Source organism: Scyliorhinus torazame, chromosome 19 (genome assembly GCF_047496885.1).
Source record: "Scyliorhinus torazame isolate Kashiwa2021f chromosome 19, sScyTor2.1, whole genome shotgun sequence".
In the NCBI taxonomy this organism is placed as follows: domain Eukaryota; kingdom Metazoa; phylum Chordata; class Chondrichthyes; order Carcharhiniformes; family Scyliorhinidae; genus Scyliorhinus; species Scyliorhinus torazame.
Window position 1 is genome coordinate 136,823,756 of NC_092725.1, and position 932,203 is coordinate 137,755,958.

General features: G+C 46.0%; 6 protein-coding genes across 18 annotated transcripts; 3 read left to right on the plus strand and 3 right to left on the minus strand.

The window, feature by feature from the left end:
• The first annotated feature begins 12,530 nt into the window (after positions 1-12,530).
• Positions 12,531-49,090, plus strand: tmem168b (transmembrane protein 168b). Of its 5 annotated transcripts, none has more exons than XM_072485291.1 (6): positions 12,553-12,643; positions 23,122-23,206; positions 24,629-25,880; positions 28,282-28,424; positions 31,145-31,419; positions 47,013-49,090. In XM_072485291.1, the coding sequence occupies exons 3-6, from the start codon at positions 24,744-24,746 to the stop codon at positions 47,558-47,560; spliced, it is 2,103 nt and encodes a 700-aa protein (XP_072341392.1). In that variant the 5' UTR covers positions 12,553-12,643; positions 23,122-23,206; positions 24,629-24,743; the 3' UTR covers positions 47,561-49,090. The 5 variants fall into 5 exon arrangements, with proteins under 5 accessions (XP_072341394.1, XP_072341392.1, XP_072341390.1 ...); XM_072485289.1 differs by lacking the exon at positions 23,122-23,206 and adding an exon at positions 19,927-20,047 and having other exon boundaries at positions 12,559-12,643; XM_072485290.1 differs by lacking the exon at positions 23,122-23,206 and adding an exon at positions 19,927-20,010 and having other exon boundaries at positions 12,559-12,643.
• A 100,306-nt stretch (positions 49,091-149,396) lies between these two features.
• Positions 149,397-176,824, minus strand: LOC140395947 (leucine-rich single-pass membrane protein 1). 2 transcript variants are annotated; one of them, XM_072483983.1, is made up of 5 exons: positions 176,647-176,824; positions 172,614-172,750; positions 171,032-171,121; positions 156,555-156,692; positions 149,397-150,293 (listed from the first exon to the last, which is right to left on the minus strand). In XM_072483983.1, the coding sequence occupies exons 2-5, from the start codon at positions 172,744-172,746 to the stop codon at positions 150,127-150,129; spliced, it is 528 nt and encodes a 175-aa protein (XP_072340084.1). In that variant the 5' UTR covers positions 172,747-172,750; positions 176,647-176,824; the 3' UTR covers positions 149,397-150,126. The 2 variants fall into 2 exon arrangements, with proteins under 2 accessions (XP_072340084.1, XP_072340085.1); XM_072483984.1 differs by lacking the exon at positions 171,032-171,121.
• Positions 176,825-212,105: 35,281 nt separating this feature from the next.
• Positions 212,106-240,746, minus strand: ifrd1 (interferon-related developmental regulator 1). Its single transcript, XM_072485295.1, has 12 exons — positions 240,462-240,746; positions 234,457-234,561; positions 232,002-232,086; positions 230,942-231,066; positions 230,494-230,651; positions 230,313-230,363; positions 230,037-230,215; positions 229,489-229,597; positions 226,264-226,398; positions 223,485-223,613; positions 212,937-213,032; positions 212,106-212,683 (listed from the first exon to the last, which is right to left on the minus strand). The coding sequence occupies exons 1-12, from the start codon at positions 240,493-240,495 to the stop codon at positions 212,594-212,596; spliced, it is 1,296 nt and encodes a 431-aa protein (XP_072341396.1). The 5' UTR covers positions 240,496-240,746; the 3' UTR covers positions 212,106-212,593.
• A 188-nt stretch (positions 240,747-240,934) lies between these two features.
• On the plus strand, positions 240,935-352,454 carry LOC140395971 (uncharacterized). Its single transcript, XM_072483998.1, has 15 exons — positions 240,935-241,076; positions 292,743-292,822; positions 294,229-294,597; positions 296,973-297,107; positions 298,448-298,510; positions 300,379-300,504; positions 301,153-301,266; positions 303,140-303,303; positions 323,617-324,277; positions 329,451-329,593; positions 329,766-329,826; positions 332,592-332,806; positions 338,829-339,015; positions 340,379-340,474; positions 352,254-352,454. Exons 3-15 carry the CDS (start codon positions 294,292-294,294, stop codon positions 352,389-352,391), a joined length of 2,409 nt encoding a protein of 802 aa, XP_072340099.1. The 5' UTR covers positions 240,935-241,076; positions 292,743-292,822; positions 294,229-294,291; the 3' UTR covers positions 352,392-352,454.
• A 9,848-nt stretch (positions 352,455-362,302) lies between these two features.
• znf277 (zinc finger protein 277) lies at positions 362,303-432,841 on the minus strand. 3 transcript variants are annotated; one of them, XM_072485303.1, is made up of 13 exons: positions 432,750-432,806; positions 427,934-428,079; positions 426,221-426,422; positions 418,828-418,916; positions 418,505-418,587; positions 393,654-393,745; positions 391,624-391,734; positions 387,404-387,536; positions 384,734-384,801; positions 378,006-378,102; positions 375,603-375,645; positions 368,644-368,818; positions 362,303-364,108 (listed from the first exon to the last, which is right to left on the minus strand). In XM_072485303.1, the coding sequence occupies exons 2-13, from the start codon at positions 427,941-427,943 to the stop codon at positions 363,925-363,927; spliced, it is 1,287 nt and encodes a 428-aa protein (XP_072341404.1). In that variant the 5' UTR covers positions 427,944-428,079; positions 432,750-432,806; the 3' UTR covers positions 362,303-363,924. The 3 variants fall into 3 exon arrangements, with proteins under 3 accessions (XP_072341404.1, XP_072341403.1, XP_072341406.1); XM_072485302.1 differs by lacking the exon at positions 427,934-428,079 and having other exon boundaries at positions 432,750-432,841; XM_072485305.1 differs by lacking the exons at positions 391,624-391,734; positions 427,934-428,079 and having other exon boundaries at positions 432,750-432,841.
• A 259-nt stretch (positions 432,842-433,100) lies between these two features.
• Positions 433,101-892,032, plus strand: LOC140396552 (dedicator of cytokinesis protein 4-like). Of its 6 annotated transcripts, none has more exons than XM_072485296.1 (53): positions 433,101-433,279; positions 560,416-560,499; positions 562,863-562,903; positions 568,280-568,335; positions 570,476-570,572; positions 580,157-580,305; positions 598,618-598,702; positions 609,588-609,739; positions 645,313-645,394; positions 647,695-647,755; positions 647,868-648,015; positions 654,819-654,907; positions 671,014-671,139; positions 685,621-685,745; positions 690,023-690,185; positions 694,899-695,005; positions 697,558-697,711; positions 700,262-700,359; positions 700,469-700,552; positions 701,201-701,301; positions 702,643-702,724; positions 707,031-707,201; positions 711,047-711,239; positions 723,866-723,993; positions 727,890-728,024; positions 740,510-740,608; positions 744,713-744,807; positions 752,116-752,191; positions 756,654-756,754; positions 756,916-756,974; positions 757,074-757,222; positions 765,557-765,642; positions 771,375-771,401; positions 771,610-771,705; positions 772,116-772,176; positions 778,723-778,816; positions 782,043-782,191; positions 790,927-791,013; positions 791,148-791,252; positions 800,284-800,425; positions 811,734-811,900; positions 812,416-812,502; positions 812,723-812,899; positions 825,422-825,505; positions 832,343-832,462; positions 859,145-859,266; positions 861,950-862,070; positions 867,802-867,883; positions 868,048-868,157; positions 869,862-869,934; positions 873,533-873,649; positions 876,466-876,545; positions 889,258-892,032. In XM_072485296.1, the coding sequence occupies exons 1-53, from the start codon at positions 433,243-433,245 to the stop codon at positions 889,684-889,686; spliced, it is 5,943 nt and encodes a 1,980-aa protein (XP_072341397.1). In that variant the 5' UTR covers positions 433,101-433,242; the 3' UTR covers positions 889,687-892,032. The 6 variants fall into 6 exon arrangements, with proteins under 6 accessions (XP_072341397.1, XP_072341398.1, XP_072341401.1 ...); XM_072485297.1 differs by having other exon boundaries at positions 869,865-869,934; XM_072485300.1 differs by lacking the exon at positions 873,533-873,649.
• Positions 892,033-932,203: the final 40,171 nt, after the last annotated feature.

The following is a 932,203-nucleotide window of genomic DNA, read 5'->3' on the forward strand; positions in this document are numbered from 1 at the left end:
TCCTCAACTGTTTCACCATAAAGTCTTTGCTCCCAGTCTACCTTAGCTAGCTCTTCTCTCATCCCATTGTAATCCTTAAGTACAAAACACTAGTGTTTGATTTTATCTTCTCACCCTCCATCTGTATTTTAAATTCCACCATATTGTGATCGCTCCTTCCGAGAGGATCCCTAACTATGAGATCATTAATCAAACCTGTCTCATTACACAGGACCAGATCTAGGACCGCTTGTTCCCTCGTAGGTTCCATTACATACTGTTCTCGGAAACTATCGCGGATACATTCAATAAACTCCTCAAGGCTGCCTTGACCGACCTGGTTAAACGAATTGACATGTAGATTAAAATCCCCCATGATAACTGCTGTACCATTTCTACATGCATAGTTATTTCTTTGTTTATTGCCTGCCCTGCCATAGTGTTACTATTTGGTGGCCTGTAGACTACTATCAGTGACTTTTTCACCTTACTATTCCTGATTTCCACCCAAATGGATTCAACCTTATCCTCCATAGAACCGATGTCATCCCTTATTATTGCCCGGATGTCATCCTTAAATAACGGAGCTACATCACCTCCTTTACCATCCACTCTGTCCTTCCGAATAGTTTGATACCCTTGGTATTTAACTCCCAGTCGTGACCATCCTTTAACCATGTTTCAGTAATGGCTACTAAATCATAGTCATTCACGAAGATTTGCGCCATCAACTCATTTACCTTATTCCAAATACTACGAGCATTCAGGTAAAGTACACTTAAGTTGGCTTTTTTACCTCTGTTTTGAATCTTAACACCTCAATCAGTAACCTCTCCTAATTTTCCTTGTCGTTGAACCCATATCTTCATGTAACAACCTGCCGCGTCGCTTTCCATTTATGTTTTTACTTCCCGTTTTATTCCTTTTAGTATTACTGGGCCTATTCACTGAGCTCCCCTCAGTCACTGTACCTTGTACTGTCGCCCTTTTTGATTTTTGACTATGGTTTCTTGCCTTACACTTTCCCCCTTACTGCCTTTTGTTTCTGTCCCTGTTTTACTACCTTCCGATTTCCTGCATCGGTTCCCATCCCCCTGCCACATTGTTTAAACACTCCCCAACCAAATAGCCCCCCTAGCACATCAGTTCCAGTCCTGCCCAGGTGTAACCCGTCCAGTTTGTACAGGTCCCACCTCCCTCAGAACCGGTCCCAATGCCCCAGGAATCTGAAACCCTCCCCCTGACACCATCCTTTCAGCCACGTATTCATCCTACATATCCTGTCATTTCTACTCTGACTAGCACATGGCACCGACAGTAATCCTGAGATCACTACCTTCGAGGTCCGATTTCTTAACTTCCTTCCTAGCTCCCTGTATTCTGCTTTTAGGACTTCATCCCTTTTTTTTACCTATGTCGTTTCTACCGATGTGTACCACAACCACTGGCTGTTCACCCTCCCCCTCCAGAATGTCCTGTACCTGCTCCGAGACATCCTTGACCCTCGCACTAGGGAGGCAACATACCACCCTGGAGTCTTGTTTGCGGCTACAGAAATGCCTGTCTATTCCCTTTACAATTGAATCCCCTATAACTATTGCACTGTCACACTTATCCCCCCTCCCCTCTGCAGCAGAACCAACCGTGGTACCACGAGTTTGGCTGTTGCTGTTTTCTCCTGAGAGGCCATTCCCCTCAACAGTATCCAAAGTGGTATATCTGTTCTGCAGGAGAATGGCCACAGGAGATTCCTGCACTACCTGCCTCGCTCTCTTGCTCTGTCTGGTGGTCACCCATCCCCTTCCTTTTTTAAAATAAATTTAGATTACCCAATAACTTTTTCCAATTAAGGGGCAATTTAGTGTGGCCAATCCAACTACTCTGCACATTTTTGGGTTGTGGGGGCGAAACCCACGCAGACAGGGGGAGAATGTGCAAACTCCACACGGACAGTGACCCAGAGCCGGGATCGAACCTGGGACCTCAGTGCCGTGTGGCAGCTGTGCTAACCACATGTTGCCCTTCACCCATTCCCCTCCTGCCTGCGGAGTCTGAGCCTGCTGTGTGACCACCTCTCTGTACGTGCTATCCACGATGCTCTCCGACTCACGGATGCTTCACGGTGTCTCCAGCCGCCGCTCCAGCTCCGAAACTCGAGCTTCCAGGAGCTGTAACCAGAGACACCTCCTGCACACATGCTGACCCTGGGGACTGGAACTGTCTCCAGCCTGCCACATGGAGCAAGAGGAGCAGACCACACCTTGGAGCTGTCCTGCCATGATTTATTCCGTTAAATTAAACTTTTGAAATTAAACTTAAAAAGGTGTATTTGTGTTGGATTATATCCAATCTCCTGTATACTATTTAATTAGCTTTACCCCTGAGTATTTATCTTGTTCGATCTGACAACAAATTAAATAGTTATTTAATTAAAATTTAAAAAGTTATTTAAATCAACTTAAAAATAGTAATTTAAATCAACCCAAAATAGTTATTTAAGTGAGATTTAAAATTTTTTTAAATAGTAATTCAATCAACTTAAAAATAGTAATTTAAATCAAATTGAAACTAGTAACTCCACGGGCAGCGCGGTAGCATTGTGGTTCGCACAATCGCTTCACAGTTCCAGGTTCGATTCCTGGCTTGGATCACTGTCTGTGCGGAGTCTGCACATTCTCCCCATGTGTGTGTGGGTTTCCTCCGGGTGCTCCACTTTCCTGCTACAGTCCAAAGATGTGCGGGTTAGGTGGATTGGCCATGATAAATTGCCCTTAGTTTCCAAAATTGCCCTTAGTGTTGGGTGGGGTTACTGGGTTATGGGGATATGGGTGGAGATGTGGACCTTGGGTGGGGTGCTCTTTCCAAGAGCCGGTGCAGACTCGATGGGCCGAATGGCCTCCTTCTGCACTGTAAATTCTATGATAAATATTCAAATTTAGTCCAGTCTGCCTTTCAGCCAATCAGGTCACAGTCTCCTGTGACGTCACTTTACCGGGTTTTTTCAATTTGAAATAAATAAACAGACAAGCAGCTGTCCTACCTTGAAGGGGAAAGGATGGCCCCTTTGGTCTGAGTTTTGTTCAAACGATAAGTCAGGTCCAGGAAGCATTGGACAAACCTGGTGGGACAACCTAACCGAGGTAGAAAGAAGAATGCCGCGATAGTTCGTAAACCGATGGCAATAGTGTCTTGTTTGGCACAGTTGTGAGGCACAGAGGAGGTCGGGAGGACGTTCCGCAGACAGCTAGTTGAGAAAGAGGAGAAGAATCAGGGAAACTATAGTGAATGTGAAAAGATTAATGAGCAACTCCGGGAACAGTTGGCAGCTAAAGATAAAGAGATGGCTGATGTCAAACGAGCACACCAATCTTGTTCAGTTCACCTTAGCAGCTTTCAGACCCAGTACGAGAAAGCCTACCAAGATACACAGGGCGCAATTGTGGTATGAGAAGAGACAGAACAGCAGGCAGCACATTTAACAAGACAGTACGCAGATTTAAAGGCAGCTTTACGAGCGCTCCGTAGCTCCACTGCAGACAAAGACAGAGCAGAGTAGATCACGCGAAATGTAGACAACAAATAGAGAAGTTGCAGTCACTGCTGTCAGTGCAAAACAGATTCAGAGATACCTTTGGACAAGATTTAGATGAGGAGAATGGCCCCAATTGGCAAGAACTAAATGAAACCGCCCATAGATATGTGGAGAATACCGAAAATCACAATAGAGCCCCCCAGGCCCCAAAAAGGAAAGCATCCGCACCACCGACTGCACAGGCAGCACCCCCCGCCCCCCCCCCCCCCCCCCCCCCCCCATGAATCCAGTCACCACACAGCGCAAGTCATCGGAACGGGAGGAGCCTGATTTAGTTTACACCACCCCACTAACCATCACCCAATTGAGAGATGCCTGCGCCAAAATTGAACCATTCGAACCCACCGCAGACCCGCATAATTTCTTTGAGAGAGTACACCAGCAAAATGTTATGTTCGGTCTCGACGAAAGGGAGAAAGTTAAGCTTATAGTCGTGAGCCTTGACCCGTCCGTTAGCTCAGCTTTACCAGGAACACAGAATGTAGGAGGAGATGAAAACGGCCATTTTAGTTGCGATCGGGTACAAGAAGGGAGACCCAGTAGAAGGTTTGAACCGTTGTAGGCAAAAGAAGGGAGAGAATCCGACCGCATTTGCAGGTCGCCTTTGGATCCATTTTTAAAGCAGTATTTGGGGATTTGAACCGCGCACACTTAGATAACGACGACACAACTAAATGGGCCCGCACTTTAGTCTCCCACGCCACTGAAGCAGGTCATCATAGAATTTACAGTGCAGAAGGAGGCCATTCGGCCCACCGAGTCTGCACCGGCTCTTGGAAAGAGCACCCTACCCAAAGTCAACACCTCCACCCTACCCCCATAACCCAGTAACCCCACCCAACACTAAGGGCAATTTTGGACACTAAGGGCAATTTATCATGGCCAATCCACCTAACCTGCACATCTTTGGACTGTGGGAGGAAACCGGAGCACCCGGAGGAAACCCACGCACACACGGGGAGGACGTGCAGACTCCGCACAGAGAGTGACCCAAGCCGGAATCGAACCTGGGACCCTGGAGCTGTGAAGCAATTGTGCTATCCACAAGGCTACCGGGTCAGTAGGCTTGTGTAAATTACAACCCCACAGACACCACATATAATGAAGTTTGGGTTTTAAAGCGACTCTCCAGAGCTTGGGAACAATCCCTACATAGGAAGGCAGATCAGGAAAAGGCAGAGGCGAATATGCACCCAGTCCGGACTAATCAGGACCCAGCATGGGTAAATGTGGGCAGACATGAAGGACAGCACCCCAGAGCACAGGCACCATGAGGTTGCGATAATTGTGGACACATGGGACATTACGCCCGTGAATGCAGACAAAACCCCCCGTACCAGCAACGGCACCAGCAATCGAACGTCCCACCGAGGAACAATGTTAGGCCCATACATAGCATTCGCGCCCGAACAGATAATGCAGTAATCAACACCACAGATTGACGGTGTTCGAACTCCCCAACTTGGGTCTGCGACACACTCTGGGACAAATCAGGCAGACCAGTAGTCACAGGCACAGTCCGGGGACATCCAGTAGAGTTCCTTTGGGACACAGGAGGGTCCCGCACCATTTTAAACTCCTGCACAATGTTTCAGCGTGACATGTACAGCAGGAATACATTACAGCCCCCGTAGATATTCAGATAGGAACCATAAACACCAGGCATCCCGTTGTTTTAGTCAACTTGCCCCAAACAGCCAAGCACATTCTAGGAATCGACTTTATGAACTCCCACAACCTTTCCTTTGACCCCGTGAATAGGTGTGTATGGACAATGGCCAAAACAGTGAGAGTCCCCTCCACGCTCACAGTAGGGGACTACGAACATAGGATTTGCTCAGTCGGAGACTATTGGTTTGATCAGCAAACAATTAGTACAGACCAGACAATTAGAGAGGTCCTCAGAAAACATAAAGCAGCCTTCGCCCAACACAAACACAATTGTGGGAAGATCCCAGGCATAGTCACAATTTCAGGTCCCGATCCCAAGCCCCAGAAGCAATACGGTTTCCCACAGCAAGCCGAGGGTGAGATCTCAGAAGTCATCAATAGCTTACTAGATCAAGGAGTAATTCGGCCTGTAGCCTCAACAAACAATGCCGCAATTTGGCCTGTAAAGAAACCCGACGGTTCATGGAGATTAACCATTGACTACCGAGAGCTCAACAAGGTCACCCCATTAGCAGCCCCCACCGTTGCCACGAGTCCCGAAACCATGCTCAAGCAGGAAGTACACGCAAAGTACTTTACAGTGCTGGACATTAGCAATGGCTTCTGGTCCATCCCCTTAGATTAGGCCTGTCAATACAAGTTCGTGTTCACATTTCAAGGGCAGCAGTATACGTGGACAAGCCTCCCGCAAGGTTTCCACAACTCCCCCCTCCATTTTTCACCACAAAATGGTTTTGCCACAAAAGCAGCCCCACTCTCCGAACTCCTAAAAAAGAACGGCCCATGGGAATGGCTTCCTCAGCACGTGGACGCCATTGATGAATTAAAACGTGCCCTAGGCACAGCCCCCGCATTGCAAGTTCCAGACCCACACTCTCCCTATGCCATAGAAGTAGCGACCACCAACCAAACCCTATCAGCAGTACTCCTACAGGAAAGACATGCCCGATGAGGACCCGTAGCCCATGCCTCACGAATTTTGGATCCCGTAGAGCAAGGATTTTCAGCCTGCGAAAGGCACTTGCTCGCACTCTTTTGGGCAGTGCAGTATTTTGCATATATCACAGGCCTTAACCCAGTAATGATTTTAACCAAGCACATCCAAACGCAGCTATTGTTAGATGGTGGGTTAAAGGACGGTTCAGTCAGCCAGATTAGAGCAGCTCGCTGGATACTGTTGTTACAAGGAAGGGACATTACAGATAAACGTACAAAGACCCACACATTTTTAGCAGACAACCTTCAGCATGCAGGAACCCCACATGAGTGCCAGATCATTGCAGCCAAACACCACACAGGACCCTTTATTCCGAAGTCACTACACACATGAGCAGGCATCAGAACACAGAATCCTCAGACCACGGACAACGCTTTAAAGATTTATGTAGACGGTTCCTCCACCATTGAGAATGGAAAGAGAATAACTGGTTGTGGAATTTATGTGGAAGACGCACAGGAACGCGCATTAGAGGAAATATCTTTAAAATTGCCCGGCCACCTCGGATCACAAGCAGCTGAATTAGCAGCTGTATCATATGTAGTGCAGCACCCAGATTCCTTTCCGACCCCAGCGGACATACATTCCGACAGTTTATATGTCTGCAATAGTTTGACAGAATTCCTGCCCCTGTGGGAATCTCGAGGATTCGTATCCGCTGGTGGTAAACCCCTTCCCTCAGCCCCATTGTTGAAGTATATTCTTAGGACAGCTAAAGACCGCACGTATGGTATAATTAAAGTGAGAAGCCATCATCGTTCCTCCCCACCCGGTAACATAAAGGCAGACGCCTTAGCTAAGTCAGGATCACGCCACAGACACTTTTGGCAACCCCCCGAAAGTGAACCGATACACGCAGTCCAGGTTTCACAGGCCAATATTGAAAATTTAGCCCAGGCCCAAAAAGCAGACGACACTCTTAAGCAAGTTTTAGACGATAACTTCCCAGCTCCCTACGACAAATTCAAGGACACATTGACTGTACAGGACGGAATAGTTTTGAGAAATGGAATTTATGTGGTCCCCACCCAGGACAGAAACCAGATAAATTACCAGTTTCATGACGGACACGGACATCAGGGGACAGACAATACCATTGCCCATTTAAGACCTTTGTGCTGGTGGCCCGATTTAAAAGCAGACATCATGCATGATGTTGAGAATTGTTTAATCTGTGCACAGAACAATCCTGAAAGGTACTCCAAGAAAGGACAATTGAGACACACCCGACCTGTTAATGGTCCTTGGACAAATTTACAGCTCAACTACATTGGTCCCCTCCCCCCCCCCTGCAGAAATGGTTTTAAATATGTATTAGTAGTAATGAAAAATGAAATGAAAAATGAAAATCGCTTATTGTCACAAGTAGGCTTCAATGAAGTTACTGTGAAAAGCCCCTAGTCGCCACATTCCGGTGCCTGTTCAGGGAGGCTGGTACGGGAATTGAACCGTGCTGCTGGCCTGCCTTGGTCTGCTTTAAAAGACAGTTATTTAGCCCTGTGCTAAACTATTCGACACCCTCCTGGACGAACACAGCAAAAGCCACAGCTAAGATTTTGACCCAACAGATATTTACACGCTGGGGTCTTCCCCGCAGCATTGCGTCAGCCAAAGGTTCCCATTTCACCGGCAGAGTCATGCAAAATGTCCTAACGATTTTTGGAATCAAGCAAAAATTTCACATTGCGTATCACCCCCAATCCAACGGCATTGTTGAACGAATGAATCGCACCTGAAAGCGACCATTAGGAAAATGGTGCAACAGCATAACACCACATGGGACACAGTTCTCCTACTCGCCCTTATGTTTATTAGGAGCACAGCATCCAGTTCCACAGGTTTCACCCTCCACACTCTCATGACTGGACGGCCCATGAAAGGAACTGAATATTTATTAGGTCTCGATTTGGCAAGCCCCACAGTCACCGACTCACCCATGAAAAAACAGTCCAACAAGTCACGGAAAATATTAAAGCAGCACAGCTCGCTGCAGCTGTCCGACTAGGCGCTAGGAAAAAGCAGAGTAAGGCCTGCTTTGATAAACCAGTCCACCCCATAGAGTGTACAGTCGGTCAGCAAGTGATGGTTTCCCTTTGCAATCCCAGTTCGTTCCTCTCTCCTAAATTTGACCCTACTCCATTTCGGACAAAGTGAACCCCTCTGCATACAAGATGACGTACCCCAATGGTAAAACTGGTTGGTTCCACATCAATCAACTCAAAGTCTATGGAACCCAATGTAGCCACTCCCACCACATCTCTCTGGCATAGGAGACGATTCCGCCCCGCCCATCAACAACCTAGTCCAACCCTCCCCCAGCCCTGACAGCATGTCCACGCCCACAGACCCGACCTTATCTCCGCCCACAAGTATAACTTTCCACCTTGAGCTTGATTCAGACAATAGCGCCAGCCTTCCCGAATTGACCACGATCACTGACCACTGGTACAACCTCCCCAGCCCCAGTCACTCCAGCCCCTGGAACCACAACCAGGACATGTTTGGCCACCAATATCCACTTCCACAGCCAGAGCCACCGCCACCGCCCGACAACAGTAATTTGCCCTTCACTGCCACCGCCCCTCACGACAAACGAAGCCCTTTTTGACACCGTGACAATTCGTGTAGATTAGTAAGACATGTCGATTCTGATTCCACGACGGCCCGTGCGCCCACGGCACAAAAACGGCAGAAACGAGTCTGGCAACCGGGAGATGGTGACGATTCCAAGTCTGACTCCCATTACGGTAACCCTTTTGCAACGCTTTTCGATACAGAACCCTGACGTGTCCAGATGATGAGAAAAAGGAGCCGCATGAGATTTACGGTGTCCTACTTACTGATGGAGCCTGCCCGCCTTTTATTTCCTCCTTTCTTTCTTATTGCTACATGGTTTTAATTAATGTCGACCTGACACCCAATTTCTTGATACAGTCATAGCTACTCTTACAACGCCATTTACTGACCAATGGCCGTTAAAGGACCAATTGTTGGATCTCACAAGTGTTACAAATTCTTTCCATTCGTTACGGTAACCCAGGTAGTGGAGTAACGGCACTGATCCCCGTCCTGCCTGAGGACCCCAAATGCATCCGGTCAGCTAAGCTCGGGTAGTGGAGCAACGGCACTGATCACCGCCCTACCCGGGAATCCCACCCATTCTTGCCCTGCTGCGGCCCACACGCACCTCATGTTCCCGTCACTTCGAGTACTCCAGAATGGTTCTTTACACTTTTCACTGTCTTTGGCAGGTCTTAGTTTTCCCTTCTCTCCTCTTATTGTGGTTTGAAGAATGCCCTTTGCCACAGTCTGTACACTCAACTCTTTACCTTCCATCACTCTTTGGTCGCTTTCCCACCTGCTATTTACATGATTGACACACTTGGTTGCCACATATATGCTGCTATACGCGAACTACCTCTGGACCCTGGGACGAAGAAACTTTATAAAACCGGACGCCCTAAAATTCGGCTAGTTAAGATAAGCCTCAACCTCCCATGGTTGTGATTTAAGAAAGACTGGTCGAAGAAATTGTCCGTCCACTCCCAGCATCGACCACAAGCTGCGAGAGTCTCTGCACTTTAAAAATTTGCATATCTTGTCTCTAAAAAAGGTGATTTCCCCCAAAAAAATGAGGGAATCACACATGGTGACGATTCTAATGGGTAATTGAAGTTAAGGAGAGAAAGACAAACAAAACGAGATGTTAATGAAAGATAATAACATATTATGCTTGCACCCCCAGGAAATTCGGAAGAACGAAGAACAGAAGATAAGATGAAGACAGGACTGATGATCTACATTGTGATCATCGCTGGACTCCTACAACTGCACGCGTTACAAGCCTCTGTACCCCACACCACACTAGCCCCGAACATGACCACACAACATGATACCCCTAGCCCGGACACCACACCACACATAGAGATAAACAGCCACTTGGTGCGAAAACATTGTTAAATGGTATTCCCTTTCCTACAGAGTAGAGGCCCTTCTGGTGATAGCGATAATCTGCAGTGTCATCCAGACACTTAGACTCCGCAAATGGCGAAAAAGAGCCTCCCGCTACCCGACCCTTCTTCGGAATTCACACAACCCAACAAACAATGTAACTACCGATAAAAATAAAGATTGTACACCCCTGTAACGTCGATAAGTTAAGTAGAAATGTGATGCTGCCGTTGGTTTAAAAATTTTGTATTGTACATAAATTCCTTTTTATATTTGCCAGCAGCGGTGAGAGTAGCTTAGATAGTGATAGTTAAATATTCCCTTGTGCGAATAAGTTAAATGTGTAATAGTTGAATGTTTTATAGTGACCCCTTAGAGATTATGAATGTATGATGTGTTAATAAAACTTAGGTAAATGCTCCAAATCATAGGACAGAGTAGTGTAGAACCTGCCCTTGACCAAGGGTAACCGGCACACCAAGGACGGATGAGGGATCAACAGTGTGATCCACCACGCTTCGCGTTCAGGATCAAGACGGGATGTAGCCATCTCAAATGGCCACCTGCAAAGGGCCATGGGAATTATGGCCAACCCAGGACTCAGACACATTCAGAGCTTGTGTGTGTATTTGCGACCCAGATAGCTAGACACAATCGAAACCCCCGCTCGTTTGCATTCTAATGGCACATTTCCCCAGAATAAAAGGACTGTAATCGGGTAACCGATACAGATGCAGACTAACCGGTGCCACTCCCTTTGCTAAGAAAACCCAAACAGCCAAGGTCAATGAACGCTCAGGACACCCAGCCATCAAGGCACCCGCCCCTTTATTGACCAAAATCGAAGGCAGTGATCGAAGCCTGTCGAATTAATGGGTTCAAAGCTAAGGACCGCCCCAAAGAGCACGAAATCCCAGAGGGATAAGAAGAGACACAGCCATGTGTTCGGTCTCTCTTGGCCCCGGCCTACGCCTAAAACCAAGAGTAGCATTATGACCAGAAGACAAGTTCAAGGCCAACGATTCCTACCAGACGGACGAGCCCAGCAGAAACGAAGCCACTTCCTCCACCCAGCCACGCAAGATCCGAACAAAGGCCTTGTCCATCTGCATAGTGCCGGTTGCCCTGAAGTTAAGTATAGGTTATTGTAGTTGTTAGTTGTGGTTTAACTTGTAGTGTTTTATGTTGCATGTCGAAGTAATCCTTGTGTGTGAATAAACCATCTTTGAACTTGAACTGACTAACTGGTTGTTTGGTCTTTGATCGATATTCGGTAAAGCCTTGTTGTGGTATCATTTGATACCTGGCGACTCTGAAAAGCAATATTATCATTAATAACTGCCATATCTAGTCAATTTGGCAACATTATTGGTGACGCTAGTGGGATAGTATTCCACTCATTAAAAAGAGCAACATTACTGGCGTCTCCAGTGCAAATTGGCAATATTATTGGTGACTCTGGTGCCGATTGGCAACAACAGATCTTGTCCTTGGTAGATGTTGGCTATGAAGTGCTTGGAGGCCTGTGAAAGTTGTAAAAAGCACTAAAGAAATGCAAGTTCTTTCTTTAGCCAAACATTGACTGTTCTCCAAGAATGGTGCCAGGAATGCTCAAGGATTAAGAAGTTCATGTGAGGATCCACTAAAATAAACCGCCCCCATCCATCTCAGAGAAAAGAACTCTTCAATTAGGACAATAATTGGTCATACTCGAATAGTTTTCTGAGGAAAACTAATGTTGCATTTTAAAGCAACTTATTATATAACTTTGGCAAAATATTCAGTAAACACAAATGAATTGTCTCATTCAGAGAGCGTGGAATAAAGATTTCTGGGCTCCTATCTGACTGCTAGTTTCTTGCTTGGCTAAATCGAGATGCCTGGGCTTGGTAAAAGTTGTTATATTTGAATAATTGTGGTGCAGTGCCAACAGTCTGCTTTGGCAGGTAAATTAGGTGGATTGGTCTTGATCATTGCGCGGGGTTAGGGCGTGGGAGAGGGTCCAGGTAGAGTTGCTCTTTCGGAGGGTGGGTGCAGACTCGATGGGCTGAATGGCCTCCTGCAATGCAGGGCTTCTATGGATTTCTCTGCAAGTTGCTGCAATGATGCAGAGAATTGACGGTCTTGTTTGCAGCGGGAAACATTTCCCATTTGTGGCTCCGATTAGCTGCACTCGGCACTCCCCCTGATCGACCCTGCCCCGTCCCGCAGGGGGGTGGGGGGGCGAACAGTGTCTCTGCCGGTTTCGCCATTTCGCGCTCAGGCCGCGTGTCCTGCGGCGGGAGCCGTAGCGGGGCGGGGCCGGAGCTGGCGGGCCGGATCCGGGGGGGGGCGGTGCTAGAGAAGCGGGGCGGGGCCGGGTGGTGCTCCGCCCCCTGTCTCTCGGGGTTACCGGTCGGAGGCTGCAGGAGGAAGCGGGAGGCGCTGGGCCCGAGTGGCGGGGGCTGCGACAGGTAAACCCGGGGCGGGGGCGACGGGCCGGGACCGGACAGGGGCCTCCCATCCCGCGGAATCCGCTCACTGTCCCCGGAGCCGGTGGTACTGAGGGAGCCCGGCCGCCTGTGCCGCCAGGCCCAGAGCGGTCCCCACCCCCACTGACAATCTGTCCCCCATGCAGCCCCCACCCCCACTGACAATCTGTCTCCCATGCAGCCCCCACCCCCACTGACAATCTGTCTCCCATGCAGCCCCCACCCCCACTGACAATCTGTCTCCCATGCAGCCCCCACCCCCACTGACAATCTGTCACCCATGCAGCCCCCACCCCCACTGACAATCTGTCTCCCATGCAGCCCCCACCCCCACTGACAATCTGTCCCCCATGCAGCCCCCACCCCCACTGACAATCTGTCCCCCATGCAACCCCCACCCCCACTGACAATCTGTCCCCCATGCAGCCCCCACCCCCACTGACAATCTGTCCCCCATGCAACCCCCACCCGCACTGACAATCTGTCCCCCATGCAGCCCCCACCCCCACTGACAATCTGTCTCCCATGCAGCCCCCACCCCCACTGACAATCTGTCCCCCATGCAGCCCCCACCTGACAATCTGTCTCCCATGCAACCCCCACCCCCACTGACAATCTGTCTCCCATGCAGCCCCCACCCCCACTGACAATCTGTCCCCCATGCAACCCCCACCCCCACTGACAATCTGTCCCCCATGCAACCCCCACCCCACTGACAATGTGTCCCCCATGCAACCCCCACCCCCATCGACAATCTGTCTCCCATGCAGCCCCCACCCCCACTGACAATCTGTCCCCCATGCAACCCCCACCCCCATCGACAATCTGTCCTCCATGCAACCCCCACCCCCATTGACAATCTGTCCCCCATGCAACCCCCACCCCCATCGACAATCTGTCCCCCATGCAACCCCCACCCCCATTGACAACCTGTCCCCCATGCAACCCCCACTGACAATCTCCCCCATGCAACCCCCATCCCCATTGACAATCTGCCTCCCATGCACACCCCCCACCTCCCATCCACAATCTGTCCCCCATGCAACCCCCACCTCCCATTGACAATCTGTCCCCCATGCAACCCCCACCTCCCATTGACAATATGTCCCCCATGCAACCCCCCACCCCAATTAACAATCTGTCCCCCATGCAACCCCCACCCCCATTGACAATCTGTCCCCCATGCAACCCCCATTGACAATCTGTCCCCCATGCAACCCCCACCTCTCATTGACAATCTGTCCCCCATGCAACCCCCACCCCCACTGACAATCTGTCCCCCATGCAACCCCCATTGACAATCTGTGAAGCCCCACCCCGTGTGCACATCCCCCCCCCCCCCCACCCTTGCACATCCCCCCCCGTGCACATCTCCCCCCCCCCCCCCCCCCCCCCGTGCACATCCCCCCCGCCCCGTGCACATCTCTCCCCTCCCCCCCCCCCTCCGTGCACATCCCCCCCGCCCCGTGCACATCCCCCCCCATTGACAATCTGTCCACCATGCAACCCCCACCCCCATTGACAATCTGTCCTCCGTGCACACCCCCACCCCCTGTGCACATCCCCCCCCCCCCCCCCCCACCATGCGCATTCCCCCTCCCCGTGCACATCCCCCCTCCCCGTGCACACACCCACCCCCGTGCACACCCACCCACCCCCCGTGCACATCCCCCTCCCATTGACAATCTGTGTTTCCCCCATTGACAATCTGTGTCGTCGTCCCTACCCCCTGTGCACATCCCCACCCCCCATTGTCAATCTGTGTCCCCCACTGCACCCCCACCCCCCCACTGACAATCTGTGTCTCACCCCTTCCTTGACTCTCTTTCCCCCCTCACACCCCCATATCAGTGCAATATTGTTTGAGAAACAGGAAATTAGATTTGAACGACAGATCATCTGTATAGTCACTGCTGTCACGTAGAAGTCATGACGGCAAACAAGCTCCCAAAATGACCACATAATGTGGGTTTTATTAGTGCTGTTGGTTCGGGGGAAAATAGTGGCCGGGACATTAGGAAAGACCCTCCCGTACTACTTCGGAATCGCGCTGTGGAAATCTGTCGATGGATGTAAGCGACGGGGTCCCGGGTTCAATTCTGGCCTTGTGTGACTGTCTATGTGGAGTTTACACGTTCTCCCCGTGTCTGTGTGCATTTTCTTCACTCAGAGGGTAGTGAGTGTCGGAATGTGCTGCCAGAGGTAGTGGTAGAGGCGGGTACAATTGTGTCTTTTAAAAAGCATTTAGATAGTTACATGGGTAAGGTGGGTATAGAGGGTTATGGGCCAAGTGCGGGCAACTGGGACTAGCTTAATGGTAAAAACTGGGCGGCATGGACTGGTTGGGCCGAAGGGCCTGTTTCCATGCTGTAAACTTCTATGATTCTATGCGCTGGTTTCCTCCCACATTCCAAAGAATCATAGAATCCCTACAGTGCAGAAGGAGGCCATTCGGCCCATCGGTGGGCACCGGCTCTTGGAAAGAGCACCCTATTTAAACCCAATCTAGCCCCATAACACAGTAACCCTATTTAATTTTAAGGGCAATTTAGCGTGGCCAATCCACCTTTCCTGCACATCTTTGGAATGTGGGAGGGTACCCACGCAGACAAGGAGAGAAGGTGCAAACTCCACACAGTGGAGTCAGCCGAGGCTGGTATTGAACCCAGGTCCCTGGAGCTGTGAGGCAACAATGCTGACTACTTTGCCACCCTCAAGATGTGCAGGTTATGTGTATTGACCATGCTAAATTGCCCCTTAGTGTCTAAAGATGGGCAGGTTAAGTGGGGATTGGGTGGGGGAAATGGGCCTAGGTAGGGTGCTTTTTCAGAGGGTCAATGCAGACTTGATGGGCCAAATGGCCTTATGCACTGTAAGGATTCTATGATTTCCTGCAGTACTACATGGAGTGTTAATTTAGATTGCATGCTGAGGTCCCTGCAACAACCTCATTTTGTGTTTTTTTTTAACTGCCCCTGTTGGTGCAGATTTTGCTCTTTCCGTTTACACCTCCTCTGGGCCCAATTTTAATGAATTTATTGAACCTTTATAGTTTCCTTTTTGTCCTTAATATTTCCTACCATTCACCCGACCATGGACCTTGCCTTTTGTTCTTTCCCCGCCATTTCTCCCAATCCCCCCAGTTTCTGTACTTGTTCCAACTTCTTCAAATTCTGGTAATGATTAACTGTGACTAACTCTGTTTCTCTATCTATTGATGCTGCCTGCCCGCTGAGTATTTTCAACATTTTCCGTTTTTATTGTCTGACATGGGAGGGGGCACCTCTTGCTTATATCTGGCTCTTCTAAATTATGTGGGTTGGTGTGGTGCAGCATTGGGTAATTAATTGTACAGTTCTTCTGTCCCTGTTGGCGTTCATCTGCCTCGACTTGGAACATGTACCTTTGTGATTCAGGATGCCATTTAAATTTATGAAAGTTTCTATTGTGTAATTTACTAAACAAAGCAATCTGATTCTGTTTTCTTAAGTGGACCCTACACTCTCTGGTTTAGTGTAACTCTTTAACCAGACATCAGAAAGTTTCAGCTTCAAGGTTTCCATAGTATTTGATCTTAGCAGTCACTTGAGTGCTTACTGAGGGAGCGTCGCATTGCTGGTAAACTTTGGCTCCGTATCCCCAGTAAAGGTAGATGGAAAAGATTCCATTGTACATTTCAGACACGAGCAGGGGAATTCTACCAGTGTCCAGGCCAGCATTCCCTGTACTAACAGCACTAAAACAGATTAACTGGATAATTATCTCACTGCTATTTGCTGGACCTTGCTGTCGACAAATTGGTTGCCAGTTTTGCCAATGCAACTATAGTTGCCTACACCTCAGAAGTAAGTCATGGGCGGTAAAGCTTTTGCACATCCCAGGAATGTGAATGGTGCAGCTATAAATGTATGTTCTTTCTGTTTTTATAGGTGTTCAATAAAATCCAGTTTGTTTTCACTTAAAATAAGTTGATTATCTTAACACAGCAAATACGTTGACTTAATTTTAAAAAACTTGTAAATAAAATCAATGCACTTGTAATTTAAGTTCCTCAACCAGTTAATAATAGTAATCTTTATTAGTGTCACAAGTAGGCTTACATTAACACTGCAATGAAGTAAGTTACTGTGAAAATCTCTTGAGTCGCCACGCTCCGACGCCTGTTCGGGTGCACTGAGGGAGAATTCCGAATGTCCAATTCACCTTTTCACCTAACAACACATTTTTCGGGACTTGTGGGAGGAAATCAGAGCACCCGGAGGAAACCCACGCAGACACGGGGAGAACGTGCAGACTCCGCACAGTGAGCCAAGCCCAGGTCCCTGGCACTGTGAAACAACAGTGCTAACCACTGTTGGTTGTAGAATCCCTTAACTTTGGCTATCGCTTACTGCCTATGCTGTTTGATACACCAGTAGTTTTGTGTTGTAGCTTTGCCAGGTTGACACCTCATTTTTCGGTATGCCTGGCGTTGCTCCTGGCATGCCCTCCTGCACTCTTCACTGAACCAGGGTTGGTGCCCTGGCTTGGTGATATTGGCAGAGTGTTGGTTCCCTCACCGCCTGCTGCAGATCCAGTCTAGTAGCTATATCCTTTTGGATTCGGCCTGCTCAGTCTGTAGTAGTGCTACCAAGCCACTCTTGGTGGGCATTGAAGCCCCCACCCAGAATATGTTCTGTGTCCTCGCTTCCTTCAAGTGGTGTTCAACATGAGGGGAATAGGGGTACAGGTGGAGTATCCCTTTTTGAATTTCAAGAAGCTCTGAAATCCACACTATTCAGTGTGGGCTGTTCCTCGCACTGTGTCCCGTTCCTGTGGCTGAACACACGTGCGTGTGTATATCCTTCCAATTGACGGCATGAGTTTCTTGCACCGAAAGAGTTGAACCCAGAACCTGATTCCCCACCGGGAAGAAAGCTGCATACCCCACCCCCTCCCCTCTCGACACGGCACTGATCGGCGACTCCGAGCAGTGTCCAAGGGTCTTTGCAGCTTGACATTCCAAGACACTCACGTCCCCAAGCATTATGAATAAGGGATATTCAACCTGTGTGTGATAATCAGCAGGAGGTTTCCTGCCCATGTTTGACCTGATGCATGAGACTTCATGGGGTCCACATTCGATGTTGAGGACACCCAGTGAAACTCCTTCCCGACTGTGCAGCCACCTCTTGCCATGTCCCAGCTGCAGGGCATTTGAGGATGGTGTCTGGGCCACTATCTGTGTGATTCCATGAATATGACGGCGTTCAGAGTCACATTGCTGTGGATCTGCAGTTACATGTAGGCCAGACCAGGTAAAGACAGCAGATTTCCTTCCCTAAAGGACATTAGTGAACCAGATGGGTTTTTACGACAATCCACAAAGGTTTCATGGTGATCATTATTAGACTTATATTGAATTTAGATTTCACCATCTACCATGGTGGGATTTGAACCTCAGAGCATTGGGTCTCTGACTCTTTGGATTACTAGTTCTGTGACAATACCCTATGCCATTGCCTCCCCATAAAGACTCTGTGCACAAATAGATTATTAGTCTTGAAGAACAGCAGAGTTGAGTTGCCACACTTTAACTTTTGTGTTGAACTTCAGATTAATGGCACTGAATATAATGAGGTTACCCGTTTAATTGTATCTAACCCCTCTAAAATAAGAGAAAGTAAAGGAAAGTCAACAGTACAATCACCCTCTGGGAGTACACCTACCTTGACATTTGTCTTTGAGAGCCAGGTATATATGCAAAGTTGTCAACTGAGAATGAGATATATTACCAGTGACATTGATTTTCGCTGAACGTGAAGAGTTCTTTTTAAGGCAAATCACCCAAAATGAGAGCAGAAAATAAGGTTACTCCATTCATTAGGCAGCTTTTGAAAATAATTTTTACTCACTAGGCAGTTATTATCGCTCGCCATTATTATAGTGTAAATCAAATTGGAAATTCTCATGACTGCACATGCACAGTTAAATATGGAACTCAGGAATTGGAGTCCGAGTTACACTGCTTCTCCTGAAGCTACTCGGGGCTTTTTCATTCCAGTATAAATCATCTCATGCTGTAACAAACTTTACGGCCAAACAACTGTCCGGTCCTGAAAATAAATGTTGGCAGACGTGGCATCACATTTGTTTAAATTTTAGTTATTGTTTGAAAAGATTAAAGCTCTTTTTTCTTTTCCTTTTTATCCCTCTCTTTCTGAATCCCATCTTTATGATTGTTTGACTCTGAACTAACTAACTTCCAGGTTCGGTGCTGTTCATGAATGATTCTTCAACCTGATCAGTTAAGAAGATACCCATGTGCTTTCCCTGGTCGGGCGTGTCCCAGATCCGTTTAACATGGAGTAGTGAAAATCCCGCAAAAAATCTGTGGAACAGTACAATTGTAATGCTTGACTGGCGCCAGTCCTTTGCTCCTGAGAGCTGCCTTTGGTCCACACCACAGGTTTCCTAATCATCGACTTCATCACCCTCCCTAGCCACAGTCTTAGGCTCAAACAGACCAGTTGCAGTTTTGATATCCTGTTTGACATGGGTCTGAACTTCAGAAACCCTTTCACCTACAGCACAAAGACCGCTTACTTCCACCTCTGATATATCTCTCGCCTTCATCCTGCCTCAGCCCGTCTGCTGCTTAAAACCTTATGCATGCCTTTGTTACCACCAGATTCAACTATTCATATACTCTTCGTGCTGGTCTCCAATCTTCAAACCTCAATAACTTAACTTCAGTCAAATTCAGCAGCCACCCCCTTGCTTGCTGACCTTCATTGGTTTCCAATACACGAGTGCATCAATTTAAAACATTTTATCCTCATGTTCAAATCCCTCTGTGACCTCGCCCGCTCCTAACCTTTGTAACCTTGAGCGTAGCAATTCCTGGGGAAAACTCATCTTTCAATTTCTGGTCTTTTGTGCACCTTAGGCTCAGCACAACATCGAGGGCCGAAGGGCCTATTCTGTGCTGTACTGTTCTATGTTCTTCATCGTACCATTGTTTATTGTGCCGTCAACTGGTCCTCAGCTCTGGAATTCCCTTCCTAAACCTGTCTGCCATTTCACTTGCATTTGCTTTTTTAAGATACTGCTTAAAACCTACATCTTTTTGATCACCTGTCCTATGTCTCCTTTGGCATGGTGTCTGTTTTTGCCTAATTACACTCTTGTGAAGAGTCTTTACTACATTATGTGAATGCAGTTTCATGTTGTAAATTGCTAGGTCTGTGAATCAGCTTGTAATGCTAACTATATACTCTTCACAGCCAGTAATAATATAAAGATGGCATATTGATTTATCCTGACATTTGGTTGGGAAGGAAGGCGTGGAGATCCTGCAGACATCGGATGTAGGTGTTTATAAGCAGCAAACATTTCTTTAAAAATGTATGTATAAACATTTAAATACCAGAGGTTTAATTGCTGCATTAATGTGACAGAATGCAGAGTAATAGCTTGGAGATTTTGGTATTGCAATGAACCCAAATAAATGGTGGCTGTTGAGGAATAATCTGTTCAGTAGTTTGGGGTTAATTTACAAAAAGTTGCTGCTGCTGCAATCTCGTACCAATGTAGGGCTTCAGAATAGTGCTGCTAAAATTATGTAATTAATAGGCATCTCAAATGGTACTTGTTTTGTGGTAACCATACAATCCACTCAATATGTATTACAAGTCAAATTGGAAACCAAAATATGCATAGTTGATCTCCAGCAGGGCCAAACAACAAGATGGAGCAAAGGCAGTAGTTATAGAAAATGGTAAAAAGTAGTTATTGAAAACTTAATTATTAGAATCCTATGTTGATTGTTTTTATCCAAGGCCACTTCATTTGAAAAGGGCATTGCTAGAATTGAGAGATAAAGAAACAACTGTAAGGCCAATATAAGCTTCATTATGACCTGCACTTGTACATTTTATTTACTTCCTGGACTTTACTGATGCCAGGTTTAGTGTCACAACTGTTGTGGATGAAGCTAGCTTGCACCACAGATCAGGGATTGAGCCCGGGAATTAGTGTATAAACTCTGATGTATTTTTCCACTGTTTAACTTGAGCATAGGACATATATATTTTTCCAAAGTTAGTGCATTAATAATGCTTAAGCTGAACCCACCAGAGCTTAAAACAAAATTTGCTAACTTGGGATGTCTTTAGCAACAAGAATAACCTTGTCCATGTATGTTGGGTAAAAATTTGTGTCAGTTTTCTTTAAAAAAAAACGTACGGTTCTTGTGCTCCCATTGGAAAACCTGCCACTATCAGCATGATGGGATCTAATCTGGTTTATTCATTGCTCATTTCAATAACCCTCAAGTCACAATGAAGTGATCATATTAAAATGCCTTCCTCAGATTCAGGAAGCACAGTTTAGGACCAAATAAAGCACTCTTTCCATGAATACAAACAGCAAAGCTTTCTGTCAAGTGCTTGATTCAATTTTTGAACTGAAAAACTCTCAAAAGACTTGAGTTTTAAAACTAAGTTGAAGTGAAAGGAAAGAGGCCAATAATTAAGTGCAACCTTTCTCTTCCGAGTGCTTCACGTTTTTCAATACATTTGTAAAACTGAGACTAGACTGGAGTATAAATCTTTTGTAAAGAGATTCAATATTTGTAATAGTACAAGGAGATTCAACTGATGGGAGAGAATAGTCTACATGGAGGCTTCAACAAGATTTTGAGCTGGTTTATTTATGCATTTAACTTGTGTTCCATTTTTAACATAGCAGAACTCCCAATGGATTTATAAATAGTTTGCCTTAATGTCTGCAGTTTTTCTTTGTCCCTTCCTCTGTCCTAAAAAAAATTATAACTCTGGACTGTCAATACCACCATTGCATTATTTTTTAAATGAAAATTAATCTTTGAAAGTTTGTTTATATTTCAGAGTTTATAATAATCTGTTTGCAGAATCCGGGCCAGCAGATACTTGTTGTTTATTCAGTCTGTCACTTTTTCCTATATTTTTAGTGAGTTCTTTTAATTCGCATCTAATGCTAAATGGTATTTTAATTTCGACCATACATGTGACACCATTTATTTACTTAAAAGTAAATGTTTTAGGTTGAGTTTATGGCAGTTGTATAAAGGTTGGGATAATTCTCTGCAGTTGCATTAAAAGGTTGGGTTATATTTTTAACACATCATGATTGTGTTTCTACTTTAGATACTTGTTTCAGTTTGCTTACTGTGAATGAAACTATGTGAAGGAAAGGGCTTGTATTTTACATAGTGCCTTTCAAGTCCTCAGCACGTTCCAAAACACATCGCAGTCAATTAGCTACTCTGGTTATGTTAGCAAGTAACTCGAGCAGTGGATTGACACTGAGTTAGAAAGGTTTCCTCCCTCACATACATTCAACTATTTCCTTTACAGCATTCTATATCAGGCGTATGTGTGACTCAGCATGCTTGGAGAATGTTGCAGAAGTTTCCTTTGCTTAAGGGAGTTTATGTGAATATTAGACAACTTTTTTCAGTTATTTATGGGAAGGGAACTAGGGTACCAAGAGTTGCTATGATTACAGCTGATGTTTGCTCTCACTGAGAGAGAGCGCAAATATTTATCCAACTGATTGAGTCTGATTTCAATCTTTATTCCATACACTTGAGATAGATTCCATATCATATTGAAAACAGCTACCGAAACATCCTCAGAGTGACAATCTCCAGCGGAATGCCACTCTTGATGGACTTGCCCACCTCAATTGCAGGGTCTGTGCCTCGTCCAACCTTCCTTACTCAGGCTGGGTGAGACTGGAGCAGTGAAGCAGGGCTGCGTTGTTGAGGAGTAATATGGACACAGGGAAGAAAGCAATTTTAGCCTTTTAACGGCACTAGCTGCCATATAGGAAATGTTTAAAGGGAGAAGGTAAATGGCTCAGACAATCGGGGGGGGGGGGGGTAGTGCAGTGAGGCTGAGGGGAGATGAGACTGGGGGTGGGGTGGGGGGGAAATGGGTTATGCCCAGCCAGGAGGAGGGTTGGGCTGGCTGGTGGGGAGGGGGGGGGGGGTGGCTGGCTGATAGTTGGGGGGCGGTGGGAGGGGGGTCAGACCAGTGAGTTGAGTGGGTTGATGTGGGGTTTAAAATAATAATGTTGGAGTTAGAAGTGATTTTTTTTTCTCCCTTCCCACCCTTAACGTGGGAACCTCCGAGAGGGATTCTCCAATGCCTCATTGGGGACCCCCTAAATGTGATGCTGGGGAACCAGGAAATTATGGGCCATAATATTTTGGCCAATCAAATACCAGAAAATTATTAATATTTTAATCAATTGGGTGCCATCATTTATATGAGACATTAATCAGAGAGCCCGTCTGAGACCCATTTCCCTAGATCTCCCCCTTAAATCCTTTATTAATGATGTTAAATTTATGAACTTCTTTTATTCACTCACTAGTTAGGGGGGTAGTTTCAAATTGGAAAAAAAAAACACTGGCTTTTTTTTTTGTTTTTTAGGTGGACTCCTGATGCTTGTTGGAAAAGTTCTCTGTCGATTGGAAATGATTGATTCTCTTTAAAATAATATTTAAGTGTAATCCAGGTACAGTGTTTCAAATCCAGCTGTCCAAAAGCCCGACATTTTTAGAATATGCCATGCATCAATTTTAATTGTGTAAAAACCTTAGAACTTAGCTGGACGATTTGCACTGGCATGGTGTGGCCCGGATTAATTATCCACTTCACGGCTTGCATTCCAGACCTTGGCTGGGCCCAACCTGAAACCCAGCATGACCCAAAATCCAACATGCCCTCGGTGCCAAGGTTGCCAATTTTGAGACACTGTACCTTTGCAAAGATTTGAAATACAGTGACCTCTGGAGCATAATGGGCAGATTTCAAAAGTATACATTGAATAATCGGCTAAATAATAATAATCATATTTGTTCAAGTTAATGGACATTCTCTTAAATAACAACTTGCTATTAATATAAATAATTATTTCTTGTGTGCTATAAAAAGTTTCTGAAATTAATATAATTATTGAAATTGTAGCTATATTTACAGGCAGTCCTTAATTATAATTGTAAATGTTCTTTTCATTAGATATTCATATCAGTTTGTAATCATCAATATTCTGTTATCATTGTTTTATTATGCCTGCAAATCCTTTACCCGTCCACATTATTTTGACAGTTGATTTTTAGATTGGCAGATAAGCTATAAACCCTGTCCCAGTAGTTCACTTGAGTCAAGTGTGACTGTCTTTTGTTAATTATCTTTGTCAACAAAATTCAAATATTTATTTATCTTGCTAGGTTTTTATAAAGCAGTATCATTTTTTAAAAAATTTAGAGTATCCAATTTATTTTTTCCAATTAAGGGGCAATTTAGCGTGGCAAATCCACCTAGCATGCACACTTTTGGGTTGTGGGGGCAAAACCCACGCAAACACGGGGAAAATGTGCAAACTCCACACGGACAGTGACCCAGGGCCGACATCGAACCTGGGACCTCAGCGCCGAGAGGCCGCAGTGCTAACCCACTGCGCCACCATGCTGCCCATAAAGCAGTATCATTGACTCCTATTTAGTAAGTTTGTAGCATTGACACTTTTATCTCCAAACTAATTCAGTGTTACAATTTCCAACCAACAAGCTAAAATATGCATTGGGAGCAAGTATGAAGGATGCTGCTATCCAAAATATCCGATCATGTGATAAAGCTGTATCTCCCAGGATTATGCCATGTGAATCATACAATCCCATAAAATACGCTGCAGAGTACCCAACAATCATTTCATCACAGCAAAGTGAGAGTATTCGCTCCTGGGTATCCATCACTGACCAGTATTTTAATGATGCAGGCCTGCGAGTGAGCTCACAGGGTACGAAAGTCATGGGAGTTCAGTTGTCATTTAAGAGCTTCACGTTCTGGTGCAATTTTGTTACAGCTTTGCAATCTGCTGCACTTATCGACTATTCTGTACATATTGTCTTTCAATTATGTTATTGTTCTTTTTTAGGACTTCCCACTTGTGCAAGTGTGGTTCTTCAGTGACAAATGGCACCTTAGAGGATCGGCATCTGCAGTGTGCAGAATCACCCGGAGTTCTGTCAGAGCCTTTTCAATCCTGTTACATGTGTAAATCACTGCGTTATTGTGTGAGCCACTGTCTTTATGCAGTCATGACTAAACTGGAGGAGCTCAACAAAGAAGCAAACATGCATTCCTCAATTCGATACCTTGGCTACTTTGCAAATCTAAGCTTACTGGTGGCAATTTGTATGGGTCTATATGTCCGATGGGAGAAAACGGGAAATATATTATTGCTTGTGATATTCATCCTGGGACTTTTTGTGCTCGGTATTGCTAGCATATTGTATTATTACTTCTCCATGGAAACAGCAAGTTTGAGCCTGTCGCATCTCTGGTTTGGATTTTTGCTTGGCCTTCTCTGTTTTATAGATAATTCTAAATTGAAAACTGACGCAAAGGAAGAAGCCACCAGATATTTACTACTGACCAGCATTTTGATTAGAACTTTGTGGTCAGTTGTGGAGCGAATGTGTGGATGTGTCCGACACCAGCCTGCTCTATTAACATCTGCAGAGTTTCTGGAGCTGGTTGGATTTGCCATAGCCAGCACGGCCATGCTGATGCCCAACTGCTTGAGTGTTATCTTACTTGTTTTTGCTTTGGCGATGTTGATTGTTGATCTGCGGATGAAGTCTTTCTTGGCAGTTCCAAACTTGATAGCCTTTGCAGTGATTACATCCCTATTGTTTTTCCCTTCTTTGAAAATTAGCACTAACCCCTTTGCGTTGGCTTGCTATTTCAGCCGTCTCATTTGTGACCCACTGTTGGATCTTTATTTCAGTGGCCTATCTGTTACCGAACGGTGGAAGCCTTATCTGTATGGCCGGACACTATGCAGAAGAATTTCCATACTTCCTGTAGCATCAATTGAGCTAACGTTCTTCATTCTTGCTGCATTAAAACTAAGTAACTTAGAACATTGGTATTATCTGATACCAGGATTTTCTATCTTTGGGATCTTCTGGTTGACCTGCCATATCATTTTTCTCATAACTTTCTGGGGTTTTCATACTAAGCTCGGTGACTGTCAAAAAATCTACTATACGCATAGGATAGATAATAAGAGTCTGGACTGTGTTATGGCATCAAAAGGAATGCGTCATTTCTGCTTGATTTCCGAGCGATTGGTCTTTTTCAGCCTATTATCCACAGCAGTTCTGGGTACAGTCTCTTGGCAGGTATGTGTTATAATATTTGAAATTGCTATTAATGTTCATGAACAATGTTTTACCACTTACGTTTGTAGCAGTTTACTGTACATTTCACACATGTTTAATGGTGTGAGCCATTGATGCATCTTTATGTGAACTTAGCTAATTGCTAATGCTTCAACAGAATCTCTCTTAATCAGCAATGCCAACTCTTTTTTAAAAATTTATCAATTCATTTTCATTAAACTTCATAAACATTTTAAAGTGAGGTATTCACTGAGATGGAGAAACAAACTGTGCCTTGACTCATAACATTCTTCAAATTTTAGAAGCCAGATAAAGCGATATTGGGAGAGACCTGGTGATGGTTCACTTCTGTCTCTTTGGTCAAAAAATGGTCCCTCACAACAGGGAATCAGAAGATAATGATAACCTTTATTAGTGTCACAAGTAGGCTCACTTTAACACTGCAATGAAGTTGCTGTGAAAATCCCCTAGTTGCCACATTCCGTCGCCTGTTTGGGTACACAAAGGGAGAATTCAGAATGTCCAATTCACCTAAAAAGCACATCTTTCGGGACTTGTGGGAGGAAATCGGAGCACCCGGAGGAAACCAGAGCACCCGGAGGAAACCCACGTAGACACGGGGAGAACAAGAGTAAAATGAATGGGGAAACTATTAAAATAATCAATGAATGGTGTTAAACATGCAACTACCAAAATAAAAAAAACTGGGATGCCATTAAAGCTACAAGTTCCAAGCTAATGCTCACATTTGAGTCGTAATTCCTGCATCAACTTACCGTGGTCTCAGCATGTTGCCTGGTGCCCTACCTTGGCCACCATTCCCCAATCCAGCTGCTTTTCTTTCATCCTTCTGGATATCACTGTCCTATGCCCATATGTATATTGACCGTTTCAATTTCCAACTATTGTACGATTGAATACTGACTTTGAGAGGATGGTGGATTAGCTTATATTCAGAGCTTGCAAGCCATATGGCTGGCACTTCAGATAAAGTTTCTATCTAATAATAATCGTTTTTGTCACAAGTAGGCTTACATTAGCACTACAATGAAGTTACTGTGAAAAAACTCTAGTTGCCACATTCCGGCGCCTGTTCGGGTACACAGAGGGAGAATTCAGAATTTCCAATTCACCTAAGTCGCACGTCTTTCGGGACTTGTGGGAGGAAACCGGAGCACCCGGAGGAAACCCACGCAGACACGGAGAGAACGTGCAGACTCCACACAGACAGTGACCCAAGCCGAGAATCGAACCTGGGACCCTGGTGCTGTGAAGCAACAGTGCTACCCACTGTGCTACTGTGCCGCCCATAGTTGTTTTGAATTAAAAAGTATATATATACACCTTTTGTGACATTTTTAACAATTTTCATGAATTAAATTTGAATGGCTGTGCTTTAATGCCTAATTTTTATTCACTGACCTTGGTCGATACAATTATTTAAAAATGCGTTTTTGGCCCTGACCAATTATTTTAGATTGTTATTTTGAAGTGGCAGCCCAGGTGCTTTCATGAATTCTTTAAAATTAAAAAGATTGCTTAACGATATTTTAATTAAATGCTGTTAATTTGGAAAACCCAGACTGAATTTATTTAGATGACTAAAGATACTAAAGTTTTAAAGCAACAAGTACCTTGAAATAAGAGCACTTTAGTTGAATTATTTCCTTTTTAAATATAGCTTGAATCTTTTTGAAAATAGTGCAGGCCATATATAAATCATAAATATTAAAGTACTATTTTTGAATGGTTTAATTGTAATTGCGGACTTTTAAACGTCACTTAAATAAAACAAACAGTTGTGTCAGAAGTATGATGCTTTGATAACAGCAGTGCACTTCATAATTTTCTATTTCATCTTTTAAATTTATTTATAGATCCTAAAATAACTTGTGGATGAATAGATTTTAAGATTTGCAATATAGACCGTAAAACCTCTAGCAAGCATCACTGTTGAGCATAAATGTGTTCCTTCTACGTTCATTTCTAGAAAGGCCCTTTAACCATATCAAGTGGACTTAATAAAATTGTGGCTTTTGTGCAACTAATGTTCATTGGTTACACCATCACAGCTTCATTGCTCTAGTAGCCTGCTCCCTGCAGTGTGTGAGCATGGAGTCAATGGGCCTGGTGCCACTCAAGTCAGAGGCTGTTTCTTAGTGATGGGCTGGGTATTGTAGTGATGTAGAGTTATTTCTGGAGTGATGTACATATTTTAAGGTTACTAATAACATCTGGATTTCTGTTGCTAAAGTTATAGAACAAGTGCTGCTTTATAGTAAAAGGTAACTTATTTGTATTTAATATTGAGTGATTTATGATATGGTTAACTTTCATTTAGCTTGTTAAACTACAAATATTATGATGTCTAAAATGACATTTTTCTTTCTATTTTATGCAGCCAACAAACGGGTCCTTTATGAGTGTGTTCCTTATTGTTTTACCATTGGAATCCTTAGCCCATGGCCTTTTCCATGAATTGGGTAACTGTTTGGGAGGAACATGTGTAGGATATGCGATTGTAATTCCTACAAATTACTGCAGGTATCGTTCTACATTAAGAACTACAATAGCAACAAGCATATATTCTAACCTGATTGCTTTTTGTAATCTTGCATTCGTATTGCTTGCCATTCTGCACTGTTAATCTGTTATAATATTTTTTAAAAATCTTTTATTGTCACAAGTAAGCTTACATTAACACTGCAATGAAGTTACTGTGAAAATCCCCTTGTGAAGATATGACGCATTTAATCAGCGCTGTAATTTTCCGAAACATTGATTAAAATTGATCAAAAATGGAATGCAAAATTCTGTGTAACTAGTGTTTCAACATAGTGATTGTTTTAAAGTAGACTTACTAATTAAGGCAATACCTTAGTTAGAAGTGTGTTGCAATGTGGTTGCACATGAAGGGGTTGATATAAACTGACTGTAAAACTGAAGCAGCTGAACAATACTTGAACCCAGAGGTTTGTTCCCACCTTTGAATCACTGATGAAAGATCATCGACCTGAAACATTAACTCTCTTTCTGTCCACAGATGCTGCCTGACCTGCTAAGTATTCCCAACATCCATATTTTTATTTCGGAGATAGCCCCTCCTACCTTCTAACATAACGCTGTCCGACTTGCACCTGTTGCAGGTAGAGCCAACCTCAACTTGGGTCTCCCTATTCCCTCCAGAAATCCCTAAATCTCCTTTCTCCTGATCCTAAAGCGTGTTGGTCTAGCATGAGAAAAATCAAAATTTATATTTTCCGGTCCAGTCACAGTAGATTGAAATTTATTATTAGAGTTGGTGCATGAACTCTGCGATATGGTCTGACTTGTAAACATACAGCTCCTGCGTTGGAAGATGGGTATCCTCTATGAATCTGGTATGGTAGCCACCTACTGCAGTCTGCCATTCCAAACCAAATGTCTATATTTAAGTAACAATGGAAAGAAAAAATTATGGAGAGTAACTGCACCAAAGATTATACTCATCTAATGAGACTTTTAAGTGTTTGTTGAACTGAAATGAGCGGTTGTCGGCATCCTTCCATCCATGCAAGATAATGGACGTGCAGCAAATCAAATCCATTGTGGAAGGGATGGCTTCATATGGTGCACTTTTGCTGATGGCGAAAGAGACCGATCTGTGAGTTTATAAGATATAGGAGCAGAATTAGGCCATTTGGCCCATCGAGTCTGCTCCACCATTCAATCATTGCTGACCTCAGCCTGGCCTTAACACCACCGTTCTGCCCGTCGTCCATAACCCTTCAACCCATCACCAATTAAAAATCTGTCCAATTCCTTAAATTTACTCACTGTCCCAACATCCACCGCACTCTGGGGTAGCGGATCCCACAGATTCACAACCCTTTGGGAGAAGTAGTTTCTCCTCAACTCTGTTTTAAATTTGCTACCTCTTATCCTAATCCCTCTCGTTCTAGAATCCCCACAAGAGGAAGCATCCGCTCCATGTCTACTTTCTCCATACCTTTTATCATCTTGTGTACCTCAATTTGATCTCCACTCATTCTTCTAAACTCTAGAGAGTATAGGCATAAACTGTTCAATTGCTCTTCATACGACAAACCCCTCATCTCTGGAATCAACCAAGTGAACCTCCTCTGAACTTCCTCCAATGCCACTACATCTTTCCTCAAATAAAGGGACCAAAACTGTGCGCAATACTCCAGGTGTGGTCGCACCAATGACATGTATAGTTGCAACAGTACTTCCTTACCTTTATACTCTATTCCTTTAGCTATAAATGGAAACATTCCATTGCTTTCTTTATTATCCGTACCAGCCTCCCCGAACAGGCGCCCGACTAGGGGCTTTTCACAGTAACTTCATTTGAAGCCTACTTGTGACAATAAGCGATTTTCATTTCATTTCATTTCATCTGCATGCTAGTTTTCTGTGTCTGATGAACGAGGACCCCCAGATCCTTCTGCAACAGAGCACCCCAAGGTGTCTCCCCATTTAGATACGTTGCCTTCCCATTTTTTCGACCAAAATGCATGACCTCACACTTAACCACGTTAAACTCATCTGCCACGTTTTGGCCCACTCTCCTAACCTATCTATGTCTATTTGTAAGGTTCTTATTTCCTCTTTGCAACTTACTGTCCCACCTATTTTTGTGTCTTCTGCAAATTTGGCTATAGAACCTTCTGTCCCTGTATCCATGTCATTAATATAGATTGTAAATACTTGGGCACCCCACTAGTTACATCTTGCCATCCAGAAAAAGACCTATTTATCCCAAGAGATAAATTATGTCACAGATGCCACAATGAAGTGGTTTTAAAGTGTCATTGTGAGTCGTTTGCACTGTTAGTGCCTGTTGTTAAGCTTTAGCCACTGATTGACATGGTGACGCACACCGGCCCACAGATGATTTTCCTCTTATCGCCAACTAGTGTCTGGCAGGTGTGAAAATCATTGATTTGAACCTTCCATATCAGGTCTGCAAGCATTCTTCAGGTGGCACTTTGGGCATCCAACTATGTCACCATACAGAAATCACTTGGGTTATGTGACCTTCTTCCATTCTGTGAATTGGTCTGGGCTAACTAAGTTGTTCTGAGGAACATATTGTGCTATTATTTAAAGTGAAATGTCTTAAATGAATTGAGAACAAACAGCGACTTTTTAATCAAATTTTGAAGTAAAAAAAGGACACATTACTGGAGCAACCAGTTAAATATTTATTTCTACATTTTAGAGTTAATTTTTAAATATCTTTTTTATTTGTTTACTTGCAGTCCTGATGGTCAGCCGACACTCCTCCCTCCTGAGCATGTACAAGAATTGAATCTAAGGTCTACAGCCATGTTAAGTTCTGTCCAACGTTTCTTTGCATATCACATGATAGAGACTTACGGCTGTGACTACTCCACCAGTGGCTTTTCTTTTGACACTCTTCAATCAAAAGTAAAGGCGTTTCTTGACTTGCACACTTCTGATGGACCCAGACATGACACCTACATCCTGTATTATAGTGGACATTCTCACAGCTCTGGCGAGTGGGCGTTAGCAGGTAATGTATGTTGATTAATGTGCTGTCTTTGCTATTGTGGGTTTTAAAAGCATTTTGAAATATTCAAGAGAGGTAATCTGTATGCAATGTTAGTATTCATGTCAAGATGGCTAAAAACGAGACCAGGGATGTACTTCTGAGGCTGTATAAGACTCTGGTCAGACCCCATTTGGAGTATTGTGAGCAGTTTTGGGCCCCATATCTAAGGAAGGATGAGCTGGCCTTGGAAAGGGTCCAGGGGAGGTTCACAAGAATGATCCCTGGAATGAAGAACTTGTCGTATGAGGAACGCTTGACGACTCTGGGTCTGTACTCATTGGAGTTTAGAAGGATGAGAGGGGATCTTATTGAAACGTACAAGATACAAGGCCTGGATAGAGTGGACATGGAGAGGATGTTTCCACTTATAGGAAAAACTAGAACCAGAGGACACCATCTCAGATTAAAGGGACGATCCTTTAAAAGAGAGATGAGGAGGAATTTTTTCAGCCAGAGGGTGGTGAATCTGTGGAACTCTTTGCCGCAGAAGGCTGTGGAGGCCAATTCACTGAGTGTCTTTAAGGCAGAGATAAATAGGTTCTTGATTAATAAGGGGATCAGGGGTTATGGGGAGAAGGCAGGAGAATGGGGATGAGAAAATATCAGCCATGGTTGAATGGCGGAGCTGACTCGATGGGCCGAGTGGCCTAATTCTGCTCCTATGTCTTCTGGTCTTATGTATATATGTTGCATTTCTATGATGTAAATTATTGTAACATCCAGTTTGAAAACTGCAGGGCTCCTTGCAAAACTTCTGACATGATGAATATTTCCACCTATAATTTTAGTTTACGTTATCTGGTGTAATTTTCATAGTATTGAGGTGGATGGCAGCTATGCTGGAAAGGTGGTAGAGCATTGTTCAATATAGTAGGTGCTATTTCAATAACCATGATTTTTTTTTTTTGTCACCTTTACATGTTCTGATGTGACCTTCAATTCACCAGTGATTACTTTAATAAGCCAACAGTCAGGCTGCATCAAATCTCCATGAGACAGATTTGAAGGTAGTAATGAATAAATCTGACAGGCTTTGTCTTTGTTATGGAATTCTAACCTTTATTTTAAGTGTTTGAGAAATTAAGACGTATTTAGTGAAACCAAAATCTATACGTGTTATATAAAAACAAATAGGGACTAATTTCTGTCGGACTGTTGGCCTTTATTGCAAGGGAGATGACGTAGAAAAGCAGGGAAGTCTTGCCACAATGGTACAGGACATTGGTGAAGCCACATCGAGAGTATTGGGGGCAGATTTGGTCACCTTACTTAAGGAGGAACATATTTGCATTGCAGGCAGTTCAGAGGAGATTTAGAAGGCTGATTCCTGGGTTGAAGGGCCTATCTTATCAGAAAAGGTTGAGTAGGTTGGGCCTAAACTCATTGGAGTTTAGTAAAATGAGGTGTGATCTTGCTGACACGCATAAGATTCTGCGACCCTTTGACAGAGTAGATGCTATGGGCATATTTCTCCTCATGGGGTATCTAGAACTAAGGAGCAAAATTTCAAAATAAGGGATCTGCCATTTAGACGAAGATGAGGAATTTCTTCTGAGGGTTGTTCGTCTTTGAGCCTCGGCATCTTTCAGCTAGCCTCTCAATATATCTTTGGTTCAAAGCTGCTGAAATATTTGCTTTGTGTTGTAAACTCTGCAGTGACAATGCTTCCAGTTTTAAACTTGGTCAGCCACAAGCGAGGAAATTCATACTGCACAGAAAGAGGCTCTTTAGCCCATCGGGTACGAGTATGATTGTCCACTGAAGAAACTCGTGTTACTGATCTTCGGTTTTGTGGGTACTTGAATGGCTGATGAGCCTAATCCTACAGCCGCATCTTCGACCGCACACTTGGCAGGTGTTTCCATGAGGTGGGATTGGTTCTTGGACTCTAGATCACTGGCATTCCATCCTCAGGCCCCTTTTCCGGGCCTCCCCTTGCCTTCTGGTGTCCTCGAAAAATTGTGTCCCCTCAATCAGGAGGTTCCTCCAATCTGAATAAGGGCCTTCCAGGTGTTGATGTCAAGGTTACATTTATTGAGGTAAACTGTCAGGTTGTCTTTGAAGCACTTTCTTTGTCCTCCTATTATTAAGAATGCTTCCTTGAGCTGGGGAAGAACATGTACTTTGGAAGTCGGGACTCTGACATCCTAAACGCATGGCCAACCCAGCGGAGTTGGTTTTGGATGATCATGGCCTCTATGCTGGTGCTCTTGGCTCCTTCAAGGACACTGATGTTAGTACGCCTGTCCTCCCAGTTGATGCAGAGAATCCGCCTCAGGCAGCGTTGATGGTACTTCTCCAGGGGCTTAAGGTGGCATCTGTACAAAGTCCATGTTTCTAAGCCTTACAGAAGAGTTGGACAGACGACCATTTTGTGCACAAGGATTTTGTTGTCAGCACAGATGTCACAGTCATCAAAGACTCTCATCCTTGGGTGTCCGAAGGAGGTGCTCACTGATTGGATATGATGTTGGGTCTCCACATCGATGTCAGCCTTAGAGGAGAGGTGGCTCCCCAGGTATGGGAAATGTTCCACATTTGGGAAGGTTTCTTTGTTGATCTTGATGGAGGGAGAGACCAGATTTTGCCCTTGTTGCAGCTTGAGTCTTGAGGTTGAGACTGAGACCGATTTGTTGGTATGCTTCAGTGAAGGTGCCAAGCATGGCTTGGGATTCTCTTCTGAGAGAGTGGAGATGGCGATGTCATCTGCACATTGATACTCCACGCGTGATGTCAGTGAAGTTTGCTTCTTGGGTTTCAACCGGTTGAGATTGAAAGGTTTTCCGTCCATCATGTAAATGATGTCCACTCCACTGGGAAGCTTGCACTTGACAAGGTGAAGGATGGTGGCGATGAAGATGGAGAAAAGGGTGGGGGCGACACCTCGAAGCTTTCTGTCATATTTCCATTGGTGAGGACTGTCGCTGACATCTTATCGTGGAGGAGTTGGAGACTTTTCCTGGGCAGCCGGCTTTTGACAGGGTTTTCCATTGCACTCAAAGGATCAAAGCAGTTTACTGCAGATGCTGGAATCTGAAACAAAAAAGAAAATACTAGACAATCTCATCAGGCCTGACAGAATCTGAGGAGCGAAAGAGGAGCTAACGTTTTGAGTCTGGACAACTCTTTGTCAAAGTTAGAGAGAACTTGAAATGGGGTCAGATTTATACTGTAGTTGGGGTGGAGGGGGAGGTGCGTGTAACACAATTGAAATTGACAAATAATTCTTAGAAAAACATTCAAACTCATTTGGCTGCCTAATATTTACAGTCACCAAGTTTGTAAAATTAAACACAATTTTTAAAATTAATAACAATAACTATAATGTAGCAACTACAATTCGTAACTATTATCAAATTCCTAATCCTCTAACTCCCCACCCCACCCCCCACCCCCCCATATTTATAAACACACAACAGGTTATCGGATTCCTAACTCTCTTTACCTCGCTGCTGCCGCCGCCGCCCCCCACTCCAACATGCACACACAGTGTACCATATTGCAACTTTTGGCTTCTTTGCTTCCTCTGCTCGACTTAAAGGTATATCCATTAAACATCAATGGATCAAAAGTGATAATGGCAAAATAAAAGAAATGGGAAATAAGGGTATCAACAGGAAGGGCCCTTACAGTGCCTATTAATTCCCTACTTCCCTTCACAAACAATGGTACCGTGTTAGCTGTCTTCCAGTCCCATGGCACGTCACTTGTGGTCAGCGAGGATTTGAAAATTAATGTCACAGCCCCTGCTATTTCCATTCTTGCCTCACACAGCAACCTAAGATACACCTCACCTTGGCTTGGGGTTTTATCCACGTTTAATCCTGTTGAAACCACTAACCCCTCTTCTTTTGATGCTAATCTGTTCAATTATATCTCTGTCCCCCTCCCTGCTTTCTCTACCTACACCGTCCTTCTCCAAAGTGAACACAGATGCAAAATACTCATTTAATACCTCACCTACATCTTTCGGCTCCACACTCTTTGGGCCCTGCTCTTTCCCTGGTTACCCTCTTGCCCTTAATATACTTATAAAGCACCTTGGGATTTTCCTGTATTTTGCCACTGTGTTTTTTCATGCCCCCTCTTCACTCTCCTAATTTCTTTGTTAAGTATCCCCCTGCACTTTCTGTACTTCTTTAGGGCATCCTCTGTATCTGTCATATGCCTTCCATTTTTTTCCCTTATCCAATCCTGTATTTCCCTTTGCACCCAGGGTTCTCTGAACCTTTTGGTCCCACACTTTATCTTTACGGTAACATAAGATAAGAGCCAGGAGCAGGAGTAGGCAATTCAGCCCCTCTCAACCAGCTCAGCCATTCAGTACGATCATTGCTGACCTCTCGGACTCAATTGCACATTCCTGCCCCCCCATAAGCCTTCCGCCCATCACTAATTAAAAATCTGTCTACCAGTTTGCTTTGTGCTCTCTCTCGTTCCTCTTTGACTGACTCCCACTGCTCGGATGCGGATTTATTTAACAACTAGCTGCTCCCAGTGCCCTTTGGCCAGATCCTGACTTATCCTATTAAAATCAACCTCTTTCCCCCCCCCCCCACCCCCCATGAAGACACATGTAACTCTCTGTTTAGCTGAAAATCTCTACCACAGCCAGTCAGCATCTCCTTAAATAGCTATTCGATATGGTTTCTTGAATTTAATTATTTTTATTTCTTCCATGAAGTTGGCTGTTCCCTCGTCTACCTTGCTGTAAAAAAAATTCAGTAATATATTTGCCATGACTGCCATGGGGCAGCACAGTAGCATTGTGGATAGCACAATTGCTTCACAGCTCCAGGGTCCCAGGTTCGATTCACGGCCTGGGTATCTGTCTGTGCGGAGTCTGCACATTCTCCCCATGTGTGCGTGGGTTTCCTCCAGGCGCTCCGGTTTCCTCCAACAGTCCAAAGATGTGCAGGTTAGGTGGATTGGCCATGATAAATTGCTCTTAGTGTCCAAAATTGCCCATAGTGTTGGGTGGGGTTACTGTGTTATGGGGATAGGGTGGAGGTGTTGGCCTTGGGTAGGGTGCTCTTTCCAAGAGCCGGTGCAGACTCGATGGGCCAAATGGCCTCCTTCTGCACTGTAAATTCTATGACTAGAAACCCCATTTGAAATCGAGTGGCCTCTTCCAGTCCTGTACAACATTCCAATGTTCTGAATTCCAAGCATTCTATTTGAAATGGCAGATGCTACAGCAATTGAACATATAACTGAACCTGTAAATCAGATTAATGGGCCTTACCAAGCTCAAATGCGCCAGTTTTATAAAAGACAAAACGTTTGTAAATACCTAATGCATTAAACCTGTGTTTCTTGTAATAAGTGATCAAATTTGAAACATTCCACATCACTACTGACAATTCTAGCCGACAACAAAGGCGTTCAAGCTTTGTGCCTTCATGGCCTGATTGTTGGATTACCACAAAGACACATGGGACTATGTTTAAAAATGTGTTCTCATCCTGAGTGACCTTCCTGAAACTAGCCAGGAGAGTAGTAGACCAAATCTGTTAAATATCTTATTTGGACAGGCTAAGTGAGTGGGCAATAACATGGCAGAGGGAATATAATGCAAAACAAAATGTGATTCTCCAGAGTGTAGAAGAATGAGAGGTGATCCCATAGAAAAGTACAAAATTGTTAAGTGGGTTCGAGAGGGTGGATGCTAGAAGGATGTTTCCCCTGGTTGAGGGGTCTAGAACCAGTGGACACAGTACAAGAGTAAGAGGCAGGCTATTTAGGACCAATATGAGGAAGAATTTCTTCTGTCAGAGGGTGGTGAATCTTTAGAATTCTCTACCCCAGAGGACTGTGGTGGCTCCGTCATTGAGTATATTCAAACAATGATGAATAGATTTCCACATAACAAACAGTATCAAGGGATGTTGGGTAGTGCTGGAAAATGGCATTGAGGTAGATCAGCCATGATATAGTTGAATGACGGAGCAGGCCTGAGGGAACAAATTGCCTACTCCTGCTCCAGTGTTCCTATTAACATTGTCTGTGAGCAAATAACGAGTACCCAGAAATTACCTGGTCATTCCAGGCCTCCATAATATCAGGGAGCCTGGTGAGTCTCTGAACCAGAATAAGATAGATCTGTTGGTAGTGAAGAGGAAAGAGATGGTGACCTGAAGTCATAGAATCCCTATGGTGCTGAAGGAGGCCATTCAGCCCTTCGATTCTATACCAACCCTTTGAAAGAGCACTCTATCTAGATCATCAAAGCTGCTTTTGTGAACCTGTAGTAGCAGATCTCCAAACCGCAAAATTTAAACAGGGCAAATCAGTAAATATGACTGAGTAGCCTGGGCTTTGAGTACTGACTTATCAGGGCTGCGGGTTGGTCATATCTGACCACACTGTCCTGCCAGGAAATAATGAGCTGTCCTGTTAAATAACATCTGCTTGCAATGGCACAGTATATTGTTCAGAGTCCTGAACATAATCGATGTAAACGTTAAGATTAAATGACTCACAGATGGCATGGCATATGAATTAAATTTAAATCCACATAGTTGCAAAGGGATGCTTTTGTTTTACAGGTTATTTTAGCTTTGATGTTGACCGTTCCTTTTACATTTGCAAGAAAGAAGGTGATCCCATTTTGGTTTCACAATAAATTTCTTACCATTGTAAGAAATGTTATGTCAATTTGGGAAAGCCTGATCTCTGGTGGTATAGCAGAGAGAAGGTTATTTGTATCAGCAACAAAGGAATTGACAAGTACATTTCTATCATAATCCCTCTACAGTTTGGCCCCTTTATGAATTTTTCATGAAGGTGGCTAGTAACTTGAATATTTTCATTCCTATTTTGAGACCCCCCAGTGACAGCACTAAATGCTCCGAGTATATACCTCCATTCCCACCTCAGAAAAGCACCACAAACAAATTCAATTTTTCATAGCTGCACTCTGCACTGGAATAATTTTCTTTGCAAAGTGCAAGCTAGCTCATGCCCATAGTAATTTCATACAGGAATCTTAAGAGCCAGCTGTCTTTCTAGTGAGATTTGAATCTAGAGATCAAATGCATCATAACCCATTGCGTCACAGGCTGACAAAGCCAGGATTTATTTGTGAAAGTTTTAATTTCCTCAATGAAAATCCCAGTATGTATTTTTCAGGCGGGAGGAGCATTGCAGTCATTTATATTGCGCAATAAGATTTAAATAATTCAAGGTATGAATGCTAACACAATTTAGGAATATAGTTACGCCGGACTGTTGTCAAAAAACATCTGGTTCAATCAATAATGTTCTTTAGGGAAGGAAATTTGCCATCCTTACCTGGTCTGGCCTGCATGGTTGACTGCCCTCAGAAATGGCCAAGCAAACTACTCAGTTGTACCAATTTGCTTTGGAAAAGGCAAAAATTGGGACAGAATACTCCGCATCAACCTAGGCATTGGAAACGGCAACGCAATCTACACCCTCTTAACCCTACAAAGTTGTCCTCACGGGTCTTGTGTATAAATTGAGCAGGTTGTCCCACAGACCAGTCAACCAGCCGCCTGACAGTAGTCATACCTGAATTGTACTTTCCAGCTAATGTTCCACACACCTGCTTCTCATCCACTTTGGTAAATGTCAGGCCAGTTCGCTCTTTCCTATTGAAATTCAATATCCATCTACTTGACATTTGATCAACTGCTTTGGAATTTCAGTGATATGCAAATACGTCTTGTATAAAATAAATAAAATTGCATCTATTTCAATTTGCCATTTAAAAACTTCAGATTATCCTGCTAAAAAAGGGTGCAAAGTGTATTGAGTTGTGATGTATGTGTTTACAATGGAATCACACTCAATAGTCTTCCAGCACAGCCCCTGCCATGAATCACAGGGCTGATCGGTCAGACATTTGCATCTGCGGTGCCACCCCACCTGGGGGGTGGGTTCCAGGCCTTTCCTTGTTTTCCTCCTTTCGGGCAGAATGAGAGTATCATTGCAAGGCCAACATCTGCTAATCATCCCACGTTCCATCCTTATCCATGCCCGGAATTGCTTTGAACAAGAGAGCAATCTTCCAGTATTTTAGTCAAACAGTTGTAAATTCTTCAGGACCTTAGGCTACTTAACCTGGCAGTTTGCTAGTGGTCTTTGTGTATCTTCACTACACTGCTGCTATAATGTGAAGTCCCCTTCCAGCATGGGGAGGGAGAACTCAGTTTGGGAAGTAGGGGAGGCAATGGCTTATTGGCATTGTCACTGGACTGGTTATCTAGAGACCCAGGGTGATGCTCCGGAGACCTGGGTTCGAATCCCACCGCGGCAGATGTTGATATTTGAAATCAATAAAAATTTGGAGTTATAATTCTAATGGTAACCATGAAACCATTGCCAGTTGTCATTAACATTAACATCCCTTTAGGGAAGGAAATCTGCCATCCTTGCCTGCTCTGGCCGACATGTGACTTGAGATCCAAAGCATTGTGGTGGACTCTCAAATGCCCTCCGAAATGCCCTAGCCAAGCCACTCAGTCCAAGAGCAATTGGGGATGGGTAACAAATGCTGGCGTTGCCATCGATGCCCACACTCTATGAACGAATAAAAGAAAACCTACCTTGGCTCTATCCTGTGGCATTGTTTGCCTTGTACGGTTGGGCAGATATTCTGCTGAAGGCAGATCAGTTTCCCAGAAACAGCAGCAATCTGACTAGCATGATATCTCCCTTTTTCTGAGTGTTCTGGAATTAAAATGAGTACCTCCTGGTATTTTGACCTTGTATTTATTACTGAAAAGAGAAACTTGTGCCCAAAAGGCTCTGCAAAAGTCTCTTGCAGCAAGGATTTGTTGACAAAGCTTTGACAAAGAGACACCCAGACTCGAAACGTCAACTCCCTTCTCTCTCCACAGATGCTGCCAGACCTGCTGAGTTTGTCCAGCGTTTTCTGTTTTTGTTTCAGATTCCAGCAAGCTCAGTAATTCGCTTTTATCTTGCAGCAAGTCTCTCTCTTTGGTACCATCCTAGTATTTAGGATTGTTCACTACACCTTTTACAATAAAAGTAAAATACTGTGGGTGCTGGAGATCTGAAATGAAAGCAGAAAATTCTGGAAAAGCTCAGCAGGTCTCACAGCATCTGTGAAGAGAGAATACAGAATTAACGCTTCATGTCCAATATGATTATTCTTCAGAACCTCAGTCCAAAGACTAATCATATTGGACTCAACATTAACTCTGTTTTTCTCCCTACAGGCGCCGTCAGACCTGCTGAGTTTCACCTTTTACAATAAGACCATTTTAGCAAAAACTACCAAATACTGACAGTTTTCCATTTGCACTACAAAATTAAATGATTCGGTGAATTGGATTTGGCAATGCAAATAGCGTAAAGTAAGAATTTAGAGCTATACGTTTTGAGTCATCAGGTTTTTAAAAAGGAAACAACTTGCCTTTATGAAGCAGGTTTGCCATCCTCGGAACACCTCAAAGTGCTTCAGGGCCCAATAGCAAAAAGTAAGTGTGGTCCTCTTGCGTAGGGAATCAGTTCAGCCAATTTGTGGACAGCAAGCTCCCACAAGCAGCACTGGAGATAAATGACCTGTTGATCTGCATTTCCCACCGTGCCTCAAATAGCTCCATGAACTTGAATATCCATTTGGACACATGTACCAGCCCTCGGGTTAGCCTCTTGTCGAAAAGAAGACACCACTGTCAGTGCTGTGCTCACTCAGTACTGCGCTGAAATCTCAGTTCAGATGATGTTCACAGGTGAGCAAGAGAACAAAATGCCAGTGGTGTAAGGGAACGTAAAACTGAATCAATGATATTCACTTGGTCGATTTCATAAGTGCTAGTGAGGAAATAGTAAGACTTAAGAATTTTTTGCAGTCCAGAATGCAGTGGCGTAGTGGTTATTTTACTGAACTATTAATCCAGAGGCCTGGCCTAATAAGCCGGCAGCATGAGTTCAAATCCTACCTTGCCAGCTGTGGAATTTAAGTTTGATCAATTTAATAAAAATCTAGAATAAAAAGTACCGCAGTGGAGACCACTAAAACTGCTGGATTACTGCTATTTTTACAATAATCTGCTTCACTCATGTCCATTAGGGAAGGAAACCTGCTATCTTTGGCTGGTGGGCCCATATGTGACTGCAGAACCACAGCAGCGTGGTTGATTTTGAAGTGCCTTCTGAATGGCCTAGCAAGCCACCCTGGCTCACCACTATCTTCTCGAGGACAGTTGGGGATGGCCAATAAATGCTGGCCTTGACCTCATCTTCAAATGAATAATAAGAAAACTTGGGCGGCAAAATTATGTAATTTTCCAAAGCACAATTCCTGGATCTATCCGGAGCCAGCCTGTTCACTGGAATTGTACTTGCACAACAAGATGTAACAAAACAAAGAGGTCATGCACAGAAATCAATGTGATTAATGCCACAAATGAAAAGCTAATCCAGGCTTATCTGACTTGAGGAAAGACTTCATGGTTTTAAACTACAAGACATTTCCCAAAACACCTCTGGGAAATTTAGCTGAGGGTTGCACACCACATTAGCAACAGAGAATGCTAAATCTGCTTACTAAATGACAACTGATTGCAAATAGCATATAGTGAGAAAAAACAATTATGCAGCATTGAATGTGCATCTGACATTATGGCAGCAGCATGACTTAACACTGCAAAAATAATAGCTTGCATTTCCCCATTCTTTTCCGTTGATGATGTAACTAAGCATTAGATGGTTTTGTTGTGCAAGTTAGAATAACCAGACTAAGCAAAGCAGCAATTGTAAAGCCTTTTGTTTTTGCATGGGTTTTAAAAAACTTTTCCCGACTGCTTGTATGTCCACTCTGCCCTTTGGAGCAATTGAATCCAGGTATCCATCAGCTGCTCCCTGATATCGTTCTCTGTAACAACTAGATATGCTGGTCTCGGCCTTGAATTTTTCTCTTGCCCCCCCTTGTAGAAATAACACCATCCAGTGAAGTCCTTTCTACTGATGGCGCAGCTGAAATCAGAAACTCTGCATCTCTAGAATGCTGAATCATATCTTGACCGTACCACTCCACGGTCGGGTTGTTTAGTACCAAATGAACGATGCAGCATTAAACAATAAAATCCATTATACTCCTAAACAAATTGGCCAATCTATTTAATGTGCAGTGGAACATTTTAGGGAGTCCAGAGAGCTGTAGTTTTTAAAGACTACAACAAATGGGCACATGTGAGAATTCGCTATCCTCAATCCAGATGAAATCATCAATCAAACACCAAGTCACTTCAACGTACGTTTATTCACGGCCGGGGCTGCACCACTGTACTTCGGGGAGGCACAGCAGCAAGCCAATATTATATACAATATGACACTGCCCCTTTTCTGAGGACGGCCCCCTTAGAGGCCCAAGTTAGGGACACATTCTGTTGCTCTCAGCTAAATTATTATTATCTTTAGAATGAAGAACCCATTCCCTCAGCTGCGTCCTGGTATTGCAGACTGTCTATTGCAAAAGCAGAAGCGATTCATCTCGAAAGTCACGTACACATTTTACACAAAGCTTTGACATTCTATTTCCCATCAAGCTCCGATTCTATCTTGAGCCAAACTCTCACATGTAGCCTCCGCAATCCCTTCCATATCATGACACTGGAGCCTTTTTCCTCCCAATTTTAGTAAAGGGAACCGTGAGTTGTTTGCCTGCAGCTGTTAGTTGTAAACAGTAAGTATTAAGGGAATTGTGCCTTAACTGTAACGAAACAATTGCACTCTTGACATTTTTAAAATAATATCCTTGGGGAAATATTCAAGTTACTCCCTGTTCATAGTATTTGCATCCTAGATGTACTTAGAATGTAAAACTCCTGGAGCACACGAAAGACGAGATAACCAAACTCATGCATGAATAATGAGATTTTAACAACATCGGTTGGTTTTAAATTGTAACTATATTTTTCTTAAAGTCTAATGTGTTTGTTCGCATCTTGAATCTTTTGAAAAATGGATTGAAGCATAGTCACTTATTACTGTAATACAATCTATTTATTGTCGGAGACTGAAGGAATAGAAGTCTATTGTTTATTGGATGTGGGGGGAAATGTTTCCTTGAGACTTTGTTTAAAAGTTACATTTATCATCATAGCCTCAACAGTAACCTTATTAGTTTGTGTAAGCAGTTACCATTCTGTACTATCATTTTACGATAAATGTATTCCTCATCGGTTTCAGAAAGGTTATAGATATATAATGAAAGATTGCAATTGTCTATTCAATAGCAAAAAAACGTAAACCTGGACCTGGAGTAAATAAAAATAACAAGATTATTGACTAACCTCCATTATAATGAAACGATAATTGCTACACTGACAGATTTCTTTATTTGACATTTCATATCTTTTGTCCCTGGGTGGTTTGGTGGGGGGTGGGGGTGGTGGGACACAACGGGCGGATGTGCAAGTCCTGTAGCTCAAGCTTTAGCTTGTCTGTTAATTTCCAGTGCTAGCTCTTGCTTGAAGTAACTTTCTTCAATTAATGTTGTAAGACACTCTGTATCTGGCAAGCCAAAAATAGTTGCAATTATTGTATTTAGCCAAGTCCTGCCACAAGCAATTACTTTAATCAGTGAGTTGCACAGAGGAATAAATGCAATTTTCCACTTACCTCTGGTTAGAAACATAAACTTTGTCAATCTTTTTGACTCTACAAATTATTACGGGAGGCTCACGATCTTTATGGGTCACAAATCTCACGCGCAGTTCTAATTGATTCCTTATAACATGACAAATGTTAGAATGAATAAGACGCCAAGCAATGGAAGTTCTTATTACAAAGCTCCAGATGTTAAGTTGTTTCATTATGCCACTTACTATCTTAAGTCTGTATTGTCTCACTTCACAATGTGGTGACAAAAGTAAGTCGGCTGGCACAAATGAAACAATTTGTAAGTTACACCCAGCACTTCAGCAGAAACTAAATAGCACAATCGGTTAAATTTTATCCTGACACATTAAACGCAAAAGCATTCTAGGAAAGGACAACTTTCACAACAATTTTGTTATTTCTACTCACAGTACAAATCCACAAGACATTCATTAGTAAATGAAAGCAAAAACTTTAAACCAAAATCCACTGGGCAGCAAGGTGGCGCAGTGGTTAGCACTGCTGACTCACGGCGCCAGGGTCCCAGGTTCGATCCCGGCCCTGGGTCACTGTCCGTGTGCAGTTTGCACATTCTCCCCTGTAAGCATTTAATACCATTGAATAATAACATTCCATAACTCCTTTGGAGCCTGGTAACAATAACTTCACTCCGAGGAGTGACACGAGGGGCTTCGCTAACGCAAGGTATGGGTTTTTAAAAATTCATTTATGGGATGTGGCCGTCACTGACTGGGCCATTATTGCCTCTCGCTAACTTCCCTCCATTTCAGAGGGCATTTGAGAGTCAATCACATTGCTGTGGATCTGGAGTCATAAGTGGGCCACACCAGGTAGAGATGGCAGATTTCCTTCTCTAAAGGACATTAGTGAAACAGACGGGTTTTTATGACAATCATTTCATGATCATCATTAGACTATTAATTCCAGAATTTTTATTGAGTTCATATTTCACCTGTGGTGGGATTTGAACCTGGGGCCTCCGGTCTTACCCTGGATTACTCGTGCAGTGACAATACTACAATGCCACTGCCTCCCCTGGTATGATACATGTTCTTCGTCAAGGCAGGTCCTTGACTCATTACAATAAAAATAATCTTTATTATTGTCACAAGTAGGCTTACACTGCAATGAAGTTACTGTGAAAATCCTGTAGTCGCCATGTTCCGGCGCATGTTCGGGCACACAGAGGGAGAATTGAGAATGTCCAAATTACCTAACAGCGCGTCTTTCGGGACGTGGGAGGAAACCGGAGTACCCGACGGAAACCTACGCAGACATGGGCAGAACGTGCAGGCTCCGCACAGACAGTGACCTGAGGCCGGAATCGAACCCAGGTCGCTGGTGCTGTGATGCAGCAGTGCTAACCACTGTGGCACCATGACGCCCATCAGCGGACTTTGTAAATTTGTTCAGTATCTTTCCTCCATGGTTTCTTTGAAAAAAAATGTTCGGATCTATCAAACCAGGTTTCATTCTGAGATCTGACTTGTTCAGTATTAGCATCAGCTGGGATTGTAACATACGCAATGTCTGTGTTTAAATATTTACATACTGATTGCGAAGAAACAAGGCTGACGAGCTTTCTTGACATTCAAAACAAGATGAGGTTGGTTTATGTTGGGTTAAAAAGCCCACCCAAGTAAAGATATCAAAGTATGAAAAAAGGTAAACTCTCACTTCTCGAACTTGCAAGACCTGCATTCACACGCAAACATGTAAATTTTACAAGTTATACTGTAGATAGTTACTTTCTTAGCCTGATTGAGGCCCAAAGCTGATGATAAAGAAATTGGGATTTCACTGTTTTGAGTCCTTGACTGCTTCCCCGTGGCTGCGGCAGAAAGGTTCCCTGGTTCCTATAGATTCCATGCGTTGAGTTGAAGTTTATGTAACTGCAATTGCTGGAGACAATTTATATTTAATCTGTAATCTACCTGTTCCAAAGTCAATGAGTTTTGCACCTGAGATTCCTTTCAATGGAGAATTCACTTATCCCTGTGCTGGATTTAAAGAGAAGGGATATCTTACTGCTCCATTGGCCACTTTTACAGGCTGCTTCACTACTGTTTGGAGCATGTATGTTGTATTAGAGATTTCAAAATGGTTACTTCAGCCACATGCCCACTCATAATGATTCCAGAAAGTGTTTGTTTACCTGATGTCTTAACCAACCGTTGCTTTTGTTTCATGATGGGACGGGGTTGTTGAGTGGATTCTGTAACGTCTCAGCAATTAACGCCATGAATAAGTATCTTGATGAGATAGGGACATATCTCCACATAACTCATTGATCAAGCAGCCTCTCTGTCCCTGCTGGAGAGGTAGTCTTACAGAAATGTAAAAACATTCCAACAGATCCCTTTGAAGTGGTTCGTGACATCCTCAGGTGTGTAATTCCAGAGAAGGATGCATGTCTGAATTGTATTCCACATTGGAACTTCTCAGAAACTGGTCTCTGGCAATACCAGAAATCAGATGACGTGTGGCAGCCTCTGTGTCTTATCTTGTCTTTTAAAAGTCCTTTGAAACAGCTCACTATATGTTCAGACAGCTGGTGAAATTACAGATCAATATCGCTCATGCACAAGTCACATCATCGTGACAGCTAACAAATCATCCATTTTGTACAAATGCCGCCCCATTTCCAATACAGAGCCTTCAACTGTCTTTTTATCATTTTTGCAAACTCTCGTCCTGTGCTAGGTTTGTACGCTCTGCCCCTTCCTTCCACACTGTGGTTATCATTATCCAAATCCCTACCCCACTTCATTCCCTCTTTGTTTCCCTTTGATTCGCCACATGTCTTATCACGTGATCCCTGTCCCACCCCCTCACTATTTAGTTTGAAGCCCTGAGAATCCAGATAAATGCAGCAGGAATAGAAGAACCTGCTGCTTCTGAACACAAGCTTATTTATCTGATTTGTTTTTTTGTATCAGGAGGAGAAACACTGAGGCTGGAGACGATCGTGGAGTGGTGGAAAGAGAAGAATGCTGACTTCTGCTCTCGATTGATAATTGTTTTGGACTGTGACAATGCTCTCCCATGGGTTAAAGATGTGAGAAGAGTCAGTGAAAGTTTTGTCGCCGTACAAGGCGCAGAACTGGCCAAAGAGGTTGATGTTGAAGAAGCGGACCTACCACAGTTAGGTGACTTCACTAAAGACTGGGTAGAATATAACTGCAGCCTTGACAACAGGATTTGCTGGTCAGATAAAGGCAGAACGGTTACGGCGGTCTATGGTATATCTAAATGCTGGAGTGATTACACTCTTCATTTGCCAACAGGAAATGATGTTGCCAAGCATTGGATGATTTACTTTCCTCGTGTCACTTATCCTCTGATTCACTTGGCGGACTGGTGCGGTGGGTTGAACCTTTTCTGGATGTGTAATGTTTGCTTTAAATGTTTCAAGAGGCTGAAGATGAGATGGTTCCCACCCACAGTCCTGGACACAGGACAAGGGTTTAAACTTGTGAAATCGTGACATTGCCATCACTTGTCAACACTTAGGATTTTGTATTGCACTTAATAGGCATCCTTCCAAAGAGTTTGGAGTGAAGGTTTATATAAAGGTTAATGGGCTACAGTTGCTGAGAAGTTACTGATTTACCCCAAGCTTATTTCTTAAACTCAACAGATTTCAGGGTTCATCAGGACTTATACCATTTTTATTTGTCTCTGTGTGTGTGTCTGTCTGTGTGTCTGTGTGTGTGTGTGTGTCTGTTTGTCTGTGTGTTTGTCTGTGTGTTTGTCTGTGTGTGTGTGTGTCTGTCTGTGTGTGTGTCTGTATGTGTACATATATATTATTACATACTGCCCCATTTCTAAAACTATACAAAGAATTACTGCATTAAGTTGGCAAACGGTTATAACTACTTACAGTACACTGAGATTAGCTGGCACAACTAATGTTTTGACAGCGATTAAAATGGAAAATAATGAACATCAGTTTAAGATGTCATTATTAACCCCAGGAGCAGGGGAAGCAGCGAAGTGTGACGACCCGTCGTTTAACATGCTAAATGATGAAGTAAATTCTTCAGAAAGGTATACAAAAATCGGTAAAGCATACAATGTTTAAAAGTTAAGCCTGCGGAATATCCCTGAAATTTGGTGGTCCAATTTAAGATTGTTACCTGCTTTCAATTGACTTGCTCCTTTGCATCGTGTCAAATGTAAAATAACCGGAGGATTGCAGTGGCGATATGAGATCGGAGGGAGAAACCCAAACACGTCACCAATCTTGATTGCAGTGAAAATCAATTCAGCCACTAGTTGATCTGTTGGAACGTTTGATTGCTGGTATTTTATACATTTTGTTACTTTAATACTAACGCACAATGGTATGCAGTGTTCAGAACTGGCATTGGCCTTTTACTCGAGATTATGTTCTTTTGTTGCTGAACAACATCATCCAGAAAAGCAATTCATTCGATAGTTGGGAGCTGAGTAAAATTGTGACTGTTCAGTTTAAGGCCCACTGTGTTGTACTTTAGTTTTTAACGAAGGAATTTTACACAAATCCCACTGGTTGCCAGAATTTAATTATATACTACAACCACAACCATGGAGACTTCTTGATTCGTATGCAATAACACGTGGTTGTTCCTGAGTTCAATATCGCAGCGTTATGTTGGACATGACAATGGATTGTCATGAAAACGAGGAGACATCCTTTTAAAGCCACAAGCTGTCTGTTCCCTTTCTATCAGCTGTATGTCAAAATAATTTTTTTTCTTGTTATTTTAAAGAATCTTTCTAATTGCGCTTATTTGCATGTAACAAAGCAAAACACCTTTGATTAAATGTATTATTCTTTTGTGATTAATTGCTTTGATTTTATCTTGTTATATTTTGACATTTATTTTATATACATTTCGATCTCGCATGTACATTATTTTACTGTTCGAGAATTTATTTTTGTTATTTCAGTATGGTTCCTTTTCAGTGCTGTCACTTTTAATTTCATGTTCTGTTTTCAAAATCAACCAATAAACACACCATCTTTGCTTCAGTTAACTTTAGTTCGACATTTTATTTATGGTTCCGCCTAAATCCTCCCTGAGCTCCAGTACATTGCAGCCTCGCTATAATGTGATACTTCAGAATTGGCTTTGCAGAGTCTCAAAGGGTTAGATGGAGAGAAAAGGAGTGAAAAATAAGATTTTGGTAGTAAAGCTGTATTTTATTACATTTCGTTTGAAATGACTAGAATAGTGTTTTTATGTCCTCACTCAATGTTCATTCTCATCTGTGGATAACTGAATTTGTTGATTTTTGTCCACTTACGTGCTCATGAAGCCCCTTTTTAAGGGGCTTGAAGTTTACTTGAAGTACCTTTGAAGTTTAAGCTGGGACTGCTCATGTACATCTAAATTGCATGGCTCAGAAGAGAATATTCAAACTCTCACTCCAAAGATGTGCAGATTAGGTGGATTGGCCATGATAAATTCCCCTTAGTGTCCAAGGATGTGTAGGTTCGGTGGGATTATGGGGATATTGGGGGGGGGGGGGGCTGGGGGGGGTTTTCATTCAGAGGATCGGTGCAGACTCAATGGGCCGAATGGCCGCCTCCTGCACTGTAGGGATTCTATGGTTCAATCTACAGTGGGTGCCCCAACTGACTCTCATCCCATTCCTTCCAAAGCTTTTGGGTACAAAGGGAAATTGTACCATCTCCTCACTCCTGCGTGCAATTTATTTTGTGTTGGCAAAAGTCACTCCTACAGTCTCCATGCTACATGTATACAGTCAAAGAAAGAAATGTATTTTAGCCATATGTTAGTGACTTGGATTGACATTTCAATAATTTCTCCAAATACCTTTTCCTTCGTGAGAGGAAATGTTTAATCTTTGGAACATAGCTGAGAGATTGGCAACTTAACATTTGGAAGAACTTGTGCATAAACCCACAATGCACCGCTCTTGACATAAATTGAGGGGAAATCTGACTGCTGAGTAGGAGGAAGAATTATTGTTAGAGAGCCAAAGTAATAGTTAACAAACAGGTTTTTTAAAGTGCAGAGGGAGCTGAATGGCAAAGACTTCCAGAGAGTTGAAGTAGTGTGAATGAATAAGTAACTGCTCAAAAATAAAAACAAAATGCTGGAAATATTTAAACGGTCAAGCAGCATCGGTGTCGGGAAAAACATAGTTAATCTTTAAGGAATGTTATGGACAGCAGGGAGATTAATTTGAAACAGCCCTAAATTTCTCCCCTCGCTACCCTTCTGTAACAGGAATGTTGTTTTGACTTGTTTCCCCCATTTACAAGCGGTGGCAGGTTTACCAATCCCACGGTTTTGGTGCGAGTCAATTCTTAATAACCCCGTGGAAACTCGAGATAGGATGAACTCAAAAGGTTAGTTTAGTTATGCACACTCAAAATGCAACAACCCCTCATCTTCAAATAGTAAAGAGAGGGATGGAGAGATTTACAGATCAGAGACCACAGAGGGAAAAAAAAAAATATTATTTCACATGGGCTTCAGAGTTCAAAATCAAAGTAATGTGGTATTCCTTCACATATGTTGCTGGCCTGAAAACCAAAGTTATGGGATTCACTTTTCCAGTAGTGTTGACTTTACACGATGAGATGGGCACACCGCTGAATCATTCTTGTAGGAGATGGTACGGAAGTTTCAGCAGAAACAATGCAATGTTCAACCTGGGCAGTGCTCCTTTTCTGTGAGGCTGCCAGTCAGATGGTAAACTGCAGATTACGCTCTGTAGCTCAGCAAGGCAATACTACTGGTTCCACAAGCCAGAGGCCCATGCCACATGATTCCACACTGTCTTTGACAAAGTACGTGTATCCCTCATCTGAGATTGTTAAATGTCTCAACCATTAAGAATTGAAAGGAAGGTTGGGGGGCCTGGGTTATGAAATATAGATGACCTTTGTGTAGCTCTATTCCAATTAGGCCTGTGCAGCCCAAGGGGTGGGGGATGGGGTGGGATAAGGATGTGTGAGTTTCTACGATACTGCCAGGAAGTTTATTTTATTCGGGGGTCACAGGCAGACATAGATTCAGCCATTTTTAATGGTCTTTGTCCATTTTTAAAATTTTTGAATTAGCCATGAGGATACCTATACATTTATAAAAATATACAGTGTGAGGCCTTAGTGGAATCGGAAATAAAAACAAGAAAATATTAGAAAAACTCAGGAGTCGTAGTGAAAAGTCATCGACCTGTGAGGCCACGCGGACTCAGTGCTGCAATAATGTGACTCACCACCACCACCTGTGGCCTCACAGGGCGATGACTTTTCACTACGACTCCTGAGTTTTTCTAATATTTTCTTCTGGTTTTGTTTCCAATTGCCAGCATCTGTAGCATTTTTGCTTGAGTTGAAGTAGTTGCCCCATGGTGGAGCAGAGGACAAGAGTAGCCCTGTGAGTCAGAAGATCATTAGGGTTAGGGTGAGGCGAGGCCTTGGAAAAATTGAAACAATATGAGAAGCGGCGGTCAAAATATTGTTTGTTTTCCCCTCCCCTGGGCTCTTGTTGAGAAATAAAACTGGAAAGCTTGATTTTGCTGAGGGCTACTTGGGGCCTATGTTTTGCTTTTTGGGGCTCCTCTTTTATTTTCGCTTATCGATGTTGACCCCATTTTAACACATACAGTAATCAGCTCCTTCCCCGATGGAGCGACGGTGCAGGTTGAAGAGTACTGGAGTGACAGGAGTGACACAAATGAGGATGTGGACTTACGCGTGTTGTACAAGTTAAGGCTGGTGCTGGGTAGGAGAGCATTGGACAACATGAGCTTTGAGGTGTTTCCGTCATTGACTAAAGATTTGGAAGGGAGAGCTAGGCAGATGAAGATATGGCTGAATGCAGTGGATACTGCAAAGGTTATGATTTGGGAGCACTGCCTGAAGCCATAGAATCCTTACTGTGTAGAGGAGGCCATTTGGCTCATCGAGTCTGCACCAACACCATCCAGGACAAAGCAACATGATTGGCACCCCATTTAGCACTCCAGATGCAGAATGGCAGCAGTGTGCACCATAGGGGCGGCACGGTGGCACAGGGTGGTTAGCACTGCTGCCTCACAGTGCTAGGGACCCGGGTTCAATTCCGGCCTTAGTGACTCAGTGTTGAGTTTGCACTTTCTCCCATGTCTGTGTGGGTTCCCTCCAGGTGCTCCAGTTTCCTCCCACAATCCAAATAAGTACAGGTTAGGTGGATTGGCTATGCTAAATTTGCCCTCCATGTCCAAGGATGTCCAGGTTAGATGGGGTTCTGGGGCTAGGGCGGGGGAATGGACCTAGGTGGGGTGCTCTTTCAGAAGGTATGTGCGGAATTGATAGGCCGAATGGCCTCCTTGTGCACTGTAGGAATTCTATGGATCTACAACATACAAAGTAAAAAATTGCCACGGCTTCTTCCAAACCATCACATCTGCCATCTATAGGAACAAGGACAAGTAGATGCATGGAAATACCGCCCCCTGCAAGTTCTCTAACTCGTACCCATTCCAAATTAGAAGAATATCGTCATTCCTTCACTCTGACTGGATCAAAATTCAGGAACACTCTCCCTAAAAGCACTGTGGTTGCACTTACACCACCCGCGGACTCAGTGCTGCAATAATGTGACTCACCACCACCTTCGCAAGGATACTTAGAAATGGGCAGTAAATGCTGGCTTTGCCAGTGACCTCACCGCCTAGCAACGAATAAATGAAAAAAATGTTCCAAATCACTCAGGGAATTCTGTGGCCAGGAATTTCTCACACCCTTACCATTGGCATGTGTCAGGAGGATTTGCAGGCTGGTAATCACCCTGTTTGGCCACGTTAAGATTGCACCTTTCTTGGCCATTAGGTTTTGGGTTGGCAATTGACCGCAAACTTCTAACTCCGAGGCAGGGACGCCACCCACTACACCAAAGCACCTCCCAAAACTACGCCACGCCACCTTGAACAGAGATACTACCCTGGAATTGAATGACAGGTTTTGAATGACTCGATCTTTTAGCTGAGAATTGGCAGTATTGGAGTACGGTTGATCAGGGTCCCACTGCTTTGAACATTAGGCTGGATATTTGTAATAAATGAGTGCGGCACATCTGAATAATCACTTTTTGAGTATAATAGTCCTGATCTGTGCTGATGTTTCTGCCGGAAAAATTAACATTAGAGAAATAGATAACGTTTAAAACTGAGGAACTTTGATCGGAACTGAGGATTCACCAAAATTAACTGTTTGGCAAAGTCATTTGATTGGCCTGGGTATGTTTTTTAAACACAGGAATTTCAAACGTTAATTGTACCTTAAATAGTGCTGTGATTTTGTTAGAATATCATCGCTGGTGAAAATATTAAAATGTTCATTTTTTGAATAATGTAGAGGTTAAATTTTATACATCGTACAATGAAGACTGTAGTTGATGCTACATTCAGATTTGCCGCATTCCAGTTTTCTGTTTGTCTATAATAACAATACTCAGGTTTAGTCTGGCTAGAAAATTCATTCAACGGGCAACTACTTCAGTAGAGGAGATACATTTGTATGAAAACACATTAAAAGTGTTTTGAAAGAAAACTTCTGATTTATTTTTTAAAAAGAGCTGTCTTCAGTGGAATTTTTGCCATTTTAATTCAGGAGAAAATAGCTTCCAATGCATCTTTCATCTTCCATAATGATAAACAAATCACAAGGTAAGACTTGTCTAAATTTGTTATATTCCTTGGCCTGTTTTTTTACACCTAGTCAGCTTTATGTGGTGGTGAAAAAATTCGAAGGGCTCAATCGAATGGAGAAGTTGGAAAACAAAAGTGAGAAACTTCCCAGGGCCCAAGAACACAGAACAAAAACAGTCCAGCACAGGAACAGGCCCTTCGGCCCTCCAAGCCTGTGCCGATCATGATGCCTTAATAAAAAAACCTGCCCTCACTCGTATCGCTCTATTTCCTCCCTATTCCTGTACCCATCCAGATTCCTCTTAAATGTTGCTAATGTGCCTGCTTCCAACACATCCTCTGGCAACGAGATCCAGGCAACCACCACGCTGTGTGAAAAATCTACCCCACACATCTCCCTTAAACTTTCCCCCTCTCACTTTGAACCTGTGCCCCCGTGTCATTGACACTTCCACCCTTGCAAAAAGCCTCTGACTACCTACCCTGTCTATGCCTCTCATAATTTTGTAGACCTCGCTGAGGTCTCCCCTCGGCCTCTGTCTTTCCAGTGAAAACAATCATAGTTTATTCAACCTCTCCTCATAGCCAACACCCTCGTGACCAGGCAACATCCTGCTGAATCTTCTTTGCACTCTCTCCAAAGCTTCCACATCCTTCCGATAATGTGGTGACCAGGGGCGGAATTCTCCAATAATGGGGCTAAGTGTTGACGCCGCCGTACATACCAGAGCGTTTTATGACGGCGTCAACGGGCCTCATAGTCCACCTATTCAGCGGCCCACAAGGGACCAGCAAGGGCGCCACGAGAAGCGCAGGGGAGTGGCCTGCGTCCGATACGTGGGTCGCGTCCATAACGCGAAGCTGCGGCGCCTTAAAAGAACGCATCGCCCCACACACAGCCATCGGAGGGAAGATGGCCGCCCGCCGTGCAGCGCCCAGGTTCCATGGTGGCGACCTGGATGCCCGTGGAGCAGAGGAGGGGGGCTCTGTACCCCAGGCAACACCGTTCGGCATTTGTGGCGGGAGGTGGGCGCTGCCATCAGCACTGTTGGGCAGTGCCCTAAAAAGCTGCACGGCCTCCTCAGGGGTGAGTACCCAGCACTGCACCTCTGGCACCAACCCCGCTACCCCCCCACACATGTGACATGACCCCCATCCCCCAGAGGGACGGTCCAACTCCCGCTCTGACCCACATGGCTGCACCCATTCATGCCAGCTGTATTGGCTGGGTGCCCTGTGCACCTATGCCATCATAGACCCAACCGCTGGACTGCATGCGTCGGACCGCCTAACACTGTTGATGTTTGTGTGCCCCCCTCCCCCCACCCAGGAGAAGAACGGCCACAACCGCAGGGAGCGGGAGAAAACCGAAGGGAGTGCAGCTGTATTGCACCCCCTCACTGTGCACGAGCAGAGGGCACTGGACCTCGCTGGCGGACCCGAGGACCGAGTGGTTGCCAATGCCCAGATCGGAGGTGTGCCGCCAAGTGAGACCCCCCTGCCTCACCCCACCCCCTCACCCTCCGCCTGTCTAACCATAAATGCTGTCCTGTGTCTTACAGGACCAGCCGGCCCCGGCCCATCTGCCCCCCCCCCCCCTCCCCGGCCAGTGCCAGGGCCGGAGGCCCCCAGGGACGCAAGCACCGATGGCGAGGGCAGCCGTAACAGCAACCCTGTGCCCGACACGGAAACCCAGTACACAGAAACCCAGGACACAGAGACCCAGGACACAGAGACCCAGGACACAGAGACCCAGGACACAGACACACAGAGCACAGACACACAGAGGACAGACACACAGGGGACGGACACACAGGGAACAGACACACAGGGGACGGTACACAGGGTACGGACATACAGGGGACGGACACACGGGACGGACACAGAGGAGACGGGCACACAGGGGTCGGACACACAGAGTTCGGACACACAGGGGACGGACACGGGACCGACACACAGGGGACCGACACACGGGACGGTACACGGGACGGATACACAGGGGACGGACACACAGGGGACAGTGCACAGGGGACGGACACACAGGGGATGGTACACAGGGGACAGTACACAGGGGACGGACACACACAGGACGGACACACACAGGACGGACATGCATGGGACGGTACACGGGACGGATACACAGGGGACGGACACACACGGGACGGTACACGGGACGGATACACAGGGGACGGACACTCGGGACGGACATGCATGGGACGGACACACACGGGACGGTAAACGGGACGGATACACAGGGGACGGACACACAGGGGACAGTACACAGGGGACGGACACACAGGGAACGATACACGGGACGGACACACAGGGGACGGACACACAGGGGACGGACACACAGGGATCAGGAACGCCACCTGAGACAACCCAGGAGACCCCGGACTTTGGCCCTGATGAGGACGCAGACTTAGACTTTCCGTCACAGCTCTCTCCTACACCCTCCACCATCGTAGATACTATCACTTTGTTTGGTCTCGTTACTGATGAGGGTCCTGGGACACTCACTGGTGAGCACCACACAGCCGCTCTGGTACAGAAGGTGGAGGTAAGAGCAGTCGAGTGGTCGGATGGTTGGAGGGCAGCTCAGCCCCAGCAACCAGCTGCCGCCCAGATGGGTCCCGGGTTCCTGGGATTTCCACACACGCCCATAGACCCGATGCAGTCAGAGACCCAGGGACGAGAGAAGGGGAAGACGGCCGGCTTGCGTCAGCTGCAGACGCAGGTGGAGGAGTGCATCCGCGTGCAGGAGCAGGGAGTGGTGCCAGTCATGCTTGCCACCCAGGCCGAAACCACACAGGTGGCATCCGCAGTGTCGGACATGGGTCAGGTTATGCAAGGCCTGGGGCTTTCTGTGCAGGCGGCATCCGTGGCCCAGGACAGGGCTGACCACTCACAGGCAGCCATGAGCCAGAGCCACTGCAGATTGCAGCGGCACTCCTCATTGTGGCCCAGTCTCAGCAGGCTATGGCCCAGTCACAGCAGGCCATAGCCCAGTCTCAGCAGGCCATGGCCCAGTCACAGCAGGCTATGGCCTAGTCTCAGCAGGCCATCGCCCAGTCTCAGCAGGCCATGGCCCAGTCTCAGCAGGCCATGGTCCAGTCTCAGCAGGCCTTGGCCCAATCTCAGCAGGCCATGGTCCAGTCTCAGCAGGCCATGGCCCAGTCTCAGCAGGCCTTGGCCCAATCTCAGCAGGCCATGGCCCAGTCTCAGCAGGCCAAGGCCCAGTCTCAGCAGGCCATGGTCCAGTCTCAGCAGGCCAAGGCCCAGTCTCAGCAGGCCATGGCCCAGTCACAGCAGGCCATAGCCCAGTCTCAGCAGGCTATGGCCCAGTCACAGCAGGCCATGGCCCACTCTCAGCAGGCCATGGCCCAGTCACAGCAGGCCATGGCCCAGTCTCAGCAGGCCATGGCCCAGTCACAGCAGGCTATGGCCTAGTCTCAGCAGGCCATGGCCCAGTCTCAGCAGGCCATGGCCCAGTCTCAGCAGGCCATGGTCCAGTCTCAGCAGGCCAAGGCCCAGTCTCAGCAGGCCATGGCCCAGTCACAGCAGGCCATGGCCCAGTCTCAGCAGGCCTTGGCCCAATCTCAGCAGGCCATGGCCCAGTCTCAGCAGGCCAAGGCCCAGTCTCAGCAGGCCATGGTCCAGTCTCAGCAGGCCAAGGCCCAGTCTCAGCAGGCCATGGTCCAGTCACAGCAAGCCTTGGCCCAATCTCAGCAGGCCATGGCCCTGTCACAGCAGGCCATGGCCCAGTCTCAGCAGGCCAAGGCCCAATCTCAGCAGGCCATGGTCCAGTCTCAGCAGGCCAAGGCCCAGTCTCAGCAGGCCATGACCCAGTCACAGCAGGCCATGGTCCAGTCTCAGCAGGCCAAGGCGCAGTCACAGCAGGCCATGGCCCAGTCTCAGCAGGCCTTGGCCCAATCTCAGCAGGCCATGGCCCAGTCTCAGCAGGCCAAGGCCCAGTCTCAGCAGGCCATGGCCCAGTCACAGCAGGCCATGGCCCAGTCACAGCAGGCCATGGCCCAGTCTCAGCAGGCCATGGCCCAGTCTCAGCAGGCCATGGCCCTGTCACAGCAGGCCATGGCCCAGTCTCAGCAGGCCAAGGCCCAATCTCAGCAGGCCATGGCCCAGTCACAGCAGGCTATGGCCCAGTCTCAGCAGGCCATGGCACAGACTCAGCAGGCCATGGCCCTGTCACAGCAGGCCATGGCCCAGTCTCAGCAGGCCAGGGCCCAGTCACAGCAGGCCAGGGCCCAGTCTCATCAGGCCATAGCCCAGTATCAGCAGGCCATGGCCCAGTCACAGCAGGCCATGGCCAGTCTCAGCAGGCTATGGCCCAGTCTCAGCAGGCCATGGCCCAGTCACAGCAGGCTATGGCCCAGTCTCAGCAGGCCATGGCCCAGTCTCAGCAGGCCATCGTTGAGAGCATCGGCACCATTGCCCAGGTGCTGGCCGGCATCGCACTGACCCAGACAGGGATGGCCAACTCCCTGAACTCCTTGGCCACTAACATGCAGACCTGGTCAATACCAGAGCGGGCTCCCAGGACTGACAGTGCCAGGTGTCGGGGGTGCCTTGGGGAATGCTCCTGTCCCACGGAGGATCCCGGGGGCCATTGGGCATCCCGAGGGAGGAGGAGGAGGTGCTGGTGACTCCTGCAGGGGAGGTGCCAGAACACCGTGGCACCTCGCACTCCCCCCCGCCCCCAACCTCCCCCCTCCCCTGCCACCCTACTGTCCCTGGTTCCAGGATGCGGCCGACCCTCCTTGCCTCGTACTGGAGGGTCTCTCCAGAGTGGTCCAGGCACCTGAAGCGCACCTTCAGCACCCCGAAGCACCTCTCCACCACACCCCTGGTAGCACAATGGGCATCCTTGTAGCGGTTCTCCGAATCGCTCTGTGGCCTCCGTATAGGCGTCACCGGCCACAACAGCAACGGGTAACCCCTGTCGCCTAGCAACCAACCCCTTTCTGTTCATGAACATCGGCCTGTTATCCGATGGTGGCCGCACGGCGACGTGCAGCCCATCGATCACCCCCTGTACCATAGGTATCCTGGCGACAGCATCGAAGCCCGCTGCCCGGGAATCCTGGTGGGCGAGGCCCACACGGAACTGAATGTACCGGTGCGCAAGGTCATACAGGGCGTCATTCACTGCACGGATGCACCGGTGCACCGATGCCTGGGAGATGCCAGAGAGGTCCCCACTCGGCGACTGGAATGACCTCATCGCGTAGAAGTTCAGGGCAACCGTTGCCTTGAGAGGGTGAGGATGGCCATCCCCAGTCCCACGCGGTGCCAGGTGGTGCCAGCATGTGGCAGATATGGACGATGGTCTCTCTGCTCATCTGGAGTCTCCTCCTGGATGCCCGGTCCGGGAGTTCCTGGAAGGACAGGCGGTGCCAGTACACACAAGGCCTCATCAGGTCCCTCTATGGCACCATCTCTACCTCCCCCCTCCCCCTCATCCTCCTCATCAGCATCCTCGTCCTGTGGCTCCCCCTCATCTTGGTCCTCCTCCTCCGCCTGTCGAGCGAGCGGCCCTCCAGCCTGAGCGACTGGCACCTGCCCCTCTGCGGCACACCCGTCTGCTGCGGCCTCCGCCTCCTCTCTGAGACGCCCCTGCTCCCACGGGACTTCATGCAGGGCAGCGGCCCTCGCCACGGCATCTAACATCGCTGGCAGGTGCCCAAACATTATGATCTGCAGGGCTGGCAGTAGACAGAGTTTCATCATGGCGCATACCCACCTCCACAACCAGGTGCCATGGGCTACATGGTCGCTTCGGTTGGCAGCTTGCACCCCAGCCAGGCATGCCCCCACCCCCGCCCTCCCCCTCGGTGCCCCGACTCCTGTCGCCCGTCCCTCCTGCCAGGGCCACCGTTTAATGGCACTGCCCTCACCGGGGGCTGCCATGGGTGCAGCCCTGGTTCTACCAGCCGGTGGGTGCCGCCGGCTGGGTGGGGTGCCCCGTGAGAGGAGCGGCACCCATCCAAATGGCCGGGAGACCAATGCTCAGCCAGCGCCCGGGGTGGGTGCCCATCAGCACAGCCTCCGTAATGGCGTCCGTGCCGTTGGTAGCTCCCTGTCATGGCGGGTGCTTCCCGACCGCCGTGATTGTCTCCCCCCCCCCCCTTTCCCGACACCCCCCTGACCCAGGAAGGCCTTCCCTCCCCCCGCAGCAGCCACGGCCCTGTCCGTTTCGGCAGCCCAAGGTCCCCCCACGCCGACCCCTACCTCCTCCGGATGCCACATCAGCCAACACGTCTGGCTGACGATTTTTTATATGTGGTTAGAACCATGCCATCATGACTTCTGACCACGCCGTCGCGACATCGGCCCATCCGGCGTGCGCTGCACGGCCCGGAGAATCACGGGAGGTGGCCGCGAGCGTGCGATTTTTGGGGCAGCGGAGATTCGCGAAACGGCGTCGGAACGGTGTTGTGGGCCAATCCAGCGTAAACGCCTATTCTCCGGCCGCACGCCAGCTCGGACAATCCCGCCCCAGAACTGTACGCAATACTCCAAATGTGACCTAACCAAGTTTTTATATAGCCAACGCCTGGACTCAATGCACCGACTGATGAAGGCAAGTTTGCCATTTGGCTTCGTAATCACCTCAGATAGCGGTGGGGAACTCCCAGTAGATCCCACCACAGATGGTATGATATGTAAGACCACAAGACCATAAGACATAGGAGTGGAAGTAAGGCCATTCGGCCCATCGAGTCTACTCCACCATTCAATCATGGCTGATTTCAACTCCATTTACCCGCTCTCTCTACATAGCCCTTAATTCCTCGAGAAATCAAGAATTTATCAACTTCTGTCTTAAAGACACCCAACGTCCCGGCCTCCACCGCCCTCTGTGGCAATTAATTCCACAGACCCACCACTCTCTGGCTGAAGAAATTTCTCCTTATCTCTGTTCTAAAGTGACTCCCTTTTATTCTAAGGCTGTGCCCCCGGGTCCTAGTCTCCCCTGCTAATGGAAACAACTTCCCTACATCCACCCTATCTAAGCCATTCATTATCTTGTAAGTTTCTATTAGATCTCCCCTCAACCTCCTAAACTCCAATGAATATAATCCCAGGATCCTCAGACGTTCATCGTATGTTAGGCCTACCATTCCTGGGATCATCCGTGTGAATCTCCGCTGGACCCGCTCCAGTGCCAGTATGTCCTTCCTGAGGTGTGGGGCCCAAAATTGCTCAGTATTCTAAATGGGGCCTAACTAATGCTTTATAAAGCTTCAGAAGTACATCCCTGCTTTTATATTCCAAGCCTCTTGAGATGAATGACAACATTGCATTTGCTTTCTTAATTACGGACTCAACCTGCAAGTTTACCTTGAGAGAATCCTGGACTAGGACTCCCAAGTCCCTTTGCACTTCAGCATTATGAATTTTGTCACCGTTTAGAAAATAGTCCATGCCTCTATTCTTTTTTCCAAAGTGCAAGACCTCGCACTTGCCCACGTTGAATTTCATCAGCCATTTCTTGGACCACTCTCCTAACCTGTCTAAATCTTTCTGCAGCCACCCCACCTCCTCCATACTACCTGCCCCTCCACCTATCTTTGTATCATCGGCAAACTTAGCCAGAATGCCCCCAGTTCCGTCATCTAGATCGTTAATATATAAAGAGAACAGCTGTGGCCCCAACACTGAACCCTGTGTGACACCACTTGTTACCAGTTGCCATTCCGAAAAAGAACCTTTTATCCCAACTCTCTGCCTTCTGCCTGACAGCCAATCGTCAATCCATGTTAGTACCTTGCCTCGAATACCATGGGCCCTTATTTTACTCAGCAGTCTCCCGTGAGGCACCTTATCAAAGGCCTTTTGGAAGTCAAGATAGATAACATCCATTGGCTCTCCTTGGTCTAACCTATTTGTTATCTCTTCAAAGAACTCTAACAGGTTTGTCAGGCACGACCTCCCCTTACTAAATCCATGCTGACTTGTCCTAATCCGACCCTGCACTTCCAAGAATTTGGAAATCTCATCCTTAACAATGGATTCTAGAATCTTGCCAACAACCGAGGTTAGGCTAATTGGCCTATAATTTTCCATCCATTTCCTTGTTCCCTTCTTGAACAGGGGGGTTACAACAGCGATTTTCCAATCCTCTGGAACTTTCCCTGACTCCAGTGACTTTTGAAAGATCATAACTAACACCTCCACTATTTCTTCAGCTATCTCCTTTAGAACTCTAGGATGTAGCCCATCTGGGCCCAGAGATTTATCAATTTTTAGACCTCTTAGTTTCTCTAGCACTTTCTCCTTTGTGATGGCTACCATATTCATCTCTGCCCCCTGACTCTCCGGAATTGTTGGGATATCACTCGTGTCTTCGACTGTGAAGACTGACGCAAAGTACTTATTTAGTTCCTCAGCTATTTCCTTGTCTCCCATCACTAGATTACCAGCGTCATTTTCGAGCGGCCCAATGTCAACTTTTGCCTCCCGTTTGTTTGTAATGTATTTAAAGAAACTTTTACTATCATTCCTAATGTTACTGGCTAGCCTACCTTCATATTTGATCCTCTCTTTCCTTATTTCTCTCTTTGTTATCCTCTGTTTGTTTTTGTAGCCTTCCCAATCTTCTGACTTCCCACTACTCTTTGCCACATTATAGGCTTTCTCTGTTGCTTTGATGCATTCCCTAACTTCCTTTGTCAGCCATGGCTGCCTAATCCCCCCTCTGATAACCTTTCTTGTCTTTGGGATGAACCTCTGTACTGTGTCCTCAATTACTCCCAGAAACTCCTGCCATTGCTGTTCTACTGTCTTTCCCACTAGGCTCTGCTCCCAGTCGATTTTCATCAGTTCCTCCCTCCTGCCCCTGTAGTTACCTTTATTTAACTGTAACACCTTTACATCTGATTCTACCTTCTTTCTTTCAAATTGGAGATTGAATTTTACCATATTATGATCACTGCCTCCTAAGTGCTCCCTTACTTTAAGATCTTCAATCAAGTCTGGCTCATTACATAACACTAAGTCCAGAATGGCCTGTTCCCTCGTGGGCTCCATCACAAGCTGTTCCAAAAAGCCCTCCTGTAAACATTCAATGAATTCCCTTTCCTTGGGTCCACTGGCAGCATTATTTACCCAGTCCACCTGCACATTGAAGTCCCCCATGATCACTGTGACCTTGCCTTTCTGACATGCACTTTCTATTTCGTGGTACATTTTGTGCCCCCGGTCCTGACCACTGTTAGGAGGCCTGTACATAACTCCCATTATGGTTTTTTGCCTTTGTGGTTCCTCAACTCTACCCACACAGACTCCACATCATCTGACCCTATGTCGTTTAGTGCTATTGATTTGATTTCATTCCTAATTAACAAGGCAACCCCACCCCCTCTGCCCACCTCTCTGTCTTTTCGATAGGTTGTGAATCCCTGGATGTTTAAATGCCAGTCCTGAGCCCCCTGCAACCATGTCTCTGTGATGCCTACCACATCATACCTGCCAGTCACAATCTGGGCCACAAGCTCATCTACCTTCTTCCGTACACTGCGCTCATTTAAATATAGCACCTTTAATTCTCTATTGACCGTCCCTTTTCGTTTTCTTAGTGTGGTGGACCTTGGTTTACTGAGCCTTTCCATACACTGTGTCATATCTTGTGGGATGGGGACTATCGTAACCTCTCCTGAGTTTTGCCTTTATGTGCTTTTTTGTATTCCTAAGCAGCTACGCTTCCCTCTGATTACTTCACCTCTTGGTTCCCTGACTTTCCCTTCCCCCCCAATCTTTAGTTTAAAGTCCTATTGACCACCCTATTTACTCTTTTCGCCAGAACACTGGTCCCAGCTCGGTTCAGGTGGAAACCATCCCAACGGTATAGGTCCCCCCTGTCCCAAAACTGATGCCAGTGTCCCATGAAAAGGAACCCCTCTTTCCCACACCACTCTTTCAGCCACGTGTTAACTTCCCTTATTCTTGCCTCCCTATGCCAATTTGCACGTGGCTCGGGCAGTAATCCGGAGATTATGACCCTTGAGGACCTGTTTTTTAATTTGAATCCGAGCTCTTTATAATCTCTAAACAGGTCCTCTTTCCTAGACTTGTCTATGTTGTTGGTACCGACATGGACCACAACAACTGGATCCTCCCCCTCCCTCTCCAGTATCCTTTCAAGCCGATCAGAGATGTCCCGCAGCCTAGCACCGGGCAGGCAACATACCTTGCGGGACTCTTTATCCTGCTCACAAAGGATACTATCTATCCCCCTGATAATAGAATCCCCTACAATTACAACTTGCCTATTTACTCCCTCCCCTTGAATGGCCTGCTGAACCATGGTGCCTTGGTCAGCTGACTCATCCTTCCTGCAGCCCTGTTCGCCATCCACACAGGGAGCAAGTGCCTCATACCTGTTCGACAGGGTCAAGGGCTGAGGCTCCTGAGTTCCTGACTGCTGGTTCCCTTTACCTGCCTGACTTGCAGTCACACCCTGCTGTCCCTGGCCACTGGCGGGATTTAAACTACTCTGACAGGTGTGGCTGCCTCCTGAAACACAGTGTCCAGGTAAGTCGCCCCCTCCCGGATGTGCCTCAGTGTTTGAAGCTCAGACTCCAGCTCATCAACTCTGAGCCGGAGCTCTTCGAGCAGCCAACACTTACTGCAGATGTGGTCACTGCGGCTCGCAATGGGATCTGCCAGCTCCCACATCAAGCAGCTCAAGCACATCACCTGACCAGCCATCACTAATTAATTAATTAGTTTAATTTAAGTTTACGAGTTTAGCTGTGTTTTTTTTTTAATTTGGGGCAGATTTGCTATCAACCAATCAGATCACAGCTTCCCTCTGACAGCACTTTTGGAAAACAAAACTGGAAAACAGGAAGTTACCGTTAGGTTTTTATACTCACAGAGACTGCTCCTCCTCCTCCGAACGGCTCCCGAAATTAGGCCCGAAGAAAGAGAGAGAACAAAACAGTCGGGAAAAAGCACCTTCTCTCACTCTTCACCGAATTACCTCACTGCGCCAAATTACCAAATTCTCACTCTGTCTGTGTCTCACTCACTCAGGCTGTGTCTCCTTGACCTGCGCAATGCTTACTAATTTGCGCTTTCTGTCTGTCTTTTATACAGACTTTAGGATGACTCACACTAAAAGTTCAAAGAGAAGAAAACAATGTGTACCTTTGTGCCCCTTAACAGGCCTCAGGTGACTGCCAGATAACTGCCTCTCAGCAATTAGGGTGGGGGCAGCTTCAGCCAATCAGACACTAATCTACACCACTTTTATCTGAAAAACAGCAAAATTTGATTAACCACTTACCTTTCCTGGTTACCTCACTGCACCAAATTACCAAATTCTCACTCTGTCTGTGTCTCACTCACTCAGGCTGTGTCTCCTTGACCTGCGCAATGTAGAAACGTTTCTGTTAGATCCCGCCCAGTGTTTCAAGCTATGTTTTGGGGTTTTGAGACACTCTCGCGGGTAACATCAGTGGGGTTCTTCACACACTTTTATTGATGGCATTTTTCGCGATCCAGGCTGTTGGCTAATATTGGACAAACGGCTGGCAATGGACGTTTTAAAACCTCAAATACGCTCTGCTATTTCTAGCCCGAATTCTGTTTTTAAACTAATCTCCTCTATAAAAAAAGCTTGAAATGAATTTTGTATTAAAATGTAACAGGGATGGCGGCATGTGGACGCAGTGGTTAGCACTGCTGCCTCATGGCGCCAAGGACCCAGGGTCGATCCCAGCCCCGGGTCACTGTCCGTGTGGAGTTTGCACCTTCTCCCCGTATCTGCATGGGTCTCACCCCCACAACCCAAAGATGTGCAGGGTAGGTGGATGGGCCACCATATATTTCCTCGTAATTGGAAAAGTTTTAAGAATAGAATATTAAAAAATTGAAATGTAACAAACATTGTTGATGATTATACAGACATGCTAATCATTCAATCAGCTTGCATCAATTTGAATTGTAGAAGTAAGTCAATTGTTTTAATTTGCCCAACTAAACAAATAAAGCTGATTATGAAACTATCAATAGTTTTATGGTGGTGAAATTGAATATAGAACTTTAACTGCTGGGTAATACAGTGAGGACGGAGAGACATGGAATCAGTTTTCAACCACTGTTTCTGGAGACATTCCAATTCATCAGGGTTTGCCACCATTCCAGGGTGTGTGATAGGAAATAATAAAGGATTAAGAACAAGTTTCTAAAGAATAGTGTCACGATTACGGCACGTTGCACATTTAGACAGAGTCTGGGTACGTAGACAGAGGATCAGTGAATGCCAATCATGCAACATTGCGCCCAGAATAAGAAGTATGATTCAGTCACTGGCATTCGGACAGGATGTAAATAGAGCTGCTTACAATCTCTGTGTGACCACACTCCACCTGCATAGAGTGACACAGCAGCCAAAACCTCTTCAGAGAATGTACATAACCAGAACTCCACACAGCTCAGACAATAGATTCCTGCTGTTCAGACAATGCTCCTTAGTAATTAGCACCACAGTTCAGAGAATGCAAAATTCTAATACTCCACTTAGCTCAGACAAGGCACAGAGCAAACTAATAATCTCACAGTTCAGACAGTTCATAGGAATAATTAATAATCCCACAGTTCAGACAGTGCACAGGGATAACTATTAATTCTCACAGTTGAGACAGTGCACAGGGGTAACTAATAATCCCACAGTTCAGACAGTGGATAACTAATACTCCTAACAGTTCAGACAGTGCACGGGGATAACTAATAATCCCACAGTTCAGACAGTGGATAACTAATACTCCTAACAGTTCAGACAGTGCACAGGGATAACTAATAATCCTCACAGTTGAGACAGTGCACAGGGATAACTATTAATTCTCACAGTTGAGACAGTGCACAGGGATAACTAATACTCCTCACTGTTGAGACAGTGCACAGGGATAACTAATAATCCCACAGTTCAGACAGTGCACAGGGATAACTAATAATCTTCACAGTTGAGACAGTGCACAAGGATAATTAATAATCCTCGCAGTTCAGGCAGTGCACAGGGATAACTAATACTCCTCACTGTTGAGACAGTGCACAGGGATAACTAATAATCCTCACAGTTGAGACAGTGCACAAGGTTAATTAATAATCCTCACAGTTCAGACAACACACAGGGATAACGAATAATCCCACAGTTCAGACAGTACACAGGGATAACTAATAATCCCACAGTTCAGACAGTACACAGGGATAACTAATAATCCCACAGTTCAGACAACACACAGGGGTAACTAATAATCCCACAGTTCAGACAGTACACAGGGATAACTAATAATCCCACAGTTCAGACAGTGCACAGGGATAACTAATAATCCCACAGTTCAGACAGTGGATAACTAATACTCCTAACAGTTCAGACAGTGCACAGGGATAACTAATAATCCTCACAGTTCAGACAACACACAGGGGTAACTAATAATCCCACAGTTCAGACAGTACACAGGGATAACTAATAATCCCACAGTTCAGACAGTGCACAGGGATAACTAATAATCCTCACAGTTGAGACAGTGCACAGGGATAACTAATAATCCCACAGTTCAGACAGTGCACAGGGATAACTAATAATCCTCACAGTTCAGACAGTACGCAGGGATAACTAATAATCCCACAGTTCAGACAACACACAGGGGTAACTAATAATCCCACAGTTCAGACAGTACACAGGGATAACTAATAATCCCACAGTTCAGACAGTGCACAGGGATAACTAATAATCCCACAGTTGAGACAGTGCACAGGGATAACTAATAATCCCACAGTTCAGACAGTGCACAGGGATAATAATCCCACAGTTCAGAGAGTGCACAGGGAGAAATAATAATCGCCACAGTTCAGACAGTGCACAGGGATACCTAATAATCCCACCGTTCGGTTTGTGCATACTTCCTACAGTTCAAACCACTGCATCAGGTATCCTGGGAGCCACCGCTGTATGAAGTGCCTTTTCTGCAAGTAATGATTTTCCATTTTCTCAGTCAGCAAATGGTAATAAGTAGAAACGCAAAAGATTTAGTTTATATTAAGTCAAGCAAAGAAATGGCAAGGGCCCCATTTGATTTCTTCCGGCAGTTGCAACAGGTTCTGCTCAATTGTTGCTTAAGACGAAACATACCTGTCATAATATACACCAGTATATTATGGTGCAGACACACACACACACTGATGGACATGCAGGGGAACCAATCAGCATACACAACACCGCAGCCAATCACCAGTGAGAGCACACGCACTATAAAGACGCACATCAGAGTTCCCGCTCATTCGAGTAGCAGCTAGCTAGCAGCACAGAGCTCACAGCCTGCAACACAGACATTCACCATGTGCTGAGTGCATCACCTGGTTAGGACTAGGCAAGGGTCAACAGTTAAAGCTGGTATTGCATTTACCCACAGTTCAAGTATGTTAATATAGTTAACCTTATAATAAAATAGAGTTGCACCACTTCCAGTGTTGGTGACCTGTTTGCGATCCAGAACACCCAACACATCAATACCTTTGCTATTGCCTGCGGAGGAATGTGCACTGCTGGTATGATATTGATTCTCCCCTATGTGTTATTGACCCTAGTGCACTTGCTTTTGCTGATGTGGTCTTTTGAACAAAATAATGAATGAAAAGTCTTTGAAAATATGTGAAAGTGCTTGATTTACAAATGGTCCATTCACCAAAATTCGAAGTAATTCAAAGTTCTTCAATAACCATTGATTGAATTCACTGAATGTCAGGTATACTAATAAATCTTCTTGAATTCAAATGGAAAACTATTCCACTCACTGTTGTTATCATCCTTGTGTTGGCAATTTCAGCTACTGTTACAGAGGACTAGATCAGTAAAAGTTCATCCTGATTTTCAGAAATTGGAGAGAAGATATTGGCCAGAAATATCATTCTTGTCTCAACAGCAGTTTTCTGCTAAAAAATAGGAATAGTGTACTGATAAATGTACAAAATGTGAGTCTATATTGTCCAATGAGCTGGATCCCATTGGTACAACACCCTGGCTGGTGTGTGGTCAGTTCCAGCCCCACCTGACCCTGAGTCATGACACAAGTGAATTAAGCAATAATTCTTCGCAAATACCCAGTTATTGGCCCTTCGCTGTCCAATAATTACAGTCACCAGTTTTGTAAATGTAAATGCAATTACTGTTTATAATGAAATGTGCAGCAAATACAACTGGTTAACTGTTATCTAATTCCTAATTCACCGCTTTAACTTGCCATCCATTTTCTACACACATGCAAGACGGACAACCACAGAGGGGAAAAAAGGGGTAAAGAAAATCATAAGTAAAAGGGGAAAAAAGTCTTTGTTTCAGATGGTGGTTTCCAGCGCCTTCCTCCTATTCAAACTTTGCTTTCAGTTCATGGTTTTATTGTAGGTTCATTTAGGTCTCTGTGGTTTCAGAAATACTGACAGGCCTTTCTGGAGCGAGAGACGAGTTTCTTGCCTTTGTGTGCAAACTGTAATGGTTTTCCTATCGACTCATTCATTCAGGTTCACTGCAGCCCCAGGAATGTGGCATTCACAGCGTTTCTGGAGAGAACACGGTGGGGGAGAGGCAGTAGCAGGATCTTGTCTCTCTGCTGCATGAATCAAACTGAAACTCCTTGGGACTCTGAAAATCATTCCACTGGAATAGGTTCCAATCACCACCTGTTACCGGGCAGAATACGGCCTTTTGGCCCATTCATTGGCCACCAGCCAATCAATCAAACCGAGTCCCATCCCCACCTCGCTCTCCGCTGCTGGCAAGCCTGGGACTAGCGGAGTGTTCTCTCCTGTAATTTCTGAATTCTGCTGTTTGACTTAAAGACACAGTTCCATTAATCATCCACGGATTAAAAATAATAAGGCTAAAATAAAAGAAAAGGGAAATAATCCAGAAGGACCCATACACTACATTCCTAATGTAACAACATCTTGCATTATTTAGTTATCTTTTAAATCATTCATACAATGCGAGTGTTGGCAAGGTCAGTATTGAATATCCATGAAGAATTTGCCTTGAGAAGGATGGTGAGCTTTCTTCTTGAACTGCTCTGGCTCTTGTGATGATAGGTACTCCCAACAGTGCTGATTGGGAAGGACTCCCAGGGGTCTGACCCAGCAATGATAAAAGATCAGCAATATTTCCAAATCAGAATGGGAACGTGGTTTGAAGAGAACTTGCAGGTGGTCGTGTTCCCACGCACCAGCTTCCCTTGTCCTTCTGAGTGGCAGAGGTTGTGGGTTTGATGGTACACGCTGAAGCCACTGTGTGCCATCGGTGAAAGAAGTGAATGTTTAAGATGACGGAAGATCAAGTGCGCATCTTTGTCCTGGATTGTGTCGAGTCTCTTGTGTGTTGTTGGAGCTGCACTCATCCAGACAAGTGGAGATTATTGCATCACACTCTTGACTTGCATTGGAGATGGTGGACAGGCTGTTGGAAGCCAGGAGATGAGTCGCTAGCTGCAGAACACCCAGACTCTGACCTGCTCTTGTAGCCACATTAACTACTTGGCTAGTCCAAAGTGTCCGATCAATGTCATGTGACAAGTTGCAATAAAACTTTAGGTTTGGAATCTCCGAATTGTAGGCTAAGTGCCGACGCCGGTGTGGGAACTGTGCCGCCGAACCCTCACCGATCCTGGGGCTGGTGAGGGGCTACCAGCCACGCTGGGTAAAACTCCCGGCTCCCACAAAGAAAACAGTTGGAGAATCGCCGGGTCGTGCGAAGGATGATGTGCAGCGGTCGCGCCGTAAAACTTGGCCCCGGCCGTGCGCGGACATGACCTGCCGAATACGGCCCCCCTGGCCACCCCCCACCAGTCCCCCCAGCCCTCGCAGAAGCCGCCCCCCCCCCCCCCGGCTCCTGGCCGACTGTGCCGGTGCTGGACACAGTCCGCAGCCGCCATGCCGGGTTCCCGGCAGCTGAGACCACATGTTCCCCGCGCGGTCGGGAAATTTGGCTCATCGGGGGTGGAGAATCGGGGGAGGGCCTTCCGATGATGCACCAACACCGTTCCAACGCATGAGGCCCGTGAAGTGTCAACACTATTTCGGAGAGGGCGGAGAATAGAAAACCGGCATCAAACCAGCGCCGCCCCCAATTTGGGCATCGGGAGGGATTCTCCACCTGATCGCCGATTACAATATCAATAAGGAGTGGGCCCTGGTTGGTAGTGGTAGAGTGGGGGGGGGGGATATGCCAGTTCATGATGTTACAGATTGTGGTTGAATGCAATTCTGCTGCCTCTGATGGCCCACAGAGCCTCATAGATTCTCGATCTGTTCCAAATCCATCCAATTTAGCACAGTGGTAATATCATACAAGAGATTGGAGGGTGTTCTCAGTGTCAAGACGAGACTGTGTTTCCACAGGGTTGTGCAGTGATGGTGTGCTGCCAATACTGTGATGAACAGATAGATCGGTGAGGGTGAGATCAAGTAGGTGTTTCCCTCATGAATGGTTTCCTCGCACACTGCTGCAAACCCATGCTGGATGTTCTGTCCTTCAGGCCTCGACCAGTTCAGTTACTAATGGTCCTTACAAGCCATTCTTGGTGACGGCCATTGACGATCCCCACTCTGTATCCTCGATTTCTCAAATGATAGTCAACATGGTGGGGTAACGATTCGTCAGCTGAGGGAGGGTGGGATGCATGGTTACCAGCTGGAGGTTTCCTTGCCTATGTTTGACCTGTAGCCATGGACTCCCAGGGATACTCCTTCTATACCGCTGCAGTGATGGGACATGGCATGCCAGTAATGGTGATGGAAGAGTCTGAGATATTGGCGAAAAGGCATGGTTTTGTGACTCTGTCAGACTGATGGACTAGCATGTGGGACAGCGCTCCCAATTTTGGCATAACCCCCCAGATGTTAGTGAGGGGGACTTTGAAGGTTTATCGAGGCTGGGTTTGCCTATCACCCGATACCTGGACGATATGTCCGCTTGTATTCTCGTTATAGTTTGTTGCAGTTGGTTGGTACAGCTGAATGGCCCGTTTGGTTATTTCAGAAGATAGTCAAGAGTCAGTCACGTTGCTGTGGATCTGGAGTCACACAAAACCCACTGGGCGAATTTCCTTCCCTAAATGGAACCAGTGAACCGGATCAGGTTTTACAACAATCTCGCGGGTACATGGTCACCACCGCGGGTGCACCTTTTATTTAATTAACTGAATTTTAATACCACAACTGCTGGGAAACGTAGCACAGAGAAAGTTCAGCACCTTTGTGACTGGGCCCACTTCCAACAACAAGATTAATTTTCTCCATTTACAATTGTAATCGGAAACGTGGTTGAGCACATAGAAAAGGTCAAAGGAACAGATAAAATAGGCTTTGCTGAAATGTGGCAGGAAAGTTGTGTGTTTTGCATTTATATAATTACAATGAAATGGACCGCACGCTGTGATCCTTATCAGACTTTGGGGAAAGTGGATAATGCAAGAGTAAATCCACGTGGGCCATGCTCAGGCATTGTCTATTGTCGCGTTATAATATTTGGTCATGGCTGGAACATGTCTGAACACAGTCTGAGGATGTGAGGTAGACCATTTAGGACAGAGGTGCGGAGAAATGGTGAGTCTGTGGGATTTGTTACCCCAGGAAACAGTTGAAGCCAAAACATAATGGGTGGGACCCTCCGCTCCGCCGGCAGCGTACTCACGCCCGCGGATTTCCCGGTGGTGCTGGGGAGGGGGGGGGGCACAATGGGAAACCCCATTGGCCGGTTGCCAATGCGCAGGATCCCGTTGCCAGCGGGGGTGCGCCACGCCTGAAAACGGGTCTGACGGGACGGAGAATCCCACCCTGTATGTTTTCAAAAAGCAGTGAGATATAGTGCTTGGGGCAGAGGGGATCAAAGGACAAGGGGGGTAAGGCCGGTTTAGGCTCTGAAGTTGGATAATCAGCCATGACCATAATAAATGGCGGAGCAGGCTCGTAGGGCCGATTGGTCTCCTCCTGTTCCTATTTTCTATGTTTCCAAGTGCGACCCAAGAAGGAAAATAAATAGAAGAAACCACTTTCCTCTGAGTCTATCAAGTTTATGTGATTGATTTTCATTTTCCTTTTAACCTTTACTTCTATTTAGCTCCCCCCTCAACCCCCCCGCCCGCCCCCCCCCCCCCCCCCTCTCACCACCCTCACCCGCCCCCCCAAGGTCTCATTCTACGATTCTATTCTATTTGTGTTGTTCCTTTCAACATTGTCTCAGTTTAGCTGGGAGCGAAGTATGGGCTGGAGCAGGGGGAAATGTTTAGATACATGCAGGTTCGAGACTTTGCCAGAAAGGAGATACAGAGCTTCCCAGTAGAGCGGCTTCCACATTGTGGAGGAGGTGCTGACGACAGGGGGACTGGAGAAGTGGGTAATATCAGTGGTTTACAGGGCTATTTTGGAGGAGGAGAAGGCGCCGCTAGAAGGGATCAAGGTAAAGTGGGAGGAAGAGTTGGGAGAGGGTATGGAGGAGGGGTTCTGGTGTGAGGTGCTCCAGAGGGTGAACGCCTCCACCTCGTGTGCGAGGTTGGGGCTGATACAGCTGAAAGGTGGTGTATAGAGCGCACCTCACGAGGGCAAGGATGAGCCGGCTCTTCGAGGGTGTAGAAGATGTGCGTGAACGCTGCGGCGGAGGGGGGGTGGGCGGGGGGGGGGGCGAAAACCACGTTCATGTGTTTTGGTCCTGTCCCAAGCTGGAGGATTACTGGAAGGAGGTGTTTAGGGTAATCTCTAAAGTGGTGCACGTGAAACTGGACCCGGGCCCTCGGGAGGCCATATTCAGGGTGGCAGACCAGGCGGGGTTGGAAACGGGCACGGAGGCAGATGTTGTAGCCTTCGCCTCGTTGATCGTCCAAAGGCGGATCCTGTTAGAGTGGTGATCAACATCTCCACCCTGTGCCCTGGCGTGGCGGGGGGACCTGCTGGAATTCTTGACGCTTGAAAAGGTCAAATTTGAACTGAGGGGAAGGATGGAGGGGTTCTACAATTCATGTGCGTTATTCATTATGCACTTTCGAGAATTGGATCACATCGAACAATAGGGGGGTTGGGGGCTGGGAGGGTTGGGGGGAGGGGGACTGTATGTGTTAATGGTGACTATGGGTGATTCCTGATTCCTTTTTGTCATTTGTTTATGTTAACATGCGGGCTGTTGTTTGGGGTTTGGTGGGATTATGGGATCGTTGTTATTGATATGGGGATTGGCATTACATTCGTTACTAATTATTGTTTATTGTTGGGTGTAAATTTGGGAGACACAAGGAGAAGAATAAAAAAGTGTTTAAAAAAAAAACATTGTCTCAGTTTATCACTGCATCAGAAGTAATATTTCCTACGGACAACTTCTGCGTCACCATTTCCAAGTCCAAACACATCCGCCAACTCTTAGAACCTCAGGAGCTGAATTAGCGAAACAATTCAAAATTGCTTCATTACACAAAATCAACTGATTAGCTGACGGATTGGAGGCACCTTAATGGAAGTGGTGCCAGAGTGAAGGAAATCTCCTCTGATCACCAGAAAAGATGCAAACACCCTTGATGTTCGTCATTTTAATGTATTGCAGGTAATCAGCTGATCCGGGTCACAACAGTCAATAATTCGGAGCAATTAACTGCTGTAAAATGAGAACGACCTCATTTGCAAGACATGATTGTGAGTTACTCAAAATTAAATGACAACAAAACAGATTTAGCTCCATTCAGCGACTAGGTTAATGAGTAGATGAGCTGAGCGGACGATAACATGCCTAATTCATGGGCTCTGTCGAGTTCACCTGTATCAGCTGGATAGTATTAGTTTCAATTGGCCTTCATTTCTCCGAGGTGGGAAGTGGGAAATGTGCCTCGGCACCTGTTGGGTGTCACTATAAGAGGGGAGACAAGGCAGCACGGTGGCTCAGTGAGTTAGCACTGCGGCCTCGCGGCGCCGAGGTCCCAGGTTCGATCCCGGCTCTGGGTCACGGTCCGTGTGGAGTTTGCACATACTCCCCGTGTTTGCGTGGGTTTCGCCCCCACCACCCAAAAATGTGCAGGCGAGGTGGATTGGCCACTAAATTGCCGCTTAATTGGAAAAAGTGAATTGGGTACTCTAAATTTTAAAAAAAATACGAGGGGAGACTTTTGTACATTAATAGTAGAATGTTTTGAAATTTAATTAAAAGTCCTCTTAATTTGACAATTTTGGTTTTCACGGTAACAAGTCATCATCACTGGGAGATTTTGTTTAAAACTCAGAATGATTCAGGGAAAGCAGGTAAGGCTGTACCTTGTGCTCAGTGACAAAGCAATGCTAGTCGTTGTCATGATATTCAGGTAAACATCATAGCACATACATACTGATGGACAGATCAACGGACCAATCAACACACACACGACACCACAGCCAATCACAGGCAAGAGCATACACAGTACAAAACAGGGAACATGACACTTCCTGAGCATTCCAGCAGGAGACAGCTCAGGGCACAGAGCTCACAGCAAGCCACTCAGACATCCACCATGTGCTGAGTGCCACTCCAAGATAGTATTAGGAATAGGTCCACAGATTCTAGGGTTATGATCGAATCTCAGTAACCAGTTTACCACTGTAAAAAAATGTTCGCAATAAAACTGAGTTGTACCATTCGCAACCGTGTTGGTTCGTCTGTGTAGCAGAGCACCCAACACATCAGTAGTCACCAATCTCAAAGAATGTTTCCCACTTCGATCCAGTGATCTCTGTGGTGTGGATTTCCACTTATTCTGAAATCTGGTGACCAGCCCTGGGAATCTGCAGCTATCCAGCAGAAGGGAGGTCAGCCAGCAGAATAAGCAGCCAATCACATTGAAATACTCATACACGGCCTAAGAATTCCATGTAACATACAGGCACAATTGTGTCACACTGCATCCAAGAGCAAGCTGAACGATTTATAACGTATGTAATGTCTTAATCATGTAGATGTAATCCAAAGATGTGCAGGTTAGGTGGATTGGCCATGATAAATTGCCCTTAGTGTCCAAAATTGCCCTTTGTGTTGGGTGGGGTTACTGGGTTATGGGGATAGGGTGGAGGTGTTGACCTTGGGTAGGGTGCTCTTTCCAAGAGCCGGTGCAGACTCGATGGGCCGAATGGCCTCCTTCTGCACTGTAAGTTCTATGATAATCTATGATTAATCTGGGACAAAGGTTCGGCACAACATCGTGGGCTGAAGGGCCTGTTCTGTGCTGTATTTTTCTATGTTCTATTAATCAACATGGCAGCACAGTTAGTACTGTTGCTTCATAGCTCAGGGACCGAGATCCGATTCCCGGCTTGGGCCACTGTCTGTGCGGAGTCTGCACGTTCTCCCCGTGTCTGCGTGGGTTTCCTCCGGGTGCTCCGGTTTCCTCCCACAGTCCCGAAAGACATGCTTGTTAGGTGAATTGGACATTCTGAATTCTCCCTCAGTGTACCCGAACAGATGCCGGAGTGTGGCGACTAGGGGATTTTCACGGTAACTTCATAGCGGTGTTAATGTAAGCCTCTTGTGACAATAATAAAGATTGTTATTACATGTAGGCACATGCACAAACCACAAATAGAGGCAATGATAGTCAGATTGTGCCTTTTGAAAGAATCAGTGTGCGTGCTTAATACACTAATACCATCAGGAGTTTTTGTTCTAGAAAACAAACTTTTTTGTTGGACAAATGGGTCAAACATCAACATCAAAAATAGATTGTGCTGACTTCAGATCAAACTCTCATTTCAAAAACAGTTTGAAAGCACTGTTACTGTCGGATTGGGCTGATTACTGTTGCGCCGCTGTGTGTGATGTTACTATTATATTGACAGTTTACAATGTTCTGGATGTTACAGTGAAAGCACTCATTCCTCCACCGTTGACACGACATAATCTGTGCTTTACTGCACATTTCAATATTGTTGCTAGGTAATAGGTTAGAAACCCGAGCAGAGAACCTTTCATGCCAGCTGTCAAGTTAAATGCCATTGAACCCCAGCGCCCCTGGCACTGAGGCAAATGCTATCAGGAAAAAACATCTCATGGTATCCACACAGCCTAGCGTGCGTCGATTCGATGTCAGAGCTTAGCTGTGGTCTATGGCGCTTGAAGCTCACTTTCCTGGTTGTGAATTCGTAGCACCAGAGGTAGAGGACGCTTCGCAATTGAGGCAAGCCACTGGCCAATAGGATTTCCCATTGTAGCTACCCCACGCCGCTGGGATACCTGTGGGCGGGGGGGTTGCTGCCAGCGGAACTGGGGGTTGGATTCTCCGTCGGCGGGATATTCAGTTTCACCGGCGGCGCACTCACCCTCGTGGATTTCCGACGCCGTGGGTGTGCCCACAATGAGAAATCCCATTGGCCGGCTGCCGGGACAGAGAATCCCGCTGCAGGCGGGGGCGCAAAGCACCAGAAAACGGGTGCGGCGGGACGGAGAATCTCATCCCTGAGAGACCTGTCGGCAGACACTGTCTTTTCAAAGGGAAGTGGCTCCACCGGGCAACTGTTTGAAACAATAGCTCAGTGCATTATTTATTTCATCAATAAATACACATTATTTGATGTGTTGCTACTTTGCACAAGCCAGTGAAGAAAAGGGAGGGGAATTACAGGAGGCTCAGCAGAAAGATAGAGGCCGGGGCCTTGGATGGAAACACTGTGGGCACCAGGACAAGAAGCATAAAAGCAAAATACTGCGGAAATTGGAATCTGAAACTAAAACAGAAAATGCGAGAAAAATAACGATAACATTTCGGGTCCATATAACTCTTCCCCAGAGTTTCAGAGAGGGAGAAATGTGATGGATTATATGCTGTACAAGAGGAGGTGGAGCAGCTGGAACAGGTTAGAAGATCAGTGATTGGTGTGAGCGAGGAGAGATTGCATCAAAGATATGTAGGTTAGGAAACAGGAAGCATTTCTGCCAGGAGAAGATATGATTGCTTCATAAAAGCAAGGAGCTGGATTCTCCGATTCTGGGGCTATGTCCCACTCCGGCGTGGGAACGGTGGGAAAACTGTTGCAAAACGGCCACCGACTCCTCATTTTGCTGGGGGCCAGCATGCCTGCAGTGTCGAGCACCCAGCTCTAGCTGCCAGAACACCCCGGAGAATTGCCGGGTCCGTGGCCGCGTATGCGCATGGCGGCGGCTGCGCCGTGCTTCATGACAGAGGCCACTCGTGGACCCGGCCCACATAATAGTCCCCCCCCTTTGGCTGGGGACTATTTCTCCAAGTACGCCGCTTGGGAGGGTAGGGGCGGAGCATTCCGAATGCGGCAACACCGAAAAAATCGACTGGATCGACACAGATGTGTAAAAGGTGATCTTAGAATGAAGAAACACACCTGCCTAAGTGTGAAAAGTAGACCAGTGCAGTGACTAACGTCATGCCGCACTCGCCCAACAGCTGAAAATCTATTTACTGAAGTCAGAAGTAGCAACAGGAGTGAGCGGCAAGTGAAGCAATAGTCATGGGCGGCATGGTGGCACAGTGGTTAGCACAGTTGCTTCACAGCTCCAGGGTCCCAGGTTCGATTCCCGGCTTGGGTCACTGTCTGTGCGGAGTCTGAACGTTCTCCCCGTGTCTGCGTGGGTTTCCTCCGGGTGCTCCGGTTCCCTCCCACAGCCCAAAGATGTGTAGGTTAGTTGGATTGGCCATGATAAATTGCCCTTTGATTAGATGGGGTTATTGGGTTACGGGGATACGACGATAAATTGCCCTTAGGTTAGGTGGGGTTACGGGTTTAAAAAGTGTGGACTTGGGTAGGGTGCTCTTTCCAAGGGCCGGTGCAGACTCGATGGGCCGAATGGCCTCCTTCTGCACTGGCTATGATCTATTTCACTTTGGTAAAGCTCATTGACAGAACTGAGAGTTGAGGATGGTGCTCCTTCGCGGCAGACAGCTGATGCAGCAGATTTGATTTTACCAACCGCACAAGCAGTTGAATGATGAGTACCAAAGGTCAACAGTTCACCAACAAACGCAACAGATCAGCAGCTCCAATTACTAAAGGAGAAATACTCCCCACGGCAACGACATTCTCCAGAGAGGCCACATCAACCAGCCAACACGAGACAAACAGCCAACAGCAAAATCACATGCGTACAGTTCAAAGACTGTTTTTTAAAAATGTTTTTATTGGGTTTTAGATTTTTTACATGTGACAGTACAATCAGAAAAAGGAAGAAGGACGCAAACTGTGCAAAGAACCGGGATAATATCGCCCCCACTCTCCCTCAGCCCCGGATGAGGTTGGTTCAGTGTGTCTTTGCCTGCATTCTGCTCAGGGAACTTTGACCCTGCTATAGGGCCTTCACTTTCTGGCCTTGCACTCGGACCCTGTCGTCTGCCCCAGCGGCTCCCCTTCCCCTTCACTTCCTTTCTCCTTTTCCTTTAGTGTTTTTGTGCCTGCTCTGCGGATCCCCCCCCCACCCCCCCCCCCACCCCCCGCTCTTTTGGCTGTTGGCTTCAAACAGGTCCTGCAACAAGTTGATGAATGCTTCCACGTCTTGTGGGAGCCCTCTTCCCACCCCCGGTTGGTGAACTTGATTTTCTCCAGGTGGAGAAGTTCCGACAGTTCAGACAGCCAGTCCGCAACTTTGGGTGCTGCGGCTGATCGCCAACTGAGCCGGATTCTTCGGCGGGCGATTAGGGAGGCAACGGCAAGGGCGTTGGCCCCCCCCCCCCCCTCTCCCCTCCCCATGAAGAGTTCTGGCTGCTCTGATACCCTGAAGACTGCAAACAAACAAAAATAAAAAAATTTTGATCACCTCTCCCAACTCCTCCTCCCACTTACCTTTCAATTTTACCACCGAGGCCTCCTCCGCCTCCTGCATCACCTGGTAAGTTTCCGAGATCTTCCCCACTCCAACCCACCCCCCCCGAGAGCACCCTATCCTGTACAGTGCGTGGCAGCAGCCGCGGGAATTCCACCACTGGCCGCCTGGCAAACGCCCTTACCTGTAAATATCTAAAGGTGTTCCCCGGGGGGAGCCCATACTTCTCCTCCAGCTCACCCAGGCTCGCGAACTTCCCATCCACAAACAGGTCGCCCAACCTTCTTATCCCTGCCCTGTGCCACCCCAAAAACCCTCCATCTATTCTCCCTGGGACAAACCGGTGGTTCCCCCATATTGGAGTCCACACCAAGGCCCCCACTTCCCCCCTGTGCTGCCTCCACTGCCCCCAGATTTTGAGGGCAGCCGCCACTACTGGGCTCGTGGTATACCTCATTGGAGGGAGCGGCAGCGGCGCCATTGCCAGCGCTTCCAGACTCGTAACCTCACAAGACGTTGTCTCCAGCCTCTTCCATGCCGCCCCCTCCCCCTCCGTCACCCACTTGCGCACCATCGCCGCATTGGCTGCCCAGTAGTACCCACAGAGGTTGGGCAGTGCCAGCCCCCCCCACCCCCCCATCCCTACTCCGCTCCAGGAACACCCTACTCACCCTCGCATCCACACAAACCCCGTTATGCTCCTGTAGTCCCGCCTAAAGAAGGCCTTCGGGATAAACATGGGGAGGCACTGGAACAGGAACAAAAACCTTGGGAGCACCATCATCTTAACTGACTGCACCCTACCCGCCAGGGACAGCGGCAACGCGTCTCACCTCTTGAACTCCTCCTCCATTTGCTCCACCAGCCTTGTGAAATTAAGTCTATGCAGGGCCCCCCAGCTCCTGGCCACCTGGACTCCCAAATACCTGAAGCTCCTCTCCGCCCTTTTTAGTGGGAGCTCGCCCTTTTTAGTGGAGCTCGCCAATCCCCCTCTCCTGCTCCCCTGGGTGAACCACGAACAACTCGCTCTTCCCCATGTTGAGTTTCTACCCTGAGAAATCCCCGAACTCCCTGAGGATCCTCATTACCTCCGGCATTCCCCCCCCATCGTGTCCGCCACATATAGCAGCAAGTCGTCCGCATAGAGCGACACCCTATGCTCCTCCCCACCCCGCACCAACCCCCTCCAGTTCCTCGACTCCCTCAGTGCCATAGCCAGGGGTTCAATCGCCAGTGCGAAGAGCAGGGGTGTCAGGGGGGACCCCTGCCTCGTCCCTCGATGCAACCGGAAGTATTCAGACCTCCTCTTGTTCGTGGCCACACTCGCCATCGGGGCCTCGTACAACAACCTAACCCACCTGACAAACCCCTCCCCAAACCCGAACCTCTTCAACACCTCCCACACTACCCCCCCCACTCTACCCTATCGAAGGCCTTCTCAGCGTCCATCGCCACCACTATCTCCGCCTCCCCCTCCCTCGCCGGCATCATAATAACGTTCAGGAGCCTCCGCACATTCGCGTTCAACTGCCTCCCCTTCACAAACCCCGTCTGGTCTTCGTGGATCACCTACGGGTCACAATCCTCAATTCTCGTGGCTAAGACCTTCGCCAGCACCTTGGCATCTACGTTTAACAACAGAATCGGCCTGTGAGACCCACACTGCAGGGGATTATTGTCCCGCTTCAGGATCAAGGAGAACAGTGCACTGGACATCGTCGGGGGCAAAGCCCCCCCCCTCCGTTGCCTCATTGAAGGTCTTAACTAGCAACGGGCCCAACAGGTCCACATATTTCTTGTAGAATTAGACCGGGAAACCGTCCGGCCCCGGTGCCTTCCCTGCCTGCATGCCCCCTATCCCTTTGGCCAGCTCCTCCAACCCAATCGGGGCCCCCAATCCCGCCACCAGTCCCTCCTCCACCTTCGGAAACCTCAATTGGTCCAGAAAGCGACCCATCCCTCCCTCCTCCAGTGGGGGCACGGACCGATACAGTTCCTCATAAAATTCCCTGAAGACCCCGTTGATGCCAACCCCACTCCGCACCACACTCCCTCCCCTATCCTTAACTCTCCCGATCTCCCTAGCTGCGTCCCGCTTCCGAAGCTGATGCGCCAGCATCTGACTTGCTTTTTCCCCATATTCATAAATCGACCGTGGGCCTTCCTCCACTGCGCCTCCACCTGCCTGGTGGTCAACAGGTCGAATTCGGCCTGGAGGCTACGCCTCTTCCTCAACAGTCCCTCCTCAGGCACCTCCGCGTACCTTCTGTCTACCCTCACCATCTCCCCCACCAGCCTCTCCCTCTCCCTCTGCTCTCTCCTCTCCTAGTGGGCCCTAATGGAGATCAGCTCTCCCCTAACCACCGCCTTCAGCGCCTCCCAGACCATCCCCACTCGGACATCCCCGTTATCGTTGGCCTCCAGGTATCTCTCTATGCTTCCTCGGACCAGCTCACTCACCTCGTCGTCCGCCAACAGCCCCACCTCCAAGCGCCACAACGGGCGCTGGTCCCTCTCCTCCCCCAGCTCTAGGTCTACCCAATGCGGGGCGTGATCCGAAATGGCTATCGCCGAGTACTCGGTATCCTCTACTCTCGCTATCAGCGCCCAGCTCATAACAAAAAAGTCGATCCGGGAATAGGCCTTATGAACATGTGAGAAGAATGAAAATTCCCCAGCCCCCGGCCTTGCAAATCTCCAAGGGTCCACCCCTCCCATCTGGTCCATAAACCCCCTCAGCACTTTAGCTGCCGCCGGCCTCCTACCCGTCCTGGACCTGGTGCGGTCCAGTGCCGGATCCAACACCGTGTTAAAGTCTCCCCCCATTATCAGGCCCCCCACTTTGAAATCTGGGATCCGACCCAACATGCGCCGCATAAAACCCGCATCGTCCCAGTTCGGGGCCTACACATTGACCAATACCACCCTCGCTCCCTGCAGCTTACCACTTACCATTACGTATCTACCGCCATTGTCTGTCACAATGCTCGACGCCTCGAACGACACCCTCTTTCCCACCAAGATCGCCACCCCCCCGATTTTTGGCATCCAGCCCCGAATTAAACACCTGGCCTACCCACCCCTTCCTCAATCTTACCTGGTCTGCCACTTTCAGGTGTGTCTCCTGGAGCATGACCACATCCGCCTTCAGCCCCTTCAGGTGCGCGAACACCCGGGCCCGCTTAACCGGCCCATTCAGTGCCCTTACATTCCAGGTTATCAGCCGGATCAGGGGGCTACCCGCCCCCCTCCCCCGCCGACTAGCCATAACCCCTCCTCGGCCAGCCACGTGCCCACACCCCACGCCCGGCCCGTTCCCCACGGCGGCAGACCCTGTCCCAACCCCCTCTACTCGCTCCAGCTCCCCCTTGACCCCTTGACCATACCAGCAGCAACCCGGTTCTGGGTCCCCCCCCCCCCCCCCCCCCCCCAGCTAGGACCCTTGCTAGCTGCTCTGCTCCCCCCATTGCACTCCCGCAAGTCAGCTGACTCCTGCTGACCCCGGCCACTCCCGCCTCTCCTTCGACTCCTCCCATTGTGGGACATCCCCTCCTCCTCCATTACCCATCAGCAGGCTCTCCGCTTCCCCCTTCCATCCCAAGCGCGGGAAACACCCCTCGCTTCCCCACCCCAGCCCCACCCTCTCCAGCCTTCAGCGCGGGAAAAAGCCCGCGCTTTCCAACTGGCCGGCCCCGACCCCTGACTCGGACCCCCCCCTCCCCCGCGGGACCCCATCCCACCTACCGGCCATCCACCCCAACTCCATTTACTTATCCCCCTCCAAGAGCCCACCCGACAGACCCAACCAAAACAGTGCCCAACCCACCCTAATCACCCACACCGAACCAAAGGAAACAAGAGCAAAGAGCCCCCCCCCCTCAAAATGTAACACACCAACAACAATCCTCGACCACCCATCCCGACCCACAGTTTGTGTCCAGTTTCTCGGCCTGAACAAAGGCCCGCGCCTCCTCCGGAGACTCAAAATAATGTTGCCGGAGTAGGTGACCCACAGTCGCGCCGGCTGCAGCATGCCAAACTTCACCCATTCCTGTGCAGCACCGCCTTCGCCCGGTAGTACCCGGCCCTCTTCTTCGCCACCTCCGTGCTCCAGTCCTGATATATTCGAACCTCCGCATTCTCCCACCTGCTGCTCCTTTCCTTCTTGGCCCACCTGAGCACGCACTCCCGATCAGCAAACCGATGAAACCGCACCAGCACCGCCTGTGGCGGCTCGTTAGCCTTGGGCCTCCTCGCCAGCACTCTATGGGCCCCTTCCAGCTCCAGGGGCCCCTGGAAGGACCCCGCTCCCATCAACGAGTTTAACATGGTGACCACATAGGCCCCCGCGTCCGGCCCCTCCAGCCCCTCCGGGAGGCCCAGAATCCGCAGATTCTTCCGCCTCGACCGATTCTCCATCTCCTCGAACCGCTCTTGCCATTTCTTGTGGAGCGCCTCGTGCGCCTCCACCTTTACCGCAAGGCCTAAGATCGATCATTTTTTTCATTGTCGGAGATCTTTTGTTGGACCTCGCGGATCGCCACCCCCTGGGCCGTCTGGGTCTCCAGCAGCTTGTCGATAGAAGCCTTCATTGGCTCCAGCAGGTCCGCCTTGATCTCCCTGAAGCAGCGCTGGATAACCTCCTGCTGCTCCTGCGCCCACTGCATCCACGCTGCCTGGTCCCCGCCCGCCGCCATCTTGCTCTTCTTCCCTCGCACTTTCTTTGGGTTCACCACCGCTTTTTTAGTCGCCCCGCTCCTGGTCCAAGCCATACACTGTCGGGGGAATATTGTAATCCTCTTCCCACACCGGGAAATGTCGAAAAAATGCCATTGGGGGCCCTGAAAAGAGCCCAAAAGTCCGTTCCAAGCGGGAGCTGCCAAACATGCGACTTAGCTCTGCGTAGCCGCAACCGGAAGCCAGATCCCGACAAGTCTGGGGCAAGCCCGGAACATGTTGGTGTGGTTGGCCGAGCCACCCTGGCACTGCTCACATTTGTCCTCCACCTCTGGGAAGAACCTGCTTATTCTGGTTCTGGTTAGGTGTGCTCCGTGAACTACTTTAGCCGCATTCGGCTCAGCCTTGCACAGGTGGAAGTGGTTTGCCCTGTTCAGTGCTTAGATCCAGAGTCTCCACGACCCACCACTACTTCTATCCCTAGTTCTTCCTCCCACTTTTTTACTATCTCCTCCAGAGGGGTGTGAGCTTCCTCCAGTAGTTTCCCGTACAGGCCCTCGTCCAACAGTTGGTCTAATAATGAGCAGCCCGGCGTTCGTAGGTATGTTGCTATTTCCCTATGGAGGATGTTTTTGACCTGGAGGTACTTTAGATCATTTCCCCATGCCAGCTGGAGTCTCTCTGTTAGTTTGTCTAATGTCGCTAACCTATCGGCCGTGTAGGAGTCACTGACTGTCACTGTCTCCCCGTCCTGTCTCCGCCTTTTAAAGTCGGTGCCCATCGTGGCTGGTGCAAACCTTGGTTGCTTGGATGGGGGCCATGGTAAACATTTTGGTCAGGCCGATGAGCTGTCTCACGGACGCCATGATCATTTTATCAATTGTGTAAAAGAAGGCCTTGGGAATGTAGATCGGTGTGGATCTGAACAGGAAGAGAAACGTTCATCTTGATTGTCTGCGCCCTCCCTGTGAGGGAGTGTCCCACCTCTGCAGGTCCTCTTTAACTTCCTCCGCCGGACTGCTCAGGTTCCATTTGTGGATCCATTTCCAGTCGTGGACAATTTGGATCCCCAGGTATCGGAATTTGCTTTGGGCTTGCTTGAACGGCAACCCCCCCAAATCTGTCCCCTCCCCCTTTCAGGTTCACCGGGAAGATGTACCATTCGAAGACCTGAACTCTTCAAAAGGTGTGTGCAATGCGCGTGGAGCAGCAGAAGAAATTGGAACAGATGAAAAAGAACTATTTTTTGTTCATGCGTGATCTTCTCCCTTATGGGCTATGTATGTCGAGGAACTTGCAAATGATAAGGCATGCAATTTATTTTCCTTTCTTCAGGATAAATACCTTGCTCTGTGGCTCGTCCAACCCATGTGACCTCCAATTTCATTATATGTAAGTAAAGATTTTAGTCACTTGCCATTTTACACACCACGTGGAAGATATTCGCTGCTGAAATATTGCACTCGGAGGATGTGTTCATGAACTCCATTTCTCAAATGTTCTGAAATGAAGCGGCTGAGTCCGTAATCGGCAGGTATAGTCCAGCCAGTTCAATCTCTGAATCGTGTTTCTTTTTAATATCTGGTCTATTAGCAGTCTGACCTTGTTTAGGAATCTTCAGCTCAAGTTGCTGAGAAATCCAGATGGGTAGGACAGATGTGGAGTGCACAATTTATCAACACATGCGCACTCATTTTAGCTCCCTGGGCTTGGTTTAGCTCACTGGGCTAAATCGCTGGCTTCGAAAGCAGACCAAGACAGGCCAGCAGCACGGTTCAATTCCTGTACCAGCCTCCCCGAACAGGCGCCGGAATGTGGCGACTGGGGGCTTTTCACAGTAACTTCATTGAAGCCTACTCGTGACAATAAGCGATTTTCATTTCATTTCCTCTTGTCCAAGTTTAGGGATCCTGTGCTTTGGGTGCCAGGTCCCAAGATTTAAGAATTATGCCCTAATGGGTAAGTTGAAAACATTAAGTTGTGTTTCATTTTTTGGGAGGGGGGGGGGGGAGGTGCTTCAAAGAGCAGCTTCCTTGGCCAACCTTGTGATACCACGTCGGCTATCAGTGAAATTAGCCGGTGAGCCTCAGTGAAGTGGCTCCCTCTGCTGATCGAAGGATGTACTCTCATTTAGTGCTGCAACCTGGTCCAGTTTTAGAAAGAACAACCCACAAGTGAAAGTAAACGGGGATTAACTCACCTCCTGACTCCCCAAAGTCTGCCCATTATTTACAAGGCACAAGTCAGGAGTGTGATGGAATACCCTCCCCTTGCCTGGGTGAGTGCAGCTCCAACAACACTCAAGAAGCTTCAGACCATCCAGGACAAAGCAGCCCCGCTTGATTGGCACCCCATCCACAAACATGCACTCCCTCCACCACCGACGAACAGTGGCAGCCGTGTGTACCCTCTACAAGATGCACTGCTGGAACCCACCAAGGATCCTTAGACAGTACCTTCCAAACACACACCTTGAAGGAAAAGGGCAGCAGGCACATGGGAAACTATCACCTGCAAGTTCCATTCCAAGTCACTCACCACTTGAAACTATTTTCCCGCTCCTTCACTGTTGCTCGGTCCAAATTCTAGAACTTCTGCCCTAACAACACTGTGGGTGTACCTACAGCGGTTCAAGAAGGCAGCTCACCGCCACCTTCTCAAGGGTAATTAGGGATGGGCAATAAATGCTGGCCTAGTCAGTAAAGCCCACATATGTTCAGAAGTTCATAAGATATAGGAGCAGAATTAGTCCATTCGGCCCATCGAGTCTGCTCCGCCATTCTATCATGGCTGATGTGTTCCTCATCTGCTACCTACAATGTTACAGGCCAAGAGCTGGATTGCGAAATCAGCCAGAGCATCTCCTCTCTAGAACACATGACCTAGGAGCGGCAATTTAGCCTCCCGAGTCCAACGCCCTCGATGTGACCATGGCTGATTCCCACCCTAACCTCAACTCCACCGTCCTGCCCATTCTCTATGAATGACAAAAAGTTACTTTTTGCATCCAACACTAAAATTTCTGCAAAACAACAGCATATCTATGTAAAGTTCAAACAAATTTACCAACGTAACTAATGCCTGTACAAATCTTTCATTAGTTTGGTTATTTGATATAACAAATAAAAACTATTTCAGTGAGAGAAGAAGGCTTTGTATTAATCAAATTAAAGGAGATTGTGTTTAAACAGTTCTGTTTTACCATCTGTCTTTCATTTTAAATATTCTATTGGGGAAATAGAGAAAATTATAAACATAAGTGTTTGATTCCAAATAGTTCAGTTTATTTATAGGTCTAAACAACTGTTGAATTAAAAAGTTGTGATTTGTTTGTGGTACAACGTTGCCACTAGACCCTGAGCAGACACTGCCCCACCACAGCCTTTTCCACACATCACAGGTCCACAGCCAGGGCCAAGATGGGACCTTAGGAAGAGATATTCAAAAGGTAACAAATGACTCCAGGGTTGCAGGGGAAATCTCAGAAACACTAGTTTTAAATGCTTTTATATGCTGTGGGAGCCATAGCTCATGATGTTCTTGCTCAGCAAGGCTTCGAGGAAACCTCATCATACAAAGAGGTTTTTGAGGCCTTGGAGAAATTCTTTGAGAAGGCCAGACGGGTCCATCAATTCCCCCATCAATGATTTATATCAGTTAGCAGGTACTTGTGGCTATGGAGCTTTAAACCACAAATTGATAGGGCAGGACGGTGGCGCAGTCGGTTAGCCCTGCTGCCTCACGGCACCAAGGTCCCAGGTTCGATCCCGGCTCTGGGTCACTGTCCGTGTGGAGTTTGCACATTCTCCCCGTGTTTGCATGGGTTTCGCCCCACAACCAAAGGATGTGCAAGGTAGGTGGATTGGCCATGCTAAATTGCCCCTTAATTGGAAAAAATGAATTGGGTACTCTAAATTTATTTAAAAAAAAGAAAACCACAAACTGATTGCAGGCCACATTGTAGTCAGGGTGATTGACGATGCGGTGTGCGCTTTGTTGCAATCAAAAGAGGATCTAACCCTAGAGAAGTCCAAGCAGATCGCCAGGCAAGTAGAATTGACATGTCGAAATTGACGTATAATTCGAAACAATGATGAGCCTCAGAAAGGGTCAGTCCAGTACATACGCCAAGGTCGGGAGCTCCATCCCCGGAAAAGCCTACAAGAAAGCTCACCAAACCAGCGAGAGCGCAGGGAGAATCTTTCCACCCAGAGCCAGATGTGACATGACCAGGTAACACCACCATGAAGAATGCTCAGCAGAGGGACCTGAATGCTTTCTCTCTGCCGTCTCTGGTCATTTTTAGCAGTTCTATAAATCAAGAACATCATTCAGGGGCAGAAAATTCAAACTTGTTTCCAGCCAGTGTGATGTCCAAGAAATAGGAGATATCTTTGCAACCAGATGACTTCCTAAGAGAGGTCAAGACAACCAATAAACGGTTCTCGTCTGCAGAATTGGAGGTTCAAGGCTACAGATCAGATTTGAAACTAGGCACCCCTGCAAGAGTGTCTGTCTTATTGGACACGATGGGCTGCCTTCCAAATTATCTCTGAGGAGTCAGAATTCAAACCTCCAAGAGTAAGGGTCGATTCAACACTGCCCTCTGCCATGAAGAAAAATAAATCAATGGAATGTTTTATATTTTATAGAATCAACCAATTTCTCTGCTCAGCAGGTCAGCATGTTTGAGGCGTGGTCCCATTCAGAAGCACGAGCAAGTATCTGCACACAACAGCAAGGTGTCATTCAAGGAGAAATTTACAATGTTGGTTGATGAAGCACCGACAGGTTTCGATTTGGCAGCATAAGACCATAAGACATAGATGCAAAAGTAGGCCACTCGGCCCATCGAGTCTGCTCCGCCATTCAATCATGGCTGATATTTTCTCATCCCCATTCTCCTGCCTTCTCCCCATAACCCCTGATCCCCTTATTAATCAAGAACCTAATTATCTCTGTCTTAAAGACACTCAGTGAATTGGCCTCCACAGCCTTCTGCAGCAAAGAGTTCCACAGATTCACCACCCTCTGGCAGAAGAAATTCCTCCTCATCTCTGTTTTAAAGGATCATCCCTTTAGTCTGAGATGGTGTCCTCTGGTTCTAGTTTTCCTACAAGTGGAAACATCCTCTCCATGTCCACTCTATCCAGGCCTCGCAGTATCCTGTAAGTTTCAATAAGATCCCCCCTCATCCTTCTAAAGTCCAATTACAGACCGCGAGTCCTCAACCGTTCCTCATACGACAAGCTCTTCATTCAAGGGATCCTTCTTGTGAACCTCCTCTGAGGCCCTCCCCCGATGCTCCACCCCCAATGGACCGACTTCCCGACGGCATGGGGCACGTGTGCTCACAGTTTTCGGGAAACCTCATGTGGAGGCTGTGGACGGTGCCCAGCACGCCACAGTCAGGGGTGGGGGGAGCCACTCCGCTGGTCAGGGGGGGCTTCGGCGGGGGCTGGGGGAACTGGTGGGGGGGGTGGTCCGGGGCTGGTTACAGGGGGACACTATCTGGCAGGCTGGATGCGCGACCGCTGCAGGTCATCGCCGTGCGCATGCACATCCACGGACCCGGCAATTCTCCATGCCTGCAGGTAAAGCCGGGAGCTTTACGTGGCGTGGCTGCTAGCCCCCCACCGGACAGAGCATCGGTGCAGGGGCGCCGCTGACTTTTAGTCCGTAAGGCTAGACACATGCTCCGGACAATGCCTCAAAATCGGAGAATCCAGCCCTAAGTGTCATTGAATAGCGGTGGGGAACCCGCTGGCAGAGCCAACGGGAAACTCCCTGAAAAACCCGCCACAAATGAACTTAGAAATATTTTGGGAGAATTGCACCCACAGAGTCCCTACAGTGCAGAAGGAGGCCATTTGGCCCATCGATTCTACACTGGCCCTCTGAAAGAGCACACCACCAAAGCCCAAACCCCTACCCTATCCACGTTACCCCACCTAGGGGCAATTTAGCATGGCCAATCCACCTAACCTGCACGTCTTTGGACTGTGGGAGGAAAGCGGAGCACCCGGAGGAAACCCACGCACACATGGGGGAGAACGTGCAAACTCCACACAGACGGCCACCAGAGATCGGAATCAAACTTGGGTCCCTGGCACTGTGAGGCAGCAGTGCTAATGACTGTGATACCATGCTGCCCTGGCGTGGGAATGTGGCGTGCGATCCCGCCATTCCAGCCAGCGGGTGTAGCCAACTAAGGTGGCCACCTGCAAAGGGCCATGGGAATTATGGCCAACCCAGGACTCAGACAGATACAGAGCCTATGTGTATCTCAAACACAGGTAACCTGGCCTGACCGAAACCTCCGCTCGTTTGCATTTCAATGGCCCATTTCCCCAGGACAATAGAACTCCAATCAAGCAACCGGTACAGCCACAGACTGATCGGCGCCACTCCCCTTACTCAGAAAGCCCAACAGCCAAGGCCAATGACCGCTAAGGACCCACCCAGCCACCAAGGCACCCGCCCCTTTATTGGTCAAAATCAAGGGCAGTGATCAGAGCCCTGTCGAACTATTGGTTCCAAGGTTAAGGACCTCCACAGAGCGCGCGAAATCCCAGAGGGATAAAAGAGGACACAGCCACGTGTTCTGTCTCCTTTGGATCCAGGCTGTGCCAGCCCAATTGCAGCAGGAACAGCCAGCCAAGTTCAAGACCAACGATCGCTACCTGATGGATGAGCCCAGCAGAGACAGCCGCTTTCTTCGAACCAGCCAAGTGAAATCAAGATAAAGGCCTTATCCATTTGCCGGTCGCCCTGAAGTTAAGTATAGGTTATTGTAGCTGATAGGTGTAGTTTAACTCGTAGTAGATATTGTGTTTGCATGTCGACATAACTCTTGTGTATGTAAATAAACCATCTTTTGAACTAACTAACTGGTTGTGTGGTCATTTGATCGATATAAGAGAAGGCTTGTGGTTCACCAATGTTATTGATAGAGCAACACGGGAAAGGTACTACCAAAGCTGCCTATCATCACACAGTCTCAAAAACAGAGAATTCCATCCTAAATATATCAAGTCTATAAGATCAGCCATGGTCGAGTTGAGTGACAAGGCAGACTCAATGGGCTGAATAGATCACTCCTGTTCCCTTGATCCTATCTTCCTATGCTTGCTTAGTTTATATTAATGCTTTATCCATTTCATTACATAAAATACCATCTATTAATGTTTATAATATATTTCTTTCTTTTCCCTCTACTTATCCTTAACTAATCATTGCATATCCACAGTGAACAGAACTTTTTTTCCCCTGGGACTCTATCAATTGTGTGCATGTCACAGTTGGAGATAAGACATTGTAAACCTTTCACTTGTGGCCTTATGCATTGGTTCAGGTTCTAACATCCATTCACTTGACAACACCGACAAGATAATTGCCAACTACAATTACCTAAACCTTGTCATTTAATGTCTGCCACTTTGTTGTGACAGGCAGTCAGTCCACAGTAACTTCACAGGTCAATAGTCATCATTTCTGCCAACATGGGATGCTTGGGGCTGGATTCTTCGTTTTGGAGACTAAGTCCCCAAGTCGGCGGGAAAATTGTGGTCTTTTACGCCAGGAAAACTGGTGTCAAAAGGCCACAGATACCCTGTCTTGATGGGGCTAGCCTGCACCTGTCGTAGAGCTCGCAGATCTAGCTGCCAATACGGCACTGGTAAATTCATGTCACACTTCTTTTTTCCCTCTTCAGCATTTCAAAAGGAATATATTTTCACATTTATTTTTTAATCCAGTAACAATCTCTTTCACATAAAGCTATCATCATTCAATTCTCACTTCCTGTCTCCACATCTCCCTCGAGAATACTTGTTCACTTGTGAACTAGGTCCCAATTGCCATCCATTAGCTTGTTGTCGATGATTGCATTGACATCATGGCCTTGATGAAAATCTGGTTGAAATGCAATGACACTTTGCCCCTTAATAAAACATCTTCCTCTGCATATAGATTGCACCATTTGACCTGCCCAGACTGTCACTGTATCGTTTATCACCAGTTCACAGCTTAATTTGCACCCTCCTATTCCTCTGGGACTTTATAGTTCTTTAGGCATCTCGCTTTCTTCCAACCCTCTCGCTTCTCATTTAAAATCCTCATTCTCTGTTACCCACCCAAGTACCTTGAACTCTTCTCAGAGACATCTTCAGCGCTCTCCTGCCTCGGCCACTGTACTCAACAACTCCTCATCCTTGGTGCTGCCAATCTCCATCTCAACTCATCCCACTCTCTCTCATCTGAGTTTTCTCCACTCTTATTTTCCCTTCATCTCTCTACCCCTCTCCCCACCCCCATGTAAACACTCCAATTCACAGCCAACCCTTGGGTTTTGCCTTTTCATGTGGACTTGTTATTCTGGTCGTATCAATCACAGATGAGGCTAAATCTGATCACTTCCTTGGATCATTTGCCATCCACAATCCCATCCTCATCCTAACCCTACCGCCTCCTGAATGAGGCTGCCATGGAAAAAAGAAATATTCCAAAATTCACTTAAAACTGCATTTTCAAAATTCCAATTGTCTATTCATTGGCCCACTGTTCAACACAAAATGTCTGCAGCTTGGATTGGATTTGTTTATTGTCACGCGTTACCGAGGTACAAAGAACAAAGACCAACAAAGAAAGTTACAGCACAGGAACAGGCCCTTCGGCCCTCCCAGCCTGCGCCGATCCAGATCCTTTATCTAAACCTGTCGCCTATTTTCCAAGGATCTACTTCCCTCATTTCCCCACCCGTTCATATATCTGTCTAGATGCATCTTAAATGATGCTATCGTGCCCGACTCTACCACCTCCGCTGGCAAAGCGTTCCAGGCACCCACCACCCTCTGCGTAAAAAACTTTCCACGCACATCTCCCTTAAACTTTCCCCCTCTCACCTTGATATGGTGACCCCTTGTAATTGACACCCCCACTCTTGGAAAAAGCTTGTTGCTGTCCACCCTGTCCATACCTCTCATAATTTTGTAGACCTCAATCAGGTCCCCCCTCAACCTCCGTCTTTCCAACTAAAACAATCCTATTCTACTCAACCTTTCTTCATAGCTAGCACCCTCCATACCAGGCAACATCCTGGTGAACCTCCTCTGCACCCTCTCTAAAGGATCCACACCCTTCTGGTAATGTGGCGACCAGAACTGCATGCAGTATTCCAAATGTGGCCTAACCAAAGTCCTATACAACTGTAACATGACCTGCCGACTCTTGTACTCAATACCCCGTCCGATGAAGGCAAGCGTGCTGTATGCCTTCTTGACCACTCTATCGACCTGCGTTGCCACCTTCAGGGTACAATGGAATGAAAGTATTTTTCCCCGAGCAGCTGAAACAGATCATTTAGTACATGAAAATAAAATAAAATAAAATAAAAAGAAAATACATAATAGGGCAACAGAAGGTACACAATGTAAATACATAGACACCGGCATCGGGTGAAGCATACAGGAGTGTAGTATTAATCAGGTCAGTCCATAAGAAGGTTGTTTAGGAGTCTGGTAACAGCGGGGAAGAAGCTGTTTTTGAGTCTGTTCGTGCGTGTTCTCGGACTTCTGTATCTCCTGCCTGATGGAAGAAGTTGGAAGAGTGAGTAAGCCGGGTGGGAGGGGTCTTTGATTATGCTACCCGCTTTCCCCAGGCAGCGGGAGGTGTAGATGGGTGTAGCTACTGCTCCCTCATCACCTTTGATACCCTCTTATCCATTCTCTTAGGTCCAATGGATGCAGACTTGAATGGGCAGGATAGGCAGATTTAGCCTTTCACTGCCAGATCTGGCTGGTCCATGTAAAGCACAATTGTGTCTTGTTTTCATTTGCTTAGTATTCCAGGATCATTCTGAGATGCCAAGGTAATCCATGACTTAATTTCTCTACTGCAAACCATCTTCTTAAACCCCTCCCTACTCATCCACTCTCAATTCCAACAATAAGTGTGAAGAATTCATGCACTCCTTTGCCACTGAGACTGGAACTATCCAATCAGCTGTCTCTGCTGTTTCCCTCCCTTTCCCCGGCTCAACAGGTCAAACTTTCCCTAATGCTCCACCCCCTACCCTAGCCCTGAATTGACATTGTTCCCTAGTTTCTCGTTTCTCTCGTCTTTCCCCTCACATCCTCTCTGATCCCACCTTGGCTATGAGACCTACCTCCTTCCCCTTCAACACTAAACAGCTGAATAGGGACTTCCCTTCCCAATTCCCAGGTTATCTGACATTGTTATTAGTTCTCCTTCTTCTAGGTTTTGACCTTTTCCCTTTTGAGATCTGCAGTCAACAACGCTTCCTCAAGAAAACCTCTTGACATCACCATCCTTGTGACTATTGCCCCATTTGTAATACCCAGGGGCAGACAGGAAAGTAGAGGTGAGATCATAACAGGATCAGCCATGATCTTAATGAATGGCAGAGCAGACCCAAAGGGTCAAATGTCCTATTGCTTCTCCTAAGTCCTATGTTCTCTTTACTGCCGAAAACCCTTGAACGTGTTGTCTAAAACTTGCGTCCATCTCTCTCAAAACTCCATGTTTGAATCCCTCCAATAAGATCTCAATCCCTGCCACAGTACTTATCAAAATCACAAGTGTCATCCTGCGTAACATTGGCGCGGGTAAACTATTCCTCCTTATTCTTCCCAATCTCTCCGCCGTCGTTGAGAAGGATGTCCTGGCAAATGACAATCCATGAGATGACTTTGTGGGCTTCATACAGAATGGGGGGGATTTACCTTCAATGTATGTCCCTTGCTAAATGAATAATTTAATAAATGATTTGAGTGAGACATTCATCAGTGCCCCCTAATTAATGTTTATAAGTAGGTTCTCAGGAAGGAAAGAAAATGCTTTGAACAGAGAAGAGCTTTTCAGCGTGGATCCATGCAGGCTTCAGCCCAACATTTTGGTTAGCTCAAAAAGAGCAAAAGGGACTGCCACCACCCGCTATGGACATCTGCATCAATCTGCTTCATCTAACTGTCTGTTAGGCAACTTTGTGGCACAATGGTTAGCACTACTGCCTCACAGTGCCAAGGACCCGGGTACAATTCCAGCTTTGGGTGATTGCCTGTGTGGAGTTTGCACGTTCTCCCCGTGCCTGCGTGGGTTTCCTCCGGGTGCTCCGGTTTCCTCCCACAGTCCAAAGATGTGCGTGTTAGGTGGATTGGCCATGATAAATTGCCCCTTGACATCCAGGGATGTGCAGGCTAGGTGGGGTTACGGGGATAGGGCTTGGGAGTCGACCTAGGAAAGTTGATCTTTCAGAGGATTGGTGCAGAATCGATGGGCCTCCTTCTGCACTGTAGGGATTCTACGGTCAGGGCCAGTAAACCATTCTGAGGAGAGTGAGCCATGAGGATCAGGATCCCATTGCTTCCTCCATCCATTCATCTGACCCAGGGCAAGTGGACCTTTCCCACCTGTGAAGTGTCACCATGTATTCTCTGCCTCTTTAGCTCATGCATCAGCCATCTAAACAGTTGCTTCTTCATTGCTTTAAAACCCCTTCTGGGGTAATCTAGGATTTCCAAACCAAATCTTACATTTTGCTGTCCAATTATTCAAGGAACATAAATGTTTTACATTTTGATCGCATTATGCCTCTGCTCCAATAATTGGGCATGAAATAAACTCTTTGAGGCACAGCGCAGACATTAACGTATACCAGAAGTGACATTCAAAGTATGAAAAGTTGAGTTTATCTAAACTTATTGCTGGGGGGGAAAGTTCAAAGTTGATTCCAAGGTTTCCATATATATTTCTTTGAGCAAACAGACCTGTGGCGGGAAACCTTAATGGATCGAGGTAGCTCTGCCAGTATAGTGTCAAAATATGCAAAATCTATTTAATTAATGTAAACTTAAGTAACAATCGCCTCGGATTTTGTCTGCCTCGTGGTTCTCCATATTGTTCACCAATCTAATCAGCATTCTGCTCTGTGAGGGGATGAGGCTGTGCACCTTTGACACCTAATCGAATTGGATGATACAACACTAATGGTTCCATTAACAGAGCAGTGCTTAGACAAGTGCAATTATGCAGGATGCTTTTTTCTGTGCTTGTGGATTTAAAATGTTGATTTTAAGTAAACCACGCAACCTTCTGCCAAATTAATAACACATGCAGTTTATCAAAATGAGAAAGTACTGGTTTAAGAACAAAACAAGTTAACATATCATGCGTTATATTTATGCCCAATGGAGTTTTTATTTTTTACCTTCTGTACATTGGGCTACTGCAGGCAAATGAGTTTTAATCGCTTCATCTGCTTTATGGATTTGTCTTGCTGGTGGGTGTCTGTGTATAAAGAGTTTATTCAAATCAGTCTAGCTGTTTATTAAAAAGTGTGTGACCTTGCATACGCCGTAGCTCCACGTGTTTGGAGTTTAAACCACAATTTGATTGTGTGGTTTTCTTTTTTAATGCGCTCTAAGAATTATAAAAGTCAATTATTTGACTTTAATGTTTCCCTCTGGGTATACTTTTCTCCGTATGGATTAAATGTAGCTCTTGCGGGATAGATACAGTCCGTACGCTGAAGAATCAATTTGCTTTCTCCAAAATATTGTGGTCTCCAAAACTGGGATGCTCGGATGAAAATAATCACCCTGGCTGCCTTTCAGGATCTGGCTCTATGAGACGGGAAAGTATATCCCATTGTACCGCAGAATTTGTAATAAGAGGAAGAGTAATTATAGTTTCAATGATGTCTTTATCATTGGGAGAGTTAAATAACATTGAGCAGGCTAACTAATGATCTGTGTTATTTTAAAAATTGTCTGATCTACTGTCTGAAGCCATTCATTGAGCAGTAATGACTTCATTACACCTTTGGCAAAGAAATGACTTGAATGGCCTGCGAGTGCACAGTCTTTCTTTGTTGATTTAGCCACACGGCCTCTTCATGGCACTAACCCAAAGCAAGAACGAAAGTCTGGTACAGACAAAACTACCAGAATGTCAGTTTCTTGTTAAAGGCTCACCTGATGAAGGAGCTACGCTCCAAAAGCTAGTGATTCCAAGCAAACCTGTTGCACTTTGACCTGGTGCTATAAGACTTCTTACTAGGCCCACCCCGGTCCAACGTCAGCATCTCCACATCATTGTTAAATGAAGGCAAATCTAAAATACCAGTTTTAGTCCATTTCCCCCCTCCATTCCATTATCTCAACAGCCAAGCAGCTACCATTAAGCCCCTGTAGTGTCAGCTAACACAAAGTATCGTGTGGAACGTTTTGGTTAGGGTTAGGTTTGATGATTTTTACACCATTCTTCATGAAGAGTTCAATTTCACGAGGTCCCGTTTGTGCCAAAACCAGTACAAATACTGCTTGTCAAAGGAAGAAAAATACTTGAAGTCACAGAACACGTTTCATGACCTCAGAATTTCCCAACACACTCCAATCAATAAAGCGCTTTCGAATTATTGTTGATGTTATAATGTAGGGAAATACAGCAGCCAATCTGTACACAGCGAGGTCCTGCAAACAGACATTTGGCTGGACAATCTGCTTTTAGTGACATTAGCTGAAGGATAACAATTTGGCGAGAATACTGGGAAGAACACTACAGGTCTTTTGCAGATTGTGCCTTGAGGTATTTTGCACCCCCTACAAGAAGATAATTGAGTGGTGTCAATTTAATATCTCATCCAGAAAAATGGTACCTCCAAAACCTACTCAGTAATGTGCCAGCCCAGATTATTTCTTTAAATTTCGGAAGTGGAACTTCAAACTCACAACCTTCTGATTTTGGAGGTAGGATTACCACTGCTGTGCCAAGTTTTTGACACCACCAGGCAAACATTGTGGCCTCCAGCGTGGGGGAATGAAGAGAATAGAGGATATAAAATAGCAATAACTTGCATTTATGTAGTGGTCTTAAAGTAGAAAAATGGCCCAAGGCATATTTTGGAGGAGTAATAAGGCATAAATGGATGTCAAACCAAAATAATCACTATTCGGAAGGGTGATCAAAACCTTACGGCGGCATAGTGGCATAGCGGTTAGCACTGCTGCCTCACAGCACCAGAGACCCGGGTTCGATTCCGGTCTTGGATGATTGTCTGTGTGGAGTTTGCATACTCTCCCCGTGTGTGTGTGGGTTTCCTCCGGGTGCTCCAGTTCCCTCCCACAGTCCAAAGATGCGCAGGTTAGGTGGATTGGCTATGCTAAATTGCCCCTAAGTGGAGTTATGGGGATAGGGTGGGGGAATTGGGCCTAGGTAGAGTGTTCTTTTAGAGGGTCAGTGCAGACTCGATGGGCCAAATGGCCTCCTTCTGCACTGTAGGGGTTCTATGATTCTTAGTCAAATAGAGATGGGTTTATACCTGCTAAAGTTCAAACTTTCAAAAGCGCAAGCTATCCCAGTAAAAGCAAATAGAGGTGAGTCAATTGGGTGCAGCGGCAACAATCTATCCCTCAATGCCAGAGAAACTAAAGAGCTGGTCATTGACTTCAGGAAGCCAAGTACTGTACACACCCCTGTCAGCATCAACGGGGCCGAGGTGGAGATGGTTAGCAGTTTCAAATTCTTGGGGTGCACATCTCCAAAAATCAGTCCTGGTCCACCCATGTCGACGCTACCACCAAGAAAGCACAACAGCGCCTATACTTCCTCAGGAAACTAAGGAAATTCGGCATGTCCACATTAACTCTTACCATCTTTTACAGATGCACCATAGAAAGCATCCTATCTGGCTGCATCACAGCCTGGTATGGCAACTGCTCGGCCCAAGACCGCAAGAAACTTCAGAGAGTCGTGAACACCGCCCAGTCCATCACACGAACCTGCCTCCCATCCATTGACTCCATCTACACCTCCCGCTGCCTGGGGAAAGCGGGCAGCATAATCAAAGACCCCTCCCACCCGGCTTACTCACTCTTCCAACTTCTTCCATCGGGCAGGAGATACAGAAGTCTGAGAACTGACTCAAAAACAGCTTCTTCCCCGCTGTTACCAGACTCCTAAATGACCCTCTTATGGATTGACCTCATTAACACTACACCCTGTATGCTTCACCCGATGCCGGTGTCTATGTAGTTACATTGTGTACCTTGTGTTGCCCTATTATGTATTTTATTTTATTTTATTTTCATGTACTTAATGATCTGTTGAGCTGCTCGCAGAAAAATACTTTTCACTGTACCTCGGTACACGTGACAATAAACAAAATCCAAAATCCAAAATCCTATCCAATTAATCCCTTCAAAATGGTAAAGTACCTGTTCCAGGTAAGCGCAAAGATGCTGGGATAAAGACAGCGGGTATACAGTCTAACGTGCTGTGCTTTTGTATAATGGGTGAAAGCCAATCGGAGGTCCATTTAATATCTCCCTCAATTTATATTTCCGTTGAATTCGATGAAATAATTCAACTAAAAATTGAAATTTTATAACTCTTTTACACCATGGAAACATAAATCAATGGAGATGTAAGATGAGCTGCTAATTTGGTATCACACGCAGTCCAAATTGCCCACAGGCATTCTTCAGGGTAATAGTTAACATACTTGCCATTACTTACATCCAAACCCCTTGTGCGTTGTAACTGATATGAGTTGTAAATGTCAGCTCTCAGGCCGGATCATATAAGGATTTTTTATTGGAGGTTTTGTTACGTTGGAATACTATGCAGGGATTTTACAGGGCTTTGTTTCTTTGGAGTTTGGCTCCCCTCAAGTGATTGAATGGGCTGGGGAGGAGGTCATGGTCAGATAGGTTGTTATTGGTGCGAGTGTTGGAAGGACGAATGATTCCTCATCTACGCTTTCTTGACTTTCCAATTCCATTAAAGTCTTGGCTTCTTTTACTTGCTCAGCATCTTCCAGAATTAAGATTAAAACAACGCGACAAGCTTTTGCCTTGTGCCTCATTTTCCCAATTTGTCACTATTGGGTCCTTAATTTCCATATCATTTCTTTCAGCTTCATCTTGATTCCCGATAAAGTTAATAGTTGGTGTGTAGCAATTCCGCAACCCCCTTATTTTGCAGCTGGACAAAAACTTCATCTATTTTTTAAAATCACAACGAATTATTTTGGAGTTCACACAAAGAGCAGGAAAAAAATTATGCAGGATCCAACATACATTGTGAATAAATCTTTTCCAACTAAAGACAGCTCTGATATTCCAGCCTGCTGCATTATCTTTAATTCCAGTTTCTGGGAGCTTCCTACAGTAATACAAATGGATGCTATTGTAATAGGCTCAGGTCTCGGATATAACATTCAGATATTTTGTGACAGGAACATGAAGATAATGCATTAACAGCCAGCCAGTCGCAATTCTGATTCTGGCACAAGGGTATTATAACTGTGACAGGCAGCACGGTGCTGCAGTGGTTAGCACTGCTGCCTCACGGCGCCCAGGACCCGGGTTCGACCTCGGCTCCGGATCACTGTCTGTGTGGAGTTGTACATTCTTCCCGTGTCTGCATGGGTCTCACCCCCATAACCCAAAGATGCGCAGGGTGGGTGGATTGGCCACGGTAAATTGGCCCTTAATTGGAAAAAAAAAGAATTGGGCACATTAAAGTTAAAATAAAGAACTGTAACAAGAAGAGAAAATGCTGGACCATCTCAGCAGGTCTGGCAGAATCTGCGGAGAGAGAAGCGAGCTAACGTTTCGAGTCTGGATGACTCTTTAATGTTAGCTTCCTTCTCTCTGACCAGGCGTTGTCAGACCTGCTGAGATTCTCCAGCATTTTTTGTTTCTTGTTTCAGATTCCAGCATCCGCAGTAATGTGCTTTTATTATGACTGTGTACTGGTTCCTATTTCATCCAAATAACTAGGCCTTTTTTAAAGATTCAGCTGGATAATCATCTTGAATCTTGCAACGGAAAGGCCTATTTTGTTCCAATAGAGCAGAAGTCAGCAAGTCCATTTTTAGCCCATGCCTAGTCCCGTCTAACTTCGCTGACGTCACCGATAGCGATGTGTTCAGTGGTTGGGTCAGACGCCAGACTTGCAGTAGGTTTAGGAGCTACTCTTTGTTGTAACATTGTGAATTTTTGAAATAGGCCAGGGAGAGGGCTAAAGCATAATGATATAGTTGACAAAACATGGGGCGGGATTCTCCACCCCCACGCCGAAGTGGCCGCGCCGTCGTGAACGCCGTCGAGGTTCACGACGGCGCGGAACGGCCCTGGTCCCGACCGATTCAGGCCCTGACAAGGGCCAGTATCGGGGCCGCGTCATCTACCCGCGCCAGGCCTTGTCGCCCACGTAAAAGCGGCGCCGCATAGATGACGCAGCCGGCGCCGCGTAACGGACGTCATCCGCGCATGCGTGGTTGCCGTCCTGTCCAAATCCGCCCCGCAAGAAGATGGGGGACGGATCTTGCGGGGCGGCGGAAGGAAGGGGGTCCTCCTACAGAGAGGGCGGCCCGACGATCGGTGGGCACCGATCGCGGGCCACCCCACATTTAAGGTACCCCCCCCCCCCCCCCCCGGTGCAGGATCCCCCCTCGCCCCCCCACAGGCCGCCCCCCCAACGTTCACGCACCGCCCACGACTGTAGCAACCAGGTGTGGACGGCGCCGGGGGGAACCCGCCGTTTTGGCCTGGCCGCTCGGCCCATCCGGGCCTCAGAATCGCGGGGGTGCCGGAGAATCGCCATTTTCGGTGGCTCCGGTGATTCTCCGGCCTGCGGCCCGCGAAACCCGACCGGGCCGTTCCCGCCGCTTGGGAGAATCGCGGGAGGGCGTCGGACCGACGTCCCGGGAAATTTTGGCGGCCCAGGCGATTCTCCCAACCGGCGTGGGAGTGGAGAATCGCGCCCATGGTTCTCGACAAAAGGCAGATTCAAATCCCTTTCATACTTGTTCATGAACGAAAATGAAATGCCAACCTTGGAAATGGCGATGTTGACCTATAAGAACCTAAATGGAGTATAAAGTGCATTAATGAAATGATTTTGAGTCTCTCAGGTGGAGAATAAAAATTCTGCTGTACTATTTAAAGAAGAGCTTTCCCCTGGATGCAATATTCAGCCCTCAAATGACATCATTAAACCAGTTTAGCTGTAAAGTCTGAATTTAAAGTATAGTAATAGATTTGCTATATTATCATACCAACAGAGTGTGACATAAAGAAGGCAGAGTAACTGAATGGATGGATAAGTACCGTGTTGTGCCGTGTTGTATAGGAACTGTAAAAACATTTTTTAGAATGCGCGATCAATTACACTCAAGATGAAGTGATTTCGTAACTGAGGCTTTAATCTACTAGAACTTGTTCCCCAGCAGCTTCGGTACAGAAAGTGAAGGCTGCTAGGACGGCACCAGTTCTTATACTCCGCCGGTCAGGGCGGAGCTACGTATCAACAGCCAATGGTAAACTCCTAGGTTTAACCAATGGTCATCAACCTCTTAGATACAGCAACACCTGATAATACCACATTCACCCCCTGTTAAAAAAAGAGTCCGGCGGGGGTGGTGGCCAGTGGTAACAGTCGCCTTTAACATGGTATGATCAGACATGGAGGTACCATGATACCTCCTTACAGGGCTATCGAGAATATTTACAAAGTGTTCGTTCATGGTTAAAGTCACAGCGAAGCAATCAGTCGATCGGGTGGCCTGGTCGTCCTTCTGGATCGTCTTGGCTTCGGTGGTGATTCTGGTGGGGGTCCAGGTGGTTGCGACTCCGGGAGCGTGGTTTCGGCCTCCCTGGCAGCTTCGTCACCCCTAGGCGGCGCTGTTGGGGCAAACGGTTGACACGGGGGGGGGGGGGGCGCCTGTAGGGGGAGTCGGTGGGTGGGCGGGCCTAGGCAGGAGCGGCGGGAGTACTGACCCTCCAGCGAGGTGCTGTGGGGGGGGTGGGGGTGGGGGTAATGGTTCGGGTGTGCGTGGGGTTCCGGCGGGCGCCAAGTCCCGAAGGGAGACTGTATCTTGCCGGCCGTCAGGGAATACCACGTAGGCGCACTGGGGGTTAGCGTGCAGCAGGTGGACCCTCTCGACCAACGGGTCCGACTTTTGCGCCCGCACGTGCTTCCGAAGCAGGATGGGTCCGGGTGTCACTAGCCAGGTTGGGAGCGAGGTCCCGGAGGAGGACTTCCTGGGGAAAACAAGGAGACGTTCATGAGGTGTCTGATTGGTAGTTGTACAGAGCAGCGACCGGATAGCGTGGAGGGCCACCGGGAGGACTTCTTGCCAGCAGGAGACTGGGAGATTCCTGGACCGTAGGGCCAGTGGAACAGTCTTCCAGACCGTTCCGTTCTCCCTTTCCACCTGTCCGTTTCCCCGGGGGTTGTAACTGGTCGTCCTGCTCGAGGCGATGCCTTTGCTGAGCAGGAATTGACGCAGTTCGTCGCTCAAAAAGGAGTACCCCCTATCACTGTGTATGTACGCGGGGAAACCGAAAAGTGGAAAGATACCCTGGAGGGCCTTGATGACGGGGGTTGTGGTCATGTCTGGGCAGGGGATGGCGAATGGGAACCGGGAGTACTCGTCAATCACGTTCAGGAAATACGTGTTGCGGTCGGTGGAGGGGAGGGGGCCTTTGAAATCCATGCTGAGGTGTTCAAAGGGACGGGAAGCCTTTATCAGGTGCGCCCTCTCTGGCCGTAGAAGTGCAGTTTGCACTCTGCGCAGATTTGGCAGTCCCTGGTGACTGTCCTGACCTCCTCGATGGAGTAGGGTAGGTTGCGGTCTTGATGAAGTGGAAGAAACGAGTGACCCCCGGGTGGCAGAGGTCCTCGTGGAGGGCTCGGAGGCGGTCCACTTGTGCAGTGGCACAAGTGCCGCGGGACAGGGCATCAGGAGGCTCGTTCAGCTTCCCCGGACGATACAAGATCTCGTAGTTGAAGATCCACCGCAAGATCTTGTCGTTTTTAATCTTGCCCCGCTGTGCATTATCGAACATGAAAGCAACCGACCGTTGGTCCGTGAGGAGAGTGAATCTCCTGCCGGCCAGGTAATGCCTCCGATATCGCACAGCTTCTACTATGGCCTGGGCCTCCTTTTCGACTGAGGAGTGGCGGATTTCAGAAGCATGGAGGGTACGGGAGAAGAAGGCCACGGGCCTGCTCGCTTGGTTGAGGGTGGCCGCCAGAGCTACGTCAGACGCATCGCTCTCGACCTGGAAGGGGAGGGACTCGTCGATGGCGCGCATCGTGGCCTTTGCAATGTCTGCTTTGATGCGGCTGAAGGCCTGGCGGGCCTCCGTCGACAGGGGGAAGGTTGTTGACTGGATTAGGGATCGGGCTTTGTCTGCGTAGTTAGGGACCCACTGGGCGTAGTAACTGAAAAACCCGAGGCAGCGCTTCAGGGCCTTGGGGCAGTGAGGGAGGGGGAACTCCATAAGGGGGCGCATGCGCTCAGGGTCGGGGCCTATAACTCCATTTCGCACTACGTAGCCTAGAATGGCTAGACGGTCGGTGCGAAATACGCATTTATCCTTATTGTACATTAAGTTAAGGATTTTCGCGGTCTGGAGAAATTTGCGGAGGTTGGTGGCGTGGTCTTGCTTGTCATGGCTGCAGATGGTGACGTTATCCAGATACGGGAACGTTGCGCGTAAGCCGTACCGGTCAACCATTCGGTCCATCTCTCGCTGGAAGACCGAGACCCCATTAGTGACACCAAAGGGAACTCTTAAAAATTGATAGAGCCGTCCATCTGCTTCGAAGGCAGTGTACTGGCGGTCACTATTACGGAGGGGTAGCTGGTGGTCGGCGGACTTGAGATCCACCGTGGAGAAGACCTTGTATTGCGCGATCCTGTTTACCAGGTCGGCTATACGGAGGAGAGGGTACGCGTCCAGCTGCGTGAACCTGTTGATGGTCGGGCTGTAGTCAATGACCATCCTATGCTTCTCCCCGGTCTTTACCACCACTACCTGAACTCTCCAGGGACTGTTGCTCGCTTCGATGACCCATTCCCTCAGCAGCCTTTGGACCTCTGACCCGATGAAGGTCCGGTCCTGGGCGCTGTACCGTCTGCTCCTGGTGGCGACGGGTTTGCAATCCGGGGTGAGGTTCGCAAACAGGGAAGGCGGGTCGACCTTAAGGGTCACGAGGCCGCAGACAGTAAGGGGAGGTATAGGGCATCCGAAATTAAAGGTCAGGCTTTGCAAGTTACATTGGAAGTCCAACCCCAGGAGGGTAGCCACGCAGAGGTGCGGCAGGACATACAGGCGGAAATTGTTGAATCTCCTGCCTTGGACAGTGAGGTTCGCTAGGCAGAACCCCTTTATCTCCACCGAGTGTGACCCGGAGGCCAGGGAGATCCTTTGGTTTACAGGGTGGGTAACAAGTGAACAGCGCCTTACCGAGTCGGGGTGAACAAAGCTTTCCGTGCTCCCAGAGTCAATCAGGCAAGCCGTTATTGAAGACCGTCATTGTTGCTGTTGCGAGTGTCCGGGGCCGACTTTGGTCCAGTGTCACCAAGGCCAGATGAAGCAGATGCGAGTTCTGATTGGGCAGCGTGTAGTCGGCCGTGCTGGGGCCTGGGGCCCCATCCAAGATGGCGTCTCCCATGGGTCGCACATGGTGGCCAGGGATGGACAAGATGGCGCCGGGGATGGACAAAATGGCGGCGCCCACCCGTCCAGCGTGGTGTCCAAGGGGCAAGATGGCCACGCCCGTGGGTCTCACGTGGCCCTAGGAGAGGCGTGTGGTGGTGAGCGCTGGCCGGTCGGGGCCTGAAGGGGGGGTTGCCGCGGCGGTCCGGTGTCGCTGGAGACCGTGGCCACGGCGCGGGCCTGGCAGACGCCCACAAAGTGGCCCTTCTTGCCGCACCCCTTGCAGGTGGCGGTGTTGACCGGGCAGCGCGGGCGGGGAAGATTCGCCTGCCCGCAGAAGAAACAGCGGGGCCCGGTGGCGTCAGCGTGCCGTCTCGCATCGCAGGCCTGCGGGGTCAGGGGGAAGGTCTGTGGGGCTGCCGCTGTGGGGTGGCAAGCAGCAGTAGCACACTCTGAAAGGTGAGTCTTTTGAACACCAGTCTTTCAATGGCCATGGCTGAAGCTCTTCAGTTTCACTTGTCGAAGCCTTACCATGCTGCCAGTTTCACTCAGCTCTTCCTGCTGTGCACTTGCGTGGTCAGCCTGGCCACACGCAGACACTGCATGGAAGCAGTGTTCTATTATTTTTTAAATCATGGTAAGAAGATGCCTAAAGGCCTTTTTAAATCACCTCCATAGCTTCCCCACCAAAGATATGGGTGTCCGTAGGGACACGGGATCCATCCCGGGAAAAGCCTGAAATGGGCAGAGCGACTCAGCATTGTTTTCTGGAACTTTGCCACCACGCATGCGACCAGCCTTCACCCGGCTCAGAGAACCCCGCTGAAAATATTTGTTTAACCTCTCTGATATTTCCTGATTCTGCGTCTTAACTTCACCTGCCTCTGCCTCGAAGGCGGCCCAACCTATTATTCCTTTTCATATACTTGGAAAAGTTCTTGGATTTTGTTTTTTTATATTCCTTGCTAGATTAGAGGCAGCACGGCAGAACAAGCGGGTAGCACTGTGGCTTCACAGCGCCAGGGTCCCAGGTTCGATACCCCGCTGGGTCACTGTCTGTGCGGAGTCTGCACGTTCTCCCCGTGTGTGCGTGGGTTTCCTCCGGGTGCTCCGGTTTCCTCCCACAGTCCAAAGACGTGCAGGTTAGGTGGATTGCCCTTAGTGACCAAAAAGGTCAGGAGGGGTTATTGGGTTACGGGGATAGGGTGGAAGTGAGGGCTTATATGGGTCGGTGCAAACTCGATGGGCCAAATGGCTTCCTTCTGCGCTGCATGTTCTATGCTCTATTACTCCCTCTTTATCGCTTAATTCATCCTTCAATAAGCTTCTTTGCTCATTCAAAATGCATGGGAGCAAAATTATTCTGATGAACATCGTAATGCAGTGATGATTACAAAATATCTCACAGATTAGACAATTCAAATTCAAGAGTTTGTGCAATGGTTCATAATTGGAAGCGATATCTATTATTTAATTGCTCTGAAATCTAATACATGCATTTCCTTGGCAGAAACTAAGAAAAACAAGAATGATAAATGTTCATTCTGGTGTGGCATAAAACTAATGATTTCCATCAGAACATTAGTGAAATATATTTAATGGCCATGGGGCACTTTACAGGACAGAGGGGAGGCAGCATGTGTAAAGAACATTAAGGTGTTGCTATTCAATCATAGAATCCCTCCAAAGGTGAAGGAGGCCATTCTGTCCATCAGTGCTAACCACTGTGCCGCTTCAATAACTCTTTTTTTTCTAAATATATTTTATTGAAATTTTTTTCCAAACAACAGTTTTTCCCTCTTACAAAGCAAACGAAACAAAACAGAGATTTTTAACGATACACAAGTAACAGAACCCCATTATCTATTGACCTAAACTAAACTAAAGCACCCCCCCCCCCTCCCCCCCCTCCCTCTGGGTTGCTGCTGCTGGTCATCTGTCTTCCCTCTAACGTTCCCCTCGGTAGTCGAGAAATGGCTGCCACCGCCTGGTGAACCCTTGAGCCGATCCTCTCAGGGCAAACTTTATCTGCTCCAGTTTAATGAACCCCGCCATATCGTTTACCCAGGCCTCCAGTCCGGGGGGTTTCGCCACCTTCCACATGAGTAGGATCCTGCGCCGGGCTACTAGGGACGCAAAGGCCACGACATCGGCCTCTTTCGCCTCCTGCACTCCCGGCTCTTCCGCAACTCCAAATAGAGCTAACCCCCAGCCTGGTTTGACCCGGGCCTTCACCACCTTAGAAATCACTCCCGTCACTCCCTTCCAATACCCTTCCAGTGCCGGGCACGCCCAAAACATATGTGCGTGGTTTGCCGGGCTCCCGCCACACCTCCCACACTTGTCCTCCACTCCAAAGAACCTGCTCAATCTTGCCCCCGTTATGTGTGCTCTATGTAGCACCTTAAATTGAATCAGGCTAAGCCTGGCGCATGAGGAAGAGGAATTTACCCTGCTTAGGGCATCAGCCCACATACCCTCCTCTATCTCCTCCCCTAATTCTTCTTCCCACTTTCTTTTTAGTTCGCCCACCGACTCCTCCCCCTCTTCCCTCATCTCTCTATAAATCTCTGACACCTTGCCCTCTCCGACCCACACCCCTGAAAGCACCCTGTCCTGTATCCCCTGTGTCGGGAGCAACGGAAATTCCCTCACCTGTTGTCTAGTAAACGCCCTCACCTGCATATATCGCAAAAAATTTCCCCGGGGCAACTTATACTTTTCCTCCAATGCTCCCACACTCGCAAAAGTCCCATCTACAAATAAATCTCCCACCTTCCTAATTCCCAACTGGTCCCAGCTCTGAAATCCTCCATCCATTCTTCGTGGGGCGAACCTATGGTTGTTCCTGATAGGGGACCCCACCAGAGCTCCCCGCACCCCTCTCTGTCGCCTCCACTGTCCCCAGATATTCAGTGTTGCCGTCACCACCGGGTTCGTGGTAAACTTTTTAGGTGAGAACGGTAGCGGCGCCGTCACCAGCGCCTCTAAACTCGTCCCTTTACAGGACTTTCTCTCCAGTCTTTTCCACGCCGCTCCCTCACCCTCCATCATCCATCTACGTATCATTGCCACATTGGCGGCCCAATAGTAATCACCCAAGTTCGGTAGTGCCAGTCCTCCTCTGTCCCTACTACGCTGAAGGAACCCCCTCCTTACTCTCGGAACTTTCCCTGCCCACACAAAGCTCGTGATGCTCCTATCTATTTTATTAAAAAAGGTCTTGGTGATTAGTATAGGGAGACATTGAAATACAAATAAGAACCTCGGGAGGACCATCATCTTAATTGCTTGCACCCTGCCCGCCAGCGATAGAGGCTGCATGTCCCACCTCTTGAAGTCCTCCTCCATTTGTTCTACCAGCCGCGATCTGAATCCCCAGGTATCGGAAGTTTCTTTCCACTTTCCTTAGCGGTAAGCCTTCTATCTCTCTACTCTGGTCCCCTGGATGTATCACAAATAATTCACTCTTCCCCATGTTTAGCCTATACCCCGAGAATTCCCCGAACCCCCTCAAAATTCACATAACCTCTATCATCCCCCCCGCTGGGTCCGACACGTATAACAATAGGTCATCTGCGTATAACGAGACTCGGTGCTCTTCTCCCCCTCTAATCACCCCTCTCCATTTCCTGGAGTCTCTCAACGCCATGGCCAGAGGTTCAATCGCTAACGCGAACAACAATGGAGACAGCGGGCATCCCTGTCTTGTTCCCCTATACAATCGGAAATACTCCGATCTATGTCGACCTGTAACTACGCTTGCCGTTGGAGCCCCATAAAGAAGTCTAACCCAGCTAATAAACCCATTCCCAAACCCAAACCTCCTTAACACTTCCCATAAATACTCCCACTCCACCCTATCAAATGCCTTCTCTGCGTCCATTGCCGCCACTATCTCTGCCTCCCCCTCCACTGGGGGCATCATTATCACCCCTAATAGTCGTCGCACGTTAACATTCAGTTGTCTCCCTTTTACGAACCCGTCTGGTCTTCGTGCACCACCCCCGGGACACAGTCCTCTATCCTCGATGCCAGTACCTTTGCCAGCAATTTGGCGTCCACGTTCAATAGTGAAATAGGTCTATAGGACCCGCACTGCAACGGATCTTTGTCCCTCTTCAAAATTAGCGATATCGTTGCCTCCGACATCGTCGGGGGTAGAGTCCCCCCTTCCCTGGCCTCATTGAACGTCCTCGCCATCAACGGGGCCAACAAGTCCACATATTTTCTGTAATATTCCACCGGGAACCCGTCTGGCCCCGGGGCCTTCCCTGCTTGCATGCTTCCCAGTCCCTTAATAACCTCGTCCACCTCAATCGGCGCCCCCAGGCCTGCCACCTCCTGCTCCTCCACTTTCGGGAACCTCAATTGGTCCAGGAACTGCCGCATCCCCTCCTCTTCCTCTGGGGGTTGAGACCTATACAGTTCCTCATAGAAGGTCTTGAACACCTCATTTATCTTTCGTGCCCTTCGCACCGTGTCTCCCCTTTCGTCTCTAATTCCTCTTATCTCCCTCGCTGCTGCCCTCTTTCGCAATTGATGTGCCAACAGGTGACTAGCCTTTTCCCCATATTCATACCTCCTCCCCTGTGCCTTCCTCCACAGTACCTCCGCCTTTCTGGTGGTCAGAAGGTCAAACTCCGTCTGGAGTCGTCTCCTCTCCCTGTACAATTCCTCCTCCGGGGTCTCTGCAAATTCCCTGTCCACCCTTAAAATCTCCCCCAGTAATATTTCCCTTTCCTTGGCCTCTGTTTTCCTTTTGTGGGCCCCAATAGAGATCAGCTCTCCTCTGACCACCGCTTTTAATGCTTCCCAGACCACTCCCACAGGGACCTCGCCGTCGTCATTGACCTCCAGGTATCTCTCAATACACCCCCGCACTCTTGCACACACTCCCTCATCCGCCATCAGTCCCACATCTAATCGCCAGAGTGTTCTCTGCTCCCTGTCCTCTCCTACTTCCAGGTCCACCCAATGTGGGGCATGATCCGAAACCGCTATGGCTGAGTACTCCGCTTCTTCCACCCTAGAGATCAACGACCTTCCCAAAACAAAAAAATCTATCCGGGAGTACACTTTATGGACATGGGAGAAGAAGGAAAACTCCCTGGCCCTAGGTCTAAAAAATCGCCATGGATCCACTCCCCCCATTTGGTCCATAAACCCCTTAAGTACCTTGGCCGCTGCCGGCCTTCTTCCGGTCCTTGAGCTGGATCTATCTAGCCCCGGGCCCAGCACCGTATTAAAGTCCCCTCCTAAAATCAAGTTTCCTGCCTCCAGGTCCGGTATACGCCCCAGCATCCGTCTCAAGAATCCCGCATCGTCCCAATTCGGGGCATGCACATTAACCAACACGACCTCCATTCCCTCCAGCCTACCACTCACCATTACATATCTACCTCCGCTATCTGCTACGATGTTCTTTGCTTCAAATGCTACCCGTTTCCCCACCAAGATGGCCACCCCTCTGTTCTTTGCGTCCAGTCCTGAGTGGAACACCTGTCCCACCTGTGGTGTTGGGTGTTCTAACACACAGAAGAGCCAACACAGTTGCATATGGTACAACACTTGTTTATTTAAACTCACTATTTACAACTTGGTCTTTGCACTCTGCACGTGGGGGGCTCCCTGCTTGTGGTGTTTCAACAGCTCTTTCATGCTTCCTTCTCCCCAGACCTACTGACCTCCAGGTGTCGTGCTCGTGCTTTTTATGTGGTTGGTGTTCTTGTCTGTGATTGGTTGTGGTGTTGTGTACTCTGATTTGCCTGTTAGTGTGTCCATCATGATGTGTGTGTTTGAATATCATGACATCCCCCCTTTTTACAAAGATATGTGCCTACGTGGTAATAAATATGATCGTGACGTGAGTGCATCTAAGAGTGTGTGTGTGTCGTGTGCAGCATGTGTCTATGACGGAACTATGTACATGGGGCGATGTCGAGTGCGTCACATGAATCCAGTTGTACCATAACATAACAGAAATGCGAACGAGAGAAGAAGAAAAAAAATTTTGAACAGTTGTCCAGTCAGACGACATCTGGAACGATAAACAACAACAGGTTATCATGTAAAATTGTCCAACTTATTAAACATATGAACTGTATTATAAGTCCATTCTAATGGGTTTGCGACGAATTCGGGTTGACCGCCTTAAGGGTGGATCAAGAACCACCGGCTGCTGTGCAGGCATGGCCATGGGTGGCGATGGAAAGGGCGTGATGTGCGGCAGCTCCACAAAGTCATCCTCGGAAGCCTGTTGAGGATCTGGCGTGTTGTGTGGCTGTGAACGTGGAAGTCGGCGAAGGGCGCGCCGATTGCGGCGACGCACGGAACCATCCGGCATGCGAACCAGGAACGAGCGGGGAGCCACTTGTCGGAGGACTTCGGCCGGTGCTGACCAGCCACCATACGGTTGATGGACGCGTACTTTGTCTCCGGAGGACAGGGGGGGCAGGTCCGTCGCTCGTGTGTCGTACCGACCTTTCTGGCGATCACGCTGCAGTTGCATGTCCCGAAGAACCGCCTCATGGTCTGTTGTCGGTGCCAGGACGGAAGGTACCGTCGTCCTGAGGGAGCGACCCATTAGTAGCTGCGCTGGCGAGAGGCCCGTGGATAACGGGGCCGATCGATAGGCCAGCAAGGCAAGGTTAAAGTCCGATCCGGCATCAGCCGCCTTGCACAGGAGCCGCTTTGCGATGTGGACACCCTTTTCAGCCTTCCCGTTCGATTGTGGATGCAGAGGGCTGGATGTCACATGAGTGAAACCATATGCTGCGGCAAAGGACGACCATTCACGGCTGGCAAAACAAGGTCCATTGTCTGACATGACAGTCCTTGGAATGCCATGGCGAGCAAACGTTTCCTTGCAGGCCCCAATGACTGCGGACGACGTCAGATCATGGAGAGGCATGACTTCCGGGTAGTTTGAGAAGTAGTCTATAATAACAATGTAATCTCTGCCGAGCGCGTGAAATAGGTCAACACCCACCTTCGCCCAGGGGGACGTCACCATCTCGTGTGGTAGAAGTGTTTCCGGAGGTTGCGCCGGCTGAAACCTCTGACAGGTTGTGCAGTTGAGCACCATGTTGGCTATGTCTTCATTAATACCCGGCCAATATACCGCCGCCCGGGCCCTTCGTCTGCATTTTTCGACACCCAAGTGGCCTTCGTGTAGTTGACGAAGAATCATCTGGCGCACACTGTGTGGAATGACGATCCTATGCGATTTCATAAGGACCCCGTCTATATTGGTGAGATCATCTCGCACATTGTAAAACTGGGGGCACTGCCCTTTTAGCCACCCTTCCGTCATGTGGCGCATCACTCGCTGCAGCAGAGGGTCAGTCGCCGTCTCTGCGCGTATGTGGGCCAGACAAGGATCATCAGCTGGCATATTTGCTGCTGTCAGAGTCACATGTGCCTCAATTTGACGCACGAACCCCTCCGCATCTGGTGGTGTGCTCACTGCTCGGGAAAGAGTGTCCGCCACTATGAGTTCCTTCCCCGGAGTGTAGATCAGTTCAAAATCGTACCTCCTGAGTTTGAGTAAGATGCGCTGGAGGCGAGGAGTCATGTCGTTCAGGTCTTTGTTAATGATGTTGACCAGGGGGCGGTGGTCAGTTTCGACCGTGAATCGTGGCAGGCCATACACATAGTCGTGGAACTTGTCCAGTCCAGTTAACAAGCCCAGGCATTCTTTTTCGATTTGCGCGTAGCGCTGTTCGGTAGGGGTCATGGCTCGTGAGGCATACGCAACCGGGGCCCATGATGACGTGCTGTCTTTTTGCAGGAGTACCGCTCCAATACCAGATTGGCTGGCGTCTGTTGAGATCTTTGTAGGGCGAGTCGCGTCAAAGAAGGCCAGCACTGGTGCCGTGACCAGTTTGTGCTTGAGCTCCTCCCATTCCTGCTGATGCGACTGGTGCCAGTTGAATTCCGTCGATTTTTTTACGAGATGGCGCATGTTTGTTGTATGAGAAGCCAGGTTGGGAATGAACTTCCCAAGGAAGTTGACCATGCCCAGGAATCTTAAGACAGCCTTCTTGTCAGCCGGTCGTGGCATGGCTGTGATGGCGCTAACCTTGTCTGCATCGGGACGGACCCCGGACCTTGAGATGTGGTCCCCGAGGAATTTCAGCTCCGTCTGGCCGAAAGCACACTTCGCACGGTTGAGACGCAGGCCATTTTGCCGTATGCGGGTGAAGACACGTCGAAGACGATGCATGTGTTCCTGCGGAGTGGTGGACCAAATGATGATATCGTCCACATATACACGTACCCCTTCGATGCCTTCCATCATCTGCTCCATAATGCGGTGGAATACTTCAGATGCCGAAATGATGCCGAATGGCATCCGGTTGTAGCAGAATCTGCCAAAAGGGGTGTTGAATGTGCATAGTCTTCGGCTGGCCGGGTCCAGTTGGATCTGCCAGAATCCTTTGGACGCATCCAATTTAGTGAATATGTTGGCTCGCGCCATCTCGCTGGTGAGGTCTTCTCGTTTTGGGATGGGATAGTGTTCCCGCATGATGTTGTTGTTCAGATCTTTTGGATCTATACATATACGGAGCTCGCCAGAGGGCTTCTTTACACAGACCATGGAGCTGACCCATGGCGTGGGCTCCGTGACCTTGGATAGGACCCCTTGGTCCTGAAGAATCTGCAGTTGTGCCTTGAGGCGGTCTTTGAGAGGCGCAGGAACCCTGCGAGGTGCGTGAACGACAGGGATGGCGTCCGGTCTGAGTCGAATCTTGTACGTGTGTGGCAATGTCCCCATGCCTTCAAAAACCTCCTGGTTGTGAGCGAGGAGGGAATGGAGATTCGCGTGGAACTCAGCATCCGGGAAGTCGGATATCTCATCTGGAGAGAGAGACATGATGCGCTGTACCAGGTGAAGGACCTTACACGCTTGTGCGCCCAGTAACGAGTCCTTTGATGAGCCCACAACTTCGAAGGGGAGTGTGGCCGTGTACCTCTTGTGAGTCACCTGTAGCTGGCAAGATCCTACGGACGGGATAACGTTCCCGTTATAGTCAACCATCTTAAGCCGGGATGGTGTGATGAGTGGTTTGACCTTCATGGCCTGGACTGCAGAGTAAGCAATCAGGTTGGCGGATGCGCCGGTGTCCAGACGGAAGGCGACGCGCGATCGGTTGACCGTCAGGGTGGCACACCACTCATCGTCTGGATTGATGGCATTGACCTTGTTGACATCAATGACGGCAACTCTGAAGTCATCCTGGTCATCTGCATCACTTAACTGGAAGTCTTGATGCGTGGGCTGGACGGTCCTGACTCGTGTGCGAGGTTGTCGAGGATGCGCCGGATCCATGGGTTGAGCCGCACGACAGCGGGCTGCGTAGTGGCCTATCATGGCACATCTGTTGCACTGTTGGTATTTTGCAGGACATTGCCCTTTTAAGTGTAGACCTCCACACTTGCTGCACGTCATGACGTCACGGCGTTCGTTGCGCCACTGCGCATGCGCAGTGCGATCTTGCGGTGGGCGCGCCTGCGCAGTGCGTCCCTCGTTGTGGCCGTTATTCTTGGCGCGCACCTGCGCGGGAGACCGCGAAAAGCGCGGGAAGCGGCCGCTGTCGTCCGGGCCGTGGGGCGGGAAGAAATCGACGGCCTGGATGCGTTCAACGTCGTGGGCGGCCTGGCTTGCCGATTCGACGGCTGGGGACCCCCTCCGTGCCAACTCGGACGCCTGAAATCGGGCAAAACGGCAGGTCGCATTTTCATGGAGGACACAGGCTTCCACAGCAGACGCTAAGGTGAGGCTCTTTATTTTAAGAAGCTGCTGGCGTAGGCCACTGGAGGCAACGCCAAAAACAATCTGGTCCCTGATCATGGACTCTGTGGTGGTGCCGTAACCGCAGGACTGCGCTAGAATCCGGAGGTGCGTCAAAAAGGGTTGAAAAAGCTCCTCCTTACCTTGCAGGCGTTGCTGAAAGATGTATCTTTCGAAAGTTTCGTTTACTTCAGTTTGAAAGTGCTGGTCCATTTTGAGGATGACCGTGTCATATTTGGCCTGGTTTTCGCCTTCCTCGAACACCAGTGAATTAAAGACATCATTTGGGTGGGGGCCTGCGTAGAAGAGGAGCATTGCAATCTTCGAATCATCCGAGACATTCTGTTTTTCGGTGGCACGGATGTACAGGTCAAATCGCTGCCTGTAGAGCTTCCAGTTGGTGCCTAGGTTCCCCGTGACTTGCATCGGCTGCGGTTTGCCGGTGTGGTCCATGTCCAGAATGGCAGGTTGGTAGGCAGGTATCGATCCACTCCTGTACCATGTGGTGTTGGGTGTTCTAACACACAGAAGAGCCAACACAGTTGCATATGGTACAACACTTGTTTATTTAAACTCACTATTTACAACTTGGTCTTTGCACTCTGCACGTGGGGGGCTCCCTGCTTGTGGTGTTTCAACAGCTCTTTCATGCTTCCTTCTCCCCAGACCTACTGACCTCCAGGTGTCGTGCTCGTGCTTTTTATGTGGTTGGTGTTCTTGTCTGTGATTGGTTGTGGTGTTGTGTACTCTGATTTGCCTGTTAGTGTGTCCATCATGATGTGTGTGTTTGAATATCATGACACCACCCATCCTTTCCTTAGCCTAACTTGGTCCGCCACCTTTAGGTGCGTCTCTTGGAGCATAACCACGTCTGCCCTTAGTCCTTTCAAATGCGTGAGCACTCGGGCCCTTTTTATCGGTCCATTCAGGCCTCTCACGTTCCACGTGATCAGCCGCACTAGGGGACTACCTGCCCCCCTCCCGTGTCGACTAGCCATTACCTTCTCTAGGCCAGTCCCATATCCCACCTCCGCGCTCCCGCTCGCTCCCCCAGCGTCGCACACCATCCCCGCCCACCCACTCTTTAGCCATTTCCTTTTGGATTTCCGCAGCAGCAACCCAGTTGTCCCCCCCCCCCCCGCTAGATCCCTATCTAGCATGATTGCTCCCCCCATATCACTTCCGTAAGTCAGCTGACTTCAACTGACCCCGGCTGCTCCTGCTCACTCCTCGACCCCCCCCCGTGTGGGGGAACTCCCATCCGCCTTGCGCCTGTCTTCCCGCCTTATTCTTTCTGGCGCGGGAACATCCCTTTACCTGACCCGCCTCTTATGGCGTAGCTCCCTTTCCCCTCCCCCTCTCCTTCCCCATTCTCCGACTATGTCCCGTCTTTCCCCCTCACCGGCGCCCACATTTCCCCAATGTCTCCCCCCTTCCCTGTTTACTTCTCAATTAACTTCCACCGTAACATTAACAAAAACAATAACAATAACATTTCCTGCAGCATCAGTCCCTCAGTTCCGGTCCAATTTCTCTTCTTTGATGAAGGACCATGCTTCCTCCGCTGTCTCAAAATAACAGTGTCTTGCCGGCTGCAGCATCCCAAACTTCACCGTCCTTTTATGCAACACCTCTTTGGCTCGGTTGAAGCTTGCCCTCCTTCTCGCCACCTCCGCAATCCAATCCTGGTATATCCGTACCACCGCATTCTCCCATTTGCTACTCCGCACCTTTTTAGCCCATCTCAGGACCTCTTCTCTGACCTTAAGGCAGTAAAATCGCACGATTATCGCCCTCGGTGGTTCTCCCGCTTTTGGTCTTCTCGCCGGAATCCGATTTGCCCACTCCACCTCCATGGGGCCCGCAGGGGCCTCAGCACCCATCAATGAGCTTAGCATCTTACTTGCGTACTCTCCACAGTCCACTCCTTCCACACCCTCATGGAGACCTAGTATCCGAAGGTTCTTCCTTCGCGCTCCGTTTTCTAGGGCCTCGATCCTTTCAGTACACTTTTTATGAAGTGCCTCGTGCGTCTGAGTCTTAACCGCCAGGTCCAGGATCTCGTCCTCAATCGCTGTCACCTTCTGCTCCACCACACGGAGCTCAGTCTCCTGGGTCTTTAATGTCTCCTTGAGCCCCTCAATTGCCTGTAGCATCGGGGTCAGCACCTCCCTCTTCAGCAGCTCCACGCACCGTCTCACGATTTCATCCTGCTCAGGCCCCCATGTCGCCTGCGCTTTCTCCGCCGCCATCTTGTACTTCTCTCTTTCTGACCCTTTGGTCGATGATTCCTCGGGCTGCAGCCGCCGCCGCCGGTTTCTTCCTTCTTCGTTCGGGGGGGACTCCCTTCCCACACACCCCACACCGGGTCGCGTCGTCGAAAAATTCCCCGTTGGGGCTCTTAAAAGAGCCCGAAGGTCCGTCGGAGCTGGAGCCGCCGAAACGTGCGGCTAGCTAGGCATCACCGCAACCGGAAGTCGTGCCGCTTCAATAACTCTAATACTGGCCTGCTATTATCCAAAACATTAACTGGCCACAAATTTATGACACTCTTTGGATTCTCATCTGGCCAAAAAGAAGTCTGTGTCCAGGAAGGAAATAATTTTACAAACTCCCCACCATTTACTTGTCTCCTGGATTGCCGGAGGCTCCCTCACGTTCCCAATATTGCCTTCCTATCTGCTGGCCTGCTGCCACTTCCCACCGGAGACTGGGCTGTGGTGGAAACTTGGCCCCAGGACGAGTTGGCACCTGCCTCATTCTCCGCCCGCCCAACTTCTGCCCCAAGTAAAAGTCAAATGTGTGTGAAGCTAATTCACGTTCTGGACCCTTGCGACAGAATTGGATTGGGTTTAGCTGCAGCATGAAAAGTACGTCCAGGCCGGCACTGCTGAATCCACATATTCGCTACTCCAGCTGTTAGGCCCTTTTAAAAATACTCCTATATCTCTCTGCCACCCCCATCACCGAGCTCCCTAAAGGGCCTGCCCTGGCATTGCCCACTGCCGCACATTGGCATTGCGAGATTAGCACTATCCCAGAATGTCTCTCTCCCCCCAGGGTCTGTACATACCTTTGCATTTCCAGGGCGATCTCCCTGAGTGATTCATGTCTTCAAACAGCTTCAAATCATACCGTCGCGTTTGATTATTCAGTGAGGGAGGAATCATGTGACTAGGAGGGGTGGGTAATTACATTCAATGTATTCATAAGCATTAAAATGAGGTCCTTGCCCGTTGTGGGTGTCATGAGAATGTCGCTTTAAGAAATGTTTGGCTGCTCATGTTACTGCAGTGATGTCAGAGTGTGGGTGGAGCTGAGCACTGGTTCTGCTTTTTAGTTTCACTTTTGAGAAAAGCTTGGGTGTGTCTGTCTTTTGGTTTCGTTTTTCAGCGTGTTGCAGCTGAAGTCAGATAAAGCAGCTGTACTGTTGAGCTCTCTGCCATGAAGGACTATCTCTGGATCAGTTGGGGAATTCAGAATTATAAATGTTTTCAGTATTGAATGTAAACCCTGATGTGCTTCTGTTAAAAGGTTTGTTAAGTCTTCTGGGTGTGAAAAGGACAGCATACAGATTACTTAGTGTTGTATTCTTTGGGGGGTGTATTTGATTTACTGGTTGCTAAGACGTTCACTGTTTGTTTTAGAAAGATTAACTTGAGTTCATAGAATAAACATTGTTTTGCTTTAAAAAATACTTTTCCATTTCTGCTCTACCACACCTGTAGAGTGGGCCGTGTGCTCCCCATACCACAATCTAGTAAAAGTTGTGGGTCAGGTGAACTGCATGATACACTTTGGGGTTCTCTAAACCCTGGCCCATAACAGTGGGCGCGAACCTGTGACATCACCGGCGAGGGCAGTGGAAAGTCGGGAAACACGATCTCACTGGTGAGAATCGCATTTCCCGATTCCCTCCGGATTTTGCGCCTGCGGAGCGATCCTGCGGGTCGCTAACACGGGCTCAAAATTGCCCCCAAAGAGTCGCCCATTTAAGACAGATGAGGAGAGGTTTTTTTTGTCTCAGAGAGTCATGTGTCTTTGGAACTCTCCTCCTCCTCGAAGGGCTCTGTAAGCAGAGCTTTGAATACTTTGAAGGCACAGGGAGACGGATTCTTGATCGAGAAGAGGAGCTGAAACGCAATCGGGTGGGGAGGGGGGAGGTTACGATCAGATCAGGCATGATCTTATTGAATGGTGGAGCGGGCTTGAGGGGCCGAATGGCCTACTCGTGCTCCTAGTTCGTATGGATGCAAGATGTCAGTCACGTAGAAAGATTGGGGAGCCTGAAATTCTTCTCATTCGACCAGAGAAAGTTAAGGGGAGGCTTTCAAAATGACGAGGCATTTCATTGGCACAGGTAGGGCGAAAATGTTTCCTCCGGCAAATGGGTCTGCACTCCGAGGTCATAGATTTAAAATAATTGAGAAAAGACCAAGAGGAGAAATATGGGGAAATTATTCCATGCACTTCTGACAAGCCCTGCCTGAAGGTGTGGCGAAATCAGATCCCAGAGGAACTTTCGAAAGGCAATTGGACACATAAGGGGACTAGTTTGGGAGGTTATGGGGAGAAGGTTGGGGTGACTGAATTGGGAAGCTCTTTCAAGGTGCCGACACCAGCCTGATGGATCAAATGACTCCCTCCTGTGCATTGAGATTCTACGATTCTGCTGACAGAGAGCAGTTAAAAAGCAACACTGTCTACGCCTATCTTTTCCAGCTTGCTATTCACTGGGCTGGTAGGAGGAATGCTACCACCTTGATGTCTGACATGAACCCACAACATTTTGACTGAAGGACAAATGTAATCAACTGATGTCAAGCCATAAAATTTCAATATTTTCTGCCAAAACACCCCCCCTCAGCTATGCTCCATCACTTGAGGAGAACACTGTTCTAAATATGTTGCACATGCACCTCTCTGAAATGATTCTATCATCAGTAAAGTTGGGTTTGAATCCTCTATTTCTTATTTGGCATTTACAAAAAGATTCTCCAGTAATAGATCATTTGATGCGACTGGAAGCAAAGTTTTGAAAATACAGAGCACATCGTTCATTTCTGAAAATAGCAACGCTCCCTTGCTGTTTAGATGAAAGAAAGGCAATGCAATATTCGCTGCAGATCCGACATTCATACTCTTCTTCAGGTTTTCGTTTTCTTAAAACGAAGTGATGTTGGGGATTGGGGTAATGTCGGCTTTATCCATTGCTCAGGCTATAAGCCTGTGTCCCAATTTAATCAAAGCCACTGTCGGTTCAGTTGTTCAACTTTAACTAGTTTTCCAGGTGGGAGGGTCCGATCCGATGTGCTGCTGCACACTAGCTTGCCGTGAAGGCCCTACAAGTGTGCGTCAAAATAAGGTTCACAATGACTACACATTAATGTAAATAAACTAAATTTAATCATCATTTTTATCTCTTTGGTCGACATCTCCAAGTCTCGATGGATCTTGGGCCTCCCATGTCAGCGCCGGCTGGGATTGGGCCGTGCACCCACAGTTTGGATCGTTTTATGTTGGCAATCTGGGAAGGTTGCGCCAGCTGGGAATTGGCCTCTGACGCGTGGTTCGGCCCTTAGTGCTGGGTGGGGTTACTGGGTTATGGGGACAGGGTGGAGGTGTTGACCTTGGGTAGGGTGCTCTTTCCAAGAGCCGGTGCAGACTCGATGGGCCGAATGGCCTCCTTCTGCACTGTAAATTCTATGATAATCTATGGTTTAACGTTGGTCATGCACATGGGCCTAACCGACGGGCGACACGGTAGCACAGTGGTTAGCACTGTTGCTTCACAGTGCCAGGGTCCCAGGTTCGATTCCCTGCTGGGTCACTGTCTGTGCGAAGTCTGCACGTTCTCCCCCCTGTCTGCGAGGGTTTCCTCCCACAAGAACCGAAAGATGAGCTTGTTAGGCAATTTGGACATTCTGAATTCTATCTCAGTGTACCTGAACAGGCGCCAGAATGTGGCGACTAGGGGATTTTCACAGCAACTTCATTGCAGTGTTAATGTAAGCCTACTTGTGACAATATTAAAGATTACTGTTATCAAAAAACAATCAGAACTGCACATGAGCGACCCTTCAGGGCCAGCATCTGTAAGGTTTGGAATACCAACGTATAACATTCCGAACCATGCGTGTGCAGGCCTTTCCTGGCTGGCGCATGCACAGGAGTTCCCAGGTTCTTTGGGAATTGGAGATGCCAACTACGGAGTTGAAGACCAAGGCCACGTGTGCCTGCGCAAGAAGCAAAAACACAAAAAGGACACAAAAGCCTGGGAGAAGCGAGGAAGACAGAGAGAGATTGAATAGAAAAACTGGAGGGAAGACCGGGAGAAGTAACAGGGTCAGAAACAAGAACCAATAAAGTTAAGAAAAAGGGAAACAGACTCCAATATTGTATTTGACATGCAAATTGTGATAAGGCTTTCACTGTAAACTTCTTAAATTAATGGCATGGTAGCACAATGGTTAGCACTTTCTCCCTGTGTCTGTGTGGGTTTCCTCCACGTGCTCCCGGTTTCCTCCCATAGTCCAAAGACAGACGAGCACGGAGCACCATTGCTGCGGCCGGCAAGGCAGCCATGCAGCTGCGCACGCCGCTGATTGCCCATTGTGAACTTAGGGCCACAGGTCGTTTGGGTGGCCCCCAGGGCACTCCCCTAGGTGCCCTCTGGCTCCAGCCGACCCGTCAGCAGATGGGCGCACTCCAGCACAACCAGTGCCCCTGTGTTGGCTGGGGTGGTGTGTGTGGGGATTGTCATGTGTAAATGCGGCTGCAGCTTGTCAGCCTCCCGCGTGTCAATCACGGCCCCGGCGAATCCCGCACCATTTCTCATTGGAATTGATTGTGTTCTACATGGCGACGGTGCGAGCCCCTCCACAGTCGCTGAATCGGTCCAGGTTCGGCACTAGTTTTGCTGTTGTGAAAGTCAACGGCTCCTGCCCCAGCGGCAACACTTAGGGGGTGTAGCGCACAAAGACTCCATGAGACGAATAGAGTGAAGTCGATGAGGCTTTATTAAGCGTGTCTGTTCCCCAGCAGCCCAATAGTAAACTGGCCTGCGGGGGAAGGCACCGGCTTCTTATACTTCGCCTTCAGGGCGGAGCTTGAGGTCAACGGCCAACCAGGACCCGGGATCTGTCAGCCAATGACATTAGGGCTTCCAGTCCCACATGACCCCCAATACATACTACCACATTCACCCCTTGTCAAAAATGAACCCGGCGGGGTGATGCTTCGTATGGTGGTAAGGGTTTACAGGGCTGGTCCTGGGAGGATAGAACAGTTACATGGTAGTACAGTATTGGACAGTATCGTCCTGTTACAACTATTTACAGAGGGTATAGGAAAAACAAAATGTTCATTGGACAGTCCATCTTTGTTTTACATCGACGCCACGAGTCGGTCGGGCGGTCTGGTCGTCCGTGTCGATCGCCTCGGCCCCGGCGGTGGTGGTGGTGCTTGTACCAGTGTTGTCGCCTCCGGGAGCCGCACGGTTTCAGCTGTCGGTGCAAAGGGGAGGGGGACTGATCCTCCTGGGAAGGGGGCGGTCGCGGGGTGCGGCGGTGGCAGGAAGGGGGACGGTTGGGTGATGGTGTCGGGGGGGTGTGCGTGGTGCCGGCGGGCGCCAGATCCCGCAGGGAGACCGTGTCCTGTCGGCCGTCGGGGTACTCCACGTAGGCGTACTGGGGGTTTGCGTGGAGGAGGTGAACCCTTTCGACCAACGGGTCCGCCTTATGTGCCCGCACGTGCTTTCGGAGCAGGATGGGACCTGGGGCCGCCAGCCAGGTCGGCAGCGACGTTCCAGAGGAGGACCTCCTAGGGAAGACAAGGAGACGCTCGTGAGGCGTTTGATTAGTGCTTGTACATAATAACGACCGGATGGAATGGAGAGCGTCCGGGAGGACCTCCTGCCACCGTGAAACTGGGAGATCCCTGGACCGTAGGGCCAGTAGGACAGCCTTCCAGACCGTGCCGTTCTCCCTTTCTACTTGCCCGTTCCCCCACGGGGTTGTAGCTGGTCGTCCTGCTTGAGGCTATGCCCTTGTGAGCAGGAACTGGCGCAGCTCGTCACTCATGAAAGAGGACCCCCTGTCGCTGTGGACGTATGCGGGGTAACCGAACAGCGTGAAGATGCTGTTCAGGGCTTTAATGACTGTGGCTGCGGTCATGTCGGAGCAGGGAATGGCAAAAGGGAAGCGGGAGTATTCGTCCACTACATTAAGGAAATACGCGTTGCGGTCGGCGGAGGGGAGGGGCCCTTTGAAATCGAGACTGAGGCGTTCAAAGGGGCGGGAAGCCTTAATCAGGTGCGCTCCATCTGGCCTGAAAAAATGCGGCTTGCATTCCGCGCAGATGTGGCAGTCCCTTGTGACTGTACGGACCTCCTCTAAAGAGTATGGGAGTTTGCGGGACTTGATGAAGTGGTAAAACCGAGTGACCCCCGGGTGGCAGAGGTCCTCATGGAGGGTTTGGAGGCGGTCAATTTGTGCGTTGGCACATGTGCCATGGGATAGGGCATCGGACAGCTCGTTCAGCTTTCCGGGCCGGTACAAGATCTCATAGTTGAAGGTGGAGAGCTCGATCCTCCACCTTAAGATCTTGTCATTTTTAATCTTGCCCCGCTGTGCATTATCGAACATGAAGGCTACCGACTGTTGGTCAGTGAGGAGAGTGAATCTCCTGCCGGCCAGGTAATGCCTCCAATGTCGCACAGCTTCCACTATGGCTTGGGCTTCCTTTTCCACTGAGGAGTGGCGGATTTCTGAGGCGTGGAGGGTTCGGGAGAAGAAGGCCACGGGTCTGCCCGCTTGGTTAAGGGTAGCCGCTAGAGCTATGTCGCAGGCGTCGCTCTCGACCTGGAAGGGGAGGGACTCGTCGATGGCGCGCATCGTGGCCTTTGCGATGTCCGCTTTGATGCGGCTGAAGGCCTGGCAAGCCTCTGTCGACAGAGGGAAGGTCGTGGTCTGTATTAGGGGGCGGGCCTTGTCTGCGTACTGGGGGACCCACTGGGCGTAGTACGAAAAGAACCCCAGGCAGCGTTTCAGGGCTTTTGGGCAGTGCGGGAGGGGAAATTCCATGAGTGCGCGCATACGTTCGGGGTCGGGGCCTATTATCCCATTGCGCACTATGTAGCCCAGAATGGCTAGCCGATCGGTGCTAAAAACGCACTTGTCCTCGTTGTACGTGAGGTTCAAGGCTTTGGCGGTCTGGAGGAATTTTTGGAGGTTGGCGTCGTGGTCCTGCTGATCGTGGCCGCAGATGGTTACATTGTCGAGGTACGGGAACGTGGCTCGTAACCCATGTTGATCAACCACTCGGTCCATCTCCCGTTGGAAGACCGAGACCCCGTTTGTGACGCCAAAAGGGACCCGTAGGAAATGGTATAATCGCCCGTCTGCCTCGAAGGCTGTGTACTTGCGGTCACTTGGGCGGATGGGGAGCTGATGGTAGGCGGACTTGAGGTCCACGGTGGAGAAGACTTTATACTGGGCAATCCGATTGACCATGTTGGATATGCGGGGGAGAGGGTACGCGTCTAGTTGTGTGTACCTGTTGATGGTCTGGCTATAGTCAATGGCCATCCTTTGTTTCTCCCCTGTCTTCACTACTACCACCTGCCCTCTCCAGGGACTATTGCTGGCCTGGATTATGCCCTCCTTTAGTAGCCGCTGGACTTCGGACCGAATGAAGGTCCGGTCCTGGGCGCTGTACCGTCTGCTCCTCGTGGCGACGGGTTTGCAATCCGGGGTGAGGTTCGCAAACAAGGACGGGGGTTGTACCTTGAGGGTGGCGAGGCCGCAGATAGTGAGTGGGGGTATGGGGCCGCCAAATTTAAACGTAAGGCTCTGTAGGTTACATTGGAAATCTAAGCCCAGCAAGGTGGGGGCACAGAGTTGGGGAAGGACGTTAAGTTTGTAGTTTTTGAATTCCCTCCCCTGTACCGTTAGGGTAACTATGCAGAATCCCTGGATCTGTACGGAGTGGGATCCTGCAGCGAGGCAAATCTTTTGTGCGCTGGGGTAGGTAGTTAAGGAACAGCGTCTTACCGTGTCGGGGTGTATAAAACTTTCCGTGCTCCCGGAGTCGACTAGGCATGGCGTCTCGTGGCCGTTAATTAGGACCGTTGTCGTCGTCGTCTGGAGAGTCCGGGGCCGAGCCTGATCGAGCGTAACCGAAGCGAGCCGTGGTTGTAGTAGTGGGGTGGGGTCCGTTGTTGCCGTCCAAGATGGCGTCGGGGATGGACAAAATGGCCGCCCCCATACATCGCACGTGGCTGAGGGGTCACAAGATGGCGTCGGGGTGGACAAAATGGCCACCCCCATGCGTCGTACAGGTCGGGGGCGGTCCAAAATGGCGGCGTCTGCGGGTTGCACAACGGCGCCCCTCCTCCCCTCGTGGTGGTTGGGACCCAAAATGGCGGCGTCTGCGGGTCGCACATGGTGTGCTGGGGGGTCCGGGGAGTGCTAGGACCGCGCGGAGTTCCTTCACTGCGAGCGCCAGGGCCGCGGGCGCTAGGACCGCGCGGAGTTCCTTCACTGCGAGCGCCAGGGCCGCGGGCGCTAGGACCGCGCGGAGCTCCCTCGCCGGGGACAGCGGTGGTCGGGGCCCAAGTCGGCGGCGCCGGCGGGTCAGGCGTGGGGCCGCGAGCGCAAGGAGCGCGAGGAGCTCCCTCACCGGGGACAGCGGTGGTCGGGGTCCAGGTAGGTGGCGCCGGCGGGTCAGGCGTGGGGCGCGGGACGGGGGTGAGGGTGGCGTTCGGGACGCGAAAACCCCCTTCCTCTCCGTGGAGAGTGTTGGCTGGCACCCAAAGCGGGAGCGCCGGCGGCGGTCGTACATGGGCTGCGGGGAGGGGGGTTGGGGAGCATAGGCGGCGTGCAGGGCTCCCAGTTCTCCCGGGGCCGCGGTGGTCGGGACCCAGAGCGGCTGCGCCTGCGGGTCGCACATGGTGTGCTGGGGGGGTTGAGAGGCATAGACTGCTTGTAGGGCTCCCTGTGGCCCCGGGACGGCGGCGACCTCGCGGGATCGGCACACCACCGCATAGTGGCCCTTTTTCCCGCAGCTTTTGCAGATGGCTGCGCGGGCCGGACAGCGTTGTCGGGGGTGCTTCGCCTGGCCGCAGAAATAACAGCGGGCGCCCCCGGTGCGACTCGGCGTTTGGACTGCGCAAGCCTGTGGGGTGTCCGGGGGGGGGTGTAGGGGGTTTGCCGCGACGGGTACGTACGGGGCCCAATGGCCTGCCGCGCGGACGGGGCCGTAGGCGCGGGTATTACGTGCGGCTACGTCCAGGGAGGCTGCTAGGGCCCGTGCCTCTGAGAGTCCTAGCGACTCTTTTTCTAGAAGTCTTTGGCGGATTTGGGAGGATTGCATACCTGCCACAAAAGCGTCGCGCATTAACATGTCCGTATGTTCGTTTGCATTCACCGAAGGGCAGCTGCAGGCTCGTCCCAAAATCAGCAGCGCGGCGTAGAACTTGTCCATCGATTCTCCGGGAGCTTGCCGTCTTGTCGCGAGCTGGTAGCGAGCGTAGATTTGGTTAACTGGGCGAACGTAGAGATTTCTCAGAGCTGTGAACGCCATCTGGAAATCGTCGGTGTCTTCAATGAGGGTGAAAATCTCCGTGCTCACCCTCGAGTGCAGGACCTGCAGTTTTTGTTCGTCTGAGACTCGGCAGCTGGTCGTCCTGATGTAAGCCTCGAAGCAAGTCTGCCAGTGTTTGAAGGCTGCTGCCGCATTCACTGCGTGGGGGCTGATCCTCAGGCATTCTGGAATGATCCTGAGCTCCATAGTCCTTTTTAGGCACGCTTAATAAATTGTGGCGCACAAAGACTCCATGAGACGAATAGAGTGAAGTCGATGAGGCTTTATTAAGTGTGTCTGTTCCCCAGCAGCCCGATAGTAAACTGGCCTGCGGGGGAAGGCACCGGCTTCTTATACTTCGCCTTCAGGGCGGAGCTTGAGGTCAACGGCCAACCAGGACCCGGGATCTGTCAGCCAATGACATTAGGGCTTCCAGTCCCACATGACCCCCAATACATACTACCACAGGGGGCGATTGTCCGAGCACCGCGCCGGGCCGGAGAATCGCCGCAACCGCGCCACGACGCCCCGACGCCGGCAGGCGATTCTCCGAGGTGCGGACAATCGGTGCCTTTTGCGCCGGCGCGTTTGGCGCGGCGCCGACTGCGGGCCGCTGGAATCGGCGGGGGCCGCCGAATCTCCGACCCGGATGGCCAAGCGGCCGCGCGGATATGACAGAGTCCCGCCGGCGCCATTCACCCCTGGTCGCTGCCGGCGGGAACTCTGCGAGAACGGTCGGGGGGCGGCCTGTGGGGGCGGGGAGGGGGGCTCCTTTACCGGGGGGGGGGGGGGGCCTCCAATGGGGTCTGGCCCGCGATTGGGGCCCACCGATCGGCAGGCCGGCCTCTCCCCCCCCCGGGCCTACTTTCTGGCGCGGCCGGCCCCTGAACACCGACCCCATGTTGAGTCGGGGCCGGCGCGCTAAAGGAGTCCCCCGCGCACGCGCGGGTTGGCGCGGCACGGGAGGCTGCAGCGGCGTGAACCGCTCCAGCGCCGTGCTAGCCCCCTGCGGGGGCCAGAATCAGTCGTGAAATGCGACGGCGTTCACGACAGCGCGAACACTTGGGCTCCATATTGGAGAATCGCCCCCTGAGTCTCAGGAACGGAGAATCCAGCTGCATGTTTTTTCAACCATGACGCGCTATACTCACATTCGGACTCAGACTCAATTTTGCTCTCAAAAAATACAAGTTTTGCTTTCTCATTTCTTATAACTAGGCTGAAGGGATTAAGGAGGAGATTTCGGCTGCGATGCGAACGTTATATCCCATTGCTTAGTTAGGCCTTACTGAAATCTTATATGATTTGTTTTCAACACTAAACTACAAAACACCACTCAAATTGAACTAAACCGCCCCAGTATTTTATTTTGTTTCATGGAAATTTCTAAGTCACTAAATATACAAATAAACTCCAAGGAGGATGAATGTATTCCACGTTATGAGCATGAGTTTACTGCTTTTTGCTTAGGAGCCTTTTATTAGTGCTATCTTTGTACAAAGGGCAATTTATTGAAACACTTTTCATGTCCTCATTTTATCTGTGTAAGTGAATGGGTTTTGAGCGAGTTAACTTGGGGCCCAATGGTGTGACTTAATGTATGTGCTTTTGGTCAGGCATCTAAACCGGTTGAGCTCACATGCCCTCTGCTGGTGGTATCCTGCCACTTCTACATTTGCTTGCACCGATAATCAATTACTGTAAAAGGATATCCTTGCTGGAAGACAGAGGAACTGAAAATTCGACAGGTCCCAGGTTCGATTCTGACCTCGGGTGACTGTGCGGAGTCTGCAAGTTCTCCCCGTGTCTGCGTGAGTTTCATCCGGATGCTCCAGTTTCCTCCCACAGTCCAAAGGTGCGCAGGTTAGGTGGATTGGCCACGCTAAATTGCCCTTTGTGTCCAAAAGGTTTCGGTCAGGTCAGGTTACTGGGAATAGTGTGGAAGTCTGGGCTTAAGTAGGGTGCTCTTTCCAAGGGCCGGTGCAGACTCGGTGGGCCGAATGGCCTCCTTCTGCACTGCAAATTCTACGATTCCACAAGGGCTAGCAAACCAGTCTGCATATTGTCACTCAAACAGTGAAGGCAAACACTCACCTGAGTCATCAGAGGAAGCCTTCAGCTGTAATAGGGAGATGATATTCCCTTGTTAAGTTGCAACCAAGTCAGGGAATAGGGTTTGTTTCGTGTCTGCGTGGGTTTCCTCCGGGTGCTCCGGTTTCCTCCCACAAGTCCCGAAAGATGTGCTGTTAGGTGAATCGGACATTCTGAATTCTCCCTCTGTGTACTCGAATAAGCGCCAGAATGTGGCGACTAGGGGCTTTTCGCAATAACTTCATTGCAGTGTTAACGTAAGCCTACTTGTGACACTAATAAAGATTATTATTATTAAGTTGTAATTTAGTGAGAAGGCGGCTGGTACAATATGATGCTGGCCCAATGACACACTTCTAATATTTTGATTATCCGACGCAAACTAATAGACATGAAGTCAAAAAACATTCACTCATCCACTCAAAGCAGAGAGTGTAAGCGTTAAACGCTGTCACGATGACTGCGCTAAAAAATGAGTGACTCAGTTAATCTAAGGGTGAAAATAATCATGATTACCAAGCACTCTGTGCATCGTGCTTCAAAAATAATCTCCTTATGCTTCAACATAATTTCCACATTAATTTGCCTTCCCTGGTAGTATTTCATAGATATGAGTCCTGCATGCTCCTAGATTAACATAATCATTATTTATTTAGCATATGAAGGTAGAAGTATGAAAACACTCCAGATGGTTTCTAACATTATAAATATGTTTCTCATCTTTCATTGTTAAATGTTGGAGTTCACGGCCAGGCTGCTGCATTTCCAGGAATAAATGTTATCTCTCATCATCCTTCCAGCCCCTAATCCTCTAAATTGTCATTCTGAAACATCCCTCATGGAAAATAAGAGCTGGCGGATGCCATTCGGCCCTTCGAGCCTGCTCCGCCATTCATTATGATCGTGGCTGATCATCCAACTCAATAGCCTAATCGACTTTGTTCAGTCCATGGCCGCTCCATCCGCCACCCAGTGTCCCAGCTATCCCCTATTCATACGTGATCAAAGGGCCTAATCAAAGCCTGTGGACAGGGTTGAATTCTAAGGGTTGAATTGCCTACTTCTGCTCATAATTCCTCATTTCTGTGTTAAGCAATACTCTGCACCTGTGTATCTTAACTATATAAACAAGAACCAGCATGTGGCACAGTGGTTAGCACTGGGACTACAGCGCTGAGGACCAAGGATCGAATCCCGGCCCTGGGTCACTGTCTGTGTGGTGTTTGCACATTCTCCCCGTGTCTGCGTGGATTTCACCCCCACAACCCAAAGATGTGCAGGTTAGGTGGATTTGCCACGCTATAGTGCCCCTTAATTGGAGAAAAATAATTGGGTACTCTAAAAAAAAAATTTTTTAAACTACGTAAACAATACAATTAACATACTATTAACAGATTCACGTTTCTTTAAACTATAAACTTTGTAACACAATCAAAGTAATTTCAAAACAAATCAAAGAAAAAATGATTTTCCACATTTCATATAAACCCATCATTGGATTGGATTGGATTGGATTGGATTGGGTTTGTTTTTTGTCACCTGTACCGAGGTACAGTGAAAAGTATTTTTCTGCGAGCAGCTCAACAAATCATTAAATACATGGGAAGAAAAGAAAATACATAATAGGGCAACACAAGGTACACAATGTAACTACAAAAGCACTGGCATCGGATGAAGCATACAGTGTGTAGTGTTAATGAGGTCAGTCCATAAGAGGGTCATTTAGGAGTCTGGTAACAGTGGGGAAGAAGCTGTTTTTGAGTCTGTTCGTGCGTGTTCTCAGACTCATAACACAAGACGTCTTCTAGGACCTCCAACAATTTCTTCAAGCAAGCAATCCTTTTTGTAAAACATTCTGGTAAGATGGGTCAATGCAAACCACCAATTATCAAAGGGCAGCACGGTAGCATTGTGGATAGCACAATTGCTTCACAGCTCCAGGGTCCCAGGTTCGATTCCTGGTTTGGGTCACTGTCTGTGCGGAGTCTGCACATCCTCCCCGTGTATGTGTGGGTTTCCTCCGGGTGCTCCGGTTTCCTCCCACAGTCCAAAGATGTGCAGTTTAGGTGGATTGGCCATGCTAAATTGCCCTTAGTGTCCAAAATTGCGCTTAGTGTTGGGTGGGGTTACTGGGTTATTTGGATAGGGTGGAGGTGTGGGCTTGGCTAGGGTGCTCTTTCCAAGAGCTGGTGCAGACTTGATGGGCCGAATGGCCTCCTTCTGCACTGTAACTTCTATGATTCTATGATCTTAGAGATCTCACCTGTCTCTAACATTCCTTTTACACTACTCTTTGCTGAATTTCATTCTCCGATAGAGAATGGTGATCCACATAACATTCAATGTGCAAACCTTTCTCAGAATGCCCCCTTCTAAATGTTTGATCGTAAAATCCCAAATCTATTGCTTCTACTGGAGCCAGCGTTTCTGCAGCTAAATTACTTTTAATTACCATTTTAATTTTCTTTGCTTCCCAGGCCAATGGGCAACATTTGTTATTCTTTCCCACCAAGAGTATGATAAATCCTGCTGTGCTAGATCATCCACCTGGAAGATTGCTATGTGACGCTAATTTCATATCTTCTGGATCACCCAAGTCTGGAAGCTTGAGCGCAAATTTCTTGCAATTTAATTTCTTTAATGTTTTACTTGCCATCAGAACTTCCTCAGCTGTAGCAAGTTAAATCACAGTTCTTAGCTCCAATATGTCAAAACGAGTATCAGGTCTCGTCTGAGTCCAAAATCAGTTCAACTGTCCAATAGGGTTGGCAGTTTTCAAAGAACAAAGAAGAACAAAGAAAAATTACAGCACAGGAACAGGCCCTTCATCCCTCCAAGCCTGCGCCGATCCAGATCCTCTATCTAAAACTGTCGCCTATTTTCTAAGAAAATCAATCGATTTACATTCTCGTTGGAATTTAGAAGTATGTGGGGGGATCTTATAGAAACATATAAAATTATGAAGGGAATAGATAGGATAGATGCGGGCAGGTTGTTTCCACTGGCGGGTAAAAGCAGAACTAGGGGGCATAGCCTCAAAATAAGGGGAAGTAGATTTAGGACTGAGTTTAGGAGGAACTTCTTCACCCAAAGGGTTGTGAATCTATGGAATTCCTTGCCCAGTGAAGCAGTAGAGGCTCCTTCATTAAATGTTTTTAAGATAAAGATAGATAGTTTTTTGAAAAATAAAGGGATTAAGGGTTATGGTGTTCGGGCCGGAAAGTGAAGCTGAGTCCACAAAAGATCAGCCATGATCTCATTGAATGGTGGAGCAGGCTCGAAGGGCCAGATGGCCTACTCCTGCTCCTAGTTCTTATGTTCTTATGTTCTTATTCCCAGGAACAGGTTGTTAAAAGAAGCAAGAAAATCTTCAAGTTCACTTTTCCCGCAGGAGAGGAGTCCATCCTCACAGCATCTTGATCACCAAATCTCTCTTCGCAACCCTGAGCTGCTAGCCTGGCTTTAGCCTTACTCGCGCCATCACGAAATGTCTTTTCTGTGCACATCCCCCTGCATATGATGCGACTGACTGTACCCTGTCCGGCATTTCAGTGTCTACGCCAAATTCAAACTCTCAAATTCCTTTTGTTTGGCATCCTTCATCAACTTATCATCTAATTTTTTAGTAGCCACTACAACTTCTCACTCATAAGGGCAAGGGCTGAGACGTCTAGTGATATTCCTATCCTGTTCAATAGTCCTTGCTCTTGTCAAACTACAAACTCTACCCACCCTCCTATTTGCATGTAATGTACCAGCTTCCCTGGACCATAATTTATTTCTATGGAGTGCCTTAAGGCTCACCGAATTTTCTCTGAGTTTGAACTATCATTTTCCATTCCACGTGCGAGGGATAATTCCATATCACCATAGGGATTTGGGGATTTCTCCTATAAACGAATGGGATCTGTGGCCCCAGCTATTTGAAGTGAATCCTTCACGTGGACTCCCCAAATCAGGGCAGATATCAGTTTGAAGCTCTATTCGCCAGCTAAGATTTTGTGAAGCATCTCATCAATTACTACGTGATTAATCTGGTGAATCCCATTACTAAAGGGACTTTCCACTGCTGTGTTCTAACTACAATGTTCATGTTTTCATACATACTTCTAAATACATTGTTTGCAAATTCCCTCCATTATCAATTAGCAATTTAGCTGGCGTTCCCAGTCCATTATGCTGCCCACAATTACCTTCTGTCTTTGCAATATATTACTGTTGACAGGCTGAATCTAGTTGCCATGTCTATGAAATGCATGAGAAAATGTTTTTTATCTTTATCCCATTTTCTTTCAACTCCATTGCCACTATGGGCCGTGATGGTGTCCTCTTTTACATATATTGCATTTCTCACTGAACCTCTCGATAACTTTAATATAATGATCAACAATTATCCCCCGTGTCCTTTGGTAGAATTTTTACCCTAATTGCCGATGTAGTTTAAAAATGATTTGACTTTTTGATTAGAAATGTCCGGTCTTGTTAAGGAGATGCAATAATGTCCTGATTGTGTAAGCTCCAAAACTACAGATTTCCCCAAAATGACTGCCTTATTGTGTTCCATATCTAATTTCATCAGCTGAGTCCATCAGGCGTAAGTGGGATGCTCTTTCCAAAGGCCAGTGCAGACTCGATGGGCCAAATGGTCTTCTTCTGCACTGTAAATTCTATGATTCTATGAACAGATCTAGTAAATGTAGCTACTGGCATTTGCATTGCGCAACAAGGAGAAAAAGATTACACATTACAGAAACTGTGGAAAACATAATCGAGGGATGGCCTGATTCAAGTTATCACGTCCACAAAGACATAACGCCATTTTGGCCTTAATGGGATGAGGAAGCCATGTCCCAGGGTGCCATTTTTAAAGGGAGGAAGGACCCCAAATTGGAATCTTTATGACCTAATATTCATAAACAACTTGATAATTCACCCATGGGCACAGATTGGATGAGAAGACTTGCAAGAGAGAAGTCTATTGGCCGGGTATGAACAGTGCCATTGAAGACGTGCGAGGCATGTCAAGAGCATACGTCAAGTCAGCATAAAGAACCACTGAATCCACATGATGTTCCCACACATCCTTGGCCCAAAATTGCCTCCAACCTCTTTCATGTCCATGGCACTGACTTTGTCGTCATTGTCGGCCACTTTACCGAATGTAGCAGACCAAGATACGCATTGCAATGTTGCATTTGAGACCAACCCCTTAAGGCGCAATTATCCCATCAACGGCAGAGTTCATGTTTGGCAGACCAGTGAATGCCAATTTACTTTTTACCCATTCTACTCTGTCAGAGGGCAACTGGAGGGCAACTTTTAAAACTCCAAGAGAGATGACCAACATGTACGATAAAATTGTAGTTACGAAATTGCCAAATGTAGAGTTGGGACAATAGGTTTGCATCCATGATTCCACAGAAGGTACATGGCTAACAGCCATGGTGACAAAGATTTGTTCAGAATCAAGGTCCTATGAGGTCGTTATACAATGGGTGCAGTAGTGAACTGTGAACAAGGACAAATCCGATCCATTCCAGTCGGGTGGGAGGGGTCTTTGATTTTGCTGCCCACTTTCCCAAGGCAGCGGGAGGTGTAGATGGAGTCAATGGATGGAAGGCGGGTTTTGTGTGATGGACTGGGCGGTGTTCACTACTCTCTGACGTTTCTTGCGGTCTTGGGCCGAGCAGTTGCCAGACCAGACTGTGATGCAGCCAGATAGGAAGCTTTGTATGATGCACCTGTAAAAGGTGGTAAGAGTCAATAGGGATATGCTGCATTTTATTACTTTTCTGAGGAAGTATAGGCGCTGTTGTGCTTTCTTGGTCGTAGTGTCAAAGTGGGTGGACCAGGACAGATTTTTGGTGATGTGCACCCCTAGGAATTTGTAGCTGCTAACCATCTCCACCTCGGCCCCGTTGATGCAGACAGGGGTGTGTACAGTACTTTGCTTCCTGAAGTCAATGACCAGCTCCTTAGTTTTGTTGACATAGAGCGATAGATTGTTGTCGCTGCACCACTCCACTAGGTTCTCTATCTCCCTCCTGTATTTTGACTCACCGTTGTTCAAGATCCGACCCACTACGGTCATGTCGTCAGCAAACTTGAAGCCGTTGAAGCCATGGAAACAGCGAATAGGGTTCCCTTCTTGCATGATTGCATCTTGCAACTGCGTTCAGTTCCCAGCGGCGTCCAGCCCTGTCTTTGTCCTGCTCATTTCTTGGTCTCTCACTCCGATACATAGGCTCCTGCCCATGGCCTTTTCACTGAGTCCTTATCACCAGAGAATATGGAGAGCTTTGGCTGAAGCCTCGGTTACGTGTTATGTTCTATGCCTGTTCGGAACATAATTACAGGGCAGCGCGGTGGCGTAGTGGTTAGCACTGCTGCCTCACAGCACCACGGACCCAGGTTCAATTCCGGCCTCGAGTGACTGTCTGTGTGGAATTTGTATGTTCTCCCCGTGTCTGCGTGGGTTTCCTCCGGGTGCTCCGGTTTCCTGCCACAGCCCAAAGATGTGCAGGTTAGATGGATTGGTAATGATCAATGCGTGGTGTTAGGGGGCTAGGGTGGGGGAATGGGCCAGTGCAGGGGCTCTTTCGGAGGTCAGTACAGACCCGATGGGCTACATGGCCTCCTTCGGCACTGTCGGGATTCCAAGGAGTGTGACTTGATCCCAAATATTTCTGGGTTTAACAAGGTCCTCTTTGAAGGTGGGAGGGGAAACCCCTATTGAGCTGTTGAATAATTTCAATATCTAAAGTTAATTAAGAATCAGGAACCTGACTTTAACAACCAGCAAAAAAGTTTCCCAAACTTTGCGGAACTCGCCAGGGTCAATAAGGAAAGTAAACAGCACGGAGCCATTATCCAACCAAACATAGAACGTGTTGAAACAGCAAGAGTGGATTGCTGTCAGGCTGCCTGTGTGAAAGGCTTGAGTTCACAACTCTTGTGTCGAGAGACACAGAGTTCACAGCTTCACAGGTGATTTCCAACTTTTTTGAAGTCATACCACCTGCTTGCCTTATCTTCTTTACGGTCAGGACAGAGCTGATAGACACTTGGGACCAGCTGGAAGGAGGCGAGGCCGTCAACATCGGGTCTACAGGGAGAGAATTGGCTTTCTTGACCTGTCTGAGCTTCGCACCCCCGCCCCCCCCCCAATAACCCACTGGTTTCTGCCTCTCCCTGGAGCTGTGCACTCCGTCTGCATGGAGAGAAGGCTGAGTTACGAGACGTGGGCCTCATGGAGGTTGTGAAGGATGGGTGTGAGATCCCAATAAGATTAGGGTGATTGGTGATTATCCAAATGGGCATGCGAGGAGACCCATGAATGGGGCTGACAGGTGTATTGGGCTGAGAGGAGTTGTGCTGGAGAATGCTGGGGTAAGTCAGAGTGTGGGGGGGTGGGGTGGGAGGTGGAAAGTGATATGCCACTCACCTTTCCTGCCCCTCATAGGTGCTTGAGCCACTCGGAACACCGTCCCCAGTCACTATGTTCTTCGCCACTTCCATCCACACTTGTTTGGTTGGAGAAGCTGGCCTCTTTCCTCCTACCATAGCAACCAGCTCCTCACTTCAGTCTCTCAGATCTCACAGCAGGATCTCCGGAGAAGAGTTAGAGACCTGGGAGGCAGCCTTCCCACATCCCCTTTCCATTCTTATGATTGCTTGAGCCCCCCACCCCCCCACGCCTCAGCAACAGAAGTCAACCCCACAGCACTCAACAGCTCTCATACCTTATGTGTTATGTACTCTGGGATAACACAGGCTGCAACTCGATGCAGCTTTGAACAAAGATACTCCAGACTTTGAAGTAAGTTCAATGTGATTTAATGAACCATTAGCACAGTTCTCTATGAGTTCGACTCTCCTGCTAATCTTGCTATAGGAACTCGGTGTAACTAACCAGTCTGCTCTAAGCCACGTGGTGGGTGTGATGCTTCTGATCTGCCCCTGTCCTACTCTCTATGTGTCGCCTGCGGAAAGAGACAGAGCATGTGTGCCCTATCCTTATATATGGGTTGTGTAATGCCCCCTTGTGGTAGTATCACCTCTGGGTATCTTGCCTGCCCATTGGTCGTGTCCTATTCTATGTGTTGATTAGCTGTATGCCTGCATGTCATGATGTCTCTGGTGCTCCCTCTAGTGTTTACTTAGTCGTAGTGTATTTACATTAACCCCTTGTATATTTACAGTGATGCATATCACCACAATACCCACCCCAAATTTTGACTTTGGGCTCACACAAAGCTCTCACTAAAAAAGGGTCACGCTGGGAAAAGGTTTAGGAAAGGTTGCATGAGAGAGCGGAGCCCAGTTACACCAACATGGAACACTGAATACAGTCACATATGTGGGGTAATCCATGGGTTAGAGATGGATCCCTATCCACAATGACAGAAGAACACTAACATTAATCAAACAATTTATCATCACACAGGTAAAATGTGTGTGAGCAATCTCATCTTTCAGGACAAGTCCTAATTTCATGAGGGGTCATCCATTTTCACAGACTTAGGAATTAAAAGTTTAAAGATCCATCTAGATTTTTAATCTCTATTTGACAGGGGGAACAAAAAAATAACTTTCTTGAAATGGCAAGTGAGGATGCTCCCTTCGTGATATTCAAGTGTGTTATTCATGTGTAAAGCGCAGAATAATTATTGTAAATTCTGCCATCTACTGGAAGTGAAGCTGCATAATCTCCATATTGGGTTCAAATATTAAGTTTGAGGTACACAATATTTTTTTTACCAGAAACATTCTGGTTCTGGGGCTCTTTCTGGGGAAGGTGGGACCTCGACAGACAGGATGGTCTACATCTGAACCTGAGGGGCACAAATATCCTGGGGGGGAGATTTGTTAGTGCTCTTTGGGGGGGTTTAAACTAATGCAGCAGGGGCATGGGAACCTGGATTGTAGTTTTAGGGTAAGGGAGAATGAGAGTATAGAGGTCAGGAGCACAGATTTGACGTCGCAGGAGGGGGCCAGTGTTCAGGTAGGTGGTTTGAAGTGTGTCTACTTCAGTGCCAGGAGTATACGAAACAAGGTAGGGGAACTGGCAGCATGGGTTGGTACCTGGGACTTCGATGTTGTGGCCAGTTCGGAGACATGGATAGAGCAGGGACAGGAATGGATGTTGCAGGTTCCGGGGTTTAGGTGTTTTAGTAAGCTCAGAGAAGGAGGCAAAAGAGGGGGAGGTGTGGCGCTGCTAGTCAAGAGCAGTATTACGGTGGCGGAGAGGATGCTAGATGGGGACTCTTCTTCCGAGGTAGTATGGGTTGAAGTTAGAAACAGGAAAGGAGAGGTCACCCTGTTGGGAGTTTTTTATAGGCCTCCTAATAGTTCTAGGGATGTAGAGGAAAGGATGGCGAAGATGATTCTAGATATGAGCGAAAGTAACAGGGTAGTTATTATGGGAGACTTTAAATTTCCAAATATTGACTGGAAAAGATATAGTTCGAGTACAATAGATGGGTCGTTTTTTGTACAGTGTGTGCAGGAGGGTTTCCTGAAACAATATGTTGACAGGCCAACAAGAGGCGAGGCCACGTTGGATTTGGTTTTGGGTAATGAACCAGGCCAGGTGTTGGATTTGGAGGTAGGAGAGCACTTTGGGGACAGTGACCACAATTCGGTGACGTTTACGTTAATGATGGAAAGGGATAAGTATACACCGCAGGGCAAGAGTTATAGCTGGGGGAAGGGCAATTATGATGCCATTAGACGTGACTTGGGGGGATAAGGTGGAGAAGTAGGCTGCAAGTGTTGGGCACACTGGATAAGTGGGGCTTGTTCAAGGATCAGCTACTGCGTGTTCTTGATAAGTATGTACCGGTCAGACAGGGAGGAAGGCGTCGAGCAAGGGAACCGTGGTTTACCAAGGAAGTGGAATCTCTTGTTAAGAGGAAGAAGGAGGCCTATGTGAAGATGAAGTGTGAAGTTTCGGTTGGGGCGATGGATAGTTACAAGGTAGCGAGGAAGGATCTAAAGAGAGAGCTAAGACGAGCAAGGAGGGGACATGAGAAGTATTTGGCAGGAAGGATCAAGGAAAACCCAAAAGCTTTCTATAGGTATGTCAGGAATAAGCGAATGACTAGGGAAAGAGTAGGACCAGTCAAGGACAGGGATGGGAAATTGTGTGTGGAGTCTGAAGAGATAGGCGAGATACTAAATGAATATTTTTCGTCAGTATTCACTCAGGAAAAAGATAATGTTGTGGAGGAGAATGCTGAGCCCCAGGCTAATAGAATAGATGGCATTGAGGTACGTAGGGAAGAGGTGTTGGAAATTCTGGACAGGCTGAAAATAGATAAGTCCCCGGGACCTGATGGGATTTATCCTAGGATTCTCTGGGAGGCCAGGGAAGAGATTGCTGGACCTTTGGCTTTGATTTTTATGTCATCATGGGCTACAGGAATAGTGCCAGAGGACTGGAGGACAGCAAATGTGGTCCCTTTGTTCAAAAAGGGGAGCAGAGACAACCCCGGCAACTATAGACCGGTGAGCCTCACGTCTGTAGTGGGTAAAGTCTTGGAGGGGATTATAAGAGACAAGATTTATAATCATCTAGATAGGAATAATATGATCAGGGATAGTCAGCATGGCTTTGTGAAGGGTAGGTCATGCCTCACAAACCTTATTGAGTTCTTTGAGAAGGTGACTGAACAGGTAGACGAGGGTAGAGCAGTTGATGTGGTGTATATGGATTTCAGCAAAGCGTTTGATAAGGTTCCCCACGGTAGGCTATTGCAAAAAATACGGAGGCTGGGGATTGAGGGTGATTTAGAGATGTGGATCAGAAATTGGCTAGCTGAAAGAAGACAGAGGGTGGTGGTTGATGGGAAATGTTCAGAATGGAGTACAGTCACAAGTGGAGTACCACAAGGATCTGTTCTGGGGCCGTTGCTGTTTGTCATTTTTATCAATGACCTAGAGGAAGGCGCAGAAGGGTGGGTGAGTAAATTTGCAGACGATACTAAAGTCGGTGGTGTTGTCGATAGTGTGGAAGGATGTAGCAGGTTACAGAGGGATATAGATAAGCTGCAGAGCTGGGCTGAGAGGTGGCAAATGGAGTTTAATGTAGAGAAGTGTGAGGTGATTCACTTTGGAAGGAATAACAGGAATGCGGAATATTTGGCTAATGGTAAAGTTCTTGAAAGTGTGGATGAGCAGAGGGATCTAGGTGTCCATGTACATAGATCCCTGAAAGTTGCCTCCCAGGTTGATAGGGTTGTGAAGAAGGCCTATGGAGTGTTGGCCTTTATTGGTAGAGGGATTGAGTTCCGGAGTCGGGAGGTCATGTTGCAGCTGTACAGAACTCTGGTACGGCCGCATTTGGAGTATTGCGTACAGTTCTGGTCACCGCATTATAGGAAGGACGTGGAGGCTTTGGAGCGGGTGCAGAGGAGATTTACCAGGATGTTGCCTGGTATGGAGGGAAAATCTTATGAGGAAAGGCTGATGGACTTGAGGTTGTTTTCGTTGGAGAGAAGAAGGTTAAGAGGAGACTTAATAGAGGCATACAAAATGATCAGGGGGTTGGATAGGGTGGACAGTGAGAGCCTTCTCCCGCGGATGGATATGGCTGGCACGAGGGGACATAACTTTAAACTGAGGGGTAATAGATATAGGACAGAGGTCAGAGGTAGGTTCTTTACGCAAAGAGTAGTGAGGCCGTGGAACGCCCTACCTGCTACAGTCGTGAACTCGCCAACATTGAGGGCATTTAAAAGTTTATTGGATAAACATATGGATGATAATGGCATAGTGTAGGTTAGATGGCTTTTGTTTTGGTGCAACATCGTGGGCCGAAGGGCCTGTACTGCGCTGTATTGTTCTATGTTCTATGTTCTATTCTCTTGATTTAAACTGCACAGTCAATTATTTTTAGAAAACAAGATTAAAATATTTCATGAGGAACATCGAGCATCATCCTAGCTTCTAAATATACCCTTTTTGCTGACCACAAACAATTCCACAGAGATGAAGTACAGGCCATAATTTTCAGATCTGGTTTCCATTACATGCAGTAATTAGATAATTGGTTTAACTCCCCACTCTCCTGACAGGACCTAAAGTTTGCACAAAAAGCAATTGAAAAGAATTGGTCAGGAAATGTATCAATGCCTATTGATTCTGCTTGAGTGATAGACGGTGCATGTTTTGGTAGAATGCGGGTATGATTTTACTACTGCGGCGCGCAGGTGAATCGCTGGAGAGGTCCAAATCGAGCTTCAAGCCAGGCACAAAACCTCAAGCGAGCCATCTGACTCGTGGCGCACAGCTCAATCTGGGCCATCTTGACTCCACCAGCGGAGACCAGTTGTGATGGCCAACTGGGAGACTCGGAGGCCATTGGAGCCCTGTGGGTGGTCGGGCACAGATGCGCTCTCCCTGGCACCTGGCCACTGCGGGCACTGCCAGGGTGCTAAGGCACTGCTCAGGTGCCAGGCTGGCAGTTCTAGGATGCCCAGGTGCCAGGTTGGCACCTCCAAGGGTCAGGACCTGAGTTGGCCATGTCTATGAATGAGGGGGGGGGGGGGAGTATGAAAGACGGGGGGTGGAGGGGGAGTGGAGGGGTATGAAAGAGCCTCATTGGGAGGGGAAGGGGGGGGCTGAAATACGGGTGCCTGAAAAGGGGGGGGGGGGTCAGGAGCTTGAAAAAGGGGTGGGGAGGGGAGGTAATGCCCATGTCTGCAGGGGGTCGCATTGTCCATGGGTGGGGACCCTCAATCACACTTAGAGATCGGGACACACATCAAAATTATGCCCCCATCTCTGAGGAGGCAGTCTCGCCGGCTAGTTCATAATTTTTTATAATAATCTTTTGTAGCCATGTAAAATGGCTAACTCCCAATTAGAATGGCCAAACCCCGATTTAAAATGGTGAACAGAAGAGGCTGATGGGAAAATCAGCCAACAGGACTCAAACAGACAGCTGCAGGTAAAACTGTGTATTCACCTCTGGGGAAGCCAGACCGAATCGATACCTGCAGCCATCAACACAACAACACATCAGCCATTTGCATAGTAAGTAGCAATCCCGGGAACAATATGCTACAAATTAGTAACACAAAGCCGACCCAGACTTTACGGCGCCAACAGGAGCTTACACAAAGAGAGGTAAATGACCACCCCTCGATCAAGGAATCGCTCCAGCATTGGAGGATATTGAACCAAGTGATTGGGACCAAGTCCAATCACTTGGAACCAGGTACAAGGTCCGCCCCGAGAGGCGGGAAGCCCCTGGGGACTATAGGAATAGGGGCCAAGTTCAAATCGACCCTTCTTCACCCTTCTTCTCCTCTCCGCACCCTTCGAGACCCTTCTGCTGACCTTCTACAACAGCCGCTAGAATCGTAAGTCTTACTCCAACGATCGCTACAAGATAGGCACTCCTGGCTATCGACCTGTACCAGCTTTGAATCCCGCAGGCTCAGAACCCATACGAAAGGCCATTTGTTTCCCTGACCTGGTGGGCCATTTCCAAAGTTAAGTATTGGCCTGTTAGTTGCAGGAAGTAGCTTAGAAGTAGAATTAATGTATAAGTATTAATTACTGTATATAATAAATGAACGTTGATTTAACTCTTACTAAGCGGTGTGTTGGATTATTAATCATTACTCGGACTTGAACCACGTGGCGGTGTCAGAAAGATACCAGGCGACTCAAGAGCAAAGGTGACAGAATTAGAGCAATTAAACTAAGGCCCAAACGAGCAACACTTTATTGTCACAAGTAGGCTTAAATTCAGCTCCCTACTGCTGAAAAAAGTTCTAAGCGTGGGCTAGACGAGGAGAAACTCCCCAAGACCCCAAAAAAGTGACTCAGTGTGGGTGAATCCAGGTGTGGACCTCTCCCAAAAAGCCGGCGGGAAACACCCCGGCAAACCCGCCCAAAATGACACTTCAAATGTTTTTGGTTGAATCGCACTCTGTATCTTAACTGCTGAAGCGACTTGAAATACATTGGCAGATGCACAAACACTAGCTTTAGGTAAAGGACCAAGTGTAATGTATCCAAATCCACGAAAAATATAAAGCTGTGAGATGGACACCAACCTGCAAAGGGACGTTGATAGGTTGGGCAAGTGGGCAAAAAAGGAGCGGATGGAGTCTGATGGGAGGAAATTTGAGATTATTCACTTTGGTGGGAAGAATAAAAGTACTTTCTCGGAGGGTCACATGACCCATAGGGCCAATCAGGCTAGGGCGCGCGAATCCTTGGACTCAATACCTTTTTACTGTCAGTTAGGTTTTGGAGCTGTGGAGTACGGTAACCTTTACCTCACTTTCTGAATAAACTGTTTATTCGTTAATCTACTTGGTGGTCCTCAGCGTGATCCAATTCAAGGTGGTCCACCGGGCCCACATGACAGTGGCCCGGATGAGTAGATTCTTTGGAGTGGAGGACAGGTGTATAAAATGTGTGGGAGGACCAGCGAACCAGGTCCACATGTTCTGGGCGTGTCCAAAACTTAGGGAATATTGGCAGAGGTTTGCGGACGTCGTGTCCAGAGTATTGAAAACAAGGGCGGCAATGAGTCCAGAGGTGGCGATTTTCGGGGTGTCGGAAGACCCGGGAATCCAGGAGGAGAAAGAGGCAGATGTTCTGGCCTTTGCTTCCCTGGTAGCCCGGAGACGGATACTGCTAGCTTGGAGGGACTCAAAGCCCCCGAAGTCAGAGACCTGGCTAACTGACATGGCGAGCTTGCTCGGACTAGAGTAGATTAAGTTCGCCTTGAACAGGGGGTTAGTTCGGCGGGTCTTGTCTGGTTGGGAGTCGGTGATTGCACTATGTTTATTATTCTTTGTACATTGTCTTTTATACTGTTGCTGTTTGTAATGCCAAACAGACCTCATTAATATTGTTTATTAAAGAAAAAAAAAATCTACTTGGTGGTCACCAGTCTTTCAAGAGACTACATTTGGAGGGAATCGGGAGAACAGACCTCGGGTGGAAGGCTATTCCTTGAAGCAAACTTGTTCAGCTGTCTGTGACCAGTGGAAAAATTGCGACAGACATTTGCCACGAGGTTGCCCGAGGTGCTGGTCTCAGATAATGGGTCTGCTTTTACTGGCGATGAGTCCCAACACTTCATTAAGAAGTGTTAAGAAGTGCATTCAACATATTAGATCAGTTCCCTACCATCTGCTTCAAATGGGACGGGCTGAGAGAGTCGTCTAAACAGTCATCAGCCTCTCCACAAACCAGACTGGCCCGTTTCCCGCTCACCTATTGAGCAACACCTCACCTCACCACAAATGTTACACCCACCGAGTTGCTCATGGGCAGACGCATTAGAACAAGGTTGGATCTGAGATTTCCGAATTTCGTGGGGAAGGTGGAGGTAAACCAGAACGTGCAGAAGAAACATCGCGGGCTGGATACGCTGTAGGCCGACGGCGAAATCGTGTTCGGCGATCGGGTGGAGAATGGATTTTCGCGCCGAAATCGGGGCCAACGCTGGTTTGATGCCGGTCCGCCAAGCTCCGCCCCTCCAATCTGCCGTTATCGTGACACGAGCCGTGCGCCATTTCAACAGCATTGGCACGTCATCGGCCGGCTGGCCCACCCGTGATGCTCCGCCCCGGTAGGCCAAGTTACTGCCGGCACAGGTCACACGTGCGGACTGCGTAAAGCGCCGCCACACTCGGCCGGGATCCGTGCCGCTGGGAGCGTGCTAGGGCTGGGGGGACTGGTGGAGGGTAGCCAGCAGGTGGGCTGTGGGGTCGTGGTTTATGAGATAGGTTACGCGCACGGCCAGCGCCATGTTGAACGGCGTGACCGCTGCAGGCCGTCAGACGAGCGCATGCGTGGTTCGGGACCCGACCATTCTCCGGCCGTTTTCTGCGCAATCCGCGGGCATTTCACGCGGTGCCAGTGCTAGCCCCTCACCGGAATCGGTGAGGCGTTCACGCCGATTTGCCCGTCGTGAAACACCACGGATCCCCCGCTGACGTTAGCCGCAGGAACCGAGAATCCAGCCCCATGACTCGAGGAAACCGGAGAGGACATTAGAGGTGGACGACTTGGTTTATGTGAAGAATTCTGGTCATGGTCCGAATTAGATCCCTGGAGCGGTTGTGGCCGGTACAGGTCCAGTGTCGGATGAGACAGATGTCCAAGGGAAAAAGGGTGAAGAAACACCTGAACCATTTGAGAAGGAGATAATCGGGCACAGAGCCAGCCCGGCTGCCAGTCCCAAGTTTGCCCGTCAGTGATACGGCTACTGAAGAAAGTAATGCTGCCCCAAGGAGGAGCCCAGTAATGTCCCAGGGGGACTGGGGAAATTATCTGCACAGGCGCACATTTGCAAGTGGAGAGTTGACCCAGTGAGGTTCAAACCAGGGTGAATTATGACACTCCCAAGGGATCAGGAAGGACCAACTTACCTTATAATGGACTGTGCTGAGATCTAGTTGTTGCACAATATTGTAAATAGTTCCATTGTTGCTGTAATATGTTAATCAGGGACCTAAAAGAAGGGGCGGGGGGGGGGTGGTAGCATGTCCCTTTTTATGGCGGCGAGTTCTCGGAGCATCATGTGACCAGTAAGGCCAGAGCGCGAAGCCTGGGGCCGAGCGCGGATTTTATTGTTGGTTAGGAGATTGGGGTCATGGAGCTCAGTAGCCTTTAGTTCACTCATGTAAATAGGTATTTGCCTTAATAAACCATTTACTTGTTAATCTACTTGGTGGTCACCAGTCTTTCACGAAACGACAGATAAGAAACCATTACATGTTGTTCAGGGAAATTAGAGTTTCCTTGTCACATACAATTTACATGCCACGTTCAGCAAGCAGTTGGGAAAACAAATGGGAAGTCAGCCTTTATTGCAAGGGGGTTGAAGTATAATTATAAGGAAGCTGTCCTGCATTTCTTCAGACCACACCTGGGGCTCAATTGTACACTCCATGGGTTTGAAGGTAGGGGCACGTAAAATCCAGTAGCAGGCCTCCCCGCTGCTCACCCCACCCCCCTGGCCACAACCTGTGTGAAAACTTTCAGGGACGGGGAAGGTGTTGGTGGCCCGCCATCCTTGGGCCTATTGAGACCCTTAAGTAGCCAAGTAATACCTGTCAGGGGTACTTTACCTGCAGTGGGTGGAGACCCATGCCATGTAGGAAGCCCAACAACTAGTGTCAGTCAAAAGGGGGCCCTCCCTCCATTTACAGTCCCCTGGGCCTATTGGAGGCACTCCATAAAGATCATCCCTTTAACTCAACCCCCCCCCCCCTCCTTCCCCCCAACGTCTAGCCTCTTGGACCCAACACCCCACCGCCCCTTACCGAGATCCCTGGCCCCAGTCTTATCGAGGTCCCTCTGAGTGGTAGCGTTGCTGGGCTGCAGGCCATTCGATTGGCTGGAGAATCTAAAGCTTGAGGGCATCGCCTGAGGAAAAGGGAATGGTAATTTCAGTCTTTTCCATGGGAGGAATATCTATATTTCCATTCAGAGGACCCAGATGGATGCGGAGTAATTCAGGGAAGAGGTTGATACATTTTGGGGTGCAAGGGGATAAGGGGTTAGTGTGAGAAGGTGGAGTTGAGGTGAAAGACTATGATCTTGTTGTGAATGGTGACGTAGGCTTGAAGAGCAGGATGACACACTCCTAATTTCTATGTTCATTATTTTACAATGGAACACCTTGCTCGCCCACTCCAGGGAACGTTGAGGATTGACCACAAGTTATGGACTGGATCACAAGCAATCCCGAGTAAATTTTGCATGATTTTATTTTCCTAGTTATGGAATTTGCTTCCGAGCGTTTTATTTATTAAAGTCAAAACGATTATTGAAAAGGTATTCAGCTGAACAATTAGCACACTCGGGAAAATAGTGTGACAAATTTGCATAAATGGATTAAAATTGACATGTTAATTTTTAAAGCAATGATATAACTGGAGAATTTTAATTAGTTGAGATGAGCACCAAAGGCAAAGTAATTAAAAATTAATACTCTGAAAACTGCATTATTAAAAGGTACAAGAACTAATTGGTCAGTGAATTTAAATTAAGTAAACGTAAAAGATGAACGCAGTTCTGACAGCGCTATAAACTCAATCAATAATGCATGGACTGAATTAAGGGTGTTTAGCCTCTGGCAGTCTCTTCCCAGATTGAAGCTTTAATAATAAATGACAATTAGCAAACATCAGCTGACCAACAATGTACATATTTTGTGACCTGGACTGAGCCAATAATGCAGTTCTGTTTCGGAGAGAAGACTTAGGTTTTGCGCTGTCTCCCTTCCCAGACAAGGCAGATTTTCATCTGTTCCCATAGCAAGATTTTTCCCGGAACAGGTCACTAGCCTGTCACCAGGGGCTTATAGCTGGAGGGGCGCAACTCCACATCAAACGTGGAGGACCAGGAGTCTCTCCCGCTCTTACTGCCAGTGGCACGTTTGGAAGGAGTGACACTCAACTTGCCTGGCCACATTATGAACGCCATCAAGACCTGGGGTGGGATTCGAACCCGGAGCTTCTAACTCAGAGGCAGGGACACTGCCCATTACGCCACAAGACCCTCTCTTAGGTTGGTGCAGTGCTTTTCATGACCTCAGGATGTCGTGAGACACTTTGAAATGTAGACACCGTTATGATGGAATTACACGACAACTGGGACACACAAACAAAAATGAAACAACTTGCAAGATCATCCATTTCAGGTTGTTAAATCTTGCTAGGACTTTGGTAGAACCTCTTTCTCTTCGAATATTCTTTTATTTCCACTTGAGGGGCTATTTGGGGCCTCGGTTTAATCCAACAGTGCGGAAGCCCTCAATACCTTACTCAAGTGCGGGTGAGCAGGTTAGGTGGATTGGCCATAAGAGATTGCCCCTTAGTGTCCAAAGATGTGCAGTTTAAATGGGTTGTAGGGTGACAGGGATAGGGCAGGGGAGTGGGCCTAGCTAGGGTGCTCTTTCAGAAGGTCAGTGTCGACTCGATGGGCCGGTTGGCCTCCTTTTGCACTAAAGGAACTCTATGAAGTGCCACCTAAATTATGTGCTCAATCCTCTAGACCGGCGCTTGAACCCTCAACTTTTGAACTCTTTTGATGAACTTTTGAGAATAACTTACTTGTGGACATCTCCCAAATCCGTAGAGAAAAAGTAATTCACTATCTGGAAAAGCAATTTGCCAAAATATAGTCATAACTCAGGTGTATAATCACTCCTTCAATGTAGGAAATATGCAAAGTGCTCTACAGACAGGGAAAGGAAACAATTTTGAAATTAGTGAAAGAGGTAAGGTTATAGAGAATTGTATGTTGAGCTGCAGTTGGACAGTTAGGAGAGTGACCCAAAAAAGATTTTTAGTAAGATTTTAAAAAGAAAAGAGAGACTTGGAGAGGCAGAGGAAGTGATGGGGCGGTTGGGCTGGGTATCATCAGAATACATGTGGAATTAGCCTCCATGCTTTTATCTAATGTCACCGAGGGGCAGGACAACATGTACTTAAAGAAAAGGAATGGGCTCTGAATAGATCGCTGGAGGGCTCAAGAGAAGAGAGTTAATAATGATGTACTGGCTACATAGACAGGTAGCCATGTGAAGCCAGTCCCATGAAGCTGAACATTGTCGGGGAGCTAATGGAACCATGGCCTGCCGTATTGAACATTGCTGAGTATTTGTGAAGGATAAGGAGGGTTAGGCCTCATGGACAGCATCACGGGGAATGTAATTGGGGACTTTGGCCAGGCCAAGGTTGATGCTGAAGAGATTCGAACAGGGAACTATGAGGCAACAACCTGCTGAAGTGCTCTGGCGAGGCAGCCCATACACTAAGCAGAGATAATGGAGATGGTGGGGGAATCATAGAATTTACAGTGCAGAAGGAGGTCATTCGGCCCATCGAGTCTACACCTGCCCTTGGAAAGAGCACCCGACCTCCACCCTAACCCCGTAACCCAGCAATCCCACCTGATCTTCTTGAACACTAAGGGCAATTTATCCACCTGACCTGCACATCTTTGGACTGTGGGAGGAAGCCACGCACACACGGGGAGAACGTGCAAACTCCACACAGACAGTCACCCGAGGCCGGAATTGAACCTGGGACCCTGGTGCTGTGAAGCAACACAGTGCTACCGTGCCACCCCATATTAGTTAAAGATTGCTCCCAAATCAGCTCAACCGTTGAATATGCCATAATAAATTCTTGAAGTCGGGCTTAGCGGAATATATTACTTTGTTCTGATGAGTAAAGAATTAAAATTCTTGAAGATACAGTCATTGCACGGCATAAAATTTAATTATCCGGTTCTTTCCCACTTCTTAACAGGAGCATAAAAATATCTGCTTTAGAAACAAGTTAAACCATTGTGTATTGTTTGAAGTGTTTTTCTCTTGAACATTTCAATGCCAAATTCAATTAATTTGATTACTCACGTATTGACAGATTGATCATAAGTACAAAAATGCCACTGTGGAGCAGTGCAACATAATACAGTAATGAAGACATTTTCTGCAGTGCTACCAAGTTGAAAAAGAAAGGAAAAACATGCATCAACTTAAGTAATGTTCACAGACTGTGCAGGCTTATATCAGTGAAGTGCATGCCATCACTGTCTCAGCAATTGGAAAATGGATCATTGTTTTGAATTTGACAGACTCCCGTAAAGCAAAGTTGACTGCCATGTGTCGCCTTTTGCAGAATTGTGTCCTGTAATTCAAAGCAGAGCTTCTTAAATAGTCAATTTAGCCAATTTCTGGTTCATTAGATGCATCATTTGCAAGTGAATGCGATGAATCATAAATGTAGTTGCGTTCACTGTGTTGTTATTCATGACTGTTTTCTTGTCGGGTTCCATATTCCAAATAAAAGTCAAGAATGCCAGAGTGACCTACGTTGCTGGGCTCAGACATTCTTCCTTACTTGCGATGTTTCGCTTTCCATTGGCATCTTTAAAAGATTCATTGTCAACTTAAACATCAACGATGCCCTTCCATCATTTTCTTCTGATCATGGGCTTTGGGTATTAGAGAGGGGCGATATTCCAACTACGTTACTGCTGTTTAACTCTTTTGAGAAATTGAAATGGTTCATCATGAGAATCTTGATTTCTTTGATACTTTTCTCTTCTGAAGCTACTCTGGTTGAAATGTAATCGAGCTGGTTTTCCATTCTCACTGGATGGACAAGGATATTTTGGTTATTAATTAGGTATGTATCAGTTTCAAATCGTTTTGAGACACATGACATGAAATCCAGTAAGTTCCTCAAACCACATGTGTTGCTGCCTATAATTCTCACTTAAAGTGAGATTATTGTTTTGGAATAACATACTAATGCGTCTGTACTTTGGGGAGTTCACATCGCAAAAGGGTGAATACATTTAGGTTCTCCAACTCTGAAATGAGTGCAGGGGCCTCATTCCGAAATTGGGGAAATGAGGCTCCCACTCAATTCAGAGCAGTCAGCAGAGCCAACTTAAAACAAAAACATCCTGAACAAGTTAGCAGTGGCATTCACCTCCTGTCCAAACCAGGCGTAAACCTATGCACTCTTACATTGGCCATTGTTGTGCACATAAAACAGGAAGAACAAGGTTAAATACAGACCCCATTATCTTTCAGTTTACAAGCACCTAAGGAATTGTGAAATTATGTTGAAGCATTCAGGCAACCTGTGCAGCACCTTTTACTGATTAAACCCTATCGCAGATTCTGCACTACCTACTTAATGCTGACAAAAGGTCTTGTGGGACAGCGGACAGCATCCTCGCCTCTGAGCCAGAATTTCCAGGTTTTGAGTCTCGAAGGACAAGGAAGATGCATTAATAACACAGCCAAACAAGTTGATAATCAAGCAGCAATCTTCCAACATATGCCAGTGGTAGGTGGCGAGAGCGGGAGAGATTTCCGGTCAGCCATACGGTGGAAAGGAAGTTGGAGCCTCCACCGTCACTATCTATACCTCCAGAATACAACATGCGTTTAAAAGTGCTTGTTGCCACAGCAACTCGGTCTTCCTGAGTGAACTGAAACATGCCGCCACCACATAATGCTGATTGCTCCCACACTATTATCATAGGATTTACAGTGCAGAAGGAGGGCATTCGGCCCATCGAGTCTGCACCGGCTCTTGGAAAGAGCACCCTACCCAAAGTCCACACCTCTACCCTATCCCTATAACCCAGTAACCCCACCCAACACTAAGGGCAATTTTGGACACTAAGGGCAATTTATCATGGCCAATCCACCTAACCTGCACATCTTTGGACTGTGGGAGGAAACCGGAGCACCCGGAGGAAACCCACGCACACACGGGGAGGATGTGCAGACTCCGCACAGACAGTGACTCAAGCCGGAATCGAACCTGGGACCCTGGAGCTGTGAAGCAATTGTGCTATCCATTGATAATTATCTATTATCTATTGATAATCTCCAACAGAGGTCTCAAACTCTGGATAATTCCTTTAAATAATAATAGTTTAGGCATGATCCCGCCAGTGGGAGGGGGCATAAAATTCCGTCCGCTCGTTGAAATCTCCATCGATGGGAGTATACAGGGGGGCAAGATTAGAATGAGAGGGTGTAATGGTTTTAGTGGAGACAAGGGAATCAAATTTGTTGGAAAATGTGTGATTCATCAAGTCAATAGCTGCAAAGGTGTCAAAATGAATTGAGGGCCAAAAGATAGTTGAGATTTTGAAAGTGCAGTGGTGGGAGACTTGAGGGATGTTTTCCAGGGATATACACAGAAAAAAGAGAAGCCGGGAGGAGGAAGCGGAATATGGGTAGAGAACGAAGTAAGGAGATGATTAGAGATTGGCTTACCAATGATAGTTACAATGGGAGGAGTGAGACCACAATGAAGTCAGGGGAATTATCATGTCTTTAGGGAGGAGCGTTTATGTGGAGGGAGAGATTTAGGGAGAAAAGGAGGGCAGTAACTGAGGTGAGAGCATGTGGAGTTGAAATGGAGATTAAAATCATCAGGAATAAGAAGTCACTCATTGCAGAGGCAGACAGAGGAAAGCAGAGAAGTATACTGTGGTGATATACATCACTGTAAGTACACAAGGGGTTAATGTAAATACACGTAGACTAGCTAGGCACTAGAGGGAGCACCAGAGACATGACACACAGACAGTCAACCAATAGGTCAGTTAGATAGGCACGACCAATGGGCATTCACGATACACACAGAGGTGACACTACCACAGGAGGGCATTACACAACCCATATAAAAGGACACAGCACACATGCTCAGTCTCTTTCCAGTAGGCACACTCAGTGTGTACACAGGATTGATTTGAAACACATCGCACCCACCACGTGGATTGTAGCAGACTGGTTTGTCAGTCTGAGTAGCTATATAAAGATTAACAGGAGAGTCGAATGCAAGTAGGAGAACCGTTAACAGTAATAAATGTGTTAAATCTATCTCCAAGTCTGAACCTTCCTTTGTCAGAGTGCACATCAAGGAGGCAGCTTATGCTACATCATAGAATTTACAGTGCAGAAGGAGGCCATTCGGCCCATCGAATCTGCACTGGCTCTTGGAAAGAGTACCCTACCCAAGGTTAACACCTCCACCCTATCCCCATAACCCAGTAACCCCACCCAACACGAAGGGCAATTTTGGACATTAAGGGCAATTTATCATGGCCAATCCACCTAACCTGCACATCTTTGGACTATGGGAGGAAACCGGAGCACCTGGAGGAAACCCACGCACACACGGGGAGGATGTGCAGACTCCGCACAGACAGTGACCCAAGCCGGAATCGAACCTGGGACCCTGGAGCTGTGAAGCAATTGTGCTATCCACAATGCTACCATGCTGCCCAAGAGCATAACAAAACAGTATACCTCGTGAAACTAATTGGTGTGATACTTGGGTGGGTGGTACAGAACAAGGATTTCAAAAGAGACATGAGGAGAAGGACAAGAAATTAAGGATAAGTAGAGAATCAGACCAAGCTGTAATTTAAAGACCAGGCAATCTACCACCATAGCAGTTTGAGAGGGGCAATTGATAGGAGGTATAGCCAGTCAGGGAAATTTCATTGAGGATAAAGGTGTCATCAACACACAACCACATCTCAGTCAAGGAAGGGTAGAAATTGCAGAGGTACGTGGCACAATCTTACATTCCTCCACCGACACAGGGGTAGTGCCAGAAGACCGGCGGATTGCAAATGTTAGACCCTTGTTCAAAAAAGATGAGAAGAATAAAGCTGGAAAATGCAGTTTACTGTCAGTGATGAGGATGTTTTAAATTCAAGACAGAATTTACAACCACTTGGACAAGCATGAGTTAAAGGAGAGTTAAATGTTGATTTGTTCGGAAAAATTGTGTGTGATTAACTTGATTGTGTTTTTGATGAGGAAATGGATGGTGAATTAGTGCAGTGCAGTTGATGTTGTATAATAGGGACTTTCAAAAGACAATTGATAAAGTGGGAAAATTGAAGCCCATGGAATAAAAGAGGCAGTAGCAGATTGGAAACAATTGGAAACAGTTGTGTTGAAAGGTGAGTTTTCAAATTTAATGAGATATTATGATGAATGTAGAAATTTTTATGCATTATATTTCATAATTTTGCGATAATATTATTAAAGAATATTGGTATAATATACATACAGGCCGAATACCTGCTAAAGGTGCAATTAAAGAGTCATAAAAGGCGAGGTCATGATTGATTCCAACCACTTACTTGATTACAGATAAAGGTCTAATGGAGCATTGTTATGATTGCTGGAGATTCCCTGGTAAGATAATTTATGAGGGATTGCACTGAGTCCTAGCTAAGCAGGTCATGTGACATCTTAGTGGGATACAGATGATGTAATTGATGGGAGGAGCCAGGTCTATCTGTACTTTTTCAGTTTGCCATAGCATTTGAGTCTGACAAGACAGAAGGATTTTGAGTTGAAATACAGTTTTCCAAAATGCTGTTAGGTTGAGCATAAATGTGCTGAACCTTCTCTTGAAGTAAACTTTCTCCATAGGTCTGCACAGCAAAGAAGTAAACTTTAGGTTTGCTAACTTTATTTATAAATGGCATTTATACTGTATTGGGATGCTGAATTAGAGTTAGTAGCAGGTATAATAATAATAATAATTGCTTATTGTCACAAGTAGGCTTCAATGAAATTACTGTGAAAAGCCCCTAGTCTCCACATTCCGGCACCTGTTCAGGGAGGCCGGTACGGGAATTCAACCCGTGCTGCTGGCCTTGTTCTGCATTACTAGCCAGCTGTTTAGCCCACTGTGCTAAACCAGCCCCTATGTTTACATTTTTCCTTGTGTCTAAGAACTGTTTAACTGATAATTATGAAACTATTTATTTGATGTCAATGTGGTTAATTCTGTGTTTAAATTAAAGTTTGTTTTAACAGAAAAGATACATATTGGTCAGAGCCATCACTCCTGGGGTGAAGTATCCTTTCCTCACAGATTTACAAATTTAAAAAGTTGTTTGGAGTTCTCGTCCAATATCCTAACAAATGTTGGGATCTTGTCCGGCCTCCTAACAATATAGTGGTGTTCCCGAGGGTTTAGGATGACAGCCACTGCTGTATGCTTGGTATTTTCAGGTGATGTGAAATTTGGAAATGTATCGATGAGTGTAGCTCCAACAAATCTTTATTGTGTCTATTGATTATAATTGAGAGTTTGAAATCTACTTGTGGTTACAAATGAAATATTCTCAATAAAGTCCCTGCCAGCAGAAGACTTTAGGAGAGATAATTAAACTTAGTAGCATACAAACAAATTGAACTTTAGAAATACAGTAATGGTTTCTTGCTCAAAGCAAACAGCTTGCGCGGATCTAAGAGTTAGAATAGAAATAGGAAAATACAAAATAAGGATAGCGAGTAGTTAGATAAATGAGAAAGAGTGACTCCGGAATGGAAAATGGCTGTTCTATCTTTAAGGAAAATATTATCAATCTGTATCCATTTATTCCTAACTTTGTAATATGCTGATTGGCTTGGATGAGTCTCAAATGCATTTGATTGGATGGTTAGTTGTCAATCATCAATGTGCAACATAGATACGACTATGTTGCATCTTTGGGTGTTTTCTGTGTGTTGGAATGTAAACTTACACTTATTATCAGGTTTGGTATTTGCTGACTGCTATACTATTCACATGGCACATAACTGGTTAGGCTGCAAATGTTTCAAATGAATTCTGTATGCTTTGCAGATTTCTCTGTACGAGGATAGCAGTAGGGCAGAAATTAATGTGACCAGCGGGATGCTTGACATCCGCAACAAAATCTGGTGGCACCTTTACCAGCCCGATCTCAAGGAGCCTAATTGACACAGGAACCTTTCCTGCTGTGGGACAGATAGCTCATCACTAAGACATGCAGGACAATCAGAGGCAGGCAGCTCTGTAGCACCAGTAGCAGGAGGGAAGTGGATACTGTCAGTATTGCATTGGAACCTACACAGAGGATCAGCAAAGAATCCTTAGGTGTCAGTTAAGTTGATCGGGACAGAAGTCCAAGGGCTGGAGGATTGACAGCAAGGAGCGGGGGTGGCTTCCTGCAGGCCCCCGCTGCCTGATGCTAGGTCCCTCAACCAGCGGCGTGGGCTGGTTTCAATGGGAAAATCCATTGACAAGCGACAGGAGAATCCCGCCCATTGATTCCATGTGAGCTGGGCCAGAACCCAGATTTAAAAAATTTGGTATGCAAGAAGCAGCTGTAAAAACAGTTGGTAAGTAAGAGGCATTAGTATTGGAGTGAGAGGCATGATGCTAATGTAAACATCAAAACTGGCAGGAAGCAATATTTAATAATTAATATTTAATCTCAGCACATATTTATTCAATTTAAGATCAACTTTTTTTCCAAGGAAATTCACTCAAGTTGACAGCCAATCAGGTCAGAAAGCTGTCTCAACGTCAGTCGGATAGATTTACAGAAGCAGTTTCCATTAGAACATCGTTTTAATAAATCGATTCCGTCTCAAAATTGTAAACAGGGAGATGGCAAATTGCTTATTGAGCCAGCTGCTCAGTTTGCCTTGGGCAAGAGCAAGTCTGAGGCAGCCAAACACAAGTTAAAGCTCTGTCGCCATAGAGATTGCAAAGGAAAGTTTAAGGCTTGCTAGCCAGGAGAAATGGAGCAGTAGCATGCTGACATCAATGAAGAGGGAGTGACAGCACATTCCCAACAATCGGAATTCTGCCAGTGTCCTCAGAATAAGTAGCTCAGCTAAATAAGGTACCGAACCCGGGGTCTCACGAAAATAATAGGACCTTAACGCCACTTCAGAACTCAACCAGACAAAGCTTGTCACGTGAATGCTTCGCCTTAGCATCAACTGGCGCTCTTGCCCGGGTGTACTTTTCTTTATTTCTTGTGAGGGAGCCACTGAACCTGAGAAGACACCTACGATCGACCCAAAAATTGTGACACTCACCAATAAAAAAGATCGCAAACGCAGCAAGTACAAAGCTGACCAGCAGAAGTACTATTACTGCAGCGAGTAAGAATATTTTCTTCAAATGCCAGGAGCAAGGTGGAGGATCAAATTCTGTTGATTTAATTGCAGCTGGGTCTGAAAAAAATAAAATCACATTTTATTGAAACGAAAATATTAACTTACATGATGCATGCAAGAAATTTGTACACCTACTGTATTATATGCATCTGGTGCAGCAAAGCTGTTAAAAGCCTGGGTTAGGGGTTGTACGTATCTGCTGCAGTAATATCTTTTTTTTAAATCCTGTTTTGAAAGCCAGGTTTTGTGACTGCAACAAAGGGCAACTAAGATGTCATAAAAGTGAGATCAGCATTATTTCAAATCATGATTAAAAGGAGAGTCCTAATGGGTTTTTGTTATGTTTTCTGGGGAGCAGATAATTAGAGCCATTGGGCTGGATTCTCTGCCAGCGGGATTCGCCGTTTCGTCGGCAGTGCACCCGTGCACGCAGGTTTCCCGGTGGCATGGGGTGGCCACAATGGGAAATCCCAATGGCAGGTGGTGGCAACGGAGAATCCTATTGCCAACGAGCGTGTGCTGCCAAGGAAAACACGGCTGGCGGACTGGAGAATCCCGCCCATTGTGTTTAAACTTAAGTAATTAGTGTAATGATATATATATATAAAGACATATAAAGGGTTAATGATTACATCTTAGTGTAACACAACCACTAGAGGGCAACACTAGATTCCTGTATAAATATGAGAACTCAAAGGATCTTGGGTCTCTTTGAACCAGGAGTGACTCGGCAGCAGAGTGTTAGAGAGATAGACAATAGCATAGTTAGCACGTGTAGTTAAAATAGTTAATACTTTATCCTGAATTACTTGATCACTAGTTATAGTTCTGTAAGAGTGTCCAAACTCAATATTAATCAATTTGTTATTCATTAAATCTATTTTGCTTTAAGTTGAAGATTGGTGGTTTCTTCAGAATCACACCATCAGACCAATCTGGATATATAAAGTAAAGAGTAACGATATATTACCAAAGAGTAATATAACAATTAGGTCATGGGATTTGAGTGGACAAAGAAGATATTGTAATGGGAGGGACCAGTCTGTGGCAATCAGTTTTGAGTGTTGCTGGAACCTGTAAACTGAACAGTAGTTTCTGCAGAAGGCTGTTAGAGATTCAGCATTAATCTGGAAAGATCTCTCTCTCTGTCTTCAAGCTGTCTCTCAAACGATTTCTCTGTCCAAAGATTGGTAAGTAATCCTGTGTTTGCCATCTCTGTTTCAAAGTGTTTTTGACCTATGATGCGTCATGCTTGATTGGAAATAAAGGAGATAGATATCAATTAGAAATTAAAGTGGTTCCTTTTATTATTAAGTTTAATTGGTAATCGTGAGTTATATTTCTGTGATGTTAACGTAGTTTAAGACTAAGTTAATAATAGTTTGTTTTAAAACTATCCCTAGTTTTGTGTGGAATCACTTCTGGAGTGAAGTATTCTTTTCTCAGTTTTATAAATTAAAAAAAAATATTGGGGTTCTTGCCCAGTATCCGAGCACATGTAGGGATCTGGTCTGGGATCATAATACTTAGAATTTATATTACAACAAAATTATGGCTTCAGCCCCCCTACCCTTAAAAAAACGTATTTTTCATCTTTGTTATGGCTCCAGTATCCCATTCCGTTTGTTCTGGGGCAGCACGGTGGCACAGTGGTTAGCACTGTTGCTTCACAGCTCCAGGGTCCCAAGTTCGATTCCCGGTTTGGGTCACTGTCTAAACGGAGTCTGCACGTTCTCTCTGTGTCTGCGTGGGTTACCTCTGGGTGCTCCGGTTTCCTCCCACAGTCCAAAGATGTGCAGGTTTGACGGATTGGCCATGCTAAATTGCCCCTTAGTGTCCAAAAAGGTTAGGTGGGGTTACTGGGTTATGGGGATAGGGTGGAGGAGTAGCATTGTTAATCAAGGATAGTTTAACGGCTGCAGAAAGGCAGTTCGAAGGGGATCTGCCTACTGAGGTAATATGGGCCGAAGTTAGAAATAGGAAAGGAGCGGTCGCGTTGTTAGGAGTTTTCTATAGGCCCCCAAATAGTAATAGAGATGTGGAGGAAGAAATTGCAAAACAGATTATGGATAAGTGTTGAGGTCTCAGGGTAGTTGTCATGGGTGACTTTAACTTTCCAAATATTGATTGGAACCTCGATAGGTCGAACAGTTTGGATGGGGCAGTTTTTGTACAGTGTGTGCAGGAGGCTTTCCTGACACAATATGTGGATAGGCCGACAAGAGGAGGGGCCACATTGGATTTGGTACTGGGTAATCAACTGGGCCAAGTGTTAGATTTGTTTGTGGGAGAGCACTTTGGAGATAGTGACCACAATTCGGTGTCTTTCACTATTGCAATGGAGAGGGATAGGGCCATACGGCAGCGCAAGGTTTATAATTGGGGGAGGGGTAATTATGATGCGATTAGGCAAGAATTAGGGAGCATAAGATGGGAACAGAAACTGTCAGGGAAAGGCACAAATGAAAAATGGAGCTTGTTCAAGGAACAAATACTGCGTGTCCTTGATAGGTATGTCCCTGTCAGGCAGGGAGGAAATGGCCGTGTGAGGGAACCATGGTTCACAAAAGAGGTTGAATGTCTTGTCAAGAGGAAAAAGGAAATGTATGTAAGGATGAGAAAACAAGGTTCAGTTGGGTACTTGAGGGTTACAAGGTAGCAAGGAATGAGCTAAAAAAAGGGCTTAGGAGAGCTAGGAGGCGGCATGAGAAGTCCTTGGTGGGCCAGATCAAGGAAAACCCCAAGGCTTTTTACTCTCATGTGAGAAATAAAAGAATGACCAGGGTGAGGTTAGGGCCGGTCAAGGACAGTAGTGAGAACTTGTGCATGGAGTCAGAAGAAATAGGAGAGGCGTTGAATGAATACTTTTCTTCAGTGTTCACCAAGGAGAGGGGCCATGTTTTTGAGGATGAGAGTGTGATACAGGCGGGTAGGCTGGAGGAGGTAGATGTTCTGAGGAAAGATGTATTAGCAATTTTGAAAAACCTGAGGGTCGACAAGTCCCCTGTGCCAGATGGGATATATCCAAGGATTCTTTGGGAGACAAGGGATGAGATTGCAGAGCCTTTGGCTTTGATCTTTGTGTCCTCACTGTCCACGGGGATAGCGCCAGAGGACTGGAGAGTGGCGAATGTTGTTCTCTGTTCAAGAAAGGGAATAGGAATGACCCTGGTAATCATAGGCCAGTTAGTCTTACTTTGGTGGTCGGTAAGTTAATGGGAAAGGTCCTGAAGGATAGGATTTATGACCATTTGGAAAGATGCAGCTTAATCCGGGATAGTCATCACGGATTCGTGAAGGGTAAGTCTTAACATAGAACATAGAAAAATACAGCACAGAACAGGTCCTTCGGCCCACGATGTTGTGCCGAACCTTTGTCCTAGATTAATCATAGATTATCATAGAATTTACAGTGCAGGAGGCCATTCGGCCCATCGAGTCTGCACCGGCTCTTGGAAAGAGAACCCTACCCATAGTCAACACCTCCACCCAACAATAAGGGCAATTTTGGACACTAAGGGCAATTTATCATGGCCAATCCACCTAACCTGCACATCTTTGGACTGTGGGAGGAAACCGGAGCACCCGGAGGAAACCCACGCAGACACAGGGAGGATGTGCAGACTCCACACAGACAGTGACCCAAGTCGGAATCGAACCTGGGACCCTGGAGCTGTGAAGAAATTGTGCTATCCACAATGCTACCGTGCTGCCCTTAAGAACAAATAAATCTACACTATATAATTTTACCGTAATCCATGTACCTATCCAATAGCTGCTTGAAAGTCCCTAATGTTTCCGACTCAACTACTTCCACAGGCAGTGCATTCCATGCCCCCACTACTCTCTGGGTAAAGAACCTACCTCTGACATCCCCCCTATATCTTCCACCATTCACCTTAAATTTATGTCCCCTATGTCTTGCCTCACAAATTTGATTGAATTTGTGTAGATGAAGGTAGAGCAGTTGATGTCATATACATGGATTTTAGTAAGGCATTTGGTAAGGTTCCCCATGGTCAGCTTATGAAGAAAGTAAGGAGGTGTGGGGTAGAGAGAAATTTGGCCAATTGGATAAGTAACTGGCTATCATATAGAAGACAGAGGGTGGTGGTGGATGGAAAATTTTCAGACTGGAGCCCAGTCACCAGCGGTGTACCACAGGGATCAGTGCTGGGTCCTCTGCTATTTGTGATTTTTATCAATGACTTGGAGGAGGGGGCTGAAGGGTGGGTCAGTAAATTTGCTGATGACACCAAGATTGGTGGAGTAGTGGATGAGGTGGAGGGCTGTTGTAGGCTGCAAAGAGACATTGATAGGATGCAGAGCTGGGCCGAAAAATGGCAGATGGAGTTTAACCCTGATAAGTGCGAGGCGATTCATTTTGGTAGAAAGAATTTGAATGCGGATTACAGGGTCAATGGCAGGGTTCTGAGGAATGTGGAGGAACAGAGAGATCTTGGGGTTCATGTCCACAGATCTCTGAAGGTTGCCACACAAGTGGATAGAGCCGTGAAGGAGGCCTATAGTGTGTTAGCGTTTATTAACATGGGGCTTGAGTTTAAGAGCCGCGGGGTTATGCTGCAACTGTACATGACCCTGGTGAGACCACATTGAGTATTGTGTGCAGTTCTGGTCACCTCACTATAGGAAGGATGTGGAAGCATTGGAAAGGGTGCAAAGGATATTTACCAGGATGCTGCCTGGTTTGCAGGATAGGTCTTATGAGGAAAGGTTGAGGGAGCTAGGGCTTTTCTCTTTAGAGCGGAGGAGGATGAGAGGCGACTTAATAGATGTTTATAAGATGATGAGGGGGATAGATAGAGTGGACGTTCAGAGACTATTTCCTCGGGTGGATGTAGCTGTTACAAGGGGGCATAACTATAGGGTTCAGGGTGGGAGATAGAGGAGGGAGGGCCTGTTCTGTGCTGTACTGTTCTGGGATTTTCATTTGCAATGATTGGTCTTTGGGGCTTGGGTGTGTATGCTGGGGTTGTGTGCTAAAGGGGATTTCTTGGTTTTCCTGGGACCGGGCAAGGAGGAAGAAGACCCGAGCGGGGGCCTCCACGCTGGCCGGTTTAAGCCGGCCAGTGAACGGGAGCGAGGTGGGGGGGGAGGGGCTGCGGCCATCGGAGCCTGTCAGAACAGGTTTCGGTGAGTTTAGCCGGTGTGAAAAGTTGGGGGAAGGAACCGAGGTTGGGGGGAGGAGTTTACAAGAGGAAGTGGAGGGGAGGAGTCTGGGAGGGCTCTGGGGGGGGATCTACAATTCATGGGTGCCATTCATGGTACTCTTTTGAGGATTGGAATGCATTGAATATTGGGGGGGGGGGGGTTGGCGGGGCGGACTATATGTGTCAACAGTGACCAGGGGCGATTCCGGAATCCTTTTTCTTTTTTCCTCCTTGGGAGATTTAGTTTGATTTGATGCTTATATTGTCAGGTGGGCCGTTGTTTGGGACGGTGGGACGATGGGATTGTTGTTGTTGGTGGGGGGATTGACATTGTGTTCGTTACCGTTTACTGTTTGTTGGTGGGGGGTAAATTCTGAAGAAAACGTGAAAATGGAGAATAAAAATATTTTTCAAAAAACAAAATGAATACTTTGCAGCTGTCTTCACAGAGGGATTGGGGGGTGGGGGTGGGGGGGGGGGGGGGATTGGTTGATGATGACCTTGTGGTTAAGTAGGAAGTGTGTGAAATATTGGACAGGATAAACATTGTAAGAGAGGAAATTGTACAGCCCTTGACATCTTTGAAAGTGGATAAATTGCCATGCCCGGGTGAAATATATCCCAGGCTGTTAAAAGAAAGCAAGAGAGGAAATTATGGGGACTCTGATTATCATATTTCAATCCTCGCTGGCCACAGAAGTGGTGCCAGAGGATTGGAGGACTGCCAACGCTGTACTATTGCTTCAAAAGGAAGAGATAATCCAAGTATTTAGAGGAATGCTCGCTTAACTTTGATTTCGGAAAAATTACTGGAATCAATTCTGAAGGACAATATAAACCTTGATTAATCTATGCTGTTATAAATAAAAGACAATCAACATGGATCAACATAGAAACTGGAAGCAGGAGGAGGCCATTCGGCCCTTCACACCTGTTCCACCATTCAATATGATCATGGCTGATGATCAAGTTTAATACCCTGATATTGCCTTCCCCCCCCGTACCCCTTGATCCCTTTAGCCCCAAGAGCTATATCTAATTAGTTAGGGAAAGGACAGGTGGGATTCTCCCAACGGCAGTCTAAGTGCCGACGCCGGAGTAAAAACCGGAGTGTTTTACTCCGGCGTCAGCGCCTGTTCCCAGACCCCTATTCTGGGCCTCCGTGGGGCAAGCAGGGGCGTGGCGTGATTTGTGGGGGCAGGGCCTCGGCGCAGTGTCGGAGTTTACGCGGTGCCTTGGGTCCCGCGCATGCGCAGTTGGGCAGGCGCCAACTAGCGCATGCGCAGTGGCCGTCCTCCCCCAGACAGTCCCGCACAACAATGGCGCAGGGATATAACATTGCTGGCGGAGGAATGGAGGCCCGCCGACAGAAAGGCCGGCCCGCCGATCGGTGGGCCCCGATCGCGGGCCAGACCCCTTCGGAGGCCACCCTGCCCCCCCACGGTGAAGGAGCCCCCCCTCCCTCCCCCCCACAGGCTGCCCCCCGAGCGTTCCCACAAAGTTCCCACCGGCAGCGACCAGGGATGAACGGCGCCGGCGGGACTCTGTCGTGTCGGAGTTGCCGCTCGGCCCATCCGGGCCGGAGAATCGGCCCGGCACGGGGCTCACAGAATTGCCCCCGTCATGTCTGACTTACTTGACTGAATGTTTTGAGGAAGTGACATGTTGATGAGGGCGGTGCAGCGATGTGGTCCACATGGATTTCAGCATGGGTATTGACAAGGTCCCACAAGGCAGGCCAGTCAAAAAAGTAAAAGCCCTTGTTTTCCAAGGAGGCGTGGAAAATTCGATCCAAGATTGACTGATTGACATGAAGCAAAGAACATTGGTTGACAATGAGATTCTGCAGTGTTCAGTATTTCGCTCCTTGCTTTTTGTAGTTTATATTAGCCATTTACACCTCAATTGTAGGGGGCATGACAAAGTGGTTTGCAGATGGTACAAAGATTGGTCATGCAATTGAGAGGAGGGAAGCTTCAGACTGCAGATTATTTCATCATTTGGCGGAATTGGCAAATGGAATTTAAGGCAGAGAAGTGCAAGGTAATGTATTTTTGAAGGTGCCACAAGGCAAGGGAATCGATAATAAATGGGAGCATGCTGAGTAGTAAGGAGGAACAATGGGACTTGAAAGTAGCAGCACAAGATAAGGTAGTTAGGAAGACATATGGCATGTTTTCTTTTATTAGGTGAGGTGTGGAATTTAAGAGCAGAGAGGTTATGCTCGAGCCACATACAACATGATGTCATGCGAGATGCTAAAACCACCCAAGAGATAGATTTCGGCCACAGCTTGAGTAATGTATACAGTTCTGGCCACCACATTACTGGACAGAATATGATTACGCTGAAGAAAGTGCAGTGGACATTTATGAGGATGTTGCCAGGATTGGAAAGATTGTTTCCCTTGGAACAGAGGAGGTTAATGGTTGACTTAATTGAGGTGCATAAAATTATGAGGCGCCTAGATGGAGTAAACCGTGACAACCTAGTTACCTGAGCAGAAGGGTCAAAAAACAGAGGGCATGGATTTGCAGTAATTGGCAGAAGGATTAGAGGGGAGATGAAGAGCCAGAGGGGGGAGGGGGGAGAGGGATCAAACCCACTGCCTGAGAGGTTGGTAGAGGCAGAAACACTACATTAGAGCATCTAACCACATTTAAAAAGTACTTGGTTGTCGACATTAAAAAAGTCATTACTTGCTGGGACTCCTGACCAAATGCAGGAAAGTGGCATTAAACTGGGTCTTTTCGACAAGCAGAGGCTCAATGGTCTGAAAGCTGCCTTTGTGTGTTGTAAATGTTCTATGATTTCCATAATCCTGCACGTAATTGAATGAAAAGTTCCAGGATAGAAAGCTAATGCTGCAAAATCCGTTATCATTCAACTCTTGTCTCGTTCCTTGAGAACTGTTGACGTTTCCATGGTTTCCATAAAACTGAAACCTTTCATGTTACATTAAATATTTAATCATCTGTGTCCATACATATCCTTTCAACCGTCAGTCTTTACTTGACCAAGTATTTGTCCACTTCTTAAAATATGTAATCGCACAGCATTAACTATTTTAGATGGCAATCTGCGAGGATAAGCTTGTTCTAGCTTGGGTTTTGCCATTATTGCGTTTATATGATGTAATACTATTCAAAACAATAACCTGTTTCGAACTAAACCCTGCATGTGCTTCAACATTTAAAAAACCCGAGTTGGGGACTTCCGGTGACGGCGGGCGGGAGGCGGCCGCACAATGGAGAGCTCCCGCTCGGGAACGGCATTTTCGGGGCTTTAAGCCCAGTCCCAGGGTCCACGGAGGCGGCAGAAGCAGGAAGAAGGCACGGAGGAGGCACTGTGAAGACACAGGAGGGAAGAAAAGCCAAAGAAAAATGTCGAGGGTGAGCAAAAAAACGGCCGAAAAAAAACCAGCTGGAGGTCCGTCGGGGAGTGGAAAGGTCACCGCGGGGTCACCAGGAAAAATGGAGGCTGGAGCACCAGGGAAGGCCGCACTGCTTACGGCTGAAGAAATAACCAAAGTGATGGCTGCGGAATTTGAAAAGCAGTTGGCGCAGATTGCGAAATGCATGGAGACGGTGAGGTAGGAGATGAGGGAGGTTTTGAGTGTGCTGGTGGAGGAGGCGGTTTCCCCGGTGAGGACGGAGGTGGCGAGCACAGTGGCGGAGGTGCGGGAGCAAGGGGAGGCGCTGAAGGATGTGGAGGAGACGTTATTGCAGCACGGTGATCAACTTGCCTCGATGGGGAAAGAGATGCGGAAGGTGATGGATACTAACAAGGATCTGCGAGGAAAAATGGAAGACCTGGAAAATAGATCCAGGCGACAGAACTTGAGGTTTGTGGGGCTGCCCGAAGGAGTTGAAGGACCGAAGCCGACTGAGTATTTTGCCGCGATGCTGGCAAAACTATTGGGGGAGGGGGAGGACCCCTCCCAATATGAACTGGAACGGGCTCATCGGTCATGGAGGCCTGTACCAAAGGCGAGTGAGCCGCCAAGGGCAGTGACTCTGTGCTTCCGTAGGCACAAGGTGAAGGAGAAGGCCCTGAGCTAGGCCAAGGAGAAGCGGGTGGTGCAGTGGGCTGGAGCTGGTATACGTGTATACCAGGACTTTACGGTGGAGCTGGCAAGGAGGCGGGCTGCCTTCAACCGGGTGAAGAGGGCACTGTACATTAGCAAGGTGCGGTGCGGCATTGTATATCCAGCGAAGCTGAGGGTGACATACAAGCTCAGGGACTTTTATTTTGGAATGGCGGAAGCAGCGGAGGAGTTTGCGAAAGCAGAAGGACTGTGGCAGAACTGGCAAATTGAGGAAAGGCCATGTGCTGGTGTAACCTCATGACTGTATTTTCTTCTTTTTTGTATCACTGTGCGCGGGTGTAAAGATTAAAGGAGCCAAGGTGGTATATATTTGGACAAGGGAAGGGACGGGACTTTCACTCGAAATGAGAGTTCTTTGGGGTGTAGGTGGATATGCGGGGTTTGTGTGCTAAAAGGGGATCTTTGGGCTTTCCTGGGGCCGGGCAAGTGGGAAAGGGGCCCGGGCGGGGGCCTCCACGCTGGCCGGTTTAAGCCGGCCAGTGAACGGGAGTGAGGTGGGGGGAGGGGCTGCGGCCATCGGAGCCTGGCAGAACAGGGTCCGAGTGGTCTAGCCGGGGTGGAAAGTTGGGGGAAGGAACCGAGGTTGGGAGGAAGAGTTTTACAAGAGGCAGTGGACGGGAGGAGCTGGAGACCTGGGGTGGGGGGGTGGGAGCTGTGTAAGATTAAGGGTGACTACGGGTAATCCCTGATTCCTTTTTGTCATTTGTTTGTGTAAACATGCGGGTTGAGGTTTGGGGGTTGGTGGGTAGATGGGATCGTTGTTATTATGGGGACTGACATATCTTGCTGATTATTGTTTATTGTTGATGGATGTAAATGTGGGAGAAAATGTGAAAATGGAGGAGAATAAAAAAAATAAAAAATACCCCAAAAAAACAAAAAAAAAACCCGAGTTGTGATCCCTTCAACCTCGAATGTAGCCAATGCTGAAAGGAGGACAGTGGAAGGGAGTTTGCGAGCTTCAGGAGAGGAAAGGTTGCATTTGAGGAGATATTTCAGAAGGGGAAGGAAAGCAGATGGGTGAAGCATTTTCATAGAATCATACAGTACAGAAGAGGCCCTTCGGCCCATCGAGCCTGCACTGACAAAAAAAAAACCGACTCTAATCCAAACTAATCCCACTTCCCAGCACTTGGCCCATAGCCTTGAATGTTGTGACATTTCAAGTGCTCATCCACTTTTTAAAGATTGTGCGGTTTCCTACCTCAACTACCCTCCCGGTGCATTTAAGACTCCCACCACCCTCTGGGGGAAAGATCTTTTCCTCAAATCCCCTCCAAACCTCCTGCCTTTCACCTTAATCCTGCGGCACGGTAGCACAGTGGTTAGCACAGTTGCTTCACAGCGCCAGGATCCCAGGTTCGATTCCCGGCTTGGGTCACTGTCTGTGCGGAGTCTGCACGTTCTCCCCCGTGTCTGCGTGGGTTTCCTCCGGGTGCTCCGGTTTCCTCCCACAGTCCAAAGATGTGCAGGTTAGGTGGATTGGCCATGCTAAATTGCCCTTAGGTTAGGTGGGGTTACTGGGTTACGGGGATGGGGTGGAGGTGTGGGCTTAAGTGGGTGCTCTTTCCGAGAGCTGGTGAAGACTTGATGGGCCGAATGGCTTCCTTCTGCACTGTAAATTCTATGATATTACAATTCTGCCCCCTTGTTGTTGAGCCTTCAACTAAGGGGGGCAGTTGCTCTCTCTCCACCCTGCCCATGTCTGTCATAATTTTATACACCTTAATCAGGTCCCCTCTTAGCCTTCTCTGCTCCGAAGAAAACAATCTGAGTTTAATCAGTCTCTCTTCATAGCTGAAATGTTCCATCCCAGGCAGCATCCTGGTCAATTTCCTCTGCATCCCCTTTCGTGCAATCACATCCTTCCTATAGTTATCAGGTGGATGTTCCTTTAAGAAATGGGTGTTTATCAAATAGCTGCAACAGTGTGTGGGTGGAGCTGGGCTGTCTTTCTTTCACTTTCGTTTTTGAGCTGGCAGATGCAGCTTTTTGGTTTCGTTTTCAGAGGTGGATAGTTGCATTCAAAGCAAGCAGCTGTGTAATGAACTCTCTCATTACAAGATAAAGAATGTCTCCAGATCATTGAGGATTTCAAAGTAATACCTGTTTCTGTAGAGCGTTTAAACCTGCTGTCTTTATTTTGAAAAGGATTTAACTTATGGATGTTGTTTGGGAAGTTATTAAGGGTTACCTATAGAATATTGTATTTGGGAAAGTATCAGTGTTTGTAGTTGATAAGATGTTTACTGTGTGTTTATAAAATGTTAACTGGATTCATACAATAAACATTGTTTTGTTTAAAACATACTTTAGCTCTCTGTTGCACCACATCTGTAAAGTGGGCCCTTGTGTTCCCCACCCAAAATCTATTAAAAGTTGTGGGTCAGGTGAACTGCATGATATACTTTGGGGTTCTCGAAACCCTGGCCCATAATATAGTGCGGTGACCAGAACTGAACACGGTACTCCAGCTGTGGCCTAACCAAAGTGCTGCACAGCTCCAACATAACCTCCTTAAAAAATTCAATCAAATTTGTTTGGCATGACCTCCCTCTGTCAAAGCCATGCTGACTGTCCCTGATTAAACCTTGCCTCTCCAAGTGAAGATTGATCCTGTCCTTCAGAATTTTCTCCAATAGTTTCCCTACCGCCGATGTGAGACTGACTGGTCTGTACTTCCCTGGTTTACCTCTACACCCTGCTTAAAAATTGGAACAACATTAGCTGTCCTCCAGTCCTCTGGTACCTCCTCTGTGGCCAGAGAGGAATTAAGAATCTGTGTCAGAGCTCCTGCAATTTCCTCGCTTGCCTCTTCCAGCAGCCTGGGCTAATCTGCGCCTGGGGGTTTGTCCACTTTTAAGCCTGCTAAAACCTCCAGGACCTCCTCACTCCCTAATCCAACTGCTCAAAAACCTCCCAGCCCCTCTGTCTAAATTCTGCACCCACATCCCCCTTCTGCAAAGTGAAGACGGATGTTGAGTATTCATTTAACACCCTACCAATGTCATGCGGCTCGAAACACAGATTAGCCCCTTGGTCCTACTCTTTCCCTGGTTATCCTCTTCCCCTTGATATACTTATGCAATATCTTGAGATTTTCCCTAATCTGGCCCGCCTTACATGCTTTATCATGTCCCCTCTTTGCTCTCATTATTGGTTTTTTGAGTACCCCCCTGCACTGTCTACACTCCAGAAGGCCTCTGTAGGTTTTCTCCCTTTCTGATGTGAAGATGCCGGCGTTGGACTGTGGTGAGCACAGTAAGAAGTCTGAAAACACCAGGTTAAAAGTCCAACAGGTTTGTTTTGAATCACTAGCTTTCGGAGCACTGCTCCTTCCTCAGGTGAAGGAGCAGTGCTCCGAAAACTAGTGATTCGAAACAAACCTGTTGGACTTTTAACCTGGTGTTTTCAGACTTCTTACTGTTTTCCCTTTCTATCTGTTAAAGGCCTCTCTTTTCCTTCGTATCCAGCCCTGAACATCCCTTGACACCCAGGGTTCTCGAGACTTGTTGCTCCTACGTTTCACCCTGAAGGGAACATGTTGGACCTGTACTCTCGCCAGTTCCATTTCGAATGCCCCCAACAGTTCTGCTTTATTTTATCTTGCCTTATTTTAATAAAATCAGCCCTCCCCCCAATCCAAAACCCTTTTTTGCACTCCATCCTTTTCCTTTTCCATGACAAATTTTGTGAGGAAAGAACTGCAGGCAGATAAAACAATCGGGCCTTACAATCGGGATTAAAACATTGGGATTCATTTTACACTGCTAGCAGGGATTCCTGCCTGCGTGAGACCAGGATTAACATCAGCGCCTGTGATTTTGCAACCATACGTGGTTGGAAAATTGTTACAATGTTTATCTGAATTCCATATGTTCTTAAACTGGCAACGTCTCCCCCTTCTGTAAAATCTCCCCTACAGATTACATTTATCATCAAAGAACTGAAATCTTAGTGACTACACTGTGGATAATAAAATAGTTTGTATGGTACTTTAGCAATAAATGATCATCTATTTTATATATGTGCTATAAATACATCCTTGACTTTACCTGAAATTCATATCTTATGTACGTATTTTGTTAGTCTTTGGTTATTATTTCAGCTGGATTTAAATGGATCATATGTCCGAGCAGAAATATTTAAGAGATGCAGCAGTTTGATAAATAGATGTTTTGCTATTATCGCCAGAGAACGCTGCTCTGAGTCTAAGGATTAGGCCTGCTGTTGGGGGCTGTAAAAACAGGTCTGCATTACTCCAGCCTGCCCAAGATTTGTCTGAGGAGTGCCTGAGGGCCAAACATATAATAGAAATGCACTAATTCATTTCTGTAATCTTTCCCCTTGTCCAGCTGTAGATACATGTAAACATACAGGATAAGTACTGCCTGTAAGACATTCAGAAAATATCCTTGACTCCCATAACGAATGGGCACAGCAGGTTCCATACATCACCCGTGATCCAAGAATACAACCCGCAAGTGTAAGTTTTAAAATGACAGATTTTGAAATATCTGTGCAATAGAGTGAACGTGCTGACTCCAAATCTGGGTGGTTTTAGCTTCTCGCAGGACACCATTAAGATAATTTTGCTTGAGGTGTTACACCATTCACGATACACCGCTGAGGGGAATCCAGACTGACAACATGTACTTGGGGCGACACAGTGGTTAGCACCGCTGCCTCGCAGCTCCAGGGACCCGGGGTTCAATTTTGGCCTCGGGTGACTGTGTGGAGTTTGCACTTTCTCCGCCTGTCTGCGTGGGTTTCCTCCGGGTGCTCCAGTTTTCTCCCACAGTCCAAAGGCTGTGCAGGTTAGGTGGATTGGCCATGGTAAATTGACCCTTAGTGTCCAAATGTTCGGGGGGGTTACCGGGTTACAGGGAGAGGGGGAGGTGTGGGCTTAGGTTGGGTGCTCTTTTGAGGGCCGGTGTAGACTCAATGGGCCGAATGGCCTCCTTCTGCACTGTAAATTCTAAATTCATGTCAGAGCTGTGTATCTGATTATTTGTTTAGCAAATTATTTCAATGACAGACAAGTAACCGATAGAAGTCGCATCTCTTTTTTAAAATTTAAACTCTAACTGCCTATTCTGAATTGCTGTGCCTCGTACCAGCTCCAGGTTCCTTCTTCCCGTTATCTTTCAACAACCCCTTTGTTTGCGCTTCCGTTTCCTCAGCGATGCCGCCACATTCTGTTGGATCTGGGAGAGATTTATAGAGCAATAACTTGACGTAAATCAACATGTTTAAATTACTGTGCCCCTCTACCACTTCAATAATTTCCAGCGAGCCATTGCGTGAAGACACACTGAACGGAATACGTGAATCAATTCATTTTTTTTGTTGTCCCCTCATGTGCTGTACAGGATCTCTGGCCAGCCGGGTGTGAATAGAGATAGGAATGACGTTTCCTTTTATGGATTTTGAAGTCAAAACATTTAGGAGGATTTCAAATATTTTATGCAGCATGCTTGCTGGGGATATCAATGTATCAAACATTGTCAGTTGCTTTTCAGCATTGCTTGAAGTATACATGATCCAGGGACAATTGTTGCATGGTAATTGATGGGTCCAAAGGAAGGTGTGTAGAAAATTTTAGAGATTTACTGGCTGAGACGTTTGATTTGGTCCTGTTAATTTGTCAGATAGTGGTACAATATGACATCTCTGGACAGTCCCTAGCGGATAATGGTACCAATGAAAGTATCTTTGGAGGAAAGTTGAAGTCTTTGTAAGCAAGTCACAGCTTCCTTAGGGAACTGGTTTCAGGAGCACCGCGGATATCGAGTATTTCAGGGGACGTTGGAGCACCAATTTCAGTTTGCACATTGCTATGATTGGGCAGTGCGGTGGCACAGTGGTTAGCACTGCTGCCTCACAGCACCAGGGACCCGGGTTCAATTTCGATCCTGGGTGACCGTCTGTGTGGAGTCTGCACGTTCTCCCCATGCCCACATGGGTTTCCTCCGGGCGCTCCGGTTTCCTCCCGCAGTCCGAAGGTGTGCACGTTAGGTGGATTGGCCACGCTAAATTGTCCCTTGGTGTCAAAGGGTTAGATGGTGTCATGGGGTTACAGGGCTAGGATGGGGGAGTGGGCCTAGGTAGGGTCCACTTTCGGAGGGTTGGTGTGCAGACTCGATGGGCCAAATGGCCTCCTTCTGCACTGTTGGGATTCTATGGTTTGATGATGCTGCAGGAAGTGGTGGAGGCTTTGTGAAATATAACATCAGCTTGGAGGAAAGTGTGAGGGATGGATTATAAAGCTTGACAATACGCTTGCCTCAACTAGATGTACAGGAGGGTACCACATACCAAATAAAATAGTTGCAGTTCCTTAATCAGTCGAGGGAGGCACAACCATTTTATTAACTCATTCAAAAATGCTTATTTATTTAACAAGATCACCTGTGCTTTATTTCTCTACTTTTTTTTGCCTCTTGTGCGGAAGTTAGCAACTCTTATTGTTACATAATTGCACAAGCATCAGTAATCCTCAATTCCTTGCTTGTGTGACCATCCTTCATGTGAACCCAAACAGTGCATGTTGACAATGTTGAACCTCGCAAATCATTCTGACCCTGTTCTCACTTAACTTCAACCTTCTGAATCAAGAGGGGCGCGAGAGTTGCCTGCTGAGCTTGCATCGGGCAGATGAAAAACATTGCTAAAATGCTATTTTGCAGTAATACCTACTTGAAGAGGGGTCACAGGGGTCTTCACAAGTATTTGCTCTGTGCAGATTGTTTATCGAGTCGACCACATAGAGTTTGCTTTCACCCTCCAAGTCGAAAAGGGTTAAATCCTTGAAACCGTTCTGCATTTTCATCTGACTGAAAAAGAAAGTTATGTAGCAACCTAATTTATAAATCTGTAGTGGTTTGATGCACAGGATTCAAATTCACGATTTTTGACTATTTGTGTATGTATTTTACATTATTTATACTAACATTCTATGGATTTGCACATAGATGAACATTTTAGTGTAACTGCTTTACACCTATACAGGAGGATTACGAATATATTTAGAAAGGCAAAAACAAAGATGCTTCTTGATACTACTTTTGCAGAACTTGTAAATGTTATTTAAAAATCTTTCCTCTCATTCCAAGCTACCCCTGCCACCATCACGCCATTCCTATTTTATTGAAAGCTGCAACACTTGGATTCTCCACTTGTTTCTGACAAAACCATAGAATCCCTACAGTGCAGAAGACTATTCGGCCCATCAAGTCTGCACCGACCCTCTGAGAGATCATGCTACCTAGGTCCACGCCCCAACCCATGCCCGTAACCCCCACCTAATCGTTTGGACACTAAGGGACAATTAACATGGCCAATCCACCTAACCTGCACATCTTTGGTCTGTGGGAGGAAACCGGAGCATCTAGAAGAAACCCACGCAGACATGGGGAGAACGGGCAAACTCCACACAGTCGCCCAAGGTCGGAATCGAACACGGGTCCCTGGCTCTGTGAGGCAGCACTGCCAATCACTGTGCCACCATGCCACATCACCCTGTCATGGAATCTTCGCTGAGATCGCCCTGACAAGGAATCTTCGCTGAGGTCGCCCTGACAAGGAATATTCGCTAAGATCGCCCTGACAGGGAATCTTCGCTGAGATCGCCCTGACAGGGAATATTCGCTAAGATCGCCCTGACAGGGAATCTTCGCTAAGATCGCCCTGACAGGGAATCTTCGCTGAGATCGCCCTGACAGGGAATCTTCGCTGAGATCGCCCTGACAGGGAATCTTCGCTGAGATCGCCCTGACAAGGAATCTTCGCTGAGATCGCCCTGACAAGGAATATTCGCTAAGATCGCCCTGACAGGGAATCTTCGCTGAGATCGCCCTGACAGGGAATCTTCGCTGAGATCGCCCTGACAGGGAATCTTCGCTGAGATCGCCCTGACTGGGAATCTTCGCTGAGATCGCCCTGACAGGGAATCTTCGCTGAGATCGCCCTGACAGGGAATCTTCGCTGAGATCGCCCTGACTGGGAATCTTCGCTGAGATCGCCCTGACAGGGAATCAACCCTATAATTCTTATAACCATGAATCCATTTTTGTACAGATGATTCTTAGAGGTGATCAGGTTCTAGTGCCAACACAAATGTTCCTTTGGAACCTACGCTTAGCCGATATCTGAAAATAGATTTGAACTAAAGTTACTTGATAAGGAGTTTTCGAAAGGATCCATTTAATGCCTTTGCCATTTCTTGACCTTTATATTTCTATTTTACCCTCATTCTGCCATGTGCAGACTCCCTCCAATTGGTATCTACAACGTACCTTGCTATAGTCCTGGCACAAGGTGGCACCAATTAATTCTAACTTCCTTCTGATGCTTATACCAGTTCATTTTCATTGTCAGTATTTGAAAATTAATTCTTAGGATGAGAGCATTGCAGACATTTACTGCCTATCCCTAATTGCCCTCAGGAAGACAGTGTTAAGCTGCCCTCTTGAACTGCTGGAGTTCAATGTAGTAGTGTAACTGATGCAACAGTGTGGCTTGCCAAGCCATTTCGGAGGACAATTAAGGTTCGCCCATGCTGCTTGAGTCTGGAGCCATGTGTAAGCCGGACCAGACAAGGATGGTAGACTTCCTCCCCTGAAGAGCCAACTGGAGTTATAAGACAATTACTAGAGATTGGTCTGCTTTTATATTCCAGATTTATTAATGAATTGAATTTTAAATTCACAGCTGTTTTGAGTAGGATTTGAACTCATGTCTCTGGACCTTAGCCCAGATGGTATTAGACTAGTCAGTAATATTACCGCTATGCCACTATTCCCTTCTAAGCCCCCTGATTATATCAGTAAAGTTCACTAGCTTAGATCATTGTATTTTTGAAAAACAGAAATAGTGATACAAATTTAATATTAAGTAAATTGTAAGGATCTTCACTTTCTGAAGTGGTTTGTGAATAAATTTAGAGCAGCCAATTATTTTTCTTTTCCAAATAAGGGACAATTTAGCGTGGCCAATCCACCTAGCCAGCACATCTTTGGGTTGTGGGGGTAAAACCCACGCAGGCATGGGGGAGAACGTGCAAACTCCACACGGATAGTGACCCAGGGCTGGGATTTGAACCCGGGTCCTCAGCGCCGCAGTCCCAGTGCTAACCACTGCGCCACATGCCGCCCTCTGGTTTGTGAATTTAATCTCTTCCTTTAAGGGTAATAATTTATGAAAACGTGACAGCACTTCTTCCTGAAGGTTACTAATTTTATAATAATTTAAAAAAGTAAACAAAGCTTACTTTTTTTAAAGCGAGCAGAAAGAGGCCTGCCTTAGCTACTCAAAACCATCTAATTCAGCAATGGCTGATGGTGTTATATATTTTGCCCTATTCCCTTTCCCCGGAATAATCTCACTATCCTTCCACCCTAGAACCCTGCTCAATCTAAAATCTGTACTAGGACTCAACACAGGTGGATTTTATACTGAGGGGGGGGGGGGGGGGGGTCCTGCCCCAGCTCTGGTTGGCTGACACACCCTGCAGTCATTTAATGCCCGACTGGCTTTTTAATTGCTTTGAGATGAAGCTTCCACCCCTCAGCAAAAGGGAGTTCTGCCTGGGAGAATCAAAGGCCAACAGCTCTCCGGTACCAGCAGCGCCACTGGGAACCATGGCCTCTGCTGGTATTACAGTGAGGCCCGAGGGAATGCATTGTATGGGAGCCAGGACCGTAGGTAGGTCGTTTTTTTTGTTGCTGAGGCTCAAGTGCCAATGAGGGAACGGGGGGGGCAAGGGTGGTGGAGATGCTGGGAGAGGAGGGAGCTCGACCATGAGGGAAGGCATTTATGTGAGTGCTCCAATGGGTCCATGGGGCCTGTTAAGTGGAAACCAACCCCCCTTTGTCTGTCACCAGCCTGCGCAGTGGTAGCTTACCAGTGGCAGCAGGATGAGATCCTTAGGTAACCATTGATCACATAATAGCCCTAATTCATCCATGGATAGGCCCAGCTGCTGGTAAAATTGTGGTGGGGCAGGGGCAGATAGGTGCAAGCACTATGCCAGGGCATTTTATTGCACCACCCCACTAACCCACTGCTGGGATGCCATCAAATCCAGCCGTGCATTTGTAATGCCACACATGCTTAACCATTTGCACAAAATAGTTTATTAAATTATACACACTTTACGTGACTTGTGGAAATGAATACTGCTGCAGCAGTTCCAGTTCGGCCATCAAGGTTTCACCATTTATGTCCTGCTGAAATTAGAGATTTGTTGACAGCTATGTTTAACCCCCTCCCATTTAATGAGTGCACTTCTATTATGGGCCTAGATCATTTGTGAACTGAATGGAAACCCACAGCAGTGAGAGTTTAACCAATAACAAAACAAACTCTGTAACGATATAAAGCTGAAAGTGTTACCTGATCCAACATTTAAATAAATCCATATGGCGGCTTTGGAGAATCAGGAGTTTGGTAAATTGAGCAAAAATACATAGTGTACAGTTAAAATCAAACTCAGATAACAATTTGCAGAACCTCTGTTCTAACTTGTATGCTTCAGCACTTTTGCTTATTTTAAACTTTTGTTTCACTGATTAACTTTTAGAGTAATCTGATATTAAATTGAAAATTAATGAACAAGAGTCCCGGTGGCTGGTTAGTTTCCATTTGTTACGTGAAGGGTGGTTAAAACTCAGCGTCTTAATTATAGCAGTCACTACCCGCGCCACTGTCACCAAAAATAAAATATACTTACCAGGCTCTATTGTGAACCTATTGAGATTCTCTGACTCACAAATCAAACCAATGGGTTATTAGCGTTGCACAGGAAAATTTACAAAAATTGAGGAAATGTTTTCATTTTTTAAACAACATACTATTTGAAATTCCCTTTACTGAAAGAGAACTGCCGCAGACCTGCTGTGCGATTCAAGCGAGCTACTCTCAGCAATCTAAATATAGATCTGACCACATTATGTACTCGGGTTTCCAACTTTTAAAATATCAAATCGACGTGGGAATATCCACTGAGAATCATTTTTGCAGCACCATGGCTCTATATAATGTCATAAAAAGTTTTTTGAGTTCAACTTTACATAAAATTAAAATTCATAACATGATAACAGCCCAGCGGCATCTTTGTGTATCTGTATAGTCACATCTCCAGGGACTCTGTGAACAGTATTTTTTACCAGAAGGCCGCATTGATCTTTTAATCTTGTTTGCCGTTTCCAAAAGAATCCACAAGTGGATCTTTAACCTGCGATAACAAAGATCTCCCCTGGTTCTGATGCAGTTGTGCTGTCAAGCTGATGATTAAAAATGTGTTTAAGAGGAGTCAATCAAAGCAGTCACAGAGATCAACAAACGAGACCCATAGATGAAACTGGGGCAGTATGGTAGCATAGTGGATAGCACTATGGTTATACAGCGCCAGGGTCCCAGGTTCGATTCCCGGCTTGGGTCACTGTCTGTGCGGAGTGTGCACGTTCTCCCCGTGTCTGCGTGGGGTTCCTCCGGGTGCTCCGGTTTCCTCAAACAAATCCTGAAAGACGTGCTACTAGGTCATTTAGACACTCTGAATTCTCCCTCTGGATACCCAAACAGGCGCCGGCGTGTGGTGACTAGAGGCTTTTCACAGTAACTTCATTGCAGTGTTAATGTAAGCCTACTTGTGACATAAAGATTATTATTAAAATGTGTTTTTATCACTTTGAAAGATAGTCCCATATAGTTTGTAAGCAAACTAAAATGAGTTACCTTTTTCATACCAAAACTAGCGAAACTGGAGCTGAAAAGCACTTGCAAAAAATGAGAGAGCTCTATCTTTATCGTCGCAAGCCGGGAATCAAACCTGGGACCCTGGTGCTGATAAGCAACAGTGCTACCCACTGTGCTACCTTTAGCTCCTGAATTTGGTCTACTCATGTTCTTTTAAAAAAAAATTTTTTTTGAGTACCCAATTATTATTGTTTTCCAATTAAGGGGCAATTTAGCGTGGCCAATCCACCTAACCTGCACATCTTTGGGTTGTGGGGGTGAAACCCACGCAGACACGGGGAGAATGTGCAAACTCCACACGGACAGTGACCCAGGGCCAGGATTCGAACCCAGATCCTCAGCGCTGCAGGCAGCAATGCTAACCACTGTACCACCATGCTGCCCCTGGTCTACTCATGTTAAAGAAAAAACATGATATCCAGGTGATATCCAGGTGCTTAAAAAATGTCCACCCGTAACAGTCAACTGGGAGCCACACTGAACTAGCAGTAAAAGATAGTTAAGAAACTTCTCGGTGGACTCCGGGTGCGGCGATGACCAGCTGAGTCGCACGTTTCGGCAGCTCCCTGTGAAATGGACTTTTGGGCTCTTGATAGGAGCCCCAACGGCAATTTTGACGGCTAAAAACACTGTGCGGTAAACCAGAAGGGAATCCCCCCTGGATACAGATGGAAAAAGGAGGAGAGAGTGGCCAGATTGCAGTGGATCCTTTAGAACAGCGGCAAGGAAGGCAAGCAAAAACCAAGATGGCGTCGGAAGGTGGCAGTTTAACATGGGGCCCTGAACAACAAGAGTTCTTGAAATGCTGTGTGGAAGAGATCAAAAAGGAAATGAAGAAAGAGCTGTTGGCCCCGATACTACAGGCGATCGAAGGGCTAAAGGAGGAACAAAAGACCCAGGAGCGGGAGCTTCGGGTCGTGAAGGCAAAGGCAGCCGAGAACGAGGACGATATACAGGGCCTGGTGGTGAAGACGGAGACGCAGGAGGCACATCAGAAACGATGTGTGGAAAGGTTGGAGGCACTGGAAAACAACGCAAGGAGGAACAACCTGAGGATTCTTGGTCTTCCTGAAGGTGTGGAGGGAGCGGACGTCGGGGCATATGTGAGCACGATGCTGCACTCGTTAATGGGAGCGGAGGCCCCGGCGGGTCCGTTGGAGGTGGAGGGAGCATACCGAGTGATGGCGCGAGGACCGAGAGCAGGAGAAATTCCCAGAGCCATAGTGGTGAGATTCCTCCGTTTTAAGGATAGAGAAATGGTCCTTAGATGGGCGAAGAAAACTCGGAGCAGTAAATGGGAGAACGCGGTGATCCGCGTTTATCAAGACTGGAGTGCGGAGGTGGCGAGAAGGAGGGCGAGCTTTAATCGGGCCAAGGCGGTGCTTCATAAAAAGAAGATAAAATTTGGAATGCTGCAACCGGCAAGACTGTGGGTCACATATCGAGGGAGGCACCACTACTTTGAGACGGCGGATGAAACGTGGACTTTTATTGTGGAAGAAAAACTGGAATGAGCGGGTTATTAAAAAGAACGTTCGAACAAAGTGGTGGGGCGAATGTGGGGGGCAAAGAGGGGTTTTATGTACTAATCCTGCGATGTGGTAACTTTTCTCTCTCCCACAGGTGGTGTTGGGGGGAGGAGGGGAGGTGGAGGAGATGGGGCGTTGGCCATTGGGGGCGGGGCTAAGGGAGAAGCGCGGGCTTGGTTCCCGCGCTATGATAATCATGGCGGGAATAGAGAAGCAGGAAGGAGGGGGCGTCGCACGGTGCGAGCCGAGGTCACGGGGGGAAGCCGAGGTCAGCCAGAGTTTGCTGACTTCTGGGAGCAACATGGGGGGAGTAATTACGCTAGCGGGGGATCTAGCGGGGGGGGGGTGGGAGGGGGGAATTACTGGGTTGCTGCTGCTGGGGAGAGGGGGGAGCTGGTATGGGAGAGGATGGGAGGGGGGGCACCGCCTGGGGGAGATACAGCTGCGTGGGAACCGGGTGAGGAGCTGGAAAAAGATGATGGCTAATCGACAAGGGGGGGGGTAGGAAGCCCCCCAACTCGGCTGATCACGTGGAACGTGAGAGGGCTGAACGGGCCGATAAAGAGGGCACGGGTACTCGCACACCTTAAGAAACTTAAGGCAGATGTGGTTATGTTACAGGAAACGCACCTGAAACTGATAGACCAGGTTAGGCTACGCAAAGGATGGGTGGGGCAGGTGTTCCATTCGGGGCTAGATGCGAAAAACAGGGGGGTGGCTATATTAGTGGGGAAGCGGGTAATGTTCGAGGCAAAGACTATAGTGGCGGATAACGGGGGCAGATACGTGATGGTGAGTGGCAAACTACAGGGGGAGACGGTGGTTTTGGTAAACGTATATGCCCCGAACTGGGATGATGCCAATTTTATGAGGCGGATGCTAGGACGCATTCCGGACCTAGAGATGGGAAAGCTGATAATGGGGGGAGAATTTAATACGGTGTTGGAACCAGGGCTGGATAGGTCGAAGTCCAGGACTGGAAGGAGGCCGGCAGCAGCCAAGGTACTTAAAGATTTTATGGAGCAGATGGGAGGTGTAGACCCGTGGAGATTTAGCAGACCTAGGAGTAAGGAGTTCTCGTTTTTCTCCTATGTCCATAAAGTCTACTCGCGAATAGACTTTTTTGTGCTGGGTAGGGCATTGATCCCGAAGGTGAGGGGAACGGAGTATACGGCTATAGCCATTTCGGATCACGCTCCACACTGGGTGGACTTGGAGATAGGGGAGGAAACAGGAGGGCGCCCACCCTGGAGAATGGACATGGGACTAATGGCAGATGAGGGGGTGTGTCTAAGGGTGAGGGGGTGCATTGAAAAGTACTTGGAACTCAATGATAATGGGGAGGTCCAGGTGGGAGTGGTCTGGGAGGCGTTGAAGGCGGTGGTTAGAGGGGAGCTGATATCAATAAGGGCACATAAAGGGAAGCAGGAGAGTAAGGAACGGGAGCGGTTGCTGCAAGAACTTTTGAGGGTGGACAGACAATATGCGGAAGCACCGGAGGAGGGACTGTACAGGGAAAGGCAAAGGCTACATGTAGAATTTGACTTGCTGACTACAGGCACTGCAGAGGCACAATGGAGGAAGGCACAGGGTGTACAGTACGAATATGGGGAGAAGGCGAGCAGGTTGCTGGCACACCAATTGAGGAAAAGGGGAGCAGCGAGGGAAATAGGGGGAGTGAGGGATGAGGAAGGAGAGATGGAGCGGGGAGCGGAGAGAGTGAATGGAGTGTTCAAGACATTTTATAAAAAATTATATGAAGCTCAACCCCCGGATGGGAGGGAGAGAATGATGGGCTTCTTGGATCGGCTGGAATTTCCCAAGGTGGAAGAGCAGGAAAGGGTGGGACTGGGAGCACAGATCGAGGTAGAAGAAGTGGTGAAAGGAATTAGGAGCATGCAGGCGGGAAAGGCCCCGGGACCGGATGGATTCCCAGTCGAATTCTATAGAAAATATGTGGACTTGCTCGCCCCGGTACTGACGAGGACCTTTAATGAGGCAAAGGAAAGGGGACAACTGCCCCCGACTATGTCTGAAGCAACGATATCGCTTCTCTTAAAGAAGGAAAAGGACCCGCTCCTATAGACCTATTTCCCTCCTAAATGTAGATGCCAAGGTCCTGGCCAAGGTAATGGCAATGAGAATAGAGGAATGTGTCCCGGGGGTGGTCCACGAGGACCAAACTGGGTTTGTGAAGGGGAGACAGCTGAACACGAATATACGGAGGTTGTTAGGGGTAACCAGAGGGAGAAACGGAGATAGTAGTGGCGATGGATGTCGAGAAAGCATTTGATAGAGTGGAGTGGGATTATTTGTGGGAGGTGTTGAGGAGATTTGGTTTTGGAGAGGGGTATGTTAGATGGGTGCAGCTGTTGTATAGGGCCCCAGTGGCGAGCGTGGTCATGAATGGACGGGGATCTGCATATTTTCGGCTCCATAGAGGGACAAGGCAGGGATGCCCTCTGTCCCCATTATTGTTTGCACTGGCGATTGAGCCCCTGGCGATAGCGTTGAGGGGTTCCAAGAAGTGGAGGGGAGTACTTAGGGGAGGAGAAGAGCACCGGGTATCTTTGTATGCGGACGATTTGCTACTATACGTGGCGGACCCGGCGGAGGGGATGCCAGAAATAATGCGGATACTTGGGGAGTTTGGGGATTTTTCAGGGTATAAATTGAACATGGGGAAAAGTGAGTTGTTTGTGGTGCATCCAGGGGAGCAGAGTAGAGAAATAGAGGACCTACCGTTGAGGAAGGTAACAAGGGACTTTCGTTACCTGGGGATCCAGATAGCTAAGAATTGGGGCACATTGCATAGGTTAAATTTAACGCGGTTGGTGGAACAGATGGAGGAGGATTTCAAGAGATGGGATATGGTATCCCTGTCAATGGCAGGGAGGGTGCAGGCGGTTAAGATGGTGGTCCTCCCGAGATTCCTCTTTGTGTTTCAGTGCCTCCCGGTGGTGATGCGAAGGCTTTTTTTAAAAGGATTGAAAAGAGCATCATGTGTTTTGTGTGGGCCGGGAAGACCCCGAGAGTGAGGAAGGGATTCTTACAGCGTAGCAGGGATAGGGGGGGGCTGGCACTACCGAGCCTAAGTGAGTATTATTGGGCCGCTAATATTTCAATGGTGAGTAAGTGGATGGGAGAGGAGGAGGGAGCGGCGTGGAAGAGATTAGAGAGGGCGTCCTGTAGGGGGACTAGCCTACAGGCTATGGTGACAGCTCCATTGCCGTTCTCACCGAGGAACTACACAAGCCCGGTGGTGGTGGCTACATTGAAGATTTGGGGACAGTGGAGACGGCATAGGGGAAAGACTGGAGCCTTGGGGGGGTCCCCAATAAGAAACAACCATAGGTTTGCCCCGGGGGGGAATGGATGGGGGATATGGAATGTGGCAAAGAGCAGGAATAACGCAACTGAAAGATCTGGTTGTGGATGGGAAGTTCGCGAGTCTGGGAGCGCTGACCGAGAAATATGGGTTGCCCCAAGGGAATGCATTCAGGTATATGCAACTGAGGGCTTTTGCGAGGCAACAGGTGAGGGAATTCCCGCAGCTCCCGACACAAGAGGTGCAGGACAGAGTGATCTCAAAGACATGGGTGGGGGATGGTAAGGTGTCAGATATATATAGGGAAATGAGGGACGAAGGGGAGACTATGGTAGAAGAACTAAAAGGGAAATGGGAAGAAGAGCTGGGGGAGGAGATCGAGGAGGGGCTGTGGGCAGATGCCCTAAGCAGGGTAAACTCGTCGTCCTCGTGTGCCAGGCTAAGCCTGATTCAGTTTAAGGTATTACACAGGGCACATATGACTGGAGCACGGCTCAGTAAATTTTTTGGGGTGGAGGATAGGTGTGCGAGGTGCTCGAGAAGCCCAGCGAATCATACCCATATGTTTTGGTCATGCCCGGCACTACAGAGGTTTTGGATGGGGGTGACAAAGGTGCTTTCAAAAGTAGTAGGAGTCCGGGTCGAACCAAGCTGGGGGTTGGCTATATTTGGGGTTGCACAAGAGCCGGGAGTGCAGGAGGCGAGAGAGGCCGATGTTTTGGCCTTTGCGTCCCTAGTAGCCCGGCGCAGGATATTGCTAATGTGGAAAGAAGCCAAGCCCCCGGGGGTGGAGACCTGGATAAATGACATGGCGGGGTTTATAAAGCTAGAGCGGATTAAGTTCGTCCTAAGGGGGTCGGCTCAAGGGTTCACCAGGCGGTGGCAACCGTTCGTCGAATACCTCGCAGAAAGATAGACGGAATGGGAAAAAGAAGGCAGCAGCAGCAGCCCAGGATCGGGGGGGGGGGGGGGGGGGGGGGGAGGAACCAGAAGGACTCTCAGGGTTGTTAATATATACTGTATAGTATGTATAGGTCGTTGCTACAGATAATTATATATTGGACTGTTAAATTATATTTTTGGAGAGTGTTACTTGTGACAAGGCAGTTGCCAATTAGGGCTAGTTTTCATTTTTGTTATTTATTATTTATTCATTTTTTGTTTATAAAATAGGTCATTGTTATTTGTGTTGTTATAATATTGTGTAAAGGATGCACAATGTACTGTGTTGGTTGACCAAAAATTTTCAATAAAATATTTAATAAAAAAAAAGAAACTTCTCGGTGCAACATTTTGCTTTTTTTTTCTTGATGATTAAATCCTGTAAACAAATTCTGGAGTTTGTATGGAATGCGAGTGAAAAAAAGCAGAGACCTGTGTCTAAATCAAGATAGCCAAGCACACTTTAGCCCCAAATTTCACAGTCTGAGCGCAGCAGGAACAAGTGCACAAGACCACTGATTCCTTCCTGCTCCACTCGTCACCATTTCACTCACAGGCTTCACAAGGCGGGAGGGTTGATGCACCTGTGTGGAATGAGAAGTTGGGCGGAAGCACTTGGAGAAGGTGGTGGTTGCACAAGTGTTAGGATGTGACTTGAGATTGTTTTTAGATCTGGTGCGAAGAAGTTGAATATGTTTGGAATGGGGAAGAGAGGGGTTGCAATGTGACCTTTTGGTTGGATGCTGAAGGATGTGATGGGGGGGGGGGGGTGTAATTATTGAAAGAGGAAATTGGTGAAAGGACTGTTGGCAGGTGTCGTTGAAAGACATTGAGATTTGAGCGTCGCTTGAGCTCTTCCTACACGAAGCCCAACCTCCTGGCAGTGATACTGGTAGCAATCTTCCCCTCAACCAACTTTGCCCAGCCTGTTGGGTAGTTGCACTGGTGATGAACCTGTGGTGCAAGAGAAGAGGGTCCCACTCCTTTCTTTAATGTTCTCCAACATGATCTCCAAATAGCCATCTGAAAATCTGGGAGCACCCCTCCAACACATTGCAGCTGACAGAATTCTATCCTTGTTTCCATTAAATTTGACAACCGGGAACACAACTTCATTTTCAGAAATTAATTCAGTGGTCCCCAGGTGACCCACTTTGCAGCTGCACTGCAAAAATAGGTAGGGTGCCTATTTTAAAGAACAAAGGGAAAAACAGCACCGGTATTGTTTTCTGATGTGACCAGATGGAGACGCCTGCCCATCGGTCAGGATAAAATGAAGTCCAGATGTTAATATCACTTGGCCTTCACGCTGGGGATATTACAGGAGCTTGTCGCTTTCCCTACCCGCCCGGTATTGAAACCAAGATTGAGGATTCAGGGACAATGAGATGATTTTCATTCTTTGGCCAAGGGTGGGCAGATAACTCATTCCATCCACCCAAGGGTAGCAGGAGGCCCAAACAATTTGCTTTGTCAGGCTTCATAAGACCATAAGACATAGGAGCGGAAGTAAGGCCATTTGGCCCATCAAGTCCACTCCACCATTCAATCATGGCTGATTTCAACTCCATTTACCCGCTCTCTCTCCATAGCCCTTAATTCCTCGAGAAATCAAGAATTTATCAACTTCTGTCTTAAAGACACTCAACGTCCCGGCCTCCACCGCCCTCTGTGGCAATGAATTCCACAGACCCACCACTCTCTGGCTGAAGAAATTTCTCCTCATCTCTGTTCTAAAGTGACTTTTATTCTAAGGCTGTGCCCCCGGGTCCTAGTCTCCCCTGCTAATGGAAACAACTTCCCTACGTCCACCCTATCTAAGCCATTCATTATCTTGTAAGTTTCTATTAGATCTCCCCTCAACCTCCTAAACTCCAATGAATATAATCCCAGGATCCTCAGACGTTCATCGTATGTTAGGCCTGCCATTCCTGGGATCATCCGTGTGAATCTCCGCTGGACCCGCTCCAGTGCCAGTATGTCCTTCCTGAGGTGTGGGGCCCAAAATTGCTCACAGTATTCTAAATGGGGCCTAACTAATGCTTTATAAAGCTTCAGAGGTACATCCCTGCGTTTATATTCCAAGCCTCTTGAGATAAATGACAACATTGCATTTGCTTTCTTAATTACGGACTCAACCTGCAAGTTTACCTTGAGAGAATCCTGGACTAGGACTCCCAAGTCCCTTTGCACTTCAGCATTATGAATTTTGTCACCGTTTAGAAAATAGTCCATGCCTCTATTCTTTTTTCCAAAGTGCAAGCCCATGTTGAATTTCATCAGCCATTTCAATTTCATCTGAAATTTGGGGGGAGCTAGCTGCCAGAACTAAATATACGCTGTAGCCACGTAAAATGGCTGCGTCCCGACTAATCTGGCCAAAACCCAGTTTGAAATGGCTAACCCGAAAGGCTGCTGGGAAAAGCAGCTAACAAGACACAAGCAGGCAGCTGCAGACAGTATTGCATATTCGGCTCTGGGGAAGTTAGCCCAGATCGATACTCAGGGCTATCAACAGCCCATCAACCCAGGTATTTGCAGTTACAATCAGGACTGTTAGCAGCCCATCTATCCAGAACATCCACAGTTAAATCGGCTATCCCCGGGAACAATTGCAACATATTAGCAATTGAATACCGGGCCAGACCTGTCGGCGCCTGCAGTGGCCGAAACAAAGACAGGTGAGCGACCACCCCCCGATCGAGGAATCACCTCACCATTGGACACATCGGCCCCAGAGACTGGGGACAGAATCCAATCACTTGGGACTCAGGGTCAAGGGCCACCCCGGGAGGCGGGAAGCCCCTGGGCCCTATAAAAGTGAGGGGCCAAGTTCAGATCTCTCTCTCTCTCCTCTTCGCCTGCTCGAGACCTTCGCAAGACCAGCAACCGGCAACAGTAAGTTTGAATCCAGCGATCGCTATCCGGTAGAGACACCTAGCCACCGACCTGTAGCAGTCTTTTGAATCCCGCGGGCCAGATCTGATTGGACAAGCCATTCGTTTCCCTGACCTGGTGGGCTCTTCCTAAGTTAAGTATTGGCCAGTAGTGATAGGTTTATTATATAGATCGTAGTATTAGTGTATTAATATTGCTTGTTGTGTATAATAAATGACCGTTGTTTTAATCCTTACGAAGCGGTGTGCTGTATTATTAATCATAACTTGAACTTGAACCACGTGGCGGTATCATAAAGATACCTGGCGACTCATGAGCAAAGGTGACGTAATCAGAGCAAATAGACTAAGGCTAAAAAGAGCAACATAATTGGCGACTCCGCCGGGACCCGACTTAGAAGTGGAAAACCATGCCGGGAGAACCCCAACATTTTGAATTAGAATCCAATCGGAAACAAAAAAAACCCACAAGTGTTCAAGCGGTTCTGGTTAATAATTCACAATTCGGAAGTGTGTGTATGCATGCGTAACTAACAGGGTTATAAGGCAAAACTGATAGATTTTTTGTTGCGTCAAAACTATCGGCAGTTGGTATTTCAGAAATTAGCGCAAGCCGTACCCGCATCTACCACACCACCTTAGCCCCCTGTTCCAAATTTGAATGTAACGAGCAGATAAGAGAGAGCCATGCAGGCAATGCAAGCAATGCAACGCCTCATGAACCCCGAAGATTTTGCTGTTGCACCAGTCAGCAGTGTTAGAGCGGGACAGTGTCCCGTTTGGGAAGTGGAAATCCGCAAAATTCTGCAGGGCAAAGGATGGCCCATGTGGAAGGATTTCTGCAATAATGACGACTCAGGTCCTAGAAGTATAGGACATACTTGGTGGGAGAACCTGAGTGAGATCCACAAAAAGAGTTTAGCAAAAGCGCGCAAGCCGATGGCAATTGTGTCCTGTCTGGCACAATTGCGAGGCACAGGGGAGGTCGTCAGGACGCTCCACAAAGAAATAGAAGGCATACATCGGACGAGTAAAATCGATGTATGCGAAGATGAGAAAGAGAACCTGGAGTTAAAAGGGAAATTAGCAGCAAAGGACGAAGAGGTGGCTGACGCCAAACGGGGTCACCAATCTTGTCTGGCGCACTTGAGTAGTTTCCAGTCACAATATGAAAAGGCTTATCAGGACCTGCAGTGTGCAGTCCTGGTAAGGAAAGAAACAGAAAACCAGTTAGAAACGCTCCAGAAACAATGCAGTGATCTCAAGACAGCCTTGAGAGCGCTCCAAGCCACAACCACAGAACAAAGGCAGAGTACTTTGGACCATGCAAAGTGCCGAAAGCAGATTGCAGACTTGAAAGCACTGCTTTCTGTCCAAAAGGGATTTCAAGAAACCTTTGGGGAAAGTTTAGACCAGGAAGACGGCCCTGATTGGGAAGAATTGCAAGAGACAGCGCAGAGATATGTTCAGGGAGCATGTGCGCAGGGAAAACCCCAAAGGAGGAAAGCACCCCCACCCCCCACACAACAGATAATACAGGCTCCCATGAACCCTGTAACCACCCACCGCACCACCACAGCAGACGAGGCGGAAGTCTTATATTCCACCCCCCTCACAGTGACCCAATTACGGGACGCGTGTGCCAAAATCACACCGTTCCTCCCCGCTTCAGACCCACGCCATTTCTTTGCCACCGTCAAACACCAGGCGACCATGTACGGCCTGGATGAGAAAGAGCAGGTAAAGCTCACGGTCCTCAGCTTAGACCCACCGGTCGCAGCAGCCCTCCCCAACCCACAGAATGTAGGAGGCACCCTTGCAAAAATGCAGGCCGCCATCCTGGATGCGATCGGGTACAACGGGGGCGACCCCGTAGACGGTCTGAATAAATGCAGACAGAAAAAGTCTGAACACCCCACAGCGTTCGCAGGACGCTTGTGGATTCATTTTGAAGCCGTTTTCGGCAACGTAGATCGTGCCCATTTGTCCCCAGACAATATGGCCAAGTGGACCCGCACCCTTATCTCCCATGCCACGGAAGCAGGACAGAATGCCTGTAGCAATTATGACCCCTCGGAGGAGGCTCTTAATGAGAAGTGGGTGGTCAAAAGATTGTCCCGCGTTTGGGAACAAGCAGCTCACGGCAAATCAGCAACTAGAACCCCCGAGGAAAACCAAGCCGCCGCAGACGTGCAGGCAGTAAGAACCACTCTCCACAACCCCGCCTGGGTAAACGAGGGAAAGAGCAGCCCCCCAGCCAAACCGCAAGAGTGCTACAATTGCGGACAGTTGGGACATTTTGCTAAAGGATGCAATGGCCCTAAAAAGCCACAGAGAGCCCAACAGACAGGCACTCTCAATAAGAAAAAGGCAGAGCCCATACATAGCGTTAGCGCCCAGTCCGATCAGACAGATGTGACCGGAACGGACTGACGGTGTACAGGCTCCCCCAGCTGGGTCTGCGATACCCTTTGGGATAGGTCAGGACGACCCGTAGTCGCAGCAAAAGTTAGGGGACAGCCGATCGAGCTTCTCTGGGACACCGGAGGGTCCCGCACAACCTTAAATTCCTCCACCCTTGCTAGGGACACGTGGCCCACCACATCCACTATCACCCTCAGCGGCTTCACAGGCCACTCACAACAGGGGCATATCACGACCCCTGTACCCATCCAGATCGGAAATATTACTACAAAGCACCCCGTAGTGTTAGTCGACCTGCCCCCAACAGCAGAGCACATTTTAGGGATCGATTTTATGAACTCTCACCACCTCTCCTTCGATCCAGTCAACCAGTGTGTCTGGAAGATGGCGAAATCCGCTAGAGCCCCTGCAACACTCAATATATGTTGAATGTTATTCGTCCTACAGGAGAATGTTCTCACCGCCCCACACCCATTCACCTGACCTTTTTAGTTCTTTCCAATTGGACAAGCCAGACGCTTGTTCAGCGGTACCAACTTGTCCACAGATATGTGGTCACCAGACCAGACGCCCGATCATAGCTACTCTTCTGATTTGATGGTAGAATCAGAACAGTAACCCCACCATGATGACTACATTTTTGTCCGTTCTTTGGTTGCTCAGGCAGTGGAGAAACGGCATGAGACCCGCCCTGCCTGGGGACCCCCCGTTGGTCAAAAACGCTCGGATAGGGAAGATACGGTATTAGTAACCGTCCTACCCGGGGACTCCACCCAAACCTTACCCGTCACGGCCCACACGCACCTCATTCGAACTTTTCTTTCAAAAACAGTTTTATTTTATTTAGGCAACCTTTGGGTTGCTGCCACATGCTATTTACATCCTGGAACATTTGGATGATAAACTTAGCACTGGTCCACCACTGGGAAGTGTGCTGTGTCCAAACATTTGTTTTGAAAAGAAATGGGGGGGGGGGGGGGAAGAGTCACATACTGTGACCAATTATAAGGGTTTAATTGGCCCCAAGAAGGACAGACACACCAACACACCAGATATTAAACCGAAGTATTTACACACACTACGCTTGTCTTACAGAACTCCAGAAGCTCCAAGTCCGGAGAAAACCAGCGAACACAGGAAAAGGAAAGAAAGAAGACAGCCATGAGGACTCCTTTCTTCGTGCTCAACATGTTCGTTCTGGACATTTGGTTGCGCGGGAACGCGGACCCCATCACTCCAAACCCCTTTACTGTGAACACTTCACGGCCCAGTAGTACCGAGGGCCCAGTCACCAACCACGCTGCATTATCCTGGTGTGCCAAGTTCATAACTTGGTACTCCTTATCGTACATCATTGAGGCACTGTTAGCATTGGCTATACTCGGTTGTGCAGTACAGACCATGTGCCTCCACAAGTGGAAAAGGAGAGCGTACTGCGCTCGAACCCCGGTCTATCGGATCCAATCCCCAATATTCGGCTATGACCAGACCCCAGGCCCCCGCGACATATGAATGATAAAACATGCACTGGCGGTTTTTCCTGTAAATAAAAAGAAAAATGTATGGAAATGTATGATCCTGAGCTTGCCTGCCAAGCCATTGAACACCCTGGGGATGGATGGCTGACTCAGTGCTCGCCTCCGAAATTCCCTTCAGAGGGGAGGCCTCCTGGGTCATGCCTGCCCCCCCCCCACCCCGGTCAGGGAACGAAGAGGACAAAATTTATGTAATCCTTCACGCTTCGCGTTAGGATCACAAGGCGGGAATGTAGCCACGTAAAATGGCTACCTCCCGATTAATCTGGCCAAAACCCAGTTTGAAATGGCTAACCCGAAAGGCTGCTGGGAAAAGCAGCTAACAAGACACAAGCAGGCAGCTGCAGACAGTATTGCATATTCGGCTCTGGGGAAGTTGGCCCAGATCGATACTCAGGGCTATCAACAGCCCATCAACCCAGATATTTGCAGTTACATTCAGGACTGTTAGCAGCCCATCTATCCAGAACATCTGCAGTTAAATCGGCTATCCCCGGGAACAATTGCAACATATTAGCAATTGAATACCGGGCCAGACCTGTCGGCGCCTGCAGTGGCCGAAACAAAGACAGGTGAGCGACCACCCCCCGATCGAGGAATCGCCTCACCATTGGACACATCGACCCCAGGGATTGGGGACAAATCCAATCACTTGGGACTCAGGGTCAAGGGCCACCCCGGGAGGCGGGAAGCCCCTGGGCCCTATAAAAGTGAGGGGCCAAGTTCAGATCTCTCTCTCTCTGTCTCCTCTTCGCCTGCTCGAGACCTTCGCAAGACCAGCAACCGGCAACTGTAAGTTTGAATCCAGCGATCGCTATCCGGTAGAGACACCTAGCCACCGACCTGTAGCAGTCTTTTGAATCCCGCGGGCCAGATCTGATTGGACAAGCCATTCGTTTCCCTGACCTGGTGGGCTCTTCCTAAGTTAAGTATTGGCCAGTAGTGATAGGTTTATTATATAGATAGTAGTATTAGTGTATTAATATTGCTTGTTGTATATAATAAATGACCGTTGTTTTAATCCTTACTAAGCGGTGTGCTGTATTATTAATCATAACTTGAACTTGAACCACGTGGCGGTATCATAAAGATACCTGGCGACTTGTGAGCAAAGGTGACGTAATCAGAGCAAATAGACTAAAGCTAAAAAGAGCAACAACGCCCAGATAGGCAGCTTGCCCAATGAGTAGGGAGGTTCTTTGTCAGGCTACTACTGTTGAAATGTATTCAAATTCTGAGGATATAAGCAGCCAGTGACCTCCAACCTTTCAGATGGTGTAGTGAATGGCATTTGCTGGAACAGTGAAGAGCAGGGAGGAGGTCCTGTTCCTTAGTGCTGGATCCCGAGCCAAATCGACAGAAAAGCTTATCGGCAGAAAACAAACAAATATATATTAATTCTGATTCATAACATTCAATGTTTCTTGGTTCAGAGCTAGGTGTTTATTCCCATTCTAAGAGCTTGAATGGATAATACAGCTCTTGGGATGGTGCTGCACGTTGAAGCACCAATTTGTGTTCACCGTGGTGAGGAGAATGCAATCCTTCTATTTGTTGAGTTCACAATTCATTGAGTAGGACGAGACCAGCAATAAATGGCTTAGACAGACTATGACATATGGTGAAGCATCATTGCAGTTTAGGGAGAAATTAGTGTTTTTCTAATTAATTCAAGGGATATGGGTGTTGCTGGCTAGGCCAGCATTCATTGACCACCCATAATTACCCGAGAGGGTGGTGGTGAGCTGCCTTCTTGAACCGCTGCAGTCCATGTGGTGTAGGTACACCCGCAGCGCTGTTAGGGAGGGAGTTCCAGGATTTTGGCCCAGCCACAGTAAAGGAATGAATCAGGATGGTGAATGACCTGCGGGGGAACTTCCAGGTGGTGGTGTTCCCAGGTGTCTGATGCTCTTGTCCTTCTAGATGGTAGTGGTTGTGGGTTTGGAAGGTGCTGTGTAAGGAGCCTTGGTGAGTGCATCTTGTAGATGGTACGCACGGCTGCCACTGTGCATCAGTGGTGGAGGGAGTGAATGTCTGTGGAAGAGATGTCAATCAAGTGAGCTGCTGTGTTCTGAATGGTGTTGAGCTTCTTGAGTGTTGTTGGAGCTGCACTCATCCAGGCAAGTGGAGAGTATTCCATTTCATTCCTGACTTGTGCCTTGTAGATTGAGGACAGGCTTTGGGAATCAGGAGGGGAGTTACTCGCTGCACGATTCCTAACCTTTGACCCACTTTTTAAGTCAGTGTTTATATGGTTAGTCTAATTCAGTTTCTGGTCAGTTGTAACTCCCAAGGTGTTAATCGTAGAGGATTCAGTGATGGTAATGCCATTGAATGTCATGGAGTGATGGTTAGATTTTCTGTTGTTGAAGATGGCCATTGCCTGGCATGAATTCTACTTGCAACTTGTCAGCCCAAGCTTGGATATTGTCCCGGTCCTGCTGCATTTGGACATGGACTGCTTCAGTATCTGAGGAGTCATTAATGGTGCTGAACATCATGCAGTCATCAGCAAATATCACCCCTTCTGAACTTATGGCAGGAAGTTCATTGATGAAGCAGCTGAAGATGGTTGAGCCAAGGACACTGTCCTGAGGAACTCCTGCAGTGTTGTCCTGGAATTGAGATGATAGACCTCCAACCACCACAACCATCTTCCTTTGTGCTCAATATGACTCCAATCAGGGTAGCACGGCGGCACAGTGGTTAGCACTGCTGCCTACGGACCTGAGGACCCGGATTCGAATCCTGGCCTTAGGTCACTGTCCGTGTGGAGTTTGCACATTCTCCCCGTGTCAAGCGTGGGTTTCACCCCCACAACCCAAAGATGTGCAGGGTAGGTGAGTTGGCCACGCTAAATTGTCCCTCAATTGGAAAAAATAATTGGATACTCTAAATTTATATTTTAAAAAAATGACTCCAGTTTTGCTAGTGCTCCTTGATGCCACTCGGTCAAATGCTGCCTTAATGCTGCAGTCACTCTCACCTCACCTCTGTCGTTCAGCTCTTGTACATGTTTGAGCCAAGGCTGAGTGGCTCTGACAGAACCCAAACTGAACGTCAGTGAGCAGGTTATTGCTGAGTAAGTACCACTTGATTGCACTATTGATGACCCCGTCCATCATTTTACTGATGATCAGTAGACTGATGGGGCGGTAATTGGCTGGGTTGGATTTGTCCTGTTCTTTTGTGTACAGCACATACTTGGGCAATTTTCCATATTGCCGAGATGCCAGTTTTGTAGCTGCAATGGAAAAGCTTGGCTAGGGGCGCAGTAAGTTTTGGAGCACAAGTCTTCAGTACTATTGCTGGAATATTGTCAGGGCCCATAGCCGTTGCAGTATCCAGTGCTTTCAGCCATTTCTTGATATCACGTGGGGTGAATCGGATTGGTTGCAGACTGACACCGGTGATGCTGGGGACCTCGGCGGAGGCCGAGAGGGATTACCCACTCGGCACTTCTGGTTGAAGATTATTGTGAATGCTACAGCCTCATCTTTTCCACTGATGTGCTGGGCTCCTCCATCATTGAGGATGGGGATATTTGTGGAGCCTCCTCCTCCAGTGAGTTGTTAATTGTCTAATCCGCCAGATCTGATTCATTGGTTTGGGGATCGCTTAGTTCTATCACTTGCTGCTTATGTTGTTTGGCATGCAAGCAGTCCTCTGTTGTAGATTCACAAGGCTGGCACCACATTTTCAGGCATGCCCTCCTGCACTCTTCGTTGATCCAAGGGTTGATCCTAGCTTGGTGGTAATGGTAGAGTGGGGGATATGCCGGGCCATGAGATTGCAGATTGTGGTTGATACAATTTTGCTGCTGTTGATGACCCACAGCGCCTCATGGTTGCGGAGTCTTGAGTTGCTAGATCTATTCAAAATCTATCCCATTTAGCACATTGGTAATGCCACACAACATGGAGGGCACAACAATGTGAAGACAGGTTTGTGCGGTGGTGACTCCTGCCGATAGTGTCATGGACAGATGCATCTGCAGCAGGCGGGTTGCTGATGGGGAGGTCAAGTATGTTTTTCCCTCTGTCACAGACCCAGCCTAGCAGCTATGTCATTTAGAACTCGGCCCAGCACAGTGGTTAGCACTGCTGCCTCACGGCGCCGAGGTCCCAGGTTCGATCCCGGCCCTGGGTCACTATCTGTCCGGAGTTTGCACATTCTCCCCGTGTCTGCGTGGGTTTCGCCCCCACAACCCAAAGATGTGCAGGACAGGTGAATTGGCCACGCTACGTTGCCCCTTAACCGGAAAAAATGAATTGGGTCCTCAAAATTTATTTTAAAAATAAGAACATTTAGAACTCGGCCAGTAGCGGTTGTTGAGGGAGAAATTGTACAGCTCTTTGGCTGCAGTGTAGTCCACCCTCACTCTCATGAGAGTTCAGCTGAAGACTCTTGGAGTTAAAAATAGTCTTTATTTACAAGCTGTAGCGAGGGCTCTTGGCATTCCAATTAGGACACCAAAAAGCCCAGATTCAATCACTTGTTACCAGTTATCAATGTCCAATCATGACAATCGATTAAGGTTACATCATGCATAGTAAATGGAATAATTAACCAATCACATTAAAGATCCACATGCTTAATTAAACTATCCAATCGTTACAAAGGCATGTATGTTGTCTTGCAATGCATGATATCGGTGATCCGATATCTGGGGTGTGGCCATCAATCATCTCCCTCCCTTATTGCTATCAGCAGACACACTGGAGCCATCACAATGGTACCCTGTTACACATTCCTCGAGTTCGGGGCCAATGGAGCTGAAAGCACTGTCACCAATGGCGATGTGATTAAAATCAGGGATGCACAAGATTCCAGAATTCGGGAAGCACAGAGATTCAGAAGGCTTGCCAGGCTGGAGGGGGTTAAGAATGGGCGAAGCCATGAATGGGTTTCAAAACAAAAGGTGAGAATTCTAAAGTTGCAGCATTCCCAGACTGGAAGCCAATGTGGATCAGCAAGACCAGGGGTGATCGGAGCACAGGGTTTGATCCACGTTAAGATAAGGACAGCAGTTTTAAATTAAGCTCAGGTCTGAGATATAAGAGCTGCCAGGACAGCATTCAACTGGTCAAGCCTAGAGATCACAAAGGCATTGCTGAGTGTTTGAGCAGCAAGATGAGGTAGGATCACGAGATGGGCAATGTTCGGGGGCTGGTTTAACGCAGGGGGCTGGTTTCGCATGGGGCTAAATATCTGTTTTTTAAAGCAGACCAAGTCAGGCCAGCAGCACAGTTCAATTCCCGTACCAGCCTCCCCGAACAGGCGCCGGAATGTGGCGACTCGGGGCTTTTCACAGTAACTTCATTTGAAGCCTACTTGTGACAATAAGTGATATTCATTTTCATTAGAGAAATGGAAGTAGGTAATGATGGAGCAGGTATGTAGTCAGAAGCTCATCTGAGGAACAAACACAAGTTCCGCAAAACGAAAGAGAAAATGTTGGAAAATCTCAGCAGGTCTGGCAGCATCTGTAGGGAGAGAAAAGAGCGAACGTTTCGAGTCCGATGACTCTTTGTCAAAGCTAACAGACAGAGAAAGCGGGAAATATTTATACTGTGGAGTGAGAATGAAAGATGAGTCATAGCCACAGAAACCCAGGGAAACCGGGTTCTAATGGCCACAGAAACCAAGGGGAAAGTGTGCTCATGGCAGTCCCCAGAGAGGACAAAGATGTGAAAGGCCAAACAGCAGGGCAACTAACATCAGAGGGTGAACTGTGACAGATGTAGATGTGGGGGAGGGGAAGGGGGAAGCAAAGAGGAGAAAGGGTAAGGAAAGGTGGATAAGATGGGTGGGTTAAATATATATTGAGAAAGACGAGAAACAAAGAAATGGTAAAAGACAGTTAAAATGAAATGGGATGAGAACAATGGATCGAGGTGGGGTAGAGCTGATCATCTGAAGTTGTTGAATTCGATGTTGAGGCCGGAAGGCTGTAGCGTGCCTAACCGGAAGATGAGATGTTGTTCCTCTGGTTTGCGTTGAGCTTCATTGGAACATTACAGCAGGCCAAGGACAGACATGTGGGCATGGGAGCAGGGTCTTTTGTTAAAATGGCAAGCAACGGGAAGGTCAGGGTCCTGAATGCGCACAAACTTAAGAAGCTCAGCAAAGCGATCACCCAATCTCCGTTTGGCCTCTCCGATATAGAGGAGACCACATTGGGAGCAGCGAATGCAGTAGACCAAATTGGAAGAGATGCAAGTGAAACGCTGCTTAACCTGGAATGTGTGTTTTGGGCCTGGGATGTTAAGCATGGAAGAGGTAAAGGGGCAGGTGTTGCACCTTCTGCGATTGCACATGGGTGATGGGAGAGGTACTGGGTATGGTGGAGAGGACTAGATTATCTCGGAGGGAACGGTCTCTGCGGAATGCTGATAGAGGGAGTGAAGGGAAGGTGTGTTTGATGGTGACATCACGCTGGAGTTGGCGAAAATGGCAGAGGCTGATACCAGGCAAGATTCAGCCAATTAAATTTCAAAAGTGTCATTTTGGGCAGATTTCGCAGGGAGTTTCCCGATGGCATTTTGGGAGAGATCCAGACCAGTATTAACCCTCACTTTAGTCGTTTATATGGGCCCTTGGGAAGTTTCACCCTGGTCTAACCCACACTTAGAAATTTTTCTGAGTGGGAAGCTCAACTCAATCTTTAGGGCAGCACGCGGGGCAGTGGTTCGCACTGCTGCCTCAAGGCACCGAGGTCCCAGGTTCGTTCCCAGCTCTACGTCACTGTCCGTGTGGAGTTTGCATATTCTCCCCGTGTTTGCGCAGGTCTCACCCCCACAACCCAAATATGTAAGTGGATTGGCCACGCTAAATTGCCCCTTAATTGGAAAAAATGAATTGGATACTCTAAAATTTTTTTTTTTTTAAATTTTTAAATTCACAGTAACCACAACTAACCTTTTTGGACACCAAGGGCAATTTAGCACGGTCAATCCACCTAACCTGCACATCTTTGGACTGTGGGAGGAAGCTCACGCAGACACGGGGAGAACGTGCAGACTCCACAGTGACCCAAGCGGGAATCGAACCTGGGACTCTGGAGCTGCAAAGTTACTGTGCTAACCACTGTGCTGCCGTGCCACCTTCATGGAGAGGAGGGGGAAACCGGATGAGAGGCCTGCTCCTTAGAGATCAGGGCGCCATTTTGAAAGGGTGCCCCGATCTCCAAGTGAGCTAGAGGGTCCCCCCCCCCCACAGGCAATGTCACCCTACTGGGGGATGGGAGAGGGGGGTTGCTGAGGGGCCCCCCCTCCCTCCTCTTCACCCCCTCAGTCCCCATCTCGTGGGCATGGCCCCCTGGAGGCCCTACTCTCTTTGCAAGGCTCCTACATCACGCCTCACCCCCTGGGGACATGGCCCTCCCCCAATACCCTCCTAACACCAACTTCATTTCAGCCTCCCTCCAAAACAGGAATGATGCTGCAATGCATTATGTGCATTCTCGGAAACCGAATGGGAGGAAACACCGTGGCTACAAATGAATTGTATTTTAATAGTGAAAAGAAATATCAGCGATGGCGCATTGGAACGTATACACAAATCCACCTTCCCGTTTCCCTCTCCTCTCCATGGCCCAGCCAAGTAATTTCGCAAGAAAGACTAACTAAAGCCAGATGCAGTGTTGCTTCCAGCGCCAGTTTTCCTTGTACTTATGAAATGAATAGAAAAGTTGCCAATTAATTGTATACAAGTAGTGGACAGAAAAGAATACCCACAAGAGGTTAATGAAAGTCATTGCAATACACTGTGGCATTTGTGGCAATAGATTGAAGCTGTAATCTGATCAGTGCGATCACACTGCAAGACACAGGCAGGGGCTCTGCCACCTGTTGTAACTTGAAATGTTCCATCAGCCAGGTAATATCTGAATATAAGATTTATGGAGAATTTCACCCCCCCCCCCCCCCCCCCCCCCACCCCCCCCCCCCCCAACAGAATTTCAAATAAGATCCTGGATTTAGATTCGTCTGAATCACGCAAAGCCCGTTCGAAGCAGATCTGCTGGAATCTTGTTTATAAACAGGCAGGAGTAAAGCTCGTGTGCATTCCATGGAGGTGACAGTCAGATAACTGCTCACACTTAACGTGTTGTGTTGTGAATTGGTGAAGATATGACATTTTGCTGCACATGAATAGAAGAAAGGAAAGTCTTGGATTCACATTCTTTTAACCTTCAGTCACTGGACAAATGAATAACGCAATTCATTAGGCAGAGTCAGTTTTAGGGAAACACAGCCACCTCAGTATTGGCCGGGGCCCTGCGCTGCAATGCTGTCTTTCTTGGCAAGTTCACCTCTGCATCCAAGGATATGGAGGAGTCAAATCTGTAGAGGCATTGGTGATAATCTTTCAGGTCTTCCCTAGATCTAGATTCAAGGGAGATGCCAGAGAACGAGGGAATTACAAATGTTACACCGTCGCAAACTTCTTTTTTTTGAACAAGGGTAAACCCAGCACAGTAGCTTCACAGCTCTAGGGTCCCAGGATCGACTCCCACTGGGTCACTGTCTGTGCGGAGTCTGCACATTCTCCCCGTGTCTGCGTAGGTTTCCTCCGGGTGCTCCGGTTTCCTCCCACAGTCCAAAGATGTGCAGATTAGGTGGATTGGCTATGCTAAATTGCCTTAAGTGTCTAAAAAATATTAAGTGGTGGTTACGGGGATAGGGTAGATATGTGGGCTTCAGTAGGGTGCTCTTTGTAAGGGCTGGTGCAGACTCAATGGGCTGAATGGCCTTCTTCGGCACTGTAAATTCTATGAATTAAAGCCATGTCAGTTTAACGTCAGTGGTGGAGAAGCTTCCAAAAATTATTCAGGATTGAATAAATAGTCAAATGGAAAATGTGTTGATAGAAAGAGCATGGATTTATAAAGAGGCAGTCACGTTTAACTAATAAGAGTGGGATGCAGAAGGGGGTGACGTTGGAGATCTACGGGAGGATTTTGGGAGAGGACAGGGGAGGCTATGGAAGACTATTTGCGGTGTGCGAGGTGCTCCGCAGGGTGAAGACCTCAACCTTATGTGCGAGGTTGGGGCTGATGATACTGTACAGGGTGCACCTCACAAGGGAAGAGGATGAGCCGACTTTTTTGAGGGAGTGGAGGACGTGTGTGACTGTTGTGGCAGGAGCCCCGCAAACCATGTATATTAGAAAGTTGACAGGGGGAATTCAGGGAATTATAGATCAGTTAGTCTAACATCTATTGTCTGGAAATGACTAGAGCCCATAGTTAAGGACAGTGACTGAACACCTTGCTCAGGGAGGAAGCATGGATTCCTAAAGCCTCAGTCTTACCTGATTGTTTTTTAAAACTTATTACTAAAGTAATAGGCAGGGGAACGTCTATGGATTTATAGAAGGCATTTAATAAGGTCTCGCAAAAGAGATGTTAGCTAAAGTTGAAGCTCATGGAATTGAAGGCAAATTATTTGCCTGGTTAGGAAAGTGGCTGGACAACATGAGACAGAGAGTGAGGCGATAATAAGCAGATACCCTAAATCGCAGCAATGTCCTGCCATGATGTACATTGAGATCTCACATATTCTGTATTTATTAATGATTTGATGGGATAGATAGCCACATATCCAAACTTACCAATGACACAAAAATAACCAGTATTGTAAACAGCATGGATGGACATTAAGCGAATGGGGAAAACTGTGGCAAATGGATTTCATTGTAGGCAAGTGTGAAGTTATCCACTTTGTCTTTAAAAGTTTCAAAAAGGGACAGGGGGCAAGAGTCGTTAAATCTGGAGTTAAACACAATGTGCATAAATGGACAAATGGTAGGGGTGAAGTCAGGCACGGTTAGACGTGCAAGGGGCACGGTTAGATGTGCAAGTGGACAACCTTTGACAGAGGATTTTAGTACATGATAAGTTGCTGTGGATTTCCTGGCCTGCCTTACCTGGTGAACCTAAGACTTCGGAGGGGGATCAAGAGGTGAAATGACTAATTAAATTTGCCCTTTAGATGTTCACTTTATGCTATAACATGTCCATGCATAAACAATAAATGCAGATTCCCCTGCATCTGTTCACTATTTCCATAAGAACAAGTTGGCCTCTGTCATCTAAGTTGACTTGGAAATTTAAGAAATATTTTCCAGAACCCAATGTAGCTGTGACTCCACATATGGCTCTGAGGCTCAGCCAGGCGGTGTTTATCATGGGCGTGCACCATGAACTCACAAATTGAAAGCTGCAGTTGTATTGGGAGATGTGTTTTGGTCCTGTCCGAAGCTAGAGAAGTTTTGGAGGGAGGTTTTCAGCGTCCTCTCCGGGGGTTGGGGGGGGGGGGGGGGGGGGGGGGGGGGGGGGGGAAAGAGAGAAAGAGGACGACAGGAGGAGGAGGAGAAGAGGGTTGGGGTTGTCATGTTTGATTACACTGCTTACTGATTGACTGTTAATTTGTATCTGTTTTCTGGTTTGTTTTTTCTTGTGTTGTTTATTTGATAAATGTTGAAAATGAGAATAAAGATTTTTTTAAAAAATGTTTAATGGATGGAGCTTTGCGAAGGGGTAACAGAAAGGATCAATGAGGGTAATGCTTTTGATATGGTATATGTCGATTTTGCATTTGATACTGTGCCAAACAGACTTGACAAAACTTACTCATGGTACAGTAGGATACAAAATTAGCCAAATAAGGAGGAAACAGCAATGGTGAATGGAGTGCAAAAGGAGGTTTACAAGAATGGTTCCAGCAATGAGAAATTTCAGCTACGTGAGAATCGATTGGAGGGGCTGGGACTGTTTTCCTTTGAGAGAAGAGGATGAGATTCTGATAGAGATGTTCAGAATCTCGAGGGGACTGAACAGAGTCGATAGGGAGAAACTGTTCCCATTCATAGAAGGACCGAGAATGAGGGGGCACAGATTTTAAGCGATTTGCAAAAGAAGCAAATGTGACGTGGGAAACACTTTTCACAGGTCTGGAATGGACTGCCTACAAGTGCAGTGGAAGCAGGCTCAATCAAGGCATTCAAGAGGGCATTAGATGATTACTGGAATAGTAGCAATGTGCAATGGTATGGGGAAAAGGCAGGAGAATGGCACTGTAAATGCTAATTTGGAAAGTTGGTGCAGACACAATGGTCAGAACAAGCTTCCTTATGCACCATTACAATTGTGGGATTCCGTGCTTTCCATAATTGAAGTTGAAACCAAAGGGACATAAGTGGCTTTAGTTTGTCTTATATAAATTGCTTGAGATGTTAAGACATTTACAAAATGTCGGCTGAAATCATAGAATTCAAGTTAATTTGGCTTCATATGCCACAGTATAGAAGCTCCAGGTTTGTCCACTTGACTGTGTTTACAAAGGAAATGGATGATGCAAATATAGTAGTCCAGGAGGAACAGATATTGGATGGGATAAGCATAAGGAGAGAGGAAGTACGCGAAGGATTGGAATCCTTGAAAGTTGACAAGTCACCAGGACCAGATAGATTGTTTCCAAGGCTACTGAAGGTCAGGGAGGATATAGGAGATAGCAGATGCGCAGACGATGATTTTCCAATCCTCACTAAATACAGGAGAGGTACCGGCAGACTGGAGAAATGAAAACATGGTCCCAAGAGATTATAGGAAATGCCAAACAATTATAGGCCAGTTAGTCTTACGTCAGTCGTGGGCAAATTATTAGAAGCAATCCTGAGAGATCGGATTAACTGTCACATAGAAAAGTATGGACTAGTCAAGATAGTCAGCATGGATTAGTTTAGGCGTCCCGGTCTCAGAGGTCTGAAAAGAATCCCTGACCTGCCCGCACCCCCCGCCCGAATGCAACATGGGAGGGTACCCCAGCCCGATTGCACACAAACAATGCCAGCTTGGTACCCTGGCAGTGCTACCTTGGCACCTCAGCTGTGCCAGGCTGGCACCAGTGCCAGGGCATCACCCTGCCCAAAGGGCATGCAGCTGGGGGCCTCCGATCCCCTTGGAGATCCCCACGAGTGCCGTTCCATCTGGTCCCCGTTTGTACAGACCAGTACCAAAAGGCGCTTGCCCAAGACAAAGTGATTGAATCCCAAAGCCTCCGGTACCATGGGAATCTGCACATTAGAGCAAGGCTTACTGCCTCGTTCTAATATGCAGATTTGCTAAAAAGTGATCCCGCCCATTGTGGGCAGGATTCACCTTGCAACATCTCGCAAGAGTGTATTGAATCTAGTCAGGCAAGCTGGGTAGATCCCAGGGGGTGGGTCTCCCGGCTTTCACTGGGCACATTGCGCCTCAGTGAGATGCTTTTCTGGCGCAGCATGGCTGGAAGATCGCGCCCTAAAATTTTGTTGCTCTTTGGTATGAAGACCATATTTACTGCCAATTCCACAGCCCTTCTATGACATTGGGGCCTTCTTGAAATATTGTAATCCTCAAGGTACATGGTGCTCAGTAGGAAAGTCGAAGACATCAGCTTGGTAACAAAAAGAGTAATACCTTCAAGTGTGCCTTGGAAGTCCATGACCTTGCAGCTATTAACCTCTCCATAGGAAAGTGCATGTAATCTTTATTAGTGTAGGCTTACATTAAGACTGCAATGAAATTACTGTGAAAATCCCCGAGTTACCACACTCGTGCCTGTTCGGGTACAGTGAATTCAGAATGTCCAATTCACCTAACATGTCAAACCCAGGACCCTGGCACTGAAGCAACAGTGCTAACAACTGTTACCATGCCGCCCCTAGTGACATTTGATGCAAGGACCAAAAGAAAAAAAAACACAAAGAAAATTACAGCACAGGAACAGGCCCTTCAGCCCTCCCAGCCTGCGCCGATCCAGATCCTTTATCTAAACCCGTCGCCTATTTTACAAGGATCTACTTCCCTCTGTTCCCCGCCCGTTCATATATCGGTCTCGATGCATCTTAAATGATGCTATTGTGCCCACCTTTACCACCTCTGCTGGCAAAGCGTTCCAGGTACCCACCACCCTCTGCGTAAAAAACTTTCCACGCACATCTCCCTTAAACTTTCCCCCTCTCACCTTGAAATCGTGACCCCTTGTAACTGACACGCCCATTCTTAGAAAAAGCTTGTTGCTATCCACCCTGTCCATACCTCATAATTTTGTAGACCTCAATCAGGTCCCCCCTCAACCTCTGTCTTTCCAACGAAAACAAACCTAATCTACTCAACCTTTCTTCATAGCTAGCACCCTCCATACCAGGCAACATCTTGGTGAACCTCCTCTGCACCCTCTCGAAAGCATCCACATCCTTCTGGTAATGTGGTGCCCAGAACTGCACGCAGTATTCAAAATGTGGCCTAACCAAAGTCAGATACAACTGTAACATGACTTGCCGACTCTTGTACTCAATACCCTGTCCAATGAAGGCAAGCATGCTGTATGCCTTCTTGACCACTCTATCGACCTGCGTTGCCACCTTCAGGGTACAATGGACCTGAACTCCCAGATCTCTCTGTACATCAATTTTCCCCAGGACTCTTCCATTGACCATACAGTCCGCTCTGGAATTAGATCTTCCAAAATGCATCATCTCACATTTGCCTGCATTGAACTCCATCTGCCATTTCTCTGCCCAAATCTCCAATCTGTCTATATTTTGCTGTATTCTCAGACAGTCCTCCTCGCTATCTGCAACTCCACTAATCTTAGCATCATCTGCTACCTTCCTCTACCTTCGTCCAGATCATTTATGTATATCACAAACAGTGGTCAGAGCACGGATCCCTGTGGAACACCACTGGTCACCTTTCTCCATTTTGAGACACTCCCTTCCATCACTAGTGTCTCCGGTTGCCCAGCCAGTTCTTTATCCAGCTAACTAGTACACCCTGAACCCCATAAGACTTACTTTTTCCATGAACCTGCCATGGGAATCTTTATCACACGCCTTACTGAAGTCCATGTACATGACATCTACAGCCCTTCTCTCATCAATTAATGTTGTCACTTCCTCAAAGAATTCTATTAGGTTTGTAAGACATGACCATCCCTGCACAAAACCATCACTGAGAAGTCTGTCTTCTCCAACAGTTTGCCTACCACTGTTGCTAACTTTTGGTTGGTTCAATTGGCTCTGTTTTATACCTTTGCTCTAGAGTCGCCAGGTATCTTTATGATACCGCCACAAGGTTCAAGTTCAGGTAATGATCAATAACTCAACACACCAATTAGTAAGATTCAAATTAATACACATTATACACAGTAAATCACTACTCATGCATAAAATAAACTCTACTTTCTAGGTTTTTCTGTCACTAACAGGCCTATACTTAGCTTCGGACTGGCCCACCAGGTCAGGGGACAAATGGCCTTTCGTTCGGGTTCTGAAACTGCAGGATTCAAAAGCTGGTATAGACTGGTAGCGAGGAGCGTCCATCTCGTAGCGAGCATTGACTTGAGACTTACTTCTTTTGAGGCAGCTGGACAGGTCACCATTAAGGGCTGCTTCGTGTTGCCGAGTGACCTTGTCAAGAAGAACGATTTGAACTTGGGGGCTTTACTTTATAGTCCCAAGGGTCTTCCTGCCCTCAGGACGGACCCCGTACCTGGTTTCAAGTGATTGGACTTCGTTCCAATCGCTTGGTTCGATTTCTCCAGTACTGGAGCTGTTCCCTGATCATTGGGCGGTCTTCAAGTGTCCGTTAACCTCTTTTGTGTTGGCTCCTGCTGGCGCCGGAGGAGTCTGACTTGGCTTACCTCAAAATGTTTCGATTATTTCCGGGGATTGCTCATTACTATGTAGATGGCTGCTACATTACTATGCAGATGGCTGCTTGTATCGATGCGGTCTGGGTTTCTGCAGAGTCTAATACACAGTAAACTTGCACCTGCTAGTTGTTGCCAGTGTCGGCTGAATTTCCCTTCAGCCTTTGCAGTTCTCCATTTTAAGTCAGGAAGTGGCCAGCTCAGGTGGCTACACCACTGACGTCAAGCTCACAGGTCTATAATTCCCTGCTACCCTTCTTAAACAAAGGGACACCATTAGCAATTCCCCAGTCTTCCAGGGCCTCACCTATGCTCAAGGATGCTGCAAAGATATCTGTTAAGGCCCCAACTATTTTGTCCCTCGCTTCCCTCAGTAACCTGGGATAGATCCCATCCTGACCTGGGGACTTGTCCACCTTAATGCCTTTTAGAATACCTAAAACTTCCCCCTTCCTTATGCCGACTTGACCTAGAGTATTTGAACATCCATCCCTAGCCTCAACATCTTTCATGTTCCTCTCAAAGAACAAAGAAATGTACAGCACAGGAACAGGCCCTTCGGCCCTCCAAGCCCGTGCCGACCATGCTGCCCGACTAAACTACAATCTTCTACACTTCCTGGGTCCGTATCCTTCTATTCCCATCCTATTCATGTATTTGTCAAGATGCCCCTTAAATGTCCCTATCGTCCCTGCTTCCACTACCTCCTCCGGTAGCGAGTTCCAGGCACCCACTACCCTCTGCGTAAAAAACTTGCCTCGTACATCTACTCTAAACCTTGCCCCTCTCACCTTAAACCTATGCCCCCTAGTAATTGACCCCTCTACCCTGGGGAAAAGCCTCTGACTATCCACTCTGTCTATGCCCCTCATAATTCTGTATACCTCTATCAGGTCTCCCCTCAACCTCCTTCGTTCCAGTGAGAACAAACAGAGTTTATTCAACCGCTCCTCATAGCTAATGCCCTCCATACCAGGCAACATTCTGGTAAATCTCTTCTGCACCCTCTCGAAAGCCTTGGTGAATACCGATGCAAAGTACTCATTAAGAACCTCACCCATTTCCTCTGACTCCACGCATAAATTCCCTCTTTTGTCTTTTGAGTTGGCCAATCCTTTCTCTAGTTACCCTCTTGCTCCTTATATACGAATAAAAGGCTTTGGGATTTTCCTTAACCCCGTTAGCCAAAGATATTTCATGACCCCTTTTAGCCCTCTTTATTGCGCGTTTGAGATTTGTCCTACCTTCGATATTCCTCCAAAGCTTCATCAGATTTAAGTCGCCTAGATCTGATGTATGCTTCATTTTTCATCTTGGCTAGTCTCACAATTCCACCCGTCATCCATGGTTCCCTAATCTTGCCATTTCTATCCCTCATTTTCACAGGGATATGTCTGTCCTGCACTCTAATCAACCTTTCCTTAAAAGACGCCCACATTTCAAATGTGGATTTACCCTTAAAGAGCTGCTCCCAATCCACATTCCCTAGCTCCTGCCGAATTTTGTTATACTTGGCCTTTCCCCAATTTAGCACTCTTCCTTTAGGACCACTCTCGTCTTTGTCCACGAGTATTCTAAAACTTACGGAATTGTGAATGCTATTCCCAAAGTAATCACCGACAGAAACTTCAACCACCTGGCTGGGATCATTCCCCAATACCAGGTCCAGTATGGCCCCTTCCAGAGTTGGACTATTTACATACTGCTCTAAAAAAACTCTCCTGGATGCTCGTTACAAATTCTGCTCCATCTATTCCTCCAACACTACATGAGCCCCATTCAATGTTGGGGAAGTTAAAATCTCCCATCACGACCACCCTATTGCTCCTACATTTTTCTATAATCTGTCTACATATTTGTACCTCTACTTCACGCTCGCTTTTGGGAGCCCTGTAGTAAAGTCCCAACAATGTTACTGCACCCTTCCTATTTCTTAGCTCTACCCATCGTGCTCCGTGCTCGAATCCTCCACCGTGCTCTCCTTAATCACAGCTGTGATACCATCTCTGACCAGTAATGCAACTCCTCCACCCCTTTTACCTCCCTCTCTATCCCTCCTGAAGCATCTATACCCTGGGATATTTAGTGGCCAGTCTTGCCCTTCCCTCAACCAAGTCTCAGTAATACCAATAACATCATGTTCCCAGGTACGAATCCAAGCCCCAAGTTCATCTGCCTTACCTGCTACACGTCTCTCATTGAAACAAATGCACCTCAGACCACCTGTCCCTTTGCGTTAATCATCTTTCCGTGTGTCACATTGAGTTTATCTAGTACTTTAGTTGCTGCCTCTTTACTGACCTCTAACTTCCTAATCTGGTTCCCATCCCCCTGCCACATTAGTTTAAAACCTCCCCAACAGTGTTAGCAAAAGCACCCCCTAGGACATTGGTTCCAGTCCTGCCCAGGTGTAGACTGTCCAATTTGTAATGGTCCCACCGCCCCCAGAATCGGTTCCAATGTCCCAAAAATCTGAACCCCTCCCTCCTGCACCATCTCTCAAGCCACGTATTCATTGACTATTCTTGAATTTCCACTCTGACCGTCTCGTGGCACTGGTAGCAATCCTGAGATTACTACCTTTGAGGTCCTACTTTTTAAAACTTCTCCTAGCTCCCTAAATTCTGATTGTCGGACCTCATCCCGTTTTTTTACCTAAATCGTTGCCTATATGCACCATGGTAACAGGCTGTTCACCCTCCCCCTTCAGTATGTCCTGCAGCCGATGTGAGACATCCCTGACCCGTGCACCCGGGAGGCAACATACCATTCAGGAGTCTCGCTTCCGACCACAGAAACGCCTGTCTACTCCCCTTACGATTGAATCCCCTATGACTATAGACCTGCCAGTCTTTTTCCCACCTTTCTGTGCAGCAGAGCCAGCCACGGTGCCATGAGCCTGGCTACTCCTGCCTTCCCCCTGTGAGTCATCTCCCCCAACAGTATCCAAAATGGTATACCTGTTTTGGAGGGAGATGACTGCAGGGGCACCTGCACTGCCTTCCTGCTCTTCCTCTGCCTATTGGTCACCCATTCCCGGTCTCCCTCACCAATCCTAATCTGCTGTGTGACCAACTCATTAACGTGCTATCCACTACTTCCTCAGCATCGCGGATGCTCCAAAGTGAGTCCATCCGCAGCTCCAGAGCCATCATGCGGTCTAACAGGAGCTGCAGCTGGACACTTCCCGCACATGAAAGAGTCAGGGGCATCGGCTGCATCCCTGAACTCCCACATTGAGCACGAGAAGCATAACACGGGTCTGGGATCGCTTGCCATTTTTACACTTTACCTTAATGGTTTCCAATAAAATGAAATAATGAATAAGTGAAAGGAATAAAGATTTTATTTACTAATCACAATACTTACCAATCACAATACTTACCAACACACGAAGAGTTAAATTTCTCCCAGCTACTGCTCATTGGAGCACTTTCCTTACCAGCCAATCAGGTCACTGCTTTGCTGTGATGTCACTCTTCAAGGTAAGTTTTCAAAGAGGAAAACTTACCTTCCGACAGACCCCTGGCCACTGCCCCCACCGAAAATCTGAAGGCCGCTTCTCCTGCAAGTTTTTAAAAAGGAGGTAAACTTACCTTCCCGACAGACCGTTGTTCCTGCCGAAAATCTGAAGGCCGCTTCTCCTCACGCTCTTTTATCCTGTGTCCCTGCCGCTCTCCTCACGCTCTTCACGGTGCCCCTGCCGCTCTCCTTGCACTCTTTTATCCAGTGTCTCCGCCGCTATTTCACGGTCTTTCAGTTGAATACCTCAGGGAAAAGAAAAACTACTTGCCAGTCACCAGCCAATCACTTACCTGCAGGCTGTGACGCCACGGTTCAACTTTTCTACTTCTACCTGCCCTCGAGTCTCCCTCATGATCTCTACTCGGCTGGGATCCTTGGTGATTGTCTTTTTGTTTTGGTTAGAGGTGGTAGGGAGGGAAAACACTGACGATGTGTTTCGGGTTGAACTGTCGAAAGTGACCGCAATGCACTGACGCAAATTCTCCCCGCAACAGCCAATCAGCAGCTCCACTCTACTGCTCTCCGCTGGATGCTTGCCTTTATTGAACACCTAGGGTGTCTTGCTCAGGTACACTTTCTGGATGCAGTGACCGCAATGCACTGATGCAAACCTTCCCCGCAACAGCCAATCAGCAGAGAAAGTTAGCCAGAAATCTGTGGATCTTTGGTGTCAGCTTCAGCAGATGTTGGAGGGCTGGAGGCGTGGGCAGGGTGGGCTTTTGTCCTCCGGGGGGTGGTTGCAGTCAGGTCAGCCGTGATCTTGTTGGGTGGTGGGGCGGGCTGGTGAGGTTTGGTGGCCTCCTGCTGCTCCTGTGTCCATGTGGTAGAGCTACCTGGCCTCCTGGGGCACTGTTTGCTCATCCTGGGTGGCAGTCTGCCGTTTGCGGACTTCCGCTCTGGTGGGGCGGTTCCCAGGTCCGGGGAGATGGAGGGTCGTGGCTCGTGCATCCTGGTAGTCTGTCAGCTTTTGTGCGGCCAGTGCGTCAGGTGACTCCTCCGGCAGTTTTGAGCTTGTCTGGTGTCTTGGGAGCCTCCTCTTTCACAGTGGCTTCGGCAGCGTCTTCTTCCTTGTTCGGGACCGAAGCAGGACGCCCGTTTGGTGCCTCGGCCATGTCCTTTCTCATGCGTTGGTCCAGTTTGGTGTGGGTCAGCTCCTCCTCTTCCTGTTCGTGCCCGTCGACGGCCTTTGGATTCAGTGGGAATTTGGATGCCAGTTTCCTCGTGGTTTCGCTTTACCCTCCTTGTTTCTATTATCAGTTCCTCTGGGTTTTCTTCGTTCAGCCCGTTTCTCACTTAAAAACATTTTTTTTTTTTTTTTTTTTTTTAAAAAAGAAGTGTCCAATTCATTTTTTCCAATTAAGGGGCGATTTAGTGTGGCCAATCCACCCACCCTGCACATCTTTGGGTTGTGGGGGCAAAACCCACAAACACAGAATGTGCAAACTCCACACGGAGTGACCTAGAGCCGGGATCGAACCTGGGAACTCGGCACCGTGAGGCAGCAGGGCTAACCCACTGCGTCACTGTACTGCCACAGCCCATTTCTCACCCGATTGTTGGGCTGGTGTTGGTCACCCTATTTCTGCTTCATTTTGCACTTCAGTTCTTTTGCCATCCTGGGAGCTCAACGAGTTGTCCTACTTTTCCTTCTTTTACAAATAAACACTGTCAGTACCTGAAGTATTTATTTCCAATTGGAACTGCCGTTCAAGGGAATAGGTATAACCCTGGGAATTATAGGCCGGTTAGTCTCACATCGGTCATAGGTAAATTATTGGAAAGGGTCCGGAGGGATAGGATTTATGATCATTTGGAAAGAGACAACTTAATCCAGGATAGTCAGCACGGATTTGAGGGGTAAGTCTTGCATCAAGTTTGATTGTGTTCTTTGAGGAGGTAACTAAGTACATAGATGAAGGTAGAGTAGTTGATGTCATACATGGATTTTAGTAAGGCGTTTGAGAAGGTGCCCCATGGTCCCCAAAAGTAAGGAGGCATGGCATAGAGGCCAATTGGATCAGTAACTGGCTATCACATAGAAGACAGAGGATGGTGGTAGATGGTAAATTTATCCTGGAGCCCAGTCACCAGCAGTGTACCACAGGGATCAGTGCTGGGTCCTCTGCTGTTTGTGATTTTTATCAATGACTTGGATGATGGAGTTGAAGGTTGGGTTAGTAAATTTGCTGATGACACCAGGATTGGTGGAGTAGTGGATAATGTGGAGGGCTGTTGTAGGCTGCAAAGCGACATTGATAGGATGCAGAGCTGGGCTGAAAAGTGGCAGATGGAGTTTAACCCTGATAAGTGAGGTGATTCATTTTGTTGGACAAATTTGAATGCATATTACAGGGTTAACGGCAGGGTTCTGAAGAATATGAAGGAGCAGAGAAATCTCGGAGTTCATGTCCATAAATCGCTGAAAGTTGCCACCCAAGTGGATAGAGCCGTGAAGAAAGCCTATAATGTGTTAGCATTTATTAACAGGAGGATTGAGTTTAAGAGCCTTGAGGTTATGCTGCAACTGTACAAGACCTTGGTTAGACCACATTGAGTATTGTGTGCAGTTCTGGTCACCTCATTATAGGAAGGATGTGGAAGCATTGGAAAGGGTGCAAAGGAGATTTACAGGGATGCTGCCTGTATTGGAGGGTAGGTCTTATGAGGAAAGGTTGAGGGAGCTAGGGCTTTTCTCATTGGAGCGAAGGAGGATGAGGGAGAGGATGAGAGGTGACTTAATTGGAGGTGTATAAGATGAGGGATAGAGTGAACGTTCAGCGACTTTTTCCTCAGGTGGACGTAGCTGTTACAAGGGGGCATAACTAGAAGGTTCATGGTGGAAGATATAGCAGGGATGTCAGAGGTCGGTTCTTTATTCAGAAAGTGGTTGGGGCATGAACGCACTCCCAACTATGGTAGTGGAGTCGGATACTTTCAAGCGGTTATTGGATAGGCATATGGAGTGCACTAGAATGATTGGGAGTAGGTTGATTTGTTGGGCCCCAAGGGCCTGTACTGTGCTGTAGTCCACGACCAGACTTTTTCAAGATGCCAGCTTGGTTTCCACTAAAGAACGGATTAATGCAGAGTTGGTCTATTTTATGTAGATAGAACAGGCAGGCATTTCTAGAGTATCAAGGTATGTGGGATCTTTGAGCTTGGGTAAAGATGTACATCTTGGTCACTACAGTTATTTATCACAGCAGGATTTTTATATTTAGACATTTACGATAAAGGATAGTGCAGACCAGTGTATCTCTAACAAACAACTAAAGTGCTGCAGATCTGAAATGAAAACGGTAAATGTTGGAAATACTGAGAACATCAGCATACATGTAGGGAAAGAAACAGAATTGACCTTTCAGGCCGATGATCTTTCATCAGAACACAAAGGATCACCAAGCTGAAATGTTAACTTTCCCTCTCCAAAGGTGCTGTCAGGCCTGCCAAGGATTTCCAATTGTATCTGTGGTGCTGTATTTAAATGGTTGTTTTCTGAAATCTCTCAATTTATATTTACAAACGTTTTTTAGCCAGTTGACACAACGACAATTGCCAGTTTTTTCATAAATGCATTTATTGATCAAATGGACATCACAATGTCAGCATGAAGTGGATGCAATGTTTACTGTATAAATTTAAAATTCTGACCACATTAAACATGAACATTATAGCATTATATGATACCGACTGCAAGTCAACCTAGAGTTACAAAAGTTCACTTATACTAATTCATGTACAAATTAAGTAGCATCATTCCCGTTTGTGCAAACATAGTTATAAAATAAATAGAGGAATCCATTGCACCTAGGCTCAGGTGGTGAGTTGATATTTAGAAGTGATTGGAAACTTGAGCATGACCAGGTGAACATTTACGAGGGAGGCCGGATTAACGGGCAGAAGAGGGGGAAAAAAAAAAAAAAGGGGGAAACGGAAGGAGAAAAAAAAAAAAAAATTTCCCCCATTGGCTATATCTAACAAAATTAATTATGATAGTTACACAGCCCAGAGAAAACCTTCCACTGAATTCTGGCAAGAATTTAAACGTATTCTCCAATGTCTATTCTCTTGTCACGGAACTTGTTCCTGGCCTTTGTTCTAGCCTTGCAAACAGCAGCGTTGTAAAAGTGCTGAAAAATAGAGCAAGTGAAAGATATTTTCATTACTTAAAACTATATTTTTTATTGTTTTGTCTACCACTTATGACAAACAATTAGGGTTACTTTTGGAAATACAAGTTGGTAATCATCTGATCAGAAAATTTCAATCCAGTCAACTCTTTCAAATACAGACTTACTCTGCACTACATTTTCTTCTCCAATCACATTCTTAATACAATGCCGGTGATCAATTTACTGGTGAGAATGCAATTTTTTGCCTTACCCGTTCCACGCGAGAAGTTTTGGTTGCTTTGAGTGTAGCAGCATCAAGCAACAGTGGTGGTCCTAGCTCAAAGACACTGCGCACAAATTCGTTAGCCTGTTTAACAAAGACATCAATAACATATTAATGACTTTTTGGCTCCCACAAAAACACTTCTCATGTTGACCAAACAGGTCACTAGGCAACAAGTCACTAGGCAACTTAAGAGTCAAAATTCACAATCACCTCATTCACTCAAAGCAGCTTCACTGTGCCATTTATATGCCTGGTGAATATAGTGGAAGACTTGCTTCTCAAAACAAAACCATTCATGTTCATTTATATAAAATAGACAATCAAGCATTTCAGAAAGATATAATTCTGGAGCATGTACGGAACAAAATAAATTGAGCTTTCTGGTGGTCATAGACACTTTTACAAAGCGGGTGGAAGCATTTCCAGCCTGCACCAACACCGCGAAAACCACAGCCAAAATCCTAACCCACCACATTTTTACAAGATGGGGACTCCCCCGCAGTATTGAATCGGACCAAAGTTCTCACTTTAGGGGATGGGTCATGCAGAACGTCCTCACGATATTTGGCATAACCCAACACATTGCGTACCACCCACAGTCGAGTGGTAAAGTGGAGCACATGAATCGGACCCTAAAAACCACCCTTAGAAAAATGGTCCAGCAGAACACCACCACTTGGGATTCTGTCCTCCCTTTTGCGCTGATGTTTTTGCGTAACACTGTTTCCACCTCCACAGGTTACACCCCACACACCCTCATGACCAGATGCCCCATGAAAGGGACAGAGTACTTGTTGGGTTTAGACCTGACCAGCCCTGAAGTTACGGCCCTCACCCACGAGAAAGCCGTTGAGCAATTACTTGCAAATGTAAAAACGGCTCAGTTAGCAGCTGCTGTTAAACTGGGCACTAAGAAAACAGAGCAAGGCCTGTTTTGATAAGGCAGTACATGCAACAGAGTATAATATAGGACAACAAGTGATGATGTCGGTGTATAACCCCAGCACATTTTGGTCTCCAAAATACTCGGGTCCGTACTCCATTACGGATAAAGTAAGCCCATCGGTATATAAAATCAAACATCCAAATGGTAAGACTGCGTGGTTTCACATAAACCAGTTAAAGGCTTATGGAGCACACACAAACCACACCCACCACGTCATGCCTGATGCAGCAGACCAAACCCCACCCACAGCCAACGCGAGCACACCAACCCCCACCACGTCCAGCCCAGACACGGACTCGCCCCCGACTCCACCCTCAATTTACACTCTGCCCCGGAACACCCAGACTACAGCAGCAGAGACAGCGACTGTGACTAACGACAGCCACAGCACGCCTCCCTACTATCCTGGACCCACATCCAGCGACTCAGAGTTCGACTCCAGTGATCCCTTCCTCATCACTTTCTTAAAACAAACCACACCACCGACCCACACGGACGAACCCGACTTTGTCCCCACACAACTTGACGAACGCCATTGGCACCGTGACAACTCCTAGACTCGTCCGCAACGATGAGCGCAACCCCAACTCATACCACACAGCCCTCTCCATTAATTCACTCCAGAATCTGGCACCCGGGAGAAGGGGACGACCCCAAGTCAGACCCCCAATCCGCCAACCCCTTCATGACCCTGTTCGCAACAGAGAACTGAGGTGTCCACATGATGATTTAAAGGAAACACTTGGGAAAGTGTTGTCCCTGATGGAACCTGCAGGATGCTTTATGTTGTTTGTATGTTTGTTTAAGTGTTGTTCATCCAACAGGAGAATTTTTCTCACCGTCACACACCCATTCACCCGAAACCATTTAGAACTAGCTAGTCTTCAGACTTTAGCTGATACCTGTTCTCATTCGAGGGTAGAAGCACAGCACTAGCTTTTCAGCTGGTACTGGTTCAAGTGCCAGATACCCAATCTGATTTGACGGTAGAATCACAGCAGCAACCTCACCATGACGACTACATTTTTGCCTGTTCTTGTCGGTTGCTCAGGCAGTGGAGAAACGGCATGAGACCCGCCCTGCCTGGGGACCCCCCCACTGGTCAAAAACACTCAGGTAGGGGACATACGGTATTGGTAGCCGTCCTACCCGGGGACTCCATCCAAATCTTACCCGTCGCGGCCCATACGCACCTCATTCGACCTTTTCCTTTCAAAACAGTTTTATTTATTTAGGCGACCCTTGGGTTGCTGCCTCATGCTATTTACATCCAGGAACATTTGGATGATAAACTTCCCAATGGTGGACCAGTGCCAAGTGTGCCGTGTCGCGCAGGACCGCGGACCCCATTACTCCAAACCCCCCCTGCCGTTAATGTTTCACTGCCCTGCAGTACCGAGGGCCCAGTCACCAGCCACGCTGCATTATCCTGGTGTGCCAAGTTCATAACTTGGTACTCCTTATCGTACGTCATTGAAGCACTATTAGCATTGGCAATACTCTGCTGTGCAGTGCAGACTATGCACCTCCGCAAATGGAGGAGAGCGTACTGCGCTCAAACCCCGGTATATCGGATCCGATCCCCTATATTCGGGTATGACCAGACCCCAGTGACCTATGAAACCAGAATAGTAAAACATGCACTTGCGTTTTTCTGTAAATAAAAGATGTACAAAACGGGTCATGAACAAAAAGATGTATGATCCTGAGCTTGACTGCCAAGCCAGGAAAGAGTATATGGAATGTTAGGATTGTTGTTGTATGTTTTAGAGAGATAGGATGATACAATGCTTGATGAGTGTATTTAGGTAAAATTAGAGGTTCCAAGTTTTTATTTTTGTCGATGCATGCCCCTGCCTGACATAGCGCCATTGTTTAGGTAAATTTTTGTGCATAGCTAGGGTCAGAGTAGTGGCCATGTAGGTGTCCCCCCCGGTCAGGGAACGGAAAGGACAAAAATGTATGTGATCCTTCACGCTTAGTGTTAGGATCACAAGGAGGGATAAATCAGCCTAAAATGGCTGATTCCCTATTAATTTGGCCAAAACCCGATATAAAACGGCTAACCAAAAAGGCTGATGGGAAAAGCAGCCAACAGGGCACAAACAGACAGCTGCAGACAGAATAGCATATTCGGCTCTGGGGAAATCGGCCCAGATCGATACCTACGACAATTAGCAGCACATCAACACAGACATCTGCAGTTTAATCGGCTATCCCCGGGAACAATTGCAACATATTAGCAATCGAATGCCGGGCCGAAACAAAGGCAGGTGAACGACCACCCCCCGATCGAGGAATCGCCCCATTATTGGAGCATATTGAACCTAGTGATTGGGAACAAGTCCAATCACTTGGGACTCAGGGTCAAGGGCCTCCCAGAGAGGCAGGAAGACCCTGGGCCCTATAAGTTAAGGGGCCAAGTTCAGATTGCTCTCTCCCGTCTCCTGCACACAACCTTCGCAAGAACATAGACCAGAAACAGTAAGTTTGACTCCAGCAATCGCTACCCGATAGAGACTCCTAGCCATCGACCCGTATCAGCCTTTTTGAATCCCGCAGGCCAGATCCAATTCGATAAACCATTTGATTCCCTGACGGGCCATCCCCAAAAGTTAAGTATTGGCCAGTAGTGGTAGGTTTTGATATAGATAGTAGGATTATTGTGCAAGTATCTATTGCTGTACATAAATGACCATTGATTTCAATCTTAATAAGTGGTGTGCTGACGTATTAATCATAACTCAAGCTTGAACCATGTGGCAGCATCAGAAAGATACCTGGCGACTCGTGAGCAAAGGTGACATAATCAGAGCTAATAAAACTAAGGCTAAAAAGAGCAACAAACCCTAGTGGATCACAGCAATACCACTTAGTAGCTGGCAACCAAAATCTATACTGCATGGACTAGCACCTTTCAGAAGCTGGCAGCTAAAAAAACAGGAAAATGTAGAAGCTACACAATAAAAAGAAAACCACTAACATGACCCATATCTTTGTAGATTCATTATGTCCTCTTCACAACTTGTACTTTCCTACCCATCTTGGTCTCATCAGCAAATTTAGTAACACTACCTTTGGTCCGTACATCCAATTAATTTATATAAATTGTAAAAAGCCGAGGCCCCAGCACTGATCCCTGTGCCACACCACTTCACAACCTGCCAACAAGAAAGACCCATCTATGCTCGTTTCCTATTAGCTAGCCACTCTATCCATGCCAGTGTTACCCCTCCCTATATCAGGAGCTTTCATCTTCCCTTTGATGTGCCACCTTCTCAAATGTCCTCCGGAAATCTATGTGTAGTTTCTCTTGCAGTTCCCATTTATCCGCAGCATGTTATGCATTCAAAACAACTTCAATAAATTTGTTAAGCACCATTCAAAAGCATGTTGACTTTGCCCGAATGCCATTTTTGTTGTTAAAAAAAAAAGCATCCTGCTATAACATCTTCAATAATAACTTTGCCCGTGACAAGAGGTTAAGGTAATGTGCCTGTAGTTTCCCATTTTAGAAAGCTATTACACTTCCTTTAAATGTCTACCACTGACCTAATTTGCTGGTTCACTTTAGATAACTGCTTTCATGCTCTCAACTGCCCTTAAAGTTTAAAATACTAGCCTTGGACCCATTCTTCTTTCCCTCAAATTGAATGTAAAATGCAATTATATGCTCGCTGCTACCTATGGATGGTTCCACCAGGAGTTAATTAATCCTCTTGTTGCACAGTACCACGTCTAATGTTACCTGCTCCCTGGTTGGCACCAGAAAGTTCTGCTCTTAAGAAATTATCCCAACAGGCAGCACGGTGGCGCAGTGGGTTAGCCCTGCTGCCTCACGGCGATGAGGTCCCAGGTTCGATCCCGGCTCTGGGTGACTGTCCGTGTGGAGTTTGCACATTCTCCTCGTGTCTGCATGGGTTTCACCCCCACAACCCAAAGATGTGCAGAGTAGGTGGATTGACCATGCTAAATTGTCCCTTAATTGGAAAAAATTAATTGGGTACTCTAATTTATTTTTAAAAATAAAATAAAAAAATTATCCCCAAAATACTCAGCTCATCCAAGTTACCCTTCCTCATCTGATCTTTCCAGTCTATACATCCCGAGGATTATAGTCAAACCTTCCTGACAAACTTCCATTACCCCTTCCTTTATTCTCAGTCCTACTGTGTAGTTACAATTAGGGGGCCTGTACACCACTCCCATAAATGATTTCTTGCCTTTCATCATTTCTCCTCTCAACCCAAAATGCTTCTACATTCTAGTTTCCCAAAATGGATCATTCCTTTAATGTGCTATTTTAAAAAAATATATATTTTTATTAAAGGGTTTTAACAACACAATTTTTCCCCATACAAACAATAACTCCCCCCTCCCCCCCCAACCCGTAACAAAATAACGCAAAGTCACCCTGAGCAAGATATATACATGGCAAGATGGTATATTTACATAGCCTTGATACACTGGCTCTTGGCCGCACGTGACATTTCTCCCCACCCTCCATGCCATCTCCTGCTCGTCCATCCCCTCAAACAATCTCTCGTTTCCCCCCTCCCCCACCCCAGGGTTGCTGCTGCTGCTGACAGACCTTCCTCTAACACTGAAATATTCTAGGAACGGTTGCCACCACCTGTAGAACCCCTGCGCAGACCCTCAAAGCAAACTTAATCCTCTCCATTTTATGAACCCCGCCATGTAGTTTATCCAGGCCTCCAGGCTAGGGGGCTTCGCCTCCTTCCACAATAGCAAGCCGGGCTACTAGGGACGCAAAGGCCAGAATGCTGGCCTCTTTCGCCTCCTGTACTCCCGGCTCATCCACTACTCCAAATATTGCTAGCCCCCAGCTTGGCTTGACCCGGACTTTCACCACCTGAGATATTGCTCCCGCCATTCCTCTCCAGAACCCCTCCAGTGCCGGGCATGACCAAAACATATGGACATGGTTCGCCGGGCTCCCTGAACATCTTTCACATCTATCCTCTACCCCAAAGAAAATACTCAGCCTCGCCCTTGTCAAATGCACTGTGAACCACCTTAAATTGTATCAGACTGAGGCTGGCACACGAGGTGGTATTAACCCTACCCAGGGAGTCAGCCCATAGCCCTTCCTCAATCTCCTCCCCCAGCTCCTCCTCCCATTTACCTTTCAACTCTTCTACTACTGTATTTCCGACACAGTGCCCTCCCCGACCCATTCCCCGGAGATCACCCCATCTTGAACTTCTTGTGCTGGGAGCAACGGAAATTCCCTCACCTGTCGCCTCACAAAAGCCCTCACCTGCATATATCTAAAGGCATTTCCCAGGGGTAACTCAAACTTCTCCAGTGCCCCTAGGCTCGTAAATGTCCCGTCAATGAACAGGTCCCCCATTCTTCTAATCCCCGCCCGATGCCAGCCTTGGAACCCCGCGTCCATCTTCCCCGGGACAAGCTGGTGGGTACCCCTGATCGGGGACCACACCGATGCTCCCGTTGCACCCCTGTGCTTCTCCACTGGCCCCAGATCCTTAGTGTTGCCGCCACCACCGGGTTTGTGGTGTATTTTGTCAGCGAGAGCGGCAGCAGTGCCGTTACCAACACCCCCAGGCTCGTTCCTTTACAGGACGCCATCTCCATCCTCTTCCATGCCGCCCCTCTCCCTCCATGAACCACTTGCAGATCGCCACATTTGCTGCCCAGTAGTAGCTCCAGGTTTGGCAGCGCCAACCCTCCTCGGTCCCTACTGCGTTCCAGGAATCCTCTCCTTACCCTCGGGGTCTTATTCGCCCACACAAACCCCATAATACTCCTACCTACTCTCTTGAAAAAGCCCTTGGTGATCACATTGGGAAGGCACTGAAACACAAACAAAAACCTCGGAAGGACCACCATTTTGACCGACTGCACCCTACCCACCAGCGAGAGCGGGAGCATGTCCCATCTTTTAAAATCCTCCTCCATTTGCTCCACCAACCTAGTCAAATTCAGTTTATGTAGGGCTCCCCCAACTCCTGGCTATCTGGATCCCCAGATACCGAAAATTCCTCTCCGCCCTCCTCAGCAGTAGGTCCCCTATCTCTTTCTTGGTCCCCTGCCTGTAATACAAAAAGCTCACTCTTCCCTACATTAAGCTTGTAGCCCGAGAACGCCACAAACGCCTTCAGAGTCTGCATGACCTCCACCATCCCCTCCATTGGATCCGCCACGTATAGCAAAAGGTCATCCGCGTAGAGCGATACCCGATGCTCTTCTCCCCCACAGACTATCCCCCTCCATTTATTAGACTCCCTAAATGATATGGCCACGGGTTCGATCGCCAATGCAAACAGGGGGGACAGGGGGCACCCCTGTCTCGTCCCTCGGTACAGCCGAAGGTACTCCGACCTCCGCCGGTTCGTCACTACACTCGCCACCGGGGCGCTGTAAAGGTGCTTAACCCATCTGATAAACCCTCCCCCGAACCTGCGCAATACCTCCCAGAGGTACTCCCACTCCACTCGGTCAAAGGCTTTTTCCGCGTCCATAGCTGCCACTATCTCCGCCTCTCCCTCCCCCAATGTCATCATTATCATGTTTAAGAGCCGCTGCACATTAGTATTTAATTGCCTGCCCTTTACGAATCCCGTTTGGTCCTCATGAATCACCCCCGGGACACAGTCCTCAATCCTGGTGGCCAATACTTTTGCCAATAGCTTCGCATCCACATTGAGGAGCAAAATCGGCCTGTACGATCCACATTGCAGTGGATCCTTGTCTCGCTTTAGAATCAAGGAGATTGTCGCCTCCGACATGGTCTGGGGCAGGGTTCCCTCCTCTCGCCTCGTTAAAGGTACTCACTAGTAGCGGGGCCAGCAGGTCCACATATTTTCTATAGAACTCCACCGGGAACCCATCCGGCCCCGGGGCCTTCCCCGCCTGCATGCTCCCCAAACCCTCACTCAACTCCTCCAACCCAATTAGTGCCCCCAAACCAACCGCCTCTTGCTCCTCCACCCTCAGGAACCTCAGTTGGTCCAGGAATAGTCTCATCCCCCCTTCTGCCCCCCCCCCCCCCGGGGGCTGGGATCTGTACAGCTCTTCATAGAAGGCCTTGAATACCTTATTTATTTTTGTTGCACTTCGAACCGTGGCTCCCCTTCCATCATTGATTCCCCCCATTTCCCTCGCTGCCACCCTCTTACGGAGCTGGTGCGCCAGCATCCGACTAGCCTTTTCCCCGTACTCTTAGGTCGCCCCCTGCGCCTTCCTCCACTGTGCCTCCGCCTTGCCCGTGGTCAGCAGGTCAAACTCCATCTGGAGCCGTCGCCTTTCCCCAAGTAATCTTTCCTCCGGGGCCTCTGCGTATCTCCTGTCCACTCGCAAGATCTCCCCCACTAACCTCTCCCTTTCCATGCCCGGTCTTCTCCCTATGAGCCCTGATGGAGATCAGCTCTCCCCTGATCACCGCCTTCAACACCTCCCATACCACCCCCACTCGCACCTCCCCGTTGTCGTTGGCCTCCAAGTACCTTTCAATACATCCCCTCACCTTCCCACTCACCACCTCGTCCGCCAGCAGTCCCACATCCAGCCGCCACAGCGGGCGTTGGTCCCTCTCCTCTCGCAGCCCCATTTCCACCCAGTGCGGGGCATGGTCCGAAACGGCTAGACGAATACTCCGTCCCCTCCACCCTCGGGATGAGCACCCTACCCAGAACAAAGAAATCTATCCGGGAGTAGGCTTTGTGTACATGGGAGAAGAAAGAAAATTCCCTGGCCTGCGGCCTTGCAAACCTCCATGGGTCCACTCCCCCCATCTGGTCCATAAAACCCTCGAGCACCTTGGCCGCCGCCGGATTCTTTCCTGTCCTCGATCTGGAGCGATCCAGTGCTGGGTCCAGCACTGTATTGAAGTCCCCTCCCATTATCAGTCCTCCTACCTCCAGGTCTGGAATGCACCCCAACATGCGCTTCATAAATCCAGCATCATCCCAGCTCAGGGCGAATACATTTACCAACACCACCCACGTCTCTTGCAACCTCCCACCCATCACATATCTCCCTCCATTATCCACTACGATCGTCTTGGCCTCAAATGACACATGCTTTCCCACCTCTATTTTTCGCGTCCAATCCAGAGTGAAATACCTGTCCTACCCATTCCTTTCTTAACCTGACCTGGTCCACCACCTTCAGGTGTGTCTCTTGGAGCATTGCCACGTCTGCCTTCAGTCCCTTCAAGTGCTCAAACACTCGAGCCCTCTTCACCGGCCCATTCAGGCCCCTCACGTTCCACGTACGTTATCAGCCGGATTGGAGGGACTCTCACACCCCCCCCCCCCCCCCCCCACCAACTAGCCATCTCCTTTTCTGGGCCAGTCCCTTGCCTGCATCTCCCTCACTCTCCAGTCCCCCAACCGGGGACCCTCGTCCCAACCACCTCTTCTGTGTCCCATTCTCTTTCGGCCAGTGCAGCAGCATTTAATGTGCTATTAAGTAACAGAGCCACCCATACACCTTTTTCTGGCTTCCTTCCCTCTAAATGTCACACTCTTCAATGTTCAGGTCTCAATTTAGGTTATGTCTCCGCAATGACTATCAGATTGCATTTGCACCCATTTATTCCGTTTTGTTTGGACTACTACATGCAGTTAGGATGCCATTCGACCTACAAGTCTGCACTGACTGAAGATAGAGTGCAGGAGGAGGCCATTTGGCCCATTGAGTCTTCCCAAATGTGATCCTTTATCCCCACTATTTAAATTAAAGGCTCTCTACTTTCCTAGTTGTGCAGCCCCAGCAGGTTCAGGTGAAGACTATCCCAACAGTACAAGCCTCATTTTCCCACAAATCAGAATCCACTTCTCGCACAACAGTCCTGGAGGCATTTATTTCTCGAATCTCATTTACCCTGTGCCAATTTGCACATAATTATTACCTCTGCTTCTTCATAGTGACAATGCAGAACCTCCTTCCTCATCTTGCCCATACCATTGATGCCTTCATGGCTCCACATTTGGTGAATGCCTTCAGAATAAATTTGAATACTTAGGTGGTTGTTTTTGACTGGCGCAGATGCGGTGCGCCTTCTGTGCTGTAGACGACCTCTTAGTGTAGAAGATTGTAGTTTAGTCGGGCAGTATGGTCGGCATGGTCTTGGAGGGCCGAAGGGCCTGTTCCTGTGCTGTACATTTCTTTGTTCTTTTTTGTTCAGCTGTTTGGGCCCTCACTTTCAGAATTCCCTCCTTACACCTTTATTTCCTCTTTCAAGATACTCCTTACAATAATCTGCCCTAATATTACATTTGGCTAGTGTTATAACCCCAGTGGAGGCCCCAGCATGAGGACCAAAGGGTTTCCTATGACTGCCCCAGAGTATGAACTTGTCCTTTAAGGGGGCAGGGTTTCCCCTCAACAAGGAGAGCCCCAGCTTGCAGAAAGACCCCAGCCTGGGTGCATGTCAGTGAAGGAGACCCTGAGGGGAGCGAGTTTTGTAATTGTATTGTAAAAAAACCTTGAATGTTCATTTCTACTGTTGGCCATGCATTCTGCTCACCGCGGATTCAGATTTGCTTATATTCTACATCATAAACACAGTGGGACATTTTAACCTCAACAACACTCACCTGTAGATGGAACCTTATACCAGATGCAAGCAATTCCTTGAAGGTTTCATAGGTGCGCTTTTTAACCCAATTGTCAATATACATGCATTCAGGGCCAAACGTAATAGTTTCAGGGTCAAAGTCACCCTCCTGTGGAAATCAGAAAAAAAAGTCAGATGCTTATTGAATCTAGTGTTGTAGTTTAGGTCTCTTTTCTCCCTCCTCTTCTCCCCTCCGTTTCCACCCTCCCACCTCTTCCCCCTCCCCTCTGACATTCCCAGGTCCTTCTTAAGATTAGCAACTCCAGCACCTGCTAAACTTTCCTTCTGCTCTTGTAAGGCAAGTTTTAACTGCCAATGCTTTTGACCCAATTATAATTTGCTTTATGTTACTCACCTGAGGACAGGGAGGGGGAAGTGTGAAATTTCTTGGCTGAACAGTCACTCTGGTTTCCTCAGGAAAGCTCAGGTGAGTTTCAAATATATTCAGAAATAAACAAACCAATGTGCAGGGTTGAAGGGGTGGGGGGGCGCGTAAAGGAAAATGGTTAAAAAATTACAGCTTAGCTATGACACTCGTGACCTTTCCTCCCATTTCAAAAACTAAGCAGTTTGCCAGTATGTACTCAATCCAATTAGGGGCAAAAATTCAGTTTACTGAACCAATGCTGCTCAAATAGGAGCAAAATTTTGAAGCAGCCATTAAATAAGCCCCAATTCACTCAAGCACAAATCAAATAGGAAAATAAGCACTTGCAAGCAGAAAATTATCCAACATTTCATTCTCAAATCAATGTTCAATGGATGTTTGGAGCCAAGTCAAACAGTAAAACTTCCTGCAACCTCAATTATTCGGCCTCGAAATATCATGCAATTAAATTAAACATTCAAAAAAACATTGGACAAGCAAATAGATGACTTGACAAGAATAAAAATTATTTAATTGGAATATCAGATGCAACTCTTGTAATTTCCAATAAAATCCATCCAGAATATTTGTCTGTCAAGCTTTCAATACAGAATAAAAATTAAGAAACCCTGGAATCATTTTCTTGTATGCACACAAATGAATATTCAAAATAAACGGCGATACATTGCTCATGGGCAAGTTGCTGAAAAAAGAAAGTGTACGCCATTATGGGAAACTTATTTAGGACCAAAGTGAACAGGGCAAACAGCTGTATCTCCTTATATCACTACAGGATTTCTGACATGGGTTAGCAGCACATAAGAGCAGGGCGAGTTCAATGTCAAATCAGATACAGAAAGGAGCAAGAGGAAAGGGTAAAGAATTTACAAAAATGAAAACCTGAAGGCAGAAGACTCCACGCTTGTATTATTAATTCAGTGCCAAGAGAGGCTTGGTGGAGGGATCAATGACCAGGGGGCATAGGGACAGGAGGTTTAGAGGGGGATACGAGGAAAAACTTAACTCTAGGATCTGGAGCTCACTGCCTGAAAAAGGTGGTGGAGGAAGAGACCCTCATAATTAAGAAATAGTATTTAGATGTGCACTTGCAATGCCAAGGTATGCAAGGTATGTGTCACGTGCTGGAAAAATAAATTTGAATACTTAGGTGGTTGTTTTTGACTGGCGCAGATGCGGTGCGCCTTTTCTGTGCTGTAGACGACCTCTACGATTCAGTCTGTTAGTTAGTAAGGCTCATGTCTTTAAAAAGGAGCATCTGAAATGGACAACTTTCCTTTCTGTGGAGAGTCTAGTTCATAATTACTGCACAAACACAAACTTCACACTGTCCGATGCACAGTTGAGGTGCAATTTCCAGAAAACAATGGGCAGAGGACGACAACATTTGGATAGGTGCTTGAACATTCACCTGCCCGTCTCCCAGTTGCAGATATAAATAGTCAGCCGTTGGCCTTTTACTTCAACAAAAAATTTCAGGTCTAATAGTACCCAACACACATTCCAGCTTGTGACAATCATGATGCAGCCATTTTGCTATGCAATCCCAAAGAGCGAGCTCAAAAACTCCCATATTCCTTTTTCTGCCCAGACCTCCTTCCCATTGAGTATAGGAACCCTTGATGGCCAAGGGTGGAAGAGGCCATCATGGATTGATCGTCAGATAAAAGATAGAGACCATACAATTTCCAATTCCACCAAAAATCAATAAAGACTGTAGCTTAGTAGATTTAACAGGATCAAAACAGTCAAATACAAAGCAAGGCTATATCTAGGCAGAACTCCAAAAACTGGCATCAGCAAGAAGAGTTCATGAATGTCAAAAGATGCACTACATTTTGGCTAACAGTGACAAAAGCTGCTTATATTTGCAGAAAAGCTTGCCAAGTCTAGTTAGCTTTCAAGCAGAACACCGAGCATATGAAGTATTGCTATTAATATAGCTCACTGCGCCATAACCACATATCCAAGAAACATTTGAGCAATTATTGAAAAAAAAAAACACTGCACAAACGACATGCCTCTCAAGACCGGATGGGCAATATAAAAGAGGTTGCTTTGCAATAGTCAGGAATATGGAATGTACTCCCAAAAAACCTGGAATCAACCAAGTAATAAAAATGGAATTTCCTCTAGACTCCTGGAAGCCTCCACTGCCAATGTATGTTTCAGGAGCTGTGAAAAGCACTCCCTGGGGGTCCTCTAGTTGCTCATCAGTTACAGAACAGTCAACTGAAGGAAACGAACAGGAGGGTGTAAGACCAGAAAATTCAACCCAAATCCAATCTAATGGACCCCCAGCAGAGCTTAAAGAAAGTTTCAATATACCAACGATGGTAATAACATGAAGGCCCCAAGTTAAATAGAACAATACCTCTACAGTCTTCAAGACATCTCTAAATACAGAGCGCTGTTTCTTCCGGTCAGTCTTAGCTCTATATTTATTACCATCGGTAGCCAAACTCTTCAGCTTTCCACATAGAATATCCATATCTTCATATTCGAAATCCTGTAAGAAAGAGGTGTAACCTTTTTAAAAAAAAGGGTATTGCTCAACATGGCAATTTGAAACCACATTGCCGTGCAAATTTTCTCTGCATAGATGTATCCAATTCTCCTTTGAAAGAATTATTGGAGCTTTTGGCATTATGCCACAAGCTGCATTAATCCAGAAGGATAAAGTGTGCATACAAAACAGGAGTTCCATTAACAGCTACGCATCCCATCATTAAGTTTGTCAGAATACATTGTAACGAAGATGAGATGAGGGAGCCAATTTCTAATGAATATTGAGCGCTTCAATCTTGCAAAGTTTTATATGGTTCACTCGATTTGATACTCGTACGGCCTTCTGCAGCAACACACCTAAATTTGTGGCTTGTACAAGTTATGCAATTTAAGTCTAATATCATTCAGGTTTGTTGCAATTCTCAGGGGTTTGCACATTCCGCTTCAATTTTCTCCCTCCCCAAGGCAGGAGCTCCTTACTAGCGTAAAGCTCTAGAGTGCAGCTTGTGTTTTAGTACCTTGCCCAGGTTACCATTATTCCTTTTAACTTCACAGCAAATCTCAGTATGTAATTTGATGGTATGGCTACCACAAACAAGACCAAGTCAGTCCCCATCCATACATCAAAGACAGCAAACAAATCACGAGTCACTCACCCGCTTTCTTCCTGCCCCACAGTGACTAAAGCAGAACACTGAAGCCAGCTATGTAGTGCCGCCACTGGTTAAGAGTAAATATTTCAGCATAAACCAGGCGCTGCTTTACTCCGTACGATTAAACTATTAACTTTGTATAAATTGAAAAATTTACATAATCTGGCCACACATCCCAGTTTTGCAGTATTGTCATTACATTGAAAGATTTATGGCACAAAATTCAATCACATTATGATCCCTGCTACCTTGGGGTGCCTTCACTATGGAGGTTATCATGAATCTCCTTGCACAATACTAGGTCCAATGATGTGGAGATGCTGGCGTTGGACTGGGGTGAGCACAGTAATAAGTCTTACAACACCAGGTTAAAGTCCAACAGGTTTGTTTCAAACATTAGCTTTCGGAGCACTGCTCCTTCCTCAGATTCCCCGGAGGAAGGAGCAGTGCTCCGAAAGCTAGTGTTTGAAACAAACCTGTTGGACTTTAACCTGGTGTTGTAAGACTTATTACAATACTAGGTCCAGTACAGCCTGTCCTCCGATTGGCCCCAGAATAAGCTGTTCAAACGATCCCAAAAATGCTATGAACGCTCATCAACATCTCTGCCATTTGCTTTTTCCAAATGTATTTTGTTCCCATCATCTTTTATACCCATGTAGTTACTATTCAGGGGCCTGTACACCACTCCCACAAGTCATTTATTGAAAACAAAATCTGTTAATTACAGACAACGTGTTCAAACCTAATGCAAAATCTTTGTTGGCTTGTAAATCAAGAGAGCAAACGCACTAGGGAGCCTCCCTGCCAAGATATTGGCCTGGTCCCTGTTGAGGTGCAACCCATCTCATACATGCCCCATGCTACCCAGAAATCAGTCAGAATGCCCAGAATTTTAAACCCTCAGCCCTGCACCATCAGTCACACATTATAATAGAAACTCTACAATGCTAAAGGAGGCCATTCAGCCCATCCGAGTCTACACGGACCCAACCGAGGCCCATTCCCCTATCTGATCCCGTAACCACACATGACCCTGCACATCCCTGGACACTAAGGGGCATTTTATCATGGCCAATCCACATAACCTGCACACCTTTGGATCGTCGGAGGAAACCAGAGCACCCAAATCAGCAGCACTATCCTCCTAATTTTCTTTATTAAATGGAATCCAACACATACTGTATTAGCATAAAATCAAATTTACAAATTCTCCAACATGCAGAAGCAGGAAAGATTTACAAAGCTGATACCAGAACTGAGGGGCTATAATGGTCAAGACAGATTGGGGTTCTTTCCTTTTGGTGGGGTGGGGCAGTGGGAGGAGGAAAAGGGAGCGCGCGCGAGAGAAAAAACAAGTGATGTCCAAGCAAAAGTCGTATACGATGTGTTGAATATTTTTACTTTACCTTCTTGGGAATACAGATAAGATAAATCACTCAATCAATCCAGAAGAATGTTTAACTAAAGTTGTTGTTGCAATTGGCAGAGATGCATAGAAGAGGAAACTAGACAAGTAATGGGGGTGGGGGAAATAAAATCAAGAAATATGCTGACAGGGTAGATGAAACAGGATGGGAGGAAGTTTGTGGGGAACATTTACGCTGGCACAGATCTTTCGACTGGAATGCCTTATTTCGGTGTTGGAAATTCGATGTAATTTTAAGTTGCAGAGGCAAGAGAAGATGTTTTTTTTAAATAAAAACTTGCATATTTTTCCAAGAGTGGAGCTACTCACCAAGAATTAATACTTGCTGTTTTCTCAAAAAGAAAAGGTTTGAAATTTACTGCACTCAATTGTTAGAGCACCTGACTGCTTTACTTTACAGATTATCTGGTACTTTATGGTTTAAGTGAACAGATGAAGGGTCAAAGTACTGTCTTGCCCAGAAGGAACATTTTTCTAAAATCTATACCCAAGCAGGACAGCACGGTGGCGCAGTGGTTAGCACTGCTGCCTCACGACACCGAGGACCAGCGTTCGATCCCGGCCCACTGTCTGTGTGGAGTTTCACATTCACCCATGTCTACGTGGGACTCACCCACACAACCCAAAAATGTGGATAGGCCACACTAAATTGTCCCTTAATTCTATACCCAAGTGACACCCATGGAACTATTAATTTCATGGCAGATTAAGTCACAATTAGATCAATTTTGGATGGTCTGCATTTAACAGGTCATAAAAATTCTGGCCCTTCAGGAACCAGTTAAAATTTTAGCCCAAATATCAAACTTTCATAATTCTGACTAGACCAACCAGGTGTCAATATAGCTACAAAACAATTTTAAGTCACAAATAATGATCATTCAGATTCTACTTCAGTCTCACAATATTCTCACTCATTTTCTTTACGTCCCCACTTTTACCAAATTGAACAGATTTCTGATGGCAGCAAATGAGTGAAAGGAAAAAAAAAAAGAGAAAAAAAACTTACATCACACATATCTCTAGCCAACTCAAATAGAAGCGCCATCGTCTCGCCAGCTGCAATTCTCATGTTCACATCACCACAAGAAAGAAGACTGGGAAGTTTGGTCAAATGACTGGAATACAATTCAATTGGGAAACATTATAACTTGTGTAAATATTAATTGTTCTCATTACATATCCTTTTAACTTGTATATACTGAAGACAATTCAGTCATGCTTATTTATAAAACATTTGCACTTGTCCCCCACCCCCCCCCAAAAAAAGTTAGATGTAGTTTTGAATTTATACAACTGTTAGTTAAAATATAAATTAAGGAAAATTGGTTGAATGTTAATTGTACATCTGATTCAATCCTACATCAGGAATTAATAATTGTGACAAATGTAGAAGCAAAGTAATTGATATTCTTAGCTGGCTGATTTTAAACTGTTGTCAACTGGAAGGAAAGATTCTCTACACAGCATTAATTCATCTAGGGTACACAGAACAAAATTTTTGCTTACTTTATCCAGGTAATGAATCATTAAACTACTGCATTTGAATGAACATACGTTTGAAATATTTTCTTCATTAATGAGGGTGGACAAATGGTTAGCAGCAACGTCCATGCTACCAAAGTGCTGATGCCCAGAGTTGTAGTTTGGGTGTTGTTAAAACAATCTGTCTGATCCTCCTTTTGATAGGATGTGGTGAAGACACTTTCAAGATAGGTCATTGTTAAATGCAGATCCTGTTGGCAATCAATTTGATCCTGTAAGTTTCTGGCATGGTTCTTTAAAAGGATCTACTTTACATTCATACATGTAGTGAAATATATTCATACTCACCTCAATATCATCAGCTGCAACATAGCAGCAAACTGCCAAACTGGTAGCACACTTGAAGAAAAGCAAAAAAGAAAGTGCAAGTTAGTAGAATGGGGAACTTGCTACAGGGGGCAGTTGAAGCAATCAGCATAGATGCAAAGAAGAGGATCTAGAAAGGCATTCAAGAACAAAGTCTACTTACAGCTCTCCGTGTCTGTACACTGACTGATTCATCAGTAAGGATGGTCTTGAAAATGGGCCTCAAACCTTTGAAGACCTCTTCACTTTCTATGCTAGATCCCAGCTGAATGCAAAGAAGAGAGGCAACGTGGGCAGCAATACATTGTTCTTCACTTTTTCCTTTGCAATAAAAAAAATGGTTAATTATTTTGTACCTACTCAGCAGTACAAACAGCTGAGCTTCCTGGTTACTGTAGCTTTAATAGGTATATCAGCCAATGCCATTAGCCAAATGGTTACAGAAGCAAACCTGTTACACAATAAATGAGCAACTAAACTGAAAAGACCTACGATTTATGTCCAAGTTGTAAACAATACGGTTAACTGAGCTCTTGTAAAATCAAAGCCAACTTTAATTTCTTTAAATATTATCTGGCTTGAGAAAAATTACAAACCTCTGTAAAAATTACCTTTTTTCAGACAGCGTTCAATACTGTCTGTTAAGGTCACTCTTCTTTCCAGGATAAAGTCATAAAGGATTTTAGAAGAGAAGGCAGACTTCAGTCCTTCTAGAGCAGACAATCTGACCTTTGCACTGTTGAAGCAATTGCACACAGTTTAGTGAAGAACATAGAGTTGTACAAGATCCACATGAAAGTTTTGAAACATTAATACACAGTGGTTAGGGATACAATTAAGCTCAATGGTCATGTTCTGCCCCATGAGAAAGTCAACTTCATCATAGGTAGCCTGTCTGACCCTGGAAGGAATAATTAGCATCATACTCCACATATAGGTTACCAGCTGACACAAATGTTTGAGAATCCAAAACTTCAAACTACTACAGTGGTTTAGCACACTGGGCTAAATAGCTGGCTTGTAATGCAGAACAACGCAACAGCGCAAGTCTAATTCCTGTAACAGCCTCTCCGAACAGGCGCTGGAATGTGGCGACTAGGGGCTTTGCACAGTAACTTAATTGAAGCCTACTTGTGACAAGCGATTATTATTAACTCAGCTAGATTGGAATACTGCCCAAGCAAATCAGGACTTCACAATATAAGGCATCTAAGAAATAAAAAACTTCTGATATGGGTTTAGAAACTAACATCCAAAACTCTGCATCTTCCACAAGAACACTTAATGTTGAAATGCTAAGGGAGTTAATACTAACCTTTTTTCATGTCTTTTTCATGTTTTGCCATAAATTCTGCAGTAATAGTGCCACTATATAACTGATTAGAGTTACATCTGATAACTCATTAATTGAATGTTTAGTTTTGAGAAAAAAAAGTGTGGAGGGTTGGAGCAATAGCACACTTCAATCTCAACTCCGACAGTTCCAACTGATATTTAACTCACTGCAAAGAATGAGGCTCGAGTTAGAGTCCTGCCATCGCTTACTGAAGCTATAACCCAAATGGCAAACCAATTACTGGTTACGAAACAACTATGTTGGCTTCTACCAATAACAAACATTGCTAAAGCATGGAGACTTAAATTCCAAAGTACACAAGGATTTGAGTTCACCTTTTATCAAGAGTGCTGTCAATAAATCCTCTCAGTTTATATTCATAATCCTCTTGGCTTGCTTCTTCATCAACATCTTCAATCGCTGGAAGACAGATTGCTTTTATGTTAGACATTTTGGTCATTAAAATTATGTACATGGTAGGTTGTAGTCAAATTCGATCAGCAGAATTGACATAAGTGTGTAAATTAGATTACCCTTTTACTGCTAATATCTTCACATTGCCAAATCCGACAAAATCTCCCAGTGTAGCCCAACCAGGAGGCTCAAGTTTAAAATAAGTTATTGCTAATTGGGGAGACTCAAAGATGCAAAATTCACTCATGCTTCCTCGATTGCAGTTCAAGTTGAGCTAATAAACTGGATGGCTGCAATTTCCTGTGGAATGCATGTGCAATTAAATGAAGAATAAAAGATGCAGGGACTGGGAGGAGTGGAAATAAGTAGCAATGCAAGATGTGGGAATGATATTTTGGATGCTCAGGTGGAATTTAACTGCACTTACAGTTACCCAAGTCAAAGGTGTATGATCAAGAACCAGAAGAGAAGAATGGGTGATCTTTAAAAAGAAGTGTTACAGACCAAGTACTTTCCAAAAAGAGGGAACCCCAGGGAACCAAAACAATCTTGTTTGCCATAACTAATTCCTCAGACAGAGAACCAACACACTTTACTTTTCTCTTCTTAGATGTTCGAAAACATATTTTTATATTACTAACTCACACTAACTTCACCTTCATTTTGAGTCATTGTTGGGAAAATCTGCCCAACCTTTTGACCTACCATCAATTGTCATATAATTATACACATTTCCTTTCAATTTGATACTATCCATCTTATTTAGCCAAGGGGATGCAACTTTCATTCTTTGCTGAGTTTCCCAGCGTTTCCCAGTTCACTTTAGCCACCTGGACCTCATATCAGTGCGGTTCAAAACACTCGCCTTTGACCTACACTTCTCACTTTCAAATTGAACATGCATCAGGTTATGGTCACGGTCACCTAGATTCTAATTTACAACAGGGTTATTTATTAATCCTGCACATTTACAGCTTGCTCCCTGTAATAGCACCAAAATCTACTGTTCTAGGAAATTGGTCCAAATATACTATGAACTCACTTCCCAGGCTATCTTTGCCAATGCCATGCACCCAATCTACATGTAGATCAAAATTGCCCATGAATATTGCAGTGCCTTTCTTCCACACCACATTCACTTGTTCCAATGTACTCAGCCCTAGTGTAACTACTGTTAAGGGGGCCTATAAATATCCCTAAAAGTGATAATTTACCTTTCTAGTTCTTATCGGCACCCAAACTACATAGTGTTATTTAGAGCCTTTACTGCACCAATGTCACCAACAGTGCTACACCACCACCTTTTCCTAGCTTCCCGTCATTTCAGAAACACAGCCTTGAGGTCCCAGACTTGCTCACCTTATAACTATTTCACTGTAATGAAATGAAAATCACTTAGTCACAAGTAGGCTTCAAATGAAGTTACTGTGAAAAGCCCCTAGTCGCCACATTCTGGCGCCTGTTCGGGGAGGCTGGTACGGGAATTGAACCGTGCTGCTGGCCTGCCTTGGTCTGCTTGCAAAGCCAGCGATTTAGCAGTGTGCTAAATCAGCCCCAATGGCTATCATGTCATTTATTTCTCGCTGTGCTAATAATTTATCCATTTTGTTATAAGTGTTGCCACATTTAAATACACAAGTGTTGGTTTGAGAGAGGGGGGGGGGGGGGGGTGGAGGAGAAGAAGAGAGGAAAGAGAGAGAGAGAGTCCTGTGGGCAGGGCAATTAGTTGGAGTGTCCTGTGCAGGGCTCAGTTTGGGTGTTTACGTGCATGTTAAGTGGTTTCTTTTCCCCCCCAAAAGTAACCTTGTGTAATTCTGGCAGAAGCATCCAACGTTTGCGATTTAAAATCACTGATGGATGGTTCCCAGCGAAGCACGATTGTACAGGGAAAGTCAGTGCTCTGAGACAATTGCCTGGTAAAGCTTTTCCCAAGAAGGTAAAGAATGCTGCCCCACCCCGCCAAACAAAATCCAACAATGGGAAGCCACATCAATGACAGTACCTTAGTGGAGAGCTTTGCAAACCACAAATCCAAGTCACTTGCTACTCAAAAGAATCCTCTGCCTCCTACGTGCCTATTACTCATGCTTGTAATCCCTAAGTTTTTGGAAAGCAATCCATCTAATTTGCATTTAAATATTCACTGCATTCAGACTCTCCCAAGGCAGTCTATTCCACAGACACTTGCTCAATAAATATAGTGTTCATACATTAGCTCAGAATCTTATCTACTTCAAGCATAAGCCATATTACCCCCCCTGGAAAATATTGTTCATCAAGACCAGCAGTTCCAGTCGATATGATCGATAAAGGATCATTACAGCAGATCAGAACAGGAGGAACACCCAAGAGTTTTTCTTTGATCAATTACTCTACCTTCATCTGCCAAGCTGGCTGAATCACTAAAGCTGCTGCAGTGGCTCATTGTTTCAATGGAAGCATCCTCATCACTGAAAGGCTGCACTGCTCGGTTCTGTCTACCTGCAAGCAGGGGGGAAAAAAAATTAATTGAATGCCCAAAGACAATCCGCTTCAGCATGTACTCCAGAATGCATGTCCACTAATATTCATATATAATTTAAAGAACTGGTGTCAGCAATCTTTGTAATTTGACAGATGTTACCAAAATGAAAATCCATTGGGTAGATCTAAACCAGATTACTAGATTTGCTATTTTAAAAAAAAGAAAATTAGGGTTGGAAGCATTGCCCTCAAGATGGTGGCAAACCACATTCTTGAACTGTTGCAGTCTACCTCATATAGATACACCTAGTGGGGGTAGGAATGGAACTAAGGTTTTGGCCCAGTGACAATATCTTTCCAAGTTAGGATGGTGTGTCACTTGGAGGGGAACACATAGGAGATGGTGTTTGCATCTTCCTACTGCCCTTCTACATGGCAGAGGTCGTAGATTTGGAAGGAACCTCGATCATACACATTTGTCGATCTGATCCCTCCCCAGTCAACAAGTATGAAATAATGAAACATTAATTCTTGCAAACTAGTATTTCCTGACCAAGCAGAAAAACCTCTTCATCCAGCTTAGTCAGTACCTGGCTACCCAGACTTTAAATAGCCAAAAACAGTAGTCATGACTGGTTAAGGATAAAGGTTTGGAAAATAATTGCTCCTCCAAAGGGTTCCCTCAAAATTGCTCTAATCAGTAAGATTGGGAAATTAAGTCCAATGTTATTCTTACACCCGATTCAAAAATTAAATTGGTATCTGAATTCTGATAGAACCCTCGCCTCGATTAGAATGTGGAACCCTTGCCTCGATTAGAATGTGGAATTCAAATTCAATCCAGAATGAGCACACAATCTAAGCTGACATGTCACTGTAATACCAAGGAAATGTTGCATTGTTGAAAAAAAAATGTTCAAGTGGATAGAAATTGTGGCAACATTTGATTAGGAGTGTTTTCAATCTGCCAAACAACATTTGTCTGTCAAGAGGAAATTTGAATTTAAAGTCACAGGTTCTTTGGGAATTGGACCTTACAAAAGGTCATGAGGATTAGGAAATCAAACAAAATTGATTTAAGAGTCAAACATCATTGCATCTGACAACATACATGAATTCAGTATACAATTAAAACGTTACCAAGCCAATACATTTAGATTTCAACTAGCCTTTAAATTTGCCCTCTCCATCATCCTAATTTACAGGTCTTAAAACCCAATCGTGTCACAAGCAGTTTTAACCCAGCCTCTCACTTAGCTGGATAGTGCACCAGGCATTACATCTTTTTCGGTTCTCCCATGCATAATTTGACTGAACCACCGGTTTATAAGGCTCATCATTACTTCCTTGCTTTTAATGCGCATTTTAAACACTTGCTTAACCTGCTCTGCTTCTTTCAAAAGATGTGCACAAATGATCACAGGTTTCCGCCACATGTTTATAATAATCTTTGTCACAAGTGGGCTTACTGCAATGAAGTTTGAAAAGCCCCTAGTTGCCATATTCCAACACCTGTTCGGGTACACTGAGGGAGAATTCAGAACGTCCAAATTACCTACAGCACGTCTTTCGGGACTTGTGCTCCGGTTTTCTTCCACCTGGAGGAAACCCACGCAGACACTGGGAGAAGGTGCAGACTCCGCAGACAATGACCCAAGGCAGGAATCGAAGCACACAAAAGTAACCCCGAGATGGGAGGATTTGCCTTTACTCACTTTACTCCCATGTCGAAAATGTTTATTGCCAAATAACAGGATCAAAATTCAGAATGCATCAGAAATCATAGAATTTACAGTGCAGGAGGCCGCCATTTGGCCCATTGAGTCGGCACCAGCTCTTGGAAAGAGCACCCGACCCAAGGTCAATACCTCCACCCTATCCCCATAACCCCACCCAACATAAGGGCAATTTTGGACACGAAGGGCAATTTATCATGGCCAATCCAGCTAACCTGCACATCTTTGGACTGTGGGAGGAAACCGGAGCACCCGGAGGAAACCCACGCTGACACAGGGAGACTGTGCAGACTCCACACAGACAGTGACCCAAGCCGGAATCGAACCTGGGACCCTGGAGCTGTGAAGCAATTGTGCTATTCACAATGCTACTGTGCTGAGCAAGTATATATTTCTAACACACCCACTCAATGGCATAATGCCCATGTTCCTACATTCTGCACAACCTGCTTGGCAAAATTCTGACCATTACAACCTTCAATGCATTACAATTTTTTTTTTTTTTTATAAAGGGGCCAAGTTCTGTAAAACACAATCCAAGAAAGTAGCAAAAATTTAAATACTTGCATCATCTTTCACAAGGCTCAGGGAGAGCCAGCATTGCAGGAAACAATTCCAGCAAAATTATGGAGTCGCAACTTAAAAGCTAGCTGCACAATATTTGCAAATGCTAGCACACATTATTGTACAATACGTTCTGTTCACATCTAAGTGAAGTTTAACAGGTCCCATTAAATCAACAGGTGGTTATTTACATTTCAAATCACAGTAGTTATTTTCCGTGCAACCAGTTTTAGATCAGGTTAACACTTGTGCCAAACCCAAATATCTCCTAAAAAATGTAAAAGCATGGTTCTATTCCCTTACCTCTAAAAACAGCAAAAGCTGCCAGATGCTTACTTATTCTTGCCACGTAATTTACTTTTAGTGCAGCAAGCATTTTCTATCGCCTGCATTTTGAGACAAGGAATTAAATGAGGATGATCACCACTATCACCCTTTCACACATTTCCCTGCATAATCTGCAGGGTTACAATAAACCATTACAGCCCAATAAATGCTGATTGGCCTTGAAAAGTCACTAATAAGGCCAGCATTTATTGCCCATCCCACTATTAATGGCAAACTGCCAAGCTTAAACTATGATAGAGAGGCAGTGGTGTAGTCACTAGACCAGTAAACTGGACTGTCAGCCTTGCAAATAGTGCCCTGGGGTGACAGGCAAAGATCAAACGTTTTCTGAAGAGGAGACGGTTGTCGGCAAACATGAGGCTGCTTAATGTAAATCATGATTCCTTCGGAGGGCAGGAGGTGGAGCGGTTCGAGTGAGTACTCGGTCCGGCTGCTATACAAGGCGCCAGTTGCAAGTGTGCGAACTGAGTTCGGGTAACTTTGGGCCGCATCATGGGACAAGGCAGGGATACCCGCTCTCCCCATTGCTCTTCACCTTGGCGATAGAGCCGCTGGCAATGGCACTTAGGGCATCAAGGGTCTGGAGAGGGATTGAGTGAAGGCACATCAAGCACAGGGTCTGTGTGCAGATGACCTGTTGCTGTATATTTTGGACCCGTGGTCAGTATCAGAGGCGTAATGAGGATATTGGAGGAATTTGGCTGGCTCTCAGGATACAAGCAGAATATGGGGAGGAGCGAGGTGTTCCTCATATTGAGACAGGTTTGCACAAGCAGGGCTGGATGGGAGGTGGAGGGTGGCAGCAGCAGGGATTGAGCAATTTGGCGATCTGTTTACAGGGGGAAAATTTGGAGGAAGAATAAGAGTTGCCCAGGACGAATGGATGTCGGTGCCATCTGTTCCTGGGGTTGTAGGAACAAATAGGGGAGGTGTCCAATGTCTACAAGGAGTTGAGAGGAGCCCTGGCGGAGGACATTAAGCGCCAGCAGGAGCCAAGAGGGGAGGTCAGGGTAGAGACGTAGGCAGAGGCCTTGCGGAGGTGAACGTGTCCTTGTGTGTGAGGCTAAGCCTCATACAGTTCAAAGTGGTACATAGGGCACATATGACGATGGGGAGGATGAGTAGGTTCTTTGAGTGTATAGAGGATAGGTGTGGGCAGTGTGCAGGAGGGCCCACGAATCACAGGCACATGTTCTGGGCATATCCAAGATGGAGGGGGCTCTGGCTAGGGTTTGCAGACGTGATATCCAGGGTGTGGAGGTGGACCCAAAGTGTCAATATTCAGGGTATCGGAAAACTAGAGAGTCCAGGGGCAAGAGGCAGATGTTTTGGCCTTTGCCTTAGATAGTCTGGAGATACATCTTGCTTGGGTAACGGATCTTGGTGCAGCCAAATGCAGGTGTGGGTGAACATCCTGGCAGCATTCCGGAGGGTGAAGGCTCCATTTGTCTGAAGGGGCCCACCGGATGGGTTTACCCATAGATGGAAGTGGTTTATTGATTTCTTTAAAGAGGTTTCAGAGGTCAGCAAGGGTTGATTGGTTTGGGGGGGGGGGGGGGGGGGGGTCCAGCCGGTACACCCACTGTGCTGTTTATGAAGAATAACCGTGCGTCTGCTGCTAGTGTTTTCAGGTGGTGGAGTTCACATCAAAAAAGCCTTGGTGAGTCACTACAATGCAACATGTTGATGGCACAGGTGCTGCCACTGTCATTGGTCATGGAGGGAGCGAATGTTGAAGGCTGTGAGCTGCTTTCTTGCAGGATAGTGTCAAGCTTCTTGTGTTGTTGAAGCTGCACTCACCTCACCTAGACAAGTGAGAGTGCATTCCAAGACACTGACTGGTGGCTTGCAGAAGATGGACAGGCTTTGGAGAGTCAGGAGCATCACTCTCCACAAAGTTCCCAGCCACAATTTTTACATGTGTTCTCCAGTACAGTTTCTGGTTAACGTTCATCGTAGCAAAACTCTGCCATTGAATGAGATGGTTGGATTCTCTCTTGTTGGAGATAGTCATTGCTTGGCACCAATGTTACACCTTCCACTTGGAAGCCCAAGCTCAAATATTGTCCAGGTCTTGCTGCATATGGGTACAGACTGCTCCAGTATCTTGAGACACAAATTGTGCATTCAGCAGCAAACATCCCCATTTAGAATTGCTACAGTACAGAAGGCAGTCCATGTGGTCCATCAAGTCTGCCTTCTGAAAGAGTACCCAACCCATTTTCCCACAACCCTACTCAACCTGTACATCCCTGGACACTAAGCAGCAATTTTATTGTGGCCATTCCACCGTCTTTGGGGGAAACCCACAGATCCCTGGCAATGCTAACCACTGCACCACCCGACATCAAGGCTGGTACGGGAATCGAACCGTGCTGCTGGCCTGCCTTGGTCTGCTTTAAAAGCCAGCGATTTAGCCCAGTGTGCTAAACCAGCCCCTTGTAGGTTAGGTGGACTGGCCATGCAGGTTAGGTGGATTGGCCATGATAAGTCACCTTTAGGACCAAAAAGGTTAGGAGGGGCCATTGGGTTACGGGGATAGGGTGGAGGTGAGGGCTTAAGTGGGACAGTGCAGACTCAATGGGCCAAATGGCCTCTGTATGTGGAGGATGTTGTATGTGGAGGCCTCTGTATGTTCTATGTTTGCATCAGTTTCACCCTCACAACCCAAAGATGTGCAGGGTAGGTGGACTGGTCACACTAAATGGTCCCTTAATTGGAAAAAATGAATTGGGTACACTAGATTTGTGGTTAGCACTGTTGGTTCACAGATCCAGGGTCCCATTCCTGGCATGGATGGCTGTGTGGAGTCTGTATGTTCTCCCCATGTCTGCGTGGGTTTCCTCCCACACATGTGCAGGTTAGGTGGATTGACTGTGATAAATTGCCCAGTGTTGGGGTCACTGGGATAGGATGAAGGCGTGGGCTTAAGTGGGGCACTTTCACAGGGTCGGTCCAGACTCGACGAGCCGAATGGACTCCCCACGCACTGTGGGTGTCGGGCTCGGGACACCGGGGCCGCTGCCCGCCCATCACCCGGCGCCGCCTCAAACGTGGCCTTCCCCAAGAGCGCCCCAGGACGGCGGGAGCCGGCCGGCTTCGATGCCCGCACCACCCGCCGGGAGATGTAGTCCCGCCGCGCCCTCTGCCTCGCTCACGGCCGTGGGCCGCCGGCGTGCCGCGGACTACAGCTCCCAGAGGGCAGCGCGGACGCCGCGCATGCTCAGTGCCCCCCCCCCAAGCCCCCTCCCCCGCGTGGGCTCTCCTTACCTCCCTTGTTGTTCCGCTTCTTGGATCGCGGCATTTTCCCGTCTCCCGCTTCTCCGGGGTGGGGGATGGGAGGGCGGGTATGTGCTGACCGACCCGGCCGCGGATCACCCAAAATCACCCTCCGTTCGACGATCAGCCGATTGAAGAACACTTTTTACTGTAGCGTCTCTGAGGAACTAGGTGGGAATCACCAAACGGCAATAAGAAGTAATAAATAATCCCGGTGAATGGCGACGAACTCAGACGACTCATTTTACCTCCGCATTGACCAGAGTCAGCGTCAGACTGCCCGCCGCGCCCCCTTTATATGGGCGCTGTGACGCACGGCGACGTGACGGCAGCGCGTCATAGGGGGCGGGGCATGGGGAGGGGCGGTGCCCGCGCCTAGCCAATCAGCGGAGAGCTGTCTGTCAGTGCGGGCGGGGGTAGATTCAGTCGCTGGTGACACGTTGGCAGAAAGTAGCCATCCTGGGAAGACGTGTCACTGATCGTCTCTTCCATCGTGTGGTCTGCGCGGGAAGGTGGTTTACTCTCCAAAATAAACAGGGATCCGGGTTCAATTGTCACCTTGGGTGACTGTGGATTCGGCTTTGATTTATTGACACGGGAACCGAGGTACGGTGAAACGTATTGTTCCGCCTGCAGTCACAGAATCATAGAATTTCCAGTGCAGAAAGAGGCCATTCAGCCCATCGAGTCTGCAGCAGCCCTTGGAAAGAGCACCCCATTTAAACCCACGCTTCCAACCTATCTCCGATAACCCAGGAACCCCACCTAACCTTTTTTTTGGACAAAAAGGGCAATTTAGCATGGCCAGTCCACCGAACCTGCACATCTTTGGACCGTGGGAGGAAACCAGAGCACCCGGAGGAAACCCACGCACACACGGGGAGGACGTGCAGACTCCGCACAGACAGTGACCCAGGCCGGGAATCGAACCTGGGACCCTGGAACTGTGAAGCTACCATGCTAACCACTGTGCTACCGTGCTGCCCACCAATCTGGACAGATCGTTCCATACATGAAAAAACATAGGACATTCAGAAATGCACAATGTAAATACATAGACACGGGCGGCGAGTGAAGCATGCGGAGTGTAGTACTGCTCAGTAGAGAAGATGCGTGGAGAAATCAGTTCAGTTCATAAGAGGGTCATTCAGGGGAAGAAACCTTTTGAACCTTTGGTGCATATTCTCAGACTTTTGCATTTCTTGCCCAATGGAAGAGGTTAGAAGAGAGAATAACCACGTGGGAGGGGTCTTTGATTATGTTGCCCGCTTTCCCAAGGCAGCGGGAGGTGTAGACAGAGTCCAATGGATGGGAGGTGGGTTCGCGTGATGGGCTGGGCTGTGTTCGCGACTCTGTACTTTCTTACAGTCTTGGGCCGAGCAGATGCCATATCAGGCTGTGATGAAGCCAAATAGGATGCTTTCTATGGTGCACCTGTAAAAATTCAGTGTTATCTTAGTTTCCTGAGGAGGTATAGGCACTATTGTGCTTTCTTGGTCGTAGTGAAAACGTGGGTGGACCAGGAAAGTTTTTGGTGATGTCTACACCTCGGAATTTGAAGCTGTTAACCATCTCCTCCTCAGCACCATTATGCAGTTAGGGCTGTGTACGATACTTTGCTTCCTGACGTGAATGACCAGCTCCTTAGTTTTGCTGACATTGAGGGAGAGATTGATGTCGCTGCACCACGTCACTAGGTTCTCTATCTCCCTCCTGTACTCTGACTCGTCGTTGTTCGAGATCCGACCCACTACGGAGTTTGAACCTTCTCCCCATGTTTGAGTGGGATTCTTCCGGTTGCTCCGGTTTCTTCCCGCAGTCCAAAGATGTGCAGTTAGGTGGATTGGCCTTAGTTTTCAAAGAGGCAAGGGTTACATGGGGTTATGGAGATAGGACAGGGGGAGTTTACCTTGGCAGGGTGCTCTTTCCGAGGCTCGGTGCAGACTCGATGGGGCTTCCTTCTACACTGTAGGGGCTCTATGGATCTCTCATTTGTTGCAATAAATATATTCAATTAAGGCTACCTCACATAAGAACAAACAAAAGAACAATACAGCACAGGAACAGACCCTTCGGCCCTCCAAGCCTGTACCAGTCATGTTACCCCCCGGCAAAAAAACCTTAGTACTTCCTAGTGCTGTATCCCTCAATACCCATCCAGTCCATGTATTTGTCGAGATGCCTTTTGAACGCCGTTAATGTATCTGCTTCCACAACCTCCTCTGGCAATGCGTTCCCGCTCGCCACCCTCTGTGTAAAAACCTGCCTCGCACATCTCCTCTAAATTTTGCCCCACGGACCTTAAACCTATGCCCCCTGGTGACTGAACCCTCCACCCTGGTAGAGAGTGCCTGCCCATCCACTCTACCTATGCCCCTCATAATTTTGCAGACCACTATCAGGTCGCCCCTTAACCCCTGTCGATCTAATGAAAACAGTCCAAGTCTTCAGTCTCTCCGCATAGCTAACACCCTCCAGACCAGGCAGCATCATGGTAAACCTCCTCTGCACCCTCTCCAAAGCCTCTGCATCCTTCTGGTAGTGTGGCTACCAGAATTGTGCGCAATATTCCAAGTTCGGCCTTACCAAGGTTCTATACAACTGGAGCATGACTTGCCAGTTTTTATACTCGATGCCCCGTCCAATGAAAGCAAGCATTCCTAATGCTTTCTTGACTACCTTGTCCACTTGTGTTGCCACTTTCAAAGATCTGTGGACCTGCATGCCCAGATCTCTCTGACTTTCGATATTCCTAAGAGTTTTGCCATTTACAGTATATTTCCCCTCTGTGTTAGACCTACCAAAATGCATTATCTCACATTTGTCTGGATTAAACTCCATTTGTCTGCCTGTAGCCATCTGGGATGGCCACGTCCCGATTACAAAATGGACACTTTGCAAAGAATGCAGGGAAAATTGGACAATACCGAAAAAGCAAGCAGGTGCAAGGTCTGTCTGTTGATTAGAGCTGTAGCTCTCAGACAAGACTGGTACTGCAGAACCATCTACATACTAATGAGCCATCCCCGGGAACAAAAGGCAACATTTCGGTAAACAATGCTAAGACAGACACCCCGGCGCCAGAGGAGACTAAAACAAAGCAAACTACGGCCACCTAGGACACGCCCAGCAACCAGGGAACCCACCCCTCTATTGGAGGAAAATCGATAGGAACGATTGGGAAACGGCCCAATTAATTGGGGCCAAGTTCAAGGCCCGCCCAAAAGCGCACAAAGCCTTTTTGGGTATAACAAGGATTCCCCAAGAGAGAATCGCTCTCTTGGCCTTGGCTCTCAGCGAGGAGAGACCTGCCAAAGCTACGCCAGACCAATTAAGTTCCAAGTCAACGCACGCTACGAGATAGACGCTCCTAGTTGCTATCATGTAAACAGCTCAACCCAGCAGCCTCAGAACCGAGCAACGGCCGTTGTTCCTCTGACTGAGTGTTCACCCGAAGCTAAGTATAGGCTTTAGTAATAGTGATAGTTTAGGTTGTAGAGTTTTATGCATGAGTAGATTTGACTGTGTGTAAACAAATGAGCATTGCTTTTGAACTTACTAACTGGTGTATCGTGTCTTTGATCAGTATTAGGTTTTGAACCTTGTGGCGGTATCGAAAGATACCTGTCGACTCTTGAGCAAATGTAATTAAACAGAGTCAAATTAAGAGACAACAGTAAGTTAGCAACATTTACTGGCGACATCTGACGGGACTCGACTTAGAAGTGGCCAAACCACTCCGAGAGAACCCAAATTTGAATTGAGAATCCAATTGGAAACAGAAAAACCACAAGCGTAAGAACAATACTGATCAAGCCTCCGAGATTCGGAAGTGTGTTAATGCATGTGTACTAACAGGGATATAAGGTAAACCTGAGAGATTTTGTTGCGTAAAACTGTCGGGAGTTTTGTAGGCCGGAAATTAGCGTAAGCCATACCCGTGTTTACATCACCACTTTATCACCCCTTGTTCCAAATTCGGCAGAGAGCCTAGATAGAGAAAATGGCAATGAAGGCAATGGAACGCCTTATGAACCCCCAGGAATTCGAGGTGGCAGCCACCAGTAGAGTAGGACAATGTCCCGTTTGGGAAGATGAGATCAGGAAATATCTCAAAGTGAATTCTGCACCAATGATGAAACAGGTCCCGGGAGTATAGGACATACTTGGTGGGAGAACCTGTCAGAGATCCACAAGAAGAGCTTAGAGAAAGATCGCAAGATGATGGCAATCGTGTCCTGTTTGGCACAATTGCGAGGCACAGAGGAAGTCGTTAGGAAGCTTCGTAGAGAGATAGAGGAGAGAGACCGAAGTAGTGAGGTAGACGTGAGCGAAGTAGAGACGGAGAATAGAGATTTAAAAGAGCAGTTAGCAGCAAGGGACAGAGAGGTGGATGATGCCAAGAGGGCACACCAGTCTTGTCTGGCGCATTTGAGTAGTTTCCAAACGCAATACGATAGGGCCTACCAGGACACGCAACGTACGGTCTTGGTAAGACAAGAGACCGAGCAACAAGTTGAGAAATTGCAGAAACAGTGCAATGATTTGAAAGCAGCCCTACGAGCACTCCATACTTCCATGACGGAACAAAGGCAGAGCTCCGTAGTCCACGCAAAGCGCCGGAAGCAAATTGCAGAATTGCAATCTCTGCTTTCTGTTCAAAATGGGTTTCAAAGCACATTCGGACCCCAATTAGACCAGGAAAACGGCCCCGATTGGCAGGAGTTAAATGAGACTGCCCATAGATACGTACATGGGACATGTACGCAGGAAAAACCCCAGAAAAGGAAAACCCCCCAACCGAACAGGCAGAACACATCCCCATGAACCCTGTAACCACACACCGCAGGGCCACAGCAGAAGGAGACGCAGATTTCCTTTATACAACCCTGTTAACCGTGAACCAATTACGGGACACGTGTGGAAAAATTACACCGTTCCTTCCCACATCAGACACCCACCAATTCTTCGCGAAAGTCAAACAGCAGGCTACCATGTACGGCCTGGACGAAAAGGAGCAAGTGAAGCTCACAGTTTTAAGCCTCGACCCTTCAGTCGTGGCAGCCCTTCCCGACCCACAGAATGTAGAAGGAGGCACACTCCAAGAGATGCACACAGCGATCCTTGATGCGATCGGTTACAACGGAGGAGACCCCGTAGAAGGCCTAAACAAGTGTAGGCAAAAGAAGACAGAGCACCCCACAGCATTTGATGGACGCTTGTAGATACACTTCACAGCAGATTTCGGAGAGTTAGCCCGTGCCCATTTGTCCCCAAATAATACGGCCAAATTGACTTGAATCCTAGTCTCTCACGTGACAGATGCAGGACAGAAAGCTTGCGCAAATTATGACCCCTCAGACAAGGCCCACAATGAAAAATGGGTTTTGAAGAGATTGTCCCGCGCTTGGGAGAAATCAGTCCAAAGCAAAACCGCATTTATAAAACCCAATGAAGAGCAGGTAGATATGAATCCAGTTAAAGCGCACCAGAACCCCGCATGGGTAAATGAGGGCAGGAACAGCCCACCCCAGCCCAAAGTTCAATAATGTTACAACTGTTAGGACACTTTGCACGAGAGTGTCAAGCGCCCCAAAAACAGCAGAGAAGCCAACAGACAGGCACCCTAAACAGGAATAGGGCAAAGCCGATCCATAGCGTTAGCGCCCGTTCAGAGAGTACAGACATGAACGGCACCGACTGACGGTGTTCGGGCTCCCCAACCTGGGTCTGCGATACCCTTTGGGACAAGTCTGGTAGACCGGTAGTAGCAGGCAAAGTTTGGGGACACCCCGTAGAATTTCTTTGGGACACAGGAGCCACCACACTCAAATCCTCCACCATGTTTTCAGCGAGACACGTGGCCCACAACAGACACCGTCACACTCAGCGGTTTTACAGGTCATTTACAACAGGGACACATCACAGCCCCTGTAGCGACATAAATAGGTAACATTACAACTAAGCAGCCTGTAGTTTTGGTTGATCGGCTCCAGACAGCACAACATATCCTAGGGATCGATTTTATGAGCTCCCACAACCTTTCTTTTGATCCAGTAAACATGTGTGTTTGGGAAATGGCAAAGGCAGCACGAGCCCCCGCCACGCTCACAGTAGGAGAGTACGTAAACAGGATTAGCTCAGTAGGAGACTTCTAGTTTGGCCCTCGAGCCATTAGTGCAGACAAACAGGTTAGGGCAGTCCTGCAGGAACATAAAGCAGCATTTGCACAGCACAAGCACGACTGTGGCAAATTGGCTGGCTTTGTGAACATTACAGGTCCCGACCCCAGACCCCAAAAGCAGTACGGATTTCCCCAGGAAGCAGAGGGAGAAATCTCCAAAGTAATAGAGAGTTTGTTAGATCAAGGCGTACTCAGATCAGTAGCCTCCACACGCAACGCACCAATTTGGCCCGTCAGGAAACCGGATGGATCATGGCGACTGACCATTGATTACCGGGAACTGAACAAAGTAACCCCAGCAGTAGACCACCCCGACTCGTTCCCGACTCCAGCAGACATCTATTCAGACAGCTTGTATGGCCCGAGACCATGCTCAAACAGGGACTCCAGTCAACATTTTTTTCGGGTTTGGACATTAGCAACGGCTTTTGGTCCATTCCATTGGCTAAAGCGTGCCAGTACAAATTTGCCTTTACATTCCAGGGACAATAATATACATGGACGTGTCTTCCACAAGGCTGCCACAACTCCCCCTCTATTTTCCATCGACAGCTGGCAATTGGATTAGCAAAATTTTCCCGTCCCAATTGTCTGGTCCAATACGTAGACGACTTGTTACTACAGACAGACACAAAGGAAGAGCACATTTCGCTTCTCGCCGAGCTCCTAGCACTCCTAAAAGAAATTGGTTGTAAAGTCAACCCCAAGAAGGCCCAGATTTTGAAAGAGAAAGTGATTTACTTGGGAACAGTGATTACACATGGTAAACGCAAGATCGAGCAAAAGAGAGTTGACTCGATCGTCAAATTGCCCCTTCCCCACAATATCTCAGTCCTCTGGTCATTTTTAGGACTAGTTGGCTACTGCCGAAACCATATTGACGGTTTCGCCACTAAAGCAGCGCCCCTTTCCGAATTTCTCAAGAAGCAAGGACCTTGGGAATGGATTCCACAGCATACAGATGCCGTGGATGCTTTAAAAAGAGCACTCAGCACAGTCCCCGCACTACAGGTCCCAGATCCACTTTCCCCGTACGCTATCGAAGTAGCAAGCACCGACCGAACCCTTTCGGCCGTGCTCCTCCAGGAACGCCATGACCAATTACGCCCTATAGCATACGCCTCACGCGTGTTAAACCCCGTAGAGCAAGGATTTTCTGCCTGTGAAAGGCACCTGCTCGCAGTTTTTTGGGCAGTACAGTACTTCGCCTACATCACAGGACTCAACCCCATCACCATCCTCACAGAACACACCCCGACACAACTATTGTTAGACGGCCGAATTAAGGATGGCACAGTCAGCCAAATCCGCGCAGCCCGTTGGACCCTTTTACAGGGACGGGACATCACAGTAAAAAGAACCAAGACCCACACCTTCCTTGCCGATAATTTGCAGTATGCAGGCACCTGTTGCTCTTTTTAGCCTTGGTTTTATTAGCTCTGATTATGTCACCTTTGCTCACGAGTCGCCAGGTATCTTTCTGATACCGCCACGTGGTTCAAGCTCGAGTTATGATTAATTAGTCAGCACACCGCTTAGTAAGATTGAAATCAACGGTCATTTATTATCTACAACAATAAATGCTTACACAATAATCCTACTATCTATATCGAAACCTACCACTACTGGCCAACACTTAACTTTAGGAAGGGCCCACCAATCAGGGAAATGAATGGCTTATCGAATCGGATCTGGCCCGTGGGATTCAAAAGGCTGATACGGGTCGATGGCTAGGAGTCTCTATCGCGTAGCGATCGCTGGAGTCAGACTTACGGTTCTTTGTCGAAGGTTCTTGCGAAGGTTGCGAGCAGGTGAAGCAGGGAGAGAGAGAGAGATCTGAACTTGGCCCCTCACTTTATAGGGCCCAGAGGCTTCCCGCCTCTCGGGGCGGCCCTTGACCCTGAGTCCCAAGTGATTGGACTTGTTCCCAATCACTGGGTTCGATATGCTCCAATAACGAGGCGATTCCTCGATCGGGAGGTGGTCGTTCACCTGTCTTTGTTTCGGCCACTGCAGGCGCCGAGAGGTCTGGCCCGGCATTCAATTGCTAATATGTTGCAGTTGTTCCCTGGGATAGCCGATTAAACGGCAGATGTCTGTGTTGATGTGCTGCTAATCGTCTTAGGTATCGATCTGGGCCGACTTCCCCAGATCCGAATACGCTATTCTGTCTTCAGCTGTCCGTTTGTGTCCTGTTGGCTGCTTTTCCCATCAGCCTTTTCGGTTAGCCATTTTAAATCGGGTTTTGGCCAAATTAATCGGGAATCAGCCATTTTAGGTGGCTACACACCCCTCATGAGTGTGAGGTCATAACCACAAAGCAGAACACAGGCCCATTTATTCCTAAAACACCTCCCAGGAAAGCAGGTAATACTCCCCAGAGTCCCCAGCCCACAGACACGTGCGCACCCCTGAAGATTTATGTGGATGGCTCCTCCACGGTGTTAAATGGAAAGAGAATCACCGGTTGCGGTATTTACATTGAGGACGCGCCCTAGATGAGATTTCACTAAAGTTGCCAGGACACATAGGCTCACAGGCAGCAAAGCTGGCAGCAATCGCTTATATTGTAGACCACCCCGACTCGTTCCCGACTCCAGCAGACATCTATTCAGACAGCTTGTATGTATGTAATAGTTTGACGGAATTTCTACCCCTTTGGGAAACAAGAGGATTTGTTTCCGTGAATGGTAGACCCCTACCCTCAGCCCCATTACTCCGCCATATCTTAGAGACAGCGAAGGATAGAAAATATGGAATAATTAAGGTTCGCAGTCATCGCCGTTCTCCCCCCCCCGTGGTAACGTTAAAGCAGACGCCCTAGCGAAGGCAGGCTCCAGGCATGGTTACTTTTGGAACCTCCCCAAAAGCACCCCAATACACGCAGTTCAGGTCTCACAGCCCAATATTCAGGATCTAGCCAAGGCACAGAAAGAGGACGGGAAACTCAGGGAAGTTTTAAAGGGGACCTTCCCAGCCCCGTATGATAAATACAAGAATGCAATAACCACTCATGACGGTGTGATTTTAAAGGATGGCATTTATATAGTTCCCAGCCAGACAGGAACCAGATCATTTGTCAGTTCCATGACAATCATGGACACCAAGGTATTGAACCCACCGTAGCCCACCTCAGACCGCTCTGCTGGTGGCCTGATTTAGAAGCCGATGTTACGCACTACATAGAGAATTGCTTGATCTGTGCCCCGAACAATCCGGACAGATATGCGAAAAAGGCTCAACTTAGTCATACCCGCCCCGTTAATGGACCCTGGACAAATCTACAGATAGACTATATAGGACCCCTACCCCCTTGCAGAAATGGTTATAAGTATGTGTTGGTGGTCATCGACACCTTCACAAAATGGGTGGAAGCATTTCTATCGTGAACTAATATGGCCAAGACGACGGCTCAATATTAACACATCACATCTTTACAAGATGGGGACTCCCCCGCAGTTCTCCCATTTGCTTTAATGTTTATAAGGAACACTGTATCCACGTCCACAGGATACATCCCCCACACCCTCATGACCGGACCCCCCATGAAAGGGACAGAGTATTTAATAGGACTGGATTTGTCCAGCCCCTCAGTCGCAGCAATTGATAGAGAACATAAAGGCAGCCCAACACGCAGCAGCTGTGTGACTTGGGACCAGGAAGAAACAGAGCAAGGCTTGTTTCGACAAAACAGTATACGCCACTGAGTTTGCAGTAGGGCAGCAAGTGATGCTTTCCCTATACAACGCCAGTTCATTCCTTTCCCCTAAATTCCCGGGACCGTACTCCATTTCGGACAAAGTTAGCCCCTCGGTATACAAGTTTACATATCCCAATGGCAAGTCTGCATGTTTTCACATAAACCAGCTCAAGGCTTCTGGCTCGCAGAATAGCCACACACACCACATCCTGCTCGCAGCAGCAGACGAGCACGCCCCGCCCACAGATGACATTTTCCTCCCCTCCCCCAACCAGTCCAGCCCGTCCTCAGACACGACTTCAACTCCACCCCCAGAGGCACGACTCCGCCTCTCCCTTCAACCAGCAGCGACAGCGACAGTGATAGCGGTCACGATGACGATAGCCACAGCACACCATGTTACGATTATCCTCCTGTACCAGGCCCCACTCCCAGCGAAACCGAGCATGATTCCACTGACCCATTTGAGATTACTTATATCAAAGCCCCTGACCCAGACGCTCCGCCCGACAATTACGGATTGAAGCATAGTAGCTCCAACCTCGACACACGATTCTGGCACCGAGACAATTCGTTCAGGCTCATCCGGAATGATGAGATGGACCCCAATTCGCCCCAAGCAGCTTTAGCCAAACTACTCCAGTCAAGAGAATGGCAGCCGGGAGAAGATGATGACATAGAGTCTGACTCCCACCAAATGAATCCCTTTGCGACCCTGTTCGCTATTGAAGTGTCCAGATGATGGAAAAACGGAACCGATGGAGAGATACGGTGTCCTTTCTGATGGAACCTGCACCATGTTTGTTGTATGTTTGTTTGTTAGTGTTAATGTTAAGTGTTGTTTGTAAACTTGAAACTTTTTCACGGCCCCACGTCACCACTCCTTTAACGTCCCCTGGCAGTTAATGGAACAAGTTTGTCCCCAGACAACAGTTCAGAGGAACTAGTTTGTCAACAGAAACCAGTTCAGAGGAACTAGTTTGTCAACAGAAACCAGTTTAGAGGTACAAGTTTGGCAGAAGACAACATGGCAGCCCCCACGATGACCACATTCTTACCCGTTCTTGCCGGTTGCTCAGGCAGTGGAGAAACGGCATTGGTCCCCACCCTGCCTGAGGACCCCCCCTCTGGTCAGCTACGCTCGGGTAGAGCACAAACGGCATTGATCACCGTCCTACCCGGGGATTCCACCCATTTCTTACCCGCTGCAGCCCATACGCACCCCATTTTGGCACTTACAGTTCGAATTTCCTTTGTTAGGTTTTGGCAACCCTTAAGTTGCTTCCATATGCTATTTACATCCTGGTAGATCGCACAGGCTGCGAGATGGCTCGCACTGTGTCAATATTTTTCTCGGATGTCTTGTCCCAAATATTTGGTTTAAAAAAAATAAAATGAGGGAGTCACAGATGGTGACCAATTATAAAGGGAAATTGGCAACAAAGGACTGACAGACAGGCATACGAGATCTTAAGCAAGATAATAACAGATATTACGCTTATGTTCACAGAACTCCGGAACCTCAGGAACCCCAGAGGAAGACAAAGAAGAAGACAGAAAGACGGAACGATGAAGACGACCTCCATCATCTTAGCGGGATCCCTTCAGTTGCGCGCGGACGCTACCCCCCTGACCCCTACCACACAAGCCGTGAATGATTCCCACCCCTGCAATACACAGAACTCCAAGATAGTTAGCCCCACAACAGCTAACAATACCCTGACCTGGTGTGATAAGTTTATCACCTGGTACTCACTATTGTATGTAGTAGAAGCCATCTTAGTACTGGCGATACTCTGCAGTGTTGTGCAGACACCTAGAGTCAGGCAATGGCGAAAGAGAGCCTACCGCTCTCGCACCCTGGTATTAGGTCCCCTATTTTTGGATTTCACCAAACCCCCGAACCCCTTGACATGAATTAAAGTGCATCCGTTTTCTCTTTACACGTATTCCGTTAAATAAAGAGATGTAAACCTCTGTGTCTGACTGCCAGGCCAGAGAAATTTGTGTGCTGCTATTTTGTACAGTTTATGATGTTATAGATTATTTTTGGGATTGTTTGAGGTAGGATAGTTTACTGAGGATAGTTAGAGGTTCCAGTTTTTTTATTTTTCTGTAATGCATGCATTAATGTCATCGTGCCCCGTAGAGTTTTATAATAATGTATGTATTTCAAATGATTTAAGTAAAATTGTGTTTCATAGGATAGGGCAGAGTAGAGCCTAATTATGGGTGCCCCGTTTGGTCAGAGGACGAAGATGACGCAGTAATGTGATCCTTCACGCTTCGCGTTGAGGATCACAAGGAGGGTGTGTAGCTATCTGGGATGGCCATGTCCCGATTACAAAATGGACACTTTGCAAAGAATGCACGGAAAATTGGACAATACCGAAAAAGCAAGCAGGTGCAAGGTCTGTCTGTTGATTAGAGCTGTAGCTCTCAGACAGGACCGGTACTGCAGAACCATCGACATACTAATGAGCCATCCCCGGGAACAAAAGGCAACATTTAGGTAAACAATGTTAAGACAGACACCCCGGCGCCAGAGGAGACTAAAACAAAGCAAACCAACGGCCACCTAGTACACGCCCAGCAACCAGGGAACCCACCCCTCTATTGGAGGAAAATCGATAGGAAGATTGGGAAACGGCCCAATTAATTGGGGCCAAGTTCAAGGCCGTCCAAAAGCACGTGAAGCCCTTTTGGGTATAACAAGGATTCCCCAAGAGAGAATCTCTCTCTTGGCCTTGGCTCTCAGCGAGGAGAGACCTGCCAAAGTTACGCCAGACCAATTAAGTTCCACGTCAACGCACGCTATGAGATAGATGCTCCTAGTTGCTATCCTGTAAACAGCTCAACCCAGCAGCTTCAGAACCGAGCAACAGCCATTGTTCCTCTGACTGAGTGGTCACCCGAAGCTAAGTATAGGCTTTAGTAATAGTGATAGTTTAGGTTGTAGAGTTTTATGCATGAGTAGATTTGACTGTGTGTAAATAAATGAGCATTGCTTTTGAACTTACTAACTGGTGTATCGAGTCTTTGATCAGTATTAGGTTTTGAACCTTGTGGCGGTATCAAACGATACCTGGTGACTCTTGAGCAAACGTAATTAAACAGAGCCAAATTAAGAGACAACAGCAAGTTAGCAACATGCCCAAGTCTCCAAACTATCTATGTCCTGCTGTATCTTCCGACAATTCTCAACACCATCTGCCACTCCACCAACCTTGGTGTCATCCGCGAACTTACTAATCAGACCGGCTATGTTTTCCTCCAAATCGTATGTAATACAAACAACAGAGACCGCAGCACAGATCCCTGTGGAACACCATTAGTCACAACCTTCCATTCAGAAAAACACCCTTCAACTGCTCCCCTCCACCTTCCATGACCGAGCCAGTTCTGTTTCCATCCTGCCACCTCACCTCTGATCCCATGCGACGTCCCCTTTTGTACCAGTCTGCCATGTGGCACCTTGTCAAAGGCTTTTCTGATGTCCATTTACAATGCCACAAACACTCTAGGTTTCTCTAAAGCTTAATGATATTATAACACGATCCTGTTTGTAAATTACAAATGTTCACAAAAGGACACTTTTCACATGTCCTTTACTTACTGCTCAGTGAGCAATCACTTAAATCACGGGTCACTAAATCAATGGCTAATCACAATTGAATATTATTTTCAAAGTACGTAATACATCTTAACACAACAGTTTAGATAAATTGTAATAGATTCTAGCCAGCTTAATGTGTAGTGCCATTGTTTTTGTGTTGGCGTATTGTGTCAGTTGACATAGGAATGTCAATCATTCAGTGTGGTGCCAAGAATTTGCAAAGTCTTTCCCAGAAATGTGTCAAGGGCAATTAAAAACACGTGTTGAATGACGTACATGTAGAGTTAGAAAGCTGGCAAAAGCCAACCTGCAAAAAAAAAGAGAAGCCCTCTAAAAGTTGTCAATTCAATAATAAGCCTGATTATAAGCGTATGACAAAATGTAATGCATTTTGGAAGGGCTAATGCAGGTAGGGAATATACAGTGAATGGTAGAACCCTCAGGAGTATTGAAAGTCAAAGAGATCTAGGAGTACAGGTCCACAGATCACTGAAAGGGGCTACACAGGTGGAGAAGGTAGTCAAGAAGGCATACGGCATGCTTGCCTTCATTGGCCGGGGCATTGAGTATAAGAATTGGCAAGTCATGTTGCAGCTGTATAGAACCTTAGTTAGGCCACACTTGGAGTATAGTGTTCAATTCTGGTCGCCACACTACCAGAAGGATGTGGAGGCTTTAGAGAGGGTGCAGAAGAGATTTACCAGAATGTTGCCTGGTATGGAGGGCATAAGCTATGAGGAGCGATTGAATAAACTCGGTTTGTTCTCACTGGAACGAAGGAGGTTGAGGGGCGACCTGATAGAGGTATACAAAATTATGAGGGGCATAGACAGAGTGGATAGTCAGAGGCTTTTCCCCAGGGTAGAGGGGTCAATTACTAGGGGGCATAGGTTTAAGGTGAGAGGGGCAAAGTTTAGAGTAGATGTACGAGGCAAGTTTTTTACGCAGAGGGTAGTGGGTGCCTGGAACTCACTACCGGAGGAGGTAGTGGAGGCAGGGACGATAGGGACATTTAAGGGGCATCTTGACAAATATATGAATAGGATGGGAATAGAAGGATACGGACCCAGGAAGTGTAGAAGATTGTAGTTTAGTCGGGCAGTATGGTCGGCACGGGCTTGGAGGGCCGAAGGGCCTGTTCCTGTGCTGTACATTTCTTTGTTCTTTGACATGTGAACCGAGTGGTCTTTAGAATTTAAGCTGTATTTAAAGCCAAGTATTGGAGAAAATCACAATGACCTTATTGTGCTGCTTTTCTATGTATGTCAGATAGGAAAAAGATAGATTGGAATGTTTTCCAAGTTGGCTGAAAACATAAAAATTAGGAGTAGGCACTTGTTTTATTTGTACAATGGGTAGGTATATGAATTGATCTCATGGGTGTTTGTTTCTCCCTGTGACTCTGCAATGATTCATGCCTGGGAGGTACCAGACAGAAGCCAAGCACTTTGTCACAGAAGGAGAAAGGGAAAGATGGTACATTGCTCATGACTCCTGACCACTCAGTTTCAGGCAGCAATTGCAGCAATATGGGCTGGCTCTTCAAATAATCCAACAATAATAATAATCTTTATTATTGTCACGAGTAGGCTTATATTAACACTGCAATGAAGTTACTGTGAAATGGCACCAGTCGTCACACTCCGGCGCCTGTTCGGGTACACAGAGGGAGGATTCAGAATGTCCAAATTACCGAACAGCACGTCTTCCTCCTTTATGTGGAAGGAAACCATTGCATACGGAGGAAACCCACACAGACGTGGGGAGAACAGGGGATTATCACAGTAACTTCATTGCAGTGTTAAAGCAAACCTACTTGTGACAATAAAGATTATTATTATATGTCTGTTGCTGTATTACTACTAAAGAACCTAGGTTAAATTTTCCAGACTGTGTGTCTGCTAAAGCTGCAATTAAGAGATCAATAAAAGGTGAGGTCATTATTAATTTTAACTACTTACTTGTTTTCAGAGAGATGCTTAATGAAATATTGTGTATTTTGAATTGGTCCCAAGGGGGTAGATAATCTGAAACATTGTCTTTAGATTTAGGTAAGCAGGCCATGGGATCTGAGTGGGATAGAGATGATGTAATTAATGGGAGGAACCAGGTCAGTAGCAAGCAGTTTTGTCTATAGGATTTCGTAGTCTGACAAAGCCAGAAGGATTTGCAGGCTATTCCTGAAAGGGTCTCTCTCTCTCTCTCCAAGCAATCTTCCAAGAAATCTCTTGACAAGAGTACAGCAAGTAACTTGGTGTTGTTAACTATATTTATAAGTGGCTTTTGATCTGTAATGAGTTTTGCCATAAGTGTTTCCCTGTATTTTTTTTTAGAACTGATTGACTTTTGATTGTAGAACTATTTTTCTGTGATGTTGATGTGGTCAATGCACTGTTAATAATAAAGTTTGTTTTAATATAAAAGATCCCTATTTGTGAAATCACTCCTGGGGCAAAGTATTCTTTCCTCACAGTTTTACAAATTGAAAAATTGTTGGGGTCTAGTCCCGGTTTCCTAACATAAAATGGGATCTGGTCCGGTACACCATAAACAAAATTGAGTGCTCATCCAGGATTTAAAAGTATAATTCCCGATTTGGCTTGGGATTACTCAGTGTGAGGAGCTGGTGCTTTTTTTCAGGTGTTGCATTTGGTTAGTTTAAGTGAGGAGTGACTTGTGAAATGGTCCTTTCAGTGGCTAAGAGTTTCTTGGGTGTGGAAGAGGTCACTTGGAATGGTTTAAAACAAAGATTTTGGATTTGGGGAACAAGTTGCAGTTGGTTTTACCTGCAGAGACGAGGAAGCTAGAGATAACAGCTCAGCATTTAAATTTAGAAAGGATGCCAGAAACAGTCTGAATCATTGGAATTAGCTAAAATTCAATTACAACAGTTGCAACAGGATAAATAAATGAGACAGCTTGAATTGGAATTTCCAAAAAAGAAATAGAGAGTGGCAATGGCAGAAGCAAAGGAAAAAGAGAGAGAATTTGGACTTTGGAAATTGGAACTGCAAAGAGAATATCAACTTAAAACGGCAGCAGGAAAGGCAGAAGTTGTGGAACATCCAGAGGGAGGATTAATCTCCGTCCCCCCCCGCCACCGTCAATAGCCTAGTGGGATATGTTTAAATATATTCAAGCAGATTCGATTCCTCGCTGGGTCACTATGTGTGCGGAGTCTGCACGTTCTTCCCGTGTGTGCGTGGGTTTCCTCCGGGTGCTCCGGTTTCCTCCCACAGTCCAAAGATGTGCAGGTTAGGTGGATTGGCCATGCTAAATAGCCCTTAGTATCCAAAAGGTTAGATGGGTTATTGGGTTACGGGGATAGGGTGGAAATGAGGGCTTAAGCGGGTTGGTGCAGACTCGATGGGCCAAATGGCCTCCTTCTGCACTGTATGTTCTATGTTCACTGCAGAGGTTTGGCGAGAAAAACGTGAAAGCATTTTTCATCTCATCTGAGAAAGTAGCTAAACAATTGAAGTGGCTAAAAATTATGTTGGTATTGTGGGTTCAAACAAAGTTAGTAGATAGAGCTAGTGAAGTGTTTGCAAATGAAATACAATGTGGAAAAGTGTGAAAAGCACTTTGGAAGGAGGAATCTAGGCATAGACTATTTTCTAAATGGGGAAATGCTTCGGAAAGCAGAGTCCTTGTTCACTATTCTCTTAAGGTTAATGCAGGTTCAGTCGGCAGTTAAGAAGGCAAATGCAATGTTAGCATTCATGTCAAGAGGGCTAGAATACAAGACCAGGGATGTACATCTGAGGCTGTATAAGGCTCTGATCAGACCCCATTTGGAGTATTGAGAGCAGTTTTGGGCCCCATATCTAAGGAAGGATGTGCTGGCCTTGGAAAGGGTCCAGAGGAGGTTCACAAGAATGATCCCTGGGACGAAGAACTTGTCGTATGAGGAACGTTTGAGCACTCTGGGTCTGTATTCGTTGGAGTTTAGAAGGATGAGGGGGGATCTTATTGAAACGGACAAGATACTGCGAGGCCTGGATAGAGTGAATGTGGAGGGGATGTTTCCACTTGTAGGAAAAACTAGAACCAGAGGACACCATCTCAGATTAAAGGGATGATCCTTTATAACAGCGATGAGGAGGAATTTTTTCAGCCAGAGGGTGGTGAATCTGTGGAACTCTTTGCCGCAGAAGGCTGTGGAGGCCAATTCACTGAGTGTTTTTAAGATAGATAGATAGATAGGTTCTTGATTAATAAGGGGATCAGGGGTTATGGGGAGAAGGCAGGAGAATGGGGATGAGAAAACATCAGCCATGATTGAATGGCGGAGCAGACTCGATGGGCCAAGTGGCCTAATTCACTAGGTCTTATGGAATAATTTTGAGAGGTGGATAAGCAATAAAAAAGACCTTACGTGTGAAGCTCTTAGGGAAATTGTTATTTTGGAGGAATTTAAAGAGTCACTTCCTTGTAATAAAGTTGGACACACAAAGTCGCAGTGTTGCTGGCTTACCGGAAAGGACGAGAATGACTCATTAAAACAAGACAAGCCAATGGGGGTTTATTAAAGTGGCAGAAGAAACCATGGTTACAACTGAAGAGGTGCAAAAGAATATATAGCCTGTTCAGAGGTTGGTTGATAAGAAGGTGTCAGATCTTTTAAAATATTTTATCTGTGAGGGTAAGATTTAATCATTTGTACAAGGTGAAATAGGTAAGGAGAATAGGGTCGTAAGGGATACAAGAGCAAGTTAATCTTTAATTGTGAGAGATAGGAGATATGTAGTTCAGAAGGAGTATTGTCAGAAAGGTGATAAAATGTGGAATTAGCAGCAAAAGGCATAGTGTGCCACTCTGTAAGGTAAGGTTAGAAAGTTAGGTGAAAATAGAAAATTACCTTTTTCAGAGATGCAGTTAACCCTCTGTAATGATATAGCTGGCTCACAGGTGGGAGTGATGCTTATTGTAGTTGATAAGCCAGTGGAAAGTCAAACAACTGAGGTGTTGCCAGGCAACACTGGTGTTTCCAGATTGTGTGGTGAAGCAATCACAAAGCCACAGGTTGAGACAGAAGGAGATGAAATCAAGGAGTAAAAATAAGGAGGCTGAGGTTCAGTTATCAGAAACAATCTTTGACCAGATGGTTAATAAAGAACAAAAGCAAATGGAGGAAGAAATGGATACCTTTAGTTCAGCAAATTTGGTAGAATTAGAACAGAACGATTCAGAGATAGAGCAGTTGTATCAGAAAGCACATACAGAAATGCAATCTGAGTGTATATCGGAGTGTTATTACATTAGAAATCATGTATTAATGAAGAAGTGGAGACCTTTACATATTCAGGCAGATGAGGAATGGGCAAAAGTTCACCATTGTATTACCAGTGGGTTATAGAAAGGATGTTTTGTGGTAAACATATGAGGTTCCAGGTGGGGGTCATTTGTGAGTAACGAAAACTCAAGCAAAAATACAAACATTGCCCTGGACTGCATAACGATGTAGTTGATCTTTGCTGTACACAGCACACATGTTAGGTCATAGGAAAAGCTCAAGTGGTAATCAAACCAGCATCCTTAAAACCCATTCCGGCATGTGAGGAACCTTTTATTCGGATCCTAATTGATTCCTCAGATGAAAAGTGGGAATTAGTATTTGTTGACCATAATGGATGTATCCACTAAATTTCCGGAGTGTTATTATATTAGAAATGAAATGAAATGAAATGAAAATCGCTTATTGTCACAAGTAGGCTTCAAATGAAGTTACTGTGAAAAGCCCCTAGTCGCCACATTCCGGCACCTGTTCGGGGAGGCTGGAATTGAATCGTGCTGCTGGCCTGCCTTGGTCTGCTTTAAAAGCCAGCTCTTTAGCCCTGAATGATGTATTAATGAAGAAGTGGAGACTGATACATATTCAGACAGATGAGAAATCAAGAAATATTACAGCTAAGAGGTGTGCAGAGGAAGTAACTACATTTTTTACTACATACAGACTATTGTTGCTCTCTTTATTTGGTTCTAAATATGGCGATCAATATGGTCGCCTTCCTTAATTCCAATTCCGTTTGCTTTAGAGCCGCCAGGTATCTTTCGATACGGCCACAAGGTTCAAACCCGAATACTGATCAAAGAGCCGGTACACCAGTTAGTTAGTTCAAAGTCAATACTATTTATTTACACACACAGTAATATCTACTCATGCACGAAATACTACAGGCTAAACTGTCACTACTGCTAAAGCCCATACTTAGCTTCGGGCGCCCACTCAGTCAGAGGAACAATGGCCATTGTTCGGACCTGAGGCTGCTGGGGTCGAAGTGGTGAAGGGGAACAGCTAAGGTTGTCCGTCTGGTAGCGAGCGCTGACCTTGGACTTACTTGCTTCTGGTGCAGCTGGTGGAAGGGTCTCTCCGCTTTGAGAGCCAATTCCAAGAGAGCGATTCTCTCTCGGTACCTTCTTCTTATACCCAAAGGGGTTTCGTGCGCTTTTGGGCGGGACTTGGACTTGGCCCCAATTAATTGGGCCGTATCTTGATCACTCGTATTGATCTGGACCAATAAAGGGGTGGGTGCCCTGATGGCTGGGCGTGTCCTAGGTGGCCGTTGGCCTGGCTTTGTTTGTGCTTTCGGTTTGGGGAACTGGCGCCGTGAGGTCTGGAGCCAGATCGGTTACTTGAGTATCTCCCTTTGTTCCCGGAGATGGGCCATCAATATGCTAATGTACCTACAGTTTCAGTCTCGTCTGGGAGCTGAGGTTCCAATGCACGTACAGGTTCTGTGCCTGCCTGCCTTCTTAGCATTGTCCATAGTTCCCTGCAATCTTTGCAAACATCCATTTTGTATTCTGGAAGTGGCCATCCCAGATGGCTACGCACCCTCCTTGTGATCCTCAACGCGAAGCGTGAAGGATCACATTACCGCGTTGTCTTCTTTCTCCTCCCAAGTCGGGCACCCATAAGCACTGACAGGCTCTACACTGCTCTGTCCTATGAATTGCAACTTTTACCTAAATTATTTTATGTACATACATTATTATAAAATTCTACGGGGCGCTATGACATTCAGGCATGCCTTACAAAATAAAAAAAGTGGAACCTCTAACTGTCCTTAACTAAACTATCCTCAATCAATCAAAATAATTTACAACATTTTAAACTGTACAATAGCAGCAACACAGGTCTCTCTGGCTTGGCAGTCAAGCACAGAGTTTTACTTGTCTTTATTAGAATAAAACGAACACACAAAAAAACGGATGTACTTTAATTCACTTAAAGGGGTTGGGTGGTCTGTTGAAGTCCGAAATGGGAGATCTGAAGGTGTATACCGGGGTGCGGGAGGCTTTCCTCCGCCATTCCCTGAGTCTTAGGGTCTGAACGACACTGCAGAGTATCGCCAGTACTAACAGTGCTTCCACAACGTAGGACAGGGAATACCAGGTGATGAACTTGTCACACCAGGTCGGTGTATCGGTAACTACCTCGGGGTACAGTGTATGGCAGGGGTGGGAAACATTCACGGCCTGTGTGATAGGGGTCAGGGGGGTAGCGTCTGCGCGCAACTGGAGGGATCCCGCTAAGATCCAACTGTAAAGCAGGATGGTTGTCTTCAGCTTTTCTTCTTCTTTCATCTTCTTGAGGCTTCTGTGGTTGCGGAGTTCTATGGACACAAGCATAATTTCTGTTATTATCTTGTTTAAGATCTCGTATGTCTGTCTGTCCTTTTATTGCCAATTACCCTTTATAATTGGTCACCATCTGTGACTCACTCATTTTTTAAAAACACCCAAATATCTGGGACAAGACATCCGAGAAAGATACTGACACAGCTCGAGCCGTCTCGCAGCCTGTGTGATCTACCATCGCAGTGTTTGAGCATTTGGAAGCAACCTAAGAGTCGCCATAAATAAACAAAAGAGTTTTGAACTAAAAGCGCCAAAATGGGGTGCGTATGGGTAAGAATGGGTGGAATCCCCGGGTAGGACGGTGACCAGTGCTCCAACCAAGCATAGCTCACCAGGGGGGGGGTCCTCAGGCAGGGTGGGGACCAGTGCCGTTTCTCCACTGCCTGAGTGACCGGCAAGAACGGTAAGAATTTGTGGTCATCGTGGAGGTTGCATTTGTTGCTAACTTCCACCCTCAAAGCAGAAGAGCAGTTAAGATCGCTTGTCTGCCGACAAACTAGTTCCTCTAACAGCCATTGGGCGTCAGAAGGGTAGTTCTGACTGCATCAAGATGTGGCGTGGGGCCATGGAAAACTTTAAGTGAACAAACAACATTCAACATTCACAGTAACAAACAAACATACATTACAAACATGGTGCAGGTTCCATCAGAAAGGACACCGTAAATCTCCATCGGTTCCTTTTTACCATCATCTGGACACCTCATTGCTCTAAAGCAAACAGAGTCGCAAAGGGATTCGTTTGGTGGGAGTCAGAGTCTCTGTCATCATCTTGTCCCGGCTGCCATACTGGAGTAGGTGCGCCAAAGCTGCTTGGGGCGAATTGGGGTCCATCTCATCATTCCGGATGAGCCTGAACGAATTGTCTCGGTGCCAGAATCTTGTGTCGAGGTTGGAGCTGCTAGGGGTTAGTCCGTGATCGTCGGGCGGTGGGTCTGGGTCAGGGGCTTTAATGTACCTTATCTCGAAGGGGTCGTTGGAATCATGTTCGGAATCGCTGGGAGTGGGGCCTAGTGCAGGGGTATAATTGTAACGTGGTGTGCTGGGTCTGTCGTCATCGCTATCGCTGTCGCTGTCACTGCTGGTTGAAGGAAGGGAGAGGCGGAGTAGTGCCTCTGGGGGTGATGTCGAAGTTGTGTCTGAGGACGGGCTGGACAGGTTGGGGGAGGGTAGGAATATGTCGTTCATGGGCAGGGCGTGCTCATCTGCTGCTGCAAGCGAGATGTGGTGTGCATGGTTGTTCTGCGAGCCATAAGCTGGTTTATGTGAAACCACGCAGACTTGCCATTGGGATATGTGATCTTGTATACCGAGGGGCTGGGTTTATCTGAGATGGAGTAGGGTCCGGAAATTTTGTGGGGAAGGAATGAACTGGGGTTGTATAGGGATAGCATCACTTGCTGCCCTACTGCAAACTCGGTGGCGTGTACCATTTATCAAAGCAAGATTTGCTTTGTTTCTTCTGTGTGCCAAGCCTGACGGCCTTCACATTTTCAATAACCTGTTGTACTGCTTTCTCATGCATGAGGGCGGTGACTGTGGGTTTTGTGAGGGCCACGAAGAATCCAGCACGAGTTTTAAGGATACAAAGTAATAACATTTATTTACAATAACATATATATATAACAGCAGCAGCAACTTCCCTTGCTGCACACTCCTTCCTGCTGGTTCCAAACTGGCCAGCTTTATTTATACATGGAGTTTACTAATGGTTTCTCCGCCCCCCCCTCATTGGGGAAGCTCATACTCCCACAGGATTGTGGGATTGTCATTAGTACCCAGCCAATGGTAAGCAGGCAGGTTATAACATCCCTCCCCCCCCAAAGTCCAAGGAATCCACCGAAGACCCTGGCGAAGGAGGGCGTCGGACTCGTTTTGCCGCAGGCCGGACACCATTTGCACGCGGCGCTGGATCAGGCGGCGTGTAATGAGACGGAGCCCGGCGCTTCCGTGATGAACGGCGTAACGATTGTACATCCACAGCCCGTGGACCCGAGGATTCCCCCTCTGATGCGTCCTGTGACTCCATCTCGGAGTCAGAGTCTGCTGCCTCCGTCATGTCAGCGTCTCTATCTCCATTCGGTTCTGTAACGACCTGCGCAGGCTTTGAGTGAGGCACCAGAGGACGATTGTGAGGACTACCTTCCCTTGTCTCTGGTCTCTGCGGCTGTAGAAATTAGCTCCGGGGACGGGGAATCTTTTGAGGGGATAGTCTTCTGGACCGAACGTGGTCTACATGTTTGCGCTGGAGACGACCCTGGGCTTGCACCTGGTAAGATTATAGGGCCCGTTTGGCGAAGGATTACGCCAGGAACCCATTGGGCACCACCAGCAAAATTCCGAACCAACACTGGGTCATCGGGCGCAAACTGCCGAATTGGCCGATGCCGAGAAAATTCCTGTCCCTGCCGTTCTTGTGTGCGGCGTACCTTTGCACCAATGTCCGGGAAAACCATACTAAGGCGGGTGCGAAGTCTCCGGCCCATTAGGAGTTCTGCGGGAGCTACACCAGTCACCGCATGGGGCTGGTCCTATACGTAAACAAAAAGCGAGCCAGTCTCATGTCCATTGATCTGGAAGACTGCTTCTTTAGGCCTCGTTTGAATGTCTGCACTGTGCGCTTTGCCAACCCATTTGAAGCCGGGTGGTAAGGGGCGGTGCGGATATGGCGTATGCCGTTCATCTTTATGAACCTTGCAAACTCCTCTCTCGTGAATGGAGTGCCGTTATCCATGACCAGCACCTCGGGGAGGCCATGCGTACTAAAAGACAAACGCATCTTTTCAATTGTTGCGCAGGACGTTGTCCCCTGCATCTTATGCACCTCTAGCCATTTAGACTGGGCGTCGGTTAATAGAAGGAACATGGATCCTTGAAAAGGGCCTGCGAAATCTGCATGCAAGCGCGCCCAAGGCCGCCCTGGCCATTCCCAGTGATGTAGGGGCGCGGCCGCCGGAAGCGTCTGATGCTCCTGGCAAATGGAGCAGTTTTGGGCCACCTTCTCAATATCAGTGTCGAGGCCTGGCCACCAGACATAACTCCGGGCCAACATTTTCATTTTGGTCACACCTGGTCACACCATTGTGCAAGTCTGTTAGTATCAGCTCCTGGCCTTTTTCCGGGACAATCACACGCGTCCCCCACAAGAGGATGCCGTCTTCAATGCTGAATTCTGACAGCTTGGAGGAAAATGCCCGCAACTCGCCTGGGAAGCTGTCTATGCTGCCCACCATACAGGACTATGTGCCTTACCTTTGATAGGACTGGCTCCGTCTGGGTCCACTCACGGATCTGTGATGCCGTGACAGGCAAGGTGTCCATAAAATTTAGGGTTGCAACCACCTCACCGGTCGTGGGGGTCGACATGGGGCCGGTCGATAAAGGCAATCGGCTCAGTGCGTTGGCATTTGCTATCTGCGTTCCTGGTTTGTGCTCCAGAGAATACTCGTATGCAGCGAGCAACAAAGCCCAGAGCTGGATCCGTGCGGATATTGGCTTATCCTCTCTGAAAAGTCCCAACAGAGGCTTCTGATCAGTCACGATAGTGAAATGGCGGCCATACACGTACTGGTGGAAGCTTTTCACCGCAAAGACCACTGCCAGGCCCTCCTTCTCGATCTGCGCGTACTTTTTCTCTGCTGCAGTAAATGTGCGGGAGGCGAAAGCTATCGGTCGCTCGGCCCCGTTCTCCATCTTGTGGGACAGGACAGCCCCAATACCATACGGGGATGCATCACATGTGACGAGCAAAGGCTTTCCCGGATCATAGTGGGTTAGTAACCCAGACGACGACAATTGTTGCTTTACCCGCTGGAAAGCGGTTTCTTGCAGCTGACCCCAAACCCAGGTGTGATTTTTCTTTAGCAGAAGGTGCAACGGAGCCAGCGTAGTTGCCAGATTGGGGAGGAACTTCCCGTAATAGTTTACGAGACCGAGAAAAGAACGAAGATGCGAAGTGTCAGTCGGGGCAGGGATCTGTTGAATCGTAAGCACCTTCTCTGCGACGGGGTGCAAACCTTCGCGGTCCACCCGATAACCTAGATAGACTACTTCCTTTGCCTGAAATACGCACTTTGTGCAACGTAAATGGACTCCAGCTTCTGAAAAGCATCTAAGGACAGCCTCCAGATTTTCCAAATGTTCCTGCTCCGACGTCCCTGTAATCAAAACGTCATCTAAGTAGACAGCGACACGTGGTAAACCTCTCAAAATGCCCTCCATAACACGTTGAAAAATAGCGCAGGCAGAGGATACTCCAAAGGGCAGCCGTGTATATTCATACAGGCCCCGGTGTGTATTAATCGTTACATATGGTCGGGAGGCAAAGTCCAGCTCCAACTGTAGGTAGGCGTGACTCATATCTAATTTTGTGAACGAGAGTCCACCTGCAAGCTTCGCGTAGAGATCCTCTATGCGAGGCATTGGATATCGGTCGAGTCGGGAAGCCGTATTCACTGTAAGTTTATAGTCGCCACACAAGCGAACTGTGGCATCTGGCTTCATTACAGGTACAATTGGTGCTACCCAGTCAGCAAAACGGACAGGCCTGATAATACCCAAACGATTGAGCTCCCCTTCTACCTTCTCGAGCAAGGCGTAAGGCACCAGGCGCGCCCGGAAATAGCGCGGCGTGGCTCCTGGTTCGCGCCTGGCTCCCCAAACCAGGCTGGAATACATCTGGGTATCGTCCTAGCACCTCAGTCAACCCTTCAGAAACTGTTTGGAGGATGTGCTGCCATTGCAACCGCAAATGGCGCAACCAGTCCCGACCCACCAGGCTGGGCCCATGGCCGCGCACCACGATAAGTGGGAAACGCCCCTACTGGCGTCCATAAACAACAGGGGTCATTGTAGTCCCTGCAATATCCAGTGGTTCCCCCGTGTAGGTGGCCAACCTGGCCTATGCATTGGTTAATGTAAGGGTCTGTATACCCTGCTTGATGCGGTCGAATGTCCTCTGGGCGATCACGGAGACTGCTGCACCAGTGTCCAACTCCATCTCAAGCGGGTGACCATTGACCCGTACTGTCATCTTAATGGGGGCCACATGGGGAGCTGCCACACAATGCAGCTGCAGGCAGTCGTCCTCCGTCTCCACGTCCTCAGGAGTAGTCGCCGCAGGTTCATCCACATGGAAGGTACGGTACGGCCCCTGGGCTGATCCCAGTTTCGGTCGGAACGACTGCGCCTCTGGCGCCCCCAGGACCGGCGTCCGCGACGGGGTCGGTGCCTACAAGTCTGACATGGACATGGCTCCTCATCCATTGGTTCTGGAGAAGGCTTCCTTCGGGGAGGAATGTCCGACGGCCACTGGCGTCAGTCCGGACGTCGCCTCGCCCAAGGTACCGCAGGAGTGCGGGGGGTCGTTTTCGGACGGAAGGGGTTGCGCCCCAAGGCATGCACTTCCATTCCCTGTAGCTCCTGCACTCCTCGTTCTGCGCTCTCTCGGGACAATACTATTTGAATGGCCTGATGAAAGGTCAATGTTGGCTCAGCTGACAACTTTCTCTGGGTGGCCGCATTGTTAATACCGCAAACCAAACGGTCGCGTAACATTTCTGACAAGGTCTCACCATAGTCACAGTACTCCGCAATCCTGCATAGCCTGGATAGAAAATCGGCAAGGGATTCTCCAGGGGTCCTCTCAGTGGTATTAAACCGGTAACGCTGGACTATCGTGGACGGGGTTGGGTTAAAATGTTGCCCCACTATATTCACAAGTTCATCAAACATTTTGGTGTCCGGCGCAGCTGGGTACGTAAGGCTCCTAATCACCCCAAAAGTATGCGGGCCGCAAGCGGTGAGCAATATGACCACCTGCCGCTCGTTTTCGGTGATATTGTTTGCCCGGAAATAGTAACGCATCCGTTGTGCGTACTGGTTCCAGCTTTCCAGCGCAGCATCAAAAACATCCAAACGTCCGTACAGAGGCATGGTATAATAGAAAACAACTTCCAACCTGTATACAACAAAAATCCAGGGAGGTGGCTTCAGCAGTGTAGACAGCTATTCACTTTAACCCTCATCGCGAGGTTTGTAAGGGCCACGAAGAATCCAGCACGAGTTTTAAGGATACAAAGTAATAACATTTATTTACTATAACATATATACATAACAGTAGCAGTAACTTCGCTTGCTGCTCACTCCTTCCTGCTGGTTCCAAACTGGCCAGCTTTATTTATACATGGAGTTTACTAATGGTTTTTCCGCCCCCCTCATTGGGGAAGCTCATACTCCCACAGGATTGTGGGATTGTCATTAGTCCCCAGCCAATGGTAAGCAGGCAGGTTATAACAGTAGGGCTGGCCAAATGCAGTCTTAATGAATACTCTGTCCCTTTCATGGAGCGTCCGGTCATGAGGGTGTGGGGGTGTATCCTGTGGACGTGGATACTGTGTTTCGAATGAACATTAATGCAAATGGGAGAACTGTGTCACAGGTGCTGTTGTGTTGTTGTACCATTTTTTTGAGGGTCGTTTTTAAAGTTCTGTTCATCCTTTCTACTATGCCGCTCGATTGGGGGTAGCACGCAATATGGAACTTCTGCTTTATTCCGAAAATTGTGAGGACATTTTTCATCACTCATCCTGTAAAATGGAAGCCTTGATCAGACTCTATACTGCGTGGGAGTCCCCATCTTGTAAAGATGTGCTGTGTTAGGATTTTAGCTGTCGTTTTGGCAGTGTTTGTTCCGGATGGAAAAGCTTCCACCCATTTTGTGAAGGTGTCGATGACCACCAACACATACTTAAAACCATTCCTGCAGGGGAGGTAGGGGTCCTCTCTGGTCAATTTGCAAATTCGTCCAGGGGCCATTAACGGGGCGGGTGTGACTTAGCTGAGCTTTTCTTGCATATCTGTCCGGATTGTTCTGGGCACAGATTAAGCAATTCTCGATGTAATGTGTAACATTGGCTTTTAAATCAGGCCACCAGCAGAGAGATCTAAGGTGGGCTAAGGTGGGTTCAATGCCTTGGTGTCCATGATTGTCATGGAACTGACAAATAATTTGATTCCTGTCCTGGCTGGGGACTACATAAATGCCGTCTTTTAGAATCACACCGTTATGTGTGGTTATCGCGTTTTTAAACTTATCATAAGGGGCTGGGAAGTTGCCTTTTAAAACTTCCCTGAGCTGCTCATCTTCCTTTTTTGCCGTTGCCAAATCTTGAATGTTAGTCTGTGAGACCTGAACGCGGCGTGTACTGGGGTGCTTTCGGGGGGGTTCCCAAAGTGACAAGTTTGGAACCTGCCTTTGCTAGGGCGTCTGTTTTAACGTTACCAGGGGGGAAGAACAATGTTGACTTCGAACTTTGATGATTCCATATTTACGGTCTTCAGCCGTTCGTAGAATATGCTGGAGTAATGGAGCTGAGGGCAGGGACTTTCCATCTGCGGAAACGAATCCTCTAGTTTCCCACAGGGGTAGGAATTCGATTAAACTGTTGCAGACATGTAAACTATCCGAATATATGTCGGCTGTGGTCGGAAACGAGTCGGGGTGATCTACAATATAAGCTATGGCTGCCAGTTCTGCTGCCTGCGAGCCTACATGTCCTGGCAATTTTAACGAAATCTCTTCTAGGGCCCTGCGCGTCCTCTACATAAATACCGCAACCGGTAATTCTTTTCCCGTTTAGAACTGTGGAGGAGCCACCCACATAGATTCTCATGGGTGCGCATGTGTCTGTGGGCTGGGGTCTCTGGGGCGTAGTACCTGCTTTCTGGGGAGTTGACTTTGGTAGAAAGGGTCCTGTATTATGCTTTGTGGAGATGATCTCACACTCATGTGGGGTACCTGCATATTGTAAATTATCGGCTAGGAAAGTGTGGGTCTTGGTTCTCTTATCTGTTATGGCCCGTCCATGTAAGAGAAGGATCCAACGGACTGCGTGAATTTGGCTGACTGTGCCATCCTGAAGTCGACCATCTAGTAGTGGCTGTGTTGGGGTGTGTTCAGTGAGAAAGGTGAAGGGGTTGAGTCTTGTAATGTAGGCGAAGTATTGTACTGCCCAAAAGACTGCGAGCAGGTGCCTTTCGCAGGCAGAAAATCCTTGCTCGACTGGATCTAACACACATGAGGTGTATGCCACAGGGCCTAATCTATCATGTCATTCTTGGAGGAGCACGGCCGAAAGGGTTCGGTCGGTAATTGCAACCTCAATTGCGTACGGGGAAAGTGGATCTGGGACCTGTAATGCGGGGGCTGTGCTGAGGGCTCTTTTTAATGCATCCATGGAATCCGTGTGCTGTGGAAGCCACTCCCAAGGTGCTTGTTTCTTGAGAAGTTTGGATAGGGGCGCTGCTTTTGTGGCGAAACTGTCGATATGGTCTTGGCAGTAGCCAACCAGTCCTAGAAATTACCGGAGGGCTGAGACATTATGGGGCAGGGGTAATTTGACGATCGAGTCGATTCTTTTCTGCTCGATTTCACGTTTGCCATGTGTGATTACTGTACCTAAGTAAATCACTTTTTCCTGTAAAATCTGGGCCTTCTTGGGGTTCACTTTACAGCCAATTTGTTGTCGGAGTCCTAAAAGTTCGGCGAGAAGCGAAATATGCTCTCCCTTTGTGTCCATCTGTAGTAGCAGATCATCTACATATTGGACCAGACAATTGGTCGGGAAAATTTTGCTAATCCATTTGCCAGCTGTCGGTGGAAAATGGAGGGGTAGTTGTGGAAGCCTTGTGGAAGGCACGTCCATGTATATTGCTGTGCCTGGAATGTGAATACGAATTTATATTGGCACACTTTATCCAATGGAATGGACCAAAAGCCGTTGCTAATTTCCAAAACCGATTTTTTTTTTTTGACTGTAGTCCCTGTTTGAGCATGGTCTCAGGACTCGTGGCTATGGTGGGGGCTGCAATTGGGGTTACTTTGTTCAGTTCCCGGTAATCAATGGTCAGTCGCCATGATCCATCGGGTTTCCTGACGGGCCAAATTGGTGCATTATTCGGGGAGGCTACTGATCGGAGTACGCCTTGATCAAGCAGACTCTGTATCACTTTTGAGATTTCTCCCTCTGCTTATTGGGGAAAACCGTACTGCTTTTGGGGTCTGGGGTCGGGACCTGTAATATTCACTAAGCGATCTTGCCACAGTCGTGCTTGTGCTGTGTAAATGCTGCTTTGTGTTGCTGCAGGACTTGCCTAACTTGTTTGTCCTGACTAATGGCTCGAGGGTCGAACCAGAAGTCTCCTACTGCGCTGATTCTGTTTGCATACTCTCCAACTGTGAGCATGGTGGGGGCTCGTGCTGCCTTTGCCATTCTCCACACACATTTATTTACTGGTTCAAATGAGAGGTTGTGGGAGCTCATGAAGTCAATTCCTAAGATGTGTTCGGCTGTCTGGGGTAGATCGACCACAACTACGGGGTGTTTAGTTTTAATGTTCCCTATCTGGATTTCTACAGGGGCTGTGATGTGTCCCTGCTGTAAATGCCCTGTAAAACCGCTGAATGTAATGATGTCTGTCGGGGGCCACGTGTCTCGCTGAAACATCGTGGAGGAATTGAGCGTGGTGTGGGACCCTCCTGTGTCCCAAAGGAATTCTACGGTGTCCCTGGACTGTGCCTGCCACTACCGGTCTACCGGACTTGTCCCAAAGGGTGTCGCAGAACCAAGTTGGGGAGCCCGAACACCGTCAGTCGGTGCCGTTCATATCTGTGTTCTCAGAACGGGCGCTAACACTGTGAATTGGCTTTGCCCTATTCTTATTTATTTATTCTGTCTGTTGGTTTCTCTGCTGCTTCTGGGGCGCATTAGTTTATTTGCTCTAATTCTGTCACCTTTGCTCATGAGTCGCCAGGTATCTTTCTGATACTGCCACGTGGTTCAAGTCCAAGTAATGATTAATAATGCAACACACCGCTTAGTAAGAGTTAAATCAACGCTCATTTATTATATACAGCAATTAATACTTATACAATAATTCTACTTCTAGACTACTACCTACCACAAACAGGCCAATACTTAACTTTGGAAATGGCCCACCAGGTGCGGAAATGAATGTCCTTTCGAATTGGTTCTGAGCCTGCGGGATTCAAAAGCTGGTACAAGTCGATAGTCAGGAGTGCCTATCTGGTAGCGATCGCTGGAGTAAAACTTACGGTCTCTTGTAGAAGGGTCTCGAAGGTTGCGAGCAGGAGAAGAAGGGTCGAGTTGAACTTGGCCCCTATTCTTATAGTCCCCAGGGGCTTCCCGCCTCTCGGGGCGGACGCTGTACCTGGTTCCAAGTGATTGGACTTGGTCCCAATCACTTGGTTCGATATTCTCCAATACTGGAGCGATTCCTTGATCGAGGGGTGGTCGTTTACCTTTTTTTGTGTCAGCTCCTGCTGGCGCCGAAAGGTCTGGGTCGGCTTTGAATTGCTAATTTGTAGCAATTGTTCCCGGGGATGGCTGATTAAAATGCAGATGGCTGGGTTGTTGTGATGTTGATGGCTGCAGGTAGCGGTCTGGACTGACTTCCCCAGAGGCGAATACACTGTTTTACCTGCAGCTGTCTGTTTGAGTCCTGTTGGCTGATTTTCCCATCAGCCTCTTCCGTTCGCCATTTTAAATCGGGGTTTGACCATTCTAATCGGGAGTCAGCCATTTTACATGGCTACACTTGCTCCTTTTCACCCAGGCCGTACATGGTCGCCTGCTGTTTTACTCGAGCAAAGAACTGGTGGGGGTCTGATGTGGGTAGGAACGGTGTTATTTTATCACACGCGTCCCGGAATTGAGTGACGGTTAACGGGGTAGTGTATAGGAAATCTGAGTTTCCTTCTGCTGTGGCCCTGCGGTGTGTGGTTACCGGGTTCATGGGGGTGTGTTCTGCTTGTGCAGTCGGGGGTTGGGGTGCTTTTCGTTTCTGGGGGTTTTCCTGTGTACATGTCCCATGTACATATCTGTGGGCAGCCTCATTTAACTCCTGCCAATCGGGGCCATTTTCCTGGTCTAACTGGGGTCCAAATGTGCTCTGAAACCCATTCAGAACAGAAAGCAGAGATTGCAATTCTGCAATTTGCTTCCGGCACTTTGCGTGATCTACCGAGCTCTGCCTTTGTTCCGTCGTGGAAGTGTGGAGTGCTTGTAGGGCTGCTTTTAAATCGCTGCACTGTTTCTGTAACTGCTCGGCCTGTTGTTCGGTTTCCTGTCTTACCAACACCGCACGTTGTGTGTCCTGGTAGGCTTTGTCATATTGGGACTGAAAGCTGCTCAAATGGGCGAGACAAGACTGGTGTGCCCGCTTGGCATCAGCCACCTCCTTGTCCCTTGCCGCTAACTGCACTCTCAGTTCCTTGTTCTCTCTCTCATATCCACTCACATCTCCTTCACTACTCTTGTCTCTCTCCTCAATCTCTCTACGGAGCATCCTCACGACTTCCTCTGTGCCTCGCAATTGTGCCAAGCAGGACACGATTGCCATTGGCGTGCAAGCTTTCCCGAAGCTCTTCTTATGGATCTCTGTCAGGTTCTCCCACCAAGTATGCCCTATACGTCCGGGACCTGTTTCATCATTGGTGCAGAATTCACTCCAAAGGGGCCATCCTTTCCCTTTGAGATATTTTCTGATCTCTTCTTCCCATACGGGACATTGTCCTACTCTACTGGTCGCTGCGATCTCGAATTCTTGGGGGTTCATAAGGCGCTCCATTGCCAGTTTTCTGTATCTCTGTGGTCTCTACCGAATTTGGAACAGGGGGTGATAAAGTGGTGATGCAAACACGGGTACGGCTTACCCTAATTTCCGGCCTACAAAACTGCTGACAGTTTTACGCAACAAAATCTCTCAGGCCCGCCCAAAAGCGCGTGAAACCCCTTCGGGTATAAGAAGAAGGCCCCAAGAGAGAATCGCTCTCTTGGAATTGGCTCTCAAAGCGGAGAGACCCTTCCACCAGCTACCTTATATCCCTGTTAGTACGCATGCAAATAACACACTTCCGAATCTTGGAGGTTTGATCAGTATTGTTCTTACACTTGTGGTTTTTCTGTTTCCAATTGGATTCCAATTCAAATTTGGGTTCTCTCGGACTGACTAGGCCACTTCTAGGTCGAGTCCCGTCAGAGGTCGCCAGTAAATGTTGCTCTCTTTATTTGGTTCTAAATATGGCGGTCAATATAGTCGCCTTCCTTAAATCTAATTACGTTTGCCTTAGAGTCACCAGGTATCTCTCGATACCGTCACAAGGTTCAAACCCGAATACTGATCAAAGAGCCGGTACACCAGTTAGTTAGTTCAAAGTCAATACTATTTATTTACACACACAACAATATCTCCTTATGCACGAAATACTACAGACTAAACTATCACTAATGCTAAAGCCTATACTTAGCTTTGGGCGCCCTCTCAGTCAGAGGAACAATGGCCATTGTTCGGTACTGAGGCTGCTGGGGTCGAAGTGGTGAAGGGGAACAGCTAAGGTCGTTCGTCTGGTAGCGAGCGTTGACCTTGGACTTACTTGCTTCTGGTGTAGCTGGTGGAAGGGTCTCTCCGCTTTGAGAGCCAATTCCAAGAGAGCGATTCTCTCTTGGGGCCTTCTTCTTATACCCAAAGCGGTTTCGTGCGCTTTTGGGCGGGCCTTGAACTTGGCCCCAATCAATTGGGCCTTATCTTGATCACTTGTATTGATCTGGACCAATAAAGGGGTGGGTGCCCTGACGGCTGGGCGTGTCCTAGGTGGCCGTTGGCCTGGCTTTGTTTGTGCTTTCGGTTTGGGGAACTGGCGCCGTGAGGTCTGGAGCCAGATCGGTTACTTGAGTATCTCCCTTTGTTCCCAGAGATGGGCCATCAATATGCTAATGTACCTACAGTTTCAGTCTCGTCTGGGAGCTGAGGTTCCAATACACGTACAGGCTCTGTGCCTGCCTGCTTTCTTAGCATTGTCCATAGTTCCCTGCAATCTTTGCTAACATCCATTTTGTATTCTGGAAGTGGCCATCCCAGATGGCTACACTCTCAAAAGAAATGAAATCAGATTAATGTCAAGGTTATTCAGGGAATTTATGGATAGCTCAGGAGTAAAGCAATTTAAATCCACCAGAATCACAGGGAGTGTTAGAAAGGTGGCACCAAACTGTAAAGACCATTTTGAGGGCCTATAGTCAGGATTATCCAGAGGATTGGGATAAAGGAATTCCATTTGTACTATTTGCAATTAGAGATGCACCTACTGAATCAACTAAATTCAGTCCATTCAAATAGATTTTTGTCATGAGGTAAGAGGATCACTTAAATTGATGAAGGAAAAATTGCCGAGTCAGCGTTCTGAGACTACATTGTTGGACTATGCATCAAACTTTAGCGAGAGATTAAGTAGGGCTGGTGAGTTGGCTAGAAAGCCTTTAAAATTGTCACAGCATGTGATGAGAAAAGAGGTGGTTAATAAAGCAAAAATTCATAGCTTTGCTGGTGAGGAGAAAGTATTCAGTATCCAGTGCTAGGTGAACCATTATAAGCAAGGTTAAGTGGGCCTTATCAAATTGAAAGGAAATTAAGTGAAGTGAATTATTTGATACGAATGGCAGATAAAAGGAACACTAACAGACTGTGTCATGTTAATATGGTCAAAGGGTAGGGGACAATTGGATTAGAGCAATCAATGTACAGTACTCTCAGGTTGTCGCCAGCTGTCAATCAGACATCAAGAAAAAGTAAAGTCGCCATAGTCCCAGATGACCATAGGCTGCTTTCCCCCTGACAGGTGGTGATTTAACCTGAGGGTCACCACACATCAGGCGAGAGGCACGGTTGAGAATGCAGAGCGTTCATGAATAACCTCAGCTGGTGCGGGGATTGGACCCAGGCCGTTGGCTATTCTGACCAAGAACCAACTTTCCAGTCAGTTACTACGCTGAAACCTATTTGGATACCAGGATGATAACACTGAAGGGTTTTGAAAGGTTTACTATTTTAAGAAAGCTACAAGTTCAACAACAATAACTAAGATTTATATGGCACCTCTAATGTAGCAAAATATGTCAAGGAGCTTCAAAGGAGCACTCAAAATCAAAATTTGACACTGAAGATATTAGGGCATCGAAGAAGTAGGTTTTAAGGAAAATCTTGATAAGGAAAGAAAAGGAAGAGAGGCACCAAGGTTTAGGGAGGGAATTCCAGGGCTTAGGGCTTTGGTAGCTAAAGGTAAATATGATGGAGAGATTAAAATAGATGATGCTCAAGTTGCCAGAGTTGAAGGTGTGCAGAAATCTCAGAGTGTTCTAGAAGAGGAGGAGATTACAGAAATAGAGAAGGGCAAGGAGGGATTCCAAAACAAGGATGAGTCAGGGGTGACGGGACTTGGTGCAAGACACGGCAGCGGAGGTTTGGATAACCTCAAATTTATAGAATCATAGAATCCCTACAGTACAGAAGGAGGCCACTCAGCCCATCGAGCCTGCACCGACCCTCCGAAAGAGCATCCCACCAGGCCCACTCCCCCGCCCTATCCCCGTAACCCCACATCACCTTTAAGGGGCAATTTAGCATGGCCAATCCACCTATAGAGGATAGAATGTGAGGGACCAGGCGGGAATGCATTGGAATAGTCAAGATTTGAGATAACAAAGTCATGGATCAGGGTTTCTGCAGATAATGAGCTGAGGAAGAGGCAAAGTCAGGCAATATTACGGAGGTGGAAGGAGGCAGTCTTACCAATGTTGCTGTACTGCGGCCAGCTGCTCATCTCGGTGTCAAATATGATATCAAAGTTGCAAACAGACGAGCATGGAAGCTTCATTTCGGCAAATAAGTCATCATCTCTTAGCCAGGTTTCTCTTAACGTTATGCTGTGTTGCTAACTTTTGGTTGGTTCTTAATTTGGCTCTATTTAGTCATGTTTGCTCAAGAGTCGCCAGGTATCTTTCGACACCGCCACAAGATTCAGAACCGAATACTGATCAATGACTCGATACACCAGTTAGTAAGTTCAAAAGCAATGCTCATTTATTTACACACAGTCAAATCTACTCATGCATAAACTCTATAAACTAAACTACCACTATTACTAAAGCCTATACTTAGCTTTGGGCGCCCACTAAGTCAGAGGAACAATGGCCATTGCTCGGTTCTGAGGCTGCTGGGTTGAGCTGTTTACAGGGTAGCAACTAGGAGCGTCTATCTCGTAGCGTGCGTTGACGTGGAACTTACTTGTTCTGCTGTAGCTGCTAGGCTGGTCTCTCTCTTCGCTGAGAGCCAAAGCCAAAGGAGGGCGTTCTCCCTTGGGGGATACCTTTTATACCCAAAAGGGCTTCGCGCTCTTTTGGGCGGGCCTTGAACTTGGCCTCAACTAATTGGGTCTTTCCCAATCATTGGTATCCATTTTCCTCCAATAGAGGGGTGGTTCCCTGATCGTTGGGCTTTTCCTGGTGACTGTCAGTCAGCTGTGTCTGAGCTTCTTCTGGCACTGGGGAGTCTGTCCTAACATTGTGTACCTAAATGTTTCCCTTTTGTCCCTGGAGATGGCTCATTAGTATGTAAATCATTTGGTAGTTTCTGTCCTGTCTGAGCGTTTAAGGTTCTAATCAACAGACAGAGCTTGCACCTGCTTGTTTCTTAGCATTGTCCAATTTTCCCTGCAGTCTTTGCAAGTGTCCATTTTGTAATCGGGACGTGGCCATCCCAGATGACTACAGATGTCAATGTAATCATTCACAGTCAGCACAAGAATGACAAAGACTTTGTTTACAAGTGCAAATACACTATGGAATGAGGAGGAAAATAATTCTCCGGCAATATCTATACAGTCAGCACGGAGAGGGATGGGTTAGTCAGGTAGGAGATTGGAAAGATAATAATAATCTTTATTAACATCAGAAGTAGGCTTACATTAACACTGCAATGAAGATACTGTGCAAAGCTCCTCGTCGCCACACTCCGTCGCCTGTTCGGGTCCACTGAGGGAGAATTCAGAATGTCCAATTCACCTAACAAGCACGCATTTCAGGACTTGTGGGAAGAAACCGGAGCACCCAGACGAAACCTACGAATACACGGTGAGAACGTGCAGACTCTGCACAGACAGTGGCCCAAGCCGGGAATCGAACCCGGGTCCCTGGCGCTGTGATAATGAGCTTCAGCATTTTCTGATTTCATTTCACTGTTTCAACAAGTAGGCAGCACATCTGAGACACAGATGCTGACTTTTAAGTTGTAGCCCAATGTAGTCCAATGCAAAGTTATGATGTCAAGGCAATTCCAAGAATTTGGAAGCCAAATTTGTGGAACGATGCAGTGCTCACAAATAAAGAGTAGTCGTGGTCAGGGGAAGGGTGGAGGCTGTTTAAACTAGCAGTTAAATGTTGTTGGGGCTGAACTGCCAAAACGTTTAGAGCGAGGTGAATTTAAACAGTGAAAGAACAGACAATGCACAGCAGCAGATACTCAAGGTGTTACAATCCCAGCTGATGTTGTAACTCGGTTAGAAGGAGGCAGCACAGTGGTTAGCATTGCTGGCTCACAGCGCCCAGGTCCCAAGTTTGATCCCGGCTCTGGGTCACTGCCCGTGTGGAGTTTGCACATTCTCCCCGTGTTTGTGTGGGTTTCGCCCCCACAACCCAAAGATGTGCAGGGTAGGTCAATTGGCCTCGCAGAATTGCCCCTTAATTGGAAAAAATAAATTGGGTACTCTAAATTTATTTTTAAAAAGAAAGAAAAAAAATAACTGGACTAGAAGATCCCAGAATGTGACCCTGGCTCAAAAGACTGTACTGTTTTGTTTATAAAACGTGGAGGAACAGAATCACAGTGTTCAGCTTCTGGGTTGCTGTAGAGTAAAGGAGACAAGAGTTCTGCTTCTCCACAAAACCCCAGAATTTATTTAATCCAACTTCACACACACATCTCCACCAACAAATAGTGCCACCTATAACCCCTTTATTTATCAGTGACTTCGAATGGATAATTGACATCAAATTAGTATTTAATTAGAAAGTTAGCCCATTCCTAACACACAGGACCTGTAGTTAGTTTTAACAACCAAGAAAAACATGTATTAAACATGAAAAGTTGGATCATTATACAATCCTCCTTTATTCCCTCTCTTAGCTTAACAAGTACACACAGATTTAAAGATTTACAGATATTACAAGTGCATCTTCAGCTACATTGGTCTTATTAACACACAAACTCGCTTTAAACACACAATTATACTCTCTGCTCTGATCCCAAGTTAGCATCTGTGGATTTCTCCCTAGATGATGATCACATGAGAGTTTCCAAACTCCACTCCCAAAAATATGTTTTAAAATCTTCTCTCATAATAATGCTTTCTCTTAGCAGTATGCATTCCTAAATCCAGTCCAGGTTTTACAAATGACTCTTTTATCTCAACCTTCCGCTCCACTTTTAATAATGAATCTAGTCCAGGAATTTACACCACCCCTGTTAGGTTTCCTTGTCTTACCTACTTTAACACAAACTCCGTGACCCAGCCACGGTTCGTGTCTGCCATGACCGATCCATAATTAAGTAAAATCTCCCGAACCTGAAAATCACTTCAGGTATCTTTCTGGCATCTCATCCTCCTTCTCAGCTCTGTCTGTCTTTACTGAACATTTCTCTGTTCTAGTACCTTTTTAAAAAATATATATTTTATTAAAATTTTTCAAACAAAAATGTTTCCGTTTTTACAACTCAACAAGGGATTATACATTAACTGGTAAATAACATTATTTAAATAATATGGTGAACTAATAACAACAACTAACAAAAGAAAAATAGCAAAAACACAAAGTAGTGCTCCCCCCTCCCCCCTGGGTTGCTGCTGCTGTCATTTCTATCTTTTCATTATCGTTCCGCGAGATAGTCAAGGAACGGTTGCCACCGCCTGGAGAACCCCTGAGCCGATCCTCTCAACGCAAATTTTATTCATTCCAATCTTATGAACCCCGCCATGTCGTTTATCCAGGCCTCCACGCCGGGGGGTTTCGCTTCCTTCCACATGAGTAAAATCCTTCGCCGGGCTACTAGGGACGCATAGGCCAAAATATCGGCCTCTTTCGCCTCCTGCACTCCCGGCTCTTCCGCAACCCCAAATATAGCTAACCCCCAGCCTGGCTTGATCCGGACCTTCACCACCTTTGAAATTACCCTTGCCACGCCCCCCCCAGAACTCCTGCAGTGCCGGACATGCCCAGAACATGTGTGTGTGGTTCGCCGGGCTTCCCGAGCACCTCCCACATCTGTCCTCCACCCCGAAAAACCTGCTCAGTCTTGCTCCCATCATATGTGCTCTATGTAGAACCTTAAATTGAATCAGGCTAAGCCTGGCACACGAGGACGAGGAATTTACCCTACTAAGGGCATCAGCCCATAGCCCGTCCTCAATCTTTTCCCCCAACTCTTCTTCCCATTTTCCTTTCAGCTCCTCTATCATCGCCTCCCCCTCGTCCCTCATCTCCCGGTATATTTCGGACACTTTGCCCTCCCCGACCCATACCCCAGAAATCACTCTATCTTGGATCCCCTGCGTCGGGAGCTGCGGAAATTCCCTCACCTGTTGCCTTGCAAATGCCCTCACTTGCATGTATCGGAAGGCGTTCCCCGGGGGCAACTTATATTTTTCTTCTAGCGCTCCCAGACTTGCAAACGTCCCGTCTATAAACAGGTCCCTCAGCTTCCTAATTCCTGCTCGCTGCCAGCACTGGAACCCCCCATCTATCCTCCCCGGGACGAACCTGTGGTTATTCCTTATCGGGGACCACACCGAGGCCCCCGTCGCTCCCCTGTGTCGCCTCCACTGCCCCCAGATCCTCAAGGTCGCCACCACCACTGGGTTTGTGGTGTACCTTTTCGGGGAGAACGGCAGCGGCGCCGTCACCAGCGCTTTTAGGCTCGTTCCCTTACAGGACGCCATCTCCAGCTTCTTCCACGCTGCTCCCTCTTCCTCCCTCATCCACTTACAGACCATCGACACATTGGCGGCCCAGTAGTAGTCGCTCAGACTCGGCAGTGCCAGTCCCCCTCTGTCCCTACTGCGCTGCAGGAACCCCCTCTTTACTCTTGGGGTCGTTCCTGCCCACACAAAGCTCATAATGCTCCTGTCTATTTTTTTAAAAAAGGCCTTTGTGATCAGAATGGGGAGGCACTGAAACACGAAAAGAAACCTCGGGAGGACCATCATCTTTACCGCCTGCACTCTGCCCGCCAGCGATAGCGGCACCATATCCCAACTCTTAAAGTCCTCCTCCATCTGCTCCACCAGTCTCGTCAGGTTAAGTCTATGCAGAGTTCCCCAGTTCCTGGCCACCTGGATCCCCAGGTATCGGAAGTTCCTTTCCACTCTCCTTAGCGGCAGAGCATCTATCTCCCTTCCCTGTTCCCCGGGGTACATTACAAAAAGCTCGCTCTTCCCCATGTTTAGTTTGTATCCCGAGAACTCTCCAAACTCCCTAAGTATCTGCATAACCTCTGGCATCCCCTCTACCGGGTCCGCAACGTATAGCAGTAGGTCATCCGCGTAGAGCGACACTCGGTGCTCCTCTCCCCCTCTAAGCACACCCCTCCACTTCTTAGAATCCCTCAGCGCTATGGCCAGTGGTTCAATTGCCAACGCGAACAGTAACGGGGACAGGGGACACCCTTGTCTTGTACCCCTATGTAGCCGAAAATACCCCGATCTTTGCCGGTTTGTGACTACGCTTGCCATCGGGGCCCCATATAAGAGTCTGACCCATCTAATAAACCCCTCACCGAACCCAAACCTCTTCAGCACCTCCCACAGATAGTCCCACTCCACCCTATCGAATGCCTTCTCTGCATCCATCGCCGCCACTGTCTCTGCCTCCCCCTCCGGTGGGGGCGTCATCATCACCTCCAGCAACCTTCGTACATTAACATTCAGTTGTCTCCCCTTTACAAACCCTATCTGGTCATCATGCACCACCCCTGGGACGCAATCCTCTATCCTTGTCGCCATCACTTTTGCCAGCAGTTTGGCATCTACATTTAGGAGTGAGATAGGCCTGTATGACCCGCATTGCAGCGGTTCTTTATCTCGTTTCAGGATTAGCTATATCGTCGCCTCCGACATTGTCGGGGGTAGCATCCCCCTTTCCTTAGCCTCATTAAAGGCTCTCGCCAAGAGGGGGGCCAACAGGTCCACATACTTCCTGTAGAATTCCACCAGAAACCCGTCTGGTCCCGGGGCCTTCCCTGCCTGCATGTTCCCCAGTCCTTTAATCACCTCATCCACCTCGATTGGCGCCCCCAGACCTGCCACCTCCTGCCCCTTCACCTTCGGGAACCTTAGCTGGTCCAGAAAGTGTAGCATTCCTTCTTTTCCCCCCCGGGGTTGGACTTATATAGCCTCTCATAGAAGGTCTTGAACACCTCGTTCACCTTCCCTGCTCTCTGCTCCATAGTTCCCGTTTCGTCCCTAACTCCCCCAATCTCTCTCGCCGCTATCCTCTTCCGAAGTTGGTGGGCCAACTGCCGGCTCGCCTTTTCCCCATACTCATATTGCATCCCCTGTGCCTTCCTCCACTGTGCCTCCGCCTTTCCCGTGGTCAGCAGGTCAAACTCCGTCTGTAGTCTTCGGCTTTCTCTATACAGCCCTTCGTCTGGGGCCTCCGCATATTTTTTTATCCACCCTCAAAATTTCCCCCACTAATCTCTCTCTTTCTTTGCCCTCTTGTTTCCCCTTGTGGGCTGTGATGGAGAACAGATCTCCTCTAACCACCGCCTTCAGCGCTTCCCATACTACCCCCACCTGAACCTCCCCATCGTCGTTGACCTCCAGGTATCGCTCAATACACCCCCCACCCTTCCGCGGACCCCCTCATCCGCCAGTAGTCCCATATCTAATCGCCAGAGTGGGCGCTGCTCCCTTTCTTCTCCTAGCTCCAAATCCACCCAATGCGGGGCGTGGTCTGAAATGGCTATGGCCGAGTCCTCCGTTCCTGCCACTTTCGGGATCAGTGCCCTTCCCAAAATGAAAAAGTCTATCCGGGAGTATACCTTATGGACGTGGGAGAAGAAAGAGAACTCTTTAGCCATCGGCCTGGCGAATCTCCACGGATCCATTCCCCCCATTTGTTCCATAAATCCCTTAAGCACCTTGGCCGCTGCCGGCCTTCTCCCGGTCCTGGATCTGGACTGGTCTAGCCCTGGATCCAGCACTGTGTTAAAATCCCCCCCCATTACCAAGCTTCCCACCTCCAGGTCCGGGATACATCCCAGCATTCGCTTCATGAATCCCGCGTCATCCCAGTTCGGGGCATATACATTCACCAGCACGACCGCCTCTCCCTGCAGTCTGCCACTCGCCATCACATATCTGCCCCCACTGTCCACTACTATATTCTTAGCCTCGAATGATACATGTTTCCCCACCAGTATTGCCACACCTCTATTTTTCGCGTCCAACCCTGAGTGGAATACCTGTCCCACCCATCCTTTTCTTAGTCTAACCTGATCTGCCACCTTCAGGTGCGTCTCCTGGAGCATGACTACGTCCGCCTTTAGTCTCTTTAAGTGCGCAAACACCCGTGCCCTCTTGATCGGCCCATTTAAGCCTCTCACATTCCACGTGATCAGCCAGATTGGGGGGCCACTCACCCCCCCCCCTTGCCGGCTAGCCATCCCCTTTTTTAGGCCATCTCCCCATCCAGGTCCCGCGCACCCGTCTGTCCCCCAGGCGGCGCCTTCCCGCCCCAACCACCTCATCTCTTACCAGCTCCCCCTTGCACTCAGCAGCAGCAACCCAGTTAATCCCCCCCCCCCTAGATCCCCCTCTAGCTTGGTTACTCCCCCCATATTGCTACCGGAAGTCAGCTAACTCTGGCTGACCTCGGCTTCCCCCGTTCACTCTTTGACCTCCCTGCGTGTGGGGCTCCCTTCCTTCCTGCGCTATAATTTCCATAGCGCGGGAAAATACCCGCGCTTTCCTCTCGGCCCCGCCCCCCTATGGCGCAGTTCCCTCGTTCCCCCTCCCTGTCCCTTTTTCCACCGGTGCCCACATTTCTTTGTGTCCCCCCCATCGGGGGGAGAAAAATTCCCCATCAAACATTACTGTACAATAGCCCTCCCCTTTCCCCACTTTACATTCCTGTACCATCACCTCGCTGCTTCTCTCCGAACAACAAACTCTCAAATCTAATCCAGCTTCTCTTCTTGGATGAATGTCCATGCCTCATCTGCCGTCTCGAAGTAGTGGTGCTTGCCCTGATGCGTGATCCACAATCGCGCCGGCTGCAGCATCCCAAATTTTATTTTCTTCCTATTGAGCACCGCCTTGACCCGGTTAAAGCTCGCCCTCCTTCTCGCCACCTCCGCACTCCAGTCCTGATACACACGTATCACCGCATTCTCCCATTTGCTACTCCGTGCCTTCTTGGCCCAGCTCAGGACCATCTCTCTGTCCCTGTAGCAATGGAACTTCACCACTATTGCTCTTGATGTTTCACCTGCGTTTGGTCGACTTACGAGGACCCGGTACGCTCCCTCCACTTCCAGGGGGCCCGTTGGGGCCTCAGCTCCCATTAGTGTGTGGAGCACTGTGCTCACATAAGCCCCAACGCCAGCTCCCTATGCTCCTTCGGGGAGACCTAGAATCCGTAGTTTTTTCCTCCTCGAGCTGTTCTCCAGGGCTTCCAGCCTTTCTATGCACCTCTTATGTAGTGCCTTGTGTGTCTCCGTTTTTACCACCAGGCCCTGTATCTCATCTTCATTCTCGGCTGCCTTTGCCTTCACTCCACGGAGCTCTATCACCTGGACCTTTTGTGTTTCCTTCAGTCCCTCAATTGCCAGTAACATTGGCGCCAGCACCTCTTTCTTGAGCTCCTCCACACATCGTCGGAGGAACTCCTGCTGGTCCGGGCCCCATACCGTCTGGGCTCCATCCGCCGCCATCTTGCTTCTCCCTTCTCTTCTCTGCCGCTGCTCCAAAGGATCCTTCGCAATCTGGCCACTACCGCCGCTCCTTTCCATACACACACGGGGGGCCTCCTTCCTTCGTCACCCCACACTGGGTTAGGTCGAAAAAAAATTCCGTTGGGGCTCCCGATAAGAGCCCAAAATCCGTTGGAACGGGAGCTGCCGAAACGTGCTGCTTAGCAGTGCATCGCCGCAACCGAAAGTCCGTTCTAGTCCCTTTAACCTCAAACGTCTTGGAAACTTCTCTTCAGTTCTCCATTTTCTTCAACTCGCAGCTCTTCAGATCTCCGCACTTGTTTCCTCAACAATTACTCCATGGTATGACATTTCTTCTAGCTGAGAGAGATGTTCCCTCTCTGGCCTTCTAAACCAACTGCTTCTGTTAGAGCTGTGGGAACTGTTTTCTCTCACTAATTATCTCCAACTACAATCAAATTTGCTGAACTAAAACCTAAAGGCTTCTCTACCTTACAAGGCCCCAGTTGCTAAGCAACCACTGCTAGTTTATTTATTCTTCACAGCGTGGCCCTCTCTAACCACAATAGAAACAGCGTTGGAACTCAACCAACCCCCACACGTACAAACACCTTTGTTCAACATGAATCTAACTGTAGGTTTTACCCTTCCAGGCACAAAAACATTAAATTAAACCCACTTAAAACGGAACCCTATTTCTAATGTTTCCCAACTTCATGGCTGATTCAGTGGGCCATTGCGATTCCCGTCTCGGCTAGCTGTCCTGGAGAATACCGGGCAATAACTTTAACAGCAACATCAGAATTTATACATGGTAACATTATCAGACTCCAGTCTTGTGTTTCTTTTTATTCTGATTTCCAGTTTTCAACTCAAAACATAAGGGGCGAGATTCTCCGCTCCCGCGCCGGTTGGGAGAATCGCCTGGGCCGCCAAAATTTCCCGGGACGCCGGTCCGACGCCCTCCCGCGATTCTCCCAAGCGGCCGGAACGGCCCGGTCGAGTTCCGCGGGCCGCAGGCCGGAGAATTGCCGGAGACACCCAAAATGGCGATTCTCCGGCACTCCCGCTATTCTCAGGCCCGGATGGGCCGAGCGGCCAGGCCAAAACGGCGGGTTCCCCCCGGCGGCGTCTTCGGCCCCTGCACAAAGCAGCCTCCATCCGCTCCCAAACCGACCACACACCGACCATCCATTTCTTTATCATCGCTATGTTGGCCGCCCAGTAATAGTTGCTGAAGTTCGGCAACGCCAGCCCCTCTTCTCCTCTGTTCCTTTCAAGCATCACCCTCTTCACCTGCGGGGACTTCCCTGCCCATACAAATCCCAGAATAATTTTATTCAGCCTCTTAAAGAAGGACCGCGAGATAAAGATGGGGAGACACTGAAAAACAAACATGAACCGCAGGAGAATCATCATCTTAATAGTCTGCACCCGCCCCACCAATGACAGCGGGAGCGCATCCCACCTCCGGACCTTCTCCCTCACTTGTTCCACCAGTCGGGACAGGTTGAGCTTGTGCAACCTGCCCCAGTCCTACAAAAACTTTTAAAGATCAATACAGTTGTCATTATATTACTGTCTCCACAAACCAAATCATTACCTAGGAAAGAATCTATCCCTCCAATAGGTAATTTTGGAATAATTCCCACTGTAACAATTCAATTTACAAAATTACTTCTTAAATTAAATTTGCACAAATAAACAGTGTCACCCCTTCCATTAATACCCCTTATTATTACTTTTTCCTTCATAAAACACCCTGGAATATACATTGTATCAGCAGCCATCATCAATGATTGATCAGCTCCTGTAGCTCTTAAAAAAATTAATTTGTTTACTTATTTTGTCAGAGGAGTAAGGGGAAACATCTCCCTTTGAAACAAAATATCCGAAACTTCCATTAGCCTGACTTCCTTCACCAATACTCAAATAATTCTCTTAACTATCTTGAGACCTATACCCTTTCTCACTGATTCTGAAGGAGTATGTTTCATCTGCACCATTGCGACAGGTTTAACAGCCGTTTCCTTTCCAGATGCTTTCTTTCCTGTGACTTCAAATGATCGTCCATTTATTTTCCAACAATCTGCCGGAATATGTCCCCCTTTGTTACAATGGAAACACTTCTGCTTCCAAAGGTCACTTCAACCCTCAGCACCTTCTTTTTTGATCTGAGGTGAAATTCCTGACCATTCCCAACTGTTCTAACTCTTTCTTGACTATTTGTTTTCTTTTCTCCTTCCTATTTTCTATCCTGCTATTGTTTAAAAGGATGACGGGCAAAAGAGATTTGGTTTGGTTCTGTGGGCCAGTTCATAATCAACCGCCTGTCCAGTAGTATTAGCCTTTTGTTCCTCAGCATTTGTCCTAATAACCAAAGGAAGTGAATCTTTAAATTCTTCTAAAAAATAATCACCTCTCGAAGGGTTTTGTATGTTCTCTCTATCTTTAACGCCCATATCAAACAGCCATAATTATTTCACTTATTAAGTTTCCTTTATCTCCTTCATGTTTACACAGGTGTGAGTACCTACTATATTGTTCACCTCCGGAATGTCAAATATCCCTTCACGCCCCTTAGAACATAGAACGATACAGCGCAGTACAGGCCCTTCGGCCCACGATCTATTCTAAGGTTATTAATGTCTTTTAACACCAATCCCAACTGTTTGACTTCAAGAGATACAAAATAATTTGGCATCAATCAAAGTTAACAAGTCACCCAATCCAGTTGCATCTGAGTTTGCCGAGGGAAGCGAGGATGGAGCTCACTACAATCTTTGAACCCTCATTTGACACTCGAGTGGTACTGGAAGCCTGGAGGAGTGAAAATATTACAAACCCCTTGTGTCGTTCTCTGTTTTGCTTTACCTGGATGGCTCGGATGCGTAGTCTTGAACAAAGAACAACAACCTTTGTTAACAAACAAAACTATAAATTTATTCACACTACCTACTAAGATTCATTCACATTCCTAAAATAGAAGGTTTCTATAGTAAACTATGCTATCTCTAACTGCAAGAGAGCACAACTGCTCTCTCTCTCTCATGCGTCAGCTGTCCCTCTGTACCTTCTTAGTCTTTTGTCTCTTCTTCTGACCCACAAGGCTTAGCTCCATCCCTTATATACTTATGGGACTAGCTCCCTCTAGTGGCTGTCTGTATACATTTCATTAACTCTTGGTATTGCCTTCATTTATGATAATACCACACCTCTGTTCAAAAGATGGGTGAGGGATAAGCCTGATGTGCATACTCCAATCAGGGGCACCACGGTGGCACAGTGGTTAGCACTGCTGCCTCACAGCGCCAAGGACCCGGGTTCGATCCCGGCCCGGGTCACTGAACATGTGGAGTTTGCACATTCTCCCCGTGCCTGCGTGGGTCTCACCTCCACAACCCAAAGATGTGCAAGGTAGATGGATTAGCCACGTTAAATTGCCTCTTAATTGGAAAAAAAAATAATTTTTTAAAAATGCACACTCCAATCAGTCTGTGGCCAATTGTCTGTGGTCAAAAAACGACCAGAAACCATTGTCAGGACAAAATTTTAAAATTTTTTAAAAATAAATAATTTTTATTGAAGTTTTCACAAAATATCAACAACAAAATGTAAAAGGAACCCAATAAAATTAAATACAAAACAAAATAAAACAACCCCGTGCCCCCCTCCCCCCTATACATAAATAATAAATTAACACCCCGAATTAACACATAGCAAACATAGCAAATATATACACCCCCTCAGATCCCCCAGTATAGACAAACAAAAACAAACTAGACCCCTTGTGAATTCCACCACTTGCCGTCTGGCAAACGCCCTTACCTGTAGATACCTAAAGGTGTTCCCCGGGGGGAGCCCATACTTCTCCTCCAGCTCACCCAGGCTCGCGAACTTCCCATCCACAAACAGGTCCCCCAACCTTCTTATCCCTGCCCTGTGCCACCCCGAAAACCCTCCATCTATTCTCCCTGGGACAAACCGGTGGTTCCCCCATATTGGGGTCCACACCGAGGCCCCCACTTCCCCCCTGTGCCGCCTCCATTGCCCCCAGATTTTGAGGGTAGCCGCCACCACTGGTCCCGTGGTATACCTCATTGGAGGGAGCGGCAGCGGCGCTGTTGCCAGTGCCCCCAGACTCGTACACTCACAAGACGCTGTCTCCAGCCTCTTCCATGCAGCCCCCTCCCCCTCCATCACCCACTTACGCAGCATCACCACATTGGTAGTACCCACAGAGGTTGGGCAGCGCCAGCCCCCCCCCCCCCACCCCTACTCCCCTCCAGGAACACCCTTCTCACCCTCGGAGTCCCTCGCGCCCACACAAACCCCGTTATGCTCCTGTTGACCCGCCTAAAGAAGGCCTTCGGGATAAGAATGGGGAGGCAGGAACAAAAACCTTGGGAGCACCGTCATCTTGACTGACTGCACCCTACCCGCCAGGGACAGCGGCAACATGTCGCACCTCTTAAACTCCTCCTCCATTTGCTCCACTAGCCTCATGAAATTAAGTCTATTCAGGGCCCCCCAGCTCCTGGCCACCTGGACCCCCAAATACCTGAAGTTCCTCTCCGCCCTTTTTAGTGGGAGCTCGCCAATCCCCCTCTCCTGGTCCCCTGGGTGAACCACGAACAACTCGCTCTTCCCCATGTTGAGCTTGTACCCTGAGAAATCCCCGAACTCTCTGAGGATCCTCATTACCTCCGGCATTTGCCCCACCGGGTCCACCACATATAGCAGCAAGTCGTCTGCATAGAGCGACACCCTATGCTCCTCCCCACCCCGCACCAACCCCCTCCAGTTCCTCGACTCCCTCAGTGCCAGAGCCAGGGGTTCAATCGCCAGTACGAAGAGCAGGGGGGACAGGGGACACCCCTGCCTCGTCCCTCGATGCAACCAAAAGTACTCAGACCTCCTCTTGTTCGTGGCCACACTCGCCATCGGGTCCTCGTACAACAGCCTAACCCACCTGACGAACCCCTCCCCAAACCCGAACCTCTTCAGCACCTCCCATAAGTACCCCCACTCTACCCTATCGAAGGCCTTCTCAGCGTCCATCGCCACCACTATCTCCGCCTCCCCCTCCCTCGCCGGCATCATAAGAACGTTCAGGAGCCTCCGCACATTCGCGTTCAACTGCCTCCCCTTCACAAACCCCGTCTGGTCTTCGTGGATAACCTGCGGCACCCAATCCTCAATTCTTGTGGCGAAGACCTTCGCAAGCACCTTGGCATCTATATTTAACAACGAAATTGGCCTGTAAGACCCACACTGCAGGGGATCCTTGTCCCGCTTCAGGATCAAGGAGATCAGTGCCCGGCACATCGTCGGGGGCAAAAGCCCACCCTCCCTTGCCTCATTGAAGGTCCTAACCAGCAACGGGCCCAACAGGTCCACATATTTTTTGTAGAATTCGATCGGGAAACCGACTGGCCACGGTGCCTTCCCCGCCTGCATGCACCCTATCCCTTTGTCCCGCTCCTCCAGCCCCATCGGGGCCCCTAATCCCGCCACCAGTCCCTCCTCCATCTTCGGGAACCTCAATTGGTCCAGAAAGCGGCTCATCCCTCCCTCCTCCAGTGGGCGCTAGGACCGATACAGTTCCTCATAAAAGTCCCTGAAGACCCCATTGATGCCAACCCCGCTCCACACCATACTCCCTCCCCTATCCTTAACTCTCCCGATCGCCCTAGCTGCGTCCCGCTTCCGAAGCTGATGTGCCAGCATCCGACTTGCCTTTTCCCCATATTCATAAACCGCCCCCTGGGCCTTCCTCCACTGCGCCTCCGCCTTCATGGTGGTCAACAGGTCGAATTCGGCCTGGAGGCTACGCCTCTCCCTCAACAGTCCCTCCTCCGGCACCTCCGCATACCTCCTGTCTATCCTCACCATCTCCCCACCAACCTCTCCCTCTCCCTCTGCTCTCTCCTCTCCTTGTGGGCCCTAAGGGAGATCAGCTCTCCCCTAACCACCGCCTTCAACGCCTCCCAGACCATCCCCACATGGACCTCCCCATTATCGTTGGCCTCCAGGTATCTCTCTATGCTTCCTCGGACCCGCTCACTCACCTCCTCGTCCGCCAACAGCCCCACCTCCAAGCGCCGCAACGGGCGCTGGTCCCTCTCCTCCCCCAGCTCTAGGTCTACCCAATGGGGGGGCGTGATCCGAAATGGCTATCGCCGAGTACTCGGTATCCTCTACTCTCGCTATCAGCGCCCTGCTCATAATAAAAAAGTCGATCCGGGAATAGGCCTTATGCACGTGTGAGAAGAATGAAAATTCCCTCGCCCCTGGTCTTGCAAATCTCCAAGGGTCCACCCCTCCCATCTGGTCCATAAACCCCCTCAGCACTTTAGCCGCTGCCGGCCTCCTACCCGTCCTAGACCTGGAGCGATCCAGTGCCGGATCCAACACCGTGTTAAAGTCTCCCCCCATTATCAGGCCCCCCACTTCCAAGTCCGGGATCCGACCCAACATGCGGCGCATAAAACCCACATCGTCCCAGTTCGGGACATACACGTTGACCAGCACCACCCTCTCCCCTTGCAGCTTACCACTTACCATTACATACCTACCGCCATTGTCTGTCACAATGCTCGACGCCTCGAACGACACCCTCTTTCCCACCAAGATTGCCACCCCCCCCGATTTTTGGCATCCAGCCCTGAATGAAACACCTGACCTACCCACCCCTTCCTCAATCTTACCTGGTCTGCCACCTTCAGGTGTGTCTCCTGGAGCATGACCACATCCGCCTTCAGCCCCTTCAGGTGCGCGAACACCCGGGCCCGCTTAACCGGCCCGTTCAGCCCCCTTACGTTCCAGGTTATCAGTCGGATCAGGGGGCTACCCGCCCCCCTCCCCCGCCGACTAGCCATAACCCCTCGGCCAGCCACGTGCCCACACCCCACGCCCGGCCCGTTCCCCACGGCGGCAGACCCCCGTCCCAACCCCCTCTACTCGCTCCAGCTCCCTCTTGACCCCTTGACCATACCAGCAGCAACCCGGTTCCCCCGCACCCCCCCCCCCCCCCCCCCCCCCAGCTAGGACCCCTGCTCGGCCCAAGATCTCGTCCTCGTTATCTGGCATCTTTTGTCGGACCTCGCAGATCGCCACCTCCTGGGCCGTCTGGGTCTCCAGCAGCTTATCAATAGAAACCTTCATCGGCTCCAGCAGGTCCGCTTTGAGCTCCCTGAAACAGCGCTGGATAACCTCCTGCTGCTTCTGCGCCCACTGCATCCACGCTGCCTGGTCCCCGCCCACCGCCATCTTGTTCTTCTTCCCTCGTACTTTCTTTGGGTTCACCACCACTTTTTTAGTCGCCCCGCTCCTGGTCCAAGCCATACACTGTCGGGGTAATGTTGCAGTCATCTTCCCACACCGGGAAATGTCGAAAAATGCCGTTGATGGCCCTGAAAAGAGCCCAAAAGTCCGTTCCAAGCGGGAGCTTGCTGAACGTGCGACTTAGCTCTGCATAGCCGCAACCGGAAGTTGTCAGGACAAAATTAACACTGACGTAGTGAAGCATATGTTAATAAAGGACAACCATCACAGACATATTATTAGAGGAAGATCTGCCTGACTAACCTGATTGAACTATTTGATGGAATAGCAGAAAGATTGAATAAAGGTAGAGCTAGCGGATGTTGCATATAGTGACTTTCGAAAAGCATTTGATAAAGTGCCACATAACAGACTTAGTGGGGAAATAGAAACACATGTTATTGAAGAGAAGGTGGTAACTGGTCCATGCAATTGTCAAAGAGAGGAGGCAGACATTAGTGGTGAATTAAAAGCAGAGAATTGCTTGAAATACTCAGCAGGTTTTGCAGCATCTTTGGCAGTCATTCACGATCGTAATTGCTTTGCAGTCACACAAAATTACATCCTTACTGGCAGTTTACCCATTTGCTAATTCCTGTGTTCTAATGGTGGGCATTTAATGTACAGCAGGAAGATTATTGGCTACCCCTGTGTGTCTTTTTTATTCCGCATTGTCCCTCATCCCTGTAGTTGGTTGTTTGTTTAGCTCACTGACTGCTCTCCTGTTGCTCGTTTGCCCCCTGCTGGCACTGTCTCCTTGGCCTACTTTGCTCTTCCCGAGTCACAGGAGGGCTCCTTTACTCCTAGCACCAAGGCGACCGACCTCTCCAATCCCCATGCTCAGGATGACAGGCCAAGGAAGGTGAAAAACAATCGGTGGCTGCGAAATGAACCACGTCAATGTCTCTCTGAACAACTGGCGCTGTAAGAATCTTGTTCACAGTTCTCATTTACCGTCTAGGACTCTGAAAGATGGTGAAGGAAGAACAAACAGAAGAGAACTTTGCATGAAAAAACGCCGAAACCCAACCCCCAGGCAAGGTAAGGTTAATATTCTAATGAAAGGCAGTGGATATACACAATTTGTAGTTTCGGTGATATGGGTCAAAACACAATTTGGTGCCATCAAATATGATGTATTTGGGTGTATTTTAGGCATCTGTTAAGTGATGGACCACATTTTTTTGATATGTTGGTACAAGTAATAGCTTGAACTGGATCATCTTTATACTAGCTACATCTCAATGACAAGTTAAAGCAACACAACATTCTGTTTGATATTTGACATGGGGTTTCCTGGTAGTGAACTCACACGTCTCGCATTATAAACATGGATCTGTACGGTTCACACCCTGCAACTATCAATATGAATACTCGAGTATGGACCGGTAATGGATAAGATTTCTTAGAACTTATTTTGGGGTCTTTGGGGTCTTTCAAATAATTAAAGTGAGAAAACTGGTAAACGTCAAATAATTCATAGGGCGCGATTCTCCGAGCCCAGCGCCGGGCCGGAGAATCGCCGCAACCTCGCCATGCCGCCCCGACGCCGGCCAGCGATTCTCCGAGGTGCGGAGAATCGCGGCGCATCTGTACGCGGCGGGGCCATCGATTCTCCGGACCGGATGGGCCGAGCGGCCGCGCGGAAAAACGCAACGGCGTTCACAATGGCGCGAACACTAGAATCCCTACATTGCAGAAGGAGGCCATTTGGCCCATCAAGCCTGCACCGACCCTCCGAAAGGGCACTCTAAGTAAGCCCACTACTCCACCCCTTCCCCCGCAACCCCATAACCGAACCTGCACATCTTTGGACACTAAGGGCAATTTATCATTGCCAATCCGCCTAACCTGCACATCTTTGGACTGTGGGAGGAAACCGGAGCACCCGGAGGAAACCCACGCACACACGGGGAGAATGTGCAAACTCCACATAGTCACCCAAGGTCAGAATAAAACCATGTCCCTGGCGCTGTCAGGTAGCAGTGCTAAACGCTGTGCCACTGTGCCGCCCTGATTTCCTCGGCAGGTTCAGAATTTGAGTAACACAGCCGTTTGAAAACAAACATTTTAAAGCACCGTACTTCTGCTCCAAGGAAATATCCCTCACCTGTCATAGAAAATAAAATAATGAATCCTTTAATTAATTATTTTGTTGACCAGATAATGCGCCCGTGACGTACTTTTTTGGGGGACTGGCTCCCGATATAGAATCACCGAATCATAAAATGGTTACAGCACAGAAGGAGGCGATTCAGCCTGTCGGCTCCATGCATGTTCTCTGTAAGAGCAATCCAGGACATACCTTTTGAACTGTTTTCTGTGGTTATGTCTGAAAAGGTGTATGGTTTGTAAAGAAAAATGATCTTTAGCTGGTCAAAAGGTGTTGGTTTTCAAAATTTCTTAAAATTAAACCTTAAGCGATGTTGTATCAATCTCTCCTGCAGATTGGCTACAGCATTGCGCAAGTAGAATGTATTTATGGCAGCTAAACCTCATTTGACGAGTAAATGATCATGGGGAGTGGAACGACAAAACCTCGGGCAATTAAGCCACAGGATACGCTTGTTGCCAATGAGGATAAGTTGGCATCATCGCATTGCTCCAGTGAGAATTGGCCCAGTGAAGCGGTAGCTGTGAAAAACAGTAATAGGACTGACATGAACTGCAGGGTGCAAACATGTGAGCAGCTCAGAGAAGATCAGCGTAGCCCTAAAATAAGTGAAGAGCATCACAACTCGGAAGAAGATGAGAAGCAAGAGGAAATCGAGCAGTTGTACCAATGTGTTCACAGCACAGCAGAGACATCTGTAAATGTAAGTAAAGCGGAAAAAATAAATACATGGAACGATACAGAATCTGCAGAGCAGGCACAGGCCAATCGGGGAAAGTGTAAACCACTCCAATAACCTCACATTTTTTCGTAAGTTGCTGGATGTTGTATTGATATCAATGACATTTTTTCTAGCAAACAAATTTGTTTGCAATAGAAAAATTATAAAGAATCCTTGATTCCTCTTTAGTTACTGATTTGTCGACATGTCCCTAGCCACAGTTTGAGTTGTACAGCTTTGCGTCTCCTCAATAAGTCCATGTTCAAGCCCCAGATCAGTTTAATTGAGATCCTGAGAGAGACAGAAATTGAAGAGGTTCTGACGCAAAACCAGGGATTAATTAGTACATTATGACTAATGACAGAGACCAGCATAATTGCACTTTAGTGTGCTGACGATATACAGGGAACAAGAGACTGGATATTGGAGGGCAATGTAACATTGAAGAATTTTGCTCGAACATTTGCACTTGGGGCTTCTTTGCCATGGGAAAGAAAAACCTCTCTTTCTGTTGAGGCACTTAAGGCTCATGTGAAATCACATGACTCAACCCAAGTACGAATACATGAGTCCATAAAACAAAGCAGCTCTGAATTTAGTGCTAATTGGCATAAATGTTATAAAGGACTGTCACTGTGTGTGAGTTCCACTGCTAAAGCAGAAGTTAGAGCCCGCTGTCAAGATTTAGAATGACCCTAATCAGGTGAAAAGGCTTTCTTTCCCATATAGATTTCATTGAGCAACTCCTCACAGCTTATGCAGTTAATTAAGCAATTTTGTCTTTGTCATTGTCTTGCAATCACGTTCAACGCCTGAACGTTTAGACAAGTCGCGGGTGGTCATCTATATTGCCTGTATGTTTTGTCTTTCTTTGTTGCCTTTGGCAGCTGCTGAACTGCACTGAGCTGCGAGAGGGAGAGCGCTCCTAGCCACCGGCACATTATTACTCCCCAGATACAATATCCACGCAGCAGAATAGTTTTCTTCTTGAAAATTCCCCCGTTTGTTTTCCTGGTGAAACAAATGATAAACAAATGCGATGAAGGATATGAGGTCAAGCTGCTACTAGGCCCGCACTGCTGCATCTCAACGGCACTTCCACCTCCTTTCGCAAGACATTAGTGATTATCAGACGAACAATCACTCTCATTGTCTGCATCTATAGGTTGGCTTCTGAATAATTGTCGGCTTGTGATGTACCGTCAATTACCACGAGACGAGAATGGTGAAACAATCGAGGCTTTATTGCACAAGCTGTTGTGCCTCCTGCAGCTGGAACCAGAATGGGAGCAGAGCAGGAGTGCATACACTTTTATACGCCGCCTGCTGGGAGGAGCCAGCAGGCTGGGATTTACCGTGGTACCTGTAATACAGTGGCAGTATCGTAATACATGCAATGTGTTACCAGTGGTGTTTACCACAGCTTGTTTTCTTCTGCCACCGTTTGTCTCAGGGCTTCCTTGCGAGGCATTCATATGTGAAGTTGAAGACATGTTTGAGTGGAGACCAGTGGGTTTTCAGCCTTTTTTTGCTTTTGATGCCTCTTTCCCCCAATTCCACGGCATAAAAGCTCCTTGGGCCCACCTGTGAGACAAGTATTTTCCTGTATAAAAATTAGATATACAATTAAACATATATATATATATATATATGTATATGTTTACTAAATTTGAAACTTGTTGCTGGTGATGGGCACCAGGTCAAAGCTCAGGTGAAAGGCATGGGTAGCAGATTGAGGCTCGAGTGAAGCACATGAGTAACAGTTTGAGGCTCAGGTGTAGGCAGGGCCCATGGTAGCAAATTGAGGCTTCGCCGAGGGGCATGGATACCAGATTGAGGCTTTGCCGAGGGGCACGGCCACAAGACCTGAGTACAGGAGTAAACGTGTCTTACTGCAGTTACACAGAACCTTGGTGACTCCGCACCTGGAGTGTTGTGTCCAATTTTAATCTCATTACCTGAGGAAGGAAATACCTGCAATAGAGGGGAGGAAACTAATCTTCACTGGATGGTTCCTGGGATGGCGGGACTGCCCTGTGAGGAAATATTGAGGAGACTGGGCTTATGAAGATGCATTTTGAAGGAATGCCCCATTGAAAGTCCTTTGTTGTAAATTTTCTTCATCATTTTGTTAATTCAAGTGAACAGCACCATAATGAAAAACGTAATTGCGGACCCCAGGGACGTTGCTTGGAACATTCTATGATTTATTTTTTCTGCCCCCTTGCTTGTTTCAAGATAGAATTTTTTATTTTGTTCGGCGATGATTCTCAAAGATTATTTGAACCTTAGATATAACATGACTATGAATTACTAATGATCCAAAATACAAGTGATTGTTTTTGATTCTGTTGAAGGTCCATTCTTCTGAAAACAACAACACAGAGGCAGATGGATTGACTTTGACGTTTGAAAATTTCCTTCACAACGATGGGAATCTTTACACTTGCATTACACAGAATAACATCAAGCTTTACTTGGATGAAACGAAGGTGGGAAATTGTTAGAAATCTATTCCTAGCACACTTATGGGCTGTCCACTGTGTGTGCGGACACATGAATCACATCACGAGCTGGACTTTACTCTCTTTTTGCAACGGATTTGAAGGTGGGGACTGATTAAATCCAGCATGTGGGCGGCCCGCTGCCAGCCCCTGCCCTCACCACAACTGTACCAGCAATATTGGGGGAGGGGCTAGCATTGGGCAGTGAGAAATTAATGCCCTCCAATGAGTCCCATCCCATCACCGCCAGCAGCATTTAACTGGCAGAGGGAGAGGCTCACATCGGGTTGCTAGCCCAGCAAGTTTCCATGTGCGGGTTAGTGGCGGACAGAGAGTGTGTCCCACCTTAATGGGTCCCCTCAGCTTTTACCCTCCCTCCCCCATGCAAAGGTTGTCCTCCGCAACCCCCCCCACCACTCCCTCCCAGCCCCACCCCTCCTCTATTTCCCCCCTTGCCGGAACCTGCTAGCTTGGCACCCAGTGCCCCTCCAAACACATATCCAAAATCCTGATCCAATGGCGCACGCCTTTGTCTCAAAGTGCTGGAGAGCTGCCACCCTCTGATTTGCTGGCACCTCTCTGAGGCGGAACCTCCTGTTCCAGAAGGACCACAGTCCCCTCTCCAGCCTATTAACAGTCCCTCAGTGGGCTCCCCACTACACCCACTCCCCACCCCCGCTGCCGGGCATTGGAGGCAGAATGTGAGAGGTTAGGGAATCTGGTGCCTCATATAATTCAGCCGAATATATTGTCCAGAATGAGTACTGTATCAGAACATTTAGATACATTAGCAATAAGCACATAATGTACGTCCTCCAGCTCACCATTATGCTCATGGAAGGATTGGCTGCAAAGCGTAGGCAGTTAACAGATGCCTATATCTATTGTTCAATTATTAACAATCCATTGAACAAATAATGAAATCATTGCTGATATCTTGAAGTTTTTAATTTCATGTTGTCATAATTGCTGGTAAACTAATTCCCCTACGTTCTGGGTGAGTGAAGGTGAATCTGCCGTAAGTATGCAGTTTGCCAACAGGGATCCACCACACTCACAGCTGGATAAAATGTATTATGATCCTGTTGGAAATGGCAATGCAAACAGGGAGCAGAACCTTCAGAAACTGCTTTCCCACAGGTACAGTCATAATCTTCGCACATAGAATACAGTGGTAATGTCCCCATTCACACGGACAAAAATATGGCACTACGGCACCATTTATTTATTCCTTTACAGATCTAATCCATGCATGTCTTTTTATATTCGTAAAACCACTAATGTGTATACTCCTGGACCTGAAAAACTGCTTGTGCCTTTATTAATAGGAATTTGTGCCTTTTCCAGAAAAGTGGCATAAACAAGGAAAATTCATCAACATGTTGCATGAGGTATGGAACAGTCATTAAACATATGATATTCACAACAATATACGTTCACAGATCAAGTAAGTGTTAATTGCGAACATGCGAGCACGCCGGTACAGATGGTGACAAAATGTAAATAGATACAAAAGTATCTCATTCCCGCAAATAGTGTTAAATATATGTGAATGGTCAAACCAATGACAGATGAAATTCATGTGTAACAGTATCAAACCTACAGGTAACACACACACTTCATTACTAGCATTGCTGGCCTGGCCAGCACTGGCTGACTCACACACATCTTTGTGGAGGCTGGTCCCCTCTCCTCACTGCAATTCCACTGCATGGGTTCCTCTCCAATCACGGAGGTGTTTAGAGTGCCCCACACCTGGCCCCTCCACCACATTTCAGCTATTGTTCACCTTATTAGGTGGTGGATTGATGTTCTATCTCTTACAAAGAAACCAGGAAATTCCCAGAAATGATCTGATGCAATGGGGCATCTGCTAAAACTCTAGGGCAGGCGGCCAACAATCTCCTGCCACACCTCCAGTGAGAGATTTTCCACAGAAACCCAGCTGACAAAAATTAGGGCAGTGTTTTACAAGTGCAGTCATATTATAACTTAACTGCTCTTGTTCTGAAGCCTCCAGGGGACACGGAATATTATCTTCCATTGACATACTTTTGTTATTTTGGGGAGACAGATAATTATATCAGTGGATTAACTGGCCATAAAAAATGTAAAGACGTTAGAAAATTGCATGTGTTTGAATGGTGTCAACCTCGCCCTATTGTCTACCGTACAACCTTGCAATGTTATTGGTGACGTACAAGTCTGTACTGTTATAAGTAACTTCAGCTATTCAAAGGATTACCTAAATGTGAGTCTGTGAGTTGAGATTGGATCTCCAAATATTTCTATATCAACAATTTTTGATGCTTTAGATTCTTAACTAACTTACATAAAATGCATTTACGGTAATTGTGGAGAGATCAAAGCTAGTCCGACCACAGTACACATTTCTTTACAGCACATTCCTGTGCCTTAGTCACTTTATAATAATCTATTTCCAAAAAGTGGTGTTGTGGATGAATGAGCAGTTGTCAAAATTAGATCAGCCCGAGTGAGGGTGAGGCCAAATGGGACTTGTGAATCGATACAAAAGAGGAACATGAAGGTCGGGTGAGATGCGGCCTTGGAAAACAACGAAAAGCAAGGATGTAAATATTGCTCGAATGGGAGGGAATGGAGGAGAAGCGACTCAGCAGCGAAGGAAACGGCAAGGGACTAGAGAGGAATGTGGGGGAATATGTAGGAACAAGGACAGGCCACTGGCGAAGCGGCAGGGAAGTGGTGAGGTCAGTGTGAGGGGCTGCAGGAGGGAGGCAGTGAGGGGAACGGGAGGGAGTGGACGACGCAAACCCGAAGCAAAGGAGTCAGGGTGGCACATGGTGGGGTAGGGAGTGGGGGAGAGCGGCGAAGGGAGTGGAAGCAGACCAGCCATGGCGGGAGCAGGTTGGAGCAGGGGGTTGCAAGGAGAAGTGGTGAGGGACTGTGGGGAATCAAGATGGAGACGGGGGGGGGATGTGAGGAGCAGCAGTGTTGGGAGTGGCAGTTGCTGTGGGCAAGAACAGGGGATGTGGGGGAAACCAGAGCAATGTTGGGTTTTCTGCTCTGTCTTTGTTTGTTTCAGTGGTTATTTTATTAATGTCAGTACATTTGCAGGATGTGCTCTCCTAGTCGTACAGCACAAATAAACAAACCTAAAAATGAATGGTTGGAAATTTGTTTTGGGGATGGGCACATCTCAAAATTCCTGATGCATTCTCAAATACAAGCTCATATGCAAGGTCTGTGCCTGAAGTGTTAATAAAATATTTTATTGCAGACAGCGACAAGTTCAGTCAATAGCAAGAACCAATCAAACGTGGATGCACTGTATTTCATGGATGATGACCGAGCTGGAGATCTGTGGGTTCCGGGGAAAGGAATGGTCATGACGTACATATTTGAAGTAAAATTATGTTTATTTCATGAATCCTAATATTACCGAAATTTTAAGGGCCAGAAGCTGAATAAAAACTTGAAGCTAAACTGCCGGTGGCACAGTGGTTAGCACTGCTGCCACACAGCGCCAGGAACCCAGGGTTAAATTCCGGCCTTGGGTCACTGTCTGTGTGGGGTTTGCACGTTCTCCCCGTGTCTGTGTGGGTTTCCTCCGGGTGCTCCGGTTTCCTCCCACAGTCCTAAGATGTGCAGGTTAGGTGGATTGGCCATGATCAATTGCCCCTTAGCGTCCAAAACGTTGTGCATGTTAGATTAAGGGATTAATGGGATCGCGAGGGGAGTGGGCTTGGGCAGAGCGCACTTTCAGAGGGTCGGTGCAGACTCGATGGGCCAAATGGCCTCCTTCTGCACCAGGGGCTGTTTAGCACAGGGCTAAATCGCTGGCTTTGAAAGCAGACCTAGGCAGGCCAGCAGCACGGTTCAATTCCCGTACCAGCCTCCCCGAACAGGCGCCGGAATGTGGCGACTAGGGGCTTTTCACAGTAACTGCATTTGAAGCCTACTTGTGACAATAAGTGATTTTCATTTCATTTCATAAGGATTCTATGATTCGCTGATCCAATTGAAAGCCTCACATTTTCTATATTTTTCGCAGGAGAAAACAAATATTTGTAAATACTTTGATGTGGATTGTGGAGCCTGGCTTATTTTGCCATTACAGTGGGAAATGAATTTGGATTTCATCAGGAAACGTGTGGAACAAGTGGAGGTGAGCAACACAACTAACTTTATGAAAGCACATTGGCTGTACCGAGTGTGATTCCCATAGTCCTGCATAAGCATACTCAATTAAAAGTTATTTTTAAAAGTCATCATGCATAAGGAAAAAGGGGTGGCATGCGGCGCAGTGGTTAGCACTGGGACTGCGGCGCTGAGGACCCAGGTTCAAATCCCGGCCCTGGGTCACTGTCCGTGTGGAGTTTGCACATTCTCCCCATGTCTGCGTGGGTTTCACTCCCACAACCCAAAGGTGTGCAGGATAGGTGGATTGGCCACACTAAATTGGCCACACTAGGGCAGCACGGTAGCATAGTGGTTAGCGCAATTGCTTCACAGCTCCAGGGTCCCAGGTTCGATTCCTGGCTGGGTAACTGGCTGTGCGGAGTCTGCACGTTCTCCCCGTGTGTGCGTGGGTTTCCTCCGGGTGCTCCGGTTTCCTCCCACGGTCCAAAGATGTGCAGGTTAGGTGGATTGGCCATGCTAAATTGCCCTTAGTGTCCAAAATTGCCCTTAGTGTTGGTTGAGTGGGGTTACTGGGATAAGGTGGTATGGGCTTGGGTAGGATGCTCTTTCCAAGAGCCGGTGCAGACTAGATGGGCCGAATGGCCTCCTTCTGCACTGTAAATTCTATGAAATCTATGAAATTGCCCCTGAATTGGGAAAAAAATAAATAGTTGGGTACTCTAAATTTATTTTTAAAAACAATGCATAAGAGAAAAGCCAAAATATCAAAGGGCATACATATCATCAATTCGCTACTACACACATTTCGCACTGTCAGTGAGTAATTGCTGTCTGCTTCTGGAATTACACTGCAAAGTCAACCTTTTAATATTTTTACATATTTATTAATTTAAAACTCATTCCTTGTTAAAGATACGTTTAATGTTCTCATGAAATACCATAAGAATTTGTTTCTAATTTCACTTGAATAGTGATCATCAGAAATCTATGTCATAATTAATGTACAGTAAGAAGCCTTACCACACCAGGTTAAAGTCCAACAGGTTTGTTTGGAGTCGCTAGCTTTCTAAATATCCCTGAAACAAAAATGATCAGTTAAAATGAAAAATAAACACCTCATCATTTCTTTTAACTTTCCTGCAATGGATTTCTCTGTGAAACACTTTGGAACGATCTTCTAAGTGAAAAGTGCTGTAAGAATGCTAGGTTTTCTATCCATTAACCTTAATGGCGATAGAATCCGTCAGGACTATTGATTTTCATGCCCTAATACCCAAAGTGCAATACTCCATTCCACTAGTGCTAAATATTCTTATAGTCAGACTACACTCAGACTAATTTGTTCCAGCTGAATATGTTCCATCATTATAGCGATAGCAGCATTTGGCATTGTGATATTTGCCATTTTTAATATTCCAATAATGTTTGAAATTTAGCAGGAATCATATGGCCGGAAGGGTGGCACAGCGGTTAGCACTGCTGCTTCACAGCGCCAGGGACCGAGGTTCAATTCCCGGCTTGGGTCACTGTCTGTGCGGAGTCTGCATGTTCTCCCCGTGTCTGGGTGGGTTTTCTCCGGGTGCTCCGGTTTCCTCCCGCAAGTACCGAAAGATGGGCTTGTTAGGTGAATTGGACATTCTGAATTCTCCCTCTGTGTACCCGAACAGGCGCCGGAGTGTGGTGACTGGGGGATTTTCACAGTAACTTCATTGCAGTGTTAATGTAAGCCTACTTGTGACAATAATAAAGATTATTATTATTAATTGTCAACTCAGCCAATAATTTACTTACAGTACAGTATAATGATTATGTATGCATTATACACTTTTACATTATTGAAAGGCAACCTGTGAAAAATGTCTTAGAATTAAAACGTAATATCTTACTTCTTAATGTAGCGAGGAATTCCGAGCCTCAGTGATCACCGAGAAGTGACTGCAGCTCTTCGCCAGTGCAACTATGATGCGGAGGAAGTCATTTCCATTTTCTTAGCAATCTTTGGTGACAGCTTGTTGATACCATTCAAAAGCCAAAGGGACTACAAAGAAGAAAATGGTTACCGGTAAAAAAAATGCATTACAGTTTTACTGAAGCAATTATCCACTTAGCCAAGTGCAAGCCGATGGGAAACATTCAAATATTTTATTTGTTTGAATTCACAACTATTGTTGCCTCGTTCCCATTCAACATTTCAATAAAAGGCACGTGTATCCAATTCATAGAATGGAGATTCATGAAATTTGGTAATTAAATTCCCAAGTCAAAAATAAATATTTTATGAACCAACCCACATAAAAAGTGACTGTTTACTAAAATTTTATGCATTTCCATTTCTTTTTTTATTTTATTTTATTTTTATAAATTTAGAATACCCAATTATGTTTTCCAATTAAGAGGCAATTTAGTGTGGCCAATCCACCTATCCTGCAAATCTTTGGGTTGTGGGGGCAAAACCCACGCAGACACGGGGAGAACGTGCATACGCCACACGGACAGTGACCCAGGGCCGGGATTCAAACCCGGGTCCTCAGCGCCTTAGGCAGCAGTGCTAACCACTGCGCCACCGTGCTGCCCTTGAGTTTCCATTTCTAATAGGATTCAACAACATTCATGTTTTACTGTGAGTTAATCATCAGTTTCATAGCCAGCCGATTGACTTAAATTAACAATGGTGTTCCGGTAGTGTTCGCAGACGGAGCGGCCGCAGCAAAGAGGCTCCCGCAGATCCACCAAATCGCGGCTTTTTCCGGGGGTTTTCGCGGCGGGATTTTAAAACGAATTAAAGCCCCGCGAAATCAGCCCTGCCTCCCTCGCCCTGTCCAGGCGCCAAAGCTCCGTTCCACGGAGTTGGAGAGAAAAAGAAGAGGAGAGACTGGTCAGCGGAGCAGCTGCACGTGGAGGAGGAGTGGGGATCAGACTAAGAAACTACCTGAAAGTCGGAACACGGAGAAGATAAGACAAAAAAAATAAAAAAAAATTTTTTAAAGGAGAAAAAACCCTTCAGGGTTTTTTTCTTTGGGGGGGGGCAAAAAATAAAATCTCTTTTTCGCACCAAAACCCAGGGACAAAAAGTGAAAAACACATAACAGGAATATGCCTGCAAATAATAATAAATCGGGGGGACGGCGAGATGTACGAAGGAGCAGCAGCGAAGGAAAAAAGCAGGAGCTGCGGCCGCGCAGGCAGACGGTCCCACGGGGCGGCGGAGGTTCAGGCGAACCAGGAAGCGGAAAAACTGGCGAGCCGAACAGGACGTGGCGACCATCCCCGCCCCCCCCCCCCACACACACACATGGGGAGGAATGGAGAAGCGTGCTGAAAACGGACATAAACACCATAAAGGAGGAGATAAAAACGGAGATAAACGCCATGAGGGAGGCACTCAGGACGGAGCTCCACACAATGATGAAGGAGATGCTGGCGGGGACCACGGACAAAATGCAGTGAACCATTAATGGCCTGGAAAGGAAGGTGGAGGTGCAGGAGAAAATGATTCTGGAGTTGGAGGGGGCCGCCTCAGACCAGAGCGACAGGATGGTAACTTAGGAAACCGAGGTGAAAAGGCTGGTAACGACCCAGGGGAGCCTAAGAGGGAAAGTGGAGGACCAGGAAAATAGGTCCAGACGCAGAATGTTAAAATAGTGGGTCTGCCAGAGGGGATGGAGGGCAGAGACCCAACAGGCTACATCACCCAAATGCTGGGCAAGCTAGTGGGAAGGGAGAAATTTCCAAACCCCCCAGAAATCGACAGGGCGCACAGGTCGCTCCGACCCAGGCCCAAAGCCGGGGAGCAGCCCAGAGCGATTATCGTGAAGCTGCACAGGTTCCAAGACAGGGAAAAAATCCTAAAGTGGGCCCGGCAGACGAAAGCGAGCACGTGGGATGGGAAGACCATAAGGGTGTACCAGGACATTGGGGCGGACCTGGCCAAAAGAAGGGCTGAATTCAACAGGGCCAACTCAGCTCTCTACAAAAGTAATGTGAAATTTGGGATGTTATTCCCGGCCAAACTCTGGGTAACGTTTGAGGGGAAGGAGCTGTTTTTTAACACCCCAGCGGCAGCGGAGGAGTTCGTCAGAGCGAACAAACTGGGGGAGGGACAGCCACAACGGCCATCATGAAAGCGACGGGGATGGAAAAGAAAGGACGAATCGGAACAAAGAGCAGCGGGCAGACCGCAAACAGTGGCAATACGATCACGGACTGTACACACGTGTTTGGTGCACTGTGTGGGGCTGTGCTGACTCGTTCCCGGGCTCGTTCCACCTCTCAATGCAATGGGGGGGAGCGGAGCAAGGTGAATGAGGGTGAAAAAGGCGGACAGGAGGGCGAGACAAGGGCTAGCAAAAGGAAGGTAAAACAGGACCAGAGCAGGGCAAGTACTGGGAGGGGGGCCACCGTGCTAGTGAGGAGGGCCAACACGGGAGGACAGGAAGAAAGGAGGGCCGCGCATCTTAGGGGAGAGGGAGTGCCTGGCACAAAAAGGGGGGGGCGGACAGGGCAGAAGGGGGGGCAGAACAGAGGGACAGGGACTATTGGGGGGGGGGGGAGGAGTCGGGGAGAGAGCGCAGAACAGAAGAGAAGCAAGGAGAAGGGTGAGGTAGGTAAGCAGCACGAACACAGGCCTCGGCGGGCATGGAGCAGGGCGAGGAACCAAAATGGCGCCACAAACAGCCACTCGGGAGGGCTGCATGACGGAGGAAGACCCTGGAGTGCAGGGGCGCAGCCACGTGGTTTACACACAGCTGGCGGCCATGTTGGGTGCCCACTGGACAAAAGGAAACCCTGGGGCCCGACCTCATGGTGAGAGCAGTGACCATGGCCATTTGGGCCGGCCCCCAAACGAAGGGAAACCCCAGAGGGCAGGGGCGCATCCACCAGGTAAGTATTGGTGACCCCGCAGGACCGGCGGGTCAAAAACTACTCACCAGGATTGTTACCTGGAACGTAAGGGGACTCAGCGGCCCGGTCAAAAGATCCAGAGTCTTCACCCACCTAAGAAGCCTGAAAGCAGACATAATCTACCTACAAGAGACACACCTGAGGAAGAAGGACCGACTGCTGGTAAGAAAGGGTGGGACAGACATATCACTCATGCTACGGGACGAGGGCTAGGGGAGTAGCAATATTAATTAGCAAGAGGACGAGGTTTACGGAAACCAAGACATTATGGACCCAGGGGGACGGTACGTCATGGTCAGCGGTGTCCTGGAAGGGGCACCGTTCGTACTGGAAATGTGTACGTTCCCAACTGGGACGACACAGAATTCATAAAGAAGACCATGGCAGAAATCCCCGACATACACCAACTGATCATGGGGGGGCGACCTCAACTGTGTACAGGACCCACTGACCGACCGATCAAACCCCAGAGCAGGGAAAAAGACTGGCATGGCTAGGGAACTAGGAGCATTTATGGAGTAGATGGAGGCGGTGGACCCATGGAGGTTCCTGCACCCGGGAGAGAAGGAATTTTCATATTTCTCACAAGTACACAAGGTATACACCCGTATCGACTTCATTGCAGCGGGGAAATCGGTGCTTCCAGGGATCACGGGAACGGAGTACTCCGCGATCGTTATCTCTGACCACGCTCCACACTATATGGGTGCAAGGTTGGAGGCAGGCCGTGCCCAGCGCCCCACATGGAGGCTGGACACGGATCTCCTGGCCGACAAGGCCTTTTGTCAAAAAACATCGCGGGCCATAGGCGCCTACGTTAGTAACAACCAAAACGGGGAGGTCTCACCCTCCACGTTCTGGGAGGCACTGAATGCCGTGATTAGAGGAGAGATCATAGCCTACAAGGCAATCAGAGGTAGGGAAGAGAGGGTGGCCAGGCAACAACTGGTGGACTCCATCCTGGAAGTCGACAGAAAATACTCCGAGGCCCCGACCGTAGGGCTGCTGGCGGAGAGGAAAAAGCTGCAAATGGACTTTAACCTGCTATCCACTAGAAAAGCAGTGTACCAACTCCGCCAGACACGGGGGGCCTTCTACGAACACGGAGACGAGGCTGGCCACCTATTGGCTCACCAGCTGAGAAAGCAGGCAGCCACGAGGGAAATAGCGCAGGTTAAGGATAGCAGAGGCAGACTGGCAACAGAACCAAAGGAGGTCAATCGGGCAATTGAGACCTTCTACGGGGGACTGTACACCTCCGAGCCCCCCAACAGGGACGCGAGGATGAAACAGTTCCTAGACGTACTGGAACTACCAGTTGTGGGGGAAGAAAGACGGGGGGGAGCTGGAAGCACCAATAAACCTGGGGGAAATCATGGAGAGCATCAGCTCCATGCAGGCGGGGAAGGCACTGGGACCCAACGGGTTCCCAGCGGACTTCTCCAAAAAATTTGCACCAGCCCTGGCCCCACACGTAAGGGACATATTCGCAGACTCACTGGCAAGGGGCACCCTGCCCACCAGCTCTGGTCCCACACTTAAGGGACATGTTCGTGGACTCACTGGCAAGGGGCACCCTGCCCCCCACGCTAGCGCAGGCCACAATTTCACTGATACCCAAAAAAGATAAAGACCTGACGGAATGCAGATCATGCAGACTCATTTCACTGCTGAATGTGGATGCGAAAATACTCGCAAAGATCCTGTCCAAAAGGCTGGAGGGCTGTGTACCAGAGGTGGTCGCAGAGGACCAAACCAGCTTTGTCAAGGGTAGGCAGCTCACAGCGAACATCAGGCAGCTGCTGAACGTAATAATGACCCGCTCCGAGGAGAGAACACCAGAGGTGATCGTCTCCCTGGACGCAGAAAAGGCCTTCGATAGAGTCGAATGGAAATACCTCCTCGAGGTACTGGAATGGTTTGGGCTAGGAGCGGGGTTCACCGCCAGGGTGAGGCTCCTGTACAACGCTCCCAAAGCAAGCGTCCAAACTAACACCACCAGCTCTGAATACTTCCAGCTGCAGAGAGGAACAAGACAGGGCTGCTCCCTGTCCCAACTCTTGTTCGCGCTAGCGATCGAACCCCTGGCGCTAGCCCTGCGGGACGCGAAAAGCTGGAAGGGAATCCGGAGAGGAGACAGAGAGCACAGAGTCTCACTCTATGCAGATGACCTGCTCCTCTATCTCTCAAAGTCACAGGAGGGACTGAAGGCAATACTACAAATACTGAAAGAGTTTGGAACCTTCTCAGCCTACAAACTTAACCTGGGCAAAAGCGAGGCATTCCCAGTGAACCCAAACGGGGGGAGGGAGAGAGCTGGAAGGGCTCCTGTTCAAAACAGCCCAGAACAGATTCCGCTACCTGGGGATCCAGATAGCCAGAGACTGGACACAGATCCACAAGTGGAACCTGACCAGCCTGGTGGAGGAAGTAAGAAGAGACCTTCAAAGGTGGGGCTCACTCCCACTCTCCCTGGCGGGGAGAGTGCAGACGATCAAGATGAACGTACTGCCAAGGTTCCTCTTCCTGTTTAGATCCATTCTGATCTTCATCCCCAAGGCCTTTTTCCAAAACGTAGACAGTCTAATCATGGCGTTTGTGTGTGTGGGGGGGGGGGGTAAGAACCCGAGAATTCCCAAACAGACACTGCAAAGAAGGGAAATCAAAGGGGGCTTGGCCTTACCAAACCTACAATACTACCACTGGGCAACAACGGCAGAAAGAGTGAGGGGATGGGTACAAGAACCTGACACAGATTGGGTACAAATGGAGGAGGCATCCTGTAAAGGAACTGTGGTAAACCACTGTATTGGGGGCTGGTTTAGCACACTGGGTTAAATCGCTGGCTTTTAAAGCAGACCAAGGCAGGCCAGCAGCACGTTTCAATTCCCGTACCAGCCTCCCCGAACAGGTGCCGGAATGTGGTGGCCAGGGGCTTTTCACAGTAACTTCATTTGAAGCCTACTTGTGACAATAAGCACATTTCATTTCATATTGTGTTGTAGTGTTGCATTGTTACATGCCTGGGCTTGTCCCTGCTGGCTCCTCCCCTTGGGCTCATGTATAAAGGTGGCTGGTCTCTGCCTCTCATCCAGTTCGGGATCAGAGGCCAGGAGGCTTTCTGTTTAGTGTATTAAAGCCTCAGTTACGTTCACCATTCGTCATGTGTTCATTGATGACATATCAATTTAGAAAAGAAAGAAAGAAAAAAAAAGAAAAAAATTACAGCACAGGAACAGGCCCTTCGGCCCTCCCAACCTGTGCCGATCCAGATCCTTTATCTAAACCTGTCTTCTATTTTCCAAGGATCTACTTCCCTCTGTTCCCCTCTCGTTCATATATCTGTCTAGATGCATCTTAAATGATGCTATCGTGCCCGCCTCTACCACCTCCGCTGGCAAAGCGTTCCAGGCACCCACCACCCTCTGCGTAAAAAACTTTCCACGCACATCTCCCTTAAACTTTCCCCCTCTCACCTTGAAATCGTGACCCCTTGTAATTGACACCCCCACTCTTGGAAAAAGCTTGTTGCTATCCACCCTGTCCATACCTCTCAAAATTTTGTAGACCTCAATCAGGTCCCCCCTCAACCTCCGTCTTTCCAACGAAAACAATCCTAATCTACTCAACCTTTCTTCATAGCTAGCACCCTCCATTACCAGGCAACATCCTGGTGTACCTCCTCTGCACCCTCTCTAAAGCATCCACATCCTTTTGGTAATGTGGCGACCAGAACTGCACGCAGTATTCCAAATGTGGCTTAACCAAAGTCCTATACAACTGCAACATGACCTGCCGACTCTTGTACTCAATACCCATCCGATGAAAGCAAGCATGCTGTATGCCTTCTTGACCACTCTATCGACCTGCGTTGCCACCTTAAGGGTGCAATGGACCTGAACTCCCAGATCTCTCTGCACATCAATTTTCCCCAGGACTCTTCCATTGACCGTACAGTCCGCTCTTGAATTAGATCTTCCAAAATGCATCACCTCGCATTTGCCTGGGTTGAACTCCATCTGCCCTTTCTCTGCCCAACTCTCCAATCTATCTATATTTTGGTGTATTCTCTGACAGTCCACCTCGCTATCTGCAACTCCACCAATCTTAGTATCATCTGCAAACTTGCTAATCAGACCACCTATACCTTTGTCCAGATCATTCTATTAGGTTCTATTAGGTTTGTAAGACATGACCTTCCCTGCACAAAACCATGCTGCCTATCACTGATAAGTCTATTTTCTTCCAAATGTGAATAGCTCCTATCCCTCAGTATCTTCTCCAACAGTTTGCCGACCACTGACATCAAGCTCACAGGTCTATAATTCCCTGGATTATCCCTGCTACCCTTCTTAAACAAAGGGACAACATTAGCAATTCTCCAGTCCTCCAGGACCTCACCCGTGCTCAAGGATGCTGCAAAGATATCTGTTAAGGCCCCAACGATTTTGTCCCTCGCTTCCCTCAGTAACCTGGGATAGATCCCATCCGGACTTGGGGACTTGTCCACCTTAATGCCTTTTAGAATACCCAAAGTTTCCCCCTTCCTTATGCCGACTTGACCTAGAGTATTTAAACATCCACCCCTAGCCTCAACATCCGTCATGTCCCTCTCCTTGGTGAATACCGATGCTAAGTACTCATTAAGAATCTCACCCATTTCCTCTGACTCCACGCATAAATTCCCTCTTTTGTCTTTGAGTGGACCAATCCTTTCTCTAGTTACCCTCTTGCTCCTTATATACAAATAAAAGGCTTTGGGATTTTCTTTAACCCTGTTAACCAAAAATATTTCATGACCCCTTTTAGCCCTCTTTATTGCACGTTTGAGATTTATTCTACTTTCCCGATATTCCTCCAAAGCTTCATCAGTTTTAAGTCACCTAGATCTTATGTATGCTTCCTTTTTCATCTTAGCTAGTCTCACAATTCCACCTGTCATCCATGGTTCCCTAATCTTGCCATTTCTATCCCTCATTTTCACAGGGACATGTCTGTCCTGCACTCTAATCAACCTTTCCTTAAAAGACTCCCACATTTCAAATGTGGTTTTACGCTTAAACAGCTGCTCCCAATCCACATTCCCTAGCTCCTGCCGAATTTTGTTATACTTGGCCTTTCCCCAATTTAGCACTCTTCTTTTAGGACCACTCTCGTCTTTGTTCATGAGTATTCTAAAACTTACGGAATTGTGATCGCTATTCCCAAAGTAATCACCGACTGAAACTTCAACCATCTGGCCGGGATCATTCCCCAATACCAGGTCCAGTATGGCCTCTTCGCGAGTTGGACTATTTACATACTGCTTTAAAAAACTCTCCTGGATGCTACTTACAAATTCTGCTCCATCTACGCCTCCAACACTACATGAGTCCCATTCAATGTTGGGGAAGTTAAAATCTCCCATCACGACCACCCTATTGCTCTTACATTTTTCTATAATCTGTCTACATATTTGTACCTCTACTTCACGCTCGCTTTTGGGAGGCCTGTAGTAAAGTCCCAACAATGTTACTGCACCCTTCCTATTTCTTAGCTCTACCCATATTGCCTCAGTTCTCGAATCCTCCACCGTGCCCTCCTTAATCACAGCTGTGATATCATCTCTGACCAGTAATCCAACTCCTCCACCCCTTTTACCTCCCTCTCTATCCCTCCTGAAGCATCTATACCCTGGGATAATTACTTGCCAGTCTTGCCCTTCCCTCAACCAAGTCTCAGTAATACCAATAACATCATGTTCCCAGGTACTAATCCAAGCCCAAAATCATCTGCCTTACCTGCTACATTTCTCGCATTGAAACAAATGCACCTCAGACCACCTGTCCCTTTGCGTTCATCATCTCTTCCCTGTCTACTCTTCCCCTTGGTCACATTGAGTTTATTATCTAGTACCTTACTGACTTGAGTTGCTGCCTTTTTACTGACCTCTAACTTCCTAATCTGGTTCCCATCCCCCTGCCACATTAATTTAAAACCTCCCCAACAGTGTTAGCAAAAGCACCCCCTTGGACATTGGTTCCAGTCCTGCCCAGGTGTAGACCATCCGATTTGTAATGGTCCCACCGCTCCCAGAACCGGTTCCAATGTCCCAAAAATCTGAACCCCCTCCCTCCTGCACCATCTCTCAAGCCACGTATTCATTCTGATTATTCTTGAATTTCTACTCTGACTGTTTTGTGGCACTGGTAGCAATCCTGAGATTACTACCTTTGAGGTCCTACTTTTTAACTTATCTCCTAACTCCCTAAATTCTGATCGTAGGACCTCATCCCGTTTTTTACCTATTGCGTTGGTGCCCATATGCACCACCACAACTGGCTGTTCACCCTCCCCTTCAGTATGTCCTGCAGCCGATCTGAGACATCCCTGACCCGTGCACCCGGGAGGCAACATACCATTCGGAAGTCTCGTTTTCGACCACAGAAACGCCTGTCTACTCCCCTTAAGATTGAATCCCCTATGACTATAGCCCTGCCAGTCTTTTTCCCGCCCTTCTGTGCAGCAGAGCCAGCCAAGGTGCCATGAGCCTGGCTACTACTGCCTTCTCCTGGTGAGTCATCTCCCCCAACAGTGTCCAAAACGGTATACCTGTTTTGGAGGGAGATGACCGCAGGGGACATCTGCACTGCCTTCCTGCTCTTTCTCTGCCTTTTGGTCACCCATTACCTGTCTCCCTCACCAATCCGAATCTGCGGTGTGACCAACTCATTAACGTGCTATCCACGACCTCCTCAGCATCGCGGATGCTCCAAAGTGAGTCCATCCGCTGCTCCAGAGCTGTCATGCGGTCTAACAGGAGCTGCAGCTGGACACACTTTCCACACATGAAGGAGTCAGGGGCATCGGCCGCGTCCCTGAACTCCCACATAGAGCACGAGGAGCATAACACGGGTCTGGGATCTCCTGCCATTTTTACACTTTACCTTAACTGATTACAAATATATCAAATAATGAATAAGTGAAAGGAATAAAGATTTTACTTACCAATCACAATACTTACCAACATACGAAGAGTTAAATTTCTCCCAGCTACTGCTAATTGGAGCACTTTCCTTACCAGCCAATCAGGTCACCGCTTTGCTGTGATGTCACTCTTCAAGGTAAATTTTTAAAGAGGAAAATTTACCTTCCCGACAGACCCCTGGCCACTGCTCCCGCCGACAATCTGAAGGCCGCTTCTCCGGCAGCTGTGTCCCCGCCGCTCTCCTCGCGCTCTTTTATCCTGTGTCTCCGCAGCTCTCCTCGCGCTCTTTTATCCTGTGTCCCCGCCGCTCTCCTCGCGCTCTTTTATCCTGTGTCTCCGCAGCTCTCCTCGCGCTCTTTTATCCTGTGTCCCCGCCGCTCTCCCCGCGTCTTTCACTGTGTCCCCGCCGCTCTCCTCCCGCTCTTTTATCCTGTGTCCCTGCCGCTCTCCTTGCGCTCTTTCACTGAGTCCCCGCCGCTCTCCTCGCGCTCTTTCACTGTAAATACAGGTAAAAATAAAACACTTAACCAGCAACCACTGCGCCCCACACGAGAACACCAATCAGCTGTTATGGGCCTGTGCAAACAATTTAAATCTTTACTACTTACCCAGCAGTCACTCTGTCCTCACTCTGACCGGATTCAGCTGGAAACTCCCAACAGTAAGTTTTTAAAAAATTTACTCCCCTTCTCAGCAAGCACTCTCAGCAACCACTGCGCCCTGCACGATAACACCTCAGGGAAAAGAAAAACTACTTACCAGCCACCAGCTTACCTGCAGGCTGTGATGACACGGTTCAACTTCTTTCTACTTCTACCTGCCCTCGAGTCTCCCTCTTGATCTTAACTCGGCTGGGATCCTTACAGTGATTGTCTTTTTTTTTGGTTAGAGGAGGAGGTAGGGAGGGAAACACTGAAGAAGTATTTTGGGTTTAACTGTCACTTGACAACAGCTCCTCCAAAAACCACCTTCAAGATATGGTGACCGCAATGCACTGATGCAAATCTTCCCCGTAACAGTCAATCAGCATCTCCACTCTACTGCCCTCTGCTGGATGCTTGCCCTGACTTGAACACCTAGGGTGTCTTGCTCAGGTGCACTTTCTGGATGCAGTGATCGCAATGCACTGATGCAAATTTTCCCAGCATCAGCCAATCAGCAGCTCCGCTCTACTGCCCTCTGCTGGATTTAATACACTAAACATCTAATATGAATTTGTCACTCAAGCCTGATCGCCTGGAGCTGGACCCACAGGCAGCTGATGAGCACTGGCTAAGCTGCATTCGAGCACTGGCTACTCTGCTTTGAAGCGTACCTCGGATCCTTCACCGAACACTTCACCGACTTTCAAAAGAAGCAGATCCTCCACGGACGGGTGAGCCCGCAAGTCGTTCTTCTCCTCAGGGACGCCCCCTCGTATACAGGGGCGAATGCTGCTGAAGGGACACTATGTTAAGTCTGTGAACGAGGTATATGCTAGGCACCTTCTCGCCACGAGACGGCAACGCCCTGGGGAATCACTAGCAGAATTCCTGCGTGCCTTGCAGGTACTCTGCCGGAACTGTGATTGCTGGGCGCTATCGGCTACCCAACACGAGGAGCTGTTGGTCAGGGACGCTTATGTCACAGGCATGAAATCAAACTACATCCGCCAGCGATTGCTAGAAAGGGTTACATTCAGCCTCCCAGAGACAGTGCAGCTCTCAAACTCGCTGGAGATGGCCTTCCAGAATATGGAGGCCTACACCTCCGACCGCGCGGCACCCTCAGGGTCCTCGTGGGCGCCGCCATCATCTGACCTGGGTGCGGCGCAAGCCTGTGCCGCGCAGTAGCCCGTCAACACCGGAAGCCCGAAGTGCTACTTTTGCGGCCAGGGTATTCATCCCAGACAACGCTGCCCTGCACGGAAAGCGACTTGCAACGGGAGGAAGGGCCACTTTGCAAATGCCTGCCAGGCCCGATCTCTCCCTAAAGCTTCTAGGTCCAGCAGCGCTGCCTTATGCCTGTCGGGGACGCCCCCAGCTGCCGCACCACCTGCCATGTGAAGACCCGTGGGCGCCGCCATCTTTGCCGCCATCTTCGATTTCAGCCGCCACATGCGACCCATGGGGGCCGCCATCTTTAATGCCATTTTGTGCTTCACCCGCCACGCGCAACCCATGGGGGCTGCCATTTTGTGACCACTCCGCAGCCTCCCAGGAGCCCTGCTCACCCGATCGTACGCTGGCCGGCGCTACTTCCGACCGGCCTACCCATCACCTTCCGAAGCTCGCCTCCATCATGCTCGACCAGCCCCGGCCTCATCACCTCACTTAATCTACGATGACTGTCTGGATCAACGGGCACGAGACGGCCTGCCTTTTCGACTCCGGGAGCACCGACAACTTCATACATCCAGATAGGGTAAGGCGCTGCTCCCTCCCAATCTTACCTGCGACCCAGAAAATCTCCCTGGCTTCCGGATCACATTCAGTAGAAATCCAGGGGTACTGTGTCGCGACCCTTACTGTACAAGGCGTAGAGTATACTAACTTCAAACTCTACGTCCTTCCCCATCTCTGCGCTGCCCTATTACTGGGGCTCGACTTCCAGTGCCACCTCCAGAGCCTTACTTTTAAGTTCGGCGAACCCCTGCCCCCCCTCACCACCTGTAGCCTCGCGACCCTTAAGGTCGCCCCACCCTTGCTCTTCGCTAACCTCATCCCGGACTGTAAGCCCGTCGCTACTAGGAGCAGACGATACAGTGCCCGGGACAGGGCCTTTATCAGGTCGGAGGTCCAGCGACTCCTATGAGAGGAGATCATTGAGGCTAGTAACAGCCCCTGGAGGGCCCAAGTAGTGGTCGTCAAGACTGGGGAGAAGCACCGATGGTCATCGATTACAGTCAGACCATCAACCGGTACAGGCAGCTCGATGTACCCCCTCCCCCGCATATCTGACATGGTCAATTAGATTGCGCAGTATCGAGTCTTCTCCACAGTTGATTTGAAGTCCGCGTACCACCAGCTCCCTATCTGCCCGGAGGACCGCCAATACACTGCCTTCGAGGCAGATGGCCGCCTCTACCACTCCGTCTGGGTCCCCTTTGGCGTCACCAATGGGGTCTCAGTCGTCCGATGGGAAATAGACCGAATGGTTGACCAGTACGGGCTGCGGGCCACGTTCCCGTACTTAGATAATGTCACCATCTGCGGCCATGACCAGCACGAAAACCTCCGGCGCTTCCTCCACACCGCTAAACTCCTGAACCTCACCTACAATAAGGAAAAATGCGTTTTCCGCACAACCCGCCTAGCCATCCTTGGCTACATTGTGGAAAATGGAGTCCTAGGGCCAAACTCCGACCGAAAGCGCTCCCTCCTGGAACTCCCCCTCCCCCACTGCCCCAAGGCCCTGAAGAGATGCCTGGGGTTCTTCTACTATGCCCAGTGGGTCCCCAATTATGCGGACAAGGCCCGTCCACTTATTAAATCCACCATTTTTCCCCTGACGGCCGAGGCCCGCCTGGTCTTCAACCGCATCAAGGCAGATATTGCCAAAGCCGCGATGCACGCTGTGGACAAGTCCATTCCGTTCCGGGCGGAGAGCGATGCGTCGGACTTTGCTCTGGCCGCTACCCTCAACCAGGTGGGCAGGCCCGTGGTTTTCTTCTCCCGTACCCTCCATACCTCCGAGATTCGATACTCCTCCGTCGAAAAGGAAGCCCAAGCCATTGTAGAAGCTGTGCGACATTGGAGGTATTACCAGGCCGGCAGGCGATTCACTCCTCACTGACCAGTGGTCGGTAGCCTTCATGTTTAACAATACACAGCGGGGCAAGATCAAGAACGACAAGATTCTGCGGTGGAGGATCGAGCTCTCCACCGACAACTACGTTATCTTGTATCGACCTGGGAAGCTCAATGAGCCCCCAGATGCCCTATCCCGCGGTATATGTGCCAGCACACGAGTAAACCAGCTTCGGGCCCTCCACAACGACCTCTGTCACCCGGGGGTCTCCCGTTTTTTTCACTTTATGAAGGCTCGCAACCTGCCTTACTCCATCGAGGAGATCAGAACCGTGACCAGGGACTGCCAGGTCTGCGCGGAGTGCAAACCGCACTTCTGTTGGCCAGACAGGGCGTACCTGGTAAAGGCCTCCCGCCCCTTTGAGCGCCTCAGCATCGACTTCAAAGGGCCCGTCCCCTCCACTGACCGTAACGTGTACTTCCTCAACATTGTTGACGAATACTCAAGATTCCCCTTTGCCATCCCATGCCCTGACATGACCTCCGCCACGGTCATCAAGGCCCTGCACAGTCTTTTCACCCTGTTTAGGTTCCCCACCTACACCCATAGCGGTCGGGTTTCCTCCTTCATGAGCGACGAGTTGCGTCAGTTCCTGCTCAGCAAGGGCATCGCCTCCAGCAGGACGACCAGCTACAACCCCCGGGGCAACGGACAGGTGGAGAGGGAGAACGCGACGGTCTGGAAGGCCGTCCTCCTGGCCCTTCGGTCTAGAGGTCTCCCTGCCTCCCGCTGGCAGGAGGTCCTTGCCGATGCGCTCCACTCCATCCGGTCGCTCCTGCGTACCGCCACCAATGTGACCCCTCATGAGACGATGTTTGTTTTCCCCAGGAAGTCCACCTCAGGGGTCTCGCTCCCGTCCTGGCTGACGGTCCCAGGGCCCGTCTTCCTCCGGAAGCATGGGAGGAGCCATAAGTCGGATCCACTGGTCGAAAAGGTCCTTCTCCTCCATGCTAACCCCCAATATGCCTACATGACACACCATGAAGGCCGGGAGGACACAGTCTCCCTTCGGGATTTGGCACTCACAGGTTCCCCAGTGACCATCATCACTACCCCCGACCCTACACCGTCTCCCCCCATTGCTACTCATCTACTACGAGACGCAGAAGATGACACGCTCCCGGACACGCAGGCCTCGACACCTCATCCGACACCAGTGTCCACACCACACCCGGGATTGAGGCGGTCGCAGTGGAAAGTCAGAGCCCCCGACAGACTCGATCTATAACTTAACCCGTCCACTTCACCCCCGCTGGAATCTTTTTTTAACAGGGGGTGAATGTGGTAAACCACTGTATTGTATTGTACTGTTGTATTGTTACATGCCTGGGCTTGTCCCTGCTGGCTCCGCCTGTGGCTCCTCCCCTCGGGCTCATGTATAAAGGTGGCTGGTCTCTGCCTCTGTTCCAGTTCGGGATCAGAGGCCAGGAGGCTTTCTGTTTAGTGCATTAAAGCCTCAGTTACGTTTACCACTCGTCGTGTGTTCATTGATGGCATATCAGGAACGACCCTCCGGGTCTTGGCCACAGCAGCACTCTCATCTTCCTCAACAAGATACACAACGAGCCCAGTGGTAGCGGCCACGCTGAGAACGTGGACCCATCTGAGACAACACTTTGGGATAGCCAAAATGTCCCCCATGGCTCCCATATGCGGCAATCACAGATTCCCCCCAGCCATGCTGGATACCACCTTCAAAAGATGGAGGCGGGATGGGGGCACATTGATGGTCGTGGACATCTACGTAGGGCACAGACTGGCGACACTAGACGAACTGATGAGGAAGTGGAGCTAACAAAAGGACAGGAAATAAGACACCTCCAAATAAAACACTTCCTCCGCAAAGAGACAGTAGGATACCCCAGGGCCCCAGGAACCACACTACTAGAGGACCTGATAGGCACAAGCAACGGGAAGGGGGTGCTATGTGGGAAAATATACGGACAGCTACTGGACAGAGCCTGGACTCTACTGGACGAGACCAGACAAAAATGGGAGGACGAACTGGGGACAGAGATAGGATGGGGACTGTGGAGCGAAGCACTGAGCAGGGTGAACTCCACCTCCTCCTGTGCAAGCCTAAGCCTAATGCAGCTCAAAGTGGTGCACAGAGCGCACCTGACCAGAACCCGAATGAGCAGGTTCTTCCCGGGGGTGGAGGACAAATGTGAGCGGTACCAGAGGGGCCCGGCCAACCACACCCACGTGTTTTGGGAGCGCCGGGGGGGAGGGGGGGGAGAACGTGGAAGGGGGAGGAGCCATAGACCGATCCAGAGGGCAACAAAATGCACATAGGGTCAGTTAAACGAAGCACAAACAAAACCTCTCTGTGTAATATTAGAAATTAGCGCGGGCGAGAAAAATGTGATGTGTATTTGTAGAACTGCTTATAAATATGGGAAATGCCAATAAAATGATTTATTTTTTAAAAATTTACAATCATGGGGCAATTAGGGGGCAATTTAGCGTGGCCAATCTACCTACCCTGCACATCTTTGGGTTGTGGGAGTGGGACCTACGCAGATACGGGGAGAATGCGTAAACTCCACGCGGCCAGTGACCCAGGGCCGGATCCTCGGCGCCGTGAGGCAGCAGTGCTAACCACTGCACCACCATGCCGCCGTCTGAGCTTCCATAACACCAATGTGAGCCCTCCTGGGAAGCTATCAACAGAGGTTTAATCACGATGGACGTCACTGTCATATTCATGATGCTGACCTGTTATCCAATTTGGACAGAGATGACTCCATGCTGCCCCAAAGTCCTGATTTAGGCTTTGAGACCTGAAACTCAGCAGCAGTGCCCTCTGCTGGGCTAGTTTGTGATCTCCCCCTCCAGTGGGTGGGCATCTTTCTATCCCCCACCATAGTTCCTGCACACTAATGGCCACTGATTGACCCCATAATGATCCCTCCTCTAACTTGCCTTCTAAATGATGCGTAATGCCACACTCTGAGTTGCTGTTTGCTAGGGACACATCAGATAATGCTGCACCTTCAAGAAGGTTGATAAATTCTTGATTTCGCGAGGAATTAAGGGCTATGGAGAGAGAGCGGGTAAATGGAGTTGAAATCAGCCATGATTGAATGGTGGAGTGGACTCGATGGGCCGAATGGCCTTACTTCCACTCCTATGTCTTATGGTCTTATGGTCTTAAGGTTGTGTCACTGAAGTGACAGGGGCTTCAACATCTTCAGTACCTGCAATGAAAGCAAAGAGAAAGTGTTAGCTTTTAGTGTGAAGGCGGAGCAGAGAGCGATGAGAGGTTGTGGAAAGCAGCCGCAATTTGTCATGGAGTGTGTAAAATTAAATATACCTGCGGAGAGGAAGGAGATCAGGGGTGCAGAAACCCTACTCAACATGTCCTCAAACCTTGCCATGTGCCATGCTATGAATCTTCCCCGTCACCGTTTTCCCCAGGACGACCAGTATGTCCTCCTCCAGGCGGAAAAGTGCGTGCGAGAAAACCTGGCCTCCGATGTTTCCTGCCATTTGCTGAAGATAGAAGCTGAAACTTAAAGGGATTGACGGAAGGCCACCACGAGGAGCGGAGACTGCTGTTTCATTTGACTCAACAAGGAAAAACTCACCCGGCCCGGACGGGAAAAGTATTGACAGATTTTGATAGCTCTTGACATCCCTGCGATCCATTTTGAAAATATGCCGGTCAGGGTTCAATACTTCATATATTGTGTGCAAGCTGTGAAGGGTGTGTAAGCAAGAGTTACAATTGCAGCGAGAGAAAGAATTGCAGAGTGTGAATAGGAGAAGAAGGAGATGGAGTGAAGTGTGAATCAGACTCAGGGGGGGGGCCTTCAAGGTGGCCAGACCAGGAGCTACCGATCAGCGGGCGCAATCCGGAGGGGGCCTATCTTCTTCCGCTGTCCCGCTGTGTGGCTCCGCCATGGTGCGCGGGGGCCGACATGAAAATGGCCGGCACGCGCATGCGCGGACCCGCGGCTGGCCCCCACGCACATGCGCGGACTCGCAATCGGACGCGCAGGGCCCCGTATCGGCAGCAGGAGCTGCGCGGCGCACGCTGGGGCCCTGCTATCCCTCTTAAATTGGCGAATCACTCCGGACTTTTTGAAAAAAGTCTGGAGTGATTCGCGCCCGTTTTCCGGCATGCGTTGGGTCATAGTCCCATTTTCGGAGAATCCCAGTGAAGATTCTTACCTGACTACTCTTGCTCAGGTCATTGAACATTTTCCACCATTGCTGCCATGTCTTGGGAGCTAAGCTCTTGGCATTTCCCACCTCACTGACCTCTTTCCATTAATGGCAGAGATTTTGCCCGATTTTTATGCAACCCTCTCCCCTCCCAGTAGAGGAACAGCAGGCTGGATTCTCCAATTCCCGATACCGAAATTGCGGTTAGCACTGTGGCTTCACAGCGGCAGGATCCCAAATTCGATTCCCGGCTTGGGTCTCTGTCTGTGTGGAGTCTGCACGTTCTCCCCATGTCTGCGTGGGTTTCCTCCGGGTGCTCCGGTTTCCTCCCACAAGTCCCGAAAGACGTGTTGTTAGGTCATTTGGACACTCTGAATTCTCCCTCTGTGTACCCGAACAGGCGCCAGAATGTGGCGACTAGGGGCTTTTCACAGTAACTTCATTGCAGTGTTAATGTGAGCCTACCTGTGGCAATAAAGATTATTAATTAATTATTATTAAATCTAAGAGTCAGTGCAATTTATAGTATTTACCCCTTAGCTCCCTCTCGTGGCTAGTTTTAACATGATATTAACTCTTCACATGCTGTACATTTGTATAATGCCACAATGAGTGAATGGTGCTCTACTTTGTGACAATATCTTCTTAATTTGGATAGTTAACATTAGAAACAAAAACCATACAGGCCCAAAAGTAGCTGGCAAAATAACGACAAAGCTAATAGCATTTGTCGTTATTTGTGCAATAAATGTCAAAAGAATGTCCGGCAGGGGCAGGTGTGGAATTAAACACGGAAATGGAAAAGTAGCTCTTCGAGATGAACTACTCGGCCTTTTTTTGTAATCCAGCATTTGTTGCTCATCCCTAATTGCCCTTGAGAAGGTGGTAGCGAGCTGCCTTCTTGAACCGCTCAACTCTATGTGGTGTAGGTACACCCATAGTGCTGGTAAGAAGGACTTTGACCCACCCACAGTGAAGGAATGATTGTACAGTTCTGAGTCAGGGTGGTGTGTGCCTTGGAGTGGAGCTTGTCGGCAGTGGTATTCCCATGTATCTACTGCCCTTGCCCTTTGAGGTGGTAGAGGTTGCAGGTTTGGAACGTTCTGTTGAAGGAGACATGGTGAATTGCTGCAGTGTATCTTGTCATTGGTACACACTGCTACCATTATGCATCGGTTGTATAGATGTAAGGGTATGAATATTTGAGGTGGTGAATGGGATGCTAATCAAGTGGACTGCTTATCTTGGATGGTGTCGAGATTCTGTAGTAATCCAAGCAAGAGAGAGTACTCCATCACATTCCTGACTTGTGGCCAGTAGATAGAAGGGCCGGGCTTTGGGGGCTCAGGAGGTGAGTTACTCACTTGAATTTCCAGCCTCTGAGCTGCTCCAGTAGTCACAGTATTTATTCGGCTAGTCCAGTTAAGTTGTTGATCAATGATAACCCCCAGGATGTTGGGGGGAACTTGGTGAAGATAATTCTGTTGAACCTCAAGCGAAAATAAATGATCTCTTGTTGGAGATGATCATTGCATGAGGCTTTTGTGACATGATAGTTACTTGTCACTTATCAGCTGAAACAGAATGTTGTCCAAACCTTGCTGCATTTGGGCTTGGGCTGTTTCAGCATCTGAGAAGTTGCAAATGGTACTGAACACTGTGCACTGAATATCCGAATTTATAACCTTCTGGTGGAAGGTCATTGATGAAGCAGCTGAAGCTGGTTTGATGTATCTCCCGACCCTGAGAAACTCCTGTAGTATTGCCCCGGGACAATGATGATTGGCCTTCAACAGCCACAACGACCTTTCTTTATGCTCGGTATAACCCCAGCCAGTGGAGGGTATTACAATTATTCGCATTGAGTCCAATTTTGATCCTTAATGTTTCGTGAAAATAACATCTCACGTCAAACGCAGTTTCTTTACTAGTACTTTACTTGTTGTCCTTTCAAGGACAACATCTTCAAAAAATGTGCTGAGCGAAAAGGATGCCATGTAAAAGGCACTGTGCCACTTCCAGCTTGCCCTTTTAGGAACTCTTTTTTAAAAATTCATTTAGGGGATGGCTGGACCAGCATCTGTTACCCATCCCAAATTACCCTTGAACTGAGTGGCTTGCTGGGCCATTGCTGAGTCAACCACATTAGTGTGGGTCTGAAGTCACATGTAGGCCAGACCAGGTAAGGATGGCAGATTTCCTTCCCTAAAGGGGCATTAGTGAACCAGGTGGGTTTCTACGACATTCATTTCATGGTTATCAATAGACTTTTAATTCTGGATTTTTATTGAATTCATGTACCGTGGTGGGATTCGAACCCAGGTCCCCAGAGCATTAGCCTGGGTTACTAGTCCAGTGACAATACCACTATGCCACCGCCTGCCCTCGCAAAATATGAAATGTAAAGTCGATATAACAGTTGGGTCCGTTCATTGCCCTGCCAGAGGAGAGTTTGGGCCATTATTCTAGTACCAGTACAAAATGCGATATCAGATGCCAATGTCAGTTTTGTGTGGTCAGTAACAATTTTCATGTGTTTATTCCAAGCCATTTAGTAGAAAGAGACATAATCATTGATGATCTACAACAAAAGCTGCAATGCAGTAACACAGCTGCAGAGAACCTCCAAGAGAAAATTAAAGAGTTATTGGAGGAGAACGGTCGCCAATCTGAAATGATTCAGAGCCTGAACAAGAAAATGGCAGAGCTCGAGATTGATCGCAAGGAGGCCCTGCAGAGAGTGGCGGTTTTGCAAAAAACAAGAAGCAAGACCTCCAACCGTAACCGAATATCACCAGCTCCTTCTCTGGAGCGAAAGAAACTACAGGAAATTTACAAAATCACCTGTGAGTTAAATATTTCCAGCAGGCAGCTCCGATCTGTGTTTAATTTTAAAATGGTTGAGATCAGTCAGCTCATAAAGCAACTTGTGAATCCTGTGCTGAAGCTACAAAGCATGGAAGCACGATCAGCACAAGAGATCGAAGACCTACGTTCTTTTTGCAAGAAGGAAGCTTTGGAAAAGAAATTGCTTCGCAACAAACTGCAAGAGCTTTGTGGAAACATCCGCGTGTTTTGTCGCTGCCGGCAGGATCCAACGGCTCGGACCGTACTGGGGTTTCCTTCAGACGGGGAGATATCAGTCAATCAAAATGGAAATAGGAAGGTGTTCTCCTTTGATAGAGTTTATCCTCCTACCACCACTCAGGTAAGCAGTGGTGCAGACTCACTGCAATTCACTCCCATTGGCTTTTCCGTTCTCACCTCACCTGGTTGTTTTCACTATCTCCAATCATATGGCAGCTCCAAACTACAGCTGGGTGCTGGACCATTGTTATTCCAATCCAAAAGTTGCTATTTCCATTTTTGTGACAAATCATCGCACTGAATTTGACAGAAAATCAATTAAGAGGTTATTGCACTTGAAGGTGTACAATAATCGAAAATATTGGTAGTTTATGAATCTTGAAATAAGTATTAATCAAAAGATTGAAATCAGAGTGGAAAGATCACATAAACAGGTGCTGCTGATGTGCTTTATTTTTCTTATTAAATGTGCCACTGTTTAAATAAGCGAAATAAATGAATAACTATAGCTCTACTTTATCCCAATTTGGATATAATAGTTAAATAATTATAATGATTATAAGTAGTTAATTCCTTCTTGAAGCTTTTCCTCTAGGTGTAGGAGAGGTTTCCTGAGCCCAACACGCTTTGGCAATCTGGTCCTCCTTGCCAGAGTTCTTGCGTATATTTGGTTTGATCCAGCATTCCCCCGCTGAGTGTCTAACCCGTGTACAAAGGTGACATGGTTGCATCTTTACAGCCTTGTTCCGTCACTCCAGCTCCTGTCTGTGAGCCATCTCTTGTTGCTAGATCCTTAGATGTACCATTTATGGAGCTACATCACAAACAGTAAGCAGCTTCCTTTAAATTGCGGAGTCCACAAACCAGCCTGTCTCGAAGAATATCATCAAGTGTTGCACCAAATTCACAATAATTAGCTAACCTTCTTAAAGTTGCTTTGAATTTTAAAATGCTTTCGCCATCTTCCAAGGCACCAAGGCAGTGGAACAGAAACCTTCTGCAATCGATAACGGACTTGGAGAGAAATGTCCCTCTAAGATTTTCAGTAATTCAACATAGGACTTATCTCCTGGTTTTGCCGAGTGAACTAAATTCTGTAGCAGCTTAAAAGTTTTCCGCTCTACTGAGCTGAGAAAAGTTGTGACCTTTATTATGATCGCAGACCAGACCCCAACAGTGGCTAGGATACTGGACCAAAACCCCAATATTTTATTTTAATTTTGTAAGTCTGTGAGGGAAGGATACTTCACTCCAAGAGTTATTGCACAAAGAAATAGGGATATGATATTTTAAAACAAAACTGTATTACTAACATATTATTAAAATCTTTAACATCACACCCAAAATTAGCTTACAATTACCCGTTAAGCAATACTACTCAATACTGTGAATACAATAGCCTTAATTGCTATCTTTATTCCCACTTTAACAACAAGAAAATAAACAATCTGAGCTCTCAATCCACCCTAAATACTAATAGCACAGAATAGTATTTGCTTTACAGAGTTACTCTTTGAGAAAGAGATCTCTTGATACTGCTTTCCAAAACAGATTTGACTCTGGTCCAAACCGCTACAGGAACTCTGGTTGGATGTCTTCAAAAGCTGTTTTCAACCGGCTTTTGCAACTCCCCTTGTCCTCAGACAAGCCTACACTGCTTTAAATACCGTTAATCTATTTTAACTAACTTACAGTGAGAACAAACTGCCTTACTTGGTCTCAGCTTCATCCAAAATCAGAACAGAAACTGAAAATGCTTTCTCAAAAAACCTGATGCCTTAGCTCCACCCAGAAATGACATGATCTCACCAAGCTAATTAACACCCCAAGGAATCCCCTTAATCAAAACAAAAGTGCACGAGCCCAAGCTTTTACAATGGTTAATTGCACTTCATGCTCCAAAAAGATTTGTTACCTTTCAAAGTAAGATTTTTTTTAAAACGTGACTTCAACAGTCAAACACACTCTAACCCAGGCGTTTAACCCATACTTCACTGAATATTTATAATACAATATATCTGAAATTTCTATATTCATCATATCTTTAGGTCCTACAGTATCTGATTTGCTGTGAGAAATAAATGGAATCTTTTCTCATATGGATTCCACATCTCATAATCCTTATCAAATGCATCCATGGCACCCGTTTCTCCTGCCATTTTATGATCCCAGCTCCTAAGGTCTACACTTCCTTCCTTCCGATTTTTTAAAGGAAGGTATGGCACAAGCGATCCTCTTTACAAGGAATTAGGGATTCTTCTCCATTTTGCCTGACTGCAGTTTGACTTTTTCCCCCAAGTAGTGGCCCATGCAGAGTTGGCAGACTTCAAGATCCTCGTTTTCTGCAGCCCGGTTAGCTTCACCCCGTGCAAGGTCCCTACAGCCCAGATCCCACTCACTTCAATGCAAGCAAGTCATCCCCGATTATCAGTCTTCTGACTCACAGTTGCAGTCAAATTTTAAAAAAAACTTTCTGCATCAGTGGCAGTGTCTTGCCAGATGTGTGTGTGTGTGTGTGTGTCCAGTCCCCAGAACCTTTCATTGCTCCCTGTGCCGTCCCATTGTCAGTCGTCAAATTCTTCTTTTTCAGATTCCTGCCTCAATCCTCATCGCCAGTTTTTCTATTCTGTTATATTTCTTTGTTGCCACAAAGAGAAAAGGTTGGAGGTGTCCGCAATCTGGATCCTTGTAAAGCACGATGAGAGGTTTATTAAAAGGGGTTGCCCATAAAATGAAAGGTGATGAGCTGCCCAATGCCCGCGTAAACATTCTGCTGACGTCACTAGACATCACATGATGATAAACTAGCAGAAATTATTTTCTGATACATAACTTCTCCAGACTCTAGATCTTGAATACATATAAGAAAATGCCAGGGTTCTAATATTGACCCCTGTGTAACAGCATTGCAAACCTTCCTCCAGTCTGAAAAACGTCCATACACTGTTTCCTGCCACTCAGCTAATTTTGTATCCATGTTGCTACTGTCCCTTTCATTCCATGAGCTATAACTTTTATATGTTATACAGGTGAGTCGAGTGTTTAATTTAGTATCATATCTGATGAATTCCTAATATGCAGAAATCTGGGACTGAATTGTATCGGTCTGGGACTAAAAGCAGGACCTTGCCATGTATCGGAGCCCGTTAAGAATTGGGCAGCAGGGCAGCACAGTGGCACAGTGGTGATCATTGCTGCCTACGGCGCTGAGGACCTGGGTTCGAATCCCGGCCCTGGGTCACTGTCCGTGTGGAGTTTGCCCATTTCCCCCATGTCTGCGTGGGTTTCACCCCCACAAAGATGTGCAGAGTAGGTGGATTGGCCACGCTAAATTGCCTGTTAATTGGAAAAAATTATTGGGTACTCTAAATTTATTTTTAAAAAAAAGAATTGGGCGCCGTTTTTCTGATGATACCCATTGGGACTCGATGGTGACCCGTCTCCCAGATCTGCTAGCCCAAACAAAAGGCGGTCAACACCGTAGCACCACTGCTAGCAATGACCACAGCTGAGGCCGTGGCTCCCAGGGTAGGCTCCAGTGATGGTGGTGTGGGTGGGACATATTTCAGTGGCAGCTCCTCAGTCTCAGCAGCAGTCATTGCCTCCAGGGGGGCTCTCCTTGGGCCACATAAGTGGCTGTAAAGGAGGGACAGGTAGACCTACCTACCTGATGATCTCCCCACATGACAGTGGTCCCTCCCAATGTGGACAAAATGCCAGCTGGAGCAGAAAGCTGTCCTTAAATTTTTTATTTAAAAAAAATAAATTGAGAGTACCCAATTCATTTTTTCCAATTAAGGGGCAATTTAGCGTGGCCAATCCACCTAGCCGGCACATTTTTGGTTTGTGGGGGCGAAACCCACGCAGACACGGGGAGAGTGTACATCCTCACACAGACAGCGACCCAGAGCCAGGGTCGAACCTGGGACCTTGGCGCCGTGAGGCTGTAGGGCTAACCCACTGTGCCACCGTGTTGCCCTAAGCTGTCCTTAAATTGGCACTTAAATAGCTCAACTGGCCACTTGATGAGTGGTCTTGCTGCTGAGGTTCCCACTCTGATCTACCATGTTTCATAGGTAGATATCCATTTACCGAATTAAGCAGAAGTCATTCTGAGGATTCACAACTGTTTAATTGTGATACTAGAGTTCATCACAAAATCACGTTTCCACTCATCGCTTCTGGATCCTTTCCCTGTCCAGAAGCTATTCCCCTCTGGGGGAATAAACTTGCATTTGAATACAAGCTGCAACAAGCATCACCTGCTTTCAATTCATTCTGATCCAAGACCATGTGCGGGATTCTCCCCTACCCGGCGGGGCGGGGGGTCCCAGCAGGACGGAGTGGCATGAACCACACCGGCATCGGGCCGCCCCAAAGGTGCGGAATCCTCCCGGGTCCTTTAGGGACTAGGCCCGGGCCGGAGTGGTTGCCGTCCCGCCAGCTGGCGTGGAAGGCCTTTGGCGCCACGCCAGACGGGGCCGAAGGGACTCCGCCGGCCGGCGGAAGTCTGCGCATTCGCGGGAGTGTCAGCCGCTGCTGATGTCATCCCCGCGCATGCGCTGGGGGGGGGGGGGTCACCTCCGCGTCGGCCATCGCGGAGGTTGATGGCCGACCCGGAGGGGAAAGAGTGCCCCCACGGCAGAGGCCCGCCCGCGGATCGGTGGGCCCCAATCCTGGGCCAGGCCACCGTGGGGGCACCCCCCAGGGCCAGATCGCCCCGCGCCCCACCCCCCAGGATCCCGGAGCCCGCCCACGCCGCCAGTCCCGCCGGTAAGGGAAGTGGTTTGATTCACGCCGGCGGGACCGGCATTACAGCAGCGGGACTTTGGCCCATCGCGGGCCGGAGAATCGGCAGGGAGCCTCCCGCCCAACGGCGCGGCGCGATTCCCGCCCCCGCCGAATCACCGGTGCCGGAGAATTCAGCGGTCGGCGGGGGCGGGATTCACGCCGCCCCCCGCCGGGTCGGAGAATCCCGCCCATGGCTTATGCTTAAAGGGGCCTGTATTTCTAACATTGTCATACCATGGCAGCAGGAAACCATTGGGCTTCCCTCTCAATGTCCTCCCCTGACATATTGCCATCCCTCCTGCCTTGAAGACTGTTTCCATTGGGCTGGAGTCACAAAATGACCGATTGGTATCTACAACAGCTGTCTTATTTTGATCTCAGTGGACCTCTGCCACAAAGAAAGAACCTATAATTAAAGATCTAAGATGTATCTGAGATTATTCAGAAGAATTAATAAAATTACCATTTATCTAATGTCTTAATTTGTTGTTGAAATTTCTTAGGAGCAGGTGTTTGAAGGAACACGTTCCATCATCGCATCTTGTGCGGATGGCTATAATATCTGCATCCTAGCCTATGGTCAGACAGGCTCAGGAAAGACTTACACAATGATGGGTAATGAAGATAATCCTGGGGTGACCATAAGGTCAGCACCAAAATGTTGCGCTGATGTTGAAACTACCGATGCTATTTTGCACGAAGAATCTATCACTTGTAAAGATTAAATGAGCCAGTTTTGATACTTTAGATTGCAAACTAAATTATTTAACTATATTCTTTAACCTGGCCTAATTATATATGATTGTTCATTTACTTAGGTCAATCAGGGAACTTCTACGAATATGCCAGGAAAGAAAAAGCGTCAGGTATACCACAAAGGTAATCATTATCCTAAAGTTTTCAAAATTGGGCAAATACGTAACATTTTTTAAAAATCCCAACAATTTTAGTATTTTTGGAGATGATAGTTCCCGCCCTGTTAGAACATAGAACATAGAACATTACAGCGCAGTACAATAGATATTGTTTGAAAAGTCTTACTGCGAGAATTTGGACGAGGGAAAATTTATTTGCCTCACATAACCACGAACAATAGTTTGCATTTATAGAGCGCCTTTAAAACTTCTCAACCCACTACACAGGCTCAGATTAAAATTGACACTAAGCTGAAGAAGGGAATTAGGGTGGATGCCCATTCGACAATTCATTTAAAGGATGTTCTTAAGGGGAGAGGCGGAGAGGTTTAGGAATGGAATTCCAGCGCTTAGGGCCTAGACGGCTGAGGAAGGCACATTTCTCAGAGGACTGTACAGATGGAGGAGTTTACAGAGATGTGGACAAGACCATAGAGAGATTTGAGCATATGGATGCCTCCCCCAAGTTTGCCAGGTGTGACAGTCTTTGCTCTTCTTGAATCTTTTTATCCAAGATTATTTTGGGTCTCATATCTTTTTAAAAAAATTTAGAGTACCCAATTCATTTTTTCCAATTTAGGGGCAATTTAGCGTGGCCAATCCACCTAACCTACATATCTTTGGGTTGGGGGGGGCGAAACCCAAGCAAACAGGGGGAAGAATGTGCGAACCCCACATAGACAGTGACCCAGGGCTGGGATCGAAACTGGGACCTCAGTGCCGTGAGGCAGCAGTGCTAACCACTGCGCCACCGTGCTGCCCCTGGGTCTCATAGCTTAAATCATTTCTTAAATCGGGCCTCTCACGATCCATTGCCTTTTCAACTCTCTGCGACTTTACTGAACAGAATCTGTACTGGTTCCCAGTTTCCTCTGTTCCGTTAACTCCAGACTTCTTGGAAACTCATCTTTGTTTCTCTAGTTTCATTAACTAGCTGGACTTTAGATTTCTAGCACCTGTTTTCTTTTTTAAAAATAAATTTAGAGTGTCCAATTCATTTTTTCCAATGAAGGGGCAATTTAGCGTGGCCAATCCACCCACCCTGCACATCTTTGGGTTGTGGGGGTGAAACCCATGCAAACACGGGGAGAATGTGTAAACGCCACATGGGCCGTGACCCAGAGCCGGGATTAAACCTGGAACCTCGGTGGCGGAGGCAGCAATGCTATCCACTGCGCCACTGTGCTGACCAGCACCTGTTTTCTTAACCATTACTCCATAGTATGGCTTTGCTTCTAGCAAGGCTGAGAGAGATGTTCCCTCTTCTGTTATCAATTGCTTCCAGAAGAGCTGTGAGAGCTGGCTTCTCTCTCACTACTTATCTTCAACTGCAATCAAATTAGCCAAGCTAAAACGTAAAAGCCTCTCTACCTTAGAAGGCCCCTGTTGTTAAGCAACTGCATCTGGCTTAATTACTTTTCATGTTGTTGCCCTCTCTAAGCACAATAGAATCACAGTTCGAATTTAAACCAACCCCCACACATACAAATACCTTTGTCCAGCGTAAACCTAACGATAGGTTTTACTGTTCCAGGCACAGAAACATTAAATTGAACCCACTTAATTCTAATGTTTACCAACACAAATATAAATCCCTTAAAACTGCCTTTGTTTTGCTAATAGGTTGCAGTGGGAGGATGAGGGCACATCGATGTGCCCTTGAAGTCAGGTAATGGAGTATGGGAGCGCCAAGGCTATGCGAGCAGGCCCCCAATGAAGGACAGGTGGGACAGGGGGAGGTCACTCGGGGAATGTTGCACCATTATCACAGGGTGACCATTACTGTAGGTGTACCTCTCTGTGGGACAAACACTGTTCATAAAGGAGGCCTCTTCCCCCACCCGTCACTCCCTGGAGTCTGTTGGGAAACTGTCAGGGTTTATCTGGCTGTCTCCTAATGCAGCAACTGTAGGAATATTCTTGCGCTATATATAAATATATGTGTAACACAAATGAGGTAGGTGTATAACATTTGTTTGAGGGTCTCTGGTGGGGTTTATTTACTGCTAAATCAGCACAAGCAGGAGAGTAATCTCTGCACATATCATGTTGTCAAGGGTACTACTGTGCAGCGGAAGACTATGGCTCCTGGTCATCACATAATAGCATCCAGGTATCTGGCTCATCTGCACGTTGGGCTTCTTAAAGTGACATCACTCTTAAAGTGATATTACACCAACGGCAGACCCACAACCACTGGGATAGTGCCAACTGAGGTAAGATGAGGCTCTTGATTGGCTCCATTGGGCTCCAGGCGGATGAGCCTTCTGCCACCTTTCCTGCTGCCGGTATGAGTGCCCGACAGCAGGAAGACATTGGGGCATGCCACCCAATCCTTTCCTGTAGCATTTACAAACCTTCCCACCACAGTCTATCGCCAAAGGGCTGCAGGTACGATCTCTGCACCAGCTCTCTGCTGCAAATACTTGTCCTGTAAAAAGAACTTTGCTCTAACTTGCAATTGAGTAAATATGGGCAAATTGCAAGCATTTCAAAAATGCTAAATCATAACCAATTCTGACCTAACTTCGATCTGGAAGCTCGGCTGAATGCTGCACAATCTATTTTCCCCCAGGTCCAAGTTACACAGGACCACAGTCTCTGCAGTCAGAAATCAAATATTTCATGTGTAGTTTACATTTTGAGATAAAAGGTTCTTAAAATATGACTGGACACATCCAGGACATTTTTAAGCTTCGCTCTTTACACGGCAGTCTTTTTCACTTCCAGATATCCATTCTAGAAATTTACAATGAAGCTACTCAAGACCTGCTGTCAACGCAGCCGAACGCTGAGTTGGAGATCAGGACCCAGGGAAAGACTGTTGTCATCCCTGGATTAACAGAGATTGAAGTGAATACTGAAAATGACATTAGGAGAGTGATGCAGCTTGGGAAAAAAAACAGAACAGTTTCATTGACAAAGATGAACTCTGAGAGGTCCAGGTAATCGAAATAAACAACCTGACTAGTTATTGTAGTCAACACTGTAAATTTACATCCTGTTGTGTATCAACAAATGCTGTTTTACATGGGGGTGGTAAGTGTTCACAAATGACTCTTCTTGTGCTTGTTATATTCTTATTTATGGAATCAATTTATGCACATAGAATCATAGAAAAGTTACAGACGGAAGCCATTCAGCCCATCATGTCCATGCCAGCCACCCGGGTGTCCTTTCTAATCCCACCTCCCTGCACCGGTCCATAGCCCTGTAGCTTACAGCACTTACGGTGCAGATCCAGATACTTTTCAAAAGACTTTAGGGTTTCTGCCTCCACCACCAACTCAGGCAGCGAATTCCAGGCTCCCGCTGCCCTCTGCGTAAAATAGTTCTTCCTCATGTCCCCTCTACACCTCCTGCCTTTTATCTTGAACCTATGTCCCCTGGTTCTAGAGTTCTCCACCAAGGGAAACAATTTTATCCTGCCCACTCTATCTCTTCCCCTCATAGTTTTGTACACCTCAATTAAGACACCCCTTAGCCTTCTTTGTTCTAAGGAAAATAACCCCAACCTATCCAATCTGTCCTCATAGCCACACTTTTCTATCCCTGGTAACTTTCTTGTGAACCTCCTCTGCACTCTCTCCAGAGCAACAACGTCCTTCCTGTAATGTGGTGACCAGAATTGCACACAATACTCCAGTTGTGGACTGACCAGTGTTTTATACATTTCCAAAATTATATCCTTACTTTTATATTCTATACCTCTGCCAGTGAAGGAGAGCATTCCATAGGGGCTGTTTAGCACAGGGCTAAATCGCTGGCTTTGAAAGCAGACCAAGGCAGGCCAGCAGCACGATTCAATTCACGTAACAGCCTCCCCAAACAGGTGCCGGAATGTGGCGACTAGGGGCTTTTCACAGTAACTTCATTTGAAGCCTACTTGTGACAATAAGCGATTTTCATTTCATTTCATTCTTTACAACCTTGTCGCTTGAACTGCTGCCTTTAGGGACCTGTGTGCCTGTACGCCAAGATCTCTCACTTCATCTACATTGCTTAGTATATTCCCGTTTATTGTGTACTCCCTATAACTGTTTGACCTCCCTAAATGCATGACCTCACATTTCTCTGTGTTAAATTCCATCTGCCACGTTATCACCCGCTCCACTAACCCATCAATATCATTTTGGAGATTATAGCTATCCTCTACACTGTTCACTATTCGGCCAATCTTTGTGTCATCTGCAAATTTCCCAATCATGCTCCCCATGTTCATGTTAATATATAACACAAACAGTAAGGGTCCCACTGAGCCCTGTGGAACACCACTTGAAACAACTTTCCAATTGCAAGGGCAGCCATCGACCATTACCCTTCGTGTCCTGTTACTAAGTCAACTTGTTATCCGGTTTGCCACATTGCCCTGTATCCAATGGGCTTTCACTTTGACATAAGGAGGCTCTACAGTGGAATTGCTTATTCTAATCTCACTTTTTCACTGTCTTTTCTTATACTAATCAAAATCAAATTTAAATGCTCTCACTCAATGGTCAACTGTTGTAAAGCTTACTAAACCCTTGTGTAAATACAATTAATTTACCTTCCTCTGATTTTTTGTAAAACCCCTTGATTGCTGTCCCGATCTGTTGACTAATTTGCCCATTTGCAGAAGCCATGCCTTTACCTTTTCAACACCTCCTTCCATAGTTTTGGAAACCTCTTTGAATTCCCTTCTAACCATCTCTCTTCCGATGGGGAAAAATAGAAAAGAAAGTTGAATTGAATTCTGCGTCTTGTGGTGTAGGTTATTCTATGGACTATCCCACAACATGCTTCTTAAACACATGTGGCAGATGTTTTTCGGGAATTGTAGTGGCAGGATCTGGGGTAGGGGGGTAGGAACGTAATGGGGGGCCACACACGGACGACCCCTCGATACAGTCCTGCCGCCAGGCACATTTCCCAGGGCCGCCTGCGACAGAAATCGGCTGCCTGTACGACAGAGGCTGGCGATTATTAAAGCCCCAATTAAGGTGGTATCACCAGCTTGCCAGCATCAGAGCGGCCGTTCGCCAAGCGTAGAGCCCCCCGGCTTAATGGGGACAGCCTCCGAGTCGACCATCTGAGCCGGATGCTCCATCCCACAAAGTGGGAACCAGGGAAGAAAAGGCCAGCCTACTGCCCCCATCAGGCCATTCGGAGGAGCTTCCCCTTCAGTCAGACGGACGGGCTGGCTTTCCTCCGATTGTGTTTAGTTTCACCCCCGCCCGCCTCTTATCTCTCCCAGCAGTGCCCGGTGGGGCCACCCTCTGATTGGTCTGGTAGCAGCTAAACCCCGGGAACACTGCTGAGCTGCTCTCATTGCCAGCGTGTGGGCTTGGGACCTCATATTGTCCCGATATCAGGCTCCGAAACCTGCGGTAAAATTCTGCGAACCTGTTAGTACGCTTTGTGCACCGTGAGGTGAGGAGTTTTACTATTGGAAATAGCATGCTTAATATAACCATCCAGTGTCAGTATGAAACTGTATTGTCGGGCATTGCACAGTTACATAATCTTCTGCTATTCTGTTAGGATTCAACCTCAGAAGCGTGATTTTTAAAACTTTTTTCCAATTAAGGCGAAATTTAGCGTGGCCAATCCACCTACCCTGCACATCTTTGGGTTGTGGGGGCGAAACCCACGCAAACACGGGGAGAATGTGCAAACTCCACGCGGACAGTGACCCAGAGCCGGGATCGAACCTGGGACCTCGGCGCCGTGAGGCCACAGTGCTAACCCACTGCGCCACCGGGCTGCCACAACATCGTGGGCCGAAGGGCCTGTTCTGTGCTGTATTTTCCTATGTTCTATGTTCTAATTGGTGCTAAGTTACATTTATAAAGCACATTTAACATAGTAAAATGTCCCAAGGCTCTTAACAAGAGTGACAATAAGATGGCTAAATCCCCAACTATCAACATCTTGTGTCGCCCCTCAGAAGGTGGTGGTGAGTGGCCTTCTTGAACCGCTGCAGTCCCAGAGTCTGCAAGGGCAGGTAGAGGTTGGGAATTTTGTGGTGAGTAAACTCACTTCCTGACTCCCTTGCTTATCCACCATCTATAAGGCGCCAGTCAGGAGTGCGATGGAATATTCTCCACTTGTCTGGATGAGTGCAGCTCCAACAACGCATAAGTTTGACACCATCCAGGACAAAGCAGCCCCACTTGATGGCACTCCATCCACTACCCTAAACTTTCTTTTAAAAAAAATAATATTTTTATTCAAATTTTTACATATTTTCAACAAACCTCTTACAGAAATAAGAAAAAAAACAAAGAACACATAAATAAACATCTTATAGCTATGTCACGCATTCCCCCAATATACAAGCCCCCCATTAAATGATAATAAACACAGTAGTAAACACAAAGTACCCCCCCCCTTGCCCCCCGGGTTGCTGCTGCTGTCCACCTCCTAACGCCCCGCTAGAAAGTCAAGGAACGGTTGCCACTGCCTGAAGAACCCTTGCACAGATCCTCTTAAGGCAAATTTTACCCTCTCCAATTTAATGAACATGCCATGTCGCTGATCCAGGCTTTCACGCTTGGGGGCCTCGCATCCTTCCACTGGAGCAGAATCCTCTGCCGGGCTTACCCTAAACTTTCAATCCCTCCAACACCAACACGCAGTAGCAGCGGTGTGTACCATCTGCAAAATGCACAGCTGAAACTCCCCACGGCTCCTTCTACAGCACCTTCTAAACCTCCGACCTCGAGAAAAACCGGGGCAAAAGATTGATGGGAGCCTGACCACCTGCATGTTCGCCTCCAGGACACAAACCTTTCTGACTTGGAAATATATCGCTGTTCCTTCACTGTTGTTGGGTCAAAGTCCTCAAATTCCCTCAGCACCATGGGTCTACTTACACCACATGGACTGCAGCTGTTTTGAGAAGGCAGCTCACCACCCCCCTCTCAAAGGCAATTAGGGATGGGCAATGAATGTTGGCTCCGCCAGCGATGCCCATATTCTGTAAAACAATACATTTTAAAAGCCAATTTTAGGGCTGTTATTGCGATTTTGCCCATAAGAAACAAAGCTGAGACTTTCCAAAGACACTTCGCGTCAGAATTTTGCAGTCAATTGACCACGGTTTTCATTTTATGACCTGGGATGGATTAAAATCAGGACCAAGGTGCTAGCCCTGAGCCCTCAACCTTGCTCACCTTCGGGCAGATGATTCAAACAGATTGAAAACTGTCGTCATGAGAAGAAACAGAGTGCTATTTTAAACGGGATTGATCTCAGCTGAGGGGTTAAGAACATAAGGCAACGCAGAATAAATAAGGAAAATGCTTTCGGTCCATCGAACCTGTTCTTCATACAGGGCATTTTACAGCCCATCGTTTCATGAAATTATTGAATTGCTTCCTTAACTACAAAAGTAATTGTGTGAAACGCGAACATATTTCTCCATTTTTACATTCAATGTCTCCACTATTAAACCGTAACTGGTTGGATTGGATTTGTTTATTGTCACGTATACCGAGGTACAGTGAAAAGTATTTTTCTGCGAGCAGCTCAACAGGTCATTAAGTACATGGGAAGAAAAGAGAATAAAAGAAAATACATAATAGGGCAACACAACATATACAATGTAACTACATAAGCACTGGCATCGGATGAAGCATACAGGGTGTAGTGTTAATGAGGTCAGTCCATAAGAGGGTCATTTAGGAGTCTGGTGACAGTGGGGAAGAAGCTGTTTTTGAGTCTGTTCGTGCGTGTTCTCAGACTTCTGTATCTCCTGCCCGATGAAAGGAGTTGGAAGAGTGAGTAAACCGGGTGGAAGGGATCTTTGATTATGCTGCCCGCTTTCCCCAGGCAGCGGGAGGTGTAAATGGAATCAATGGTTGTGAGGCAGGTTCGTGTGATGGACTGGGCGATGTTCACGACTCTCTGAAGTTTCTTGCGGTCCTGGGCCGAGCAGTTGCCATACCAGGCTGTGATGCAGCCTGATAGGATGCTTTCTATGGTGCATCTGTAAAAGTTGGTAAGGGTTAATGTGGACATGCCAAATTTCCTTAGTTTCCTGAGGAAGTATAGGCGTTGTTGTGCTTTCTTGGTGGTAGCGTTGACGTGGGTGTACCAGGACAGATTTTTGGAGATGTGCACCCCTAGGAATTTGAAACTGCTAACCATCTCCACCTTGGCCTCATTGATGCTGACAGGGGTGTGGACAGTACTTTGCTTCCTGAAGTCAATGACCAGCTCTTTAGTTTGGAAAGAGTTACCTTAAGCAGATGGCAGGTTCCTGATCTTTGAATGAACTGAACTACTTTACGTCATTACTAATGTTCTCATGCATTCATTTTGCAGGACTGATTCAAGTTTGATCCTCCTCTAGCTCTTTAATTCTTAATTTCTAGGGATGTGGCGCAGCGGTTAGCACTGAGGACCGAGGTTCAAACCCTGGCCCTGGTCACTGTCCGTGTGGAGTTTGCACATTCTCCCCGTGTCTACGTGGGTTTCACCCCCACAACCCAAAGATGTGCAGGTTAGGTGGATTGGCCATGCGACATTGCCGCTTAATTGCAAAAACAAATAATAATTGGGTACTCTAAAAATTTTTTTTTAAATTCGTAATTTCTATTGATTAACCTGCATAGGAATCTGCACTTTCTCCCCGTGTCTGCGTGGGATTGCTCCAGGTGCTCCGGTTTCCTCCCACAGTCCAAAAATGTTAGGTGGATTGGCCATGATAAATTGCCCCTTAGTGTCCAAAAAATTAGGTGGGGTTTGTGGGTTATGGGGATAGGGTGGAGGCGTGGGCTTAAGTAGCGTGCTCTTTCCAAGGGCCGGTGCAGACTCGATGGGCCAAATGGCCTCCTTCTGCACTGTAAATTCTACGAAGTGTCCTTCATTGTTGTCACGTGAGCATTAGTCATGCTTCAGAAAAGGGTATTCAGCCATTAAGCGTTTTTACAAACCAGGTTTTATAAGACTCTAATATCCATGTCTATCCTCTTTGACCTCCAGTTCACGTTCTCATCTCCTGCAAATACTATATGTGACAGGAGTGGATAATGCCTCTGAGGCTATATACCATGGCACACTCACACTTTGTGATTTGGCAGGATCAGAGTGTATCTCCAAAACAGAAGCTACTGGGCAAAGACTGCTAGAGGCAGCAGCCGTTAACAAGTCCCTGACTGCACTCCGACAAGTAAATGCATTTTGTACTTGCTAGAATGCTGTTGTAAGCTACCAACAACTTTTAGAAATGTTGCTTGCCTGATTTTGTGGTCTGGATTTGCTGTTCCAATCAAATATTCATACGCAAATTCAACTAGTTGAACTTTTGGAATCTGAAATGTAAATTCACTCCTCTCAGGCTGAGCAGTTGCAATATAAGGTCAAAGGGTTTGCAGAGGAAGAGAAACATAGGGCTGAATCTTTAACCAGTGGTTGGAGACCAGACATTGGGGGCTTGTTTTGGATTCCAAACCCCATACAGCGTACTTTAAATACGCCCATCGCGATTTCTGAAGCTCTAGCCAATTAAAGACCAGAGAATAGGCTCCCCCACCCCGAGTGCTCAAAGGTTGGCAGCTCCATCACTGAGGTGGGAGATGTTGATGTGAGGCTGCAGGCAGCAAAGGACGAGTGAAGGCACAGTTACTTTTATTTTTTTTAATGTCACTGATGGCTGGCAATGATCCTAGAAGGAGATTCTTGGTCCATTGTGCCCCCACGCCCTTTCTGCCCTAAGCCCAGCATGTCGGCCTGAACTTGGAAGCTGCCCACTTTTCATGAGGATGAGGTCTTAAAAGAGCATTGAATCTAATTAGCCTAAATTGGATACCTGCTGTTTGCTGGCACGCGGACAATCTGCTCTCTCAAAATACCTTGGCATCAGGATTGTGGGGAGGGACCAGCACAAAGGCCAGAGGAACAATATTGTGTGCCCGCCCACCCTTTGATTCAGATCCTGCTCTTTCTAAAACATCAGCTCGAATAAGTATATCATGTGTTTTGCCATTTTCTCAGGTTAAATTATTTCCTCTCTTCGATGAAGATGACATGTTCACCCCCTGCTCTATAGCCGAGAATAAGACATGTCAAGCCAGAAGAAAATAAAACGCTTGCCTTCTGTAATACACCACCTCCTGTCGATGGTTGCAATGATTAATCATGGCTCCTCGATTAAATTTGCTTTAGTTGTTGTTCCTGATGACTTGAAGATGAACTAACGAGTGTTGTAAGACCATTCTACAATGTTAATTATTATACTTTCCTTCCTCCGTTTAAAGTCAGATATTTAAGACAACAAAATAAATCAAAATGCAAAATCCATTCTCCTATCGGCAAATCAGGATGTAGGCTTGGACACTGAAATCATTTACACCAATTGTATCTATCTATATATATATATAAATGCAGCTTTCCTTTACCTGCATCTTTCTGGAAAATAACATCAGAGCTTTTTGACGCTAAAATCTAGCCATATTTTATTTTGCCCTAAAAAGAGAAAGGTAGTGTTAAAATGATTTGCAACTTGTTTGATTCTGTTCCTTCTTATATTGTAGGTCCTTATAGCCTTGAAGAATAATGCACTTCATGTGCCATATAGAAACTCCAAGCTCACGCATCTACTTCAGTCAGCTCTTAGCAGAGATGCCAAGGTAATGCTTAATTTGGGGATTCTTCGTTGTTTATTGAATAATGACTAATTAATAGGCCATTGTTCCTTTGAACGATATTGAAAAGACACTGGAATGATTGGGGAATAAATTATTTAATGCAGCTGCTCGCATGTCCCTCCACTTTGTTTCTGGGCCAGCTTCAGGAATAAATAATGAATTTACTACACTTGGATCTGATTATATATCGAACCTTGGAAAGATTGAGGTGGCAGGACAGGCAGGAGATGATGCTGCAATCTGGTTAGGCTGACCGCAAATCAAATGGTGGCCTTTGTCATTTTGTAGATAATTGGTGATGATATCGCGACATTACCAGCTTCAACATCAATTCACGGAGTTTCTGGAATGGTAAATAGGGAGTATTGCCTCCTCATTATATGTAATCACATTTAATTCAGATCCTACGGGAAATTGTTGATACATTCTGCATAATGTCTCTTATTACTGGGCTTGAGCAAACGATCTTTGTAAAGCTGAAGTAATATTTAGCTAGAACGTGGGGGAACCGGTGTATGGCCAGTACTCTGTATTGTAACACTGGTTGTGCTGTGTACATGATATATCCCAATTAGACTGTCTTACTCCTTTTAATCTGAGTTCCACTATGTCACAGCAATAAGACTGCCCGAAACAAAGTCACTATGCATTGTGAACATAGTGTACTGTGCCTCCTTGAGCACTGTGTGGCATTTGACATATCATTCACAACATTCTCATCTCCTTTGTATTCCAATGCAGCCAACAACAATTCTTCTTGTTTTTCTGCTACTTCCAGTGCAAATGAATCCACCCTTCTTTTTCCTCACTCACGCTCACCTACTTCCTCTAACCTTCTCTCACTCCCACTTCACCCCCGCCCCCTCAGTGATCTCAACAGGTCAATGGTTAGTTTCCATATATTTGTTGGCGCTATCCAACTCTACCTCCCCTCATTCCCTCGATTTACTTTTTGTGCGTGTTACTAGATTGCCTGTCTGATATGAAGATCGGCCAGAATTTCCTTTGGCTGAACACTGGCAAGAGTAAAACCATTTTACTTGCCGCCAGCAAAAGCTTCGACTCGGTCACCAGCTTATCGTTTAGGCTTAAACAAACCTGCTGAAATTTCCTGCATTAGGACTTCATTCAACTCCGATCAAAAGCATACCCAGAACTGAGCTGAATTTCGAATGCCGTGTCCTAGCCTTCCTCATTACTTCATTCCACCTCTGCAAGTTTGCAATTTGCACCCCTACCTTGTTACCACTACTGCTGAAAAAGGGTGGCACGGTGGCTAGCACTGTTTCTTCACAGCGCCAGGGACCCGGGTTCGATTCCCGGCTTGGGTTGGTCACTGTCTGTGCGGAGTCTTCACATTCTCCCCGTGTCTGCGTGGGTTTCCTCCGGGTGCTCCGGCTCCTCCCAAAAGACGTGCTTGTTAGGTAATTTGGACATTCTGAATTCTCCCTCCGTGTACCTGAACAGGCGGTGGAATGTGGCAACTAGGGGATTTTCACAGTAACTTCATTGCAGTGTTAATGGAAGCCTACTTGTGACACGAATAAAGATTATTATTATTATCTGTCAACTGACGCTGTTCCCTCTCGACTTGACCCCTTAAATATTTTCCTTATTGACCTTCCAAAATGCACAAATGTCAGCTTGTCCAAAACCCTACTGCTGACATCCTGCAGACACGGAGGGTGGGATTTTCCAGCCACCCAATGACATGTCTACTCTCGGCAGGAGCGGTTTGTCAGTGGCCGCGAGCGGGATCTTCCGGTATCACTGTTGTCTACGGTGTTTTAATTGGCTTGTCTGTCTGCTGCTGGGACATCTATCGATGGGGTTTGCTGCAGTGGGACTGGAAGATCTGGCCAGTGGGAAGGACGGGACAACCGCGCTCTCAGTCTTGTCCATCCATCACTCCTGCATTCATTAACTCTGGGCGAGATTCTCTGATTTCCCCATCCGCCGGCGCGCCACTCACTGGCGGCGGGATTCTCTCTTCCTACCGCTTGTCAAAGGGATTTCCCATTGAAGGCATATTCCAAATTTTCAACCTGTTTTACAAATGCCTCATTCCCCCCTAACTCTTCAAACCTCCATCCTTGCCCGTTGAGACTCCAATGCATCCCCTCTCCTTCACCGCCAGTAATGGCAGAATTTTCAGCAATCTCATACACCCTCTAAAATTTCTTCCCTAAATCCACCTCCCTTCTACTATTCTCCCCAATTTTAAAATACTTTCCTTTTTATTTGTGGACACGTGAGCATTTGTTGCCCCTCCCGAATTATCCTTGAAAAGGTGGCGGTGACCACCGCCTTGTAACAACATTGGGAAATGATTTCCACACTGCAGTTAGGGAGGGTGTTCCTGGACTTTGATCCAGTGACAATAAAGCAACAGCTATATTCTTCCAAGTAAGGATGGTGTGAAACTTGGAGAGAGCTCGGAGTTGGTGACTTTCCCAGATATCAACCACTCTTGTTCTTCGGGCTGGTAAAGATTTGAGGGTTTGAATGGTACAGTCAGAGAAGCATTGACCAGTTGCTGCAAAGCGGTGAATATTACTCCGTGCACCAGTGGTGGAGGGAATGAATGTGTAAGGTGGGTCCCAGGCAAGTATGTGGTTTGTACTGGATGATTTTGAGCTTCTTGTGTGTTATTGCAGCTGCACTTGTCCAAGCATATTCCTGAGAATATTCCATCACACTCAAGATTTGTGCCTTGGAGATGGTGGACGGATTTTAGGGAGAGTTAGGAGTCAAAGTACCTGCCACAGAATTCCCAACATCTGACAAACTCTTGTCGCCACAATATTCACGTGGCTAGTCCAGATAAGTTTCTGGCCAATGTTGATTCCCAGGGTGTTGATGGTGGGGGTTTCAGTGAGGGTAGTGCTGTTGAACTAAGCAGAGGTGGTTAGGTTCTTTCTTGCTGGATGTACCCTGGCACTTGCATGAATTTGGTTTGGTACTTATGTCCCTAAGCCTGAATGTTGTCCAATTCTTGCTGTGAGGGGGACATGGGCAGCCTCACTATTTGAGGAGTTGCGGAATGGAACACTGCAACCCTCATTGAAAATTCCACTCATTTAAAAAAAAACATTTTTATTAAAAACTTTCCATTCAGGGGCAGCACGGTGGCGCAGTGGTAGCATTGCAGCCTCGCGGCGCCGAGGTCCCAGGTTCCATCCCGGCTCTGGGTCACTGTCCGTGTGGAGTTTGCACATTCTCCCCATGTTTGCGTGGGTTTCGCCCCCACAACCCAAAGATGTGCAGGGTGGTGGATTGGCCGCACTAAATTGCCCCTTAATTGGAAAAATGAATTGGGTACTCTAAATTTATAATAAAAATTCCATTTAGAATAAATTTTATAACCAAGCCCACATTACCCACAATAGATTTTACACGAAACCAACATAACAAAAACCCAAGCAACTGTACACACCTCAGGGCAGCAAGGTGGCACAGTGGTTAGCATTGCTGCCTCACGGCGCTGAGGTCCCAGGTTCGATCCCGGCTCTGGGCCTCTGTCCGTGTGGAGTTTGCACATTCTCCCCGTGTTTGCGTGGGTTTCGCCCCCACAACCCAAAGATGTGCAGAGTAGGTGGATTGGCCACGCTAAATTGCCCCTTAATTAGAAAAAATTAATTGGGTACTCTAAATTTATTTTTAAAAACTGTACACACCTCATCCACAAAGAGTAGAGACCCCCCCCCCCCACTGCCTCCCACAGCAACCGATTGTGACTAATTCCTTAAAGTAAGCAATGAATGGCTGCCATCTTCAGTAGAATTCCATTAGGGCACCCATCTGAGGTGCTGGGTGGAGGAGAAGACCTCGACCCCAGAAGAAGACAAGGACATCTGCCTTCACCCCGGTTTGCAGCCCTGGCAAGTCTGACACCCCAAAAACGGCCATTAGGGGACAAGGCTCCAGATCAATATGCAGAATCGCTGACCTGGTGCTGAAGAAGGAGACCCAGCAGCTTACCAGTTTGGGACAAGACCAGGTCATGTGTGTGTGTAGACTTGCGGAACGCTCCAGCCCCGACGCAACATGCCGCGGGGCTTCTGGGTCTGGAAGCGGGACAAGGCCCGGGGGGGGAGGGGCGGGGACGAGGCCGGCCCGCCAATTGCGGACCAGACCCCACCTGAGGCCCCCCCCCTAGTGAAGGAGTGCTTTTCCCCGCCCCACAGGCCACCCCCCCCCCCCCGACCCTTCGCGCAGAGTTCCCGCCGGCAGCGACTAGGGGTGAACGGCGCTGGTGGGCCTCTGCCGTTTCCGCACGGCCGCTCGGCCCATCCGGGCCGGAGAATCGGCGACCCAGCTGCGGCCCGCGACCGGCGCAAATGGCGCCAATTCTCCGCACCTCGGAGAATCGCGCGCCAGCATCGGGGCAGCGTGGTGAGGTTGCGCCGATTCTCCGGCCCGGTGCGGGGCCGGGAAAATCGCGCCCCTGATCTGGAGGCACCTGAACAAGTTCGGTCTTGAAAGCCCAAACTTCGCTGACGATTCCTCCAAGCTGGCACACCGTCCCTCCACAAGCAAATCCCCAAATCTCTCAAGCCCCCTCCCTCCCGGGCACCCCAAACATGGTGCCTAATCAAATAGGGGCCACCCTCAATACGGATCCAAGCATAAAGTGCTGCCTGAATTGTCTCCATATGCTTAAAGTGGACACGACCACTGGGTTCAAGGAGTACCGGAGAAAACGATAGCCAGTCACCACTGTGAGCATTCCAATCCTGACCTTACATTGGAGGGAAGGTCATTAATGAAGCTGTTGGAGATGGTTAGCATTACTCTGAGCAGCAGTGTCCTGGGGCTGAGATGAACAATCACAACCATCTCTCTTTATGCTAGTAAAACCTCAGATACTTTGACCAGTGTATTAATCAAAAGTTTCTCCCAGGTGCCCTTATTTGCGAGATGAACAAAGGACAAAACAGGTTCGCGATTTAACACAATTTTATTCACAACTTTCTCGATGAAAAGGATGTCTCAGACTCACAGCTGAGGTTTGAGTTTTACCCGCACCTAGTGAAGGAGACTGGGAAGGCTCCCATCACGTGATGTCTTCTCTGGGTCCCGTCTTCTTGCGCTGGTTATGCCTGGAGGAGTCCCAGGTTATCGCCGAGGATCTGTTCTGATGTTCCTTGGTTCATCCTGATCTGCTAACATTGCGTCATAGGTGTACGCCCACAACTGGCCGTTGTCCCATCCAGACCCCAACTCATTAACGGGAAAGACAGGATAATCCGGTTTATCCAGGATGCTTCAATCAGGACCCATTGTCCACTGAAACACGAAGATAAAAGCAAATTACTGCAGCTGCTGGAATCTGAAACAAAAACAGAAAATACTGGACGATCTCTGCAGGTCTGACAGCGTCTGTGGAGAGAGAGAAGGGAGCTAACATTTTGAGTCTGGATGACTCTTTGTCAAAGCTCTGGTCTTGTATTGGAGGCAAGGACAAAGAGCTTTGACAAAGAATCATTCAGACTCAAAACTATAGCTCCCTTTGCTTTCCACAGATGCTGGCAGACCTGTTGAGATTGTCCAGTATTTTGTGTTTTTCTCCCCTGAAACACCCTCATCTGACCAGCCATCAGCTCATTAAGGAGTCTGATGGCTTCTTTTGTCCGTCCTTCGTCCTGCTGCAAAGTTGATCACCTGCGTCTGGAAGTTTGTTACATATTCATAGCATGGTCTTGTTCTTTGGTGTAAATGTGAGTGGGTAATCACCAAGTCCAAATAGCAATAACGAGTTTGCGTGGACTTGACTGCTCTTGCAGACGGGCAGCATCAATTCCAGCCAGCGCGTCATGTGACAATTCCTGCTCCTGACCATTGTGCCTTGCCAGCCTGACCACACTAGGCTTGATGCCAAACATTCTTCTTAAACGTTTTTGGTCACCTCTTCCACTATTGCTGCAGAAATTCCTCCTACACCAATATCCCTGCGACACTGGCAATGTTACAGGAATCTGTCAGAGATTGCAGCCACAACTGCAATTCGGAGCAGGGCGTGGGCAGCATCACCAGTGGCTGTGGAGGAGACTGCGGGCATGAACATTTATGCTTCTACTTCCTTCCAGGCTGCAGCTGGAAATATTTGCAACATCTCGGTTTGCCATCTACTGTTGCATGCAGGAGACCTTGATGAATACTGGCTACGTTTCATTTCCTCTTGCCAGAGAGCAGCAGCCAGGGAGAGAACACTGCTTCACAAAGGTTGCAGGCTTCTCCCTGATACTGAGTACCACTGATTGCAAGCACATTGCTTTGTGGGTGCCGCATGCGAGTTGTACGTCATTGGAAGGGATTCCACTCCCTAACTCGCGTGCAATCATAGGCAAAAATCATACAGCTAAATGGCTAATATCCTGGCAGCGCTCAGGATGTCTTCATTCTGCGGAAGCGACTGTGCCGGCTGCATTTAGGCCACCGTGGCCTGGTCGCCTCATAGGATGTGGATGCTTTGGAGAGGGTACAGAGGAGATTTACCGGGATGCTGCCTGGACTGGAGGGCATGTCTTATGAAGAAAGGTTGAGCGAGCTAGGGCTTTTCTCACTACAGCGAAGAAGGCAGAGAGGTGACTTGATAGAGGTGTACAAGGTGATGAGAGGCATGGATGGAGGGGATAGCCAGAAATGGCTGTCACGAGGGGACATAATTTTAAGGTGACTGGAGGAAGGTACAGGGCAGATGTCAGAGGTCGGTTCTTCACACAGAGTGGTGGGTGCGTGGAATGCACTGTCAGCATAGGTGGAGGAGTCAGAGTCATTAGGGACATTTAAGCGACTCTTGAACAGGCACATGGACAGTAGTAAATTGAAGGGGAGTAAGTTAGGTTGATCTTAGATTAGGATAAATGGTCGGGACAACATCGTGGGCCGAAGAGCCTGTACTGTTTATGCTCTATGTTCTATGTTCTATGATCTATGATAAAACGAAGGCTGGTCATTGGATAACAACGACTGTCCACATGACTTCAACGTGCTTCCATGCATGTGGACAGCATCCACTCACAGATGGCACTGGGTAGGTCCTGGTGGTGTGAGCTTTGGCAGAGGAGGGAGATGGTGATAGGGGACTCAATCGTGAGGGGAATAGACAGGTGGTTCTGCGGACACAATCGAGACTCCAGGATGGTATGTTGCCTCCCTGGTGCAAGGGTCAAGGATGTCTCGGAGCGGCTGCAGGATATTCTGGGGGGGGGGGGGGGGAAGAGAGTGAACAGCCAGCTGTCGTGGTGCACATAGCACCAACGATATAGGTAAAAAACAGGACGAGGTCCTACAAGCTGAATTCAGGGAGTTAGGAGTTAAACTAAAAGGTAGGACCTCAAAGGTAGTAATCTCAGGATTGCTACCAGTGGCACGAGCTAGTCAGAGTAGGAATGTCAGGATAGATAGGATGAATGCGTGGCTCGAGAGATGGTGCAAGAGGGAAGGATTCAAATTCCTGGGGCATTGGAACCGGTTCTGGGAGAGATGGGACCAGTACAAACCAGACGGTCTGCACCTGGGCAGGACTGGAACCGATGTCCTAGGGGGGGTGTTTGCTGGAGCTGTTGGGGAGAGTTTAAACTAATGTGGCAGGGGGATGGTAACCGATGCAGGAAGTTGGCAGGTAGTAAAACAGGGACAGAAACAAAAGGCAGTAAGGGGGAAAGTGTAAGGCAGAGAAGCCATAGTCAAAAATCAAAATGGGCAACAGTACAAGGTACAGCGACTGAGGGGAGCTCAGTGAATAGGACCAGTAATACTAAAAGGAATAAAACGGGAAGTAAAAACATTAATGGTAAGCGATGCGGAAGGTTGTTCCATGAAGATATGGGTTCAATGACAAGGAAAATTAGGAGAAAAGTTAAGAGGACATATAACTTAGGAGAGGTTACTGATCGAGGTGTTAAGATTCAGAACAGAGGTAAAAAAAAGCCAACATAAGTGTACTTTACCTGAATGCTCGTAGTATTCGGAATAAGGTAAATGAGTTGATGGCGCAAATCATCGTGAATGACTATGATTTAGTGGCTATTACTGAAACATGGTTAAAGGATGGTCACAACTGGGAGTTAAATATCCAAGGGTATCAAACTATTCAGAAGGACAGAGTGAATGGTAAGGGAGGTGGTGTAGCTCTGTTATTTAAAGGTGACATCCGGGCAATAGTAAGGGATGGCATCAGTGCTATGGAGGATAAGGTTGAATCCATTTGGGTGGAAATCAGGAATAGTAAGGTGAAAAAGTCACTGATAGGAGTAGTCTATAGGCCACCAAATCGTAACATTATGGTGGGGCAGGCAATAAACAAAGAAATAACGGATGCATGTAGAAATGGTACAGCAGTTATCCTGGGGGATTTTAATCTACATGTCGATTGGTTTAACCAGGTTGGTCAAGGCAGCCTTGGGGAGGAGTTTCTAGAATGTATCCGTGATAGTTTCCGAGAACAGTATGTAATGGAACCTACGAGGGTACAAGTGGTCCTAAATCTGGTCCTGTGTAATGAGACAGGATTGATTCATGATCTCAAGTAAGGGATCCTCTCGGAAGGAGCGATCACAATATGATGGAATTTAAAATACAGATGGAGGGTGAGAAGGTAAAATCAAACACTAGTGTTTTGTGCTTAAACAAAGGAGATTACAATGGGATGAGAGAAGAACTAGCTAAGGTAGACTGGGAGCAAAGACTTTATGGTGAAACAGTTGAGGAACAGTGGAGAACCTTCCAAGCGATTTTTCACAGTGCTCAGCAAAGGTTTATACCAACAAAAAGGAAGGACGGTAGAAAGAGGGAAAATCGACCGTGGATATCTAAGGAAATACGGGAGAGTATCAAATTGAAGGAAAAAGCATACAAAGTAGCAAAGATTAGTGGCAGACTAGAGGACTGGGAAATATTTAGGGGGCAACAGAAAGCTACTAAAAAAGCTATAAAGAAGAGTAAGATAGATTATGAGAGTAAACTTGCTCAGGATATAAAAACAGATAGTAAAAGTTTCTACAAATATATAAAACAAAAAAGAGTGGCTCAGGTAAATATTGGTCCTTTAGAGGATGAGAAGGGAGATTTAATAATGGGAGATGAGGAAATGGCGGAGGAACTGAAAAGGTTTTTTGGGTCGGTCTTCACAGTGGAAGACACAAATAACATGCCAGTGACTGATGGAAATTAGGCTATGACAGGTGAGGACCTTGAGAGGATTGTTATCACTAAGGAGCTAGTGATGGGCAAGTTAATGGGGCTAAAGGTACACAAGTCTCCTGGCCCTGATGGAATGCATCCCAGAGTGCTCAAAGAGATGGCTAGGGAAATTGCAAATGCACTAGTGATAATTTACCAAAATTCACGACACTCTGGGGTGGTCCCGGCGGATTGGAAATTAGCAAACGTGACACCACTGTTTAAAAAAGGAGGTAGGCAGAAAGCGGGTAATTATAGGCCAGTGAGCTTAACTTCAGTAGCAGGGAAGATGCTGGAATCTATCATCAAGGAAGAAATAGCGAGGCATCTGGATGGAAATTGTCCCATTGGGCAGACGCAGCATGGGTTCCTAAAGGGCAGGTCGTGCCTAACTAATTAGTGGAATTTTTTGAGGACATTACCAGTGAGGTGGATAATGGCGAACCAATGGATGTGGTATATCTGGATTTCCAGAAAGCCTTTGACAAGGTGCCACACAAAAGGTTGCTGCATAAGATAAAGATGCATGGCATTAAGGGGAAAGTAGTCGCATGAATAGAGGATTGGTTAACTAATAGAAAGCAAAGAGTGAGGATTAATGGGTGTTTCTCTGGTTGGCAATCAGTAGCTAGTGGTGTCCCTCCGGGATCAATGTTGGGCCCACAACTGTTCACAATTTACATAGATGATTTGGAGTTGGGGACCAAGGGCAATGTGTCCAAATTTGCAGACGACACTAAGATGAGTGGTAAAGCAAAAAGTGCAGAGGATACTGGAAGTCTGCAGAGGGATTTGGATAGGCTAAGTGAATGGGCTAGGGTCTGGCAGATGGAATACAATGTTGACAAATGTGAGGTTATCCATTTTGGTAGGAATAACAGCAAAAGGGATTATTAATTAAATGATAAAATATTAAAACATGCTGCTGTGCAGCGAGACCTGGGCGTGCTAGTGCATCAGTCGCAAAAAGTTGGTTTACAGGTGAATAAGAGTGCAAATGGAACTTTGTCCTTCATTGCTAGAGGGATGGAGTTTAAGACTAGGGAGGTTATGCTGCAATTGTATAAGGCATTAGTGGGCCACACCTGGAGTATTGTGTTCAGTTTTGGTCTCCTTATTTGAGAAAGGACGTACTGGCACTGTATGGTGTGCAGAGGAGATTCACTAGGTTAATGAAATGAAAAATGAAAATGAAAATCGCTTATTGTCACAAGTAGGCTTCAAATGAAGTTTCTGTGAAAAGCCCCTAGTCGCCACATTCCGGTGCCTGTTCGGAGAGGCTGGTACGGGAATCGAACCGTGCTGCTAGCCTGCCTGGGTCTGCTTTAAAAGCCAGCGATTTAGCCCAATGTGCTAAACCAGCCCATGGCAGCATCATGCAGCTGGCTCATTCTCATGTTTGTAGCCTGCAGCTAGTGTCAATCAGACTAATGAGTGATCGCATGAGCTTGGGAAAGTTAGCCTACACCTCTATTAGGAAACGTGCACTGGTGGCTGCAGCAGCAAGTGAATGTCTTTGTACCAGCCACTTTGGCTTGGAAAAAGACAGAATGGTGGGACAACGTAGGAGAGTGCATGTTCCAAGGATCTTGAACCCTGGAGGCCTTCGAGGAAGGACTGCTGTATCCATAGGGGTACGAAGAGGCCCAGCCAGTCAAACAGACTGAAGTCAATGGCATCAGATTATTGAGGCAGTCAATGGCAGGAACCAAGCCACAAGGACCTGAACACATTGCCAGATAATTTTGATTCCGTTATACAAATGGCCAAGGTCATGGAATGCATCTTCACATGCCAGAGCCCGTCAACTGCATTACTAGTCTCACACACTGCTCAATATATCACAGCCCTCACTAACTGACAAACAATTTCCATCTGGAATCTTACTTAATGTCCATAGCTGCACCTCACCCTCACACACTTAGCACTGCTGCAAAGCACCCACATTTCACAGGCTGTACACAGTCAGCTATTGAACCAGATTATTCCAAACAGGATGCATTGCACTCACGAAGACACTTACCTCTCCCTTGCAGCTTAAGGCGGTATACAATCTCACACCAGTAGGAACCATTCAGAGCATTGGGGCCATTTTTGTCATCAATCATTTCTTGGAATTAATTGTTTGTTAGATACCTCACTTAACATCTGTTGCAGCATCAAATCATTTGGATCGAAATGTTGCAGCAATATTTAAACTTGTAGACAGTTGCCGTCAAATTGATTGATTGATTTATTGTCACATGTACTGAAGTACAGTGAAAAGTATTTTTCTGCGGCCAAGGGAATGTACACCGTACGTACACAATAGGCAAAAATGAATAATCAACAAAGTACACTGACAAATGGTACATTGACAAATAGTGATTGGTTACAGTGTGGAACAAGGTCCAAACAAAGCAAATACATGAGCAAGAGCAGCATAGGGCGTTGTGAATAGTGTTCTTACATTGCGCAGGTGAATGGGAAATATCGTGCCAGATTCAAAGAAAACATTCCTCGTGTAAAATTGCAGGCTTATCCATTGTCTTTGACTATTTGTTGGTGACTGAAGTTTTTTATTTTTACATTTCAGGTTTGTATTTTTATGAATATTAGTCCAAATGTCAGGAATTTGGATGCAACGTGGAATACACTTCAACTTGGCGCCTCAGTTGGACAAATGAGTCTTGGAAAAAACGCCTGGCATGTAACTTCTAAAACCGGCAACTGAAGTGATTTACTGAGCTTTGCAGCGGACCCAAGATTTTGTTTTCTTTTTAAAAATAAATTTAGAGTACCCAATTCTTTTTTTTCCCCAATTAAAGGGCAATTTAGTGTGGCCAATTCACCCACCTGCACATCTCTTTGGGTTGTGGGGGAGAGACCCATGCAGATACGGGGAGAATGTGCAAACTCCACACGGACAGTGACCCGGGGCCAGGATCGAACCCAGGTCCTCACGCCAGGAGGGAGCAGTGCTGACCACTGCACCACCGTGCCAACCACTGCGCCACCATGGCACCCTGCAGCAGACCCTAGATGAATGAAATGCTTCAAAATGTGTGATAAAATGTATTTTCATTCATATAAAGCGTTCTGTAAAAGAATGAAGCAAGTTACATGACAAAACATTGCCATTTAATTTCAAAAATTATGACTTCAAATGCCAAAGGACAGCAAAGTGAAGACAGTCCTGCCGGTCATAACTGAGAGGCAATGTGTATTTGCAAAACAAGCACTGGCATTGGAAGTAGAATTCAGTAAACAAGCAGCATTCCCACTCATTAGAAATTGTCCAGTTTTAGGGCAGCACGGTGGCGCAGTGATTAGCGCTGCTGCCTCACGGCACCGAGGACCCAGGTTCAATACCCACTTCGTCCATGTGGAGTTTGTACATTCTCCCCGTGTCTGCGTGGGTCTCACCCCCACAACCCAAAAGATGTGCAGGACAGGTAAATTGGCCATGCTAAATTGCCCCTTAATTGGACAAAAAGAATTGGGTACTCTAAATTTACTTTTAAAAAGTATATGTCGAATTTCATTGGATAGACTGGGACTTTTTTCCCTGGAGCATGGGAGACTTAAGGGTGATCTTATAGAGCTCTATAAAATAATGAGGGGCATCGATAAGGTAGATAAGTCAACATATTTTCCCAAAGGTAGGGGAGTCTAAAACTAGAGGGCATAGGTTTAAGGTGAGAGGGGAGAAATACAAAAGAGACCAGAGGGGTAATTTGTTTGCACAGCGGGTGATGAGTGTCTGTAACGAGCTGCCAGAGGCAGTAGTGGAGGCAGGTACAATTTTGTCTTTTAAAAAACATGTAGACCAGTTATATGGGAAAGATGGGTGTAGAGGGATATGGGCCAAATGCGGGCAATTGGGACTAGCTTAGTGGTAAAAACTGGATGGCATGGCCAAGTTGGGCCGATCATGCTGTAAACCTCTATGACATTCACATTTTAACCACTTTACAAAGAGCAAAATAAATATCGGGACATACACATGGGATAAAGGTCATGCCTTTAAATACCTCAAACAAACTTTAATGAAGTTAAAAACATTTTTTTTAATGCATTTAAAAATCTATGGTCTTGTATTCATGGAATGGAAGGAATGACGCACTAGATTTCTATAATTAGCTTTTCAGGGTCAGCAATAAAGGAATAATTAGTACACCATTAAAAACTCAGTTACACTTATTCAACAAGGCACAACATTTTTATTTTACGGTGGGAATAATTTGTAAAATGTTGAATGTATGTCAAATCACTGATTTCTGTGATGTTTGTACCTGCGAGGGCTGCAAAAGTACAACCCCTGGAGAAGTAAGTTATCACTGGCAAGTGCGGGATTTCTGTATTTCACTGCAGGTGGCTGCAAGCAGCTGCTGCAGGTTTCACAGAATAATGGCGGCGACCTCTGACAGTTTCATCGCCATTACAATTGCAAAATCTGGACCATTATTTTGCTTCTTTGAGCCGTAGGAAAATAGTGCACTTGATGTATTCCTGTATTCTGATTCAGTTATGTGTAAATGCAGATTACTTTGTGAATATTTTAGCATAAATATTCACCTTTGATGCTCAGGGGCATTTTAATTTTTCGACTCCCAGCAGATCCAGGAGCCTTCACAGTCTCGCCAATCTAAACATCTTTTTCTTCTCTGACAAAAAGGACCTTGTAGCAAACTATTTTACTTCAGTCTGGAGTGACAAGTGTCAAGAATAAGCGTCCACAATATCAATTTTGTTTTGGAAGCTGAAGCCACAATGAAAAAAATGGCCCTTTGAGTCAACTTTCATGCAAACATATGAAAATGACGGACAAGAACAGATAGTCCATGCAGGCAACCTCATATACTCTCAGTATCATGATCCCCTTTGGTTCTCTCCCTGCCAGCCCCATGACCTCCCACATTGCTGACCACTGCAATCTACGCACTGGCAGCCACATGTACGTTAAAAGGGAGGAGAGACATTTAGGCTAATTCAGGGGACAAAAATCTGGGAAATACTGCTTTGATTCCGGACTCCGGTTGGAATTATATTTATAATGTAAGGAGTGTAAAGGGTTAACAAGATGATGTTCATGTATCTCAACAATAGATGGCATCACTGAGTAGTCTTATAAAAGGCTGTGTCTCTAACCATTCTGGGAGAAAGTTAAGGAGAAGGACAGTGAGAGATTGAGATAGAGTGTTAGTTGTATTAGATAGACATTATAGATTTCTGGAGCATATATTTAACACTGTTGTTTTATTAGCTATTACTTAGTAGTGTGTGCGAACCATTTAAAATAGTGCAAATAAACCAGCTTTATTTTAAATACATAGCTTCATGCACTTTGTCAACACTACGACTTTTAGTTATCTTGGAGAACTATACAAGGAACATCACAATGGTCAAATGAAGTATTAGGAGGTTGCCGTGTCAAGCAATCAGTGATCAATGTCCCACCCACCTTTTACTGTGATATCAGCCACAGCTAAACTCACTCAGCCCCCTTCAGGACATCTACAGTGAATCAATCCTCACTGCATGAGCCAGGATTTTACTGTAGAGGCCGACGACAATCTGTGAAACCAAAACCCTCCTGATAACTAACCAAATTCCAGACTCAAATAATTTACACCAATGCCCCTTGATTCACCCAACCTAACTGATTCACATAGTTCATTCACTTAACTCCACATTAGAGAGTCCAGTCTTTTTATTGTCAGATCTCAATCAAATGCTTTCCTAATCTAGGAGATAAGAGCCTTTAAGTTTGATATCAAGCTAGGCACACCCTTTTACAGGGCCGACCCTGTCAAGCATTTGAGAATTTTGGAATGATTTACCACGTTGGGTCACAGATTTGACCAGCAAGTTCCTCGATATTTCTTTTGCCAACTTCCTGAAAGAGTTACTTTCGCTGTAGCACTAGAGGTCAGGTTTGTTCCCTGTCTTAGACACTTGATCTAGTCAGGAGGTACTGAAATAAATCTGTGGTACTTTCTAAAGGGCTTCCATTTGAAAAGTTCCTGATGTTCTACTTAGGATGTGGGTAGAAAGTAGAGTTGAGAAGATTCAGTATTTCCATTTAGCTCACTCAAATCTATTGTATGTTTCTCCTGCTCCAAACCCAAATCCTCAACTGCTTGTAGAATTAATCATTTCCTATTCAAACACTACAACTGAGTTAGTATTTATTGCACTAGGTGGCAGTCTATTCCATAAATTAATGACTGATCACAGATTTTAGTCCTCAAGTTTAGTTCATACCACATTCATATTTTTGCACAGAATATATGACTGATTCTTTTCAATTTAAAACTCAAGCTGCATCTCCCTCCCTTAATTTTCTAACTGAGAAAAGCGGAGGACAGTTCTGGTTTTGTATTCCGATAAGTTTTATTTTGATGTATTGTAATGACAAAGCACCATTTCTGCAGTGTATCTTTCCCTCTCTGCTACATGTACTAAATAATAAGATATTTTGTTTTGGATAATGTCAAAGCTATTATAAATGCGCAATAAAGGAAGTTGAACAACTGATGAGTTCATCAACCGTTGCTTAATGCGATGCAATTGATTTTTTGAACACTACGACTTGCATTATATATAGCTGCCACCACTGTAAGGGCCCTCTCTGTTGATTCCCTTTTCTCCCCTTTTATTTTTTGCCATCATTTTGATCCATGGTGCTGAAAGAACAGAAATCTTTAAGTTGAGCAGAGGAAGTGAGGAACTCAGAAGTTACAACATAGTACACTGTGCTAGCCCTCGGACAGCAGAACTCAGACTTTCTGGCGCCCGAGAGATCATTGGGACTCGGTTTGATTGGTTGGCTGGTGGCCAATGAATTGGCCAAGAGGCCTTATTCTGCCCAGTAACAGGCGGTGATTGGATCCTACCCAAGTGGGATGATTTTTCACAGACCCAAAGGAAGCAGAGTCGGGTCCTGGACACTCAGAGTAAAGGAGCTGCTTGGTCTCGCAATCTCTGCCTCGTTTTCTCTACAAATGCTGCATAGCTGCTATATTTCTGAAACTGCAGAGACCTGAATTAATCTACAGTGCAAATCATTACAGACTGAAAGCAGAAACTGAAAGCCCAGATTGAAGGGAGGTGTGTTAGAATTGGATTGGATTTGTTTATTGTCACGTGTACCAAGGTACAGTGAAAAGTATTTTTCTGCGAGCAGCTCAACAGATCATTAAGTACATGAGAAGAAAAGAAAATGAAAGAAAACACATAATAAGGCAACACAATGTAACTAGATAACACCGGCATCGGGTGAAGAATACAGGAGTGTAGTGTTAATTAGGTCAGTCCATTAGAGGGTCGTTTAGGAGTCTGGTAACAGCGGGGAAGGTGGTGTTTTTGAGTCTGTTTGTGCGTGTTCTCAGACTTCTGTACCTCCTGCCCGATGGAAGAAGTTGGAAGAGAGTGAGTAAGCCGGGTGGGAGGGGTCTTTGATTATGCTGCCTGCTTTCCCCAGGCAGCGGGAGGTGTAGATGGAGTCAATGGATGGGAGGCAGGTTTGTGTTATGGACTGGGCGGTGTTCACGATTCTCTGAGGTTTCTTGCGGTCCTGGGCCGAGCAGTTGCTATACCAGGCTGTGATGCAGCCTGATAGGATGCTTTCTATGGTGCATCTGTAAAAGTTGGTAAGGGTTAATGTGGACATGCCAAATTTCATTAGTTTCCTGAGGAAGTATAGGCGCTGTTCTGCTTCCTTGGTGATACTGTCAATGTGGGTGGACCACAACATATTTTTGGAGATGTGTGCACTCATAGGAATTTGAAACTGCTAACCATCTCCACCACGGCCCCGTTGATGCTGACAGGGATGCGTCCAGTACTTTGCTTCCTGAAGTCAATGACCAGCTCTTTAGTTTTGCTGGCATTGAGGGAGAGATTGTTGTCGCTACACCACTCCACTAGGTTCTCTATCTCCCTCCTGTATTCTGACTCGTCGTTATTCGAGATCCGGCCCACTATGGTCCTATCGTCAGCAAACTTGTAGATGGAGTTGGAACCAAGTTTTGCCACGCAGTCGTGTGTGTACAGGGAGTAGAGTAGGGGGCTAAGCATACAGCCTTGCGGGGGCCCGGTATTGAGGACTATTGTGGAGGAGGTGTTGTTGTTCATTCTTACTGATTGAGGTCTGTTGGTCAGAAAATTGAGGAACTCTTTGCAGAGTGGGGAACCAAGTCCTAGGTTTTGGAGCTTTGATATGAGCTTGGCTGGGATTATGGTGTTGAAGGCGGAGCTATAGTCAATAAATAGGAGTCTGATGTAGGATTCCTTGTTGTCGAGATGGTCTGGGAATGAGTGTAGGGCCAGGGAAATGGCGTCTGCTGTGGACCGGTTGCAGCGGTATGCGAATTGCAGTGGATGCAGGTGATGATGCAGCTGTACAAAACCTTGGTAAGGCCACATTTGGAGTACTGTGTGCAGTTCTGCTAGCCACATTTTAGGATGGATGTGGAAGCTTTGGAAAAGGTGTAAAGGAGATTTACCAGGTGTTGCCTGGAATGGAGAGTAGGTCTTACGAGGAAAGGTTGAGGGTGCTAAGCCTTTTCTCATTAGAATGGAGAAGGATGAGGGGAGACTTGATAAAAGGTTTATAAGATGATCAGGGGAATAGATGGACAGTCATAGTACATAGAGCATTACAGCGCAGTACAGGCCCTTCGGCCCTCGATGTTGCGCTGACCTGTGAAACTACTCTAAAGCCCATCTACACGATTCTCTTATCGTCCATATGTCTATCCAATGACCATTTGAATGCCCTTAGTGTTGGCGAGTCCACTACTGTTGCAGGCAGGGCATTCCATGCCCTTACTACTCTCTGAGTAAAGAACCTACCTCTGACATCTGTCTTATATCTATCTCCCCTCAATTTAAAGCTATGTCCCCTCGTGCTAGACATCACCATCCGAGGAAAAAGGCTCTCACTGACCACCCTATCCAATCCTCTGATCATCTTGTATGCCTCAATTAAGTCACCTCTTAACCTTCTTTTCTCTAATGGAAACAGCCTGAAGTCCCTCCGCCTTTCCTCATAAGATCTTCCCTCCATACCAGGCAACATTCTGGTAAATCTCCTCTGCACCCTTTCCAATGCTTCCACATCCTTCCTATAATGCGGCGACCAGAATTGCACGCAATACTCCAAATGCGGCCGCACCAGAGTTTTGTACAGCTGCAACATGACCTCATGGCTCCGAAACTCAGTCCCTCTACCAATAAAAGCTAACACACCATACGCCTTCTTAACCCTCTCAACCTGGGTGGCAACTTTCAGGGATCTATGTACATGGACACCGAGATCTCTCTGCTCATCCACACTGCCAAGAATCTTACCATTAGCCCAGTACTCGGTCTTCCTGTTATTCCTTCCAAAATGAATCACCTCACACTTTTCTGCATTAAACTTCATTTGCCACCTCTCAGCCCAGCGCTGCAGCTTATCTATGTCCCTCTGTAACATCCTTCCGCACTGTCCACAACTCCACCGACTTTTGTGTCATCTGCAAATTTACTCAACAATCCTTCTACGTCCGCCTCCAGGTCATTTATAAAAATGACAAACAGCAGTGGCCCCAAAACCATAAGACATAGGAGCGGAAGTAAGGCTATTCGGCCCATCAAGTCCACTCCACCATTCAATCATGGCTGATTTCAACTCCATTTACCCGCTCTCTCTCCATAGCCCTTAATTCCTCGAGAAATCAAGAATTTATCAACTTCTGTCTTAAAGACACTCAACGTCCCGGCCTCCACTGCCCTCTGTGGCAATGAATTCCACAGATCCACCACTCTCTGGCTGAAAAAATTTCTCCTCATCTCTGTTCTAAAGTGACTCCCTTTTATTCTAAGGCTGTGCCCCCGGGTCCTAGTCTCCCCTGCTAATGGAAACAATTTCCCCACGTCCACCCTATCTAAGCCATTCATTATCTTGTAAGTTTCCATTAGATCTCCCCTCAACCTCCTAAACTCCAATGAATATAATCCCAGGATCCTCAGACGTTCATCGTATGTTAGGTCTACCATTCCTGGGATCATCCGTGTGAATCTCCGCTGGACCCGCTCCAGTGCCAGTATGTCCTTCCTGAGGTGTGGGGCCCAAAATTGCTCACAGTATTCTAAATAGGGCCTAACTAATGCTTTATAAAGCTTCAGAAGTACATCCCTGCTTTTATATTCCAAGCCTCTTGAGATGAATGACAACATTGCATTTGCTTTCTTAATTACGGACTCAACCTGCAAGTTTGCCTTTAGAGAATCCTGGACTACGACTCCCAAGTCACTTTGCACTTCAGCATTATGAATTTTGTCACCGTTTAGATCTTTGTTCAGATCCTTGTGGTACACCACTAGTAACTGGACTCCAGTCTGAACATTTCCCATCAACCACCACCCTTTGTCTTCTTCCAGTTAGCCAATTTCTGATCCAAGCTGCTAAATCACCCTGAATCCCATGCCTCCGTATTTTCTGCAGTAGCCTACCATGGGGAACCTTATCAAACGCTTTACTGAAATCCATATACACCACATCAACTGCTTTACTCTCATCCACCTGTTTGGTCACCTTCTCAAAGAACTCAATAAGGTTTGTGAGGCACGACCTACCCTTCACAAAACCGTGTTGACCATCTCTAATCAAATTATTCCTTTCCAGATGATTATACATCCTATCTCTTATAAACCTTTCCAAGATTTTGCCCACAACAGAAGTAAGGCTCACTGGTCTACCGTTACCGGGGTTGTCTCTACTCCCCTTCTTGAACAAGGGGACAACATTTGATATCCTCCAGTCTTCCGGCACTATTCCTGTAGACAAAGATGACTTAAAGATCAAAGTCAGAGACTTTTTCCCCAGGTAAAACAAACCATTACAAGGGGACATAAATTTAAGGTGAATGGTGGAAGATATAGGGGGGATGTCAGAGGTAGGTTCTTTACCCAGAGAGTAGTGGGGGCATGGAATGCACTGCCTGTGGAAGTAGTTGAGTAGGAAACATTAGGGACCTTCAAGCGGCTATTGGATTGGTACATGGATTACGGTAGAATGATGGGGTGTAGATTAATTTGTTCTTCATCTAGGACAAAGGTTCGGCACAACATCGTGGGCCAAATGGCCTGTTCTGTGCTGTATTTTCTATGTTCTATCACGTGAACCTGCCTCCCATCCACCAACTCTATCTACACCGCCCGCTGCCTTGGGAAAGCGGGCAGAATAAAGACCCCCCCCCCCCACACACACACCTGGGTTATTCTCTCTTCCATCGGCCAGGAGATACAAAAGTCTGAGAACACGCATTAACAGATTCAAAAACAGCTTCTTCCCTGCTGTTACTGGACTCCTGTATTACCCTCTACGGACTGAACTGATCTCTCCACACATCTTCTCTACCGCACACCATACGCTTCAACCAATATTTATGTCTATATGTTTTCATTGTGTATTTATCGTACATCCTATGTTTTTCATGTATGGAACGATCTGCCTGGACTGTACACAGAGCAATACTTTTCACTGTACCTCGGTAAACGTGACAATAAATCAAATCAAATCATTTGCCTGCGTGAGTGCAGCTCCAACAACACTCAAGAAATTCAACACAGGACAAAGCAGCACTCTTGATTGGCACCACATCCATCACATTAACTCACTCCACCACCAGTGCACAGTGGCAGCAATGCATTCCATCCACAAGATGCGCTGCAGCTATGCATCAAGGTTTCTTTGACAGAGCCTTCCAAACTTGCAACTGCCTACCACCTAGAAGGGCAAGGTCAGCAGACGCATGGGAGAACCACCGTCCGCATGTTCCCCATCAAACCACACATCCTCATTAGGAATTGTATTGTCAAGGGCGGCATGGTGGCACGATGGCCAGCACCAATGCCTCACAGCTCCAGGGACCAGGGATCAATTCCAGTCGGGTGACTGTCTGTGTGGAGTTTGCACTTGCTCCCCGTGGGTTTCCTCCGGGTGTTCCTGTTTCCTCCCACAGTTGAAAGATGAGCAGATTAGGTGGACTGGCCATGCTACATTGCCCCTTAGTGTCCAAAAGGTCAATAATAAGAATAATAATTGCTTATTGTCACAAGTAGGCTTCAATGAAATTACTGTGAAAAGCCCCTAGTCACCACAGTCCGGCGCCTGTTCAGGGAGGCTGGTACAGGAATTGAACCCGCGCTGCTGGCATTGCAAGCCAGCTATTTAGCCCACTGTGCTAAACCAGCCCCAGGTGGGGTTACTGGATTACGGGGATAGGGTCTTAAGTAGGATGCTCTTTCCAAGGGCCGTTGCAGATTTTATGGACTGGATGGCCTCCTTCTGCACTGTAAATTCTATTAATTCTTTCACTATCATTGGGGCAAAAACATGAACTGGCCTCCTTAACAACATCCTGGGTGTATGGACACTACAAGGACTGCAGTGGTTCAAGTCAGCGGTTCAAACTCACCCTCTTGAGGCCAATTAGGAACAGCCAATAAATGCTAGCTCAGCCAACAATGCCCACATCCCAGGGACAAATACAAAAGGTTTTGAGGGGAATATCTCCAAAATAGACTCTATTCACAAAATTAAAAACAAATGTTTACGATGGGTTATTAGGAAAACATGGCCCAAGAAAGGAATGGAGAAAATTCAATTTATTAAAGGCACGATTGTTTTAAATACACAGAGCTACGAGAGAACAATTGGGGCTGCAGCTTTCTTAATCCTACAACAGATTTGCAGAACATCATCTTTCGCTTCCATGTTTCGAACCACAGAACTAGAAAGTTAGTAATATTTCTATGGTAATGGTATTAAAATGATGTGAAACCTCATGGTTTTGACATTGTAATAGTGGAACAAAGATTTAATATCAACTTTCCTGGTATTGCCTGGAAACATATTCTGCTCGAACCTTTAACTCCATCATGGAGGCAGCTCAAATTGTTTAACTGCTTCTGAATTCAGTTTTAATCAAAGCTAAATTGAAGATCATGCAACTGTTTCTGACCAACACTGCCACCTACTTCATGCATTTGATAACTGTGATGTGATCTTTCAGATATGCAGAGACGCACCAGGTTAGCTAAATGTAAAAAGCTGGGATACAAACTTCAACTTTATTTTTTAAAATTTGAGATTAACTGAACTAGCAAAGTAGAAAACCCTTGACTACTTTAGAAATTAGATTTTTGTAACTGTCATAAGAACATTTCAGCAAACATTCCGAGAAGAGAGTCTTCCCCCTGGAATTGGCTAATATCAAGCCAAAAATAAATAAAAGTCAACCTTACAATAGATACATTACAGGGTACTTATGTTTATTAAATCTTTCAAAGGCTAATTTGCACTTTTGGATAATGTGCCCATTAGTCACTTCCTGTGCTCATCTTCAGAACGTCACAGCACAGCTGCCAACGTGAGATGACACAGAAATGCAACACTTTTCCATCTACTGTGCAAACTGACAGTAACATTTAATTACAATTGTAAGCTGGTTTCCATATGTGCATCACAACTTAAGTTTTCAGGAGCTTTTTTTTATTCCTCTTGCCTGTGATATTTTAGAATTTGTTATCTCAAATGAGTTCACGACTTTATGCATGAAAGTTAGGGATTCATGCAAACACATTGATCAGCAGGCTCCCACATTTAAGGTATTCATTCAGTTTGTTAAAAATAACTTTTCACTCCATTCACGAAACTGCTGCAGTACGGCAGAAAATTACCATGCTCAGGAACAGCTACAATTGTCCCGAAAGGTGGGCAGACAATGGCAGCTTTAAAATAATTTTAACTTAATTCTTCATTTCAATATCCGGCAAGCCACCAACATTATCTGAGTGCTTTCTCTAAAGCTGGAGCATTTCTTTCACCTTCGATTTCCATTAGAGTTATTTAGGTTGAAGCAATTCACAAACCCAGTGTGAAAGATTAAAAGATCTTTGACAAATTACAATGAAACAAATGACTTCAAAGACACACTGTTCTTGTATAAACCTAGTAGCTCAACGACAGCAATGTGTTGCGATTATCGCCATTTAAATGGTGTTTCTCGTACGTTATTCGAACAGCTTCAAGTACGAATGCAGAGATACTCCACCAGAGTATCTCTGTTTTCCTGACTAGAAAAATAAACCAGCTAACCCCAATAAGGTGAATTTGGCGTGGCATTTTGATGTGGCCATTATATCAAGAGATTACTAGAAGCTGCCATTATTAAATGGTGCACGTTTCTTTCCTTATTGAGGAAGGGCAAATGTTAATTCTTGGTATCTGAATGCTGCAAGAGATTTAGAATACTGCCTTTTTTCAAAGCTTGCAAATTTGAAATATCTTCTGCAATGACAGGAATGTTTGTTATCTGGTTGTCAGCGACGGATTCACTCTCACAGTCAGACAGCGAGCAAAGCAGAGCATCGTTTTCATAGGTAGGAAAGTAATACCTACAAACAAAAACAATAAAATCAAAGCGTCAAATGACATTTAAACATGATATACTAAATTAACAACTGGAGACTACAGATGGTTCTCAAAATGGTGTTTCGAGGAAGGTGTTGTATGCAAAGCCCAGTTTGAAATAAAATATTAATGAAGTATCACAACTACAATTACATATCGCAAGTTTGGTTGTTCAAAGGTAGTCAAATATTTAACATACATATATGGAAATCTTAAGAAGGCATGAAATTCTTTGTTCAATCTAACATAGATAACTTGCCTTCATTGTAGTGCTTATTCCTTCACAGAAATTGATGATTAACAGAACGCTTCAGCAACAGCAGGTTTAGTAAAAAAATAACCACTTGGTTTATTTCAATACGGCTAGGTCACTGGAGCATTCCATCAACTGCAGTATTCTGCAAGAACTGTGCCCTTAACTGAATTTGATTGTTTTTTAGGTCATGTAATGTATGTGGGAAAAGAAGCATTATGATCAAGCCTTCCGTATTACTTAGAAACTGCCAGTTTGTTATATGAAAGTGTCAAATGCTTTACTGCAATAGATTATCTGGCAGATGTGTGAATTCTTGGAAGGATTCTGGTACCTTACTAGCCCCATTATATCATGTTCACTTTCTAATCCAAATCCTAGCCATTAGGATTATCCTTCATAATATTCCTCATTAAAGCCTCATTTAACAGCCCCCAAATTTACAGCATATCTGCAAAGATCGTAAATTTTAGAATTTCTCCAATCTTTTCCATTAGTTCCCCTTTCATTCCAGTTTTTAATCTCCTGTTTGGTCCTCGTTTGGTTTCTGAGGTAAACCGTCACTGTGGTTTTATAAATTTCTAGTTTTCTTATTTATCACTTGAAAATGAAAATTGCTTATTGTCACATGTAGGCTTCAATGAAGTTACTGTGAAAAGCCCCTCGTCGCCACATTCCAGCGCCTGTTCGGGGAGGCTGGTACGGGAATTGAACAGTGCTGCTGGCCTGCCTTGGTCTGCTTTCAAAGCCAGCTCTTTAGTCCTGAGCTAAAACAGCCTCTTCCCTTATCATAGGGAGGGATGTGAATGCTTCCATATACTTCCATATTATAGGGAGGATGTGAATGCCCTGACTGCACATTCACACCTGCGCCGGTCAAAAATAACCACATAAGTATTCTAATCCTATTTTCCCATCGCCTTGTATGCCTTGGCATTGCAATCTAAATACTTCTTGACTGTTACGAGGGTCTCTGCCTCCACCACCCTTTCAGGCAGCGAGTTCCAGACTCCCTCCACCCTCCTGCTCCTTACCTTAAATCTATGCCCCTTGGTCATTGATGCCTCCACCAAGGAGAAATGTTTCTTACTGTCTACACCCCTCATAATTTTCTACATCTCAATCATGTTCCCCCTCAGTCTCCTCTGCTTCAAGGAAATCAACCACAGTCTATCCAATCTCTCTTTGTTCTGAAAACTCTCCAACCCAGCCAACATCCTGGTAAATCTGCTCTGCACCCTTTCCAGTGCTACCACAACCCTCCTGTAATGTGGATTCCAGAACTGCACACTATACTCAAGCTGTGGCTTAACCAATGTTGTATACAGTTCCAGCATAACTTCCACGCTCTTAACCTCTATGCCTCGGCTAATAAAGGCAAGAATACCACATGCCTTCTTAACCACTGTATCCACCTGCTCTGCTACCTTAAAGGGCCTGTGTGCATGCACAGTAGTAGATGCATTGGTGTTAATTTTCCAAAAATGGTTAGATTTGAACGGTTCCATCAGACTGCAAAGTGGTAACTGTGACACCTCTGTTTGAGGAGGGAGGGAGGCAGAAAACAGTTCCAGCAAAAAACCCACTGCTCTTAAACTCCATGCCTCGGCTAATAAAGCCAAGTATACGATGTGCCTTCTAACCACTGCAGCTACCTTACGGGACTGGCGTACATGCACACCAAGGTCCCTCTGATCTTCGGTGCTTCCCAGGGTTTTGCCTGGTTCATCATGTAACACCTTGCCCTGTTTGTCCTGCCCAAGTGTGTCACCTCACACTTATCCACAGGGGCTGGTTTAGTACAGGGCTAAAGAGCTGGCTTTGAAAGCAAACCGGTTCAATTCCCGTACCAGCCTCCCCGAACAGGCGCCGGAATGTGGTGACTAGGGGCTTTTCACAGTAACTTCATTGAAGCCTACTTGTGACAATAAGCGATTTTCATTTCATTTCATTTTCATCCGGATTGAATTCCATTTGCCACTGATCAGCCCATCTGACCAGCCATCTATAATCCCGTGTAATGAAATGCTATCCTCCTCACTATTTACCACGCCACCAATTTTGGTATCATCCGCGAACTTACTGATTAACCCTCCTACATTCATGTCTAAATAATTTATATAAACCACAAACAGTAAGGGCCCCAACACCTGCGGGACCCCACTGGCCACAGGTTTCCAGTCAGAAAAATACCCCTCGACCGTCACCCTCTGCTTCCTGCCACACAGTCAATTCTGGATCCAATTTGTCAAATATCTTTGGATCCCATGGGCTCTTACCTTCCTTATCTGCCCCCCTTATGGGACCTTATCAAAAGTCTTGCTGAAGTCCAAGTAGACAACATTAAATGCATTTCCCTCATCTACACACCTGGTCAGCTCTTCAAAAAATTCAATCAAGTTAATCAGACATGACCTCCCCTTAACAAAACCATACTGACAGCTCCTGATTAATCCCTGCCTCTCCAATGCAGATTAATTGTCTTTCAGAATTGCTCCCACCACTAAGGTTAGACTGACTGGCCTGTAGTTTTCTACTTCATCCCTTCTTTAATAATGGTACCACATTGGCTATCCTTCAGTCCTCCGGCACCTCTTCTCTGGCCAGAGAGGAATTAACAATTGCCAGCATCCCTGGTATTTCCTTCCTTGCCTCACTCAACTGCTTGGGATACATTTCATCTGGTCGCAGATATTTATCCACTTTTAAGTCTGCCAGACCACTCAGAGCCTCCTCTCTGTCTGTGTTAATTTTAAAATGTTATCACAGTCCTACTCTCTGATTTCTATACCCACATTGTGTCTCTCTCACTACTGAACACCGACACAAAGTATTCATTTATAACCCTACCATCATCCACCGTCTCCAGACAAATTACCAGTGGTCCTTAATGGGCTCGACTCTTTCCCTAGTTATCCTTTTACCCGTAATGTACTTGTAAAACAATTTGGATATTCCTTTATTTTACCTGCCAGTATTCCTTCATGTTCCCTTTTTGCTCTCCTAAATTCCTTTTTAAGTTCCCTCAAGCACATTCTCTATGCCTCTGGGGCGTCTCCTGTTCAGAGCCTCGATATCAGCCATAAGCCTCTCTTTTACCTTTTACCCAATGCTGTATAACCCTCGATATCCAGGATAAACTGAATTTGTTGGTCCCGCCCTTTCTCTTTAGTGGGACATGTTGGCCCTGTACTCTCTCTAATTCCATCTTGAATGTGTCCCACTGGTCCATCACAGATTTGGCTAAAAGTGTCTGCTCCAGTCCACCCGAGGCAAATCATATCTGATCTTATTAAAATTGGCGTATCCCCAGTTTAGAACTTTGATCTCAGGCCCATCCCTGTCCTGAGTGGAATTCTTAAAATGCATCTAGGAGAACCTTTTAAGCAATACATAAAGGCTCTTACAAGGGGATGGTCCCTTCATTGAGTAACAAAGCTGGGCAAGTGGTTGAAGTATCAGTGGAGGAATATTTTGCAGTGATCATAACGCCATTAGATTTAAGATGGTTAAAAAAAATGACAAAACATAAACCTGGAACATTCCTTCAAACATAAACCAGGACAAAAGTTAAACGGACACTTGATCAAAAGGCAAATTTAGGGCAGATGCCAGGAAGATCTTCAGATGAAAGGTTATCAATATTTGGAACATATGTCTGCGTGGGTTTCACCCCCACAGCCTAAAAGATGTGCAGGGTAGGTGGATTGGCCATGCTAAATTGCCTCTTAATTGGAAAAAATTAATTGGGTACTCAATTAAAAAAATATATATTTGGAACATATTTCCAGATGGATGACGGAGATGAAAAACCTACCTGCAGGAAGTTGAAGTTGCTCTTCCCGTCTCCCACCACTCATCGCCAGAGCCCTGACTCACAGCGAGGGTTCAGGAGAGGGATGTGGCAAGCAGGGGGTTTGGCAAGAGGATCTCCAGAGGGAAGGCCAGGGGGCAGCAGAGGCTGCGGAGGGTCAGCAGCGAGAGGGCTGGTGAGGGAGCGGGTAAGAGGCCGGGAGCTGAAGTGCCGGCAGTGGGAAGTTGGGTCAGGTAGCGAAAGAAAGGGTCAGAGAGCAGGAGGGACTGCTCCAAAATGGCAGCGATCAGGTCACATGACCCGATTTCAAGACCAGCACAAAACAATGTTAAATTGAATAAAGCGACACTAAATGAGAATACAGGTCCCCGTGAAATGACTGACATTAACAGGAAACAATGTAAAATGGGGCAAAGTACAGGGACTTACTGTTTTTTGAATTTAACACTTACTGTGGCTGATCCCAGTCAGATCTGTCCAGCAGTGACATAATGTGGTTAGTTTCAGTCATATGACTTACAACCTCTGATTTTGAGGTAAATGTTTTCCCACACTGTTTGCAGCAACACTGGTGAATTTCTCTTCTGATAAAATTCACTAATTTGACCTGCTGGTAGAAGTTTAAACCTGTGAAAATTAAAAAAAAAAAAAAATACTAGTCGAGTGTATTCAGGATAAAACACATTTCAGCTCCAAATGTCACACCATGTTGTAAGGCCCCTCATATTAGCAGTAAACATAAAAACATGTGAAAATCAATGACAGGAAGAGGTCAACTCGCCCATCAAGTCACTGTCATAATATTCTTAAGGTTGAGCGCTATGTTATAAGGTTGCAAGGGACTTCTCAGAACTTTGGAGATTTCACTTTAAAGCAGAATGCAATAGTTCCTTTGGTATTGCCTTTTGCAAAAACTCCCAGTAAGACACAAGTCTTGTTTTATTACCAACACAACATTCACTAAATTCCCAGATGACGCCAGCTGTGAAGAGCTCACAACTGAGGACAATCTTAACTTCACCCAAGCCACATTTTCGGCAGGCATCACTGGATAGCAGTCAGGAGCTGGTACGCTGTTTTTCTCTTCCATTCTGAGTCCAGTAGTGCAGAGGTCATCTGTATCAGCTCGACTAGTATCCTGCTGAAATCAGTTCAATCAGGACTGAACTTTGGATTTTTTGGGGCTGTGTCAGATTTAAAGATTTTTACTCTTTTAGCCTAAAGGGGATTTTCAGATTGATTTATCTCATAATGCTGCGACTAAGTTAATTCTGGGCCACAGGGATGTGATAAGGACGAAGGATGTTTTAAAGCCTTGGACACACAATTGAAACTTTGAGCAATCCACCACTGCATCCCACTCTTAAATCACCTCAAACAGCTGCTCCTATCTAAATAAGTACAGGAGATGCAACACTTTCCCTTTCCACAGCTTATGGCCAGAAATACTCCTTACAGATGAAACAACTTATCTGCAGTTTTTTTTCCATGTAATGAACTGTGTTTGCTGCTCAAAATGCATCTCCTCTACAATGGGAAGACCAATGGTCTCGTGGGGCACTGACACCATTACTGTGGAAAGTAGGATCTGTACCTGTGGGACGGTCCACACCTGAACTGTGCTGGGGCTGAGGTTCTAGTGTGCTGCCTAATGAGGGAAGCAGAGAGCGTTGGCAAATGGGTCTTTTTCTGGTTGGCAGGTGTGATAAATGGTGTGCCACAGGATTCAGTGCTGGGACTCAACCTTTCACAATGTATATGACTTGGATATCACAATGACTTGGATGAAGGGATTGAAGGTATAGTTGCGAAATTTGCTGATGACATAACGATAGGTTATAAATTGTGAAGAGGATGGAAGGAGACAACAAGGGGACATGGATTAAGTAACTGTGCAGATATTTGGCAAAATTGAGTATAATGTTGTCCATTTTGGCAGGGATAATAAAAAAGATCGAACCCGGGTCCGCAGCGCCGTGAGGCAGCAGTGCTAATCACTGCGCCACCGTGCCACCCAAGGGGAATTGATTACAAAAGTAGAGAGGTTATTCTTCAGTTGTACAGGGGACTGGTGAGTCCATGTGTGCAGTATTAACCTCTTTATTAAGGAAAGATGTAAATAAGTAAGAAGCAGTTCAGGGAAGGTTTACTAGATTAACACCAGGAATGGGAAGGTTGTCTTATGAGGGAAGGTTGGAGAGGTTAGATCTGCATCCACTAGAGTTTCGAAGAATAAGAGCTACTTGATCAAAACCTTTAAGATCCTGAGGGGTGTTGACAGGGTGGATGTGGAGATTACGTTTCATCTTGTCAGAGAATCTAGAACTAAGTGTCACTGTTTAAAAATAAGGGGTCACCCATTTGAGACAGCGATGAGGAGAAATTGTTCCACTCAGAGGGGCATGAGTGTTTGGAATTTTTCCTCAAAAGGCAATGGAAACAGAATTCTCGAACATTTAAAAGGCAGAGCTAGGTAGCTTCTTGATTATCAAGGGGGTGAAAGGTTATTGGGGGGTAGGCAGGAATGTGAGGTTAAAGTTACAATCAGATCAGCCATGATCTTATTCAATGGTGGGGAAGGCTGGAGGTGTCGAGAGGCCTACTCCTGCTGTTATTCCGTATGCGTGTGTATATATGTATGTAATATAAATTGGGCAATCGCTTGGTTGAACACTTTCGGTCACTTTGCAAGTGGGACCCTTAGCTTCCTGTCGCTTGCACTTTAATTGTCCTTCCACTCTGCCCTCAATGTCCTTGGCCTCCTTCAACAAAGGTAAAGGGAAGTTTGAGGAGCAGAACTTCATCTTTCGATGACGCATTGTCTAGCCTTCTGGATTCAACTTCTGTAGTTCAACAATTTCCGATCATAGCCAATACTTCACTTTTTAGCAGAAGATGCGTAATGATTCCACAGCTATATTTGATCACTTCCTTCTTTCCCATCACCGACTTTCCTTTTTCTTCTTTCTTTCTCAGTCTTTCCACTTCCTTAAATCTGTTACATGAGTAACCATTTCCAGAACTGATGAAAGATCTGAAATGATAACTCTGCTTTTTCTTTCCACAGGTGATGCTGAGGATTTCCAGCAATATTTGTTTCTAGATTATTTTACATAGATAATCTTGGATTGAGTTCATTCACAGCAGGTGTCAAAACTAAAGGAGCAAAACATAGGTGTCATGGTGAGGAAAATTCTCATGCAAGTTGGTAGTTTTGATCAGGAATGTCGTAAAAATACTAAAAGTACATAGAGCTCTTTCAGAACTTTACAAGGGCAAAAATTGATCTACTGATATGATGGTGTTGCGAATGTGAAGTTTTATAAGATGGTCATGTTTAAACTCTCCTTTAATTTAAGGTAAAATGGTGTGCTAAAGAGGGGCATGTGACCTCTTACCAGTTTTGTCTGGTCACAGGCCCATGTGCCATCAGGACAGGGTATTCAGGGCAAGTCCCATTGAAATTCAAATGTGAGCTTTCATACCTGGCTGTTCTTGCTGCTTGCAGACTCAGTAAGATCAAAGAAGTTGGGAAAACAGAAACCAGAACAGACCAAGCAGGATGAAAGGATGGATTTAGGGTTAACCACACAGCGAACGGCTGCTGAGGTCAGACCCCATATTCGAGAACAAATATTGTGAAAAGTTACAGATCATGGAATCACCAGATGGAACTTTATGACAGGGAACCATGCAATTACACTCAAAGGATTGAGTGCAGAGGTGGTTTGAAAGGACACTGGCAGAATCACCTTCGCAAAGTAGGGAGAAGAGAGCTTACTGCATTTTAAAAGAGAGTCGGACTTCAAACTTAAAAATACATGCCTATGGAGAGCTTGTTAGAACAGATAAACAGAGTGTTGGGTTTTCTGTTGCATTAAGGGGTTAAAGAGGGATACAAGTTCTGTAATTTAGTGTATTAATTGCCAAAGTAATGTTTAGTCAATGTATTTTAAAATAAATTTAGAGTACCCAATTCATTTTTTCCAATTAAGGGGCAATTTAGTGTGGCCAATCCACCTAGCCTGCACATCTTTGGGTTGTGGGGGTGAAACCCACGCAAACTCCACATGGACAGTGCCCCAGAGCCGGGATCGAACCTGAGACCTCGGCGCCGTGAGGCAACAGGGCTAACCCACTGCGCCACCGTGCTATGTTTAGTCAATGTTGATTGTAGTTTGTTTGTTACAGTAAACGTCTTAAAACGAGACATCTTCTTGTCCAATTCTTTGCATTGGTCACTGGGAAATTCATACCTCTTTTTAAAAGTTATCAGTTCGTAATGGGGATTATAAAAATGATCGTGCTACTATCATCATCATCTTCTTGGAGTCAAGGGTGACTTGCTTCCACACTAATAATGAGCTCTTAGGTGACTGAGGAGTCCAATGTATGACCTACAGTCAATGGTTGGGCAGAGGGTGGTTGGAGGTGCCGATAGGTGGGTTTGTTGCCCAGGTTGCCACATGTTCCTTTCGCGTCAAGGCTAGACTTCAACTTGCTCTTGCCGATGAAACCATTTCCTCCAACGGCTGAAGAGCTCCTCCCTGAGTCTCAGTGCAGGTTCCGCCCATCAATAGGCTCAATGGATATGATCTTCAGCATGTGACAAATCCAGGAAAAGTGCAGAGAACAGCATCAGGGCGGCACGGTAGCACAGTGGTTAGCACTGTTGCTTCATAGCGCCAGGGTCCCAGGTTCGATTCCCGGCCTAGGTCACTATCTGTGCGGAGTTTGCACGTACTCCCAGTGCCTGCGTGTGTTTCCTCCGGGTGTTCCGGTTTCCTCCCACAAGTCCCGAAAGATGTGCTGTTAGGTGATTTGGACATTCTGAATTCTCCCTCAGTGTACCCGAACAGACGCCGGAATGTGGCGACTAGGGGATTTTCATTGCCACGTTAACGTAAGCCTACTTGTGACAATAATAAAGATTATTTATTTATTCTCATCAACCTCTGCACATGGCCTTCTTCGATCTTGCAAACACCGTTGACTCTGTCAACCGCAAGAAGTTGTAGACTATCCTTCGGCTACCCTCAAAAATTTGTCACCATTCTCTGCCAGCCCCACGATGACATGCAAGCCGTGATCCTCACCAACGGAACCACCACAGACCCAATGCTTGAGCAAATTGGGGTCAAACAGGGCTGTGTCATCACACCAAGGCTCTTAGAACATAGAAAAATACAGCACAGAACAGGCCCTTCGGCCCACGATGTTGTCCATCTTCCTTGCAGCAACACTCCACCCCGTCACCCTGAAGCTCCTCGCTGGAGCTAACCTACCGGACAAGTGGGAAGCTGTTCAACCTCCACCTCCAGGCCAGAACCAAGACCACCCAACTTCTGTCAGGATCTGCAGTACGCAGTCAACGTGTGTAAGTGTGCACTCTCAGAGGCCAATCTACAAACCATCATCGTCACATTCACCAAGGCATATGATAGACTACACCTCAGACTAAACAACCGGAAGATAAAGGTTTTCCAACAGCCCCCTGCTCCTGCCACACAAAACTGCCCCCCCCGCCCCGGTGAGCCCCTGGACAATGTGGATCATTTCCCATACCTCGGTAGCCTCCTCTCGGAGCAAGCAGACATTGATGATGAAATCCAACATTGAGCAATGGCAAATGAGGAAATGCTACGAGGACACTCTGAAAGCCCCCCTAAATAGATGCAACATCCTCATTGACACATGGGAATCACTTGCCTTAAAACGTACAAGCTGGAGAAGCATCAGCAACAGAACCAATCACCTCGAGCATCGCAAGGTGGAGAATGCGGAGGCCATGCATAAACAGTGGAAAGGGAGCGCAGAATCCAGAGCGTCCCACCCACCCACCCACCCACCTCATCAAACAGCACCTGCAAAACCTGTGGCAGAGTCTGTGGATCCAAGATTGGACTATTCAGTCACTGCAGAACCCACCTCCCGGAGAAGAAGCAAGTCATCCTTGACCCTGAGGGACTGCCCAAGAAGATGATGATATCAGTACTCTATTGTGTTGACAGATTTTAAACAAAATGTTCATCTTTTGCTAATTTTTTGTACATTCCTCTTTTTCCATCTGAACGTTCTCAGGCGGCACAAAGAGGACTCGCTGAGATGAACTGCTCTGTGCCAGACAATTAGAAAAGGGAGCACAGTAGGTAACGTGCTGTTCCCTCCACCACTCTTGGGAATCACTTAACGTCCACTGAACACCTTCATGTAGCAACACATGAGCACAGTAAGAAGTCTTACACAACCAGGTTAAAGTCCAACTGATGAAGGAGCTACACTCCGAAAGCTAGTGATTCCAAATAAACCTGTTGGACCTGGTGTTGCAAGACTTCTTACTGTGCCCACCCTCGTCCAATGCCAGCATCTCCACATCACGGCAACACATTTGAGGTCAGGAACTCACCGTGTGGGAAAACTGTGAATGCAAACCTGTGTTCCATATTTCAACAGGTTGCATCACCATGTCAGAGATGGCAGATGGAGTTTAATCTGGACAAATGTGAGGTAATGCATTTTGGAAGGTCTAATGCAGGTAGGGAATATACAGTGAATGGTAGAACCCTCAAGAGTATTGAATGTCAGTGAGATCTAGGTGTACAGCTCCAAAGGTCACTGAAAGGGGCAACACAGGTGGAGAAGGTAGTCAAGAAGGCATACGGCATGCTTGCCTTCATTGGCCGGGGCATTGAGTATAAGAATTGGCAAGTCATATTGCAGCTGTATAGAACCTTAGTTAGGCCACACTTGGAGTATAGTGTTCAATTCTGGTCGCCACACTACCAGAAGGATGTGGAGGCTTTAGAGAGGGTGCAGAAGAGATTTACCAGAATGCTGCCTGGTATGGAGGGCATTAGCTATGAGGAGCGGGTGAATAAACTCGGTTTGTTCTCACTGGAACGACGGAGGTTGAGGGGGTGACCTGCTAGAGGTCTACAAAATTATGAGGGGCATAGACAGAGTGGATAGTCAGAGGCTTTTCCCCAGGGTAGAGGGGTCAATTACTAGGGGGCATAGGTTTAAGGTGCGAACGGCAAGGTTTAGAGTAGATGTACGAGGCAAGTTTTTTTTTTTTTTTTTTTTTTTTTTTTTTACACAGAGGGTAGTGGGTGCCTGGAACTCGCTACCGGAGGAGGTGGTGGAAGCAGGGACGATAGTGACATTTAAGGGGCATCTTGACAAATACATGAACAGGATGGGAATAGAGGGATACGGACCCAGGAAGTGTAGAAGATTGTAGTTTAGTCAGACAGCATGGTCGGCATGGGCTTGGAGGGCTGAAGGGCCTGTTCCTGTGCTGTAACTTTCTTTGTTCTTTGTTCTAACCCAATCAACAGCAGAAAATATCAAAATGATGAAATAGAGAATAGCGTTTGTAAATAAAATGGATTTAAAATATATGTATACATACCCATTTCATACTTCAAGTTCGGAAGGTCAAAGTGATGAGCCACCTACAAAACAGGACAGGCAACCTAATGTCAAACAACATTAGAATTTACAACAGCAGCAAGAATTACGATGCATCAATACCAACCCGAATAAAATGTAAAATATATTTACCAAGTTAAATGTGAATGTATGAGATGTCGGAACAACTCATCTTCATCCAGTTTTCCAATCATATTTATAGTCATCTAGTCAACATTATGTAGCATTTTTACAAACAGTCGGGATATTTGCGGATTAGCGCTTCACAAATCCCTGAATTTATTATAACAGTTAAAAATATTTGTAGGTCAGATGTATTCATTTTACAACAATTAATTAAAAGCTACTTCTTTCGGGTGTGTAGGTTCAAAAGTTAGATTCTAATTTCACCGCAACTTTTTACTTTGTTACAAGTTCTTAAACTGAGAACATCAAATAAAATCCATGAAAAGGAGGAGGAACGGCATGGTCATAAACAACGATGGAACAAAGTATTGCTTCAAATTTTTGGGAAACTATTTTAAACGTTAACCGTGGCAGGTGGAATATAATGTAGGAGATTGTGAAGTTCTGCACTTTAGCAGGAAGAATAAAGGAGCTGAATATGATTTAAATAGAGAAAGACTGACGAAAGCTGCAGCACAGAGGGATTTGGGGACCATTGAACATAAATCACAAAAGCTAGTTGTTATTCCGCAGGATGTATACAGTACAGAATTACTGTACTGCTTTCAGGAGAAACGTTGTCACAGATACAGCATTTGATACTGTTCTAATTAGTCCTGGGACAGCATGGCAAGAATATGAGAATGCAGGGTTGCGTCTGCAAATGCAGATTCATTCCTTTTATTTCCTTTGCAGGGCTACAATTGTTATTTTGTTGGTGCGGGGTGAATGAGCAGTGAAGAAGCTCCAACACAGTCGGATCTCCACTCACCCCTCCATATCCACCCAAGCCCCAATGAATTTGCTGGAATGGGGTTTGTTCCACAGAATCACTACAGTGCAGAAGGAGGCCTTTCAGCCCATCTGGTCTACATCGACCCTCTGGAAGAACACCCCACCCAAGCCCACTTCCCCCACCTTATCCGCATAACCCCACCTAACCTGCACATCTTTGGACACTAAGAGTCAATTGATCATGGCCAATCACCTAACCTGCACATCTTTGGACTGTGGGAGGAAACCGGAGGCAACTGGAGGAAACCCACGCAGATACTGGAGAACGTGCAAACTCCACACAGTCACCCAAGGTTGGAATTGAACGCGGGTTTGGTCATGTGAGGCAACAGTGCTAACCACTGTGTCGTCCATCAGTATGTTAGACTCTCAGCAAGATTACCACCATCAAGACGGAACCTGCCTGTGCAACTGAGGAAACCTTGATGGCATATGCAAGTTACAGCCCCAGAAAATCAATTGAGGGGCCGATTAGCGATCGAAGCACCCCAAAGGTTGGGACTAATAAGGTTCCCTCTGCTGGTCTTGGTGTTAATGGGGGCCTTGAGCAGTTAGTGCGCTGGACGAACAGAAGAAAAGCATGTACTACAGGCCCTTTCCCTCTATCAGGAGAATGCAGTGTCTATACCACCATTTCAAATTGCTACCTTTCACACAACAGCCCCAGGGAGTAACTTGATCGGCCGAATATCCACCTTCTGTACTATTCTATAAGTGGGGCAGATGGAAGTTAAATATGCCAGGAAATCTGGGCCCTGGCTTCCTTGCCTGTGTTGGGAGGGGACGGATTAGATAGCTGAGGCTCCATGGCGAAAGGAAATCCTGTTCAGTTTTCGAAGTAGGTCGGAGCCTCACAGTCCAAATTTTCCATAATTCTTCATCATAGTCACTGCCAATTTTGGGTGGGAATACGGGAGAGAACTCTTTCTTGCATGCCATTTCACTGTTACTTTTAGTGATGTATGTTGGATTACATGACCTAGGAGCAAGTTGCCTGACACCCTTTCCAGTCAGAAATAGTGTATAGTAGAGAAGAAAAAGACAAATAAATAACACCGTTAATAATTGTGTACAATAAAAGTTGTCAGTTAACCAGATCAGATACAAATTGCTTCATCTAAATCAAAGCTAAAAGTGTTTATTTTTTCTTAAAGGAAATACAGTGGCCCAATTTCACAGCATAAATCAAAATGTGGTTAGATGTGACCATTGCACAATCATATCGTTCTTCTACCACCCCCCCCCCCCCCAAAAAAAAAATGGTGATTTCATTTTAAAAAAGACATGTTTAGCTGTTGCTAACTATTCAATGTCAACAGGGGAATGTAATAAAATCCCATGGGTTACGTGGTGCTTTAATTTGTTACGTGATTGCTCATCGGATAGAATACAGATTTCATGCTTTTCTTTTACTGAGTTTTACCTTCATGTGAAGCTGCAGTTTCTCAGTTGTATCTTGTGCTTTTTCACAGAAGAGACAAACAGCACAAACTGGAGGGCCTTGCCAATCGGACCAATCACTGTTTAAAGAAAAGTAAAAATAAAGCTACAGAAAACGGCAACCTATTTGTTAAATATAATGGTCTATAATAGTTAAATATAACACTCTAACCCCTGTTCCTAATACTCCGATTAAATACCGCATGAATTGCCTAATGCATCAGAACAGAAGACGACAGCTGGAGGCCCAATATAAGGTAGTAACTAGTTGCAATTATTTATGGTCTTTGCATGATCCAATTCATCATGAAACACATTCCAAGAATCTACTTTACTTTCGAACACACATCTATTTCATGCCTTTCATTGTTAGGTGCAATTGAAATCAAGGTCACAGTTACAGGAGGAGAAAGGAGAAACTGCCAATGATAATCTGTTGACTGTCAAAGTTTGTGGAGACCATCCTGAAAATATATTATTCTATTTTAACCATAATAAACTGGTTACCAATTTGGCTTTGGAACAAATAGAATTTTAGCTTGTTATCCAAAAATGTAGTAATTTTATGGAAAAGCACATACAGCCTGAAAAAGACAGTCTTTGACATTTTATAGCCTTTGGTAGAGTATCATTATTTCAGTCTCACTGAAAGGCTTCTTGTGACATTTAAGTGAGCTGCTGAACGAGAAATATGATTTTCTTGCAAAAATAAGTCATGATCAAATTTTCCTTTCATGCACCCATTCCTTCCTTTCAAAAAGGTAATCCCAGTTTTCCACTCATGCTTCTCGTGAGCCAGCCACTAGGAATTGAGGGATGATTGAAGGATTGCTGACTCTGCCTCCAATCTTTACCTTTGTGGTCTCTTGGTGCCTCCAACATAATGACTAGCAAGTAGGAATGTGGCCATGGTGTTGGACGTGAAAACCAGAGTTCATGAACTCAAGCTGTGAAACTGAATATGTGCACCGACAACAGTAACCACTAAAACCGCTGGAGTGTCATGAAAAAAATCCCAGCTGCTTCACTACCATCCTCCATGGAAACAAGTCCATCATCCCCGTCCAGTCCTGCCTGCAAGTGACTCCAGTCCCTAACACGGTAATTATAGGTGACCACTCAAATGGCCTAGCAAGCCATCCAGTTGAAAGGAGACAAGTGGTGTTCCCCCGGGATTTATACTGGAACCTTAGCTTTCATCATAAACAATATCGGCTTTGATGAAGGATGAGGGAGTTCGAGATCCAGGTTTACAGATGCCAAAGTTAGTAAGCAAGGAAAGATGTGTGAATCATAGATAGGCTAAATCAGAGGGTAAAACAATAGCATGTGAAGTTTCATATGGAGAAATGTGAGAACATCTACAATCGATCCGAGAACAACAAATCAGGACTATTTCCTGAAGAGAGTGAGATTCGGAGCAGTGGAGAATCAAAGGGATTTAGCTATCTATGTACAGGAATCTTAAAAAGCGCAGAGATATAAAAAGTAATTAAAAGGCAAATGCAATGAATGCAGGCTGTTCAATGAAGGAGATTGGAATCCAAAAGTAAGGAAGTGATGCTTCAGCTGCATTTGGATTTGGGTACAGAACCTCTGGAGGGATATATGGACCATGAAATGGCTACAACGTACATCCACCAGAATTACACAAGGCCTTACAGGTTAAATATCAAGGGAGGTCACATAGGATTGATATATATTACCTTGCGTGTAGATGATCGAACCAAGAGTTTTAAATTTATAAACTGATTGGATCGGGTAGGTACAGAGAAACTATTTCTTCTGGTGGGAGAATCGATGGGGAGAACAGAATCTTAAAATAAGAGCTGGGTCATTCAAGAAAGACTGCCACACAAAGGCAATGCAAACCAGGAACTCTAAACCCCAAAGGGTTGTGGATTCTGGGTCAATTGAGACTATGATCAATAGATTTTTGTTCAGTAAAAATCTGAAGGGTTATGAATTAAAGGTCAATAAATGAAGTTGAGGTACTCATAGGCCATGGGCAAACTGAATGGTGGAACAGGTTCAAAGAACTGAATGACCTTATCTTGCTCCCATCAAGCTAACCAATCCTGGTTCATTGTGGTTTAGAAGGTAGTGCAAATGAAGTAAATAAAAGCAGCATTGTAGAGATAATGCTAAGCAGTTCCATAAACAATGGCTCAGGAGACACTGCAACTTTACCACATTCAGACGAGAATAGGAGAGGACAACCACACAGTTAACAGGAACAGGAAGTCGCATGAATATTCCCAGTCACAACCAGGGCCTAACTTGCATGTTTAAGATACAAGGCTGACATGTTTGCAAGTATCTTCAGCAAAAAGTGGCAATTGGTTAGTTCTGCCTGACATCCCTGATACATCCAGGTGTAGAATCACAAAATATAAAGAGTGGTTAAGTGCATGAGACACAGTGAAGTGTGTAGGGCCTGGAGATAGTCCAGTCCACTCCCTTAGTCAAACTGTGGCACTTCAGGTGACAATGCAAAAGATTTTACAAGCATTCACTACCAGTGAAAACAGTAACCTGGTTAATTACAACCCTATCATTAGTTCCACACATGTGCTGACTAACAAACATTTAGAACAAGAGATCTTCCTTTGGCTTTCAACTTCACCACCATTGCTGAATCTCCCATTGCCCACTGCCAACATGTTGCCAGAACCACTGCCCAGAAGCTGAACTTAGATGCATTGTACCAAAGCTGCAGTGCAAAAGCGGAGCAGGGGTTGAGCACTCTGTGGTGAGTGGCCTCCGTCCTGACCCTTCAGAGTCTTTATTTGTCCAGTGATTATTAAAAAGTTCTGTGCAGGGCAGCAATGTGGCGCAATGGGTTAGCCCTGTTGCCTCACGGCGCCGAGGTCCCAGGTTCGATCCCAGCTCAGGGTCACTGTCCGTGTGGAGTTTGCACATTCTCCCTGTGTTTGCGTGGGTTTCGTCCCCACAACCCAAAGATGTGCAGGGTAGGTGGATTGGCCACGCTAAATTGCCCCTTAATTGGAAAAAGTGAATTGGGTACTCTAAATTTTTATATTAAAAAAATGTTCTGTGCCCAGGTGCAGAGAAACCTCTTTTTTGTTTTAGAATCAATGTATTGTTTCACCAGGAACATTAGAACTGCTGAGGTGAAGAGATATCTCAGCACTTTATTCAAATCCAACTGAACGATAATCCATGCAGTAGAACTTGGCACACTGTATAGGTTTTTTTATGGTACCCTCTCAATGACAGATCCATCACTTGTAATCCATAGCTTACACAAAGATATTCAAATGCAAAGTTACTCATAGCTTGCTGAGCTAGGGTTCCCCGAATAGTTATTCAGCAATGGAAATCTCTGGCATGTCCACTGCAGTTCCTCCATATGTTTTGGGCAAGAGATGCAGGTTTAATGTGAAGAAGTATGTTTTTTTTTAATGCAGCAAGTGGTAACGACCTGGAACCTGCTGTCTATGAGGATGGTGGAAGTGGAGACGGCGAGCATGGGCTCACTGGACCGAATGGCCCAATTGTTCTGTAATGTCTCTATTTTTGTATTGCCAACCAAATGGGTCAAATTGTAACATCTTTCCAACCTTACAGCTCCCTCTGTTGTCCTGAATTCCAGAAATTCTGCATTTTCTTTTTACATGATGAGTGAATTTTAAGAATTTCACCAAAAATTACAAAAATTGCTTTTGCCAATAATAAGTGCACAAGTATATTCAAGCATCAGGCATGGGTGTTGTACTGTCAGTTTCTGAATTGTAACTGAATGAACCACATTAATTTACAGTAAACTGCCCCGATATGGTTTCATGGCCTAAGAATCACGATGAAATTGCTCTGAATTATTATGGTTACATCATTGTCTGAGATGAATTGGGAAGTTTAGAAAATTTATAAACAGCAGGAAAATTGAAAGTACAAATCATCATACAATACTGTGAGTTTGGTATAATCACTATTGCTGTTTTTTTTTGTTGGCAATATGCTACTGCTTGGGGGCTGGTTTAGCTCACTTAGATTGCTGGTTCGTGGTGCAGAGCGAGACCAGCAGCGTGGGTTCAATTCCTGTACCAGCTGAGGTTATCCATGAAGGCCAACCTGCCTTCTCAACTTTGCCCCTCGTCTGAGATGTGGTGATCCTCAGGTTAAATCGTCACCAGTCAGCTCTCCCCTCAAAGAGGAAAGCAGTCATCTGGGATTATGGCAATTTAGCTTTACCTGCTAGTGCAACACAAATTTCTTTTTACAGAAATACAAAATGGAAAGTGCTAGAGAAACTAAGAGGTCTAAAAATTGATAAATCTCCGGGCCCAGATGGGCTACATCCTAGAGTTCTAAAGGAGATAGCTGAAGAAATAGTGGAGGTGTTAGTTATGATCTTTCAAAAGTCACTGGAGTCAGGGAAAGTCCCAGAGGATTGGAAAATCGCTGTTGTAACCCCCCTGTTCAAGAAGGGAACAAGGAAAAAGATGGAAAATTATAGGCCAATTAGCCTAACCTCGGTTGTTGGCAAGATTCTAGAATCCATTGTTAAGGATGAGATTTCTAAATTCTTGGAAGTGCAGGGTCGGATTAGGACAAGTCAGCATGGATTTAGTAAGGGGAGGTCGTGCCTGACAAACCTGATAGAGTTCTTTGAAGAGATAACAAATAGGTTAGACCAAGGAGAGCCAATGGATGTTATCTATCTTGACTTCCAAAAGGCCTTTGATAAGGTGCCTCATGGGAGACTGCTGAGTAAAATAAGGGCCCATGGTATTCGAGGCAAGGTACTAACATGGATTGACGATTGGCTGTCAGGCAGAAGGCAGAGTTGGGATAAAAGGTTCTTTTTCGGAATGGCAACCGGTGACGAGTGGTGTCCCGCAGGATTCAGTGTTGGGGCCACAGCTGTTCTCTTTATATATTGATGATCTAGATGACGGGACTGGGGGCATTCTGGCTAAGCTTGCCGATGATACAAAGATAGGTGGAGGGGCAGGTAGTATGGAGGAGGTGGGGAGGCTGCAGAAAGATTTAGACTGTTTAGGAGAGCGGTCCAAGAAATGGCTGATGAAATTCAACGTGGGCAAGTGAGAGGTCTTGCACTTTTGGAAAAAAGAATAGAGGAATGGACTATTTTCTAAACGGTGACAAAATTCATAATGCTGAAGTGCAAAGGGACTTGGGAGTCCTCGTCCAGGATTCTCTAAAGGTAAACTTGCAGGTTGAGTCCGTAATTAAGAAAGCAAATGCAATGTTGTCATTTATCTCAAGAGGCTTGGAATATAAAAGCAGGGATGTACTTTTGAAGCTTTATAAAGCACTAGTTAGGCCCCATTTAGAATACTGTGGGCAAATTTGGGCCCCACACCTCAGGAAGGACATACTGGCACTGGAGCGGGTCCAGCGGAGATTCACACGGATGATCCCAGGAATGGTAGGCCTAACATACGATGAACGTCTGAGGATCCTGGGATTATATTCATTGGAGTTTAGGAGGTTGAGGGGAGATCTAATAGAAACTTACAAGATAATGAATGGCTTAGATAGGGTGGATGTAGGGAAGTTGTTTCCATTAGCAGGGGAGACTAGGGCCCGGGGGCACAGCCTTAGAATAAAAGGGAGTCACTTTAGAAAAGAGACGAGGAGAAATTTCTTCAGCCAGAGAGTGGTGGGTCTGTGGAATTCATTGCCACAGAGGGCGGTGGAGGCTGGGACGTTGAGTGTCTTTAAGACAGAAGTTGATAAATTCTTGATTTCTCGAGGAATTAAGGGCTATGGAGAGAGAGCGGGTAAATGGAGTTGAAATCAGCCATGATTGAATGGTGGAGAGGACTCGATGGGCCGAATGGCCTTACTTCCGCCCCTATGTCTGATGGTCTTATGGCTCATCAGGGTGAGAAAGATGGAAAAGAATTGAAATCTACAAAACAATCCCAAGTTATTACTGAGACAGCAATATATAACATATGAGGCACGCTAATGCCTCTGCACGTTCTCCCCATGTCTGCGTGGGGTTTCCTCCGGGTGCTCCGGTTTCCACTCACAGTCCAAAAGAAGGTAGATGAGATTGCTGGGTTACGGGTATAGGGTGGAGGTGTGGGCTTAGGTAGGGTGCTCTTTCCAAGAGCCGGTGCAGACTCGATGGGCCGAAGGGCCTCCTTCTGCACTGTAAATTCTATGATAATAAACAGAACAAATTGAACGGTCAGGGCTTGTCAACATTCAATCAGTTCCAAGTGTATGCTGTGCAATGGCGTAAGCATGTTTTAAATGAGATCCACCTTACAGAGAGGGAAACAAGCTTAAATCATCAATTATTTTTTTCCGCTATTGGTTGATGATAGAGGGAGATGGGTTAAGAGCCACAAAGCAATCTCTACCTCATTTTTCTTTTTCCTCTAGAACAGATCTGAACATCAGTTACTAATTTCCAGGCTGACTGAATTATAAAGTGTTCTTAATAATATGGAAAATAAAGAGGTGGAGTAAGGCTGCAGATGGAAAGTATGAACTATTTCTTCAGTCATGTGGTGTCCGATGCAAGTTGAATCACAACTATTAATTCTTCATTCTTGTGGTGTATGACTTAATTTAAATCACAAGACCGCATTAGTGCCTTGTAATTTCCTCCTTTTTTCTTTGATCTAATTGCAAAACAAAGTTGATTTATCCACAGAGAATATACACAAAATGATAATAACACCAGTCTGAAACCTTAAAACCACTTACTCATCTTGCTCTTCTATCATCTCTCTGTCATCTTCCGACTGAACCTCCTCCCAGTTCTTCCCAAGCTCCTAAAATAGGAATATAGGAATTTAACAATTGTATTCCCAGATGTGAGGAGAAATCAGAAGTATTCTTGTTTATTTGGTTAATGACATTCCTTCAGAACGTTATTGATATGCTGAGACGGTTACAGATTTAAGCCACAATGTTTAAAACATCATTACAATGAGTAGCCCAATTCGACAACTTCCAAATGAAACCGTTGTAGGTTTTCTGCTGTGTGCACATACTTCAGATCACTTTATATAATAAATGGAAATGTACTTTATAGTACAGCAAATTATTTTGACATGAATAGCCAGCTCAGTTTGAAATAACCCACAGGATTTCCTCAGGATAGTGCCCTAGGCCCACCCACCTTCAGCTGCTTCATCAATGGCCTTCCGTCCATCATAAGGTCAGAAGTGGGAGCGTTTGCTAATAATTGCACTATGTGGGGCAGCACGGTGGCGCAGTGGGTTAGCCTTGTTGCCTCACGCCACCGAGGTCCCAGGTTCGATCCCGGCTCTGAGTCACTATCCGTGTGGAGTTTGCACATTCTCCCCATGTTTGCGTGGGATTCGCCACCACAACCCAAAAGATGTGTAGGCTAGGTCGATTGGCCACACTAAATTGCCCCTTAATTGGAAAAAATTAATTGGGTATTCTAAATTTAAAAAAATAATAATTGCACTATGTTCAATACCGTTTGTGATTCCTCAGATACTGAAGCAGTCTGTGCCCACAGTGGTTATCACTGCTGCCTCACAGCGCCAGGACCGGATTCAATTCCGGCCTTGGGTGACTGTCTGTGTGGAGCTTCTACGTTTGCATCATGTCTGCGTGGATTTCCTCTGGGTGCTTCAGTTTCCTTCCACTGTCCAAAGATGTGCAGGTGAGGTGGGTTGGCCTGGGTGCAGGGTAACAGGGATAGGGCAGGGGAGTGAGCCTAGGTAGAATGCTCTTTTGGAGGGTCGGTGCAGACTCGATGGGCCAAATGACCTCCTTCTGCACTGTAGGGAAAAGAAGGAACAAAGAAAAGCCCAGTGTAAAGGAAGAGATTATCAGGCTGACTTGAAGTGTGCTATTTCTTCACATCTCTTAATGTTGTAAAAACATTAGCCATTGTAGGTAGGGTAGTATGATTCTTATATTGCAATATATTGAAATCGTTACAAGTGTGCAGCAAGATGATGACCTTTTGAATGGCAACTGACTCTCATAGCACTGGCAGGTTTTAATGTTAAGTAACCATCTGATTAATGCAAGAATGCTTGGCGGCACACCATCGCAGGCACATTTTTAGGTTTCACAGCGCTTTCAATATTATTACAAGGTCATCAGTTAATTCTGCAAAAGGAAAACATTTGGGTAAAACATTATCCTTTTTAATTAGAGTTTAGAATCAAACCACTGCTGAATGATACGGAATCAAATCCAGGCTTATAATTAGTCGTTTCAATTTGCGAAACAGCAATTATGTGTGATGAGAGAAATTTGTGATAACAAAACAGGAGATTATAGAGACTCGTTAACCAATGGAAAGAGAGCTCTTTGGAACAGCTGAGTTGTAATGAACTGAATCCAACTCAGTTCACTAATCTAATGTAATGTAGAACTGTTAGATAATAGGGGTGAGAGAAAATAAGCGTCATACTGCATTGGAACAGGATTCAAAGAGTTTTATCAGCCTTAATGCTGTAGCCAGAATGGTACGATGTTTTCAATTGCCAACACTCAGATATAATTGTAAATACTGTATTTTAAAGAGTATGGTCAAGTATTATTCCATGTACTTAATAAATCTATGAATGTTTGATCTTAACTTTTTAAGAGCCTTATTGATTTTGAGGGATAGAACATCATGAATAAAACACATCCTCGAAAAAACATACCATCAGTCTCAGGGAGAGTCAGCAAAACATTAATCATGAACATCGGATGAAGCAGTTCACACTACCACGACAGGCTTATCGAGCAATTTCATTTAATCAGTTTTAAATGCTCCCTGACAGCACTTTTACAATCAACCTGCTCAGAGGAATGCGCAATAAAATTATTTTCTTCAGTTTGGCCACCACTCCAAATCTAGTAGCGTCAAAATGGCTTTTGGTAATCATAGAATTTACAGTGCAGAAGGAGTCCATTCGGCCCATCGAGTCAACACCGGCCCTTGGAAAGAGCACCCCACTTAAGCCCACGCATCCACCCTATCCCCGTAACCCCAACTAACCTTTTTGGACACTAAGGGCAATTTATCATGGCCAATCCACCTAACCTGCACATCTTTGGACTGTGGGAGGCGGAGCATCCGGAGGAAACCCACGCACACACGTGGAGAACGTGCAGACTCCGCACAGATAGTGAGTGACCTATGCTGGAAATCGAACCTGGGACCCTGGAGCTTGAAGCAACTGTGCTAACCACTGTGCTGCCGAAACAGCATCTGCGGACACATGGTTAAACTCTATCATTTAAAATAGACAGGTTAACCCTAATACTAAATAGTGGGACAGTAAAATGTCACTGGACTTGTTAAATGTGTGCGCACTGATCTGATCTGACCTACAGTCATTTCTATCTTTATACTGTTTTAGAATGTTCTATCCTAAAATTGCACACACATCTTACCAGATAGTTGATTGTGTAAAATTTGTCATATTCATGATTTTTGGCATTGATTCTGCGATGCTGTTTTTTCCTCATGTGATCTTTGAGAGTATTCTTGTCACGGAACGTTTTCTCACAATATAAACACTGTAAACTGCAGAAAAAAGGCATTTGCCAATAACACATTTTGCAAGTTCAAAACCCTTAGCTAAATGCTCAATGAACAAATAGCTGTAATCAACCATGAAATCATCTGAAAGGTCTAAAACCTTCAAATCTTCTTGCAGGCAATTAGCAATTATTTCTCTGTGACTGTATAATTGAATTGAGGCCAAGATAAAAATAACTAGATAAAGTAGACATCACTCTTTAATGCTTCATTTATGTTGATTCAATATCATATTCAAGTGCAATTCAAAAGTCTCGCAGGAACAATAGCTAAGCAATTCAACCGAATACATAAATTCATCACCAAAGAATCAGAGGTAACAGGAGGAGAATAAATTCCACCGAGTTCTGATTCAGAAAGCACTGCATGAAAGAGTAATGAAAGCAGATTCAGTGGTAAAGAGATTTGGATATATGCTCGGAGGGAAAAAGAATTAACAGAGTTGTGGGGAAAGATTGCTCTTTCAAAGAACTGACATGTACTGACAAAGAACTCCCCGTACCAGCCTCCCTGAACAGGCGCCGGAATGTGGCGACTAGGGGCTTTTCACAGTTACTTCATTTGAAGCCTACTTGTGACAATAAGCGATTTTCATTTCATGAAGGACTGAATGGTCTCCTTCTGTGCTGTAGCATTGTCACCTCATTTATATCACATTCTTGCTGAGAAAAGGTAAGAGGGGGCAAGAGGCAGCTTTAGGTTTGTCTGGACACTTGGACAGTTTGCCTGTGTACTGATTTGGTAATGCAACTAAGCTGGAAGAAACATTGGGTAGCTTCAAAAGCCACAGGGGGAATTAACATGGTGGTACTGCAACTCAATATGTTTTATGTTTCTTTTTCTCAAGATACCGCAAGGCAATAAGCCATCTCTGTCACCAATCACATCCCCACTCATTCAGAAATCCACACTTTCAATTTGATTCACCAAAGAAATCCACTTGAGGAATGTTGGTGGGCGGGCATGGTAGCACAGTGGTTAGCACTGTTGCTTTACAGTGTCAGGGTCCCGGGTTCGCTTCCCGGCTTGGGCCATTGTCTGTGTGGAGTCTGCACGTTCTCCCCGTGTCTGCATGGGTTTCCGGTTTCCTCCCACAAGTCCCGAAAGACACGTTTGTTAGGCAAATTGGACATTCTGAATTCTCCCTCAATGTACCCGAACAGGTGCAGGAATGTGGCGACTAGGGGATTTTCACAGTAACTTCATTGCAGTGTTTAAGCCTCCTTGCGACACTAATAAAGATTATTACAGTTCTGATCAAAGTTTTTCATTGGGTGTGGCACAAGAGTGTGGAATGAAAGATAGGAAGGGACAGAAGGTGGTCAGTTGGCTCAGTCAGATGCGAAAGTTGGATCCAGCAGTGGATACTGGAGGCTCCAGAGAAATCAGCAGCTGACTTCACAGATGTAGGCACAGATCGCTGGGTCCTCCATAAAGCCAAAATATAATGGATGACCACCAAACTCATCTGAAAATGCTGAGGCTCGCATTGTACGGCCGGAGGCAACTGGTAGGGATCATTGAACCAGAGGCACCTGCACCTTCCCATCCAAGAAAAAGACTTTGAAACCAATCAGTGCAAACAATATGGATGTTTGACCACTGGCAATTTGGCCTGGCCGGGTGCGGCAGCCCTCCAAGATTTGCATACTAGATGAATTCCACCTGGGTCCAAAAATACCAAACTTAGAAAACCAGAATAGAGCCAAGTCTCACTGACATCCCACCTTGAGGTAGGTCCAGGTGCACAACACAAGAACAGGCTTTAAAGGAGAACATAATAATAATAATCATCACTTATTGTCACAAGTGTGCTTTAATGAAGTTACTGTGAAAAGCCACTAGTCGCCACATTCCAGCGCCTGTTCGGGGAGGCCGGATTGGGAATTGAACCCATGCTGCTGCCTTGTTCTGCATTACAAGCCAGCTGTTTAGCCCACTGCGCTAAACCAACCCCTGGATCAGGAGATAGTCGGGGTAGGAACAATGGTAAAAATAAAAGTGTCATTCGTAAATGTGTATACGCAGTATAACCATGTGGTAATATATTAAATCTGGTGCTCCAAACTAAGTTTATTCTTTTTTTTCTTCTTTGCTTTTGAAAGGATGTTTGGAGACCAGTTTGCGATAAAAACATATTTACATCTATGCCATCTTAAGCAGGCCTCTTCAAAGGGACACCATCAAGGGAGCAGTGTTGTGGGTAGACTACTGGGACTGTAACACTGGTTTAAATTTTCTTTGGTTGTGCAGCTTTATCAGTGAATCTCAACCATTTCCTCTTCTTACTGCTCTTGTTCTGTCTCTATTCATACCCATTGAGAGTCCCATGGGAAGGTTTTCATGTCAGAAAGCTGGGAAGGAAAGATTTCCCTCACAATACTGGCTGAAAGGCAGCTTGAAAAATCTTTTCTAGCATAGCTGAGAAGAGATTTTCTAATTGTTTCAGTCAAAGCCGATGATTCAAAACGTTTGTGGACATGTATTTGTAGTCTGTGAGCTCAATCATTTCCTGGTTTGACAAGTGATGCTTAGCCATAGGTCTAAATGTAATCTGTTGCAATACTGCTGTAAATGCAGTAATTTTAGAAAAAGCTGCTTTTGCCCTCATTTGTACACAAGCACGACTGTAGGCTGGTCACATCCTCTGCCAACAGACAATTCTGCTGAAATTTAACATGTATTCTCGAGTGGGTATTAACTCTGGTGTATCTCGTGTTCACCTCAAAGTCACTAATTCTGAGCCTAAAAAACTTTGGAATTCTAGGCCCTCAATTTTATGTGTGCCTGTATGGCTTTATTTTCTACGGCTTAAATTATTGAAGCAACCTATAAGATATTGTAAAAAGTATTTTGAAAAGGACAGTTTGCAAAATAATATAAGCTGGTGAAACATTTCCTAAAAATGTATTCATTCATGGGATGTGGGCATTGTTGGTGAGGCCAGCATTTATTGCCCATCAGAAGATGCTGGTAAGCTGCATTTTTAAAGCAATGTAGCTGGTGTTTAGATAAATTAAATCATAGAATCATAGAATTTACAGTGCAGAAGGAGGCATTCGGCCCATCAAGTCTGCACCGGCACTTGGAAAAAGCACCCCACTTAAGCTCAAGCCTCCACCCTATCTCCGTAACCCCACCCCACCTTTTGTGGACACTCAGGGCAATTTAGCATGGCTAATCCACCGAACCTGCACATCTTTGGACTGTGGGAGAAAACTGGAGCATCCGGAAGAAACCCACACAGACACAGGGAGAACGTGCAGACTCCACACAGACAGTGAACCAAGCAGGGAATCGAACCTGGAACGCTGGAGCTGTGAAGTAACTGTGCTAACCACTGTGCTACCGTGCTGCCCAATAGAGTACTGTTGAGTCAGCAATGTCCTTACTACTTACCGGCTGTTAGGTGCACTAGCAACAATACCGGCATCACCTAGATTAACACTCGCTCAATTCTGGAGAGCATGAAATGGCTTGAAAGTTAAGACAACAAACTGCACTCATGCCATCAAGTCTGTTTACTAATCCATTGATTTCCAGACAGATTAAATTGTAGGCCACCTACTAAATTTTCAAGGATGATTGAGAAAGACTGAACAAATCTACGCACTGGTAACGTGTGACCAGTGCATGTTTGGATCGCTAGGATTTATTAATATTTTCAAATTTCCTCTAGTTCTGGTCACAGTGAGGTTAGGCAAAGCTGTTGGTAGGGGGTGGGAGAGAGAAAGAGTGCATATTTCCACTGGAAGGTTTGGAAGATATGTTTGTGGAAACGTGCTTCAAAACAGAAGTGAAATAAGTGAGGTTCGATTGGTTGCTGGAACATCAAGCTGTTACAGGCAGACAAAAATAAATTTGCTTCTCTCACAAATTACTGTTATCATAAATAATACATTTATGCAAATAAGATGGAAGAAAACAACTATTTTGGGTGAACAGTGGCTTCGGTGTATATGCTTACAATGGTTTTAAATCACTCAAAGCCCATCTGTATCCTACCACAATGTTGAATGGAGCTCCATCTTTGCTTTTGCATCTCCATTCAAAAAGTTCAAAACATGCATACTTATCCATTTTCTTCTGTACCAAATCCAGGAATTCATTGCAGTACACAATATTGTCAGGTAGGCCCACATTGAAAGAATGATCTTTAGCCATATGGTTGAAGAGAATAGCCCTGAACATGTATTTATAATAAAATTGAAATCAATATTTTTCATTCAAGTCCTTATTTTAATCATCACTTTTATGATAAAGTTGCATAAATAAATTACTACTTTTGTACCTCTGGAAGAGTTAATTTCTAAAATTAACAAAAAGTTGAAAAAAATTAAACCCTTTTTAAGCTCGGACATCAAATAACTTTAAAAGCTTCATGAAATGGGCAGCACAGTAGCATTGTGGATAGCACAAATGCTTCACAGCTCCAGGGTCTCAGTTTCGATTCCGGCTTGGGTCACTGTCTGTGCGGAGTCTGCACATCCTCCCCGTGTGTGCGTGGGTTTCCCCCGGGTGCTCCGGTTTCCTCCCACAGTCCAAAGATGTGCGGGTTAGGTGGATTGGCCATGATAAATTGCCCTTAGTGTCCAAAATTGCCCTTAGTGTTGGGTGGGGTTACTGGGTTATGGGGATAGGGTGGAGGTGTAGACCTTGGGTAGGGTGCTCTTTCCAAGAGCCGGTGCAGACTCGATGGGCCGAATGGCCTCCTTCTGCACTGTAAATTCTATGAAATAAATTTCATTCACGGACCCTTTTTTGCGAATAATTCCTAATTTCAAAAAAATGGTTTTAATCAAATTAAACAAAAAAGAAACCATGTTACACAGTAGTACAATTGAATAGAATCATCTTGTGAATTTTTAAAATCCTTTTCACTGAAATATTCATTTGAAGACCCCAACATAGAATCATGGAATCTCTCCAGTGCAGATAGAGGACATTCAGCCCATCGAGTCTGCACCGACCCTTGGAAAGAGCACCCTACCTAGCCCACGCCCCGGCCCTATCCCCATAACCCCACCTAGTCTTTGGACACTAAGGGACAATTTAAAATGGCCAATCCACCTAACCTGCAGATCTTTGGGCTGTGGAAGGAAACCGGAGCACCTGGAGGAAACCCACACAGACACGGGGAGAACGCGCAAACTCCAGTCACCCGAGGCCATAATTGAACCTGGGAACCTGGTGCTGTGAAGCAGCAGTGCTAACCACTGTGCACCACAGAAGGTTGCCCTCTCTGAGGACATCACCAAAAGGTTTTGCTGCAAGAGAGAGAGAATAACGTGAGCAATTACCATCGAGCGTGAAAAGCTATTTATGTCTGCACCAAATTTGTCATGGAGGGGAAAGAAAATCACCTGTACATGATAACGTACTAATTAAGTTAGTCATGTGCACAGTTTTTTGCCTTTTTGTCTGCTGATGTTTCAACTGGAGTCATTTTCTTGGTAGCTTTTGTTAGTAGTGACTTGCCACAGTCTTCTACACCCAGGTGCAGGGCAGGGAGGCAGGTCCGAAGTTGACCTCAGCCAGAATGGGATTTTAGCCCGTGCTGTTGGCATTACTGTGAACCAGACATTGCCAGTTACCCAACTGAGCTAACCAGCCCCCCAGTGTAATAACTGATAAACATCTGAAAAAAAAGGTCAAAGCATTGTGTAGTTTCAAGAAGTAATTAGATATAGCTCTTGGGCTAAAGGATATAGCTATGGGGTGGGGGGAAAGAGAAGGTGGAATCAGGGTATTAAACTTGATGATCCACCATGATCATAATGAATGACGGGGCAGGCTTGAAGGGCCAAATGGCCTCCTTCCGCTTCTATTGTCTATGTATGTTTCTCTGCATGTTTCTAAATATATTGCGTTTTAGAATTCTCTCAGTAATTAGTGGAATATGGTACAATGCTGTACAACAATGCTTTCCTGGGTCACAAGTGGCAACCAGTTAAACATTCTGTAATTTCAGTCTCAGAAAAGGCCTGGGTTTGGGAGGAAAAGAAAAGTTAACTATTTAAAAAAAGCAACTGAAAGATTTCACAAAGGTCGCTTGAATATTTCCAGGGTTAAAAAAGCACAGCTGCTTCAGAAAGTACAGACCTGTTTCCTGCAAATTCTTCATTACAAAACACACAGACACGAGCAAAGCTGCTGTCATTCCTTTCCTGTTGCTGCTGCTCCAAAACCTCTTCCTGTAAAAGAGGAAGCGAGTCAGAGAATTCATGCTGACCATGTTATATTTATCGTAGAGAACAATGAGGGAAGAAATACACAAGACAAGCGATCTGTGAAGTTATCACTGACTGGATGATATGCATATTTAATTTTAATCAAATTTGTGTTCTTACAGACCATTTAATGTAACGAATACTCATAGAAACAATGAATAATCGATACTCGTGAGAGAGAAAAAGAGCGAACTCATACAAGTCAATACAACACGACAAATTGAATTCCAAACATATTTTTGAGAGAGAAAATGTCCTGCAGTGATTTAAAGATGAGAAGCAGATACCAAACAGTAGAAAAAGAATTAAGAGAAATTATGTTCAAAAGGATAGTTTTTGAAAAGGCCCCTACAGGTTGAGAGAAGTGATGTGGAGATGCCGGCGTTGGACTGGGGTGAGCACAGTAAGAAGTCTTACAACCCCAGGTTAAAGTCCAACAGTTTATTTGGAATCACTAGCTTTCGGAGCGTAGTTCCTTCATCAGGTTCATCAAGCTCCGAAAGCTAGTGATTCCAAATAAACCTGTTGGACTTTAACCTGGGGTTGAGAGAAAAGCAGTGAGGAGGGTTTTCAAGAACTACAATGATCAAGATCAAAGGTTAAGATCGCTAAGGCTGCAACACCAATGATTGGTGGAAGACAGGAGATCAGAATCAAAGGATTAAGGATGAAAAATTGGACTGGTGGAGTTTGAAGAGGTAAGATGGGAAAGGCCCAGGGGAAGAACTTTAAATGAGGATGAAGCTTTTTTGAATTTGATGCTCTGACAACAGAGCGGTGGTCATAGAGGATGAGAGTGATAGATCTGCATGAAGATACATAAAATGAGGACAATGGTTTCAATGATAGCAGAGTGGTGCAAAAGCGGGAGCAAATAATACTGCAGATGGAAATAAAAAAAAGCCTTGGTGATGGACAGAAAGTTATGTTTCAAATTCAGCTCAGGATTGAGGGGCATAGTAAGTCTGAACAGTTAATTCAGTGGGCAACGAGAGAAAGGACACAATCAGTGGCAAAAGGTGTGCAGATTCCAGCAGATGTCAAATAAAATGGGTTTGATTTTCCAGATGTTCAACTCCAAGGTGTCCTGGTTGAACAGTAACTTGATGCTGGGCAGTCGCCAACACGGTTGGTCATGAAGTTGTTGAGATGATGGTGAATAGCAAGACATATAGAAACTGATTACATGCCTGTGGTAAAGGTCACAGTGGGGCAACATTTAAACAAAAAAGGAGAGAGTTAATGAAATAGTTGACTGGTTGTACCGAACTGGAGTCTTGCTGAAAAAAGACATTTTTGTCAAAGCTTTTCATCTTGCACTCATCAGGACAATTGCAAGAATACCAATGTCGGTGGAACAACAACTTTATACTGTACGAGAAGAGAGTGCTGACTGGTTGGCAAGTAAACTTTGATTGGTAGAGACATTGCCATGGAGTATGCGCCAGTTAATGGCGACCGACAGTTAACTGTCGTGCATTGTTTGACCATTTATAGCTGGTTGAAATGTTCAAGTGGGACTGTGAAAGAAAGGCATTACTGGAGAAATACTTGTATTATTGGATAAGGGACAATGAAAGTAGGCAACAGTGATTCTCTGGAGACTGCCCACGCAGGAGAAGCAGCAGAAGAGGTTTAAGTGGTTGAATGCTTTGGAAAGGACTAAGAAGGACTACCACGATCACAAAAAAAGAATACTGTTGGTTAGTGCTGTATTTGCTCATTACCAAAGACTGGATGAAAACCAGACTTGAGAGTTTCAAACAGAATTATGGGAGAGATAATCATGGAGTTGGTTGGTGACAACATATTCCAGAATCTTCTCAGGGACTGAGTTTTGAGATCAGCATACAATAGAGAAGGACATTTGGGTAATTGTGGTCACCCTGGCTCTCTGAAAGAGTTTTCAGTTATCTATTTACCTAGCTTCTCTTTGTAGTCTTTTACAATTTTTATTTTTCAGATATGTATTTACTTCTCCTGAAAGGTAATATGGATTCAGCTTCATTCACTGTTTCAATAAAGTTTTGAATGTCCTGTCGCATTAAATAAAAACCGTATCCTCATTTTTTATCTTATTAAAACCTTCATAATTTTCATAACTTCTGTCAGATTGCATCTTAATTATCTTCTTTTCTGGTGAAAAGAGACCACAGTTGACCGTATCTCATATGTTGGTGAATCGTTTGGGTCTTGACATCCTTCCTAAAGTTGGACAGAACGGCAAGGTTCAGGAAGTACTTTGAGGAGGAGGATTGTGAGAAGACTGATGAAAGGGAGATAAATTATGCCCATGCAAAAAGCCATTGAAAAAAAATACACTCAAGGGGTGTGGGCTTTGCTGGCAAGGCCAGCATTACTGTCCATCCCTAATTGTCCTTGAGAACAAAGAACAAAGAAATGTACAGCACAGGAACAGGCCCTTCGGCCCTCCAAGCCCGTGCCGACCATGCTGCCCGACTAAACTACAATCTTCTACACTTCCTGGGTCCGTATCCCTCTATTCCCATCCTATTCATGTATTTGTCAAGATGCCCCTTAAATGTCACTATCGTCCCTGCTTCCACCACCTCCTCCGGTAGCGAGTTCCAGGCACCCACTACCCTCTGCGTAAAAAACTTGCCTCGTACATCTACTCTAAGCCTTGCCCCTCTCACCTTAAACCTATGCCCCCTAGTAATTGACCCCTCTACCCTGGGGAAAAGCCTCTGACTATCCACTCTGTCTATGCCCCTCATAATTCTGTATACCTCTATCAGGTCTCCCCTCAACCTCCTTCGTTCCAGTGAGAACAAACAGAGTTTATTCAACCGCTCCTCATAGCTAATGCCCTCCATACCAGGCAACATTCTGGTAAATCTCTTCTGCACCCTCTCTAAAGCCTCCACATCCTTCTGGTAGTGTGGCGACCAGAATTGAACACTATACTCCAAGTGTGGCCTAACTAAGGTTCTATACAGCTGCAACATGACTTGCCAATTCTTATACTCAATGCCCCGGCCAATGAAGGCAAGCATGCCGTATGCCTCGACTACCTTCTCCACCTGTGTTGCCCCTTTCAATGACCTGTGGACCTGTACTCCTAGATCTCTTTGACTTTCAATACTCTTGAGGGTTCTACCATTCACTGTATATTCCCTACCTGCATTAGACCTTCCAAAATGCATTACCTCACATTTGTCCGGATTAAACTCCATCTGCCACCTCTCCGCCCAAGTCTCCAAACAATCTAAATCCTGCTGTATCCTCCGACAGTCCTCATCGCTTTCCGCAATTCCACCAACCTTTGTGTCGTCTGCAAACTTACTAATCAGACCAGTTACATTTTCCTCCAAACCATTTATATACTACAAAGAGCAAAGGTCCCAGCACTGATCCCTGTGGAACACCACTGGTCACAGCGCTCCAATTAGAAAAGCATCCTTCCATTGCTACTCTCTGCCTTCTATGGCCTAGCCAGTTTTGTATCCACCTTGCCAGCTCACCCCTGATCCCGTGTGACTTCACCTTTTGTACTAGTCTACCATGAGGGACCTTGTCAAAGGCCTTACTGAAGTCCATATAGACAACATCCACTGCCCTACCTGCATCAACCATCTTTGTGACCTCCTCGAAAAACTCTATCAAGTTAGTGAGACACGACCTTCCCTTCACAAAACCGTGCTGCCTCTCACTAATACGTCCATTTGCTTCCAAATGGGAGTAGATCCTGTCTCGAAGAATTCTCTCCAGTAATTTCCCTACCACTGAAGTAAGGCTCACCGGCCTGTAGTTCCCGGGATTATCCTTGCTACCCTTCTTAAACAGAGGAACAACATTGGCTATTCTCCAGTCCTCCGGGACATCCCCAGGTGGTGGTCTTCTTGAAGCGCTACAGTCATGTGTTGTAGGTCCTCCCTCAGTGATATATAAGAGAGGGTGCTCCAGGATGTGACCCAGCAACAGTGAATGAATGGCGTCATAGTTCCAAGTCAGGATGGTGTGTGACTTGGGAGGGGAACTTCCAGGTGGTGGTATTCCAATGTGTCTGGTGCTGTTGTCCTTCTAGATGGTAGTGGTCACAGATTTGGAAGATGTTATCGAAGGAGCCTTGGTGAGTTCCTGCAGTGCATTTTGTAGGTGGTACACACTACTGCTTCTGTGGAGTGAATGCTTGTGGATGGTGTGCCAACCAAACGGGCTGCTTTGTCCAGGATGGTGTCAAGCTTCTCGAATGTTGTTGGACTGCACTCATCCAGGCAAGTGGAGAGTATTCAATCACACTCCTGACTTGCGTCTTGTAGATTGGAGACACACTTTGGGAGACAGGAGGCAAGTTACTCACTGCAGGATTCCTAGCCTCTGACCTGCTCCAGTAGCCATAGTATTTCTATGGTTAGTTCAGTTCAGTTTTTGGTCAATGGTAAACCCCTGAATGTTGACAGCGGGGATACAGCGATGATAATGCCATTGAATTTCAAGGGGCAAATGGTTAAGATTCTGTCTTGTTGGAGGTGGTCATTGCGGGCCACTTGTGTGGTGCGAGTGTTACTTGTCACTTCAAACCTTGACATTGCTGCAGTTGGACATGGACTATTTCAGTATCCGAGTTGCCAATGGTGCAAACACCAGTGAACATCCCCATTTCTGACCTTATGATGGAAGGATAGTAATTGATGAAGCAGCTGAAGGTTGTTGGGCCTAGGATACTATTCTGAGGAAGTCTTGCAGTAATGTCCTGTAATTGAGATGACTGATCTCCAACAACCACAACCATCTTCCTTTGTGCCAAGTATGGCCAACCAGTGGAGCATTTTTCTCTCGATTCCTATTGACTCCAGTTTTCCTAGGGCTCCTTGATGCCACACTCGGTCAAATGCTGCCCTGATGTCAAGGGCAGTCACTCTTACCTCACCTCTGGAACTCAGTTCTTTTGTACATGTTTAAACCAAGGCTGTAATGAGGTCAGAAGCTGAGTGGCCCTGACAGAACCCAAACTGAGTGCCAGTAAGCAGGTTAATGCTGAGCAAGTGTCGCTTGATAGCACTGTTGAGTTAGTGTTGTGTGGTGTTAGGTAGGGAGGGGTATCAAAGCGACAGGAGGTGCATCAAAGTGGCTAGGCTGCTAAAGGGAGATGAGATGTAGAGAGTAAGGTAGAATGACAGGAGGTTGGGGACAAGGATGAGGTTGTGATGGCTGAATGACCTCTGTGAATAGTTGCAATGAGATGAAAAAGTTCAAATGTTCCCCTACTTGACCTTGGCGTGACAGAGGCAGGGAAAAGGACTATGGAGACATTTGTTGAAATGTCTTAGCTTTTCTTTACCCTCCAAAATGATCTGAGGAGGAGGATTTGGCCAGAGAGTGAATAGAGGGAGGGTATTGTTTGATATGGATGAGTCATATCTGGCATTGGAAAACCAAGCCTGTTTGAAACCAAGAATGGAAGCTGACATTTGGTAACATTAATTCCTATTTTCACCAAGCGAAAATATTTCTGAAGTTGCAAATGTCTCACAGTGCTAAGGTACTTGCAAAATAAACTTCCAAGCAGATACATTCAACAACATATGCTTCAAGTTGGGGGCCACAGATGAAGGAAGCACAGAATGGAGAATTGTAAGCCATGCCCCTCAGATATTGAATATTCATTTATGATGAATATCTGCTAGCATCATGCAAAAGCAGCATGGTTTGACTCATTTATTAAAATAAGGTACGATATCCCTGGTACATGTTAATGCAGGATTTATGCAGCAACATTGTAGGGTACATGAAGGGTTTACTAGCAATAAATTATCAGACCAGCTCAAACTTTTCATGCTAAAAATGTGCAATGCCATGAAAAACAAAAAATTCATCAATCCTGCATGCAAAAGGCACACAGGTCAGAAACAGTGCTACAACATGACTATGATTCTCCATTTTGTATTCTTCATTCATCTGTGGCCTCAACTGGAAGCATAGGTCAATGAATTATCTGATGGAAAGTAATTATGCAAGTATCTTAGCATGGTGTGATATTCTTGTTTGCAACTTCAAGGATACCGTTGTTTAGTGAACATGGTAATTCATGTTGCCAAAGTCAGCTTACCTCAGTTGATGAGATTTTGATATAAGTCAGAAGGTGATAGATACAAGCTTCACTGTCCTCGAGTGTCTATTTTACACTGACAGCAAGTGCAGGACTTAGAGTGTGCTACAATGTCTGACGTGGCTTTGGATGAGACATAAAATAAAGCAGCACGGTGGCACAGTCGTTAGCACTGCTGCATCACAGCACCAGGCACCCGGGTTCGATTCCGGCCTGGGGTGATTGCCCGTGAGGAGTTTGCGCCTTTTCCCTGTGTCTGTGAGGGTTTCCTCCAGGTGCTCCAGTTTCCTCCCCGGGTCCAAAGGTGTAGTTAGGTGGGTTGGCCATGCAGAATTGCCTCTTAGACAAAGGTGCGTAGGTCAGGTGGGTTTACAGGGATAGGGCGGGGGATTGCGCCCAGATTGGGTGCTCCTTCAGAGGGTCAGTGCACTCGATGGGCCGAATGGCATCCTTCTGCACCATAGGGATTCTATTAACATCTAGTCTGCTTTCTTGGATGGACAAAAAACAATTCAGGATACTATTGAAGAAGAATTAGGGAAATTCTGTGTTCTGGCTAAAAGTCCTCCCACCAAAAACAAATACTGTGGCCAGTTATTTGCTGGTTGCTCAATTTTATTATTTGTACACAGGCAGCAATGTTAACCTGCAGAACAATAAGCTACTGCACATCAACAAGTAATTCACAGTTTGTACAGTGTTTTGAGGCACTCCAAGGTAGTGACAAGGTGTTATACAAATGAAATCTTTTTTTTTTGTTCTTCATTATATATTTTCAAAGTTCGAGGAATATAAAGCAAAACTCGTGCTATGCTTTTGTATCTGCTTTATCTTTCAACATTTACTGAAGCAATTTCGAAATCAGGCCACAGGCTTTAGTCCAGAAACTAATGGATAAACAGGAAATTCCTGTTATTCGAGGCTAGGCCAGAACAGTTTTTGCTGAGAAATCTGTACGTTGTGAATTATTATAATACATTTTTATACAAATGTAAGTTATTAATTATTAGTTTTCATTTAAAAGGTTTCATTGGGATGCTGTTTATATTTAAAAGATGGTTCATTTTCTGCCAGTGTGGTTTAATCTGTAATTATTTACATCTGTGCTACTTATCAGAATATAATTTTTATTGTGAAATCAGGGTACACCATGTCACTTCTGGATCTGGTCCACTTTTCTAAACATAGCTTGATTTGAGTCATTACAGAGTAATAATGCAGTGGGCCTACTTCAATAATCAGATTTCTTACATATTAGTTACATTTTGAAATTATTTTTACTGCAGAATTTTCTTTTCTTGGTGGGGTTGGTGGAGTGGTTTCAATGTCTGAAACCAATCCTACAGGTGAGTACTTGCTCTGTTTTTGCCACTAAATGCTTTTACATAGCCACAGAAAGTATCTAAATAATTTCTAGAAGAAGAATTGAAGGAGGTCAAGAATCGCATTTTTTGGCACAAGTAGGCTTACATTAACACTGCAATGAAGCTACTGAGAAAATCCCCTAGTGGCCACACTCCGGCGCCTGTTTGGATATACAGAGGGAGAATTCAGAATGTCCAAATCACCTAACAGCATGTCTTTTGGGACTTGTGGGAGGAAACCGGAGTGCCCGGAGGAAACCCGCAGACACGGGGAGAACATGCAGACTCCTCACAGACAGTGACCCAAGCCGGGAATCGAACCTGGGAACCTGGCGCTGAGAAGCAACAGTGCTACCCACTGTGCGACCGTGCTGCCAAATGAAAGGGAACTTACATTTGCAGAGATCTTACAAATTCTCAGCAGTCCAAAGTGCTCTGCAGTCAATCAACTAATTTAATATTATTGTTCTTTGGAAAATTTTACAACCAGCAAGATACCACAAGCAATGAGATAAATTACACCAGAGAAATTACCACTTCCGTCCTAAAGAGCTACAGGATAATTTATTTTCATCAGAACACGAAGTCCAGGCCTCAGTTGAACTGCTCATCCAAAAGACTGCATGTCCAAGAGTTTAGTACTCCCCGATTACTTAACCTAGGTTGGATGCTTAACCCAGTAGCAGGGCTTGAAACCACTGCCTTCTGACTCACCAACGACAACAGTTTTACCACAGAGCCACCGCTTCATGTGGCAATTTATAATTTTTCAGCACCAAATGCAATTTGGTCCATTGCTTTTGTGCAGCCTCTCTGAAAGACCTGCTCAGTTAATTCCATTAATCTATTCTTTTCACACACACCTTATATTTTCTTTTCTTTAACATTTTTCTTTTGAGAGAAATTATAAATTCCGCTTCTGCAGAGAGATTAGACCATGTGCTGCTTCGCCAAACGTGGCTATTCGGGTCTAAATAGATCATTTAAAAGGAAATGAGATAAGCATTTGAAGGAGGAAAATAAAAGAATTCAGTGTGAAACTGAGGTCACAGGAGAAAATGCCAGACAGGCATAAACACTGGGGAGGGGGCCAAATTGCCTCCGGTGCTGCATTTGAATTAGTGAACAAAAACTCTCCTTTGTGGAATTCAGGCTTTAGAAGTGATGGTGCTGAGTTGAGCTTAGGATGATGTACTCTGTGAGAAATACTCCAAACAACTCTGCCACTCTTGGTTTGGTCCAGGCTAACTTCTGGCGAGCAGTTTTGACATAACAAGTCCAAGTACAGACCAACATCTGACTCAGGCTCCGAGTTCAAACTTGGCACCTTTACACGGAACCTTCGGCCAATCTAGAGCCCACGGATATATGGTGCAGAATGGGGGTCTCGGATGTTGGTTGTAAAATCAAGGAGAATCCCGCATCACCTATGCTGGGGAATAACAAATGGAACGAAGTGACCGTCAGGCACTTACCAGGTCAGCGTCAGAACCCCGTGGGCAGAAATACAGTCCACTGAGAGCTGAAGCCAATCGGAGGCCGTCAGCTCTCCACTGCCGGCAGCTGCTGGTGAAGATCTCAGGCTGAGGCCTACAATCGTTGAGGGACCGAGGCCACAGGTGAAAGAGAGTGAGATGGGGATGATGCGAAGAAGGTCAAAAGTGGGTTGGGGAGGAAGAAATAGGTCGGGAGTGGCTTTCAGCAAGACTATCTCTTCCGAATGCTGGATTTCTTAATCAGACACTGCGCCGTTGGTTGAGCAATGCCTCATGTGAGGTTGCAGGCAAATCAGTGGCAGTGGAATAAGGCCCTAAAGTAGGCATTAATTGCATTTGGGTAGGAAAGCTTCTCCGCCTTCCCATCCCAGACTGAATCGGATGGGGAGGCGGCAGGTTATCGACCCAACAACCCCCCCATCCAAGTAAATATCTCCCTGGCTCCAAACACGCCGTTGGTGGTTTTAGAATCATAGAATTTACAATGCTGAAGGAGGCCATTCGGCCCATCGAGTCTGTACTGGCCCGTGGAAAGAGCATCCTAATTAAGCCCTCGCCTCCACCTGTAACCCCACCTAACCTAAGGGGCAATTTAGCATGGCCAATCAACCTAACCGGGGGTGGGGCCGACACAGTGGTTAGCCCTGCTGCCTCACGACGCCGAGGTCCCAGGTTCGATCCTGGCCCTGGGTCACTGTCCGTGTGGAGTTTGCACATTCTCCCCGTGTTTGCATGGGTTTCGCCTCCACAACCCAAAGATGTGCAGGGTAGGTGGATTGGCCATGTTAGATTGCCCCTTGATTTAACGAAAAATCCACCTAACTGGCACATCTTTGGACTGTGGGAGGAAACTGGAGCACCCGGAGGAAACCCTCGCAGACACGGGGAGAAAGTGCAAACTCCACACAGACAGTGACCCGAGGCCGGAATTGAACACGGGATCCTGGAGCCGCGAGGCAGCAGTGCTAACCACTGTGCCATCGTGCAGCTCACCATGGTGGGGGTGGGGAGGGAATTATGAAGCTTAACTGCATGTTGTGCAGTGCAGGGGAATGTGACTACATGTGCAGGGTGAGAGCAGTGGCTTATAGGATTACAACTGTTTAGCGGTAGCATACACGGAGGGTCACACCTAATACTAACAGTTACATCTAGACTGCAAGTTATTGTACTACCTTTGATTATGAGGGGAATCTAGGTGCCAAGTGTATTCTATTGAACATCACTGCAATTTTGATTAGTTACTATGAGCTACTTGGAATCAAAGTTCCTCTCCTCTCTGGTTTCCCCTCTAACAATCCCTCCCCACCTTCAATTTCTCTTCTTCATATGTAACATCTGGGTTCTTGAAATTTCTCACACAAAAGTTGTAAGTGCAAAACAATCAGCAATGATGCTCAACTACAGAGCACCCAACATCATTAAGTAAAGGCAATAACAATAGATATCAGTAGTACACAAATTTCTGATCATCAAAAAACGTTCCAGGTGACTTCAACTTCCAGTATAGGAAAACAATAGACAGAAAAACAAGGGATTATAGATGAATAATACCTACAGAGAGCTAGAAAAGTCAAATATTGGTTACGACCACGCTTTTAAAGGTGAAAATAAGTGCAATCAAATTGGCATAGAACTTTTCAGACATTCCACTGAAGCAGTTTCATTTCTATATGCGAACTTCAGAAACAATTGTGTTTATGGTAAATCATGGCCTTCTATAGAAACTGACCTGTACTCTGAAATCAAAGAATGATGAGGCCCGGTTTTATTTTACAAACAACTATTTTCCCCACTCCATACCATAGAGCAGTTGAAATACAAATGGGATGCAGGTGACTTAGTTGCAAGCTTTTACCAGTCTCTGTTCTGGAGCCAACCTTTGTAACATACAAAAGAGAAACTGGAGCTTTGGGCACAGCACCTTTCCTAGCTATTTGTTGACAGGAAACCCATTTTCACGAAGAAGTATGGGTACAATCGTAGATCACGCCAGTTTTTGTCACAGCACTTCAGAACACGAGGATGTTCTAACACCACAATATCTAAATCCAAGTAGTTGCTTCTTTAAACAACAGATTTGCCTTGAACTTTTCATCTTTTACTTCGCAACTTAAAAACATTTGTATTACCACATAATAACACCAGCCAACTCGGCATGAACGAAAGAAAACAAGAGAAGCAGAAGCCAATGGAAATTTTACTCAACTCCTGTTATTTGCAGAAGAACTACAGCATATAATTGAGTTATTAAAGTGCTAACTACTCTTTAGTAATCTTCTTTGTTAATCTGTAGGTGCAGATTAACATTGATAAAAATCAGCTGTTTTGGAATGATGTTGCAATGAATCACTGCACAGCTCATTCTCAATTTCAGACGTGCTGTCTGCTGTCAGACATGTGTCTGCATAATTTTTTTTACGTAAAGCTTTTAAAAAAAACTAATGCTGGTCATAATTTTTAATCCCTCTTGGGAAAAACATTTTGTACTTCGAAAAATGTTAACCATTGAAATCTCTTTGGCAATGAGACTCCATTAAGGTATTTGTCAATGCAGGAGCACATAGCCAGCTTGGGGGATTGGACAGATAAAGACAAAATAACATGTTTCCGGATAAAGATCAGAGAATCAAACTATAATGTGACCAGCAAAAATGTCAAAGAAGCCAGAAACCAGAGAGAGCCGGAGATGCATGTACACAAACTGCACGTGGAATAAAAAAAAAGTAAACCAGATTCTAGGTTTTATGTTGAGAGTAGTGACTATTAAAGTGAAGCAGTAATGATAAATCTAGATGGGTTTGAGCACTGCCTGTGGTTTTGGGTGAGGAGCTTCAAAGAGCCATCAAAAATGTGCTATCAGATTAACATGGCCAGAGAGAAATTAAAGGTACAATGACAGACTTGACAAACAAGGGATGTACACAATGATTCAGGGAATGTTAACAGGATATCTAAAACAAGTTCAAAGTTTGAAAAGGCTTTGGGAGTGTAAACAGTGAAAGAAGTATTTTCACTGCTTGGCACATCAGGGCAAGTGATCATAAACTGGTAGTTAAATCATAAAGCAAGAAGGGAGAAATATTAGAACATACAATGTATTGAAACGTACATAGAAACATACATGGAAAATAGAAGCAGGCGGAGGCCATTCGGCCCTTCGAGCCTATTCTGCCATTCATTATGCTCATGGTTGATCATCAAGTTCAATACCCTGATCCTGCCCCCCCCCCCTCCCCCCCCCCCCTCCCCCTCCCCATGTCCCTTGATCCCTTTACCCCAAGAGCTATATCTAATTCCTTCCTGAAGTTACACAACGTTTTGGCCTCAACTACTTTCTGTGGTAGCGAATTCCACAGATTCACCACTCTCTGGGTGAAGTGGGTAGCACTGTTGCTTCACAGCTCTGGGGACCCAGGTTCGGTTCCCAGCTTGGGTCACTGTCTGTGCGGAGTCTGCATGTTCTCCCTGTGTCTGCGTGGGTTTCCTCCGGGTACTCCGGTTTCCTCCCACAAGTCCCGAAAGACGTGCTGTTAGGTAATTTGGACATTCTGAATTCTCCCTCTGTGTACCTGAACAGACGCTGGAATGTGACTCGGGGCTTTTCACAGTAACTTCATTGCAGTCTTAATGTAAGCCTACTTGCGACAAGAATAAAGATTATTATAACATACCATTTGCCTTCTTTACTGCCTGTTGTACCTGCACGCTTACTTTCAGCGACTGATGAAAAATACTTTTCACTGCACCTCGGTACATGTGCCAATAAACAAATCCAATGCATGAGGACACCAAGGTCTCATCTGAGTATCCACCTCTCTCGATTTACACCCATTCAAATAATGATCTGCCATCCTATTTTTGCCACCAAAGCGGATAACCTCATATTTATCCACATTATATTGCATCTGCCATGCATATGCCCATTCACTCAGCCTGTCCAAATCCCGCTGAAGCGTCTCTGAATCCTCCTCACAGCTCACCCTCACACCAACTTTGTATCATCTGCAAATTTGGAGATAATACACTTAGTTCACGCATTCAAATTATTAATATATAGTGTGAACAGTTGGGGTCCTAGCACAGATCCCTGCGGTATCCCACTAGTCACCCTTTGCCCAGTGAAGCAGTAGAGGCTCCTTCATTAAATGTTTTTAAGATAAAGATAGATAGTTTTTTGAAGAATAAAGGGATTAAGGGTTGCGGTGTTCGGGCCGGAAAGTGGAGCTGAGTCCACAAAAGATCAGCCATGATCTCATTGAATGGCAGAGCAGGCTCGAGGGGCCAGATGGCCGACTCCTGCTTCTAGTTCTTATGTTCTTATGTCACTGCCTGCCAATCAGAAAAAAAACACATTTATTCCAACTTTTTGCTTCCTGTCTGCTAACCAGCTTTCTAGCCACTTGAGACACTATCCACAATCCCATGTGCTTTAACTTTACATAGTAATCTGCTATGTGAGACCTTGTCGAAAACCTTCTAAAAGTCTAAATAAACCGCATCCAGCAGTTTTACCTGGTCAACTCTACGAGTTACATCTTCAAAGAATTCTATGCTGATTATACTACTGCTTTCCAAATGCGATGCTATAAAATCCTTGATTATGGTCTCTAGCAGCTTCCCTATTACCGATGTCAGACTCACTGGTCTATAGATCCCTGTTTTCTCTCTACCCCCCTTTTTGAACAGCGAGGTTATATTAGCTGTCCTCCAATCTGTAGAAACCATTCCAGGCCCCAAAGAATTTTGAAAATGACCAGTAATGGATCTACTATTTCTATGGTCACTGTTCTCTGGGATGAAGATTATCAGGCCCTGGAGATTTATTCACCTTCAAATCCCATTAATTTCCCCAAAACCATTTCTTTACTGATACGAATTTCCTTCACTCCTCACTGAAACTTGTGTTTCTCAGAACTTCGGTACATTAATCACATCTTCCTTCGTGAAGACAGAAGCAAAGTACAAACTTAGTTCCTCAGTCATTTCTTTATTCCACGTTATGAATTCCTCGTATCTGACTGTAAGGGGCCGCCATTAGGTTTTAATCAATCTTTTTCTCTTTACATAGCTATAGTGACATTTGGTGATTGAAGCAGAAACGTTCCAAGAGGGAATTGAAAAATAAAAATATTAAAAAGTAATAAGAGCCGGTAAATGGTATTACAGTAGATGGCTCCGATGTGAAGCTCACATTCCCAAAGGCAAGGTGTTGTCACATAATTGTGAATTCAGGATTGTTTTCCTGTCTTGAAAGTTTATTTTTCACTTTGACAATAAAGAATAACAAATACTGTTCCAAGATATTTTGGATTTGTAGCCGTGGATGCTGGAATCGGAAACAAAAGCCGAAAATACTGGACAATCTCAGCAGGTCTGACAGCGTCCGTGGAAAGAGAAGGGAGCTAATGTTTTGAGTCTCGATGACTCGAGAGAGAGAGAACTGGAAATAGAGTCAGATTTATACTGCTGTGTGTGTGTGTTTGGGGGGGGGGCATGTAGCAGTGGGGCTGGATAGAGGGCCAGTAATAGGTGGAGATTGCCAAAGATGTTGTGGACAGAACGGCAAAGAGAATGTGAATGGGGGTGATCAAGGCTAAGAAGGGTGAATTCTGGTTGCGGCTATGCGGAGCTAAGCCGCACGATTCGGCAGCTCTCGCGAACACAGACTTTCGGGCTCGCTAGAAGAGCCCCAACGGAACTTTTTTTACAGCCAAACCGTGACGAAGAGAGGAGAGAGGTCCCCTACTAACTTGTATGGACCAGACCCGCAGCAAAACGGCCAAAAAAGTGGCATTGGAGCAGCGGGAGAAGAGAGGGAAAATAAGCAAAATGGCGGTGGCCGGGGACAAAGAGGAATTCATCCAGCGCTGCTTCGAGGAGCTGCGTAAGGAGATGGTGGCGCCTATGTTGGCAATAATTGAAGGACTTGGGGCAACCCAGAAAGCCCACGAGATGAAGATCCAGGAAAAAGTGAGTGAGAATGAGGACGAGCTCTTGGGCCTGGCGGTGAGAGTGGAGCGGCACAAGGCGCTACACAAGTCGTGGGCGGGAAGACTCGAAGACCTGGAGAACAGGTCGAGGAGAAATAATCTGAGGATCCTGGGTCTCCCAGAAGGAGTGGAGGGGGCCGACGCTGCGGCATATGCGGGCACAATGATCGGGGCGCTGATGGGCGCCGAGGCCCCCCCCCCCCCCCCCCCCGAGGTTGCTGGAGTTGGAAGGGGCGCACTGGGTGCTGGCGCAGTGTTCTTTTCCCGCGCACGGGAAGAAAGGCGGGAAGGGGAATGAAGGAACGTATATTGAAGGGGAGACTCCCACACGGGGGGGGGTCAAAGGGATGGCGGGGGAAGCCGGTGTCAGCAGGTGTCAGCTGACTTACGGGAGTGATATGGGGGGGGGGGGGAGAAAAAAAGCTAGACTGGGATCTAGCGGGGGGGGGAGGGGAGGAAAGGGGGGGGGGGGTAAGGGTTGCTGCTGCACTGGCCGAAAGGGAATGGGACACAGAAGAGGTGGTCGGGACGGAGGTCCCCCGGCTGGGGGACTGGAGGGTGAGGGAGACGCGGACATGGGATTGGACCAGAAAAGGAGATGGCTAGTCGGTGGGGGCCTCCAATCCAGCTGATAACGTGGAACGTGAGGGGCCTGAATGGGCCGGTGAAGAGGGCTCGAGTGTTCGAGCACTTGAAGGGACTGACGGCAGACGTGGCTATGCTCCAAGAGACACACCTGAAGGTGGCGGACCAGGTTAGGTTAAGAAGGGGATGGGTAGGACAGGTATTTCACTCGGGACTGGACGCGAAAAATAGAGGGGTGGCAATTCTGGTGGGAAAGCATGTGTCATTTGAGGCCAAGACTATCGTAGTGGATAATGGAGGGCGATATGTGATGGTGAGTGGTAGGTTGCAAGTGACGTGGGTGGTGTTGGTAAATGTATCCTCCCCGAACTGGGATGATGCTGGATTCATGAAGCGCATGTTGGGGCACATTCCGGACCTGGAGGTAGGAGGACTGATAATGGGAGGGGGCTTCAATACAGTGCTGGACCCAGCACTGAACCGCTCCAGATCAAGGACGGGAAAGAGGCCGGCGGCAGCCAAGGTGCTCAGGGGGTTTATGGATCAGATGGCGGGGGGGGGGGGTGGACCCATGGAGGTTTTCAAAACCGCAGGCCAGGGAATTTTCTTTCTTTTCCCACGTGCACAAGGCCTACTCCCGGATAGATTTCTTTGTTCTGGGCAGGGCGCTCATCCCGAGGGTGGAGGGGACGGAGTATTCGGCCATAGCTGTTTCGGACCATGCCCCGCACTGGGTGGAAATGGGGCTGCGACAGGAGAGGGACCAACGCCCGCTGTGGTGGCTGGACGTGGGACTGCTGGCAGATGAGGTGGTGTGTGGGAAGGTGAGGGGATGTAACGAAAGGTACTTGGAGGCCACGACAACGGGGAGGTGCGAGTGGGGATGGTATGGGAGGCGTTGAAGGCGGTGATCATGGGAGAGCTAATCTCCATCAGGGCTCATAGGGAGAAGACAGAGGGCGTGGAAAGGGAGAGGTTAGTGGGGGAGATTTTGCGAGTGGACAGGAGATACGCAGAGGCCCCGGAGGAAAGATTACTTGGGGAAAGGCGACGGCTCCAGACGGAGTTTGACCGGTTGACCACGGGGAAGGCGGAGACACAATGGAGGAAGGCGCAGGGGGCGACCTACGAGTACGGGGAAAAGGCCAGTCGGATGCTGGCAAACCAGCTCCGTAAGAGGACGGCAGCGAGGGAAATAGGGGGAGTCAAAGATGGAAGGGGAGCCATGGTTCAGAGTGCAACGAAAATAAACAAGGTATTCAAGGCCTTCTATGAAGAGCTGTACAGATCCCAGCCCCCAGGGGGGGGAAGAGGGGATGAGACGATTCCTAGACCATCTGCGGTTCCCGAGGGTGGAGGAGCAAGAGGCGGCTGGTTTGGGGGCACCAATCGGGTTGGAGGAGCTGAGTAAGGGTTTGGGGAGCATGCAGGCGGGGAAGGCCCCGGGGCCGGACGGGTTCCCGGTGGAGTTCTATAGAAAGTATGTGAACCTGTTGGCCCCGCTACTAGTGGGGACCTTTAATGAGGCAAGAGAGGAGGGGACTCTGCCCCCGACAATGTCGGAGGTGACAATTTCCTTGATTCTGAAGCGAGACAAGGACCCACAGCAATGTGGATCGTACAGGCCGATTTCGCTACTCAATGTGGACGCTAAGTTATTGGCAAAAGTGCTGGCCACGAGGATTGAGGACTGTGTCCCGGGGGTGATTCATGAGGACCAGACGGGATTCGTAAAGGGTAGGCAATTAAATACTGATGTGCGGTGGCTCTTAAACGTGATAATGATGACATCGGAGGAGGGAGAGGCGGAGATAGTGGCAGCTATGGACGCGGAAAAGGCCTTTGACCGAGTAGAGTGGGAGTACCTCTGGGAGGTGTTGCGTAGGTTTGGGTTCGGAGGAGGGTTTATTAGCTGGGTTAAGCTCCTTTACAGCGCCCCGGTGGCGAGTGTGGTGACGAACCGGCGGAGGTCGGAGTACTTTCGGCTGTACCGAGGAGCGAGGCAGGGGTGCCCCCGTCCCCCCTACTGTTTGCATTGGCGATCGAACCCTTGGCCATATCACTGAGGGAGTCTAATAAATGGAGGGGGGTGGTCCGCGGGGGAGAAGAGCATCATGTGTCGCTATACGCGGATGACCTGCTGCTGTATGTGGCAGACCCAATGGAGGGGATGGTGGAGGTCATGCAGACTCTGAGGGAGTTTGGGGAGTTCTCGGGCTATAAGCTCAATGTAGGGAAGAGTGAGCTTTTTGTATTACAGACAGGGGACCAAGAAAGACGGATAGGGGACCTACTGCCGAGGAGGGCGGTGGGGAGTTTTCGGTATCTGGGGATCCAGATAGCCAGGAGTTGGGGGCCCTACACAAATTGAATCTGACGAGGTTGGTGGACCAAATGGAGGTGGACTTCAAAAGATGGGACATGTTGCCGCTCTCGTTGGCGGGTAGAGTGCAGTCGGTCAAAATGGTGGTCCTTCCGAGGTTTTTGTTTGTGTTTCAGTGCCTTCCCATCGTGATCACCAAGGGCTTTTTCAAGAGAGTAGGTAGGAGTATTATGGGCTTTGTGTGGGCGAATAAGACCCCGAGGGTAAGGAGAGGATTCCTGGAACGCAGTAGGGACCGAGGAGGGTTGGCGCTGCCAAACCTGGGGAGCTACTACTGGGCAGCAAATGTGGCGATGATCCGCAAGTGGGTTATGGAGGGAGAGGGGGCGGCATGGAAGAGGATGGCGATGGCGTCCTGTAAAGGAACGAGCTTGGGGGCGTTGGTGACGGCACCGCTGCCGTTCTCGCCATCAAAGTATACCACGAGCCCGGTGGTGGCGGCAACGTTAAGGATCTGGGGCCGGTGGAGACGGCACAGGGGTGCAGTGGGAGCCTCGGTGTGGTCCCCGATCAGGGGTAACCACCGGTTTGTCCCGGGGAAGATGGACGGGGGGTTCCAGGGCTGGCATCGGGCGGGGATTAGAAGAATGGGGGACTTGTTCATTGACGGGACATTTGCGAGCCTAGGGGCACTGGAGAAGAAGTTTGAGTTACCCCCGGGAAATGCATTTTGCTATATGCAGGTGAGGACATTTGTGAGGCGACAGGTCAGGGAATTCCCGTTGCTCCCGGCACAAGAAATCCAAGACAGGGTGATCTCGGGTGTATGGGTCGGGGAGGGCAAGGTTTCGGCAATACACCAAGAGATGAAAGAAGAGGGGGAAGCCCTAGCAGAAGAGTTGAAGGGTAAATGGGAGGAGGAGCTGGGGGAGGAGATCGAGGGAGGTTTGTGGGCAGATGCCCTGGGTAGGGTTAATTCCTCCTCCTCATGTGCCAGGCTCAGCCTGATACAATTTAAGGTGGTTCACAGAGCTCACTTGACGGGGGCGAGGTTGAGTAGGTTCTTTGGGGTAGAGGACAGATGTGGAAGGTGTTCAGGGAGTCCGGCGAACCATGTCCACATGTTTTGGTCATGCCCGGCACTGGAGGGGTTCTGGAGAGGAGTGGCGGGAGCAATATCTCAGGTGGTGAAAGTCCGGGTCAAGCCAAGCTGGGGGCCAGCAATATTCGGAGTAGTGGATGAGCCGGGAGTGCAGGAGGCGAAAGAGGCCGGAATTCTGGCCTTTGCATCCCTAGTAGCCCGGCGAAGGATCTTGCTATTGTGGAAGGAGGCGAAGCCCCCTAGCCTGGAGGCCTGGATAAACAAAATGGCTGGGTTCATAAAGCTGGAGAGGATTAAGTTTGCATTGAGAGGGTCTGCGCAGGGGTTCTACAGGCGGTGGCAACCGTTCCTAGACTACCTCGCGGAGCGTTAGAGGAAGATCGGTCAGCAGCAGCAACCCTGGGGGGGGGGGGGGGGGGGGGGAAGACGACGAGAGATTGTTTGAGGGGATGGATGAGCAGGCGATACCATGAAGGGTGGGGGAAACTGGCGCGTGCGGGCGAGAGCCAGTGTATAAAGCTATGTAAATATACCATTTTGCCATGTATGTATCTTGCTCAGTGCGATTTTGTGTTATTTTGTTACGGGGGGGGGGGTTATTGTTTGTAAGGGGAAAAAATTGTGTTGTTAAAAAACTTTAATAAATATATATATTTTTTAAAAGGCTAAGAAGGGTGCTGATAGTGGCACATTAAGAGATTAGAATGTGTTAATGGCAGAACAAAGCTAAGCAGTGTCAAATGACAACTATGAATTGGGATCAGATGGCCCAAGTGGGGTGGAGTTGCGGAGGGGGGAGGGGAAGGGGAAGGGGGGGGACAAGACAATGGTGAGGGGAAAATGGATGGATGGAACAAATACTGTTCCAACATGGCCATGTAAGCCAACTGCTTCATCAATGGCCTTCCCTCCATCATAAAGTTAGAAGTGGAGAACTTCACTGTTGATTGCAGTCTTCAATTTCAGCATGGACAACATTCAGGCGTGGGCTGATGAGTGGTGTGAATGTTACTTGCCACTTAAATGCCATGATGTGGAGATGCCGGCGTTGGACTGGGGTGAGCACAGTACGAAGTCTTACAACACCAGGTTAAAGTCCAACAGGTTTGTTTCAATGTCACTTGCTTTCGGAGCGCTGCTCCTTCACCTGAGGAAGGAGCAGCGCTCCGAAAGCGAGTGACATTGAAACAAACCTGTTGGACGTTAACCTGGTGTTGTAAGACTTTGTACTTAAATGTCAGGCAATGAATGTCTCCAAAAAGAGAGAATGCAACCATCTCCCACTGCATTATCATCGCTGAATCCCCCATTGTCAACGTCCTGGAGGTTACCACCAACAGGAAACGTAATTGGATGAGCCACATAAATATTGCGGCTACAAGAACAGGTCAGATGTTGGTAACTTTGTGGCAAGTAACAATCTCTTCTAACTACCCAAAGCTTGTGCACTATCTGCAAGACATAAGTCAATGGTATGTTGTAATCATTTCCACTTGCCTGGGTAAGTGCTCCAACATGTAAGAAGCTCTACACCATCCACGCAAAAGCAATCTATATGATTAGATCCCATCCACCACCAGGGACAGCATCAGCAAAGTACACTACTTACAAGCTGCACCACAGGAATATGCTAGGCTTGTTTCAATAGCACTTTCCAAGCCCACTACTGCTACCACCTAGAAGGGCAAGGGCAGCAGATACATGGGAATGCCACCACTTCCAGGTTTCCGCTCCAAGTTACACATCATCCTGGCTATCACTGCCCATTCACCGTCAGTGAGTCAAAATTGAGGAATTCTTTTCAAACAGCATTGTGGGTGAACCTACACCATAGTTCAGCAGTTCAAGAGAGTGGTTATCCACCATATTCTGGAGGACAATTAGGATTGGGCAATAAATGCTGGCTTTGCCAGCGGGATCCACATCCTATGAGCAAATAAAAACAAACTGTGGGTTCAGATGTTACGTAATATACTTAAAGCAAGAATATGATTGTCAACTGACAATTTAAACAAGAGATATGGATGAAAAGAATGTTATGTTTATTAATCAAAGTAACTTCAAGAAAGGTAACTTCAAGGAAAAGTAATTTCAAGAAAATTCAACTTGAAACGTTAACTCTGCTTATCTCTCCACAGATGTTGTCAGACTTGCAGAGTATGTCCAGCAAATTCTGTTTTTATTTCAGAAATGCTTTGGATTTGTAGCCACTGCTATAATGTAGGAAACACAGTAGTTACTTTGCACACAGCAAGCTCACAGAAACAACAATGGAATAATGACCAGGATTTTGTTTTACATAAGAACTAGAACTAGAAGCAGGAGTCGGCCATCTGGCCCCTCGAGCCTGCTCCACCATTCAATGAGATCATGGCTGATCTTTTGTGGACTCAGCTCCACTTTCCGGCCCGAACACCATAACCCTTAATCCCTTTATTCTTCAAAAAACTATCTTTATCTTAAAAACATTTAATGAAGGAGCCTCTACTGCTTCACTGGGCAAGGAATTCCATAGATTCACACCCTTTGGGTGAAGAAGTTCCTCCTAAACTCAGTCCTAAATCTACTTCCCCTTATTTTGAGGCTATGCCCCCTAGTTCTGCTTTCACCCGCCAATGGAAACAACCTGCCCGCATCTATCCTATCTATTCCCTTCATAATTATATATGTTTCTATAAGATCCCCCCTCATCCTTCTAAATTCCAACGAGTACAGTCCCAGTCTACTCAACCTCTCCTCGCAATCCAACCCCTTCAGCTCTGGGATTAACCTAGTGAATCTCCTCTGCACGCCCTCCAGTGCCAGTACGTCCTTTCTCAAGTAATTAAGGAGACCAAAACTGAACACAATACTCCAGGTGTGGCCTCACTAACACCTTATCCAATTGCAGCAGAACCTCCCTAGTCTTAAACTCCATCCCTCTAGCAACGAAGGACAAAATTCCATTTGCCTTCTTAATCACCTGCTGCACATGTAAACCTACTTTTTGCGACTCCTGCACTAGCACACCCAGGTCTCTCTGCACAGCAGCATGTTTTAATATTTTATCATTTAAATAACAATCCCGTTTGCTGTTATTCCTACCAAAATGGATAACCTCACATTTGTCAACATTGTATTCCATCTGCCAGACCCTAGCCCATTCACTTAGCCTATCCAAATCCCTCTGCAGACTTCCAGTATCCTCTGCACTTTTTGCTTTACCACTTATCTTAATGTCGTCTGCAAACTTGGACACATTGCCCTTGGTCCCCAACTCCAAATCAACTATGTAAATTGTGAACAATTGTGGGCCCAACACTGATCCCTGAGGGACACCACTAGCTACTGATTGCCAACCAGAGAAACACCCGTTAATCCCCACTCTTTGCTTTCTATTAATTAACCAATCCTCTATCCATGCTACTACTTTCCCCTTAATGCCATGCATCTTTATCTTATGCAGCAACCTTTTGTGTGGCACCTTGTCAAAGGCTTTCTGGAAATCCAGATATACCACATCCATTGGCTCCCCGTTATCTACCGCACTGGTAATGTCCTCAAAAAATTCCACTAAATTAGTAAGGCACGACCTGCCCTTTATGAACCCATGCTGCGTAATGCTGATTGAGGGATAAATATTGGCCAGGGCCCAGGGATAACTCTTCTGTTATTTAAAAAAAATAGTGCCATGGAATCTTTTACATCCACCTTAGAAAAAAGACCAGAAGCCTTAGTTTAAGTCTGCACAGGAGTGTCAGCCTAGATCGGTGTGTTCAAGTCTTTGGAGTTGGCACTGAACCACAATCTTGCTAGAAATAAGAGTTCTCCCAACTGAACCACGACTGGCGCTCCAGGGTGAATTACTGTTGCGAATACTTCCTGTTGAAATCTCTCCAATGCATATGTGATCTATGCACACTATGGCGTAGAGTTCCCTCTGCATTTGTGCTTAGATGTACCCTTAATTTGGACACAAACAAATCACGGGGCTTGAAAGATCACAGCATTTTGTCACAGTTTATGTGAATTATGCCCAGGTCACCTCGGTCTTCTACATTGGTCTACGAAACCTCCTGTTGGAAAGAATCTGACGACAAAACTAATTATACCCCTAAAACAAATAAATGCTGCTAGACTTGCTGAGCTTTTCCAGCATTTTCTCTTTTTATTTTAGTTACACCCAAACTCTCAGTTGCAAAAATCCTCCAATTGTGCTTGTTTGGGTGAAGCAGAGCGGGTCTTTCAACAGTGTCTCCTGCTATGCCTCCAATGCTGTTGCCATGTCATCCTCCTGGTCTTTTAACTGCATTTTTGAGCATTATTTACAAGTTGATCCCCACTGGAGACTTTGATTTCTCTGAATGAAGTATAAGTCACATTAAAGATTGGAAAGATTCCTCATTTACAGGTACATAAACATGTTATGCTTGATATATATATGAATGACGACAAAATGAGTAGAAACTTAAACTTTCAGATTCAAATAAGGAATATACTACTCCTGTATATTAAGAAATTTAAAGTTAGGATTATTATTATTCCCTCCAATTGTCATTTTTTTCCATTCTTCTGCCAAGAATGCTAATACAAGAGTACAGTTCTAAGGAATCTAATTACCACTGCCAACTCAGGCTATATTTCAGATATGAATCCAGATAAAAAGTGAGAAAAGGCTACAATGGGAATTCAAAGCTGGCCCCTCTGGGTCCAGAAGTGCACTTTTCTCCAATGATGATCGGAGGCCATCAGGAGCAAGAGTTGTGGCAGACTGTCCTCTGTCTACCTCCGAGGTGTGGAAGCTAGTTGCAAAACCTTTTCTGCAGTCCAGTTGAGATCAACATAGACCAAGGCAGAGGAAGAAGATCTGTTTGAACCAAGTATATTCTCATAGAAATAGACTGCTATATTTGTTTGGGTATATATGAATCTGAATTACAGGCAAGTTGAAAAATCACAGCAGTAGATTCAGTTGAAAAATGACAAAAAATCATTGAAAAATCATTGCAGATGCAACATCAGCATATTTGCAAGACACTGTAATCGTTAATCTAATTAGCTCAGTTCCAACAATTGCATTGCTGGGGAACAAAAAACTAAACAGGTTATAAATACTTCCAAGAGTACAATCTGCATTGTAGAATTAATTCCATTACAGCTTCACACGTCATGCTGACTAATATAATAAAATTTTAGATTGGAATCAATAGTTGGAATCAATAGTTTTCAGTTATGCAAGGAAGAACATTGCCTTCTTGTACAGAGTGTCAACCCACTTGTCCATTGTACCACTCTGTTTTATCTCAAACATAAGTAGCTTCAGTAGATACTCTCAATCCCAATGGTAAGCTTTCATTCGGAGGCTGAGTTCCTTTTGTTTCTGAATTATTTCAGTTGTATTTATATAAACTGTAAAGTTGTCTAGCTTGCACCGTTTTGTGAATGTTTGGTTTTTAAAGAGTCTAATAGTCGGACAATGTCAAAAATGATATTGCATTTCGGTAGATGTGATTTTAACTTTCAACATTCAAGACCTTTGGACCTTAACTGGAGTAAGCCTTAAAACCTCCTTCCATCCTGGATGAATACAGGTTTCAAGTTTGATTAAGGGATACAATGATATACTAGGTTTGATTAGAATGCAGGTCCCCGAAGATAGTCAAACTGTTCATCTTGAAAACCATGATTAATGGCTGGCTTAAAGCAAGGGGGGTTCATGAAGAGTCCGTCAATTAAACCCATTTTCTGACGGTACATGTTCATTTATCTTTTTTAAATTTTGGCTGACAAATTACTGCAATTACTTACTAGTCTTTTTTGCTGAAGCTGCTCTCTAAGCCGTCTGTCTTCAGGTAGAACATCACACAGAAGGTAATAGTCCGCTTGTTCCCCTGTCAAAAAAAATACTTTCAGTTGCTCAGTATTTGTAAACCTATTTTAGAATTCCATCTTCTCTGCATTTTCAATTGCTCTATTTTACCTCAAGATTTTCCAATTTTGTTTTACTTTTGCAATCAATTTCTTGGCACTAGAAAATATCTTCGAAAATCAGATGAATAATAATTATTCATTAGTAAACTTTAATAGACAAGGGTAGTTTTTTTCACATACTTTAAAGCTGCCACAATTACCTTCAGGAGCCTGGGAGTTGGTTCTTACTACTGTACAGAAATCTGTTATTGGTTGCTCAATAAACCTTTTCTTCCAATACAAAATGTACCTTGAAACAAACCAAAATCAAAAATAAGTCACTGTTTCATTGTATACCATCTTTCTGACTGTTAATTAAATTTAATATCCCCCTCGCACCCCCTCCCCCCCCATACACAAATGTTATGCACTAATTCAGAAAGAAAGTAAATATTGTGTTCTTAAAGAGGCTAATAAGTTAAAAACTGATTGGACTCGGGTTTGAAAGTCTTTTTGATAATTCTGAAGGACTGTCTTCTACTTAAATTAACTGAACTTTGTGAGGTGATATTCTCAAGTGATTTGGATGATGCACTACAATACGGTACATTGAACAATTTATTATATCATTCAAATCCTGTTCAAACTTATCTGCATTGATTCTTATTTTAGTTTTCCATTTCAATAACATTTACAGATTTAAATGTTTTTGCTCACATTTATTTGATTAAAATGTCGACTTTTTACTGTTTGCTTTACAGTTTTCTGAGGGGAAGCTATTTGCGGTGACAACTCCCAAGATAGCCAAGTGGTGAGGGATAGAACTGGAGCTTTGCCTTTCTGCCCTTGGAAGCTTTTAGTTCCAGAGATTCACATTAGAGATTGTGGTGGTTGGATTGGAGGCGCACAGTTTCAGCCTGCTCACACAGGGTAAGAGTGATCATCACAAATGTCATGACAAGAAGACGTTGAAGTTAAGTCAGGAATCTGGAAATTTTTTTAATGAAGTCAAGAGTGAGGAGCAGAGGAAGGCTCCAGGTCTAAAGCTGCAGGAAGCAGACTTAAAGTAAAATAGGCCTGTGAGGAACTGGCGATCCAAGGAGATAGCCAAAGGCCTGTAACTCCTTACTGAGGGTCTGTAAAGAAGTACAGCTCAGTTGGTATGGCTGAATACTTGAGTAAGCAGGTGGACGGTGAAGCTTGGATATATATGGTGATCCAGGGGAGAGTAACTTTGGAAGGAGAGATTGAAACCCTAGAGGTGGACTCTTGTGGAAGGCGTCTGAGAGGAAGCATTGTTTGGGAGAAGATTCCAAAGTGAGTACTTTGAGCATTGAGATAGGAAACCTCTGAGGGAAAGACAGCGTTCCAGTGAGACCAGTTGGTTTATAGTGTGACAAGCATCTGGGGGAGTTAATGAGAGATCCATAACATTGGTTTGAGGTTGCAGCTGTCACTTGGTTTCAGAGTATGACATGTCTGACTATAGGTTACTAGACTGCACTTACTGTGATCATTAGAGTATAAAATAGGCAGCTCGGTGGCTCAGTGGTTAGCATTGCTGCCTCAGGGCGCCGAGGTACCAGATTCGATCCTGGCTCTAGGTCTCTGTCCGTGTGGAGTTTGCACATTCTCCGTGTTTGCGTGGGTTTCGCCCCACAACCTAAAGATGTACAGGGTAGGTGGATTGGCCACGCTAAATTGCCCCTTAATTGGAAAAAATGAATTGGGTACTCTAAATTTTTTTTTTAAAAATTAGAGTATAAAATAGATTTTGTAACTTGTCCTTACGAACCTTATATCTGTAAAGGCGTAGTTGTGAGTGAAGAAATAGTGTAATATAGTTCATCTTTCCTTGTTTAATAAATGTCTTATTCTTTTGTTAAAAGTTCATCAGTGAACTCTGACTCTGTTGAGAAAAGTGGAGAGCGGCTACTGAACACAAGATGTTCAGATCTACCAGGCCTAATTCCACCCTAGGATCTCTAACACCAGCTGGGATCGGAACAACAGCCATCAGCATTGTGAAGGGCAAATGCCATTCCTTCACTGTTAATTGCAACAGTTGGGCCCAAGTTGTTTCCGCTATGTACTCATCAGAACTGGAAGATGATTATTTTATTAAAAACTTAAATCTTAAGTTTCTGGAATAACATTAGTTTAGATATCTGGCCAACAATCATGATGGGTAAAGGGCCTGTCTTTGGATGAGTCAGGCTGTGGAAGGTAAATTTGAACAGATAGAAATGTATGCTCTGAGGTACAATATGTTCACTGACAAAATTCTTTGGGGCTAAATGATGTATCAAAGATTCAAAAGAGGACAAGTGTTTCTTTAATTTCTATTATCTGTGCAATCTAACTAGAGGTGAACCACCCCGTGACAGACTGGAAAAACAAACAAATTAAGAGTGTGGAAATTGCAAAATGTCAGCTGTCTGCCAAGATGTAACATTCTGCTTCTGTACAGTAAAGGGACAAGTACTCAGAAAGACATTAGTGAGCTCCTAAGCAAGTGTTGAATTATTTGTACTCCCAGATCATAATATTACAATTTCAGTTATTGCTCCTTTTATTGCTAAACTTATGTTGTCACTCACACCCAACCTGTTCAAATTGTCATATGAATTGCTTCACCAGAGAGGTGCTTGTACATAAGACATAGGAGCAGAATTAGGCCATTCGGCCCATCGAGTCTGCTCCGCCATTCAATCATGGCTGATATTTTCTCATTCCCATTCTCCTGCCTTCTCCCCATAACCCCTGATCCTCTTATTAATCAAGAACCTATCTACCTATGTCTTAAAGACGCTCAGTGATTTGGCCTCCACAGCCTTCTGCGGCAAACAGTTCCACAGATTCACCACCCTCTGGCTGACGAAATTCCTCATCTCTGTTTTAAAGGATCGTCCCTTTAGTCTGAGATGGTGTCCTCTGGTTCTAGTTTTTCCTACAAGTGGAAACATCCTCTCCAAGTCCACTCTATCCAGGCTCTATCTATACATGCTACTGTAAGTTAAATCAATTCCGAGGTGCCTGAAGACTGTAAATTGACACGTGAAATACAAGAGTCACACGAGAAAAAATAATGTCTTGGTCAGAATTGCAAGTAAATAGAATCTTGGGAAAAGAAATATGATCCACATGAGGATTAAAGCTGCTCTTTGGGGTTGTTAAACAGATTTGCACCAGGCACCAGGTGCGATCCACAAATCTTAACTGCAAATCACAGAAGTCAGCAGATACTATTGGTGAATAATTTAAAACAATCTGCTACACAAAATGGAAATGTGATGGCTGAATGTTTCTGTGCTCAGGATCAAATTCTGTGCATTATAACTGAAACTTAAGGGCATTTTCCCTAGGATTCAAACTATCTCGTGGTTAATGTAAGATCCTGGGAAACTTCTCAAAAAAATAAAACTTTACTGAAAGCCAGCACTTAACCCCTGTAGTATGCTGTGCGTCCACCATTTTTTGTTAATTATTTAACTATCTGTATGTCATAGGTTAAACCTAATTAAGAGCGTAAGCTTAAATTCAGCCTTAAGTAATTTCTGTTGTAATAATCTTGTCTGACGTGGCTTTGTAAAAGAAAACCATCAGGAAAATTATGTTAACTGACCAACAAGCTGTTTAATAAGCAGTAACGTCACAGATCAATGGAACCAATCTATCAAAATCCAACAGAACTTTTGGACGAAAAGGGCATCAGACCAGCAGAAGGCCACAATGAAGTAAATTTTACTTCTCAACATAAATACCATTTTAAACATGTTTATATTGCTTCAACAAATCCAAAAATGTGCAGTGTTGGTTCATTAAAGTTGTTGTTTGCAAGTAGGTGGTGGGTGCAATACCAGGAATTAAATCCTGAAGTATGGGGTTGAAGGACAAAACCCTGTTTTAAAAAAAGGGAGCTCACAAGCAGACTAGCAATGTCTCAATATTTCTAGACTGCAGTGCATAAATAAATGTTATTTCTTAGCCCCAGTTCCTATTTTCCACATTTTGAAGTTAAATAGCACATATCAACTTTTTGCACCCAGCATTGACAATTGAGGTACTAGCTGAGCAATTAGCCACCTTGTGGTGAAACATTTTTTAAAAATTCTCAGCTCAATCATTTTCTTTCAGAGAACATTATTGCTGCCTCTGCTATTGAGGATATGTTATTTCTTATCCTTTTTGTTTATAAAATGGAATCTAGAAAAATATCTACAAAACTTATTAAAAATAGCTTCCAATTTAAGATTGCGTGAGAAAACATGCCGAATGTTTGAAAGAAATAATCAAATTATTGTCTGCATACGGCTAGTTGCTGGCAAAATTTCAGAAAAATCATGAACATGGTGAAGTTGAAAGAAATAGTCGTATGTTCTTGTGGTTCACTTTTATTTGTATGTATTTTGTAGGTTCCTTGTAATATTGTACCTAGATCGCCAGAGACCTAAAACAGTTTCTGATATTTACAAAAGTACCGTTCCAGGAATTTAGTGGATATCTATTCACAGATGCTTCACTCAAATCAGGAGCCCAAAATGGTCTCCCAATCACAATGCTGTAATTTCCACACCAGGAATAGTCTCTTTTAGGTTCTACAAACTGACTGGACTGTGCACGTCTCCGAGACCATCCTTAATTAAGAAAATAACCTCTGGGTTCTGCTCTCTGCCCCCGAGTGTCCTTAAATCTTTTCTTCCCCTCCTTTTTTATCTCCAATATGTGTAAGGCTTTCAAGGGTGCTTCTTCCACCATTGGGACTGAGGCCATGTGTACAGCTTCCTCTTCTGATGCCCCTTTCTCACCACAGCAACCTTCCCCAACGTCCCGTCTAAGTTATGTACTCACATCTTTCTCCAGTTTCTCTCCTATCCTCCCTCATATCTTCTCTGGTGCTCACATGATGCATTTCCAGCTCCATTTCAATTAAACTGTTGACCATCCAACTTCCCTTCCTGCCCACCCCACTATCATTCATGCCAGCCAACATCGTAAATGGTTCCTTTTCATCAGGTACTCTCTTCTCGCCTTTGAAAACCATCATCATTATGTTCTTCAAAAAAAAATCCCTCATCTTTCTGGCCTTGGTAATCTTTCCTGCAACTCCTGGAATCTCTCCGATCACTATTCCTTCCAGCACTAAAATGACATGTCACAAATGACCCTCTTTGTGACTTTGGTGCACTTTCCGTCCTGACCACTGTGCAGTCTTGTGACATGATTGGGCATACTCCACCAACTCCTTATCTCTGTTGCACAGTCAGACTACCCTCACTTGGTTCCACGAGATCCACAATGCGATCATAGTCAGAGCAGGTTCAGCAATGAATTCTCTACCTGCCCCCCACTCCATTACTTCCAAAGTCCTCAATGATTAATCATTGGCTCCTTCCGCTTCCTCATTTATATGCTGACAATTTGCATATGTTAAAATATGGTTCCAAATGCATTTGTATGACAGCGATCACCGTCTCTTCACTACCTCTTTCAACACCTGCATTCCTTCCTTTGTCAGATTCAAAGTTTGACATTAAATATTGAATGAGCCGCATACCCCTGCAGTTAAACATTGGGAAGGCTGAAGCCATCATTGTTGCCCCCATCACAAACTCTGTATCCTTATCATAAATTCCAGTCCCCTCTTTGGACACAACCTCAGTTTGAAGCAGGCTGTTTGTGACTTCAGTATCCTACCTGGCACCAAGCTAATCTTCAGATCTGTTTCTATAGCTCAAGATCACATATGTCCACCTCCACAACATTGCTAGCCTCTATTCCTGTCTTAGCTCATTTTCTGCTGCCATCCTCATCCATGCTGGCCACCTTCAGAGATGACAATCCCAGTGCTCCATCATTTATAAATTTGAACTCTTCTAAAACCATGCTGCCCATGTCCTATCATGCCCATCACACCTCTGCGTTTGTTGGCCTACATTTGAGGCACCGGTACAAGCCAATGTAAAATTCTCAACCACATGCTCAAAGAACAAAGAAAAGTACAGCACAGGAACAGACCCTTCGGCCCTCCAGGCCTGCGCCGACCATGCTGCCCGTCTAAACTAAAATCTTCTACACTTCTGGGGTCCGTATCCCTCTATTCCTATCCTATTCATGTATTTGTCAAGATGCCCCTTAAACGTCACTATCGTCCCTCCTCCCGCAGTGAGTTCCACTCCTGTCATTGCTTCAATCCCTCCCCATGCCAGTCAACCTCTCCAGCCGTATAATCATACCCACCCAACCCCAGAAGATTGCATTCCTCCAACTCTGTTCACCTCACTCTTGGCAATTGTACCTTCAGCTATTTAGGCTGCAAGATGTGTGATTACCTCTCTGAATCTCTCCACTTCCCCGCCTTTCCTCTCTGGTCTTCCTTGAAACTTTATTCTTTGACCAAGTTTTCTGTCACCCCTAAATATCATCTCCTTAGGCAGTTGATTCCTGTTTGAATATACTTTTGTGAAGCATCTTTGGAATTCTCTCTACATTACAGGTGTGTCCCAATGCAAGCAGTTGTTGAAACTAAACGGGGATCTAAACAATTCCTCCGGTAAATACGTTGCACGGTACATGTATTGGAGACAGGGAGGAGAACATTTGACAACTAAAATGACTACCAATTTGGCTTTCTCTAGTATGTCAGTGATTGTGACAGATTTTTAATTACACAACAATTTTACAGGATTGGGTCTGCAATGTTTATCCCTCTACACAAAAGGTCCATTGCGTAGGACACCAAAATGCTGTCCAGTTTATTTTAAAAGTATGCAAATATTGTCTTTTCCTGCCAATGTATAAGTTCCCTGTGCTAAAAATTGGGTTTCAAAGAAAAGAAAAATGGCAATGATATACAGCCACTCCAGGCAACAGTAATATAGGACTAATTTTCCCACATGTACTGTTGCAGTGTTTCTCTATCAGTGTGGTCAGGGGGATTTTGAAAAATTCTACACATTTATAAGCCTTTGTGCATATCACATGGGAAGATTAAAAATATATATAGGCCATCTCCATACACGCTTCTGACGTCAGCAAAAACATCTTGTACTGGGATTGAAGCTTTATATGGGGCCTTTTTGTTTTAAATTTAAAGTACCCAATTCATTTTTTTCCAATTAAGAGACAATTTAGCATGGCCAATTCAGCTACCCTGCGCATCTTTGGGTTGTGGGGGTGAGACCCACCTAGACACGGGGATACTGTTCAAACTCCACACGGACAGTGACCTGGAGCCGGGATCGAACCTGAAGCCTTGGCGCCGTGAGGTAGCAGTGCTAACCACTGAGCCACCATGCCGCCCCATTATATGGGGACGTTTAAATGAACTCTGGTTGCCTTGACTTCTTCAGGCTCAGTTGCTTACCATAATTACACATATTACAGGTCTTGGGTGATTTACACAAAGGTTAATGCCTCAATACAAGAGGGGTCTGATAGATGATCAGCTCACTTTTTCTTGTACATTTTAGAAATGAGCCCTACAATTTTCTAATCTGGACTGTATTTCAAGTGGAAGTTAGAATCTCCACTCCTATTCAATACAGAATAATGCACATTTACTCAGTATCATGCAAAAAACAGAGTGAGCCCATGAAATGTAATTCATCAAACCTTCTAAAATCTACAATGAGCTTCACATCAGCTATCACCAGTTTGTGTTCAACAATCATGTGCCCGAGTAGCTTTTCCTGCTCTTCTACAGGATAACAATCTTCACAAAATATGCAAGGCAATGGCAGCAAAGTAAACCCATCATTAATGCAACTTGGAAACTCTGGCAAGGAGAGTGGCTCCAATATCCAATCTTTTTTTCCTGAAAACAATACAAAATTCACTATTAGTTAAATGAATAACACTTTCAATCTGCATTTGAAGCCCTTTCATTTATTTATAATTCCATTTGCATGGATTCAGTCCCACCATAACTGTAATATGTATTTGAGGGTGGATGCTGACTCCTGCTCCAAGTAACAAGAGGTGCCTGAAGTCAGCATCGCCATATAAACTTTAGAGCTTTTCTGTGCATAAGACATGTTATGGACTGCCGTCTGCATATGGCATGTGATCATTTGTCTTTATCATGTTGATGAGGGGTGAATGGACATTTTGCAGTCCAAGAGTGAGTAAATTTGGTTAATTCACAGAAGGCATTTAGAGACCCAGTTAGAGTGGACGTGGAAAGGATGTTTCCACGAGTTAGAAAAACAGATCCCGAGGCCACCAGGAAAGGAAGGAAATTGGAATTTGAAAAGATAGTCCCAGTTAAAGAGTTACATGAATAGCTACCAATAAGTTCTGATTTTAATAACTTTTTAAAAATCACTGAACAATTTTCTCTACTCCTTCCTCCTGATGACATTAGCTCTTTGCTGGCCTATTGTTCCATGGGAAGCCAGTTAGTACTTTAAACCAACAGATCTTATTCATCAACGAGAGAATCAGCAGACTATTTGACCATTGGCCATTTGAGTTGAATTTCCAGCAAATGTCATGAGATTGCAATCAAAGCAATTTGGCTATTTCTTCACCTCTTAAAACCAAGAGTCGGAGTAAAACTGTAGCAGTATAAAGCTGGATCAGGGAACTCAGCATAAACCTGGGATTTAATCAGACTCTTTCTGTTGTATGACACAGCTTCCCATTTAATTATTAGCTATGCCAATACTTGTAAAATAAATGAAAATCAGGCCATAAACAACACAATGACAGAAAACAAAAATAAGGTTCACTTCAAGTACACTGAAATGAACTATGTTACAAAAATAGGCTTCATTTTGGTATTCATAGCTATTTAGTTTCTTTCATTGAGTCCTAATTCCACATTTGGTTGAAAATAAATGACTAATGTTAAAGACTGTAGACGGTACACTCGGTAACACCCATGTTAATTCACCTCAGCTATAATTGCAACACATTTGGACTCAAAAAACTTTTTTCTTTAAAAAGGCAAACCAGGGAATCCGTTCTTTTTATAAGCATTCAAATGTTTCTAAATCTTCCTGAGGGGGGGGGGGGGGGGGGGGGAGAGAGAGAGAGGGTGGATCTCAATGATTTGCTATCAATTTAAGGAATAATTATAATAATCTTTTACTGTCACAAGTATCAAGTTACTTTGAAAAGCTCCTCGTTGCCACATTCCGGCGCCTGTTCGGGTAAGCTGATATGGGAATTGAACCCGCGCTGCTGGCCTTGTTTTGCATCACAAAGCAGCTGTCTAGCCCACTGAGTTAAACCAGCCCAATCTGGGACTCTGGAGATCTCTTCCTTTCTCTCTTTGCAATGAAGCTGTATGGTACATAAAATTTATCTTTGATAGCCACTCACCATCCTTCATAGACTTTATCAAGTTGTGGCTGTTTGTGTCCAATGAATGTAGTGTTGCAATTCGCAATTTATCTCAAATTCTATTCTGCCAAGTCTCACTGCAGCTTTGTATCATTGATTGCATCAGTGGCAGGTACAGAAACTGACTGGGAACAGAATGGGAGAACTTTTACACAAAAGCAACTCAAAGCTACCAAAATCTAATAGATAACTAAGTAATGAGATTGTTGCAAACTGTACTTTTGCAAATGCCAGTGCAAGCTGATTAGATATCATTTAAAAGTTAGACATCCAGGAGCTTCTGCGACCTTTAGGATTCTCTACCCCAGAAAAGTGTGGCTGTCCAGTCATTGTGTATATTCAAGACAGATAAATAATTGGATACGGAGAAAATCAAGGGATATGGCGAGAGTGCAACAAGGCGGAAAAGGCCAATCATGAGTGTACTGAATGGTAAGGGAGGGTCTAACAGCCAAATTGTGTACATTGTTTGATTTCATATGCTCCTTCTGTCATGGCCACCATAAGGCCATAAGATATAGGAGCAGAGGGCAGCACGGCGGCGCAGTCGGTTAGCCCTGCAGCCTCACGGCACCGAGGTCCCAGGTTCGATCCCGGCTCTGGGTCACAGTCCGTGTGGAGTTTGCACATACTCCCAATGTTTGCGTGGGTTTCATCGCCACAACCCAAAGATGTGCAGGCTAGGTGGATTGGCAATGCTAAATTGCCCCTTAATTGGAAAAAATTAATTGGGTAATCTAAATTTTTAAAAAAACTAAAAAAGATATTGGAGCAGAATTAAGCCATTCGGCCCATCAGGTCTGCTCCACCAGTTCCTCATCCTCCTGCCCATAATCCCTGATGCCTTACTTATTAATCAAGAACACCAGATTTGTGATTGAGGTGCTGTTACCTACCAAGAGCTGGAAGGTGGAATAAGACAGAATAGTTCTTTCTTAGAACATACGAACTAGGAGCAAGAGTAGGCAATTTAGCCTCTCGAGTCTGCTCCACCATTCAATACGATCATGGCTGATCTCATAATGGCCTCAACTCCGCCATCCTGCCTGTTCACCATACCTCTTTAACCCATTACCAATTAAAAACCTGTCTAAATCTGTCGCTCCATTCTCCAACCACACTTTGGCAAATCCGATCACAAGTCGGTACTCCTACATCCGGCTTACAAACAGCAACTCAAGCGTGCTGGTCTGAGGCATCAGAGGACACTCTCCACGGTTGCTTGGAGTCTGTGGGCTGGTCAATATTCAAGGCCGCGGCAGCTAACCTGGACGAGTATGCAACCACCGTCACAGACTTCATCAGTAAGTGTGTCGAGGGCTGTGTACCAAAGGCGACAATATGGGTGTTTCCCAGTCGGAAACCCTGGTTCAACCAAAAGGTCCACTCCCTGCTAAAGTCCTGGACGGAGGTGTTCAAGTCTGACGACCCTGACCTACATAAGAAATCCAGGTACGCGTACGGAAAGTCATCAGGGACACCAAAAGAAAATACCGGATCAAACTAGAGTCCCAGGCCAACGACACAAACCCAAGATGTCCAAGGCAGGGCTTACATGAGATCACAGGCTACAAAGCAAGGCCAGGTGGAATCTCTGGGGCTGGAGCACCCACCCCGACGATCTGATCAAGCTGGCGAGTGTATTCAGATATCTTCAACACCTCACTTCTCCACCATAAGACTACCAGTACCAAAGAAGAAGGTAGCCTGCCTCAACGACTACCGACCGGTGGCCCTGATGTCTGTTATCATGAAATGCTTCGAGAGGCTAGTCATGAGACAGATCAACGCCAGCCTCCCAGATGGTCTTGATCCATTGCAGTTTGCCTACCACGGCAAATGATCCACAGCAGACGCTACCTCTCTGGCCCTACAATCAACTCTCGGATATCTCGACAACAAGGACACCCGTGTCAGACTGCTGTTCAGAGACTACAGTTCCGCCTTCAACACCATTATCCCAACAAGACTAATAACCGAACTCTGCAACCTTTGACTTGACCCCTCCCTGTGCAGCTGGACCCTTGACTTCCTCACAAACAGACCTCAATCTGTCAGGATAGGTAACAACACCTCCTCCACAATAGTCCTCAACACCGTGAATTTAGGGGCAGCAGGGTAGCACAAGTGGATAGCACTGTGGCTTCACAACGACAGGGTCCCAGGTTCGATTCCCCGCTGGGTCCCTGTCTGTGCGGAGTCTGCACGTTCTCCCCGTGTCTACGTGGGTTTCCTCCGGGTGGTCTGGTTTCCTCCCACAGTCCAAAGATGTGTAGGTTAGGTGGATTGGCCATGCTAACTGCCCTTAAATCTTCAAAAAGGTTAGGAGGGGTTATTGGGTGACGGTGGAAGTGAGGGCTTAAGTGGGTCGGTGCTGACTCGATGGGCCGAATGGCCTCCTCCTGCACTGTATGTTCTATGTTCTAAACCAGGGCCCCGGAAGGATGTATGCCCAGTCCTCTACTGTACTCCCTATACACACACGACTGAGTGGCAAGATTCAGCTCCAATTCAATCTATACGTTTGCAGATGATACGACTGTGGTGGGTCGTTTCTCAAACAACCACAAATCAGACTACAGGAGATAGATGACTTGGTTCCATGGTGTACCAAAAACAACCACTCTCTAAATGTTGGAAAGACCAAGGAACTGATCAGCAACTTCCGGAAGCGCAGCACAACACCCCCCGCCCCCCTCTGTCTACATCAATAGCTCCGAAGTGGAGATGGTCGATAGCTTTAAGTTCCTGGGGGTCACCATCACCAAGTCTATCCTGGTCCACTCACATTGATGCATCAGTCAATAAAGCACAACAACGTCGCTACTTCCAAAGGAAGCTAAAGAAATTCGACATGTCTGCATTGACTCTCACAAACCTCTACAGATGTGCCATAGTGAGCACCCTATCGGGCTGCATTACAGCTTGGTATTGCACTTGCACAGTCCAAGAAACCGCAGTGTGGTGAACTCAGCCCAATGTATCACACAAGCTTGCCATCTCCCATTGATTCTGTACACACCTCCCACTGCCTCAGAAAGGCAGACAGCATTATCAAAGACCCCTCACACCAAGGCTTTGCCCTCTTCCAAACCCTTCCATCAGGCAGAAGATACAGAAGTCTGAAGACCCGCTGGTTTAGCACAAGGCTAAATAACTGGCTTTTAAAGCAGGCCAAGGCAGCCAGCAGCGCGGGTTCAATTCCCGTACCAGCCTCCCCAAACAGGCGCCGGAATGTAGCGACTAGGGGCTTTTCACAGTAACTTCATTTGAAGCCTGCTTGTGACAATAAGTGATTTTCATTTTATTTCATTTTCATTTCATCCAGACATAGGAACTGCTTTTTCCCCACGGCTACTAGACTCCTCAACATATCTCCCTTGGACTAATCTGTTCCCTGTAAGAACACTATTCGCGACGCCCTGTGCTGTTCTTGTTTGGCCTTGTTCCGCACTGTAACCAATCACTATTTGTTGATGTACTATTGTCAATGTACTCTGTCAATTATTCTTTTGTCTATTATGTACATTCCCTTGGCTGCAGAAAAATACTTTTCACTGTACTTCGGTACGTGACAATAAATATCAACTCCTTCTTAAATTTTCTCATGATTCCAGCATCCACCACACTGAGGTAGTGAATTCCAGATTCATGATGTATTATAGGGCTAATCAACTAAATAGAACAGAAATAAACTGTCCTGAGTGAGAAGTAGTTTCTCCTCATATGTTTTAAATTTGCGCTCCCTAATCCTGAGGCCGTAACCTCTTGTTCTAGAATGCCCCACAACAGGAAGCATTTGCTCCACGTCTACTTTATCCATACATTTTATCATCTTGAATAGCTCAATTTGACCTCCCCTCATTTTTCTAAATTCTAGCGTGCATAGGCCAAAAACTCCTCAACCTCTCTTCATAAGACAAATCTCTCATCTCTGCTGTAACCAACCTAGTGCACCTCCTCTGAACTACCTCCAATACCACTACATCTTTCCTCAAATAAGGGGACCAAAACTGTGCAAATTACTTCAGGTGTGGTCTCACCATTGCCTCGTACAGTTGCAACATTTCCTTACCTTTATACTCTATTCCTTTAGCTATAAATGCCAACATGCCATTCACTTTCCTTATTACCTGCTGTACCTACAGGCTAGCTTTCTGAGACTCGCACACGAGGACACCCAGACCCCTCTCTACCAGTGCACCCCCAAAGGTTCTTATTTCCTCATTGCAACTTACTGTCCCACCTATTTTAGTGACATCACTTGTTAACCACTTTGCTACCGTGTCGCCCTTGTATCCAAGTCATTTATATGGATCGTAAATAGTTGGGGCCCCAAGGACCAACCCTGTGGCCGTCCCACCACTTACATCTTGCCATCCAGAAAAATACCCATTTATCACCACCCATGTTCTCTCAACACCGAATGAACGCCAGCTAGATCTTGGGAGGTAATGACCTCAGATTTTTGGGTGTTCATCCCTAACCCACCTCAACTATTGTATTCTGTGCTGGGTTGTGCTGCTCTACAGGTCACCCACACCTACCCCCAGCTTCTCAATAGCCCAATAACTCCGGGATATTCCGCCACCTTAGCGCTGGAACAGGCCGAGCAGCCGGTTTTGCCTTGAGTGTAACTGCTTCTGCTGTGTTAAAAGGAGCCAAGGGTTGGCCATGGCCTGTTTGGCGCCGTGGCTTAATGTCGTCCATTAGTACCAAAAATTATGCGCGGCTGCTCCCCCCTCTCACTGAAAAGGAGCAAGTGGAATCAACGCAATCGTAAGATGTCCCCCACCTTCCACAGCCGCCATCCCCACCGCCGCCATGACAGGACCCAGTGGGCGGGGGAGGAGCCTCTGCCTGGTAACCATGACAATCCGCTGTGCCACCAATCGGCTCGCGATGCTGGCAATGACGCGGTGGATTCCGCGGTGCGCTCTGGGAAGGCTGTAGTTCTTTTCACCCCCCCTTTCGCGCCTGCGCACGAGATCGGGCCGGCGGTGGCGAACTCCCGCGGCCCCCGCCCCCTTTCTCCTCCGAACTACAGCCCCCAGAACCGACCGCCGCCGCAGTTCCCCCCTCCGACCCTGGACTACAACTCCCGGCAGCCCCCGCGCGCGCCCGCCCGGCTGCCCGGGTTCCTCTGCCCGTCCAGAGGGGCTGAACAATGGTCCCGCGGAGAAAGTGCTGGAGAAGTCGGGCGCGCTCAGGGGGACAACTTTTATCGCTGGGCCGTTAAAAACAATATATAAACAAACTGCTTACCATCGTGTACACCAGGGTCGACAATGTGGATACCGACGGACCATGAGAAATACGGTGTGGGTGAGTAAGCGAGCGAGCTGCCGGCTGACCGTCTCTACCCCCCCCCCCCCCCCCAACCACCGCTGTGTGTGATTTTAAATATATATATATATATTATATATGTGTGGAATTGCAGTGAAGTTGGTGACGAGAGTGAAATGGGGAGGGAGGGGGAACACTGAGGAGAACCGAGGCACCCACCACCATCAATAACAGTGTTAGCGCTTCAATAACGGTGCAGGCGGACAGCAGCTCGCCCTCTCTCTCTGCTTCTCTCTGTCTTATTGCTCTACCTTTCTCCATTTTCCTCTCTGTGCCTCTGTTTGTGTGTGTCTGTGTCTCTCTGTATCTCTGTATCTCTGTGTCTCTCTGTATCTCTGTGTCTCTCTGTATCTCTGTGTCTCTCTGTATGTCTGTGTGTGTCTATGTGTCTCTCTGTATCTCTGTGTGTCTCTCTGTATGTCTGTGTGTGTGTCTATGTGTCTCTCTGTATCCCTGTGTGTCTCTGTGTATGTGTGTGTCTCTCTCTCTGTATGTCTGTGTGTGTCTGTGTCTCTCTGTATCCCTGTGTGTGTGTGTCTCTCTCTCTGTACGTCTGTGTCTCTGTGTGTGTGTGTGTCTATGTGCCTCTCTGTATGTGTGTGTGTGTCTCTCTCTGTATGTCTGTGTCTCTGTGTGTGTGTGTGTCTATGTGCCTCTCTGTATGTGTGTGTGTGTGTCTCTCTGTATCCCTGTGTGTATCTGTGTATGTGTGTGTGTGTGTCTCTCTCTCTGTATGTCTGTGTGTGTGCCTGTGTCTCTCTGTATCCCTGTGTGTATCTGTGTGTGTGTGTGTGTCTCTCTCTCTGTGTGTCTGTGTCTCTGTGTGTGTGTGTCTATGTGCCTCTCTGTATGTGTGTGTGTCTCTCTGTCATTCTCTTTCCAGTGGTTTAGCACACTGGGCTAAATCGCTGGCTTTGAAAGCAGACCAAGGCAGGCCAGTGGCACGGTTCAATTCCCGTACCAGCCTCCCCGAACAGGCGCTGGAAAGTGGCGACTAGGGGCTTTTCACAGTAACTTCATTTACAATAAGCGATTTTCATTCATTCTCTGTCACTCTCTCTGTCTCTGTGCGTCTATCTCAGTTTCTGTGTCTCTCTCTCTCTGTTTCTCTCTCTGTCGCCGTCTCCACTCAGCTCCCCTTGTTCCTTTCAAAATGCCCTTGCCGTGTCTTCTCTTTGCTTTGTGGTCTCGCCGCCTTTTTATTGCCCATATAACGCCCCCCGCCCCCGCCAGCCCGCCACGAATCTTGTTTATTGAACCCCCCAATCCGGCCCCCCCCCCTCCCCAAGCAAAATAAGAATCACCCCCTTCCTTTTTCTGCCTCTTTTTCCCGTTTGCTTTTCGCCTCGGCTTTTTGTCTTTCTACCAGCCCCTTCCAATATGTGGGTCTGACAGCCACTGTTCTGTGTCCTTCCTTTATTGAACCCCCCCCCCCCCCCTTGTGTGTGTGTGTGTGTGTGTGTTGGGGGGGGGGGGGGGTGGGTGGTGTGGGGACAGACAAAGCTTGGCCATTTACCTCGACGCCGTATCTGGAATATACTGCACCAGAGGGAGATTTTATTTTATATTTTGGCTGCCGTTGCCTGCTCTGTGTCTGCCCGGAGCTGGGAGCCTCTGCAATCCTGGTCATGGACGTCAAGAGTTGGGTGAAGTTTGAGGACCGATCGATCCATTCTTGGCGCCGATCGGCAAACCGATCAGATGAGTGGATCGGAAACATTCCTCTCTGTTAATTATTAAAATTAAACCCAACAAAACACCCGCTTTCCCCCCGCCCCCAGGAAGCGGGGTGGTTTGATTTTCTTTCAATTGGGTGGAGCCACCCATCAGGGCAGTCTGGATGTTACCGCCACATCTCAGCAGGGCAGACACACATCAATTTAGGGTTGAACCCCAACACCCCCCCCCTTTTTTTGGGGGGGGGGGAGAGGATTAAAGAAAAGAAATGTGCAATAAGCGGCGGCGTTAAACAAACGTGAACGTGTCAATAGTTCCATTGACGCCCATTACAATAATCAGACCAGACCTTAGGGTATAAGGTGCAGCGCTGCTGGGGAGGTGTGTGGGGATGGGGGGAAGTGTATGGGGATGGGTGTGTGTGGGGGGGGGGGGATTGGGTGTGTGTGTGGGAGTGGGGGGTGTGTGTGGGGGGATGGGGGGGTGTTTGGGGCATTCGGGCTTCGAGGGAGTTGGGGGGGGGGGGGGCTTTAGGGCTCCTGGGGTGACGGGGTTTAGGACTGCTGGGGGGGGGGGGCAGGTGCGGGAGGGGGCTGCTGCTCCAGGGCTGTCGGGCTGCTGTGGGGGCTGTCGGGCTATTGGGGAAGGGCTGTAGTGCTGCTGGGGCTTCAGTGGGAATGTGAAAGGTTTCGAGTGTCATGCCATTGATCGGTTTTTTTGTGAATGGAGGTTTACAATGAGTCGGGGCTGGTTAACATCGCGCAGATGCCCTTCACGCCTGCCCGAAATCTGCCGGATTGTTCATTCCAGGGGCTCAATGCCGACCTTCTGTCCTTTAGAAGAAATATTGCCGGGGCGCATCTGGTTTCGCCCACCGATCAATGGTGATTGAAATTTCCGCCCCCACCCCCTGCGATCTGGCCAAAGCTGTGCTACCCATCTCTCAACAACAGGGCGGGGCGGCGCGTTCCTGGTGGATCCGCAGGATTTGGAGCCCGGGGACTGGTTTACCTTCAATGTAAAATGGGCAGGAATCTGTGCATTAGTCAGGCCAGGGCATCAGTCAATGTCTCGATCAGAAAGTCCCTCTTGGAGGTGCACTGGGATCGTGGGTCAAGTCGGCATCAGCGAAGCGTTGTGTTTAAAAGTGTCACTTCGTCTTTCGGAGTCAACATTTTCACTTCATGGGTGCAAGTTTGTTTCAGATTGTAACATCGCTCAGAATAAGTTGGTTTGGGGAGAGAATTCTGTGTTAACCGCGACTTGGAAACATTGAACCAGTTGCAACCGGGGGGCAGGCTTTCAATCACCGTGAAGCAAATGGACTGTGTTTGTGTTCTCGAAAACCCAGCTGGGATAAATATTTAATTCCCCTCGCAAGCCATTTATCTCTCATCCCTTTGTAATAAATTGGAGATTGGCTACAAAACAAATCGGCCAACCAAGTATAACATTGGTGGTAACAACAAGTGTATCATTCTGAAAAGGTTGTCTTGTCACAGGCGATGAAAGGCAATTTGCCATTGCTGACGATCAATTCTGACGTTTTAACTGTGACGAGCTAGTTTGTAATGTTTATGCGTTTGAAAAATCAGAAAACAATTGGAGCCAGTGCCGAAGTTTTCCGTTTTTGAGACATCACCTTCAGTATTCGATTGTACTTTCACTTCAGTCTCACTTCGGCATAAGACTCCGATGATTTGAATGCAGGCACTGAGGTAGTCCTTGGGAAGCTCTGACCAATTGAAATTGGCTCCAAGTTGCAGAACATCTATGGTGTCCGCGGAGCCACAGGGCAGCACAGTGGGTTAGCCCTGCTGCCTCACGGCGCCGAGGTCCCAGGTTCGATCCCGGCTCTGGGTCACTGTCCGTGTGGAGTTTGCACGTTCTCCCCGTGTCTGCGTGGGTTTAGCCCCCACAACCCAAAAAGATGTGCAGGCTAGGTGGATTGCTAAATTGCCCCTTAATTTAAAAGAAAATGGTGTCCGGCCAGAATTTCAGGGCGTTTAAGTAACCCATTCATTGGTACTTAATACATTTCCACAATGATTCTAAGATTTTCATTGAAGGGCCTACACGCCCAAGACCTTTTTTTTTGAATGTTCAGAAGAATGCACATGTTGGAGATCTGAGAACTCTCGATGGGTCAGTCAGCATCTGGGGAGAACAGTGGGGGTTGTTTCAGGTTTTAGCCTGTTCATCCCAACTGTTCTGTGGAAAGGTCAACTCTGATCTTGTCTCCTGGCGGTTGGTTGCTGCCTGACGACGTTGTGTTTCCAGCATTTTCTGATTTAAAATTTACTGGCCAGACACCAAGCCCTTTTCATGTGCCTAACCACATAGTGTGGCCTGCAGCAAAATAGGGATGCTGTTGGCAATGAATAGCCTCTTGCAACAAACGGTCCTCATAACCATAGCTCAGAAGCTTTTTTTATTTAAAAAGGTCCAACTCTCAACTTTGTAAAATGGGGAAACCAGGGAGATGGCGAAGAGAATGTAGTTGACGGCCAATGGAAGTGGTGTGAAGTAAATCAGAATTTCTTTTTTTTTGTGGGGGGGGGGGGCTTTGCTATCCTTGATTTTATTTTCTGTGACAAAAGAGCAGTTGTAAGTTCTGCAGCACCGCAAAGCTCATGGGTGGCTGGGCCTAAAATTAAAACCATACAAATGTTTTAAAATCGACCCCTTGTGAAAAATATATCCCTAGAGGTAAAGTTGCCAATAATGCGGCTTAGGTTTTGAAGTTGGTGGGGGAGACATAATTTGTGATTGGATGGAGATGACAGTGAGGTGGATTCTAAAATGGACAAATCATCACAGCAGTTTTATGTCTGAATGCCAACTTGAAAATCTGCCCTAATGAATCTTTTGAATCTGGAAATTAAGCACCAGCATTAGACACTCTATTGATTGGATATATTGGAATCAGGGCAAAGTTGTTTGGTGCAGATTATCTCTCAACTTGTTACAGTAAAAGGAACTGCTGATTGTCAGAAATATTTTATACTGGGGTTTGCAAATTCGTGGGCACAGTTCAAACAGTGGTGCATCTAATCTAATAGTGCATTTAAGATCAGTGCCTCTCACATTTGCAGTATTTACACATACATATGAAAGATGCACATCTGTATATCGGATCTATGGACTATTTTGATCTCCTCAAGCCACGTTTGCAATTAAGTGTGACAATGAAGATTGTAAATCTCTGTGCAAGAGTTCGTCCAATGTTGATAATATTTACAACCTGTTTTACTCCTTTGTAAAACTGCTGTTTTGGTAGCCGATACTATTATTAGCAATGTGCTCCTATTTTGCAAGCACAAAAATCCACTCTTCCTGTCACATGATATGCAATATCTTGGACAAATGTCAATCCTAATAAACATGCAATGGTAACTCTTGATGGGCTGAGACACAGGATTTCATACATTTGAAATATATATTCAAGGCTATTGTAAACTTTGTTAGGATTAATTAAAAACATATGGCTGATATCATAGTCACTTGTGTTATACAACCAAAGAGGTTTTTAGCATGAAAACAGGCCCTTCTGCCCAACTTGTCCATGCCGCGCAGAGAAAGGCAATTATATAATACCTTGGTCTTCTTAAATGTACAAGGCATCAGTTTCTTAGAAAGGATTGGGTAAATGTTTTATTAGGACCCTGGACCAGACCCCAACAGTGGCTAGGATACTGGACGGAACCCCAATATTTTATCTTAATTTTGTAAGACTAGGAGGAACGATACCTCGCTCCAGTAGTGATTTCAGGAAGAAATAGGATGATGGTATATTAAACAAACTTTATTACTGACACAGTATTACAATATTTTTAACATCACACTAAAAAATAGCTTGCAATTACCCCTTAATCAAGGCTAATCAATACAATGAATGCAGTAATCCTTAACTGTGATCTCTATTCCCACTCAAACTTTGACCGGGCAGCACAGTGGTTAGCACAGTCGCTTCACAGCTCCAGGGTCTCGGGTTCGATTTCCAGCTTGGGTCAATGTCTGTGCGGAGTCTGCACGTTCTCCCCGTGTCTGCATGGGTTTCCTCCCGGGTGCTCCGATTTCCTCGCACAGTCCAAAGATGTGCAGGTTAGGTGGATTGGTCATGCTAAATTACCCTTAGTATCCAAAAAGGTTAGGTGCGGTTACTGGAATATGGGGATAGGGTGGAGGTGTGGCTTCGGTAGGGTGCTCTTTCCAAGGGCTGGTGCAGACTCGATGGGCCGAATGGCCTCCTGCACTGTAAATTCTATAATTCTATGATTCAAACACATTAAAAAAACCTCTGTTTTCAATCCACTATTAAAATACAGTTAGCACTCAGGAATACCTGCTGTACAGAGGTGTCTGGATACTCTACTTTGAGAGCGATATTTTGAACTGCTTTAAAGAAAAGACCTGAATCCTGTCAGAACCATGCAGAAACTCGGGCTGTATTTCTTCAGAAGCTGCTTCAGCTTGTTTCAGTTCACACTCTTCTCTGTAGACCTCTCTTTAACTGAACTGAGATGCTTGACTTCTGCTCACATCTCCAACTAACATTCAACAAAAGTGCTTTCCTGCAAAATGCCTGACACCTTGGCTCCTGCCAGTAATTACATTATTTTATCAAAATAATTAACTCCACAGGGAGTCCCCTTAATCCAAACAAGATTACATTTGCCCAAGCTTATTACGATGCTTTAATTGCACCCCAGCTCCCAAAGTCTTTCAACCCAGGATTCTTTTAAAACACTACTAACTCAGGCTTTTAACTCTTACTGCATATACTATAGTATAATATATCTGAAATTCCTATGTTTATCAGTGTTCTGGGTTCATTTAATAATGCCAGGCACAGGGAAACAGTTATACATAGGTATAAAGCTGTGTGTGTGCTCTGCTCAAAGAGAATTGAAACTAAGACTGGATCACATGATGCACTTAGTGATGTCATGCTGATATCCCTAGAAGACATTTACAGGACTTTGCGTAGAAATATTCCCAGAAACATGCATGTAAATTTTTTATGCACCCTCTATAAAGCATTTGAATCCTTTGTAGAATGTGGCACCTGTAGCTGATCAGGATACTTCAGTTGAGGCCAAACCACATTTATAAAGATTCACCATGACTGCCTTCCTCTTGAACTATATGCCTCTATTTATAAAACCCAAGATCCCATTTGCCTTTTTAACCATTTTCTTCACCTGACCCACCATCTTGAATGATTTCTGCACCTATTACCCCATGTCCCTCTGTTTCACTGCCCCTCTTAAAATTTTACCCATTCATATTGTCTGTCCTTGTTTTTCTTACCAAAGCATATAATTTCACACTTTCTGCATTAAATTCTATCTGTCAGGTCTCTGTCCATTCCATTAGCCCCCCCCCCCCCCCCCCCCCACCTCATAATTCACAATGCTTCCACATTTTGTGTCATCAGCAAATTTTGAAACTCTGTCCCACACACCAAAGCAAAAGACATTAATGCAGGTCAGTAAATGCAGTGATCCAAGTTCTGATCCTTGGGGAACCGCACTGTACCTTCCAGTCTGGAAAGCAACTGTTTACCACTCTTGCCATGCTGTCACTGTCCCTTATAATCCATGGGCATCAACTTCGCTGACAAACCTGTTATGTGGCACAAACAGAAAATACTGGACAATAGGTGCTGGTCTGGCAGAATCTGTGGAGAGAGAAGGGAGCTAACGTTTTGAGTCTGGATGTCAAAACCATCAAGACTCGACACGTTAGCTCCCTTCTGTCTCTAAAGATGCTGTCAGACCTGCTGCGATTGCCCAGTATTTTCTGTATCATATTTCAGCATCCGCAATAATTTGCTTCTATCTTGTTATGTGGCACTTTATCAAATGCCTTTGGAAACCCATACACATCATATCAACTGCATTAGCCTCATTAACCTTCTGTTGCCTCACTGAACACCTCATTCAAGTCAGTTAAAATTAACCCACATTTGTCCAAATGACTTAATTTTGTCTCAGGCTATCGTTTTAATAATCCTCCCACCACCAAAGTTAAACCTACTGACCTGTAGTTGTTGAAATTACCCTAACACTCTTTTTGAACAAGGGTAGAACATTTGCAAATCTCCTGCTGCCTGGAACCACCCTTGTATCTCAGGAAGATTGGAAGGTGGCAGAACGTCTGCGATTTCCACCCTCCCCTCCCTCTGTCTCTTCTGCATCCCACTCCTTCATAGTGACTTATCAACTAATCTCCTTGTATCTCAGGAAGATTAGAAGGTGCCTGTGCCTCTGCAATTTGTGCCTCTGCAATTTCCACCCTGCCTTCCCCCTCTCTCCTCTGCATCCCATTTGTTCATAATGACTTATCAACTAATCTCCTCGTATCTCAGTAAGATTGGAAGGTGCCAGAGTCTCTGCAATTTCCACCCTCCCTTCCCTCTGTCTCTTCTGCATCCCATTCGTTCATAGTGACTTATCAACCAACCTTTCTGAAACTTCCTGTTCATCAATATTTGGCCCATCCAATCTCTCACCACCTCTTTCACTGTGACTTCTGTAGCATCATCTTCCTTGGTAAAGACCGATGCAAAGTTGGAACCTCAGCCATACCCCCTGCCTCGAATGTATAAATCTACATTTTGATCCCCAATTGTCCCTACCTATCCTTTCAATGTTTCTATGCTGACAAAAGACTTTTAGATTTTGTTTTATGTTAGCTGCAAATCTCTCCTCCATTTTCCAAACAAAAAGTTGACTATTCCAACACATTGATGGTGTTATGAATTGGGGAAAATTTAAATTAAAGAAACAAAATTGGGATAAAAGAAAGGGCGATATCTGAAGAGATGGTGAGATGCAAATGAGCATATCAGTGAAAAAAGCATGTTTACCTGGGTGACCGGAGGAAAACAATGGGGATTGGAAAAGGTAACTTCAAAGTGGAGAGACCATAAGACATAGGAGCAGAATTAGGCCATTCAGCACATCGAGTCTGCTGCACCATTCAATCATGGCTCATTTGTTTCTCATCCCCATTCTCCTGCCTTCTCCCCATAACCCCTGATCCCCGTATTAATGAAGAACCTATCTGTCTTAAAGACACTCGGTAATTTGGCCTCCACAGCCTTCTGCGGCAAAGAGTTCCACAGATTCACCACTCTCTGGCTGAAGAAATTCCTCCTCATCTCAGTTTTAAAGGATCGTCTCTTCAGTCTGAGGCAGCCTCTGGTTCTAGTTTTTACAACTAGTGGAAATATCCTCTCCACATCCACTCTATCCAGGCCTCTCCGTATCTTGTAAGTTTCAAGAAGATCCCCCCCCTCATCCTTCTAAAGTCTAGAGAGTGCAAACCAGAGTCCTCAACTGTGCCTCATGTGACAAGCTCTTCATTCCAGGGATCATTCTTGTGAACCTCCTCTGGACCCTTTCCAAGGCCAGCACATGTTTCCTTGTATAAGGAGATAAGGAAATTGACACGTACATGCAAAAAGTCGACTTCATAGGGTGGATAACATCAAAGGGAAAAATTGTGTTAAAAGGGAAGAAAGAGACAAATACACATCCACCTGCCATCAGTTATACCAAGCTGCAGAAACTGTCCTGAAAACAAGTTATTGCTACGGTAATACTCAAACCAAGCAGATTTCAGCTTCACTGAAACGGAAGATGGCTTTACCAAATGTGACCACATAACCTTGCGTGGTAATTGTTTGGATTTTGCTTGTAGAGTTATATAATATTGGATGTTGTTTGGGAACAAAAGGGCATCTCTTGTGTTCAGGGATCGTTGATAGTTGGAACTATGGGGTAATTTCCTGCAATAATGTAATTTCCTGCAATAATGTATGTGTAGCCATTGGTCTACTGGCATGTTGTAGTGTATTGTAGTCTTTCTTGTAGTGTTTTTTTATTTTAAGTTAATAAATATTCTTTTATTAATTGTTCACACAATGACTAGACATTCTCTCAGCTTCACATTTTTATCACATTATACCAAATTGAAAATATAATAATAATCTTTATTAGTGTCACAAGTAGGCTTGTATTAACACTGCAATGAAGTTACTGTGAAAATCCCCTAGTCGCCACACCCTGGCGCCTATTCGGCTACACTGAGGGAGAATTCAGAATGTCCAATTCACCTAACAGCACGTCTTTCGGGTCTTGTGGGAGGAAACCAGAGCACCCGGAAGAAATTCACACAGACACTGGGAGAACGTGCAGACTCTGCACAGACAGTGACCCAAGCCAGGAATCGAACACGGGGCCCTGGTGCTGTGAAGCAACAGTGCTAACCACTGTGCTACAAAGAACCTGTGTTGTACCAAATTGAAAATATACACCACAAGAACCCTTTTGGGTTTTGGGGTACTTGCACCTCTAACATTAGCAGGGTTCTCAACAATAGCCAGCCTCCACTTTCTACCTTCCATAAACTTGAGGTCATCCAAAACTGCTGCCTGTAGTATGGGGTTCTACTTGCCCATCACCCGTCTGATCACTGACTCATCAGCTTCCAGTTAATCAATGCCTTGATAGGTTTCTCATCCTTGTTTTCAAATTCTGCCCTTGTGCTCCCCCCTTAGAAATCTCCTCCACCCGAGAACCTGACAAAAAGCTGTACATCTCCAATTCTAAAGTTTGGAGATTTCAATCACGCCACCATTGGCGGCCTTGCCTTCAGCTGCCTCGTCCCCAAGTTCTGCAATTACATTCTTGAACCCCTCTTCCTCTCTCTCCTCTAGGGGGACCCTTAACCGACTTGTTGGCCAAGCTTACGGTGATCTGACCTAATATCTACTTATGTGGCCTGTGGTCATGTTCTATTTACGTCTTTTGTGAAGTATTTTGGATGTTTTACTGTATTAAAGATGCTATACAAGCACAAGTACATCTTGGATATGGTATACACTGCTACATTGTTTCTGGAGAGGATAAATGTTAAAGACGGTGGTGACAATCAAGCAGTCGGTTTTGTCCTGGATGGCATTGAGCTCCTTGAGTGTTGTTGGAGGGGCACTCATCCAGAAAAATGGAGAGTATTTCGTAGCACTCCTGACTTGTGCATTGCAAATGGAGGACAGGCTTCAAGGAGTCAGGAGTTGCTCACCACGGAGTTCACAGCATCTGACTTGCTTTTGTCGCTGGCCCTGCTCAGTTTCTGGTCAATTGTAACCCCTAGGAAGATGTTGGTGTGGATTCAGTAATGGTATATTGTCAAGGGGTGATGGTTGGATTCTTTCTTGTTGGAGATAGTCATTGCCTGGGACTTGTGGCATTAATGTTGCCACTTACTAGTCCAAGCTTGAATGTTGTCCAACTCTTGCTGCATATGGACATGGGGTGCTTCAGCATCTGAGGAGTTGAAAATGGTGCTGAATATTTTAAAATTATAAGTAAATATCCTCGCTTTGACCTCATGATGGAGGGAAGGTCATTGATGAGCAGCTGAAGCTGGTTGGGTCCAGGGCACCATCTTGAGGAACTCCTGCAGTCATGTCCTTGGATTGAGATGGTTAACCTCCAGTGGGAGGTCGTGTCTCACTAACTTGATAGAGTTTTTCGAGGAGGTCACAAAGATGATTGATGCAGGTAGGGCAGTGGATGTTGTCTTTATGGACTTCAGTAAGGCCTTTGACAAGGTCCCTCATGGCAGACTGGTACAAAAGGTGAAGTCACACGGGATCAGAGGTGAGCTGGCAAGATGGATACAGAACTGGCTAGGTCATAGAAGGCAGAGAGTAACAATGAAAGGGTGCTTTTCTGATTGGAGGGCTGTGACTAGTGGTGTTCCGCTGGGTTCAGTGCCAGGACCGTTGCTGTTCGTAGTATATCTAAATGATTTGGAGGAAAGTGTAACTAGTCTGATTAGTAAGTTTGCAGACAACGCAAAGGTTTGTGGAATTGTGGATAGTGGTGAGGACTGTCCGAGGATACAGCAGGAGTTAGACCGTTTGGAGACTTAGGCGGAGAGATGGCAGATGGAGTTTAATCCGGACAAATGTGAGGTAATGCATTTTGGAAGGTCTAATACAGGTAGGATGTATGCAGTGAATGGAAGAACCCTCGAGTATTGACAGAGAGATCTAGGTGTACAGGTCCACGGGTCACTGAGAAGGGGCAACACAGGTGGAGAAGGTAGTCAAGAAGGCATACGGCATGCTTGCCTTCATTGGCCGGGGCATTGAGTATAAGAATTGGCAAGTCATGTTGCAGCTGTGTAGAACCTTTAGTTAGGCCACACTTGGAGTATAGTGTTCAATTCTGGTCGCCACACTACCAGAAGGATGTGGAGGCTTTCGAGAGGGTGCAGAAGAGATTTACCAGGATATTGCCTGGTATGGAGGGCATTGGCTATGAGGAGCGGTTGAATAAACTGTTTGTTCTCACTGGAACGAAGGAGGTTGAGGGGCGAACTGATAAGAGGTCTAAAAAATTATGAGGGGCATAGACAGAGTGGATAGTCAGAGGCTTTTCACAGGGTAGAGGGGTGAATTACTAAGGGGCATAGGCTTAAGGTGCGAGGGACAAGGTTTAGAGGAGATGTACGAGGCAAGTTTTTTTTTTTTTTTTTTTAACAGAGGGTAGTGGGTGCCTGGAACTTGTTGCCGGAGGAGGTGTTGGAAGCAGGGACAAATACATGAATAAGATGGAAATAGAGGGATGCAGATCCCGGAAGTGTAGAAGATCTTAGTTTAGACGGGCAACATGGTCGGCGCAGGCTTGGAGGGCTGAAGAGCCTGTTCCTGTGCTGTACTTTTCTTTGTTCTTTGGCACAGTGGTTAGCACTGCTGCCTCACAGTGCTAGGGACATGGGTTTGATTCCGGCCTTGGATGACTGTCTATGTGGAGTTTGCACGTTCTCCCTGTGTCTGCGTGGGTTTCCTCTGGGTGCTCTGCTTTTCTCCCACAGTCCAAAGATGTGCAGATTTGGTGCATTGACCATGCTATATTGCCCCTTTGTTCACGTTTGGAGGCGTCAATAGTAACATTATGGGAATCCTGCAGCGGTTTGGGGCCTTTTCTGGTTACAAGATAAATATAGGAAAGAGTAAATACTTTGTTGGGTTGATGAGGCACTGCACATACATGGACATTGACTCGTATTTCTGTGATTGTATTTCTGTCAAACTAAATACACTGCTATTAACAGGTCCATTTCCCAGCTCGTTGTTCTGTGTCTAATGAGTGTTAAGTCTTACATTCACAAGTCAATAATCTTTCCATATGATTAACTTTCAATCTTCCTTTGTTTTCTCTCTCTGCTTATTTTAAATTTTATTTCAGTAATTCTTTGTGGAAATGGGTGGGAGTAGTTATTGAGATGGGCAATATGAGGGAGCTGGAATTCGATCTCTGATATTCATGATTTCCTGAAGGATTTCCTGAAGCATTTCCGGTCGCCAATCATTTCAACTGTATATGTTAGTGCAGTCTGTCACTGGTCTTCTGGAAGTAGTTTTTATTATTCATTTGATATATTGCTTTTGTTTTCCAAACGGGAATGTTGAATTGTCTGTCTTATTTTTGTTTGTGGAACCTTGTTGAGCACAAATTAGTTTCCACGTATGCCTGCAATATGTAGTGACTAAACTTGAAGTAATTTACGCTGCTGTCCTTTGGGGCACCCTAAGGATGTGTACGGCACTATATAAATGCAAGTTAATTTGTTTTTTATGAAATCAGGTTAATGGGCTTAACTTTAAGTTGGGCCATTATCTTGTGAAGGGCGAGTCATTTGACCATTGTATCAAATTGATAGTTCACTGGCAGAAGGGAGGATGAATGGGTATATTTTAACATGAGAAATATAATGCATTGGGAAGAATTTGTTGAAGCTTAGACACAAATAGTGAGCAATGCTTGCGTTTGTATAGAATGGAACCATTGGGGTGATTACCAACGATATAACACATTTATTACAATGAGTTGAACTAAAATTAAGGTTTTTCCTTTTTAATTGTTTAGAATATTAATTTAGATATTAACATTTTGAGCATTCAATTCATCATAACGTTGCACTTTGCTTCACCACCAGTTATCTTCACAATGGAACACCTATGAAGCTGGGAATGATAGATTCTGTGGGTTACATTTAGCTGCCCTCGTGAATATTTTTTTTAAAAATGCTTTTATAAGTAGTTAATTTTGTTCAAGAAAAATCCAAGTAAAATAAAGGTTGCACCGAATGTATATTTTGGAAGCATAATTCTGCACATAATTTTAGTTTGAAGTGCGCTAATAGTTGAATTGAAGATGATGCATATCATACAGGAACACGGGAAAGTTGCATGAGATGTGAGGATCATTCTGTCCTTAATAATGAGATATTGTCATATTCACTCAACACTTAACTGATACTGCAGCACATTCAAATGTTTATTGTTAAATTACTGGCACAGATGAAATGGTGATGATGTCTGGAAGTGAATTGTTCAATTCTACTTTGTTATTGGGTGTGGATCCACTCTTTATTTGCATATGTTGGCTCTACTTCCTGTGGGAAATACAGTCTTTGAGAGGTTTGATTTGCAAAACTTCATGGACTTGTGTGGTTCATTTCACAAATTTTAGCCTTGGGCAACAAAGCAAATTATTGAATATCACAAGGATTTTCTGAGATATGTTGGCAACATTGCTTTTATGTTGAAGAATTGTGAAATTTATTAGGTTATATTTTATTATAATTGTATTGATGTGGATAATGTACTTCAAGACCAAATTCATATTGGAGTCATTGAAAAAGCATGATGAGTCTAAAATAGTGTCACTGATAGTATTTTCTATATTGAAGACATGCCAGTGAAAGCAAAAATAGTAAGGCAACAGCTGCAGCAGTACATTAATGCAACATCTAACTTGCATAGAATTTCATTTAGATTTTTATACGAGCGTGCAATAGGTACCCTACGCTTTGAAGTTCACTATTTAAAAAAATATCAGAATGCACCTGGAGAAAGAGTGGATTTGTGCCAGAGTTATAAAACCCCCTGATATCACAATATAGAGTGCCAGTTAGCTCATTGGCTAGATGGCTAGCATGTGGTTCAGAATAGCACCAATAGTGCTGGTTTGCTTCCGGTTCCAGCTGAGGGTAGAGTGGGTAGACCTTCTCGTCCGACCCCTGAGAGCAGACGAAACAAACCACGCACAAAATCTGCCCAGAGAATGGCTCTGGATCGTCTGCTGAGAATGGGCCTTTGGGTAGAGCACACACAAGATTATATGCAGTGTGAAGTAACATCAAATTGTACGTGTAAAACTGGAATCGACAGCCTGTTTTACACTTTTCCAATCTCCAGAAATGGAAGTAAAAATTGGGAGCGATGTGAAGAGAGCTGCTGACTCACTTATTGCCCATTTTACAACATTGCATAAAGTCAACGCCTAACTCTGTGCATCCAAATAATCTGGAAAGGTAGTTTTTTAAAGTCTCAGCAGGATTCTCCTTCATGTCGCTAGAACTGGCAGCTGCACTCTGGAACACCAAAATTTTTCTTTCTCATAGAGCACCCAATTCATTTTTTCCAATTCAAGGGCAATTTAGCGTGGCCAATCTACCTACCCGGCACATCTTTGGGTTGTGGGGGCGAAACCCATGCAAACATGGGGAGAATGTGCAAACTCCACAAGGTCAGTGACCCAGAGCCGGGATCGAACCTGGGACGTCGGCGCGGTGAGGCTGCAGTGCTAACCACTATGCCACTGTGCTGCCCACTGTGGAGCACCAAGATAATGTGTGTTTCAAAAGCCTTGGACAGCAGGTCAAACGTCAGTTGGTGATTTTCGTTGTGGTTTTGTGGTATTACTGTTACCCCTCCCTTCGCTGACACTAGGTTTTAGGAATTTGCCAGGAATGCTGCCCATATGTAGAATTACATACCAAATGCACTGGTTCACTGAGAATGCACATCTTTGCAGAATGCTCCAAAATCTTTGGAAAAAAAATAAACTGGGAGAAAATCTCAAATTAAGGGCTTCTCTTTAAATCTCCAAATATGTAACTCTATAATACCAGCAGATTATGTTGTATAACTACTGGTCTGTCAAGCAAACGTTCATAATATTGGATTGAAATAGCTGCTTCAGGGTGTGATTGTTTTAATTTCATGACTATGCAATCTTAGGGTGGCACGGTGGCACAGTGGTTAGCACTGCTGTCTCACGGTGCCGAGGACCCGAGTTCGACCTTGTTCCCGGGCCACTGTCTGTGTGGAATTTGCATGTTTTCTCCATGTCTGCGTGGGTCTCACCACCACAACCCAAAAGGATTTGCAGGGTAGGTGCTAAATTGCCCCTTAATTGGGAAAAAAAGAATTGGGTACTCTAAATTTATTTTTAAAAATGACTATGCTGTGTTTGGGGGAAAAAAAGGTAGTTTTCAGGAAATTATATTTGTTTTGGTGAACATTAGAAATAAGGTCTAGTTTTAAGTGGGTTCAATTTAGTGTTTCTGTGCCTGGAAGGATAAAACCTCTAGTTAGATTTATGCTGGACGAAGATGTGTTTATGTTGGTTCAGTTCTAACTGTGTACCTCTTGTGCTTGGATTGGACTAGGACGTGAAGAATAAGTAGAAGTAAGCCATTACTTAGCAACAGGAAGCCACTTCCCAGCGGGAAAGACTTTCCTTTGTTAGTTTTAACAGGCAGCCAGAGCAGTTGGAGACTGACTCTGGGAGGGTACATCTCTCAACTGTGGCAAAAGAAAGACTGACCAGGATGGGAACTAAAAAGGCTTTCTAAACTACAGTCCAGATAACCAGGGAATTGAGACAAAGAATGTTTAAGACGACTGGAGTTAAGAACACAGAGGCCAAGGTGTTGTTCAGAAGAATTCAAAGAAGAGTAAAAAAGTGTTCTGAGATTTAATGTGGGACAGCAGACTTCAGGAGTAGAATAAATGTTTGATGTAATTTTAATGCAGCCTGGGAATCAAGAGTTAAAACAGTTTGCACAGCAATCAAGACCAAGAAATCCTAAAGGAATTGGTGTAAAATCCTGGACTGAATTCACTGTTCAAAGTGGAGTGGAATCTTTGTATAAAGTGTAATTTGGAAAACCTGGACTGGGGTTTGGAATGCAAATCACTAAGGGAAAACATTATTATTATGAGAGAAGATTTTAAAAGTGTTTTTGGGAGTGGAGTTTGGAAGCTCTCACGTGACAATCATCTGCGGGAGGATTCTGAGGAGAAATCCACAGACACTAACTTGGATTCAGAGCAGAGTGGGTGTATTTGACCACCATCCTCTTGTGTGCTGAAAAGGGACCTATTATCTTAATGAGACCATTGTAGATTAAGATGTACTTTGTAAAACATGTTAATCTTTAAATCTATGGGTATTTATTCAGCTAAGAGGGAGAAAAGGAGTATTGTATTATAATCCAATTTTTAAATGTTTAATTAATGTTTTTCCTGTTAAAAGTTCATTAGCAGTCCTGTGACTCTGTTCCTCTGCGGTTTATAAACAATAAATAAGTTCTGGCCTTTTTGAGCCAGAGTGCTGTTCTGCGATCTTCTTGCCCAGTTATAACTTGAACTGGGGTCGGAACAGCATTCACCATCTGTGCACTTGTGGTATTCAGATCGCAATGCCATGGGCTTTCTTACATCAAGGTACTGCAAACTCATCTCCTTTGTTCCGACCAAGCTCCCTCAAATTCTTGTATCATGTTGAATCACGATCCTGATTCTCCTTTTCACATTCCTTTGGCTTTGGTGGTGACAGCCTTGGTTTTATCATGCCTTTCTTGCATCATTTATGCTCTGGAGACTTAAACACCCAATTTAGGCTGACACTTAGACGTGTTGTATTTTAAGAGCATGAGTTAAATGGAGGACCCATTTGCTCTCCGGTGACTGCAAAGGGTCCGTGGTACTAGAGGAGAGGAGTTCTCCTGCTGTTCTGGTCAACATTAATCCATCCATCAAAATCTCTGAAATATAATGTCCTTCATTACTTTTGTGCTACCTTGATGGTTACAAATTAATTGCCCCCTTTTTCCAACATCACCAGTCACTCGTTGCAGAAGCACTTAATCGATTGAAGTACTTTGGGACATGCTGAGGTTGTGAAATATGCCGGATAAATGCAAGCTCTTTTATTGTTTCCCTCCACATCGAAGTCATCTCCTCCCTCAGTACAGCTTCACACACCCTTTCTTTTTCTGACAAATTACCACTCATCCCTGTTCATTCTTCTCCACCATTGGTCACTTTACCCCTGCCTTAAGCAATTCCCTTTTTAAAATATATTCCTCTTGTCACTCCTTTCTTTACCTTCAAAAAATCTCCTTTAAAAAGTGTTGTCTTCAACTGTGCCTTTGCATAATTCATTGTTCTCTGTTCTCCTCAAATCTTTGTATCATAGAAGGATCCACATTTTAATAATCTCTTTGTGGAAGTCTATTGAAATGTAATTTGTTGTTGCTGCACATATCTTATGGTGTGAAAGATTGATCACCAATAATGCAGCTAAAGCCCAAATATAGAAATAAAGTACTTGCATTTCTGTAGAGACTTCCAGCCCCCAGGACATTCCAGAAGAATACTTTTGAAGCACCGCTTGATTTTGTACGAAGCAGCCAATTTATGCAAGGTCCTGCCAACACCAATGTGATAATGACCAGGCAGCCTATTTTCGTGATATTGGTTGAGAGATAAATACTGGCCAAGGCAAACTCTCGTGGTCCTGTTTAAATTAGTGCCATGGGATTTTTTTTCATCCACCTCAAGAGAGCAGATGGAGCCTTGGTTCAGTGTGATTATCTGAAGGATGCCACAACTATACTGAAGTGTGTTAGCCTAAACATCACCCGAGGTGAGACTCGATCAACAATCTTTGGATTCCGGAGTGAATGTTGCAAAATGAGCTATGACTGACACCTTTGACATACTAGTGCCTATTCCGACATTGCAACTTATGTACTGGTATGATGTTGATGAAAGGTTTGCAGGATAATTCAGCAGCCACTAACCCCCCTGTAAGGAGTGAAAGTACTGCAGTGTAGCTTTCTCTGTCTGAAAACTTGACAAAAATAAAACCTTTGAGTCTACTCCATATGCGTAATGGATCTCACACAAACATTTTCATTTGGTTCCCGATTTCCTGCTTTTTTTTTTTACATCTACAAATTCATGCACAGCCCAAATTGTCTTTTTGCTTCTGACTATAGCAATGCTGCCTATAATTTTATGGTCTCTTCCAGCTCCTCAAAACGGTAGCATAGTGGTTAGCACAAAGGCTTCACAGCTCCAGGGTCCCAGGTTCGATTCCCGGCTTGGGGCACTGTCTGTGTGGAGTCTGTACGTTCTCCCTGTGTCTGTGTGGGTTTCCTCCAGGTGCTCCGGTTTCCTCCCACAGTCCAAAGATGTGCAGGTTAGGTGGATTGGCCATGCTAAATTGCTCTTAGTGATAGATGGGGTTACTGGGTTATGGGGATAGGGTGGAGGTGTGGGCTTGGGTAGGGTGCTCTTTCCAACAGCCGGTGCAGGCTCGATGGGCCAAATGGCTTCCTTCTGCACTGTAAATTCTATGAAAACTGAGAATGTAGTTTGTGAGTAGATCTTCAATCATGCCTTTAAAATACTGCATAGAGCATTGCTAAACAGGTAAATTTTAAACTGTTTAAAAGCAATGTACTGTGCTTGACATCTAAATTCTGCTGTTTATCATAATAGGCCACCGTGGTCTTTTCACAGAAAAGGCTCCCAAGTGCTAAATAGCAGCTATTCAATATCTGACTATTTAGATCAAACTGGCACCATTTAACACCAATTCTCTGAAGTGTCTTGATTTGCAGATTTTTAATCTGTGCATGTTTATCTCCAAATCCAAACACGTTTCTGCAAAACTGATTTGGAAACTTGGGTCAGGAGGTGAAATAATCCACATGTATTTCACGCCTAGCACACTTCAATTCACGGGAATAGAGGCACTGCATATTATTGGCAATTGAAGATGGTTGTCACCTGACAGGATTTGCAATTGCGAAGTTTGTTCCAAATATTGTTGCAATAGGGAAAAGTGAAAATAAATATGCAAGGAAATGACAGGGCAGAAATTCTGAAACTTGCATTGAATTCCAAGGCCGCAGAATCCCAAAGCAATAAAGGTAAAGTTGCCATCGTCCCAGATGACCATAGGCTGCTTTCCCCAGCCCGCAAAGAAATAGGGATCCCGGCTTTATGCGATGAAATAAAACATAACAGTAGCTCCAATTAAGACTTCCCCTTTACACTGTACCACAGTTCTCTCCAAGTAATGTCCTCTGATCAGCTGTTTACACTGAAGCCATATTAAACACTTTTATTTAAGCTGTTATAGTAACAAGATCCGTTTTGATCCCTTGCTTTAGCAATTTTTCCTTACATCTCCATTGAACATTGAACCATTTCTCAGTCTGAGGTTAAGAAAATTGAGGTGATAACATTTCACATGAACCTGGGCCACATTCCCGGGAGTAACACATCTGCAGTGTAGTAATTAGGTTCTTTGCAGCACATCTTTTGTCCAACAGTGCTTGAACTGCAGTGAACTTTGCTAACTTCTGGAACAGTTTCAACATGGTATCATAATTAGACATTGTTGGATACTACGCTGGAATCCAAAATAAATATTTTCGAAGAAATACAGTGATGAGTAATTTAAAATATGTCTTGCAAAAATACAGCTGAAAAAAATGTTCATAGTGGTAGACTGACAACATTCATTCTGCCTCTACTCACTTGCAATCTTAAAAAAGACACATCACAAATCTCCCTAGCCATATCCTGCACCTGACTCGTATTAAGTCCATAACATTTGAATTATTATTCTTCCACTGGCGACGGCAGCACAAGTTCAATCTATTCACCAAGTAATTTGAGTAAACTTGCATTGGAGTATGTTAATGCTGCATGTTTGAAAGGGTTTAAGCCCTTGGGATTGCAAAATCTATTTCTTTGTCTCCCTCTGGTGCAAAAAGTCAAACACAATGATTCCCCTTGACCTTCTCAGCCCAAAGCAACCAAAAACGCTGTGCAAGTGCCCATTGTTCATTCTAACATCTGCAGAAATTAACAGAGAAAGTTCACTTTAGAATAACTGTTACAAGCCGTGGTCTGTTGAGGTAATTATTGTAATAGGGTGTATCATTGATCATACAAATATTATTCAGACATCTATGTTATAGCTTAATCTACTTGGCCTAACTTTGGTGCAGTGGTATTGCAAGTTAAATACATTTCTTCACTGTTGTGCCTTTTGTGGAACCAAAGGCTCAGATCAAATGCCCGAGCCCGTGTGCGATGTGTCACTGGTTCGACAACATACTGAGGCAATTAGGTAGAACTCTGAACTCTCGACTATCAGTTGGATATATTCAATTAAAAGGCATATCAGATTCCATGATTTTGCTTGTGCATGGATTTTTAAAAATTCCACATTTAAATTCCACTTGACCATCTTTGCTTCCTTCCATCCATCTCTCCAAAACTCCTTGCTAGAAGTTCTTTATTCAAGGTTTTTATTGGTTGCGTTTTCTTTGACCTTTTTGTCCCACACAGGAATTTTGTGTATGTTGTTTTTATTTATTTTTTCATGGGATGTGGGCGACGCATTTGTTACCCCTCTCTCATTCCACTGGAACTGGGTTGTTTGCTAAGCCATTAGAGGGTGTTGTAGAGCTGATGGGCGGGATTCTCCCATTCGGCGGCAGAGTGTCCACGGGCCCCTGGGAGTACCGATTCTGCCCCCTACAGGGGGCCAGCACGGCGCTGGGGTGGTTCACATTGCTCCAGCCTCCCATTCCGGCGTGAACTGTGCGCCGCGCCAACCCGCGCATACGCGGTGGCCTCCCTCAACGTGCCGGCCCCGACGCAACATGGCGCGGGAGTTCAGGGACAAGCGCGTAAGAAAATAGGCCCGGGGAGCACAAGGCCGGCCCGCCGATTGGTGGGCCCCGATCACGGGCTAGGCCCCATTGGAGGCCCCCCGTGGGTCGGAGCCCCCCCCCCCCCAAACAGGCCGCCCCCCGACCCTGTGCGCAGAGTTCCCGCCGGCTGCGACCAGGTGTGGACGGCACCGGTGGGACTCTGCCTCTTTAGAGCGGCCGCTTGGCCCATCCGGGCCGGAGAATCGGCAGCCCGGCCGCGTAGAGAATCCATGACTGATGCCACGCCAAACGCGCCAGCGTTGGGGCGGCATGCCGCGGTTGCGGGGATTCTCCGGCGCGGGGCTGTGAGAACCCGCCCCATAACTTTGCTGTGGGCCTGAAGTCACATGTAGACCAGACCGGGTATGGACGACAGATTTCCTTCCCTAAAGGACATTAGTAACCCAGATGGATTTTTATGAAGATCAATAATGGTTTCATGGCTGTTACTGTTGAAACTAGCTTTTAATTCCAGATTTTATTTGATATTAAGTCTTTGGAGTGTTCATTCCCATTGTTGCAACATATCTTAGTGAGAAAACTACCTGGTGCTGCGGAAAAAAAAGATGAGCTGCAATCTTAATGGGCTCCTCAGAAGAAACTGGGTTAGTCATTGAGACTCATACTATTTCTGCTAGTTTTGAAGCATGACTGAGGTTGTGTTAATTTCCGAGACTTCACAGAAACAGCAATGTGCAATTGATTCCCATTCAGAAGCTCCTACCATGGGTCTAACAAACCAACCAATTGCCTATTCTAACCCCAAAGGTTTACCCACAATGTTAACTCACCTGTTCTTCGCACAAGTGATTGATATTCATTGTCACATGTACCGAAGTACAGTGAAAAGTATTTTTCTGCGGCCAAGGGAATGTACACCGTACGTACATAGTAGACAAAAGAATAATCAACAGAGTACATTGACAAATGGCAAGTCAACAAATGGTGATTGGTTACAGTGCAGAACAAGGGCCAAAGAAGAGCAGCGTAGGGTGTCGTGAATAGTGTTCTTACAGGGAACAGATCAGTCCAAGGGAGAGGAGTCTAGTAGCTGTGGGGAAGAAGCTGTTCTGATGTCTGGATGTGCGGGTCTTCAGACTTCTGTATCTTCTGCCTGATGGAAGGGTCTGGAAGAGGGCAAAGCCTGGTTGTGAGCAGTCTCTGATAATGCTGTCTGCCTTCCTGAGACAGCGGGAGGTGTAGACCGAATCAGTGGGAGGATGGCAAGCTTGTGTGATGCGTTGGGCTGAGTTCACCACACTCTGCAGTTCTTGCGATCTTGGGCCGAGCAGTTGCCATACCAGGCTGTGATGCAGCCGGATAGGGTTCTCTCACTGACTTACTGAGTGCTTCCAGCATCCAAATTTTTGATTTATAAAAAAAAATAAAAAAAATTGCTGAAACATCATCCATTTCTGACCCTACTTCTTCCCTTGGGTGTAATACTTAACTGTACCTTCTCTTGCCTCAACGTCCCAAGTGCTACAAAACCAACTTCAAAAATAATTTTTCCTTTTAAATCGCTCCCTGGCTTCGCCTTTCCCGACCTCCACTCTGATGTACTTGTTATTTCCACTTTGCAGACATGAAACCCAGCCTTCTCTACTCTTACCAGAGATGGTTGCTCCTTCAGCTGCTTTGTCCCAGTCTTTAGAAACTCCCTGTGACTACCTTGCTCCTGCTCGGTAGGTTCTTCATGACCTTTATCTGAGCCATGCAAAATTATTAGTTTATCAGTAGCTATAATTATTGTGTAAGGATGCAGCCATGAGATTTTCATAAAGTTCATGCAGTGTCATCCGATCAAAAATGCATCACCTTTATTCTCACTTGAATGCAGCCATATAGGATCAATCACTACACAACAGCATATTGAAATTATCAAGAATGATGTTTCTTTCCACTATTTGACTGACTGGGTTTGACAAAAATGTTTTCCTTTTGCTCATAAAATACTTGTGTGAAGAATACCATTCGGCCCATCTTAATATATCCATCTGAGCAAACCTGTGAAAGAGCCGGAAGTCAAAATTACCCCAGCTTAGTGTCGACGACGCAGACTCTTTCAAATTCAACTTTAGTATTTGATCACAATACATCATAATTCCTGATGTGCAGGAATAATTCCTGATGTGCAGAACTTTATACTTGTCAGCATAAAATTTAATGTCATTTTTTGGCACACCTTTTGTGTGTCTTTGGTAGTTTTTGGATTGCCTCCTTTGATTCCACATTTCCACTTGGTTCATGGTAATAATAATAATTGCTTACTGTCACAAGTAGGCTTCAATGAAGTTACTGTGAAAAACCCTTAGTCACCACATTCCGGCGCCTGTTCGGGGAGGCTGGTACGGGAATTGAACCCGCGCTGCTGCCTTGTTCTGCATTACAAGCCAGCTATTTAGCCCAGTGTGCTAAACCAGCCCCAGGTAAGCCATTCACACAAATCATTGTGTGTCAATTAAATTGTAATGAATTCACGATAGGAATGAGACGCTCGAGAATTTGTCTTCAGTAAGGGCAGCACAGTAGCATAGTGGTTAGCACGGCTGCTCCACAGCTCCAGGGTCCCAGGTTCGATTCCCAGCTTGGGTCACTGACTGTGCGGAGTCGCCACGTTCTCCCCGTGTCTGCGTGGGTTTCCTCCCGGGTGCTCCGATTTCCTCGCACAGTCCAAAGATGTGCAGGTTAGGTGGATTGGTCATGCTAAATTACCCTTAGTATCCAAAGAGGTTAGGAGGGGTTATTGGGTTAGGATGGAGGCATGGGCTTGGGTGGGGTGCTCTTTCCAAGGGTTGGTGCAGACTTGATGGGCCGAATGGCCTCCTTCTACACTCTGAATTTTGTGTCTGTGTCTAAGAATTGCTTAAAGCCTGAAATTTCTCTTTCATCTGATCATTCTGCTGGAAGAATTATCCCCCATGCCCAGAGCTTCCTCCGAAAGCTGTTGTTTTGAAAACCTAATTCGAATCTGAACCTAAGAAGGACACTTCGTAAATAAAGATAAACTAGTGTGGCTACTATTTTCTGGATTTGGCTTCAATAGATAAACATTATGGGTAGTGTTTTAGGACAAGTGACATTCTTGGAGTTTAGAAATGTGGGATAGATTTGAATGGGGTTAATACAAGTACAAGTGTGCTTGTGTCCGTGTTCCTGTTACGTAGTTATTTTTGTATTGTGGCCTTGTGTGTTTTACAATTTGACAAGCATTCTTCTGTTTGATTGGATTCAACAAGACTGGACATTTCCTCACTCGCCTGCATATCTTTCGTCACATTGTACTTAATTGCAAAATAAACAATTCAGAATCGGTGTTCCAAGTTACCCACAAAATACCAGTGGATTTTGTGCCGTGTTGAATTGTCTTCCCATATTTTGAATTAAGTAGGATTGAGGATAGCTGAAGTATTTCTAGAATTCTTTGTCACAACTCTTGTGGTGCACACGGGAAATGTAGATTGGGAGTTTTGTAATTCAATGTGAGCCCTTGGTATTGTCTGCCATGTTCCTCATCCCTATTGCATTTCCTTTACATGTAAACGTGACTTATTTTCGAGGACATATTAAATGTGATAAATGGAAATGGTAAATAGTCTATGTGCTGCTGAGCCCCAAAGATTATTAAGGTCGCAGGGTTCAATAGTCAGTTTGCAGAAATCAACTAAGGCTTCTATGTCCTAGCAGCTTGGGCATTGAAGATGCCACATGTCCCAAGGTGCTTCAATCAAAATTTGACCGCAAACCACAAAAGCTGACGTCGAGACGGAAAGCCAAAATCTTGCTCAAAGAGGTAGGTTTACAGGAGCATTTTGAAGGATAAGAGATACCGAGGGGCTGAGGGAAGGAATTCCAGAGTGTAGAGTTTTGTCAGTTGAAGGCACGCTGTGAATGATAAGTGATTTTAAAATCAGGGATATGCAGGAGGTCTGAGTTGGAGGAGCATAGATATCTTGCATGTTGGTAGGGCTGCAGAAGATTAGAGATAGACAATTAAAACTATGGAGCAAATTAAGGATGGGAATTGCAAAGTCGAGGTGTTGCTAGACTTGCGAGCTTGGCAAGCACACAGTTGAACACGATTTGGTGCAAATCATGATACGGGCAGGAAAATATAAACTGAGCACAGTTTTGTCACATGGAAGATGGGTGGTTTGGTCATGTTTTCTTTCAACTGAACCAAAGTGATATTCTTGTCAGTTATTTCAATTTCAAATCCAAATTTTAGCAGAAAGTCTAGGTTCCCAGTTCAGCTGTCTCTCCAGTTTGGTTGGGACAAAATATTCCTGGATTGCAGAGATTAAATTGAAACTTGCATTGTTGCCTATGCTGATGGGAACTTGTGCTAAAATTTCCTGTCCAGAACATTGGTTGACTGGTACCGGACAATAAAAACTGACAAAATAACTGCAAATGCAACACAACCAATAGAAGTAATAGTGAGTTGGTTTCAGTTTTTTTAAATCATAGAATTAAAGTGCAGAAGGAGGCCATTCGGCCCATCGAGTCTGCACCGGCTCTTGGAAAGAGCACCCTACCCAAGGTCAACACCTCTACCCTATCCCCATTTTCTTCCATTGCATTTCAGTTTCAGAGATTCTCCTGCCTCTGCAGTTCTTCCACTTTTATGCAGAGCCCTTTAGAGACACCATTCCAGCTGCTTATTCCTTTGAACTGATGCCGGGTTGAACTCTGGTGCTCTGTTGTATACTTTTGGGATTTATGACACGAGAGCCAAAGAATTATGGAAACTGTATCCTGCTCATTCACATGATGGATGCAGAATAAACCATTTTGTTGGTTTATATGTGGCAACATTTCATGAGAATGCTTTTCAGTCTACTTTCCAGAAAGACATGATTTCCCTAAGCAAGAAATCGTATTGTTACAATCCTCAGATTATGCTATTATTTAACAAAATCTTGTGCAGTAAACGTGTTTTGTTGATAGTAGAAAATGCCAGTATGCTTTTGGAAGTAACCAGTGATGCAGAACTTGTAATGCTGACCAAAAACAGTTCAAATGGCCACACATACCCTTTGGTAATTTGGAGATTTTATTGCTGATAATTTGCTGCTATATTTGTCTATGTAGCAATAGGGATTATACTTCAAGAAGTAATCCATAGTGAAGGATTATAAGGTGCTACATTGAACATAGAACATACAGTGCAGTAAAAGGTCATTCGGCCCATCGAGTCTGCACCGACCCATTTAAGCCCTCACTTCCACCTTATCGCAATAACCCAATAACCCCTCCTAACCTTTTCAGTCACTGAGGACAATTTATCATGGCCAATGCACCTAACCTGCACGTCTTTGGACTGTGGGAGGAAACCAGAGCACCCGGAGGAAACCCACACAGACACGGGGAGAACGTGCAGACTCTGCACAGACAGTGTCCCAGTGGGGAATCGAACCTGGGACCCTGGCGCTGTAAAGCCACAGTGCGATCCACTTGTGTTACCGTGCTATCAACTGCATTTATTTTATCATTAGCTTCTGGGGTCATAGCTGTCATTTTAGATCTAGTTCCATGAGCACGTTATGGGAGCAAGTTGTTGAGGTTATTGTAACTCTCCTAGCTTTAATGAAGCATTCTGCCGTGAGTATGCAGCTGTTCCTGACGTTTGGCAACCATAACAGTATGCTAGTCACTGTAAATTTCTTTTGTTTTGCTTCAAATTCTTGAGGTCCAAGCTTTGTGTACAATAAAATATGCTGTTTGTGTTCCCTATTAGTCTGCAATGAAATTATACAGGTTTCCACTGATAATTCCTGGATTTTGTTTCAAGTTGGCAAATCATTTCAATTTATAACTTCTGCGATTGTCTTCTCAAATTTATAATCAAGGGATTTAATGCAGTTTAAGTCGTTTTCTGATCTTCGATCAGGTACTCTGCTCCCATTTGGTGCTGAATTGCAAGTCCAGTAGCAATGGAGTTTTTGACAGCTGCTGATAGTGGTGTAAGATCAGAAATACTGGTGGATAAGACTGCCTGCACAGGGGAATGCAGGCAATGTTTGAGAGAAAAGATGTTGGCGGGATTAGTGTGTCAGGAAACCTAGGAGCCAGAAGTATTGAAAGGAATAATTTGAGGTGACTGTGCTTTTGGCAGAGCTCCAACTGCATGTGATGTTTGTCGAGGGATGAATTTTATTGCACGTGCTATCCTTTATACAATACAGTTTTGGGCAAGTATTGTGAAGTGAAATGAATGGCAGCGAGAAAGCTGGAAACAATTATCTCAATGGCTCGTGTTCCGAAGTGAGAGGGATCGATGGGGAGTGTGAAATGCGAGGTATACTAGAATGGGCTTGGAGTGGATGTGTGCGAGTGCATGGAGTGTGTAAATAAGGTTGTTGATTCAAGACTCTGCCACACTGCTGGAAAAGGACGATAGACTTGCAGCTTTGAAAACCATCCTTATGGCAAAAATTCCAGAGAAATAGGGGAGTTATTCTGCCACTTGCCAAAGACTGGACAGGGTGGGAATTGAAAAGGGGCAGGCTTCCTTTTTTTAAAATATAAATTTAGAGTACCCAATTATTTTTTAAATTAAGAGGCAATTTAGCTTGGTCAATCCACCTATCCTGCACATCTTTGTGTTGTGGGGGATGAAACTCGTGCAGACACAGGGGGGATGTGTAAACTCCACATAGAGACAGTGACCCGGGGCCAGGATTGAACCCGGGTCCTCAGCGCTGTAGGCGGCAGTGCTAACCACTGCGCCACCTTGCCATCCCAGAGGCAGGCTTCCTAAAGCACAAGTTACAGCCCAGCTAACCAGGGAATTGGGACGGGAAGAATTTTTAAGATGACTGGAGAGAACGGAGGCCAAGGTATTGTTCAGAAGAATTCAAAGAAGACTAAAAGTGTTCTACGCAGTACAGAAAGATGTATAAACTGTGCAGCAGTGACAATACAGGACATAGACTGGGGAAAATATCTGTGTTCAGGGCAATCGGGGAGGGGGGAGAAGGGGTACTTTATTGATCACTGTTATCAGCCCAACAAATAAAAGAAAGGACTGGATCTGTTTCTGGAGAATGAAGCGCGGCAAGTGGATCATCCACGGATGTGGGTGTCGATGGCAAGGTCAGCGTTTATTTCATTTTCAGTGGGAGAGTAGTTGGGAAACAGCGATCACAATATCATTAGATTTAGAGTGGTTTTGGAGAACAAGGAGAAATCAAAAATGAAAATGCTGAACTGGAAAAAAATCTTTTCAGCTGAGTTTGAAAGGAATCCAAGATTGGCAGGTAACAATAAATGAGTTCTGGGATGCCTTCAAATGGTTTGGATTGGATTTGATTTCATTTGCTTTATTGCCATGTGTACCGAGGTACAGTGAAAAGCATTGTTCTGCGTACAGTCCAGACAGATAAATCCATACAAGAAAAAGCATAGGACATATATAAATACATCGACAGGCATCGGATGAAGCATACGGAGTGCCGTACTACTCAGTAGAGAAGATCTGTGGAGAGATCCGCTCAGTCCATAAGAGAGTCATTCAGGAGTCTGGTAACAGCGGGGAAGAAACTGTTTTTGAACCTGTTAGTGCGTGTTCTCAGACTTCTGTATCTTCTGCCCGATGGAAGAAGTTGGAAGAGTGATTAAGCCATGTTGGGAGGGTCTTTGATTATGCTGCTCGCTTTCCCCAGGCAGCAGGAGGTGTAGACAGAGTCAATGCATGGGAGGCTGGTTCGCCTGATGGACTTGGCTGCGTTCACGACTCTGTAGTTTCTTACGGCCTTGGGCTGAGCAGTTGCCATACCAGGCTGTGATGCAGCCAGATAGGATGCTTTCTATGGTGCATCTAATAATAATAATAATCTTCATTATTGTCACAAGTCGGCTTACATTAATACTGCAATGAAGTTACTGTGAAAAGCCCCTTGTCCCCACATTCCGGCACCTGTTCGAGTACACCGGGAGAATTCAGAATGTCCAATTCACCTAACTGTAATAATTGGTGTGAACATGTTGAGTTCCTTTAGTTTCCTGAGGCAGTATAGGCGCTGTTGTGCTTTCTTGATCGTAGCGTCAGTGTGGGTGGACCAGGACAGATTGTTGGTGTTGTGCACACCTAGAAATTTGAAGCTGTCAACCATCTCCACCTCGGCATCATTGATGCAGACAGGGATGCTTACCATACTTTGCTTCCTGAAGTCAATGACTCTTTAGTTTTGCCTACATTGAGGGAGAGACTGTTGCCGTTACACCACTCTGCTAGGTTCTCTATCTCCTTCCTGTACTCTGTCTCATCGTTGTTCGAGATCCGATCCACTGTGTGTCCTCAGCAAACTTGTGGGTGGAGCTGGAGCCAAATCTTGCTACACAGTCGTGTGTGTACAGGGAGTATAGTAGGGGGCTAAGTACGCAGTCCTGTGGGGCCCCGGTATTGAGGACTATCGTGGAAGAGGTGTTGTTCTTTATCCTGACAGATTGTGGTGTACAGGTCAGTAAGTCGTGCATCCAATTGCAGAGGGAAGAACCAAGTCTTAGGTTTTGGAGCTTTAAAAGAGCTTGGCTGGGATGATGGTGTTGAAGGCGGAGCTATAGTCCATGAATAGGTGTCCGACGTCAGACCCCTTGCTGTCGAGATACTCCAGGAATGAGTGTAGGGCCAGGGAGATGGTGTCTGCTATGGACTAGTTGTGGCAGTATACAAATTGCAGTGGATAAGACCTTTATAAGACCATAAGACAAAGGAGCAGAATGAGGCCACTCGGCCCATTGCGTCTGCTCCGCCATTCAATCATGGCTGATATTTTCGCACCCCCATTCTCCTGCCTTCTCCCCATATCCGCTAATCTCCTTATTACTCAACCTATCTAACTCTGTCTTAAAGACACTCAGTGATTTGGCCTCCACAGCCTTCTGCGGTAAAGAGTTCCACAGATTCATCACCCTCTGGCTGAAGAAATTCCTCCTCATCTCAGTTTTAAAGGATCGTCCCTTTAGTCTGAGATGCTGTCCTCTGCTTCTTGTTTTGTACAAGTGGAAACATCCTCTCCACGATCAAGGAATTCTGGGAGTATGGGGTTAATGTGTCTCATGATCAACCTTTCGAAGCACGTCATAATGATTGATAACACGGCCACCGGACGGTAGTCTTTGAGGCACGTTGCCTGGTTCTTCTTTGGCACCGATGCTGGTGGTCTTCTTGGAGCAGGTGGGAACCTCGTAACGGAGTAGGGAGGGGTTGAAGATGTCTGCAAACATATCTGCCAGTTGGTCTGCTCAGGCTGGGTGCACGACCAGGGGCCCAGTCAGGACCCGTCACTTTCCAGGCATTCACTTTCAAGAAGGCCAATCTGACTTCAGAAGCTCTGATGGTGGGTATGGCTGTGTCTGAGGCTGCTGGGGCATTTGACAATGGTTCATGGTTTCCTGCTCCAACCGAGCATAGAATGTCAATTTTCCTTGGAAAAGGGGACTTGAGGGAGGACATGATTGAGATGTGTAAAATTGAGGGGCATGGATTTGTAAAAATAAATTTAGAGTACTCCATTTCTTTTGCAATTTAGTGTGGCCAATTCACCTACCCTGCACATCTCTGGGTTGTGGGGGTGAGACCCATGCAGACACGGAGAATGCAAACTCCACATGGACAGTGACCGGGTGCCGGGATTGAATCTGGGTCCTCGGCACTGAGACAGCAGTGTTAGCCACTGCGCCACCATGCTGTCCTTTAAGGGGCATAGATCGAGTAGACGGGAACAAACCTGTCCAATGATCAGGGGCATAGATTTAAGGTAAGGGGCAGGAGGTTTAGAGAGGATGTGAGGAAAAACCTTTTTACTGAGAGGGTGGTGGGAGTTTGGAATTTGCTGCCTAAAAGGCTGGTGGAGGCAGAGACACTTGTCACATATAAGTATTTAGATGCACAACATCTTGGGCCGAAGGGCCTGTACTGTTCTATGTTCCATGTGCACTTGCGATCCCAGGGCATACAAGGCTATAGGCCAAGTGCTGGAAAATGGCTAGGTTGTTTTTGACCGTGCAGATGTGATGGGCTGAAAGGCCTTTTCTGTGCTGTATGATTCTATGACTAATCCAGGATGAAATCGATCAGAACCCAGATATGTCAGCCTGCAGCTCTATCAGTTTGTTTAATATCACTTCCCTTGTGAAATGTAATGTTACATAGTTCTCCTCTCCCTTCCACCTCTGATTTACAACTATTACTGGAATGGTTTTGTAGCTTATATTTAAAAAAAAAAAAAAATTTGATTGAAAATTTTTGGCCAACCATCACAGTACATTGTGTATTGTTTACACAGTAATCTCACAATATAAATAACTATGGCCAGTTTTATAAACAAGAAATAAATAATATATAAACAAAAACAAAACTAAATGGCAACTGCCTTGTCCCAGATAAATATTCTCCAAAAATATGTTTTAACCGTCCAATATACAATTATCTATAACAACAACCTATACATATTATACTTATATACTTATATATTGACATCCCTGAGAATCCCTCTGGTTCCTTTCTCCCCCCCCCCCCCCCCCCCCCCCCCCAACCTGGGTTGCTGCTGCTGTCTTCTTCTTTTCCATTCCCTCTATCTTTCTGTGAGGTATTCGACGAACGGTTGCCACCGCCTGGTGAACCCTTGAGCCGATCCCCTTAGGACGAACTTAATCCGTTCCAGCTTTATAAACCCTGCCATGTCATTTATCCAGGTCTCCACACCCGGGGGCTTGGCTTCCTTCCACATCAACAGTATCCTGCGCCGGGCTACTAGGGACGCAAAGGGCCAAAACATCAGCCTCTTTCGCCTCCTGCACTCCCGGCTCTTCTGCAACCCCGAATATAGCCAACCCCCAGCTTGGTTCGACCTGGTCCCCACCACCTTCGAAAGCACCTTTGTCACCCCCACCCAAAACCCCTGTAGTGCCGGACATGACCAGAACATGTGGGTGTGATTCGCTGGGCTTCTCGAGCATCTCGCACACCTATCCTCTACTCCAAAAAATTTACTGAGCCGTGCTCCAGTCATATGCGCCCTGTGTAACACCTTAAATTGTATCAGGCTTAGCCTGGCACACGAGGACGATGAGTTTACCCTACTTAGGGCATCAGCCCACAGCCCCTCCTCAATCTCCTCCCCCAGCTCTTCTTCCCATTTCCCTTTCAGCTCATCTACCATCATCTCCCCCTCGTCCCTCATTTCCCTATATATGTCTGATACCTGACCGTCCCCCACCCATGTCTTTGAGATCACTCTGTCCTGCACCTCCTGCGTCGGGAGCTGCGGGAATTCCCTCACCTGTTGCCTCGCAAAAGCCCTCAGTTGCATATACCGGAATGCATTCCCCTGGGGCAACCCATATTTTTCGGTCAGACCTCCCAGACTTGCAAACGTCCCATCTACAAACCGATCTCTCAATTGTGTTACTCCTGCTCTTTGCCATGTTCCAAATCCCCCATCCATTCTCCCCGGAGCAAACCTATGGTTATTTCTTATCGAGGACCACACCGAGGCTCCCGTCTTTCCCCTATGCCGTCTCCACTGCCCCCAAATTTTCAGAGTAGCCACCACCACCGGGCTTGTGGTGTATTTCTTCGGTGAGAACGGCAACGGTGCCATCACCATGGCTTGTAGGCAAGTCCCCCGACAGGACGCCTTCTACAATCTCTTCCACGCCGCTCCCTCTTCTCCCATCCACTTACATACCATTGAGATGTTGGCGGCCCAGTAGTACTCACTCAGGCTCGGTAGCGCCAGCCCCCCCCTATCCCTACTACGCTGCAAAAATCCCCTCCTCACTCTCGGGGTCTTCCCGGCCCCCACACAACTCCTGATACTCTTCTCAATCCTTTTGAAAAAAGCCTTCGTAATCACCACCGGGAGGCACTGAAACACAAAGAGGAATCTCGGGAGGACCACCATTTTAACCGCTTGTACCCTCCCTGCCAGTGACAGGGATACCATGTCCCATCTCTTGAAGTCCTCCTCCATCTGTTCCACCAACCGCGTTAAGTTTAACCTATGCAATGTACCCCAATTCTTGGCTATCTGGATCTCCAAGTAGCGAAAGTCCCTTGTTACCTTCCTCAGCGGTAAGTCCCCTATTTCTCTGCTCTGCTCCCCTGGATGCACCACAAACAGCTCACTTTTCCCCATGTTCAGCTTATATCCTGAAAATTCTCCAAACTCCCCAAGTATCCGCATTATCTCTGGCATCCCCTCCGCCGGGTCCACCACACACACCAATAAATCGTCCGCGTAAAGAGATACCCGGTGTTCCTCTCCTCCCCTGAGTACTCCCCTCCACTTCCTGGAACCCCTCAATGCTATTGCCAGGGGCTCAATCGCCAGTGCAAACAATAATGGGGACAGAGGACATCCCTGCCTCGTCCCTCTATGGAGCCGAAAATACACAGACCCCCGTCCATTCATGACCACGCTCGCCATCGGGGCCCTATACAGCAGCTGTACCCATCTAATATACTCATCTCCAAAGCCAAATCTCCTCAACACCTCCCACAAATAATCCCACTCCACTCTATCAAATGCTTTCTCGGCATCCATCGCCACCACTATCTCCGCTTCCCCCTCTGGTGGGGGCATTATCATTACCCCTAGCAGCCTCCGTATATTCGTATTCAGCTGTCTCCCCTTCACAAACCCAGTTTGGTCCTCATGGACTACCCCCGGGACACAATCCTCTATCCTCATTGCCATTACCTTGGCCAGAATCTTGGCGTCTACATTTAGGAGGGAAATAGATCTATAGGACCCGCATTGCAGCGGGTCTTTTTCCTTCTTTAGGAGAAGCGATATCGTTGCCTCCGACATAGTCGGGGGCAGCTGTCCCCTTTCCTTTGCCTCATTAAAGGTTCTCATCAGTATCGGGGCAAGCAAGTCCACATATTTCCTATAAAATTCGACTGGAAATCCATCCGGTCCCGGAGCCTTCCCCGCCTGCATACTCCTAATTCCTTTCACTACTTCCTCTATCTCGATCTGTGCTACCAGTCCCACCCTCTCCTGCTCCTCCACCTTAGGAAATTCCAGCCGGTCCAGGAAGCACATCATTCTCTCCTTCCCATCCGGGGGCCGAGCTTCGTATAATCTTTTATAGAATGCCTTGAACACTCCATTCACACTCTCCGCTCCCCGCTCCATCTCTCCTTCCTCATCCCTCACTCCCCCATTTCCCTCGCTGCTCCCCTTTTCCTCAATTGATGGGCCAGCAACCTGCTCGCCTTCTCCCCATACTCATACTGTACACCCTGTGCCTTCCTCCACTGTGCTTCTGCAGTACCCGTTGTCAGCAAGTCAAATTCTACGTGTAACCTTTGCCTTTCCCTGTACAGTCCCTCCTCCGGTGCCTCCGCATATTGCCTGTCCACCCTCAGAAGTTCTTGCAGCAACCGCTCCCGTTCCCTACTCTCCTTCTTTCCTTTATGTGCCCTTATTGATATCAGCTCCCCTCTAACCACTGCCTTCAGCGCCTCCCAGACCACTCCCACCTGGACCTCCCCGTTATCATTGAGTTCCAAGTATTTTTCAATGCACCCCCTCACCCTTACACACACCCCTTCATCTGCCATTAGTCCCATGTCCATTCTCCAGGGTGGGCGCCCTTCTGTTTCCTCCCCTATCTCCAAGTCTACCCAATGTGGAGCGTGATCCGAAATGGCTATAGCCGTATGCTCTGTCCCCCTCACCTTCGGGATCAACGCCCTTCCCAAGACGAAAAAGTCTATTCGCGAATAAACTTTGTGGACATGGGAGAAAAACGAAAACTCCTTACTCCTAGGTCTGCTAAATCTCCACGGGTCTACTCCTCCCATCTGCTCCATAAAATCTTTAAGCACCTTGGTTACAGCCGGCCTCCTTCCAGTCCTGGATCTCGACCTGTCCAGCCCTGGCTCCAGCACCGTATTAAAATCTCCCCCCATTACCAACTTTCCCACCTCTAGGTCCGGGATGCGTCCTAGCATGTGCCTCATAAAATTGGCACCATCCCAGTTCGGGGCATATACGTTTACCAAGACCACCGCCTCCCCCTGTAATTTGCCACTCACCATCACGTATCTGCCCCCGCTATCCGCCACTATGGTCTTTGCCTCAAACATAACCCGCTTCCCCACTAGTATTGCCACCCTCCTGTTTTTCGCATCTAGCCCCGAATGAAACACCTGCCCCACCCATCCTTTGCGTAGTCTAACCTGGTCTATAAGTTTCAAGTGCGTCTCTTGTAACATAACCACGTCTGCCTTAAGTTTCTTAAGGTGTGCGAGTACTCGTGCCCTCTTTATCGGCCCGTTCAGCCCTCTCACATTCCAGGTGATCAACCGGGTTGGGGGGCTTTTTACCCCCCCCCCTTGTCGATTAGCCATCCCCTTTTTCCAGCTCCTCACCTGGTTCCCACGCAGCTGTGTCCCCCCCCAGGCGGCGCCCACCCCACCCCATTCCGGCTCCCCCCTCTCCCCAGCAGCAGCAACCCAGTAACTCCCCCCCCCCCCCCCCCCCCCGCTAGATCCCCCACTAGCGTAGTTACACCCCCCATGTTGCTCCCAGAAGTCAGCAAACTCTGGCCGACCTCGGCTTCCCCCCCGTGACCTCGGCTTGCACCGTGCGACGCCCCCTCCTTCCTGCTTCCCTATTCCCGCCATGATTATCAAATCAAACAAAGCCCGCGCTTCCCTTTTGGCCCCGCCCCCCATGGCCAACGCCCCATCTCCTCCACCTCCCTTCCTCCCTCCACCACCACCTGTGGAAGAGAGAAAAGTTACCGCATCGCAGGATTAATAACAAGACTCATCTTTCCCCCCCCTTTTTCCCCCCTCTTCGCCCCCCCTATACTCGCCCCACCACTTTGTTTCAAACGTTCTTTTTTAGTCACCCGCTTATTCCAGTTTTTCTTCCACAATAAAAGTCCACGCCTCATCCGCCGTCTCAAAGTAGTGGTGCCTCCCTTGATATGTGACCCACAGTCTTGCCGGTTTTTGGTAGCATTCCAAATTTTATCATCTTTTTGTGAAGCACTGCCTTGGCCCGATTAAAGCTCGCCCTCCTTCTCGCCACCTCCGCACTCCAGTCTTGATATACGCGGATCACCGCGTTCTCCCACCTACTGCTCCGAGTTTTCTTTGCCCATCTAAGGACCATCTCTTTGTCCTTAAAACGGAGGAATCTCACCACTATGGCTCTATGAATTTCTCCTGCTCTCGGTCCTCGTGCCATCACTCGGTATGCTCCCTCCACCTCCAGCGGACCCGCCAGGGCCTCCGCTCCCATTAACGAGTGCAGCATCGTGTTCACATATGCCCCGACGTCTGCTCCTTCTACACCTTCAGGAAGACCAAGAATACTTAAATTATTCCTCCTCGCATTATTCTCCAGCACCTTCAATCTTTCCACACATCGTTTATGGTGTGCCTCGTGCATCTCCGTCTTCACCACCAGGCCCTGTATATCGTCCTCGTTCTCGGCAGCCTTTGCCTTCACGACCCGAAGCTCCCGCTCCTGGGTCTTTTGCTCATCCTTTAGCCCTTCGATCGCCTGTAATATCAGGGCCAACAGCTCCTTCTTCATCTCCTTTTTAAGCTCTTCCACGCAGCGTTTCAAAAACTCGTGTTGTTCAGGGCCCCATATTAAACTGCCACCTTCCGACGCCATCTTGGTTTTTGCTTGCCTTCCTTGCCGCTGCTCTAAAGGATCCACCGCAATCCGGCCACTTTCCTCTCCTTTTTCCATCCGTATCCAGGGGGGATTCCCTTCTGGTTTACCGCACAGTGCTTTTAGCCGTTAAAATTGCCGTTGGGGCTCTTATCAAGAGCCCAAAAGTCCGTTCCACCGGGAGCTGCCGAAACGTGCGACTTAGCTGGTCATCGCCGCACCCGGAAGACGTTTTGTAGCTTCTATAGTGGACAGAAGCAAAATGATGTGTTCGTTTTATCTGCCATTCCTTATTATCTTCTGTTAACTCCCCATTGTCACTCTCTGGAAGGCCAACGTTCACTTTAATACCTGCAGAGACTCTTGCTATCCAGTTTTACATTTCTAGCTCATTGCTTCTCGCTCTAATTTCTTTCTCCTGATTCACCTTCGAGTCATTCTCTGCCGTTCTTTATATTCTGACCAATTACCTTTTTAAGTTTGATACTTTGCTTAACTTCTTTAAGTAACCACAGATGGTAAGTCCACCCCTTAGAATCTTTCTTTATAGTAGGAGTATTTTTCTGAAATAGCCTCGTAAAAGTCTGCCATTGCTTCTTTATTGATCTATCCTCTAGCTTTGTATCACAGTTCACTTCAGTTTGCTCCGCTTTCATATCTACCCTTAGTTGCCCTTATTTAAGTTTAAAATACTAGTCTTAGACCTACTTTTCTCCCTTTCAAACTGGATGTAAAATTTAATCATATTGTCGTCGCTGCTGCATAGTGGTGCCTTTGCTCTGAACTCATTGATTAATCCTGTCACATGGCATCGGGCAGACCATTGTCCTCGTGAAGTAGTGGTTCTGCCTGGACCACTCTGGAGAAGCCCTGCTGTACTCTTAAGTGTGTCCCCCGATTCTTGGTCTGCTGTATCCTCCACACGCTGGCCATCATGAGGTAACAGTACTTGCAATGCAACCAGGGATACAGTAAGCAGCCCAGAAGGAGGAGAAAAAAAGATAAGCAGGAAGAGGGACTGTGGCGTTGCATTGTAAACCCTGGAGGAGCCTCTGGTCATGACTTGTCATTTCCACTCCACCTTCTGCTCAGAATGTCTTCTGTCGCTAATTACAAGCTAGCTTTAAGTGGTACTCACCTGGTACAGGCTTGAACCTGTTGCTGAGGTGTGCAGCCACTCAATAACGTGTTTAGTGCTGGGCTATCATTTAAATTACTAGGCAATACACAGCTTACCTTCCTCTGAATGGACATGGGTTAATCAAGCATCACGATATGCATGACTGTTTTCTGGTCTAAAGTAATTTTCCCCGTAGTCTTTGAAAATGTATTTGATAGAATGCCACATTACTGCTTTTTCAGAAAATAGAAACACGTCTTAATTTGGGTTTGCAATTGACTGCGGGTTAGGTTTCAGAAATTAAAGGGGAATGAGTTAGTGAATATTTTTGCTGAATGGAGTGAACTATGCAGTGGGCCCCTGTTACGAACAATGTATAATTTTTAAAGTAGAGTTTTTCTTATTTGTATATATTTTATTTCTTGTGTTAAGAGGATAAAAAAGGCAAAAGTGGTTTAGGTTTCTTGTGCCTGGGTCTGTGTCTCAACCCCTGAAGGTAAAGAAATGGATTACTGGGGTTGCAAAATGAACAAAAGTAGTCCAGCATTACTGTTACCCAGTGACAGTGGTCCAGTCACATAGATAACACAGGTGTTGAGGGAATAGGTGTTCAAGCTCTCAGACAAGAAAAACTTCAAAGCTAGTGGGACAATAGTTAACTGAATAATTAGTTAAACGACTCAGTAAAGTGATCACTTTGGCAGAGGTGCTGCTGGAAGGGTAAATTGAGGAAGCTCATTTATTTCCCCTGCGATTGGGAAAAGACAGTTGAAGAGTGTGTTTTTTTAGTGTCTCTGGGAGAGATAGGTGAGAAGCATTATGAATGCTCAGTAATTTGCTGGAAGAAGACTGTAACCGCGTCAGTTCCAAGCAAGAACCTTTTGTGTCAAGCTAGTGGTAAATCTTCACTGGATTACGCATGTGTAAAGATATTGCTGGGGTAAAGGAATAGTGGGAATTTGAATCATTGTCTTGTGTTTGTATTAAGATCTTTCCAACCTTGTTGCCTGGTGTAATGGGGATCCTTTTTCTTGTTTTAAAAAAATATATATTCTTCGTATTAGAAGTTCATCAGACTCCTGTAAATTTGTTGAGTACCTTTCTTCCACGGTTTAACAAAAGGTTAGTATGTATAAAGCTAGGTTTCTGTCCGGATCTGATGGTATTAATAACAGTTGGGATCAGAACACCTGCAGGAATTAGGATTGGAGCATGCTTGCCTTGTTGAATAATAAATGTCCTGAAGTTGGGTATATGGAGTACAGTTTTGAAGCTTGATGCGAGCTTAGCATATTAAACAATGAGCAAGATAGCAAACTTTAGGAGGACACCAGCAGATTGATGAAGTGGGCAGACATATGGCAGATGGAATTTAAGTGTGAAGTGGTGAACTTTTAGGAGTAACAGCATGGAGAGAAAGTGTAATCTACATGGCAATGTTTTTATGAGGGCGCACGAGCAGGGGAATCTAGGTATTGCACGTTCACTAATCTTTGAAGGTACCGTGGCAAGTTGATAAGCAGCTCAGAATCATAGAAGTTACAGTGCAGAAGGAGGCCATTCGGCCCATCGAGTCTGCACCGGCTCTTCGAAAGAACACCCTACCGAAGCCCACACCTCCACCCTATCCCCATAACCCAGTAACCCCACCCAACACTAAGGGCACTTTTGGACACTAAGGGCAATTTATCATGGCCAATCCACCTAACCCACACATCTTTGGACTGTGGGAGGAAACCGGAGCACCCGGAGGACACTGGGAGAACGTGCAGACTCCGCACAGACAGTGACCCAAGCCGGAATCGAACCTGGGACCCTGGAGCTGTGAAGCAATTGTGCTATCCACAATGCTACTGTGCTGCCCTTTGTTAAGAAAGCATATAGGATGCTTGGCTTTGTCAATGAAGCGTTGAAAATAAAAACAAGCAAGTCATGTCAAACCTTTACAAATTGTTGGTTGGGACTTATTTGGAATATTGTGTACCATTCTTGGCATCACACTTTTTAGGAAAGATTTTGAGACCTTCAAGAGGATGCGGAACAGGTTCACCAGGATGATACCAGGGATGAAAGTCTTCTGTTATGTGGAGAGATTGGGGAAACTAAGATTGTTCTCATTCAACCAGAGAAGTTTTAATGGAGGACCAAATAGTTGTTCAAATTTGAGTGTTTTGATTGAGCAAGTAGATAGAAACAGCTTCACCTGGCAAGCGGGTTGGCATCCAGAAGTCATAGATTTAAAATAATTGATAAAAGTAGAGTTAAATAAGAGAAATAACTTTACCAAGAGGTTTACGATCTGGAACACACTACTTGAAAGGGTGGTGAAAACCATTCTATAGGAACTTTTAGAAGGCAACTAACTGCACGCGCCTTTGAAGGGAACTAATTTGGTGGGGAAAAGCTGGAGTGAGACTAAAACTGACAGCTCTTTGAAAACAAATGGTGGTTTCCTGTGCTGCAAAATTTGGATTCTATCCTGAGTGCTAACCTAGATTTTCTTCACATTTAGAGCTTGCCACCCAGAGAAGGTCATACTTTAATTATCCCTGTCTCCAGGACCGAGTTTCTTTACTTGCTGAATGTTCCCAACGTACAAAGATAAATTTCATTGAGGTAGACCTTTGGAAATATTCCAGTGGTGGAATTAAACCACCTTTTCTTTTTGAGCTTTTGTTTTTGGTCCTTCCCTCCTGCTGAGGGGCAACATATTTTTCCCTCAGGACTAACCTGTCCAGTTGTAGGTAGATTTAAAAAAAAAAGTCTGCTGCCTTTATGGTATGGCTGTCACTGAAAATGCAGGTTTGTTAATCCCATGGAAATCCCAAATCACTTGACCTATTTGGAAATTGGCGCAAGTTCTGCTTGCACACCATTAGTGCATTTGCATCATTTGTAATTGGGATTTAAATTGTAGTCCTAATTGGGGGTCCAGTGCCATTGTTTTATTCTAGTGTTTTATTCCACTTTTAACTTGTCCCCTTTTTTGTTTCTTCAACAATAAACAAAAATTCTCCGACAAAATGGTTCCCTTTCCTTCCCTCAGTGCACATTTGCTTTCTTGTTTCGTTTAGGGCCGCGTGCATGATCTGTGGCCAGAGCTTTGTTATTTTAACCCTGACATGGTGAAAGGTCGATTCAAAGAATAACCTGGAGTGATTTTTATGATTCTGTAGATACGCTGATCTTTATTCTGAAAATGATCAAAAAATACTTATCCAAAGGTGGCATAATGGTTAGCACTACTGCCTCAGCGCCAGGGACCTGAGTTCAATTCCCACCTCGGGTGACTGTGTGTGGAGTTTGCACATTCTCCCCGTATCTGCGTTTGTTTATGGGTGCTCTGGTTTCCTCCCACAGTCCAAAGATGTGCAGATTAGGTGGATTGGAGAAGCTAAATTGTCCCTTAGGGTGAGGTTACAGGGCCTCTCTGAACTGTCGGGATTCTAGGATCCTATTCTATGCCAGACATAGGTCTCACAGAAATAATTGACTGGTCTGGTGCAAGATTGTACTTTTCAACAAGTAACCCGTGTTTAAATGTCCCTTCGAGTCTTCACACACATGCTCAGATTTCAAGGACCCTGTGAAGTTGAAAATATTTGCAAGAACTGGCAGGGCTTGTTAAACATCACTCTGCTTTGCCCTTTTATATTTCCCGATAACCTGTATCTCAGATGATGTCTCCTCTCTCATCCATACTTGATGAGCTACTTTATGACAAATAACAGCTTGTACATTGTTCACACTCCATAGAGGAAAATTAGTCCGAAATAGCTCATTAATTTGCAGTAGCAGACAATAATGAGAAACTAGTATTTAATATTTGTCTTTATTATTTCATGGGATGGGAGTGTCACTGGCAAAGCTTGCATTTTTAGTCCATCTCTAATGTCCAAGACTGAACATTTCAGAAGGGCAGTTCAGAGTTAACCACATTCCTGTGGGTCTGGAGTCACATGTAGGTCAGACCAGTTAAGAGTGGCAGATTTTCTTCCTTAAAAGGACATTAGTGAACCAGATGGATTTTTGAAACAGTTGATGGTAGCTTCATGGTCACTGTTACCGAGATTAGCTTCCCGAATCCAGATTTATTAATTGAATTTAAATTCCACCAGCTTCCCGTGCTAGGATTTGAGCCCATGGTCCCAGAGCATGAGTCTGGGTCCCTGGATGAAAATGAAAAATTAAAATCGCTTATTGTCACAAGTAGGCTTCAAATGAAGTTACTGTGAAAAGCCCCTAGTCGCCACATTCCGGCGCCTGTTCGGGGAGGCTGTTACGGGAATCGAACCATGCTGCTGGCCTGCCTTGGTCTGCTTTCAAAGCCAGCGATTTAACCCTGTGCTAAACAGCCCCGATGACTAGCCCAGTGACGACACTCTTGAATTTCCTTTCCACACCTCTCTGCCTTTCTACCTCTGGTTATATTTTGAACAGTTGCCCTAAGATCCTCATGCGGTCTGGTGTCATTTTATTTTACAATGCCTCTGTGAAGTGCATTAGGTTTTATTCTGTTAAACGCATTACAAAAGATACCAGTTATTGTTTGACAATTGTTTTTTCACTGAAAATCTGTCCCAAAAGCATTGTACATGTCAAATAGAAAATGTCATAAAGGAATGTAAAGTCATTACCTGTGGGACTCCAACAATAGCGCAGGTCATAAAAAAACGATACTGCCATAGTTAATTCTGAAAAGTTGTGTTCCACTGGCAGCACGTGCACTGAATGCAATAAAATTTTGAAGTGGAGATCAAAAGCATTGAAATAATGAGGGGGGGGGGGGGGGTGGAGGCAGCCCGGCGGCGCAGTGGGTTAGCCCTGCTGCCTCACGGTGCCGAGGTCCCAGGTTCGATCCCGGCTCTGGGTCCGTGTGGAGTTTGCACATTCTCCCTGTGTTCGTGTGGGTTTCGCCCCCACAACCCAAAGATGTGCAGGATAGGTGGATTGGCCACGCTAAATTGCCCCTTAATGGGAAAATTAATTGGGTACTCTAAATTTATTTTTAAAAAAAAAGAAATAACGAGGGTGTTCACATATCAAGAAAACCCAACATGAGTCAAATTAGTTTAAATGACTTGAGGTAAGTGGTGGTTCTGGAATAGTTAATTTTGAGGCATACATTATACAATGGGAAGAAAAATCATTTAATGAAGATATTCTCACAAATAGCCTGTCAATGCAATATGTTAACAAAGCATTTTTTCCCACTTGTTTGGGGAAGAATAGTTGTGCGAAGATGTATATGTGTGTTACAGAAGCCCCAAGTTATTTTTATAGCTGCAAATCTCCAGTGAGAGTTGGAGGCTTACATTGCATCTGCATGTGTGAGGGGTCCGGGAACTAGTTTTCCTTTTCGAAGTGTGAGTAAATCATCCGAGTCTTCGCCAATTTACACATATAGCCCACAACGCAGACAAAGGAAATTATATTGAACCAATCTGTACCTGGATCGTAGAAAAACATTTAAAAGCGAGGGATAAAATGTAGAAGATGGAAGTGCGAACCATTGTTTTGAAATTACAATGTTTACATAAGAATATGTGTCTCATCATTAAAATGGGAAATTGCTCTTAAATTTCTTTGTTTTCTGTTGTTAATGTGCCACTGCTAATGTTTATGGGTTACGTGGATGGCTGAAAGCCTTCTTAGCATTTCAGAATATGGAAAGTACGTCGCACAAAAATAATAACAAAACCTTCTTCATAGAATTTACGGTGCAGAAGAAATCCATTTGGCCCATCGAGTCTGCACCGGCCCTTGGAAAGAGCACCCTACCCAAGCCCACACCTCCCCTTATCCCCGTAACCCAGTAACCCCACCTAGCCTAAGGGCAATTTATCATGGCCAATCCACCTAACCTCCACATCTTTGGACGATGGGAGGAAACCAGAGCATCCGGAGGAAACCTACGCAGACATGGGGAGAATGTGCAGACTTAGCACAGACAATGACCCAAGCCGGGAATCGAACCTGGGACTCTGGAGCTGTGAAGCAACTGTGCTAACCACTGTGTTACTGTGCTGCCCTCTGGTTATGATGTATTTGCATTGACACGTGGTGGGCCAGCTGAAAGAATGATTAAACATTAAGGTACAATATCACCAACCCACAATTGTAGCTTTTCAGATACATGTGTGAGAGTCCATTTTGAAATACAAACTTAGCCATTTCTGCTTAAATTTCTGAATATGTTTCTGTTTGGCGTGACGATATGTATATTGCCATTTTTGGCAGAAATGATGTACACAAATAAAAAATGGATTGACTATTCATAAGCCATGGTGGGAAAGGCACACAATGGGTATCTTCTGGGTAGAAGCAATGTAGCATACTGGGATGTCATAATGTCATTGATGATAGATATAATAAGCAAAAATATATTTCTTGTTACAAATTACAAGCCCTGTGCATTCTCTCATGTCCACATATTATTTAAAATGTCCAACAATGGGATTTCTTCTATATTGTAAGTAATGCAATGTGTTATCTGGGCTGTTTTAGCACAGGGCTAAATCGCTGGCTTTGAAAGCAGACCAAGGCAGGCCAGCAGCATGGTTCAACGCCCATACCAGCCTCCCCGAACAGGCACCGGAATGTGGTGACTAGGGGCTTTTCACAGTAACTTCATTTGAAGCCTACTTGTGACAATAAGCGATTTTCATTTTTCATTATCTTTCACCTATCCTCGTTCCAAGGGTTGGTGCGCTATGAACAATCTCTCCATTGATTTCTATTCTCCGCTTCCTTTGCCTGCCCCATAGGCCAGTTCACATTTTTGAGCTTTTGAAAAGAGGTTGAAATCGTTCATGTGGCAATGAGTTTGGATCTTGGGATGCAGTATGAATGCTGTTGAAGGCTGTTGTGCTCTCATTGGAGATGGTCACTTTTTGACACTCGGCGACGCAAGTAATACTTGTCACTTAGCAACCCGAGATTGGATGTTGTACAGATCATGCTAATTCTATGTCATTTATTTGAGGATTTATAAATGGAGCATTACTTGTGCAATAAGCAGTGAACAGTCCCACTTCTGACCTTATGATGCAGAGAAAGCTATCCAATGATATTTTCCGGTTCTGCATTTCTGATCAAACCGAGCTAGCTTCATTTCTGTTCCCAGTTGAAGTTGTTGGATTGAAAAAGAAAGAATTGAGTATCTTGGTTATTTTGTTTTTGCAAATAGCTGCTGCTTGCCTCTACTTCTCCACTGCATTTAATTTACTGATATTACTCTAATTGGGTGGCGTGCTAAAAAGCTGCAAGGTTTCTTTTGCATAACTTGTATTAAACCTCAGGGTTGCTTTAAATACTCCTCTTGGTTCATGAGATCCTTGTGATCCAGGTAAAGAAAACTGCTTTGTTTGTCAAGTGAAAATGCCAACAATAAATCTGTTTGTTTTTAATTTATAGCCTAATACAAAACCATAAATCTGCAAGATCTTTAGTGCAGGAGAAATGTAACATTTGTTATGTATGTCTGTTTTTACAGCTATATCCAAGGTTCAATTCATTAATGTGGTTTTTATATGATTGCCAACATGCTGTGCTCCACTATCTTCAGTTGTTTCATCAATGGCTTTCCCTGCGTCCATAAGGTCAGAAATGGGGCTGGTCATTGCATGAAGTTCTGCTCGATTCATTCCTCAGCATTGGCATGATCTGTACAACATCCAGGCTTGGGTTGATGAGTGGCAAGTAGTTGTGCCATTTGAGTGGCAAAAAAATGACCACCTCCAGCAAGAGAGAGAGCACAACATCATCTTCCACATTCTTGCCACGGAAATTTCTCTCCATCAGTATCCTGGGCTTCACCCTTGGCCAGAAACTAAACTGGACCACCGGCCTGGCACAAGTCATATACTTCATTTGGTTAGATGGGCACAACTGCAAGAACACTCCAGATGCGAACTACTATTTGGGACAGGGGTCCCAATTCACCAAATTCTCTACAAGCACAAACATCTACTCCCTCTGAGACTTTCAGAGCTCTGTGCTTCTTAACTGCATGACACACTGCAATGACTAGCCAAGGCATTTTGAATAGCACCTCCTAAACCTGCAACTAGCTGCCACCTAGAAGGATAAGATCAGCAGGTGCATAGAAACCTCCAAGTCTGAGCAATATATTGTCCTCCATTATTGCTGGATCTCCCACCACAATAGCATTATGGAAGCACTTTCACCACCTTGATTTCCACGTTTCAGGAAGGTGGCCAACCATTGGCAACTCAGGTGGATTATAAATTCTGGTATTCCTACCGCTGCGGGCATCCCAACACTTGTTTAAAAATTTGTTTTTTTTCAGTTCCTGTCAGCAATGTATTTTTGTCTTTTTACATTTTTCACAAAGGTTGAATGGAGCCTTGCAGCAACTCCAGAAATACAAATATTGGAAGGTAGAAAGCCCATTAATACTGATATAGCTGACTTAAGTGTACAGCTGTGCCAATTATAATACTGCTTCAATCTGATTTTCATTTAATCATTAAATGTTGTACAATGCCTGAAAAGAACTACAATTCTATCTTAAATATATATTTAAAGTTGAAGTACTGTTAATTGTATGTTGACCTTTGTCGAATCATAGAATGATTCAGTGTAGGAGGAGACCATTTATTTGGTACATTATGCCTGTGCTAACTGTTTGAAAGACCTATCCAATTAGTCCTGTACCCAATTCATTCCCTATATTTTTTCACTTCACCTGTTTATTCACCTCCCTTTTAAAAGTTACAATTGATTCTGCTTTCCGCACCCTTTCAGACAGTGATTTACATGTCACAACACCTTACTTCGTAAAGTAATTTCTCCTCTTGCCTCTGGTTCTTTCACCAATGACCTTGAATTTTCTTTTTGCTGACTTGAGCCAAAGAGAAAACCTTTGCTGCTTCTGGATTTTTTTTGTTGCTGTCGTTCAACTATAGTCATTCTGATCCTGCACATAAGAACATCAGAACTAGGAGCAGGAGTAGGCTATCTGGCCCCTCGAGCCTGCTCCACCATTCAGTGAGATCGTGGCTGATCTTTTGTGGACTCAGCTCCACTTTCCGGCCCGAACACCATAACCCTTAATCCCTTTATTTTTCAAAAAACTATCTATCTTTATCTTAAAAACATTTAATGAAGGAGCCTCTACTGCTTCACTGGGCAAGGAATTCCATAGATTCACAACCCTTTGGGTGAAGAAGTTCCTCCTAAACTCAGTCCTAAATCTACTTCCCCTTATTTTGAGGCTATACCCCCTAGTTCTGCTTTCACCCGCCAGTGGAAACAACCTGCCTGCATCTATCCTATCTATTCCCTTCATAATCTAATATGTTTCTATAAGATCCCCCCTCATCCTTCTAAATTCCAACGAGTACAGTCCCAGTCTATTCAACCTCTCCTCGTAATCCAACCACTTCAGCTCTGGGATTAGCCTAGTGAATCTCCTCTGCACACCCTCCAGTGCCAGTACGCCGTTTCTCAAGTAAGGAGACCAAAACTGAACACAATACTCCAGGTGTGGCCTCACTAACACCTTATACAATTGCAGCATAACCTCCCTAGTCTTAAACTCCATCCCTCTAGCAATGAAGAACAAAATTCTATTTGCCTTCTTAATCACCTGTTGCACCTGTAAACCAACTTTTTGCGACTCATGCACTAGCACAGCGGCATGTTTTAATATTTTATCATTTAAATAATAATCCCTTTTGCTGTTGTTCCTACCAAAATGGATAACCTCACATTTGTCAACATTGTATTCCATCTGCCAGACTCTAGCCCATTCACTTAGCCTATCCAAATCCCTCTGCAGACTTCCAGTATCCTCTGCACTTTTTGCTTCACCACTCATCTTAGTGTCGTCTGCAAACTTGGCCACATTGGCCTTGGTCCCCAACTCCAAATCATCTATGTAAATTGTGAACAATTGTGGGCCCAACACTGATCCCGGAGAGACACCACTAGCTACTGATTGCCAACCAGAGAAACACCCATTAATCCCCACTCTTTGCTTTCTATTAATTAATCAATCCTCTATCCATGCTACTACTTCCCCCTTAATGCCATGCATCTTTATCTTATGCAGCATATCTTTTGTGTGGCCCCTTGTCAAAGGCTTTCTGGAAATTCAGATATACCACATCCATTGGTTCGCCATTATCCACCTCACTGGTAATGTCCTCAAAAAATTCCACTAATTAGTTAGGTACGACCTGCCCTTTAGGAACCCATGTTGCGTCTGCCCAATGGGACAATTTCCATCCAGATGCCTCGCTATTTCTTCCTTGATGATAGATTCCAGCATCTTCCCTACTACCGAAGTTAAGCTCACTGGCCTATAATTACCCGCTTTCTGCCTATCTCTTTTTTTTTTTTTTCAACAGTGGTGTCATGTTTGCTAATTTCCAATCCGCCGGAACCACCCCAGAGTCCAGTGAATTTTGATAAATTATCACTAGTGCATTTATTATGTTTACTCCTCCAATCTCATTTCCACAAAATTACCACCAGTGCATCCTCCAGTACTGTGCCTTTGTATATAATAATAATCTTTATATTGTCACAAGTAATAACCTGCCTAATCCCATTTACCAGCACTTGGCCCACAACCTTGAGTGTTATGATGTGCCACGTGCTTATCCAGGAACTTAAAACATTTTAAAAATTATAACTTTAGAGTACCCCATTCATCTTTTCCAATTAAGGGGCAATTTAGCGTGGCCAATCCACCTACCCTGCACATCCTTTTTGGTTGTAGGGGCGAAACACACGCAGACACTGGGAGAATGTGAAAACTCCACACAGACAGTGACCCAGAGCCGGGATCGAACCTGGAACCTCAGCGCTGTGAGGCTGCAGGGCTAACCCACTGTGCCACCGTGGTGCCTATCCAGGTACTTTTTAAAGGATGTGAGGCAATCCGCCTCTACCACCCTCCCAGGCAGTGCATTCCACACCATCACCACCCTCTGGGTAACAAGGTATTTCCTTGCATCCCCCTGAACCTCCTACCCCCTCACCTTGAACTTGCGTCCCCTCGTGATTGACCCTGCTTAATAATAATAATCTTTATTATTGTCACAAGTAGGCTTACATTAACACTGCAATGAAGTTGCTGGTAAAGCCATTAATCGCCACATTCCGGCGCCTGTTCAGGTACACAGAGGGGGAATTCAGAATTCTCAGCTGGTACAGGAATTGAACCCATGCTGCTGGCCTTGTTCTCCTGGACTTCACTTATTTCACTGTTCTTCAAACTTGATTCAGCAACTTATTGATGCTCCATGCTGTCTCTACCCTCCCAAAATCATTGTTATCTCATCAAGGGACTTCTGACTTTAAGTCCTTTCTCCTTCCTATTATCACCATCTATTTCTGATTTCCTGGTTGCTATCCGGTTTATTTGGATCCTAATGTTTATGTAGTCAGACTGATATAATTTCCTGGAGTCCATTTGTATCCATGTTTTGTCTGTCGCTCAAAACCCAACCTTTTCATTCTATTTCCTACTTTTGTTTGTTCGTAGGAAGTTCTTTTCTCTTTGGACCCCTTTTCTGCCCTTGTCGTGCCTCATTTCATATCTACTTTCTTGGGTCCTTCACTATCCCAGATTCTGACCCGCCTACTCTATTGTCTGTGTCCCAGGCATGCATCCCTGATAGCTAAGTTGAGAGCTTTTCTCTCTGCCCTCTTTGGCATTCTCCAGGTTGATCGAGGTATTCTGCACAAACTCTTTTTATGAGCAGCAATCCCAATTTCCCATCCTATTCTCCTGAGAAACTTGCCAGCCAGCTTGTCCATTGGGGGCTAATATTGCCAATCATCTTCCCATTCAACTTGCCCCTCCCTCTACTGATCCTGTGGACTCTTGTCAGTGGATCTCCCTGTCTGAGTGAACCTCCAATCACATTCATGCCATTGTGATGTTTTCATCTCCATAACATTGCCCAACTTTGCCCTTGCCTCAGATCGTAGCTGCTGAAATCCTCATTCAGTCTTTTCTTACCTAATGTCTTGAATGCACTCCTGGGTGGTGTACCCAGACCCCATCTCCCCTGACTAACCTCCTTGACCTCAGGCGATCCAAAGCACTGCTGTCCATGTCCTCATTGGAACCAAGTTCCGTTGGCCCTGTCGCTGACCTATATTAGTTCTTGGTCAAACACACCTTCTCATTTTCATCTGTTTTCAAATCCATCCATTGACTCACCTGAGCCCATTGCAGTAATCTCCTTCTCTCTGGATATCTGTATTCATCGAATTCTTGCATCTTGGATTGGATTGGATTTGTTGATTGTCACGTGTACCGAGGTACAGTGAAAAGTATTTTTCTGCGAGCAGCTCAACAGATCATTAAGTACATGGGAAAAGAAAAGGAAATAAAAGAAAATACATAATAGGGCAACACAAGGTATACAATGTAACTACATAAGCACCGGCATCGGATGAAGCATACAGGGTGTAGTGTTAATGAGGTCAGTTTATAAGAGGGTCATTTAGGATTCTTCAATTCACCCAAACCTACCTCTCTGACCAAGCTTTTGGTCTTCTGACCCAAGATCCGAGTATTTCCTTGTATGGCTGCGTGTCATATTTGATTTAATTTTTTTAATTGAATTTTTTTTTTCCAATTAAGGGGCAATTTAGTGTGGCCAATTCGCCTATCCGGCACATCTTTGGGTTGTGGGGCTGAGACCCACGCAGGCACTGGGAGAATGTGCAAACTCCACACCAGTGATCCGGGGCCAGGATCGAACGAGGGGTCCTCAGTGCCCTGAGGCAGCAGTGCTAACAACTGCGTAACCGTGCTGCCCTATATTTTATAATGCTCCTGTGAAGTGATTTGGGATATTTTAATACACGAACAGTGCTATAAGTTGTTATCCTGACCCTTCTGCCACTGGAAACAGTTTCTCTTTATTCATTCCATCAAAACTCTTCATGATTTTTAACACCACCAGATTTGCTCTAACTGTTACAACCCATCTCATGGAGGAGGAATGAATGATCCACTACCACGTTCAGCTTGCAGAATATGAGCTCCCACAATAAGGGGGCGGGGGAGACCCTTAACTAAGTCAATGTACCTTTGTATTAATAGGGTCGGAGAGTCCAGCACCGACTAGAGAAGTCCCAGTTGGGAACTACTGGAGCTGTGTGTATAGTTAACGTGTTAAATAAAAATACGTTTTGTTTTCTCTACAACTTGGTGTGGACTCTTTCTTGCCCCTTACAAAACCTATCCTTCTGCAAGAAGAACTACCCTAGTTTCTCCACATAACTGAAGTTTATTTGTGGTACAATTTGGTAAATCTCATTCTGTACTCCCTGAGGCCTTGACATTCATGTGTTGACTAGAATTGGACACAATCCTCCTTAGCCAGTGTTGATAAAAGGTTTAACCTAGTGTGGGCTGGTTTAGCACAGTGGGCTAAACAGCTGGCTTGTAATGCAGAACAAGGCAGCAGCGCGGGTTCAATTCCTGTACTGGTCTCCCTGAACAGGTGCTGGAATGTGGCGACTAGGGGCTTTTCACAGTAACTTCACTGAAGCCTACTCGTGACAATACTCTATTATTATTATGTCCTTTCTTTTGTGCTCTACATCTGGATTAATAAAGCCACTGGTCCCATTTTGGCAAGTTTTCACATTGTAACATAAAGTTGGTGCAGCATTTGCTTTACAGTATAATACATTTGAGATAATGAATCAGAATTGCAACCCTGTAACATCTTTCGTTCATAACATTTTTCAAGATATATAGAGGGTTGCATTGTGTTAACTCTGAACAATAATGGATTCCTCAATATTTCATTGTGAACAACTTGGACTTGTATCATCCCTTTAACACTATGTCTGTAGATGCTTTACAGGAGTGTTTCAACTACAAAGCGTCTGTAATTTCTGTAAGTTTTCTCTGCAAGTGAAATTAAACTGTACTTGTGACATTGTGTACATTACTATAATTCTACTGAATAATGTGCCTTTGGGCATTGGCTGTTACACAAGGAGGAGAATTTATCCTTTTCAACGGTGTCCCGTTTTTGTGATGATTTAATTTTTTTTCTCTCTTTTTAAAAAAAACGCATTTTATTCAAACTTGTATCAAAGTAGGTTTCAGCAAATAAACACCCCGGGAAACATTCTTCCCAACAATCAACTATACAGTTTGTACAGATTTTTCTCTCCCCCCCCCCCCCCCCCCCCCCCTCCCCGCGACGAACAGCTCCTTAAACACGGTCACAAACATACCCCACCTTTTCTCAAACTCTCCTGCTGAGCCCCTTAACTCATACTTTATCTTCTCTAACCGCAGGAAGTCATACAGGTCGCCCAACCATGCTGCTACCCCCGGTGGCGATGCCGATTGCCACTCCAGCAAAATTTGTCGCCGTGCAATCCGAGGCGAAGGCCAAGACATCTGCCTTCCTCCGCTCCATGAGCGTGTCTGGGTCCACTCCCTCCTTCACTACCCTGGCTAAGACCGCGAACACTCCCGCCCAGAATCTTCCCAATTTTTCACAACCCCAAAACATGTGCGCATGATTCGCTGGCACCCGCCCACACCTCTCTCACTCATCTGCTACCCCCTGAAAGAACCCACTCATTCTTGCTCGAGTCATATGCACCCTGTGCACTACCTTAAACTGTATGAGGCTTATCCTTGCACAAGAGGAGGGTCCCGTTTACCCTTCGCAGTGCCTCACTCCATGTTCCCCAATTGATCTCCATTCCCAACTCCGCTTCCCATTTCTCCTTGATTCTCACCACCCGCTCGTCACCCTGCTCCCCCAGCCACTTATCCCCAATTCTTCCCTCCCCTTCCACAACCGGAAGCAGCAGTCGCTCCAGCAGGGTGTGTCCCGGCAGTCCAGGGAACCCCTTCCAGACCTTTCGTGCAAAGTCCCGAACCTGTACATACCTGAACTCACTACCCCTCGGCAGCTCTACCCTCTCCCTTGGCTCCTCCATACTGACAAACTCTTCCTCCAAATACAAATCCCTCACCTTGACCATGTTGCTCATTGTGTTTCTCTTAATTTGGCTCTGAAGATGGCGGCCAATATGGTCGCCTTCCTTAATTCTAATTACTTTTGCTCGAGAGTCGCCAGGTATCTCTCTATCGCCACAAGGTTCAAAACCGAATACTGATCAAAGACTCGATACACCAGTTAGTAAGTTCGAACTCCATGCTCATTTATTTACACACAGTTAAATATACTCATGCATAAAACTCTACAAACTAAACTATCACTACTGCTAAAGCCTATACTTGGCTTCGGGCGCCCACTCAGTCAGAGGAACAATGGCCGTTGTTCGGTTCGGAGGCTGCTGGGGTCGATTTGGTACAGAATAACAGCTGGGAGTGTCTGTTTCGTAGCGTGCGTTGACCTTGGACTTACTTGTTCTGATGTTGCTGTTGGGCAGGTCTCTCCTTGGTGAGAGCCGGGGCCGCAAGAGAGCGATTCTCTCTTGGGAGATTCTTCTTATACCCAAAAGGGGCTTTGTGCGCTTTTGGGCGGGCCTTGAACTTTGCCCCAATTAATTGGTCTGTTTCCCAATCTTTCTCATCAATTTCCTCCAATAGAGGGGTGGGTGCCCTGATTGCTGGGCGTGTCCTAGGTGGCTGTTGGCCTGCTTTGTTCATTTCTTTAAAAAGATTTTATTCAAAATTTTTCACAGATTATCACAACAAGAATAGAACTCTTCCCCCCCCTTACACAAATAATAAAACAACAAGAACAAAAGTGCATAAATAAACAAACGTTAAACAGTAAACAATAGTGCATCCTCCTACTAGACATAAACTTACCCCCCCCCCCCCCCCCCATCCGGGTTGCTGCTGCTGCTGACCATCTCCTAACGCTCCGCCAGGAAGTCTAGGAACGGCTGCCACTGCCTGAAGAATCCTTGCACAGATCCCCTTAAGGCAAATTTCACCTTCTCCAATTTAATAAATCCTGCCATATCATTAATCCAGGATTCCATGCTTGGGGGCCTCGCATCCTTCCACTGAAGCAGAATCCTTTGCCGGGCTACCAGGGACGCAAAGGCTAGAATACCGGCCTCTTTCGCCTCCTGCACTCCCGGCTCGTGCAACACCCCAAATATTGCGAGCCCCCAGCTAGGCCTAACCCTGGAATTCACTACCCTTGACACCATCCTCGCTACGCCGCTCCAGAACTCCTCCAATGCTGGACATGCCCAGAACATGTGGGTGTGGTTTGCTGGGCTCCCCGAACACCTCACACATCTGTCCTCGGCCTGCTTTGTTCTGGCCTCCTCTGGCGCCGGGGTGTCTGTCTTGGTATTGTTTACTTAAATGTTGCCTTTTTGTTCCCGGGGATGGCTCATTAATATGGAAATGGTTTGCAGTATCGGTCTTGTCTGGGAGCTGTGGCTCCGATCAACAGACACACATTGTACCTGCTTTCTTAGTATTGTCCATTTTCCCTGCAATCTTTGCAAAGTGTCCATTTTATAATTGGGAAGTGGCTATCCCAGATGGCTACAACCAGCCCCACTTCCCTCCACCTCCAGTATACACTATCCAACCCCCCCCCAACCACCACCCCCGGTTCAAACCCATGATTCTTGCACAGCGGCTTTCGCACCGACATCCCTGCCACCCCAAAATGCCTCCTCAGCTGATTCCATATCTTCACCGTGGACTGCACCACTGGGCTCCCTGAAAACCTACTCTGAGCCATTGGCAATGCCGCCGTCACCATAGCCCTCAAACTGGATCCCTTACAAGATTCCTCCTCCATCCTAACCCACTCTACCCCTTCTCTTTCCCACTACCGCTGCACCTTGTCCACATTCGCCGCCCAATAAGAATGAAGCGAGTTTGGCAACACCAACCCCCCCCCTGCTGCCTCTGCCTCTGTCGCAGGGTCCTCCCCACCCTCTGCACCTTCCCCACCCATACAAAGTCAGAGATGATTGTGTCCATTTTCCGAAAAAAAGGCCTTTGGAATCTAGATCGGGAGAGCCTGAATGATAAACAAGAACCTCGGCAGAATATTCATTTTCACCACTTGGACCCTCCACGCCAACATTAAGTGCAGTGTATCCCACTTCTTAAGATCGTCCCTGGCCTCCTCCACCAGCTTCATTAAGTTCCACTTATGGAGCCCGTCCGTTCCCTTGCTACCTGAATCCACAAGTACCTAAACTTCTCCCTCGCTACCGTAAATGGCATCCCTCCCTAAATTAGCCCGCTGTGCCAGCTGATTCACTGGGAATACCTCGCTTCTCCCGCCATTCAGCTTGTATCCCAAGAACCCTCCAAACCTCCCCAACAGGCCCATGATCCTTCCCGTACTCTCCAACGGATCCGAAACATACAGCAAGAGGTCATCGGCATCGAGCGACACCCTATGCTCCGTCTGTCCTCTCGTTATCCTCTGCCACTTTGCCGACCCCCTGAGAGCCATCACCAATGGCTCTATGGCCAGCGCAAACCGCAGCGGCGACAGCGGACACCCCTGCCTCGTCGCCCTGTGTGAGTCAAAGCTTTGTGAGCTCATATCATTCGCCCCCACCCTCGCTCTTGGTACCGCATACAGCAACCGTACCCATGCTACAAACCTCGGCCAAACCCAAACCTTCCCAAAACTTCGAACAAGTACCGCCACTCCATCCGATCAAATGCTTTCTCCGTGTCCATGGGCACCACCACCTCCGGTACCAGAGCCCTCGACGGATTCATCACCACATTCAACAGCCGTCTTTTTAAAAAATATATATTTTTATTGAAACATTTGCAAAATTTTTATAACGATAACAAACAAAACAAGAATAACAAAAACATCAACATGGTAAACTAGACATTTGCCACCCAACCCCATCTGTACATCCCGTAACCATATTGCACCTACCCACCCACCCCACCTTGCTCCCCCCTTCAGAATGCTGCTTCTGCTGACATTTTAATTTTCCCCGAGGAAAATCGACGAACGGCTGCCACCTCCGGGAGAACCCCAGCATTGACCCCCTCAAGGCAAACTTTATTTTCTCCAGCTTGGGAAACCCAGCCATGTCACCGACCCAAGTCTCCGCACTCGGTGGCTTTGAGTCCCTCCACATACTTGGTGGCTTCGAGTCCCTCCACATTAACAGCCGTCTTATATTACTCGTGAGCTGCCTGCCCTTCACGAAGCCTGTTTGATCTTCTGCAACCACCCCCGGGATACAATCCTCCATCCTCCCCACCAACAACATAGTCAATACTTTCACATCTGTGTTCAATAGTGACATGGGTGTATACGACCCACATTCCACCGGATCCTTCCCTTTTTGGGGGATCAGTGTGATTACTGCCTGCTTCATCGTCTCCGGCAACTCCCCATTCCCCTAATGCCACTCCTGTGGGGGCATGAGCACCTGTGAAGGAAGCATCCACTGGAACTATGCCATTAACTTGCCATATATGACAATGAGCCGAATGATTTTGGAGCTCGATACTGCAGCTAATGTGCTGTTTTAACCTTGCACAGCTGAACATGTGTTCAGCAGGCAAGACCGCCCACGTGACCACCCACACCCCGCTGACACCATTTAAAGGGATGATCAATTACTTTGAGGTTAGAGGCTGGTTGGAAGCAATAATCACTGGAAGTCATTGTGTAAGTGTTTGGTTTCCTCAATTGTTCAAAGCTTCTCCAGTCGAGTAGCACAGTGGTTAGCACTGTCGCTTCACAGCGCCAGGGTCCCAGGTTCGATTCCCGGCTTCGGTCACTGTCTGTGCAGAGTCTGCACGTTCTCCCCGTGTCTGCGTGGGTTTCCTCCGGGTGCTCCGGTTTCCTCCCACAAGAACCGAAAGACGCGCTGTTAGGTGAATTGGACATTCTGAATTCTCCCTCCGTGTACCCGAACAGGCTTCGGAATGTGGCGACGAGGGAATTTTCACGAACTTCATTGCAGTGTTTAATGTAAGCCTATTTGTGACAATAATAAAGATTATTATTATTATTAATAGTATGACACATATTGTGAGGGATTTGGTCCTGACTTCATGGAGCCGACATGCACCTCTTGCTTCCAGACATGGGTGCAATAGTTTGTATCCTCTTGGATTTCAGCATGATGGGGTGAGTAAGCAGCGGAAATCGAGCAACTCCAGCCAGGGAGGAAGTTGAGGTTGAGATAGGACCTCAGCAAGAGACCGCATACATTCCGAGGATTTGGGGAGCAATTTCCCCATGTAAACTACGGAGGAACAATGGACAATATTTTACTGTCGGCTTTGGGATCCTGATGTTTGAACAAAATGGGAGTCCCAAGCCTGTACTTGCTGGTAGAGAGCACGGCACTGTGATATTCCTGGAGCTGACTTCCAAATTGGAACCTTTGCGCTTTCCACCCAATTGAGGATGATCGACGCATTCCTGTTGCTGTTGGTTCAATCATAAGGCTGGCAGCACTTGAGCCTTACCAGTCCCACTGGGGGAGCGGAGTGCTGCTAAGGAAATCGGAGACCTGGAGGTGAAGTTAATATCTTTATCAGAGCGGACAGGCTTCTGGACCTTTTGAATCAGAGGTTTGTTGGTGCCGTGGCGGGAAACCTGTTTGGTGCTTATTACTCTGGAGAATCCCAGAGTGCTGCCAGGAGACACTTCCATTAGGCTAGCAGTGCCAGCACATGGCAGGGTGGGCCATTCTGTTGGCAAAATGCTGGGCAATTGCTAAAACAGCCCCTCATTGGGGCATTAATGGCATAAATTTGACTGCTTGCTTACATGGTGCGAGTAGCTAATATAATTTCCCTGTTCGTCTCTGGAAGGTTTCCCAGTGGCAGGAATGCATCAGGGAGCCGCCCGATGGTGCTCCCACTTACTTTCTGGTTCGGTTCATTTCAGACTTGTCCTGCGTCACCCACAAAGCAATTTAGTCAGGTGTCTCCATGTCCAACTGTAGTGTACCCCCAGTGTAGGGGCTGGTTCAGCACAGTGGGCTAAAAAGCTGGCTTGTAAAGCAGAACAAGGCCAGCAGTGCGGGTTCAATTCCCGTACCAGCCTCCCCGAACAGATGTCGGAATGTGGCGACTAGGAGCTTTTCACAGTAACTTCATTTGAAGCCTACTTGTGACAAGCGATTTTAATTTAATTTCCTGCAGGTTACTGCCCAGTATCTTGACAGCAATCACGATGGCTTAATATAGAGCCAGCTTGCTGTGCCATCTGCATTTGAGCTATCACAACACAACCTGAGTCAAATGGTGACTCAGGCTATCTGCTGACCACGCGGCTCATACCTCCAATGTGTGACCCACACATATAATGAAAGCCATATGGGATATGGTTGAGCAGACCATTGGGATGCTAAAGCAATACTGTGCCTGAATCCCTCGGATGAGAGCTTGACAAAGCATGTGTCCAGATTTGTTGTGTGCTCGGTACTGTCACAAGCATAAAGGTACAGCCCTTGCTCACAGGATATCGCAACCAGCTGAGGAGGAAGGAAGATCACAACCCCATTCTGTTGGTGTCTCCATATCAGTTCATCTTCCTGCCGTACCAGTGAATGCAACCCCAATTCCCCATTTGCAAACCTGCCCATACATGACCTGTCTTCTGTTACTGATCATCACCATGTCTGCTTGGCCGCAGTGTAAAAATAAATGCCAAAGGGCAGCACGGTGGCACAGTGGGTTAGCCCTGGTGCCTTATGGCGCCGAGGTCCCAGGTTCGATCCCAGCTCTGGGTCACTGTCTGTGTGGAGTTTGCACATTCTCCCTGTGTCTGCATGGGTTTTGCCCCACAACCCAAAAATGTGCAGGCTCGGTAGATTGGCCACGCTAAATTGCCCCTTGATTGGAAAAAAATGAATTGGGTACTCTAAATTTATTTATTTTTTTAAAATGCAAGCACAGACATAAAATTCCAAACCAAAATAATAAATCAGACTATGCCATAATGCATACAGTTTTCAATTTATCACCCCTATACATTCCATTACTGCCCATCTTTACCAGCCCTGGTGCTCCCACACAGCACTATCTCTGTGGCAACAGCATGGCTTGTGGAGGGCTGCCCAATTTCAGTGGGTGAGACTGCAAGACAGCCTTGCAGCTTGACCTAGACCAGCTCTGGCTTGAGGGCCTGGCTTCAGATTGCAACATCTGGACATGGGTTGTAGCAGTTTGAGCTGATGGCCAGTAGCAAAGACATCTGCAGCTTGGTATGGTGGGAAATGAGATGGTATTATCCTGACAGAACGGGACGCTCCCCCCCCCCCCCCCCCCCCCCAAGTAAACTTTTGCCAATCCCCAGTGTGACACCTCATCAATTTTGGTTATGTTTTGGAGGAAATATTGTTAAACTGGTGTGTTTGTGTGTGTGTGTGTGTCTTTGCTTGCAGACATTTTTCGCCCTTGTAGTACCAATCGGAACTTCCATGGCAGCAACCTGAAATTGCATGGGAGCAAGCTGGGTTTCCATGGCAGCAAGCTGACCTTGCGTGACTTTATTCCGCTGTCTGCTTGTGCTGCAATTAAAGCATTGGCTTTGGCCAAAGGCATTGGCCATCAGATGCTGCATTGTGTTTGGGTCTGCAAGTGTCCTGATTGTGTTGTCCACCACTCCCATGCTGGAAAGGATGGACTATAGGCTCAACAGGAATCCTGAAATCGTGCCAGAGGCCTTTGTGCACCATAAGACATGGGAGCAGAATTAGGCCACTCGGCCCATCGAGCCTGCTCCGCCATTCAATCATGGCTGATATTTTTCTCATCCCCATTCTCCTGCTTTCTCCTCCGAACCCCTGATCTTAAACAGTGGTGTTAGATTAGCCACTTTCCAGTGCTCTGGGACCCTCCCTGCCTCCAGTGATTCCTGAAAGATCATCACCAATGCCTTCACAATCTCCTCAGCTACCTCTGATATTACTCCCATAGTAATAAAATGTTTGTGGAATGTTGCTGACAGAATCACGATTGGATTTATTTCTTGGGAGGGTTGGATAAAGAATTGGGTCTTTGAGTGCAAGCCACCTTAAGGTTTTTTTCAGTTCTTGAGGTATTGTTGACCGTTGGAAGGTCTGGGGAAGGCTGTTGGGTATTTAGGTAGTTGTCACTTTGGCTCAGTTGTTAGCACTCTTCAGTGACAAGCTCCCAGATTGGAGTAGGAAAGTCATTCTGGTGACGTACCAGGGTGCAAAGTCATAGGTGCCTTCTTTCAGATGGAATGATAACCAAGACCCCCATTTGTCTGCTCTGATGGATATAAAAGGTCCATTGGAACGATTTTGAAGAACAGGGGAGTTTTTCCTGATGTCCTGGCCAATATTTATCCCTCCGTCAACATCACGTAAAACAGATCATCATGTCATTGTCATGTTGCTGTGTGCAATGTGCCTGTTGTGTTCCCGACGTTAAGACAGTGACTATACTTCTATACTTTGAAAGTATTTCATTGACTGTAAAGCACTTGGAGATGAGTGGTTGTGAAAAACACTATGTAAAATGTGAGTCTTTTTACTGTGAGTAGTAAGATTGGGGAGACACTGCTGAGGAAGAGCAAATGGAAGATTATGGGAGCTTTGTGCAAGGTCTTGGGAGTGCCAGGAGGGGAAAGCATGGTCGGGCACGTGGTCATGATGACAGATGGAGAAAGGGGGGTGATTGGGTGAGTGAAGGAGCGAATTGAAGGTGAAAAAGAATCCATCCCGAACCTCCCAAGAAAATGCTTCAGAAGCAAGGACTCGAAACCTGGAGAAACGGTGACTGGATAATTTGGAAAGAATTGTTGTACTTTATTGGAATTTATTTACCAGTTCAGGCAGCAAGCCTTCAGGATAACCTGTCGTTGCATGAAGGAAAAGTGTTTCAACCTTGACTGGAAACTGATTCCAACATGATGCTGCATTTATATTGTTTGTATAGCAGCAGCTAAAAATGCCCCTGCTTAAAGTTGACAGGAACACTGGCTTTTACTACAATTGACTAAGTCACCTTGACTCGAAACGTTATTTTATTTTAATTTTTATTATTTGCAGGATGTGGGCGTTGCTGGTTAGGCCAGCATTTATTGCCCATCCCTAGTTGCCCTTCAGAAAGTAGTGGCGAGTTGCCTTCTTGAACCGCTGTAACCTGAGGTGCAGGTACACCCACACTGCTGTTACGGAGGGAGTTCCAGGATGTGTCCCAGCGACAGCAAAGGAATGACGATATATTTCCAAGTCAGGGTGGTGACTGACTTGGGAAACCTCCAGGTGATGGGTTTCCCAGGTATCTGCTGCTCTTGTCCTTCCAGACGGTAGTGGTTGTGAGTTTTGAAGGTGTTGTCTAAGGAACCTTGGTGAGTTACTGCAGTGCGTCTTGTAGATGGTACACACGGCTGCTACTGTTCGTCGGTGGTGGAGGGTTTTAATGTTTATGGGAAGGGGGAGCAGTCAAATGGAGCTGCTTTCTCCGTTGGAGCTTCTCGAGTTCTTTAAAACAGAGATGAGGAGGAATTTCTTCAGCCAGAGGGTGGTGAATCTGGAACTCTTTGCCGCAGAAGGCTGTGGAGGACAAATCACGATGTCTTTAAAACAGAGATAGATAGATTTTTGATCAGTAAGTGGATCAGGGGTTATGGGGAGAAGGCAGGAGAATGGGGATGAGAAAAATATCAGCCATGATTGAATGGCGGAGCAGGCTCGATAGGAGCAGAATTAGGCCACTCGGCCGATGTCTTATGAGTATTGTTGAAGCTGCACTCGTCCAGGCAAATGGAGAGTATTCAATTACACTCCTGACTTGTGCCTTGTATGTGGTGGACAGACTCTGGGGGGCGGTTACTCACCGTAGGATTCCTAGCCTTTGACCTGCCCTGGAAGCCACAGTATTACCATGGTGAGCCCAGTTCAGTTTCTGACCAATGGTAACCTCCAGCATGTTGATTGTGGGGGATTCAGCGATGCTAGTGCCATTGAATGTCAAGGGACGGTGGTTAGATCCTCTCTTGTAGGATAAGGTCATTGCCTGAGGAATGTAACTGGGAATGGATATTGTCCAAGTCTTGCTGCATTTGGACATTGATTGCTTAGTTATCTGAGGAGTCGTGAATGGTGCTTCTGACCTTATGCTGGAAAGGGAGGTCATTGATGAAGCAGCTGAAGATGTTTGGACCTATTGCACTATCCTGAGGAACTCCTGCAGTGATGTCCTGGAGCTGAGATGATTGAACTCTAACCACCACAACCATCTTCCTTTGTGCCAGCTATGACTCCAACCAGAGGAGAGTTTCCCCCCTGATTCCCATTGACTCCAGTTAGCTTCATTCGCTCTGCACTGATGCTGTCAGGTTCTGCTGAGACTGTCCAGTATTTTCTGTTTTTGTTTCAGATTTTAGCATCCGCAGTAATAAGCTCCTATTCTATTATGCTGGCTTTTCTTCGCCTTTGTGGTTAGGACAAAAATAATGATGCTTTTCCAATTTGCAGGTGTGAAAATGAAGTGACCAGAAAGTGCAACAGGAAGTGTGCTATTATGATCCCCAGAGAGACTCAGAACTTTTAGAGAGATAGGATTTTCCCAGTAATTGACTGGAATGATCACACAACAAGATTTCATGTTTTAAGACTTTTACTAAAAACGCACCAACATACACACAACTTGTCTTGGCCTGCAACTAGTGCACCAAACTGCAGAAACATTATTCCCGAGTAACTTCCGAACACAGCTGAAACCCACAAGCTGCATTTATATATTACGTTGCACTCTCCAGAGAATTGCAGCCTTGCGGTCAAAGTTCTAAACTCTTCCCAGGGTCTTCCTGTTTCAGGGCGAATGTTCTAGTGCCCTTTTTAAAGAGAGTTTGGAAAGGGCTTGCTGTTGCCTCTGGTAATTCTGTGGTCCTTAACTCTTCGCCATCTCCTTTTACTAGAACGGATTCTGTCCTCACCAGCCCTTTACTTGATGATTACTCCAAATGCGCACTCTTTTGCCAGCATAACAGCACCGATTGTGCGTCACCGTCCAAACCTCTGGGTCTGATTGCCTCTGAGAGCTGGTCTGAAAGCAGTTGCCTTCTCTTTTCCGTCTCGATGTTAAAACTGGTATCTTGCTTTAAATACGTTCCACTCTGGACTCCTGTCCTCATGACAACCATTTCACGTGGGCTTGACTATGGGCAGATTTAGTAAGAAGTAACATGCACCTCTCCAAACTGCTCATTTTAACCTGGAATGAAAAGAGACAGTTTAAAACAGAATTCTATAATGTCCAGCATCCATAACAATGCACACAATGATATCTGCATTTTTGTATGTTTTTCATTTGAAATTTAAGATATGTACCTATTATTATGTAGATCAGTGTCATAATCTGTTAAAGACTAGCCATGTAGGACTGGTTGAATCCAGATGTCGTTAATTGCAATTCTGTTGAGCAAATGAATGAGTAGTGGATATCTTGTGATCTTTAATCGCAGTTGTACAATACAGCACATGTTCTTGAAGTTAGTTGTGCGTTTATAATTAAAATAAGGCAAAATTAAGTGCCTTTTGATAATTGAGTGCTTGACTTGGTTACAGAATTATTGCTGGTGAGTATATTTATTTCTCATGTCGAGTGTATTTCATTCTATTATGCAAATCTGTGTGTGGCATATTCTACAAAATTATGCATGGGGCAAAAATGATTGAGAGTAACTGCCCTTGACATCAGAATTTTTCTGCGTGTGGCATCAAGGAGCCCCAAGTGAAGACGATGGGAATCTGGGGGAAATTTTGTCACTGACTGGAATCATATCTAGAAGAAAGGAAGATGGTTGTGGTTATTGAAGACCAATCATTTTAGGGACCAGGACATTGCTGCAAGTCCTCAGGGTAGTGCCCTTGGTCGAAACATTTTCAGCTGTTTCAAAAATTACCGTTACTCCATCCCAAACTCAGAAGTCATGATTTCTGCTGCCGATTGCCCTGTTCAGGCCATCCATGACTCCTCAAGACGGTCATTCCCCACCACTTCTGTGATGCAAATGTTACCTACTACTCATCAGCCCAAATTTGAATGGTGTCCAGAACTTGCTGCAGATGAATACTGACTGCTTCAGACTTCTCTGATACGAACAGTATGTGCCTTCATGCAGCAATTCTGGACATTATTCAGGCTTAGGCTGGTGTGTGGTGCATATGTTACTTGCCACACAAGAGCCAGGCAATGGCTGTCTCCAAAAAGGGGTAATCTAGACATCTCCCCTTGACATTCAACAACATTAACATTGTTGAATTACCCACCATCAACATCCTGGACATTATCATTGTCAGACGTTGAATTGGACCCGCCATATGAACACTGTGGCTACAAACCAGTCAGAGGCTGGGAAATCTGTCGAGAATAACTGAACATCCAGCTTCCGAAAACCTTCCCACCATCTACAAGTTGCAACTTGGGAATATAATGGAATACTCTCCACTTGCCTGAAGGAGTGCAACTCCAACAACACATCCGAAACTCTCCAGGACAAAACACACTTGATTGGCATGCCATCACCCCCTGAAACATTCAGTCTGCCCCCACCACTGATGGCTGCAGTATGTGCCAGTTACAAGATGGACTGCAGCAACTGCAAAGGGTCCTTCTCCAGTACTTTATAAACCCACGGCCTCTTCCACCTGGAAGAACCAGGATAGCGATTATGCATTCTCATGCCCAAAGATTTGAAATCATCATGCTTTTAGACTTTATGCTGGAGTTCACAAAGTACATTTCTTACAGCCACGTAACTGATAGACTGATGCATTGTTGCTCAGCATCTGACTGCAGTGCAACAATAAATATGGCACCTTGGAGGTACATTCTCATAACAATTAATTCCTATTTCTTTACGAATAATATAACAATTTAACATCCTTCAATCTCAAAGATGCTGCAGCCATATAACTCCCCTTTTCCAATCATTATCTTTTTTATTATACAAAGATTAATAATCAACTCTTAGAATTAAACTGAACACCTTGGAGTCTGTTATAATGTGACAATTATAATATGATAGTGCAAAGGTTATAATATTTAGAGTCTGTTATAATGTTATGATCCCTGTAGGGAAGCCATAAACCAAAATTAGCAAATTTACAGATTATCCCAAATGAAGAAATTGCAACTTTTTGTAGCTTATTTCTTTAACACAAATCAGAATCTGTGCAAATTAAATGTGAATTAACAGGCAAAGGATACTCATTTTAAAGGTAAATGTCACTTTTAAATAGTCTACCGCAACACAACCACACGTATTTGCATCACTCCCTGGGTGGATGTGGCGTTGTGTAGCTACACAGTTCCACAGTATGCTGTTCTTAATTCATGCAGGGTAATTCAGGAGGGTTATCCAATAACCGCTTCCACCTTTGAGTTTCACGGGTACAATTATGAATGAGGCACATTTCTGCAAACTGTCTCTCACTTGGGTCATGACAATCTTGATGTCGCTTTACAGAATTCCTTTTCAACCAACCAGTTACACTCTGGTTCATGGTCTGGGCACATGGTAAAAAGCCTGACCCTTTCCTCTACTCTAGTCTTTTAGAAAGCTGTTGAAAAAAACCTGCATCTTGATTCAAGCTTCTCAAATGCCCTTCACGCCATTATCAGCTGCCCAATTCATTGCGCGCTATAGTTGTGCCTTCATTGCCACAACATCTTAGTTTTGGCGTGATTTGTCACTTGTTTTCTCTGGCACTAATTTGCATTGATTTTTCTGAATATAAAAGATGTAAAATGTTTGGCCTTAGTCAGACACCGCTGCTTACCATGTTATGTCTTCCAGCTCCTCAAAGTTCAAAAGAGTCACACTTTTAGACTCTATGCTGGAGTTTTATTGAGTATATTTCTTTTTTTCCAAATTTAGAGCGTTTTCCAATTAAGGGGCAATTTAGCATGTCCAATCCACCTACCCTGCACATGTTGAACTGTGGGTGTGAGACCCACGCAGACACTGGACACTGAGAGAATGTGCAAACTCCCCACGGAGAGTGACCCAAGGCCAGGACCGAACCGGTGTCCTCGGCGCCATGAGGCAGCAGTGCTAAACACTGCACCACCGTGCCGCCCCAGTTGAGTATATTTCTTCCAGCTCGCCCATGTGGTTGGTGGACAGATGCATGCTGCTCAGCACATGGGTATGGTGCAGCGGTAAATGTGGCGCCCTGGGTGCACATTCACATAACAATTTGTTCCTATTGCTTGATACATAATGTTACAAAATAGCAGCAGATTTAAGGGAACCAACCACCTGCAACATCTCTCCAAGTCACACACAATCCTGACTTGAAACTCTGCTGTTGTCCCTTTACTAACTCTGGGACAAAATTGTGGAACTCGTTAAAAGCGCACACAGACCAGCTGATTATCACGGTCTCACCACTGCCTTCTCGATCAATTCAGGACGGCAATAAAAGCTGGCCTCGCCAGTGTCACCCACATCCTGAATAATAAAAAAAAACATAGCCCTTCCTGCCACTCATGTCGATTGGCCAACACTGACATAGATGATGACTCTGTCACCTTGTGCAACAAGCAGTAACCCCTAATAAATGAAATGAAAATCGCTTATTGTCACAAGTAGGCTTCAAGTGAAGTTACTGTGAAAAGCCCCTAGTCGCCACATTCCGGCGCCTGTTCGGGGAGGCTGGTACGGGAATTGAACCGTGCTGCTGGCCTACCTTGGTCTTCTTTAAAAGCCAGCGATTTAGCCCAATGTGCTAAACCAGCCCCTAAATGTTGCCAAAATCCCCTAAGCTTCGGACATTCCCAGAACATGTGGACATGGTTCGCTGGTCCTCCCGCACATTTTGCACACCTGTCTTCCACCCCAAAGAATTTGCTCATCTGGGCCATTGTCATGTGAGCCCGATGAACGACCTTAAATTATGTCAGGCTGAGCCTGGCACATGTTGCGGACGTGTTGACTCTACTCAATGAGTCCGCCCAGAGACTATCCTCCAACTCTCCTCCCAGCTCTTCCTCACACTTGCGCTTCAGCTTCTCAGTCTGCGTCTCCTCTGACCCCATAAGTTCCTTCTGAATGTCCGAGACGCTCCCTTCTCCTACCCACCCTCTGGAAACTACCCTGAATCCCCCTTAGCGGTAGGAGCGGGAAGGTTGACCCCTGTTTACGTAGGAAGTCCCGCACCTGCAGGTACCTGAATTTGTTTCCCCTCACCAACCCAAACTTCTCCAGCGCCCTCGCACTCTGAAAGTTCCCCTCTATAAACATATCCCCCATCCTCCCAATCCCTGCTCTCAACCATATCCGGAATCCCCCAATCCATACTTCCCGGGGCAAACCGGTGATTATTACACATTGGGGACCAGAACGATGCTCCCACATGTCTCCTCCATTGCCCCCAAACTCTCAGGGCCGCCACCACCACGGGGCTGGTGGAGTACCATGCCAGTGGGAACGGCAGAGGGGCAGTTACCAACGTCCACAAACTGGTGCCCTTGCATGAAGCTGCCTCCATACGCTCCCATGACGACCCCTTCTCCACCACCCACTTCCTGATCATGGCTATAATCGCCGCCCAGTAATAGTTACTAAAATTTGGCAGCGCCAGCCTGCCCTCTCCCTGACTCCGCTCAAGCATTACCTTCCTTACCTGTGGGGTCTTGCCCGCCCAAACAAAGCCAGAGATCACTTTGTTGGCCCGTTTAAAAAAGGACCGCGGAATAAAGATGGGGAGACATTGCAACACGAACAGGAATCTCGGGAGGACCGTCATCTTCACCGTCTGCTCCCTCCCAGCTAATGACAATGGGAGCGCGTCCCAACTCCGAGAACCATCCTTCATTTGGTCTACTAGCCGGGCCAGGTTTCATTTTTTTTTTTTAAATTAAAAATTTAGAGTACTCAATTCATTTTTTTCCAATTAAGGGGCAATTTAACATGGCCAATCCACCTGCCCTGCACATCTTTGGGTTGTGGGGGCAAAACCCACGCAAACACGGGGAGAATGTGCAAACTCCACACGGACAGTGACCCAGAGCCAGGATTGAACCTGGGACCTCGGCGCCGTGAGGCAACAGGGCTAACCCACTGCGCCACCGTGCTGCCCTCAGATTTAATTTATGCAGCCGGTCCCATTCCTCCGGTACTCGAATACCTAGGTACCTAAAGCTTCCCCCTACTAATCTCAACGGCAGCTCCCCCAATCGCCTCTCCTGTCCCCTCGCCTGGACCGCAAATATCTCACTTTTCCCCATATTTGACTTATATCCCCAAAACCGGCCAAATTCCCCTAGAATCCTCATGATTTCTTCCATCCCCTCTATTGGGTCCGATACATACAGAAGCAGGTCGTCTGCATAGAGTGAGACTCTGTGCTCCACCTCTTTCCCTTACCTCATTGAACATCCTCATCAACAACGGCCCTACTATCCCAGAGAACCTTTTATAAAACTTCGTTGGGTACCCGTCCGGCCCCGGGGCTTTACCTGCCTGCATGGCTTTCAGACCCTCCACTATCTCTTCCAACCCGATCGGGGCCCCCAGCCCTTCTACCAGCTCCCCGTCCACCTTTGGGAAATTCAGCTGCCCCAAGAAGTGCCTCACCCCCTCCGGCCCCGTAGGGGATTCCGACCTATACAGTCAGCCTACTGTAGAAATCCCGAAACGCCTTATTCACCCCAGCTGAATCTCCAACCAGGTTCCCATCTCTGTCATTTACTTTCCCTATCCCCCTGGCTGCCTCCCTCTTTCTAAGCTGCTGTGCAAGCATTCTGCTGGCCTTCTCTCCATACTCATAGATCGCCTCGCCTTTCTCAGCTGCTCCAATGCCCTCCCTGTGCTCAACAAGCTGAACTCTGCCTGTAGCCTCCGCCGTTCCCTTAAAAGCCCTACCTCTGGGGTCTCCGTATACCTCCTATCGATCTGTAGTATCTCCTTAACCAGTCGGTCCATCTCTGCCATGTCCACCTTCTCCCTATGGGCCCGTATCGAGATCAGCTCCCCTCTGACCACCGCCTTCAGTACTTCCCAGACCATCGCTGCTGAAATTTACTCCGTGTCGTTGACCTGCAGGTAGTTCTGAATACATTTCCTCAGCCGCTCGCACACCCCTTTGTCAGCCAAAAATCCCACATGTAACCTCCAGTGCAGGCGCTGGTTACTGTCTTTACTAACCTGCAGGTCAACCCAGTGCGGAGCATGGCCTGAGATTGTGATTGCCGAGTACCCTGTGTCCCCCTGCCAGTAAGGCCCTGCTCAAAATGAAGAGATCGCCACTTCCGGTAGCGGCCATGATCTGCTTGGTCACGCGAACAGCAGCTCCCGCCGGGATCGGTGTTTCGGCCCGCTAAAAGGAGCGGCGGTGGCGGTTAACAGGAGGGACCGGCGTGGGAACAGACGTGGGAGAGCCCCCCCCCCCCCCTGCTGGTGCATGGAGAGGACCAGGAGTGGAGCCGGCAGACGCACAAACCCGGGGAAGAAGGTCGAGAAGGTGCGGGAGGACAAAATGGCAGCCGGAGAAGATCGGGAGGTGTGGGCCCAGTGGGCCAGAGAACAGCAGGAGCTCCTTAAAAACTGCTTCATGGAGCTGAAAACGGAGATGCTGGCCTCCATGGAGAGAATTGTGGTGACCCAGAAGGCGAAGGAGATCAAGGAGGTGAGGAGGAAGGTGGCGGAGAACGAGGACGAGATCCTGGGCCTGGCGGTGAAAGTGGAGGCGCACGAGACGCTCCATAAGAGATGGCAGGAGAGGCTGGATGACCTTGAGTGCAGATCTCGGAGCCACAGTCTGCGGATCCTGTGCCTTCCTGAAGGAGCGGAGAGGGCGGACGCGAGCACATACGTGGCCACAATGTTGGGGACGCTGATGGGCGCGGGGGCCTTCCCACGACCCTTGGAGCTGGATGGGGCGCAAAGGGTTCTTGCCAGAAAGCTGAGGGTAAGCGAGCCACTGAGGGCGATGGTGATGTGGTTTCGGCGCTTGACAGACCGGGAGCGAGTTCTGCGGTGGGCGAAGAAAGAGCGGAGCAGTAAGTGGGAGAATGGTGAGATCCGAGTTTACCAAGACCTGGGAGCTGAGCTGGCGAGGAGGCGTGCAGGTTTTAACCGGCAAAAGTGGTCCTGGAGCGAATAAAGTTCGCCTCGAGAGGGTCCTTGATCGGGTTCTCCCGGCGGTGGCAACCTTTCCTTGGCTTTCTAGGGGAGCAGTAAGTGTCAGCAGCAGCAGCATCCTGGGGGGGGGGGGGGGGGGGTTCAGGTGGGGGTACTGTTGATATAATGTGAGTTGGGCATGGAGACAAAACCCACCTTGTTCTGTTTATATAAAAAACAATTCTGTTATGTGAAGCTTTGTAAGCTTGGGGATATGTTTATTGTTATTTTTTATTACTATCTGTATTTCTATTTTTGTTATGTAAAAACGCTCATTGGAAAAACTTTAATAAACATTTATTTTAAAAAATGAAGAGATCGATCCAGGAGTACACTTTATGCACGTGTGAGTAGAAGGCGAACTTCTTCACCCTCGACTGCCCAAGTCTCCTTGGAGCCACCCCCCCATCTGCTCCATGAACCCTTTTAGTTCCTTTGCCATTGCTGGCACCCTACCCGTTTTCGAGCTTGACCGGTCCAGCCAGGGTCAATAACTGTGTTGAAATCCCCTCCCATGACCAACCTGTGCGAGTCCATGTCTGATATATTCCCCAGCATCCTCTTTATAAACTCCACATCATCCCAATTTGGCGCATACACATTTACTAATACCACCTGCACCCCCTCCAGATTCTCACTGACCATAATGTACCGACCTCCCACATCCGAGACTATTCTATCCGCTTCAAACACAACCCGTTTATTGATCAGGATCGCCACCCCTCCAGTCTTTGAATCCAGTCCCGAGTGAAAGACCTGACTGACCCAGCCATTCCTCAATCTAATCTGGTGAGTTACTCCAAGGTGCGTCTCCTGCAACATTACCACGTCAACCTTCAGTCCCCTAAGATGCACGAACACAAGTGCTCTCTTGACTGGCCCATTTAACCCTCAAACATTCCAGGTGATCGGCCTAGTTGGGGTGCTCGTTGCCCCCCCGCCCTTTCGCCAATCAGCCATCCCCTTTTTTGGGCCCGCCTCCAGCCCATGCTCCGCGCCTCCACCGGCCTGCCCCCAGGCAGCCTCCGCCCCCAACCTCCTCTCTGACCCTTGGCCCAAGTCCCTCCCTCGTCAGCAGAACATTTTGCCCCCCCCCCCCCCCCCCCGTAACAACACTGTAACCCAACCCCTTTGATAAACCGAACATGTGCATACCCCCACTGCGCTTCCATCAGCTAGCCTGCCCAGCTAGCTTGGTGGCCCCCACCCCTAGCGCCGGATAGTCCCCCACCTATTGATACAAACATACTCCAACATCAAACAATCCCCACAGAATTGCCTGACAGAAAAACACCAAAATCTAAACAAGCATACCTCCATCCCCAACAGTGCAAACGAAAATCGTAACTCGCTCAACTCTGCCACTGGTCCCAAATCAATACAGAAGGCATTACAAACAGCTTCCACAAAACTAAAAACGAGAAACTTTTTTTTAAAGAACCTGCCTCCCATCCCTTGACTCCATCTACACCTTCCACTGCCTGGGGAAAGCGGGTAGCATAATCAAAGACCCCTCCCACCTGGCTTACTCACTCTTGCAATTTCTTCCATCGGGCAGGAGATACAGAAGTCTGAGAACAGGCATGAACAGACTCAAAAACAGCTTCTTCCCCCCTGTTACCAGACTCCTAAACGATCCTCTTATGGACTGACCTCATTAACACTACACCCTGTATGCTTCATCCGATGCCGGTTATGTAGTTACGTTGTATACCTTGTGTTGCCCTATTATGTATTTTCTTTTATTTCCTTTTCACTTCATGTACTTAATGATCTGTTGAGCTGCTCGCAGAAAAATACTTTTCATTGTACCTCGGTACACGTGACAATAAACAAACCCAATCCAATCCAATGTGGCAGCCAATTTACACATGGCAAGATCCACATGAACAGAATGTCACAGCGACAAGGTGCTTTATTTTTTTTTTTACAATGACGTTGGTTGAGGGTAAATATTGAGGATTCCCCTGCTGTCTTGAGTAGCACCATGGGATCTTACTTTATCCAGCTAAGAGGTTGCGTCATGCTTTAACATCCCATCCAAAAGATGGCACCTCCAACTATACATCACTGCTGCAGGAATGCAGCCCTAGATTTCTGTGCTGCAGGGATCTTGAACCCAATATTCTCATTCAAAAGTGAGAATCCTACGAACGGAGTTATGGCTGCCAGTATAAATTCAGTCTGGTTTAAGGTGGCCTCTTGTGTTGCTTGGCTTTAGTGCATTACGTTGCTATGATGGTTAGCACAGCCGAAAACATTTCCGATTAATGCAGGAATGGTCGTATCTGCAGCTGAAAACAGACGTGGACTGTTTTTATCGTTGGTGAGCCAACAAATTTGTTGCTTTCAAGGAAATAATTTTGGCTTTGGCAAAATGAAAGTAACGAGGCCAAAAGTGTTGTTGTAAAAGGTACTATTTAAACTGGGAAAACTGCAAATTCAGATGTATTTACTAGATTGTTGTGGGCCAACTTCAAACCTTGTCAAAGCAGCAAAAGTAATCCACATCCCTTTTTCTTACCCCATCTTGTTTCGTCAATGGGGAATGCAGTGATATTTTCATTGATTCAAAACTTGTGACCACAAGGTTTTATTCACCAATATGGAGACTGAGTATATTTTAATTAAATTGAGCGTCCGGTTCCTAATCTAGAGATGGGGGTGGTTGGAGTGGTGTGGGATGATGAGCTGGCCAAGGACATGAGCCACTGCTGCAGTGTCAGATAGCCAGAGGGGGTGCATCATGGGGTAAATTCTGAAAGGCCCTGGAATTTTTGAATCCCTGCTCGCTTCTAGAAATGGATACTGATTCTAGCAAAGCTTCCACTGGTGCAAGCAGCTGATGTGCAGGTCAGGTGGATTAGCCATGCTAAAATTGCCCCTTAGTTTCCAAGGACATACAGGTTAGTGGGGTTACGGGGTAGATCGGGGGAGTGGGCCTAGGTAGTGTGCGCTTTTGGAGGGTCAGTGCAGACTCTGGCTGAATGGCCTCCTGCACTGTCGGGATTCTATGGTTCTACTGGACCCGAAGCAGCTCTGGTAAATTGAATGTCTACTTTTAATATTTTGATAAATGTGTTGAAACATAATAAAATTATATATATTCCTCCTTTCATTTAATTGATACCAACATATTTTCCACTTGTAGTGAAGTACTGAAATGTTTGTTAAGGTGAAGATGTGTTTCTCAATGACTTAGCTAATTCCTTTCCCCCCCCCCCCCTTCTGTTGTACCTGATGCATGCTATTTTCAATAGTTGTCTGCCATCGATGTCTGCAAGCAACTGCTTTTAGCATAACCTTGGAAGTTATCAAAAAGAACTTCACCAATCAAACCTGTCCCTTCTCTCAACTTGAGACGCATATGTAAAATCTCATGAAATGTGTAGAACTGAGAGCAAAAAGTAATAATCCAGCTACTAATCTGTAAGTGGTTCACAATCCCTTTAACTCGTACAGATGGGGGAGTCTTTCACACTGTTTAATATTCTCTTTGGCTGAACAAGGTTAAGAGAAGGTACCAACTGCAGCATAGAACTTTAAACTGGCAGTGCTGGCATCAAGTCAGCATTGTGAAATGGTTGGCACCATGAAATGCCTGCTTTGCATGCTGCTAAGTATATGCACATAGACTCTATACAAATAAGTATCCATATCACTGAAGTCAGTTTCAAACTTCATGAAGCCTCATAGCCCTAAAAGTCCTGTACTGCACAGTTCAATTTCTACCATTTTGTTCAAAGTTTAAAAGGGTATTTAACGATTTATTTGAACATGAAGGGTCAAATTTTCATCTGGACATGGAGGTGTGTTTCGGTGCGGGTTTTTTTTTTTTGGGAATAATCCAATTTTCCTCTGCATTTTCAACCCAATATTCTCCTTATGTTCCCTTACATTTATTGACAGGCCCTCTGCTTTGAAATTGAAATGAGATTTCCTTTTTTTTTTAAACCCCCTCAGAGAGTAGTGTCTTGTTTGAACAGCTATAGTAATTATCAATGCTTGGCTGAGTATCAACTGCTAATAGGTTTCAGCACACTAGGCATTCCATTCATTTGAGAATGAACAATATTCTCAAAAAATTGGAATAACGGAATGTCTCTTTGTGGTTTCTAATTTCTTGACACAAGTTAATGGGGGGGGCGGGGGGGGGGGGGGGGAAATGCATTCTGCAATGTGATAAAACCTTGAAATGGGTGTAATCCTGAGTGGCAGCATACAGAAGCTTAAAATGGATGGTATGAGATTTGACATTTGCCCAAGAAATGTCATGCATTTTCCATTGATCATGTGTGGAATCTCAGTATCAACATCGGACGAACTCGTGCACAGAGATTTACAATCTTCATTGTCACACTTAATTGCAAACGTGGCTTGAGGAGATCAAAATAGTCCATAGATCCGATATACAGATGTGCATCTTTCATATGTATGTGTAAATACTGCAAATGTGAGAGGCACTGATCTTAAATGCACTATTAAATTAGATGCACCACTGTTTGAATTGTGCCCACGAATTTGCAAACCCCAGTATAAAATATTTCTGACAATCAGCAGTTCCTTTTACTGTAACAAGTTGAGAGATAATCTGCACCAAACAACTTTGCCCTGATTCCAATATATCCAATCAATAGAGTGTCTAATGCTGGTGCTTAATTTCCAGATTCAAAACATTCATCAGGACAGATTTTCAAGTTGGCATTCAGACATAAAACTGCTGTGATGATTTGTCCATTTTAGAATCTGCCTCACTGTCATCTCCATCCAATCACAAATTATGTTTCCTGCACCAACTTCAAAACTCAAGCTGCATTATTGGCAACTTTATCTTTAGGGATATTTTTTTCACGAGGGGTCGATTTTAAAACATTTGTATGGTTTTAATTTTAGGCCCAGCCACCCAGTGTAGTGCAAAAATGCTTCCTAATAGTCTTGATCAATGATGCTTTAACTGAACTTGTTTGGTATATACAGTATGTTGGTAGAATGCATCAAATGCTTGCGTACAAGTAATCTTTTAAAGGATTCCTTCTTCAGTTCATAATTAAAAGGCTTATCACAGACTGAGGGAGGTGGCATTTTTTCTGGGGTGTGGGTATATCATAACAGGTGGATGTACCTTTAAGAAATGGGTGTTTATCAAATAGCTGCAGTGATGTCAGTGTGTGGGTGGAGCTGGTCTGTCTTTCTGTCTTTCACTTTTGTTTTGAGCTGGCAGCTACAGTGCAATTTTGGTTTCGTTTTTAGAGTTGGAGAGCTGCATTCCAAGCAAGCAGCTGTGTAATGATCTCGCTCTCTACAAGCTAAAGAATGTCTTCAGCTCATTGATGATTTCAAAGTAGTACCTGATTCTGTAGAGAATTTAAACCTGCTATCTTTATTTAAAAAGGGTTTAACTTACGGGTATTAAGGGTTATCTATACTGTATCTTTTGGGGGTTATCAGGATCGGTAGTTGATAATCTGTTTACTGTACGTTTATAAAATGTTAACTGGGTCCATAGAATAAACATTGTTTTGTTTTAAAAATACTTTTTAAATCGCTGTTGCAGCACACCTGTAAGGTGTACTCCCCATAACCACAATAAATTGAACGTTGTGCGTCAGGTGAACTCCATGATATACTTTGGGGTTCTCTAAACCCTGGCACGTAACAAATGGAAAAAGATATTTTTTCTTTCAGGGAGTTAGAGTTCTGAACTCTTGTGATGTCTTTGAATGGTCAGTAATCCGTTTTCAGTTATCATTGTGTTGCATGCAGATCAACATTTACGCTGGTGCTGTGAACTCTTGAGGCTGAATATGTTTACAAACCATCCAAATCTAATCTTATTTAAATCTTACAACTCTAGAAGGACCATGCTTGATGGTATGGGGTGTCTTTTCTTCTGTCACAATGTTCCTGCACTATGATGTGCTCTGCTGTAACATGGCGCATATACACAAAAGCTGTGTAAATCACAAACTGTAGATACTAAGCAGAATGGCAAGGAGAAGTGGAGTACTGGAGTGAGGAGGGGGGGGGGGGGGGCTAAAGGCTCAGTTAAAAAGCTTTTTAAAAGCCTGGTGGTAGGTGCCGCAGGTTCATGTGTTTCTAAGAACAGTAACCAAGTGAGGGTGTGAAGGTAGGTTCAGGGTTAGAGAAACCTGGGGTAAGGAGGGGCAAGATGAGCAAATTGGAAGAACAAGGGGTGGGATTCTCCCAGCCCTGGGCTTGGCCGGAGAATCCCCGCGACCGGGCCACGCCGCCCCGATACCGACAGGAACCCAAACCATTGGCGCCACTGTGGTTGGTGTGACGCCGGTCGCAGGCTGCTCTATGCGGCCGGCCCGCCGATTCTCTGGCCCGGATGTGCCGAGCGGCCGTAAGAAAAAAAAACGATGCCCGCCGCCGCCGTTCTAACCTGCTCTGAGCCGGCGGGACCTCTGCGTTGAAGGGTTGGGTGGAGACCTGTTGGTGGGGAGGGGGGAGTGGGGGGGGAAGGAGGGGGGCCCTGACCCTGGGAAGGACAGGGGAGGGGTGTGCCTCCGATGTGGCCTGGCCAGCGATCGGGGCCCACCGATCGGCAGGCTGGCCTCTCCGGCTGGGGGCCTCCTTTCCTACCCGCCGGCCCCTGTAGACTTGCACCATGGTGCGTTGGGACCGGCGCTTTGAAGGAGGCCACTGCGCATCCGCGCGTTGGCGCCTTTGCGCATGCGCGGATCCCACAGCACACAGTTCGCGCAGGGATCGGCAGCTGGAGCGGCACGAAACCGCTCCAGCGCCGTGCTGGCCCCCCTGTCGGGGCCAGAATTAGTCCTGGCAGCGGCCCCGTTCACTGCGTCGTAAATCAGGAAGGCGTGGACGCTCTGCCGCGGGATTAGAGAATCCTGCCCAAGAATTCTGAACTCTGTTTATTTGGGCGTGAGGAGACAAGAAGGTTATTTGAGATTTTGTATGGCTTTGATGCAAGCAGTGACTAAGCAGCTTCAGCTTTTCTCCGCTTACCACAGAATCAGCACTTGCTGTCTCAGGGGAGAAAAAAGACAAGTGGAGCATTGGTCATGATCTGATGTTGTTGAACTCTATGTTGAGTCCATAGTTAATATGGGCTTGAAATGTCAAGAAGACAGTCAGGGAAGAGGAGGATGGAAATAATCTGGAAGGATGCCATTTGTTACAAACATGGATTTTGCAAAATGGTTGTTTTAAAATGTTGCCTTTAATTTAAGGTAAAACTGGGAATTCAGAAACATCCCAGCTTGGAAACATGCCAATGTGGTCTGGTTGCCAGAGCAGTGGAATATGAACAGAAATCTCTTGGTTTTCACACCTGTACACTGACTCACAGTAAAGAGACAGCGGGGTTACTTCAGTGAGTCACAGAATGCTGGTAACAATTTGATTTCTGTTTGAAAGGAATAGAACGGAAACAGATATGGGCCTTTTGAAGACTTAAGGGACAAGGAGTCAGCCAGGTGGGACTTGCTGGTGGAAGTTGGACCTGGCAAGGATGGCACTGGTCGTAGTTTTAAAGATCACAGTGACATTGAACGTTTATCGGTCTAGGTGGTAGTGGGAGAGGACTCCCAACATACCCCAGTACGCTGTCCATGAGAGCATTTGGGAGGCCACCAACGCCATTTACTTCAGAATTGGCGAGTGTATAGTCTTTTCCTTCAGGTGCAAGCAGGATGGATGCCAGCAAAGTGGGATTTCCACTCCTTGTCATGCTTCTGTGCGCCAACCCCCCAAGACAATGGAGAGAGATGCAGGAGTAACGAGCGTGCCTATAAATGTGCAATTGGTGTGTGACCATCATGTTGGTGGATGCCCATTATTCTGGCAGAAGCCACAATGCATTCATCCTGTGCCAGTCAGTACCCACCATCTTCTGGATGAGTTATCAGTGAGTGCATTCTCAGGCACCACTTTCAATTGCTTCACCAGACCAACAGCACGGTAGCATAGTGGTTAACACAATGGCTTCACAGTGCCAGGGTCCCAGGTTCGATTCCCGGCTTGGGTCACTGTCTGTGCGGAGTTTGCACGTTCTCCCAGTGTCTGCGTGGGTTTCCTCCGGGTGCTCCAGTTTTCTCCCACAGTCCAAAGATGTGCAGGCGTAGGTGGATTGGCCATGATAAATTGCCCTTTGTGTCCAAGAAAATATGGTAAGGTGGGGTTACGGGGATAGGAGGAAGTGTGGGGATAGGGTGGGGGTGTGGGCTTCGGTGGGGTGCTCTTTCCAAGGGCCGGTGCAGACTCGATGGGCCGAATGGCCTCCTGCACTGTAAATTCTGTGAAACATGGATGCACAGTTGCTGACTATCACATCCATTTACTTGCAAAAATCAGTTAGGTGTGGAAGAAGAGGAGATAGAGGGAGATAATAAGAAGGTTGATCAGGGGGATTCAGATCTGTCATAAATAGATGTGTGTATATATGCAGAGGTCCTGAAGAGTCAACTTCCCTTTTTTAATTTGTGAAGTTCTGCTTCTATTTTGTACAAAGTACCATCTCCTAATTTTGATTGTGGAGAGCACAGTTAGTATCATGTGTTTCCAGCCTTGTCACCAAAAAAAAAAGCTATGCACAACTACATCATGCAAAACTTTCCCCACCAGAACAAAATTGTGTGGGGAATAAATTTGTGTGGGATGGTGTGGCGGGGGGAAGGAAGAGGAGGAAAGATCAAACTTATACAGGCATCAGTAAAATTTGCAGACGACACAAAGGTTGGAGGAATTGCGGATCGCGATGAGGACTGTCTGAGGATCCAGCAGGATTTAGATCGTTTGGAGACGATGGAGTTTAATCCGGACAAATGTGAAGAAATACATTTTGGAAGGTCTAATGCAGGTAGGGAATCTACAGTGAATGGTAGAACCCTCAAGAGTATTGAATGTCAGAGGGATCTAGGAGTACAGGTCCACAGGTCATTGAAAGGGGCAACACAGGTGGAGAAGGTAGTCAAGAAGGCATACAGCATGCTTGCCTTCATTGGCCGGGGCATTGAGTATAAGAATTGGCAAGTCATGTTGCAGCTGTATAGAACCTTAGTTAGGCCACACTTGGAGCATAGTGTTCAATTCTGGTCGCCACACTACCAGAAGGATGTGGAAGCTTTAGAGAGGGTGCAGAAGAGATTTACCAGGATGTTGCCTGGTAGGGAGGGCATTAGCTATGAGGAGCGGTTGAGTAAACTCGGTTTGTTCTCACTGGAACGACGGAGGTTGAGGGGCGACCTGATAGAGGTCTACAAAATTATGAGGGGCATAGACAGAGTGGATAGTCAGAGGCTTTTCCCTGGGTAGAGGGGTCAATTACTAGGGGGCATTGTACACTTGGCAAAAGTATTTACACACATATGTAGGCATCTGTTCGTGGTGTTGTCGTCCCTTACTTCTCCCAGATGGAGTTCACTGCCGTTGTCGTCTCTTTAGTATGTTACTTTATCTGATACGTTATCTGAGGGGATTGCAATGCCTTGAAGAGGTCTTAGTTTTGTAAAATTACTGCATAATATGTATCATATTTATTGTAATAAAATTGCACAATAGTAAGATTGACTAATATTCAACAGACGTTTGCATTCCAAATATTTCTAAATGGTCCATCTGCCCAGTGCATATTTAACAGATTACTGTGCTCTTGTCCTGACTCAACAAGCAGCCTTGATTGAACTATTATTACATTTAAATTCCTCACACTCACCATCCTGTGATTTCTCTAAGTGAGATTGGGGCTCCGAATTGGTAGCACTAGCGTTCATTTCAAAATGGCATTGGCCACATCTACCTGTTTCATTGGGTGAAAAATTATGCATTTCAAGTGTGACCTGAAATTGTGAAGAGTGGAAAGAGGGAGGGGGTAATAATAATTGAATTATCTTAATGATGTAGACTTGGGTTTGTGGTGCTAAGTTTCAAAATATGCATATGACATAAAACTTGGATGAATTGTGAGGAGGATGGTGCTTTTCAGAGAATTTAGGATGGTGAAATGGGAGGGAACGAGACAAATGAAATATAATGCAGAGAAGTGTGAAGTGATCCATTGTGGTTGGAAGAATGAGGAAACACAATCTAAATTAAAGGATACAATTTTAAAGTGGGTGGAGGAGTAGAAGGACCTGGGAGTACCTGTGCATGAGTAATTGAAGGTGGCAGAGCTGGGTGAGAAAGGCACACTGGGTCCTCTACTTTACAAGTCAAGGTGTAGAGAACAGAAGCATGCAAGTTATGGTAAACCTTCATAAAAGTTTGGTTTAACCTGACCTGGAGTATTGTGGTCAATTCTGGGCACATCCAATCGTAGCTTCCAAAAGAGAATTGGATGATTATCTAAAGAGAAATATTTAGAAGGGCTTGGAGAATACACAATGGTGTGGGACTAGCTGGGTAGTTTTCGAGCAGTGCTCGCCAACTAATTTCCAATGTGACCCGATTTTAACTCCTGATGCCAACAAAAACAAATCCGAAAATAAAGTAGCATAGCAACATTCGGTATAACATTATTAATGCTTGTGTATTATAGGTCAACATAATATATAATATAAATATGAAAATCTGTGTTTTCAAAATTATAATGTTATTTTATGCACTCATGTAGGTCTCAACCAATCTCTTCATATTCCCCGGTGACGGAAAACTGCAAAGCCTTTCTTGCCCAACTCCCTGACATTTCAGCACAATTTAATCAGCCCACTTTTACAAATCCAGATGCGCGCGCACACGTGTGCAATGCGCTTCTCTATCTCTCTGCTCTCTCTCTCTCCCCTCCCCCACCTCTCTCTCCCTCCCTCTCTCCCTCTCTCCCCTCCCCCCTCTCTCTCTCTCTCCGTCTCTCTCTCTCTCTCTCTCTCTCTCTCTCTCCCTCCCCCCCTCTCACTCCCCCCTCTCTCCTCTCTCTCCCCCTCTCTCCCCCTCTCTTTCTCTCTCCCTCTCTCTCCCACTCCCTCCCCCTCTCTCTCTCCTCTCTCTCTCTCCCCTCACTCCCCACTCTCTGCCCCCCTCTCTCTGCCCCCCTCTCTCTGCCCCCCTCTCTCTGCCCCCCTCTCTCTGCCCCCCTCTCTCTGCCCCCCTCTCTCTGCCCCCCTCTCTCTGCCCCCCTCTCTCTGCCCCCCTCTCTCTGCCCCCCTCTCTCTGCCCCCCTCTCTCTGCCCCCCTCTCTCTGCCCCCCTCTCTCTGCCCCCCTCTCTCTGCCCCCCTCTCTCTGCCCCCCTCTCTCTGCCCCCCTCTCTCTGCCCCCCTCTCTCTGCCCCCCTCTCTCTGCCCCCCACTCTCTGCCCCCCACTCTCTGCCCCCCACTCTCTGCCCCCCTCTCTCTGCCCCCCTCTCTCTGCCCCCCTCTCTCTGCCCCCCTCTCTCTGCCCCCCTCTCTCTGCCCCCCTCTCTCTGCCCCCCTCTCTCTGCCCCCCTCTCTCTGCCCCCCTCTCTCTGCCCCCCTCTCTCTGCCCCCCTCTCTCTGCCCCCCTCTCTCTGCCCCCCTCTCTCTGCCCCCCTCTCTCTGCCCCCCTCTCTCTGCCCCCCTCTCTCTGCCCCCCTCTCTCTGCCCCCCTCTCTCTGCCCCCCTCTCTCTGCCCCCCTCTCTCTGCCCCCCTCTCTCTGCCCCCCTCTCTCTGCCCCCCTCTCTCTGCCCCCCTCTCTCTGCCCCCCTCTCTCTGCCCCCCTCTCTCTGCCCCCCTCTCTCTGCCCCCCTCTCTCTGCCCCCCTCTCTCTGCCCCCCTCTCTCTGCCCCCCTCTCTCTGCCCCCCTCTCTCTGCCCCCCTCTCTCTGCCCCCCTCTCTCTGCCCCCCTCTCTCTGCCCCCCTCTCTCTGCCCCCCTCTCTCTGCCCCCCTCTCTCTGCCCCCCTCTCTCTGCCCCCCTCTCTCTGCCCCCCTCTCTCTGCCCCCCTCTCTCTGCCCCCCTCTCTCTGCCCCCCTCTCTCTGCCCCCCTCTCTCTGCCCCCCTCTCTCTGCCCCCCTCTCTCTGCCCCCCTCTCTCTGCCCCCCTCTCTCTGCCCCCCTCTCTCTGCCCCCCTCTCTCTGCCCCCCTCTCTCTGCCCCCCTCTCTCTGCCCCCCTCTCTCTGCCCCCCTCTCTCTGCCCCCCTCTCTCTGCCCCCCTCTCTCTGCCCCCCTCTCTCTGCCCCCCTCTCTCTGCCCCCCTCTCTCTGCCCCCCTCTCTCTGCCCCCCTCTCTCTGCCCCCCTCTCTCTGCCCCCCTCTCTCTGCCCCCCTCTCTCTGCCCCCCTCTCTCTGCCCCCCTCTCTCTGCCCCCCTCTCTCTGCCCCCCTCTCTCTGCCCCCCTCTCTCTGCCCCCCTCTCTCTGCCCCCCTCTCTCTGCCCCCCTCTCTCTGCCCCCCTCTCTCTGCCCCCCTCTCTCTGCCCCCCTCTCTCTGCCCCCCTCTCTCTGCCCCCCTCTCTCTGCCCCCCTCTCTCTGCCCCCCTCTCTCTGCCCCCCTCTCTCTGCCCCCCTCTCTCTGCCCCCCTCTCTCTGCCCCCCTCTCTCTGCCCCCCTCTCTCTGCCCCCCTCTCTCTGCCCCCCTCTCTCTGCCCCCCTCTCTCTGCCCCCCTCTCTCTGCCCCCCTCTCTCTGCCCCCCTCTCTCTGCCCCCCTCTCTCTGCCCCCCTCTCTCTGCCCCCCTCTCTCTGCCCCCCTCTCTCTGCCCCCCTCTCTCTGCCCCCCTCTCTCTGCCCCCCTCTCTCTGCCCCCCTCTCTCTGCCCCCCTCTCTCTGCCCCCCTCTCTCTGCCCCCCTCTCTCTGCCCCCCTCTCTCTGCCCCCCTCTCTCTGCCCCCCTCTCTCTGCCCCCCTCTCTCTGCCCCCCTCTCTCTGCCCCCCTCTCTCTGCCCCCCTCTCTCTGCCCCCCTCTCTCTGCCCCCCTCTCTCTGCCCCCCTCTCTCTGCCCCCCTCTCTCTGCCCCCCTCTCTCTGCCCCCCTCTCTCTGCCCCCCTCTCTCTGCCCCCCTCTCTCTGCCCCCCTCTCTCTGCCCCCCTCTCTCTGCCCCCCTCTCTCTGCCCCCCTCTCTCTGCCCCCCTCTCTCTGCCGTCCTCTCTCTGCCGTCCTCTCTCTGCCGTCCTCTCTCTGCCGTCCTCTCTCTGCCGTCCTCTCTCTGCCGTCCTCTCTCTGCCGTCCTCTCTCTGCCGTCCTCTCTCTGCCGTCCTCTCTCTGCCGTCCTCTCTCTGCCGTCCCCTCTCTCTGCCCCCCTCTCTCTGCCGTCCTCTCTCTGCCGCCCTCTCTCTGCCGTCCTCTCTCTGCCGTCCTCTCTCTGCCGTCCTCTCTCTGCCGTCCTCTCTCTGCCGTCCTCTCTCTGCCGTCCTCTCTCTGCCGTCCTCTCTCTGCCGTCCTCTCTCTGCCGTCCTCTCTCTGCCGTCCTCTCTCTGCCGTCCTCTCTCTGCCGTCCTCTCTCTGCCGTCCTCTCTCTGCCGTCCTCTCTCTGCCGTCCTCTCTCTGCCGTCCTCTCTCTGCCGTCCTCTCTCTGCCGTCCTCTCTCTGCCGTCCTCTCTCTGCCGTCCTCTCTCTGCCGTCCTCTCTCTGCCGTCCTCTCTCTGCCGTCCTCTCTCTGCCGTCCTCTCTCTGCCGTCCTCTCTCTGCCGTCCTCTCTCTGCCGTCCTCTCTCTGCCGTCCTCTCTCTGCCGTCCTCTCTCTGCCGTCCTCTCTCTGCCGTCCTCTCTCTGCCGTCCTCTCTCTGCCGTCCTCTCTCTGCCGTCCTCTCTCTGCCGTCCTCTCTCTGCCGTCCTCTCTCTGCCGTCCTCTCTCTGCCGTCCTCTCTCTGCCGTCCTCTCTCTGCCGTCCTCTCTCTGCCGTCCTCTCTCTGCCGTCCTCTCTCTGCCGTCCTCTCTCTGCCGTCCTCTCTCTGCCGTCCTCTCTCTGCCGTCCTCTCTCTGCCGTCCTCTCTCTGCCGTCCTCTCTCTGCCGTCCTCTCTCTGCCGTCCTCTCTCTGCCGTCCTCTCTCTGCCGTCCTCTCTCTGCCGTCCTCTCTCTGCCGTCCTCTCTCTGCCGTCCTCTCTCTGCCGTCCTCTCTCTGCCGTCCTCTCTCTGCCGTCCTCTCTCTGCCGTCCTCTCTCTGCCGTCCTCTCTCTGCCGTCCTCTCTCTGCCGTCCTCTCTCTGCCGTCCTCTCTCTGCCGTCCTCTCTCTGCCGTCCTCTCTCTGCCGTCCTCTCTCTGCCGTCCTCTCTCTGCCGTCCTCTCTCTGCCGTCCTCTCTCTGCCGTCCTCTCTCTGCCGTCCTCTCTCTGCCGTCCTCTCTCTGCCGTCCTCTCTCTGCCGTCCTCTCTCTGCCGTCCTCTCTCTGCCGTCCTCTCTCTGCCGTCCTCTCTCTGCCGTCCTCTCTCTGCCGTCCTCTCTCTGCCGTCCTCTCTCTGCCGTCCTCTCTCTGCCGTCCTCTCTCTGCCGTCCTCTCTCTGCCGTCCTCTCTCTGCCGTCCTCTCTCTGCCGTCCTCTCTCTGCCGTCCTCTCTCTGCCGTCCTCTCTCTGCCGTCCTCTCTCTGCCGTCCTCTCTCTGCCGTCCTCTCTCTGCCGTCCTCTCTCTGCCGTCCTCTCTCTGCCGTCCTCTCTCTGCCGTCCTCTCTCTGCCGTCCTCTCTCTGCCGTCCTCTCTCTGCCGTCCTCTCTCTGCCGTCCTCTCTCTGCCGTCCTCTCTCTGCCGTCCTCTCTCTGCCGTCCTCTCTCTGCCGTCCTCTCTCTGCCGTCCTCTCTCTGCCGTCCTCTCTCTGCCGTCCTCTCTCTGCCGTCCTCTCTCTGCCGTCCTCTCTCTGCCGTCCTCTCTCTGCCGTCCTCTCTCTGCCGTCCTCTCTCTGCCGTCCTCTCTCTGCCGTCCTCTCTCTGCCGTCCTCTCTCTGCCGTCCTCTCTCTGCCGTCCTCTCTCTGCCGTCCTCTCTCTGCCGTCCTCTCTCTGCCGTCCTCTCTCTGCCGTCCTCTCTCTGCCGTCCTCTCTCTGCCGTCCTCTCTCTGCCGTCCTCTCTCTGCCGTCCTCTCTCTGCCGTCCTCTCTCTGCCGTCCTCTCTCTGCCGTCCTCTCTCTGCCGTCCTCTCTCTGCCGTCCTCTCTCTGCCGTCCTCTCTCTGCCGTCCTCTCTCTGCCGTCCTCTCTCTGCCGTCCTCTCTCTGCCGTCCTCTCTCTGCCGTCCTCTCTCTGCCGTCCTCTCTCTGCCGTCCTCTCTCTGCCGTCCTCTCTCTGCCGTCCTCTCTCTGCCGTCCTCTCTCTGCCGTCCTCTCTCTGCCGTCCTCTCTCTGCCGTCCTCTCTCTGCCGTCCTCTCTCTGCCGTCCTCTCTCTGCCGTCCTCTCTCTGCCGTCCTCTCTCTGCCGTCCTCTCTCTGCCGTCCTCTCTCTGCCGTCCTCTCTCTGCCGTCCTCTCTCTGCCGTCCTCTCTCTGCCGTCCTCTCTCTGCCGTCCTCTCTCTGCCGTCCTCTCTCTGCCGTCCTCTCTCTGCCGTCCTCTCTCTGCCGTCCTCTCTCTGCCGTCCTCTCTCTGCCGTCCTCTCTCTGCCGTCCTCTCTCTGCCGTCCTCTCTCTGCCGTCCTCTCTCTGCCGTCCTCTCTCTCTCTCTCCCCTCCCTCTTTGGCCCCCCCCTCCCTCTTTGGCCCCCCCCTCCCTCTTTGGCCCCCCCCTCCCTCTTTGGCCCCCCCCTCCCTCTTTGGCCCCCCCCTCCCTCTTTGGCCCCCCCCTCCCTCTTTGGCCCCCCCTCCCTCTTTGGCCCCCCCTCCCTCTTTGCCCCCCCCCTCCCTCTTTGCCCCCCCCCCCTCCCTCTTTGCCCCCCCCCTCCCTCTTTGGCCCCCCCCCTCCCTCTTTGGCCCCCTCTCGCTGCCCCCCTCTCGCTGCCCCCCTCTCGCTGCCCCCCTCTCGCTGCCCCCCTCTCGCTGCCCCCCTCTCGCTCTCTCTCATCAAGCTGGTGGCAGCCAGCAGGGAGATATGACAGCTCGGACAGCCCAAGCTGGTTTGCGGCTCATTGACCAGATCCCTGCTCTTGTACCTCCCAGCTATTATTGCCTATTAGAATTTCACTTTCTATTAACATATTTTTATTTACAACTTGCTATTCTTGCAAAGTTGAAATTTACGTTTTTTTTTCCAATTAAGGGGCAACTTAGCGTGGCCGAACCCACCTACCCTGCACATCTTTTGGTTGTGGGGGTGGGATCCACGCAGACACAGGGAGAATGTGCAAACTCCACACGGACAGTGGGCAGGAATCAACCCCGGGTCTTTGGTGCCGTGAGGCAGTCGTGCTAACCACTGTGCCGCCACCCCCCTGTTCTTGTAAAGTGAACTCCCCTACACTTAGTGGAGCAAACCGATGCTTGGAGGATAACTCTGTGTGGTAGTCACCACTGATGTATATATTAGGTGATTTGTGGTAAGGCCCTGTACCACAGGTATGGGGGTAGTTCCCTGCCTTCTGGCTCTGCCCAGTAGGCGGAGAATAAATATGTGTGCTCCCCATACAGCAGCCATTTCACCAGCTGTTGTAGGAGGCCACTCATCTTAGTGTAATAAAGCTTCAGTTGCATTCAACTCTCGTCTTTGTGTAATTGATCGTGCATCACTGTAACATCACTCTTTCAAATTTGATCATGTAACAATTCGGAAAGTCACTATCCCACCAAACCTCATTCTCCCTGCACCCTCTGTCACCACCAAGAAGTTCACTGATATAAGAACTGACTCCTCAGGCTCCAGTTAATATTACCTTTCAGATCAATTAGTTCATTGAGCCACCTTGCTATCTCTTGATGCATGCCACTTTCCAATATGAGCTAAGGAACTGGAACACGTTGAATTAGTGAGTACCCTCACGCAACTTGTTAAATGGTCTTGGGGAGAAAAGGAAATCCTGGAGTCTAGGCTACCAGTGCTGGGATTGATTCTAGTGGAAACCCTTTGATGGGAGAAGAATAGAGAGGGTAAGGAGAAAATCCATGACTCAATGTTGACCTTGTTCTTAGTTTTGGCTCCCTTTTAAGATCGAGCTGACACTGTCACGATAGGTCAAATTGCCCCCTGTGCTGGAACTTTGTGTGTGATTCTTTTGAATCATTTTGTAAGGATAACTAAAAAAAAATGTAAGTTTTTTTGGTGACATATGAACAACAGTTGAAAGCACCTTTTACCATGACTTGAATTGATTTAAGAAACTGAACGCATACATTGTGGTTCGAGTTGCTTGCGGCATCCTACATTAACTGCACCACATGCACAATCCTGAGTTCTGTTACATTTGAGATGGTTTTGGATATTTCAAACACCAGATTTGCTGCTGGGGAGATCTTGTTTTTCTGCTATCCTGCAGTTGAGTTCGGCCTCATCTGACATTGGGTAAGATTTTTGTGCAAACAGAATAACCCAGTTGCGCCCCAGTGAACATGTGCACAGTTGAGCGATTTTTCAAGTGCTTGTTTTGGAATTCTTTGCACGTCATCAGTTTTAAATACGTTTGGCTGAAACCCTGATTTTTAAAACAAATCGCCTTCCCGTCACCCACCCATCAAAGTGAAGATACGTTTCAGGCCTCCAACTCATTGAAATGTTTTTGCTGTACGTTGATAGATATTTTTGTGGTGGTGTTTATAAATTGGAAAAACAACAATTATCTTGACTTGAGTATTGTTTTGTGGGTTGTTCTGGAATGTGTGGTAAGATATGTTGGACATTGTGCCAGAGCATCCGAATGGCATCATGCTTTTCAATGCATTGTCAAATCCCTTTAAAGCTTAAACAGAACTACAGTGCACTTAGAGAAAGAAATTCTTCGAAGCTTTAAAAGGCTGAAGGCAGCATATTTAGCAAGGTTTGCATGTAGCTTAAGTTCACCACTTTGAAAATAGTTGAGTTTGCTGATTCATTTCCTGTAATCAATAGATTATTGGCCATTTTGGTGTCCTGCAGATTTTTACTCTTCTGAGTGGACTGGGTGTTCAGTTGCTTTTAACGCACAAGGTTGTTGCAGACTTAAAAACACAGTAGCTGTGGAAAACGGGAGGTCAGAATTTGCTCACATTTGATCTTGACCTAGAGTTGCATTTATGACTGATTATATGAGTTTACTGTGGAGGAGGGGCCATGCTGAAATACTAATTTGCAGAGTGTTTGATTTGATTAATCATGAAATCAGCCAAAATCCAAAAGGGTAGTGATTTGCAACAGGACCACTTCTGCAGTATGTTTTCTGCTGGTATTGATTTGGGCACTTCTGAATGCATGCCTGTATATAGCAATGCTTGACTGCTGAATTTTCCCCATCGCATCTCCAGCAACATTCTCTATATCAGGCTCTTAATGTGGTTGAAATTCTCCCCTGGGGGCACAAGGCTAGAACATTGATGCTTGTGTACGTTTGTTATTTGAGGACCAATTGCACCAATTGGCTACTTGGCCAAGACTATGGTAGAATAGACTTGCATAACTGGACAATGAAGAAGAGCCTCGCAGGTTTGTGCATGTTTCACAGTGCTTTTAATGATTTCATGAAACATGCTCAGGCATTACTGTTGGTGGTCAAACAGCTAAAAGCAACTCTGCTTCTGACATGTTAAACCTCACTTAACTTGTGAAAATTCCACCTTTTCCATTGTGAACCCAGTGCTCTCAACAGTTCTACTTTCATCTCCTCAATTAACTAAGATTATTTGCCTGAGTTTTTGTGCAGGAACAGATTCACACTTGTATCTGTATCTCTGTTTATTATGGAATACTTGGTACTCTGATCATTGAAACAGACAATTTTTAAATTTTATAACTTTTCCTATTGTAACTTGACTTAATTTTTTTCCACAAGTTCTAAAAAGCCATAATGTGCAAGTACAAAGTTAGGTCCAATATTACACAATATACATTTTTGCTGTAGAGGAAGTAGCCTGTACAAAGGTGAGGGGAAACTTGGAGGGGAAGACAATTTTAACTGGTCACTGAGAATAGATCACAGACTTATTCAGGACATGATATTCAGAAAGAACGGAAAGGAAAACACTTTAGAAGACTATTGAATTTCTGCTTCCAGGAATTTCTGATATATTTTATTCTGTTGCTGAAAAGTCATTTTATTTTCATTCTCTTTATCAAAAGTGGGGGGAAAAAAGTAACAAAGTTCCTATTACAGTTAATGCCACAAATTGTTTGCAACCATCTTTAATGCAGCTTTCAAAGTGGCCTTTAAACAGGATGGTAACCAATGCAGCACATGGGTGGCACCGTGGAGCAATGGTTAGCACTGCTGCGGCAGTGTTGCGCACCCGGGTCGCTGTCCGTGTGGCGTTTGCACGTTCTCCCTTGCCTGCGTAGGTCTCATCCCCACAACCCAAAGACGTGCAGGGTAGGTCAATTGGCCATATTTTTTTATTAAAACAGTAACCATCACATTTGTACAAGGTCAAACGGTACAAACACTAATTTTGTGTTGGAGAAACAGGGTACCCTTCCATCAGTACCAACGTACGGGCAGGGGGGTAGAATACTCTGATTATTAAAACAGTTCACAACACAGTTGTACAAAAAACAAACGGTACAAGCACTAAACTTTGCGCTGGAGAGACCAGATACCCTCGCCTCTGTACCAACAGAAGGGAAAGGAAGGGGGGGGGGGTGCTAAATTGCCCCTTAATCGGAAGAAAAGAATTGAGTAATCAATGCAGCACATTATTCTTCTGTGGGACTGTTTTCTCAATCACAAAAAAGTGTGCCATGTGATCACATGTCACACCTGCACAAGTAAAATGGAGCAGCTTGTGATAAAACGGCAATCCCCACTCAGATACAGCTCAGTGATGAAGTGCTGAAATAAACTTGAACGCTAAACATGTCAAAGCATTATTCTGAGCACCCAATTGTCAGCTGCATTTGAACCAGTTTTTCATAATTGGCACTGCTATAAATCTGTAAAACACTACCTCTAATTATTGTAGTCTGATACGTTACAGGGTTAGCTATTCAACCAAAAAACGTTCTACACACTAAAGTGACATGTCCTTGTATAAATACAATGAAGGTCCCTGGCAGGATAAAATAACCGTAAATCTGTGGGAAAGATATTGAAGTTCTTTATACACAATTAACTGCTTTTGTGAGCAGTAACCTTTATACAGCAAAAAGTCCACAGCAAGATCTGACAAGCAGTGTGATGAATGAATCTATTTTTAGTGCTGTAGTTGGAGATGAAAATTTTGGCCAGGGCAGCAGGATGACTCTCCACTCTGAATATCACTGTGAACTACCAGTGCAAGAAATTAGTTTAGCAGACGTCTGACAGTACTGCTCGAGTGTCCGCCTACATGATGAGCTCAAGTTCCAAAATGGGACTCGAACTAACTGGGAAAGGTTGGTGTCAGCTGATAGAACATTTAAACTTAAACCCAACTGATGCACGTTTACAACCTATATCACTTGAATTTTGCAATTTTCTTTCCAAGCATTTGAAGTCAGCAAAACACATTTTAAGACTGTTTTGCATTACTTGTGAAGATTGATTGCTGTTGACACCAGATAATACTAGCATCATGGCAGGAGTAGAACTCTTCTTAGGAGAGTTATTTCCTTTCTCTTGTGATGGCGCATGTGCTTTTGGGGGAAAATCTATTTATTTTATGTTGGGGTGAACAAAGTTTCCCTGGAAGATGATTGCTTGCAAAAAGCAACTTGTTCGAGAAACTGATCATGTGACCAAGTTGCCTGGCAGACGAACAATAGAAACACCAAGGGACAGCAAGACGTTTATTGCAGGGAACAACTAATTCAGTCAGTTTAGTTTGGAGTAAGCTGGCTGCAGGGACCATCTGATTCAGCAAAATTCATCTGAAATTCTTTGTGCTGGCTAAAAAATGTTTAAAACCCTTGATAACAGAGGACTCTTGTTAGCCATGGGTTGGACTGACTGGATAGCCAAGCTGAGAAGAGGGGGAGAGAGAGATTGAGTTCCTACAGGCAACATTTCAGAGTCCGAGAACATGAGCAGAAGAGCCTTGACCCAAGGTGGCTCTGCTTAAGTTTCTAGCAAGACCAGTGTCTGGAGGAGATTTGTCAGATTTCTAATACATAACGGAATCCAGGATTATGGTGATAAGGCGGGCGAGTGAGGTTGAGGATTATCATACCAGGTCAATCATGATCTCACTGAATTGCGGAACAGACCCAATGTGCGGAATTACCTACTTCTGTTCTACGTCTTATGGAAAATCTTGCTAGAAGTAAGAACGTCCGAGAAATCTGAACCATGATGCAATCTTTGAAACCGTACTCTGACCAAATGGTTAATCTTGCAGTTTCAGTCACTCTGAGAACTGTAATTTGAATATCTTTATAACATAATTGTCCATATAAGATATTCTCTTTGATTTTTGTGTGTAAAATTCGTTGGTTTCAATAATGAACCTTGCAACTTCATTCTTTTAAGAAATACCTGGATTTCCGAATTTCAAAAAAAAATCTACCAAACTCAACACTAATGGAGAGATCGGGAAACGTGAAGCTGAAAATTCTGTGCTCTGCTACACTGGTTATGTACCTTGACTGTGCAAAATTTGGATATTTAGATTTTAAGAAAGTGCTGTTTAGTACACCCATTTAATTTATTTGTAGTTCTTATTGATGATATTGGAGAAATACATATAAAAATATAACTGAAGCTGTTATTTTTGTTTCTTGTTTTCCTTATCTCTTATCCTCCATCCACCCTTCAAAGCATTTGACTCCCCATTAGGGGGCTGGTTCATAGCTGGTTGGAAGCTTTCGTGGAGGTTAGCTCTTGTGAGATTCTGGCCACAATATCTGATCATGTGAGATCTCATCACCTGACATCTGTAAATGTTATTCCATATAACTTTTACATGGCGTGTGGTTGAGTATCTTTGTTTTATGTCAGTCGCTGTTGTGTGACAAGTTCGGAGAACCAGGAGGCCACCAGCAAGCGGGCAGGGAAGAGCGAAATTGAACGTGCGGAAACATTTGTAGGGGTGGATATCAGGTGGGGGGGAATTTTGATTTTTCCAGTTGGTAATATAGCTTCATAGCACTGATAACTATTGGCAATGCTGGTAACATTCATATTCCTCTCCAATTAAAATCCCTTGCTGATGATCTCGATGTTATTGGTCGTAATAGGTGAAACATCTCTAGGTTCAACATGCAACTGGTCAGAATCACAGTGCAGAAAAGGCTCTTCGGCTCATTGAGTCTGCACTGACATTTGACAAAGACCTGGTCTACCTGCTTAATCCATTTACCAGCACTTGGCCCATAACCTTTGATGTTATGATGTGCCAAGTGCTTATCCAGGTACTTTTTAAAGGATGTGAGGCAATCCGCCTCTACCACCCTCCCAGGCAGTGCATTCCACACCATCACCACCCTCTGGGTAACAAGGTATTTCCTTGCATCCCCCTAAACTAGACTAGCCTAGAAGGGCTTGAGGTTCATAAGGAGGAGGTGTTAGCAATTCTGGAAAGTGTGAAAATAGATAAGTCCCCTGGGCCGGATGGGATTTATCCTAGGATTCTCTGGGAAGCTAGGGAGGAGATTGCTGAGCCTTTGGCTTTGATCTTTAAGTCATCTTTGTCTACAGGAATAGTGCCAGAAGACTGGAGGATAGCAAATGTTGTCCCCTTGTTCCAGAAGGGGAGTAGAGACAACCCCGGTAACAATAGACCAGTGAGCCTTACTTCTGTTGTGGGCAAAATCTTGGAAAGGTTTATAAGAGATAGGATGTATAATCATCTGGAAAGGAATAATTTGATTAGAGATAGTCAACACGGTTTTGTGAAGGGTAGGTCGTGCCTCACAAACCTTATTGAGTTCTTTGAGAAGGTGACCAAACAGGTGGATGAGGGTAAAGCAGTTGATGTGGTATATATGGATTTCAGTAAAGCGTTTGATAAGGTTCCCCACGGTAGGCTACTGCAGAAAATACGGAGGCATGGGATTTAGCAGTTTGGATCAGAAATTGGCTAGCTGGAAGAAGACAATGGGTGGTGGTTGATGGGAAATGTTCAGACTGGAGTCCAGTTATTAGTGGTGTACCACAAGGATCTGTTTTGGGGCCTCCGCTGTTTGTCATTTTTATAAATGACCTGGAGGAGGCCGTAGAAGGATGGGTGAGTAAATTTGCAGACGACACTAAAGTCGGTGGAGTTGTGGACAGTGTGGAAGGATGTTACAAGTTACAGAGGGACATAGATAAGCTGCAGCGATGGGCTGAGAGGTGGCAAATGGAGTTTCATGCAGAAAAGTGTGAGGTGATTCATTTTGGAAGGAATAACAGGAAGACAGAGTACTGGGCTAATGGTAAGATTCTTGGCAGTGTGGATGAGCAGAGAGATCTCGGTGTCCATGTACATAGATCCCTGAATGTTGCCACCCAGGTTGAGAGGGTGTTAAGAAGGCGTACAGTGTGTTAGCTTTTATTGGTAGAGGGATTGAGTTTGGAGCCATGAGGTCATGTTGCAGCTGTACAAAACTCTGGTCGCCGCATTATAGGAAGGATGTGGAAGCATTGGAAATGGTGCAGAGGAGATTTACCAGAATGTTGCCTGGTATGGAGGGAAGATCTTATGAGGAAAGGCTGAGGGACTTGAGGCTGTTTTCGTTAGAGAGAAGAAGGTTAAGAGGTGACTTAATTGAGGCATACAAGATGATCAGAGGATTGGATAGGGTGGACAGTGAGAGCCTTTTTCCTCGGATGGTGATGTCTAGCATGAAGGGACATAGCTTTAAATTGAGGGGAGATAGATATAGGACAGATGTCAGAGGTAGGTTCTTTACTCAGAGTAGTAAGGGCGTGGAATGCCCTGCCTGCAACAGTAGTGGACTCGCCAACACTAAGGACATTCAAATGGTCATTGGATAGATATATGGACAATAAGGGAATAGTGTAGATGGGCTTTAGAGTGGTTTCACAGGTCGGCGCAACATCGAGGGCCGAAGGGCCTGTACTGCTCTGTAATGTTCTATTCTATGTTCTATAAACCTCCTACCCCCTCACCTTGAACTTGTGTCCCCTCGTGATTGACCCTTCATAATAATAATAATCTTTATTATTGTCACAAGTAGGCTTACATTAACACTGCAATGAAGTTGCTGTGAAAAGCCCCTAGTCGCCACATTCCGGCGCCTGTTCGGGTGCACTGAGGGAGAATTCAGAATGTCCAATTCACCTAACAGTACGTTTTTCGGGACTTGTGGGAGGAAACCGGAGCACCTGGAGGAAACCCACGCAGACACTGGGAGAACGTGCAGACTTGTAGATGACACTAAAGTCGGTGGAGTTGTGGACAGTGTGGAAGGATGTTACAAGTTACAGAGGGACATAGATAAGCTGCAGCGCTGGGCTGAGAGGTGGCAAATGGAGTTTCATGCAGAAAAGTGTGAGGTGATTCATTTTGGAAGGAATAACAGGAAGACAGAGTACTGGGCTAATGGTAAGATTCTTGGCAGTGTGGATGAGCAGAGAGATCTCGGTGTCCATGTACATAGATCCCTGAATGTTGCCACTCAGGTTGAGAGGGTTCTTAAGAAGGCGTACGGTGTGTTAGCTTTTATTAGTAGAGGGATTGAGTTTCGGAGCCATGAGGTCATGTTGCAGCTGTACAAAACTCTGGTGCGGCCGCATTTGGAGTATTGCGTGCAATTCTGGTCACCGCATTTTTGGAAGGATGTGGAAGCATTGGAAAGGGTGCAGAGGAGATTTACCAGAATGTTGCCTGGTATGGAGGGAAGATCTTATGAGGAAAGGCTGAGGGACTTGAGGCTGTTTTCGTTAGAGAGAAGAAGGTTAAGAGGTGGCTTAATTGAGGCATACAAAATGATCAGAGGATTGGATAGGGTGGACAGTGAGAGCCTTTTTCCTCGGATGGTGATGTCTAGCAGGAGGGGACATAGCTTTAAATTGAGGGGAGATAGATATAAGACAGACATCAGAGATAGGTTCTTTACTCCGAGAGTAGTAAGGGTGTGGAATGCCCTGCCTGCAACAGTAGTGGACTCACCAACACTAAGGGTATTCAAATGGTCATTAGATAGACATATGGATGATAAGGGAATAGTGTAAATGGGCTTTAGAGTGGTTTCACAGGTCGGCGCAACATCGAGGGCTGAAGGGCCTGTACTGCGCTGTAATGTTCTATGTTCTATGTTCCGCACAGACAGTGACCCAAGCCGGGAATCGAACCTGGGATCCTGGCGCTGGAAAGCAACAATGCTAACCATTGTGCTATCGTGCCGCCACAGACTGTCTGTTTACAGAGTGACAAACAGGTAGAAACATTAGCTCCACCCGTCTTCAGTGGCAGAAGTAATGACTCGCCACATATCAAACATGAGATCTTCTAATCAGTTTTGCTTAGCTGCTCACAGATGAGCAGTCAGGACCAGAAGGAGTTATACTGGACATTAATCATTTCCATGTAATCCCATACAATCTTGGTCAAAGTTGTTCCCAGATTAACCTGAAAACTATTCTCCTTGGTGTTAAGGTGAGACACAATTTCCTAACTCCAGCATGCACCTGTACCATTAATGCACTGAGGAAATTGTTATTCACAATTTCATTCAAGCATGTCGTTTGATTAACAGTGGGAGCATCAGGTAATACAAAGAACTATCTTGTTGTGGTTGGGAAACATGGTGCACTCTTGATCTGCCACAGCCTTTGTTCATGTCATTTGTAGGCCCCAGCATTCTACTTGTAAAACTGTGTCAGTACCTGAAGGGAAATGACAGCCACTGTAATATGGTTTGGACTGCTGGCTGGCGGCGGGGGGGAAGAGGAATAATAGCACACCGCACCCGTGGTATCTCAGTCGGTACAAAGCTGTTTTGAATTCTAGATTCACAGTCTAAAAGTGATCCACCTACAGTGCAGACTTTGTTTGCACTGAGTGCTGAATTTGGTGCATTTGAGTGCTTTAGTGAGAGTTTGGTGACTGAGGGAGTTTGGTGAGGAGGGAGTAAGGTGCTCCTTTCATTTCGTTTCCTACATTTCCGCAAAGAGCGAGAAGGGAGCCAGGAGTTTACAGAGCGTGCAGCTGACTGGGAGCAGAGTCGGAGGGCGGAGGTCCAGTTGGTCCACAGGGCAGCTATATCCTGTAAGGTAAGAGGGGATGGAGGCTAGGCCAGTTGCATGCTCCTCCTGTAGGATGTGGGTGGTGAGGGATACCACCGGTGTCCCCGCTGACTATACCTGCGGGAAGCGCACCCAACTCCAGCTCCTCAGAGACCGTGTTAGGGAACTGGAGCTGGGTGAGCTTCGGATCATCTGGGAGGCAGAGGGGGTGATAGAGAAGAGTTACAGGGAGGTAACCACACCCAAGGTACAGGACAAAAGTAGCTGGGTTACAGTCAGGGGAAAGAAAACAAACAGGCAGACAGTGCTGGGGTCTCTTGTGGCCATTCCCCTTCAAAACAAGTATACCGTTTTGAATGCTGTTTGGGGGGGGGATGACCTACCAGGGGAAGGCCTTAGCGGCCAGGTCTCTGGCACTGAGTCCGGCTCTGGGGCTCAGAAGGGAAGGGGGGGAATAGAAAAGCAATAGTAATAGGAGATTCAATGGTTAGGGGAATAGATAGGAGATTCTGTGGTCGCGAGTGAGACTCCCGGAAGGTATGTTGCCTCCCGGGTGCCAGGGCCAGGGATGTCTCGGATCGTGTCTTCAGGATTCTTAAGGGGGAGGGGGAGCAGCCAGAAGTCATGGTGTACATTGGCACCAACGATGTAGGTAGGAAAAGGGGTGTGGAGGTAATAAACTAGTTTCGGGAGTTAGGCTGGAAGTTAAAAGCCAGGACAGACAGAGTTGTCATCTCTGGTTTGTTGCCGGTGCCACGTGATAGCGAGGCTAGGAATAGGGAGAGAGTGCAGTTGAACACGTGGCTGCAGGAATGGTGCAGGAGGGAGGGCTTCAGGTATTTGGATAATTTGAGCGCATTCTGGGGAAGGTGGGACCTGTACAAGCAGGACGGGTTGCATCTGAACCAGAGGGGCAACAATATCCTGGGAGGGAGGTTTTCTAGTACTCTTCGGGAGGGTTTAAACTAATTTGGCAGGGGAATGGGAACCGGATTTGTAGTCCAGCAACTAAGGTAGCCGATATTGAGGACACCAAAGCGTGTAGTGAGGCAGTGGGGAAGGGAACACCGACAAAGGAGAGTACTTGCATGCACGGAGATAGGTTGAAGTGTGTATACTTTAATGCAAGAAGCATCAGGAATAAGGTGGGTGAACATAAGGCATGGATCGGTACTTGGGACTACGATGTGGTGGCCATCACGGAAACTTGGATAGAAGAGGGGCAGAAGTGGTTGTTGGAGGTCCCTGGTTATAGATGTTTCAATAAGATTAGGGAGGGTGGTAAAAGAGGTGGGGGGGGGGAGGGGTGGCATTGTTAATTAGAGATAGTATAACAGCTGCAGAAAGGCAGTTCGAGGAGTATCTGCCTACTGAGGTAGTATGGGTTGAAGTCAGAAATAGGAAAGGAGCAGTCACCTTGTTGGGAGTTTTCTATAGCCCCCCCAGTAGCAGCAGAGATGTGGACGAACAGATTGGGAAACAGATTTTGGAAAGGTGCAGAAGTCACAGGGTAGTAGTCATGGGTGACTTCAACTTCCCAAACATTGAGTGGAAACTCTTTAGATCAAATAGTTTGAATGGGGTGGTGTTTGTGCAGTGTGTCCAGGAAGCTTTTCTAACACAGTATGTAGATTGTCCGACCAGAGGGGAGGCCATATTAGATTTGGTACTTGGTAATGAACCAGGGCAAGTGATAGATTTGTTAGTGGGGGAGCATTTTGGAGACGGTGACCACAATTCTGTGACGTTCACTTCAGTAATGGAGAGGGATAGGTGCGTGCAACAGGGCAAGGTTTACAATTGGGGGACGGGTAAATACGATGTTGTCAGACAAGAATTGAAGTGCATAAGTTGGGAAGATAGGCAGTCCGGGAAGGACACAAGTGAAATGTGGAACTTGTTCAAGGAACAGATACTACGTGTCCTTGATATGTATGTCCCTGTCAGGCAGGGAAGAGGTGGTCGAGTGAGGGAACCATGGTTGACAAGAGAGGTTGAATGTCTTGTTAAGAGGAAGAAGGAGACTTGTGTAAGGCTGAGGAAACAAGGTTCAGACAGGGTGCTGGAGGGATACAAGATAGCCAGGAGGGAACTGAAGAAAGGGATTAGGAGAGCTAAGAGAGGGCATGAACAATCTTTGGCGGGTAGGATCAAGGAAAACCCCAAGGCCTTTTGCAATTGTGAGAAATATGAGAATGACTAGAGCGAGGGTAGGTCCGATCAAGGACAGTAGCGGGAGATTGTGTATTGAGTCTGAAGACATAGGAGAGGTCTTGAATGAGTACTTTTCTTCTGTATTTACAAATGAGAGGGGCGATATTGTTAGAGAGGACAGTGTGAAACAGACTGGTAAGCTCGAGGAAGTACTTGTTAAGAAGGAAGATGTGTTGGGCATTTTGAAAAACTTTGACGATAGACAAGTCCCCCGGGCCTGACGGGATATATCCAAGGATTCTATGGGAAGCAAGAGATGAAATTGCAGAGCCGTTGGCAATGATCTTTTCGTCCTCACTGTCAACAGGGGTGGTACCAGAGAATTGGAGAGTGGTGAATGTCGTGCCCCTGTTCAAAAAAGGGAATAGGGATAACCCTGTGAATTACAGGCCAGTTAGTCTTACTTCGGTGGTAGGCAAAGTAATGGAAAGGGTACTGAGGGATAGGATTTCTGAGCATCTGGAAAGACACTGCTTGATTAGGGATAGTCAGCACGGATTTGTGAGGGGTAGGTCTTGCCTTACAAGTCTTATTGAATTCTTTGAGGAGGTGACCAAGCATCTGGATGAAGGTAAAGCAGTGTACATGGATTTTAGTAAGACATTTGATACGGTTCCCCATGGTAGGCTTATGCAGAAAGTAAGGAGGCATGGGATAGTGGGAAATTTGGCCAGTTGGATAACGAACTGGCTAACCGATAGAAGTCAGAGAGTGGTGGTGGATGGCAAATATTCAGCCTGGATCCCAGTTACCAGTGGCGTCCTGCAGGGATCTGTTCTGGGTCCTCTGCTGTTTGTGATTTTCATTAATGACTTGGATGAGGGAGTTGAAGGGTGGGTCAGTAAATTTGCAGACGATACGAAGATTGGTGGAGTTGTGGATAGTGAGGAGGCCTGTTGTCGGCTGCAAAGAGACATAGATAGGATGCAGAGCTGGGCTGAGAAGTGGCAGATGGAGTTTAACCCTGAAAAGTGTGAGGTTGTCCATTTTGGAAGGACAAATATGAATGCGGAATACAGGGTTAACGGTAGAGTTCTTGGCAATGTGGAGGAGCAGAGAGATCTTGGGGTCTATATTCATACATCTTTGAAAGTTGCCACTCAAGTGGATAGAGTTGTGAAGAAGGCCTATGGTGTGCTCGCGTTCATTAACAGAGGGATTGAATTTAAGAGCCGTGAGGTGATGATGCAGCTGTACAAAACTTTGGTAAGGCCACATTTGGAGTACTGTGTGCAGTTCTGGTCGCCTCATTTTAGGAAGGATGTGGAAGCTTTGGAAAAGGTGCAAAGGAGATTTACCAGGATGTTGGCTGGAATGGAGAGTAGGTCTTGCGAGGAAAGGTTGAGGGTGCTAGGCCTTTTCTCATTAGAACGGAGAAGGATGAGGGGCGACTTGATAGAGGTTTATGTGATGATCAGGGGAATAGATAGAGTAGACAGAGACATTTTCGCCGGGTGGAACAAACCATTACAAGGGGACATAAATTTAAGGTGAATGGTGGAAGATATAGGGGGGATGTCAGAGGTAGGTTCTTTACCCAGAGAGTAGTGGGGGCATGGAATGCACTGCCTGTGGAAATAGTTGAGTCGGAAACGTTAGGGACCTTCAAGCAGCTATTGGATAGGTACATGGATTACGGTAGAATGATATAGTGTAGATTAATTTGTTCTTAAGGGCAGCACGGTAGCATTGTGGATAGCACAATTGCTTCACAGCTCCAGGGTCCCAGGATCGATTCCGGCTTGGGTCACTGTCTGTGCGGAGTCTGCACATCCTCCCCGTGTGTGCGTGGGTTTCCTCCGGGGGCTCCGGTTTCCTCCCACAGTCCAAAGATGTGCAGGTTAGGTGGATTGGCCATGATAAATTGCCCTTAGTGTCCAAAATTGCCCTTGATGTTGGGTGGGGTTACTGGGTTATGGGGATAGGGTGGAGGTGTTGACCTTGGGTAGGGTGCTCTTTCCAAGAGCCGGTGCAGACTTGATGGGCCGAATGGCCTCCTGCACTGGAAAGTCTATGATAATCTATGATTAACCTAGGACAAAGGTTTGGCACAACATCGTGGGCCGAAGGGCCTGATCTGTGCTGTATTTTTCTATGTTCTATGTTCTAAATTTTTGCATTTTCCTTCAAGATATCCAAGGGCAAATTGATGCTCCATTCACTTTTGTCGGACCTCCTCATCCCTGTTTACCCTCTCCACCCAAAACAGAAAATCATTTGCTTAATTTGCATAATTCATGCATAACGTGATAGTTGATTGCAGAGATTATAGTTCACATGAATGGTGTCCCTGTTTACTTGATTTTGAACCTCTTGGTGCAGGAAATTAAATGGATGGAAAAAAATGCACTAACAAAGGAGGTGAACTAATTGTTGGGCACAACAATACCACTTGAGCCACTGGTAGATAAAGGGAGGCCTTCACAAAAGAGGATTTGAGGATAATGGAAGCTTGGAAGCTGGCCAAGGTTATGCACGTCAAAATTGAGCATTCAAACCGATCGTGAAAGTTGAGAAATAGTTCTAGGGTGAAATCTACAAACATATTTCAATATAGACTTTGAGGCAATTTTTTGCTCACTGATAAAATACAGGATATTATCCAATTTTTTTTTTTAGTTCTTTCCTATCAAAAACAAAATCCTACCAACTGTCCTGGCTTGAGACAATTCACACCACTTTAATCTGTGATTATCCCTCTCTCCAGTTGCATCGTCTGGACCTGTAAATACTTCATTACCTGCAAAAGACTCACATTCAAAGTATCATTTTGCATCATTGGTTTTATCTGTATATGCTGTGTTTGTGTATCCTACCTCTGCACTCATGTGATGAAGGAGCTAAGCTCTGAAAGCTCGTGATTCCAAACAAACCTGTTGGACTTTATCCTGGTGTTGGAAGACTTCTTACTGTGCCCACCTCAGTCCAACGTCAAGGTCAAAATTAGCAGCATAAAATTTGAGCAAGAATTAAATAGCCATCAGAATTAATTAATAGAAAATTTGAATACCGCTGAGAAAATGAGACATGCTGTTGAAGCTCTTGGCCTTGCACTCATCAGGACTGACGCAAGAACAAATTTCAAAGGGAAATTTGAAATTTGGCATTTTTGTGTCTGTCATGATGAGGATGCAAGGCTTTGAAAGCATGACTCTTTTCAGCAATACAGTTCTATATTAAGAGAAAATTATCTAATGTGTATGCAGCAACACGTTTCCCTCTAGTGTTTTATGGGACAATACAGAAGGACAAGAACAACAGAGACTTGGGGACTGCGCCACCTGGAGGTTGCCCTCCAAGTCACTCACCGTCCTGACTTGGAAATATATTGCCGTTCCTTCACAGTCACTGGGGCAAACTCGTGGCATTCCCTCCCTAACAGCACAGTGGGTGTACCTACACCTCTGGGACTGCAGCGGGTCAAGATGGCAACTCACCACCACCTTCTGAAGAGCAACCAGGGATGGGCAATAAATGCTGGCCTAACCAGCGGTGCCCACATCCGTTAAAAATTATTTTTTTAAAAAGAGAAAAGTTGCAAAGTGAGCATTTTCATGAGAGCTATCCAGTGATGACCATACAGGCTGTTGCTTATCAGTATTTTAAACAAAAAATAAGCATTGATTAGAAATTGCCTTTTAGTTGCCCTCTTATAAAAGGAAGGCCCATCTTATTTAAAGCGATGATGTATTGTTTATTGATCCTGTCTACGTGGGGTATTAAGGGAAAAGATAAATGGCAATAGTGAACATACAACCTTGCATAAGTATTGTAGATGGGATTGCTGTTTCATTTTAACCAAGCAGATGGGTAGCAAAGGCTGGCACACCTCACTCTCTTTTTTATTTTCCTCCGGGTGTTCTGGTTTTCTCCCACAAGTCCTGAAAGACATGCTGGTGAGGTGAATTGGATATTCTCCCTCAGTGTACCCGACCAGGCGCCGTAGTGTGGTGACTCGGGGATTTTCTCCCCGATCCTCTAACGCCCTGTTGCAGGGAAAAAGTCAGCCTGAGTCAGAAGTTTGAATCGCAAGACAGGGTTTATTGTCTGAAGCTCCATGGAGAACAGCGGGCCGGCGTTAAAAGACAGCACGGTCCACACTGAACTCAAAATACATACAGAAAGGCTTTATCTTATATAGTACAGATTTCTTACAAGTTTTGGCGGGCTTTTGGGTTCATGCATATTTACAGCTTTACCCTGCAGACATGATTAGGTTAGTTTCAGTGGGCCATTACCAGTTCCCACTTCACAGCCCATTCATTCATGATTTCATTCATTCATAGTTTTTCGCGGGCTTCCTGGTTCTGACGTCAATACCATGCATTTTAATAGGATTTATTTAGGTTCACAATAGAGCTCCCTTTAACTAGATTAAATGGTGATGGCTTTTGGGTAGCGGTTAAGATATGTTCCGGGTTTCATAATGAGGTGTTAAATGCAGGCTTTGTATTGATTGGGAATACTTTATTGTCCTGTGTCTGTGGTTTTTAAGTGTGGTCTTTCTGTGCTACCCATCTGATTTAACCCTTTGCCTGCCTGTTTCTGGTACAGTGTCAGCCATGATTTATGGTCTTGATCCGTTGTCCCAAATTTTCCCCTTACAGCCCCAACTCACCTGTTGGGCATCCAACCTCTCACGGGCACCCTGGGCCTGATCCCCGATGCAGGCAAAATACCACATTGGCACTGTCGGCCTGGTACCCTGATGCTGACAAGGGCACCCTGCCAGTGCCCCTGCCAGGCTGTCATGGTGGCATTAGTGCCAGGGTACCCCCTGGCTCAGATGCCAGCCATCCCAGGGCTTCCGATCTCCAGAGAGACTCCCACCCCCGCCCCCAAAATGTGCCGTTCTGCCTCATCCCCGTTTGTGGGCAGCAGTGCAAAACTGAGCCTGGCTGGGTTCTCCTCCGTGAGGCCAGTAGATTCCGGGAGCCTGTTCGATCTGCCTTCGGCAGAGTTAAATTAGTGGGCAGGATCCAGATCGCGACATCTTGTGAGATATAGTTACATCTCGCGAGGAGTAACGACCGTCGGGATTCCTGGGAGAAGCCTATCCTGGGCTCTCTACCTGCTGCATCACGTTCCGACTCTGGCGGGACGAGGCTGGTAAATCGCGCCCACTTTCCTGATTGATAACCTGTTCCAGCTCTAATGCTAACTAGTCAGAAAAGTTGAATGAATTCCTGTTCGCTTCAGACTGCAAACTGGGTTACACAGCCACATGCTCTTCATCCTTTGTGTCTATGAACAAGTTCCCATTTGTGGCTGGATTTCGCTTCACCGAGTTCGTGTTTTCCCATAAGTCCTGTTCCAATCATTTGGTATTGTGCTTCATTGAAAACCATTCACTCTGGATCTTACAATGTTTCACTATTCTCTCTCTCTCTCTCTCTCTCGGCTATTCATTGCTGTGCTGGTGATATTGTGAACAAGGAGTTACGCAGTTGTGGAAACAGTTCAAATCAACTTGGGTTTTATTTCACTGTAAAATTTGTCAGGTGATTAATCCAGGGGGTTTATTACTATTTCTTCAAAACAAAATCAAATAATTACATTTTTGATTCACGGGTCCACACTGCTTGGCACAATTTGGACCTCAACAGTGGAACCAAAATATCCTCTTGTGAATGCTGGTACACCTGTCTGTGTTTGGCGTCACAATCACCAGTGATAGACATGCAGAGTCAGGAGTGGTAACTGGCCTGAGGGACTCTGTATTCCCAACCTGCCATTTAGCTTGCAAGTGTTGAAGAGCAGTTATTTCCCTGATGAGGTGATGTGTAAAATGGCAGAGACCTGAAATAACCAGGTGTCTTCTGTTCCTTTCGGGAGTTATGCTTCTTGTGGAATTTGCCATTTACTATGAATCCAATCGGGTTGTTGGGAGAAAGCCGGAATGACAATTGTTGTTACTGCGCTTAGTACTTGACTAATAATACGAGTGTAAAATGCTGCCACTGGCAGCTAGAGAAATTTAGAATTAATTAATAAATCTGGAATGAAATGTTAATTTTTTAAAATCATGGATGTGCTAGGGTATATTTAAACAATCCACCTGGTTCACTAATATCCTTCGGGGGAAGAAATCGAGCATCCTTATCTGGTCATGTGACTCGACCCATAGAAATATTGTTGTTTCTTAATTGGCCTTTCAAATGACCGATGTTCTGATCTCAGTTGATGTTATCACTGGTTAGTCAGGTCCCGGAGTAGACCCCGACTCAATAGATAGTAACTTTTATTTTTTTGTTTAGAGACATGGGTAAATGACATGAAATGAAATGAAATGGAAATGAAATAAAAATTGCTTATTGTCACAGGTAGGCTTCAAATGAAGTTACTGTGAAAAGCCCCTAGTCGCCACATTCCGGCGCCTGTTCGGGGAGGCTGGTACGGGAATTGAACCGTGCTGCTGGCCTGCCTTGGTCTGCTTTCAAAGCCAGCAATTTAGACCTGTGCTAACCCAGCCCCTAGCGCATCCATGATTAAACAGAGTCACGGGACTGCTAATTAAATTCAAACAAAATAAAACATTTATTAAAGAAGAAAATATGAACTATAATACACTACTCCTTCACCCAAGCTGTACCTTTACAGATGTGCACATATTTAAAAGGATAACACAAGTTACAAACTTTATCTTGTGCTCTAATGTTCTGACTCAGAACACATTGATATAAATCAATAAGGAGAAGGTCCTGGGAAAACTGTAAGGTCTGAAGGTGGATAAATAACCTGGACATGATGGACTATACAGCTGAGGTGATTGTCGAGCCAATGGTGGCGATCTTTCAGCAATCAATGGAGGCAGGGAGGGTCCCGAAGAACAGGAAAATGGCTAATGTAACACCTCTGTTACATGGAGGGGGGCAGAAGACAGGAAATTATAGGCCATTTAGCCTGACTTGAGTCATTGGCAAGATTTTAGGGTCCATTATTAAAGATGAGATTGCTGAGTACTTGAAAGTGCATGATGAAATGAGTCAGCATGCCTTCATCAAGGGTAAGTAGTGTCTGCCAAAGCTGTTACAATTATTTACGGAGGTAACAAAAAATTAGGCAGATTTCCAGAAGGCCTTTGACAAGGTGCTACATAGGAGACTGTGAAATAAGTTAAGAGCCCACGGTGTTAAGCATGAGATCATGGCATAGATAGAGGATTGGCTGACTGGCAGAAGGCAAAGAATGGGGAGAAAGGGGTCTTTTCAGGATGGCAGGAAGTGATTAGTGGTGTGCCTCAGGGGGCTGTGCTGGGATCACATCTTTTTACAATATACATTAATGATCTGGAAGAAGGAACTGAGGGCATTGTTGCTAAGTTTTAAGCTGATACAAAGATATGCAAAAGGGGCTTGTCGTATTGAGGAGGGGACTGCAGAAGGAGTTGGACAGGCTAGGAGAATGGGCAAAGAAGTGGAAAATGGAATATTGTGTGGAAAAGTGTTGAGGTTATGCACTTTGGGAGGATGAATGGAGGCATAGACTATTTTCTCAATGGGAAAAGGCTGAGGAAATCCGAAGCACAGGGAGTCCTAGTTCAAGATTCTCAAGGTTAACGTACGGCTCAGTCAGTTAGGAAGGCAAATGCGGCAAATGCAATGTTAACATTAATGTCGAAAGGGCTCAAATGCAAGTGCAGGGATGTACTACTGAGGCTGTATAAGGCTCTGGTAAGACCCCATTTGGAGTATTATGAGCAGTTTTGGACCCAGTATCTCAGGAATGATGAGCTGGCCTTGGAAAGGGCACAAAGGAGGTTCACAAGAATGATCCCTGGAATAAAGAGCTTGTCATATGAGGAGCGGTTGAGGACTCTTGGTCTGTACTCGTTGGAGTTTAGAAGGATGAGGGGGGATTTTATTGAGGCCTGGATAGAGTGGACATGGAGAGGATGTTTCCACTTGTAGGAAAAACTAGAACCTGAGGGCAAAGCCTCAGACCGAAGGGACGATCCTTTAAAACTGAGATAAGGAAGAATTTCTTCAGCCAGAGGGTGGTGAATCTGTAGAACTCTTTGCCGCAGAAAGTTGTGGAGGCCAAGTATCTGAGTGTCTTTTTAAAAAATAAATATTTTATTAAAGTTTTCCAATGAGCGTTTTTACATAACAAAAATAGAAATACAGATTGTAATAGAAAATAACTATAAACATAGCCCAAAGCTTACAATGAAACTACTTACACAACAGAAATTTTTTAAAAAACAGAACAAGGTGGGTTTTGTCTCCATGCCCAGCTCACATTATATCAACAGTGCCGCCCCCCCCCCCCCCCCCCCCACCTGAACCCCTCCCCCTCCCAGGATGCTGCTGCTGCTGACACTTACTTACTGCTCCCCTAGAAAGTCCAGGAAAGGTTGCCACCGCCGGGAGAACCCCATCAAGAGCCCTCTCAAGGCGAACTTTATTCGCTCCAGGCTGGTTTTGAGTCCCTCCACATTAACAGAATCTGTCTCCGGGCTACCAGGGAGGCAAAGGCCAGTACCTCGGCCTCTTTCGCTTCCTGCACTCCCAGATCCTCCGCCACCCCAAATATCGCTACTGCCTGGCTCGCCTTCACCCGAGCGTCCAAAACCCTAGACATCACCCTTGCAAACCCCTGCCAGAATCCTTTAAGAGCCGGGCATGCTCAAAACATATGGGCATGATTCGCTGGAGACCCCGCACACCTCGGGCACCTGTCCTCCACCCAAAAAACCTACTCATTCTTGCCACCATTATATGCGCCCGATGCACCACCTTAAACTGGATTAATCCGAGCCTGGCACATGATGAGGAGGAGTTCACCCTGCCCAGGGCGTCGGCCCACAGGCCCTCATCCAGCTCCTCGCCCAGCTCCTCCTCCCACCTATCCTTCAACTCCCCCACTGAGGCTTCCTCCCCCTCCTGCAGCTCCTGATATATGTCCGACACCTTCCCTTCCCCAACCCAGACGCCAGATACCACCCTAACCTGGATCCTACGTGGGGGCAGCCGCGGGAATGTCCCCACCTGTTTTCTAAGGAAGTCCCGAACCTGAAGGTACCTGAACGCATTTTCTGGGGGCGGCCGAACATCTCCTCCAGCGCATGCATGCTGGGTAGACCCCGTCTATAAACAGGTCCCCCATCTTCCTAATACCTGCCCTGTACCAGCCTTGGTACACCCCATCCAACCTACCCAGAGCAAATCTGTGGTATCTGAGTGTCTTTAAGACAGAGATAGATAAGGGGACCAGGGGTTATGGGGAGAAGGCAGTAGAATGAGGATAAGAAACATGTCAGCCACGATTGAATATCAGAGGAGACTCAATGGGCTATATGGCCTAATTCTGCTCCTAATGGCCAACTGTGGTCAGATCCATCACACTCTGAAACCAAGTGAGATGCCACCCAAAACAACCTCTGGATTTCTCATCAAATCCCTCTGGGTGTTTCACATTGTGAGCCAACTGTTCTCTCTGGAACCCTGACTCTCACACGAGTGTTTCCAAACTCAACTCTCGATGAACATGCTTGGAATCTTGCCCCAAACAAAATTTTCTCTCGGATTCCTTCCCCAAGGGAGCCACCTCCAGGGTTTAAATCTCTCCGTTCTGTATTCCTCTGCCTCAGATTGCCACATGCATTCAAGCTTCTACACAATCTCTTGGGTACTCAGTCATGCTTCACAGGCTGTATTCAAGTGTCGCCAAACTTTTGATTTACCTCCGCCATCTGTCTGGCTTCTCACCTAGCTAACTTTAAAACTGATTCCCACAGCGGTCTCTTTCCTCCTTTTATACTTTTAACTCCACCAAACAGGACCTTGTTCAATTCCTTGTTCTTTGTTTCTTTAATTTAAATGTCTTCCTGAGGATATTCTTTCTGTCTCCAATTCTTGTTTATTGGGACTTTCTTTGTTCTTTTGGGAAGTCTGCTCTCTGTAGCTCCCTTGTCTTATCCAGCTTCTCTTGGTTCCAACACAATTAATTCAAATTTAATTCAAACGTTATTTCTGTCCCAGGGTAGCCCCTGGTTGCTGGGCAACAGCCTATTTTTTTTTTAAACACAGTTTGTTATCACATCATAAGCCCTTAGTGCCATGCATCTGAACCAAACTGAATTCATTCAGCCTTTCAAATTCTGAAAAACAAAATTAAGCTTAATGTTATACCTTATTTCTAATACCCACAAATACAATATAGATTATTTAAAACTACCTCGGATTCCTGACACACAGAATCACAGAACAGATATGGCTCAGAAGCAAGTGGCTCAAGGACAATTGGGGATGGGCAATAACTTCTAGCAATTCTCTCATCTAAATAATGCACAACAACCAACCCCGCCTTGTTGGTTGCAGCTTCACTGCCAATCTCATAAATCCCTAATGGGCCTTTTCTCTTTGAGATCCTTGAATGCTGGAGTGCCACTCACCTGTGTGTTTATTTCCCTCGTCAATTGCTGTTCAATTCTTCAGTTTCTGACCAGCCAATGTAACCTCTGATTATTATTGTCAAACTGCTAATGATATTGTGTTTAATTGTAATAATTCAACAGTCCTTGTAACTTCCGCCCCAGTCTCTCACTCTCATCAATTCTGCTGCTGTTTTTGCTTTTTTGTTGTTTGCTATTGGCAAGTTCCAAGTATTACAGATCCTAATAGATTATTTTTTTTAAAAAAATATTTTTTATTCTCCTCCTTTTTCATATTTTCTGTCCTAATAGATTATTTACAGGAAAATAAGCGTATGAAAGTATATTAACTCGTTGGTAATAGATGGTTGAATAATAACTGAATGACTTTCGGTGCCTTATCCAAGTGATCCTTGACTAAATGTTGATAGGCTGGTCTTGGGGCCATCATTGCTAATACCAGTAAAATTTCACATGGTGCCCACACTCTGTCCCCAGCCCAGCACGCTGAAATAAACCATTGGGCACCTGCAAGACTTATTAACAAGTGAGGATTGAATTTGAAGTTTCCTATTTTTTTCTGTAATCTCTAGGTTAGCTTGTTGTGGCATTGGAGGAAGCTACAAACTAAGTTTTAAGCATCAACTATGAATGGGGGAGTTTACAATTTTGCATTCAACTGTTATAACTTTTCATGGGCACCCACCACTTTATAGTTATAAGCCTTTCTTGTTTTAAATTACATTTTAATGCATGTTGGTGAGTTTTGCTTCATGAATTGAGCTCGAGGATGGTACACTTCCTTACAGATTTTTCTAAAATCCTTATCAGTGCTGCCCTGATGTCCCTCAACAGGGAGGAGTCCTTTTGTGCAATGGGCCGCTCCTGTTAATTTCCTGCCTCCATGAAAGTCCGGATCACTGCGTGGCAGAATAATTGTTGCAAGGAACTGATGAACATAAACCTCTTAAAATTAAGGACCATGCAAATCGTCAGTAATATCCGAGATTGCACGGTGCGTGGCTTTTCAGTTTGTCAGCATGTCAGGCAAGAAATTGGGCTGGTAAGCCCGTAGGACAGGTGAGGTTTGCTCACACTTTTAAGTTGCTTTCAGATTTGCAGATCTCTGACCAAGAGTGCGCTTGCCTTTTTATTGCAACAGAGCCACTGTTCCTTTCTTTAGAAATGTTGTTTTGTATGAATGTTAACAAATTGGGGAAAGTAAGAAAAGGTTACTAACCTTGCTCATGGATCAAATTTTGAAATATTAAATTAGGTCAAAATATTCTGCAGGATTAATATAAAAACCTTAATTGTTCTTGTAAGGAATTGATTCCTGGAATGCCCACTGATAAGTGAGTGCTTCAACATCCTAGGGGTTACCTTTGACCAGAAACTGAACTGGACTAGCCACATTAATACTGTGGCTACCAGGACAGGTCAAAGGCTAGGAATGCTACTGCAAGTAACTCACCTCCTGACCCCCAAAGCCCGTCCACCATCAAGGCACAAATCACGAGTAAAATAGAATACTCTCCACTACCTGGGTGCGTGCAGCTCCAACTACACTCAAGAAGCTCAACACTACCCAGGACAAAGCAGCCCGCTTGATTACTCCTCCTTCCACAAGCATTTAAACCTTCCAGCACTGACGAACAATGGTAGCCGTGTGTACCATCTACAAGATGCACTGCAGTAACTCACCAAGGTTCCTTCGACAGTACCTTCCAAACCCTCGGCCACTACCATCTAGAAGGACGAGCAGCAGAGACCTGGGAACTCCGCCACTTGGAGATTCCTTTCCAAGTCACTCACTACCCTGACTTGTAAATATATCGCCGTTCCTTCGCTGTCACTGAGACAAAATCCTGGAACTCCCTCCCTAACAGCACAGTGGGTGTACCTGCACCTCAAGGACTGCAGCGGTTCAAGAAGGCAGCTCACCATCACCTTTTGAAGGGCAATAAATGCTGGCCTAACCAGCGACGTCCACATCCTGTAAATGAGTTTTTAAAAACAAATCTACTGCTGGAGAGACTCAGCCAAATTCCTTCCTCCTTTTACTTGATCGGGAAAATTGTGAATGAAACTGAGTGAAGCTTATTTCTGCAGGCATGATTTTGTTTTGTTGAAGCGAACATGAACAGCAAGCTAATGATTATTAATTTATTAATAAATGGATCTTTTATTTCTGTCCATTTGTAAGCATATAATTTCGGAGAACTTCTAGATGTTTAAAAAATGTCGAGCGTGAAATTGAGCTGGTAAGCTCTTGTCCTTTTTGTGTTTTGTGCCCTTGTAGCTGCTGAACAAAGTTTGCAGCATGCGTACACAGTATGGGACGCATCACACCGGATGCTATATTGGTGCAAGCATTAGCACACACTGAATGGCTATCAGAGGTATCTATTTGAGGAGCTGGATATACAAATCCATTTCCTATCACTCTGCAATGCAGCGATTGGTATGCCAAATTCAGTCCCAGCAGGCTGCCGTTGTACACTGAGCATCAATATGCTGCATCAACTTAGGCACATTAGTTGTTGTGGTGTCACTTCATCTCTCTCAGCTCCACCTTTATTCCACAATGTAAATGGCATTTATCCAGTTTTCCAAACCTGAGCAAAATAAATCTCCGCATCAGTGTCAAAACATTGAGAAAAATACCGAACTGTACAACACAGAATAGGGAAACAAAGTACATGGAAATGGCCTCCGTTGCATGAAATTCCAATCAATGAAGTGAAAAAGCAACACTTGCATGTATGGGCTATGATTTCAAGTTTCTGGAGCCCATGTTTCCATAAAATATTAGACTAGGTATAAGATACACCATCCAGTAACCCAACACATTCTGAAGTGTAGTAACCGAAAGATTATGGGGAAATAACAAAAGCAATTCCAGAATTTGTCGGACTGAGAGAAGGTGAAAGAATGATCTGACTTTGTTATTCTGAAAACAACTTGCAGATAAAAGGATCAAATTGAGATGAATCTTGTTAGTTATTCTTGCAAAATCTAAGACACAAGATTTGTGTACATGTATTTACCGTTGGACAAAAACGCCTAATACATGGGGCGGGATTCTTCGACCCCGGGCCAAGGTTCTCCCGACGCCATCCCACCGATTCTCCTGTGACTGGAGAATCGGCGGCATTGACGTTGGCGCTGCGCCGGTCGGGGGGCAGCGTAGATTCCCCACGTGTGTTGGGCCGAATGGCCGCCGAGTTCCGCCACCGCCGTTCACATGTCCTACCCGGCGGGACCTCGGCGTTAATCCTGCGTGGGGCAACCTGGTGGGGGAGGGGGGGGGCCTCCACCGTGGCCTGGCCCGCGATCGGGACCGACCGATCGGAGGGCTGGCTTCTCCTGGTGGGGGCCTATTTTACTCCGCGTTGGGCCCCTGAAGCTGTCTGCCATGTTGCATCCGGGCCGGCGCGGAGATGGCAACTCGCGCGCGTTTGTGCTCGTCATAATGTGCATGCGCAAATTCGCGCCGGCTGCAGCACGCATGCGTAGACCCGTGGCACCCGTTTGACGCTGATATTGACAGGTGGAGCTGCGTGAGTTGCTCCAGTGCCGTGTTGGCCCCCTGTGAGACGCAGGATCGCTGATCCTAGGGGCCTGTTGATGCCGTCGTTTACAATGGCGTCAACACTTAGCCTCAGGATCAGAGAGTCCCGCCCAGGGTTTGTGACAGATTTTGTATCCAATATTGTATCACTCTTCTGGCATGTATGTGCGTTTCATGTCATCCTAAAGCTGCATCTCTTTATTGTGGAGATTTTTTGTAACAGTCCAGCCATTGTTCAACAAAGCGAATTAGGAAATAGAAGGTTTGTATGGGAAGGAATAAGGCAACTGATCATACGTGGTGCACAGTAACGTGTACGCTCTGTTGATTCAAGATGCCAGTTGGTTGGTGACAGCATGGGTGAACCTTCTGTAAGGTACCAGACAGTTATGCGGAGATGCAGTGACCTTGTGTGTTCAATTTGTGTTTTGATGTTGTGAAGAAAGATGTTCTAGTCCCAATATTAATAGTGGAGAATACTTCTCTGAATCTGTTAAGAACATAGAACATAGAAAATACAGCACAGAACAGGCCCTTCGGTCCACGATGTTGTGCCGAACCTTTGTCCCAGATTAATCATAGATTAATTTACAGTGCAGAAGGAGGCCATTCGGCCCTTTGAGTCTGCACCGGCTCTTGGAAAGAGCACCCTACCCAAACTCAACACCTCCACCCAACACCAAGGGCAATTTTGGACACTAAGGGCAATTTATCATGGCCAATCCACCTAACCTGCACATCTTTGGACTGTGGGAGGAAACCGGAGCACCCGGAGGAAACCCACGCACACACTGGGAGGCCGTGCAGACTTCGCACAGACAGCGATCCAAGCCGGAATCGAACCTGGGACCCTGGAGCTGTGAAGCAATTGCGCTATCCACGATGCTACCGTGCTGCCCTTAAGAACAAATAAATCTACACTATATAATTTTACCGTAATCCATGTACCTATCCAATAGCTGCTTCAAGGTCCCTAATGTTTCCGACTCAACTACTTCCACAGGCAGTGCATTCCATGCCCCCACTACTGTCTGGGTAAAGAACCTACCTCTGATATCCCTCCTATATCTTCCGCCTTTCACCTTAAATTTATGTCCCCTTGTAATGGTTTGTTCCACCCGGGGAAAAAGTCTCTGACTGTCTATCTATTCCCCGGATCATCTTATAAACCTCTATCAAGTCGCCCCTCATCCTTCTCCGTTCTAATGAGAAAAGGCCTAGCACCCTCAACCTTTCCTCGTAAGACCTACTCTCCATTCCAGGCGACATCCTGGTAAATCTCCTTTGCACCTTTTCCAAAGCTTCCACATCCTTCCTAAAATGAGGCGACCAGAACTGTACACAGTACTCCAAATGCGGATTTACAAAGTTTTGTACAGCTGCATCATCATCTCACGGCTCTTAAATTCAATCCCTCTGTTAATGAACGCGAGCACACCACAGGCCTTCTTCACAGCTCCATCCTCTTGAGTGGCAACTTTCAAAGATATATGAACATAGACCCCAAGATCTCTCTGCTCCTCCACATTGCCAAGAACTCTACCGTTAACCCTGTATTCCGCATTCATATTTGTCCTTCCAAAATGGACAACCTCACACTTTTCAGGGTTAAACTCCATCTGCCACTTCTCAGCCCAGCTCTGCATCCTATCTATGTATCTTTGCAGCCGACAACAGGCCTCCTCACTATCCACAACTCCACCAATCTTCGTATCGTCTGCAAATTTACTGACCCACTCTTCAACTCCCTCATCCAAGTCATTAATGAAAATCACAAACAGCAGAGGACCCAGAACTGATCCCTGCGGTACGCCACTGGTAACTGGGATCCAGGCTGAATATTTGCCATCCACCACCACTCTCTGACTTCTATCGGTTAGCCAGTTCGTTATCCAACTGGCCAAATTTCCCACTATCCCATGCCTCCTTACTTTCTGCAGAAGCCTACCATGAGGAACCTTATCAAATGCCTTACTAAAATCCATGTACACTGCTTTACCTTCATCCACATGCTTGGTCACCTCCTCAAAGAATTCAATAAGACTTGTAAGGCAAGACCTACCCCTCACAGATCCGTGCTGACTATCCCTAATCAAGCAGTGTCTTTCCAGATGCTCAGAAATTCTATCCTTTAGTACCCTTTCCATTACTTTGCCTACCACCGAAGTAAGACTAACTGGCCTGTAATTCCCAGGGTTATCCCTATTCCCTTTTTTGAACAGGGGCACGACATTCGCCACTCTCCAATCCCTTGCTACCACCCCTGTTGACAGTGAGGACGAAAAGATCATTGCCAACGGCTCTGCAATTTCATCTCTTGCTTCCCATAGAATCCTTGGATATAATCCCCTCAGGCCCGGGGGACTTGTCTATCCTCAAGTTTTTCAAAATGCCCAACACATCTTCCTTCCTAACAAGTATTTCCTCGATCTTACCAGTCTGTTTCACACTGTCCTCTCCAACAATATCACCCCTCTCATTTGTAAATACAGAAGAAAAGTACTCGTTCAAGACCTCTCCTATCTCTTCAGACTCAATACACAATCTCCCGCTACTGTCCTTGATCGGACCTACCCTCGCTCTAGTCATTCTCATATTTCTCACATATGTGTAAAAGGCCTTGGGGTTTTCCTTGATCCTACCCGCCAAAGATTGTTCATGCCCTCTCTTAACTCTCCTAATCCCTTTCTTCAGTTCCCTCCTGGCTATCTTGTATCCCTCCAGCGCCCTGTCTGAACCTTGTTTCCTCAGCCTTACATAAGTCTCTTTCTTCCTCTTAACAAGACATTCAACCTCTCTTGTCAACCATGGTTCCCTCACTCGACCACCTCTTTCCTGCCTGACAGGGACATACATATCAAGGACACGTACCATGATGTGAAAATTATCCAAATTGTTTCTTCATGCTGATTAAAATTCATACTTGCCAATTGTCAAAGAAATTGTTTGGTTTTTCAAACCCTTGGGTAATTTTTAATGCTTTTATTACCAACGTCTGTCTTTGATTACATTTCTTGCTGTTAAGAAATTATTTTACTTCCACCGTTTAACTTGACTTTACAAAGAACTGTGGGAATGAGTTGGAAGATGTACCAAGTGTTGCTTCTGAGTTTGGGGCTACACAAAGTATTTTAAGGTGAGGAGGGTGATGGTGATGGTAATATTATATATTCCAAAATATTACCAATGATTTCAATTTTTACACCTCACTCCCTCACTCCCTCTGCTCCTTGCCAACCCTTTTCTAGAGTGCACCTAACACTGTTTATCTTCTCTAAATCTCTTCTTGCCATGTATGCCTTTTATTCTCTTTGTCTTCTGTCTATTTGAATTGTTGATACAGTTCTTTTGAGTTTGAAGAAGTAGTTGGTTCAATGTTTTTTTGACGTGCATGGGACTATTTTCACTCGCTTAGGACATTGAATAATTGATGCGTGAATTATATTTTGAATTTTATAGAAATGGACTACTGCAAATAACCATGCGTTGTGAAGCAGAGTTGCTTATGCTTTACAGAAAAAAACATCTGTGTATGTGTCGGGCACTAAATTCATTTGCACAGTGCTGCTTCTAGTGACAGTATGGAGCTATATGTGAGGTTTTCTTGCATGAGAAATGCTGTTGACTCCTGCCTATGTGAAGTTAGCGGGCGGGGGGGGGGGGGGGGGGGGGGCGGCACCTGTGTGCACCACTCCAGTTCACGGTGTACAGGAAGGTGCTGAAAAAGTGAGATTGTGATGCAGAGCGAGGAAACCTAAATTGGTCAACTCGTGTGCAGGCACGTCTGCAAAAGCGAAGAGTATAAAACAAGGTGGGCCATGTCGGGGGCTATTTAAAGGGCACCCGGCAAGTTTCAATCTTGCTTGTGCTCAGGTAAAGTTTGTGGTGAAACACCAGTGAACTGCAGGACCAAATTATAGGTTTTCGCTGACCACAGGAAGGAAGTAAATAACATTGTCTTGCATTTGTATAGAGGCAGTAATTGTGGTGTTACCTCATTGGGACACGAGCAAAAAAGGAGGCAGAAAGGGTAAGGAAGTTTAGAGCCCTACCCACAAAGGCTTTTCTGAGAGCAACAATCCTATATTGCACTGAGGCAAGAGCAATGTCTCGGGAACCTGTGCTTCTCAAAGTAGGTCATGACAGAGTTGTGCCACCTTCACAAGGGCTTGGAACCTGAAACCAGGATACGGACAGCCCTCCTCCGTGTGAAGGTCACCATTGCCCTTGAATTTAATTCCATGTGGGGGTTGGCAACACGCGCAGCATCTCACAGCGAGCTGTGCACAGAAGGAGAGGGGACCTCCATTTTTTTCATTTGAGGAAGGAATACCAGAATGAAAGGAGCACAGTACGAAGTCTTACAACACCAGGTTAAAGTCCAACAGGTTTGTTTCGATGTCACTAGCTTTCGGAGCGCTGCTCCTTTCTCAGGTGAGGAAGGAGCAGCGCTCCAAAAGCTAGTGACATCGAAACAAACCTGTTGGACTTTAACCTGGTGTTGTAAGACTTCGTACTGTGCTCACCCCAGTTCAACGCCGGCATCTCCACATCAAGGATGAAAGGAGACATGGGATCATCAGAACAATGGGCCTCCTCATGCTGCAGGGCTCTACCGACTGCACACACAAGGGCCATCTGCACATCAACAGGGATCGATACTGCCCTGTTACTGCCCTGTATTCAGTTAGTGTGCGACCACATCAAGAAATTCAGCTTGGTGAATGCCCTCTGTCCTGCTTTGGGGCGGCAGGGTGAAATGTAGGATGGTTGCTCAGTAACGCAGGCTACCCACCACACACATGGCTTATGATTACCTTCCACCATCTCAGTTGCATTAAAAAAAATATATATATATTTATTAAAGTTTTTAACACAATTTTTCTTCCTTACAAACAATAACCCCCCCCGCCCCCCGTAACAACAAACAAACGAGAAATCGCGCGGAGCAAGATATATACATGGCAAAATAGTATATTTACATAGTTTGTACACTGGCTCTCTCCCGTACGTGCCAGTTTCCCCGACTCTTCAGGTTATCTCTTGCTCATCCACACCCCCCCCCCCCCCCCCCCGGTTGCTGCTGCTGCTGACCGACCTTCCTCTAACGCTCCGCGAGATAGTCTAGGAACGGTTGCCACCTCCTGTAGAACCCCTGCGCAGACCCTCTCAAGGCGAACTTGATCCTCCAACTTTATGAACCCAGCCATATCGTTTATCCAGGCCTCCACGCTGGGGGGCTTCGCCTCCTTCCACATTAGCAAGATCCTTCGCCGGGCTACTAGGGACGCAAAGGCCAGAATACCGGCCTCTTTCGCCTCCTGCACTCCCGGTTCGTCCACTACTCCAAATATTGCTAGCCCTCAGTTTGGCTTGACCCGGACTTTCACCACCTGAGATATTGCTCCCGCCACTCCTCTCCAGAACTCCTCCAGTGCCGGGCATGACCAAAACATGTGGACATGGTTCGCCGGGCTCCCTGAGCACCTTCCACATCTGTCCTCTACCCCAAAGAACCTGCTCAACCTCGCCCCCGTCAAGTGAGCTCTGTGAACCACCTTAAATTTTATTAGGCTGAGCCTGGCACACGAGGAGGCGGAATTAACCCTCCCCAGGGCATCAGCCCACAGACCTTCCTCTATCTCCTCCCCCAGCACCTCCTCCCATTTACCCTTCAACTATTCTACCAGCGCTTCCCCCTCTTCTTTCATCTCCTGGTGTATTGCCGACACCTTGCCCTCCCCGACCCATGCACCAGAGATCACCCTGTCTTGAATTTCTTGTGCCGGGAGCAACGGGAATTCCCTCACCTTTCTCCTCACAAAAGCCCTCACCTGCATATATCTAAAGGCATTTCCCGGGGGTAACTCAAACTTCTCCTCCAGTGCCCCTAGACTCGCAAACGTTCCGTTAATGAACAGGTCCCCCATTCTTCTGATCCCCGCCTGATGCCAGCTCTGGAACCCCCCGTCCATCTTCCCCGGGACAAACCGATGGTTGCCCCTGATCGGGGACCACACCGATGCTCCCATTGCACCCCTGTGCCGTCTCCACTGGCCCCAGATCCTTAGCGTTACCGCCACCACCGGGCTTGTGGTATACTTTGTCGGCGTGAGCGGCAGCAGTGCCGTTACCAATGCCCCCAGGCTCGTTCCTTTGCAGGACGCCAACTCCATCCTCTTCCATGCCACCCGCTCTCCCTCCATAACCCACTTGCGGATCATCAACACATTTGCTGCCCAGTAGTAGCTCCCCAGGTTTGGCAGCGCCAACCCTCCTCGGTCCCTACTGCGTTCCAGGAACCCTCTCCTTACCCTTGGGGTCTTATTCGCCCACACAAACCCCATAATACTCCTGCCTACTCTCTTGAAAAAGCCCTTGGTGATCACGATGGGAAGGCACTGAAACACGAACAAAAACCTCGGAAGGACCACCATTTTGACCGACTGCACTCTACCCGCCAGCGAGAGCAGTAACATGTCCCATCTTTTGAAATCCTCCTCCATTTGCTCCACCAACCTCGTCAGATTCAGTTTATGTAGGGCCCCCCAACTCCTGGCTATCTGGATCCCCAGATACCGAAAGCTCCCCTCCGCCCTCCTCAGCGGTAGGTCCCCTATCCCTCTTTCTTGGTCCCCCGCCTGTAATACAAAGAGCTCACTCTTCCCTACATTGAGCTTATAGCCCGAAAACTCCCCAAACTCCCTTAAAGTCTGCATGACCTCCACCATCCCCTGCATTGGATCCGCCATGTCACCATCTCAGTTGCATAAGGTCAGAGGGCCCTCAAGGGAAGCCATGGAGAAAGCCAGCATTCCCTCGGAAAGATCTCTGCAGTCCACCCCACGAGGATCACAGAATTGTTATGATGCAGGTGTCGGATTGGCCCATTGTGACTGCAGTGACTCTCCAAACAAGTATTGTGACTTAACGTGTTCCCCTGCCTTTTCCCCGTATTCCTGCACACTTCCTATTCCTGTAATCTTCTAATGCTCTCGTGAATGCCTTGATTGAACCTGCCTCCACCACACTCCAGACCTGAACCTGGATGTGACATCACAATGTTGCAATAATGAGGGCCCCACCATTACCACCTCAGACCAAGGGCCACCTTGGAAGGAGGAAGGGAGGGGGTCACATCCACCGGCTGATTTGGAACAGAACAACACTTTGTTGGGCCTTACTTTAGTTGAAATGAGCTTCCCACCAATGGGAATGAACCCACCATTCCTTAATACATCACGTTCAGACACCCTGTCACAAATTACCATGGCCAACATCATTCTACAGAGGACAGCAACAAAAATATTAACGTCAATGATAACAGAAACAAATCACCTTTGTGCATGTCTTGGGGATGCTCTTCACTCTTCTCGTGCTCCATGAAGTGCTACCCCAGTTGCTGCCACATGGCTAGTGAAGGCTTTTGGCCTTGACACTGCAGATTACTTTGGGGGATGCCCATGAGCAGTTCTGTACCTTGAAAACCTGGTTGGACTGCAATACCTTGGACTAAGTGGTCGCAATCTGGACAGGCTGACTGAGAGACGAAGGCATTGATGAGCTGAAAGTAGTGGGAGCATGAATGCTGTTATTCTGCTGTCAGGATTGTGCTCCCACCATTTCCTTTCCCCGGGTGCAGCACCTCCACAATCTCCTGGAGCACATGTGAAAGGGCTGCTATGTGGACATCCAAGGCCTGCTGAACACTTGAGATTTTCAGTAAAATGGCAACTGTCAGTGCTGAGAGGGCAGCAGTCTGAACCTGCTTGCCAGGGTCTAATGGCCTCCACCTCAGGTTAGACTGTAATACTTGGACACTTGGAGGCCTCGGCCTGCATTTCAGTAGAAGCTGACAGCAGCCGTCCCATATTTTGTGGATTGGTCTGGCTGTGCTGTCAAGAGGTGCCACCACTTCCATTGTGGAAAAGGTGACTTCTGCATGATGCTCTGTATCATGACAAAGTCGATCTTCATGTTCAGGACCAGTGATTGCAGACTATCTGCGAGGGTTACCAGTTCAACGAGAATCTTTGTGCATTATCAATATTTTGCGATAACCTGCTCTGATTTCTCATCTAAGATGCCTGCAGCAGAACCTGGTGTGCGTTTGTCTCTGGGAGTTTGCACACAGGCTGACCTCTATCGCCCTGTACTGGCTGCAGGCCACTATTTCCAAACCATCCAGACTCTCTATACGAGCCCCCGAGTTACACACACTGTTAGTATCTAGGCTGGTGACTGAGAGTGTCAGGTAAAGTGATGGCACTTCTCCCTCAACAATCTGCTGCTCAATCTGTTCCTTTCTCATGCAGCTGCACCGACTCTGGCCAGGCAGCAATTCCTGAAAATCTGAAAGCACACCGGCATAAGGGGAGTGTAGGTCGTGAGGCATTGTTCCGATGAATCTATGCGCCATCTCTTCCGGTGAACTGAGAATGCTGGCACACTAGTCCAGAATGTGGACATCAGTCCTTGATGTGGTCCAGATGCAAGAGAGAGGGCAAATGAACATGCGTCTGTGTGTTTGAGTGATATGGCTGCTATTGCTGAACAGATATAGGTTTGGAGTGTGTGCGCGGCTTGCATAATTGGAAGGTCTGCATGGTGATGTGTATAAGCGTGTTGGGGTTGATTCTTTCATGTTGGAGTGATGCTGAGTGAGTGATGGGGGTGTAGTGCATTGAGCAGTGTGAAAGGTGGTGGCAGCTGTGAAATGTCATGCGCAGATGCAATCAATCACCTTAAACACTTGAGATTGTGGCAAAAGTCGCATCCGGGATAATGTTGAGCTTCTTAAGTGTTGTAACTGCACCTGGCAATCAAGTGGAGATTATTCCATTTCACTCCTGACCTGACTTGTACCTCGTGGATGGTGGGTTTAGGGAGTTGGGAGTTAAGTTACCTGCTGCAAAATGGAGGTTGTGACCTCCAGTAGCTATGTTATGTGGCTGCTTTAGTTGGTCCAGCACTGGGTTGAAGTATAGCTCAGTGCTGAGTATACGTGAAACACAACCCCAGCAAAGACTCAATTCCAGCAAATAAAGTGGAGGAAACCCGGAAATGAAAATGAAAATCGCTTATTGTCACAAGTCGGCTTCAATGAAGTTACTGTGAAAAGCCCCTAGTCGCCACATTCCGGTGCCTGTTCGGGGAGGCTGGTACGGGAATTGAACCGTGCTGCTGGCCTGCCTTGGTCTGCTTTAAAAGCCAGTTATTTAGCCCAGTGTGCTAAACCAGCCCCTTTTAGTGATTGTGAGTGGTTGTGGGGGTAAAAGTTGTGTCTGTGTGTGTACATGTCTATGTGTGTGGGTGTGGTGTGGTTGGGGGGGGGAAGGAGCGAGAGAATGATAATTCCTATAATAATCTTTATTATAGTCACAAGTAGGCTTGCATTAACACTGCAATCCAGTTACTGTGAAAATCTCCTAGTCGCCACACCGTCTGGCGCCTGTTCGGGTACACAGCGGGAGAATTCAGAATGTCCAATTCACCTAATAAGCACATCTTTCGGGACTTGTGGGAGGAAAAACTGCATTGATGAATTTTGCCAAATGTGGTAGCAGCAGCATTCTATAATTTCAGTTTTATGGTCAACATGTAGATGAGACACAACAAGGAATTGGTGTGATTCAATGTTCAATCATAACATTTAGAAATAAGGAACAGACCCATATCTGCTCAATCTTTCATTGTGTGCTTAACCTTGTTTTTCACTTGAACTTGCCCAATCCCATCTTTAATCGAGTGAATATAGACTGAATTTTGCTGATGGCAAAGTTCAAATTGTTTTGTGTGGTTTTAGGATAGAGGATCAATCTTGCAAAGACCAGAGTTTTCATTTTCATTAATTGTTTTCTCCTTGGGCATATTTTGTTCAGTGAATTAAAACATCTTAATGATGAAGGAGGCTTGCACATGTTTGTGACTATGGCATCTATAAACATTTTCAACTTGAGCTCCATCACCCGAAAGCATTCTGTGGGTGTTTTGTGTTGAATCTCTTCATGTAAATATTGCTTCTTGATGAACTCTTCGATGTTTTTCCTGTTATGTGCATATATTTTAACACATTTGAAATTGCGTTTGTAAATGTGATTGTGGATTCCTTAAACTACTGCAAGAAGGAAACGACTGGGGTTTGTGCTGATTTTGATTTTCTGTTAATGAATAACTCCATGGAATCTACAGGGTCATAGTCAGTAAATCTGAGTTGGAATGGATGGTGTATAATCTCAAATGGAGCGCTCTATCCAAAAGACTTCTGAAAACTCCAGGAAATGTCCCATCCCATAGCTTTCAGTATTTTCACTACATTTACTCTTCTCTCGTCAGCACGCATGCTCCCTCTGAAACACTTGCACCTATGTATTCCCATTCAACCTTCAGATGGTTTTTCATGTCCAATTCGTCAGTCATCTGTCCTGGCCATTTCGCCTAACTGTTCCATTTTTCTTGCTGTTTTTCTATTTTAAAAAGATCACTTGGTGTTTTATATGTTAAACAATTTTAATCCTTAAAAATAGTACAAATGTTGTGTGACTTCAAGAAGATTGATTTCCATTACTGTCTGTCAATGCATTTAACACATTTAATCTTGAGTGCTTGGCGAATGTGCCAAAGTATGACCCAAGATCAGGGACCCTTCAAAATAATACTAATCTCAAGATTGAGAAATATCAACATTGTACGTTGTGTTTTCATAGAATTTACTGGCCCTTGAAAAGAGCATCCTGCACCTCCATCCTACCCCTTTAAAACTCAGTAACCCCACCTAAACTTTTGGAAACTAAGGGGCAATTTAGCATGGCCAATCCATCTAACCTGTACATCTTTGGACTGGGAGGAAACCGGAGCAGCCGGAGGAAACCCACGCAGACACCGGGAGAAAGTGCAAACTCCACACAGACAGTCTCCCGAAGCTGGAATTGAACCTGGGACCCTAGAGCTGTGATGCAGCGGTGCTAACCACTATGCCACCGTGCTATTCTGGAAACAACATAGTTTTGATGTCATTAGATTGCATTACGCATCTTCTTATGATTTCTGTTGAGGCCTATAACTGAGTCTAATTATTTTGAAAAATAAATTTTAACTTCCAGTTAATAGTTGAAAGGATCAGACAAGAGTCCATGTTTTAAGACTTCTGCGAAAACAAAAGATTAAAAGCACTGTCGTGGGTGACATATACTTGAAACCACAAATCAAAACCTACCCCTTGTTCAGCACAAACAAAAAACACTTCACAGATATACTTAATACTTTAAGTAGGCATTCAATTCTTGAATCAGTTCAAGGTGGCTCATGGCTTCTGAAGGTTTATTCCTGTTATTTTTCTTTCTTAGCTTAAGAACTTTAAATCTCAGAGGTGTCTTTCACAGTGAATTATTTTCCCCTGGAGATTCTTAATCAAGTGTAAATTTTGTTGAATTGTGCAATCTTGTTTTAGCTCCTCCTGAATTCCATCTTAATGCAAGTACAAGTTCTCGCCTTCATTTCTGCATTGTGAACCATTGCATCTTGCTGCCTATAGCTGCTCTTCCTCTCGCGGATCCTGGCAGATGAACTGACAGTTTAACATCATATCTTCGACCTTATTCACCCCCCCTCCCCCCGAAAGCCAATCTGCATGGAAATGTGAATCACACGGGCCATGTATCCAGGCAGAAATGCTAATTAACTATCCTAACTCTTTTAACTGAGAAGCAAATGGACATTTCAAAGTGGAATTTACAACTTGCGTCAACTCTATGCACTGTTTGCATGCAGGCTGCTGTCATCGTTTTCCTCGTTAAGCAATCTTGACCCCCCCCCCCACTTTAATCTCTAACAATTAAACCACTCAGACTTGTTGACAGGCTGACTTCAGAACAGGCCACATGACCATCTTCATTTACCTTAAAGACACAGTCTAAAAACAGAATCTTATAAATCTCAGTTGTGGCAATAATTTGTGTAGCATGTTGGAAGTAACAAAACTTAGCCCTCGTTGCAGGGAACATGGTCCTAATTATGTACGCTTTTAAATGAGTTGGTGCAAAAGGAGAATTTTTTTTGACTCAAAAAAATATGAATTCCTTGGAGGAGCAAAACATTGCTAGGGTAAATCAGGCCCAAGGAAAGAATGTTGAGCATTAACTGCACCTTTGCCAATTCAACAGTGTTTTTAGGTTGTTGAACTGCAAAACACTTGAGATCCCATTAGTTATTGAGATGGTTTCCAAGGTGTACATCTTTCTGTGCAAGAAGAGGACATAAATGAGATGACCTAATAACCAAAGTGCTCTTTATTTTCTGTCTTCAGTGACCTTTTGGGGTGGTGGCGTAGTTATTGAGAACGAAGATTTGTGCATTTATGATAACATTAACCACATAATTCATGGAACTTGATTTGGCATCAGTGTTGTTTAAAACTTAAATTTTCTGCTACAAGTGGACAATGTTGCACGGATAATTATTGTAATGGCTATTGCTGAGAAGAAAAATTGAGAATGACATTGCACCTTTCACCTTTATTTATAAATTTAGAGTACCCAGTTATTTTGTTTTTCCAATTAAAGGGTGATTTAGTGCGGCCAATTCACCTACCCTGTACATCTTTATGTTCAGTTAGAAGTCTTACAACACCAGGTTAAAGTCCAACAGGTTTGTTTCAAATCACTAGGTTTCGGAGCGCTGCTCCTTCCTCAGGTGATTGCAGTGCTCTGAAAGGAGCAGTGCTCCGAAAGCTAGTGATTTGAAACAAACCTGTTGAACTTTAACCTGGTGTTGTAAGACCTCTTACTGTGCTCACCCCAGTCCAACGTCGGCATCTTCACATCATCTTTATGTTGTGTGGATGAGACCCACGCAGTCACGGGGAGCATGTATGCAAACTCAGCACAGACAGTGACCCGGGGCCGAGATCGAACCTTGTTCCTCGATGCCGAGAGGCAGCAGTGCTAACCACTGAGCTATCGTGCCACCCTGCACCTTCAGTCTGTCCCAAAGTACTTTACAGCCAGCTTTGTGGCCAATTAACTTATTTTAATGTGTAGTTACTGTAGGAATTGCAGCAACTAATTTGTGCACAGCAAGGTCGTATGAGCAGCCATGTGATAGTAACCGGGAGAGATCAGGTATTATTACTTTAAAGGTGCGATACTCAAATGTTTTTTCCTGATCTGAGTTGCCACTATTATCAAGTCCAAACTCCAAGTATGAACAGGGTTGAAAAATCATGAGAATCTGAATAATCTCGAATGGTTGCTACATTAAGGGGCTGGTTTGGCACACTGGGCTAAACAGCTGGCTTGTAATGCAGAACAAGGCCAGCAGCAATGTTGAATTCCCGTACCGGCCTCCCCGAACAGGCGCCGGAATGTGGGGACTAGGCGTTTTTCATAGTAACTTCATTGAAGCCTACTTGTGACAATAAGCTATTATTATTATTATCATCAAAAAACACAGAAGGAAAGGAGGGAAAATTAACGTTGTTTATATTTTCGAAATTCGATGAAAAATAAAATAAAATGTGGTGTTGAATCCAAAACTGGACTCTTGAAAATCTCTCTTTTGATATGAAGGTCAAATATTCCACACCATAGTAATCATTTTTACATGTTCAGAACATTGGAATTTATTCACTTATCAAACACTTGGGCACTCATTCCTTAATTTTCTAAATGAACTAAATAGTACACAAGGTTTATTCTGTACCGAAGTTTCCTTTCTCTGATATGAATCTGCAAAGTGGAGATGCCCTTTATGGTTCTTGCTTTTAATGATTAGTTGAATTTCATGTTCGAGTCATGCTTGCTGAAATGCATATTTATGAATCGTAGAATACAGCGGATGCTGGAAATTCGAAATAAAAGCAGAAAATTCTGCAAATGCTTAACGGATAAGCAAGCTTCTGTGGAGACAGAAAGAATGACTGTTTCAGAAGATATGATGAAAGTTCGTCTGCCTGAAGTGCTACCTCTGTTTCTCTCTCCACAGATGCTGCCTGACCAGCATTTCTGTTTCTATTCCATATTTATGAACTTTTCCATTTTAATACCCATTGGTTGTACAATTCAGCTGTATTGATTTAAGAAGCTGCAAATGTGAAAAATGTTTGTCATGCATCATGTTGATCAGTGTGTGTATTTCTAAATCAGGGCGACTAACTGTTCTGGATTTACTGGGACCATCCCACCTTTTGAGGCACTCATCCTGCATTATGCTAGGTGTCCGCATCGGAAATGTTGGTCGCCTGTGTTCTGAATCATCAAATTTCTTGCACGTGTAGTTCTCACATGCACAGTCTGCTCTCCTATGTTCCAACAGACTTGGCAGCATTCACCCCTCCTCACACTTACTTACAGGTCCGCCAGAACCCTCAACCCGTTCAGATGCCGAAGTCCCCCTTAATTTATTCCCCGAGAGTTGGTCATCCTGTTCTCAATGTATCCTGTTGAATCATGCTGTATATGGTGTGTACGTGCTTTGGGTTTATGGAAAACCATTGCTCCTACTAAGCATTCTTATTTCTTCCTCTTTCAGTGATATCTGGTTTTCGAGGAACAGTTTCTCATGGTTTACCATTAGAAGTGGGAGACACAGTTCAGATACTGGAAAAATGTGATGGTAAGTACAGCCAAATAACAGAGGAAGTGAAACATCCATGACTAGAAAACGTTATTACACAAATTAAAACTTACCTTCTCCAATGTGTGAACATACACACGTTTGACAGTACGACTAATGAAAAAAGTCATACAAAGGTGTTGGCCAAGAATTTTCACTTTGGTTCCAGTCAGCAATCTGCTGCAAATTGTGCATTAGTTTTCCAAAGGAATCTTGAACTTGCATATCATGGAATGTAAAATCTAGACTGAATCAGCACAGTCTTTAATCTCCTCAAGCACACAATCCTTTGACACGTCTGTACTCCTGTGACGCTGGCCCCTTGAGCATCCAATCATTCTGCCATTTATGGCCATGCCTTGAACGGCCAAGGCACCAAACTCCCTTCATCTTGCTTCCTTACCAATCTTCTCTTTTAAAATTCCCTGTGAAGTTTAAGGTTATGTAATTTTGTCATACAATCTCTTCATCTGGCTTGGTTGGTGTGAATTATTGTTCCATTCTATAAAGCAATTTGGGTTCGTTCGTATGTTAAAAGTGCGCTATAAATATACTTCAATTTTTCATTGCACTGGAACAGCTTCCCCATTCAAGGAGCAATTAAGAATGGTAACTTGCTGAATTTTCATTCCAACAACTAAAATTAGATTTATCAGAAAAATTAAACATTCTCAAAGTGTCTCATCCACCTTGTATGAGCAAGCTGATTTTAATTAATTATAATTGTTGTTAGAAAACTGGGCAGAACCATTTACTAGTTTTATTGGAGGGAATTGGTCGGTTTCTTAAATTAAAATTTATGTGGAGCCAACTAATGCATTGTACCAAAAAATGTTTGTGTTACGAGCGTTCTCTTAAGCCTGCAAATAGGCAAAATTAATGGAAACTCACAATGGTGGATAATTAAAGTGCAAGCGTGGGCATAGATTGCTTATAGTATGATATATTTCCACCTTGTACAAAAGATTGCAGAAACTCCCTTGTGCTAGACTTAATTTACATTCGAAATTTCTCAACCTTTTGCACTGGTTTGGGCAATTTGGATGAATTACGCTGATTGAAGAGCACACCAAGTGAAAACTCTTAAGTCAGAGTGTCTTAGGTTGACATCTAGACCTGGAGTGTTAGTTGAAACACCGGGGTATACTTTTTTGTTTGAGTGCAACAAATTGCTTCTGCCATTAACTAGACTTGTCCTTGCCCTTCTAACCTCAACAATCTTTTGTATGACAAGATGCCGATAAACCTTGCAGTGAGAGACACCAGGTACCTAGTGCTTGCGTAGGTAGGGAAAGCAATTCTGTATCTGCTGAATGATCAGATTAAAAGATTGAGATATTAACATTGTAAATGAGAAGGAACTGTGAATTCAATGTCAAATCAAATACAGAAAAATAAACAAGGAATGCTGAAAGATTGAAGTAAGTGAAAAAGTAAGAGACGTGAAAGATAATATTACCGTTTAAAGTGCCCAATGATTTCATCACGAAGGAATGAGTCTCCACACTCAGTTAATTATCAACGTCTGAGAAGTTGAGAAGTTTATTGTCAATAGTTAATGCATACCATACTATTAACAACATATCTGACAGTTAATCCAGAATGAATTGAATATATGTGACGTTCAACTGGCCTCAGGCTCCTTGCCTCACTTCTGACCGCCTCTCATTTCGGGCTTGCTCTAATTTTCTGGGGTGCATTTAGTTGAGTTTTATAATGCGAATACAGCACTTTGATGCTACTCAAGGCTATTTCGGTGAGGCAGGCAGTGAGATGTCATTTTCAAGATGCTGGCTATGGAACAGGCGAACTTGGAAGGCAACTTTTCAATTCCCTGTTTTGTCGCATATCTGCCTGCCCCTGTGAAAGCATTTGTGCACAAACTTTGACAAAATTAAGCCATTAATTTGCAAAGAAGATCTTTGCAATCTACGACTGTTATGACTTTAATGGGTTCCTTGATCATAGAATCCCTACAGTACAGAAGGAGGCCATTCGGCTCATCAAGTCTGCACCAACCCTCGGAACGCGCACCCTACCTAGGCCCCCGCCCTATCCCAGTAACCCCTCCGAACCTTTTGGCCAGTAAGGGGCAATTTAGCATGGCCAATCCACCTAACCTGCATATCTTTGGACTGTGCGAGGAAACTGGAGGAAACCCATGCAGACACTGGGAGGCAGTGCGAACTCAACGCAGTCACCTGAGTTGAAGCCGGGTCCCTGATGCTGTGAGGCAGCAGTGCTAACCACTGTGCTGCCCCTGGGTGCACCGTAATGCCCGTTTCTGTTAACTCCTGTTTTGAAGTACATTCTAGCACTGTTGTTAATGCCGTTTGACTTCTCTTTTTTGTTTTCTTCTTTAGGCTGGTACAGAGGATTTGTTTTAAAAAATCCAAGCTTTAAGGTACGTATGTTTGGACCCCTTTGGTGTTATTATACCTGGATGGCACCCAATGATTTATTTTTGAAATCAATGCTTCTTAATCTCTAAATTCCGAATGTGTATCTAATAAAAATTTACACTGGTATTTTCTATCAGTTGACAAATATTTTGATGGCTATAATGCCCGCATTTCTAAAGAAGTTTTGAAAAATTATGATTAGAAATGAAAGTTTTGTATTTTCTATTACTGCCCGATGGGTATGCCAGTCTGCTTTCTCCACTGCATATTACCAGTGCATCTATTCCATGATAATTCTTCAAAGCTAGTATGCCATCTCAATTATTTAAAAAATAAACTTGTTTAGTCAGCGGGTTTTACATTATAAGAGGGGGTCTCACTTATTTATTTATTTATAAATTTAGAGTACCCAATTTATTTTTTCCAATTAAGGGGCAATTTAGTGTGGCCATTCCACCTAGCCTGCACATCTTTGGGTTGTGGGGGCGAAATCCACGCAAACACGGGGAGAATGTGCAAACTCCACACGGACAGTGACCCAGAGCCGGGATCGAACCTGGGACCTCGGCGCCGTGAGGCAGCAGGGCGAACCCACTGTGCCACCGTGCTGCCCAGGAGAGAGGGGGTCTCATTGACACGTATAACATTTTGACAGGGCTGGATGTAGGGGGTGATGTTCCTCCTGGCTGAGGGAGTCTAGAACAAGGCATCACGGTCTCAGGATATGGGGTAGGTCACTTAGGACAGAAATGAGGAGACGTTTATTCACTCAGAGGGTGATGCACCTGTGGAGTTCTCTACCATGGAAGGCTGTGGAGGCCAAGTCTGAAAATATTTAAGAAGGAAATGGATAGAGATTTGAAGAGTATGGGGAGAGAATGAAATTTAAAAAAATTAGTTTTATGGGATTTGGACTTCGCTGGCAGCACGGTGGTGCAGTGGTTATTACTGCTGCCTCACAGCGCTGAGGACACGCGTTTGATCCAGGGCCCGGGTCACTGTCTGTGTGGGGTTTGCACATTCTCCCAGTGTCTGTGTGGGTCTCACACTCCCACAAACCCAAAAAGGCTTGGTGAATTGGCCAAGCTGAATTGCCCCTTCATTGGGAAAAAAAACCGCGTGTCTGCATGGGTGTCACCCTCACAATCCAAAGATTTGCAGGTTAGATGGATTAGATGTGCTAAATTGCCCCTTAATTGAGGGGGGAAAAATTAATTAGGTCCTCTAAATTTTTTTTGAAAAGATAGAGGTGGTGAGCTGCCTTCTTGAACTTCTGCAATCCATGTTGTGTCGGTAGACCCACCATACTATTAGGGAGTGAATTCCAGGACTTTGACCCAGCGCAGTGAAGGAACAGCGATATATTTCCAAGTCAGGATGGTGAGTGAGTTGGAGGGGAACTTCCAGGTGGTGGTGTTGCCATGAATCTGCTGCCATTGTCCTTCTCGATGGTAGGGTCCATGGGTTTTGAAGGTACTGTCTAAGGAACTTTGGTAAGTTCCTGCAGTGCAGCTGGCCTCGGTGACTCTGGACCAGTGTCGGCCCCGGACGCTGGCGAAAGCTACAACGACGATCTCCATCAACGGCCACGAGACGTCGTGCCTGATCAACTCTGGGAGCACGGAAAGCTTTGTTCACCCTGATGCGGTAAGGCGCTGTTCTCTTGTCACCCATCCCGTAAATCAAAGGATCTCCCTGGCCTCCGGGTCACATGCGGTGGAGATAAAGGGGTTCTGCCGAGCGAACCTCACTGTCCAAGGCAGGGAATTCCACAATTTCCGCCTGTACGTCCTGCCGCACCTCTGCGCAGCCACCCTCCTTGGGCTGGATTTCCAGTGCCATCTGCAAAGCCTGACTTTTAAATTCGGCGGCCCTATACCCCCCCTTACTGTCTGCGGCCTCGCAACCCTTAAGGTCGTCCCACCGTACCTGTTTGCAAACCTCACCCCGGATTGCAAACCCGTCGCCACCAGGAGCAGACGGTACAGTGCCCAGGACCGGACCTTTACCAGGTTGGAGGTCCAGAGGCTGCTGAGCGAATGGATCATCAAAGTGAGCAACAGTCCCTGGAGAGCTCAAGTAGTGGTGGTAAAGACCGGGGAGAACATAGGATGGTCATTGACTACAGCCAGACCATCAACAGATTTACGCAGCTGGATGCGTACCCTCTCCCCCGTATAGCCAACCTGGTGAACAGGATCGCGCAATACAAGGTTTTCTCCACGGTGGATCTCAAGTCTGCCTACCACCAGCTACCCCTCCGTAATGGTGACCGCCAGTACACTGCCTTCGAAGCAGACGGGCGGCTCTATCACTTTTTAAGGGTTCCCTTCGGTGTCATGAACGGGGTCTCGGTCTTCCAATGAGAGATGGACTGAATGGTTGACCGGTACGGCTTACGCGCAACGTTCCCGTATCTGGATAACGTCACTATCTGCGGCCATGGCCAGCAGGACCACGACACCAACCTCCGCAAATTTCTCCAGACCGCAAAAATCCTTAATCTGACATACAATAAGGATAAATGCGTGTTTAGCACTGACCGTCTAACCATTCTAGGCTACGTAGTGCGAAGTGGAGTCATAGGCCCCGGCCCTGAGCGCATGCGCCCCCTCATGGAATTCCCCCTCCCTCACTGCCCCAAGGCCCTAAAGCGCAGTCTCGGGTTCTTCAGTTATTATGCACAGTGGGTCCCCAATTATGCAGACAAAGCCCGACCCCTGATCCAGTCCACAACCTTCCCCCTGTCGACGGAGGCCCGCCAGGCCTTCAGCCGCATCAAAGCAGATATTGCAAAAGCTACGATGCGCGCCATCGACGAGTCCCTCCCCTTCCAGGTCGAGAGCGATGAGTCCGACGTAGCTCTGGCGGCCACCCTCAACCTAGCGGGCAGGCCTGTGGCTTTCTTCTCTGGTACTCTCCATGCTTCCGAAATTCGCCACTCCTCGGTCGAAAAGGAGGCCCAGGCCATAGTAGAAGCTGTGCGACACTGGAGGCATTACCTGGCCGGCAGGAGATTCACTCTCCTCACGGACCAACGGTCGGTTGCCTTCATGTTCGATAATGCGCAGCGGGGCAAGATTAAGAACAACAAGATCTTGCAGTGGAGGATGGAACTCTCCAACTACAATTACGAGATCTTGTACTGCCCGGGGAAGCTGAACGAGCCTCCCGATGCCCTGCCCCGCGGCACTTGTGCCACCGCACAAGTGGACCACCTCCGATCCCTCCACGAGGACCTCTGCCACCTGGGGGTAACTCGTTTCTTTAATTTTATCAAGACCCGCAACCTGCCCTACTCCATCGAGGAGGTCAGGACCGTCACCAGGGACTGTCAAATCTGCACGGAGTGCCAGCCGCACTTCTACCGGCCAGAGAGGGTGCACCTGATAAAGGCTTCCCGTCCCTTTGAATGCCTCAGCATGGATTTCAAAGGCCCCCTCCCCTCCACCGACCGCAACACGTACTTCCTTAACGTGACTGACGCGTACTCCCGGTTCCCATTCGCCATCCCCTGCCCAGACATGACCACAACCACCGTCATCAGGGCCCTCCAGGGTATCTTTATACTGTTTGCTTTCCCCGCATACATCCTTTATGAGTGACGAACTGCGTCAATTCCTGCCCAGCAAGGGCATCACCTCGAGCAGGACGACAAGTTACAACCCCCGGGGAAACGGATAGGTAGAGAGGGAGAACGGAACGGTCTGGAAGACCGTCCTGCTGGCCCTACGGTCCAGGAATCTCCCAGTCTCCCGCTGGCAGGAAGTCCTCCCCGGTGGCCCTCCACGCCATCCGGTCACTGCTCTGTGCAACCACGAACCAGACACCTCACGAATGTCTCCTTGTTTCCCCCAGGAAGTCCTCCTCCGGGACCTCGCTCCCAACCTGGCTAGCGACACCTGGACCCATCCTGCTTCGGAAACATGTGAGGGCGCACAAGTCGGACCCGTTGGTCGAGAGGGTCCACCTGCTGCGCGCCAACCCCCAGTACGCCTACGTAGCATTCCCTGACGGCCGCCAAGACACGGTCTCCCTTCGGGACCTGGTGCCCACCGGAGCCCACACGCATTCGCACCATTGCCCCCACCCCCACCCTCCCCACAGCACCTAACTGGAGGGTCAGTACTCCCGCCGCCCCTGTCTAGGCCCGAACACACACCGATGCCCCCTACAGGCGCCTTTCCCACCTGTCCACCTTTCGCCCCAACAGCGCCGCCTAGGGATGACTAAGCTGCCTGGGAGGACGACATCACGTTCACGGAGTCGCAACCGCCGGGACCCCCATCAGAATCACCGCCGAAGCCCAGACGACCAGGCCACCCGATCGACTGATTGCTGCACCATGAACACTTTGTTATTACCCTCGACATCACGGTACCTCCATACCTGGTCATACCGTGCGAAAGGCGACTATTAACGCTGGCCATCATCCCGCCGGGCTCTTTTTTTTAAACAGTGGGTGAATGTGGTAATACCAGGTATTGCGGTACCCGAGAGGTGGATGACCATTGGTTAGACCCAGGAGTCTACCATTGGCTGATGTACATAGCTCCGCCCTGAGAGGTGGAGTATAAGAACCGACGCCGTCCCAGCAGCCTTCACTTTCTGTATCGAAGCTGCTGGGGAACAGTTCTAGCAGATTAAAGCCTATTAGTTATGACTCACCTTGTCTCGAGAGTAATTGATTGCGCATCACCCATACAGCGTACATTCTGTACCCTTGCCACCCTCTGTGCTTCCTTCAAGTGGTGTTCAACATTGAGGAGTACTGATTCATCAGCAGGCGGTTTCCTTGCCCATGTTTGACCTGAAGCCATGAGACTTCATGGGGCTGGATTTGATGTTGAGGGCTCCCAGGGTAACTCCCTCCCACTGTGCTGCCAGCTCCGCTGGGCCTGTCTTGCTGGTGAGACAGGACATACCCAGAAATGGTGATAGTGGTGTCTGAGACATTGTATGTAAGGTATGATTCTGTGAGTATGATTATGCCAGGCTGTTGCTTGACTAGCCAATGAGAGAGCTCTCCCAATTTTGGCACAAGTCCCCAGATGTTAGTCAGGAGGATTTTGCAGGGCATTGAGAAAAAGGATCAGCGATCGAGGATCATAATGAGTGGCCGAGCTGTCTCAAGGGGCAAAATGGGCTTCTCCAGCTCGTATTTTCTATGTTTCTGAGTCAAATCCACAACAGGTTTTAATGTTGAGCTGAAAGTGCATTTAACCAACCATACATCTCGTATTACCAATGGTCCCTCCAAAGAGAACAAATTGTCACAAGTCTATTTTTTGTAACGTGTTTCTCAAGAATGAATTATGTGTTTTAGATGTAACAAAACTAGTTTAAAAAAAAAAATAACTTTATTTTTATTCTTGTAGGGAGTCTTTCCAGCTACCTACATTCACTTGAAAAATGCAAATGTTAGAAACAAAGGGTAAGTTTAGTGACTGAACTGTGATAGAGAAGACTGTTTTCCATGTGAGGTTAGGAATGTTAATGAAATATTATGATTTACACAGTTGTGAGACGGAGTGACTAGAGTAATTACCATATCGCAGCACCCAGATCCACGCAGAAAGAAATAATTCATGGACATGGCAGATCAAAATATCCTTCATAATCTATAATTGTTCTCCAGTGGTGATCAAATAAGCTGTCTACTGGAGGCTTTCATGAATAACATTGAGATTAATTGGTATCAAACCCTGAAAATATGTTCTTGTGCATGATTTACACAGAAAGGATTTACAGAAGACTATAATGAGCAAAAATAACTATTGTCGTTTTCCTTTTGTAATCGAGCGAGTAGGCCAACAATTACATTATTTTACAATCTGTTGAATAATTTGACCGCAACAATTAATGTTCTGCACTGATCTCCCCATTCCCCATTCTATCCCTCCCCACCTGTAGTAATTCACGAGTAGGAACCTTGATATACCTTTTCTGATGGCTTCTGTTGACACTTTTGTTTTGGCTATTTGTGACATGATCACTTGTTAAAGCAAAAACTAAATGGTTTACTGGCTATGTGATCCCTGATTTGTTCCTGGATTGTGTTTAGTTGAAACCCAAGTATAAATAAAGAAAGAACATTGATTGTAATCCTTTAACCTTAATCCTTTAACCTCTTATTACTTTTGGTGACCAGAAAGATTGCAATTGGATCTAATGTTTCTTCCGGGATAAAATTTGAATGTGTATAGTAGACTAGCGTAGGTACCTTTAATTACTTTTAGGAATCTTGTTCCTTTCCATTGGAGTTATTCTTCTTATTTCTAAAGTTAGTTAATTTTAGGTGGATTGACAATTCAAGGCTCAGCATCTTGATATTAGTGCTGGGTTGAACAAGCCCCCATGACCGCCATTTCTGACACTGGCAAAGTATGAGGTTGAGGTCATGGGGCCTTGGGTTACTGTGTAGAGTTGGCACGTTCTCCGTGTGTCTGCGGCAGTTTCTTCCGGGTGCTCCGGTTTCCTCCCACAGTCCAAAGATGTGCAAGTGAGGTGGATTGGCCACGCTAAATTACCCCTTAGTGTCCAGAGATGTGCAGAAGAGGTAGGGTTGTGGGGATAGGGCAGGGGAGTGAGCCTAGGTAGGGTGCTCTTTCGGAGGGTCAGTGCAGATCCAATAGGCCGAATGACCTCCTTCTACACTCCAGGGATCCTGTGAATCTTGTTTAACTGTGCTCCCAGTGGGTGCCTGGATCATGAGCAGTGCACCTCCGGCATCTGCCAGATTTTTTAAAGTTGCAAAATGGGTTGATGACTGGCTTCTCTGGGGGTGGGAGGGGCATGCTTCCCAACGCAGAAATATTTCCTCTGCATTCTAATGACCCCGAATCCCATCTAACCCTTTTGGAAGAGGAATTTTAAAAAAATGAGTAAATAAAATTGAGACTCTAGATCATGTCTCGCACCCAGACACAAAGTTGTACCCCACATCTACCAGTTGACAAACCGGTATACCGTTCATTTGGCATGTGGCTCCTCATGTTTTACCAGGTTGGCAATCAGGAAATATTAGCTGCAAAGTCCCCTCCCCAGCCACTCCCTCCCCCTTCTCTGATATTGATGACCAGGATTTGTGGTGGCTCCCCGCCAATAAATTGAACAATTCATATGTCATAAGATATTAAGCAAATTTGCCCAGACACTTCATAAGCAAAGAATATAATGAAGGAATTAAACGCCATCTATTTATACTGTACATTCCTGAATGGGTAGCTAGTGTAGGGACTTTTCCATTGGTGGAATTGTGTTTCGGACAATTTGAGGTAAATACTGTGTACATCTTTTGTTGATCATACCGTTGAACAATTTGTTCAACACGGGTAGTTATATGCAGGAATGCTCAGAAGTTGCTCGTAAGACTTGCTGTTTCCACAGTTTGTGTGGAATTGTTTTCGGTCAATGGAGAAATTTTTCATCACTGAAGTTAACAATGTAAAACTTTAAAATATCCTCTAATTTTAAAGGATCAAAAATGCATGAATTCGCCTGGCACTTTCATGACGCATTGCAAATGTATGATAATCAGCTCAAGGATGATGTGATTTTTCTTGTGACCACAGGCAATTTGAAACAATCATTCCAACAGAAGACACTGTCATTACAGAGATGACAGGAACGTTACGAGAATGGGGGATTATGTGGAAACAGCTTTATGTGGTAATAGTTTTCTTACTTCTACAAATCTCAGTCTATTGTGAAAATACACTTGCGTGGGTTAAATACTCTACTCCAATTCTGTCAATTTTCTTTTGACTTCTTGACACCAGAAGAGTAGGATATTGTCACGTCTGGTAATAATTGCAGAGACTCCGTTCAAAGCTGTGACTTCTGGGACCATAGGATTTTACCGCAATTCTGTCATTATTTTCACACACAAATAATACGGTTGGGTGAGCAGTGCATCCAGGAGCCATGTTCACATTTAAAAATAGATTGGGCCTAATGAATCATTGCACATTTCCTATTTCTCTCTCATGTGAACATTTTTGACACTTGCATACAGTTTGAACAGCCAGGCTAGCTGAAGTGGCAATAGTGTGATTTAATATGAAATCTTTTCTTCAACTGCTGGTGGGTTAGTAGGTTAGCAGTACAAATGCAAATCTCCGTTCAATTTTCTGACAGACATATTTCTCAGACTTGTAATATTTAGCTGGCTGTTTTGGTTTAGTTTTAACTTGGATACGTTGAACCTTGGAGAAGGCTATTTAATCAAAAATATATTCCAAGATACGGAAACACCTTCTGAAGGAATTTTGAGTGGAGCTTTTCCCGTCTGAATTCTAATAATTAAATCGATATGAGTTATTACCAGAAGAGCCACCTGAATAATTTCAGACATGGGCAGCATGATAGCACAGTGGTTAGCACAGTTACTTCACAGCTTCAGGGTCCCAGGTTCGATTCCCGGCTTGGGTCACTGTCTGTGCGGAGTCTGCATGTTCTCCCCGTGTCTGCGTGGGTTTCCTCCGGGTGCCCCGGTTTCCTCCCACAGTCCAAAGACGTGCAGGTTAGGTGGATTGGACTTGCTAAAATTGCCCTTAGTGTCCAAAAAAGGTTAGGAGGGATTATTGGGTTACGGGGAAAGGGTGGAAGTGAGGGCTTAAGTGGGTTGGTGCAGACTCGATGGGCCGAATGGCCTCCTTCTGCACTATGTTCTATAGTTCAGTAGCTGAAGTGAACCGTTACTTCCATATTTTTTTCTCATTAGATCCAGATAGGCAGAGCAAGGATTCCATTTGTATTCTCGTTGTTTCCTTTTGTGCTGCCATTAAGTGGGAAGAGGATCATTTCAAAATCATTTCAGGGCATTGACCTCTGGTCAAGAGATGCTGTGTAGTTTTGGGAGAGTGGAAACTGCGAGTTCAAGGTGGGAGGAGGAATTGTGCTTAAAATAAAATGGATAGGAAGCTGAGCAAAGATTTTTTTTTTTTTTGGAAATGTTTTATCTAACACAAATTTGTAACATTTACAGAGAGAAAAAACGGCCCTGTGCAAAGAGCCTTAACATAGTGAAAACGAACAGTGGGAAAGAATAAGCATGTTAATAAGGCACTTCCCCTATCAGCTCTGTTTGCCCGTACCACACGTGTTTAACTAAACTAATGTGGCTCTAACCAACTCCCCTCGGGTGCTGCTGGTGTCGGTTTCCTGCGCTGTTCCCCGCGAGTCTGCAAGCGACTTTCTCCCCCGGGGGGATCCCTGGTCACCCCCCCCCCCCCCCCCCTTGCCCACTTAAGTCTCCTCTGCTCTACTTCTCAGCTGCCCCCGACCTCCCCTGCCCCCCCGAGGCCTGACCTGCCAGGTCAGCCCTGCGCTTGGCCCTAGCCCGCCCCTCCTCCTACTCGCCCTGCTGCCCCCTGACCTACGTTAGCTACGCTGACCCCTGCCCTTGGCGCCTGACTGTCTCCCGCCCGAGTGCTCGGGCCCTCCCCCCATAGACCAAGGACCCATTAACCTGATTGTATCCCCTGTGCCGTTTCAAGTCCTTTAACCAGCCCCTAGCCCATCCCCCTACCAGAGGCCCCAATCTCCTGCTGAAAGACACCAAGTGCAGGGCCCCTCTCTTCTCTCTCTTTTCCCCCCCCCCCCCCCTTTGTTGCAATCTCCCAAAAACACCCTAAGCAGTGCGCCCTCCAGCCCCCACTCTGTCCAGGTTGAAAACAATCTTGGATAAAACATTACAGTACAGGATAATTTAACAAACCGCCGCCACACAAAAGCTCTTGAGACCCCAGAGTCCTTTAGTTCAAGTCCAGCTTCTTCTTTTAATAAAAGTCCACTCCTAGTCAGAGCAAGTTAGGTTAACAGACCGCCACCACTGTACAGCACGGAAAAAACGAAGTGCCCGTTAGTTCAAGTCCAGCTTATCTTTAATGAAAGCTCAAACCTGTTCTGGTGTCTCGAAGTAGTAATGGAGTTCCTCAAACGTAACCCGAAGCTTCGCAGGATACAGCATTCCAAACCTCACCTCCTTTTTGTAGAGGGCTGCCTTTACCTTGCTGAATCCTGCACGCCTCTTGGCCAGCTCCGTTCCCAGGTTCTGGTAGATGCGCACCTCGCTGCTCTCCCATCTGCTGCTCCTCTCCGCCTTGGCCCATCGCAGCACACGTTCCCGGTCAGCCAGCCGGTGAAAGCGGACCACCAAGGCCCTCGGTCAATCGCCCGTCTTGGGCTTCCTTGCGGGGGCTATATGCGCCCCAACCAACTCCAGGGGTCGAGGGAAGGCCTCCGGTCCCATCAGCGCCTCGAACATACCCATCACGTATGCACCCACATCCGATCCCTCGCAGCCCTCGGGGAGGCCAATGATCCTCAAGTTCTGCCTCCTAGCTCTGTTCCCCAGCTCTTCAAGCTGCTCCTGCATCCTCCTCTGGCGGGAGTTCAGCTCCTCCACCTCGTGCTCCAGCTCTGTTACCGGGTCCGCCTGGCTGGAGAGCTTCACCTCGACCTCCCTGAGCGCCTTCTCTTGGACCGCCTGTGTCTCGACCATTCGGTCCATTACCGCTCTCATCGGGTCCAGCGTGTCCCTTTTCAGTTCGGCGAAGCAATTCCTGAAGAACTCCATCTGCTGCTCTCTTGGCCAGTGGGCCTCTGCTCCTTGGTCCCTGCCGTCTGCCGTGCTTCGCCGCCCGGACTCGGGTCCCCGCTGCTCCCGCTTCGATCCTTGCCGCTCCACTCGACCACTTCTGGTCCAGCTGTCCCGGGGGGGAAAGCCTCTTCCCTATCGTCCCCTCCACCGATTCAGGTCGCCCGGTCCCGAAAAAGTCCTTTGGAAAAGGTCCGTTTGCCCATCGTGGGCGGGAGCGATCCGACCTGCGACCTGCTTCCTCGAGGGTGCCACCGGAAGCCCGAAGCTGAGCAAAGATAATAGTTCCCATGCCATCACATCCTGTGCTGATCGTTGTTTTGCTTGTCCTCGCCCTCTCAAAGATGCAGAAGAAAGCTGTTGCCATGCCCAGTTACGAAGGGTTTTAAATGCACTGGTTAGTTTGTTAGTAAACTGAAAAAGTGCATCGAAGCAGGCCACTATGAAGCGGTGATACACCTGAAAAGGAAATTGTGCCCTGTTTGGTCCGTGTTTGCAAAGGAGATCATTTCCGACTCGGATGCACCAACGGTGAACCGAAAAAAAGATGCAGATTGCCGATAGTTGAGTTGATTCAGGCCCATTATTTACACAGCTGCTGTGAATCGGGATTTCCTGTGAGTCTGGCCGCTGTATTAAAAGACTGGAGAAGATAGTTCAGTAATAAAATGTATTCCTTAGCTCTCTGCTTGAATTTTTAAAAAAAATGCACACAATCTTCTGAAACCACATCGACCTGCTCAGAAAAATCCTTATTTAAATCCAGGTCCCACATCCCCATGGAAACGGGGCATTTCAGGGGAGGAGGACTCTGCAGAAATATTCAGCTACCATCTGCCACAGGCTCAGTTAGTGAATATTTCAGTTGATCAAAAGGGATTGATGTCGTTTTCATTGAAGGAAGCTGATCCCAAGCTGCCAGTCATTTTCTCGTTCGGTAACAGCCAAATGTGTGTAGCGCAATAAAATATCTTTCATTTATGGGCCATTGTGGATATGCATTCAGTTGTTCACCTAATTATTAATTATTCTCTCCTACCCTTCTCCAGTTGATTGTAACGCTCTGCTCTCCCATTCTCCATTACATGGTAGCATTCTTCTTCCTCCTGCACCCCCCCCCCAGTTCACAATTAAGCCAGTTTGCCCCTTGTCACTCTTCCCCAACTCGCGCTGCTGCTGTTCTGGGACTGCACATTGTGGGTAATAGGTTGGCAAGGCCAGAAATTTCCACCCACTGTGCAACCTGGAGTAGCGGCAGATAGGAACCAGGAGCAATGCTATCGGTTGGCTCCAGAATCCGAGCACGATGCTTTTTTTCTTTGCAGCGTGGCATCATATTTTCAGACTGCATGTCAGAAACATGTCATGAACTACCAGTGACCTCAGTAAAGCGTTTGATAAGGTTCCCCACAGTAGGCTATTGCAGAAAATACGGACGCATGGGATTGAGAGTGATTTAGCGGTTTGCATCAGAAACTGGCTAGCTGTTAGAAGTGGTGGTTGATGGTAAATGTTCAGCCTGGAGTTCAGCTACTAATGGTGTACCACAAGGATCTGTTTTGGGGCCACTGCTGTTTGTCATTTTTATAAATGACCTGGAGGAGGGTGCAGAAGGATGGGTGAGTAAATTTGCGGATGACACTAAAGTCGGTGGAGTTGTGGACAGTGCGGAAGGATGTTACAGGTTACAGACGGACATAGATGAGCTGCAGGGCTGGGCTGAGAAGTGGCAAATGGAGTTTAATGCAGAAAAGTGAGGTGATTCATTTTGGAAGGAGTAACAGGAATACAGAGTACTGGGCGAATGGTAAGATTCTTGGTAGTGTGGATGAGCAGAGAGATCTCGGTGTCCATGTACATAGATCCCTGAAAGTTGCCACCCAGGTTGAGAGGGTTGTTAAGAAGGCGTACGGTGTGTTAGCTTTTATTGGTAGAGGGACTGAGTTTCAGAGCCATGAAGTCATGTTGCAGCTGTACAAAACTCTGGTGCGGCCGCATTTGGAGTATTGCGTGCAATTCTGGTCGCCGCATTATAGGAAGGATGTGGAAGCATTGGAAAGGGTGCAGAGGAGATTTACCAGAATGTTGCCTGGTACGGAGGGAAGATCCTATGAGGAAAGGCTGAGGGACTTGAGGCTGTTGCCATTAGAGAAAAGAAGGTTAAGAGGTGATTTAATAGAGGCATACAAGATGATCAGAGGATTAGATAGGGTGGACAGTGAGAGCCTTTTTCCTCGGATGGTGATGGCTAGCACGAGGGGACAAAGCTTTAAATTGAGGGGTGATAGATATAGGACAGATGTCAGAGGTAGGTTCTTTACTCAAGATTAGTAGGGGCATGAAATGCCCTGCCTGCAACAGTAGTAGACTCGCCAACACTAAGGACATTTAAATGGTCATTGGATAAACATATGGATGATAAGGGCATAGTGTAGATGGGCTTTAGATTGGTTTCACAGGTCGGCGCAACATCGAGGGTCGAAGAGCTTGTACTGCGCTGTAATGTTCTGATGTTAATGTGCAGTCAGTACAGTCAGATGATCACTAGATTGCAACACTAACAGGAACTATATAAGGAGTTTCCCGCTCTTTCTTAGTATTAGTGTGTGTATTGCAGCTGGAGGATAGACGTGACCAGCTCAGAGTGTAGTGTATTATTTATTTTTTTAAAAATATTTTTTTATTCTCCTCCTTTTTCACATTTTCTCCCATATTTACATCCAACAATAAACAATAATCATTAACAAATGTAATGTCAATCCCCATATCAATAACAGTGATCCCATCCTCCCACCAAACCCCAGATATTAGCCCACATGTTAACATAAACAAATGACAAAAAGGAATCAGGAACCACCCATAGTCACCATTAACACATACAGTCCCCCTCCCCCCAACCACCCTAATGTTCAATGTTATCCAGTTCTTGAAAGTGCATAATGAATAACGCCCATGAGTTGTAGAACCCCTCCATCCTTCCCCTTAGTTCAAATTTGACCTTTTCAAGTATTAAGAATTCCAGCAGGTCCCCCCGCCATGCCAGGGCACAGGGTGGAGAGGTTGATCTCCACCCTAACAGGATCCGCCTTCGGGCAATCAACGAGGCAAAGGCTACAACATTTGCCTCCGCACCCATTTCCAACCCCGCCTGGTCAGACACCCTGAATATGGCCTCCCGGGGGCCTGGGTCCAGTTTCACGTGCACCATTTTAGAGATTACCCGAAACACCTTCTTCCAGTAATCCTCCAGCTTTGGACAGGCCCAAAACATATGAACGTGGATTGCGGGACCCCTCCTGCAACGTTCACACACATCTTCTACCCCTTCTAAGAGCCGGCTCATCCTCGCCCTTGTTAGGTGCGCTCTATACACCACCTTCAGCTGTATCAGCCCCAACCTCGCACACGAGGTGGAGGCGTTCACCCTCCGGAGCACCTAACACCAGAACCCCTCCTCCATACCCTCTCCCAACTCTTCCTCCCACTTTGCCTTGATCCCTTCTAGCGGCGCAGCCTCCTCCTCCAAAAGAGCCCTGTAAACCACCGATACTACCCCCTTCTCCAGTCCCCCTGTCGTCAGTACCTCCTCCAGCAATAGTGTATTATATTAATTGTTAATTTAATCTAATCTTAGTTAATTGTATTACTAGTCAAAGTATTAAAGTAAAAGAACTCCAGTATATATTTTGTTACTCAAATAATTTGTCATCAACTGGAAGATTTCAACTGTTTAGCATCAAGTTAAATACAACTCGGCAAGACAAATGAGTAATCTATATATATTGCATCTCTGTAATATAACAGCTTGCATAATATAACTATTCCTGCGACAGGAGAACCCTGCATTTGCAGGCTACACCTTCTGCTTTCCAGTAAGATCTTCAGCCATGCACCATGTTTGTTATCATTTGAAAACAGTCTTCCATTGTGTCTGGTAAGGAGTGGTGTCGGTGACGGAAACTTGAAATAGAAAGCCACTACACCAATAGCAAAATTTGAGTGGGAGGGCTCTGAATGAGTTGGGACGGTCAAGAAGGAAACCATATATTCTAGATAAAGAATTATTGAAAGTTTTAAACATAATCCCAGGACGCAGACCAATGTGTGTATGACTTAAAATAGAAAAGACAAGTCCAGATCTGAACTGCACATTTACTTTAGAGCGGTGTTCTGAGAGATCAGCTTCTCCATTCGGTATCACAGGCAGCAATATTTCAACAAATTAATTAATTACTTGTGAAATGCTTTGGGCATCCTGAGGATGTGGAAGATGGTAAATACATTGGATTTTTTCTGCTTTATAATGTCTATTCATTGTCGAACTGAGAGAATTTTTACCTAATTCCCACGTTATTTCCCAGACATTCAAAAACTCTGCTGAGCACTTAATCCATTAACTCTTACCGTGACATGTAGTAAAGTTATTCATTCTTAGTTTCCACCTGTCCTCAGAAAGCCAACAAGTGAGATTGCTTGTAAATTTTAATTCTAATGAAGCATCAATGGACTGAATATTAGCTACTGACACAGAAAACAGGAGCCAGGAGTTCATTTTTGGGTCAGAAATTCTCCTTCCAGTGGGAAACTGAATAAAGTTGTAATTTTCACATGACTGAGCCCTGAATTGGCATGGAGACATAATTCCTGTTCAATTAAAGATAATGGGCGAACTTTCAAAGCTGGATGGCCAATCGGAGGTGCTCCAACTTCAGAGAAGCACACGGCAGTAGAACAAAGTAGCTAACTGGAAGGGCGCGGCAAGGTGATCTTCCAGCCACTTTTAAAACTTTAACAAAAAAATGCAGCCAGGCCACCACTGTTGGGGGTGGGGAAAATCCCAGGAAGTGTGGCCTTTGGCTGTAACCATAACCAGGCGGGGAGGGCAACTGGGGCCTGCTTGGAGTGCTGACACCGTGGCCTGCCGCTGGCTGTCCATCCCCAGGCGAGCAATATGAACCTTGTCGTGTAGGGAAACTGGAGGTTGCTGACAATCTTTCAGTGCGGTTGACAAGCTTCTGAATGAGCCTAATTGCCTGCCCACCTTGTATGGTGTGCAGCCTTTTCAGGCTTTAAACTTTGTTTGTTGTTCTGTTAATTTTAATTATTTTTATATTTTATTATTGCCTCCATTAGCATAGCATTTTTGGGAGGATGTTTTTGATATGAGCCGTGGTGTCATAGAATCATAGAGAAGTTGCAGCACAGAAGGAGTACATTCAGCCCATCTTGTCCGTGCCATCCCGAGGTGCCCTATCTAATCCCACCTTCCTGCACCCAGTCCATAGCCCTGTAGCTTAGAGCATTTAAGGTGCAGGCCCAGGTACTGTTTAAAATAATCTAGGGTCTCTGCCTCCACCACCGACTCGGGCAGTGAATTCCAGACACCCACTACCCCCTCATGTCCCCTCTACACTTTCTGCCTTTCATCTTGAATCTATGTCCCCTGGTTCTAGAATTCTCCACCAAGGGAAACAATTATTCCTGTCCACTCTATCTTCCCCTCATAATTTTGAACACCTCAATTAAGGCTCCCCTCAGCCTTCTTTGTTCCAAAGAAAATAACCCCAACCTATCTAATCTCTCCTCGTAGCTACACTTTTCTAACCCTGAAACCTCCTCTGCATACCAGAGCAATTACATCCTTCTTGAAGTGTGGTGACTAGAACTGCACACACTACAATTCAAACATCGTATCCTTTCTTTTATATTCTATTCTTTGCCAATGAAGGAGATATGCTTTCTTTACAACCTAGTCTGCTGCCTTTAGGGATCTGTGTGCCTGTACGCCAAGATCTCTCACTTCAGGTACCCCTCTTAGCATATTTCCATTTAGTGTGTACTCTCTAATAACTGTTTGAGATCCCTAAATGCATGACCTCACACTTCTCTGTATTAAATTCCATCTGCCACTATCTCCCATTCCACCAATCCATCTATATCATTCTGGAGATTGCAGTTATCCTCTACGCTGTCCAACACTCAGCCAATCTTTGTGTTGTTGGCAGATTTCCCAATTGTGCTCTCCATGTTTAGGTCCAAATCGTTAATATATAACACAAACAGTAAGGGTCCCAACACCAAGCCCTGTGGAACACCAATTGAAACTTTCACATTCTTGACTGATCTGCCATGTGGGACCTTGTCAAATGCCTTGCCAAAATCCATGTGCACAACATCCACTGCACGATCTTCAACGGCCCTTCTTATCCCTTCCTCAAATAATTCAATCAAATTTGTGAGGCAAGACCTTCCTTTAACAAATCCATGCTGACTATCTTTGACTAGTCCATGCCTTTCTGTGTGACAGTTAATCCTATCTCTCCGGGTTCTAGGAATTTGCCCACTATTAACGTAAGATCCCTTTTTAAACAATGGGACCACGTTTGCATTTCTCCAGTCTGCCGGTACCTCCCCTGTATCTAATGAAGATTGAAAAATCATCCTCCAAGCATCTGCTATCTCCTCCCTGACCTCCTTCAGCAGCCTCTGAAACAATCCATCTGGCCCTTGCGACTTATCAACTTTCAAGGATTCCAATCCTTTGGGTACTCCCTCTCTCTTTATGGTTTGTGTTAGCCAATTTCTTAAAGGGGAATGTTATTTTTCTGTAACATGCAAAGTCTTGTATCTTATTTCTCTCTTCTTTTGACAGAAGAATGATGGGGATCTGTTCCATCGGCTGTGGCATGTGATGAATGAGCTGCTTGATCTCCGAAGGCAGGTACTCGTGGGGCATCTAACACATGACCGGATGAAAGATGTAAAACGGCACATTACAGCTCGCCTGGATTGGGGCAATGAGTAAGTATTCCCTTCTAATTATGTTACTTCAATGTGTATGGTTTGTTTTTACTTCATTTGCTGTCCCACGGTAGTTAAAAATAAACAAAATGTAATCACGGAGAAAATTAAGATGCTAACATCAATATTGTGCTGAAAGCTCTAAAGGAAAACAGAACGGCATTTATGAATAATGGGTAATTCAGTGTGCACTTGATTGTTGGTTTAATGCAATACAACTGGCAAAATAACATTATTTAAAGGAACGAAATTGGATGGAAAGTCTGGACTGCCATAATTTTATATGGTCTGCATGTCTCTTTGGGAAAGGTTTTATAATGTAAGTGGCCATGGCTTTTGCAAGCATTGTCAGCTTTCAAATGGGCACTTTTTAAAACTTGTGTGTTTTCCTCCGTGAAGTGGAAGTTTTTATATTGTTGCTAAATTTCTAGAAAATGCTGGACCTGAAAATTCACACATTTGGCAGTGGTATCAAAGCTCAGTAGGAAGATGAATAAGCTATTTCTGCCTCTCGAGTCTGTTCAGCCATTCTAATAGATTGTAGCAGATCTGTACTGGGGCTCTATTTTGTCTGCATTGGTCCATGTCCCTCGACAGTCTCGCTTCTCAAAATTCTATCAATCTCGGTCTTGAAAATTCCAGTTGATTCAGCATCCCTTAAACATTCAGTTCCGCCACCACAAACGCACTGTGGCAGAAGTGTGTACAATCTACGAGATGCACTGCAGGACCTCACCAAAGCTCCTCCAACAGCAAATGCCTTCCAAATCCACTACCTCTACCATCCGAAATGCAAGGGCAAGCGGATACATGGGAATGCCACCACCTGAAACCTTCACCACCAAACCACTCGCCATCGTGACTTGGGGCAGCAGGGTGGCACAGTGGTCAGCACTGCTGCCTCACAGTGCCAGGGACCTGGGTTCAATTCCGGACTCGGGTCACTGTCTGTGTGGAGTTTGCACTTTAATCCCGTGTTTGCGTGGGTTTCCTCCGGGTGCTCTGGTTTCCTCCCACAGTCCAAAGATATGCAGGTTAGGTGGGGTTACGGGTTTAGGGTGGGGGAATGGGCCTATGTAGTGTACTCTTTTTCAGAGGGCTGATGCAGACTCGATGGGCCGAACGGCCTCCTTCTGCGCTCTAGGGGTTCTATGGTATCACAGTTCCCTCACTGCTGATTGCTCAACATCCTGGAGCTATCTCCCTAACAGCACCTTGTGAGACCACATGAACTACACTGGTTCAAGAAGGCAGCTCAGCACCACCTTCTTGAGCATAATTAGGGATGGGGAACAAATGCTGGCCTAGTCAGCAACGCGCACATCCCTTGAACAAATTTTAAAAAATCTCCGGCTGAGATCGATTCACCACCTCGATAAGGGTTGGACATTATTACAAGTGACTTTAATGCTGAGAAGTGGCTATGCAAACTTCAAAACCGGACATTGGTTGGTTTTGAATCTTAAAGTCCCTTGGCAAACAAGGGGATTTCTTGATGGAACCAGGAAGCCTGGAGAAGCTGACTGTTGTCTTCACTGCAGATAGAAATTAGTTATGTGCTTCACAAAATCAAAGGAGTTGTTTGAAGATCAAAGATAATTAGATCACATTTCTGGTGGAGCATCCCAAGGATGTCATATGTCCATGGAGGTCTATTGTAGGGAATTTTCCTTTAGTGTGTAGAGTTTTTGTGTGCTTTTCTTTTGATTATAAAGTACAATTGATAACCTAGTGCTGGCTTTGTTTGGCATGTGTGCAGTGAAATAATTTGTTTAAATCATGGAATCTTGTGGCTTCATGGGAGTAAATTGGAGGAAGTTCACTTTAAATGCTTGTGGTCTCTGCAGGGATTGTCGCACCTTTTTGATCCCAGTGTATGTGTGCTTCATCAGCTGCATTGTTATGGTTGTTAACTGCGTTTTGGGCTTGAAGGCTTTTGCAAGTACATTTTCAAAATTAGCTATGATATCCTGACCAAATATTTAAACTGAGGGGCTGTCGGTGAGGGCTGAGCAAGCTTTTGTTTCTGGCAGCAGGTTCACTGTGGTCTTTCCCTGGTTCAAACAGCAGTTACACGATTCACAGATAAACAAAGGGAGCATACTTTTCACTTTTTAAGTGAAGGTGTCGATGGGATTGCACAATGTGTTTGTGTCACAGCTGTGAGTTTGAATGTGTGGTGTTGATCAGTCACTCGATGGTGGTAATTGTAATTCCTACCCTGTAATTTGTGTCTATTGAGATTCCCAGCACAAGATATAATACCCGTTTCCTTTCTGGCGCACACAAAGAGGCAGAATTCAAAGTGCCCAAATGCCTTGGCAGCCACTTATATTAACTGACATCAGCTTTCTTATCACTTGTTTTTATCAGTGGTTAAGTATGATCAATAGTAGTTCTTTGATGTTGTACTTTGCATGCACAGGCAACATTTGCCTTCAGCATATTGTTCTTTGTTTATGTCTAAATGTGACACATTATGATCTGCACATGGAAAGGGCCTCTCAAAGTTAAAACTGCTCTTTTATGTTGCTAATTCAAAAAACATTCTGAGCCATTTGCTGTATTTCTGCCATACCAGATACCTTCAGTCCAGATTCCCAGTTGCAGCATTCTTCCTCTGAAATGCCAAAGACCGTTGCAACCACGTTGTTTAGCAAAGTTATTCAATTGGATTGGCCTAGTTTTTCAGGGGGAAGAGAAGTTCCAGTGGTAGGAGGAAAGATTTACCGTAAGCATTTCAGCTATCTGACGTACAGTCTTAATTAGTCTCTGAATTACCTTCTCCACCCAGGCATGAGTACTTCAAACGTAGAGAACGAACCTTGCCTTCACTGTCTGCACTTTTATCAGACAGCAAGCCACACTCGTAGCATTTATGGCAACACAGTGGCATTGTGATAATCCAGAGGCCCGTGCTCTTGGGGGCAATGGTTCAAATCCCACCACAGCGGCATGGAATTGAAAGCTATTCTAATAATAGTGACCAAGCTATATTTAAAAAAAAAAAAACCAAAATCTGCTTCACGACTGTCCTTTAGGGAAGGCAATCTACCATTCTTTACCTGATTTGGCCTACTTGTGACTCCTGACACAACGTGGTTGACTCTGAACTGCTCGATGAAATGGCCCATAGCCTAGCAAACCACTCAGTTCAAGGGAAATTGGGGATGGACCAATTATCCATCAAAGGATAAATTTAAAAAATGGTGGGAGCCTGGCCTGAAGACTATAATGTAGTTTAAAGACATGCCTGCCTGTCACAATAAAGGTCATCACAACATTTAGATACCGGATCCTTTTCAAGTGACCATTGATGGGATTTGCTGTGACTGTTGGTCCACCAGACTGGACACTGAAACTTTGTATGTTGGGCAATACTTTGCTTCTTTCCCATGTTTGAAGACACCGCATTTGGAGAGGATGTGGCATTAATTTATGTGAATTTCCTGAGATGCGGGTCACCTATCATAGCTATCAATGCCTCTAATGTTAATATTGTGGGATATGTGAACAGGAACCATTCTATCAATATCCTGAAGGTACCCCAGGAGCTTCCAGTGCCGTTCCATAGTGCAAGCACTATTTTAACGGAGCAGGCAGACTAAACTTTGGCTGCTGGAGCACCGTAGTTATGCCTTGAGCTCTCTCTGTTCACCCTACACTGCACTAAAGAGAAAGGACAGTAGGGGTTCTGCCTTCAACAGAAGTCTGTCTGGTTATGTGATTATCTTCTTGAATCAGAAATTTAGGTCAGGTAGGATCTTGCTGTAGACGCTTGAGAAAGTCTTCCAAATTCTAATGCCTGCCATATGCTACATAGTTTTACCATTCATAAGAGGAAATTTATTCAGCTGAAAGACCTGGAAGATGGGGCCCCTGTCATAGAATTTGCAGTCCTGAAGGAGGCCATTCGGCCCATTGAGTCTGCACCTGCCCCTGGACAGAGCACCCTACTTAAGCCCAGGCCTCCACCCTATCTCCATAACCCAGTAACCCCACCTAATCTTTTTGACACCAAGGGGCAATTTAGCATGGCCAATCCACTTAGAAGCACATATGGGCTGTGGGAGGAAACAGGAAGAAATCCACACAGACGCGGGGATACAGTGCAGACTCCACACAGACAGTCCCCCAAGACCGGAATGGAGCCCGGGTCTCTGGAGCTGAGGCAGCAGTGCTAACCACTGTGCCACCCTGTCTCAGCCCATTTGATGCTGAAACCCAGGTCCATGTGTTTGACACCTCGTCTCGACTATTCTTGCACCTGTCTGGCTGCTCTGCCAACTTCCATCCTCCAGAAATGAAGTTTATTCCAAACTTGTGCCTAACTCTCACCAAGTTCCATTCACCCATCACCTCATGTGCTCGCTGATCTACTTCCCAGTTCACTTGATTTTAACATTCTAATTCTTGTTTTCAGATCAGTTCAAAGTTTATCCCCTCCCTGTCTGCAATCTCCTTCAGACCCACCACCGACCCGGATATCTAGGCTACTCTAATTCTGCCCCCTTTAAGCATTCCTGATTTCATTTACTCCACCATTGGTAGCAATGCCTTCAGTTGTCAAGGCTCTAAACTCTAAAATTCTCTACCTAAACCTCTGAGTCTCTATCTCTCTTACCTCAATAAGATCATAGACTCATAGAATTTACAGTGCAGAAGGAGGCCATTCGGCCCATCGAGTCTGCACCAGCTCTTGGAAAGAGCACCCTACCAAACCTACACACCCACCCTATCCCCATAACCCAGCAACCCCACCCAACACTAAGGGCAATTTTGGACACGAAGGGCAATTTAGCATGGCCAATCCACCTCGCCTGCACATCTTTGGACTGTGGGAGGAAACCGGAGCACCTGCAGGAAACCCACGCACACATTGGGAGAACGTGCAGACTCCACACAGATGCTCCTTTAAAACCTACCTTGGACCAACCTTTTGGTCATCTGTCTCCTTGTGTAGCTGTGTGATTTGGATTGAGGGACCTTTTGATGTTTTGCAATGGTGAAGGTGACATATACAAGAGCAAGTAGGAGCAGCATGTAAGACCAGAAACACCTCAGTGAGTAGCTTGGTATGCAAATAGTTTGGGTGAAGGTGTCTGTTCCCAATCTGCTGCTAAAATAACGTCGCACCGACATTATTTTATAATCCAAGAGTGTGAATGGTACAGCATGTGTTTGGAAGCTGCATTGCTGATAGGGCATGTATGCTCTGAGGTTATGTTTGCATGCATTGAACAGGCATGCCTTGTTTTTTTTTTTGAATGGCCAGTTTTTAGATGTAGCTAACTTGGCACTCTTTCTCAGCCCAGAGAGCATGGCAGCTGCGGCGATGTGTGCGGCTTGCCAGCTTCTGCCAGCTGCATATTGGCTCCATTTGGAGATTTCCCCGAAGCCCCAGAAATATGTGCTTCCCTCTGCAACGCGTCCTTCAGCAAGGCCTCCAGCCTCTCTCCCGTGAAAAGAACAGTTGTTGGTCGGCCTTCGACTAAGTTCCTCCACAGGAATCAGCCCCTCATCAAGAAATCTTGTGCTTTGCTCCCCCACAGTGATTCAGGAGTGTGTCCTTACCACTCGCCTTGATAGACTACAGAAAGCTTTGTGCTCGTTTCCTGACGGACAAACCAAGTGGAAAATTTGCTTCGTTGTTTACTAATGATATCTGTTCACCCTGGGCTTCAGGCTACTCCCAAAAAGGAAGAAAAGTGACTCGGCAACCACTGGAGCTTTAAATAACTGTGGGCTCTGTGTCGTGATCGATGCAAAGAGATTTCTCACTACCTTTGTCATTCAATCCTCTACTGGCTGCTGTTGACTGAACAATGGCTGATTTTCCTGCTACGGAACCATTGTCTCTTTGCCGTACAGCCACACCCATACTGTTTGTGTGGGCCGCCTGATCTTGTTTTAAAATTGCTATTATTGAACATAGGCACTGCATTATTCTTAGACAAACTTTAATTTTTGGAGCTTTCTAAGTTGACATTGAATTGCCATAATAAAATGGATTGTTCGGGTATTTTTTAAATGAACAGTGTGACAATGGGATAAATGATTATATGACCTGTATAATTTATAATAGGTCGCCAGCTAAAGCATGAAGAAATTTTGTTTGGATTATTATTAATAATTCATAATTTAACAGGTTCATTTTTAATTTTGAAGTATACAATTAATGTGCGTAAATACTGAAATAAATATTGTTAAGAATATTCGATAATTTAAGCTTTTAATTACAATTTAAATGATTTATTAATCTTTGGCAAGTCAGTGCCTTTTGTCTTGCATATCTGATGCCTTTACATGACTGCCTCTTGTGTAGCAGATGGTGCCAATGTTTCCCTACAGACTTGACTTTGTGCAACAATCTCCAGTATTATTCATTGTACATTATGGAGTAGTTTTTAATTTGTTTTCCATTTCCAGTGTCTTTAGGATTGAAAAGTTTGCTTATCTATTATCACTACCTAAAAGTTGAACAAGAAGCTAAAACAAGAAGCTAAAAGTTGAACAAGAAGGTGTTGAAGGAGTTACTGAAACTAATAGAATGGAGGAGCTTAAAGGCACAGCTGAGATCCCATAGTCACCAAAAAGATTATTTTGTTGCTGCATTTTCCACTTGCTCATTCCTCCAAATGATGCACCCTGCTTGACATTAAGACATTGTATCAAATCATATTTACTTTTTAAGAGCAAGCCCCACCATTCATGTCTACTTTTGAAATCAGACAATGAAAGCTGTATATGGTGTTTAAAATATTTTCATAACTTATAAATCCTCAGAAAATCCTATTACAAAATCTATGTTGCAGCAAAGGAGTTAAGACATTTAGGTCAATATTACTTGATATCTGGAATGACATGTTGAAAAGCATAGCTCGAAATCCAGAAGCTCCTGTGGGGCTGTCTGCTGCATTACCATGTTTGAGTAGTACAGGTGTCACAAAATGGTAGGGTGGTAATAAAATTATTTTTTTGCAGAAGTAAAATCAAACTGCAATGTATTTTGTAAAACCATACATGGGCATCAGCTTCGAGAAAGTAAAGAATAGGAAACGGAGTGTTTTTTGCAATTGATACATTTAGTAGTCATTTCTGTGAAGCCAGGAAGCAGGTAAGACGCAGATGAGGTATTGAAGAAGCAACAACAAGAGAGAGGGGCAGCCAACCTCCAGAAACAGCTCAGCTAGAGAAAAAGTGTGAAAAGCAAAGAGCCAGTTTGTGCATGAGGTAGTTTTCCTTGCTGAACCAAAGACCATTCCCAAGTCCCTGTCACTTAAGCTGTGTGGTGTAGTAGTCACTGGCTGAATTTGACCAATAGGTTTCTGATTGTTTGTGAAACGGAGGGGTCTCAGTAGAGTTTAGGATTACGGGGGAAACGGATACTTCTGGGTTTCCAGTCTTTGAGGAATTAAGTGCGTCCTGTTGATGTGCTGAAGTACAGAACATTGAAAAATACAGCACAGAACAGGCCCTTCGGCCCACGATATTGTGCCGAACTTTTGTCCTAGATTAAGAACAAATTAATCTACACCCCATTATTCTACCGTAATCCATGTAACTATCCAATAGCCGCTTGAAGTATAAGATTGTTTCTTGTAGTGTTTCATTATCTTCCTTTCCACGTTAAATACTTTTCTTGTTTAATGAGACAGAGATTTGAGTTCTCGCTGTTTTCTGCAAACATTCTCACTCAGCCAAAAAAAACCACGCGAAACTAGTGTTTCAGGTTCGAACATTTTTGCACATAACATCAGTGGGGTTTTGTGACACGGGGCACATTGATGCATTCAGAATGCCCCATGAATTGTGAAAATTCTGGCTCTAAAAATGTTTAAGGGGTCTGAAGTTGTCGAAGGCTGCTCACCAATTCCTGCTTCCCAACTTCTTCGCCTGGCAAGTATAGATTTTTGAGTTGATTTTTTTCCAGGAGGAAAAGAGTAGGTGAAATCAGTTGAGAATAAAATGAACTCCGTTTGTGTCAAAGGCAACATCCTGTCTCTGTGCTTCAGATTTGGCTTCCTCACATCAGTTTCAACTCGTGTTTATGTAAGAAAGGCAGTTTCTGTACGCAGAATGGTATTCTGTGCAGTGGGTAGAAAAGTGTGGCATGAGAAAAACAAATATGCCACACCTGCATTATATGGAATGACCACTTTGATTATATATGTTATATTATAGGAAACACTTCTGCTCTGCACTGAAAGATGATTAAGACCGTACTGTCAGATTATTAAGCACAGACTAAAACTTTAGTTATTTACAAATAAACTTTTGCATAGCAGCAGTACGTCACAGCACAACATTTGAGAACAATACGAGATTTAAATGCTTGATAAACTGTTTCAAAATGGGAAAAGAGATTGTCCAAAATATTTTTCTTTTCGGTGACTTCTGAACAAGGATTTGATGTAATGATAACCTCACATGTAATTTCCAGTGCTATGAGGTTAAAACCAATACAAAGCAGGAAGCCAATATCATGGAGCTGTCCATAGCTGTTTTGTTGGCTTCACTTTTGACATGCAAGTGATTTCTTCCCAATGGTCATTCAGTGGAGTTGTCAATTGTTGGAAAAAATATAGTTCAGGGCCCTGAAATTCCAAGGTCCTGCACTGCAAGTGCACTGGAACAGGATCCCAGGTGTCCCAGCGTAAAATACCCCAAATCTCTGGAATGTGGTCGTGAACCTAATTTGGATGACTGGCTTGTGACCGTAAAGGTGCTTTAGAAGCAGTGTGCAGTTCCATCAGCACATGTTGGAATGAGGTTAGAGAAGCCCCAAAATCTGCTAAGGGTGAAAGATTTAATGTTCGCCTTGTACTCTGAAATAATTCAAAAATTGTGTTATTAAAATTAACCCACCCCCTCTGGGATTGAATACATTTAATTTGCCACCTTTTGGTGCCTTCTCTGGGCCTCAAATAGCTCTTACTTGCCGTGTGTTCCACTGGAGCATGTCCTGAATTTGCCTAGCAACAGCAGCAAAGCGAAGTGCACAAATGATAAAAGGATAGAAGATGATAAAACCATGGGATTCCTACAGTGCAGAAGGAGGCCATTCGACTCATCAAGTCTGCACCGACTCTCTGAAAGAACACCCTACCCAGGCCCAATCCCCCATCCTATCTCCGTAACCCCATCTAGGAGCAATGTAGCATATCCAGTCCACCTAACCTGCACATCTTTGGACAGTGGGAGGAAACCGGAGCACCCGGAGGAAACCCATGCAGACACTGGGAGAATGTGCAAACTGCACACAGTCACATGAGGTCGGAATCTATCCTGGGTCTCTGGCGCTGTGAGGTGCTAACCACTGTGCCACCGTGCTGCCATTCAGCAACAGGTAGAAATCTGCCCGGAGACCGCAATAGACAGCATTCAAATGAATGTGTGTCTCCCATTCAGGAGATTAGATGGCTGCTTAGATTGAATCAGATATGAATAGTTTATGAGGAGAAACAGTCTATAGACGATAGGGAAGATCTCGGAGATATACATATGTTAATGCACAGTCAAGGACGTTGATGGGGGCAGTCAGCCGCATACACAGAAGGCATAATCGCAGAGGAACAAAGGTTTAATTGAACATAGAACAGTACAGCACAGAACAGGCCCTTCGGCCCTCGATGTTGTGCCGAGCATTGTCCGAAACCAAGATCAAGCTATCCCACTCCCTGTCTTTCTGGTGTGCTCCATGTGCCTATTCCAATAACCGCTTGAAAGTTGCTAAAGTGTCCAACTCCACTATCACAGCAGGCAGTCCATTCCACACCCTAACCACTTGAGTAAAGAACCTACCTCGGACATCCCTCCTATATCTCCCACCCCGAACCTTATAGTTATGCCCCCTTGTATGTAACAGCTCCATCCACCCGAGGAAATAGTCTCTGAACGTCCACTCTATCTATCCCCCTCATCATCTTATAATCCTCTATTAAGTCGCCTCTCATCCTCCTCTGCTCTGAAGAGAAAAGCCCTAACTCCCTCAACCTTTCCTCATAAGACCTATCCTGCAAACCAGGCAGCATCCTGGTAAATTTCCTTTGCACCCTTTCCAATGCTTCCACATCCTTCCTATAACGAGGTGACCAGAACTGTACACAATACTCCAAATGTGGTCTCACCAGGGTCATGTATAGTTGCAGCATAACCCCGCGGCTCTTAAACTCAAGCCCCCTGTTAATAAACGCTAACACACTATAAGCCTTCTTCACGGCTCTATCCACTTGAGTGGCAACCTTCAGAGATCTGTGGACATGGACCCCAAGATCTCTCTGTTCTTCCACATTCCTCAGAACCCTGCATTGACCCTGTAATCCACATTCAAATGTTTTCTACCAAAATGAATCGCCTCGCATTTATCAGGGTTAAACTCCATCTGCCATTTTTCGGCCCAGCTCTGCATCCTATCAATGTCTCTTTGCAACCTACAACAGCCCTCCACCTCATCCACTACTCCACCACTCTTGGTGTCATCAGCAAATTTACTGACCCACCCTTCAGCCCCCTCATCCAAGTCATTGATAAAAATCACAAATAGCAGAGGACCCAGCACTGATCCCTGTGGTACACCGCTAGTAACTGGTCTCCAGTCTGAAAATTTTCCATCCACCACCACCCTCTGTCTTCTATGTGATAGCCAGTTACTTATCCAATTGGCCAAATTTCCCCCTCTCCCACACCTCCTTACTTTCTTCATGAGCCGACCATGGAGAACCTTATCAAACGCCTTACTAAAATCCATGTATACAACATCAACTGCTCTACCTTCATCTACACACTTAGTTACCACCTCAAAGAATTCAATCAAATTTGTGAGGCAAGACCTACCCTTCACAAATCCGTGTTGACTATTTTGCATCTTTACAAATGGTCATAAATCCTATCCTTCAGGACCTTTTCCATTATCTTACCGACCACCAAAGTAAGACTAACTGGCCTATAATTACCAGGGTCATTCCTATTCCCTTTCTTGAACAGGGGAACAACATTTGCCACTCTCCAGTCCTCTGGCACTATCCCCGTTGACAGTGAGGACCCAAAGATCAAAGCCAAAGGCTCTGCAATCTCATCCCTTGCCTCCCAAAGAATCCTTGGATATATCCCATCTGGCCCAGGGGACTTGTCGACCCTCAGGTTTTTCAAAATTGCTAATACATCCTTCCTCAGAACATCTACCTCCTCCAGCCTACCCGCCTGAATCACACTTTCAAAAACATGGCCCCTCTCCTTGGTGAACACTGAGGAAAAGTATTCATTCAACGCCTCTCCTATTTCCTCTGACTCCATGCACAAGTTCCCACTACTGTCCTTGACCGGGCCTACCCTCACCCTGGTCATTCTTTTGTTTCTCACATAAGAGTAAAAGGCCTTGGGGTTTTCCTTGATCCGACCTGCCGAGGACTTCTCATGCCCCCTCCTAGCTCTCCTAAGCCCATTTTTCAGCTCATTCCTTGCTACCTTGTAACCTTCAAGTGACCCTACTGAACCTTGTTTTCTCATCCTTACATATCCTTCCTTTTTCCTCTTGACAAGACATTCAACCTCTTTTGTGAACCAATTGAGAACATCAATTGGCCTGATGATCAGAAGCCAGAGAGGCAGTTAACATCAAGCAGTCTCAGAGAGCAGACAAACCAGTTTCCAGCCACCAAGCCTGAAAGCTAGTTTTCCAGCTAGCAGCCTAGACGTCAAGTTTACTTGAAACCAGCCTCTAATCCTAATGCCTGGCCAGTGCAGAAAACCTTTGTAATGGCAGTTTTAAATATCTTTGCTGGCCCAGGAAAATACTTTCCCCAGACTTTACTATCATTCCTGTAATGTGCAGTAACTATCAGCTAGTTATTTAATCTGGAAGTTGTTTGGGGAAAGTTTTACAAAGTTCAGATATTGTGGATATATTATGGAACAAGGGGTATGTTCTGTGTGTGTGTGTGTGTGTGTGTGTGTGTGTGTGTGTGTGTGTGAATTCATACATCTTACGTGGAATAGTCCTGTTTTCGTGAATTTGTCTTTACTTTAAAGTCTTCAATAATTGTTCCACGACAATTGGGCTGTTTATTCTCATTGGAGTGTATCTTGCCTCCTCACACCAAAACAAAATAAAAGTATACACCCCCATGAACTGGTGTTCCAAGTCGGGATACCCTTGTCGAGAACATCAACGTGGTTCGTGATAAGCGTAAGTGGGAGAATTTGAGGTAGCTCAGGATCTATCTTCGACACACTCTAATACGTAGTGGGGGGCATGGTTTAGTGGACTGCTCACCTGCACTTCTGCAGACCAGAATTTTGACTGAAAATTATACCAGGTGAGCATCTGGTATTTCTGGGCTCTTCCAAGCTATTGAAATCTCAGTCCCGTGGTGGAATTATAAACTGCCGCTGTTCCAAAATGGTTAGTAGTCATATGTGAGCCTTAAGTTGAGATTCCAGCGATATCGCAACCAAATTTTATTCCATCTTCAGCCAAGATCTACACCCACACGTAACACAATTGCACTCTGACCCACCGAAATGGGAATCTGGTTGCCTCATTTTACCCAGCTGTGGTACTGAGGCTAATGGGCATTTCTGCTACTGTCACATCCGGGGTGGAACTAAGGACCTGCCTGGTCTGTTTGGCTCCGATATTGCCCAGATAAACCTGTTAAACGACCAGCTGACTCATAGTTATGTTTCATAGCCTGTAAGTTATTGCTGTTCAAAAGCGAAGAAAAGCCACCAGGACTTTGCCTTTTGAGCCTCGATGTAAAACCAATATTGGGCTTGGTTGCAATTTCATGCAAGTTCAATGGCTTAATTTTAAATCAGTGGGAATTTTACTTTGATAAAGGCTAATTCTCAAATACCAAACTGTAAGCACGAGCAGTTGGCATGTTTGGCAAGTTAAATTAATATGGATTGTCAACTATTACGTTTAGCACAGAAAATAAAGCTGAGGCAATCTATAATGAAGTCTGTTGCTAAGCTGATTAAGATAATGGCTTATTCATAAATGACAATACATCGATATCGCAAACGATTTTTGAATCTGTTCAGCTGTCACGTTCATTGATGCAGGAAATTGGTATAAATTAATGAGAAAATGTTTAGGTTCTGATTTTTGAGTGAGTCGTGATCCAAATAGGGCACAAATGCCTTTTTCTTTTATCCTGTAGGTAGAGTTTGTTTTCCATTACATTCTGCATGATTAGCGTTTCACATTCTGTTACTCTGCAGTGAGGTGCACAAATAGCAGTTTCACCATGCATGTTAGATTTTTGAGAATATCCCCCGACAGAAGTGAGTCTGCAAGGACTCTTTATTTATACATGAGTTTTAATTCTGGAAATTACTGAAAACAATCCGCCTGTGTCCTGCTTCACTTTTAACGTAACAAATACGTTTTGAAGCTACAGCCTTTTGGGGGACAGTGTCAGATCTTTCTGCAGCTGTCAGTCGCTTTTGGTAGTTTTCTGGAGTGCATGAATGTGATCATTAGAAAACACAGGACCACAGACACTTAATGCACAGAAAGAGGCCATTCGACCCACTATGACTATGTTGAATGTAGGAAATTGTTATATATTATGTTTTATATTTTTGACTTTGACTTTCATTGACTTTAGTCATTTACTGGTTTACAAAGAGATAGCTAATGAAATATTGTTAGTTTTTGGAGGTTCCCTGGAGTGTAGATAATTAATGAGCAATGGTGCTTAGTCCTAGCTAAGCAGGTCATGGGACGTCAAATGATGTAATTAATGGGAGAAGCCAGGTCTTTCCGTGGCTTTGACAGTTGGGCCATAGGATTTGAGTTTGAGAAGGCAGAAGGATTTTTAGGTTGTTCCTGAAATGGTCTCTCTCCAAAGGTCTGTACAGAGAACAAAAAGTAAACCTGATTGCTGACTTTATTTATGAGCGGATTTTGAATTGTACAAGGTTGCTTTGTTGGAATATATATAGTGGTAGGTGTAGATGGTGAGTTAATGTTTTTACTTTTATTTAAGAACTGTTTAAATGTTAGTTTCAAAACAATTTATTTGATAATGTGATTGAGTCTGTTTTTAAATTAAAGTTTGTTTTAACATAAAAGAGGAGACTGGGGGGGACATGACTGAGATGTATAAAATTATGAGGGTCACAGATAGAGCCAGGAAGAAACTTTTCCCCTTAGGGGGAGGGATCAGTTACCAAGGAGCATAGATTTAAGGTAAGGGGCAAGAGCTTTCAAGGGGTTGTGAGGAAGCACGTTTTTACACAGAGGCTGGTGAGAGTTTGGAACTTGCTGCCTGAAAGGGTGGTGGAGGCAGCAACTCTCATAACATTTAAGAAAAAGTTAGATGTGCACTTGGAATGCAAGGCATGCAAGGCCAAGTGCTGGACAATGGGATTAGAATACTTGGGTGGTTAGTTTTGACCGGTACAGATGTGATGGGCTGTAGACCTCTGTGACTCTATAACAGATACTTATTGGTCAAAGTCATTACTCCTGGGGTGAAGTATTCTTTTGTTACTGTTTTACAAATGGCAAACTGCTTGGGGTTTCTTGTCCGGCATCGTAACAAAAGATTGGAGCTGGTCCGTTATCCCAACACCTGTACCAACTCTTTGTTAGAGTAAAACCAATCACACTGTGCCCCACTCTTCCCCTCGCCTTAACTTCCTCCGTTTCAAATTTTTATCTACTTTTCCCTTTGAAATGGTGGCCACTGTCTCAGCTACATCCTGTGGCACAACACCGTGCTCAATCTCCATGTAAAACAATTTCTTGCAATTTTCATTTCACTCCTTTGTCACAGTTTTAAAACAATAACTCCAACCAGAGGAAGTAACTATTACCTATCCCCTTTGGCGCGATCTTAACAATGTGAATCAAACTCATTTAATGACTTCACCGCTCCAGTTGACATGCAAGCATCGCCAGTCGCTTTTCAAAACTCTCCTGGCACCATCCCGTCGTGCCTGACATCGTGCTGACTCTGATTTTCTTGTTGTTGTTTAACTGCTACCGCAGGCAAAATTTCAGACATTTAAATTGGATAATTTGCTGCTGCTTGTAATGATTCATGCATTTAAGTTTGTGACTGGAATCTGTCATAGCAACTTGACTATATATCAAGGGGATGGGCAGAGTGAATACTGACTATAGAGAAGAAGGCTGAGTAAGGGTAAATTGCAGGCCATGTGAAATTCTACCAAATGTCTTTCATGTGCTTCAGTGGAGGCATTCAAAACCTCTGTGATTGAGCAAGCTGTACAATTATGCCTTTAAAGCCACTACATGGGCATTAAAATGACAAACCAATCACTGTATCTGACCCCTGAGTGCTGTCAGAAAACACTGAATGTTCTTAAAGCTGTGTTGGCAAAGTTTAAAAATTGCCACATCAGGGATTTTTTCCCCCCGAAAGCATCATTTCAGCTCTGGTTGTAATAGATTACAGCCTGACGCCCATACCTGTCACCTTTGGTGACCTAAGGCTGATCAGTGAGACTAGCATTTTTTTTTTTGTTGCTTCCTCACTGCTCCTACTCGTGATGTTTAGTGTACTGGCTAGAGTATTTATTCTCTCCTAACATTAAAGGCATTCATTCTGAGCTTCAGAAGTGCACAAGACCATTGAACAAGTCACCTGGGGATATTTAGAATGCAACTTCGCATGAAACTGGAGTCATGTAGTTGGAAAAAATTGGAAGTGGTGTGAGATGGCCTTTTTGACTTGGTGCTAGAGTAATTGAGTTGCACGCTAGGATCTGACACTGGAATGATACTGCTGCGGTTCACATTGTGACTGAATAACCTGCAACCAAGTCAGCTATTTCAGAATTGCCAATAATGCTGGCTTCAAATTTGAACAGTCTGCAAAGAAGTATATTTTGCTAGCTTATTCAAAATCCTGTTTTGTGTGCGTTGCAATGTTTTACGATCATACATTTGGAAGACTGAAGCCATTGTCTTCGGTCTCTGCCACAAACTCTATTTCCTTGCCACCAGTTCCATCCCCGTCCCTCGCCGTGGTCTTGGGCTGAGCCAGACTGTTTGCAACCTCGGTGTCCTTTTTGACGCTTCATGTGGCTTCTGATCCAGTGTCACCTCTCTGTTACAAAGATCTCCATAATATTACCTGTCTCATTCAAAAATGCTTCATTGGCTGCAAAGTGCTTTGGGTTGTGCCGAAATTGTGAAAAATTCTTTTAAAATTTCTGCCCCCCCCCCCCTCCCCTCAAAGCCTCTCCAACTTTAAGTGACTCTGTTTCATCAGGCTTTTGATTATCCACCACATTAGCTCATTTGTTAACTCAGTGCCAAACATTATCTCTTACTTTCCTGTGTAGTGCCTTGGGATGTTTTGCTCATGGAATAAAAAGGAAAGTAGGCACTTGGATAAGAAATTGGCTTTTAAAGTTTTTTTTCCAATTTGTTCACGGGATGTGGGCATCGTTGGCTGGGGCAGCATTTATTGCCCATCCCTGAAGGCATTTAAGCGTCAGCCACATTGCTGTGGATCTGGTGTCACGTGTAGGCCAGACTAGGTAAGGACGACAGATTTCCTTCCCGAAAGTACAGCTGGGTTTTTGCGACAATCGACAATGGTTTCGTGGTCACTGTTTAATTCCAGACTTTTTTTCTATTGAGTTCAATTTCATTATTTGCCGTGACAGTATTTGAACCTGGGTCCACAGAGCATGACTCTGGGTCTCTGGATTACTAGTTCAGCGATAATACCACAACGCCACTTGGATAGTCAGAGGCTTTTCCCCAGGGTAGAGGGGTCAACTACTAGGGGGCATAGGTTTAAGGTGCGAGGGGCAAGGTTTAGAGGAGATGTACGAGACAAGTTTTTTTTACACACAGGGTGGTGGGTGCCTGGAACTCGCTGCCGGAGGAGGTGGTGGAAGCAGGGACGATAGTGACATTTAAGGGGCATCTTGACAAATCCATGGATAGGATGGGTATAGAGGGATACGGACCCAGGAAGTGTAGAAGATTGTGGTTTAGTCGGGCAGCATGGTCGGCACGGGCTTGGAGGGCCGAAGGGCCTGTTCCTGTGCTGTACTTTTCTTTGCTCTTTGTTGTTTGTTCACCGTAACGCCAGGCTGAGTGACAGGAAATAAAGTAGCGATAAATGGTTGTTTTTCAGACTGGAGGAAGATTTGTAGTGGAGTTTCCCAGGATTCTCTGTTGGGACTCTTGCTTTTCCTGATATAAATGACCCAGACTGTGGTGTTCAGGGCTTGATTTCAAAATTTGTAGGTGATATGAAGATTGGAAATATTTTCAAATGTGATGAGGACAGTTGTGAACTTCAAAAGTGTTGGTGAATTGGACAGACCAGTGGCAGATGAAGTTTGAGGTGAATCATTTTGGCAGGAAGAATATGGAGAGACAGTATAGGAGAAACTCTAAGGGAGGTGAAGTAACAGAGGGGGCTCGGTGTATATGTACATGAGCCATTGAAGGTGGCAGGACATGTTGAGAGAACAGTGTTAAAGCCAATAGTATCTTGGACTATATTAATAGGGGCATTGAGTACAAGAGTAAGGAGATCATGATGGAACTTGTTTAAGACCCTAGTTAGGCTAAATCTGGAGAACTGCGTCCAGTTCTGGACGCCAGACTTGAGGAAGGATGTGAAGGCATTGGAGATTAGATTCACAAGAATGATTCCACGAATATAGAACTATAGCACTGATCGGGGGAGGTTGCAACTTTTTCCCTTGGCGAAAAGAAGAGTGAGACTTAATAGAGGTATTCAAGATCCTGAGGGGTATGGACCTGGGTAAATGGTGAGCAGCTGATCCCACCCCAGAGTATTCAGAAGGAGAGGGCACAGATTCAAAATAATTGGCAAAAGGAGTAAAAGTGATTTGAGGGAAAATGCTTTCACCCAGGCGGTGGTTGGAGTCTGGAGTGAACATCATGAGAGGGTGCTGGAGGCAGGTTGGATCGAGGTTTTCAAAAAAGCAATTGGATCGCTATCTGTAAAGCGAGAATGTGCAAGGTTACAGGGATAAGGCAGGAGAGTGGGACTAGGTGAATGTGCAAGGTTACAGGGATAAGGCAGGAGAGTGGGACTGGGTGGAAGCATTTTCAGAAAGCCAGAGAAAACCAGAACGGCCGACTAGACTCCTCCTGCATTTTAAAAATTGCAATTCTGTGTTAAAAGGATTTATAAATAAAAATTAATATTTCAAAATAAGAGATGCCACAGTTTGGTATCGCACTGTGAATTCCATAACGACACGCAGTTACTATCTGGTGAAATATGGTACTTGAAAATTGTTCCAATCTATTATATCTTCTTTTATCTTCATAAATAGACAGATGGGCCTGGATCTGGTTCCAAGGAAAGAGTTCAGTATGGTGGATCCCGATGACATCAGTGTAACAGAACTATACAAATTGGTGAGCATCTATTAATGTTTTTATATTGCTAACTTGTTATATACTCTTCATTTGAAGGAGAGATTAGTGATGCGGCTATTGTACAAGAGGGATTAGTTGTGTGTAACTTTTAAAAATTTATAAAGCTATTCCTTCAATATTTTTACTCAGTCTTAAATATTACAGTTGTAGAATGTGCCTCCGAAATCAGTGTCTACCCTGAGCTTCTCCTCTGTGCCTCTGCTTTGAGGAAGAGCAGAGGGAGGATCAGGAGGCAGATTGCGGGGAAGCCAAGCTTAAACAAGCAGTGGAGGTAATCTCTCCCCTTTTCTCATTGATACCCTCATCCTTGTTTCTGCCGATGCAAGTGGGCTGCTTCATCTTTGACCCCTTGGTAGCAGTTCAGAAAGCTCTTCTCCCTCTGCAAAGTAATAGCCAGGTTTTGCCAGCTGCTAGACAGCTGCAGACAAAGCTCGTTAAGGGAGACCTTCAGTTGATTAAAATCTGAGAACATTTTCAAATTAGTCCCATCGTCATGATTCCCTTTTGGTTTTAAAATCAGCTCAATCATTGGCTAACATAATTGTACAAATACCAAGGCTGCCAGTTGGGAATTAATCCTTTGCACAGACATTGCCCCCGCTTTAATTCATTTAATTCTGTATGTATCTTATAAAATAATCTGACAATTTTCTCTGTTTGAAAGCCACTGCGCTTCCTCCACATGTGGTGGCCTATTGACCTTCGTACTGCCTGCTACTTGAAACTGTGTCACTTTGAGCAGCCAATTGGCAGACTTGATAAAACCGATTATCAGTGGTGGTGGTTGTGGATTAAATGCTGTCACGGATAAGAGGAGAACTTTGTGTGATCGGGTTGTGGCAAATTACTCAATGTTATTTGAAGAAGAAAAAGGAGAGTCTTGCTTTAACGTCTGACCTGAAAGGCAGCACCTTCAACAGTGCAGTAAAAACCCTGGTGTCAGTTTAGATCATATGATCAAATCTTCTGACATTTGAGCACACGACCCATCATTTGACTCGAGGATACGTGTGCTTTGCCTATGACAAGGCTTGAAGTTGGCCTTCTTGACAGGCTTCTGTGGGGTCACGTCCTCAAATTGTTGGTTTAAGAAGTCAGCTTTACAAGGTGCTTTCACTGCAACCCCTTAACCCCATTTTCCAGGCCTTCTGATTTAGCTTCAATCCGCACTTTTTGCCCTCCTGCCATATTCTAATTGACTGATTCCACAAAATTTGACAGGGTAACCTTAAGAGGATGGGGTGGGTGGAAGTTGCGAATGACAGGACTGAGGATGTTAAGATCGTTGACTTTTATGAGCAAAGTGCAAATCAGCAGTGCTTTTGGATTCAACCTAATTCTGTTGCTCCTCTGCGGAATTCAATATTAGCTTGAGAGAGAAGGAAATAACAAGAAAGTGGATAAAGGTGAACCTGTAGATGTATTTGTAACGGGCTCCTTATTTCAGAAAGGACATAAATACATTCAAAGCCGCTCAGCTAAGGTTCACTCAGATGCTTCCTGGGCTGAAGCAGTTTTCTTATGAGGAAAGGCTGGACAGGCTAGGCTTGTATCCATTGGAGTTTCAAAGAATGAAACATCGAGATCCTGAAATCCACAACAGGATAGATACTGGGAGGATATTTCTGCTTGTTGGAGAGAGTGGAGGATGCAGTTTAAAAAAACAAGAGTTATTCTTTTAAAATGGACATGAGATTTTTTGAGGCTGCAAATGTGCTAAATGATAAGTATGGAGGGTGCAGAGAACGGGAGGGTCAGAGAGGGAAGTGGTCAGTGAGGGGGAGGGGAGGGTCGGGGGAGGGAGGCGGCCGGGGGAGGGCGACGGCCGCGGAAGGGTCGGGGGAGGGAGGCGGCCACGTGAGGGAGACGGCCGAGGGGGGGTGGGGAGGTGGTCGGGGAGGGAAACGGTCGGGGGAGGGAGACAGCCGATGGAGGTGGCAGGCGGGAGGGAGGGTTGGGAGAGGGAGGCAGCAATCTGTCACACCTTGATTTGATCTGTCCCATTACCTTGCTGACATTAAGTCTTGAATAAATTGTAACTTCCCTCAGCTCAGAATTGGGGGAATTAAGCCATTATCTTCAGCCAACTGCTCCTTATTCATGTTGATTGGCTGTGAACCACTACCTCTGCTTGAATGGGACTGATTGGCTCCTCATCATCCTGTTCAATCCATATCTTTGGCTATATCTTTCAAATTGCTAATCCACAAGGGTCCCCACACGTCTGGAGAGAGGGCAAAGTGACAAGAGACAGATACATATCCACACACTATTTTTGAGCTTCCCTTGCTAACAGCACTGTGGGTGTACCTACACTACCTGGACTTCAGCAGGTCAAGGTGACTCACTACCCACCTTCACAAGGGCAATTAGAGATGGGCAATAAATGCAGGCCTAGCCAGCGAATCCCATATCTTAATGTTGCAGCTTTTAACAATAAACCTGACTCACATCTGTCACGTAGTAAAAGGATACAGTGAACAATTTGTCGAGAGGTTTTTCTAAGCAGGGTGTAAAGTATATATTAGTTTTTAAAAGCAGATTCCATCTGCTCTAAATGGACATCCAGACCATTTCTTTGCACAATTTTGAAACATATGGGGCGGGATTCTCCGACCTCCTGTGTATCCTGCCCCGCCGCTCCGACGCCGGCTGCCAAATTCTCTGGCGCTGGTTTCCAGGCGGGGAAGGGAGTACGGCGCACCGGTCGGGGGCTGTTGGCAGTGGTCCCCCCCAGCAATTCTCCGGGCCCCGATGGGCCGAGCGGCCGTCTGTTTTCGGCCAGTTCTGCCGGCGTGAAATTGACATTGGCCATCCCGGCAGGATCTGGCTTGGAGTGCGGCTAGCGGAGTCCTCGGGGTAGGGAGGGGGGGGGGCCGGAAGATCCGGCCCCAGGGGGGGCCCCCACGGTGATCTGGCCCGCGCTCGGGGCCCACCTATCTGCGGGCGGGCCTGTGCCGTGGGGCACTCTTTCCCTCCGCGCTGGCCTCTGAGGCTCTGCCATGGCCGGTGCAGAGAAGAAACCCCCTGCGCATGAACAGGAAACACGCTGGCGGTTCTGTGCATGCACCAACTGGCGCCGGCCTAGCCCCCGGAAGTGCGGAGGATTCTGCTACTTCTGGGCGGCCCGACTCCGGAGTCGTTCGTGCCGTTCTAGGCGCCGGCATCGGGCCATCCCACCAATTGCGGGAGAATCCCGGCCATGGTTCCTGAATTAAAATGTCAACGCTGGAACATTTGAAAAAAAAAGGATAAGCTGTTATGTTGAATATATCTGTTGCTCTGCTAACCCTGGAATACAGTCACTCTGAGGATATTTAAATAGATAAAAGATGAAGAAAAATAATTTGCAGAAAAACAGACCAAACCCTCAACTAATTAATTAATTTATGCAGATCGTCTGAACTTGCTCAAGCTGTGAATTTAAAAAGGCCTGTTTTTGCATGTCATGTCATTTGACTTTTTGTTGGAATGATTGTTTAATGTTATTGTTAAGTCTCAGTTGCAGTATCACTCTCTAAACTGAGTGATCAAGTGTTGCTTAATTAAGTGTGGTATCATTCATGTGATTAATTGGTGTTCTCTTCTCCTGACCACCGTTCCACAAAGATTACTTCAGTGAGGATTCGCCAACATATTTGCAAATGAGCAGAACTGATTTAATGTTCTTACAATTTCTCGAATTAGATTTTTTTTCTACAGTTACTGCCCTGAAAATCCGAATCGATGCCATTATTGGAGACTGCCCATTAGAATTGTGTCAATAAAGCAACAGGCAGGGTGCAGGGAGCTGTGGAAATTCCCTGTCCCTGATCTCAACATTGCACTTCAACCTAAATTCAAATTAAACCTAATGAAGGAGTATTTATCTATTTTAATTGCAATGTGACCTCAATGTCCTGTCAGACCACGAGTTGTTTTTCAAACCCTAAAATTACTTATTTCTAGCTCCAAAACCTTCCGTTTCTGTCAATACCCTACTTCCAGAGTAGCCAGGAAATCTCGCCCTTCAATTATTTTGCCTCCAATTTCTTTCTGTCAGCATTCTGAGCTCTCCCCTACAAATAATGCCAATCATGTAAAACTCTTCCGTCCATATCCTAAACCCCACTCTCCCTTCACCTATCCTTTTCCACTTCCATGCCCTCATGATTGCCCACTGCATCAAGACCCTCGCTCCCATTTAAAAATTCCTCAGTGACTTTGCTCCCTCCTAGCGTTGCGACCTCATCCACCCCATTGTCCCAGCCCTCTATTCGGATTCTAATGATGATGACCGGGAGAGCCAGGCTGAATATAGAAAGGGAAAGTGAAAAAAGAAAATTGGCAAAGTAGAGAGAGTATGGGAAACTGCAAACATATATTAAAGGGAGCCCAAAAGTTTTCTGCAGGCATCTAAACAATAAAGGGATAGCAAGAGAATGGTTGGGGCCAATTAGGGACCAAAGTGGGGATCGACAACTGGAGGCAGATGGTTGGCAGAGGTACTAAATGAGTACTTTCCAACTGTCTCTACCAAGAAGAAGTTACCACCCAAGTCATGGAGAAGGTAGTTGAGATACTGGATGGGCTAATAAATAACAAAGGGGAGGTATTAGTATGGTTGACTATACTTAAGGTTGGTCAGTCACCAGGAATGGATGGGTTCCAGCCAGTGATGCTGAGGGAAGTAAGGGGGGTAAAATTAGAGACGCTAACCTCAATCTTCCTTGGAAATGAGGATTGCACCAGAGGACTGGAAAATTGCAAATGTTTAAACCCTTTTTCAAACAAAGGGTACAAGGATGAGCCCAGCAGCTATTGAACAGTTCAACGTCTGGTGGGAAAGCTTATGAAATGGTTATCTGGAACAAGATGAACTGTCGCTTGGATTTGAGGAAACCCGGCACGGATTTGTTAAATGCAAATAGTATTTAACTTGATTGAGTTTTTTGATGTGGTAACAGCGAGGAGTGATGAAGGGCATTGTAGCTGATGTGGTGTACAAAGATTCCTAAATGTTGTTTGAGGAAGTTCCTGTAGGCTTGGTGGTAAAGTGGGAACCAAGGAAATAAATGGGACAGTGGCAGCATGGATGTGAAGTCGGCTGAGTGACAGAAACCAGAGTTGTGGTAAATCGCTGATTTTCAGGCTGGAGAAATGCACACCATGGCGTTCTCCAGGGGATACGGGACCATGGCTTTTCTTGATGTATATTAACAACATAGGCTTCAGTGCACAGGGCAGTATTTCAAAATTTGTATGTGACACAAAACTTGGAAACATTGTGAACTGTGGGAGGACAATGATCGATTCAGGAGGACATAGATTGGTGGGATGGGCAGACGCATGACAGAAGTGTGAAGTGATACATTTTGGTCGGAAGACTATGCGAAACAATGAGTTACAAGGAACAAATCAGGGGGTATATATGCACAAATCAATGCAGGGTGGTTAAAAAGGCACATGGAATCCTGGGCTTCATAAATAAAGGCACAGAGTACAAATGCAAGGAAGTGATGACGACCCTTTAGAGTACGCTGGTTTGGCCTCAACCGGAGTATGGTGCAGTTCTAGACACCACAATTTGGGAAGGATGTGAATCCTTTAGAGAGGGTGCATAAAACCTCATGAGTATGGCCTCAACCGGGACCTTGGATTCATGTCTCATTATATTCAGCTCCCACCATCTGGGCTTGCGAAATCCTACAACTGTCTTGGCTTGAGACAATTCATACCTCTTTAACCTGTGATTATCTCTCTCCAGTCACACCGTCTGGACCTGTAAAGACTTAATTACCTGAAAAGACCCTCATTCAAAGTATCATCTTGCATCATTGACTTTGTCTATGTATGTGTTTGTGGAACCCACCTGTTCACTCACCTGATGAAGGACCTGTACTCCGAAAGCTCGTGATTCCAAACAAACCTGTTGGACTTTAACCTTGTGTTGTAAGACTTCTTACTGTGCCCACCCCAGTCCAACGCCGGCATCTTCACATAAAAGATTTATGAGGTTGGTTCCAGGGAAGAGAAGCTTTGGTTACTTCAGGCTAGGGGTTGTTCTTCTTTGAAAAGAGAATGTTGAGTGGAGATTCGATGGAGGTGTTAAAATTTGAGGCATCATGCGAGAGTAGATTAGAGAAAACTGTTCCCATTGGTGGAACAGCCACAAACCAGAGGGCACTGGATTTTGGTGAGAGGCAAAAAAGAAATTAGGGTGACATGATAAAAGAACATTTATTTTGCAGTGAGTGGTTAGAGTCGAATGCACTGTCTAATAGTTCACTTGTGGCTTTCGAAAAGAAATTGAAAAGGCTATTGAAGAGGGAAGATTTGCAGGGATGCCGGAGTGATATTAACTGGGCTGTTCATACAGATACTTGACATGGATATAAAAGGTTTGGGTCTCCTCCTGTGCTGTGGCCAGTCTGTGAATCTATGTCCTTGTATCGACTGTTCTGACGTCAGTGGCACAACCTACAGCTATATCGATCTGTGACAAATTCCATGGTATTATCATGACAACTTAAAAGAGTCAACTAGTTTTGTGTATAAATATATATTGGCATAAAGCCAATGCTGGGATAGATCGAGAATGGCTGGTTGAGCCCAGTGAGTCCAGCTTCCAGAAGAGAGATTTTGCCTGACTTCCATGCATTACTAGTCTCGAGCTAGCCCATAGACTAGAAAATTGTGGAGTTTCACCATCATGAAAAATGTATTTAAAGTTATCTGGTCAATTATCAGGCGACTTTTAAAATTGCTTATTTGGTGTCTTGAATGGTTGGCTGGTTTGAAATGGCAGAAGGTCACAAGGATGTGCGAGCAGCTGTTCTCTGCATGTTCTTCTTGTGGAATGTGAGACCGGAAGACACTTGTGCTTAACCACAAGAGGGTGTTCAGCATCATGTTGCCATTGGACAAGAGAACGTTTTGTCACTTATGTGATATGACTAAGTGGAGGTTGGGTTTGGTGCTTGTGGGACTTCAGACTGTCATTATCGAATCCTTTAGGTTCGACACAAAGGGAATGTTTGGTTTTACACTTCCAGGCACAGAAACATTAAATTAAACCCACTTAAAAATATACCTTATTTCTAATGTTTACCAATATAAATCCCTTAAAACTACCTTTGTTTTCCTAATAGCTGCAGCTCTTGCTGGCTCCTGCTTTCAGTCTTCAACCTGATTTACTTCTTAAAGGCGGCACCCTAATTTGAAAGGCACGGAGTAGATTGCAAAAGCAAAGTGCTGCGGTTGTTGGAAATCTGAAATAAAAACAGAAAATGGTGGAAGGACTCAACAGGTCTGGCACCATCTGTGGTGAGAGAAATCAAGTTAATGTTTCACCTCAATGACCTTTCATTCGGACAGTTCTGATGAAAGTTCAGTGACCTGAGGCCCCACCCCCGGTGAAGGATCCCCCCCCTCCCCCACACACACACACAGGGCAGCCGCGGACTCGGTCCGCAGCCGCCGACGAGCATTCCCGACAGGCAAAACGTAGTTAGAACTATGCCGGCGGGAACTCGGCCAGTTGTCAATGAACAATCGCCGCGGGGGCCTCTGTAAATGGCCCCCTACCTGCGCCGCGTAGACCGTGTGTGTGTGTGTGATTCGTGGCGATTATCCGGAGAATCGTGGGAGCGGCGTGGCGCCGGGTTTTCGGCGTCAACCCCCATTCTCCACCCCCGCGCCGATCGAGATTTCCGCACGGAGGCTCGGAGCACTCCGCCCCCTATCTTCCTTCAGAAGAGTCTTGGGACATTTTCAAGTTTGTATATCAATTCAAGGAAAAGCAACATTGGGTGCCGTGGAGATATTGATGACGCCATAACAGACAATTGTCATCCTCCATTCTCTGAGGGAAGCAGAGTGGCTAACCTATCCCGGAATGAGCTGGAGAACTGATTTAGAATTTGTTTGGGGGCATTGCTGGCTTGGCTTGTCCCTAATTGCCCTCGAGGGCATTTTAGGAGTCAATCACATTGCTGTGGGTCTGGAGTCACTGTGGGCCAGACCTGATAAGGTCGGCAGATTTATTTTCCTGAGAGGACATTAGTGAACCAGATGGGTTTTTCCAACAATCAACATTGTCATCATTGTAGACTTTTAATTACAGATTTTTAAAATTGTATTCAAATTTCACCATGTACCGTGGTGGGATTCGAACCCTGGGTCTCTAGATCACTAGTCCAGTGACTTTACCACAGCAACACCACCTTCCCAACATTTTCTGAACAGTACTGAATATAAAGCTATTGTGCTGTATTGATTCCACCAATTTAAAAATCAAATAATTCTGAATGTCACAGAGTTTCCACAAACCCTGAACTACTAATATAATCGCAGATTATGGATGGAAAGATGCCAATTGTAATAGATACCCATCTTCAATTTAGTTGCCTAAATTAGCAAAAGGATTTGAGGTTTGTTCAATTCTGCAAGGTGAAACTAGTTTTGAAGATCACCTGTAACAGAATGTATTGAAATGGCCGAACATGGTTCTTAGCAGATCGATTCTTCATTCCGGCTTGAGTGTGCATTGAAAAATCATCATTGTGTTTCAGCAGATTTCATTACCCACTTAATAAATGTAATGGACAAGGGAAAAGGTGTATATATAGTTACATTTTATTGAATCCACAATTATCTTCCTGCAATATGATATCTGTTTATTTGCATGTACATATGGGGTTGCAAAGGTCAGAAATATATCGCTATTCTGCCACCTGACTCAAGTCCATGGTGACTGATCAGAATATCAATATGGAAATTAATAACATTTAGTGTATCCATCACAGATAATGTAATGGTGCAATTTTGTTATGGTGGAAATACTGTAACAGGAAATAGCCCAGTACCCTGACGCTTCTTTCAATAGGAATGGCTATGATGCCAAATGAAAGTTGGTAACCAGGATTCCGTTTTTGATGATGGGGTTGAGGTTCTCTTTGCACTGATCTTGTGTGCAAAAGTGTGGTTAATGAGGGATCAGAAGCCGAAACGACCCATCCCGGCCCCTGCTGTAAGCATCTAGAATTAAAGCAAATGACCACGCCGCCATGCCTCCAGCATCATTTGAATGGCAGCAGCATGAAGGCTGGCTTAATTGCAGTAAATTGAAGGTTGCCACTGATTTTAATGCAGCAGAGGTATGATAATTACCGTAATCTTTTCAGCAAAGGATATTGGGGTAACGGTGAAGTTGTGCAGAAGTTTCAAAAGTTATGAAGTAGCTGAGTTATGGAAGTTGTTCAAACCATAATTCACTGGAACGTCTGTGATAGAATAATGGCTTATTTCACAGTTCAAATTCCAGGTCTTTATATTGGGCCAGATCTGGTTAGAAGTAGAAGAAAAATAGTGATACGTACTATTATTAATCTGCCAGTAAATTCGGGGGATTAAAGGATAGGTCTGAACCTGTGAATCTCTAATAATTGTCTTTATTGTCACAAGTAGGCTTACATTAACACTGCAATGAAGTTACTGTGAAAAGCCCCTAGTCGCCACATTCCGGCGCCTGTTCGGGTACACTGGGAGAATTCAGAATGTCCAAGTTACCTAACAGCATGTCTTTCGGGACTTGTGGGAGGAAACCGGAGCACCCGGAGAAAACCCACGCAGACACTTGGAGAACGTGCAGACTCCACACAAACAGGGACCAAGCTGCTAATCGAACCTGGGAACCTGGCGCTGTGAAGCTATAGTGGTAACCAACTATGCTACCGTGCTGCCCACTGCATTTATAAGTCGATTTACACCATGCCAATGTTTGCTATGTATAAATGACCTTTCCCCTTTGCTTCCCCATTATGTTTGTGTCATAACCCCCACGACGATCGTGAGGAAATCATCATTGATCTCCCGTAGGTACAAGCTTCTGAGATAGAGGGCGGAGGCCACCCGCCTGGGTCTTGTTATTCACTGATATAAAAGCTGGCTGGCCCAAAGTGGGGCCTGAACAGATAGGCCTCCCAGCAAGGATTGTACTGCGAGTGAGATCCTGCTTTACACGACTTTGTACATCGTTTATGTTCAATTTTTGCAAGTTACTAAAGTTTGCATATTTGTTGAATTTTCAGAGTTTCCAGTAGTACCTAGCAGAGAATGAGAGGAGTGGAATTTAACTGCAAAAAGTATTGTTTCAATCATGCATTAGTTGTTGATGCAGTGTCAATCAACCCCTCTGGCTTGGAAAGTGTCCAATTTAAACTGTTAATCCAATTGCTCGTATAGATAATAGAGATCTTTCCAATTTTTTTTTTAAAAAGCACATCATCTTTACTCTTTTTCGCAATCCAAATTTTTTTTCTGTCCGTTTCTCTTTCTGAGCCTTTAATGACCCTAATTCAGCTATTATCTTTCAGCATCCTTCTCTGCTGTTTCACTATTTCTTTCTTGATCTTTAAATTTTGTTGATTGAGAAGACGCTTCACTGAGGCTCCAGATGCCTGACTACCCTGAGCCGCAGGTCAACTCTTACCGCCAGAAAATTACACTGCTACAGAGGTTTGAGCTGAAGGGTGTAGAGTGTGGCTAACGAACAGTGTGTGCTGCAAAGCATCCTGCTGCAGAAATCTAAGTAGTAGGTGCAGTTGACCTGAGTGAGAAAATTCTAGTGGCATGTCACAAATTTTCTTTAATTGAAAGGGCATAGCTTTCACTGTGCAGCTCTGCCTCCGGATCGCAATTCCTTGTGGGGAAATCACAGGCAAAAATTGGAACACTTCCATCGTAAAAACTGGATAAATAAATTTCAGTGCACTGATTATGGACAGGAGAAAGCCTGTTGTTACTACGATCATTTTGTTGTGCAGCTGTCCATGTGACTGGTGGTTTTCTAATATTTGGTTTGATTTTTGTGATTTGCTAACAGATGGAGCACAGACATCGAAAGAAAGATACCCCAATACCAACGAGTTCCCACCACCTCTTTCTGCAAATGAAGAGTCTGATGTGTGCTAATCTAGGCGAAGAACTAGAGGTCTTCTTTTCAATTTATGACAGCAGGGAAAATCATCCCGTCAGGTGAAGTACAATTTTTCAATTTTTTAAAAACAAAAATAAACTTTTTCAACATAATTCGCCATATTTGAATTGAGATTGCTGGGGGATTTGAATGTTATTAACCTGCAGTTTAAGCTGCTAAATAATGTAATTGAAGCAGATTCCTCGGCTTGGTTCCTTTTTGAAATGCTTGTACACTTGTCAGTGAAAGCCTGAAATCGATCGCCTGTTTCCAAAATGCAGACTCTTCATGTCAGTCCTCTAATGTGTAATGAGGTACCAAAAAAAATAGTTATTAGATTTAAAGCATCATTACTGAAACAGCTTCTTTTAAATAAAACATGACACTATGGATTACTCCCAAATAAACAGTGAAACAGGAGCCTGCAGCCGTAATTAAGTATACTGCCTCTGATTGGGATTTGGTAGACATGGGATTCCTGGTTGACACACTTCAAGGTTCTGCTGGAGCTGTGTTGTACATTGCTACTGTGTTGCTTCCTTTCATATCACTTCCCCTTGAAATAAAGCTCTGAGTCAGCTTTGCTTGGAAGCAGTCTTGGTTCTGATTTAGCAGGTTGTGCTGCACTAGGGGCTGCATCGCTGGGGGTGCTGGATTTCCGGTGAGCTGTTAAGCTGTGGGGTCCAGTCTCTGACATAAAGATGGACATAAAGTTCTCCCAGTTATATTCGCAGAAGAGTGGGGAGTGCTCCGAGATTCCTCGCTAGCATTCGTGTCTCGGGCATCACCACCGAAAGAGCTGATCTGCTCTTCCACTAATTTACTGTTTGTAAGGCTTTGCTGTATGGGAAATGATTGTCAAATTTGCTCACATTACAGCAGCTCCTGCACCTCGAAAGCCAACCGTTGCTTCTGTAGAAGTTTAGCCATTCCGAGGATATGCTATATAAATATTTTCTAGAGTGGGTTTCTTCCCATACTCGGAGGGATCTTGGCAGGGTGGATGTGATGAGGATGTTTCTTCTTGTGGGTGATTCTAGAACTAGCAGATGAAAAACAAGGAGTTGTTCATTTAAAATGGAGATGAGGTGAAATATTGTCTATTCGGGTCATAAGTCATAGAATTTACAGTGCGAAGGAGGCCATTCAGCCCATCGAGTCTGCACCGGCTCTTTGAAAGAGCACCCTACCCAAGCCCACACCTCCACCCTATCCCCATAACCCAGTAACCCAACCCAACACTAAGGGTAAGGGCAATTTTGGACACTAAGGGCAATTTAGCATGACCAATCCACCTAACCTGCACATCTTTAGACTGTGGGAGGAAACCGGAGCACCCAGAGGAAACCCACGCACACACGGGGAGAATGTGCAGACTCCGCACAGACAGTGAGCCAAGCCGGAATCGAACCTGGGACCCTGGCGCTGTGAAGCAATTGTGCTAACCACCATGCTACCGTGCTGCACTGTCATTGGAACTCTTCCTGAAAAGGTGATGGAAGCAGAGTCTTTGAATATTTTGAAGGCAGAGGTGGATGTATTTTTGATATGCAACGGGGTGACAGGTCACCCAAGGGGATGGGTAGGCAGGAATGTGAAATTAAAGATTAAAATTAGATCAGCCATGATCTTATTGAATGGCAGAGCAGGCTCAAGGGCCCAAGTGACTTACTCCTTACTTGGATCTTCGCATGTAAATTTGAAAATCGATTCCCCCACCGCCCCCCCTCCTTTCAAGTCTTCATTCAATCTCCTTGCATGTCACTGAATATAAAATCTGCCATGTAATGGTGCAATCAGGCACTGTTTTAGAATGTAATATGGAAAACGTTTTAAAAATCCTCATATATTTAAGAATGGTAACTTTTCATCGCATCTACGGTGTGGAGTCAAGCCCTTCGCCCCAAACTGGTCCATGCCAACCAGAATTCCCATCTAGGCTCACCCCATTTGCCTGCATTTGGCCCATATCCCTCAAAATCTTTCCTATCCATGTATTTGTCTAAATGCCTTTGACATGTTGTCAATGCCCCTGCCTCAACCATTTCCTCCGGCAGCTCATTCCACATACGTACCGCCCTCTGTGTTGGAAAAAGAAAGTTGCTCCTCTGGTTCCCATTAATTTTTTCCCCTCTTAAATTAAACCTATGCCCTCTCGTTCTCAATTCTCCAACTCTGGGGGAAAAAGACTGAGTGCATTCACCCTATCCGTGCCTCTCATGATCTTATACACCTAACAAATTTGTGAGGCATGATCGCCCGTACACAAAGCTGTACTGACAACTCCTAATCAAACCCTGTCTTTCCAAATGCCTGTATATCTTATCCCTCAGAATCCTCTCCAGAAACTTACCCCACCACAGATGTTTGGCTTACCGGTCGATAATTCCCAGGTTTTCCTTTGCAGCCCTTCTCAAATAAGGGCACAACATTTGATATCCTCCAGTCTTCTGGTACCTTCCCTGTGGCTAACGTTGATCCAAATATCTCGGCCAGGGCTCCCGCAGTTTCTTCTCTAGCCTCACCCACTGTTCTTGGATATACCTGGTCAGGGCCAGGAGATTTATACACCTTCATACAGTTTAATACGTCCATCAGCTCCTCTACTGTAATACGAACTGTCCCCAATATATCACTACTAACCTTCCCAGGTTCCCAAGTCTTCATGTCTTTCTCCACGATAAACACAGAGGAGAAATATTAATTGAGAATCTCTCCCATCTCCTATGGTTCCACACATGTGTGTCCACTTTGGTCCTCGAGGGCTCCGCTTCTCTCTCTCGTTATTCTTTTTCCTTTAATACACTTAAAGAATCCCTTTGGATTCAACTTAATCCTCTCAGCCAAAGCTACCTCATGCCCCCTTTTTGCCCTCCTAATTTCTTTCTTGATTCCTGTGTCTCGTGTACACCTCCAAGGAATCCCTTGATTCCAGCTGCTTGTAATTGAGCCATTTCTCCTTCTGGCCAAAACCTCAATATGTTTTCTCATCCATGGTTCCCTATTCCTGCCAGCCTTGCCCGGCACCCTTACAGGAACATATAGACCCTGAACTCTAGCTGTTTGACTTTTTTTTAAAATAAATTTTTGTATTCTCCTCCTTTTTCACATTTTCTCCCACATTTACATCCATCACCAATAAACAATAATCAGCAAGATATGTCAGTCCCCATAATAACAACGATCCCATCTACCCACCAACCCCCAGACCTCAACCCGCATGTTTACATAAACAAATGACAAAAAGGAATCGGGGATTACCCGTAGTCACCCTTAATCTTACACAGCTCCCCCCCCCCCCACCACCACCACCACTACCACCCCAGGTCTCCAGCTCCTCCCGTCCACTGCCTCTTGTAAAACTCTTCCTCCCAACCTCGGTTCCTTCCCCCAACTTTCCACCCCGGCTAGACCACTCGGACCCTGTTTTGCCAGGCTCCGATGGCCGCAGCCCCTCCCCCCACCTCACTCCTGTTCACTGGCCGGCTTAAACCGGCCAGCGTGGAGGCCCCCGCCCGGGTCCCTTTCCCACTTGCCCGGCCCTAGGAAAGCCCAAAGATCCCCTTTTAGCACACAAACCCCGCATATCCACCTACACCCCAAAGAACTCTCATTTTGAGTGAAAGTCCCGTCCCTTCCCTTGTCCAAATATATACCACATTGGCTCCTTTAATCTCTACACCTGCGCGCAGTGATACAAAAAAGAAGAAAATACAGTCATGAGGTTACATCGGCACATGGCCTTTCCTCAATTTGCCAGTTCTGCCACAGTCCTTCTGCTTTCGCAAACTCCTCCACTGCTTCCGCCGTTCCAAAATAAAAGTCCCTGAGCTTATAAGTCACCCTCAGCTTCGCTGGATATCCAATGCCGCACCGCACCTTGCTAATTGTACAGTGCCCTCTTCACCCGGTTGAAGGCAGCCCGCCTCCTTGCCAGCTCCACCGTAAAGTCCTGGTATACACGTATACCTGCTCCAGCCCACTGCACCACCCCCTTCTGCTTGGCCCAGCTCAGGACCTTCTCCTTCACCCTGTACCTACGGAAGCACAGAGTCACTGCCCTTGGCGGCTCACTCGCCTTTGGTACAGGCCTCCACGACCGATGAGCCCGATCCAGTTCATATCGGGAGGGATCCTCCCCCTCCCCCAATAGTTTTGCCAGCATCGCGGCAAAATACTCAGTCGGCTTCGGTCCTTCAACTCCTTCGGGCAGCCCCACAATCCGCAAATTCTGTCGCCTGGATCTGTTTTCCACGTCTTCCATTTTTCCTCGCAGATCCTTGTTAGTATCCATCACCTTCCGCATCTCTTCCCCCATCGAGGCAAGTTGATCACCGTGCTGCAATAACGTCTCCTCCACTTCCTTCAGCACCTCCCCTTGCTCTCGCACCTCCGCCACTGCGCTCGCCACCTCCGTCCTCACCGGGGAAACCTCCTCCACCAGCACACTCAAAACCTCCCTCATCTCCTTCCTCACCGTCTCCATGCATTTCGCAATCTGCGCCAACTGCTTTTCAAATTCCGCAGCCATCACCTTAGTTATTTCTTCAGCCGTAAGCAGTGCGGCCTTCCCTGGTGCTCCAGCCTCCATTTTCCTTGGTGACCCCACGGTGACCTATCCACTCCCCGACGGATATCCAGCTGTTTTATTTCCGGCCGTTTTCTTGCTCACCCTCGACATTTTTCTTTGTTCTTTTTTTCCTCCTGTGTCTTCACTGTGCCTCCTCCGTGCCTTCTCCCTGCTTCTGCCGCCTCCGTGGACCCTGGGACCGGGCTTAAAGCCCCTAAAATGCCGTTCCCGAACGGGAGCCCTCCATTGTGCCGCCGCCTCCCTCCCGCCGTCACCGGAAGTCCTGTTTGACTTTTAAAGGCCTCACACTTGCCAGAGGTCCCTTTGTCCTCAAACAGGCTACTCCAATCAATCCTTGCAAGCTCCTGTCTAATTCCATCATGGGGCTGGTTTAGCACAGTGGGCTAAATAGCTAGCTTGTAAAGCAGACGTAGGCCAGCAGTGTGGGTTCAATTCCTGTACCGGCCTCCCCGAACGGGTACCGGAATGTGGCGACTAGGGGATTTACACAGTAACTTCGTTTGAAGCCTACTTGTGACAATAAGCAATTTTCATTTTCATTTCATTTTTCATTTTCATCAAAATTTGCCTTGCCCTAATTTAGAAATTGCACCTGTGGACCAGTTTTGCACCTTTCCATAACTATTTTAAAATTAATATAATTATGGTCACTGGTCCCAAAGTGGTTCCCCACCATCACCTCAGTCACTTGCCCACCCCTATTTCCCAAGAGTAGGTCAGGTTTTGCCCTTCCCAGAGAAGGACCCTCCACATACTGCCTGAGGAAACTTTCCCTTTCCCAGACACACTTAACAAATTCTACCCATCTAAGCCCTTAACACCATGGCAGTCCCAGTCTATGTTGGGAAAATGAAAATCCCCTACTATGACAAACCTATTATTCCTGCAAATCTCCCCAATCTCCCTGCGTATTCTAATTCTCGTTGACTATTTGGGGGCCTCTAGTACAACCCCAATAAGGTCACCACCCCCTTCTTATTTCTTGGTTCCACCCACAAAGTCTCGCTGGTTGATCCCTCTGTTAATTCATCTCTGACTACTGCCATTAATCTCTCCCCTTAATCAAAAATGCAAACCCCCTCCTCTTTTTCCTACACCTCTGTCCCGCCTGAAGCACCTGTACCCTGCAACATTAAGCTGCCAGCCCTGTCCCTCCTTTAGCCATGTTTCAGTTATGGCTATAATATTCCAGTCCCACATACCTATCCATGTCCTGAGTTCATCAGCCCCCTTGCATTGAAATAGATGCAATTTAATCCAACCGGTTTTACCCGCTCCCTGCTGTGCTCCTGCCTATTGTGTCTATTCAGTTTACCGTTGCTGCACCCCTTTCAGCCCCTCATCTGCTTCCCTGCTGCTGAGGATCCCACCCTCCTGCCAATCTAGTTTAGTTTAAACCCTCCCTTGTAGCACGAGCAAACCTGTCCGCCCCAGATATTGGTCCCCCTCCATTTCAGATGCAACCCGTCCCTCTTAAACAGATCACCTCAGCCCCAGAAAAGATCGCAGTGATCTAAGAATCTGAATCCCTGCCCTCTGCACCAATTCTTTAGCCACGCGTTCAGCTGCCATATTCTCCTGTTCTTACCCTCAGTAGCACGTGGCACTGAAAGTAATCTGGAGATTACCACCCTCGAGGTCTTATTTCTTAACCTTTTTCCTAGTTGTCTATCATCACTCCTCAGGATAACACAGCTGAAAATAGCTTTACCCCCACAAACAGACCATTTATTTAATGTCTAGTCCATCAGCTGTCCGTAGACTGATTTTTAAGAAGCTGGGGTTAACTTTAGAAAGCTACACAAAACAATTTGTTAGTTATGTTGGGTACAGTTGTCAGTTTCTTATAAAAGATTTTAAAGAGAAAAACAGTAAATGTTAGAAACACTCAGCAGGTTTGGTAGCATCTGTAGAGTAAGAAGCGAAGTTAAATTTTCAAGCGTGTGTGACATTGCATTGGGACTCGAGGAAACTTGATTCCTGCCCAATGCAATTTGTACCTAAAATGCTACCATCATAGTGCTTGTCAGGTGGATGTACCTTTAAGAAATGGGTGTTTATCAAATAGCTGCAGTGATGTCAGTGTGTGGGTGGAGCCAGGCTGTCTGTCTGGCTTTTACTTTCGTTTTGGCTGGCAGCTGCAGTGTGTCTTAGTTTCGTTTTCAGAGTTGGAGAGCTGCATTCAAACCAGAAGCTGTATATCTCTCTGCAATCTAAAGACAGTCTCCAAATCACTTGATGATTTGAAAGTAATACCTGTTTCTGTAGAGAATTTAAACCTGCTGTCTTTATTTAAAAAGGGTTTTTTGACTTATGGATGTTGTTTGGAAAGTTATTAAGGGTTACCTATAGAGTATTGTATCTTTTATGGGGTTGTCAGGGTTGGTAGTTGATGAACTGTTTACTGTGTGTTTATAAAATGTTAACTGGATTCATAGAATAAACATTGATTTTGTTTAAAAATACTTTTAGTTCTCTGTTGCATCACACCTGTAAAGTGGACCCTTGTGCTCCCCATAACCACAATCTATTAAAAGTTGTGAGTCAGGTGAACTCCATGACACACTTTGGGGTTCTCTAAACCCTGGCCCCATAATATGCTGCTTTTATGATTTTGTGTGAAACCATGACATGGCCAGCACAACCATGTCAAAACTGCACGATATTGCTCTAACCTGTGCCAGAAATATGAGTTGGTGAGCAGAATTATGGGAGAAATTCCAACTTCTCTGTGGTAGTTGTACCTTCGCAGTGCACGGTGACAGAACTAGTTAGGCCAAGAGTTAGACAAATGTGGGTGAGTTTCTGTATATGGATGAGACTTTACTTACATTTGTCTTATCATTACTATGTCATAGAACCATATGTCATTATCTCTCCGACTATGAAGTACTAGAAACATTTGTGTATTCACGCTGAGCAAAATACTAAATTGTTCGGAAGAGTAGATACATTTAAGAGGAAGCTAAATAAGTATGTGAGGGAAAGGGGAAAAGAGGGGTATATTCATAGATGACAAAAAATGGGAGGAGACTCGAGTACAGGATGTACTTCAGCAACTCACCAAGGCTCGTTCAAACCCATGACCTCTAAGAAGGACAAGGGCAGCAAGCGCATGAGAACACCACCACCAGGACATCCCCTCCAGGTCACACACCATCCTGGCTTGGAAATATGTCGCCGTTCCTTCCCTGTTGCTGAGTCACAAATCCTGGAACACCCTCACTAACAGCCCTGTGAGTACACCTAGACCACATGGACTGCAACGGTTCAAGAAGGCAGCTCACTACCACCTTCTCAAGGGGCAATTAGGACGAGCAATAAATGGTGGCCTAGCCAGCAATGCTCACACCTTGTGAATCTTTTTTAAAGTGGCGTGCAAGCACCAACATGGTCTAGTGGGGCCAAATGTCCTGATTTTGTGTGGTTCACAGAAAATATACAGTGCAGGAGAGGCCTTCGGCCCATCTAGTCTGCACCGGTTTCATAGAATTTACAGTGCAGAAGGAGGCCATTCGGCCCATCGAGTCTGCACCAGTTTATTCAATGTAATTTATTTATGCCTCATTCAAAGCTTTATTGTTTTCAACAATCACAGATTTCTTGGCTGTGATGTTTCTGAGCTCTGCAGACATTAAGTGTATGTATTAAATGGCATTTCATGCTCCTACCATGACACAGAGTGATGGTTTATTTCTGTAGTAGCAACTAGAAATCTGGTGAAGTATAGCTTTGGAGTATCATGATTTACGGTGTTTGTGCGATTTGATAACAAATCTGTTTTTTCACCTGTGAAATTGAATACCTTTCTTGTAAGATTCCTCAGCAAATTATTCCGTTAAAGTGGATTCTTAATTTATTTTTCTGTCCTGCTTTTCTTCATCTTTCATCATATTATACTAGAGCATTATAGTATAGAATTAATCCAATTGTTGGACTATAGTCCACTAACCTACCTTGGAAGGAGATAAAAAGGCTTGGAGCTAACTTGCTAAATCAGTGGCTCCGATCTGTGGTTGTGTCTCTGGATGCAAGGTCACCGATTCATTGCAGAGGAGTTTAATAGGCAGAGGGAGGGAGGGTTTCATGTCTCACACTGCCTGGGAACAATCTTGCAGCGGCAGGTTGATAGTGGCTGTTTCTAAGGGGATGATATCCTAAGTTACAGGTTTACAGTCCCATACTGGTCTCCAGATCTTGGCAGGCAGCTCTGCCTTATGTTTCAGGCAGAGAGACACCTGCTCATCGATGGCATTTTTTCTGAACCAGATTCCATTGCCAAAATAGATTGCATTCACTGATTTTGAAAGCTGCAGTGCAGGTTAATTGCAGAACAATGAACAGCAAATACAACTAAGCTGGGCCTGAAATTTTATAACTTCCTGCAAGGATTTATAGTGTCATAAGATCCCTACAGTTCAGAAGGAGGCCATTTGGCCCATCGAGTCAACACTGACCCTCTCAAAGAGCGCCCTATCCCCATAACCACCTAACCTTTTGGACACAAAGGGCAATTTAGCATGGCCAATCCACCTAACCTGCACATCTTTGGACTGTGGAGCACCCGGAGAAAACCTGTGCAGACAGAGGGAGAACGTGCAAACTCCACACAGTCACCTCAGGCCAGAATCGAACCCGGGTCCCTGGCGCTGTGAGACAGCAGTGCTAACCACTGTTGCACCGTGCTGACCTTGTTATTATGTCTCTGTGAATTCCATCAAGTTTGTTTTTTCCCCTCTAGTCAAGGTCATACAGTAAAGTGCTTTACCATATGGTTTTACCCCAGGACATTTGGGTAACGCGTTACAAAATTTTAAGTTGTACTTTTACAAAATGGTATCAGTCAGCCAAATTGCAGAATATTTCAACAAGGTGATTCTCTTCTCCATCAATGAGAAGAGTTGCAAGGCGGTGTGCCCACATTCTGGTATGCCAGCTCAGTTCTGATGCTCTGGTAATCAGCTGTTGGCACCTTGTGGTTCCATCTTCTGGCTTTTATTGAGAAATTTTTGCATACTTCATTTCTTCATGAATGATCATCGCTTTACTTCCAGCACCATTAATTCTGGTGCGAGGGTTACCATTGGATAAAAGTAAAATGTCAAACAATTATTGTAACTTGAAGCATTTTATCGTTGCTAATTTATCTGAATGGTTCAAACCATGTTTTATAGCTGTAGATGGTAAATTGCAATTTATTAAAGCTGTTATCAAAAGGTGAAAACTGCACGGGGGCTTCACATGAGATTATTCAAATAGCACCTTTCATTGGTAACTTGTATTGTTGCGAAAGGATTGCCGGGATTCTGCCCTTGGTGAATTGCAGACAAGGACTCTCAGCCGAGGCTGGAAATTGCCTGTTGAGCCACAGTTATGATACCCAATAAATCAGAGGATTTCACCATGTACAACACGCTAACAGCTACTTCCCAAAATGCCAAAGAATCTGCAATGTTGGCATTTTTTTAAAAAGCCACATCTCTCAATAGTTTCCGCAAACGTTTCCTGAACTGCACGAGAGTCTGTGTTTATTTAGCGTCAGGCTTCCTTCATCAACAGAGCGAATTGAAATGTTAGAAAGTTTCCCATCCAGATTCACCTTGATGCCAATGTTTCACTCTCCGATTTCACCTTGCCTTTTGGGACCAGTTTTTTTTTTTAAATCCAAGGGGTGGATCAGTTCCGTAATGAATTTGGTTTAGGTGACGTGGTCAGGGTCACTTTGCGATTATCTGACTGGGATGAACGTGTGCAGTGAGGTTGGCCTCTCATTATCCCTAGCTGGAATATCCCACCTTAGCAGAGCACTCCATCTAGTGGCCCAGGCAAGCATTGTTTCCGGGTTTCCAGTGACAAAATGCTTGCAAACATCGAAGAATAAAATAAATTAATCTCCATCTGTGCATTTGATTTAAATTGTCGTTCAGAGGACCTCATTTAATTTATGCAAAATATGGATCGCAGTGTTTTGCATTTAACTTTAATCTGATCAGACAGAATTTCATTGGGGTTCAGATACCAGTGCCAGATTTTAATATGGGAACAGCTGTGTCCTTTCATCCTGGATTTAACACAGTGCAACTTTCTTTTCACATAACAAAGACCTATGTTTATATAGCATTACTCGTGTCTCTCAAACATCTCAAAGCATTTTACAGCCATTCTTCAAACAGATCCATCAAATCAGAAGAAACAGATTAAGTGGGTAGCGCAGTGGTTAGCAATTTTGCTTCACAGTGCCAGGGACCTGGGTTGGATTCCCGGCTTGGTTCACTGTCTGCACGTTCTCCCTCTTGCTGCGTGGGTTTCCTCCCACAAATCCCAAAGACGTGCTTGTTAGGTGAATTGGACGAACTGAATTCTCCCTCTGTGTACCCGAACAGGATCGGAGTGTGGCGACGAGGGGATTTTCACTGTAAGTTCATTGCAGTGTTAATTTAAGCCTACTTGTGACACTAATAAAGATTATTTTTTTAAAATCTGAATTTACTTTTGTTTTAAGCTTTACAGCAGTCTTCTATTCACTAGCAGTTTCCAATAAACACCAAAAAGATGATCATTATGGGCAAGAAATTAGCCCGCAAGTGAGCAGAATCCCTCTTTGGAATGGGTAGAGCCAAGGCCCACCCGATATTGGGTCTCGTTCACATTGAAGAGGTGAACAGTGGACTCTGCTGGATATCCCCAGGCAGCTAGTTGGTAAAGAGAATTTCAATTGCCCACTGCTAGGTCTGAGAGAGGGTCAGCAGACTTGAGGGTGGGAAAGGGCAGTGACTGGGATAATGAGATGGCTGGGAGAGGGCGACAATTGGAAAAGAGTGGCCAAGAGAGGGAAGAAGGTGGCGATTGGTGGGGTGTAGAGAAGCCAGCCTTGGCAGTCAGTGGCCTGTGGTTTTAATGTGAAGCCTGAACGAACAATCCTTCCTCTAGCTTCGCACTCAAGGAATTATCTTATAAAAATGTACTTTTTTGGTATTCCTCCAAGAATCACTGGTTAAACCGCTTGGAAACCTCTTTTTCTGAGCACAGTTTGCCTAATATGGCAAAGACGATATCATTCCATTCTTTGCATAGATATTTTGAAACCAAAATGTTAGGCAGCGTACCTTTGAATCTGTGAATACACACATCTTGCTTGCCATGTTGTATGTTCTGGTGCCTGTTCACTGCACCTGTAAAAAGAAAAAAAAAACTCATTACATTTCCAGGCCTATTCGTGATTTTGTTCAGAAAAGAGTGATTCTCTCGACCTGTATTTTGGGTCTGGAATCCATGGCCTAGAGTTGTGGTGGAGGCAGGTTCAGTCGAGGCATTGAAGAGGGCATTAGATGATTAATTGAATAAAAACCCATGTGCAAGGTACGGTGAAAAACCAGGGGAATGGCACGAAGTCAGGATGCTCATTTGGAGAGCCGGTGCCGACACGATGGGCTGAATGGCCTCCTCCTGTGCCCTAACAATTCTGTGATTCTGTGCCCTATTATACAAAGAGGAATCCCTGCTTTTAAATGAACAGGAATATTTAATGTCGTCCTGAACGACGTACTAAATAACAAGCCCTCAGGTTAAGGGTCACTCAGCTCCTTGCCCCACTGCAGTCTTGGTCCAAACGTGGACAAAAGAGTTGAACTTGAGATGAGTTTTGAGTTACTGCCCTTAGCATCAATGCAGCATTTGACCAAGTGTGGCCTGGAGGTGTACCAGTGAAATTGAAGTCAATGGAAATCAGTGGGGTAGGGGTGTGCAAACTCTCCACTGGTTGGAGTCATACTAACACAAAGGAAGATGGTTCTTGGAGGCCAATCATCTCAGCCACAGGGCAGCTCTGCAGGAGCCCCTCAGGGGAATGTCCTAGGCCCAACCATCTTCAGCTGTTTATTCAGTTGCCTTCCCTCCATCATGAAGTCAGAAGTGGGGGTGTTTGCAACTCCTTGGAGACTGAAGTAGTCTGTGCTTGCATGCAACAAGACCTGGGCAGCATTCAGGCTTTGGTTGATAAGTGGCAGGCATCATTCACACCACAAAAGTGCCAGGCAATGACCATCTCTACTTGAAATTCAAAGGCATTACCATTGCCAAAACTCTCTGTGACAACATCCTCCAAATCAATGGGTACCTTTATGTGTCCCAGTTCTGTCTGTCTCTGTGGGGTATGGGAAACATTCCCTGTTCCAGTCCTACTCTGGCCCCACCCCACAACCCTTTATCGATACATTAACTGTTTCGGTGCCGCTTCATGTTCCTGTCTGGAAAATGTAATTAGGTTTGCTTCCAATTTTCACCCCTCTATTCCCTTCAACATGGTCCATCTCCGACACTTCCCTTCCCTTCCTTGACCTCTCCGTCTCCATTTCAGGGGATAGGTTGTCCACTAGTTTCCATTACAAGCCCAGCGACTTCCATAGCTACCTTGACTACAGCTCTTCACACCCCAAATCCTGTAAGGATTCCATCCCATTCTCCCAGTTCCAGCGCTTCCGTCGCATCTGTTCTGATGATGCCACTTTCCAAAACAGTGCTGCTGACACGTCTTTTATTCCTTAATCGTGGTATCCCACGCACTGTAATCGAGAGGGCTCTCCGCCACATCCGACCCATCATCCGCACCTCTGCTCTCACTCCTTCCCCTCCCTTCCAGAACCAGGATAGAGTCACCTTGCCCTCACTTTTCACCCCACCAGACTCCGCATTCAAAGGACCATCCTCTGCCAGTTCTGCCAACTCCAGCATGATGCCACCACCAAACACATTTTCCCTTCTCCCCCTGTCAGCCACCTTCCCATGCAATTCGCAGCGAGTGTAACACCTGCCCCTTTACCTTTTCCCTTTTCATCATCCAAGGGCCCAGACACTCGAGTGAGGCAGCGCTTGACGTGCACCTCCTGCAAACTGGTCTATCACAGCCACAGGGTCATCTGGACTCGAAACGTTAGCTCTTTTCTCTGCCTACAGATGCTGCCAGACCTGAGATTTTCCAGCATTTTCTTTTTGCCGTCTACTTTACATTGGAGAGGCTAAACGCAGACGGTGTGACTGCTTTGCAGAACACCTCGGGTCCGTCCGCAAGCAGGACCCAGACCTTCCTGTCGCTGCCATTTCAACTCACCGTCTTGCTCTCATGTCCGTCCTTGGTTTGCTGCAATGTTCCAGTGAAGCCCAGCACAAACTGCACGTTACAGCCTTCCGGACCTGACATTGTGATCAACAACTTCCGACTGTGAACTCTTTCCTCTACCTTCACCCCATTTTTATTTCTATCAATTCATTTTCATTTCTTCCATAATCCCCTTAACATTGTTCCCCTCCCCACTTGGGCCATCTGTTCCTAGTTTACCTTGACACACTGCTGACCATTGTTCTGCCATTAACACATTCTGATTTCTTAATGTGCCACAATCAGCATCCTTCTTAGCCTTAATTACCACCATTTTATTGGGAATTTATTTAAATGATAAAATATTAAAACATGCTGCTGTGCAGAAAGACCTGGGTGTGCTAGTGCATGAGTCGCAAAAAGTTGGTTTACAGGTGCAACAGGTGATTAAGAAGGCAAATGGATCTTTGTCCTTCATTGCTCGAGGGATGGAGTTCAAGACTAGGGAGGTTATGCTGCAATTGTAGGTGTTAGTGAGGCCACACCTGGAGTATTGTATTCAGTTTTGGTCTCCTTACTTGAGAAAGGATGTACTGGCACTGGAGGGTGTGCAGAGGAGATTCACTAGGTTAATCCCAGAGCTGAAGGGGTTCGATTACGAGGAGAGGTTGAGTAGACTGGGACTGTACTCGTTGGAATTTAGAAGGATGAGGGGGGATCTTATAGAAACATATACAATTATGAAGGGAATAGATAGGATAGATGCGGGCAGGTTGTTTCCACTGGTGGGTGAAAGCAGAACTAGGGGGCATAGCCTCAAAATAAGGGGAAGTAGATTTAGGACTGAGTTTAGGAGGAACTTCTTCACCCAAAGGGTTGTGAATCTATGGAATTCCTTGCCCAGTGAAGCAGTTGAGGCTCCTTCATTAAATGTTTTTAAGATAAAGATAGATAGTTTTTTGATGGATAAGGGGATTAAGGATTAAGGGTTATGGTGTTTGGGCCGGAAAGTGAAGATGAGTCCACAAAAGATCAGCCATGATCTCATTGAATGGCGGAGCAGGCTCGAGGGGCCAGATGGCCTACTCCTGCTCCTAGTTCTTATTTACATTCCCTGTGTTTTTCTGCCCACGGCATCTTTGTCAATCTTGACTCCACGCCCCCCCACCCCCCACAATGGTATATGTCTAATTCTATTTCCAGTTTTGACAGTCATTTGGACTCAGAACGTTCGCTCCCTCTCCACAGATGCTGTCAGACCTGCTGAAATTGCTCAGTATTTTCTATATTTGTTTTGAATTCCAGCATTCGTAGTAATTTGCTTTTATGTGAGTTCAAATGTATCAGTTAACGGTCAGTCATCAGGCACGAGTGCTCCTTCAATTCAAACACCACGTGCAGCTTCAGTACAGCTAAAATCATCTCGATCTGCAAAACTTAGAAGCCTACTTTGGATTTGAGTCCAGGTATGAAAAGTGAGTTTGAATCCACTCGCTATTATCATGGATTCATAGAATACCTACAGTGCAGAAGACGGCCATTCAGTCCATTGAGACTGCACTGACCCTCCGAAAGACCACCCCACCGAGGCCCCGTCATGTTCTGTAGACTGGCCGAAGTGAATGATGAACTACAGAACATTTTGTTTAAATAATTTATTATGAAACAATTGCGTGAGAAAGATAACTAGGATAAATAAAATAATAAACTACGAACACTAATTGACAATTGTAGAGCTACTGCAAAATATGTCTATCCTCCAGCACGACCTACTCCCAACTCCCCAGCCACAGGGTCATGTGTTGGGTTCTACAGTGCTACCTAGTGGTCGAAGGTTGTGCATAACATTATGTACAGACTTGCTTTGTGCATATTATCACATGCCCAATCCCCCACCCCACCCCCGTAACCCCACCTAGAGGTAATTTAACATGGCCAATTCACCTAACCTGCACACCTTTGGACTGTGGGAGGAAACCAGAGCACCCGGAGGAAACCCACGCAGACACAGGGCGAATGTGCAAAAACTGCACACGGACAGTCACCCGAGGCCGGAATCGAACCCGGATCCCTGGTGCTGTGAGGCAACAGTGCTCACCACTGTGTCGCCCAATTTCTCCTCTGCTGTTTGAGTTTTTCCACTTAATGAGAAATATGCAAACTCTGCAGGAATCAAAACTCAAATGGACCTCAATAAAATTGCTTTTTAATTCCACAATGTCTTAATTGCTCCAGTTCTTTCTTGACCTTGGGTCCTGGTTCACATTTGCCCTTGGACATGCTTGGCTATTTTTTTTCTGCTCTGATGCAATCTTTGTGATGTTAAGCTGCTGATAGCTGGCGCCTCGCATGAGAGAATCCAACTGAAACTAAAGGATTTTCCAGCAATTTCTAAGATGTTTACTGTATCTATTTGGTCTCTGAGACAAAGTTAATACATAAGACCAGACTGAGAATGCAGATGAAGGTAGTTAAACATGTATTTCTTTCAAAGGAAATCTGCCTAAAGGAGTTTATTTTACTTGTCTGACATACTGATACATTCTGTTTAAGAATATCAGTTGGAAAATGATAGCAAGCCCCATTAATTTCAATTATCTTGCATTATTTTAATATGCTTTAATGGCATGTAATTAGTCTTATTTTAAACCCTGATTTGCCATATGTTCTTGAACAATACCGTGCCACATTCCACACATTGCAGGCATTTCTGGTAACTCCATTGCAGGGAAAGATCTATTTCATAAACCTAACCAAACAAGTGTTTTCAAGATGATGCACTTTAATGCAAATCTACTCGTTAGATTTATGAAGGCAAGAGCTGAGATTTGAGATGTAGAAAAATTACACTGTATAATTAACCTAATTTGCATAGAGAATTAGGTCATATTAGCATAATTCATTTAGATTTTCTAAATATTTGCACTTCAAGCTTCCTGGGGACAGGAATTCGGATTTATTTAACAGTCAAAGTCACTTAGCTCATAAGATCACAAGATAAATACTGAGAAGGAAGACCATTTGCCTCATTGTAGTTCTGTGATCAGCAAAGGCACTTTAGAAACTCTAATGTGATATCCAAGATTAAAAATTCAGCAGTTCTATCTCCATAAAGGCCCATTCTGTGTTGATTGCTCTTTGTTTGAAGGTGAGTTCATATCTGTCTCAAATTTGCCCTTAATGAGATTGAATCTGTCTTCCTTTGTCCTCGCAATTTTCTACCTTTTTCGTCCCATTTTGTAACTTTCATCCCTTGATAACTCTATAGCTGTTGTCTCCTTTTGAGAGTAACAAGCCCTTGCTTCTCTAGCTCTTTCTCATAACGGTGGTTTTCAGACATTCTGGATCAGTCCAGTAGCTGTTGGCGGAACTACCTCCAGTGACTAGAAGTGGCTAAACTACCTGAGGTTTAACTTTTTTTTTTTTATAATTTAAATTTAGAGCACCCAAATCTTCTCCACTTAAGGGGCAATTTAGCGTGGCCAATCCACCGACCCTGCACATCTTTGGGTTGTGGGGGTGAAACCCACGCAAACATGGGGAGAATGTGCAAACTCCACACGGACAGTGACCTGGGGCCAGGATCGAACCCGGGTCCTCGGTGCCGTGAGGCAGCAGTGCTAACCACTGCTCCACCGTGCTGCCCTTCTGAGGTTTAACATGACCAGAATATAAGGAAGCTTCAGCAGCACTTTCTCTCCCGTTTTGTATCCTACTGCATTGGCTATGTACTTAAGTACTTAAGTATTATTTGTTTGGTTGACCTTTGCTCCAACGTCTCTAGTATGTTTTGATGCCTTTTAGTCTCTGTCCGTAAGGTACTGCGTGTGACTGTCTCCACCCCCAAAACCTTCAGAGCCTCTGAAAGAGCCATTGTCCACAACACACTCCCCACTTAAACTAGAATTTCACACCTGAAAAGCAACCACAATATGCTCACCCCTCACTGTCTTTAAGTCCACTAAGCCAATCCAATGGATAGACTTTTATCCCGGACGAGCCCCCAATTTGTTATGGCCCAGGGTTTAGAGAACTCCAAAGTGTATCATGGAGTTCCCCTGACCCACAACTTTTAATAGATTGTGGTACGGGGAGCACACGGCCAACTCTACAGGTGTGGTAGAGCAGAAATGGAAAAGTATTTTTTAAAGCAAAACAATGTTTATTCTATGAACTCAAGTTAACCTTTTTAAAACATACAGTGACCATCTTAGCAACCATCAATTCAAATACAACCCCCAAAGAATACAACACTAAGTAATCCTTTCAGCTTTATAAAGCTTAAATAGTGAAGGGGACTGTCCGAGAATACAGCAGAATATAATTAATTGGAGAGTTGGGCGGAGAAATGTCAGATGGAGTTCAATCTGGGCAAATGCGAGGTGATGCATTTTGGAAGATCCAATTCAAGAGCGAACTACACGGTAAATGGAAAAGCCCTGGGGAAAATTGATGTACAGAGAGATCTGGGTGTTCAGGTCCATTGTACCCTGAAGGTGGCTGCGCAGGTCGATAGAGTGGTCAAGAAGGCATACGGCATGCTTTCCTTTATCGGAAGGGGTATTGAGTACAAGAGTTGGCAGGTCATGTTACAGTTGTATAGAACTTTGGTTAGGCCACATTTGGAATACTGCGTGCAGTTCTGGTCGCCACATTGCCAAAAGGATGTGGATGCTTTGGAGAAGGTGCAGAGGAGGTTCACCAGGATGTTGCCTGGTGTGGAGGGCACTAGCTATGAAGAGAGGTTGAGTAGATTAGGATTATTTTCATTAGAAAGACGGAGGTTGAGGGGGGACCTCATTGAGGTCTACAAAATCATGAGGGGTATAGACAGGGTAGATAGCAAGAAGCTTTTTCCCAGAGTGAGGGACTCAATTACTAGGGGTCACGAGTTCAAGGTGAGAGGGGAAAAGTTTAAGGGAGATATGCGTGGAAAGTTCTTTACGCAGAGGGTGATGGGTGCCTGGAACGCATTGCCGGCGGAGGTGGTAGAGGCGGGCACGATAGCGTCATTTAAGATGTATCTAGACAGATACATGAATGGGCAGGGAGCAGAGGGATATAGATTCTTAGAAAATAGGCAACAGTTTTAGATAGAGGATCTGGATCGACGCAGGCTTGGAGGGCCGAAGAGCCTGTTCCTGTGCTGTAATTTTTCTTTGTCCTTTCCTTTTAACATCCATAAGACTTAAAACACTTTTTGTCAGAAGCACATTAGGTTTACATTCATTGCTGAGAACATTTATAATTTTGAATTCACCAAATGATCAAGAGATAGCCTTTTCATGGCAGAGAGATCAACCGTACACCTGCTCTGTCTGGCTTCAGCTCCAACACTGAAAACGAAACTAAAACACACCCTGCAGCCTGCTCAAAAATGAAAGTAAAAAGCTGACAGACAGCCCAGCTCCACCCACACTCTGACATCACTGATAATACCCATTTCTTAAAGGTACATTTCTTAAACACCTATTTCCTAAAGGCACTCTCACATGACAATTGGCTATGTACTTAAGTACTTAAGTATTATTTGTTTGGGTGACCTTTGCTCCAACATCTCTAGTATCTTTTGATGCCTTTTAGCTTCATTCTTCTTTTGATTTCATTCCAAGACTAAATGTTCAAGACCTAATCTACCATTCTACTGTTTGCTTCAAATCGTTTTGGATCTTCTGAGTTTCTTTCTCCGAGCAAGTATCTCATCTATGTTGGTCTCACGTTTGCATTGAGTTTCTAAATGCAGGGTGTGACTGTAAACTAGAACCAATAGTGACCCATGTACCAATCGCTGGCTACCAATGCTCGACATTCTCCAAACATGTTGCCCAATTGCATTTCAATACTTAGCACCATGGAGTAAAAATATACCAGAGATACAGTTTATCTGTACAATATGTTACCAATCTTAAGTCTGTGTTCCCTTTCTGTCCGCAGTGCGTTATTAGTTCTTCCATTATAAATTTATTTGAAAGCTACCTATGTAATTGACCACCCTGTAATTATACCCTCCTGCCATTGGTGGGACTATCGCTCCTCAATTTTACATCGTTGGTATGGCAAATGACTGTGTCTAGGTTTCTGCTTCCCACAGTGCTCCGACTTTGCTATTTCAATACAAGTAGTGACGAATCAAAGTATTACCAGATAGAACTTGGGTGAGAATGCAAGTCTCTACGGTGGGGTCTGATGTAAATGTGCATGCCGAGCTCTTCCTGTGCTGTCCTCTGGCCCCGTTCAACTGAAGACAATACTTTAATCTTGACTCCCTGAATGTAACTCGACAAGTGAACATGTGGGAGTGATTCCCAGAAGTTAATTTGATTCTTGGGGTTGGATTCAAAACCTACTGAACAAATGAATCTGCCCGACGTGATATTTGACTTCATGAAGATCGAGCTGTGTTGGCCTTTCTGCCTCTCCTCACCTTCCCCTTCGTGCTTATAAAATCGTACAATTCTTCTCTTCCATTAATCTAACCTGACAAAATCTGGTAATAAATCAATTTGGACAACGACTGGAAAGTCCTTTATGGCAAAAATTGATATGAGAGACTGAATTATATCAGTGATTCATAAGCTCCACCATCGTGGCAGGATTAATTCCCAAAGTATCCAAATATTATAATACACAGCAGCAACCTATGTGTAAACTGCTGACTGAACAGAAAGTTGAGGTCGGAAGTGATCAATGTTTCTGACAGCTCCTGCCTTCCGTTAATTTTTAATTTCTGTCCGGCGTGCACTAGCGAATTCTGATCATCCTGTAAGCTTGAATTTTGGAATATGTGTAAGGGCCTTGCGTTAGCAGAAATATTTACCCAGCAATTATTATCTCCTGTATTGTTTTACATCATGTTAATCATAGAACAAGCACATAACTTTTCTTGAGGAAATACCTGTCTCACGTCGACTATATTTGACTGCACATGTTCAAATTGGATAGTGGAATCTAAACAATAACATAAACAATGTTTAATCATGTTTGCTTTTGATCATTATGTTGTCTCCATGACTGCTGCATATTTCTTTTGTATTGCCCTTTTTCTGTCACTTCTGTTCTGGGCTGATGGATTGCTTACCTTCTATTGATGACTGGTTATAAATTCCTCTCTACATATTTATAATGGACATACATTGCCACCATGAAGCTTGTGGCCCCTCTACAGCCTCTGCTCTTAGATTTGGGAATTTAAAAAACCTTTAGAGGCTAGATTTGAATTTAATCTCAGGTGAGCATCCATCTCACATTCTGTTCCCACTCAACCGCGCCCTCATTTGCTGCTAGTTTATTTCATACAAGTTGATAGGTCATGCCGACCAACCCAGTAAGGCAGCTTCAAGTTTGAATATAGTTTAGAGCTTTGCCGCACTAACATCTTTTCAGAGCGTCGTGCCTGTCGTGTTATTAACCCTGGGGTAACACAGACTGCAACTAGATGCAGTTATACTGTAAAGCAGACACCAAACTTAGACGTTGGTTCAATACGATTTATTGAACTTCTGTAACAAAGCACACAGCTTGCTGTGGGTTGACACTCTACTACTCGAAGTATGCTAACTCTAACTAACTAGACCAGACTAGCCCTGAGCCACGTGTAAAAGGTGCTAATGATATGTACACCCTGACTCACTACAGTTGTCACCAGTGAAAAGAGGCGGAATGCTGATGCCTCGTGTGTTTTATAGTAGGAAGCCCCCCTCTAGTGTTCTGCCTCATAATTGGTTGTGTTCTGTCCTATGTGTTGATTGGCTAACCTGGGTGTCTATCACTGCCTGTCTTTACCTCATGATGTGCGTGAGTGCATATTATGACAGTGCCGTCACTGGAAACCAGCCTATCTTTGCACAGTGTTTAGTCACTCCAGTCCGTGTCTAGGTTCTGGGTGTCTGTCATTGTTTGTACGTCCTTTTGGCTTTTAACATCTCAAGAACACATGTCCAACGCATGATATTTTCAGCTACAATGCGTGCATTGAATTCAATTTTAGCCTCAATGTCCACGAGCCACGCAGGCTTTCGTTTTTCTTTGCCGAGATCATGGGGCACAGAAGGAGAAGTGTCTTTTGAGGTAATCTGTGCTTTGGGAGGATTGGTAACTGATTAGGTAACTGGTCTTGGTAGAATCATTCTTTTGCTTTTCAACCAAGGTATATGAATGCAATTGGTAGAGAGTATATGGATTTTCAGAATGTGTTTAATAATGCTTCTCATGAGGAGAAACTGATTAAATTCGATTATCAGAGCATTAACATATAATACATGCCCATGATCACTGCTGTGGAACTTTTGTGTATCGTCTGGCTGCTTAAGGGCAAGAAGATTTCTGAAATCCGAACGAGTGCTGGTTTCTATCACTGAACATTGTGCCGATGATAACAAAACACCCTTGAAATGTAGGTGAGATCAAAAAAAAGTAAAGTGCAGAATTATACTTAAATGCAAAAATAGAGCAAATTTAAAAAAAAAAAAAAAAAATCTTTTTAAAAAAAATCCTATCTCAAGAGTTAAGAAACCAATGCGCAGACTGGACAGGGCAAACCCCCAATCCATCTCCTTGCTTGCTCCGAAAACCAATTCAAATTCAATCAAATTCATGGTCCCCCAGCCAAGGGACATAGTAAATCGAAGCCCACAAGAACAGGCATTACACCTTCGATTGGATTGGTTTGTTGTCATGTGTACCAAGCTATAGTGGAAAGTATTGTTCTGCATGCAACTCGAACAGATCATTCTGTACATGAAAATAAAATTCCTAATAGGATCAGTACGGTTATAGGAGATGTAGGAAGGGGATTCCGTGTGAGCGAGTTCGCAGAGAGCCTCCACGCTCCGAGCACCAACTTGAGGAATATCCTGACCTTAACCAAAAGACCAAGAAGGGCAAATCGCCAAATTGAACAAAACAAAACCAAAATGGCAACGGTATTTCAAGCTCATTCGGTGACACATCCACACATTTAATAAATGGTGTTGAATGCCAAGGAGTGACATTTTGATGCAGTGCTTGTAATGATATGTATAATGCCAGTATACTAAAGGGTTAATATCTGAATCTGTGTGTAAATCAAACACTAGAGGGTGTCACTAATTCACTGTATATAAGACAGCATCTCTAGGATTTCTGGGAGAAGCCGAAGATAAGCTGAAGAGAACATGAAGAGAGCAGAGTGAAAGTTGAATAGAGAAATAAAGCACAAGGTCAAGTCATAGTGTAGTTTATTAGTTAGATAGAATATTGAATACGGTACTGCAGATTCAGTATCATTAGTTTATTATCTGTAACTCCGTAGAGTGTGTGAACTTCATTTTAGTTTAGTAGTGTAAAATAAATTAGTTTTGATTCAATCTTCTTATTTGCATATTCTTTGTCAACACTACATATCTGGCTATCTTGAAGAAAAGGCAAGGAATGTAACAGTGCTGAGCTTACATTTCCGAAGAATCTGAAAGTAAGACTGGATGCACACTTTCTTTGAAAAAAAAAAAATTTATTAAAGTTTTTTAACACAATTTTTCTCCCTTACAAACAATAACCCCCCCTCGTAACAAAAAAAAACGAGAAATCGCGCAGAGCAAGATATATACATGGCAAAATGATATATTTACACAGCTTTGTACACTGGCCCTCACCCGTACATGCCAGTTTCCCCAACCCTTCATGTTATCTCTTGCTCATCCACCCTCCCAGGCAGTCCCCCCCTTTCCCCCCCTCCCAGGACGTCGTCCCCCCCCCCCCCCCCCCCCAAGGTTGCTGCTGCTGCTGACTGACCTTCCTCTAACGCTCCGCGAGATAGTCTAGGAACGGTTGCCACCGCCTGTAGAACCCCTGCACAGACCCTCTCAAGGCGAATTTAATCCTCTCCAACTTTATGAACCCAGCCATATCATTTATCCAGGCCTCCAGGCTGGGGGCTTCGCCTCCTTCTACATTAGCAAGATCCTTCGCCGGGCTACTAGGGACGCAAAGGCCAGAATGCCGGCCTCTTTCGCCTCCTGCACTCCCGATTCGTCCACTACTCCAAATATTGCTAGCCCCCAGCTTGGCTTGACCCGGACTTTCACCACCTGAGATATTGCTCCCGCCACTCCTCTCCACAACCCCTCCAGTGCCGGGCATGACCAAAACATATGGACATGGTTCGCCGGGCACCCTGAGCACCTTCCACATCTGTTCTCTACCCCAAAGAACCTACTCAACCTCGCCCCCGTCAAGTGCGTTCTGTGGACAACCTTAAATTGTATCAGGCTGAGCCTGGCACACGAGGAGGAGGAATTAACCCTACCTAGGGCATCAGCCCACAGACCTTCCTCGATCTCCTCCCCCAGCTCCTCCTCCCATTTACCCTTCAACTCTTCTACCAGCGCTGCCCCCTCTTCTTTCAACTCCTGGTATATTTCCGACACCTTGCCCTCCCTGACCCATACACCCGAGATCACCCTATCTTGAACTTCTTCTGCCGGGAGCAACGGGAATTCCCTCACCTGTCGCCTCACAAAGGCCCTCACCTGCATATATCTAAAGGCATTTCCCTGGGGTAACTCAAACTTCTCCTCCAGTGCCCCTAGACTCGCAAACGTCCCGTCGATGAACAAGTCCCCCATTCTTCCAATCCCCGCCCGATGCCAGCTCTGGAACTCCCCGTCCATCTTCCCCGGGAAAAACCGGTGGTTACCCCTGATCGGGGACCACACCGAGGCTCCCATTGCACCCCGGTGACGTCTCCATTGGCCCCAGATCCTTAGCGTTGCCGCCACCACCGGGCTCGTGGTATACTTTGTCGGGGAAAGCGGCAGCGGTGCCGTCACCAACGCCCCCAGGCTCGTTCCTTTGCAGGACGCCATCTCCATCCTCTTCCATGCCGCCCCCTCTCCCTCCATAACCCACTTGTGGATCATCGCCACATTTGCTGCCCAGTAGTAGCTCCCCAGGTTTGGCAGCGCCAACCCTCCTCGGTCCCTACTGCGTTCCAGGAACCCTCTCCGTACTCTCGGGGTCTTATTCGCCCACACAAACCCCATAATACTCCTGCCTACTCTCTTTAAAAAAAGGCCTGAGTGATCACGATGGGAAGGCACTGAAACACAAACAGAAACCTCGGAAGGACCACCATTTTGACCGACTGCACTCTACCCGCCAGCGAGAGCAGTAACATGTCCCATCTTTTGAAATCCTCCTCCATTTGCTCCACCAACCTCGTCAGATTCAGTTTATGTAGGGTCCCCCAACTCCTGGCTATCTGGATCCCCAGATACCGAAAGCTCCCCTCCGCCCTCCTCAGCGGTAGGTCCCCTATCCCTCTTTCTTGGTCCCCCGCCTGTAATACAAAGAGCTCACTGTTCCCTACATTGAGCTTATAGCCTGAAAACTCCCCAAACTCCCTTAGAGTCTGCATGACCTCCACCATCCCCTCCATTGGATCCGCCACGTACAGCAACAGGTCATCCGCATATCCCGACACCCGATGCTCTTCTCCCCCTCGGACCACCCCCCTCCATTTAGTAGACTCCCTCAATGACATGGCCAATGGTTCGATCGCCAATGCGAACAACAGGGGGGACAGGGGGCACCCCTGCCTCGTCCCTCGGTACAGTCGAAAGTACTCCGACCTCCGCCGGTTCGTCACTACACTCGCCATCGGGGCTCTATAAAGGAGCTTAACCCAATTGATAAACCCTACCCCGAACCCAAACCTACGCAGCACCTCCCAGAGGTCCTCCCACTCTACTCGGTCAAAGGCCTCCTCCGCGTCCATAGCTGCCACTATCTCCGCCTCTCCCTCCTCCGATGGCATCATTATCATGTTTAAGAGCCGCCGCACATTGGTGTTTAGTTGCCTGCCCTTGACAAATCCCGTCTGGTCCTCGTGGATTACCCCCGGGACACAGTCCTCGATCCTCGTGGCCAGCACTTTTGCCAGCAACTTTGCATCCACATTGAGGAGCGGAATCGGCCTGTACGATCCACATTGCAGTGGGTCCTTGTCCCGCTTTAGGATCAAAGAAATTGTCGCTTCCGACATTGTCGGGGGCAGGGTCCCCTCCTCTCTTGCCTCATTAAAGGTCCTCACCAGTAGCGGGGCCAACAGGTCTGCGTACTTCCCATAGAACTCCACCGGGAATCCGTCCGGTCCCGGGGCCTTCCCTGCCTGCATGCTCCCCAAACCCTTGCTCAGCTCCTCCAACCCAATTGGTGCCCCCAAACCAGCCACCTCTTGCTCCTCCACCCTCTGGAATCTCAGCTGATCTAGGAATCGTCTCATCCCCTCTTCCCCCGCTGGGGGCTGGGATCTGTACAGCTCTGCATAAAAGACCTTGAATACCTCGTTTATTTTCATCGCACACCGAACCGTGGTTCCCCTTCCATCTTTGACTCCCCCTATTTCCCTCACTGCCATCCTCTTACGGAGCTGGTGTGCCAGCATCCGACTAGCCTTTTCCCCATACTCGTAGGTCGCCCCCTGCGCTTTCCTCCACTGTGCCTCTGCCTTCCCTGTGGTCAACAGGTCAAACTCTGGAGTCTGGAGCTGTCGTCTTTCCCCAAGTAATCTTTCCTCTGGGGCCTCCACTCTCAAAATCTCCCCCACTAACCTCTCCCTTTCCATACCCTCTGTCTTCTCCCTATGAGCCCTAATGGAAATTAGCTCTCCCCTGATCACCGCCTTCAACGCCTCCCATACCACCCCCACCTGCACCTCCCCGTTGTCGTTGGCCTCCAAGTACCTTTCGATACACCCCCTCATCTTCCCACACACCACCTCGTCCGCCAGCAGTCCCACATCCAGCCGCCACAATGGGCGTTGGTCCCTCTCCTCTCCCAGCTCCAGTTCCACCCAGTGCGGGGCATGGTCCGAAACGGCTGTAGCCGAATACTCCGTCCCCTCCACCCTCGGGATGAGCGCCCTCCCCAGAACAAAGAAATCTATCCGGGAGAAGGCTTTGTGTACATGGGAGAAGAAAGAAAATTCCCTGGCCTGCGGCCTTGCAAACCTCCATGGGTCCACTCCCCCCCCCCCCCATCTGATCCATAAACCCCCTAAGTACTTTGGCCGCCGGCGGCCTCTATCCAGTCCTTGATTTGGAGCGGTCCAGTGCTGGATCCAACGCTGTATTGAAGTCCCCTCCCATTATCAGGCCTCCTATCTCCAGGTCCGGAATGCGCCCCAACATGCGCTTCATGAATCCTGCATCATCCCAGTTCGGGGCGTATACGTTTACCAACACCACCCACGTCCCTTGCAGCCTATCGCTCACCATTACATATCGCCCTCCATTGTCCGCTACAATAGTCTTGGCCTCAAATGACACCCGCTTTCCCACCAATATTGCCACCCCTCTATTCTTCGCGTCCAGTCCCGAGTGGAATACCTGTCCTACGCATCCCTTTCTTAGCCTGACCTGGTCCACCACCTTCAGGTGTGTCTCTTGGAGCATGGCCACGTCCGCCTTCAGTCCCTTTAAGTGCGCGAACACTCGAGCCCTCTTCACCGGCCCATTCAGGCCCCTCACATTCCACGTTATCAGCCGGATTGGAGGGGCTCTCACCCCCCCCCCCCCACACACACACACACGACTAGCCATCTCCTTTTCTGGACCAGTCCCGTGTCCACACCTCCCTCACCCTCCAGTCCCCCAGAGGGGGGACCCCAGTCCCGACCACCTCTTCTGTCTCCCAGTCCGTTTCGGCCAGTGCAGTAGCAACCCTTTCTCCCCTCCCCCCCGCTAGACCCCTGTGTAGCTTTTTTGCTCCCCCATGTCACTCCCGTAAGTCAGCTGACGCCTGCTGACCCCGGCTTCCCCCGCCGTCCCACTGACCTCCCTGCATGGGAGTCTCCCAATCCATATGCATTCCTTCGTTCCCCTTCCCGCCTTTCTTCCCACACGCGGGAAAACACCCTGTGCTTTCCAAAGCCCGCTCCGCCCCCCTCTGGCACAGCTCCTGTCGCGGCCTTGTCTCTCTCCCCCAGCCCATGTAACATTTCCTGCGCGTGATTGACCCCCTATATACAACAACCATCACACATCAAACCCCCAAACATCCCCCCCACCCTCACAAACCCTCAGTTAGAGTCCAACTTTTCGGCTTGTACAAAGGTCCACGCCTCTTCAGGCATTTCGAAGTAGTAGTGTTGGCCCTTGTATGTGACCCACAGTCGCGCTGGCTGCAGCATTCCGAATTTCCCTTCTTTCCGGTACAACGCCGCTTTGGCCCGGTTGAAACCCGCTCTCCGCTTTGCAACCTCCGTGCTCCAGTCCGGGTATATTCGGATCTCTGCATTGCCCCACTTACTGCTCCACTCCTTCTTGGCCCATCTCAGGACCCACTCTCTGTCCGTGAACCGGTGGAACCTCACCACCACCGCCCTTGGCGGCTCATTTGCCTGGGGCTTCTTCGCCAGCACCCGATGTGTCCCGTCCAACTCCAGCGGCCTCGAAGGGGCCTTCGTGCCCATCATCGCCTCGAGCATCGTGCTCGCGTATGCCCCGGCATCAGCCCCCTCCACTCCCTCAGGGAGACCCAGGATTCACCGATTCTTTCTCCTCGACCTGTTCTCCAGGTCTTCGAGTCTTCCCGCCCACCTCTTGTGTAGCGCCTCGTTCTGCTCCACTCTCACCGCCAGGCCCACGAGCTCGTCCTCGTTCTGACTGACTCTTTTCTGTACCTCCTGGATCTTAGCTTCGTGGGCCTTCTGGGTGATCCCGAGTCCTTCAATTGCCGAAAGCATAGGCGCCAACGTCTCCTTGCGCATCTCCTCGCGCTGCTCCTCGAAGCAGTGCTTGATGAACTCCTGCAGCTCCCCTTTGTCCCTGGCCACCGCCATTTTGTTTTCTTTCCCTCACTTCTCCCGTTGCTCCAGTGCCGCTCCTTTGGCCGTTACACTTCTGGTCCGTTTCATAGAAGTTGGAGGGGGACCTCTCTCTTCCCTTCCCCACGGGTTGCGTCAAAAAAAAAAAAAAAAAAAAGTTCCGTTGGGGCTCCTCTAACGAGCCCGAAAGTCCGTGGTAGCGGGAGCTGCCGAATCATGCGGCTTAGCTCCACATAGCCGCAACCGGAAGTCGAGAGGGAATCCTTTTGGCAGTGTTTGCTTCACCAGTCTGCCCCAAAAAGTCTATGGAAACTCCTGAAAAAGGTCTGAGAGTCGGTTCGAGACGGGAGCTGCCGATTGCGCGACCTACTCCTCCATGGCCGCCACCGGAAGCCTCGTCCCTGCTTCTTCAATGGCCTTGGTAGATCTTTTCACAGTTGTTCCCTCTGCTGCTAGAATTCACCTTTGATAGAGTCAAGTCAGATTGCAGCTTTAAGCTTGCCCTTCCCCCGCCTGCAAGCTGGAAGAGGCTTTTGTCTATTCCTGCAGCTCAAGCCAAATCTTTTACTGTTTCTGCCAGGTCTGGTAGCCAATAGACATAACATTCCTGGGGGACACTGTCAGGGGAATGCTGCAGTCTTCTTCCCACACCGGGAAATGTCAAACAAATGCCGTGGGGGCCCTGTAAAAGAGCCCAAAAGTCCGTTCTAAGCGGGAGCTACCGAATATGCGACCTAGCTCTGCATAGCCGCACCCGGAATGGATGCACACTTTCAAGGCGATAATGCTACTAATCTTTTCTCATCTCTGTTCCTTTACTTGGTGTGCAAATGTGCCATTTATGCAGGTCAATGAAATGTCTTAATTTGTATGTACACAAATAGATTCTGACATTTCTGCTCCTAGAGCATTGCCTTTTCTGGATACTGACTGAAAGTTGGAGTTGGTCGTCTGGGTGTAGATGACATTAACAAAGCATGTGTCACAGAAGCAGTTTTCCATTTTTACTTGGTTAAAACACAGCTCATTCGATCAGTGTTCAGAGATTAGTTTGAAGAGTACGAGTAAACCAAGAGTGAAGCAGATGGGAAATGCATTTTATTTTTGTTTCTAAAAGAAAGGCCAAGAAAGAGCTCTACCTGATTTTCCAGCTTTTTCAAAGCCATCAAAGTGTTTGGCCAGCTCCTCTACTCTTGAAGTGGAGTGCTGAATGTTTACTCGGGGAATATTCACTGCATGGACAAAGAGAGGTTTCCAACCCCAAGCTGTTATTCCACTGATGCCAAAATCACAACTCTGTACAAAATACATTTTTATGTTCCTGCCAAAATCACATTTTCTTGGCACATATGCTTACCTATCTCACAGGAAACTCAAAAGGTGAATATTCCTCTGCACTGCTCCATCTTTTCTAAGTGTCACAGTGGTCTTAGATTCTGAGGTAGGATGATAGTCAATGATTTCAACTTTCCAATTGGAACCTCCTTAGTTTCCAACATTCTTGGTGATTTTAACTTGAGAAGAACTCGGTCTTCCCCCTAAATACGTGGATGGGCTTGGAACTAATACTGCCCTTACTATGTTTCCCAGAAAAGACAGCAGGAGCCTAGAAAACAGCATTAGCACTACAAAGAAACCTGATCTGAAAAGAAAACTTGTGATGTTCTGTAGGGGTGTCTTATGCATGCCATCCTTTTCCACGTTGTGATTCAGCAGCCATCACCTTCCTCTATGCTGCAAGTAGCTTCAAAACATGATACGCCCTCTTATTAAATTAAATTAACAACACCGAATTGTGCACGCCTGTGAGACATCGGGGTACAATTAACAACCAATTTCACAGTCTATATCCTTGCAATAGTCCTGTATTTTCTTTAACTATTTATCCGAATTTCCTTTTAAAAGAACCAACAATTTCTGCCTCAAGCACTCGATGCTCCACAAATCCTCTAAATAAATTTCTTCTCATAATGTTCCTCACTTTTAATGATTTTAAATTAGTGATCGCTTGAGAAAAAAATCTCTATTTTATTCTATGAAACTCTTGATAATTGTAAACCATTTACTGGAATTGCACTTGTTTTCCCTTCCGTAATAAGCACGGTAGCACAAGTGGATAGCACTGTGGCTTCACTGTCTGTGCGGAGTCTGCACGTTCTCCCCGTGTCTGCGTGGGTTTCCTCCGGGTGCTCCGGTTTCCTCCCACGGTCCAAAGACGTGCAGGTTAGGTGGATTGGCCATGATAAAATTGCCCTTGGTGACGAAAAAGGTGAGGAGGGGTTATTGGGTTACGGGGATAGAAAGGAAGTGGGGGCTTAAGTGGGTCGGTGCAGACTCGAAGGGCCGAATGGCCTCCTTCTGCACTGTATGTTCTATGTTCTAAATATATTCTCAGATATCTGCATTGAATGGCATTTGCACGCTGTCTGCCCATTCTGTTAAGAAATCTACTCTGAGAAAAATGGGAAGAAATAAGGCAATGGTAATCTATTGAAACGCCTGAGGATTGTACTCTATATTTCCTGCAAACTAAAACATGTTAATATTTATCTAACGGAATGTCATTTATCTTATCATATGAACAGCTTATTCTTTCACCTCAGAAACAGTTAAGTACTTTCTTCCTCATTAAGTCCATGGCTTCTTTTAATGCCACTTTTAAACATCATTGCAGGCTTTTTATTCATAAGGCCACCAATATAAATTATGAATCATTTTTTGGCAGTGTTTAATTTATGGATTGTTTTAAAGTGTAGGAAAAATTGATGTCCCATGTACTTAAAAAGCACAGAATAAATTGAATTATTTTGCTATAATGTGCATCTTTTGCAACTTTGAGTAATATATTAGCTTGGCGGTTTCTGTGTGGGTCCATCTCATTAAAATATACTGAAATTTACAAGTGACACAAGTCGGCATACACCATCAAGATTGAAGGAAAACTTTATTTCCCTTCAAACGTGACAATTAAACCAGCCACGGTTGGAAACGGGTGCGGAGGCAGATGTTGTAGCATTCGCCTCGTTGATCGCCCGAAGGCGGATCCTGATAGGTTGGAGAGCAACCTCTCCAACCTGTGCCCTGGTGTGGTGGGGGGACCTGTTGGAATTCTTGACTCTTGAGAAGGTTAAGTTTTAACTGAGGGGGAGGATGGAGGGGTTCTACAATTCATGGGCATTATTCATTATGCGCTTTCAAGATAACATCGAACATTAGTTGGGGGGGAGGGTTGGGGGGAGGGGGGGCCGGTGTGTGTTAATGGTAACTGTGGGTGATTCCTGATTCCTTTTTGTCATTTGTTTATGTGAACATGCGGGCTAATGTTTGGGGTTTGGTGGGAGGATGGGATCGTTGTTATTGATATGGGGATTGACATATTTGTTACTGATTATTGTTTATTGATGGTGGGTGTACATTTGGGAGAAAATGTGAAAAAGGCGGAGAATAAAAATATTTTTTAAAAACGTGACTATTAAAGTTTCAGTTTATTCACCATTATTCATGTTCATTAGCCAAGCATGGCTTAAGAACGTACAATTGGGCAAGATTTTAAAGTTTTCATGCAACTAATACAGATGGCGTAAAAACACTTTATAAAAAAAAAAAAAAAAAAATCTTTTTTTTTTAACGTTTTTGAGTACCCAATTATTATTTTTGTCAATTAAGGGGCAATTTAGTGTGACCAATCCACCTATCCTGCGCATCTTTGGGTTGTGGGGGTGAAACCCATGCAGACATGGGGAGAATGTGCAAACTCCACACGGACAGTGACTTAAAAAACAATCCTTTATAAAGAAACAGAAAATGTACAATGGGCCTCAGTGGGGATGTGTGTATTCAACAAAAGAAAACAATTGCAGTTAAGCACCAAGGAAAATATCTCATCTTCTTTTGCATCTGAAAATCTAATTGTAATTGGAAGACAGCTACTTGGCAAATGCAATTGCAACAAATTCTTCTGTAAGGCTCGAGAATTTGATTGGGACCCCTGTGGAAATGCATTTTGGCTGAGGAATCAATAAATAATCAGAAAAGACCAAAGCGGTTTAAGCATGACTCACCTGCTGAAAACTCCAGAATCATTGAGTTCATTCAAGTGACTTGTGGCCTGATTGTATGTGTGCACCTTGCCAGATCAGTCCAGAAAATTCCAGGTTATCGTTTCTTGCGGGATTGTCAGCAATATATCTGTCTTTTTACATTTCCCCAGCTATCGAGTTAAAACTCTCAGTTTTGACAATTTGTGTTCTCTTTCCATGCATTTTATTCTCTCTCATTTATTCCTCTCCTTTGGGTCCTCAGAAACTCCTGATGCAAGGTGAGCAGATACTCTGCTCATATAACTCAGTTTTTGACCTGTCTGCCAGGAAAAGCACACGAGCAGTTGAAAGTAATCCACCTTTTGACTTCTCTGCTTTTGGGCGGGGGGTGAAACGCCTGGCCTTGTCTTGGTACTTTTACATGGGTATTTCATTTTAATTTCTGAACCATTTTAATAGAATTGGCAAATAAATTGTAGATTTTATAACGTAAACAAATTTCATTCATGGGAACAAGGTGTCGTGGGCTGTGCCATCCCTAATTGTCCTTGAGGTGAGAGGCTTGCAAGGCCATTTCAGAGGGCATTCAACAGTCTACCACAATGCTGTGGGCCCACATTAGGCCAGACCAGGTAAGGATTTCCTTCCCTAAAGGACGCGAGTGAACCAGACAGGTTTTTTTTTTTTACCACAGTCGACAATGGTTTCAGGTTATCACTAGACTTTTAGTTCCAGATTTATATTGGCAATTTATATCAAACTTCACCACCCGCTGTGGTGGCATTCAGACCCAGCACCCAAGATTACCAGTCCACTGACATTATGCCACCCACGATATTCAATTTTAATATGACCTCGTACATCAAAATTATAAGAAAGTTCAATAAAAATAAATGCAGGTTCATCATCTTCTGGAAGCAAAAAGAGAGGGATTTATCTTCATCAGGAGGTCTCGCGTATTAATCCATCTTTTCTCATACAGGATGTTGATGGATTTATGTTGCCAGTATTTTCTGCCTTCATTTCACATTTCCAGCAATTCATTTATTTTAAATTAAATCATCAAAATGATTCATGATTATCTGGGATTTTTACAATTTATATGACTCCAAAATCTTCTCTTTACAAAAAGCAATCCATCCACAAACCTATATTGCACGGAATCAAAATGAATCAACATGCTTTTGTTCAATTCCCATCGAGACCAACCCATATTTTAAATTGGATGGACATGGACTAGTTGTCTTTCATTAATTCGTGTCAAGGGACATACTTTACGTTTAATTGAGCACCACCATGTTTGATGAAGGTTTTTCATCATGGGGGCACGGTAGCACAGCGGTTAGCACTGTTGCTTCACAGCTCCAGGGTCCCAGGATCGATTCCCGGCTTGGGTCACTGTCTGTGCGGAGTCTACACGTTCTTCTCGTGTCTCCGTGGGTTTCCTCCGGGTGCTCCGGTTTCCTCCCACATGTCCCGAAAGATGTGCTGTTAGATAATTTGGACATTCTGAATTCACCCTCCGTGTACCCGAACAGGCGGCGGAATGTGGCGACTAGGGGCTTTTCACAGTAACTTCATTGCAGTGTTAATGTAAGCCTACTTGTGACACTAATAAAGAGTATTATTAGAAGTGAGTGACATTAACACATCACTGTACTCACCTGTCCATTAAACTTGCAAGTGTAGCAAAACCAATTTGCTTACTTGGGAGAAAAGTTTTTTTGTTTTTTTATTTCATTTTTATTCAGCTCAGTAAAATTCATTCAAAAATAGTAACATCAGGGACGGCACAATGGTTCGCACTGCTGCATCACAACACCGAGGACCCAGGTTTGATCCCGGCCCTGGGGCACGGTCCGTGTGGAGTTTGGACATTCTCCCTCTGTCTGCTTGAGTCTCATCCCCATGACCCATGGAGTGCAGGGTAGGTAGATTGGCCATGCTAAATTGCCCCTTAATTAAAAAGAAAATAATTGGACACTTTAAATTTAAAAAAAATAAAAATGAAAAGAAATAGTAACCTTCTTGTGTACATGACTTTCCTTCACACAATGACCACCTTTGCTTCAAGATCTACTGGAATGGTGCCAGCAGGGACTGCAGAAACGAGGGTTGTAATCCTTCGAACAGAGAAGGTTGCGGGGAGTTTTGATAAATGGGTTCAACACCATGGGTGATTTTGAAATGGCGAATAAGGAGGAGCTGCTTCCAGTGGCTTAAGGACTGATAATTGGAGAACACCATTAAACATGATTGGTACAAGAACGAGAGGAAACAATAGAAAATATTTCTATTTATAGAGCAAGTTGTTGTGATCTGGAGTGCTTTGCCTGAAGGAATGTTGCAAGTCGATTCAGTGACAACTTTCAGAAAGGAATTGGGTAAATAATTGAAGTGAAAAATCAGCCACCGGGCTACTGGAGAAAGATCAGGGACTAATACCGTGGGAAGCACGGTAGTACAAGTGGCTAGCACTATGGCTTCACAGTGCCACAGTCCCAGGTTCGATTCCCGGCTTTGGTCACTGTCTGTGCATGGTCTGCACGTTCTTCCTGTGTCTGCGTGGGTTTCCTCCGGGTGCTCCAGTTTCCTTCCACAGTCCAAAGACGTGCAGGTTAGGTGGATGGGCCATGCTAAATTGCCCTTAGTATCCAAAAAGGTTAGGAGGGGTTATTGGGTTACGGGGATCGGGTGGAAGTGAGGGTTTAAGTGGGTCGGTGCAGACTCGATGGGCCGAATGGCCGCCTTCTGCACTATGTTCTATGCAATTGAAATCTCTGCCAAAGAATCGGCATAGACATGTTGGGCTGAATGCCTTGGCTCTGCACTGTGTTAATCTACGATCCACTGCCCTGTGATTTATGTGAGAAACTATATAATAACAAAGACCATTTTCAATACTTTAAGGCCGTTAAAACAATAGTTATAATAAAACGTTTATTTTTGAGTGGTGGGTATATTTCATTTGCCAGAACTGTATCATGTAACTGATCATCTCCGGTTGACTTACTAGAGGGATGATTCCAAATTGTAATGTCTAAGATCATAGGTGCTGCGTCAAAGGATGATGGATCCTCATGGCTAATTTTATTTCCTTGCAGTGAAAGGTTCTTTGTAAAACTGAATAAGAATGGATTGCCGAAATTTCCAGAGAAAATGGAAAGGCAATGCACACTGTTTGTTGTAAGTATAACATTTACAGTTAAACTTTTATTACATTATTGATTAGCAACTAACAGGACCAATATTCTCTGGTTCGGCCTCTTTCAATTGTTAAGTTAACATGTCTGCAATTCATACCATCTCCGCCTGTAGCCCTTGAAAATGTTATTTATTCTGATACCTAACCTTCTGCTTGAGTGGAGAGCTTGTTCTGTGATCCATGATGCTCTGAACTTTAAGAGGAAAGTTAATATTTATGTCTGTGGTTTGTATATAAAATGTAACTTTAGTGGAAAAATGAGTTCCGAATAGCTAAATCCAGGCCAAAAGCCCCCCCGCCACCCCCCCCCCCCCCCAAAAAAACCAAAAGGTAAGAAAATTGCATGTTACATGACACTGAAAATGACTTGCTTTAAAATAGCATTAACTAGTCACTTAGCCTACAAAGGTGTATCGACCTATTTCATGCTACCCTTGAATCATCAGTTCACAGATAATATTCTGAATTAAAAAGATAAACTATAAAAAAAAAGCATTTTGTATAGATTTGTCATGGAGGAGATAACTTTTAGTACATTTTTAATCTTATGAGATGCATTGCAGTTTAATTCACTTCTTGAACTATTGACACAAACCCTGGAAGTTTGTGTTCGAACCAGCAAATATGTGTTTACTTTATTGGAGATCGACAATATTAGATTGGCATCTCTTGGATAATGCTTTCTTCCCCATGTCCCAAATAATTCTCACACCAGAGGTCAAAGAAATCTTGTGCTGAATTTCAGGAAAAAGTCAGAGGAAATTCTTTCTCAACTCTTGAGGCAATTCAGCAAGCTTCAGGAGGCCATCTTGTCTATTACATATCATCAGATGCAATTAACCCCACCCCCCCATTTCTTGCCACTGATCTTGACGATCATAGGAAGAAAGGTCTTTAAAGGGCTTTATCTAAGGCCATAAAAGACCATCTCCATTGGGTTGACTTTAAAGATTACAAACCTCCTTTCTTACTGAACGTATGTGCTTAACCATCACCCTCTTAAAGTTTTGGAATGTCCTTTGGCACCCTGGCTTGCTTGGATCGACTATGCCAAATGTTTACTGCCTGCTGAAAAGAGAGTCGAGTAGCAATTTGTCAGCTAGCAAGTGCAGGCATGACGTGGTTGAAACGCATCCAGAGAGTTCAGCCAGAGACTCGCCCACAATTGGCCCTTCTCCATGTCTCATCCTCTTCACTGTCCATGTCTGCCTTATCCGTGTTCTCCTACAAAAACTCCTGCCCTTCTCTCCCATCTCTCCCTTGCTCTGCTTCTTCGCCGTCGGCCCCCGCTCCCCGCCTCGTTGTCCTCCCCTTGCCCTCCTTTTTCTCACTTCCTGCATTCCTGTCACCAAAAGAAGGGAGAGAAAGTTAGCCGTCGAACATCATCTTGTCATGTTCATGCACCAGATAGTTTGTACTTAACTTGATATAAAAACATAAGAGCAGCAATGATAGGGGGGGGGGGGCACAGTGGTTAGCACAGTTGCTTCACAGCTCCATGGTCCCAGGTTTGATTCCCCGTTGGGTCAATGTCTGCACGTTCTTCCCGTGTCTGCGTGGGTTTCCTCCGGGTGCTCCGGTTTCCTCCCGCAGTCCAAAGATGTGCAGCTTAGTTGGATTGGCCATGATAAATTGCCCTTAGTGTCCAAAAAAGCTTAGGTGGGGTTACTGGGTTATGGGGATAGGGTGGAGTTTTGGGCCTGTGTCGAGTGCTCTTTCCAAGAGCCGGTGCAAACTTGATGGGCCAAATAGCCTCCTTCACTGTAAATTCTATGATGCTTTGAACTTTTAAAATAATACAGCTTCTTATACTGAAATAGATATGCGATCAGCTTCACTGGTTGATAGTTTACCCCATCCTTCCATTAGTTGGTGAATCACAAGATACCTATTGTCAGCCTCGAAGTAAATTGCCATCCCACAATTATTGTCTCGCTCAAGGAAAGCAGAAGCGACTGAGATGTTTTTAAAAAAAATTTTTAAATTCAGTTTCATTCGCTCAAGAAAAATGTTCCAAGTTTCTATTTCAGAGTTTCAGAAACATTGACCAGAAAGGTCAATTCAGCCAAATGATCAATTTGTTTTAAACCCTCAGTATAAAGCTGAGAAGACCCAAATGAGTGAGTAATTCAGTAAAACATTGTAAAATATTCTTCAAATCTGCTCTGATTTCCGTGTAATTTCCCCGAACAGGTGCCGGAATGTGGCGACTAGGGGCTTTTCACAGTAACTTCATTTGAAGCCTACTTGTGACAATAAGCGATTTTCATTTCATTTTCAGGATTTGGGGAGCAGCGACCTCCGAAAGGACATATATATTACTGTTCACATTATAAGACTGGGTAAAGTAAATTTAAAAAAATCAAACAACTTGTAATTTTTTTGAACTTTTTTTTTCCCTGAACGCTATTATGGCAAAAAGTGACTGCATGTTCTTCTGATATGATCCCATAGGTCGCATGGCAGCAGGAGAAAAGAAAAACTCCTGCAGCACCCAATATCGGCGACCGTTTGGTTGTGCAGTCCTGAGCATTGCAGACTTGCTGCAATCTGAAAGGGATACCAGGGATTCCAAAGAGGACTACATGCTTAAAGTCTACATGTACAGTAACATTTCTCTCTCTCTTCAGTCTTCTTTACTAAATGATGAGGTTGGGTGAGCACGGCTGCCTCAGTGTCCGGGACCCGGGTTTGATTCCGGTCTTGTGTGACTGTCTGTGTGGAGTTTGTACGTTCTCCCTGTGTCTGCGTGGGTTTCTTCCGGGTGCTCCGGTTTCGTCCCACGGTCCAAAGGTGTGCAGGTTAGGTGGATTGGCCATGATCAATGCACGAGTCTACAGGGATAGGATGAGGGAGTGGGCCAAGGAAGGGTGCACTTTGAGAGGATCAGTGAGGCTCAATGGGCTGAATGGCCTCCAGTACTATGATTCATGACCTGAGATTCCCATCTTTAAAAGTTGCTTAAATAATCTGTGTTCTTTTGGGCTCTTGTCCAAATGACTTGGACAGGTGTGGCTCATATTTGGCCCCTAACTACCTGTAGGAGAAGATTTAATTCCATTGTTTTAAAAAAAGGCAACCTGCAGAGTTTCGGCAAGCATGTTCATGCTCAATATCCACAAACAGCAAGGGTTTTCATCTGGAGGATGAAATCTGACTTCACTGCAACGTTAAGAAGCTGCAAGTTTAGGAAAATAGCTCAGTGAGATACTTTCTGCTTATGAGTTGCTTCGCAAACAGCAGCATAATCTATGCCTCAAATTACTTGCGCTGATAGCAAGTAGAATTGACTATGAATTTTAATGTATAAGGCTGTCTGTACCTTATCCTCTTACAGGATTAACCTTGCGAAGCCATCATTCAGTTGTAGCTTGTTACTTGGATTTGGTTGTTGGTGAATTTTCGGGGAAGTGCGCATCGAGGCATGGTGAGATTTGCTTCAAGCGAATCTAAGGCAGAATGCAATTTGGAAATGCTACAAATACACAAATCAATTATCTAGCAGAATTTGACAGAATGGTGGGTTTGGTGGCCTATGCTGCTTCGGTGAGCTGAGAGTGACTACACTTGACATCAAGCAGCATTTGACCGAGTATGGCATTAAGGAGCCCGAGCAAAACTGGAGTCAATGGAAGTCAGCGGGGAAACGCTCCACTGGTTGCAGTTATACCTGGCACAAAAGAAAATGGTTGTGGTGCTGAGAGGTCAATCATCTCAGTTCCAGTACATCACTGCAGGAGTTCCTCAGGGTACTGCCCTAGGCACAACTATCTTCAGCTGCTTCATTAATAACTTCTTTCCATCAGAAGGTCAGGAGTTGGGGATGTTTACTGATAACTGCACATGTTCAGCACCATTAAGACCCCTCAGATACTGGAACAGCCCATGCCCAAATGCAGCAAGACCTGGACTTGGGCTGACAAGTAACAAGTAACATTTTTGCCACACAAGTGCTAGGCAATGACCACTCCCAACAAGAGATAATTTAACCATTGACATTCATTGATACTATCATCACTGAATCCCCCACTATCAACATCCTGGGGCCATCCATTGACCAGAAACTGAACTGGACTCGCCATATTAATACTGTGGCTACAAGAACAGGACAGAGGCTAGGAATCCTGTAGTAAGTACCTCACCTACCGATTCCCTAAAGCCTATCCATCATCTACAAGGCACATGTCAGATGTATGATGAAGTACTCTTCATTTGCCTGCATGAGCTCGACATCCAGAACAAAGCAAACTGTTTGGTACCCATTCCGCAAACATTCACTCCCTCCACTGTTCACTACCAAACAGTATGTGTATCATCTATACTCAGGAACTCACCAAGGGTCCTTCAGCAGCACCTTCCAAATCCACGATCATTAGCATCTAGCAGGATGAGGGCAGCTGATACCTGGGAATGTCACCACCTGGAGGTTCTCCTCCACGTCAATCAAGGCATCTCCTCAGGCGCATGAGCCTTGCACTGCCCAGCTGCTGAGGACCACTCTACAATGATGCAGCAGACATCTAAAAGATGATTTGATATGCACTTCTGTCTTGCAAATATTGTTGACTAATTTTAAATAAATTTACATTTAAATTATTACAGAAAAGATTTAGATTTATTGTTTATTGTTTTGTTTATAAAGATTTTGCACAGCTTTCAATGCTTCGTACTACTTTGGGATTGATTTCCTCATCATAGTGCTGTTTAGCTTTCGAGAGGTTGAAAGAATAATATAGAATATTTGATTAGACTGTTAACATTTCTACCTCAAATTCTGTTGCAAGAAAACAATTGTGTAATTTATAAAACTATGCACTACTTCATGATTGTCTCCCTCAATGCTGAGTTATCTATTCTGGCTCACCACCCTTGTTACGTCTTGCGTGTTGCTGTTATATACAACAAGATGTAGATTTCTCCGCATGTGTCTGCAGATATTAAAACCGATCACTTTGCAGTAGTTTAGTCCTGTTGAGTCATCCTGATGAGGATTTACTGCATTTTTCTGCTCATCTACATTAACACTAATGTTTTTTGTCTGATTGTTATCGCATCAAATAAATGTTCAATTGTTGGTTTCAATCTTTTGTAGCGCCACAATGTAGGGGAGCAAGTGGCGTTGTGGTATTGTCACTTAACTAATAATCCAGAGACCTGAGTAATGCTCTGGGTACCTGGGTTCGAATCCCACCGTGGCAGATGGTGGAATTTGAATTCAGTAAAAATCTGGAATTAAAAGTCTAATGATGACAATGAAACCATTGCCGATTCTTGTAAAAAAAAAAAACATCTGGTTCACTAATATCCTTCAGGGAAGGCAATCTGTCATTGTTACCTGGTCGGGCCTACATGTGACTCCAGACCCACAGCAATGTGGTTGAATCTCAAGTGCCCTCCGGGATGGACAATAAATGCTGGTCTGGCAAGCAAAGCCCATATCCCAAGAAAAAAATTAATGGTTGCAGACTTCCTGATTTCTGCTGCGCTGGCCACTTGTCTGGCAAGTCACCACCCATGTGTCTTCGGGTCAATGTGACGATACAGGTGAATGCTTATTGCAGATTGAATGTTGTGGGGTGTGGCAAACCCTTGTCACCTTATCTGGGGCATATTTTAGGATAACCGCCTGCCGATATACACTAGAAGATTGCTTTCTGCTCTTAATGGTGATTTGCATTCTTGCCAGGTTGCCACATGTGCATGATTGCACCTTTCCTTAATTAAGTAATTAAATAATTGTTGATGCAAAATGGTCTCATCAGCTATAGTTTCAGTGGACAACCCTGACTTTTAGGATCTACCTATTTGTTTTACCAGCTGGATCAGTCATGGATGGTAGAGTGGCGAAGGACAAAGTCATTGTGACATTGCGACAAAGACATATCCTGATGCACTTTGTTACCTTAAAAAAAATTTTTTTTTTAGAGTATCCAATTCAGTTTTTTTTCCAATTAAGGAGGAATTTAGAGTGACCAATCCACCTGCCCTGCACATCTTTTGGGTTGTGGGGGCGAAACCCACGCAAACACGGAGAGAATGTGCAAACTCCACAAGGACAGTGACCCAGAGCCGTGATCGAACCTGGGACCTCGGCGCCGTGAGGCAACCGTGCTAACCACTTGCGCTGCACTTTGTTATCCTTTCAGGATCTAAGTTGGGCATTGCCACGAATTAGCATGCTGAAAGAGTATTATTAACCCTTCTTGTTGATGAAAGTGATGCATCTCTCAAATGGAGCCTTTCACAAAACCAGTCCTATCGAGGACAAACCTGCCCCCTGAGGAAGCCAGCTTTTGGAAATGGATCTATACTTTTGCTGTTTAGGAAATATGGTAATTAATGAAGTCCGATGAGCTGCAGACAATGGCAGCTATCACCTGTTAAATGTAGTTCCTCACAGTTCCTTGGCTGATTTTCCCCAGGGCCTGAGATATGAAGCACAGTCATTGTGATTGTCCTCATCATCATTGCCTCTGACAGTGCCCGACAGAAGGTGAACTGCAGCTCCAGGTATTCCAGAAAGGATTTCCGAGTCAGCCAGTTAAATTACTTGTTGAAGTGTAGTCTACGCATGCACAGATCTTTCAACAGAACGTTGAATGAGAGGGTGGGTCGCAAGATCAGTTCAGTCTCTAGTTTCTCCCTCTGCTTCTCCTCCAGATAACCCACAATGAGAAAGAAGGGGGGATGTGCCACGGATTGGCCTTTTCAAAGCTCCTAATGCAGAGAAAGAGATGGAGGTCCTAATAGCAATTGCCTTGAAACACCTATCCGATCCAAGATGGTAGAACTAGCCGGTCAAAACTTGGGGGGGGGGAGGGGAGAGAGAGGGGGGGGGGGGGGGGGGGGGGGGAAGAGAGAGAAACTGAGCAATTCCAAGATGGCTATGGCGAAGTCAGGTCGATCTCCTGGATGGATGATAAAAGAAGGGAAATATTCACATCAGTCTATGTCACCCATACTGCTATTCTCTGGACTAAGTGGCTATGGCCAAATAATGGGACAAGTCCAGTAAATTAGCGATCAGCTAATGGTGGGGGGCTGAGCAGCAAGAACCAGCTTACCAGTTTAGCTGAGTCCACCAGGGGCGATGCACATGTCCCAATAAATAATGGTAAAGCATGAGAAATGGCACAACTCCGTTATTCCAGAATTTTCTGGAATCTGGTGTATAAATGAAAGCACACACTGTTAATGTGTTATTAATATGCCACAGGTTTGTAACATTTTTGCCTCAACCTTTGTTCAAAGATTAGTCACAGCCAATCTTTTACTACTCTTTACTGTTATGTATTTCCAGCAGGTAGCGTTTTTTTGTTTCCAATATGCAGAATTGGCATTTAAGCCATCCAGAAAAACATCAGTGGGCATTAATTCAAAGTTCTGAACAGTTGTTAAGCGGAGGTTTTTGGGTTTGCACTGCCATTTGTTAAATCCCCAGGACTCATGAAAAATGTGCTGTTCTTTTAAGAGCTCAGCAAAAAGTTAATATTTTTTTTACAAATGAGTGAAGAGGCCCAGAAGAAGCTGGGTGTTGTGTATCATTTCCTCCTTGTGAATTCTATTTAGCTGATGCAGAGAACAGATGTAACTAGTCATTGCTGAGTTCCTTCCACATGGAGCACAATTGCAGTTCAGTAGTTAAAGATGCATTGTGACCTTCATGGTCCCCATTACTTGAGTGGAGAAGCCCCGTTGGGGTGGCATAGTGGTTAGCACTGCTATCTCACAGCACCACGGACCTGGGTTCGATTCCCACCTTGAGCCACTGTCTGTGCGGAGTCTGCACCTTCTCCCAGAGTCTGTGGGTTTTCTCCGGGTGCGCCGGTTTCCTTCCACAGTCCAAAGATGTGCAGGTTAGATCGACTGGCCATGCAAAAAAATTGCCCCTCATGATGTGCAGGTTACGGAGATAGGATGGGGGAGTGAGCCTAGGTATGGTACTCTTTCGTCAGGTTGGTGCAGACTTGATGGGCTGAATGGCCTCTTACTGTATTGTTGGGGATTCTGTGCAGAAGTAAACAACACTGTTTTTCAAACTTTTTAATTCTCATTTGGTACCTTTTCAGAAACAAGCTTACTCTTACTTTGTAAATGAAATCAATTTTCCTGATGAATGATAAATTATGTGGAATGTTTAAACTGTTGGGGGATGGGTGGGGCGGAGTTTACTGTTTCAATAAAAGTTGTGAACTATATCCAAGAATTGAGGGAGAACTAATCGAGCTAGCCTTTCAGTAGCACTATTGAATCAGCCCTCCAGTGCCGCAAACTTTATTCTTCTAATTTAGCGACAGAGCAGAAAACCAATGAAAGGGAAGAAGAATTTCAGGCTACTTAACCATAATTAAAAAATTAAATACAAAATACTTAATTTTCAGTGATTGTGAAGGAATCCAGCTGTTTACTTACAATGTAAGCAAATTGTACGAGTAGCAGGGGTTTTGGCAGAACTTGCTTAATTAATTTTTTTGTTGTCTTTTTAAAATTTAGAGTACCCAATTCATTTTTTCCAATTAAGGGGCAATTTAGCGTGGCCAATCCACCTATCCTGCAAATCTTTTGGGTTGTGGGGGTGAAACCCACACCAACACGGGGAGGATGTGTAAACTCCATGCGGACAGTGACCCAGAGCCAGGACCGAACCTGGGACCTCGGCACTGTGAGGCGGCAGTGCTAATCACTGTACCACTGTGCTGCCTGAGATTGTTTCATTAATGACCAGAATCCCACTGAAGCACATTCTTCGGGCAGCTTCATTTTGGTTTGCTTATATTTTGCATATTTGATAGTGCAATTAAAATTCTATTGTTTTTAAACTAGCCGGTCATGTATAAGTATAGATAAACACACTTAACATGGACAGCACGGTAGCATAGTGGTTGGCACAGTTGCTTCACAGCTCCAGGGTCCCAGGTTCGATTCCCGGCTGGGTCACTGTCTGTGCGGAGTCCGCACGTTCTCCCTGTGTCTGCGTGGGTTTCCTCCGGGTGGCCCGGTTTCCTCCCACAGTCCAAAGATGTGCGGGCAAGGTAGATTGGCCATGCTAAATTGCCCTTGGTGTCCAAAAAAAATGTTACGTGAGGGTTACTGGGTTACAGAGATGGGGTAGATACGTGGGCTTTAGTGGGGTGCTCTTTGTAAGGGCCATTGCAGACTCGATTGGCTAAGTGGCCTCCTTCTGCACTGTAAATTCTATGATTCTATGAAGGGTGGTGACACTGTGCCCTCCCCTACCAGGTTAAGGAGGTGGTTTGTCACTGACCCCAAAGGACATTATCTAATCCCAGCCACTATCATGGCTGGCTGGTTAAGTATGTGTCCAGTATCTTTAAACAATTTTAGATGTTTACAAGCATCTTTTTCGGATTCCCTTTTGAACCCATACATTTCATTTCATTCCAGGTGCAATACCGAAAGTGAATGGTACCAAATACATGAAAATATTATCAAGAAGCTAAACGCACGGTACAATCTGACAAGTTCAAATGCTGGTGAGTGGAACATTGTTAATGTTTTGTGTCTCGCTCAGGTTTTTCCATCCCTTTCTTTAGGAATACATAACGTGACATGCTAAATGCCCATACCATTGGGAGCATTCCCAATAGAGCTAGATGGCATAAGCAGAACAGAGATACACTCCGGGTCCACGTCTAAACCTGCATAGAAACTGTAGAAGACAAAATAATTTTGTTTTGCAATACTCCGGATGTAACCACCAACTTTCAGATTTAGTTCCAGAACAAAATGTTATAAAGTAGTAATTCCACAGTATTGCTCCATCAAAATACATCAAGTGACTGTACTTGGTGCAAGTAAGTATACAGCTCTTATGCAAATAAGCTCTCACTCAGTAGCTTTCAAAAGAAAATACACATTACCTCTCAGTTGGACTGAACAGCACCTTCCAAACCTACACGCTTCAATAGTAAATAATAATCATTCTTGTCACAAGCAGGCTTATAGTAACATTGCAATGAAGTTACTGTGAAAATCCCCTAGTCTCCACACCCTGGCGCCTGTTCGGGTACACGGGGAGAATTCAGAATGTCCAATTCACCTAACAAGCATGTCTTTCGGGACTTGTGGGAGGAAACCGGAGCATCCGGAGGAAACCCACGCAGACACGGGGAGAACGTGCAGACTCTGCGCAGACGATGACCCAAGCCGGGAATTGAACCCGAGTTCTAGTGCTGTGGAGCAGCAGTGCTAACCACTGTGCTACCGTGATGGTCTAGAAGGTCAAGGGCAGCAAATGCATGAGAGCAGCACCACCTGCAGGTTCCCCTCGCCATCTGATTTGGAGCGACATCCATTGTTCCTTAAGTGTCGTTGGGTCAAAATCCCAGAACCCCCCTCCCTGACGGCGCTGAGGATGTACCTACATCACATGGACTGCATTGTTTAGGGATGGTGGCTCCTTTGTGGGAGGGGGGGGGGGGGGCTTGAATACTGAACTTTTCAGCAATGTCCACATCCAAAAAATAAATAATAATTATGAAGGATAGGTGTTATTGATCTCAGAACCGAGCTGATAGAGTGGAATCTTCCTGCTGCATAAAATATTTGTATGAACTAATTTGGGACAGTCTCAACCCAGTTACTCATGGGTTTGGATTGACCCAAAAAATCTGTGCTCACCCCCCCCCCCCCCCCCCCCCCCCCAACCACCAGTACTGCAAAAGGAGATACTCTCCTCACATTAGGGGTATATTTCACTTACACACAAGAGTCGAAGCAACGTTATTTTTCAGTTGCTATTTTTAATTGGGATCGCTTGATGTCGAGACTGGTTCCGTAATTTAGAAAATCGCAAAGAGCGAGTTATGTTCTTGAGCTAATTGATCAGAAAACGCAACAAAGGATACATTTTTCTGAGGTTATTCTGTGACATGAGCAAAATAAAGATATTTAGTTGGTAAAAGGAGACATTTTATGTTGAATGTTTTTTTTTCTTTTTATAAATTTAGAGTACCCAATTCATTCTTTCCAATTATGGGGCAATTTAGTGTGGCCAATCCACCTAACCTGCACTTTTTTGGGTTAGCTCAGCACACCATCGAGGGCCGAAGGGCCTGTTCTGTGCTGTACTGTTCTCTGTTCCATGTTCCACACGGACAGTGACCCAGAGCCGGGATCGAATCTAGGACCTCGGCGCCGTGAGGCTGCAGTGCTAACCACTTGCGCCACCGTGTTGCCCTTGTGTTGAATGTTGAAGAACAAATGGGATTAGCACAGGGGGAAGGGAGGAACGGCGGCATCAACTCCCTCCTGCACTGTATTAAAAAATGGCTGGGGATTTGTTGGAGTGTGTAATTAACAAGTGAATGCCGGACTCAATTCTGTTCTGCTTCTTGGTATAAATTCCGTATTCAGCAATTGGCACGTTTGGCTATCTGTTATAGTTCAGTAATTAAAAACAAGCGATTTACTTTGTGTTTAGAGTTTAACATCTATGAAATGGTAACATGGTGTATTTGGTATTGACAATATAAAGCAGCAGAAACAGAACGCACAAAGGGTTCCATGGTAACAATTTAGAAAACTGTCACTTGTTCTCAAAAGGGAAGGGATCTGCCCAGTGTTGTGCTTTCAGCAATGATGATGCCCCTGCTTCGTTCCTTTTGGAAAGAACATAAAACTGTTTTGAACAAACAAAAAACCCTCCACTGGTGATGGAATGTTTATAATGATGATAAATTATGGCGATTGGTCTTTATTGGGCCTTGCTCTTTTAATAATGTAGCCTCTACTCCTTTTATGCGCACAGAATTAAAATTCAAAATTTTCTGAATATTTCAATTTTTCAGTCAACACATTTCAGGTTTTACGATGTTTACAATTTGAAGCTGAATCTTTTGTCGTAAAATCATAGAATGACGCTGGGCAGAAGGAGACTGTTCGGTCCATGTCTGTGATGGCTCATTGAGCTTTTTGATGAGTCTCGCACCCTTGCACTTTTCCCTAGCCCAGCATTTTTCAGTTTCAGGTCTTTATCCAACTCCCTTTTGAGAGTTGTTATTGAACGTGCTTCCACCACCCTTTTGGGCAGTGCATTCCAGATCCTGACTTAAATAAAAATTCTCAAGTTGCCTTTGTTTTGCTTTATTGATCACTTTAAAATCTGTCCTCTGATATCTGCCTGTTCTGCGACTGGAAATACATTCACTTATTTACTCTATCAAAACCCTTCAAGAATATTTTCTCCATCAAACCTTCTCTTCTTTTTCTTTGCTGTACGAGAACAACAGCAGTTGCTCTGGACCCTCCACACTAACATCCTGGGGGAGGCTCGGAATCCTGCAGTGAGTAATTCCCCTCCTGACTCCTCAAAATCAGGAGTGTGTTTGAATACTTCCCAACTTGCCTGGATGAGCGCAACTCCAACAACATCGAGAAGCTCAACGCCATCCAGGACAAAGCATCACCGCTTGATTGGGGTCCCATCCACAAACATTCACTCCCTCCACCGCCGACGCACAGTGGCAGCCCTATGTACCATCTACAAGATGCATTGCAGCAACCACCGAGGTTCGTTCGACAGCAGCTTCCAAACACAGGACTACTCCCCTCAAGAAGGGCAAGGACTGCAGACACATGGAAATACGATCACCAGGAAGCGCCCTTCCAAACCACTCACCACCCCAACACTGAAATATATCGCCATTCCGTCACTGCCGCTGGGTCAAAATCCTGGAACTCCCGCCCCGAACAGCACTGTGGATGTACCTATACCTCAGGGACTGCAGCTGTGCAAGAAGGCAACTCACTACCACCTTCTGAAGGGTAACTAGAGATGGGCAATAAATGCTGCCCTAACCAGCGACACCCACATTCCGTAAATGAAACAAAAATAGACTTTCGATGGCCAAGGGAGCGGATTGTTATGGGGGACTGACCAGAATGGGGAGTTGAGGCCACATTCAGATCTTATTGAATGGCCTGTTCCTGCCTTCTAATAATTGTGGACTTAGATTTGAGAGTAACTTAAAAACTTTGTAGGTATTCTGTGGCCCTCTTGAATTATACTATGTTCCCACATAATAATGTTTGGCTTATACTTCAGAACATGAATGTGTACACTTTTGTTTCAATGCCCCCCAATTTCAACTCTTCCCTAGCTCCGCAAAAACCTTGCGTTACATTGTGATCATTGGACGCCGATTTTCTGAAATACTAACTGAGCTGTCTTCTTCACCTACTTCCTCCTTATTAAAACTTTTTCATAATTGTCTCGCCTGACAGGGTCCCATACTGCCAGCCTTGCCTAGCTGTGCTGGCTATGGTGCCTTAGTAAATAGTCTTTTATGCTTTTGTTTTTAAACCCCTTTATGACCTCGCCTGGCTCAATCGCCACCATCCCCTCCAGCTACATGTCCATGCTTGAGCTCCATCCTCCCCAGACCAGGCTGGCTCCCTGCGTGAAAAATCAATTGTCCAGACTTGAATGGGAATTGGAACAGGTCCAAATTGAGCTACTCCCAGTCAGTCTTCAGCGTTTTCAGCGTCGCAATTTGCAGATGCTATTTCAGCAATTTTATGTTTTTCCTCTAAAGCTTGTTCCCTATGTCCCTCCATTTTGCTGCATCCTTCTCTACTTTCAGAAGTCTATCTGCAGCCTTTATCTTTAATGTCCTTTCTGCTCCGAATATGAATTCAATTCCTGTCTTAAAAAGTACTTTATGAATGTGAGGAATGCTGCAGGAAAAAAACCACTTCTATATTTTGTTGTCACAAAATGTAAATTTAATTTAACTCTTCTGAAGAGAGATGGTCACGCCAATGGTAAGCACCAAATGAAATTAAGCTCTAGGGGAAAGATACAGTTGATACTCCTTGAAGAAAAATTACACAAACTTCATCTTTATAGCAATACATTATCACAGCCATGCGAGATGATAAGACGGATTGTACACAAGGTACACCGGGCCCTGTACTAAAGCTATTCCCCACCCTGCACACAAATAATGTCGCTTTATAAGGCCTATAAATAAAAATTACACAACACAAACACCGCGCTAAAATTTTGAAACCAGGTCAAATTCTTTTCAAATAGTCCCAATCTGCTCTTTTCAATTTCTGGATGTGTGTCAAACCTGACAATATTTCTGTACCTCGTTGGAAATATAATCTTTCAGGTATTCATTTTCCATAAACTGTTTCATCGCATTTTTAAAAAAAAACTCCACTCACATTTGCATTGCTATACAATTATTATTTTTCTTTGATTTATCATAAATGAAGTATGGAAAGTCATTAATTGTTTTATGGTTTGATTTGCCATATGGTGAGGGAACAATTGCTGCTGTCCTCTGCTATTCTCCCTGTTGGTGACCAGCATGGAAGCTGCATTCCAGCTGAGCCCACTTCGTTCATTCCCGGAAGCTAAGCCATTGAACATTTGGCTTATTTGGCATCAATATCTTTTGGCATGAGGCAAGATGGAGCAACCCTGTGATTTTGGAGCTGACTTTACATTTCCTGTTTTGTACGTGCATATGGGTTTCTCATTGCATGAGTCGGCAGTATGTAACAATTTTGAGACCAGGAGTAGCTACAGTATGTCTTTAATATTATCCACTACTTTGAAGTGACATTTCAAGCACTACCGAAACGGTGAACATTTTGACCAGGATTTAGTGTGTGTACTGATTCTGTTTAACTGTGGCGATTGGGCCAATTCGGAAGACAGTTACAGTAACGGTAAACATGATGTGGCGAAGCCGGCGTTGGACTGGGGTGAGCACAGTAAGAAGTCTTACAACACCAGGTTAAAGTCCAACAGGTTTGTTTCGAATCGCTAGCTTTCGGAGCACTCACCTGAGGAAGGAGCAGTGCTCCGAAAGCTAGTGATTCGAAACAAACCTGTTGGACTTTAACCGGGTGTTGTAAGACAGTAATGGTAATGTCACTGTTCTGGTAATCCAGGCTAATACTGTGGGGAATGGGTTCAAGACCTACATGGTAGCTGGTGGAATTTGATTTCAATTAATAACTCTGGAATTGAAAGCTCGTTTCACTGATGGTGACCATGAAGCTATCACAGCTTGTTCTAAAAATCCATCTGGGTTACTACTGTCCTTTCGGGAAGGAAATCTGTGCTTATCTGGTCTGGCGTATATGTGACCTCCAGACCCACTGCCCTCTGAAATGGTTTAGCAAGTCACTGCGTTCAAGGGCAATTCAAGATGTGCAACAAATGCTGACTTTTGTTATGCATGCATTCCATGAAAGAGCAAAAAAAAAACTACAAATCATACATGAAGGCAAATCCTCCATTCTCATGCTTGTTAAAGTTGATGTGGTCCCGGCCTTGTATTTGGAGGGTCCAGGCTTCATTGCCACTCTTAGGAAGGAATAATACCAGTTCACTATAGATTTCATGCTTTGGTATTGGCATAGACATGTTTTTTTACTATCTGCATTACTGAGGAACATGGTGGTAGCACAGTGGTAATGTCGCTGGACTAGCAATCCAGTGGCCCTGGCTAATTCTCTGGCGACATGGGTTCAGTTCCCATTATGGCAGCTGGTGGAATGTCAATTCAATTAATAAGTTGTAGAAATGGTAACCATCACTCATATTCTTATTCAGTCCAGCATCCATGTGACTCCAGACCCACTGCAATGCAGTTGGCTCTTATCTGCCCTCTGAAATGGCCTGGCAAGCCATTCCGTGTATCAAACTGCTACAAAATCTAAAATGAATGGAACCGGAAGTTCCATATTAGAAGCAGCACTGTAGTTGTACCTACATCCCAGGAATGAATGAATAAATTGAATGCGATTTCAAACTGTCCAAATGGCTTGTACTAAATATGGAACCTATCTTGCCAATCCCAATAAAAAGGGTAGCCTCAATTACTCACTGCATCAAATCATAGTCTCCTTCTGCACTGTAGAGACTCTATGTCAGGCTGTTGCTTAACGAGTCTGTGAGTCAGCTCTCCCAACTTTGGCACAAGCCCCCAGAAGTTAGGAAGGAGGAATGTGGCTGAGTTTGCCATTGTCGTTTCTGGTGCCTGGTTCGATGCCGGGTGGTCCATTCTGTTTCATTCCTTTTTTGTGTTTTCGTAGCTGTTGAATACAGCTGAGTGGCTTGCTGGGCCATTTCCGAGGGCATTTAAGAGTTAAACCACATTTTTGTGCGTCTCGCGTCACATGTAGGCCACACCAGGTAAGGTTGGCAGATTTCCTTCTTTAAAGGACATTAGTGAACCACATGGGTTTTTACAACAATCGACAATCGTTTCATGGTCATCATTAGACTTTTCATTCCAGATATTTTATTGAGTTTAAATTCCATCACCTGCCATGGTGGGATTCGAACTTGGGTCCCAGATCATTAACCTGGGTCTCTAGTTTACTAATCTAGTGACAATGCAACTGTGCCATCATCTCCCCAAATACGAAATGCATATGGAACGTTCGTGAAGGACTGGAGAATAAAAGTAGAGAAGTAAGAAGCATTGTTGCAATTGCACAGGGTGTTGGTGAGACCACATCTGGAGTTTGTGTGCAGTTTTGGTCTCCTTATTTGAGGATGTGGTTGCATTGGAAGCATGTTAGAGGAAGTTAACCAGATTGAATCCGGGGATGAAGGGGTTGACCTATAAGGAGAGATTAACAGTTTGTTTATTTCTCGTTGAAGTTTATAAAATACTAAAAGGGATTGATAAAGTCAATGTAGACCAAATGATCCCCCTTGTGGGGCAATCTAGAATGAGAGGTCACAGGTATAGGTTGAGAGGCAGCAGATTTAAAACTGAGAAGAGGAGACACTACTTCTCGCAGAGGGTGGTGAATTTGTGGAGCTCGTTGTTCCATAGTGCGGTGGAGTCTGAATCATTAATGGGCAGCACGGTAGCATAGTGGTGAGCACAGTTATTTCACAGCTCCAGGGCCCTAGGTTTGATTCCCGGCTTGGGTCACTGTGCGGTGTCTGCACATTCTCCCCATGTGTGCGTGGGTTTCTTCCGGGTGCTCTGGTTTCCTCCCACAGTACAAAGATGTACAGGTTAGGTGGATTGGCCATTCTAATTTGCACTTAGTGTCCAAAAAGGGTAGGTGGGGTTACTGGGTTATGGGGTTAAAGGGGATAGGGTGGAGGCTTGCGTAGGGCGCTCTGTCCAAGGGCCCGTGCAGACTCGATGGGCTGAATGGCCTTCTGCACTGTAAATTCTATGATCCTATGATTAAATGGTTTGAAGAGGGAAATAGAGATTTTTTAAAAACGGGTTAAAGGGATATGGGGAACAGGTGGGGAAGTGGATTTGTGACCAGCTGGAGATCGGCCGTGATCTGAGTAAATGGCGAACCTGGCCAAGGGCTGTATTGCCTCCTTCTGATTCTAATTCCTATGTTAACAGCCGGCCCTGATTGGGACCGGCATGATTGGTAGTCCCGGTTGGGATTTGTGTGCTGTATGCTGCCTTTGGACATTTTCTTTTGGTTATAAATAAACCTCTGTTTGAATCACCTTCTTGGATCTGCTGAACTTTTACACTAACCACAAGGATCAGTGCTTGGGCGCCAGCTGTTCACAACATATATAAATAATTTGGATGTAGGGACCAAATATTCGCAGGTGACACAAAGCTAGGTGGGAATGCGTGTTGAGGAAGATGCACAGAATTAGTGAGTGGGAAAAAACATGGCACATAGAATATTATGTGTAAAAATGTGAGTTTGTCAACTTTGGTGGAAGGAACAATTGTGTAGAGCATTTCTTGTATGGTGAGTGATTAGTAAGTGTGGATGTACAAAGGGATCTGTGTGCCTTTGTCCATAAGTCTCTCGATGGCCTCCTTCTACACTATGGGGATTCTACGGCAAAGTAACATGCAAGTGCAGCAAACAGTTGGGAAGGTTAATGGTATAGTCGCCTTTATCACCGAGGATTTGAGCACAAGAATAGCAAAGTCTTGCTTCAATTGTACAGAACCTTGGTTAGATCACATCTGGCATACTGTGTGCAATTTTGGCCCCTTAATGTAGGAAGGAGATTATTGCCATAGAGGAAGTGCAACAAAGATTCACCAGACTTGTTCCCAGGATCGCGAGCCTGTAAAATGTTTCCCTTGGGAATCTGAAACAAAGGGACACATTATCAAAATAAGAGGGAAACCACTTGGGACTAAGATGAGGTGAATTTTCTTTATTCAGAGGGTTGTGCATCTTTCGAATTCTGTTGCTAACTTTCCGGTTGGTTCAATTGCTCTGTTTTATTACCTTTGCTCTCGAGTCGCCAGGTATCTTTATGATACCGCCACGAGGTTCAAGTCCAAGTGATGATCAATAACTCAGTACACCAATTAGTAAGATTCAAATCAAAGCACATTTATTATACACAGTAATCGCTACTCGTGCACAAATTCTATGTCTAAGCTACTTCTACAACTAACAGGCCTATACTTATCTTCGGACTGGCCCACCAGGTCAGGGGAACAAATGGCCTTTCGTTCGGGTTCTGAGTCTGCGGGATTCGAAGTTGGTTCGGATTGGTAGCTAGGAGCGCCTATCTCGTAGCGAGCGTTGAATTAAGACTTGCTCCTGTCGGCGATCACTGCACCGGTCACGGTCAATGTTGGTTCGTGTTGCTGGGTGACCCGGGCAGGACGAAGAGAGAGAGTGATTTGAACTTGGGGCTTAACTCTTATAGTCCCCAGGGGCTTCCCGCCTTTCGGGGCGGACCCTGTACCTGGTCCCAAGTGATTGGACTTTGTCCCAATTGCTTGGTTCGATTTCTCCAATACTGGGGCAGTTCCCTGATCGATGGGCGGTCTTGAGGTGTTCATTCACTTTCTTTGTGTTGGCTCCTGCTGGCGCCGGGGAGTCTGGCTTTGCTTTGTGTCCCAAATGTTACTCATTGTTCCCGGGGATTGCTCATCAGTATGTAGATGGCTGCTACATTGTTATGCTGATGGTCGCTGGTATCGATGTTGTCTGGCCTTTTGCAGAGTTAAATACACAGCATACCTGCACCTGCTGGTTTCTGTCTGGGTTGGCTGACTTTCCCATCAGCCTTTGCCGTTCGCCATTTTAAATCGGGAGTTGGCCAATTTAGGTGGCTACACTTCCCAACCCCAGAGGGCTTTGGAAGCTGAGTCATTGGGAATGTCTGGAGCAGAGATTGCCCAATGTCTAAATACCAATAACATAAAGGGGTATAGTGGGGATAGTGCGGGGGGGGAAAGTGGATAATCAACCCTGATCATATTGAATGGCGGAAAAGGCTCGATGGGCTGATTGACCCGCTCCTGCTCCTCTGATCCTGTTACTTTGAAGAAGAGTAGAGGAAGTGACCCCTGATGTCCCAGCCTCCATCAACATCACTGAAAACAGCTCATGTGAAGAATAGTCACATGAACTCGAAGCATTGACTCTGTTTTTCTCTCCCACCTGAGTTTTTCCAGCATTCTTTTGTATTTCAGATTTCCAGAATCTGCAGTATTTTTCCTTAAGCAGGTTTTCTGGTCATTATCACGATAGTGTTCCATTTACTGAAGACAAATTAGCTGCTGTATTTCCTACGTTACAGCAGTGACTACACTTTGAAAAGTACTTTAAAGTGCTTTGAGACTTCTAGTGGACGGTTAAAAAAAATAAAGTATTGACCTCTTTCATTCATTTCATCCTCTCTCTTCTCTTCCTTCATGTTTGGTATCCACTGCACCCCTTCCATTGCAAAGCACTGTGCAATGTTTTGTTGCTTGAAAAACCAAAGCACATTTGATATTGAAAACTTTAACCGCTGTTCCACATTCAAAAGCTGTCTGATGTGCTAGATATTTTCAACATCTTCAAATGAGTGGAAAGGCGAAATGCACAGAAGGAGGCACATTAAATTTGTGCTGATTCTTCACTGGAACCATTAAGCTAATTTATTAGTTGTTTCTCCATAGGTCTGTCTCCTCCTCTATGGTAAATTTTCATCTACTCTTTCCTTTAAAAATTTGCAGTGGTCCCTCTGAATTATTTCATGCGACAAAGCATTCCATGCTCAAACACCTCTCTGCCATTATAAACATCTTCTGATCTCTGCTTGCTCTTTAGTGACCATTTTAAATTAAATGAACCTTTTGTCATAGCCAGAGTCTTTCCCCTTGGGCTTCTCTGCTGCACAGAATAATGGAGCCAAAATATTTCACGCCATGGAAGGAGGACATTCCACCATTTATGCCTTGGAAATCAGAAGCACAAAGGCACTTGGGAGTCCGTGTTCAAGATTGTCTTAAGGTTAACGTGCAGGTTCAGTCGGCAGTTAAGGAGGCAAATGCAGTGTTCGCATTCATGTCGAGTGGGCTAGAATGCAAGACCAGGGATGTACTTTTGAGGCTGTAAAAGGCTCTGGTCAGACCCCATTTGGAGTATTGTGAGCAGTTTTGGGCCCTGTATCTAAGGAAGGATGTGCCGGCCTTGGAAAGGGTCCAGAGGAGGTTCACAAGAATGATCCCTGGAATGAAGAACTTGTCATATGAAGAACGGTTGAGGACTCTGGGTCTGTACTCGTTGGAGTTTAGAAGGATGAGGGGGAGTCTTATTGAAACAGGATACTGCGAGGGTGGATAGAGTGGATGTGGAGAGGATGTTTCCACTTGTCAGAAAAACTTAGAACCAGAGGACACCATCTCAGACTAAAGGGACGATCCTTTAAAACAGAGATGAGGAGGAATTTCTTCAGCCAGATGGTGGTGAATCTGTGGAACTCGTTGCTGCAGAAGGCTGTGGAGGCCAAATCACAATGTCTTTAAGACAGAGATCGATAAGTTCTTGATAATAAGGGGATCAGGGGTTATGGGGAGAAGGCAGGAGAATGGGGATGAGAAAATATCAGCCATGATTGAATGGCGGAGCAGACTCGATGGGTCGAATGGCCTAATTCTGCTCCTATGTCTTATGGTCTTATACCTTTGTTGGCTCCCTCTTAGACAGCTACCCATTTAGTCACCTTGCCCTGGACTCTCTGAATCCATCTTAACACTGTTTTCAGCCGCTTTTTGAAGTGGTTTATAATCATAGAATCTCTGCAATACAGAAGGAGGCCACTTGGCTCAGCTGAGCTTCACCGACACCCTGAAAGAGGGCCCTACGTAGTCCTATCCTCATAATCCCACCTAACCTGCACATCTTTGGAGTGTGGGAAGAAGCCATAGCACCCGGAAGAAATCCACCCAGATATTGGGAGGACATGCAAATTTCACAGAGACAGTCACCCAAGGCCGGAATTGAATCCAGATCTCTTGTGCTGTGAGACAACAGTGCTAACCACGGTGCCACCCATCATGATGTAAGCATTTTCTGTTACTCCTTTGAGTTCCTCAAATGCTGTGAAATGGAATATTTGTGTAATATATCTTGCTTATATTTTCACATTGTATCCTAGATTATCTAAATTCCGTCTGGCTTCTATTTTCTAATACCAATCTGCAGAATGAAGTGATGATTTACTTTCTTTGCTGTAATTTTCATCTAACCTGGGTAGTGTATGAAAGTGTGTATGCAAAAGGATATATTTTTAGTGACTCCTTGAGCTTCCATTGTTACAGGAACCTTAATATACGAGCAATATAATTGTTGCTGAAGCATTTAAAGTTTTGTTTCCAGGAAGGCATACTGCTTTATATTGTACTGTACTATTTTTGCATGTTTGGGGCTGTCTTGTGAGATACTAGCTGTTAATTACTTCAGAAAACCATTTGCACCTCTCACACTATGATGCTTCACCAGTGATGTATCTTCTGTAACATTAGGTTGCTGTGTTCGTGGAAGACTGGGTATTTGTGTCATAGATGCAAATTGGAATTGCACTAATTCCTTTAATTACTTCTGCAGAACTGCAAGATTCCTATTAAACTTGCAACAAAAGCTGGATACGCTAAAATGCAAAATAGGACGGCATGATCCAAAACTTCACAACTTAACATTGGCTGAACTGACATGGAAATAATTTGTCTTTTTAGTTTGTCATCTTTTCATTTTGTTCATTGCTGCTTGTTTCTTTTTGATCTGTTTGCCCAAGTTCTCCACGCCACGAGTGGGGGAATTGGTCCGAGGTAGGGTGCTCATTTGTCGGTGCCGACTGGATGCACTGTAGGTATTCAATGATACTATGATCTGAAGTGTAAGCACTTCTTTACTCTCCACAGTTTCTGTCGGATCTGCTGAGTTTCCAACTTTTTCTGTTGTATTTCAACTAAGGTTGGATAAGAAATGTGGCCTTGCCAAGGTCACCCACAGCTCGAGAGCAACTAATTAAACAAACTGGTTTTGAATGCTCTACATTTTGCAATCTGAAGATGCACGACAATGGAGAATCAGAGGATTTGAACAATCCGAACTGCCGTAGACATAGACGTACATAGACATAGAACATACAGTGCAGAAGGAGGCCATTCGGCCTATCGAGTCTGCACCAACCCACTTAAGCCCTCACTTCCACCCTATTCCCGTAACCCAATAACCCCTCCTAACCCTTTTAGACACTAACGACAATTTAGCATGGCCAATCCACCTAACGTGCATGTCTTTGGACTGTGGGAGGAAACCGGAGCACCCGCAGGAAACCCATGCAAACACTGGGAGAACGTGCAGACTCCACACAGACAGTGACCCAAGCCAGGAATCGAACCTGGGATCCTGGCGCTGTGAAGCAACAGTGATAGCCACTTGTGCTGCCCTCCCGCTGTATTTTGCTTCTCTGTCTGAATGGTGTGTGACCTGGCCGGGAACTTGGAGATGTTGGTGTTCCCAGAACATTGTTACTTTTGTTGTCTTGGCGAAAGAGATAACTGAGGCAGATGTATTGTAGATTCTTTCTCCAGTTCTCACCTAGCTTCTTGAGTTCTGCTTCAAAAATGCCGACAGTGTGATGCAGGTGGCTGCATGACCACAATGTTAATCTGTGCTCTGCTGTTTTCCACAGTGTCCACTGTATTGTTGTGGAGTGGAATTCCTCTTGCATTGTGAAGATTGTCGGGTCAGGTGTGTGCAATCTGCGGCATCTTTACTTTTGGGGAATCCTGCCACCCAGGGGAACCGAAAATGTCTTTCATTCTGTTGTCCCAGGGAAAATGGTGAAATTGTTTACCTCCTGGATATATTTCTAAACTTCCCAGGAATTGCAGCTTGATGGCAGCTTGTAAAGCTCCTTTGATATAAGTTTAGAGTTGTGGTGATTTTGACCGCCACTGACCATGTTGTTAGTTATAGTGGAGATTACCTGGAGAGGAGCTTCTGGAAAACAGCACACCTGCGTTAACATTGCTTACCTCTGATACAGTGGCAGTACATCGAGGGCGCTTGCATAAAACTGGATAAACTGCTCCTGCTCCTAGTTCTTATGTTCTTATGTTCTAAAGGCTAATCTCACCAGCCACTTCTCCAGCTAGCTCAATAATGGAATTCCAATGAAAATGCCCAGTTTATAAATTAGGAATTACGTGACTAATAATACCTCAGCCTTGGTTGAAGATCCAAATGATGATTCCCCCCCCCCCCCCCCCCCCAATTGAATAATTGCATGACAAATCTCCGATTGCAGTCACATTTCCAATGGGTAAAATGGCAGATTTCCTTTTAAGTGATAAACTGCTCACCTTGCAAGACCCAGTGTGGTGAAATTAATGGACACCACGTTCCAGAAAGAATTGTGGTAGTTTGCACACATTATTTCTCTCTCCTGCATTTTGCACAAATGTACGTGTCTGCTCTTTGGCTGGAGAACTTAGCATTGGCAACTTAGATCCACATGGTGAGGAGTTTTGCTGCCTCTTTCTTCCTTCAGTAACAGAGTGTTCCATTTAATTATAGTTCACAGTTCTGATCAGCTAGGCAAACACTAAAGGGCTTCTCAGCAATAAATCTGTGCATTTGATTAAAGTTTAAATAGATTTACAGAGATGCTGCAAAGTGCAATTCAGTGTAAATAAAGGGTGAAGCAGCAGAATGATTTACCAAACTTTTGCGCTTATTTTTGAGGCTTAAAATAAAAATCTTGCACTTGGAGTTGTTTGAAAGCAGAAGACTTCATAATTCTGAGTTGAAAACTGTCTTGATGCGAACATAATTTCTGATTAGCGTGCGGTAATATCAGATTTGTACCACTTGCTCCTTGTGTGTGTAACATTGGTGCCGACATGAGTCCATTCCTAGATCAGTATGCAATGCTTGGATCTGTGCTGTAATAATCAATCTTAAGTATTCTGAACCCTCATGTAATTCCCATTTAGCTATATGTTTTAGACTGTACCGGGCATCAACTGTTGTACCAAAATGTGTGCCAGCCCAGTTTGACAAAATCTTATCTAATGGCATGTTCTGCATTTGTGGAATAGGTACCCGAATATTTACAGGTGACAAATATGCAGAATTATAACCTGGAGTGTTGGAACCTGCATCGCATTAGTTTTAAAACTGTGTTTCACCTTTTTGCATTGGGAGTTGTTGCATCTCACGGAGGTATAATATACGTTTTGATCCCTACTAGCTATTGCAGTACCGCAAGCACTAGTTTCCTACTGAATCTTTCAATGTATGACTTAATTTTTTTGCCGTTATCTTATAGCTTGAAACCATCTTTTGATTTAGTGGAATGTTATGTGGACACTGTCAACAAAATCGCTCGACTTAATGAGCACTGATTACAGAATTTCTGAAGGGCATTTTCAATATAGTAAGGGCTTACGGTCATATCCAGAGTGCCATGTTTTTCATTCCAAATGTGAAGTGGAAATTATTGGAAAAACGTGATTTACCATTTTAATTTTCTTGCACGTACTTCGAGTTTTTGGGTGAACTTTGTGCTCACCTGGGGCAAATGACACATTGAGGGTAGTGCCCTTTGTCAGTATTATCTGTTCTTTGTGGATTTACAGCATGACATGGGTGACACGGTAGCACAATGATTAGCACTGTTGCTTCAGAGGGCCAGGGTCCCGGTTCAATTCCCACTTGGGTCACTGTCTGTGCGGAGTCTGCATGTTCTCCCTGTGTCAGCGTGGGTTTCCTCCGGGTGCTCCGGTTTCCTCCCACAAGTCCCGAAAGACTTACTTGTTAGGTGAATTGGACATTCTGAATTCTCCCTCCGTGTACCCGAACAGGCGCCGTAGTGTGGCGACCAGGGGATTTTCACAGTAACTTCATTGCAGTGTTAAAGTAAGCCGACTTGTGTATACTTCTGTCTGCCCCAACAATAAGCCTTAACTCTAGCATTTCCAAATTAAGACCCATGGGCCATTTGTGACTTGTAAATCAAAGGTCTGCTGTGCAGAGTTTGTTATATGGAAATTAATGGAAACATTGCTTTAAACTCTAAGCGACCAGTATCGTTGCACAGTGCATGTCTTAACAAAAAGCGATAAGCACTTGATCGAAGTGCAGCTTTTAGATGTACCACTCCTTAGTTCCATTACAAAGTAATCTTAACTGAGGAATAATCCTGTTGGGATGATTTGTTGTCCACAAAGACCACAGTGCAACCATGAAGTTCTGGGTTTCTTTTCCAACTGAACTCCTGTTTAATTGCAGAAGATTTTCTTTTCGAGGAGTGAGCCAATTTCGATAAAATGTCAACATGTTCTGTGTCTGTTCTTTGTTAAAGGTCTGTCGGTTGCACTGCAGCTGTTGCATGGAGATATTGATCAGATCCGGAGAGAGTACCCGGTATTGTTCACGAGAGGTGTGGCGATCAGCAGAAAATTGGGCTTCTCTGATATTATAATGCCAGGTGGGTTTTGAAAACAATAACGCTGAAGCAGTCCCAGGAAGTTTTCCATTTCATTTTCTGTCTCCGCAAGTCGGCTTGTGGATATCACAAGATCTTGGAGGTAATTTAGCTGCGTTTTAAAGCAGGACAGTGGTGTACTGGTGTTGTCACTGGACTAGTAATCCATAGACCCAAGGGAATGCTCTGGGGACCAGGGTTCGAATCCCACCAGGGCAGGTGATGGAATTTGAATTCAATAAAAATCTGGAATTCAAAGTCTAAAGATGACTGAAACCATCGTCAATTGTCACAAAAAAAACATCTGGTTCACTAATGTCCTTTAGGGAAGGAAATCTGTCATGCTAACCTGGTCTGGCCTACATGTGACTCCAGACCCACAGCAACGTGGTTGACTCTTATATGCCCTCTGGGATGGGCAATAGATGATGCCCCAGCCAGCGACGTCCACATCCCATGAACGAATAAAGAAAAATATATTTATTTGCTCTGGAGAATTTCATGCTATACAAAACATGACAAAAAAATCAATACAGAATTTGAAATTTTTTTACTTGAAGTATTACCTTTTTATTATTACTAGTTGGCTTCAAGATTTTGAAATACTTACATTATTATATATATATATATATATATATGTATACACTCAGGATATTCGGTGACAGTTGGAAGATTGTGCTTTCAGGACCCACTCCTGAAGAGACTTCACGCAAGCAACAGGTCAGGAGTGTGATAGAATACTCTCCACTTGCCTGGATGAGTGCAGCTTCACTTGAAAAGCTTGATACCATTCAGGACCGAGCAGCTTGTTCGATTGGCACACCTTCCACAAACATTCACTCCCTCCACCCCCGACAAACAGTGGCAGCCCTGTGTACCACCTCCAGATGCACTGCAGGAACTCGCCCATGCTCCTAAAGCAGCACCTTCCAAACCCACGACCGCTACCATCGAGAAGGATACGGTCAGCAGACACATGGGAACTCCTTCACCTGGAAGTTCCCCTCCCACGTCACTCACCATCCTGACCTGGAAATATATCATCGCTCCTTATTGTCGCTGGTTCAAAATCCTCGAACACCCTCCCTAACAGCATTATGGGTGTACCTATACCGCAGGGACGGCAGCGGTTCAAATAGGCACCTCATCATCGCCGCCTACTCCGGGATGGGCAATGAATGTTGAACTAGCCAGCAACACTCACATCCTGTAAATTAAAAAAATTAAGACTCCAGTGCAGCACTGAGCGAATGCTGCACTGTTAGATATCATATCCTTCAGATCTTCCCCCTCAAGTGGGTGCTCAAGATCCATGGCACGATTCAAAGAAGGGCAGGGCATTTTCCTTGGTGATCTGGTCATTATTTAGCCCTCGACCAATGTCCATTTAAAGTATAGATCATCGGGTGGTACGGTGGCGCAGTGGTTAGCACTGCTGCCTCATGGCACTGAGTACCCGGGATTGATCCCGGCCCCGGGTCACTGTCTGTGTGGAGCTTGCACATTCTCCCCGTGTCTGCGTGGGTCTCAGCCCCACAACCTAAAAATATGTGCAGGGTAAGTGGATTGGCCACACTAAATTGCCCCTTCGAAAAAAATAATTCGGTGCTCTAAATTTATATTAAAAAAAATAAATAAAACATCATCTAATCATTATTTGATTGAAGTTTGTGGATCCTTGCTGTGTGCAATTTGGCTGCCATGTTTCCCTACGTCACAACAGTAACTTCTGGTTGCGCGATATAGAGGAAGCCCACATGGAATTTTTCCTGATGATCCTTTTAAAGTTCTTAATGCACCACTATATTGTTATTTGCCACCGCGAAAATTAATTTAAACACTCTGGGAACAAAACAGTTTTTAAAAACTATGTCCAAGATTTTAAAACACAGGCTGGAAAATATCTAATGATAAAGATACTCCTGCCGAAATGGTTATAGCTAAGATGACGGCCAACTCACTCACACTCCTAACAATCAAAACTGAGTGAAATTCTGGTCATTGGGCTCGACAAAGTTTGGTTCTGGAGCTGAAAAATTAATTGGAAGAATCATTGGATCCTATTAGGTCCTCCCTTGACACCATTCTTTGAGATGTTCACTCTCTCACCAGCACTCTTACCAACATCAAGGCGGCCCTTTTAGACCACAGCAACAGGGTCAGGACACAGAGTCCACGCTGGCTGCAGAGATTAAGGAGAGCGTGTTGTTGCGGGGTAAAGTCAATGACCTGGGAAACTGGTCAAGGTGACAAAATCTGTACATTGCTGGTATACCAGAAGGGACTGAAGACCGAGCCCCAATACAGTTTACATCGGAGTTATTCAAAAAAGTGGAAGGAAAAACTAGACCAAGCCCACCGTACCCTTCAGCTGAAACATTGTCCTGTGACACCTCCCCCTCCCAAGAGTCATTGCAATCCAGTTCCATCGCTACAAAGACGAGGAGCGTGTTTTACGGTGGGCAAAGGAGCACTGCGATGTTACTTACCTGGGCCACTCAATCACGATCTGCCAAGACATGAATGTAGACCAGGGACGAGGCATGCAGCATTCAACAACATCAAGTCCGCACTGTACAAGTCAGGAATTAGCTTCGGCATGATTCATCCCAATGGAGAAGATCACTTTTTTGACACACTAGATGTGGTAGACTCTTCTTCAGCGGCACACACTACTTGAAGGGCTTACCAAATGATTTTATTTTTGGTTATCATGTTTTTGAATACCTGTAAATGCCACTTAATACATTCAAAATTTAAGGTCACGTTTGAATGTTTGTTTACACTAGAGCTCTTACTATGCGGTTAGAACAAGCACCTTTCCAATGGCATATCATATAACATAGCTCATTTGTTAGGATATGACCATTAACAAGGTTGGTTAGTCAACAGATGTCATTATTGGGTGAAAATATTCACAAGTTGACCTTTAAATGAGTAAAGAAGCAGTTTATTATATCAGAGGTCTGGGAGAAAGGCCTTGGACTCCGCAGTCTTAATCATCGCACTTTCTCGCTTGAGCTAGGGTTCACATGGGGTTAATATACAGATTCAAAAAGCGGAATTAGTTTGTAATCACATTTACATACAGACAATCATGTTTATTCGCCTCACAATTCATTGCATGCAACTAGTCACTTCTCCCTTATCTCAGTCCATGCCAAAAATGGTTATTAGTTCATAAACTAGAGGCCTCTTCCTGTTATTGCTGGCTTCTTAGTTTGTTGGAGGGAAAATTCTGTTTCACAACGTAAAGGCATTTCTCCCAGAGCTCTGATATAATAAACTGCTTCTTTACTCATTTAAAGGTCTGCTTGTGAATATTTTCACCCAACAATATGGCACTGCGAGCAGGGTCAGATATAACTTTGCAACATGGTTATGAATTTGGTATTTTTTGTAAAACACATTCGGTATACATTGTAAAACACAGAATTTTCCCTCCAACATCACCTACTGCTCGTCTTGTTTCCAATGGCGAGCTTGGGATTTGATTCATAGTTTTATTTAGTTAACGGTTTATTATCACACTTTGATTTTTGTACTTGTGTTTGGGAATGTGATGATTGATCTGGGGTTAGAGTGGGATGGGAGGGATTTCCTGCGTTGACAGCGATCAAAGCCCTTGTTGTATTGGCATTTTCATTATGTAATGGATCCTCTTACCTTAGCTTTATTTTCCATTCGATTTACAGATTATTTTATAAAGTCTTCAGATACGTATGACGAGCTCAAGCAGCCATAGTGGTACAGGGCTCTCGATCAGATTAGTCACATGGAATGTTCGGGGATTAAATGGCCCAGTAAAACATTCCCAAGTGTTTTCACATTTCAAAGGCCTCAACATTGATGTTTCATTTCTTCAAGAAACGCAGCTTCACGTTAAAGATCACACCAGATTACGTAAAGCAGTGTTTATCAAGCTTTTTTCCTGGAACCCACGCTGGCCGAACTTTGCGACCCACATTGGCTGACCTTCGTGACACACGCCATGTTCACTTAACTTTTTAATGTGAAAGGGCAGCCTACTTTGTCCTCAAGATTTCACTTGAGTCCAGTTCAAAGGAGCAGAGGGCAATGCTCATATTGGGTGCAGGCTTCAGCCAGTTCCCTTATGAAATAAAAAAATCCAACCTCGCATGTAAGTCATCGTAAATGCCAAAATCAACAAAATGCGTGTTTTACTCTCCACTGGATACTCCTGCGAGATACTGCACCAGAATGCTGACAGTCTTAAGGGCTTTTGGCGTGTTTTGAATGTGGTATTACAAGTAAGCTACAGCAGCGTAGCCTTTTAGTTTGGAGTTAGCTCTAAGTTAATAACTGACTCTGCGATCTGACCCGAAAATGAATTTTTCATACAAATTCTTTCAAATTTTGAAACGTCTCATTTGCCGTACCTTCCCTGTATGTAACACACATGGGTTTTGCATCCTGATTTACATTAGCACAATTGATAAAGCCATACCTCAAGAAATCATCTTTATACTGCTTTATTCCTGATTTCAGCTTCTTAATGGGCTGTTCATTGAGGCCCTGAAGCTCATACCAGTACTTCCTTGTCCTGCTGTGGATTCTCCTGAGCGCATCTCTCCAGCAAATTTAGCTGTGAAATCCTGGCCTGTGTCTCTGGCCCTCGTTTCCTTATTACAAAACAATCCATTTTCAATTCTTCTTAGTCCTGTGGCCTTGCTTGCTGGCAGATGCAAAATGGAGGAATCTCTCCTCTGTGATTTTGTGCCCAATGCACAGACATACAGGGCGCGTGACGTCAGTAAACGTGTCGGCCACATGACCTGCACTCTGTCGCCGCTTCTGGAGGGAAGGCTCCATCGTTTTTAAAAATAAAATTGGTCCTGAGAGAGCATGCTGACATCAGAAGGGGGCGGTCTATCCCGCTGGGCTCCAGGCCTGCGCACTGCTGGATTTGGGATTGAGGGGGCATTATTGAGAGCCGGCTGCGGCCAGCATTTTCAAAAGCTATTCGCGGCCGTTGGGTGCTTCTCCTACGACCGATCGCTCCGCGACCCTCCCAACTTCCCCGCATGACCCACCCGCAGGTCACAACCCTGATATAAAGCATAGGTTGGCCAGGTGTTTAATTCCAGCTTTAACAGCAGAGCGAAGGGGGCGGCAGTTTTGATTAACAAAAGGTGGACGTTATACAATAGTTAGTGACACACTTTTTCCAAACCTCTGTAGTTCTGGTGAACATGGATGCGTCTAACTGAGATGATACAAAAATACACTTCTACCTTCCCTTCCTAATCTAGACACCCACTATCTAATTTTCAGAGGGGATTTAAACTGTGTTATAGATCTAAAGCTGGATTGCTCAAGTCCACAGACGTTCATCCTCCAGCATTTCCAAGGTTCTTTTCCCCCTTTGACTAAAACGGGTTGTGTATTTTGTTGTGGGCCAGGGTTTAACAACTCCAAAGTATATCATGGAATCCACCTGACTTCCAACCTTTATGTTGAATTTGGCTAAGATGAGCACAAGTGGTGATATTCAACGGACTTCTTAGGCGCTTTCAATTAAAAAAACAAACTTTATTCTACGAATTTAGTTAACATTTGTATAAACACACACCGTAAGAATTTTTATCAGCTACAAACATAAAGACCCCACATAGCTACGATAATCTATGTATAACCCTTAATGATTTCCCCCTTAACTGTTCCAATTCAATAACAAAATCCAAGTTAAACCAGAAACCCCTTTTCAAAGGTGTGGCTCAGCACACAGCCCTCTCACTGGTTTAAGACGTGTTAGTGACAGTCTGTTCCCCTTTTGAAACAGCAGATTTTAATTCCTTCCAGAAAGCAATTGTCGCTTTTAGGTTACCAAGCAGTGTGGAAACAGCTTTTAAAATGAAGATAGAGCGACACTTCTTTCAACCGGTACAGTTCAAAACCAGTCCAAACTAAAGCGAAAGTAAAACAAACTCTCAGAGCCACAGCCCAGCTCCACCCATACAATGACATCACTGAAGCCATGTGATAAGCCAAAAACATTTCTTAAAGTGATACTCCCATGACCGGATTCTCCACCTGGTCACAAGGGACTTATCCTCCTGCCATATTCACCATGCTAACTCACACATCGACTGTATAATTGTTTGGGCAGAATTCTTCTCCCCAAAGCCTGAATGCAGGTTTTGGTTCCCGTTCTCATGTTTAAGTCCTTTCATGACAGTTAAAGCTGCCACATACTCTACCGTAGTTGGATCTGACCACTCGCCCCACTCCCTTGACCTAGCTCTTAAGTCCAATGCTGATGGTCAGCATCCATGGAGATTTGACACAACCATACTATCTGATGAGGAATTTTGTAAATCTATATCCATGAGTTTAGATACTTTTTATTAAAACAAACCCCGATACTTCATCCGAATGATTCTGGTATGAGAGGGTTGCCCCGTGCTGAGATATTGAGTGCATTGGGCTTATGTTGTCTGCAGTGATCGCACTGACACTTAAAAGATCCTTTGGGTCTTGACAGAGTGGATCTCAGAAGTTATTTTATGACTGGTACATGTAGAACTACGTGGCATAGTCTCAGGATAACAGGTCAATCATTTAAGATTGCTGAGCTGGTGCTTATTATATTCAAGGCTGAAATGGAGAGATTTTTGGAGTCTCGGCATATCGAGGAATTTGGGAGTTGGGCTGGAAAGTAGAATTGATGGCAAAGCCATGACCTAACTGAATGGCAGCACAGGTTCAAAAGGCTATATGACTTGTAGCTGCCTTTATTCTTATACCTCGCTGCCACTCTAACTTTGACCAACTGTATTAATATCTCCTTACGTGGCTCAGCATTAAATCTTTAATTGGTAACACTCGCAGGAAGCTCTTTGGCACGTTTCACTATGTTAAAAGCATTGCCTGAATGCAGGTTTTGGTTACCGTTCTCATGTTTAAGTCCTTTCATGATCTTGTCTCCTCCTAGGTGGGATTACTGGGATCGGTTGGAGGTGTGGAATTAAGTGGGGTGCTCTTTCCAAGGGCTGGTGCAGACTCGATGGGCCGAATGGTCTCCTCCTGCACTGTAAATGCTATGAATACCTCTAAAGTTCTCCCACTTTGCAACCATCTGCTCTCTTTTCCCAAATTCCGCACTCCTTCAAACCTGCACACTTTTCCCCATTTCCATTTGTTCCTTGTATTCCACTCTCTTGACGAGCATTTTGCCATCCCTCCTAATGTCGTCTTCAACGGCTCATTGTCTATTTTTCCTCGAGTGCATCGTGAAGTGCCTCGGCAAACTTTCGATATTTAAGTTGATATAAATGCAGGCTGCTGTTGAATATGTCAGCCAGGCAACAGTGGACTACTGAGGGAATTCAACATTGCTGGAAATGCTGTAGCCCGCATGAGAAAGTAAATCTAGGTTTTACTTGGTGAAAATGAAAGATCCCTTATCAGTAATTGAAGAGCATGAAGGTTCAACCCAGTTTTCTCACTAAAATGTTGCCCTCCGCCCACATCTCCGAAGGTAGATTTACTGTTCCTTTCATTTGTGGGATCTTAACTTGTTCTGTGCTGATTGGTTGCTGCGTGCATGACAGTGACTGCATTGCACTTCACAAAGTAATCTATTGTTAGTAAAACCTATTGGGATAACCTGAGGGTCTGGGAAGAGTTTAATTTCTGGTTTGCTCAAAAATGACTTCTTGCCTTGCGTATGACAGCAGTGACAGAATTCCATTTCAGGCCTTTAAGTGGGCAGCATGGTAGCATTGTGGTTAGCACAATTGCTTCACAGCTCCAGGGCCCCAGGTTCGATTCCGGCTTGGGTCACTATGTGCGGAGTCTGCACATCCTCCCCGTGTGTACGTGGGTTTCCTCCGGGTGCTCCAGTTTCGTCCCACAGTCCAAAGATGTGCAGTTTAGGTGGATTGGCCATGATAAATTGCCCTTAGTGTTGGGTGGGGTTACTGGGTTATGGTGTTGACCTTGGGTAGAGTGCTCTTTCCAAGAGCCGGTGCAGACTCGATGGGCCGAATGGCCTCCTTCTGCACTGTAAATGTAAATTTTGTGTTCAGCCTTCTTCTGACTTAATCTCCAGGAACCATTCAGGCGTGCACCAAAGTATGTCGCCCAATTTTATCACCAACTCTGTTTCCCGAATGACCACTTTAATGTTTTTATTTTGTCAGATAGCTAAGTTTAACCGAAATGATTTCTCTCAGCTAATGTTAATTCGAAAATTCTAGCGTAAAAACTATCTACTGGCGACCTAATTTTCCTTAAAGGAAGTAATTGCTTCTCCATCTGTGTCATGTTTCCAACCCATAGAGAGCCAAACATTGAATTTTACTGCAGAAGCTCCAGTGAAACATATATTTTTTTAAGTATGTTGGTTGAACTTTTATATAATAACAATAGATCTGTTAGAAGGAGGGGGGAAGGGAGGGCACAAAGTTCAAGTTACAAACAAATGCCCAATAAAAATTACAAATTAAAAACCTAAGCACTATAACTAAACCCCCTAACAGCTGACGGTGTCAGTGATCCTTAAAAAGGAAATAAAAGGTTACCTTCTGAGGTATAACTTAATTGAGGTGTATAAGACTATCTATCCCTCTCATCGAGTGGATGTTCAGCGACTTTTTCCTCGGGTGGATGTAGCTGTTACAAGGGGGCATAACTATAAGGTTCATGGTGGAAGTTATAGGAGGGATGTCAGAGGTAGGTTCTTTATTCAGAGAGTGGTTGGGGCGTGGAACGCACTCCCAGCTATGATAGTGGAGTCAGACACTTTAGGAATTTTCAAGCGGTTATTGGCTAGGCATATGGAGTGCACTAGAATGATTGGGAGTAGGTTGATTTGATCTTAGTTCGGCACAACATCGCGTTCTATGTTCTATAACTTCCCCCACCGACCTCCTGATGGTGTATTAAAATTTTTAGTGCGGGAATGCCATTAAATCACCCAACTAGGCAGAAGAACTGGGCTAAGTAATATTCACCTCTGGGCTCCCAATGAGGCAAAGGCGACAACATCCCCCCCACCCCCCCAGAGTGAAACCGCCAGTGAGTCCGAGACCCCAAATATGGCTACCACTGGACGTGGCTCGAGAACCACCCGAAGAATCTCCGACATAGTGTTGAAGAAGGAAACCCAGAACCTGGCAAGTTTGGGACAGGACCAAAACATGTGTGTGGTTAGCTGGGGCAAGCGAACAACGATCACGCTGGACCCCCTTGTTTGGGAAAAACACACTTATTTTTTTGCCCTGATTAAGTGTGACACGTGTAGTCACTGTCCGTATGGAGTTTGCACATTCTCCCCGTGTTTGTGTGGGTTTCACCCCCACAACCCAAAATTTGTGCAGGGCAGGTGGATTGGTCATGCTAAATTGCCCCTTAATTTAAAAACAAAAAGTGTGTCACGTGTAACACTTTGAATTGGATTAAACTCAGCCGGGCACAAGAGGACTTGGAGTTGATCCTGAAGCGGGCCCCACTCCCAGACCTATCAGTAAGCACAGGGCCCAGCTCCCTCTCCCATCTTGCCCTCACCCCATCCAATGGGACGGGATCCGAGGAGAGAATATAACCATATAGGTGAGATAGATCCTCGCCAGGTTGATCTAAGGCTATAACCTCCTTCAACAAGGAGGAGGGTGGGGCTGAAGGAAAAACCTTGTGGGAAAAGTCACAAATCTGAAAATAATGTAAGACGCTGGAATTGGGCAACTGAAATTTGTCAGCCAGCTCCCTAGAGCTGGCAAATCAGACCCCAAAATGCTCAAGTCCCATCTGTCTTCCAAGATTTAAATGAAGGGTCAAAAACAGAATATACGAAGAGGTGGTTGGTACAAAGTATGATGTCTTCATCTGTCCAAAGTTCTGCATTTTGCTCCGGTAAAATTTAATCAAATAAACCCCCCCGAACTTGTAAAAAAAAATGAATGACTAAAATAAAATTAAATGAATAAGATAAATGAATAAAACCCCCCCGACTTGTAAAACAAAAAGCTGCAACCGTTTAAAAAAAATAAAAAAGTGTCCGCACTGCTCATGCGTGCCAGATCATCGGTGCGCATGCGCATAGCTTTGCGCATGCGCCCCGATGATCTGGCACGCATGCGCAGTGCGGCCGCATTTTTTTTACATGTGTGCGGCCGTTTTGAAGGACGCTTGCAGCCGGCATTATTAACAGCTGGCTGTTGCACGCAGATTTGCGCGATCGGGAGCGCTGCGACAGACAGCTCCGCGACCCTCCCGACACCCGCCTGCGACCCAGCTGCGGGTCGCGCCCCCGAGTTTGACAATGCCTGAGCTAAACTGAGTAAGCTCTTCTACTGGGCCGGGGGGGGGGGGGGGGGGGGTTCACCGGAAAAGACTCACTCCCAACTGGAAAGTAAAACCATACCTAGTTTACAACGCCACATTAGTGTTCAATTATCATGCCCAACAACCACGATGAACAGAGAAAGAGAACAATAAATTGATGATCAACAGAAAAAGAAAGAGTATCAGCGAAGACTCAAATTTAACCAAGGTGTTGGGAGCACATCCAAACCCCAAACATGAAGAAACATAAAATATGAATTGCCCGTTCACAAGGCCATAAAGTAGATTAAACCGTGCACAATTTGAGCTTTCAAACGAAGGAGTCTGCATCTTCCGGCACATCAAAAAACCATCCAATCTGAATCTGACTCCATTTCTATACAAGATGCCTTTCACTCCTTTGAAGGCAGCTCTTTGTTTTGCCAGGCCCGCACTCAGATCTTGATACAGCATGATGGAGTGGCCCTCCCATTTGATATCTCTCTGCTCCCTAGACCAGCGAAGGACCTGTTCCTTTTCCTTGAAGCTACAAAATCGTCCAATAACCGCACAAGGTGAATCGCTAGATCGAGACTTTGGTCGCAGGCAGCTGTGGGTCTGGTCTAATTCTGCGGGGTATGTGAACGCACCCTCATCCACCATCTTGCAAAACATGCCCGAAACATATTCAGTAGGGGTGCGGTCTTCCTCCCCCTTTGCCAATCCCACAATGCAAATGTTCTGCCTCCTGTATTTTGTAGGTCACTCAATTTAAACTTCAAATACTTATTACATTCGACCACCCAAGTAAGATTGGCCTCTAGAGAGGTGATCCGATCACTGTGGTTTGTTAATGCCTCCTCAATGCCTTTAATTGTGGCTCCATGCGCCTCGACTTCTTATTCGTGCATTCTCAGACGAAACGAATGAGGGTCAAGGCCTCTTCAATCGATCTTTTAAGATGTGCAGCCGAACTTTGACGGTGTGCGCTTACCAAAATTCTAATGAGATCCTCGGCCGTTCGTGGAATGCTGTCTTCACATTGAGGGTATCCGCCACCATGTTGTGAGACCTGCCCCCCCGAGTTTAATGGGGTAGATTTTGAACAGATCTTGGAACTCAAAACTGACCTGAAGATAACATGTTGCAAACAGGATGTTTATTCATTCATTCGTTCATCATGAGATAACAAATTTCACCAGTAGAGGGCAGCGAGCTCTCGTTATCACAACAACTGCGTGGGTGGTTTTACATGAATACAGAATTGAGATACGCTTTGTGTGTGGGAGTGCATTGAATCTACTTCTCCCTTTGGTAATGATATCCTTATACTTTTTGCATTGTAACAAAGAGGATTAAATTAAATAGTCAGAGAAGACTCGTTCATTCAAAGCTTAATGGGTAAATAAACCAAATCTTTGATATAGGGAGAGCAGGCTTTGTACCGAGTAAATGATTTCATTGGAGACTGCACCAATGCTGCTGCAGTGCACGTCAGCACGCCCCAAGTTTGGGAGTGTGATAAATCAGCAGGGATCTCGCTCCTGATTGCAGTCAAGTGAATCCGAATAGAAAATTGTCAAGTGAGGAACGCGAAAGTCAAAGTCGGGATTGCTTTTCAGAATACAAGGGGGATTGCTCACGTTGGCCTGGTTTTGGTCCAACAGGGAAGAAGCATTCCATTATTTAATTCTCAGAATTACGGGGAAGTAAATAAGTGATGTGATGCTGTTAATGAAAAGACACTGAAGGGTGCAGATGGGGATAGAGACCCAGGGAATCAAATGCAAGTAAAAGGCCAATGGGGAAATTGGGATTTTATTAGTATAAGTATAGAGTACAAGGACGAAGTAGTGATTAAGAATTGATACATGATATTAATTTTGTCGCAGTTAAAATATTGCATGCAGTGTTGGACACACCGTTACAGAAAGTACATTGAAGCCTTTGAGAGCGTTCAGCAATGAGGTGCCAACCTGGTGAAGCTCCAACACAGGACTCCTTGTGTGCCAAACAGCATAAGCAGCAAGTAATAGACCGAGCAAAGAGAGTCCACCACAAACTCATCAGACCTAAGCTCTGCAGTCTTGCCACATCCAGCCGTGATGGTGGTGGACAATTAAACAACTCACTGGGGGGAGGAGGCAGTACAAATAACCCCATCCTCAATGCCTGTAGAGACTTAATTACCTGCAAAGACTCGCATTCAAAGTATCGTCTTGCATCATTGACTTTGTCCATATATGTGTTTCTGGAACCCACCCCTTCATTCACCTGAGGAAGGAGCTGCGCTCCAAAACCTAGTAACTCGACACAAACCTGTTGGACTTTAACCGGGTGTTGTAACACTTCTTACTGTGCCCACCCCAGTCCAACGGTGGCATCCCCCCATCCTCCTCAATGATGGAAGAGCCCAGCACATGTGTGCAAAAGACTAGGCTGAGGCACTCGCAACAATCTTCAGCCAGAAGTGCCGAGTGGATGATCCATCTCGGTCTCCTCCGGAGGTCCCCAGAATCACAGATGTCCGTCTTCAGCCAATACGATTCATTCCACTTGATATCAAGAAACGGCTGAAGGCACTGATACTGCAAATGCTGTGGGCTCTGGCAATATTCCAGCAATAGTACTGAAGACTTGTGCTCCTGAACTTGCTGCACCCCTAGCCAAGCTGTTCCAGTATGGCTACAACACTGGTATCTACTCAGCAATGTGGAAAATTGCCCAGGTGAGTCCTGTACACAAGAAACAGGACAAATCCAACCCAGCCAATTACCACCCTATAGGTCTACTCTTCATCATCAGCAAAGTGAAGGAAGGAATCGTCAACATTGCTATCAAATGGCACTTGCACAGCAATAACCTGCTCATGGATGCTCAGTTTGGGTTCTGCCAGGGTCACTCAGCTCCTGACCTCATTACAGCCTTGGTTCGAACATGGACAAAAGAGCTGAATGCTACAGGTGAAAGAATCTAACCATCTCCCCATGACATTCAATGGCATTACCATAACTGAATCCCCCACAATCAACACTCTGGAGGTTACCATTGATCAGAAACTGAACTGGATTAGCTAGATTAATACCGTGGTTTCAGAGCAGGTCAAAGGCTAGGAATACTACGGCGAGTAACTTGCCTCCTGACCCCCCCCCCCCCCCCCCCCCCCCCCCCCCCCAAAAGCCTGTCCACCATCTACAAGGCAGAGTCAGGAGTATAATGGAATACTCTCCCCTTGCCTGGATGAGTGCAGCTCCAACACTCAAGGAGCTCTACATCATCCAGGCCAAACCACCCGCTAGTTGCTACGCCTTCCATAAACATTGAAACTTTCCACCACCGACAAACAGTGGCAGCCGTGTGTACCATCTCCAAGATGCACTGCAGGAACTCGCCAAGGTTCCTTGGACAGCACCTTCCAAACCCACAGCCATTACCACTTAGAATAACAAGAGCAGCAGATACCTGGGAACCACTTTACCTGAAGGTTTCTCACCACCCCCACTTGGAAATATATCGGCATTCCTTCACTGTCGCTGGGGCAAAATTTTAGAACTCCCTCGCTAACAGCACTGTGGGTGTACCTGCACCTCTGGGACTGCAGCGGTTCAAGAAGCAACTCGCCACCACCTTCTGAAGGGCAACTAGGGATGGACAATAAATGCTGGCCTAACCAGCGACACCACATCCCGTAAATTTAATTTTTAAAATAGGATTGTGCTAAAGATGGGAATTTGCAGGTTCGAAGAGAGCCGTCAAATATTGGGACTATTTTCACTGAATCACGGGAGACTAAAAGCAGATTTGATAGTGGTTGAGTTTTGATGGGAATGAGCAACGAAATACTGTTTCCGAGAGGAAGCACTGATACAGGAACATCAATTCAAACCTGATCGTGGGGAGAGTTTAGGAGAAATTTCTGCATACAACCATTGTAGCATGAAATGCTTTCACATGTGGAATGGTGAGATCAAGAGGATGACTTTAGTTCTGGGAAAATTGGATAAACATTTGAAGCTGACAGAGGTACACGGCATTGGGGGAACACAGTTCTGTGAACTGGTTTGGATTGCTCCGCGACAACATGGAATGATCTCCCTCCATCTTCTCTGTAAACCTGTATGGTTTTAGATAATGGAATGTCCAATACTTAATAAAATGTATCTCTTAATTTTTGCATACTTTGTCTTCTTCACCCAGGCGACATCAGAAATGATTTGTATGTGACGCTGGAGAAAGGGGAATACGAGAAAGGAGGCAAGAGTGTGGCCAGGAATGTGGATGTTACCATGTATGTTTTAGATAGCGAGGGGCAGGTTCTAAAGGTAAATAAAATGTTTTTCTTTTGTTGCATTTTTTTTCATCTCCATCGTTTAGAACAGTGCAAAATATGACCAGGAAAATACTGCCTTAACAGCTTGTGCTTTGGGGAGGAAACGTGTGTCGAGGCTGACTAGTATATTGGCACCACTGTATACCGTGCCCACAATTTCCTACACAATGGCTTCCTGCTTGCCATGTCGAACAGTAGAATCCTGGTGCCTCCCATTGCTGGAAGGAAGAAAAAGATAAGAACGTGAAGCAGTAGTAGGTCATTCAGTCCCTTGAGTCTCTTCAGTCATTCAATTAGTCATGACTGTACCATAACTCCAGCTACCCACCTTGATTCCATTACCCTTAGCAAACTTGTCGAACAACAATTGATCTTTCTCACTTTGGAAATTTTCTGTCAGCCTGGCTCAACAGTGGTTTGTGGGAATGTCATTTCTAACGTCACTCCTGAATGGCCTGTCTCATCGCTTTAAAGTTATGCCCCCAAGGTCTTCCCACCCATGGAAGTAGTTTCTCTCCATTGTGTCAAATCCGTTAATAATAATTCTCTAAATTAGAACTACCCTTAATCTTCCTTAAGGAATTAAAAGCCTTGTCTATGCAACCTATCCCCACAATTCAACCATTTTTTTTAGTTCTAGCATCATTCTGGTGAATCTAGGCTACATTTCCATCAAGGCCTTCCTGAAATCTGGTGCCTCAGATTGAATGTCGTTACAGTGACCCAATTTTCTAACCAGAGCTCTGCATTGTGACATAACTTTGTAAGCTTTGTATACCAGCCCTCTGGAGATAAAAGCCAACATTCCACTCGCCTTTCACATTATATTTTGGAGATGTCCATGAATGTTTAGTAACCTATGACCCTGGGCACCCTAGATCTCTCTGCCCATCCACAGTTCCTAGCTTTTCACCATTTAGAAAATGCTCTGATCCAACTTTTTCGGGCCTAAAGTTCATTTTGCTAATTGAACACCTAAACGTTGCAACTTTTTCTACCCATTTATGCTTTTTACTGTGCCACCTAACTTCGTATTGTCAACACACCTGGATATACAGCTCCCTATTTCCTACATCCGAGTATTTTATAATTGCAGTGAAAAGTTGCGGCTCCAGCACTAATCCTTGGACAGCATGAGTCACATCCTGCCAATTGGTAGACGCCCATTACTTTCACTCTGTCTCCTACCTCGTAACTAGTTCTCTACCTAAGACAATTGGTTGCTTCCAAAACCATGTCCTCACATTTCATAACAGTCACTTTTGTGAAACCTTGTTAAATGCCTTTTGAAAATCCATATAAATGAAATCCATCGACAATTCTCAGCACAATACCCACCTCCTTGAAATAAAACTCAGCGATGATCGTTGGACATGGCTTGCCCTTTCTGATCAACTCATATTTTCCCACATGCTTAGTCACTTAGTCCATAATGATAGATTCTACTAACTGCCCACAACTGATGTCAGACTAATAAGCCTATGATTTCCTCGATCATTTCTCTCACCTACCTTTTTTGTTAAATTTAGAGTACCCAATTCATTTTTTCCAATTAAGGGGCAATTTAGCATGGCCAATCCACCTACTCTGCACATAAGAACTAGGAGCAGGAGTAGGCCATATGGCCCTTCGAGCCTGCTCCGCCATTCAATGAGATCGGGCTGATCTTTTGTGGACTCAGCTCCACTTTCTCGCCCGAACACCATAACCCTTTATTCCTTTACTCTTCAAAATTCTATCTATATTTATCTTGAAAACATTCAACGAAGGAGCCTCAACTGGGCAGTGAATTCCATGGATTCACAACCCTTTGGGTGAAGAAGTTCCTCCTAAACTCAGTCCTAAATCTACTTCCCCTCATTTTGAGGCTATGCCCCCTAGTTCTGCTTTCACCCACCAGTGGAAACAACCTCCCCGCATCAATCCTATCTATTCCCTTCATAATTTTATATGTTTCTATAAGATTCCCCCTCATCCTTCTAAATTCCAACGAGTACAGTCCCAGTCTACTCAACCTCTCCTTGTAATCCAACCCCTTCAGCTCTGGGATTAACCTAGTGAATCTCCTCTCTCTCTCTGCACAACCTCCACCGCCAGTACGTCCTTTCTCAGGTAAGGAGACCAAAACTACACACAAACTCCAGGTGTGGCCTCACTAAACCGTATACAATTGCAGCATAACCTCCCAAGTCTTAAACTCCATCCCTCTAGCAATGAAGGACAAAACTCCATTTGCTTTCTTAATCACCTGTAAACTACCTTTTTACAACTCATGCACTATGGCACTCGGGTCCCTCTGCACAGCAGCATGTTTTAATATTTTATCATTCAAATAATAATCCCTTTTGTTGCTATTCCTACCAAAATGGATAACCTCACATTTGCCAACCTTGTATTCCATCTACCAGACCCTAGCCCATTCACTTAAACATCTTTGGGATGTGGGGGCGAATCCCATGCAAACATGGGGAGAATGTACAAACTTCACACGGACCCAGGGCCGGGATCGAACCTGGGACCTCGGCGCCGTGAGGCAATCACTTATGTTTAAGTAATGGGGTGCCATTGACAGTTTTCCAAACCAGGGATTCAATCCCTGAACCAAGACAGTCTTGAAAGATCGTGATGGGGCTGTTTAGCACAGGGCTAAATCGCTGGCTTTGAAAACAGGCCAGCAGCACGGTTCAATTCCCGTAACAGCCTCCCCGAACAGGCGCCGGAATGTGGCGACTAGGGGCTTTTCACAGTGACTTCATTGAAGCCTACTTGTGACAATAAGCAATTTTCATTTCATTTCATTTCATTCAATTTCCTCTCCTACTTTTAATACCTTGGGGTGGAAATCATTAGAACCTGGCAATTTGTCTATACTTAATGCGTTTCTCCATGTTTTTACTTCTGTTGAACCCGATTTTCACCTGGATTTAGTTTTCCTTGTATTTTATCCTCGTCCTCTTTTGAGAAGACCGATACAAAGTAGCTATTTAGTAATTTCCTCATTCCCAATTGCACCATCGTCTACATCTGTGATTAAAGGACCCACATTAGTCTTCAACATCCTATGGGGTGGCACAGTGGTTAGCACTGCTGCCTCACAGCGCCAGGAACCCGGGTTCAATTCCGGCCTTGGGTGACTGTCTTTGTGGAGTTTGCACATTCTCCTCATGTTTACATAGGTTTCCTCCAGGTGATTCGGTTTCCTTCCAGTCCGAAGATGAGCAGGTTAGGTGGATTGGCCATGCTAAATTGCCCGGTGGTGTCCAAAAAGAGAAGGTGGGGCTCCTGGGATACAGAGATAGGTTGGGGGCATGGGCCTTGGTTGGATGCCCTTTTGAGAGGGTCGGTGCAGACTTGATGGGCTGAATGGCCTCCTTCACTGTTATGATTCTAGATCCTCTTTATTATAATATATTTGTGAAAGCCTTTAATGTTGTCTTTCCTATTCTGCACAAGCTTTTCTTATATTTCCTCCCCACAGCTCTTGCTGCATTCTTTGGATGCCTTTGCTGTTCTTTATATTTCTCTCAGTCCATGTGGAGCTCCACTGTCCTTTGCCTTCCTATAATCCTTACCCTTTAGTTTTTTTCCACACTTGCGTTGCTAACCGAGGTTGCTTAATTTCACAGCCAGAGCTCTGATCCTCCAGAATGGACAGATCTTGTATCCTACCAAATGCATTATTGAAAGTCTGTTCAATTGTTGTCAATTCCTACCTCATTCCTACAATGGCAGCCTTGTCTAAATAATATGTCTTGATTCATGACTCTCTCGAGCCCCTCAAAATTATCTCTCAAGCTATCAAATTCGATCACATTATGATCGCCGTTTGATGGGTGTTCCCTTGCTGTTGAACCATTGACTAATTCAGACTTATTACTCTATATTAAACCCATAATGGAGGTCAAGTTCTCGCAAGCTTTTGTTCCCACTCTGATATATTTTTAATAATGTATGTTTCTGAACTTGTCCTCTATTTCATTTGTTCATTTTTGATCGATGTGATCTCTGTTGCAAAATTCTCTCATGTAAAAAGGTTAACCACAAATAGACACTGATAAAATTTGAAGAATTTTTCTATTTAAGTAAAGTATCAGGAGAATATGCGTTTCATGTCTGTCAGATCAGATGCTGTCTGCAATCGCTTTCCTATCATTACGTCTGTTTTATACTCTGAACTCTCCTGCAGTTTATTAGATTGTGTTCTGATTAGTGCAAAAATATAGAAGCAGCATAATTGCTTGACCTTCGCTGTTTCCCTTCCTCTTGCAGGACTGCATTTCACTGGGATCTGGAGAAACTCCAGTGAGCGAACATCACTCCTTTGTGCTTTATCACAACAATAGTCCCAGATGGGCTGAGCTGCTGAAGCTTCCTATTCCTGTGGATAAATTTAGGGGTGCACATGTCCGCCTGGAATTCAGGCACTGTTCCAGTAAGCATCATTATTACATCATTGACGTACGCACTGAAAGCTCTGTATGAATAGCTGGATTCTACAATCCTGTCTGAACTGCAAGTCTAAAATTTTAAGAAAGCTTGTCAGATGTGATGTAGACAGCCGACTGAGGATTAATTTGAAACTGAGTTATGATTTTATAGATCTCTGCCCATGTCTATTTTTACCCCATCTCTCAGATGTATAGCAAAATCACAGCTTCTGGCTGTTATTCCAGTTATTGCCAAAACATTGCAGTGTAATTACTAAAACGTGGAAGAGAGTAATATTTAATAGAAGATTATTTTCTATATCTGTTAATGGATTAATGGTTTGAGCTGAATTTTTTAACACAGTGCTTCGACAGAAACCAGAGTTTGACCAGACTCAAAAACAGGGATAAATGTAAAAACAAAAAATGCCCCGCATAAATGAGGAGCTCGTCATTTGAAGCATGCTGAGCCAATTGGGTTATTTTGGGTTACTTCTCAAAAGAAAAGATTTAGCAGTGTAAACTGTTTTCAGGTTACTCCACTCCTTTTGAAATGAAAAGCAGCAGACAAAATGTCGCTTGCTCATGTGGGCTCTGCATTCCTAGAAATCTCTTCATCATTAAGGCTGGCGAAGGATAAATGTTTACCGTTGGTAAATTGTGGGCAAAAACGTAGGTGATTTTTTTTTTTAATGCTAAATTTACGTGCACCTCTTTCCCTGTTGCGTTGCCATGGATTTTCTTCTGAATTAAAAAAAAAAATGGGTAATGACTGGATTGAATTCCCTGCCTGCGTGGCGATGATTCCACATCACATTTACATGGCGTTTTCGGGAGGAGGAGGGGCAATCTGGTTGGCACTTGGTAGAGATATTCAAATTCTATTTTCGGAATACCTCTTTTTTTTTTTTCAACACTCCAAATTTAAATTAGGGCTTCATCCCATGATCTGGAATGTGCTGATTTCATAAAGAATATCAGACCTTAAGCTAATCGTGCAGCTGGCAATAGCTTAGATCACAAATAGGTGATGCTCCTCTCCCTACCAAGTGGAAACAAGATGATTGGCAGTTTATTTATACATACATATAGATCATCAGTGCATTTAGGTCATGTGTTCCTTTCCATCACAGTGTGGGTGGTACTATACCCAGCCCCACGTTAACCCTTTCTATTCCAGGCCCTTTAACTATACCTCTCCCAAGTTCTTATCCAACATATTTCCAGTGCGTTCCTGTTTACGAGACTTGCTTATATTATTTCTACGACCTGCTGCATGGTGGCAGAGCAGTTAGCACTGCTACCTCGCAGCACCAGGGACCCTGGTTCAGTTCCAGCCTTCGGTGATTGTCTGTGTGGAGTTTGCATATTCTCCCCTGTGTCTGCATGGGTTCCCTCCCACAGTCCAAAGATGTACAGGTGAGGTGGATTGGCCATGCTAAATTGCCCCTTCGTGTCCAGGGATGTGCAGGTTAGGCTATGGGGTGGGGTGGGAGGAGTGGACCTGGATGGAGTGCTCTTTCGGAGGGTCGGTTCAGACTCGACGATTCGCCTCAATTCATCGGAACAAGTAAACCACCACAATGAGGAAGGATCTGCCATTGAAGATAAACAAATCAATGCCAACCACTCCTGCTGGCTGGTAACTGTGTGGGGAGAAAGGAGCTTCCTTTGGCCTTGCTTATGTAGCATGCATACCTGGCAGTTTGTTTTCATGTCATAAACTGCCCTTGAAAAGCCTGTGCCGCCCTGCATTTGATATTGTCCACGTGTCCCTAGTGTTTTCTTTGATGTATCTCAAGCTGAATGATCAGCATCTCTTTGTATATCAGCTTCTGCTGTTAATAAACCAAGTCTTCATGTTACTGCCACTCACTCTGTGCTGTGGCCACCCCTGTTGATCGTCATGGCAGACGCAGGCACACTCCTTATCTCGTGTTTGTTCCTGTTGAATTGGCTGGAATTTTCCTGTGGTACCCGGCACCTGCCTCCTCATCAATTGGGAGTACGATTCCAGCTCCTCGATCAGTTTGCCATCCTGTTTTGTTTGACGGTTCACTTTGGCCTTGGGAAGTGTGTCCGTCATTGTTCGTGTTTTTTTTCTCCCTGAATGTACACCAACTTGTACACAAACCTCATGAGATAGGGACAGAATATCTGGATTCTGGGGGAGCATCTTTGTCGCTCCTTATTCAGCAGCAAGACCCCAGTGGCTTATGTTTCTATTATCGACCTGTAGGCTGATAATGTGTGAGGGGTAGGGATAGAGTAGACAGGAGGGACCTGTTTCCCTTCGCAGAGAGTTCAAAAACCAGGCGTCATAGATTCAAGCTAAGTGGCAGAAGGATGAGCGGGGACATGAGGAGAAGCTTTTTAAGCAGAGGGTGGTGGGTGTCTGGAATTCGCCCTTGAGTTGGTGGTGGAGGCAGAGACCCAAAACTCCTTTTAATAAACGCCTGCATCTGCACCATAAGTGCTGTAAGCTGCCGAGCCGTGGGCCATGTGCATGAATATGGGATTGGAAAGGTCACCTGGGTGTCTTTGGACCAGCATGGACCTCTTCTGTGCTGCTTTATTTCTATGGTTCTAAGGGGTTCTGCAAATTGTCCCAGATTGAGTAAAACCTTTGCAAACTGCTGTCACCATACCCAGGAACCTCTCAGGATAGTGTTGGGAACCCACTGAAAGCTTTTCTGTTCTGTTGGTTCTACCCTGATAGATTTGTCGGTAATGATGTGTCCTAAGAACCTAATGGAGGTCTTGGATAATTTGTATTTCTCATTCAGGGTCAGCCCTGCTTCCTGCTAGTGTTCGAGGACCATTGTGAACCTTTTGTCATGTCCTGCCACTGTTGTGCCATGGACCTAAACCTCACCCATATGTCAGATGACACCCTCTGGGCCTTGCAAAATGGACACCAACATGCGCGGAAAGCTGTCCGGTGTTGGGGTGATTCCAAACCGTAAGCGGGTGAGGCAGAATCTGCCAAAGGGTGTTCAGCGATCTGGACTTTTCAAGCAGTGGAACTTGCTAAAAGCCATTGTTCACTTTGAGCTACAATTAGTCAGGCTGTTGTCCACCGAGGTCATTGGGTGGACTTGTCTCTCTCCAGAACTTTGCTGAGCTGTGTTAAGTTGACACTGAAACAAAGGGACCTGTTAGCCTTTGTTACCAAGACAATCCCGCAATACCAGTAGGTTCACTGAGTGATGGGGGAGCTGACTTCCCATTTTTGTCATCTTTCCCAGATGTCGCTGCTCTTGTATCATTTTCTGTGATGTGAACAGGCACATGGGTTTAGCTTCTCCCCTCCGTATAATCCTGCATTTGGTCTTCAGTCACCCCAATCCGGTGAAGCGTTTCGGGAACTCCTTTATCAATTTGTAATCAGGCCCTTTGCTGGTTCATTTTGTTAATTTTCTGCGGGAGGTTAAGACCTTTCAGCTTACAAAGGAACATCTTGGTTGTGGACGACAAACTGGATCACTCATATCCTTTCGTCTTTGTACCCGAGCGTCCTTTCACTGGGAATTTGATGTTGTCTCAGTTTTGTAGGTGACATCAGCTGTTGGGTCGCCAGCCAAAGTTCATTCTCTGGGTGGATGGTGACGATGCTTTTACGATTCTGCGTCCTCTTGTTGTGGTCCCTCGACCGTGTGAATTATCTGGGGATTATCTGTGAATCTGTTAGCTTTGCACAGCTTTCCGAGGTTGCTTGTTGGTTGCAATTAAAACATTGCTGACAGCAGGACAATGATCATGCCTGTGAGATCACTCGGCCCCATGTTGGGGGCTGCATCAGACCGAGCACCTGGTCTTTCTCGGAGAGACTTCAGAACTGAGGAAACACCAGCAGAAAAAAACAGGTTAGAACCAATATCTGGTCTTTCTAGGAAGCAGTTCAGTTCAGCCTCAATGAAAAAACTGCAGTTATAAACAACACCTGCTCAAAGAAGAGTTACTGGACCGTGAAAAGCTCTAAAAACCAACCAAGTTTAGCCTTCCTTTGAAATAGCCTGGAGCTGTCAATCAGGAGGCTTGTAAATGGTAATGAGCCGTGAATTGAATGTAAACAATGCAATTCCAAGCTTTTAAGCTCCTCAGCAAGCCCAGAGGTTGAGAAAGTTAAAGGGGAATGAAATTGAATGTGATAAAAGAACTTCAAAGTTTTCCAACATATCAAAGGGAAGACTTTCACCCTCATCTAACAGATCTTTGAACTTGACATGCTGGGAGAGACAACAACGGTTTGAAGGCTACAGAGTGAAGACTTTTACCTTCATCTGACAGATCATTGAAATGGACATGCAAAAAGGGCGTGGAGGGGTGAATGCCTGGAGGCCGCTGCATTCAACTTTAATTTTGCCAATGAGATTTAAATGAGTTAGCAAGATGTGCGCTGGGCACAAGGTGGCCCAAGAATCACCCCCCATATCTAAATCCTGGGGAATAACAAAATGGATCAAAAGCTAGGTGCCAATTTAAACATCAGTACCAGCCTTGAGGAAAGGAAAGAATGCTGAAGTGTTTTAAAACCAATTTGAGAACCTAAAGCCTCTCCGAACGGTTAGACCATAAGACCTTAATTTTTTACTATTCTCGAAATACACCTGAAAGTTAAGATGCAATTCTAATTTAGTTTTTTTTTTTGCCCGCTACCTGGCCTTTAGATTGCAGACCTTCACAATAGCTCTTATTAACTCCGGTTTTGTTCCTAGCAAAGGAAAAAGGCGAAAAAAAGCTTTTTGGATTCTCCTTTGTTCCACTGATGCAAGAAGATGGCAGAACATTGCCAGATGGCATTCATGAACTGATAGTCCACAAGGTAATTGCAGTTGTGTATAATTGAATCAGTAAGCACTCTACTTGTAATCAGACTAAAGTTGCATCACTTCTGTATGAGCGATGCTCCTCGGTGCTCAGATTCTGTTGTGTCCAAAAACACAATTGAAATGCTGATAAAAATGAAACTGAATGGACAATGTAACAATTTTGGAGTATATCCTGACCACTGAATTTAGAAGGAAAATCATTGATAGTTGAGATTTATGTACAAGGTTGCTCTCTATATATTTCCAGATAGCAGTAAACATACAATGTGATTCTGGGTTATATTGGGACAGGGGCAGGAAAAAGAAGTGATGTTCCTGTGAAAGACACTGGTTTGACACTATGGTTTGACACTATGCAGAGCACTGCATGCATTGATAACATAAGGAAAATTTTATTGCTGCAATGGTGCACCAAAAAGTTACCAGGATGCTGCAAGTCTCGGGTATCTTAACGAAGAGAGAATATTGAGGAAGGTGAGCTTATTCTTGCTGGACAGAATATTTGAACAAGCATATTATGTTTGGCAAGGCATTGTTTAATGAGAAGCAAACCAAATCAGCCTGAAAGGGAGTGGCAGACCTGCCTGGCAACTTCCTTAAAACTAAATGGGTTGGCAGGAACTCTATTTTCTCAACACCTGGGACAGGTAGGGTCTGGAAATGCACTCATTACGACATGGGCACCCACGGCTCCACATAAATTATGTGCCACTGACCTAATTCTTTAGACGGCTCAGTGCTAGAGGGTGCCATCGGGCGCAATCCCAGCATAACAGGCAGGATTGTGTCCTCCACATTTTGGCTTCTGTGTCCCAGTATCAGTCACATTGACCTGTGGCCAAGAATGGGATTGCAAAGTGGTTAATGCTACATTACTGATCACTTCACACACTCAGTTACACGATTCCCAACCTATCCATTTAATCAATTTCAAAAACACCTATACCACTGATAGCGATGTCTAAATGTTTTTTAAAAACATTTTCTTTGAAAATTTTCATTTATAACAAACAAACATATCAAACACATCCAAGTATGCAATTGTATCTATCATAATAATAGATATAAATAAAATGCATCTTTGAACTGAAAATCCAAGAAATGGATTAGAATGTGCACTTGTGATAACCATGGTAACAATGTGATCAGTTTTCACAGTTGTGACAGATGCGGTAATAGAATTATAGCCTAAAATACCCTTTGTAACCCGGGGATGGTGGTGGTCCATATTCGTCCACACGACTTTGGACATGGCCTCGAAAAAGGTGCTCCCCAGAATCTGCTGAGCTTGGGACAGCACCAGAACATGTGAAAACTCCTTCTCCCTTGGGTGGTTGAACCTCCATGGGTTTAAACCACCCCCCCCCTCACCAATACCATCGGGGCCCTTTCTGGGACCCTGCTATTCATGCTGTACCGTCCCCTTGGGTCAGTCAGCGAATTTGTCGCTGTAAAGGCACGTCCTTTTGTTAAATAGTATGGCCACCCTCCTCGCCCTTGTGTGGAAGCACACCTGCTATGTCTGTCCCACGCAGCCTTTCCTTACCCTCAGTTGGTCCTTCTCTATGACTTGGGCTCTTGAAGAGAGACTACGTCAGCCCTCAGGCTTTTGTCAATGAGTGAAGACTCATCTCGGTCTCCACCAACCTTGTGACCTCTGCCTCGAGCGAAGCGATCTGCTCGTCCTGGTTGGTTGCCACTTTATCCTGGTCTCGAACCATCGCTTCTTGGCCCTCCAGTCTCCGCTTCACTCTATCCATTGCTTGTGGGGCCAGCATGGCCTCAATTGCCGACTTCATTGCTGGCATGAGGTCCTCTTTTGCCATCTCTCTCTGTCTTTGGAGTTCTGTGGAGATCAACTCCCATCAGCTTCTCTGTCGCCGACTGGGTCAACGTTGGCAGCCCTGCTGGGTTCAAGTTCAGGTCTGTGTTGCCATACACGTCCCCCTGTTCTGGGGTTGTGGTCTTTATTTATTTGCTTTTACTGGCCTTGCGGCCTGGCTGCTGGCTCACTGGCATCTCAATTGGGCAGGTTCTAGCTGGGGGTTCGGTTGGTTCACTTTTCCCTATTTTGGGTGCCCGTTCGGGTTAAAAAGACCCAAAGATTAGGGTGGCATGCCGCACAGTGGTTAGCACTGGGAGTGTGGCGCTGAGGACCCGGATTCTAAACCCGGCCCTGGGTCACTGTCCGTGTGGAGTTTGCACATTTTCCCCATGTCTGCGTGGATTTCATCCCACAACCCAAAGATGTGCCGGTTCGGTGGATTGGCCACACTAAATTGCCCCTTAATTGGAAAAAAATATATAATAATTGGGTACTCTAAATTTATTTTAAAAAAGACCCAAAGATATGTTTCCAGGCGAGATGCACCTTTCGTGCGACTGCTCAGCTCCCGCCCATCACTGGAAGTCGCTGCTATGTACAGACATGTAGCAGATACGCAGTCTGCATGGCTATGGCGATGCAGTTTGACAACAGTGCAATGATGATATAACATTTTGTCTTGGCAAAGACTGGTAAAACTTACAAATTTTTATTTTGCAGTGTGAAGAAAACACCAACTTTCAGGATCCCACTTGCTACCTCAAACTTCAGTATTGTAAAGGGAATCTCCATGGCAACAGTCAGCCAGTCAAAGCTTCCAAGGAGACTTTTTGGATCTCATCTTTCCTGTGCTCTACAAAGCTCACTCAGAATGGTAAGGAAATGGAGTAAATGTACTTTCTGCTTTAAGTTCTTGAGTTGGGCTGTGTTTGGTGCCCTGTTTCACATTGGAAAGGGAGATGGTGCTGTTGAGGATGCGTCGAGAACTTGGGACTCCCAAGTTATGTCACGTGGTTTGCAGAACTGAAGGTATTTTCATTGTTAAAAGGATGTTTAAACATTTGAACAGGGCAGCATGTTGGTGCAGTGGTGAGCACTGTTGCATCACGGCACCAAGGTCCCAGGTTCGATTCCGGGTCACTGTCCGTGTGGAGTTTGCACATTCTCCCCATGTCTGCATGGATTTCACCCCACAACCCAAAGATATGCAGGCTAGGTGGATTGGCCACACTAAATTGCCCTTACTTGGAAAAAATGAATTGGGTACTCTAAATTTAAAAAATAAATTATTAAAAAAAACATTCCAACAGATCCAAGTGATCAGGTTTACCTGCCTATACATTGTTTAATATTAGTACTTGGAAAACTAAATGACTCAGTCATTTGTCACAAAATATACTAGTAGAAATCCTTCTGTTCTTGGATACTGAAAAAGACTATTATGCTCTTTAGGATGTATTCCCAGACAGTAACGCATTGTGCGTTATTATGCGTGGATTCCTCTGGATGCTCCATATGATCATTTTTGTGATTAGGCTACTGGTGGATGATAGAATCATAGCATTTACAGTGCAGAAGGAGGCCATTTGGCCCATCGATTTTGCATTGTCCCTTGGAAAGAGCACCCTACTTAAGCCCATGCCTTCACTCTACCCCCATAACCCAGTAACCCCACCTAACCTTTTTCGACATGAAAGGCAATTGGGTATGGCCAATCCACTTAACGTACACATCTTTGGACTGTGGGTGGAAACCGGAGCACCCGGAGGAAACCCACGCAGACACTGGGAGAAAATGCAAACTGAGGCTTGACTTGAAACCCTGGTCGCTGGAGCTGTGAGGCGGCAGTGCTAACCACTGTGTCACCATGCCACCCTGGATCTGGAAAGGCCCATTCCCTTGCTGCCCTGAGAAGATGGTGGTAAGCCACCTTATTGAAGCAATGAAGTCTTTGTGGCGGTGGTGCTCCCTCAATGGTCATAGGTAGAGAACTGTTGTACAGTGATAATGAACGGATCCTGATAGATGCCTATGGCAGGATGGTCTGGTTTGGAGAGGAACTTGGAAATAATAGGCTGGATTCTCCGGTTGCCGCGCCGAAATTACGTTCGGCGACCTGCCTGAGAATCCGTGTTCCTGACCAAATCGGGGGCGGTGTTGCTTTCACGATGCTCTGCCCCCTCCAAAGTGATGGGCAATCGGGTATCGACGGACTCAGGATGTTGCCTGAGGCCCACCCCCTGATGCTCCACCTCCGACCGGCCAAGTTCCCGACGGCATGGGACACGTGGTCTCACTCGTCGGGAGCTCGGTGTGGCGGCTGTGGACTCGGAGCCACCACAGTTTCTTAATCCTGCCCTTTATGTCCTTTGACATCCATGGTTCTCTGGTCTTTATGGGAACATGTTTTGCCCTGTACACTCGTTATCACCTTCTTGAAGGCCTCCTACTGCTCTCACACACTTTTCTTATCTGCAAGTATCTGTTCCAGTCCACTTGGCTCAAATCTTATCTCAGTAAAATTAGCCTTTCCCCAGTTGAACTCTTATTCCTGGTTTATCCTTTTCCATAACTATCCTAAATCTAACTGAATTATGGTCACTATCTCCAAAATGCTCCAAAGTCAGTGTGTGTGGAGTCTGTCTGTTTTCTGGAGGCTCCATGACCTTTGAAAGGGGCGGCATAAAGGCAAGACCATGCTGGTGACCCAAACACTTGGGAGGCCATACCCCAGGAACTCTTGGCCATCGAGTACTTTTACGTTATACTGCCCATTCTGATGAAGCCTCCATTTAGAGGCCCCTGTGGGGTGTTGAGAGTTCAGGGCCAGCAGCATCGCTATCTCACCTGCCTTCCTTCGGGCAGTGAGCTCGGAGGTAGCCAATTAGGAGGCCGAGGTCTCTTCTGAGAATGTCACTTTACCAGCCTAGCTCCTGGTAAAGTGCGGGTTTGGGAAGTTTTCCTGACATCGGAGTCCAGAAGCCCACAGTAAAATCCTCTCCATTGTTACATTCCTCACTCTAATTTGGTTTATTTTTAACAACGTAAGTTGAATTTTGCCAACAAGCAAAGCCAGTTGTTCCGGTGCTGGTTGGGTTTGTCGCGTGGGTATTCAACGTCTACATCCTAACTCTGTTGAAGGATCATATGAAAAGTTACAGCTTCATCTTTCCCTTTCCACAGCTGCTGCCTGAACTAAGTATTTCCAGCACTTTGTTTTACTTGCTGCCTATAAAAGCTGTTTGTCCATATATATATTTAAGCAACACTTAGTCTACTCACACACTTTTGGTTTGAAAGTAGAAACCAAATTTTGATTTCAGATGCTGCAATTATACAATGATTTCAGTCCTGTAGCGTTATATTGTTTCATAGTTCAACTTTTAAAACATTTACTTACCTTTTTTAACATTCTGTTTTTTAGGCGATTTACTAGATTTTCTGAAATGGAGAGCCCACCCGGAAAGAATATGTGACATCCTCTCAAAATTCAAAGATATCGATGGTGCGGAAATAGTTAAGGTAGAAAACTTTGTGCCATTTGATACATTCCCAGCGTATTATGTAAAATGGCCTTTGATTTGCTGGGAAGATCAGTGATTCTAAATTCTCACTTGAATTCCTTTTGTAGTTTCTGCAAGATACATTGGATGCATTGTTTGGAATTTTGGATGAAAATCCACAGAAATATGGATTGAAGGTTTTTGATTCATTGGTGAGTATCTTTGCTATTACACTTTTGGAGCAACTACCTGAGGTGATGTACAGCAGTGATCTGACGACAAGATTATTGAATGTGGATTAATGATCCTCCTGTGTTTTAAACTGGAATTTAATTTGAAAGCTATTTGCCATCAATTTTTAAAGATAAATTCCAATTCTCTTCTCTTTTTTGGAGGAAAGTAAATTTTAAGTGGTATATGTAATTATATTTTATTGCTCTTCTCCTTCACCTATTGGGGCACTTTTTGTTGCACTTTCAACTAGTCAACATCCATTCACCCGAACTAGTGCATTTCTTGACTGATTACATTGTCCTTTTGAGTAATTTAATCTTACCATTTTAATTTGCAGATACCAAATGTTCCGAACAATTTTCCAATTTACTGAGGTCTATCCCCACTGAAATGAAAAAATGAAAATCGCTTATTGTCATAAGTAGGCTTCAAATGAAGTTACTGTGAAAAGCCCCTAGTCGCCACATTCCGTCGCCTGTTCAGGGAGGCTGGTACGGGAATTGAGCCGTGCTGCTGGCCTGCCTTGGTCTGCTTTAAAAGCCAGCTATTTAGCCCAGTGTGCTAAACCAGCCCCTGCAATATGTTTGTAAGAACATTCTTGTCTGAAATACAATTGTCTATTCCAGGTTCATATCATCAATTTGCTGCAGGACATCAAGTTTCAGCATTTTAAGCCAGTCATGGATACGTATATAGAGAGCCATTTTGCAGGAGCATTGGCTTACAGGTACTGTCCAGTGGAATTTCATCCTATTTCTCAGTGTGTTGCACTTTCTCTGTGTTCCTTGTATTTGAAGAATACTGTTCAATGTTCCTAACAAATTCTTACCTCTCGTGAATTAGAAAGGAATTCCCCGTTTGAATAGTCCAGCAACTCTAATTTACCAGTAAAATCTACGTAAAGTGTTGTCCGCTTCATGGTCGGGCATTTTTCATACTGTGGTTGCCTAAACTGTTCAATCTTCCTTGTGCTTGGAAACCTTCCCTTTGTACATTGCTGATAGTTTGAGAGTGGTGGCGCCAGCATTGTGCATGCATTGCTTCTAATGAAATTAGCAAGCCAGCCAAAGATGCTGTGAAACTTCATTGTTTCTGCATTGGCGTAGTCCAATCTGTAGATGGAACAAGATTGTGGCAAGCAGCACGAGTTGATGGTTGTGATTGCAACCTCGTACATCGTGCTTTACTGGTGCCCCAAAGTACCTGAAGTGTGAAAGGCCTGCACCTGATGTGTTGACCTGCAAAAACATTATTGTTGGCTTAACCTTATCACAGTGCGGCCTCAATAATCTCTTCTAGCCAACTCGCAATCAAAGTCAAAAATTGCCACAATTTCAACAAACATATTCTGATATCCTCGAAACTCACCACATAATCATAGTTCATTATAGCTGTGTTTAAAAGGTGTTGGTGAGAGCAATATTCCAGCCTTCCCAGTTAAGATTATCTATCAGTGAACATAGCAATTATATAGCTGGAATGTTAAGAATACGTCCAAGCTCTGTACATTAGTGAAGGTGAATTCACATCCATAATTCCTACATAGCACAGTGGTTAGCACTGCTGCCTCACGGCACCAGGACCTGAGTCCGATTGCAACCTCAGGTGACTGTCTGTGTGGAGTTTGCACATTCTTCCCCTGTCTGAGTGGGTTTCCTCCGGGTGCTCCGGTTCCTCCCACAGTCCAAAGATGTACAAATTAGTTGGATTGGCATGCTAAATTTCCCCTAGGTGGGATTACAGGGATAGGGCAGGGATTGGGCCTAGGAAGGGCTGCTCATTCGGAGTGTTGGTGCAGACCCGCTGGGCCGAATGGCCTCCTTCTCTGTCGGGATTCCATGATTCTGCATATTACAAGCACCAAATTGAGACCACTCTTTTCTAAATAAAGGTGAAGAAAATTGGAGCAAATGTTAGCACAGGCTGTTCTTGAAAGCATCATAGCATTGGTTTGAGAAGATTAATAATGGAGAAAAAGGAACAGTGACTGACCTTACCTGTCCCATTAAGGAGAAAAAATGTCTTTTTATGAACTGTATTCATTTACTGTGCATTTTCCTTGCTATAGGGACCTTATAAAAGTACTAAAAAGGTACATTGATCGGTCAATAGAAGCCGAACGACAAGAGCATATTCAGGATGTGCTGAGGGTAAGCGTTTGTATCCACCAATTAATGTTACTTTTAAAAATGAGCTTATTAAAGTCTTTACAGCTAGATTTCAACCTCTTATTTTCCTACAGTATTGAACCTTTGGGATGTACTTCACTATAAGCATTGCACGGTTGAATACTTGTCGTATGTGCCAGTGAGATAATCACTATAATGGTTCAGGGAAACATATGTTAAACTCCTATAAAACCCAAGGGTCCAGATTTTTAGGTCATAAATGTGAGGCTATCAATGCTCACTATTACTAAACAATAAATTGGCAACAACTTCTGTTCCACAACTTAAATGCAAACACCAGAAATTTGCTGTTGGAGATGATATTCTTGAAGGCATGTAAAAATAAGTAATTTTTTAATAGTTTTCTTTGTCTCTTTTTATCTCTTTCTTAAACCCATCTTTCTTTCCTGCTTTCGCTTTCTGTACAAGACTTTACATTGGATTAAATATTCAAACTTCCATTCGCTGGTTTAGACTGCATGGCCGGGATTCTCCCGGAATCGGCGGGGTGGCCCGTACCCGCGCCAAAGAGCGGCGTGTACCACTCCAGCATCGGGCCGCCCGGAAGTTGCGGAATCCTCCGCACTTCCGGGGGCTAGGCTGCGCAGGAGCGATTGGCGCCGTGCCAACAGGTGCCGAAGGGCCTCCGCCGGGCGGCGCAAGTTGGCGCATGCGCAGGACTGCCGGCGTGTTCTGACGCCTGCGCAGAACCGCTGGTGTGTTTCCTGCGCATGCGCAGGGGGTTTCTTCTCCGCACCGGCCATGGCGGAGTTTTACACAGGCCGGCACGGAGGGAAAGAGTGCCCCCATTGCACAGGCCCGCCCGCAGATCGGTGGGCCCCGGTCACGGGCCAGGCCACCGTGGGGCCTGACCCCCCCCCCCCCCCCCCCGCCGCCCCGAGGGCTCCGCTAGTCGCCCTCCAAGCCAGGTCCCGCCGTGATGGACCATGTCTACTTCAAGCCGGCGGGACTGGCCGAAAAGGGGCAGCCGCTCGGCCCATCGGGGTCCAGAGAATTGCCAGGGGGTCGCTGCCAAAGGCCCCCGACCGGCGCGGCGTGATCCCCGCCCCCGCCCGAAAACCGGCGCCGGAGAATTCTGCAGCCGGCGCCGAAGCGGCAGGGCGGGATTCACACCCCCCCCCCCGGCGATTCTCTGACCCATGTCTCTGTAAGGAGTATTCAATCTGGTTGAAGAGAGGGTTAACGTGGTGTAGGCCAGCTGCACAAAATAGGCTCGTCGTGAACCAGCAATCGATTTTTCGCTGCGCCCAATTTTCATTCCACTGAGATACGCAGAATGGCCAGTTAAATACCGTTTGATTCCTAGATCCAGTGTCGCTTTTATTTGGTTTGAAAATAAAAATCTTGGCAAGGTTTTCAAAGTCAATGGAAAGTAAAAAAATCGGCATGGTGGAAAATCGGCTGCCATTCAAGAGTTCATTTGACCCTGCAGGTGTCGACTTGATTTCACACCTTGTGATGCTTCTGTTCACACACGTCCCAGATACCCTGTGGAGGCTGCTGCGCAGTTACGGCTGACAGTGGAAGCATAATGAACAACAAGCAATGTTCATCCTCTACTGACCATTGATTAGTGTGGAATTCAAATTAAGTTTTATGTGATTTCGATTCAACCTAGTAAATGTAAATTCTTCAAACACGTTGAAAACTTGATTTGATGGCCAATTAATTCATGATTTGTCAGTACTGTTTTTGTAACGTGGGAAGCAAGGCAAGTAATTGAAGTGTGTGGTTATCCTGCTAATACAGCCAGAGAAGCCTGAGCTATTGTGGTTATTAATAGCCTTGTTCCAAGACACAATGAATTCTTTTGAACAGTTTAAACCGCAAAGTATCACTTGTGTTTTTCTACAGGGCGCGACTCTCCCAAACATTTTCCAAGTTTATTTGCGCCAGGTTGTTCAGGGGTTTCCCCGCGGCACTGTCGGCGAGTTCCCCACCGCGAGACTTGGTCTTTTTAGGGGGCCCTGGGGAGTTTCTCGCCGGATTAACCGACAGTTAGACAGTTCGAATTTTTTTAGCACTGGGGAACTGAACTTCATCAGGCCGCCATTTTGAAAGGGTGCCTCAATGTCGCAGTGAGCTTGTGGGTCCCCCAAATCCCCCCACCCATGGGCAATGACACTCTCCACACATATGGATACTACCCAACAACCCCCCCCCTGCTATGGGGTCCCTGGGAGCCCCCCTCTTCAGGCCCCTGCAAGCCCTCCTGCAGCACCCCTCCCTTCCAGGATGTCCACCCGTCACCCCCATAACCTCCCAGAAGCCCCTACTTACCTACCCTGCACCCCCCCCCCACCCATCAAACCCCCTTCTCTACCCTCCTTTCATGCGCATGCCCCCCCCCTCGGGATGACCCTTGGCACAGGCACCCAGGCAGGTGCCACTGAGGCTCCTTGGCAGTACCAGGGTAGCAGTGCCAAGCTGCCAGCTGGGCAGTGGCACGGTGCTCATGTTCCAGGGGCAGAGACAGGGGGCCACCCTGCACTGACCTGACCACCAAGGGGTCTCCGATGGGCTGAGAGACCTCCTTCCCCCCCCCCCCCCCACCCCACCCATCCCCCCCCCCCCCCCCCCCCCCCCCCCCACCACCCCCCCCCCACCCTGCCCGGTGCCATTCCGCCTGGCCACGTTTGTGTAGACCAGCACTGATAGTCGCCTGGCTCCATCCTCCCTGGGGACGCCAGAGAATCGAGGGAGGCCGGTGTATCCCGGGTGAGTATGTCTAAAGTAGGTTTAAGACATACTTGTGGGAGCGCAGTTTGGTCCCATCTCTTTTGCGCCGAGTTCCAACTCCGACGCCTGGCGGGACTTGGGTGAGAGGGCTTTCCCGGGAATCTCCAGCTGCGTTGTGCACTCGCTTGAGCGCAACGCGGCCAGAGAATTGCACCCATGAACTTTGAATAGTGCTAATTGCCCAACTTGTTCATCTAATCATATGTAATATATAATTCCTGTAAATAATTATACAAAATAATGCAAATAAAATAAAATGATCTGAAATAATGAGCTGCGTTCTGCACTCCTCTGGCAGCTGGCCGTTCACTGGCGATTGGTTTCTCTCTTCCCGCTGCTTGTCACTGGGATTTCTTATTGAAGCCAGCCCACGTTGCAGGGAAACCTGCCTGTGGGAATGTGCTGTCAGCGGGAGAAGAGAATCCAGATTGGGGAGAATTCGGGCCATGATATTTCATATTGAAATGAATGAAAATTACTTTGTGTTAAAAGATATCCTGTGGTATAACCCTTGAAAACCTTGGACAGAGTCTACTAATTTTAGAGTTCATTCGTGAAGCTGTTAGATCTGGGGGTCTAGGGTATTGATAATTGAGGAAGTGGAGAGCTGTATGTGTGGCATGAAGCTTTGTAATGTGAAATGCTTATTCAGAAACCACTTGGAGCATACTGTCAAATAAGGGGTTTCTGACATCCGAAGCGAATCTAATAAATTATTTATTGCTTGCTATCACTAACATACATCAAACTCACAAAAATTATTTAGTGATTGTAATCACCACAAAAATATATGACGTGAGGGTCATGTTAGCAGTTGCATTCAAAGTGTTTTTTTAATGTTTTATTTGTCTGGGAAAAATGTTCTTATTCCTATTCTGCATTTCCAATCGTAATTTCAACTCGATTCCTTCAGTAAATCCTGGTAGGGGATTAAACAATAGGGTAGGGACCCTTTGCTAGAAATGTTCCAAAATTGACATTGAAATATTAAAATTAGTTTCCTTGTGTTGAGTGTTTCTACTAGTTTCAGTGACCTAATAATACAGATGTCAAGATAGAGTGGAAATCTTTAAGGGCTAATTTGTGTTGTGTTGTTGTCGGATTGGTTGACCACCAATGCTTTGGGATAGAGTTTTGTGTACCATAATTAAACCCATCACAAGTCCATCTTAAACAGACCCACTGTTAAATTTGAAGAACAGTGAGTTTTCACCTGTATACCACAACTGGCCATCTGCCAGTCTACTGCAAATATCTGTACAAGATTTGAAAAATGGAGTACCGTAAAGGTAGCATTATGATGAATACCTTGAAAAATATGTTAGCTCTGCACAATATGGGCATTCCATAAAGCAACGCAAAATAATTTTCAAGTATTACTGAAGTAACTTTAACTTAAGCCGATTATTTCTGTAGAGTGAACCATGTGTCTTTGTTGTTGGCGTCGATAGTTTTCAAATGCAATAGGTCCAGTAACTCCAGTCATTTCACAGCCATACACTTAATAGTTGTCCAATTCTAATTCTAGGCACAGGAATATATATTTAAATATATAATTCATTCCCGGAGCCTTTACACTCTTGCAACTGGTGGACAGAATGAAGAAGAATTTCGAAGCAGCATTTATGAACTATTCCAGTCAGTGCGATACTTCCTCTCCATTGAAAGTCCAGGATCTTCCATCATTACACAGACTCAGGTGATTAACAACAATATCTGCAATTTTATTTGTTCAGTGCCTTTAATGTGGTAAGCACTCTGAGTGCCTGACAGAAACAAAATTTGTCAGCAATCCACAAAAGCTTGGTCGAGGAGATGGATTTTAAGGAGTGTCTTATAGGAGGAAAGCGAGGTCAAGAGGAAATGCCAGAGCTTGGAGCATAGTTATCTGAAGGCATGCCTGGCAATGGTGGCAAGATGAATATTGCAGATGCTAAAGAGACCATAATTGGGGGAGCTCATATGCCTTGGAAGGTTAGAGGAGATGGCAGATAGGGCAGGGCCATAGAGTGATTTTTGTTTTAAGTGAAAATGATTAATTCAAAGCATTGTTTAATCAGCAGGTCAATGAACGAGAGGTTCATAGATCATAGAATTTACAGGTTATGAGTGAATGGATAATTGGTATGAATTAGGACACAGGCAGCAGAGTTTTGGGTGACAGATTTGAAGAAGGTAGAATATAGGATGCTGGCTGAGGATAGTCAAGTCAAGGCGTGGATGCAGGTTCAGAAGCAGAGGCTGCATCAGTGATGTTACAGAGGTGGAAAGAGGCAGTCTTTGTGATGCGCATATATGTGTTGGAGGCTGATCTTAGGGTCAACTATTGACCAAGATTGCGAACAATCTGAGAAAGTTCCCAAGGATAGGGATGCAATTGGTGTTTAGGAAATCGAGTTTGTGGTTGGGATTGAAGATGATGACTTTGGCCATCCCAATATTTTGATGGAAGACATCTCTGCTCTTCCTGTACTTGATGCTAAGCACTCTGACAATTTAGAAGCACTGGAGGAGCTGAGGGACGTTGTGGCGAATTAGGATGAGGATGTTATCAGGGTGTATTGGCAACTGACATTTTTGTAGGATATTGCTGAGGGACCTCTCGCAGATGAGAAATAAGATGGAGATGAAATAGATCCTTGGGGACATCAGGGGTTACGGTGCAGGAGCAGAAAGAGACGGCAGGTAACTCTCTGGCTGTGACTGGATAGAACCAAGTGAGTGCTGTCTCACTCAGGTGAGTAATTTAAATCAGTTGAAGAACATATTCTTTATTTCATGGAATCCACAGAACTCCTAAAGTGTAGAAGGTATTTGGAGGTAAGTAAATTAATAATAATTTTTATGCTGTTCCAAAAGTGGAATTAAGTTAGAAAATGTTGAAAAATTCATGGATCGCCTCTTCCGCAGCTCATGGGATAGTCTTGGGTTTGGAGCATGGTTGACTCAGAATTTGCTGGAAACCTGTGACAAAACATTCTCCCTTCTGGGGGACTGAGTCCCCATGCCAGCGAGAAAACTGGCGCCAACCACTCCAGCATTAACAGCCCCCGAAAGTGAGGAATTCTCCGAAACTTCGGGGGCTAGGTGGACGGTGGAGTGGTTGGCGCCGCTGCAGCCGGTGCCAAAGGGCCGGTGCGAGTTTGCGCATGCGCGGACCGACCGGACTATTTCTGTGCATGCGTGGGGGTTCTCTCCTCCGCGCCGGCCCCCGGGCAATATGGCGGAGCCCTACAGGGGTACGGCGCGGAGGAAAGAAGTCCACAGAACAAGCCCGCCCGCAGATCGGTGAGCCCTGATCGTGGGCCAAGCCACCAAGGCCCCTGCCCCCACCCCCAGGGTCGGATCCCCCCGCGCCACCCCTGAGGATCACCTCCGCACACTTAACTGCCAGGTCCCGCTGTGCGTGAGGTGAGTAATTCATGCCGGCAGGACTGGCACAAACTGGACGGCCGCTCAGCCCATCGGGGCCTGGAGAATCGCCCGGGGGGGGGGGGGGGGGGGGGGGGGGGGGTTCGCTGTCAATGGCCCCCGACCAGCGTGGCGGGAATCCCGCCACCGGCCGAAAATCGGCACCGGAGAATAGGGCATCCGGCGGCAGGGCTGGATTCGTGCCTCCCCCTGGGGATTCTCTGGCCCCGGCGGGGGGGTCGGAGAATCCCGGCCCTTGAGTATGGCATAATGCTGATTTTTATCACAAGGTTATTTTCTTCAAGCCCTTTTTTCTCCTGTAAAATACATATTTTCCTCTGGCATTGATTGCCTACACTTATTCCCATTTGTTTTATGATTATTCTAATATCTTGACATCTGCAATAGAGTTCTGGGTAATCTTGGTTACTTGGCTGACAGAAAGATCTGTGTAAAATTTTATGCAAGTTGTTCGTTGTCCAGAATGAGCAACAATGTAGAAGTGATGGGCGTGAACTTGCCCATTTCTCCGCCACTGAATTTTCTTTTGCATTGAAATCAATGGAAGAGAAAATCGAGCAAAATGAAATTCCAGACATGCAGCTTTTTAAGTATACAAGATACATTTGCACTTCATTCTTGATATTAATGCTTGAAGCACCTTCAGGTAAAGTTGTAGGCTTGAATACGGTCTTTGTTTGTCAGAGGCCAGACAAGAAAATTTGAACTTTGATATTATTCCAAATATAAATTTATCTTAATTAGATAGTGGCGTCTTGCACAGATTCCACCTTTTTCTATAATCTAGCTATCATTTGAAAAGATTGGTAAATTTTGAAACTAATTTTCCATGCACTTGAGAAACACCATGGGAAGAGGGAGTAATTGGGCTGAATTTCCCATGGGCCTTGGGATCCTGGAATCAGTACCAACTGGGGGACCCTGTGCCCTAGCAGACTGGTGCACCTGACAGGGCAACCTTCTTGGGGACAGTCTTTCTATTGGCAGCCTCCTCTCGAGGATGTGAAGCAGGCCAGCGTTTCTGAAGCCTTGACAGCCCCGGCAAGAAAAGTGATTGCCTCAACATGGAGGCGCCCCTTGGAGGCTTATGGATAAAGTTTAAATTATTAAAGCGTTTAGGCCCCTCCAGGTGGGTGGGTACTTCTCCAGGTGCACTATTTGGGCTGCAGGTTTGGTCGTTCCTGTCGACGCCCAAGCCTTTGGAGCATGGAGCTTCTGGCTCCGCCAGCGCACCTTTGCAGACCAGTGGCGTGGGCCTGCCAGCATTGGGCTGGGGAAAATTCATCCTGTTATGTTTTGGTAGTGCGCACAGTTCTCCCAACACATTAATTCCCAATTTCAGAAGGAATGTTGAATGATACTAATAAATTAACAGTACCGTAACAAATGTATGAGCATTCTGTGATGCAGGGATTATCTCACCAAAACAAGCCAAATACAGCTAGTGCTGGAAATCTGAAACAGAATATTCTGGAAACGCTCAGCTGGCCAGGAGGAGGATGGAAGCAAAGAGCAAATAGGGAAGGTTCACGATAAGGTGGAAGGCAAGCGGAACTGAATGATAAAAGGAGTGATGGTGCAAGATAAAAGGGGCGGTAAAGGGGCAAGTAAAAACATAACATCAAGTTCGGAGGAGCTGTGAATGACAACAGCATAAACCTTCTCCACACCAGTGGTTCAGTACATGAGGGCAGTAATCAGGATCTGAAATGACTGCACTTGCTGTTGAGTCTGGAAGGCTGTACAGAGTCTGAACAAAAGATGAAGTTCTGTTTCGCGAACTTCTGTTGAGTTTCATTGAAGCAGTGTGGGAGGCAGAGGACAGGAAAGTGAGTTGGAGAATTAAAATATCATCCGGAAGTTCAAGGTCACCCTTGCAGGTTGAATTGAAGTGTTCAGCAAAACAATCATCTAATCTGCACTTCGTCTCCCCAATATAGAGGCGACTACGTTATGAATTCAGTTCATAAAAGGGGTATTTGGGGCCAGTGGAAAGGTTGGTGGTCATGTATGATCAAATGTGGCTGCTCCTGCCCTTTTCATCACTCCAGTTGACTGTAGGTATCAACTTTCAGTTACAGTCGTTGACTCCGTTTTCTTTGTCCTCACCAGGCTGTGTTCCTGAGCTCTTTCCCAGCTGTATACTCAGAGCTGCTGAAACTGATAGATGTGCGAGAAGTGGCAAACCTGGTAAGAGACACCTTGCGCAGCATGCCAGATGTCCTGCATGTGGAGTATTCACTGGAAGCTGTCAAACTCCAGTGCATTGCTAAAACAGTGGAGAGCCAACTGTTTGCTAATCCTGGTAAGAGGAGATGGTTGTTGGTTATGCTATTATGTTAATAATTCTTTTCTCCAATGTTCTTTGCACTGCCAAAACGTGTTGATAAATGTGTGAAATGCCAGAGTTGGTTTCTGCAAGTTGCTAACAGATTCTTGTGGGATCTAAAGATCTATATTGAATGCTAAAGGTTATGGTCCTCGGAGGGATTTTTGCGGCACCGTCACTGGATTAAAACAGGTGGAACTGCTTATGTAGTTTCTTTTCAAGAAGGAAACTTGTGTGAACTGAATGGGATGGAGCTTAAATGCTTTTCGAAGAACTTAAATTACAACTTGAAAGCTTTTTGGGGGATAATTCAACGTTAAAAGTAATTTTCTATCCTGTTTTATATATCATTCAGTGTTTCTAAATGTAATAATTAAATGCAATAATGCTATGCCACCATGCAGCACAGTGGTTAGCACCGCTGCCTCACCACATCAGGGATCCGGGTTCAATTCCGGCCTTGGTTGACCGTCTGTGTGGAGCTTGCACGTTCTCCCTGTGCCTGCGTGAGTTTTTCAGGTGCTCCAGTTTCCTCCCAAAGTTGTGCAGTTTAGGTGGATTGGCCATGATAAATTGCCCCTTTGTGTCCAAACATGGATAGATTAGGTGGATTTTCAATTGTCCCTTAGTGTCCAAAGATGCGTAGGTTAGGTTGAGGGGTTATTTGGGACAGGGGAGTGGGCCTAGGTAGGGTGCTCTTTCAGGGGTCGGTGCAGACTCGGGCTGAATGGGCACTTCTGCACTGTAGGGATTCTATGATTTTATTCTAGGATGCTAAATGCATAATTAGCAAATCCGTAATGTTAAATGCACAGCCTGCAACTTTCCACAACTGTGCTTTATACATGTGGTGGCAATAATAGTTCAGGTCCACATGGCACACACTGCCAGCCATATGCCCTACTTCATTGTAAGGCAAACTGAAGGATCAAATAAATTCTAGTTCCCGCAGATGGACTGCAACTTCATCTCCCTCCTTAACTCTTACACTGAGCTACTGCCAAGAACTGTGGCCATTTGAGGTTGACCAAGAACTTTTTGACAATGTCTTCTTTATGCTGCATGTGCATGGTTTGCTAACTCTAGTGTCTTTGGTTTCGGTCAAGCACTTGACAGGATTTGAGTCGGCTTGCTTCTTTTTCAAATAGATTTTTAAAAGGAAAGGCATTGAACTGTGCTGGTCTCAAGACCAGACTTTGAAGTACATTTGTTCGCTCTGAAATGCTATTGGGTTTTGCTTGATTTCACACTTGCGTTAAATGCTCTGCAATTGTCAAAGCAGTCGGCACTGAATGGTGGTGATGATAAAGTCAGTTAGTTGGACTGGCTGGAATTATGGAAACAAACTTAGTTTTGAATTCCTTGTTTTGGAAGAGACGGAGGATATGTCTGCGGGGAAGCAGACAGACAAACAACAGGCATATGTTGCTCAGAAAGAAGTTTTTCAATGTAATTTATATTGATTTATCACAACCTTTGTAAGAGTTAATAATCATGAATGTTAAGGCACTAGAGCTAAATGGTTCCTCTTAAAGAAAAGATCATTGTCAAGTACACTAAGTGCTTTATGAAGCTTTGTATAATGTTTGTACAATGCAGGACAGGAGGAGGCTATTCAGCCTGTGCTGGCTTCAATCATAAACTGTGCAGCAAATGGAAGATTTCTTATGATTTGAGGCAACACATTGCCTTTTGGACAACATCACAATGCAAGGACATTATTGTCTGCTTGTTGGTTTCATTTTTTAAATCTGTCAGAAACTCCATGACTTGAGCACATAATCTACGTTTATCTACGTTACTCCGGGAGTGCTGCATTATCTGAGGATACCATCTTTCAACAGAAATGTTTAACCGAAGGTTAATCAACCTGGTTCAATGGATGTAACAAATCCTCTGGCACTACTGAGGAAACAGCCCGGGAGTTGCAAACTTTCATCCCTCAACCAACCTTACTTTAAAAAAAAATCACTGTGGAGATTGCCGTGTTTGTCTGCATAATAATGACTGTACCTGAAAAGTAGTTGTATTTTTTAATTTGTTCATGAGTTGGGTGCATCGGTAGCAAAGTCAGCATTGCTTGCCCAATCCTGATATCGCTCGGGAAGGCAATCATGAACTGCTTTCTTGAACCACTCCAATGCATGGTCTTGTCGGTACCCTCATCGTCCTGTAAGAGAGGGTGTTTCCCCTCTTGCAGTGATGAAGAAAGATATATTTCTAAGTGAGGCTGGTGGGTGACATGGAGTGAAACAGGTGGTGGTCTAGGCAAGAAGAATTGAGAGTTTTAAAGGTGATGTTGAGGAAGTCTTGACTTCTTGACATTTTGACTTCAAGATGCGTTACTGCATCTTGTAGATGTTACACACTGCTGCCGCAGTTGTGAACTGCTCTGAGATGCCTTGAGGATGTCGGGAACTCTACATATATTTTCATGCCAAAGAACTGTGACTCTCACTGCGTGCCACTCGCAAGCACCAGTGGGATCAGTCCTGATCCTCCACTGCTGGGACCACTTAGAATCCCAGCCATTAACTCTGCTTCTCTCTCTACAAATGCTGCCAGATATACGGCATTTTCTGTGTTAATTCTGTATTCCACCCATCTCTGTTTCAAATCAGGCCTATTTCCAGTTTAGTTTCTACTTTATCTAGGTTCTTCTCTACGTGGTCCCATGATACATTCCTCGCCCTCCACCCTGTATCCCAAACTATTTGTGAGCAATATTATAGAATTACCAGACGTTTAGAAGTATTTTACTCAGGAGCTGCATGTGACTTACTTAGCATGGAAGTTTTGACATTGTATTGACTTATATTTATGAATAAACTTAGCCTTTGACTTTACGCTGACATTTTTTAAAATAAAATATTTTATTGAACATTTTTGGTCAACCAACACAGTACATTGGGCATCCTTTACACAATATTATAACAACACAAATAACAATGACCTATTTTATAAACAGAAAATGAATAAATAATAAATAACAAAAATGAAAACTAACCCTAATTGGCAACTGCCTTATCACAAGTAACACTCCAAAAATATAATTTAACAGTCCAATATATAATTATCTGTAGCAACGACCTATACATATTATACAGTGTATATTAACAACCCTGAGAGTCCTTCTGGTTCCTCCTCTCCCCCCCCCCCCCCCCCCCCCACCACCACCATCCTGGGCTGCTGCTGCTGCCTTCTTTTTTCCATTCCATCTATCTTTCTGCGAGGTATTCGACGAACGGTTGCCACCGCCTGGTGAACCCTTGAGCCAACCCCCTTAGAACGAACTTAATCCGCTCTAGCTTTATAAACCCTGCCATGTCATTTATCCAGGTCTCCACCCCCGGGGGCTTGGCTTCTTTCCACATTAGCAATATCCTACGCCGGGCTACTAGGGACGCAAAGGCCAAAACATCGGCCTCTCTCGCCTCCTGCACTCCCGGCTCTTGTGCAACCCCAAATATAGCCAACCCCCAGCTTGGTTCGACCCGGACCCCCACTACTTTTGAAAGCACCTTTGTCACCCCCATCCAAAACCCCTGTAGTGCCGGGCATGACCAAAACATATGGGTATGATTCGCTGGGCTTCTCGAGCACCTCGCACACCTATCCTCCACCCCAAAAAATTTACTGAGCCGTGCTCCAGTCATATGCGCCCTGTGTAATACCTTAAACTGAATCAGGCTTAGCCTGGCACACGAGGACGACGAGTTTACCCTGCTTAGGGCATCTGCCCACAGCCCCTCCTCGATCTCCTCTCCCAGCTCTTCTTCCCATTCCCCTTTTAGTTCATCTACCATAGTCTCCCCTTCGTCCCTCATTTCCCTATATATACCTGACACCTTACCATCCCCCACCCATGTCTTTGAGATCACTCTGTCCTGCATCTCTTGTGTTGGGAGCTGCGGGAATTCCCTCACCTGTTGCCTCGCAAAAGCCCTCAGTTGCATATACCTGAATGCATTCCCTTGGGGCAACCCATATTTCTCGGTCAGCGCTCCCAGACTCACGAACTTCCCATCCACAAACAGATCTTTCAGTTGCGTTATTCCTGCTCTTTGCCACATTCCATATCCCCCATCCATTCCCCCCGGGGCAAACCTATGGTTGTTTCTTATCGGGGACCCCCCCAGGGCTCCAGTCTTTCCCCTATGCCGTCTCCACTGTCCCCAAATCTTCAGTGTAGCCACCACCACCGGGCTTGTGGTGTAGTTCCTCGGTGAGAACGGCAATGGGGCTGTCACCATAGCCTGTAGGCTAGCCCCCCTACAGGACGCCCTCTCGAATCTCTTCCACGCCGCTCCCTCCTCCTCTCCCATCCACTTACTCACCATTGAAATATTAGCGGCCCAATAATACTCACTTAGGCTCGGTAGTGCCAGCCCCCCCCTATCCCTGCTACGCTGTAAGAATCCCTTCCTCACTCTCGGGGGCTTCCCGGCCCACACAAAACCCATGATGCTCTTTTCAATCCTTTTTTTAAAAAAAAAGCCTTCGTGATCACCACCGGGAGGCACTGAAACACAAAGAGGAATCTCGGGAGGACCACCATCTTAACCGCCTGCACCCTCCCTGCCAGTGACAGGGATACCATATCCCATCTCTTGAAATCCTCCTCCATTTGTTCCACCAACCGCGTTAAATTTAACCTATGCAATGTGCCCCAATTCTTGGCTATCTGGATCCCCAGGTAACGAAAGTCCCTTGTTACCTTCCTCAACGGTAGGTCCTCTATTTCTCTACTCTGCTCCCCTGGATGCACCACAAACAACTCACTTTTCCCCATGTTCAATTTATACCCTGAAAAATCCCCAAACTCCCCATGTATCCGCATTATTTCTGGCATCCCCTCCGCCGGGTCTGCCACATATAGTAACAAATCGTCCGCATACAAAGATACCCGGTGTTCTTCTCCTCCTCTAAGTACTCCCCTCCACTTCTTGGAACCCCTCAACGCTATCGCCAGGGGCTCCATCGCCAGTGCAAACAATAATGGGGACAGAGGGCATCCCTGCCTTGTCCCTCTATGGAGCCGAAAATATGCAGATCCCCGTCCATTCGTGACCACGCTCGCCATCGGGGCGCTACACAACAGCTGCACCCATCTAACATACCCCTCTCCAAAACCAAATCTCCTCAACACCTCCCACAAATAATCCCACTCCACTCTATCAAATGCTTTCTCGGCATCCATCGCCACTACTATCTCCGTTTCCCCCTCTGGTGGGGGCATCATCATTACCCCTAACAGCCTCCATATATTTGTGTTCAGCTGTCTCCCCTTCACAAACCCAGTTTGGTCCTCGTGGACCACCCCCGGGACACATTCCTCTATTCTCATTGCCATTACCTTGGCCAGGATCTTGGCATCTACATTTAGGAGGGAAATAGGTCTATAGGACCCGCATTGTAGCGGGTCCTTTTCCTTCTTTAAGAGAAGCGATATCGTTGCTTCAGACATAGTCGGGGGCAGTTGTCCCCTTTCCTTTGCCTCATTAAAGGTCCTCGTCAATACCGGGGCGAGCAAGTCCACATATTTTCTATAGACTTCGACTGGGAATCCATCCGGTCCCGGGGCCTTTCCCGCCTGCATGCTCCTAATTCCTTTCACCACTTCTTCTACCTCGATCTGTGCTCCCAGTCCCACCCTTTCCTGCTCTTCCACCTTGGGAAATTCCAGCCGATCCAAAAAGCCCATCATTCTCTCCCTCCCATCCGGGGGTTGAGCTTCATATAATTTTTTATAAAATGTCTTGAACACTTCATTCACTCTCTCCGCTCCCCGCTCCATCTCTCCTTCCTCATCCCTCACTCCCCCATTTCCCTCGCTGCTCCCCTTTTCCTCAATTGGTGTGCCAGCAACCTGCTCGCCTTCTCCCCATATTCGTACTGTACACCCTGTGCCTTCCTCCATTGTGCCTCTGCAGTGCCCGTAGTCAGCAAGTCAAATTCTACATGTAGCCTTTGCCTTTCCCTGTACAGTCCCGCCTCCGGTGCTTCCGCATATTGTCTGTCCACCCTCAAAAGTTCTTGCAGCAACCGCTCCCGTTCCTTACTCTCCTGCTTCCCTTTATGTGCCCTTATTGATATCAGCTCCCCTCTAACCACCGCCTTCAACGCCTCCCAGACCACTCCCACCTGGACCTCCCCATTATCATTGAGTTCCAAGTACTTTTCAATGCACCCCCTCACCCTTAGGCACACCCCCTCATCTGCCATTAGTCCCATGTCCATTCTCCAGGGTGGGCGCCCTCCTGTTTCCTCCCCTATCTCCAAGTCTACCCAGTGTGGAGCGTGATCCGAAATGGCTATAGCCGTATACTCCGTTCCCCTCACCTTCGGGATCAACGCCCTTCCCAGCACAAAAAAGCCTATACGCGAGTAGACTTTATGGACATAGGAGAAAAACGAGAACTCCTTACTCCTAGGTCTGCTAAATCTCCACGGGTCTACACCTCCCATCTGCTCCATAAAATCTTTAAGTACCTTGGCTGCTGCCGGCCTCCTTCCAGTCCTGGACTTCGACCTATCCAGCCCTGGTTCCAACACCGTATTAAAATCTCCCCCCATTATCAGCTTTCCCATCTCTAGGTCCGGAATGCGTCCTAGCATCCGCCTCATAAAATTGGCATCATCCCAGTTCGGGGCATATACGTTTACCAAAACCACCGTCTCCCCCTGTAGTTTGCCACTCACCATCACGTATCTGCCCCCGTTATCCGCCACTATAGTCTTTGCCTCGAACATTACCCGCTTCCCCACTAATATAGCCACCCCCCTGTTTTTCGCATCTAGCCCCGAATGGAACACCTGCCCCACCCATCCTTTTGCGTAGCCTAACCTGGTCTATCAGTTTCAGGTGCGTTTCCTGTAACATAACCACATCTGCCTTAAGTTTCTTAAGGTGTGCGAGTACCCGTGCCCTCTTTATCGGCCCGTTCAGCCCTCTCACGTTCCACGTGATCAGCCGGGTTGGGGGGCTTCCTACCCCCCCCCCTTGTCGATTAGCCATCCCCTTTTTCCAGCTCCTCACCCGGTTCCCACGCAGCTGTATCTCTCCCAGGCGGTGCCCCCCCCCGCCCACCCCCTCCCATACCAGCTCCCCCCTCTCCCCAGCAGCAGCAACCCAGTAATTCCCCCCTCCCACCCCCCCCGCTAGATCCCCCGCTAGCGTAATTACTCCCCCCATGTTGCTCCCAGAAGTCAGCAAACTCTGGCCGACCTCGGCTTCCCCCCGTGACCTCGGCTCGCACCGTGCGACGCCCCCTCCTTCCTGCTTCTCTATTCCCGCCATGATTATCATAGCGCGGGAACCAAGCCCGCGCTTCTCCCTTGGCCCCGCCCCCAATGGCCAACGCCCCATCTCTTCCACCTCCCCTCCTCCCCCCATCACCACCCGTGGAAGAGAGAAAAGTTACCACATCGCAGGATTAGTACATAAAACTCCTCTTTTCCCCCCTTTTTAACCCCCCTCTTCGCCCCCCACATTTGCCCCACCACTTTGTTCAAACATTCTTTTTAATAACCCGCTCATTCCAGTTTTTCCTCCACAATAAAAGTCCACGCTTCATCCGCCGTCTCAAAGTAGTGGTGCCTCCCTCGATATGTGACCCACAGTCTTGCCGGTTGCAGCATTCCAAATTTTATCTTCTTTTTATGAAGCACCGCCTTGGCCCGATTAAAGCTCGTCCTCCTTCTCGCCACCTCCGCACTCCAGTCTTGATAAATGCGGATCACCGCGTTCTCCCATTTACTGCTCCGAGTTTTCTTTGCCCATCTAAGGACCATTTCTCTATCCTTAAAACGGAGGAATCTCACCACTATGGCTCTGGGAATTTCTCCTGCTCTCGGTCCTCGCGCCATCACTCGGTATGCTCCCTCCACCTCCAACGGACCCGCCGGGGCCTCCGCTCCCATTAACGAGTGCAGCATCGTGCTCACATATGCCCCGACGTCCGCTCCCTCCGCACCTTCAGGAAGACCAAGAATCCTCAAGTTGTTCCTCCTTGCGTTGTTCTCCAGTGCCTCCAACCTTTCCACACATCGTTTCTGATGTGCCTCATGCATCTCCGTCTTCACCACCAGGCCCTGTATGTCATCCTCATTCTCGGCTGCCTTTGCCTTCACGACCCGAAGCTCCCGCTCCTGGGTCTTTTGTTCCTCCTTTAGCCCTTCGATCGCCTGTAGTATCGGGGCCAACAGCTCTTTCTTCATTTCCTTTTTGAGCTCTTCCACACAGCATTTCAAGAACTCGTGTTGTTCAGGGCCCCATGTTAAACTGCCACCTTCCGACGCCATCTTGGTTTTTGCTTGCCTTCCTTGCCGCTGTTCGAAAGGATCCACTGCAATCCGGCCACTTTCTCCTTTTTTCATCCGTATCCAGGGGGGATTCCCTTCTGGTTTACCGCACAGTGTTTTTAGCCATCAAAATTGCCGTTGGGGCTCCTATCAAGAGCCCAAAAGTCCGTTTCACCGGGAGCTGCCGAAACGTGCGACTCAGCTGGTCATCGCCGCACCCGGAACTCTTACGCTGACATTTTAATGACATTTGGAATGAAACGTTATTCCTGTAGGATTATTTATTTATCACATAACCCAAAGGCTCTGAGTGACTGCTCCGAAAATTGAATTTCGATAGGGTTCGAAGTATGTGTGCAGTTGACAGAAGCGATCAGTAAGCAACAGAACTTGATATTTTCGTATGGGCAAGTACTAGTTCAAATATATATCATCTGATGGGAGTTGAGAAATATGTTTCAGTTGAAATCTAGCTCAACCTTTCTTTAATGCAGATGGGGAATTGGGGAACGTGGGGGTCTCGGCCACTACCTGCGTGACCCATTTTAACTTCTTCAATAACCCAGTGACCATTCAAAATGGGATCCCATTGCTGACAGAATATAAAGTAAAAATGTTCTGCTTCCCAGTGCCCAATGAAAGCAGAGTTATTTCAGCTACAGTGGCTGCTACAATGATACTGCCTGGAGAAGACATTCAGAAAGTTAGGGGGCCTGGGATACAGGGAAATTTGGCTGTCTGGATATAGAATTGGCTGGCCGAAAGAAGACAGCGAGTGGTAGTGGATGGAAAGTATTCCGCCTGGAGGTCGGTGACCAGTGGTGTCCCTCAAGGATCTGTTCTGGGACCTCTGCTCTTTGTGGTTTTCATAAATGACTTGGATGAGGAAGTGGAAGGGTGGGTTAGTAAGTTTGCCGATGACACGGAGGTTGGGGGAGTTGTAGATAGTGTTGAGGGTTGTTGCAGGTTACAACAGGACATTGACAGGATGTAGAGCTGGGTTGAGAAGTGACAGATGGAGTTCAACCTTGAAAAATGTGAAGTGATTCATTTTGGAAGGTCGAATTTGAATGCTGAATACTGGGTAAAAGGCAGGATTCTTGGAAGTGTGGAGAAACAGAGGGATCTTGGGGTCCACGTACATAGATCCCTCAAAGTTTCCACCCAGGTTGATAGGGTTGTTAAGAAGGCGTATGGTGTGAGACCACACTTGGAATATTGTGTCCAGTTCTGGTCGCCTCATTATAGGAAGGATGTGGATGCTTTGGAGAGGGTACAGAGGAGATTTGCCAGGATGCTGCCTGGACTGGAGGGCATGTCTTATGAAGAAAGGTTTTCTCACTGGAGCGAAGAAGGCAGAGAGGTGACTTAATAGAGATGTACAAGGTGATGATAGGCATGGACAGAGTGGATAGCCAGAGACTTTTCCCCAGGGTGGAAATGGCTGTCACGAGGGAACATAGTTTTAAGGTGATTGGAGGAAGGTATAGGGGAGGTGTCAGAGGTAGGTTCTTTACACAGAGAGTGGTGGGTGTGTGGAATGCACTGCCAGCAGAGGGGGTGGAGTCAGAGTCATTAGGGACATTTAAGCGACACTTAGACAGGCACATGGACAACCGTAAATTGAAGGGGTGTATCTTCGATTAGGATAAATGGTCGGCAGAACATGGTGGGCTGAAGGGCCTGCACTGTGCTGTACTGTTCTATGTAAGACTCGGGATATTTTAGTTAGCTGAAATTTCAGCCTGTATAAATGCGAGGCAAAACTAAATTGAGAAACTCAGTAGAGCCTGAACTTGGAAAATTTAGCCAATGTGCTGACAGCTAAACAATCCGTGTTGTTTTGAGAAAGAATACACAAAGGGTAAATTAACTCTCTCTGCATATATTTCACAACTATAATAATCTTTAGTGTCACAAGTAGGCTTACGTTATCACTGCAATGAAGTTACTGTCCCAGCTTCAGTTTTCTGGTAATACTATGGAGATTCCGTGATTGGAGTTAGAGATAAATTGAAAAAGTTAATAGTACGGCTATAATGAATAATATATTAAATAATTATTATTTCTCAGGGAACGGAATGGGGGTGGTGGTGGGGGGAATTTGTTTCCTGAAGGTCTAGTGAGGGAATTATTTGATCCTTTGGGAGTCCGGTGCCAGTTATACAAGAACAAGCATCTTGTAAAGTAAATGATGGTTGTATCATCACCATTGATGGTGGTGATCAATCCCAAGCCATCCAAAGAGCTTCACAGTCGGTGAAGTTTTTGAAGTGTAATCACTTGTTGTTGTCAATTCCGCATGCAGCACGCTTGTGTAAGCATTAACGACATGATGACCAAGTCATCTGTTTTTGGTGATAGACATTGTTGCTAACTTTTGGTTGGTTCAATTGGCTCTGTTTTATAACCTTTGCTCTAGAGTCGCCAGGTATCTTTATATACCGTCACGAGGTTCAAATAATGATCAATAACTCGAGACACCAATTAGTAAGATTCAAATCAAAACACATTTATTATACACAGTAAATCACTACTCATGCATAAACTCTACTTTCTAGGCTATTTCTATCACTAACAGGCCAATACTTAGCTTCGGACTGGCCCACCAGGTCAGGGGAACAAATGGCCTTTCGTTCGGGTTCTGAGTCTGCGGGATTCAAAAGCTGGTATGGACTGGTAACTAGGAGCGCCTATCTCGTAGCGAGCATTGACTTGAGACTTACTTCTTTGGAGGGCGCCGAACAGATCACTCTCAGGGGTTGCTTCGCTGAGTGACCCTGTCAAGAAGGACAATTTGAACTTGGGGGCTTTACTTTATAGTCCCCAGGGGCAACCCGCCTTTCGGGGCAGACCCCGTACCTGGTTTCAAGTGATTGGACTTTGTTCCAATCGCTTGGTTCGATTTCTCCAATACTGGAGCTGTTCCCTGATCATTGGGCGGTCTTCAAGTGTCCGTTAACCTCTTTTGTGTTGGCTCCTGCTGGCGCCGAGGAGCCTGGCTTGGCCTTGTTTACCTTGAAATGTTTTGATTGTTCCCGGGGATCGCTCATTACTATGCAGATGGCTGCTTGTATCGATGCTGTCTGGGTTTTTGCAGTCTAATACACAGTAAACTTGCACCTGCTAGTTTTTGCCGGTGTTGGCTGAATTTCCCTTCAGCCTTTGCTGTTCTCCATTTTAAGTCGGGAAGTGGCCAACTCAGGTGGCTACAACATAAACAGTACAGCACAAAATAGGCCCTTCAGCCCTCGATGTTGTGCCGAGTGGTGATGATGTTGTTTGAGGGCTAATTATTGACCTGGATATGGACGAACAGCCTGTTCCATCCCTTCTTCAAAGTCGCGAAATGGAATCTTTTACACACACATCTGAGTGACAGATGGGGCCTTGGTTTAATTTCTAATTTCAAAGGTGGCATCCCTGACAGTGAAGCACTCCCTCTGTGCAGAACTGGGGAATGAATTTAGCCTGGAAAATGGTCGGAATTGGAGTTTAAATCCTTCAGTCTCATACCAGGCATGCCTCAGTTTTCCCCCTAGGTCTCGTGGGCTATGGTCCCTCACGTTTTCCCAGGTGGAAGAGTCAATTACTTGGATATGTAGGTTTACGGTGCGAGGGGCAAGGTTTAAAGGAGATGTACGAGGGAAGTTTTTTTTCCACAGAGGTTAGTGGGTGCCTGGAACTCGCTGCCGGAGGAGGTAGTGGAAGCAGCTACGATAGTGACGATTAAAGGCTGTTTTGACAAATACATGAATAGGATGGGAATAGAGGGATTCGGATCCCAGAAGTGCAGAAGATTTTAAGTTAGACAGGCAGCATTGTCGGCACAGGTTTGGAGGGCCGGAAGGGCCTGTTCCTGTGCTGTACTCTTCTTTGTTCTTTGTTCTAATGTGTAAATGTTGTCATTGAATCCTCTGCTCCTTAAATATGCAAATCTAGGCTGTGCTCTTTAAATATGAAGATCTAGGCTCTGGAAACTAACTATGTACTTTGGGACAATAATACAGGGGGCGAATGAAAGTGATAATCAGGAAATGAACTTGTCCCCTGTCTGTGAGAAATTTAGCAATTCCACATATGAAGTTGTTTGAACAACCTGAGCAGAAATATTATGCAAAACACAGGTCAAAGAAGGAATAAAAGCTTGGAGTTTCAAGATATGAAATCAAACTCTGGACCAGCACAGCAGCAAATGTTTGGATGAAATAAATTGGTGTTTCGGGGGACATAGTTGAAATATGTCATGACCACTATTGTGATTTGATACCATTCTGCACTGTCCATCTGTATTCCAGATTCCCGCTGCATTCTCCTACCTGTGGTTCTACACCATCTCCACATGCATTTGCAAGAACAGAAGGATCTAATCATGTGTGCACGCATCCTTAGCACAATGTTTTGTCTGATCAAGAAGGACAGCACTGTGAGTATTTTTAAAATAATAACCTTTATTACTGTCACAAGTAGGCATACATTAACACTGCAATGAAGTTACTGTGAAAATCCCCTAGTCACCACATTCCGGCGCCTGTTCGGGTACACGGAGGAAGAATTCCCCTAACAAGCACGTCTTTCGGGACTTTGAGAGGAAACCGGAGCACCCGTAGGAAATCCACGCAGACATGGCGAGAACGTGCAGACTCCGCACAGACAGTGACCCAACTGGGAATCAAACCTGGGACCCTGGTGCTGTGAAGCAACTGTGCTAATCACTGTGTTACCGTGCCGCCCATGAGACTGGCCAGCTTACAGATTTACTGTTCAAAAAGAACAATATTCAAACTTTGAAATGCCATTTTTTATGCAGTGCTTTCTTTTTTCCAGTTGTTTTCTGTCTTTACCATTGTTTCTTGTAGGTGCTGGCAGATTTGATCTGTTGCAAATTCCTTTCGCTAAACTCTGTACTTTGACCAAACATTGATTTGTGACTTTGGTTCAGCCACTGCCTCTGGCTGAACTAATTTTATGGCATCAAAGGAAGCGATTCATCCCATGCCAGCTCTCTGTAGAGTAATCCAATCTGTCCCGTCCCTTGCTCCATCTCTTAGCCCTGCAAGTTTATGACCCTCAAGTACCCATTCCATTTCCTTGAATGAGACCTTTTTTGCCTGATACTTGCTTTGCTCTGTCCTAGAAATCTCTTGCACATTTAACTTTGAGATAATGTTTCACTTTATCTGAGCCTGTTGGCACAACGCAGTATGTATTGTCTCTTAAATTGGCATGGTTCCTCTCCGAAAGGCCATCTAACCTCAGTACACATTGGGCCATATGCATAGCTACTTTGGCCACGAACACATGATACTTCCCTAATGCTTTAACAGCCCATTGGGCAATCCTTTTTCATCTGACATAATCTTTCAGTCATGAACAAATACCATTGCTAACCATCTGCCTAGAATTCTCGATCCATTGACTTTTGAAGCAATCCATTATCTTCTGTCTAAACTTGGTTCAGTGGACATGGAATTAACATCTCTCTGGGATGAATAGCTAAATTGTAACCAATGATTTCTTTATCCTCTATTCGTAACCAACCAATGAATGTGCACCAAATTCTCCAAGGCAATTAACTGCAATTGCAATTAACTAATTAGCCAGTCATTGCCTATGTGAGTTCTTCCATACTTTTCCCCTCTCCTGTTTACTTTCATTTCTCTTATTATTTCCAGCTCACTGCCAAGCACTGATGTCTTTATTGCCTTAAATTCTAAATCCCACAATAATGTGAAAATCTCTCACTCGATTCATATAAATAACCTGTTGTTGCTTCTGATTTGCAGTCAAACTCTTTGATTACAATCATCTGGATTGACACACAATATTTAAAAATAAATTAAGGCCTTATTAAATAGCTTGTCCACATCAAATTGACCCATAAATTGACTTTCTAAATTTCTGCCATTGTGACTCTATTATCCTTTGTCCCCCTTTCACTTGCTGCTTGTATTATTTCCTTCATTCACCTCCAAATCCATGCCCACTGCGACGCCTTCCTTTCACCTGTCATTTCATTGCCTATCCACTATCTATCTCTATATCCCCTCCCCATCCACTGGCAAAGGTACACATGACTGCAATAATCTAAACAATGGTAAGTCATATTTACAAGACTCAGAATAGCTCCTAACACTAGGTCCATTCCTCATGAAATTGTAATACCTTGTGATTGAAATGATGCTGAAGTTTAATTTTGGGATTTATTGTCTTCAGCTTGTTGCTGTTTCTGTCTCCAAGAGCACTGAATACTGTGTAATTATATTTATCAGATGAATGATTCAATACATTTACTGTTCCACATAATTATCTTGTCCAGGCTGTTGAACCTGACCAAAAATCTTTTTATGGAGCTTTTGGGGAAAATACTGGGCCCAAAAATCTGTGGCTGCTCGGAGAAGAACTATTACAATTAGTTGAATAGCTCCCAAAAAAAAGCCAGGACTTTGCATCAGGTCTTCCAGGGAAGTTTCTAGGATGGCCTTTTGAGATTAGAGCCTCATAGATAATCATAGAAGTTACAGTGCAGAAGGAGGCCATTCGGCCCATGAGCACCCTACCCAAGGTCAACGCCTCCACCCTATCCCCATAACCCAGGAACCCCACCCAACACTAAGGGCAATTTTTGGACACTAAGGGCAATTTATCATGGCCAATCCACCTAACCCGCACATCTTTGGATTGTGGGAGGAAACCGGAGCACCCGGAGGAAACCCACGCACACACGGAGAGGATGTGCAGACTCCGCACAGACAGTGACCCAAGCCGGAATCGAACCTGGGACCCTGGAGCTGTGAAGCAATTGTGCTATCCACAATGCTACCGTGTTGCCTCCATTCGCCCCTTAGAAGACTATTTTTGTTTTGGATTGGAGGCAGGCTGCAATTGCAGAATTTGAGGCCTCCTGCAACTTTTAGACAAACCTTCCAGTTTGTTGGAAGATAATGGAGCAGATTTGCAGTTCGAAGTTGGAGCGGAGGCCATAACCTTCAAAAAATGTGGCCATGGTTTCTTTCTAAAGGAGAGGAGCCTGCATGATCTCCAACATTTGTTTTCCCAGCTGTGGCCCCAAGGACACATGGAGTGTCTCAGAAACACCACCTGGTGCCGCAAAGGTACTTAAATTAAGTACCTCAACCACACCCCACGTACTTTGGCAGGGCCAATAATCAAAATCTCGAGCAGGTACAGCTAAGTACTAAATGTTCAGGATACCCTTCCTGCGGATCATTGGGGGTCACAATCCTTAATTTTGGGCAAGAAACACTTAATTTTGGCTTGACAGGCCAGTTGCATTAAATGGAAAGGCTACAGTGATCCTTGAGCAGTTCAACCTTATTTTTGATTGGTAATGCAATTTTGTGAGGGGACTTTTCATTTAAGGTTTGAACTTCTTCACTGACCAGTGTAGAACTTTAGGCGGGACATTAAAATAATTTTCTGAAATGCCAAGTTGAAAATGAAATGAAATTAAAATCACTTATTGTCACAAATAGGCTTCAAATGAAGTTACTGTGAAAAGCCCCTAGTCGCCACATTCCGGCGCCTGTTCGGGGAGGCTGGTACAGGAATTGAACCGTGCTGCTGGCCTGCCTTGGTCTGCTTTCAAAGCCAGCGATTTAGCCCAGTGTGCTAAACCAGCCCAACAAAAGCTTTATATTACCTCCTCCAAATAAGCCAATTCTTTAAACTGTACTGACGGTTACAATAGTCAGTTATGTATCTTAGTGTATATTTATCACTGGAGAACAAAAGCCAACCACTTTAAATCAGTCTTGTGCATCCTTCTACATCCAGTCTATTATGGTACAAGTGTCTGAGAAATAAAAGGGTGTGGGAATACCATTGTCGCTGAGATGGTGCTTGAGTTTTTACTGTTGGCAATGAATATTATATTGGGGAGAATACTGGATGATTGCTGGACAATGACTACTGATTTGCTCATCATGTTATTGCTGTCCATGCACACTCTTCTTCCGAGCTTCATACAAATGTGGACAATCGTTGGAATACAATGAGGCAGAATAGGGCCTTTCATTCAATGCATTATTTCCCCCTTGCAAAAATGATTTGTGTGCAATTCTGCTTTCAAAGAAAATGCAACTGGGATTTTGCAGCCAGGTCCACTGAACCCCTTCTTCATTCAGCAGGTATTCAGTTTTAGAGATTGTTACAGGTGCAAGGACAGCTTGCACCAGCCAATGTGAACTTGGGCAAAACCTTATTTATTTTAACGAGACACATTCCTTCCAAATGGCCTATTTCTTGTGCTGTGAATGCAATGTTTGACAACAGTTGCATCTTATTCGCTTATCATTTCAGGAAACAACTATTTCAGAGGAGGTGGACATGCTTGTGGACAGTTTGTTGGGCGTGCTGCTGAGGACCATATTAGAAATCAGCAACAGGCCCCAGCCCTCTGGACCGGCAATTCGCCTGCAGTTTCAAGACGTGACTGTAAGTATATTGTCATAAGAATATTTCTCTGCTGGTGCACTTAATTTGTGCTTTAATAAAAACACTTTTCTAGGTATTTATAATAATGACAGTACCAAAATCTGTCAATTTGTACAGTTGCCTATCTTACACACTTGGCCTAAGGGTGTCTTATTGGGGATAATTTGGAAAGGCTGGACCTGTTTCCACTAGAGTTTAGAAGAGTGAGGGTGACTTGATTGAAGTATGTAAGATCATGAATGGTATTGACAAGGTGCACATTGAGAGGATGTTTCCTCTTGTGGGTGAGTCCAGAACTGGGGGACACTGTTTTTTAAAATTATGGTTTGCTCCTTTTGCGACAGAGATGAGACCACAAGACATAGGAGCAGAATTAGGCCACTCAGCCCATCGAGTCCGCTCCGCCATTCAATCATGGCTGATATTTTTCTCATCCCCATTCTCCTGCTCTTCCCCCAATAAACCTTGACAATTTCTTTTGCCTCTGGGGGTTGTGCAACTTTGGAACTCTGCCTCAGAAGGTGGGGGGTGGGGGTGGGGTCACTGAATATGCTTATTGCAGAAGCAGATAGATTCTTGTTGGGCAAGAGAATCAAAGGTTTTCAGAGGTAGTTGGGGCTGTGGAACTCAACACAGACAGATCAGCCATGATCATGTTGAGATGGTGGCTCGAGGGGCCAAATGCCCTATTTTGCGTGTTTGTATCAAATATCGTCTTCTAATTTTGCATGTGGTCTTAACAAGTCATATGTTTACAAAGACATGCTTGTATAATTTTAATATAAATACAGAATTGAAAACATTGACTGTAACATTTTGCTTTCAACATAGCTAATAATTTAGTAAGATGCTTATACTACCGTATACAAAATACTGATTTTTGTTTCAAATTACAAAAAAAGCTTTTGCTGGAAGAATAGAAGAGCAGTATACTATCTAAATGGAGAGACTGCAGAACTCGGTGGTACAGAGGGACCTGGGTGTCCTGGTACATGAATCGCAAAAAGCTAGTACGCAGGCACAGCAAGTGATTAGGAAGGCAAATTGAACATTGGCATTTATTGTCATGGGAATGGGATATAAAAGTAGGGAAGTTTTACTGCAGCTGTATATAGGCCTTGGTGAGACCATTTGATAGGATTGGTACCAGGAGAATGTTTCTACTCGTGGGAGAGATTAAAACCAGGAGACACAGTTTAAGAATAAGATGTCTACCATTTACGATAAAGATCAGGGGAAGTTTCTTTTTCTCAAAGGATACGTGGAATTCTCTTCTCCAGAAAGCATTGGAGGCTGGGTCATTGAATTTATTCAAGGAAGAATTAGGGAGGATTTTGATAGTCAAGGGAGTTGAGGGTTACAGGGGGAAGGTGGCAAAGTGGAGTTGGCTGCAGTCAGATGAAACATAATCTTATTGAATGGTGGAGCAGGTTTGAAGGGCTGAATACCCTGCTGCTCCTAAGTCCTGTATTCCTATGCTCGGGATATAGGGATATACAGTGGGAGTTAGGCCATTCAGCTTCCCAAGCCTTTTCCACGATTTGGATCTTCTGTACTTAAGTCTATTTATCCACGTTTTCTTCATAGACCTTTCGAGCATTGTCTCACAAAAATCACCCAATGTTCAGTTTTTTATGGCAAAGTACATTTTAGATTTCCACTACGGTTTGATGAAGCACGGTTTCCTGATTTGACTTCTCAACGTACAAGCTCTAATTTTAAGTTTTACCCTTTTTGTTCTGGATTTTCCCCACGAGAGGAAATTATTTCACTGTATCTAATTGCTCTGTGGCTTAGCTGTAGGAGACTGAGGGTGTTGACAGACGGTTGCTTTAGTGACTGGAAGCCAGTGTTCAGTGACGTACCACAGGGATCCGTGCTGGGCCCCCTATTGTTTGTCATTTATATAAACAACATAAATGACTATGTCGGGGGTAGGATCAGTAGGTTTGCAGATGACACAAAGATTGGCCGGTGGTTAACAGTGAGGTTGAATGTCTTGGGTTACAGGAAGATATAGACGGGATGGTTAAATGGGCAGAAAAGTGGCAGATGGAATATAACCCTGAAAAGTGAGAGGCGATACACTTTGGAAGGAATAATGTGACAAGGAAGTATTCAATGAATGCGAGTAGACCAATCTGAATTTCACCCATTTCTCTGCCTGAAAATCCGATGGCAGGAGACTTTAAAATTCTGCCCGTGGAATTCAGGACTACTGTAGGGGCTGGTTTAGCATAGGGGCTGGTTTAGCACAGTGGGCTAAACAGCTGGTGTGTAATGCAGAGCAAGGCAGCAGCACGGGTTCAATTCCCGTACCGGCCTCCCCGGTGCAGGAATGTGGCGACTAGGGGCTTTTCACAGTAACTTCACTGAAACCTACTTGTGACAATAAGCGATTACTATATTATACTGGCAACATTAGGCTATGTAATCCTTTAACATTAAAATACCCTTTAACATCACTGATTGATTTCTGGCACTGGGTTACTGTGTATTCAATTAATTTGCTAGATAATTGGATACATTTTGAGTCAGTTTAAATGAAAAATATGTGTGTATGCGTGTTCATGCATATTCACCAGACCGTGAAGCTCCCAGAAGGTTATCCCTGAAAATATATTTTCTTCAAAGGTGATCAATTTATGGATAGAATATTTTACACAATGAAAATAGCACTTCTGTGTTTGTGTTCTCTTGGTGCTCCACGTTGCTCTGTTCGAGAAGATTGAGTTCCAGCCTTACTGCACCAGCTAAGCACACAATCCAGACTGACATGGCTGTGCAGTAGTGAGGGTGTGCTTTTTTTTTTTTAATAATGCTATCTTTCAAATGAGTGAGACATCAAATTGATGAATAGCTGCCAGTTCAGATGGACATTCAAAATCTTTTTGTGTGCAAATGAGAACACCGAGTACTTTCGGAGAGCATTTTACTTCAAATACCACTAAAAAAACAGGACAAACATTGCCCCATTGCAGTTTGTGACATTGTGCTCTGCCCACGCTCCTGCAGTTTCACAGAAGATTAATCGCAAGTGGGACATTTCTGATGCTGAGTGAGGATTTTTTTATTCTGATCATGTCTTCACAAGATTATTTGAGATTTCTATTTGGGACCTTTTGAGGATCCATCATATGATGAGCAAGGGAAAATGAGTATCAATTTCTCACCTGATGTTACACTTTGTGCAGACCCTAAAGCCACCATAATTTAGCAAAGTATTGTACGCACTGTTGAATAATATGTTCCTCTGTGCGAATTACGGGCACCTTTTATTCTTCACCACCGCATCTACACGATTGTTCAAATTAAAGTTTCAGTTCCTCCCTGTGTTTGAAAACTGTTGTCAAAGCAGCAGACTGCCGAGTATGGGAGTACGGTCCTGTGAAACCGATGTAATGGGCACCTAAATCATTAAATACAAATGCTGCACTCCTGTTTCCCTAATTAAACACCCTGCAGGTCTGAGCAGCATTTGCAGTGCTGTACATGTCAGATCCAGCACCGTTGTTACATAGACACGGACGTAAGGAGGATCTCATGGTAATTATAGATCTCCGAACTGACATCCTTCATCGTCTCGTGATATGCAGGGAGAGAGCCGAGCCTCTGTTCAGCATGGGATGAGCCACTGACTTGCACGTTTCATTCGAGAGTTTTCATATCTGTATCAATAATAGTCTGGCTCTGACTCAGCTTGGACGCCCGCACACAGATTCTGGATGTAGGCCCAGTACTTTGTGACCAAGACCTGTGTAAAAAAACATACTTCAAGGATTGTGCTGACTTCAGAAAATTGATATTCGTAGCTTCAGACCAAACAAGTTTACTTTGTGATGCCTGTGCAATTGTAAAATGAGATCTCTAAAATTTGACTTCTATTTCCACTTCAACTCCAAGTATAACTGGTAGCCCTTTGTAAAAACTAGCAGAAAATGTAGCACACTGCTCCCTTTTTTTTTTAATAAACATTTTATTGAGGTATTTTTGGCATTGTAACAACAACAAAATAAACAATGGACATGAAACTATAAACATGGTGCAAAAGGCGTCTCCCTTCCTTACAGGTCCCACCTTTATTCACCCCCTACTCTAAACTAAACTACCCCCCCCTCCCCCCTGCCGATGATTAATTTTCCGCGAAGAAGTCGACGAACGGTTGCCACCTCCGGGCGAACCCTAACAGTGACCCTCTCAAGGCGAACTTGATTTTCTCCAAACAGAGAAAGCTAGCCATGTCCGATAGCCAGGTCTCCGACTTCGGGGGCTTGGAGTCCCTCCAAGCTAATAGTATCCGTCTCCGGGCTACCAGGGAAGCAAAGGCTAGAACGTCTGCCTCTTTCTCCTCCTGGATTCCCATCTCTTCCTGGATTCCCGGGTCTTCCGACACCCTGAAAATCGCCACCTCTGGACTCAGTGCCACCCTTGTTTTTAACACCATGGACATGGCATCTGCAAACCCCTGCCAGAATCCCCTAAGCTTCGGACATGTCCAGAACATGTGGACATGGTTCGCTGGTCCTCCCGCTCATTTTGTGCACATGTCTTCCACCCCAAAGAATCTGCTCATCCGGGCCATTGTCATGTGAGCCTGATGAACGACCTTGAATTGGATCAGCCTGAGCCTGACACATGTTGCGGACGCATTGACTCTACTCAACGCGTCTGCCCATAGACCAGCTCTCTCTCTCTTCCCAGCTCCTCCTCCCACTTGCGCTTCAGCTCCTCGGTCAGCCTCCCCTCTGACCCCATAAGTTCCTTGTAAATGTCCGAGACGCTCCCTTCTTCTACCCACCCTCTGGAAACTACCCTGAATTCCCCTTAGCAGTAGGAGCGGGAAGGTTGACACCTGTTTACGTAGGAAGTCCCGCACCTGCAGATACCTGAATTAATTTCCCCCCGCCAACCCAAACTTCTCCTCCAGCGCCCTCATACTCGGAAAACTTCCCTCTATAAACATATCCCCCATCCTCTCAATCTCTGCGCTCCACCATATCTGGGACCCCCCATCCATACTTCCTGGGGCAAACCGGTGTTTATTACACATTGGGGACCAGAACGATGCTCCCACATGTCTCCTCCATTGCCCCCAGATCTCAGAGCCGCCACCACCACGGGGCTGGTGGAGTACCGTGCCGGCGGGAATGGCAGAGGCGCAGTTACCAATGCCCCCAGACTGGTGCCCTTGCATGAAGCCGCCTCCATACGCTCCCATGCCGACCCCTCCCCCACCACCCACTTCCTGATCATGGCTATATTCGCCGGCCAGTAATAATTACTAAAATTTGGCAGCACCAGCCCGCCCTCTCCCCATCTCCGCTCAAGCATTACCTTCCTTACCTGTGGGGTCTTGCCCGCCCAAACGAAGCCAGTGATCGTTTTGTTGACCCGTTTAAAAAAGGACCGTGGAATAAAGTTGGGGAGACACTGAAATACAAACCGGAATCTTGGGAGGACCGTCATCTTCACCGTCTGCACCCTCCCAGCCAGTGACCACGGAAGCGCGTCCCATCTCCGAAAATCGTCCTTCATTTGGTCTCCTAGTCGGGCCAGATTTAATTTATGCAGCCGGTCCCATTCCCGCGCCACTTGAATGCCTAGGTACCTAAAGAATCCCCCTACTAATCTAAACGGCAGCTCCCCCAATCGACTCTCCTGTCCCCTCGCCTGTACCGCAAACATCTCACTTTTCCCCATATTTAGCTTATACCCCGAAAACCGGCCAAATTCCCTGAGAATCCTCATGGTTTCTTCCATCCCCTCTATTGTGTCTGATACATACAGAAGTAGGTCGTCTGCATTGAGCGAGACTCTGTGCCCCCCCCCCCCCCCCCCCCCCCCAACCCGGACCAGCCCCTTGAGGCTCCCAGAGCAATTGCCAACGGTTCTATAGCTAGTGCGATCAACAGTGGGGAGAGGGGCATCCCTGTCTCGTCCCCCGGTGCAGTCTAAAATAGTCCGATGTTGTCCTATTCATACGTACGCTTGCCACAGGCACCCTGACCCAATCAATAAAGCCCTGCCAAAATCCGAACAGTCCCAGTACCTCCCACAGATAATCCCATTCTACCCGATCAACAGCCTTTTCTGTATCGATTGCGATCACTACCTCCACCTCCCTACCTTCCGAGGGCATCATGATCACGTTTAACAACCTTCTTACATTGGCCACCAACTGCCTACCCTTAACAAACCCCGTCTGGTCCTCCCCAATAACGTCCGGCACACAGTCCTCAATCCTGGAGGACAAAACTTTGGCCAGCAATTTAGCATCCACATTCAACAGGTATATCGGCCTGTAGGACCCACACAGCTCCGAGTTCTTGTCCCGTTTCAGAATCAGCAAAACCGTGGCCTGTGACATCGTCGGGGGCAGCACCCCTCTTTCCCTTGCCTCATTGAACATCCTCATCAACACCGGTCCCAATAGCCCGGCGAACTTGTTCTAAAATTCCACTGGGTACCCATCCGGCCCCGGGGCTTTACCCGACTGCATGGCCTTCAGACCCTCCACTATTTCTTCCAACCCGATCGGGGCCCCCAGCCCTTCTACCAACTCCCCGTCCACCTTGGGGAAATTCAGCCCCTCCAAGAAGTGCCTCATCGGCTCCGGCCCAGTATGGGGTTCCAATCCTGTACAGCCTAATGTAGAAATCTCTAAACGCCTTATTCACCCCTGCTGAATCTCCAACCAGGTTCCCATCTCTGTCATTTACTTTCCCTATCTCCTTGGCTGCCTCCCTCTTTCTAAGCTGCTGTGCAAGCATTCTGCTCGCCTTCTCTCCATACTCATCGATCGCCCCCCTCGCCTTTCTCAGCTGCTCCACCGCCCTCCTGTGGTTAACAAGCCGAACTCCGCTTTTAGCCTCCGCCGTTCCCTTAAACGCCCTGCCTCTGGGGTCTCCGCATATCTCCTATCGATCTGTAGTATCTCCTTTTACCAGTCGGTCCGTCTCTGCCCCGTCCACCTTCTCCTTATCGGCCCGTGACGAGATCAGCTCCCCTCTGACCACCGCCTTCAGTGCTTCCCAGACCACCGCTGCTGAAATTTCTCCCGTGTCGTTGACCTGCAGGTAGTTCTGAATACATTTCCTCAGCCGCTCGCACACCCCTTCGTCAGCCAAAAGTCCCACACCTAACCTCAGTGCTGGCGCTGGTTACTGTCTTTACTAACCTGCAGGTCAACCCAGTGAGGAGCATGGTCTGAGATGGTGATCGCCGAGTACTCCGTGTCCACCACCCCTGCCAGTAAGGCCTTGCTCAAAATAAAGAAATCAATCCGGGAGTACACTTTATGCACGTGTGAATAGAAGGAGAACTCCTTCACCCTCGGCTGCCCAAATCTCCATGAAATGAAATGAAAATCGCTTATTGTCACAAGTAGGCTTCAAATGAAATTGCTGTGAAAAGCCCCTAGTCGCCATATTCCGGCGCCTGTTCGGGAAGGCTGGTACGGAAATTGAACCGTGCTTCTGGCCTGCTTCGGTCTGCTTTCAAAGCCAGCGATTTAGCCCTGTGCTAAACCAGCCCCTCCATGGATCCACCCCCCCCATCTGCTCCATGAACCCTTTAGTTCCTTTGCCATTGCTGGCACCCTACCCGTTTTCGATCTTGACCGGTCCAGCCAGGGTCAATAACTGTGTTGAAGTCCCCTCCCATGACCAACCTGTGCGAGTCCAGGTCCAGTAGCTTCCCCAGCATCCTCTTTATAACCTCCACATCATCCCAATTTGGCGCATACACGTTTACTAATACCACCTGCACCCCCCAGTTTCCCACTGACCATAATGTGCTGACCACCCACATCCGAGACTATTCTACCTGCCTCAAACACCACCCGCTTATTGATCAGGATCGCAACCCCTCTAGTCTTTGAGACTAGTCCCGAGTGAAATACCTGACTGACCCAGCCTTTCCTCAGTCTAATCTGGTCAGTTACTCTAAGGTGCGTCTCCTGCAACAGTCCGCCTTCAGTCCCCTAAGATGCGCGAACACATGTGCCCTCTTGACCGGCACATTTAACTCTCGAACATTCCAGGTGATCAGCCTGGTTGGGGGGGCTCATTGCCCCCCCCACTTTGCCAATCAGCCATCCCCTTTTTTGGGCCCGCCTCCAGCCCATGCTCCGCAGGTCCGCCCCCAGGCAGCCTCCGTCCCCAACCTCCTCTTTGTCCCTTAGCCCAAGTCCCTCCCTCGTCAGCAGAACATTTACCCCCCCCCCTCCCCCGTAGTAATAACATTCTGTAACCCAACCCCTTTAATAAAGCAAACATATGCACATCCCCCACTGCGCTTCTGTGAGCTAGCCTGCCCAGCTAGCTTGGTGGCCCCAATCCCTGGCGCCGGATAGTCTCACACCTATTGTGAGTGCTCTGTGAGCCCTGTCCACCTCCAAGAGCCGGGAGAATGCCCCATCCCCCAGCAGCTTCTCAAACATGTCTGCGATGTATGCCCCAGCGTCCGCTTCTTCGGATCCCTCCGGGAACCCAACGATTCTCAAGTTCTGCCGGCGGGACCTATTCTCTAGGTCCTCCACCTTCTCCAGGAGCTTCTTCTGCTGGTCTCTCAGATCCCCATCTCCAACATCACTGCAGTTTGATGTTCCTCCTGCTCAGCCAGCGCCTTCTCCACCTTCTGGATCGCCTGATCGTGGGCGTCCAATCTAAGCTCCAGCCGCTTAATTGACTCTTTTATCAGGTCCAAGCAGTCCCGTTTCTGCTTAGCAAAGCCTTCCTGAATAACTTGCATCAGCTGCTCCGTTGACCACTGGGTCAACAAACCAGAGGTCCGGTCCTTCGCCAAGCTGTCTCCTGCTGCAGCTTCAGCCCAAGCCTTCTCTGTCTTTCTGTTTCTGCCTTTACGAGCACTTCTAGTCCTTCTCTCCGTGCACCGATGTGGGAATTCAGTACACAATTGCCTCTGTCATCAGTCTTACAATTCAAGTCCGGTACAAAATCGGGGGGAAAACGTCCAAAAGTTTGACCCGAGCGGGAGCCACCAAATATGCGACTTACTCCTTCATAGCCGCCACCGGAAGTCCACACTGCTGCCTTTAATCATAATTATTTATGTCCCTTCCTTCATCCTTTTACACTTTGTCGACTTAAAATTTTTTTTTTTAAAGTACCCAATTATTATTTTTCCAATTAAAGGGCAATTAATTGTATACATAATACACCTAACCTGCACACCTTTGGGTTGAAAATGAAATCAAATGATATTCGCTTATTGTCACAAGTAGGCTTCAAATGAAGTTTCTGTGAAAAGCCCCTAGTCGCCACATTCCGCTGCCTGTTCGGGGAGGTTGGTACGGGTTGTGGGGGTGAAACCCACTCAGACACGGGCAGAATGTGCAAACCCCACACAGACAGTGACCCAGGGCCGGTATTCGAACCTGGGTCCTCAGCGCCATAGTCCCAGTGCGAACCACTACGCAACTGTGCTGCCCCTACTTTGTCGACTTTAATTGCGACTGTCTGTTCCTAGCTCTGATGTGGAGATGCCGGCGTTGGACTGGGGTGAGCACAGTACGAAGTCTTACAACACCAGGTTAAAGTCCAACAGGTTTGTTTCGATGTCACTAGCTTTCGGAGCGCTGCTCCTTCCTCAGGTGAATGAAGAGGTCTGATCCAGAAACACATATATAGACAAATTCAAAGATGCCAAACAATGCTAGGAATGCGAGCATTAGCAGGTGATTAAATCTTTACAGATCCAGAGATGGGGTAACCCCAGGGTAAAGAGGTGTGAATTGTATCAAGCCAGGACAGTTGGTAGGATTTCGCAGGCCAGATGGTGGGGGATGAATGTAATGTGACATGAATCCCAGGTCCCGGTTGAGGCCGCACTCGTGTGCGGAACTTGGCTATAAGTTTCTGCTCGGCGATTCTGCGTTGTCGCGGGTCCTGAAGGCCGCCTCGGAGAACGCTTACCCGGAGATCAGAGGCTGAATGCCCTTGACTGCTGAAGTGTTCCCCGACTGGAAGGGAACATTCCTGCCTGGTGATTGTTGCGCGATGTCCGTTCATTCGTTGTCGCAGCGTCTGCATGGTCTCGCCAATGTACCACGCTTCGGGACATCCTTTCCTGCAGCGTATGAGGTAGACAACGTTGGCCGAGTCGCACGAGTATGTACCGCGTACCTGGTGGGTGGTGTTCTCACGTGTAATAGTGGTATCCATGTCGATGATCTGGCACGTCTTGCAGAGATTGCCATGGCAGGGTTGTGTGGTGTCGTGGTCACTGTTCTGAAGACTGGGTAGTTTGCTGCAAACAATGGTTTGTTTGAGGTTGCGCGGTTGTTTGAAGGCAAGTAGTGGGGGTGTGGGGATGACCTTGGCAGGATGTTCATCATCATCAATGACGTGTTGAAGGCTGTGAAGAAGGTGACGTAGTTTCTCCGCTCCGGGGAAATACTGGACGACGAAGGGTATTCTGTCGGTTGTGTCCCATGTTTGTCTTCTGAGGAGGTCGGTCCGGTTTTTCGCTGTGGCGCGTTGGAACTGTCGATCGATGAGTCAAGTGCCATATCCCGTTCGTACGAGGGCATCTTTCAACGTCTGTAGATGTCTGTTACGCTCCTCCTCGTCTGAGCAGATCCTGTGTATACGGAGCGCTTGTCCATAGGGGATGGCTTCTTTAATGTGTTTAGGGTGGAAGCTGGAGAAGTGGAGCATCATGAGGTTATCCGTGGGTTTGCGGTAAAGCTAAGTGCTGAGGTGACCGTCCTTGATGGAGACGAGTGTGTCCAAGAATGCAACTGATTTTGGAGAGTAGTCCATGGTGAGTCTGATGGTGGGATGGAACTTATTTATGTCATCGTGTAGTCGTTTCAGTGATTCTTCGCCGTGGGTCCAAAGGAAAAAAATGTCATCGATGTATCTGGTGTATAACGTCGGTTGAAGGTCCTGTGCGGTGAGTAGGTCCTGTTCAAACTTGTGCATGAAGATGTTGGCGTATTGGGGTGCGAATTTGTTCCCCATGGCTGTTCCGTGCGTCTGGATGAAGAACTTGTTGTCGAAGGTGAAGACGTTGTGATCCAAAATGAAGCGGATGAGTTGCAGAATTGCGTCTCCCCGGAGCGGAGAAACTACGTCATCTTCTTCACAGCCTTCAACACGTCATTGATGACGATGAACATCTTGCCAAGGTCATCCCCACACCCCCACTACTTGCCTTCAAACAACCGCGCAACCTCAAACGAACCATTGTTTGCAGCAAACTACCCAGTCTTCAGAACAGTGACCACGACACCACACAACCCTGTCATGGCAATCTCTGCAAGACGTGCCAGATCATCGACATGGATACCACTATTACACGTGAGGACACCACCCACCAGGTACGCGGTACATACTCGTGCGACTCGGCCAACGTTGTCTACCTCATACGCTGCAGGAAAGGATGTCCCGAAGCGTGGTACGTTGGCGAGACCATGCAGACGCTGCGACAACGAATGAACGGACATCGCGCAACAATCACCAGGCAGGAATGTTCCCTTCCAGTCGGGGAGCACTTCAGCAGTCAAGGGCATTCAGCCTCTGATCTCCGGGTAAGCGTTCTCCAAGGCGGCCTTCAGGACCCGCGACAACGCAGAATCGCAGAGCAGAAACTTATAGCCAAGTTCCGCACACAAGAGTGCGGCCTCAACCGGGACCTGGGATTCATGTCACATTACATTCATCCCCCACCATCTGGCCTGCGAAATCCTACCAACTGTCCTGGCTTGATACAATTCACACCTCTTTAACCTGGGGTTACCCCATCTCTGGATCTGTAAAGATTTAATCACCTGCTAATGCTCGTATTCCAAGCATAGTCTGGCATCTTTGAATTTGTCTATATATGTGTTTCTGGATCAGACCTCTTCATTCACCTGAGGAAGGAGCAGCGCTCCGAAAGCTAGTGACATCGAAACAAACCTGTTGGACTTTAACCTGGTGTTGTAAGACTTCGTACTGTGTTCCTAGCTCATGCTCGGAGCATGGCTGACAGGCACGCACAGCCCGCTGACTGGAACTTCAGCTAATTAACAATTCTACACAAACTTGGACAGCGGCCGCAGGTTACTCCATGGAAAGGAAACATTTGCTGGACTATCGGGAAAGAGAAAAAGAGTGGAATTAATTGAATAGCTCTTTCACAGGGTCGACACAGGAATGATAGACCAAATGGCTGCCTGCTGTGCTGTAAGGTGCTGCAAAATCGTTTTTGGAGGATGTTTTAAATTTGCCATTGTAAAGGAATATACATTTCTTCGGAGTCCTATATTTTCTGTTTACCGCTTCGGACCTTGTGTCGCCTCTCTGCAGTGTATGTCATGTTACTGAATGCTGTTATGATGAAAATCCGTCCATGATCTGTTTATTTTAAGTATGCTTCCACCAAATTGCGCGCAGTTAAAAAGCCTCCGCGCTGACACTGCCATTCCCTCTGTCAATCCCTGTGAAAATGGTAGCTTATTTTTGATTGTTTTTTGACAGGGTGAGTTTGTGGCGTGCCTTCTTGCTCTGCTCAGGCAAATGACAGATAAACATTATCAGCAACTTCTGGAGAGCTTCACCAGCAGAGATGATCTTAGGGTGAGTCATTTGCACTTATGTGCACAATCCATTAATCTGCCAATTAGCAGAGCATTAAATGGCATATGAATAGATGTTTGAAAGGACCAGCTTCCACCTGTCTAGCTTGTAGTAATTTTCAGAAAGCACCTGGAATCAAAAACTGTATTTTGAATTTTCCCCTGATGTCATATGTTTGGAATAAAAATCAGCAAATCAACAATCAAAACATCAGAAAGGGGAACAGCGCAGAGAGAGGGGGATCACAGAGCTTAAGGGGAGAGGTGCAATGGTGGAGAGCGCGAGGAGAGCAGACGGAACGATAGCACAGGGAATGAGCGGGAGAGCTCGTGCAGTGAGGGGGAGCAACAGCTCTAAATTGCCCTTAGTATCCAAAAAAAAGAGATTAGGTGGGATTGCTGGGTTACGGGGATAGGGTGGAGGCATGGGCTGAAGTACAGTGCACTTTCCAAGGGCTGGTGCAGACTCGATGGGCTGAATGGCCTCCTTCTGCACTGTAAATTCGATTTTAAAAAAAAAAAACAAAGAATGAGAGAGAGAGATAGAGAGGGAAGGAAATGGGGGGGAAAGAAAGCAAGATGCCAATACTGTAGAAAAAACACTCCAGATATATTGTTCTTCTCTTGATTCCTGGCAAAACCATGCACAGAGCAGCTCATTGCGGTTGGACACGTTTTATTTTTTAAAAACTGTGCTGCAATGTTAAATCATGCATATTCATTGTCTACAATTCATGGGATTTTAAAACCTATTGCCCCACTGTGTCTCTAGGCCCTCTGTGTAAGGTATGCCTGGTAGTTGGGGCCTATGAATTATGTGAGAGATTCTCCAACTTGCAGAGATCACTGTAACTCTAATATCTACTGTAAATGTCTTGTGTTATTCATAGATGAGCTAATGGTTCAACAAGATAGTTCGGGAGGAGGGAAGAGTCAATGTTCCCTCAATTTTCAGTTGAAAGAAATAGTTTCCGGTGGTGTGCGGTCACACGGAAGGTTGCTACCGTTTGGAAACACTTTCTTGCCCCTTTTTGACCCAATGAACGGGCACCAACCCTGGAAAAAAAACCTCTCAAACCTGACCCTCATCAATAACTCGACTGATCTGGAATGCACCAAACCACCAGACAGGACACAAGGGGAGCAAAGGTGGGTGGGGCAAAACCCCAACATCGAAGCCAATGGAAGTGAGTGCTATCACTAATCCGAACATGGCGGACCCAAGAGAGTCACCAACGTCATCTCAGTCTTCGACGCAGAGGCTGATGGAGTTCATCTCAACAGAACTCCAGAAGCAGAGGGATGCAGTAAGAGGACCTAATGTTGGTGATGAAGATGGCAATCGAAGCTTCGCTGACCCCCGTACATGGGTTGATGGACAGGGTGGACTCTAGCAACCTCCCTACTACCGATGTTAGGCTCACTGCTCTATAGTTCCCTGTTTTCTCTCTACCTCCCTTTTTTGAATAGCTGGGTTATATTAGCTGGGAACTAAGGGCCCCACTGGCGAAACAAGTGAGAGACTTTCACAATCTCAGGCTAAAGGGATGATCCTTTAAAACAGAGATGAGGAGGAATTTCTTCAGCCAGAGGGTGGTGAATCTGTGGAACTCATTGCCGCAGAAGGCTGTGGAGGCCAAATCACTGAGTATCTTTAAAACAGAGATAAATATGTTTTTGATCAATAAGGGGATCAGGGGTTATGGGGAGAAGGCAGGAGAATGGGGATGAGAAAAATATCAGCCATGATTGAATGACGGAGCAGACCCGATGGGCCGAGTGGCCTAATTCTGCTCCTATGTCTTATGGGAAGAGGAACCAGGCATTGTGCCAGGGGGAGGACTCGAGCAAGATCTTATACAGAGTGAACACCACCACCTTGTTGCGCAAGGCTGAGCCTGCTGCAACTGAAGGTGGTGCACAGGGCATTTTTGACCAGGACAAACTTGAGCGGGTTCTTCATGTAGTCACCTGTACATACATCTGCACATACACCAGGGAATACAGCACAGATGTAACAGCCACAGCATCACTAGAGGGCAGCATCAGAGATGGGTATAAAGGGTCCAGCCCAAGGGAGGATCCACCTCTTTCAGAAGCACAAGGCTAGTGAGCAGCAGCAGAGCGAGATAGCTCAGCATAGGCAGTTTACCTTCGCTTCACTGGTCATACCTCTTGACTTTATTACATCTAGTTAAACTCTGGAAACAGAACAAACCCACTGAATAAAGTATTTGTGTTAACTGGAAGTCTACAATCTTTATTCAGACTTAGAGAATAACAAATGGTACCAGAAGTGATTTCAGAAAGCTAGCTAGACACCAGCAAGAGAAGAAAAACTTAAACCGGATATTCGACTGTGGAAGACTTCGCAGCAAATGGACCCTCGACGACTAACTGATTCGATGGAACTTGTTGGAACTCCATGGCAGCTGGAAACAACCGGTAATTTTAAGTTATAACTGGAAAATGTTTGAACAACTGTTCCAAATATTTATCACAGCTAATGATTTAAGCACTGCCTCTTACGCAACAAAAACAGCCCTACTACTTTCAACAGGAGGGCATGAAGCTAGAGAAATCTATAATTGCGGTTCATTTCTCATATTGTTTTAATTACTTAGAAGGTGAGGACAACACCAAAGTAGAAGTTCTACTCAAATAATTTGATGAACTCTGTAGCAGTCAGTCTGGTGAGATGCTGGAAAGATTTAACTCTTGTCAGAGAAATGGAGGGCCCATCTCTGATTTTATTACAAATCTCAAGTTAATACCACAAGGCTGTGATTATGCTGATTTCAGAGACACTGTGATAATGCATCAATTAATTTCTGGACTATCTAATAAAAATGTGAGGGAAGAACTTTCACAAAATAAGTATCTAACTCTAGAAATCACTATACAAAAATGCCTTGCTTATGAACAAAAACAAAATCAATACTTTGAGTCTCTACCAACACAGAATCATCATTTAGAAAACAAATCGGTAAAAATGGCGCAAACACTCACCACGAGGCAGAGGCAGGGTTGAATCGGAGGAAGACGGGGATTCTGAGCGGCAGCCATCTTGAGAAAGGAGCCGCACATGCACAGTTGCGAAAAGAGCGCACAGTACAGGAAACTCTGTGTGCGCATGGGCAATCGAGCCCTATGCATGATGTCACGAGCGTCACGGTGTCAGAGGACCAGGACCACGCCCACTTAAAAGGGAAATGCTTGAGAATGAACAAAAAAACATTTAAAGCTGCAAATCCCAATTTTCTTGCCTCAAAAGACAGAACAATGCCCGAGCTTACACCAGTAGTTGAAAATAACTTTCACAACACCCTGGAACAAGCAGTTAGCACTGCCCTAGAAGATGATATGGTCCTTGTCGACTACGACTCGGACGAAGATTTGATCTTGGGAGATGGCTACCCCAGTACCAAATCCAAACCGCAACTAGTGGTGTTGTACCGTGAAGACCTGGGTGATGAATTCTTCGGATTGGGGAATCTTCAGCCCAGCGGGCCCGGCCAACCACATCCCCATGTTCTGGTCCTGCCCAAAACTGGTCGGATTCTGGACCATGTTCTTTGAAGCCATGTCCGAGGTCAAAGTGGAATCATGCCCATTAGTGGCGATCTTCTGGATGTCGACTGGTGAAGGGGAGGAGATTGGCAGTGCCGCCTAGGGCCTCTGAATGTCGGGTAGACTTGGAATTCCAAAAAATTAAATTTCTCATCAGGGGATCAGAAGAAGGGTTCAACTCCAAAGGGAGGCAGTTCACAGCCATCCTTCAGGACCTGTTTCTGACCAGCATTTGGTGGTGGGAGGGGGGGGGGGGAATTAAAGGGGAAAGAATCCTAGTGATTTTGCATTATGTATATATTATAGATAAAATAGCTCATTGACATTACCAGCTCACTTTGTTACACTTCACAAAAACGTGGCGTCATAAAAAAAGTTTATACTTGATTCTCCCTGATGTTTGTGGTGAAGGGATTGTTTTTTCCATCCCTGACCACCCACTACCTCCTCATGTCGGAGAAACCTATTGCCTAATGACTAGCTCTGCGTGCTGAGGGTTTCTGTAAAATTAACGTGCACATTTTACATCTTTTAGGATTTTCTGCTGCAGATCTTTACTGTGTTTAAGATTCTTATAAGACCAGAGATGTTTCCAAAAGACTGGACGATAATGCGCCTGGTTACCAACAAGTAAGATGGTATCTCCTTAATTTAAGGTATAGCAAATATTGTGGCAGTGCTTTTTAACGAGTGAAGGATGTGAATTCAGCAGCACTGACTTTGCAACAAATATTATACAGACCTTGCAGCTAAGTGAAACAAAGAAGCAATGAACCAATCTGGAATAATTTGGATTTGTCACCTTACGTTCTGGATTTTAAAATTTGAATTTGTTTCCGAATTGCATAATGCAGTTTCAACATTGTACATTTCTTTGTGTTAAATCGAGAGGAGATGTCCGTGATGAGGCAGACAGACAGAAAGTTTGATCATTTTTGAGATGCAAGCTACTTCATTAGCTCCTCCTGTTCAATGAGCAGAATTCTGTTTGTTCAGTTTAATACTTTCGTGAACAAACTTCACCAGCTAGGAATCGAGAGAATTCCCAGTGCAGATATGCATATATAATGCTGTGTAAAATTTCACTATCTGGGCCATTTCAGTGAACACTCGTCATAGGTACCTGCAGTATCTGTTACTACTAGGAGTGGGGTTGTGATAGGCTTTTTAGATGTTGAAGACATCAATCTACACAGTTTTAATTTCGCCACCCAGACAATAAATTGGAAAATCAAGTGAGTTCTAAAATGGGTAGTAATCTGCTTTGTCAGTTTGTTACCCTGCTAATGAAGGTGGACAGTACTGATGAAATATGTCTCTTTGGCTTCTATAACTTCTCTCCCAGGTTTCTGTGAATAATTTTCAAGAATCCTTACAGTGCAGACGAAGGCCATTTGGCCCATCGACTCGACGCCAGCCCTCTGAAAGAGCACCCTCCCTAAGCCCAACTCCCCGTACCCTGCCCCGTAACCCCGTCTAACCTTTGGACACGAGGCAGCAATTTATCATGGCCAATTCACCTAACCTGCACATCTTTGGACTGTGGGAGGAAACTAGAGCAGCCGGAGGAAACCCACGCAGACAGCAGAAGAATGTGCAAACTCCACACAGATATGCACCCGAATTTGGAATCTAACCCGGGTCCCTGGCCCTGTGAAGCAGCAGTGCTAACCACTCTACTGTGTCACGGTGTTTGAAAAACAAGTGGACAAATACTAAATGGTTTGAAGTAATATTTATACTATATTTTTAAGAAAAGTTGTACTAGAGTGAGAAAGAGATAAATGAGGTGTAGATTTTGTTGTACATTCTATAAACTTTACAAAGTATTAATTTGCAAGATGAGAGAGACACATATAGAAAATCTATACATTAATGCTCTTTCAACTTTTAAAAAACATTGTCAATTGGTGAGATCACTTGAGTCGTAAACTGCTGATCACTCAGTTGTGTCACTTTTTAGTTCTTCCCATTCTGATATTTTACTTCCTGACCCCTGCCTCAGTCCATCAGTTCCCCTTGTCTTCTACTCTGCCAATTCCCCAGGTTTAAATCTCCCTTGAACATGTCCACGTATACCTTCTGATTCTCGAAAGAGTCCTCTGAGACTCCTGACATTGGCGAGAACTTTCCAGCCATTCCCACCAGTGGGACCTTCCAATTGGTTCTATACAATGGGAAACCCCGTTGATAATGGCTGGGCCAGAAGATCCTGCCACCGGCCAACGGCGGCCTCCTGCGGCAGGGGTGTGTGGAAGCTCAAGTTCATTGTCCCCATATCCACAGCAATCCTAACTCCAGTACTCTGACCTTCCCACCCAGTAGGCTCTTGATCTTTTTTTTTTCTTTAAAAAAAATAAATTTAGAGGACCCAATTCATTTTTTCCAATTAAGGGGCAGTGTAGCGTGGCCAATCCACCTACCCTGCACATCTTTGGGTTGTAGGGGTGAAGCCCACGCAAACACAGGGAGAATGTGCAAACTCCACACGGACCGTGACCCAGAGCCGGGATCGAACCTGGGATCTCGCCGCCGTGAGGCTGCAGGGCTAACCCACTGCGCCTCTGTGCTGCCCTGTAGGCTCTTTTTCATCACACTTCCTGGGACGTTAATGGCAGGACAACAATCACTGTCCTCTCCAGATTTGCTTCCATTAACCCATGGATAAAGACCCCTGTTAACCACTCAAGTTTTCTACCTGGGCCCCATGCTGGCTGACATTGTAATCAATTCTCATGTCTGTGGCATGTTCTCTTTCAAAACTGCTCTTCTCAAAACTTTCTCTTCTAAAAACCTATCCATTATCCCTCGGTACCTGCAAACTACCACCCCATCTCCAACCTCTGAATCTCTTCCCTTTTCAACATCCTCAAATCTGTAGCTATCTTTCCTGCAATCTCCACTCCGGTTTCTTACCAATTATGCATTTTCCTTCTGAAATACAATAATTAACTTCAAGTCATCTCCCTTATCTTCCTAATGCAAATTTCCGTTGATGCTGCTCGCTGGTATTCCATCTTGGCCCTGGTCACCTGCACTTCAAAATACTTGATTTCACACCTAACTCCTTTTTCATCATAGAATTTACAGTGCAGAAGGAGGCCATTCGGCCCATCGAGTCTGCACCGGCTCTTGGAAAGAGCACCCTACCCAAGGTCAACACCGCCACCCTATCCCCATAACCCAGTAACCCCACCCAACACTAAGGGCAATTTTGGACACTAAGGGCAATTTATCATGGCCAATCCACCTAACCTCCACATCTTTGGACTGTGGGAGGAAACCGGAGCACCCGGAGGAAACCCACGCACACACGGGGAGGATGTGCCGACTCCGCACAGACAGTGACCCAAGCTGGAATCGAACCTGGGACTCTGGAGCTGTGAAGCAATTGTGCTATCCACAAGGCTACCATGCTGCCCAAATGTTTTAATATTTTTAACCTTCCTGTCTCCAGTCTAAGTAAATTACACACCCACTAGCCTGTTTCACAGTATACAACAGTGATATTGGGAAAATATTGAAAAACGTTAAAATGATTGGCCGACCACTTGTAAATGGGCGGCACGGTAGCGCAGTGGTTAGCTCAGATGCTTCACAGCTCCAGGGTCCCAGGTTCGATTCCCGGCTTGGGCCACTGTCTGTGCGGAGTTTGCACTTTCTCCCCGTGTCTGTGTGGATTTGCTCCGGTTTCCTCCCACACTCCAAAGATGTGCAGGTGAGACGGATTGGCCATGCTAAATTGCCCTTAAGTGTCCAAAATGTTTAGCTGGAGTTACTGGGTTACAGGGATAGGGTGGAGGTGTGGGCTTAGGTAGGCTGCTCTTTCCAAGGGCCGGTGCAGACTCGATGGGCCGAATGGCCTCCTTCTGCACTGTAACTTCTATGATTCAAAATTCTATGATAAATATCCACTTATATGCCACTCTTAAACGACCCTCTTATGGACTGACCTGATTAATACTACACTCCTGCATGCCTCACCCGGTGCCGGTGACTATGCATTTACATTGTGTACCTTGTGTTGCCCTATTTTCTTCCCATGTACTAAATGATCTGCATGAGCTGCTCGCAGAAAAATAGTTTTTACCGTACCTCGGTACACGTGACAATAAACAAATCCATCCATCTTTTCTGTCTTTTTCTGTGTCTCTGAACTCCTGTCATTTGACAATTCCCGTACCAGCCTCTCCGAACAGGCGGCGGAATGTGGCGATAGGGGCTTTTCACAGAGGCTTCATTGAAGCCTACGTGTGACAAGCTATTATTATTATTATTATTATTATTATTATTATTATTATTATTAACAGTAGTTTTTCTACTTTGTTTTTTCCCCAAATCCCGAACTACCAACTTGTAAAACCTCGCTAAAATACATGTGGACAAATACATCCAGAAAACCTGATTTTCGTTTTGCTAGGAGACCCTCCAGACTTCCCAGTAGCAAGCTCTCAAAACAGACTCAATGAAACTGAAACCCTGTTCACCGCTTTGAACAGAGAATTTGATTTTGATTTATATTCAAGTTATACTTTGTTTCTAACAGTGCATAGTCCCAATAAATGTCCTTCATAAAAATGCACTGAATATAAAGAACAAATTAAATGAGCTGGAGCCGTGATTTAAACTTGGATGGCACGACACGGTAACCATTATTGAGTCATGGCGCTGAATTTTACTGTGGGCTTTGGGACCCCAAAGGCATCCTTTGACTAATGTGTAGAAATTAATGTTTTGAAGGCCTAGGGCAGCAGGCCCCACATGAATGAGGGTAAATGTTGCCAGGGAGATTGTTGGGGCGGTGGACTGTTCCTTGCTTTGGTCAACAGAGCCTCTGCATCCAATGGCCTCCTGGACCACCACAGTGAGGTCACGTCAATGAAACTGATGGTCTCCCTGTGTGTCAGGCGGCTGCCCCGCTGTCAGCAAAATGCTGGCGACCCCTAAAATAGCTGGTAATTGGGGACTTAATTATGCAAACTGACTGCCCGCCTTTTGTGGAATGTGCAGCTAATCTGCAGTCCAGCCTTCCACTGGGAAACTTCCTCAGTGGAAGGACAGTGATGGGGATACATGGTCCTGGCTCCATGGTCTTTTATTAATCTCCCTGCCTCCATTCCTATCATCCAGGGGCCAATAACCTTCAGCCTGTCCTCACAAGACACTGGGCACTAATTGTACCAGGCTATAAAGTCTTCAGGGAAAATGGGCAATAATGGTGGAAGGGGAGGAGTAGCCTTCATGATTTAAGCATGAAGTCGCTTCAATATTAAGAGTATGATATAACAAGGTAGAGTTTAGAACTATAAAAGGAGTTTTTAATTATGGAAGCCCCTTGGTAGCAGCTCTGAAGTGGCAGTTTGTATGAATGTAGAAATTAGATTTTTAAAATCTTTACAAGCATATCTGGAAAAAGAAGGCAGCCAGGAGCCATGTAGAGCCTTTGAAACTGATGACAGTGATATTAAGGAAATGACGGGCATACTGAATAATTATTTTGTATCCGTATTTGCGGTAGGAAATGACCAGGAAATGAGGCTCTCCATACCAGCCTCCCCGAACAGGCGCCGGAATGTGGTGACTAGGGGCTTTTCACAGTAACTTCATTTGAAGCCTACTTGTGACAATAAACGATTTTCATTTCATCAGCACACCAAGAATACAAAAAAACTAATATTGAATCAGGGACTGACCAAAATTATATGGGCCTCCTGGCAGGCTCGAGGGATGCAACCAATTCCCGCGAGACTACAGAATCAGAACTCGGCTCAAAAGGGGCAGGACCAAACGGAGCTCGCTAAAGTAAACCTACTTAAGGCCTACCTACGGGGGATCTATTGGCCTCCCTCAATTCACTGGCCTCCCCAGGGAGGCTGCAGCCGGGCGCCGAACAGTGCTGGGCAACAAGAACTTGGACTAGGTGGAACGACACCTGGGAGTGGGGGGGGGGGGGGGGGGGGGGGTCTCCCGGGCCATCGGAGACCCCTGGGTGGTCATTCACAGTGTTGGGTGGCCCCTTGGCACCCCCTGGAATGTGGGCACCTTTGCATTGCCCAGCTGCCACCCTGGCACTACCAAGCCGGCTGGAGCACTGTCTAGGTGGCAGTGCAATGGTGCCTGGGTGCCAGGGTAGCACTGCCAAGGGTCAGGGCCAGAGGGGGGGCCATGCCCATGAAAGGAGGGTGGAAGGGGTTTTGAAGGGTGGGGGTGTCTGCAGGGCAGCTAAGTAGGGGCATTTGGGGGGTTGGGGGGGGTGATGGTGGATGTCTGGAAGGAGGTGGGAGCAGTAAGGAGGTGAGGGGTTTCCCCAGGGACCCTATAGCGGTGTGTTTTCACAGGAGGGGATAGTGCCCATGTATGTGGGGAGGGGGGGGGTTCACTTCCCATGTGTGGGGGGTGTGGGGTCCCACAAGCTCACTTCGAAATCGGGGTAGCCTTTCAAAATGGGGGCCCGATCATCATAAAATTTACAGTGCAGAAGGAGGCCATTCGGCCCATCGAGTCTGCACCGGCTCTTGGAAAGAGCACCCTACCCAAGCCGACCTCGGAGATCAGCTCCCCCAGTGCTGAAAAAAACTCCCCAGGGCCCCAAAACGTGTCATTGAATAGCGATGGGGAGCTCACCAGCAGAGCCAGCCGGGAACTCCCTGAAAAACCCGCAACAAATTAACTTCGAAATTTTTCCGTTGAATCACGTCATATGAGTGACAAATCATCTGGAACAGATGGTTTCCACCCCAGGGTTTTAAATTAGGTCAGTGCGAACATTAAAAAAAAATGAAATGAAAAAAAAGATATACAAACTATAATTCTCGAAAGCTATCTTGATTTGTCTTTGAAGCTATTGCACCTCTACTCATTACCAACATAGGAAATTGCTATTGAGGATCAGAGTGATGAAGAAACTGCTTATTCATCTTTTCTGATAAAGTTTGGAGTAAACCGGTTTTCCAATACAATTGGAGGCCTCTTCGGTCTTTCTCAACAGTAGAGATTGGACAACGTGTTCCAGATGGCAGAGTTTCCTGCCCACCACCCAAAGAGTTTGAGGGGGGGGGTGGTGGTGCAGTGGTGGCTAGAGGGCAATGCATCTCCGCCAATCATGACCGCTCTGTCGGCATTTAAGGCACCATTGAGTGTTAATAGCTTGGAGACGGGGCATACGTCCCTTACTGGCCAGTTCTGCAGTCCCAGCGGCAGCAGTGGGCAAGACTGGGACAATAAGCAGCCCTCAGATTCTTGATCTTGAAGTCCTGGACCAGGTAAATGCAGGGGGCCCTTGAGGGAGGTGCCCCCCCCCCCCCCCCCCCCCCCCCCCCCCGTCCCTTCCCACTTAAAGCCTGAGTAGAGTGGCCTGACACCAAACTCCTCCCAGCCTCAAAATTGAGGTCAGGCATGAAATGGCCCTTCAGTGGCTAATAATTATCAGGAGTGGGTGCGCTTGCAGTGGAAAGGCCACCAAGGGAATTGGACAGGTGCCTGTCTCCTCCTCCTCCTCCCCCTCCCCACCATCACCACCACCATCACACCCCGCCGCCTGCAAAACCCATTGATGTAAAGTAAACCCAGTAAAGTTCTGCATATGAAGTAGCAAAGGGTTGGAGCTGGAACGATGGTGATACTTAAGGGAGTTGCCAAATGGTCTATACAATTTTGGGAAGTTTAATAGATTCCTGCCAATGTGACCTCTTGAGCAGCATATGTTTCAAAGAAAAGCTGTTCTGCTGCAAACTGCAAATGATAGATATCGAAGAATGATTTTATAGTGGTCAATATATATCTGCATGTTGCAACAGATGTAAGGACAGATGACCGTGCGAAACGGGACATGTCTTCACTTTCTTTGATATTTTTAATTTAATTCCGGTATTTCTACCTAAAGTTGGTAATAAGTGGTCCCAATGCCAGGAGCTGATTCTTGCTTTTCTCATATTTCAGTGTGATCATCACTACGATTCTCTATCTCTCTGATGCACTTAGAAAGAATTTTCTAAATGAAAGCTTTGACTTCAAGGTAGGGTGATTTTAATATTGGGTTCGAATACTTTCTGGCCCTCTGCTTTTTGGCTTGCTGTCTGCATTTCTGTATAGGCATTATTGTGGTTTCTGTTCTGCTCAAATTTGTCTTCTGGGACTAATGAGCCGGGTTTGCAGTAATTAATAATGTTAGTATTGTTTAGGGGATTCTTTCATTGATATCACTCCTGTGACTTGACGTTTTTTACCAGTGGAGGTAATTTAAATTCTGTAAATTAAAGAAATGCTGCAGGGGCAGCTGACAAAAATCATGTGGTAATTTTAACCCCTATCCAGGACACTGTTCTGAGCTTGGGGGGTGGCGGGGGGGGGGGGGAGATATTGAAGTGTTAAAATGGGAAAGCTAACCCCAATTTAACAGGGGCAAGTTTTAGAGTCCGCTGATTAACCCACCCATGTGCAGATCAGTAATAATAATGTTCAAATGGGGAGGAATAATAAAATTGTAATGAGATCCCGACATTAAATCTGAGGAGCCCTCCGTATTCCCAGCATTTCTGCAAGTATAACCCCAATAACAGGGACCTTCATTCCTCTCCACTGCTCGGTAAGTATTGGGGGGGGCCTTAATTAACAATTAAGCCCAAAAACTAATGCCTTTGCTGTGCGTAGTGGAGGGGAGTGGGATTAATTGAACAATGCCAACCTATTGCTTAATCATTTTTGTTTGTTTCTCAGAGTACTGCTACACGTATGCAGACATTAACAGACCATATCACAGATTTGGTTCCAAACACTTCAATCCATGCAGTGACTGGGATATATAAACTTGGGCTTGGCTTGTGGGTTGGGTTTATGTAACTACCTTCAATGCGCTTCATGATGCATACTCTTATCTGGGATGTTCGCTCCAGCATTTAACTGAAACCAACGCAGAACCACTCCAGCATTGAATCACCCACTCACTGAAGTGAAAGCAATTGGGCTGCGGGACTGTTCAGGTGACATATTTAGAATTGCTTTGCTAAATTTGCACCAACACTGCCATCAATGTGGGGCACAAATCTTAACCATGGATATTCATCTGCACACTCAAACTCTCCAAAGGTATAAGCAGGATCAGTGTCACCATGACAGTTGCCATGACCATCTGCAGACTGCTGGAGTCATCCAAGCGTCAGGATGATGACAGGGCATCATTGGACACCTTGTTACACACTTGATGGAACATGAAAAATTGAAAATAAATTAAGCATGGCATGATGATACAAACATTGCCGCTTCAGTGGAGTGGTAGGACATGGGTATAAATTCAAAATGTTACTGATCTTAACTGTGCCATTATGTGAGTCATTTCCCCACAGGTAGTGATTGGTGATGATTCATTGCAGTCTGCCCTTGCACTCTTTGCTGTGAAGTGGCAGAGGCCTGGATGCACATCATCCAACTGCCTTAAGAGCTGAAACTGGTGCAGGGGATCCATGAAGGGGACTGGCAGAAAAGACCCTCGGGTTAAATATCCGATTGTACACTTACTTTCGCTCTCTTGTCTGAATAGCACAGTTCACACTGATTCTGCAGCATTACTGTTGAATTTAACATCTTTGAGTACACATCAAATTATTCAAGTGTTTATAATTAAATTTTATCCACAGTGCATTTTGAAGAACCATATACTATAGCATCCGTGCATTTCATTTTAATGTGTTATACTAATCCTTGATACAGAAATTTAGAAAATAAATCTTGCATTTAAAAATTAGATGGAAGCAAAATCAATTTTGTTTCATCATCAAAAGCATTTTCAAGTGATTAAACATCCCACAAGTCATTTTAATGCAAGCATCTAATAAGTTTAGAAGCCAGACTACCAAACGCCACTTGCACAGACTCTGAAGCATGACTGTAATGATCTGAAAGCTTGAAATCATCTTTAGAAGTAGATTTACATAACAAAGCTAACATCGGTGCTAAGTAGTTTGGCTTCCATAAAACAAAAATCAGCTATTGAAGTTCAGAAGTTGAGTAGACCCCTGACACAGGGTCACATAATTGTTTTGGTTGGGACTAAGATGCCGGGATAATCTCCGGGCTCCAACTCCGCATGGTATCCGCACAACATACTGCAATCTTTGAGCAAAAAGCCAATTTATGGCCAGAGGGCACATTCATTAGCCAATTGAGGACAATAATCAGGCTGGAAGGCTAATAGGGTGTCCTCCAGCACAAAAGAGCATTGCAGCCTGCAGGTGCAGATATGGGAAAAAGAATGTGCCTCAAATTGGAGGGGCTGTCTCAGCACTTTTGACAAAGATCTGGAAAAGAAATACCCATAGGGGCAGGTTCTCCACAGGGTGTCCTGCAGCTGTGGCCATGTATATATAATGACGTGGAGGAGGGGGGGGCTTGCTGCCACCTGCAGTCTGCTGCCACGTGCAATCTGCTGCCACAGAGCTTGCCCCAGGCATCTGCAGGGCTCTGGATGCCCGGTGGCTTTAAAAGGCTTTTTAAATTTTGTTGACAAGCTTGTGGGTGCGTGGCCCTCACCCTGCCCCCTTAAAAACTGGCCAGAGGAGGGAAACCAGCAGCCCACCGGCACATGAGCCAGCACCTGGAAATTTCAGACCTGGCCACCACTCTTCCTGCCTCTAACAAACTTTCAATACTCAACTTGGGGGAGTCCAGCTCAGCTTCATTTCAATGTCGGACCAGGCCTTGATTCTGTATTTCGATCAAACCAACACTGCAGTTATATTGTGAATGCACAGTGAAAGTGCAAGTGCACTTTTAACTTGCATTACACAGTAACATCTGTGATGAACCAAGATCTTTGGGGCTGAGTTCCCTGTACCAAAAATAGCAGAAAACAATTGTCAACTGAACTTTGTATAGAAAATAACTTATTACCAAAATACTGCTTAACAGATAGTTATTGAAATTAACAGTTATCCACTGATGGCATGGTTAACATAATTAGCATGGAGTACATTTCGGGATGGTTTCATCACTGAGTTGTTGCGGTGTCAAGAATTAACCAAAAGGTGATTTCAATCCATTTACTGTTTAAATCAGAGCTCACCACTTAGAGATTGGTGAGGTAGGATTCAAATTAATGTGTTCATGTACCAATTCATTCCACTGCAAAGAATTTGAGTTTTTACATGCTTCATTTTTAATTCCAACATGTACAAGCGATGTTGTTTTCAAAGCATGCGGTGTTGAAGCTACTAAAAACAAAAAAAAATTCAATTCATATTTGCTCAATATTTTGAAGAGGGCTGGAGCTGCTTGTTCCCTTGTCCCCATTTACATTCATTCACATAGATCCAAAAGCTTCTCAACCCTGCCGATGCTGTGGTCTGCAAATGTACACGGATAAACATTTTAGAAAGTGAGTTGCTTGTTATAAGTCACAAGAATTCATCAAGCAATGAATTCATGAAACATTCCGATATGGTGGAGGCAATGCAGCTTCAGTTAGTTTACAAACCCCTTCGAATCATCAAATGGCCCTCACTCAGGAATTGGGAAATCTGACCGATCATGAGCTGTATTTACCTGCAACAATTGGACTGTAAAGAGAGAAGTTAGCATAAATAGCGGTATGTCTTGGCAGCACAATAACACAGCTCACCTCATGTCAGTGATGGGCATCCTAGGATAGTGAGTGGGCCGCATGAATGGCCATCCTTCATCGCAGAAGGCTGCAAGATTGAAATCAGGCTTGTTCACTAACCATGGCCCCATGAGTAAGATTAAATACATTTAATGCACAGCAAATATTTCATTATGAGCAATAAAGCATTCTTACCCGTTTATGTATTAAAAGGACCATCCTCAACTTCAAATGGTAAAAGTAAAATAAATATTTACACTTTGGAGGCAGAGGGACTGCAGGGCTCTCAGTCAATGTTGTGGGCAATTAGCACGCACCTCACTTCACTTACCCTTGCTTTATATGCGTGTCGCTTCAGTAGGAAAAAGAAAACTACGCAGATGGAATGTAGCAACCCTGTGTGTGAGCAACGGCCCACAAAATGTCTCATGCCTGCATTCAGGACCCAGATGGGCCACATGCGGCCCCCGGGGTGTTGATTGCCCACCACTGCCTCATGGTATATTATCCTATCATTCTAAAGCAGCCTATTGATTCCTGCCGGGGAGTGGGACTAATTGAATCGCTCTTTCAAAGCGACAGCATGGGCACCGTGGCCTGAATGATGGCCTCCTGTGAAGATTCACCAGTAAATGTGTAATTCTTTCTGTACGTTTGTAAGTTTGGTGACTATGCAACCTTTTTAGGGTATTAGTTCGTCTGGACCAGGAAACTTTGTGCTTTATAATGTATGGAAAGGCTTTGAGTTCAGCATGTAAATGTAAATATTGCACTGCTGTCACATTGGTTACCAACCTAAATGGACATAAAACTATCCCACTGTTGCTTCATATTTTGTAAGTGTTTTAAATCTGGATGTAATTAAAGAATTCATCTTCCGTAGGTGTGGGATTCATACTTCTATTTGGCAGTAATATTTATCAATCAGCCCTGCCTTCAGCTAGAGTTGTTTTCACCTGCAAAAAGGAAAAAGGTTCTAGAAAAGTAAGTTGAATTATCTGTTGCTGTTTATGTACAAAGGCCATAGATGTTTTTTTTAATCCCCCTTATTATGCTCGTGTTACCAGAAAGAACTATTTCTACTATTTTGGGTTCCCCTTGTCGATTTCATGTTCATAATCTTCGATTTTCAAATTAAATTACAGATATGGAGACATGAGGGTGATGATGGGATGTGAAATTTTCAGCATGTGGCAAAATCTAGGTAAAGGCCAGCAGCATTGTGTTTTCTGAATTGGATAAGTATCCATTATAATGTGAATCGTTTGAAGACAATAAGTGATCATTATTGATCATATTGCAGGAGAGCACAAGCTTCACTTTATTCCTGGACTTATTGGACCGTTTTTGGAAGTTACCCTTGTACCCCAGGCCGACCTGCGGAATGTGATGATCCCGATTTTTCATGACTTGATGGATTGGGAACAGAGACGTACTGGAAACTTCAAACAGGTAGAGCTCGCTAAATTCACCACCCTGAAAATGAAGTCATTGCGACATTTATGAAATGAAGTCAAGTTCCAACTTGTCCCTAAACGCGGTATCAGGGTGGTCACATTTAAGCTGTATCCATTGGACTGGTCAAGCTTCGTCTGAAAAATGGATGACATTTTAAAAATCTCAGTTAAAAATAATATAACCTTCAAATTTGTATCAAATCAGTCTTGCAACATATTTATTCCTATTAGTGCAGATTCAAAATTAATAACAATTCCGATTTCCTAGCATGCTGGCTGCTAGGTGGTTAATATTTTAAATGTCTCTGGGTGTACTTTCTGCTTTCATACTGTGAGAGGGGGAGGATGGTGGAGGAGGTGTTTTTTATTCTCTGGCACCAAGGCTGTTCGTGTTTATGTATTTTACTTTAGAGACCGACTCATTGCTGTTCATTATTTCGATGTTCAAATCTATACAACATCTGTGTGGCTGTTTGAACAATCCATCACCAAAAATACAAACCGATCATATTGGAATCTGCTTTTTGTTTTAAATATGGAGCCCCACTGTCTTCATCTTAAACACCCTTGTGACAATAATGAAGCATTTTTTGCTGTTTGTAACGTGAGGTGGATTCTTTAATTTTTAAGTGTATAGGATTGATGCCACCACTTAGCACAAAATAGCAGCAGCATTTCGTCAAATGGATGCAAGGGATGGTGCGGACCATACAATTGGAAAATGTGCTGCTTATGACATCTCTTGGAAGTGACCAGGCAAAACTGAAAGCAGTTGCAGAAAGATTTCAGAGGGTTAGTCACAGAGCTTAGAGGGTGTTTGGAAATTGGGACCAGAAGGGGGAAGATGCAAGTGATTTCCAGTTTACATCAACGAATGTTAGTGGATGATTTGTGGAAGTTGTTGCGGATGATCTAAGTATATAGCTGCTCAGCTCAGAGTGTAACAGCCTGAGGCATCTAGGCAACGAGCAGATTATTTTTCAACCTCAAATACATCAAAGCCAAGAATGAGCAGCCAGATTTATTTCACTCCCTCTCCAATAGCACTGTGGGTGTAACTGTGGACAGCAAAGGTTCAAGAAGGTGGCTCACCACCATCTTCTTGAGGGTAGTTAGGGGTGGGTAATAAATTCTGACCGTGCCAATGTTACCCACGACACATGAACAAATATTTTTTTTAAACTGATCTGCCAGGAATAGGCCCTCCCAACTGGACCAAGGGGAACGTTGATCAAAATAATTAAATCAGGATCCTATGTTTGCTGTTGTGTGTTTGTTTCGTTGCTGGCTTGTCGTTTGTTGATTAGCTTTTTACCTGTTTTCTGCCACAAAATCTTAGTTCAGTTTTTACTGCTGCTTCACTGTCTTTGACTGCTTTGTACACCATTTTATTGTCGTTAAAGGTGGTCTGGCAAGGCTGCCTTTGAGGTTGAAGGAGAAGGGGAACAGCAAGGAAGACAGGAGAGAGTGGTGGTGTCTATGCAGGAGATACTGCCCAAAATTTGTCTTCAGGAAGCATCTCCATACGCATGTCACAGAAGTGATATATTGCTTCAAGACTATTGGGGGCCTTTGTGTTTCTCGCGGCATGTTTATCGGTGGTGGAAGGAGCCGCTGTTGGCGGCAGCAGGGTGTTATGGTCCCACCGCTGTCAATGGGCTTTCGCATTGAATCGGCGATGGGGGGTTGTTGCCAGTGGGACCGGAAGATCCCGCTGGTGAGAACAGCCAGGAAATCACCCCAATGTCACCTGTAGTAGCCACAACCTGAGCCTCCCATTGGGGCACGAATAGCAAAACCTGTGAAAGGTGAGGTCAGACATGACCTCTACCTTAGAGTGGACAGGGCAAAATAGATAGGCGATAAATTGGGCTTTTTCCTTGGTAGGTTTCCTTGTACATCCCAAATTCACCTGACCATTGGCAATCATGTCTTCAGTTGTCCACACATCTGTCTTCAGTTGTCCACACACCAAGTTGTAGAATTCCCTCCCTTATTATAGAATCAAGGAGACCACTTTGCCTATTGTGCCTCTGTTGATTTTTTGAAAGAGCTATCCAATTAGTCTGCTCTCTTTCTCCAGTGTTCAGTGACAGTTTTGGTCAATTTTGGTTTTCTAATGCTCCTATGGAGTATCTTATTATCCTTTAAAATGTCTTCATTTTAAAATTCTCAACTTTGTTTTGAAATCTCTCCCCAATCCAACTCTCTGGGAGAAGCGTAGATCTCTCCATTTTAGATATCTAGGAGTGCAGGTGGCTCGGGACTGGGCTTGGCTCTGTAAGTTGAATTTCACGGGTCTTGTGGGCAGGGTTAAGGCAGATTTGCTGAGGTGGGGTAGTCTTCCCCGATCGTTGGCTGGCGGTTAAGATGAATATTTTGCCGCGGTTTTTATTCTTGCCAAAAATGTTTTTTTGTGGAGGTGGAGAGGCTGATTTCATTGTTTGTATGGCAGGTAAAGTAGCAAGGATTAGAAGGACGATGGTCCAGAGAGGGCGACAGTTAGGGGGCTTGTCCCTTCGGAACCTGTTATACTATTACTGGTAGTGAATGCTGAGAAGGTGCGGGGATGGAGTTGGAGACGGAGGCTTTGTGGGTGAAGATGGAAGCAGGTTTTTGTAAGGAGTCGGGGGCCAGTGGTAGTGGGCGTGCTGAAAATATGGAGGAGATTTCGGCAGCACTTTAAGTTGGAGGCATCACCCTCCTCGTTGCTGGAGGGGTGTTGTCAGTGGGGTCGGGGGGGGGGGATCTCAGCAATTTAGGGGAGGCTCTAGGAGGAGGATAGAGCGACTCTGGAGCGGGTTGAGGCCAAGTGGGAAGAGAAGTTAGTGGGAGGGACTGTGGTGCGAGGTGCTGCAGAGGGCGAATGTCTCAGGCTTATGTGGGAGGCTGGGGTTGATGCAGCTAAAAGTAGTGCACAGAGCGCATCAAACCAAGTCGAGGAATGGCCAGTTATTTGAGGGGATGGAAGATATTTGTGAGCGTGTGGGAGAGGCCCAGCCAATAATGTACACTTGTTCTGGTCCTGCCTGAAGTTGGAAATGTTTTGGGTTTCGGCAACTCTACATGTGGACTTTGAGCCCAGTCCCGTGGAGCTGCAGACGCGAGCGGGTTTTAGCTTTCCCCTCGTTGATCGCTCGCAGGCGGCTCCTGTTGAGGTGGAGGTCAGTTTCACTACCCTGTGCCTCTGTGTGGCTGTGGGATCTAATGCAATTCTTGTATTTGGACAATGAAATTTGCTTTGAGGGGGGTGAGTGAGGGGTTTGTTTTTTTGCATTTTGGGGAGCTGGTTGCCATCAACTGCTAGGAGGGAAGGTGGGGGGGTAACCTGGGATGTTGTTTTATTTTGGGTTGGTTGTTGTAAATGTTGTGTGCGATATGTTTAATTGTTAAATGTTAATATTTGAGAAGTTGAATAAAAATATTTTTGATGAATAACCTCAGCTTGTACGGGAATTGCTGCTGGCCTTGCTTGTTTCACCAACCAAGTGAGCTAAACTGACCCCCTAAGTGTTATTAAGCAATTAAAACCCCAATTCCACCTTGAGCACTAGGGAGCAGTAACTCTGTGCTAACATTGCTCGCTGTCCTCCATTGGCTCCAGTCAAGCAATGTCTTGATTTTAAAATTCTCACCTTTGTTTTCAGATCCCTGATTTGGTGTTATTTTTGTAAAATGCACCAGCCCCACAACTTTCCAAGATAACTGCATCACTGATTTTAATTGCTCCATCATTAGTGGTTATATTTCATTACTTAGGCCCCAAGTTCTGGAATTTCCACATCTGCCGTGCTTTCCTTTTAGACACTTCAAAACCCATCTTTAGATTTGGATTTATTGTCACATGCACCGAAGTACAGTGAAAAATATTGTTCTGTGTGCAGTCCAGGCAGATCGCTCCATACATGAAAAAACATAGAACATATGATAAATACATAGGATATATAATGAAAATTCATAAACATAGATAGCGGGTTAAGTGTAGGGTATATAGTGCTACAACTGTGGAGAAGATGCGTAGAAAGATCAGTTCAGACCATAAGATCAGTTCAGACTCTAAGAGGCTCACTCAGGAGTCTGATAACAGCGGGGAAGAAACTGTTTTTGAATCTGTTGGCATGTGTTCTCAAACTTTTGTATTTTCTGCCCGCTGGAAGAGGTTGGAAGAGGGAATAGCCTGGGTGGGCGGAGTCCTTGATTATGCTGCCCGCATAACCAAGGCTGCAGGAGGTGTAGATGGAGTCAATAGATGGGAGGCGGGTTCACGTGACGGACTGGCCTGTGTTCACGACGCTCTGTAGTTTCTTACAGTCTTGGGGCGAGCAGTTTCCGTAGCAGGTTGTGATGCAGGCAGATGCTTTCGATGGTACGTAAACATGCTGAATTTCCTTAATTTCCCGAGTACGTGTAAGTATGGTTGTGGTTTCTTGGTCATACTGTCGATGTGGGTACCAGGACAGATTGTTGATGTGCACAGCCAGGAATTTGAAGCTGTCAACCATCCAACCACCTCGACACCATTGATACCGACAGGGGTGTTGATGACACTTCGACTCCTGAAGCCAATGACCTGCTCCTTGATTTTGCTGACATTGAGGGAGAAATTGTTCTTATTGCACCAGGCCACTAATTCTCCATCTCCCTCCTGTACTTTGACTCATCATTATTTGAGATCCGACCCACTGCAGTCGTGTCATCAGCAAACGTATAAATGGAGTTGAATTTTGCCTCGCCCAGTCGTGTGCCTATTTGGGAGTATAGTAGGGGGCTAAGCATGCAGCATTGCGGGGATCGATATTGAGGATTATCGTGGAGGACATGCCGTTGTTTATCCTTGCTTATTGCGGTCTGTGGGTCAGGATGTCGAGGATCCATTTGCAGAGGGAGGAGCCAAGTCCTAGGTTTTGGTGTTTGGATATGAGCTTGGCTTGGATTATGGTATTGAAGACGGAGCTGTGGTCAGTGAACAGCAGTCGTGACGGAGGAGTCATTGCTGTCGCTAAATTTCCAAATATAGCTTAGTTTCATCTGTTCTCTAGTGCTATTGTGAAATGTCTTGGGCTATTTTGCCATGTGGAAGGTGCTATATAAGTCTAAGTTATTGTTTTGGTTAGTATTTGAGATGGAGGGAAAGCTGAGAGGCAAGTGGATAAGTGATATTCGTTGCAGGTGGTTAAAGAGTGTGTACAATGAGAAGGAAGCAAGAGTGGAAAAAGAAGATAAGTTGTGAAAATACTCTGCACGCAAAGTCTCTTCCAGCACTGCCACTCACCACATTATCGACTCTTCCCCTGCCTGTGATGGCTCGTGCATTTTCTTTCATTGGGAACAGGTGCAGAGAGACTCATCCACCTCTGGCGGCAGTCTCCTGATGCAGGTTTTGAGAGACTGTCCTACAGGAAAGACAGGTGTGTGCCAGTGAGAACCTTGTTGTTTAGAGAAGGTTGTGAGGATTGAGATAGTAGAGGGTATGAGAAGGAGGTGGTGAAGTGTGATGGAGTGATTGTAGAAGAGTAACTGGCATGAGGCGAGGGGAATACTGTGAATAGGAATGATGTGGAGATGCCGGCGTTGGACTGGGGTGAGCACAGTACGAAGTCTTACAACACCAGGTTAAAGTCCAACAGGTTTGTTTCAATGTCACTAGCTTTCGGAGCGCTGCTCCTTCCTCAGGTGAATGAAGAGGTCTGTTCCAGAAACACATATATAGCCAGATTCAAAGATGCCGAACAATGCTTGGAATGCGACCATTAGCAGGTGATTAAATCTTTACAGATCCAGAGATGGGGTAACCCCAGGTTAAAGAGGTGTGAATTGTGTCAAGCCAGGACAGTTGGTAGGATTTTGCAGGCCAGATGGTGGGGGATGAATGTAATGCGACATGAATCCCAAGTCCCGGTTGAGGCCGCACTCGTGTGCGGAACTTGGCTATAAGTTTCTGCTCGGCGATTCTGCGTTGTCGCGCGTCCTGAAGGCCGCCTTGGAGAACGTTTACCCGGAGATCAGAGGCTGAATGCCCTTGACTGCTGAAGTGTTCCCTGACTGGAAGGGAACATTCCTGCCTGGTGATTGTTGCGCGATGTCCGTTCATTCGTTGTCGCAGCGTCTGCATGGTCTCGCCAATGTACCACGCTTCGGGACATCCTTTCCTGCAGCGTATGAGGTAGACAACGTTGGCCGAGTCGCACGAGTATGTACCGCGTACCTGGTGGGTGGTGTTCTCACGTGTAATAGTGGTATCCATGTCGATGATCTGGCACGTCTTGCAGAGATTGCCATGGCATGGTTGTGTGGTGTCGTGGTCACGGTTCTGAAGACTGGGTAGTTTGCTGCAAACAATGGTTTGTTTGAGGTTGCGCGGTTGTTTGAAGGCAAGTAGTGGGGGTGTGGGGATGACCTTGGCAAGATATTCATCGTCATCAATGACGTGTTGAAGGCTGTGAAGAAGATGACGTAGTTTCCCCGCTCCAGGGAAGTACTGGACGACGAAGGGTATTCTGTCGGTTGTGTCCCATGTTTGTCTTCTGAGCAGGTTGGTGCGGTTTTTCGCTGTGGCGCGTTGCAACTGTCGATCGATGAGTCGAGTGCCATATCCCGTTCGTACGAGGGCATCTTTCAACGTCTGTAGATGTCTGTTACGCTCCTCCTCGTCTGAGCAGATCCTGTGTATACGGAGCGCTTGTCCATAGGGGATGGCTTCTTTAATGTGTTTAGGGTGGAAGCTGGAGAAGTGGAGCATCGTGAGGTTATCCGTGGGTTTGCGGTAAAGCGAAGTGCTGAGGTGACCGTCCTTGATGGAGACGAGTGTGTCCAAGAATGCAACTGATTTTGGAGAGTAGTCCATGGTGAGTCTGATGGTGGGATGGAACTTATTAATGTCATCGTGTAGTCGTTTCAGTGATTCTTCGCCGTGGGTCCAAAGGAAAAAAATGTCATCGATGTATCTGGTGTATAACGTCGGTTGAAGGTCCTGTGCGGTGAGTAGGTCCTGTTCAAACTTGTGCATGAAGATGTTGGCGTATTGGGGTGCGAATTTGGTCCCCATGGCTGTTCCGTGCGTCTGGATGAAGAACTTGTTGTCGAAGGTGAAGATGTTGTGATCCAGAATGAAGCGGATGAGTTGCAGAATTGCGTCTGGAGATTGGCAGTTGTCGGTGTTGAGTACTGAGGCTGTTGCAGCAATGCCGTCGTCATGGGGGATGCTGGTATAGAGTGCTGAGACGTCCATTGTGACGAGGAATGTTCCTGGTTCAACTGGTCCATGGGTGCTGAGTTTCTGCAGGAAGTCCGTAGTGTCGCGACAGAAGCTGTGCGTACCTTGTACGATGGGTTTCAAGATGCCCTCGATGTAGCCAGAGAGGTTCTCACACAGGGTCCCATTGCCTGAAACGATAGGGCGGCCTGGTGTGTTGGCCTTATGTATTTTCGGGAGGCAGTAGAGATCTCCGATGCGGGGAGTGCGTGGGATGAGAGCACGTAGGGTGCTCTGAAGATCTGGATCCAAGGTCTTGATCAGTCTGTTAAGTTGGCGGATGTGTTCCTTGGTTGGATCTGCGGGTAACTGTCCGTAGTGTTCTTGGTTGTTCAGTTGTTGGTATACTTCTTTGCAGTAGTCCGTTCTGTTCAGTACGACAGTGGCCCCTCCTTTGTCTGCTGGTTTGATGACGATGCTGCGGTTGGTCTTGAATAGGAAGGGGAAGGTATGAGTACAGAGAAAATAAATAGTTTTTACCTCGACAACCCTGGTGAGGATATTGAACATTTACCAGCATTGCATCCGTGACCTGGAAGCTAAAATGGCATTCACCTCCTCTGTGACCTCTTGCCAGCATTCATGGAAATGTTGCCTGGAGGGTGCTCTACCCCAAAGTGGGAACAGGATGTCCCTCATCCTGTCCACCGCCTGGACCAAAATCTCCAAAGCGGCATCAGCCAACCTGGGGGCCCAATCAGCGTTGCTGGCTGTCACTGCTAACTTTGTATGTGTTCCCTGCTGTCTGCAGTCACAGTTCATTTCACTTTTGGAGGTATTTGTGCTTGCCATCAGCATATAGCCAAGAAGAGCAGTGCTGGCTACCAGCTTGAATCATTAAAATGAGTGGGAAACACTACCTTCATGTGGTCCCATTTATACAGCGAACGAATGTGTGCAGCTTGCACACCATCTCCAGCGTGTGTTCCGGGTGTGGTTGCATTTCTAGGGTACCTGTTGCCAGTTCTCTCTCTCATGCTGCTCGGAGCATGGTGCGTACAATCTATACAGACTAAACATACATATCTATCAAGAGACTGATTGGTCACTGAGCTTTCTTAACATGTGCATTCTCAGGTGGAGGCAAAGCTGATAGACAAATTGGATAGCTTGATGTCAGAAGGCAAAGGTGATGAAACTTACCGCGAGCTTTTCAACAGCATGTGAGTCATTCATAACCTTATTTTTTACAGCTTTACTTTATATTTTGAGATGCTGTGGTGTGATGGTCATTGCTCGAGTTTATTTACTGCATATTTTACTGTTTATACCTCAAATATAATTGAGTGGGGTCCAAGCTCCTGAGTTGGTAAATGCACTTGACAGTGTAGCATTGAGGTGTAGAAACCAGAAATATCGCTCGCTTGATCCTTGCTTAAGGCTGTTGTCCCAAGTAGGGAATTCTATCAATCAGTAGCTGGGGCTGTTAATGACAATGGAAGAAATAACCAGAAATATGGGCAGAGCCAGAAATGTCTGATAGTGGGCTGGGCGTTTGAGGCATCTTTTAGCCACAGGACCCATGTCCAGAAATTAAGCTTTGTTCTCGTAATAGGAGTGCAATTTTGGCCCAATCTCTTCAAAATCATGTATGTTCCAGATGGTATTGACGGCATCAATTCTTGAAGCTGAGGGACACATAAATTACAATGATGTCCATAAGCGCAGCAGAACCATTACTACAAAATTATCAGTTGTTAACACCGGGAATCACCATGACAAAAACTGGGAGATTCCAATTGCATTTGTTTTAATAATATATATAAATGCTTCGTTATATGTATTTTTATTTTCATCATGCTTCCAATGGCTGACAGTGGACAGCTTGTTCGCAAGCCTCTGTCAATGCAGCTCTGAGTTGACCTCCAGCAGAAAGCAACTCTGAGATGAGTGTGTATCGACAGTGCTGTGGCCGGGGAATTAACTTGAGTCGTGAGAAAATCTCAAAACTGGTTCTCCCCATAGGATTAACACCTGCGGAAGTAAACTACTGAAGGAGCCAGTAGCTGCATTCAGGGTGGTTTACAATGATGAGTGAATAGGGCATATATATGGGATGTAGTTTCTGTTCCATGATGTTATTTGCAAGAGTATTTTCAAAAATATATTTACTATATTGCCTGTAATTTTATATTCCTTGTTACAGTTTTTTCCCGTACAATAGGAAAGATGACATAGTCAGCTCCTGATTTCTTTCCTTTGATCAAAAGTGATGTTGATGCCACTTGATACTGTTGTTCTGATCTTGTTAAATTCATTAACTGTTGCCTTACTCAGGGTTAACACGTCCTCATCATGTGCCAGGCTCAGCCTGATACAATTTAAGGTAGTCCACCGGGCACACATGACGGTGGCCCGGATGAGCAAGGTTTTTGGTGTAGAGGACAGGTGCACGAGATGCGCGGGAGGTCCAGCAAATCATGTCCATATGTTTTGGGCATGCCTGAAGCTTAGAGGGTTCTGGTAGGGTTTTGCTCAGGCTATGTCCACGGTACTTAAAACACGGGGGGTGCTGAGTGCAGAGGTGGCGATCCTTGGAGTGTCGGAAGAGCCGGGCGTCCAGGGGGCTAGAGAGGCTGATGTTTTGGCCTTTGCCTCCTTGGTAGCGCGGAGACGGATTCTGTTAATGTGGAGGGACTCGAAGCCCCCAAAATTAGAGACCTGGGTTAGTGACATGGCTTGGTTTCTCAGTCTCGAGAAAATAAAGTTTAAAGTTTGCCCTAAGAGGGTCAATGTTAGGGTTAGTCCGGAGGTGGCAGCCGTTCGTCGACTTTCTCGGAGAAAATTAAAATGTCAGCAGAGGCAGAAATCTAGAGGGGGGGGGGGTTAGGCTATTGTTTCATTGTTGTAGGTGCGAAGAACGTGATAGGGATGGAAATGTTTTATGTACCATGTTTATGTACCATGCTGTGATCGTTCTTATTATAAAAACTACAAATAAAATGTCTTTTTTTTTTTTTAAATTCATTAACTGTACTTCCAATTCTGGCCAAACCCACATATTTGCATGGTCCCTCGCTGACTTTTCCCTTGCCTTCCTGGAACCTTCACCCTCCATCTATAGCAACAAACATCACATTGGGATGTAGCCCATTGCAAACTCAGATTCCCACAATTATCTGGAATATGCTTCTCTGCAATGCCATAAGGTTTCTTATCCCCACCACCTCTTCCCACCCAATTTTTACATCGCAGCCACACCAAGCTTGATGACTCCAGCTTCTAAGCCAGGTCTTCTGAAGTGCCCTCTTTTTTTTGTACCCCTCTACTGTTCGTATATAATACAATCCTTGATGAACTATTTCACGTGTCTGGACTCTCTTCTCCTTCTTCCTACGCAACCGCATCAGGGACATTCTTTTCCCCATACTTGCCTCCCAGTCATCAGCAGCACAATCGCACTGCTGTGTTTATGTCTCCCCTCCTCTCACCACTGTCCTGCTGGATGATTCCTTCCTTCTCCCATTCACATTTCCAGCTGCCGTTCTCTTTGCACTTTTCTCGTAAGCTTACAGCAGATGCAACGCCTGTTTACTCATCTTTTCCTGCACTGCCGCGAGGAGCCCCAAACACTGTTAGTGTGGTGAAACCGTAATTAATGTGTGCTTGCTCCAATAAAGTATACTTTCTTCACAAGATTGCAAGATAATTATAGACGAGGAAAGCCATTTGGTCTGGTTTCGCTCATTTTTACAGACTATTCAAGGCTCCCCATCGCAACATTCAATTAGTTTTTAATTAGTTGCAGGGTTTTCATCTACACCACTGTTAGAGAGTCCGTGTCATGTGTTGGTCATTCTCTGTGGGGGAAAAAACTGACTGATATCTGTTTTAAATTTGCCTTTGATAAACTATAAAGATGTGACCCATTGACCTTGAAGTTAGTGATGGCTGTAATATTTTCGGACTTGCTTTTTCATTCCGTTTACAACTGTAGAATCCCAGCCCCACAGGAATGGCTGTGAGATAATAATTCTCCCCCAGTGTACCCGAACAGGCGCTGCAATGTGGCGGCTAGGGAGTTTTCACAGTAACTTCATTGCAGTGTTAATGTAAGCCTACTTGTGACGCTAATGAAGTTTATTATAATAAGAGCCATACATGTTCCCCTCCTTCACAAAGTCCGAATATCTGCTGCCTCGCCACCCTATCAACCAAGGCATACTACTGCACCAGAAAATCAGCTGAGCTATATTGTTATGGCAACAGCTGAGGTGCTGGCAGTTCACAGCCAGGCCGTTACAAACTCCATCACCCGGAGGTCACTGGATGGGTCAAGGTTCCCAATATGAGCGTCAGCTTTGCTGAGGGCTTCAGGAAAGCATCTTTTCAGAGCTGTCGTACTCAAGACATTTTCGTAAAAGAAACCACCTGAGATTGACCTCTGGATTAAAAAAATGTAGAGAAGGTATTTAGTAGATTTGCAACTAATTTTATCCCCTTAATCACATTTGACACTTTGATCTGCAGTTTAGGTTGATGGCATTGTCTTAATATGTCATTGATGTATAAGTTGACTTAATGCTTTGAATGTTCTTTAACCCACGAATAAAGGAAATGAAAGGAACTGTCAATGCACCGATTCTTTGTGTGGAATGCACGGGCCAGTGTGAGCAATTAAATCCCCCCCCCCCTCTTGTTGCAGGTTTAGGAGGATTGGGGCTGGATCTCCTGCTGTTCCTTGCCTTCCACCTCACTGTCTTTGTCTGATGAGGGCTGCTGCTGCCTGTGTTTCCTTTAAATGCAGGCTTCTGCATGGGGAGGTTGTGCAGGGTGGAGCCTGCCATTATGATGTGTATGCATGCCTCTTTACCTGGCATATTCTAGGGAGCCCCAAGAACTGTTAAGGCACCTGTATCTCAGCTCTATATCACAATTCCATGGCTTTTAATATTGTAATATGATGCAGGTGTGAGAGGGTTGCATGGAGGTGGCACAAACCATAATTCTGGGGTGTCCCTTTTCATAATGGGACTCTGTCACAGAATAAATGCAGCATCGCAGCAACACAGGCACAATTGTTACGCAGGTCAGTGATCAAACATTAATGGAGAGTTGGATTTTCTTATTCACCGGTGCCCTGATGATAGCACCTATGTGGTCCGGGACACCCTCGACAAAGAGGAAACAAAGCTGCAAACCCCTCATCATTCTCATGTTGGCTGCTAAGGTCAATGGAGAGGACGTACTCTGTTGAAATTTCTTATTGCAGCTGTGTACTGCAGAGGAGGATATGCAGCTGATGTCCCCTGTAGGAGACTGATGGCTAAGAGCCACTGGCAAAGCATGTGCTGGTGCAGCAGGCAACAGATCTTGTCACGGGGGGCCGTAGAGATCAGCAACAGTCTCCCTGGGAAGTGTGGCTATCTGTACTTTGGATTTATTTTTAAAAATGGCTCTTGGCCTGACGCACACTGCTGGCTATGGCCTCCTACAAGCAGCCCACAGGGTCCAGTTGACAGCTGCCGGTGCTGGTTTCTGTGGCTGCTGCTGTTCCTCCTGCTTCAGCTGTTCCTCCATCCGAATTAAGCGAGCAATGAAAACAATTGTGATGAGCAGATAGAGAGTAAAAAGATTGTGGAATCAGAAATGATCTGGATGCAGGAGACTCCCTCGGCAATCCAAATAGCATGATGGCACACGTATGTTGATCTAGTTACCTGCAGGCGAGTAGCTGGTGCTTCAGTGACTCGGTAAGGCCTGGCTGCAGGCTATGGCATGACGATTGTTGCTGTGTGGGACAGTGTGGTCCATTTGAACTGCAGCCACCCTGGCCAATATTTACTGAAGGGGTGACAAGGAAGCAAGATGGCCTGGTGGCGGGAAACATGCACAGTTTTCACGCTGTAGACCTTGCAACCAAATCCATAATAATAATCTTTATTTGTGTCACAAGTAGGCTTACGTTAACATTGCAATGAAGTTACTGTGAAAACCTCCTAGTCGCCACACTTCGGGGAAAGAAATTGCATGGTTAGAATGTCGATGGGCAGACGCCTGTTGGGATGCAGCAGTAATTACTATACTACTTTTTTGAACCCCCCCCCCCACCCCCCCACTGCTGCCCCCCCCCCCCCCCCCCATTACTGTTGCTTGAGCAAAGTCAAAATTGGGTCTTTTAAGTTTGGCTTGTGGCATTTACAAAATCAACGCAAGAGAATACAATTTTTATTTAAACTCTTGTAAAATGAAAAACTCTTAATATTTGAAAGGTTCCTTGGATAATCTAGACATTGTTTCTGTTTTAATTACTATCCAAACATTCTTAACTTGGCATGAGCAATTTTTGAAAATGGGGAATAAATAGCACATTTTCTTTTAGGGACGTTCACGATATTTTCACAGACTTCACAGTCAGAAAGAATATGGACGGTCTCTTATGTAATGCCCAATACCAAGGGCTTTTCTCATTTTACAAGAAATATGTGGAGTATTTGAAAATTAAAATTGAATCTAGCTTGAAATTTAAATATGCTTTATTTTCAATGCCTTCATCATGCAATTCTTATCACAATCATTCCAAAAGTAAATTTGCCTTTCGTTAAGTGAATTTGAAGGGTTAACATTAATATCTTATCAGTTCCTCAACTAGCAGTCTTTTTTGCTCTGTTGTGATTTGATAGAATTATATTAATGAATTGTAAAGGTAAATTCTCAAGTCGACCATATAAATGCGGTATTTTCCTATTCCATATTTACTTTTCCCATTGCAATTATGCTAATTTTACTTTTTAAAAAAAAAAGAGCCAGTAATAATGACAAAATAAGCAAAGAAGGTTGTAGCCATGACAACGTACTTTTGACGCAGACTGCTGCTGAGGAGAATCTGTCGCTATTGCTTCTTTCATGGATAATGTAAAAATTCATTTGTTTTGCCAATGCTTCCTGGATCTAGAATTCCACTTTTTGGGCCTTACCCTAGGTAAGATCTTGCTGAAATTATATTTTACAGTGCTTACTGTGATATATTTTAACTCGTGAAATACAAATGACTAGTGTAACCCATTACTGAAATAATTACTACTGTGTAATGTGAGACATAACGAAATGTGAATCAGGGCTCGTGGTTGCAGTGCACTTGTTTCAAATAAACCAGGTCAGAACACTGACAAATTCCTTTCTATCTGCAGCCTGCTGAAGAAAATTGAGAGAGAAACCTGGCGAGAAAGTGGTATTTCTCTCGTAGCCACTGTAACTCGCCTAATGGAAAGGTTGCTGGATTACAGGTGAGACTTGACAGCTCTGTTATTTTTTTTTCTGCAGTTTGAAAAATTGGAAGGTATAATCAAATTGTGTTTTTTAAACTTGGACAGAAAATTACAGTCTTAATATGTGTATTTATATTAATAATATGCAGGAGCTAAAATTCATACATTTTAACACTCATTTTACTGGCTTCTATGGAGCGAATGTACGACTCTGCATTCTTGCTGTGTTTTTAAAAATAATACTTCTCGTATAGTCAACAAAACCTGTTTGTTGCTATTTTCTTTCCTTTTTGAGCAAGTGTTGTAGTTGCATATTTTTACACCATATTAAACAATTTTCCCTGTGAGTGCGAAGGTCCTATTGATATGCTGAGATCTGCAGGGGACACTGGTAATGTGAATAAACTGTAATTGCTTTCCATTTGCAGAGACTGCATGAAAGTGGCAGAGGTTGATGGCAAAAAGATTGGCTGTACAGTTAGCCTGTTGGTCAGTATCTATTTAATTCCTCTGTTCAATCCAAAAAGGGGCAGAACTCGAATGTGCGAACCTTCTCTCAAAATCTTGGAGTGTTTACAAAAAAAAAGACATTTGTGCCACTTCCAGTTCTAAATTCAATGTGGTAGAGCTGTCTTTTAGGGGATCAACGTGGGCCGGCATGGGGATATGCAATGTGGGTTTAAGCTGCGTCTGCCAGCACTGCTGAATTTCTGACCTCCACAACATCACCGATGGGTAAATACCAAACTGAGGTCTGGTGGTTGACCGCAGGGAAGCAACTGGGTGCTTCATTCGCAGATAGTTCAGGGAGAAAACTGCCTCCCGCAGCTTTTGTGAATTTTGGGGAGATCAGAGGAATGGCAAGAAGCATTTTCCTTAACTGTTGAGTGCCACTGTTGAGTTACCTTGTCAGCTATGATGCTGCTGCTGTTGCTGCAATAAAAGGCAAAACTCATCCTGTAGTAGCACTTCTCGGCTTGTTGCTGTCAGATGTTGACCTACGGAAACAATATTCCCGGCACTGTTGACTGAAAAGCCCGCATTTAAAGTTGGTTTTCAGCCAACTGGGGGTTCCACCTCCAGAATGGACGGTGCGGCACAGAATAGGAGAGGTAAATAAGAATACTTGATTTCTTTCCTTGAGAGAATGAGGTGCGGAGGCGGCATACATTTACTTGGGAAATAAATGTTACATAAACAAGGAGGAGGAAGGAATTTCATGCAAAAGCAGCATATTCAGGGGCGGCACAGTGGTTTAGCACTGCTGCCTTACGGCGCCGAGGACCCGGGTTCGATCCCGGCCCTGGGTTACTGTCCGTGTGGAGTTTGCACATTCTCCCCGTGTCTGCGTGGGTTTCACCCCCACAACCCAAAGATGTGCAGGTTGGGTGGGTTGGCCACGCTAAAAATTGCCCCTTAATTGGGAAAAAAAAATTGGGCACTCTACATTTATTAAAAAAAATAATAAAAACTAAAAAAGAATTTAAAATACCCCCCAGCATATTCAAATATTTTAAACTTCAAACAGTTTTCTTAATTTTTGCAGTGCAAGGTTAATATTAAGAAAGATAAACCTGACGTTTGAGTATTATCATAATATTTTATTTTATTTCGGCATCACAGTGCACAAGCTGCAAACTTGAACAAAATATCCAGCTGAGAGGCTTGTCGGCACTCTTGAGGACGATAACAACATATTCTCCCTTTTTTGTGCCAATCCTTGAGCTATTTGCATCCTCCCTTGACCCTCCTCTGTTTTGAGAACAAACCTATGTATGGACCAATCAGCAGCGGATGCACTGGTTAGGCTTTACAACAAGGTGTCCATTTGCTGCTCAATGGTCACGTGATTCATTTATGGGCTTGTTTATTTCTCTCAATGTACTAAGCCATTTTTGTCGATGATTTAACAATGTTTTAACGTTCCAGTTTGGAACTTTCAGTCCGACACACAAACCTCATCCTAGTGTTGTCAGCAATGTGATTTGTGGCCTTATTCCTATGTTATTTTTCTCCATTGAGAAAGTATAACCTGAGAACTTGGTGATTATTAAAACCTCTGTTGTTTACATAACAGACCACATCCTTCCTGACACAAAAAAGAAGGAGGTGACAAAATAGTGTTGGTACATTGGTGTATTAGAACGTAGTGCTTTTATTTGAAGGATCTAGGCTTGAATCCTCCAGACTGATGGGATGAAAGTTGACATTCTCTTTGGCTGTAATAAGCCTGTGAAATGAATCTCTCAATCTCAACACTGTCCACAGTCCAAACATGTCCACATTTGGCCACTGATTTGAAAGTCTTGTTAGGCAATCAGACGAGGCTCAATATGAGAAATGTATTTTTTTCCCCCTCCATGGAATGTGTCCATCACTGACGAGGCCAGCACTTTTATTGTCCATTCCTAATTGCTCTTGAGAAGGAGGTGGCCTTCTTCAACCACTGCAACTTCCAGACCTCAACTTCTAACCCTAACACCTGTAGTGCTGTTAGGGAGTAAGGTCTGGAAGTTTGACCCAGCGACAATGCAGAACCGCGATATAGTTCCAGCTCCGGTTGATGTGTGGCTTGGAGGGGAGTGTGCAGGTGATCTTGTTCCCAGGCATCTGCTGGCCGTATCTTACCAAGTGTTAGAAGACATGGGCCAGGAAGATACTGTCAAAGGAGTCTTGCTGGGTTTCTGCATCTTCTTGCAATCCCAGCTGATAAGACTGGTCACGTCAGATCCCAGAGTGAAATCTGGCTTGATAGATCCTAGCTTCTACAAAATTGTGGAGGTAAATTGCTGAACAAATTCGCAGGAGTCTGCTGATTCACTCTCTTCGTTAGAGATTCAACATTTACTTCACAAGAAAAATGAAATATGTGACACCAATCAAGAAGTTTGGAATGATCTCTATGCAAATACAAAATGATTGAAATCGTCATGATTCTTTCATCCCCACTATATCTTCGCAGATGCATACTAATTCAGAAGGGTAAAACAATTTCCCATGTCTATCTTATACTCTCATATTCAGGGTAAGTATGTGGGGTACATGCAAACCAACTGGTGAACCGTGGTCAGGCACACCACACTCCAAAGTAAATGGTAGATATGACCAAAGTAGATTCTATGGATTTCTCAACCACCTATCCAGATGCTTGTCACACTTTGACCCAACTGGTCTCACTAGGGTTCCCCTTCACATTTGATGAACTCAACTTGGAATTATTTCCAAATGCCGCTCCCACTCTGATGGCTTCAACCAGAATCACCTCCAGGGTTTCATTCTCACCTTCTGAGATTTATTTCTACTGGATCCCTACGAGGACCCAAGCGTCACCTTCCAAGAACATTTTCAGACCCTTGGCTGTGTCGAGTTCCTTTCTGGGCTATTTTGCAGCATGGAGCCACCAACCTTCTGCTGCCATCTCAAATTTTCAGACTTCTCCCATGGCCAATTTGCTTCAAGTCTGCTCCTGGACATCACCAACAATCTGTCCGGTCCACCCACGTTGACGCTACGACCAAGAAAGCACAACAGCAACTATACTTCCTCAGGAAAGTAAAGAAAATTTGTCATGTTCACACTGACTCTTACCAACTTTTACAGGTGCATCATAGAAAGTGTCCCATCAGGCTGCATCACAACTTGGTATGGCAACTGCTCGGCCCAAGACCGGAAAAAGTACAGAGTCGTGAACACAGCACAGTCCATCACTCAAACCTGCCTCCCATCCATTGACTCTATCTACACGTCGCGCTGCCTTGGGAAAGCGGGCAGCATAATCAAAGACCCCTCCTACCCAGCTTACTGACTCTGCCAACATCTTCCATCGGGCAGGGGTTACAAAAGTCTGAGAACACGCACGAACAGACTCAAAAACAGTTACTTCCCCGCTGTTACTAGACTCCTAAATGACCCTCTTATGGACTGACGGACTTATGAACTGATCTGATCTCTTCACACATCTTCTCTCCTGAGTAGTACTACACTCGTGTGCTTCACCCGATACCTGAGTCTATGTGTTTACATTGTGTATTTTATGTTTTTCCTATTATATATTTTCTTTCCATGTACGGAATGATCTTGTTTGAGCTGCGTGCAGAACAATGTTTTTCACTGTACCTCGGTACACGTGACAATAGACCAATCTGATCCAATCCGCAGCCCCTTTTATTAGGGTTTTATAATTTTTGAAAAGCAACGCATCAAAATTTTTAATGCACAAGGTAGAATACAGAACAACTATTTCTGCAAGTGTAAGAACAAGCAAGGCAGGGTAAGTTCAGAACAACAGACCTTGAGAACTAGTGCCTCCAACTTTAACACCTGATCAATCAGAAAATAGGGGGGTGGCGGAGATGATAAGGTCATTCAAACAAAATAGGATAATATATCAAGTTGCACACCTTTTATGCATAGCAAGATTACGATTTGCAATATGGCTCATGGGAAACCTTGCAGTAGCAGGTCAGACAAACTGGAGCCTGTAAATTTGAGGTCAGGGATTCCATCGGGGAGCTTCAATCCGCTCCATTGGTTGTGGGATCACTTAGTTTTGACTCGAATGTCAGATAGGATCACATCTGTGCTCTACCAAACATCCACACCTCAGCAGGTTAATGATGTTTATATGACTGGTTTCATTGTTTGGCATGAAGGTAGCCTGGGTTGTACCTTCGCTGGATTGATTAACTCATTTTTGGGTATTCCAGTGTGTTGCTCCCAACATGCCCTCCTACACTCTTCATTGAACCAGGGTTGATCTCCCAGCTTGATGGTAATTGTAAAGTGTGGGATAAACTGGGCTATGAAGTAACAGATTATGGCTGTTTCCAAGTCTGTTCCTCTTGGGTGCTCATTTTTGTGTTGCTGGATCTGTTCAGAATCTATCCCATTTAGCACGGAGGTCATGCCACACAACAGGAGGGATATCCTCAATGTGATGTCAGAACTTTGTCGCTACGATGACTGTGCAGTGGCCACTCCTTCCAATACTGTCATGGACAGTTGCACCTGCAACAGGCAGGCTGGTGAGGTTGAAGTCAAGTCATTTCTTCCCTCTTGGTGATTCCCTCGCCACCTGCCGCAGTCCCAGTCTAGCAGCTGTGCTCTTTAACATACAGCCAGCTTGATCTGTAATGGTGTGACCGAGCCACTTTTGATGATGGATATTGAAGTCCCCCACCCATATATTCTGTACCTGTGCCACCTTCAGTGCTTCCTCCAAGTGACATTTAACATGGAGGAGTACTGATTCATCAGCTGACTGGTTGAGGGGTGGGGCGGGGCATAGGTGGTAACCAGCAGGAGGTTTCCTTGCCAACATTTGACCAGATGCCATGAGACTTCATGGGGTCCAATGTTATGCAGAATCCCTACAGTGCAGAAGGTGGCCATTCAGCGACCCTCTGAAACCGCCTCCTACCTAGGCCCACTCCTCCACTAAGGGACAATTTTGCACGGCCAATCCACCTAACCTGCACATCTTTGGACTGTGGGAGGAAACCGGAGAATCTGGAGGAAACCCACGCAGACATGGAGAGAACATGCAAACTCTACACAGACAGCCGCCCGAGGTGGGAATCGAATCCCGGGTCCTGGAGCTGTAAGGCACCAGTGCTAAACACTGTGGCCACCATGCCACCTACAAGGTTGTCACAGGGCTGCAATAAAGGGCTTTTAGAAGCCAGGTAAGCCCATGGCGCATTGAATCAGGCTTTGAGGGTGGTAAATGGCAACACCATGGCAGTGACAGCAACTGTCCTCCCTTACCGAGGCCGTCTCCTGGCCCAGTGCCCCATTTTTTTGTCTGTGCAGGCACAAAACCAGCCCAAGTCCTCCAGGTGCAGCCCCCATAATAGGCACTGCTAACAATGGTGCTCTTGAGCTAGGTGGGCTGCTATCCTTGGTGACTGTCACCAGACTCGCTGTGGTCCATAGCGACTGCCAACGGCAAAATGAGGCTCCAGGTACCACCACTGCTCGCTGCTTGTGGCTCTGGCGGAAGGACTTCTATTCTAAGCATTAATGCTGAAAGTTTAGAGTGAACACAATGTTGGAGAAGAGTAGAGGAAACTTTACTCTGCATCTGGTTCGTATTACTCTGGAGAGTGCTTGATTGTGCCTAAAATGGAAACTCCACCCACAAATCAGCCTCCCAGAAAAACTGACTTTCAATCCAGGAACATAATTAGCCCTTGTGGATCAGCTACTCGGGAATGATTTTTTTTTTTTTACAACTCAAGGTTCCACTTTGCAGTTGTACTTAGATAATGCCTTCTTTAAGACTTTTTCCCGAAATTAGTGTTGTCAGCAACATTGCAATAGCTCCTGATAGCAAACTTTACTTTTGTGTTCATTCCCATTCCCATTGGGGAATAGAAACGCCATATTAACCTGGATCTGGTCAATGATGGCAGAAATTATTAATACTATTTTACATCTCCGTTTGCGCAAAAAGTAATTTTTTTAACATCCGATTGATATCAACGCAAGGAAGGATGTACGTTGGGAAAGGCTCCATCGCTCTGTCACTAAATATTAGCTGCAGGCTGGATATGTGGAAAATGCATTTCTGAATATTTCCTCAATTCGGAAATTATTTCAGTGTTCCTAATACATTTGAACAGTGTCAGGATGTTAGGTGTTCATACTTAGGTATTTTAGGATGGATTTTTTGTCATTTACCTAACGGCAGTGTTGAACCTGTTCCAGATGAGAGTGCAACATAAATTAATGATCCCTTGGAGAGATTGACTATCTAAATACAGCCGTCTTAAGAACATCCAGTCATTCTAATATGTCTTGACAATTTATGGTATTAGAGATGTACAGAAGCTTGTTATTCTGATGATGATTAGTGACAGGCAATATTTGGGCTAAGTTTTATTCCATATTCAAAAGATTGAGTCTCTCAGAAACAGACTGCTATACTGATAGAAAGATAAGTTGATATATCGGATTCTATGGATTCTTGTTTGTATGTTTAAATCCAACTTTGCATAAATATTTTCCAGTAACCAATTTCCAATTGATTTCCAGAATTTTTATAAAACAGAAATAAATAAAGAAGAAATGTACATCCGCTACATACATAAGCTATATGATTTGCATTTAAAGGCACAAAACTTCACAGGTATGTTCTGTCTTAATATGGAAATTATACTTGCTTTTCTACATGCACAATATTATTCGTTCAGATTTCTAGAGTTTTGGTCAAAAGGAAGTAAGAATTTTTCATGTTGAATTACCACGGGTGAATACTTTGTTTGACTATACCTTTTATGTTGGGGACAATTTAACCCAGTGTGTGCCAGGCCCGAAAGGGTTGAGTTGCTTCCAAGCTTAGGGGCTCCATGTAAATGCAAGTTATTGTTTTCCTAATGTATTTGTAGCTTGAGTTTTCAGACATAAGTTACATTTGATGAGCTTGAATTGCTTACAAGATGATTCATCCTTTTTTATTTAAAAAAAAAAAGATCTGATAGAGTCTCTCCGCCCTATTTTGAGTGTGAATATGGTGCATCTTTCTCTGAAATGGTGGATGAAACGCACATTTCAACTTGCAAGTTATCTGGCACCTAACCTGCAACACTGTCTTCCGAAGGGTGCTCAAATGATGAGGTGTGGGTAAGAGGAGAGGAGGAAATCGGACACTGCACCTCGATTGGGTTGTCAGGAGTGTGGGATGGGAAAAAAGGCAGCCAAGTTCTGGAAAAGTTGAAAGCTTTTGTAGGAGTTTGAAAGATGAGAATGGTCTGAATGATGGTTTACCAACAGGATGAAATGGTGGTGGAAATAGCTTTCTTGGTGATGAGCTAGGTGTAGAGTTTGAAGCTGACCTCGGGGTTCAAGCACTTAGCACAGTGGGCTAAACAGCTGGCTTGTAATGCAGAACAAGGCAGCAGCGCGGGTTCAATTCCCGTACCGGCCTCCCCGAACAGGAGCCGGAATGTGGCGACTTGGGGCTTTTCACAGTAACTTCATTGAAGCCTACTTGTGACTGTAAGCTATTATTATTGTTATAAGCATCAAGCTTTTAACTTTAGTGGGAGAGGGTCTAAGAGGGAGGGTTAAAAATGGAATACTTGTTACTCGCTGGGTAAATAGCGTTTTGGTGCTAGGTTTTGTCACCTGTGAGTGTTCCACCATCGACTTGGTAATATTAAATATGTTTAAATGAAATTCCCACGATGGAGCTGGGTTCATAAATTAAATCAGCAGTGAAATGGAGGCAGAAATTGCCAGTTTGAGAAAATGAGTAATTTTTACAGCACTTCTCGTGGCTCAGAGGTACAGGAGTGCCTCCTGGCACTTCAAGGAAACATTCAATCCCTCCCAACAGCTCTCACCCCTCACCCGATCAATCATGGCCTCTCCCTCTGCACTGCATGCCCTGGCTTTGTCTCTCCCACAGTAACCTTTTTATTCCCCCACCCCCCCACCCCCACCAACAACAACCCTAAGTTCCATCTAGCTCCGATGGGTCGTCTTTTATTCCCCATCCTACCAAGCTCTGATCTCGTACATCCATCCACCTCCTGAGTGCTCAGGGTCTCCGCTTCAACTTTCCAACCTGTCAGCCAAGCACCCAACTGCCTGGCTGAAAATGGCAAAATCGAATGATAATAATGTCCTGCTATTTAAATTCAGCAGGACCTCCCATGATCTCGGTCTTGCTAGGTCTACTCCGCGCTACCCCTCCGCTCCCCTGCTGTCTGCCTGGCACCATGTAAATAGCCTTGGGTTCTACACTGTCAGACTTAACCTAAAGAAGCGGCCTGTAAACAGGTGGTTCATTCATAACTAGATGCTACACAACAGTCATGCAGCCAAGGCTGATGGAAAGAAATAAAATTGCACACCCTCAGCTGTATGTGAAAGCTGATTCACGCTGATGGCTAATGACACTGAAAGGTAATATGGTGATGAGGAAAAAGGAGGGCAAAGACTGGAACTTGAGTATTTGACTAGAAGAGCAGAAGAAGAGAAAGCACCCAAGGAAGTGTGCTGGGTGCACAATGAGAATGGGATGGTTAGGTCCCCGAGGTGACAGAGGAGGAGGATGGGATGGCCCGCTTCAATGATGGTCGCAGAGTGTCAAGGGGATAACGAGGGTTAGTATGTCACCAATTTCAGTTGAAAAAATGGGTCGGATGATTTATGATCCAGACAGCCTTGTTCTGGGCAGGATAGAAATGAGACTGAAACGATTTGAACACAGTGGTGGCACATGTGGTTGAGATTTTGCATAATAAGAATGCTTTTGATGACCTTGGGAAAAGAAAGGGGGTTTGTATTGGATTATTGCTGGGAGAGTGCAGAACTGGGGTTTTTTTTCGACAGGAAGACAAAAGCAGTTGATGTGATGACACATATTTCCGACTGTAAGCCAGCTGAACAATAATATTTTCATGGCATGATGATTTGGTTGCATATTATACTGTTATGTTGTTGGTACAGAAACCCCTCTACCTGCTAAGAATACATACAATACATTGTTCAGCAAATACTCCAAACAAAATGGTGACCATCCAATGATTTGCATCCTATTAAAATGAGAAAATAATTGCCTTTTACTCTAATGTTTATATTCCTGAAAGATGGAAGCTTTATTTCTGTGTCACTTTCTATGGTTACATATAGAAATAGATTGTGAAGTCTATCAGAGGATATGTGACATTTTCAGTTCTGTTGTATGTGACAGTGCTGAAAAGTCGCTACATATCTCAGCAAAAACAAGTTATAATCCTCAACATTTTTCAAAAGTAGCACAAGGAAGTATGCTTTCCCCTCTGATCCTGAGAGAATTTCTACTAGCAACAACCTAGATCAACCTAATCTTTGTTCAACCATAAACATTCTTGTTAAACATTATTATAAACCATAAACATTTATGATTGCACATGCTGAATAAAGTGAAAGAGCCCCTGACAAGTCATTAACTGAAATGTGTTTTTGTTTAAGGATTATTTTTTAAGGATTATCTAACTTGGGAATAGTTGGTACATTTCAAAAGGATGTCAGTTTAGTTTTATTAAATATGAACAATATTAATTTATTATTTTCAACATTGGACAGGAGGTCATAAATTTAGATTGGCATAAAGGCAGGGATTCCCTATTCCACAAAGCCAGAAGGCTGCGTTCTTGCTAAATTTAATTCAAGGTCATATGATGATGCGTAGCAGCAACTGATCCTGTTTAAGAGACCAAGTAAATGAATATTGCATCATTCATTAACTCTGTTTCAATATTATTGAAACATTGATATCTTTATCATCTGAAGTAATGCGATTATTTTGTAACTTCACTCATGGTTTCTCCTTGTTGACATCTGTTCTACTCTGTTCTGTGCCACAGAGGCCGCATACACCCTGCTGTTGTATGATGAGCTCCTGGAGTGGTCAGAGAGGCCACTGCGAGAATTCCTTCATTACCCAATGCAGACCGAGTGGCAGCGCAAGGAGATTCTCCATCTCACCATCATCCAGAACTTTGACAAGGGCAAAGTAAGTTCAGCAATTGCAGTTGGTGTCTGTATGCTCAGCTTGGCTCTCTGCTATTGCATTTGAACTCCATATGCTGCAGGGCAAAGCAGATGGCAAACATTTACCTACCCTCCTCTTCCTCTACTATTTTCAGTGCCTTGATACCCTTTTTTTAATCAAATTCTCAACCCCTTCATTGACACTTTTTCTGTTCAGTCTGTCTTAACCTGGACTAGGTTTAGCATTTGCAAAGTTCTAATCAAATGTTGTGATTGTGCTTCCTAACTATTGCTGATGTTATGGGCCAGGCCTTCGAAACTCCAACGTGTATTATGAAGTTGACCTGACCTACAATCTTGATGTTGAATTTGGCTAGGATGAGCACAAAAACCTTCACTGCAGGTGTGATTCGTCAGACTTCCTAGACACTTTAATCAAAACATAGTTTATTCTCAGAATGTAGTTAACATATATATTGTTTTGGGTCCGGGTTTACAGAACGCCAAAGTGTTTCATGGAGTTCAACCGACCCACAACTTTTAATAGATTGTGGTGTGGGAAGCACACGGCGTACTCTCCAGGTGTGACACAGCAGAAATGGACAAGTAGTTTTAAAAACAAAACCATGTTTATTCTATGAACTCAAGTTAACCGTTTAAAAACAAACATTGAACATCTTAACACCCATTACTTCAAAGATAACCCCAAAAGACTACAACACTAAATAATCTTTCAAACTGTTCCTTTAAACATCCAAAAGACTTCAAACCTTCAAAAACAGACATGAGGTTACATTCAATATATTTATAGTCTTTGGATTTGCAGACATCAACAGACCAGCTCGGTGTTCCTGCAGCTCTCAGCAAAACACACAGACACTCCCAGCTTTCTCCTCAAACTGAAACCAAAAGCAGAAGTGAGCTCAGCTCCCCCATCCTCTGACATCACTTCAGTAATATGATCAGCTCCATTTCTTGACGGTACATTGCTTAAACATCCATTTCTTAAAGGTACTCTCACATGACTATATAATATATATATATATATATATCAATTAAAAACATAAATATACCACACAGCTACAGTAATCTATATACATAATACTTAATAAATTCCCCCTTAGCTGTTCTAATTCAAGAACAAAATCCAATTAAACCAAAACCCCTTTTCAAGGGCGTGGCCCAGCACACTGTATTCTCACTTGACTGGGACTGGTCCTCTCCCTGAGAGTCTGACCCAGTTTCAACCAGCAGCTTCAAACTCCTTCCGGGAGAACAGCTAAGTCTTTAAAGTCACCAAGCAGTTGGCCACAACCAATGAGCTTTCGACTGGAACAGCTTTTAAAATGAAAATAAACTGGGAAGACACCTCTTTCTCGTTCTGCAGTCCAAAGCAGCCAAACTGAAACCTAAACACTAATCCCCCTCTCACCTGACAGCCGCAGCCCAATGTGCTACAAGTCACATGATAGACTATACCTTTCTTAAAGGGACACTCGCATGACACTGAGTTGTGTGTTTTCAGTTTAGTTGCCATTTTTTCCCCCGGTTCTAGTATATACTGTGGATGGGAAATTTGATAGAATTTACATATAAAGAGGCAGGTGTGCATGCCGATCACAGATTTATGTCTTCTGCATGGCATTTTCATCAAATGTATACCTTGGTTTGGTACCTGTGTAGGAGTTAAAGCACTGGAATATTTATTCATATCCAGGATGCATCATCTCCCTCACTGTTCTCTTGCCATTTTCATCATAGACGACTTTTCCCTGTTCAGTGTTTACTGTCTGGCTTTGCAGGGTGCTCTTTGCTTCAATGGACTCAAAATGTATTGAGATTTTTTAGCAATTGAATTTTACAACTTGCTCATGTTTAATAGCCAGTTACATCCTTAAGCACTGTCGCTATACATTTGCAGTTCCTATAAAATAAAAATGACTCTTTTGTGGGTATTGGTTCAAGGCCAAAGATATTTTTAGCAATTAAGATATGTTTCACCAATGTACCTTGTTCTCGGGTAATATTTGCAGCACTGAACTGCTGGCCAGCCAACTTTGCTTCTCAGCTCCCATGTTAGCTGATATTAATGGTTCTCTCCACTCTCCTGTAGTGTCCCATCTTCGAAACTGCAGTCATCACACGCCTCCTCAAAAAAAAAAAAATCCGCTCTTGATGCCTCTGTCCTTGCTAGCTAGAGCCCCTTCTTCAACCTCCTGTTCCTCTTCAAAGTTCTGAAATATACTGTTGCCTTCCAAATCCATTCATGTTTCCAGGAAGTCCGTGTTTATACCCCTCCAATCATGTGGGGCAGCATGGTAGCAAAGTGGTTAGCACTGTGGCTTCACAGCGCCAGGGTCCCAGGTTTGATTCCCTGCTGGGTCACCGTCTGTGTGGAGTCTGCACGTTCTCCCTGTGTCTGCGTCGGTTTCCTCCGGGTGCTCCCACAGTCCAAAGAAATGCAGGTTAGGTGGATTGGCCATGCTAAATTGCCTTACTGTCCACAAAAGGTTAGTGGGGGGTTATTGCGTTATGGGCATAGGGTGGAAGTGAGGGCTTAAGTGGGTCGGTGCAGACTCGAGGAGCCGAATGGCCTCCTTCTGCACTGTATGTTCTGTGTTTCTGTCCCAGCTCAGTACTAAAACAGCTCATCAATGTCACAAAAGTCTTCTATGTGACAGTGACAAAGTTAAACTATCCCTCCTCATCCCTCCTCATCCTCCACCTGTCTGCAGCTCCTCCACCTATCTGCAGCCTTTGACATCGTTAGTCTCACATTGGTCCTCCTACACTCCTCCACCAACACCATCATTCCGCTAGCTTGGGCTGCGATCACCTGGTCCCATTCTGACCTCTCCACCTCTAGCTTTCACAGCTTTACCTCTGATGCCCCTAAAGTATCTATCCCTGGCTCCCTTCTAATTCTCATCTACACGCTGCCCCTCAGCGAGATCACTCAAACATTCGTGTCAGTTTCCATACGTACTCTGACGACACCTAAACCTACTTCACCATCAGCTCATTCGACAACTCCACTGTCTCTAAACTACCAGGTGACCTCCACCACAATCTCTTTCCAAAGCCACCAATGTCATCGCTCCCCCTGGCAACTGTTTGAAGCTAAACCAGACACTTTGCACGCTTGGTGCTATATTTGACCAAACGGTAGGTTTCTGATCAGATATCCACGCCATCACTAACACCACCTATTCCCACCTCCATAACAGTAAATAATTTCCCTCCCAACATTCCCTCCTCAGTTCATCTTCAGCTAAAGCCCAGATCTATGCCTTTGTCACCTCAAGACATGATCATTTCAACACACTGTCGGCTGGCCTGCCACATTGTAAATTCTGTAACCTCAATGTCATCTAAACCTCTGCCGTCCTAACTTCCATCAAGTCATGTTTGCTCATAGCCCCTGTGCTCACTGACCTATGTTCGCTCACAGTTAAGCAATGACTCTTTAAAAAAAATTTCAACCTGGTTTTCAAATCCAACCATGGCTTTGTCCCTCCCTCTCTCTGTAATGTGCCTCAGCCTTGGAACCCTTTGCCATATCTGTGTTCCTCCAATTTTAACTGTTCCACCATTGGTGGCCCTGTCTTCAGCTGCATCACCTCTAGGCTTTGAAATCGCCTCCCTAAACCCCTTTACCTCCCTTTCCTCTTTAGGGTGCTGCTTAAAAATTACCTCTTTGACCAAGTATTTGCTCTGAAATCTCCTAATGTGACTCCATGTCAAAGGTTTGTTCTATAATTATCCCGCGGAGCACCTTGGGATGTTTAACCATGTTAAAGGTGCTGTTTAAATGCTTGTTATTATAGTGAGTGAATTTTTCTCTCAACGGATGCGCTGTTCAAATGAACTGCTATATTTGCAACTGCAGTCAGTTCATCTTACCAGTTCATTCATAAACACTGAAACCAGCGAGGTCTATGGCTTTTAAATCAATTGCTTTTTCTTTGGGTCCTGTCATAAATGATGTGTAGCAGTTACTTGTTTACTTTAAGCCAATACCTTTTCCAATTTCCATGCGACTGCGCCAGAAGATGAACATAGTTTTCTTTGAAATTTTAGATTTCCAATGTTGGATCGCTGTTCTGTTTGTTGCATTTTTGCTATTATATGGTTAACATTCGATTGTACTGACCCCTGTGAACTCTGAATTACACCAGATGTGCTCTGGCTGTCTGGTCAAGGAAACCAAAGCAACCGGGCTTTATTTGTGTCTTTTGGTTAGTTTAGTCTGTTTAAATTTTGTGGGTTTAAATTTCAGGAAGTTAACTTGTTAAATCTGTTGCTTCATTAGCGGGCATCTCCCAACCGATAGGATAACCCGATCAACCGCAACCTCCTGGCATTTGTAGCTTGAGTTATATGAAAATTATGTATAACTAATGTAGCCACTCTACGTCTGCTGCCATGATTCTGTCAGACTGACTGAAGCATTGGGCGAATTTATTCAAAATGGAAATGTGCTGATAGCAAGCAGCGTCAGCTCAATTGCAAAGTTATTCCCAGCTGTAGATTTAGGTGTGTGCAGGGAGATCACCTGGGCAGTGGGACTGGAAGAGCTGCTTATTAAGAAAACTTAAAGGGATGCAAGCAATTAAAAGGAAGTAGCTCAATAAGGAGGTAAAGATCCTTGCAGCTGATGGGAACGCTCAGACTTTTCAACAGATAGGTTGCAATCAACGATGCTGAACAAATGCAAACCAAAAGATGACGGGCAATAAATAAAGAAAAGCAAACCCAAGCTGTGGGCCTGACTCTGCCAGTATGCAAATGAGGCAGCCCAGCTTCCCGATGGCTGTCGGTGAAGAGGAAGCTACCGGAAATACTTCACAGGAGACTCGTCTGTTTGCCATTATAGCACCATCCTTGAGTCAACTTTGCAGTATCCCTAAAAAGAAGATTTGGGCGGGTTTGAGGTCACAGCTGACCATAACTGACTAGCTATGCTGGTCCAGCACCCATTAGCTGTTGATGTCCATGAAGCAAAGGGCACATCTCTGCCTCAAGCAAGCCCAAGAACCTGTTCATGGGCAGGTTGACACAGTTGGTTGCAGCTTGGTAGGTGCAGCTTGTTGATCACCTGGGCATGCAATACCATATAAAGCATGGCCTACTGTGATTGGGAGTTACTCCGAAGAATACTTGAGCACTAATATTAGTCAGATCTTCATGTATCGTTCACACAGCATCGGTCTGCTGCCACAGCCTGCTTTCAGCAGTTGGTACGTCTCCACTAGGTATGCCCACTGTCGTATTAGGTACACTGGTCTAACACTGGATGCAGCTTAGATCAGAAATATACTCCAGACCTTGAAGTTAGTTCGATCGGGTTTATTGAACTAATAGCACAGTTAGCACAGTTCTCTGTGAGTTCGACTCTCTGCTAACTTAAGTGTGGTTATTCTGTCTGACTGAACCAGACTAGCTCTTAGCCACGTGGTGGAGGTGTGAGATTGTAACAACACCCTTGACTGACTCTCTAGATGGTCATCAGTGGAAAGAGGCGGAGTGTGAGTGCCTCGTGTCTTTTATAGTCAGATCCCACCCCTGAGTGTCCTGCCTGCTTATTGGTCATGTCCTGTTCTCTGTGTCCATTAGCTGCTTGTCTGTATATCATTATGTGTGTGTCTGCATATCATGACACCCACCTCTGTCTATCGAAGGGGTTCTGATTGGGCATGTTGGATTGTCATTGGGGAGCACATTGGTGGTCTTAATGGAGATGTAATGAGGAAATAGTCACAGATTAATTTGCACCAAGCGCTCCTGAAAACATAGGTGGCCTGAGTGCATTTTAAAGATCAGAAATTGCCTACAATTTTTTGATTGGACCTTCTCGCCTTGTCCTTTGAAGTCACTGCCTCAATGCCAAATAACGCTGAATGTCACTTAAATCCCAGTGTGTAATGCACTCTGTGTAATGCACGTTGAAGCACTGATAGATTGGGTGTAACAACTTCAAGAGAATAGAATTAGTGGTGCATAACAGGTAGCTTCTGCAAAACTCTCTGGATTGTGCAACCACCCAAGACTAACTTCCATTTGTGATCTTCATCTTCTCCTGCTTCAATGGACCGCAAATAGGTGCAAATGGGACTTGACAAACATAAAAATTACTCCCTGTATGCAATTGACAGAGAACCAATGGTACATACCTAATCTTACTCTTACATAACACAGTCCATTCTTCATGAATGGAGGCAATGATCAAAAGTAACTTATACATATTGTAGAATATCCAGAGGGTCAAAGAATTGACTAGGAGCATGTTACCAGGCTATCATAGACATATGGGGTTGGAATGATTACAATGATAGGTTAAACATTGTCGCTAGTCTGTCGTCCGTGTAAAGGTCCCTCCGTTCTGTCTTCACCTCTTAAAGGTGGCATCCGTTGTGGCTGGCGTGAACCTGTAGTTGCCGCAGATGGGGGGCCATGGTGGGCATTTTGGTCAAACTGAAGTGATGTCTCATTTGATTCCATGTCCGGAGTGTGGGTATTACCACTGGGCTTGTTGAGTGTTTGGCTCGCAGGGGTGGGAGTGCTGTTGTGGCAAGAGCTCGGATGGATGTCCCTACACAGGAACTCTCCTCCTTCCTCACCCATTCTGTTTCTGGTTCCTTCACCCATCCCCTCACTCTCTCTGCAGTGGTAGTATAGTAGCCAGCCCCCACCCCCAGACAAACATCATGATCAATTTGTAAACTGTGTTGAAGAAGGCCTTGGGGATGCAGAGCGTTATGAATCTGAACAGGAAGAGGAAACTGGGCATCACATTCATCTTGATCATCCGCATCCTCCCCATGAGGGAGAATGGGAATGTGTCACACCTCTGCAGGTCCTTTTTTTACTTCCTCCGCTAAACTAGTCAGGATCCATGTCCAGCTGTGGGCAATTTGGATCCGAGGTAGCGGAATTTGCTTTGCTTGTTTGAACAGCAGTCCCTCCAGCTCTACCCCTCACCCTTTCGGGTTCACCGGGAAAATTGTGCTCTTGCTCAGGTTGAGTTTGTAGCCCGAGAAGGCTCCAAACTCTTTCAGGCGCTTCATGATCCCTTCCATTCTGCCTTGCGGGTCCGAGACGTAGAGGAGCAGGTCTTCCGCAGAGAGTAAAAGGCTAAGCTCTCTCTTCTTTCTGGATCCCTTTACAATTTTTTGCCATTCTGAGGGCGATCGCCAGCGACTTAATTGCTAGGACGAATAGAAGCGGGGACAGTGGGCATATTTATAACCTTTTCACCTTTTGAACACAATTGTTCTGATTGGAAGCAACTTCATCAGATATCGCCCTTCACGTCATCGTCCGAAAACCAATAGCAGTTTATCAAGACCTTAATAATTTCATTTCTGACATACTATTGACAAACTAATCATGGCAGACTTCAGTGCATGCATTGCGAGCGATGCCGTCACTTGTGTGGTATCAAAGAGGCCAGTAGTACTGGCCCTCATCGCTAAGTGTTTGGAAAAATGAGCTGATCACTGCATAGTCTTCTGCAAGATAGATGAGCATGAAGCATCCTTGATGCATCCTTGACCCAAGAACTGATTGATATCTGATATTTACATCCTGAAACAAGGCAGTCAGTTACCAGAGTGAAGTATGCAGCAGATTAATGGACTACCCCGGCATGGTGCATTTCAAATTATTGCTGAAAGCACCACCCAAAATGTGATTGAAATGTGTCCAAACTTGTTCGGCATTTAAGTGAAAAGCAGCTGGAGGTTGCAAATATCAAACTGGAACTATGCGCAGCTGTTGTTCCAATTTCAGGCAAGCAGTTTATTTTTTTCCATCAGCCAACCTTTCGTTGGAACCTATGGAGTCCACATGGATACAGTTTCTGTTTGCCCAATATGGTGTTTGCACGCGCACTGAGGAAGCATTCCCCTGAATGTAAATTCAAACAGCTTTGATATAGGTTGGCAGAGACAAGACACAGCAACTCCAGCATGTACAGGGACATGACTGGAGTTCAACCAACTAAAACCATGCTATTGTCCAGCCAGAACCACCCCAAGCTGGCAGGGCATCTGCTTGCAGACTTATCTAAAATGGGAACGATATTGACTCCCATTGCTAAGTCACGGTTGCATAATAAAAACATAGAAAATGGGAGCAGGAGTAGGTGATTTGGCCCTTCAGATCGTCTCCATCACTCATGGCTGATCTTCTATCTCCACGCCACACTCCAGCTCTCTCCTCATACCCCTTGGCACCTTTAGTGGCCAGAAATATTCCCCCCCCCCCCCCAAACACCTCCCACCTCTCCCAACCGAAACATAATCCCTGCATCCCATTCATCCATTTTGTTTGAATTTTACACGTTTTTGAGAAAGGCCAGCCGGTCAATTATCGACAGTGGTCTCGGGTGCTGTGAACCTGTTTGCCTCGAGTATCAGATGACCCATCTACGAGATGACTACGTTCTGAACCTCCATCACCGGGCATGTTCTTTGGAAGGTGCTTTGACTTGACTAAAGTACATTGCCCACCTTCGCCCTCCCACGTAAGGAAGATGGGTATTACAGGGTCATCAAACAACTGACAAGTGTGGAGTTGAATCCTGCCTTGACTGACAGCAGGTGTTTGATGGCCATTATTCACTCTGACCAATCTTCCTCTCCACTATCTTCAGTTATGGCAGTATATAAAGGATCTTATTGGTTTTCAACTTGTCTTCATGTGGACTTTTCATTTCTAACCAAATACAAAAATGGGCTCTTTGTTCTTTTATAGTGTTGGGAAAATGGAATAATCCTTTGCCGGGAATTAGCAGACCAATATGAGAGCTTCTACGATTACCGCAACCTGAGCAAGATGAGGGTAATTAATATATCATATAGCAATTATCCTTAAAATGCAACACATCTCGCATGTATACTTGATATCAGAATTGATTGGTCGTGCAACAGCTGATATGCGTGTTATGCAGTTTTATTTGTGCATTGATTCACCAGATGATGGAGGCCGCTTTCTATGATAAAATAATGGATCAACAGCGCTTGGAGCCCGAGTTTTTTAGAGTTGGATTTTATGGGAAAAAATTTCCATTTTTCCTAAGAGTGAGTACATGATATAAAATGCTTGCAATTTAAAAATAGAATGTTCATTTGCCAAATATACAATGTAAATGCGTAAAGGTAGTAATTAAAGTTTAGCAAATGGTTCATTTGTTAAAGTTTTTGTTTGCAAATGATGAGTTTTGACAGTATAATAATTGCACAGAAAGAAGAGCATTTGTTTGAGTAAGAAGCATTGCATTGAAGTGATGTGTGGGTTGATCAGTGCGGAGTATGGTATGTAGCAGAATCAGGAGGAAAAAGGAGATTTAAAGGTAGATTCTCAAACACCAAAAACCAGCTTTTTAATTACGGAGTGCAAGGAGGAAATCTTTAGACCAATGTGACATGAGACATAATTTTCCCCACATGATATTGAATCCCCATTTTGTGTTCTAAATAATTTCAGTTTGTACAGATTAGTAAAGCTGTTATTCTGTGCTCCTATACAAAATACTTGATGAAGATCGAAATGAGTACGATTCACGTTTACCTTTTTTGGTATATTGGGGTAAATTTGAATGCCCTTGACTGCTGTAAATTGAACAGTCATGGCCTCAAGGTAGGTCTGGTGGCCTTAGCACCCCATCAACACCGACATTGCAGCTGGTCCTGTGATAAAAGGGACAGATCACGGAGTGTTTGAAATATCCTGTATTTCGGATGATAGATCTCTCTTAGCAGGGAGACTGGGTCCTGTGATGGAAGTTGGACCCTGATTGCCATTTTAGTTTCAAACTGATATAATATGTACCTGTGAAGGTAATTATTTTAGTGACCCCAAAAGGAGCTATTCTCATCCAATGTTCTCTTTAAAATGTAGTTAGTGCGTGCGGCCAGTTCTCTTCAATGCATGGTCCTTTTATTATTTTTTAGCATGCCATGATTAATAAGGGGATCAGGGGTTATGAGGAGAAGGTTTATAAGAGATAGGGTGTATAATCATCTGGAAAGGAATAATTTGATTAGAGATAGTCAACACGGTTTTGTGAAGGGTAGGTTGTGCCTCACAAACCTTATTGAGTTCTTTGAGAAGGTGACCAAACAGGTGGATGAGGATAAAGCAGTTGATGTGGTGTATATGAATTTCAGTAAAGCGTTTGATAAGGTTCCCCACTGTAGGCTATTGCAGAAAATACAGAGGCATGGGATTCAGGGTGATTTAGCAGTTTGCATCAGAAATTGGCTAGCTGGAAGAAGACAAAGGGTGGTGGTTGATGGGAAATGTTCAGACTGGAGTCCAGTTACTAGTGGTGTACCACAAGGATCTGTTTTGGGGCCACTGCTGTTTGTCATTTTTATAAATGACCTGGAGGAGGGCGTAGAAGGATGGGTGAGTAAATTTGCAGATGACACTAAAGTCGGTGGAGTTGTGGACAGTGCGGAAGGATGTTACAGGTTACAGAGGGACATAGATAAGCTGCAGAGCTGGGCTGAGAGGTGGCAAAAGGAGTTTAATGCAGAAAAGTGTGAGGTGATTCATTTTGGAAGGAATAACAGGAAGACCGAGCACTGGGCTAATGGTAAGATTCTTGGTAATGTGGATAAGCAGAGAGATCTCGGTGTCCATGTACATAGATCCCTGAAAGTTGCCACCCAGGTTGAAAGGGTTGTTAAGAAGGCGTACGGTGTGTTAGCTTTTATTGGTAGAGGGATTGAGTTTTGGAGCCATGAGGTCATGTTGCAGCTGGACAAAACTCTGGTGTGGCCGTATTTGGAGTATTGCGTGCAATTCTGGTTCTCGCATTATAGGAAGGATGTGGAAGCATTGGAAAGGGTGCAGAGGAGATTTACCAGAATGTTGCCTGGTATGGAGGGAAGATCTTATGAGGAAAGGCTGAGGGACTTGAGGCTGTTTTCGTTAGAGAGAAGAAGGTTAAGAGGTGACTTAATTGAGGCATACAAGATGATCAGAGGATTAGATAGGGTGGACAGTGAGAGCCTTTTTCCTCGAATGGTGATGTCTAGCATGAGGGGACATAGCTTTAAATTGAGGGGAGATAGATATAGGACAGATGTCAGAGGTGCAATGATTGCAATAAGCCATGATTGAATGGCGGAACAGGCTTGAGGGACCGAATGGTTTAATTCTGCTCCTGTGTCTTATGCCCACACATGCATATTAATTAACTTGGAACAAGACCTGCATGGTACCTTCTAGGTTGCTGCATGGCTGTGCATTTCCTCAGTTTAGCGGAAACTCTGAACATGCCAATCCCCCAGCTTGCTACATCCAATTTACCCACCTGATGGTCGCTGTGTTGCAGTTTAACAAGGGCAGAGCTGCAAAATGACACCACGTTAAGGGCATTTGTCTCAGAGTATGAATTATTGCCCCGTTGCTCTAACCAGTTGATTGCCCAAAGGTCAAAATCTACCCCATTTTATTGCACAAAGGAAGAATAGCTGTAGAAATGCACAACACAATGAGCGATGCATCTTCATAGAATCATAGAATTTACAGTGCAGAAGGAGGCCATTCGGCCCATCAAGTCTGCACCGGCTCATGGAAGGAGCACCCTACCAAACCTACACACCCACCCTATCCCCATAACCCAGTAACCCCACCCAACACTAAGGGCAATTTATCATGGCCAATCCACCTAACCTGCGCTTCTTTAGACTGTGGGAGGAAACCGGAGCACCCGGAGGAAACCCACGCACACACGAGGAGAACGTGCAGACTCCGCACAGACAGTGACCCAAGCCGGGAATCTAATTTGGGACCCTAGAGCTGTGAAGCAACTGTGCTATCCACTATGCTACCATGCTGCCCTTTCTTGAAACCTTTTACTACGAATTCTGAGTACGGTAGATTGAAGCAGCAACCAGCAGTCAGAAATGGGATTGCATCCTGAATTTTCCATGTGCTGAGTTCTAGACTCCAGTTACTCCACTGTGTGCGTGTGGTGGTAGAGGGAGGGGGGGGGGGGGGGGCATTGGATACCATCTGCCAGCAGTGATGATGGGTTCTGGCAAAAGCCTGAGAAGTCAACCCTTCGGCTTCCTATCTGCGGTGGAATGAGAATACCCAAAAGTGGGGAGGAAGCAAAGCATTTTCTCCCCAAAAATAAAATCATCTAAAATAAGTTGATGCTTATGCCCGTCTAAGACACCCAAGTCAACTTGGCAGCTTCAAGGAGAGCAGCAATAAACATCCATCAGGCAGCAGGCCAGATTGAGGAAATGATGCATGGCACAGGAGGATTAGAAACTGCAAGAGAAAATGACAATTGCCCTTTATTTAGACAAATCAACATTTTTTTTGAATTATGGAGGAGGCATACACTGAAATGATACAGTGCGTCATATTGATCATGATCCACTTAGCTTTATGTTAGTTTGCAAACTTGAAATCTTAACCACAGTTATTTTTTTTAGAAAATATCTGAATCATTCATATGCAAAATTATATAATATAATGAAAACCACTTTTTTTACAATGTCTGTGTGTGCGCGCGCCTGTGTTTACAGTCCCTCAAATCATTACATTTTGCAGATTTTTTAAAAACTGTATTCCCATTACGTTATCAAACGTAAAAGCCTACTTGTGGGTGGATTATTAAAACCCACACTCAATACGATTAATTTAGAGCACATTTGTGATAACCCCTTGTGTCAGTGCTAGGTGTTGTTGTAGTTGTAAATCAGTCTTCTGAAGAATTATTTCAAACCTTTGGAATAAAAATTTAATTCTTTTTTTTAAATAAGTTTAGAGTACCCAATTATTTTTTTCCAATTAACGGGCAATTTAGCGTGGCCAATCTCTCTCCCCTGCACGTCTTTGGGTTGTGGGGGTGAGACCCACGCAGACACGGGGAGAATGTGCAAACTCCACACGGACATGTGACCCGGGACCGGGATCGTGCCGCCCATCAAGTTGAATTCGGATTTCACATTTTTATTGTGCATCACCAGAATCTGAACAGCGTTTTCAGATCTGATCACTCAAAAAGAAAAACAATATCTGTTTTTTTTGAAAAGGTACTTCCTCTGTTTATTCTTTTGCTGTGTTTTTGATAACGAGAGAGGATAATTGGTTGATATATTCCTTGGCCGTTGCCAGTGATGGTCTAAAACTGGCAGTACAAGATGAGAGGTTTGGTGTAACCGTCTGTCCATATTCCCCCTCTTTAGATGAAGAAACATTTGGCCTAGACTGCAATCTGTCTGTAGATCAGAAGCTCTCCTTGTAGAAAGACTAACCTAATTTAAAAATAAATAAATTTAGAGTACCCAGTTCATTTTTTCCAATTTACGGGGAATTTAGTGTGGCCAATCCACCTACCCTGCACACCTTTGAGTTGTGGGGGCGAAACCCATGCAAACACGGGGAGAATGCGCAAATTCCACACGGACAGTGACCCAGAGCCGAGGTCAAACCTGGGACCTCAGCGCCGTGAGGCTGCAGGGCTAACCCACCGCCACCGTGCTGCCCAGAAGGACTAACATAATTTAATAGACCCAACATTGTAGAAAAACAAACATAATTTATTAGACCCAACATTGTAAGTTCTCTTTTCAATTAATCCATCTGCCCATATTCTTTGTTTTATTCTCTCCCAAAAATGCCTCTTCGATCCATTTGTTCTATTTGCTTCCAATAATTTTACCGCTAACCTATTTCTCGGGCTTTGAACCCTTTATTCTTGGCATCTTACTTTTGAACTAATTCCCGTATTGAACCATTCTCCAGATTAGTTTGCTGAATCCATTTGTAATTCTGAATGTGATCCTAATGTAGTTGTCACCATACTGCAAACTTAGCACATGCCTAAATATCACTTACTGCTTCGGGAATTATTTCCTACAAAGCAGAGTACTCTATCACATATATGGAAAAATTAATGGTAGTAACTCCATAGGGCATTAGACTCAAAGGTCCCTGCCCTGCTTTTAGCAGGTGAGCATTAAACATGCACCGAATGCAGCCACAAACAGGCCTAGGTATATATTTTTTTAACTCCCAGGCCTCATGAGAACCTCAATGATGGGTTCCTTGCTGAGAAACCAACCCACTTTGGGAGCGTAGCTCACATAGTGAGCTATTTAAAACACTGGTGCACCTGTTCAGGCAAGGTGACGGATCCCTTTGGCAAGAAGTGGTGGAGGAAGAAACTGCTGAAAGTGGAGTTGCAGGTAAGGCCCCAGGTTCTACAAGGCCTCCTTGATTGTCCACTTGGAAGTTGAGAGTGAACTTCCGGGTGCGGCTATGCAGAGCTCGGTCGCATATTCGGCAGCTCCTGCTTGGAACGGACTTTTGGGCTCTTTTACAGGGCCCCCACGGCATTTGTTTGACATTTCCCGGTGTGGGAAGAAGACTGCAGCATTCCCGTGACCGTGTCCCCCAGGAATGTTATGTCTTTTGGCTGCCAGACCCGGCAGAAACAGTAAAAGATTTGGCTTTGGCTGCAGGTTTAGACAAAAGCCTCTTCCAGGGGAAGGGCAAGCTTAAAGCTGCAATCTGACTTGACTCTATCAAAGGTGAATTCTAGCAGCAGAGGGAACAACTGTGAAAAGATCTACCAAGGCCATTGAAGAAGCAGGGACGAGGCTTCCGGTGGCGGGCATGGAGGAGTAGGTCGCGCATTCGGCAACTCCCACCTGGAACCGACTCTCGGACCTTTTTCAAGAGTTTCCATAGACTTTTTGGGGCAGACTGGTGAAGCAAACACTGCCAACTTCTATGAAACGGACCAGAAGTGTAACGGCCAAAGGAGCAGCACTGGAGCAACGGGAGAAGCGAGGGAAAGAAAACAAAATGGCGGCGACCAGGGACAAAGGGGAGCTGCAGGTGTTCATCAAGCGCTGCTTCGAGGAGATGCGCAAGGAGATGTTGGGGCCTATGCTTTCGGCAATTGAAGGACTCGGGATCACGCAGAAGGCGCATGAAGCTAAGATCCAGGAGGTACAGAAAAGAGTCAGTTAGAACGAGGACGGTCTTGTGGGCCTGGCGGTGAGAGTGGAGCAGAACGAGGCGCTACGCAAGAGGTGGGCGGGAAGACTCGAAGACCTGGAGAACAGGTCGAGGAGAAAGAATCTGCGAATCCTTGGTCTCTCTGAGGGAGTGGAGGGGGCTGATGCCGGGGCATACGCGAGCACGATGCTCGAGGCGATGATGGGCACGAAGGCCCCTTCGAGGCCGCTGGAGTTGGACGGGGCACATCGGGTGCTGGCGAAGAAGCCCCAGGCAAATGAGCCGCCAAGGGCGATGGTGGTGAGGTTCCACCGGTTCACGGACAGAGAGTGGGTCCTGAGATGGGCAAGAAGGAGCGGAGCAGTAAGTGGGACAATGCAGAGATCCGAATATACCCGGACTGGAGCACGGAGGTTGCAAAGCGGAGAGTGGGTTTCAACCGGGCCAAAGCGGCGTTGTACCGGAAAGAAGTGAAATTCGGAATGCTGCAGCCAGCGTGACTGTGGGTCACATACAAGGGCCAACACTATTACTTCGAAATGCCTGAAGAGGCGTGGACCTTGTCCAACTTTTAACTGAGGGTTTGTGAGGGTGGGGGGATGTTTTGTGGTTTGATGTGTGATGGTTGTTGCATATAGGGGGTCAATCACGCGCAGGAAATGTTACATGGGCTGGGGGAGAGAGACAAGGCCGCTACATGAGCTGCGCCAGAGGGGGCGGAGCAGGCTTTGGAAAGTGCGGGGTGTTTTCCCTCGCGCGGGAAGAAAGGTGGGAAGGGGAACGAAGGAATGCATATGGATTGGGAGACTCACGCGGGGAGGTCAATGGGACGGCGGGGGGAAGCCGGGGTCAGCAGGCGTCAGCTGACTTACGGGAGTGACATGGGGGGAGCAAAAAAGCTAGACAGGGATCTAGCGGGGGGGGGGGGGGGGGGGGGAGGGGAGGGGGGAAGGGGAGGGAACAAAGGGTTATTGCTGCACTGGCCGAAAGGGAATGGGACACAGGAGGTGGTCAGGACGGGGGTCCCCCCTCTGGGGGACTGGAGGGTGAGGGAGGCGTGGACACGGGACTGGCCCAGAAAAGGAGATGGCTAGTTGGCGGGGCGTGGGGGGGGGGGGAGGAGGAGGTGAGAGCCCCTCCAATCCGTCTGATAACGTGGAATGTGAGGGGCCTGAATGGGCCAGTGAAGAGGGCTCGAGTGTTCGCGCACTTAAAGGGACTGAAGACATGAAGTGGCCATGCTCCAAGAGACACATCTGAAGGTGGCGGACCAGGTCAGGTTAAGAAAGGGATGGGTAGGACAGGTATTCCACTCGGGACTGGACGCAAGGAATAGAGGGGTGGCAATATTGATGGGAAAGCGGGTGTCATTTGGAAGTTGAGAGTGTGAGGAGGGAAGTTCTGTTTCTATTCTCCAGCAGGAGCACCCCAAACCCCAGGTCTATCCAGTATGGTGAGAGGCTTTTGAAGTGGTCAGCTCCAGGAGGATCACTGGCAAGGCGATGTAGAAAGCTCCACTAGCTCAAGAGTAGCAAAGGGAGTGCAGTACTTTGCAACAGCTCAGCATCATTGAGTGGGCCAGCCCACCTCACGATGCTATTGAAGCCAAAATAACAAATACTCAAGATCAACGGCCCTGCAAGAGCCATCAGTTAGAAAATTTCAAGGCTGGAGTCTCTGTGAATAAGGCTGCCAACTATCATTAAACTTCCTTTATGAGCCTCTGAGAAATGCAATTTGTTGAACTGTGACATCTTTCACCTGTTACTATCCAACTTGTCTGTGTCATCGTAACTCCTGCATTTTCTTCTGGGCCCTTCTCAACAGCCCCACAGTACTTGCAGAGATCTCAACAGTAGATTCCTTGTAAGGAGGCATTGTCATGTGTTCCATCAATCCCACATATTGACACTCTGGCTGGGTTAGGGTGAGGCAGAGGAATAGGTACATGGCCAACACCTAGCACTATGGAGCAGATGCAGGTTTAGTCCTCTTATGGCTACCAGCAAAACCCCCTTTCTTCAAATGATCAGCAGCCCTCTCGCCCAATCTCCCCCTGGGTCCACAGTCAAAGTGTCTCGTATTGTGTTTCAGCACGGTAGCATTGTGGATAGCACGGTAGCATTGTGGATAGCACAATTGCTTCACAGCTCCAGGGTCCCAGGTTCGATTCCGGCTTGGGTCACTGTCTGTGCAGAGTCTGCACATCCTCCCCGTGTGTGCGTGGGTTTCCTCCGGGTGCTCCGGTTTCCTCCCACAGTCCAAAATTAGTGTCCAAAATTGCCCTTGGTATTGGGTGGGGTTACTGGGTTATGGGGATAGGGTGGAGGTGTTGACCTTGGGTGGGGTGCTCTTTCCAAGAGCCGATGCAGACTCGATGGGCCGAATGGCCTCCTTCTGCACTGTAAATTCTATGATAATCAGGGCTGGTCACCCTGGTGATATGTGCTGCCTCCTGTCCGGCTGCCAGCTCACTTGCTTAATTGTCCCTACCGCCATGATGCTCTGTTCTGATTTATGGTGGACTCATTTGGTTAGATTTTGATCGGAAAGTTCCATGGCTCCTTCTGAAGGCTATCCGTTTTTCTAAACTAGCAAGTATGACATGCCGACTTGAAGTGTGATCTGCAGAACACATGTTTCTTGCAGCACTCGACCATATATACTTGTCTGGGGGGGATCGCAAGATTTGCTGCTTCAGTAAAGTTCTCTGCTCAAAAACAACCAGAATAAAAGTCTATGACATGAAGCTGCACTGAACCTCAGCCTGTTACTATTTAAGTTCCAGGTATAACCAACACAGTCACTTGGTACAACAGAAGACTAGCAGACATTTCAGGAATTTTCCTCTTTCTCCTGCAGGCGATTGTGACTATGTTTTGGCGTGCTCTCTGTTCAGTAGTTTAATGAGTGTATATGCAGCTTCCATCATCACACACAGGCTCTCTTCTGTGCCTCCCTGCACCTCCACTTTTCTAATCTCATGTCGCACTCAGCCCAAGTTCTCTGCCTGTTGTTGATCAAGTCACTGACAAAACATGCATATCCCTCAGATTGTGTCATACTGCTTTGAAGGGTCTGTCATATAATTGCTTCCTCAACTTTCACCTCCAACAGAACAAGGAGTTTGTCTGTCGAGGACACGATTACGAGCGTTTGGAGGCCTTCCAACAGCGAATGTTGAATGAGTTCCCACATGCGATTGCCATGCAGCATGCCAACCAGCCTGAGGACACCATTTTTCAGGCCGACGCACAGTGTATCCTACAACCAGACTGGCACAATCCATAATTGAACCTGAAGGAGTCTTGTGCTGATGAGTGGTCTTAAATTTTATTTATTGTTGGATGGAAAGCATATAGATTTCATCTCCGATATTATAGTGAACTCTATATAGGGGAACAGGAACTAGAAAAATGTCTCTAGTCTATTATAAAAATTATCTCTCTAATAGAATTTTCTTCTTTCAAAATATTTTTTTTCTGGTTTAAATATGGAAATTTTCTCTAACTTTGAGGAACGTAACTCAATACTGTTAGAATTCAAATTGCCTGACATAATTGCATGTCAGGTAGAATTGTGTGATTTGATTGCAGAAGCCAGTCATCTCAGCCACTCCCCGCAACAAAAACAAGATCATGGGGATGGTCCATAGAACTCTTCTACCCACCTTGACATATTGTCGAAATTATGCTTAAAACTGGATTTTCCCCAGGGACAAAACACGGCATGATTCTCCCAAAAGGGAACAAAGTCCAATAGCGAGCGCGTTTAGCCACGTGTTCCTCGGTGCTGAGACACACGTGGCTATTCAGTGTGACTCGCATTGTAGAAGGGGCCTGAGTAGGGACCACATGGCCGAGGCCTCCCCTAGTCCCATAGTTGGCATAGTCTGTTTTGTACAGTGGGGAGCTCCAAGGTGCCACCTGGCGCCTTGGTAGTGCCAGGGCTCCCAGGTGGCACCAGACGTGCCAGGGCACTACCCACCCAAAGGGCATGCAGCTGGGGGCCTCCAATCCCCTGGGAGATCTTCCCTCTGAGGCGAAAAATCTTAAAGCCTCCGGTGCCTCAGGGAATCTGCACATTAGGGTGAGGCTTGCTGTCTCTCTCTAATGTGCAGATTTGCCAAAAAGTGACCCCGTCCCCAATGGGCAGGATTAACATCGCAGCGTCTCGCGAGATCGCGTTGGATCTCTTGAGATGTTGTGAGCCGATTAGAACCCGGGAGTGAGATCTCCTGGCTTTTATTGGCCATGCTGTGCCGTGGCGAGCTGCTTTTCCGGTGCACCAGGGCCATTGGATTGTGCCCCACAACTCTGAGTCATAACTAAGTTGACAATCCTTGTTCAAGAAATTCCTGTCGTCACCTCGTTATCTTAGCTTTTTGTAATATTCCTTATCCTAGGTGTTGTTCCCCATGTATTAGTGTTATTTTTCTCCACTTTCCCACCACCCACATGGCCACACCACTATCCCAGAGAGCTAAAATTAATCCTGTACTAGTCTTTTCATTCAGGAGGATATCTGTTTTTGAAGATTTTGACTATTTGGATGTTTGATTTGCTACTAGCAGGTGTATATTTGGTATGAGCAACATGGAAATGTTCTAAGGTCACTTTGCTGGTCGAAGTGATTTGATTAACACCCATGTAACTTGTCCTCTTGCCTTTTCATTGAAAGCCAAGCACTATTTCCGTTTGACTCGGTATAAATATCATATTAAAGTTATCGGCCTCTAAAATTTAAAAGGATCAATTCAGTATGCAAAAAAAAATCCTCACGAAAGTATATGCCAATCTCCCAACTTCTCATCTCCCCTGGGACTCTGAAGTTGCCACAATCCATGGAGCAGACATCGCCAGTTGTGAAGTTCAACAATAGCATATGGTGGAGGAATGATACAGATGCTTGTTTTTTACCTTGACAAGGTAAGGTAAAAATGGTAATTGTCAAAGGATACATTTACTAAGACATTGACACCAAATTATGGTGCCACTATGGACCCACAGCAGATGTTTTGAGTTATCAGAGCACTTCGTCCCTCTCCCCAATATCTGGTCTCCGGAAGATTGTTCCATCAGAAATATGAATTCAGAAATCAAACACAAATATGTGCAGATTGTCACATAGATCACAGGTTCATAGGTGTTTACAGCACAGAAGGAGGCCATTTCCACACTGGTCAGCAAAGACCTGACTTCCGGTGGCAATGATGTGGGGCTTTGGGTGGTGGCTATGTAGTGAGCAGTCGCACACGCGGAGTGTACTTTGATTCTGGGACATTTTGCCTGGTTTATGGGCGATGTTTGGGGGAAATTTGATTAGTTTGATGGGGTAGGGTCCATCATAAAGATCATGCACAGCAAACACAATACAAGGCAGAGGTCGGGCATGGGATCGTAATCATGCTCTGAAGTCCCTCAGGCCTTGGCCTTGGGGGGGGGGGGGGGGTGCATGGCGGACGCTTCTACTGCGGCGTTGGCCTCTCCGTGGCAAACAGAGATGTGGCAAGCTTCTTGGCAGACACATTTACGTAACAGCGGCAGGTGGTCGCTGAGAACCTTTGGCCCTGGAGAAGATAACCAGAGCAAGTTGCAGTGATGCGGAAGGTGGAAGTGGTGCTCCCAGACCATACTGACTGGATTTGTCTCCATAGAGGCAGAGATGGCGTTGCTGGCTGAACAGTGGAAAGCATTGAAGGCTAAGGTGGACGATCAGGAGAACCGCTCCAAATGGCATAATTTAAGAATTGTTGGGCTACTGGAGAGTTCAGACTCTATGAACTATATGTCCAGGATGTATGGAAATTTGGGGATGGGGGATGGGTGGGGGGTAGAGGGAGAGAGTTTGCTGTCCCCTCCTGAATTGGACTGGGCCCATCGGTTGCTGATGCAGAAGCCCAGATCCGGAGAGCTGCCACAGGCGATCATGGTCGGGTTTCACAGGTGCCAAGACAAGAAACAGGTTCTGAGGCAAGACCATCGAGACTAGATGGGAGGGCCCCACCATCAGAATATATCAGGACGTTGGGGCAGAGCTGGTGAGAAAGCTTGCACCATTCAACAAGGCTGTGGCCACGCTGTACAGGAGTGATGTGCGATTTGGTATGGTGTGCCCAGCTCGTCTTTGGGTGACTTTTAAGGAGAGAGATTACTATATTGATGCACCGGAGGATGCAAATGCATTAGTCAAGAAGCATGGACTGGGGGTGCCTTAAGTGCTCAAGGACTAAGAAGGTAGATATTTGTCCACTGTTGGGTTCACCTCTATTTATTGTGGGATTTGTGTGATGTGGGGTTGTTATGGGGCTTTGTTGGATGTTTTTTCTGGCCTTTGTGTGGCACGAATGTAACTTGCCACTTGTCAACCCAAATCTGCAGATTGCCCAGGTCTTGCTGGACATGGCTTGCTTCATTATCTGACCCTGCTTCTGGATATTTTGGGTATTCAGCTGGAGTGGGCATTTTTGGAGTATTTGGCTCACCAGCGCTTCAGACTGGGATGAAGCCAGATGTCCTATCCTTCACCTCGTTAATAGCGCAGAGACAAGTTCTGATTGGCAGGGGTGTGGGGGCGGGAGGTAGAGGTTCCCCCAGTGCCTCCTAGTGCCTCGGCTAGCTAGGGAACCTGATGGAATTTTTATATCTCGAGAATATACACCATGGGGGGTCGGTGGAAGGTTTATACTCGAGAGGGCAGCCTTTTAGCTTCTTTTTCGGGGAGGGTGTTAGGGGAAGGATTTGTCTTTTTGGTAAGTTTTGCTTTATTTATGGATGGCTGAGGGAGGATGGGCTTGTATTTGTGTGGGTGTAGTTTGTATTAGGACTTGCTGAGTATTGTTGTCACTTAGTTATAATGGAAAAACATGTTTGCCTAAAAATATTTTTTTTCAATCAGACTACGCTAATTGTCGTCACATTGGCCAACAATTTTTCATTTTAAGTTTTTTAACTTTTCGGTAATTTAAGAGTGAGACAGTGTCATTTGTTAAACTGCAAAGATTACAGCATAGCTGTTGAGTTTTAATTTGAATAAAATATGGCACGTTAAAGCACAAGTTGTCTCATGCTTCAATAACTTCAAGGTTCCTCATCAAGTTTAACAAATTCAACATGCCATATATTTCAATAGAAACGTATGCAGTCACAATGGTTTTGCCTGTGATCAAAGAGTTTTTTGTGACGTCAGTGTGATTTCTTACCTTCAGAGTGATTTGTCTCAATTGAAATGATTTCCAGCAGCAAGCGTTTGTGAATTAAAAATAAATAAGATTATTTATTTACTCACATTTCACCTGTGACATCTCATGCACACACATCAAGATCAGATACATATGAAAAAAGTTTACCATCTGGAATTATTTCAAACTCTTTCATTTCAGGCCTGTAGTTTCTCAAATGAACCGATATTTTAACAGGTGAGGAGGTCCTGAAAACAGATTTTCAGTAAGCAAGAATCCTTGTGATTGAATTGCCAGGAGGTCAGCTCTCTGGTAAACTTAAAGTTGGGACCGGTTGGGGGAGAGCCCTTCTCTCAAATTCACGGTATAAGGCATTGTTGTCTTGCAGCAGGGGTTTAAATGTTGCTTCTTATGATATCTGACTCCGAGCAACACCTGCTGTTTTTTTTTAAAGCAGACAACTAACATAGCCGCTTTACCCATGTGCCTTATTACAAGTCCAATGTATTTAAAAAGTGAGGTAAAGAGAAAACAGGGAATTATAGACCAGTAAGCCTGATGTTGGTAGTGAGGAAAGTTCTAGAATCCATTATCAAAGAGTTTATAACCGAGCATTGAGAAAACATTGGCAGGATCGGACAGAGTCAGCATGAAGGGGAAATTGTGCTTGACAAGTCTACTGGAATTCTTTGAGGCTATAACTGGGAGAGTGGACTAAGAGGAGTCAGAGGATGTGGTATATTTGGACTTTCAGAAGACTTTTAACAAAGTCCCGCATAAGAGATTGGTATAAAATTGAAGCACATCTGATTAGGGGTAGTGTATTGAGATGGATAGGAACTGGTTGGCAGACAGGAAACTAAGTAGGAATCAACAGGTCTTTTTCAAATTGGCAGGCAGTGACTAGTGGGCTAGAACTCCAGATATTCACTAGAGATTAATGATTTAGATGAGGGAACAAAATGTGATGGCTCCAAATTTGCAGATGACACCAAGTTGGGTGGGAGGGTGAGCTGTGAGGAGGATGCAGATATTTTTCAGTGTGATTTGGACAAGTTTTTAAGAAATATATTTGGAGTACCCAATTCTTTTCTTTTTCCAATTAAGGGACAATTTAGCATGGCCAATCCACCTACCCTGCACATCTTTTTTGGGTTGTGGGGCACGAAGACCTGGGACGAATGTGCAAACTCCACATGGGCAGTGACCCGGGGCCGGGATCGGACCCGGATCCTCTGCGCTGTGAGGCAGGAGTGCTAACCACTATGCCACCCTTGATTTGGACAAGTTGAGTGAGTGGGCAGATGAATGGCAGTATAATTTGGAGAAATGTGAGGTTATCCACTTTGGCAGCAAAAACGAGAAGGCAAACATCTGAATGGCCATAAATGATAGAGAGGGGATTGTGCAACGAAACCTGCGTGTCCTTTTACACCAGTCACTGAAGGTAAGCATGCAAGTGCAGCAGGTGGTAAAGAAGGCAAATGGTGTGCTGGCCTTCATTGCGAGAGGATTTGAGTATAGGAGCAGTGATGTCTTGCTGCATTTATACAGGGCCTTGGTGAGGCACACCTGGAATATTGTGTGCAGTTTTGATCTCCTTATCTGAGGAAGGATGTTCTAGAAGTAGTGCAGTGAAGGTTTACCAGTTTGATTCCTGGGATGGAGGGACTGACGTATGAGGAGGGATTGAATCGGTTACGATTGCATTCACTAGAGTTCAGAAGAATGAGGGGGGATCTCATAGAAATCTATACAATTCTAACAGGACTAGACAGGGTATATGCAGGAAGTATGTTCCCGATGGTGGGTGTGTCCAGAAGCAGGGGGTCACAGACTGAGGATACGGAGTAGACCATTTAGGACAGAGATGAGGATAAATTTCTTCAGCCAGAGAATGGTGAGCCTGTGGAATTTATTACCACAGGAAGTAGTTGAGGCCAAAACATTGCATGTTTTGATGAAACAGTTAGATATAGTACTTAGGGCGAAGGGGTTCAAAGGATATGGGGTGTCATGGGAGTGTATCTTTAAAAAATGGGTGTTCGTCAAATAGCTGCAGTAATGTCATTGTGTGGGTGGAGCTGGAATGTGATTCTGTCCTTTACTTTTGTTTTGAGCTCGGAGCTGCAGTGTGCCTTAATTTTGTTTTCAGTTGAAAGCTGTATTCAGACTACAAGGATGTTGGAGTCTCTCTCTGCAGGTTAAAAAGGTGTCTCCAGATCACTTGATAATTTAAAAGTGATACCTGCTTTCTGTTGAGATTTCAAACCCGCTGGCTTTGTTAAAAAGGGTCTTTTGATTTATGGATGCTGTTAGGAAAGTTATTAAGGGTTACCTATAGAGTATTGTATCTGTGAGGATTATCGGTGTTGGTAGTTGATAAACTGTTTACTGTGTGTTTATAAATTGTTAACTGAATTCATAGAACAAACATAGTTTTGTTTTAAACACACTTTAGATCTATGTTGCTAAACATACTTTAGATCTCTTTTGCATCACACCTGTAAAGTGGGCCCTTGTGCTCCCCATAACAAAATTCTATTCAAGTTGTGGGTCAGGTGAACTCCATGATATACCTTGGTGTTCTCTAAACCCTGGCCATAACAGGGGGGGAAAGCGGGATTAGGCTATTGAATGGATGATCAGCCGTGATAATGAATGGCGGAGCAGGCTCGAAGGGCCGAATGGCCTCTTCATGCTCCTATTTTCTATGTGTCTGTGTCCTTTTCTAAAGGTGTGTAGGGGTGGTGTTGGACTGGTTAACATCCTGTGTTGTGGCTTTTCACACAGCGTTTCAGACACCCAAGGGCTTTGATTGAAATGAGAAGCCATCACAATGCGATCAAAGGTCAATGAGATCCATTTCATATTCGTCTACACCCAGTGAGTTTTGATGCCTCTATTGTCCAAGGTGAAGCAGAAAGAGGAGTCAGCTGGTATGTTATTGTCGTACCTGTAGACGGTCCATCTTTAACCAAGGGATGTGAGAATTGCACAAATAACTGGTTGTCTGAATTTTAGTTAGGTATTTGCTTGAATTTCAGGACTGTCTGGGGTTAAATGCTGCCGAGTTACATAAGTTACGACCATATGAAACCGCTTTTGGTGTCCACGTTTTTGCTTTAAACTTTGCAACCGCTCAGTGCCGAGATGGAGCAGGACACAGCTGTCAGAAATGGTTGAACGGGACAGTTTTTGCCAATCAATGTGAGGAAGTATATGTACTACATATTTTGAGTTCTGCTAAAACTGCAGTTGATCGGTACTTTTTAAAAAATTGATGTAGTATTTCCGAACTTGTGTAAAGATTTTTGAAAGGAAACGTCGTAGTTTTAATCAGTTAGCTGTCCAAAGCTGAAAAGGTGTTTTTCGAACTTAATCACACGCTGAGACCTGTGCTATTTTAGCAAGTAATGATGTGGCAAAATGTAGATTAGACCTGTTCTTAAACTGTGTACCATTAAATAGTGCAATGATTAAAGATAGAACACAATTCCAGCAGTAAAAATAACACAAAACAGATGGCAATACTTCCTGTTAGAACAACGTTTCTTGAAATGAAATCTCGAGCAGATAAGATTATTAATGATTTACTTATTTTGTGATTCCATCCCCCACTACCCCGCTCTGTGTAACATGGTAAAACTATGCAAAAAAAAATTAATATACAAAATAGTTTTCTTAGTCATAGGAATGTAAATTGCTGCCTCGCTCTTTCTCCTGCAGTGAGTGACAGTACTGGAAAAGCATCAACGCCAACTTTTTTTTTTTTTTAGAACATCCATATTTTCTGTTTTCTAACAGATTTCAGAATTTTGTTGAGCATAACCTATAAATGCAATTCTCAATGCATTGATGTTTCTTATTCAAAGTAGAATAAGTGCTATTTGTAATGACATATTTTTGTCACTAATCATGTCATCATGGTTCACACTGCAATGATTATTCACTTAATAGCTTGTTTTGTCAAGCAAGTGGGCTTTACGACTATTAATATGAAGGAATATATTAATGAAGGTATATGCAGTGCCCTTGATGGTACCGCAGTAAGTGCGGTACCTTCTAATTACCCACTGCTATTCTTTGCTGGTCACAAAACCCAGTTTCATTTGATTTTGCCTGTCAGAAAAAAGCAGGTTGACAGACACTTCCAGCTGAATGCTAAGGAAGTATATTTTCATTCTTCAGGCTACTTTTACCAGAGACACAAGGCAGCATGTTTCCAAAATTACTTTCAATATTGCCTTCCTGGATTAATGGGTAAATGGATTTTAGAATCATTTGCTTGAATGCTTTTAAACTTGTTAGAATGCAAATTTTGAATAAGGGTACTCATTGTCTCCACTGAAAAAGCTTGCCACTCTATGACTGTCAAGTCAATATTGCAAAACTGGCTCAATCAGTATCCAAATGGACTCTCAAATATGACAAATATTTTAAATTACAAATCTGATTTTTCCACGTCTAAATATATCATATTTGGGAAATGGAGTAGTTTCTTGAGCTTGCGTTTAGTCCAACCCACTATAATTACATTTTGAGTTGGTGTTGTGAACTAATCATAGTCCAGAATCATAAACTGCTGACAGTTGTTAGTGACATGTTGGTGATAGCTGGCAGCATTGAAACCAGTTGTGTTGAGGCCAGTTCATAGAATCATAGAATTTGCAGTGCAGAAAGAGGCCATTCAGCCCTTCGAGTCTGCACTGGCCCTTGGAAAGAGCACCCTACTTAAGCCCCAAGCCTCCACCCTATTTCCATAACCCAGTAAGCCGACTTAACATTTCTTGGACACTAAGGGCAATTTAGCATGGCCAATCCACCTGACCTGCACATCTTTGGACTTTGGACAATTTCCCAGTGTTTTCTGAGTTCCGCAGATTAAATCAGGGACGATTATACCTTTAAGCTAGTTAAAGATGTGTGACACGTGTGCACAGTGAAGCAGCAGAATATTGGAACTCACTTGAGCCATGTTTTGCTGAATTGAGTATGCTTAAATCTGAGGCAGTTTCTACAAAGCTCAATCCCGTGTGGTAAGAGATTGAGAAATTTTCATTCCAGGTACTCTTTGTAAACTAATTTCTGCCACATGTATCCTGCACCCATGTCTTCTCTGAACAATGGCTCCTGGTCCTCCAAAACACCACACTTAAGTTCCTTTTCTTACATCATGGCCCTGCCCCACCTTAACTGCACAGTCTTCTCCTTTTGCTTGATTAATTTGTGCATCCCTTTCTTTCACTCCGCCATTGTTGGTAGACATTTCCATTGTATTCTTTGGAACTCCCTGTCGAAACACCCTTTCCATTTCTATCTCCACCCATAAAACTTCCAGAAACACATCACTAATGTAATAGCAGTAGTAGAAATCTAACAGCTTCACCCAGTTAAATTAAGTGTTGGCTTGACGCTTTGGCGATTTCCTGATTGAAGCCACTTTGATACTTTACACCACAGTACGTTAGTAAGCCTATAGTGCTCACCATAGAGAAGAAAAGACTTATACAACGTCTTTCATGACCTCAAGATGTTACAAAGTGCTTTAGAGCCAATTAAGAGCTGAAAGGTAGTCACTGTTGTAATTTTGAAAATGTATCCAGTCTCCACCCAGCAAAGCCCCAATCAGCAATGGGACAATGAACCAAATAGCTTTAGTGATGCTGTTTGAGGGATAAATATTAACCAAGGCATCAGGAGGGCTCCCTTGCTCTTCAAGACAGTGGGGTGGAGGTGGGGTAGTGTGGGGCGGAGGTGGTCCTCGTCTCAACATCTCATCTGAAAGACATCACTTCTGAAGTGCAGCACTCTCTCTGTACTGCACTGATGTGTGTCAGCCTAGATCATGCAATCAAATCTCTGGAGGGGATTGGAGTCTCCGAGCTTTTGCCTCAGTGGGAGATTGCTACCACTGAGCCTCAGGAACATTTTAAGAGTAAAATGTTACAGTCACAAAATGAGCCAAACTGCAAGCCCATTTAAAGAACCATGATTACAAGTTATGATTGTTTTACATAATGGCATGTATCAAACTAGACTACATTTTTAAACCAAAATCAAGAAGAATTACTTTGCTAAGTAAAAATTGAGACATCTGCAGAAGGCATGACTCATTTGGATGTAACTCCAAAATACAAAGTAAAAAGTTTTTTAAGTTTAGTAAACGGGAAGTGATGCAATAAGACTGAATCTCACATTGAAAGTGAAGTTTTTTTTGTTTGCTGTCATCAAATAGAATTCTTTGACAAGTTTTTTTAATTTCTCTTCAAAAGTCAAGATAATATTTATAAACATCAGTGTCATGAGGAATATAATGTTCAATTGTTCTCTGTTTGATTATGTGAGTCTTTACCATTGCTCACTGTGATAGATAAGCTGCAGAGCTGGGCTGAGAGGTGGCAAATGGAGTTTAATGTAGAGAAGTGTGAGGTGATTCACTTTGGAAGGAATAACAGGAATGCGGATTATTTGGCTAATTGTAAAGTTCTTGGAAGTGTGGATGAGCAGAGGGATCTCGGTGTCCATGTACATATATCCCTGAAAGTTGCCACCCAGGTTGATTGGGTTGTGAAGAAGGCCTATGGAGTGTTGGCCTTTATTGGTAGAGGGATTGAGTTCCGGAGTCGGGAGGTCATGTTGCAGCTGTACAGAACTCTGGTACGGCCGCATTTGGAGTATTGCGTACAGTTCTGGTCACCGCATTATAGGAAGGACGTGGAGGCTTTGGAGCGGGTGCAGAGGAAATTTACCAGGATGTTGCCTGGTATGGAGGGAAAATCTTATGAGGAAAGGCTGATGGACTTGAGGTTGTTTTCGTTGGAGAGAAGGTTAAGAGGAGACTTAATAGAGGCATACAAAATGATCAGGGGGTTGGATAGGGTGGACAGTGAGAGCCTTCTCCCGCGGATGGAAATGGCTGGCACGAGGGGACATAGCTTTAAACTGAGGGGTAATAGATATAGGACAGAGGTCAGAGGTAGGTTCTTTATGCAAAGAGTAGTGAGGCCGTGGAATGCCCTACCTGCTACAGTAGTGAACTCGCCAACATTGAGGGCATTTAAAAGTTTATTGGATAAACATATGGATGATAATGGTATAGTGTAGGTTAGATGGCTTTTGTTTCGGTGCAACATCGTGGGCCGAAGGGCCTGTACTGCGCTGTATTGTTCTATGTTCTATGTAACGCTTCTTTTCTTCCAGGCAATGATGGACAAGCTGCACATTTCCACCAATTCAGGTTTTAATTTCAACCAGAATGTTTAGTTTCTGTCTTTAAATTCCAAAGGATTTGATAATCACCTAGGATCTGTTCTGAATGCTTCATAACCTGCATTTTTAATTAACTATCAGGTTTCCGGTCATTTTCTTAACTACTATTATACAGATCTGCAGATCTATGCAGTAATCCCCATCCCTGATAATAATGAGATACTGCAGAAAGAAGCTATACCCGACCATATTAAAAGTTTTTATCGCGTCAACAATATCTGGAGGTTCAGATATGATAGGCCATTCCACAAAGGAATTAAAGACAAAGAAAACGAGTTCAAGGTATGCATATTTCTTTTATGCGAGTACCACGGGAATAAATCCAAATGTTCATTTGAGTCTAACTTGATATTGATGAGACTTGGCGATTTAGAATATTGGCTTTTTGCCACTGAAATCTGGGGTTGAATCTTGGGATGAGTAAGGAGGCAGGCGAGCGTGATAATTTGAGCCAGCATGCGGTTTGCTTGACATCATCCAGTCACTGGCCATTTGTGTTGGAAAGGCTACCTCCCTTCCAGCAGCAGGCAGCCAATCAAGGTGAGTAAATGACTTATTAAGACCAATTGGCAGAGGTCAATCAAGCGGCCGGCACTCCTGACCCACCCCCGTCTCTTGAGCTTGAATTCAGGATTTTAATTGCTTCATGATGTTTTCACTTCATCAGGATCTGAAAAGACCAAGACTGAAATGTATAAAAGTTGTTAATATTAAAGTTTTAATCGATGCATGCAGAGAATAGGTTTTAACATTGATTTCATAACATTTCATTATCTCCCCTCTGTTATTTTTGTCAGAGCCTATGGATTGAGCGAACTACTTTGACATTGGTTCAAAGTTTACCAGGTATCTCCCGCTGGTTTGAAGTAGATAGACGGGAAGTGGTGAGTTCAAGCCGCCAATTGTAAATTTCTCAGCGTGTAGCAATGCTGTAACAATGACGTGCATAATTTTTGCACTAAATATAGGCTGCAGCATTTTTCGAAGTAAGATAGTAGCAAACTGAGCAGAAACAAAAGTTACTGGCAAGTCCCAGCATGTGTTTTGTCATCTTGTTTTCATCCATTATAAAGTCTGATTTCCATCGGAAATCTTTTTTTCCAGGTTGAAATGAGTCCACTTGAAAATGCAATTGAGGTGCTGGAGAACAAGAATCAACAACTACGAACTCTAATCACCCAGTGTCAGTCAAGACAGATGCAGAATATAAATCCCCTGACCATGTGTCTCAATGGAGTCATTGACGCAGCAGTTAATGGAGGACTTGCCAGATACCAAGAGGTAATCTAGAGGAGTCTAGGAAATGGGGGTGAAGAGATCCAAACTGTAGCAGGACAACAAATTACTCCTGATGCCCGAGGTCATTATGGGAAAACTGTTCCAAGGCTGTTTTATTAGTATATTAATCACTGTTTAGTGCCAGCCACCTCAGCATTTGTGTGTTAAAAGCAGCTAGAAGGAGATTGTATCTTTCCGAATAAACTCGGAAAGCTCTGAGCCCGAGTTGAGATCAGAAAGATACAGATTAAATCCAAAAATCCACCATCTCATATATTGGGACATGATGAGAAGCCAAATAGTCAATAATAATCCTTTCAGTGATTGACTCATTACCTTTCAGGAGAACCTATTGGCAGATCAATCCGTCTGATGTCTTAGCAGCACCTGATTTCTATGCCCTGCGAATTTAACCCCACGCTCCCGCGCCCCTACCTTGAGAACAACACTTAAAAGAAAACACAAGAATTACATACGTAGAATTGCAAAAAAATATAGCTCAGTAACAGGCCATTCGGCCCAACCCAGTCTCCTGCCATCCTTTCCCACCTCGCTCTCAGCATCACCCTCTATTCCCTTCTCTCTCATTCACTTGTCTCACTTCCCTCAAATGCTTATTTACTATTCTCCCCAACCACTCCCTGTGGTAGTGAGTTCCACCACTCTCTGGGTGAAGATGTTTCTTCTGAATTCTCTGCTTGATTTCTTGGCGATCGTTTCCTATTGGCATCTAGTTTTCCACACTGTCTACTCTATTTAAATCTTCTTTGAGGTCATTCCCCAGCCTTCTGCTTGGAGAAAATAGACCAGCTTTGTTCATCCTTTCCTGACCGTAAAACCACTCATTTCTGGTATGATCCTTCTAAATCATTTTTGTGTGCTCTCAAGTATCTCTTTTCCTTTTTATGATATGTTGAGCAGGATTGTACACCGTAATCTGTGTACTTGTACCAAGGGTTGATATAAGTCAAGTCGCTAATTTTGAATTCTGTCCTTCGGGGAATTGCTTGATTTGTCTTTTTATGACTTTATTAACCAGTTGCAGATGACACTAACTTTGGCAGACGCACCAGCTGGTGCCAAAGGGCCGGCATGATCTCGCGCATACGCGGAACCACCAGCGTGTTTTGGCGCATGCGCGGGGGGTTCTTTTCTCCGTGCCGGCCATGGCGGAGCCATACAGGGGCCAGCGTGCAAGGAAGGAGTGCTCCCACGGCACAGGCCCGCCTGCAGAGGGGTGGTCGGCCTTTATCGTGGGTCAGCCCACTATGGGGGCCCCCCCGTGGTCGGATCTCTTCTCCCCCCTGAATATTGACCGTCCCCCCGACGTTGGGCTTTCTGTCTTGCAAGCGGCTGATTATCCATTCTGTTCCTTGGCCCCTGGCAGGACACAAAATTATACTGAAATTCCTTCTGTGACAGAATGGTTAAAAAAATCCCAAACATGATCAGATTGATCAGCAGTGCTGAGAACAGGAGGCAACATAATTTAAGATTGAGAAAATTGGGAGTAAAAAGCCAAGTAAAAAATATAAATGGCAAATAATTTACTGGCCTTACAACTTGAAAGTTTGCTAAAATGTTAAGTTTCCTACGATCCAATGATTTTGTATTTATCCCATGCATTTAGTTATGTTAAATAAAGAACATTTCGCCAGTTTAAAATGGCAACGTTGCATTATGCATGCTGGTCATTCCACAATTCTTTTCAGTACGGTGTTGGTAGTTCATCATTTCCTTTTGCGCTCCTTCCTCTTACAGCTATCTAGATGACTACATTTATCATTGAATATGAAATGTACAAAACCCAATGGAGCAGATGGTAGCAATTAATCATCGTCTAAGTGATATACCATTCCTTATTGTTATGGATTGCAGAAGTATTGTCAAAGTGACAATTATGGGGTGTTCACAGTAAATTAATTCCACATGTACAGTATTCGTACAGTATTTATACAAGGGCAATATCCGAATATTCCTTGAAATTGAAAGCAAAAGCACAATGCCTAATGGTAAAATTATTAATTCTGCCATCCTCACTGACATTACAACAAGTGTCACTTAAATAGCACCTCATATTTCGTAAAGCATCCCAGTGCATGAACAGTTGTAAAACATAATTTGACACCAAGCCACATCAGGAAATATTAGGACAGGTGGTGAAAATCCTGGCCAAAGGACTGGGTCTTAGGAGACTTCCGGTCGCGCATTCGGTAGCTCCTGCCAGAGTCATTGTTTTTTTGCCTGGTTTCTGGAGTGCTTCGGTGGAAAAACCGAAGCTTTTTTTACTGAAGGTGTAAGGAACCAGGTCATGGCAAGAAAGGTTGGAGGTAAGCAGTCTGCAGACGGAAATTCATTGACCCTCTGTAGATAAAATGACGGAGGCCGCTCCGACCACAGCAGATATGCTTACTGGCGTACTGACAATCGATTTGATAGTAATTTGAGAGACCGTGGAAGGTGATGTCAGAAACCTTTCGAAAGTTGACAGAGGAGGCTCTGGGTCCCATCTGAGAAAGGTTGGAAAAGACTTTGGAGACGGTGAAGGAGCATGACGAGGTGTTGGAGGATATGGGGAAGGCTCTGTCGAGGTGTAGTGAGCAAATTGCCATGCTGGAGGCCGAGATCTACCTGGTGGCTGAGGAAAACAAGAGTCTGAGGGCTGAGGTGGACAACCTTGAGAACCGTTCGAGGAGACAGAACCTCAGAGTCCTGGGGCTGGCGGAGGGTGTGGATGGGGCCCAAATCCCACTGCGTATTTCTCACAGGTGTTGGGGAAAATGTTGGTGGATTTGCGTCCCCTCCAGAGCTGGACAGGACCCATTGAACACTCCAGCAGAAGCCTTGATCCAATGAACCACCATGGGAAGTCATCGTTCGATTTCATAGCTTTCAGGAGAAGGAGCAGGTCCAAGTGGGCCAAGGAACCCAGATTAGAAGTGGGAAGGATTTAACAGGATGTCGGAGCAGGACTGGCGAAGAAGTGGGCGACCTTCAATTAATGTAAGGCCGCATTGTAAAAGAACTAAGTTCGGTTTGGGGTGGTGTACCCTGCGAGGCTGTGGGTTACATACAAGTCAAAAGACTATTATTTTGATACTTCAAAGGAGGGTAATGCCTGTGGCAAAGAGCATGGATTTGGATCGAGTTAATTGAGCTCAGTGGGGACTTTTATTGTTTTAGATGGGGAAGGGTTTTGGGGCAATTTGTATATATCTGTTGGTATGCCTTTGTTCTTGGGGTAAAATAGTTTTTATTTTCACGTTGTTGTATGTTTGTTAATGGGGGTGAGCGTTTATTTTTCTTTTTTTTTACCTTGGAGGGGGGCTACCCCACAAGCAGTAAACTTAGCTTGCTAACGGGAGCGAGAGGCGGGGGAGGTGCTTCAGCCTGTTTATCCAGTTTCTCTTGGTTCAGTGAACCTTGCATCTTAAGTTTTGTTGGAGTTGGTTAAGAGGGGGTATGTGGGGTGTTCAGGGGAGAGGAGGGAGGGAGTTGGGGAGAGAAAGGTTAGTCTACTGACAATGACTCTTTGTTTCACTTTGTGAGTGCGTTTGGTGGCCATTTTAGGTGGTCCTCGGGCCTATAATCTCTGGGCGGTTGGTTGGTAATTCTTTTTAAGTTGAAATGGCTGACTCCGGCGGGGTGATGGGAGGTCCCAGATCAGGTTAGTCTGCTGGACTGTAAGGGGGCTGGGTGGCCCAGTAAAATTGATAGAGTTTATTTGCTCAGCTAAAGAATCTAAGGACAGACGTGTTTTTTTGGCTGCCAAGACCATGGCAGAAGTGATGGTTACTGAGTCCTTGGTGGTAGCTTCTGGCTGCTGTTGAGTAAAGAGTCAAGAGTGTTGCTCCTTTTCACAAACACCTTTATGTTCCTTGAACACATTCTGCACAAAACTCTATCACCACACCACATGCCTCAAGAGCCACCTGCGACCCCTTTACATATCAGTGTCAATTATTGGATACTTAAACAAGTGATTAGCACTGTGGCTTCACAGCACCAGGGTCCCAGGTTCGATTCCCTGCTGGGTCACTGTCTGTGCGGAGTCTGCACGTTCTCCCCGTGTCTGCGTGGGTTTCCTGCGGGTGCTCCGGTTTACTCCCACAGTCCAAAGACGTGCAGGTTAGGTGGATTGGCCATGATAAATTGCCCTTAGTGACCAAAAAAGGTTAGGAGGGGTTATTGGGTTATGAGGATAGGGCTTAAGTGGGTCGGTGCAGACTCGATGGGCCGAATGGCCTCCTTCTGCACTGTATGTTCTATGTCTATGTCTATTAACATAAATGAGACATCCAATTGGAATGTCTCTTAACCCATTCCTTAACGCTTGGCAGGCACCTTGGTGGCATTGGTCAATGTATATGCCCTGAATTGGGATGATAGTGCATTTATTAGGAAGCTGTTGGTTTCCATTCCGGATCTGGATATGCATCAACTGGTTCTTGGAGGAGATTTAAACTATATACTTGATCCTCAGCCTAAGTCACTGGCTCTAACGGGGGTTGGAAAGGCACTGTTAGGCTTAATGAAGCAGATTGGGGGGGGTGGGGGGGCAGATCCATGGTGGATTTTACATCCAAGGGACAAGGAATTTTCATTCTTCTCTCCGGTCCACAAGGTTTATTCCAGGATCAAATTTTTTCTCTGCTCCCATGGGTGAAGAAGGCAAAGTAGTCAGCCATTGTCATCTTGGACCATGCTCCACATTTGGTGGATTTGGTTTTGGAGGTGGGTCCCACTCCGTACCAACCGTGGAGGTTACTGAATCATAGAATTTACAGTGCAGAAGGAGGCCATTCGGTCCATCGAGCCTGCACCGGCCCTTGGTACAGCACCCTACTTAAGCCCACATCTCCACTGTATCTCTGGAACACCACCTAATCTATTGAGTTCTATTCTATCTAACCTTTTGGACACTAAGGGGCAATTTAGCATAGCCAATCCACCTAACCTGCACATCTTTGGACTGTGGGAGGAAATCGGAGCACCCGGAGGAAACCCACCCAGACACGGGGAGAATGTGAAAACTCCACACAGACAGTCACCCGAGGCTGGAATTGAACCCGGGACCCTGGAGCTGTGAGGCAGCAGTGCTAACCACTGTGCCACCATGCCGCCCTACTGGTGATGAGGGGTTTAACGGGCGTATGTCTAAGGCTTTTGAGGGATTCAATAAGGATGAGTTTGTCTCACCGTCTGCATTCTGGGAAGCCTTGAACGCGGTTATTAAAGGAGATAATCTATAAGGCGCATATGGATAGGGAAGTAAGGTTGGGCGGCAGAGGTTGCTGGATGCTGTCCTTGAGGTGGATCGCAGGTGTTAGTGTGATTCTTCCCCAAAACTCCTGGTGAGCAGGAAGAAGCTGCCGGCGCAGTTTAATCAGCAATCCACAAGCAAAGCGGAGAGCCAGCTGCGGCACGCGAGGTTTTTGTTTTTTACGAATATGGGGAGAAGGTCCGGCATCTTTTAGCCCATCAACTGAGGCAGCAGGTGGCTTCCTGGGAAATCATCCAGGTCAGGAATTCGAGTGGCAGCTTGGTGTCCGCCCCAGGGAAAGTTAATGCAGGCATTTTACAAGAGCCGCTACAGTTCAGAGCCCCTACGGAGGGGGGCTGGACATGTCGACATTTTTAGATGAATTGGCCTTTATGGTGGTAGGGGGAGAGAGGCGTTAAGCCCTGAGGAGATAGTAAGGTACTGGGTTGATGCAGTCAGGTAAAGCTCACTGCCCCGATGGATTTCCTATCTATGTTTGCAAGTCAGTTGATGGTAGACAGATTCCTTGTCCAAGGGGGTCTTTGCCTGCTACACTTTTGCAGGCTTCTATCTCTCTTATATTGAAGAAGAATAAGCACCCCACGGACCGTGGTGGTCATATTGACCTGTACCGCTATAGAATGTGGGCTCAAAGGTGTTGGCATTACCGCTGGAGACCCGTCTTCTGGGGGTGAGTATACAATTTCAGATGGGCTTCTTTAAGAGTAGACAATTGTCGGCCAATATTCGGCGGCTGTTGAATGTTGTTTCCCCTCCGCTGGCTCCGAGCCCGAGGTGATTGTGTCTATGGAGGCTGATGAAGCATTTGATAGGGAAGAGTGGAGGTACCTTTTTGAGGTTCTTGAGAGGTTCAGTCTGGGGAAAAAATATAGTTTATGGGTTTGGTTATTGTATAGAGCCCCTACGGCTCGTATCTGTACGAACACCGAGTTTGGGGTACATCCTATTGAATAGGGGGACAAGACTGGGGAATCTACTGTCCCCTCTCTTTTTTGCTTTAGCTATTGGACCCTTAGCTATTGCTTTGAGAGATTCAGGTAAGTGGAGGGGAATAAGTCTGGGAGGGAAGGAGCATAGGGATGGCCTTGTATGCTGATGACCTGCTTTATATTACAGACCCTGTCCCCATTATGGGTGAAATAATGAAACTACTGAGGAGCTTTGACTCTTGAGGGATACAAGTTAAATCTGGAAAAGAGCAAATACTTTCTGGTTATTCCCCCAGGGAAGGGAGCCAATTTGGGGGTGATGCCTTTTCTGTCTTGCTAGATCTAGCTTCCAGGTATCTGGGTATCCTGATGGCCCACAATTGGGCCCCGCTCCATAAATTGAACAACACTAGTCTGGTGAGTAAGGTTAAGTCTGACTTGCAAAAGCACAAAAATCTTCACCTGTTCTTGGTGGGCAGAGTCCAGACTATTAAAATGAATGTCCTCCAGAGGTTTTTATTTCCTTTTCCGTGTCTTCCCATTTTTCTCCCTGAATCGTTTTTTGCTGAGGTTAATAGGTCGGTAACATTCTTTATACGGCCGGAAAAGACCCCACGGATCCACAGGACAGTTCTGCACAGGGCAGGCAGTCGGGGGGGGGGAGGGGGGGGGGGGGGAGGGAGATGGGGGGGGGGGGGGAGGGAGATGGGGGGGGGGGGGGGGAGATGGGGGGGGGAGATGGGGGGGGGGGGGAATGGGGGGGGGGGGGGAGATGGGGGGGGGGGGAATGGGGGGGGGGGGGAGATGGGGGGGGGGGGGGGGAATGGGGGGGGGGGGGGGGCCTAGAGTTGGACAATTTGCTCTTCTATTATTGGGCAGCCAATATTGCGAAGTTGCTGGGGTGACGCAGTGATCTGGGTTCCATAGGAGGACAGATGGAGATGAGTTTGGGCTCTAGTTTTGTGCATTGGTGACAGCCTCACTGCCATTTTCTCCAGCGAGATAGTCTTCAAACCCAGTGCTTGCGTCCACTCTAAGGTTATGGAAGCAATTTAGGCAGCATTTTTCGCTTGAATCCATGTCAACGTTGGCCCCTATTTGTGATCACTTATTTGAGCTGTTGAGATTAGATGCCACGCTTGGGTCGTGGGGAGGGAAGTGGCTTGAGAGATTTGGGGATTTATTTGTGGAGGGACAGTTTGCCAGTCTGGAGGAACTGTCGGTGAAGTTTGGACTTTCTGGGATGAATTTGTTCAGATTTCCCTCAGATCTATAATTTTGTGCAAAGGCTTTTCATCCATGCCCCTTGGCACTGCTGATGGGCAGGATTCTTTCTCTAGCAGGGTCCGATGGGGTAGTATTTCAGGTATCTACGGGCAGATCCTGTTTGGGGGGGGGGGGGGGCGGGGGTGGCGGCCCGGTGGATGAGGTGAAAACAAAGTGGGAGGGGGAATTGGGACCTATTTTGGATGAGGCAGGGAGGCTCTCCACAGAGCGAACTACACGTCTTCTTGTGCGCGGCTTGGCCTGCTTCAGCTTAAGGTGGTACGAAGGGCTCACCTGACTAAGGCGAAGATGAGTGGTTTCTTTCCTGAGGTAGAAGACAAGTGTGAGCAGTGTTCTCGGGGGCCGGCCATCCACACACATACTTTCTGGTTGTGTCCCAAGCTGGTGTGCTTCTGGGTCTCCTTCTTCAGCACCAAGTCAGCGATTCTTAAAGTTGTTCTGGAGCCTTGTCCCTTTGGGGCCATTTTCGGGTTGCCGGACTCGCCGGGCCCGCAAATTGGGGTGAAGGCAGATGCCCTAGCCTTAGCCTTGTTTGATGGCCTGGAGGCGAGTTCTGCTGGGAAGGAGGTTGCCTGCTCTGCCCAGTGCCTCGGTTTGGCTGGTTGACCTGATGGAATTTTTGCATCTGGTGGTCACCTACATCATCAGGGGGTCAGCTGAGGGGTTCTACATGAGATGGCAGCAATCATTTGCTCCTTTAAGGATTTAGCCACTGTCAGTTGTTTGGGGTTTTGGAGTGGGGGCGGGGGGGATGTGGGTTTAGGTTATGAGGGGGGGAGGGGGGGGGGAGTTTGTTTTTCTTTTTGGATGAGTTTTATATGGTTGTGTTTCTGCAATATTGTTCAGTGTTATAGCCACTGTTTGAGATGTTAGTTTTGTTATGAATGTATTATAAGTGGGAAATTCCTGACTAAAAATATATTTTTATAAAAGCTAGGTCCCAAAGGAGGAAAGAGGTAGGGAGATGGAGATGGACAAGGCATTTCAGAGCTTTGGACCTGGGTCACTGAAATGTTTTAATCAAATCCGTACAGTGCCGAAGGAGGCCATTCAGCCCATCGAGTCTGCACCCACCCTCTGAAAGAGCTCCCTACTTCGGCCCAATCCCCTGCCTGATTCCCATAACCCCACTTCGTAGGACACTAAGAGGCAATTTAGCATGGCCAATTCACTTAGTCTGCGCATCTTTGGACTGGGAGATGCAACCCGGAGGAAACTCACGCAGACACTGGGAGAAAGTGCAAATTCCCGACAGACTGCCACCCAAGGCCGGACTTGAACCTGGGTCTCTGGCACTTGGGCCACTGAAGGCATGGCTGCCAATAGTGGAGCTAAAGAAATTGGGGATTCACAAGAGGCCAGGTTAGGTGAAGAGCAGAAATCCATATGGAGTGGGGCAAGGCCATAGATGAATTTATCAACAACGCTGAGAATTTTGAAATTGATGTGTTGCCAGGCCAGGAGTCCATGTAGAGCAGGAATGTTATTTTTAAAATCAATTTGTGAGATGTGATCCATATCATTGTGTGTGCCTCTTCCTGGCCACTTTCATCTAACCCCATCAGCATATCTTTGCCTAACTTTCTGCCTCTTGCCTCAACTGTATCTTTTGGGAGCAAGCTCCACATTCTATCACTCTCTGGGTAAAGAAGTCTCCTCTTGAATTTCTTATTGGATTTATTGGGTGATTATCTTGTATTTATAGTCCCCCATTCTAGTCTCCCCCACAAGTGACAACATCATCTGGGTTATGGGGTTACTGGGTTATGGGGATAGGGTGGCGGTGTTGACCTTGGGTAGGGTGCTCTTTCCAAGAGCCGGTGCAGACTCGATGGGCCGAATGGCCTCCTTCTGCACTGTAAATTCTATGATGATCTCTATATCTGCCCCATTAAATCTTCTCGCATTTTTAAAAACCTCTATCCGCTCTCCGCTCCGTCTGTTCTCTGGAGTAAAAGCCCCAGTCTCTTCAGTCATTCCCAAGGGGCAAAATCCCTCCGTTCTGATATCGTTCCAGTAAATCATTTTTGCACCTACTCCAGTGTTTCTACATGTTTTTTATTATTATCCTTTTATTATAGGGATTATAATTAGCAGAGTTCAATTGTATTCCCACGTGTGCTAAACACGTTTAACTTAATTTGTTTGCTTTTAAATTCTTTTCCTCTAGAAATGGGCCCATGTGCTTTGTTCGCTTTTGATTAATAGCCTTACTAACTCGGGCTGCTACTTTTAGTGTTTTGTGCCTCTCTACCCCAGATTCCTCTAATAGTCCCCAACACAATTATGCGTTAGGCACTACACATAAAGGGAAACTAAAAAATGTAAAGCAATTCAACCAGGAGGCAGAAGTAAACATGTGAGAAAAACATGAGTACAGGACGGCTTAGGTTATGTGACCCAAATAAGTGCATTTTATACAAATATGGACGACACGGTGGCACAGTGGTTAGCACTGTCGCTTCACAGCTCCAGGGTCCCAGGTTCAATTCCCGGCTTGGGTCACTGTCTGTGCGGAGTCTACACATTCTCCCAGTGTGTGCGTGGGTTTCCTTCGGGTGCTCCGGTTTCCTTCCAGAGTCCAAAGATGTGCAGGTTAGGTAGATTGGCCATGATAAATTGCCCTTCGTGTCAAAAAAGGTTGGGAGGGGTTACTGGGTTACAGGGGTAGGGTGGAGGTGTGGGCTGAGGTAGGGTGCTCTTTCAAAGGACCGGTGCAGACTCAATGGGCCGAATGGTCTCTTTCTGCATTGTAAATTCTATGAAATGACTTCAGAGGAAAGGATGTAACAACAGGTAAACAGGCAGTGGAAACTTTATAGGTTTAGTTAAGAAATAGAAGAGGATTTAAGACTGCAAAGACAGTTGTGTTCAGACCCTCTAGTAGTAGCTGTGATGTGGTATAAATAGAGAGATTAGATGTAGCAAAGGCAGTGTAGTTTAAATGGATAATTTTAATTTAGTTTGAGATAAGCAGACTAGCGTCTGTCAGGAAGGTGGTGAATTCCTTGAATGTGTCCAGAATGTAACAATAGTTCAAAGAACAAGTAGGTGGGCCACGTCATTTAGTACTGAACATTTAATCAGACTTCATTAAAAGCCTAATGATGCGTGAACATGACCTAATAGTAGTCATGATACGATCAAGTTCACATTGTACTTGAAAGGGCGAAATGTGGAATAGCCACTAAGATTCTGGATTTGGGTGAGGCTGACTTCAATGTGATGAAGCAGGGAATCTTCACAAAAAACTGGGCAGACCTGTGAATAGGTCAAATGGCAGAAATTCAGTGGGGGGTGTTCAAAAAAAATTAACGTGACGCAGAACCAGTTTATACCCCAAAGGATAAATGGCTACAAGGTCCCATATTCAAGTCCTCCATCAGGGCTTGAGCACAAAAATCAAGCCTGACACTCCAGTGCAGTGCTTGGAGTGCTGCATTGTTGGTGGTGTGGTCATTTGAATGAGGCGTTAAACAGTTTATGGTGGACTAAGTGTACAGAGGGCCCAAGGTAAGTAACCAGTTGGGAGAGCATCGGTATAGTTTAGTAATAAAGACATGGATGGGAGTTTCGGCAGCTGATGAGCTAAGACAAAACCAAATTGTTTATGGTTTGTACATAATTTGAGTAGGTCATTGTTTGAGTGCTGACTATAATATTTGGGGAATAAGTTCAGATTATAATTTTGTATTTGCTAGCTTTCTGTATTCAGAGGGGAACAACTGGGGGATAGGCTCACCCTTAGTGAAAGAGAGGCAAAGTTGCAGAGCATGTCATTCTCTACAGTGGTACAGCGGGCAACATATTAAAAGGTCTGGAAGTAATGTTCTCGATCCATAAGTGTCTCATAACTCAGACTAAAGGGGCGATCCTTTAAAACAGAGATGAGGAGGAATTTCTTCAGCCAGAGGGTGGTGAATCTGTGGAACTCTTCGCCACAGAAGGCTGTGGAGGTCAAATCACTGAGTGTCTTTAAGACTGAGATAGATAGGTTCTTGATTAATAAGGGGATCAGGGGTTATGGGTGGAAGGCAGAAGAATGGGGATGAGAAAATATCAGCCATAATTGAATGGCGGAGCAGACTCGATGGGCCGAGTGGCCTAATTCTCCCCCTATGTTTTATGTCTTCTGGTCTTACGGGAGGAAGATGGTTCAGTTTGTTACTTACTGAGCTATGCTAGTCCAGAAAGCCGTTGGTTTTAGATAAGACCATAAGACACAGGAGCAGAATTAGGCCACTCGGCCCATCGGGTCTGCTCCGCCATTCAATCATGGATTATGTTTTTATCATCCCCATTGTCCTGCCTTCTCCCAATAGCCCCGATCATCTTATTGATCAGAAATCCCATTTAGATGAGCTGAATTCATCACAGTAGTAGCTAAGACTTCATTGCCGGCCTCCCCAATCCTGATCATTATCCAGCAACTCATGCTGAGCGGTACAAGCTTAATGACAGGGTCAAGCTCGAATGTGAAGTCCCTGCAGTCATACACCAGGATAAACACACTAGGCGCAAACAAGAGATATGCCTGCTTTGGAGATGTAAGGATGCATGTGTCAACTGTTAAATCATACCTTAACAATTCACAAGGAGAGAAAATTGGGGGTGGAGAGAAAGGAAGATAGTTCTCTATTTGGTTAAAAATGCCAGGAGCTTTTTTTTCCCAAAATAATTCAGAGTTACAGACAGATTTGACCTTCTAACCCCACCGCCTGCCCATAATAACAGGTTGTTATAATCCCAAACATCCTTCAAGTACCTAATTGTATCTAATTTGCATAATATGCTTTCTTGTGTTTCTTCGTGGGTGCTCAAACTGTAATCCTTGCATTTTAAATGGTTCCATTTTTAATTCTGATCAGTTCCCCTGGCAGCTTGACAGTTGTGGTTAATGTTTTGAGGCTGCATTGCAAACGTATTTTAAGGTAGTTTGCAAATTGGGAGGTTATTGAGCAGGGCTGGGAGAACAAAACTGCAAAAAAACAGCTTGGAGCAATGTGTCGTTTTGTTTTGTTGCAGGCATTCTTTGTGAAGGACTACATTCTTAACCACCCTGAGGATGGGGAGAAAATCTCTCGCCTGAGGGAACTGATGTTTGAACAGGTAATTCACAGTGACGACCCCAGCATACAAATATTCATCAGCGCCAGATACTAGGGGCGGGATTCTCCCGTACCTGGTGGGGCGGGGGGGTCGCAGTGGGACGGAGTGGCGTGAATCACTCCGGCGTCGGGCCGCCCCAAAGGTGCAGAATCCTCAGCACCTTCAGGGACTAGGCCCGCCCCGGAGTGGTTGGCCCCCGGCCGGCGGGAAAGGGGCTTGGCACCATGCCAACCGGCGGCGAAGGGTCTCTGCCGGCCGGCACGAGTTGGTGCATGCGCGGGAGCGCCAGCGTGTGCTGCCGTCATCCCCGCACATGCGCACAGGGATTCACTCCCGCACCGGGAATGGCGGAGGACCACGGCCTCCGGTGCGGAACAATAGAGTGCCCCCACGGCACAGGCCTGCCCGCAGACCGGTGGGCCCCGACCGCCGGCCACCGTGGGGGCACCTCCCACGACCCCCCCAAGAACCCCAGAGCCCGCCCGTGCCGCCAGGTCCTGCCGGTAAGGGACCTACTCTAATTTACGTCGGCGGGACCGGCAAAAAATGGGCGGAACTTCGGCCCATCGCGGGCTGGAGAATTCGGGCAGCCCGGGGGCCCATTGAGTCGCGCCGGACCCCGCCATTCTCCGAGGCGGGGGCGCGACTCACGCCGGGGCAATTTTTGGGGGGGCGGGAGTATGAGGAGGACGGTGCGGGTGCAATTCACACCGGCCCCCGGCGGTTCTCCCACCCGGTGGGGGGGGGGGGGGGTCGGAGAATCCCGCCCGAGGACCGAGCGACCCACATATTATCAAGAAACAAATCGCATGGTTGATGAGGGAAGCAATTTGACCAACTTGACTCAAGCCAAAAAATGAAAACCAGCCATACAGGATAGGATATTCCATGGGAAGAATTGTACAGTCCCCACAGTGGGTTTGTTGGCAGGGGACCTGGAAATCTGGCTTTTCCGCTGAGCTCCTGCCAACACCTGACGTGACCGCAATTCTAAGGCAGGTGGGTGGGGCCAAGGGTGCCTCACTGGCCCTTGTCCCCAATGACACCCTTTATTAACCATTTAAGGGCCACTTCCCACCGACTGGTGGGAGGAGTTCAGGGGCAGGAGAAAATCCAGCATGTCACCTTGCTCAGGCCTTGGAAAGGCAGGAGCTTCTCTCTCAAGGTTCCCTTTCTACAAAGGACCCCCATCCTCCCGATCTGCTCCCTGCAGGTGCTCCCTCTTTTCCCGCATCTCCAACACGATCCCCATTACCCCTTAGCCTCACCACTGTCCAAGAATTTCTACAGTGCAGAAGGAGGCCAAGCAGCCTATCAAGGCTCCACCGACCTGAAAGAACACTCTACCTATGCGTGCTCCCCCAAAATCCTGTAACTCCACCTAACTGTTGGTCATTAAGCAGCAATGTAGCATGGTCAATCCGCCTAACCTGCACATCTTTGGACTGTTCAAGTGGCAGGGTGGGAAACCCTGCCTTCTGGAAAAACCCGGCCCTACATATTCCCCATCCTTGTGTGAAACAATTAGATCTGGTCTGTATTCACCCATGCTTGAATCCAAGTCCCTTTCAGTCATAGTGTTGGGATCCTTGCTATTTGTGGTTTATATAAATAATTTAGGCATGAAGGTTGGAGGGTTGATCAGCATGTCCGCAGATTACAAACATTTGTGGGCTAGTAAATCGTGAAGAGGATATAGACGGGTGGGGTTGGTCAGGTGGGCTGATCAATGGCAAATGGAATTCAATCTGGATAAGTGTGAGGTGATAAGCACTTGGGAAGGACCAACAAGGCAAGGTGATACATAATAAACGGCAGGGCCCTGGGAAGCACCGAGGATCAGCGGGACCTTGGTGTGCATGTACACCGGTCCCGTAAGGTAGTAGAGCAGGTGGATGCAGTGGTTAAGAAGGCATATGGTATACTTGCTTTTATTAGCCGAGGCACGGAGTTTAAGAGCGGGGAGGTTATGCTGGAACTGTACAAAGCTTTGGTTTGACTACAGCTAGAGTATTGTGTGCAGTTCTGGAATCCACATTATAGGAGGGATGTGTTAGGGTGCAGAGGAGATTTACCGGGATGTTGCCTGGGCTGGAGAGTTTCAGCTATGAAGAGAAACTGGATAGACTGGGATTGTTTTCCTTAAAGCAGAGGAGACTGAGGGGAGACATGATGAGATGTATAAAATTCATGAGGGATCAGTAATCATCGGGCATAGATTTAAGGTAGGGGACAGGAGGTTTAGAGGGGAAGTGAGGAAAAACCTTTGAATATGGAACTCACTGCCTGAAATGGTGGTGGAGGCAGAGACCCTCATAACATTTAAGAAGTATTTAGATGTTCACTTGTGATCCCAAGGCTATGGGCCAAGTATTGGAAAATGGGATTAGAATAGTTAGATGGTTATTTATGACCGGCACAGACGTGATTGACCGAAGGGCATGTCTGTGCTGTAGACCTCTATGACTCTATAGCTTGTGCTAGAATTGAGCTTCACTCTGGGGTGCCATTTTCATAATCCTTGTTTTTTTTTCGCAAAATGAACTTAATATCACTTCTAAGCCACATATTTGTCTCGGTAGGACTTGCCCACAAGGCCTGCAGCATTCTTAGTGAAAGCTTCAAGTAACTAAAGTGGGTATATGCCAGAAGGGTCACCGATTAGGCCAGGAATAGGACCCAGTTACCTCTGTTCTTAACCACTGCATCCACCTGCTCTACTACCTTAAGGGATGGGTGTACATGCACACCAAGGTCCCGCTGATCCTCGGTGCTTCCCAGGGCCCTGTCGTTTATCATGTATCACCTTGCCTTGTTGGTCTTCCCAAGTGCATCACCTCACACTTATCCGGATTGTAGGATTATCTTGTAGGAATAGAACCTCGGCAATTCCCAAATAAGAACATTAACGGAGATGGGGCAGGTCTGGGAATTCGCCACACCCAAGTGAAACTTGACACAAGTACAGCTTAGAGCAGGTATGTCTGCGTACCAAGTGGTGAAACTATAGGCCCAACTGGGGTTTCAGGCAGGGATTGTGCTCTGGATTCATGAAGGTGGTCATTTACCAATTCCTGTCCCCATCACATTGCATCCTGCTATAATGGTGTGGGGGCCAAGTATTAGTGAGCAAAGGAGAGAACCTCTCCCATGGAGCCAAGGAAAGACCATGGGGTCAGTTGCAACTCTTTCAATGAGCCATTCACTCTTGTGGCCCATTCAAACTTTTTACAAACGGACATGAAGCTGCAACTGCATCATTTTCTATTCTTGGAGATACCTCATATACCTTACTAAACCTATTTTCCAAAATGAAAAATACATAGAGAATGCCACAAGTTTATGCACAACAATAATTTGCAATTGTAAAGTGCTTCTAACAGAATAAAAATGTTTCCAGAGCGTCAGGAGCAATAACAACAGGTAAAGAGCTTGACCTTCTAAAACTCTACTCAGTTCCACACAGCAGTGAATGTAATCATTTTCTTCAGCAATATTACCCAGTATGTCCCAGTGCTCACGTTTGGTTCGATGGTATCTACCAGATTGAAATGGAAAATGCAGATTGAGTTAAAATGCTTTCACTGACAGACTTCCCATTTGAATAAATACATTGCTCAAACAAAGTATTCAGTTGATTTCTTACATAAATTATTAAAGAATTTCTGTATTGAATTATTAAACCAATGTCATTCCCAGGAAACAAACTGGTGGCCATCTTGATAGATCATTTGTACAGCGCATTATAAATTCATGTAGGTGTTTAAAGTCTAGTTCTCCCTTTGCCTACCCCTACGCAGTGACAACATGATATTTATTAGTCATTTTCACTCCAGAACTGCCTCAAATTATATTTCGCATATACTGCGAGATGAAAGCAAATGTCAACAAATTAATTTAAACTGATGAAGGCTTCTGCAATGTTCACGTGCTATCATGGTTATGTTCTTGACAAAGTGAACTGAAGCCATCTGGTGGTGGTGCAAATATTGTACAAAATTTAGTGTCAGTCATCTTGGCTCTTTCAGAATTCTCTTCAGCTCTCCCTGAAAATATCAGCATACTTTAAACACTATGTGAAAGAACTTGCAAAAAAACAAGTGGTTCTTCTGGCTCCCGATGAAAACATTGAGTTGCTGCTGTTGACTGTACAGCATTCGTGTCTTCCCAATTGCTTTCAGCCGGCCATTCATGCTGCCCCATTTGCAACGAGTCAGCACTCTGGGGATGCCACGTGTCCACTACTCACCATTATTAACTAATGGGGCTTATTTTTCGGAAATGGGAGGAGAAGGGGATTAAGACACTAAAAGATTTGTTTCTTAGGGGTCGATTTGCAGGACTGAAGGAGCTGGAAGCAAAGTATGGGCTGGAGCAGGGGGAAATATGCAGGTTCGAGATTTTGCCAGAAAGGAGATACAGAGCTTCCCGGTAGAGCAGGCCTCCACGTTGCTGGAGGAGGGGCTGATGACGGGGGGGACTGGAGAAGGGGGTAGTGTCAGTGGTTTACGGGGCTATTTTGGAAGAGGAGAAGGCATCACTGGAAGGGATCAAAGCAAAGTGGGAGGAAGAGTTGGGAGAGGATATGGAGGAGGGGTTCTGGTGTGAGAGGTGCTCCGGAGAATGAATGCCTCCACCTCGTGCGCGAGATTGGGGCTGATACAGCTGAAGGTGGTATACAGAGCACACCTCACGAGGGCGAGGATGAGCTGATTATTTGAAGGAGTAGAAGATGCGTGTGAACGTTGCGGGGGAGGGGGGGTTTGCTAATCACGTTCATATGTTTTGGTCCCGTTCAAAGCTGGAGGATTACTGGAAGGAGGTTTTAGGGTAATTTCTAAAGTGGTGCACGTGAAACTGGACCCGGGTCCCCAGGAGGCCATATTCGGGGTGTCGGACCAGCCAGGGTTGGAAGCGGGTGCTGTTGCTCTTATTAGCCTTAGTTTTATCAGCTCTAGTTCTGTCACCTTTGCTCACGAGTCGCCAGGTATCTTTCTGATACTGCCACGTGGTTCAAGCTCAAGTAATGATTAATAATGCAGCACACCGCTTAGTAAATGTTAAATCAACGATCATTTATTATATACAGCAATAAATACTTATACAATAATCCTACTTCTGGACTATTACCTACCACTAAAGGCCAATACTTAACTTTGGTGATGGCCCACCAGGTCAAGGAAATGAATGGTCTATCGAATTAGGTCTGGCCTGCGGGATTCAAAAAGGCTGGTACGGGCCGATAGTCTGGAACACCTATCGGGTAGCGATCGCTGGAGTAAGACTTACTTGTTCTTTCGTCGGAGGGTCTCGAAGGTTGCGAGTAGGAGAAGAAGGGTCGATCTGAACTTGGCCCCTATTTTTATAATCCCTAGGGGCTTCCCGCCTCGCGGGGCAGACCTTGACCCTGGTCCCAAGTGATTGGACTTGGTCCCAATCACTGGGTTCGATATGCTCCAATAATGGGGCGATTCCTTGATCGGGGGGTGGTCGTTCACCTTTCTTTGTCTCTGCCACTGCTGGCGCCGAGAGGTCTGGATCGGCTTTCAATTGCTAATTTGTAGCAATTGTTCCCGGGGATGGCCGATTAAAATGCAGGTGGCTGGGTTGATGTGCTGTTAATGGTTGCAGGTATGGGTCTGGGCTGACTTCCCCAGAGCCGAATACACTGCTCTGTCTGCAGCTGTCCGTTTGAGTCCTGGAGGCTGATTTTCCCATCAGCCTCTTTCGTTTGCCATTTTCGTGGGTGGCACGGTAGCATTGTGGATAGCACAAATGCTTCACAGCTCCAGGGTCCCAGGTTCGATTCCGGCTTGGGTCACTGTCTGTGCGGAGTCTGCACATCCTCCCCGTGTGTGCATGGGTTTCCTCCGGGTACTCCGGTTTCCTCCCACAGTCCAAAGATGTGCAGGTTAGGTGGATTGGCCATGCTAAATTGCCCATAGTGTCCAAAAATTGCCCTTAGTGTTGGGTGGGGTTACTGGGTTATGGGGTTAGGGTGGAGGTGTTGACCTTGGGTAGGGTGCTCTTTCCAAGAGCCGGTGCAGACTCGATGGGCCGAATGGCCTCCTTCTGCACTGTAAATTCTATGATTCTATGATTTACATCGGGGTTTGGCCATTTTACTCGGGAATCAGCCATTTTAGGTGGCTACAGTGCGGAGGCAGATGTTGTAGCCTTCGCCTCATTGATCACCTGAAGGCGGATCCTGATAGGTTGGAGAGCAACCTCTCCACCCTGTGCCCTGGCGTGGTGGGGGGACCTGTTGGAATTCTTGACTCTTGAGAAGGTTAAGTTTGAACTGAGGGGAAGGATGGAGGGGTTCTACAATTCATGGGCATTATTCATTCTGCACTTTCAAGAACTGGATAACATCGAACATTAGTTGGGGGGCGAGGGGGGCTGTGTGTGTTAATGGTGACTATGGGTAATTCCTGATTCCTTTTTGTCATTTGTTTATGTGAACATGCGGGCTAATGTTTGGGGTTTGGTGGGAGGATGGGATCGTTGTTATTGATATGGGGATTGACATATTTGTTACTGATTATTGTTTATTGTTGGTGGGTGTAAATTTGGGAGAAAATTTGAAAAAGGAGAATAAAAAATATTTTTTAAAAAACTAATGGGGCTAAGGCTAATTAGTTGTGGTGCTGCATGAGGCCTGTGCTGCATCTGTCTGGCCATCCAGCTCAGGTGGAGTTCAATTCCCAGGCACACAAGAGAAAAAGGCTTTCCGAAAGCAAATGTGAAAAGAATAGATGACCGTCAGCTATCAAAATGCAGATAACTGCAGTTCTTTTCAGGTTACTAACACACTTTCACTTGTTTGTGTTCAAGGCACATATCCTTGAGTATGGCTTGGCTGTGCATGAGAAGTTTGTGCCCCAAGACATGAGACCGTTGCACAAGAAGCTGGTGGATCAGTTCTATGTGATGAAGTCCAGGTTGGGGATACAGGTATGAACCCTCGCTGCAAGAAACTGATCAAGTGAATTCCATCATCAGTACTTCCGTATCTAATGATCCATGTGCCTTTTGAATGTTCTGATCGATATCAGTAGCGAGTTAAACTTTGACTGTGTCATGTTATTATTAAATGGTAAAAAATTTGATCAACCCCACTACATTAATATTTAAATATCTTAAAAGGCTCGAGACTTGTTTCAGCAACTTGCTTATTGATCTTTTCTAAAGGTGAACAATAATAACTGTAGTGTTGTAAATATTGAAGTTGTATTTGATTTGTTATGCACTGCTCTCAGGCAATCAGCAGACTTCTTCAAATCTTTACTTCTTCACTTTGTCTTCCCGTGGTGTCTCCCCTGTATAATTCTTAACGTACAGACAAGTGGGAATGCACTTTAAAACCATGAGAAGAATTGTTGATGAAAAATTACATTACTTTGTTTCTTTTGTTGTTTTTTTCTTTTCGCTATTCCCAATTTGTCTGCTCCACTTGACCTCTATTTTTCTTCTGTGATCATCTGGTCTTCTGTGGCATTGTAAATTTATACAGAATGGAGAGTTATGTAATTTAATTTGCATGCAAATTGAAATATGTTCTGCTGGATTGCTGAATAATATTCTTATGAAGTGTGCTTCGTGATGTCTGTTGGTCTCCTTCCTTCCTTGTTACGCTTTAAAGCTGCTGGTTTGTGATTATGTTCCAGGCTGCCTGGGAGCAGACATTTTGTGTAGAATCTCTTTTGCACTGATACTCGCCTTTAGGCAGCCGGTTTTCAACCATTGATTGTAGATCCCATCTCCAAATGAATAGTGGAATCTGGAGGAAGCGCAAAACTGAGAAGTGATAGATTTCAAGGATGGAGGTTAATGTAATAAGTATAAGATTGCATGCCAGTTAAATATAAAGTCAAAATCAAATTGAAGTTTTTTAAAAAGGAGAAAATGGAGAGGCACTGCTTCTTGAGTAAATGCACCATAAAACTTTTGTTTGCTGTAGGAGTATCAGTGAGTGGATGCTGGACATCTGCAGTACAGCCTGACAAGCCTGGTCTCCTGTATTGCTCCTCCAATTCTTTCAAGAACCAAAGATAGAGGGGGAAACCTCATTGATAACCGGTTAATGCTACCTGGAATGGGGGAGTGTGGTGCTGGTAATCGCTGGCCCCATATAAATTGGCACAGTGGTAAATAGGAAAATGGCAACATTTTAAATAAATAAATAAAGTAACTGAATAATCCAGTCTGTAAATTTAGCTTCAGTGTCAGGATAGCTACTTCCAATCTTGGATGCCTGTTTTATGCTGCCATCATAAACGTTCATTGTAAATAATCTGGAAATCGTGGAAAGTGAGGCACCTGCTAATATCAAATAATTTCACAAGCCTAATTATTAGGAAAATAAAAGCAGAAACAGTGCTCGAATATAGACAGAGATCCAGTGTCTCGGATCAACATGATTGCAGCCTCAAAGTTAAGCTGCTAAAGATCTAAATTGCTATGTCCAGGGTAAGCAGCTGCTCATGGGAGGAAGGTCTGGAATGATGTTTTAATTATCTTTAAAAAAAAAAACAGGCTCCCAACATTTCTAACGAATCAATTATGGACTCTATCTGGGAATTCAGATTGACTGAGGTGAAATTTTTTTTAGATTCTCTGCATATTACAATCTATTACTCCATTAGATAACATTTTCTCTGTGGCCCTCTCTGGGAAGACTATTGCATCAGGATACTCGCTTCCTCTCAAACCTGATCCGAAGTCTAGACCGTACAACTTTGAAACTTTGCTTTAAAGTTACAATTTTCGATTTTAGCAGCATCATGGTTAATGGCTGCAGTTTCTCCCAGCGTCGCTTGGCAATGGATGAAAGGCGCTTAATATTCAATTATTAACCTGACTGTCTGGTTTAATGTATTTACCGGTGAAAATTTCCTTTGAAAGTTGCTTTTGCACATTGCTTCCAATATTACCTCACATCTTCCAGTCGGAGATGCTGTGAATTTCAAATAAAGCAAAACACCTGTTAGAAATGCAGTCTGTTGGTTGGTTGATATGGAATCAATTATACTTCAATTATTTTTTCCGCAGGTGCGACCATTTATTTTATGTTGTTTAACTTGTTAGGAGATGATGAAAGTATTGATCAAGTTATGAATCCGAGCAAAGCTGTGCTTTAATATTAATTATATCCGCGCTTAGCTCAGATTTAACAACACTGCGCCACTAATATTTATCATTGATTTTTAAAAATGTAACTTCTTTCATTATTAGGCCACGGAACTTGAAATCTCGTGTTTTTCTGATGGAGCAGAAATATTGTGGTTCTGATGTAGAACAGTGGAGTTTAGGTTATGAATCAGATACTTTGGTGCTACGTGCAAGGACTGTACTTGATTTCAGTTAATCGTGAACAAAAGGGCAGCATGGTATCATAGTGGTTAGCGCAATTGCTTCACAGCTCCAGGGTCCCACGTTCGATTCCCGGCTGGGTCACTGTCTGTGCGGAGTCTGCACGTTCTCCCCGTGTGTGCGTGGGTTTCCTCCGGGTGCTCCGGTTTCCTCCCACAGTCCAAAGATGTACAGGTTAGGTGGATTGGCCATGATAAATTGCCCTTGGTGTCCAAAATTGCCCTTGGTGTTGGTTGAGTGGGGTTACTGGGTTATGGGGATAGGGTGGCGTGGGCTTGGGTAGGGTGCCCTGTCCAAGAGCCGGTGCAGACTCGATGGGCCGAATGGCCTCCTTCTGCACTGTAAATTCTATGAAATCTATGAAAGAGAACAGCTTACTTACTTGCATGTGCTCACACCAGGAAGTGGCTGAGTTCATAGGCTTTGATTTTCCATAAACCTTGTCTGGAATACCAGTTGTGACTGAAATTATGACAAGTTTCTGTTCTCAGATATGCTTCCAAGAAAGGAATTTGCACACTGCTTTTCCTCAGGCACAAGCCAGGAAATCTTTATTTCTCTCTGCTTCTCTTATGCGATCCCTTCTGTGAGGATCACTGTGGGTTTCCAATATACATCTGTAGAATGCAAAAGATCGGCAAAAGGAGAAGATGGAAATGACAGAGGTGTGCAGCATAGGACCTCATCATAGAAGACAAAAAGACTAGGGCAGCAAGGTAGCACAGTGGGTAGCACTGTTGCTTCACAGTTCCAGGGTCCCAGGTTTGAGTCCCGGCTTGGGTCACTGTCTGTGGAGTCTGCACTTTCTCCCTGTGTCTGCGTGGAGTCTGCACATTCTCCCCGTATCGGCGTGGGTTTCCTCCGGGTGCCCCCACAAGTCCCGAAAGACGTGCTGTTAGGTAATCTGGGCATTCTGAATTGTCCCTCTGTGTACCCGAACAGGTGCCGGAATGTGGCGACTAGGGGCTTTTCACAGTAACTTCATTGCAGTGTTGATGTAAGCCTACTTGAAACAATAAAGATTATTATAAAGATTATTCTAGAATTATTATTATTATAACCTTAAGAGGAACCTTGCAAAATAGACCATCTGAGACCCTCCGAGGTTTCCCAGGAGAGATTTGCTTGAGGCGGCACAGAAGGACCTTTATTTCCCCTTGCAAGTTAACTTGTTAAAAGGCAGGAGAATGGGGATGAGAAAAATATCAGCCATGATTGAATGGCGGAGCAGACTCAAAGGGCCGAGTGGCCTAATTCGGCTCCTAGATCTTATGGTTAACATTTTTAAATTGATTCTTGGGACTGGCCCGAGGCTTTGTTGGCAAGACTGGCATTTATTATCCACCCATAATTGCCCTTGAGAAGGTGGTGGTTAGCCACCGTCTTGGGCCACGCCAGTCCATGTGGTGAAGATACTCCCAGAATGCTATCAAATTGGCCGTTCACGATTTTTGGCATCCACTCAGAAAGACTTCAGAGCACTGGGCGTCAAATTCACAGTAACTTCATTGCAGTGTTAATGTAAGCCTACTTGTGACACTAATAAAAATTATTATGATTATTATTATAAATTCCAAACTGACTTCAAATTGCTGCTGAGAACGGCAAACTAAGTTCGCAAATGAATCAATTTTTAAATACATATTAGTTCGTGAACCTAGAAAATTGGTCAATGCTGAAAACGAGCTGCACCTGCCTATTCCGGTGTGCTCAACGGCAAAGTGAAATTCATGCAGGGAGTCAGGTGTTCAAGACAGCACACCTCTGCGAGGGAAAGTGCATTCTGGCTGCAGGCAGCAGTGAATGAACACTGCAAGACCTGCAGAACAGGCCCCAGGTTGGAATTGTTGGTCTTGGCTGTGGACAGGAGAGATCTTAATCCCCATCGAAGTAGAACAGCAGGTGAGAGCAAATAGAAAGAAAGATTCCCCAAAGACCTCAGGATATTCTAAAGTGCTTTACAGCCGTTGAAGTACTTTTGAAGGGCTGTGACTGTTGTCATTTGGGGCATATGGCAGCCAATTTATACACTACAAGGGGCGCGATTTAACAGAAAAATTTCTAAGTGTCATTTGTGGCGGGTTTTGCTGGAAGTTTCCCACCGGCTCTGTCGGCGAGTTCCCCACTGCTTTCTAACAACACTTGGTTACCTGGGGTGTTTCTCACTGGTTTAGCCCATCTTAAAGCTTTTTTCATCACTAGGTACCTGAACTGAGATTGGGCCGTCATTTTGAAAGGGTGCCCCGATCTCATGAGCTTATGGGTCCCCCAAACACCCCACCCATGGGCAGTGTCACCCCCCCATGGACATGGGCACTGCAGGAATCTGTAATATTTTTGGACTACGCCAAGTTGTTAGATCTAGTAATATTATTCAACTATGTAAAGTTGAAGGAATTTATAGTATTCCTACTATTCGGTTACCAGTAGCACTCTGCGATTACTGGGACTCAGCAGAAATTTGCAGTTAAAACTTCTCAGGTGCCAAAAGGAATTCTTTTATTTTTCTTCTATTGATTACAATTTGAAAGTCATTTAAAAGGCAATTCGTAGACAATTTGAAGCTTTCAGAGGAATCAAAGACATTATTTTCTTGCTTAGGCAGACAGCTCAAAAGTAACTTTTTAAAAGGTCAAAGTCTGGAAATGAAACATGAAAAAAGAGAGAGAGGAGAGAGATAAACGAAAACTAAAATTCAAGACCTCAAAAAAACTCCCCAAACACTTCCCAAAACTACACTCTAAAAACACACTAACCACTACTACAGAAACACACTAAAACACTACATCGCTACAAAATACTTCAGAACACACCCTCAGACACAGACAGACTAAACAGACTGACAGACTAAAATGGCAGGGGGAAACTTTTCAGTTATACATTTTCATATCTGTCTTAAGTCATCTAATCACACCCCAATATAATCCTAATTGGTTTGAGTTAGACTCAAACACATTTGATTTGACCGCAAGCCGTCCATCTTCAATGTGCAACGTTAGCTTTAAATGTTGCGTATCTGTCTATGTTAAGGAATGAGATATTCTGCTTTATTTTTACCAGCAATAAACTGGTTTTAAGCTAGCTTGGCTAATGTAACAATGGAGACTTCATGTCGAGAAAGCTGGAATCAAATATATATTTGATTCAATGCTCTACAAACTGCACTGGACTCCTGCCACCTCGTTGCCATGGAATTCAGCCCTTGTCCTTGACAGTAGCACAAGCATAGTGTCAAATTGTTTTGCAACTTGCTGTTTTAATCTATGATGGAATTATGCTGTTTTGTTTATCTGCATGTCCAGAGATGACCTGAGGTTATGAGTGCTGAAATCCTCATTTTAAAATGGCTATTTAAAACTGGGGCTTAATATTTATGCTTAAACAGCTATCTTTTACCTATACTACTTGTATCAGAAATACCTGGCTTCTACAGGCACCCGCCACCCCAATCCCCCACCCAAGTCAGGACACCCTGCTATGGCGTCCCCCTCATCAAGACTTCCCAGGGGCCCCTTTTTTACCTTACCTGTCCTGCACGCCTCCACCACTCGGGCCCTGATCCTTGGCAGTGCCACCCTGACGGTGTTCCTGCTGGCTTGGCATGCCTGTGTTTCAGGGGGAGAGCCAGGGGGCCACCCTGCACTATCCCTGACTACCCAAGGGCCTCTGATGGCTTGGGAGCCCCCCCAACCCCCCTCCCCACTGCTGCAATTCCACCTGGTCCACATTTGTGTGGACCAGTACTGAACGGTGCTCTGCAGGGAGGCCGGTAAATATTGGGTAGGTAGGTTTAAGGTCTACTTACACGGGCGCAGCATGCTCCCGCCCATTGTGGGCAGGATCCTGATCACTGCGGGAGTTGGGTCAATCTCGCGAGGCGTCATGGCTGTCAAGAAGCCCGCAGGAAGCTTCACCCATGATTGATCGGCCACGTTGTGCTCCCATTGGGGTGTGACATGGCTGGTAGATCACGCCCAAGGTCTCTCAAAGGGCAATATGATAACGACCAGGTAATCAGTTTTTGTAATGTTGATTGAGGGATAAATGTGAACCAGAATTTTGGATGCAACCCCACTAACCCTCTTCGGAGCCGTGTCACTGGACCATTTGCATCACCCTCGAGGTCAGGCGGGACCTTTGTTTCAAGATCTGAAATATGGCACCTCCAACAGGGCAGCACTCCATCAGTCCTGCAGTGCTGTGTCAACCAAGATTTCTGTGTTCAAGTCTTTGATAGTTCAAGTCTTCTGCCTCTGAGGAAAGATTGCCACCAGCTGAGACACTGTGATGTCACAGTGTAGGTCAGCCACTGCAGCCCTGGAAAATATTCCACGACCTCTGCAGAGTTGACAACGTAAGAATTTTACTTACTTAATTTTATTTGTTTCTACATGCATCCAAATGACTCAACCCCTCCCATTTCTCTTCATTCTCCTACAATCACTGCACCACATTTCATTCCAGCTCCTTCTCTTCCTACTCAGTTTGCACTTCACCTCTTACCACCATTGCAGCACTTACTTGCCCACATGTCGCATCTTCCACACAATCTGGAAACTATTTTACCATGCACATTCTCCAAGTATTTCTGGAAGACTGTCATTAAAACTCTCGCTCCTTTCTTGTAGGAGAAGCTTGTGCACAACGTCAAGCAGGAAAATGCAAACGGAGGAAGTGTCAGCTACCTGCACACCCTTTCTCCTATGGATGAAGAACGGCTGACCATTAGGGGTGGGAGATGAGGGGAGGTTACGGCCAATGCTGGAGGAGATTGGATCACACCGGGTTTCTTCAAACTGTCTTTCTTCAATCTCATTCAGCCGGCTCTTATTTATAAACTGCAGCTGCTTTTAGCAGCCACTCTCTCCTTCATGCTAAAATATCGAGACACTGTGCAAGGAGGCTCGTCTTCCATGGCAACATGCATACTTTAAAGGGTAGGTTAAAGGTGGGCCCTTCACGTGGTGCATTATCAATCACTAGTGTGCAGGAGCAAGGGCCGGGTGATGGGATGTCACAGATACCACTCTCAAGGGCAAGATTAAATACTAATACTACTGCACACTAAATATAGATGTAGAGTTTGTGGGCCTTGTCTACTGCATGTGTAAACCAGGAGATGTAATGTGCATTGGACGACAGGCCAACACATTTGCCAGAGCATGCACAATCCAATTTACATAGTGACTTCATGCAAAGCATCAAGACCATTCTGTCCAACATGAACTGGGTGATTTGCTCCGTGAATATTATAGTGTTGCCCGCCTCTGACAGCTCTCACTGCTGCCATGGCTGCCATCTTGACCCCGAGTTCAGTATGGATCTGGGTTTTCAGACTCTCGCAACATTCCTGCATTGGGTTCTCGCAGAGAGCCTACATAAGGAGAATGGCCTTGGTCCATGGAGTGTTCCTTATTGTCCCTTTTCAAAGACGGCATGCTAGCTCCCTTACCACCCACTCTGCCAGCGACCTTTTTCTTGCCACACCAAAGCTGGGCCTGCTGCTGCAGCCCGAGGTGCTTCAGAGGCCAGCCAGACCCTGAGGACACCCACTATTGCCTGCTGAAGTGTCCTTATTGGAAGCTCAGCAGCCTTGCACTTCCCAAGCTCTAGCCAGGAGGAAAATACGTTGTAGAAGCACCAGAATATACACCGCACAAGACAAATACGAATGGGTATTTCGTATTTGGCGGGCTGCAGAAGGACTTTGACGGGCTAGGAGAGTGGGCAAAGAAGTGGCAGATGGAATGCAGTGTGGAAAAGTGTGAGGTTATGCACTTTGGAAGGCGAAATGGAGGCATAGACTATTTTCTAAATGGGAAGATGCTTAGGAAATCAGAAGCTCAAAGAGACTTGGGAATCCTTGTTCACGAAGGGGCTGGTTTAGCTCACTGGGCTAAATCGCTGGCTTTTAAAGCAGACCAAGGCAGGCCAGCAGCACGGTTCAATTCCCGTACCAGCCTCCCTGAACAGGCGCCGGAATGTGGCGACTAGGGGCTTTTCACAGTAACTTCATTGAAGCCTACTCATGACAATAAGCGATTTTCATTTTCATTTCAGTCTCTTAAGATTAACGTGCAGGTTCAGTCGGAGGTTAGGAAGGCAGGTGCAATGTTACCATTCATGTCGAGAGGGCTAGAATACAAGACCAGGAATGTACTTCTGAGGCTGTACAAGGCTCTGGTCAGACCCCATTTGGAGTATCATGAGCAGTTTTGGGGCCCTGTACCTAAGGAAGAATGTGCTGGCCTTGGAAAGGGTCCAGAGGAGATTCACAAGATTGATCCCTGGAATGAAGAGCTTGTCGTATGAGGAATGGTTGGGGACTCTGGGTCTGTACTCATTGGAGTGTAGAAGAATCTTATTGAAACTTAAAAAATTTTTTTTTTTAGATTACCCAATTATTTTTTCCAATTAAGGGGCAATTTAGCGTGGCCAATCCACATTTTTGGGTTGTGGGGGCGAAACCCACGCAGACACGGGGAGAATGTGCAAACTCCACACGGACAGTGACCCAGAGCCGGGATCGAACCTGGGACCTCAGCGCCGTGAGGCTGCAATGCTACCACTAGGCCACCGTACAGCCCTGATCTTATTGAAACTTACAGGATACTGTGTGGCATGTATAGACTGGATGTGTAGAGGATGTTTCCACTTGTAGGAAAAACTAGAACCAGAGGACTCCATCTCAGACTAAAGGGACGATCCTTTAAAACAGAGATGAGGAGGAATTTCTTCAGCCAGAGGGTGGTGAATCTGTGGAACTCTTGGCCGCAGGAGGCTGTGGAGGCTAAATCACGGAGTGTCTTTAAGACAGAGATAGGTATGCTTTTGATCAATAAGGGGATCAGGGGTTATGGGGAGAGGGCAGGAGAATGGGGATGAGAAAATATGAGCCATGATTGACTGGCGGAGCAGACTCGATGGGCCAAGTGGCCTAATTCTGCTCCTATGTCTTATGGGTAGCAAAAGGTTGATTCTTCATTACATCAGTTGAATCTTTAAACAAATGGAAATTAAAGATTTGCTATGGTGTTAATTTTGTCATTAAGTGAAGGCAAGACCCATAAGACTAAAGGAACACCATTGGATGGTGGTAGTAAGAATGACGGTGATTAGAATTGCAGGACTGTATCGGGTATGAGAGTGATGGATGAGTTGATCTGTAAAACTCTGCTGGTTCTGAGCACTGGTGGTCATTGCTGCTCCTGCTCTTTGTGGCGTCTGACATATTGCTGCTCAATGATGAGGTTCGTGAAGTGCTCTTTGACCCATTTGCCTGAGATGCATGTCTGTTGGTGTGCTGTATTAATCATTTGTAGGGATCAGGTGTGTAGGTTGACATCATAGTTTCTCTTGGGACCGGTTTAGCTCAGTTGGCCGGACAGATGGTTTGTGATGCAGAGCAGGGCGAACGCTGTAGGTTCAATTCCCGTACCACCTGAGGTTACTCATGAAGGCCCCCGCTTTCCCAACCTTGCCCCTCTGAGGTATGGTGACCCTCAGGTTAAATCACCACCAGTCCGCTCCCCCCCTTCAAAGGGGAAAGCAGCCTGTGGTCACCTGAGACTATGGTGACTTTCCAAAAATATATACTTTTAACATTTAAAATTTTGTATACATAAAACAAAACATGCAAGGACAACAGAAACCCCCACACTTCATCAGCCAATAACACTAAGAAAACACTCTCTCTCACTCTCTCTCTCTCTCTCTCTCTTTCCCCCCCCACCACAACCACCCCACCTCTTAGCAACTGACAGTAACCAACTCTTTAAAGTGGAAAATAAACAGACCCCATCTCTTGTGGAACCCCTCAATTGCACCTCCCTCAAAGGAGACTTAATCTTCTCCAAATACAATTTCTGGATTTGCTATCTAGAAACTCCAGGTCACCAAATTGTATCGAGGCACAGGGCAGAGAAGCTTACCCCACCCCAACAGGACCCGCCTGTGAGCAATCAGTGAGACGAAGGCTAAAACATCTGCTCCCGCACCCGTCTGCAGCTCCGGCATATCTAACACCCCAATTATGGCTCCCAGGGAAGTGGGCTCCAAGTCCAGGTGCAAGATCGTTGACATGGTGTTGAAAATCGACCTCCAAAATTTCTCTAACTGCGGGCAGGACCAGAACATACGTACATGATTGGCTGGACCCCTCCCACATACTCCATCCCCTCAAACAACCGGCTCTCCTCGACCTCGTTAGGTGCACCCTGTGCACCACCTTTAACTGTATTAACCCCAGCCTCGCACATGAGGTTGAGGCATTCACCCTCCGCAATACGTCACGCCATAACCCCTCCTCCAGCGCCACCCCCAGCTCCTCTTCCCTCTTGGCCTTAACCCCCTCCAACGACGCCGTATCCTCCTCCAAAATCTTGCCATGAATTGCCGAGGTGACCCCTTCCTCCAACCCCATCACCAACAACCCCCCCCCCCCCCCCCCCCCGGCAACAACAAGGAGGGCGGTGTAACTGGAAACATTGTGAAATCCTGCACCTGCATGTATCTAAAGGTCTCTTTCCCCCCTCCCCCCCCCCCCCCACCCCCGTAGAATCCCAAACTTCTCCATCAACTCCTGCAAACTGCCCTGCAAAAATATGTCCTTCATTTCTGTCACCCTCTTCTCCCAACCCTGACACCTAGCATCCAGCCTCGCTAGATCAAACCCATAATTCTCTTTGACCAGCATCACCTTCGACCCCTTCCCTCCCAACTTAAACTGCCTTCATATCTTCAACGAGACCACCACCACTGAACTACCCGAGTATTTCCCTGGGGCAAATGGGAACAGCGCCATTGCCAGCGCCAGCAAATCCGATTCCCTACAAGATCCTACCTCCATCCTCATCCCCATTGTCTCTGTCTCTCTACCCCAGCCCCACACCTTCTCCGCATTTGCCGTCCAAGAGTAATACATCAGATTTTGAAGAGCCAAACCCCCCCCACGCCCCCCAACAACTGTCGCCTTCTCTGAAGCACCGTCTTCCCAATTCTGGCTACGTTACCCACCGATACAAACCGCAAAATCAACCGTTCCACCCCCAAAAAAAGACCATCGACAAAAAGACAGGTAAGCACTGGAATAAAAATTAAAACCGTGGCAAGATTCATCTTTACCTCCTGCACCCGGCCTGCCAATGATGAGGGAAGGCTATCCCACCTCAGCCAATCTGCCTTTTACCCTCCCCACCAAGCTCGTAAAATTCAACTTGCGGAGCCAGGCCCAGTCCCGAACCATCTGCACCCCAAATACCTGAAGTGAGTAGTCGCCACACAAAACGGCAATCCCCCCCACAAGTCTGCCCCAGTCCCTGGAGAAGAAATCACAAAGCACTCGCTCTTTTCCAATTTCAGTTTATATCCTGAAAAGACTCCAAACCTGTCAAGCAATCCATTAGGCCCCCGCCGTGGGACCCGGGTTACAAATATACAACAAAAAGGTCATTGACAAATTAGTTCCAATATAGGTAAGTATGAGGTGGTGTGTTTTCGCATGAAGAATCAAGGCAATATTGTGCTTTTCCCGTACCAGCCTCCCCGAACAGGTACCGGAATGTGGCGACTATGGGCTTTTCACAGCAACTTCATTGAAGCCTACTTGTGACAATAAGCGATTTTCAATTTTTCAATTTCTTTGAAAATAATAATGGGATAAAGGAGCAAAGGATCTCTGAGTACATGTTAACTTTTTTTCACTGATGTGAATGTTGCTGACATTTATTGCCCATCCCTAATTGTGGTAATGAGTCACCTAATGGACTGATGCAGTCCATGTGGTGTAGCTGCATCCTTGCGCTGTTAAGAATCCAAGATTGTGACATGGCGATATACTTCCAGATCAGGATTATATGTGGCTTGGAGGGGAATTTCCAGGTCAAAGCCTCTGCCGGCCTTGTCTTTTATGTGACAACGGTTGCAGGTTTGGAAGATGCTGCCGAAGGAGCCTTGCTGTGTTGCTGCAGTGAATCTTGTGGATGGTACACACTGCTGCCACTAAGTGGAGGGAGTGAATTTTGAAGGGGGTGGATGGTGTGCCAATCAAGCGGGTTGCTTTGTCCTGGATGGTGTGAAGCTCCTTGAGTGTTGTTGGAGCTGTACTCATCCAGGCGAGCAGCGATTATTCCATCACACCTCTGGCATGTGCCTTGTAAGGGGTGGACAGGCTTTGGGAATCAGGAGGTGAGTCACTCATCACAGAATTCCCAGCCTCTGAGAACCTGCTCTGGCAGCCACTGTATTTATATGGCTAGTCCAGTTCCGTTTCTGGTCAATGGTATGCTAATAGTGGGGAATTCAACATTGATTATGTTTAATTGCAGGCAGTAGTGGGCATTAACTGGGGATTCACTTGTGCCCCAATAAAATTAGACACAGACTTAAATTGTGATTGTTGCATTAGTCATTGTATGGTTGTAATATTTAAATCTGCAAATAAATACAAATGTGTATAAAGATTGGCTCCAGTTTTATCCTTCACCAATTGCATTTCTGAAACAGAAGAATACAGATATGCAAATCACCAGAAGTAGCATGACACAGTTGAATGAGGCCACTTCATTGAAAGAAACAGACTGGCATTCATTTCTTGATTGTTAAAACTGGAAATTAGAGAAGCTGTGTTAAACTTGTACAGAACTTTGGTTAGACCACACTTGGAACACTATGCACATTTCTGGTCTCCTTACTGGAGAGGGTGCAAAAATGTGATAGTATACATATTAAAAGGGGTGGTACAGTGGTTAGCACTGTTGCTTCACAGCGCCAAGGACCCGGGTTCGATTCCCAGCTTGGGTCACTGTCTGTGCGGAGTCTGCACGTTCTCCCTGTGCCTGCGTGGGTTTCCTCCGGGTGCTCCGGTTTCCTCCCACAAATCCCGAAAACGTGCTTGTTCGGGGAATTGGACATTCTGAATACTCCCTCAGTGTAGCCAAACAGGCGTCGGAGTGTGGCGACTAGGGGATTTTCACAGTAACTTCATTGCAGTGTTAATGTAAGCCTACTGGTGACACTAATAAAGATTATTATTAACATTATTAAAAGATGTTTTCACTTTGTGAAATTAGGGGCCTTAATTGCAAATCATAAAGCAAAATACTGTGTATGCTGGAAATATGGAATAAAAAGGAGAAGAAAGTGATAGAAGCACTCAGCAGTTCAGGCAGCATCTGTGGAATGGGAAACCGGATTTCTCTTGAAAGGCCATTGATCTGGAACTTTAACTCTGGCTGGGATTTTCTGGCCTTGCCACCAGCCTTGCCATTATTGCGGATGGGATGGGAAGATTTGGAGAGCTGTTGACTTGTAACAGCTCCCCAAATGTTCCCCATCACGCCCGTGATGACGCCGGCTGAAGTAGGGCTGCAAGATCCCACCCTCTGTTCCTCCCTCTTCAGATGCTGCAAGGCCTGCTGTTTATAGCATGTCCTGCTTTTATTTCTGGACTTGAGTATAAGATCGTCACCAATAAATCCAACAGGGGCGACGGGCGGAACTTCATTCTCCAAAGAATAATGCGAACGTGGGTCTCATTACCACAAGTTGGTGTTGAGGCAAATGGCACTGATGCGTTCAAGGGGAAGTTGGATAAACAAAAGGCGATGATGTGCTGGTGAAATTGGATTAAGCAAGGTGGGAGGAGGCGTGTGTGCCGCATTTGACCAACTGGGCCATTGGCCGGATTCTGTGCCGTACATCTTTTTTAATCAATTAGCATTTTTGGTTGCCTTTTGAACCTTTTGGTAGTTGCCTCATAAGAAATGAGGGCTTGCAAGGAGAAGTAGAGACTTTGTGTTGAGATGAGGAAAGGATGAGGGCCTAAATCATAACGAGTGGCTCTTTCATTTCTGTGTCTGAAGTCATCAAGCACGTCAAATTCCTTATTTCATTTTGTAGTTTTGAATCTCGTTAAAATTTCTCTCTCTCTATTTGTTCATGGGATGTGGGCATCACTGGCTCAGACAGCTTTTATTGTTCTGCCCTGATTGCCCTTGAGAAGGTGGTGGTGAGCTATTGCCTTGAACCTCTGCGGTCCATGTGGTGGAGGTAAACCCACAGTGCTGTTAGAAAGTGAGTTCCATGATTTTGCCCTGGTGCCAGTGAAGGAATGGCGATTATAGAATCACAGAATCATTACAGTGCAGAATGAGGCCATTCGGCCCATCGAGTCTGCACCGACCCGCTGAAAGAGCACCCTCCCTAGGCCCACTCCCCCACCCTAACTCTGAAACACCACCTAACCTACACATTTTTGGACACTAAGGGGCAGTTTTATCATAGCCAATCCACCTAACCTGCACGTCTTTGGACTGTGGGAGGAAACCGAAGGGGAACATGCAGGTGGCGGTGTTCCCATGTATCTGCTGCCCTTTTTCTTCTAGGTGGTGGAGGTCGTGGGTGCTGTTGAAGGAGGCTTGGTGAGTTGCTGCAATGCATCGTGTAGATGGTACACACTGCTGCAACTGTGTGCCGGTTGTGAAGGGAGTGAATATTTACGGTTAGGGATGCCAGATCTGGCTAGACATATTCCAGGAGATGTTGGTGGAACTGGTGTCACAGAAAGCCAGCAGAGTGGTGTGAACAAGTTCGAAGTGAGGAAAGCACGGCAACCTTAATTAAGCAAACAGGATGAGGGTGAATAATGATTAAATCTTAAGAGGGAAAAAAAGCATCTCTTACTTTTAAGGGGCTCGATGCACCATCTGATGCCATGGTTTCAAACTGGAATATTAAAAGCTGCTAAAACTGAGGAGAAAAAAAAATCCTTTTATTTTCTCTCTCTGTCTCAGTAATTTTAATGGAAAGATCTGAGGTGAAGTGATCTGACGCTCCCGCTCGTACTGATCACACTCTGACTGTGCCACTGCCTCTCATATAAGATTTGTTTTTGAAGAATTTCTAATTTCCTGTGCCTTATAATCTTTGCAGTGGCTTGTGCTCGTTTGCAGTTGTTCAGCTGGAGGTAAGTGGGCTAGCTGAAGTTTGTGGCCACAAATTCCAGCTCCTTTGCACCTTTTATTGGGTTCAATAGGACATTTAGTGGGCGTGCGCATGTTTCTGTTGTGAACTGCATCAGGCAAAGGTTCAGTGCCAGCTTTGATATTTGGGAGCTCAATTCCTTGAGCTAATGACATTTCTGAAACATGCACAGCATGCACTTAGCAATAGGAAGGACCCCACAGCAACATTATTAAAGGGTTCATCAGCTATTTACAGGTTTGGTGCAGATGATTTCTGCAGGTTCTTGCAACAATTGTGTAAGTGTTTGGTGGTTTGTACTGTTTCAAGAGAGTGGCATGGCACAGGGTTCTTGACCTTGGGTTCTGACTTTTTGGGTCCTTGCTCCATTTGCTCCGAGACATGGGTGCAGTAGTTATCATTTCCCTTGGCCTACAACATGATCGGAGAGTGAGCAGAGAGGGCCAAGCAGCTCAAAGAGGGAGGAGGAAGAGGAGGTAAGGCTCCCGGCAGGAGGCCATATCTGGGGTGCTCATGGAGCAATTCTCTGACCTAGACCTCTCTGAGAAACAGTGTGTCAGACTTCCGCGCTTCTGTAGGGTCATCCTCATTGGACTCTACCTGCAGTAGGTATAACTGTGTCCTCACAGGAAGCCGAGGGTAAAGTTATCAGTGGATGTGAACCTTTACACATTTTGCTCCTTCCAGGCAGGTCATTATTGCAACCTCTCCCATTTTCCCTGCAATGCTGTATAAGGGAGGTAATTGAGACTCTGTATTGCCACAGATCCAAATATATTTCATTCTCTCTCAGTTGAGAGAGGCAGGTAGAATGAGCCCATGACTTTGCAAGGATTGCAGACTTCCCCATGTTGCAAGGTGCCATTGACTGTGTGCAATGGGCTGTTAATGTTGCTAAAGTCTACAGGGAGTAGTGTGACATTGGGCAAAAGTCCTGTGGACTTCAGCTACTTGTGGTCAACTCTAAGGTGCACCATATCCAAAAAGTCTTCCATTTCCCCACAGTGTGAAAACGCATGCAGCAATCCTTGCAGGTTAATGCTCAGTAACTGGGCCGCAATCATGACGCCTTCGTACTACAGCAGTCTGCGATGCCATCGACAATTGAGCCACCGCAACAGACCAGAGGGTGGCTACTGTGCGACGTGTTCTCATGCACAAGCTGCCCAAAAGGGCAATGTTCATATAACAAAGTGGTATCGAGCAGGCAGACGGGGGAGGTTGCTGAAACGTTCCAATATCTGAATTGCTCTGGAAGAGGTTTGCACTACTTGGCAGAGTGCTTACCTGCTGTATTGTTCACCATCATGAGGGCACAGTCCTTGCCATCAGTTATGCAGCCATCATAATTTTATTTTAAATTTAGAGTACCCAATTCTTTTTCTTTCCAATTAAGGAGCAATTTAGCGTGGCTAATCCACCTAACCTGCACATCTTTGGGTTGTGGGGGTGAAACCCACGCAGACACGGGGAGAATGTGCCAACTCCACACGGGCAGTGAGCCAGGGCCGGGATTCAAACCCGGGTCCTCAGCGCGTAGTCCCAGTGCTAACCGCTGCGCCATGTGCCGCCTCCTGTAATGCAGCCATCATGAGGAGGCAATCTGCACTGCTCTTTTGTAGATGATTGTCAATGATTGGCTCCTCTGATTGGTGTTGTGTCTATTGGTGTCTCAAATCCCCATTCACCACATCTGGTTCTGACATCCAACGTTCTGTTCACACCAGCTGCCACTGGCTGTTATTGCATCTACTTGGCCTCAATGCTAAAATAAAAACCAACACAAAGTAAACGTTCCAAATCAAACCATTCCATTTTGTACACGAGCTTCAAAACGCACTCCTGCGCATTGCTTGACTGTTTGCCTTCCATGTGCCTTTGTGTGTCTGAGTTCTCCTACACAGTGCTACCCTAATGGCTGCAGCAAGGCCTGTGGACGGGTGCAGATTTTCAGTGGGGAAACTGCAGATGGCCTCTGAGGATAACCTCGGGTAACTCTGGGGTCGAGAAGGCCCAGCTTTTAGCTGCACTATCTCGGCGCAGGCAGTAGCAGCCTGGCTGATAGGTCACTAGTGATAGTGATGGGAGGACGCATGCCTTGATGCTCAGAGTGAAGAACAGATTTGTGCTCCACAACTGCCGCTCCTCTGCAACACCTCAGCAATCCTGGTGAACCTTTTGTGTTTGTACATCCTCCAGGTCTGTTTGATTATTGATATACACAGCTCTGATGGCAGACTTCTGAGCTTTCACGGCAGCATCCAGATGTTGGGAGGATTCTGCTTGTTCCCCAATGGAAGCTGAGACATTAACCATGAGATGCTGCATCATGATTGGTTTACAAGTTCCCGAATGGAGTTGGCCACAACTTTCATGCTGGGAAGGATTGTCTCCTAGCTCTGTGCAAAGCTCCTCAATGTTGGTGCAGGACTCCTCCATGCTCTTATTGGGGCAGGCTTTCTAGCCTGCCTGCCAATGTATCAAATATTGCGCATCACCATCAGCTGCCTTCTATAGGCCACCACATCAAAGTGTTCATTGAGTCCTCTGCAGCAAAATCCATGTGCAAAGCTGTCCTCTGGCAAGCTGGCACCTGTACTCTTGTGCCTTGCATATCGTTTGTACCTGGTGTATCTCTGCGTGAAGATCCCATCTCTAAGCTGTTGGCAGTGTCAGTATTTGAGCTTTGTCTTCAAGTGAGAGAGTGAGTGACAGTTTTCTTCGTCAGGTTCTTCCTGCTCCTCCATTTTTGCTCTTCAACCACTTGTGGCCAGGTTGCAGTTCTTGGGTGTCTGAAAGGAGGAAGTATGGTATTGCGAGGAGAGTTGGCAGGAAAGTGTATGTGTACACGACGTGCAGCTTGTAAGTCAAAAGTGTGTGTGGGATGAGGTCGAAGAGGGATGTGTGAAGGAGGATTAAATACTCTCGTCTTTAGTGGTTTCAGCCCCGTCACTGGCCTTTGCCATTGATAGTGACAAGAACCTCGTCCATTCAGGTTAGGATGTACAACCAGCCTATCCCCTACCAGTTTGCTCCTGCTGCCTCTACTTATGCAGCAATATATACTGCAAGAGACCAGGGAAGTGTGTCAGTGAATGCAATGTAATTTTTTTTGGTGGTGTGGCTATTAGGGTTAAGTTATGCAAACTGTTAAGATGTTGGTGTCGGGCTTGTTGCTCAGTGTGTACGGTGATGGTATGAATGTTTGGATTGAATAGTGATTTGAAATTTTTGATGGAGGTATTGTGCATGAAGCAATGTATGAGGCTATTGGTGCAATTGGTAGAATGACATTTGAAGGTGCATTCACTGATCTTGACCACTTACGTGAGGTCATTGAACTTTTTGCTGCATCTGGGTGCTCGGGTCTTTACTCCTGGCATCAAACACCACAGCTGCCTGCTCCCAATACCTTCAGTACTCTGCCTGGAGGACCTTCGGGTCACATGTGGACCGGGGACATTTCTCCTCCTCGTCATGTGGATCGTGGACCTCTCTCCTCCTCCACCAGTGCGTTCAGTGCAGAGTCCGTGAGCCTTGGAGCACCGTCGCTGCTGTAATGCCAGAATGTACTCTCTTACCTGCTCGGACACAGCCACAGAACTTTCCAACATCTGCTGCAGCCACAGTGAACTATTGAAGCTGCAGTTTGGATTCAAGTCGTGCAGGCTAGCTTTAAGTTGTGCTAGCCTCATGTGGTGGTATGTATTAGGGGTAATACGGTACACCACATGTCGACAGGCTATTGGTGGAGGGATGCCAGGTCCTGATAGGATCTGCCACCTACTGGACTCCACCCAGAAATGCCGGTATAAGAACCCAGTTTTTCCCTCCATTTCCCTCAGCAGCTACATTCTGTAACCACGCTGCTGGGGATAAAGTTCTGCTTAATAAAGCCTTCAATTGACATTACCTCAACCTGCCTTGCGTCATACTGACGGTGCTACAATTTATTAAGCAGAATTTAAATTGAAGAAAATGACGTGGGAACATGGAGCTCCGAATCACCCCGGAGTGCCTGCGCATCGCACCCCAAGCAGCTAACTCGACATCTATTTTCAAGCACTGGCTGGCATGCTTTGAGGGCTACCTCCGAACGCCCCCCGGCACACTGACAGACGAACAAAAGATGCAGGTCCTCTATTCCAGGGTGAGTCCTGACGTCTACTCCCTTATCGAGGACGAGGACGGTTTCACCAGTGCCATCGCCGCGCTGAAGGATATCTACATCCGGCCCGCCAACCAGGTTTTTGCTCGCTACCAGCTCGCCACACGACAGCAATTTCCGGGGGAATCACTGGACGAGTTTTATAACGCCCTGCAGATCCTGGGTTGAAACTGCAACTGCCCGGCGGTAACAGCGAGTGAACATACAGAGCTCCTGGTCCGCGATGCGAATGTGGCAGGTTTGGCCTCTTCCCAGATCCGCCAGAGGCTTCTGGAGAAAGAATCTCTGGGACTTACAGAAGCTCGGGGCCCTGACGGCATCCCTCGATGTGGCCTCGCGTAACGCCCGCGCCTACGCCCCCGACCGCACTACAGCTCCTTGGGCTCCGTGGACCCCCGCTGCGGTCGACTCTCCGACACCCCCCCGCAAACCTGCGCGGCCAAAACACCAGACCAACCGGGGGGGGCCCCGCTGCTATTTTTGCGGCCAGCCGAAACACCCTCGGCAGCGCTGCCCGGCCCGCGCGGCTACCTGCAAAAGCTGCGGGAAGAAGGGCCACTACGCAACGGTGTGCAAGTCCCGCGGGGTCGCCGCTATCTCCGGGGAAGAAACGGGACCACAGACCCAGCCCCCCCAGCGATCCACATGCGACCAACGGACGCCGCCATTTTGGACCCCAGATGCCACGAGGGAGAGATGGGCGCCGCCATTCTGTCCACCCCGACCTCGCTCAATCCGTGGACGCCGACATCTTGGCTGAAGGACCCCGACACAGACGGCCACATACTGCCTGATTACGATGCTCAACTTCAACAACCACGTCTGGCTTTGACGACCCTCGACCAGTCGCGACCCCGGATGCTCCAGACTGCAACCACTACAGTCCTAGTGAATGGGTACGAGACGCCGTGTCTTATCGACTCTGGGAGCACGGAGAGCTTCATTCATCCGGACACGGTAAGGCACTGTTCCCTCGTAATTCGGCCAAGCACCCAGAAAATTTTCCTGGCGGCGGGATCCCACTCCGTTCAGATCACGGGGTTCTGCATCGCTAACCTAACGGTGCAGGGGAGGGATTTCCGAAATTACCGGCTGTATGTCCTCCCCCACCTCTGTGCACCCACACTCCTAGGGTTGGACTTCCAATGCAACCTCCAGAGTTTAACATTTAAATTTGGCGGCCCTATACCCCCACTGACTGTCTGCGGCCTCGCGACCCTCAAGGTTGAACCGCCTTTCTTGTTTGCGAACCTCACCCCAGATTGCAAACCCGTCGCCACAAGGAGCAGACGGTACAGCGCCCAGGACCGAGCATTTATCCAGTCCGAAGTCCAGAGGCTGCTGAAGGAAGGCATCATCCAGGCTAGCAACAGTACCTGGAGAGCCCAGGTGGTAGTCGTTAAGACCGGGGAGAAACCGAGGATGGTCATCGACTATAGTCAGACCATCAACAGGTACACTCAGCTAGGTGCATACCCTCTCCCCCGCATATCCGACATGGTCAATCGGATTGCACTGTACAAGGTCTTTTCCACCGTGGACCTCAAGTCCGCCTACCACCAGCTCCCCATCCGTCCCGGTGACCACAACTATACTGCCTTCGAAGCAGACGGGCGGTTCTACCACTTTTTAAGGGTTCCATTCGGCGTCACGAACGGAGTCTCGGTCTTCCAACGAGAGATGGACCAAAAGGTTGACCAGCACGGTTTACGGGCCACGTTCCCGTATATCGACAACGTCACCATCTGCGGCCAAGACGAGCAGGACCACGACGCCAACCTCCAAAAATTCCTCCAGACCGTTCACGCTCTGAACCTCACTTACAACAAAGAAAAATGCGTGTTCCGCACCGATCGTCTAGCCATCCTGGGCTACATAGTGCGTAATGGAGTGATAGGCCCCAACCCTGAACACATGTGCCCCCTCATAGAGTTCCCTCTCCCCCACTGTGCCAAAGCCCTGAAACGTTGCCTGGGCTTCTTTTCTTATTACGCCCAGTGGGTTCCACAATACGCCGACAAGGCCCATGCGCTAATCCAGTCCACTACTTTTCCCCTGTCGACAGAGGCATGCCAGGCCTTTAGCCGCATCAAAGTGGATATCGCAAAGGCCACGATGCGCGCCATCGACGAGTCCCTCCCCTTCCAGGTCAAGAGCGACGCATCGGATGTAGCTGTGGCGGCCACCCTCAACCAAGCAGGCAGACCCGTGGCCTTCTTCTCCCAAACCCTCCACGCTTCAGAAATCCGCCACTCTTCAGTGGAAAAGGAGGCACAAGCAATAGTTGGAGCTGTGCGACACTGGAGGCATTACTTGGCCGTTAGGAGATTCACTCTCACTGACCAACGGTCGGTTGCCTTCATGTTCGATAATGCACAGCGGGGCAAGATCAAGAACGACAAGATCTTGCGGTGGAGGATCGAACTCTCCACCTTCAATTATGAGATCTTGTACTGTCCCGGAAAGCTGAACGAGCCATCCGATGCCCTATCTCGCGGCACATGTGCCAATGTACAAGTGCCCTCAACAAGGACCTCTGCCACCCGGGGGTCACTCGTTTCTACCACTTCCTTAAGGCCCGCAACCTCCCTTACTCTGTCGAGGACGTCCGAACAGTCACCAGAAACTGCCAGATCTGCGCTGAGTGCAAACCACACTTTTTCAGGCCCGATAGAGCGCACCTGGTTAAGGCCTCTCGACCCTTTGAACTCCTCAGTTTGGATTTCAAAGGACCCTCCCCTCCACCGATCGCAACGCGTACTTCCTGAACGTCGTTGACGAATACTCCCGTTTCCCTTTCGCCATCCCCTGCCCCGACATGACAGCGTCCACGGCCATTAAAGCCCTCGGTACCATTTTTACACTGTTCGGTTTCCCCGACTATATCCATAGCGACAGGGGGTCCTCATTTATGAGTGACGAACTTCGTCAATTCCTGCTCAGCAGGGGCATAGCCTCGAGGAGGACGACCAGTTACAACCCCCGGGGGAACGGGCAGGTAGAAAGGGAGAATGGAATGGTCTGGAAGGCCGTCCTGCTGGCCCTCCGGTCTAGGAGCCTCCCAATGTCCCGCTGGCAGGAAGTCCTCCCGGATGCCCTTCACTCTATACGGTCCCTGCTGTGCACCACCACGAATCAAACGCCTCACGAGCGCCTCCTCCTCTTTCCTAGGAAGTCCTCCTCTGGAACGCCACTTCCGGCCTGGCTAGCAGCTCCGGGACCCATTCTGCTCCGGAAACATGTGCGGGCGCACAAGTCAGATCCGTTGGTGGAACGGGTGCATCTCCTTCACGCCAACCCGCAATACGCCTATGTGGAGTACCCCGATGGCCGACAGGACACTATCTCCCTGCGAGATCGGGCGCCCGCCGGAGCTACCCCCCCCCCTCCCCAACGCCAATCACCAACTCCTCACTCCCGCCGGTTCATCCCGCAGCCACCCCCTTTCCGGGGGGTTCGGTTCTCCTCCCAGACCCGCCCAAGAGTAACGACACGGGACAGCGCTACACTCCCAGAGTCGACGGGACTCAAGCCAGCGCCATCACCACCACGCCCGAGACGACCAGGGCGTCCATCCGGCTCATCGAATCACTTTAACTCTCAACGTTTTCAGTTATTGTGTCTTGTTATAGTTATGGCATATTGCCGACCCTGTTTGGCCCGTTGGCCCAGTTGAAGCGATAATTTTGTGTTTTGTTCAAAGTTACGGCACAGTACCGACTCTGTAAACCCCTACCACCATGCGAACCACCATCCCGCCGGGTTCTTTTTCAACAAGGGGTGAATGTGGTGGTATGTATTAGGGGTAATACGGTACACACGTGTCGACAGGCTATTGGTGGAGGGATACCAGGTCCTGATAGGATCTGCCACCTACTGGACTCCACCCAGAAATGCCGGTATAAGAACCCAGCTTTTCCCTCCATTTCCCTCAGCAGCTGCATTCTGTAACCACGCTGCTGGGGATAAAGTTCTGCTTAATAAAGCCTTCAATTGACATTACCTCAACCTGCCTCGCGTCATATTGACGGTGCTACACCTCATCTCGACCGGGCCCCAGTTACTCAACCACATGCTTGCCGTTGCTTGGACGCAACAATCATGCAAATTAGCAGGTGACATAAAACTGGTGTTTTCTGCACCAGAAAGAACGGACACATGGCCTGGAAAGTTTTGCTTGCTGTATCTTTTCATTAATTAATCCAGGTTGTCATCCTTGCCTATATCTCCTAATAATGGGAAAGCACCTGAAACATTCTGGCACATCTTTAAATGTTATGGGGAGGTGGTGGCATAGTGGTATTGTCAATCCAGAGAGCCAAGCTCACGATCTGGGGTACGGGGTTCGAATCCCGCCACGGCAGATGGCAAAATTTTGAATTCAAATAAAAATCTGGAATTAAAAGTACAATGATGAACATTAAACCATTGCAGATTGTCTTTAAAACCCCACTTGCTTCACTAATGTCCTTCAGGGAAGGAAATCTGCCATCCTCACCCACAGAACGATGCAGTTGACATTTAACTGCTCCCCTCTGAAATGGGCTAGCAAGTCACTCAGTTCAAGGGCAATTCGGGATGGGCAACAAATGCTGGGCCAACCAGCGACGCCCACATCCCAAGAAAGAATTTTTAAAAAAGTTTATGTGGAGGAGTGGCAAATGGCATATGCGTCAATGGACCTTAAATTTACATTATGCAGTGTCAGAGAGATGCAAGCAGACTTGATTAACTTGGAGAAATCCAAGTGTTAAATCCTATTTATTTAATCCTGGGGCTCTTTTGACTTAAAAAATCTCCTGATGGGTTATGCATGACATTACAATGTATTGTTTTTGACCCCAAGATCCTTGGTGTTGTATCTCACCTCAAGAAGAGTCCAGAGCGTGCATTCTGCATTCTACCCTCTGTAAAATTGGGGTCATCCAAAACTCTTTCCCCCCCCCCCCCCCAAGCCCATCTCTTCCAGCTTCACAATATTCTGAGATACCCGCGTTCATCTAATTTTGGCTGTTTGATTTTAATCGCAACACCACTTAATGGCCATGCCTTGAGTTGCATTAGACCCCCACGCTCTGTCACGTTCCCCCTTTAAGACCCCATTTAAAACCTGCTTTTTGACCAAGTCATTGGTTATCTGCCCTAATATCTCCTTGCGTGACCTGATGCATTGTTTTACAGTGCTCCTGCGAAGTACCTTGAGATGGTTCACTGCGTTAAAGATTGCACAGATTGTCGATACAGAAGTGTGACACACATAGGGAAAAGTGCACTATATACAAGACTTGGAGATCCCCCATAGTGTGCCTGAGGAGTTACAAGTTTCATGTAAATAGAAGTGTTATGCCACACAAAGTGACATCTAATGTCAGGACTTTTTAATTGCAATGACTGAATAAGTCACATTTCATTTTATTTTATTTTATTGTGGTTATTCCAAAATTTGTACTACATTTTGTGGAATGGAATTCCACAACTTTGTGTTATTCTGTGAAAAGCATGAATAAGTGGCCTTCATGTGCATAATGTATTGTTTTTAAGATAAAGATAGATAGTTTTTTGAAGAATAAAGGGATTAAGGGTTATGGTGTTCGGGCCGGAAAGTGGAGCTGAGTCCACAAAAGATCAGCCATGATCTCATTGAATGGTGGAGCAGGCTCGAGGGGCCAGATGGCCTACTCCTGCTCCTAGTTCTTATGTTCTTATATGTTCCTTTGCTAATTTTTTTTCCTTCCATTTTTAAAGCTGAGTATACACACAGTAAGGTGGTATACGAGGTGCAGCATTCTGTGGTAGGTAGCTGGCAACATGTGGGAGGAAGGTGAGGTTTAGCTGGACATTGTGTGATCCTGGGCTTCATGGACACTGGGGAATGTCTGTGGGGTTGGTACAATTTAGGTCCGAGAGTTTGGCGGCACTGAGGGGGGGGGGCTTTGTTGCTTGGCCCACGTGAGGGATTCTTTGCTCTGGCATTGCGATGGGGGGGAACCTGGGTGGTTCAATAACTGGGATGTCGAATATGCGAATTGGTTCACTGGTGGGCGATTCCTGATTGTCAGCAGGACAGTGTGCGTTTTGGGCTCAGGCCTACTCAGTTCCTAAGAGATCTCTGTGATTCTGTGTTTTGCGATTCAGTCCTGAATATGTCCCTTCCTCCGGCCTTCCTCCTCGTTTTCTCTCAATACGTTTTCTGAAGTAAAGATATTGGGCCAGGACCTCTGAGCTCCCAGTGTCTGATCGGGGGACCCCAAAGACGCGCTGGGGAACCCCTCTCGGAGCTTCACAGGTAAGAGTTTGCATGGTAATTGGCAACTTCCTCTGGGCAATTGTCCTCTGCACTGGGGACCATCCAAAAATGCGATTTTAAATTGCCAACTTCAGATGTCTCCAACAGAGTTATACCAATAATTGCTCAGGAAAGTTAGAAGAGTAAAAACCTCTTCTAACTTCCGATTAACTAACTCAGTCTGATTAACCAGACTGAGTCCCCCCTCCCCAATGACTCCTCCCATATCATGACAAACCAATCCATCTACCACACCCCCCCCCCCATGTATGTTCCATGGGATTCCCCACCGCACAGGATTATATTTAGTTCTCTGGTTGCTTTCCTTTTTTTTTTTTGACTCTGACCTTCCTTCCCTCTCCAATTTTCAATTAGTACTGTTTTACTTTGAACTAGTACCAAAGTGTTGTTAGTCACAGCGTTGACCGTGCAACTGTGCCAACAAAGGCAACAAAACAAGAACTAAGACTGGCAAAACAAAAGATATCCACCAAATCAAAGTCACTATATATTATACTGATGTCACAAATCATGGACATAACCTTGCATATTTATTTTGAGAAACCGAGTTACACCTGAGAATGTAATTAGGCTGAGAGGAGTTTCTAGGTTTCAATGTGCAGGATGATCCACAAATATGATCGTTGTGCTAAATCAGATTTAGTCTCTAGACTTTACAGCTTGGTTTTATGTCTGCTGCCTCTAAATTCATGTACATTTACATCATTTGTTTTGCATGGGAGTGGAAATGGTAAACACCATTATGCTGTTGTTACAACTGCATATTTTGTTACCTCCTTTTTTTTATGTATTTCCCATCTATTTCCAGGAGTTTCCAGGGTATGCCCGTGTGAGTCCCATACACCTAACCAATGGTAGCCCACGTACGTGCAGGAATCCTGCTCTGGGTGCTGTAAGCCCAGATGGGGCCAGACTTGTCAACAGACGCAGGTAAAATTATCTCCAAAATAATGTATTTTTTCTTCAAATGAGTGCATTCTGCACAAGATCATTGTCTTTAATTTTTATGCAGAGAGCACTGAGGTAAGAAATGTTATGTTCTGCACAGCTCTCTAATTACCCGGGGAACAGTCAGTTGAAAGAGCAGTACTATATAATTTCATGTAATTGGTCTTCCTGCTAAAGAGTAACAATTTAATCCCAACGTGGTTTTATTAACCCTACAGCTCTTCATTTTTGTAAACAATTTCCTATGTTTATGCATATTGAAATACATATATCCTATTACACATGGTCAAGCTGCACCCCGGATTGTTGCTGGAAGAAATTATACCATGTTAACAGCTGTTTTACCTATTTGAGCGCTTGCAGCATCGTTCAGAAGATGCCAGAGAAGATAACATTATGCCTTTGTGTTCCCTTGAGGATCAACCTTCAATCCACTTCCTGCAGAGAAAACCGAAAAAGAGGATCAATTTTATTTCCCTCTCCCCACGTCAATAGGGCAGTGGTAAAGTTGAAATCCACATGGCTGATTTAACACCACAATCCTATTGTGCTGCCATTTTATTGGCTGGTTTAGCACACTGGGCTAAATCGCTGGCTTTTAAAGCAGACCAAGGCAGGCCAGCAGCACGGTTCAATTCCCGTACCAGCCTCCCCGAACAGGCGCCGGAATGTGGCGACGAGGGGCTTTTCACAGTAACTTCATTTGAAGCCTACTTGTGACAATAAGCAATTTCATTTCATTTCATTTTTCATTTAACTCAGCCCTTTGACGGGTACCCTACGTGCTCCTATCTATTGTGGTTTTATAATGCACAAGTGATCTGAAAGTCATTTGGGTGGCCTACTGAATGGAGCGCCTGCTGCAGATGCGCGGCTGAATAAAAGTCAGTGGTCAAGAGCAAGAGGCCCCACAAGCATAAGTCTAAATAGTCTGTGTGTGGTCGGGAAATAGATCTCTTGGGTTCCACAATTGGCAGCCATCACTCTTCCTCCGTGACGGTGCTTCCCCGACCTTCTATCTGCTTGTGAGTTGGGTTGGCTTCTAGACCACTTGATTCTCTCGTGGGACACTGGGGAATGGTGCTCTCTGCAGCGTATCAATTGGGATCCACTTTGAAAATGGACAGGGAACCCCCACAGCGCCCTCATAGGTACAATTTCACAATGGAGGCACAGAAATCTCTTATCATTGCTACAAATGAAAATGTATTGCTTTAAAATCTGAAAAATGAAGCTCCATGTTCCGGATTTTCCACCCCTGTTTTAGATAGGCGGGGTAGGGGCAGGGGCAGAGAATTGAGGGGGGAGTCCCAAAATGGCTTTCGCGCCAGTGGCATTTCCCTGCTCAGTTGTCCTGACCTCTGCAAATGATGTGATGGGGTTCCAGCCATGAAAGTGCAGGAGCCCCATATACTTCTCCACTGGACATCTCCGCTGTCTTGTGTCTTTCTCCCCCCCCCCCCCCACCCCCCTCGCCGGGCCCCATAGGGATTCCCCCCCCCAGCGGCATGGTGTCTTGGCGGCAGAATTTACAACAGGTTTTGTGAAATGGGAACCTGACAAACGGTCCCCGATGGGGGTGCACGAGGTAAGTACAGCCTCCTGGGGGGGAAAAGGTCATGCCCGGCAGTTCCCTGGCACTGGGCATGTGCTGGGGGCTTCTGTTTTGGTCATCTGTGTTTTGGGGATTAGGGGGGGGAAGACTTCATGTCAATGGGGGGATGGGGGGTAGAGATCCTTATTTTTATTTTCATTAGAAAGGGCGGTCCCATCTCTTGAGCCCACCTAGCCAACATTACGTTGTGGGACCCACCTCCAGCACTTCTTTTTAAACTAAGTTTCAAAAATTGTGGCAGGAAAAGTTGGCATTGGAGCCAGTGGGCAGCACACAGCTTTTCCTGCCTGGGTTGGCACTCCGCAGAAAATTCCACCCTCCGTGTTTGCCATTGAGTTCATTTTCAAACTAAAGGCTCTGGTTGATGGAAGGCGTACGCTGAATCCATGCTGAATGGGTTTGATGAAGGCCCGTGTCTATCATCGTTAATACTTCAATATTTCATCTCCGCATTTTTCCATCCTACCCTCTTCTCTTTCCATCCCACCATCACAGCCTTCATGATTCACTGCGGACATTGCAGTTTGGGGCTTTTCACAGGTGCTTTTTAGTTGACGTGTCATTTAAGCAGTTTAAAAGTGATCATACTCCGCTCAAATCACTCCAAAACCTCCCTGGAATTAAACATTCTGTTCATAGACCAGAGACTCTGACAAATCTAACACTATGAAAATTATTGAGCGCTTACTCTTATCCGTTGAGACCAAGATGCGGACTTCAATACCCCCCACTGTAAAACTGGAAGTAACTGGGTGTCTTTAAATGTAAGCCAAATTTTCAATAAATAGCCAGCCATCATTTGAAACAGTGAGAAGAGAGTAATTTATTGCTGTACTGCTGTGCTCCGAATGCTTGCTGAACCCTAAACCAGCATTGGGCAAGGGTCAAAAAGAAAACTAGTAAAATATCTGTGTGTTTTTTGTTTTGTTTTGTTAGCCACTCAATAGATTGCATTTCTTTCGACACAATCATTTAACATTACAGCTAGAGGGAAAAACAGTCTGTCGGTATGTTAAAACTGCTATGTGCTTTGCTCTTTTTTTTTTCTAGCCCATTAAGTTACCCCGCATTCAACAGGTACTCCTCTTCATCCTTGTCATCACAAGCATCAGCCGAAGTTAGCAACATCACTGGGCAGTCTGAAAGCTCCGACGAAGTCTTTCATATGCAGGTATATCATGTCTTCTACAACTGAAAATCACTGTTAATGGCATTATTCTACTTCATATATCCAGTCCATTTAAACAGATGCGTGATGAACTAGCCAAAGTGTCTGCTATGCGGTTCTGTTGCATCTATTGATGTGGGGGGTCTAATCACATTGATAACATAGTGGTTAGTACTGTGGCTTCACAGCGCCAGGATCCCAGATTCGGTTCCCCGCTGGGTCACTGTCTGTGCGGAGTCAGCATGTTCTCCCCGTGTGTGCGTGGGTGTCCTCCGGGTGCTCTGGTTTCCTCCCACAGTCCAAAGACGTGCAGGTTAGGTGGATTGCCGACACTAAATTGCCCTTCGTGTCCAAAAAGGTTAGGAGGGGTTATTGGGTTACGGGGAGAGGTGTTGCTAACTTTTGCCTTAGTTTAATTGCTCTGTTTTATCACCTTTGCTCTTCAGTCGCCAGGTATCTTTCTGATACCGCCACGTGGTTCAAGTCCGAGTAATGATCAATAATCCAATACACCGCTTAGTAAGATTTAAATCAAAGCACATTTATTATACACAGTAATCACTACTCATGTACAAATTCTACGTCCAAGCTACTTCTACAGCTAACAGGCCAATACTTAACTTGGAACTGACCCACCAGGTCAGGGAAACGAATGACCTTTCGTTCAGGTTCTGAGCCTGCGGGATTCGAAGTTGGTACAGATTGGTAGCTAGGAGCGCCTATCTTGTAGCAAGCGTTGAAGTAAGACTTACTAGATATCAGCGATGGCTGGACCGGTCACTGTCAAGAGTTGGTTCGCGTTGCTGAGTGACCCGGTCCAGAAGAGAAGCAGAGGGGTGATTTGAACTTGGGCTTGATTCTTATAGTCCCCAGGGGCTTCCCGCCTTTCGGGGCGGACCCTGTACCTGGTTCCAAGTGATTGGACTTTGTCGCAATCACTTGGTTCGATTTTCTCCAATGCTGGAGCAGTTCCCTGATCAATGGGTGGTCTTGAGCTGGTCGCTCACCTCCCATTGTGTAGGCTTCTGCTGGCGCCGACGAGTCTGGGTTGCCTTTATGTGTCTAAATGTTGCTCATTGTTCCCGGGGATTGCTCATTAATATGCAGATGGCTGGTGTTTTGTTATGCTGATGGTTGCCGGTATCGATCTTGTCTGGCCTTTCCAGAGGTAAATACACACTCAACCTGCAGCTGCTCATTTGTGTCCTGTTGGCTGACTTTCCCATCAGCCTTTGCCATTCGCCATTCTAAATCGGGAGTTAGCCATTTTAACTGGCTACATAGGGTGGAAGGGAGGGCTTAATTGGGTCGGTGTAGACTCGATGGGCCGAATGCCCGCCTTCTGCACTGTATCTTCTATGTAAATAAGAACATGACTGCGGATTAAATGGAACACATGGTGGGGTGGTGTTCTGTTTGAAAAGAGTCAGCAATAATTTTGATCGCTTTCTCGCTGGGATCCCGACCCCCTCTGATGAAATAGTTTCACTGTGCTCCCTCAACCCGGTCACATCCCGAAATGCAGTTCAAAGACTCATTATTCCTGTTAAGAATCCTGCTGATGTTTCCTGCAAAATGTCTCAAAACCTCTCCTGAAACTCCCTCTAGTTCCCAAAATATGCCCTCATTCTCTGAACTCACTTGACTCTCCTTTTCCCAAGCAACATCCAATTATAGTAACTCTATAGGTCACATCGAATTAATAGCTACCGCACAATACCGCTTAAAGCAGTGTTTTTCAAGCTTTATTTCCCGGGATCCACTTTTGGCAGCTGGCCCACCTTCACGGCACACGCCATGTTCGCTTATCTTTGAATGTGAAAGGTGAGCCTGCTTTGTCCTCATGATCTCACTTGAATCCAGTTCAAAGGAGCAGAGGGCAATGTGCATGTCAGGTGCAGGTTTCAACCAGTCCCTCAGTGCTGTCTTCATCTTTATGAAAACCCAGCCTCACACATGTACGTCATTGAGAATGTCAATATCAACAAAATGCGATACTCCTGGGAGATGTTACACCAGAATTTGCCTTTTGAAGTGTCTTTAATGTGGTATTACAGGTAAGCTGCAGCAGCATAGACTTTTAGTTTGGAATCAGCTCTAAGTTAATAACTGACTCTGGGATCTCAACCTCAAAGGGAATTTTTCACACACCACTTCTCTTTCAAATTCTGAAACTTCTCTCATTTGCCAATACTTCCTTGTATGTAATGTACATGGGCTTTGCCTCCTTATTTGCATTGTCAGAATTAACAAAACCGTACCAAGAAATTATCTTGATACTTGTTTGTTCCGAGTTAAGTTTGTTTTTTCAGGGCCATTAACCAGAGGTCCTGGAGCTCTGATACTACCACTGCTCAGTCCTGCCCTGGACTCTCCTGTGCAGCTCTCTCCAGCAGATTCTGTTGTGAGATCCTGTCCAATAGGTAAACTGCCTATTTGAGTCTCTCGCCATCTCTTACTTTTAAGAAAACCATTAATCTTCACAGTACACTTGCCTTGCTTGCCAGCAGCTGCAAAATCAAAGCTGCTCTGCTCTGTACTTTGGCAGCAAAAGAGAGGACCGGACTCAATCAGACCTATGTTATCAATCCAGGGTCTCCCATAGAAGAAGTAAAAAGAAAACAAGAACTACAGAGTCAAGAGCGAGAAACTAAGCCCTCCCATCCACATCTTCCCCCGCCCCCCAGGTCCAGGGACAAAACAGATAATCGAACCACCAGTCCCAACACCACCGCAAGGTCAATGGCCAACCTAGGGTCAACACTCAAGAGGAATAAAGGCCTGTCCCCCGAAAAGCTGGGGGAAACCCACACCATGGGCAGGATTCTCCGCAATCGGCGCAATGTTTGCCGACCGGCACCAAAAATGGCGCGAATCAGTCCGGCATCCCACCGCCCCAAAGGTGCGGAATTCTCCGCATCTTGAGGGGCCGAGCCCTCACCTTGAGGAGCTAGGCCCGCGGCGGAGTGATTTCCGCCCCGCCGGCTGGCGGGAAAGGCCTTTGGCACCCCGCCAGCTGGCGTGGAAATGACTGCCATGCGACGCATGCGCGGGAGCGTCAGCGGCCGCTCACGGCATTCCGCGCATGCGCAGTGGAGGGGGTCTCTTCCTCCTCCGCCATAGTGAAGACCATGGCGAAGGCGGAAGGAAAAGAGTGTCCCCATGGCACAGGCCCGCCCGCGGATCGGTGGGCCCCGATCGCGGGCCAGGCCACCGTGGGGGCTCCCCCCCCCGGGGCCAGACCGCCCCGCGCCCCCCTTTGGATCCCGGAGCCCGCCCGCGCCACCTTCCGGCTGTCGTGGGTTGACAGCGGTGGGACTTCGGCACATCGCGGACCGGAGAATCGCCGGGGGTGGGTCCGCTGACCGGCGCGATTTCCGCCGACCGGCGCGGCGCGATTCCCGCCCCCGCCGAATCTCCGGTGCCGGAGAATTCGGGACACGGTGGGGGCGGGATTCACGCCGGCCCCCGGCGATTCTCAGACCCGGTGGGGGGTCGGAGAATCGCGCCCCATGACAGGAGGGCCATCAGAGTGGCTCCCAAACTGGAAGATGCTGTGGGAGGGAGGAAGGAGGAGCAAGAACTGTTGGAACTAATGCCTCGCGATCTAAGGGGCTGGTTTAGCACAGTGGGCTAAACAGCTGGCTTGTAATGCAGAACAAGGCCAGTAGCGTGGGTTCAATTCCTGTACCAGCCTCCCTGAATGGGTGCCGGAATGTGGCGACTAGGGGCTTTTCACAGTAACTTCATTGAAGCCTACTTGTGACAAGAAACGATTATTATCAGAGCCACCATTTTAGAGCAAAACAAAGACAGGCCAACACCGCCGCGTGGGTCCATCCTACTCTGGGGAAGAATTAACCAAGGTGGCACAGCGGTTAGCACTGCTGCCTCACAGCGCCAGGGACCCAGGGTTGATTCTGACCTCGGGTGACCTGTGTGGAGTTTGTACTTTCTCCCCGCGTCTGAGTGGTTTCCTCTGGGTGCTTCGGTTTCCTCCCACAGACCAAAGATGTGCAGATTGGGTGGATTGGCCATGATAAATTCCCCTATGTGGGGTTACAGGGATAGAGTGGGGAGGGAGGGGGGGTTGGGCCTAGGTAGGGTGCTCTTTTCCGAGAATCGTTGCAGACTCGATGGGCCAAATGACCTCCTTCTGCACTGTAGGCATTTAAAAAAATTAAATAACATGAAGACTGGATCCAACCTTCCGACTTATTCCAATTCAACATGTCTCCGGATGTGGACCACCCACATCAGGAGCCCCAAGGGAAGTGCCAGAGCCCGAGGACCAACTTGATAATGACCGTCGCACCAGACCTGGCCTAGCCCAGCACCACAAGAATAAAGACATGAAATAACTGACCCTCAAGGCTACCATGACCCCCCCCCCCCCACCCCCTTCATTGCACTACTCCCAAGGCTAGGCCCATCCGGTCCTGAGCGAGTCTAGGATCCGAGAGGGAGCATGCCACCAGAAGTACCACCTACCGCTTTTAAAGGTTATTAAAAGCGACCTTGTTCATGAAAGGTTTGACAGCAGAATAATAGTAAAAGAGGGAGACCCAATTCAGATTAACTGACTGGCTCCCTCCTAAAGTCCAGTTACAGTCCAGATAAACAGGGTTGTGACAGAAATAACGTTTAAGATGACTGCAGTTAAGAGGACAGAGACCAAGGTATAGGAAGATTAACCAAAGTGATCTGAGTTAGAGACAATTGCGGTAATTAGATTTAAATTGGGATAGCAGCCTTAAAAATTAGATCAAACATCTGATGCCATTTTAATACAGTCTGGGAATTGAGATTTAAAGCAATTGTGAGCAGTTTGTACAGCTATCAAGACAAAAGAAATCCGAAAGGGATTTGTGTAAAATCCTAGACTGGTTTTGCTGCTAAAATTGGAGCAGAAGCTTTCTTTAAAAGTGTAATTTGGTCTGGCTTTCGGAATGCAAACCACTAAGTGAAAGCATACTTATGATCGAGGATTTTAAAGCATGGTTTTGGAAGTGTTGTTGGGGAACCTCGTGACAATCATCTGGGGGGATTCTGAGGGGACATCCACAAACATTCACTTGGGGTTTCGAGTGTATTTGCCCACAGTCGCCTTGTGTGCTTAAAAGGGGTGTTGTGTAAATGAGACCATTGTGGATTTAGGTGTACTTTGCAATCGGCGTTCATCCAAAAACTAGTTAAGCTCAAGGGGGAGTAAAGGCGTATTGTACCATCATCCAATTTTTTCATGTTTAATAAATGTTTTTTTCTTGTTAAAACCAATTGCCGGTCCTGTTACTCCCGGTACTCCCGTGTTTTATTTTTAAAAATAATAGCTGCGGTCTTTTGAGACAGGGTTCCATTCTGGGATCTTCCCATCCAGTTATAACATCAGCTGGGATCATAAGTGGCAAAACAACAGTTTGAACTGGCGATCTATATTCTCTCGGTCAATTGTTAATCCATTTTAGTAATTTACGTCATTGTACCTCACTGCGCAGCACTGGACACCTGTGGCGCTCTGTTGTTCCTAAGTGTCCAGCAATAATGATGGAAAATAAGACGTTGAACGTCAATGCCCATTATATGGGTAGCTCTCTAGGAAGTGATGCTATAACATAGAACTGCTGTAAAAGTAGGTGGGGATGTAACATAACCTATCCTAATAATTTGAAAATAACATACTGTTCTTCAAATGCTAAATTAATTGATTAATAATCAAATTATATCTTCTTTGTAGGCAAGTCCATCTACCTCAAGCTTAAGCTCCACTCATTCAGCCTCTCCAAATGTCACCAGTTCAGCTCCATCCAGTGCCAGAGGTAGGTCTGTCCGATCTATTTAATTGCTTTCTAAAGGAAAAGTTATAACTATTTGTCCAAGGATATAAAATGTATGCAAGTATTAATTGTTGGTGAGATAGCGTTACTATTCTGGCCAAATGTCTTAAAAGAAAAATGGTTTGTTTGCTTACTGCATATGATAGGCTCCCCGCTGCTATCTGACAAGCACAAACATTCAAGAGAAAATACTTGCTTGTCTCCCAGAGATCGACCCTGTAGTGCCATTTATCCAATATCCATGGAACAGACACAGGTAAGCAACCATCATGAAAGGTCAGTGTGTGTACTTCTGTACAATAAGCATGCTTCCATATGCACCCAATACTTGAACTGAATCTCAATGAAACGTTTGATGCAAAATCAATTGAAGCATTCAAAATAAAATGAGCCGATTACTCTGAAAACGCAGTTTAGGGTATGTTGATTAACTTGATGGAAAATAGAGGTTGAATGGATAACTGGTCCAAAACACAATCCAAGAAAAGTAGGCATGTGTATCATTAAATGCTCTTTGGAAACGAGGCCTGAACCTTCCTATGTGAGGAAGTGGTGAATGGCTCCACAAGTTGCCAATGTGCCTTGGCACACTGAGCAAGTCCGGAAGTGTGCGTATCTGCGGTACTTACCCGGGAAATTTAAACTTCCAATTGGCAGTTTTACCTTGCAAGGATTTCATGATTCTCTATCACAATGGTGTGTGTGTATGTGTTTGGGGGGGGTGGGGGTTGATATCATTGTCAGGGGTTGAGGGAGATTGTGGGTGAAGGGCGGTTGCAACATTAATGAAAGAATGAGGGAGGGTGATGTTGGGGAGGGGGCAACGTGGTGGGTGAATATTGTTGGAAATTGCGCGGGAGGCGAGAAGGATGCGAGCATTATGCGAGGGTGGTGAGTATTGCCCCGTGGAGGCTATGCAATGTTGTTGCTGGTGGGGAAATATATAAACTCTGCTGGTCAATGAACTGAAGACTGGTCTTTATGTGGTTTGTCTTCATTTCATTATGGAATATGCTTCACTCCAGTTACGTTGTCACTAGGCCCCCTGACTCTGCTTGTTGCTGGATTCAAACTGGAGCTGGGCCAAAGGCTCCAGTGTAAAAAAAAAGCCACTGACTGGGCCAATGATTCCTGACAACGCAATCCATTTTTCCATTAGACTGGAACTAGCTTCATGAATGCCTTTTTTTATGCCCTGAATCAAAAATAGAAGAATGTAGACCCGTACCAGCCTCCCCGAACAGGCGCCGGAATGTGGTGACTAGGGGCTTTTCACAGTAACTTCATTTGAAGCCTACTTGTGACAATAAGCAATTTTCATTTCATTTCACTTAGTTACATGAAGGTTAAAATTATCTGCCAATTCTGAGCAGACCTAAATAAGCAAGCAAACTATGGATAGATCATGATAAACACCTGATAATGAGGTCATCAACTTTTAAGATTGTGTGAAAAAGGCTGCTTTAGATTACATTGTTTGTTTTGCACAGTAATCTGCCTATATTTTGTTAAACTGGCTATCATGTTTCTCTTTGATTATAACATTGGAGATCACAATGCTGATTTTGCAGTATTCACTATATACTGAAGTGGAGCAGTACTCTTCGGTGATGGATGAGTGCTGCAGTTGATGATGTTGCACAATGTACTAAAGTTTGCTTACAGCAGTGGTTTTAAAACAGTGAAAACCTTTTTTCAAAGCTTTGAATTTCATTATGAAAACTTTACATCAAAGTCTTTATGATGGATCCCAGGTCCATCAAAATATCCTTTGTTAATTATCAACAAACCTGAATTGCTGTGGTCTTTTAACAGCTCAATTTTGCCAGATATTACCTTGTAGCCATGTCTTATTTCCAAGCGATGTTTAGATTGTGGTTTAAATGCCTGGCACCATTTGTCTTGTTTAATAAAGTTGATATATCTCACGAATTGTTTAAATAAGCCCTCTGTTTATCAGCAGACACTTAACTCGCAGATTGGTGATTCCTGCATGCCCAGAAGTGATCCCAATTTATCTGCACCTGAAAAGGGTATGTTTATGCTACAATTCCCTTTCTACATGTATATTTTCTTTAGTGATTAACATTGTTGTCGTATTCCGTTGGACAATTGTTATGGGCCAGGGATTCGAGAACCCCAAAGTGTATCATGGAGTTCACCTGGCCCACAACTTTTACTAGATTGTGGTATGGGGAGTACACGGCCCACTCTACAGATGTGGTACAGCAGAAATCGAGAAGTATTTTTTAAAGCAAAACAATGTTTATTCTATGAACTCAAGTTAACCTTTTTAAAACATACAGTGAACATCTTAGCAACCATCAATTCAAATACAACCCCCAAAGAATACAACACTAAGTAATCCTTAATAACTTCCCAAACAACATCCAGAAGACAAAAGAAACACCTTTTAACAGAAGCACATTAGGTTTACATTCACTACTGAAAATATTTATAATTCCGAATTCACCAAATGATCAAGAGATGGTCTTTTAATGGCAGAGAGATCAACAGTACACCTGCTTTGTCTGGCTTCAGTTCCAACACTGAAAACGAAACTAAAACACACCCTGCAGCAAACAGCCTAAAACGAAAGTAAAAAGCTGACACAGCCCAGCTCCACCCACTCTCTGACATCACTGCAGTAGTGAACACCCATTTCTCAAAGGTACTCTCACTACAGATATTTATGTACATACCCATTTCTTAAAGGCAGTCTCACGTGACACAATAGAGTATAAATTGGTTAATCTAAAAATCAAGAGCACAGGATCAGAATATACAGATCAGGAAGGCATTTCAGGTCACCTTAACCCTTTCCATACAGAACAAACCCCATCATCTTTCTATTTCAGCATCCAAATGTATCTCAAATGTTTCCAAGATTATTGCCTCCAGTATTCTAAAAGTGCATTTGACGCATTGATCGGCTTTTGTGTGGATAGTAATTTCCTGATACTACTCTTACATTTACTTTTTGCTAACTTGTCCCTGGGTCTATGCTGGATTTAATTTTTCCATTTTCTTAACTATCTGTATACCTCAATAAGATCATTTCTCAGGTGCTTCCTGCGCAGGCTAAAACGCCCAAGATGAGCCTGGTGGCTCATCACTGTATTCTCTCCAATATCTCTCATTTCTCCTGATCAGAACTGGGTACTGTGCTTGCGGTAGTCTGGTCATAACATTCTTGTTTAATTACAACCTCCGTGGATTCATGGTCTACAGTTTTGCCGCTGTAGTTCAACATTCCAATCCCTTTTTTTGATTGCTTTGTGGCATTGGTTGAACGTGTAGTTTCAGATTCTAGAGTGTCACAACTTCATTCTTCGCAATTACAACAACAATCACAAAGCACAGATTCGCCCATTTTCCTGTCCTTTGTGCAGAACTTTGTAAATATCTGTTCGGCTTCACGTGCTACTGTTCAGCCCACATGTGTATTTTGTTCACTAATTTTGGTTCAAATTTTACTTTTTGAAATGGCTGTTTATCGATACTTCTCTGTACAATATTAGTATTATTATTCAGCTAAATTTGGAAAGTTTATTAGAAATCATAAAAGGTTTTGATGTAAATGGTAATATGGAGAATTATGCAGCTGTAATTGAATATTACAGATCCAATTATGTCATAACCCATGAGAGCCATCTTAAACCCACCCGCTTCTATTTATACAAAAATAGGACCGGCAAAGTGGTTGACCAACTCACTTCCAGGAGGCAGGTTGGTCAATCAAGTATTATAAACGGATCGTGTGCCTCAAATTTAATCTCCATTTTAAATTTAATGCTGAAGAGATGTGAGGACAACTGGAGTGCGTTTAACTGCTTCTGCCCCACTCCTCCCTTGAGCTCTGATTCTTCCGCCTCACGCAGATAGGGGGCTGGAGAATCCGCGGGAGTTTCACGACAGGAAAATCGGCGCGGACCCATTACCGGTTCCGGTGAGGGACTAACACCGGCGCCGCGTGCAATGCCCACGGAGCAAGCTGAAATGGCCGAGTCCCGGGCGACACATGTGCCGGGCTGACGACCTGCACCGGTTGCGCAGTAGAACATGCACACTGCTTAACCCGTGACCCCTCAGCACACTCCCTGGCCACGCCACACCAGTCCCCATAGCAATAGCAGAAGCTCCTGCGGCACGGATCCCGGACGAGTGTGGCGGGACACTGTCCGCACCTGGCACGCGGGTTCCCGACCACTGGGACCACACGTGGCCCGCGCTGTCGGGAACTCGCCCCATCGAGGGCGGAGCATCGTGGGTGGGCCGGCCAATGTTGTGCCGACGGTGTTGCAACGGCGCGTGGTTTGGAAGGGCATCGGAATACATTCTCTGCCTAATCGCCAATCACAATTTCGGAGTCGGGCTACGCAGAATCTAGCCATGGGTCTTTTAAATCTCTTTTTCTCCTCCTTGCACACGGATACTTCAGATATCCCTTCCAGTCTTCAATCTTCACAAGACCCGCCTTCCCATTATTCCTGATCATTCGCCAGCTCAAGCCTTGTTCTTTTAGTTGTTCATGGGACGTGGGCATTGCAAAGTGGGCCAGCATTTATTGCCCATCCCGAATTGCCCTTGATTGGGCAGTTAAAGGTCAACCACATTGCTGTGAGTCTGGAATCACATTGCGGCCAGACCAGGAATGACATTTCCTTCCCTAAAGGAAATTAACAAAACCAGATGGGTTTTTACAACAATCGACAATAGTTTCATGGTTATCATTAGACTTTTCATTCCAGATTTTATTGAATTTAAATTTCCCCATCTGCAGTGGCGGGATTTGAACCTAGGTCCCCAGAGCATTACTCTGAGTCTCTTTAACTAGTCCGGTGACAATACCACTAGTTCATCACCTCCCCGCCTGTTGCTGAAGGTTCCAGCCAGCCAATACCCCAAATTGGCTATTCCCAATTGTCAATGAGGTGGTCCTGAATTCAGAAACTGTTGTTGTGGGCTTCCTGATGGCCCCACTCTCAACCTACGATCAGAGCCATGATGGCATAGTGCCATCTTACATTATATTGAACAAGGTTTATCATACAAAATGTTTGTAAGAATATTTTGAGAAGGTGTTACTTGTAAATTTACCATTGTGACAAGCTATCAGCTTTTTATATCTTGAAATGTTATGCCTATTTACAGCAACAATTCATCGTGCTTTTAACTGAGAAAAATATTCTTGGTCTCTTCACAGAAGTATAATCTGGCAAAAATGGACTCCGAGCCAAAGAAATATATTTTTTTTTTTTAGGAGGGTTGACCAAAGGTTTAGTCAAAGAGGTGGGTCTTGGAGGAGGGGAATGGGAGATGGTGAGCCTGAGAAGTCATTAGGGAGGGAGTTCTAAAGCTTGGCTGAGGAACTGAAGGCACCGCCATCAAGGTAGGACAAGAGGAATAAAGGATGCACAAGTGGCCAGACTTGGGAGAATACACATTTGCAGGAGCACAGAGGATCTCGAGAGAGTTAAAGGGTCATTGAAAAAATGTTGAGGAACTTGGGAGCCAATGTGTGTCAATAAGCACAAGCCACTGAAACAAATAATCATAAATAAGAATGAAATATACTAATTAGGGGCTCTCTTCAGGACACTAAACAGTGCATGTATTATTCTTTCACAGTAATGAACCCAACTCCTAGTAGTTGGAGTCTAGACAGTGGTAAGGAAGCTCGAACCTGTGTACCAGACAGTGCAAGGCTGGTCTCTCCTCCTGTCCCACCCAGGCCAACACATACAGGTAAAATGACATGTAGCCTGACTCCAAATTAGATAATGTGCCAGACCATGGCATTCTGATATAGCCACAGTTAATGAACTTCACAGCAAGATCACCAGGAAAGCTCATCAGGATGGCTGCTCTCCCAGTTAGCCTAACAAGAACACCTGTTCTTAAACATTTTATTCTCATTTGCATTCAGTTATATTTATAAGTTTGATTGGCATTCAAAATGTTTATGAAGTATTTATTTTTGGTGAGTTTATGATGTTATGGCCTTTGAATGAGGGTGGGGTATCGGAGAAATATTCTCACCTATAATTTGAAAAAAATAATAGTGATTTTGGAACCTACCATGGTAAATTTACTTCATTTGTATATTTAAATCAATTTTGCTCTTTTATTTTTTATTTTATTTATATATATATATATATATATATATATAACACACACAGTGAATCAGACTGTTTGCAACCTTTGCCACCTATTTGATTCAACCTGCATCTGACATTATTTCCATAATGTTGTTCACCTTCTCATTCCGACATCAGCCCGACTGCTGCTGAAGCCCTCAGTCACGATTTTGTCATTTCGGTAATTGACTAATCCAATCCTTTCATGGCAAAACTTCCACCCTCCATTTTCTGACAAGTCAGCTGACGCAAACTCTGCCACCCATATTAATTCCTGAAACAATCTCACTTGTCCATCATTGACTTCTTCGCTGATTTCCATTGAGTTGCTGCTCCTAACACCTCAAAGCCTTGCTTTACTCTATCAATCTCACCACTTCAGGCTCCACATCCCCACCCTTCTAAAGATTTCATTCTTCTCTCTTTGGTTACTTGTGCATCCACCTCCTCCCGCCGTCAGGTGTTCTCCCTAAGCTCCTCTGCCTCCTCACTCCTTGTTTGGTAGAACATTTGGTCACTCTGTTCACTCCCTCTTTGGCTTGATCTCCACTGTTCTCCTGAAGCCTCTGCGAAGCACTTTGAACTGTTTTCCTGTACTAAATGCACAATAAAAAAAGTTTAATTCTGTATTGCTGAATTCATTGGTGGCATCGTAGCAAAAACAAATTGCATCATGTGTTTGCTTTTTCTCAGATGGTATGTTTTATTAGGATCCGGCTCTTCTTCTGAGAGGGTTAAAATGTTTGCGATTCACCCTTCAGTGAAACCATGCGCGCGTCAGATGTGTTAGGATACCGGACCAGACCCCAACATTTGTTACGATACCGGACGAGAAATCCCAAACAATTTTCAAGTGATCAAACTGTGAGGAAAGGACACTTCGCCCTAGGAATAATGACTCTGATCAATAGGTATCTTTTATATTAAAACAAACTTTAATTTAAACGCAGAATTAACCGCATTAACATCAAAGGCATAGCTTTACAACCATATTCCAATTAAGCATCCCAATACAGTTCAAATGCCACTTATAAATAAAGTTAACAATCACGGTCACTTGCGTATCTGTGCAGACCTTTGAAGAGAGGGAACAACCTAAAAATCCTTCTGTCTTGTCAGACTAAAATCTGACAGCAAACTGCTGTTCGACTTAAAAATCTTCTAGCATACTGCAAAACGTTTTTAAAAATAAATTTTGAGTACCCAATTATTTTTTTTTCCAATTAAGGGGCAATTTAACATGGCCAATCCACCTGCCCTACACATCTTGGGTTGTGGAGGTGAGGCCCACGCAGACACGGACAGAATGTGCAAACTCCACACGGACAGTGATCCAGGACTGGGATCGAACCCGGGTCCTCAGCGCCTTGTGGCAGCAGTGCTAATCACTGCAGTGCCGCCAGCAGACTGCAAAACTACAGACATACCTTGCTCCTCCCATTAATTATATCATCTGTATTCCACTAAGTTATCCCATGACCTGCTTAGCTAGGACTAAACACCATCCTTCATAAATTATCTACAGCCCAAGGAATCTCCAGCAATCATAACAACATCCCATTCACTATCTATATGTAAACAGGTAAATGGTTAAAAACAATGGTTACATCAGTTTTTGCACCTTAATTGCAGCTTTAGAAGACATCCTGCCTGTACATATTTTAAATCCGGATTATTTAATGATATTGCCACCACAAATATAAAATACAATAGATAATTTCTACATTCATCACAGGTGGCACTTAATCAATTTGAGATATATCTTCAAATCCTCAGTGGCATGCCATCAGTACTATTAAGGCTATTTTTGCAACACCAAAATTAAAAATCCAAGCCTGTAAAAAAAATTTTTTTTAATGTTTTTTTAAAAATTTCTAATTATAAAAAAAAAAAAATTTTTTTTTTAAATTAACCACTGGGATCCCGATTGAATTTTTGGACATTAGATCATGTATGGACTTGCTCAACGTACTGGTAGTGATAATTCAGACTAGCAGCAAATGTGTAGCTGTTTGGTGGGATTGTTGCAGGAATTCTAAATCAGTGTTGACCAATAAGGCTAGCTGACCTCTTACAGATATTGCTACAGTGATGCCACCTCAGCCACATGCACTAGTTTTATTAGAAGATGCCCTCCGCGCAATGCAGCTAAATGTACTCCATATGGATATTTGCTGAAACATCTACCACCTGAACGTAACCAAAGAGTAACCATGTTTCTGGTGTTTTTATTCATTTACTCGTTCCCTGGGAGCAGGCTGACTGCGGAAGATAATATTTGTCAATGTTAATGGTCTGGTTTTGTATTGCACTGTGAACTACTCTAATTCCATTTGGTTGTAATAAATAGTACTTTATTTTATAGGGAGCATTTCATATCTTGTGAAGTAGCAGCACGTTTTACTTTTTTATTTGATGATACAGGTTCACCTGCAAAGACGTACAGAGCCTTTTCTCCACAGGCGTTTGATCCTCCTCCTGCACATCCCAGATCTCCTCATAAGGTATGGGTGTTGATCAAAAAAGAAATACAATCAAACACAGCCATGTCCAATTAGTGTAACTTTGTGGGCTGTAACATCTTGTAGGGTATATGTAAAGCTTATTTACGTTTCCAACAATTTTCAGAATATCTCAAGATATTGACTGAATGGATCTTTTTTTGGCATAGAATTAATATACCACTGAGGCAACTATGCTGGCATACATACATTTGAACATAGGTCATTCAGCCCCTCAAATCTGCTCCACCATTTGGTCAGGTGATGGCTAATCTGATTGTGGCCTTAACTCTACTTTCCTGTCTATCTACCCCCCTGTCATGGGAATGTCACTTTAAGAAATGTTTATCTTCTCAAATGCCTGCAGTGATGTCATTGTGTGGGTGGAGCTAGACTCGAGCTCTGCTTTTTACTTTCGTTTTGAGCTGGAAGCTGTTTTGTAGCTGAGTTTTAGTTTTGTTTTCAATTGAGAGCTGCATTCAAACCAAGGAGGTGTATTTTGGTCTCTCTCTCTCTCTCTCGCTGCCTGCTAAAGAATGTTTCCAGATCACTTGGTGTTTCTGTAAGGAAGGCAAACATACTGTCTTTGTTAAAAAGGGTCTTTGACTTATGGATGTTGTTAGGAAAGTTACTAAGGGTTACCTAATAGAGTACTGTATCTTTTTTTTGGGGGGGTGGGGTAATCAGTGTTGGTAGTTGATAAGATGTTTACTGTGTGTTTATAAAATGTTAACTGAATTCATAGAATAAACATTGTTTTTGTTTAAAAATACTTTAGATCTCTGTTGCATCACACCTGTAAAGTGGCCCTTGTGCTCCCCAGAACAAAAATCTATTAAACATTGTGGGTCAGGTGAACTCCATGATATACTTTGATGTCCTCTAAACCCTGGTCCATAATACCCCTATCACCTTAGATTCTTGATTGACAAGGGAGTCAATCTAACTCGGCCTTAAAAATATTCAGTGACCGTGCCTCCACTGCTCTTTGAGGAAGAGAGTTGCAAAGACTAACAGCCCTGCTTGAAAGGAAACTAATTCTCGTCACCTCCATCATGGGAGACCCCTTATTTTTGGACTACGTCCACTGGTCCTAGTCTTTTCCATCAGGGGAAACATCCTCTCAGCATCCACCCTGTCAAATCCCTTCAGGATCTTATGTGTTTCAATAAGATCAGACCTCATTCTTCAAATGGGTACAAGTTCTACCTGTCCAACCTTTCCTGTAAGGGTATCCTCCTCATACCAGGAATCAGTTCAGTTAACTTTCCCTGAACTGCTTCTAATGCAGTTGTATCCATCCAGTTGTATCAGTAAGTAGACTAAAACTGTACACACTACGTCAGATGTACTGTCATCAGCTATAAAATTATAGCAAAGTTTCCTACTTTTATATTCCATTCCTCTTGTAATACATACCAACATGCCTTTGCCTTCCTAATCCCTTCCTGTACCTGCATACTAACGTTTTTGTGATTCATGTACCGGGACACCCAGATGCCTCTGCACCACAGAGCTCTACACTCTCTCTCTATTTTTAATAGTATGCTGCTTTTCTATACTTGCTGCCAAAGTGGGGCAAGGTCACTTTTTGCCACATTACTCCATATGCCAAATGTTTGCACATTTCCTTAACTTATGTATATACTTTTGCAGACTCCTATCATCTTCACAACTTACTTTCTGACCGATAGGGTGGTGATCAGAGCTGTGCAAAAAACTCTAACTCTGGCCTCACAAGAGTTTTATACAGCTCCTTCATAACCTCCCTGCTCTTATGTTCTATGCCTCGTGTAACAAAGGCAAGTATCCCATATGGCTTCTTAAATACCTTATCTACCTGTCCTGCTGCCTTTAGGGATTTTGGACGTGCACCCAAGGTCGCTGTAGTCCTCTGTGATTCCACACGTCCTAGTGTTTATTGTGTATTCCCTTGCGTTGTTTGTTATCCCAAAATGCATCACCTCATACTTTTCAGTGTTTTGTCCATCTGTCCAACCCGTCTGTATCGTCTTGAGGAACTCCTGCAGTCATGTCCTGGAACTGAAATGATTGACCTCCAACATCCACAACCATTTTCGTTTTTACTAGGTATGACTCCAATCAGTGGAGAGTTTTCTTCCTCAGCACTTGCAGGTGAAGAAGCCCAGCTTAAAGCAATCCTCTCCAAATGTTCCTGTTTTGACAATCCAAACAGGATAAACCAAGGAAGCACAAATAGGACTGACTTGCTTTTTGGGCTAGATTGACGCGGTTCAGCGGCTGTATTTGGCCCAAGGGATATTGTTTGGATATTTCTTCGTCAAATATCTGAATAAATTAATAATAACTCAGTTTTCCACATGCGCTTACAAAATGTCAATATGTCACAACCTTAACACAAGGAGGAATTTCTGTGGGCGATCAAGGAAAATGTATCGGTATACGAGTATTTGCGGTTTATATATGTTTATGGGCACTCGTATTTTTATATGCGCGTATTTGTAATTAAAAGGTATTGTTCTTTTGATACTGTATCAAGTGTGTAGTACTGATAAATTTTGTTAGCAGTACATGAGGAGAGTTGCATTTACATTGTCATCCACATTGCAGTGAAGTTGGGGAAAATGGAGCTTGATAGACATGTGCTTTAGTGAAGGCACAGATATTGTTCACTGGATAAATTGTCTGAAATGTCTGAACCAACCTTTCTGACAGATTTCACATGGCCTCGTTTAAAGCAGTTGGTACATTGTTACTCGTGGAAGGCTAGTTCCAATTATCCCACTAATGTGTACTTGCCCACTTAAAACAGCCTTTTTATATCAAGCGAGTAACCAGAGCATGTTGCACTGATTTCAAAGACGCATTACATTTTTGAAAGCCGGCCTGCTCAGAATTCATGCATGTGCATCAGCTTGTCACCATGGTCTCCAAGGAAAAGACACATGAACCAAAATCAGGTGTTAAAACAGAACAGGGCTGCAGGAGTGAGAGGTTAATCAACTCAAACTGAAGTCTAAAACCACCTTCAGGATCTTTATGATTTGACCTTCACCCCTGGGTTGTCTGTATCCCACTCACACCTGATTAACTGTCCACCCAAATTACCATTTGAATTCATCGTCTTGAGTCAGTACCATGCCTCCCGACTTGATATGAAATTCCTAACAACATCCACCTTATCCTTTGTTCTTCAGTCTAGGCTTCGGTTTCAAATCATTTTTGAAAAACATGGTTGTTCTGACATGTAATAGTAAAACAAGATGATCGAGGGCAAGTATTAAACCGTAAACATGGTTCTTCAATTGAAGGCAGCTGCTGATTTTTAACTGGTATTGTGCTATTGTGTTTTGTAGCATTGAAACATGTCATCTTTCCATCATTATTGTGGCTTTCATGTCTGCTGGCTGATCTTTGCATATTATTCAGCACTTTTTGCCAACTGATGTGCGATATTAGTGAGCTCTTTGTGAAATTATTAAGCAAACCGTTAAAAGCAAAAAGCTGTCAAATGTTTGAAGTCTGTAGGAAAAACTGAAAATTATAGACGTGCTCAGCAAGTCAGATAGCATCAGTGAAGAAGCCAAAGGAGTTAACATTTGGAGTGCAGACTCTCTGCTGAAATTGTTCAGCTTCATTAGATGGGTTTGCCACAAAGATGTTAATGCCTCTATTCACTCCTTAATTAACTGCCTGATCTGCGTGTTTCCAGAAATGTCCTGTTTTTGAAACAAAAGCAGGAAAAGCTAGACGTGAGGAGAAGAGGCGCACAAGGTATTTGTTTGTTTTTTGTCCCTTTTTGCTCGGTTTGGGAAGATAATTCTGGTGAAAAACCTATCCACTTGAAGACACAAGGTGCCAGCATCAGAAAAATGCCGAGCAAACAGGCGATAAGGAACCAGGTGACAGAAATTCGTTGACAGACCGGCTTCGCTTTGCTCCTCTGTGAAGAAAATGACGGAGGCTGCTCCAGTGACTGGTGACCGCTCTGATAACGGCGGACATGCTTGCCGGTGTGCTATCGATGGGAGTTAGATGAGCAGTTTGAAAAGCAGTGGAGAGCGATGTCGGAGGGCCTCTGAATGTTGAGCGCTGAGGTCCTGGATCCTATCCGATCAAAAGTGGAAAAGACCTCCCGAGACGGTGAAGGAGCATGGCGAGGTGTTAGAAGGAGTGGAGAAGACTTTGAGGAGACACGGTGAGCAAATTGACTCGTTGGAAGCTGAGATCGTCATGGTAACTAGCGAGAATACGTTGCTGAGGGCCAAAGTCGGTGAACCACGCAAGGAGGCAGAACCTCGGTTGTGTGGTCGCCGGAGGTTACGAGGGCCTGACTCCCACTGCATATTTCTCACAGATAATCGGGGGAGGGTGGACACAAGTTCCCTCCGGAGCTGGACAAGGTTCATAGGACACTCCGGCAGAAGCTCCGACTGAACGAACCAACTCGGGCAGTCATCGTTCTGTTTCACAGTTTTCAGGAGAATGAACGGGTCCTGAAATAGGCCAAGGAACACCGAGACTGGAAATGGGAAGGTAACCTCGTGAGGATCTACCAAGATGTTGAAACTGTGCTGGTGAGGAAGCGGGCAGCTTTCAACAAGGCCAGGACCCTTACTACAAGAAGGGAATTTGGTTCAGTGTGGTGTACCCAGTGAGGCTGTGCGTAACCCATGAGTCAAAAGACTTATTTTGATGTGCCGGAGGGGGTAGATGCTTTTGTAAAAAAGCATGGACTTGGCTCAAGTTAACTGTGCTCTGTGAGGTCTTTGATTGTTGTGGGTGAGGAAGGGTGTTGGGGCATCTTGCATATCCCTGTTGGTATTTCTTTGTTCTTGGGCAGGATGGCTGTTTTCACAGATGGGGGGGGGGGGGGGCTAACTGGTATGAGGGGGTGTCGTGTTATGTAATATTGTTAGAAATATATAGCTCCTGTTGGGAATTTGTCTTTTGTATGGGCACGGGTTTATATATAATTTATTTTTTTTGTTTATCGCCAGGACGTGTAGAATGTTTTCCCTTTTTCTTTATCCTGGATAGGGGCTGCCCCGCTAGCAGTAAAGTTAGCTAGCTAACAGGAGTGAGGTGGGGGGGAGGAGCTGCAACTCGTTGAACCAGTTTTGTTGGGTTTACTGAGTTTAGCGTTTTGTTTTTTTGGGGTTGGCTGGGAGGGAGTATAGTTCGTTTTCATGTGATCAATATGTATATTTGGGGGGAGGGGGGAGGGTTCGTTCACTGGTAATTACAGACTTTTCTTTGTTTCATTTAGTGGGTGCGATTGGTGGCCATCTTGGGTGGGCTATGTGCCTGTACTTTCTGGGCAGTTGCTTGATAATCCCTTTCGGTTGAAATAATAATAATAATAATCGTTATTGTCACAAGTAGGCTTCAATGAAGTTACTGTGAAAAGACCCTCATCGCCACATTCCGGCGCCTGTTTGGGGAGGCCGGTTTGGGAATTGAACCCCCGCTGCTGGCATTGTTCTGCATTGCAAGCCAGCTATTTAGCCCACTGTGCGAAACTAGTCCCAGGAAAACTAGGAAATGGCTGACTCTGGGATGAATGAGGGTGGGAGGTCCCGATTTGGTTGGTTACCTGGAATGTAAGGGAGTTGGGTGGCCCAGTGAAAACATACATAGAAACATACGTAGAAAGTAGAAACAGGAAGAGGTCATTCGGCCCTTCGAGCCTGCTCCGCCATTCATTATGATCATGGCTGATTATCAAGGTCTATACCTTTGATCCGGCCTTCCCGCCCTATCGCTTGATCCCTTTAGCCCCAAGAGCTATATCTAATTCCTTCTTGAAATCACACAATGTTTTGGCCTCAGCTACTTTATGTGGTAGTAAATTCCACAGATTCACCGCTCTCTGGGTGAAGACATTTCTCCTCACCTCAGTCTTTATCCTCAAACTATGACCCTTAGTACTGGACTCCTCCACCATAGGGAACATTCTTTCTGAATCTACCCTGTCGAATCCTGTTAGAATTTTGCAAGTTTCTATGAAATCCCCTTTCACTCTTCTAAACTCCAATGAATATACTCCTAACCGATTTAGTCTCTCCTCATATGACAGTCCCACTATCCCAGGAATCAACCTGGTAAACCTTCACTGCACTCAGACAGGGACACCAACATTGCGCACAATGCTCCAGGTGTGGCCTCACCAATGCCCTGTACAGTTGCAGTAAAACATCTCTATTCCTATACTCAAATCCTCTCGCTATGAAGGCCAACATACCATTTGTCTTCTTTACTGCCTGCTGTACCTGCGAGCTTTCAGTCAATGATGCATGAGGACACCGAGGTCTCGCTGAGTATCCACCTCTCTCAATTTACACCCATTCAAATAATAATCTGCCTTCCTATTTTTGCTACCAAAACGTATAACCTCACATTTTTCCACATTAAGCTGCATCTGCCATGTATAAGCTCATTCACTCAGCCTGTCCAAATCCTCTGAAGCATCTCTGCATCCTTCTCACAGCTCACCCTCCCACCCAACTTTATAACATTTGCAAATTTTGATACAATACATTTAGTTCCTTCGTCCAAATTAGTAATAAATCATGTAAACAGTTGGGGTTTGAGCACAGATCCCTGTGGTACCCCACAAATCTCTGCCTGCTAATCGGAAAAAGACCCATTTATTCCAACTTTTTGCTTACTGTCTGCTAACCAGCTTTCTATCCATCTCTAGTCAATGCCCGCAATCCCATGTGCTTTAACTTTAGGTAGTAATCTGCTAGGTGAGACCTTGTCGAAAGCCTTCGGATAGTCTAGATAAACCACATCCACCGGTTCTCCCTGGTCAACTGAACCGCAGGGCACGGGGAGAGGACTTTGATTAACAAACGGGTTCCTTTCTCGGCTACCAAGACCGTGGAGGACACCAATGGCAGATACCTTGGAGGGAACGTTGGTGGTCTTGGTCAATGACTGTGCTCCAAATTGGGTTGATAGCGTTTGTGAGGGGGCAGTTGGCTTCTATTTCTGATCTGGATAGGTATCAACTGATTTTCGGAGGAGATTTAAACTGTGTACTTGATCCTAAATTGGGTCAATCTAGGCCTATGATCTAGGCAGATGGGGTGGCAGTTTGTGCACCCAAGAGATGAGGCATTTTTGTTTTTTTCTCAGGTCGATGAGTTTTATTCTCGGGTAGATTTTGTTTCTGATGAGTAGGTCTCTTCGCCCATGGGTGAGGAAGATGGATTACTCCGCTGTAGTTATTTTGGACAATGCTCCACAATTTGTGGACTTCTGGAGTCGGGCCCCGTTCAACGCCCACCGTGGAGGTTGGATGTAATGCTATTAGCGGACAAGGGGTTTTGTGGTCACATGCCTACTCCCGTGGAGGAATGTATTTGGTTCAACAAGAATGAGTGTGTTGCACATTCCATGTTGTGGGAAGCCCTTAAAGTGGTTATCGGAGGGGAGATAATCTCCTAAAAGGCGCATCTAGATAGGGCGGTGGAGGCTATCCTTGAGGTAGACCACCAGTACTCGTGTGATCGCACCCCGGAGCTGCTTGCGAGCAGGGAGAAGCTGCAGATGCAGTTTGAACTGTTGTCCACAGGAAAAGCAGTGAGCCAATTGCGGCGCTTGAGTGGGGTATTTTACGAATATGAGGGGAAGGCAAGTCGTCTTTTAACCCACCAGCTGAGGCGGCTTCCCGGGAGATGATTCCAAGATTAGGGATTCGGGTGGCAGGTTGGTCTCCGCCCCAGTTAAAGTTAATGCGGCTTTTGAGGCATTCTATAAGAGTCTTTGAAGGTCAGAGCCCCCAGAGGGGAGTTCGGACATGTCGATATTCTTAGATGGGTTGTCCTTTCCGGTGGTGGAGAGGCAGAGATGGGAGGAGTTGGAGGCCCGGTGAAGCCCTGAGGCGATACTAAAAGGTATGGGATTGATGCAAACGGGTAAAGCTCCTAGCCCCAATGGTTTTCCTATCATGCTTTAGAAGCAGTTTGCAGGTCAGTTGACACCATTGATGGAGGACATGTTCAATGACTCCTTGTCCCGGAGTTCATTGTCCACCACACATTCGCAGGCTTCTATCTTTCTTAAACTGAAGAAGGACAAAGACTCCATAGTCCATATCGCTTTTAAACACAGACACCAAGCTACTTGCGTTACAACTGGAGTCCTGTCGCCTGGAGGTGATAGCAGAAGATCAGACAGGAATGGCAGCACGGTGGCGCAGTGGGTTAGCCCTGTTGCCTCATGGCGCCGAGGTCCCAGGTTCGATCCCAGCTCTGGGTCACTGCCCGTGTGGAGTTTACACATTCTCCCTGTATTTGCATGGGTTTCGCCCCCATAACCCAAAGATGTACAGGGTAGGTGGATTGGCCACGCTAAATTGCCCCTTAATTGGAAAATATGAATTGGGTGCTCTAAATTTATATTTTTTAAAAATGAAGATCAGACAGGCTTCGTTAAGGGTTGGCAATTGTCAGCATCTATACGACGGTTGTTGAATATTGTTCTTTCCCTCTCTCCCGAGCCAGAGGTGACTGTATCCATGGATGCTGAGAAAGCGTTTATCGGATGGATTGTGGGTACCTTTTGAGATACTTGGGAGGTTCAGTTTGGGCAAAGGTTCATTTTGTGGGTTAAGTTATTGTGTAGAGTCCATGCGGCTAGTGTCCATACCAATGCCTTGAGTTTTGGGTACTTTTCTTTGAATAGGGGTGCCCGCTGCTGGGTTGTGGCTATATTATATTGTGTAATATCTGTGTCTTTTCTGTTAGTTTGTTGCAAGTTTATTATAAATGAAAATCTTTCATAAAATATATATTTTTTTAAAACATGAAGAGCAGACAATACTTGGAGATCAATTATAATATCTTGAGAAAATCATTGGTATTTTAGTGTTCTTCAAGAACAGAAATGTGAGACACTGAACAAGATAGTATGACCACTTTAGATGATACAGGAACATTACAACACAGCATTATGGCACTTTAATGAACTGAAGCATTAAGATAATAAAGAAATGAGCTTTGTGTGAACATAGAATCATGGAATTTACAGTACAGAAGGAGGCCATTCGGCCCATTGAGTCTGCACCGGCCCTTAGAAAGAGCACCCGGTAACCCCACCTAACCTTTTTGGACACTAAGAGGCAATTTAGCATGTCCAATCCACCTAACCAGTTCTTTGGACAGTGGGAGGAAACCGGAGCACCCAGAGGAAACCCACGCAGACACGGAGAGAACGTGCAAACTCCACACAGGCCGTCACCCGAGGCCGGAATTAAATCCGGGTCCCTGGAGCTGTGATGCAGCAGTGCTAAACACAGTGCTATCCGGAATATCTTTGAATAAATAGGCCTACAGTCAATAGAAGATGATAGGAGTGATGGAAACCCTGGGGGCTGAGGGGGGGGAGGGCGGGGGGGGGGGGGGGGGGGGGGGGGGGGGGGAGGCTCAGATATGACATTAAAATAGGCTGAAAATCAGAATATAGCTGAAGTCAAAATTACTTAAATCTGAAATTTCAATCGTTCCCACACCCCTTCCCATCAGTTCTTTTCACTTTTGAGAAATTGTGAATTTAAACCGTGCCTTTCTATTCTGAATTATTGTGTGTTGCAGCGTAACAAAGTGCCATAGTACTGTGTTGTAATGTTCCCATATCATCTAAAGTGGTCATACTATCTTGTTTTAGGGTCGGAAGTGTTACAATTGAGGTTTCTAGGTTATAATGTTTTAGAACTGTATCCTTAATTTAAGGTAAAATGACGGGGATCATGTGATCACTTCTGACAGTTTTCCTGACAGTTCAATTGTTTGAGATCAGATGAAAACTTAGATTGTTTCACTAAGAAGATGGTGCCAAGCATTTATGATTGTAGACCATGGTAGCAGCATGTGTGTTAACGGTGGAACATGGAGACAGAGGGCGACCCCCCCGCCGGGTCAGATAATCGCCCGGGGGGGGGGGGGGAGCGGCGTGAATCCTGCCCCGCCATTCCAGCGCCAGTTTTCGGGCGGGGGCAGGGATCGCACCGCGTCGGTCGGGGGCCATTGGCACTGGCCCAGCAATTCTCCGGGCCCCGATGGGCCGAGCGACCGCCCGTTTTCGGCCAGTCCCACCGGCGTGAAATAGACATGGTCCATCCCGGTGGGACCTGGCCTGTCAGCCGTCTAGTGGCGTCCTCGGGGGGAGGGGTGGCGTGGGGGGATCCGGCCCCGGGGGGGCGCCCCACGGTGGCCTGGCCTGCGATCGGGGCCCACCGATCTGCGGGCGGGCCTGTTCCGTGGGTGCACTCTTTCCCTCCGCTCCAACCTCTGTAAAGCTCCGCCATGGCCGACGCAGAGAAGAAATCCCCTGCGCATGTGCAGGAAACACACTGGCAGTTCTGCGCATGCGCCAAATCGTGCCGGCTGGCGGCGGCACTTCGGCACTGGTTGGCGCGGCGCCATCCCCTCCAGCGCCGACTTAGCCCCTGGAAGTGCGGAGGATTCCGCAACTTCTGGGTAGCCTGACGCCGCAGTGGTTTGCGCCGGTACGGGCTGTCCCGCCAATTGCGGGAGAATCCCGCCCAGAGTCTCCAAAGACCCAGAAAAGTGTTGAGAATGTAGGGTTCAAAACAGCTGTGCATTAAACTGTCCATGTAGTTCTTAGAGGAAAAAGAGTTGGGCTCTGGAGGATAGCTAATTAGCATTTTAGCATTTCTACCTCAAAAAACAACCAATATGATTCACGTTGCCATTGGGAAGGATGCAGAGGAAGTTATTGTAAAGATCCAGGTTGCATGCTTTCCTAGAATATCGATGAATATTATAGATGGTGTTTGGAGCCTGCCTGGATCTGGTTCACCACAAAGGACTGCTTGTGGAAACTTCCCGGATTGAAAAGAGCAAATTAGTGGGAAGTTAAAATGAGGCTGGAAGAGTTGCCTATCTTGGGCTGGACCAAGAATCTCTGTGACAGAAAACCTGACTGTGAAAGACAATTCTAAGATTGCAAGTTACCAGACTGATAAAAGAAAAGGTCAGGAATATACTTTGGGAGCTAAGAATCACTTTGGATTGATTCTGGGAAAACTGAATCTCTATATAAAGGGCAGTGTAAAATACATCTGTGAAGCGTGTTTTATTGGTTGAGCTAAGAATAATAAAAGGTGGGGTATTCATTTCTGTAGTGTTATGGGCCAGGGTTTAGAGAACCCCAAAGTGTATCATGGAATTCACCTGACCCACAACTTTTAATAGATTGTGGTATGGGGAGCACACGGCCCACTCTACAGGTGTGGTACAGCAGAAATGGAAAAAGTATGTTTTAAAGCAAAACTATGTTTATTCTATGAACTCAAGTTAACCTTTTTAAAACATACAGTGAACATCTTAGCAACCATTAATTCAAATACAATCCCCAAAGAATACAATACTAAGTAAACCTTTAAGCTTTCCTTTTTAACATCCATACGACTTAAAAAACAAAACCTTTAACAGAAGCACATCAGGTTAAAGTCACTACTGAAAACATTTATAATTCTGAATTCACCAAACGTTCAAGAGATGGTCTTTTGATGGCAGAGAGAACAGCAGTACACCTGCTTGGTCTGGCTTCAGCTCCAACACTGAAAACAAAACTATAAAACACCCTGCAGCAAACAGTCTAAAACAAAAGTAAAAAGCTGACCGATAGCCCAGTTCCACCCATACTCTGACATCACTGCAGTAGTAAACACCCATTTTTTAAAGGTGCTCTCACTACAGATACTTATATACACACCCTATAAACACCCATTTCTTAATAAGGTACTCTCACATGACAGTAGTTTAAAGTATAAATTGCCTTTAAAGGATCGTGTTTAGACATTAGTATTTTAGCCATTGCTTACAGTAAAAGTTTTAAAACATTACATTTTGTAGTGATACACTTTCCACCTATTAACTAGAAGTTTGAATCTTTCTAAAGTTATCTGTCTCTTTGTAGATCGTAACAAATGGAATATGTTTAGTTAGTAGTTCATGCTGTGTTTGTATTGCCAGCGTTGGCATAGCCAGAGTATTAACTTTGTTTATTTAAAAATAAATTAGGTGCTTTTCAGGACTGGAGTTAAACCTTTGCGTTTATTTTATTTTTTCATTTAAATAGAAATTTATTTTTGGAAAAATATATTTCAGGAAGTGAAATCACAGCTTGGGTCCCAGTACAGCTGTAATTATGCTTGCACCAGCATGTATGAAGCCATGGTGTTTTGGAGTTCTGATGTTTCTGATGTCAGCTGTTCATTGTTTCTATTTTTATGCAAAATGTATATCAGAAGTAACTGAGTTGTCTTTTACTCCCTATTGTGGTGAGTAACGTGTAATCATCAGTCTCCACTCACAATCTAAATCTTGATAGTACTGTGAAGAAATGATGAATGAAATGTGTCACGTTGATATGTTCACCATTTCTAGCAGTAGATTTTTAAAGCGTAAAAATACAAAAGCAGCATCTACAAAAGCAAATTGAGCAAACAAGGGAAATTCAGAGCAGGTACACTGGCATCAGTAAAGAGAATATAGGTTAAAATTTTGAATAGTCCGATGTAGGGCTTGTACTTCAAAATGTAATTTTTTTGGAACAAATATCGATGAACGTGCTGTGTATTTTCTATATTCATTTTAGGTTTCAATAATTAATTTTGCTTATTCAATGCATATTCTATGAAATCGATCTGCCTTCTGATATTGCAACTTGTAACGTTTTTCCTCCTCTTGCCCAACAGAGTTCTGTTCAGTCATTGACACCTTCTCCCACTGATTATCAATCCTTGGGGCCAGTTTACAACTCGCCTGTGCTGTCTGGAAGTAGTAGCAGTGGTATCTCCTCCCTTAGCAGAGGAAGCGTGACTGAGACCACCCTGACTGACGGAACAATTACATGTACCTTAATTGGCTCTGAAGAATTAATCAAAAGAGAGAATGGGACCTTTGCTTGTATGCCACCACGCTACAACTTATCTGAACATGGCACGGGAACGTCAAGACGCCGAGCTCCTCTACCTCATAGCCTGTCTGTTCCTCCCAGTGGGGAGCCACCAGCTCTCCCTCCTAAACCCCATGTACTCCGTGTACATAGGTCTGAGGGTGAAAACAGAATGGAAGAAATCCTTGCCAGACCGAGATCTCAGCCTCGAAAAGTGTCGCAACTATAGAGAAACTGAAGAAAATGTTCGCAACACTTGCAGAGATGTGTGTTTTGTTCAACCTAAATGCTAATTTGGCCAAAAGAATCCAGGTGGGACCTTAAAACCATTTTGACCACATGTTTGTACCCATTGTTTATGGTGATCCTACAGATAAATAATGGAACATTGTATTATGCAATAGGTCGGGATGGAGAACAAAAAAGTAACTTGCACGTGACCAGAATGGCTATTCAATAGTAGCAATGAGGAGTTAAATTTTCCCCAATTTTATGAACAAGCACATTGGTTGGTACAAGAGCAAAGCATGCATTCAACTTTGGTTACTATTTTGATGTTTGCACAGAAAGGATTGGATACAACTAATTCATCCTTTCATTAATGATTTTTGAATGAGAGGTAGCTCTCCTCCTGAAACTAACTTGGAAGGAGATATTTCTTGTTTATCTCTCTTCCTTGTACTCTCTCCATTTCTCTCTCTTTATCTCTGTTTTTAAGCAGATTATGCTGTAATATTTGCATTTGTAATATTTGAATTTTTCAGCAAAATATGGAAGTATCAGCGTAGAAGAGCAAAAAAAACCTACTGTGTTTTGAAATCCTTTATCCATTTTTCCATAAGTAGGTGATGAGGGGCAAGAAGTCATATTTATGGGTTTTATTTTAAAATGAAATATGTTCACATGTTCAAAAAAGGCACAGAGACAAAAAGTGTTTAAAATGACCAATTTGCCCCAAAGAGTGTAAATTTGTAACATCCCCAACAGACTACTGTGCACAGTCAGCAGAGCCCTTGCCTAATTGCCCAGTTCTGGAGGAAAGCAGAAAAACACCTTTGTCACCAGAAACTCTACGACTTGGCCCAAAATCCTTTCCATACAATTTACAGCACCGGCCATTTAGTCCAACAGATCTATGCTGATGTTTGTTGCATATGATTTTTCTTCCCATCTTGCCTCATCTCGCTCTATCATTTTACCCTTTTATTCCTTTCTCCCTCATAAATTGATGTAAACAGTGTCCATGTTGCAAGCAAGTAAATACAGCTGCCTTAAATTGGGTACAAGTTGGGGATGGGTAATCATTTTCCACCAGCTCTTATGTACTGTACTGTAATGTCTGTTAAGTAAATTGTAACTTTACACAAGATTTTGCGGGTCTTAATAGCGTAAGACGCGTGTCTGCATTTTGAATTCTAAATTTTACAGAGTGGGAGTTAGCTCTGGACGATCATATTTGTGGGGCAATGATCTTTGTTGTGGCATCACAGCAATTTCATAAACTAAAGAAGCTGCCTGAAATGTCACCTTGTGACAGCCAATATGCAGATTTAGGCTTATTTATGAGATTTTTAAAAATACATTTAATATCTGTTTTTTCCCTTCACATCAAAAGTCACAAACTGTTTGTGGCCTTGCAATTATCATCTTTAGTTAAAAAAAATTCTGTTTACATGGATTTCCTTTCTGTCGGTCAAGTGCCTGCCTGAATACTTTTAGGTTGCATAGAGTATATTGAAGTAATGGTCTGGCATTTGGCTACATTTACGGAGGGACTACTTATTCTGGTGCCAGAAGCCTTTATCAACCCACACAGCTAACAATGTATTTGCTAATTTTCATATAGTAAAGTGTAATATTATCTAGGAAGTAAAGTTCAGAAAGGAGTTGCCAAAATGAGTATCTTGAATTTCTGTTCTGATTTCAAAATGTCACTATTAATGAAGAGGACACATTTTTCACAATTACATTAACATTTTAATTGATTGCAAAAATGATTAAAGGGCTAATTTGAACAATATTTGAAAAGCACAAAAAGTATCCAAGAGAGTGAGTGACATAAATGTCACTATCTGCCATGGCACCTAATCATGTGTAAAAGGGAAGTGAATGTTTATGCCCTCGCAATATGTTTCTTGGAAGAGTTACTGAAGACTGAAATTAATGTTGAAGCAACATTAATCTTTAAGTAACTCACAGGTTCAGTTATGTCGAAGCAATAGGCGACAGTGGAAGTAGTGTACAGTTCTATGTCTCACGGTTTCAGAACTCAAGAAGTCTGTCAAAAGCAAAGTTGGGATCCGAGAATCTTTCCAATATGTTTCAATAACCGACAACTTTAGACAGTTATATCAAGAAGTGTTACATGAAGGAGATCGTGGACCATACAAAATCCACCGTTTTATAAATGAAGGCTACAAATAATGGCTTTTGTGAAATTTCAAAGACTTTCGGCTGAAATGTTCTGTAACGTAGTTATTTTTTTCTGTTTTAAAAAGGAATGCACTTTTTTCCTTATCAAGTATTCAAAGCAATCCTCAGAGATTGAGATCCATAAATAGTTGTTTATTTTTTATATTGTGGTCTTTTTGTACAATTGACACCTGACATAATATGGCCTGTGGAATACCTTTATAACACCTTTCATGTCAATGCCTGTCAGTGATTTTCTTTGACAAGCAAAGTAATTGGTTTGCTCCTCCAGTTGTTCAGTTCTTTTAGTCAGTAGGTAATTGAGTTATAATGCCCAGAAGGTTGTACTTCCAGCTCGCTAGTTGATGCGGAGTTAGATCTCAGTTGTGAAGGTAATCTGTGCACCTCAAATGATTTCAACATTCCTGCTGTAGATTAATTCAGAGAGTCAAGAGTTTTTACATGGGAAGAGGCCCTTCAGCCCATCGTGGTCATGCCGGCCATCAAAGCACCTATCCACTCTGATCCCATTTTCCAGCCTTGTATGCTGTGGCATTTCAAGTGCTCATCTAAATACTTCTGCAATGTTGAGGATTCCCACCTCTGCCACTCTTTCCGACAGTGAGTTCCAGATTCTAACCACCCTCTGGGTGGGAGAGTTTTTCCTCATACCCCCTCTAAACCTCCTGTCCCTTAACCTTAAATCATGCCCTGCTCCCTAATCACTATCCAGCAGCCCCTGCTAAGAAGTGCATGCGTGTGGTTGTTGGACTGAGACAGCATTGGGCTTGTTTGTTGCTCCCAAGGTTGATTAAATACGTTGCCAACAATGTCTAGTTTAACAAATTAAAGGTACTGGGGTGTCCATCCTTTACCTTTGACACCAACAGGAGCCAAAATTGCATCTAGTATCTCTTTTCACATACTGAGCATTTGCAGTTACTAACTACTTTTAATCGGATTCTTCATTAGATATCTCAACAGATATTGGTAGTCTGTACAGTCCACTTCAGAGACAATTGGGGAGGCAGTATGAATTGAGAAGTCTTTTGAAAAATGAAATGAAATGAAAATCGCTTATTGTCACAAGTAGGCTTCAAATGAAGTTACTGTGAAAAGCCCCTAGTCGCCACATTCCGGCGCCTGTTCGGGGAGGCTGTTACGGGAATTGAACCGTGCTGCTGGCCTGCCTTGTCTGCTTTCAAAGCCCTGTGCTAAACAGCCCCTAGCCCAAGCTCTTTTGAGCTTGTTTTAATTTTTTCAGTACCAAGGCAACGTCTTCTATTTTTGTAAACTTGGTATCTTCTAATTGGTGCTGCCTTTGTTTAAAAATATCGCGGTGCTGTTGCAAATAACAGCAGTTCAATTACCATTGCCAAATTTTTGTAGTGGTTATGAATGACCTTGTACTTTGACCATGATTGTTGTAAAAACTCAACAGGTTCAGTCATGTTCCCTAGGAAGTAAATCCAGCTTGCTTATCTGGTCTAATCTACACCTGGGGTGAAATTCTCCGGTATCGGCGCGATGTCTGCCGACCGGCGCCAAAAACGGCACAAATCAGTTCGGCATTGCGCCGCCCCAAAGGTGCGGAATCCTCCGCATCTCGGGGGGCCGAGCCCTAACCTTGAGGGGCTAGGCCCACGCCGGACTGATTTCCGCCCCGCCAGCTGGCGGAAAAGGCCTTTGGTGCCCCGCCAGCTGGAGCGGAAATGACATTGCCGGGCGTTAGCGGCCACTCGTTGCATCCCCGCGCGTGCGCTGTGGAGGGAGTCTCTTCCGCCTCCGCCATGGTGGAGACCATGGAAGGAAAAGAGTGCCCCCATGGCACAGGCCCGCATGCGGATCGGTGGGCCCCGATCGTGGGCCGGGCCACCGTGGGGGCACTCCCCGGGGCTAGATCGCCCCGCGCACCCCCCCCCCCCCCCCAGGACCCCGGAGCCCGCCCGCACCGCCTTGTCCCGCCGGTAAGAGAGGTGGTTTAATCCACGCCGGCGGGACAGGCACTCTAGCAGCGGGACTTCGGCCCATCCGGGCCGGAGAATCGTGGGGGGGGGGCCGCCAACCGGCGCAGCGCGATTCCTTCCCCGCCGAATCTCCGGTGCCGGAGCATTCGGCAACCGGCGAGGGCGGGATTTACGCCAGCCCCCGGCGATTCTCTGACCCGGCGGGGGGGTCGGAGAATCTCGCCCCTGATTCTTTGTTGTCTTGAATTGTGTTACGCCGCTCGAATTGTCTGAAAAGAAAGCAGGTTACCACCTCAGCAAAGCTTAGGGATAGCCAGTGAAATGCTGGCTTTGACATTGAGGCCCATATCTTGTTCCATCCATTGAAAGGTCCCTGATCTCAGCATCTAATTGCTGAAGTGGGTCCAGGTTATTGTCCTGCACTACTCCACTTTACCATTTATTCCATGCATTAATCATCCTTTTAAGCGGAGAATTCCCTGGATTCCCTGGACAGTCATAAATGTACCTTTTACTAATTGGAACCTGTGTCCCCTAGTCCAGTGTTCTTCAAACTTTTTTTCTGGGGACCCATTTTTACCAACCGGCCGACCTTCGTGACCCATGCCGGCCGACCAGAGCGACCCACCATTTTCTCTTAACCTTGTTTGCTGCTGATAAAAATGGAGGAAATGGTTTTGGGTCCCTTTGGCCCTCGTACACGCTCCTCCAATGGGACCTGTTGGATGAAGGTGAAGCCTTCTGGTGTCGGAAAGTATGGAGTCTCCATCTGCCAAAAGTTCTGAATTTTTTTCCTGTAAAGTTTTATCAAATAAACCCCCCCCGAACTTGTAAAGAAAAAATGAATAAAATAAATGAAAAAAATAAAAATTAAATGAATTAAAACCACTACTGAACTTGTAAAACAAAAAGCTGCAACCATTTAAAAAAAATAGCGGCTGCACTACGCATGCGGCCTGATCATCGTGCGCCCATGCGCAATGCAGGAAACATTTTTTTTAGCATGTTCGGGGCCGCTTGCAGCCGGCGTTATGGAAAGCCGGCTGCTGTGCGGGGATTTGCGCGATCGGGAGCGCCGTGGACAACAGCTCCGCGACTCCCGACACCCGCCCGCGACCCACCCGCGGGTCGCGCCCCCGACTTTGAAGAACACTGCCCTAGTCCTACTTTCATCATTTTTTTAAATTAAGGGGCAATTTAGTGTGGCCAGTCCATCTACCCTGCACATCTTTGGGTTGTGGGTGTAGGGTGAGACCCACAATGACACAGGGAGAATGTACAAACTCCACACGGGCAGTGACCCGGGGCCGGGATCAAACCCAGGTCCTCGGTGCCGTGAAGCAACAGTGCTAACCACTGCGTCACCATGCTCCCCCCCCCCCCCCCCCACTCCTTTCATAATTTAATTAATGTTCCAGATTTACCTTTCTCACTCCTGTAATTCTATTATATACCTCAAACATCATCTTTTGGCAGGCTGAATCACGTAACTCCCCATAACTCAAAGCTTTGGGACTCGACAAGAACCTTAGGGCCATACCAGTGTTTGGAAGAAAGATACAGCATTTTTCACAATGAATGAGAAACACTGCAGCCAATTCGAACAAAGGCAAGATCGCAGAAAGAGCAAGGCGATAAAGATTAAAACTGTCTTTCTTAGTCATGTTGATTGAGTGATAAACTGACTCGGCACTGAGGGAACTCACCTGCTCCTTTTCAAATTAATGCATGCCATCTTTAAAAACCCCTTGAGAAGGGAGATAGGATCTTGGTTTAATGTCGAATCCAAAAGAAAGCGCTTTCAGCAGCATAGACCCACAGTGCTGCACTGAAGTCTCCGTTAGATTCAATTATGTCTTCCAAGTCCCAGAGTTAAATTTTTCCATGTGAAAATGGGACTATTTTCACCCCATAATGATGTCATAGTGACATCAGCTTGGGATCCCGACATCATCATCACTGCTTTGCAATAATACGGTGGGTGGGCGAGCTCTGAAATTGGGAGCGCGCCCACTATTTTGAAATGAGCAAGTAGTGGCCATTTGAGCTAATTAGCAGTCTAACTGATTGCAATAAAACATCCTTGATGCAATAATTAGGTCCCAGCGCGTGAAATTCGCCAGGTGAGAGCCTTGTCTTTTATTATAGCTGGTTGTAAGGGTGGATTTAAAGGCTAGAGTTGGGCCTGTGCCTGACTTTTTAGCAGGGCAGACGACTGGTAGGCTTTGACCTGCTACTCTTGGAAGTTCCTGAATCCCTGAACATTATCAGGAGTATTCAGCATCTTTAAAATGCAAACTCTAGCATCTGTGGAGAGATAAACCAAGTTTGAGTTCAATATGATTCTTCTTTGGAATACCAGGTAGGTTTAGTAGACCTGATGCATTGGAAGGATGGCTGCTGGGTAACAAAGGATATTTGTTGAGGTGACTCATGACACCAGTTCGAGATCCCGAGTGCTAATATAATGAGAGCCACGGCACGACCAGGGCCATCATCGAGCAGACAATTTCATTTTGACAGACCTGGGTGAGTTGTTCAATACACACCTTCCACAGTGTCCATTATGGTGGTTGTTTGCTGTGCTCTCCACAACCTGACACTCCAGAGAGGAGATTACCTGGAAGAGCCAAGGGAGACGATCCATTCCTCTGATGAGGAGATAGAGGAAATGGAGGTCTGTCCGACACAGCTAGATGTACCAGGCCCTGCCAAGGAACATCCAGATGGGTGTGAAACTAAGGAAGCTTTGATACTGCAAATATTCCAATTACTCAGTCCATCAAAACCTCTTCTCATCATCCTCCTCCCTCTGTCATCACCAAAAAACAGTTCCTCATCTCTTAAAATCACAAACATCCAAACCATGCTACTCCCCTGGTTGCAGTTTAAGAAACCTTCAAAACATCCCTCCATGGAATCCTATCTCCATCCAGTACTCTTCTCCAGGATGTTCAAACAGCACATTGTTTATTTACACTTTTTAATGCAAATTGCAAATCTACTCGTGTACCAAAGTGTAACTAGTGGATTTTTCTTTACTCTCTTTGAGTGCTACGGCATGGTGCTCCTCCTTTGCTTCCAGCTCTGGTGGAGACGGGTTGCTGTCCTTGATGTCCCCTTGCCAGTGATGACTATTGCGGTGGCCCTTTGGTTTCCTGAGACAGTGAGGGTCCCAACATGGTGGTTGCGTCCTGCACAGTGACAGCAGGCCATTCTGTTGCTGAGGCACTCGAGGGTATCTGTGCCAATGGTAGCGGGATAGAGGTGAGGATGCCCCAACAGAACTGCCCTGTGAGTGCCTCCAGATGGCGTCAGCTGCTGCACACTTCTGTCATGAGGTCCAATTGGCCTTCCCTGCTTTCCTGAGAGGCGCTATCAGCTGGATGTGGCTGCAGGCTTCTCGGCCCCCTGTTGCCCTGCCTGTGGGGCCCTGAGCTCACAGACAAGGTAATAGGGTGCAGGTCAAAATGTGTATTCATGTAATAATAATAATCTTTATTGTCACAAGTAGGCATACATTAATAATGCAATGAGGTTACTATGAAAAGCCCCTAGTCGCCACATTCCGGCGCCTGTTTGGGTGCACAGGGAGAATTCAGAATATCCAAATTGCCAAACAGCACGTCTTTCAGGACTTGTGGGAGGAACCTGGAGCACCCGGAGGAAACCTACGCAGACACGGGGAGAACGTGTAGACCCCATACAGACAGTGACCCAAGCCAGGAATCGAACCTGGGACCCTGGCGCTGTGAAGCTACAGTGCTAGCTACTGTGCTGCCCATGGTATCTGCTGGGTTTAGCTCTTCGAGAGTCTCCAGTCTGTTAATGCAGGAAGCTGGATGTGCTGTTGAGTGGGTGATCGCAAGGCTTATGCCGTGGATAGACACCTTTAAAGCCTCCTGTTGTGCCAGAACACCCAACCCCTCTGGTATCTCTGCTACATATCCACGCACCTCACTAGAAGTCCAGCATCTGCTGAATTGCAGATGATTCCAGAGGCAAGGTCCTCAACTGTAACTAAGCATTTTGCTGTCCTCCAACACTCCAAGTGGCAGAGGCCTTCTTCATCCTGGTCTCCAATAGCTGCAGATGTGACTGTGACGTGTCCTCACCAGTTTGTGGTTCCCTTCGTTCTGAGGTGTGAATCCTTGCAAATGTGCTAGTATTTACACTAATGCTGGGTGCAGAGCAAGGATGTAATGTTGCTGAAGCTTCATTTTCCTCCTCAGGGGTTTGTGTCAGACCCTCAGAACTTTCAGCAGCAACAGTCTATGTTGCACGTTTAAGATACAAAAATTGGGAAGGTTAATATAATCTTCAACCTTCGAGGTGAGTGCACATAGACATACTTCCACATTGGCAGCACTTAAAAGCACTGTGAAAAATTGCTCTTTGTTTGTGTTTTACAAATTCCAATATGTAGTCACTCATTCCTCCCCAGTGCATGAGAGCGCTCTAGATCAGTTGCCATCAATATTTCTTTCATAACATACCAGACTGCTCCTTGCAATCTCATCACGATGGGGCCTTCCTCCAATTTCGCCTCTCCTAATAAACCAGCTCCACTCATTTGTGACGAGTTCCAAAACCACCACTTCGGTGGGGGTGAGGATGGCCAGGTTTGGCACACCGCCTCCCATCTTGCTTCTTTCTTGAGCATTATAGAACATTACAGCGCAGTACAGGCCCTTCGGCCATCGATGTTGCGCCGACCTGTGAAACCACTCTGAAGCCCATCTACACTATTCCCTTATCGTCCATATGTTTTGTACAGCTGCAACATGACCTCATGGCTCCGAAACTCAATCCCTCTACCAATAAAAGCTAACACACCGTATGCCTTCTTAACAACCCTCTCAACCTGGGTGGCAACTTTCAGGGATCTATGTACATGGACACCGAGATCTCTCTGCTCATCCACACTACCAAGAAACTTAACATTAACCCAGTGCTCTTCCTGTTATTTCTTCCAAAATGAATCACCTCTTTTCTGCATTAAACTCCAATTGCCACCTCTCAGCCCAGCGCTGCAGCTTATCTATGTCTCTCTGTAACATGTTACATCCTTCCGCACTGTCCACAACTCCACCGACTTTAGTGTCATCTGCAAATGTACTCACCCATCCTTCTACGCCCTCCTCCAGGTCATTTATGAGCCCTCTTCTGCAAATACAGTGTGACATTGCAGTGATTTTGAATCTCCCACGCACTCATTCCTTCACATGTGTGGCCTCTTGAGAACTCCACAGGCTGAACAATCTGCAGTGCCAAAAAAAGTGTACCTCTTATACTTCTTCCACCCCACCAGGCACCCCACAACCCCCTTCATAGACCCTGGGGTCATTGACAGTGGAATTTGTGCATCATTTCACCTTGTAGTATTGGTCAGTGCACAGTCCTGATGGAAACTTACCACATCCCTCCATGAATGGAGGGATCTGTGTAATGGAGCCTCATTCACCCCGGCAGATCTTAAAAGGTTGTTGAAGAATTTTTTATATTGCATCCAGGTTCACTTGACAACCCGAAGGCTGTTAACCTTCACTGTGACTTCCATCCAGGCTGCTTTAGTTAACCTCCTCTTTCTGTCAGCTGTCACAAGGACCCTCCAGCTTGGCACTTACAGCCTGCAGGACTCACAGGGAGTTGTCATTGAACCTTGGGGCCATTGTTATCCTTTTGCCCTGGTCATCAGCTTGCTCACTTCTCTTGGCCATCTGTGGAGGATTAACAGCCTCCCTATATTCATCAGGGTTATGGTCGAAAAGCATTCAACTTTGTCTTGCCTGCCAAGTTCCTTTGAAATATTTCCATAACTTAGAATTAATAAAAATTGTCACTCACCTGTCAATGCATTCAAACATTTCCAAGCCACATCAAAATCCTCTTGAAGATTACTATTCCTGTTGCACCTGACCAAGTCCCATGCCAGGGTCCCCTTTAAGTGAGTGGTTGTGACTCCCTTCTGGGTCACAATCTGGCAACTCGGTGCCTGGGTGCCCTGCCCTCCATGGCCATTTGGGCGGTTAGCACACCTTGAAGTAACCCCATTGGCTGCAAACCAGTATGGTGGCTGATAATTGGCCAATCGCCATATGATTGTAGATCTCTCAAAGATGGGGACGAGAACGGGGGAGACAGGTGTAGCAATCCACACACTTCCACATCAGATTCCCACTCACCACCATGGACAGTAAACGTCAGGCCCTGGAGCGGGACTTGAACCCACAATCCTTTGATTTAGCGGCAAGATTGTTGCCACTGACAAAGGCTGACACTTTGGGTTTGATTTTAACTTTGGGCTCGTGGGTGGTTTTGAAAGTGTTAAAATCGTGCCCCATGTTTCTTGTTGAAACCAGGATAGATTCACTACTTAAGGTAAAAGCAAATTACTGCGGATGCTGGAATCTGAAATAAAAACAGAAAATGCTGGACAATCTCCGCAGGTCTGACAGCATCTGTGGAGAGAGAGAAGGGAGCTAACGCTTCGAGTCTGGCTGATTGTTTGTCAAAGCTTAGCCCCCTTCTCTCCACAGATGCTGTCAGACCTGCTGAGATTGTCCAGTATTTTCTGTTTTCACTGAAGAGTCAATCTGACTATAGCGAAGTACAGTTTAACCATACTTTTGTCTCATACTTTTGTCTCACTTGTCATCTTTTTGCCTAGCTCTGTATTGATTGGTCATGGGTGTTAAGTCTACTAGATTTAGCAATCTCTCTCCGCTTTATCTGTAGCTATTTCATCATCATCATCATTTATAGTGTGTGTGCATTGCCTAATTTTTACTCCTTGTGTGCAATACTTCACATTTGTCTGTATTTATCCCATCTTTTTAAAAAGTTGTTTCTTAAATTACAGGATGTGGGCTTCACCCGTTGCACACCCCTAATTGCCCTTGACAAGGTGGTGGAGAGCTGCCTTCTTGAGCTACTGCAGTCCATGTGATGGTGTCAGTACACCCACTGCGGTTACGGAGATAGTTCCAGGAATTTGGCCCAGACAAATTCTTGTAGCTGCTAAATATGTTTGGCTCATTCTGTTGTTTTGAGTTATCCCCTTTGCTTTTAGTGTCACTTCTGTAAATTAGAAACAGTGATGGTGCCAAAACTAAGCCCTGGAGTATCCCACTCCAACCTACCTGCTAAACATTCATCATCTTCTACCTTTCAGTGATTTCTCACCCATTTTCCCGCGAGATAACTTGAAGTTATGACAGCTTTGAGTATGACTCACAGCCTTTCATGTGGAACTTTATTCCAAAACCTTCTGGACATTGAGCTATACCATATCATGGGCACATCCTCTGTCTGTGTGGCTGTTATTTCCTCAAAGGAGTTAAGGTTTGTCAGATTATATATATATATATATATATATATATGCAGATAATCCTCAAATTTACTATTGCTGATCATTCCATATTTTTTTTACATGGAATTAAAGAAAGACTGATGAGCCTATAGTTTCCCATGTCTATTTTGTCTCACGTTTTGAATAGGAATGCTCAATAGCCCATTTTCAATATTCTGGTATCTACCCATGTCCAGCAACCTCCTGGCAATGACCGCCAAAGCCTGACAAATTTCCCTTTCTGCCTCTTGTGAGAAGTACCTATCTAACCCTGGAACTCTTTTTGCTTTGAGCCCTTTTAGCCTTTCTAAATGCCATCTCATTTATGTTGAACTTATTGGGTGTGAAATTCACCTCTCGTGGCAGCATAAAATGATTGATAACATATCAACATATTCCGCCTCATTTTATTTTCCAAGGAAACAGGAGTAGAAGCCAACTCACTAGCCCCTATTCTGTGCTACTGCCCATTTTAGTCCCATTGATTTTAAATTGATTATCACGTCCTGACCAAGTACTAAGTAATCCCCTACTTTAGCTGCTGAAAAACCTTTAACTCTGTGACCATTTGTGAAATTCCAAAGGCTGAGATTCAATCCCAGGGCCCCCCTCAGATGTTGGACTGAGCACTTAAAATTAACTAATTTTGTGATCTCAATTTCTGAAGAAGCTAAGAATGCCGATTTAATCTAAGAGCAACATAAGTTGAAAGGGAACCTGTATTGCCATTGTATAGAAATTCAGGATTTCTAGTGTGTTAATTAAGATTAACTACATTTGTCATTTGTAAATGTAAAATAAAATAACTGTAATGTTGCTGTTCTACTAAATGCCCTTTTTATGGCTGCTGTAAAAAAAAAATGCATTATGGATACAAGCTTTGGCATGTCAATGTTCAGTGCAATTTTGTCTAGCAGCACTGGTTAAAAGAATCTATGAAAAATCAATATAACATCAATAGTAAACAAAGAAAGCTCCCGATATATTACCTTCAGAGGCTCAGATTATTTTAACATTTGCTTACTATGCTGTTCATATACAGTTCAACAAACCAAGTATCTTTGCGACCAGGTTCTGATACTAGGTTGCTTGTTCCTTTTTGATTCAGAACGAAACATGCTTTACTTTCGTTTAATCTTTTAATCGTGGATAGTCTGGCCTGGGAAGTTAGTGCATTTACTGAAATCAAATTTTTGAAAATGTCATTTTGGGAAATTCCAGTTGCTCTAGATTGCCTTTGTGCATGCTGTATCCAACTATGAGTTAGAACAATGAATTATCAGTTAAAAACATCTCCAATATATAACATAAATGCAAATGCAGCACATCTTTATTTCTATGCCTAGTTTCAGTTCAATGACTTTGTATTTCAAAAAAAGCAAAATAAATAGTCTGAAAGCATTTAAAAAAAAAACACTTGGGTGAGTTGAAGAACTTAAAAGTAATCAGTACGTTTTTAATATAAATTAAAATTTCTGTAGAAGTTTTCACAAATAAATTGACCTTTTTAATATTCAGATGAGAGCAGATTACAGTGCGAATGTTGTTGCGTTGCCAAATGTTTATCTATTAAGATTGTACATAAGTGTTTTTTATAAGAATTCAGCCATATTAACTTACAACATTGAATGTTGGAAGAACAAATTCCTAATATATGTTTAGTATTTATATGCTGTTTAGTGATGATATGTAAGCTCATAGGAACATGTTAGTTTTATTGAGCATTTATTAAAATGCTAGTACTGGATTTCTCTAACTCTGATTCCTTTTGCAACAAGCTGAGTTTTATCACTTATCAATAATGTAATTTGTGGTCAAAGCACATGAAAGCCTAAATGACTGTATTTTATTAAAAAAAATGTTTGTACAATTAATTTTGCTTCTTAAATCTTGATAAGGTGTCAAAATATCCAAACTGTATCAAACTTGCTTACAGTATTGTCTTGTATGATATTTTTGTATATATGAAGTTCACCTGCTGTAAGTCAGTGTTTTCTGATTACTTGAAGCACCACATGTAGTGTTTCATTGGTAACCATCCACTGATTCCACACATTCTGAATGTTGTATACAAAACTGCCAGATATGACTTCTTTATATAGAGGAGGTTTTGCAATGGTTTCGATCACTGATTGCACACAGACTATTCTAGAATGTTAATGAAAGAAAATAAAGAAAGCATTTTATCTCCATTTATGATTTGTACGTTTTTTTACTATAGCTGAATATATGTGTTCCAGATACGAACAGTAACAATATAACAAGATATTGATAGAATTAATTTTCATTCCTACAAACGGAGACCTCCATTCCAAATGAATCCATAAACCAAGTTTAAGTTTGACAGTGATTTTGCTCTTTGTCTATTTTACTCCCTATTAGCCTCAATATTGTGATCCTTTGCCAGACCCTGGGTTCTAGGGAAGGGATCCAGTTTGGACCCAATAACGTTTTGTTTAAATGGAACAAAATTTGAGATTCAAGATACTTCCTAAATCAATATAACCACAAGATTTACATGGGCTGTATTTTGCTCTGCACGGGGGAACCAGGCAGGGGTGTCCTATGTCCCCTCTGTTATTTGCGCTAGCGATCGAGCATTCGGCCATCGCGTTGAGAAGTTTGGGGGGGTGGAAGGGAATAATAGTGCAAGGGGGGGTGGAACATAGAGTATCGTATGATTTATTATTGTATGTGTCGGAGCTGAATGCGCCGATTGTGGGGGGGGGGGGGGGGGGCATACTGGAGCTGCTTCGAGCGTTTGGGTCCTTTTCGGGGTATAAGTTAAATTTGGACAAAAGTGAATACTTTGTGGTGTCCCGACCGGAGGTTGGGGGGGGCTGCAATTCCGTGGGCAGCTTCCCACTTTAGATGTCTGGGGGTGCAGGTGGTGAGGGACTGGGGGGGGGGGGGGGCTCCGTCGGTACAATGTTACTAGTTTGGTGGGAAGGGTGAAGGCGGACCTGGCAAGGTGGAATGGTCTTGCTCTGTCGATGGCAGGTCAGGTGCAGGCGATTACAATGAACGTGTTGCCGCGGTTCTTGTTTATATTTCAGTGCTTGATGATCTTTTTACCAGTTTTTTAAGGAGTTGGAAAAGATGATTACCTCGTTAATTTGGGGGCAGGGGGAGGTGATTATGATTAGGAAGGTACTTCTGCAGAGAGGACGGCAGGCAGGGTTATTACTGGGTGGTGAATGCTGAAAAGGTGAGGATCGATTCCGGCCCCAGGTCACTGTCCGTGTGGAGTTTGCACATTCTCCCCGTGTCTCTCTGGGTTTCACCCCCAAAACGCAAAGGGCTGCAGGTTAGGTGGATTGGCCACGCTAAATTGCAACTTCATTGGAAAAAAATAATTGGGTACTCTAAATTTATAACAAAAAAATAAAGGGCGAGGAGTTGTGTCGGTGTGTGTGTGTGTGTGTGTGTGTGTGGAGGGGGGGGGGGAAGGGGCAGGGGTGGATTTGCAGTGGGTTAGAATGGAGGAGAGTCTGTGCAGGGGATCGGGGCTGAGGGCGTTGGCAACAGCGCTGCTCCCGATGACCCCGGGTAAATTTTCAGTGAGTCTGGTGGTGGTGGCGACATAGTTCATTCAGCGAGTCTGGTGTAATGTAGTTCATTATTCTTGTTTAATAAATATTTTATCCTTCTTGCAAATGTTGGTCAGCAGACTCCTGTGGTTTTGTTCAGTAACTTACCTTCACGGTTTAAAAAAAAATAAAGGTTAGGATGTGTCAGACCAGGTTTCACTCTGGGATCTGACTTGTCCATGTGTTAATGTCGGCTGGTATCGTAACCTAGGGCAGACTCTTGCAGGTTACAAAAATCTTTGACTTTCGATGGGACCTGTGATACGTGGAGGTACTGGTTGTCGGACAGGGTTTGCTGTGAAGTGTTTTACATGGCTTGGAACTCAAAAATGCTTTGTTGCTAATATTTTTGTGGAAGTGGAAAAGGTAACAGTGGATTACGTGAAATCCTTGGATAAGGCTGTATTAAGAAGTTAGCAGTTCATTTGAAAGTAGAAATAAAAGCAGGATTTAATAATGATCTGGTTAAAGTTATTACCCGGCATTTAGATTTAAAAGGAGAGAAACATGAAATTGGTGCCTTACAGCGAGAGTTAGCACAAAATTCAGTTGCAGATGAAGCAACTTGAAATAGAAAGGCAGAAAAGCAGAAACTTGAATTGGAGTAAAAGGGAGGGACAGAGAAAAGAGAGGGACAGAGAAATGAAATGAGAAGCACGAGCTTCAGTTGAAAGAGAGAAAGAAATCAGACAACACTACTTCGTTAGAGAAAAGTTTAGAATAACGGAAGGAAGGAGTGAGAGTGGTCCAGAGTAAGTCTCAGTCCACTAAAGATTTAGGGTGGAATTTTCCCTTTTTTTTTTAAGTGTGTCAAGCTCTGACTGAAAACCGGCGTGGAGCACTCCAGCTGCACAGCCTAGTTTTTAGTCCAGATTTACAGGCGCTCTGGAAGAAAGAAAATGAAGTGGGCAGGATTCAAGTCATCAGTCTGGTAGGGCGGGGTATGATAGAGCTAGAAAGGCCCGTTCCACCGAGATCAGAGCGCCATCTTCAAAGGGCGCCCTGATCACAGGTCCTCCAGCAGGACCCCCCCCCCCCACAAAAAAAAGAGAGGACGTCTCAGAAGCATCGGGGGCTCCCCTCTCCTCACCACAGTACAAGCAAAAGGGCATCCCTCCCCCAACCACAACGGGGCTCTCCCCCAGTTCTCCCTCCCAACCACTGCAATCTCAGGGGCATCTTCCACCCTCACGGTGTGCTTGTTGGGTGAATTGGACATTCTGAATTCTCCCTCCGTGTACCCGAATAGGCGCCGGAGTGTGGCGACTAGGGGATTTTCACAGTAACTTCATTGCAGTGTTAATGTAAGCCTCTTGTGACAATAATAAAGATTATTATTTTCCCCAATTCATTTTTTCCAATTGGTCAATTTAGCGTGGCCAACCCACCTGCCCTGACATCTTTTGGGTTGTGGGGGTCAAACCCACGCAAAAACTGGGTGAATGTGCAAACTCCACAGTGACTGTGACCCAGGGCCAGGATCGAACCTGGGACCTCGGCGCCGTGAGACAGCAGTGCTAATCACTGCGCCACCCTGCTGCCCTAATAAAGATTATTACTATTATTTACCGAAGATGGATTTGAAAGATGTTTCACCTCATTTGAAAAGATTGCTGTGAAGCTGAAGTGGCCAATAGATGCCTGAACCTTAATGTCTCAGGTTGGTGCAGCTATGAATGTTTGCAGTGGTCTGCTGGACCAGCAATCTGCAGACTAGCAAGTGGTTGAAAGGGAAATACTCAGTGTTTGAGCTTTCTTGTAATGTTTTTCGAATAAGTTTAGGACGAAGAAAGGAACCTAACCACGCATTTGTAGAATTTTGAAAGAGTAAAAGAAATACTGTGAAATGAATACAAGAGAAAACTGTTCAGAACGTGAGCAAAACCAGGACTATGGAAGAAATAGAAAATAATATTCTAGCAACCATTTAGACTTATTTTGATGACTGTCATATTTAAAAAATCCAAGAAGCAGCAGTTTGGGCTGATATTTCTGATATCTCACACGTGGGAAAATAAGCATATGGAAATTAACAGGAAAATTGGAGGAATAAAAAAATCTGGTGTTGGGAAATATTACCAGAACAGATAAAAAATGATGTCAAATAATAAAGGAGATGGGCTCGAACCTAAAAGTGATGTAAAGGAAATAGTCTGCTTCCACTGCAATCAAACTGGACATGCTAAAAGTAATTGTTGGAAATTAATTAGTAGATCTATCGCAGTCATAGAAACATTTAAGGAATCCTCAGGGGAGGTTGTCACACCGTGCCGGCACAGACCAGCTGGCGCGTGTATTCGCAGATATCTTCAACACCTCATCCTCTGCTCTGAGGTCCCCACATCCTTCAATAAGACCACCATAATACCAGTATCAAAGAAGAACAAGATCGCCTGCCTCAACGACTACAGAGCGGTGGCCCTGACTTCGAGCGGCTTGTCATGAGACGGATCACTGCCAATCTCCCAGACGGTCTCGATCCACTGCATTTTGCCTATCACCGCAACCGATCCACAGCAGATGCTATCTCCCTGGCTCTACAATCAACACTCGAACACCTCGACAATGAGGACACCTATGTAAGACTGCTGTTCATCGACTACAGCTCCGCCTTCAACACCATTATCCCGTCAAGACGAATAACCAAACTCTGCAATCTTGGACTTGACCCCTCCCTGCGCAGCTGGATCCTCGACTTCCTCACCAACAGACCGCAATCTGTCAGGATAGGCAACAGCACCTCCTCCACAATAGTCCTCAACAACGGGACCCCGCAAGGATATGTGCTCAGTCCTCTACTGTACTCCCTGTACACCCATGACTGTGTGGGAAGATTTAACTCCAACTCAATCTATAAGTTTGCGGATGATACGACTGTGGTGGGCCGTATCTCAAACAACGACGAATCAGACTACAGGAGGGAGATAAATCACTTGCTTGCATGGTGTACTGAAAACAACCCCTCACTAAATGTTGGAAAGACCAAGGAACTGATCATCGACTTCAGGAAGCGCAGCACGACACACACTCCCGTCGGCATCAATGGCTCTGAAGTGGAGATGGTCGATAGCTTTAAGTTCCTGGGGGTCACCATCACCAATAGTCTGTCCTGGTCCACTCAGTTGATGCAACAGTCAAGAAAGCCCAACTCTACTCCCTACGGAAGCTAAAGAAATGTGGCATGTCTGCATCGACTCTCACAAACGTCTACAGATGTGCGATAGAGAGCAGCCTATCCGGCTGCATCACAGCCTGGTATGGCAACTGCTGAGTGTGGTGAACTCAGCCCAGCGCATCACACAAGCTGGCCACCCCCACATTGATTCTGTACACACCTTCCGCTGCCTCAGGAAGGCAGACAGCATTATCAGAGACCCCTACCACCCAGGCATTGCCTTCTTCCAAACTCTTCCATCAGGCAGAAGGTACAGAAGTCTGAAGACCCGCACATCCAGACATAGAAATAGCTTCTTCCCCACAGCTACAAGACTCCTCAACGACTCCCCCTCGGACTGATCTGTTCACTGTAAGAACACTATTCACGACGCCCTATGCTGCTCTTGCTCATGTATTTGCTTTGTTTGGCCCCTTGTTCCGCACTGTAACCAATCACTGTTTTGCGATGTATCATTTGTCAATGTTCTCTGTTGATTATTCTCTTTGTCTATTATGTACGTACTGTGTACGTTCCCTCTGCCGCAGAAAAATACTTTTCACTGTACTTCGGTACATGACAATAAATCAAATCAATCAATCAATAAAGACAATGGGTATTAAAATCATAGCCGTGGTACAGGTGGAATGTGCTCCCACAAAAGGGGAATATGACTCCGTATAGTCCAGAGAATTCTTCATGGACTACTGCTGAAGGAAGTCAGGCTACTGGAAGTTCTGGATGTTTTATTCCAATGGGAGAAGTTTGTAAGTTTATTATGTAAATAAATTAAAATTCTGGGACAGACTGGGTCACATTAATCATTGATGGTGCCTGATTGATGCAATTTGTGTTTCAGATAATTTGATAAAGGAAAAGGTGTTAATAAGAAATAATCATGAAGTTTATAAACCTTTTACTTTGTGTAAAGACAATTTTTGAAGTGACTCAGTAAATTGAATTGTTATGGTGTAAATTATTCCTAGGTCACTTATTGAAGTGGAAGACTTTATTCTGGTTTAATGATTTGGTTAGCATAGACAGTAACATGACAGTTACTGTATTGCAACAGTTGTTTCATCACTCTGATCCTAGGAAACACCAAAAAATTACTGTGACCGTACTGGAGAAGCCTATGGCTGATAAAGAGTAAATGAAAGAAAACATGATCAGTGTGGAGAATCAATTTTCAACAAAAGATGAGTTTGCTAATGAAAAGTGAGATTTGGTGAGAACAATTGATCATCTGTCACAGGAAATAGAACACTTGAATAAGGACTTGGTGGGCAGCGTGGTAGTACAGTGGTTAGCACAGTGGCTTCACAGCACCAGGGTCCCAGGTTCGATTCCCGGCTTGGGTCACTGTCTGTGCGGAGTCTGCACATTCTCGCCATGTCTGCGTGGGTTTCCTCCGGGTGCTCCGGTTTCCTCCCAAACTCCAAAGATGTGCATGTTAGGTGAATTGGCCTTGCTAAATTGCTCTTTAGTATCCAAAAGGGTAGGTGGGGTTATGGGGATAGGGTGGAGGCGTGGGCTTCGGTAGGGTGCTCTCTCCAAGGGCCGGTCAGACTCAATGGGCCGAATGGCCTCCTTCTGTACTGCAAATTCTATGATTCTATGACTTCAAATGTCTAAATGATAAACTTGTCGAAGCAAATTTAACAAATAGGGAATAAAGAAAGGATGTAGGAGAAAAGCAGGTATTGAGTTATGATAATTCTATGATCTTTAAATTCTGCTAATTATATTTGACTTTTGATTTGATTAAACCTATATGACGTGAAAAGGTGATCTGTCAAGTGTGTGAGAGGCTATTCATCAGCGGCTGTGATGTTTAAGTTCTGAAGCAAGTATTAAGCCATTGTAAAGAAACCTTTGCTGTAGTGAAGCTTTTTTCCATCGGCAGAGATGTTAAAACACTTTGCTAATTCATGGTTTGGGAACGAGAGCCCCCAGCGAGCCTCCGGCTTCCTGCTGGAGAATGGTCGCACAAGTGCAGTTTGTTGATTTCATGCATGTGCGAGCCATGCAAGGGCCTAATAATCCCAATTCGTCCATTTTCATGTCTTCAGGCCGGGAAGTGGCGTAAAACAGCAGATCAGGTGACCTGAAGAGGGGCCCCATTCGAGAGAGGGTGCCCCAGGGAGCAGGACACGAGGAGAGGGACAGAGGAAAGCTCCCAAAGAAATAAGATGGCAAACCAAAGAGTGGGGTAGAAACATGTCCCAAAGGAGGGTCCCAGGTAAGGGTCAAGGACAAAGATCAAAAACTGATCCTGTTAAGTAAAGTTGAGAAAAAGGAGAGCAATAAACTTAAAATTAAATAGAGGCAGCCGGGTGGAGCAGACTTGAAGCGAGCTGGGGTCAACAGAAGCCTGAAGATCCACGTGGGCAGCCAAGGATTGATGTGCCATGATGATAGCCTTGAGGGCAATGGTTACCTTGGGAGCAGTGATGTTTTGCACAGCATGGCCAAAGATCTGAAATTGTTCTTGGAAAGTGAAGCTTGAGAGTACGTGTAGATCCAAAGGAAAGGAACCTCAGAAGGCAAGATAGAAATCCTGGAGGTGGAACTTAATTAAAACCATCCAAGTAGCAGCAACATTTGGAGAGAATGCCAAAATGAGCGGTTCAAATGTGGAGATTGGGAATCCTCATGAGAAAGGCGGATTTCCAGTGAGACCTGTTGGTTCACAGTGTGACAAATATTAGATTAAATAATAATAATCGCTTATTGTCACAAATAGACTTCAATGAGTTACTGTGGATAGCCACACGAGCGCTGTTGTCTGGATCAGCATTTGTTGCCCATCCCTAAATGTCTGGAGTCACATGTACCCAGGCCAGGTAAGGACAGCAGATATCCTTCCCTAAAGGACATTAGTGAACCTGACAGCTTTTTATGACCACCGACAATATATGGTCAATATTGGACTCTAATTCCAGATTTCTATTGAATCAAAATTTCACCATCTGCCGTGCTCTGATTCGAAACCAGGTTGTTAAGAAATCTGTGCAATTGGCGAGGGTCACATCTGTCCTTTACTTTGGGAGTGTGGTGTGTCTGCCCACAGTTCACCAGTTTTTTCACATGCACCACATACGTACCCTGATTATTGGAGTATAAGGTAGATCTGTTGATCTGGCCTAATTTGTGCCTGTAAAAAATATAGCTGCGCTGGAGGAGTTGTGAATATCTGAATAATTTTCTCTTTGTATTCAGATCATTCCAACCTTTGTTTCTGGCGTCGTAGAGGTTATTTTTCTTGTTTAATAAATGTCTTATTCTTTTCCAGACTCCTGTGGATTTGTGCAGTAACTTTTCTCCACTGTCCAATAAAATGGAACAACCAGTTTTTTTTTATTCTCTCTTCGGGATATGGGTGTCCATCTCTCAACGCTTTAGAACTGAGAGTCGTGCTGGGTTATTTCAGAGGACAGTTACGGGTTAACCGCATTACTGAAAGTCTGGAGTCATATGTTGGCCAGACATCAGCAAACCAGATGGGATTTTATGACAATCGATGATAGTTTCATGTCACCATTACTGAGACTAGCTTTAGATTCCAGATTTATTAATTGAATTTTAATTCCACCAGCTACCGTGGTGGGATTTGAACCTTTGGATTACTACTCCAGTGATATCAACATTCTACATCACCATCTCCCTTCATCAGAGAGACAGTCTCCTCCATCCTCGATAACGTTGTATGCCCTTTAGCCTATTTGTCTCTTAAGCCCTTAAAGTGTTTGTGACCGACAAACTCCACGACTCCACGTTCTTCTTGGATTCCCATCCTTAAATTCTGGCTTGTTCTGAACCCTGCTGCTTGTATCCGGTACTGCAGCAAGTTCCACTTGCTCATCACCAATGACCTGCTTTGATTTCTGGCCCCCCAACACAAATTAAAACGTCTTGTCTTTGCAAACAGGAGCGGAGACAATGGGCATCCCTGCCTTGTGCCCCATTCAGCGGGAAGTAACCAAAATTATTTTTTTTCTTTTAATTTTTCCAATTAAGGGGCAGTTTAGCATAGCCAATCCATCTACCCTGCACAGCTTTGGGTTGAATGTGCAAATTCCACATGGGCAGTGATCCCAGGCCTGGATCGAACCCAGGACCTCAGCGCTGTGAGCCAGCATTTTGGCAAGTGGCATAACATCGATATTTAAAAGTGAAGTAGGTCGATACGACCCACACTCTCTTGGGTCTTTCTTTCTTGACGAGGGAGGCAATGAACCCGGAAATCATTAAACCTATCAAGAATTAGGGGGACCAATTGCTCCGCAAACCTCTTATAAAATTCACTGGGGAAGCCATCTGGACCTGGGACTTTACCAATCTGCATCAACCCAATGCATTTCTAATTTCCTCTGGGTCCAATGGAGATTCCAACTTCTAACTACTCTTCCCCTTCCACATCTGGGATGGATAATCTGTCCAAAAAATCTGTCATGACCCATCCCTCAGCTGGAGGCTCTGGTCTATAGAGACCCTGATAGAACATTTCAAAAGCTGCAATGACCTGATGTGGGGTGGAATACAGGCTACTGCTTGAGTCACATACCTGTACGATCTCCCAGGAAGCCAACTGTCGCTTTAGTGAGCTAAGGGGCGACTGTCTCTCTCCCCGTATTCATAAAACACCCCTTCAAGCGTCACAGCTGGCCTACTGCCCTATCCATTGACAATTGTTGAAATTGCATCTGCAGCTTTTTACTACTTGCCAACAGCTCTGGCTTTGGGGCGAGTGAGTACAGGTGGTCCATCTCTCGAAATGGATTCCACCAGACTCTGCTGCTCCACCCTTGCAGTCTTTAACACGTGCACTTTGTAGGATATTATCTCCACCCTGATAACCACCTTCACGGCTGTCCACAGCGTAGAAGGTGAGATAGACTCACTTTTATTACCTTTAATATATTCCCCAATGGTGGTGCACCTGTGTTCACAAAATCACTTGACATGAATAATGGTGTAACCAAAAGCGAAAATGCTGGAAAATCTCAGCAGGTCTGGCAGCATCTGTAGGGAGAGAAAAGAGCTAATGATTCGAGTCCAGATGACCCTTTGTCAAAGCTAAAAGACTTAGAAAGTGGGAGATATTTATACTGTAGGGTGGGAGAATGAAAGATGAGTTATAGCCACAGAAACCAAGGGAAAAAAGTGTGAATAGCCACAGGAACTAAGAGAAAAGAGTGTTAATGGCAGACGGTACAAAGATCTATAGAGGGACAGGTAGTATTGATTGGATTGGATTAGATTGGATCCATTTGAGGAAGCAGGCGGGCTGCAGAAGGATTTGGACAGGCTAGGAGAGTGGGCAAAGAAGTGGCAGATGAAAATGAAATGAAAATCGCTTATTGTCACAAGTCGGCTTCAAATGAAGTTACTGTGAAAAGCCCCTAGTCGCCACATTCCGGCCCCTGTTCGGGGAGGCCGGTACGGGAATACAATGTGGAAAAATGTGAGGTTATGCACATTGGAAGGAGAAATGGAGGCATAGACTATTTTCTAAATGGGGAAATGCTTAGGAAATCAGAAACACAAAGAGACTTGGGATTCCTTGTTCACGATTCTCTTCAGGTTAATGCAAGTTCAGTCGGCAGTTAAGAAGGCAAATGTAATGTTAGCATCCATGTTGAGAGGGCTAGAATGCAAGACCAGGGATGTACTTCTGAGGCTGTATAAGGCTCTGGTCAGACCCCATTTGGAGTATTGCGAGCAGTTTTGGGCCCCGTATCTAAGGAAGGATGTGCTGGCCTTGGAAAGGGTCCAGAGGAGGTTCACAAGAATGATCCCTGGAATGAAGAACTTTTCATATGAGGAACGGTTTATGACTCTGGGTCTGTACCCGTTAGAGTTTAGAAGGATGAGGGAGGGATCTTATTGAAACTTACAGAATACTGCGAGGCCTGGATAGAGTGGACATGGAGAGGATGTTTCCACTTGTAGGAAAAACTAGAAGCAGAGGACACCATTTCAGACTAAAGGGACGATCCTTTAAAACCGAGATGAGGATGGGGGAGCAGGGGGAGCTATCCTGTTCCAAACTTTTCCCCCCTGCTCCCCATTGCCAATCCAACAAGAAAAGAAAAACCCTCCACCTGGGAACAAAAAAGGGCCTCCGAAGATAGCACCGGAGCGAGGCGACTCGCTGCGAGCTCTCCCCAACAGATCCACTTTTTACTTAACTTACAATCGTTCTAATCTTTAAAAATTTAATTCTAAGATTAACATTATCACTACCTTGTGTTGCCCTATTATGTATTTTCTTTTATTCCCTTTTCTTCCCATGTACTTAATGATCTGTTGAACTGCTCGCAGAAAAATACTTTTGACTGTTCCTCGGTACACGTGACAGTAAACAAATCCAATCCAATCCAATCCAACCCCCACTCGATCTGCTTCTTCCATATTCCAAAGTGCCGGCACCTCCGTCCTCCAATAAAGTACAGCACTCCCCCAGTGTGTGCTCTTTAATAAAGTCACTGGCCGTTTCTGGAGTCTCAAAGTAGTATTCCCGCCTTCATAAGTCACGCTACGTTTTGCCAGGTAGAGCACCCCGAACCTGATCTGCCATCGATACAGCCCTGCCTTGGCCCTGTCAAATCCAACACACCGTTTCACCAGTTCAGCTCCAATGTCCTTGTATTTGGACCTGGTTCCCATCCCAATCACAATTCTGTTACTTCCTGGCCCATTGCAGAATCTTCTCTTTTTCCTCTAACTTGTGGAGTCTTACCATCATCGCCTGTGGCGGGTCTCCTGCTCTTGGCTTCTGCCTTCGAGACCTGGGCGCTCTATCCATCTCTGGGGCCTTCTCCAGCACCTCCTCCGCCACCAGCCCTGCTAACATCCTCGTGGCACTCGTGCCTTCCACACCTTCAGGCAGGCCAACGATGCACAGGTTTTGCCTTCTCAACCTGTTTTCTTGTTCTTCCACCTTTGTTTTCAGCATCTTGCAAACATCTTCAAAGTGCTCCCCCTCCAACACCTCCAATTGTGGGCAGCACGGTAGCACAGTGGTTAGCACTGTGGCTCCACAGCACCAGGGTCCCAGGTTCGATTCCTCGCTGGGTCACTGTGTGAGTCTGCACGTTCTCCCCGTGTCTGCGTGGGTTTCCTCCGGGAGCTCCGGTTTCGTCCCACAGTCCAAAGATGTGCAGGTTAGATGGATTGGTCATGCTAAATTGCCCTTAGTGTCCAAAATAGTTAATGGGTTAGGGGGATAGGGTGGAAGTGAGGGCTTAAGTGGGTCGGTGCAGACTCGATGGGCTGAAAGGCCTCCTTCTGCACTGTATGTTCTGTAATGCCACCACCCGATCGTTGAGGTCCGACATCACCCTCTCCATATCTCGGAGCCGCGACACCTGTGCCTCCGGATACTTTGCGACCCTTTCCATCAAGCCCTTCAGGGATGCCACAGTGCCTTCAATCGGTCCTCCTGCCTCTCTTTCCTTCATTGATGAAACTCTTCCCTGATGAAAGCCATCAACTGTTCCATCTGGGGCTTTGCAACCTGCACTGGCCCTTCCCCAGCATTCCAATAACTGCAGCACCACAGGTCTCTTCTAACTCCTAGACCAGGTCTTTCACCTTCTGCCGGGTTTGTTAACCAGTATGCCACTCCCGGGGGGAACTTGTCCAACCTTCAGCTATACTTTTCCATTGAAGTGTCTCCCGTTTTCAGATAAAAAGAGTGCTTTTCTATGCCTTCGAGCAGGAGCTGCCCTGTGTGTGACCACTCGCATCATGGCCACCGGAAGTCTACATGTTTCTTAATTATCTCGATCATAATCGTCCTCCCCCAAAGTTTCTTTCATTTTTTCCAATTCCATCAGAGCTTCGTTGTGAGATTGCAACAACTCCTCCACATCCACTTCATTAAAGACCACATTCTGAGATAGGTTATATCAGCTGCATTATCACTAGTGGTAAACCGACAAAAACCTAGCACCCATTCTGGCCAGATTTTGAGCCAAGCTGCATTCATGTTGATGACTGGATTTCATCCATAGACTCGGCAATGAATTTAATCACATGCAAAATGTTGCCGAGAACCTGCCTCATCTTCCATTAGAATGGCCTCCTTCTGTACTGTAAATTCTATGAAATCAGCTGGGCTATTTTGTTCCTTCATGGATGTTGTGATCACAGGCTGGATTAAAACTCTAATATCCTTTGAGAGATACTCAAGTCTGATGCTATCAGACAAATCGTTCATGATTCTGGGATGACCAAGTGTATTGTCTGGAGGCAACACGCTTTATGGACAATGACCTTATCTGAGAAATTATTTGCAGAGCAGATGTAGTAAGCTAACCTTCAAAGGTCTTCCTGTTTGTCCATGGTCTCTTGTCAGAAAGGGACAAAAAACCAGTGAACAGATGTAAAATAATTAAAAAGGCTACTGGAATGTTAACCTGGGCTAGAATGCAAAGTGGTGGAAGTTTGGATACAGTTGTACTGATTCCAACTGCCGGAGGAAGTGGTGGAAGCAAGAACGATAGTGACATTTGAGGGGCATCTTGACAAATACATGAGTAGGATGGGAATAGAGGGATACGGACCCAGGAAGTGTAGAAGATTTTAGTTTAGAAGGGCAGCATGGTCGGCACAGGCTTGGAGGGCTGAAGGGCCTGTTCCTGTGCTGTACTTTTCTTTGTTCTTTGACACTTAACCACAAAAAAGATATTTTGACCTTGGGTGGATGCAGATTAACCTGGATGACACTGGTTAAACTGAGTTTAGGTTGCATATACCAGGCTTGTATTCTCTTCAATATGGAAGATTAGGGCGGAGCGGTAGCACCACAGTGGTTCGCACTGTTGCTTCACAGCGCCTGGGACCCGGGTTCGATTTCCGGCTTGGGTCACTGTCTGTGTGGAGTCTGCACCTTCTCCCCGTTTCTGCGTGGGTTTCGTCCGGGTGGTCCTGTTTCCTCCCACAAATCCCGAAAGATGTGCTTGTTAGGTGATTTGGACATTCTGAATTCTCCCTCCGTGTACCCGAACAGACTAGGAGATTTTCACAGTAACTTCATTGCAGTGTTGATGTAAGCCTACTTGTGACACTAATAAAGATCATTATTATTATTAAGGAGTGATCTAATTGAGTTGTTTATGATGATTAAAGCATACTAATAGGACAGGTGGAGGGAAGTTATTTTTTATGGAAAGGGAGTCCGAACAAGAGGGCATAATGTGTCAAATGTAGGAAATGTGTTTTTTATTGTATTATGCGTCTGTTGCAGTAATATTATTAAAAGAACTCGGGTTACGGTATCTAGATTATATGTCTGTTAAAGCTGTGATTAAAGGATTAGCAGATAGGCAGGCTGTGATGTCACTCATGAGGAGCTGGGTCTGTTTTAGTTTCGTTTTTGAACCATGCCCTGTGCTGTTTTTGGATTCATTTTGAGAGTTTAGCTCTGGTGTCTGAGGAAAGTAGGTGTGTTTCTCAGATTGACTTCTGAAAGCTTCTTCCCCTAGGACTTTCTGCATGAATATCTAAGCCACTGAGTATTAACTGTATTAATAAGAGGCATTTGACCTGTTTGTGTGGATTTTGCTTAATTTGAAATATTAGAAATCGATGGGAAAGTAAGCTCAAAGACCTTCCTTTATTTTTGTTGTACGAATTGTTTAACTGTTAATTGAAGAGATGTTATTTTTCCTTGGACGTTAATAGGGTAAATCCTGGTGACCATAAGACATAGGAGCAGAATTAGGCCACTCGGCCCATCGAGTCTGCTCCACCATTCAATCATGGCTGATATTTTCTCATCCCCATTCCCCTGTCTTTTAGCACAGGGCTAAATCGATGGCTTTGAAAGCAGACCAAGCCAGGCCAGCAGCACGGTTCAATTCCCGTAACAGCCTCCCCGAACAGGCGCCGGAATGTGGCGACTACGGGCTTTTCACAGTAACTTCATTTGAAGCCTACTTGTGACAATAAGCAATTTTCATTTCATTTCATTTCATAACCTCTGATCCACTTATTAATCAAGAACCTATCTATCTCTGTCTTAAAGACATTCAGTGAATTGGCCTCCACAGCCTTCTGCGGCAAAGAGTTCCACAGATTCATCACCCTCTGGCTGAAGAAATTCCTCCTCGCCTCTGTTTTAAAGGATCGTCCCTTTAATCTGAGATGGTGTCCTCTGGTTCACGTTTCTCCTACAAGTGGAAACATCCTCCCCACGTCCACCCTATCCAGGCCTCGCAATATCCTGTAAGTTTCAATAAGATCCCCCCTCATCCTTCTAAACTCCAACGAGTACAGACCCAGAGTCCTCAACCGTTCCTCATACGACAAGTTCTTCATTCCAGGGATCATTCTTGTGAACCTCCTCTGGACCCTTTCCCAGGCCAGCACATCCTTTCTCAGATCAGAACTTACAGGAAGATCATTAGGCCAGCCTGAAGGAAGCATCATACATAGAATTCCTACAGGGCAGAAGGAGGCTATTCAGCCCATCGGGTCTGCACTGACCATTTGGAAGGGCACCCCACCTAGAGTCAGGCCCCCGCCTTATCCCCATAACCCAGTAACCCCACTTAAACTTTTGGACACCAAGGGCAATTTAGCGTGGCCAATCAACCTAACCTGCACATCTTTGGACTGTGGGAGGAAACCGGAGCACCCGGAGGAAACCCACGCAGACACAGGGAGAACGTGCAGACTCCGCACAGACAGTGACCCGAGGCCGGGAATTGAACCCGGGTCCCTGGCGCTGTGGGGCAGCAGTGCTAACCACTGTGCCTCCCATAATCCTGTGTTGATAATGAAGTTTGTTTTAAGATAAAAGATCCCTCAGTGTCAACTGAATCGTTCCTGGGGCAAAGTCTCCTTTCCTCACGGTTTACAAATTGAAAGCTTGTTGGGGTCTGGTGCAGATATGGGTGCTGTATCAATAACTGTAAATTTGGAGTTGGGCTGTTCAGAGATGATGTCAGGAAGCATTCTTTCCTGCAGAGGTCAGTGAAAACATGGAACTCTGCCCCACGCACTTCCAAACAAAAAGCTGCTGTGCCTGGATCCAATGCAAATGTCAAAACTGAGGCTGGTCAATTTTTCTTTGCTCAGGGCATAGGGGATTTGGAATCAGAGCAGTCGAGGTTCAGACCAAGCAAATCAAATGGCGGAATAAGATCAAGGGGCTCGGCCTTTGGGGAATGCTACAATCTATTCTTCTTAGGCTGTCCCTCAGGATCGAGAATGACTTCCTTGCACTCCGGTTCAATGAGTTCTGAGATGGCTGATAAGTCCAATGGCTGATATGTAGACTCTGCCATATACTTGGAGGAATAATGGAATTTTAATGATCAATGCTTGTTCTAAAGCTGGTTACTTGCAATCATTTAAACAGTTCATGGACAACACTGGATTGTATTGTCATCCGCAGCTCAATGTACTTTATTATTAATTATTAAGTGGCATTTATTAAACTGAACTCTATCCTGTCCAGGCTCATTTCCCTTGAAATATTTTGCTGAGAATAGCAATAACTGATATCGGATAAAATATATTAACTGCATACAGATTGCTATGCGGAATTAAGTCAACAAGAGGAAGGGATTTATTCCTTACCTTTACTGCAGATTAATAAAAATCAATGGATAGGGGAGCACGCAAGAACATTAAGGATGTCTAAATGGGTCAATCCAGGACATAATTTCACCTGGGCTTTACTGCATTGCAACAAAATGTGCAATCATCACCAAGTTCTGAATCTTTGAGGAGGAAGCCAAAGAGGGTTATGTTCCGTGACTTTTTGTGGATTATACCAGTCCCAAAGAGTATTGGAACAATGTCATTCAAGAAATTGAAATGGAATCTTCGGGGTATCTGAGCAGCCAGATCCACACATGGGGAAGGGGGCCAACGCCCTTGCTTTCGCTTCCCTAATCGCACGCCGGAGAATCCTGCTCGGCTGGCGATTGGCAGCATCGCCCAAATCTGCAGACTGGCTCGCTGACCTCTCGGAATTCCTCCACCTGGAGAAGGTTAAGTTCGCCATCCGAGGGTCAGAGGGAGGCTTCCTGGATACTTGGGGACAGTTCGTCGGCCTGTTCCAAAACCTGCTCGAGGTCAGCAACGAGGAGTAAGCCAGGGAAGAAAAAAAAAGATGAAGAACCAAAGGACTACAGGGGGATGATATCATAGACCGATCCAGAGGGCAGCAAAATGTATATACAGTTAGTCAAATTAGTGAGGGCAAAACAAATACAATGTATATAAGTAAAACTCTTTATAAATATGAGAAAAGCCAATAAAAAGATTTTCAAAAAAAAATAAATTGAAACGGGCAGTTTGGTTACTTGCAAATGTAGTTTTATCTTTAAAGCCAATATAACTTTAATGGACAGTAAAACCACCTGAGCAAGGTTGACTTTCAGTTTGATGACAGAATTGAGCTGTTCGGGGCATTGAAAATATGCATGGAGATATTGAAATAAACTTTACTTCTCATTTAGTGTTCCATTGTCATTATTGAAAATATTTATGGAAATCTAAAGAATACTGGAACTGCAAAAAAAAAAGGAAATACATATTTTACCTCCAGGCATATTTGGCACCTCCGATGGAGAAAGAATCCATTCAATCCATCTCTGAACCTAATCTATTTATTTTTATGTTAACACAAAGTATTCGACACTTTGCAACTTAGTAATATAATTCCCAGTGTTTCAATGAGCCCACACTCTGCGCGTTTTACAGTAATGTCTTTCATGCAGTTACATTACCGTGTCCTGGAAGTTTTACATTGACTATCTTAGTCATAGGAGTTTAGTGTTATTAAAATGTTGATATTGGAGTTGATGTGTAAGGAATTAACTTCACAGAAAAGCCAAGTACTTTGGAGTGTGGATTCAATCTGGAGAAACCAGTTAGTCAAAAGGTGCCTCCAACAACCGACTTCAATGCAAGATAAGGGTAGAACTTTAGACATTCCTGAAAACATCAGTACCCTTTACCTATTAAAGTGTCAAAGAACAAAGAAAAGTACAGCACAGGCCCTTCAGCCCTCCAAGCCCGTGCCGACCATGCTGCCCGACTAAACTACAATCTTCTACACTTCCTGGGTCCGTATCCCTCTATTCCCATCCTATTCATGTATTTGTCAAGATGCCCCTTAAATGTCACTATCATCCCTGCTTCCACCACCTCCTCCGGTAGCGAGTTCCAGGCACCCACTACCCTCTGCGTAAAAAACTTGCCTCGTACATCTCCTCTAAACCTTGCCCCTCACACCTTAAACCTATGCATCCTAGTAATTGACCCCTCTACCCTGGGGAAAAGCCTCTGACTATCCACTCTGTCTATGCCCCTCATAAATTTGTAGACCTCTATCAGGTGACCCCTCAACCTCCGTCGTTCCAGTGAACCAAGTTTATTCAACCTGTCTGTCCGACCAAACGTGTCCAGAACAGAGCCCTGCTGCTATTTCTATCCTGATATTCAATTTCACTCCCTTTGACAGTGAACAGCCTTGAGCTTCACAGCTGAAGGCTATTTCAAAAGAGGAATGAGCCTTGTTGGTTGTGAGGGCACCTCACATTCTTCAACTTTCAAGTGCCTCCTCGATGGTGTACATGCCATGCCTCAAAGGATGATTAGTGCTCTGCATGTCCAGCAAACTTTGAAGCCTGAACAGTGTGCCTGAACTCGAGGAGCATCAGTACCGTGCAGGCAGCTGCCACAATCAAACACTAAACAGCAGAGCTTCAGCACTGTGGATCTTCTCACGACCACAGGGTAAGTGTGTGGATGAGTGGAGGACAGCTCTATCAGGTCCTCGCGCAAGTTCCCGGCAGGGGCCTGGGATCTAGGGGTTCCTGATGTGGCTGGCGGTGAGTGTGCAGAGCAAGGTTTGCCAACACAAGAGGCTCATTGGACGGCACTCTGAGTGAAGGCGGGACACGCAAGGTGGAGGGGGCTTGGAGGGTCCCAGGGTGGAAGTCCTAACTGATTGACCGTCTCCTCCAATTCCTTACAGGTATAACGATGTCTGCTTGTGTGGATCCCGCAGAAGCTGCCCTCGCGTTGCTTGCAGCAGCCGAGGCGAGCAGATGCCAGAGACTGCAGCAAGGCCAACACTGGTTGGAGGGAGCACCCCATGTGCAGGCGGCCGCGGCACACCCTGAAGACCCGACCACCTACCAGGCTGAGGGGGGGGATCGAGAAGGGGAGGCCAGCAATGGCCCAAGGTGTACAGGCATCATTGGTCGTTCAATGAGCTAACGGACAGCGCGTGCCGCAGAAGACTGCATCTCAGCAGAGAAATGGTGCGGCATCTGTGCCATGTCTTCATGGACTTGGCACCCCATGGAGGAGGACGACACCCTCTCCCGGTGGCTGTGAACCTTTACGCCACAAGGTCATTCCAGGGCTCAAGCAGGGAAGTGTGTGACATTTCACAATCTGCAGCCCACAAGGGCATCCGGGAGGTTATGGATGCTCTGTATGCACATTTATATCAACTTCCAGCTGGACCAGGCCCACCAAGATGCCCGGGCTGCAGGGTTTGCTGCCATATCCGGGATGTGCCCCTGTCCAGGGGGCGGCCAATAGGACGCATGTAGCCCTACATGTAAGGGGACATCAGGAAGTGCCCTTTATTAACAGGAAGAGGTTCCACTCCCTGAATGTTCAGATCATGTGCGACCACCACCTTTGAATCATGCACGTTTTGCATGCTACCCAGGGACCGTGCATGACAGCTACATCCTGGGGCACTCAGAGATCCACGGTATCTTTGAAGATCACCCCAGGGTGACGGGTTGGCTCCTGGGGGACAAGGACTATCTACTGCGGTCATGACAGATGACATTGGTGCGGAAGCCTGAGGCCGCAGCAGATGCCCAATACAACGAGGCCCACTCAGCACCCGTGCTGACATTCAGTGGTGCATCGGACTGCTGAAAATGCGGGTCCAATTGCTGAACCGCTCTGGTGGTGCCTTGCAGTACAACCCCCAGAGGGTGTCCCATTTTGTGGTGGTCTCCTGTGCCCTCCACAATCTGACACTGCACCGGGCGGTGGGGGCGGTGGGGGGGGGGGGGGGGGCATGCTGGAGGCGGAAGAGGGGGGGGGGGGCGTCCAGAAGGACCAGCCCGAGAAGGAGTAAGAGGTTGTGTCCGTTAGCTCAACCACCCCACCCCTCCATTGCCTCCTCCCTATATCCCTCCCTCCCTCACACCAGTTCTCTCCCTTCAGTGGTCTACTGCGCCATCTAGGTGTGTCCCCAGGATGCATATCAGAGGTGGAGATAGCCTGCTGCTGTCCGTGCGCTGTGACCTTTGATGCCCTTGGCGGACGTCCTCTGGAGGGCCTGGATTGGGGGCAGGGGTGTCTAACTTACCAGTGTCACTATGTCACTGGCCACCCTGTTCTGACTGCTGCCCTTGAGATGCATCAAGAGAGAGGTGGGGGGGTGGGGGGGGGGGGAATATAGACCGCCATCATCTCCCTGGTGGCAGGCCCCAGGCTGGCCTCCAGCCTTTCTCTGACTGTGCTTATAAGGCCCTGGGGGACTCCATGGGATAGCAGGCAGCTGGAGTGAGCTCCAATGGTGTCCGAGTTCATAGAATTTACAGTGCAGAAGGAGGCCATTTGGCCCATCGAGTCTGCACCGGCTCTTGGAAAGAGCAACCTACCCAAGGTCAACATCTCCACCCTATCCCCATAACCCAGTAACCCCACCCAACACTAAGGCAATTTTGGACACTAAGGGCAATTTATCATGGCCAATCCACCTAACCTGTACATCTTTGGACTGTGGGAGGAAACCGGAGCACCCGGAGGAAACCCACGCACACACGGGGAGGATGTGCAGACTCCGCACAGACAGTGACCCAAGCCGGAATCGAACCTGGGACCCTGGAGCTGTGAGGCAATTGTGCTATCCACAATGCTGCCCTCTGGCACTGTCAGTCCCGGAGGTTGTCCATTGTCGGCACCATGATGTTGACGCCGTCAGTGATGCTCCTGTGACTCAGTCATGCTCTGGAATGCGTTGGCAATGTTCACTTACATCTGGGAAACACCCCTGAGCGACTGAGATTAAAAAAAAAAAATTTAGAGTACCCAATTCAATTTTTTGTTTTGGGCCAGGGGTTAGAGAACCCCAAAGTGTATCATGGAGTTCACCTGACCCACAACTTTTAATAGATTGTGGTATGGGGAGCACACGGCCCGCTCTACAGGTGTGGTACAGCAGAAATGGAAAAGTATTTTTTAAAGCAATACAATGTTTATTCTATGAACTCAAGTTAACCTTTTTAAAACATACAGTGAACATCTTAGCAACCATCAATTCAAATACAACCCCCAAAGAATACAACACTAAGTAATCCTTAATAACTTCCCAAACAACATCCAGAAGACAAAAGAAACACCTTTTACCAGAAGCACATCAGGTTAAGTCACTTATGTTATTAGTTTTAAATCACCAGGATTGCTTTAGTCTTTCGATTACAGAGAGGTCCAATAGACCTTCTTGTTGTGACTGCAGCTATCCAGCTCTGAAAATGAAACTAAAACACACCCTGCAGCAAAAAGCCTAAAACGAAAGTAAAAAGCTGACAAGACAGCACAGCTCCACCCACGCTCTGACATCACTGCAGTAGTAAACACCCATTTCTTAAAGGTATATTTCTTAAGCACCCATTTCTGAAAGGTACTCCCGTGACATTTTCCAATTAAGGGGTAATTTAGCGTGGCCAATCCACCTGTCCTGCACATCTTTGGGTTGTGGGGGCGAAACCCACGCAAACACAGGGAGAATGTGCAAACTCCACACGGACAGTTGCCCAAGAGGCGGAATCGAACCCGGGACCTCGGTGTCGTGAGGCAGTAGTGCTAATCCACTGCGCCACCGTGCTGCCCTCCTGAGCGACTGAGATATATCGAGGTCCTCAGCCATGACATGCTCCAGGTTTTCCACTGTGATCGCCACAGGAGTTGGCCTCGATCCCACGCATTGTCGGCACATCTCCTGAGCCTGAAGGCTTTGGGACTCCTCTAATAGGCCTCACGGTCGCTGGAGTGTCACTGACCCCTCCCTAATGTCCTGGTTGTTTCCTATCATCTGCATCAACTCTGGGAGAATCTATTCCAGTGGCTCGACATCTCGCTGCAACCCAGCTGTGTTCTGGAATTGAGCAGACTCCGACTGCTGTATCCCTTGGATGTTCCTGCCTCCACCTGATAATCATCAGCAACTGTGTGGTGCTCACCAGATTGTGCGCCAGAAGCCTGCTCACTAATGTTGTCCACGGAGGTGTATCTCTGCGCTGATGGAAGGAGCAGGTGAAAGCTGCAACACTTTGATAGTGGTCTCCTCAGAGCTCTCCTCCAAAGTCATCTCTTTTTAAAATAAATATTTTTATTCAAATTTTTCCAACAAAATTTTTACCAAACAAAACCCCCCCATAACGAAAAGAACAAAGAACACAAACACCACAATCAAAAATAATAAACTACTTATACATTGGGTTTCTTCCGCATGTATTAACCCCCCCCCCCCATATAACATTCAAAAGTACCCTTGGGGAAACCCCCCCCCACCCGCCCAAATACCCTCCCGAAAGAGACACACACCCCTCCCCACCCCCTGGGTTGCTGCTGCTGCTGACCTCCTCCTAACGCTCCGCGAGATAGTCTAGGAACGGCTGCCACCGCCTGAGGAACCCCTGCACAGACCCTCTCAAGGCAAACTTTATCCTGTCCCTGCTACGCTCCAGAAACACCCTCTTTACCCTCGGGGTCTTATTTGCCCACACGAAACTCATGATGCTCCTACCTACCCATTTAAAAAAGGCCTTGGTAATCATAATGGGAAGGCACTGGAACACAAACAGAAACCTCGGGAGGACCATCATTTTAACCGACTGCACCCTGCCCGCTAGCGAGAGTGGCAGCACATCCCATCTTTTGAAATCCTCCTTCATCTGCTCCACCAAGCGTGTCAAATTAAGCTTGTGCAGGGCCCCCCAGCTCCCAGCCACCTGGATCCCCAAGTACCGAAAGTTCCTTTCCGCCCTCTTCAATGGTAGATCATCTATCCCCCTTCCCTGGTCCCCTGGATGCACCACAAAGAGCTCACTTTTCCCTATGTTGAGCTTCTAGCCCGAAAAGTCCCCAAACTCCCTTAGGATCCGCATGGCCTCCACCATCCCCTCCACTGGATCTGCCAACATACAGCAACAGGTCGTCCGCATACAGCGACACCCGATGTTCCTCTCCCCCTCGGACCAACCCCCTCCATTTCCTGGACTCCCATAGTGCCATGGCCAAAGGCTCAATTGCCAATGCAAACAACAAGGGGGACAGGGGGCACCCCTGCCTCGTCCCTCGGTACAGCCGAAAGTACTCCAACCTCCGCCAATTCGTAGCCACACTCGCCACCGGGGCTCTATATAGGAGCCTGACCCAACTGATAAACCCCTCCCCGAACCCAAACCTCCCCAACACTTCCCAAAGATACTTCCACTCCACCCAATCAAAGGCCTTCTCCGCGTCCATAGCTGCCACTACTTACGCCTCTCCCTCCACCGATGGCATCATAATCACGTTGAGGAGCCTCCGCACATTAGTGTTTAGCTGCCTGCCCTTTACAAATCCCGTCTGGTGAATCACCCCAGGGACACAGTCCTCAATTCTCGGAGCCAGCACTTTTGCCAGCAACTTAGCATCCACATTAAGGAGCGAGATCAGTCTATACGACCCACATTGCAGTGGGTCCTTCTCCCGCTTCAGAATCAGCGAGATCAGCGCCCCGGACATTGTCAGGGGCAGGGTCCCCCTCTCCCTTGCCACGTTGAAAGTCCTCACTAACAACGGGCCTAGCAGGTCCACATATTTCCTATAAAACTCGACCGGGAACCCATCTGGCCCCGGGGCCTTCCCCGCCTGAATGTTCCCCAATCCTTTGACCAGCTCCTCCAACCCAATTGGCGCCCCTAAACCAGCCACCTCTTGCTCCTCCACCCTCGGGAACCTCAGTTGATCCAAAAATCGTCGCATCCCCTCTTCCCCGCTGGGGGCTCAGATCTGTACAGCTCCTCATAGAAGTCCTTAAATACCTCATTTACTCTCACCGCACTCCGCACCGTATTCCCCCTGCTATCCTTAACTCCACCTATCTCCCTCGCTGCCACCCTCTTACGGAGCTGGTGTGCCAGCATCCGGCTCGCCTTCTCCCCATACTCGTACGTCGCCCCCTGTGCTTTTCTCCACTATGCCTCTGTTTTCCCTGTGGTCAACAGGTCAAACTCCGTCTGGAGGCTTCGCCGCTCCCTAAGTAGTCCCTCCTCGGGGGCCTCTGCATATTTCCTACTTAAAACAAAAAAATATATCCGAGAGTAGGCTCTATGTACATGGGAAATGAATGAGAACTCCCTGGCCAGGGGCCTAGCAAATCTCCATGGATCCACTCCCCCCATCGGGTCCATAAACCCCCTAAGCACCTTGGCCGTAGCCGGCCTCTTCCCCGTCTTGGATCTGGAGTGATCTAATGCTGGATCCAGCACCGTGTTGAAATCCCCCCCCCCCATTATCAAGCTTCCTACCTCCAGGTCCGGAATCCGACCCAGCATGCGCTTCATAAATCCGGCATCATCCCAGTTCGGGGCGTATACGTTTATCAGTACCACCCACACCCCCTGCAACCTACCGCTCACCATCACGTATCGACCTCCATTATCCACTACAATATTCTTGGCCTCAAAGGACACCCGCTTCCCCACCAGTATTGCAACCCCTCTGTTCTTCGCATCCAGCCCCAAATGGAATACCTGTCCTACCCATCCCTTTCTCAACCTGACCTGGTCTGCCACCTTCAAATGTGTCTCCTGAAGCATGACCACGTCTGCCTTCAGTCCCTTTAAATACGCGAACACTCGGGCCCTCTTCACCGGCCCATTCAGGCCCCTCACATTCCAAGTTATCAGCCGGATTGGGGGCTTCTCACCCCCCCCCCACCGACTAGCCATCTCCTTTTCTAGGCCAGTCACGTGCCCGTGCCTCCCACACATGGCGGACCCCCGCCCCGACCACCTCTCCTATTTCCAGTTCCACATTGGCCAATGCAGCAGCAACCCTATACCCCCCCTCCCCTAGATCTATATCTAGCTCTGTTGCTCCCCCCATAGCACTCCCGTAAGTCACCTGACTCCTGCTGACCCCGGCCTCTCCCCGCCTTCCCATCGACCCCCCCCAGTGTGGGAATCCCCCCTCCCCCTCCTCCGACACCCCCCCCCCCCCCCCCACCGGGCCATCCTTCCCTAGCTCGGGAAAAAAGCCCGCGCTTTCCTGAGACGGCCCCGCCCCCTCTGGCGCGGCTCCTTTTGCGGCCTTATCTCAACTCCCCCATCCCCAGGCCTCCCGTCCCTCCAACACCGGCGCCCACAGTCTTCCCATCAAATCCCTTCACCCCTCCCCATCCAGCACCCAACCAACGGAACATTCCCTACACGTAGTTAAAACCATATATACAGCAGACATCCCCCCCACAACGACAGACCCTCAATTTCTGTCCAACCTTTCAGTCTGTATAAAGCTCCAAGCCTCCTCAGGCATTTCGAAATAGTGGTGCCGATCTTGGAACGTGACCCACAATCGCGCTGGCTGCAGCATACCGAACTTCACCCCCTTCCGATGGAGCACAGCCTTGGCCCGATTAAAGCCAGCTCTCTTCTTGGCCACCTCTGCACTCCAGTCCTGGTAGATTCGGATCTCCGTGTTCTCCCACCTGCTGCTCTGCTCTTTCTTGGCCCATCTCAAGACACACTCTCGATCCGTAAAGCGGTGAAACCTCACCCCTACAGCCCTTGGTGGCTCGTTGGCCTTGGGTCTCCTTGCCAGGACCCGATGAGCCCCATCTAGCTCCAAGGGGCTCGGGAAGGCTCCCCCGCCCATCAGCAAATTGAGCATCGTGCTCACATATGTCCCGGTATCAGGCCCCTCCACTCCTTTGGGGAGACCCAGAATCCGAAGATTCTTCCTCCTCAACCTATTCTCCAGGTCCTCAAATCTTTCCGCCCACCTCTTGTGCAGCGCCTCGTGTGCCTCCACCTTCACCGCCAGGCCCAAGATCTCATTCTCGTTCTCCGAGGCTTTCTGCCGCACCTCCTGGATCGCCGCCCCCGGGTCTCCACTAGCTTCTCAATCGCCGCCTTCATTGGCGCCAGCATTTCTGTCTTCAGCTCCTCAAAGCAGCGTTTAAGAAACTCCTGCTGCTCCTGCGACCACTGCGCCCATGCTGCTTGGTCTCCACCCGCCGCCATCTTGCTTTTTCTCCCTCTCACTTTTCGCTGCTCCAAGATCCCTTTTTTCACTGCTCCACTCCTGGTCCAATCCATATACTGTCGGGGGGAGCTTGCTGTCACCTTCCCACACTGGAAGCCGTCGAACAAGTGCCGTTGGGGCCCCTCTAGAGAGCCCGTTCCCGACGGGAGCTGCCGAACATGCGACCTATTCAGGCATGGCCGCAACCGGAACCTCCGAAGTCATCTCTCGAGTGGCAGGCGGGTAGGGGAGGGGTGTGGGACGTCTGCTTCTGTTGTCCCTTCGAATTTCCTCCAATCTTCGCACGGCTGTAGATTCCCAGTTCAACACAGCATCTGAAATGTAGCCACCTCGGGTCAGAACGCTCCTGGTTGTAACGTACTTCAACCCTGGTGTCATTCATTGAGGAACTTTCTCTTCACAGCTTCCCAGACGTCCAATTTACAGCTGGTAGAGTCCTTCACTTATCAAGAGTTTTCAACCCTCATGTCCAGCAATGGCTTCAAGGAGAGGTTTCCTGCAGTCTGCTTGTTCTAAACTAAACCCAAATTGCTTGAAAACAGAACCGGTCACAAGAATCTAATCACAACCCCCAAATCCACAAGAATCTAAACCCAACCACCAAATCCACACCACCCCTACCCGTAATTAGATTCCTGCTTCCGCTGGGAGTGCAGAACAAAGAACAAAGAATGGACAGCACAGGAACAGGCCCTTCAGCCCTCCAAGCCCGTGCCGACCATGCTGCCTGACTAAACTACAATCTTCTACACTTCCTGGGTCCGTATCCCTCTTTCCCATCCTATTCATGTATTTGTCAAGATGCCCCTTAAATGTCACTATCGTCCCTGATTCCACCACCTCCTCCGGTAGCGAGTTCCAGGCACCCACTACCCTCTGCGTAAAAAACTTGCCTCGTACATCTACTCTAAACCTTGCCCCTCTCACCTTAAACCTATGCCCCCTAGTAATTGACCCCTCTACCCTGGGGAAAAGCCTCTGACTATTCACTCTGTCTGTGCCCCTCATAATTTTGTAGACCTCTATCAGGTCTCCCCTCAACCTCCTTCGTTCCAGTGAGAACAAACAAGTTTATTCAACCGCTCCTCATAGCTAATGCCCTCCATACCAGGCAACATTCTGGTAAATCTCTTCTGCACCCTCTCTAAAGCCTCCACATCCTTCTGGTAGTGTGGCGACCAGAATTGAACACTATACTCCAAGTGTGGCCTAACTAAGGTTCTATACAGCTGCAACATGACTTGCCAATTCTTATACTCAATGCCCCGGCCCAATGGAGGCAAGCATGCCGTATGCCTTCTTGACTACCTTCTCCACCTGTGTTGCCCCTTTCAATGACCTGTGGACCTGTACTCCTAGATCTCTTTGACTTTCAATACTCTTGAGGGTTCTACCATTCACTGTATATTCCCTACCTGCATTAGACCTTCCAAAATGCATTACCTCACATTTGTCCAGATTAAACTCCATCTGCCATCTCTCCGCCCAAGTCTCCAAACAATCTAAATCCTGCTGTATCCTCTGACAGTCCTCATCGCTATCAACAATTCCACCAACCTTTGTGTCGTCTGCAAACTTACTAATCAGACCAGTTACACTTTCCTCCAAATCATTTATATATACTACAAAGAGCAAAGGTCCCAGCACTGATCCCTGTGGAACACCACTGGTCACAGCCCTCCAATTAGAAAAGCATCCTTCCATTGCTACTCTCTGCCTTCTATGACCTAGCCAGTTCTGTATCCACCTTGCCAGCTCCCCCCTGATCCCATGTGACTTCACCTTTTGTACTAGTCTACCATGAGGGACCTTGTCAAAGGCCTTACTGAAGTCCATATAGACAACATCCACTGCCCTACCTGCATCCATCATCTTAGTGACCTCCTCGAAAAACTCTATCAAGTTAGTGAGACACGACCTCCGCTTCACAAAACCATGCTGCTCTCATGAATACGTCCATTTGCTGCCAAATGGGAGTAGATCCTGTCTCGAAGAATTCTCTCCAGTAATTTCCCTACTACTGAAGTAAGGCTCACCGGCCTTTAGTTCCCTGGATTATCTTTGCTACCCTTCTTAAACAGAGGAACAACATTGGCTATTCTCCAGTCCTCCGGGACATCCCTGAAGACAGTGAGGATCCAAAGATTTCTGTCAAGGCCTCAGCAATTTCCTCTCCAGCCTCCTTCAGTATTCTGGGGTAGATCCCATCAGGCCCTGGGGACTTACCTACCTTAATATTTTTTAAGACACCCAACACCTCGTCTTTTTGGATCTCAATGTGACCCAGGATATCTACACACCCTTCTCCAGACTCAACATCTACCAATTTCTTCTCTTTGGTGAATACTGCTGCAAAGTATTCATTTCGTACCTCGCCCATTTCCTCTGGCTCCACACATAGATTCCCTTGCCTATCCTTCAGTGGGCCAACCCTTTCCCTGGCTACCCTCTTGCTTTTTATGTACGTGTAAAAAGCCTTGGGATTTTCCTTAACTCTATTTGCCAATGACTTTTCGTGACCCCTTCTAGCCCTCCTGACTCCTTGCTTAAGTTTCTTCCTACTTTCCTTATATTCCACGCAGGCTTCGTCTGTTCCCAGCCTTTTAGCCCTGACAAATGCCTCCTTTTTCTTTTTGACGAGGCCTACAATATCTCTCGTTATCCAAGGTTCCCGAAAATTGCCGTATTTATCCTTCTTCCTCACAGGAACATGCCGGTCCTGAATTCCTTTCAACTGACACTTGAAAGCCTCCCACATGTCAGATGTTGATTTGCCCTCAAACATCCGCCCCCAATCTATGTTCTTCAGTTCCCGCCTTATATTGTTATAATTAGCCTTCCCCCAATTTAGCACATTAATCCTAGGACCACTCTTATCCTTGTCCACCAGTACTTTAAAACTTACTGAATTGTGGTCACTGTTACCGAAATGCTCCCCTACTGAAACATCTACC

What these genes read in the sequence shown, in the direction of transcription:
- tmem168b (XM_072485289.1), top strand. An exon ending in TGGGTACAGTCTCTTGGCAG is followed by an intron (nt 25,881 to 28,281) that starts GTATGTGTTATA and finishes TATTTTATGCAG; the next exon opens with CCAACAAACGGGTCCTTTAT. An exon ending in TGGCGAGTGGGCGTTAGCAG is followed by an intron (nt 31,420 to 47,012) that starts GTAATGTATGTT and finishes TTTTTGTATCAG; the next exon opens with GAGGAGAAACACTGAGGCTG.
- LOC140395947 (XM_072483983.1), bottom strand. Translation starts at nt 172,746, where the DNA reads ATGAAAATGCAGAACGGTTTCAAGGATTTAACCCTTTTCGACTTGGAG. An exon ending in CCCCTGTGACCCCTCTTCAA is followed by an intron (nt 171,122 to 172,613) that starts GTAGGTATTACT and finishes AATCTCTCCCAG; the next exon opens with ATCCAACAGAATGTGGCGGC. An exon ending in GTTTGCGATCTTTTTTATTG is followed by an intron (nt 150,294 to 156,554) that starts GTGAGTGTCACA and finishes TTGTCCATCCAG; the next exon opens with TGAGAATGGAAAACCAGCTC.
- ifrd1 (XM_072485295.1), bottom strand. Translation starts at nt 240,495, where the DNA reads ATGCCGCGATCCAAGAAGCGGAACAACAAGGGAG. An exon ending in GAAGCGGAACAACAAGGGAG is followed by an intron (nt 234,562 to 240,461) that starts GTAAGGAGAGCC and finishes CCCTGCTTGCAG; the next exon opens with GTAGACAGAACCGAGCAGTG. An exon ending in TGGCTAGAGATATGTGTGAT is followed by an intron (nt 226,399 to 229,488) that starts GTAAGTTTTTTT and finishes TCTTTCTTACAG; the next exon opens with GATTTCGAATATGAAGATAT.
- LOC140395971 (XM_072483998.1), top strand. Translation starts at nt 294,292, where the DNA reads ATGATCATGGGGAGTGGAACGACAAAACCTCGGGCAATTAAGCCACAG. An exon ending in AAAGAAGAAAATGGTTACCG is followed by an intron (nt 303,304 to 323,616) that starts GTAAAAAAAATG and finishes GTTTATTCCAAG; the next exon opens with CCATTTAGTAGAAAGAGACA. An exon ending in CCCTGACTGCACTCCGACAA is followed by an intron (nt 339,016 to 340,378) that starts GTAAATGCATTT and finishes CTTATATTGTAG; the next exon opens with GTCCTTATAGCCTTGAAGAA.
- znf277 (XM_072485302.1), bottom strand. Translation starts at nt 432,825, where the DNA reads ATGGTTACCAGGCAGAGGCTCCTCCCCCGCCCACTGGGTCCTGTCATG. An exon ending in ATGATAGAAGAGCAAGATGA is followed by an intron (nt 378,103 to 384,733) that starts GTAAGTGGTTTT and finishes TTCTTTAAACAG; the next exon opens with TGATTGGTCCGATTGGCAAG. An exon ending in GAACTTGAAGTATGAAATGG is followed by an intron (nt 368,819 to 375,602) that starts GTATGTATACAT and finishes TAATTTTCACAG; the next exon opens with GTTTAAACTTCTACCAGCAG.
- LOC140396552 (XM_072485296.1), top strand. Translation starts at nt 433,243, where the DNA reads ATGTGGATACCGACGGACCATGAGAAATACGGTGTGG. An exon ending in ATGAACTGATAGTCCACAAG is followed by an intron (nt 695,006 to 697,557) that starts GTAATTGCAGTT and finishes TTTATTTTGCAG; the next exon opens with TGTGAAGAAAACACCAACTT. An exon ending in TGAAGGTTTTTGATTCATTG is followed by an intron (nt 700,553 to 701,200) that starts GTGAGTATCTTT and finishes TGTCTATTCCAG; the next exon opens with GTTCATATCATCAATTTGCT.